At 45.0% G+C, this 1,097,058-nt stretch overlaps 5 protein-coding genes and 1 pseudogene across 11 annotated transcripts; 3 read left to right on the plus strand and 3 right to left on the minus strand.

Moving 5' to 3' along the window:
• Nucleotides 1-9,439: 9,439 nt before the first annotated feature.
• PSMB7 (proteasome 20S subunit beta 7) lies at nt 9,440-66,494 on the plus strand. The gene is made up of 8 exons (XM_079707087.1): nt 9,440-9,539; nt 9,971-10,064; nt 10,847-10,944; nt 12,403-12,543; nt 18,514-18,629; nt 37,914-37,972; nt 63,516-63,667; nt 66,267-66,494. The coding sequence occupies exons 1-8, from the start codon at nt 9,478-9,480 to the stop codon at nt 66,376-66,378; spliced, it is 834 nt and encodes a 277-aa protein (XP_079563213.1). The 5' UTR covers nt 9,440-9,477; the 3' UTR covers nt 66,379-66,494.
• A 2,485-nt stretch (nt 66,495-68,979) lies between these two features.
• NEK6 (NIMA related kinase 6) lies at nt 68,980-106,115 on the minus strand (the record flags this gene model as incomplete). 2 transcript variants are annotated; one of them, XM_079706195.1, is made up of 9 exons in its annotated part: nt 68,980-69,116; nt 72,147-72,260; nt 75,410-75,504; nt 85,587-85,694; nt 86,743-86,851; nt 91,289-91,399; nt 94,352-94,414; nt 95,912-96,052; nt 106,011-106,115. In XM_079706195.1, the coding sequence occupies 9 exons, from the start codon at nt 106,098-106,100 to the stop codon at nt 69,006-69,008; spliced, it is 942 nt and encodes a 313-aa protein (XP_079562321.1). In that variant the 3' UTR covers nt 68,980-69,005. The 2 variants fall into 2 exon arrangements, with proteins under 2 accessions (XP_079562321.1, XP_079562322.1); XM_079706196.1 differs by having other exon boundaries at nt 75,410-75,537; nt 106,011-106,100.
• Nucleotides 106,116-297,086: 190,971 nt separating this feature from the next.
• Nucleotides 297,087-316,541, minus strand: LHX2 (LIM homeobox 2; the record flags this gene model as incomplete). Of its 2 annotated transcripts, none has more annotated exons than XM_079706095.1 (5): nt 297,087-298,175; nt 307,478-307,683; nt 313,302-313,705; nt 314,679-314,881; nt 316,422-316,541. In XM_079706095.1, the coding sequence occupies 5 exons, from the start codon at nt 316,539-316,541 to the stop codon at nt 297,888-297,890; spliced, it is 1,221 nt and encodes a 406-aa protein (XP_079562221.1). In that variant the 3' UTR covers nt 297,087-297,887. The 2 variants fall into 2 exon arrangements, with proteins under 2 accessions (XP_079562221.1, XP_079562220.1); XM_079706094.1 differs by having other exon boundaries at nt 313,302-313,729.
• A 63,360-nt stretch (nt 316,542-379,901) lies between these two features.
• On the plus strand, nt 379,902-919,538 carry DENND1A (DENN domain containing 1A; the record flags this gene model as incomplete). 4 transcript variants are annotated; one of them, XM_079705783.1, is made up of 21 exons in its annotated part: nt 379,902-379,937; nt 546,869-546,918; nt 557,542-557,661; nt 638,569-638,638; nt 659,223-659,303; nt 663,207-663,260; nt 679,194-679,304; nt 698,553-698,653; nt 715,397-715,442; nt 739,199-739,300; nt 771,136-771,261; nt 852,825-852,929; nt 853,302-853,389; nt 855,312-855,352; nt 857,710-857,781; nt 859,001-859,057; nt 867,470-867,601; nt 900,013-900,101; nt 914,122-914,250; nt 917,016-917,271; nt 918,348-919,538. In XM_079705783.1, 21 exons carry the CDS (start codon nt 379,902-379,904, stop codon nt 919,536-919,538), a joined length of 3,057 nt encoding a protein of 1,018 aa, XP_079561909.1. The 4 variants fall into 4 exon arrangements, with proteins under 4 accessions (XP_079561909.1, XP_079561908.1, XP_079561910.1 ...); XM_079705782.1 differs by lacking the exons at nt 379,902-379,937; nt 546,869-546,918 and adding exons at nt 423,883-423,924; nt 523,068-523,111; XM_079705784.1 differs by lacking the exons at nt 379,902-379,937; nt 546,869-546,918; nt 914,122-914,250 and adding exons at nt 423,883-423,924; nt 523,068-523,111.
• Nucleotides 750,301-751,119, plus strand: LOC307054199 (mitochondrial fission regulator 1-like; annotated as a pseudogene). The gene has a single exon. The product of its transcript is annotated as a mitochondrial fission regulator 1-like (transcript).
• A 4,268-nt stretch (nt 919,539-923,806) lies between the features above and the next one.
• CRB2 (crumbs cell polarity complex component 2) lies at nt 923,807-944,934 on the minus strand (the record flags this gene model as incomplete). Its single annotated transcript, XM_079706988.1, has 13 exons — nt 923,807-924,031; nt 925,923-926,040; nt 926,679-926,795; nt 927,612-928,395; nt 929,178-929,343; nt 929,916-930,424; nt 930,514-931,386; nt 934,289-934,402; nt 934,577-934,762; nt 935,259-935,398; nt 935,529-935,724; nt 938,103-938,426; nt 944,841-944,934. The coding sequence occupies 13 exons, from the start codon at nt 944,932-944,934 to the stop codon at nt 923,807-923,809; spliced, it is 3,846 nt and encodes a 1,281-aa protein (XP_079563114.1).
• Nucleotides 944,935-1,097,058: the final 152,124 nt, after the last annotated feature.

Here is a 1,097,058-nt window from a genome sequence, read left to right on the forward strand (position 1 = left end):
AACACACAGGTTTTCTTCATCTTTGTACTATAACTAATATCTTTCCGCATGCAAGGAGTAAATGAATGGGATGTGAAGTGAGATGCCCGAGCGGGCTGGTGCCCTGTTCCTAAGCTCAAGTCAACTGGCCCTGGGCCCCTGGAGTGGGGCCATTAATTAAAGCACCGGCTGTTGTTGCTCCAAGAGAAATAACTCCGAATGTCCACCCAGCCCCCGCCGCTTCACTTGCTGTCCGCTGACCTCCTTCAAGTCCCCCCTGGGTCCAGAGGTGAGTGGCTGTTTCTGTGGCCCAGAGGGCTGGATGGACCCAGCAAGCGCTCCACTCCATGCCTGGAATATGTCATTGTGCCAGAAAGCAAAGATGATCTCAAACTGGTGGGGAGCCCATTTGAAACGGCTCCAACGGCTACATTTGGGACAACTGGAGATCAAAATGGTTAATAACAAGAATGGATCATAATGCATAAAATTGAAAAAATATCCTTGATTAAAAAAAAAAGGGGCTTCCCTGGTGGCGCAGTGGTTGAGAGTCCACCTGCTGATGCAGGGGACACGGGTTCGTGCCCCAGTCTGGGAAGATCCCACATGCCACGGAGTGGCTGGGCCCGTGAGCCATGGCCGCTGCGCCTGCGCGTCCGGAGCCTGTGCTCCGCAACAGGAGAGGCCACAACAGTGAGAGGCCTGCATGCCGCAAAAAAAAAAAAAAAAAAGAGATTACCTTATTTAAAAAAAAAAAAAAAAGACCCAGAGAAGTCAGGTTAAGGGAAAGCTCTTCCTTAGAAGAGTGCCAGCTGAGGAGGAGTAATAGAAACAGAAAACGGCATCTTATAATCAACATTGTAAAAATGGATTTGGGTAAAATTCATCAGTGGGTGACCATGCCATTGGCTCAGAGACCATTGGGAATAGGCTGTGTGCACAGTCTTAAAGAATCACCTGCAAATTACTTTTTAATTACAAAGAGAAAATGTTAGCTTTACAAATAGAGAAACCCGGCAGACCCCACCTTACCCAAATGATTAAACTTAACACCCCTAATAATGGGACAAGCCAATATCCGTGCCCCCTGATGTGGTGCCCCAAGAAAGGACACATCACTTATGAGGACCTCCTGCCAAAAATGCTTACCTTCCAAAATCATCAGACCAGTCCACATTGAAGACAATTCTTCAGGATGGGCCTGGCCTCTTCATGAAAGACATAAAACAAGGCTGGAGACTCTTCCAGCTTGAAGGAGGCTAAAGAGTCATGGAGATTGAATTCAGTGGGGCTCCCTGACTGGATCCTGATCACAAAAATCATAAAGGTGATATTGGGGAGATTTACATGTGGACAGAGTATTAGGTAATAATCCTGAACCCATTTTACATTTCCAGAATGTGACAATTGTATTGTGGTTTTGTAGGAGAATGCCCTGGTTATTAGGGGACTTTCGCTGGAGTATTTACCAGGCAACTAAATTCAGTGTGTGGTCCTTGATGAGATCCTGGATCACAAGAATCATAAAGGTTTTATTGGGATAATTGGGGGAATTTGAAAGTGGAGTGAATATTAGATAGTAATACTGAATCCTTATATTGGTATTGTGTTTATGTAGGAGAATGTCCTTGTTTTCAGGAGATTCGTCCTCTAGCATTTAGGGTGGAGTGTTGTGTGACTTTCAATCGATTCAGTGGAGAGAGAGAGAAAGAGAGAGAGGGAGGGAGGGAGGATGGTTCATTGTACTACTCTTGCAACTTTCTGAAGACTTGAAAAACCTCAAAATATTAAAAAAGCTGAGAAAAAATAATGCATAGATAATTTTAAAAAAAAGCAGAGGCTCAAAGAGGAAAATAAGAATGACCTGATAACCTACCAGCAAGGAATTATGCCTATTATTAATATGATTGGCTTTTTTACATACATAATGTACACCCACATACATTATAAAGTTGGAACCTTATGTATTCTGCCTGTTTCTCACCCTCCATCGTAAACTATTTAGCCATTCACCTGTTGTTTGATATTAAAGCAGTTTCCGGATTTTCATTATAATATAGAATCTATTATAATATGCAATGTATATAATCCATTATCCAATATATATCCAATATATAGTTCACTGTAAAGTCCAATATAGTCTATCATAAATAATGTTACAGTGAACATCTTCACACACCTGTCTTTGTCTGAGGATAGAGCCATAGAGGGGAATTTTTTTCTTTTTTAAATTTATTTTTATTTTTGGCTGTGTTGGGTCTTCGTTGCTGTGCGTGGACTTTCTCTAGTTGTGGCGAGCAGGGGCTACTCTTCGTTGTGGTGCGCGGGCTTCTCATTGTGATGGCTTCTCTTGTTGCGGAGCCTGGGCTCTAGGTGCATGGGCTTCAGTAGCTGTGGCACATGGGCTCAGTAGCTGTGGCTCACAGGCTCCAGAGCGCAGGCTCAGTAGTTGTGGCGCATGGGCTTAGTTGCTCCGAGGCATGTGGGATCTTCCTGGACCAGGGATCGAACCCATGTCCCCTGCATTGGCAGGCGGATTCTTAACTACTGTGCCACCAGGGAAGTCCCTAGAGGGGAATTTTTGAGTTAAATATTCTGAGCTTTTTCAAGGATCTTGAACTACTTTTTAAAAAACAGCTTTATTGGGGTATATTTGATATACAAAAAACTACACTGCTTAGCATGAGAGCTGCCCTCATAACAAATTTTGAAGTGCACAATATGGTGTTGTTAAACCAGGTACTCTGTTGTACGGGATCTTGAACTATCTTGGCCAATGGCTTTGCAGAAAGTTTGTACCACTTTACACTCCCACAAGCAAATGTGAAAGTGCTCATCTTGTCACATCATCGGTAACACTGAGCATTATTATTAGAAAAAATATCTTTGCTTGATTTGATGGTCCCCTGGACGAGTTTCCGTCCTCGTCTTGCTGGGCTGCTGGGACTTGGGCCATTCTCCCTCCGTCTCCAGCCCCCCTCCCCATCTTGGCGGCTATGACATCATTCTCCCCAGTCCCTGCCTGCCTCTCAGCCTGCTGCTTCTCTCCATCCTTTGCCCACCCCTCATCCTTACCTGCATGACGAACATTACCGTTCCTGGCCTCTGTCCCTGGCTCCCTTCTCTCCCTCTGCCCACTGTCCTGAAGCATCTCATTCACACTCGGGACTTACACGGCCTTCTCCCTGCTGTCCTGCACCGCTCTCCCCAGCCCAGACCTCCAGTGCAGCATATCCCACAGGGACCCGTGTGGACCTTCCCACCACCATCCATTCCTGCCACCCGAGTCAGACCCCCAAGAACATCAACTCCTCCTTTTCCCTGCTCCTCAAATCTAACCTCTGACCACATCCTGTTTGACCTTCTGTAATATTTCTTGAGTAACACCGCCCTCGTTCAGACCCTCTTTCCCTCCTCCCTGGTCCATGTCTGTAGTTCCCTCCTGGATTGCCTGTTTCCAGAGTCTCCCTGTCCATTCCATCCTTGGCCAGCTGCCAGGTTGATTTTCACAACACACTGATGTGAGGTCCTGCCTGCCTTGGTCCCTGCCGAGTTTCCAGCTTCCCACTCCCTCCCATTTAATGCTGTCCAACATGCTTCCACGTGTCTGCTCAGACTCTCCTTCTGGAGCACCCATTCTCTCCTGCAACTCCAGCCAGCCAACTCCTGCTCATCTTTTTAGTTTTGTTTACAATCCCATGTTTTCTTAAAAGCTCCCCTTGGGGAGCTGTCCTCTTTCTCGCCTTTGAGCCTCTTGGTACCCCGTGCAATTTCCATCAGAACCTCTGGTCCTTTAGCTTTCTTACATTTATTCCTGTATCCATTTCCCTTGAGGGCAGAGTCTTTGTGTTCCTGAGCCCAGCACAGTGCCAGACACAGAACTGGAGTTTGTTTAAAGGATGCCTGGATGAATGAATGAATGAATGAATGAATGGGATAGCATTTGCCTCACTGTGGGAGGGCGTGGCAGGTCTAGCCCATGGTGAAGATGTGGAGCTAGATGTGCCTGGGAGGCATCCAGTGTCCATATTCAGAGGCTTGGCTTGAGGAAGCATCTGTCAGCTGTGGTCCAGCAACCTTCAGGGCACCTTGTTTTGGGTGACATACTCTGCTCAAACTCCCTTTGTCAAGTGGGAATCCCATTCTTCCAAGAGAGGTCACATTGCTTCTCTGCCTACACGCCTCCCATGGCTCCCCAGTGCCCTCTGGACAGGCCCAGATTCTGAGCCAGCCTACAAAGCCCTTCATAATGGGACGAATTCTCTTGATTTCCTTGTGACTTGCATGCGTCCCAGATGGGAAGAAGGGAAGGATGCCCATTCTTGCTCACCATTAGCTGGGTGGGCAAACTCATGGCTCATCTCATCTGCTGGGGTTAAGTAGTTAAACTCCCACCTCAGGCCCCACTTGCAATGATTGTGGTTCAGTGGGTCTCGGCAGGGTCCCAGAATCTGCTCAGTGCCCCAGGAGAGTCTGGAGAGGGTGGGGGGAATTCACATTCGATGCTGCCATGTGTCTGCCATGCCCTCCCACTGGAGCTGTGTTTCTGTGGCCTGTGCAGTAACACTTGGCACTTGGATGTTGTGCCAGCGCCCTGGAGCCGGGAGCAGCTGCTCTAATTCATGCAAAGGAAGGCGCCCAGGTTTGCCCTGTCTATTTATAGCTTACTTATGAAGAAGGAAAAACAAGGGCCCAGTTGCCTTAGCAACTGGGAGCATCATGGGCTGCTTTCCCTGCAATGGGAAGATGGCCAAGTCTCCTTGTGGGGGGCACCCCCGGATGTGTGTGTATCCTGATAGAGGATGGGGGTGAGCCTTCCAGGGCCCATCCCACGCTGGGCTCCTAGCAGCCTGCAGGTTGGGGGAGGGTGCTTGCCAGGGCCTTGGAAAATCCAGGCTGGAGCAGGGGCCATGCACAGCTGAACCCTCCATATGGGATGCACCCTCTGGTCTCCTGGCCTCAGTGCTAACTCCTGTCCTCCGGGTGTCTACCCTGCTGCCTCAGGCTCTCTTGGGAGCCATTTCCTGGCTGTGCTCTGGTATGTGCCACTTAGGGCACTTAGCACAGTGAACTGGAGGTGCAGTTCCCAGACCAGCGCCCCTCAAGACTATGATGTGGCACAGAGCCTGGCACCAAGGAAGGGTTTAATAAGTACTGAATGAATGAATGGATGAATGAATGAATGAATAAAATGCTTTACAGTTTACATTGCATGTTCTTACTTGGTATGCCCAAGGCAAGAGAAACATTGTAATGTGCTCTCATTTTGTAGAAGAGGAAACAGATGAGAGATGAAGAGACCAGCCTCCAATCACACAGCTGGGAACTAGCTGAGTTTGCCTTGCTTTTGTTCTGGCAAACCCCCGGGAACATAGGAGCTTGGGTTCCAGCTGGACTATAATTGCCAGGGGTCAGGGAAGTGGAGCTGTGTCTGGCCTGGGGCTGGGAGGCACGTGGTTTGAACTGTGGCTCTGCCACTTAGCTGTGTGCCATTTATCACCTTGAGCCAGTGACTTCACTTCTCTGGGCCTCAGTTGCCTCATCTGTAAAGTGGGGCAGTGATACTTGGTCTTCAGGGACTGCCAGCTCCCTGAGGGCAGCACTGTGTCTGTCTCTTGATCATCTGTTTTCTGTGTTGGCACATTCTAGGTGCTTAGGGTGACCATGAGGCCCTGTATATAAAGTGGTTAGAACAGGTTGTGGGGGGCATGCAGGGAATGTTGGTTGTTACTATATTATTAGGAAACTGAGACCCAGAGAGTCTGATGGCTCCCCTGAGGTCACACAGCCAGATCCAGAGCAGAAGTGGTAGCTTTACTAGTCAGTCAGTTTTGGTGGCACTGCCAGGGATTAAGTGGGACTGTGTCCAGGCCCAGGTTCTAGACTGGGCTGCAGTCCAGGGAGCTGCAGTCCCAGGGGGCAGCAGTCATGTTGGACAGGGAGGCCGAAGCAGGGTCTCTGGGTGCTGGAGATCTAGGGCTGCCCTCCCTACAGCCCTGACCCAGGCTGAGTGGAGTTTCTAGGGCCTTGGACTGCGCGCCTCAGGGGCCTGGAAGCTCTCTGTCGCCCTCTGCTGACTCCAGCTGCCTCTGCTGGGCCACCTCTAGAAGCCACAAGACAGACAGTGCCACCACCTCAGCTCATCTGGGTGTGAAAACCATACCAAAGAGACCCAGTTAGGAAGAGAAATGCCCCGGGACAAACTGAGATCACAAATCATTTCCACATCCTTCCCTGGCTCCTCCAGCTGGACACAGACGCCTTGCCACTGTCCTCTGGGGGGCTGCAGGCTGCTGTGCTTCCCTTTGCTGCAGCCGCATCAGATTCATCACTGTTTCCTGAAAACAAATCGCTGTCAGGGCTTTTTGTTTGGTTTTGTTTGCTCCATACCCCAGGACTTCGCTTGTGTGTCCGTCCCTCCTGTCTTCTCACCCCACGAGCTCACACTCTGTCCTTCTGAGCCTCTTGGCTTCTGCAGCAACCCTCCTCCACCCAGCCTTGGCATACCAGGCTGTGAGTCTTTCTGGGGTCTTCTCTCCTCCCTCGGACTGTGAACTCATGAGGTGTATTCATTTCTTAGAGCTGCTGTAACAAAGTACCACAAACTGGGTGGCTTAAATAACAGAAACAACAGAAACATTGTCAGGAATTCCCTGGCAGTCCAGTGGTTAGGACTTCGCACTTTCACCGCTGAGGGCCCAGGTTCAGTCCCTGGTTGGGGAACTAAGATGCTGCAAGCTGCACAGCATGGCAAAAAAAAAAAAAAGAAAAGAAAAAAAAAAGAAACTTATTGTCTCACAGTTATGAAGGCTAGAAGTCTGAAAGCAAGGTGTTGGTGTTGGCAGGGTAGGTTCCTTCTGAGGGCTGTTCCAGGCCTCTGGCCTAGCTTCTGGTAGTTTGCTGCCAATCTCTGACATTCCTTGCCTTAATCTCTGCTGTCACGTTCACGTGGTGTTCTCCCTGTGTGAACGTCTGTCTGTAAATTTCCCCTTTGAAAAGGACCTCAATGGTGCTGGATTAAGATCTACCCTAATGACCTCATTTTCACTTGATTACCTCTGTCAAGGCCCTATCTTCAAATAAGGTCACATCCTGAGGTACTGGGGTTTAGGACTTCAACATGTCAGCTTTGGAGGGGGGGACACAATTCAGTCCACAACATGAGGAGAGGAACTCCATCTGGTTCACCTGTGTGTTCATTCCCTCAAAGCTGAGCCCAGAGCAGGCATGAGTGTGATGAACATTGTGAAAGCAGCCCTTCATTCTATCGTTCTTTACTGACCCTCACGGCATCTGGGGCATGTTGAATTATGACCTGTCCTGTCTAGGTCTTATGGAGTCGAGCCTCTCTCATCAGGAAGTGGACATCTCTAGAACAGAGCCCGTCTTTTTACTTTTCACATTCACCAAAGCAGCAACTTGGTGACACTGGAGACACTCAAACCTCTTCATCAGTAGATTCCTGTGGGGGTGGGTGGTGAGGCCTCGTTTTCCTATGTCGCACAGAAGACCCAGAGAAGTAATGAAAAGGAATTGAACCTTTGACAAATATTTATTGAACACGTAGTTGTGACAGGCACGGTTCTGGGTGATTGGGATGCCATTCATTCATTCATTCATTCATTCCTAGAAACAAGCTTGACACATAGTAGGTGCTGAGCAAATAATTTCATTACATAATTGAATCATTTAAATATTTGCTGAGTGAATAAATTAATTCAGCCCACAATTATTGCTGCTGTGATCTACTTCTATGTAAGTTTGAGCAAGTTACTTTACGTCAATGAACCTTAATTTCCATCAGTAAAGTGAGCTGAATTACATAGCTACCTTTGAGGCTTGTTGGCAGGATGAAATGAATGTGCCATTAACAATAATAGCTATTTATGGAGAAGTTCTACATGCCAGGATAAATGCTCTCCACATACAATTTTCTTTTTTTCTTTTTAAATTTAATTAATTAATTTATTTTTGGCTGTGTTGGGTCTTCGCTGCTGTGCGTGGGCTTTCCCTAGTTGTGGTGAGCAGGGGCTACTCTTCGTTGCGGTGCGCGGGCTTCTCATTGTGGTGGCTTCTCTTGTTGCAGAGCACGGGCTCTAGGCGCGCAGGCTTCAGTAGTTGTGGTGCACGGGCTTAGTTGCTCTGTGGCATGTGGGATCTTCCTGGACCAGGGATCAAACCCGTATCCCATGCACTGGCAGGTGGATTCTTAACCACTGCGCCACCAGGGAAGTCCTCCACATACAATTTTCAATTTTCACAGCAGCTTTTTAAAAAGTGAAATTAACATAACAAAAATTTCACCATTTCAAAATGCGCAGGGCAGTGGCTTTTAGTATATTCACAATGTTGTGTGACCATTACAACTACCTAATTTCAGAACATTTTCATCATCCCCAAAAGAGACTCTGTATCCATTAGTCACTCCCCTTTCTTTCCTTCCCCCCAATCTCCCAATAACCACTAATCTACTTTCTGGCTGTATGGATTGGTTTAGTAAGGACATTTCATAGAAATGGAACCATACTATTTGTGGCTTTTTGTGCCTGGCTTCTTTCACTTAGCACAGTGTTCTAAGTTCATCCCTGTTGTAGCATGTGTCAATGCTTCATTCCTTTTTACGGCTGAATGGTATTCTGTTGCATGGATGTACCACATTTTGCTTATCCATTCCTCAAGTTGATGGACATTTGGGTTGTTTCCATTATTTGGCTATTATGAGTAATGCTGCTATAAATATTTGTGTACAGGTTTTTATGAACAACTGTTTCCAATTCTCTTCGGTATATAGGTAAGAGACAATTGCTGGGTCTATGTTTAATTTTGGGAGGAACTGCCAAATTATTTTCTGGAGCAGCTGCACCATTTCACATTCCCAGCAGCCACGTATGAGGGTTCCAGTTTCTCCACATCCCAGCCAACACTTGTTATTTTCTGTCTTTTTGATTATAGCCATCTTCGTGGGTGTGCAATGGTATTGCACTGTGGTTTTGATTTGCATGTCTCTAACGACTAATGATGTTGAACAGCTTTTTTTACAGGCTTCTTGTTCATTTCACAGCAGCCTTTTGAGGCAGCTATTATACCCATTTGACAGCAGAGGAAACAAAATCAGACAGTTGAGAGGACTTGCTCATTGCAAGGAGGTGGTGGAGCTGTGCCTGGAACTTCATTGTCTCTGTCTCTGAAGCTCCATGTAGTCGAATTAGCAGTAGAAACCGCTCTGGTCTGGTGGGCAGGAGGCCTGGTCTCTGGTGTGCCCACCTTGGGTAAGTCCTTTCCCCCCCGCTTCTCCGGGTGTCAGTTTCTCCTCCTCGCCACTTGGGGCGCTATACTCCAAACATCTCCAGGCTCCTCTAGGAGCCCCTAACTCGAAGATCCATCACCCTAGCGCGGAGTTTCCTCCGCTCCTTCAGCCCTAGGTCGCCGGCGGCACCGGAAGTGCTTGGCTCTTTTCGTTTGCTCCCGCCCCCGGCCCGGAAGTACTTTTTCGGGAAGATGGCGGCTGTGTCAGTGTATGAGCCACCGGTTGGAGGTTTCTCTTTCGAAAACTGCCGCAGGTATGGTCATGTCCCGGGCCGGGTTCAGGGCGGGAGTGGGAATGCGGTGCCGGGGTCAGAGTTGGGTTGCTGTCTGAGCCGGGAAGTCTGAACGAATGGTGGAGGGCGGGACCCGCGGCCCGCGGCACTTGTGACTCAGGGGAATTAGGGCCTGAGCGTGTTTCTCCTGAGGCCGGGTCGGCTTTTCCACTTCCCCAGCGCACCGGGACACCCTGCATTTCCGGGGTGGTGGTGCGGACCCTCTCAGACGCTGCTTTCGCAAAAAAGCGGGACAGTATAGTCCTGCTGTTGGGAGGAGCCAGTGAAACAGATGCGCTTGAAAGCAAATACTAATAGTTTTTCCTTCTCCCGAGTTCCCTATTAGAAACTCTTTGTGCCAGTGCGGCGCAATGTGGTGCCTTTCAACGCTTTATTCTCTCATTTGCTCTCAGAAATGCCATCTTGGAAGCCGATTTTGCAAAGAAAGGATCCAGGCTTCCAATGGCCCGGAAAACTGGGACAACTATCGCAGGGGTGGTCTATAAGGTAAGCCGGGACAGGCTGAGAGCAGCAGTGTCAGCTAATTTCAGGAACCAGGCCCCTTGGCCTCTTTTACTTCTCTGGGCTGTGTGAGGAAGGGCACACCTTACAGAGTACTACATCAGGAAAAGCTCCTTTAGGAGAGACTATGTCAGTTTTGTGCACTTATCGGCAGTTTATATTCTTTGCTCACTCTGCAGTTTTCGACAGGAAGCCAGTTTTCTGTCTTAAGTTACTACTTTAGGAAGCAGGATGATGTAGTGGGAGAAAACAAAAATGTTTAACCATTTAGCTTTTTTGCTGCCTCTAACTTTGGGCAGGTCCCTTTCCTTCTCACAACCTCACTTTCTAATCCATCAGGTGGACATAATAACTCCTGATTTAAATTGTTGTAAGGGTCAAAAGAGATAACTGGTTATTGTTGTTAAAGGTAAAGAGTGACATCTTTTAAAAAGAATTTGGCAGACGTGGCTATTTTAATGGAAAGGTTTCTGCGTCTTAATCCAGACTTTTCTGATATTGGCTCTGTGATTTGTAAGGAATTCAGTGAATCTCTGAGCCTCATTTGAAAACAGGAATGATAGTTCCTACTGCCTACTGAGGGTTCAACCAATAATGTTTATTAATAAGCTTTTTGTTGAATGCCGAAAGTATAGCACAATATTTCAGTGCGAGGCGGGGTGGTTGGGGGAGCAGGGGATGGTCAACATTGTTTTTCCTAAACTAGAGTAGAGAACTGTGGTTTGTATGTGTGAAGTTGTTTTAAAGTATATATTTCTTAAAAATAGGATGGCATAGTTCTTGGAGCAGATACAAGGGCAACTGAAGGAATGGTTGTTGCTGACAAGAACTGTTCAAAAATACACTTCATATCTCCTAACATTTAGTAAGTATTGATTAGTTTGAATAACTCATTTTTAAACATGTCAGGGGTAAAATTGAATTTACTCTTTCTCTCTAAAACCTGTTGTTCAGCCTGTATTTTCTTTCTGTCTCCCTTAAATGGCATTTCCATCCATCTGAGCTAGCCATCCTCAAGTCCTCTTTTTTATTTTAAAAAATATGTATTTATTTATTTATTTGGCTGTGCTGGGTCTTAGTTGTGGCACCCTGACGCATGCGGGATCTTTAGCTGCAGCGTGCGGGATCTTTTAGTTGTGGCATGCAGGCTCATAGTTTCGGCATGCGGGATCTAGTTTCCTGACCAGGGATCAAACCCAGGCCCCCTGCATTGGGAGCACAGAGTCTTAACTGCTGGACCACCAGGGAAGTCCCTCAAGTCCTCCTTTTGCTTTAGTCTTCAGTTCATTTGGTACCCAGTTCTGCCTTCTGTGTGCCTTTTGAATCCACTCCCTTCTCTCCTTCCCTCTACTAAGGCCTTAGCTCGGATTCTTTTTTCTCAGCTGGATTATTGCAGTTGTCATTTAAATGGTCTCTCTGCCTTTGGCCTTTTCTTTATCTGTATTGTTCACGCTTCTGTCATATTGGGTTTTGTAAAACACAGATCAAATTATGTCCCTTTCCTGTTTAAAAACTTTTCAAGAGATTTTTCACATTTCCACACTGCTTTCAGGATAAAATTGAAACTCTAGCATGATATTCAAGGTCTTGTACAATTTCACAGAAAGCTTATCTTTTCATCCTATTTAGCTGCTATCACTCTATGTTCCAGTTATACCTGGGCTGTCCCTATTTCCCTCATGTCCCTGTTCTCCGCATGTCCAAGCTGTTTTACCCTTGCTTTTGCTAGCCCGTCTGCTTAGAAATGCCCTTTCTTCTTCTCTGTATAGTGTTTTTATTCTTTCCTTCCAAATTCAGCTCAAATGAAACCTCTTCTCAAAGATCAGAGTTAACAGCTCTCTCCTCCAATTTCCTACAGCATTTTCTACCTGTGCTACTATATTGTATTATATGTCTGCTCCACTCAAGTTTGAAATCAAGTGCTATTACTGTGTCATATTTTCTTTATTCTCAGCACTTTGGAATGACTGGTATCTAGTACTAAATACTTGGTAAATGTAAATTGCAAGGCTTTTAACATTCCTTGCTCTTTTGTACAACTTGGATATTTTCTAGGATCAGTAAAATGCACACTCTGTTCAGAACATAGAAACTAATGATCTGAAATATTCCACTGGGCTACAGAAAATATATTTGCATATAATTAGATGTGCATTCTTAATTTTATGTTTATTTAAGCTTGGTTAGAGCAGTTACAGTGCAGGTATACTCCAAAACATCTCTCTGTGTCCCTGAACTTTGTGGAAGTTTTCCAAGAAGCTCCACTTCTAATTGAGCCCTTTGGTAATTGAATTTCAGCTACGTTTCTAATTGTATTTTTTAGTTGTTGTGGTGCTGGGACAGCTGCGGACACAGACATGACAACCCAGCTCATTTCTTCCAACTTGGAGCTCCACTCTCTTTCCACTGGCCGCCTTCCCAGAGTTGTGACGGCCAATCGGATGCTGAAGCAGATGCTTTTCAGGTAAGGTTCCAGGATGGGGATTTCTGTAGTATTTTTTTCTCATGTCTTAAGATTTTCAGCCAAGGGAAGCCTGGAAGCTCGAGAAAAGGCATTAAGAAATACACATTTTATTCCAGAAATCAATTGTTACTAAAAAGACACTTTAATTTCATAAGGCTTTTGATAATGTATTTGAATTTATGGGGTCTGGGTTTTTTGTTTTTTTTTTTCTTTTCAATGAATGAATCACATGTGACCAATTGAGTCATTTCCTGAGGCTTAGGGTATTGCTGGATAAAAAAACCTTTTTTGTTCATAGTAAGAAAGAGCTGGAAGAAACCTTTGAGTTCTTCTTGTGAACACACACAAGCACAAATGATGGTTTTTTTCTCCCTTTTTTAGGGGCAAGATAACAGTGAAATGAAAAGTGATTATTTGTAGTTGGCTATAAGTGGGTAGAATAGCGTTACTATTAACCAACATTTACTTGTTTGTGCCAGGCCCTGTGCTGAGTGCTTTATGCATGATCTCACTTTATCCCTTTAACTCTGAGATAGGGGCTATTAACATCTCTAATTTATAAGTGAACAAACTGAGGCTTAAAGAGGTGCATTCGTTTGCCTCACCTGACGTTCACTCCCTGCTGACTCCCAGAGTTCCTCTTAGCAGTTCTGTTTCTCTTTAGTCCTTAACGACCACATCATCACCTTGTGTTTGTATAGGTCCAGACAGTTTTCACATTTTAAGTCCATTTTCTCATTTGCCCCTCGTAAAGAGAAGAGAAGCAATGTAGTATAGTGGAAATAGCCTGGACATTTAGTCTTGGGTTGGAATCCTGGCTTCTCCTTTTGTGACCTACCTTAGCGTTAACAGATTCTCTCCTCTTTCCTTCCTTATAGAATGTGTATCGTGATACCTTTTTAAAATTTTTTAAAAAGTTGGTCAGAGGCCTTTATTCTGGTCCTCATCATTCATTAAGCAACCTACACAAGACATTTTCTTTATCTCTGTCCCAAGTGGTAGCAGCTGCATCCAGGCCTGTGAGAGTTAAAGGGGAGCAGGAACAGAAGGCAAAGCTTGTAAGCTGGCAGCTCACAGGCCGTATTCAGCTTGTAAAGAAATTTCATTTGGCTCACATAGTGTTTTAAAAAAAATAGTGGCAAATAATTATAAATTGGGAGCTTTGAATTTAAAATATGGATTTTCAGCTTCTGATAAAAGCTCATAAAGCGGGCGGTATGTGGGACTGAGTGGCCGTTGTTGCCTTTGGAAGTGGGAGCATGTGTTCTGGCCTGTCAGTCCTTGTGTGGCTCACTTCTCTGTTTCCTGCCTGGCCCTTGCCTTCCTGTGAATTTGCAGGTCTTCGTCTACAAGTGTTGCGTGGCCCCTGGGCTCTCAGGAAGTGGATATGAGGTTTAGTATAGCTGTGCAGCAAGGCCAGTAGAACAGTTCCCATTTTACAGCAGAGGATACCAGGGTTTATGAGTCATATGGGCAGGAAGCCTAGTCCATATCTACCCAATTCCTACTCTGGCTGTACTGAGCCTTTATGTCAGGATTTCCATTTATTTATGTACATAATCATTATCCTAATCCTGGAGAATTATCACCTATCAAATAAATTCTTCCAGTGCAGTGTGAGAACTTGTTAAAGCACATCTGTTGTCAAGATAACTGAAGACATTTGTGATTTTGATTTTAAATGTAAAGCTCCCTCTGGTGGTTTGTGTGGTACATTACATTTAAAACGATTTTTAAACGTAAAATTGCAGTAAATATTTCAAGATTGCTTGCAGTGTCATTTAACATTTAGCTAAATCTAGCAGATGTTTCTGTTAATCTCTTTAGAATGTTTCAGAAATTCTAAATTCTCTTTTTTCAGTGTTTTATTATCTTTAGTTTAACATACTTTGTAAAAGTTAAATTTTATCAAAGTTTTGAGAAGAACACAAAAATTTAAACCAGGTTAGTTATGGTTCTTTATGTCTTTTGACATTTTTGTTGAGTTACGTAAAGTGGGTCACTAGTATAAGAGAAAAAAGCATAGGATTTGACTTTAGAACTTTGTTTCAGATCCTGTCTACAGTGCTTACATTTGTGTAACTTTGGGCTGTTCACCTCACCCTTCTTATCCTCAGTTTCTTCCTCAGTAAAATGGGGATAATAGTTGTGTCTCTCTAACTTTTGGGGAGGAAATGAATAAAGAAACAAGGCTTATGCAGTGCCTAGTACAGGGCCTGATACATAGTTAGATCCTCATTCAGAGGCTGAAAAAAGAATACAAGGTGTACTCTTGCTGTTTTCTTCCCCCTGAATAATCTATTTCCTTGTATGTGAATAAGTGAGAAAAGAGGATTTGATAAACAGAAGTGGGTGTCTTTTTCCTTACTTAAGCAGTACTTTTATTTTACTTCTGTGGTGGCTATAGGTAGAAGATATCTGTGATACTTGTTCCTTCTGCGCATGGAGCCTTCTTGTTGAGTCTAGCAGAAATCTTTGATATACTATTCTGTATTCTGGAAACTATTTGAATATGTAGAGGCTTTAAAATTTTATTTTATTGTAATTTTTTTCCTTACAAAAGTACTATATATTCATTGTAGAAAATTCTGAAAATACTGTAAAGCTCAAAGAAAAAATAGGCGAGAATCACATTTTGGCTGGTTGTATATACTCCTAGACTTTTAAATTTATTTATTCGTTCGTTCATTCACTTGATCATCCCTTCCTCCCTTCCTTCAGTATTATAAGTGCATGTTCACAGTAAAAAAGCTAGAAGATATAGATAAAAAAAATAGAAATTATCTGAATTTCTACCACCCATAAGCAGTCGGTGCTAACAGATTATGGTACACTCTTCAGGGTTTTTCCTATGTTTAACAATACATATTTTGTTCTGTAAAAATGGGATCATAGTTGTGCTTTCTATCCCATATTGTAACCTAATCTTTTCACCTACCAGTGCCTCTTCAATAGTTTCCATGTTGGAGTATTTCAAAAAGAAAACCTTTTTATAAATTATTATAAAAGTAATGTACGATCATTGTAAAAAATTCAGACACTATAGAAATGTGAAAAGAAGCAAGTAGATTTCAGCTGACACTCTGCCACTTAAGCACATACACTGTGAATCTTTGAGATCTATTTTCTTAGACCTTTTATACTAGGCACGTATACTCATGCATGTATTTGCAAAAATGGAATCCTGCTATATGTGTTGTTTTGTAACTGACCCTGTTCACATAACAGTATATTGTGAACATTGTTCCCATCAGTAGACGAGCTCGGCATCCAGAGATTTTACCTTGAGCCCGTGGAGGACTTCTGGAGACCTGTAACTCTCCTGAAATAGAGAAAAATTTGTGTGTGTACACTTGTTACGGGCGAGGGTTCCACAATTTTAATCATTTTTTCCGTGGGGTCTGTGCCCCCAAAAGTTTAAGAACCATAGATCGGTATCCTAATTTTTGTTGGATCACAGTAATCTATTTTATTAACCAATTTTTGAAGATTAACAATATTGCTTACTTTAAGGTGTTTAAGGTATTGTAAGGTATTCTGCCGATCCTTTGGAATATAGAATCTTTAGGTACTTGTGTTATTAATTCTTTAAGTTATATTCTAAAATAAATTCCTAGAAGTAGAATTACTGGGTCAAAGGTAGGCACATTTAACATTTTAATATATATTGCCAAAATTGTCCTTGAGTAAGATTACCATCGGTAGTACATGAAAAATGCAGCATGGTTTTTAACGATTGTGTAGTGTTCCATTGTATAGCTGTATTAGTTTAGCTAATTCTGACTGTTTCCACTTTTTTAGCATCATAAACAGTTACCACAAAAAACATTCTTATGCATTCATTTCTGCGTATTTGTTCTTTTATATCAATAGAATTAGATTCCTGGAAACAGAATTTCTGGATCCATTTTTAAGGATTTCATTGACTTGCCAAAATATCTTAGACTCTTCTAAAGGCATCAAACAGATTATGTTTTAGCTTGGAAGGGAACTAGCTGGTTATTAATTGACTTTAACTAAACAGCGTGTTTGGCAGGCAGTTGATATAGTGGATCAAGCACTGGGCTGGGGTGGGAGTGGTGGATCTGGTGATTCTGGCTTCTCATCCCAGAGCGCTGGGATCTAGTCTTGACCCTTCTGCTAGCTCATGCGGCTAGGGACCAGTTTCTTCCCTTGTCTGGGCCTCTGTTCCCTCTTGAGGCTGCTTTTATTTTTTATTTTTTATTTTTTTTTATTTTTTTATTTTTATTTTTTGCTTTATCACAAATTTAATCAGTTATATGTATACATATGTTCCCATATCCCCTCCCTTTTGCGTCTCCCTCCCACCCTCCCTATCCCACCCCTCCAGGCGGTCACAAAGCACCGAGCTGATCTCCCTGTGCTATGCGGCTGCTTCCCACTAGCTATCTACCTTACGTTTGGTAGTGTATATATGTCCATGCCGCTCTTTCACTTTGTCACAGCTTACCCTTCCCCCTCCCCATATCCTCAAGTCCATTCTCTAGTAGGTCTGTGTCTTTATTCCTGTCTTACCCCTATGTTCTTCATGACCTTTTTTTTTCTTAAATTCCATATATATGTGTCAGCATACAGTATTTGTCTTTCTCTTTCTGACTTACTTCACTCTGTATTGAGGCTGCTTTTAAAATCCTTTCCTGCTCTTTATTTTTTCACTTATAAATGGAAGATTTGAAATAATAAATTGGTAATCAAGGGACACGGGAAATATTGGACTCGACCTAGAGTGCTTTCTGATGGGTAGCTATATCTCAGACAGTCTAAAGTTATGACTTTGATTGGTTCTTGTGTTATTTATATCAGTTTTAATGATTGTATCATTAGGCAAATTCAGCATGTGTTGGTTTCATTTTTCTTCCCAGAGAGCTAAAGGCTCGCAGTGGAGAACTTTAAATCCAGCATGTTTATCTAGCATAGCAGTTCTAATGGTAAAAAATTGAACGAGATACAAGGAAAGCAATCTGTAGAAGCGAAAACCAACTAAGTAGAGGGTCCAAAGGAACAAATACGTGCAGAATTAAACAGGTGGGGGTGAGGCGGAAAATGTATTCTTGCCCATGTTCTGAGAGATACAGTTTTAAACTGTGGGCAGGAGCAATGGGTTTTATATAGGCTGTCATGGAGTTACTTCATTCACTTCCCTGCATGATGAAATACTTCTTTCTTTTACTCAGTATGAGCTCATATCTGTCATAATTTTGTGGATTTATTCAAGGGAAAGGTGTTTTTTGTTTTTTTGTTTTTTTTGCGGTACACGGGCCTCTCACTGTTGTGGCCTCTCCCATTGTGGAGCACAGGCTCCGGACAGGCTGGCTCAGCGGCCATGGCTCACGGGCCCAGCCGCTCCGCGGCATGTGGCATCTTCCCGGACCAGGGCACGAACCCGTGTCCCCTGCATCGGCAGGCGGACTCTCAACCACTGCGCCACCAGGGAAGCCCGAGGGGAAAGGTGTTTTGACATTAGCTATTTTCCTGTGAGGCTATGGTGAGGTTGATAATTTGAACAGCTTTAGTTTAGCAACAACTCACTGTTGACTTGGAAGGGAGCTTATCTGCTAAACACAGAGAGGTATGATGGGAGGGGTGCTGATGACCTTTGGAGTAAGCCAAGCTTGGCTCTGAGGCTTAAAAATGTCTTTGGGTTGGTTTTCTCTTCTCTACAATGAGAATTATAGTGTCTTCTTTTGAAGGGAGTTGTGAGACTAAGATTATGTAAGGCACATGGAATGCCTCACACAATTTACAGTTTTTATTGGCTGATAGTAGATGTTCAAGTATGTTCGCTCAATTCCCTATTTTTTCCCCTTCAAAACAGTAATTATTTAATGAAGCAGTAGTAGTGTAAGAAAAGCTTTTTATTGTCTGACTTCAGATACAACTTTCGGTTAAGTTATAGTGATGCAATATAGACTCATTTTTGTTTTTTCTTATGCATACTCTGATCACCAGGTATCAAGGTTACATTGGTGCAGCCCTAGTTTTGGGGGGAGTAGATGTTACTGGACCTCACCTCTACAGCATCTATCCTCATGGATCAACTGATAAGTTGCCTTATGTCACCATGGGTGAGTGTAATGTTTCCCTGATGTTTCAGAATCGTCTTATTTACTAAGGTGGTCTCTTAAAGTCGGTTTATTTCCTGATAGAGGACGCAGTGCAGTACAGTGCTTTGATTCCTTCTACAAGTATTATTGAGTTCCTCCTAGGGATTAGGTCCTGTTTTATGTGCTTGGGATATAGCAGTGAACAAAATTTAGATAAAGATTCTTGCCTGCAGGAAGTTTATTTTTTAGTGGGGGTGGACAGACCATAACAGCAACAATTATAAATATATTTATATGTTAGAGATAAATAGTAGGAGAAAAAAATAATGCAGGTGATATTATACTTCAGTTATGCAAGATATTACCTTTGTGGGAAACTGAGTCAAGAGTGTACAAAAATGTGATGTATTATTTCTAACATCTGCATGTGAATTTACAATTATCTCAAAACAAAAAGCTAAAAAATATTAATGCAGTGCAAGGGGACTTGAGAAGGTTAAAGTAGGTTCATGAAGAAGGTGAGGTCTGAGTGGATGGGCCTCCCGGGCAGAGGGAAGGCTAGAGTGGAGGCCTCACTGGGGGAATAGGCCTGGTACAAGCAGAGATTTTTTTTTTTTAAGTTAGAGTGACCAGAGTTCCCCTTTGCCGCTTAATCTCTGAGGGATCCTGGGCATATAATTCCTCTCTGAACCTTGATTTCCTTACTTGTGAAATGGTATCAGTAATACCTACCATGCATACCAGGTTATTTATAATGATTAGAAATAATGTGTATAAAGCATCTGGTCCAGTGCCTGGCCTATAAATAGTAGCTACACTTTTTAGATCAGCCTTGTACATTTGTATTTTAGCTCTAAATGCTAGATAAGAGTACTTTTTTTAAAATGACTAAAAAAAGTGATAAAATTATATTTAGAAGAGTTGGGAGTTTTGAATTTAACTTTCATGCTAAATTTCTGAGTGAAGTTGCATATGTCCAGGGACTTCCCTGGTGGTCCAGTGGTTAAGACTTCACCTTCCAGTGCAGCGGTGCGGGTTCTATCCCTGGTCAGGGAGCTAAGATCCCACATGCCTCGCAGCCAAAAAACAAAAACAGAAAACAGAAACAATACTGTAACAGATTGAATGAAGACTTTAAAAATGGTCCATATCAAAAATAAATCTTTAAAAAAAAGAAAGAAATTGCATTTGTCCAGTAACTTGAACAGGTCATTTGTAGCTGGCGTTTTTCCAGCTGTTGTTTTCCTTTTGCATTTTTTGTCTTGGTATCTTGGCTCTGCAGAGCCAGGGATAATGGCTGCCTTGAATAGTTTGGAAATTCCTAGCTTGAGACTTTGCTCTTCCATTCCATGTAATACACAAGCCTCATAAGATTTGTATGCAACAGATGTTCCATGTTTGTGAGAAGAATGATTTGTCCCCAGATACCGTATGGAATAATTATTTTAAAATGAAGATACTTAACTTTAGAATTGCTCTGAATTGCTTTGTTCCATTTTATTTGTTATTTCCATCAAAGTACTGTTTTTATTTTCCCCCGTTTGATGCCTTTAAATGGTAGTAAAGGTAGAATAGCCTTTTCTATTAAGTAGTTTCATTTCTTCTTTTTTTTATTTAAAAAAAATTACACACTTGCAGGAAAGTAACAAAAATGTACAATGAATAGTCATATATACACTTTACTCGTCTTTGTCAATTGTTAACATTTTACCACATTTTTGCTCACTCTCTCATACATTATTGTTATTTTTTGGTGTATGGAACCATTCGAGAGTAAATAGTGGACACCATAACCCTCTATCTCAAAATCCTTTAGGATGTTCTCTTACATCACCTTGATAAAATCATCAAAATCAGGAAATTTAATATTGATACAAAGCCTTTTCATTTTTAAGATGGAAAAATTTAATTGGTTTCTGTTGCTTTTGAACTGTAGTAATTTGTCTTATGAGCATAATCCTGAATTTAGGAAAAGTTGTTAAAAGTGAGTAAAGCAGATTTGTGTCTGCTCATTTCATTCCTGCAACTCCACTTTGTGCTCTGTCCTGGCTGACAGTGATCTTGCTTCCCTCCAAGTCCAATGTGAGTCCAGGGTGATGGCTCCACAGCTTTGATTTTATGGCATACTTCTGCTCAGAAATCATCACTCTCCACAGTCTGGTTTTGCTTTCATAAGAGATAAAGAAGATTAAGAAGAGCAAGACATCAGTAACACCTGATTTTAGATACACAAGTAAGTTGTTACTTTGAGGTTTAGTTTGTTTGTTCATCTGTTCATTTATCAACTATTTCTTGAGTGCCTTCTGTGTAAAAGCACTGTAGCAGGCTCCACAGAGAGAGGTTGAATGTCTGGATCCTTAACCTCAACATATTCCCAGTGTAATCGGGGAGATAGCTGTATAAACTGACAAGGGCAGTAGGTACAAAGGCCATTGGAGGCCCAAGGGAGAAAGGGTCTAAACTCAGGGAAAGCTTCACTTCACTTGAGCTGAATCTTCAAAGAAGGATAAGTTAGTTTCATTCATTTATCAGATATTTATTTAGCATCTGCTATGTGCTAGGCACTGGGAATATAGTGGTCAACACAGCACCTATCCTCAGAACTTATAGCCTCTGCGGGAGATAGGAATTAAGTAAATACACATTAATCTAAAAGAATGCACTGTGCTAAGTGCCCTGGAGGAAAAAAACAGTAATAAGAGAGAATACAGGAAGGAGCATGTGGATAATGGGTGTTTGGGAAGTCCTTACTGGGCAAGTGACATGAAAACATTTTCTAATGAAAGTAATTTATGAACATGACAAAACATTCAAGTGGGGAAAAAAATTACATGAAAAGTAAGTCTCTTTCATATTTCCCCAAAGTAATCACTATTAAGGGTTTATTGCGTTTTTTCTCAGAAAATGTTTTATGATCCACCTATATATATCTCTGTCATCTGTCATCTATCTGTCTATCCCTGTTAAAAATACATAGCTGAGGTCATGCTGTAGATACTGTTCCATTACTGTTAACTTGTTTTGAAGAAGTTTTTGTATCAGTGCTTGTAGATCTACATCAAACCTACAACACCACCTTCATAGAATTGTATTACATGTCTCTACCATGATTTAGTGACCCATTCTCCTATTGATGAGTATATGTCTTGGTGTACTTGTGTAAGTACATCTGACAAATTGCTAGTAGTGGAGTTCTGAATTAGGGTGTGTTCATGTATTGCTCAGAATTCTCTGTTGTAATCATTAGAATTGCTGGATGATTTAGGAAAGGAGGAATTTTTATTTTTTAAAGGATAATAGGTGGCTCACAGAATAGCTGGGAGGGCAAGAACTGGGTTTGGGGCCAAGAACAGTTTCAGAAATAATGCTGCAGAATGGGCCATTGCAGGCAAAGGCAGAATGCTGCAGACCACACTGCTGGCCCAGCTGGCACAGACCCTGGCTCTCTGCTCACTCTGCTGCCCTGGCTGCCTCATCTGGAACTGAGGCTTTCTGCCATCTCATTCACTGTCCGAGAGTTCCTTATAGGGAAGGGTGGTCACTGTCCGAGATTCCTTATAGGGAAGGGTGGGTGCTTGGTTGGTGATGATTGGTGAGGCTCAGTCATCCGTTTATAAGGTGGGGGGGGGTTCCCCAGACATAGAAAGGAAGTATAGCTACTGGGCAGCCCCCAAAAGTGACAGATGGCTGGTCATACAGTGCATTTTACCTTTTGAGAGCTGTTGCCAAATTGCCCTCCAAAAAGATTGTACTAGTTTGTATTCCACCAAGAGAATATGAGAATGCTTTTCTCTTATAAACTCTCCTACTTTGGATATTCTTGCCAGTCTGGTAGGTGAAAGATGGGGAAAAGTAACACTTAAGCTGAGACCTGAATGATAAGTAGGAATTAGCCACCCTACTCCCTACCCGCAAGGGAAAGACTTTTCAGGCCCTGCAGTGCACAAGGGACCAGTATGGTCAAAGAACTGAAAGGCCAGAGTTTGCTGGATGGGTGAGGCAAGTGCAGTGGGTGGGGGGAGTGTTCCATGCCGGGGGCACAGCAGAAGAGGTGGAGCGATGAAGATGTACTGACGTTCAGGAGGGTGGGGCAGAGGCAAGGCTGGAAAGCTGGGCCGGAGAGAGTCCCGACGGTACAGGCCGAGTTGTTTGATTTTGTCCTGGAGGTTCCCATCTACTCTTTTCAAGCCAGGGGATGATAGGATAAGATTCGCTTGTTAGAGCAGCCTGACAGCTGTCGGAAGGAGGATTGGCATGTGGGAAGTCTAGAGGCAGAGAGGGAGATTACATCTGGCCAGAAATGTTGAATATGTGCATGGGTCCAGTGGCACAGGGATGGCCACGGTCGTCACAGAGCGCACTCAGAAGCCAGCCAGCCATTAGGCCCCGTGCCGGGTCTCTGACCGTCCTCTCCTGTCTTCCTCAGTGCCAGTTCCTTCCTGGCTCTTGACCACAGTGTTGCAGTAACTCCTCCACCGGGGTCATCTTCCTTCCAGTCTGGCTTTATACTTTTTCTTCTTCCTCCTCCACACGTACCTTAGGTGTTAGTGGCAACAGCCCCCTTGCCTTCCTCTGAACTGCCTTTCACACCCCACTGCTGCTGTGCTGCCGTCTTTCAGAAATGCGTTTTCTGCCTGGAGTGTTCCTACTCATCATCCAAGGTCTAGCCCAGAAGCCGTTCCCTCGTGACTGCCCCAGGCTGTTAGCAAGTCCCTCTCCGGTAATTTGGTGTGCAGCTTGATTCCAGGATTTCAACCGTGTCCAGACTACTTTCCCCAGCTCTTGTCCTTCCTGCCCCTGCAAGACTCTGAGATCTCTGTCAGTAGAATCTGTCTCACTCCCAGAGTCTCACGGAGTCCTGTGTGACTCAGTGAATATTTGATGGTGAATTAATTTTTTGATTCTCTAACTTGCTTGTGCCAAAGCATGTGTAAAACCTAGTGTTAGAAACCTTAACTGCTGTTTATTGTTTGTGAACAGTTTACAGTACCCCTGGAGTAGAGTTGGTTTAGATTGTGTTCCATTTGTGTGGCTCCAGTTGAGCCGTAAGGGAACAGCACAAAGCACTGCATATGTGATCGGTCTTTTTTTTTTTTTAAGCTTAGTATTATTTTAAATTTAAAGCGTATTTGGAAGTGTCTCTGTGCCAGTGTCTGCTGGTGCCAGCACATTATTTTCAGTTAAAATTCTGTGCAAGGGATGCTATCATTACCTACTTATTGTTGAGAAACCTGAAACTTAGATTTACTAACCTGCCCATTGCTGCCCTGCCTGTAAGCAGCAAAGCTGGGATTTGTCTTTCAGCTCAAGCAAGCCTGAGCTCATCACAGCTGCTTTGATTTTATCATCTTACAGATGTTCCTTCATTAAGCTATTAAGTCCTGCTCCTGAATACTAAAAATATTTATACAAATTCCCAAGGGGCATTTATTTGTTTGGGATATTTTTGACTGTTCTTTGTGTGGATTTTCTTTCCTGCGTATTAAAAACAGTATTTACTGAAACAGCTTTATAGTATCAAAGGAAATTTTAAAAAATTATACACAATTCTACCACCCGAAGACAACATGAATTTTATATTTCGTTTCTTTCTGATCCAAGTCCGTTGTGAAGAGGCACCTTTTATCGGCGAATGTGAAATAAAATACAGTTTTTGTGCTGTCCTGGTTTTGCCTTTGCCATTCTTTTAGTTTCTTTTGGCCATTGTTCACTTTTGAGTAGGGCTTGATGCCTCTCCCTGCTGTGCGAGGTGTGCAGCGCTGCCTTTCCTCCTGATGGAGTTCTGGCTTCCGTGGAGGTGATGGTGGTTTTTCTTTCTTCCCTTTTTTTTTTTTTTTTTTTGAGGGAATGGGGAGCTGGATATTGAGAGAACCCCAGAAGTGCCAAAATTTGGTGGTTTTGTTTTAATTCATGTGACTTATTTTGGGTGAGCTACAAACCAAACCTCCAACTATAGATAAAATAGAAGGCCCTCCTAACTGAAATGTGCCCCCAGAACGTTAACATTCCTTGTGGGATTGAGGCTTTCCGTAAGTGTGGTGTAAGTGAGAAAATGAATATTTCATGTAAATTCTCATGTTTTAGTGAAAGTAGGAGTTTTTTATTATGAGAAATAAAAATACAACTTTGTAATGAATCTTTTCTTTTTCCTGAGTGATTTGACAGTAAGAGCTGGAAGCTACAAATTACCTGTAAGACAAGGGTGTCTACATTTTGTCTACCCATGGGCCTGTATTGGCGACTAGCCAGGCGCCTGAAGGCTACTCTTAATTTACATCGAATAGAAGACACCTGTCTTGTCTTGCGCATCTCTAACATGCTGGCACAGCTCCTTGAGCGCCTTCGCTGAGGGCTTACCTCCCCGAGGGTTTGCTTAAGAGAAGAGTATATCAAACTCCTCGTGGTGTGGCCCTCGGACAGTTTCTGTCCTAAAACCTTTTTTGTGAACGGGGTGTTGGCCATAATGATAGCAGCGTTCGTCCAGCAGCTTGCCAGCTGCAGCGCCAGCAGCTGTTGTGAGACACTTGACTGATTTATTCTTTGCACCGCTGTGAAGTGGGTACTATCATCCCTGTCTTGGGGGTGAGGAAATTGAGGCTCAGAGAGGTATGCTGAGGTCACACAGCCTGGAGGTGCATGATCTGGCATGAGAACCCTGGTCTCTGACTTTTCCCCCTGGGCTTTGTTATTGCTGTGAGTAGTGTGTGGCATGTGGTCCAGACCAAATGTGTTTTGGTCCATTCTCAAAAAAGAAGAAAGGACCCCTTAGGTTTCATTTAATTATTTATTTTTTAAGAAAATAATTTGTAAGAGACTGCAGGTGATTGATTAGTGTGATTGTGGAAAACCAGGCAAGATTTTTGACTTTTCTTTATTAAGAAAGGGAAAAGGGTTATGGTTTTTTTTTTAATAGACAAAATATGGGTTCTTTTAATTCTCAGATTAATTAGCTTATTCTTTTAACTTGCCAGCTTTTCTTTATTAAGCAAACTGAAGTACTGTCAGGAGAAGCTTGGGGACCATCTTTTGCTGTTAGTTTGGCAATGTTCCTTGTAGCTGCATTGGCAACATATATAAAATTTTTATTTTGCCCACTTATTCACATAGAGAATTAATATGAATGAAATTTAAAGCACGACATTCCTGGAAATGAGGCCCTTGGACAATTTAGGAATACTAACTTAAGGAATAAACATTGATATGCACCATTAGGGAAGACTTTGGGTCACTGCCAGGGCCGTCCAGGTAAAATTCTATCTCTAGATAAACTGGTTATACAATTTCCTAATTACTGGAATGTACCTCTTAAGTCCCAGTTTACAGAGCCCCCTAGCAATTAAAAAGATTCGGGACAGAGTAGTAAACATACCAGATGTCTCACCTTGTGGGCAAAGAAGAGTCTTAGAATTAAGTTGGAACTTAGGAACATCAGTAGGGAATTCAGACCTGCCATTTCTCCATATTTTTACACTAAAGTGCAACCTTTGTGCAGACGTTTTGTTATCTCCACATGACTCGATTTGAAAAATTGTCCTGTGCTGTATCAAATCAGTGTACTATAAGATGGCAAATATTTCTTCCACATTCATTTTCAATTCTGAAATCAGATGTGAACTCAGCAGCACTGTATTTAGTTTATAGGCCCACGTAGAAGCCTTCTCAGAGGGCACATGACCTTGTAGCTCTAGTGTTGCTGAAAATCCTTTTTCCTGAGCTGGAAATTCTTTTTCCTGACTAGTGTGGGCCGGGTGACTGTGCAGGCATTCTGTAAGCATGGGTCTCCATCAGGACTGAAGCGAGTCTTGTCCCCTGCTCTCTGTGGGTCAAGGACTATGTGCTGGCGGGAACCCCATCCTGGTGGGAGCTTTGTCTGTACAGCCGGTGACCATCCAGAGCCTAGAATGCTAGAGAAAGAGATGGAAGCCCTGGCTTCAGTCACAGCCCTGATTGACCAGAGCTAGTCATCACCTAACCTCTCTGAACCTCAAACCCCTCATTTCTAAAAAGAAAATGATTTTTTTTGACTTGAAGGTCACTGGGTTATTGGGATGCTGCCATGTCACGTGTGTGAACACGCTCTGTAAAGCACTGTGTGCTTTTCCCCTGCATATGTTGCTCTGGAGTCGTTTTTAATTTTCTGAAGTAGGGTGGGATAGTGAAAAGAGCTGGTCTTTGTAGTCATACTGGGTTCAGATCTAAGTCCAACATTTATTAGTTGTTTGACTGTGAGTGTTGATTTCTCCTTCAGGAAAATGGGGGTTAGAGGATCTGTTCCATGGGTAATGTGTGAGGATTAAGTGAGATAACCACATGTAAAAATCTTTGTGTGTAGAACATCATTGATGTTTGATGCATGGTGTTTTGATAATTTTAGTGCTAACACATTCTCTGTGTGCAGTTCTGTGTACTGAGATTTTTCTGGCAGTTTTTCCTGCTTTGATTAATATATTTAAGATGAATTTCAGAAGATTTAAAATGTGCGATGCATGGATTTTATATCTTAAAATTTGTACCACTATGGAATGCCAGGAATTAAGCAGCTGGGAACCAAAAGCCCATGAAAGTTGGGTTATGCATCTGGATTCCTGGTTGTTGCAATGGTGGTACTAAGCCAATAGATGGTGCCATTATGTTAGGAGATGAGAAAATATTTACTTCTGCAATTCATCATGTTGTTTCAGGGAATGTAATAGAGCCAGTCCTTGCTGGTTCTTTATCTGTTCTAATTAGAGTAGACTTTGTTCTTGATTCTGTGTAGAAAATATTAAATGTCTCTTGTAGGTAAAATAGTGAGATATTGAACTAATGTTAGGGTGCTCTTCCTCTTGTTTTTTCTGCTCTGACGTTTCACCATGAAGTCTTTTCTGATTTGAGTTCAGTCCTTATCCTATAACCAAATAAAAGCCCTTGCTAGGAGTACATTTCAGAACTTAAATGCAGTGCGCACAGTTTTAAGTCCTTTGCTTTTTAAACCCCATTTCAGAGAGAGTGGGGTTAATTAGTTCATCTTTACCTGCTCTTGTTTCAGAATTGGCTCTACTACAAAAAGTGCCTTTACATTCTCGTAACCTAGTGCTTGATGATCTTTTACTTTCTTGTTGGACAGACCAAGTGGAAAGTCATTTTATATATCAGAAGACTTTTTGTGTGGAGGTCATGTAACTAGGGATTTGTTGGCAACCAGATCTGCCATTACTAGCTGTGTGTTTTTCATTAGGTTCCTTTATCCCTCTGATCTTAGTTTTTTTTGTTTTGTTTTTTTTGCATCTATAAAGTGGAGATAATACCATCTAGTCCACAGATGAATAAAGTGAAAAAATATATGTAACAGTGTTTTGCACATTTTTCCAGTAAATAGGATTTATTATTGTTTGCACAAGGCTCTATGGACAAGATAAACCTTTACTTACAATTAAGACTAAGTGTGTTTTTATAAGTTATTAAACTCTGTGGTCCTTTGTCCTAGAGGGTTCTAAGGGACAGGAAAACTTGGAAAAGGCCTGCAAAGGGCTTAACTTGCAGTTTGGGAAGCTATTTTGAAATGCGGGCCAGAGTAAAGGGTGCCTTTGAAAGACCTGTCAGCTCTAACTGCCTCGAACTCCTGCAGCGGGAGAGAGAAGTGTGTGTGCCCTGTGCTCTGCAGTGCTGAGTGAGAGCTTGTTTCCTGGTGGGGCCTGATGACTGTGGGAGCCCGATGATTAGGAGAGGTAATTTTAAGGTAATTTTCATCCTCCGTCTTATCCTTTACACATAAGGTTAGGTGACTCCTCTGTTTGAAGGAGAACAGTTTTCTGTTCTCATACCTTGTGGCATTTCATTAAAATACATTAATAAAACACAGCCTTTCACTTTCTAGGCCTGAATGCCCCAAATGTTAGTCTTTTCTTAAGAATAAGCGTTTATAACCTGTCAGGTCAATGAGACGTTGCAGTTGCAATTATAAGAAAAATCCCTGTTCCCTTCGAGTGGTGTTTTACATTATTTACATAGAGTAAAATTTAACTCCTTTTTGACTACATTACATTTAGAAAAGGAACTGCAGTTTTTGAGAAATCAGTTTCTGAATGAAATGTTGTTGGATGCTTTAAAATCTATTTCTTAGCATATTAAATGGAATATATATATATATATATTTTTTTCATTGGGAATAAAATGACATTGAGGTACATTTGCTGATGAAAAGGAAGCATTCTTTCCCCTCACGAGGGGTTTAAATGTAATACTCAGTGCTTACTCAGGAGTGAAAACATCAAATTAAACGGCTTATGCTGACAAAGGACAAATCTGGATTTCAGCAACCCATGCAAGATTGTCTGATTGCTTGGCCTGCCTCTCCTCCAAGCTTTTGGCCAAGACTTACAATGAAATGCATGCGTACATTTAAACCATTTCAAGTCAGTGTCTGGGTTTTCCCAAGCTCTAAGAGGAGTTCCACTGCTCTCTAGTGGCTGAATGTGGTCCCCCGGCACCAACATTGTTTTATTTTCATGAATCAGCTCTTCACACATTGGCAGTATTGGCCTCCAGAGCAGGCACCAACACCAGGAGACCAGACCTTGTAGACAGAAACAGAGTGAAAAATGATCCCCATCCATGGGTCTGTGGAGAGCATCAAATTTTGTCCAGGATGAGTGGCCAGTTGACTAACAATGAGCAAGTGTGAGTAAGCACGCTGTCAGTGAGAGCTGACACTGATGGATGAGAAAGTTCTTGGTGTTACTCTTTTATCGCTGCATACATCTTACACCTTGGCAGGCCACGGTGGCAAACAGGTCCTTCCTTGGGTGCTTAAAATGGACCACTTCTTAGCAGAAGGAGCAGCTCTTTTCCTGAAAAGATCTGGTTGAATTGATTTGGGGGAAAAGCAGTTAGAAATCCATTTCCTGCCGCCTCTCAGAGCTTCATGACTTTGAGAGAAGAAATTTTAAAGATCTGCATTTCTGTTAAAGTTGCCAACCCTGAGACTTGTTGAGAATGATTGTATAAAAGAGCCCCTGGAGGACGGGGACCTTGTGTTAGGGTATTTGTAACAGCTAACTTTTATTGAGCTTTTACTATGTGCCAGGCATTCTGTTTTACATGTGCCGTCTCATTCAGGTCTCAGCCGACCTATGAGGAAGACGCATTCTATCATCTTCCCCTTTGTGCGGGGAGGCGGTCAGGGCAGTAGGGCTGCTGTCCTGTAGTTTCTGGGGCACCATTCACCTTGTGCTTCCTGTGGTGGTGCCGCCTGGAGCAGCTTGGCAGTCATGCAGGGCTGGGAGGGCCTCAATGGTGTGCTGTGGGAAAACAGGCAGGAAGCTCAGAGCTGTGCCACATCTTTTGCATCCGTGTTCCAGAGCCTGCCGCCCAGTGGGCACCTGGGATGGTTGGTTTGAAAGGATGAGTGGAGAGTTGCCCTTCTGAAAGGTGCATGGGCTAAAGAGCCACAAGACCTAGATTTGTTTTGTTTGTTTTTGTTTTTTTTTTTGTTTTTGCGGTACACGGGCCTCTCACTGTTGTGGCCTCTCCCATTGCGGAGCACAGGCTCCGGACGCACAGGCTCAGCGGCCATGGCCCATGGGCCCAGCCACTCCGCGGCATGTGGGATCTTCCCGGACCAAGGCACGAACCCATGTCCCCTGCATCGGCAGGTGGATTCTCAATCACTGCGCCACCAGGGAAGCCCCAACAAGACCTAGATTTGAATCTTGGCTCCCCTTATTGCCTTTAAATCAGCTGAGCCTCAGTTTCTGTGTCTGTAAAATGAGGAAATACCTGCACCACATGAATTAGGGTCTGGGACCGATAAGGTCCTAAGGGTAAATATTTTCCCTTCCTCATTGTGAGAATTTGTGAACCTAGACCTTATTAGAAAAAGCAGATTTCTACCTGCTGGCTTTCAGATCCTTCCTAGAGCTTGACTTAGAGCAGCATGTTTTAGAAAATTATTTGTCTTTTATAGTTTCTTCAGCATGTCTGATAAAATAGGTTCTAGAATTGCCAAGTTTGATTTCATACTTGAGTGAACCCTGACATGTATAAAAATTAACATGTTTCATGTTTTTAAAAAAATCCCACTATCCTTAAGCCATATTAATGGGGGTATTTTTAAAAAATATATAGAGCAAGTAAAAGCAATATCTTAGTAAAATTTTCTTGCTACATTTCAAATTTTGTCCTGAGTTGGATTGTTCTCTGAGAAAAAGTTAGGATTCAAATTGAACTACTAATACTAATGCTGATAAACTAAAATCAGAAACACTCTCAGAGGGTTTAGAAAATGGAGACTAATTTCACTGTTTTATTTTATTTTTTTTTGAATGGGGCTATTTAAAAATAAATGCTTAGATACTTGAGTGGCATTGCTAAATAGTGAATGGCATCTGTTTAATCATTTAAAACATTTAACTGAAATCCCAGTCTCATTTGAATTTCCAAGCAAAACAACACAAATTAACTGTATCCAGATGTGTGGAAATCATTCTGCTGTAATCTGAGCAAAAAGTAAGTTGGAAAGCATGCTTTTGGGGGTGGAGAGTTAAGAAAATAGAGCTGCTTCCATGCTAATCTTAATTTCAAGCATTTGGCTTTGTAATTTAAGAGGCAGCACATGGAACAGAAGCAGTGTTGGACACTTTAAATTTAGGATGATCGGGGCTCACATTCCCAGATTTTCTAATCACTAGCTATGTGATCTGGGCAAGTTCCTTATCTCCAAAATTCAGTCTTCCCTCCTGTGAAATGGGACTGCACTTACCTGCCATGTCTGAGGAGCAGACAAAACTCACGTGACTGCTTTGAAATTTCATAAAACACCACGTGGACTGTGTCTGTTGTGGTCTGTTTAGTAGTTTGTTTGCCACATAGTATACTTCTGGATAAGTGAGATCTGGCTTGGCGCTGATATGCTCAAAGGACTTCATTGTTAAGATGATTTTATCTCTTTTTAAAAAATTTTGGTTCCTGTCCTAAGGAAGCCCTCCTAAGGACTGTGGTAGAGAGACATGGTGTGTTTATTTGGGATGATTGACTGCTGTTGTTCCTTGGGACTGTTGACGCATGCGTGGGTTGACCTTCAGGCCCCTGTGTACAGATTTCAGGACTAAGCTGCCTGCTGCTGCTGTTACACAGCAAGACTGTGACAGCTGGCAAGGTCTTGGTCTTTTGGCTTTTTTTTTTTTTTTTAATCCCTTAACAAAGTTGAATTCTTATTTTCTCTAAGTGTATATCTTAAAAAATTGTAAGTAATGCATTGTCCTTGAAAAAAAATAAGAAAACACAAGTAAACAAAAGAATATAGCACCACCCAGAAATGAGCATAATTTAAAAAAATTTTCTTCCAGGTGTGTATAATATGTATTATATAAACATATCTGTTAATTTTGCTTGGGAACATGTTTTTCCCTCAGTAAATATTATATCATGGACATTGCCAAAAAATATTATGTTTAATCACCATGTATATAGTATTTGTTTATTTTCCCTATCTCCTGATTGTTGGTATTGGACCTTTACATTTACCTCCAGTTTTTCATACTGTTGCTGTTGTTATTTTTGCTTTTTTCTAATCTAAACAGCGATCATAATGTCATTTGGGTACTTATCCATTTATTTCTTTAGAATATGTTTCTAGCAGAATTGCGGGTTTGGTGGGTATGTATAGCTTTATGTTTTCTGATTGATGTTTCTAAATTGTGTGTTAGAAAAGTTCTATCCATTTGTGCTTCTACAGGAATGTTAGATTGCCCTTTTTACTACATCTTTGTCAGCACTGGGTATTATTCTTTTTAATTTTTGCTAATCTAAAAGCCAAAAAATGGCTATTTAGTTTCAATTTATATTTCTTACTAGTGAACTTGAGCAGTGTCTCTAAATGTGTAGAGGCCTCTGCTCTTTTTCTTTTCTGTAAACTGCTGTGTCCTCTTCTCTCTTGGTGTATTGATGTTATTTATCTGTGAGCTCTTTTTACTTATTAATGCCCTGTGTGTTGCACATATTTCTCTGAGTTTCAGGGCCTATATTTTACATTGTTTACAGGTGTTAGTCTTTTTTTTTTTTTAAAGCCAGTCACCTATTATTAATAAGACAGATACTTCATTTTAAAAGCATGGCTGGTCACAATTACTGAGCCTGTGCGTCTGGAGCCTGTGCTCCGCAACGAGAGGCCGCGATAGTGAGAGGCCTGCGCACCGCGATGAAGAGTGGCCCCTGCTTGCCACAACTAGAGAAATCCCACGCACAGAAATGAAGACCCAATACAGCAAAAATAAATAAATAAACTAATAAACTCCTACCCCCAACATATTTAAAAAAAAAAAAAAAAGCATGGCTGGAGATGTGACCCTTGTGGCATTTATGCCTGAGCCCTCTTCTCCTGGAGGTGTGCAGTGTGGGCGCCCCGTGGAGTCATCTTGAAAGTCTGCGGGTGAGTCAGGCCCTGGCATTCAGAGATGGGGAGCAAGACCGTGCTTTCTGGGACTCACAGGGGCGTCTGTTGAATTCTTTTAATAAGCATCAAACCTGGACAGCCAGGGTAAGGCAGTGCCCACCCAGGTGGCTGCAGTGGATCAGGGGGTTGCAGAGCAGTTTCTGTCCCCCGTGGATGAAAGAGGGCTAAGTTGCGTACCCTTCCCCCCATCCCTGTCTCTCCCCACAGCCTGCGTGCTGGGAGGTTTGGGAGTTGGTGGTTGAGCAGGTGGGTGTGTGTGGATGGCGTGGGCGAGCTTGGGGAAGGACAGTGGGTGCAGAGGCAAGTCAGTGGGTAACTAGGTAGCCGTCACAGTGTCATGCACACCCTCTCTCTAAATGCTGGTCACTGACTTGTACCTCGTATTTCTGTTTTGAAGAGCTTTGTTCTGGAAGCTGGCTTCCAGTAACTGTGGGTGGGCTGAAAAAGGCAGACTTGGTGGAGGTTGCTAAGGAGCAGCTACCTGGAAACTACTGATGAGACAGAGCTTTGGTAGAAAAATGCAGAAATCCAAGGAGGGCGTTTCATTCCTGTGATATCACAGAGTTCAGGCCAGACTAGGATGTATAATAGGACATGGTTTTGTGGGTTTAAAGCCTTCTTTTCTTTTGAAAATGGACTTGCTTTACATTTGAGTTTGTCTTATATTCATCCCGGTATGATAAATTAGGTAATAAATGTTCTTTTACACTTTATCAAGGCATTTATTGCTGTCGTCACTCCTTCAGGGCCACCTCCGTTTCCCCAGCTCCCCCATTTGAACAGTTGTACTCAAACCAGCCCAGCCTAATGTAGCAAATTCTATTTAGTGCTCACTGTGTGCCAGAGACTGCTAGGTATGGCGGATGCAGCTGTGAAGGGATGGACAGTTGGCAGAGATGAGAGTGATAAACTCTGATGGGGGTGTGGTGGTCAAGGAAAGCTTCTAGGAGAAGTCATCTCGCAGTTGGGGTTGGATGGGTGCCTCGGAGTTCTGTGGACTGTCAAGGGGGCAGAGGGAATAGCACGTGCCAAGGTGGGATAGGCTTGAAATGGTCTGGGCATTTAGGAAATTCTTGTCAGTTTAGTGTTGGTAGAGTGTCAAGTGTGTGTGTACATTGGGGAGGAGGAGGGGCTGAGCGAGCCAGAGACCTGGTTGTGGAAAGTCATGCATGTCTGCTCTGAACTATGTTGTGGCCTGTAGAACTTTCTGTTTGAGAGAGTGGCATAGGGTCACACCTGAGACAGGAATCCTGCCCTGTGCTTGTTAGTCCTGTAATCCTAGACAAGAAGCTTTATCACTTCCCTGGGGTGCTGTGAGGATGCCCAAATGACAACATACGCTGTGTGGCCCACGGTGGGTGCTCAGACAGAATGCTCCTGTTCTTCCCTCTTGGCTTCCTCCTCTCTACTGTGAGAGAGATTGAGGGCAGGTCTCACACCCCTTGCTCTTAGAGCTCATCCTGCATTTGTGGAAAGCATATTCCCTCTGACATCCATTTCCTTCACCTGACACGCCCACGGTCTAAAGCAGAGGCCCCTATACCCGGTACACTGTCCCCTGGCTTTTCTGTTTGTTTATTCCTTAATGGGAAACCAGGCCGTTCTGACTGATTTTCTAAGGTGGCCTTGTTTTTGGAATAAAAAATCAGGGTAAATCCTGCAGAGGATTTTTGCCTTGGTTTTGGGTATGAGAGTGCCAGGTTAATAGGTTGATGCTGAAATCATGGAATGTCTGTGGGCATTATTATGGTTTATGGGGAAAATGGGATATAATATTTAAACATTTTGTGAGTCAAATGGCTGCTGTATTACTATGGAATTTGATGATTTATTATATATAGTTTTAAGTGGCATTGAAATAAAATCTGGGAAACTTGAATTGAAATTATTTAAAAAGACCTGTCTCATTGAGTTTACCATCTTTTTTCTTTTTAATGGCAAACTCCTTGTTCCTTCCCCCGGTTGCCTTGCCTTGAAATTATGTGAGGATTTGCATGTCGTTCTCTTGCCATTTTGGGCGTTTGCAGTCATATTTGAAATTCTGTCTTCTCTTTTCTAAGCAGCAGACACACATTCAGAGTTTCCTAGAAACCTGTTGACAAAGTCAATTGCACTCCATTTCCTAGCACTTCTGTGGACTTCTGAAAAGGGGGCGCCAAAGTCCTCCTTTCCTAAAAATGCTAGGAGCAGGAGCTAATTTGCAAGTGATTTAGAAATTGTTTTTAATGTTGAATTTCCCCTTTTCAAGTTTATTTGGAGTCCGCTTATCTTTGATCTCAGGGGAAGCAGAATCAGGCAGTTTAGCAAGCTCCTGTTTTCCTGAAAACTTCTCAACTCTGTGCACGTGCCATGTGTACACCTGCATGTGTGTGTGTGTGTGTGTGTGTAAGTTGGTGTGTGTGTTTTGGGGGGTTGTGATGTAAATGGGGAAGCAGAAACACAGTGTAATAGGGGTCCCTGTGTCCTTTCTATGTTTACCTCTCCTACACCTTCCACTCTAAAAAAAAAAAAATCACTGTGATGAGAAACATCACTACATTGATAGACACTTTTTGTTCTAAGGATTTAGATTTAGCATGTACTTCCACTTACGGAAATTTTTTCTGCGGTGTTGTTTCTCATGAAAAAAAGCTTTTGATAAAGGAAGAATTATTATATTAGGAGGGAAATATTTTTCATTTCTTAAAGTATTAGGTGAAGCTAAGTAGAAGGAAATATATGTGCCTGGGAAAAATTAGAGTAAAATTAATTTACTGTGAAACTGCCAAAGAAAGGATGGCCCAGGAGAAAATACAGGCTAGTAGTCTTTAGGGAAAGATGTCTTTAAGGTAAGTTGTGTTTCCCCTTTTACAGTAATTGATTACAGTTTTCCACAAAATTATTAGCTCTTAGGTAAGTAGCCGTCCTTCCCCTGTCCTTTTCTAATGTGTATTTCTGGCCTCTGGTGCGTTTACCCTTGGGCTCTTTGCAGAGGTATTCTTGGGCCAGGTTGGAAAAGAAGTATTTTTTTTCCTGAGGTTTCCTTATTTGCAATTTTCTTGTTTCTTCATGACAGTTGTCCTTTGTTTTCCATACAAAACCAGCTCGTTTTTTACTACGAAGTCTGAGACTGGTTCTCACCAATGCCTTAAAACAGGTTGCTTTCCCCCCTTGATCCCTGAAACTCAGAGTAAATGTGTAAGTCACAAAACATTGGTGAACTCTGACTCTATTTCCAGATTTTCCAGGACACATAAACTATGAAATTCCAAGGTTTGATTTTGGTGAATTTGTGTATATATATCTAGTTTTATTTGGGTACACTAGTTTTATATCTGTTTAATTTCTGTTTCCTTTCTAAAGGGCTTTTAATATCTCTTTAGGTTCCCTTTTTTTTTTTTTTTTGTGGAGAAAAAATTGTGAGAGGGGAAAATGGGGTTGCCTTTTGCTCCCAAAGCTTAAATGAATAGTCATTGCCCGTAATGCCGTCTACGCTCGTAGCTTCCCACTGCTTTAGATGTGATGTATCCGGTGCTGTGAAGGTAATGATCCTCAACCACAGCAATATTCCCTAACAGGAGTATCTGTCATATTCATTGGGATTACCATGTTCATTGATTTGTGTCTGTAAATCTGCTGTTTCTACCCTTTAAATTTGATCTATAATTGGACCTCCTTAAATGGTTCAGATAAGGTAGTCTGTATTTTCTCAATGCAGCGATGCTGTCAGCTTCTCCTTTTTCATTATACATTCAGCAGACTTGATAAAATCAGCAGGACACCTCATTTGAAACTGTTTAATCGCTGCCTTTTTCCTTTGCTAAACCATTGAGGTGGTCAAGCGATGTACACAAATCATTTTAAATAGAAAATATGGTTTTCTCTGTGACCCAGCTAAATAGATAGTGTTATGCAAAACAAGTTAAAAAGTAATAAATGCCAAAAAAATCTTCTAATTGGAGTAAAAAATTGTGGGCAACTCTATCCTCTCTCCAAAAGTAGAGTATCCTAAAATATTGCCAGGACCCTGTAAAGACAAGATGATGGTTTTCTAAAGATTCTCTGAACAAAGCAAGTTTCTGAACAAAGCAAGTTTAAATTTTCATAGTTCTGAGCTGCCTTTTATATCCATTCAAAGGGAGCCCACACTTATTTGTAATGCCTTTACATCCTACTTTTGTAGGGAGAAATTTGCTGTCTGTTAATATCTATGCAGCATAACCTTTCAGCCATTTGCTATTGTGATAATAAATTTTTGTTTCTTTGTCATTTTGTCTACTCAGCTGTTACTCCTCAATGTACGAACTAAAAATAATAGCTCCAAATAAATGCCACATAATAAAGTGTTTTACAGTTGTAGCTGGAATAACCTGGTGGCCGTAGCTCACAGTCCTATTACCATTGCTGGTGCTGTAGTTTCTTCCCCGTGTGTCAAGGTGACTCTACCAGGGCCAGCTCATTAAAACAATCTATTCTTTCTAACTGGCTTGGTATTTAGCTCTATACCCAGCAGCCTGCCAAGGCACAGCTTTGGAGCACAAGAGTCACAGCACAGGATATATGAAATTGTGTGGCATTCACTTTTTGAACAAATACAAATTATCCATAACCTCATTTTCATGCTTCAGGATTTTATTGTGAATAATATGCAGTTACTCCTGTCAATAGTAGAAGTAGGGCCAGTTGCAGGTTTACCCGAGATAGTGGTAAGTGTGACTCCAGGTTTTTGAAGAGCAGTGTTTACCTGGTTTTTGTGGCCCTATAGTATTAATATTTACACTGTACGTGAATGTGACATTGGGTGTGTTTTGCCATTTTTGCTGCCCCGAGGTAAACTTGAGATGGAGAAGCTGGGAGTTGGTAAATATGCTAAAAATGCATCTTTTTTCCTACAGGTTCTGGCTCCTTAGCAGCAATGGCCGTGTTTGAAGATAAATTTAGGCCAGATATGGAGGTATGTAAGTTCCTACAGTTTTATTCTCTTTCACATTATCTTTCTAGTTGTATGTTGGACATTTACAAATTGATTGCTGATCCCTCCAAAGTTTGAACTGCTGTTAGTTGGAATGCTCTTTGGCACAGGTACTATGTTTGCTGAGAAGACTGGTTACTTGGGAAAGCTTCATTTTGGAGTGGCCTTGCTATGCCCTCCCTCAGGCTTGAGGAGCCTGCACTGTTCAGCTTTTTGCTCTGGCCTTTGGGCTGTCTGGGAATCTGCTTGGCTGTAAATGCTGCTGCAATGTAGCATGTTTTCTTTTGCGTTATCACAATATCTCAAAATGACAGGTTTTTTGTTTTTTCACTAAGAATAGAGAAACTATGTATGTCTTTGCATGTCACACAGACCTGGCCTGAAAATGCGGGCAGATTGAAAAATCCCTATAGGTTGTTCTGCATTTGGCAGAAGATGGGGACAATACCATGTGTGTAGTGGCCTATTATCAGAGCATGATGTATGTATCTGGTGTCTCACATATATTTATAAGAGATTCTTTTATTATATTTTCTTTGGTAGTGGGGAGGGTGGTATCTTCTGAATGACATTCCACCTGTGTCTGCTTTAATGATAGATGTACCTCCATTAAGCAACCCCCTAGACCCCAAAATCTCCAAGAACAAGCCACAGGTCTTTCATTGTCGTTTTGAAAGGAGTGTTCAGTATGCTTGGATACTTTATGGTACCATGTTATTCCTCCACTGTGCTTTATCCTTGCTGCTGAACTAGCGTGTAGGCACATTACGTCCTGAAGGCAGCCCTCATCATCTGCCCTTATTTTTTTGATAGATGTTAATTTTTTCATGGGTAGTATCAGCTTGTTTTCAACAGTTATTAGGCTGTTTATGAGTGGTTTACCCTATTCCTTAATATGTAGGTTTCTGCTCTTCCTGCTTTTGCAGTAGTGTTTTGTGTAGATACCAGCGGGTGTTTCTGGGAATTACTTTTTGACAATGCTTTATGCCTAATCATCTTTGGAAAAGATTGCATGTTAAAAATTTTTGTTCTTCTCTAGCTCATTGTCATTAGAGCATCAAGTGTCATTGGAGCCCTGAAGCTCTCTGATCTTCAGGTTTGGGCCAAGTGCCAGGAGAGCAGAGAATGTAGGGTCGTGGATGCTGCTCAGCCAGGACAGGGGTCTCCTGCCAGAAGCCACTACACCCTTGGTATTTGAGGATAGCACATGTAAGGGACTTGGTCACTGATGGCTAGTTTTCTCCCCTTTCTTGAATTATCTGCAGGAATTAAAACGTGTGACTAAAGATAGAATTTAGCTAGGTGTTTTGTACTAGAAACAATGGTCTTGCTCCAATTAAGAATAGTAAACAGGTCCACGTATCAGCTGTAAATGAGATTAGAATTCTCCTCATTTCTCAGTGTGAACATTTATTCCCATATCAGCATTATTTTCTGTTTGGGGTTCTTAAGTACAGAGGAAAAATAAGATATACTAGGTCACTTAAAAAGAAAAATTAAAAACGATCTTCCAGTTTTCAAACTAAAGGAGAGGAATTTCCTAATGCTCCACAAATCCATTAGAACTAATGCAGGTATAGAGAGAAAGACTCTGATGATTTTCATTTAGAAAATCACCTCAGTAGTGTCAGGCCCTCCTTTAAACCACATTAATCTTTTCAAATTTTCTTGAAAGCTGTGTCTGTTTCCAATTGATTGGGACTTCCATATGTTAAAGAAAAATGAGAATTGCATAAAAAGTTGAAAGCATGGGGTATATTAAAAGTGATTTTAACACTGCTAAAGTAATTTTATATTATTTAGAGTTTGGATTTGAAATGATTCAAAGGCCATGAATTTAATATTGCTGATTTTTTAGGGAAGCAAAGGGGAATGTGAATCATCCCTTCAGTAAAATTTCTGATATTATCAGTCTGAAGAGTTGTGTTCCTTAGATCAATTTTATCTACAGTTCAGACCACTTATTGTTTTGTGTTAGCTGCGAGACCTTGAAACAGGTTGACTAAATTCCCATTTCAGATTGTTAATTAAATTTACAATTTCAGGTGAGTGGTTTTTATTCACTGAACTTATTAACACTTGACACAGACTGACAGTCAACAAAAGTCACTTTATTAAGGAGAAGGTAGTACTTCTCCAGTGAAGTGAGTTTAAAAGTAAATAGAAGGCAAAGGTAATACTTTTAAAAATCTAAAGGGATATTAATAGATACTAAAATTATTGTGAAGACCAAGCAACTAACTGCTGGCCACCCTGCTTTCTTCTGGTGAAGATTAAGTGATGTGGTTTCAGTGGAAGGCCGAGACTGCTTAGGAAAGTTGAGAGAACCCTGTGTTAGTGACTTTGCTGTGAAAGAGAATTCATCCAGGGTGTCATTTCTGGCTCTGCATTTGCATAGAGCTCATGGAAACGTTTGGTTTCAAATTTCCAAACTCTATTTTTCTTCTTTCCAGGGAGGCTTTTTGTCTTTCTGTGGCAAGAAGCCCTCCATAACTGTTCTTTCTTGCCTATTTTGAGACTGAAGGGTTGGATGACTGAGTCTGCTTATTTCCCTTCAGTAGGGGAAAGGGTTCTGGATGTGTCTCAAACAAACCCAGGAGAACATTTCTGCCTCTCAGGTCTTGCATGGATCGCCAGGACAGTAACTGCTGCTCACTTCATAGAGAATTTCATGGGGAGGGGAAGTTTCAGGCTATCATAATTACAAATCGTTTGCCAAACAGTGACTTTTAGGCCAGACTCACGAAACAAAGTCTTGGCTTTATTGTTAGAACAAATAAATTAGGAAAAGCCCATAGTCTTTTTTCTTTTTTTTTTAAACTGCAAACCTGTGCCTTGGACAGTGCTGGGCCTAGACTGTAGTATTTATGGAATGAAAGTCCCTGCCTCCTTAAAAACCTTTAATGTTTTCTCATTGTCTTCGGCTGCACAGTCTGGTATGGTAGCCACCAACCACATGTAGCTGTTGAGCACTTGAGTGTAGCTAGTCTGAATTGAGAGGTGCTGCAAGTAGAAAACACATCCTAGATTTCAGAGACTGGGTACAAAAGATTTAAAAACATATCTCATTAGTAATACGGTTACATGTTGAAACAATACTATTTTAAGTATATTGGGTTAAATAAAAATATTATTAAATTTTTTCACCTATTTTTACTTTTTTATACGTGGCTACTAGAGAATTTAAAACTACATATGTGGTTCACATATTTCTATTGGACAGGGCTAGTCTTGAACTTGTCATTTGCACACTACATTTAAGGATTCTGCCATGTCTGGATGCCACCTCTACTTTTTCTTGAAAATGTTCTTTTACATCAGCTCACTGTTTTATAAATTGAGTTATCATTTACATAAAATAAAATGCACAGATCTGAAGTGTATAGTGCGATAGATTCTGGCATTTGTAATTACCCAAGTAACCGTCAGTCAGATCAAGACAGAACATTTCCTTCACTGCAGAAGTTCAACTTTCCAGTCAGTTCCCTTTCCTCTCTTCCATACAGCCACTCTAGTTCACCTATTTAATTTAAATTTATTTTTAAAATACAGTTTGTATCTATGAAATCCTGGGTTTGATGTGATGGTTATTTTTCCCCCCAAGACATGAAAATGAGTACATACTATTAATATAAATAAAAAATGTATTCATGTATCACCATCATGTAAGCCCAGGGGTATGAATATTAAACTTTAGGAAACATAGGTCTGCATTCCTGCTCCACTTCAGCCCTTCTCACCTGCTTGCTGTTCTTTGAATACAGTGTGTACTTGCTTGCTGTCGAATCCTGCTCGCTGCCGGTGCCTGCCAGCAATGCTCTCACCTGCTTCCTCATTTATTTGTGTTCCCGTACTGCATTGTACATACCTGTCCCATTGTTTTATGGCTGTTTTCAGGGGCATCTCCGCTACTTGCCGAGAGAGGGGAGACCCTTGAGGGCAGGGACCATGAAATCATCTCTCCTCTTCATCTCCTGATGTTCAGTACATGTTTGTAGAGTTGAGACAGGATAACCCAGAGCTAAAGCAAAATCTGAGTCATCAAAAACCACCTGGGAAATGGAGGGGACTTTCTCTTCTTCCCATCTGGAAAGTGCTGAACTTCTTTTTTTTTTTTTTGAGATAACAGAAGAAGATAACTAGTACATTTCTCAAATAATACACAGTATTGGGCCAGAGTCAACAAAGCAAACGCCCCATTGAGTACACGGCCGAAATGAAGATGGGCCAAAGGGCAGATGCTCATTGGGAAATTACAGGCCAAAAAGCAGAACAGTGAAACCTAGCTGGGATTCATAAATGCCTAAGATGAGCTTCTGCCTTTTGAAGTCATCTGAACCAGTGATTTGCTTCAGGTAAAAGCTCTGACTCAAGGTTTCAGAGAAACTGCCAGCTAACTGTGTGAGTTTAAGGCCCATTAAAAAATCTTTTAAAATTCTCATCCAGTTGTGGCCCTAACATTGCCTGTCCCAGTCTTGGGATGCTCATTTTCTTGTTTTTCTCCTTGCTGTTAGCCTGGAAGTTCTCTGAGGGCAGGAACTGTGCTTATTCGTTTCTATTTCGTCACACCTAAAATGGTGCATTGTATAGGTAGTCAGCCAGTATTTGTTGAATGAGTGGATAAAAAGGTGTCAGAAGCAACCTTTCTTAGTTGGTCCCAGAATTTACCTTCCTTTGAAACAGTTTGATAACTGTTTAGTGTTCACCTTTAGTGTTCATAGTACTCAGATTGATAAAAATGAAGGCATTAAAAATTGTATTACTGCTGATAAATCTCATGCTTTGTTTTTATCAGCAAAGGTGCTTATTTGGACACTGTACGTATGTATTAGCAGAATAGTGGATTTTGAAATGTGTGAGTTGACCTAATGACAAGGGGTCAGTTGTATTAGAGGGTTTTTTGGTGATGATGAATTGTGTGGAGCCATTCCCCTAGAATTTTTTTTTTTTCCTATTGTTAAGGCTGGCATAAGAACTAAGCCCCTTATCCTAGTTATTATCCACAGGCTAGCTGGACAGGAAATTAGTGATAAACACACTGTGGCCTTCTGAGTCCATTTTCCAGTTAAGTATGAGGAATTTGACCATTGTACCTGGAAATATGGTGTTAGCTTCGTGCAAGTATGTATCTTGAAAATTGCTGAAATAAAAACTTTTATTTTAGGGTGGGGAGGGTTAAGGAAATGAATCTGATAGCTTAGGTTAGTTTTCCTTCCATGCTATTTCTTTGTAAGAAGGAATGTTTCCATTTGGCCCAGTGAGAAATTTAAACTCTTGAAGATTATAATTCATAAAAATGGGTAGAAGATTAATATTTAGTCTGTCAAGATCAGTACTGTCCCCTCTTTGCACTAATTGTCAGAAAGCGTGTGAGGGCTGCTGAAGGGTAGCGGTGTGCGGCAGGACCCTTACATCACAGGGAGATGATTCAAAGGCAAACTGTCCTGCACCCTCTGGTATCGACTTGCAAATTAGCATCTGGAATCTAATTAAACAAGCTTAATGAAAGTAGCAGCTGAATACTGCTGGAAAAGACAATCAGCTTTTTTCCCCTCTCTGATACATATTCTGTACTATTGAAGTTGGTCAACAAACACATCATGTGAGCACAGTTAAAAAAATTAGCATTTATTTGAAGAATAGAAACTGTTTTTCATTCTGTTACGCATTTGGCATGCTTCGGCGTCCCATGAGAGCCATGCCACAGCAGATACTGCACAATATTTATAAATCCATGACAGGCAATAATAGCAACTTGAAAAATTCTTTTGCTAGAATCTCAAGTTGAGAGCTGCCAAAAGCTGAGAGGATCAGATCTGCAGTGGCAGCTGCTGTGCCCTACAGTTAGAATTCTAGACTTTGAAGATGCTCAACTTAAAGAAATGAAGACTGCAGGCTTAGCCAATTTTTGCAGGTTTCTAGAGCTCTGGCTCTTTGCCTTTTGAAGATGAGTTGCTGAAGCTTCTACCACTGCCTGAGGCGTGCTAACACCAGCAGGATCTTTTTTTCCCCCCAGTCTTAGTGTGTCTTCAGTTTTAAGTAGCACATGCTTAGTCAGTGCCAACTGTGATGGTCCTTTTTCTGGTCACAATACCGAGGGATGAGCTCTTACCCTATAGCCTTTAGAGAGAAGCTGTAAAGATAGATGGTGACGTATACAAGTGCCACTTCAGCTGTCTGATTTATGGAGTCATATTTCATCACTTGGCAAGTGCTGGCCTCTAGAGAAGCCCTTATTGCTAAAGATGTGAGCAGCTATCGCCCTAAAGGCTTGTGTTTACCTCACAAACGTGATGCCAAACACGTAACTATGGAGGAAACAGAATTAATCTGTCATTTCAGGCAGCTATAGATCCACTTTATATAACGAAAGAGTTGATACCAATATGGTATTCTATAGCAAATTTTAGAAGTGACTGTAGTTTTTTGTTTGTTTAAGTCTAATAGTAGAAAGACACTGAAGTTTCAGATTTATTTGTGCCATGCAGATGGACAGTAGTGTAAGAGATCTGCATTATTTTGATTAAAAAAAAAGAGTCTATTCAGTTTGGCACATAGACTGGTCCCAAGGGGAAGCATAGAGCATGAGTTCAATGTGGTCAGATGGAAAAGGGCACACAGGAGCTTAGGAGCTAGAGGATTGGGCTGTGAGTGAGTTTCCACTGTACGCATGGCACGACCGTGGGCAAGCCACGGCCCGGCACTGTTCATCCAGAAGACGGGGATCCAGAGACCTGCCTGTGGGTTGCTGTCAGGATTATATGTGGTCTGTAAAGCACTTCATATGATGGCTCACACAAAATTGGCTCTAAAATATGACAGCTGTTTCTATTTTTTAGTAATCCAGTAGTAGGATACAAACATCACATAGCAACGACTAACATGATTATTTGTACTTGTGTCAGGCTTGATGATATAGATAGATATGATTTTTTTTTAATTTTATATTTTATTTATTTATTTTTGGCTGCGTTGGGTCTTCGTTGCTGCACGCAGGCTTTCTCTAGTTGCGGCGAGCAGGGGCTACCCTTCGTTGCGGTGCGCGGCCTTCTCATTGTGGTGGCTTCTCCTGTTGCGGAGCACGGGCTCTGGGTTCGTGGGCTCAGTAGTTGTGGCGCGCAGGCTTAGTTGCTCTGCGGCATGTGGGATCTTCTGGACCAGGGCTCGAACCCACGTCCCCTGCATTGGCAGGAGGCTTCTTAACCATTGCGCCACCAGGGAAGTCCTAGGTATGATTCTTCTTTCTTATCTGAAAGCTTAAAATCAGAGACAGGCCTAGCTAGTGGTCATGACAGTAGAAGAAGCCTGTTTAACACATAGCACAGGCTATGGAAATATTTGCCTTTTTGTTATGGGGAGAAGGTATTGAAAACACAGCAGTCATACTAGCTGATGCTTTTTGAGTGCTTATGCTGTGCCAAGCTCTTTTCTAACAGCTTTGTCTGCATCATCTTATTTACTTTTCAACAATCGTGTGGGGTCTGTACTTTGTTATCCCTGTTTTGTCGAGAAGAAACATAGGGTGTAGGGAGGTCACATATCTTACCCGAGGTCCCACAGCCGGGCAGTGATGGGATCGTGGTTTGAACCCTCGTCAGTCTGGCCCTCCGATGTGATCAATCACCCTGCTCTTCTGCCTCTTTGCTAGGCCTCTAGTTCTTTGACAACAGAGTGGGGAAGACATCTTATTCCAGGTGAGCAGAGGTGTGGGCTGCTTGGGCTATTCCTTTTCTCTGATGAGGTCTTATGAAGATGGCACGAAGCCAGACGAATGTCAGAGGAGGTGTATAAACCTCTTGGGTGAGCTCAGTGACTGGAAGGAACCCAGGGATGGAAAGATGCAAAGTTAGAAATACAGAGATATTGGGAAATATAAGTAAGTCATTTGGCTATGGAAGGTTTTTTTTCTTCTTCTCTTTGAATTCATCAGAATTTATTTTCATCTTTTAACTGTCCTCCCCGCAAATATCCTGAGGTTGTTTTTTCCCTCAGAGTTTTCAGATATTTACAGGGGAGCTGTTTTTCTCTATATAGCTAATGTTCAGATGGCATAGCCTTCTTCAAATTTAGTAATGAGACCAATAAGCCTTTAAATATTGGTGAATGGCATTTGTCCATTTGAGGCAAATCATGAGTAACTTGAACCAAAAATAAATAAATAAGCAAGACTATCATATTTGAATAATGAGGTGTTCTTTTTACCCCAACTGCCAAAACTTTTTAATCTTCGTCAACAATTGTTCTGTCCTCCGTCTTATTTAGGTTGCATCTGTGCGACTCAGCTCAGGAGCCCTGACAAGCGGCATATGAATTCTGTATTCATTAGTGATCTTGATCCAAATGCCTCTGTCCCTGCCACGGGGGCTCAGGTGTGGAAGCTGCTGGCTAATCCCACCAGCTGACATTCAGAGGTTTAATGACTCCATAGGAAGGTGACCACTTGCTGGGAGGTTTGCTGGTGGAACCCACACAGCAGACAATGGAGATCAAGGAGGATGATCAGTGTTTAGCCGAGCACCTTCCTGCGTGACTTGAACCCTGCTAGCATCAAACAGAGTTTTAAGTAAATGCAAAATTAAAAACAAAAAAACAAGACAAAATCTTGCCCTCGATAGCTATCATAAACAGTGATTTTCCTGCCTGTATTGATATTGATGGTGTTTAAGACTGTTTTTCTTGTAGCAGTTTAATAGGTGTCAGCTTGATAAGCTGAACTTGACTCGCTTTTCCAGAGTTTTAGATTTTAAGGTTATGTTTGTCTGGTACTACATCTGTTTAGGTATCTTGTATATCTGGGAAAAAATATATATACTTAAAGCCAAAATTAATTCTTATGAAATGTTCCTAAGAATCTATGCTGACATTTTTGTTTCTTGTGATCTCTAGCTTTAAAAAAATTACTATCAGAATGTGAATTATTTGATTGATGGGTGACATGTCACTAGATGTTTTGACTTTTTTTTAGGCCCTCTGTTCTAAAAATGTTGGATGCCTTATTATTTTAATAACAGCTTCATTGAGATATAGTTTACATGCATACAGCTCACTGACTTTAAGTGTGTAATTCTGTGGTTTTTAGTATATTCACAGAGCTGTGCAGCTATCACCATAATCCATTTTAGACCATTTTCATCCCCCTCAAAAGAAATGCCATATCCATTAGCAGTCACTTCCCATTTCCCCTCAGCCCTCCCAGCCCTAGGTAACAGCTCATCTACTTTCTGTCTCTACAGATATGCGTGTTCTGGACATTTCATACAATAGGAATCATACAATATGTTGTGACTGGCTTCTTTAATTTACAGTATTTTCGTAATATTTCGTCCTTGTAGCATGTATTGATACTTCATTTTTTATGGTTGAATAGTATTCCATTGTATGAATTTATCACATTTTATTTACCCATTCATTAGTTAATGGACATTTGGATTGTTTTCACTTTTTGACCATTATGAATAGTGCTGCTGTGAACATTTGTGTACAGGTTTTTGTGTGGACATATATTGTCATTTCTCTTGGGTATATATATACCTAGGAGTAGAATTGCTGAGTCATTTGGTAACTCTCTATGTTTAACTTTTTGAGGAACTGCCAGACCAGTTTACAAAGTGGCTGGGTCACTAATAGTGTATAAAGATTTTAGTCTCTGCACACCCTTGCCAACATTTATCATTTGGCTTTTTGATTATAGCCATCCTGGTGGGTGTGAGTTGGTGTCTCATTGTCTTAACTGATGGATTCCTTATTGGTTAAGAACTAATGCAACTACAGAAATGTTTAAATGTAACTATTGAAACATTTGACACACTTCTTTATGCACTGGATTTGGGCAGTAATTGGGATGGTTGTGTGTTTAACTATTGGAAGGTCCCTTTAAGAGGCTCTCCCTGAGGCTGTTTCTGTCATTTGCTTTTGGTCCTAATTCCTGCTTATTGGTTTTCCTTAAGACCTGAAACATTAGACATAGTAAAGTGTGTCTTTTTTGTTAGATCAAAAATGTATTAATTTTTCCCCAGTAATTTTCTCTCGTTGTATTTAACGTTAAAAAAAGTTTTTAGGGCTTCCCTGGTGGCACAGTGGTTGTGAATCTGCCTGCCAATGCAGGGGACACGGGTTCGAGCCCTGGTCTGGGAAGATCCCACATGCCGCGGAGCAACTGGGCCCGTGAGCCACAATTACTGAGCCTGCGCGTCTGGAGCCTGTGCTCCGCAACAACAGAGGCCACGATAGTGAGAGGCCTGTGCACTGCGATGAAGAGTGGCCCCTGCTTGCCACAACTAGAGAAAGCCCATGCACAGAAATGGAAGACCCAACACAGCCATAAATAAATCAATAAATACATACATACATTAAAAAAAAAAAGTTTTTAGAGGTGTCAGAACCCAAAGATATAATCCCTGGGGCCCTGTATAGAATTATTCCTGGTAGTGATTTCCAGTGGAGTTAAAGACTTAATTTTAGAAATGAACAGATACTGAAGTTGGCCTTACGGTTCAGTGAGTGATTTGGAGAATTACCATTCAACCTTTAGAATAGATAATAAGACACTGTTGATGTTTTAAAGCTTCTCACCAGCATCAGATGTTTTGAGTTGTCCCCTTTTGAAAGAGTGAGTTTGTTCTCCTGAATTTGAACCCACTGGTGGGCCAGCTTTGGAGAAGCAGAAAAGGACTTCTTGAGTTAAGTTTACTCCCTTGGATCTTCTTGCTCACATTTTCATTTTGTGGTGTTTTGTAAGGCAGATGCAAGTTTTCTCTGCTGTTTCACATGATGATTCAAGAGCAGGACTTTGCTCCCTACCATACAGAGTTTGGAATGTCACAGGTACATAATTGCTTCTCTCCCTTTGGATTCCTTCTCTTCCTTGACTTAGAAATGGCCACTTGGGGCCAGGCCTCTGGAATTCAAGAATCAACAAATCTAAGGGAATTGACCCTCTGTAAAATTTGAAGTTCTCCATTTGGAATTCTTTGAAGAGTAATGAGAACACTGCAAATGGTATGCTGCCATAGTTATTGACTCTGAAAACTCGTTGATTTTTCCACCAAAAATATTTCTGTGCAAAAATTTTTCCAGGTCTTCTGCCCTGCTGTGTATATACTGAATTTCATTTTCTTATATAATCATTAATATGTAATCAGTGAGCAGGTGCTAATTGGGTACCAGCTGAATGCATACACTTGGTGCTGTAATTCAGAGGTAGTATTGAAAGAGACCATTCTGTATGACAGTGGAAATTCCTTAAACAGCTATGGGCAAAGTAGCTTGAAAACAAGGGATAGGTGATTATTTATGATGCATTTCTTTGGAGCAGGTGTTCCATTTGAGATGTTTTTGCTTTACATATTTACTATAACTGAAAGGTAGGGGAAAATATACTATATAGGAGAACTATTTCACAAAGTATGTTGCTTGCTGCACCTGTGGCAAGGATCCAGCAGACAGAATGTAACTTCTTTGTGACCAGAGACCCTTGAATCAGAGAGAGAGGTAAGAGCTAGGGATAATGCTGGATAGAAATAAATGTTTGGTGACTTCCAACTATACAGGTGGAATTAAAAGGAAGATGTTATTGCTGATATATTCGGCATCATGATATCAAAGAGAAAAATAGACTTCTTTATCTCATATCAAATTGAATTGCCTTTGCTAACTTGGGACTCAGGGACATAATTTAAGGTACTAAAAAATGCTTCCTTTATGTAGGTTGTCTTTTTTGTTACTCAAGCCAAGCCAAGATTTGGAATGTCATAGCTCCTTGGGAAAAGAAATAAGAGAAGCTCTTTTATTACTTACTGATTTCATTCCATTCTAGAAATCTTATTTTGTAAAAATTTTGAATCATAAAAACATTGAGCGATGGCTTTCAGGAGAAGATGGGAACCCACACCCTCCACCCCAGCTGCTTGAATTTCACTGTCAGAAGTGAGGCTCTGTGTCTCAAATCCAGGAGGTCATCTGTGGGTAGAGACTTGCAAGCTCTTGAACAATGGATTTCTACTTTTCTTGTGTATAGGTTAGAGAAATATAAGAAATGAAATATAGGACTGAGTGTTGCTGGATGGTAGCTTAGAATCTTATAAGTTTTGCCTTGGCAGGTAATTTGGCATAAATTGTTAATGTAAATCTGGTTTAGTGGTGAAGACGTTATTTTAGTAAAAAAGATAAACTGCTGATTAATTCAGCATAGAACTCAATTACAAATTGAAAGTGTCTCTGCGGGACTCCCGGACCCTAAAGACAGCAGATGTTGAATTGATACTCCAGCATATTTCACAGTGGTATGAAATATTAACATGGTTTATTATACTTGTGTGGTGTGCGATGTTAGAAAGGGGGAGGTAGTGGGCATGTGGGTGTGCAAAGCAGCCACACATTATACATTCTCTAATGTACACTGAAGTGTGATTAAGGATTTGGGGGAAGTTTTGTCTTATTTTTAAAAAATCAAATAGCTCTGTGGAAAAATTAAGTTTAAAATAACATTTGGGGCTAAATATTTAAATGTACCTATGTATGTTTACATTGTACATGTAAATGAACACTAAAAATGGTAAACTTACTGACACAGGATATTTAAATGTTAAATGGGACCACTGCCTACAAGAGTAGGGGAACTTGAGGGCTTGAACTGTATTTTAATGAGTTAATTGTAAGCTTTCATGGGCTGGAACGTTTTCATGGGCTGCTGTACTGTTTTTACCTTCTGATCTAAAACATATGGTAATTTTAAAATGCCCCTATAATTTTCACAGGCAGAGAAGTTTCATTTCTAGCCAAAAAAAAAAAAAGCTTTTATAAGGTTTTCATATATCTGCAACAACTCAAGGGGGGAAAAGTCAGCAAATTTTATGTATCGGAAGACCTGAATAAATGGAACTGCCAATATTTGAAGGGGTTGGCAATTCTTAAGAGGTATGAGAAAGTTGGCTTAGATGAGATATTTCAAAGCCATTACTACTATTATGACAGTTATTTTTTTTGCATCTCAGCCTGTATCAAGTCTAGGTTTTGCTAACCAAAGTAAAAACAGTTCCAGAAATAGCCAAATGATTACAGGAAGAACAAATGTACCTTGGATACCTCTGCTGTTTTGAAGGCCTTTTTAAAAAGGTGCTTTCTCAAAGACTTCTGAGACACATAAAAGTTGGCAAAGGCAAAAGAGCAGTGGGCAAAGAAACCAGAAGTTTCTTGGTACCTACACCACCGGAAGAACATCTTCTATATCCCCATTAGAGTCGCCATTAAGGCTTCTGTAAACTATTGAGAGATGGTGGTCATTCTGAGATGTGAAGGGTGGCCTTGAGATCCATTCACCTGAGTTCTGTTTATCTCCAACCAGGTGCCAAGGTCTGTGATTATGAGGCAGGGCCCTTTCTTTTTTTTTTTTTTTTTTTTTTTTTTTTTGCGATACATGGGCCTCTCACTGTTGTGGCCTCTCCCATTGCAGAGCACAGGCTCCGGACACGCAGACTCAGCGGCCATGGCTCACGGGCCCAGCTGCTCCTCAGCATGTGGGATCTTCCCGGACCGGGGCACGAGCCCATGTCCCCTGCATCGGCAGGCGGACTCTCAACCACTGCACCACCAGGGAAGCCCCAGGGCCCTTTCTTAGTGACATTTACAGCCTAGTGGGGTGGTGGACAGGCCCACAAACAGTACTGAAAGTACGAGAATGGTGCATATAAGGGGGGTGTAGTGGTCACGATCAGAGGAATTGGTGAAATCTGTCTGGGGAACTTTAAGGTGGCCTCAAAGAGTATGTGACTCCTCACTTGAAATTCTTTTTGTCTTGGGGTTTGAGGAAGGGGTGGGGTAGGGAGACTGAAGAGGAGAGGAAGCTATTCCAGAAGAGGGGCATCACCACATACAAAGGTGTGAGGACTCCTGCTCTAACTTTCTCTCAGTTGTGTAATCCTGGAAGTTTGGGCAGCTGAACATGTTTGGAAATAGGAAAACAAAACTCCAGACAGTGTCTAAAGTTGTCTGAGTGGTCATTTCCCGATTCAGTGTGGGCTTTTAATTAGCATCCTCTCTTCAGTGTGGGATAAGGCCGCGCTTAGCATCCCTGTCCCTGCGTGTGAATATTAGTTTAGAAAGCTGCCACGTTCCATTAGAGGTGGTTGTGTTTTGGCAGTGGGTGCAGGAGCTGTGTAGACTTTTCAAATGTCCTTTGAGATTTACGTTACAATGTAATTGGGAGATGCTGGTACTTAGTGTGTTGTGCATGGCAGAATGTGAGATTACCTGCTGTAATGAGACCCCAGCAGCATACCTCAGGAAGGTAGTTAAAGTTTTAACCTTAACAGATAATGTTACTTGCTGGTTTCTGTGAGGTAATTTATACCACTCTCCCCTAACCCTGAAATTGTGCAGAAACAAAAATTTTTTTAAATGATATGAAGTTGTGCTAAATAGATATTTTAAAATTCTACCTAGTAGTACAGATTTTTGAAAATATTTGCAATGAACATTGTATCTGTAGAACACAATCACACTTATAGTCGTTGTCACCCTGTCATAATGTTGGACTATGTTTTTTTCTAAAATCAGACTGTGGTGATATTGGAATGCTGAAAAGACTTAAGGACTCATTAACTTTGATTCCTTGACAAATATATTAGTTTCTTTTAACTCAGATAAATTGAATTGGGGTGGTAGAGGAATAAGAACAGGGCATGATGGAAAGTGTATGCATGGACTTGGAAGAGGTTTAGGTTGAAGATTGATTTTTGCTTCTTCTGTAACACCTGTAGCCCCAGTTTTTAAAATATAAAACTCATTTGTAAAACGGGCTTAAAGTCAGTACCTGAAGGAATTGTTAGGAGGACCATATTTGTAAATTGCAGTCAGGCTTAACAAAGTTTGCTCTCTTATCCTCTGACTACTTCTTGCCCCAAAATGTTAAAAGAAAATTAAAATGCCTTTTCTTGGTCTGTTTCAGTTAAGATTTACAATCAACAAATGGCCTGATGGGAAAATTAAGTTAAATGGTATCTTTTTTATTGACATACAAGGTGGTTAAAAAACAATTTGACTCACTCTGTTTGCTGAGAGGTTTTATGCATGTTTTTTTTTTTTTTTTTTTTGCGGTACACGGGCCTCTCACCCTCTCCCGTTGTGGAGCACAGGCTCCGGACACACAGGCTCAGTGGCCATGGCTCACGGGCCTAGCCGCTCCTCGGCATGTGGGATCTTCCTGGACCGGGGCATGAACCTGTGTCCCCTGCATCAGCAGGTGGATTCTCAACCACTGTGCCACCAGGGAAGCGCTATGCATGTATTTTAAGGAGATATAAACATTTGAATGTAGTACTGATACAGTGAATTTGATAGGCTTTTTGCTTTGGGATTTGATGAATGTACATTCTGTATAAGAAAAATTTATCCAGATGTTCTTAACAAGCCAGATGAATGATGGAATGATAGAGTACCATTATTTAAGCAATATGTTTGCAACTTTGAAGAATTTCAGAGGTACTTTAAAAAGATAAACCCATGAGTGATTAACCAGTTATATCTAAGGACTAGACAAGTATCATTACTGTTTTTGGATGCTAATTGTTTGGAGGTTCTGCTGTCTTGAGTGAAAAATCCATGGGCTCTGGAGTTAGACAAAACTATGTTGAATCTCAGGCCTTCTAGCTGTTGGCCATATGACTTTGAGTTAGTCATTTTCCCTCTCTGCGCCTTGGTTTCCTGGATTTGTAAAATGGACGTAAGGGGTAGTACCTACCTTAAAGGGTTATTTGGAAGAGTAAGTGGAAGAATGTACTCAGCACAGTGCCTGCAAACAGTAAATGTAAGTTCTCTTTTCTCCTCCTTTTAGAATAGAATTTCTAGTGAAGTATAATAAGTGAAAATGTGCTACTTAGTACACTTCTTATTGACATGGCAGTGAAGTTTATGGAAGATGCGCATGTGAACAGTTTTATGGCGTCATTTTGAATTTTATTTGCAGTATAATTGCTTGTTTCATAATTGATTTCCTTTGAACTAGAGGTCGAAAAAACAAAGTACTGAGTTGTTATCGGTTGCCCACTGCATTGGTAGTTCTGAAAGGGTTAAGCTTTTGATAACCGTTTGTGTTAAGTTAGAAAGAGGGGTAGAATCCAATCAGGTTAGCATTCATCATGGGTTTCCTGCATACCAGGCACTGTGCTAGCAGCTTCTCCTGTGCAAAGAGTCTTTTAATCCTCATAACTGCCCTGGTGCTAGATGGTTTTAGGACTTTTTTGCAGATGAGGAAATTGGGACTTAAAAATGTTGAGTGACTTTACCACCGGGGTAACATAGCTGTAAGTAACAAGACTAGATTCATACCTGGATCTCCTGGATCTTAATTCTCTTGCCTCTGCCTCTGCCCTCCTCCTCCCCAGCCCCCATCACCATGATCAATATGGCAGATATATCCATTGGCTCCAGAAGTTTCCTTATGCCCTTTTGGAAGGCTCCCTCTTCCCCCCAAGAACCTTAAGTAGCAGTGTATCTGAAGGCCATGTGTGCCTGGGGTCCCAGGAAAAGGTGGTTGGCAGAGGCCTCATGGAACAGTATCTGAGTTGGTAGCACCTCATGATCGGGCTCACCTGCCCCATCCTGTCTCTGCTTGTCTGCTTTACTTAGGCCTGTCTGCTTCTGCTTCCTCAGAACTGTACCTTGCACATGGCCAAACCCTCATGACCATGAATCTCCCTTAGAGCTTCCTTCTTTACAGTCTTTTGGCTCTTGCCCCCGTAGGTAACTACTCCCTTATACTCTTTCTACCACACTCAGAGGCCAGACAGGAGTATTTTGAGAGCCTTGCCACCAGTGAAGTGTCATTTACAGGTTGGTTCCAGCCCAGGTCATTTTTTCCAGAACAACCTCAGTATACTTTCATTGGCTCTGCCTTTATCTTGTGCCTTTTTGGTGACACCCTTCAGAGTTCCTGCTGCAGAATATATAATTAAGTTAATCATTGTCTCCCATCAACCCGCCAGAAAAACAGCTGCCAAGAAGTTACAAAAGGCCTTTCTCTGAAGGCTGAGTTTGTTTAGAGTTTGGTCAGTGTCCATGACTGATGCTGACAGTCCAGGTGGCACTCTCTGCTTCTCCCTCTCCTGCACTCCCCCATGCCTGCTGCTTCCTCTTCTCCCACATTCACCTCCCAGTCCTGCTGTTGGTCCTCCCCTGCCAGCCCAGGCCCACCATCACCACCAGCACTCGCTGGGAGTACTATCATCTCCTGCTTTCCTGTCGCCTGCCTTTGGCCTCTCCTCCCCCACTGCTTCCAGGCTGCAGTTTCAAAAAGCACACATCTAACTACATCATTTGCCAGCTTAAAATTTTCCACGTCTTCCCACTAGTGTGAAGGGTCAGCTCTCTGGATGGCCTGTGAGGCTCTCTGGGATTCAACCATGCTGAACTAGCTACCTGACCACACCCTTTCTCCTTCTTATTTTCCTACCTTTATTCCTGCCATCACTTCTGCGCCTTGGCTTGGCTGCCATTTACATGAGTGCCAAGACTCAGCCCAGTCTTGATCACCCGAGCCCCGTGAGACCTCTGTACGCTCGCAGTTCCATTGTCAGCCTTGCCTCTTAAGGACTCTTACCATATTGTACTTGTTTCCCTCTGGACTCTACACTCTTTGTGGGCAGGATCTGCGTCTGTTCAGGCCTTATTGCCAGTGTTGGGCATAGTGTCCATGGAGTGTATTAGTGTCAGAGCAGAGCAGTAGTAAATGTTCGCTGAACTAAGCTGACCTGTACATTTGCTTCAGGGGTTTTGCATCATGTGAAATTTGCCTCATTTTGAGCCATCTTCAAATGCCCTAGAACAGGGGTGCTCTGTACTTCCTTGGATCTCCTTCCAGTCCTTCCTGATCCCTGTGGGGCTGCAGAAGCAGGATCATACAGTGTAACAGCCCCTGTGGCCTTCCCACGCACCCTACACTCGGCACAGGTTTCCTACCCTACAGGCTCTGGAGGTAGATAGGCTCGATGTGAATGTGGCTCTTTTTTACCCTTGTTGTGACCAATTTACTTCATTTCTTCCTCCCACTCTTCTCAGGCGATAGCCCTTGCAACATCTCCAGGAGTTTATCGGCAGAGTTATCACTGACCGCATTGTTTTATGGAGAGAGAGAAATATTATTAAGATCTTATTACTACCTGGGGCGGCTTGGTTTTCATTCGGAGGATTGTTGAACATATTTCTCACTCGTTCTTTAAACCCAGTCTTTCTTGTTTTTTGTTTTTTTCTCTGATTATATTTGATTCAGTGCAGCCTTGGAAATATATATTTGTATACACATATGCTGTGAATGCTGATTTCTTCTCCTTGTGGAAAGCAATATGTTCCCGTCTCTCTTGGTCCTTTTCCCTCTGGAAGCCTAGGTGTTTTTCCTTCCATTCGCTGTCTCAGAATCGAGCAAAACCTCTTGCCCACAACCTTTTTTCCTGTGGTAGGATAGGAAGACATAGGCTTTGGTGGTGCCAGGCACTAACTTGGCACAGATCCCTGAGTCCCACTTACAGCCGTGTGCCTTGATTGCACCAGCCAACCATTCTTGCCCCTCAGTTTCCTCTGTGGTACAGGTGGAGATATTGAGGATTAAATAAGTAACATAAGTGTTTGGCTCAGACCCAGGGATGTGGTGGGTGTCCATGTTAGTTCTCTCACATCCTTACCTCTTTCCTTCTACCCTTGAACTTGCTGCCAATTCTCTTTGTAAAGTCTGTGTGTCAGGGGCATTCCCTTCCCTTTATTCCTCCCAACAGCCCTTGGACAGAGGCATTATCCCCATTCTGATGGCCCCCTGCGGCTCAGAGAGAGTTAAGCACTGTGTTCATTAGTGACCCAGTTCTTCCAGGCTTCTCTTATTCTGGGATGGCCTTTCCTGGCCCATTGTGGTTGTGCAGCCTTTCACATCTCTCCTAGCCCGGGTTGTGCTCAGGCTTTTGCATCATTCAGTGATCTGGGACAGGCCAAGTTGGCAGGGACTTGGTTGGCAGTTCCTTGAATATGAACTCCCCTTCCCGTCCCGGCTGAAAACCTCTTAAATCACTCCTGCACCCTCAGCCGGCTTGTCCTTCATTATTTGCATCATCCAGATCTTGGATGCCACAAAAGCTTCTGAGGGAAGAAATGGCGGCACCATCTAGACCTTAAAGACACAGTCAGTAACTCACTCCCCATTCTGGACACACTTAGCACCAGCTTCAGCTCAGTTACACCTGACAATTCAGGTGTTTACACAGGCAGACTGTGTTAACCCAAACAGCTCAAGCCGAAAACAAAACTCAGACACCTTTGCTTTTGTCACACAGTCCACTCTGAAAAAAAAAATTAACTTTTTCCACTGTAAAATATGTGGCTATACAGGGGATACATCAGGTCTGTTGCATGGTACAGGAAGCACACTGCTTTTGGGGGGACTGTTTTAAACACTTTTTTGAGCTGTTTAAATTTTATTCAACCATCAGCCATGAATGACTCCTTCAGGCCACATCAGTGGCATAGTCAGAACCTCAGCTTGTCAACAGGCCACTGCAGAACATTGTGTTTAAACCTCTTCCTTTCGTGTGTTTAACTGTCTTTGAATGCTCTTGCTCCCTGGTCCCCAGTTGGGACTGGTGCAGTTAGGGAATTAGCCCATTTTGGTATCGATCTGTTTCATAATTAATTTCATGCTTTAGTTTGGCAAAGCCGTGAATGCATTTGAAGTTGATGTTTCATTTTTTTCATTTGTCGACATTCATGCCAAGCACTGTGCTAGCTGCCTGGGATGGAAATGGCATGATTTTGGTCCTCTTTTTAGAGTCCAGACTCTTGTCACACCCAGACTTTAATCTGTTCTGCTGCAGATCATCAGAGCAATAGCTTTTTTTTTTTGCTGTTTCAAATCAGAATGACAAAAGATTATGCAGATTTTTTCCAAGATGAATTTGGACTGCTTCAATTCTTATTGAGTAAGATCGTTAATTTTTAGTAAAGGAGCAAACTGAACTAAATGGTCCTTGTAGATTTAACTGCAAATAGGAAAATTGGTGAAAATTGTGGGAGAGTTCAGCTATGATGCCACCCACATCCTTATTCCCCTCGAGCAAAGGTAGGAGAGCCGCTGTCCCCTGACTCTTGCCTTGACGGTGGGACAGAAAGCAAAGGGGTGCCTCTGAAATGCCCTGAAAAACAGTAGAGCCAGGGGAGCCCCCTTCTTTATGAAGAAGGCTGAATATTTCTTTTTCAACCACCTTAACGTTAGCGCCTCAGCCACATAAATGGAATGTATTTTCCAGCAAATAACCAATTTTATTTTAACTTTTAAAAAAAATTTTAGTTACAAATCTATTGTTTCAGATGACTTGCCATATATGTGTATTTTCAGATTCCAAAGCTGTATTTAAAATAGTATGTTAGGTTTTTAGTCAAATGCATATTGAATATTTTGCCTGTCCCCAATGTAAGTAAAGCACTGTTCAGAAAGCAGAACTGAACAGTAGAATGTCGAGGGTTTATTTAAAGAGTGTTAATTTGATGCTGAACTGTCCAGGGTGCCCATTGTCTGGAGCACCTACATTTTACTCTGGTGACATTCCCAATCTAAAAATCACTTAAGTGAGAAGAGAAATTTGATTGTAGCTGTAGACAAGAATAATGTGGAAAAGTTTCTTTGCAGCACTATTTTGGACCTGCACCATAGCGGATGCTGAGGTAATCTGTCAGTTTGTGAGTGTCTACAAAATGCAACTCTCTAGATAACAGGTTTAAAGTAAAGATTTAATACAGTCTCCATCTCCTATGATGTCGCAGTGACAGTTTAAAACTCATTCTCTAAATCTCAGCAGACTTTATAGCTAGCAGTGGGCCAATATAAAGTTTAATAGCATTACAACACATAAATCATCTTTTAAAGATGCTACTAGTAGCTGCAATATTAAATGCAGACAATCACCTGTGTTATAAATAATTTATCAAACACCGTTTCAGATTAGCCTTCCATGCTGAGTTATTTATTTTAGCCTTTTCTGTACGATTCCTAAGGCACTTTTTGAAAGATCCATTACTGGTCAGTTTAATGAACTTGGGGGTCTGTTTTGTCCCCTCAAGCACTTGGGTACAGCTGTGGTGACCATTACATGGCCGACATGGACCTCCTTTTGCCTTTTACAAGTGCTGCCCATTTGTCATGTAGCGGTAAATGGAGCTGCGCATTGGAGTCCAGGGACACATTGTGCGATGCGGTGATGGAGACAAACAGATAGCTCTGTGAAGTGCTGCTTGTCACAGCTGACTTGTAGTGCAGTAGTACATCACTCTTACTGTAATCTCATTTAAGAAGCAGGGGCGGCCCGGGGGACTGATATTCCCAGTTAGTTTGGTCTTCGTAGCCATAAAGCAGGAAGTGCTCCTTTTATATTCTCTGAACTTTTAGGGAGTGTGCTTTTTGCTTGGATTAATTATTATAGGAACTTCTCCACAGCACTGTGTGAAGATCTGTCAGCAGGTTTGTTTGGACCTCCTTCTCCTGGCCTGGGGTTTGGTACAGGCAGTCACTCCTTAGAGATAAATTGTGTTTCTAGGAGCCCTCTGGATTGCTGTATTAAATAAGTTACCATTTTTTTAAGTAATAGCTATATGCCAGACCCTATAGTAGGTGCTTTCTATACTGCATTTCTGTATTACAGAGGAAGAGCGTGAACTCAGAGAGGTGAAATGACTTGCCCAAGGTTGCACAGCAGTTAGTAAGTAGGAAACTGGAGATTCAAACCCAGTCTGTCTGCCTCCACATCTGCCAGATGACCTTGAACCTGGGTTGCCCAATTAACTTTCGAGCACCAGGATCATGGTGATCTTTTGGCTGAGCAGCTCAAAGTAAAAGGAAGCTGCCATTGGCGTGGAGAGCCTTTTTTTTTTTTATTTTAATAGCCTGGATGAGTCTGGCTGCTCTGTCTACACATTGAATCCAAGTTCCCTTGTGACTAGTAACGTAAATCCATGAGCAGCTGGCCAGGGGAGGATGCTGGCCCGGCAGTGGGAGAGAGCCTTACAGCTGGGGTCACAGGCTCTGCAGGGCCCTCGTCAGAGCCCCTCTGTAGCAGCTGTCCCCAGGCGGATGCTGCTCAGAACTTATTAGGTCACTTTGCCTCTTCCAGAAAAGGGGAGATGCAATTTCCTCATGAAGAATGAATCCTAAAGGAAGAAACAATGCTTCTGCATTTATTGTGAGCCAGAAACAGATAAAAATGTGGTGTTTTCCCCACCTCTTGCTTTTAGTTTGTGGTTTTTCTCAGTAGTTTTCCTAAATATTTGGTAGCACGTGTTAAAGACAAGACTTGTTTAATTGTGAAATTCACTATAAAGAAAACACAGTATGAATATGCCCAGTAGCATATTTGCATATGTGTCTAGAATTCTGGGTATGGAAATACTGTGGTAAAAGACCATATTTGTCATATGATATAATTCCTGGCACATAGTAGGTGTCTGTAAATATTTGTTGAAGACATTAACTATGTAAGTAATGGGCAGACAAAAGAGCCTTGGTAATGTTCACTCTGTTTGCCTTTTGAGGGTTTTTGGTGGAGGTGAGGAATATGTGAAATAAGACTTTGGATCTTAATATTGATCTCTGCCATATCACATTGTAGAAATGTTTAAGTGGTGGTCTGTGGGCAGTTTGGGAAACAGTGCTTCCCCCTGCCATGGAAATGACCATCAGAGGGACTGCTAGCTGGCTCAAAGAGAAGTTGGCAACCACCATCTTTCTCTTAAACTTGCTCAGGTTCTGAAGATCCTTGCTGATGGGGGAATGACACCCTGAATCAAGGGACTGCTGTCCACTGTCCCCAACTTGCTCAGGAGCCCCCAGCTCAGAGCTGAGACAGATTACTTATGAGCTGGGGTGGTGCTGTGGCATTCTGGCTCTGGAGCCCAGTGGGCCTGTTTTGACTGTTTATTAGCTATGTGACCTTGGGCAAGTCATTGACACTCTTTCAGCCTTAGTTTCTGACAGTACCAACCTCAGAAGATGGTTAATGGCAGGGGTAAAAATGATGATGATCATCAAAGTGCCTAACTCAGTACTTGGCACATTATAGTAGGTGCTTAATAAAATGTAAGCTTCATTCCATTTCATAACATCTTCAGTCCTGTGTGTATGAGAGGTGGGTAGGACTGGGGAAAGAAAATCAGAGACTTGTGATATTTCCTTCCTTAATGAATTATCTTCCCTGGAATTGGGGGGTGGTGGTGGGAGGAATTTAAAAGGTATATTTCTCCAATTTTTAAAAGCATTACACTTAAATAATAGCACACATGATAATTTTATGAGTAACTCAGGCTATATGTAATATATTTTACACATTTTAAAGTTTTATAAGTTTATCTACTCACATTAAAGAATATTTGCAAAATAGAGGAAGATTCACCTGTAGGCTCAGCACTGTCAGCATCCTGGTATCAGTGGATTGTAATGGATTGATGTCAGATATGCATGCCTGATATAATGTGTATATTTCAGTTTCTTGTAAGTCTTCCCTCATCTCCGTCCCCAAATATAAAATAATTTGGGAAATTTAAATCTGCAGTACGACATGCTGCCAGTAGCATTTGTGACATCCACTTGATACTATTGGCTGGCTCAGGGCATCAGCAGCAGTGATGAGAAAAGCAGTGATGACAAAGCAAAATAATAAAACAGCAGAGAAGAGAAGAGGAGATGTAGGTCAGGAGCAGAGGTATAAGCAAGATGCTCTGATACACAGGATGCCGTCCCCCGCCCCCCGGGTTATTTATTAACAGACGCAAGTTGGAATGGTTTTGCATTTGTTAAGTTAGTGGTTGGTTTTTGCCCTCTCTATGGTAGCAGCAGCAGCGGCAGCAGCGGCAGCGGCCGTCTCCTGCTCTAAGATGCTTTATTTGCTACCACCTTCACTGGTTTCTGGTAAGGCTTTTGGCCTCCATAGGCTTGGGAATCCCAGGAGAGAACTTCTGATTAGAGGATCATGTTTGAATGAATTCTGTGGGGCTGTATGTGCACCAGAGGATAACTGGTTCCGTTGACCCCACATAGGTGCCACTCAGGAGGTGGAAAAAGCTGGTGGGATAAAGGTCAGAATAACCCCCCCAGCCCCTGCTGCTGGGTTGCTGAGGATCCCATTTCCAGCAGGGCCTTCTCTATCCTTCTCTGAGTCTGAAGAGGGCGCTCATGTCACTGGAATCCCACTTATTGGCTTAGGGCAGGCAGAGGAGCAAGAGCTCTGAGAGATCTCTCCCACCTTCTCAGGGCTTGAAGACAGTGGACCTGCTCTTTGATCTCAGGCTGGAATTTTGGGCAGGGCATCCGTGTTTCTCCAAGGATGTTACTTGGATGAGCTCTTTACTTCAGCTTGCATGTTTATGGACTCTCATGCCCTGGTGTACGGGGAAGGTGGGCTACAGCTCAAGTTAAAGTCTCTTCTTTGGGAGATGGGTTCATTTTTTGTCCTTGTGACGTAGAGAGCTTGAACTTGGTGTTCCCCAGGTCCTGCCCTGCTGCCTCTGGCGCCTGCCTTCTGTTTTACTGCCCTGTTTTCTGAGTGCCTGGTGTGCAACCTGTCCTTCAGCCCTCCCTGAAGCTTTACGGACCCCAGCCAGTGTTCTCACAGCTCCTTCTCAGTTATCCGTTAGCCCTTATTACACTGCATTGTAGTTAACCTGAGTCTGATGCTTCTTGGTAAGAAATAAATTAATCTACTTTTCCACCAGTAATTGTTGGAGACTTAGACTTGCTCTTAAAAGAAAAGTAAGAGTGATTCAAAGAAAGGAATCACTTCAGTGAACATGCAGACTCATTAGTGGGAGGGGATAGATTCTTGTCGGCAAGAGGTCCCACCCTTGGCTCTGCCAACATTTCCCCAGGGCTGTGTTTTGGTGTTAGTTTTTCCCCATGATACTGACTTTCTTCATTACGTTACCAGGAAGCAGATTCCAGCCATTTTTGGACATTTTTGATCAGGGGCCTGCAGACTGCACCCCATGAGCCAAATCAAGCCCAGCACCCATTTTTGTTTTACGAAGTTTTATTGGCACAAGCCACGCCCACTTGTTCGCATATTGTCTGTGGCTGTTTTGTGCTACCATGACTGAGTAGTTATGACGGAGACTGTGTATCTGCAAAGTCTAAGATATTTACTACCTGGCCCTTTGTTAAAAGTTTCCCAACCCGTTTTAGATGATAAATTGCCCTGTCAGCCCACAGTTCTCAGTTATGTGGTGAGCATCTGACGTGAAGCAGTTTGTTTAAGAGGGAGTGTGTGCATAAAGGGCTTGAAAGGCCTGGGTCTCTCACTTACCAGCTGAGAAACCGTGGGCAGATATGGAGGTACTTTGAGACCCTTCCTTCGTTTATAAAACAGGCACTGAAAACAATGCCTACCTCACAGGTTGGCTTTCTTCTTTTTTCCTTTTCCTTTTCCCTTACTGCTTGTGAAAGCACTCTGTGGACATCAGAACAGGCCCTCCATTTGACTGTGGACACTATTGTTGCTCTTTTCTTTCTCAGGAGGAGGATGCCAAGAAACTGGTGAGTGAAGCCATAGCAGCTGGCATCTTCAATGACCTGGGGTCTGGAAGCAACATTGACCTCTGTGTCATCAGCAAGAGCAAGCTGGATTTTCTCCGCCCGTACTCAGTGCCTAATAAGAAGGGGACCAGGTAAGTGAAGGAGATTCTTCCTGTGGCCACCCTTGATATATTCATGGCATCTGGACAGGGTTTTCTTGATTCTTACCCACGTTAAGTAAAGCCAGAGGCCCCAAGCCAGCTTTATTCAACAGACCTTTGAATCATTATTTTTTTTATGATTGTGGGCTGCTGTCAGGTGTAGAAAAGTGATACAATTTGTAAAATGTTGAGGGGAGAGGTTGAGTGGAAAGACTCCTAGACTGGGGATTGCGGGGAGAGCTTTGAATCACGTGCTGTCCTTTCTCTAGTCTCTTAAAGATGCCTCTGAATTCCGTATGAAATTCTGTGAGAAGGTACATTCACCAGGGCATCCAACCCGTAGCTTTTCCTCAGAGTGGTTTTCATTCCCTAGATGGTTATCAACCATTGGTTAAGAGTCTCTGAAAGTTAGCCTTGGGAGCTAACTGTTGCTTCCTGCTCTGGAGGGAGCCATGCCATTTAGCCCATGGCACATGCCGAGCAGGCACTGCTCTCCGTGGTGCAGTCCGGCTCAGAGTCGGGGGCAAGCTTCTAGTTGATTTGCTGGCGGAGCTGGAAGATGTCCAGCCCTGGTGGCAGGTGAGCTGCTCATCAGCAGTCCTGTATGGCCGTCCAGCTGCCTGACCTCTTCCTGGAGGCTGACCTGCTCAAAATGTGGCTTCTGAGCTCTGCTGCAGCTGTCTTCATCTGAATGTATATAGCAGCATTTATAAACAGCCCCAAGCTCCGCTGGAGGAGAGCAAGCACGTCACCTTCCACGGTGCTGCTTTAACTTCCACCGCAAGTACTCAACTCCAAGTCAGGAGTAATTCACAAGGAACAGATAGAACATTGAGAACCAGCAGGTATTCACCGCAGTGTGCGCTCAGCGTTGTGAAGACGGGTTCACGATGGGTTAGGGCAGCACAGCAGCAAAGAGCTCTGGCTCGGGGTGGGGACCTGTCATGGCCTGGCGTGGTGACTTTGGGCACCTGTCTTGGAAATGATGGAGCTAGACTAGGTGATCGCTAATGAGCCCATGGAATTCTCGGGCCCTAGGTGGGGAGGGAAGCAACCTTTCAGGCCTGGGGCTGTGTTGGACCTGGCCTTGCACGTTCCCATTGGCTCCTCTGCAGCCCTGTTTTGCAACCCACTGTTGCTTCAGGTAGAAGCCCTCCCTTCGTGCTGCTGAAATGGGTGCTGTAAGCCAGGATGGCGAGGAGGCTCTTGTGTCCACACCTCCCACAGACGTTGTGGTTCAGATGAGTCAGGCGCACAGAAGTCACATGGGGCTCTGGCTCCCAGGCCACAGGCTGCCACGGGTCCATCCAGTGTGGGGGAAGGAACAGCGTTTTCACACCAGCAGGGGAGGGGCGGGGCACATCTTTTACAGGTGCTGCTGCTCAGATCCTTTCAGAGAACTTTGTGGGGACTGTGGGAAGGTTTCGCAGAAATAAAGGCCAGCTTTTCTTGGCTGTGCCTACTCCTGGTTTTGTACAGAGCTCTGTTGTGTCGCCCTCTTCGAGCACAAGCTCCCATTTGAGAGGCTGGCTTTTCAGGGAGCACGTAGTCATGGCACCGCCAGCAGCCTCCTCTTAGTCCATGTCGGGTTGACAGAAATAGTGTCCCAGCTGGGGACAGATGAGAGACAGCTGGACTTGTGCTGCTGTTTGACAGTGTTGTAATTCCTGGCCCCACTGTAAAATCAGCCGTTCAGATTTTTATCTTCTAGACTGCCTTGTGCTCAGAGAAACCTCTGTCAGATTCACCTTGAGAAGGGTGGTGTTGGGTGTGTCCTCGTGCTGATCTACCATATCCCTGTGGGGACAGTTAACTCTCCCTTCTTGAGTCTCGAGAGTGTGGTCAAAAGCGACAAGCCCAGGGCTTCCCTGGTGGTGCAGTGGTTGAGAGTCCACCTGCCGATGCAGGGGACACGGGTTCGTGCCCCGGTCCGGGAAGGTCCCACATGCCGTGGAGTGGCTGGGCCCGTGAGCCATGGCTGCTGGGCCTGCGCGTCCGGAGCCTGTGCTCCACAACAGGAGAGGCCACAACAGTGAGGCCCGTGTACCACAAAAAAAAAAAAAAAAAAAAAAAAAAGTGACAAGCCCAGAGTCTGGCTGCGGGTCATTTTTATACTGTTTATGCTTCCAAATATTTTTAAAGTGTTTAAGGTAACAGTTATGTCATTCTTGTTACTATTCAAGAGAGTGGCCATGGCAGCTTAATGAAAGGATTCGCTTCCTCCTGGTTACTGAAAGGTACTTTAGGGAGGTTGAAGCTTAAAGGCAGAGGCCCAAATGCTTTCCAGCATCTTCTGGGGATAGTGAGGTGGGGAAGGAGATTTGAATGTCCACCTAGTGCCAGGTTCTCTATATTATCTCTTTTCATGTGCATCATGTCTACCAGGTATCCCCATTTTGTAGCACTTGAAAGCCAAGGAAAGTGAACCTTGGGGGAGCTGAATCCTCCCAAGGTCGCAGAACTGGGAGTCAGGAGAGCCAGGATTCCAGTCCAGGCCTGCTCGCTGCCTGCATACTTGTCCCTCTCTCCAGCCCTCCATCAGGCCCCTTGGGGGGATCCTAACTCTCTGCATTTGTTTTTCTCTCATTAGGTTTGGCCGGTACAAGTGTGAGAAAGGGACCACTGCAGTCCTCACTGAAAAAGTCACTACCCTGGAAATTGAGGTGCTGGAAGAAACAGTCCAAACAATGGACACTTCCTGAATGGTGTTGGTGGATGTCTGGTTATTGCTCCAGAAGACTGGGGGCAATGGAGGCTCTCCCTGTAAGACATTCGGCCAGTGTTTGCTGAATGAACCCAATAAAAAATGAAAACCAAGTTAAGTGGTTGAAGTCTCGGGGCTCTGTGGTTTTTTGGGCTGCTAAGGCCCATCGACCTGGCCTCCCCTTCAGGATGTTAATCCCTCCCTGAATACTACTCTGCGTTCAGGTGGGTGTAAGAGCAGTTTAACCCTTCTAAAAACAGACGAGGCCTCATTTTTGTTGCAGGAAGTCAGACTGGGTTGCTCTGATTCTTCAGTTGAACATGTATTATATGCAGCCCTTGTGCTAACTTACTTTCTCTTTGTTCAGGGTAGTCCCAGGTTTTTGTTTTTGTTTTTTTAGGATGAGTGCAGCACAGCCTTTTACCCCAGCAGCCAAGTAGGAAAGAAATAGAGATGATCACTTCTGAGTACCAAGAAAAAGCAGGTAGGTGGACAGTTTTGCTTTGCTATAGCTGCATGAACCTGGGTGAACTCCACTTTGGCCAGTTTCACAAAGTCAAAAGAATGCTTTGGGCCTTACTATCTGTAATAATTAGGATATGATCGTTTCTCAGACACTCAAGCCTGGTGAATGGTTGAAATTGTATACCTCCAGAGGGTCCGAGTAGTAGGCAGAATTGTTCTCATGGTGTCGAAAGTGGATGGCATGCAGAAAGCAAGTTCATCTGTGTCCAACGCTGATACTGCCAAGGGAGACACACACAGTAGGGATTCTGAGAGCCGTAAGCAGACTATTTGCAAAAAATTTGTCTGGAATCAGAAAAACTTTCAGTGGTGAGTGCCTGACTGTCCCCCAGAGCGAGCATGGCTGGGGGGACAAGAGAAAGAGGCCTGGTGCCATGGTCTTCCAGAGTGAGCCCACTCTTGGGCCAGCCTCCCTCGTTAAACTGCCAGGAGTGGGTGGGGAGAAAAATGGAATTATTTAGGATAGCAACTTGGCTGACGATTTATCAAAATTATCTGGGGAGCTTAAAAAAATTCCCAGATTACTTAGAATGTCTGGGCCCTGAGAAATTGTGTTTTTAAAGGAGGCTCTAGAAATCGTGCTGTGGTGTGAAGCTGTTTTTAAAATTACCCATGAATCGTACTCATTCACAGAAGGAACCCCTCTTACCCCATTTTATTTCAACCATGGAGAATGAGTACAAAGCAGAGGCTGCATCTGAAGAAAATTTCTCAAACCCGACAGTGTTACAGTAGAACAGAGTTCACACGTGGAAACAGCGCAGTGGCCCAGCCCAAATTCTTTATCCCCAGGGAGGCCTGGTCAGAGCTCCTGACCAGGACACCAGTGGGGCGGACAGGCATGTACTCTTTCTGGAGGGCTGAACTGTCACTAAGTCGTGGGTGACAACTTAGACCATTTGAGGATTAACTTGAGCGTAAAAACAAAATTCAAACTATTTCCTTCAGAGCTTGAGTTTTCCTTAAGTTCACATTTATAAATTAGTCTTCACAGTTAATCCTATTTGGGAACGAGAAATAAATGAACACATTTCTGGTTTCCTACAAATAATACAGTTGTACATTAACTCTTGACTTACATGGTCCATGGACTTCAGCTTTGTGAAGGGGTGAGTGGCTACCATTTTTGGATCATCTGCAATGTACTGCAAGGTAACTTACATTATTTTATTTCAGATTCTGTCAGCAACCCTGAAGGTAGATGTTATTAGTCCCATTTTACAGATGAGGCAACAGGCTCAGAGAGGCTAAGAAACTTGCCCAGGGTCATGCTAGGAAGGTGCAGAACCAGAACTTGTACAGAGAATAGCCTGAGGGCAAAGCCCGCGTATTTTTCGTATCCTGTGCTTCCTTCTCGTGGAGGAAAACACTTAACACTGATCATTAAATGAACTGCCAGCATTCAAGCAGGTGAGGTGCCTAGTACTAGCAGGTGTTCAGGAGAGGATGGCTGAGCCGGGCTGCACAGAAAACACTCATGGCTTCAAATACTGTTGCCTCTGTACCAGATGCTGGGTTCGCCTCATCGTCATCCATCAAGTTATAAACGTAGATAAAAATATTCGGAAGATCTCCACTCTACTTAAAAAATTATTTCCACTTTCTCCCCTTACAACAGAGTAAATTAATAAGCACACAGCTTGATTGTTTGAAAAGATTCTAAGAGCTAAACCAAACTTACTACTAACCATTTTAAAAGGCTCACTACAAATCACACAGTCTCCTGGATTCTCCTGTTAGTTCAAACCTTGACAGGTCACTGAAGGAATTATCCGAAAGATTCACATTACAATCCAGATATAAGAGGTGCCTCAGTGGCTCACTGAACCATCCACCCTTGTTAACAACCCAGCTGAGACCGTTCACAACAGTTTAAAGAAAGGACTTTCAAATTTGACCACCAGTAACACGTGACCAGTGCCCCTCCCCCCCAGCAGCCCTGTATTCAGCATCTGCTGTAAAGCCCGGCCCCTCTTTGGGGAACCTGCTGAATGAACCCTCTTGTCTTAGTTGGTCTCGGCTACCAGGTGGCCACTTTGGAGAGAAGACTCAGGTAAGGCAGAGCGGTGTGGCTTCTGAGAAGGCGCGCTGCATCCACGCTCAGGTGCTCGAAGTCCACACGTGCATCTGTTTGGCAACCTGGTGCACGTAGCTGATGTCGGGTCTCTGGTTGGGGTCGGGGTGGATGCACATACTGACCAATTCTCGTAACTGCAAGGGAGAGAATGATACGTATTGTTCGTAAGCAGCCTTGTGGAGGCTCTGCATTAACTCATGAACCCTCAGGGCAACTAGAAGATGAGGAATGGCGCTCAAGACAGGTGAGTGGTGGGCGAGTAGTCACAGTCACCTGGGGAGAGCAGGACCAGCACCAGGCCTGTCTGGCCCCAGAGGCCATGCTTGGAGACCCCGAGCGGTACCTCCAAATAATTTTGAACTTTCAGCTGCCTACATACACTGCTGGCTAAATCTGTGTACAGTGTGTGTGTCTGCTGTCAGTCATGCAGATGCCCAAACCAGAGGACAAAACTCAAGGCAAGGGCTTATTGATCATAATAAATGTATTAACATGCAGCAGAGCTGCAGTCTGCCTACCCCCTGGCCTCTTCATTGTGCTCATGAAAGACGGAGCTTTTAATTATACAGACACTGAAGGCTGCTCCTGCCTTGGGGTGGGGGAGGGGCACCTTGCTCCTCTGATCACCTCCATTCTTCTGATAGTCAGAGTGCCAATTATTTTAATGGTAATTAAAATAATGACCTTAAAAAGCCTACATCTTAACTTGCATCACTGGGCTCACTGCAATTTTTTCATTTAAATACCTGCTGCTGGAGGGGCTGGCCAGGGCCGCAGCAGGGAGAGGGGAGATCCTGACTAAGGGGGCTCATGGGGACTCTGCGGCCATGGTCAGCAAGTCTGGGTCATGCGGAGGCCCGGGCTACGGTGCACACTCCCTGTTTCACTCCTGAGGTGTTGTAGGCTGAGGGGCCTGGGGTTCCTCCCCCAGGAGACACTCCAAACTGCCTGCTGCCTTTCTGGGGATTTCACTGCTTTATAAACACCGGGAAGCCCCTGGGCAGATGCAGCTGCGCCTGCAGCCGGCTTGGACACTCCTGGAGTCTGAGGTTGCCCACGATGAGACCATACTCTTCAGAACCTTACAGTATTCAGGGGAAGGTAGCTGTGGTTGGCCTCTGACAGGTTAAATTGCCCAAGAAAACCACATTAAGGTAAAGTCTCTGACCGAAATTGCTCATTTGTAAACCACACAGTTGGCAATAAGTGCATGTTTGAAAAGTTCAGAAGAGAAAGTGTCTTATTTCCATTTCTAAGAGGACATATAACTTCAAAAGTGAGGTGTGCCAAGGAGCTCCAGTGCTAAGAATTAGCACCTCCAGAAGTTGCACATAACCGGTGAAAGCCAGGTGCTCTGGGGAGTAGGAGCTCTGGACGCTGAAGGACTGACTTGGGAGGGCTGAGGGCTTTATGTGGATTCATTCATTTCAGCTTCATAGCCATGAGGCAGAGGTTATGGTTCCCATTTATAGATGGGGAAACTGAGGCACAGAGAAGTTGTCATTTGCTCCAAGTGGCATGGCTCCAAGCTTCCTAACAAATTCCAACAAACAAAATTCCAAATTCAAACAAAAGATGGGGAGGAAAAACCAAATGCAACTATTAACTTGGTGAAGAGCTCTAACTAGTTTTTCCTTAACTGCCAACTTCCACTCCGGAGCGTAAGTACTTCCTCCAAAGGTACTCATAAGAACTCCATAGGAATGTGCACTCCTGACCCTCACTCTGGCTGCTGGGAGTCCGCAGAGCCGCAGGCATGGCACTGGGAGCAGAGGGTGCCAGGAGAAGGGTGGCTGATGACCTTTCTAGCTGGCCTGCCAGGATACAGGGTTAGCGCACACTGGGGCACCTGGTTGCTACAGCTTGGCCGGCCCAGACCCAGGGCCCTGGTGGGCAAGGGCTGCTCCTTCCAGAGCTTTCAGGATTGTGAAGTGAGCAGCATGGACGGCTCCTCACTCTGGCTGGACGACTGGCTATAGAGGAGGGGCAGGTGCCCTCAAGAAACAGGATAGCGCAGTGGCTAGGTGCAGGCCATCTGGGTCAGACCCTGCCTTCACCACGAGCAAGTTATGTGACTTGGGCAAGTTACTTAACCAGTCTGTATCTCAGTTTCCTTCCTGGTAAAATGGCATTAGTGGGGTGGGGTAGGGGGGGATTCAACACAGTAAATCATAAATATGAGTTGTTATTATTATGAGGCAGTGGCCTGTGGTCCTGCAGGGTGGGCCCATGGAGGACTCAGACTCCCGATCACAGCCACTAGCATTGACCTTGAAAAAAAATAACCCACATTGAGCATTTACTCTGAGCCAGGCCCTGTGCTACAGCCAGATGATGATGGTTGTAAATGCATTGCCTTAATCCTTAATCTAGTGAGGTAGATTCCAGGATTAATCCCATTTTACAGATGAGGAAACTGAGAGTTCAGTGACTTGCCCAAGACTAGTGAGGGGAGTGTGTAAACCTATGCATCTGTTTACACTCTTAACCACGCTGTGCTGTAAGCCTGTCATCTCATCCTCACTTTTTATCCGTGAAGGCAAAATATTAGGCCTGTTTTCAAGCTGAGGGAACTGAGGCAGATGATGCTCTCCCACAACCTCACCTGTCACAGCCTGATGGCCAGACCTGTCAGGCTGTCCTGCTCTCAGTGTAAAATGTTGAAAATAAAAGGCCAAGGGGTCTGACCTAGGTCTGTGGTGACAAGGAGACCAGGCTGCTTGCTTTGGTTCCCTGTCATGGGAGCGGAGTGGCCGCCAGCAGTGGTGTGGGGCCGGCCAGGCCCTGCCACCCCCTGCGTCTGGCTCCTGTTGCTGGATGCCAGGAGCCCGTCTCCGGGCCCCGCAGCAGCGAGCCTCCCACTCGAGCGCTGGGTTGGGAGCCAAACGGGCAGGAGGGTGCTGACGGGGCAGCTCCTGCTGGTTCCTGCCAGTGGGTGGCCTGCAGCCCTGTCGGGGGGCCCACACTGAGGTCCCTGAGACCTCCGGTAAAATCAGTCTGCTTGTTTCCCCTTCTGAGTCACTTCCCCAAAAATCTTCCTTCTCGGCTCTGTTAAGTGAACCCAAGCTCAGCCCCACAGCCCTGGGATCTTGGAGCTGCCCCTCCTCAAGCCCTGCGGGTCGCCTGGAGCTCACCAGGCCCAGCCCTGGCGGCAGCAAACTCACCTTCTCAGAGTAATGTTCTCCAGGGAGAGGCGGGTAGTCACACTGCTCAATCTTCTGGCAGAGGGAGAAGAGGTTCATCTTATCTCCATAGAAGGGGCTCTGAAGAGCTGCCATCTGCAAGGAGAGGGGGATGAGAGAGGAGTTTTCAGTCTTGAGGTCCAGGGCAAAAGGGGCTGCTCCAGATGGGGGGGTGGTGCTTCCGGGTCCTCACCGCAGCGGCTGTCCAGCAAGACTCCCCCATGTCCTGAGGAAGCTGGGGTTCAACAGAAAGTGGCAGTTTTTACACGATTCTTGTTATATAAGCAAATTAAACGGGACAAAAGTTTCAGTGACAAAACTGTAAAGTCAGTGAAGAAGGGGCAGCTGAGTCCTGAGGGCCAGCCATGAGCAGGCGCACGCCTGGCCTCTGGTTGCCTCATGTAAAATGGACGCAGCTCCACCTGCAGGGCTGTGGTGAGGCTTGGCTGGCACAGGAGGCATCACGACCTGAGCGGACATCATCTGGCTCCATCCCGAAAGCAGGCCCTCTGCTGGGGGACCGTGGAGGCCCCAACGGGTTCTCACCCAGTCAGGGAACTACCCGGACTTCCCACCCCACCATTCAGAGCACAACGGGGGGGTGTCTTCAATGGGCACACAGGAGCCGTGGGCTGCCCGTGAGGCCGCCCAGCACGGCGCCCGCCAGCCCCATCTGCTGATGACTCCGTAATGGGATTCAAGCGCTGCCTGTCACTCCCGCTCACTGCTGCCTGCCTCCAAGTGATGGCCCGACACCTCCTGCTAATGAAGTGCCGTTGGGTAATTGTGCCCGCCTGTCCGTTTGGCCCTGGTTCCCTTCAAGGAGCCGGGCTGCCAGGGCCACTCGGCACAGACTCCACAGCCGGGGCCTGTGGGACACCTGAGGAATCCTCACTCCCCTTCAGGCTCCGGGAGGTGGGTGGGCGAACCCTGTCTCTGGGCTCGGGGAACCCGTGGTAGCCCATCAGCTTTAGTTTCCTGGTCTGCCCCCACGCTCTGTTCACCCCTGTGGACAGGTGAGGTGATCCCAAGAGCAAGAGCAGGGCTTGCCTCCTTCAGAAGAGCACAGGGCTCTTCAGAGCCCAGGCAGTGTCCTTGGGCTTCCAGATGGCCTTGGGAGAGGCCGTGTGGCCTGGAGACTTGGGGGTTTCCTCTGACCCAGGTCAGGAGTCTGCCCCGGGCAACACCTGTGGGCCAGGTACCTGGGCCCTGACTGACTGCTTTCACATGGGTGTCTCCTCCCCCTGACCAGGGGCTTGGGCCCCTCTGAGGAGGGCTGGGAACCCGCCTGGACCGTGAAACCCACCCCTGCAGGAAGGCTGCAGGGAGTGGCCCTGGCACTTGGCCGGGCAGGATGAGTATGCAGAGGCTCTGCCCTCTGTGGGCTCAGGCAGCCCGACTGAACTGGCTTTACCATCTAGCATGCAAAATGGCAGCACTTGGGTGATGTATTTCCAATAATTAAAATGAGAACCTCGGGTGCAAAGGGTTAATTGGGCAGTTTCAAAAGGACATCTGTTGCTACAGTAGAGAGCAGCTGAGGCTCCCGGGCAGTCATTCGGGGTGACGTAGTGCCCTTCAAGTCACGGCAGGAGGATTAAGATGGATTTTCCTGGAAAGCGTGTCTGTTCAGAGTAGAAAGGATGTCGGCCCCACTAACACGGGCTCTGGTTTTTCACATGTCTGACCTGGGAGAGGGACTGGGTGATCCTTTCAACAAGCCAGCCTGATCTGATTTGCACAAAACTTGCTGTGTGGGACTCCAAAAGAGCCCCAGAACATCAAGGCATGAGCCCCGTATCTGCCGTTCCCTTCAGAGAATCTCTCCATCCTTCCTGGCACCTTCCCCACACTGTTTCAGAAAAGCTCTCTGAACAGGGTCAGCAGCGAGCTATGCCAGAGGAGCCCTCTCTGCCTCCCTGGCTCCCAGTGGCTTCTGCATCCATAAATGCAGATTCTAGCCGAAGCAGCGTCCCTGCCTGCTGCCCTCCAGCTGCCGGCCGCGGGCCTTCCACCCAGATCAGAGCACTGGGCTGTGAAGGAACCTCTGGGGCTCCTTGAGACACTGGGATTAGAATGGTTACCCCGACGGCGAGATCTCCTCTACCGGCGACCACCCACCTCTGACTGGCTGAAGCAGAGGAGGAATTGCTGTCTGGGGCCTCGTTAGAGCTGCCAAAGCCGTGGCTCTCAGCGCTGCTCCTCAAACGCAGAACTTTTCCTGCCTGGCGTTACTGGGATGACACATAGCCGGGGAAATGGGAGTGTGTGGCGACTTGCCCCCACTGGGAGGGCTCAGGGAAACTGGTGTGTGATTTAAGATGTCAGAAGGAGAAGGGGATTCTGACTCAAGAGTGGACAGCGACTGCCTTTGACCCTGGCCCTGTCAGGGCCTCGGACATCCATCTCATCACCAGTATCTCCCGAGCTCTTCCGGGAGTGAAGGTTGAACCCAGAGGCTAGTTGCCAAGCAGTCTGCAGCCCTGCTTCCCCACGAGGTAGGGGGAATCCAGACCATTCTCTGGCTCAAGCCAGAATTCCAAAGCAGGATTCCATACAAAGCACAGCTGAACCTGTCCCCTGGCCCACTTTCTTGCTGGTCTCAGCCTCCTCAGGCTGAGGCTGCTGTAAGAAGGCCCCCCACTGAGGATCCTGATTCCTTCTGCTCTGTGCTCAGAGCTGAGCTCCCATATAAAAATAAGTAAATCCTGCAGAGCCCAGGCAGCCTGCTGAGCGCCTCCACGGGGTGTGCCGGGTAATGAAAATAAAGCGCCAGGTCTTCCAACAGGCCGAGCTTGGGCATCCCTGCTGGGAGCTCCTGGAGGGGCCACTGAAGTTGCTGGGGGATCCTCACAACCAGGCCTTCCCCTCAAAGGGGCTCTGAGCAGAGGCCCTGCATCTCTTTCTCCACCAGCCAAATAGTGAACAGAATCACCCTGGTTACCAGGGAACCCGGGGCAACCAGATCCCCCTGGCTGTGCTCCTTCCATCAGCAAGCAGACACTGGACTCTCTGTCTGGTTCTAGTCCATCTCCCTTCCCAGATACGAGCATCCCAAGGGTGAGTGGCACCTAGCCTGCAAGTGACCACCCCTCTAACCTCTTCCAGCCTGACACTGCTAATCAGGGAGACATTGGACCGAGTGGGGTGAAGGACAGGACCCGGATGGTACCAGCCCTGCCCCAGCTGGGTGCCCACCACGCATGCCCCACCAAATGCCACTGAGCTGCAGGCCAGACACTCACCTCGTACAGCAAACAGCCCAGAGACCAGATGTCAGACTTGAAGTTGTAGCCGTTCTCATGGATCCTCTCTGGTGACATGTAGTATGGTGTCCCCACTGAAACACAGCAAAAGGATGGGTGCTTATCCTCTGTGCAGGGGCAGCACAGGAGGGAGAGGTGGGGAGGGTGAGGGCTGGGGAGAGGCCTGGGGAGAGGCCTGGCCTCAGCCTCACCAGGGTCCTGGGCAGCCCCCTCGCTCTCTCTTCCTGTCCCCTCCTCTGTCAAATGAGAGGGCTGGGACAGACTGGAGCTTCCCACGCTGGGAGGGCCCTAAAAGCCCCTGGAGATAGGGACCCACCCAGACCTGACAATCGGTCTGGGGGCTGAGCGGCTCAAGACGTGTTTCTGCCAACTACCCGGGGGGAGTGGGACACAGTGGCCAGGCTCTGGGAAGCAACGGACCAAAATATCCTCTAAGGTGACTGTTTGAATCCCAGAAGAGTCCAGATAAGGCTCTCAACAGTGAAAACAACCACTGTGAATGTGGACCAACCATGGTGTGTGTGTTAGCCCATTTTACAGATGGGGAAACCAAGGCTCCAAAAAGTGGCAGGACTGAGGTTCAAACACAGATCTTCAGGCTCCAGAAACTGAACTCTTAGCCACCACCCTTGGCTGCTAGCACCAATCAGCAGGTCCAGACTTGGGGTTGCCTGAGATTTCTTAGCCAGAATAGAAAAGATACTAACCATTAAAGAAAAGATTGATTAACTGGACTTCATTAAAATTAGGAACTTCACCAAAAAAACATTCAGAGTTAAAAGTGCAAGCCACAGAGTGGGAGAAAATCGTCTCAAAACATATACCCAACAATGGCCTCATATACAGAATATATATTAAAACTTCTATAAATCAATATACAAAAGACAAACATCCCCCTCCCTCAAATTAGCAAAAGACTTGAAGGGGTATTTCACGAAGGAGAATATCCAAATGGCCAATAAGCACATGAAACGATATTGTGTTTCTCATTACTCATCAGGGCAATGCAAATTAATAGCACAGTGAGGTACTACCTACCACCTACCCACCTGAACGGTTAAAGTTAAAAAGACTGAGATAAACCAAGGTGGTGACGTGCGGAGCAACTGGAACCCTCACGCATTGCTGACGGGGCCATAAAATGGCACGATCACTTTGGAAAACCATCTGACAGCATCTACTACAGCTGAACACTGCCTACACTACAACCCAGCAATTCCACTCCTAGGTACACGCCCAAGAGAAATGAGCGCTCTGTCCATCAAGAGACATGATCAAAAACGTGCAGAGTGGCTTTATTCGTAATAGCCAGAAGCTGGAAACAAATGGTAATCACCAGTAGAAGATACAAACTGATAATGTGGTCTGTTCACACAATGGAATACTAAACAGCAACGAACAAGAGCAAATCTCAGGTACGTGCTACAAAATGGATCAACTGCACAGACACAATGTTGAGGGAAAGTAGCCAGGCACAAAAGAGCACCCACTATTTGATTTCATTTTTATCAAAAACAGGAAAAATTACTTTATGGGGGAAGTGATCGGGAAAGGGCTTGAGAGAGCTTTACTGTATGTATATCATGTCTCAATTAAAAAGCAGAGGAGTCACACTTGAATATCTGGAGCTGGGCAAAGATGGGAGGATTTCCTGACAGGTGGTGAGCTCCCCATCACCAGAGGCGTGCAAGCTGCAGCAGAGGGGCTGAATTGGCATGGCCGAGGAGGGGCCGAGGAATCTGGATTTGTAACCACAGATTTGTAACCTGAGATTCTGATATCAGTCCATTTGGAGAATGACTGTTCTGGAGGCTTTAGGACCAGATTTTAAAGGTTGCTACACAGAGGACATTTTCACTGGCCTGGAGTCACCATGTGAATGTGACAGTGGCTGCTGCTGTTTTGGCCAGAGTCTGTGAAGGGAGCTGGAGTCCAGCGTGGCGGAGGCTGAGCCTGAGATGTGGGCTGATGACCCTAGGAAGGAGGGATGTCCAGCGCCACATGTGGGAACACAGGGGACCCTGGGAGGGGAAGAGGGCTTTTTTTTTTTTTTTTTTTTTTTTTTGCGGTACGCGGGCCTCTCGCTGCTGTGGACTCTCCCGCTGCGGAACACAGGCTCCGGACGCGCAGGCTCAGCGGCCATGGCCCACGGGCCCAGCCGCTCCGCGGCACATGGGATCCCCCCAGACCGGGGCACCAACCCACGTCCCCTGCATCAGCAGGCGGACTCCCAACCACTGCGCCACCAGGGAAGCCCGGGGAAGAGGCCTTTTGATGAGCTAGACTAGGAAAGTGACGGGTGCCCCAAACCAGGGGCCCAGACTTCAGGCTGTCATGGGCCAAAGATGTTTCAGAGCAACTTATGTTTGCCAAGTAAAGGTGTTTAAATAAAACACAAAATCCCAACTACCATTTCGTGTCACTACTACTCAGTTTAACACTAGAACAAGTATTTGGGTTGGCCAATAAGTTTGTTTGGGTTTTTCCATAAGATCTTACAGAAAACCCAAATGAACTTTTTGGCCAACCCAAATAGAGACTCCATCTCAAGATCAAGGACAGTACTTCACATTGAAAAAGTTTAGCTGTTTGAAAACTTTATCATCTTCTTGCTTTTCTCATCTCATTGGAGATGGGTGAGAAATTCTATCACGCCTGACTTGTAGAGGCTGTGAACAGTGTTGGAAACCCACGCTCCTGGCATGAGCACGCTGGCGGCAGGACCTTGTTACCAAAGCGTCCCAGTGCCCTGCCCAGGGCTGGGTCATAGCAGGCACCTTCTAAGCATCTACTCACTGAATCAATGAACCCATCTGCATGTTATTAGATAGTATGTATCAGAGTTAACACTTTTTTTCTTGTGGTCTAACACACTATTTACTGAACTGATGTCTGCCCAAGAGGGACTACCTGATTAGTGCTTTAGCAGGGTACCAAGCATCCTTTGATGGCAATAATCCCAGGAGAGCAGACATCACTTAAAAACATGTTTTGCGAACTGTGTCATCCTATATGCATACTTTATGGCTGAAATCAGGGGGCTAATTGCTATTCAGCAGAAAGAGCTGTCAGTCGCCACATGAACCCATGTGGCATTCTATAAGCAAACTGCGACTTCCAGTAGCAACCCCTTGTATATTTCAGCCACAAGGGAGCAAAATGAAAATGAACGGGCAAGTGTGAAATGGATGGCTTGTCACAGCCAAACCCCAGGATGAAATCCAAACAGTTCTCACTTAACAGCGGGAACCTCAGACCAAACTATAAGTGTTTCTAGCACTCAGGGTGCTGTGGGGGGACGTGCCTACGAGGTGAGAACAGTCTCCTGCAGAGAACAACCGCAGGGGGCTGATGGGGTGCAGAGACAGCGGAGGAGGGGCGGAGGTCAGAGGCCCCGTCCTCAGTGAGGGACAGCAGTGCCCACCGTCTGTCTGGCTGCACCACATCCTTAAGACCCCTGGCCAGCCCCTGCCCCCGACCTGGCCAGGCTGGGAGTGTGGGCTGGCCCTGACACCTCTCACCACCCTCAGTCTTATCCTCTGCTCATTCTAGATGAGTGGCCAGGCTTTGGTTTAGGGCTGCCTTGGCCAGGCCCATCCGAAAATGAAGTCTCTGAGCAGCTGTCCCCCCTGCTCCAACCCCGGCTCTGTGCCTCTGCCTCCTGGTGAGTTCCTCAAGGTCAAGTTAAACTGCCCCCTCCCCTGGCCACAGAGAGCTAGCTGCTTGGTGAGGTCTGGACATTTGGTTTGTTCCCCTGTCCCTCTGCTGGGCCTCCAGATCCCTGCCTCAGCCCTGCTTGGGGTAAAAGCCTGGGGGCATCCTGCTCCCCCTTGGTCTGTGCTCTGCCTCATCAGAGGGGTTCTCAACTTGTGCTAGAGGCATACAAAGCTGCAGGGGGCGAACACAGCACCTCGTCCTGTTTTGCCAGCTTTCCCTGGGAATAAGCCTGTAAAACCCGATTTTTATACCAACAGGAAGTGCTCAAACATTATAAAGGATAATGCACAACCTGCATGAGTTTTAAAGAGAAAAATGAGAGACTTCAAAGAAGTTCCAGGCTTGCAGCAGGCCCTGGAGGATGTGACCCTGAACCCCGGGGGAGCGGTGATTCTGGGGGAGAGAGGCAGAAGCTGGCACGGGATGGAGCCTCCACAGACAGTGGCCCTGAAGGCCCGGCTCCCTGTCCTGCCCGGGGGTGGGGTGGGGGGTGCCCCCGTGGGCCCTTCCAGCCGGCAAAGCAGCAGCACAGTCCCACGGAGATGCTCAGACGCAGAGCTCAGACGCAGAGCGAACACAGCCAGGGTCTCAAATCCCCTTCCAGCATCTCCCCCGTCAGACCTGCAGGCTCCCAGCCCCGCCCCCAGCCTCCCCTCCGGGGATGGAGCTCTGCATATGAAAGAGGAGCCTAACAAACCCTGACCTTCCCCGAGTCTTCACCTGGAACTCCCAGATTTCAAACCGGGCAGATATCAGAGGAGAACTTGGGACCTCAAAGCAGAGGCTGATTAAAGGGCCCCGCTTCCCAAGATGCGCCACTCCTGTCAAAACAAACTCTGCCGTGTTTTGAAATGCTCACGGTGTTTGAAACATGTTCATTAGATATGAAAAAGGCAAAGATTTCACAGGAAGGAGAGGCTGCCTCTGTGGGCTGCGCTTCTTCCCCGAATGGTGGTTTTGAAAATGGCTGGGAAACGGGGTGTGGGTGCTGACATGCATCCGCTGGGCGGGCCAGGAGGCCTGGGTACCATCCTGACGGCAAAGGAGTTGCACCCCAGCCAGGTCTGAACCCACTGCAACCACTGGTGAGCAGAGAACTGAACCGCTGTCTCAGCCTCGTCTCCCCACCGGTGGAACACGGGGTGAACTCATGGTCCTCGGGGTCCTCTCTGCCACACTTCAGAGCCTCGGTCTCCCTCTCTGGAAAATGGGGATAGTTCAACCTCCTGGCACACAGACATGCAGGCAGAAGGGCTCTGGGGAGGCTCTGCTGCTACCACAGACCCCGAGGGGGTGGAGGTGGGGGTGAGGGAGGTGGACCGAGGAAAGGAGGGCTGGGGGTGGCCAGGAGGGCAGAACGAAGGCGCAGGTGAGGACCTGATTCCTCCTCTGTGCTGCGCGAGACCCCGGCCCATGAAACTCCCTCGCCGCTGCCCCCAACGCCAATCAGGCCTCACATCCTGAGGGGGCTCCCCTCCCATCTGGCCCTCTGGCCGCTGCCCTAGCAGCTCGGCCTCACCTGGACGACTAGTGGCTTAGCCCCCTGCTGTCCTGCCCATTCCCACCCGTCCTACACCCCAAGGCAGGGGCCATGTCCCCGTCCCTAAAGCCGACTGGCTCCTCCATCCCTCAAGAGAGAAAAGCCGGGTCCTCAGCCTGGCATTCGAGGCCTCTCCAAACTCTCCCCACTCCTCCCAACGCTGGCTCTCTGGGCAGCAACACACACACACGCACACCCCTACAGGCTCACCTGTGCCACCACTTGTTATCAAGTTCTCCTTAAATTAATTACCAGCTGACCCCATGCCAGGCTACACTTGGCCCTCTGGAGAAGCAGCGATGTTGAAAAAACATTGCACTTTTATCAGCGTTGACTTGATTCCAGATTATTATATCTGCCTATTTTTAGTTCCCACATGGAACACCTCTAACAGATGTGAGTCAGGTAGCACGATTCTGCGATTCTACGCAGGACCCTGTGTTTTCCAGGTATCAGGGGCTCATCCAAGGTGGCTCAGGGAGCCTCGGACGGAAACCCTGGCGTGGCCATGCCTCGCCCGCCACGTGGCTCTGGCTGGAGCACCACCCACCTGGCATCACAAAGGTGCTTGCCTCACTGCACCTGGAATTCCTTCCCTGTTAACCGGCTGTGATGATTCCCACCCCCAGGGCGGCTGGAGCACTAAACAAGGTACCACCTGGGACATGACTATTAGAACAGTGCTTCGCTGGTGGTGAAGACGCTAAATGGATTCCCCTCCAGGCTGTAAGCTCCAGAGGGCAGGGGCCGTCCGGGTGAGCTGCCCAAACCTCTGAGTGAGTGAATGAACAAGCTGTGGTTTGCATCCTAGGCCCGGGTCGATTCCTCACTGGCCATCCCCTTGAGCCCTTCCCTTCCCTCCCTGCCACCAGCTCATCTTGTTCTAATGGTTTGTGTCCCTGAAAATGCCAGGGATGTGGCAGACAAGCCAGGAGCCACTCACCAGCCACAGGAGATCTCCCCCCGCCAGGTGTCAGCGCTTAGAACCTGGGCTCCACCTACTGAAGCAGGTTTTCTGGGCCAGTTGTTCCCAGGTGTCCTGGGCTGCCAGGACAAAGCAGGAGGTCGCCAGGGACACATCTGCATGACGCTCTGAGCCCACACTGATGGGGCCCCCGGGGCGCCTGGCCGTGGGCACACTCACGGGGGCGCTGTTGTGACAGGAGAGGCTCAATCCTCCTTCCCTGTGGCCCAGGACAAGCCCCAGGTCCCACAGGGCCCACAGCTATGAGGTTGGGTGGGCTTCCCCCCAGGGCACTGTGTCCCCACCCAGAGAGCTCACTGGGCCCCAAGCCCACTTCCGGGCCGGTGCCGTGGAGAGCTGCTGACCCCCCAAGGGCTCCAGTCCCTGCCTGCCCAGGGACCACAGGGATGTGGTAGCACCTCTCTGAGCCTCAGTTCCGTCATCTGTCAAATGAAGATACAAGCCTTATGGGGATAACGTTTTAAGAAGCAACATGTTTTTCAAACATCCTTTAAGCCTTGTCTTCTTTGTTAACCCACCTCCTTGGCGAGTTTAGTGACCATAGAAAACGGAAGTAAAGGGCAGCCCTGGGATGGGGTGAGGCAGCTCCAGGCCCCCAGTGGACCCCGGGCTCCTCAAGCACAGCCGAGTCACAGAGCCCAGCACTGTGCCTGCACACAGTGGGCCCGCAGGAGACGGTTCCGCCTGCCCTCACCCAACACCACCCTGGGACTGTCGGTCTCCCCAGCAGTCTGGCCGGGGCTCAGCGGCCTGGGCAAGCCAGCATGCCCTGACCGCAGGTACCTGACAGGGGTTCCCCCATCCCCCCGAGAGGCAGTGTGGGGCCCTGCACCGGCCTGGGTGTGAGCCTGCCTCACCTCCCACCCCTGATCCCAGCCCGAGGCCGCTCTCTCTCCTCTGCGGAGCGGGAAGGGCCTTGCTCTCCCAGCCCCACAATTTGTCTTGCAGCTGCTGCCGTTGCTTGGAGCGAGACTCTTGCTTGTAGCTTGTGAGCTGTGTGTAGGCAAATCTTTCATTTTTCTTTCATTATGCCGGCGTGTACTGTCACTTAATTTTTATGTATGCAATCCTTCCTGACAAATATGATCTGCTGCCTGGTAATTCGTCTGACGCTTATTCTGTTCCGCGCTCTAATTACGGCTCCTATTCCTGACACCGAAGCAGCCGCTCTGCCACCGCTGGGTACCGCACCTGTCAGCCCGGCCATGGCATGACTAATGCCCTTTCATGCCAGTCTCGTGTTAGCAAATACAGAGGCGGGGAGGGGGCTGGGGGAGGAGGAGGCAGGAGGAGATGGGATGTGCATAAGCCCCGACGTGGGTCAGCAGCCTCCGGAGACAAGGTGGCTGCCGGGGCAACGTGGCTGCCACCAGGGCATCCCCACATAGTAGGTGCGCAGAGGTGCAACGGATGCATAATTCCTACCCACGCACAGGGTCTGGAGGAGCCTCCGCCCCCAAGTCCTTCCCGCGTCACGACGCAACTGCGATTAGTTCAACCTCCTGCGCCACCAAACGTGTGCACAAGACTTAGCTGGGTGCAGAACCTCGCTATGGAAAGGGGCTCTTTCTCCTGTGTCCTGGAGACCTCGGGCCCTGGGCTGTGGCTCTGCACTGTGGCCGTCATGGGGCCTGGCCCTCGGTTCTCGGTTCTGGCAGCAGGGCCTTGCCGAGCCCGTGCCTCTCAGCTCGGTGGGCAAACGGCCCCAGGAGGGCTCCTTCCACCCACCACGCGGCCCGTCAGCCACTCAGAGGCCTCGAGAAGAGCCAGGCTTACCCGGGCGGCCTTTTCCCAAGTTCCAATTCCTTCTCATTAATATAATAAGTGCACCAGTCCAAGTCAATAAACTCACACTGTCAGACGAGCCCGAATTTCTGCCCGTTCCTAATGATGTGATCTTAACCAGCTCTGACGAGTGCCGCAGTCTCTTCCCCAGCGGGACGGAGGAGGGCTGGGGCCTGACTGACAGGGGACAGGAGGCAGTGGCTTTAACTCTGCTCTTTGACGGTTCCCCTTGAATTTCTGGCCTTTTGAAGCTCTTAAACCAGAGGGGTAAACGGTCCCAAACTGACAAGACACACTGACTTTCCCAAAGAGAAGGGTCTGAGGGGAGTGGGAAAGACACAGTTTCCTCCCAGGAACGGGGAGTTGGTGGCTGAGTTCCCGAGGGAGATCCTTCCAGGACCCCTGAGCCTGGTCCCCTGGAAGAAGCATGGGCCCTGCACCAGGAGGCCTGCATTTGGGTCCTGGCTCTGCTGCCACACGACTCAGAAGAATCACTCAAGTTCCTTGGGTTTTAGATTCCTCGTCAGCACAAAGGAAGGATCCCACAGACCCTCACATCTGTTTGAGGCATGAATGAAGTGTCGAGAACTCACGGGTTGGCGGGTCCTTGAACATCCTTTCATTCTGACCTAACGGAAGAGCCATGACACGCCAGCTGCTAAGGAGGCTGGGCCAGGGGTCCTCCGGGGTCAGATGGGGACGAGGGTTTCAAAACAACCAGATGCACGCACACTCACACACACACACTCATACACACACACACACACACACACACGTTCCCAGCTGGGAGCTGCTGATCTCTGAGTTAGCGTGTTTCTCCAGATTGTATGCTACACCCTGAGAGCCTCCAGCCATCAGGACCTGTATGAACAGTGACAGTTTCCACCAGGAAAGTGTGTCTTCCAGAAAGCACCTCCGTTGTCACCAGAAGACGCTGTGTGTCTCCCGGCATGCCCCAGGCTCTCGGGGACAGGGAGACACGAGATGCACTGGCTGGGCCGTGGAGCGCAGGGCAGATGAGTGCAGAACAGAGTGGCTTTCAAGGGGCCAGGCCTGTGGACACGGCAGCGCACAGGGAGGTGAACCTCGGGCGCCGTCCCCTCAAACGCCACCCCAAAGAGCCAGGAATTGCTCAGAGAAAGGGGAGGTGCCCCTACACCCCTCCCCATCATGAAACGTTCCCCCACGGCCCTGGTCATAGCACATAGGGGACCCTACTTCTGTGTTCCACTGGGGACTTTGCTGGTTTCTAATTCAATGTCATTCTAATTAAACGTAAAATTCTCCATGGGTCCAAGTTTTGCATTCACTCACGTATCTGGATTCCGAAGCTGGGCAGTGCTTAACGTGACCCAAAATACACATGTGACCTCCAAGTCTCTTCCGGCGTCCAGCCCTCAGCGCTCCGGCACTCCTGGGATGGTGCCTGCCCACTGAGCTTAGCATTCAAGGCCCCGCCCGCCTTCCTTGCCACCCAAGGTCCCTCGACCCTGATCACCTCATCCCTTCCCCGATGTCCCACCAGCTCCTATTCACTCCCCACCGCTCAGCTAGAAAGTCACCTCTACCGGGGGAGCACTTGGCCGCCACAGCTTTGAAACTGCCTGTTTAAAAGCCCAAAACGGGAACAGCCCAAACGTCCCCCAGCAGGAGGAACAGCCCGCATGGGTGAATGAAGTGTTGAGAACTCATGGGTTGGCGGGTCCTTGAACATCCTTTCATTCTGACCTAACACAAGAACCACGACGCACCAGCTGCTAAGGAGGCCGGGCCAGGGGTCCTCCGGGGTCAGATGGGGACGAGGGTTTCAAAACAACCAGACGCACACACTCACACACGATGGGATACCACGCAGCAGCGAGAAAGGCGGAGTGGCTGCCGGTGCGACCACAGAACCACATCTCCCCACCCCCTAGAGCGTGAGCGCGTGAGGATGCAGGGGAGCCCCATCCCTGGCTCCTCGGGGCCTTGGATTACTCCCCTCTGGTCACTGTTCTGAAGAAGAATGTCTGGGGTTCAACAAGGCACTTTGCTGCGCTAACCAACCAAAGGCACCATGGGGACTGGGTCCGCATCTCCCCATGTCATCCAGGACCCTGCCGGGGGTTGGGCGTGGACGGGCCCCTTACCTAGGGAGTGGGCCGCGGTGGTCTCGGAGCTGAAGAAGCGGCCCAGGCCGAGGTCACCGAGCTTCACTATACCCGTGGCTGTAATGAACACGTTGGCAGGCTTGATGTCTGCAGGGGAAGGACAGGGGTTGGTGTGGGATCAGAGGTGGGGATGGCTGGGGCGGGGCAGGACGGAGGAGGAGGTCTGGGGGTGGATGGAGGGGAGGGCCCTTCAGGTGATGGGGGCTCAGCCGCCAGTCTTTCTCCCTCAGGGCGAGGCCCCAGCCCTGCCTCTGCCCAGCTGTGGACCCTGAGAAACGTAGCCTCAATTTCCTCATCTGTGAAATGGGTCTAACTTCACTATGTCACAGGGCTGCTGTGAGGTCTAGGAGGGCAGGGATTTTTGTGCTCGTTTCCTCTTTTACAGCTAGAGCAGGCACTCTGAGAAAATGTGTGTAACAGATGAAGGAGGCGCTCAGGGAGGTAACCTGTGCTGTTCCCCAGTGAATAGGGCAGTGCCTCGCATACAGCAGACACTGATAAATGCAGGTGGAATGAATGTATGGAGGAATCAGTGAAGTCATCTATGTGACTCCTTCCAGCAGGCTCTTTCCTCACAGTTCAGGATGATGTCAACTTTCAGAAACACTTACCTCCTCTGCCCAGCCAACTCCTACTAAGGCTTCAAAGCCCATATTAAAGTTCCCTTTTCCAGGATGCTTTCCTTGCCCTCCCAGGCAGAGCTGGTGGCAATACTGGAACTGGCCATGACTCCGTCACCTCCCTCCCAGTCTCTCCACCCAATCCTTGCTGCGACCCCTCTGTGCTGGCTCCAGGCTGGAGTTGGGGGCTGGAGAGTATGTGCTGAGCATGGTCCCTGTCCTTGGGGTCCATGTAACTACATGGTATTTGGTGCTCCCACCATCGGGGGGGCCCATGACAGGGGCAAGAGCCACGAGGCACGGGTGTACATTTGAGCCTGGGGCCTCACACGCCCATTCTCTGACCCCGTAAGGACAGGTGAGATGCTGGACACCCACCGGATGGGGAATACAAAGTGGCCCAACTTCCACATGGCTGTCCCTTGAGGAGCCTGGAGCCGAGGGGAAAGCTGCGTCCTGGGGTCCAGCCTCCCTGCTGGCTCTGGGACCCGAGGCCCCGGTGGGCCGGCACGTACCTCGGTGCATCACCCGGCGGGAGTGCATGTGTTCCACGGCGCTGCACAGCTGCACAAAGTACTTCCACACTGTCCTCTCGGGAATGAGCCGCTTCTGCTTCTTGAAATACTGCAGTGGGGGAGACAGACACATGGACAGGCCTGGGTGATGGGCCGAGAGGGAGGGCAGCTGTAGGGTACTGGCCCCGTCCTATCCCCAGTGGTCATCTGTCCGCCGCCAGCACCAGCATTGGGCTCCCTGAGGGCAGGGCAGACCTTACCCAAAGCGGATGCCCTGGACGGCTTTGCTGAAGGAATGCCTAGACCACATCTTTTTTTTTTTTTTTTTTTTTTAATATTTATTTATTTAGGCTGTGCCGGGTCTTAGTTGTGGCACGCAGGATCTTGGCTCCGGCATGCATATGGGATCTAGTTTCCTGACCAAGGATTGAACCTGAGCCCCCTGCATTGGGAGTGCGAAGTCTTTCCCACTGGACCACCAGGGAAGCCCCCCAGACCACATTTTGAAGGCTACCCTCAATCACCCTTTCCCTGGAATCTGACACGCATCCATCTCCTCCCACTGCCCGACAGGGATTTCCTTGCAGGAGTGATTGGTGTGGACTCTCTGCCCCGGCCCTGGTCTGGCCCAGGATGGGGGCACCCAAGACATGCTTGGTGGTTAAATCACAGCTCCCCTGCTTGGAGCGAGCAAACCTCAGCATACACAACCATTAACAAGTATGGCAAGAACCTCAAGGAAGTGGGCTTGACATTCTCAAATGGACCCCCTCAGTTTCGACAGGCAAAACCTACTTTGTTGCCTGGAAAATCATACATAATGCTCCAGAAAAAAAACAAACCAAAAAACCAAAAGCCACCCAGGCTGCACTGAGGGAGCTGTAAGTAACCAAAGGTCCTGGAAGAAGTAAACTGGGAACATGCCCTTGTTCACTGCTCAGATCAGCATCCCTCTGGGGGACCTCCTGTGAGCCAGGCCTGTGTGGGTCGGGGGGCACGACTCACACACCCATACCTTGGAACCAGGGTTTTGTTCACTTCAGAGCAACCATCTTTTTCCAAAGCAGCCAGGGGAGAAGCCTTGGCCCCTTTGTCAGGGCAGCTGAGCTGGCACAGGGAAGACGGGGACCCAGGACACACTCCCAGCCTGGGATGGGGCATGGGGTAGAACGCGGGACCCGAGCTAACCTCTGCTAGGCACATGTCACATGCAGTGTCTGTGCTGGGCCCCACACAGGGATGACTGCACCCATCTCACAGATGAGGAAACTGAGGGCCACATGGGAGCTAGTAAGGGGCAGAGTCACAACAGCTCAACGCCAGGCCTTCCACTCAGGAAACCCAAGTTCTTAACCCACTTCTAAGGACACCAGTAGCCACCTGATGAAGGATCAAGGTCAGAGAGGTTCAGGAACTTGCCCAGGGTCACCCAGCAGGGGCAGCAGAGCTGGGATTGGATGTGGGCACCTCCAACACTGGGACAGTCACAGCGGAAAGCCCCTGGCCTGGCACTACAGCCCCAAGAAGCTCCATTCTCGGAGGAGGCCTCATGTGTGATCTGCCCCAGGCTCCTGGCATGGACCCCCCAGCACAGGACCCCCATCCCTCCCGGGCCACCCCAGACCTCTGCGGTGGGCCGGGCTGGGGTGTTATTTATGCCATGATGTTAGCTAATCCTCATTAGAGCATTTAAGTGAGGACGTGCACGGCTGTGAGCCGTGACTTTCTAAATGTCACGTCCTATTGGTGTGTGTGACATTTAGCAGGAAGGCACAGAGTCTCTGGTGGGTTCTGGGGTGGCAGCAGCTCCCCGCTTCACCATCCATCGTAAATAATGCCGGCACCATGGCCCTGGTGGTGTTGCTTGGCCCCTGAGGCTGGGGACCCTAGGGACTCAGGGTCTGCTGGCCAGTGGCCTCCCAGGCCAGACTTTGGTATGGCCCCAGACTGAGCCCTGGCAAGGCCCCTGTTCCCCTCAAAACCCAGAGGTGGCTAGAAAGTGGGAAAGGCCAGAGAAACTGAGCTGCTACCAGGCCCCAGGCACTGTGCTGGGTGCATTACAGACAGGGAAACTGAGGAACAGGGACCCATCCAAGGTCATCCAGCAGGTGTATCTGACTCTGGGCCCAGGGTCTTTCTACTGCCCTGCCCTGCCTGTCCCGCCTGCTGGGGACAGTGCCCAGCCAGGCTCTGCAGGTGAAGGGCCACAGCAGGGGCAACAGGCTCAGGGAGGGGCAGGGCAGGGCAGGGTGAGGGGCCCCGTGACCGAGGGAGGGGAGGTGCCAGGCCAGGTGAGGAGGAGGGCTCCCGGGACAGGAGGGCCTGAGGTGCCCGGAAGCCGGGCCACTGCCCCAGAAACCCAGGGGGTGAGTGACCGACTTGAACCCTGAGCCAGGGTTGGCCCCAGGGGAGCCTGGGAAGGGGCACGTGGTGAAGGGAAGGCACCCCACCCCAGGCCAGGCACAAAGGGTGCTGGACACCCACGTGCCTCCCTCCTGTCTCTGCTGGCTGGAAGGAGCTTGCATCCGGGTCCCGCAGTTCCCACACAGCCATCCCCTCTGAGGCCCCTGGGACAGGGGTGGAAACTGAGGTTCAGGGAGGGGAGGGATTTGTGGTTTGCCCAGCATCCCCTACCCCACTGGCTGCCTCCAGCCCCACTCCATGCACTGAGAGGCTGTGAGGGGGTCTGCGGTCCACTGGGGCGGACAGGGTGCGGCACCCTCACCACAGGCCACATTGCAGGGTCTTTCCTCCCGCTGTTCTCCCCCCAGCCCCACCCCTCCCTCCACTGGGCATCCAGTCCTTCTTCCAGAACACAAAGCTGATGATGTTTACTCTGCGCCTCAGGAAGCTTCTTGCTGACCTCGGGGCACGGTTCCGAATCCTAGGCCTGCACGCGAGGCCCTGGTTGGTCTGACCACACCCTCCGCCTCACGCTCTCCAGCGCTCCCCTTGCCCAGCGCTCTCATGGACCAAAGTGCTTTGTGGCCCCCTGGGTTTCCATCCCTCTGGGCTCTGGCACAAGCTGTTCTGCCTCTGGGCTGCGGGTATCCCCTCACGGGTCTCTGCTCATGTGTCACCTCCTCCAGGAAGCCTTCCCTGGCTCCCACAGACCCTGAACTTGGCTTGTTCATGGCAGCTCATGACCACTCGTTCACAGCCCTGCCCTCCCATTAGAACGTGAGCTCCCTGAGGGCACTGCCCCACCAGCAGCACCCCTAGGTCTCAGCATGGGGGGTGGGCACACGGTGGGTGCTGGATGCATGCGAGTTCTGTGAGAGAATGACATGGGAAGGAGAAACAAAGTGGGGCGGGGGTGGGGGGGAGAGGAAGAAGTCAGACGTGATATAGCACATCTGTTTCCACCAGGGATCTGTGTGGAGATTAACATCCCTGCAAATGCATTAATATGTCAACGAAAATATAAAAACAGGTGATAACAGCTCAAGTAATGCCGCTTCCCAGAGACGCCCGTATTCCTAGGAGCCAAATTTCAGAAGAGCAGGCGCCGAGCAATTAACTGCTCAATCCCCAGCGCCTGGTGGGAAAGGCAGAGAAGCCATGTCTGGCCCCGTTTGCAAGTGTGGCTGAGAGCAGGGTGTGGGCTTCAACGTGGCCCAGCCTGGCTCACGGACAGACTGGGCTCCTGGGAGGGAGGCGACGCAACCCCACGACAGCGGTCTGTGGATGAGGGTCTAGCCAGCAGGGGAGTGAGAACCATGAGGAAGGAGCAATGAGTGAAGCTGAGAGCTCAGGCCCAGGGGTCCCATTTAGAGGCTGTGCTGCCTCAAGCAGGTTACTAAACCTCTCTGAGCTTTGCTATCTAAGGACAATGTGGACTTGGTGAGTGATGCATGTGCTCAGCAGGGCTGTGGCCCACGGTAGGTGCCCATCACGCGGGGACCAGTGATGGTCCCCAAGTGCAGACTCAGGCAGACCTGGTCCTGGGCCCAAGGAGGTGGGGCAGGGGGGCGGGGCAGTTTGGCGACTGCTTGTGGGACTTGGCAAGTTGCCCAACCTCTCCGAGACCCCCAGCCTCAGCCATTATATGGGAAGGAAGATGCCTCTCCAGGGCTGGAGGGGCCTCAGGAAGGTCACCTGGGGGATGATGTCCACTGCAGGGCCCTAGGCCAGGAAGTAGAGACCTGGGCCAGAGGCACTGGTCTATCCCCATGTGCGGGATCCTCAGGCAAGTCTTTCAGCCTCTCTGGGCTCCGTCTTGCCTTCTATAAAATGAGCCAGTTGGCCCCACAAGACACTTTCCCAGATTCCACGAGCTGGGGTCCGACCTACATGGGGTTCTGTCCCCATCCCTCTGTAAGGCAGAAGTGGCCCACGAGCCACTGTCCATAGCTGGCCTTCTCCCAGCAAGTGGGGACGGGCCCAAGAGGGGCCACAGCTGAGGCCTGTGAGCATCGGCAAGTGGGGCTGAGTGTCCCTGAGCGGCCACCTCTGCCTGAGGCCAGGGCAGTGAGGAACTCGGTCCGAGGAGGGGCCACCTGACCCAGGCGGCCCCAGACCCGACCCCCGCACCAGGCCCCCTCACCTTGATCATCTGCGAGAGGTCGCCCGCGTCCGCCAGCTCCAGCACGATGTTCAGCTCGTTGTCCTCAATGAAGGAGTCCAAGTACTTGATGATGTTTGGATGGTTCAGTTGCTGTCCGAAGAGAGAAAAAGAGGGAGCAGGGAGCCCCTGAGAGCCGGGACAGCGGGAGAGGTGGGGGATCTGGGGGGAAAGGCCTGCGCTCGGGACTCAGGCAGACCTGGGTGACACTGGGAAAGCCACTTTGCATCCCCGAGCCTCAGTTTCCTCCTCTGCAGAATGAACATAATGTTTTGGAGAGAAGTTGTGAAGATTACAGGGGCTGATACCCTTGAAATGTCTAACGTGGTGACTGCACAGAGCTAAGACTCACTAGACACTTGTGGAAATGACCCTCCTCTTCCTCCTTTCCCTCCTCCTCCTCATCACCACCCAGGCCGCTCTAGGGCAGGGCCAGGCCCCCACTGCTCCGTCGCTGCACTCCGTAGAGCACTTAGAAGTGTCCGTCTTCTTCCTTCTTCCTTCCCGCTTCCTCAATTTCTGACCCACTCTTTTTTTTTTTTTTAATTTATTTATTTATTTTTGGCTGCGTTGGGTCTTTGTTTCTGTGCGAGGGCTTTCTCTAGTTGTGGAGAGCGGGGGCCACTCTTCATCGCGGTGTGCGGGCCTCTCACTATCGCGGCCTCTCTTGTTGCGGAGCACAGGCTCCACAGGGAAGCCCCTGACCCACTCTTTGTGAAATCTTGAAAAAAAAAAAAAAATCATTCCTGGTGTGAGAGCTGCCCTGAGTGTGGTGCTCAGTGCCAGAGCCCTGCCTCTGGCCCGATCACCGTCGCCCGTGTGTCCTCCAGACAGGACAGCACCCCACTGACTGGAAGTCAGCCCCTGCCTGGCTAACAGGAGCCCCTGGCAACTGCTTATAACTGAAACTGTTTACACCAAAATGATTCCAGGATCTGGGGAAGGCACAGGGGATGCAAATATTCTGCCACAGTATGGTCGCCTGCCCACAGGGGCCCCCCTCCAGAGGCCACTTGAAAGCACATTTTCCCAAAGGCCCAGAAGGTTGCTGGGTGAGGGACGTGCATCTACGCTGCATGCCACCCTGCACCCAGTCTTGGATTCTGAAATGAGGGGCACGTCGGCAGTCACCACACAGCCACACATCCGCCTCTTGCTCTCTCCCTACGCCAGCCCTGGAGGCCCCCACAGGGCTCGCCTTCCTGCCCCACGCCGGGCAGCCTCTCACAGGTCCTGGCACGAGCAGTATGAATGATGTCGCCCAGTGGCCCGTCCGAGGACCGTGTTTCCCTCTGTTTTGTAGGAAACACCTCATGCCCTGGCACATCCTGTTGACTTCCACGGGCAGGCCGGGGAGGTGGGTCAAGTTCCGGAAAGGGGCTGGCTTTGGGACAGAGGTTATAACCATGGCAACGAGGGCTGCCTCTGACCGGACTCTACATGGAGTCCTTCCAATGCACCTTCTCACTAATTCCACCGCCTCTGAAGACACAGCACTGCTGTCATCACCCCCTTTGACAAATGAGGAAACTGAGGCCCCAAGCGGTCAGCAGCCTGCCCACAGCCCCACAGCTAGTGAGCAAGGGGTGGGTCTGCCTCCGAAGCCCACGGCCGACTGCACTTGGCGGCACTGCAGCCTGGGGGAGGGTCAGAACGCCCTCCCCCAGGCAGGCCGGGTTCACGCCACCTGGGGTGGCCTCACCAAAGGGGCTGTGGTCACACACTTCTGCGCCCAGGAACCGAACAGGCTGGCTCAGTGTGCACCCGCATACAGTTCCTCACTCGTGTGAGCAGTACACATGTTCTTGACCACAAGTGGGGAGACAGGGGTGGGTGATCATGACAGCCGTTCCCCAGGGCTGGGTCATCGGTTCCCAGCATCACAACCAGGTCCCGAAGTTGACCATTTCGTAAAACTTTAAAAATGTTATTTAAAGGGTATTTTTGGACCTGCGATAGCTACAAGCCTCCCGCCTCCAGCCTTGCCCCCGGGACCCATCGTAGCCAGGGGCCACCCCAGCGAGCGCTCCCATCTGGCCACGGCCCCTTGCTCGCAGCCACTACAGGGCCCCCCTCTTGTTCCCGTGTTCAAGACTCACATCCTGAGTGTGGCATTCAAGGCCACTACAATCTGCCCCCCTCCTTCCACACTGAATCTTAAGCCTGGGGAATAGGGCGGGATCCCCAGGAGAGAGCAGCCCTTAGACCAGGCTTGGTCTAGTCCAGAAAGTTCCGTCATCTCTGACTCTCAGGAGGCCAGTGGGGAAGCCAGCGGGGGGTGGACAGGAATGACTACAGACACCACCACCATCCGTCGCCTTAGATGGGCCCCCGCATGTCTGTCCTTCACACGACCCTGTCCAGTCAGTCCAGCTCTGGCTGAACCAAGGACTTGCGCCCACAGAGGAGCGGGCACACCAGCTACCCCCTGGGGAGACTCATCCCCAACTGTGCCTCCTCCTTGTGGGAGACCTGGTAAGAACCCAACAGGCTGACAACTCAGGGGCCCTGGGCCCCTCCAGCAGCCAGGACCCAGGGCCGTGTGCTTGGCTGTTAATTCTACCCAGTGCCCCAGGCTGGCTTTGCTGAGTCTCCCCAACAGAGAGCATCTCCTGGTGGGAGTAAGAGGATGGGAGAGAAGAAGAGAGAACACACTGTGGCTGAATATTCAGATGTGCGTGTCACCACGTGGAAATACAAGAATATGAGACTGAGAGGAAAGACAGGATGAGACAGAGAGGGAGACAGAGACAGACAAACTGAAGTTCACCCCAACGCCCACCCTCGCTCCTTCCCCAGTAGCCTGGTCCACGGGACGCCACATCCAGGATCCACGTGGGACAAGGACAGCCAGTCTGGGGGCGGCATGAGAACTGGGCAGAGGTGAGGCGGGGTCCCTGCCAGGCCACAAGAAAACAAACAAGCTGCTGTCCCCCCCAGGTATGTCATTTCTGAATCTAACGGGCTGAGGGCTGCGATGGACATGATGTGGCCCAGACTGGCCCAAGGAAGTGAGGGACCCCCCGCTCGGCCCAGGGCACTCACCTTCAGGAGGCCGATCTCCTTGACACAGTCCTGCCGGGCCTTGGCGTCCATCATCTCAAATATCTTGGGTGAGAGGAAACAGAGAAAAAGTGGTTAAAACCCAGCACCCCCAGAGGGGGCACGAGGTCCAGGACCCCCAGTCCGGGTTCTCCCACCTCCTTGCCAAGGGAACCTTGTAAGGACAACAGTACGGATTACTGGGTGCTCACCATGTGCCAGGTGCTGTGCTGACCAATTTCCACCAAATCATCACAGCAACTCCCTTGAGGCAGGAGTTACTGTCACCGACTTACAGAGGAGGAGACTGAGGTCCAGAGAAGTCCAGTGACTCGCTGAGGTCATGCACTGGTAAGTGGCAGGAAACACGCTTGGAGCCTCAGTCTTCACGTCTGTAAATGGGGCCAACAGCCTGACCTCACAGGACAGTCATGTGGACCAAGTAAGAAGAGGGGGTACAGCATGTGCCCCCGGACCCCCAGCCCCCCTAGTGTTCACTGTGTGGGTCCTCCCAGCATATTCTAACTTACAGGAACAAACAGGAGGGCACCAGTGCAGCAGCCCCACCACAGAACCCATCCTGGCACTAAAAACCAACACCAAGACAACCCAGGTAAGCCCTTCCTTGGCAGACAAAGAGCAGAACACAGGCCTTTTCTGAACCGAGGAGCCCATCTCTCCTCCGGCCATCAGAGGCCTCACATGCAGCTCACAGATCAACAAGGAGGCAATCACGCTGGCCGGCTCCAGGCGGGGGGTCTTTGTCTTGTCTCCCCACCTCGTGACTGTGTCTCAGCTACCTTCTCTCTCCTGGGCCTCCTCTGCCCAGGCTGTTAATCTCATTCTTTAAGGTAAATGAGCAAATAGAGGGACCCTGGAAGCTCTGCTGGAGGATTCGAGACCGTTTTCTGCAGCAAAGCAGCGTTCAGACGGGCTCAGGGGCTCTCATGGAAAAGCTTCCTGCCTGGGCTTTGCTGCCTAAAGCCCATCTGTCCGACCCCACTCCTCTGTTCAGGAGGGACTCAGAGGTTGGGTAGGGCACTCAAGCCCAGAGCTGACCACACAGCGTCAGTGGCCGCAGATCTGAGTCTCAGCTCCCTCCGTCCCTGGTGAGTTATCCACGTGTCTGCAGTTTTCCTCCTCTGGGAGGATGATAATCCCTACCCACAGGGCTGCTGTCAAAGTTCTGTGAGCTCCAGCATGATCTAGTATACAGCAGGTGCTCGGCACATGCTCATTCTTCTTTTCCTTTATGGCTTACAGTGAGCTTCCACAAAGACAAGCCGCCCTGACTCTCCCACAGCCCCGTGAGTGAGATGGGTACTAGTTGCCCTCATTTACAGAGGAAGGGGGAGGGGAAGGGAGAGGGAGAGAGGGGGGGAGGGGGAGGGGAGGGGAGGGGAGGGAAGGGAAGGGGAGGGAAGGGAAGGGAAGGGAAGGGAAGGGAAGGGAAGGGAAAGGAAGGGAAGGGAAGGGAAGAGGCGGGACTAGACCAGAGCCACAGTGTTCGGACACAAGCCACTCCTGCCATGTGGTCTTGACCCCACGGGGCTGTGGGCTCACCTGCACCTTCTTCAGAGCCACTGTCTTCCTGTCCAGCAGGCAGGTGGCCTTGTACACCTCGCTGAACTGCCCTCGGCCGATCTTCTTCTCGATCTGGAAGTCAGCCAGCGAGCAGCGAAAAGACAGGGCGTTCGGGTGCCTCTGGAGGGGAGGGACAGAGAGCATCGGTGACCGGCCAGGCAGAGTGGAGGGCCAGGAGCCGTGGGGGGGGGCGGGGGGCTGCTGCCCCTTCCTGAGCCCCAGCAGCGCCCCTACAAGGTGAAGGAGGGACCCTGGTTGCCAAGCCCACTATCAGGGCCCCCCCTGCCCCCTGGCGCTCCCCACACCGGCTCCATTTGAGGCCAAGGACCCCGCCCTGCAGATGGGATCTCTTCCACAGCATTTATCACCACCCCTCAGTATGTGATCACTTTTTCCTTTGCTCATTTCTGTCTCCGCCCCCTGAAGGCTGGCTCTGTGGGCCAGCGCGTTGCCTGCCTTTGTCACTCCTGAATCCTTTCTGTCCCGGTGGAGCCGGGCAGCAGAGTAGGTGCAATAAATGTCTAAGGAAGCAACTCACCGAAGTCACACAACCACGGGGAGGCCCTGTGGGCCCTCCACGTGCAACCTCAACCCTAACCCTGCAAGGCATCCTAAAAGCGGCAACTTCCCTTCCCGGGGTAGCCAGTCCCATCACAGAGACGAGAACACGAAGGTTAAACTTGCAGCCTGACACTCTGAGCCCATTTTGTGGATACACTGCCTCCTTTATGGCAACGTGAAGAATCTGGAGACTTCGTGATGACTCTCCAGGGGCCAGCATTGAAAGCCATGATTAAGCTGTAGGACCTGCCCAGGGATGGAGCCAACAGGTGAGGCAGCAGTGGCCAGGTACCTCCCCCCACCGCCAACACACACACAAACACACCTGCAGAGGAACTCTCGGGAAGAGAAGAGGAGGGGGCGCCAACGCTGGGCCCTGGGAGGGGGAGGCGGGGAGAGAATGCCCCACGTCGGCCTGGCGGGATGCGCCCTCCCTCCTGCTGCTCTCAGGCGGGGGATCACTGACACTGGGGACCCTCCCCAGCTGGATGGTGGCATGAAGAAAGGGTCTCTGTTGTTGCCAGATGACTTCCATATAGTACGTGTGCAGAAATGTGTGTAGGGTTCAGTCTGGGGCGCAGGGGCCGGGGCAAGGAACCCTGGAAGCCCCACTGCAGCAAGAATAAGCCGCTGAATTTTCTGAAGTGAAAAATGTCTCCTCCAGCCTTGGGCCAGATCATCTGAGAGTGTGGAAGGTCAAGTATTTCACTGGGCTGTGTTCCGGAATTCTACCTACTAGGAATGCCAACAATAGACCAGTGGGCCCTGGAAGAGCCTTGGGAACCCTGACAGTGGAGCCCATCAGCCTGGGTCGCTGGCTGGTGATCTTGGCGGTTACACAAGCCACCCTGTGCCTCGGTCTCCTCGTCTATAAGGGGGAAGTAGGGTGGCCGTGAGGGTCCCATGAGATCGCTGAGCCCTGCACACAGTAGGTGCTTAGTGGTTGCAGTCATGTGACTGGCAGGCGTGGGCAGGGCAGGAGTGAGGAAGCCGGGGGGGCCCCCGAGCAGCTACCCACCACCTCTGCACCTGCCGAGGCTCGGCCGTGGGCCAAGGAGACCCTAACGGGCACCCTCTTGCCAGGAGTGAGAAATGGAACTCAGCCTCGCAGCCCGCAATCCCGCTGCCTCCTTCCCTCAGCAAGATGACAGCTGGGCCCACCCCGACTCTGAAGCCTCCAGGACTTCAGAGATTTGAAGATGCTCCACCCGGGGACCCGAGCTGGAGGGAGGGCTGGCAGAGGAAGAAGACAATGCTCTTACCCAGCACCTGCTGGTCTCTGTCAGGTAAGTTCTTTAGTCACAGCAACTGACCTACCTGTACACTGCGTGTCCACCTAAGACGAGCAAGCATGCATTTACTGAGCACGGACTACATGCCAGGCACCGTGCAGAATGCTTCCCAGGACCCTGTGAGCGGACATCATCGCAATCTCCATTTCAGGAAACCGAGAGGAGGCTCGGAGGCGAGGCTCCAGACCCCACCATGAGTAACGGTGGGGATTTGAACCCGGGGCTGGGTACTCCGGAGCCTTCACCCTTCACCTATACCCTTCACCCTGTGCTGTGTGGCCTCCCAACTCAGATGCCACTTCTGCGTTTCCTCTGAGACCCTGTGACTAGCCAGGCCTACACTTCCTGCTTCAGCCACCTGAGTCCCAACCATCCCCCCACCATGGGCCTCACCAAGTGGGTCCCTGTCTTAGTCCCCTTTCTCTGACCCACTCGAAGCAAGTGCTCAGGGCATGTTTGTCAAATGACACAACGAAATGCATCCAAAACAGCCTGGTGCAGAAGGGACTCTGTGACCCAGCCACTGTCACTTCTATGGGTGCAGCTGAAATCACACACCCTAGAAAAAGGCAGCTTTCTTGGCACTTGGAGGGGTCACACGTGGTCATGAAAATAACAACGACAAGCTTTCGTGTATGAGGCACCTACTATGAGCCCGTTGCTGTACTAGATGCTCAGACAGGTCTCAGGACTAAAGTCTCCTAACGGCCTTGTAAGACAAGACTTATTAATCCCACTTTATGAATAAGGACACTGAGGCACAGGCAGTGGGGAGCTGGGACTTGAACTCCCTGACGACAGAGACCCAGCTGCGCTGCCAGGTGCCATGGGGCAGTGAAGAGTCTGGGGGATGTGCTCACTAAAGATCCTGGCTCTGCCAACATGGGGCTGCTTCCCTCCATGGCGAGTGGTCACAGTCCCCAGCGCTCTCCACCCACCCCAAGGATGTTCCCCAGAGGCCACGCGGCCCAGCTCCACAGCCACTGGAAGCTCCCAGAGGATGCGGGTGACTTCCCAGCCACCATCGCTAAGACTCCCCTGCACATCTGCATATGCGATGACCCAGATTTGCATTTCCTGTCACAGCCCATTCGACCTAATTAGAGGAAAGCTCTGAGGAGGGGCCAGGTTACCCGGGCAGCAGCACAGGATGAGGGGGCTCAGGGGCCTCCGCTGCCCTTACAGGGGTTAGGACCGGGCCCTGTCCCCAGAGGGGCCTCTGCTCAGGTGGGGGTCATCGCGGGACACAGGGCTCCTGGGCGCAGCCGCCTGAGCCAGCAGAGTCCTGACCCCGATTCAACTCAGGGGCTCGGAGTAGAGAAAAGCTGAACTGAGCTCTTGCCCCCGAAGGCCAGGCCTCTCCCTGCCGCCACCCACCTCCTGGCTGGGCCCTGGCAAGTTCCGCTCTTGTTCCTGCATCCGAGAGAGGTCATCCATGATGGGGGCTGTTAGAAACACCAGCCCAGGATTTCCCGGAGGATTCCAGGAGAAGAGGGTCTGGGGAGCTCTAAACTGCTGGGCAAACGCGGGGCTGGCCCCGAACAACTCCCCTGATGGTGGCTCCAACACGTGCTCCTGACGGCCTTTCTGAAAATGGCCCATGTAATGCTTACTGTCCCCTGTTACGTCTGGGACTCCACGCTGCCTCCCGGGGAAAGTAAACACAATCCCTGGGCCCAGGATGGCAGAGAGGTGACGGCCACTCTGGCTCTGTCAGTTGAGACACTGACACCGGGGCCTGGAGGCCTGGGTTCAAGTCCTCGCTCTGCCACTTCCCGGTGAGCCCTCTGGGCCTCGGTTTCCTCATCTGGCCAACTGAGATAATCAGCGCCCCCTCCAGAGGGTTGTTGGGGGTTAAATAACTTAGAGTGAACACTTAGAAGAGGGCCCAGCACTTAGGAAATGCCGCATGTTTGTTGCTATTGTAACTATTGGGTTGGCAGTGTAGAATGTCTGGAGAACGGCAGCACCTATTTCCCAGGGGCTGGGGGTGAGCTGAGGCGGGGTGTGCCCGGCCCGGCAGGAGCCTGGCCCAGGGACCAAGCACAGGGAGCTGTCAGCTGTCACTATCATCACCCCCGTCCGCACCCCACCAAGGGTCTGTGCCGGGCATATTTCTAGCCCCAGGCTCTTTAGCTATAAAAACTAAAATGAATGTTTCTTCTTCTTCTTTTTTTTTTTTGGCTGCGCTGCGTGGCCTGTGGGATCTTAGTTCCCTGAAAAGGGTTCGAACCCAGGCCACAGCAGTGAAAGCGTGGGGTCCCAGCCACTGGACCACCGGGGAATTCCCTGAAATGAATTTTAAAATACAAGAATAAGATCAACGACATCGGGCTTCCCTGGTGGCGCAGTGGTTGAGAGTCCACCTGCTGATGCAGGGGACACGGGTTCGTGCCCCGGTCTGGGAAGATCCCACATGCCGCGGAGCGGCTGGGCCCGTGAGCCATGGCCGCTGAGCCTGCGCGTCCGGAGCCTGTGCTCCGCAACGGGAGAGGCCACAGCAGTGAGAGGCCCGCGTACCGCAAAAAAAAAAAAGATCAACGACATCCCATTTCCTTAACACCCCTGATGCTGGGTACCATGTTGGATGTTTAAAGTACACCATCTCACTTAGGTCTCCCCAGCCCCATTTCACGTATGAGGAAACTGAGGCTCAGAGGTCATTTACCCAACATCCTCTGGCTACAGGAAAGTGGTGAGGTGGATGTACCTGCAGCTTCTGACTTAACTGACCTCGTGCCAGTCACCCAGGGCCTGTGCCAGACAACAGGCTCGCCTCCCTTTCTAGGCTGCACTGTGGGCACCAGAGGCCATTTCTGACCTACTCATCCCCCTTCCCCAGGGTGGGAGCCCCTTAGTTCTCCCGAAAAGGTAGAAGAGATGGGGTGGAGGGGCAGGGAGGAGGTGGCAGTAGGCCTGGGGAGGACTCACGCTCTCAGAGAGGAGGAGCCTCTGGGAGCAACTCCCTGGGCAGCAGGAGGAATCTGTTGGGATCAGGAGTTAAGGACACGGCCGAGGTCCTGAGTCACCTCCAGCCCCAATCCTACCCTCCCAAGAAATGGGAGGACACGACCAGACATACAGCAGGGGGAGGGAGTGTCTTGGACCACCCCAGAAAGCTCGGAGAGACCCAGCTCTCTTCCCCAAGTCAGATCAAATTAGGCCACAAATGCCCCCCACCCTGCGCTAATTTGAGTTAAAAATGTTTGAACCACAATAAGCCTCAGCCATGGACAAATCCTTTTTTTTTTTTCAAACAGGAGCATAAAATTACATGTTAAAAGAATAAAAATGCATTCGCCCAATTAATTTTCTGAAATCTCATTAAAAAATTTAGCCTGACTAAGTCAGACTTCTGACCTGAATTTTAATCATCTTTACACTGGATGGGTCTTTTTTCCCTGATATTTGCAATGCATCATTAATTTTAAGGCAACCGTTTCTATGATTTTAAAAAGCACGCTTCATCAGAATGACATTTCCTGTAAACGAGTTTCACCTTTAAAGACATCTGACATCGTGTGCAGGGAACTTCTCATGGATGCGGTACATGTGTGTATAGCAATGTGCTTTAGATCCGTGTGGCACGAATGAAGGGTGCGACTTACAAAGAGTCCGTATTGTCAGACTCTTTACGAGGCCAGCCCCACTCAGCTCTTCACGATCTGGCTAATTCTGTCCCCGAAGCCAGTCTCCCCTCCTGCAGCCCTCGTGGCAAGAAAATGCTCTGCGGGGCCACAGGGCCTGGATCCACCCCTGGCTCTGGTCTCTGCCCCTCAACAGCAAAAAGGACACGTTACCACTCATCTCGGTTTCCTCCCCTGCAAAATGGAGCTCTGAATAAGGTCTCCTTCTCTTGAGTCGGTAGGGGGACGAAATCAGGTAACTGCCAGGCATCGTAATGTAGGTACAACCCCCACTGTGACTGTCTCGGCTTGGAAGTCTGTCTACACTCAGCTTTGTGCCATCAGCTCAGGGGAGTAGTGAGCAAGACGCCTGAACATGGGAGACGCCTGATGACAAAACCTAAGGTCATCTCAGTTGTGGTGGCTCTCCCAGGACGAGCCTCACTAACCAAGCTCAGAGAAAGCTGAGCTTAAACACATGGATGAGAGAATCTGGAACCAGCTCCAATGACTAACAAGCAAAGACTTGAAGGGAAACAAACCATAAAGAGCATCGGCCCCCATGCCAGCAGGCTGGCCACGTCCTCTACCTCCCTCTCCCGAATCCCTTCAGTTACCAAGGGCAGTTGGATTTTCCCCCTGGAAGTCTCTGGAGTCTTCCCTCCCTGTGTCGGGCCCATTTAAGGCCAAAGCATCATGTGACCTCCTATTTTCACCTAACTTGTGCCTCGGGGCCCCAGCTACCAGTGACCGAAAACCCAAGCCCCTTGTCAGTTTAAACCCCAAATGGGCTCCCCATTTGCTACAGATTCAATTCAATTCAAATGGCAGTGTGGATTCCAGGCCTTTCATAAACACCAGCTGTTACCTTTTCTAAACCCAGGTATTTAAATACTTATCCAACCTGACTGGTCCCGCACCTTCAGGTCTGGCTCTTTCCTCGTCTGGAACATCCTCCTCTCCCTGTTTTGCCCCAAACTCCTGATCATTGTCAGCCCACGTGTCATCTTCTTTCTAGAGAGAGCGTTCCTTGTCAACCCTGATGCCCCGGGCAGAACAAGCCACCCCATCCTCTGGGCTCCCCCTGCATCGGTCCATCCCTCCCTGGGAGCCTCACCTCTGCACCATCTTTATTTACTTATGTGTAGGGCTCGCCAGCAGACCCAAGGCAGAAACGAGACAAGCACTTGCTGAATTTACAACACTTAGCAAACACTTCTTGAATTTTAATGGCCGTTAATATTTGGTCATTAAATCTTATCTAACTATCATCATTGTTTTGGGAAAATTTTCATAAAGATTTTGGTGCAGTGCAGAACTAATGACAGCTGTCTCCATCCCCGGCAAAGTTATGCACATTCCTCTGTCTCTGAACAGTGCCGAATATAACTGAACTTGGCACGTCCCAAGCAGGTTTGCAAAGACTTTCCAGATGGAAGACACATTAGCCAGGGCTTTCTCAGACAAGAACACCTTTCTCCTTCTTGGAAATTCATGTGTTTCTTAGTGGGTCAGCTGAGCCCTGTGTTTCTTTCCTGATGAAAATGCTCTGAAGCAAATTGGTAAAATCATAAACCATGGGGGCATTTTAAGCTCTTTTTCTCAACTCCACTCATTCATTCATTAGAAACCTCAATAAAAGCGAGCATGTTCAGCTTTCCCAAGTATATATGAATTTCACATACGATTCAACCCAGTTCAGCAAACATATTTTCATAGGCTGACAGCACCCAGAGCTAGAAAGTTCCTTGAAATGAACAAACCACTAGCCTTGGACACAGATGGTTAACAAAAACCAGAGTTTGAGTATTCGCTAAATTGTTCTTTCTACACTGGGGGTATTTCCAGCCCTGGGCTCTTCAGCTGTGAAAACCAAAATGATTTTTAAAATATAAGAATAAGATCGGGCCTCCCTGGTGGCGCAGTGGTTGAGAGTCCGCCTGCCGATGCAGGGGATACGGGTTCGTGCCCCGGTCTGGGAGGATCCCATATGCCGCGGAGCGGCTGGGCCCGTGAGCCATGGCCGCTGAGCCTGCGCATCCGGAGCCTGTGCTCCGCAACGGGAGAGGCCACAACAGTGAGAGGCCCGTGTACCGCAAAAAAAAAAAAAAAAAAAAAAAAAAAAAGAATAAGATCAATGACATACCATTTCCTTAACACCAACAATGCTAGGTACTATGTTGGGTGTTTAAAATATACCATCTCACTTTCTTCATGGCCCCATTTTACAGAAGAGGAAACTGAGACTCAGAGAGGTCATTTACCCAATGTCACCTGGCTGGTGAGGGATGGAATTGGGAACCAAACCCAGACTGGTCCAGAGCACAGCATTCTGCCATCATGCAGCCCAGCTCTTTTCTCTCAGGGTGATTTCAGGGAAACAGCAGTGCCTCCTGCCATAAAGGAAAATGCCTGTGCCGTCACTTTGAGGTGTTTCTATGTCCTGAAAACAGGCAAGGTTCCAGCCGTGATCTCTCCCCAGACAGTGTTTAAATACCAGTGCTCTATGAGACGAGGAGAGAGAAAGCGCCTGACTGTTTTCATTCCAGCCCTGACCTGCAGCAGCCCCAGCGTCAATGCGGCTGTGACCCAGTTCTGCAGACCCGGCCAGATGCTGGCGAACCAGGGGCATCTTTCCCGCCAGCCGCTAGCCAACGCTGAGTAATCGTATCTAATTACACTTAACTATGTCATTATCCACTCCAACACGTGAGAGGGGACACCCAGAAGATGCCACTGCCACGGCAGCCCGCCACCTCCTCGCCTTGTTTGTGACATAATTACGGGACTCTCTGCTCTGCCAAATGAGGCTGTAATTAACCCTAATTGCTCAAAATGCAACTGGCTAATTCTGGGAGATTAATCAAGGGGGACTCAATTGTTAGTGAATGACTTAATATGACAAATTGCTACATTACCCGAGGAAGCCCCACTGCCCCCAGCCGTCGGGGACGTGTCCTGGTGGACCCTGGACCAGCAGTGTCTATGGGCTTCCCAGCTTTCTCCCCAAACTCCACCTAGGAAATGGGCCCCTGCATCCCAGCCAGGAACTGGAATGGGGAGGATGAATAGCATAGATGCCTCTGGACCCCCTGTGCGTGTGTGCGTGCACATACACAGTTTCTCCTACTTAACATGTCACCTCTGTGTGAATCTACAGATGTGCCCCTTCCCTTGGGCTGATGCAGCGTCACACCAGGAAGCACAGTTTGATGACAGCTCAGGCGCAGGAGAAGGATTTCAGACTCACCTGCCTCCTTGGCCAGGCACCTTTGGGCAGTGTAGAACCTGTACAACTGTACATGGCAACCCTGCCCAAGCAGGTCAAACACCAGTCCACCTGAAGTCCTCCAACAGGACTAGGCAGTTAGAAGCTCTGACAATCCTTCCATGGCTCAGGAAGGTGGCTGACTCTGAGTCTCCTCCTGACTTAGGTCTCACAGGCCTGGGACACAAGCCAACCCTGGACAATTACTTTTCATCATTCCAGGCTGCCCACAGGATGCTACAGCACCTGGCCCTGGCCAATCTGCCCAGCCAAGCTCTCTGTCCCCTCCAGTTCTTTGCAAGCTACTTCCTCCAGGAGGCCTCTCTGGTCCCCTAGTTCAGACCACGTTCCTTGCTGGAGTTCCACTGATGCCCCAGTTTCTTCTGCTTTCTTTCTTGTCTTTCTCTCCTGTGAGGCTGTGTGCTCCCTAAGACCAGACCTGGGTCTGTTCACACACGGCGCTGTCCTGGGTGGTGCACTCCATGAATCTGCAGTTCATGAACTTGGCAGGCGAAGCCCCACCCCAGAGCCTTCTGTCCAGGAAGGGAGGCAGACCCAGGAGCCAGTGCCCCAGCGGGTGCGATCACGGCCATGACCTAGTGCCTGTGCGCAGGTGTGGAGACAGCACAGAGCAGGGAGTGCCTTGGAACAAGAAGCCTCCCCAGAAGCAGCGGCATTTGGACTGAGGCCTGGAGGCGTCAAGGAGGGCACCCCAAACCCAGGGAACGGCATGTGCAAAGGCATGGGGCGTGCGAGCAGCTCACAACCCCAGAAGCCACTTTCCGAAAAGCTGCCAAAGGCTGCCTGGCTCTCCGAGAGGGTGGGGCCAGTGTAAGGAAACCAGCATCCCTGAAGCCCTGCGGGTCCTAGACAAAGAGGCTAAAGAGGGCCAGAACAGAACGCAGCTGAGACCAGAAAGGAGGCAGACCAGCTCAGAGCCAGGAAGCACTTTCCGACCCCAAGCGCACCCCGGCCACTCGCTTGCGCCCCTCACTCTCCTTGGGGCCTCCACGACTCCCTCTATGTCTGTCCTTCTAACCAGTGCTGATCCCTCTGAGATAAAGCTGTTCCATTCACATGGAAACCCCAGGGACAGGACCAGGGCCTGGCACCCCAGCCCAGAGTGTGGAACAGCGAGGCACCTGTGAGCGTTGCTGGCTGGGATGGAGGGCAGAATGGTTGGGGAGTGACTCTGCCCCCATCACTGGAAGCATTCCAGGTACCTGGGGGCTGCCCAGGGGCATCCTTCCGTGGCCGGGACAAAGAAGCCTCAGGGATCTGTGTTCCTCCAAGACTGTCCAGTGCACTGCAGATGAAGGAGGAGGGCTTACCTGTGGGTCGGGAGGGTGCGTGGGCCCCGGGGTGTGGCAGAGGTTGTTCGGGCTCCCTCCATGGGGCAGGTGGCTAGGCTGTCCTGCCATCCTGCATGCCAGCCTCACGAGGACACGGGCTGCAACAGAAAAGAAGGGCTTTCTTACACACAGGCCTGTGCACTTTCTCTTCTCGATGGCCCTCGGATCGAGAAAGTAATTTCACTTGTCCCATTTTACAGATGCGCAGACTGAGGTGCCAAGCTGTTAGGTAACTTGCCCTTGGTTATCCTGCTTGGAAGTGACAGAACTAGCTCGACGGCCCACGTGACACACCTCCCTCCATTACGCTGTCCCGACTAGGTTGCTAGGGCCAACCCCGTTGGAGAGAGGGGAACACAGATTCTGTGCAGGGAAAAGTCTAAAGGTGCCCCCACCATCCAGCAAGGGAGGCGCCAGATTCAATGCCACGTGTGCCAGACTCCAAAGCCTGTTCTTGCCCCGTCACTGTCCTCCGTGCCTCACCCCCATACAAACCCAGGTTGGCAGCCTAGTGGCCAGAAGAGAGAGGCCTTGAGTCAGACTGCAAGTAGCAGCTGCAGGAAGGACCCCACATGCCCGTCCTTGCTGGGACCTGGTGCACCAGACACTGGGAAGGCCGAGGCCACAGGTCCTACTCAAGTCCTGCACAAACCTCCAGGCAGGGGCAGAGCCCTCTGCACAGGGAGCAGCCCCCTCAACCTCCAGGGCTTGGGCTGCCACATCAGAGGCCCCCAGGAGAGTCAAGGATGCCACTCACCAGCTGCCATAGTAACTGCAGGAGCTGTCCTGATTAATTGCCCACCATGTGCCCAGGCCTGAGCTCAGGGCCATCTCAGTATCACTCCCAAGATCGCTTCCACTGCTGGTGTCACAGGCAGCCTCTGCTGGCCTCCCCAGCAGACCAGCACCTCCAGGGCAGGACCCAGGCTCAGGCACACGAAGACGCTGTATGGCTAGCGGTGCTCCTGGACGCAAGAGGGAAAGCGCTCCTCCCCGGAGGAAAGCCCTCCGTTCACCCACAAGCATTTCTACAACACCTAAACCTCGGTGTCCAGGGCCAGGCCTGGGCTCCCCCAGGATGCCTGGAAGACATGGGGTGCAGGGCGGGCATGTGGCGAGGGCCCCCTAATCAGGCTGCTGTTCCTTCCACCAGACCCCGCCCTGGCATTCCCACGGGCGCCTCTCACTTGACCCTCCCCAAACAGACCCCCAAAGGGCTGGCCAGGCTATCAGAGCAGCTTCGTCTATACCCTCTGGAGCGCTGGAGTCCCTAGGAATCAATGACCCGGGGGCGAGTGTGCAAGCCAGTTCCCCTGCCTCCGTTCAGGACGCTCTGGGGGTAAGTCACTCCAGAGACCCGAGCGGGATAGTGATTTGGTTTGAGATCACACCCTGCTTGTCTGCCTCCCCGACTCCCTCACGGTGTCCCCCCTACGGTCTCGTCTCAGGGTCTGCTTCTGGAGAGCCCAACCCAGGACATCGCCTTCCTCTCTAGACGGACTCTGCCTCTCGCCACCTGTAAGTCACCTGGTCATCTGCGCCCACAGCCATCCCCACTGGCCAAAGCCCAAGCTGATAGACGTCACCTGGTCCAGTGGGTGGGCAGGTCCTGCTGCGTGAACCGGGTGATCCGGGCAGTGGGAAAGGAACCCACACCAATGGGGCTGTTATGGTCAGTGCCGTTGAGATCTGGTCACAGATCACACTTCCTTCCTCCCCACTGTAGCTCTTTCTGGTAGTTGATGGGCCAGCCCTCCCAGGCTTAGAGATGTCTACGACACCTGTCAGAGTTTGGCCACCAAGCCCTGAATCGCCTGCTGAGCTGGACCTTCAGCCTCCCGCCTCTGCCCTTGAAGGCACCCCGAGCCTCTCTAGAACCTGCACACTGGCGCCCAGCACCCATCCTTCCTCTATGTCCTCAGGGCAGGCCCAGCTCCTCCCTCACACCCCTTTCTTCAGCATTTTGGGGGTAAAACTGCTCTCTAGCATACAAAGTAGATGGCAGAAAGCAAGGACACATGGAGCAGGGGCACGGTCTGCAGATGGCACCCGCCTCAGCCTAGCAGGGAGCCCCTGGTGGCTGAGAGCAACCCGTCAAACCCAGCCCGGCCTGTGCTGTTTCCTGCCTGTGCAATTGCCAGTTTTGATTCTCACGCAGGCATCTTATGTGCTTCATCCTAATGTGTACATATAAAGAGGTAGATCTCTTGCTGTCATCTCTTTGCTCTTATCTCAAAGGGGTGTCATGTGGAGGGTATTCAGGGGTGTGCCTGTACTTCTGAGGCCTCTCCCCAGCCCCATACTCCCACCTCTGCCCCAGCCCAGGCCTCGCCTCCGCCTGGACTCCTGGGTCTCCACCAGTGCCTGGTGCCCTTTCCACCAAGCCCTCCTCCTCCAGATGGGCCACCAAGGTGGCTTCCTGCAATGCAGATGGGGCCATAGCACCTCCCCACCATCTGCGCCCGAGCTGCCGCACTGGAGTGCACACACCCCGGGTGACACAGTGAGGACCTGGGTACGAAAAGCCCCAGGATAAACAGATAAACACAAGCAGCTTCCCAAGGCTGCGCTGTTACTCAGGAGGGAAATGTGTGCAGCAATAAACCGGATACAGAGGGAACAAAATGTAAAATGCGCATGAATTTTAAGATAAAACCGGAGACTCCTGCAGGCTCTGTAGCTGCTTCGGGCTGCAACCCCAGACCCCTCGGGGTGATATGTTCACCGTCCTCTGCCCTTAGGGAGACCTCCGGGGGAAGGCTGGAGGAGAACTGTCTTGAGCAAAAAGGTTCTGTCTTTATCTGAAAGGCACCTGTGGCCCAAAGACCAGGCCCACGCGTGACTGGCTCACCTGCCCACCTGCCCACAGACCACGCGGGCTGGAAACCATGGTGCATCCATCTCTGGCTCCAACGTCCCGCCTCACCCAGCCTCCTAGGGCCAGCAGGCCTGGGTTTGTATCTCGACCCTGTCACTCCCCAGCTGGGACCTTGGGCAAGTCACACTGGGCAGAGACCTAGGAGGTATTTGCGAATGTCATTCCCCACGTCCCCACGAGGCGATCTAGCATCTGCACCCAGAGGCGGTCTGCAGGCTCTCAGGAGCTCACCTTGCTCCTCACACAGGGCCCCAGGAGCAAAGTAAGGGGCCCTGGCCTCACCAGAAATAACAGTAATAATGATGGTAAGCCAACAACTGTGTGTCCTTATTATGCTGGGCCCTTTCTTTATACATTTCACCTCTGTTAGCCCATCTCACTAACACCACCTCCACGAGACAGCTTCTGTTACTGTTCCACTTTACAGATGAGGAAACTGAGGCACAGGGAGGTTGAGAGATTTGCCCAGATCACACGGATCACAGGTGGCGAAGCCAGGACTCAAACCTGTGATGGCACCTTTGCCCATAACCCCTGCACTGCACCCCTCACAGGCTCTTACCAGCAATACATCACTTCCTTTCCAGTGGCTCCCCAAGGAACAAGCCCCCTCCACTCAAGAATGGGGCAGTGCTGAGTGGGTAGGGGTGATCTCAGGGCCGGTGGGCCACGAGGAGCCATTCCCCCCACAGGGGGCCCAGAGCCCGCTCCCTTCGGGATGGCAGCGAGCAGATGCAGCACTGCTGTCCACACGCCTGGTGGGCCAACCCCCTGGGGTAAACTGCTGTGCCTAAGAGCAGTTCTGCCTGGAACCTAATAGAACCGGCTATACCTCATGTCCCCGTGAGGAGGAAGGGCCTTTGCTCCAGGAAAGGAGTCTGCAAGTCACAGCCCACCCTCGCACCCTGCCCCCCAGAGAGGGCCAGATAAAGGGCAAGGAGGCAGAGGGGGAAGGAAGGGGGAGGAGAGAGGGAGGAGGAGGGAGGAAGGAAGTGAAGGTTCTCTGAGGCGTCCAGTGGCCAGATCCCTTCCACTTAGCCGGGGCTGTTGACAGACCCATTTTACAGACGGGGAATCAGGCTCAGAGGGGGGAGACTCAAGGTCGTGTCGTGAGTAGGATACAGAGGGCAGATCTGAACCCAGCTCTGATTCCAATGCGCCTCCCAGGTCCAAGACAGCCACTGCCTCTTGAGGCTCTCCAGGGTGTTGGATTTCAGAGGATTTGTATTCAGTTTGTCTACACCCTGACAGAAACCCAACCCCTTTACCCTGGACATTCCTGCCAGAAACTCCTTCTTAGGGGGTTCAGATGCAGAAAGACCAAGGCAAAGGGATCTGAAGGGATGAGACACGGAGAGCAGGGAAAAGCCCGGGAAAAGCCCCTCCGTGCACAGGGCACCTCCTGTGCCCTGCGGCTCCTGCCAAGTTGCAGAACAATGGGGCCCAGGCTGCCAAGCCCAAGTCAGGGGCCAAAAATCCGTGGAATGTGAGACCTGGAGCCCCAGGCCACACGGAGCGCCACCTCAAAGAGGGCCTTTCTTCTGCCGGGAGCAAGAGCCCTGCATTTCCAGGGCGCTGGCGTGGCAGAGTCTGCTTCCCAACCTGGGTTCCACACATGTGCCTGTCTACTGGGCAGCCGGGGACTGGATGAGGATGAGCCCCAGGGTAAGGCCGAGGGTCTGTTTGGGAGCCTGACTTGCCTGGGTTCAAATCCTGGCCCAGCTTCCTTTAACCACGCAGTGTGTCAGTTTCCTCATCTGGAAAATGGGGCTAACAGTAAGATCTACCTTTCAGGGTCATTGAGAATTAAATGTGTTAACAGATGTAAACTCCTCAGGACAGAGCCTGGCACATGTGAAGGGCCCTCTGAGGCTTTAGCTGTTACCAGCGTCATGACCAACGACCATCCCTGGGCAGTGGAGGAGGAACTGACTCCATGTGACAGACACGGGAACTGGGGCTCAAAGAGGGGCAGGGACTTGCCCAGGGTCACACAGCTGGTAAAAGATAGAGCTGGGGCTGCTGGACCCCCAGATCATGCTCTGTCTACCACACTGCACGGCCTCTTTGGAATGGCTCTGGAGCAAATACCCTCCTCGTCACTTACGAGATCTGGGGCTGCCTTTGCAAAGCCCCCCGACATGCTCCTCCCACCCTGGCCTTCGGCAAGCCTCTTACTAACGTGGGGTGTGTCCCAGGGAGACGTGGGGGCTTGGGTTTAATCCAGGCACTTCCTGGAAGCGAGCGGCTCCCACACCAGGCTGGGCTCTGAGGCTTCCCGAGACGCCTTTCTGGCCACGACTTTCACCTGGGGCACTTGCTTCCCAATTTCTAAAACATCGTCTAGGGGAAAGTCACATTCCTCCTTTGTCTCCTGCCAGATACCACACTTCGTGGAGGCTGGTGGTTCACTGAGGCCTTACCCTCCCAGTAAAAGATGACCCAAGACACCACAAGGCTCAGGCCAAAGACCCAGCTTGGGGCAGGTTTGGGGGCCTGAGTGGATAGGGTCGTATGGGTGCAAGTATCTTTCTACACCTCACCTTGCCCCCCAGCCCTGAGGTGGAAGCAGCGAGTGTCTGCCTGCCCTTTTCTGCATGCTGTATGTGCATGTATGCGTGTACGGTCAGGCCACAAGGCTTTGAGCCCAGCCATGCTCTCGGTCTGTCCACTGGGGTAGGGGCGTCACTGCCCCTGGTTTGGGTGGGGCTGGTAAAGGCCCACGTGGCTCCCAGGCTGACAGGGAGAATCACAAAGACAACCTTGGAGACTCAGCTTCGGCTGGACGCCGGACCCTGTGCCGTTTCTCTGGGGAAGGCCCCTTTTCAGTCCTTCCTGCTCAATGAACAGCTTCACACGTTGTTTTCCCAAAGGAGGAAACCATCCTGGTGACCTCACACCCTCCTACACACACGGAATGAGTGACCCAACGCCAGTGCAGGCACCAGGGGCTATCTCTGTTTGTCCAGCAGGCTCCTGGCAACAGAAGCTTAGGATAGATGCCCACTGCTGGGGGCCTTCAGCCAGCCGGGAGAGAAGTGCCACAGACCAGTACAGCCCAGCACACCCCTACACAGATGGAGCTCTGAGGCCCAGCAGGAGACCGCGCAGCTCACAGGCTGGCCACCGGTGAGGTCAAGGCCGGACCAGCTTCAGCATCAGCCAACATCCACAGCAACACCTCCCCTGAGCTGAGTAATCTGACATCTCCCAAGAAACCCAAGCGGTGCCATCACCCCCCTTTTGCAGATGAGGAAACCAAGGCTCCAAGGGAAAACGTGACTTGCCAAAGTCAGTCCACACAGAGGAGAGAGCTACCATTTGAACCTGCTCCTCAGACCAGGGAGCCTGTGAGTAACGAGAGAAAGGGACGCCACCGACTTCGTGTCCCCAACACGAGGCCTGGGCAGTAAGGAACGCCCCACCCACGCAGACCGGCTGTAACGACAGCGCATCGCTAGCGGAGCCCGCACTGTGGGTGCGCCAGGCACGCGCCAAGGGCCGTGCACGCCTCGTTCCACCTCACAGCCACCCTAAGTGGGGGGCCGCTATAATCCATGTAGTGCAGAGGAGGAAATGAAAGTTCAGACTGGTTAAGCAACGGGCCCAAGGTCACACAGCAGGCAGTAGGCAGAACTGACACTTGAAACCACATCTGCCTGACTCCCGTAGTCCATACGTCCTCGGACAGTGAGGGACTGAGTGAACGAATGAATGAACGAATGAATTCTGGCCCAGAGGTGTGGCTCTGGCTACGGTGTCCTTCCCCCACCCCGGCCCCCCTTCCCTTCTGGTCTTGGGATAAGCAGACGTTGCCCATTCATCACTTGACAGGAAGCAGCTCGATCTGAGGCCAGAGTCACGGGGGCCTTGGGAGCTGGAGGGGATGAGCCACAGATGGCGTCTGGTTTCCTGACTGGGCCTGGGCGCCTCACCCCCCCACCCCCACCAAAGCCACACTTGCCACTCAGATTCCGCAGCTCCACGACCAGCAGGAGCCTGGCTTCTCTGAGACACGGGACCACGTGCAGCCCCGGGAAGGGCGGTGCAGCCTGTGCAGAGAGGTCCCTGAGCCCCCTCCTCAGGGCAGCGGGGCCTCTCACGGGGTGGGTCTGCAGAACCCGGAGGCCAGCGGCGGAGGGGCAATGCAGCACCCACCCAGCTCACCTCCCCGGCACCCTACCCCATCCTTTTCTTCCAGCTCCCCACTCCTCACCCACCGCCCACCCCCATCTCTCTCCAGCCTAGGGCCTCCCTCCAGAGCTCCAGACGCCAACCACCGAAAGTTCCAGGCACTGAACACTCACCTGCCCTTCCCTGGGTCTTCATCTCAGCGACGGGTCTCCTGTCTGCCCAGGAACCCGGCAGGAACGCGGGCTCCTCCTCCGGACGCCTCGCCCTCCCTCATAGCCCACACCTGGTCTTCATCCAGGGCTGCTGGTTCTTTCCCCAAACAAGTCTCCACTTACCCAGAGCCCCTGCCCTCTGCTGGCCTGGCCCCTTCTCGGTGGGCTCCCTGTAGTTGCCTCCTGCCTGATGACCTGACCTCCAGCCCACCAAAGGAGGGTCTCCCCTCCAAGACACAAATCCCAACCTGCTTCTCCCCACCCAAAACCTCGCAGAAAAAGGCCCACACGCCTGAGCAAGGCATCCCAAACTCTGTGCAGCTGGCGCTGGCCCGCCCTCCTTAAAGCCTACCCCGCCCCAGGCCCCTGCACGTGAGGGCCTCCCCTTCCCAACCACACAGCACCCTGGACCTTCCAGGCCCTTCCACACACCAGCCTCTGCCTGGAACCTATGACCTCTCACGGGGTAAAGTCTCCCTCCTGCGTCAGGACCAGGTCCTGGGTCGTAATCAGGCTCCGCACTTCTCGTGGAATCCTGGGAAAGTCCCGCCCCCTACCTCATCCATAAAGAGGAAACAGCTGGACCCCGCAGGGTGGACGCAGTCGGGTGGTACCAAGCACCCTGCAATCTCCCAGTCAGTGGAGGGGGGCTCCTCCACCTTCCTGATGCCCCAAGCAAGAAACATCTGCCTCCACGCTCAGGATTCCCAAGGTCTCAGAGCAGGAAGAGATCACCAGGCAATTCAAAACACATCACACCCACACTGCAGGGCTTCCCTGAGCCTTTTTACAACTGAGGCGGCTCCAGATCACCTTTCACTTTCTCCTTCTCGGGTAATAAATCCCAATTCTGGACGAAAAAAAATGTAGGAGCTGTAAACATCTCTCAGTTCAAGGAGCAATGAGGCATTTGGTTTCTACCCAGGAGGGCCTTTGGCTCCAGGACCTGGTGAAGGAAGATCTGCTGAGTGCTTGCTCTGCACTAGGGAGCGACACGCAGCACCTCGGCACACTCCTCCGCAGTGTCTGCGCTGCCCTCTTACAGGTGAGGAAACGTAGGTGCCGAGAGGTTAAGCGACTTGCCAAGCCCTCGCCGCTGGTAAACGGCACGCACCCGTGTTAGAACCCAGATCTGACTCTCTCCGAAGTCTGGGTTTTAATCTCATCTGCCTGGGGACATCCTTGGAGACCACTATGGAGCTGGGGGAAGCTGGGGGGTCTCACTCTGCGAGGAGCCTCAGACCCCTTAGGTAGGTCCACCATCCCAAGGACCCCTGCCCTCCAGGGAAATGAACTTGCTCTTTCCTCAAGGCCTTGGCGGGCTCTGCCTCCCTTGCCTGGAATGAACTGCCTCCTGGCAAACCTGGATCCTCCTTCCAGGCCCAACCCAGGGCACCCACTCTAGGCAGCCTTCCTGGACTCCTCTAGTCAGTTACTCCCAGGTTCCACTGACCTGGTCTCTGTGCCATCACTGCCTGAACACGTCTTCTTCTCCCTCAAATGGAGATTTCCTCAAGGGCAGAGACCAAATCACTCTCCTTGTGGCCCCAGCAGGCCGCAGAGGGAGGGTGACCCAGTACGTAAACACCAGAAGCCAGGAGGGAGAAGCCTGGGGAGCGCAGAAGTTCCTCTTCTCCCATATCCTGTCTCAGACCAGGCTCCTGCCCTGCCAACCAACAGCCGAAGGGGGAAACCCAGCAGAGCAGCCCTCAGGCAGATGGAGGCTCAGGGTTTGTAAAAAGCTCGCCCCGGGCCCAGGAGGACATCCATAATGCCACCAGTGGCCTCTACACAGGGGAAGTTCTTCAACCCCTGGCCTCCCCTAATTTCGTCTCCTGCTCTCTTTTTAAGGTTTGAAAGGGTGGCTATTCCTGGCAAGAGAAACTTCTGTGGAGAACTCACTGCTCAGACATCAGGAAGGGGCCCAGGTAGCCAAAACCCACGCGGGAGACATAAGAATTCCTTTTCCTGCTTCCCTTGTAACCTCGGGAGTTCTGGCAAAGCCCGGGATCACCCAGCGTGAAACTTCGCCCCATTAACCTGGGCAGTGACAAAGGTCATGCCAGGCTGATGGCACTGGCCCACTGGCAGCTCCCACCAGGTGGGTGGTCAAGGGGGCAACGGTGGCAGAGGTGCAGCCAAGGTCAGGTGCTCTGTGAGCCCAGGCCCCGGAGGTCTCCAGGGTCTGCCTCCCTGTCACTTGCTAGGCATACCCTCAAGAGCAAAGACAGTAGCCCTAGGTGGCAGGGAAGGGTGAGGGGCTCCCCACAGCAGAGGCAGGACAAAGGCCGGTACCTTGCAAAGTGGCTTCTGAGAAGCTCCGGGGAAGGTCTTGGCTCAGGGTTGAAGTAGATGTGAGCACGGTACCGGGACCTCTGGGGATCTGGGTGGCCTCCCCGTGCCAGGGCTGGTGAAGGAGGAGAGGCCAGCCCTGTCTCCGTATGGGACTTCCCCTGCCCAAGACTCCCGTCCCCGGCCACTGCCAAAAGGAAACTCCCCCACCATGAGCTGCTCCAAAAATAGCTCTGGCTGCCACCTCTGTGGTGAAAGGAACTTGTCACTGCCACCAGGGAGCCCACTGCTCACCAGGGACTGGAATCTGATGGCAGTGGCCATGGGTCAGTCTTGGAGAGAGCGCAAGTGTGCCGGAAGCCAGGGGGCTTGGAACGCAATCACAGTCCACTCCGGGATTGCCCAGCCCTGCTCCCCCATTTTACCCTCCAGGAAACTGCGGCAGAAGGGCAAGAGACTGGCCCAGGGCCATGGGCACAGCAGTGGCAGTGCCTGGCCAGGACCCGGCCTCCTAAACCCACCCCATACCCACATGGTCAAAGGAACTTGCCCTGCAGGCTCTACCAACCCCTCACCCCCACCCCAGAACCCAGAACACTGACAGCAGACGCCGAGGTCCAACCAGCCTGGGAGGGATGAGGGGTCCTTCCCTCACCCACAGTGCTCCATTCCCACCCGCCCCCATGGGGGCCAGCCAACGCTAAGAATCATAAATGTTCTTGCTGTCCCTTTAAAAGCTTAACCCTTTCTAATCTCTCTTTTGTGAGCTGAACCAAAAATATTTGTTGCCTAAGAGATGAGAGCCTTGGTAGGCAGCAGCCCTGGGTTCAAGTCCTGGCTCTGGCGCGCCCCAGCTATATGGGCCCCAGAGTTCTCGCAGGTAAAACTGGGACACAAATAGTATGCATCGCCCCGGGCTGTGGAGGGCTCCATAACATCAGGGGCCTCAAAAGTGCTTAGCCCCAGGCCTGACCCAGAATAGAGCCCCAATCACTGGAGTTACCGTTGATTATTCATCCTTATTCTGGCCCCGTGCTCTCCCACACCAGGCTGTGGATCCAGGATCTGAGTGTTCCCACCTTCCCTTCCTTCTACGCATCCTTCCAGCTGCCATCTCCGTTGAGGGCCTGTGCTGACCATGAGTGACCCCAAGATCGCATGGATGGAAACCCCCTTGCTCTTACGGGGTCACAGGAGAGAACCCAGAAACACAGGGACAGATAACCACAAGCCAGAAAAGAGCATGAAAAGTGTCCCCAAGAAAAGGACTGAGAGACCCTCACTTCGTGACCCAGGCAAGATCACGGACAGCTTCTTACAAGAGCTGGAGTCTGGGGTAGCCTGGAAGAATAAGCGGGGTTAGCAGCAGAGGGTCGGGAATCCCAGCCGAGAACACAGTGGGGTCAAAGGCACGGAGGCTGGCGGGCCTGCGGGCATGTGGGAGAAGGCAGGGACGCCTCCAGGCCAGCCCCAGCCCTCCATCTCCGAAAAGAGCTCCCGTGGTCGGAACGTGCCTTCCTCTCCAGAACGAGAGCCAGCTCCACCCTGGGCAAACCCCCCCAACACACACCCCGCGCCCCAGCTGCAGCTCGACCGCCGGGACTGACGAGGGCATATGGCAGCTGAGGCCCCAGAGGACACACGGAGCCAGATCCCGGCACCGGGACTCGGCCACCTGCCAGCACACCTTCCCCGCCAGCCGGGCCCAACTGTCGGGCATATGCCAGGTGCCGGCCCCTGGGTGACTGCGCCCAGGCCCCGGCTCACAGGGCACCCCTGGAGGACCGTCCTCCACGACCCGGCGAGGTGGGCGGCATCAGCCTGCACACACAGCAGAGGCTCCAGACAGGCCGGTCAGGCCCCCAAGTTGGGCACTTTCTGCCTAACCATTGTTTTTCTTCTGCTTCTGGCCTCCTTTCTGCTGAGAGGAATTCCCTCCAGGGCTCCCATCTAGGACACGGTAGCACCCAGGGAAAACACAGATTCCTGGAGCCTTCCTCTTCCTCCTGGGCCAGGATGGCAAGAACCTTCCCGAAGTTTCCCTTGGCTCTGATCAGCCTCCATGCCCGTGGGCACACACGCACTGCCAGTCACTCCCTGCCTGTCCACCTGGGACACAGAAGAGAGGGTGGATCTGTGCTGAGGGGCACAGACAGGCTCCCAGTCCCATCAGTGCCCAGACTCTCAGGACCTCCTGGGTCACCGGGAGCCTCCAGCACGACCTCCATGCAGCTCAGAGCGGCTCGGTCTGTGGGTGACAGTGTCTCCTCCACCTAGTCCTGCCGCCCCACGTGGAGTTACGGGCCAGCACACTATCTCAGCTTCCAGGGCCACACCACAGTGGCCCTGGACCTTCCTGTGTCACATTCCCCACAGGATCCTCGTGGACCCCACATCGGGCCTGGGAAATTATGAGGTCATTTTTAACCCCTTGAGGGTGAATCCCGCTCTGAGCCACGGCATGTGGCATGGTGGCTCAGGACTCACAGGGTCTGGGACTCTCAAAGGGCCGCATGGCCTTGGGAAAGTCATGGCCTGTCTCTGGGTCTTGGTTTTGCCACCTACAACATGGGTGGGTCGGGCTCTGCAGTCTTGGGAGGGCTCTTCTTGTGCCGACACTTTTTATGAGGCTAATGGAGAATTTGCAACTCGCTGGCGTGCCCTGAAACTGAGCTCCAGGAGCCTGTTATCTAATCCTGTGCTCATGTCTGGGAGGAAAACCAGACCTTCTGGGTCTGGAATTGCTAAGGGACACTCTCTCTGACCTTGGAAGATTTTGTGAGCCTCCCAACCCCTGCACACTGCCCTCCCCACTCGCAACAAGCCACAGCCATATGGGGGGATGGCTCAGAGGCCTCCCAGCTCCCAGACACACAGCCATGGAAGTGGCGATGTGTACACAGTGGGGTCCACACACAGAGCACCCCTTAAGTGCCAGATGCAGGGCCAGATCCTTGAGGGGTGTTGGCAGCTCATGTGCTTACAAAATGACCCTGCAAGGCAGACAGTGCGTCCATTTGACAGATGAGGAAAGTGAGGCTAGTGAGGTCACGTGACTCGCTGGAGGTGTCCCAGCTGGACAGAGGCAGAGCCTGGATGGAAATGTAGGTCTGAGTCCTCGTGGTCGTGGGGGAACCAGACCCAAGTGCTTCACTGTGTTGCAGAATCAAAGTAGGGGCCATTGATTCCAACTTGGGCCAATCAAGGGGGCTGCAGGGAGGTAACGGCACTGGATCTGGGACCCAAGGGCCAGGAAGTGAGGTAAGGCAGCCCAGCACAGGCTCTGGAGTCTGACGTTCAAATCCTGCACTGCCTCTGTCCAGCCGCAGGAGCTCGGGTCAGGCCTGTAGCCATGTCTCTGCAGTTCCCTCCTCTGTAAACAGGGGGCTGTGTAGGACCGACCTCGTGGGGTTGGTTATGAGGACCGTGTGGAGGGTATGCCGGCGGAATGCCAGCAGCTCAGGACTATCAGGACTAGGTATACACAAGAGCTCAATCAATGTGGCTGTTGCTACTATTATGATTACCGTTATCACCATTAAAAACCAGTGCTGGGCTTCCCTGGTGGCGCAGTGGTTGAGAATCTGCCTGCCAATGCAGGGAACACAGGTTCGAGCCCTGGTCTGGGAAGATCCCACATGCCGCGGAGCAACTAGGCCCGTGAGCCACAACTACTGAGCCTGCACGTCTGGAGCCTGTGCTCCGCAACAAGAGAGGCTGCGATAGTGAGAGGCCCGCGCACCGCGATGAAGAGTGGCCCCCGCTCGCCGCAACTAGAGAAAGCCCTTGCACAGAAACGAAGACTCAACGCAGCCAAAAATAAATAAATAAATAATAAAAATAAAGGAATTCCCTTAAAAAAAAAACAAAAAAAACCAGTGCTCATTCAACAGCGATATCCCTGCAACAAATATTTCTGGCAACCCACTCTGCGAACCATTTGTCACAATAAGGCCGGTCCTCCTTCCCCAGGGGACCCCAGTCTCGTGGCCAACCAGGCCCCTGGGCCTGTGAATGTGGCAGGAGGGGCCCACGGCCTCTGGGGATCTCCCCCTTTCAGGGAGGATAGGAGAGGCCACACTGGCTCCTGCTGCATTCTCCCAGAAGCTGGAAGTGATGGCAAAGCATTTTACAAAGTTACCAGGACGATGAACCTGAGCCATCCCCCTCCCCCCACTGCCTCAATAAAATAAATCTTGGCCAGTGCTGGCTGGCGAGAGACACATATTTACATGACGATCGTGCCTCATGATCACAGGGCTCGTGATTCCAGCAAGCAGCGTGTGGCAGGGATGACAGTGGTCCTAGGAGACTCACTATTTTCCGGCGACTTTTATTGTCCATTATACCCCAGCGTTTACAGGGCTCTGCTCCGGGCCTGGCAGGAATATTGCACATGGTGGGGCTGGCAGGCCTTAATATTCCAGTCTCAGTGTTGCGGATCAGTTTTCGCATCTCATCCATGCCACCCCCCGAGTCTTTGTGTGATACTGAGACCCCAGGCAGCTCCAGGGGCCCTGGAGGGAGAGGGTTGAGGGGTCTAGAAGCACTGGTAGCCCCACCCAAGCCATCTGCTTGGTTCCAGTCTGCTGTCCCAGGCCAGCGGACACTGCTAATTCTGTGGCCCTCCTTGGGCATAGGAGGGGGCTGTACAAAGCAGAGGGGTGCACATGGAGCCGCGACTAATGGCTTGCGGGGGCTGCTTGCTAAATTCTCAGGGACTTTGTGAGACAGTTATCATGTTGGTTGCTTGCAATCAGGCACCGTAGGAATACTTACACCCTGGAAATTGGCAAATGCTACAAATCAAGGCTTTGTACAAATCCCTCTCCCTCCCACCCCGCCACCTCTCTGCCCAGGGACCTGTTTGTTAAACACCAGCATAGCCCAGGGAGGGGGTGACCCAGCAGGCCCTCGTGAGCACCTGGAAGGACACGCGGACTTAAGAGTCAGGTGTGAATCCTGACTTCCTCACATACCACTTGTGTGTGAACTTAGGTAAGTTACTTCACTTTCTGATCCTCAGATTTCTTATCTGTAAAAGGGTGACACACCTAAACTCCCAGGTTGTTGTGAGGATTACAGCACCTCATGGCAAGTTCCCTGGGTGATGCTTGATATATAGCAGGTGCTTAATAAATGATACCAACTGTCATTCAATAATGCAACACTTACTGAGCACCTACTCTGTACCAGACACTGTCTGAGTGATAGGGATACGGAAATGCCACAGGGAATGACAAATATCAAATCCTTCACATGTGGACAGTTCTTGATTGTCTGCAGAGGGATTGTTACCCACACCATCTTACGAAGCCTCATGACAACTCTGATAGGTGGGCACAGCAGGAATGGTGCCCAATTTTGAGATGAGGAAATGGGGGCTCAGGGCTGGGCATGACTTGCCCGAGGCCCCTGCCAGGGCCTATCAAGATAGGGCTCAGCTCCAAGTCCACTCCAGGCCCACCATGGCACCCATCTCTGAATTCCCAGGCCCAGCCGGGCTGGCCCCCCTGACGGTGCCAGGAGAACCCAGGGCAAGGGGACCCCGGGTCTAGGATCCTCAGTTCCAGTCTTGGCTCCAAGGCTTCCCTGCTCTGGGTCCTTCCCCTCCTGGGCCCTCAGCTCCCCGTCAGAAGGCTGAGAGGGCTGCGCTCAGGATGCTGTTGGCCCTGGTGGGTGAGGGTCTGCCTCTAGGCTTCCCGGCTTGGCCAAATGTCCCTCTGTCCCCCCAGAGCCAGGGAGGCCTTGGGCATATAAACATCTCCCGAGCCCCAGTCAGAGCCCAGGAGAGCCAGGGCCTCTTAAGCAGGAAGGAAGAGGGCCGTGAGCTGGGGCTCCCATCCCCCTATTCTGGGCTTGCCATCTCACCCTGCTGGCGGGGCGCACCCACCCATTTCACAGATGAGGAGACTGAAGCTCAGAGAGGGGTGGTGTCACCAGCCTGGGAGCAAGATTCATCTCCTAGGCTGGCAGCTTCCAGAGCTCGTGGCTGCAGTGCCCACCAAGCCCCTCGGTTCTGACACCTTGGGGGCCTGCAGATGAGACAGTCCTGGCCACCCAGCCTCAGCCCAGAGTGGTCGAGGAGCGTTTCGCTGAAACAGGAGAGCAAGAAAAGTACTGGCAACTCTGATGACTCAAATAACCTTTGAAACTAGGAGGTGGGCGGAAGTGGGCAGCATTTCTGATGGGTTTCACCTCACTTCCTAGAAGGATGCATCACCAGCTTTAGTTTAGTCAGCACTCACCCGACCGTCAACGCAGACCTGTGCTCTGGGCGGCACGTCTCAGCTCGCTTGTCTCCAAAGAAATTACAGGCTGGTAGGTGGGGGTCACCCAGCCTGTGTGTGGGGGGAACTCTTCTCATTTTACAGATGGGGAAACTGAGGCCCAGAAAGAGGGCGGGGGTTGGTTCAGGGATGCACAACAGGGACCTAAGTCTTCAAACTCCTTTGCCAAAAGGTTAATTTTTCTCTTTGGGGAGATAGAAAAGGAGACTCTCTAGAGCTTTCAAAGGGAAAAGGGAAGAAAAAAGAACTAGCAGCTGAAAGGAATTGCAACAAGGCCCCCAGCCAGCCCGAAGAGGTTTCCGAAATTCTGTACAGTCTGAATTCTTACCAGCTGAGGGGTCACGCGATTTCCTCTGCAGAAGGCAGAGTTGAAACAGTCTGACTGAGGGAGGGGGTCAGGGGGAGGAGAGGAATGTCCACAAGACTAGGAATCGTGAGTTTCCGTCTGGCTGCTCTGATGACTTTCTGGGTGACCACGGTCGAGTCCCTTGCCCTCTCCGGGCCTCAGTTTACCCTGATTTATTTACTATGCACCAAGCCTTGCTCTAATGCACTTAAGTGAGGTTAACCTACTTACCCCTTATATAACACAGCTGGGTTCGAAGCCAGCTAGCGTGGCTCCAGAACCCACACTCCAACCACTGAGCCACAAGGCCCTCCAGCCTGCAGCAGGCATATCTCCAGAGTCCTTCCTGCCCTCGGGGGCTTTGCCCATCTGTGGCTTGGATGCCGGCAGCAGGTTTCTAAAGACACTAAACCATTCTCCTTAAGTCGCCTGCTTCTCTGAGCTGCTACCTTATCCGTGAACTCTGATTCCTTCACTTTGTTCAGCAGCCTTTATAACTATTTTAGCTTGGGAGACCCTCGGGAAACTCCCAGGTCACGGCAGCCAACGACCCACCTCTTTGAGCCTCGCTGGGAGCCGAGAGTCCAAGCAGGAATGGACGACCCTGCTCTGATGTCCATTTTGGAGTTTTACACTCAGGTCGGCCTCTGGGACTGCAGGAGGGAGACTGCCATTCAGGCATCCAAGAAAGAGAGAAAAAAACATCTATTCATAGCCAGACAGAACCTGCTCTATGGAAATCACGCTACCGACGCGACAAGCAGCCCAGCTGTGCAAGAGATTCCCAAAGAGCCTGACCTGGGAACATCCACGTGGAAGGCTCAAAGGCTTGGGTGGTCACCAAGCTTATAAAATCTGCCTGGATGCTCAACCATGAAATTCCTGAGGGCATAAGGTTCTGACCCAAAACCTGGGCTTGTCTTCCAAAACAAAATTCTTCAGACAACGGACATTTTTTGGCTTCAACAAACAGACTGCTGATCTGTTTCACTCTGATCTCTAGAGTAAGGAACACTCATGGTGAGAACATGCTCCCACCCCATGCCACGCATTGTGCCACGTGTTTGGGTCCACCCGGTCATTCCCAAGGGTGGGTGTTACTATCTCCATTTTGCAGATGGGGAGACTGAGGCTCAGAGAGGTGCTGACTCCCACAGCTGGGAGACGGCAAAGGTGGGGTTTGAAATCTGGTGCCGGTCTGGAGCGTAGGGGGCTGGGGATGAATCCCAGTGGAGCCTGCTGTCTGCATCACGACGGGGAGCTCCAGCCAGACATAGAAGCACAGGGAGAGTTCTGTGGGGCGGGTGCATGCGGAGTCTCGGACCCTAGACGCACACAGGCTTCCCTCCACACGTGGGAAGAATCCCTGCAGAGGGACGGGTTGGGAGGGTTGGCCCAACAGCAATTAAAATCACCCCGTCGAGGCTGCCTCAGTCCCGCCTTTCCAAAGACACTGGAATCCACTAACTGGGAATGCTGAGCTGAGCACCCAGAAAATCTCCCACGCTGCGTTCGTATCATTGCATCAATGGCAGGTGATCATTAAACACACGTGCAGTCGCTGCCACGCCACTGTTTTATTCCCGGGAACGGGAGAAACCTTGAATCCACTCATCTGAGGTCTCACGTCTCACCAGAGACCTCAGAGAAAACCCCGAAGAATCCACCAGTCTACTTCCTATACTTGAAAGCAGGAAGACAGGAAACTGAGGCTCAGAGCAGAGAAGTGACGTGTCCAAGGACATCAAACCGTTTGTTCAATCGACCAACACATACTGGGACCAGTCTCCGTCCTCAGTGGGGTCCCTTGTTTAGAGAGAGACAGGAGTCTCATAAGCCGACACCTACAACCCCATGTGATGGCTGCTTTGTACACCCAGGGTGTGGAAACACAGGGAAAGCTCTGTGCAGTCCGCCTGTGGAGGCGGGGGTGTTTCCTCGTAATAGGAAGTTGCTCTGAGCTGAGGAGCAGGGGGAGGCCGCTCCCGGCAGAAGGCACGGCCTGTGCAAACGCCTGGAGGCTAGGCGAGCCCAGCATCAGCTGCCGGATAGAGGCGCTAAGGACAGCAGTGGCCTCAGGTCTGCAGAGGGGAGGGACCGAACATCTGCACACAGAGCTGGTAAGGGGTGCAAAGCCAGGGCCAGAACTCGGGTTTCCAACTCCCCTTCCAGGGCTCTTTTGCACACTCTGCCTCCTGTGGTACCAAATCTAGGTATGATTTTACTCAATGGGTTACGTGATGAATTAAAGCCCCAGTCACAGTTGAGCGGCATCCAGCCTCCACCTCTGCTACGTGCACACTGACCTCCCCACCCCTTCCCTGGTCATCCCAGGTAACTGTCCACGGACAGGAGGAAGGAAATGCCTACAGAGTCTCCCTCTCAAGAGACCCTGCTGGGGCCCTATCTCAGGAGGGCCATAAAGTTTACATTCTGGGCTCCAAGACACTCTCTCCTATTTGGTATTTATTGAGCATCGACTGTGTGCCAGCCTCCGTGCTGGCACGGAGGTGGTTACAACCTCTAACTCCCTCAGAGATCCCCTAATCCTGACATGGGCAGAAGTCCCTACTCCTGTCACCCAGGAGAGAAGAGGTGAGGCTCCGAGAGGCCTGGGACTTGCTTGCTCAAGATCACTGGGCCAGGAGGGGTCGGGCTGGGACGCTCCCCCGGAAACGTCTGGGTACAGGGCCTTTGCCAAAAGAGATAAGGGTCCCTGGGGAAATAGAAGAGCCTGGATCCCTCCTTCCCGCCCTGCAGGCTGCCCTTTACCCACAAAGCAGGCAGAGGCTGCACTGGCAGGCGCCACCCAAAAGGGCGGGGCACTGTCATGATGGGGAGGGGCCGCTCTTCCAGCTCAGGGAGCACAGCCAGGGTTGGCGGCTCACGCAGGGAGAGGAGAGGCTCTCGGCTCTAAGCTGCCCAGGCCGGTGCCACCGAAGGACTAAGTGCTTGTGGCCAGTGAGGCTAGGACGCAGAGTGCGGACACTGGGGTCAGCGACCCCCTGGCCGGGTCACCTCCCGAGTCTCTGAGTCTATTCAGAGGGGGTGACACGACCCGGCCCTGGCTATGGTGACAGCTCTCCCTCCCTGGACCGGGGTCCTTGTGCGCATCCGTCTCCTCTTTGGGAATGTTGGTGGGGCCCCTGGGTACCCTAGTTAACCCAAGCCAAATGGCTGCAGACACTCCGAAGTATTAAGGCTCAGCTACGCCCTATCCAGACAGGGCTGCCTCCTTACCCCTCAGGTCCCTGTACCAGGTTGAACAGCTTCCCTACAAAACTCACGTCTACCTGGAACCCGGAAATGTGGCCTTATCTGGAAATAGGGTCTTTGCAGATGGAATCAAATTAAGATAAGGTCATACAGGATTAGGGTGGCCTTAATCCAATGGCTGGCATCTTTAAAAGCAGAGGGAAACTTGAACTCAGAGACGCACAGGGAGAAGGCCATGTGACAACAGAGACAGAGATTGTAGCGATGTGTCTACAAGCCAGGGAACGCCAAGGACTGCTGGTAACCACCAGAAGCCAGGAGTGAGGCATGGAACAGACTGGCCCTCAGAGCCTCCAGGAGGAACCAACCCTGCCAACACCTTGATTTTGGACTTCTGGCCTCCAGGACTGTGAGAGGATACATTTCTGTTGTTTTAGCCCACCCCGTTTGTGCTGATTTGTTATGGCAGCCCTAGGAAACGAATACACTCCCCACCCCGGCCCACCAACCCCAGCACAGCTGGCTTTCACGTGCAGCCGCAGTTTCCCAGGTTCTCCAAGCACTGCAGACTTATCAAAGACTTCCTCAGCCTCAACTTCTGTTTTGGGTGCTGCAGAGGAAGTAAATCAGTGGTTCCCAGGTCTGGGGATTTCATAGGCCTGTAAAGTGTCCCCAAATTCTGAAGACAGACATAAGGTTGCCAACGTTTTCTGACATCTAAATACAATTTCTATCTGTGATCACCATCCTGCATAAAAGAAGGACACCCGACACAAGAAAGTAGCTGATGCCAGGCCTGTCCTTAAGTTTTCTCATGGCACCATGGATCAGCGAGAATGTCACACAGTTTGGGAACCAAACTCCAGCCGCTGTGCCCTGCTGGGTGACCTTTTTCAATCCTCGCCAAGGAGAAGGGAGGCTAGCCTCCTCCACTCTCCTCTGAGTACAAAACGGAGGTTTTCTCCATCTCAGAAACTTGACAAGTATATTCCAGTTAACCTGTGGGTAACTCCAGTTAATCCCCTCTGAGGACTGGGTGATCTCCCAGCCCGAGGGAGGCATTCCAGGCCAGTCAATGAGAGAGGATCAAGAGGAAAAGAAAATAAAAAGGAAAAGGAGGCGGGAGAGGGAGAGAGAAGCACTGGCTCTTCTTGTGAAAAGAAAATCAAATTGTGAAATTATGCAACAAGCAGACATCACGGTCCGCATGACTCCAGCCCTCTTCAAAGACACCTCGTAAACCCACGCCCGGCCTCGGAGGGAGAGGCCAGATGCCTGGCGCTGTGGGGAGGAGCTTTCGAAACATCTGGCCCTGGCGGCCTGATGACCCAATGGAAGCCAGTCACCCTGTGCTCCGTGACCGCTGCACCCGTGTCTGCCTCGTGGTGACCAGAGGTGTGCCGGCAGAGCCGCCGGGGATAAAAAAGCTGTCTGAGTTCAAGGAATGTTTCTTTTCCAGTAACTCGAGAGTGCTAATCCCATCTCAGAGATGCCCCCCAACACTGGGGAAACTCTGGCCTGGCCGTGCCGGGGTGGCCTCACCGGGACAGTCTCAAGAACCTCAGATGATAAGGCCGGACGCCCTCGCCTTCCAGGGCTGGAGTCCATCTCCCCCTCCCTCCCCTTCTGCACGCCCAGGCCAGGGGCAGGGTGGGCCCCAGTTCTCAGGAAGCCAGGAAACACACTCTTTTCTGGGCTAAATGCCCAGATTCCTTGAGCAGTCATAGGACACGCTTTTTCTGAGCTGATCCAAAGCCACAGGCACGGACTGGAAGCTTCTTTGGGCGGCATGAACCTGCAGGGACCCAGGCGCACCTGGAATTCCAGGCTGAAGGCCGGTCAGCGAGAGAGGCCCCAGCTAGCCCCGGACGGGCAGGGGCTCCATCCTTCCCTGGTGGGTGACTGAGGGCACAGAGCTGTGCTCTTGTGGGCCTCTGTTTCCTTTCCAAGAAAACGAGGTTCCTTCATTCCGTCATCATTTGCCAGGCTTTTCTTGAGAGGCTCGTGGAGCCAAGCACTGTCTGCAGCACAAGGCAGAGGGGGCCTTGTCCCTCCAGAGGTGTGTGGTCAAGAGGTGGATCCAGACATGGCAGCAAACAGACACGGTCATTTCTGACACAATAAGTGCTACGAGGGAAATGCAGCTGAGGAGTGGGCCGGCGGGTACAAATAAGGCTTCACGGGGTCGCTGGGACAATGAAATCAGATGGTGCGGCAAATTGCTTGGCAAATAATCAGCACTCAACAGATAAGTGGGGTGCTCCCTTCCTCCCACCGCACAGGTGGGGCAACTGAAGCCAGAAAGAGAAGGGCTGGAGCAGGCTGTCTAAGGACTGGGGTGCCTTGGGGGCCTTACTGCCTCACATTTCCCGGGCAGCCAAGAGAGGCCCCACCGGCCCCACCTGACCCTGCTGGACTCCCTGCTTTTTCTTGGTGGGAAAGCCTCTGATATCGTGCCCCAGGCCAGACCACTGAAAAAGTCTATCCTTCTAAATCATCACGCCCCCGGCCAGCCCACAACAACCACCCGTTCTCCACCAGCAAGACTGTTCCAGCAGGTGAATGTCCTCCCTGAATTTAAATCTGGGGTCCTTCGCCTATTTGCTAGGAAATCTTGGCCAACTTTCATCACCTCTCTGAGCCTCACTTTTCATGATCTGAAAACGGGGAGCCCTCCCTAAAAAGCTTGCTTGACATGTTCAATAAGATCGTGGAAGCAAAGTGCCCAGGGTGTGCCTGGCACACAGGAGGCCCACCTGCCCTGCCTCCACCGGCACCAAGGGAAGGGGGAGTGTGGACCTGGTCTGGGCCGCCGGGTCCAGCCCTAGGGGAGCTTGGCATCAGGAGGGAAAGGCTAAGTAGAGGGGCTGGCGCTCTAACCGGAGTGGAGGGTCAGATGCGTGTGAAGACCAGCCCCGCGCCTTCTTTGCCGGGTGTCTTGGCCACGATCCTCACCTCTCTGAGTCTCAGTCTCCCCGGCAGAAAAATGGGTTCTGGTGATGATGAAACGAGACCTCACCCAGGTATGTGAAGACACCCAGGCAGTATCTGGCACATTAGTCCGCTCGCCCTCATTCATCCATTCTAAAATGTCTGGTTGCATCCCAAGTGGGTGTTGGACCCTGTGGGGGGCCAGGGTGGGAGGGGTGCGGCCCAGCCCCTTGTTGGTGGGCAGACCCGTCTCCTCCAGAACCACCCTGGCTGTGAGAGGGGGCACAAAGGGGCTCCTGGGCTAAGCTAGGCTCACCCTCTGTGGGATACGATGACCGGACAGATCCTGGGAACAGCCGGCTGCCCCCCTGGGTGCCAATGACCCCATAACACGGCCTCACACCAAACCTGACACTGTGGGCCCCTCGCTGCGTGCCACACAACAGCTGTAAGACAGGCCAACGACCGGGAAGGCCAGGGGAACCTCTGACCCCAGCCCGCTCCCCCCAACACTCCGCAACAACGTGCCACAGACAAACATGAAAGCTCAGAGCTGCTCGTCTGAACAGCTTCCCTTCCGACTCCTCCAGACCAACCAACCAACCAATCAGTCGATCGATAAGGCGAGAATCGGAATTCAATCATGGTGACAATACAATGGGCTCCCCGGGAAGCGAGTCAGAAAACCGGGGCTCTTGCAGATTAATGAGACTGCCTGGAAATCGGGGAAAATAAATGTATTCCCCGGGGCGGACGCACTCCCATTAACTCCGGCTTCTCATCCCAAGAAAACAACAAGCAGAAATTCAGATTTAGGGAAAATAACACATCCCTGGCACTTTTTTTTCCCTTCGCAAAGCGGCTACTGTGAGCTTTACATATTTTATCATTTATTCGCACGTTGTCCCCAGCAAGTTGGTAGGCGCCGGCCTTGTTTTTCACAAGAAAGCTGCGAGGGAGGCTGAGGATGTGGAGGTGAGGGGCCTCCCACCCCGACACCCAGCTGACAAAGGGCTGGGGCGGTGGGTGGGAGAAAGCCAAAGGTTCTTTTTGGGTGGCATTTCAGCCTCAGGCAGCTGAGAGGCTCTGGGGGAGTCCACAACGACAACCACACCAGCCTCCCGGACTGAACACTCTCCATAACACCAAACTGTTCGCCACACACGCCACCAAAAACGCCATCCTGGCCACACCTCCCTCCCTTATCAACCTTCAAGGCTTCCAGATAGTCATCACTCTAGAGCGCAGCATCCAAGGCCTCCTTCCTCTTGACCTCAATCCCAGCTGACACCGGTGACACCGGATGACACCGGTCATCCACCACATCAGCTCCACAGAGCCTCTTACTGTTTCCTGCAACTCACTGCTTCACACCTCTGCCCCCTGCACATCCTGTGCCCTCCACCTAGCTCCCCCCTCCCCCCACCTGGCTAACCCCTACTGATCCCTCAGGTGCTTCCAGGGGAGACAGATCTGGGTTCAACTCCTTGCTGTGTGATCTTGGATAAGCCACTTCACGTCTCTGGGCCTTGAGTTTACTTATAAAATGAAGCCCTAGGGGACTTCCCCGGTGGTCCAGTGGTTAAGAATCCACCCTTCCACTGCAGGGGGTGTGGGTTCGATCCCTGGTCAGGGAACTAAGATCCCACATGCCGCTCGGCCAAAAAAAAAAAAAAAAAAATGAAGCCCTGTAAAGGTGAAAACTAGAAGATGATGGCACATGTAAACCCCTGATGGATGCTCTGTTAAAAAGGAAATAATAGCAGTAGGAGGACGAGTTGTTTAAAAAAGATAGCTGATAATTCTATATAAATAATTCCATACTGTTAAGAGAAAAGAGCTGGCAGTTGTGGAGGAGGCACCGGGCATGGGGCATGGAGGCTCCACCCCAGCCAGGCCTTTCCCCTCTGAACACACCCCAGCCACACACAAGTCCCCTGCTCACAATGAGCCACTGGGGAGTCAACAGCCCCTTCAGTCTCTTGCAGGAATTCCTTGTTGCTTCCTGATTCTTCTTGTTCCCCCCCTCACTCTTAGTCTGATCCTATGCGCCTTGGCCTCACTCCATCCCCACCCCCACCCCAAGTCCAGGCATCAAGTCAAAGGGCAAAGAGCTCATCACCCCTTCTTTACTGATGAGGACACTGAGACGGGCCCGTCAGGAATCACTCCCGACGTCCTGAAGCAGTTTAAGCCACAGCGGAATATTCTTTCAACCTGCAGCCTCGACTTCGCTCCCTGACACAGGGGTCTCCAGGTAGGAGCCCAGACTGCCGACACTGGGCCCCTCCTCATCTCTGCTCCAGGCTGCTCATCTCTCCCCCACTCACCCAGGCCAGCCCCCATCCCCTCTCATCCACCCTGACACCTGCAGCGCCCTCCCACACCACCACCCCCAGCTTCCACACAGGCCACACATGTGCTTCAGGGAGCCACTCCCCAACTCAAGACCCTTCCAAACACCCATCACCCATAGGATCAAACTCTGGATCATCATAGGATCATAGAATCATCACCCATAGGATCAAAACCTGGATCATCACAGGATCATAGGATCATCACCCATAGGATCAAACCCTGGATCATCACAGGATCATAGAATCATCACCCATAGGATCAAACCCTGGATCACCACTGGATCACAGGATCATCACCCATAGCATCAAACTCTTAAGGAATCACCTGTAGCAGTCCCATAAGGTGTGTGAGTCATGATATTCCTCCCCTTGGAACAGGTTCTATCCCTCCAGCCAACCCATTTGCCCCCAACAGAGGCCTGGGCTTTGGACACAGTGTCTAAGTCTCCGAGGTTCAGCTGTCTCCATGATAACGACGCCTGAGGAACAAACAGAGGGTGCATCACTCCTTCCCCCTCATCACTGTCACCAAGGCCTTCACGGGGCCAGGCCCTGGGCTGGGCCTTGGGACCACAGAGGAAAGTTGGCTTGTCCCAGCCCTGGAGAGGCTCCAAGTCCAGGGGACTGACCCATCAGTGGGCCCAAGGGATAGGGGCACGCCAAGAGGGTAAGCACAGGGGGCTGTGGGGCTCAAAGCAGAGTCCTAAGTAGTATCCTGAGGTCAGAGGAGACTCCAGGAGGTGGTGAGGTTTGAGAAGCAAGAGGAAAGGCATTACAGCCCAAGAGAGCCTCGAGTTCAGCACAGCACAGGGATGGGGCCCGTCTGGTGGAGAAGGGGTGCAGCTGGCCTGGACATTTCTGAATGCCAATCTGCCCACCTATGGGCTCTGGGTTCCCTGATTGTTACCTCCTTGGCCACCCCTCACCACAGTCCCATGAGGAACTTCATTTCAAAGACGAAGAAACTGAGGCTTGGAAAGGTTATTTATTCAAAGGCAGCCAGCAAATTAGTGACATGGAGGGGAGGGTCTTGGTTTAAATATGTGGGCACCTAAATCTCACCCCTAGAAGTTTAAATATGTGTTTTTAAAAACATTCACTATAGGGCTTCCCTGGTGGCGCAGTGGTTGAGAGTCCGCCTGCCGATGCAGGGGATGCGGGTTCGTGCCCCGGTCTGGGAGGATCCCACGTGCCGCGGAGTGGCTGGGCCCGTGAGCCATGGCCGCTGAGCCTGCGCGTCCGGAGCCTGTGCTCTGCAGCGGGAGTGGCCACAGCAGTGAGAGGCCCGCGTACCGCAAAAAACAAACAAACAAACAAACAAAAAAACATTCACTATAAGAGAATCCCAATTAACAGTTCTTTCAGAGATGGCAGAGCCTTCATCTTTCCTTCCTTCCGGTATTTGTGGAATTCCCAGCGTGTGTCGGGCACACAGTCTCGCCCTCCCCAAGTTTACAATGTGATGAAGCACACAACTAACTCATAATGAGAACAATGACCCCTGGGGTCAGAGCTCAGGTTAAGAATTGTATTAGAGCTTCCCTGGTGGCGCAGTGGTTGAGACACACGGGTTCGTGCCCCGGTCCGGGAGGATCCCACATGCCGTGGAGCGGCTGGGCCCGTGAGCCATGGCTGCTGAGCCTGTGTGTCCGGAGCCTGTGCTCTGCAATGGGAGAGGCCACAACAGTGAGAGGCCTGCGTACCGCAAAAAAAAAAAAAAAGAATTGTATTAACTTGAGTCTGGTCCCTCTCAGACCTCCTCTCTTCATTCTTGTGCACACAGCAGACATTGCTAATCAATCCCAAAGCCTTCTCAACATGTCCTCTCAGGCAGCCATTACCAATCTATCAGAACTGGCACTGGAGGTGACAATTATTGCCACCCCTGTTGCCAAGGGGCACACAGGACGTTAGGCAGAGTGAGTAGAGAAAGTCCCTCCCCACTTCCCTCCTCCATTCTCAGGGGCCCAGATGCCTGAACTCCCACCATCAGATAGTGGTCAGCACTGCCCTCAGCCAGTATCATTGTATAACAGCAAAGACCCCTAGAGGCTGGCTCAGTCGTGTGGAATCAGGGGCTGAAGCAGGCGCAGGCTGGTGATGGGCATCTGCACTTGGGAGTCCTCGCTCTGCTACTTCTATCACCTCTTGGAGGGGCACAGCTGTTCTCCAGAGGGCGGCCCGGGAAAATGAACAACCCCCAGAGCTACCACGTATGAAATACATGATCTGAAGCAAGTTTCTGAGCTTCTGTTTCATCTGAAAATGGAGCCAATGACACCCATTTCCCATGACATACCCAAAGCGGCTGGCACAGGGTCAGGCATATGTGACGACCCCATAACTGCTGGGTCCCCCTCCTTCCCTTCCTCTGAACTCAAGGTGTGGGTTCAGGGTGACAAGCCCTTTCCTTATGCGTTGGGGGTAGGAGCCGTCCAGGTCCTGTCCACTCTCCTCCGAGAGGTGTCCCAGTGTGGCCTGCTGCCCCCTTCCTCCTTGGCCCAGTTTCTTAGGACCCAAGGAACCATCCATTTGTAAGAGTTTGGTTTCTCTCTCTCTCCTTTTTTCTTTCCTTTCCCCTCTAAGCAGAACTGCTTGGCGGCTGCTCCTGACTCTGTCCCCAAGGCAGTTCCTAAGGGCCCATGTTGTCCCGCAGAAGTGATGGCGGTAATTCCGTTAATGGGAAGCAAGACGAATGGTACCTGGTGCCCAAAGTGTACGAAGCGAGCCGGAATTGGAGGAAAGTGTTGCCAGAACACACCCTCCTTTGGGGCCTTATTAGGTCTTGAAAGAGCTGCTGCACTCTCTAAAACCTGCTTTTGCCAGCAGAAGCTTCATTTTACAAATATACAACAACACAAAAACCCGTAAATGGGAAGAAAACCCTGAAGATTACTCTCCCTTGCTGCAGCGAGGCGGCGAGCTGCCACTCAGAGCTGAAGTCTTTAGCCTCGTCGACTCTGGGTTTAAATAAATGGGACTGAATGCCAGCTCACCATTTTGTGAACACAGAACACGGATGTTTCTTTGCCGTTTAAGGGCTGTTTGCCCATGGTGGGATGGGACAGCTTTGGGAAGCTTTTCTTTTAAAAGGCTTGTTTGTCCCAGATGCTATAAAACCCTATGGCCCTTTCATCAGTCCCAGGAGGAATCCCTGACACAGCTCTCTTCCCCCAAGTCACACCCCCAGGCCCTCATAACACACCATCATCTCTCCCGGCTTCTCCTGCCCTGAGAATCAGTGGCATCTCAAAAGCAACTTCACTGCAGAAGGGGCGTCCGTTTCCACAATGACCCAAAGGGCTCACCCCTCCCAGTTGGGGGTCAAGCTGCCAAATTGTTTCGGGGGCTTCAGTGTGTCCAAATGCAAAATGTGGGTGGAGGCTGAAGCTGGGACGGACATAGCCAAGGCAAGTGACAGGCAGAGCAAGTGGACATGAAGTCAGGCTGCCCGGGGCTGTGTGACCTTGGCGAGCCGTGGAACTCCTCTAGGCCTCGGCCTCCTCATCCATAACACAGGGCTAACCCCACCCATCTCCCAGCCCTGGAACAAGGAGTAAATGCAATCCCAGCTCAGTGGGAAATGGTCACTTCCCAGGCCACTCTAAGCACTGATGGTCTTTCTGTTCTCAGCACACCCTCCCATAGCACCCAGACACATAGTAGGCCATTCACACTAGAGCAGACTGGTTTAGGGCATGTGCTCTGAGAGCCAAAGGCCTGGGTTCAAATCCTGGCTCAGCCACAGACACCCCGTGTGTCCTTGGGCAAAGAACTCAGCCTCCCTTCCCTCGTCTGTAAAATGGGACTAATGGAACCTGCATCACAGGGTCACTGAGGGGAGTCAGTGCCATAATACATGGCCAGGGCCTTCCTGGGGTGGCCCCGGGGGCCAGCAGCCCTGAGAGGGAGTGGTTGAGAGTCCTGGGGGAGCCTGAGGAAAACTCCCACCTCCTAACAGGGAAAACCACTTTCTCAAATACATTGGAGGCAAAGCAACCCAACGAGGCCATCTCGGGGCCCCCTGGGAGAGCCGGGACCTTGAACAACAGGCAGCATGTTAAATCCCCAACGACAACCTTCCCAGGGAGTTAAGAGACTTCGGGGAGCCTCACTCCATGAGGCAGATTGGGGACACCAAGCCGCCCCACATCACAGCCCCTGGTCATCTGTCTCTAACACCTGGACCAGTGACACTGAACCTACTTCCCCATTTCTTGTTTCCGGTTGGTCTCCCCACAGGAGTGCCAGCTCCATTCTGTCTCTTTTGTTCATTATGGATCAGTGGGATCAATGAATGACCAAGCAAAGCAAGGAAGGGATGAACTCCCTGGGGAGGGCGGTTCTGGGCTGAGTGATTTCCAGCGTGTCCCAGCGTGGAGAGGCGTTCCTGAGTGTCACAGGTGCCACCACGCTGCAGTCCTCGCCCCACAGGGTCATGAATTATCAATACGATAATGGCCACCCACTGCTGAATGCCTATTATGTACACGCTTACCTCACTGGATCATGAAAACTCCCCCAGAGACAGGAACTGAAATTACCCCTTGCTTTGCAATAAGAAAACTGAGGCCCCAGTGCGAAGAGACAAGCTAAGGAGACACAGTGAGCGAGAGGCAGAAGTGTGACTTGCATCCAGGTGTGTCTGACCCACCATCTCCCTCCTTCCTCTCTGATCCGAAGAGTAGCCCCAGGGCTGGCTGGATCTTGGAGGAGGAAAGCTGGAGTTGGAGCCTCGGGACCGCTCCCTGCCAAGAAGGGTGACTGCCCAGAGGCAGGAGCCGGCAGACAGCAGAGGCTGCGGTCCAGCTCCCTTCCCATTCCACGCACACGCAGCGGTGGGGGAAGTGGCTCAGCTCGGCAGTAACCCCAGCCATCCAGCCACGCCTGGGAGTCTTTGAAGAGCAGTGGCTTTGGGGATCACCCGGGCCTGGGTTCAAATTTCAGTTTTCCAACCATGTGGCTTATGGCTTTGGACCGATGGCTTCATTCTCTGAATTTCAGGTATCCTCATCTGGAAAATGGGGTCAGTCTAAAATTGTTGCAAGGGTTAACCAAGGGAACACAGGTAAAGCACTTGGTCAGATCGCTGGTGCAGAGTAGGTACTAAATGATAAGCATTAGTTAACTTTCCCAAGGCTCCCTCATCCATGTTTTTGGGAATGGCCAGACATGTACATCCTGTGGCTGCCTGGCTCCCCAGTTCCAGGGCTGGGAACAGCGTGGGTGGCTGGTGGAATCCGAGTGCCCAGCCCTCTCTGATCTCCAGGGCACCACCTGCTTGGCGTTGTTCCCGAGGAAACAGGTCAGCAACCTTATCATTCAATTTCTGACCCTTATCACTCAGGAAGTCGGAGGGGATGGCTTTGTCAACACAATAACATCCGGCAACAACGTAAGGGATTAAAGCAGGGAGGGCATTTCCAAGGAGGCCCATGAGCACGGTGTGTCCTCTGCACGAGACGCCCAGGGTGAGGAGGGAGGCCAGCGGGCCACCTGATAGCGGTCACATTCCGGGCCAGCGGTCTGTAGACGGTACCTCACAGCAGAACTTTCCCTTCCAATAAGACTGGTCTCAACCGCATGTCGAGACCCGATACCGGGACCTTGCTCTTTTTGAAGGGCTGTAGTTCTCCCAGCAGGGGCAGCTTCATGGGCAAGTGGTCAGCATCGGCACATGTGGCCCTGTCCTCAGGAGGGAGCCCCTTGCTTGGAGTTTCATGCTCTGTGTGCACTCTCTTGAAAGTCTTCACCTTATCTCTGAACTTGTGTTTTCTAAGCGAAGTTGGTGGAACAATGGTGCATGTGCTGGGGGTGTGGAGTCTCAGCTCACGAGTGGTCCTGCCTTGCCCAGGGCGGGTCTCAGCTGCCCACCCCCCTGCTCCCAGCAACCTCTGCTGTTCTCCACCCTTGGCAAGGGCCTGGCTGCAGACATGGCGAGGGCTGGGGTCAGGTGTGCCTGCCCACCAAGCCACAGGGTGGGGCCGTGGGCACCTGCGAGGGTCTGTACTCACCCTGTGAGTGTCCCTGTGCCCAAGGGATCATGGGCACAATAACAAATTAAAAAGTCACGACAGGTGGGGAGAGAGACTGTGAAGGGAAGGAAGAAGATTTCTTCCTGCTTTTTGAACAGGGGACCTATATTTTCATTTTGTACTGGGCCCCCCAAATTACGTGGCTGGCCCTGCCTTCCATTTATTTATTGATCCTTGGGGACACCCCTGCGCCTCTGCAGAGCTAGAAGACACCGCTCTCGGGTCTGAGGCCATCACTGCCTAAGAAGCTTCTCAGAACAAGGCCCCCCCACCCCCTACCCACCCTGCCTGCCAGGCTTGTTCTTTGAACCCCTATCATTGGTCACTTATTGCTGTCTTGTGGGCCAGGCCTGGTTTTCCGGTGCTGGGGATGGGACGGTAAGCCAGATCACAGAGCACTGATGGGAACAGGCAGGAATGCTGGTAGCATAGCCAGGTGGAGGGAGCCGGTCCCACAGAGCAGCCGGGAGGGCGAGGTGGGAAGAGCTGCCTCTTGAAAGCAGGGACGTGGGGGTCGGCTCTGGGAGACAGGCCGGAGCTCCTCCATCAGTAAGGCAGGGCCACCCTGACTCACCTCCCGGGGCTGTCGGAGACTGAAGGGGCTATCGTGCCTGAGGGGTGTCTCCAGCCTGCCGGGGCAGGTACGGCAGAGAGAAGGGACGGCACAGGCCCAGGACACTAATGCAGGACAGTCAGCAGCAGACTCCCCACATGACTGGAAAGCCAACAATGAAAAAACAAATCGGAGGGGCAGCACCGCCATATCCTGAGCCCCTACCACATGCCAGGCACCTGGCTAAGGTGGCTGGATCTCACCATCGGCCCCCTCCCGGGGTAGATATTTATTCCTGTGGTTTCTATTCCCACTTGACCTTTTACAAACATCACCTTACTTTCTGTGGTTTAAAAAGTCCAGTTGGTACCGAGCACGGGGTCAACCATGCTTTTCTGATATGACTCGTCACGGATAGAGAAGAATTCACGCTGACTAAGAGCTCAGCCTGCACAGTTGGGCCAACCTGGGTGTGATCTTGGACCACCCCCCAGCTGTGGGTTCTGGGGCAGATCTGACCTGCCCTGGGCCTCAGTTTCCCATTTGTAACTTGGGGTTAACAGGAGTCCCATCCTGGAGGGGTTGCTGTGATGAGTAAGTGAGGTGACGTCAGTGAAGGATGCAGCACACAGCCAGTGCTACTGCCGTGAACCCCCAAAACATCCAATGAGAAACCCGAGCATCGCGTGGCACTCCCCGGGACCGTGCGAGTCTGCTCCCTCCTTCTTAGCATCTGTCACAACTCTGCACCGAGACTGCTCTCTCCCCCCATTGTCATGTCACATCAGTCCATAAATATTTAAACAACATGTCATCAGATTATTATAACATATGATCTATAGCACTGATGTGCGGCAGTTCTGTGCATTTGGGCTTCGTTTTCAGAATATCGAGACATAAAATATTTATATATTTAGCCAACCACGAGATCTCACATTCTGTCTCAAAATGCTGGGTGGTGGCAAGACGCTGAACTGAGAGGCAACGTTTGAAGGGGATGCCTTGTTCTCACGTCGGTTCCTGGGGCATCTGGATTGTTTCTGGTTCATTCCGGGGACGTCACTGTGTGGCCTGTGAACGGTGGCTGGCCGGGTTTATCGCAAGCGGAGGGCCGGGACTAAAAAAAACCCCGTAAGATGGGGCAAGAGTTCAAATCACTTGGGCTCTGTCATTTTCCTTTCTGTATCTCCATAGATCTGCGCATAGTAGGTGCTCTTAAACGTCCACTGGAAAATAAGTTAATTCACCTGCAGCCCACAGCACCACCCAATGGGTTGGCATCCAGCAGGGATTCAGTCACATTTGCGCCCCTGTTTCATTCCATCCCCATTGCCCAGCACCAGGCCTGGCCCGGAGTGGGATCAAGTGAATGTTGCTGGATGAACGGCAATTGAAGGAATAAACACGTGACCAGATAAGTCACTTAATTAGCTAATAAATGAATGCGGGATAATGACTCTGGTCATGTCTGCTGGTCGGAATTATACTGTGTAAGACCCTCCTCCAGAGAAACAAAGGTTCTCCAGTAACCTGTAGTGGGTAGGCAAAGGGGTTTCCTGGGTAATTAAATATCTCGATTGCTAACATTAGCACATCACAGTGACCATATGTTCTGGAATTTTCAGTACTATGCAATTTCAAAGATGCCACCCCCTAAGCCATTCGAGCATCCAGGAACTTCTCACACACCAGCGACCAAACAGCTTCTTCCAAAACTGCCTCTCCTGTCCCCAAATGTCACTAAAATGCTTTTACAGACCACTGCTGTTTTGGGTGTTTGGAAACAGTGGTCATCATGCGTCCAACCTAGAGATGATCGACGTTCTGACGTCCTGGGAGGTCACAAACGTATCCGCAAATTAAAGTTATTAGCTTAGAGTAAAAGTATTTTCTTTGTGTGTTCCCCAAATGCCATGCTGTCACCGTCAAGAGCTGGCATGCCCCACCTTTGTCCCCAGCCTCTGCATAAAATTCCAGTCCTCATTTCCTCTTGGGTTGGCTGAGGCTGGCATTTAAAACAAACACAAAAGGCCACTAAAATTCCTGAGGGAGACGAACAAAGGAAATGCACACACACTGAGTCAGGCACGCCAAGTCCATGCTTGAGATCCCGGTGTAACTAAATCCGGCTGGACTTGGCTGGACCCACCAAATGCATAGGGTGGGCTCCCTGTCTGTCTGCCGTGTGCTGCCCCGTGGTCCTGCCACCTGGGCACCCACCCTGGTGGCCCACCAAGGCCACAGCAGCTAGGGAATCATTTCCTCTTTCAACCCAGGATTCCCTGTTTTCTGGTCTGGGGCAGAATCTGGATTCTTGCTCATTTGCTGCATAGCAAATGCCTGTGCCCAGAGGTGGCTTGGGAGACTTAACCCCTTCCTCTTCCCTGAGCAGCCCCCCAAAGATATGCCCTCTAAAAAATAAGCATGGTTTATAGACAATGCAGCTTTAAGACACGGCACCCACCAAATCCTACCCAAAGCCCCTCCTCTACAGACTTCAGGAGGCACCTCTGCAGAAAAGGGGCAAAGGAGGGAGACCCCTGTAACTCTGGGAGGTAACCTCCACGTTTAGGTTCCTCCTACTTGGAATAATCCAAGGGTGAGTCTTTCTCTAAGAAACCTTCTCTGCACAGGGGAGGGTCAGTCAGGCACAACTCAGCCTTTTGCTGGCCACTGGGAGGAATAAGGAGGGGGTGCTTGCAGCCAGTCAAGTTTGCCACCAGCTTCAGTAAAGTCCATATAAACATTCTTCAAGGATCCTGTCACTTACCCACTTAAAATTTTCCACTCATTCAACAACTATTAATTGAGCACCTATGTGTCAGGCACGGTACTGGACACTGAGGTACAGCTGTGGTCCACAGGCCAACTCTTACCCTCATGGAGCTCACATTCCAGTCTGGGAGGCAGATAACAAACACACGATGTCAGGGATGGATAAGGGCCCTGAAGAAAAATAAAGCTGGGCCAGGGAATGGGGAGTGAAGGATGTGGGATTAATTTTGACAGAGTGGGGATGGTGGGGTCTCTTCGGAGAAGTGACTTTTGCAGTGTCCCTATGAAGGCTAGGAGCAAGTCACGGGAATATTAGGAGGAAAAGGATTTCAGGGAGCCGGGACAGCAAGTACAAAGGCCCTGAGGTGGGAGTACGCTTGGCATGTTTGAGGAAAGGTAAGGAGGCCGGGGCGGAGTGAGTGAGGGGGAGACTGCTGAAAAGTAAGGCTGCAGAAGTAGCAGGGGCCCCACTGCTCTTGCAATAAAGACCAAAGCTCACAGATCCTGGTGGGCCTTGGCAGCCTCCTCTCCCACTATTTGCCCCCTTGGTTCATACTCTTCCTTCCAGCTGCCTAGGAGGCCCTCTCCCAGGCCCTGGGCCTGGCCTGGCCACCAATGAGAGCCCACACAACGGGCACTTCCAGAGGGCAGCCTTCAGACCAGACCCCAGGACACAGGTTTCTCACAACACTAAGGCTTATGGTGATTAGCACCATATAGCCTGGATTCTTTATGTCTGTTTCTCTGTCCGTTAAATGGGCATAATGGTACCTGTGTCGCAGAACTGCGGGAGGATGAAGTGAGTTAATCCATGTAAAGGGTTAGAACAGAATGTAACATGTGGTGAGTGCCTGGTACAAAGGCGCTATTGAAGGGTCCAAAGGCTGAGAATGTGGTAGGAAGTTCCTGGCTTCGCCCTGCTTGGGGTCTGCCTGCAGCACAGGACCGCAGTCTGGCTCCCAGCTTCCCATCCCACGGCCCCACCTACCCACTCACCCTGTGGGCTACCTGCCCTTCACCCCAGCCTTCTCAGGCCTCCAGGCCTCCAGCACCTTGCCTGGCAAATCTCATGTCTCCCTCAAGGCTGGGGAGTCCCTCCCTCCTGGAAGCCCTCCCACTTCCCCAGAGAGTGAGTCCCAAAGGGTGTCTGCTGCAAACTGTTCACAAGCACCTAAACGGGGTCATGACACAACTTCTGCAGCTACCAGGTGGTGGGTGGGACCATTAGAGGGTCTCTGTGCCAGCTCCCAGCATAATGCCTGACTCAGAATGTCGACGTATTTCTTGAGTGAATGAGTGGACAGATGACCACATAGCAGCCAGCAAGGGCATATCTGGTGAACAGAATGGAGTGCACTTAACCCAAACAACAGTGAATGGTCTGTGTTTCCGCACTGAACTGTTCACCCACGTTCTGGGCCCAGGTGCCATGAACCCGAGCCTTGGCCTGAAAGTTGGGAGAAGGATCTGATTTCAGCCACAGAACAGCCACAGCCTGCGTGGGAGACCTTAGGCTGGTCGCAGTCTTTCTGTGGGCCTCATTCTCCCTATCTGTAAAGTGGGAGGCTTTTAAGCTTTTATTTTTAAGCATCAGAAACTTTTCTTTTTTTTTTTAATTTATTTTTTATTTTTGGCTGTGTTGGGTCTTTCTTGCTGTGCGCGGGCTTTCTCTAGTTGTGGTGAGCGGGGACTACTCTTTGTCACGGTGCACGGGCTTCTCGTTGCAGTGGCTTCTCTTATTGAGGAGCACAGGCTCTAGGCGCGCTGGCTTCAGTAGTTGTGGCTCATGGGCTCTAGAGCGCAGGCTCAGTAGCTGTGGCGCACGGGCTTAGTTGCTCCGCGGCATGTGGGATCTTCCCGGACCAGGGCTCGAACGTGTGTCCGCTGCATTGGCAGGCGGGTTCTTAACCACTGCGCCATCAGGGAAGCCCAGAAACTTTTCTTTCTTTTTTTTTTTTTAAAAGGTCAGACTTTATTTTATTACCCAGATTCTATTTTTATTTCCTGGTAATTATAATTATTATTATTTTTTTAAAGAAGTTGTTGGCGGTAGGAGTTTATTAATTAACTAATTTATTTTTGCTGTGTTGGGTCTTCGTTTCTGTGCAAGGGCTTTCTCTAGTGTGGCAAGCGGGGGCCACTCTTCATCGTGGTGCGCGGGCCTCTCACTGTCGCGGCCTCTCTTGTTATGGAGCACAGGCTCCAGACGCACAGGCTCAGTAGCTGTGGCTCACGGGCCTTGTTCCACGGCATGTGGGATCCTCCTCCCAGACCAGGGATCGAACCTGTGTCCCCTGCATTAGCAGGCAGATTCTCAACCACTGCGCCACCAGGGAAGCCCCAGAAACTTTTCTTATAAAAAATTTTTTTTCCAAATAAAATTAGCCATTTTAAAGTAAAAATTAAGGGGCATTTAGTACATTCCCAATGTTGTGTAACCACAACCTCTACCTGGTTCCAAAACATTTTCATCATCCCAGAAGGAAACCCTGTACCCATTAAGCAGCTTCTCCCCATTCTCCCCTCCCCCACACCCCTGATAACCACCAATCTCCTTTCTGTCTCTAAGGATTTACAGATTCTGAACATTTCGTATACGAACCTTTCTTAAAATGACACCTGAGCAAAACCTCCTTATATAAAACAGGAAAGAGGAGAAGGGCCGAGGCTGAAGACAGTAGGTTTATCTCTTCCCCTCCCCCTTCAGGGAGCTGACATCCCCCATCCTTAGTGGCCTTTCTGGGAAGGCTCTGATCCCAGACCCTTTCTTTTCAGAGTTCTAATCCTAAACTTGGGTTTCTAAGGCAAATCACCCCAAACGGTGCCCGAGAATCAAGGGCCTTGAGCCTGGCGTTACTGGCCCACTTGCCAGATGAGGAAGTAGAGGCTGGGCCCACATGAAGCCCTAGCCTGAGCTGACAGCTGGGGAGGTGCTGGATTCAAAGATCTCCAGAGCCCGCTGATGCTCTCCCCTCACCACACACACCAAGGCGGGGTCTCAGATGTGAAGAGCTGGCCAAAAGCCCACAGAAGCTACCTCACAAGGGCAGCCAGTCCCGGGGGACAAAGATCACTCCTCTCCCTCAGGGAAGACAAACCAGCCTGAGGGAGCCCCAGTAGCTTAGGGGGCGCCAAACACGCACAGACTCCCTCAGCCCTCGCTGTGCAGACTCTCTGTGAGGACCCTGTCGGTGGAGAGGGCCACCTGCTCACTTCCAACCAAGAACCGCCTGCCCCCGGCCCAGGTCTGCGACAGCCGCTCCATCAGCACAGACCTCTGATGGGGCCAGTGCTGTGTAAATAATTAACAAAACATCTGCCTTGCTTAATAACACACCATGGCTGACACAGCTCTCGGGGCCTCCCGAGACCCTTCAACTCCAAGAGGATGCACCAAAAACTTATAAGGCTCACGTTCCTCTCCGTGGGGCTGGCGGGGGGGCAGGGTAGACAGGAAAGCAAAATACTGATTTCTAAACATTTCCCTGAGATGCCCAGGGCTACCCTGACATTTAAATCTTGCCTCTTGGGATTTCCCTGGTGGCGCAGTGGTTAAGAATCCGCCTGCCAATGAAGGGGACATGGGTTTGAGCCCTGGTCTGGAAAGATCCCACATGCTGTGGAGCCACTAAGCCCGTGCGCCGCGACTACTGAGCCCACGTGCCACAACTACTGAAGCCTGCGCGCCTAGAGCCCGTGCTCCGCAACGAAGAGTTCAGTTCCAACGGCCTGAGTAGCTCCCACTTGCTGCAGCTAGAGAATGCCCCTGAGCAGCAATGAAGACCCAATGCAGCCAAAAATAAATAAATAAATTTATTAAAAAAAAAAAAATCCTGCCTCTTTCCAAATTGTCATTGTCTCCTCCAGTCTATTTTGAGGGTCATGGTCATAGAAAAGTGCTTCAGGGGCACCTACCTGGAGGGGCCCCCAACACCCCCTTTTAACCTTGTTTCGGGCCTCAAGATACAAGGGCACTGAAAATGCTCCTGACAAAGAGAAGACCTTCCCAGCCCTGTGACCCTCGGTAATTAAATAGTTCCTAGTCTCTCATCAAGCTCTTATGAGGTGTTACCCACATGCTGAGCATTTTGTATGCATTATTTTATTTAGTTCTTCCCTCACGCTTTATGAGGTCATAATACTGCTCCTGTTTTCTGGATGAGGAAACAGGCTCCCAGAGGTGAATGACTTTTTCACAAGTGGCAGGTCTGGGCCTCCCACCTCACTCATTTGGGTTGTGGGTGAGTGCCTTCCCCTCTCTGGGCCTCAGTTTCCGTCCTGTAAAATGGGCATGCAGCTCTTCTCTGGATGGTGAGCCTACCGAATCCCTCATTTGCAGCTTGGACTGATCAGAGCTGAGGGTGGTTTATATAGTAACTCTGTCCCTTTGCAGGTCTCTTCCCGACAATCCCCAATTTCAAAGACTTTGGGGACAATGAGGAAAAGAGAGGGCAGGCCTTGGGGAAAGGGGTCGAGTACAAATTCCACCTCCACTGCCCACGTGCTGTGATAACGGGCCTGAAGGACTAAACCCAGTGGCCTCAACTACAACTCAGGGACCTCGGAACATTCTCCTTAAACAGCTCTCGGCTCTCCGTTCACTAGGATCAAGCACTGCCCCCTCCCCCAGCGTAATTTTGAAGTGTGAGGGTTAAACAACTCCGGGAAACGCAGGCCCTGCAGGCTCTCATTGGCAGCCTCCCTCCCCCTTCCCTTGTCGGAATTCCTTCACACTCTATGGAATTCTTACATAAAGCCCCTTTTTCTTTTCTGTGAGGTCACCATCATGCAGATGTCTAAGAGAAAGAAAGACTGGCTCCACACGGATCAAGGCCGTTGGAACTGAATGCATTTCAGATCCCAGCTGGCCACCTTTCAATTCTGCAGGCCCCTCATCCAGCCTCCCCCACCCCCCAAAACAGAGCCAGCCACAGTGTTGAGTCAGGTTTGGGGTGCAGTGATCCTGCTGGTAGATGCCGAGAAGGCCTGGCTAGAAGACCCGGCCTTTGCCACCAGACCACCCGAGAAGTTGTCTGTGGAAAAATCCAGAATTGGAGACAACGGCAGAGGTTATGTATGAGGGTTTGTTTCCACACAAGTAAGTCTTGTTAGAGGGACAGATGTCAAAACGCTAGATCACTCTCCAAGTTCAAGTTCCCAAATTAAACGTCACAGGAAATTACACCACCAACTGATTTGCCCCAGTGTCAGCTCCTGTCTGAGGAGGCTGTTGGTCTATTTCAGTTTTGGCCAAAGGAAGGGGCTGTGTGTATGCCACCCAGCTCAGATAGGGATGGATGAAGCCACTGGCCTGACTTTTTTCTCTTTAAGTTAACATTTTCCCAAAAGGCTATCTTGTCACTACCCAAGAATCAGAAGTGAGAAAACAGGCAAATACCAAAAGCCACCAAGGGTCTTTGGCCAAGCGTGGCCATCCTTCACCTTTCAAAGCAAATTTACAGACACCCACGGGTGCCAGACCACCCAGACAACCCCTCACTCCACAAGCACCCTTTCCCCAGAGCTCCAAGTTCTGACCACCATCTGAGGCGATGGCCAAGGAAAGGCCCATGGCATGGGCAAAACAGTTTCCTAAGAATGATGTCAGCAAAAAAAAAAAAAAAAAAGAGAGAGAGAGATAAAAATGTAGAAACAAGGACTATTTTTACCTCCCCAAATCACAGGCCAGACGGGAGAGAAATCCATCAATGCCAGAAATGCGGCTGGGCCTTCGCACAAGATCTATTATTTCACACCTTAAATTAACGCATCTCAAAGCAATTTGCAAATGTTCATCAATTTGCAGAACATACTTGGAAGGGAGAGAAATACCTTTTCTTTTCAACACCAAAGGACGCTCGCAGGAGCACCCCACACCCAAAACCACACAGGTCTTCGCACACAACATTCCTTTCCAGTACAGTGTAGTATAAACCGTGATGTAAATGGAAATGAACGGGGAAAAGAGACAGGCACAGGACTGAAATGGTAAGTAAGTGACAAGAAGCCTACGTAGAAATGACGCTGTTGTCAGATATTCAGAATTGAGAGTCAGGCCCCGTGGAGGTAACTGGCCATCATCAGGGGTCAGGACGCCGGGTTCTTCCTGAGGGCAGTGTCCTAGGTTGCTTCCACCCCACACAAGCCTGGAGGTGCCAACCCGTATGCAATCTCAGATGACTCACCAGGGGCCTCCACTCTCCACCCTCTACCTCCCTGGCTTGGTCTGACCCAAGAAGGGGAAGGGAATATTCTTCTCTTTTTGGCAACTGTTTTTGACACTTCCCTTCTGAAACCAATTTTTGGCACTTTGAGAGGAAAGAAAAAATGTGAACTGTGGCCCTTTCTATCTGACAGAGGGGCAAGTGTGGACGAGGAAGGATGGTAGTGCCTTCAGGAAGACCTCTCCCAGAAGTCTGGAGCCCAGCAAAGAACCCAGCATGTCTTAATCCACAGCAGGACAAAGGCAGACAGCCCTGGTTTAAAGTTAAGAACTTCAACTCTGGAATCAGAGATGTGGGTTTGGCTCCTGACTTTGCCATTTGCCAGTTTATGACCCTGCCCAAGTTACTTAACTTCATCTTCCTCTCTGTAAGATCAGGATAACAACCCCGAACATTCGCACTGTGCCAGACACATGGTACACAGCCACTGTGACCTTCCAGGATCGGTGGAGAGACTATGGGCTCTGCTCAGTCAAGCCTGGGTTCAAATCCAAGATCAACCGTATATTATCATGTGATCTTCACGATTTAATCGCTCTGTGCCCTAGTGCCCTCACCTGTAAAAGGGGCATCATGATTGTTCCCATCTCATGATGTTGGTGAGTGGATTGAGTGAAATAAGGCAATTAAAGCTTTTAGTACCGTGCCTGGCACATGGAATACCCTCCATAAATGGTGGCCATTAGCCATGGTGCATAACTTTCATAAAATTGTGCACATTTCATCGCTTAGCCTCAGTTTTCTCATCTGTAAAATGGAGATAATAACCCCTACCTCACAGTGAAAATTAACTAAGTGTATGTACGTTTAAAGCACTCAGCACCCAGTCCGTGCACCTTCAGAAGGCAAATCCTGGTGCAATGGAAAGAGGATGGGCTTGAAGTCAGGCAGGTGACAGGATTCTGCTGCCACCTCCTCTCTGTGGTCCCAGGACACGGCTCGAACTCTCTGAGCCTTAATTTCCTTGTGTGTATAAACCCAGAAGCCACGCTCCACAGCCTGACTTTTGGGAGGACTGTGGCACCCAGAACAGTGCCCGGCACACAGTCGGTGCTCCATAAATGTGAATTCCCTTCCCCTGCTCCTTCCTTGCTTGAAGCCTCCAGAAGTGCCATCTGGCAAAGCCAGGAGCTCCGTTTCTTGAACCCTGAACGGCCCTCTACCCAGACCAACCTGGGCTGCTGCTTAAGTCTGAGACTTTATTTTGCGGAGGTAGAAACTACTTTTTAGTCATTTCCGAAGCAGACGGGACGGCAGAGGCTGACAAACCGCAGGGACCATTTTAAATCCTGGGCCTTTCTTCTGGGAAGTTAGGCAAGAACCTTCCCAAATGTTTGCCCGTGGGGCTCTCTGCCAGGGAGTGACTCATCCACAGCTCCCCACAGGCATATTTTATTTGGGGGTGGGGGATTGAGGGAGGGCCTGGCCTTACTGGGGGAGGGGAGGCAGCATTTCCAGCACACCCAGAGGTGGGTTTGGTTTTTTTTTTTCATTTTTTAGGACAAAAAAGAAAAAGAATGTGGGTCTTTTTTGTTTCCTTCCAGGTTTTGTTTGCTAAAAGAAGACATCCAAAGTTCACTCAGTAAGCTGCTGCGTGGGGAACAGGCGCTTTCAGCCGGCTCTGCATCCCTTTCAATGAAATTCTTCTTCCATTAACGCCACGGTTTTTAAAACGTCCCTCCAAGGTTCGCCTGCGCACACACTGAGCTCCTAAGACGACATGTTCCCCTCAGAAAGGCAAGCCAAATTTTGACAATCCAGAGGAACTAGGGAGCTCCAGAGATTCTAAAGTTTGCCTTAAAGCAATTCACACTTTCGACTGCAGAGATTTTCAACGTTTATAAAGCACACCAAAAACTGTCAGTTAAAACTTCAAGGACAGACCTCGGAAGACAGTGTCCCAAGCCTGCTGTGATCAATTTGTTACTGTCTTGGGGGCTCACACTTGGAGCCCAGGCTCGATACAAATAAATCAGATGAATATCTATCTACTTAGTAAGGCAGGCAGAGAGACATCCCCAGATACATAGACAAGTGTCCCTGGACCCCTGGTCTCCCCAGGGTCAGCCCCACCCTGGGCCTGGGGAAAGGGTTAAAATTCACCAGGGCCAGAGAGGGGCAAGAACAAAGCCAGGGGACACAGAAGAGTTTTTGGGAAAATTGAATACAGGTCCTCCAGTGCCAGGCCAAGAGGCTCCACCAGGCCCAGCGCAGCCCCAGCCCAGTCTGGAGCCCCATGGAGGGTCCGCCAGTGGTCCTGCCCAGGCCCGGCTGGGCTCTGCGATCTGACCTCTGGCCTCTCATTCACCAAAGAAAACCCAGCACCCACAGGGTGCCCACACCAGGCCTGCTTCTCTCCACGGGTTCCCCTGACATCCGGGGCAGCGGCGGGCACATCACGCAGTAGGCCTGGTGGGCGCAAAGGGGGGCCCTCAGCCTCCATAGCAAACATACTCGCATGCTCCTGTACACAAATTACACATTCACATCCACATGTGTACACTTTTGCCTTCAAGGGCTCATAAATACACACAAAAATCACTTGTGAACACTCCCACGTGTGCGCGCGCACACATACACCCAGAATCCACACATTCTCGGTCACAAAAATGAGATCCCACATGAAGCGCCTGGCACATAGTAAACACTCAATAAATGGCTAAGTGGGAGCCATGCCCGCTTGCCCCGCACTCACTCACACCAAACTCCACCACCCCACCACCCCGACGCTCCGAGGTGCACACGCACCAACTCGGCCACAGGCACGCGCACACTCCTGCGAACACACCAGGAGGGACAGATGGACACGCCGCCCACGCACGCTCGGACGCACGGCCGGGGACACACTCAGACTCGCACGCTCACGCGCGTCCCGACCTCCCGCGTGCACACCCGCCCGCTGTCCCCCGCGGAGCCTCGGGCGCGTGCGCGGGTACGCGCGCCCCGCTCGGCCCAAGAGTGGGTGACTGCCCCGCGGCCCGGCCTCCGCCCCTTCCCCGGCCCGCGCCGGCCCGATCCGGTCGGGCCCCGGCCCCAGGCCACTCACCGGCTCGCGGGCGGGCTCGGCTGCCGTAGGGAGGACCGGCGCACGGTCGGCGGGAGCGGTGGGTCCCACACGAGTTGGCGGCGCCGCAGCTGCACGCTCGTCCGCTGGGTTCCGCCGCCGCCTGCGCGGGCCCGCGCGCGCGCTCCCGCCCCTCCCCGCCGCGGGGCCGCGCCGCCCCCTGCGCTCGTGCGCGCTGCCGCCACGCAGGCTTGGGGGGCGCCCGGGCGGCGCCCTCACCGAAGCCGGATCCCCTCACTCTCCCAAGCCCACTTAGCCGAGGACCCCTCCCCATTTCAAAGCTGGGGAAACTGAGGCCCAGATCACACAGCGAGTCAGGTCCAGCATCTCCCCTTCTTCTCGGGCTCTAGACACTTAGGGTCTGCAGTCAGTCAACCCCGTGGACCCCTCCCACGCATCTTTGGATACCCATCACCGAACTTTGCTCCCGTCACAGCCCTGGAGATTCTGAAATCGGTTAATCAACAAGCGTTTATTTTGCGCCTGCTGAATGCGGGCACTGAAGTAGGCTCCAAGGGTATCTCGCTGTGGTGAAGGCACTTCTCTCTGCCCTCAGAGGGCCAACGTCTCCTCATCTGGAGCTCCCCACTTCCTGTACACCCTAAGACCACTAAGAATCAATGTGCAGAGGTTTCTGGAAGAAGTAAGACTCTGCTAATGAATGCTTAACACCCCCTCGAAGGAGACAGAGTCTGTATGGGTGCCCAAAGGCAGCAGCTCAGTTCCCTGCTTCACTTCCTAGGGGGACCCCACCCCCCAAAAGGGGACGCTCCTGGCCCAGACAGTTCCTGTTTCCACACTCGCTGCTTTTCCTCTACATGCAAAACTGTGCTGTGTCCCGCAGGAAGGCAGGAACCAGGGACTGATGCTGGCTGCCTGCCAGCTGTTCAGCTTGGTCACCGTGCTGGGCACAGGGGGATACCCACTGGGCCTGTTTGCCCAATGAATGGACATGTTTCAGCTGGCTCGGATCTCTGACAATCATGACACCAACTGAATACCCACTGTGTGCCAGGCTCATGGCTTCACACTCTGCCTGCCTGGTGCTGTTCAGTCCCACAGCCATTATTTGAAGGAGACTTTATGCTGCTTTTGTGCCCATTTTACAGATGGGGTAAATGAGGCCTAGAACTGAAGCTTAGAGAAACAAATTCTCTTGCCCAAAGTCACCCAGCTGGTAAGTGGTTGAGCTAGAAACTGGACCGCAGATGATCTGATTCCTGTGCCTGTGTGCTTAATCTAGGATGTGAACAGTATGGTTCTGTGCTGCTGATACAAGAAGGGGCAGATGGGGCAGCAGCCCATCCAGAGGAACCAGCCCTTCTACAAAGCGACAGGGATGAAATGGATCATTTTGCAAATTGGTTAGCCATTAGTTGGGGATCTGATTACAGCCTCACCTCACATGATATACTTCACAATAAATGCCAGATAGATTGAACAGTTAAATATAAAAAATAAACATTGCATAAAACAAGAGAAAGTAATAGAAGTTCTTAGATTGTGTGGCAGTCTTACTCGTAGGTGGGTGATATTGGCTATATTCGTGCAGGAAACATTCATTCATTCATTCATTCATTCACTCGACACATAGAGCACCTTCTATGGGTCAGATGCTAGTCTAGGCACTGGGTTATAGTCATGAACAAAATACAGCCCAGACTCTCTTGGGGCTTCAATCTGGGGGTGGGAGGTGGGGGAAAAGAAAAGTATCTGGCATGGCAAGGAAAATAGGTTTGGTGGAGAAAATAAAGCAAAGAGGGGGGAGGAAAGCACCCCAGGGGTGTTGGTTTTTGTTTTCTTTGCGGTACGCGGGCCTCTCGCTGTTGTGGCATCTCCCGTTGCGGAGCACAGGCTCTGGACGCGCAGGCCCAGCGGCCATGGCTCACGGGCCTAGCCACTCCACGGCATGTGGGATCTTCCCGGACCGAGGCATGAAGCCGCGTCCCCTGCATCGGCAGGCAGACTCTCAACCACTGCGCCACCAGGGAAGCCCCAACCGGGGGTGCTTTTTCATAGAGAGTGCTGGGAGAAGGCCTCTCTGAAGAGCTGACATTTGAACAGAGGGCTGTATGAGGGAGTGAGGGAAGAGGTCCTCTGTGTATAGGACAGGTTCGTGCTCCAAGAACCATTCTAGTACGCTACAGAGCAAGAACCTGAAATTCCTTTTTGAAGGAAACTTTGGGAGCAGCACCAGACCACTGAGGAAAGAAACACTGGGACACCCACGCATGTCTGTATAAGAATCTACCATTTGTACAGCCTGTTCCCAGCCTCACAGAGCCCCTGTAACAGGTACTCGCAGTGTCCTCATTTGCCATTTAGGAAACTGAGGCTCAGAGAGGTCAAGAAGTGTGCCACAGGTCACACAGCCAACCACCATCAGCAGAGATGGGTCTGGCTGCAGGCCAACTGTTGGCTGCTGCTGAGTGTTAGGGGACTGAAGAAGTCCTGGCCGCCTTCCCTCCCTCTGGGGCTATAATTCAGGAACAGGAGGGCCTAGGGCTGTAGGCTTCTAGAGACAGGAGGCTGCAGCAGCAGGACTTGAGGGGTTGGGGGGGAATCATCCCCACCCTGTTTTCCTGGCCTTCCTCTTCCTCACCTCCTACTTACTTCCCACTGGCCTGGTCCCAGCCCCTGGTGACATGCTGGGGGAAAAACCAGGTTAAACTCTGCCCAGAGACCCTCCAAGTGCCCCACACTACCCTCACTACCCCGGCCACGGCAGGGGTAGGTAGACAGAAATGGTACAATGCAACCTGAGCCCCACTCAACTTTTGTTTTTAACGCAAAGGATTTTTCTGTGAGTCCCCAAATGAGTCACTGTTAAGAGGTGCTTTGCAAACCGACTCCCAGAATTAGAATCAACGGCCCCCACACACACAATGCCTGACACTCCCTCCCACGGCGTTTGTGAATCTGGTCTAGGAGAAAGGCTCTCTGTTCACCCCCAAGGGTTTCAGGATTAAGCCTGTGTCGTTTCATTATCTCTCTGCATTAGGGGAAGAGAAACTACTCTTGCTGGGCGCCTTCTCCATGCCGGGCTCTGCATTCTCCCAGCATCCCTCAAGGTGGGGGTCAGGATTTCTGTTTTACAGATAAAGAAGCTGAGGCTCAGAGAAGGAAGCTGGTTTGGACCTGGGTTTACCCAAAGCTTATATTGTTGTCAGTATTTGGGGGGAGTGGTAGTGGGGGGAGAGGGAGCCATAAAGTACTAGGATCACACCAGGTTCTTTGAAGCCCCTTTGTCCAAAATGTCCTCTTGCCAGCTTCCCGATGGTGGGCATTTTGGGGGGATGGTCTGGGTTTTCCCAGGAACACTTGTTTGTTCTTATCGTCTGAGTGTGATTATTAATAGCACTCCTTTTCACTTCAAAAGTGTCTTGATTTATTTGATAAACTTTAGGGTCACCCTGTTTGCTTGCAAAGGTCACTGCATGGGGGGATTCAGATTTTACTTTATGAAATACAGGCCTCTTGTCTGCTGGGCTCCTCTCCACCTCCTGATGTCTGTCTGTGTATCTGACCAAGAGCTTTCACAAGAGTTTATGGGGATTTTCAGGAACAGCAACCCCAGCTGGCTGCGAAGGGAGTCAGGACTGCAGTCAGGGCTCCCTTCCACCCCAGCTCTGCCCTTCGCTCCCTCTGTGACCCTGGGGCAGTTTCTTGACTGGCAAAATGCGACCTTGACCTTTTAGGATTTCCCGTTGCTCAGTGCATGCTGGAAAACCAACTGAAAGTTTTGGTGAGGACTGGGAATGCAGGAAGCATCACTCCCCTCCATGAAATCATATGGCTGACTTTTTAAAATAGCAAACCTTATTTTTAGCTAGTTTAATTTTTTAAAGATTTATTTATTTATTTTGAATAAATAAATGCCCACAGTTGCCCACAGTTCAAAGTTCAAAGGTGCAGGAAAAAAATGGTGAAAATTTCCTTTCCACCCCGATCCCCAGCTACCTCCTTCTTTTCCCTGGAGGGAACGAGCGTTGCCAAGCACACTCTGCTCCCAGACAGTGTGTTTTTGTGTGTGTGTGTGTGTGTGTGTATATATATACATGTGTGTGTATTTTTTCTTCTCTTCTTTTTCATGCAAATGATAGCATCTGATCTACAATGCTATACAACTTGTGTTTCCTTCACTTCTTGGAGACTACTTCCTATCACTCCATAAAGAACTATTTCCTTGGGCTTCCTTGGTGGCACAGTGGTTGAGGATCTGCCTGCCGATGCAGGGGACATGGGTTCGTGCCCCAGTCTGGGAAGATCCCACATGCCGCAGAGTGGCTGGGCCCGTGAGCCATGGCCACTGAGCCTGTGCGTCCGGAGCCTGTGCTCCACAACAGGAGAGGCCACAACAGTGAGAGGCCCGCGTACGGCAAAAAAAAAAAAAAAAAAAAAAAGAACTGTTTCTTTTTCTATGACTGTATAATATTTCAAAATATTTGCATTTAATCCACGTTTAGCAAGAATCTTCGCTGTGTACTGTTCTAAGCACTGTGGGATATGACAGAACTTTCAGCCATGGTCCCTGCCCTCAGGGACTTACGGTCTGATTGGGAAACAAGAAAAACAGAAAACATTGGAGGGGCATAGAAGAGCAATTTCTCCAATGGCCCCGATGTTCATTTGTGAGGTTTGGCTTTGGGGCTAATTTTTCTTTTTTATTATTCTCAGCTCCAGAGGTGCGTTGGGTGGATGAAAGAGCCCAGACATGGGTTCTTTTGAAACTTGAAATCTCAGCTGTGTGCATTCAGGCAATCCACTTCTTCATTCTGAGCCTCAGTTTGCTCATCTGTAAAATGGGGACAGTCAATCTCTATCACAGGATGACAGGGGTCACATGAAATTGTATTCCTGAAAATGCTTGGTGAAGAGTTAAGTGCTGTGCTCCTAGGCTGGAAGATCTGGGGAAGCTAAGACGATGCTCTAAGGAATGGTACATTAAGTGCAAGGTGTCAGGGCTCTTCTGCCCAGAGGGAATCATCTTGTAAGATTTTCACGCTTTGCTGATCCTGTGATAACTGCTAAACAGTTATCTCCTCCAGCCTTTGGCAGCCTTAGTCGCCAACTTTGAGTCTGCTAGAGGCTTGACCTGGTAGACACCCCCACCCAGGAGGCCCCGGGATGTGGGAACAACACAAGTTAACTGTCTACAGTTAAGGTGGTGGTGGAGGGGGACTTTGGGGATTATCATTCCAGATGGGACTGGCTCAAGGGCATGCAGACAGGAAGAGGCAGAGATGCACCCAGTGATGTTGCTACATCCCTGCAGGTCCTGCCACCAAACCTCCAATACTTGGTGTTTCAATGAACAGATTCAAACCCTAACTCATAATGAGCACCAAGAACTGTGCCTTTCATGTATGTTCTCTTAACTGACCTCCTCCACTACAGTTTGAGGTAGTGATGCCCATTTGCCCATTTTGCAGATGAGCAAACTGAGACTCAGAGACTGTTGATACTAAATTAACAAAGGAGTGGGTGCTCTGTCAGTCCCTGCTAGGAACACTCAAAACCACTGCACCCCTATGTAAAAGGGTTGGCATTTGTGGCTGCCGAGAGGCATCAGATCTGGAGATGGGGTACTGTGGAAATGTTATTTTGGCCTCCAAAGAATTTTCATAAGCTCACAAAACACTGGGACTTTGGCCCTGCTTTGCTTTCTGGATGCCTGTTCTCTCCTGATATTGAGCTGAGTGAGACTGTCTGGCTGTGGCTTCTTTTCTCTCCTCCCTGGAGGAGGGGTGGTGATGGATCCTCCTGGGCCTTGTGCAGCTGCCCGGAGCCTGACACAGGGGAGACATGAGATTCATGGTGTGACTGGAAGTTCTTGCGTGCCCAGGACAGTTCTGGTCTATGCCTACTGTCTCAGCATCAGTGGTAGTGTCCCCTTTCACTCTCAAAAGTGTCCTGTATTGGACAATAAGTTATATGGCCACCCTGTTATTCATGTCAAATAAAACAATATCTTGCCAAGTGAATAAATAACTGATCATCTCAGTCGGGCACTGAGTCAAGCCCTTGTGTAGTCAACTCACTGGCTCTGTGTGTGACATGGGTGTCAATGTCTGGATGAGAGAGTTTACAGATGAGAAAACTAACATGGTTAACCAGTTTGTCTAAAACACAATTTAAGGGGGCATCTGATGGGTCCAGAATTCTGCTTTGAACTGAGTCAGCAGGGTCCCATGCTGGCCATATTCCTCTCCGAGGCATCCAGGTGTCTACCTGGCTTTGGGGGCCAAGTGAGGCGTCCAACTGCCCTTCCTGAAACTCCTGGGACATGGGGCTAAAGTGAGTCTCCTCTGGGCCTGAGGCCTCCCCTGTGCCCACCACGGGGCTGGATGATCTCAGAGCAGATGGAGGCTGGGAGACCTCTGGATTTAGGGCTGATGACACCACCCATCCATCGACCCCAGACACCCCAAATGAGGGAAGTGCTCTGAAGGAGGAGATGGGCCTTTGGTTGTTAGGTTCCCCAGCCCTGCCCCTGGCTTTCTGGGAATGGGTGTAATTTTTCCAGGCATCAGGACATGCCAGGATTGTGCTGGGGGCAAGGGGTGGAGGGACCAGATGGAGGCTGGTGGCTGGCAAAACGGGAACGGGAGCAAGGAGGAAGAGGGCAGCGGCAGGAATCAGAAAAGGCTTGATTAGGTTTCTCTGAGAAGGGGCTTGTACTGCCACTCCCTCCCCCCAGCCCCAAAGCAGCCCTCTGTGACAGAAGTGGGAGCAGAGAAGGTCTAACCCATCGTTGGGAAGGAAAATGCATTCTCCCTCATTCCGTGATAGTCTGAGGCACTTGGTCCAGGGTGGCCATTGCTGTTTTGGGGTGATTCCCCTGAGGCAGGGTGTATGGGTAGAGAGGTGCATCGGAGGAGAGGCAGTGAGTTCTGGGGGCTCCAGAACCCCTGAATAAGGAGCTGTGTTTGGGCACTGCTCAGCTCAGAGCTGCAGGCTTTGGGTTCTGAGCTGAGTTGCTCAGGCCAACCTGGGCAAGGTAGCCACTTTGACCCCACACGTTCTGCCTGAAGCCAGTTGCCAAATACCACAATCCAAGCTCTGCAATCAGCCCCCCAGAGCTGGGCTGGGGCCAAGGCCCTCGGCAAAAGCTCAGCCCTGGAGCCGATCAGACCAGGCTTCGAAGTCTGCTTTGCCACCTACTAGCAGCACAGCCCTGGAAGAAGCTACCTCACCAGCCAGAGCCTCAGTGTCCTCACTGGGAAACTTTCTCACCAGGTTAGGATGAGTTGAAGATACCAAGCCAGCTCCTGGCTGAAAAGAATATCAGTATCAACTGTTTATCAGGCTCAGAAACTAGCACTTTACATTTTACAATTGTCATTTCTTTTAATCATCCCAACAAGCCAGTGAGATGGGCCAGGTTACCTCCCTTTGCACAACTCATCCAGCTGGGTGTTTGCCTCAGTTTCTCTGCCTGACAAAACAGGCTCAAAGAGGTCACATGGCTCGCCCAAGCTCACACAGTGGGGAAATAGTGAAGCTGTAATTTATAAGTGATATGCAGATACATTTTACAGGCACAGCTAGCTCCAGGGTCTCATCTGTAAAATAAGCATAATGATACCATGAGTCACTTCCTACTTCCGGCAAATCCCATACTATATGCCTTTACTAGAAACAAAAAAAATCCCTTAGTAGTGTTTGCCAATTTCCATGGTGTAAAGTACTCCCAGCACAGCTGATTTAAACCTATCAACAACTGTTCTGGAATTCCCAAATATTTAACAACCTGCTCTTATTTAACAGTTAGCTCGCACCAGCCAGTGCAAACCAGCTTTCATACGTCACTGGGTCCTATTATCCCCACCTTAGGCCCTGTAAAGGGGTGGCCCTAGTCTCAGTGCTTTAAGGTTCCATTTTCCTTTGCTAGGAAAGAAGGAAGGCAGCCAGCCCATACTGAGTACCTACTGTGTGCCAGGAGCTATGGCACTGCATCCAAACCTAGAACTTCCTTTAATCTCTACAACAACCCTTCAATGATCCCCATTTAATAGGTGAGAAAACTGAGGCTCACAAAGGTAACATCTACTGGCCACGGTCACGCAGAAAGTAAATGGCAGATTGACATGTATACACTATTGATACTATGTATAAAATAGATGAGAACCTTCTGTAGAGCACAGGGAACTCTACTCAATGCTCTGTGGTGACCTAAATGGGAAGGAAATCCAAAAAAGAGGGGATGTATGTGTACGTATAGCTGATTCACTTTGCTGTACAGTAGAAACTCACACAACATGGTAAAGCAACTATACTCCAATAAAAAATGTTAAAAAAGAAAAAAAAACAGTAAATGGCAGAGTCAGTCTGCCTGACAAGACTCCACCTGAGTAGGCTGCGTCTTGGGAGCTCTGGGTCTGACATGAGCAAGTCCTGGCCCTTTCTGGGCTTCAGTTCCCCCATCTGTAAGAAGGAGTTGGACAAATCAATTTCTAACCATCCTTTCTGGACTAAATGAGTCATCATTTTAAGATTCCAAGAGCAGAGCTGGGTGAGGGTGAGGGCTTACATCCATGGAAATAACAAATCCCTAAAGGGAAGGGTTTTGCTTGTTAATGGGGGAGAGGTGTGCGGGAGGGGCGTATTTCCAACTGTGCCTGGGACCCGTGTACTTGGAGGTGGTGTGGTGCTGCAGAACCAGCCTGGATTTGAACTCCAGCACCTCCACTTCCTGGCTGTGTGACCGTGGGCTACTGGCTTCACCTCTCTGATGGGTCCTGCAAGTAGTCTTCCCTGTTGTTCTGGAAGCCTAAGGGGCCATGAAGGGTCCCCAGTGTGCAAACTTCTGCACCAGGTAGACATGGCAACGTCCCTCTACCTTCACAAACCATCACAACTCCTTTCCTTTTCTGGCCCTCATCTCCCCAAGTGGATTGAGCAAAAGCCAACCCTCTTTTCTCCCTGGCCTGGAAGCCCAGAGCAGCTGAAAGGGGATGGGAAAGCCTGAGGTTTCTCTTTCCAGCGTAGGCAGAAGCCAAGCCCCACCTCCCACCCCTCCCCACACACCCCCGTCTGGGCCCACCTCCCTCTGGCCTGCACCGGCTGGTTGGTCTTCTCAGATTTCTGAAAGCCTCTGTTCCCAGAGGAGGCATTAAGGCTGGAGGAATGCAGACCCGGGTGTGCCGCGCTGAGGGGGCTGTGAGGGAAGCTGTCTGGGGGAGAGCCGCCCCCCCCAGCCCCGCCAGCTGCATCCCAGCCCCCACCAGAGAGGAAGAGAGAGGAAGCGGAAAGGACAGCAGTACAGCAGGCTCTCAGAGGAGTCCAGGATTCTTGCATGGGGAGGGGTGGGGAGTCGGGAGGGCCCAGACTACTTGCAGAGTATGAAGGCACTGGTGAGTCTGGGGGGGTGCGATGACCGTGGACAGGGTCCCGGTGCAAGGGCGCTGTTGCTGAGGATGATGGAAGGGGAAGGATATTCTCTGAGCGATGATTGTTTTCTGAGCATCGTAAAGCTCTTTACCTGCAGAGCCCAGCTGCAACGGGGCCTTCCTGCTCCCAACCCAAGAGCAGGCTCAGCAGGGAGTCACAGCCAAGAAGAAAACGAAGCAACTAACCAGCAAGCAAATGCATGAGATTAAAAAAAAAAAAAATCATCCAACTCAAATCCAATTCCCAAACCGCTGCAAAGAGGAGCAGCTCTTTACTGAAGTTCTTCTGGAACACTGGCAAGGGGAACTAAACTAATCAGCACGTCCTGCAGAAAAACGTCCTAAAGCCAGCGTGAGACCTCACGCCCTCTTCTCACGGTGCCTGCTCCTGCCTCACCTGCCCTCTGGAGCTCATTCTCCATTTCGGCCTCTCCTCTCATCGCCAGGGTCATAGATTCCAGTTTCCGTAGGACACACCAGGCTCATGGCTGTTTATTACTAATAGTGCCCTCCTTCCTTCCCACTCCCCACTCACTGACCTCCAGCTTCAGCAAAGGCCCTGCCGCTGAGCAGACTGGCAAGCAGAGGACACCCATAGAAGGCGAGGGAGGGAGTGAGACTCTTACCCGAAGTGTTCTCGTTTATTCTACACGATATCGACCTCGCCAATCAAGTCCACATTCTAGAGATGAGGAAATGAAGGCCCAGAACTTTACACTTGCTCAAAGTCAAAGATCCAGGACATCCCAAAATTGAGACTCAAACTTGGCTCTGCCTGAGTTCAAATCCCTCGGACGTTTCCCACGAGGTCAGGTAGCGTGGCAGGTCGGAGAGGATCAGCTTGGCACTCTCTTAATTTCCAAGGGAGAAATCAACAGGCTTCCTCATGCTGGCTAGGGAGACCCTGCAGGCCCAGAGAGGGTTTGTGCCTTACTCAACATCATACAGTACATAAGTAGCAGAGCTTGTGCTAGAACCAGGCCCCTTATTCCCAAAGCATCCCTGAGTTTTTCCTGAGCAGACAGGGGGCCTCAGTGACACTCTGGGGCCCTTGACTGAGCCTCTCCTCCTAGCCCACGCTTGTTGGACCCTCTCCCAGGAGAATGGAGCCAGACCCCAAGCAACACCGCTGCCCCAAGTAGATGTCATGGGCCTGGGATGAGAGGAGTGTACAGACCCTGGAAACTCCCAGGGCTGTGCCCATTCATCAGGGTCACAGGCATGGAATGCCACATCAGAAGTATCCTAAATGAAAAGAAAAAAAAGAAAGAAGTATCCTAACTGTGTCACCCAAACTTAGTTTGGTATTCAAGACCCTCTCTTCTCCCCACCCCCCACGTGCATCTTACGCTCCAGCCATATGGTTCTAGGCATACCCTGCTTTTTCTGGTCCTCAGGCCTTAGCATATGCTGTTCCCACTGATTGGAGTGCCCTTATTTCCCACATGTCTGAAGAATTCTTATCCATCAGGACCCCAATCAAATGTCCCTTCCCAGGGCATTCACAATCACACTGATGGGGCTTATGGATTGTTTACAGCCAGTGTCCTTTCTGATTGGCCAGTGACCATGCCAAGCAGGTTAAGTATTTAGACTCCCCTGCGAACTCTCCTTTCCACCTCCTGGCTGTATTGTGCAGCCCTCTGCTGCAGCCCTTGTCCCACTGGCTGGCTTGGTTCTGCCTCCTGCCTAGACCATGAGCTTCTGCAGGGCAGGAGCCATGACTGGTCCATCACGGTATCTCCCCAGGGCTACACCAGTACCCAGGCAGGTGTGCTAACAGTTTGGACACAGGGTCTGCTCTTGGAGCTGGAGAGGCACCAGGAAACCTTAAACAGCTCTCATTCTTGATGGGAAGCACTTCCTATGAGCTCACCCCTTCCATCTGATGAGTATTGGTCCCAGATGGAGAGACCAAAGCACAGTGAGATGAAGAAACTTAGCCAAGTAAGTGATAGGACTGGGATTTTGGGGGGAGGGTCAGGGGAAGTCACAGGGGTCAGCACATCTGGAGTGCAATGGATTAGCCTCACCCTGGGAAAGCCACCTTCATGACCATGGTATCTCTTCTGCCAGGTAAGTCGGGGACTGGGATTTGAACCCAGGTTTCAATCTACAGTCTCTGCTCTCTCCATGCAGTCTCTGAATCCCAGGCAGCCCTGTTTGGAGAAGGGCAATCTCAGCTTGGGGAACTCTGCCCCCACCTGCCAGACCCCTGCTCAGGAGAGTGAGTGAACGCAGACTTACTCCACCCACCTGCGGGGCCCCTGGCCGGGAGGGCCACATGAGATGGGTTGAACCTTTGCCCTCAGCCTCCCTTCTCAGGCCTCCAAGGGCAAGCCTGGTCTTTGGCTGCCCTTGGCAGCCATTCCAGATAAGGATACTAGGAAGCAGTTCTGCAAAAGATGTGGGACTTTCCAGGACAAACCAAAAAGAGAAGACACGAATGACCCTCCCACAGGGTCACATTAGCCCTGACCACTTAGGTCCTCTCTGCCCCAGATATCACCCACATGTCCGACTCTTTGTAACTCTCAAGGGGACTTGAAGGTGGCTTGGTGGAACCAGCCCCAAGCCTGGAGTCATGAGATCTGGGTTCAAATCTTGGCCCCAGGGCTGAACTTGCCCTGTGACCTTGGCAAGCCACTTGACCTTTTTGACCCTTGCTGGCTTTGTAAATAAAGGGATTGTTGGAAAAATTAAATGGAATAATAAGTACCAAGTGCCTAGCGTGGGGCTGAAGTTCCCTCTACAAATGGGGATTGAATTGGAGTCTGAAATGTCCCTGTTCCTCCAGAGAAAGTCCCTTGTTTCCTTCCCTGCCAGTCTTGGTAATCTACAAATTCTCCAGATATGATCAGCACGCCTCCTTGCCTTAACATAATCTGGTTTGACCTTCATGCTCCGTGGGTGGGGAAAGCACAGTCTCTGCTTTCCTCTTCTGTCCAGAGCCCTCTCCTTTTGACCCACCTAGGGAGGCCCTGGGCCTCTCTTAGATGAGATTATTGCTCCGAAGAAAGTCCCTGTACTATGAAAACCATAGAAATCGGAATCTTGTCACCTCCACCTCCAAGTGGTTTGAACTATTAATAATTTTTCAGAATTCGGCTGAGCTGCAAACCCAATATATGAGAGTTCCAATTTACTGAACACAAAAGTCATGCCTGAGGATTCACTGCTGGGTTCCTTTAAGTAGTCAGTTCTCCCGTGCTGTAAATGGGTCTCCCTTGATAGAATTTCAATCTACACACGACTTCTCAGATGCTTCCATGGAGCCAGATCAAGTTGGGTCTACCTGTTCGATGTTCTAGAAGTCACCTGAGCAGGCATTTCAACTGGAAGCTTCTACCCTGAGCTTCATAGATCACAAAGCCAGCTCACATCCAAAATCTCACCTATAACAGACAGCAGAAGCTTACTGCGTCCATTTTCCAGTCTGAGAAATGGAGGCCCACAGGGTAGAAGGGGTTCACCTCAATTGCTGTGTGGGGTTAGGGCTGATCAGGACTAGAGTGACTTTTCCCGGTGTCCCTGAGCACTCTCAAATCTTAAGGCAGAGTTTGTAACCTTTCCTTCCCTGGTGATTTCTCTCCTCCTGGCTCCCTGTAACCAACAATGTGAAGTCCCAGTTTCTGAGGACGACAGCCTCGTGTCCTGGCATCTACTGACTTCTCCAGCCCCACTTCCGGTGTTCCCTTTGTGTTCTAGCTTCACAGGACATCCTTCTGGTCCCTGCATGTGACTTAGAATTGTTGCCCATGTCAACCCCTCTGCCTCAAAGCTGCTGACGTGGATGGGGATGGCGGGATGACGTGGATGGGGATGGCAGATAAAAGTCATAAATGGGTGAGTGTGCACTAGGGCTGGACTAGGATGAAGCACCCGAGATGCTCAAGGTGCAAAATGTAAGGAGATGGTTCCTCAATAAGTTCAACATAGATTAGCATATGGCCCAGCAAATTCCACTCCTAGGTGTAAACCCAAAAGTACTGAAAACAGGGGTTCAAACAAAAACTTGTCCATGACTGTTTATAGCAGCAGTATTCACAATAGCACAAGGTGGAAAAAATTAAAATGTTCATCAACAGATGAGTGGGTAAGCAAAATGTGATACATCCACATAATGGAATATTATGTGGCCATGGCCATAAAAAGGAATAGAGTAGTGGTATATGCTACAACGTGGTTGAACCTTGAAAACTTTATGCTAAATAAAAGAAGCCAGTCACAAGTGGCCACATATTGTATGATCCCATTTATGTAAAATGTCCAGAATGGGGAAATCCATAGAGACAAAGAAAAAATTAGTGGTTGCAAGGGGCTGCACAATGGAGAAATGGGGAAAGATTACTAATAGATATGGGGTTCCCTTTTGGAGTGATGAGAATGTTCTGGAACTAGATAGTGGTGATGGTTCCACAACATTGTGAAGGTACTAAAAACCACTGAATTGTACGCTTTAAAATGGTTTTAATGGTAAATTGTATGCAAGGAAGAATCACTTGTGGGTGCCAACCTGTGCTTGCATGCCCCGAGGGTGACTGCCTTCTCACATTTTGTGCCCTGGTTGCCTCACTCTAACCCTGGTCCTGGTGTCCACAGCCTCCCCCATGGATGAGAGAATTCTGTTTGCATGTAACTTCTCCTCTGCCCACCACTTCCTTGGAGAATCCTTTCTTTTGGCAGTTCAGTTCATGGGCTGATGCAGAATCAGGACATTTGGTAAAAAGAGGCAGAGATAGAGAATTAAGAACGGGAATTGTTTGAGAACAGCCAAGAAATACTTAATGAAGAGAAGAAAAATTATAGAGAAAGGAAGTGGAGAGGGAAGAGACAACTCACCAGGCTCAGTATTTTAAACAGCTTTATTGAGATACAATTCTCATACCATACAACTTACCCATTCAAAGTGTACAACGCAGGGACTTCCCTGGTGGTGCAGTGGTTAAGAGTCTGCCTGCCAATGCAGGGGACACGGGTTCGAGCCCTGGTCCGGGAAGATCCCACAAGCCCAGAGCAGCTAAGCCTGCAAGCTACAACTACTGAAGCCCGCGCACCTAGAGCCTGTGCTCTGCAATAAGAGAAGCCACCGCAATGAGAAGCCCACTCACTGCCACAAAGAGTAGCCCCCGGTCACTGCAACTAGAGAAAGCCCACTCACAACAATGAAGACCCAACACAGCCAAAAATAAATAAGTAAATAAATAAATTTATAAAAAGCGTACAAGTCAGTGGTTTTGAGTATTCAAAGGGTACCAATTTCCGGTTATAAGAAGAGTAAATTCTGCGGATCTAAAGTACAGCATGGTGACTGTAGTTAATAATACTGTATTATATACTTGAAAGTTGCTAAGAGAATAGATCTTAAAATTTTTCACCACAAACACACACACATGATAACTAGGTGAAGTGATGTGTGTGTTAACTAACTTTGTTGTGGTAATCATTTCACAACATACACATATATCAAGTCATCTCATTGTACTTTAAACTTACATAATGTTATATGCCAATTATATCTCAGTAAAGCTGGAAATGAAACACATCTACAATCTGGTTTTTAGTATAGTCACAGATATGTAAACTTATCAGCACAGTCAATTTTAGGACATTTTTTAATCACCAAAAGAGAAACCATCCTCCCCTCCCCAAGCCCTTGGCCTCTGCATCAGGGACTCAGTGTTCATGCCTACAGGGATGAGGAATCTCTGGAAGGAGGGGGTGAGCCTAAACCAGGAAGCAGCATGACAGCAAAAGGCCCTGTGCAGTCATGGGTGGAGGGGTGTTTGGTTGGACCGCTGAAGAGAGCAACCTCACGGTCCCTAGAAAAGGCAAAAATTCACATGCCTAATGACCCAGCAATTCCACTCCTGATTGAAACCCTTGAGAGACTTTTGCATTTGTGCACAAGAAAACTAAGTAAGGGCATTGGCTGCAGCAGTTTGTGATAGGGCGGAAAAAAGGATACAACCTAAGTGTCCCTCAACAAGGAAAAGAATAACTATATTTTGAAACATGCACACAGTAGGCTATCCCATGACTGTGAAAATGAATGACTACATGTGCATGTTTCAACATGGACATGTTTTGAAACCATGATGTGGTATGAAAAAAATCAAGTTGTAAAAGAATGGATGTTGTCTGATGCCATATATGCAACTTTTTATCATACAAAAACAATCATATATAATTTTAACTTTTTATTTTGAAACAATTTCAGATTAGAGTTGAAAAATGGAACAAAGAATTTTTGTATACTTTCAGTTTCCCCAAATGTTAGCATTTTACCACGTTTACTTTATCATCCTCTCCCCCATTTAAAAAATATATATATATACATATACACGTGTATCTATACATATATATTTGTATGTATATCTGATTTATCATTCTTTCTCCTCCAATCTCACTTGGTGGGCGTATAGATATAGATATAGATATATACACACATACATATATACAAATACATACGTATGCATGTGAGAGGCATGTTTGTGTGTGTATATATACCCACATATACATAAGACATCATTTTTCTTTGAGCCATTTGGAAGTCAGGTTTATTGAGAAATGAGTTACATATGGTAGATTCATCCTTTCTAAGTATAGGCTTTGATGAGTCTTGGAAATTGAATACAGTCTTGTAACCACGACCGCAACTGAGATACAGAACACTTCCATTACCCCAAAAGTTCTGTGTGCCCCCTTGTAGTCAATCTTCACCCCATCTCCAAGTTCCTCGAAACCACTGATCTGGTTTCAGATCCTTTAGTTTTGTGTTTTCCAGCCCATTATGTAAGTGGAACCATAGAGTGTGAGTCTTTAATATCTGACTTTAATTATTATCATGCTTTTGAGATTTATCCATGTAGAGATTGTCCCATGTTTCAGTAGTTCATTGTGTTTAATTGCTGAGTGGTATTCCACTGTGGGAACGACCAAATTTTGCTTATCCATCCACCAGTTGTTGAGCATTTGGGTTGTTTCCAGTTTTTGACTATTATGAATAAAGCTGCTATGAATATTCATCTACAAGTCTTTGTATGGACATGTGTTTTTGTTTCTCTTGAGTAAATACCCAGGAGTAGGATCATTGGGTCATATAGTTAACTAAATGAAACCGCCAAACTATTTTCCAATGTGGTTGTACAACTGCAGGAATCTGTCAGCAATGTATGTTTTAGTTGCTCCACACCCTTACCAGAAGTTGATGTTGTCAGGATTTAAAATTTTAGCCATTCTGTAGGTGTGTAGTGCTGACTCACTGTGGCTCTAATTTGCACTGACTAATGAATAATGGTGTTGAGTATTTCATGCACTTATTTGCCACCCATCCATATGTCTTCTTTGGAGAAGTGGCTCTTCAAAGCTGTTGCTCATTTTATTATTGGGTCGTTTGTCTAACTTAAAAGAACTTTAAGGGAATTTCCTGGCTGCCAAGTGGTTAGGACTTGGCACTTTTCACTGCCAAGGGCCTGGGTTCAATCCCCTGGTTGGGGAACTAAGATCCCACAAGCTGTGCAACGTAGCCTAAAGAAACACACAAAGAAACAAATAAAAGAACATTAAAAATTTTAAATTCTGGATCCTAGTTCTTTTTTTTTTTAAATATTTATTTATTTATTTGGCTGTATCAGGTCTTAGTTGCAGCATGAGGAATCTTAGTTACAGCATGTGGGATCTAGTTCCCTGAACAGGGATTGAACCCGGGCCCCCTGCATTGGGAGCGTGGAGTCTTAACCACTGGACCACCAGGGAAGTCCCTGGATCCTAGTTCTTTATCAGACATTTGCTCCCAGTCTTTGGTTTGTCTCTTCATTTTCTTAACAGTGACTTTCATAAAGCAGAAGTTTTTCATTTTGAGGAAGTCCACTTTATCAATTTTTTGTTTTTTATGGTTTGTGTTATTTGCATCCTAACAAATCTTTATCTGTCAAGGTCACAAATATATTTTCCTATATTTTCTTCTATAGTTTTCATAGTATTATATTTTACATTAAGTCTAAGCTCCATTTTTGAATTAATTTTTATATCTTGTGAAAGGTAAAGGTTGAGGTTTTTTTTTTTAATAGATGTCTGATTGTTTCAGCATCATTTCTTGAAAAGTGAAAAGACTATTCTTTCTCCATTGCATTACCTTGGTCCCTTTGTCAAAAACCAATGACTGCATGTGTATGGATCTATTTCAGGACTTTCTATTCTGTCCCATTGATTCATAGGTCCAAACTTAGGCCACTATTACACTGTCTTTCTTACTGTTGCTTTATACTGTCTTGAAATAATGTAGAGTGAGTCCCTCAACTTCATTCTTCTTTTTCAAAGTTGTTTTGGCTATTCTAAGTCCTTTGCTTTTTTGTATATAGTTTAGAATCAGTTTGTTAGTATCTACAAAAAGCCCTCTGGGATTTTGATTGGGATTGTGTAGAGTCTATAAATAATTGAGGAAGAATTGACATCTTAAGGTATTGAGTCTTCTGATCCATGAACATGATATATTTCTCCATTGATTTAGTCACCTTTGTTTTCTCTTGGCCATGATTTTCAGTTTTCAATGTACAAATCTCACTTCATTAGATTTACCCTTAGTTTTTTCATGTTTTTTTAATGCTATTGTAAGTGGTATTAATTTTTAATTTTAATTTCAAAAAATTTATTCCTAGTACATAGGAATGAATTTGATTTTTGCATATCAGTCCTGTAGCCTGCAACCTTGATAAATTTACTTATTATTTCTGTTAGATTTTTAGTAGATTTGGGGGATTTTTCTACACAGATGACCATGTTGTCTATGAATAAGTAGAGTTTTAGTTATTCTTTTCCGATCTCTTTGCCATTTATTTGTTTATTTGTTTGTTGTTTTATTGGACAGGTTGGGACATTCAGTACAATGCTGGAAAGTGGTGACAGTGGATATCTTTGCATTGTTCCCAGTCTCAGGAGGAAAGCATTCAGTCTTTCACCATTAAGTATGGTGTTAGCTGCAGGTCTCTTTGTGGATGCTCTTCGTTAGGCTGTAGAAGTTCCCTTCTATTCCTAGTTTGCTGAGAATTTCTTTTTTCTATCATGAGTGGGTTTCAAATTTTGTCAAATGTTTTTTCTGCATCTATTAAGATGATAATATGTTTTTTTTTTCTAAATCTGTTGATATGATGAATTATCTTGATTGATTATTTAGTGTTAAACCAAACTTATGTTCCTGAGATAAACCCCACTTGGTCTTGATGCATTATTCTTTTTAGATATTGCTGGATTTTATTTTCTAATATTTAGTTAAAGATTTCTGTACCTATTTTCATGAGAGATATAGGTTTATAGTTACCTGTCTTATGTCTTTGTCATGTTTTGGTTATCAGAGTAATTCTGAACTCAGAGAATTAGTTGAGAGGTACCCTCCCCTTCTATTTTCTGAAAGAGTTTATGTATAATATTTTTTTCTTAAGTTAATTTAACTTGGAGAATTTACCAGTGAAGTGAAATTCACTGTGAATTTCCAGTGAAGTGAAATTCCAGTGAAGTCCTGGAATTTTTTTTTTTTTTGCGGTACGCGGGCCTCTCGCTGTTCTGGCCTCTCCCATTGCGGAGCACAGGCTCCAGACGCGCAGGCTCAGCAGCCATGGCTCACGGGCCTAGCCGCTCCGTGGCATGTGGGATCTTCCCGAACCCGCGTCCCCTGCATCGGCAGGCGGACTCTCAACCACTGCGCCACCAGGGAAGCCCCCTGGAATTTTTTTCATGGGAAATATTTTATTAGCCATTAATTCCTATTCCTTAATAGATATAGAACTATTTGGGTTATCCATTTTTTCCTGAGTGTGCTTTGATAGTTTGTGTCTTTCAAGGAATTTGCTTGTTTCATTTTTTTCTTTCTTTTTTTTTTTTTTTGGCCACACCGCGTGGCTTGTGGGATCTTAGTTTCCCAGCCAGGGATCGAACTCGGGGAGCTGGCAATTAAAGCAGCGAGTCTTAACCACTGGACAGCCAGGGAATTCCCTTCCCTGTTTCATTTAAGTTGTCAAATTTATGGCCATAAAGTTGGGTGTAAACATTCCCTTACAGCTTTTTAATGTTCCTAGGATCTGCAGGGATGTTCCTTTTCATTTTTGATATTGGTAATTTGTGTCTTCATTTTTTTCCTGTTCAGTCTGGCTAGAGATTTATCAATTTTGTTGACATTTTCAAAGAACGAGCTTATGGTTTCATTTATTTTCTCTTTTGTTTTTCTGTTTTCTATTCACCGATTTCTACTCTTACCTGTATTATTTTAAAATTTCTGCTTGCTTTGGGTTTAATTTGCTCGGCGTTGTTTAGTTTCTTAAGCTAGGAGCTTAGATAATTAGTTTTGGAACAGTCTTCTTTTTTAAATATATCATTTAATACTATAAGTTTTCCTCTATTATAATGCTTTAGCTTCATCACACAGACTTGGATATGTTGTGTTTTCATTGTCATTGAGTTCAAAATACTTTCTAATTTTCTTTGTGATTTCTTTCCACGTATTATTTACTGATGCATACAGGTATATTAAAAGTTAAAACAAAATCCATAGATGAAAATTATACACAACAACTTCCAGATGTGGCTTATCCCTGGGAGTGAGGGATAGATGGAAATGGGATAGGGAAAGTGGTAGATATTAACAGTGCTCACCAACATGTCAGTTCTTATCTTCTTCTAGCACATGAGAGGATTACACTTCACTGCTCCTTTGAAGTTGGACATAGACACATGACTTGCTTTAGCTAGTGAAACATGCACAGAACTGACTTATGCCACTGCCATTTGTAAACATTTAAGAGCAAATGTGTGAGTCTTCATGCTCCTTTTCCTACATGGTGAATCCTGAAGTCTCCTACTGAGATCACAGCATCATAAAATGGTGGGGCATTCATCAGCCTGGGTACCTGAATGACTACAGTGAATACAGCTCTCTCTAGTCAACCCTCATTGGACACAGAGAATGAGAGAGAAATAGACCTTTCTTATTTAAAGCTTCTGCGATTTGGGGATTGTTTGTTATTACTACATAACCTAGTCTTTCCTGACTAATATAGGGAGCTTTGATTGTATTTGTTACGTTTTGGTTTGGGTTTTTTACAAATCTGAAAATTCATTTTTTTTAACATGGGTAGTTGGTACATGAGTATTTGTTACAAAATTTTCTATAATTTCTGTACATTTCAAATATTTAATTTTCTAAAGAAAAGAAATATTAGAGGAAGAGAGGAAGTTGAAGAGGAAGAAGCAACTGGGGAGATGAGTTCCTTTGTTCTACAACCCACATTTTTCTCCATCTATCCCTTGGATTTGGTTGGGTAAATCAGGGGAGAGAGGCTTGACTGTTTCTCCAGCCGGATCATCATCTATGAACAGGTGCTCCTCACCCTACTTCTTTATACCACTTGTCACCATCTGGCACTTTACATATTTATTTGTATGTTTATTGTCCTTCATCCCTTAGAAGTAAACTCCTTAAGATCAGGGACTTTATTTCATAACATCAGTGCTTAGAACAATGCCCGACCCACAGAAGCAATTCAATACCTGTTTATTAAATGAACACATGCAAAAGGTTGCTTCCACTGGCCATCTCTGCTCAGAGAGGACAAAACTCCCTCTTCTTCCTGTTCCACGTTCCTTCTCACCTGCCCTTCCACCAAAGCAAACACACAGTGCAGTTGATAAAAGTGTAAGCATCTCTTTACTGAAAGGTTCAGATACAAGTTCCAAAACCATGTTTTGGTGTAAAGTGTGTGTGTGTGTGTGTGTGTGTGTGTGTGTGTGCGCCTGTCTGTCTGTCTGGGGATGGAATGAGGGGAACTGGGGGCTGTTCTCTTTGTGTAGCCATCTCCTTCTACTCCATTGTCTGCCCAGGTGGGAGTCTGGCTAAGAACATCCAGCGAAGCATGAAGGACAGTACCTTTACACCAAGACCCTCCCCACAGTCTCAGAAAGAAGCCTGGAGGTTGGCTTTCTCCAGCAGATGCAAGGAACATGGGCTTAGCTCCCAGGGATGTTGTAAGGACCTTTGGCAGCCCCTGCCCCAACACTCAGCTGCAGAAATTCCCTGGCCACCTGGGCACAGAGACGCTCTGGCTCCACCAACCCACGCAGAAGCCTCAACTCGTGTAATTAAACATAATGACACATGGTGCGAGCTCCCAGCATCTCATGCTCTAATGACACATCTGTTTCCCAGCTCATCTCGGGGGCCAGCGAGGCTCTAATTAGGTCTGGTGTCAGCAGGTGGGAGAGCCAAAAGGCGAGGGAGCAAGAAAACCCTGGCCTTAGAGTTCATCAACATATGTGCCAAGTCCAGTTAGGCTACTTTTTGACTGTGAGTCTTTGGGCAAGTCAGTTCATTTCTCCAAGCTTTCATTTTCTCATCTGTAAAATAGGGTTATAAATTTACACCACACAGGGCTGTTGTGAAGAGTGTGAGTCCTCTCCTTCAGGGAGGCTGCCAATTGGATTGGAGCTGGACCTGGTTGAGAATGGCCTGGGTCTTGGGGAGGGTCTTTGGATGCACGGGAAACCATCAAACCTCCAAAGGCCAATTTGGCCAAAGTTAGTTCTCCAAAGGCTCATTGAAGGACCACTGCCCCATATTACTAAGTTGACTGATTTTCCAAAAATCTGTTTAAGAAATATTCTTTTTATGTTCAATGTACATTTTTCTAATGGAACACCTAGCAGTGTTTCAAGGACTTTTCAATAAGGCCAAAGCTAAGGGTCATATTTACTCTTTCAGTGCATTTATTCTTCTTAAATAATACCCTATGAATAGCTTTTCATAGTATCACATGGAAATTTTTCATTAGAGACTGATTTTTTTTTAAATCCCTTAAAAAGTAGTTTTCTGTTTCATCAGCACTTTAGCATTTGGCAGATTCTTTTGTAGACTTTGCTAAATAGTTAACTCCACCAATTGTCCACATTTACTGCTTTGCTCAAAATATATTTCTTTTAATTATATTTTTCTATTTTGATTTCAACTTTTATTAAAATTATACATGCACTTTGTTCTGGATGCAGTCTCCTGTCTAATCTGCCTTTGCCCCCAATTCCCAACCACCAGAGGCAACTGCTTTTAGCAAGATACAGCAGTTACTTTTTCCTTTACTTTTATACTTCTAAATAACAGGCTCACATGGTTCTTTCTTTTTAAAAATTTTATATAAATTTATTGTTTACTATGACTTATTTTCTTTATTGAGTTAAATGTATAAAATAGCAATGTATATATAGAAGGATTTAACACATAATACATACAATTATCTTTAAAAAGTCAGGATGCAAGTTATGATAAAAAGTTCTTTTCTATCCCAAATGTAGGGTTATTTCTTTTTTTTAAAATAAAATTTATTTATTTATTTTTGGCTGCTTTAGGTCTTCCTTGCTGCGCGCGGGCTTTCTCTAGTTGCGGCAAGGGGTGGTCACTCTTCATTGCAGTACGCGGGCTTCTCACTGCAGTGGCTTCTCTTATTGCGGAGCACGGGCTCTAGGCGGGCGGGCTTCAGTAGGTGCAGCACGTGGGCTCCGTAGTTGTGGCTTGCAGGTCCTAGAGTGCAGGCTCAGTAGTTGTGGCACAGGGACTTAGTTGCTCCGTGGCACCTGGGATATTCCTGGATAGGGGATTGAACCTGTGTCTCCTGCATTGGCAGGTGGATTCATAACCACTGCGCCACCAGGGAAGTCCTAGTGTTATTTCTTGATTTCAGTTTTAGACATAATCTATTGTCTTCCTACTTTGGAAGATAAGAATTTTCTTCCCATACAATCCCTTTCCCTGCTTCTCCTGGTCCATCTTCCTTATATGATCATATTATACATTTTGGTTAGATAAATATTCTGAGTTTAGTTTGTGACAATGTAAATATTGTTGACAGCCCAGCCATGTAGAGTACTATGATTAGTACCGGATTCGTTTTTAGGGGAGAATGGTGTTTTGAAAATATGACCTCAGTGCTAGGTGTGCTCATTGCTGCTGAAGCACTGTTGCTCCCGGTCCTTCTCAGTGAACAGAGCTGAGAAAACACAAGCACACACACACTTTTTTTTTTTTTGTGGTACGCGGGCCTCTCACTGCTGTGGCCTCTCCCGTTGCGGAGCACAGGCTCCGGACGCGCAGGCTCAGCGGCCATGGCTCACGGGCCCAGCCGCTCCGCGGCATGTGGGATCTTCCCGGACCAGGGCACGAGCCCGTGTCCCCTGCATCGGCAGGCGGACTCTCAACCACTGCGCCACCAGGGAAGCCCCCCACACACACTTCAAACCATGTCTGTCACTCATAGGTCCACTGGTAGTCCAACGCGATGAGGTTCTTCAGGGTCCTCCCTTCCATACTTGTACCTCCCTTGTCCATGAGAAACCTGGCTCCTTTAATCCTCGGTGGGTTATTCATCTTCTCCATCCCCTGTATTGACCCGTGCTCTGAGCTACCAGGCTGCTGTCCCACCCAACTTTAACTCTGACCATAACGGCCACCATACCGCCCCATTAGGAACTGCCTTGTGAATTTCAACTGGATGAGATGAGGAAGGCACCCAGGCAGGAGGGGAAAAAAAAAAAAGGAAAGGGGGAGGGGAAGGAGGAGGGAGGGAAGGAGAGAAGATAGGCTGCCAGAGATGGTTTTTGAATAGCTGTAGATTTCAGGGATTTTCAGGAATATTCAGTTTGTCTCTATCCCACCTCCCTGATGCTGCCGTTGGAGGGACTTGGAATAAAGACAGGAGAGAGAAGAGGTGGCACCCCCAGCCTGAGCTGCAGCTCCCAGAGGTGGAGAGGGGTCTGGCTTCCCATGGCCCTCAGAGGCCTTGCCAATTCATCTCATACACATTGCTAGAAACGTTACAAATTAAAAACAAATTTTTTTTAAGTTGGGGTAAATTTGGTTAGCTCAATGAGTTGGTGATATGGCAAACTGATCCTTTGATGAACTAACTCAGTCATGGTGGAGGTTGAGGGGTGAAGGGTAGTGTCTACTCACAGACTCTGGGGTCCCCTGCATCTAAACCCAGAGTAGCTCTGCTCATTTGCATTAGAACTACTGAGCTCCTGAGTGATCTTTCTTAGGTTTAGAGAGAAAATTGAGCTTGGGTGCAAGCCCTGCTGTGCCTCCAGCTTGCTGTGACCCTGGGCCAGCCTCCTGCCTTCCCTGGGCTTCAGCTCTCCGACTGGCAAAGAAGAGATTAGGTTCTAAGTTCTGTGCATCTCTGCTTCAGGTGGGTGACACATATAGCTGGGGACCAGTAGAGTCCTCTTTGGCCGTCAGTTCCCAGGGCAAGGGAGACAGGAGCCACCTTCCCCATCCTCCCCAGAGAAACAGGTCAGCCAGCTGGGCCTGGGCCTGCAGCCAAGGGGAAGCTGAAGACAATGAGCTGGGTCACTGGGCGCTGGGGCAGGTTTATGCAACTTCCGCCCTGCGCCTGCAAACAAGACTTTGGCCCCAGACTTTGAGCTGGGCAGCCCTTCTCCTTCCCCCAGGACCCGGGCCACCCAGCTTAGGGAACAGGGCTGGGGAGGGGACAAGGTGCTTTCTTAGTCCCAAGGGCAGCCAGGTGGCTACTGGTCCCTTGAGGAGGGTCTCACCAAGAGGTGTCAGAACACCTGCCACAGGGAAAGTGGAGGAGGCTCCTTGTGACTGTGTGTGTGTGTGCACGTGGGCAGCTGCACCGTGCCTGTGGCTGTGGTCATCCCCACGGTCACCTGCATGGGAGCAATCCTGGAGGGTTGTCTGGCTGCTCGCGTGGGGGACAGGGATGAACGCAACAGCCTGCACGGTGTGAAGCCTATCCTGGTGTTTGAGGGCACCTTGGCAAGCTGATGTGTGTTTGTGTGTGTGTGTGTGAACTCTTTGCATGCACACATGTTATGGGACATGTAGCAGATTGCATACATATGAGATTGTGCATGTGGATATGATTCCCTGGGGGTTTGTGTAGGTGTGTGGCTGTGTGTGCTGATGAGCGCGCATGTGTGTGCAAATCCATGTATGTGTGTGCAAATCCATGTATGTGTGTGCATTGGGGGTGGGTGTGTCTGCCCATTGGGGTGCACATGTGTGCATGCACTTATGCATGTGTGAGTCCCCAGATTGCTGAGCCTGTGGCCTCTGTGGGAGTATGATGGTTTGTGGCCTTGTGTGGCCTCTTTGGTACCTGTGAGTGACGTGAAGTATAGATGCTCCTCCAAGTGCTGGTGCAGGACACGTGTCCCTTGGGCCTTGGTCCAGCTTCTCACATGCTTCAACCCTCTGGCTCCCCACAACCTGCCAATGATTCTGCAGACTTCCAGCAAGTCTCTGTCCCCTCACCACTGTCATGTGGATTCTCTCCACTCCTCTCATACTCCACCCTGATAAGCCACCTCCTCCTGCCGGCCTCCACGCTTCCTGCTGTCGCTGATCTCTGGGTGGTGGCAGCATCCCTAGTATAGTGTCTCGGCTCTTCTACACTCGAGTAACTAGTCCCTGTATTAACTTCCTTCTATTGAGAACTTAGAGTGTTTCAGTTTTCCTGAGGAGACTCTGTCTGATACATTTGTCACCCCCATTGCGGGTCTCCTTGGACCAGGCCCTCTCTGCACACTTTCCATGTGTTCATGTATTTAATCATATTGCACTAAGCCTAGGTTAGGTACTGTTACCCCACTCTACAGAAGAGGAAGTAGGGGGTACGGAGAGGGGAAGCATCTGCCTGAGGTCATGCAGCTCATGAGGGGCAGAGCTGGGGCTCCAAGTCAGGAGGTTCAAACCCAGGGCCCACGCCTTGACCACTGCACAGTACTGCCTCACTTGCCATCAGCCATCGTGACTGCCAGGGGACCGCTCAGCCTCAGAGCCCTGCCCCGATGGTGCACAATGGCCTCTGTGACTTCCCTGTCTAGCCCCAAACGCCCTGCAACAGTCCTCAGAGATACAACAGGATGGTGTCTCCCACATGTTCTCTTCTCCAAGCTGAAGACCCCAGGGTCTGGGGAGGGCCAGGAGGTGATTTCAGGCCCTTCCCCTCCAGGCACACTCCCAGGTCTTCCTCCAGGGTCCTGGGAAGGCTTCCTGCTCTGGTGTCTCTTCCCGTCCAGCCTTTCCCTCCACGCTGCCCCTGGACACTCCCAGGACCCTCGATGACTCACCCGCACAGCACTTTCACTTCCTCCTTCTCTGCAAGAGGCTTTTGACCTGCCGCAGCTGCAGCAAGGAGGCCTCCTCACTGGGGGTTTGAAAGGCCATGAAGGGTGTCCGTGGGCCCAGGCCTGAGGGGCTGGACTGCTGCCTCTGCTGAGGGCAGGGTGGTGGGAGACTTCCTGGGCCTCCTGGCCAGACACTGACCTGAGCTGGACTCTGTCCAAATGGTCAGTCACCCCCAGCACCTATGCAGGCTGGCACACGGGGAGGTCAACTTAGTATTTTTTTTTAAATTATTTATTTATTTATATATTTTGGCTACGCCACGCGGCATATGGGATCTTACTCCCCTGACCAGGGATCAAACCCACGCCCCCTGCTGTGGAAGTGCGGAGTCTTAACCACCAGTGAAGTTCCCATCCTAGCATTTTGAAGCTGGAATGATGCCACTCATATTCATTGATGAATTGGAGGGACCCATCTTCATTCATTCGTTCATTCCCTCATTTAACAAATCCATCCTAGCCTCCTGTGTACCAAGCAGGCTCCAGCGGACAAAGAACCCAAGGCTTGGTCTCTGCCCGTGAGGAGCTCACAGTTGGCAGGGTGGTGGGTGGGGTTGGCCGGGGGGCAGATCCATAAACAGAAACCCCAACTCAGTAGGAAAGCCTTGGAGCTATTTCTGAGATCTCTTCACACAGTTTACCAGAAATGTTTACACCGAAATGCTTCCTGATTACAACCTGGCTTCCTTTCTCCCCTTAGAGCACACGATAGCTCCCAGCTACTCCAGCGAGCAGGCAAGGGCAAGGCTGAAAGTTCAGCTTCCTTAGCATCTCAGCCCAGCCTCCTGGCGGCAGGTGCGCTGTCCTACTCTGGGGGCAACATTCACATTCTAGTCTAAGTGGATGGCACCCGGTGAAATGACCCAGTTGTGCAGTTACGCCCTTGGCTCGGCCATTGTCTGACTGTGTGATCTCAAGGACGTTGGTCATCTTCTCTGAGTCTTGGTTTACTCATCTGTAAAATGAAGCTATTGATAGAACCACGGCATTGTGTTTCTTAAGAAGTCAGTAAATCATCCAGGCAGAGCACCTGGCACTCTAAACATGAAGCACTCAATAAATGCCTGCTGTGACAATGAACGCTACTATTTATGATGAGGGTCTGTGAGTACCTGATCCTGCATGCTTGCGAGTGTGTGCGTGTGTGTCTAGGGGGTGATCGGGGAAGGCTTCCCAGAGGAGGTGACATTGGTGTTGGGTGTTAAAGGAAAAAGTGGGGAAAAGCATTCCAAGCAAAGAGGAAAGGGCAGACGTGGTTGGGGAGTGAGGAGGCTTTGGGGGAATCCCAAGAGTGGCCTGAGGTGTTCTCCAGCTTCTGGGCTGAGTTAGGGCTGGGCCTGAGCTCCCCAGGCCCCAAGGCCGCAGGCTGGCTGAGGGCCCCTGTTGTGTCTGGGTGGGCGGGGGCTGCCCCGGCTTGGTGTCTGAGGTGCTGGCAGCAGTTTCAGGCCTCTCACCTTTCTGCCCCCTCCCGTTTCCAGGCCCCCACTTCCTTCCTCTGCACAGACCGCAGAAGCCCTTCAGAGGAAGCTGCTACTTATTTTAGCAGTGATCCCTGGACCCTCCCACCCACAGCTGCCCCTGCGCCCGGGCCCCTTTAGAGGCACCAAGTTATTCTCTGAGCCTCAGCTCAGAGCACTCAGGGGTGAGGAATATTCTACCGGCTTCCCCTCAGCTGAACCAGCCTGATCTTGGAGCTGGGAGACACGACTCAAGCCCAGCCCTGACACTAACTTACAGTACGCTTTCCAAGTTCATCTTCCAAGCCCCCATGTCCCCATCTGTGCTACAGGATCTGACACTAGGCAGGAACTGACCTCTGGGCAGAGAATGGGGTGGGGTAGGGGTGGATGTACCGCGAGCCGGCCAACGGAAAGGCCTGAGAGAGTGTCTTGGGGAAGATCAGATTTGGGGGACCTGAAGCTTTGAAAAGTACTTTGAAAGTTCACCTTTAATAAAAAGAAAAGAATCACAGATACAAATTTACTTATGTAAGTGAATTTTTATTTAGAAAGAACCAGTGCAACCGAGGAACCATGAAGCTTCAGCTTTTCCAGCATAGTGGCAAAACTGCCTCTGGGGGCTTCCCTGGTAGCGCAGTGGTTGAGAGTCTGCCTGCTGATGCAGGGGACATGGGTTCGTGCCCCGGTCCGGGAAGATCCCACATGCCGCGGAGCAGCTGGGCCCGTGAGCCATGGCCACTGAGCCTGCGCGTTCAGAGCCTGTGCTCTGCAATGGGAGAGGCCACAACAGCGAGAGGTCCGCGTAACGCAAAAAAAAAAAAAAAAAAAAAAAAAAACTGCCTCTGGACAGGACCCCCAAAGTCCTCGGGAGACAATGGGGAAACTGAGGCAAAGGGAGAGGGCGTCACCAGCCCAATGGAGTCACACAGTTGGTGAGCGGCAGACTGGGATTTGAACCCAGATTTGTTAAAAATCAATGCCCATGTTTTACCCACTACCCTCGTAGCCTCATTACCCTCGTGAGGAGGGCATTAGGGAGGAGGGAAGAGTGATGGACAGACGGGGAGCCAAGGCAGCGCAGCACAGAGAGGACACACGCTCTGCCCCTTTTCTAGCTGTGTGACCCTTCCTGAGCCTCGGTGTCCTCATCGTAAAATGGCGTGATGTAGGGCAATGGTGGCCACTGGCAGCAGCTGGCACATGGCAGTTCTGGTTCTCCTTCCATTCAGGGCTTCTAAGTTCATTCCAAACCACGCTGATGATAGTAAAGGCTGACACTTACCTAGCGCTTACCTCGTACCAGGCACTGTTCTAAGTACAGTGTCTTAAACCCTCAGTCATCTAACCCTCACAACAATATGATGAAGTAGGTAAGATAATCAACCCCATGTTCCAGATGAGGAAACTGAGGCCTCAGATCCATGCTGGGCTCTGAGTTGGGCACCAGGACTACAGATGTGACACAGACGTGGTCTTTGTTCTTGAGGTGCCCAAAGCTGGTGGGGACAGAGGTGTCAGCATGTGTATTATTAGAACCCCAGGCGGATGCTGGTTTGGGGTCCCAGGAAAATCCTCAGGGAGCAGAGGGGAGGGAGGGATTCCTTTTGACCAGATGGCCTGGTGCAGAAGATGGCATTCAAGGAGAGCCCTGATGGATGCCTAGGGGAATTTTCCAGGTTGATCACAGTGGAAAGACGTTCCAGGCAGAGGGAAGAGCACATGCAAAGACAAGGAGGCAGAAGAGTGCTTGTGGGGAAGGGAAGGAACCAGGAGGTTACGGATCTGGGGGGTGCAGCCAGGAGTAGCACAGATGAGGCTAAAGAATTAGCTTTTTGACTTCTGCTTTCCTTCTTGGGTTCCACCCCCAAGCAGCAGGTTCAATATGGTGGAAGAAATGTCCGTGAGGGGCAGGCCTGCTGTGTGATGGTCAAGGGTAGGACATGGCCCCTCAGCCAGAGGAGTCAGTCCCTGACACCAGTCTATTGGATTGGCCCAAAAGTTCATTCGGGTTTTTCCATAACGTCTTATGGAAAAGCCTGAAAGAACTTTTGGGCCAATCCAATAGAATGGCCCTTTGCTGCCTGCCCTCCTGCTTTTCTAGCTTTGACAATTCAGGGGCCTTCGCCAGTCCTGCAGGGGAAGATGTGGGCCCCAGGGTCACCCCAATGACCAGCTTCTCTCCTCCCCAGTCAGAGAAAGCTCACGGACCTCCACATGTCCATCCATGTGTCTGTCCACACTCATGTCCATCTGTGAGTCCGTACTTGCAGTGCTTACCCAGAGCAGATGCTCTTCATGCACTGCCCGTATCCCCTTGGTCCACCTTTGAGGTCCCTGCTCCGCAGGGACGGTGTCCCCACCACAGAGGCAACTTCCCATCCCCAGCTCCCACATCTCCACTTCCCTGCCTGGAACTTTCTCTGGTACCACAGGAACCTGACCACCTTCTTGCAGGGCACTCAGAAATACCAGGGCTGGAAATGTCCCCAGAGGGAGCCCTCACCCAGTGAGGAACAGGACACTGACAAAGCGCTCCAGCTTGCCCACCACCAAGTCTAGGCACATTTCCTCAATCATCCTATGGGATCCCCCTGGGACTGAGCCCCAAGGACCCACCCAGTAACCTGTTCTCTTGCGTACTTCTACTTCCCGAGATCACTGTCTCCCAAACAATCCACCTGCACTCCTTGCCCACCCCCTGCCCCTCCCGTTCATCTGTTCACGTGTTTGCCCAGGCAGCACATGCTCACGGTGTCTGCTCTGCTGGATGCTTTGAGAGATGAAATGGGCACAGCCTTGCCCTCAGGGCCCACAGGCTTGTGCAGGCCGACGTGGCCTCCCGAGGGGTACTTCGGAGCACCACAACCCCCACAAGATGAGCTGGGGCAAGAGGAGAGCACTAAGCCACTTCCTCATCGACTCGTGGTTCCCCACCCTTGGCTTTCTCCTGCATGTAACTTTCCAAGGATGTTTCCAGCAGCCTGTGCCATGGCCGAAAGGAAGGAAGGAAGGAAGAACAATAGTTAACACTTGTACCCCCTGCACATGAGCTGCTCGACACATATTAAAATGCATTCATCTTCCCAGCAGCCCTAGGCAGTAGATACTCTTAATCCGAACACCATTTTACAGATGGGGTCTTGCCCAAAGTGGCTAGGTGATGAGGCGTTTCAATCCAGGCAGTCTGACCTCAGAGCCTGGGGTTTAGCATCTGTGCTTTACTGTTTGAAGAAGGAGGGAAGGCAGGAGGGGAATTGATTTGATGCAGAAGAAATGATTCGAATGCACATGAGGGTCTGGGACGAGAAGGCAGGTCAGCTTAGAATAACATGCCTGAACCCACACTTCCACACCAGCGTGCCATGTGTACACAAAGACAAGTCTATACAAGCATGTGTGTTTTGCCAATGCAGATGTATCACATAAGTGTGCAAATACACACATGCTTTACACACTCGGGGATGTGTTTATACATAGGTACATGCATCGGGGCGTCCAGAGGCTGCCACACAAACACACGTCTGCATGTGCAAACAGGCATCAGCACACGTGCATATGCACAGACAGATGCACACACGTGCACCGTACACCTTTATTTGCACCCATGAATGTCTCACCACCCATGGGCACACACACAGGTACCCGCATCTGTGGACCCCTGTGCACAATGACACACACAAATACAAATTAGTGGCCGGTTTGAATTCTTTGCTTAAAGAAAAGTTGTGACTGTATTAAAAATGTAGGACACATCAGCCAAATAATTAAAGTGAGGAGTGTGGCAGTGGGACTTCCCGCCACTCTCCTGGGGCCACCTGTGCTAGGCTGGGCTCAGCGTGGCTTCGTCCTGTGCATTTCAGGGAGAGGCACTTTATTGCAGTAATTTATCACCCCCATAAATGTGGCTCCTCTGTAACGTGGAATAATTTGGGAAGAAATATGTTTTCAAAATTAAAAATGCAGTCGGCATGTGCCCCGTCAGGTCTGCAGGGAGACGTCGCAGCAACTCCGGTAACTGCCCGTGTAGCTCTAATACCTACAACTTCCATTATTTAAAGTGTGATTATATTTTTCCTGCTTGGAGCTTTGTTAGCTATAAATAAAATATAAGGGTGAATTGTTGTGGGGCCTGGTAAGCACTTCCATTATTGGTACTTAAGGGGGCTTGGGGATGGAGGGAACGGGCAGGGGGTGGGGAAAAGAAGGGAGGCCATTTGCGGGGTACCGACTGGGCCCAGAAGCTGAGCTGTGGGTGTGGACAGGCCCAGTCCATTTTCTGGTCGAGAATCCTTTGAATCCAGAGCGACATGACCTCAGGAACCTCGGCTCTGTTGCCCGAGTCCACCTCCAAGCATAGCGGGAAAACCACCCACAGCAGTTGCTGTCTGCAACGTCTCCCTAAGGTCCTGCCCCCTCCTGGCCTCCCCAGGGAGTCCACAGTCATGGGACGCCCAGGGAGAAGGGGTTTGTAAGAGAAAGGGATTCATCAACTAGAAGATGTTTGCTTTTCCACAACCAGGAGTTGTTGGTTCCAATCGAGTCCAGAGCTGTGGCTGGGTGAGAAAGGGGGATTCACAAGGAGGCGTGTATATGGATGGGGGCGTGGGTTGCTGGCTTTGAGTCAGAGAGCTATTCCAGAGAGAGAGCCACTAGGAAGGGAAGGACGCTCTTCCAAGAACGACCAGATTGGAAAACATATATATTTGTTTTGTGAAAAAGAGAAAAGGAGCAAATCAGAGCTGGATGCAAAAGAAAACTGGAAATCATCTCTTTGCCCTTCCTCCTGTGTCTTGCATGTTTCTCTAAACCTGGAAGCTTGGATTGGTGTCCTGGCCCTGCCGGTTCATAGATACATGACCGGGGGCAAGTTTTTTTTCACTTCCTTGAGCCTCAGTTTGCTCATCTATAAATTGGGGATAACAGCGCCCATTTCCAGGGTTACCGTGGCAGTTAAAGAAGATAACATCTGTAGAGAGTTGGGATTGGCTCTTGCCGCACTCCAGGTGCTCAATCACGTTGATGAAATAAAGTCGAACAGGGGTCCAGCAATCATGCTCCTTGGTTTTTATCCAAATGAGTTGAAAATTTAGGTCCACACAAAAACCTGCAAGCAAATGTTTATAGCTGCTTTATTCATGATTGTCAAAACTTGGAAGCAACCAAGATGTCTTTCAATAAGTGAACGGATAAACAAACTGAAATGCGTTGTAGGAACGGGAAGTTATTGTTCAGTGGGGATGGAGTTTCAGTTCAGGAGAAGAAAAAAAGTTCGGGAGAGGGGTAGTGGGGATGGCTGCACAACTTAAGGCCAGGGAACTGTACACTTAAAAGTGGTTAAAATGGAAAACTTTTATTTTATGTATATTTTACTACCAAAAAAAAAAGAAGAGCTATTAAGCCATGAGAAGACTTGGAGGAAAAAAATGCATATTGCTAAATGAAAGAAGCCAGACTGAAAAGGCTACATACTGTATGATTCCAACCATATGACATTCTGGAAAATGCAAAACTGTGGAGACAGTAAAAAAGATCAGTGGTTGCCAGGGGTGGGGAGTGGGGGAGTGGAGGGAGGGATAAGTAGACGAAATACAGAGGATTTTTAGGGCAGTGAAACTATTCCACATGATACCATAATGGTGGATACATGTCATATCATGTTTTCCAGAACCCACAGAATGCACAACACAACCTTAGTTGATAATAATAATGTATTGATATTGGTGCATCAGTTGTAACAAATAAACCACAGTAACACAAGATAGGGAAAATGGGGGTTTATATACGAATTCTGTGTATTTTCTGTTTCTTTGTAAACCTAAAACTGCTCAGAAAATCAAAGTCTCTAAAAGCAAAACATTAAAACGAAACGTCTAGGGCTTCCCTGGTGGTGCAGTGGTTAAGAATCTGCCTGCCAATTCAGGGGACACAGGTTCAAGCCCTGGTCCGGGAAGATCCAACATGCCGCGGAGCAACTAAGCCCGTGCACCACAACTACTGAGCCTGTGCTCTAGAGCCCTTGAGCCACAACTTCTGAAGCCCGCGTGCCACAACTACTGAAGCCCGCGCGCCTAGAGCCCGTGCTCTGCAACAAGAGAAACTACCGCAGTGAGAAGCCAGCGCCCTCAACGTAGAGTAGCCCCCGCTCGCTGCAGCTAAAGAAAGCCCATGCAGCAATGAAGACCCAACGCAGACAAAAATAAATAAATAAATAAAAATAAAGTTCCCTTTAAAAAAAAAACAAAAGGTCTAAAAATTAATAATAAAAAACACTGGGCAGAGGTCAGCACTGGCCTTTTCCTTAGATGCCATAAAGAGCAGGGCTAAAAAAGAGTGGCTATATGTACATGTATAACTGATTCACTTTGCTGCACACCTGAAACTAACACAACATTGTTAATCAACTATACACCAATAAAAATTATTAAAAAAATAAAAGAGCAGGACTGGAAGGCATTTTAAGCAATTGTTCCCCTGGTGGTTTCCAAACACTTTTTTTTTTTTCCAAGCAAAAATGTATGGGGTTCCCAATATACTTAAAAAGTTTACTATGACCAGAGCAAACCGGATGGGACCAGAAAACAGGTTTGTACTGGCTCAAGCTACATGCTATGGGTTGGGGGGGCGCTCCCTGACCCTACCTGTCCACAGCTCCCCGGGTTGGCCTGCTTTAGCCCTGCTGGCTCAGCAGAATTTTTCTGAGCTACATAAACTGATGCAGCTGATTCAAACCTTTTGGAGCTGGCCCTAGTTGGTTGCATTTGTCCTAAACTAGCTCAAACCACCCTGAACTGGCTGAAATTAGGCCCAGATCTAGAGTCAAGGGGTGTGTCCCCAGACGGAGCCCCAAAGGGAAGAGAAGCTGAGATTCCATTTGGGAGATCAAACAGGGAGTCTGGATGGCTCAAGCTGGATCAGACCAGTGGAGACAGATGAGCACATTGCTGCTGAAGCTGGAGGGAGAGTGGGGGACACAGGCCTCTCGCCTCTGCCTCACCCTCTGGAGCACCTCCCTGGAGGCCCGGGGCTGGGAGGAACAGAGGCCGTTTGGGTTGAGCAATGGGGAGGGTCATGGGAGGTGGCGGAGGAGGAGACTCTCCTGAGGAGTTGGGAGGCGGGAGGGATGGGATGGGGCCCGAGGGAGGGAGCAGGTCTGTGTGCTGATGGGAAAGGACCAGTGAAGAGGGAGGGGCTGATGATGGAGGAGAGAGGAGACAACATGAGGATTCAAGTCCTTGAAAAGTTGAGAAGGAACAGGACCCAGAGCACAAGAGGCAAGATCGGTCTCTGAGAGGAGAGGGGACGTGGCCTTCGGGTTTCAGGAGTGAGGAAGTGAAGACGAAGGCAGATACAGCAGGTCCACGCGGTGGGGAGAGACTAGGAGCCGGTCATGGCTCCTGGCACCTGCTCTTTGAACCTATGTCTGGGGCAAGGTCATCTACTGAGAGCCAGAGGTGTGGCCGGGGTGGGGGGGTAAGTGTGAAAGAGAGAAGGTAGGAGGTGGTCACCCCGGAGAAGAGATACACAGAGGGCTCCGTGGGGCAGTTCGAAGCGCCCATCTGACGTCTGGGGTGGTGAATTTAGAGTGAAACCCGATTTAGAGTGAAACCAGGCAACTTGGCTGTGTGATTTTCTCCAGCAATATTTACTGGTGTGAGATGGCATGGGTGTCCGGAGTCACCAGGAGGATATGGTGATGTGGTGATGGGGCTGAGCAAGATGAGAAATGAAGCCAGGCGGGGGTCATTGGAGGGGAGCAGTGGGTAATGGGAAGGGAGCTGGGCTAATGGATCGGAAGGCTCCACGAAAATCTGGAAACTACTGTAGTGGTGGCACTTGAGCAAGGGGCTGGATGGCTAGGAGATGCGGGTTTGTGTGGGGTGTTCATAGGGTGGGAAATTGAGGCCACGCCAGGAAGGAGACTTTTCCAAAGTCACACAATTATTGGTAGCTGAGGAAGAAACTCCTAGCTCTTGGTCTCTTCCTAAGTCATTCACTCATTTATTCAATAAATTCCTGTCAACTGTTTGTATGCTTTAATAATTTCAATGCATGTGTACCTTGATTCTCAATGGACTGGTTGCAGCAGCCATTGTGGGTGCCCCACCTATATCCCCTAAGCACTTGCTGATGGTATATGACGCAGACACCTGCAGACACCTGTGATTTTCTGCCCTGGTGCTTCCTCTTTACCCTGCTGCAGAGTTGATTACCAGAGGCCAGAAGCACTGAGCTGTTCACACCTCGATGGGGGCGGCAGTCAGCCAAGGGTGCATAGCAGTGGGAAGATAAATACCCCAGCTTCCTTGCCCTTCGGGCAGGACAGCTCTAGGGCATGTTGTACTCTGTCAGTCTCCCAGGGAGACTGAGCCTCAGTTGCCCATAGTGGGAATCTTATTAATACACACTTTATTGCCTTTCCTTCTTCGTGTTCCTTCTCCATTTCCCTACTGCTGTTTCCTGGGATAAACTTTAAAATAAACTAGCTGCTTATACTCCATCCTTGTCTCAGGATTTGCTTCTGGGGACACCCAACCAAAGACAGTTGGTAATTCAAATGGTCCTAGGAACAGACTCTCAGGATGGGCTTCGGGAATGGAATCACTGACCAGCCAGATGGCAACAATGACCGTATTGTTGGTGGTGAGTGGAGTGGTGCTAACCCCTGGAGTGCTGTAGCCTCACCTTTGCTGAGACTCTCATCTTACTGGGTTAGAGGTGCAGGTGAAAGAGAAGGCGCTGATTTATCCAGTAGCTCTAGCACTTGAGAGATGAGGGGGCAATGGTAACTCAAAGGACTGCAGTTGTTTTGCAACTGCCATGACAGCCCTGAAGGAAGAAAATGACAGGCTCAAGTCAGCCCACTATCAACATGGGGCCCAGTGCGAAAGCCAGAAGTCTGCCAGGGCAGCACTTAAATAATAACCTTTTAATTCCTGAAGCTGGAGGGCAGACTGTGCTGAAAATCAAACCCAAGACCTAACTGAAATAGTAGTGGAGGAACACGGGGCTAAATTCACAGCCCCAATGAGTCTTCTAGGCTGATAGAAGAGCTGGTATAGAAAGGCTGGGACCCCGAGACCTGGAATGGGAACCTGAGCCCCAACGTCCCCTGAACCTCTGGATGGTAGAAATGTTTCCTCCTCTTTGCTACAGCCTCCCGGCAGTGGGAGGTAATGCAAAGGCCTCACCTGGGGTGGCTGCCTCTCAGAATGATGTGGATTCCTCCACGGCATCCCCTACTTCTCCTAATTGCTATGCAGACTGGTAACTAAAATCAGTTCTCAACATGGTCTGAGGGGGGTAAGCATTTCCTCTTTAGTAGGAGGAAACAACTTATCTACCAAAAGAATTGCAGGACCTGGCTCATGGGTAGAACACCCCTGGGAGGGGGTCTCGAAGGTTCTATATCAGGGCAGGAAGGATAGAAGGCTGGCTGGGGAGAGGACTGACAGGGGGCACAGTCTAATGGCGCAGGAGCCCTGAGCCACTCCTGACACTGCTGGGATGGCTCCATGAGGCTGAGACATGTAGACACGAGGCTTAGTTGGTCTACAGGGAGATGGAAATGACAAAACCACCTTGGCAGAGCCCTGGGGAAGGGGTCAGGAGGTCAGAGGGTGGACATGTGGGAATGGATGCATCATGTAAGACCAGAGAATCACCAACATGCCATCCTGGGGTGGACAGAGGCCACAGATGAGTGCCAGCTTAAGTCCATCTCACAGTGGGTCTAATGGGTCCACGGACCCTCCCATGGTCATCTCTCCAGTCCCTGAGTGTGTAATTGGTACGGATGTACCTAACAGTTGGTAGAACCCTCACTTGGCTCCCTGCCCTGTGGTGTAAAAGACTTCATAATAGGGAAGGTGGAGGGGAGGACCCTAAACTGCCCCCACCCCAGCCAAGATAGTAAATCAGAGCCAGGAATGGCAGAGATTAGCGCCACCCACAAAGATGGGAAGGATACAGGAGTGGTGGCTCCTATTGTATCCCCATTTGGTTCAGCAGTGGAGCCCCTGTAAAAACACAGTGGATCAGAGATGACAGTGAATCACCATAAACTCAAGAGCACAGTAGCCCCATCACAGGTGTTGCATCAGAACGTCATAACCGCTGGCACCTAGCGTGGCTATTGATCTGTAGAATGTTATTTTCCATCCCCACTGGAGAGGAGGGTCAGAAGCAGTTCATATTCACCTGGGCAGAGGGCAGTACATTTTCACTGATTTACCCCAGATGATGTTAACTCTCGTGCCCCCTGTCCCAGTGTCATCTGAAGGGATCTTGAGCACCTGAACTGGGGTGGTTTTGCACTGTGTCAACTTAATTAAGCAAAACTGCATTTCCCAGAATTTCTTTCACTGGGTAACTCTGGGGTAGTGGGTCACAGGACTTGCAGAGGGAGATTTGGAAGATGGAAGATTGGAAGATGGAAGTGAACAGCAGCCATGTTCATTTCACGCCTGGAAGGTGGGTGCACGGGATGGGGCGTTGGGGCAGCCCACGAGCGGCGTCGCTGAGCTGCTGACTCCCGGGGCGCCTGTCGAGGGCAGCAGCTGGGTCCATGGCTTCTCCGCCTCCTGCCTCTTCTGTGCGCCAGGCACTACCCCAGGTGCCGGGATGTGGCAAGATGGGCCAAGTTCCTGCTTTTTGTCATGCTTATAACTCTCTTGGACGTCAGTGAGGGGCCCAGAAAATGCTTCCCAAACGGGTTCTTCACAGCAAGGCTGTATCCTCAACCACTTCCCTGTACAGTGTGATCCCACTGTTGTGGTTACAACCGTCAAGGCCATTCATCTTCCCCTCTCTCTCTATTTCCATCTTTGTTTCTATCTCTCTCTTCTGGGTTTGTATGTGCAAAGAGAAGAGTCCAGAAGAACACACTCTGAATCATTAGCAGTGGTTATCTCTGAGAAGTAAAATTGGGAAGGAGAGTTTTCCTGTTTATTTTACATACAACCGAGGCAAAGAGAAATTATGTCATGTGCCCAGGATCACACAGCTGGTAAGCGGCAGAGCTGAGGCCTTGTGCCCCCTGCGGCTTACACAGCCCATTTCCTCCCTGGCTAGGCCGCGGTCCCCGGCCTCTCTCACCCCGTCCAGCCTCGCCTGGCCTCTAGATTCCCAACCCAGACTTTCCCCTGAAAGCCCCTTATGCCGTCACTGCCTTTGTCCTGGCTCTGTGGTGAAAGGACAGGACTAGAACTTGCCTCATGGCGGGGGAGGCGGTGGCGATGGCTGCAGAAGAGAAGTGACTTTCAACTTCTAGGAATCGGCTTTGACAATCAGATAGGGCAGAGGGCTGAGTCACGGGGCGGGCCCCACCAGCTGGGTTTTAATCAGGTCAGATGGTGGCAGGGGTGAGGGCGGGTGGAGGTGCAGAGTCTCCAGATCCACTTCCTCTCTCGGAGGCCCAGGCCCCTCGAGGCTACTTCTGCCTCATCGGTGGGCGGGACGTGCCCAGCACGTGTCAATCCAGGCCCGCTGGCGTGGCCTAAATGTAGGTCCTAGGACGTCAAAGCTTGAGAACCCAAAATGTCATTTTGCAGATGAGGATCCTGAGACCAAGTGAGGTCAGGAGACTTGCCTGAGGCCACACAGCAAGTCGAAGTCACAGATGGAACTCAAACCCGGGCTTCCCTAAAAGCCACCACTTGCCTCCAGAACAAGTGCTCTTCCCAAGTACCTGACTGCCGGCCGGGGGCACTGTCCTGCAGCCAGCTCCCCTGGGTGGGGAGGGGAGGGAATAGGGCACTGCATAAAGGATATTGTCAGATTAAATGTGCAAATGTGTCCACAATTGCCTAGAACATAGTAGATACTCAATAAATGTGGCTTTTGTTTTTGCTGTACAATGATTTCCTAACTGACTTTGGCAGAATCCTGGGCTCTCTAACCATATCTCAGCGATCCTGGGTGGGACGCGGTGGAGAAGGAGGCCGAGAAAATGGGGCTTGGGGCTCCCCGCCTTTCTTCTCCCTTCCCCCCACTGCCACTCACACATATCCCCTACAAACCAGAGTATTTCTATCTTTATCTGTCTTATGTTTTGGAGTTCTGCTTAATTTTTTTTTTTTTTTTTTTTTTTTTTTTTGCGGTACACGGGCCTCTCACTGTTGTGGCCTCTCCCGTTGCGGAGCACAGGCTCCGGACGCGCAGGCTCAGCGGCCATGGCTCACGGGCCCAGCCGCTCCGCGGCATGTGGGATGTTCCCGCACCAGGGCATGAACCCATGTCCCCTGAATCGGCAGGTGGACTCTCAACCACTGCGCCACCAGGAAAGCCCTGCTTAATTTTTTTTAATGGTTCTGCTAAAACTCTAGCAGTCCACCTCTGCCTTCAGGTTGCAAACATAGAGAGGACCTACTGGGATCACAGAGGAATAAGAATCACGGTGCTGTTTTAACATATGCATTTGTTAATTATGCATTTGACATACACATTAAGAAATATTACATTTGATTGTCGGTTTCCTGGGGCCACAGGAGACTGTGGCCGCATCTGTGGGTTCCCACTCAGTTGCTGTGGGCCACTTCCTTCCTGGCTAATGGAACCCTCTCAGTTTGGTTGACCACTGGACACTGCTATGACTCACAGAGCCCCTTCCTCACCGCGAGGAGGGAGGAGATGTTCTCGAATGAACCAGTCTCCGTGATTTCATCCCTCGTGCCAGTGATCAGTTAGAGCACAGGCGACAGGCCCGTGACATGACTTTGCTCATTAGACAGGAGGAGACATGTATGGGGGAGGAGGCTTCTGGGGAATGTGTCCCCTTTGATGAAAACCAAAAGACACATGAAGAAAAGCTGCTTCCTTCTCCTGCCTCTCCTCGTGGCTGCGTGAAGACATGACTCCTGCCCCTCCAGCAGCCATCTGAGACCTGAGGGGACAGGCCTGAGGAAACTGACCCCACTGCCCAGAGTGCCCGGACTCGTCAACTGTTGCTATGATAATGCCACAAAACAACCATCCCCCAAACTCAGTGAGTGACACCTCAAGGTCACGGGTCAGCAGGTTTACTGTGGTTCAGCTAATTCAGGCTGGGCTGGGCACTCCGCTGCAGGCTGCATTGGGTTCCGGTCTGTTCAGCACGTGTTTATTCTGGGGTCCGGGCTGAAGGGGCCACAGTGAGCAGAAGACAGCTCCTCTCCTGGCAGATCACAGGGACTTGAAGACAAAGCAACTTACACAAGCACTTTTATTAGAGACTTGGCTCACATTCCAACGGCCCAAGAGGACCACACCCAGCACAGCGGGTTGGGATATACACCCTGCCCGCCAGGGGAGAGGGGCCAGCAAATATCTGCTGACTGACACGCTCCAGCCCAGCACGGAGCCGTGGACCTGGGAGCAGCTCCGCCCCCCTTCATCTTTCTCATCTATGAGACAGGACATTCTGCCAGCAGAGTTGGGGTTTCTGCTGCTTGCAGATGGGAACGGCCAGCAGAAGCTGGGGTGCAGGGAGGGGCTGCAGGGCCTCATAAGGAGAATTAATCTTTAGAAAACATGGATTCTGGAGTAAGCAACAGGGCCTGAGCAAAAAGGAGCATTCCAGATTTGAAGCCCCCCTAATTCTACTATCCCAGTGAGGTGTGTGTCACACAAGGACAGGGAGAAAGCTGTCATGTGGTTTGAACTGAAAGAGCAGCTTCATCAACATCTGTATCACGTTGGGGCTTAAGCAACTCCACTGTAAGCACCTCCTGACTGAGCATAAAGCGATTTGTCACAGACCTAGGAGCTGCCTGGGCTTTGGGCTGGGAGGCTGCAATAGGGTCTGAGGCTGGGCCGAGGCCGAGGCAGGGTCTGGGTGGAGCAGACACTGAGTGCAGTGTCTCAGAGGCCAGCCGAGGTGCCCGCAGGGCCGGAGAGGTCCACGGCCCAGTGAGAGAGGCAGAGGCAACAGAGGCCAACACAGCCCAGTCAGGTTCATGGGCCCATGCAAGACTCCGCTGGGGAACAACCAGAACTATCTCATGGGGGTGGCAGATAGGGGGTTTGAGGTAGACTGGCATTCTGGGGGGAGGAGGTAGGCCGGGGACTGGGTGTGCATCTTCATGGGATATTTTTGCACCCATAGGCTGGTGAGACCGGGACAGCCTTAGGTCATTGGCTGAGGTTCCCAAGTTCAGCACCCACTCGGCTGCACCTCCAAATCTCCAGTGCCCAGCCCCCAGCCAGGAGACAACGGGGAACATTTGCTCTGTGGATGAAGAAAGAATAGCAACAACAACAAGAAACATAAAGCAAAGCTGCTTCTGTCCAGGGGCTGTGGAGGGTGTCCCAGGAGGCCTTTGGAGACACCTGAGTCGTTTGATGTCCTATAGACACGGGGGTTTCCTGCCTCCCTCCCTTCGATGTCTGGTACCCCCTAGCTGATTTCAGGCAGGGAAGCTGGGTGGCAAAGGCTGGTCCACAAGGAGCCCATCCAGACTAGCCATGAGGCTCAGCGACCAAAACGGTGGTCAAAGTTTGTGGTTTCAGTAGCTAAGCACGGGCACCCTGGTGTGTGTCCCAAATTAGTTATACGTGTGTGGTGAGTGGGGCTGGTGTGTCTCACTGAGCATGACCACAAGGCATCCGGGGACCACACTGGCAGTGGGGGAGGACGGTGATGGCAGGAGAGGAAAAAGGAGGAGAGGGTAGGCGGGTGAAGACCAGGGGAACTTCTGGGGCTTTAGGGAACTCAGATGTGTCATGGTCAATGTGACCAACAGGGCCTTGGGTACTCTACCCACATGATGTAACATAAGATCTTGCAACTGCCTTGCTGGGAGGGGTCGTTGTCACCATTTCACAGATGAGGAAGCTGAGGCTCCAAGTCAGGAAGTAGCTTGTGCTGGAATGAAGAGAATGGGGACCCACCAGCAGCTCAGATGACAATGGCCAAAGGACCAGGGGATTCAAGCTTGATTCAAGTCAAAACTGATCGCCAAGAGGGTCCACCTGGGCAGGCAGGTGTGGCGAGCATCCTTTGTGCTCCTCCAGTCTCCCCCCTCCCTTCTCTGAGACCTGCCCCACCCCCCTGCAGGGCAGAGTCCCACAGATCCTGTTAGTACCCCATCTCTCTGCTTCCCTGACAACAGCTGGCTGGACTAGGGCTGGAGGCTGACTCAAGCTGAGCCAATCAGCTTCTCTCTCTTGTGACTTTGGCATTGAGATTCAGAAATTCTGGGCTGCCTTTTTGACTGGTTATTTGAAATGAGTCATAAAGCTGAGTCGGGGGGCCATATTTGGCCACCTGTTCATAAAATAGCAGAGAAAAGACTCAATCATAGAGAGGCTGAAATGTGCTTATAAGACAGAGAGATGAGAGAGAGAGAGAAAGATGGGAGAGAGATAGCCATACAGGAGAGGTCATGAGACAAGGAGAGAGAGAAAAGAAAGTGAGACAGAAAGACAGTGAGAGGAAGAGAAAGGCAGACAGAGATGTGTTTGGGAGGAAAAAAATGAGGAGGCAAAAATGTAGAAAACCAGAAGTGTGTGGTATGATGGAAGGTGACGGGGGAGAGGGGTTTTCAAGACGGAACCATTCCTCAGCCTTCAGTGCTGCCAAGAGGGTGAGCGATGCAACCACTGGGCCAGGAGTGGGGCTGGAGGTGAGGGGTGAGGTCCTCGGGGGCAGCACTTCTCAAATTTTAATGTGCACAAAATCACCTAGGAGTCTTGTCAAACTTTGAGTTCCGATTCCTCAGGTCCAGAGTGGGACCAGAGATTCCACATTTCTAACAAGCTCCTAGGGGACGCTGATGCTGCTGGTCCTCGGACCACACTTTGAGTAGCAAGACCCTAGGGTGGTGGTTTTCACATTTGGCTGCATGGTAGCAACACCTGGGGAGCTTGACCAGCATGGAGCACACCTGGCACTAATTAAATCAGAATCTCCAGGGATGGGACCAAGGCACTGGGATGTTTTAAATTCCCACTGGTGATTCTACTGTGTAGCTGGGGTCAAGGACTCTTATTAAGGAGTCCAGAGCAAAAGCCGGTGGTTGTAGATAGCTCTTCCTGTTGAATTCTTACATGTATATTATTATTATGTTTATATTATGTATATTTATTATTATCATTATTTAATACTATTGTTCTTAGCATTACTATTTATTGCAATGCATTGATTATCATCATCGATTATCATTATTACTGTTATTTTAAAAATAGGAAGTGCTGATGTTTATTGAAGGATTGCCCTGTACCAGGTACCATGCTATGTGGTTTGCACATGTTATTGTATGTCACAAATGAAGAGGTTCAGAGAGGTTAAGAGTCTTTCCCATGATGACACAGCTCATACGTGGTGCAGACAGTTTGCAATCTCAGATCTTCTGAATCAAAATTGTTATCCATTATTCTATAAAACTGTGTTTCTCAAATGTTCCTCATGATAAAGATGATCTGAGACACGTTAAAATACAGATTCCTAGGACCTTCCTCCTGAGAATTTGATTTATTAGCTCTGATTTAGTAACTCAGGTCTCTATATTTTGATCCCCAGGAGATTTTTATTACCAGGCAAACTTGAGAAACACTGCTATAATAATTAGTGATAGGGTTGTGGCATATTATTTTATTGTTGACAATTATTCATTCCCTTCCCTGTAAGAGGATTATAAGCCCCACCCTTGCCATGCCTCCTAGTAGGTGGGTAGAGTTCTCAGCACCACTGCCAGGCTCAGCTGTGTGAGTTTCTCTGACCTTCAGAAAGTGAGTGATGTGACACCCAAATGTCTAGCACAAGACTTGAACACAGTTGCATGGTTCACCTTGCTCTCTTGCCCTTTGCCCTCTGCCATGGGAATGACATATCCTAGGGAGGAAGTGATCCTTCTGCCTGGGTTACAGAACAAGGAGACACATGGATCAGGGCTAACCTGCAGTCCTTCTTGTGAGAAATAACAGTTTGTTGCTGTAAGCCTTTGAGATTGGGGGGGGGTTGTTTGTTACACAGCACAGCTGACTAATACAATATTTATTTATAATATTATATAATAATAGTGGCCTCTATTGAATGCTTTTATGTATGAAGCACTATATATATAAAAATGATCTCTATTCCTAGCAAAAATAAACTGCAAACTTAGGGATTATTATCTCCATTTTAGATATGAGGAAACTGAAGCTCAAAGAGGTGAGGTGACTGCCTAAAGCCACACTGCTAGGACTGGCAGAGCCACTGTCTGATTCCAAAGCTCTTCACCCCACAACTGAGCTTTCTTCCCTCTTCCCCTTTCCCTTCCCTCCCTTTCCCATCTCTCCCCTCAGCTTTCTGCCAGCATCGGTCCCAAGTGCAACCTGTTGGCAGGAACAGACATATGCAATGTCTAATTCACTTTAATTAAAATATATTTTAGTGGATTTTTTTTCCTGCAGCATAACTCATTTTGATGGGAACCCATTGGATTTTAATGGGAAACCTATTAGAGGAACATATTGTGATCTTTAATGAAGCTGGGCTGTGTGGAGAACCACCTACAGGTAATTAGAAGCCCTCCAGGCTCTTGGGGAATAAGGTGAAATGAACTTCGGTTTGTTTAAGACAATTAGTGCAGACAATGATCTGGGAACGAATTAAATGGTCCTTGATTAGGAGCAGCTGTGCAGGTGGCATCTTCCGGAAAATGGGACATGCAAGTGGGGCTTTTAAGAAAGAGTGATTATTAGTGCTTATCTGTTTGTATTGGCAGCCGGCACTTCCACCAGGCTGTCGATTTGATCAAGTGGTTCCCTCTCCCCACCCCGCCTCTCCACACTGCCTTCCCTCATTGGTACATGCTCCTTCTGGGTCTTCCAGGTGTCTCAAGGGACCTGCCTGCCTCTGGTGGCAGAGGGGTGCATCCACACTGGCAAGGCTGGGAGTCTCTACACTCCCACCAGGAAATGCTTCCACATTGATGGGCACTTCTGCACTGGTAGGACTGGGAACCTCTGTATTCTCAAGGATCACTGTTTCTACACTAGTTAGAATGGGGACTTCTAGGCTTATATGCATATATGTTTTTATATTTGAAGCTCTAAGAACCACTGTACTCTTAAGAAGAGGCATTGCCCCAGGTCTGGGATGGGCTCACCCCTGCTGGAACCCTTGGCAAATCCACATTGGGAGGAATAATAAATAGAGAAATGACCGTGCTAGGAACTTCTATACTGTAGAGATGAGCATGTTTCCCCTTTGCCCTGAATGAGAGCCTCTGCACGTGCAGGGAAGAATGGGAAGGCTGCCTGGAAGAAGAGACATCTAAATTGAGTCCTGGTGGGAGTTAGCAAGAGGGCACTGCTGTATTGATGAGAATAGAGGACACAGCTGTGGATGCTTCTACACCGATCAGAACAAAAGCATCTGCAGTGGTTGAGCTGGGAATGATCATCAGAAAGAACGGGTGAATCTGTACTGGCCGGGAAGCGTGCATCACACAAGTAGAGATGGGCATTTCTACCTGAGTAGCAATCCTAAATTTGCTAGAATGATGGACATGTCTGTGCTAGCAAGGATGGGCACTTCTATGCTGGCAGGGGTATGGTCCTAGAAAAGAATAAAGTTTTTGCACTGAGAGGGAGGGGATTCTCTTCACTGGTGAGAATGAGCACTTCTACACTGGTCTCTGATATTTCCTAACTCTTGACCAGTAAAACCAGAGTGATCCCTCTGACTTCCTCAGTCCCAGACCATTCCCTGAGCTTACGGTGTCTCAGCTCACAGCACAGAGGTCCTCTGCCCAGAGATGGAGGAGACAGACATGCTGTGGATGGCATGGGGCAGGAGAGGAAGCAGGACCACAAACTGTCTACTTGCCCAGGCACAAACTAGGAAGGGAAGAGCCCCCATCCTGGGAGATGCCCAGAGTGGATTCCAAGCAAACTTTCTGATACTCAGAAAGAGACCAGAGACGGTGGCAGCCAGGACCCCCCACCAATACCAAGCAGCTCTGAGCCCCTTCCCAATCCCCTCACAGCTCTAGCTTCTGGCAGAGGCTGCTGTGAGATTCCCTGTGCAACCCTGACACGGGGCTGTAGCTAAAACATTGGTCTGGCAGTTTTCCCTCTTTAAGTTGAAGTGTGATGTTGGCAGGCAGTGAGCTGTGGTGGCAGGCTGCCAGAGGGAGCATGTGTTGGAAATCCTTGTTCCACGTTGCAGCAATCTGGGGCTCCCCCACCCACAAACTGCTCCAGAGCCAGCCAGCCGTGGGGGCCGGAGCCTCCCACTGATGCAGAGCAGCCACTGAGATTAGGGGACGGTGAGGCAGAAAGGCTTAGAGAAACCAAGGAGAAAGATGTAAATAGAGAGAGTCAGAACTGAGATGGAGCCAGAGAAAGACATAGAAACAGAACCACAGTCAGAGACAGAGACACAGAGAGAGACAGAGAGACCGAAAGACAGAGAGTTCCAAGGAAAACAGAGAAGACAGAATTGAAAGAAGATAAGAAGCATGAGAGGTTGGATTAAAATGCCAGGTTGGGTCCAGCCCTATCTCCTCAAATCTCTAGTTAAAGCAGAAAAAATATATATGTATTGATGTAAATGTGTTCTATTGTAATAGTCGTATAAATCAAGAAAGAAAATCCTCAGTGAACTAGAAACTTTGTGGAATTCCAGAAAGATGGAAAGTAGACAGGCTTGGACTGACAGAGGAGCCCATAGCCTAAAACACATGAGGAGGGCATCACTGTGCAAGGAGGCAGGGGGTGGGGGATGGCTCCAGGAATGCTCCCAGCTCAGAGTCAACAGGACCTCAGGGTACCCAGAGCAGCAGGTGGACCTGGACAATCAGGAGACTGAGCAATTGAGAAGCTGCATTTAGAGCAGCCAGGCTGGCCCACCTCTGCCCAACTGCACCCCACTACTCCCCACCACCACCACCATTGCTCATGTGAGCAGCTGACAGCAAGGGAGTTTACCCACAAGCCAGAGCAGTGAGTGGATATATTTGGGTCTGAGGGTGAAGGACATGCCCTGGGGAATCCAATGACACACTAGGAAGTAGGAAGAAGACCAACATCTATCACATACCATTGGCGGAACTCCTTCACAGTGATGATCAGAGACAAGCTTTTGTGACTGAAACCATCCTTCAGAGACAGGCAAAAATGGATTTTCAAAGCAAAGGTGAGCAGAAAGCCAAGAATACCCAAGCATTTGAGGAAAATCAACACTCTGCAAGAGAGGCATCAAACTTAACAAAAAGAAGACCTAAGACCAAAGGGAATAGACTTAAGAGAGCCAACACAAACAAAAAGAAGACTTTAAAGTAGTATAATTACCATCCCTAGGGAGATTGGAGAAGATATCATACCCATAAATTGAGAACAGGCTGTTACTAAAATGACTCACTAAGAGATCTTGAAATTTTAAAATAATTGTTCAAATTTAAAACTCAGTAGGTTGGCTGAATAGTAGAATGAATATAGCCAAAGAGAAATTGGAATAAATTTAAATATATGCAACCCCTATGCCACTTCTAGGTGTATGCTCAGAGAAACTCTTATGTTTGTGTGTAAGGAAACATGTATGAGTGTTCACTGCAGAACTGTTTGTAATAGCAAAAAATTGGAAACAGCCAATAATCCAACAGACTGGATAAACATCTTGTGGTCTGGTCACATTATAGAATCCTATACAGCAGACAAAATGAATCATCTAGAGCTATATGTATCCAAAGGGATAAATTTCAGAAATATAATGCTGAGTGAAATAAAAAATCATGCAGAATGATAAATTGGTATAATACCTATTATATAAAGTTAAAACATGAATATAATAGTGTATATTTTTGATGCATTCACTATAACATGGATGATTATACTCCAATAAAATTTACATTAAAAAACATACATGAAAAGTGCGTATCCAAAGTACGTAAAGAACTCTTATGATGTGAGAGTTCTTTATATAGATTTTAACAAAAGATTTTAACAGAAATTCCACAAAAAATATATGAGAATGGAAATAGTTACATGAAAACATGCTCAGCTTCACTAGTCATTAGAGAAATACAAATTAAAATAATAATGAGGTACCGTTACATACTAAAGTTAAAAAGACTGGCAATACCAAGTGTTGGCAAGGATATAGAGCAACTGGAATTCTCATATACTGCTGGCAGGAATACAAAATGGCACAGACACTTTGGAGAACAGTATGTTAGCATCTTATAAAGTTAAATACACATTTAACATATAACATAGCAATTCGACTTCCAGTTATTTACCCAAGACTAATTAAAACATATATCCACACAAAGATTTGTACATAAATGTTCATAGTTGAATATTACTCAGAACAGACCCAAACAGGAAGTAATCTAAATGTTTATCAGCTGGGTAATGGATAAATGAATTATTGTATAGCCATACTTGAGAATACTACCCAGCAATAAAAAGTAATTAAACATTAAATAATGCATATAAAAACATGGCTGAATCTCAAAAATATTATGCTAAGTGAAAGAGACCAAACTTAAAAGACCATGCACTGTATAATTCAATTTATATGAAATTATAGAAAAGGCAAAGCTATGAGGACAGAAAGCAATTGTTGTCTAGGACCAGGGTTGGCAAAGAAGATCAACTGCAAAAGGGCACAAGGAGGGACTTCCCTGGTGGCGCAGTGGTTAAGAATCTGCCTGCCAGTGCAGGGGACACAGGTTTGAGCCCTGGTCCTGGAAGATCCCACATGCTGCGGAGCAACTAAGCCCATGCACCACAACTACTGAGCCTGTGCTCTAGGGCCCATGAGCCACATCTATTGAGCCTGCATGCCACAACTATTGAAGCCCGCTCACCTAGAGCCCAGAGTGGCTGTTAGCAGTTTACATTCCCAGCATCAGTGTAACAGTGTTCCCTTTTCTCCACGCCCTCTCCTGCATTTCTTGTTTTTACACTTTCTGAGGACGGTCATTCTGACTGGTGCAAAGTGATACCTCTTTATAGTGTTGATTTGCACTTCCTGCATGTCTGGTTGGCCAAAAAGGGCATCTTCAGCAAAGACAAGCCACCTCAATGAGAAGTCTGTGTACCTCAAGGAAGAATAACCCCCCCACGCCTCACCTAGAGAAAGCCCTGTGCGCAGCAACAAAGACCCAACACAGCCAAAAATAAATAAATAAATAAATTAATTAATTAATTTAGAAAAAAGGGGGGCACAAGGATACTTTTTGGGGTTATGGAATTGTTTTACATCTTGATTGTGATGGTGGTTACACAATTTCACACAAATTCCAAAATTTATCAAATGGCACACTTAAAATAAGTGAATTATATACTATAGAAATAATACCTTCATAAAAGGTATTTAAAAGTTATAAAGACCAAATTCAACATAACTGTTATCCTTAGACAATGAAGGAAGGGAATGGAATTGGTAAGAGAACAAAAAGAGCTTCAACCGTATTGGCAATGTTTTATTTCTTAAAAATATAAATATGAAAAAAATAAGGCAAAATTGTAATAACTGACAAAGTTGGGTGGTGTGTACCAGTATGTTTGTTGTATTATTAATTCTTTATACTTTTCTGTATTACTGAAATACTTCAAAGTTGTTTTCAAAAGAACAAATTAGTGGGAATTCCATGGTGGTCCAGTGGTTAGGATTCAGCACTTTCACTGACATGGCTCAGGTTCAATCCCTGGTTGGAAAAATGAGATCCTGCAAGCCATACAGCGTGAAAAGAAAGAAAGACAGACAGACAGAAAGAAAGAAAAAAAAGAAGGAAAGAAAGATGGAAAGAAAGAAAAGAACAAACCATTGAGTTAAAAATAAGCTGAGGGGGGCTTCCCTGGTGGTGCAGTGGTTGAGAGTCCACCTGCCGATGCAGGGGACATGCGTTCGTGCCCCAGTCCGGGAAGATCCTACATGCCGCGGAGTGGCTGGGCCCGTGAGCCATGGCTGCTGAGCCTGCGTGTCCAGAGCCTGTGCTCCACAATGGGAGAGGCCACAACAGTGAGAGGCCCGTGTACCGCAAAAAAAAAAAAAAAAAAAAAAAGCTGAGGGATTCTCTCAGACTGTTGTGCAAAATGACTGAGATAAAGACAATGAAAAACATAGTTAAATGACACAGACTAGATACAAAAGTTTCAACATTCATCCAATATTTTGTAGGTGTTCCGTAAGCAGGAGATGGAGAAAAGAAAGCAATTAATTAATCAATAAGAGAGCGTTTCCATTGAAGAACGGCAAGAGTCTTCAGGGTGAGAGGATCAATCAAGTGCTAAACAGATAAATGGAGGAGGCGGGTTCACCCCTTGGACACACCGTGGTAAAATTTCATGGAGAAACGTCTTAAAAGCTAAAGTTAGAGAGATAAAGAGAGAGAGAGAGAACTGCACATCCAATTGGCAAATAATTTCTCTTTGGAAGACAATGGAAAAAGAGATTCAAATTTCTGGAGAAAATTGTTTTGATCCTAAGATCCTATACCCAAACCAACTAGCCTTCAAGAGTGAGAGGAAAATGAAAATGTTTGGGACAGATGCTCTGAAAAAATTTATTATTCACAGAATCTGTGAAGGAACTACTCAAGATTGCACTGTCATAAAAGAAAACAAAAATGAACACAAGGCCAAAAAAGATATGGGATACAGGAAACACTGATTTTAAAAAAGAATAGTAGAGCAGAAGCAAGAAGAACTACAATCCTGAAGCCTGTGGAATGAAAACCACATTCACAGAAAGGTAGACAAGATGAAAAGGCAGAGGCTATGTACCAGATGAAGGAACAAGATAAAACCCCAGAAAAACAACTAAATGAAGTGGAGATAGGCAACCTGTCAGAAAAAGAATTCAGAATAATGATAGTGAAGATAATCCAGGACCTTGGAAAAAGAATGGAGGCAAAGATCGAGAAGATGCAAGAAATGTTTAACAAAGACCTAGAAGAATTAAAGAACAAACAAACAGAGATGAACAATACAATAACTGAAATGAAAACTACACTAGAAGGAATCAATAGCAGAATAACTGAAGCAGAAGAACGGATAAGTGACCTGGAAGACAGAATGGTGAAATTCACTGCTGTGGAACAGAATAAAGGAAAAAGAATGAAAAGAAATGAAGACAGCCTAAGAGACCTCGGGAAAACATTAAACGCAACAACATTCTCATTATAGGGGTCCCAGAAGGAGAAGAGAGAGCGAAAGGACCCGAAAAAATATTTGAAGAGATTATAGTCGAAAACTTCCCTAACATGGGAAAGGAAATAGCTACCCAAGTCCAGGAAGTGCAGAGAGTCCCATACAGGATAAACCCAAGGAGAAACATACTGAGACAAATAGTAATCAAATTGGCAAAAATTAAAGACAAAGAAAAATTATTGAAAGCAGCAAGGGAAAAATGACAAATAACGTACAAGGGAACTCCCATGAAGTTAACAGCTGATTTCTCAGGAGAAACTCTAGAAGCCAGAAGGGAGTGGCATGATATACTTAAAGTGATGAAAGGGAAGAACCTACAACCAAGACTACTCTACACGGCAAGGATCTCATTCAGATTCAATGGAGAAATCAAAAACTTTACAGACAAGCAAAAGCTCAGAGAATTCAGCACCACCAAACCAGCTCTACAACAAATGCTGAAGGAACTTCTCTAAGTGAGAAATACAAGAAAAGAAAAGGACCTACCAAAACAAACCCAAAACAATTAAGAAAATGGTAATAGGAACATGCATATCGATAACTACCTTAAACATGAATGGATTAAATGCTACAACCAAAAGACACAGTGTTGCTGAATGGATACAAAAACAAGATCCATCTATATGCCGTCTACAAGAGACCCACCTCAGACCTAGGGACACATACAGACTGAAAGTGAGGGGATGGAAAAAGTTATTCCATGCAAATGGAAATCAAAATAAAGCTGGAGGAGCAATACTCATATAAGATAAAATGCACTTTAAAATAAAGTATGTGACAAGAGACAAGGAAGAACACTACATAATGATCAAGGGATCAATCCAAGAAGAAGATATAACAATTATAAATATATATGCACCCAACATAGGAGCACCTCAATACATAAGGCAACTGCTAACAGCTATAAAAGAGGAAATCGACAGTAACACAGTAATAGTGAGGGATTTCAACACCTCACTTACACCAATGGACAGATCATCCAAGCAGAAAATTTATAAGGAAACACAAGCTTTAAATGACACAATAGACCAGATAGATTTAATTGATATTTATAGGACATTCCATCCAAAAACAGCAGATTACACTTTCTTCTCAAGTGCACACAGAACATTCTCCAGGATAGGTAACATCTTGGATCACAAATCAAGCCTCAGTAAATTTAAGAAAACTGAAATCATATCAAGCATTTTTTCTGACCACAATGCTATGAGATTAGAAATGGTTTACAGGGGAAAAAACGTAAAAAACACAACCACATGGAGGCTAAACAGTACGTTACTAAATAACCAAGAGATCACTGAAGAAATCAATGAGGAAATCAAAAAATACCTAGAGACAAAGGACAATGAAAACACGACGATCCAAAAACTATGGGATGCAGCAAAAGCAGTTCTAAGAGGGAAGTTTATAGCTATACAAGGCTACCTCAAGAAACAAGAAAAATCACAAATAAACAATTTCACGAATAAACAATCTAACCTTACACCTAAAGGAACTAGAGAAGAAGAACAAACAAAACCCAAAGTCAGCAGGAGGAAAGAAATCATAAAGATCAGAGCAGAAATAAATGAAATAGAAACAAAGAAAACAATAGCAAAGATCAATAAAACTAAAAGCTGGTTCTTTGAGAAGATAAAATTGATAAACCATTAGCCAGACTCATCAAGAAAAAGAGGGAGAAGACTCAAATCAGTAAAATTAGAAATGAAAAAGGAGAAGTTACAACAGACACTGCAGAAATACAAAGCATCCTAAGAGACTACTACAAGCAACTCTATGCCAATAAAATAGACAACCTGGAAGAAATGGACAAATTCTTAGAAAGGTATAACCTTCCAAGACTGAGCCAGGAAGAAATAGAAAATATGAACAGACCAATCACAAGTAATGAAATTGAAACTGTGATTAAAAATCTTCCAACAAACAAAAGTCCAGGACCAGATGGCTTCACAGGTGAATTCTATCAAACATTTAGAGAAGAGCTAACACCCATCCTTCTCAAACTCTTGCAAAAAATTGCAGAGGAAGGAACACTCCCAAACTCATTCTATGAGGCCACCATCACCCTGATACCAAAACCAGACAAAGACACTACAAAAAAAGAAAATTACAGACCAATATCACTGGTGAATATAGATGCAAAAATCCTCAACCCAATACTAGCAAGCAGAATCTAACAACATATTCAAAGGATAATACACCATGATCAAGTAGGATTTATCTCAGGAATGCAAGGATTCTTCAATATATGCAAATCAATCAATGTGATACACCATATTAACAAATTAAAGAAGAAAAACCATATGATCAACTCAATAGATGCAGTAAAAGCTTTTGACAGAACTTAACACCCATTTATTACAAAAACTCTCCAGAAAGTAGGCATAGAGGGAACCTACCTCAACATAATAAAGGCCGTATATGACAAACCCACAATAAACATCATTCTCAATGGTAAAAAACTGAAAGCATTTCCTCTAAAATCAGGAATAAGACAAGGATGTCCACTCTCACCACTATTATTCAGCATAGTTTTGGAAGTCCTAGCCATGGCAATCAGAGAAGAAAAAGAAATAAAAGGAATACAAATTGGAAAAGAAGAAGTAAAACTGTCACTGTTTGCAGATGACATGATACTATACATAGAGAATCCTAAAGATGCTACCAGAAAACTACTAGAGCTAATCAATGAATTTGGTAAAGTTGCAGGATACAAAATTAATGCACAGAAATCTCTTGCATTCCTATATACTAATGATGAAAAATCTGAAAGAGAAATTAAGGAAACACTTCCATTTACCATTGCAACAGAAAGAGTAAAATACCTAGGAATAAACCTACCTAGGGAGACAAAAGACCTCTATGCAGAAAACTATAAGACACTGATGAAAGAAATTAAAGATGATATCAACAGATGGAGGGATATGCCATATTCTTGGATTGAAAGGATCAATATTGTGAAAATGACTATACTACCCAAAGCAATCTACAGAGTCAATGCAATCCCTATCAAATTACCAATGGCATTTTTTACAGAACTAGAACAAAAAATCTTAAAATTTGTATGGAGACAAAAAAGACCCCGAAGAGCCAAAGCAGTCTTGAGGGAAAAAAAGTGGAGCTGGAGGAATCAGACTCCCTGACTTCAGACTATACTATAAAGCTACAGTAATCAAGACAATATGGTACTGGCACAAAAACAGCAATATAGATCAATGGAACAAGATAGAAAGCCCAGAAATAAACCCACGCACCTATGGTCAACTAATCTATGACAAAGGAGGCAAGGATATACAATGGAGAAAAGAAAGTCTCTTCAGTAGGTGGTGCTGCGAAAACTGGACAGCCACATGTAAAAGAATGAAATTAGAACACTCCCTAACACCATACACAAAACTAAACTCAAAATGGATTAGAGATCTAAATGTAAGACTGGACACTATAAAACTCCTAGAGGAAAACATAGGAAGCACACTGTTTGACATAAATCACAGCAAGATCATTTTTGATCCACCTCCTAGAGTAAAGGAAATAAAAACAAAAATAAACAAATGGGACATAATGAAACTTCAAAACATTTGCACAGCAAAGGAAACCGTAAACAAGATGAAAAGAAAACCCTCAGAAAGGGAGAAAATATTTGCAAACGAATCAACGGACAAAGGATTAATCTCCAAAATATATAAACAGCTCGTGCAGCTCAATACTAAAAACAAAAAAACAACCCAATCCAAAAATGGGCAGAAGAACTAAATAGACATTTCTCCAAAGAAGATATACAGATGGCCAAGAAGCACATTAAAAGCTGCTCAACATCACTAATTATTAGAGAAATGCAAATCAAAACTACTATGATGTATCACCTCATACCAGTTAGAATGGGCATCATCAGAAAATCTACAAACAAACAACAAATGCTGGAGAGGGTGTGGAGAAAAAGGAACCCTCTTGCACTGTTGGTGGGAATGTAAATTGATACAGTCACTATGGAGAACAGTATGGAGGTTCCTTAAAAAACTACAAATAGGGGGCTTCCCTGGTGGCACAGTGGTTGAGAGTCCGCCTGCCAATGCAGGGGACACAAGTTCGTGCCACAGTCTGGGAAGATCCCACATGCTGTGAAGCGGCTAGGCCCGTGAGCCATGGCCACTGAGCCTGCGTGTCCGGAGCCTGCGCTCCACAATGGGAGAGGCCACAACAGTGAGAGGCCCACGTACTGCAAAAAAAAACACACAAAAAAAACCCCTACAAATAGAATTACCATATGACCCAGAAATCCCACTACTGGGCATATACCCAGAGAAAACCATAATTCAAAAAGACACATGCACCCCAATGTTCATTGCAGCACTATTTACAATAGCCAGGTCATGGAAGCAACCTAAATGCCCATTGACAGATGAATGGATAAAGAAGATGTGGTACATAAATGCAATGGAATATTACCCAGCCATGTAAATGAACAAAATTGGATCATTTGTTGAGGCATGGATGGATCTATTGAATGTCATACAGAGTGAAGTAAGTCAGAAAGAGAAAATCAAATATCCTCTATTAACACATATAGGTGAAACCTAGAAAAATGGTACAGATGAACTGGTTTGCAAGGCAGAAATTGAGACACAGATGTAGAGAACAAACGTATGGACACCAAGTGGGGAAAGCGGTAGGGGGGTGGGGTGGTGGTGTGATGAATTGGGAGATTGGGATTGACATGTATACAGTGATATGTATAAAATTGACGACCAATAAGAACCTGCTGTATAAAAAAATAAATAAAATTCAAAAATTCCAAAAAAAAAAAAGAATGGACAAACAACAAGGTCTTACTGTTTAGCACAGGGAACTATATTCAATATCTTGTGATACACCATAATGGAAAAGAACATGAAAAAAGTAATGTATATATAGGTATATATATACCTGAAACTAACACAAATATATGTCAATAAAATTAAAAGTTTTTAAAGTAAAACAAAATAAAAAAGAATAGTAAAACTTTATGGCTAAGTCTAATTTTTAATAGATAATAAAATAGCAGCAGTGGCAATGGCAACAACCACCCAGGAACTAAAACCCCAGATGATCTCAATGTGGGGTGTATTCAGGGGTGGGGATGGGAAGTGAAAGTGTTCTTAACTTGTTCAAGGAGAGAGTGTAGATACTGAGGAACCCTAGACACATATAGAAAAATGTAAGTTTAAATATGAGTTAAACATTTAAGAGAAGGAGATTTCTCTTTCTGAGTAGGATGTAGTAGGCTATGGCAGGCCAAGCCTCTCACTACATTAACTAGGAATAAAAGAGATAAATTGCAAAATCGTATTATTAAAAATATCACAGAACTATGGTAATGAGGACTAGATGAACTAAAATCCAGAGGAGTAAGAGCCCTTCCCAGACGAGTTGGTCATCAGCCTTGAGAGAATTTTCCAATTCTAAGCTGGACCTGAGGATCTTATTTAGCTCAGGCTGAGGATCTACGTAAGGAAAGAGAAGAGAACAAAACTTTTGATGATCTTGTAGCACCAGTGGGATGGGTGGAATCTATAGGAGTACACAATGCAATGTGCCCACAGAACATTTTTTGAGTTCTGGGTTATGTGGGAGGATGAGTGGTTGAGCCCAAAACTTCTAAAAAGTGGAGTGAAATCTGTGCTTTAACAGTGCTTTATTGCACTAGAGGGAGGAGACTGCCACAAACACTGGTGCTCTCATCATCAAGAGGCTCAAAACTCCAAAGAGAAAAACTGAATCTCTCATAGTCATTTAGAGCTGAGGAGTCAAAAACATTCCAGTCTCTTAATCAAAAGTCGCCAGGGGTTTGGAAAAATCAGAGATAGGCTGAGGCTTACTAAAAGTGCAACTCAGCCCTAACCCAGCTCAATCCATCATTGTATTGAGTGATCAGTTCCCCCATTCTATCTGCCTAACAGAGGATTGGGGAAACCTTCATCTGGAACCTCTATGATTCTTTTATATACAATGTGTGGCATATTTTTAAAAAATTGCTAAACATGTATAAGGGCAGGGAAATGTGACCAATAATCAATTTTTTAAAATAGAAGCAAACACTCAGATAAATGAAATATTGGAATTATCAGACAAGGACTTAAAAACTATGAGTAATATGTTAAATTGAATCATGGGAAAGATGGACAAAATGAATGATAAGATGGAGAATTTCAAGATATTTGAAATTTATAAAAAACAATCAAATAAGCATTCTAAAACAAAATTATGAAAACGAAAATTAGAACTCATTAAATGGGCTTAACAGCAGTTTAGACACAGCTGAACAGGTAATTAGTGAAGTGGAAAATATGTCAGAAGAAAATATGCAGATAAGTCAGCAGCATGGAAAGAGGCAAAGATGGCAATATATAGAAAAGTGACAAAGAGCTATGGGATACAGCAAGAACAGGGAGTCTTCCTCTCTTTTCTCTGTTATAATTGTGTAATTGTTGTTCACAAAGCAGAGAAGAGTGGTAATGTGGCAGAAAAGGTATTTTGGAGAGATAATACCTGAGAATTTTTCAAAGCTAGAAAGGCAGTAACCCCAAAATACAGGAAGTTCAGCAAACTGCAAACATATAAAACCAAGAAAAACCACATCTGAGGGCATTATATGCAAAATATTGAAAACAAAAAAGAAAGATCATCTTAAAAGGGAAAAGAGACACTGAAGAGGAAGAGACATGTTACCACATTACCTTCAAAGAATTACAGTAAGACTTACAGCTGACTTTTCAATGGAAACCACAAAAGCCAGAGACAGTGGAATGAAATCCTTAAAATGTAGAAAGAAAAAATCTGGCAACATAGAATGTTATACACAACAAAAATAGCCTCCAAAACTGAAAGTGAGATAATGATATTTCATATAAATATAGGTTGCAAAATTCATTGTCAGCATATTGGTGCTATAAGAAATACTAAAGAAAAAATTTCAGACTACAGAAAGCTTTTTCAGATTAGGAAAATGAGCCCAGATGGACATATAGAACTGCAGGAACAAATGGAGAATGAAGAAAATAGATAAATATAAGGGTAAAAGCTGTTTATAACAGCAATGATACAAATGTGTTGTGGAGCTTATAAAATATATTAAAGTAAAATATATGACAATACTACAAAGGTCTGGAAGTGATAAATGGGGTTAAATTGCTGTAAGATGCTTGCATCCTTCAGAAAATGGTAAAAGGACCTGCAGCTGTGCGACAATATCAAATGGTCTAATATACATGTAACTGGAATTCTAGAAGTAGAAAAGAGAGAAAAATCAGGTCAGAAGAAATATTTGAAGAGATAATAACTGAGAATTTCCCAAAATTAATGAAAGACACCAAATCACAGATCCAAGAAGCTCAGAGCACACCAAGGAGATTACTTTTTTTTTTAAAGAGAGAGTTACAACATATTCAAACTGCTAAAAATTAAAGATAAAAAAAATCTTAAATCTTATAGGTGCCAGAGACAAAAGGCACATTGCATACAGAGGAACAAAGATGGGAATTAGAGCAGACTTCTCACAGAAACTACATAAGCAAAAGCCCTTAGAATGACATCAATAAGGTTTTAAAAGAAAAAAAAAAACATGTCAACCAAGAATTATCTACTTAATGAGAATATCTTTCAAAAATTTAGGAGAAATTAAAAATTTTAGATGAACAAAAACTGAGAAAATTCACAATCAGCAGATCCACACTAAAGACACGTTGGAAGATTTTTTTAGGTAGAAGGAATAAAATACCAGACAAGAGCTTGGATCTACACTAATAAATGAAGAACAAAGAAAATAGCATAAGTTAAATACAAAATTCAATGTATTGTGTGTTTATAGCATATAAAAAATAAAATGTATGACTAAATAGCACAATGGATGGGAGAGAGAAATTAGAAATGTACTGTTGTATGATCCTTACACTATGCATGAAACAGTATAATATTCAAAAGAAAAAAGAATCATAAACAAATATTGAATACTAATTAAAAATATGCATGCTAAAGTGCTTAAGGATGAGGTGTACTGATGCCTGAAACTTACCTTTAAAGACATAAAATATAAGATAGATTGATGATTTGGTATTAATATTGAAAAGCAAAGACCAACTATCACTGTTTGAAGGCAATAAGTGTAGAAAATCCAAGAGGGAAAATGATGAAAAGTTGTTATAAACTAGTAGGAGAATTTAGTAAAGAGTCTGGATATTAGAACAACATACAAAAATCAATAACTTTCCAAACCATTAGTACTAACAAATTATAACATTTTACACAGAAAATCTCACTCACAATAGTATCAAAAAGTATAGAGTACTCAGGAATAGACTTAATAAGAAAGGTGTCTAGCCTCTATAAAGAGAAGTGCCCAACTTTATTGATGTAAGTAAAAGAATACTTAAAGAAAGATGTACAGTGTTCCTGAAGGAGAAGATTTTTAAACCACAAAAATTCTGTTCTCCCCAGATTAATTTATAAATTCAATGCAATCCCAATTAAAATTCTAATGGAAAATTTCAAGCTGATTCTAAAGTTTATTGCAGGAGGCAACATATACAAGGAACCTTAAAAAGGGACTTTTTAAAGAGACTTCATGGGTCTTCCCTGGTGGCGCAGTGGTTGAGAGTCCACCTGCCGATGCAGGGGACACGGGTTCGTGCCCCAGTCCGGGAAGATCCTACATGCCACGGAGCGGCTAGGCCCGTGAGCCATGGCCGCTGAGCCTGCGTGTCCGGAGCCTGTGCTCCGCAACGGGAGAGGCCACAGCAGTGAGAGGCCCGTGTACCGCAAAAAAAAAAAAAAAGAGAGAATTCACTATAATCTATCCAAATGCAAAGTTATAGCTATGAAAGTTTTGCGGTACTGATGATGGAAGATATCAGTGGACCACCAAAACATATGGGATTAAAAAAATAACTATAGACACTTCCCTGGTGGTGCAGTGGTTAAGAATCCACCTGCCAACGCAGGGGACATGGGTTCAATCCCTGGTCCAGGAAGATCCCACATGCTGCAGGGCAACTAAGCCCATGCACCACAACTACTGAACCTGTGCTCTAGAGCCCACGAGCCACAACTACTGAGCCCACGTGCCACAACTAATGAAGCCTACACATCTAGAGCCAGTGTTCCACAACAAGAGAAGCCACTGCAATGAGAAGCCTGCACACTGCAATGAAGAGTAACCCCTGCTCAACGCAACTAGAGGAAGCCCGCGTGCAGCAACAAAGACCCAACACAACCAAAAATGAAAATAAAAAACTCTAAAAGTTTTAGGAAAAAATAGTAAAAGAATATTTTCATAATCTTATGGCAGGAAAACCTTCATTACAAAAAATAAAATAAAGTAAAAAGCAAACAGTACCTAAAAGGAAAATATAGACAGATATAGCAAAACATATATAAAATTTCTATATGTACCTTAAGAGCTAGACTACACAAAAGAATAACAAACGAATAACAAACGTTCCGTGGCCTACTCATTTTCCACCTGTGGCAGACATCATTAATCAATCTTAGAACAATTTCCTGTTGAAACTATACAAGGTTTTACAGTTCTCTCCAATAGAAGTCTTTGGGCAGACACTACCAGTCCATTATACTCAGCATAAAAGGTGAAACCCTTTGACACCCCAGTGATATACAATTCTTTCCTGTAGATGTGACCTATAGAGGTATTCATGAGCTTCCCAAGATAAAAAACTTTTGTCAGTACGAGATCATCCTGCTCCCTCAGAGCTCTCCTTGGTGCTGAAACTTGGTCTGAATTTCCCTGCGATGGATCCTGCCACTTCTCACGCTGCCACCATTGTTCATTAGGACCAAATTTCCCAGCGCTACCAGAGATGCACCTTGTAAACAAACAGGACCCAGACTATGCTAAGGGATGAGAAAAGAATAGTTTGAAAGTAAATAATTCTGAAAGGGGAGTGTTAGAATTTGTTATGAGGTAGGATCTAACAAGACCAGAACCCAGGCAATTGTGGGAGTCAGAATCAGAGAAGCTGTGATGAACATTAGAGCATCCTGTAAATCATGAGTGAAAGTGTGAGTAGGGGATGGGAATCCAATAATATCAACCTAGGTATCACACCTGGGACAGAGTGAAGATGGGGCAGGTCTTAGAGACAGGAAATCAGACCCAAGTTCAAGCAGTGGGAAGGGGGGGTTAGAAATAATTATATGGACATTGATTACATTCAAGTGGACAGACTCTTGCTGGCTAATTGATACTTTTTTTTTCATGGATACTTTTTTATCATGTGGCTCAAAGCCTCAACCCTCTAATCACATGGGTGGACTTTCTGGCATGGTCAGCCTCCATCCTGAGTCATCCCATTAGCATAAGCTTTCTAAGGGCCCACCACAAGTCACCTTCCTAGCATAAACTATCATGTGTGGTCTGAGGAGCCCATCATGAATAACAAAGATACTCCTATCACTCAGGAAATGCGAAGGATTTGGTGGTTACCTCCCGGGAACCAGAGATAAAGGCCAGCAAATTCTTTATTACACACTGCCCATACCTTCATAAATTGTCCCTATGTTTAGCTCTCCCCAGTTCACCCAATTTGAGGATGCTGTCTCTTTCCTGCTGGGACCCTGACTAGTACAAGTGAAACTAAAATTAAACACATCACTTCTAGCACTTCTTTTGACAAGAATTTAGTCACATGGCCATACCTAGTTGCAAAGGAGCATGGAAATATAGTCTCTAGGTGGGTGTGCATGTGCCCACCTACAACTCTGCTGTGATGGAAGAAAGAAAGGATGTGTTTGAGGGAATAAATGGTAGCCTGTCACACTGTCTAGGCATTTTTTTAAAAATAAATTTATTTATTTTTAGTTTTTCGCTGCGTCAGGTCTTCGTTGTGGTGCACGGGCTTCTTATTGCAGTGGCCTTTCTTGTTGCGGAGCACGGGCTCTAGGCTCGCAGGCTTCAGTACTTGTGGCATGTGGGCTCAGCAGTTGTGGCTTGTGGGCTCTCTAGAGCGCAAGCTCAGTAGTTGTGGCGCACAGGCTTAGTTGCTCTGTGGAATGTGGGATCTTCCCAGACCAGGACTCGAACCCGTGTTCCCTGCATTGGCAGGCGGATTCTTAACCACTGTGCCACCAGGGAAGTCCCTGTCTAGGCATTTTTAACATCTTAAAATCCTTTCCAATTTGATAGACAAAAGACGATATTTTGTCTTTTTTTTAAATTTATTTTATTGAAGTTAGAAAGGTATTTTGTCATTTTAATTTGCTTTTTTTTTTTTGCTCACTAAAAAGGAAGGCCACATTTTCACTTTTTACTGGCCATTTGCCTTTATTTTAATGTGATTTATCTTTTAGGTCTTTGGTCTACTTTTCCACTGACTTTTTAAAGAGTTTTACTGATCAAATGAGCTCTTTTAGGTTTAAAAATAATAACTCGGGCTTCCCTGGTGGCGCAGTGGTTGCAAGTCCGCCTGCCGATGCAGGGGACACGGGTTCGTGCCCCGGTCCGGGAAGATCCCACATGCCGCGGAGCGGCTGGGCCCGTGAGCCATGGCTGCTGAGCCTGCACGTCCAGAGACTGTGCTCCGCAACGGGAGAGGCCACAACAGTGAGAGGCCTGCGTACCGCAAAAAAAAAAAAAAAAAGTCCGCATGCCGCAAGTAAAACATCCCGCGTGCCGCAACTAAGACCTAGCGCAGCCAAATAAATAAATATTTTCTAAAAAATTACAAAAAAGACAAACTTCACTGAACCTCATGTTGGCCATGTCGGGCCACTTACTCCTGTTGACTCACAGGCACTTTGCCTTCATCTCTCTCCTCTAGTTCGCGTCTCCACATGGCAATTTTAATTTTATGTGCCATCACCTGGGAGTAGGCAAATTAAGCACACTGCTATGTTCTCAGAGAAATGACAAGTCTTCTTTGCCACAAGGTTCGAATCTCATGTTCAGATGGGCACAACGTGGGCACCTAACTTGCAGCCTGTTTCCCAAGCACAGGAGATTATCATCACGATAGAGGTCACTGAGTGTCGGCCCCCTTGGTGCGGGTTCTCAAACTGCCCGCTTCTGGAGAATTCTGGTTAGCCCAGTCATCAGGCTGTGATTCACAAAACACTACTCTAATGTCTTAGTTAGAGTTTCCCCCAAAACAGAGCCTGAGACAAGACTTGGGGACCAGAAGTTTAACTGTGAGGTCATACCAGGAGACTGAAGCAAGAGAGAAGGAGGAATGAGACAGGGGAGGAGGGAAGGCCAGGGAAAGGTGCACACTGGACCAGGCAAGCAATGGTCAGCCTGCTGGGGAATCTAACGAAAAGGGTAGAATACACCTGAAAACTGTCTCTCTAAAGGACGGTAAACAGAGGCATTTGTCCACTGGTTCCTCCCACACATTGGTTGAAAGTTGACCACAAGACTGTTAAGTCCCCTACATGACTTCCCAGCTGCCTTGGAAAAACCCTAAGTGGCCACCACTGCTGCAAGTGACATTAGAGGTGGCTCCAGAGGATATGGTGTGGGCCACAAATAGCATAAGCTAGTTTGCATTTTTTCAATATGTAAATGACTCAACCACATACTAAGAAAAAGGTACATGTTGTATTTTGGGGGGGATCATTCCCAAAGCTGCCGGGACCTCAGAAATATGGGCTGTGGGGGAAGGACTAGAAACTGGACCACACGGACGGTCTCCCTGTGGCAGAGTGAACCAAACTCAGATGGGGCGGTGGGACACAGAGTGTCATGGAGCTCTTGGCAGCAGCCCTGCCCGCAGGTGAGTCGAGGCTGCTGGTACAGCTCTCAAGGCTAGACAGGCTGACCGGAAGGTGACACCACCTTGTTCCTGACTGAGGACGGTTGGGGTAGGGGAGGGTGACAGGCCCCATCAGAACAAGGTATCCACAAGCACGCAAAGGGGCATAGACAAGGATGTTCATCTTAGTGGTGTTCGTTATAGAATTCAAAAAAAATAAGCTGGGGGCTTCCCTGGTGGCGCAGTGGTTGAGAGTCCGCCTGCCGATGCAGGGAATACGGGTTCGTGCCCCGGTCTGGGAAGATCCCACGTGCCGTGGAGCGGCTGGGCCCGTGAGCCATGGCCGCTGAGCCTGGGCGTCCGGAGCCTGTGCTCCGCAACGGGAGAGGCCACAGCAGTGAAAGGCCCATGTACCGCAAAAAAAATAATAAATAAATAAAAAAATAAGCTGGGCAATCCAAAGGCATTGATTAGAAATCATGGCACAACCATTAAAAATGAAGACAGGGCTTCCCTGGTGGCGCAGTGGTTGAGAGTCCGCCTGCCGATGCAGGGGACACGGGTTCGTGCCCCGGTCTGGGAAGATCCCACATGCCGCGGAGCGGCTAGGCCCGTGAGCCATGGCTGCTGGGCCTGCGCGTCCAGAGCCTGTGCTCCGCAACGGGAGAGGCCACAGCAGTGAGAAGCCCACGTAATGCAAAAAAAAAAAAAAAAAAAAAAATGAAGACAATTTGCAAGAAGTACAGCAGACAGAGGACGCCGTGAATTGTACAGAACGAAATCCAGACTGTGAGAACACTACAGGCCAAATGGGCAGCTTTCCTCAACACATAGATTTTAAGGAAAAGAACAAGATGAAGGGGGAAGCTGTAGATTAAAAGAATTTAGGCATATTGAATTTTTTAAAATGTCCAAATAAACTATTGTGTCTAAGTGTATCCACTAGAGTGATAAAACTACAAAGAAATGCAAAGGAGTAACTGACATAAAAATCAGGGTAGTGGCTCTTTTGCAGGGAAGGAAGCAGTTGTGACTGGGCAGGGCACCGGGAGGCATTTGGGAAGCTGGCTAAGTTCTCTTTCTTGAACCAAGTGGTGGCCACAAGGGTGTCTGTTTATTATTTCATTAAGCTATACAATGTGCTGTGCAGCTTCTATCTCTCTATTTTATCTTACAATAAAAAGGTTTTTACAAAAGAAGCTGTGTTTCCCTAAAAATAGGGAAAGTTGTTATAGGAGAATGTTAGATAACATGGGAAATGCTCACACATAACGTGAAAAGGCAGATTGAACTTATCAAGTGATGCCTTTTTGTAGATAGATGGATGGATGGATGGATGGATGGATGGATGGATAAATGATAGATGGTTAGATAGGTAGGTTGGTAGATAAGACAGATGAATAGACAGATGACAGATGGATAGATAGATAAATACGGTGAAAGAAATGATTATGGATGAAAATATACCAAAATATTGTTATTAGTTAATATCTAGACACGGGCTTTTTCTGACTTTTGTTTTCTTTCATGTTTCTGTACGATCTGAACCTTGTCCAGTGAATCTTTTTGCTTCCAAGGAATCTTTTAAATAAATACTACTTGTATTTAAAGGTGATTTAATTTTGGGGGGAAAGAAGAGAATAAGGCACATACAAGACACCAGGCCAACCCCAGGCCACCTGTCCCCGACCGGCCCTGCCCTCCTGCCCTTCCCCCCACTGACTCTGTGGTTCCAGCAGGCACAGCATTTCACAGAGGCCCACGTTTCTCGAGCCCTCACTCTGGGCCTCACCCTCTGGCGTTGGCTTCTTTATTCCTCTTGCCTACACTTGTCAGGAGCATCAGGTTGCTGGGAGGGTCCTGGAGAGAGCATGGAAGCTCTGGGCTACCCCCATCCCCATACCCTTATGCATCTCTTTCATTTGGCTGTTCTGAGGTTATAGCCTTTATGATAAACCAGAAAATGCAAGTAAAGTATTCTCCTGAGTTCTGTGAGCTGTTCTAGCAAATTATTGAACTGAAATAGGGGTCGTGAGACCACCAATTTATAGCCAGTCGGTGAGAAATACAGATGCATCTAGCATCGGAGGTGGGGGCAGTCTTGTCAGACCTTCAACTTGTGGGACCTGATGCTAATTCCAGGTAGGTAGTGTCAGAACTGAGTTTAATTGGGATTTCCCTGGTGGCAAAGTGGTTAAGACTCTGTGCTCCCAATGCAGGCGGCCCGGGTTTGATCCCTGGTCCGGGAAGTAGATCCCACATGCATGCCACAACGAAGAGTTCTCATGCCACAACTAAGGAGCCTGCCTGCCGCAACTAAGGAGCCTGTGATCCACAACTAAGGAGCCCACCTACTGCACTCAAGACCCCACGCAACCAAATAAATAAATAAATATTTTAAAAAAAGAATTGAGTTGAATTATTGGACACCAGTGGGTGTCTGGAGAACTGGAGAATTGGTTGGTGGGTTCAGAAAATACTACAGAATTCCCATGCCCATTTAGAGGATAAACAAACTGAGGCTCCAACAGATGAAAATAACTTGCCTGTTGTTCAAGACGTGGAAAGACCTAGCAGGAATTCACAACCGGGGCCGTCTGAATTCAAAAGTGGGTCCTTCATCCCTAATTTACACAACCCCACCCACAGGGACTCTTATTTGGTACATTTTGCCTGATTTTTTTCTTTTAAATTTTTTGTAATGGCATTTATAGTAGAAGACTCAGAGGAAAGAAACATGTGTGGCCAGGCTTTTTCACAAATATATCTATTCTTTCTAAAACATTGAAAAGGTCTTGGCATCCTAAACACTCCCCAAATGACATATTAGGAGGAAATCTTACATTTTTAAAGAAGCTCTTACTTTTCTGGTAGTGGTATTCATGTTGACTCAGGGAGAACACTGGAATCACACGAGGAAAAGATCCCAGTCCTCTAAGTGCACCTGCCCTGCAGGGGCGCCAGGCCCACTCAGCATGGATTGCTGCTGGGAGTCCAGCAGGGGGCTGGGAGTGTCTCTGAGGCTGGATGGGGGGCCCCAGATCTGGCGAGGAGACAGCCTCTGGCTGGCCTTGGTGAGACCAGGTCTGTCCCTAGACTCTGCCAAGGACATGGGGCTCTCCTGGGAGACTCAGCTCAGAATAGGTCATTGTCTGAGTGAGGGTCAGGGCCAGGAGGAAGCTCATGGGTCTTCTCCTAGGCTGCAGAGGCAGGTGGGGACTGGTGGGTGGGTGCAGGATTCTCACAGGAGCTGGAGATGCAGTAACCCCGCGTCGAGCTCATCCTCCTTCCTTGAATCTGCCCATCCTCCAGTCCCCCAGATGAGTGAAGAGCCCTGCCCAGAACCCCGCAAGATACTCAGGACACATCCTCCACTCCTCCCTCCTTGCTCTCCCACCATGTCCCACCCACTCCTCCCCCTACATCTCTCAAGTCCTCCCCCTTCTCTCCTGCCCAGAGCTGCTTTGCCTGCCCAGGCCGAATAGCTCATGGCTGTGGCTCTGTGATGGACAGCACGTGACACAGTGGGTGATCACTGCCTTCCAGGCTCTGTGCCGAGCCCTTTACTTGGATCAGCTCGCTGGATTCTCAAGCCCCCATGAGTTGGACGCCATTACTAACCTCACTTTACAGATGAGGAGACTGAGGCCCAGAGCTCTGTCAGTTGCCAACATGATGTCAGAGTCACATGTTCTAGTGAAGGCTAGAACCCAGGCAGCCTGGACCCAGAGCCCATGCACTTCACCCCATGCTCAGAGACTGAGAATGAAGGCTGTGGCATCAGACGCATCTGGGTTGCAAGCTGTGTGACCTTAGGAAATTCACTTCATCTCTCGAGTCCCGGTTTCTTCATCTATAAAACCAGGATACTGATCTTACCTTGAGTTGGGGTAAGGTGAAATAACACATATAAATCGATGGAAGTTCGCTATTATTTCATCACTGACAGCGTTCCTGCCTCCCGTCTCCTCTCCTGGGTCCCGCCCAGCAGGCTGAGTAATCTTTCTAAAATGCCATCTTGATCCCATTATTCCTTGATTAAAACCTTCCACATCTCTCCAAGGCTCCTCATTGCTTCAAGATACAATCCTCTCCCTTTACCCTGGAATTCAAGTGCTCCCTGCTCTGGCCTCTGATGTTCTTTCCCCAAATCCTCTCCTCCCCCAGCCCCTCCTGATCTGGACTCTCCCTCTCACGTCCCACGCTTCATCCCCCCGCCTTTTCCCTTACGTGCCAGACTCCTCACGCCCCTCCCTCTGCACAGCCTGTTCCAGCCTCCCCAGAACACATTTCCCCTCCATATTCTCTTGGCACTCTCTGGCTCAGACCTCAAGACTCAAGTTGAAGTTCACCACCTCTGTGGCTCCCTTTCTTTTCCTGGGTGAATTGGCCAACACTTTCCCCTCCACCCAGCCTTGTAACGCCTTTATTGTTACTCTTGCCATGTCTTATGGACTTGTGGTTTCTGTCTCTGCTACTAGAATATAAGCTCTTTGAGGCAGAGACCGTATGCAGATGAAGCATGCCTGGCTTGAGGTTGGGAGTCCCAAGTGGCCCTAATCCCAGGGTTCCGACCAGGCTTTCCATCTGTTTCCCTGGGGAGACAGAGAAGCACCTGCCCAGGGAGGATGCTCTGGCACCAAGGGTTAGGAGTGCCCCTCATTGGAAGACAGCTTTGGAGGGATGTGCCTAGCTCACAATGATCCCTTTCTCCCCAAACTTTTCTCCCACCAGAGGCAGACTTGGACATAGCTGATTAGACTACAGGTGGTGGCCCCAAATGGTCCGATCTCAGCCCAGAATCACATTCAAAGACACAAGAAGCAGCCATCCAATTGGATATTAGGAATTCCAGCCTGTACCTGAATTTCAAGAACATTAAAGGGGATCCAGGTTAGAGCTCACACTGCAGCTTCTCACCAACCCCTCTGTTCGCCCCAGTCTCTCACACTGCCTTTTCCACACCCAGTCCCCATGACGCCCCCTCCAGTTTCCTTCTCCTTCTTCTCCCTTCCTCCCAGTTCTTTATCATGTACATCAACTCAGCCTCTTGCCTCTCCTTCCTTCTCTCTGTTCCTGTCTCCTATATCCATTCTTCTGACTCTTCATGACTCAAGATCTGGGAACCAGGTTGGCAAATGGTGGATGGAGGGCAGGGGCAGGGGATGTAATGCACTTGACACTGGCACATTAATAAATACTGTCCCCAACATGTACACCAGAGACCAGGCATATTAGGGCCTGGCACTTCCTTCTATTATTCTCTTATTCCTGATACAAGTCTCACATGTGGTTTGAATAGTATTACCGTATTTATCCTCAGGACTCACCGCAAGCCTGTATCACCTGTCTTTTCCCACACGCTGTCAGTCTTTTATAGTTCAAAGCCCTTTTACATTCACTGTTTCCCTAGAACTCCATGGTAACCCAATGAGGGTGCTACTAGTATTGTCCCCATTTTACAGATGGAAAACTAAAGTTCACAGACACTAAATCACCTGCCCAAGGTGCCACCGGCAGAATTTGAACCCAGGCCTTCCTGAGTCCAGGGTAGAGCTCTTCAACACTGCTTTCCACTGTCTTTTAAATGAAATCCTCTCAACAGCTGATGCTGAGACCACCATCTTTATATTAAGATACACACACATGCACAATCACACCCACCCACATGGAAATGCACCCAGGTTTACACACACATACACTCCAACGTGAAAAATGACTTGCAGACACCCACTGGTGCATACATACACAGAACCCCACAGGGGTGAGGACACACACTTGGGTACACATGTCCGCATGCAAATGTACAGTCTCAGGCAACACACGTATATGCACCACTAGAAAGTTTCATTAGTATGGACGAGAGCGGGGCCAACCCCCCAGCTCCCCCTGTGGTCCTGTATCGCCTTTGATCACCCGCAGATCCCCCAGTGCCATGGCCCGCCCTGCCTGAGCCCCTCCACACCATCTTCCTCCTGTACGTTCTTTGTGCCACTTCCTGAACTCAGCTCTGTCACCAGACTCTGCTGGGACCTTGTTATTTTTACAGCTGCAGGGAGCAAACCCTTAGAGAGAAGGGAAGGCTTTGCTAAGAGGTCGGGTGCCTAAGGCTCTGAGTCTCTGCCAGCCTAGCCCCACGGGGCAAAGTTTCCCCAGCTCAGCTGAGATGAGGCTATGGTCAACCTGGACCAGCTCCAGTGTCTGCCACAGGGACCTTCCGTGGCAAGCTGGCTCAGTGCTCCTGCCAACTCTCCCCTCAGGGCTGGGGACACCCTGGGTTGGCTCTGGGCCTGGAAAGGTCCCTAGACCAGCAGCCAGGGGAAGGGGATTCTGCATCGGTGAGGGTGGAGGCAGATCCCTGGAGTCTCCCTGATTCATTTCCCCTTTGAGGGCAGAGAGCTTCAGGGCTCTGTCCATTTGTGTGGATCAGAGAAACTGCAGGGTGGTTCGTAGGACTAAGGGGCCCACCCAGGAGCCTGGAGGGGGGCAAGCTATTTCTGGGTGGGGATCTTTACAAGAGGGAAGGAGAGAGTGGGGGAGAAGGAGAGGGAGAGACTTGGGGCTTGGGGACAAAAGGAGGGAAGCAGAGTGTGTCTTATCATGGGTGGAGTCTCCTGTTGGATGCAGAGCCCAGGGAAGACCACCTCCTGAAGACACTTTCATCTTGCCACCTCGCACCCACCTCCATGACCCCTCACCCATCAGCCTGCCGAGACAGTAGAATGACTTTTTGGATTCATATTGATAACTTCTATTCCACTCAGGGCAATCAGTTTAGCCAAAGTGACATCCTTCCTAGCAGCCTGACGTCTGGCTGGAAAGACCCTCCCAGGGTCCCTTCCTTGCTCTCCCACCTCTGAGACACACACGCAGCCTCCTGGGTCCCAGAGCCTCTGCCAAGAGTTGTCTACAAAGTTGGACACCTCTGAGTCCTTGGCTGTCAAGGAGCGGCTCCCAGGACAGCCTGTGGGCACCTTTTCGGGCCCAGGGCCTGGGAGAGGTCTCTGAGAGCTCCCCCAATACACCCACCCTCTCTCTGCTGCAGAGAGGGAATGTTGCTGATTTCGGTGTAGAGACCTCATTATTTCGTTTTCCAGACCAGAAAGCCCCACACGTGGAGCCAATTCCCCATCCTGACAAAGGGCTAATGCCAGCCAGAATTGGGAAATTTGCTGAATACCCACTGGACACCACTGTTTCCATCACAGGGTTAATTAGTCCCCAGGAGCCTCAGCCAAGGGAGGCTGCTTGGGCTGGGAGTCCAGAGACCAGATGCTAAGTCTGCATCTGCTAGTGACTATCTGGGTGAGCTTCATTAGACAAGCCCCTTTTCTTCTCTGGGCTTCAGTTTTACCATCTGCAAAATGAGCAAGTGAACCTGGAACCCAAAGTCTTTTCCAACTGACTGGAACTTTCCATGACATTCTGTGATGCTGACATTCTGTGATGCTGACATTCTGTAACAGCCTACCACAGTCTAGGAGATCTAGGATGACGTTCTAAGTCATTCCATGACATTTACAGCCATCTACAGCATTCTAAGATGACATTGGAAGGCAGTCCTTGACATCCGATGACATTTACAACCATCTACAGCATTCCATGACACCTTTTGACATTTACAACAATTTATGACATTTACAAGAATTCACGATATCCTGTGACATTCTTTGACATTCCAGAGCATTTTACGACATTCCTTGACATTCAGCAGCACTCTATGGCATTCTAGCCACGATATTCTGTGACATTATGTGACACCCTAAATTTATATCATGTGGGTTTTTCTCTCTTCCAAGGGGTCTCCCTGACATAGCCAGAGAGACCGTATCTCCCCTCAAGACCCTCCTCAATTTTCCTCCTGCCCAAGATGCATGACCCCTGTGTGGTCAGAGGTCCTTGAACTGGGGCCTATAGAGCCAACTGGCCATTCCAGAATCCTGATCTGGGCTTTGGGGTTGCAGGGGACAATCTCTCCAGCAACAGTCATCTCCTCAGGGCGTTTTGCTCCCAAAGAAATCTTTCTCCCATCCCCCGCTGCCACCAGAATATTCCAACTAATGACCCCTTCCTTCAGGATAAGAGAGTCTCTTTGGCACAGTATTAAGCTTAAGCGTATAATAGCAGATATTTTAAAAACTTTGACCTATGGGAATGGCAATTTTATATGGTTCTACCTAACGGAGCTGAAAGGATGTGGGAATCAGACAGCCCCAGGGACAAATATCAGCGCTGCTATTTCTTAGCTGTGAAACTTTGGGCAACCTCATGTGACCTCACTTTCCTCATCCATAATTGGAGATAACAACTTCTTATTTAAGGGGTTGGTAGAGGATTCAATGAAATAATGCAGGTACAGAGTAAGGTCAAAGATCTGCACAGCATAAGAAGGCCTTGAAAACCTTCCTTCTCCTTTTTTCCTTCCCCTAGAACAAGAGTAAAATAGCTCACGCATGAGACGGCACAAGTTGAAAAAGAGAACCCAGGCTTTGGTCTTGGTCCAGCTACCTCCCCACTGTGTACTCCTGGGGTCTTTTCTGTGGACCTCAGTTTTCTCATCTGTTAAATGGGGTGGGAGACACTCAGATCAACTTGAGAACCTTCTGGCTCTGATGGTCTAGGCTTCTCTGGGGAGGGGAGGGTGACAGAACAGGGAATCCTGAAGTCTGGTGGGGTAAGCATGGGTAGCAGTGGGTCACCATAGTCTGTGAGGACAGGACACTGCAAAGTGGGAGAAGCAGGTCAGACCTGAAAAGTGCTTCTTTCTAACCATTGTGAGATTACAGTCTTGGTTATAATGCTGCTTCTCCACAGCGTTCTAGGAGAACGGCCCCAAGATCTCTGGCTGACTGGATGGACAGGTACCTCACCCGGTGAGCGGTACCGTCTCCAGCCCTCCAGGCCCCGAGGAGTGGGAACGACTCCGGCTGGTGTGCAAACCTTAAGAGACTGCGCCCCCTGGTGGCCAGGCGCTGTCGTTGCAGTACAGGGCTCCCAGTCCGGGGAGGTGACACTCGCTGACCAGTGCCTTGGTTTTGGCAAATTTCTTTCCAAGAGAATACTGGTAGCAGGGCTTGGAAAGAGGGTGACCCAAGTTGGGGCAAGCCTATAGGGCGGAAGGCTAGTAAGGACCCTTAAGTAACCTCTTCAACAGCACCTACTGTGTGCCAGGCAGCACGTTGGGCTCTCCAGCCCAGTGTTGAAAGTGAGGCATTGCTCTTCGAGGAGCTCACAGCTCAGCAGGCTGAGGACCTACTATGTGCCCAGTTCTTATCTCCTGGACTCCTCACAACACTCCTGGGAGGTGAGAATGATCGTTCCCATTTTACAGGTGAGGAAACCTAGGTCCAAGGCCACACAGCTCTAAGGGGCAGAGCTGGGATTCATTCTGAGGTCTGGATGATCCCCAAGCCGCCTATCGCATGACGTTTATGTAGTAGGAAGAGCCCACGCGCTGCCAGGCAAGCGACTCATCCCAGGTAGCCTCCTTCGGGAAATGGGGCCCGTGAGGTGCCTGGGGGTTCCACAGGGGGGAGGGAGTGTCCTGATGCCCACGCCCTGTGCCCAGTGGGACCTCCTCGCACAAGTGGGATGCCCCCCAGAGCCCGGGCATTGTTCTCATTGTCTCGGCCCTCGCTTTGTCTCAGGAACCTCCCGGGCTGGCTCCTCCCCTGGCGGAGATGGGGGCCAGCTGCCTGGAGAGCCGGGCCGCACCGGCTGCCCGCTGCCGCTCATTAGAGTCCTCACAAATGCCTCTCTCACGGGACTCCCCACCCCAGGGTCGGAGGGAGTTTGACACGAATCTACAAATAGCCGCTGTTTTGTTCCTTTGTTGGAAGGGAGGGGCAGGCAGAGGGGCTCCAGCTCCCCTTAATAACCTGCCCACGAAGAACAAAGCCTTTTCTCTGCATCCGCTCTGCTTCCGCAGCAGCGCCCGGGCCTCCTCAGCCCACTGAGATGGAGCCTGAATAGTGGTCCTGCTGGCGGAGGCAGGGCCTGGGTCCAGGCCTCCGAGCCGGAAGACCCAGGCCCCAGCCTGGCCTGCGGCAGTGCCCAAGGTGTAGTGAGGCCTGTGGGCGGGGCTCCGCGGAGGGAGGGGTCTGCCTGTGTCCCCTGACATCGTGTGTGATGTCACACCACGCGGCGCAACGGATGGAGTATGGGACTGCAAATCCTTGTGTGTGACTGTTTGTGGGCAGGTGACTGTGGGGTTTTGTGTCACTGAGCTGGGGACACTGCGTGGCTGTGTGCAGATGACACCATGAGTGAGTGAGCCTCACTACACACAGGTGACGCATCGTTGGTGTGTGTTGGTTTGACACGGGGTGATGGGGCTGACTCTACAGGTGACACTGTGTGTGACTCTGTATTGCTGACCCTGGAGGTGGGGCTAACTGTGCAGGTGACATCGCAAGTGGCATTGGGGAAAAACAACTGGGCCAGAGGTAAACACACCACACTTCTGCTGAAGCTTGTCCAGGGGAAAAGGGGGAAGAGTGGGACTTGGGAAGTGGTTAGGAGGGTCCCAGCTTCATCTGCAACGTTTGGGTTCATTTCTCGAAGGAAGAACATATGCATGTATTACTGTCTAATTTTAAAAAGATTTGAAGCAGATGTGACCAAAAAGTTATTTGTTATTAATCTAGGTGGTATAATTCTGAGTGATTATTGTACTGTTCTTTGGGTTTTTCTGAATTTTTAACCTCTCAAAATCATTAAAAGCAATACATGCTCATGCTGGAGTTTGTTATACACAAAAGTTAACACTGACTTCATGTCAGGCACTGTGCTACATGCTTTACATAGATTATCTCATTGAATATTTACTACAGTCCTGGAGGGAGGTACTCTTAGCATCCCCCATTTTATAGATGGGGAAACTGAGGCTCAGAGGCCCTCTGGCAGGTCTGCCAGCTCTCACCTCAACTTCCACGCCACATGGGATTTCAGGAAAGTTCAGAATCTCCCTCTGCTGGAGAACCCTGCCACTAAGAGGATGAGGCCTGTGTCCCATGTATTAGTTACCTGTGCTGCATAAAATACCATCCCCAAATGTAGTGGCTTAAAATAACAGTAATCATTTAATATCTCTCATGGTTTCTCTGAGTCAGGAATTTAGAGGTGGCTTGACTGGGCAGTTCTGGCTGAATGACTCCTGAGATTTCAGTAAGATGTTGGAGGGCTGCAGAATTTTGACTGGGGCTGAGGATCCCCTTCCAAGTTGGCTCACTCACATTTCTAACAAGCTGGCGAGGGCTGTGTTGCTGTCTATGTGGGCCCCTCCATGGGGCAACCTGAGCTTCCTCACAGCATGGTGACTGGGATCCAAGCGTGAGCATCCCAGGAGAATCAGGCAGAAGCTGTGTCATCTCTTATGACTTGGTCTTGAAGTCACATAACATCACTTCCACAGTATTCTATTGGCCACGGGGGTCAGGTCTGATTCAGTGTCAGGAAGGACTGTCAGGAACTGTGCAGGGTCTGAGATTTTACCCTACTTACAAGCTAAGAATCTAGCCTGCTCCTGCTTCTTTTTTTTTTTTTTTTTTTTTGCGGTACGTGGGCCTCTCACTGCTGTGGCCTCTCCCGTTGCGGAGCACAGGCTCCGGACACGCAGGCTCAGCGGCCATGGCTCACGGGCCCAGCCGCTCCGCGGCATCGGAGATCTTCCCGGACCGGGGCACGAACCCGTGTCCCCTGCATCGGCAGACGGACTCTCAACTACTGCGCCACCAGGGAAGCCCTGCTCCTGTTTCTTGATTGCTGGCAGAAGACATGAGGCTCCTGGGTCAGACTCAGAGGACAATTTATTACAACAATAGCAGTAGCCAGAGAATCAGCATTTTTTTTCACCCAATGCCCAGTTCCCACAGATCTACATGAAGAGGGCTAGAAATCACCTGCACACACAGTGGGTTGTATTGTAGGTGTGGACTCTGAGCTGAGGAAACCCAGGTCTTCTGTAATGGGCAGTAGCATGCCTGCCCTTTGCCATAGAGGGAGATATTTCTTCCTCTGTCTTCCAAGGAAGTTTGCCACACAAATATCCTTGACAAGAGACCCCAGAACAAACGACAGTCAGTGCCTTGCTCACAAGTCATATAAAATGTGAGAACTCTGTCTTAGTTTGGGCTGCCATAGCACAGTACCACAGACTGAGAGATGTAAACAACAGAAGTTTATTTCTCACAGTTCCAGAGACTAGAAAGTCCATGGTCAAGGTGTTGGCCAGTTTGGTTCCTTTTGAGAGTTCTTTTCTTGGCTTGTAGATGGCCACCTTCTCACTGTGTCCTCACATGGCAGAGAGACAGACAGATAGAGACACAGAGAGAAACAGAATGAGATCTCTTATAAGAGATCTCTATAAGGCCACCAGTCCTATGGGATTAGGGTTCCACCCTTATGACTTTGGCTAACCTTAATCCTTATCTCCCTATCTCCACATACAGTCACATTGTGGGTTAGGGATCTAACATATGAATTTTGGAGGGACACAATTCAGTCCATAGCAAGCTCCAGGAGAGTTGGTCCCACCAGGGACTAGCCAAGAAGGGGACCATGAGGGTCATCTCAGAGGCTGTGTACCACAGCCCATGTTTTGAGGTGGCATCCTCAGATGATCTCTTCCTGAGGCGAAAATGGGGAGTGGAGGCCATAGCCTCTTTGTTATTAATTATAGCATCCTTTCACTTACCCCCTTAACCCACTGCCATCCCTCCTCTAAACCAGGCCCCAAAAGGTGGAAACTGGGGCCCTCTTGTCTCCCTGCCTCATTGCCTTCCTGCCTTTCTCTCTCTGCTCTATCTTTGGGGTAGGATTTCCCCAATGTCACCTCCTCCTTCCCAACTCTAACCACATGGCTAAATTTTTAATTGATAAATAGGAACTACAGGTAGTTGACTATCATCTAGCTACAAAATCCTATTTTTGAATGTCTGACGTTGAACGTACCTTTCTCTTTTTACTTCTTCTCTAATGTTCCCAATTCCCCCCAGGCCAATGGATGTTCCCTGAGCAACTATTGCAAAGACCAGAATTTTATTTTTAAAGTACATTAATAATTTTCAAACTATTAAGCCCATTTACACACAGAATTGTTCAGAGGCACAAGTAGAATTATCTAACACATATTGTTGTAAATTTTGCTTTTCATATTAGAAAACATATTAGAGATTCTATATCAGTAATATACATCTACTGTATTCTTTTTTGATAGTGCTATAGTATTCCAGAGTTGTAGATATACCACAATTTATTCAACCATAATTCTTCTGAAGGACATTTAAGTTGTTTCAAATATTTTTGTATTACTGGCAATGCTGTAGGGAATAACCTGATCCTTGCATGCATGTGCTAGTAATTTTGTAGGATAAATTTTTACAGTGGAATTGCTGGCAGGTAGAATATACATACTTTTCATTTTGATAGATATTACTAAATTGCCCCCTTAATTAATTACAATTAATGTAAAATTAATTGACATTCCCTCTAACAGCATATGAATGTGCTCATTTCCCCACCCCACTCCATCACTGAATAACACCAGTTTTTTAGTTTAGTAAATCTGTTGGGCAAAAATGGTTTCCTCACATGTTTTAATTTTCATTGTTACTAATGAGCTCAAGTTTTCTTCATCTATTTACTGACCATTTGTAATATTTCTTTCTGAAATACTTGACCATATATCTAGCCCATTTTACTATTGGATTGCTGTTGTTTTCTTATTTGTTTGTGGGAACTCTTTATATATTGTAGATATTACTCTTTGTCTACAATTTAAATTACAGATACTTATTCCCAGTCAATTTATTTGTCTTTTAAATTACTTTGGTGCCTTTCACTGCATAAAGTATTTTATTTTTGTGAAGTTGGATCTGCTTATCATTTTCTTTATAACTCCTGGGTTTCATGTCTTTCTTGCACAAGTCTTTTATGGAGTAAAGATATTAACCCTTTCAGTAAGAAGGGGTCTTGCTCTCTGAATGTTGTCTGATGCTGCACCTGATTTGAGGTCCTGAGACTGCAGCCAAAGGAAGTCACCTCCCCCCAGCCTGGCATGGGGGAGGGGGCATCCCAGAGGGTAGCGATGGAGGCACTGAGGGCCCCCAGTGATGTTTGTTGAACAAAACAAGCTGAACTCTTGGGAGCTGGTCCCTTTGGAAGGGCATGGCTTCTTAAGAGGCCCCAAGGGGGACCCTGGGAGGAGCCACTTGTTGATCCTCAGCTACCTGGGAAACTGCAGGAGGAGCCCGTGCCTGCCACTGTCAGGCCTCCTTCCCGTTGTGGCTCTGCCAGCCCACATTCATAGCCACTCACAGTCATTCCCACTCCAAAACACCAAACACAGATGACATACACACGGCCATGCAGAAACACAATAAAAAATGCATACGTGTATACCCACATGGGCATCCATGCCACTCCCAGCCAGAGGAACTTTTCTAAAATGTAAATCAAATCATTTTCCTCTCTTGCTTAAGATCCTTCAAAGGCTCTCCCACACCCCACGCCAGATAAAGTCCCAACTCAGCCTCTTCTTGCACCATCTGGTCCCTGACCCCATTCCCAGCCTCAAGGCTCACCAGCTGCCCCCCTGCCCCATCCCATGCTCCCAGTTCTCTAGGTGTGCCAAGCCCTCTCCTTCCCCTGGGCCTCTGCACGTGCTGTTCTCTCTGCTTAAAAGCCTTTACCCCAATACTTCATCTACTGACTCCTCCCAAACTAGAGCTTCTCAAACTAACTGTGGGGTGCAACCAAGCTGGGTTTTTTTTTTTCACTTTCCATCCCATGATGGAGAGACGTTTTTGTAGAATACAATAAAATAAGTTACTTAAAAAAACTTAAAAACAGGGCTTCCTGGATGGCGCAGTGGTTGGGAGTCCCCCTGCCGATGCAGGGGACACGGGTTTTTGCCCCGGTCCGGGAGGATCCTGCATGCCGCGGAGCGGCTGGGCCCGTGAGCCATGGCCGCTGAGCCTGCGCGTCCGGAGCCTGTGCTCCGCAACGGGAGAGGCCTCAGCAGTGAGAGGCCCACGTACCGCCAAAACAAAACAAAACAAAACAAAACAAAAAACTTCAAAACAAAGTGAGGTATAACCACCTTGGAAAATAGTAGTTTTACATAAAGTTAAATAGTCACTTACCATATGACCCAGCAATCCCACTCCTAAATATGTACCCAAGAGAAATGAAAACCTATGTCCACACAAAACCTATATGATAATATTCACAGTGGTTTTATTTACAATCATTGTAAACTGGAAACAACTCAAATGTCCCTCAATGGTGAACAGATAAACTATGGTACATCTATGCACTGGAATACTATTCAGCAATAAAAAGGAAAGAACTATCGATACCCACAGTATGGGTGAATTTCAGATGCATTACGCTAAGTGAAAGAATCCAGACTCAAAAGGCTACATTCTGTATGATTCCATTTATATGACATTAAAGAAAAACAGAACTATGGTGACAGATCAGTGGTTGCCAGGGGCTGGGTTTTAGGGAGGGGAGGGCACTGATGATAAAGGATCATGAAGGAACTTTTGAGTGACGGAAATGTTCCGTATCTTGATTGAGGTGGTAGTTACATGACAGTGTTTGTCAAAATTCATAGAAGGATACATTCAAAAGGGTGTATTTTAGTGTATGTAAGTTACACTTCCAATAAATCTGACTTTTTAAAAAATGTAAATACAAACTCCATTTTCTTACTGTGGTAAAATCTACATAATGTAAAATTTATCCTTTGAACACTTTTCTAGTGTACAGTTGAGTAGCATTAAGTATTTTTGCATGTACAACCATGTTGCATAACCATCATCGCCCTCTATCTTCAGAACGTTTTTCATCTTACAAAACTGAAACTCTGTCCCCATTAGACAACAGCTCCCCATTCCTCCTCCCTCCAGCTCTTGGCAATCACCATTCTACTTCTTTCTCTATGAATTTGACTATTCTAGGTACCTCACATCAGTGGAATCAGACAGTATTGTCCTTTTGTGTCTGGCTTGTTTCACTTGGCATAACAATATTGTATCATGTGTCAGGATCTCCTTCCTTTTTAAGGCTGAATAATATTTCATTGTATGTATAGACCACATTTTGTTTACCCATTCATCCGTCAACAGATATTTTTGTTGTTTCTGCCTTTCGGCTATTGTGGATAGTCAGACTGTTACAAACATTGATGTACAAATACAAGCCCCATTTAAAAATGTATCAGATTCACCAGACATAAAATTACTCTGTCCATTTTCTCTCAGTTTCATTATCCATCTCCCTAGTCTGCCTTTTGAGTAGCAAAGCCAGCCTGGTCCCTGGGCTGGCTGGACTCTACCTTTCCTGAGCCCCCAGTCATCCCCCACAATCCCCTGGGTGTGTCACACCTGCTGGGATGGTCTGTTTGGGATCCAGAGCCTCCTGAGGTAAGACTAGGTCTGAGTCTCCTCTAGCTGCAGCCTTGAGGTTGGGGTCAGGCCCAGGCAAAGGGCTCAGAGAAACTGCAGCCAAGTGCAACACTCCTGTGTCTGGGGGCCAATGCAGGAGCAAGGCTTGAACTCGTATCTATCTGACTTCAGATCCATGCTGTTTGTTGTAAGGTACATGAGGTGACACTGGCCCTGAATTGGAGGCAGCGTTCGAGGCCTGCCCCTCTCTAGCTGTCATGCTCAGGACTCTTCCCGCTTGCAGGGACTTCTGCTCCCTTCCAAGCTCAAGATGGAATCACTCAGTCAAGGAGTACTAGTTGTTGCCCACCTTGTGTTGGCTCCTGAGCTGCGGGCTGGGCTACACAGGTGAGCCATGGACGATCATGGACGTTAATATGTGTATACACGTGTGCACTACATACATGTTTCCTAGGTATGGGGGTGTGAGTTGCAGATAACTCAAATTTTGATTTTTTGAAAGAACAATCATCTCCTTTCAAAGACTAGGGGTCAGGGAAGGTGGTTTTAAGGCATGTTAAGAATATAAATCTCATTCCTAGTGGTTGCCCTGGCACCTGAGCTTCCAGGGGACCATAGAGAGTTTTTTTTTAAAGGTGAAATATAGACACATGTCCACACTGATGTACGTGCTTACACATAAACACACAATACTATATGACTAACCCCAGACTGGCCCATAAATGCATGCTTAGATATACACGTAAACTCACAGACAACCACACATAATACAAAGGCCAATTGCCAATATTTATTATTTCCAGTGAACCAAGCACTGTGTTAAGTACTTTACGTATACTGCTACCTAATCCCTTTGCAAAAATCAGTCAGGATGAGCATTATAATTTTCACCCCCATTTTACAGGTGAGGAAAACAAGGCTCAGAGAGGTGAAGTGAATTGCTTAAGGTCACAGAGCTTGGAAGTGGTTGAACTGGGATTTGAATCCCAGTGGGTAAAAGTCCAAGGCCAGCGTGCACAATCATTAGACTGTTTGCTAACACACAGCTGCATATGTCACAAACCCATGAGTTCACACACAGATCACAGGTACTGAGTACACATTGACACACACCTATAGGCACACACATGCCCGTGGACCCCCACCTACAGCATACTTGTGTGCAAAGACACACACAGGCACATAAACACATAGTTGGTTCCCGGTAGGCTCACAGCCACACATTTTAATGTAGGCCACATGCAGCTGCACACGCTGAGTTTACTGACTTGAGTTTGTGCAGAGCTAAGTCCAGACTCAGATCTGGGTCCTCGCATAGATTTCCTCCCTGCCTGCCCCCTCTTAGCAGGTAGGAGCTCAGGGGTTGGGCAGTGCTGCGTTGAGCCCTGCCAGCTGGTGGCCCCGATCCTCTGAGGACGCCTCCCACTCCAATCCGCCAGGTAAGCAGAGCCACCCTTGGGGCCAGCTTCACAAAGCACCACCCCTGAGAGCCTCCCAGGAGCGGCTGGGCTCAGGAAACCTTCCAGCGGCTGCCACAGTGGCGCACCCCGGCCCCCGCCCACGCCTCCTGCTGCTTGCAGCTCCCTCTCCGGCCACAGGTGTGGATTATGGAGGCAATGACCCCCACCTCTCCTGCCTCATTTTCCATTCAGCCCCCAAGTCACCCCACGCCCCAGTGCACATGGGGCACAGAGCAGTGATACCTACCCCAGCTAGGAGTCAAGAAAGAGGGGTCTAAGCTGAGGTCTTAACCTGAAGGTGTAACAGGAATTAGCCGGTGAGTCGGAGTGGAGGAGAGCTTTAGCCAGAGGGCAGTATGTGCCAAGTCCCAGAAGTGAGAGAAAATGACACCTCTGGGGACTTGCAATTGATTTGTCATGCCCGAAGGGGGACAAAAAGGATTGCAGAGTGATCAAAAGCCTTGGTTATGGGGTGCTTTGAGTCTTATGAGAGTGAACCTTCCCAGGGTGGGTAGGGGTGAGCTCAGAACCACAAAGGCCTTGGGCAACTGCCAGAGTGGCCACTAATTTAGGCCACCAGAACACAGAGCACGGCCACTGATGCTCTCAGACCCAGAGCACTGACTCACTGTCCTGGGGCCACTTGGCAGCCCAGGGCTTGCCCAGCCAAGCCGGTGGCCATGTCTCACCCTCATGAGCCAGGCCAGTGACAGTTCTGGATGGATATTACTCTTCCCACTTTACAAGTGAGGAAACTGAGTCTTGCAGAGGCATCTTTTTAAAGCAAGAGATTGATCTGTCTAGAGCTGGCCATGAGGAGAAAGATCCCTCTGGGCATGGCCTGGAAGGACTGTTCTTTCATCTGGGAGGGGCGAGAGAGAATTAGTGGGGCTGGGAGGCCTGAGAACAGAGACAAAGACTGAGGCTGGATTCCCTTGGATGGGAGTGGGTCTCTGGTCTTTGGAGTGACCTCTAAGGCACTCCTTTGCTTTACTTCATGCCACTCCCAGCTTTAGCCCCCTCCCCGAGAGTCCGGAGACCACCACCACCCCCCCATTGCCATATAGACAGCCCCAAATAAATCTTTTTAAGAATCCTAGAAAATGCCATTAATTTGTATGGTTCCCAAGTAATTTCCCTGTGAAGTAGGTTTATGGCTGCAACTGTGGTGACTCCACCCCTAATGAGAGAGACCCTAAATCCCTCTCTGTCCAGCCTCCAGCTCAAGCTTTCTCCTGAGCCCTAGGTCCTTGGTCCTCAGGGGATCAATGTCCCCTGGCCATGAGAGAGTAAGTGCAGAATTAGGAGTTACACAGGCCAGAGTTTTCACCCCGATTCTGCCCCACGATCAGCTCTGTGACTTCAACAAGTCCCTTCCCCTCTCTGGACCCCAATTTCATCAACTGTAAGAATCGGGATGATTGTAACTATTTCATGGTAGTTTATTGCAATACTGTAGTGATGATTTAATGATAAAATGTATAGAAATGGCCAAGCACCATGCCTGGCTCTTAGTAAAGACTTTAAAATTGGATGGTGATTTTTAGGGGGCTCCATATTTTCTGTGTAAATCTAAATTCTGTAGCTCAGAATTCAAATCTCTTCTAAATCAGACCTCAGCCCAGCCCTTCAGACTTATCTTTCCCACAGAAAGCAGTGGGGCTCAGCAGTGAGGCTCAGGGGGCAGGAGGTTCTAGCTGTCCACTGGGCAGCACCCCCTTGGGGGAGAGGGGCTGGGACTGCTAAGGCAGCCTTATAACCTCTGCTAGTCTGAAAGGGCTCTGAGGTGGGGGATCTGAGCCTGTGTGTGGAGATGTCTGTGCCTCCATTTCAGGTGGCCTGCATGACACCTCTTCCCCTTTATCAGCTAGGGCTGCCACTATGTCCCACTGATCAAAGTTTTGGCCATGGTTGGAAGACAGGTGTGTGGCTGGGAGTGAATAAGACACTCCATTTCCCAGGGGCCCTGTTCTCAGTACTAAAAGACTCACAAATCAGGCTCTCACCAGCCTGAGCCCAAGATCACCTGTTTGATGATTGCCCTAGAGATATCCAAGGTGGACTCCCCACTCTGGTGAGAATGGAGAGTGGGAGGTCTTTAGTATCTGTGGAGGCAGCAGGGAAGAGGGGCTAGAGCAATAGCCAGATACTTGTAGATTCAGATCCCAGCTCTATTATTTGCTGTGTGCATGTGGACAAGATGCTCTCTGTCACTGATCTTCAATATTTGCATTTGTAAAATGGGAGAAATGGCATCTACATTGCAGACCCATTGGGCATATTATTTATTTACTTATTTATTATTTTTTACTTTTTGGCTGCATTGTGTCTTCGTTGCTGTGCGCAGCTTTCTCTAGTTGTGGCGAGCAGGGGCTATTCTTCGTTGAGGTGCACGGGCTTCTCATTGCGGTGGCTTCTCTTGTTGCGGAGCTCAGGCTCTAGGCTCGCGGGCTTCAGTAGTTGTGGCACACGGGGTCTAGAGCACAGGCTCAGTAGTTGTGGCGCACGGGCTCTAGAGAGCAGGCTCAGTAGTTGGGGCACATGGGCCTAGTTGCTCTGCAGCATGTGGGATCTTCCTGGACCTGGGATTGAACCCGTGCCCCCTGCACCGGCAGGTGGATTCCCAACGACTGCACCACAAGGGAAGCCCCCATTGGGCCTATTAAATGAGATGACATATGTACAACATTGGAATAGTGCCTGGCACATAGCCGACTTGATAAATGTCCTCTTCTCCCAGCTGTTAGCACTAGTACCCAGGACAGCTCCCCATCCTTGCCCTCTTGGCTGCTGTCCACGGTGCTGATAAAAGATTCCAGTCTCTTCCATTCTCTCCCCCTCGCTCCTCGTCCACTGTCCTCTGTGACATTCTCACAGGTCTTAGAGATCAAGGGTAGTGTTTTCACAATTTTCTCTCAAACCATTATCACCAGGCTTAAAACACAGTTGTAGAATGAAAGCTCTCATTCCCACAGTGGGAAGATGTGTGTCTTTTTCCTCCTGTACATCCCATTGAATGTCCATTGTGTTGGGTCCAAGAGCTCCAGCTTAATAAGTAGAATTATAATAAAAACAAGAACAAAGCACGAGACTGGTTGTTGACCATGGATTGTTAACCAAGACTTCTCATTACTCCAATCTCATAAACCACTGACCAGAAATCCAAACATTTTCAACAGCACCTAATAATTCTTGCCTCCTCTCTTCCTTCCCAGTCCTGATAATCTGTAGAAAGAAAGCACCAAGGTTCCCAAATCTCTGTTACTACCCATTTCTCCATTCAGGGGTGTGGTCAAAGCCATGATGATTCTCAGCGCATCTTCCAGCAGGGCGAGTCAGATACAGACAAAGCAAGAAAAGAGCACGGGATTTAGAGTAAGCCAGATCTGGGTTTGAGTCCTAGCTCTGTTACTCACTAACTCCATGACTTGGTAACTTCTCTGAGTCTCAGTTTTCTTTTCTTTTCTTTTTCTTTCTTTTTTTTTTTTTTTTTTTTGAGCCTCAGTTTTCTTATCTGTAAAGTGAAGTTAGTAACTGCACCTCCTCCATAGGGTTATTGGGAGGATCAAAGAAGATGCTGCTCCTAAAGTGTTTAGTAGTATCTCAATAAATGTTCCATTAATTGGTAACTATAATTACTTCAGGTATCTGACTCTGAGACTCAAAGAGGAGACACCGATCACCATGTGTCCCTTCCAGTAAAGTCAGCTTTAGACTCCTTAATGTTGGAGGCTGTCCTGGGGGCTTGGCTTTCCTCCCACTCCCATGGGCTGTTGTACATCCCAGAGCACCAGTTTACTCCTCTTTCTTTCCCTGTTCAGTATAACACCCCCACCTCCCCCCACACACATACTACCTGTCTTGTCAATTTTTTTTTTTGCGGTACGCGGGCCTCTCACTGTTGTGGCCTCTCCCGTTGTGGAGCACAGGCTCCGGACACGCAGGCTCAGCAGCCATGGCTCACGGGCCCAGTTGCTCCGTGGCATGTGGGATCTTCCCGGACCGGGGCACGAACCCGTGTCCCCTGCATCGGCAGGCAGACTCTCAACCACTGCACCACCAGGGAAACCCTCTTGTCAATTTTTATTTAGTACAAGTCCACCTCTTCGGAATCTCATACAGAGTTTGGTTAATATCTATTGGAGACAGGCAGGCAAACGTGGGTTTGAATCCTGGCTCAGCACATGCTAGATGTGGTACTTTAGACAAGTCACTTAGCCTCTCTAGCCTCAGATTCTTCATCTGTAAAATGGTGATGATAATTATCTCTTTCTCATGAGATTCTTACAAGGAGCAAAGGAGAAAATGCATTAAAGTTCTTAGCACAGATGCACATGGCACGTGCCGAATACCTATTAGCCATTATGGCTGTTCTTCTTGGTTTCCTGATTTTTGTTTCTGTCATTCTTTTCAAGGGATGCTCTGCTTTCTCCCTGACAAGTTAGAGAGTAGAGAGTCTTACCTCAAGCTCTTTGGAAGCAGAGTGAACACCTGTATTTGGAGCCCATCTTGTGTACTCTCATCTCTTCAGGAAAGACATGCATGGAGCACAGCCTGAGTCCTCTGGGACTTACTTGGGGTTGGGATCCTAAGTGGAATACTCAGCCTTTGTGGTTGTCTTTGTTATGCTGTGTGTGTATGCGTGCACACGTCAGATTGTGTGTATGTATATCTGTGAGTGTAGGAATAGGTGTGTCATGTGATTGTGTGTGACTTTTATTGAAGTGCACATGTAATTGGGTATGGAAGAACATGTGCAAATGAGAAATGGTTGTGTGTGTAAGGTTACGTGTATGTGTGTAACAGGGGTGCAGCTGTTGGATGTGATGCCAGCTCTTCAGCCATCTGCAGGCTTGAGGGGTCCTGGGCAATTCACAAGGTTGCCGGTTGCCAGCACCTGCCACTCTAAGCACAATCCCAAGCCTGTCGTTTTGGAATAGCACGCTTCAATGACTCACAATCCTGCTTACTCGGAATTTTTCATCATCCGACCTAAGTAGGGTATCATGAAAATATTTGCCAAACACATCAATGGTATACTGGGAGGATGGTTAGCTTTTTAAAGAAATTTTTCCGGTGCTTTAAAAATCACTCAGTTTGTACCCTCTTGTTTATAGTGAACACTTAATTACCCAAGATTCTTATCTGTTCATTAAAGCAATGCTCCTCAGGGACCGTGTCTTGACAATACAGGGTTAGTCATTAATTCGCATTAATTTGAAAGTAATAAAAATTTTGCAGAGTCCCATAATTCAGACTTTTCACTAATTCACGAACACCTTCCCCCCAATTATTCCAAATCAGGAAAGTTCTATTATTTAACAGCAATATATAGAATACTCAAGGGAAATAATTTCTATGTCACCATTTAGAATTCAATAACAATAACATAAGGTCTTCATCTGAATAGAGCTGAATTCTTCCAAGGCACTTAGCCACCTATTGTTTTCTCTGATTCTCATAACAGGTCGGGGTGATGATGCCTGTTTGTCGGAGGGAACGATGCTCACGATGGTGAAGTGAGCTGCAAGCCAGGCTCACAAAGTCAGTTAGTGAAGGCAGTCAGAATTAAATCCAAGGAGTCGCAGTGGACTCAGTTTCTCAAAACACAGTGAGTTGACCCCCTAAAAATTCAGAAGGAACTCTCACCCTTGACTGTGGGAGCAGGAAAGATGTAGTTCTCAGCAGTTTGTCATTTCATCTGCCCCAGGGCGTTGTTTCAGGAAATAGTAAGAAGCAGAAATTTTAGCAACAGGAAGGAATTCCTCAAAAACCTGTTTCTCTGTGCCTCCTTCCATTTTTTCTGCCTGTGTTCAGCCATCTCCTAAATACCTACTGTGTGCTGGCCTTGTGTTAAGGTCAAAGGCAGGCTCCCAAGTGGGTCTGTCAGCTGGACTCAAGGACCTCGCAGTCTAATGAGGGGAGGTGGAGACCTAAAAAGCAGTTATCCCAACCTAGCATGCCCTGGTGGGGGCAGGGCAGGCAGTTCAAGGGATCGTAGGGGTGTGGAGTCGGGGAAGGGGAGGGATAGGGAGTTGAGTTAGCCAGGCCAGGTGTCAGGGGCTTAACTGTGTTCCCCAGGAATTCATATTGAAATCCTAAGCCCCAACACCTCACAATGTGACTGTATTTGGAGACAGGGCCTTTGAAGAGGTAATGAAGGTAAAATGAGGTCCTAAGGATGGACACTAATCCAGTATGACTGGTGTCCTTATAAGAAGAGGAAATTAGGGCTTCCCTGGTGGCGCAGTGGTTGAGAGTCGGCCTGCCGTTGCAGGGGACATGGGTTCGTGCCCCGGTCCGGGAGGATCCCACATGCCGCGGAGCGGCTGGGCCCGTGAGCCATGGCCGCTGAGCCTGCGCGTCCGGAGCCTGTGCTCCGCAACGGGAGAGGCCGCAATAGTGAGAGGTCCACGTACCGTAAAAAAAAGAGGAAATTAGGACACAGACATGTACAGAGGGAAGACAACATGAAGACACAGGGAGAAGACAGCTGTTCACAAGCCAAGGAGAGAGGCCTGGAACAGTTCCTTCCCTTAACCCTGCCAACACTTGATCTTGGACTTCTAACTGCCAGAACCGTGAGAAAATACATCTCCGTTGATTAAGCCATCCAGTCTGTGATACTATGTTATGGCAGCCTGAGCAAACTAATACACGAGAACAGAATCTGGCATGTGAGGGGAGTTGCAAGTGCTCAGCTGGCTGTGGAGCACCCTCGGTGGGGGTAAGGGTAAGACTAGAGAAGGACTCCAGGATCAGAAGATGGGGGCACTGTGTATGCCAGGCTCAAGATTTTAGAGTTTTCCTAAAGTCCATGTGGTACCATGAAAATTTTTAAGCTAGAGAGAAATAGGTCTCTAACTATAAGTACCCAAAAGGGGGAAAAAAACCCAACAAGACCATAACAGAACAAAGAAATCTTAGGAGTGGCCCCCTGAGGCTTCTGGCTCATGGAGATAACTACAAAGAAGGCCTTGCAGCAGAGAGGGAAGGCCACAGGCTATGAAATCAAACAGATCTGGATTTGAATTTCAGTTCCACTATTTTGTTCATGCATTCATTGATTCACTTGGCTCACAAATATTTACTGAGCACCTACTATGTGTTCTAGGCACTGGGAATGTATCCGTGACTAAAATATGAAGCCCTCACCTTCAGAGAGCTTACATTCTGCCATACGCAATAAACAGATTCATCAGTAAATGTGTAATACGTCAGGCCGTGATAAGAGCTGTGGGGAGAACAAAGCAGGGAAAGGACACAGAGGGGAAGAGGGACACTTTTTTCAACCAGGTGGTCATTGGAGCAGAAACCTGGAGGAAGTGAGGGATTGCGTCATACGAAGATCTGGGCTATCTAAGAGTATCCCAGGCGGTGGGACCGAGGGGCAAAGTCTCGACAGGTGTGGCAGACAGACTCATAGCTGCTTTCCAACACTTCTAGAAATATGCAGAAGCCAAAGAGCCAAAGGCCACAGTTCCTGGACTGGGGTGCCTTGACCAGAGCGTCCTCAGGAGTGGTAAGGATGAAGGTCTAATCAGGTAGGCTGAGGAGTGAACGGAAGAGTAAGGGGCGGAAACAGCAGCTCCAGACCCCTCTTGCAAGACGTTTTGCTCAAAAAGAGATCAGCCAAATGGAGTGGTGCCTGGAGGAGGGTGCAGGGTCATGAGAAGGTTTTCTTCCAGGAGATATCACAACATGTTTGTGTGATGATGGGATGGATTGAGTGGAGCGGGAAACTGCTGGGTGACGTGGGGTGGCTCTGGGGCATTCCCATGCAGGCCCCTGCCTCACGAAGGAGCAGGGGCAGTGGGGAACACTCTGTGAGATCAGGGAAGGTGGAGAAAGTGCGAATTCACTGGTGCAAGAAGGTTGGAGGGCCTGGGGCAGGTAGATTCAACCTGGTGGTGCCCCGGAGCTGGCTTGGAAGAGCTGACGGTTACATTTTCAGGAACGTTTTGTGAGCTGGTTAGTAAACCATTGGCAGCTTGAAGTAGGCTACAGTGGAAACATTTACACCATGGAAATGGGCAAAGGCTACAAATCAATGCCTTCTTATCCAGAGAGCCATTGTTTAACGTTTTCCAACACATCCAATCCAAAGAGACGGTTCTCTTCCGATGGCCTCATGCTATCAGTGAGCCGGGAAAGCAAGACAGTGAGCTGAGCATGAGGAAGGGGGAAGGGCGTTAGAGATTTGAGGAGAAAGAGAGAGATGAATGACAGTCATCTTGGAGTCACGGAAAAGTCAGGTCGACCAGGAAACTCTTGGCTTGTACAGCAGTGCTGGGAGCCCACTCCCTAGCCTCATGCCCCTGGGCGATTCGCTTGGCCATTTTGAGCCTCACTTTACACATCTGTAAAAGTGGAGCTCTGATTCCAAGGTTATAGGAAGCATGAAGTGAGGTCAAGCACATACAGCATCTTGCCAGAGAAGGGGGCAATGTACTGGCTGAATGAGCTGTGTTCTGGATCTTGGGTTTGCAAAAGAAAGAAAGGCTGAGGACATCTCTTGCTTTTGGCTATTCAAGGAGGGGGCCTGATGCCCCTCCCCCAGCCAACTTCCATGGATTGGGATGGATGGAGTCCAGCTTCAGGCTCAGAACATATTACCCCAACTTCCCCTGATCTACATATTTATCACAATACTGCAACTGCATAATTTAAAGTGGGTGTTAAAAAATATTCCAATGTGTTATGTGATTTTTGCATTCCTGGGTGAAGAAGAATTGCTGCAAGAAAGTGGTTAATTATTTCAAAAGGCAAATTCCATGAAATGAAATAAAAATAGACTCCCTGTCCAGAGGGAAAGTGAGAAACAAAGGGGGAGACATGAGGAATGGTCCCCTCTAAAAAGAATGTGGATGTTTCAAGTAGTGAGTGAATACATGGGACGGAGGCAGACTCTGGGCACCTGTCATGTGGCCAGGAGAGAAGAGGACAGTGGGCAGAGAGGGTGCCAGCAGGGAGAACAGTGAGGAAGCTGTGATTGCTTGGGACATGGTGGCGCCCTCGACAAGGGAGAAGCGTGGTGGTGGAGTGAAGTGGTTGAGTCTGGCAAGCATTGTGTTGATAAGTATTGGTTAAACTCGAGGCATGGAGGTGAGGGAAGAGGTAAAGTGGACTTTTTATTTAAGGGAAGGGTGGACAGTGGTGCCTTTTGCTGGAGGTCTGGATGAAGTCCAATATAGAACCACAGTCTTCCCCATCTGAGTTCTGATCAAATTAAGAAATAAGGCCAAGTCTGATGAAGGCCAGCTGTCACCTTAGTTCCTGACGAAAGCATATTTGTGGGTGAGAGCCAAACAGACCTGCAAGCCGAGCCTCAGAATAAGGTCCATGTACCCCTGGGAGGTGCTGAACTGGGGAGCCTGCCCAGGAAGTTCTGGGGGCATAGAGGAGCAGAAGAGAAGTCCTGTCCCCTGTGGGCAGCTTGCTCCCAGGGATAAAAGGGAAGCCCTGAGCCCAGTTGATTCTTCCCAAACTCATCAATCAGAAAAGTTACTCTGCCTCCTCTGGGGCAGGAGGGTGAAGGGAGACAGGGAACCACGAGTTACGCTCACTAAGACACAAGGAAGGCGGCGCCTGGCATTACCCCAAAACACCTTGCACACAAATGGGGCAGCCAGAGAGACAAGCGGGCTTTGGGGAGGACAATGGATTCAGTGTTGGCTGCGGGGGACCCAGGTGCTATGCGACTGGTGGGTGGAGAAGTTTGCTTTGCCATAGGGTGCAGGAGTCTCAGGATTGAAGCTTCCCTCTCACTTGCTTCTAAATGATTTCTTGAGCAAAAGAGGAAGAAGTGGGAATTCCCTGGTGGTCCAGTGGTTAGGACTCAGCGCTTTCACTGAAAAAAAAAAAAGGAAGAAGGAGAAGCAGCTTTAGGACAAGTGGCAGGAACTTTGCATAAAGCCTCCGTCTCCTCTCTCCGTCGCTGCACTGAGGTTGGCTGTGTGTCGCTAACCCACCGGCTCCCTGCTTCTGATTCCTTCCTGCCTGCTTCTCCCAGTCCAGAGGAGTCTCCGGAGGTCTGTTGAATGAGTGGATCATTGCTGGAGAGGAAGAGGCGAGCCCTTCTCTCTACGGCAGCATGAAATTTCCTTCTGGAAACGGCTGAGTCTGTCACTGTACAAAGAGCCGCTTGCCCCCCACTGCAGGTAGCGGTGTGGGTTCATGTCTCAGTTTCTTCTCCAACTCAGACGTGGCCTCAGCCAGGTGAGTTAGATCAGCATTGTCGTGTGACGGGTGGCAAGTCCTGTGTCCTGATGCAATGAGATGGCAGAAATTGCTTTTATGAAAGGTCGCAGTGCTGTGAGCTGGCTGGCCTGGGAGGGTGCAGAAACCCTTCTTGGGGAACTCCGCTCCTTTATTAAGGAGGCACCCCCGTGAGCCCATTTGGTCAGGCAAGGCCTCTGGACCGGGCCCAGGGGGAGGAGGTCAGACAGTGAAGGGTCAAACGGCTCTGCCTGGAAAGGAGTTCAGAATTGCTCAGCGGCACTGAGAAGGAGGGGCTGGGGAAGAGAAGAGTCTAGAGGGGGCCCCCACTGTGATGGGGGGAGATGGCATAGGTGGGAGGTGGGAGGGTTTGGTGCCTGCCAGCAGGGACCACCTGACTTCCATGCAAAATTGCTTCCTCTACATGCAACAGCTTTGCATGGGTCACTCTTTGGGGAATGAAAGAAGACAGCTGGCAGCGCCAGGGCGCCTTGCTGTGCCCAGCAGCCTGGGGAGCCATGGCCCGTGAGGGAGCTGGGCACGAAAACATGGAGCCATTGGAGAAACAGGCTACAGTGTGGGCTTGAGACAAGCCCCACCCCCAAATAGAGTGAAGGAAAGTGACAAGGTGACCGTGAGGGGGCAGAGGCGGGAGGGGGGACTAGGTCCTGCTCTTCAAGGAGTCACGGTGGTCGTTTTGTCTAGATACTAAGGTTAAAGGTGACTCCAGGGTCCTGAAGGCCTCGGAGGCCCACGGGCAGCACTAATAATGAGTCACGTGCCCAACGGTTTAGGGTCACTGCTATGATGACATCGCTTCCGCTCACTGGCTTTCTGTCACGACTTTTTGAGTGTGAGAGAAAGGGTGGGCCTATCAGCCTGTGCCTGCAAGTGCCAGGGTGTGAGCAGGTGGCTCATGTGAGTGTCACATGTCATGTTTGTGACAGTGGAGAAAATGTTGTGTCTCACTGGCGTGGACGTAGACAAAGGACCAGATTGGTGGTGGACGGTGGGCAGGTTTGGCCATCTCGGGGGCTGGGCGGGACACTGCCTCCTCCAGCCCCTGCAGCCGGGCAGTGGTGAGAACGCCATGAGCTCACTGGCCCCACCGCAGGCCCGCAAAGAGACCAACACAGCCCTGCCCTGAGTGAGTGTGTTGGAGGTGCAGATCTGTAGAGACTATGCCTGGTCTGTGTTAAGAATTGTAAGAGGTGAGCCTGTGAGGGGTTTTGAGGTTGGGATCATGCTTTACCATGCTTGAGGTTAGTGCAAGTGGCTGTGTAAGGGGGGATGTGGTGTATTTGCGTTTGAGGGGGAATATATGTAGGTGGTGGATACACCTGTGTGCTTGAGGGGTCCACATTTGCATGTGTGATCACGTGTGTGTGTGTGTGTATGAGCATTGGTTGGGAAGGCAGGCGAGTATTTGGGTGTTTTCATCAAATGTTTGTGAATATCTGTAAGTGGGAGCGTGTGTGGTGTAATTGGAGGGACAGGCGTGTTCACATCTGTGTGTGTGTGTGTGTGTGTGTGTGTCAGTGCACCGGTGACCGTGCATTACTCACTGTGAGCCCTCTGTGCCTTAGTCTCCTGGTGGGTGAAATGGGGGTGGTGAGCACCCACCTCCCGGTTTGTTTCAAGGATCTGATGAGATCGTGTGTACAGAGACTTAGCAGAGTGTCTGGCACACAGTGGGACTCTACCAGCACTTGCTACTATTATTGCAAGTGTGGTTTGCATATGCGGATTAACATCTGCATGTGTGAGTGGGTGTGTGGATGTGAAGGGGTGGAGGTGCCCAGGTCTCAGGTGCGTGATTCCTGGCACGGGAAAATGGAAGACAGATGGATGGGAGACCCAAGGCCTGGGTGAGGCACTAGCTAAAGCCCGAGAGGCCAGACCCAGGCTCAGCTAGCGTCCCAAAGGCACTGAGCCCTTTCCTGCTGCCTCCTGGGAGGACCGAGGGCCTGGCCAGACAAGGGTTCAAGGGGCCACCCTGCCCTCCTGCCTCTGTACCTACCCAAAGATCTGACAGGAGGTAGTGGCTGAGACAGACCAGCCAAGGGACCAATCCCTTCCCTTGCAAACTGACAGCTGTGGCTCAATTAAAATCAACAGTTCACAGGTGTTCCTGGTAATGACTCATGCACGGAAAGCTCCACTCCCTTTAGGGCTCTTCTAAAAAATTTTAGAGCTCTTTAAATTTTATTCACCCCCAACATCAAACCCACGGAGGAAGTAATAAAAGAGGCTGGGGGAGGGGCACTGCACACACGTGTGTGCATGCACATGCTTGCTCACTCATAGACATATACAAGTACTAGCGCACACAGGCACACCCCTTTGCCACTCCCACACACATGGACCCAAACATCCACACACCGAGATGCACACTCAAACACACAAACACACTTTCCAACACGTGCCATCCAAATCCACACCCAAGCTCACAAAGCCCCTGAGTGACCCACACCTCAAACACACTCACCTGTATTGGTGTTCTCTCGCTATATAACAAATGCCCACAAACAGTTGCCTAAAACAATGCATATTTATTATCTCACAGTTTCTGTGAGTTGGGAGTCTGGCATGGCTTAACTCCAGGTCTCAGAAGGCAGCAGACAATGTGGCTGCTGGGCTGCATTCTCATCTGGAGGCTCAAGTGGGTGGAAATCCCTCTCCAAACTCATTCAGGTTGTTGGCAGAATGCATTTCTTTGCGACCTATGATGGATGGCCCCAGCTGTTTGCTGTCTGTTGGCTGAAAGCTGCCTGCAGCTCCTTGTCTCATGGGCTCCCTCAATGTGTCCACTTACCTCATCCATCCAGCACAGGTTTGTGTTAGCAAGATGGAACAGTGTGTGTGTGTGGTGTGTATTATGTGTATGTACCTAATCAAAGGAGCGACATCCCATTACCTTTGCCATGTTCTATTGGTTAGGAGAAAGTCAGAAGTCCCACTTCACTTGCTCACGTACACTTACCCACCCTGGATGCACACACTCAGAGATTACACACCACATAAGATCATCCACCAACCCCTTTACCAACCCTGTACACGCACACAGCCACATCCAGGCCACCTTGGAAGGTCCCACATAGGCTGGCCAGACAGATGAGCACTTTGCACTAAAGCCACCCTGGTGGCCAGATACCCTCAGAAACAAGAAGCAAACCCACTGCCCAGCACCTGCTCCCCATGTCACTGCCTCTTGTGGCCTGTTCTGGTTTCCTGGTTCCTGGTCCCACCTCTTCTCCACCCTCTGTTCATATTCCCAGCAACTGCACAGGCCTGATCCCTTGACTCCACCCCCAGATGGACACCCACCACCCCTCCCCCCAGCCTTGGACTTGTCACAGCCTAGACCCCACCCAGTGTGACTGGCAGTTCCTTTTCGAGTAAAATCCATGACACTTTTTAAAGTCCCAGCACTTGCACCATCCCTTCCAGCTTCATGTCAGCACAGATCATTTTTTTGGTGTCTTTGACGAGTCTATTCAATTGTCTGAAAATGTTGGTTAACAATGTAGAGCCCTATAGTACATCACTAGAGACCTCTCCAAAGGCTGATAGTGTGGGAGGAGATGACAGAGATTTTGCAGCCACAGGAACCTGGGCATCCTCGGGTGAATCACTTCTCTCTGAGCCTCAGTCCCCTTGTTTATAAAATGTGAATAAGAATTTTTCCTAATCAGTATCAATTAAAGCTAAGCCTGCACCTACCCCATGTCCAGCAACTCCACTTCTAAGTATCTCCCACAGAAATGCATACATGTTTCCATCAAAGCACAATTATAGAATGTCCATAGCACAGCTATTCATAACAGCCCAAACTGGAAACTACACAAACGTCCATCAGAATAGAATGGATTCCCTCTCTCTCCACCTTTTTTTTTTTTCCTGTACGTGGGCCTCTCACTGTTGTGGCCTCTCCCGTTGCAGAGCACAGGCTCCGAACGCACAGGCTCAGCGGCCATGGGTCACGGGCCCAGCCGCTCCGCGGCATGTGGGATCTTCCCGGACCGGGGCACGAACCCGTGTCCCCTGCATCGGCAGGCGGACTCTCAACCACTGCGCCACCAGGGAAGCCCTCTCTCTCCCCTTTTTCTCCTTCTCTTTCTCTTTCTCGATATACACACACACATACGTACTTTTTTTCTGAACTAACACAAGTACATTCTCTTTCATACCTTTTTCTTACTCAAAAAAATTTAATCCTGATTGAACATGGACTGTAGAATAGAAGGGGAAAAAAGACTAGATTGGATACACACATTGTGGTGTATTCACACAATACAGCAATGGAAAAGAACCATCTAGAATGGCAGGCGCCAGTGTGTATGTGTCTCGCAATATCAAGTGAAAGAAGCCTGACACAAAAGTGAACATACTTTGTGATTCCATTTATAGGAAGTTCAAAAAGGAGAAGAACCAATCTAGGGCATTAGAAGTGAGGGTAGTGACTACCCTTGGGGGAGACAGTGACTGGAAAGGGGACAAAACGGGGGCGGATCACATGGGTGTGTTCAATTTGTGAGAAGCCGCTGAGCTGTACACTTATTATTTGTGCAGTTTTCTGTATGGATGTGTTACAGCAACAAAAACTCTAAAATAAGAAAAGACTGATGCTGGATGCCTGAAGCGTGCCTGGTTCATAAGAGCCACCCCCGTTAGGATGAGCTCTTCCTTCTCTCGGAGAACATTCTCCTTCATGAGGGGGAGGGGAAAAACCAGAATGTTCTGTTTGCTGTTAGCATTATACTTGCACCCAGTAGTGAGTCTCTACCTCATGTTTCTCTCCCCAGACCCAACCCTGAACCTAAACCCTTTGGTTCTGTTCTAAACATTTTTCACAAGCTTTGGCCTTTCCCCCCAGCCTTCAGACCTTCAAATCCTCGTTCCTACCCTGTCGTGCTCCCCGGGATCCTCCTTAATTACTCTCCTCCTTCCGTCCTGGCTGGGCTGGGTAGCAGCGCCCGGGGTGTTCGCGCTGATGTCTTTGGCTGCCCCTCCCCTCCTTGCCTGGCCTTCACAGTCGGATTGTCAGCATTTCCTCTCTGCCATCTCATTCTGCAACTTCATAATCAGCCTCAGCTTCCCTGTGAATTCTTTGACATCCACTCTCCAAGGGAAGAGAAAGCCCAGGGAGCAGTCTGATCCAGGCGCTGCTGGAAAGCTGGCACAGCTGGGGACACCGGGCATCCTATTTGTGTGAGGACTCACCAGGCCTCCAGGGATACAACCCAGTAGTGACTTCAGAACTGACAGGTGGGCCCTGGTAAACCAGGACTCACACTTTTGAATTAAAAACAGATTTTAATCTGTGCATCTCGGAGGCTGTCTGTGTCTCACTCTGTGGAACAAGAGATTTGTGGTCCTTGGTCTCTGGGGCAGGGTGACAGTGGCAACGAGAGGGAGCTAGGATCAACTGATATGGAACAGGAGTCAGAAAACCTTCTCTGTAATGAGCAGAGAGTAAATATCTGGGGCTTTGCAGGCAAAACAATCTGTAAATGAATGAGTGGGGTTGTGTTCAAATAAAACTGTATTGGACTTCCCTGGTGATGCAGTGGTTAAGAATCTGCCTGCCAATGCAGAGGACACGGGTTCAATCCCTGGTCCGGGAAGATCCCACGTGCCACGGAGCAACTAAGCCCGTGCGCCACGACTACTGAAGCCCGTGCACCTAGGGCCCGTGCTCCGCAACAAGTGAAGCCAACACAATGCGAAGCCCGCACACCTCAACGAAGACCCAATGCAGCCAAAAATAAATACAAATAAATAAATAAATTTTTAAAAAGAAAAAAAAAATCTAGCGGTAACAAAAAAACAAACAAACAAAAAAAACCAACTGTATTTCCAAGAGAGTACCTTCCTGGGTACCTTCAGGTTTTCCAGCTCTTTTTTTTTTTTTTTTTTGCAGTACGCGGGCCTCTCACTGTTGTGACCTCTCCCGTTGCGGAGCACAGTCTCCAGATGCACAGGCTCAGCGGTCATGGCCCATGGGCCCAGCTGCTCCGCGGCATGTGGGATTTTCCCGGACCGGGGCACGAACCCGTGTTCCCTGCATCAGCAGGCGGACGCTCAACCACTGCACCACCAGGGAAGCCCAGTTTTCCAGCTCTTGATACAGAAGATATGCAGCCTTTGAGAACTTCCTTGAGCCTCTTGGCTGTGAAAATGTCAGGCCCATATTCCCTTCGCAAGATTAACAAGATCATACCAACTGCTTGCTCCTTGTATTGAGGATTAATCTCAGATCTCCTCTTCCCTTTAACTACCCTGGGAAGGGATGCAGGTGGATTCCAAGTGTGAAATATTGGCCTTCACCAGGGTTCAGACCCATCACCCACCACAGGAATGACTCCCAAACAATGAATGGGCCCTAAGTCACCGAGACCACAGACAGGATTCATCCTGACTCCTTCCTGTCACTCATTCCCCATTGATTTCCTGCATCCCACACCTCTTCTTCCTGCTTTGTTACCCTTTAATGCAGGTCCTCATCACTTCTGTCCTGGAAAGCTGTAGTGGCCTCCACTGGTCCCTATCTACTTCTTCTTCTACATACCTATGAGAATAATCTTTCCTCATTCAGACGGTGCTATGCCTCCGAAACCTTCCATGGCTTCCCATGGCCTGTTTACAAAGCCCACATTCCTTAGTTTAGTCTAGTGGACACTTATTATTTGGCTTCCCAGCCTCTTCCCATTTCGGGGACCCCTGTCCTCTTTTGGAAACCTCCCCTTAATCTCGCGTTCCCAACACAAATGCACATTTCATCCAGAGGATTACGGCATAAGCAACTATATTAGGCAGCATGACCCCACCCTGAGCCACAGTTGATTGGCCCAGTGGTGGGCACGTGACTCAAGCTGGATCAATCAGAGGCTGTCCCTGGAATTTGGGCCCTGAAATGGATGAGAGGTCAGGCTCTTTGGACGGCTGAACCTTAGGATGCATAAACCTAAGAAGCCTTGCTGGCCATGCCCTGCCATGTGGACCCAGGAGAAGGAAAAGTCAGGTGTCAGAGAGAGCAGACAGAGAAGCACAGAGAGAAGTGGGGCCTGAGACAGAGCTCATTCCTGGGCTGGCTACTAGGGGCTTCAGGCCCTGGTTCTGTGTGCACCCATCCCTTGCCCTCAGGGAGCCAGCCAGGTCCTCCAACTCACCTTCACTTGGACTTGAGTCTCCCAGAGGTGCCTTCTGTTGCTAGCAGCCAAAAGTGAGATTCCAAATACGTAACAGTTGGACCGTGTGGCCCTAACAATCAGTGACATTGGCCCTGGAGTAGGGTCTCAAAGATTGCCTGGTAGTCAGGACATTAACCCTTTAGTTGCTTGAGGATGGAAAGATCCAGCTGTTCCAAGGAGAGCCAGGGTGGCCTGGTGTCAGAAGTGGCAGTGGTTGCTGTCCAGGGATTTGGGCCAGCAACTATTTACCAACCAAACAGAAGTGTTACAGTATCTGAAGAAAATGCCAGCAGAACAAACCAAACCAGTACAGCCAGACCCTTCACACTCAGACTCCCTCTATCTTAGTCAGCCTGAGTGGCCATAACAAAAGACTGTAAACTGGGTGCCTCAAACAACAGAAATTATTTTTTCTTTTTCTTTTTTTTTTTTTTTTTTGCGGTACGCGGGCCTCTCACTGCTGTGGCCTCTCCCGTTGCGGAGCACAGGCTACGGACGCGCAGCCCCAGCGGCCATGGCTCACGGGCCCAGCCGCTCCGCGGCATGTGGGATCCTCCCGGACCGGGTCACGAACCCATGTCCCCTGCATCAGCAGGCGGACTCTCAACCACTGCGCCGCCAGGGAAGCCCAGAAATTATTTTTTCACTGTTCCGGAGGCTGGGAAGCCCAAGATCAAGGTGCCAGTTGATTTGATTCCTCGCGAGAGCTCTCCTCCTGGCTTACAGATGGCCTTCTCACTGTGGCCTCATATAGCCAGGGAAGGGGAGGCGGGGAGGAGGGGAGGGGAGGGAGACGGAGAGAGCCCTCTGGTGTCTCTTCTTATAAAGACACTAATCCCTTTATGAGAGCCCCACCCTCATGACCTCATCTAACCTCAGTTACCACCCAGAGGCCCCACCTCCAAATACATTGGGGATAGGAATTTCAATATATGAATATTGGGGAGACACAAATATTCAGTCCATAACACCACCCTACCTTCAACATTCACTCAACAAACATTTATTGAGTGCCAGGTGCTAGGAATCAGTAGTTGGTCCCTGCCCTCTACTGATGGTCACCAATGGTCACCATTCTGTCAGCATGCCCCACAGCAGTCCCTTTCCTTTCTTCCCTGACCTCGTACCAGCCTCCAAAACTCCTCCTCCTCTCAGAAGACCTCTCAGAACCTCCCTCTGCCCCTTTTATTCCCATCACTCTTCATACTCCTCTCCCTGAATCTACTGGAATTCACTTTATATTCATGTCCTCTGGGTGTCTGTCTCTCCCACCCCTCACCCTAAACACACACAGGTCGAGAGCTTTCAGCGGATGGGGATGAGGTCAGGGTTATCTTCACCTCACAGAACAGCAGCCCTGAGCTGTGCACATAGCAGGGGCTTTGATTGCCCTCCTCATTGATTGCTGGTAATCCAGTTGTATTCTGCAGAGATGCTTTGCTGATGGGGTTTGGTGAGAAGCTGGAGCCAGTGGGATGACTGATAATTCTACAAAGCAAAGCTGATTGCTCTCTCCCCACCTGAAGCTTTTCACTGTTTTCCCCATCCATTCCTTTTGGATAAAGGTCAAGCCCTTTAACCTTAAGGGTCAGTAAGCTGCTTCCTGATCTGGGCCCTGTTTACAGATCCAGCTTCACCTGGAAATTCCAGTCACGCTGAACCACTAGCCGTTGCTCCCCTCTCTTGCCTCTGACCCTTTGCACATGCTATTGTCTGCCTGCATCAGTCTCCCCAGCAACCCTCTTCTTTCTTCTGGCTAACATGTAGCTTGCTCCAAGAAGTCATTCCTGAGGCCCTCCCACCCCCACTCCCAGAGACTGATCTGACGGTCCCCTAGGCACTCCCACAGGGCCCTGTACTTCTCTTGTTGTAACCTTTATCATGGTCATCGCCTATTTAATTGTCTGTAATCCTTGTAAGATCTATGTAGGCAGTAACTACCTCTGCCCAGCCTAACTTGGTACCCACAGGACCTGACAGTGCCTAAACCTTGCTATTCAAGTGTGGCAGCATTAGCAATCACCCATGCACTTGTTGGAAATGCGGCTCTTACTGGCCCTGCCCCAGTCCCCCAACCTACTCTATCACAATCTGTATTTTAACAAATACCAGGGAACTTGTGTGCACATGAAAGTTTGGGAAGCACTTATCTAGGTCAGTGATTCTCAAATCCTGGGGAATTTTTTTTTTTTTTTTTTTTTTTTTTGCGGTACACGGGCCTCTCACTGTTGTGGCCTCTCCCGTTGCAGAGCACAGGCTCCGGACGCGCAGGCTCAGCGGCCATGGCTCACGGGCCCAGCCGCTCCGCGACATGTGGGATCTTCCCGGACCGGGACACGAACCCATGTCCCCTGCATCGTCAGGCGGACTCTCAACCACTGTGCCACCAGGGAAGCCCAAATCCTGGGGAATTTAAAAAGCTGATGCCAGCGTCCCCTTGCCCTGAGATTCTGACATACTTGATCTGAGGGGGGCCTTGCACGTCTGGCCTGTTTAAAGCTCTTCCCGTGATCTAATATAGAGCAGGGCTTAAGAATCCCTGATCTGCTCAGTAAATACCCCTGAATGAATGAACTAACATCTAATGAGCATTTCATAGACTCCTCACAAAAACCCTGTGGTAATCCAGTTGTATTCTGCAGAGATGCTTTGCTGATGGGGTTTGGTGAGAAGTAGGAAATAATACTGTCCCCATTTCATAGATGAGGAAGGTAACGCTCAGGCAGGGGGGAAGAATTGCCAAAAGTAGTGGCAGAGTCCAAAGCCTGTGATCTTTGCCCTCCCCTGAGCTGCCTTCCAGGACAAGGACAAGGACAGTCCTCAGGAAGGAGACTCAGCTCCATCCTGCCTGTTCTCCCCGCACAGGCAGCAGCCCCTGTAGGCACATGGGAAAACAAGCCCCTGGGGGGGCACCAGGAGGCAAAAACACACATAAATAAAACTTGAACCTCAGTGCCCGCCGTGAAGATGAGGCATATATTTATAAAAACCACCAGAGCCACTGTTCCTCGGTTTCGTGTTTCATTTACGGCGAACACAAATAGCTTCAGCACGAATATCTGGGATCAAAACAGAGCTGCAGGTTCCGGAGCATCTGTGCTATAGGAGGTGCAGTATGCACTGAGATAATTTTAGCCAAATGTGTTATAAACAAGATCTGCAGAACCGCGCGGCGGGCTGAGTTTTGAAAACTTAGGATTCTAACTGTATAAATTGTTTGGAACGTTTAACATCTAGTCATTAAGCAGTCACCCCTTGCCCTTCGTTTTCAGTGAGAAGCTTGCAGTGCGTCAGCCTCCAGCTGACACCCCCTTCCCAGGTATTAAATAGGGGCCACTAGGCTGTGATACACACACACACAGGCATGAGCGCACACACCAGCTGGTCCAGACCATTGCTTGGAAGGCAAGAGCAGCACCGAGGCAAAACATCCGTTCACCGCTGTGCAGTAAAGAATGTTTCTCAGGGACTGAGGCCTTTTTTTTTTTTTTTCCTGTTGAATTTTTAAAGCAGTCTTACACCTCAGGTTCCAAACAGGCCCCTAGGATGTCGGGAGGGAGGAGGGGAGGCAGGGAGGGAAGAAGGAAGGCACAGGGATAGTTATACATCACGATGTAGTCTACACTACCTGACTAGGCAAGGGTATTGTTCCCCTTTTACAGGAGATAAAACTAAGGCTGAGAGAAGTGACATGCCCAAATCATAGAACTGTCAGGAAGCAAAGCTGGGATTTCAACACAAGGGGAAATTGTTTTTTTGTTGTTTTTTGGGGTTTTTTTTGCGGTACGCAGGCCTCTCACTGTTGTGGCCTCTCCCGTTGCGGAGCACAGGCTCCGGACACGCAGGCTCAGCGGCCACGGCTCACGGGCCCAGCCACTCCGCAGCATGTGGGATCTTCCCGGACCGGGGCACGAACCCGTGTCCCCTGCATCGGCAGGCGGACTCTCAACCACTGCGCCACCAGGGAAGCCCGGGAAATTGTTTAAATGGCAGCCAGATGGCAGACAGGGAGCCTTGAGCCCACTTGAGTCATTTCTTTTAGAATACCTGGAACCCTTCTTTTTCCTGTTAAACAACACTATGCCTACATAGTAACAAATGGTACAGAAGAGGCTGTGATAAAAAGCAAGTCTTCTACCTTTTCCACCCGACCCCAGTCACCCATCCCACCTGGGAAAAGCAACTTTTAAAAAAAATAGTTTGTCTTTCTGACTCTCTGGTGGGTAACTCGATATGTCTAGCTAATTTGCTTTTCTTTCTATTTCTTGGTTTATCATCTTTACACAATAGCAACCCCATGATCTGAAAGATGGGAACTTAGCTTCCTTAGTCTACCTCTTTTCCTCTTTTTCTTCCAATGTTTGGAACTTAAATAATGATTTTTAAATCTTCCAACTGTTAACCTTTGAAACTTTAAATGGTATGTAAATAATTTACTTTAAACCATTTCTTGTTCACTACTGTTAAACCATCATTTTTTTAAAGAATATTTCTTGACTCCCTACTTTGAAAGCAAGGACTTTGCACCCCTACCCTTTGTTCCTCCTTTCTTCCAGCTACACTCTTATTTTCACGTTGTCAAGGTTGCTAGTATTTATATTCTGATCTTCAGTCACAGCCAATACCTCTGTGCTTTGGCCACAGTTTGACTCTAAAACCTGAAATTCAAGAAAGAGCATTTATATTACTGTGACTGTGTAAATATTATCCATTAATGAGTCAAGTAATATCTTAGGATTCTATTTCTTCTCTTAAAATCCAGTGTCAGGACCTCTGGGTCACTGGTAGGAGACTTTTCCTAGCATCACAGTCAAACTGATTCTCTTTTCTAAGCTCTATCAAACACTCAAAACATTGCCACATTTTAGTTTGCTTTGTATTTGGACCATGACTTTCTTACAAATTTTTGCTTTTCCTGGAATGTTTAATTGCCTTATTTTCTTTCATACACTTTATTATATCTTCCTTTTTTTTTTTTTTTTTTCAAATTACTACTAGTCTATCAAATTTCCCATTTCCTCTTTCTGACCCATCCATTCTCCTTCTTCCTTCTGGACAGGTTGCTTTCTAACCCTGCAAACTCATGGTCATCCTGCTGCCTTGGGTAGGGCCCACTCTTCCTGAGTCTCATGTCTTCCTCTTTCTGGGTGTATTTATTTTTTATTGTTAGAATACATCCTAAAAAGGGGTACGTGGAATTATGAATTGTCGCGTGTCTAAAAAATCCTCTCCCTTGTGTTTGACTGACAATAAGTATGGATTTAGAATCTAAGTTGAGAATAATTTTCTTTCAGAATGTTAAAAGTATTTCTCCTTTGTCTTAGAATCCAGTGTTGCTGATGGAATGGCTAATGCTAGTCTGATTCCATTCTTATGTTGTTGGACTGCTTTTTCTCTCTGAAATTTTTAAAGATTTCTCCTTTACCTTGGTATTTCATGAATATGTGCCTAGGTATGGGTATTTTCTCATTCATTGTGCTAGGTACATTGTGGGTCCTCTCACTGTAAAGATTCTCTTTGGGAAATTCTCTATTTCTTTGGCTATTTCCTCCCTTCTGTTTTCTGTTCACTCTTTCTAGGGCTCAAGATGGTCCACATAGAACTCATCTTTATAATATAATATATATTATATATTATATAAATTAAACTCTTTGACTTTTTGCTCTGTATTCTGGAATGTATCTTCAACCTTATGTTCCAGGCTTTCTGGTGAAGTTTTTCTCTACAGTCATAATTTTAGTCCTTCAGAGTTATTTCTTGTCCTCTGATTATTCATTTTTTCATGACAACTTGACTTGGTTTCATGGCTATATTTTCTAACCTGAGTATATTAATGAAGGATCTTTACACATTCTCTTCCATTCTCTGAATTAGTTCTATTTCCTCCAGATCAATTCTTTTAAATAGTTGAGGACTTTATTTTTTTTAACTTTTTATTTTATATTGGTGTATAGCCGATTAACAATGTTGTGACAGTTTCAGGTGCACAGCAAAGTGACTCAGCCATACATATACATGTATCCATTCTCCCCCAAACTCCCTTCCCATTCGGGCTGCCACATAACACTGAGCAGGGTTCCCTGTACTATACAGTAGGTGCTTTTTGGTTATCCATCTTAAATATAGCAGTGTGTACATGTCGATCCCAAACTCCCTAACTATCCCTTCCTCCTACCTTTCCCTGCTGGTAAGCATAAGTTCATTCTCTAAGTCTATGGGTCTGTTTCTGTTTTGTAAACGAATTCATTTGTATCATTTCTGTTTAGATTCCGCATATAAGGGATATCATACGATATTTCTCTTTCTGTCTGAGTTACTTCACTCCGTATGACAATCTCTAGGTCCATCCATGTTGCTGCAAATGGCATTATTTCATTCTTTTTAATGGCTGAGTAATATTCCATTGTATATGTACCACATCTTCTTAATCCATTCCTCTGTCGATGGACATTTAGGTTGCTTCCACGTCTTGGCTATTGTAAACAGTGCTGCAATGAACTCCAGGTCAACTTTTCTGTTTAGCTTCATCTTTCTCTTTCATGATGCTGGTTCTCTTCATATGCCTGCTGCTCTTTGGGTGTCTGTTCATATTTATAAAAGGAATGGGTAACTGGGTTTCCTCTGCTGTCTTGTAAGGAGATTAGTTTTCTCTGAGGCCTCTCACCAACTGAAGATTTTGACTGTGTGGTCTGGTGGGGTAAGGTGGGGCATGTGACTTGTGGGCTTTGTTTTAAGGCAAATATGTTGAGAGCCAGCTGGAAGGCCCCCCAAATGTCAGAATGAGGAGACCTTCACTCTGGATCACCAAAATGCATACCAGGAGCTTTCCCAGACAACATGCTTACTCTTTTTATAAAAGAGCTTTCTGCTTTTCAGCCTGGGGTAAATGCTGCAGGCTACTTTCTACACAAGGTTAAAGACAGAGCTGGAGAGACACACAGCTGTAATCCCAGGTCCAGACCTACAGGTAATGCACTGCCTTCAGCACCTCTTCTGCCTTGACTCTAGGGCAGAATCTCTCCCTTGGCGTCCACTGCCACCTCCTCTGTAACCCTCTTGGAGTGTATTCTAGGCTGTGCCCATTCCATCCATCAGCCCACTCCCATCTGTTTTCTACCTTTCACACATTTGTTGAAATTCCTTGTTTCCAGAGAAAGATGGTGAACCCTCCCCCTCTCGACATTTGCTCCTGTGGACTTATTCTTTGTTTAACTTAACACTTAAATTTTCTCCTTTTATTTTTATTTTGTCAGGATAGGAGATGGGAGACAAAGGCATGGACCCAGTTGTGCATCTTGGAGTGGAAGAGCTGAATGCCTGGATTCTACCAGGAGTGACTGATGAGTACCATATTTTACAGGTTCTAAATATTAATGACTTTACATTAAAGTTATTTTGTATAATAAGATAATTTAATATTGTAAAGATTACATTAAGTAAATGACCACCCACCACAGTGATGATGCCTTTACACATTTGAAGTAGATTTCAGGTAGATTCCAACTGTAAAGGCTGTCAGGAACTACATTTACCAGGTAGCTTTCATTTCCTTAGCACATTGTTTCTCACAGTGACCCTGTGAAGCAGGCATCATGGCCCACCCTTTGCAGATGAGGGAACTGAAGCTCCGAGGAGTTGAGTTACTTGCTCATGACCACACAGTCAGGAAGCAGCACGCCCCAGAGAAGTTTCCGGGATTTAGCAAAGCTGAGATCAGGTGGAATCTGGAAGGAGAAACTCCAGTTTAAGAGAGAATGAACCCACAAATGGGAAAAAAATATTTGCAAATCATATATCTGATAAGGGATTTGTATTCAGAAGATATAAAGAATGCTTACAACTCAATAATAAAAAGACAAATTTAAAAAATTACAAATTGGGCAAAGGATCTGAATAGACATTTCTTCAGGGAAGATATACAATGGCCAATGTGTGAATTATATCTCAATAGAGATGTTTAAAAATAAGAGGAAAAACAGATGGGAAAAAAATGATGGAATGAAACCAGAATATCATCGTTTAATTTGTGGTGCAGTGCGAGGACAAAGCAGGAAGGACCCAGGCCAGCTGAGGTAGGGGTGGGGGACAAGTGAGACCGTATTAGGAGTAGGGGGGTAGGTGGCACAAGAAGGAAAAGAGACAAACAGGGCAGGTCAGTGAACATCTTTCACAGTGACTCCTGACCCTTTGGGTGGCTGCACCTGTTTTAAGGTGACAGTAATCCTGTGTTACGGGGCGTCGCCTCCTGCTGGGAAAGTTCCCCCTCCCCCTCCCCTCCCCTCCCCTACCCCTGTCCTCCCCCTGCCTTCCAATAACAGGCTCCACTTATAATAACAGTGAACATTAGTGGCAGGCACCGGTATAAAAAGCTCTTTTACGATCTTTTATGATAGAAAATTTAAAACATACATAAAAATAGGATGAACTCCCACGTCCTCATGCCCTAGCTTCAACAGCTATCGAAGTTTTGCTAATCTTGCTCCATGTATGCATCCCCCACCAGCATGTTCTAAACTCTCTACTTATACATAGATCATCTTGTTGAATTCTCACAACAAGCCCATGACGTCGATACTCTGATCATCCCCAATTTTTAGATGAGGAAACTGAGGCTCAGAGAGGTGAAGTCACTTACCCAAGGAAGTGGCAATGCTAGGATTTGAACCCAGGACCACATGATTCCAGACCCTGTGTGTTATATTAACCCCAGCTGTGTGCAAAAGAGGAGTAGAGAAGGATGCCCCCATCTCTCTGCAAGCAACCCTCAATCTCAACACTTCCTGCCAACTTGGACCCATCTTGGAATGAGTGTTGACCCAGGGAGGTTAAGTGCTGTCAGTGCCAGAGTAGAAATAGCAGAGTCAGAAGCAGGAGCTCTGCTATAGCTGACTCTGTGACCTTGGGTAAGTCACTGTCCCTCTCTTGACCTCAGGTCCCTCGTGTGTCAAATGGGAATAAGACTCCCTACCTCATAGAATTGTTGTCAGTTTTCACTGACACAAATAATAAAAATGCCCAGCATATAGTAGGTGCTCTACAAATAGTAGTCATTCATTATTTTTTTTAGCAGCAGGAAAGTCATATGGAAGAGAGGGTGGGCAGTACAATCTACAGGCTAGTCTAAGCTTGGGGTCTGGGGTGTCAGGCAAGCAGAAGGAGGGCCAAACCCATCTGGGGTATCCCTTTTTGGTTGGAGTGGAGCCTCTGTAGAAATCAGGAGCTTTTTCTCTACGTTTTCTTCTAGGAGTTTTATGGTTTCAGGTCTTTAATCCATTTCAAGTTCATTTTGTGACTGGTGGAAGGTAAGGGGTCTAGTTTCATTCTTTTGCATGTGAATATCCAGTTTCCCCAACACCATTTATTGAAGAGATTGTCTTTTCTTATTGAAGAAAAGTATGATTCTTGGCTCCCTTGTCAAATATTAGTTGACCACATATGTGTGTGTATGTTTCTGGGTGCTTGATTCTCTTCCATTGATCTATGTGTCTATTTTGATGCCAGTACCATACTGTTTTTGTTTTTGTTTTGTTTTTTTGTGGTATGCAGGCCTCTCACTGTTGTGGCCTCTCCCGTTGCGGAGCACAGTCTCCGGACGTGCAGGCTCAGCCGCCATGGCTCACGGGCCCAGCCACTCCGCGGCATGTGGGATCTTCCCAGGCCAGGGCACGAACCCATGTCCCCTGCATTGGCAGGCGGACTCTCAACCACTGCGCCACCAGAGAAGCCCCTACCATACTGTTTTGATTACAGCTTTGTAGTATAGTTTGAAATCAGGAAGTGTGATGCCTCCAGCTTTGTTCTTCTTTCTCAGGATTGCTTTTGGCTATTTGGGATCTTTTATGGTTCCACACAAATTTTGGGATTTTTTTCTATTTCCGTAAAAAATACCATTGGAATCTTGATAGGGATTGCATTGTATCTTTAGGTTGCTTTGGGTAGTATGGACATTTTTAACAATATTAATTCTTCCAATCCATGAACACAGGATATCTTTCCATGGGTGTCTTCAATTTCTTTCATCAATGTCTTACAGTTTTTATTATATAGATCTTTCACCTTTGTGGTCTAATTTATTCCTAAGCATTTTATTGTTTTTGATGCTCTTGTGAATGGGATTATTTTCTTTATTTTTCAGATAGCTCATTGTTAGTGTGTAGAAATGCAACTGATGTTTGTATGTTGTTTTTGTATCCTGCAACTCTACTGAATTTGTTTATTAGTTCTAACAATTTTTTTGGTGGAGTCTTTAGGGCTTTCTACACATCCCAATTGTTCTAAACATCCCATTTTAATGACGTGGAAACTGAGGCTCAGAGTAGTTAAAGAACATGTCCAGAGTCACAGCTAGAACTCATGGTCCTGACTCATTTCAAAGTCTGCCTAACTCCAAAGTCTTCCTAATGCAAGATATTGCCTCTGCTGTTCAGTCCTTGAAACAGTACGAAGGACTAGATGGTATAACACCCATTTTTGAGAAGTAACAGAAAAGGAGAAAGTTCAGATTATGCACCTCAACACCTGTAGCTTCTTCCCCATCTCAACTGCTCTGCCACTACCTGAACGCATATGTGATGAGTGGCTGTCTATACAGAGATTGGGAGTGACCCTGTGCATCTGTATATGCCCCTGGGTGTTTGTGTATCTGTGAACGTGTGGTGCATGTGTGCGTGCTCTCATTGTGGCGTGTGTTGATATGTGTCTGTATGATGTGTGTTGGGGGAGTGTCTGTGGCGTGGTTGGTATGTGTCTGTGTGATGTGTGTGGTGTGTGGCATGTGTTGGTATGTGTCTGTGTGATGTGTGACATGTGTTGGTATGTGTCTGTGTGATGTATGGGGGGAGTGTGTGTGGTGTGTGGCATGTGTTGGTGTGTGGGTGGTGTGATATGTGTGGAGATCTGTTTGTATGGGGTTGTGTGGGTCTTCAAGAAATGTTGTGCTGTGTTCATGTGAGGGAGAGAGGTGGGAGACGAGTGGCGCAGCGTGTGCTCCAGGAGAGGAGATCCAGCGACTGGTCTCGGGCGTGTTTTCCGTCCTCGAGCATCCCAGCATCTTGCTGACACTGATCTGGGTCTGGGAACATCCTTCCTGAATAAACATGATGTCATTTCCATTCCATTCAGCCTGCACTGGGACAGCTGCTGTCAGCATCACTGAGGGAAATGCCACCTCGGCCCTGACAGCTGCCACTTGGCACACTTTGTAGAGAGCTTCTCCGGGAAGAAAAAAACCAACCAGTCATGCAGATGCTATTTAAAGTATGTTGCATCTTGATGAGAAATGTAGAGGAAGCTAAAGTGTGCTGGAGGGATGGCTCAGGACCCTGGGCTGGGAGGAGGGGGAAACTTGGGTGCCCATATCACACAGGCTCTATGTATCTTGGGCTAAGTCTCACCCTACCTCCCATTTTACAGATGAGGAAACTGAGGCCTAGAAAGGGGAAGGGGCTTGCCAAAGATCGGAGAGCAAGTCAGAGTCACAGAACATGAGAGCTATAAGTCATGGTCAAAATTCCCAGTCTAACTCCCACATTGTACCAACGGGGAAACTTTGGCCCAGAAAAGACAAGCAGTTTGCCCAAGTTCATACAGCAAATCAATGGCAGAGCTGTGGCTAGAACCCAGCTCTCAGGCGTGAGTATTTGACCTTTGACTTGAACACACTGATCGTCTCTGTCTTGCATATAGTAGGAGCTAAACAAATATTTGTTAAATGAGATTTGCATTGCTTTGGATGGCTTAGAAATGCATTGGATTATTCTTTTCTCATCCCTGACTTTCACAACCAGGAATATCATGTGCCTGCTTTATCCAGCTACTCTGGAACCTCTAATATCCTGGAATTAGTTTCTACTGCAGCAGGAAGCATATAAGATGCTCCTGGTCAGGCTGGGGACCTCTCACTCTTTTAAGTTGGTGCCTTGAGTATTCAGCAAACCCAGGTTTGAGTCTGACACTTCCCTTACTTCTCCTCCTTATCCAAACTCCTAATAGTGACATTCAAGGTTTTTCACCACCTGATCTCTTTCCACCTTCCCATGCTCATCCCCATCTCTTCCCATTAACCAGTGATCCTGTAATTTCTCATTGTCCCTGAGTAAGCCATGTCCTTTCACACCTCCATACATGCTTTTCTCTGGAAAGACTTTTCTCTGCCTGTCAAACTCTTACTCATCCTTCAAGACCCTACTCTAATATCACAGAACAGGCAGAGTAGCTGATCTTGGGCTCACAGCCTCTTGGACATCCCTTGGTCATAAATCTTACCACAATGAGTTGAAGCTGATGATCTGACTCCCCTAAAAGATCAAGAGCAATCAAGGGCAAGAATAGAGACTGAGCGATGTCTGTATCCCCAACATCCAACTCAGAGCCTGAAATAAAAAATGTTCTGAAGAAGCGTTCATTGAATGAATGCCCTGCACAGTGACTTGCTGATAGGCCATGGCAGAAACCCTGGTTCAGAAGGCCAACCTGTCCCTGGAGAAGTGAAAGAAAGAATGGTACCAGCATGGCATTGAATTCCAGGCCAAATTAAGAAGTCACCCTCAAGCAATTCATAAAATTCAGCCAACTGTGTCTTTAAGATCTTAGCTCAGTCCTTTCTGGGCCACCCCTCCCACTGTCTGACAACTCCACTCTCACACCCAATCCTGCTACCTCACTGATACCTAAAGCATCCACCAGGCTTTCTTTCTCTTTGTGGCCTAAAGCTCTAAAATAACTTATTTCAAACTTAATCTCCAGAAAAATTCCATTACTCTCATTGAGACAGGCTGTCTTGGATGTTGGAAAAGCAATCTGACTCATAAAAATGTGTAAAGGAGTAGGATCTCATTCACCTTTCTTAGAGATCTCTGCAAAGAAGAAGAAAGGAGTTGAGAACTATTAGTAATAAAACAGAATTGGAAGTGAACTCAGGCAAGAAGCACTTTCCTAATGTTTACAAAAGCTTTTAATGGCAGAAATGTACACAATAGATTCTCTATGGTTCCTTTGTTTTTTCTATCACCCCGTCTAACTACTTTAGAATATTGCAGATATTGGCATCCTTCTGATAGACACCAGTCTCATTGATATGTAAAGTTCAGATAATCTTTGGAATCTTCAAAAGTGCTTACTTTTAACTTATGGAATACTTATTATCTTTCTTATTTTTCTTTTAACTTATTGAGAGTACAACGTAGGCAATGCTTTTGGACAAGGTAGGAAGAGAAATCTCTCCTCCTGCCTCTTTTTTTTTTTTTTTTTTTTTTTTTTTTTTTTTTTTTTTTTTTTTTTTTTGTGGTATGCGGGCCTCTCACTGTTGTGGCCTCTCCCGTTGCGGAGCACAGGCTCCGGATGCGCAGGCTCAGCAGCCATGGCTCACGGGCCCAGCCGCTCCGCGGCATATGGGATCCTCCCAGACCGGGGCACGAACCCGTATCCCCTGCATCGGCAGGCGGACTCTCAACCACTGCGCCACCAGGGAGGCCCCTCCTGCCTCTTTTGAAGTCAAATATCATGGTCACAAAAGGGCAGAATTAGGAGAAGACTAAAGAATATATTATGAGATTGAGGTTATAAAATATTTGTCAAAGTATCTCAGAATCAGGTTAGGACTCAGACGTCAGTCAGCTCCAACTATCAATGAATTCTCTGTAGATCTGTGAGTCAGACAGCCTCAGACTTAGGTCTCCCTAGGTCTCCCAAATGTGGGAGAGTGGATGAGCGGGAGGACCGATCCTATCATTTCTAATTAATAGAGTAAAGGAAGAGGTTGATGAACAGCCCTCTTAAAGAAGGGGTCAAAGGGTCATAGCTGGAGAAGAAAAGGAAACAACTTGAGTTGAGAACCTACATGATGCCATTTAAATATATGATCACAGTTATTACAACATCTCACTAAATAGGGTCAGCAATTTTCAAGGTGTGATTTGCAGATCCTAGACATCCCCAAGACTCTTTTGGAGTCTTTGCAAGTCAAACATTTTCATAGCAGTATTTGGAAGTTATTTGCCTCTCTTTCCTGCAGTTTGACATTAGTGCTGATGGTGAACAGGCAAAGGTGAATCAAGACAGTGTCATCAAGCTGTACTAATGATCATTATATTCTTTATCATCACACACTGCAGTATAAAAAATGTCCCTGATGAATCGGTAAAAATTACTAATATTATTAAGTTTCAACCCTGGAGTAAATATCTTTTTAGTATGCTGTGTAAAAAAATGGGAAGTACACAGGAAGCCCTTCTGCTGCATATTTCAATACAACATTTGTCTCAAGGAAAAGCACTGTGTGACCATTTGAATTGCGAGCTCAACTACCCACTTTTTTTTCATAGAATACCATTTTCACTGAAAGTTCTTTCACATGGTGTATAAATTTTGATTAATCGGACTTGGGCATTTGACAGACATTTCTTCAAAAATGAAAGAAGTGAGCCTGTCACTTCCAGGAAAACAACTCTTGGTGTTTGTTGCCAATGATAAAATTTGAGCTTTCAAGGGAAAACTGAGTTTGCTTCCTTACACTTAAAGACTAATGAGGTGTTATCAAGTATAATTTTTTGATATCATATATTGAGATGTGTCACTATTTGGAAGATATGCCTAGTACAGTCAACCAATATTTTCCAAATGATGCATGATATTACAAAATCATGTGTAGGTAAAAGATCCATTCAAAATGCAAGACAGGCCAATATGTTTTTATGAAACAGAATACAAAATGTTTACTGATATGATTCAGAGTCTACATTGCAACCAACCTTTTTAAAAAATATTTATTTATTTATTTTTAGCTGCGTTGGGTCTTCGCTGCTGTGGGCAGGGGCTACTCTTTGTCGCACTGCGTGAGCTTCTCATTCCAGTGGCTTCTCTTGTTGTGGAGCACAGGCTCTATGCGTGCGTGCTTCAGTAGTTGTGGCACACGGGCTTCGTTGCTCCATGGCATGTGGCGTCGTTCTGGACCAGGGCTGAAACCCGTGTCCCCTGCATTGGCTGGCAGATTCTTAACCACTGTGCCACCAGGGAAGTCCCTGCAACTAACCTTTTAAAAACTACTACTTGTCAAGTTTTGGTGTAGTATCAAAGAAGAATATCCATAATTATCTGAAAAGTCTATTAAAATACTCCTCCCTTTTTCAACTACATACCTGCATGAGATCAGATTTTTTTTCACATAATTCAACCAAAACAACATATCACAACAGACTGAATGCCAAAGCAAATATGAATCTAGTTTTCTTTTCTTTTTTTTATAGTGTTTATTTTTACTTGTTGACAGTTTGCTTTATCTATTTATTTATTTTTGGCTGTGTTGGGTCTTCGTTTCTGTGCGAGGGCTTTCTCTAGTTGTGGAGAGCGGGGGCCACTCTTCATCGCGGTGCGCGGGCCTCTCACTATCGCGGCCTGTCCTGTTGCGGAGCACAGGCTCCAGACGCGCAGGCTCAGTAATTTTGGCTCACGGGCCCAGTTGCTCCGCGGCATGCGGGACCTTCCCAGACCGGGGCACGAACCCGTGTCCCCTGCATCGGCAGGCAGACTCTCAACCGCTGCGCCACCAGGGAAGCCCTCTAGTTTTCTTCTATTAAGCCAAACATTAAAGAGACTTGCAAAATGTAAAAGAATGCCACTCTTTTAACAAACTTTTTGAAAATATACTTATTTTTCATAAAAATTTGCTATTTATGTTACTAGGTAATGGATTTTGTGTTGTTCTTTTTCAATAAATTAATGAATATTCTTAACTTTTTACTTTTAATGTTAATATAGTAAATATCAATAAATATAACTAACATAAATTAAAACTCTTCTTGTTTATAAAAACAATAATTTTTTAAGAGTGTAAAGGAATCCAGAGACCAAAATGAGATCCACTGCATAGAGTTATTATCTCCACTTTATAGAAGAGGAAACTGAGGTCCAGGGAGGTAAAGGGACTTCTCAACAGTCACCCAACTACTGGGTGATGAACCAAGATTTGAGCTCATCTGATTGCAAACTCCACATTCTTCGTCGTTCTCTACTTTATTGCCTTGACATTCAAAAAACATCTCAACAAGCGCAGGAATCCTGCTTTGCAGCTTTCAAAGAGCTTTTACTTTCGTTATCTGCTTTCATTATCACAACATCTTGGCAAGACTGGGATTATTTATATCTTCTCTGAACAGATAGGGATACTGAGGCTCAGAGCATTGTAATGACTTTGCCCAAGGCCCCAGCTGGAAGGTGCAGAGCTGTGATTTGAGCCAGGATTTTCCAATCATAGAATTTGCCTTCTTTTAACTACTCTCAGGTGAGCCAGTGTATGTGTCCATGTACACAGGTTCTCATACAGTCACTTGTTGGAAACACTTTGACTATTTGAAGTCATTCTGTGATATTTACTTTATTTTTATTGAAGTACAGTTGATTTACAACGTTGTGTTAATTTCTGCTGTAGAGCAGAGTGATTCAGTTAAACATATCTATATACATTCTTTTTAATATTCTTTTCCATTATGGTTTATCACAGGATATTGAATATAGTTCCCTGTGCTGTACAACAGGACGTTGCTGTTTATCCACCCTGTATATAATAGTTTGCATGTGATATTTACTTTAAAAGTACTTTATAATTTGGAATTAGGCTGGTTCAAGTTTCTCACATACGGAAAAGTGAGTACATTTGGAAGATGGGGGGAGATGATAAATGCCAGGATAAAACACCGTAACTATTTTTGTTCCCTAGAGCAATGCGTTGATTCATAACTACTCAAATAAATTAACTTTCTTACATTGAGTGATTCGTGTGCTGAAAGACAAAATTTTCATATCATTTATCTTAGTTTGGATTCCTCAAGACAATGATTTGGGTGCAAGTAATTTATTTGGGACATGATCCCAGGAAACGTGGTGAGGGGGTAGAGAGAGGGAAAGGAAAAAGCTGATAAAGGAAGGGTCCATTTATGTAGGGGTGACCACTGTGGGCAACTGGGTCTTAATCCCACTGAGGATCCTCAAGAGGCTGTATGGAACATGCATGCCTTAAAAGTGTCCAGCTGGGCTTCCCTGGTGGCGCAGTGGTTGAGAGTCCGCCTGCCGATGCAGGGGACATGGGTTCGTGCCCCGATCCGGGAAGATCCCACATGCCACGGAGCGGCTGGGCCTGTGAGCCATGGCCGCTGAGCCTGTGCGTCTGGAGCCTGTGCTCCGCCACGGGAGAGGCCACAACAGTGAGAGGCCCACATACCGCCAAAAAAAAAAAAAAAAAAAAAGTGTCCAGCTGAGGGACAAGGAAGCTGGAGTTTTGTTTTTTTGTGTTTTTTTTGTCTGCACCGTGCTGCATGTGGGATTTTAGTTCCCGGATCGGGGCACGAACCCATGTCCCCTGCAATGGAAGCATTGAGTCTTAACCACTGGACCACCAGGGAAATCCCAAGCTGGGGTATTTATCCACTAGTTCCCTTCCCTTGTTGTTGAGGATTTCTGCTAGGGCAGTAACTCTCCATCACTTGTGACTACCCACAGGTGGGCCGAGAATGACCAGAGATGCCCTCAGGTGGAGAGATAGAGTAGGCCCCCAGCTTGTAGGGAATTGTCTGCAGGTGACCTTGGGATAGGCTGATGGGACATGGGTAGGGCGCTGGCAGCATGTTCTTCATAGCCACACCGTTCATTCCTTTATTCAACAACTCCATATAGGAGCCTCCTCTGTGCCAGGTCCTGTCCTGGGCACTGGAGCTACAGAGGTGACTGACCACCTCAAGCCCCGCCGTCATGAAGTTGCACATGGGCAGGCTCTCATGACTGTACTTCATTGAAACAGAAGAGTAGATCATGCTGCTTTCACAATAGCAACAGATGTTGGTTGAGTTAATGGATAACAAACACTTTAGAAGCAGACTTTATTTAATTAATTAATTTATTTAAATGATGCTTCTGTGAGCCTGTGCCTGGGCATTTTGTTTAAAAGACACACTTGTAAAAGATTAAAGGTTCAATTGAAAAAGAAGAGCTCCAGGGAAAGGGTAGAAAGAATGCAAGAGATGGATATTTAGAGTGTGTCATGATACTAATGGCAGCTCTTTTTTTTTTTTTTTTGGTAGTTAGGGTAATATTCTTATAAATGTAAGAGAGGCTGATGATGACAATTGTATTGATAAAAGCAATAACTACAATTTTGCTGTCCCTGTTATGAGACACTTTGCACACATTTTGTCATTTAATTCACATAACAACCCTGATGGTTGGAAACTGTTAGCTCCATTTTACAGATGAGGAAACTGAGGCTCAGAGAGGTGCAGTAACTTGACCAAAGATATAGCAGCTTCAAACCAAAGTTGATCTAAATCCAAAGTCCTGACTCTTCCCCAGCCATGTGGTGAAGGAAAGAGTAAAGAAAGGAGAAGAAACGGGTACGAGTTGGGGAAGGGGGAGGAGGGGGGAAGAGGAAGGAGAAAAGGAGAGGCACAAGGCAGAAGAAGGAGAACCCGTGGGAACAGAGCCACCTGTTACCTAACAGTTGTCTTCATCTAAATTAGGAAAAGGCACCCCTCTGAGCCGTCACAGCCCTACAAGCTTGGCTGGGAGGAACACATTGTGTGTAAAGAAAATGATGCCTCTTTCTGTTGATGGATGAAACTCTTACCAAGGCATGCAGCTTGGCAAGCAGAATGAGGGCTGGATTTCAGACATTCTTTGTCCCTTGCTTGGTGATATTGAGGGAGGTGAATCAGAAGAGAAAAAAGGTCCAGTGTGAATGGGTTCAAGACAAGTAGGAGAGCTCCCAAGAGGGGTTGCCTTTGGAGGTCCCTCAAGTAGAATCATGAAGATGCTCAGTGTCCAGAAGTGACAGGAGAGCATGTGATGGAGAGAAACCTTCTCTCATCCACACTTCCATCTCCCATCCATCTTATTCGTCTACCCACCATCCACAAACTCACTTGTGCTTCCGTCTCCTTCCCACCATCGGTGCACCCATCCTTTCATTGTTCAGTCACTCCAAAAACCCTTGGAACCCACTCTGTGAAAATGTCTCAGTTGGATTCTGGGGGCCCAGAGGTGACTCAGTCAAGGTGCCTGCCCACCTTAAGTCTGAAGCGGGAGACAGAGGTAGTCAAGAATGCAAGTCCTCAGGGCCTTCAAAGAGATGCAAACAATAGACGTTACGAATCAAAGCAGGAAAATAAAGAGAGAGGATGAGAAGGGAAGGAGGAAGACAAAGAGAGAGAGAGAAAGAGAGGGGGAGCGAGAGAGAGACAGAGAGAGAGAGAGAGAGAGAGGGAGAGAGAGAGAGAGAGAGAGATCACAGTCTAAGAGGAACTGTGTGGAGACAGGAGGATATGGGAAAACTACATGGAGGAGGTAACATCTGGTCTAAGCTTTGAAGAATGGGTAGGATTTATTAGGGAAATGTAAATCAAAACCACAGTGAGATGCCACCTCACACCTATTATGATAGCTACTACTAAAAAAAACATACAGTAACAGGTGTTAGAGAGGATGTGGAGAAATTGGAACTCTTGTGCACTGTTTGTAGGAATGTAAAATGGCACGGTCACTGTGGGAAACAGTACAGAGGAGCCTCAAAATACTAAAAATAGAATTACCACATGATCCAGCAATTTCACTCAAATTAATTGAGAGCAGGGTCTCAAAAAGATATTTTTACACTCATGTTTATAGCAGGATTATTGACAACAGCCAAAAGGCAGAAGCAACCCAAGTGTCCACTGATGAATGAATGAATAAAAAACTACAATACCGTATACACATACAATGAAATAGTATTTAGCCTTAGAAAGGAAGAAAATCCTGATGCATGCTACAGCATGAGTGAATCTTGAGGACATTGTGCTAAGTGAAATCAGCCAGCCACAAAAGGACAAATACTGTATGAGTCCACTTATGTGAGGTACCTCGAGCAGTCAGATTCATAGAGACCGAAGGTAGAATGGTGGTTGTCAGGGAGGGGGGGAGGGGGAGGGGGCACAGTACGTTGTTTATGGGTATAGAGTTTTATTGTATTTTATTTTAGTTTATTTTTGCGGTACGCGGGCCTCTCACTGCTGTGGCCTCTCCCGTTGCGGAGCACAGGCTCCGGACGCGCAGGCTCAGCGGCCATGGCTCACGGGCCCAGCTGCTCCGCGGCGTGTGGGATCTTCCCGGACCGGGGCACGAACCCATGTCCCCTGCATCGGCAGGCGGACTCTCAACCACTGCGCCACCAGGGAAGCCCTAGAGTTTTAGATGTACAAGATGAAGAGAGTTTGGAAGCTTGATTGCACAACAATGTGAATGTATGTAATACTATTGGGCTGTACACTTAAAATGATTAAGACAGTAAATTTTATGTTATGTATATTTAACCATAATTTTAAAAAAAAAGAATGGGTAGGATTTAGACATATGGAGATAGGGAAGAAGAAAATTCTAGGCAGAGATAATGTTGAGAAAGCCCTGGAGGTGCAAGATGAAACCTGAAGGCAGAGAAACATTCATTTTACCTTCAGCATAGCCAAGAAGAAAGAGGCATGGCTAATGAGACGCAGCTTCCTCAAGGGCCTGGGCAGGTGGCAGAAAGGGGGCTTGGATGGAACTGACAAGGATGCAGGCACAGGAACATGTCTTGATAGAGGACATAGGACCCATCACTCCTTAGAGACCTCATAAGGTCTTGGAACTTTGACCAAGTCATCCCAGTTGTTTCCTGCAAGATGGAGATGGGGATACCTGCATCATGAGTCTGTTTGTGAATATCAAGGAAGATCATGGCTGGGAAACAGTTTCTTATGCTAGAAATTCCCAAAGAAGAATAGCTGTTGCTGTTATTATATAGCAGCTAAGTCCAAACCAGAAATTAGAGTCTGGTTGATTATGGAACTACTAAACTAGTCATCCTTAGCATGGGTTGACATCATGGAAGTTTTAGTATTGTGATTGTTGAATTAGAATAAATTATTTTGATGCCGAGGATCCTAGAAAAGAGAGAGTGGATGTTCAAAGACCTTGTAGCAAAAGGGATGGTTTTCAGCCCTCTATTAGTCAGTTATTGCTATAATAAATCTGTATAACAAACAGCCCCCAAACTCAATGGCAAGTAACAATAAGTATTTACTTTTAACTCATGAGCCTGTGGCTGTGCTAGCTCTGCTGGGCTCTCCTGTTGTTGGCTGGGTTTGGCTCCAGGCTGCAGGTCAAGTTTAAGTCTGCTCTGTGTGTTTCGTATTCTGGGAGCAGCAGCTACCCAGGGCATACTCCTCTCATGATGGATGGCTAAGACCAGGAGGCCAAGGAAACAACAGGAGTACCTTTAAATCTCTGCTGGCATCATGACTGCTAACTCTTCATTGGCTGAAGCATGTTACCAGGAGGCCCAACCCCAAAGCAAGCTGGAAAATACACCACCTGCTCTACTGGGAGGCACTGCAAAGTTGGATGGGAAAGGGTGTGACTGTGTATTTCACAGAAGCAATGAAGAGCTAGGAGCAATAATCCAGTCTTGGGCTTCCCTGGTGGCGCAGTGGTTGAGAGTCCGCCTGCCGATGCAGGGGACACAGGTTCGTGCCCCAGTCTGGGAGGATCCCACATGCCGCGGAGCGGCTGGGCCCGTGAGCTATGGCCGCTGAGCCTGTGCGTCCAGAGCCTGTGCTCCGCAACGGGAGAGGCCACAGCAGTGAGAGGCCCGCGTACAGCAAAAAAAAAAAAAAAAATCCAGTCTTCTCTAGGCCTCTATGCCAGAAGGATCAGCCGAAGAGACTGAAGGAACTGGGTTTGGGATAGATCCAATGAGGCCCCCAGCCCAGGTAATGCTGCTTCCGGGCCCAGCAGACAAAAAGTGACCCAGAGACCCAGAGATGGAGAAAGGAGAATCCTGCTCCCCTGCCCACAGCCCCCATTTCTCCTCCACAAACCAGAATGCAACTTGGCTATCTTGAGGACTCCTGGCAGCAGGGGACAGCAAAGGACATCTTGCTGTGCCTGACAGGGACCATGAGGGGTACCTGCAGCACAGGTGGCTGTTTCTCCCTTGCTGGCTGGTGAACGGCCATGTGGTGCCTGGAGTGGGAGGATGTGTTCTGAGCGCTTACCAGTCCTCCCATTGCTGGGGACAAACCAAACAGCTGGGGAGACTAGTGGCATGGCTGAAGTCTTGCAGGCGACTAGGCAGAGACCAGGACCAGTTGGGGACTGGGGGCTAATGTCAGTGGGGCAGCATTTGTATTTACAGGCTGGTGAAGTCTGGGGTGGCCAGGCTGCCACTACAGTTCTACTCTAAAGATAGTTATTTAAAAGAAAAAAAAATGCATATGCTCTTTGACCAAGCAGTGCCACTTTTAAATTTAACCTACAGAAATACAACAGTGACCGAAAATATGTGTATAGAGGGATGTTCATTGTACTATAGCTTGTAACTTGACAAGACTAGAGACAACTTAAACATCCTTCATTAGGGGGTTAAATTCATTCTGGGAATTCATCTAATGGGAGCTTAGGGCATGCCATCTTAGAAGGTCACAAACCTCAGGGACCACCATGGGGGTACCCAGGTGGAATTGTTTGCCCCAACTGCTTCCTTCCTTCCACTCAGGACCTGGGAACATAGCTCTAGACATGAGGTCAGCTCAGCCCGCCACTGCCTGGGTCCACCTGGGCTGTGGGAACTTCCATGGGGCACTCACAAGGGACCTGGAAACTGGGTGTAAAAGGCAGGGTCTTTCTCTGGTTTCCAGAAGGAAGTCTGGCCCTAGGCAGTGCCGTTGTGCCTCCAGTACTTATGCATGTGTGTTCAGTGGTAAAGAGCACGGGCTTTGGAACCAGACACCATATCAAGTCCTGACACTGGGCTCTGAAGAGACAGAGAAGAAGACCACACCCTCAAGACGTCCCCACAGTGCAGGGAGTCAGTCACGGACCCTGACAAGTCAGGGTGACAAGTGCTATGACAAGATATACAAGGGCAGCAGCCAGAGCCACAGGTCACTGAGTGCCCCCATGGGCTGGACCTAAATTGTTTCTTATGCTCCCAACAGCCTTGTGACACGTGTTCAGTAAAAGTTATCTTAACTGACCTGCATGTAACCAACTTACCAGGCTATTGGCTGCCCTCCAGTCCCAGGTCAGAAGACACTGATGCTGCCTACCAGAGCTGATGGCTCAAGCTTCTTCAGCATTCTTCACCTTATCCAAGCACTGCTCCCATTGGCTGAATCAGGAGAGTCTGATCCCCAGATGGTTTGGCCAATTTGTATTTATTGTTGTGATTATATAATTTAGCTAAATAAAACAAAAATCATGAAATCTGACTGCAAAAAAGAGAGAGAGAAAAAGTAATGTTTTGAGAAAAACTAAGTCCAATGCTTTGGAAATATGCAATAAAGATGAATTGCTAAAAATAAATCTGTTGATTTCGTGTGGGAGAGTTTCTGGGAGGGAGGGGATAATAACAATGTGGAATTACAAATTCAAATTGCTTCATAAGTGTCCTTGCATTCCATTTAAAAAGAAAAAAAGAACTGGATATTTTTAGTGCTGCTCTGTGGGTACAGGCAAAACAGACAAAACAGAACTCCAGCCAGAGGACTTGAACTCAAAGCAGTAGCTTTGGCCTATACTGATTGTTCTACGTTAGAACAAAATGTTTAAGGTATTTATGACTCCATTTTTAATAACTGCCTTTCTTAGCCAACGTTTTGATTATCTAAACAACTACTTGGACCAATCAGGTTACCTGAGAGTTTTCTACTGGACTATTATGCCCATTTTACAGGTAAGGAGAGTAAGGCTGAGAGAGACAAAGTGTCTTGTTCTAGGTCACACAGCCAAGAGGTGCTGGTATTGGAAACCAGGCTGAGTGGCTTCCCAGCCAGGATCCTCTGGTGGGCGAGTCTATTGAGTGTGAACTGGAAACTGAGTGTGAGGGTGTGGGTGTGAGAATGAGTGTGTGTGTGTATGCACATGCACATGTTTCTGACATGGGCTCAGTGCCATCCTGGCCCACCTGAAGTTTCCTTTTACTATTGTGCTCAGACACCAGCCCTGGTCCCGCCTGTGTGACCTCCATGAAGAGGCAGGTCTAGAAAACCCAAGGGAAGAGCCTAAGGGAGCTGGGCTCTGAGGAGCAGGCTTCCACATAAGCAATCAGGACACAGCCCAGAAAGGCCCCCAGCTTGCCTGTCCTCCTGGTCCAATGAAGGCAGAAGGTGGTCAGCCCTACGACCTCCTACACCCTAAGGAGGGGCCCAGCCATGTTGGCAATCTCGAACCCCACCCCCTCCTCAACCACGATGAGGCTGCCCACATGGGCCCACTGGGGACCAACACCTTCCCAGGGGGCAGCCTCACCCTTTCCCGAAGGCAGTGGGTGTAGCTTCTGTATGGGATACCTCCAGGCTCAAAGGACCCCAATTTGGAGCCCCTATACTCTGCTATTCTTCCTGAGAGCATGCAGGTCCCACGGCAAATTGGGATGGTGCAGGAAGAAAGCCAGGCAGGCTGGGCTGAACTCACCACTGTCCACTCAGGGAGGGCTGGGCAACGTGGGCATTTGTCCTCCCCAAGGCTGTCTTCTCATCTGTTAAATGGGGGTGGCAGCGCCCACCTTACGACAGGCAGGAAAGGCTCACACTCAGACTACCTAGGTCCAAACTCGTGTTCTGACACTTGCCAGCTGTGTAAGCTCGGACAGGTGACTTAACCGCCTTGTGCTTTAGTTTTTCTCCTTTATAAAGTGGGGATGATAACAGTACCAATCTATTGGGCAGTTGTGAACATAAAATGAATTAATACGTGTAAAAAACTTAGAATAAGGATGCAAGACACATAGAGCTATATCTGTCTGCTATTACCATCATTATAATAATTTTTAACCTTGTGGGTGAGCAGGAAATTAAATGGATCCAACATGATGCCCATAGGAGCCCAGGACATCTTGGCTACCCCTCCCAGCCTAGGGAGAAGGTGGGGAAGACACAGTGATGATAGACCTGGGAACAGCCCAGCCCCTGAATCAGCCTCTACTGTTTTTTCTAGGGCATAAATATCCTTCCCATGCTCTGTACTGTCTGCTGTGAGCTCATTCCATGTCTTCTCCCTCATTTAGTCTAATAGCAGACCTCAGAAGGATTCTCATTCCCATTTTCCAGGCGAGGTAACTGAGAAAGTTTCCAGGGTGTTTCACTGCCACCCAAAAGTTAGGATCCCAGAACATTCAAGTCAGAGAGACCCTGAGGGCTCATCCACCCCAGGGTTGGTTTCATCTCCCATGCAGCTGGGGCTGACTGGTCTCAGAGGCCTGCTTGAGAAGGATTTGGAAGCTAGATGGGACCTGAGACAGAAAATGCTCTGTGATTGATGAGTGATGTCTTCCACGGAGGCAGGCATGTTATGTGGAGATGTGCGCCCTTGGTCAACCTGTTCTCATCCATCCCCCCTACTTAGTGTATGGCTTAGAGATGGGAGACACTTGCCCATGGTCTCAAAGAAGACAGTGCACAGTGAAGACAGGCATTGCCCAGCCCAGAATCTGTCCCCTGCCTGGCACTGCGTCATTTCTGCTTTCTTGGGGAGATATTTACTTGGTGCTTCTACCATCTGTGGTCCTGGCTTCTAGGAATCAAGGAATTCAGAGTGGACTGAGGAGCCAGTGGGTGGCAGCCCCTGCCTCTGCTGCTGCTCCTGCCAGGTCCAGAGGCGTCTCGTGTGCCCCTGTGGGCTCCCACTCTGGAGGTATTTGTTATCCAGAAAATTCAGGAGCTGCCCTCAGGGAGACTTATGAAGAAAGCAGGTCTCTGATACACCATCCAGCTGTACTCATCACCCAGGGTCACTGGGTGACCCAACAGGGTTCCTCCCACCGTTGTACAAGCACGATGCAAATGTGTACAGCAGAAGATGCTGGCCAGGCAGCCAGAGCAAGCAGGAACACAGGAAATGCACATAAATGCACACACCCTTAAGCAAAGATTTGAAATTCATCTGTATACACAGATACATATATAGTCACAGATACTCAATAACAGAGAACCCAGAGAATATAAAGTAACAAATACCCACACACACCTACCACTCTGAGTTAACAAATGTAGATGATTCAACATTTTTGCTTTAGACATTTTTAATAAAAGAACAGGTGTTGAAGATTTTTAAATTGAAGCCCTTTTTTATACCCCTCTCCAGTACCATTCCCTTCCTTACACAGAAGCAACGACCACCAAGAATTTGGTATGCACCCTCACAGTCCTTTTTTTTTTTTTAATTTGGTTGCGCCAGGTCTTAGTTGCAGCAGGTGGGCTTCTTAGTTGTGGCATGTGAACTCTTGGTTGCAGCATGCATGTGGGATCTAGTTGCCTGACCAGGGATCAAACCCGGGCCCTGCGTTGGGAGCGTGGAGTCTTAACCACTTTGCCACCAGGGAAGTCCCACAGTCCGTTTTTTTAAATCCACAAATAATACATAATATGATTGTCTTTTAAATTTTTACATACGTGATGCCATATGTATTAATAATTCATTAATTCATCTCATTTATTTTTCTGTATGGTGTGAGATAGGGTCTAATTTTATTTTTTTTCCATTTGGAAATCTTCTCCAAACCCTAATTTTAAATAGTCCATCCTTTTCCCTCACAAATTTGTAATGCTTTTTTTTTTTTTGCGATATGAGGGCCTCTCACTGTTGTGACCTCTCCCGTTGCGGAGCACAGGCTCCGGACGCGCAGGCTCAGCGGCCATGGCTCATGGGCCCAGCCGCTCTGCGGCATGTGGGATCTTCCCGGACCGGGGCACGAACCCGTGTCCCCTGCATCGGAGACGGACTCTCACCCACTACACCACCAGGGAAACCCTGTAATGCTTTTTGATCATACACCAAGGTCCCATATAACTTGGGTCTGTTTCTGGACTCTCTTTTCAGTTCCATAGATTTATTTGTCTACCTCTGTGCTAATAACTAAGATGTGTTCATTATCAAAACTTTATAATAAATCGGGATTTTTAATGATTTATTTTTATTGAGGTAACATTGGTTTATAATGTTATATGTTTCATGTGTACAATGTTATATTGTATATTTGTTTCTGTATACCCAAAAGTGTGCTCACCCCCCAAAATTTAGTTTTCTCACAGTTGATCCTCTTCACCCATTTCACCCTCCCCCCCACCCCTTCTCCTCTAATAACCACTACTCTGTTCTCTGTATCCCTGTGTTGGTTTTTGTTTGGTTAGGTTTGTTCATTTATTTTTGTTTTTGTTTTTTTTTAACTCCACACATGAGTGAAGTCATATGGTATTTGTCTTTCTCCATCTGACTTATTTCACTTAGCATAATACCCTAAACGTCCATCCATTTTGTCACAAGTGGCAAGATTTCATCTTTTTTTTATGATTGAGTAGTATTCCACTGTATAGATATACCACACTTCTTTATCCATTCACCCGTTGATGGAAACTTAGGTTGCTTCCATATCTTGGCTATTGTAAATAGTGAAAATAGGGGTGCATATGTCTTTTCAAATTAGTGTTTTCCTATTCTTTGGACAAATACCCAGAAATGAGATAGCTGGATCATATGGTAGTTCTGCTCTTAATCTTATGAGGAATGTCCAGACTGTTTTCCATAGCAGCACCACCAGTTTACATTCCCACCAACAGTGCCTGCAGGGTCTGATTTCTCTACATCCTTGCCAGCACTTGTTGTTTCTTGCCTTTTTGATAACAGCCATTCTAAAAGGCATGAGGTGATATCTTACTGTGGTTTTGACTTGCATTTCCCTAATAATTAGTGATGTTGGACATCTTTTCATGTGTCTATTGGCCATCTGTGTGTCCAGTTCCTTTGCCTATTTTTTTATTGGGTTGTTTGGGTTTTGTTGTTGTTATTGTTGAGCTGTATAAGTTCTTCATATATTGTAGTTTGGATATTTACTCCTGGTCAAATATATCATTTGCAAATATCTTTTCTCATTCAGTAGGTTGTCTTTTCATTTTGTTGTTAGTTTGCTTTGCTGTGTAGAAGCTTTTTAGTTTGATGTAGTCCCATTTGTTTATTTTTGCTTTTGCTTCCCTTGCCTGAGGAGACATATCTAGAGAGATATTGCTAAGACCAATGTCAAAGAGCATGCTGTCTATGTTTTCTTCTAGGAGTCTTATGGTTTCAGGTCTTACATTCAAGTCTTTAATCCATTTTGAGTTGATTTTTGTGTATGGTATGAGATAGTGGTCAAGTTTCATTTTTTTGCATGTGGCTGTCCAGTTTTCCCAACACCATTTATTGAAGAGACAATCCTTTCTTCATTGTATGTTTTTTTCTCCTTTATTGTAAATTAATTGGCCATATGTGCATGGGCTTGTTTCTGGGCTCTCAATTCTGTTCCATTGACCTATATATCTGTTTTTCTGCCAATACCATGCTGTTCTGTAAATCAGGGTACTTGTTAGGGTAGGACCCCTACCTTACTCTATCTCAGATTTGTCTTAGCTATTTGTGCACTTTCACATTTCTGTGTGAATTTTAGAATCAGTTTAACAAGTTTAACGAGAAATCTTATTGAAATTTTAATTAAAATTACATTGATTTTTTAATTAATTTGAAAATTAAAGTATTTATGATATCGAGTCTTCCTTTCCATAAACATAATACATATCTTCATTTATTTCTTATGTGCATGTGTGTGCTCTTCAATAATATTTTATATTTTCTCCATTGAGAAACATCTTTTGTTAGTTGATTATTAGTGTTTATAGTTTCAAACCTATCTTTTTTCTGTTACATTTACATTTTAATTGGTTATTGCTGATGGATAAGCACACTATGGATTTTCTATGTTGATCTCATATGCAGCAACATCAATTCCTTTCCAGTTCCAACCAGAAAGATGGGGAGCTTTGGACTTGGTAATTTGCAGGGCCCAAGGCAGGGTGCAGTGCAGGCTAGGTGTTTTGCTTTGCTTTTGTTTTTTGTTTCTTTGGCCGTGCTGCGTGGCATGTGGAATCTTACTTCCCTGATCAGGGATCGAACCCACACCCCATGCAGAGTCTTAACCACTGGGCCGTCAGGGAAGTCCCTAGGCTAGGTGTTTAGAGTATGGACTCGGCCATCTGACAGGTGAATGTGGTTTGAATCCTAGATCTGCCACTTACTAATTGGGTAAGTTACTTAATCTCTCTGGACTAATGATCACACCCATTCCCTGGGTCATTTCAAGGAATAAGGCAGATAAAATGCATAAAAGTGCCTAGCACAGAGAAAGAACTGATGCTGGTTCTTGTAATTATTACTAACTGGCTTCTCCTGCATAACCAGGGAGATAATTACCCATAGTAAAATAAATCAATTCCTGACTCTATTCATCATGGAGAAGCTACACAGAGTTGCCAGTGTTTGAAGCAGCTTGATCCCAAATTATCCCCCATAATCAGTGATGGCTCTAGTTACTGCTGATTTGGAGCTCACATGTGAAACCCATTTGTTTTCTCTGTCTGTGCCATTTTAATACATGGCCTCCCAATCAGACAGCAAATGGCCTGTCATTGGCCGTCTATATGAGAAGCCTGGAGGACACCTGCCCATCTTTCTGACCCTGCCCCATGCCCCCACATCCTGAATCACTCTGAGTAATTTGGTGAACATCAAGTGCTATAGACTGAATGTGCCCCCCGCCCTGAATTCATATGCTGAAATCCTAACCCCAATGCAATGGTATTTGAAGGTGGGGCCTTTGGGAGGTGATTAGGCCAAAAGGGTGAAGTCTTCATGAATGGGATTAGTGCCCTTATAAAAGAGCTTTCCAGAGAGCTCCCTCACCCTTTCTGCCATGTGACGACACAGTGAGAAGATGGCTATCTTTGACTCAGGAAGAGGTCTTCACCTGACACCGCATCTTCCAGCTCCTTGACCTTGGACTTATGGATTTCCAGAACTGTGAGAAATAAATTTCTGTTGTTTGTTAGCCTAGTATATGTCATTTTTGTTATAACAGCCCGAGTGAGCTAAGAGACCAACTCAGACCATCCCAAATATACCCTTCAAACAATTCACGTAGGGGCTTCCCTGGTGGCGCAGTGGTTGGGAGTCCGCCTGCCGACGCAGGGGACACGGGTTCATGCCCCGGTCCAGGAAGATCCCACATGCCGCAGAGTGGCTGGGCCCATGAGCCATGGCCGCTGAGCCTGCGCGTCCAGAGCCTGTGCTCCGCAACGGGAGAGGCCACAACAGTGAGAGGCCCGCGTACCGTAAAAAAAAAAAACAAAAAAAAAACAATTCATGTAGCTACTTCTTCATAATGTGGAAACAGACAAATGGGAAGACATGCAATAATATCAATTTTACTGATATTATTAGTAGTACCACTGCTCTTCTTAAGACACTCCAATCGACTATTTACACAGGGTTCAAGTCCAACGTCTATGAAGCCCAATGCCCAGAAGAGAGCTGGACATTGAGTATAGTTGACAAAGCAAGAGAAATGCATCTGGGTGTGAGGCAGGGCTTGGTAAACACAGTCAAAGGAGAACCAGAGAGTGCGCCCAAAAGGGACTCCAGAAAGTCCCATACTGTTTCAAGCTGTGGATAACGTTCGTGCACTTTGTTCATAGAATCCTACCCTGACCAAAGCCCCAGCTCCCAGGACTGCCCCCCAAGGGCTGTGGGAATTTCAGCCATAGGATCTGGTGTATCATTGCTGATGGCACTAAGAGAAGCACTTTGTAGACATTATCCATTTAATCCTCCCAACAAACCACGAAGGAAGTGAATATCCCTGTAGAGAAAGCATACCTCAGGAAGGGGCAGGGCTAGGATGTGAATCCCAGAGCCACTCTGAGATTCTTAGTTTAGTTTTTGTTTTTCTCCAAATGAGTGATTGCTATCATGGACTGCTAAGTATTATTCCAATTTTAGCGAGTGCCTTCAGCTGGCCCTGTAAGTAGTGCCGCCGGGCTGTGGAGTTTTCTGCACTGCTGACTGTTTTCACCAGACCGAAGAGTATTTGATTGAGCTGATGAGTACCTCTGCTCAGCTGCTGGGTATGGGGGCAAGTCCTGAGCTCATCTGGGGGTGATCTGATCGCCCAGCCATGGCCAGGGCCCCGGCTCTAGCATTTCCCTTGGGGTGCCCCCCTGGCAGAACAACAACTTTCCAAACTCTGCACAGCAGCTGCTCTGACTTCATGGAAATAGCTGAGGCTGGCACACCTCACCCCTTCTTTCCCTGGGTTCCCAGGGAGCCTGAGACACAGCTGAGGCCTGGGTTGAGGTGGGAAGAGGCCTCTGGGGCACTGATCACAGAGTTCACCCTGGCAGAAGCTCTGGGGCTCAGGGACCTTCCCCCACCCCTTTAAAATCTGCCAGAGTCGATATTGCCACAGACAGCAGCCTTGGCGATCAGAGGAAAGGGACTGAAAGAGTGAACTGCCAGGCAGTTGCTCAAAGACACCAAAGCCTCAGAAGCCATTGAGTCTACCACTCTAACCCATTGCACAGGTCGGGAGAGTGAAGTCCCAAATCAACCTCTTTACAGAAATCTTATAGGATCTGCCCTTGGAGACATATATTAGCAGACCTTGCCCTCTCCTCCCTGGGAGGGGGCCTGAGAGGGTCCAGACACAGCTTATGCCCTCCATGCCCCACCCTCAACGCCTGTGCTTGACCTTCCCCTCCAGAATCGAACCACACACCCCAGATGCTAGAACTGGGGCCCCAGAGAACTCTGGATTCACCTCCCATACAACACTCTTTATGTACTCCTTTTAAAGTGATAACAAATCACTTGTCAATCTTTCCAAATTTATAGCAAAGGTAGTATGTGCTTTGCTAAATATACACCTACCCTATGACCCAGCAATTCCACTCTTGGATGTATGCCTGAGACATGAGTGCATATATCCACCAAAAGACCTGATACATGTGTTCACAGCATCCTTGTTCATAACAGGCCCAAACTGGAAACAACTAAATGCCATCAACAGGAGACTGGATCAATGAGCTGTGGTGTATTTCTGTGACAGGGTACTACACAGCAATGAGAAGGGAATGAACGACTGGCACATGCAACATGGATGAATCACATGTTTATTATGTTGTACCAAGGAAGCCAGACGCAAAGAGTACTTACTTCATGTATATGAAGTTCAAGAACAAAACTGTTTGAGATGATGGAAGATAAGGTAGTGACTACCTCTGGAGGTAACTGGGAAGGGGCAGAAGGGAACTTCCTGGGACGCTGGAGATGTCTACACCTTGATCTGGGTGTGGTTATGTGGGTATACATACATATGTAAAAAAGTTATCAAAAATACACTTATATACACACTTTATGTATGTTATGCCACATTCAAAAATAAAAAATTTTAAAGTACATATAAGCTGAAAAAAACACAAAAAGTACAGAATTCGTGTCAGGGAGTAACAAATAATTCAGTAATGCAGAGTCTAGGCTGTATGTAGATGAGGCCAGAGAATTAGGCAGTTGAGAAAGAATTTTTTTTTCTTAATAAAATAGGAAAATATTTAAATACAATAGAATATACTTATTTCAATGCAAAAGCCAGCATCATGCTTTAAGGGAAAACATTGAAGGCATTCCCATTATAATGAAAAATAGGAAAAGTGTGTCTATTATCAACACTATTATTTAATATAGTTCTGGAGGTACCAGCCCACACAATTAGACAAGAAAAAGAAATGAGAAGTATAAAAATGAGAAAAAAGGAGGAAACTTGATCATTACTTACAGAATCAACTTAAAAACCAGTATAGATAATAAGAGAACTCAGTGAGGTAGTGGGTACAAAATTTAATACCTGAAATTAATAGGCTTTATAAATACAAAACAGCCAGTTAGAAGAGATAATGAAAGAGAAGTCCCTGTTTACAATAGCAGCAAAAAGATAGACTATTTAGAAATGAATTTCACAAAAATAAATGTATAAGATTTATTAGAAAAATACTTTAATAAATTGCTGAGGGTGACAGAAGAAGACCTGAACATTATTGATATATATATATATATATATATATATATATATATATATATATATATATTCTGGTAAAATACCAATAGGAATTTTAAAAGAAGCAAGCTGATTCTGAGCTCCTTATGGCAACATAAGTAAGGAAATTCTGAGAATTCTGAAAAAGAAGAGTCATGAGTGGGGACTAGTCTTAACAGATATTAGAACATAGTATAAACCTACAGTATTTTAAACAGTGTGCTGTTGGTGCATTTTAGACAGATGGATCAATAGAACAGAATAGGAAATTTGAAAGCATATTTGTAGTGGGTAAAACTGTGTCCCCTCAAAAGATATTCTCAACTCCTAACCCCTAGTAGCGGGAGTATGATCTTATTGGAAATAGGGTCTTTGCAGATGTAATCAAGTTAAAATGAGGTCATACTGAATTAGGGTCATATTGGATTAGGCCTTAATCCAATGGCTGGTATCATTATAAGAAGAGGGAAATTTGGACATAAACACTGAGAGGAGAGGTCATGTAAAGACCCAAGTAGAGATTGGAGTTATGCTGCCACAACCCTAGGAATGCCAAGGGTTGCTGGCAACTACCAGAAGCTAGGACAGACCAACTGGATGGTTTGTTCCACCAGAGTCACCAGAGGGAGCCTGGCCCTGCTAACATCTTATTTATTTATTTATTTATTTATTTTTGGGTCTTCATTGCTGCACACGGGCTTTCTTTAGTTGCAGCGAGCAGGGGCTACTCTTCATTGCAGTGCGTGGGCTTCTCATGGAGGTGGCTTCTCTTGTGGGCTCTAGGCATGCAGGCTTCAGTAGTTGTGGCACGCGGGCTCTAGAGCACAGGCTCAGTAGTTGTGGCGCACAGACTTAGTTCCTCCGCGGCATGTGGGATCTTCCCGGACCAGGGCTCGAACCTGTGTCCCCTGCATTGACAGGCGGATTCTTAACCACTGTGCCACCAGGGAAACCCCGGGAAACCCCCTGCCAACATCTTGATTTTAGACTTCTAGCCTTCAGAACTTTGAGAGAAAAAGTTTCTGCTGCTTTAAGTTACCCAGTTTGTGCTAATTTGTTACAGCAGCCCTGGGAAACTAATACAGTAGCTAAATGCCTACAGGAATTTAGTATATGACAAATGTAACATTGCTAATCAATAACAAAAAGATAAATTATTAAATAAATAGCACTGGGACAACAAGATAGCCAGCCAGAGAAACAGCTGAAACCCTACCTCACACCATACTCCAAGGCAAATTCTAGAATGAATAAAACCTGGGAGTAATTTCAAAAGGATTCTTAGAGTAAGGAAAGCCTTTAAAAGTATAATTTGAAAAAATGAATCCATAAACGACAAACTTGATAAATTTGGCCACACAAAAAATTTTAATTCTTCATGAAAAATAATATAAACAAAGTCAAAATATATATATATATATTATAGACATATCATATGCTATTGACAAGGGCCTGATATTCTTGCTATTTTAAGAGTTCTTACTTATCAGGGAGAAAAAAAAAAACCTAATTAAAAACAGGAAAAGTGTATAAACAAACAGTCCCCAGGAAAAGAAATGTAAATGATTCTTAGTCTTATAAAAACACAGTCGGGGCTTCCCTGGTGGCACAGTGGTTGAGAGTCCGCCTGCCGATGCAGGGGACACGGGTTCATGCCCCGGTCCGGGAAGATCCCACGTGCCGTGGAGTGGCTGGGTCCGTGAGCCATGGCCGCTGAGCCTGTGCGTCCGGAGCCTGTGCTCCGCAACGGGAGAGGCCACAACACTGAGAGGCCTGCGTACCGCAAAAAAAAAAACAAAAACCACAGTCAACTTCCCTTGTAGCAGGAGAAATGAAATTACAGCTACTAGATATCATTTTATATCTAACAGACTGACAAAGATCAAAAAGTTTGATAACATGCTGTATTGGCAAGGGTGTGGGCAACAGGCATTCTCATTCATTGCAAGTGGGAGGGCAAATTGGTACAACCTCCCTGAAGAGTGATTTGGCAATATGTAAGTAAATTAAAAATCTACATAACCTTTAACCCAGCCATTCCATTTCTAGGAATTTACCATACAGATATACTTGTATATGTGCAAGTTGATGTATGGATGTGGCTATTTATTGCAGGTTTGCTTATAATAACAGTAGATTTGAAACAGCCTAATTTCCCATCAGTAGGGCACTAGTGAAATGAATTATGGAACATCTATTTGGTGAAATACTATGGACTGTTTTCTGTGTTTGTTGTTTGTTGCTTGTTTTTCACAGAGGCTTTCAGGGATCTTAGCTCCCTGACCAGGGATGGAGCCCGGGCTCTGGCAGTGAAAGCGCCGAGTCCTAACCACTGGACTGCCAGAGAATTCCCTGGACTGTTTTAAAAGAATGGAGGGCTTCCCTGGTGGCGCAGTGGTTGAGAGTCCGCCTGCCGATGCAGGGAACACAGGTTCGTGCCCGGTCCGGGAACACAGGTTCGTGCCCCGGTCCGGGAAGATCCCACATGCCGTGGAGCGGCTGGGCCCGTGAGCCATGGCTGCTGAGCCTGCGCGTCCGGAGCCTGTGCTCCGCAATGGGAGAGGCCACAACAGTGAGAGGCCCGCGTACCGCAAAAAAAAAAAAAAAAAAAAAGAATGGAACAGTTTTATATTTACAATGTGGAAAAATCTCTGTGATTTGTAGTTAAGGGCAGAGAGGAAACAAAGTGCAGAACAAGGTGGACAAAACAATACCATCCGTGGGAAAACTGTTTTCTAGATGTGTTTTCATAGGCATAGAATATCTCTGAAGAGATAACCATGAAACCAGTAACAAAGACTGCCTGTAAGTGAGGAACTAAGATGCTGAAGTTAGGAAACGGCATACTTAATACCTTCCAATACAATGTGCAAGTATTAATCATTCCAAACATTCCAAACATATTAAACACAAGAAAATCATTAAAAAAGCAAAAACAGTGAAAGTTTTCATTTGAGATCTGAGTTTAAATGTCAGCTGTGCCACTTTCCTGGACTAGTTATTTCAGCTCTTAAACCTTAGTTTCCCCCATCTGTAAAGTGGGAATAATACATAATATCATCCACCTCAAGGATGTGGGGGGTGGGAGGAGGGGTGGAGAGAGAGAGAGAAAGCAAACGTGGCAAAAGGTTAGCAGCTGGTGACTCCAGGAAGGTTATATGGGCATTCATTGTATTACTGTATTACTACTTTTCCCCGTGATTTTGAAATTTTTTCAGAATAAAAAGTTTTTTGTTTTTATTTTTTGCTGATAGTGTGTCCCACCCCAGACTCTATTAAATCAGAATCTCTAGAGGTAAAGCTGGTGAGCCAACTTTTTCTCCCAAGTCAGCTGTATTCTGAGAACCACTGGACCAGCACAAACCTGGGGTGACTGGGGCACCCCAGCATCTCACTGCAGGCTGCTTTCCTCCCTCCGCAGGGCACAGGTAAGGTGGGCACGTGCAGGACTGGGAACTGGGAATCGGGGTCTGGGGGCAGAGACTAGCTCCCCCTGGTTATCTTGGGGGAAGGGAGCCCTGCACTTTCCTGCTCTGGGATTGGGGGAGAGGAGGGGAGCCCAGTGCCAAGCCCCGATTCCCACCCACCACCAGGGCTCTCTCCGCGTGGCCTGTGCCGGGACACGCAGGGAACCCCGGCCCTGGCAGAGCCCCTATCAGATAAGGCCGCCTCCCCGGCCTTGGCAGCCCTCGGAGCCGGCGAGAAGTTTACACAAGCCTGTTGTTGATGGAAAACAAACGCACAAGCGGGCATTTCCTGGCCTGCTCAGAGCCGCGGGGGGGCCCCAGACGCTGGCTCACCCCAGAGCGGCTCCGTCCTGACAGCTCCCCCGGGGCCTCGGGCGAAACTCTGGGGGTCCAAAGTGCTGGAAGCCCGGCTCTCAGGAGGCCACCCATAGCTCCTGCCCCCAAGCCCAAGCTACCCTGCACATGAGCCCAACATACAGGAGGCGTTTAATTAATGCTTATTCTTAACCTCTCTCCTGCGTGCGGGCCCTAGCATCAGCCTGGGCCTCCCGAGGACCGAACTCCAGCCCTGTCCTCACCCCAGCCTGGAGCCCAGGTGGGGCCCATACAGGCATCCATCAGCACCACTCGTTGAGTGCTTGTTGCATGCCTGGCCCTGTTCTGGGGCAGCGCGGGTGATGGAGGTATGGGAACTAGGAAAGAACTGAGACTGGGCATAGCTAGCAGGAAATTAGGGGGGAAATCTCATCTATACATGGTGCCCCGTCCCTTGCTTTTAAAAGTAAGGAGAGCTAAGGCAGACCTTCACAGAGCTGTTGGAAAAAAGAAATGAGACAGCTGAGGGGTTCTTTTACCCACTCCCCATCCCATCCTCATCTTTGCCTGGAGGGAGGCAGACGACCAAGTTTCAAATCCCAGCTCCATGATCTCATCACCTTATGCCCAAGTCTCTTTATCTATGAAATAGGGCTAATTCTTGTGCCAACCTCAAGTATTGAGAATTAAATGAGACATTTTGAGGATTAAATGTGGTAATGACTATAAAACTTTTTTTTTTTTTTTTTTTTAATTGGCCATGCCGTGCAGCTTGCAGGATCTCAGTTCCCCTACCAGGGATTAAATCTGGGTCTCACTTTGTGACCACCTGGAGGGGTGGGATAGGGAGGGTGGGAGGGAGACGCAAGAGGGAGGGGATATGGGGATATATGTGTATGTATAGCTGATTCACTTTGTTATACAGCAGAAACTAACACACCACTGTAAAGCAATTATACTCCAATAAAGATGTTAAAATAAAAAAAAAATCTGGGTCTCAGCAGTGAAAGCCCAGAATCCTAACCCCTAGGCCACCAGAGAACTCCCTAAAACTTTAAAATCATAACTATCATAATGTCAGGCACAAAGTATCACACAGAAACATGTCACTATAGATATAAATATATTATGCTCACCTGCCCTTTCCATCTCAACACAGATATCTGCCTTTCAAGGTGGGCTTTCCTGACCCCCACCGTGGGTCAGGCGCCCCAGTTACATTCCCTTCCAAGTCCTCCTTCATCCACTCCTTCTGGCAGCCCTCCTCACCCATGTCACCACGCAGATGTGTGTCTTCCCCGTCAGACTGTTCACTCATTTTGTGCCAGGCTCTGTGCTGGCCCTGGGCACCCAGAGGTAAATCATATTCTAGCCCTGTCCTCTAAGGGGACTCAGCCTGGAGGGTAGAGATAGATGTTTACAGAGAGCAAGGAATCACTATGAGAATATTATAAGAATTACAAAGGCTTATGTGGGCACAGTGCTGGCATGCTACCTGACACACAGTAGGTTCACCCCGAAACCATAATTACATAAAATGATGCTGTTTAACAGTGGAAAGATCTGGAGTCGAATGCTGGCTCTGCCACTTGCTTGCTGTGTAAACCTTGGGCAAGGCACTTTCTCTGGACCACAATTTCTCCATTGATCAGGGGAGATGTTAACATTAAATCCCCACCTTAAGGCCCTGGTGGAATTCAAACAAGTTGATGCATGTGGAAGCACTTTCTATCAGAGGTTAACCTTATCAGCTACAAATTATCCTGTCAAGGCCAGTATGGGGAATACAGCCTCGGACAAAGGCTTTGGTATCAGGCCTGGTTTCAGGACCCAGCCTGGACACCCCCTCGTTTTGCAACCTATGGCTAACAGCTCAGCCTCAGTTTCCTCATCTGTAAAGCAAAGATAGCAGTGTGTATCTCCTAGGATGCCGTGAGGAGCTGAGGAGATCACAATGATAAGAGTTAATATTTGTTGCACATTTAATCAATGCCAGACAGGGTTTTTAAGTGATTTTTGTATGTTAACTCATCTACCGTCATTTTACAGCTGGGAAAATTGAGGCAGGGAGATTTTAAGGTCTTGCCCAAGGTCACACAGCTGGGAAGTGTTGCTGGGAAATAATCCTGACAGTCTGGCTGTCACCGGAGCCCAAGGTCCTAACCACCCTGCCTCACTGCCTCCCGGAAACCTGTTTAAAGAGTTTAGAAATGCCACACAGTCAGGCCTCAGCAAACAGTAGCCATTATTATGATTCTATTAATATATGTGTTGATATCATTACGATCTTAATTACTCATCAATCCCTCCTCAGAGCAGGGCAAGCTGAAGCGCTCCGGGCCTGAGTGGGTGCCAGCTGAGAGCTGGCGCCATGAGCCCAAAATGTGGGCAAAGCTTTCCTTCCTTGTCACACCCAGTGAGAGTCAGCGCCTAGGGCGGTGGGGCAAGTGGGTCCAGCACTGGGGCTGGCCCCCGGTGAGCATGGATGTCACAGGTGGCCCTCTTTGCCCGGCCTGGTGCTGGACACCCACCTGGCTCCTGGAACAGGGCAGGGCCAGGCTGGAGAGGCCAGGGCAGACACTGGGCCTTTTGTGTCCTCCTCCCCATGCAGCCCAGCCCAGAAACCCATCCCCACCCCTGCCCCAGGCTGGGCACAAGGTGTGCAGTGCCCTCCTGGAAGAGGAAAGAATTCCGGCTGGAGTTGGGAGTCCAGCCAATACCCTGGCTCCACTGCCTTCTGGCTGAGGTCCTTGGTCCAGTCCCTCCCTGCTCTAGGCCTGGTTTCCTCATCTCCAAGGGGAGGCATAGAGAGCTGGACTCAGTACAGGTAGGGCTTAGGGAAGGGGGAGGAAAGGAAAGTAGTGGTCCTGAGGGGCTGCAGTAAGGGAACAGGGCAGGGGCCTGGCCCCCCCTCTGTTGGGTGCAAACATGGTTAGTTTTTCACCCCCTTCTCAGACAGGACCAGATCCCCCGCCCCCAATCTGCAGCACACACACACCACCTTGAACACCTGTGTTCACCTGAGCTCTCATCCCTGTGCGAACACACAGACTTAAACACACCCCTGAACAAAGACACACACGCCTGATCTCACACACACACACACACACACCCTTGATCACAGACATATACAGGCACACACTCCTAGTCATAGACACACATGGACAAACGCCCCTGAACACAGACTCACACACGGACACACACACCTGATCACAGACACACACATCTCAACAAAGACATAGACACCCCAAATTAACATACACACTAACATGACTACACACACAGATACACTGACATCCAAACACACCTCCCTCCAACCCACACCCACCACACCTCAGTGCACACCCCACACCCTGCCTACCCATCACACACCAGGCAGACGGGCTTCAGTCCTCATTCGTGGAGGCCACTGGCGGGGGGCGGCAGGGGGCAGAGTGAGCCCCCCAGGGGGCCCAGGATAGGTGCCTGGAATTGCACCTTCTCTTCCCTTCCCATACTTGGGGAGTCCCTCAGGCTTGAGCCCAGCACCTCTGCCCAGAGGCCCGCAGGAATGAGCCTAAAGGATAGGAGGGCATTTGGGGGGACCTACTGTGTGCCGATCCCTGTGCTGTGTGCTTCCATGCTGTCACAGCCCCTTGACTCTGCCTACCGCAGTGCCTGGCACACGTTAGGGACTCCAAAGCAGAAGCTGAGGAAAGCGTCCAGAGCCCCGAATAGAATAGATATCGGTCTCTGACCTCCCTGCGGGGCATTTCAACAGTGCAGACCCCACCGGGACAATGCCGCGGTGCACCGCCAGGCGGCGCCCTCCGCCCGGCCCCTGCGGGGGCTCCGACTCCCCACACCCGGCGTCCCTCTGCCAGTTCCCACTGTGCCAGGGCGGCTCCCCCGGGAGCTTCGCTAGGTCCCCGCGGGCGCCCCCGCAGGATGTCTCGGCTCCTCACCTCGCCGGATCTGACCTCAGCTCCGGCTTCCGCCCCCTCCCCAGTCCCCAGGGGCCTCCTCGGACAGCTCCGGGCTCGCAGCCGCCCCCTCTGCCCGGAGCCGCCCCCAAGCCCAGCCCCACCCCAGGCTGTCTGAGAACTTCTGAGGCTGTCCCACAGTGGAGCCTCCTGCCTCGCCTCTTCTCTTGGAGCAAAGACTCATAAAGGTGCCTGAAGTGAAAGAGCGAACTGAATTGAATAAGGAGCAACAGCTCCCTCGAGCAGAGCAGAGCATCCTACGGGCCAGGCACTCGGAGTTACATGCTTCAGAGTTCACAAAACTCTATGAAGTAGGGGTTACCATTACCTTCAGAGAGGTTAAGTAGCAGCAGAGTCTCGGGCCAAAGCTCTAAAGGCAAGATTCTCAGCCACAGTGAAGGTTCATGCTGATATTTATTCTCTCCAGGACCTAGGAAATATTTTTTTAAGGACCCACCATCTGCCAGGCACTGTGCTGGGTGCAATATAAAGAAGAACACAGGGACACTGAGTCACAGAGCTTACAGTGGCAGGAAAGAGAGTAAAATAGTCCCTAAATATGCACCTACAGATTCATCATTAATTTGCTCAATTGCGAAAGATATGTTACCAGGGACCCTGTGCCCAGCAGTGTGCTGGCAGTGCTGACCTAGGCAGGAAGAGGCCAGCCTCGAGTGCCCCTGTTGCAGGGTGGAGGTGAGTGCGGACAAACAGACAATTACTGCCCTGTGTGGTGAGTTCACTCTGAAGGACACAGTTACAGCACAGTCAGGAGGGAAGAAGGCTAAGCAGGAAAGGCTCCAAAAAGGAAGGGGCTTCTGAGCAGGAGTTTTTGAGGAGAGAAGGGGGGTAGGACCCCCATGCAGAGGGCCCACCCAGCATATAAATCATGGATGAGTTTGGTGTGCTTGGCTGGCATTAAGCCCAGAGATGGTCCCGAGTCCTGCACCAGAGAGGTGGACAGAGACCAGATTGTGACTGAATCTCACACACCAGCTTAAGGACCAACTTGCTCAGGAGGGATGGGAAACCCACAGCAATGCGTAAATGTCCCAGATCCCTTTCATGGCTCCGTCATGTGACTCAGAGGCCCCTGGTGGGAAGGATGGGCCAGCACTTTGATGTCTCAGAGGCATCAAAAACTTGACAAGTCCAAACCCCAAATCCCTGGTCATTTTCCCCCATCCTCTTGCAAAGGACGTTTCCCACTGCATCGAAGGGTCCCACCAGCCGCCCAGTTGTGGCTTTGCCCCCTCTTCGCTCTCCCTCCCCATAGCCAGCCCACCTCCTCTGCTCCCACGCAGTTGGGTGCCCCATCGTTTGAGTGACCGCACATTTGTCTCTGTCCCCAACTGCCCTGATTCATCTTTTCCAGTTTCCTGGTACTCTTGGAATAAAGATACAGGCAAGCTGCCTGGAAAGCCCATGGCCATGTCTCCAGCCCCAACTCCCACCATTCTGACCCTTGCCCTGAAATCTCCAGTCATACTAGCTACCTTTGAGTGCCTTGGACCTACTGGGCTCAGGGCCTTTGCACATGCTCTTACTCTTTCTTCTCCCCCTCCCCCTCCCACTTGCTGAGTTAATTCCCACTCACTTATCTGATCTCTCAGTGACACCTTCCTCCAGGAAGTTGTCCTTTCCCTCACCTGTGTGTATGGTCTCACATACACCTTATCACATACATCATTAGTTACTTTTTGTGTGTGTGTGTGTGTGGTACGCAGGCCTCTCACTGTTGTGGCCTCTCCCGCTGCAGAGCACAGGCTCCAGACACGCAGACTCAGCGGCCATGGCTCACGGGCCCAGCCGCTCCACGGCATGTGGGATCTTCCCGGACCGGGGCACGAACCCATGTCCCCTGCATCGGCAGGCGGACTCTCAACCACTGCGCCACCAGGGAAGCCCCCATTAGTTACTTTCGAGGCTATTTGACATTTGTATCCCCCACAAGACTCCGAGTTCTGTAAGGGCAGGTACCGTCTTATTCACTGGTATCCCCAGTGACCAGCACAGGACATGGCTCTCAATAAATGTCCTTTGGCAAGATGAACTTCTGCTGCTTACTGGCTGTGTACCCTTAGGTTAGTCCCTTCCCCTCTCTGAGCTTACACTGCTCATCCCTAAAATGAAGGGGCCAGGTAGGTAGTCCCCAACTCAGGCTGCCTATCAGAATCCTTGATTTTTAAAAGATGCACAGGTCATCATCATTATCATCATCGAATTGGGAGTGGAGAGTGGGTGGAGGTATGGATGTTACAAGAATGAGTGAACACTGATACCTATAGAAGCTGGGCAATGTGTACATAGGGGTTCATTATACTTTTCTGTTTACTTCATCGATGTTTGAAATTTTCCATAATAAAAAGCTTTGTGTAAGATACACCAACCTGGGCTCCCCTGCAGTGTGGGTATTTTAGAAAAGCTGCTGGTTCTGAGGAAGATAGTTCTGAAGCATAGGTCTGGCTAGAGGCTCTCCAAGGCAGCTTCCATCTCCAAAGAATTTTCGGTGATTCTCTCCCGCCCACGTGAGTGCTGCTCACTGGTGGAAAAATCCTACACCCTGAGCACCCTTCTGCCCTCTTCCTGGATCCCCCTGTGGCCTCAAACACTTCCAGGTCAGTCGCCTGATCTTCCAACTCTAAAAGTTTCCCAAAACATCCACCCCTGTTAGGACCCTCTTCTGGGCTCCCTCTGCCTCTCGAACCTCCAGTCCAGAAGCACAAGACCCCAGGATGGGCCGCAATGGTCTAAGTGCCCCCAGCCACAGTGCCTGGCACGGTGGATGGATTGATAGGTGCTACCTGAATTTCTAGAACTGCAATGAAAATCTCTTTGTGGCCCCCAAGCTGTGTGATCCTGAGCAAATGACCCCTCCTTGGCTTCCTTCTCTGTGAAATGGAATGACACTCCCTGCCTCATGATGCTGTGGGAAGGACTCAGTGAGATAATGAGCATAAAGGCATGGCAAGTTGCGTAGGACTTCCGTCCCATGCAGAGCCAGACTCTCCTTCCTTGGGGCTCTTGTAAGCCCCCGGGCTTCCCTCATGCTGACAGTGTCTGGCTGTTGATGCGTCTGTCTCCCAGAAAGCCTGGGAGCCAGAGGGAGGGGCTGTTGGCCAAATGATCTCCACGTCCCCAGACCTCGATGCCCAGCACTGGGCCATGGAGAAAGGGAGGAGGAGAGGAGGGGGAAGATGGAAAGGAAGGTATGAAGGGCCCACTGGCCCTCCTAGAGTCCCCAGGGGCCAGAGGGGCCAGGGCGACCCCTCCCTGGGGCCTCAGCTGGCGGATGAAGCCTGGAGGTGTTCACTCTTGCCAGCAGAACACACAAGCCATAGCGGCCAACACTTCCTCTCCAGGAAGCTGGTTCTGCCATGTGGGACTCCGACCTGAGTACAGGGGTGGGAAGGGGGCCTGCTTGGTTGTATCCTGGGCCTGCAGCCCAGGAAAGAACAGGGGAGTCAGAGGCATCTCCCCAAGGCCCCCAGGGCCAAGCTCCAGCTGGTATTCAAGGCTGTCCATGAGCTGAACCTGACCCACCTCCACAGGAGCACCCCCAGCCATTAAATTACTCTCCACTCCCCACTGTTCTCTGCATCCTCTTGCCTGTGCCCAGGCTGTGTCCTTGCCGGGAATTCTCATCCTGCTCCTCTCCTCCACACGGTCACCTTTGGTTCATCCAAGATCCCAACTCACATAACATCTCCTTGGAGTCTCTCCCAACTTCTTGAGACAATTCCTCACCCCTCCCCCGTAGCTCCCCTCAGATTTAGTCAAACATGCAATCCTCCTACAAGGCAGATAGCGTTGGCCCCATTTTACAGATTAAGATACTGAGGTTCAGAGTGGCTAAGTACCTTGCCAAAATTCTTGCAAGGCAGAGAAGACTGTGGAAGGTCTTTTCCATCTGCCCCAGGCCTCCCCTCTCTAGGGAAAAGGAGACTTCATAGGATGAGACAGGGCAGGGGACAGTCACTGTCAAAACCTCAGCCCCTGCAAACTGCCTAATGCCAGGCCTGGGTATAGGTCCCCAGAACCAGGAGGCTCTCCATGTTCACAGCAGGTTGGAGACCAAAAGGTTTTGGTGATGGTCCCTTGGTCCCCTCTGGAGCCAGCATGCAGGGAGGTGGCAACACTGCCCCAGAGTCTCAGGTAGTGACGACAGCATCTTCTCCCTCCCTCCCATCACCAGGGGACAGAGCTGGGCTGGCAGCCTAAGCCCAGCCTCAGCCCCTGCCCCACCGAGCGCCTGCTTTCCAGTCTTGAGTCTCTGTTTATTTCTGCTGTCCTTTTGGTGCCACCTTCTCCCTCTCTGAGTGTCACTCTTCACCAGTTCAAAACGACCATCTCTATTCCTCTCGCTCTGTCTCTCTGTCAAGGTCTCTCTCAGCCGCTGAGTCTGTCCCAGGATCTCCCTTTATCTCTGAGTCTTCTCAGTCTCCATCTGCGTTCCTCTCCATCTTGTCATCTCTCCACCTGTGACTTTGACTCTGTCTCTTAACCTGGATCCCTGTCTCTTGTCTCTCTGCCTTTTCACTGCTCCGTGGCTGTTCTCTCTCTTTCCATCTCTCTTTCCCAGTCTACTGCGCATCTGCCTCTCCGCCTCTCTGCCCTGTATCTTTGTCCCCCTCGTCATCTCTCTCTGTCTCTGCGTCTGTGCATATCTTTGTCACTGTCCCTTTCTGCCTCTGTGTCTCGCTCCTGCTCTGCCTCTCTCCCCACCTCCCCGCCTCCGTCACTCTCTCTGAGTGTCTCACTCTGTGTGTGGTGCTCTCAGTCTGGACTCAGGGGAGAGCAGTGCCTTCTCCACAGCAACCCCCCATCCCTGGCCCAACAGCAGGCCCTGCTTCCAAAGTTGCTCCCATGTAGAGGGCAGGGGACCCCTGGGCATCATTCCAGGGCCTGCTCCCTCTGGGTGACAGTGCTGACAGACAAGATAGGGATCGGACTCAGGTCTGTCCAGGGGCGTCTGGGTGCCTGCAAATGTTTGCACGTGTGCACATCTGGGTTTGTATGCGGGCCTCCCTGTGTGGGGTGCTCTGGGTGTCTGTCTGGATATATCTGTGAGCGTCTGGGCCTGTTTATGTCTGTCTGCTAGATTTGTGCATGTGTGTCTTTGTGTGGGGCTGTCTGGGTGTGAGCACATTAGCCTGTGGGTCTATCCATCCATTAGAGCCTCAAGAGTGCACCTGTGTCTGTGGGTCCCTGGGAGTACCTGGAGTCAGGCTGTATCTGTGCGGCTGTCCACAGGCCAGGCCCTCTGCTTGCATTCTCTTACCTAGTCATCAAGGAGGTGTAGATTCTATTACCCTATTTGACAGATAAAAAAGTTGAGGCTCTTAACCCACATGCTTGGATGTGTGACTACGAATGTGTCTGCTTGAGGTTGAGAGCTTGGCATCTGGAGACAGACCTGGTTCAAACCCTGGCTCCTCCACCACTAGCTGCCTGACCCCAGGCAAGGTGGTTAATCTTGGGCAATCCTGAATTCATTCAGCAAAAATGTATCAATCAAAACCAGATAAAACGAATCCATGGTGCTACAAGTCAGAATAGGAGCTACCTTGGGAGGGGTTGACAGGGAGGGGGCCCAAGGGAGACTTCGGGGTGCTGTAAATGTCCTGTATCTTGATCTGGGTGGTGGTTACATGGGTGTGTTCATTTGGAAAACAGCAATCAAGCTGTTCATTTCAGAAATGCGCCCTTTATGCACATTATACATCAATATAAAAGTTTACAAAAAATTTATTGAGCTCCTACTATTTGCCAGGCATTAAACAGCAATAGAAACAAGAGTGTTTTGTGCGTGTGTGTGTGTGTTTCACATTTCAGAAAGTGAGTCGCTTCAGGCTTTACATACTTTCAACCCATTCCTGCCTTACTCCCTTTCCCCACATGGTCGCAATCATGATGGCAGGAGGAGGAAGGGAGAGGGACCGCAGGCCTGGGCTGGATTGCTGTCCTGCCCAATCTTGCCTGGCTGTTTTCTCCTCAAAGCAGCTATGATCTTCCCTCTGGGTTTTCAAATTGGTGGGCCACTGTGGGGCATTTTGCTAGACGATGGCTGGCATTTGATCAAGCTGGTAACAGAGCACCCTCTAGTAGGCCTCAGGGCAAGAAACGAGGGGTGTAAGATGCTCAGTGGACAGACGTCACACATGCTTGATGCATCCAGCAATGACAGGCAGTGCCTGGATACACACATTCCTGCTCTCCACCTGCAAGGTCCTGACGTGTCCCTCGTCATTCCATAAAATATATTGAGCTCCTACATGCCAGGCCCTCCGCTGGGCCCTTCAACATACCTCACTTCACTCTCACTACAACTGTCGTATAAAGGTCACGACTGTCACCTTCCAGCTGAGGAAACTGGGGCCTGGAGAGGTGAAATGACTTCCTTCAGCTCACACTGCTCAACAGCAGAGATTCCAACCTCATTCTGCCTGGCTCTCATCCTCCACCCTCCCTGGATGCATCTTTTCTCTGGGTTTCTGAGGTTACCTGAAGCTTTAGTAAAGGGACAAAATTCATTTGGTTTTGCCCTCCTGGAAGATTTTGAAATTTTGTGTCTTATATTAGGAAAACTCAAGCTTACGCTGCCCTTTGGTGACAGCGTTCACTCCTCATGGGGAAAGGCCTCCCTCATTGCCTGACATACCCTTCCAGCCCAGAGAAGAGCAGAAGAGGCAGGTGTAATGACCTTTGAGCTTTGTCAAAGGATCCAGCAGGGCGTGCTTATTTAATATTTGAAAGAACACATGCATGAATGAATGGTATTTTGCTTACATGCTCCCCACTTAGCACATAGCACACGTGCTAAGATGATCTCTTGTCTGTCTCTGCCTCCACTCTAAATTCCTTAAGGGCAGGGACTGTGTCTACTTCATCTCTGGATCCCAACAAGCAGCCCAAAGTCTGGCACAAAAGAGGGTCCCCGCAAATATTATAAATATTTATAAATTATTATAAATAAATATTATAAATAGGGGAAGACCTTGGAATTGATCTCTGGGCTTCAGTAAGACTCTTAAGTCCTGTGAATTTGGCACACCTCTAAACAGCAGTGGCACCAGCTAGTTTCAGTAAGTGGTTTTATTACTGGTTAGATTTTACAAATTCTGATATTTGAACAGACTTCCACCTTAAAATTCTAAAACAACAAAGCGACTGTTGGAGGGGGTTTGATTTTTTTCCTTTTTTTTTTTTTTTTCTTTTTTAGGACTATTCAAAGTAACAAACTTTTTTTTTTTTTTTTTTTTTTTTTTTTACATTTTTGCTCTGGTCATAAATATACAGAGAGAAAAAGAGGGAGAGAAAAATGAACAAGTCATCCAAAGTATGGAGATAAAACAGTATTCCTAAGGCACGTGGCAGTCTTTGAAAATACAGAAGCTCTAGCCAACTTAAATTATTTGTTGTTTTTCCTCGCTCAGTCCACAAAACTGTACAGTGACACAAATGTTGTGTTGCAGATAGATCTTCCAAGTAATTCCAGTCCACACCGCTGTGTCAGCAAGGGGCGTAGTTATTTTCTTCCTCATTTTCCAGGCGAGATCCTAAAACGTGGTTAGTTAGTTGCTCAAAGCCTCTATTTTAAAATACACTTGGAATTCAACTAAAGATAATTTCTTTTTTAAAGAAATTGTGGGGCGGGGGCGGGGGGCCGAGAATCATTAGAAAAGGTTGGTAAGAGTCGTTTGCGAGGGGCTGTGAGGCTCGTGGCCCTCCAGGTTGCCAGGCACAGAAGTTAAGACGGACGTCACAGTCGGCAGGGTGGGGCTAGTCAAGTCTGTGAGGGTGGTGGGCGTGCTGGAGGGGCTGAGCGAGGCGTTGGACAGCTCCGAGGCCGGTCCTGACGGCGTCCCCGTCTGCAGCGCCGCCTCCGTCGACTTGTCCACGCCAGTGTTTTCCTGCCGTAAAAGGTTGCGCCTGAACTTGGCCCGGGCGTTCTGAAACCAGACCTGCGTGGGGGAGAGGGAAGGGCTGGTCAGAGGAAGGCGGGCAGGACGAGGAGAAGAAGGGCAGAGCATGCCCCCGGACTGTTTAACTCAGAGATGCCAATCGGTGTTCTGCCGGAATGTGGGGGGGGCGTGTATTAAAAAGTTGGGCTGGCAATATTTTGTTTTGTATTTTTATTGTTAATACAATAAAAATGTCCTTTCCTCAAATTGCCTGTTACTGGGTTTCCCCTTCTGTTAGAAGGTTCTCAAATATTGTAGCCACTAGCCACATGTGGCCACCCAGCACTTGAAATGTGGCTAGCCCCAAGACGGCTGGTCTACAGGTGAGAACCACATCAGATTTGAAGGAAGTAGAATATCTCGATGGTAATTTTTATTTTGATTACATGTTGAAATGACAATATATTGGACATATTGAGCCAAACAGGATATGTCCTTAAAATTAATTTTACAGGTTTCTTTTTGCTTTTTTAATGTGGCTACTGGAAAGTTTTCAATGTAAAACTACATAGGTGGCTCACATAGCATTTCTATTCTGTTCTGGGAGATTCACACAAACCAAATCTCGATCATTTTTCACCATGGGTGAGAGGTTCGTTTTTTTGGCAGTCGCCTTTAAGTGGGCAAGAGATCCCACAAATTCTTGCGGGTACCATTTTTCAAGTTTTTCATGGCAAGTCTGGGAAATACCAGAACGATGTAAAGAACACACAGGCATCAGTCAATAAAGAGTTACTAAGAGGAAGAAAGAGACGCAGCTCCTAATCCCCACCGCTGTCTGCTGGAGAAGCCGCCAGCATCCTGGACCACTGGGTTTCAGGTCTCAGGGCGGAGTGGACGGAATGGGAAGAGCTGCCTGATGAAAGAGTCCCTCTCCCGACCTGCCATGTCCCGGTATCCTTTACGAGGGAGGTGGGGTGGGGGGCCCAGTTACTGAGCTCGGTGTGAAAAGAATGCCCAAGGGAGAGAATAAGGGTTTGCTTTCATTTTCCCTTGAGCACCGACACACGCACACATCCGCACCCACACCACTGCACACAAGCCTGTACACACGAAGCATCGATACTTATCTACACAGCACCCCCCAGCCAGTACGCCCACCCATCGAACTGCACAGAGAGATCCCGCTGTACCCCGAGGTCCTCAAAGTACTTTGGGAGAAGCCAAGAAAATCTGGGGGGAGGAGGGTTGGGGGCTGGGGCAGGAGGTTGTATCTCCCAGAGAAAAGAGCCCAAAGGGCAGGGCCCCTTCCCTTCCCTTTGCGTGAAGAAAACACTCGCCGGAAGCCTCCCGGTTAAACAGAGGGCCTTGGGGAACTGAACAGATTCTAGGGTGTCCAGCTGCATCTTTCCAGGTGCGCCTGCATCTCCTGTCTTCCCAGTGTCTCAGACAGGGATCGGAAGGGCCAGCCCTTGGCCCCACCCTCCCCTGGGGACCACCCCAGCTACAGGGGCCTGTGGCCTCAGACCCTCTTTTTGGTGGCCTGATACAACTTGGGCTCAATTAAAAAGCACAGCCTTTAGAATCCTGGAGTAAGGAGGGAGATGCAGACCCTGTGAAGTCGGGAAACAAAGCTCTCTCCCGCCGGATCTTTCCAGGAAGAAAGCACATTTTCCCTGGCCTTTGCCCAAAGCAAGCCCATCACCTCTTCTGGGGGCTTGCAAATAAGTACAGTGCTTCTAAGACCAGCCTCGATAGGCACTTCTTGTGATGGGGGCTCCTTCCCTGCCCGGCCTGCAGAAATCTACAGAGGTGGGACTCTGTGTCCGTCTGGCCCAGAGAATGACCGATGGAGAAAATGATGGCGAAAGCCCCCAGAGACCCTCAGAGAGAAGAGGCGACTTCCCCAAAGTAACACCGCAGATTGGGGATGAGGAAGCCTGGAGCTGTGACGCTCTTGCCACCGTCCTGTCCTGAGCATGTGTGGCCCTGTGAGCGTCCTGTGGGCCTGACTCTCCAAGTGGTAACAGGAGCGGGAAGCCCCGGGGGCAGGGCATCGCCCATCGGCCCGGGGCTCCAAGCCCTTGGGAAGGGCTGGAACAGTTAGTTGCTGGCTGTTTGCTATTTCTCTGGCGTTGCCCCTAACAGAGGTTTGTAAACAATGACACCATCTTCCACAACTGCCTTCTCTGCCTTACGAATCTGAGGCGCTGGGAATCTGGTGGATGAAAGTCAACAACTCATCTAAAAGCCAGCTGCTGCGGGGGTTTGTGTGGAGTTTGTTTCTCACCTTAAGCCAGGCATCACCAGAATTCTCCTGGGTATTTCAAAAAAAATCCCCTCCCAAGAGGTTGTTGGGACAGGGACCTTGGCTTGTCTAAGTCATCTTTATATCCCTGGGGATACGGCAGAGGGACTGGCAAAGATTAAGTATCAGTCACATGCACTGAGTTAATAGTAATACTAACAGATAACATTTACAGACCTCTTCATGCCGGGCACCCCGGCCACCCTCTAACATGCACGGTCACAGGTTATCTCCATGATAGGCCAAGTAGGGAGGTACTATCATTATCCCCACTTTATAGATTTAAAACCAGAGAGGCTTGGAGAGGCAAAGTCACTTGCCCAAGGTCACACAGAGGCCAAACTGAGATTAGGATCCAGGTTTATCTGCCATAAAAAGTCCATGCTTTCCCTACCACATGATCCAGAGTGAGTCAGTGAATGAATGAATGAATGAATGAATGAATGAGTGAATAAACACAGAAGCAACTTCGATGTAGTGGAAAGAGCACAGGCTGTAGCTTCCAGCTCTGGTTCTGCCACTGACCAATCAAGTGACCTCTGCTAGTCCCTTACCTCTGGGTCTGCCTCAGTTTCCCTACCTGTACAACAAGGGAGTTGGACCACACCATATGATCTCTATGGCCTCTTGGGGTGCTGACAGGCTGCGATTCTCTGGCAGCTGCAATGAGGAAGATGACCTGCTCTACCAGCCCATCTTCTTAAACTGACAGCCCTCTCTCTTCGTCTCCAGGGAGCGCCTCAGTTAGGTGCCCAGGGGATCCCCAGTAGGTCCTGGGTGGAGGAGGAAGCCCACATGGTTACATGGCTCCTCCTCAGACACCCCCTGGCCCTGAAGGCTGAGCTTTGCCTCGCAAATCCCCTTCCCAGGATTCTTTCATCAAGGAGACCAGGAGGGCCAGTGGGAAACCCACTCTGCCCCACAGATCCCCTCCAGGGCCACTAAGGAAACCAGCCAAAATACAAATGCTTCAAGACCAAAAATGTCCACTGGCAGTTTCTTTTTATGACATCAAAACCAATGGCTGCATCCAAAGCATCCGACCAGATGGGACAAGTGGAAGTCACGACACAGCCACTCCACGCAGTCGCAGAGGAAATGTCTTGTGACAAATGTTATGTGAGGAAAAAAAAGAATAACAAAATGACATCCTCTGGTATTACAACTTCATAAAGAAAATAATAACGACGAATATTATTCACTCAGAAGGCAACGTCTAAGCAAAGTTCTAAGGATTTTACACATATGAACTCCTGTTAAGTGTCTTACAAGGTCAGCACTGATATTATCATCAGGTGAGGAGACTGAGGCCCAGAGCCCAGCCAAAGATGCAGAGATGAGATGTGCATCCCAGCAAGCTGGGCCCACGCCCCTACCCACTACTTAACTTCCAAACTGTACACCTGGATTACAGGTTTCCTGTGTCTTCATATGGGTAACTTTCCCCCCTAGTTTTCTAACCTGCCTGTATGGTGGTTCTATTACTTTATAAACTTTAAAGAAAGTTTTCTTTAAAGAATAAAAAATACTGAGCAGTGGACTGGATATCAGGACCCCTTAGTTCCAGTTCCAGGGCTACAACTACTTTGCTCTGGGGCCTTGAACAAGTCACTCCACCTCTCTGGGCTTCGGTTTCCTCTCTTCTAAATGGAGAGATTTGGGCCAAATCACCTATGAAATTCCATCCAACTTCAACCATCCGTGACTAGGTCAAACACTCTGTACAGCCCTGTGCAAATGACATGCAGAACAATGCTCACTCTCCCCATTTTACAGGTGGGGAAGCTGAGGCTCAATGAACTGAAGTCCTAGTTTAAACCTCACCTCCTCAGGGAAGCCACTCCTGACCACCTCCCTCCCCAGGTCAGGTCCCCGTGTTTCTGTTCTCGTTGCACCCCTATATTTTTCTATCCTAGCACCTCTTCTATTTTATTTTTGTCAAGAGTTAAATAAGGGTTCTGTGGCCAAATACACCTGGGAAATGTTGGACTAAACACAGCTGAATCTCTTCAAGATTTCTCAGTGCCTGTATTAATGCCGGTGTGCTCTGATCTCTAAGAGAAGGATGCAGTCAATCTTTGGCATCTCCCAAACTTATTTGGCCCTGGAATCATTTAAAGGTATTTTTACTATGAAATATTTCAAATATACAGAAAAATACAGAGGTCAATCTTATCATCATTTTAATTATTTATACAATACCTTGCTGGACACTGTCTCCCCTGTGGACTGTACATTCCAGCCAGGCCTGTTCACTGCCAGGGTCACCACTGAATCCTCAGTACCTCATGCCCCGCCCAGAACATGGCAGGTCAGTGTATTTGTTGAAGTGAGTGAACGTAGGAAAGCTAGTGTCCTCAGTTCTTGAGTTCTCACATAGGTTAATGATGACTAATTGGTCATCTGAAGAATGCTTTTAAACTGCTGGTTGTTAACATGTATTTTCCTTCAAAGTCACACTGGGAACTCCTAAGGAGACGTTCACCCATCCAAATCCATCAGCTTACCAGCCCCTTCCCCAGCCTAGGGCACCTTAATATTCTGCCTTCCTAATCCTTCCCCAGGAAGCAAGAGAGGCAATGCAGAGGCGCATGGATGTGCTGAGCAATGCTCTCCAAGAACTGGTAACGCTTAATGTCTTAATGGACTTCGGTCCAAGGGGCCATTCTGTCTCCCGGTCACCTTGCCCACTGGTGACAAGTGAGTACTGTGATTGTCATGCTGCTGCTGCTGGTGACAATTTTGAGCACTTTTTACGCCCCTAGGGCTTTACAACAGAATTCCTGCTTTCCTACCAAGACACGGCATCTATGGCTCACTCCGCCCCCTGTCCCCCATCTGTCCTGCTGCCTTCGGCAGCTACACCCAAGGGGAGGGGCGCTGAGAACCACAATCCCTACACTGTGCCATGTTGGAAAGAGCTGTGGCGTCAGACCAATCTGGGCCTGACCCCTCCCATCGCTTGTTAGCTGTGAGACTCAGCGCGAGGGCTTTAGCCTCTCGGAACCTCAGTTTCCTCATCTGCAAAATGAAGATAATTAAAAGTTTTGAATGTGTGAAAAAGGGGATGGTAGACTGAACCTTACTAGGTAAATGTGTATGAAATTAATATGTATTGAGTCCCTCATATATACTTTATAAATTACACTTTATGTCATCTTAGTTACTCCTTGCAACCACCTAGTGAAGCACTGTTATCATCCTCATTTTAGAGCTGAAGCTCAGAGAGCTTAAGTCACTTGCTCATGACCGTTCAGAGAGTAAGTGGGAGGGCTGAGTCTGGACCTCGTATCAGCTCCAAATTCCAGCAGGGATACTGCATCCCGGGCCTGCCATGTTGATGCTTATGCATTACAGATTCAGTAACAGCCTAGAATCCCTAGACACACACACACACACACACACACCCTACATCATCCACTTCCGGGAACACAGCCTCAACCTCAACCTGCCCCGCCCTGCAGACTCTCTCCGCAGGGTCAAGGTGGACCACAACCTGCAGGGGGCACCCAAGGCCTAGCACAATTAAGCTTATGTAGCCAGTGATGAGAAGCCATTTCATGGGCACCTACTTTGTCTACTTTGTACCAGCAGGCACCATGCTGGAGCCTTCCCATTCATTGTCTCAATCCTCAGGAATCCTCAAGGTACAAACTATCATTAAATCCACTTCAAAGACAAGGAATTGGGCTCTGAGAGGAGAAGTTAAAGTGCCCAAATCACATTGTTGTTATGTCAGAAAGGACTTTAATCTATATGTTACCTTCCAAAGCCACACCACCAGCTGCCTCGCCCCAAACTGCCCCCATCCCATCTCCCCCAGCTGGCCCATAAGTAGTCAGAACACCTGGGAGACAGCCCCACCCTGCCAATGCCTGGCTCCTGTGTCCTCAAGTAAATCACTTCATCTCACTAGTTCTTAAGCTTCTCATCTGTAAAATGGGCAGGAAAATATTAAGGTAAGGAAGATGAGTGGCTGGAAAGACAATGCTTTGCAAACTGCTGCATAATCATGAGCTGCTGTGCTGTTAGGGAATACTAAGCATTTGTGCAGGAGATTGGGAGGTCTGGGAGGAGGGAGAACGGGGGTCTGATGTGTCCTGTGGGTATGACTGCCCTCACCCCAACAACGTACAGGCCATAAATGATACTCACACTCAGAGGCTGTCACTGCTGGGTTGGCTTAGAGGAGAAAGAGCAATGCCCACTGATCAGACATGCCTGGATTTGGATCCAGTTATGCTACTTACCAGCAAAGTGTGACTTGGGGCAAGCGGAAATCATTTGGGCCTCAATGTTCTCATCTGTACAGTGGAGGAGAAGGGATCATGATGCCTGATAGTGAGGACTCAATGAGCAAATGTACTTCATGAGTCTTTCAACACATAGTAGACACATAGTGGAGCACTCAAACATTTATTGATTAGTGCTTCTATCAGTGATTCTCTCTCTCAACTAGTCCCATGCCCTGCCTTTTCTGAGTCCCCATGGTGGAGAGGGCATGCAGGTGTGAACAGCCCTGGCTCAGGATTCTAGGGGAGGAAAGGCAAGTCTAGACCCAGGTCACACAGATGAACCCTTCCTCACACACAGGGTAGGTAGTTGGTCTCTCACCGGGTCTCCCATAGAAACTCCCTCCCGACTGATCACACTATGGGGAAACTGATTGTGGGTCTGTCTCGACACCTAATAGGCGAATTTCTTCAGGGCCAGGACTGAAGGTTCATTCACCTCTGTGTCCCCAGGGCCTGGTGCCAATAGCTATTTGGTCAGATGAAAGAATGAGAGATAACTATGCTGGAAATCCAATGTGTTCCTAAATCAAGCTTCCGGCCTTACCAAGGCCAGCAGAGATCGGCTCCCCACTCCAGATTCAGACCCAACCATGGACATTTACTCTTTATTTCACTTAATCTGGATAATTGGCGAGGTATGTGCCCTAATGGTGCCCATTTTACAGATGAGAAAGCTATGGCTCAGAGAGGGTAACTAATTTGTGCAAGACTCACTGCCGGTGAGTAGACGGGCAGAACGGAACCCAGCTCTGCCTGACTTCAAGCCCCTGTTCCTGCCCCTGCCTGCTCTTAGGGCTTTTTTCACGGATCCCTCTCCCCCAGCCAACTCACCATAAGGGCATCTAGAGAGAGGAAGGACTAGTAACCAGAGAAAAGGCGGCAACCACAGATCCTCCGTCCAAATTCGCCCAGGGCTGAGGAACAGAGGGGGCGCCAAGGAGAGTCGCCCGACCTAATCCCCAAAAAGAAAAGTCGGAGGAAAACGGACCAGCGGGATCTGAGACCCCAACGGGCTGCCTCTTTTCGAGCCCTGGTCAGAGGGACCTTGGGCAAAACGGATCCCAAAAGGAGGGGCGGGGCCCGCGCGGAGCTCCAGGACGGGGGGCGGGCCCAGAAAGGCGCATCGGTGTCTCATTGGCGGGCCCTCAGCTCCCTCCACTACGTCACTGAACCCGCGCCAGACCAAGCTGCGCCAGCCCCGTCGCGGTGCGCCTGCCTGGGGGCCCGGACTCCAGGCTTCCCGGAGATCTGCGGGCCCTCGCCCGCATCACAGTCCCATCCCACCACCGCTGTCACCTCCAAAATGCTTTCTTAAAAGTTCTAACAGACTCGCAAGAAAACTTAGGGTGGCTTCACAGCCTTCGGTGTCGTCACCATCACCCTCACCCACTCGGTGTCGCCACCCACCCCCGGGCCCTCAGTCCTCAAAGACTTGGGGCTAGGGGGTCGGTCGGACTGGCCTGCACTCAAATCCCAGCACCACTCCTCCTGCTGTGGGACCATAGTCAACTCACTTCATCTCTCGATTTTCTTACCCAAAAATGTGCATTGTTATCCCTACAGTCCCTACAGTCACACGTTCTGAGGAATAAATCGGTTAAACTAGCTATAAAGGGAGATATTCTCCCACCTTATCATTGTACAGACGGGGAATCTGAAGTCCAGCCACCAGAATAATTGTTTATACTAGTTAATATCAGTTAACTGATTAATCTAGTTAATGTTATGCTAGCTACCATCCACTGAGCGGTTGTCAGCTACTGTGATGGGCACTTACATTATCTCAATTGCTCCTCCAATAAGCCTTCAGTGTAATTTCTTGTGCCCATTTCACATATAAGGAAACTGAGGCTCAGAGGAGTTAGGTGACTTGCCCAGGACCATGAAACGAGTAAGAGGAGGAGCTGAAGATTTAAAAAGTGGTGACCCAAGGCTCTGCCACACGTTTGGGTCATACAGGCAGCTGCGATGCCTGTATCCCCAAATGGGGTTCTTAACATTTTGCGGGTGGTGGACAGACCCTTAGGGAATCTGGTGAAAGCTCTGGATCCTCTCTATCAAGAAAGCACCCTCACATACAAGTGCAATGCTGCTCGTTTTCAGAGGCACCCATCTACTTCCACCCAGGGGATCTGCCGTAATCCCTCTCCCTTACAAACCTTGCTTCTGGGAGAGTCTGAGAAGCAACAAAGAAACAGAAGGTAAATCTAGAGAGAGACAGGAAAAAAGAGTGAGAGAGAGAGAGAGAGAGAGAGAAACTAGAGAGAGCAAGTGAGGAGCAAGAAGCAGAAGGAGCAAACGGCTAACAGCAGGGGCCTTGGATGGGCATCCCGGTTTAAGGGGCCAAGGTTGCCAGTGGGGGGTGGGGGGAAGCTCTGGTCTAACTGAAATGCTTGAACCTTTTACAACATGAACATATTTGAGTGTCACTTGGGTAATAAATAGCAACTAAGAATTGCTTACAAGAAAGAAAAGAGACTGAGTGTGTAGACAAAGAGGACAGAGGGACACACAGACACAAAACAGAAACCCTGAGGGACAAAACTTGAAGGAGAGAAGACAAAGTTAGAATGGAAAAAAAAAAAAGATTGAAATACAGCTAGAGATAGACTGAAGAGATGGAGAAAGACAACAGAGAAAGATAAAGAGATAGGCGGACGTAGAGCAGAAGGTCCTTCCAAGGCCCACGGCCATTGTGGGATTCCACCCCAGGTCCTGACGCCACAGATGCCCCCACCCCTAGCCCCGGCCCGGCTGACCTGGAGGACCCGCTTGGTGAGGCCCGTCTTTTGCGCGAGCTGCTTCAAGTCCTTGGCGTCGGGGTTGTGGTTAATGGCAAAGTAAGACTTCATGGTCCGAAGCTGGTGGTGCTTGAAGGAGGTGCGCATGCGCTTCGTCTTCTGGCTGCTCGGGTACGGCTGGTCGCGGTCCAGGTGCTCCGCATCGTTCTCGTTGCAGCTCAGGGCTGGGGAGGGAACGCAGAGGCAGCAGGTGAACCTCCTGGCCCGGACCCCCACAACACTGCCAAGTCCACACCCACCCCACGCTTCGCCAAATGTTTCTAGCCTCAGGACCACACGGCGGGTGCCGCACCCCGCTGAGATGGAGATATTATCCCATTTTATAGATTTATAGGGGAGTTTGAGGTTGAGAGAGCCATCTGCCCAGGGTCACTCAGCTAGGAAATGCTGGATTCAAACCCAGCTCTAGGAGAATCCAAAAACCATTCTGAGCCATCATGTTACAATAATAATAGTAATAATAACAACAACAGCTACAACTTGTCAATGACATTCACCTCCACAAGATGTGCTAAAGGGCTTTACATGCACATTTTCATCCTCAAAACAACCCTCTGAGCCAAGCATTATTTCCCCCTTTTTACAGATATTGAAACTGAGGCTCCGAAAGGGAAGTCACTTGACTGCAGGCGAAGGCCCATGATCTTCCCGTTTCTCCCTGCACTCCCTAAGGAGGAATGCAGTCTCCGGTCTCCCCTGCCCCTTCCCCCCACACAGTGTCTGGGGCAGGCACCTGCAAGTCACAGACTTCAACTCACTTTCCATACTCTCCACTCACTCTCATTTCTCCCTCATCAGTTCCTGCAACCAAAGGTACTGCACGATCCCTTAGCCCCGGGCCGCAGGCACTGGGTCGAAGGTTGGAAACTGTATTTTGTAGCTTAATCCTCACCACTGTCCTATGAGGCAGTTGTTTCCCAGTTTGACAAATGAGGTGAATGAGGCAGGGAGGTTAAGCGATCTTTGGAAATCTCATGGAGTGGCAGAGTTCTAACCAAAAGGGAAGGAAGCTGGAGGAAGAAATTAACATGTATGCCACACCCTGGGCATGCCTTTGGCTCTACGTACATGGGGGGAGGGGGCTTCACTACTGCTCCAAGAGGTGGCTACTGCTATTCACCCCATTTTAGAGATGAGGAAACTAATGCTAAGGGAAATAAAGCCACACCATTGGTTATGGCTGAACCTAGATTCAACACTGCAGTGCTTGCCTCCTTGTTGTTTCTTTCCCCTACACCACAAAGGCAGGCAAAGATGAAGCATGACTCTTTGGGGAGCCCGTCCCCATCCAGAAGGGGCCCAGCTGGGCCTGCCAATGCCTGGAAGGTACTGGGGTGGGGGACAGGGATGGAAAACTTGGGCCTCAGAAAGTTGCTTAGCAACCTGGTGGCTGATGGGGACACGCAGGACCCCTCTCCAAGATCCCCTCAATACATCCTCAGCCATCCCACACATAAGGTCTTACTTTGGGGAATGCCTCATAGGAGATTAATTCATTCCTCCTAAAGTGGGCAACTGGGAATATATCTCCTGTCTCATCACATGCCCATAATAGAGCTGCAGATTTAGCAAATAAAAATACAGATTGTCCAGTTAAATTTGAATTTCAGATAAACAATAAAATATTTTTTAGTATGATGTCTCAAATATTGCATGGGACATACCTATACTGAAAACTGAGTTGTTGTTTGCCTAAAATTCAAATATTGCATGGTATACACTCATACTAAAAAATTATTCATTGTTTATTTAAAATTCGAATGTTGTATGGGATACACTTACACTAAAAAAATTCACTTGTCGTTTGCCCAAAATTCAAATTTAACTGGGAGTCCTGCATTTTATCTGGCAATAACTACCTCAGAAGTACTCCTGCTCTCCCGGTGACCTGCTCCTCCCCTGTCCAAGTGAGGCGTGGTCCCTTGCAGAAAAAATTCACAAGATGCTGGTCTTGTCCCTAACCTAGGAGTTGTCAGCAAGTGGCTACACCTCCGAAGGGTTCCTCCCATAGGCACCCAGGCACCCAAGTCCTCCAGCCGGGCTACTCCCACTGAGAGTGCTCAGAGTGAAGAACGGGGATCCAGCAATTTCAAGGGGATCACAGAATGACTCCAAATGGGATCCATGGAAACTGCCCTGCCCCCGCTGTGGGGAGCAACCCTCTTCTTGCCCCTAGTCCCCAGCTCCACAGGAGGCGGGGGCAGGCCTCCCCACAGGGGATCTCTGGGCCCATTCCTCCGCCCAGCCCCTGCCTGGGCCTTGCTGCTGTTAATGAGCTCCATGGGGACCCTGGCGCCCCACGAACCCAAGGGACGTGCCCTGAGTGAGGCCTAGATGGGGGGAGGTGGTTGGGGGAGGGAGAAAGAAAGGGCAGAGAAAGGAAAGAAAGGGACAGATGTAGAAAGACAGAGAGAATGGAGAGAAAAGGAGAGATGGTAGGGAGGGAAAATGGACAGAGCCAGGAAAAAAAAGAAAAGAGGCAGAGGAAAAGAAAGCGGTGGATACGGAGAGAACCAGAGAGAGACAGCTACAAAGACAGAAAGAAACCAGGAGAGACACAGAGAGAGCCTGAGGGGACAGCAAGGCCCGGAAAGAGTAGGGATGTTGTGTGGTGGAGGGTCCAGGCCAAGGAACTGCATCTCAGGTCTCAGGGAGACTGGGTGTCTGCGGGGTGGCTTTTTCGAAGCTGTTACAGGCTGGGGAGTGGTGAAAAGGAGAGGAGGGCAGAAAAGGAGTCGGCCCAAGGCAGGGAGGCCGAGGCCGGCCAGTGGCTGGGGCAGGGGGCTGCGCTGGGGGCAAAGAGGCTGTTGAGCCCAGACTTGGTCGGCGCCCCAGGCCCTGCACTCTCGCCCCCAGCTCCCCAGACGGATCGCAGTTCCCCAGGATCGGGTCCGGGGAGGAGTAAGGGGATGAGGGGAGGGGGAGGACCAAGCTTTCTCTCTCCTTTTTTTTTTTTTTTTCCTCTCAATTAGGCCGATTCAATGGAGCTAAAGAGCTCGTAAAATCATGAATAATTTACTCGTGATCTGTTATTAACCCATCGGGTTTCGAGCTCTTGTCGCTGGGACTGAACCTGTAATCAAATCTGACTTCGCCTCATTTTACTAAAGACTAGATTGTAGGTTCAATTGTCTAAATAATGGATTGGAATCAAATCAGTAATTACGCCGCCAGGCACACACACACACAGAAAGGTGGGGCTGGGGGAGGCCCGGGCATCCGGCCGGTCCGCGCGGGACTCCCGTGGCCGCGGCGCGCAAACCCGGACGCAAAGCGTGCGGCCCGGGCCCCTCACGGGCTCCGGCAGCCTTGTCCGCGACCCCGGCCGGCGAGCAGCCACGCTCTGGGGTGGGGTAGGTTTCAGTTCCGCCTCTGGGACCTGGGCTACGCTCTCGGACCAGAGGGGCAGCCAGAGGAGGACCGCCGCGGCCATCGCCCCGGAAGGACTTTCCGACCCTGCGGCCCCGCCGCTCTGACTGCCCTTCCCTAAGCGAAGGGCCGGGCGCACCGACGGCGCCCCCTCGCCACTCTGCCCGAGCTCACCGCGCTGTAGTGAGGTGCCGCCGCTCCTCCACCGGACTGTCCCCCACAGCGATGGGCTTTGCAGGGGGTCCGTGTGGCTGGGCCCCTGGGTGCGGGACACTCACACAAACAAGCTCGAGTCCTCACAGTCAGAATCACGCACACACGCACACACACACTTGCCCGGACACACCTCCGAAATCTCACCCTCCACGGGGCCCTCTTTCCAGCCCCAGCGGCCCCGCGGCCCACACTGCGGCCATTTCTCTCCTGCCAGCGCCGGGAGGGGAGGGCGGGGGCCAGCAGCCAGACCGGGGGAGGCCTGGCCGGGCGGGAGCGGCCAGGGAGGCTCCCCCTTTTCCCAACCTAGTCCCGGGAGCCCCGAGTAAGCGAGCCGCAAAGCCACCGGCGGCACGCAGTGCGCGGTTAAGCCCGGGCCAAGGCCAGAGACGTGAGCGTCGGGAGAGAAAGAGACAGGAACAGAGAAACGGGAGACGCACGCAGAGAGAGAAAGTGGCGCCTAGAGAGCCGAAAGGGAAAAAAAGGAAGAAGGACCAAAGAGAAAATGACGAGATGGCATGCGTGGGGAAGTCTCGTAGAGGTGCCAGCTCCTCTGAAACTCAGCCTCCAGCCACATCTTGCTCGGTGCGGCGCGGCCTCGCCAGGGAAGGCGGCGGAGCAGCAAAAAGCACAAATACACCTCGGTACCTCCTACCTTTCAGTTGCAAACCCGGTTGCGAACCTGTCTGCCCGGGACCCGCTCCCAACCACCACGCGCCCTGTGGCCCAGCCTGCCTGCTGCTTCCTACTGGAGGCCGACCCCACTTGATAAACAGACCGGCTTTGTTTGGGGGGACCTGATCGGGACTCAGTGTGGTCTATTCAGGGTGGTGGGTGACGAGGGATGGAAGTTTTGGAGAGCCGCATCTCTGGTAGAGCCTTCAACAAATATTAAATCCGCCTCGCAGACCTGGCCGCAGCCCCCTCACCATTTACCAGACTGGGGGCTGTATTTTCCTCCCAGCTCCGCACACCAAGACACACATGCCCCACGATCACCCAACAAGCAACTTCGTTGGAGCGAACAGGGGATCCCCACCCGCCTCCCATCCCACCCCCCGCCCCCTGCCCCGAGCCAGCTCAGATTTTTAAAGATCGAAATAATCCTGACTTCTTCCCCACCACAGCCCTCTCCGCACAGTTCAGGGGTTTTGTTTTGTTTTGTTTCCACTTGTGCATTAGACTAAGGGGAAAAGGAGGAAGAAAACAAAGTCTCCGAATCCAATTCTGTCGCAGACGAAATAAAGAAAGTAATTGCAAATAAACTCTATCAAGTTCAGAAGCCCAGGGAGTCATAAACCTTTCCCGGCCGTGCAGACTTCGGGCAGATGTTAATGGTTCAATTTGCCGGGCCTCAGAACCCCCGCAGCTGTCCTGAGAGCGGAGGGACGCGGGAGGGGGCAGAGCCTCTCCCGGAACAACCCGGGGTTCAAAGATGCCGGAAATGCGAAACAAGCCCTCCACCCTACCCCGGCGCAAGGCCAGGCCTAATGGGTCCCAAGCCGGGGCGCCGGCTTCAGAGGGTCGCGGCTCTCATCCCAGCGCCCCGCTGTCACCCGGAACTCGGAGGAAGAACCCCGGGGGGAAACCAAGACCTGGCGGAGCAGGAGGATCGGGTGGGACACTACGACCCGCTTTTTCTCAAAGGCTTCTGGGCCCAAGTTTCCCGAGCCGGCCGCACTCAGGACACTTCGCATGACCCCGGCCGCAGGCCAGGCCAGGCCAAGCTCGGTGCCCGAGGCCACAGCCAGTCCTTTCTCTTGGGACCCCCGCCGCTCTGCTTCGCTCATCCATCGCCCCAGATCCTCTCCCTCAGCCACGCCAACCTAGAGCCTGTTTGGTGTCGGCTCTGCCTTGTTTTCTCTATCCTTGCACTTTCTGCACAGCAAAGTGGGTAAAAGGCCCAAACCAAAAAGCTGCTTCTAAAAAATTTCTCAGCGACGTGGTCCTGCACCCAGAGCATCAAGACCATTAATGCACCCTCTCCTCCCGCTCCAGCCGAGGGCGCAAGGGCTCGTGCCCAGGCAGCTAATGTCCCTTCTGCCAGGTCGTCCGGTGGGCCTGGGGAAGCTAAAGGCTGGAGTACCCAGAGTGCTATAAGTACACATGTATAAGACACTGAAATTCACTCGGCTCTTGGCCACTGACGCAGTGCACTTTCCCTCAACCAGTCGGGGCGCTCGGGGCGCCTCGCACTCACCAGCGTTGTAGGCCGCCAGGTCCGCCCCGGGCCCGGGGCTCTTGCGCTTCCTTGGCCTTCCCTTCTGCACCGTGCCCACGCCATTGTAGTAGGGAAGACCCAGAGGGTTGGCCCCGGCTGCACCCAACCCCGCGCTCTTGGCCGCGGCAGCTGCCGCCGCTGCGGCTGCCACATCCGCGTGGTTGAAGTGCGCGGTGTACTCGCCCTGCAGCAGCGCCTCGAAGTGCAAGCGGCAGTAGACCAGGCTGTCCTTCATGCCGAAGTGGTCTCCCGTGGTCAGCATCTTGTTACACGTAGTGCACGTGAAGCAGTTGAGGTGATAAACCAAGTCCCGAGCTCGCATCACCATCTCCGAGGCCGAGATGCCTAGGTGGCAGCGGGCGCAGCGCTGCACAGAGAACCGCCTGTAGGGACCATCGAGGGAGGGACTGTGGGGACACACGGTTGGGTACCCCCCCCATATCCCTCCTCCAAGTGCCACTGCTGCCACTGGCGGAACTCCACTCCTCAAGACTGGCAACCAGGTCTTAACTTGGAGGATGGGGGGAAGATGGAACTAGATTTTGGCCCAGGTCTGGTCCTACCCTGAAATATAGTTTCCCTTAACCATTTTCATGCCTACAAAGACTTTACCCAGAGTCTGAGCAAGCCCTAGGAAAGCCTTTGCTCGGGAGTAAGGGGAACTTCCCAGTTACCCCTTCCTCAACCTCTAATCCTGCCCTCCACAGCAGTGCCTGGGCATCCTACAGACGTTTGTAATTTGTAAGAAACAGAGATGGGGAGAGAGAGACAGACAGACAGACAGACAGAGAGAAAGGGAAAGGAAGAAAGAAAGAAAGAGGGAGAGAGAATAAGCAGACCTAACCCTAAATCCAGAGAGGAGAACCAAGGAACCTGGAGTCTGTTAGTGATTCCCGTTCTTCAGTCCTGGCCAGCTTTCACTCCCATCTCCAGGAAAGACCCGGAAATGCACCCAATCCAATCCCCCAGCTCTCCCTCCAACTTGGTTCCACACCAGCCTAGACTGCCTGGGTTTGGGGCGGGGGGGGGGGTGCCTGTTTCTGTTCCCTCTAGTTGACCCAAGAAACTTCAAAGGGAGAGGGTGCAAGGACCCCCAACCTGAGCTTATTTTTGGTCTAAGCTAAGAAGAGGACACTTTCTGCTTTTCTCTGGATCCCTACACTTCGCAGATCTTTCCAAGATTTCCCTCAAATTGCTGTTTAAAAAGGATGTCATCCAATTTGTACTGGCTTGGAGAAGGGAGGACCTAGGTAGGGAACCCTCCCTTGGGACTGGAGGGAAGGCAACCGGAGAAGATTGCATCTGAGATGAGGGGTCCTGGGTGCCCAGGGAAGTGGGTCCCAAGGTGGGGGCTACCTGTAGTAGTCTTCCTTGCAGTAGATGCTTCCATCTTTGCTGAAACACGTGAGCTCCGACTCCAGGTTGAGCTTGCACTCGCAGCACTTGAGGCAGCGCATGTGCCACTGTTTGTCCACCGCCAGCAGGTAGTAGCGGTCGGAGATCTTGCCCCCGCAGCCGGCGCAGAGCGCAGCGCGGTCACTGCTGATGGACGGCATGGTCTGCGGAGGGAGGGAGGCACGAGTCCGCAGCGCCTGCGTCAGCCTGCGACCCCGCCGCCACGCCACGGGGAACCGGGCACCCGCAGCTCCCTCCGAGGCTCCAGCTAGCCCTAAACATGGGGGTGGGGGGGGCGGGGGTGCCTGCCAGGGTGTGCGGTGCTCTTCCTGCACCCCAAAAGACCCACATCCAGGGGGTTCAGGACCCAGGCCCGCCCATGCAGCCCAAGCCGGCCACAGGCCAAGGACCGGCTGCCGGCCTGGACAGATCTTCCTCCTTGCTTCTCCCCCTTCCTGTCCCCTCTGCTCTTTTCCCAGAAAGGCTCATGCTGTGTTTGGGGACTGGGGGCAGCAGTGGCTACTTCAGCCAAGCCCTCCAAAAGCTTCCCCCAAACTGTTTCTTAAAGGAGCCACTCTGCTGGGTCCCAGGAAAAGGGGTAAGATGACCATTAAAAGTCACCCTCCACACAGACTCCTCTCCAGAGACTCGGTGGAGTTCCTGGCCCCTAATCCCAGTGATCTCTGGATCCTTAAGCCGAAGGTTCAGGCCAGGGCAAATCGCGGGGCAACCTCTGCCCCTCCACCACCTCTGCCACATTGTCTGGGGCCCTCTTGGGTCCTGGGAGATGGTGAGTGGGGTGCATGGGCACCCTCAAAGTCTCTGAGTGCAGGATAGGCCCAATCCAAATCCTCTCCTAACCAAACTGACAGGCTGAGAGGGTTTAACTGGGGAAGAAGAGCTCAGAAGCAGAGGCACTGGGGCTGCTGCTCTTGCTTTCCAAGCAGAGAAGCTTCGCTCATGCTCCCCACCTCGTTGGCCTCTAAAGGTCACTTCTGGGCCCGGCTTGGGCAGCGTCTGCTCATCAGGCCCCCAGGGAGGTCTGAGGCAAGGCACTGGCTATTTGGGGCTGGGCTGGTGGAGCCAGGTATGGAGATCCGAATGGACTCTCCTTCCACAAGAACCAGGCCAGAGCCTGAACTCCCGGCCCTAGCCGAGCCAAGTCGGGCCAGCCAGGAGGCCCAAGATGCGAGCAACGAAAAGCGCTAGTCTAGAAGACTTCGACCCCTGAAATTGCGCTGGGACGGGAACCCCGATTGCCAGGAGGCGGGGAGAGGCCCAAGTCGGCTGGAGCCCCAGTGCTGCCGATTTGTTCGCCTTCCCCGCGCCGCAGGCGGCGCCGCCAGCAGCCAGAGCCGAGTGGTGGAGGAGAGCGCAGGGCTGGCGACCAAAGAGCCCGTTGAAGTGAGAAGAGAGCCATCGGGCCGCGGGTAGGACTTCGCTCCCACTTAGGGAGAAATGCTCTCTTCCACCCTCAGCGTCTGAAATTTCGATTTCAACCTTGTTTCCCTCCTCCGCCAGCAGCCGGGTTTCCCCTGAGCCGGGAGCTACGGGCCTTGCATCCTGTCCGCGGAGCCCCAGCGTCCAGTCCCGTGCGGCACGAAGGACGCTCCCCAAATTGCCCCCAAACTTAGGAGAGCAGAGGAGCAGACCGAGCCGGTCCCGTCCCAGCTTTTGGCCCCGACCCCGCAGCTGTGCGCCTACCGTCTCCGTGTCGCCGCGGTCGATGGCGGAGCTGATGGCGGGAGCCTCGCTCTTGGCCCTGCGGTCCATCTCGTCGATGACCCCGTGCACCTCGGGGCCCGACAGACTGTGGAACAGCATCGCGGCGGGACCGGCGGGGCCGGGGGCGCGGCTCCTCCGCGGGAGGGCTTGCCCCCCGCCTCAGCTGCCTGGCGCTCCCCGCGCTAACGGGCCCGGTGCATAGCCACCGCGGCCCCGGCCCCGCCCGAGCTCGGCTGTGCCCCCAGGCCGGGCTCCGGGCCCCGGGCGCCCGCGGCCCAGGACGCCTCCCGCCGAGGCGCGGGGGCAGCTACATCGCGGGGCGCCTGGGCGGCGGCGCCAAAGCCAGGGTCACAAGGGCACGGGGCGGGTGGGGGGGTGGGTGCGGGATGGGGCGAGAGACCAGGGCAGAGGTCAGCGCCCGCCGCGGGCGCTTTCACGCCGCGGGCGCTTTCACGCCGCGGGCATCGCCCGCCCGTCTTCGGCGCCCCCGGCGCAAAGCAGGAGCGCAAACTCTGCCCGAGGCTGCGACGGCTGCGGTCGGGGCTCAGACGGGAGCGACTAGGTGTCCGCGGCCGCCCAGCTGCCTGGACCTCTCCCCTCCCCGGGATGTGCCCCCAGCCCAAGGCAACCCGCCTAGGCGCTGGGTCGGCTACTGAAGTAGGGGTTTCTCGGAAGCCGGCGAGCGGAGCAGAGACACCGGGAGAATTGAAGAAGAGGAGGAGGAAGAGGAGGAGGAGGAGGAGGAGGTGGAGGTGGAGGAGGAGGAGGAGGAGGAGGAGGAGGAGGAGGAGGAGGAGGTGGAGGAGGAGAAAAAAGGAGGAGGAGCAGAGTGGGAGGAGGAGCCGCCGGCCGCGGGCCCAGCCGCGCGCAATGCTCTCCAAGAGCGCGCCGAGCCCAGCCCCGGCTCTGCAGTCCGCGCCAGCCAAGCGTCCGCGCCTTTTCTACAGCCGCGCCTGACATCACGTCCTGCCGCCGCGCCATTGGCCGCCCGGCACCCCGGGCCCTGGCAGCGCGTGCTCCGGGAAGGCGGGAGACCCGAGAGGGAGGGGAGCAGCAAGAGGAGGAGAGGAGCGACGAGATGGTGGGAGCTGGTGGGCGAGGCTGGAGGGCGGGGGCGGGAGGGAGGAGGGAGAGCGCGGGGTTTAGAGTTTTAAGCTACAAACAGTTTCCTGCGATTGCTTCGGGAAGGAAATTTAAACCCTCTTTCCCCGCCGTCTCCATCCTACGAAGGCGCAGCCGCCAGAGGATGCTTGAGGAGGTCTCACTCTGGTCTCCCCTCGGCCCGGAGCCGCCCCTCGGGCACCGGCTGGGGAGGCCAGGGAAGGCAGGCCTTGGAGCAGAGCTGGGAAAGCCTTGGGCCGCTTCCCGCCGAGTTCTGCCTTCGGCCCAGGCTCCGCGCCGCGGGCTGCGGACTGCCGCGCAGGACTCCCGCGGACCCGGCTGAGCCAGAGAGGCAAGAACCGGTGGGAGCTGTGGCTCCCGGGGAGTGGGGCCAGTCAGCTTATCCTCCCTTCAAGTGAGCTAGGGCCCAATTAATGGTCCAGCGTGCAGCTCCTCGCTCTTCCCGGTCTCTCTCCAGCCTGGAAGAGTGGGTGCGAGCATGGCTGTAGGAACTAGGAAAGGCATCGGTTCGGATCCTAGTTCTGCCATTTACTTGCAGTGTAACCTTAGGCAAGTGACTTAACTTCCCTAAGCCTGTTTCTGATCTTTAAGTGAGGGACAGGAAAGCCCTCTCCACTTGGATGTGATGAGTGAAAGAGATCACGGATGTAAAATGCCTGGAACATAGTAGGCACTAAGCAAATTCTTTTATCACTTCCTTTTCCCTCTCCTCCTCCCTTTAAAAACTTTCCCACTCCGAGCTACATTAGGCATCAGTGAGGTTCTTAAAAACCACAGGCCCATTCTCTGTCCCCTGGGTGCCTCATGCCACAGACCCAGTTACTGAAGGGCATCCATCCTGCCGCCTGGCAGCACCACTTCTCCACCAACCTGGCCTGCCGCATAAATCCCAACTGCCACCCCAACCCCCAGACTTCAGGCTCAACCAAGAATCTCTTGGGAGCGATACCCGGGTGTGTGGTGAAGCGGGATTTAGGAAATAAAAGGTGACTGTAGAGAAAAACTGAATGAGCTAGTCAGTTATAGAGTCCCATCTCCTGGCTCTGCTTTGGAGGCGGGTTAGTGTGAAGTGACTTGATTGCCAACAGGAGGTAAGGGGCTAGCCAGGATCTGTGTAGTTTATCTTACAGGGCATAGAATTGAGGCAGCACAAAATCATACTTTACACAAATCTTGTATAAGTTTCAGACATAAATATATGTGTGCTTGTAATGCCCAAGCACAGTCATGCTCATGTGTGCAAATGCACACGTTCATCTTTGTTGGCAAAAACACGGCCAGCAGGAATGTAGAGCTAGCACGTGCACTTCAAGTATAAGTGTACAGTGCCAGGCAGGAGGGTGCATCTGTAAACTGGAAAATTGCACAGTTATATACACAGTTGCACACTCAGGCAACTCTACCTAGATCCCTGCGAAAGATTTGCCGAGGCCACACGATTCTCTGAGGCCATGTTTTGCATATTTGCAAAACTCTTGAAGTTACAAGTATGTGTGTTCACGCTGCACATGCATAGATGCCCCAAGGCGAGGCAAGGAAAGGACCATAATCCCAAAGGTGTGCGTGCGCGAGTGTTCACACAGACGTGTGCTCTGGCGCCTGCACACGGCCAGCGCCCAGGCACACGGATGCCTAAAACACAAGCATGTTTTACTGACGCATCTGGGGTACTTTCTTTCAAAGAAAGTAGGGAGTGAAAATCTAATCTGGGAGTCAGTGGGGTTCATTGGGAGGTCGCCCAACGGGTAGGAAAAAAATTGTAACAACGCTGGAGCGTTTGTCCTTGGTGCAGCTCGGGGCCCAGGCTGGTGGTTGCAATACGTTTTCGAGAACTCGAGGGGCTGCCTTAGGAGCTGCGGGGCGGGGGGAGGAGCACTCGGTAACTCTTGCCGCGGGCTTCCCAAGAAACGTGGAAACACACCCTGCATCTCTTCACTTCCCCCGTATCTGTAAGCGCACGCCTTCTTCGACACCTCAATGACCAGCAGCCCACACCCATCGCTGACCTACCCCAAATTCCCTGGCAGTCAGGATTCCCGCCGGGAGCGCCCGCCTATTTATCCCTCCGTGGCAGGCTGGGACGGGCTCCGGTCTGCAAAAGGCTCAAACCCATTTCCCGCCACGGGATCTGGGGACCCCCTCCTCGGCCCCGGGTTCAGAGGCCGGTAACTTTGCTAATCTCCCCCAGCGGCGGGGGGACGTCGTACAACCGCTGAGCCCTGTCCGCGGAGACTAAACAAGGAGAGGAACAGGCTGTAAACACACACCCTGACACGTGAGTGACATTTACGCGGTGCGAGAAGCCGCAGCCGAGGGGATGGCAGGGGGTGGGGGGCGCAGGCAACCGCGGGTAAATGGAACCTTCTGGGGCGCCGGAAACAGCGGCCCCTCGACGCCCCTCCCCCAGGTAGGGGAAGAAACTCCCTAGGTCCCTTGAACCTGCCTTTTGTGGGAGGTGACAGGTGAACGGAATTCAGGTCTGGCTACTCTCGCCGCTGCCTACCTCCCCACCATCTGCTTCCTCGCAGACAGACAGACCGGGCGCATAATGAGGTAGCAGCCTCCAGCCGGCCACCGTGACTAACTCAGAACAAAAGCGCTCCCTCCACGCCTCTTCCAACAAAGGGGCCACCAGCCCGGGCGCTCCCCGAAGGCTGCGGGGCTCCCGGCTGCCGGCTGCGGAGCTGCGGGCGCGCAAACTTCCCGGGGCTCCCGGGGCTGCCGGCGCCAGAGAGCCGGGGCCGCGGAGGGAGGAAGCACATGCCGCCCAGAGAAAGTGAGGCCGGGCCTGGCGGGGGAAGAGGGGGCGGGAGCCCGGCAGCCGCGGAAGGAGGGTGATTGATCAGTGCGCTGTTCCCGGAGCTCCGTCCCGTTATTAGAGGCGGCCAAAGCAGGGCCACGCAATAACCGCCGAATCGCCAACTAATTGACGCTGCAGGCAACTACTTCATTGTGCGCGCTGGTTTTATGTCTTCATAGCCGGTGATTGACAAGGTGTAATTAGTCATCTCACTCGGTGATAAACATGGGCACCCTCCTCCCGCGGCATCAGGCCGTGTGTACCAGCAGAGGAAGCGATAGTTGACGCTGATATACCATTAAATCAAAATGAAGACGTTCAGAAGTGTGTGTTTGCTGTGACGCTCTGATGGTTTATTTCTCAAATACGGCACCAACAGATTTACTTGATTTGCAAGTTAACTACAACATTAACTGGTTTTATTTATTTTGCCTCTTCTTTCCTTTTCCTAGGCAGGGATGTTGCTCTTGGAGAATGTGAAGACAGTTTGCTTCTTGACAAGCGAGCGAACGGGCGCCCAGATTTTTGCAGCCTCTCGAGTCTCCCCCGAGGGAAATGCAGGCAGAGAAAACGCCTGATTTGGGAGCCACCAGGGAAGGATTCCGCGCAGGGAGAGCCGCCCTCTTTGGCCCCAGACCCGCCTGCCTGGGGACCCCCTTTGGGCACTGCCAATGGATTATCTGAAACACTGAGGATGGTGCCGGGGACTGGGGTGGGGAAAGCCTCTTGGATAATAACTGCAAAGAAGAAAGAGGCAAAGACAACTGTTTCTTCTCTGCCTTGCAGCAGGAAGAACTGTGTTCTTAAAGCTGTTGGCTGCAGTCACAGGGCCAGTTGCCTGCCTCGGTTCCCTGAGTAAAGTGTAATGTCTCCTGCTCTCAGGGTTGCACCCTTCAGCAAATTACACTCCTTGCTCGGCTGCGAAGTGGGTCTTGTTTAGGGGACTCTGTGTGTGTGTGTGTGTGTGTGTGTGTGTGTGTGTGTATGGGGGTGTGTCCCTCTACAGTGAGGCTGCTACTGGAGGTGCTGGTTATTCATTTCAGAAACCTGGTGGTTTAAATCTTTAAAAGGGAGGGAGCACTCCTGGTTGGGCTCCCTAGAACTGCTGTGGTCTGTCTCAACCCTAATTCTCGTTAGAGAATGGCAAGGACTGAACAAAGCCACCAATATCTGAAAGTCCACTTCCAGTGTATCACACATGCCCACAGGAACCCCCCAGGGGGGTAAGCGCCCTGCATTTCCCCCTTCTCTCTAACCTCTGTCTCTCATTTGTGTAGCAGAGGAATGGTGATTCCTTGCCACCGCGCAGGAATGTGGGGCTGTGGACCTCTCCAAGAAGAGATGGGGTGAAACTAAGTCACAAGGATGGCAGAAGAGCCCCATATCTTCAACAAGGACCCCGCTTCCCAGGCCTGGGGGAGGAGGTGGAGGGGGGAGTGTTTTTATATTTTATATATGTGAGAGGCTGTCAGTCAGCAGCAAATCAGCTCAGGCATGGTCACCTCTTCATGAAATCAACTCATTGCCTTGGTCACACCTTACAGAAAATCTGCTGGTTACCACTATTGACAATAAAAATTAGTGGGGCCTTAGCTGTTTCGAAGAAGAACCCCGTGTCTGTGGATAGATAAGTGGCTTGGCCCGACTCAGGCATGGAGGAGACCAATTCCTCCTCTTCTTCTCCCTGCAGCGATCTGAACACTTCCGAAACTGCCTCCCAGAGCGTCAGCTGAGCAGGTTGGGGGAACTAACCAGGGCCCTCTCTCTAGGGTCCTGTTAAATACACTGAACTTAAAATGAAACACGAAGTGTGAATTTCAGGTTTGAACATGATGCATCAGGAAACGTGGAGGTTGGCAGCCCTTTCCTCCCTCCTGCCTTTCGGTAGCAGGTATTAATATTGTATTAAATGTTATGAGAAAGTAAGGGCTGCGGAGAGGAATGTACTCAGATGCAATTTTGTCAAGGTTTTTATCTGTGATTATGATTCCAGATGTAGAAACTCCCGGAGGAGGGAAATGAGGGGCTGCTGGCGTGTGACATGTGTTTTAAGGTGTTTGGCAGTGTTTCTCAAAGTGGTGACAAAACGTTCAATTTTATTACAGGGAATCGGCAAAAGAAACATGAATATACTAAGTCGGAGACTGTTCATCTCAGCAAAAGGATTTACCATTATTGATTAGGGTGGGGAAAGTTTGTATCTGGGTCTGCTTAAATCACATTGTCGACAATGTAAATCTGTCAGATCAGATTATTCTTAAAGAACAATTGTAACAAAATACACAATAGCTAATTGCATCTCCCACCTACTAATTTCCATGCAAAGATGTAAACTATTCTGGAAGAAAAAAAAAGTAAATATTGCAACAAGATGTCTTTTTTTTTTTTTTCAACGGGTGTAACTACCACCATTCCTTGAGGGTAATTCTTAATCTAATCCAGAATACTACCCAGTCCTAGATGAGCCCCAGTCCTAGAATTCTGCCCATTTTGTTAATCTGGTTGCTTTTTAGATAGAAGCACAACTAACAGCAGTAAATTTCCTCACACTGGGAACCGCATTTTGCTAAGAGGAGAATCAGAAAGATTGTGTGGATGGGGGAGGAAGCAGCTGAATTCTTGACTAACTGACAACTCTTGTACTGACATGCATTTGAGACTGGAAAAATTCCTACCACCGTCTTTCTCCATTCAAAGGCATCTCTGCCACCCCTTTCTGACAGCAGGGCACCCCTAAACTCTATTTCCAAGTAAGGTTTCCTCATAAACATTTTATGAGCTTCACTTACACTAATCAACAGGGGTACCCAGCCAGCGCTGACTAGACTGGAGGAGGATTTGGTAAACATTTCCACAGAACAAAAAGAGGGGGTTTTGGCTAAAGATGCTGGACTTGGCTCTCCCCTGAGTCCCCAACCAGAGAATCTCTGCACACTCACAGGATATGGATCATCCCATACCTAGCACACTCCCGTATGTCTGTCAGCCCATTTCACGAAGCTCACAAGTATTCAGCCCCAGCCTTTCCTTAATCCAGGCTAAAGGATGTTGATTTGGGTTTCCCAGCCACTGGCACTGTTTTACCATCACAAAAACATACTCGCTCCTAGCACAAATCGCACCTTCTTGGGAAGTAAGGAGGTTCCTCTCCTATGAGGTGATGTAGGACGCGGTGCATTTCCAAGGGGAACAGTGAGGTTGCAGGGAAGGGAAAATGCTCAGCGTGATCACCACCTTCTCTCATCCTGCACTTTCAGCAGAGCCCTTTCTCTACCCCAGCCCAACTTTCCACTGGCTTCATTAGCAAATCTCTACTGCTATTTGGGGAGCTGGCATTGTCTCCTTAGGTGAGGAGTGAGTCATTTCCCACATAAGCTTCAGCCTTAGCCCAACCTCTTGCCCCCTCCCCCATTTTTATTCTTCCATTAATTAAAACAACTAATGTTCCATCGATTATCTTTGCATGAATGAAAATCGTTACGAGCCCTTGCAGGTATATGGGAAATTCTGTTTGCTTAAGTATTCACACTTTGATTTCCAATAGACTCATTTTCTCAGGCATAAAGAAATTCAAACAAAACAAAACAAAAACAATCTCCTGATACTTTGCAGTAAAGCACGAAGACTAGTAGTAATGAGTTTGTGCCGATCTCTTGCAGGAAGAAATGTTCAGATGGCCCCATTTTAGAACTGAATTATACTATCTGGTAAAGGCTTCTAGACTGTTAAGGAAAACATTGATAGGTCATCAGACCTAGGTTTTGAATTTGTGCTTGTGTTGAATCAGATGAGCTCATCCAAATTTACTTTTAAGCTACCATCAGTCCTCAAAAGTAAAAAGGCAGGGGACAATCAGCTCTATTTGGAATTTCCCAGCTAGTTGGCCATTTCAGCTTGCATCTCCATTTCTGGGGGCTGCCATAATTAGAGCGATCTATTTTGCATTTACTTCTCTTTGCAAGCACTACATTATTCACTCTTTCCTGTGCTTATTAAACAGTGCCACCTGCACCAAATTCAACAAAGCTCTTCCATCAGTCAGCCCAGTAAGGATCCAAGACCATATATTATCATTAATTGAAGCTCAATTGAATAGTTGATGATAGAGGCATGAGTAAAAGTAACACATTTTCTAGGACCTGCTTATAAGAATGTTTTAAGCTAAAAAAAAAAAATTCCCCAAATTGTCGTTTTTTACAAACTCATTTCATTCTCTCTGTACAGTAATTCAAGCAGCAATTAGCAAGTCTTTTAATTAATGAACTATTCCCTGTATGTCACCAAGGTGCCTCCAGCACAAACGTCCTCCTTCATAAGGTACTAGAAAATGCAGTCAATATTTTGTCACCCAAAGCCTTCGAAGCTGACCACCTCGATAGCCCTAATACTATCAAAAGGATCTGAAGAGCCAGGGACAAAGCTGGGAAACAGAGGACAATTTTCAGAAAACTAGCCATGGATAATCTGAATCCAGAGACAGGGAGTGGCAGGAGGAAGGGAACCAGAGACAGAAAGGAGAGGCAGAAAATGAATGTAGATAGATACCAATGGTTAAAGAAAAGCACAGAAAGTTTGTAGCAAAGATGGGACCATCTCTGAGCCTCAGCTATAACTCCATCAAAATGTTGATGATTTACACATTTTTAGGAGCCTGAAACCTCACTGTGCATTGTTCTTATAAAGCTTTCTGCTTTGTTCAAAATACTGCTTATCTTTGGCATTGTCAACAGCTCTGCATCTGGGAGAGATTAATTAAGTGATAGGTCAGACACAATGAGGTGAAGGGGCATGTCCACCCAATCAGGACGGATTCATCCATTTCTAGGTGAATCAACTTTGTTGAGGGATGCCAATTTCAGTTCCATTTCCAGGGAGGATTTATCAATAGGAATGCCTGAGCTCCCCCAGTGAGGGGCTCTTAGCTGGAAAAGGTATTTCCAGACAGAAAAATCTAAAATCCACACTCTCTGTCTTTTTCAGATGTGAAACCAAAACATAACTATAAATTGTCTGTATGCTTAAGTTTCACTGATCTGGGTGAAGGCTGATTTTCTTGAACATGATCTTTCTACAAAATAGCTAATTGGATGATTACAAATAAGATTGCCATGCAACACAATAAAAAAAATTAAAAGTCTGCTTTCTCTTCTCCCCCTTCCCAACTATTTCTCATTGCCCCTTCCTTTCAAAGTCCACTTTTAATTTCTAGAAGGCAAAGTGAAAGAAAGAGACAGGAAAAAGAGGAGGAGAGGATGAAAGAGAGAAAGAGAGAATGAAAGAGAAATAGGTTTTCTAACCTGTCGGCTGGATTTTTCCAGACCAATTAGAGGTTATCTTTAAATCTTCACCACCACCCCATACACCCCACACCTTTCTTAAAAATCTTTAGATTAGTGAGAAATTAGCTAATCAGGAAAGGCTATGTGGCCAGTTCACCCTATTCTTAACCAGAAGGGTTTTAAGGACCTTAGACCCTACTCCCCAAAATGACACTCTCCCCATCTCTTCAGCAGCATGTCAGTCTGGGTGAAAACTGTGGTTGGCTCTGTGTGTGTGTGTGTGTGTGTGTGTGTGTGTGAGAGAGAGAGAGAGAGAGAGAGAGAGACAGAGAGATAGAGAGACAGAGACAGACAGAGACAGAGAGGCACAGACAGACAGAGACAGAGAGGGAAGTAAACTCCCAGCCTGTGAATAATGCTCAAGTAAAGTGACTATTCCAAACAAAACACTTGGAATATTTTTACTCTAATCGTGAACACCCCTGCAAATGAAGTTCACCTTTTCCAAGGCGAGTGTGTGTGTTTGTGTATGTGGGAGTAAACAATGGTTTGTGTTTTTTGTAACCAATCAGCCATTTCCCCTTCTCCAAAGAAATGTAGAATGCCAGTTTCTTAACTATCCAATTCTTTAAATCATCTGGGATCCATCTATATTTATAAAACTGAGCAGAAACACTTAGCAGCCTGATCAATAGCCATTGACCGGCAGTGCACCTCACACCCTAACATGCACAGCTTGATCATGTATATTTGATCATCGAAAAATTCAAAGCATCTTGCAGTGTATCAAGCTTCCCATAAAATAGTCTATCTTTTTCTGTGGTCTTAAAAAGAGTGCCGGTTTCTCTCTCCCTTGCATTCATCCATCTATCTATCTATCTATTTACACACACACACACACACAAACACACACACACACCTCCCTTCCTGGAGAGTTTATTGCTCATATATTTGATGAAGAACAAGGTAATTAACTGCAAGGCTGTACATCTGGGCGGCACTTCATATCCATTGTAATAATAAAACATTTTTTCCCATTTCAGCAGAAGAAAGGCTAGTCCTGCCCACAGATTCAGAGGACCCCAACATCTCCGTCTGCAAAGCCTCCTTTCTATAAATCCTGCCTCCCTCTTAAGTGATGGCATCCACAATTGCACCAAGGGGCACTAAGTTTATCTGTAAAAAAAGCATAGTTGGAAAAGCTTGTCCCTTCTCAGACCTTCAGCATCAGCTAGTGGGGGTTTGGAACAGACATGGCTGGCTCCTCCGTCCCTAGTCTCCTTGGCAGCAAACAGGGACAAGAGTCCAAAGGGCTTGTCCTACGAAGAGCCACAAGTAGAAGAGGTGTATTTTGGGATCTCAAGGGTTGATGTCCTGAGCACATGCCACTAAGTTCCAGTATCCGAAGAAGGACTCAGCCCTGCAGACTTTTCTGATAGTCTGGGGTCAAAAGGCTGGTTCTAAGTTTCTCCATAAAGTATGCCAGATCTGTCCAAACCGCTCCAGTCATCTGGCCGGAGGACTACCAGCTGGCAGGCCCACTCCAGGCCTGCAGCACAGCCTTTCTAACCGCAACCCCAGAGACCTCCCACCCCACCCCCAGCCAGCAAAACAAATTACCTGCAGAACCTCCCATTTCTGGAGTCCCCTGCTCTGTATTCCGAATCGTGCCCAGGACAAATTTCTCGGGGCCCTTCCTTCTAAAAGCAGCAGCATCTGGGCCGAGGCTCCCTCCTTTATGTGTGTGTGTGTGGGAGACTTCATATGATAATACATGTAATATGATATAGAATGACAGAATGCATGACGGTTGCCCATAATACGGAGAAGTCAGTCAAAGGACAGAGGGGACATTTGGATAATTACCATCCATTGGCTAGTCAATCACTCGAACAGAGAGAAACTGCACAAAACCCACAATGGAGTTGGGAAACAAAAGAGACCCGAGCCAGACTCAGGATTAACCGGTCTAAAGCGATCTAAATGCTTTTGTATCTGAAGAACTGAGGCTCCCGGTTGCCCCCCCTTCCCACTCCCAGGGAACTAATTGCGGGGATCAGAGTTAAAGCCCTCTCCCTCCTTTCCCCTTTCTCTTTGTAGACTGCTCACCACGCAGAAAAAAAAAAAAAAAAAGATTTCTCTCTCTGTGTTCATTAAACTATTTTAAAGTTAAAGGGATGGGGGAGGGTGGCTCCAGGTGGGCCCTCAGCCCGGAAGCTGGGGTTCTTCAGCCTTGGAAGAGGCTGGGACAGTCTCAGTCTATCTCAATTCTTTGTTTCTGGGTGAAGACTTCCCTGCTCGCCCCTGGAAACAAGTGCCCCCATTCACCTGGGCAGCTGCCCTTTGCCTGGAGGCTAACAGGGATGGCTGGTACCCTGCTTTGGATGAGGAGTCCCCATAATTGGCCCCTGCACTAGAAGAACAGAAGGTCCACCCCCTAGTTGAAAACTCAAATGGAGTCAGCACCCTCAGAATTAAACGGCGTAAGGCGTAAAAGGGTGACAGAGAAGGGGGTCTAGCCTTCAAAATGGGTAAGAGAGAAGACGGTGGCAAATTGTGAGCAGACAGAATTTGCCTCTCAACTGGGCAGTGAGAAAGAGAAAGAAAATCCTTCTCAATGGGGCAAGGAGAGACTATGCTTATTTGGGGAAAGGGATGAGAAGAGACTCCTTCTGACTGAGAAAGAGAGAGGTAAAGAGGTGATTCCTCAAAAGCGACATAGGAAAATGGTCCCTTAAATGTTGAGACTCCGAGATGAAGGTGAGAGAGGAGGAGAATTCCTTAGAAGAGAAAAGATACAGACCGAGATGTCCGTAGCTGAGAGAGAGACCCCCGAGTCCCGGGACATAAAGATGGGTAACTATCTCACCCAATTCCCACCGGGTCCTCCCGATGCGATTCTAACTCGCCCAGCGCCCTCTTGGCTCGGCGGGAATCGCATGTCCCCGCTCCGTGGCAGCGGCGGTTCCCGGTCCCCGGCCCGCGGGTGCCCGCCGTGCCCCCGTCCGCACGCGCCCCCAGCGCAGCCCCCTGCCCCTCGGGGCGGCCTGGGCGCCTTCTTACCTTTCCGAGTCCTCCGCCGCGGGTGTGGCCGGCTCGGCGGGCGGCCCCGGGCCAGGGCCGGGGGGCGGGGGGCAGGGGCGCCGGGCTGGGGGGGAGCGGCAGGGTGAGGGCTGGGGGGGCTGGCACGGTGCCCAAGGGGGGCGAGGGGGCAGCGGGCTGCCCCAGGGCCCGCGAGCGAGCCCGGCCGAGCCGGAGGAGGGGCGGGGGGCGGGGGCCCGAGGAGGGGCGCCAGGGCCCGGGCCGGCGGGCGGGAAGCTCCAGCCTGCGGGACCGGCCGGGGGGCCGGGCGAGGCGCGGGAGGGAGACCCCGACCCCGGGGAAGCCGAGGACCAGGCGCGCGGATCGGGGGTGGGGGGACGGTTTTGTCGCCTCGGCTGACAAATCAATCAGGGCCCGCCGAGCCGGGGCACTGCCACCGGCGCTGCGGTGCTCGCGGCTCCCCGGCCGGCCCCGCGCCGCCAGCTGCCGGCTGCCTCGGGTCGGCTCGGGCCGGCGTCGCGGGCGGGGCGGCGGTCATTAGGCTGCGGGCGCGTGCGGCCCGGGCGGGGGCGGGGGCCGAGCGGCGCCGCATCCCGGCCTCCTCCCCCGCCCGCCGCTGGCCCGGGCCCGCTGCGCGCTCCCCACCACCCCCGCTCCCCCGTCACTGTCACTAGCTCTGGCCGTTCCGTGTGTCCGTCTCTGCCCGCCTCCCTCTGTCTCTCTCCATCTCCCGGTCTCTGTCGCGTTTCTCTGTCTCCCTTCCTCTCTCGGTCCCTCCCGATGTCCCCAGCTCTCTTGCTTACTGCGCCTCTGTATTCTCTCTTTGCAGCCGTGGTGCTCTCTTACCCTCTTTCCTCGGTCGCTCTCACCATTTTCTCCCACTCTCTCTTCTTTCTTTCTTGCTACCTACCCTCACTCTCCACCCCTTGCTCCCTTTGCTCAGGAGGACTATTTATCTCTCCCTCCTTGGAACAGCAGCCCCAGCCCCAGAATCCAACTTAATGCATTTTCTCTGCTCTGAGACCTCGGACAAGTCACTTCCTCCCTGCCAGCTGCAGTTTCCGTGTTGAAAGGAGTTAATACGCTGCTCTTGGTGATGTGGTTGGGAGGGGCGCCGCAGGGACGGCATGCGGGAAGTGCTCAAGGACTCTGGTTCTCCCTCTTGGAGTTCATACTTACCCAAGTGCAGCAGCCACTGTGGCAGCCGCCTACGACCAGGGCTCACCAGGTGCCAAGTGGGCCCCACAAAACCTCTGTCGCTAGCTTCCTGGGCCAGGACAAGTACCAAAAGGCCAGTTCAGCAGGGAAAGTCAAGGGTGGTTTCTTCTGGGGTCTCGAAAGCCTCTCCTGAGGAGCATCTGTGGTCCCCAGGGCAGATCCTAGAGCTGGATCTGACATCTCAGGCCCTGTCACCTGCTGGTTCCTCCCTCACTGACACCAAGCAGAAGGGCAATACTCTTTCCTGTCCTTAAACCCAAGCAGGAGAAAGATTATTCCTCCCTGCCTTCACACACACACACACACACACACACACACACACAAAATGAATGACTTTTCAGCTTCAAAGACGTTTCCTGGGTAGAGTGCAGCTTCAGAGTCAGACAGCCTGCCTTGTGAATTGCTGTACCCTAAGTGTAATCCTCATTATGAATTTGTTGAATAAAAGCTAGACAGAAGGAATAACCTTCTACAGGCACATGATGAACACCATGGATGATCCCAACCACAATCCTAAAAGGGAGGTAGTTATTGTTCTCATTTCACAGATGACGAAACCAAAACTTAGAGTGATGTGACTTGCCCAAGGCCATACACTAAGTGGCCTTGAACCCACATCTGTCTGCCTTCATGCAATTTGCAGTCTAGCTGGGGAGACAGACTATGAAAAGCAATTCCATTATTCTTTCATGACAAGTGCCAAGTAGAGAGTGCAGTTGAGACCAAACATCCAGGGAAACTGACCTGGGCTGGGGGCTCAGGAAGGGCTTTCTCAAGGTGAGACCTGAAGTCAGGTGTGGGGCTCGCATTTGGCAGGAAGTGGGAACGTGCTGTTAAAGGGAAAGTGTTCTTGGAAGAGTGACCAGCATGTGTGTGTGTGTGGGGGGGGTGTTGAGAGGCAGCAGGGAGCAGAAGGAATGAGAGGGATGAGGCTGGAGAGGTGGGAGGGCCAGGCCTAGAGGGGGAGGGGCTTATAGATTGAGGAGGAGCCTGCACCTCAGTACATGCTAACCACATGAGTCCTGATTTCCTTTTCCTTGACTGGAAAGGGGAAGCCAGATTCAGTCCCCATACATGTCCTCTGCCTATCGTCTGTGTTGGGGGTTGTCATCTCTTGTCCTTTCCTCTGCTCCGTCCCAGCACTGTCCACCCACAGTGTCATTGCTTGCCTTGGCATCTGTGTCGCCCCGTCAGTGTGACCTCCCCCAGACCACACATCCAGGCTTGATTCCTTCCTCTCTGTGCCCCTACAGTCAGCCGCACAGGAGTGTCTTCAGCCAGCATTTGTTGTTGGACCGAACAGTCGGGAGCCATTGAGTGCCAGCTGTGTACCAGATTCTGTGCTGGGCATTGTCCCTGCCTTCCCAAAGTGCTTGTTTCATGGGGAAGACACTTATGAACACGCAGGATGGTAATGACCATTATGAAGGGGACTTGAGGTGTGGGATTGGAAGCTGTTTGAGGGGGGGCCTGTCCTGGTCTGTTCACCTTGTACAGTCTTCAGGGTGTGGCACAGGGCCTGGGACAAGATGGGCACTCAGTAACATGCATTGAGAGGATGAAAAAGAAAAGTGAAGTTTAAATGCAGAAGGACTAAGGATAAATCGGAGTTAAGTGAGCCAGGAGAGAGGATGGGGAAACTTGTCTGTGAAGATCTAGCTAAGAGCAATACACAGACAGGAGGAGAGAGGAGGATCTGTAGAGACGGAGGGAGCCAATGCTTATTGAGCTCCTCCTCTGGGCCAGGCAGGATCTGGGCACTTTTGTGCAGTTATCTTGACTAACCTTCACAGCACCCCTGCCTTGGAGGCCCCGTTGCTCTCCCTTTTCTGAATAAGCATTGGGGTCCAGAGAGGTTAGGTCACTGGTCTGAGGTCACACAGCTAGTAAGAACCTGCATCTGGATTTGAACCCAGGTCTGCCTGCTCCTCTCCACTAAAAAGAGGAAGCAAAAGAGGAGGAAAAGGAGGAGGAAGGAGATGACTGAGAACAAAAGAAGAGCGGTGGCAAAGGAGTGAACTCTACGAGGAATTTTTCAGCTTAAAAACAATTCCCATTTCCCAACTCTGCAGAGGCTGGTGCAGTCGATCTGAGGCGAGCCGGCCCTCTGACTTGCAGGAGCCTGCGGAGGGGCCCCAGCGAGCTGCTTCAAAGCCGGCCTCTTCAGTACAGGCGCTTTTAAACTTCACACGGGAAACTTTCCAGGGTTGACTTTTTGCACTTTGTTTCCAAATCAAGAGATGGGGAAGTCCCTGTCAGCCCAGCGGGGAGGAGATCTCACTGAGAGTCTGGCTCTGGGTTTCCAGGCTTGGCGTCAAGCTCCCCCACCTCCCAAGGGAACCTGGAGGGTGGGGCAAGGGGGAACCTGTCCCCTGCCCTCAGTGGGTTCCCAGGGAGAATTCAGGGTGTGGGCTTGGCAGCTGATCCCTCCTGGGCGGGGGATGAGGCTTCTCTTCCTGTGTCCCTCCAAGCCTGGTTTCTCACTGGGTTCCTGGTGGTGTTTGCTGACAAGGTGTGACCGGCTCACAAGGGTCATATGTGTGCCTTGCTCTTCTCTGCCCGGCAGCCTCCAAGCCACAACACACCATCTGTCATCTGATCACCATTGTGAGAGGTGGCAAGGGTCTCCCTAACCCTCAGCTCCTTCTGATTTTTGGAATTTAGATTTGGATTTTGGATGTACATCAAGAGGCTGGCTCCATGCATTTTAATTAAGCTGTCTTTTTTCATTTATTACGAATACACTCCTCTTAACTATGATTTATTTGTTAAACAAAGCACCATAAGCCATCACTTATTCATCTTAATTTCAACAAAATTAAAGTAGTCGCTGTTAGATTGCACCTAATTGCACTTGCAATGAAGAGAATGGAGATGTTAATCAAAATAAATTGAAGATAAACAATAAAATCATTACATCTTTGCGGCGGTAAGTGTAACTAATCAGTTTTGACTCCAAGCGACCAAATAGGAATAATGAATGTGTCACCAAAGGCACACTCATTAAGGAAAGCCACAGCGGCCTGGGTCCTCAGGGCAGCAGACAGCCATCCTGCCCAGGTGGCCCTGAGAGTTCCTGCCCCCCTCGGATGGGCAGAGGAGCCCTGAGGAGCGAGGGCAGCGGGGAGGAGGCTCAGAGAACAGGAGAGAGTCCTGGCTGGGAAGCCCCGAGGCTGCCCTGCTTCGGAAGGGTTCTCTCAAACTGATGAGAAAACTAGAGGTTCCAGGCCCATTTCTGGACATTGCAAATAACCAAGGATGGGGAGAGAGGCCAGGAGAGAAACAGACAGATATACAAGAGACACTGTCAGACACATGCCAGGGGACACAGAAGAGATGAGTCCAGCAAAAAGAGACAAGGAGAAAGAGAGACAGGCAGACAGAAAGAGACCAGGACAAGAGACAAGGAGATAGAGGGAGAGCAAGCCCGGGATGGACAGACGGACAGGATGGATAGAGTAAAGAGTCTGTGAGGAAGAGGCAGCTTAAACAGAGTGATGGAGGAGGGATGGGGACTGAGCCCCGGTGGCAGAAGGGAGACGGAAGAGACAGAATCAGGCGGGTCTGCAGAAGTGGAGGCTCACTGGCCTGAAGGAAATAATCTTTCCTGTGAGGACAAGACATAAACACATGTTAATTTCAATCCAATTAAAAGCTCAGGAGGTTTCAGGTTAGGATTCTGGACAGAGTGGTCTTCAGGAGTCTGTCCAGGTAAGTGACTGTCAGGACAGGATCCCTGTACTGGGCTCTGAGAACACAGAAGAGGAGGTGGCACTGAGGTGGGGGAGGCAGAAGAACACCTGGGGTGGTCTCCTGGGCTCATCCTCCAACTGCAGGGATTTTATGAACCTAAACAGTCCAGACTGAGGTCCCTTCCTCATGTCACAGGTTTCTGTGCCAGCCCTTGGGTCGCTAGCCCGGCTCCTGATGCAGAGCCAAAGAGATGCCAGCCCAGGCTGCTCTGGCTGAGGCTGTTCTAGCAGCAACCCTTTCCAGGCTGGGAAAACCAAGACTGTGGGCAACTTAGGGAAATGGGAAAATCCGAGGACGTGGCCATCATGGTAAGATTGGACAACCAGGAGAGACAACCTGAAAGACACATATGTTTTGAATACCTGCCGTGTGCCTAGCCCGGAGCTGGGCCCGACAAATACAGAGTTGAGTCAGATACAGCCTCCCTATCTCAATTTCCCCATCTTTAAAGTAGGATTAATAATAGAGCCTTCTTTATGTGTTTGTTATAAGATTAAATGACTTAATATATGTGAAGAGCTTGGAATGGTGGCTGACCCTTGGAAAGGACTTTGTGTTTGTTCAATAAAAATATAATAAATCCCTGCCCTCAGGGAGTGCGGAGTTCAGTGGAGGAGACAGACTCATTAGCATTCAAGTTCAGTCCAGTGGAGTAAGAGCCATTACAGATACACTTCAGGATGCTCTTGGGGGTCCAGAGTGGAGATGAAGCCCCCAGCAGAGCAAAGGAGGAATAGGAATCAGTCAGATGAACGGTGTGGGGATAGGGAAAAGAATATTCTGGGTAGGGCTTCCCTGGTGGCGCAGTGGTTGAGAGTCCGCCTGCCGATGCAGGGGACACGGGTTCGTGCCCCGGTCCGGGAAGATCCCACATGCCGCGGAGTGGCTGGGCCCGTGAGCCATGGCCGCTGAGCCTGCGCGTCCGGAGCCTGTGCTCCTCAACGGGAGAGGCCACAGCAGTGAGAAGCCAGCGTACGGCAAAAAAAAAAAAAAAAGAATATTCTGGGTAAATGGGCCATGTGAACAAAAGCAAGTGGGCAAGAAACGACAGGATGTACCTGGAGATGTCAAGCAAATTGGAATTGAGGTGAGGCTGGAGACCAGGGACTGAGATCTTGATGTGTCTTCGCAGAACCGGTGAAGAGCATCTGAGTGGACATTTATTCTTTTTCATTGTTGCTGTTTGTTTGTTTGCTGTTGTTTTGGCTGCTCAGCATTCGTTAGCTATACTTGGAGTGGGACTTTTCTTTTGGGATTGCATCTTCCCCCTTTATACCCCTTCTTCCCTCCCAGTCCATGAGGTTCTAGTAGAGGCAACACCACCATGACTCCAGGGGAAGAGCATGTGACCTAGACCTAAGTCAGTCAGCATATTCCATTCCTGTGGCCACAGTGATTGGTTGAGGGAAGGCTAAGCGGGCCCAATGGGAGCCCATCTAGGACTTTGGCCTGAGGACCTGACAGAGGTCTTTGAACCTTTCTGCTGGTCTCTAATCTAACAGGATGCAGGGTTTGGGGCTGCTGCCACCATCTTACCATCATGTGGAGCTTGAAACCAAAGCCAACAGAACAGAAGGCAGCATGACAGAGCAAAATGAGTCCCAGTGACATCGTTTGAGCCCTGAATCCAGCCAAGATGAATCTAGCCCTAGCTCTTGGCCTTTTTGGTTTCATGAGCCAATAAATTCCTTTTTGTGTAAGCCACTTTGGGTTGGGTTTTCTGTCACTTGGAACAGACAGTTCTAGCTGATAGGCTTCAAACAGGAGCGCGATGCTGTCGTGTGTTTAAGTAACATCGCTCTGGCAGTCACAGTGCAGCAGAGGGACTGAAGGGAGTGAGCTTGGAGACAAGGAGGCCAGAGGGGAGGCTGGAGCGGTCACATCCCAAAGGGGGCTTATGATGGGCAGCAGGCCGAGCTAGGGACTTCTGTCACCACCAGTGTGTTAGGTTCTTACTGCTGCCGTAACAAATCACCGCATACTGGGTGGCTTAAAACAGCAGAGAATTATCCTCTTACAGTTCTGGAGGCTAGAAGTCTCAAATTAAGGGGTCAGCAGGGCTGAACTCCCTCTGAAGACTGTAGGGGAGAATTCTTCTTTGCCTCTTCCAGCTGCTGCTGGCTCCAGGCATTCCTTGGTTTGTGGCTGCATATTCCCACCTCTACCTCCGTCTTCACATTGCTTTCTCCTCCTCTGTGTCTGTGTCTTTTCCTCTTCTGCCTCTTCTAAGGACACTTGCCATTGGACTTAGGGTCCACCTGTGTAATCCAAGATGACTTCATCTCAAGTTCTTTAACTTAATTACATCTGCAAAGACCCTTTTTTCCAAATAAGGTCACATTCATAGGTTCCTGGACATGTACGTATCATTTTGGAGGTCACCATTCAACCCATTACAGCATCCTTAGTGAGGACTGCCTAAAACAGAAAGAAGTGTTTCCAACTCCAGTTCTCTGTGGAGCCCATTTCACTTCTCAGAGCCTCAGTGTCACCATCTGTAAAGTGGGTCAAGATGACCAACACACTAGGTGACAGAATTGTGTGAACACTAACATCCAGTTCAAATACAGGGATTTAAAGAGAAATGAGAAAGCAACTTCCATATTGCTGCCTCCTGCTCATGCCCTTTTAGGAGTATTTTGAGGGCAAAAAACAGGACCAATTTTCTCATAAAAATTCTTCTATTCAGTTAAAGAAAGATGAAATTGCAAGGACTGACACCTTTTCCCTGAGACACAATGAGGCACAACAATGATATTCCATAAATGTGCGCTCCCTTCCCCACCTTCAACTCATAATAAGGAAAGGGAATTTAAATTCAGATAGACCCATGAGGAGGAGAGGAGCTGGGCTTCACCAACAGGGAATCTCCTTCCAAGGGTCCTCAGCTGGGACCTTGAGGACCCTGCTCAGAAGTGCTTCGCCATCTCAGCTCCCCTCCATCTGGAAGCTCTGTCTCCTTCAGTCTCCTGCCTGACCAGGTGAAGAGCATGGTCATGACAGCTCCATTTACTGACCATTTGCTCTGTGCCAGGCAGAAGACTCAGGGATTTCCATGCATTAGCTCAGTCTTCCTATTAACAGGGTCTATTACCATCCCCTTTTTATAGAAGAGGAGACTGAGGCTCAGAGGGAGAAGTGGCTTTCTCAAAGTCACACAGCCAGCAACTGCTAGAGCCAGGTCTCCAGCCCAGATCTGTCTGGTGCCAAAGCCCATGCTTGTAACTAGGGCACTAACCTGCTGGGGTGCAGACTCTACAGGGCCAGTGGGGCTGGGGTCTCCCAGGCTGGCAGCAGGAAGAGGTAATCCCTTTAATGGTGTTGAGCCAAGGCGGCAGTACTTTAGCTTCATCTAGGGAGCTCTATCAAACAGGAGGGGGGCCCTAAATTCCTCTTTGAAGTGGGAGCCAGAGGCAAGAGCTGCCCTACAAGGGATGGCTGGATGCCACGTGTCAATGGAGGGCCAGAAACACACCAGCTACACCCACCACAGTAGAAGTCAGCATAACTCAGAGGAGCCTTGAGTTGGGCACCAAAGCCTGGTGGTGGGCAGAGAGAGGACCTGTTTAACCTGAAGAAATGGAGGCCTTAAAACCCACTATATAAAAATTAAACACTGGGCTTCCCTGGTGGTGCAGTGGTTGAGAGTCCGCCTGCTGATGCAGGGGACACGGGTTCGTGCCCCGGTCCAGGAGGATCCCATATGCCGCGGAGCGGCTGGGCCCATGAGCCATGGCCACTGAGCCTGCGCGTCCGGAGCCTGTGCTCCACAACAGTGAGAGGCCCGTGTACCGAAAAAAAAAAAAATTAAACACAGAATTACCGTATGATCTGGCCATTCCACTCCTAGGTATACATCCAAAAGAATTGAAAACAGAGATTCAAACAGGTATCTGTACACTCATGTTCATAGCAGCATTATTCACAATGGCCAAAAGGTAGAAGCAACCCAAGTGTCTGAGATAGATGAATGGATAAGCAAAATACGGTATATATATACAGTGGAATGTTATTCAGTCTTTAAACGGAAGGAAATGCTGACAAATGCTACAACATGGATGAACCTTGAGGACATTAGGCTAAATGATATATGTAAGCCAGTTACAAAGGGACAAATGCTGTATGATTCCACTTGTATGAGGCACCTAGAGTAGTCAAAATCCTAAAGACAGAAAATAGAATGGTGGTTGCCAGGGGCTGGGGAGAGGGGGAATTGGGAGTTACTGTTTAATGAGGGCAGATGAGAAGGATGAGAAAGTGGAGGTGGATGACAGGAATGACTGCACAATAATGTGAATGTACTTAATGCCATTGAGCTGCATACTTAAAAATGGTTAAAATGATCAATTTTATTTTATGCATATTTTACCACCATTAAAAAAAACAAAGCTGGGAATTCCCTGGTGGTCCAGTTGTTAGGAATCCGTGCTTTTACTGCCAAGGGCCCAGGGTTCGATCCCTGGTTGGGGAAGTAGGATCCCACAAGCCACATAGCGCAGCCAGAAAATAAAATAAAATAAAATAATTTTTAAAATAGTTTAAAAACCCCACAAAGCTGACATTTCCCTTACTTCTAATAAAAAACTTCCTAAACTAAAAGGCAAAGGCACCCCCCCCCCAAAATATAATCCTCATTGAGTGCTATGTGCCAGGCATTATGCTGAATGCATTCCATTCATCATCTGTTTAGCCCTTGGCAACCATCACAGTAATTATTTCTCCCAGTTTCCACATGAGGAAACTGAGTCTCCCAGAGACTCACCCCAGGCCTTACAGCTAGGAAGAACCTTGAACCCATGCCCTTAAACTACTGTGCTCAGAGGGGGAAATCGACTTGCCCAGGAACACCAATCCAGAAAGTGGCAGCTCCAGGCTTGTCACACTTTCCTTGGTGCAGGGGCAAAGTGAAAAAAAATGGGAAAAAGCAGAAGACTTTGGCATGTTTAACCTGTGGGCAGAGTGGAAAAGCAGCCCGGAGGCTGGCAGAGAGGGTCTATAAGAGGCCAGTAGGGAGCCCAGCCTTACAGCAGATATCTTTCATCTTAGAAAGTCCCTGGGACAGCTTTTCCACCCTGTGTTTTACTGCCTGCTGGGAGTTGCAAGGAATCAGAGCATGTCCAATAAATGTTTTATTCCATCCTGAGCTGGCCCTCCTCTTGGGCAAAATAAGCTCCTTTCTCCAGGTGGAAATGAAGGGGCAAGCATTTCTAGGGCAACTCCATTCTAGGGAATGGTCTCTTTCACACAGAATAACCAGCTCACAGAGGTAAAGCAGCTTGCCCAGGCCCACACAGCAGATCAGCCCCCAAGGTCCAAACCCAGGGTGCCTGGCTTCTGGCCCAGGACCCAGCATATACTATACTCCACTCCGGAGCTGTCTGAGAGTTGCGGCTGCCTCGGTCTCAGCCTCTGGGTCTCCCTTCTCTGTTCTTCTAATGGAGGAACACTCAGCAGGCTGTGGCCACTGAATCGCCAAATCATCAAAAAGCTATGATGGTGACTTTTCTTGGGAAGGTCCTCCCTGGCGAGACCTTCTGCCTCCTTCTCCAGCCCCATCTCCCACCAGCCTCTGCCCTCCCTCCTCCCCCAATTCCTCCAAACCACTGTCTTCTTTCTCACTCCAGGCCTTCACCTCTGCTGCTCCCCCTTCTAGAGGCTACCCCACGCCCTACTTTGCTGACCTAACCACGGCTCATTCTCAGGTCTAAGCTTGAATGTCTTCTGGGAAGCTTCGCCTGATCTTTACCCTGTCAGCACCTGCACCCTCTACCACACATGCACTCACACACACTCCTACACACTCATACATATATACTCACTCTCACACACACACATACCCACTCACACTCAGACACACACATACACACACACCCCTTATCTATTGTTCATGGCTGTGTCCCCAGTGCCTAAAATGCCACCTGGCACAGAGCAGGCCCTCAGTAAATTTTGACAGATTGAATACATACACGAAAAGAATGCCATCAGACTCATTTAACAATCCTGGATTTGTCACCAAGCAAATGAAGAGGCCTTGGGCGAGATGTTTAAGCTCTCCAGGACTCAGTTTTCTCATGAGTAAAATGGGTATAAAAAAGAACCTTCCTCACAAGGTGCGTGGAGTCAGTGAGTGATTCTATGTAAAGTGCTCGGCCATGACCTAGGTCATAGCAGGGACTTAGTGAACCTTATGTACTGCTGTGCCTTGAAGCTTGTGCCCTCACCATAGCCCTCAAGTACCCTCTGTTGAGGAGAAAAATCATATACGCAGAGATCAATATCTGCTTCCGAAATCTGTGAGCTCTCAAACTGGAAGTTTGAGGCATACAAGCACCTTGGACTTCAAGGACTTTGTGATTCAGTGGAGGAGAAAGGCCTTAAATAGACAACGACAGAGTGTTAGCGGGCTGTGGTAGAGGGGGTTCTCTTGGGAGCCCCAAGGATGGCTTCTCAGATGATCTGAGGCTGGAGCTTTGCCGGGAAGGAAAAGTAAGTTTCCCAGGCAGAGATTTAGGTGGAGGGAAGTCCTGTCTGCAGAGGTAAGAACATGGGCAAAGGCCTGAAGCTATTACTGAGAGCAGTGAATCAATCAGAAGGACAAAGTGCCTGCTGCGGGCTGGAGGGGGCTCGGGGGAAGGTTGAGGCCAGCCAGTGAGGGGATGTAAGGGAGCCTCCATCCTAAGAGAGCTTTGACCAGTAGGCCAAAGGGAGCCATGGCAAAGTTCCAAGCAGACTGGGGGTGAATATTACAGGGTGACATCATCAGATTTACTCTCTGGAAAGAGTGTGCACAGGGCTTAGCCTGGCAGAAGAGATTCTTTAGAATGTACTCCCCCTAAGTTCATAGAAATAAAAGTCAATGGGATTGGGGGTCAGGTAGACCTTGCTTCCTCTGGCTCCTCTCTTTAGGGCTTTGTGGCAAGTGGCTGGCCCTTCCTGAGCCTGGAGTCCCCATCTGTAAGTCAGGGACAAGAAAGGTGACTTGCAAGTGTGGCTGAGAGGATTTGGCGAGATCCTGGGTGTACAAGTGCCCCATGAAGCAGTCACACAACAAAGGCTGGCTCCTTCCTCTTTGGGCCCAAGGAAAAATTTACCCCAATTATCCCAAGGACTCGGTATGACCAAAGCTCCAGGTCTGTTTTATGCCCATTAGCCAGGCTCATTCCAGAAGCAGCCTCTGGGCCTTTCCAGAGCATACCCCTTATTAAAGACATCCTGCAAAGCGGGTGGGGTGTCATCACCCGTGTAGACCTGGCCATCTCAGGCAGAGGCAGGTGGACCTTTGTAGCTGCACATCAAAGCTGCCCATCCCTGGTCCCAGGGTTTAGAGACGGAGTGACATAGACCCTCGTGCTCAGGGAGACGTCCTCGGTGCAAACCTTCCATCCACCTGGCTAGTCCACCCTCCAGGATGCAGGGAGATGAGGGCCTTCAGGGAGATTCAAGGCATACTGGCCACAAGCTATGAGTCCAAAGAGTTTACAAAGTAGCTGGGAATACGTAACATTCCCTCCCTCCCAGCACTGTAAACACATTAAACATCGCTCTTGTCCCCTAAGAGGTCATGCTTTGTTAATAATAATCACATCGACCATTCGCTGAGCCTCACTACGTACCAGGCACCTTGCTAAGTTTTTCCTTAGACTGTTCCTCTTTAAACATTGTGAACTATATACAGTTGTCAGTCCCATTTCACAGACGAAGAAACTGAGGCTCACAGAGGTTACTTCACTTGCCAAATCAGCCAGCTGGAAATTGGTTGACTGGGACTTGAATCCAGGTCTGTGGGCTCTAGATCCTTTGCTCATAACTGTTTGTTTAAAAAGTCCCTGTCTAGGAAATTCCCTGGTGGTCCAGTGGTTAAGACCCCACGCTTCCACTTCAGGGGGTGCGGGTTCAATCCCTGGTTGGGGAACAAAGATCCCACATGCCGCGTGGCATCGCAAATAAATAAGTAAGTAAGTAAGTAAGTAAATCATCCTTCTTAAAAAAAAAAAAAAAAAGCCCCTGTCTAGATAAGGAGATGGAGGAAAAGATGCTATCAGCTGGGCAAAGGCTGGGTTCGGCTGGGATCTGGGAGGCAGGTAAGGGGGTCTGTGGGAGGTTGCTGAGCAACATGATGGAGAGACTAGAAACAGAGCAGGGACTGGTCTCACTGGGGCTGTACTGCCAGACGCCAAGGTGGGAAGAGGGGGCTGGGGGACCCCTGCCTGATGCTTCTTACAGCCCAAACTCAGCTCTCTCCAACCCATCTTTTGCCCAAACACCTTTTCTGGCTCTCCATTGATGTTAGGGCAAAGTCCAAATCCCTCAGTCCGGCGCTCAAGGCCCTTCATGAGCTTTCCATGCCTAACCCTCTGGCTCCACCACTGCCCCTCAGCCCACAGGAGAGCCTCACTTCTCTTTCACAATCCTATGCCTTCGCACGTGTTGACTCTTCCTGCCTTTTCCACTTGATGAACCCTGGTCCATTCTTCCACACCTAGCTCACACGTCAGGGAAGCCAACTCAATCTCTCCTACTTGGTACATCTGTGTGTGTGTGTGTGTGTGTGTGTGTGTGTGTGTGTGTGTGTGAGAGAGAGAGAGAGAGAGAGAGAGAGAGACTCTCTCTGTGTCTCTCTGTGTTTCCCTATCTCTAGCAGAGACTAGGTCACAAGAAATGTTTGGGAAACAACGAATGAGCCAGTGGAATGGACCAAGGCTACAGCTATGCTCATAGGAAGCTCAAAATGCTGTCCCTGGGAAAGAAAAGAAGTGAGAGCCCATGGGAGAGGTCAGGGTGGCTGGAGGGCTAGTCCAGTTCCCTTTGACTGGCTAAATTAAGAGACTCCAAGATTTTTGTCTCAAGAAATATATATATATATATATATATATATTTTTTTTTTTTTTTTTTTTTTTGCGGTACACGGGCCTCTCACTGTTGTGGCCTCTTCCGTTGCGGAGCACGGGCTTCAGACACGCAGGCTCAGCAGCCATGGCTCATGGGCCTAGCTGCTCCACGGCATGTGAGATCTTCCCGGACCTGGGCATGAACCTGTGTCCCCTGCATCGGCAGATGGACTCTCAACCACTGCGCCACCAGGGAAGCCCCCCAAGAAATATTTTTAATGGGCTTCAGATGACTCATTCCTTGACAGCCTCACCACACCCATAACTTCCAAAGGGGCCTCATGCCACTGCCTTAACTCAGAAATCTTCCCTCAGCTCCACTCACTCACTCACTCACTCACTCCATTCTGTAAGTCAAGAGAGGTTGGGTTCTGCTGCAGTAACAACCCCCCCACCAAGACTCTTCGTGGTTCATCCTTATGTACACTGCAGGTCAGCTGGGGACCTCTACTCTACATTGTTCCCCTCAGGGACCCACGCTGAGCGAGGCTCTTTTTCTGGGCTTCTGTGATTGCTGAGGCAAGGAAAAGTGAGCACTGCAAATCACTCACCGGCTCTTAAAGCTTCTGTTCAGAAGTGACTCACATCATTTCTGCTCATATTTTACTGGCCAAGGCAAGTCACATAACCACACCTAATTCTATGTAAGGCAGAGAGCTGCAATCCTAGCATGTGCCTTGGAAGCTGAGAGACTGAAATATTTAGCAAATTACATTAAATACCACTCCACCCATCACCTTTTACTGTGCACCTACTACTGCATGGCATGCATGGCAGAAGTTCCAGAACTGGAGGGGGGGAATGTTCTGCTCACCTGTTACCTCTGGGATGTCACCTATGACCCCTTTCCATGCTGTTTCATGTCACCAAAACTCTGCACACATAGTTTCTTCTGCTTCAAATGCCCTTTCTCTCTTCAGCACTTGGCAAATTCCTACCCTTTCTTCTTCCTTCTCTTCCTCCCTCCCTTCCTTCTTTCACTTAATAAATATATACTGAGCACCTCAGTGTGCCAGCATGGTGCTTCGTGTTTCCAAGATCCAGCTCAAGCATATCATGTGTTCTTGGAGGTCTTCCCCAATCCTCCCACTTCAGAAACAAATGCCCTGTGTTCCTAGCACCTTGAACATCCCTCTGCGTGTCCCTTTGGCTTGTAAGTATCTGTGTCCACACTGTCTGCTCACTAGGCTATGAGCTTTGCAAGGGCAAGGCCTGTCTCTCATTCATCTATCTCCCCAGTCCCTGTGCTTTTGCTCAGAGAAGTATTGTTAACTGACTGGCCAACCGGCTGATTGAATGAATGAATGGATGTTCAACAATAACTTGCATACAAAGTAGGAAATGATTTCCCACTGCATGTAGAACAAAATCCAAACCCTTTCCCACAGCCTGCCAGGTCCTGCCTGATCTGACCCTGGCCTACCATGTTCCAGTTCTGATCATCTTTCAGACCATCAAACGCCAAGTTCATTCTTGGATCAGGGCCTTTGCACCTGTCATGCCTTCCTCCAGGAATGCTCTGTTTCCAGTTAATCACCGGGCTGGCTCCGTGGCCTCATTCTAGCCCCAGTTCAAATGCTACCTCCTTGGGGAGGCCTTCCCTGACAACCCAGTCTAAAGGCAGTCCCCACTGTTCTCTTGAGGACATTACCTGTTTTATTCTGTTAAAAACACTCTCCATCTGAAGTTATTTAGTTCATTTATTTGCTTGTGTTCCTATAGTCGGCTCCCTCTTAAAATATGAAGTTCAGGGATCTTATCTGGTCTGTTGACAGTGCTGTCGCCAGGGCCCTGAGGAGTGCCTGGCACAGAGCAGCTGCTCAATTCATATTTGTGGAAAGAATGAGTGAAAGGTAAATGTGACATATTATCTAAGAGGGGTGCAGCCTAAATGGGGGGATTCAGCTGTTTCCTGCCTGCCAACCAAGCCAGAAGTCTTGAATCCCTTGGCCTTCCATTGCTTCCTTAGATGTTGGGGGCGGATGCCTGCACCTGTGCTTCTAGGACACTTACACTCTTTCTTTTTAAATTGATTTTTATTGGAGTATAGTTGATTTACAATGTTGTGTTAGTTTCTGCTGTACAGCAAAGTGAATCAGTTATACACATACATATAGCCACTCTTTTTTAGATTCTTTTCCCAGATAGGTCATTGAGTAGAGTTCCCTGCACTATACAGTAGGTCCTTATTAGTTAGCTATTTTATATATAGCAGTTAGGACACTCACACTCATGATACACACATACACATGAACCCCATGCAGCCGTCCCTTAGGTCAGAAGAAAGTACTTGGTCTGGAGCAGAGAGGTCCTGCAGGCTGTCTCCTTGCTCACCTAATTCCTGGCTCCAGGCCGCATTTCTGCCCACTGCCTGAGCTCCCAGCCCGAGCTCCCAGCCCCATGCAGCTGTGGCATAATCCCCAGTTTTAAATCAGGCTTGGGTGTTGCTCCTATTCTGCCTTTGAGGAGAGGGCACGGGGCAGCCATACCAAAGCTGGCAGGGCAGACAGAGACTTCAAAGGCTGCGTCTTTAACTGCTGGTTGCCAGGCAGCTGGGACACCAAGGGGCTCGAGGCAGGGTGGGGCGCAGCTGGGAGCAGGCAGTGCCCACACGTGCTGAGTTTGAGGAGGGGGCTGTCTCCCCTGCTGAGGCAAAGGAACTTCATATTTCCTTTCTTCTCTCGGTAGCAGGTGACAGGTGAGAGCTCCTGAAGGGCAGCCTGGGGAAGATTCATCACTGGGTTCTCTGCACCCTATATGGGACAAAATGGAGTACAACTATACTCTCATGTCCTCCCAAAGTGTGTCTTCCTTGCAGTGTGGGGAAACCAGCCCGTTCCTAAGCTCACATTGGTTCATTTTTTTTCCCAGAGGACGACTTTGCAGCCTGTAAACACACTTCAAAGCCGCACACCCCATGACCTGTAATGTGCCCTGCAGGCACAAACACAAGTATGCATAGATCCACTCAGTAATGTGCTCCTTTAGCTGTTCACACAAAATGATCTACTGAGGTTCTACTATGTACCAGGCTCTGAACTAGGCACCGAGACATTCTCATGAACCCACAGACATGATTCCTTTAGTTTCCCTTAAAAAATCTCAGAGCTTAGTAAGGGAGAGAAACATTGAATAAGCTATTCACAGAAATCCTTAGTTGAGATTATGCTAAGTACTGCAAGTGAGAAGTGCAGGGCACGGTGGGACAAGGTTCAAGAATCCTTCCAGACTAATAGGAACCTGCTGTATAAAAAAATAAAATAAAATTCAAAAAAAAAATCCTTCCAGCAATGTATTTTGTAAGTGAAAAAAGGCAGCAGGCAAAATATGCATCCATAGGGGAGTGGTGAGAAAAATTGTAGATCTATACTTTGAATTACCATGAACCTATGTCTTGGTCAGTTTGGTCGGCTACAACAAAAATACCATAGACTGGGTGACGGGTGACTTATAAAAATAATTTTATAGAAATTTGTTTCTCATAGTTCTGGAAGCTGAGAAGTCCAAGGTCAAGGTGCTGGCAGATTTGGTGTCTGGTGAGGGCCTACCTTCTGGTTCACAGGTGGCCATCTTCTCACTATAACCTCACATGACAGAAGGAAGCAGGGAGGGAGCTCTCTAGAGTATCTTTTATAAGGGCACTAATCCCATTCATTAGGGCTCCACCCTCATGACGTAATCACTTCTCAAAGGCCCACCTCCAAATACCCTCACAATGGAGATTCTGTTTCAACATTTGAATTTTGGGGGGACACAAACATTCAGTCTATAGCAACCTATTAAAAAGAATGAGGGACTTCCTTGGTGGTGCAGTGATTAAGAATCTACCTGCCAATGCAGGGGACACGGGTTCAAGCCCTGGTCCAGGAAGATCCCACATCTACTGAGCCTGCACTCTAGAGCCCACAAGCCACAACTGCTGAAGTCTATGCACCTAGAGCCTGTGTTCCTCAACAAGAGAAGCCACCACGGGCTTCCCTGGTGGTGCAGTGGTTGAGGATCTGCCTGCTAATGCAGGGGACATGGGTTCAAGCCCTGGTCTGGGAGGATCCCACATGCCGCGGAACAACTAGGCCCGTGAGCCACAACTACTGAGCCTGCGTGTCTGGAGCCTGTGCTCTGCAACAAGAGAGGCCGCGATAGTGAGAAGCCCATGCACCGCGATGAAGAGTGGTCCCCACTTGCCACAACTAGAAACGAAGACCCAACACAGCAAAAATAAATAAATAAATTAATAAACTCCTATCCCCAACATCTTCTTTAAAAAAAAAAAGAGAAGCCATCGTAATGAGAAGCCCACTCACTGCAATGAAGAGTAGCCCCTGCTCGCCACAACTAGAGAAAGCCTGTGCACAGCAACGAAGACCCAGTGCAGCCAAAAATATAAATAAATAAATAAATAAATAAATAAATAAATTTTTTTTAAAAAAGAATGAGGCAGGTCATATGAACTGACAGTGAACAATGTTCTCAATTTGGTGTTAACATTTTTTAAAGGTGTATGGTATGCTTTATTTCTGAAATGCTAACAATTATTTGTGTGTGTTATTAATATTTGCATGGGGAAAGACTGGAAGAATATGTTCCATATTGTTAACAGCTGTTATTTTGGGGGAGAGGAATACCTGTGACTCACACTTTTTAAATGTTCCAGTGATATTTGAATTGTTAAAAATAGGCATGAAGTACCTTCATAAAGAGAAAAAATAAAGATTTGAGGCAAAAACTGACGCTGATCATTCTTGAGATGATCCAACCAACCAGAATCAAGGGCATTCAGAGAGTAAAATCTTCCTTCTTGAAGACAAATTTCCTTCCACCTAGGATTAAATTTAAAGAAAGGATCACAGTAAATGGGGCATTGATGGGACTTTACAGGTCAGCATCATGCAGTGAATGGAATGTGAACTTCAAAGTTGGGGAGAACTGGGTTCTAATCCTGGCTCTTCAATTCTCTAGCTGGTTGATCTGGGTAGATCACTGGGTCTCGGTTTCCTCTCCTGCAGGAAGGTTAGAATAATCTCTTCCTCACTGGGTTGTTTGCAGATTAAATGGAATGCTACATTAGAATTTTCTTGGAAAGCTACAACTCGGTGATTCTAAATAGAGGGAATGCCTTTGCCAGACCTGGAAGCATCATATGGAATTGTTGGAAGAAAAGAAATAATTTTGCTCTTGGCTCTTCTTGCAGAGAAGTGGAGTTTGCTTACATCATCCACCTAGGAAATTTCAGTAACATGCCTGCTCGTTGATAAGAAGCAGTGATTTCAGTGTGCTTCCCTCGGCATCCCTCTCTGGCACAGAGAAAGTATCAGAGTTTGCTGACTGAATAAATGAACGACCTACTCCAACCTAGAAGTGACTTACGGCTCACCCAGTGTGAAACTCAGCTGAACAATTCACTGAACAAAATCCACACCTCACTCCCCAGATAGTCTTGGTAAAATTGTCTGTGAAATGTCTTAAGCATAATCACACCAGGCACACTTCCACAGCTAATACTTTGTTGTATTATATGGAGTCTGGGGGCTGCTTTGACCTAAGCTGTGTCTCAGGGCACTATTCAAGGGGTTCTGGCTTCAGTGGTGATCTCCAAATCAGAGAAAAAAATAGAATTCTTATGAGAAGCTCAATTAAGATACTATTTTATTTTTACTACATGCTAGGCATTGTCGTAAGCCCTTTACCTGGATTAACTCACAATTCCCTACAATACATACTGGTATTATTCCCATTTTACAGGTGAAGAAATAGAGTCCTGCTGAGAGTAATTTGCCCAAGGTCACACGACTAGTAAGGACCCCAGCCAGGGCCATCAGAGAACACAAGGATGACAATCACTGTCCCATTCATTTAGTACCCACACGTGTCTGACTTTGGGCACAATGCTTCCAACATCTCATGCAAATCTCCCAAGTCTCCAAGGGTGAAGACCAGACTCTCATTTTGCAAGTGAGGAAAGTGGCCCAGAGGTGCAGAGGCTTGCCCAAGCACACACAGACAGGAGCCCAGGTCCTTCTAGCAGTCTGAATCTAGATTTTGAGGCTTTTCTACAAAGCTGACTCCCAGCCAGCAGGTGGGTGGGTAAAAACCGAAACTAGGGGGCACCTGGGGCCTCAGAGCTTCACGCAGACACATGGGTGCCAGATGGGTAATGGTCGGACTGATCCTGGGCCCCACCTGCCCGAGGGTTTGGGCTTCTGTGTCCCTCCTCTCCCCACCCCACTGAGGTCAGGATCAGTCCAGAAGCCTGGCAGGCTGAGGCTACGGCTGGGGCCAGGATAACCCAGCTTGGGGCTGCCTGTCCTGGCCCAGTACTGAAGGCCTTCATGGAGAAGGGAATGTAGCAACCCAGGAACAAGCTGCCCTGGCACACAAGCCCAAGGTGGAGACAGAGGCTGATGGAAGGGGGGCCCATGGTCCCCAGTGCAGGGGACAGAGGCACCAGAGAGAGGCAGGGACTCCTCTTTAGTCTCCCTGCATCCCACTACCCCTTTTCCTATTCCTCTTTTACCCTGAAGCCACAGGGATCTTTTGAAAACACAAATGTGACTCTACCACTCTCTGTTAATGACTTTAGGAATAAGGTCCTGGCTATTTAGCTTGGCTTCCAATGTCCTCAGAGTATGACCTGGCCTTTGCCTTCCTCTCTAGCCTCATATTCTACATATCTTCCATCTCCCCTACACACACACACACACACACACACACACACACACACACACACACACTGTCATTCTGAACGTAGTTTCCTGGAGGTACCAGGCTCTCTAAGCTTCTATATCTTTCTACCTGTTTTTCCTTTTGCGTAGAATGTTCTGTCCTCCTTCCTTGCCCAGCTAATACCTACCTGACCTTGATGTTGATCTTCACAATTCAGCTCTGGTAACACTTCCTCCAGCAAGCCTCAGGGACCCCAAAGCTGTGTTAGGTGCCCCACTTGGTACTCTAGCACCCCCCTCCCCCCATCACTGTGTTTCTCAGGCTGGATATGAACTGTTTTGCTGTGTGTCTCCCTCCTTATATTATGAGCTCCTCTCAGGCCGGACCAGCCTGCCTGCTTCACCTCTACTTCCCCTGAGCCCAGCCAGGCCCCGTGGAGGGCAGGTTAGGGCTGGACCAGTTGTTGCTGGGTGAATGAATAAACCAATGAGGGAACCCCAAAGGCTTTCCCATACTCTTCTCCTTTCTGTCTCTTCTTTCAAGACTGTGTAACCCGCCCCAAGAGGGTTAAAGCATGGAGATGCTCCAACATATTAGCAGCGTGAGGACCAGGTGAAAACAAATGGTTACCAGGCTGCCACGCCACATCCACCAGGGTCCTGCTTGTTCCTGGAATCACATACGGTCTGTACGCCTGCCCGGGAGAGGGGCTGAGCCCAGAGGAGTCTGGGTGCTGCAGAGCTCAGAGTGTGTTGTGTTGCATGTGTGTGTGTGCGTGTGTGTGTGTGTGTGTCTGATAAGGGAGGAGGAGGAGGAGAATAGAGGGGAAGCAGAGAGATAAATGAGGAGGGAAAGAAGGGAGGAGAAAGAGAGAGTGATGGAGAATGAAAGAAACAGAGAAGGCAGAGAAAGTTAGATGGAGACGAGAGGAGCGGGAGGGGAGATGAGGGAAGGGGAGGTGACTATATACCACTTACCCAAAGGAGAAATGGAAATGAAGCTGTGAGTTCTTATGAGCTTGAAAGCCAGTAGACCAAGAATTCAGCCAGACAATGGGACTCTCGGGAAACACAGAACCCAAACAAGAAGGACAAGAAGACAGGAAACTGGACTGTGAAGATTTGATCAGAGAAGGTCTCCCAGGGTCCCCTGACCTCACTCTGGTGTCACTGTATCCAGAATTACCCTTAGACCCTCCTCCACACCTGCTCCTCAGAGGATCCTCCTGCTTGAAGTGCCTTGAAATTTTCTAAGCCCCCTTCTGGTGGCTGACACTGGCTAAGCTGGCTGTGCCATCTGGGTGTGGTACTCTGAGCTTAGGGCCTTCATGGACCCTAGGACTCATTTCTCCCCTTAATCAGATGACTGAAGAGCTTCCAGACTTGTGCCCACATGGACCAGACATACTCCAGTTCTAGGAAGACAGTCCGGTGAATAGATAACTCTTTCCTGGTGGTGCATGTGGAATTTTGCAAAAATCTTGTGAGATTGGGCCACCAGAATGGTGCTGACTTGCTGATTTTGAGTGACTCAAATTGTTTATATAGACAGGAGACCTGCAAAATGTATTTTCCCAGTGCCCTGCACACTCTAGGAGGAGCCCTGACTGCACCTTCAGATCAGCCAGGTTGGGGTGGGGAAAGGGTGTCTCTCTGAAGAGCTAAAGAAATGATTGTTTTAAGCCGTTAAGTTTTGGGATTTAAAAAAAAATTAATTTATTTATTTAATTTATTTATTTTTGGCTGCGTTGGGTCTTCGTTGCTGCATGCGGGCTTTCTCTACTTGCAGTGAACGGGGGCTACTCTTCGTTTCAGCACGTGGGCTTCTCATTTCAGTGGCTTATCTTGTTGCGGAGCACGGGCTCTAGGTGTGCGGGCTTCAGTAGTTGTGGTGCTCAGCTCAGTAGTTGTGGCTCGTGGGATCTAGAGCGCAGGCTCAGTAGTTGTGGCGCACAGGCTTAGTTGCTCCACGGCATGTGGAATCTTCCCAGACCAGGGATCGAACCCGTGTCCCCTGCATTGGCAGGTGGATTCTTAACGACTGCACCACCAGGGAAGCCCTGGGATGGTTTTTAATGCAAAAATAGCTAATGGATATATCCACAAGGCCCTGTATGAGTCTCAGCGGGATGGCCTCTCCTCCCTCTAGTCCCCAAGCGCTATGCAGACATCTCTCTTACCTTGACCTCATGTTACAGTGGCAGGGAGCTGCATTCTAACTCTCCTCCTAGACTGTGAACCTCTTGAGGGCAGAGAATCTGCCTTGATGTTTTTGCCTGACTCTGGGGCCCTTAACAGGCAGGTAGGCGACTAATGTTGGTGTGTGAACACATGGGTGGCATCAATCCACTCATTAACATGTGACACAGCCAGTCAGCACAGTCTCATCAAGCTCACAGCAGTAACCATCCCATGCATATGAGTTTCATTCATTCATTCACAGGCAGGGATGGAGCAGCTCCAAGTCCCCACAGCTGAGGAGCTCATGACTAAGTTGGAGAGATAAACTCATAGAGAGTAGATTGCAGCAAAATGAGGTAAGTACCATGATGTGTAAAGTGCAGCGAGGAATTGCAGTGTGGGGTAGTGGCTAAGAGTGTGGGCTTCGGTGTCAGAAAAGCTGTGAGTTCAAGTCTCAGCTCTGTCATTTACTTGGGCAAGTCACTGAACTTCTTGTACCTCATGGTGGCATAAGGATGAGATTATTTATGTCTATTGCTTTGCATACTTCTCAGTGAAGAGTAAGTGCTTGTATTGGTCCTCAGGATTGTTGTTACAATGGTAGAACAAAAAATGGAATCATAATAATATAGGTCCACAGTTTCAAAATCCTAAATGCTCTGAAAAAGAACACCAACATTTTTTTCCCAGAAGTTGAGTGACAAAACTTTGCCTGACCTGACATGAAACTATTTATAATCTTCATTTAGTGTGTGAATATTCATGCATTTCCTGCAGAAACAGTAATGAGTTTTAATGGTGGCCTGCTCCATATTCTGCTCGTTTTTTTTTTATAAGGTATGTTATATGAAATTTAGCTATTTTATAAAATCTGAAAAATTCTGAATTTTGAGGCACATCTAGCCCTAAGGCTTACTGTCCTCAGCATTCCACACATAGTAACTGATGTAGTCGATATGTATTTTGCCGGAGAAGGGGAAAGGTCTGGGAAGTTTTGCGAGGAGGTGACAGTTCAGCTGAGTCTCAAAGCTGGATGCAGATCAGCCATGGGAACAAGGCAGAGAAGGGCTGGCGGGGAGAGGGTGAGGGGAGAGCACCAGGATAGGAGTTGGGCAGAGACCACCACACCAGAACACTGAAGGCCTCGTGCGCAGAGCTGAGGGGTTTCTCTCCTATCCAGTTTCAGCAGCGGAAGGGCCAGGTCAGAGTTGCATTTTAGGAAGATCCAGTGGGCAAAATACTCCACCAAGTGTCTTGCTAGAACTCAGAATCACTCTGCCTCCAGCCTCCCCCAATCCACCCAGACCACACATGGAAATGAGGCTGCTTTGGCATGGTTTGCCTGGCACAACTCAACTTCTAGAAAACGTATCTGTAAGAATCGATCATGCCATGGCAGGAAACCAACAAGTAAGCAGGCAAGTGTGGCTCTGGGGAGTGGGGAAGCAAGGTTCTGCGGGCAGTCTCCAGCCCTGATTCCCCTGCCGCCCCATGGCTTCTGTGGCATCGTGGCTGACCTGGCCCACAGGACAGACCCAGCCCCGGAAGGGCTCACAGCTCAGTTGCTCCTGGTCTCTGCTCTGTGACGGCTGTCACACATGCTCGACAGCACCCATTTGCAGCCCAAACAGACACTGTTCACTTCTCAATTTGGTTTCAAATTTTGCTCTTTTTGTTCCTGTTTTTCATTTAGATTTTTGGCTGGTTCAAGTTCGACAGGCAATTTCGACACTGAGATTGAGGGGAGAGAATATAGCCTGTAAAAGAGCAGATGATGTGTGTGTCTTGTGATGTTATTCATTTTAGAGGGGCCCTAGGAGGGCCCTTACACAAATCGAGTCTGTCAGCCAGGTCCCCTGGTTTGTGGCACCCCACTGTCTTTATCTAGTGTGACCACCCACCCTTAGTTTTTCAGTTCCCTACCCTTAATTCATAACCCTTCTCCTACCCCTCAAGGCATCCATGCTTGTGTATTTAATGTGACCTTTCAACCCATCTTCTATATCTTTATTCACATATATGTAAACATATCGCGTTGCTTTGAGTGTGCCTTTAAATTTTTATGGAAGTGATATGTTATACATCTAATTCTGTTTCTTACGTTTTCCTTTTGACATTATCTGTAAGTCAACGTAAGTCATTCCTTTCAACGGGTGTAATATTTCATCTCATGCATTTCCCACATTTTATTTATCCATTTCACCAAAGGACGTACAGGTTGCTTCCAATTCTTTGTCACTTTAAGCACTGTTGCCATGAGCATCTTTGTTCTTGGCTAGAACACAAGTTTCACAATCAACCAAACCTGGATTGAATTCTGCTTCCACTGCCCCTTCGCTGTGTGACCTTAAGCCGCAGTTCCATCATCCGTTAAAAAAAGGAGAGGGAGAATAATAGTGACTTCTCACACCAGGGCACATGCCCAGTGAGAACAGGCCCTTACCTGCCTTCGTTACTGCTCCAGCCACAGGCCTCTCAGAGCCTGGCATCAAGTAAGTGCTCAATAAACATGCATTGAATAAAATGAGTGTTGTGAAGATCACCTGACATACTACATATGAAAGCGCCTTGGAAATGCTAAATATACCTATACAAATATGAGTTAGTTTTATTAACAGTTCTGTAAATAAAATTAACAATCCATGTATAATTCCAATAAATTAAAACATATTTGAATAACACCACTACCAGGGTTTACATTCTGCAGGTGTCCCGAGGTCTTCTGCCTTTTCTTCCTACCCACCTTTCTTCACATCCGGAAACAGTTTCTGAAGATTAATCAAATGGGCCTGGTTTGGGACTGGGAAATCCTAGACTGGCCTGCCAGACCATCCAAGGGCCTCCCCTGGGCCACCTTGGCCTATAAAGCCCAGGTAATGCCATGCACCCACTTCACTAAGGTGTTCTGAAAATTAATTATGGCTCGTAGAGGGCTTTGAAGATGAAACGCACTTGTTATGGAAATAAATGCCTTGAGAGGCAAAGCTTTCTTCAAGTCTTCCTTCATGCCTTCTCTCTCGCTGTCCTTGCCTCTAAAGAGCCCTGGATGAGTTCAGAGGTAAGGGTAACCTCCCCACGACTCCTGTGGGAAGCCGACTTTGAGTATAGACTTCTGCAGACAACATATAGATGCGACCCCTCGTTGCTAGTTTTAAAATTTAAACTCCTGCTCTATTTCCTAAGTAGCCGAACTAAGCTGGTTCAAAATACATTAAACAGATTCAGCAATGGGGTGGTGAAAAGTATTTCCAATACTGAGCTTTTTGCTTCCAAATTTAATTATTCAAATTGGTTTAAAAAAATTGGGTTCCTTCTCCCCACGTCTTCCCAGATTTAAATATATTTGAAGTGGAGGAAATGTGAGCCATATGTCTTCCAATGGTGAGGTGGAGAAAGCATAGGTGTTAGTGTCAGATCCCAGCTTGCTATGGGCAAGTTTTGTAACCTTTTTGAACTTCAGTTTCCCAATATGTCAAATGGGGTTTGTAATAACTCATGTCAGGGTTATTGCCAGCATTAATTGAGTGGATGTAGGAAATGCAAGTAAAGTTCATGCAATAAATGTGAGCCATTAATAATAACACAACCAAACATGGTGAGAAAGGTGGTATCATCCCCACTTGACAGATATGGAATCCGAGCTCAGAGGGGTGATGTGCCTTGCCATGATCTTGCAGAGGGAAAGTGGGGTGCCAGGATTCAAACCTGCTCTGCCTGACCCCAAAGCCCTGGTCACCCACCAGTAGCCTCATTCCCTGGATGCAAGTTTGTTTCCTAAAACCAGAGCCTGCAGTATATGCCAACCCCAGCAGAGAGAGAAAGAGGGAGCCCAGTGGAGCCACTGAAGCCTGGAGGGTGGCGGCTCCATGCCACTGAGTTGTTTAATCCCAGGTTTCTGCATTATAATGGCATTCCATATGTTCACTCCTCATTTCTCACTATCCTGTTAACACTTGCTTGCCCAGGTGAGAAGTGCTGACTAGAAGCATGTTTTCTCACGCACCACGGTGGCTATAACATGCTGGTGACTTTGAGGGCTTCTGACACGGAGGGGTGCTCCTACAGTGGAGGGTCTCAAGGCTGCCGAACCTTCCCCTCAGTCTAGGCCCGGGGGCCTCATTTTAGCTCAGATTGAAGTCAGCTTGGCCAGATCCCTCATGCAAGCTCACTTTCATTCGTGTCCATGCATGGGTCTTCCTTCTTTCTTTCAATAGACATTTATGGAGCTCCTACTACGTCCCGAAACACTGCCTGGTCACCCTGTTCAGTGTTTCCCACCTGTCAGGCACTGCACTTTTTAGGCATCATCTCATTTAAACCTTACAACAGTGCTTTGAGGTAAATGTTACTATCATCACCATTCTGCAGTTGAAGAAAAAATACTCAAGGGCACAAGTGAGTGTCACAGTAAGGAATGGACCCCAGGTTTCTCTGACTTCACTGTGTGTGCTCTTAACCATGACAACATACTGCCTTCTTGAGGGCAGGCCAGCATCGCATTCATTTCTTAGCACCAGGCCCATAGTGCCGTGTACAGTAGGTGCTCAATAAATGCTTGCTGTTGAATATATACCTGAAGTGCTGGGTGATCACTAACACTTGTATGATGCTCTACAGAATTTGCAAACTGCTTTTCACAGGGAAGGTCGGTTTCATGACCCCACTTTATAGATGCAGTTTGCAGGGTAAATAATGCATTTCAGGGCCATGAATAGATAAGAGGCTGGAGCTTGGATTCGACTCAAATAAACTCACAGTGAAGACACAGCACGCAATCGAGCTGCAGAGCAGAGCAGTATCAATCTGGTTGAAAAATATGGAAATTACAAAGCACTAGAGCTTAAGCTGAAATCATATGCCCAGCACATGTTTTCTGAAAACATTCACATCACTAACATGGTTGGTGTGAGGTTTCAGATATTAAAATTATGAAAGAGCAAAGCAAGATGTGAGAGGCAGAGATGGAGAGAGAACAAAGTAAAGTTCAACCTCGTCACCACCTCCTAGAAACCTCTCAAGGATCCAAGTTTCTGACCCAAATTCATCTTGAATCGTACAGCGTGTGGCTGGCAACCATGCTATAAACAGGCAGATTTGAAGATTTGAAGCCATGTTCAAGTCCAAACTCAGTTACTTTCCAGCTATGTGACCTTGGACAAGCATCCTTGACCTCTATGTGTGAGTCTGTAAAATGGAGATAAATTATGGCTTGCTGGGATGATGAGTGTGCTTTGTAAATGAACATGTCACGTGTATATATATATATATATATATATATAAATAGTTTAATATATCAATATTATTAATTTATTAATAAACTAATCAATTAGTTTATTTAATTAATAAACTATAGTTTATTATTAATAAACTATTAATAGTTTAATATAACTGCTATATAGGTTAAACTACATTTTGTTACAATAATAATAAGCAAGCGGGCTTCCCTGGTGGAGTAGTGGTTGGGAGTCCGCCTGCTGATGCGGGGGACACGGGTTTGTGCCCCGGTCCGGGAAGATCCCACATGCCGCGGAGTGGCTGGGCCCGTGAGCCATGGTCGCTGAGCCTGCGCTTCCGGAGCCTGTGCTCCGCAACCGGAGAGGCCACAGCCGTGAGAGGCCCACGTACCGCAAAACAAACAAACAAATAAATTAATTAAAAAAATAATAATAAGCAAGCCTAAAACTTCAGTGGCTTAACGCAATAAATGATTTTTTCTCACTCATGCTCCATGTCCGTCATGGGTCAAGATGAGGATGCTGTTCATCTGGTTACAAAGGGACTCAGGTTGATGAGCAGCCATCTTCTTGTTTATGATTATTGTCTCTAAGGAGAAAAAGGGATTTGAAGGTTTTCCCCTGGATAATCAGGTGTCCTGGCCTGGAAATGACACATACCACTTTTTACTCACAATTCATTGGCCAGAACATGTCACATGGTCATACCCAATCATCAGGGGTTCAAGAGGTGCAGCTCTACTCTGTGCCTATAAGGGGAGAGAATCAGAAATACTTGTTAAATGGTATCTACCATTCAGTGAGCACTTATCTCGTGCCAGGCTGCATTTATCTTGTGCTGAGGGTTTTTCAGATACACCTCTTAATTCTCTCAACAATTCTCCAAAGCAGGGACTTTTATCTTCAGTTACTACTTGGGCAACCTGGCACTCAAAGACGTGAAGTAGCTTGTTCAAAGCTGCAACAGTGAGTAACTAGCAGCATCAGAGTTGACAGCTAGGTAAGAGCCCCTGCTCGATCCCCTGAGTGAGAGGCAGTTATCCGAACCAGGTGGTCAGACATATTGCTGGAGCAAGAACTAGTATTAACTGAGCTTCTCCTATGTATTAGTCTCTTTACTGGCATCTTAGTTATGCCTGAGAGTTCATTTCCGTGTTAATGACAAAGCATCTGAGGCTCAGAGCGGTGAAACAACTTGCCCAGGGTCCACAGCAGAGGTAGCTCTTGAACCCAAGTCTTTCTGGGTCTAAAATCTGTGCTTGTTTTACACCCCTCTGCCCCACTCCTCCTTATTATTATTTTTTTTTTGGGGGGGAGGGTACACGGGCCTTTCACTGTTGTGGCCTCTCCCGTTGTGGAGCACAGGCTCTGGACGCGCAGGCTCAGTGGCCATGGCTCACAGACCCAGCCGCTCTGCGGCACGAACCCGTGTCCCCTGCATCGGCAGGCGGACTCTCAACCACTGCGCCACCAGGGAAACCCCCCTCCTTTGTATTAATCATAGTAATGATCATCACTTATTGTTTATTAGAGTAATGATAGCACTCTGGAGTGGGAGGCAGAGTTTGTAAGAACATGGATGGCAGAGCTAGATTGAACTTAGGTTCTGCCACCTCCTAGCTGTGTGACCTTGGGTAAGTCTGTCACCTCTCTGGGTCTCAGTTTCCAAATCTGTAACATGGGACTAATAATCGTACCTACTTCATGGAGTTGCAAGGAATAAATGAGATTGTCATCATGATGATAGTAATAACTAACATTTTTCAAGAATTTGCTGGGTCTGGATACTGTGCTCTGTGCTTTACAGGCATTCCTTTTCAACTTTTTATTTGGGAATAATTTTAGATTTACAGAAAAGTTGCAAAGATAGTACAAAGTGCTCCTGTATCATCTTCACTCACCCTACTCCTAATGTTAATATCTTATATAACCAAAGTACATTTGTCAAAACTGAGAAATTAGTATCAGTATGACACTATTAATTAAACTACAGACTTTATTCATGTTTCATCAGTTTTCCCACTGTTGTCCTTTTTCTGTCTCATGATTCAGTCCAGGATAAAACATTGCATTTAGTCATGTCTCCTGAGTCTCTGCCCATCTTTACATGTGTTCTTCTATCCTTATTTCCTGTTGAGGAAACTGAGGCTCAGGTGATAAAGTCACTGGTCAAGGTCACAGAGCCCCTAAGTGGTGGAATTAAAATTCAACCCCAGGCCTGTCTGACTCAAAGCCCAAGTCTTTACCATTCAGAAAGAAATTATCAGAAAGAAATCCAATGTTCTGAATCAGATCAGCACAGAGAGAATACGAAGCTCAGAGAGAGAAAAAAGACTAAAGCGTAGAGAACTGGCTTCACAGCTTTAGAATACTAACTCAGCATGATCTCCTCAAACCACAGCCAAACTCTGGGCAAAATGTTCAGTGAGGAAGAGCCTCAGGCTGGTGAGTGTGCACCTCGGGAGCTATGTGAAGGAATCAAGCTAAGCTCTGGCTTAGCCACTAGCAGAGGGGGTTCCCCAAAGGGCCAGGCTGCCCAATTCCTGGCAGCAAAGCCTGCTGCAGAGCATCCTGATAGAGGCAGGAAGTCAGCAGGATGGGGGCCAAAGACAGGACCACAGAATTCATTTAACAGGTGTTCTGTGGCGGCTCTCACTGCCCAGAGCACAGAAAGGAGTGCTGCAACCAAACCAGCCACAGCAAATGCGGCCTTATTAATACCTCCCATAAATCATCTCTGCTTGCCTGGCATTTTATGTCTTTAAGCTGCAGGGAGGAAGAAACGAGGAGAGTCCTGGTCTTTTGTTTCTTTAGGGGGAAAGAAGGGATCCAGTTGGAACAGTCAGTGCATGTAAACCCAAGGGAGGGCTCTCTGATCCTTCCTGGACCCCCAAGCCCTGGGTGTCAGGCCCAGGTATGGCTGCTCCAACACAGGGCTGGGCAAACGGCAGGTGCCGGTGATTACATGTTGAGCATGTGAGCAAGTGAACTAACTCGCATGTATGCCAGTACCTGGTACAAAACATGGCACCTAGTAGGGACTCGTGGAAAAAAAAAGAAATGAATCAATTTATTTAGATCTGTGCCAACATGCAGGATTCGAATTGGCACTTGAAATCCTTTAAATGTTTGTTGACCCAATGGATGGGCCATGATTATTGTCTCCAGGGATAGATTTCTCATCTGTGGATTGCAATCCGTTAGCACAGAGATGCAGTGGGCCAGAGTGGCTGTGAATACAGAATCTAGGGCTAGGGCTCTTAGGGTTGAGTCCCAGCTGTGCCACCTACCAACTGTCTGACCTTGGGCAGGTCACTTACCCTTATCTGTCTGTAAAATGAGGGATGAAGATGGTGATAATATTATCTACTTCGGAGAGTTGGTATGAGGATTAAGTGAGTCAAAACACACACACACACACACACACACACATATCCCCAAATGTGTGTGTGTGTGTGTTTTAATCTGTTCATCTGGAACTTTGCTCAATTTTATAACTGAGCCTGACACATTGTCAGCACTTCACAGGGTTAGCTATCATAAGAAAACTTCCCTGCCGCCTCTCTCCCCCCAGCCCAATTCTAACGTAAATGCCCCTCTAAATCTGACTTAGATGCACCCTGTGTGTAATCTATTACAGCATCTTTTTAAGTCAGCTAATATTAGTGATTGTGCAATGAATGTTTTTAATGCTCAATAAAACGGAAAATCTTAGAGTGCATCACACAGAGCAGGGAAAATCCCTGTTTTGTGTTTCCGTTGTAACACATATGCATGTATGTGTTCAGGGTGGTGATGTAAAATGAATTTCTTCCAGTGGGTCACAGTAGAAAGTTTGAAAGCCATTACCTCAGAAGGGAAATGCTAAATAGTCTTCCTCAGCAGAGAAGAGGGCTGGCTAGCCCTCAGATGAGCTTCGCTGTTCACTTCCTCCTGGCCTCTGTGGCCAAACAACCTCTAGGAAGATTTCACTCCTGTTCTCCATGCCCCATGTGCTCGCCCAGTGCTGTATATGTAGGTCTATGGTTTATACAGAGAATCACTGAGCAAAGCTCAGACAGGCATTGCACTGGGCCTTTCACACACCTTAGCTCCTGTAATCTGCCCCACCAGGCATGAAAGTGGCTCTCAAAGTGTGGTCCCCCTGGGAGCTTGTTAGAAATGCAAATTGTCAGGCCTCCCCCAGACCTATTGAATCAGAAACTCTGGGGCTCAGCAACCTGTGTTTTACAAAGACCTCCAGGTGATTCCGATGTAATCTAAAGTTGGCAAGCCACTGCCCAGTGAGGGAACTGTGTCGCCTTTGGGGAAACTGAGGCTCAGAAAGAGGAAATGACGTCCCCAAGATCACCCAGGGAGGAAATGACCAAATCAGGATTCCAGTGCAGTCACCACAAGGTAGGACAATTGTTCATGAGCCCATCCCTCCCTCTAGATACTGAGTCCTTCCTGGCAGAGGCCAATACTGATACATTCCAATTTTCCAGACTTTATATACAAGTGAGCCTGATCTACAAGTGCTCTGTGACCTCCGATGGCTGGATAAAAATCATACACATCCATTAAAAATCAACCCAGGTGGATGCTTTCATCGGGTTCAAATGGGTATAACCGAACCAGGCTGGAAAAGGAGATACACATGAGGATAGGGAGGACTCACTTCTTGAACTCACCTCTTGAGCAAATCTCCCGAGAGCCCCTCATGCAAGTTGTAGCCCAGAGCCGAGTCATGCTCAGCTCTGACTCCACTCTTGAGTGGGTGTCAGTTCCAAGAGGCTGTGTGTGTCTGGGGTGGAGTGGGGTAGGAGCCAGGAAATGGTTAACAGTTTGATAAAGTAAAAAAAAAAATTCTATAGTGGTTGTGAGACTTTCCAATAATGAGAAGTCAACACAATTAGACAAGGCACTAAATTTGTGTGCAGAATGCCAGCTGTCACTCTTCTTGACTAGCTCAGATCAAAGAAACGTATTTTATCTCCTAAGTTATTAGACATGATAAGGCTATTAAGTGGAGATATTGTCATAAGAAATATAAGAACATAAGAAATACGTTGCTTGCTTTGAAAATAAACATCTCACCTTTGCTTCTTTTTCTCTGTGAAAAGCTGAGAGAAATCAAACTATTAACTTGGGCCTTTCCAACACGCTCACATCCTGTCATCTTTTCCCCCAATCAGATCTGGGATTTTAGCTGCAGTCCTTCTCCGTCTCATTCCAGAATGTCTGTATATGTTGGAACTATGGGACTGAGAAGCTGGGCAGAGATGCCTGTTAGCTGTAGTCTATCCCTGCTTTCACCAGTCATAACAAAACTTGCCACTGTTCCAAAGCTCTGTTTGCTTTGAAAGGAGTTCATCCTCAGATGTCTTTCCAAGTGCTTATTCTTATTCTTTCTTCATCTCTAACCTAGATCTGGAAGAGCTCACTCTTTATTTCTACAAGTAACAAGGCTGATTGTCTGGACCGAGAAGGGCGCTTGAGTTGATGATGTTCTTTGCTTCATTCACTGATTGCGTAGGTGCTGAGGAGCTCTAGGGGGAAAAAGACTTTGTATCACTCAGGGTCTGAGATGGAGAGAGGGGACATGTTCAAGAGGGGATACTGAAAAGGAGTTCAATGAAGAGACTATTTGCATGGGTAGGCAGGGCTATGGGATGCTGAAGCACCCCAGGATTAGCAAGAGAAAGGAGCCATTACTATCCTTGGTGTGAGAGGCAAGGAGAGGGGGGTGCTTCCTGAATTTGATGAGAGTTGTAGCTGCGGACAGGTGCCACTGATGTGGAGTCGTGGCCATGGAGAGAAGAGGCAGCCTCTGCCAAACCACAGTGTACGGGGTGTGAGGCTCCATCCCTCTCCCCTCCTGCCCTCCAATCTTCTGCTGGTGTTCCCCATTGGCTGAACCCAACCAGAAGCCAGAGAGTAGCGGAACCGGGGGCACAGAGCAGAGTGATGGAGAGGAGAGAGTGGATCTGGGGAGCACATGGAGAATACCCAGTAGGCACTGAGCCCTGCCCCCCACAGAGGTTTGGACTTAACCAGAGTTGGGGTGCTACACGGCAGGGGAAGGATGAGAGCTCTGAGAGAACTTCCCATCAAGTTGTTTGGTTTAATGAGAGAGACTTTACAGGGAAGGTGAGCACGGGCACTAATGAAACCCATTCTGTCGTGTGCCCCAGAGAACAAAGGGCTACATCCTTGAGTTGAAAGAACCTAAATACTTCACTGAATTCTGTGACACTCAGGCCTCAAACAGCCTTGCTGTGGGGACCCGCCCTCGCCAACTGAGCACACAGAGGGGAGCATTCTTCTCACTTCACAGGGTGATGAGGATTCCTAGACGGTGGCTCGAGCTGCAGGCCCAGAGGTACCAGAAGTGCCCTCTGTACAGGGCCCCACCCAGTCCTAGTCTGTCCAGGTGAGACAGTGTGCGATGTCCAGGTCTGGGATGTGGACAAATGTAAGCACCCCTGTGAATCCCAGACCTGCTTGGAACTGTGAAAGCCTGGTTTTCTAGAATCCAGAAAGAGAAGACTTTGTACTAATGCACTTGTTCTCACAGGCTGGCGAAGCCTGGGACCTTTTCCCATCCTTATGGCTGACCTTCAAGGTAGGGATTCTGGCCCATTTTTAGAAATGAGGATTTGGTTCATAGGAGGTCATGGGCTGCCCCCTTCCGGACACTCCCTCGTTCCCTCTGCTTCTGTCACACCAGCCTCCTTGCTGGGCTACAACTTGCCAAGCTCATCCTTCCTCCAGCACCTTTGCACCTGCCCTTCCCTCTGCCTGGAACATTCTTCTCCCCCAGGTATCCACATCATTCACTCCTTCACTTCACTTAGCACTTTGTTAAATGTCATCTCTTCAGAGAGCCCTTCCCCAAGCACATGACCAAAAAAATTCCCCTTCCCACTCAGTTTTTCTCCCCACCCTGCTTTAGCTTTATCACAAGCTGCAGTCGTCTAGTTTTTGTTTGTTTTGTTTTGTTTACTCATTTGTTGACTGCCTGCCCCAGGCTCCATGGAGGCAGGGATTTTGTCTCATTCTTAGAACAAGTGCCTAATTCCCTAAAAATCACATAAGGATTTTTTTTAGGTGAAATTCACGTAACATAAAATTAACCATTTAGGGCTTCCCTGGTGGCGCAGTGGTTGAGAGTCTGCCTGCTGATGCAGGGGACACGGGTTCGTGCCCCGGTCCGGGAGGATCCCACATGCCGCGGAGTGGCTGGGCCCGTGAGCCATGGCCGCTGAGCCTGTGCGTCCGGTGCCTGTGCTCCACAACGGGAGAGGCCACAGCAGTGAGAGGCCCGCGTATCGCAAAAAAAAATAAATTAATTAACCATTTAAAAATGTACCATTCAGTGGCATTTGGTATATTGACAATGTTGTGCAGTCATCACCTCCAACTAGTTCCAAAACATTTTCATCACCCCAAAAGGATACCCTGCACCCATTAAGTAGTTTCTCCTCATTTCCTCTTCTCTTCAGCCCCTGGCAATCAACAATCTGCTTGTTGTCTCTATGGATTTGCCTATTCTGGACATTTCATATCAGTGGAATCATACAATATGTGACCTTTGTGTCTGGCTTCTTTCACTTTGCATAATGTTTTCAAAGATCATCCATGTTGTAACGTGTATCACTGCCTCATTCCTTTTCATGGCTGAATAATAGTCCATTGTACGAATATGCCACATTTTGTTCATTCATTTGTTGGTTGATGGACATTTGGGTTGTTGCCACCTTTTGGCTATTATGAATAATGCTGATAAGAACATTCATGAACAAGTATTTGCTTGAATACCTGTTTTCAGTTATTTTGGTTGTATACCTAGGAGTAGAACTGCTAGGTCATAAGATAATTCTATATTTACATATAAGGGTTTTAAATAAATGTTTGTAGAATGAATCAGTGAGTGAGTGAATGAAAGAAAGAATGAAAAAAAATCCAGGTCTTTCCAACTCCCAGGCTCCCTTTATTCTGTCACATTACCTCCCTAGGGAATGAAGGGGACTTAATGGCCCTGGGTAACCTGAGGTCTTATCTACCACAGGACAGTGCCATGCACTGACTGGCACATAGTAAGTGCTCAGTAAAAAACTGAGACATATATATGTAATGCTGCAGAGACCATTTTTGTGCATTTATTTTGTCTCCATCCTTGATTGTTGATGTCAGATTTTTGAGAAGGGAAATGACTATATCAAAGAGCATAAACTTTTAAAAGTCTTTTGACACATCCACCAAATTGCTTTCTGAAAAGGCTCAAATTTTTTTCGTGACCAGTCTGGAGAGTGTTTGGGCTCATTTAGATTGTTCTAACTGGTGGCTGATTGCTTCCTGTTGGAGGAGACTTTCTTCTGGGACTGTCTCTACCCTCGTCTCTAGCTAGGTAAATGGTAGCTGGGATGATTTTTTTTTTTTTTTTTTTTTTTTTTTTTGTGGTATGCGGGCCTCTCACTGTTGTGGCCTCTCCCGTTGCAGAGCAAAGGCTTCAGACACGCAGGCTCAGCGGCCATGGATCACGGGCCCAGCCGCTCCATGGCATGTGGGATCCTCCCGGACCGGGGCACGAACCCGCGTCCCCTGCATCGGCAGGCGGACTCTCAACCACTGCGCCACCAGGGAAGCCCTGGGATGATTATTAGTGTTACTTTGTTTTTCTCATCTCTGGATCTCAGTTTCCCCACCTGTATGATGCACTCCAGCCAATATGTGCTTCTTGGAGTCGATGGTCTTCTTTCTCTTGAGCACTGGCCCCCACTTGAGCCCAGGATATACTCTGGCCAGTTTGAATCTCTGTACTTAAAGGCCTCAGGAATGCAGCCTGCTGGAAATGAGGCTAAATTAGTTCTTCCAAAGAAAACGCTCATCTGGAAAATGACTTCCCATGTCTGTGCAGCCATGGGCTTGCCTTTCTAGTCGTGTCAGAATGCATTGTGCTTGGCAGTAAATGAAAGCTGAGTGGTTTATTACTGCTATTAGTGATTATTTATGTGGGGCTGTAGGTGTACACAGCACCTTACAATGCCCAGAGGAAACCGGAACAGAGGGCAACGTTTCCACCCTCAAGGTACATCCTGCCTTGTCTGATGGTGAGGATAGGTGCCCATTGGAACTGGACAGACTCACACAAACCAAGACTGTCTGAATGACTGGGAAGAGTTGGAGGAAGGGAGCAAAAAAGGATTTCTCAAGTGTCTCTATGTGCCCAGTACTTAGCAGACATGATCTCATTTAATCTGCTAAATAATTCTAGGATTTAAGGGTTTTTATCTCCATTATCAAGTGAGGAGATTGAAGTCTAGGCTGGATGCTCTTTTTCCCAACTGTGTCAGATGTGATGATACCACTGTGGATACATTTCCTGGGAGAGGACTGCAGGAGACAGTAGCATGCACTAGAATCCTGCCTGACTTGGAAGTTGGGGTGAGCATGTGGGCTTTGGAATCAAACAGACCAGGGTTTAAGATTTTCTCCAACCCAGGAACATGGGATGAGTCACTTCTCTTTCTGAGCTTCAGTTTTCTTCTCTGTACAATGGGGATAAGAACTACTTCTACCTGGTGGTTCATGTGAGGATTAAATGAAACCATGTATGTACAGTGTGTGGTACATAGAAGAAATCAACAATTGTTGATCCAACACCAGAAAGAGTTGAGGAGGGACAAGGGGTGGTGGAAGTACAATGGGTGCTGTTATCCACAAGTCACTTAATAGCTTGATGCCTCAGTTTCCTCATCTGTTAAATGGGGATGATCAAGTGTCTTCCTCACAGGGTGAGTGGGAGGATTAAATGCATTAATACAAGTAACTGCACTTAAAACTGTGCCTGGTGTGGGATAATCGCTCAACACATCTCTGCTATTATTTTCCTAACCCTCTTGACTTTGGGTTGGATCAGGAGGCCCTACAGAATAAATCATTTGTTAGGAGGGGGTGGGGAAAGTAAAAGCCACAATGAGGAATGTTTGATCCCCTAGCAAGGAGGGAAAGGATGTTCTGGCTCTTAGGCCCCCGTGTTTTCTGTCCTACCTCTGGGCTCTGGGCATTGGGGTCTGGTTGGATAACTGGCATCACCCATTCTTGAGATAAGAGCTGTGTTAAGAACCTGGTCTGCCAGGGTGAGGAGGGGGCATGAGCAAATTGTGAGTTTTCATCATAAAGGAGCAGAAGAACCCTGAATTGGGAATTTCCCTGTGAGGAAGGTGACCTAACCTCATCGAGATGCTGCGAATTTGAACTCTGATTATATACAGAGAGCCACTGCAGGTACATGTTTAACAGTATTGTTTATTGATTTATTGTTAACATTAACACGGTGGGGGGTGGGCACATATTGAGGCTCTGCATATGCTGTTCCCTGCATGAAATTCCTACCCACACCCCCTCCTATTTTCCTTTTTAATGAACAAATATGTGTGTATGTGTACTATATGCCAGACCATGGTATTGACTGGGGCTTTGCCTCCTAGAGCTTATCTCCAATAGTCAGGCAGGTACCATCTACTTCTCAGGTTCCATGCAAGATTTCCCTCATACAGAGGAGGAACCCAAAGACTTTCTTTGGTGTCTTGATAAAAACTGAAACCAAACACATAGGCCCATCGCTCCTTGCCACTCTTCGGTTAGATTACTTCTTCTCTTGATTGGGGTGTCAGCTTCAATCTCACTTTTTCTAGAAGATGCCACTGATGGTCCCTGCCAGAGGTCGTCTCCCTGTTACGTATTTCCATCCTGGACTTCTCTCTCATCCAACTCATCATGAATTGCCATTATGTGTCAAATAATTTAATATCACTCCCTCCACTAGACTACCAACTCCAAGAGGGCAGGGGCTGTGTCTTTTCTCTCTTCCATACCCCTCAGCAACAATTGCCCGGCAATCGGGAAACCGTCAACAGAAACTTGTTGAATGAGGAAATGGACAGAAAAGAAAGCATTCTGAGGGCAATCATTTAAAATAAATGAACATACACATTAAAAACCTCGTCTTTGGGCTTCCCTGGTCGTGCAGTGGTTGAGAGTCCGCCTGCCGATGCAGGGGACACGGGTTCGTGCCCCGGTCTGGGAAGATCCCACATGCCGCGGAGCGGCTGGGCCCGTGAGCCATGGCCGCTGAGCCTGTGTGTCCGGAGCCTGTGCTCCGCAACGGGAGAGGCCACAACAGTGAGAGGCCTGCATACCGCAAAAAAACCCCAAAAAACAAACAAACAAAAAAACCCCTCATCTTTCTTCCTGCTTGAGCAACGGAGATGAGAGAGTAGAGCTTTGGCAAACCAGGTTGAGCTCAGCCTTTTGGGGCCAAAACAAAAAGAGAGAGATAATTATTTTTTATTTTTCTCATCTGCTTCTTGTTGCTGGATGTACCAAAGGCAGCTGAATGTAGGCTTTGCTGGGTCCACAAGGGAAGCCCCTAAAGGTCTCCCTGTTGAGGCTGGGTCTCCCCACTTCCAGGTCTGTACCTCTGTCTGGGGTTTCATCTACTCTTTCGTGTCTGGCTCCTTCCCCCACCCGCCTTCCCCCCGCTTGAAAATCTTTTTCTGTCTACTTTTGCTTTTGGGAAAGTGCCTCATCTCTCCCAGGAGGGCCCAGGGCCTTGTCTCCACTCAGGGCCTAGAGACCCGGTGCTGGACTTGCCAGCAGGGCCCAGCCACTCAGACCCCCGCACGGCCTTGACATCTTTCCTCAGAAGCTGCGCTGGCTGGGCTGGTTGGGATCCGGCAACAGTTCCCTCCAAACTCCCAAGCTGACGGCAGACATTTGTGCTGTCAACAGAATTGCAGAAAATGCAATTCGTGTTGTTAATGAGCAGCTTGTTTGGGTAAACAAACCAGGTGAGGTGAAAAAAGTGATGCTCTCCAGTAGAAAACACAAGTGAACATTAGCCAGATGGAGAGCTGCACGTTTCCACACGCTTCCTTTTCGGAAAGGCTCTGGGTGGCTGGAAAGGACGCCCCCTGCGCTGCACGGGAGCTGGGACTCTGCGCACCTCCTGCCTGGCCTGGATTTTCTCCCAAGAGAGCAGAGACACCTTGTACCCTGCACTACCCTGAGCCTGGCGCCGGCCCTCCCGTCCTGTTAAGTCTTTACCTGTTTTATCATTAGTTCTCATAGCACCATGTCAGGGGTTGTTATGAAATCCATTTTACAGCTGGGGAAACCGAGGCTTCGAGATGAGGAAGAGGCTTGCCCAAAGTCAGGATGGTGGATTTGGACCCAGGTCAACCTGACTCTTCAGGTCTGTGGTTTCCCCACCTTTCCACACAGTTCTCTGCCCTCAGCCCTGCCTCACTGGCCCCTCTCAATCTGATGGAGGTGTCTGTGGCTGCCATGAACTACTTCCTCCCTCAGGCTGTGAGGTTGAGGAAAATGTTAACTTCCCACAGCAGAGATTCCCTGCCTGGCTGGTCAGGATGACATGGATTTCTGAAAGCCGTGCAGGTGGATCTTTGACCAGCTTCTCCATAACAGTGTGTGTGTGTGTCTGTGTATGTGTGTATGTGTGCGCCTGAGTGTGTACGGTTACCCGTCCATTCCAAGGACAACCCATGTGGCTTGTCCCTGGAAAATCAATAATTTAGGGGCATTCACATCCTCTCATCATAAACTGACTGCGTCCTGCATCTAGATCATTCAGGGAAACACACACACACACACACACACGGCTATGGCTATATTTTACAAACCTGAATGATTTGGTTAATTACAATGGCTAAATCTGTCCCCCCATACAGACAGGACCAGGAGGAGGGAGGTTCAGATTGCTGGCTCAAGTCTGCATATGTTTCTGACTCTCTCTCTCTACATTGCTCAAGAAGAAGGAAAAAAAAAACCCACATTACATTCCTATGTTATAATGCCATGAGTTATTTTCCCCTTAGCATTCAAGGGTAAAGAGTCCATTAAGCTGTCATCAGCCACATTACCAGCAGGAGAAGTCGGGGCAGACAGTTTGGCTTTAGCTGCCCGGAGCACACATGCTCTGCCCCAGGATGAGCACTCTGTAGTGTCCGTGTGTGCGCTGCCCTAAAAGCAGAAATCAATTACTCCCACTGCTGTTAGAGAGATGATCTGGTTGGGGAGGCTTGCTGTGAATGCAGCCACTGTTCATGATTGAGCTCTTTATATATATTATATCTTTTTTACTCCAGGAAAACTGAGGCTTGGGGAGAGAGAGAAACTGTGTCACAGAACCAGAGCCTGGTACATGCTGGGGTTTGAGCCATCATCCCCCTGACTCCAGACCCTGGGTATTTCATCACTAAGCCATCCTGCCTCTCCTGCAAGTGTTGGTTGTTTATTCTATACAGGATGCCTATGTCGTAGAAGCTCCCAGATTTTGAGGGGCTGTATACAAAATGTCAGGCCCCACGTATTATCTCATTTAATCTTCACCACAACTCTAAGGCAAGTGCTTCTAAGAGCTCCATTTAACAGCTGAGGAGACTGACTCTTGGGAAATGGGAAGGGACTTGCCCAAAGTCACTCAGCTCAAATGTGGCGGGAGTGTGAGAATGGAGGGTTTGTTTTCCACTCTGTCACGCTGCCTTCCAGCTAGGGACACAAGCCTGGAAGCAGAGGGGATTCCCCAGGCAGCTGACTTTTCTGAATTCAGATGGGTTTTCACAGAGCAGCTCAGCTCCTTCCTTCATGTAGGTGGAAGCCTTCCCTTTGAATGAGCCAATTATGTTCAGAAAGCAAAAAATAATGTATACATATTAGCTAATGAGGATGCTGCTCAGGATATTTTTAGCTGAGCTGAGAGAGACAGAGAGAAGAGAATGAGAATTGGTAGAAAGTTGTTTTGGAAGAAGAGGTAGCTTGGGAATCAGACAGCCCTTTAGCACAACTCTCAGCTCCTAAATTGCTTTTGGCTGGGTGACTGTGGGCAAATCACCTCTCCTCTCTGAAAATGTTATATCTGAGTACCAACCTTTCAGGGGTGTTGAAAGATTGAAGATAATGTGAGTAAAGCATGTGGTCAGTGGTCACCAATTGTACCTATGATAATTCTTCTTTTTTTCAAATACTTACTGCTGAGTCTTCAGTGTTTATGGATATAATAACTTTATTCTTGTTACCTACCCATGAAACAAGTACTAACAATACCTCCATTTCCCAGTTGAGGAAACTAAGTTAAGGTTAAGTAATTTGCTCTAGTAGGGCCAGGATTCAACCCCAGGCAGCCTGTGCCCTAACCATCACACATACTGTCTCTATTGTTCCTAAAAAGATTTGACTTTCACCACTGGAAGCAGAGCTCACAAGAGGTTGGGTCATTATTTTCAGGAGGTAGAGCCACCTTGGAGGACCTCAGTAAGTTACCTACAAATTAGAAACAACTCTGTCATTGAACTGGATCAGAGGATCTCCTCCCCAGTGTCATGGCCACTCTGACTGACCAGCAAAAACTCTGCCCAGGCCAAGAGGTCAAAGAACTGTGGTATTAATCTCCACTCAGATGCTAAGGCAAGTGTGTTACTGTCACTCACTTCGTGTGCCTTGATATGTGAAGTGGGAGATATATTAGGATTGAAATTTTAGAATTCCATCAACTATATTTTCTGCTCACAACCAAAATACTAAAATATTTATGTGAGCCTTAGGAAAAGGGGCAGTTGAAGTAAGTAGGGAAAATAATTTACATTATATATATTAGTGATATATATAAATACATATGGGGAAAGGTATAAAATAAAGGAAAACTGGCAAAAGAGTCCAAGAGTACAATGGGGCAGAGTCCTACAAACTCTCCAGCTCACTCCCAAAAGGGTGGGGATACATGGTGACCATTTTCAACATGGAAGAGGAGAACAGGACCTCTGGAGTTTAGGCCTGAGTCTTGCCTAAAATACTGGTAAATCAGGTGGAAGCGGAAGCAGCTCTAGAGCAGGGGACCCTAGAAGTCCTGACAAGCAGAATTAATACCCAAGGTGGTTTGAGAAGAGCCAAGGTCAGCGCTGGGTAGACAATGCACGTATAAAATTTAAAATAGAGGTAAAAATAGAGGTGCAGAGAGAAGGAATGTGGAAGAACAAATTGCAAGGTCGTGAGCTGGAAAACCCAGAGATCTGGGCACCAGGGGCAAGGCAAGGGTGTCAGAAGCAAGTTCAGGAACACAGAGATCCTTTTACAGGGTGTCCACTCTGTACTGTGTCTAATCCACAGACCCTCTTATTTATAGAGGTATACCCGCAACAAGCATTAGGCACCAAGCACACAGTAAGGCCACTGAAAATGTTTGCTCAATGCTACACTGAGGGGCTGGGGAGAGGAATGGGCCTCAGCTGGGAGCAAAAGAAGAGTTCTAAGCACGGGACCTGGCACATAGGAGAGATTCGGTATGTGAGTGAATGGATTGTTGATGACACCTACCTTGGGACTCTAAGTACTAAAAATGTTAAGCCAGATACACTGATTGTTTTAGGAAGACAGCAGGAGGAATGCAGGATGCAGAGCTGGAGGCTGGTGACACTTGGGAGAGGAGCCGGTGGCCTGTGGAGGACCTGTAGGTTCTAATGGGAATTCAATTCATGTTGGCATCTGGGTAAAGCTGAAATCAGTGGTTCCCACAGATCCAGTGATTATGCAGCTGTATCACCTGAGGAACTTGTTAAACCCACAGAGTTTCTGATCTTGCTTCTAAATCAGAATATTCAGGATCAGAACCCTGGACTCCATATTGCTAACAAGCATCACAGGTGATGCTGATACACATGGCTAATTATGGGAACCGAGGCCTTAAATCATCAATTCTCACTGGCCTTTCTTAGAATTTGGCTTTTATTGGTAGTTTGTTGTTAAGAAGACAATAGTTCACATTGAGCCATTACTAAAAGCAAGGTAAATCTGTGTGCTTCACATGAGTTCACACATTTAATTCTCACAATGACCCTGTGAGGAAGGCACTATTATCCTCATTTTACAAATGAAGACACTGAGTCTGAGAGAGGTTACTAATTTGCCCATGGTCATGCACACAGAGCCCATGCTCTTAGCTTCCATAACAAAAGACTTAAATACATCAATCTCCATTCGTGTATGGCCAGGAGAGGACTACAAAGGAATTACATGTGCTATTTATTCTTGTTTTTTTTATTTTTTAACAATATGAAGTTATTATTATCACTAAAGAAAATATCTGATGAATTAATGAATAAATTGGTGAAAGAAAACCATAGTGGAATAAAACATTATATCTTAGGGAACTAACAAATAAACCCACAATAGTAGTTAGGGCATCTGGGCTGAGTCCTGGCTCCATCACTTCCTGGCTGTTTCACCTCAGGTAAGTTGCTTACGCCTGCTGTGTATCAGTGTCTTCATTTTTAAAGCAAGGACGATAGCTCTCCCTGATTATTGAGCAGTTGGAAAAATATAAACCATTAAGTATTTGCAAGGTATTGAATAGTATTGTTAACAATAATGGAATAATGAATCATACAATCAGAGAGCAGGTGAGCACCCTGGCTGGGGTTACTAACCAGGAAGGGGAAGGGCTCAAGCACACCTTTAGCCCCCAAAGAAAACAAAGACCTTTCCCTAGAGAAAAATTAACTCAAGTTAGATAAAAACCTAGACGTAAGAGCTAAAATTATAAAAACTCTTAGAAGAAAACATAGGGGGAAAGCTTTACGACATTAGATTTGGCAGTGATTTCTTGGATATGACACCAAATGCACAGGTTACAAGAGAAAAAATAGATAAATTGGACTACATTAAAATTTTAAACTTTTCTGTCAAAGGACACTTCAGAATGAAAAGGGAACCCACAGAATGGGGGAATGTATTTTCAAATCATGTAACTGATAAGAGGTTAATATCCAGAATACATAAATAACTCCTACAACTCAACAACAACAACAACAACAACAGCAAAACAACCTGATTAAAAAATGAGCAAAGGACTTAGACATTTCTCCAAATAAGGTATACAAATGGCCAATAAGCACATGAAAAGATGCTCAGCATCACTAATTAGGGAAATGCAAATCAAAACCACCTCACACTCATTGGGATGGCTACTATTAAAAAAAACCAAAGAAATGGACTTCCCTGGTGGCACAGTGGTTAAGAATCCGCCTGCCAATGCAGGGGACATGGGTTCGATCCCTGTTCCGGGAAGATCCCACATGCCGCGGAGCAACTAAGCCCGTGCACCACAACTACTGAGCATGCGCTCTAGAACCCTGGAGTCACAGCTACTGAAGCCTGCATGCCACAACTACTGAAGCCCGCATGCCTAGAGCCCGTGCTCCGCAGCAAGAGAAGCCCGCGCACCGCAATGAAGAGTAGCCCCGGCTCGCCGCAACTAGAGAATGCCTGTGCGCAGTAACGAAGACCCAACGCAGCCAAAATAAAAATAAATAAAATAAATATATTAAAAAACAAACACACACACACACACACACACACACACACACAGAAAATAACAAGTGTTGGTGAGGAGGTGGGGAAATTGGAACCCTTATGCCCTGCTGGTGGGAATGTAAGACAGTACTGTGGTTCCTCAAAAAAAATTAAAAATAGAATTACCCCATGATCTAGCAATTTCACTTCTGAGTATATACTCAAAAGAACTGAAAGCATGGGCACAAACAGTTATCTGTACACCCATGTTCATAGCAGCATTGTTCACAATAGCCAAAATGTGGAAGCAACCCAAGTGACAGATGATTGGATAAACAATGGAAAGGAAGGAGATTCTGATATATGTTTCACCATGAATGAACCTTGAAGACATTATGTTAAGTGTGATAAGCCAATCACAGAAGGACAAATACTGTATGATTCCACTTATATGAGGTACTTACAGTAGTCAAGTTCATAGAGACAGAAAGTAGGATGTGACTGCCAGGGGCTGGGGGTGGGAGGAATGGGATATATTGTTTAATAGGTAAGTTTCAGTTTAGGACGATTTTGGAAAAAGTTCTGGAGATGGGCGATGGTGATAGTTGCATAATAATGTGAATATACATACTACCACTGAACTGTAAACTTAAAAATGGTTAAAGTGGTAAATTTTATGTTATGCATATTTTACCACAATGTAAAAAAGAAAATATGAAAAATAGAAGGTAAAGATGTACTAATTCAGTATACTAAGTTCAAATTTAAGAAAAAAATTAGTACCAAATCTTGTTCTGAGGTTTATTATTCTTAGGAAATGTGTCTCGAATGAGTAAATAATTCAATATTTATTAGTCACTGCCTGCATGCCAGGCTCTGTACTAGATGGTGAGGTCTAGATATGGACAAGCTGATATTTTTCCTGTCTTTATCAATATGACAGTTTAGAAGAATAATAATCTCAGGAATTCCCTGGCGGTCTAGCAGTTAGGACTCAGCACTTTCACTGCTGCAGGCCCTGATTCAATCCCTGGTCAGTGAACTAAGATCTTGCAAGCTGCACGGCAAGGCCAAAAAGAAACAAACAAAAAAACAAAACAAGAACAATAATCTCATTTATTAAATACCAAATATAAAGCAGGAATCTTACATTCTTTATTTCCTTTCATCTTCACGAGGTGGGTATTATAATCCCCTTATTAAAGATGAGGAAACTAAGGCTCAGAGAGTTTAACTTTCTCCAAGTTCACTCAACTAGCAAGTTGGGTCTGCCTAATTCCAGAGTTGGTTCTCTTAACGACTGGTATGTATTGCCTACATTCACCTCTTAGGCGATCCACAATGCACTTTGCCAACCTGAAAGTTCACGAGAAGTTCAGTAAAGAAACCCATTTAACTTGGTATGATTCTGCATATCCCAAATTTACCTCATACATAACCCTCATTTTTTGTGTGAGGGGAGCAGCACCCCTACTTAATTGAGCTGTGGATTCTTCCTGCAGAATATAACCACAACACCCAAGAGAATTAAAAACATATGTCCACACAAAAACAGTCATAGGAATCATAATCGCCAAAAAGTGGAAACAACCCCTATATCCATCAATAACAATTGTGCACAAACAAAATGTGGCCTATCTATACAATAGAATATTAGTACACAATAAAAAAGAATGAAGTACTGATAGATGGTACATGGATGAACTTTGAAAATATTATATTAAGTACAAGAAGCCAGACAGAAAGGCCATATTATTAAATGATTTCACTTGTATGAATAGGCAAATCCACACAGGCAGAAAGTGGATTCATGGTTGCCAGGGGCTCGGGGGTGGGGGTGGGCGGCAGGAAAGGTGAGTGACTGTTAATGGGTGCAGGGTATCTTTTTGGGATGAATTGTTCTAGAATTAGACATTGGTGGTAGTTGCACAACTCTGTGACTATGCTAACAAGCACTGAATTGTACACATTAAAATGGTGAATTTTATGACATGTAAATTATATCTCAATTAAAAAATATATATAATCACAGCTAAGTATACTAGGAATAATAGACCACTGGCCCAGCAGTCCTGCCGTTTCATACTGTATCATTAGTTGGGTATTAAAACTCCTTGGGGTTGCTCTTCTCCCCTCAATAGACACAATCCTTTAAATCCTAAGCAGAAAAACCAAACAGGTACAGAGGAGTGAGAGCCAGCTTGGAAACCCAGGCGCATCAGTGTCTGCATGGGTGGTATCACACACGCTGTTGGACTTTTTCTCTGCTAGATGTGCTTAGTTAGCCTATCTTGACAATAGTCTAGAAGGTAAAGTTCCTAAACCCCTTCTCATCACCAGCAGGTTTTAATTTCAACAGTTGATTCTGCCATGTACTTGGCTGAGAGGTCTCCTTTTGTTTGAATGACATCAGATTCACCTAGGTGTAAAGGAATTATAAAACAGTAAGCTACTGCTTAGAGAATTTTGGAACTGAAAAGGACTTTGGAGAGAGGTCATCTGTCCTGAATCTCTTACTTTGGATATAGGGAAACTGAGGGCCAGAGAAAGTCAGGGGCTTGTCCAAGGTCACATAGCCAAGCATGGCTTGGCTGAGATTGCAATGTCTGTACTCCCCTTCTTCCCTGGAAACACACCACCCACCCCGGCTTCAGCTGTGCACATGATTTCTAAAATAAAGGCTATATTTCCTAGTGAGATGTGGTTGTATAACTAAGTTCTGACCCATGGAATGTAAATGGAGCAGTAGGTGCAACTCCAGGGAAATGTACTTAAAGGTTAGGGTTTGGGGTCGGGTATGACCGTCTTCCTTTCCTTTGGCTTGGTCGCAGATTAGAAGGCGAGGTAGTTCAAGCAGCCATCTTGGACCATGAGGTGGAAGCTGCATCTGGAGAATAGGGGAGCAATAAGGTAGAATTCTGGCTAACCAACCTCAAAGAGGTCACAGTCTGAGGAACAGAAGACATGTTTACAACCTAATGCAGAATAAACACCAACCCAAGACCAAATCAGCTGCCCCATCCTGCCGATATGCCTTCAAATCTTAGAGTATGATTTATGGAATTGTCATACCAGCTCTGGAATGCTCATCTCCTGACCTTATGTGAAAGAGAAATAAACTTCTATTTTTTTCAGCCACTGTTATTTCAGTCTTCTATCATTCACAGTTGAACTGACTTCTAATTGTTTTAGAATGTAAACAATTACATCCTGGGCTGGGAACTCAGGTCTACTGAATTCAAGTACAGGACTATTTATGATGAAGAATATTACTATTAATAATAGAAGCCAAACTGTGCTAAGTGTCTTGCATAAAATAGTTGCTGATAATTTTTGAGTGCTTACTATATATTAGTCACTGTTTACGTACTTTGTGTCATTAACTCATTTAATTTCCATGCCACCTCAGTAAGATAGAGCCATTACCATAATTTCCATTTTACAGACAAAGAACCTGAGGCACAGAGAAAGGCAATAACTTACCCGAGGGCACATATTTAGTAAGAGACAGAGCTGAGATTTGAACCCAGGCAGTCTGGCTCCAGAGCCTGCCCTCTTAATTCCTCCATCACACTCTCTCTTATGATGTGAGCTCCTCCTTGAGCTCTCTACCCATTCTACTGAGGAGGACACTGAAGCAGACGATTGTCTAACCATTTGCTTAAAATCTCTCTGCTAGTCAGTGATGGAGTTAGCATTAGAAGCCAGGCTCCTAACTCCCAGTTCAATGCGTTCTCCCAAGACCACCCTGCAGTCTCAGAGGCCACCTGGACAGATATATAGCCCTCCCCATCCACTCTCCCCCTCTGTCATACACACACACACCACCACCACCACGACCACCACCCAGCAGGCACTCAGACATTTTTGTGGCCAGGATGGCTACAACCTCCTTTGAAAAGCAGCCAGCTTTGCCCTCCACCAAATAACTGTTTTATTTATAGTCTCCTGCTCAGAGCTTTTGAACTGGCTGCTCATTCCAGGCAAGATCTTGATAACAACTGTTCCTTGGACAGGGTTCATAGGAAACTAGGTGAGTAAACACCACAGAGGCCCTGACTGTCTAGCAGAGCTTTGCTCTTGGGGTTGTTTATAAGTCAGTGTTGGTGTCTGGATGCCAAAGACTTTGAATTCAAAATGGAAGTTTGGACATTTTAAATTTTTGTTTGTTTGAATTCAAAAACTTCATTCTATGCCTTCAACAACCTCAGGGCATAGGTAAAAGAGAGACATTATCTTTACCCAGAATGTAACTCCAAAAGGAGTTCTTGCTTCTTCTGCTCCCTGCCTGGCTGGGACTAGTTACTGTAGTGACTGGGGTGGGGAGCCACTCCATGATTTTTTTTTTTTTTTTTTTTTTTGTGGTACGTGGGCCTCTCACTGCTGTGGCCTCTCCCGTTGCGGAGCACAGGCTCCGGACGCGCAGGCTCAGCAGCCATGGCTCACGGGCCCAGCCGCTCCGTGGAATGTGGGGCCCTCCCAGACCGGGGCACGAACCCGAGTCCCCCGCATTGGCAGGCGGACTCCCAACCACTGCGCCACCAGGGAAGCCCTCCATGATTTTATAAGAGCTAAAATGTTAGAAGAGATGAATGGAATTTCAGAACAGAAAAGTGTAAAAAAGAGAAGAAAAGCCTAATTTCAAAAGTGGACCATGAACCTACAGTGTCTTCTGACTTGTGGCCAAAGGTGCCATCCTAAAGCATAACTATGTCACATGTCTGGAATTATTCAGCCTGCATGCTAATCTCCACTCCACCAGTTGCTAGCTATGTAATCTTGAACACATGCCTCACTTTCCTCTTTGTGAAAAGAGGGGGTAAACTCGCAAGATTATTGTGAGCATTGGTTCTAACCATGTAGGGGAAATAGAGTGCCTGCTTCAGAGAGGGCACTCGCTCACCCATACACTGAACAGTAGCTAATGGTAGTGATCATTACTGCTGGCTTTGTGATTCCTCCAGGCCTAGAGGGGATGATATTGGGGCATTCATTAAAATGAGCCCCAAGGGGGAGCAGGTTGGTGATCTTGGCTCTCAAGTACCTTCATTTGCCTTGACTTAGTCTCTATCAGGGACTGTTATGGTGACATGAGATTTCTCTACTGGAGCCCCCCAAATGGCTAACAAAGGGAGGCAGAGATTCTCAAGGGTAGGGCAGAGCAGAGCCACTAAATGGGTCCTATGAAGCCCTCAGGTGGCTTTCCTGGGGGGATGTGAGGTCTCCTTAAAGGTCTAAGAGGTTTAAGGCCTAAGGGGGTCCATCAAGAACCATGTTGGGGAAGTGGCTGGTGTGACAGAGAAGAGGGGCTATGGCTCCCTTAAGGAACTTACTGAAAGGTATGGGATTTTCAAAGGAAAAAGTTGTGTCTTCCTGGAGGCCTGAATGGGAGACAGATTATCTCTACGCCAGAGCCACTGGGTGGGAGGACTCCACAGGAGAGGAATGGGTAAAGGTTTCTTCAGGTGAGCTTGGGGATCTCTGTGGGATGAAGATCTTTTCAGAGGGGTTGTAGGTGTTGGTTTCTATAGGAGAACAGTGGGAGGGGAGGTCTTTAGGGGCCTGCACCCGGAAAGCACCACGCACCGAGCTCCGGGAGTCCACCGCTCTCACGCGGCACTGCCTCCCGCGAGCGGACTACACTTCCCGGCAGCCCCCACGGGCGGCGGCGGTGCGGGCGGGAGGGGGCGGCGGTGTGAGAGGCGGAGGGGGCGGCGCGCGCCGGGCACGCGCGCCGGCGACCATGGCGTTCGCCGGGCTGAAGCGAGTGCATTAACCCCGGGAGGCGGCGGCGGCGGCGGGGAGCGAGCCTCGAGCGGGCGGGCCCCAGCCTGAGGGAAGGGAGGAAGGGGCGGGGAGAACGCCGGAGGGAGGCCGGTCGGCCGCGGGCGGGCGGGCAGCGCAGCGCCGAGCGGGGCCCGCGGGTCCATGAGGAGGCCCGGGGACCATGGGCTCCAGGATCAAGTGAGTGCGGCCGGGCCGGGCGGAGCCGGGCCGGGCGAGGGGCGGCGAGGCCGGGCAAGGGCTGCAGGGCAAGGGCTGCAGGCCTCGGGCCGCGCGGGGGACTTGTTGCCGGGGCCCAAGGGGCTCCCCGCGTGCCGGCGTCACGCGGGGAGGGGGACGGTTGCCATGACGATCCAGGGAGGCGCGGGGGCGGGGTGCGCGCGGGGTGGAAGGGCGCTGGTGGTCAGTTGTCCCCTCCTCACCTGAGGGCGGGAACATCTGAGATTACAAGGTGGCCCCCTCTCCGGGGTTACAGAGAGCCTCTGAAAACGGTCACACAACTGTTGGGGGGAGGGCGAGAAATCTCTAGAAGCAACTCCCCAAATGGGTGTTTGGGGTGCCCCTGAGAGTCGGGCAGGTCCTGGCTGCTTGAGGCCTGCGGGCCCCCATAAAAGTCGCGTGAGATTTTCAGAGGGAGGGGCCACTCAAGGATTGAAGGTCTGGATGGCCCGGGGAGGAAGGCCCTTTTCTCTCTGCTCCTGTTTCCCCCTTCTATCTATGCAAGTCTCCCCACAGCGAGGGCCAAAGGCTGTGAGGGAAGATACCTCTGTGCTGTAACCGAGCACCTGATCTTGATAATCGTTGGAAAGGTTTTGTAATTCAATCTGGCAAATTCCCTCACTCATTCATTCATCTGGAGTCCCTGGTGAGGGGTTAGTTTTCCCGGGAAAATGTTGATACATCTGACTTGGGAACCCATTGAAACATTGTTGCCCTCTTTCTAGACCTAGAAGTTGACTTTGGAAAGTGCAACTTTTATGCAGTCCCATTTGGGTGTGTTGGTTTGAACTCTATCTCCCCTCCCAGCCAGGTCCTCTTTTGGCCTCTCCCTTCCTCAGTTCCAGAACATGAGATGCCTTATCTCTAATCACTAACAAATGTTCACTTTTTCTCTATGAGTAATAGAATTGTTTAACGGCACTTAAAAACCCTGTTAGCAGCACAGGCTTTTCCTTAAAATAGCTTTCATAGGATACTTTAAACCCGCTTACAAGAAAGTCTGAGACATGTGTTTACTTCAGCATTTTGAGAATTATGCTAGGGAAGTTTGAAAGGGGAAGGGCCTTATGGGTGAAATCTAATAATTATTCAAGCATTGCATCTCTTGTCCCGTCGATGTCCATGCAGTGTTTCCTTTGCCCAGCCTTGTAGACCCCTGACCGGCTTAGGCCCTCCATTCACAAAATGTATTTTAACAGGCTGCAGCAGCCGGGAGACTAGAAAAGTTTGCTTATGATAATGAAAATGGAAGAGTTGGATGAGTACACTGTTAATTCTTGATTTTTGTGGAAATGAGGGGGAAAAGAAGCATGCTCCAAATAAGAGCTTAAGAAGCTTGGGAGGTAAAAAGACGTAGTGTGTGAAGCATTGGGATTAAAGAGGCACTCCAAGTTTAGCTCCTGCTTCCAAGTAAGAGTTGGAAACTTGGGATTTCAATAGCACTTAGAAACACTTCACAAAAGCCACCATAGAGTTGCAGAGTATATTGTGAGGATGCTTACCTTTCTTGTTACAGAGACGTTCAGAAACTTGCCAGATATGAGGCAAGTCAGTGTCAGAATCAGCATGAAAATTCAAGTGGAAGTTCAGATGACTAGGCATCAGGTCTCTGTCTTGCACGTTGCAGGTTGACAAATACGTACCTTAAGAGTGTTTTGTGGAGCCCATCTGTTTATCTGAGCGCTTGGGCAAGAGAACTTACACTAATGCATGAAATTCTATTAAGCAAATTAGTATAAAGAATAGCCTTCTTGATCTTGAAACTAGACTGCTCGGTGATAAAAACTTAGACATGGGAATTATGTTAGCTTGTGGTGAGGCTGAAAGAGTATGAAGAGAGAAATTATGAGAAGTAGTTGTGATTTATGGTGACTGTTGACTATGTAGCTTCTGCCTGCAGGTAGGAATGAGGATGGACAGGTGGTGAGGAAGCCATCTTCTTCGGCGCTGCCTTAATTTTGGGGGGAAACAGGGCTTTGATTACTACTGACCGTCTGTTCCATCCTGACAGGAAAGAACAGACTGAGCTCAAGGTGTTCACCCGGCTGAGGTGTAGTCTAAGTGTGCAGGCTCTATTGTGTAGGACAGTCTTGGGGGTGGGGGAGGAGAGCATGGGGTGCCCCTCTGAGCAGGAGAGCGCTCTGGCCGCCTGTGCTTTCTCTCCTCATCTCTGATATTGTGTGGTCCAGTCAGGCTAACAATGTGGAATCAGATTTGGATTCCTATTCCGGTTCTTTTGTCTGCTGACTCGGAAACTTTGTACAAAATACCTCTTTCTGCCTCAGTTGCTCTGAGGGTAAAATGGGGAAGACTATATGTTGCAGGGTCATTATGTGCAATAAACACAGTATCAACATGACTGCTGGGCCCATATTAAAAAGTCGGTAATTGTTAGTTTCTTTTACACCTTCTCTATCAAAAGTCTAAGAAAACTTCTATATTTTATACCAGAAATGTCAGAGAACTGTGAGTTTCAGGTAATGGAGAAAAAGGTTTCGATGATCCAGGAATTAGACTGAACATGCAGAGCAGGACTCAACATTCTCTCATTAAAACATAAAAACTGATTAAAAACAATTCTCTGTGTAATTGTGAAGCTGGTGTCATGTGATCAGTAGTCAAGCAGGTGAGTTGCTAGGCACAGGTGTTGAGGTTCAGTGCTTGTTCAGACTTTCCTTTTAAGCTAAGGCTGGTTGAACACAATCTCTGTGTCAGGCCTGGTGGTCGTGCTTTATGTGAACCATTTTATCAAATCCTCACAACTGTCCAATGATGTAGCTACTGTTAGCTACATTTTTCAAATGAGAGAATGGGGGTTTATAGGCCTTAGATCAGATGCCACCCTGAGGAATCCTACCCTGATGACAGTGCCCTGCCCCCAGCCCTCCTCAGCCTAAGCCAGGTGTCCTTCATCCATGCCCCCTCTTCCACCACCTAGGCCAGGTGTCCTTCATCTGTGGACCGCCCCCCCCCCAGCGTAGGCCAGGTGTCCTTCATATGTGCACCCTCTCCCCCCACCTAGGCCAGGTGTCCTTCATCCGTTTCTGTGGCTCCCTGTGTTTATCACTGTTGTAGCACTAAATCCAGTTCCTTGTGTGTCTCCTATACTAAGCCCGACATAAACTTCTTGAGAGCAGGGACTGTCTTATTTGTCTTTTGAGTTCCCTGTGTCAAACCCAGTACCTGACACATAATGTTGTTTAGGAAGAGTTTATGGAATGCTTTTAAGAAAGAAAAAAATGAATGAAAGAAAAATGAATTAAGTTCCTAACTAAAGGCTCTGGGTTGAATGTACATAGAGCTAAAAGATAACAGTTTGCTATTTGAACTCTTGAGGAGGAAGACTGTTTAAGTGTTAAGTTTTTAAGCCAAATTGCCCAGGTCTAGGCAGCAGTTCCTTATTTTTTCTGAAGAGTATTTTGTTCATGTTCATTTTAATAAAGGGAACTTGTTTTGCCTCAGACCAAACATCTACTTGACAAAGGAAAGATAAGGTCACCAGTATGCAGGTAGCACTCTGGAAAGCTCCTAAACCTTAAACCTGAACAGACGTTTATTTATCTAGAGAGATAAAAGGAGCAATGGTAACTGCCAGTCTTCAACAGGTATGTTTAAATCTTATTTAGTGTTTGAGTGATCCCAGTGGACTGGAATGTGGTTAATATGAAGCAATTTAACTGATAATGTAGACACACAGCAGGAAACTGTGGCAGTTTAATATTGCTTGTGGTGACATCCTAGAAATTGTTTCCAGGCACCAAGGGCAGGAAGTGGATTGTAAGTAATTGAAGGAAGTATTCTAAGTGAGTTTGAAGAAACCTGACATTTATGGACTTGGAGAGAAGCATACTCAAAGATATGAAGGCATACAGACAGGACAGGGCAGCTGATTTGACTTTGTGGTGGTGTTTATTCTGCATTTATTCTGCCTGTATACCTGTCTTCAGTACTATGTTATGTGCCCGGTAGTATGCTAAGTACTAGGAACACAAAAATGAAAAGATTTTGCTTTCAGGCTCTCCAAAGTAGTAGTGAGACAGGAGTGTAAAACAAAACCAACTCCCTCCAAGTCCCCTCCCCACCAGGAAACCTGAGTGTCGGACAGTGAGATCATTGCTATAGTGGAGATGGAGCCCGTGATGAATAGGTGAATAAGTGAACGAGAGACTGTCTCCTAAGGAGGGCTTCCAAAGAAAGAATGCTTCATCAAGATGATGTTTCAGTTGAGACAGGAGAGATGAGTAAGGGTGTGAAAGGGGTAAGAATGGTGGCAGAGGGAGTAGAAGCCATGGTGATGGCTGTGGTGATCATGGTGGTGACAGTGGTGGTGGCAGTAGTGGTAGTAGTCTCAATAGAAGGTGCAGTATGTGTGAAGACAGGACACATTAGGGAACTAAAAATGTTAATTACCACCTAATACACACTAAAATGCCAGGAATTGTTAGACATTGGGAGTTAATGGGAATAACATTTATTCCTATTTTCATGGAGTTTACAATCTGGTGGACCTGACAGATTAAAAAAAATCAGTTCACGTGAAAAAAAAATCAGTTCACGTAAAGCTACGTGGATGTGCTATAAACACAAGATGCTGAGAGAGGATGGTGGGAGTGGCTGTCCTATTTTAGATGAGAGTAGTGAGGGAGGGCTTACTGTGGAGATGACATTTGAGCTGAGACTTAAAGGATGAGAAGTCATTAGCCATGTAAAGAAACGCACAAGACTTCACTCCAGGCAGAGTGGAGCACATACCGAGGCCTCGAGGCAAGAAAACCCTAGATGGATTCCAGGAACTGATAGTGGGTTTGGGTGGTGACTGATGGCAGGGAGGCTGGGGTGAGGTCAGAGAGAGACTGGGGCCCTGAGCAGGGCCTCGTAGGCTGTGGTAATCTGCAAGCAACTTTATTAAATAAACTGTAGTATAACACTTATTCTCTTACAGTATATAATGGTTTTATATATATTAAATGGTTTTCAGTATACTCCAAATACCACCATCCAAATCCAGAACATTTTCATCACTCCAGAAAGAAACCCCCTACCCATTAGTGGTCACTCCCCATTCCCCCCAAACCCTCTCAGCCCTAGGCAAGCACTAACCTACTTATTGTTGCTATAGATTTGTCAATTCTGGGCATTTCATATAAATGGAATCATATAAAATATAATCCTTTGTCTTTCCCTAAACATAATGGTACCCAAGTTTATTCATGATATAGCATATATGAGCATTTCATTACTTTTTATCATTGAATAATATTTCATTGTATGGTTAAACCACATTTTATTCATCCATTCATCAGTTGTTAGGTATTTGGGTTGTTTCCACTTTTTCACTGTTAGGAATAATGTTGATGTGAACATTTTGTTTGGACATATGTTTTCATTTCTCTTGGGTATATACCTAGGAGTGGAATTGCTAGATCATATGGTAACCCTTTTTAAGGAACTGTTAAACTGTTTTCCAAAGCAATTGCACCACTCTGTGTAAAGTGATATCTCATTGTGGTTATGATTTGGCCCACATGAGTCGTGTAGAAACCGAAAGATCAGAGTAGACAGAGATAGGCTCTCAGAAGAGGGTGAAACTGGAACTGAAAGAAAAGTGAGATTCGGAGAAGGGAGGAGGGATTTCTGGAGGAAGAACAGCGGTTTTATGATTTGGAAATGGGGATAAGCCCATCATTGTTTTCTGATGCAGAGAAGCAGCCTTGGCTTTTTGAGATCGCTCTGCCCCAGGCTGTTTTTGGATAGCCCGTTAAAAGAGTCCATTACCAAAATGCACCACAGGCCGGCTTCTTCTTGAGGCCTGTTGTGTAGCACAACTGACATATCTTCCTTCTGTGGGATAAGACTAGGGAGTTGAAATGTGACTTCCTCTCCAGGGCCCTCCCCTGCCTCTTTTTCCTCTTTCCACCACGGCGCTCCCCTCCCAGTCTCCATAGAAGAGAGTACAAAGACTTGGGGTGGTGGAACAGAAGTCTTGCTGGAGACTGAGCTCCCCATTATTAGTACCCAGAGGCAGTCCCTTGAGTTTTCATGACTTTTCTGGAAAATGTTTTGCTGCAACTCCGTCGTTCTAATCTGAGTCATTGCAGTCAACTTGGAGGGGTTTGCACAGCAGATAGGAAGGTTGAAACAGGGAAGAGAAAAACCTGGAGTGTTGCTGTAGGAAAACATGTTTTTATTCAGGCTGTTAAATCTGTGTGTAGGTTCCTGGCTGGAATTCTTGTGGGTTGCAAAAGGTTCAGCCTTTTACCTGGCCCTAGGGGGAACTAATCTCTGGATTTGAAACATCCTTTTTGCTTAAAAGGATTTTCTAAAATGGAAAGATAAACAAGGAAGTAAACCAAAGGAAACAAAGCAAAGTTGGTCTCCTCTACTTTAATTGAAATCCATACCCATTCTTGCTAAGTATTTCTAAGTATGGACTTGAAAAGGAGCCAAATAAAGGCAGTAACAAAATATATGTTCAAAATATATGAGTTCTTATAGAAAAGGTAGGTTACATCCCAAAAGTTTATTTGTAATTTGGTTATGGCAGTTAGAATGCATTTTTGGGATTTCCTTGGCGGTCCAGTGGTTAAGACTCCATGCTTCTAACGCAGGGGGCACAGTTTCGATCCCTGGTTGGGGAACTAAGACCCCACATGCGGCATGGTGCAGCCAAAACCAAAACAAAACAAACAAAAAAAATGTATTTTTCTCTTAGAGATACTGTTATGTATTTCAGGCATAAGGACATTCCAGATGAAAGGAACTGTGTGTGTAAAAGAGGGAGATTTACAGGTATAGCTGAAATACAGAATATGTGGAAAAAGATTATAGGTGATGAAGTTGAAAAAGCAGGTTTGTGTTACTGGGACCTCATGCCATTGAAGGATTGAGTTGGGAATGTAGTATGATCAGACTTGGGTTTTTGGAAGATTACTCTGGCAGCAGTAGTTTAGAATAGTGATATCTCTGGGTTGTGCAGCATGATCCATGGGGGTGTGAAAAAAATATATTAGAACCTATATTTGTTTCTATATCAATCTTCAAAATTTGTTTTTGTGTTTTCTAATAATATACTATAGATGAGTGTAGTAAGACATTCTTATAATTTATGAATAAAAATACATATATCAAATGTATGCTCAAATTTTTTTACTGATAGGGAGGAATGCATGGAAAAATATTGGAGACCACTGGTTTATGGAAGTGTTATAGTTTATACTGCAGAAGATCAAGGTCCAAAGTGAGGTTTTAGTTTTCAAAAGAAAAAGGACGACTTTGAGAGAGATTTTAGGGAGAATTGACAAGACCTGGTGACAAATTATATGTAAGAGGTGAGAGAAGAATCAAAGATGACTTGCCAAGGTTAGCAAAGTTATATTATAAATGAGTGTTTGGAAGGTGAGGACTGGTTATATAATGTGTTTGCTTTTCTGAGGAAAAGTGAAAAGTTACAATTGGGAGAAGGCATTTTAGTCTGTGGTGAGACAGGAAGAAATCTTTAAGGGCGCGGTAGTGAGTGTGTGTGCTTGGTTAGATGAGTAAGATTTCAAGTGGGCTGGGCCAAGTTGCTGAGGGCAAATTTGTCCATGTTAGATTTAGGAAGAGAAAAAATAAACTTCTGAACTCACTTTAGTCACAGGAAAGGTTTCAGGGATGTTGCATTGATCTCGCCTAGACTGTATGAATAAATAGGAGGAAGGAAACCAATCTAGAGAAAAGATGCTGTTTCACTTCAAGCAAACAGTTCTTGTACTCCAGGGCGTGGTAGGAGCGAGGGGGATGTGGGCCTCGGGGACGCTAGGGTTTGAGTCCCCACAAACTCGCACGATCCCCATCTGAGTTCTAAGTTTCTGAGCCTCAGTTTTTTAATTTATCAAAGGAAGCGAATAAATTCACCTCTAGTGTTGTTGTGAGGATTAAAAGCAACCTTATGTCTAGCCCTCAGCAGAAAAATGACCGTTTAGTAAATGGCAGCTGTCATTAATATTGTTTGGAGTGGATGGGACACTCTTGTCTGAAGAACCTAGAGTTAAAAAAAAAACGTCAAAAGAAAGCAAGTGTTCCTTTTTATAGTTGTTGTTGTTTTTTTTTTAAAAGACAAAGTATTTGCTTTTCCTCTGTGAGTATGTTAGGATCATGTGTTGTATATTTTACTGAATTTATTGGAAGGTTTGTGATCCTGGTATGTGCAAAGCACTATTCCTCTTACTGGTTGGGAGAAAAGAAGCTTAAAGTCTACTAAGAGAGATAAGATGAGCATGTAAATAATTAAAATGATAATAGCATTTAAGAATATTTTATGCCTCCTCTTTCACCAATAACTAAAAATTTTATTCAGTTTTAGAAAAGATTTACCCCATTTATATTTATCTGTTTAGCTGGTATCAGTGTTCACATCTTGTCTTTTTAATATAACTTCATTCCTTTTTTTCTGAGTGCTAAAATTATTTAAATTTTTTATTTTGGAAACATTTAAACATTATAATAGTAGAGAGAATAGTATAATGAGCCCCCAAATGCCCACCACTCAGTTTCAGCACTTACTAATTTATGGCTTTCTTAGTTCCATTTATAGATAACTGACCATAACTCTCCTCTGCCTCCTAGTGCTAGATTATTTTGAAGTAAAGTATGTCTGGTTATCTCTTTTTGATCCATTAATTTATTAGGGGCTATAAAATGGTGATATTTTATTTCCATCATTTCTTCTTGATATTAGCTAGAATACTTCTATAAAGAAAAACTTCTGCATATCAATTATTTGGTTACCCCAAGGTGCAGTTCATATAGGAAAGGCAGAATAAATATTTGATTCAGTTTATTCATTTTTCAGACTGAGTTAGTTTCCTAGCATTTTCCCAAGGTGACTGATTCTTTTCTATCACTTGAAATGCATAGATTTAAACTTGTTTGCTATATTTCACTCTACTGTAGTTATCCTCATTGATGTTACTTTGCCCTATCTTTGTCTAGCGGAAGCTTCTTTAAGTTAATTTCTAGAGTCCTTTTGACAGAATCTCAGTAGTTTTTAGTAGCTCCCTTGCCTTTTGGTATGATGAGATGTTGCAGACTCATCTTGCATGTTTCCTGCTCCAGACCTGTTTTCTGCTGTTCCTCTAAGGAGTCTTGCTTCCTTTTGGTGGGAAATGGTGTTAGAGATTAGAGTCTGGGTTTTAGAACTTTTTTTTTTTTTTTTTTGCTACTAGGTTATTTCTAGGCTTCTCCAGGGGTCAGAACTAGGAAGCGAGAGAGAGAGAGAGAGAGAGAGAGAGAGAGAGAGAGAGAGAGAGAGAGAATGTGTGTGTGTGTGTGTGTTTTTAAGGTAACTACATCACATGTTCACATTGGTATTTACAATTCAAGACCATAGCATTTTAATTTAACCTCATTATGCTTACATCTGAATCTCTTACCACTCATGTCGAAAGTCCTGATTTCCAGTGACACCAAGAGAAGTACTCTTTCTGCTTTATCCCACAATATCCAAAAACGCAACAGCAATACCAACATTACCACCAATAATATGTACTGAAAACAGGTTTTTGGGTTTTTTTTTCAATTTGGCGATTCTTTTTGTCCTTAGAGTATATCACATTAGGAATATATAGTAGTTACTGTTTTAAAACCACTAGAAATAGTTTCTCTGTGGTTGTGTCACCAACTCAATTCATAGTGTTTTTTTTTTTTTTCCTCTTTCAGTCTTTTGGGATTGCTTTTTAAAAATAATTTTGTTTTATAATTATATAAAAAACTTCTATGGTTTCAAAGCCAAATCTACAAAAAAAGGTATATTCAGAAAATTCTAACTTCTATCCTTCCCACACCACCCTGTTCCTTCCCTCTTCTGTAGATAGCTAGTTTAAAAAATTTTTTTTCATTTTTAATTTCATTAGAAAAAAGGTAAACATGTAAGTATATTCACACTTCCCCTCACCAACCTTTCAGAGAAATGATAGCATTCTGTGTGCACTTTTCTGTCCTTTTCTCATTTTATACCCTCTAAAGAGATCACTTGTAGTAGTACATATAGGTCATCCTTATTCTCTGTAGCGATAGCATAGTACTCCATTGGATGGATGGTCCATGGGTTATTCAACCAGTCTCATGCTGATGGTCATTTAGGTTGCTTCCAGTGTTATATGATGCTATAATGAATAGTCTTGTGTATGTGCCTTTTTTGTATTTATACCATTATACCATTGGGATAGATTTTTAGAAGTGGGATTGCTGGGTCATAGAGTAAATTTATATGTAATTTCACTTTAGTAAAATTGTAACATAGTAAAGTAAAATTTTACTTTAGTGAAAAGTGTCAGATTCTCCTCCACACAGGTTGAGCCAGTTCATATTCCCATATATGATAGTGCCTTGTTGCCTTACAGCTTCACCAACAGAATATGTTTGTCAAACGTTAAAAATTATTTTAGTCAAAGCTATAAATGCACGTGTTAACAAATCAAATAGTTGTAAGAGCTCATGATGAAGAGCAGTAATTCTCTACCCTACCCCACACTCCTTCAGGAACAGCCTCTACTAACTGATTTTATTTTCAATTCTTCTGGTGGTTAACCCATAACCCTTAGATACATCTCTGTCTCTTAATTTAATTAACTTTAGACAGTATTTGTTGATACCCTGAAACAAAAGATGATGAGTACCTTTATAATACTCCTCTCTTTCCTCTTCCACTGTTTTCTTTTTGAATTTTATTTTATTTATTTTTTTATACAGCAGGTTCTTATTAGTTATCCATTTTATACATATTAGTGTATACATGTCAATCCCAATCTCCTAATTCATCACACCACCACCACCACCACCACCCCGCCACTTTCCCCCCTTGGTGTCCATACACTTGTTCTTTACATCTGTGTCTCTATTTCTGCCCTGCAAACCAGTTCATCTGTACCATTTTTCTAGGTTCCACATATATGCGCTAATATACAATATTTGTTTTTCTCTTTCTGACTTACTTCACTATATGACGGTCTCTAGATCCATCCACTTCTCTACAAATGACTCAATTTTGTTCCTTTTTATGGCTGAGTAATATTCCATTGTATATATGTACCACATCTTCTTTACCCATTCGTCTGTCGACGGGCATTTAGGTTGCTTCCATGACCTGGCTATTGTAAATAGTGCTGCAATGAACATTGGGGTGCATGTGTCTTTTTGAATTATGGTTTTCTCTGGATATATGCCCAGTAGTGGAATTGCTGGGTCATATGGTAATTCTGATTTTAGTTTTTTTAAGGAACCTCCATACTGTTCTCCATAGTGGCTATATCAATTTACATTCCCACCAACAATGCAAGAGGGTTCCCTTTTCTCCACACCCTCTCCAGTATTTGTTGTTTGTAGATTTTCTGATGATGCCCATCCTAACTGGTGTGAAGTGATACCTCATTGTAGTTTTGATTTGCATTTCTGTAATAATTAGTAATGTTGAGCAGCTTTTCATGTGCTTCTTGGCCATCTGTATATCTTCTTTGGAGAAATGTCTGTTTAGGCCTTCTGCCCATTTTTTGATTGGGTTTTTTTTTTTATAGTATTGATCTGCATGAGCTGTTTATATATTTTGGAGATTAATCCTTTGTCCGTTGATTCATTTGCAAATATTTTCTCCCATTCTGAGGGTTGTCTTTTCGTCTTGTTTATGGTCTCCTCTGCTGTGCAAAAGCTTTGAAGTTTCATTAGGTCCCATTTGTTTATTTTTGTCTTTATTTCCATTACTCTAAGAGGTGGATCAAAAAAGATCTTGCTGTGATTTATGTCAGAGTGTTCTTCCTATGTTTTCCTCTAAGAGTTTTATAGTGTCCGGTCTTACATCCATTTTTTTTTTTCTTTTCTTTTTTTTGCGGTACGCGGGCCTCTCACTGTTGTGGCCTCTCCCGTTGCGGAGCACAGGCTCCGGACGCGCAGGCTCAGGGCCATGGCTCACGGGCCCAGCTGCTCCGCCACATGTGGGATCTTCCCGGACCGGGGCATGAACCCGTGTCCCCTGCCTCGGCAGGTGGACTCTCAACCACTGCGCCCCCAGGGAAGCCCTCTAATCCATTTTGAGTTTATTTTTGTGTATGGTGTTAGGGAGTGTTCTAATTTCATTCTTTTACATGTAGCTGTCCAGTTTTCCCAGCACCAGTTATTGAAGAGACTGTCTTTTCTCCATTGTATATCCTTGCCTCCTTTGTCATAGATTAGTTGACCATAGGTGCGTTGGTTTATCTCTGGGCTTTGTATCTTGTTCCATTGATCTATATTGCTGTTTCTGTGCCAGTACCATACTGTCTTGATTACTCTAGCTTTGTAGTATAGTCTGAAGTCAGGGAGTCTGATTCCTCCAGCTCTGTTTTTTTCCCTCAAGACTGCTTTGGCTATTCGGGGTCTTTTGTGTCTCCATACAAATTTTAAGATTTTTTGTTCTAGTTCCGTAAAAAATGCCATTGGTAATTTGATAGGGATTGCATTGAATCTGTAGATTGCTTTGGGTAGTATAGTCATTTTCACAACATTGATTCTTCCAATCCAAGAACATGGTATATCTCTCCATCTGTTGATATCATCTTTAATTTCTTTCATCAGTGTCTTATAGTTTTCTGCATACAGGTCTTTTGTCTGCCTAGGTAGGTTCATTCCTAGATATTTTATTCTTTTTGTTGCAATGGTAAATGGGAGTGTTTCATTAATTTCTCTTTCAGATTTTTCATCATTAGTGTATAGGAATGCAAGAGATTTCTGTGCATTAATTTTGTATCCTGAAACTTTACTAAATTCATTGATTAGCTCTAGTAGTTTTCTGGTAGCATCTTTAGGATTCTCTATGTATAGTATCATGTCATCTGCAAACAGTGACAGTTTTACTTCTTCTTTTCCAATTTGTATTCCTTTTATTTGTTTTTCTTCTCTGATTGCCATGGCTAGGACTTCCAAAACTATGTTGAATAATAGTGGTGAGAAAGGACATCCTTGTTGTGTTCCTGATCTTAGAGGAAATGCTTTCAGTTTTTCACCATTGAGAATGACGTTTGCTGTGGGTTTGTCATACACTGCCTTTATAATGTTAAGGTAGGTTCCCTCTATGCCCACTTTCTGCAGAGTTTTTATCATAAATGGGTGTTGAATTTTGTCAAAAGCTTTTTCTGCATCTATTGAGGTGGTCATATGGTTTTTAGTCTTCAATTTGTTAATATGGTGTATCATATTGATTGATTTACGTATATTGAAGAATCCTTGCATCTCTGGGATAAATCCCACTTGATCATGGTGTTTGATCCTTTGAATGTATTGTTGGATTCTGTTTGCTAATATTTTGTTGAGGATTTTTGCGTCTAGATTCATAGTGATATTGGTCTGTAATTTTCTTTTTTTGTAGTATCTTTGTCTGGTTTTGGTGTTAGGGTGATGGTGGCCTCATAGAATGAGTTTGGGAGTGTTCCTTCCTCTGCAATGTTTTGCAAGAGTTTGAGAAGGATGGGTGTTAGCTCTTCTCTAAATGTTTGATAGAATTCAACTGTGAAGCCATCTGGTCCTGGACTTTTGTTTTTTGGAAGATTTTTAATCACAGTTTCAATTTAATTGTTTGTGATTGGTGTGTTCATATTTTTTATTTCTTCCTGGTTCAGTCTTGGAAGGTTACACTTTTCTAAGAATTTGTCCATTTCTTCCAGGTTGTCCATTTTATTGGCATAGAGTTGCTTGTAATGGTTTATCAATTTTGTTTATCTTCTCAAAGAACCAGCTTTTAGTTTTATTGATCTTTGCTATTGTTTTCTTTGTTTCTATTTGATTTATTTCTGTTCTGATCTTTATGATTTCTTTCCTTCTGCTAACTTTGGGTTTTGTTTGTTCTTCTTTCTCTAGTTCATTTAGGTGTAAGTTTAGATTGTTTATTTGAGATTTTTCTTGTTTCTTGAGGTAGGTTTGTATAGCTATAAACTTCCCTCTTAGAACTGCTTTTGCCACATCCCATAGGTTTTAGATCGTCGTGTTTTCATTGTCATTTGTCTTTAGGTATTTTTTGATTTCCTCTTTGATTTCTTCAGTGATCTCTTGGTTATTTAGTAACGTATTGTTTAGCCTCCATGTGTTTGTGTTTTTTACATTTTTCTCCCTGTAATTCATTTCTAATATCATAGCGTTGTGGTCAGAAAAGATGCTTGATACGATTCCAGTTTTCTTAAATTTACTGTGGCTTGATTTGTGACTGAAGATGTGATCTATTCTGGAGAATGTTCCATGCACACTTGAGAAGAAAGTGTAATCTGCTGTTTCTGGATGGAATGTCCTATAAATATCAATTAAATCTATCTGGTCTGTTGTGTCATTTAAAGCTTCTGTTTCCTTATTTATTTTCATTTTGGATGATCTGTCCATTGGTGTAAGTGAGGTGTTAAAGTCCCCCACTATTACTGTGTTATTGTCGAGTTCCTCTTTTATAGCTGTTAGCAGTTGCCTTATGTATTGAGGTGCTCCTATGTTGGGTGCATATATATTTATAATTGTTATATCTTCTTCTTGGATTGATCCCTTGATCATTATGTAGTGTCCTTCCTTGTCTCTTGTAACATTCTTTATTTTAAAGTTTGTTTTATCTGATACGAGTATTGCTACTCCAGCTTTCTTTTGATTTCCATTTGCATGGAATACCTTTTTCCATCCCCTCACTTTCAGTCTGTATGTGTCCCTAGGTCTGAAGTGGGTCTCCTGCAGACAGCATATAGATGGGTCTTGTTTTTGTATCCATTTAGCAAGCTTGTGTCTTTTGGTTGGAGCATTTAATCCATTCATGTTTAAGGTAATTATCAATATGTATGTTCCTGTGACCATTTTCTTAATTGTTTTGGGTTTGTTTTTGTAGGTCCTTTTCTTCTCTTGTGTTTCCCACTCAGAGAAGTTCCTTTAGCATTTGTTGTAGAGCTGGTTTGGTGGTGCTGAATTCTCTGAGCTTTTGCTTGTCTGTAAAGCTTTTGATTTTTCCATCAAATCTGAATGAGATCCTTGCTGGGTAGAGTAATCTTGGTTGTATGTTCTTCCCTTGCATCACTTTAAGTATATCATGCCACTCCGTTCTGGCTTGTAGAGGTTCTGCTGAGAAATCAGCTGTTAACCTTATGGGAGTTCCCTTGTATGTTATTTGTCGTTTTCCCCTTGCTGCTTTCAATAATTTTTCTTTGTCTTTAATTTTTGCCAATTTGATTATTATGTGTCTCGGTGTGTTTCTCCTTGGGTTTATCCTGTATGGGACTCTCTGCGCTTCCTGGACTTGGGTGGCTATTTCCTATCCCATGTTAGGTACGTTTTTGACTATAATCTCTTCAAGTATTTTCTCTGGTCCTTTCTCTCTCTCTTCTCCTTCTGGGACCACTATAATGTGAACGTTGTTGCATTTAATGTTGTCCCAGAGGTCTCTTAGGCTGTCTTCATTTCTTTTCATTTTTTTTCTTTATTCTGTCTTGCAGCAGTGAATTCCACCATTCTGTCTTCCAGGTTACTTATCCGTTCTTCTGCCTCATTTATTCTGCTATTGATTCCTTGTAGTGTGTTTTTCATTTCAGTTATTGTTCATCTCTGTTTGTTTGTTTTTTAATTCTTCTAGGTCTTTGTTCAGCATTTCTTGCATCTTCTCGATCTTTGCCTCCATTCTTTTTCTGAGGCCCTGGATCATCTTCACTATCATTATTCTGAATTCTTTTTTTTGGAAGGTTGCCTATCTCCACTTCATTTAGTTGTTTTTCTGGTGTACATAGCCCTCTGCCTTTTCATCTTGTCTATCTTTCTGTCAATGTGGTTTTTGTTACACAGGCTGCAGGAATGTAGTTCTTGCTTCTGCTGTCTGCCCTCTCCACTGTTTTATATATTTATATTATTTCTAATTTTTATAATGGTTAAATTTTAATGTAATATACTTAATCCTCTATTTCATTAATTTTCTTGTTTTAAAGTTTTATTTTATTTATTTATTTTTGGCTGCATTGGGTCTTCGTTGCTGCGTGTGGGCTTTCTCTAGTTGCGGAGAGCCAGGGCCACTCTTTGTTGCGGTGCGCGGGCTTCTCATTGCGGTGGCTTCTCTTGTGGAACATGGGCTCTAGAGTGCAGGCTCAGTAGTTGTGGCACATGGGCTCAGTAGTTGTGGCTCACGGGCTCTAGAGCACAGGCTCAGTTGTTGTGGCCCACGGGCTTAATTGCTCCGCAGCATGTGGGATCTTCCTGGACCAGGCCTCAGACCCTTGTCCTCCGCTTTGGCAGGCAGATTCTTGACTACTGCGCCACCAGGGAAGCCCCTCATTAACTTTCAATAGTGTCTTTGATGCCCCACTTTCTAAGGGAAGGATAGCTCTTCTACTTTCTCTTAGCTTATACTTTTACTTTTTTTTTTTTTTTTTTTTGTGCGGTATGCGGGCCTCTCACTGTTGTGGCCTTTCCCGTTGCGGAGCACAGGCTCCGGACGCGCAGGCTCAGAGGCCATGGCTCACGGGCCCAGCCGCTCCGTGGCATGTGGGATCTTCCCGGACCGGGGCACGAACCTGTGTCCCCTTCATCGGCAGGCAGACTCTCAACCACTGTGCCACCAGGGAAGCCCTTCTTTTACTTTTATGTGGTCATTTTCATTCTGATCCATTACCAGAACCAAGTTTTCCTTTATTTATCCTTAGGTTAACTCTGAATATTGTGTTATTATGAATAGTTAAATATTGTTTAATATAGGTCATGTAGGGTGCTAGAATAACATTTCTTCCTTTTTGGTGTCTGAGCTCTGCCTTCGACTTTGGCCTTGGTGGAAGCCTTAGATCAGCAGAGGAGTGTCATTAGAAGCATGTCTCCCAAGCTTTCAGGACCTTGAGCTTGACAGAGGCCTTGATGGTCTTAGTTTTATTGGTGTGCATCTTCTTTAGAACATTCTTGTGTTTCTTGAAAAAGTTCAAGATCCTTAGGAACTTAGGTTCCTCCTCCTTAAAAGATGTCTTTATGATTAGGGTTTATTGATGCCATTTTGGAACTAGTTATATGTGGTGTGGTTCTTGGACTTGGCCATACGTGCACTGCTGTTTGTAGCGCAGAAAGTGCTTGAGACTGGAAAAGAGTCATATCTAAATTTGGATTTTTAAAAATCATATTCTCTCCCTCCTCCGTCCCCTAGTTTTTAAATCCCTTTTTTCTCCCTTGCATTATTTGCTTCACCATATCCTTAATTTTTTCCAAACTTGCAATCATACTTGCAGTTTTATTGGGGCTTTTCTTTTTTTCCTTTTTCCTGGTGATTTCTTCCTAACTTCCTGTTCTGATCTGTATAAAGTCAGCTATATTCTTGTAATTCTGGAATGTCCCTTCGCCACTCTCCCATTTCATTATTTCCTAGCCCCTGTGTTATTTTAATTTGTTTGCTGGAGGACAGATTTAAGTTCTTGTAGGAGACAGTCAAATCAGTGGACTTTCCTAAAGGGTGCATTTGAGTTCTTGCAAGTCTTTTCATGTCTGAAAAATGTCTCCTTTCTCACACTTGATCAATAGTTTATATGGTCATCGAGTTCTAGGTTGGAAAAATTTCCTGCAGAGCTTTGAAGGTATTTTCCCACTGTCCTTTAGCTGGCTTCCTGTGACACTGCTCTGGAAGGGAAAGGGGCACTCTGCCTTCGTATTGCCAGGTTGGGGTATATGACTAGTTTCCCTGTTAAGCCTTCCTTCACACCCAGGATGCAGAATTCCCCTTTACTGCAGGGTTGGGATGGGAGTTCTGGTTCCCAGGAGACCTCCACCGATATCTCCCTGGCTGGGTGCAGTGGTGCCTTGTTGCTGTTCCCTCCATGGCCTCATTTACTGCCACATGAGAGTGGCAGGCTCTCCACAGCCTCCACTGAAACCATATCGAGAGAGTCTTCATTACTGTGCAGTGGGGATAATGAAAGCCTGGGCTCCCTACCCTACTTGGCTTCCTCTAACACCAACCTGGCAGGGGGTGGGTGGATGGGATACCAGCCTGGCAAGGGTAGAAATCTAAGTTCCCTCCCTGCTCGTCCTTTGCTGACTTGAGTGGGGTGAGACCACACAGGTTTCTCTGTGGTGTTTGGCTGTGTTGTTTGGTGCTTATTTTCTGAAAGTTTTCTGACTTGTTAGGCTGCCCCTTTTCAGGTTATTTAGTTAGAGCTGACTTTTGTTGGAGTTCTTTTTGGTCTTCATGGATTGGTGTTTCAGGTTGCCAGCTGCTGTAGTCATGAATGGCTGTTCAGTTTTATCAAATGCTTTTTCTACATCTATTGAGATGATCGTATGATTTCTCCCTTTGTTAATATAGTGAATTACATTTATTTTCAAATGTTGAACTTCGCATTGCCGTGATAAACCCATTTGGTCACGATATCCTTTTTATACATATTGCTGGATTCAGTTAACTAATATTTTATTTTTTTGTTTGCATCTGTAGTCATAGGATATTTTGGCTATAATTTTTCTTTTTTGTAATGTTCTTGTTAGATTTTGGTATCAAGGTCATACTGGCCTCATGAGAAAGAGGACTATAGTAAAAAACTATTAAAGAAGTGGTATGATTTTTAGTATAAAAAGAAGTTGTTAGTGGTTACTGATTTTTTGGATAGACAAGGGAGGTGTCTATATTGAATTTAAGAAAATTAAGTATTACTCATAAGTAATGAGAATAGGAAACTGCTTATATGTATTTTCCTAAAATATGAGGGGATAGGTAATCCCTCCCTTCCCCCTTCCACATTCACACTCACTCTCCCTTCTCAGTTTTATTTACACAGATTTATTTTACTTTTTTTGGCTGCACAATTCAATATCAAGTTATGGTCATCATGATGTTTTATCTCTTAGTATTTTAGCATGTATCTCCTAAGAACAAGTATATTCTTCTATATAACTACAATTCTTTTATCACCATAAAGAGATTTTACATTCATACAATAATGTTATCTAACAAAATTCATATTTAAAATTTCCTAGTTCCAATAATGTCCTTTGCAGCTGTTGGCTTTTGAGTCTGAGTCCAGTTAGGGATCATATGTTGCTTTTAACTGTCGTGTTTCTAGTTTCCTTTCAGCTATAACAGTTCTTCTGCCTTTTTTTTTTTTTTGTCTCTGACTGACTTTTTAAAGAATCCTGACCATTGTTTTGTGTAATATTTTACATTTAGGATTTGTCTCATCGTTTCCTCATGCTTAAGTTCATGTTTAAATATTTTGGCAGGAATACCGCATACCATAGGTAATGTGTCTAATACTATGCATTTTTATTCTGCTTGGAAGTCACCATTTTTTCTTTCATCCTTATTTAAAAGGCTCTCATTTGTTGTCTTTTTATCCTCTTCCTTTCTCTCCCTTGTAGCTTTCTGTTGCTGTTTTGTTGAAGTCATGTTTCTGTTCTATTTAAGTATGCCACTTTCCTGACATAATATTAATGTTTTTCAGAAGTATGTTTGTTCTCCAAGAGATGATGTTCTCTTTCCCCCATTTGCAATATTTTTAACGGTCTTTTATTTTCCATATGCTCTTGAACAAGGGGGGCTCTATCTAGATTAGCTGTTTGCCACAGGTGGGATGAATGGGGTACCATGGACACTGTTCTTTATTCCCATGGGTGACAGTGAGCTCCCCTTCTCAGATCTGTAGTTGAAGAACTCCTTCATGTTCATTGCTCCCAGTTGAATTCCTAGTGACTAGTAGGTGTTTGCACTACTGAGGTAGTAATACTGATTATCAGCAGAGAAAGACAATTCAGAATGTGCTGGTTTAACTGGAGGATGCAGCCTGGGGTGTCTCACTTGCTGTGACTAGTATATAAAGTTAGTCATTCTAACACTGATCAATGAAAGTTGTTTCTCCTCTGCCTATTAGCTGGTGCCAGAGGATAAGTAGTCATAGCCTGGAATTAAGAAGGAAGAAATTATAGAGTGTTCTGATGGCCTACTTCTTCTTCCTTTTTTTTTTTAAAATTAATTTTTATTGGAGTATGGTTGCAGCCTACTTCTTAATCTTTTCTCAGGCAAATTGGTCTGACCTTTCCCACCTTGGTCTGACTTCCTCATAGGAAAAGTTCCATATTGCACAGGAAAGAACAATTTAGCAGGAATATGAGTTACACATTATTAGTTCAGTGGTGCTCAAACATGTTCGGGTGATGGAATACCTAAAAGTAATGGTATTCTGAGGAATACTATGAAATATTTATGTATTAAATTTCAAACTACATTTTTTCCCCTAAGTCAGATACTACTTTATATTATATTCTAAAATAGACAGGGAATAGCAGGTGAAAGAGGTTTAAGAAAAATTTATAGTAGGAAAACTTAAAATTATATTACCTTAGTTTTTTCATGCAAATTGGGAAAAGGCCATATTTGGCACCTTAGTCTATTTCCCAATCCACCAGTGTTTCAGGTATTTTATTGAAATACAAAAAAACGAATAATTGATAAATTGGACTTTATCAAATTTAAAATCTTTTACTTGTCAAAAGACACTTTAAGAAAATGAAGAGACAAGCCACAGACTTCTAAAAACTCACACATTTGACCAGTTCTATTTCCACTGCTGCCTTCATATAAAACATTTGTCTAACATATATATTTATATATAAACTCAGTATATAGATTTTTACAACTCAGTAAGACAGAATCCAATAGAGAAAAATGGACAAAAGATTTGAACAGACCCTTTATCAAAGAAGATATACAGATGGCGAATAAACTTGTGAAAAATGCTTAGCATCATTAATCATTAGGAAAATGCAAATTAAAACAATATTGAGAATGCCCTAACACACCCAATAGAATGGCTAAAATTTAAAAGACTGACAGTATCAAGTGTTGGTGAGGATTTGGACCAACTGGAACCTCATACATTGCTGATGGACTCAGAGGTAAGCCTTGAAGTTCAAAGCTAACTTTATGAGGTCATTTTTCTGAGCTTTCCTCTCTCTACTATCTCCCCAATTCCCTAGGGCTCCCTTTTTGTTCTGCTGGTTAGAAAGTAGGGGCTTTATTAACCCTGTTCCCATGACTGCATCTATAGTCCGGACCTAGCAGTGGGAGGACTGAGAGGATTAATTGCATTAATTGGGCTTCTTGAATGTGTGAATGTGTATCTGTTGTCAGTTCCGGAAAATTTTCAGCTATTTTCAGACCCAGTACTAAGAGAAGAGGGGAACCCAAAAGGGTAAACAGTATTAAAACCAGCTTTCTAAAACCTGCTATTAGTTATAACCCATTCTTTTCTCCACTTCTAGAATATTGATCAGTTGTTTTTTTTTTTTTTTTTTTTTTTTGTGGTACGTGGGCCTCTCACTGTTGTGGCCTCTCCCGTTGCGGAGCACAGGCTCTGGACGCACAGGCTCAGCAGCCGTGGCTCACAGGCCTAGCCGCTCCGCGGCATGTGGGATCTTCCCAGACCAGGGCACGAACCCGTGTCCCCTGCGTCAGCAAGCAGACTCTCAACCACTGCGCCACCAGGGAAGCCCTGACTAGTTTTATATTATATTTTCTGTGCCTATCTTCTGTGTCTTTAGCTTTTATTAAAAAAATATTTTCTGTCTTTCTGAGTACTATTCTATATAGTTTCTGTATATTCACTAATTCTCTTTGGTTGTATCTTTTCTGCTCCTAAGCCATCCATTGTGTTACTCTCTCTTATTTTGAGAAATTTTTTGTTCTTTTTCAATTTTGCTTGATCGTGTCATAGTGTCTTACTCTTTATTAATTTTCAATCCCTTTTATTTCTTTAAGCTTATTAAACGCATTGCATATCCAGACTTATAATTCAAGCATCTGAAGTCTTTGAAAGTCTGATTTTGCCATTTTTTATTTCTGAAGTTCTTATTTATGGGCTTTGTTTCCCTGAGGGTTTTCAAATTTTTGCTCATGAGCTCATTATGCCTGGAACTTTTTGTGAAAATTATTTTGAGGCCAAGGTTGAAGTGAATTTTTCCAGAGATTATGTAATTCTTTTGTTAGTGTCCTATGGCCACTTTTAGTTTGTGACCATTTCAACTTAAATTCCTGGGTTGAGGTGTTTTTTTTGACCATTCAGTAGGAATCCCTTGTGAGAGCCAGCTTGTGGCTGAACTTGCAGAAAGATTTTCCTGTTTTTTCAATACCAAGTTTTGAGACTAGTGGTTTTCACTATAGTTCCTGAATGTGTACATGTGTGGATGGGTTTCTATCTTGATCACCTTTGTAGTTCCAGTTTAAATTATGAGGGAGAGGTATCTATTACACTTTCCACCTTAGGTTGAACCTTAGTTTTGTATTGCATTCCTTGAACCCCATTAGATCGGGAGAATGAAGCTTGCATTGGTCTATGTAAATGCCCTCAAGGAGAAAGCTAGTTTGTGTGTTTTGATTGCCTTCTTGGGTTTCAGTCTTCACTTAATTCTTTATCTGAATCTTCCTTATTTTCTTGTAAGCTCATCAGTGTGTTTATTTGAGGAGATGAAAAAATCCCTTATTTATACTTGTTTTCAATGGAAGTTGAGAAAGGTACTTAGCTTGTCATATTGCCAGAAATGGAATTTGCAGCTGCAATTTTTCCAAGTTTTAATCGGGCAGATTTAGTTGCTATTTTTCAAACTTTACATGAACATTCATACCTCTGTACTTTATGCAGGCTGTTCCCCCTGCTTAAAGTCTCTCTCTCTTCCCCAGCTAGCTAAATCCTGTTCATCCTGCAGTGTTTGCTTCAGGTTCTACCTCTTTCTGATGCTTCTCTTGAATGCTTTAGCTCAGCAGTTCCTAAATGCCTGGAATGTTTATACCAATAAAAATTTTAAAACAAGTTTTGTGGAACTGCATAAAAATGGTCATCTCCTCTCACCATTATTTTTGAAAAGAAATTACATTTTTACGTCAAGAAAGCAGGAGGAACATGATGTCAGATTAGAGACCGTTTTAAAAATTCAATTAAATAGGGCTTCCCTGGTGGCGCAGTGGTTGAGAGTCCACCTGCCGATGCAGGGGGCACGGGTTCGTGCCCCGGTCCGGGAAGATCCCACATGCCATGGAGTGGCTGGACCCGTGAGCCATGGCCGCTGAGCCTGTGCGTCCGGAGCCTGTGCTCTGCAACGGGAGAGGCCGCAACAGTGAGAGGCCCACGAACCGCCAAAAAAAAAAAAAAAAAAAAAATTCAATTAAATACCTTTCTATGGAAAACACACTGCAGTGTCCCATATCCCCCCTCATTTTGCAACTGACTGGAAATAGCCTCAGTGCCAACTGTCCACAGATAATCAGACCCACAGCCTTAGCCCAGAATGTGGTCTTCAACTTGCAAACCCACAGCATTTTGTTGTACCTTTTATGTGACATCTAGTCATGTATTTCCTCATGGTAGCTCATGTTTGACTGTTTGCCTTTATATTTTATTATGTTTTGTCTCCTTGACTAGATTGTAAGCTCCTTAAGAGCCGTTATATGTATGTATTTAGATTACTCATAAATATGTTGAATGAGTTAAATTTAGATGCCTCAGATGATAGCTGAAACCTAGAAATATGTACAGAGCACACATTCGAATGTATCACAGCTCCGAATGTTGTTTATTTCCCAAGAAAAAAGAAGTTTTAATAGGAATTGTGAATCTCTTTCTCATCTCTCTTTGCCTCCTCAGGGAAATTCGTTCAGTTAACAAACTTCGTGCTTGTTAAAAGCCAAGCCTTTTGTTAGGGGGCTGAGAATAGAACCGAAGTGAACAAGGTTCCCAGTCTAGTGGATAATATGTACATAAAAGTAGAAAGTGTAGCCTACCTCCTGGGAAGCCTTATAATAGAGCTTTGAAACAAGTCTTGTGACAGTGTAGAGAGAGCAACTGAGTTTTGTAAGGGAGTCAGAGGAGCCTTCAGAGAGGACGCATTCATTCATTCAGCACATATCTCTTAAATGCCAGCTACTTGCCAACCACTGTTCTAGGTGCGTCTTGAATGAATTGGACATTGTTTGGAAATAGAGCAAATTTAGGCAGGGAAATTGGGATCCAGAACATGTCTTTTGAAGTAAGAACAGGCCAGGGTTTAAGTTCATATACTCAAGATATTTGTCCTTGGGCAAGCTATTTAATTTCTCTTAGACAATTTTGTAAAATTCAGAAGTACTCCCTACCTCACAGCATTGTCATGTGGTTAAAATGAGGTGTGGTGTATAAAGTGCTTTGTTCAGTGCCCAGCCCTTCTGAAATAGCTCAATAAATGGTAAAATGCACATACACGGCATGTGGGGTGATTAAGGCCTGATGAGAAGCGCAGTTGTGACTGTAATAACTTGTGTGTGTGTGTATGTGTGTTGGTAGGGGGTGGTGGCAGATTAGGCTGCCGGGTCTAGCCAAGGCTGAATTGCAAACAACCTTGCATGTCATGGTAATGAATATCTTTTTATTCCTGAATGCATTTGGGAGCTTTGGAGTTTATATTTTTGTCTTTATTTTCTAAACTGTGTTGTGGCATGCTGAGCTGTAGCATAGTAGTTACGAGCATGGACTTGAGCTAAAATGCCTGGGTTCTAGTCCCAGCGTCTTCATTTCCTACATGCCTGACCTCAGGCAAGTACTTTAACTTATTTGTACCTTAGCTTCTTCATTGGTAAACTGGATAATAAACATACCTATCTTATATGTTTGTTTTGTTTGCACGTATTCTCTTTGAGCCACTTTTGTTTTTAAAGCTGTGGAACTCTTTGTCAGAGGAAATCTTATTTGAAAATTAGACATCTAAAACAGTAAAAGTAGTTCTGTGTAGTGGGTCCCTTTCATTTCTCTCCCTTTCCTGGTAAGACATATCTGCCCTACGCAGTGAAAACCACTGCCCCAGAGCAAGTGACCGAATGTCTTCCACTTAAGTATTTGTTGAATTGATATTCAGGGCCAAGAACTTTTATAAGTTGGGAACTTGGGAAATTATCATTTGTATTAATCTAAATCAATATTTTTATACAGAAATCATGAAACTTCATTTTAACAACTAAAATATGACTGTATTTTGCAGAAAAGATTGCAAATCTTTTTGATTTAGAATAATAGAGGTACAAGATGTCAGAACTGGAAGAGTTGATTCTTAGAGATCTGTTTAGAGATGGGGAAATTGAATTCTAGAGAGAGAAGTCTTTAAAGCTATGTTACAGCCAGTCCACGTGTGCTCATGTGTTAGTCCTCTTAGCCCACTGTTTTCTCTCATTTCTTGCTCAAAGCTGCACAGTCAGTTCATGGCCAGAACCAGGGCAAGCAGAGAGTTTTCATCACTCTAGGACTCATGTTTCTTTACCTACTGTAGAACAGCAAGAGATTTTCTTGGCTTTAATGTTGACTTTGCTCTGAAGGGTTATTTGGCGGTCTATGGATTGTTTTCTGTTCTTCTAGTTGGTCTTGAAGTTGTCTGAAGGACCTTGAACTTGGGCTGCTTAGGTATTCCAAGATGCCTTTCCTTATATCGATAAGTTTTTATGTCTGTGATTAAAATTAAGTGCCATCTATCAATCTAGAGCATAGGCAAACTATATGAAAAGTAAAGATGTTTTAAATTAAAAATAGGCATTTTATTATTTACCTGGGTGAGTAAGCAGACCAACTGTAGCTGAAAATCTTATGGAAAATTAAAGTTTTCCTGTCTGTTAGTGATCTTTATATTAAGGGAATAGCAGACACTTGAATAGGTGTCCTTGGGAGGTCACATAGAGCCTTGACCTGAACACTTGGGGGAGCTGAGGTTCCACAGTCAGTCTCTCAGGCACTCCCACAGCCTCCAGGCTCTTCTACTCTCTCAAGGACCAAATAGACTCTTGTATTGGGTTTTCTCTATCTCCCTCCTCTCTATGGGCTCTTCCTACTTGTGATCAGTGTTGGCACTGTTATTTAAGTAGGTCCCAAACCAGCTGGCTATGTACTAGAATCACCTGGGGAACTTAACACTTTTTTCAGGGACCCCATCATGGACCCTCTGAATGACAGTCTCTGGAACCTGGGAATCTGTATTTTCAAAAAGACTCCTCAGGTGATTTTGGTCAGTTAATGGACCTAAGTTCTAGAACAAGTCATATAACTGACTCCAGCTCTGTGACTCAGTGCTGGATTCCAGGGGAGAGAATCTGACTGACTCAGCATGTCAGATATCAATCCTGGTTCCCTGCCCGCCCCCCCGCCTTTTTAAAAGGGGAGGTGTGTGTGTGTGTATGTATACACACACACACACACACACACACATGGATACAGCATGTATGTATCCACTTCTTAGTGATGGATGAATTAATAGCAGTTTTCAAGGTTGTTGTTAAAATTGAATGTTGCTAGATGTTTTCCCCCAAGTCACAGAAAAAAATGACTAAATGGAGAGAATACTTCAATTTTAAGCAAAATTTTCCTTTTTTGAACAGAAATTCTTAATTTGATATAATCAAATCCATCAAATTTTCACATTATGGTTTGTGCTTTTGAAGTCTCAAATCCTTACCTATCCAAGTCTATGGTTTTGACTTTGGACACCATTAGGGAACGATTACAGAGAGAAATTCCTAGAAGGAGGTCAGCTGGAAATGGAAAAATTGTAGATAGAAAAGGGAGAATGAGATTACCTCAATTTAAATTCCAGATTCTCTTCTACGTAGATGATTGTGTTGTCTTCAAATAGGAGCAATTTAATTTTTTCCTTTCCAGTTCTTATGACTTTTCTTTTTCTTTCCTTATTGCCCTGGCTAGGCTCTCTAGTGTGATAGAGAAGTGGTGAGGGTGGACATCCTTGCCCTGTTCCCAATCCTAGAGGGAATATAGTTAATCTTTCACCATTAAGTATAATGTTAACTGTAGTTTTTTTTGTGGAGGTCCTTTATTAGGTTGAGGAAGCTAGTTTTCTGAACTTTTTTTTTTAATCGTGAATGTGTTGAATTATATTAAGTGCTTTGTTTGCATAAATTGATATAATTATGATTTTTCTTCTTTAGCTTATTAATATGGTGTAGACTTCATTGATTTTTCCAGTATTGAGCCAGCCTTGCATCCCAGAAGTAAACTTCACTTGATCATGTTGTATATTATTGAATTTGCTAAAATTTTGTTAAGGATTTGCATGTCTATATTTGGGAAGAATATTGGTCTATAGTGTGTGTAAAATTTATTTTATTTTTTGGTACTGTCTTTGTCTGGTTTTGGTATCAGAGTAGTACAGGCCTTGTAAAATGAGTTGGGAAGTGTTTCTTCCTCTTGTTTTCTGGAAGATATTGTATAGAATTGGTATTAATTCTTTAAATGTTTAGTAGAATTCTCCAGTGAAACTGTCTGCATCTATTGAGATGATCATTTGACTTTAGTTCATGTTGTTACATTTCTGATGTTCTTTATTCCTTGGTACAAGTTTGTATTTCCATCTAGCATCTCTTCTTTCTGCTTGAAGGACTTCTAACATTTCTCGTAGTGCAGGTTTGTTGGTGATGAATTCTTTCAGCATTTGTAATGTCTGAAAAATCTTTATTTTGCCTTCTCTTTTGAAATATTCTCTGGGAATAGAATTCAGCGTTGTCAGTTTTTTCTTTCAGTACTTAAAAGATGTTTCTCTGCTGTCTTCTCATTTGCCTTGTTTCTGACAAGAAATCTGCTGTCATTCTGTTCTTTGTTCCTCTGAATGTAACACGTGTTTTTTGTTCTGCTTTTAAGATTTTCTCTTTATTACTGGTTTTGAGCAATTTGCTTATCGTCTGTCTTAGATTTCTTCATGTTTCTTGTGCTTGGGGTTTGTTGAGCTTTCTGGATTTGTGCATTTATAGTGTTTATCAAATTTAGAAAGTTTTGACCATTATTTTTTTTCAAATATCTTTTCTGCTCCTTTCCCCCTTTGGGGATTCCAGTTACTGATATTTGAGGCTGCTTTAAGTTGCCCTGTAGGTCATGATGCTCTTTTTTGTTTTGTTCTTGAAGTTTTTTTTCCCTCAGTTTCATCTTGGATAATTTTTAAAACAATGTCTTCAAGTTTACTAATCTGCAGTGTTTACTCTGTAGTTAGTCCCGTTTAGTGCATTTTCCACCTAGTATGTTGTAGTTTTTGTCTCTAGAAATTCATTTGGGTCTTTTTAAAATCTCCCATGTCTCAAACTTTTTGAACACATAGAATACAGTTATAACAACTTTGAATGTCCCGACTGCTAATTGTAACATCTATGTAGTTCTAGGTTGACTTCAATTAACTTTTTTCTCTTCATTATGGGTTGTATTTTCCTGATTCTTTGCATGCCTGTTAATTTTTTATTGACTGCCAGACATTGTGTATTGTAACTTGTAAGGTGCTGGGTATTTTTGTATTCTTATAAATATTCTTGGGCTTACTCAGTATAGTAATGTGAGGCAACCATAGGCTCATCTCATTTGTTTTCCATATCTCAAGGGATTGCTGTGCTATGTTGCCTAATGTTTTGAAAACCACTGTTTCATATATTTTGTCAGTTAAGTTACTTTTAAAGAGTTTGATCCTTCTGAGTCTTGCTTTTAAGATTTGTTAGGTGGGACTGAAGCAGTACTTGGTCTGGGGATAATTATTGCCCATTACTAAGGTAATACCCTACTAGGTACTCTGCCCCATGCATTATGAATCATGAGGGTTTTTTTGTTTTTGTTTTTTAACCTTGGTTGGTGGGAACAGCCGTTATTTCTGGCCCTTTGTGAGTACCAGGCACTGTTACCTCTAATCTTTTCTGATGATTTTTCTTCCAGCCACAAGTAATTTCCTCACATACATGTACTAATCAATACTTAAGCTATATACTCAAAGGGGGCCTTTTGCAGATCTCTGGGGTTCTCTTTTTATGCAGCTCTCCTCTCCAGTACTCTGTGCTGAGAAAAAGCAGATCTACTCTGTCATTCCTAAATACCCTGGAACTTTGGTAATCAGCTCTCAGGGAGGCCCAAAGGACTGCCCATGGAGTGCTCAGGACCTTGAGCCCAGTGTTCTGAAGACCTTTTCAGTTGTCCTTAGGTGTTAGCAGTGCACCTGGATTGCTTTTTGAAGGGGGTGGGGGAGGAAAATAAATTGGCTATAGTAAGTTTCATTAAAAAACAACAACAACAAAATTCAGCAATGTATAAAAAGAATTATACACCACAGTCAAGTGGGATTTATCCCAGTTATGCAAAGCTCGTTTAACATTTGAAAATCAGTTAATGTAATCCGTCACATCAACAGGTTAAAGAAAAAATAACACATGATCATATCAATAGATGAAGGAAAAGCATTTGATAAAATTCAACATCCATTTATTATAAAAACTCTTAGTAAATGAGGAATAGAGGGGAACTTCCTCAACTTGATAAAGAATATCTATGAAAAATCTACAGCTAACATCATACTTAATGTTGAGACAATAGAAGCTTTCCCATTAAGAACAAGAACAAGACAAGGATATCCCCTCTCATCACTCCTTTTCAACATTGTACTGGAAGTACTAGCTAATGCAATAAGACAAAAAAAGGAAATAAGGGCTTCCCTGGTGGCGCAGTGGTTGAGAGTCCGCCTGCCGATGCAGGGGACACAGGTTCGTGCCCCGGTCTGGGAAGATCCCACATGCTGCAGAGTGGCTAGGCCCGTGAGCCATGGCCACTGAGCCTGCACGTCCAGAGCCTGTGCTCTGCAATGGGAGAGGCCACAACAGTGAGAGGCCCGCGTACCGCAAAAAAAAAAAATTAAAAAAAAAAAAAAAAAAAAAAAAAAGGAAATAAAATGTATACAGAATGGGAAGGAAGAAATAAAACTGTCTTTGCAGATGACATAGTCATCTATGTAGAAAATCTGAAAGAATTTACCAAAAAAACCCCAAAAAACTGCATAGAACTGGTAAGTGTTTATAGCAAAACTGCAGGATACAAGGTTAATATACAAAAGTTAATTGCTTTCCTATATACTAGAAATGAGCAAGTGGAATTTGAAATTAAAAACACAATACCATTTACATTAGCACCCCCCCAAAATGAAATAGGTGTTAATCTAACAATATATATACCAGATCTGTATGAGGAATATTTCAAAACCCTGAATGAAATCAAAGAACTAAATAAATGGAGAGAGATTTCGTGGGTAGGAAGATTCAATATTGTCAAAAATGTCAGTTTTTCCCAACTTGATCTATAGATTCAATGCAGTTGCAATCAAAATACCAGCAAGTTGGGCCTCCCTGGTGGCGCAGTGGTTGAGAGTCCGCCTGCCGATGCAGGGGATACGGGTTCGTGCCCCGGTCTGGGAGGATCCCATATGCCGCGGAGCGGCTGGGCCCGTGAGCCATGGCTGCTGAGCCTGCGCGTCCGGAGCCTGTGCTCCGCGACGGGAGAGGCCACAACAGTGAGAGGCCCGCGTACCACAAAAAAAAAAAAAAAAAAAAAAAAATACCAGCAAGTTATTATGTGGATATTGACAGACTCATTCTAAAGTTTATATGGAGAGGCAGAAGACTCAGAATAGCCAACATAATATAGAAGGAAAAGAACAAGATCATATGACTGACACCGGCTGACTTCAAGACTTACTATAAAGCTATAGAAAACAGCAAAGTGAAAGAATAGGCAAATGGATCAGTGGATCAACAGAGCGCCCAGAAATAGATCCACAGAATATAGGCAACTGATCTTTGCCAAAGGAGCAAAGGCAATACAATGGAGCAAAAATGATCTTTCCAACAAACAGTGCTGGAACAACTGGATATCCACATGCAAAATACTGAGTCTAGACACAGACCTTTCTTACATCCCTCACAAAAATTAACTCAAAATGGGTCATGACCTAAATGTAAAACACAAAACTATAGAACTCCTGGAAAATAACATAGGAGAAAATGTACATGATCTTGAGTATGATGATGACTTTTTAGATACAAAATGAAACATGATCCATGAAAGAAAGAATTGATAAGCTGGACTTCATTAAAATTAAAAACTTCTGCTCTGCCAAAGACAATATCAAGAGAATAAGGAAACAAGCTATAGACTGGAAGAAAATACTTACAAAAGATACATTTGATAAAGGACCACTACCCAAAATATACCAAGAACTCTTAAAACTCAAAAATAAAAAAGCAACCCAATTAAAAAATGGCCAAAGCTCTTTAACAGACACCTCACCAAAGAAGATACACAGATGGCAAATAAACATACGAAAAGATGCTCCACATCATATGTAATCAGGGAGATGCAAATTAAAACAATGATATACCACTGTATACCTATTAGAATGGCCAAAATCCAGAATTCTGACAACACCAAATGCTGATGAGGATATGGAGCAGTAGGAACTCTGATTCATTGCTAGCGGGAGTGCAAAATGGTACAGCCACTTTGTTTTTTGTTTTCTTTATTTTTATTTTTATTTGGTTGCGCTGGGTCTTAGTTGCTTGTGGCATGCAAACTCTTAGTTGCAGCATGCATGTGGGATCTAGTTCCCTGACCAGGGAACAAACCCAGGCCCCCTGCATTGGGACCGTGGAGTCTTAACCGCTGTGCCACCAGGGAAGTCCCAGTACAGCCAATTTGGTGGTTTCTTTCAAAACTAAACATACTCTTGCCATACAATCCAGCAATCAGGCTCCTTGGTATTTACCCAAAGGAGTTGCAAACTTATGTCCACACAAACACCTGCACATGGATGTTTATAGCAGCTTTATTCATAATAGTTAATACTTGGGAGCAACCAAGATGTCCTTCTATGGGTGAATGGATAAACTATGACATGTCCAGGCAATGGAATATGATTCAGCACTAATAGGAAATGAACTCTCAAGCCATGAAAAGACACAGGAATTTGAAACGCATCTGAAAAGGCTACATACTGCATCATTCCAACTATGACATTCTGGAAAAGGCAAAATTATGGAGACAGTAAAAAGATGGGTGTTTGCCAGGGGTTGGGTGGGTGGTGGTACATGGAGGTATGAATAGATGGAGCACAGAGAATTTTTAGGGCAGTGAAAATACTCTGTATACTATAAAGATGGATACATGTCATTAGACATTTGTCCAAACCCATAGAATATACAACCCCTAGAGTGAACTGTAATGTAAACAGTAGACTTTGGGTGATAATGATGTATCAATGTAGGTTCATCAACTGTTATGAATGTACCACTCTGGTGGGAGATGTTGATAGTGCAGATGACTGTGCGTGTGTGAAGGCAGTAAGTATGTAGGAAATCTTGAAATTTTCCTTTCAACTTTGCTACAAACCTAAAACTTCTCTTTAAAAAAAAAGTCTTAGAAAAATCAATGGAGTAGGGACTTCCCTGGTGGCACAGTGGTTAAGAATCTGCCTGCCAGTGCAGGGGACACAGGTTTGAGCCCTGGTCCAGGAAGATCCCACATGTCGTGGAGCACCTAAGCCTGTGCACCACAACTTCTGAGCCTGTGCTCTTGAGCTTGTGAGCCACAACTACTGAGCCCGTGTGCCACAACTACTGAAAACTGCATGCCTAGAGCCATGCTCCACAACAAGAGAAGCCACCGCAGTGAGAAGCCCACGCACCACAAGGAAGAGTAGCCCCCGCTCGCCGCAACTAGAGAAAGCCTGTGCACAGCAACGAAGACCCAACACAGCCAATAAATAAATACATAAATTATTTATTTTAAAAAAATCAGTGGAGTATAAGTTACATGAATGTATACAGTTGCAAAAACTCCTAGAACTGTACACTTAAATGGGTGCATTTTACTGTGTATATATTAATATAGATACAATTGTATATTATATATGTAGAGTTGGTTTAAAAAATAGGAACTCTAGCCACACTGAGTTCATATCCCAGCTTTGTCTCTTACAAGCTGTTGACCTTGGGAAGTTAAGCTTTTATTTTTATTTTATTTCAGTTTCCTCACCTGTAAAATAGGAATGATAATAGTTGCTGTTTCACAGGTTGTTGGGAAGATTAAATGAGATAATACGTAAAAAAGTGCTTAGAAAAGTATATGGCACATAGTTAAGTGTTTAGTAAGTATTAAGGTTTAGAAGCTGCTTGCTATTGTGCAGAGTATCTGCTCTTTTTAAATGGGGTAATGATGTTAACCTTCCTCTCATAGGCTTGGCTTGAGGATTAAATGAGAAAGAACATAAAAGCAAGTCATTAGTGATATAAGCTATTTATTTCCATATGTAGCCTCATGAGCTCCCTGAAAATTATATGTAATTTTCCCTGGGAAGTTAGTGAAGCTTTTCATGAGCTCTTTGGAATGGTCTGTCCCCCCCACTCCTAATCTAGGATTAAGAGTTGCTACTTTAAACAACCTGAGAGTAATTTTTGAAAAGTCATGGGAAAGTTGTGGGTTTTGTAATCTGAAAACCAGGAATCAGCTGGAGTATTACCACGTCCTAGCCTCAGTTTCTTTTTCTGTTAAACAGGGAGGGTAATACTATCCCACTACCTTGACAAGGTTTTGACAGGCAGGTTCAGAAATGTAGGTGAGAGTTCCACGTTAACCATAAAAGTATACAAATAGTCACAGTATTACCGATTGAGAAGTAAAGTTGTATATCAGAGACTATTTTGATTTTCATATATTGCATTTGTTCAGTATTTTTTCCCTGTAGAGGAGATATTTTTTTTATTCACTTTTTGTTAAGTGTGAACTCTTACCCCTTGTTCTTAAAATTCATTTATTCCCTAGACTAATGTTTCTGTTTGGATAGTTCCTTATTTTCTGGATTGCTTTTAGTAACAGTGTTTGAAAGCTTAAGAGTTTTGAATCTTTGAAATACACAATAATTTCTGGACTACTTACAAAGCCTGTGATTTGTAAGGTGAAGCAATTTTATTTTTTTATAATAAATAATACTCTTTACCTTGGTTTAGTATCTTTTAGTTCACAAAGCACTTGCTTGTTTTTCTTTCATTTGATCCCTAAAACAGCTTTTGAGATGAGCAGGGCAGATGTTATCTCTTGATGGAGGAGGAAGCTGATGTGTGAAAGGGTAAATGGCTTGTTCTAATCCCATAGTGAGTAAGGGATTTACCTGGGATTGGAACCCAGACTCTCTGATATTTAGTCCTGGGCTCTTTCTATAGAACCACATATTATTTTTGTGAGAATATCTTGGTAAAAAACAGCTCAGGGAAATTGCTATTAATGGTTGTTTTTGTTTTATTAAATTTTTTAAAAAACCAGAATCTTACAGAAAAGTTGGCAATATGGAGAACTTTTCTAAAAACCAGTTTTAAGTGAGGTGCTGACCTGATACCCCATCACCCCTGAATACTTCAGTGTGCTTTTCGTACAAACAAGGACACTCTCCTGTATAACCACAATACAACCATCAAAATCAGGAAATTAACACTGCTTCATTACTATCTCTAGTCATTAGACCTCGTTCATATTTCAGTCATTGTCTCAATAACATTCTTTAGAGCAAAACAATCCAGTTCAGAATTATACATTGCATTTATTTGTCATGTCTCTTTAGTTTCCTTCAGTCTGGAAAGATCTTCAGTCTTTCCTTGATTTTCATGACATTGACACTTCTGAAAATTACAGGTCAGATATTTTTTAGATGGTCTCTCAATTTGAGTTTGTCTGATGTTTCCTCAAGATTAGATTCAGGTTAAGTATCTTGGACAGGACTGTCATGGGCGTGATGCTGTGCTTTTCTCATTGCATTCTAGTAGTTTGTCCATTCCTGTTGGTGATCACTTTAATGACTTGATTAAGGTAGTTTTGGCCAAACTTCTACACTGAAAAGTTACTCTTCGTCATTGCAATTAGTAAAGATTTTGTGGGAAGATACTTTAAAACTACGTAAATACTCCATTTCTCATTAAGTTGTCAATTTACTCATTTATATCAGTGTGGGCTCACAGTTTTCTGTTTATTTGATTCGTTAATAATCTGTTAATATCATTATTGATTTTGATGCTCACATTACAGATTGGCAGTGGGAGCCTTTTAAAGCTGTCTCCTGTATCCTTCTGACATGTCCCCATCATTCTTTGAGCACTTCTTTGCTTTCTAGCACAATAGGATGTTTCAGTCTCGTCTTGTACTTTCTCTGCCCCAGCCCTGGAATCAGGTATTTCTCCAAGGACCCCCGGTTCCTTTTAGAGGATGGTTGTATTTAGAAGCCAAGGTCTGGGTCCTAGATATGCTCATTGCTATTAGGGTGTTACTCTTGCCAAGGCCCTTTCAGTAGACAGAGCCAGGAAGTATGTGTGTGTTAAAAGTCAGGTCATATTTACAGTTCTCTATTATATATTTACTGAAAACCTTGAAATCACATTAGTATCTCCAATTCAAATTCAGCTCCGTAGAACTCATTCTATTATGGTTTTCTGCTAACCTCAACTGTGAGAAAGCAGGCCTTTCTTACTGGTCTTGGGCTTGCATTAGGCATATTCCCCCATCACCTTCCACCCCATGTGGATGCTCTACTCATTTACCTTGCTTTCCTGGAATTACAGTGGTTTGACATGCCCCTGCTCTCCCACTGCCCTGTGGATGCCCTGCTTGCCCTCTGATTCACCATGATGCTAGGCAAGACTCCTCTCACCCCACATAACCTCCTCATACCTGCCCTGGCTCCCCACCCCACTCTAGGGTCTCTCGTGCTTGGACATGCTCCTCACCCTCTTGGGCTCTGATACCCGTGTTGGGCTGTTCCTCCATGGGGCACCTTTCACACTCCTTGTGTTTCAACATCCTGGTTGTGGCTGCCTTTGAGCATGAATGCTTTTTCCAGCCCGCTCATGTTCTGGCTCCACATGCCAAGGTGCTTCCCCTCAGTGGATGCCTTCCTCATTCACTCTGATTTGACATCATATTGGCCAGGCCACCTCTTACCGTGGACGTTCTCCTACCTCGCTCATGATCTGATGCCTCTTGTCAGGTCACCCCCTCTGAGGGACATTTTCCTCACCCTGCTCAGGCTTTGACATCTCACGCTGAGCCATCACCGACGTGGGCATCTACCCTGCTCTGCCACATGATAGTTTTAGGAGTAAATTGTTCAGAAAGAGCAGAGGAAAACTTAGGGAAGGGGAGGCTCTTAAAATTTTTTTAAGGACAAAAATATTTATTGACAAGGAAATGGATGCCATCTTTGCAAATGCCATTAATACGATTGGAGAGTCTAGATTTTACAGTGCTGCTCAGCACAGGAGAGAATTTATTAAAAGTGCATGGAGTATTGCACATTGTGGAGGGATGTGCAGGCTCTGTCCTTCTGCTTGGGATCCAGCTCTCCTTCTTCCAGTTAACTTGCTTTGCACATTGTGGCATAAGAATCTTTCCATAGGAATCTGTGGTAAGGTAAAACTTTGTAACTCCTCTCATAGTAGTATCTGTGTATCTTTATTAATCTGATCCTGAGAACAGTATTAGAAATGAAAAGTTAAGTGCAAAATCTTGAAATGACTTGTCTGTATAATTACACAACTAAGTTAATCATTTTCTGACAAGTCTCAACAGTGACAGCGTTCTTCTATGGAGGTGTTAACTGGTTATGGGTTAGAAAGCACCCTTTGATAACAGCATTTTCAGCCTGGAAAAACGGCTTTAATTTCAGAGTCTACTGAAACAAATGGAGACTTGTTGGAAATATTAACACTACCTTTTTTACTTGTATATCTAGCTTAAAGGAATCAGTGTTTATTAGGTGATGTTTGCTAGCACATTCTGAAGTGTATACAGTTACTTTTGACCATGTTGTCAACTTTAAGACAGTTCAGTTGGTATGAATTTTGAAATATTATACCTCAGCCCCCTCAGCATATAAGTTTGTAACTAAGGATACAGTGTGCTGAAGTTTTACCCTAGTCCATAGAGAATAGGTTGCTGTTTTGCTTTAGAATACTAGCTGGTGTGAAGATTTGATAGCTGTGAAATGAGTAAGGGATCCCAGTACTGTGTGTGTCTCAGTTTGTACTTCTAAATAACACTTAAAGCGTTGAGGGCCTAGCATGATGGCATGGTTATCATATGCAGCAGATTCATTTTGTGAGGAGTTAGTGTTACATTTTTCTCCTAATCTCATAATATGTTGTAATTGAAGAAAAGTAGGTCCTAATTGAAAGCTGATGATCCAGCAGAGTGATCAATAGCATGATGCTCTTTAAAAAAAATTAGCTTTCCCGCTGCCTGAATATTGTCAAAGCCTTTGTCTGTTTCATGACTTCAAGCTGAGTGTACTTAATCATTTTGAGAATATGGCCCTGAGCACAGAGCATGGCCCTTCCAGTGAATCACTGAGAATTGTGTTCAGAAGAGTGTGGTATTGAATAGAAATGCTCTCTTGCCTTACTCTCAGGCTTCATTCTCCCAGAGGCAAGAACCGACCAGACCTCCCTTCTTTCAAACACATTTTAACTGCTTGTGTGTCATTTTTTCATATTTAAGAGCCAAGGCTGTTGTCAGCAGGTGTGACTTATTGATACCTTTGACTCCAAAGGAAAACATCTTTAAAGAATAACAGTCAGGTGTAAGCAGTGTATATTTAGTAAGTTACCTCCTGTTAGAGAAAGAGAAACAGTTACTGGGAACTGGAAACTATGTGTCAGATGTTGGAGGAAAACTCATTCATCAGACATTTATTGTGCCAGGTGTCGGACTAGGATATGAGAAGACAGTTGGTGCCTTCAAGGAGCTGCCAGTCTAGTGGGGAAGACAGATATTTAATTAGAGGCACACGGATGGTTCTCCACCTTGGCTGCACATTGGAATAAGTTGGGGAGGTTTAAAAAAAAGCCTGGAGATTCTGATTTAATTGTTCTGGGGTGTGGCCTGGGCGTCAGGACTTTTAAAAGCTCTCCAGGTAGTTGTGATTGTGTCAGGGTCGAATGTGGTAAGAGCTGCAAAAGTGGGGAAGTACAGGGTGCCTTGGGAGCACGGAGGAGGGGCACTTAACCCAGTCTAGGATGTAAGTGTGGGGGGATTGAGAAGGCTTCCCAGAGAGGAGGAAATGCCTGAGCTAAGCCTTGATGAAAAAGACTGGACAGATAGTTCCTTCCAGAAGAGCAGCTGAATAAGGTAGAATAGTAAAGTGGTTAGTGCCTTTGGATGATCCATGCTGATTCTGCCACTTCCTTGCTTTGACTTTGGCTAGTTTATCCTCTGAGTTTCAGTGTCCTCATCTCTAAACTGGGGGTAATAATACTTACAGGGTTGTTGAAGATTATCTGAGATAATGCATGTGCAGTGCTTAGGATCATGCCTGGCACCTAGGAAACAGTAGGTACGGGCAGTGTGGTATGGTAATGATGTTATCATTAGAGAATCAGAGCATGGTTTGTTCAGAGAGACAAGTAGTTCTCTATAGCTGGATCTTAGGGTGCAAGACTGCACGAGGTAAGGGTGGGTGGCAAAAAAGAGCTTGGCAGATGGGCAGAGTTCCAGATCATGGAGGTATAGGAGTATAAGGCAACTAATAATGGGATATCATGGCAGAACCAGGACATTTCCATGGTAATATGTTAAGATATGATGTGTTCTGGGAAAGCTTGGGTCTGTATTGGAAAATGGCTCGGAATATAGTATTTTTAACTTCATTACATGTACTAAATTAGCAGGAGTGTTAATAGGACAGAAATAGGATTTTCAGTTCCTTTAGCCAAGTAGTTAAAAATATTAAGCATCTTAAAGAGTAATGGAGGAAATAAGTAGTCTCAAGGTATTCAGTAGTTCCACAGATTCTCTGGAAATTGTTACAGTATTAGTGGTTTAATAAAAATATTAAGTAAGAGTCGCTTGGCCGTTTACATTTAGAGGAGACACTTTAAAACTTATTTTTTGATGTGCAGAGAAATAGAAAATGCTTCCATCTGCATTGGCTTCACTGGCCCTTATGTATATTTGTTGGTATGTTATATAACTTGTCACAATGTCACATCATTAGTCACTACTTTTTCTGAGTCCCTTTCTTTTTCTCTTCTTCTTCTAGGACCCCTGTAATTCAAATGTTGGTGCGTTTAATGTTGTCCCAGAGGTCTCTGAGACTGTTCTCAGTTCTTTTCATTCTTTTTTCTTTATTCTGCTCTGCAGTAGTTATTTCCACTATTTTATCTTCCAGGTCACTTATCCATTCCTCTGCCTCAGTTATTCTGCTATTGATCCCTTCTAGAGTATTTTAAAATTCATTGATTGTGTTGTTCATCGTTGCTTGTTTCCTCTTTAGTTCTTCTAGGTCCTTGTTAAATGTTTCTTGCATTTTCTCTATTCTATTTCCAAGATTTTGGATCATCTTTACTATCATTATTCTGAATTCTTTTTCAGGTAGACTGCCTATTTCCTCTTCATTTGTTAGGTCTGGTGGGTTTTTATCTTAATCCTTCATCTGCTGTGTGTTTTTCTGTCTTCTCATTTTGCTTATCTTACTGTGTTTGGGGTCTCCTTTTCGCAGGCTGCAGGTTCGTAGTTCCCGTTGTTTTTTGTGTCTGTCCCCAGTGGCTAAAGTTGGTTTAGTGGGTTGTGTAGGTTTCCTGGTGGAGGGGACTCGTGCCTGTGTTCTGGTGGATGAGGCTGGATCTTGTCTTTCTGGTGGGCAGGTCCACGTCTGGTGGTGTGTTTTGGGGTGTCTGTAGCCTTATTATGATTTTAGGCAGCCTCTCTGCTAATGGATGGGTTAGCATCCATGGGCTGTGTTCCTGTCTTGCTAGTTGTTTAGCATAGGGTGTCCAGCACTGTAGCTTGCTGGTCGTTGAGTGAAGCTGGGTCTTGGCGTTGAGATGGAGATCTCTGGGAGATTTTCGCCGTTTGATATTACGTGGAGCTGGGAGGTCTCTTGTGGACCAGTGTCCTGAAGTTGGCTCTCCCACCTCAGAGGCACAGCACTGACTCCTGGCTGCAGCACCAAGAGCCTTTCATCCACACAGCTGGCACAAGGTGGCCATCCCTGGTTTCACATCAACATGATCTCAGGCACAAACCTCCTTGTTTTTCCATTTTGTCTTTAAGTTACTTGTTGAAACAACCGGCCCGCCGTCCCCACGCCTGTCGCGGCTTCGGCCGCCGGGGCCCCTCCAGAGCCAGCAGCCTCAGTGAGGCCGCCCTTCGCTCGGGCTCCGGGGCAGTTCCATGCCGGCGGAGGGAAGAGACCCCGAGCCGGGAGTTCCAGCTCTGCGGAAACGCGGGCTCCGTTCTCTCACTACTTCTTCTGTAATGTAACATGTAAATGAGCATGGATGAGCATGACTATAACTTGTATAGTCCAGTTTGTTTTTAGGGTTGTAGTCAGCTTTTTTCTTTTCTTTTCTTTTTTTTCCTAAAGAGACTGTCATAATCTTTGGCTCCATGTAATAGAGCTCTGGCAGCTATTTGAACTGAGTAAGAAACTTTGGTAGTTTTATTATGCATTACAATGAGGCAGTAACTATGGGTAACACTAGAAGAGAAGTTAGCTTCATTGCTTCCACAAATGCTTATTTTTTTTGAAATCTTTTATTGCAAAAGCACTGTTGAAATGATGGATTATTGAGGTATACCTTATGTTTATTTTATGTTATATGTACAAATTATTTGGAAGAAGAATTCCATTTAACTGGATCAGTGGTTCTTAAAGTGTGATCACTAGTCCAGCAGCATCACTATTACCTGGGTACTTATTGGAAATGCTAATTCTTGGGTCCTACCCCAGAAACCCTGGAGGTGGGGCTTCAAATCTATCTTTTAACATGCTAAAGTTTGAGTCATAAAAGTGTATAATCACTCCAGTCATTTATTGAAATCCTGTAGACCCCAGGAAAGCTAGTCTGTACTTCCTTTATTCCTTCTCAATATTTACTTGATTCTGGCTATGTGCCAGGCACTGTTTAGGTACCTGGGAAAAACTAGTGGGTATGACAGACAAAAATCCCTGCTGTCCTGCAGTTTACCTTTAGAGGAGGGAAACAGGTTGTGATTGGTGTGATGTGGGGAATTAAAATTCGATGGTAGAGGGTGTGTTGGGGAAGGCCTTATTTTGAATGACAGGAAGGACCACCTATATGAAGATCAATACAAAAGGCTATAAGATAGGAATGAATTAGGTGTGTTGAGGAGCAGACAGAAGGCCAGTATGGCTAGAGTGCAGTGGGCAAGGAGAGAGAGGTATGAAATGAAATTGGAGAGACAGGCAGAGGCCAGATAATGTAGGACCTTGTAAAGACTTTTTTCCTTCTCATTTTTTTAGTTATAGTAAAATGCACATAACATAAAATTTACCAGCCTAACCATTTTTCAGTGTATGGTTCAGTGATATTAAGTACACTCATATTCTTGTGCAACCATCACCACCATCCATCTCCAGAGCTGAGTTTGGTGGGTTTTTTTTTTTTTTTTTTTTTTTTCCGCTTAACTGGTGGATATCAGGAAATGCAGGTCTGAGGAAGAAAAGTGCCATTTGTTAAGTTAGAAATGCTTCTTAGAAATCCAGATGGGGATGTTGAGCAGGCAGTTGCTAAGGGAATCTGGGGTCAGGGAAGAAGTCGGGTTGGAGACAGGACTTTGGGGCTCATCAGCATTTGCCTGGTAATTAATGCTGTGAGACTGAATGAGATCATTTAAGTAATGAGTGTAGACAGGGAGAGGTCCAGCACTAAATTCCAGGGTAGGAGAGCTTATGTGAGAAGGAATCAGCAAAGGAGCAGCCAGTAAGGCAGGAAGAATACCAGATGAGAGTGATGTCCTGGCAGGCAAGTGAAGAAAGTGTTTGGAGAAGGAGGGCAAATCAATCAGCTGTGTCAAATGCTGCTGAGAAGGTTAAGACAAGCATCGAGAACTTACCATTTTGGCACATTTTAGCAATGTGGAGGTCATTGGTGATCACGACAAGTTGTTTCAGTGGTGTGGTGGGTTCAGAAGCCTGGTTGAAGTGTGTTAAAGAGAAAGGGAGGAGAAGAAGCAGAGATATAATGAGTTTAGACAACATTAGGATGTTCTTCGCTTAGAGAGATAGCAGATCTGTACAAACCACCTTAACTTGGTGGCACAGGTTAACATATCGGAGCTCCAGTGTTAAAAAATTTGGTATATAACACCTTTGTATGCTCATGTTTTTTCCTTTCAATTTTTTAAATGGGGAAAAATAAGCTTAAAAGTGGGCATTTGGGTAAAAAATGCGTGGAATCTCCAAGGAATCTCCATGGAGTCCTAGGGTCCTGCAGAATACATTTTGAAAGCCATTATCTTAATCCGGAGGAATGAAATTCCGAGATGAAATTCAGCCAGTTGCAAAATAGGCTTAAAGATATTTTTAGATTTTAGAGGGAATCTTCCTGGTACTCTTCAGATGACCTTAGAACATTCCTTTCTTTCAACAAACCCTCTACTTTGAGATTATTTGAATGAAGGGGATGTTCCATATGGTATTTTCCACAAATGTTTTGGTGACCAAACGATGCTGAACGTGTAGGTCTTTTGTACTCTCTTGCAGGAAAAAAAAAAGCACAAAAACATTTTTAAACACCTTTCTTAAAACTTGAGTTTACTTTTATTTAGCTAAGTAAGATACTCTGATTTAATGTCTAATTTAGAAATTATATTTGACAAAGGTATATTTGAATTCCTTGACTTTTAGAGCAGCCAACTCTTTTCACTCTAGGTACTTATTTAAAGCACAAGCCCAAATTTCTCCTCAGTGAGGAAGTAATGATCCTTCACATGAGAAATAAGTAGATCCCTGATTGACAGACATCTACCCCTGAGGAAGTAGAGGGAGTATTACGGTAATTTACTGAGTCTAAGATGCCATTATTTATAAGATGCACTGTTATTATATGTACTAATAAGAAAGAAAAAAATGTTGCCATTTAGAATTGTAAGATGCAGTAGATTGTAAGACTTGGGAAAATGTGGGGAAAAAATTTCATCTTAGAATCAATGAAACACAATTTGAGCGCCAGGAGGTCTGAGTTGCAGCTCTGACTGTGTTTCTAACTAGTTGTGAGACTACTGACAAGTCACTTAGAATCTCTTTGCTTCAGGTTTCTCACCTGTATGGTGAGGGTGATGACTGATCCGCATACCTCATAGGATTATAATGAGGATGAAATGAGATAAATGAGATAGTTATTTTGAAAAGTGGAATCTACTGGGCAAATTCATAGTATTTAGTTGATTGAAATTAAGCCTTAGATCTGATTAGGCAACTCAGAAAGTTTCTTCTCCGAGCTTTGTTGTCAGGTTTAAAGTAGAATTCAGTCATAGATGTTTGAATGTGTAACATTTTCTTCTACTAAATGATTTTCATGCAATCTGGAAATAATCTTTTTATTGTAGTTTTAGAATCAAAGAGAAAATCTGAAGATACTATGACTCCAATGTTCTTATCACTCAGAATGAACAACTGTTAACATTCTCTTAGTGCTATGATCTTTTAAAAACTTAATATAAAATATTTATGACATAAAAAGGTAAAAGGATATAATAATGAACATTCATATACTTGCCATTGACAATTTAGGCAAAGCCCCCTATTAGCATCCTGTCTTTATTGTAGCCTAATGAGATAAGATACTGTTTCTCTTATTTGAGTCTTTAAAACCTGTAAATAGGCAAGTTAACTTCATCTGAATATTTTATCCTGGCGTATGAGGGAGAAGGTTACTTTGTGCTAGTGTTGCCTTGGTTTGAGTTTCCTCAAAATTCTATTTATGGTTTTGGAGATCCAGCTGTGTAAACTGGAAATATGACATCTGTAAAATCATAATAATGGCTAAGCTATTATATGCCAAACATTGTATCTAGGCAATTTTTGTGTGTTTTCTTTACATTTCACAATAATTCTTCTGGTTAGGTATTTTCATTTTATAGATTAGGAGGGCGTGGCTCAGAGAAGTTGAGTAACTTATCCAAAGTTCCACAGCTGTTAAGTTGTGGAGCTAGTGATTTTAATCAAGGTCTGCCCTATACCACAGCCTGCATATTCTATACCATGCTCCCTCAATACTTGTCAGTAATCACAATCTGTTTCTTTTATAGGCAGAACCCAGAGACCATGTTTGAAGTGTATGTTGAAGTGGCCTATCCTAGGACAGATGGCACTGTTTCAGGTATTTGCATGTTCCATTATGATATGGTGTGTTTGTTTATTGTATGAGCTAGCCATGCACATCGGATAATATGTGAATATTCTAAACTGTTACTTATCTTTATGTTTAAGTGTCTTTCCCTTTTATCTGTGCCCACGTCATCCTAGGGAATGGAGAATAATTGCAGTGAACAATTTAAATTAAGAGTTTTACTATAACAGCCTTGAAATATGGCTTTATTCATTGTAATCATTGGGTTTTGGTTTGTATCTTTCGGAGATGCCTGGAAGTCAACTATTTAGTGTGAAATATTGTCACCTTGCTAATAAGGAAGGTTTAGAATTAGGTTACAAAATAATATAAAGGGAGATCTCTGCCAGTAAACTGGAAGGAGATGTTTGAAATGGATTTAGTTCAGTAAATTTTGTCAGCTGGTTAAAAAAAGGTTGGAACTTAGTTGAAGGAAACACCTCCTCTGGCTTTAGCTTTTGGACTAATTTGGACATGTATTCCTGAACAACAGGGTCTTGGATAAGGTTAGAGTATCTTGTGCAGGCTGAGTAAATCACTTCTTGACCTAAAATCCTTCTTGGTTAATGAGAAAAAATAACCTTCTGACCTAGTGTTCTTTTTCCTGGTGCCTAAAAGAGTGGTGCATTTGCCAAAGGTCTGTTAGGGAGCGGCTCTCGGTCCACACACCAACAGTTGCATGTATTATTTGGTGTTTATGGAGAATGAATTTATTTGGATTAGAAACTTGGAGTAATCAGGATTCCAATGGTAGTTATGCCCGTAATTGGCTGTACAAACTTTGGACATATTTTCTACCTCGTTATTTTAATTAGGTTGTAATCCTCATAAAATAGTTACTTTTTATTGAGTATCTGTTGTTCTGTTGTCCTACATGCTTGACATATGTAGTCAGTCCTTACAATACAACCCTTCAAGGTAGTTGGATGGTGTCTCCATTATGCCTATGAGAAAACAATATGAGAGGTCAAATAACTTACCAAGATTATACTGTGTGGAATAGCCAGGGTTTTCGGTTCAAGTCCTCTTCACTCTGCTAAGTTGCCTTCTTGAGGGCAGTGACCATGTTGTACACATCCCTCCATGTCATCTGCAGGGTTTTGCACAATATCACCAATATTTGTTAAACTGAATGCATTTCTCAATATCAAAAGTGAGAATTGCGTGTGCTCCACTTTCTGGATTATTTCATGAAGACTGTGAAACATGTTATAACTTATGGTCATTCTAGAAGTAGAATGTTAATATTCATCTTAAGTTATGCCTCTAATTGTGCAAACCATTGGACTGGGAAGGGAAGTAGCTGATACTAGGTGTGTTCGTGCAGCAGTACCTCTGTGAGCTGACTTGTCAGAGTAACCAGTTGGTGACGGCTGTGATTTGACAGATTTAAGGACAAAAACTTTTCTTATTTCTACAGTTGCTAATGTTCCCCCTTTCAATGCTGTAGGATTTTTTCCCCCAAAGTTAAAATGAATTTTCTTGGGGAATGTGAACAAAGTTTGATGAGTACAAATAAGAAAAAGGAACAAAATGGAGTCTTTACCTTATCCTCTTCTTTCAGTCATCTAATTCCTCTCCCCGTAGACAACTCTTTTCTTGTTTAACCCTTTAGTTTACTTTTTAAAAACTTTGAAAATATTTTAAAAGATAAAAGTTACAAGAATAGTTAAGTGCATACCCCCTTTTCCTTAGACTCATCAATTGTTACTATTTTGCCACATTTGCTTTATTACTCTGTGTGTATTTTTTGCTGAACCTTTTGAGAATAAGTTGCAGACATTGTGACCCTTCACCCCTAAATACTTGAGGATATATCTCCTAAGAATAAGGACATTTTCTTAAATAACTCCAGTACAGTTACCAAAATAAGAAAGTTAATGTCATTTGTCCATGTTTAATCAGTTGTCCCAATAATATCCTTTATAGCACTTTCACCTCTGATCCAGAATTCAGGATCATGTAATCCATTTAGTTTTCACATCTATGTAGTTTTTTCCAGTCTGGAACAGTTTTGCAACCTTGTTTTTTTTTAAACCCTTTATGAAATGTTTTTGAAGAAATTAGGTCTCTTGTTTTGTAGAAAGTCCCTGGGTTTGAATCTGATTGTATCCTCATGATTAGATTAGGTTATGGATTTTGGGTGGGAGTATTTCAAACGTGATATTATATCCTTCTTAGTGTATCATATCAGCGGGGACATGATGTCCATCCCATTATTTGTGGCAAAATGTGCATAAAACTTTTGTGTACAGTTTAATAATTATAAAGTGAGTACCCATGTTACCGCTATTCAGGTTAAGACAAATAATATTGCCTGGTTTTAAGGAAATTCTGGTCCTGGCAAGAAGACCCCTGCCCTAGCCCTATGCTTTAGAGGGCCCTGCTTTGGCCCTCTTCTGAAGTGCCCCTTTCAGGCAAGGAGTCTGTGGGGCCTATGGGACATGCCCATTTAGAGCCCAAACCCTTCCATCCTAGACAAACTTTGAATACCTAGGATCTAAGAATTTCTTGACCCAGTGGCCCCAGGCTTATTTCCAGAGTCTGTGTGAGTCTTCCCTAGGGTTTGTCCTTCTGAGCGTAGACTGGCTACTGGTGTACACACCCCTAGCCCCAAGGGGTGGCCTCAGGGTATCTGTTTGTGGGGAGTAGGGTATGCGATGGAGCTTGGGCTTGTGAGTGGAGGTGACTGCATCCCTGTGTGTGAGGTTCCTGGCAGTGTGGGATGGAAAAGGGGGAGATGGACAGTGGGCCAGTGGCCAGTTTTCCCTGAACCATGTTTCTACATGGAACTCTAAGGAATCCAAGAATTTTCAGTGTGAATCTGGCCTTCCAAGTAGTTATGATAGGAGGATGGAACATATTTTATTTAATAGTTTGTTAGCTTATTTCATATCTTGTAAAAATTTAGATATATGGTTTGTGGGCCTCTGTTTGTACTCTTGCCAAGGCCCTGTAAATGTTAGAGGTGGGGCTGGCCAGTGCCCCAGAAGTCCCTCCACTCCCCTTCTCCAGAGGTAACTACTATCCTGACTTTTATGATACTCATTTCTTTGTTTTTCTTTGTAGTTTTACCACATAAGTATAGTTCCTTGAAAAATTTAATTTAGTAGTGCCTGTTTCTGAATTTTATAGAATTATTCTGTATGTAGTTTTGCTGCTTGTTTGCTCAAGTCTGTAAGGGTCCTCTGTGTTGTTGTGTGTCATTTATTTTCATTGCAGTGTAATACACTTTAAGATTATATCACAGTTTATTCATTCTACTGTTGAAAGCACTTGAAGTTGTTTGCAGTTTTTGGCTATTACAAGCAAGGCTGCTGTGATCTTTATACATAAATCCTGGAGCATGTAAACATACTTTTACATAGGATATATACCATATTTGATTACTGGATAATGCTAAACTGTTTTTCAAAGTTGATTGTGCTTGTCTACACTCCCTCCAGCAGTGTTTGATAGTCTTTATTGTTGAACATATTCATTAGTCCTTAATAGAATTAAATTTGTTGGGTTTGGCCAACCTGATAGTTGTGTGGTAGTATCTCCTTGTTGTTTTTATTTGCGTTTTCCTGGTGACTAATGAGATTGAGCACCTTTTCATACGCTTACTGACCTCGTGAATACCTTTCTTTTTAAAGTGCCTGTTCAAGGCTTACTCATTTTTTAATTGTTTTCTATCTTTTCCTTGTTGATTTATAAGAAATTGTTTGTCCTGCTACTATTAATTATCTGGGCAAGTGTGTTGTAGATATTGTCTCCTACTCTGTGGTTTGTCTTTCCCTCTCTTTCTGGTATCTTTGATCAAAACTTCTTGATTTGCATACCTACAGTATATCAATGTTTTCCTACCCTACAGATAAGAAGCTATTATCCTACATTTTCTTCGGAGAAATTTATAGTTTTGTCTTTCACATTCTTTAATATATCAAGGATTTTAATTTTCTTTTAGATGATTAATATCCAGAAAAGCTAAACTTAAATTTGATTCCTTATCCATGATTTTTAAAAATTGGGAAACTAAATAAAGCCAAATTACTAAGATACGCTATTCCTCTACATAAAATGTGTTTTTATAAAATGGTCAGGTACTTCTAAATAATACCTAAAAAATTACCTCACAATGAAAGGGTGACAAATGTGAGAAAGGCTGGTAAGAAATACTACTAGACGTTAAAGACAGTTCTTTTTCCCCTCGATTACTTTTAATGTCTGAACTAGTGAAGGTATTGTCAACTCTCATGTGTTCTTTGCTCTGAAAGCATTCCATGACATCCATGGAAGGGACATGTATTCTGTCAGTTCTACTTAGATATTGCATCCAGACCTGTGACACTGAGTGGGACATCTTCCAAAGAGTGTGCAAATAAAATTTGGGTACACAAACTGAACTCATGGTGCTGCTTACTTTCTTTGGGAATTCGTAAGATTTCCTAGTTGCTAATACCAGTGAATAAGCTGTCACTTAGTATTTGATTTTAGGTAACTTTTGTCTACTTCTACAACCTTTTTTTTATTTATACAACTTATTATATCTGCCTTTTTCTGATACTATTTAAGCCTTATTTTTGCCATTTAGATGATTGCAAAGAATGTGTCTTAAAATTAGTCTTTGTTCATTGGATCTGCATCTCTGATCTCTGCCAGAATATCTGAGCAAACTTAAATATAAACCTTACGCTATACAGTACTAGTGTCTGGGCATAATCTTCTCTTTGAAGTTTGTTTGCATCCCCCAGAGGGCTTAATTCCCTGCTGTGAGAAGGTGGGTTAGAAAGCACTGAAACTACTTTATGGGTCTTTAATTGGAGGATTTAGTATACATTTTGTTCTATAAATTTCTGTGGGAGTTTCATTCTTATGATTTTTTCTTATACTGTGGTATATTATGTTCTCATTGTAAATTTAAAAAAATACTAAAAATTTTCCAATTATTTGAGTACATATTGGCAGATCATCCCTGGTGTGAATTTTTTTCTATTCATCTTTAAATTTCTTTTAAAAATTAATTTATTTTATTTGTTTATTTTTTGGCTGTGTTGGGTCTTCATTGCTTCCCGTGGGCTTTCTCTAATTGAGGTGAGCGGGGGCTACTTTTCGTTGCGGTGCGCGGGCTTCTCATTGCGGTGGCTTCTCTTGTTGCAGAGCACGGGCTCTAGGCGCGTGGGCTTCAGTAGTTGTGGCATGTGGGCTCAGTAGTTGCGGCTCGCGGGCTCTAGAGCGCAGGCTCAGTAGTCGTGGCACACGGGCTTAGTTGCTCCGCGGCATATGGGATCTTCCTGGACCAGGGCTCGAACCCATATGCCCTGCATTGGCAGGCGGATTCTTAACCACTGAGCCACCAGGGAAGCCCATATTCATCTTTAAATTTTTAGTAGCTTGTTTTCTTACTAGTTTTTGACTATGTATAAATTTTTAGAAATTTAAAAAAATTACAAAGAAGAGAAAAATTATTACTCAGTAATAACTACTGTTAATGTTTTGATTTATTTCCCTGTAGCCTTCTTTTGTGTGTGTATGTGTAAATATATAAACTTTCCCCCCAACTTCTGCTACATGTGTGTGTTTTCCGTGTTCTCCCTCAAATCATTAAACTTTTCCCAAGATTATTAATATAGCTTTGTAACAATCATTTTAGTTGCTATAAATTATGACATCATGTTTATGTGCTATATTTACTTGTAATTACATCTTTAGATTGTTTCCAGGGTTCTTCTGTTGTAAATAATGCCACTGAACATCTTTTGTGTCTAATCTTGTTATTTAGGTACATGAGTTTAATGTTTTAAAAAGAAGTAGGATCATTTTGAGTAGATCTTTGATCTATCTTGTTCTTACTTTTTTAGTGCTTTCTTTTTTTTTTTTTTGCCAGTTTCATTTTGTGTACTCCAATTTATGTATTTGTTCAAGAACCCACCAGAAAATAAATACAGTCACCTCCAGTTGTGAAAGCTCCCAGAGCTGAGTTCAGCCTGTCTGACTGAAGGTCTGGAAAGAGGGTGCTCTTGCAAGAGGGATGAGCTTGCCCAGTCCAATGATCAGATGGTACTGGCATGCTGAAACTCTGGAATGCATTTCAAATACAAGTGTCTCGTTACAGCTGGCATCTCTGAGCCTGCTGCCAGCACTCTTTTTTTTTGTTGTTGTTCTTAAAATATTTTATTTTTTTTTAACATCTTTATTGGAGTATAATTACTTTACAGTGGTGTGTTAGTTTCTGCTTTATAACAAAGTGAATCAGTTATACATATACATATGTTCCCATATCTCTTCCCTCTTGTGTCTCCCTCCCTACCACCCTCCATATCCCACCCCTCTAGGTGGTCTCAAAGCACCGAGCTGATCTCCCTGTGCTGTGCGGCTGCTTCCCACTAGCTATCTATTTTACGTTTGGTAGTGTATATATGTCCATGCCACTCTCTCACTTTGTCCCAGCTTACCCTTCCCCCTCCCCATATCCTCAAGTCCATTCTCTAGTAGGTCTGTGTCTTTATTCCCGTCTTACCCCTAGGTTCTTCATGACTTTTTTTTTTTTTTCTTAGATTCCATATATATGTGTTAGCATACGGTATTTGTTTTTCTCTTTCTGACTTACTTCACTCTGTATGACAGACTCTAGGTCCATCCACCTCACTACAAGTAACTCAGTTTCGTTTCTTTTTATGGCTGAGTAATATTCCATTGTATATATGTGCCACATCTTCTTTATCCATTCATCCGATGATGGACACTTAGGTTGCTTCCATGTCCTGGCTATTGTAAATAGAGCTGCAATGAACATTTTGGTACATGACTTTTTTTTTTTTTTTTTTTTGGCGGTACGCGGGCCTCTCACTGTTGTGGCCTCTCCCATTGCGGAGCACAGGCTCTGGACGCGCAGGCTCAGCGGCCATGGCTCATGGGCCCAGCCGCTCCACGGCATGTGGGATCTTTCCGGACCAGGGCACAAACCCGTGTCCCCTGCATCAGCAGGCAGACATTAGGTATTTTTAAAAAATTGACTTGAAAAATAAACAATTTATGTTTTCTCTTTAAAGATGAAGTGGAGGAGGAAAAAAGCCCTTTTGAGTTGTTTTACCTCAGATTAAAATATTCTTAGAGGTATTAACAAAATTTTATCATCTTATTTCTTTTCAATAATAGGATAATAAATCACAGCAAACTTTTGAAGAATGGCGGTAAAATAGCTAACTTTTATTGAGTCCTTATTATGTCCCAGTCACTTTTCTTTTAGTATTCCTTTTTAAGCCTTGAACAACCTTCTAAGATGGGTCTTATTTTTGAGGAAACTGAGGCTCAAAGAGGTTAATGCAATTGTCCAAGTTGGACAACCACAAGTGGTAGAAACAGGATTTTAACTTCATTTCTGTGGCATCTTCCCCAATATAACTGGCTAATATGACTTGCGCATGCAGTAAGAAAAATCAAATAATGTAGGGGAAGAAAAATTAGGCTTATAGAGAAAATTAGGGGAGAGGCAGTTTTCATTCATGAAAGGTACAAGGGTTTCTTTTTTTTTTAATTGAACTATAGTTGATTTACAGTATTGTGTTAGTTTCAGGTGTATAGCAGTGATTCAGTTATATGAATATATATATTTGAATATATATATGAATATATATATTTTTTGAGACTATTTTTCATTATAGATTATTACAAGATATTGAATATAGATCCCTGTGCCATATAGTGAATCCTTATTGTTTATCTGTTTTATATATAGTAGTTTGTATCTGTTAATTGCGTACTCCTAATTTATCCCTCCCCCTCCCTCTTTCCCTTTGGTAACCATAAGTTTGTTTTCTGTATCCGAGTCTGTTTCTGTTTTGTATATAGATTCATTTGTACTATTTTTTAGATTCCACATATAAGTGATATCGTATATAATTGTCTTTCTTTGACTTACTGTGATATTCTCTAGGTCCATCCATGTTGCTGCAAATGGCAATATTTCATTCTTTTTTATGGCTGAGTAGTATTCTACTATATATATACACCACATCTTCTTAAACCATTCGTCTGTTGATGGGCACTTGGGTTGTTTCTATGTCTCGGCTATTGTAAATAGTGCTGCTATGAACATTGGGGTGCATGTATCTTTTTGATTTAGAGCTTTTGCTTTTTCCATGTACAAGGGTTTCTTCTAGGTTTTTTGTTTGTTTGTTTGTTTGTTTTTGATTCAGCACGATTACTTTAGCTTTTGTTTTGCTTCTCCTGAACTTTCCAGTGAAATTGAATCCGCTTTATGGAGTATTAAGGTATGGATCCTGATTTGTAGTAGTGTAGTAGGGACGAATTACTACTCACTCAAAAGACACAGATTACTTAAAAATCTTTGTAATTTCTCTTGACTCTAAGTACCTGATATGCCAGTTAGAAAATATCTTGTTTGGGATAGAGGCGTGGAACTTCATCTCACTATACTTTTTAAGCTGATTTTTAAAAGTCAGGGGTAGGGCTTCCCTGGTGGCACAGTGGTTGAGAGTCTGCCTGCCGATGCAGGGGACGCAGGTTCGTGCCCCGGTCCGGGAAGATCCCACATGCCGCGGAGTGGCTGGGCCCGTGAGCCATGGCCGCTGAGCCTGTGCGTCCGGAGCCTGTGCTCCACAACGGGAGAGGCCACAACGGTGAGAGGCCCGTGTACCGCAAAAAAAAAAAAAAAAAAAAAAAAAAAAAGTCAGGGGTAGCTTTGAGAATTACAGCGTGCCTTATATTTTAGGATTGTTACAGTGATTATTTCTTTAAACTAGAGGTGAGCCTAGCGAGAGCTCATTGTAATAAAGCTTTTACCCACCACCTAATGAAGTAAGAAGTATTATCTCAGTTGCATGGGTAAGAAAAGTGGGGTTCCATGAGAGCAGAAATTGTTTCTTGTACCTGTATATTCTAACATCTATTGAATAGAACAGTACTTGGCATGTAGTAGACCCTCAATAAGTATTGAATGATTAAAGCTTACAGATAGGAAGTGACTTGTTCAGAGTTGGGATTTGAACTCTAGTATGACTGTATTCTTTAAACAAGTTTATGAAAACTGTGACACAACTTAGAATAAAGATAAATGCATGCACCTACCACTCAAGAAATAAAACATTTTGTATCTCTGAAGCTCTCCTGTATGCCTCTCAAGTTGCTTTTTTCTACTGAAACCACATTTTCAGTTTTACCTTAGTTGTATATCCTTGCTTAAAGCTTGTGTTTTTTTTATTACACTGTGTTGATGCTCTAAATTGGTATGTAGAATGACTTTGAATTGCAGTTCTTACAAAGTAACCAAAAGTGAGCAATATATTTTCTTAATGTTTAGTTATGTGAAGCTGATTCCAGATTTCTTCCTGTTTCTAACGTGTGTGATTTAGGGGCCATCTGGGTCTAAATTGCAAAATAGGGAAGTCTCACAATTTTTGGTTTATTCGCAACAGTGTGGTTCTTCTTGCTATATCTGTGGTTCATCCTGTTAGGGCTATGGCCCTCTAGGTGGACTAGGAATTCATTGATCCACTAAAAAAATAAAATCCGTGTGAGCAGCGAGTTTGATTTTTTTTTAAATTGCCACAAAATGCCAATCTCAGAGCCTCATTTTTCTCAACTATAAAATTGGGGCCCTAATAATACCTACTTCATTCAGTCTAAAGGATTACAGTAAAATGCACAGTGCGTGGGACATGGGAAGTTCTTTTTTTTTTTTTTTTTTTTTTTTTTGCGGTATGTGGGCCTCTCACTGTTGTGGCCTCTCCCGTTGCGGAGCACAGGCTCTGGACGCGCAGGCCCAGTGGCCGTGCCTCACGGGCCCAGCCGCTCCGCGGCATGTGGGATCCTCCCGGACCGGGGCACGAACCCGTGTCCCCTGCATCAGCAGGCGGACTCTCAACCACTGCGCCACCAGGGAAGCCCGGGAAGTTCTTAATTAATGGGAGCTGTTGTTATTTATCATTTGTTTTGAAAGATTTAATTTTTTAAGAGAAGATTTAGGTTCACAGCAAAATTGAGAGGATAATACAGAGATTTCCTGTATACGCCTGCCCCACACATGCACAGCCTCCCCTATTATCAGCATTCCCCAGGAGAGTGGTGTGTTTGTTACAATTGATGAACCCACACTGACACGTCATAATCACCCAAAGTCCGTTGTTTATGTCATGGTTCACTCTTGGTGTTGTATATTCTGTGGGTTTGGACGCATGTCTAATGACATGTATCCATCATTATAGTATACAGAGTATTTTCACAGCTCTAAACATTCTCTGTGCTCTACCTGTTCAGCTCCCCTTGCCTTCCACACACTGTCCCCTTCCCACCAACCACTGATCTTTTTACTGTCTCCAGTTTTGCCTTTTCCAGAATGTCATATAGTTGGAATTATACTTGTATGTAGTCTTTTCAGGTGGGTTTCTTTCACTTAGTCATATGCATTTAATGTCCCTCCATGTCTTTTCATGGCTTGAGGCCTCATTTCTTTTTAGTGCTGAATAATATTCCATTGCCTGGATGTGCCACAGTTTATGTGTCCATTTACTTACTAAAGGACATCTTGGTTGCTTCCAGGTATTGGCAATTATGAATAAAGCCGCTAATAAACATTCATGTGCTGGTTTTCATGTGGACATAAGTTTGCAACTCCTTTGGGTAAATACCAAGGAGCCTGATTGCTGGATTGTATGACAAGAGTATGTTTAGTTTTGTAAGAAACCACCAAACTGTCTTCCAAGGTGGCTGTACCATTTTACACTCCCACCAGCAATGAATGAGAGTTCCTACTGCTTCATATCCTCATCAGCACTTGGTGTTGTCTGAGTTCTGGATTTTGGCCATTCTAATAGGTGTACGGTAGTATAACGTTGTTTTGACTTGCATCTCCCTGATTACATATGATGTGGAGCATCTTTTCATATGTTTATTTACCATCTGTGTATCTTCTTTGGTGAGGGGGTTTCTTTTTTTTTTTTTTAATTAATTAATTAATTAATTAATTTTTGGCTGTGTTGGGTCTTTGTTGCTGCACGCCGGCTTCCTCTAGTTGCGGCGAGCGGGGGCTACTCTTTGTTGCAGTGTGCAGGCTTCTCACTGCGGTGGCTTCTCTTGTTGCGGAGCATGGGCCCTAGGCGCGTGGGCTTCAGTAGTTGTGGCACGTGGGCTCAGTAGTTGTGGCACACAGGCTTAGTTGCTCCGTGGCATGTGGGATCTTCCCGGACCAGGGCTCAAACCCATGTCCCCTGCATTGGCAGGCAGATTCTTAACCACTGCGCCACCAGGGAAGTCCTGTGAGGGGGTTTCTGTTAAGACCTTTGGCCCATTTTTAAAATTGGGTTGTTTGTTTTCTTATTTTTGAGCTTTAAGAATTCATGGTATATTTTGGATAACAGTCCTTTATCAAATGTGTCTTTTGTAAATATTTTCTTCCAGTCTATAGCTTGTTTTCTCATTGTCCTGATATTTTGTCTTTGGCAGAGCAGAAGTTTTTAATTTTAATGAAATCTGGCTTATCAATTATTTCTTTCATGGGTCATGTTTGTGGTCATCACCATAACCAAGATCATGTAGGTTTTCTCCTATGTTATCTTCTAGGAGTTCTATAGTTTTGTGTTTTACATTTAGGTCATGATCCATTTTGAGAGAATTTTTGTGAGAGATGTAAGAAAGGTCTGTGGCTAGATTCAGTATTTTGAGTGTGGATGTCCAGCTGTTCCAGCACTGTTTGTTGAAGAGACCATTTTTGCTCAATTGTATTGCCTTTGTTGCTTCGGCAAAGATCAGTTGACTAATTTCTGTGGGTCTATTTCTGGGCTGTCTGTTGATCCATTGATCCATTTGTCTATTCTTTCACCAGTGCCATCCTGTGTTGGTTTCTATAGCTTTATGGTCAGTCTTGAAGTCAGTTAGTGTCAGTCTTTGAACTTTGTTCTTTTCCTTCATATTGTGTTGGCTATTCTGGGCCTTTTGCCTTTCTCTGTAAACTTTAGAATTAGTTTGTTGATATACATAAAGTAACTTGCTGGTATTTTGTTCGTTTTTGTATTGAATCTTTAGATCAAGTTGGGAAGAACTGACATCTTGACAATATTGAGTCTTCTGATCTGTGCATATGGAATTTATCTCCATTTATTTAATTCTATGATTTCGTTCATCAGAGTTTTTTGTAGCTCCCCTCATATAGTTCTTGTATGTATTTTTGTTGGATTTATTCCAGAGTAGCTGTTATTTTAAATTACAATGTTATTTTTATTTAAGGCAAGAGTTCCTATCTGTGTAGAACTCTGCTGTCCAACAATTGTTATCAGTCTAACAGAGCTGAAAAATGGGAAGTAAGTAAAAGTAACTAGCCAAAATAGATTTCTCAGAATCCATGCATTCAAACTTAAATCTTTTATTCATGGGAAAGCACTTAGCTTATGCCCTATGTCCTTTGCTTTGCCCTGAGGGTTCTTCTGTATTATATTGATCAGCACAGTTATTGATTATGCTGATGACATTAAATCATTGTATTAGGGCTCTTTGTTGTAAGTGGCAGAAACCCAGCGAAATCTGGCTTGAGCAAAAAAGGCAATTTGTTGGCTCTCAATACTGGGAAGTTGCAGTGGTAAAACTGGCTTTGGGTTTTGCTGGATCTAGGTGTTCTACGTATATTTTCATAGATTTGTCATATCTTTATCTCTTGGTTTTCTGTCGTCTGTGTTTGGTTCATTTCTGGGCAAGTGCTCCCTATATAATGGCAAAGATGGCTACTAGCAAATTGAAGATCATATTCTACCAATTTAGTCACCCAAGTGGAAGAAGAGTGTTTTATGTTTTTCTGAGCCATTAACCCAAGGACCATTGTAATAGGCCTTGTTTGGGTCATAGACTGATCTATGAGCCAATCATGATGGTTTTGGGTAGGTGATCAGACGCTGATTGGGGAATAAGGGAGTATGTATGTGGGAGGCCTATTCAGTGCCACTTGGATTCTCTAGCCTGAGAATGGGGCAGGGTAGTTACTCAGAGGAAAATCTGGTGCTATTACCAGAGGAAGGGAGAATGGATGCTAGGCAGCCAAAATAAATGTATATTGCAGTCATCAAGAAAATGTTTTATTCAAAATATTCTTTTCAAAAAAGCAGTGAGATATATAATGTAGTTCGGAATTACAACCAAAAAGTTAGTTTCAGTGCTGAAAAATGTAGGTCTTCAGCTTTCTCAAACACTGCCACATAAGCCTCATTTCCCCAGGAGTATACATGACTGAGGTCTTATTATCATACGTCTAATTTTTGCTTAGAGTTCTTTAATCACTTATTCTTTGAGCACTCACTTTAGGTTCAGCACTGTGCTAGACCATAGAAAGTGGAATGTGAGCTCTGTAAGACAGGAACTGAACCTCATATTTTAAATGCTTAGGACACTTTTTTTTTTAACCTTTAAGAAATTATATTCTAGCCTTTGAATTTATTTTGGTATTATTTCACAACACTTTTTGCATTTCCTTCTTTATGTTGCATTGAAAACATGCTGTCTCCTCAAAGGCTTTCATTAGAAAAAGAAATCTTCAGAAAAGCTATTGCTATAAGCTTGCTTTGCCCAGCAGGAAACTTTAATAAGTCGCTTGATTTAAGAAAGTTTTTTTTTTTTAACCTTTAATGTGTTCTTAGGCATTAGAATTTTATGTTATCACAAAGCCTTATTTGAAGAGAAAATAGATGCAGATGAATTGCTGTCTAGATTATAACAATGTCAGTAAGTATCTTCATGGATAATTTGTAACAGAAACAACGTAATGGAAAGACTGTAGGCTTCGAAGTTAGATTTCTTCTGCCACCAACTACTTATTTGACCTTGGGAAGGTTATTTAAACTGATTCTAGTTTGCTTCTTGTTTAAATGGGACTTACATCTATTTGTGAATTAGAGACAATATATATTAAAATGTCTAACACACAAACAAGTACAAATTAGGCATTCTTGTGATGACTTAATTCAACATCATCCTTAAATGAAAAATAAAACCAAAAACCTAAACGTCAAACCAAAACAAACTCCAAACAATAAAACTTCCTGCAATTGTGATTTTGTTAAAAGATTAAATTTTCCTTCTGATATAATTAATTTAAATTCCTTTTGAAATGGTTCAGATACTAGAACAATAGTGAGGTGAAGATATTGAACTCACTTGATGAAAAGAAAACTGTCTGAATAACCAGTTTTCTCTTTCAGAAAATGTAGGATTAATTCTGAGTTCTTTCCAGAAAAGCACACTTTGGACACATGGATAATTTCAAATGATTAACCTATATATTTTTTCCTCTACTCATGTCACAGTTCAACTTTAACAAGAACCCAAGGATCAGTCCTCAGTTACCAGAGTTTTTTCTTTTTTTGTTTTGTTTTAACTGTCTAGTTGTGAGAAGAGCCAAATGCCAAGAAAGTAAGCTGGTATCAGAGATTTATTAAAAGAGCCCATTTCTGGAATATGGTCTATAGTTAGTGTATATTTAGCTCAGATTTCTGTCCTCAATGGTAATCATCACTGATACTCAGAATGTTGCAGCTGACTTCTAGAACATCACAGGAAAAGGGTTCCATTAGTTTGTTAGGTTGTACTTAGTATGAAAGGAAAATTGACAGAAGTATATGGGAAAGATTTTCTACAAAGACTGAAATGAAAAATATTTTCATCATGGCTCTCAATGAAGTAGCAAATCAGCTCAGCAGAACATTTAATTTATTCCCTCTTTCTGCTAAATATTTTGGTTAATAGGAGTTCCTGCCCCTCTTCCCCCTAAAACTTCAAAAATATAATTAGCAAAAGTCTAGTTAAGAGCATGGTTTCTAGGATCAGATCATCTGGGTTCAAATTCCAACTCCACCTATGACTTAATTCCCTGTGTGATTTTGGGCAAATTACTTAGTCCTATCCTTGTCTTATTTAGTTTCCTAAGTTGTAAAATGGGGATGATGATGGTAGTACCTCATACTGTTATTGTAAAGATTAAATGAGAAAAAAAAATTAAAGAATTAAGCACAGGACACAGCACAGAGCACCCCTCAGTTTGAACTATTATTTTAAAAAAGTTGGATTCATTTGTTTTGATTCTTCAAACTAGAAGTTGAGGGTCATTGGGGGTCTGAACTGGGGAAATGTCATCTGTTCCTACTGAAGGCTTATTCCTTCTACAGTGTGATAGCAGGGCACTGGGACCAGATCTAAGGCAGTTCTAGGCCCAGGGCATTTGGAAGCCTTCACTAGGTCCTTTCTTGCCTCTAGTAGCCCTAGCAAGTCCGGATTAGGTTTTGAAAAAATTCTTAATCCTGGGGGTTGGACCCTGGAATAAGCCGATCTAATTTTTCTTGGGTTTGCTGAACGGAGATTGAATTTACTGAGGTTTTATTTGGACTTCTCTGGGAGATTGAATTTACTGAGGTTTTATTTGGACTTCTCTGGGTCTGCTGTAGGATAAAAGTTCAGGTCTATACCCAATTTAAATTGAGATTTAGGTCTGTCCACTACTACAGTTCCCCCATTTTGTTTAGAAGGGTGTTTTTGTATCATACTTCACCCATTCAGCAATGTCTATTATTTTATTTTATTTTTAAAATTTATTTATTTGGTTTTTTTAAATTTTTGGCTGCGTTGGGTCTTTGTTGCAGTGCACGGGCTTCTCATTGCGGTGGCTTCTCTTGTTGCGGAGCACAGGCTCTAGGCACGTGGGCTCAGTAGTTGTGGCTTGCAGGCTCTAGGGCGCAGGCTCAGTAGTTGTGGCTCACGGGCTTAGTTGCTCCGCGGCATGTGGGATCTTCCCAGACCAGGGCTCGAACCCGTGTCCCCTGCATTGGTAGGTGGATTCTTAACCACTGAGCCACCAGGGAAGTCCCTCAGCAATGTTTATTAAAACTTGCTGTGTGATAGGTACTGGGGAGGGGAGGAGGCATTTCAGACAGAAAGGCAGAGCATTTGCAAAGCCATGGAGGAATAGTTTATTTCTTTTTATTAATAAGGAATCTGACTTTTAGTCAGATTCTGATCAGCTTGAGGGAGCCTGTGTGATCACACTCAGTCTGTCAGTTCCGTGAGGGCAGAGGTCTTTGTTTATTCAGTTCATTGATGTGCGCCCAGCACCTAGAACAGTGAGTAGGACGTGGTAGGCACTCAGTACATATTTGTTGGAGAAATGAATGAACTGACACAATTCCAGCTGTTTACAGTGAACCTTGATATTTTGATTAGTCTCTGCAGTTTTATTGTTGGTAAATATCTCATTTCCAGTAGGTTGAATAATATCTCATTTCCAGTAGGTTGAATGGCTGCTCAATTTGCTATATTTTGTTTTTTAATGAAAATCCTTGGGTAGAACTAGGGGGAGGACATTTATTTTAGAAGCAAGAGTTATCTTGCAGTTTTCTCTCTAGAGATTTTTCTGGAAGATGTTATTCTGCCTTTTCTACCAGCAGATGTGCTCAGGATGAGAAGTTTAAAGGAAGGCGCACTTACATTTGTCCCACTAGGCGAGGAATGCCTTTTCCTCTCCATTTAGTACGTGTCCATCAGACTTCCCAGAGTACAATGAGGCATTTACTCCAGGCCTCGGTGACAGCCCATACTTTTTGCATTTTAGGCTTTTTCTGCCACCCCTGGGAAACTGCCTGGTGGTCCGGCATCATGAGAATTTGTCTTACTAAAAGCTGCCCACCCTCTCCTCTAGCAGAAGCAGTGGGTGCAGGGGAAGGAGCCTTGGAGTTGGGTCTGAATTATGGCTCCGCAACTAATAGCGATCTGACCTTGGGGAAGTTACTCACCCTTTTTGTTTTTGCACTTGCAAATATGAGTTTGTTAATGCTTATCTTTTCGAGTTGCTGTGAAGATTAAATAAAACACTATAAAATAATAGTGCCTAGTTTGTTTTCTTTCTTCTGTCAAGTCATTGTTTTCTACTCTTTCAGCCTCCTGACATGAAAGAACACCTATATTATTTTTCATAGCTTGGAGGACTATAGAGTCTTTGAAATGCTTGATAACGATTTTCTGTGTTTTTTTTCTTTTTATTTTGATGAGCAATGTGGAGTTTTGTTAATGTATTTCCAAAGACATGGAAAAACTACTTCACAAAAAGACTTACATACTTAATTTAAAAAACTTATATACAGAATTTCAAAGTTTTCCAGATATGAACTTAAACTAAGGGTCTTTCAAGGGTCCTCCTTTGCCTATGGAGGGCATAGCATAGTTTCATGTTTACATGTTGGTGAGTGTGTGAGTGAGAGAGGGAGTGGGGAGGAAGAGAGAGAGGAAAAGAGAATGAAAATATATGTGTGGTGAAAGAGATATTTTAGCCTGCTTTTGTAACTTTAGCTTTGCTATGCAATGTGCCAAAAGTTATTTCTCCCTAGGGAGTGTCTCTTTCAACAGTTTGTGAAGGCAGCATAAATTCTCACTTGGTGCTCAAGGAAGATGGTAATACAATTTAGTACAACCACAGTATTTTTTTAAACTTGTTAGAAACCAAAATGTGATTGCAGTGGCAAAGTTGTCAGCGCGCTCAAGTTTAACAAGTGTTCGAAGGATTAGTAAAGGAAATGTAGTTTACTCTGCAGCTTTTATGACAAAGAATTTAAAAGGTTTTGCTCTAAGCCCCACCATGTGTTTCTTCCTTTTCTCCAAAACATACCTCTAAGCTGAAAAGAGAGATGAATCTCTTAGGGAGAAACTATTAACTCTGAGGGAGTTTATCATTGTTTGAGAGGAAGCAGAGCATTTACATTTGAATCGACTCTGAGTGTAGTTTGTGCCCTAATCTCGTTCGTCCTAGAAGTTGGTGAGGAGTTTAAGTACTTCCTACTTTGTGTTCTGGTCCTTGTAGTGCCATCCTAATTTTCTCAGGGATCATAAATTTCCTAATTCAAAGTAAGCAAACTTCTGAGACACTGTGCTTCGGCTTTGTATGGAAGTACTTTCTGTAGTTGTCATAGTCATCTAAGTAGGGCCATTGGCCAGAATTGTCTCATTTTCACAGCATTGATGATCGCACTAAAAATACTATAAAAAAGACAAAATATTACAGGAAGTTTGAAAGAGAGAGAATAAAATCACCTCCATTGCAATCCCACTTTCAAGTTTCGAATACTCCCATTTGACAACCTTGCAGTTGGTGTACATTTTAATTAAAAAAATTTTTTTACTTTATTTAGTTTTTGGTGTACATTTTTAAATGAGAGAAAGTAAGACCTTAAGGTGGTTATCATAGGGACTTCCCTGGCTGTCCAGTGGTTAAGACTTCGAGCCTCCACTGCAGGGGGCACAGGTTCCATCGCTGGTTGGGGGGAACTAAGATTCCGCATGTTGTGCGACGTGGCCAAAAAAAAGATGGTTATCTTCAACATTTCAGTTAATTTTTGAAGGTTCCATCAGAGTCTTATAGTTTGATTAACCAGTTGTCTGTTATTATACATATAAATTCAGCCCCTTTTAAAACAAGACAAATTATATCACTCTCAATTTATAAACATTTGTGACCAAAATTTTGGTATTACCTTTAAAAAAACTTTTTTTGTTTTTGGGCTGGGGGGACAGGGAGAGATCAGGGAGATGGAGAGGCAGATAGAGGAGAAGAGAGAGGGCAGAGAAAGGCTGCGTCAAAGATAAACTGTTACAGATGGAAATGTTTTTCTAAGTCCAAAATTTGTAAGAACCCTTAAATTGAGCCATTTTCTGAGATCAAAGTAAAGTATTATTATTTTAGTATTTTGCTCTATGATGAATTAAAGTACCATTTCTTTTAAAAAATTAGTTATATTTTAGGGATTCTTAGGTGTGCTTTTCGTGCTTTTTTCTAACAGTGATTATTTTACTTTCTTATTTTACTTGAAGGACATTCTTCTGATGGTGGATTTAGGTCATTTTAGCCTAAAAAGAACAGAAATCATCTACCTAAAAGATTTGTTGTTGGGAGAAATTCTTTGTATTTGCTCTCATAAATTGTTAGACAGCTGTGTCCTGGACTGGAGTTAGCTTTTGTAGCAGCTGTGGAGTCCTCACCTTACATAAAATGTTCCCAGTGAAAGTTTGTTGCTGTGACTTGGGACTGTCATTCAAACCCACCCCAAAGAAACAGGGTGTGTATACTTCATGGGTGTCAGATGAGGAAATCTTGTTGGAGCTATGGTTTAATTAAATCCAATGGTTTTTGTTTTTTTTTCTCTCTCTCTTTTTCAGAGGAATTAGTAAGTTAGGGGTTGGGGAGGTAGCCTATGCTTGTTCCTTAGAGATTGGGACAAGAATTTTGCCTTTGCTGAAAGAGCTTGTGTGGTAAGGGACTAGCCTGAAAATGATTTGCCTGGCATTTGCACTGGGCATATTTGGAAAGGAAAGCCTCTTTGCATTGTGCGTTTTAAAAAGTGTCTGTAAGCGTGCTTAGAAAATGGCAGCATTTGCTGGTCTTGGCTGTCAATGTCTTGCTGCTATGGACTGTGTTTAACCAGAAAGGGAAACTCAGAGTAGAAAAAGTCTCACTCCCAAGACTTTACAAGAAAACCCTTCTTTGTTGATTTATATATATATATTTTAAAGGAGCTTGACATCTTCATCAAGTTCACAGTGGGCTTGCTTTGTTTGCTTTCTCTTGAATGCTTGATAAGATTTTTCTTCTATTGTTTTGTGCAGCAAGAACAGATCTTTCCATGGCTGGGGTGGGTTTTTTGTAAATCCACAATATGGTCATTGTCTGGTGGTGAATAATTGTGGCTGCTTTTTGTACAACCAGAACTAAGGCTTTGGCTGTGAACAGATTCCTTCTTAGCGTGAAAAGGGACTAATCCATGTAAATACAGCCCCAAAATAAAGCTTTACAGAAAAAGGGGAAGGCCGCTAAGCAGGAGGGCACAGGTCAGCAATTTAACCTTTAACCTAACAAATAAGAAGCATGAAAGTTCCAGAATTGGTTTACAAAAGAAAGCTCCTGTGATCTGTCAGTTTTTCTTTTCAGGAGGGAACTGGGTGAGAGATCTGACTGACAGCTAGTGCCTTTTAACTGCAGACTGAAATTAACTGCCAAATTGAAACTTGAATATATGAAGGAGAATTTTTCTTAAATAAATTGAGATGTCAGAATAAGCTGCATAAGCATTGGTCAGGTCTTACATAGGATCTTTATCCTTGAAGTGGGGGCATAGGCATGGACTGGACTACCTTTAAGATCCCTTCCAAGTTTAATAGTCAGTGGTCTGACTCTTACCAGTCAAATTAGACATGAACTTTGCAGTTTAAGGCCAGATGAAACTCTTTCTCTTTTCTAGTATTATCACTGATACCCTTTGTAGACTTTTCATGGCTCCATAAATTAATTGCAGCCTTTACTAAAGATTTGTTAAGAACTTTTTGTAAATATAATTAATGTTTTCCACAAAATAGCCATCTTGAGATTTCATAATATGTACAACTTTTACGACCTGATGCACTATTAGAAACTCTATTGTGCCATGTGGAGCACTGTAAAGCGGAGGAAGCAGGCTTTCTTTCATGTGCTGCTGTTTTGTTCAACATGCTTAGGCATTATTAGCAGATACAATTGAGGAAGTTAAAGCAACAGAAAGTGGAGTATAGGTGTTTATTAGGCAATGCAGTGGGGAAATGGGAAACTGAAAAATGAAGGCTTGCCCTATTTCCTACATGGACTTGAAGAGTTAAGAAAATAAGGTTTGTGCTAAGTGGTAAGTTTTACTTTTATGCTGTTGTACTCATTTACAAACTTTGCAAACAGTTTGTATTTATTTAATCACAACAGGTAATCTTGTTAATGAGTGTTAGTTTTTGCTTAAAGCATAATGCATCCGAAGTCAGCTGTTGTATTTCACTATAGAGAATTCTATAACTGATAAAAACTTTAATGACTGAGAATCATTCAGATTAAAAAGAAACAATAAACTAATGGCTTTAAAGTAGGCTCCCTGTAGATTAATAAGAATAGTAATTATACTGTGTAGCTCCATTGCAGAAACAAAGTCCCAGGGATGATTCTGTTTTAGTTTTTCAGTTGTCCATAGTATGACTTGCAGCTTGTTTAAAACTTGTTGTAAGGGCCTATTGGGCTGTCTCAGTTTCCCTTAGGTCTTTAGAGGCCAGAGACAACGTAATGTTACAGATTAAAATTAGCTGAAAGTTATTAAGTGGCTACCTTCAATTAGCTCACCCTCTTTTTCCTAGCTCATTACTATAGCCTCCTAACTGGCCTTTATGCTTTCCTTCACATCCATATTTAATGTTGTCATCTGAGGGATCTTTCAAAAGCACAGCTGAGACCACAGCACTCCCCTTCTTACATTTTTCTGTGTCCTCTTTTCCCCACCAGCTAAAGTCAAGCTCATTAGCAGGGCAAATGAGGTCTTGCGTGATCTATCCTCTACCTATCCCAGCTTCATCTTGGCACACTCCTCTACTTCTAGATATGCCTTTTCCTGTATGTCCCAACCAAATTTCATGTGTGTTTTCTATTTCCACATCATATTTAGTTTCCCAAAAATGTATGAAGGGCTGATATCTTTAAAAGGGGGATCTAATGATGATGCTTTGAAAATAGCTAACATTTTTTAGGCTTCATACTTTGTAAACAGTACCATGTTCTTTTATTTGATCTTCACAGCAACAGTACAGAATAGGCAGTGTTCTCTGAGAGGTGCTCCATAAACATTTGGATGGATGAATAAATGAATGAGTGAACTATGGAGTCAGAAAACTGGAATTATAGTCCAAATTCTCTTATTAGCCATGTAATTTTGGATACGTAATTTAACCTCTTTGAACCTATTTGCTAATCTGTGAAATTAAGTCTGCACCAGTCTTGACTGTCACAGTAGATGGTATGTGGACTGAATGAAATAATGTACAGTAAACACAAATGCTTTTCAAACTGTAAACCCCATGCAAGTGTTTGTTACTGTTGTTAATCTTCTTAATTTATTCCAGGTCCTATAAATGAAGAGAAAGCATTCATGGTTGTAGATAGATTTGTGCATGTTTTTTTTTTTTTAAACTAATGAATTTATTTATTTATTTATCGCTGCGTTGAGTCTTCGTTGCTGCACGCAGGCTTCCTCTAGTTGTGATGAGCAGTGGCTTCTCTTCGTTGCGGAGCATGGGCTCTAGGTGCGCAGGCTTCAGTAGTTGTGGCACATGGGCTCAGTAATTGGGGCTCGCAGGCTCTAGAGCGCAGGCTCAGTAGCTGTGGTGCACAGGCTTAGTTGCCCTGTGGCATGTGGGATCTTCCAGGACCAGGGCTCGAACCTGTGTCCCCTGCACTGGCAGGCGGATTCTTTTTTTTTTTTTTTCCCAGTACGCAGGCCTCTCACTGTTGTGGCCTCTCCCGTTGCGGAGCACAGGCTCCGGACGCGCAGGCTCAGCGGCCATGGCTCACGGGCCCAGCAGCTCCGCGGAGTGTGGGATCTTCCCGGACCGGGGCACGAACCCGTGTCCCCTGCATCGGCAGGCGGACTCTCAACCACTGCGCCACCAGGGAAGCCCTGGCAGGCGGATTCTTAACAACTGTACCACCAGGGAAGTCCAGATTTGTGTTTTAATGACTGAAAAAACATCAGAACTGTTTTATACATATCATGTTAAAATGTAAGCCTATTTTCATAGCAAACAGAAAATGGTATACTGTAGTTTTCTTTCAAAAGGAAAATGTCAGATTTATACTGTTGGTAAATGCTAACAAAGGAAGTGCATACTGTATTGTAAATGGGTGTCCATGTAGCGTTTATGGTCTCTTTGCTGTATGTTCTCTTTGGCCTCTCAGGAACCTTAGGGCTATATTTGCCTTCTAGCTCTGTGAGCTATATGCAGCTTTCTTAGTAAGCTATTATTATTATTATTATTATTTTATTATTATTATTTTTTTGCAGTACGCGGGCCTCTCACTGTTGTGGCCTCTCCCGTTGCGGAGCACAGGCTCCGCGCAGGCTCAGCGGCCATGGCTTATGGGCCCAGCCGCTCCGTGGCATGTGGGATCTTCCCGGACCGGGGCACGAACCTGTGTCCCCTGCATCGGCAGGCGGATCTCAACCACTGTGCCACCAGGGAAGCTCAGTAAGCTATTATTTTTATATGCATTTTTTATTATGCTTTTTTGTATGCTATTTTCTCTGGCTTTACTTTTCCCTCTTTTAATCTTCCCTTTGTCCTTCCTCCCTCAGTTTACATGTGTATTTTTTTTTTTTTTTTTTTTTTTTTTTTGCGGTAGGCGGGCCTCACCCTGTTGTGGCCTCTCCCGTTGCGGAGCACAGGCTCCGGACGAGCAGGCTCAGCAGCCATGGCTCACGGGCCTAGCTGCTCCGTGGCATGTGGAATCCTCCCGGACTGGGGCACGAACCCGTGTCCCCTGCATCGGCAGGCGGACTCCCAACCACTGCGCCACCAGGGAAGCCCAGCATGTGTATTTTTTAAATCCTTTTAACTTCATGTATTTTTTAAAAAGTCATCTCAGATTGTTTCTGGAATGTGGTGGAGTTTAAACTCTCCCAGTGTGATCTCAGTCACACCTTCGTTTCTGCTATCACCTACAGACGGATAGTTTCTGTCTGTGTCTTTGACCCGGACTCCTGAGTGCCAGACTTGGCTCCTCTGCCAGCAGCTGCTGCTTCTCAATATCCCACAGGTTCCTCAAATTGAATATAGCAGCTCTTCCCCCCAGTCTCCTACACTCAATCCTGGCCGCTCAGCAAAGAAAAACTGAAAAGCCAATCCTAAAACTGTTCCATCTATTCTAAGGTCTTGCTGAATAGCATTAGTACTCGGTCATTTGCTCACTTATAGAAGCCTGAAAGTCATACTAGACTCTCCCTACATCCATTTGAACCACAGTATTTTTTCCCATGTTTTTAAAAAGCTTTGAAAATATTTTAAACAATCTCAAAGTTATAGAAAAGTTGTAATTACACTTCAAGCAAGTCCCTCCCTCCCAACCTGAGCCATTTGAGAATAAGTTGCAGACCTCCCCCTCAAATAATTCAGTATTTGCTGCAAACAGGGTGATTCTCCTGTATATAACCACAATATACACATCAAAATGAGGAAATTAACCTTGATATAGTTCTGCCATCTAATTCCCAGTTTTGCCAGTTTTCCCAGTAATGGTCTTTAAAGCAATAGGATTCAATTCAGAATCACAAATTGCATTTAGTTTTATGTCTCTTTAGTCTCCCTCAGTCTAGAACAGTTCTCAGTCTTTCCTTGATTTGCATTATCTTGACATTTGAGGATTGTAGGCCTCAATTTGTGTTTGTCTGATGTTTCCTTATGATTGGATTTAAGTTAAGTATCTATCTTTGGCAGGAAAATCATAGAAGTAATGCTGTAATCTCATTATGTCAGGTAGTGCACAGTTTCGACTTGTACCATTGCTGAGGATGATTACTTGATCACTTGATTAGGGTAGTGTTTGCCAGGCTTCTCTATTGAAAAGTTACTCTTTACCTCTTTGTAATAAGAGTTTTGGGGGAAAGTATTTTGAAATGATATAAATATTCCATTCCTCATTACATTTTCAGTTTATTTGTGTATTTGACTTTGGACTCATCATTTCCTTTCGTATTCAAGGTTATTATTGAATTACCCAGACTATTTTAATAAATTGCATTATTCAGTTTGTTCCAGCTTTGATCAGTAAGAACCAGCTTGAAGGGGCACTTATGCTCTTTTGACACATCCTCACCATTCCTTGAGTACTCCTTTGCTTTCTGGCACAAGATGTTCCATGCTCATCTTTTACTTTTTTTTTCTTAGCTCTGAAATCTGCCATATTTCCAAGGAGCTTTGGTTCCTTTTAGCGGAGAATGCTATTTAAAAGCCAAAATCTCGGACTTCCCTGGCGGTCCAGTGGTTAAGTCTCTGTGCTTCCACTGCAGGGGACATGGGTTTGATCCCTGGTCGGGGAACTAAGATCCCACATGCCACGAGGCACGGGCAAAAAAAAAAAAAGCCAAAATCTGGATGCTGGGTGTGCTCATTGCTCTTGAGGTGTTGCTGCCCCTAGGCCTTCCTGGTGGACAGAACTAGAGAGTGTGTGATGTGTATGTGAACACATACATTTACATCGAAGTGTATTTCTGTGTGCATCTGTGAATATTAATGTACTTCCAGTACTTCCAGTTTCAGTCCAACACCACAAGATTCATTCTGGTTTTCTCCCTTTCCATATTATTAACTTCTTCTTTTGGCAGCAAGCAGCCTGGTTCCCATTATTCTTAATACACTAACTTATTTTATTATTCTCTTGTACATGACCAATCTCTCATCATGGATGCCACCACCTCCTTCCCAGCATGGATGCCCTCCTTACTCCACTAGGGTTCTGATACCATATTGCCACTCTGCCTCTGCCATACGAATGCCTACCTCATCCAGCTTGGGCTTTCATAATGCATGACAGGCTGGTCCTTCATTGTGGATGCCTTATTCACCTTGGGTTTGGACACCCCCTACATGACTGCCATCTTCTTCCATGTTGTTGCCCTCCTCCTCCTGCTCAGGATCTGATCCCCTATATTAGGCAGCCTCTGCTTGGAAGTCCCTTTACCCTGCTTAGGTGCTCTGACACCTCATCAGTTCACCTTTTTACATGGAAACTCTTTTCAAACTGTTTTGGCTCTGATAACCCATACCAGCCAGCTGCTCCCTGTGGATTCCTTCTTCTCCCTGGTTGGGCTTTGACTTCCAATGCTGGGCAACTCCGGTGTGTGTATACCTTCATTATTCTTCTTGGGTTCTGACACCATATACTGGATTGCCCCTTAGAGTATGGACACTTCTCATATGCTTGGACTCACTCTCTCTGTGTTGGGTGCCCTTCTATGTGGACACTACCCTGGACCACTGTGGTTACTTCTCACCAGCTGTGAATGTGTACCTTGGCTTTAGGATTAAACTGTTGATTAGGAAGAGGGGGAGAGAAAGGGCAAGTCTAATTTCTTGATCTCTCTCCTATCTTTCTTCTTCATCATCCAGCTTTGCCTTTGTCATAGTTCTGGCTCTCCTTATTCTTCCTTAAATTATTGCCACTTAATTGGTTTTCTAGGCTGGAGTCTTCCCCCTTCTAACCCATCTTCTGTCCTGCTGTCAGTGAGATGTGTATGTTAAACAGATGTAATCACGGTCATATCTTGTTTAAACTCTGTAATGCCTTTCCATTACCTATATGGTAATACTCAAATCCTTAGCATCATACAAGGCCCTTCATGACTTGGTGCCCACTCTTCCCTCTTCTCTCACCACCTGTCATTGACCTTGTGCTCTAGCTGAATCACTTAAATCTCTTCTGCTTCCTCCTTTTTCTGTACCATCTTCTTTCTCCTTTCCCGCTGGTTTACTTGCATTGAAGACTCAGATCAGGTGCCCCCTCTTTCAGAAGACCTTCTTTAATCATCCCTTTTCTCTGTCTACCCTTAACCTCTTCCTCTTCCTGACCCCATTCAAACTTGGTTAGATGACTTTCCTTTTGATACCCTGCATATTTTATCCTAACTGTCTTTTCTTTTATTCTCTAGGTCAGGAACGAAGTTGCTTAAATTCTTTCCAAAGGGTAACCCTATTCAGTAGGTAGCTACCTAAATGAAGAGACATTTAAAAATATTTGTTTTAGAGAATTTCTCATTCTGTAGAAGTTATTTTGTCCAAATAAGCAAGGCAATGTTAGTATCAGTTGTTTGTGAGGCTTTTGAAATGGCCCCATTTACTCTGAACTAGACATTATAATTGTGTTTTTTAGAGTGGGATTTTACCTGTAGTTACATTTACTTCTAGAATATCTCCAGGGACTTACCCTTGTTTTTCCTAGCAGGGTGGAAAAGAGATTTAGTATGTATCAAGCATTGGTTCATTATCTTCTATTTCTCATCCACTGCATTTATTACCACTGTGTATGCAGTAGGCTGTGCAGTGTCTGATATTATCTAGGTAACTGATAAAGATATGCTTGACCAAGAGACAGAAGAGGAGAGACAGACTTCATTTGGATTGTTCACCATTTGCCTAAATTGATTAAATCACTCAATTTATTTGGTTTTTGGTTTGCTTTCCGGGTCAGTTTGAATTTTATTTTTTTGATATGAGGCAAAGTATTAAACCTCAAGGGTCTCAGTAGTTCTTTAGGAAAGCTGTGATTGGGGTCAAGCAACAGTCTTAGGTTCCTGGGCAGAAGAGTTAACTGAGGGCTGGAATGAATGTTCACTACTTGCCATTTGTTTAAGAGAGACCAGGAGGGTTGATTTGCCAGAAGAAAAGTACTAAGAATGATCAGGCTTAAAATGAGGTACTGCAACAAATTCAAAACTGATTTGTAAATACTTTCATCTGACTCAGTTATTGCTGCCCAATATTTGTTTCACCCAGGGCTTCCCTTTTCTTGCAAATTACATGCTCAGACAATAGAAGTGACTTTTTGAAGGTGAAGGTATATACTTAATTTTCCCAGAAAGATATCTTAGAAGTTGCTCTTTTAGGTGTACTGCAGTAATTATCTAAAAGAGGTTCTGCTGCTTCTGAGAAATCTTCCAGGCCAGTGAAAGGAGCAGTAGTCTTACTGAGAAGCTGGCATCTCAAGATAGAAAGATGTCTCTAAGTGCTGCCCTGGAGTGGTGCTGAATGGTTTCTTTACTCTGTCATTGAGCCCTTATTGTGTCAAAAAAGAAATCTCCTGAAAACCCTCATGGAAGTATTTGTTCCCTCAAACCCGAGTGTTAGCAGAGTAAACTAGCTGGAGCTCGTAATTTCAGTGTCTTCCATTCAGGAGCCTTTTATGAAAGTGTTGCTTTAAGTGAAATCTTTCCTTCCCTCCTTTTTTCCCTTCCTCCTCCTCTTTTACACAACAGCTGGGGAGTCAACTCTACTCTTCCCTGTTGATAACCTATCACTTATTATTTACAGTAAAATTAAAAATGAAAAATAAATCACCTTCGGAAGGTTTTTTTTCTTTAACCAGTTGTACTCTGATCAGATAATGCTTTTGAGCTGTGTCGGGCTACTAAAATACAGGTTTAAAGGGTGATGTTTGGGCTCCCCTGGTGGCGCAGTGGTTGAGAGTCCGCCTGCCGATGCAGGGGACATGGGTTCGTGCCCTGGTCTGGGCAAATCCCACATGCCGCAGAGCAGCTGGGCCCATGAGCCATGGCCGCTGAGTCTGTGCGTCTGGAGCCTGTGCTCTGCAACGGGAGAGGCCACAGCAGTGAGAGGCCCGCGTACCGCAAAAAAAAAAAAAAAAAAGGGGTGATGTTTTCAGGATGTTCTTGAGAATCAGTTCTAATTTTCAGTATTCTATACACTGCTATGGTCTATAAAGTGATCATTCTTGTTTTTAACGTGGCCTGGAAACGTGGCCTTGCCTCTGTCAGTGTGGATCTGCATGACCTGAATCTCTGACATCCTGGGCTTGCTTCATATACTGATTCATACAAACAAGTAATTTGAGGGATTATTCAATGTTATGGATATAAATAAAATAAACACTTTGTTTCTTAAGGAGTTTAAATTTGGTGAGGGAAACAAATTGTAAACCAGCAACTATAAATATTTGGGATAAATATATTAAAGATAGGCACAAGGTGCTGTGGGAGCTCAGTAGAGGAGTAGCGAGCAATTTTGTACCCAGTTGCTATGGAAGTAAATGTACACTCACTCTCCCCCAAGGCACCCCCAAAATTTAATCCCATTACGGCATCAGCTTATACCCCTCAGTCTCCTGAACTATATATGAGGCCTAGATGAGAACGAGGTGCCTTAGATATAGTTCTTTAACTACAGCTTCTCAAGCACAGGTCCTCTTAATTCGAGAACTAAAGAGAGAAGTTATTTGTCCCCATCACCCCCACTTCCTCCTTTATTCCTTCCCCAACATATAATGGTGGGACAGGCATAAGACAACTACTGAAGACACCCATCTAATAAAAGGAGGCAGTGGGAAGTACATAGGAGCACACAGGAGGCTGTGCTCCATAGCAGTTCTGAAATACAGCTGGGCACATGGTGGAAGTTTCTTGATGGAGGCTCACTCAGTACTCTCCCTGCCTGAAAACAATTATCCATGGCTCTTAGTTCCACCTTCTAGGCATTTGGGTTTTGAGTCATCTTTTCTTTCTCAATAAAAGGGAACCTGTGCTAGCAACTCAGTAATTTTCTCAGCCTGCTTCAGGCCTGTAGAGTTTGGTGATTCAAATGCATTTTTTTTCCCATTTTGTATTTTCTCTGTTCCTTTTAGTCCAAGCTGGCAGTTTTTCTGCCAATACAGTTCTCTTTAAAAATCCTTGGTTCTCCTGTGAATCTGTTGGAATTACTCCTTTGTATAATATTCATATCTACAAATGAGATGAGCCCATTTCTACTTTGGGTTTCTAATTAGACCACTGACGAGCTATACTCTTAAACTTCCTAAAAGCCCTGTTTTTGACTGAATGATTCTCTACAGTACCACACTGGATCTTCTGGAGATCTTACAAAGAATTTTAAAATTATGCCCTCAGCTTCATCTTGAGACAGTGGTATCCTAAGAGTGCCCTGGGTTTGATCTTTACCCAGAAGCTCTTTCTTAATTTTTACATCATTTGTTGTTGGGAAAGCCGGGAATGGATAAACAAATTGCGTTATGTACATACAGTAGAATCCTAGTAAGTAATAAAAAGGAACAAATTGTTGAGCAACTTGGATGGATCTCAACATGATTATGCTGAGTGAAAGAAGCCAGACTACAAAAGAGTACATACTCTCTGATTCCATTTATGTAAAATCCTAGAAAGTGAAAACTAATCTATAGTTTGTGACAGAAAGCACTTCTGATTCCATTTATATAAAATCCTAGAAAGTGAAAACTATAGTTTATGACAGAAAGCCCATCAGTGATTTCCTAGGGATGGGTGGTGGAGAGTGGAGAGGGAGGGATAGATTTCAAAGGAGCGGGGGGAAACTTTTGGGGGCGACTGACTGACTGTAGTCATGGTTTCATGTGTTAATACATATGTCAAAATTATACATTTCCATTGTTTTGTTTTCTTACTTTTTCAGTCTTGTTATTAAGTATGTCTCTTGTAAGCAGCACATAACTGGATCTTTGAAAATGCAGTCTGATATCTGTGTCTTTCACTGGGAATGCTTTTTAAGTTTTCTTCCCCTCTTTGGATTAGTCAAGCATTTTTATTCTATTTTTTTCCTCTATATATAATTAGAATCTAGATGCTTTTTCTATGCTTTTAATAGTTAAACTAAAAATCATGGTGGCTGTGACCTACATAGAACTCACTGTGTAACCAGATGTTGTTCTATATGCTTTACCTGTAACTCATTTAATCCTCACAAAAACCCTAGGAGATACTATTTTTTTAAAATTAATTAATTAAGTTTTGGCTGCCTTGGGTTTTAGTTGCTGTGCTTTCTCTAGTTGCGGCGAGTGGGGGCTACTCTTCGTTGTGGTGCGCGGGCTTCTCATTGCGGTGGCTTCTCTTGTTGCAGAGCATGAGCTCTAAGCATGCGAGCTTCAGTATTTGTGGCGCACGGGCTTAGTTGCTCCGTGGCATGTGGGATCTTCCCAGACTAGAGATCTAACCCGTGTCTCCTGCATTGGCAGGCAGATTCTTAACCACTAAGCCACCAGGGAAGTCCTGGAGATACTATTTCTGTCTCTTTTATGGATGGGAAAACTGGGGGATGGAGACATTATTTAACTGCCAAGGCCACATGGCTATTAAGTAGTAGAGGCACTACTTTACTACTACACTACTGAGGTAGTGTGCTTTCAGAGTCTGTGATATTAACTGATAGAAATATACAGTCTCTCTGAGAAATTTTAGCATGCTTATGTAACGTAGCAAAGTTAATTGGCATCTTTACCCTCCTCCTGAATAATACTTTATATAGTTTAACTTTAATTACTCCTCTCCCAATTTAAATGCTTTTATTGTTGTGTATTTTACTTTAAATCTGTAAGACATTATTATTATTTTTTAATATAGCCAGTTATTTAGATTGACCCACATATATTCTACTTTCTTTGTCTTTCATGTCTTCTTGCATCTCAGACTTTTTCCATCTGGGATAATTTCATTCTTTCTTGAATAGTCCTTTGCTGCTGGCAAATGTCTGTTTTTGTTTATCTGAAAGTTTTCTATTTTTTCCTGGATTGGTACTTTTTTAAAGCACATTGGAGATGTCATTTAATTATCTTCTGGCTTCTATGTTGCTGTTGAAAAATCACTTTCCATTCTAATTATTATTTTTATGTAGATAGGCTTTCTTGTTCTTCAGTGTAGCAATGACAAATGTCTACTGGTGGATTTTTCTTATATATCCTGATTAGGATTTAACTCTTTGAGATTGGGATCTCTTTTTTATATCTCTGGTTATTGTTTCTCCCCACCATTATTTCCTTCCTTCTTCTGGAACTTTGACTAGACATGGATTGGACCTTCCCACTTTGTCCATCACAATTTTTAACCATATTTTTTTGTATTTTCCATCTGTCTGTCTGCTGCATTTCAATAAATTCTTCAAATCTTTCTACCAGTTTACTAGTTTTCTCCATAGCTGTGTCAAATTTCTGTTAAAACACCAATTTAGTGTTTAATTTAAATAAATTTTTTACAGCTTTATTGAGATATAATTCACACACCATACAGTTCTCCCATTTAAAGAGTACAGTTTTATGGTGCTTGGTATATTACATTAATTTATTTAAGTTGTGAGATATATATCTCATAAAATTTGCCATATTAACCATTTTAAGCTTACAATTCAGTGGCACTGACTACATTCACACTATTAAGCAACCATCACCACTATTTATTACCCAAACTTTTTCATCACTGAAACAGAAGCTCTGTAACCATTAAGCACTAACTCCCCATTTCCCTTCTCTCCAGCCCTTGGTAACCTGATATACATTCCTTTTTTTTTTTTTTTTGAATTTTTGAATTTTAGTTTTTTTATTTTTAATACAGCAGGTTCTTATTAGTCATCTATTTTATACATGTTACTGTGTATATGTCAATCCCAATCTCCCAATTTGTCCCACCACCACCCCCTTGGTGTCCATACATTGTTCTCTGCATCTGTGTCTCTATTTCTGCCCTGCAAACTGGTTCATCTGTACCATTTTTCTAGGTTCCACATATATGCGTTAATATACGATATTTGTTTTTCTCTTTCTGACTTACTTCACTCTGTATGACAGTCTCTAGATCCATCTACGTCTCTACAAATGACCCAATTTTGTTCTTTTTATGGCTGAGTAATGTTCCATTGTCTATATGTACCACATCTTCTTTACCTATCTGTCTGTCAGTGGGCATTTAGGTTGCTTCCATGACCTGGCTATTGTAAATAGCACTGCAATGAATATTGGGGTGCATATGTCTTTTTGAATTATGGTTTTCTCAGGGTATATGCCCAGTAGTGGGATTGCTGGGTCATATGATAAATATATTTTTAGTTTTTTAAGGAATCTCCATACTGTTCTCCATAGTGGCTGTATCAATTTACATTCCCACCAACAGCGCAAGAGGGTTCCCTTTTCTCCACACCCTCTCCAGCATTTGTTGTTTGTAGATTTTCTGATGATGCCCATTCTAACTGGTGTGAGGTGATACCTCATTGTAGTTTTGATTTGCATTTCTCTAATAATTAGTGATGTTGAGCAGCTTTTCATGTGCTTCTTGGCCGTATGTCTTCTTAGGAGAAATGTTTATTAGGTCTTCTGCCCATTTTTTGATTGGGTTGTTTGTTTTTATAGTATTGATCTGCATGAGCTGTTTATATATTTTGGAGATTAATCCTTTGTCCGTTGATTCATTTGCAAATATTTTCTCCCATTCTGAGGGTTGTCTTTTTTTCTTCTTGCAGTTTCCTTTGCTTTGCAAAAGCTTTGAAGTTTCATAAGGTCCCATTTGTTTATTTTTGTTTTTATTTCCCTTACTCTAGGTGGTGGATCAAAAAAAATCTCTCTGTGATTTATGTCAAAGAATGTTCTTCCTCTGTTTTACTCTAAGAGTTTTATAGTGTCTGGTCTTACATTTAGGTCTCTAATCCATTTTGAGTTTATTTTTTGTATGGTGTTAGGGAGTGTTCTAATTTCATTCTTTTACATGTAGCTGTCCAGTTTTCCCAGCACCACTTATTGAAAAGACTTTCTTTTCTCCATTGTATATCCTTGCCTCCTTTGTCATAGATTGGTTGACCACAGGTGTGTCGGTTTATCTCTGGGCTTTCTATCTTGCTCCATTGATCTTTGTTTCTGTTTTTGTGCCAGTACCATATTGTCTTGATTACTATAGCTTTGTAGTATAGTCTGAAGTCAGGGAGTCTGATTCCTCCAGCTCTGTTTTTTTCCCTCAAGACTGCTTTGGCTATTCAGGGTCTTTTGTGTCTCCATACAAATTTTAAGATTTTTTGGTCCTAGTTCTGTAAAAAATGCCATTGGTAATTTCATAGGGATTGCATTGAATCTGTAGATTGGGTAGTATAGTCATTTTCACAATATTGATTCTTCCAATCCAAGAACATGGTATATCTCTCCATCTGTTGGTATTATCTTTAATTTCATTCATCAGTGTCTTATAGTTTTCTGCATACAGGTCTTTTGTCTCCCTAGGTAGGTTTATTCCTAGATACTTTATTCTTTTTGTTGCAGTGATAAATGGGAGTGTGTCCTTAATTTCTCTTTCAGATTTTTCATCATTAGTGTAGAGGAATGCAAGAGATTTCTGTGCATTAACTTTGTATCCTGCAACTTTACCAAACTCATTGATTAGCTCTAATAGTTTTCTGGTGGCATCTTTAGGATTCTCTATGTGTAGTATCATGTCACCTGCAAACAGTTTTACTTCTTCTATTCCAATTTGTATTCCTTTTATTTGTTTTTCCTCTCTGATTGCCGTGGCTAGGACTTCCATAACTGTGTTGAATAATAATGGTGAGAGTGGACATCCTTGTCTTGTTCCTGATCTTAGAGGAAATGTTTTCAGTTTTTCACCATTGAGAATGATGTTTGCTGTGGGTTTGTTGTATATGGTCTTTATTATGTTGAGGTAGGTTCCCTCTGTGCCCACTTTCTGGAGAGTTTTTATCATAAGTGGGCGTTGAATTTTGTAAAAAGCTTTTTCTGCATCTATTGAGATGATCATATAGTTTTTATTCTTTAATTTTTTAATATGGTGTATCACATTGATTGATTTGCACATATTGAAGAATCCTTGCATCCGTGGGATAAATCCCACTTGATCATGGTGTATGATCCTTTGAATGTGTTGTTGGATTCTGTTTGCTAGTATTTTGTTGAGGATTTTTGCATCTATATTCACCAGTGATATTGGTCTGTAATTTTCTTTTTTTGTAGTATCTTTGTCTGGTTTTGGTATCAGGGAGATGGTGGCCTCATAGAATGAGTTTGGGAGTGTTCCTTCCTCTGCAATTTTTTGCAAGAGTTTGAGAAGGATGGGTGTTAGCTCTTCTCTGAATGTTTGATAGAGTTCACCTGTGAAGCCATCTGGTCCTGGACTTTTGTTTGTTGGAAGATTTTTTTTTTTTTTTTTTTTTGCGGTACGTGGGCCTCTCACTGTTGTGGCCTCACCCATTGCGGAGCACAGGCTCCAGATGCTCAGGCCCAGCGGCCATGGCTCACGGGCCTAGCCACTCTGCGGCATGTGGGATCTTCCTGGACCAGGCCACGAACCTGTGTCCCCTGCATCGGCAGGTGGACTCCCAACCACTGCGCCACCAGGGAAGCCCTGTCGGAAGATTTTTTAATCACAGTATCAATTTCATTACTTGTGATGGGTGTGTTCATACTTTTTATTTCTTCCTGGTTCAGTCTTGGGAAGGTTACAGTTTTCTAAGAATTTGTCCATTTCTACCATGTTGTCCATTTTATTGGCATAGAGTTGCTTGTAGTAGTCTCTTAGGACCATATTTCTTCGGTGTCTGTTGTAACTTCTTTTTCATTTTTAATGTTATTGATTTGAGTCCTCTCTTTTTCTTGATGAGTCTGGCTAATGGTTTATCAATTTTGTTTATCTTCTCAAAGAACCAGCTTTTAGTTTTATTCATCTTTGCTATCGTTTTCTTTGTTTCTCTTTCATTTATTTCTGCTCTGATTTTTATGATTTCTTTCCTTCTGCTAACTTTGGGTTTTGTTTGTTCTTCTTTCTCTAGTTCCTTTAGATGTAAAGTTAGATTGTTTCTGTGAGCTTTTTCTTGTTTCTTGAGGTAGACTTGTATAGCTATAAACTTCCCTCTTACAACTGCTTTTCCTGCATTCCATAGGTTTTGGATTGTTGTGTTTTCATTGTCATTTGTCTCTAGGTATTTTTTGATTTCCTCTTTGATTTCTTCAGTGATCTCTTGGTTATTTAGTGACATGTTGTTTAGCCCTCATGTGTTTGTGTTTTTTACATTTTTTCCCCTGTAATTAATTGCTAATCTCATAGTGCTGTTGTCAGAAAAGATGCTTAATATGATTTCAGTTTTCTCAAATTTACCAAGGCTTGATTTGTGACCGAAGATGTGATCTATCCTGGAGAAAGTTCCGTGCGCACTTGAGAAGAAAGTGTAATCTGCTGTTTCTGGATGGAATGTCCTATAAATATCAGTTAAATCTATCTGGTCTGTTGTGTCATTTAAAACTTGTGTTTCCTTATTAATTTTCTGTCTGTGTGATCTGTCCATTGGTGTAAGTAAGGTCTTAAAATCCCCCACTATTATGGTGTTACTGTTGATTTCCTCTTTTATAGCTGTTAGCAGTTGCCTTATGTATTGAGGTGCTCCTTTGTTGGGTGCATAGATATTTATAATTGTTATATCTTCTTCTTGGATTGATCCCTTGATCATTATGTAGTGTCCTTCCTTGTCTCTTGTAACATTCTTTATTTTAAAGTCCATTTTATCTGATATGAGTATTGCTCCTCCAGCTTTCTTTTGGTTTCCATTTGCATGGAATATCTTTTTCCATCCCCTCACACTCAGTCTGTATGTGTCCCTAGGTCTGAAGTGGGTCCTTGTAGACAGCATATATATGGGTCTTGTTTTTGTATCCATTCAGAGACCCTGTGTCTTTTGGTTGGAGCATTTAATCCATTCACGTTTAAGGTAATTATCAATATGTATGTTCCTATTACCATTTTGTTAATTGTTATGGGTTTGTTTTTGTAGGTCCTTTTCTTCTCCTGTATTTCCCACTTAGAGAAGTTCCTTTAGCACTTGTTGTAGAGCTGGTTTGGTGGTGCTGAATTCTCTTAATCTTTGCTTGTCTGTAAAGCCTTTGATTTCTCCATTGAATCTGTATGAGATTCTTGCCGGGTAGAGTAATCTTTGTTGTAGGATCTTCCCTTTCATCACTTTAAATATATCATGCCACTCCCTTCTGGCTTATAGATTTTCTTCTGAGAAATCAGGTGTTAACCTTATGGGAGTTCCCTTGTATGTTATTTTTCGTTTTTCCCCTTGTTGCTTTCAATAATTTTTCTTTGTCTTTAATTTTTGTCAGTTTGATTACTATGTGTCTCTGTGTGTTTCTTCTTGGGTGTATGCTGCCTGGGCGTCTCTGCCCTTCCTGGACTTGGGTGGCTATTTCCTTTCCCATGTTAGGGAAGTTTTTGACTGTAATCTCTTCAAATATTTTCTCGGGTCCTTTCTGTGTGTCTTCTCCTTCTGGGACCCCTGTGATGTGAATGTTGTTGCGTTTAATGTTGTCCCAGAGGTCTCTTAGGTTGTCTTCATTTCTTTTCATCCTTTTTCATTATTCTGTTCTGTGGCAGTGAATTCCACCATTCTATCTTCCAGGCTACTTATCTGTTCTTCTGCCTCAGTTATTGTGGTATTGATTCTTTCTAGCATATTTTTCATTTCAGTTAGTGTATTGTTCATCTCTGTTTGTTCTTTAATTCTTGTAGGTGTTTGTTCTTTAATTCTTCTAGGTCTTTGTTAAACATTTCTTGCATCTTCTCGATCTTTGCCTCCATTCTTTTTCCAAGGTCCTGTATCAGCTTCACTATCATTATTCTGAATTCTTTTTCTGGAATGTTGTCTATCTCCTCTTCATTCAGTTGTTTTTCTGGGGTATTATCTTGTTCCTTCATCTGGTACAAAGTCATCTGCCCTTTCATTTTGTCTGTGAACAAAATTATCACAGACAAAATTATTAAATTTTAAAAAGATAAAAAGATAACCATATTACCTTTCTGTGAATGTGGTTTTCCTTCCACAGGCTGCAGAACTGTAGTTCTTCTTGCTTTTGCTGTCTTCCCTCTAGTGGATGAGGTTATCTAAGAGGCTGATATATGTTCTGTTTGTATGAATTTGCCTAATCTAGTTTCCTCATATTAGTGGAATAATACAATATTTATTCTTTTGTGTTTGGCCTATTTCACTTATGGTATTTTCATTGTTTGTCTATGTTGCAGTATGTATCAGAACTTCGTACCTTTTTGTGACTGAATAATATTCCATTGTATGTATATACTCTGTTTATCCATTGATGGACATTTGGGTTTTTCTACCTTTGGCTATTTTGAATAATGCTGCAGTGAATAGTGGCATCCAAGTATCTGAGTCTCTGCTTTCAATTTCTTTGGGTATATACCTAGAAGTGGAATTTCTGGATCATATGGTAATTCTGTTTTTAGCTTTTTTGAGGAACTGCCAAGTTGTTTCCAAAGCAGATGCAGCATTTTACATTCTATGAAATAAAAAGAAATATATGTCTCTGCCTCCAGTTTTTGACACAGGGCTCCTTGGAATTTCCTGGGAGACAGGAGTATCTTTTGTTCTAATGAGGCAACTGTAAGTGTGCTCCTGGGTGGCTCCTGGCCATCAGAAAGACCAAGGTAGGATTAGAAGCTTAGAATTTTCAGGCTATTCACCAGAGCGGGGAGAGGGACTAGAAATGGAGTTAATAATTGATCATGCCTACATGATGAAGCCTCCATAGAAGTCCCCTTACTACGGGATCAAAGAACTTCCAGGTTGGTAAGCACACGTGTGTACTGGGAGCATGACGTACCCGAACTCCATGGGGACAGAAGCTCCTGCGCTTGGGTCCCTCCCAGACCTACATCTGGCTGTTCAGCTGTATCATTTATTACATCCTTTATTAAATAATAAATTGGTAAACATAAGTGTTCCCCTGAGTTCTGTGAGCTGTTCTGGCAAATAACTGAATCCAAGTGGAAGAGGTCGTGGGAACCTCTAATTTGCAGCTAAGTTGGACAGAGGTTGTGGATAATCTGGGGACCTACTACTTGTGATTGGCAAATAAGGTGGGTGGCAGTCTTGTTGGGCTGAGTCCTTAACCTGTGGACTCTCATGCTATCTCCCGGGAGATAGTGTCAGAATTGAGTTAAATTGTAGATGATATCATAGAGAATTGCTTGGCGTGGGGAAAAAAACACACACTTTTTGTGACAGTAGTGTTGTGAGTGTAGTAGTAGTGTGAGAATAAAGGAGAGAGACATAGGAAGAATGGGTTTTTCCTAAGCACATTCCCACCAGCAATGTACAAGAGTTCCAGTTTCTTCACATCCTCGTCAATACTTGCTATTGTCTGTGTATCTTATTATAGTCATCCTAATGGATGTGAAGTGGTATTTCATTGTGGTTTTCATCTGCGTTGTCTATTGACTAATGATGAAAAGCATCTTTTCATGTGCTTATTGGGCATTTGTATATGTTCTTATGTTCTTTGTTCTTTAGACCCTTTGCCTACGTATTGGGTTACTTTTGTTGTTGTTGTTCTAAGGGTTCTTTGTATATTTTGGATGCAAGTCCCCAATCAGGTATATGATTTTCAAATACTTCCTTTCATTTTGTAGGTTACCTTTTACCTTTCTTGTAGTGTCCTCTGAAGCACAAAAGTTTTTGATTTCAAAGTCCTATTTATTTTTGTTGTTTGTGCTTAGGTGTTGTATCTAAAATAGTCATTGTCCATCCAAAGGGCAAGAAGATTTACTCATGTTTTCTTCTAAGATTTTAATAGTTTTATTTTACATATTTGCTTCTGTGATCCATTTTGAGTTGATTTTTGTATATGGTATAAGGAAGGAGTCTAACTTCATTTTTTTGCATGTAGATATCCAGTTCTCCTAGCACCATTTGTTGAAAAGACTATTCTTTCCCCATTGAATTGTCTTGCCTCCTTTGTTTAAAATCAATTGACAATTACAATTGTAAATGTTTATTTCTGACTCTTTTTTTTTTTTTGGTCAATTAGAGATTTATTTTATCATGTTGATTCCATCAGATTATCATGTATGAGTGTGCCATCATTTACTTAATGCATTGACTACTGATGAGCAATTGGATTACTTTAAAAAAATTTTTTAATTTAATTTATTTTTTTATACAGCAGGTTCTTATTAGTTATCCATGTCAATCCCAATCTCCCAGTTCATCACACCACCACCCCCTCACCCCACCACTTTCGCCCATTGTTGTCCATACACTTGTTCTCTACATCTGTGTCTCTATTTCTGCCCTGCAAACCGGTTCATGTGTACCATTTTTCTAGGTTCCACATATATGTGTTAATATACGATATTTGTTTTTCTCTTTCTCACTTACTTATCTCTCTATGATAGTCCCTAGATCCATCCACATCTCTAGAAATGACCCAATTTCGTTCCTTTTTATGGCTGAGTAATATTCCATTGTGTATATGTACCACATCATCTTTATCCATTTGTCTGTCGATGGGCATTTAGGTTGCTTCCATGACCTGGCTATTGTAAACAGTGCTGTAGTGAACATTGGGGTGCATGTATCTTTTTGAATTATGGTTTTCTCTGGGTATATGCCCAGTAGTGGGATTGCTGGGTCATATGGTAATTTTATTTTTAGTTTTTTAAGGAATCTCCATACTGTTCTCCATAGTGGCTGTATCAATATACATTCCCACCAACAGTGCAAGAGGGTTTCCTTTTCTCCACACCCTCTCCAGCATTTGTTGTTTGTAGATTTTCTGATGATGCCCATTCTAACTGGTGTGAGGTGATACCTCATTGTAGTTTTGATTTGCATTTCTCTAATAATTAGTGATGTTGAGCAGCTTTTCATGTGCTTCTTGGCCATATGTCTTCTTTGGAGAAATGTTTATTAAGTCTTCTGCCCATTTTTTGATTGGGTTGCTTGGTTTTTTAATATTGAGCTGCATGAGCTATTTATATATTTTGGAGATTAATCCTTTGTCCATTGATTAATTTGCAAATATCGTCTTCCATTCTGAGGGTTGTCTTTTTGTCTTGTTTGTAGCTTCCTTAGCTTTGGAAAAGCTTTCAAGTTTCATTAGGTCCCACTTGTTTAGTTTTACTTTTATTTCCATTACTCTAGGAAGTGGATCAAAAAAAATCTCTCTGTGATTTATGTCAAAGGGTGTTCTTCCTCTGTTTTCCTCTAAGAGTTTTATAGTGTCCGGTCTTACATTTAGGTCTCGAATCCATTTGGAGTTTATTTTTGTGCATGGTGTTAGGGAGTGTTCTAATTTCATTCTTTTCTTTTTTTGCGGTATACATGCCTCTCACTGTTGTGGACTCTCCCGTTGCGGAGCACAGGCTCCGGATGCGCAGGCCCAGCGGCCATGGCTCACGGTCCTAGCCGCTCCGCGGCATGTGGGATCTTCCTGTACCGGGCCATGAACCTGTGTCCCCTGCATCAGACTCTCAACCACTGCACCACCAGGGAAGCCCTAATTTCATTCTTTTATATGTTGCTGTCCAGTTTTCCCAACATCACTTATTGAAGAGACTGTCTTTTCTCCACTGTATATCCTTTCCTCCTTTGTCATAGATTAGTTGACCATAGGTGCATTGGTTTATCTTTGTATGCTGTTCCATTGATCTATTTTTCTGTTTTTTGTACAAGTACCATACTGTCTTGATTACTGTAGCTTTGTAGTATAGTCTGAAGTTACCAGGCCTGATTTCTCCAGCTCCATTTTTCTTTCTCAAGATTGCTTTGGCTATTCGTGGTCTTTTGTGTCTCCCTATAAATTTTAAGATTTTTTTGTTATAGTTCTGTAAAAAATGCCATTGGTATTTTGATAGGGATTGCACTGAATCTGTAGATTGCTTTGGGTAGTATAGTCAGTTTCACAATATTGATTCTTCCAGTCTAAGTACATGGTATATCTCTCCATCTGTTTGTGTCATCTTTCATTTCTTTCATCAGTGTCTTATAGTTTTCTGAGTACATGTCTTTTACCTCCTTAGGTAGGTTTATTCCTAGGTATTTTATTCTTTTTGTTGCATTGGTGAATGAGACTGTTTCCTTAATTTCTCTTTCATATTTTTCATCATTAGTGTAGAGGAATGCAAGAGATTTCTGTGCATTAATTTTGTATCCTGAAACTTCACCAAATTCATTGATTAGCTCTAGTAGTCTTCTGGTGGCATCTTTAGGATTCTCTACGTATAGTATCATGTCATCTGCAAACAGTGACAGTTTTACTTCTTTTCCAATTTGTATTCCTTTTATTTCTTTTTCTTCTCTGATTGCCATGGTTAGGACTTTCATAACTATGTTGAATAATAGTGGTGAGAGTGGACATCCTTGTCTTGTTCCTGATCTTAGAGGAAATGTTTTCAGTTTTTCACCATTGAGAATGATGTTTGCTGTGGGTTTGTCGTATATGGTCTTTATTATGTTGAAGTAGGTTCTCTCTATGCCCACTTTCTGGAGAGTTTTTGTCATAAACGGGTGTTGAATTTTGTCAAAAGCTTTTTCTGCATCTATTGAGACGGTCGTATGGTTTTTAGTCTTCAATTTGTTAATATGGTGTATCACATTGATTGATTTGCATATATTGAAGAATCCTTGCATCCCTGGGATAAATCCCACGTGGTCATGGTGTATGATCCTTTGAATGTGTTGTTGGATTCTGTTTGCTAGTATTTTTTTTTTTTTTTTTTTTTTGCGGTACATGGGCCTCTCACTGTTGTGGCCTCTCCCACTGTGGAGCACAGGCTCCGGACGCACAGGCTCAGCGGCCATGGCTCATGGGCCAGCCGCTCTGCGGCATGTGGGATCTTCCCAGACCGGGGCACGAACCCGTGTCTCCTGCATCGGCAGGCGGGCTCTCAACCACTGCGCCACCAGGGAAGCCCTGTTTGCTAGTATTTTGTTGAGGATTTTTGCATCTATATTCACCAGTGATATTGGTCTGTAATTTTCTTTTTTTGTAGTATCTTTGTCTGGTTTTGGTATCAGGGAGATGGTGGCCTCATAGAATGAGTTTGGGAGTGTTCCTTCCTCTGCAATTTTTTGCAAGAGTTTGAGAAGGATGGGTGTTAGCTCTTCTCTGAATGTTTGATAGAGTTCACCCGTGAAACCATCTGGTCCTGGACTTTTGTTTGTTGGAAGATTTTTCATCACAGTTTCAATTTCATTACTTGTGATTGGTGTGTTCATATATTCTATTTCTTCCTCGTTCAGTCTTGGAAGTTTATACCTTTGTAAGAATTTGTCCATTTCTTCCAGGTTGTCCATTTTATTGGCATAGAGTTGCTTGTAGTAGTCTCTTAGGACCATATATCTGTGGTGTCAGTTGTAACTTCTCCTTTTTCATTTTTAATTTTATTGATTTTAGTCCTCTCTTTTTCTTGATGAGTCTGGCTAATGGTTTATCAATTTTGTTTATCTTCTCAAAGAGCCAGCTTTTAGTTTTATTCATCTTTGCTATTGTATTCTTTGTTTCTATTTCATTTATTTCTGCTCTGATCTTTATGATTTCTTTCCTTCTGCTAACTTTGGGTTTTGTTTGTTCTTCTTTCTCTAGTTCCTTTAGATGTAAGGTTAGATTGTTTCCGTGAGATTTTTCTTGTTTCTTGAGATAGATTTGTATAGCTATAAACCTCCCTCTTAGAACTGCTTTTGCTGCATCCCATAGGTTTTGGATTGTTGTGTTTTTTTGTCATTTGTCTCTAGGTATTTTCTGATTTTCTCTTTGATTTCTTCAGTGATCTCTTGGTTATTTAGTAACGTATTGTTTAGCCCTCATGTGTTTGTGTTTTTTATGTTTTTTTCCCTGTAATTCATTTCTAATCTCATAGTGTTGTGGTTAGAAATGATGCTTGATATGATTTCAGTTTTCGTAAATTTACTGAGGCTTGATTTGTGACCCAAGATGTGATCTGTCCTGGAGAATGTTCCCTATGCACTTGAGAAGAAAGTGTAATCTGCTGTTTTTGGATGGAATGTCCTATAAATATCAGTTAAATCTATCTGGTCTGTTGTGTCATTTAAAACTTGTGTTTCCTTATTAATTTTCTATCTGTGTGATCTGTCCATTGGTGTAAGTAAGGTCTTAAAATCCCCCACTATTATGGTGTTACTGTTGATTTCCTCTTTTATAGCTGTTAGCAGTTGCTTTATGTATTGAGGTGCTCCTATGTTGGGTGCATAGATATTTATAATTGTTATATCTTCTTCTTGGATTGATCCCTTGATCATTATGTAGTGTCCTTCCTTGTCTCTTGTAGCATTCTTTATTTCAAAGTTTGTTTTATCTGATAGAGTATTGCTCCTCCAGCTTTCTTTTGGTTTCCATTTGCATGGAATATCTTTTTCCATCCCCTCACACTCAGTCTGTATGTGTCCCTAGGTCTGAAGTGGGTCCTTGTAGACAGCATATATATGGGTCTTGTTTTTGTATCCATTCAGAGACCCTGTGTCTTTTGGTTGGAGCATTTAATCCATTCACGTTTAAGGTAATTATCAATATGTATGTTCCTATTACCATTTTGTTAATTGTTATGGGTTTGTTTTTGTAGGTCCTTTTCTTCTCCTGTATTTCCCACTTAGAGAAGTTCCTTTAGCATTTGTTGTAGAGCTGGTTTGGTGGTGCTTAATTCTCTTAGCCTTTGCTTGTCTGTAAAGCTTTTGAGTTGTCCATCGAATCTGAATGAGATCATTGCGGGGTAGAGTAATCTTTGTTGTAGGTTCTTCCCTTTCATCCCTTTAAATATATCATGCCATCTCCCTTCTGGCTTGTAGAGTTTCTTCTGAGAAATCAGGTGTTAACCTTATGGGAGTTCCCTTGTATGTTATTTTTCATTTTTCCCCTTGTTGCTTTCAATAATTTTTCTTTGTCTTAATTTTTGTCAGTTTGATTACTGTGTGTCTCTGTGTGTTTCTCCTTGGGTGTATGCTGCCTGGGCGTCTCTGCCCTTCCTGGACTTGGGTGGCTATTTCCTTTCCCATGTTAGGGAAGTTTTTGACTGTAATCTCTTCAAATATTTTCTTGGGTCCTTTCTCTGTGTTTTCTCCTTCTGTGACCCCTGTGATGCGAATGTTGTTGCGTTTTATGTTGTCCCAGAGGTCTCTTAGGTTGTCTTCATTTCTTTTCATCCTTTTTCTTTATTCTGTTCCACGGCAGTGAATTCTACCATTCTATCTTCCAGGCTACTTATCTGTTCTTCTGCCTCAGTTATTGTGCTGTTGATTCCTTCTAGCATATTTTTCATTTCAGTTATTGTATTGTTGTTCATCTCTGTTTGTTCTTTAATTCTTGTAGGTGTTTGTTCTTTAATTCTTCTAGGTCTTTGTTAAACATTTCTTGCATCTTCTCGATCTTTGCCTCTTTTTTTGGGGGGGGGAAATGAATTTACTGATTTAATTTATTTACAAACTATTCACCACTTGTTTTTCACTGCATAGCATCAATAAACTTAAAAAATACAGAAGATGATGATGGTACTGCGTTTCATAACAACTTTCCAAGCCACTACTTTTGGCTTTTAGAAGTAATTGTTTTCTACTTTAGAGTGCTCACGATTCAAATAGCACTGAAGATAATAGATAAAGGTAGGTAAAGATATGTCATGGAAAGACTGACAAAAGAGTTGATACAAGATATCAAAGGAACAAGAATGGAAATCCATGTTGGGCAGATAACAGTAAACAGGCAGAAGTGGTTACCCTTCGAAATCAACATGGACAAAATTGGCAATGGAATGGAATGAACTGTTCTTGGCAGAAATCCTCCCCTACCTAAGCAATTTCAGTAAGATTGGTGATTTCCTGTGTGGTATCAGGATTATGGAGTAAGAAATGGAATGCTCAGAATAATCAACGAGGAAATTAGTTTATCTAGGCCTCAATCCCTTCAATTGAAAAATGAATAAATGTATATGTGACTGCTGCACAAGAGACAGGATGTGTAGCAGTTAAAAGTGCAGGCTGTGACTATCATTATATAAGATGTCACTAATGGAGACAGCTGGGTGATGGGTACATGGAACTCCTTGTAGTATTTTTGCAACTTTCTGAGAGTCTGTTATTATTTCAAAACAAATTTTTTTTTTTTTTTTTTTTTTTTTTTTTTTTTGCTGTATGCGGGCCTCTCACTGTTGTGGCCTCTCCCGTTGCAGAGCACAGGCTCCAGGCGTGCAGGCTCAGCAGACATGGCTCACGGGCCTAGACGCTCCGCGGCATGTGGGATCTTCCCAGACCGGGGCACGAACCTGTGTCCCCTGCATCGGCAGGAGGACTCTCATTCACTGCGCCACCAGGGAAGCCCAAAACAAAAGTTTTAAAAAGCATTTTACAGGCATGAAACCAGACCACCAGGGTTTAAATTCGGGCACAACCAATTACTGGCTGTGTGCCCTCAATCAAGTTATTTATTTTCTCATGTGTAAAATGTGGATAAAAACAGTATTTACCTCAGAAGGTGCTGTGTGAATTAAATAAGCTAATACATGTAAACCATTCACAACAGTGCTTGTTACATAGTTTTGCCTCCATTCTTTTTCTGAGGTCCTGTATCATTTTCATTATCAGTATTCTGAATTCTTTTTCTGGAAGGTTGCCTATCTCCACTTCATTTAGTTGTTTTTCTGGGCTTTTATCTTGTTTCTTCATCTGGTAGATAGCCCTCTGCCTTTTCATCTTGTCTTTCTGTAAATGTCGGTTTTTGTTCCACAGGCTGCAGAATTGTAGTTCCTCTTTCTTCTGCTGTCTGCCCTCTGGTGGATGAGGCTATCTAAGGGGCTTGGGCAAGTTTCCTGATGGGAGGGAATGGTGGTGGGTAGAGCTGGGTGTTGCTTTGGTGGGCAGAGCTCAGTAAAACTTTAATCCACTTGTTTGCTGATGGGTGGGGCTGGGTTCCCTCCCTGTTGCTTGTTTGACCTTAGGCGACATCACACTGGAGCCTACCAGGCTCTTTGGTGGGGTTAATGGCTGACTCTGGGAGGGCTCACCCCAAGGAATACCTCCTAGAACTTCTGCTGCCAGTGTCCTTGTCCTCACATGAGCCACAGCTATCCCCCACCTCTTCAGGAGACCCTCCAACACTAGCATGTAGGTCTGGTCCAGTCTCCTATGGGGTCACTGCTCCTTCCCCTGGGTCCCGATGCACACACTACTTTGTGTGTGTCTTCCAAGAGTGGAGTCTCTGTTTCCCCCAGTCCTGTTGAAGTCCTGCAGTCAAATCCCGCTAGGTTTCAAAGTCTGATTCTCTAGGAATTCCTCGTCCCATTGCCGGACCGCCAGGTTGGGAAGCCTGACGTCAGGCTCAGAACCTTCAGTCCAGTGGGTGGACTTCTGTGGGATAAGTGTTCTCCAGTTTGTGAGTCACCCACCCAGCAGTTATGGGATTTGATTTTATTGTGATTGCGCCCCTCATACTGTTTCATTGTGGCTTTTTCTTTGTCTTTGGATGTGGGGTATCTTTTTTGGTGAGTTCCAGTGTCTTCCTGTTGATGATTGTTCAACAGTTATTTGTGATTCTGGTGCTCTCACAAGAGGGAGTGAGTGCACGTCCTTCTACTCTGCGCCATCTTGAACCAATCCCCTCTATTTCTGGACTCTTAATTCTGTTCTTATCCTCTGCTGGTACTGTGCTGTTTTCTTTCTTTCTTTTTCTTTCTTTTTTTTTTTTGTTGCACTGTCTTGATTACTGTAGCTTTGTAGCAAATTTTGAAATTGAGAAGTGTGAGTCTCCCAATTTTGTTCTTTTTTTGAAATCGTTTTGGCCCTTCTGGGTCCCTTGCATTTCCATATGAATTTTAGGATCAGCTTATTAATTTCTGCAAGTAAGCCAGCTGAGATTTTGATAGGTAGTGAGTTGAATTTGTAGATCCATTTGGGGAGCATTGACACCTTAACAATATTAAGGCTTACAATCCATGAACATAGAGTGATTTCAATTTATTTAGGTCTTATTTTCTTCCTATAATGTTTTATAGTTTTCAGAGTACAAGTTTTGCAATTCTCTTGTTATATTTATTCCTATGTATCTTATTCTTTTTGATGTTACTTTAAGTGGAACTTTCTTAATTTCATTTTCATATTGTTTATTTGTAGTGAATAGAAATAAGAATATATTATTGTATAGTGATTTTTTTATCCCGCTGCAACTTTGCTGAACTAGTTTACTAGTTCTAATAGTTTTTTAATGGATTTCTTACGATTTTCTTTATGTAAAGATCATGTCACATGCAAATACAGTTTTACTTCTTTCATTCCAATCTGGATGACTTCTTTTTCTTGCCTAATTGTCCTGGCTAGCACCTCCAATACAATTTTGAATAGAAGTTGTAGGAGTGAATATCCTTGTCTTGTTCCTTATCTTGAAGGGAAATGTTTAGTGTTTCACTCTTAAGTATGGTATTAGATGTAGGTTTTTGTAGATGCCTTTCATCAGTTTGATGAAGTTCTCTTCTATTCCTAGTTTGTTGAATGCTTTTTTTTTTTTTTTTTTTTTTGCGGTACGCGGGCCTCTCACTGCTGTGGCCTCTCCCGTCGTGGAGCACAGGCTCCGGACGCGCAGGCCCAGCGGCCATGGCTCACGGGCCCAGCCGCTCCGCGGCATATGGGATCCTCCCAGACCGGGGCACGAACCCGTATCCCCTGCGTCGGCAGGCGGACTCCCAACCACTGCGCCACCAGGGAGGCCCTGTTGAATGCTTTTTTATCATGAAATGATGTTGGGTTTTGTTAAATGTGTTTTCTGTGTCTGTTGAGGTGGTCATGTTATTTTCTTTATTCTCTTGATATGATTTATTACATTCATCTATTTTTGGATGTTTAACCAACCTTGCATTTTTGAGATAAATGTCAGTTGGTCATGGTGTATGGGTCTTTTTTTTTTCCCATTGTTTCTTTAACTAGAATATAGTTGACATACAATATTATGTTAGTTTCAGTTTCACTACATAGTGATTTGACTTTGATTACCATGATCAGTCTAGTAACAATTTGTCCCCATACAAAGTTATTATAATATTATTTACCATATTCCTTATGCTGTATATTACATCCCCACAGCTTATTTATTTTATAACTGGAGGCTTGTACCTCTTAATCCCTTTCACCTATTCTGCCCACCCTGTGTATAATTCTTTTTTTTTTTCTTAAATCAGCAGTTTGGCTGTGGCTGCTGTACCTCCAGGTGCGGTAGTCCTGCTGTATCACTGAGTCTGTTAGCCCTCTGCTGGGTGGAGATGGAGCTGCTCAGCCCTGGCTTAATTCTTTTTTTATGTGTTGCTAGATTTGGTTTGCTGATACCTTGTTGATTGATTTTTGCATTTCTGTACGTTTCTTGTGATGTGTTTGTTTGGTTCTGATATCAACATTAATTCTGTCCTCATAGAAGAGTTGGAAAGTTTTTCTTCCTATTCTATTTTTTGAAAGACTTTGTGAAGAATTTGTATTAATTATTCTTTAAATGTATGGTAGGATTCATCAGTGAAGTAATGTGAGTCTGGACTCTTTTGTTTGTTTGGTGGACGTTTTAAAATTAGTAATTCATTGTCTTGTTATAGGTCTATTCTGATAATCTGTTTCTTCCTGAGTTTTGGTAGTTTGTGATTTTCTAGGAATTTGTCCATTTCATCTAAATTATCTAATTTGTTTTCATAGGATTCACTTATAATCCTTTTATTTATACAAATTTGGTTCTTATGTTTTTTCCTTTTACTACTCACTCACACAGTTTGTACTTGCAGCCACTGCAAACTAATTATCATTTTCAGATGCTTTCCCTCTGTCTAAAATGCCTTTTGCCTTTCTCCATTTGAGGGATTGTTGTTTATCTTTCAAGATAATTTTCTTCATGTAATCTTCCCTGATTGTCCAGGCAGACTTTGTTTCTCCTTCCTTTGAATTTCAGTGCACTTCTGCATCTTTGTTATTGTGTTTGTTTCTTTCAAAGAGCAGCTCAGCATCTTGTTCATCTCCTTTTCCTTCATGAGGAGCATGGGGCCTGATACATAATTGTTTCTTAGGAATTGCATGTCGAATAAATGAATGAGGTACGAAATTCTTCCTGTGAGCTCCCATTCCATTTAGATGCCTCAGAGGCATCTGAAATTCAAAATGTCTAAATCCTAACTCATGATCTCCCCACTAACCCTGTTGAAGATCTGGTCTACTTCCAGTGAGCAACACTTATAAAAATTGTAATCCAGTTCTGCATGCTAGAAACCTACTGCGTTTATGCTGGTCACCTATCTTCCCACTCAGCCTGTTCAATGTATCACAGATATTTGATTGATTTACCTAAATGTCTTTAAAAACTAGTTCTTTCCATCTCAAGCATCACTGTCCTAAAACTTTTGCACCTTTTATTTTTTTAAACTAGGCAACTCCCATTCCTTTGGCTCTTACCTCAGACATTACTTCCTAAGGGAACCCTTTTGAGATCACCAAAGTAAACTTGTTGCGTATACTGTATCCTCTTGTAGCATTTATCACAGCTTGTAATTAAGTTACTTGTGTGGTTACTAGTTTGTTTGAGCTTCTCCACTGGAGCTAAAACTCTGTGAGGGTAGGATTCCCTGCTGTTTTCTTTACCACTGTATGACCAGCGCTCAGTACTAAGAAGATTTAATAAATGCTTATGGAATGAATGAATCAGTGACGAGACAATTTATATGGAAATGCTTTTAAAATGAAATGTGCTAAGGAAACATTGTTTTGATCTCTTAACATTTAGAAAACTGATTAGCTTATTGAATTTACAATTTCTTTGTTCAGATGTAGAGAAATTCTAAATTCTAGTGTTATTTAAGGGTGGGTCATCTTTGATATATCCACTTATTGCTGATTAGGTTTTGTTTACTGGGAATATGGAATTGGTATAGCTGTTACAAAGTATATGGTAAAGTCTCTCTGGAAAGCACTATAATATTTCTTAAATAACACCTTCTTGGTAATTATCATATTTGGTTTAAGATTTCACTTAGCACAAAATGGGTTGCAGAAAGCCAAATCGTCGTATATATTCAAGTAAAGGTGATGACTTTCTTCACAATAGAGCAGAGATGAAATAGCTCCCACATTTGTTATTCTGAATGGAGCCTTGGGATAAAATTCCAAGCAGCAGAATGCCACTTAACATTCTGCATGCTATTTTGCTCTTTAGTAGTATAATTGTAGAATGAGGCAATAAAACCGGAGAGGATATAATATTTATACCTGTGCAGGCACTTCACATGATAAAATGTCACATGGGACTGTTTACTCCATGCCGGTTATTTGGATAATGCCCCACCTGCCTAGAGACAGGAGGTGCTGAGTCTTGCATAAATCTTGAAAAGAAGGTTAGGGTTAATTTAGTGAATTTTTCCGCAAGAAAAAGGAATACATCGTGTGTGATAATAATAATGGCTACTCTTTGAGCACTATTTTTGTGCCAGCACTGTACTGAGCCTTTGGAGACCAGGGAGGGACAAAAGCGAGAGAATTAATATCAGTGAGTACCTTCCATGTGTCGGTTACTGTGCTATACACTTTACTTACAATATCTCTAAACCTTATAACAATTCTGCCAGGTAGGTGGTGTTATCCCCGTGTGTACATGACTGACTCTTGTTTATCTCATAAAAAAATTCTAATGACCTCACTGGAGTTCTGTTATAATTATCGTATTTAAACTTTGGTATGTATGTATATATATAATTTTTTTTTAGTTTAAATAGTCGTCTTTTTTTTTTTCTGAGACAAAAAAGATTAATGAGAAGAGACAAAGAAACATCAAAGAGCTTTTTCCTCTGATTGCTGTGTTAGAACTTTTGCCTGAAAATAGGTTACATTCCTTCTGTTTTCAGAATCCTCATTAACTTTACATTTTAATGATGTTCAAGGCAAATTACACCATTTATGGTCAGTGCCATAAAGGGATGCTTAAAGGGGACTTAGAAAAAAAATTTTTTTTGAATGGTGGATGTATTTACTCCAGGAATATAAATTGATGCAGAATTCTTAAGAAGATAGACAAAAAATTCTTGAAATGTGGGGTTGGTTTTCCATTTCCGACTATCCTAACAACTTAATTCAGAGGAAATTATTTGCAGCTTAAGGTAAATTAATCATTGAAAAGCATATTTATAATACTCAGGAGCATGTATATGGAGCCAGTGTCCTACATTTATTTTCAAAAATAGTTCCAGTTTCTCATTTACTTGGATTTAAATTGAACTTTACTGCTTAGCTTTAGAAATAATTCATAGGTGGTATATGCTCAACAGGAATAAATGAAGACAGCTTCTCCCAGTTATGAAAAAAGCAAAGGTGATTGAAATGCTAATATGTTGATAGACAGATTGTATTTGCACAAGAATGAGGGAATATGCTGTAAGGTGGAACTCTTCACAGGATTCCAAATTATTTAATTTAAAAGAACAATATGAACGGCAGAGCTGTGCTTTCATTGTAAGCTTCGACTGCTTAATTATTATTGGATGATAAATTAGAATAAATTGTCATGTGTCAAATACTGTTTATTTCCTCAACAATTATTTGGTAAGTGGATTAAGGGAAACTGGCCTGTGTGTTGAGGGAACTGTAATTATGGGACTGCCCATCTAACATCAGGTATTTTAAAAGGTTTGTACTCCTGTTTTTAAATGTTCAATTGAATCCTTTTTGTGTGCCAGGCAATGGGCTAATGTCCTTGTTAAGGCTTTTTTGAATGCAAGGAGTGGAATTTCACTAAAACTAGCTCAAGAAGGCAGGATGGAAGTAGAGGAGTCTATTGTACAGGGAAGAACAGGAAGCAAAATGTAGCTGGGCTTCATGAGGACAAACTAGAACTGGAAAGTCGTGCACTGGGGTGATTCCATCTCTTTCATCATGGCTTTGCTCATTCTCCTTTCTTTCGCTACTGGCTTCCTTGGTTCACTACTTATCTTGTTAATGGTTCAAATTGGCATCCTCAGACTATATGATCTTTCAAGCTTGGCTTCCCATGGCTAACAGACATTTTCGGTGTCTGTTCCCAGCATAGAGCATGTGGCTCAGCCCAGGCCTGGGTTGATACCTGTGGTCACCCAGGTGTGTTATGCTACACTGCCTTTTCTGGGGGCCATAGGTGAGCAGAGAGTGAAACAAGGCTGGATTGATAAGGCATGACTCTTGCCCATGTGTGCCTTTTGTGGAGATGATATACACGTAAAGATAATTTCTACTTAATGTGCTGAGGACTTCCCTGTAAATAAGTGTTTGAACTCCCTCAGTCATCTGCAGTGTTTGGAAACTGAGGAAATGGTTGGAGGTTTTGGGGTTTACCATTGAGGACAGGTGATGTGATTTTCTTTTGGAATTAGATTTCTAAGGTAGGACTCCCCAAGAGTCCATAGCTGTAATTGGATCCTGCTTGCCACTATGCAAGTAAACTGAGTTTAGAAAGAAAAATAAATTTTCTTAGTTGGGTTTTCTTTCCAGGTGCCACATTGAATGATTGACAGAAATATCTAATGCAGTTTAAGGAAGTTTTTGCAGTGTTTGGGTTTGGTCCATTGTGGCTAATAACTCTTGATATGGCTACTTCCTTGTCAACATTTCAATTTTCTGATGACCTGGTTAAAAGTGCTGGTAGGTTCTGCATTTGCTCTTTAACAGTCATCATCATTTTTCTTCTGAGTACTGAAATGGAGCAAACTTAAGAAGTAGATAAGAGCGTGGATATGACAGCATTTGTTGAGCTTCTATTTGATATATATATATATATATACACATATATACACACACACATACATACACACATATACACACATATGTGTACACACATGTATATGCACACATGTGTGTATTTATTCTTCCTGGAGCCCATAAGATGTGAATTATTGTCTTTATTTTTATATTTGTTCCAAACCAAGGCACAGAGAAATTAACTTACCCTAAGATAATATAGTTAGTAGGCAGTAGATTGGTGATTTGATTCTAGGCTTGCTTCTTCCCACTATACCATGCTGCTTCCAAAAGAATATGCCTATGTCTACGATATCTCTGTTTAAAGATAATGGTTCAGGTGTGTTCTGAACTTCTCTGTTGGAACAAGGTTTTGCTTTAGTATGGTTCAGTTAAAAACATAAGTTCTAGTTCAGTTACTACCATTTATAAGCTGTGTGATGATAGGCAGGGTGAGTTAGCTTTTTATTTTTTAATATGTAAAATGGGATTATTAATGGGGCCCATCCTAGAGGCTTGGTATGAGGAATAAAGGAGCTAGTACGGGTTTTTGTTACAACATGTGTTTCTGTAATGCAAATTCACTCGTAGGCAATTGGAAAGAGGAATGTGTGAGTGTCGGAATAATGTAGAAGTTGCATTGGTTTGTATGTTTTATGCCTCCAACTTACATTAGCTGAATTCAAAGTAGACTAACAGTTTCTCTTGGTCTTTACATTTGAGCACATTTTCAACTTTCTTTATTTTTGCCTTTTCTTGGAGCTCCTTAGGAAGAGAGATTCTGACCGGGAGGTTTGGGGTGAGATTGGCAATGATAGAGTCAAGGACTCTTGAGTTGTGCTTGCAGCCTTTCCTGATAGAAATTATATAGTCTTGAAAGATAATTTTAAAATAGTTTAGTTTTTCAATTTTCAGAAAAGCTATATATGTCTGTATGTTTGTATCCATATTTTTAACCCTGGATAGAAGAATCTGGTTGCTACTGGGTTGTGCTGATGCAACAAGACTGTTTTAAAGTTGTGTTTTCTTCTCCTTTAACTTGACCTGGTTTGTTGAAAGATGCTCAGTCCTTTTGGGAGCAGGCAAAGGGGGCTAATTGTGCAGTATCTTTGTTGAGTGATGAGACACTGGTGTCTGTGAAGGCAGTGGGATGGTGTATCTCTTTGATTATTTTAATAACAGAGAAGGTAGGAATATGGGAATGCAGCCTGCATAGTCTAAGATGCACGGGTTTTTATGCTCAGTTTAGAGTTTAAATCCTGGCCCTTCAATGGTCAGTATACTAATGTGGGTGAGGCACTTAATCTTTCTGGATCTCAGTTTTCTCATCAGTAATACAGAATTATTGCCATCTGCCTCCTAAGGTTGTTTTGAGAATTTAATGTCATAAGACCTTTAATGATATAAGGTATTCAGAGCACCTCACTTACTGTAGGTATTCAATAAATGTTTAGTAAGGGAACTATAGAAGATAATAGAAATATAGTTGTAGCCTGTTTTGTGCAATAAATATCCCCAAACATTTTATAGTATTAGTGCTTTTTTAAACTAGCCACTGTTAAATGAAACAGAACTTCTTTTGAAAAAGTAGTGAATTTTGTAATGTGAATAAACAACTATTTTAAAGACAGCATTAAATATTATTTTTAAAAAAGCTTTGTATACCTGTATGGAAAATTGTTATAATGCAATAGTATTTTAGTGTTTCCTCAAACTTGAAATAAATAGTGTATGATATTGTCACTTCGAAAGAATTCTATAATATGAAATATTAAAAAACTTAAACCCAAAGTATACATTTTACCTACCTACCTACCTTTTGGGCCACTTTTCTTTTGGAAATATTATGATATATCCTCTCATTTTTTTGAAAACTGTATTCTTTTTTTAACCATATTTTCCTTCATTATAATTTTATTTGAAAAAATTAATTTGTGTTTTTTTTTTCCTCTTACAGGCAGCCAAGTTTAGTGAATAAAACACCTATAGTCAGGAAATTTACATGAGCTTGGATGCACTGTTAACTCTCTGATTTCCTCAAGTCTTGTTAATTCATATGTGAATTGAATTGATATGCAAGGGGTATCATTGCCTATTAGCCTTTCCTCACAGTTATTTTGTAAAAGTGCACGATTGGTGTGAGAGTGCTGTGAACTCTTTGGAAACACAGTGCCTTGGACATACTGGGATAAATTTTGTTCATGACCAGCATGACCTACCATAATCTGCCAGTGCCTTGTTTATGTAATTGTCAATAAAATTTCAGATTCAGCAAAGAATCTGTATTATCCTTGAAACTTTACATACCATATGCCTAGAGCCAAGAAGAAATAATAATAGTAACTGTTAAACACCTACTTTGTGTCAGACACACTTTTGGATACTTTACAAATAGTATCTTTAATCCTTATACTGCTTCAAGATAGAGCATATTCATCATTTAATTGATGGAGGCTAAGAAAACTGCCCCCAACCATACTGCTTTTGCCAAGCTTCATAGCTGGAGCTCTTCCCCACTTTTATACCCTGTATTCATAGAAACCCTACTGTAGATAATGGAAATCAGAATGTATTTTGATGGAAAGTTAGTGATTACCTTCTACTTATTTTTTCCCCCCATTGGAATAAATGAAGTGCATTGTGGAGTAGGGAATTTTGAGTTTTTGCTGTAGAAAGGTACTTAGATTTCTCTAACCCTTTAGGGAAATTAAGAGGAAAATTCAGAGATATCCAAGATAGAGTGAGGGCAATTAATAGTTTGTCGGCAGAGTCTAGTTTAACTAGACTTGTGGAAGGACCCTTTGAATTTTGAGTTTATTATTTTGATTGGGTATTTGTGTGTGGTGGAGTTGGAATTGTGATGTATGTGCTTGGCCCTCATAAAACTAGAATTTTTTTTTCCCTCCATGATTGTGTCGTTGAAAGCTTTCTTTTATCATTTTGCTGCCATATGTGTTTGTGAAAATCAGTTGCATTGTAAAAATTCTTACTTCCTGGAAACCAGAAACCCATTCAGTAAATGTCCCTACCCTGACCACTTCCTCTTCGTTATTTCTAAATGTTAGTGCTGTTCTTGTAGCATTCCAGGCGTTCATCTAGCTAGGATTCCTTTTTCACATTTGCTCTTTGGTGCATTTTCTCCCGTTTTATTTTGTTTCTTTGTCCTGATTAGGTCACCAAGTATAATAGAAGAGACATTTGCTTTGTTTTTTTTCTCTAAAGCAAGTTATTTTAGAGGGAGAGTTTACCAGTGATAAGGGCTGTTTATGTCCTAAGCGATTGATTTGTAATTAATATTGCCTGGGCTCTTGCATGTTGGCAGAATTGGCAACAGCTTGCAGCATTTTTTTAAATTCACTTTTCTTTTTGGTATTTTGACAATGTCATTCGTATTTAATGAACAAGTACCTCAGACAGGTTAAATGTGTTAAAACACGGAACGAAAAGGATGGAAGGAGACCCAGTGCTGCTTAGAAACCTTGATCTTTTGCCAAAGTATTTAAACAATTTAGTGTTTTGGTTTCCTAGCTCCAAGCTTCTCCTCAAATCCCTTGCTAATTAATCCAGTTAATGCTTTGTAGACTTACTATATGCAGTGCTTTGGCTTGTTCGTCTATAATTGAGAAGTCCATTTTGTTTCTTGGAGCAAACCTAAGCTCTGTTCTGGCGCAGTGCTACACAGCGGGCTTGCAGATGTGAGTAGTTTTTTTGTCTTTAAAACCCTTTTGAGTGTGTATGTATGTACATATATTTGCACGTTCCCTGCCCTACATAATACTTAGGCTCAAAATTTCAAGATAAAAAGAATGATACAAAATAGAAAATATAAATAGAAAACTGATCTTTCACACCAAACTAAAGAACTGATTAAATGCCCCCTCTGCTACTTACTGTGTACAAATTCTTTGACTTTTCTAAGCCTCAATTTCCTCATCTATAAAATGGGAAAAGTAATCCTATCTTTCTCATAGTGGTGTTGTTATGATAAAATAAGTATCTTAAATGCTTAGCAAGTGCCCAGCACATAATAAAACTCAGTAAATGATACTGATTTATTTTTTATTATTATTATGCTGTGATCCTTATGTGTTGAATAAATTATTTTGGTGCTTGCTAAATTTTGGAGTAGGTAGATAACAATCTATTTTTCTTTTGGCAAATGAATTTCAAATGTCTTAATTTGTGTCAAGGATATAAGAATCAAACACATTCTTTTAACAGTAGTAATAATAAGAAATAAGCAACTGTATTCTGCTTAAACTGTGGTTTTGAGACCCACTGTTGTGTGTTATCAATACAAATTATCTTTTTAAAGTTTAAAGATGAATTTCTCTCATTTTCCCACCGGAAAGCTTATGTGTGGAAAAATATATGGGCTGTTTTTTCCCCCCAGTTAAATCAAACATGGAGGCAAGCGCAGGAACCTTCACTGCTGGTGAAGCTGATGATGACTTCCTGCTAACCCATTTCTGAAATCCAAATATTATGCCTTTTAAGCTCAGACTATATCCTGTTGATTCAGAATTAATAGGGTCCTCATTTGATCATTATAGGAAATTTCACATTCCCTCCCCGACCCTCAAGGATTTTAGAGAAGAAAATTGGCTGACAAAACATGTTACATTCTAATTTTTTTCCAGCTGATCATTTTTGTTTTTATGTTTAGAAAAAGTTTATTTAAGCACACAGACAGGAAAGTAAGAAGTTATAAGTTAAAAACTTGACTAATTATAACAGAGTTAAACCATCCGTGTTACTCCCACCCAGGTAAAGAAAGAGAACATTTACCAGCATCTTGCAAGCCATCCGTATGTGTCCTTCCGATCATCGCCCCCTCCATTTTCCCTAAAGAGAACCATTATCTTAACTTCTAATAACGTTGATCATTTTTGCCTGTTTTTGAACATATATAAGTGAAATCATATAAATAGAGTCATGAGTGTATTAATTTCTTCACTTGACTTCTTTTGCTCACCATTACATTTATGAGATTATCCTTGTTGTGTGGTACTATAGTTTGCTCATTTCTTTCCTTGTTATACAGTAGTCCATTATATGAATATGCCGTAATTGATCCATTCTGTTGTCTATAGACATTAACACTTCCCCCTTGTTTTTGGCTATTTCAAATAATGAAGCATATGTCATCTTTTTTTTCTTTAAAAATTTATTTATTATTTATTATTTATTTTTGGCTGTGTTGGGTCTTCCTTGTTGCACGCGGGCATTCTCTATTTGCGGCGAGCGGGGGCTGCTCTTTGTTGCAGTGCACGGGCTTCTCACTGCGGTGGCTTCTTGTTGAGGAGCACAGGCTCTAGGTGCGCAGGCTTCAGTAGTTGTGGTGCAGGGGCTTAGTTGGTCTGCGGCATGTGGGATCTTTCCCGACCAGGGCAGGAACCCATGTCCCCTGCCTTGGCAGGCGGATTCTTAACCACTGTGCCACCAGGGAAGCCCCATATGTCATCATTTTGAATATATTCGGTGCTTACGTACTCACGTTTCTGTTCTTTTGATATACTTAGGAGTGAAATTGCTAGGTCATAGAGTGTGTGCATATTTAACTTTAGCATAAAATGCCAAGCAGTTTTCCCAAAGTGGTTAAACCAATTTGCTTCTCATCTAACTGTGTGAGAGTTTCTGTTGCTCCACATCTTCACCAACACTTAATATCAAAAGTCTTTTCAATTTTAGCCATTCTGGGTGGTTGTATAGTGTATTTCATTATAGTTTAAATTGCACTTCCCTGATTAGTAATGAAGTTGTCCATCTTTTAATATATTTATTGGTTATCTGGCTATCTTGTTTTTCTTTTAGAAGTTTTTTGTATATTCTGATTATAAGTCCTTTGATGGTTGTATTTGTTACAGTTATCTTCTATTCTCTGGCTTATCTTTCCACTCTTTTTTAAAAAATTGAGGTAATATTGGTTTATAACATTAAGTTTCATGTGTATAACATTATATTTCTACTTCTTTATACCCTACAGTGTGCTCACCATCAAAAATTTGGTTTCCATTCATCACTACAGTTGATCTCCTTTACCCATTTCATACTCCCCACACCTTTCCGCTCTGGTAACCACTCCTCTGTTCTTTGTATCTACGTGTTTTTGTTTGGTTTGGTTTGTTCATTAACTTTCTTTGTTTTTAATATTCTACATATGAGAGAGATCATATGGTTTTTGTCTTTCTCCACCTGACTTATTTCACTTAGCTTAATACCCTCAAGGTCCATCCATATTGTCAAAAACAGCAAGATTTCATCTTTTTTTTTTTTTTTTTATGACCGAATAGTTTTCTGTCGTATACATCTACCACATCTTTTTTATCCATCCATTGATGGACACGTAGGTTGTTTCCATATCTTGGCTATTATAAATAATGCTGCAATGAAAATAGGGGTGCATATATCTTTTTGAATTAGCATATTTGTATTCTTTGGATAAATACCCAGAAGTGGAATTGCTGGATTGTATGGTACTTCTATTCTTAATTTTTTGAGGAATCTCCATACTAGTTTCTATGGGTGGCTGCATCAATTTACATTCCTGTCAACAGTGCATGAGGGTTCTCTTTTCTCCATATCCTTGCCTACACTTGTTATTTCTTGCCTTTCTGATAATAGGCATTGTAGCAGGTGTGAGGCAATTGTGGTTGTGATTTGCATTTTTCTAATAATTAGTGCTGTTGAACATCTTTTCATGTGCCTGTTGGCCATCTGTATGTCTTCTTTGAGAAAATGTCTATTCAGTTTCTCTGCCCATTTTTTAAATTGGGGTTTTTGTTTTGTTTTTGAGTTGTATGAGTTCTTTATATATTTTGTATATTACCCCTTTATCAGATATATCATTTGCAAATATCTTCTCCCATTTGGTAGGTTGTCTTTTCACTTTGTTGATGGTTTCCCTTGCTGTACAGAAGCTTTTTAGTTTGATGTAGTCCCATTTGTTTATTTTTGCTTTTGTTTCCCTTGCCTGAGGAGACATATCTAGAAATATATTGATAAAACTGATATCAGTGAGCCTATTGTCTATGTTTTCTTCTAGGGGTTTTATAGTTTCAGGTCTTACATTCAAGGGTCTAATCTATTTTGAGTTGATTTTTGTGTATAGTGTGAGATAGTGGTCTAGTTTCATTTTTTTTGCATGTGGCTGTCCAGTTTTCCCAACACCATTTATTGAAGAGATTATCCTTTCTTCACTGTATGTTTTTTGCTCCTTTTTTGTAAATTAATTGTCCATATGTGTATGGGTTTATTTCTGGGCTCTCAGTTTTGCTCATTGATCTATGTATCTGTTTTTCTGCCAATACCATGCTGTTTTGATTACTGTGGTTTTGTAATACAGTTTGAAATCAGGGAGTGTGATACCTCCAGCTTTGTTCTTTTTTCTCAGGATTGCTTTGGCTGTTTGAGGTCTTTTGTGTTTTCATCTAAATTTTAGAATTTTTTGTTCTATTTCTGTGAAAAATGTCCTTGGGATTTTGATAGGAATTGCATTGAATCTGTAGATTGCTTTAGGTAATATGGACATTTTAACAATGTTAATCCTTTCAATCCATGAGCATGGAATACATTTCTGGTTGTGTGTGTCATCTTCAATTTCTTTCAATAATGTCTTACAGTTTTCAGTGTATTGGTCTTTCATCTCTTTGGTTAAATTTATTTCCTGGGTATTTTATTCTCTTGATATGAGTATAAATGGAATTGTTTTCTTAATTCTCTCTCTGCTAGCTCATTGTTGGCATATAGAAATGCAAATATAGATTTTTGTATGTTGATTTTGTACCCTGCAACTTTACTGTATTCAGTTATTCTAATATTTTTGGTGGAGTCTTCAGGGTTTTCTATATATAAAATTATGTCATCTGCAGATAGGACAGTTTTACTCCTTCCTTTACAATTTGCCTTTTATTTCTTCTTGACTAACTGCTCTGGCTAGGACTTCCAATGTTATGTTGAATAAGAATGGAAAGAGTGGGCTGTCTTTCTACTCTTGATGGGGTCTTTTGCTGAGTAGAAATTTTTACTTTTCATGTAGTCCAATTTATTAATATTTTCTTTATGATTTGTGCTTTTTGTGTCCTATTTTAAAACTCTTTCCCTATTTCAAGATTTAAAAGATTTTCTTCTATATTTATACTAGAAGTTTTAACATTCAATTTTACCTTTCATATATAGTCTGTAATGCACCTGGAATTGATTTTTTGGTGGGGGGGAGGGGAGTATGGTATGAGGTGTAGGGCAGCTGTTCTACTGCCTATGCCACCTTTCCCTCCGCCCTGTCTCCCCTACTTTTCATTAATCAAAAGTCCATATATAGATGAGTCTCTTCCTGATGTAGTCATCTTTGCTCGTATGAATATCAACTGAATGAATACTGAAGTTTTAAAATAAGTTGTATTATCTAATAGAGTAAGTTCTTCCATTCCATTATTGTTAAACATTTTTCTTGTTATTGTTGGTCTTTGTAGTTTCATATAAGTTTTGAATTGGCTTGTTAATTTCCTTAAAACACCCTGCTAGAATTTTGATTAGGATTTTATTGAATTGGTAAATTTGGAGCAGGTTGATTATTTACATATTTAGTTTTCACATGGAGAATATGTAATGAACATGACATATTTCTCCATTTAAGTCTTTTGTAATTTCTCTCAATTATTACAGCTATCTGCATAGGAGTCTTGTTCATCTTCCATTAGACCTGTTCCTGGGTATTTGGTATTCTCTGCTATTCTAAATGGTGTCTTTTAATTAGAATTTTTGACTTTATGGGTTCTATTACAATTCTCTTACAGCTGTTCACCTCTGCTGTTGTAAAAGGGAAGCAACCATAGACAATATGTAAACAAAGGACAGGCTGTGTTCCAATAAAACTTTATTTACAACAACAGATGGTGGGCTGGATTTGATTCTGAAGCTATAATTTGCCTATCCTGCCTTGCATCATTGATTTCCAGCCTTTCTTGCTTTCTGGTAAATCTTTTAAAAAATAAAGGCTACATTTTCCCCTATAATCATGATTTTGGTTGTATTACACAAGATTTAATAATATTTTAATTTTAAAATTCAGTATATCTTCTAATTTTTATTTTGACTTTAACCCACATGTTGTTTAGAAGTGTATTGTTCAATTTCCAACCATCTAGAGATTTTTCTAATTATTATTTATTTTTTAGCTTGATTTCAATTTGGTCAGAGTACATAGTCTGTTGGGGGTTGGCAAACTATGGCCCAGGGGGTCAGACATCTGTTTTTATAAGTGACATTTTATTGGAATACAGCCATACTCATTTGTTTATGTATTATCTATGACTGCTTTCTTGCTACAACAGCAGAATGAATAGTTATGACATAGGCCATTTAGTCCATGAGCCTCAAATAATTAACTGTGTGGCCCTTTAAGAAAAATGTTACTGATCCCCTGTTCTTTATGATTTTAATCATGTGAAATTTGTTGTGACCTGGTTTATGGCCCAGAATTTGGTCATTTTTTGTAAATGTTCCATGTGTCCTTTAAAATACATGTATTGTGCAGTTGTGATTGCAGTGTTTTATCTATGTCAGCAATGTCAAGATCTTTTCAATTCATCTATGCCCTTACTAATTTTTTTGTTGTCTTGTTCTTTTATTTTTATTTTTTATTTTTTGTGGTATGTGGGCCTCTCACTGTTGTGGCCTCTCCCGTTGCGGAGCACAGGCTCCGGACGCGCAGGCTCAGCGGCCATAGCCCACGGGCCCAGCCGCTCCGCGGCACGTGGGATCCTCCCAGACCGGGGCACGAACCCGCGTTCCCTGCATCGGCAGGCGGACTCTCAACCTCTGCGCCACCAGGGAAGCCCTGTCTTGTTCTTTTAGTTGAAGGAGAAATGTATATTAACTATAATCATGAAATGATATTTTGTTTTTTCATTTATCCTCATAGTTCTGTCAACTTTTGCTTTATACATTTTAGGTGGTGTTATTAGGGGTGCATACTAATTGAGAATTATTTCTTCCTTGAAAATTGAACTTTTCATCGTTATGAAAGGACCATTTTCATACCTAGTAATGATTTTTGTCTTAAAGTTTACATCATCTCACATTTTAAAAATTGAGATTTAGTTCACATACCATGAAATTCACCATTTTAAAGTGTACTATTCAGTGATTTTTTGTTGGGGGGAGTGTATTCACAAGGTTGTGCAATCATCACCACTATCTAATTCTAGAACGTTTTTATCACCCTTAAAAAGGAACCTCATGCCCATTAGCAGTCACTCCCCATTCACCTTTCTCCCCATCCCCTGGCAGCCATTAATCTACTTTTGTCTCTATGGATTTGCCTATTCTGAACATTTCATATAAATGGAATCATACAGGATATGGCTTTTTGTGTCTGGCTTCTTTTACTTAGCATAATGTTTTCAAGTTTCATCAATATTATAGAATGTATCACCACCATATTCCTTTTTAATGGTTGAGATAATATTCCATGTGGCCCATCCCAATCTTGACTCTCTCCTCCCTTAATATAACCACTATCCTAACTTTATAGTAATTACTTTCTTGTGTTTCTTTATAATTTTATCACTCAGGTGTGCCTTCCTAGGCAGTGTAGTTTAGCCTCATACATTTAAAGTTTTTTAATGTGTCCCTTTAAATTTCTTTTAAACTAGAAGCTTACCTTACACCCTGTTGTTTTTATTGAAATTTATCTGCTGAAGAACACCAGGCATGTGACTGATTAGTTTCCCATAGTCTGTATTTTGCTGATTGCATACTCATGGTGCACTTTAAAATGTTCCTCTCTCCTTTGTATTTTCTGCAAATTGACTCCTGGGTCCAAAGGCTTGATTAGAATGTTTGATCTCTTTGTCAAGACATAGGTGGTGGTGTGTTTTTTTTTCGTGTGGAGGCGCAGGATGTCCAGTTGTCTCCCTTTATGTTAACAGCTGTTGTTGTTCACTGCCTAGATCCATTAATTTATTAGTAGGAATACTTGTACAAAGAGATACTATTTGTCTGCTATTTGGTCAGTGTGTTACTGTTCATAATTAAAGGCAAGGTAAATGGTGGTTTCTTCCCCTTTGTTTACCAATTTTCAGGGTAATGAATTAGTTTGTATTTTCCTGCTTCTTTGTATGCCTGGTAACCTTTGACTGGATGCCAGAGATAGTGAATTTTACCTTGTTGGGTGCTGGATATTTTTGTATTCCTATAAATATTCTTGAGCTTTTTTCTGAGACATAGTTAATTTACTTGGAAACAATTTGATACTTTGGGGTCTTGCTTTTAAGATTTGTTAGTGCCAAAAGCAACATTTAATCTGGGACTAATTATTCCCTATTACTGAGGTGAGACCCTTCTTTGTACTCCTCCTAGTGTCCAGTGGATTATGAGTGTTTTTCCAGTCTAGCTGGGAGGAACAGTCACTGTTTATGTCCTTGTATAAGTGTGGGCATTCTTCCCTTTAAACCTCTTGGGTGATTTTTCCCCATCCTTGGATAATTTCCTCACATGCATGTGCAGATCAGCACTGTCCTGAATACTCAAGGGGGACCCTCTGAAGATTTCCAGAGTTTTCTGTGCATTTCTTTCCTCTTTGGTACTCTGCCCTGCTAACTGTAGCCACCTTGATTTTCCTTGACTTCCTCAGCTGTGTCTTTTCAACTGAAGGAGTCTTCTGGGATTCTCCTGGCTTTAAACTTCCAGTGCCTTGGTCTGGAAACTTTCTTTAGGCAGCAAGCTGGTACAACTGTAGGCTTACTTTGTTTGTCTCTCATTCTCAGGGACCACTGTCCTTCACTTCCTGATATCTAGTGTCTTGAAAACTGTTGTTTCATTCTTTTTGGCTTGTTTTTGGTTTTTTTTTTTTTTGGTTCAGGCTGGAAGTAAATCCTGTCTTTGTAATTATTCCGTCTTTACCTAAAGCCAAGTAATTTTACTAGACTGTGTCTTGGTGTTAGATGTTCTAGGTCAATATTCTCAGGTACTTGTGCTTATTCAATATGTAATTTCAAATATTTAATTAATTTATTTATTTTACATTTTAAGAAGTTTTCTTGAATTAAATATTTTTGGTATTTTTTCTCTTGCTTTTGTTTTCTTTTGGTCCTTTATTATGCATCTGTTTGATTTTCTTTGTCTCTCTCTTCAACATTTGCTACTTTATTTTGAATTCTTTCTATTTCCTCATTTCTTTTGGACTCCCCCACCTTATGTTTCTCTTCATGCGTTACCTGTTGTTTGAGTTTGCTTTCATGTTTCCTCTAATTAGTTTTCATATCTGAAATGATTTTTTTCTTTTAATTCTAATTCTTTCCTGAGTTCATTACCTCATTTGTACACTTTTATAGTTCTGACTTCGTTCTTTTGTGTCTTGTACAATTTTCTTTTTATTTAATGTTGTTTTTAAACTTTATTTATTTATTTTTGGCTGTGTTGGGTCTTTGTTGCCGCACGCGGGCTTTCTTCTAGTTAATATGTGAAGTTAATTTTACTGAACTTGTAGAAGGATGAGTGGTTATGGAGCTTTTATAACTTCACTAAGCTCTGTCTTCTGGTGTTTGCATTTGGTAGTTAAAAGCATGTAATGGTTTTCTTCCTAATCTTTCCTGGCTCTTTTCCTCTCTCTCACTTCTCTTTGCTTTCTCTCTAGTTTTTCTGTTCAATTTTAATTTCACCCCCAAGTTTCCCTTCAGTGTAGGGCCTTATCCTGGAAGAGGCCCTAGATGAGTATTCAGAGTTTCAAAAACTGTGCCGCTGTCCCCCAACCTTCTTCCCACAATATCACTTTCTTTTTTTTAAAAATTAATTAATTAATTAATTTATTTATTTTTGGCCGTGTTGAGTCTTCGTTGCTGTGCATGGGCTTTCTTTAGTTGTGGTGAGCAGGGACTACACTGCATTGCGGTGCATGGGCTTCTCATTGTCGTGGCTTCTCTTGTTGCAGAGCACGGGCTCTAGGCGCACAGGCTTCAGTAGTTGTGGCACGTGGGCTCAGTAGTTGTGGCTTGCAGGCTCTAGAGCTCAGGCTCAGTAGTTGTGGCGCATGGGCTTAGTTGCTCCACGGCATGTGGGATCTTCCCGGGCCAGGGCTCAAACCTGTGTCCCTTGCATTGGCAGGCAGTGCGCCACCAGGGAATTTCCAGAGTATCACTTTCATCTTTGATATTTTCATTGGGTTTAAAAGTCTAATTTGGCAGCTAATTTTTTCCAGAATCTTAACAATATTATCTCATTATCTTCTGGCTTCCATTTCTTCTACTGGAAAGTCAGTTATAAGTCTTATTGTTATTCCTTTGATGGTAATTTTTTTTCTGGCTGGTTTTAAGGTTTTCCTCTTCATCTTTCATTTTCAACAGTTGTACTGTGTTGTATTTGTATCTGTCCTGCTTGAGGTTTAGAGTGTTTCTTGAATCTAGGATTTGATTTTTCACATTAATTTTCACACAATTCTTACCATTATTTATCTATTGCCTGTAACCCTATTGCCCCCACCCTGCTGCCCTGGGAATCCAATTACATATAAGTTAGACCTATTCACAGTAGGTCATATATTTCATATTCTTTCTTTTCTATATTCCATATTTATATTTTCTATATTGTCTTTTTGGACTTAATCTGAATATTTTCTTCGGCCTATCTACCATTTTACTGATTTTTCTTTTCAGCTAATTGAGTTTTCTGTTAAACCTGTCCATTGAGTTATTACTTAATTATATTTCCAGTTCTGAAATTTCAGTTCGTTATCATCTCTAATTTTCTGCATAATCCTTCCTTCCTCCCTCCCTCCCTCCTTCCCTCCTTCCTCCCTTCCTTCCTGCCTTCCTTCCTCTCTTCCTCTGTCCTTCCCATTTAGGTTAGGAGCACTAGCAATCTCCAGTTCCTTCACCTCATCCTTCTTATCTCCCAGTCAGGGATTTAGATCATTTGAAGATGGGCTTTGGTCTCTGAGGATTCATTTATTTCCTTTTCAGTTTTATCATGGGGTATAATTATTTGGGGTTCATGCCCGAAGCCTGAGGTGCTTCCTGAGATGACCTCCCTTTTACGGGCCTTGAATTCCAGTTTCATCCTGTTAACCTGTTGGTGATTTGAAAACTCTGATCACCTTTTAGCCTCTTACTTGCCTTTCCTGGAATCAGCCCACATCTTTAGGAGAAATGTGGCCTCAAAGGTAGAATAATTTTTTTTTTTTTAAAGGATCTCTGGGATCTTGGCTCAGTGTAATTTGATACTTTTTTGGTAATTCTTTGATGCCTTTGAACGGTTGTTCTTTTTTATATTTTATTCATCTGTTCTATTTTTTCTGAATAGAAACATAGATCTAAATCCTCGTTCTCCTTAACTGGAGTGGAAATTCAGCTAGCTTTTTTAAAAGGAGCCCTTTATTCAGGCACTGGTTTAAGTTTGTTATAATGTTTCATAATGCTAACATTCATTCCTTGAGGAAGACGGTACTATCCCCATTTTCCTTATGAGGAAATAGATGTTTGAATAGGCTAATGAAGTTGTCCAAGATCACAACAAAATCTTTCCCTTGAGGCAGTAAATAATCCTGTTCTAGTCCACCTTCTCTTTCAGACTTTGGACTTAAGGATAACAAGTACCTTGGTATTAAATGGCAGGTACACAGGAAATGTAAGTGATAGAGAAACAAGTCCAAATAGAATCAGTATTATGTGGGTGTATATACGTAATGTAGACCATAGAAACCTATAATTAATTTTGTATGCATGAATAATTGGATGTGAATCCACCCACACAATTAGTTGAGTTGTATTTTGCTATTTTTCAATGGAAAAATACTTTCCAAGTATTTGCCATACATTACAAGCCTTGATTTCTTGTTAAATATCTATGTATGTATAATTTTCAATCCATAATGTATGATTAATTATGGGTTTGTTAGAATTTTAGAAGTTATTTTCCAGCTTTAAGTTAGGTTTAAATTATTATTTCTAGAGTCATACTTTACACTTTTTTTTAAAATTTTCATTTTGCTTTGGATCATATTCAGTTTGAAAGAGGAATTTTTAAAGTACTTCTTGATAGACCTCCAACTAAGAGAATCTAGTTGGTGTTTGAGCCTCATGTCTGATGAATGAGTGAGATGGTTGTCCACAGGATATGTGCCAGAGTTGGTGGGTTCTGGGACATGACAGATGGGATGGCAGGCCATGGCAGAGAACAGAAATAGATTAGATGGGGATCCAAGTGAAGATGGTATCTTGAATCAAGCCTGAGGAGCAAGATGAAAATGAAAAGAGGAGAGCTAGTAATGAGAAGCTTAGCCAAGAGAATCAAGGAATGTAGTGTGAGGAGTGGTTTGATTCAAGTAGTCTGGAAGTAAGGTGATGAAGGGGAAGTGTGTGCCGCAATGGTGACTGGAGGATCACAGGGGAGAACACGGTGGCCTAGAGGAGGCTTTCTGGCCCAGACACTTGGAAATAAGTTTTTAGAGTCCATAGTTCATATCAGGAATCTTCTGTTCTAATAAACTTTCCCTAGGTTCTGCTGCCTTAACAAATTAACAGAAAGGACCCCAGAAATCTCAGTAGCTGAGAAAAACAAGTTTATTACTTTCCCACAGTATGTTTTGGTTGTAGCTCTGCTCCAGGGTCAGCTTTGTATCTCAGTCAGGGACCCAGACTGAAGGAGCAACGTTCAACTGAGACATGCCTTTCTCATGGTGAAAGAAAAAGAGAAACAATGCAGTTGTAATGGCCTGTACAGCTTTGGCTTCGAATTGGCACAGGTCACTTGCATTCGCATTTCTTTGGCCACTACTTCCACAGAGAAGGGCACTGCAAGTCATGTGCCAACAGGCAGGGATGTATAATCCCTCCAGGGAGGAGCAGTGAAAAATTGGGTACAAAATTACAATCAGCCACATCTTCCTTTCCAGGTGAGATTTTTGTGTGATAACTGTGCCATCTTGTAGAATTAGAGCCAATTTACCTTATTTCATCACTTCTGGAACACATTTTCTCCATAGTTTAATGTCTGAAATCATGATGCATCTTACAATAGATGGGGTCTTATAATCACTGCAAGCCAGGCAGCTGTCATGATGTCATTGCTGAAGCATGGAAGAACTTAGCTCTTAGTCCTGGTGATATGGTTGGACACCTGCAACTACTGACATTTCAGAACCATTTGAGAAAGGAATATGAATCTAGATTTTCATCTGAAAAATGTCTATGGACATCCTCTAGTGAGATCAGCATCCATTGTGGTATGGGTGTCAGCAGCTTGGAAAAAAATCTTGGAGGCAGTAGTGGAACATTAAAAAAAATTTTTTTTTGTTTTGTTTTTTGAAAAGCTGCATCACCATGTGCTCCTGGTAGCACAGGGGATGATACTGTTAGAAAAAGTCTGGATTGAGGACTTTGAGTTGAAAAGTGATTCAGAAGAGTTGCTCTCTGAATGTGAAGAACTTTTAGAAATACTGTCACTAATTTATTGATTTATTGTGGTTATATTTTACTTATTATGTATGTATAATAGTGTTAGATGAAAAAAATCTGTTCTGAAGAAATAAGTTAATTTTACATGGTAAGAAACCATTATACTGTAATTTAATTCACACTACTTTTTTTTGTTTGGATAGTAATAGACTGGTGGTGCATCTTACTCTTAGTGGCTTATTAAAGTCTATGGAATGTGGTAAAAATGCTTCCTGCACATTAAAAAAATGCTCAATATTTATTGGGTAAATGGAGCCAAGCTTTCTTTCTTAGAAGGCCTTCTTATAGTACATACCTTGAAATTAACTTTGAACTAATTTTATTCATTCTAGTTGTAAATAAGGTTTATATAAGTTGTGTAAGTAATACCAGTGTTCTTGAACTGAAATTTCACTCCATTGTTTGGGACTACACAGTGAAGTTAACCTTCTTCTCCAAATGGTAAAATTTTGGTGAGGAGAGTTTTGTTTTATTTTCTAAGTATTTAATCTTATACTAGAGTAGATGGCTAAAACCTTCACTTTTAAAACAAAATAACAGCTTATAGTAGTATGTTAGATATAGATTGTAAGGTGTGCTGGTGTCAGGAGAAAATTGCATAGAATATCTAACTTGTCTGGAAGCGCATTTTTGCCATTTTGACATCTTTCACTTACTTTGTGACCCTCTCAGTTTTGAAGTTACCTAAGTATTTTTAATTTAAATTGTACACATTAGAAAAAAAATTAATAATATGTAACCTCTTGGTGATTTTCCAAATCTAAAAAAAAAAAAAGATTTAACAGCAAATTGAGTACATACTTCTTCACATTGTATTCAGCAAACCACTAATGAGGCACTGTGGTAAAGTTTACAAAGATGAATCAGCACTGCTCTGCCTTCAAAGAACTTTCATTCTCTTGTTGGCAAGTGATTGAGAGTTAAAGATATTGGTATCCCCATTCTGGATTTGAGAGGCACTGTGGTTTAGAGTTCAAGAACATAAGTTTTAGAGTCTTTCTAGATCTGAGTTTAAATCTTGGTGTTGCTCCTTTGTCAACTTCTGTGAAGTACTTCACCTTTCTAGGCCTCATCAGCTTCAATAGAGTAGTTGTGAGTACCTAGAACATAGTAGAAGTTCAATAACTGTTAGCTGATGCTGTATCGTATTCATCATTGTCATAATCATAATTCTCATCTTTATTTGGATGTAGTGAAAGAATTTTGATTTTGGTGTTAAATAGCTCTGGCAGGATTCCAGTCTGTCTCTGACATTTTAGGTGTGTGATATCACACTGTCTGTTGAATGGCTCCTCTTGAATTTTTCCTTATAGGCATCTCATACTGAACTTAGGATCTTTCCCCCAAATTTTGTTCATTCTATAGCTTGCCCATCTTAGAGTTGTTTGTACTAGAAACCTGGGAGTCCTTCTCTCCCTGTTTCTCTGTCTTGGTCTCTCTGTTTCACTCACTCACTCACTCACTCACTCACTTACTTTTATCTCTCCAATTCTACCTCTTATCTCAAGTCTGCTAAGTTCTCTTCACCTCCATTGCCGTGACCTGTGTCAAAGTGAGAAACAGTATGATCAGACTACTGTTATGGCCACCTAACTAAACTTAGGTTCAACTTTGCCTAATTCTAGTTCATTCTCCATATCTGATCCCCTTCCCTACCTCTCACTCCTTCTTGTTCAGAAATTGTCTGTGCCTTCCTTTTACACATGAATAAAGTCCAAAGTCCATAATGTATCCCGTGAGATCCCATGTGGCTTGGCACCAGACTCCTTCCCTGGCTTTATTTCCCTTGCGCTCAGTGATCATTACATTGGCCTTCTTTATTTCTTCTTTTGACCCAAATTCCTTCCTGACTCAGGTCTTCCTCTAGTCAGTGCTATTTCCTCTGCCTCTACCACTTTCCTTTTCCCTACCTTTGTCTAATTCCTTTGCATCCTTGAAGTCTGTACTCAAGTGATAATTCTTTCGGGAAGCCTTTTGTAATCTCTCCGGGTAAATTGGGTCTGTCTGTTACGTGGTCTCATAGCATGCTGTGGTTTTTCTTTGTAACATTTACCTCCCATTTAGTATCTTCCTTCCATGGACTCTAGTGTTTTGAGGGCATAGACTGTATGTTTTGTTCACTGCTCAGTTATTTCCAGAGTTTAGCACAGTACCTAACACACAGTAAGTACTCAGTAAATATTTGTTGGAAGGATGAATATTTGTTGAAATCAGTGAACATTACCTGCCTAATAGGGTTGGTGTGAAAATTAAATTAGGACACAAATGATATCTTATTGCATATTACGTGGTACATAATGGGTTTCTGGTATTAGTTTCTTTCTTTTTTCCCCTAAGCATTAAGAAAGGCCCACCAGTGGTTTCAAACTATAGGTTATGGCCCACTAGTGGGTAATGAAATCAACTTAGTGGGTCAGGAAGTGAATTTTAAAACATGAACTGGAGTAGAATAGCAATTATCAGAGAAAATAACATAGAATAAGGAAAAGTAGTGTTTCCTGGAACTTGTGGTCTGTGGATGTTATGTATGTACCAGTTGGAGATAAAACATATTTCTTAATATGGATAACGGGTAAAAGGAAAAAGTTTGAACGCTACTGTTGTAGCTGTAGCACAGTGTAGTGTAGCCTATAGGCAACACTGTGTTTAAGTTAGGGCAGCTAAATGAGGATATATCCAGTTCTTAAAGAAATGTTATTCCCTATGTCTTGCTGACTTGTTACACTGTTCAAGGCCCTAGAATCCTCCTTAGGCATCAATGCCATCATCACCAAAAGTTCTGGGATTACTAATTTCCCCCCTTTATATGGAACCTGTATCTATCTATTTGTAACCTGTGTATTTTCTGAAGTAATTTTTAACTTCTCTATATTGTGTACCATGGCCTTTTCCACTGTATTGAAAACATATCTCCAATATTGTTAATATTTATTATGGTGACATCTGTCTTATACAAACTATATAATGATGATGTTAACATATTATGTCTGTCATAATGACATTCTCTAATAGCTCAAATTACTCCTCTTATTAAACTTTATTGCCCTAGTGACTTTATAGGCTGTTATTAAATAGTTTGGTAAAATCAAGTGATATACAAATGTACAAAAATCCAGATTATATGTAGGGTTATAGAAAGACCCTGATAAAAGGAAACCACAGCATTTAAGGATTAAGATGAGATAATAGTTATGATTGTGGTAGCTTGGTAAGTGATTTCATTTTTCAGTGGACTTTTAAAATATAGGTTTGATAAACATTTGTATAACTGAATTATGATTTTCTTCCTTAAGGCCAATGGTCAGTTCCAACCTTTGATGCTATTGACTTTCTCAGCATTAATCATTGTTTTATATTCCAGTCTCCAAGGATGCATAAATTATGATAATGGAAGCTAGGGGAGGGCTGAAGCTTGTGGTTGCTGCTGCATTATTGTGTCCACTGGGATGGTATTTTGTGTGCTTGTCCTCTGCAGATTGTTGGGCTGAGGAACTGGATTCCATACCCCGCAAAGCTAGAGACAACAAAGAATTTTAAAAGGCATGAGAAAGCAGCCCTATTAAGAGGTCTGTTTGGAACTTTTACAGACTTGATGGAACAGAATATTCTGGGGATCTTGTAAAATCTCATGCAAGCACAGATTGCCCCCTTCCTTACAGTTAATCTGTTTTGTAGGTATTAGGGGCAAATGCTCAAATAATACAAATTTTTTCCTGTAATCCACCATAAGGAAAGACTGTGGTCAAGTTACAGAGTTCAGTTTTCACATTTTCTTATTGCGAATTTCTGTCAGCCGTTGCAGACTGGGGAGCTAGATGCTGTCCTACTCTTAGGACAGGAGCTATACAATGGTTTCTTGTTTATTCTTTACATTCTTTTTCATTTTAAAACGGTGACATTTATTTTGGCAAATTTGGGAGATAAATTTAAATTGCAGTATAAAAATTTTCCAACACTCAGAGAGACAATTCCTGTTATTTTATTATATATATATGCAGTCTATTTTCTGTTTATACATGAGAATACTGTGTTTTTTTAAATGAATTTGAGATGAAATGAATATTTTAGAGGGAAAAACATATTACCAAAGTAGAAGAAGAAGAAGAGGTAAAAAACTTACCTGGAACAACATTCATGGAGGAATTTGATAAAGTTGTCAAAACACTACTCCTAAAAAGTTGCCAGTTCCAGATGGTTTGGCTAGTCACTATTCACATCTTTGCACAGATGCCTGTGCTATTTAAACTGTTATAAATGTTTTTCAATGGCATGCTTCTTCATCTTACTACATTGTTGTAACCCAAACACAAAAATATTAGGACAAAAAGATAAGAAAAAAGAAAAGTACAGACTAATCTTATTTATGACAAGGAAACTGACATGGATAATCAGGGATAATGCTTTTCTTCTGGCTATTTTTTGAAATCCCACAAGAAAATCAATTTTGTATATTTTGAATATAAAATGCTATTACATTATTCACTCTGAATATAAACAACTTATGAATTAAAACTTTAATCCTACAAAAGATTATTTATTACTTGTAAGATATAGAAAACAGCAGTAAACATTTTTTTTATTTTTGGCTATTTATTGCTACCTAGAAAAATCACCCCAAAATTTAGCTACTTAACACAACACTGATTTATTATTTCTCATGTTTCTGTGAATTGGCTGGGCTCCCCTAGGCAGTTCTGCTGCTCCACAAGGTATCAGCTGGAGTTGCTCATTCAGCCAGGAGCTCAAATGTCCAAGATGGCTTCACTCATGTGTCTCATGCTTCACCTGGGTGGCTGGAGCAGCTGGGTCCTGGCTGAGCCTTTCTCTGTCCATGTGGCCTCTCTTCATTCAGAAGTCCAGCCTGAGATAACATGGAAGCCAGATCCCAAAAGGATGAAAGCAGAACCTGCCAAGCTTCTAAAGGCCTAGGCCCCAAAATGGCTGCATAATTTCCACTGCATTCTGTTGTTCAAAGCAAGTCATGAAGTCAGCCCAATTGAAGGAGAGGGCAAACTGACTCCATGACTTGGTGGAAGAGTGGCATGTGCCAAAGGGATGGTAGTAATTGTTGGTGACATCTTTGGAGACAAGCTACCACATTAGCTTAAATAGAACATTGCTAAGGCCTTGAAGCCCTCTGTTTGCTCCTTCCCTGAATCTGCCCTCCTATTGTCCCTGATTCCCACCCTCAGATAACCCCCTCATTTTTTTTCACATTTTCTTGCTTTTCATGATTATTTTACCATGTATGTAGGTGTCTATAAATAATGTATTATTTAGTTTGCATGTTGATATGAATTTATTTCTTAAGATAATCTTTTAAGTTTTAATTTAGAATACCTACATTGAAGATTATTTATGAAACTCAGAAAAGCAAAAGGAAAAAACTAAAATAGCTTCTAATTTCAATTCCTAGGTATAATCATTGGTAAGATTCTGGGATATGTTAACATACATGTACACCCCCCCCCCAATTTATATCAAATATTCCTTGTTCTCTGAATCTCTTTTTTCTTGAGCTTGGATGGCAAGGCTACTGCATTATCTGAATCTATAATATTTGGTTCCTGAATTTTGGATGACAAATAGTAAGAACTTGGATTTTCGAGAGACTCATCCAGACATTTATTTGACTGTTAAGATGGTTAGAGTTTGGATAGTGAAGGCTACCTCTGTATGTGTACGTATGTGTGCATGTGGTTAAATGGTGTGTAACTTTAAGCAAAGGAGGCAAAGGATCGAGTGTATAGTAATGCTGCTCTTTAAAATTTAGAATGGAGAAATGGTCTCAGTAGATAGTTGTTAAATACTATTCTGCCACAATTCTCAAACTTTAGTGTGCATGATAATCACCTGGAGAGACTGTGAAAGCACAGCTTGCTGGAACCCATGCCCGGAGTTTGATTAAGTAGGTCTGGTGTAGGCCTGAGAACTTGTATTTTTAATAAGTTTCTTTTTCTTTTTTTTTTTTTAATTTATTTTTGGCTGCGTCGGGTCTCTTAGTTGCAACATGCGGGATCTTCGTTGAGGCATGCAGGTTCTTTCGCTGTCGCAGGCTCTTTGCTGCAGTGCGTGGGCTTCTCTCTAGTTGTGGTGTGCAGGCTCCAGGGTGCAGGGCTCTGTAGTTTGCTGCATGCAGGCTCTCTAGTTGAGGCGCGTGAGCTCAGTAGTTGTGGCGCATGGGCTTAGTTGCCCACGGCATGTCGGATCTTAGTTCCCTGACCAGGGATTGAACCCGTGTCCCCTGCACTGTAAGGCGGATTCTTTACCACTGGACCACCTGGGAAGTCCCAATAAGTTCCTAAGTGATGATGATTCTGCTGGCCCAGGGACCACACTTTGAGAACTTCTATTCTACCATATGATTTTTGATGGATGTATTTTAGTTCATCACATAAATGTATCATTATTTAGTCAATCCCTTGTAAGACAGGTTGTCTAGTTTTGCTGTTATAAACAATATGATAATGACCATCATCGTGTACATTTATTAACATTTCCTTTTAATATGTTTCTAGAAGTTGAATTACCTAGTCAAAGAGTTGGCACATTCTTAAGGCCTTTATTATATAATGCCTAATCATATTCCGACTGTATCCATTATATTCCATCTACGAAGATATGAGTGATTTAAATGAACATTCTAAAGTCTCTGAGGAAAGTTACTTCCAAAATAATTTAGCATTGAAATAAGTGTGTAGCCTTGTTATTATTTTGTGAGGGTAATAGTCATTTGGATGTAAAAATTCCAGTATATTAAAAAGTTGATCAACTTATATTACAATTACACCTTACATATGGATGATTAGCATTTTTAAGTGTATGTCTTCAGATAAAAGGATCTGTTCTTCCTCAAGCCTCCCAACACGTGGACCAACATGCTATTTATTATTTATAATCTCCTACAGTGAAATCTCTGTAATTTTACATTTCCTGTTATAATTTGGTATAAAGATGAGTTATCTTTCAAAGCAGTTCTAGAGATGGTAATAATCTCTGATCTTTTTTTTTTTTTTTTTTTTTTTTTTGCGTTATGCGGGCCTCTCACTGTTGTGGCCTCTCCCGTTGCGGAGCACAGGCTCCGGACGCGCAGGCTCAGCGGCCATGGCTCACCAGCCCAGCCGCTCCGCAGCATGTGGGATCCTCCCAGACCGGGGCATGAACCCGTGTCCCCTGCATCGGCAGGCGGACTCTCAACCACTGCGCCACCAGGGAAGCCCTAATCTCTGATCTTGAAGGCCAAAGACTGGTTCTGAATCTTGTCCCTGCCACTTAGTTTGTGACCTCATTAATAATCTAAGCTCTAAACCTCAACCGTGTCATTTCTGGAAGGATGATAGTAACACCTGGAGTTGTTTATATAGAGAGTTTGGATATTTTTAGAACAGGGCAGTCTTCTCTTGCTGTAGCCCATGGAGTTCTGCCAGAAGTGACCTGCTCCCTCAGCCTTGAGGGAGGATCACAGGCAAGAGACCAGTTAGCCATCAACAGCTCTTTCCATCCCAGTGGCTGTGTTTTTGCCTCTGAAAAGGTGTGGGGATAGAGTTAGTGGGACTGATGAGTACTACTGTCTGCATTTAGAATACCTCTCTTTATTTTCCTCTTTTACGTATCCACTCTACACCTTTAACTTTTTCACTGGATTGTCTTGAGGATTTTATGAATTCTAAAGCTTGTGAAAACTCTTTGAAAACTGTCCAGTCCTTTGTGAATTCAAAGTAACGTGATGTTATTCTCTAGTCAAGGAACTATTGAAATGAATCACTCCGTGGCCCCAAAGGGTAGTTTTAGAGAGACAGGTAGTTTATTTATATTCCTCCAAATTGTCTTCTGATATTTGTTATAGATTTTACAGATATTTGTCATAGATTTTTGATTCCCAAATTAACGTTCCCAGTTAACAAAGGGTCATGTTGAATAAGTTTGTAAAATACTTATTTGAAATTATAAATCTCCTTAGAAAGAACTTCATCCACAGCATTTAACTTCTCAGCCTAGCCCATAAGGCCTATTTCACCTTCTTCTTCCTTTTTTTTTTTTTTTTTTTTAATGGGGAGAGCTTGGTGCAGATGAAAGTTTGGACTTTGAAGTCATACAAATTTGAGATTAAATCTTGACTCTGTCACTTAATAGCTGCATAACCTTGGGGAAATCAGTTAACCTCTAAGATTTGGTTTCTTCATCTGTAAATTAAGAATGATAGTGCCTATCTCATGGGATTGTTGTGAAGATTAAAAAAGAAAATGTTAAGTCAGTTTGGGGCCTGTTGCCAAATAGGTCCTCAATAATTGTTTCCATTCTCTTTATCCTCTGGATATATTGCTGTAAGTTTTCCTTTTGAATTATTACACCAGTTTTATTTATTTATTTATTTTTTGTGCAGAGTGCTAGATTGTCCCGAAAGACTAAATTATAGATATGTTTTAACCTCCCCATATGTTAGATATTAGGTAATAAAGGAGAATAAAGTCAGTTTAGAAGTTAGATAGGCCATAACATTGTGTATCTTTAGGAATTCTCTTAGAAAACATGCTTTTAATAAATTAAAACCATTTCCCTCATTTGTGATGGTGGGAGTTATTAGAGGTTATCCCTGATCTACAGTACAATGGCTATTTGCAGTAAGTGACTTTCTGATCCTTTTTTCGATTAAACTTGTTCAGTGTGTTGCAACTGTCTGTAGTCATGTGAATTTATTAAAGTAGTTATATGATCAAATGTATATTTGAGGGGGGTGTCAGACTTCATACATTTGCTGAATATCTAGTTAGGAATACTGCTTATGCTGGTCAATGGTTCCTGCTGATTTAAAAACAGAAGGTTCATATGTTGACAGTGCTTAGATTGTATAAAATTGGTTGCGTTGGCATCTGACCCTGCAGGAGAGCAAATTATATCTTGAACGAATAATTTTAAAGAATAAAGCTGTTTGTGATATCTTTGTTGTGAAAGTACTGTTTCATTTCCATCGTCTTAGTTTTAATAACATTTAATTTCCTACCCAACCACAACACTTCTTTTCTAGTGGGGTTTGGCCTTTATAGATTGAATCATTTTCAGTTTTATATTTTTAATGAAAAAGATTGTCACCATTAGGAATTCCTTTAAGAAATTGGAATTCATTTGTTTTCAGCTAAAGTTGGAATCATTGCTAGACTCACAAAAATATCATTCAGTGAATGAGATCTAACTGATCAGTTAAAAAAATATTTTGTTAGTATTAATATTATTCCAATTATTGCCTCTTTAGTTTTTCTTTAAATATTTTTTAGGTAGCATCACTTAGACACAGGAAACTAGTGTGCATTGTTCTATTAATAAAGAAGTGGTTGTTCTCTGATTTGATTGTTTGAATTTTGTGAATTGGAGAGTAATGTTTTTTAAGCATGACACTTTGGGAACTGCTACTTGGTTAGGATACTTTTGGTTCAAGGTCTCTTTGAGTCAGTTCCTATTAAAAGTGAAATGTGACAACCTGCATAACAATGAGAATATTTGAACAATACAATACTTGTATTATTATTGTATGGCTTTGAGGAGAACCTCATACTGTGTCTAATTGAATTTATTGTGCTTAATGAATTTTTTAAACCAAAGAGTACCTTTTTTGTTTTCTTGACCATTGCGTTTACATTTTTAAGTGGATATAAAATATACTATAAAGTACGTAGAATGAAAATTTGCAGCCTAAAAGGTAATTATACAGCAGTTGCAGTTTAGCATTTGCAAAGAAATGCCATTAAAAATTATATTCTCAATAAGCTAGGTTTTAATAGATGGCAGGAGAAGGAAGGGGTAAAAATATTGAATTAACATTTGCTTTCATTAACAGTTCCTGTGAATTTTTATAAAAGAATTGATCACAGTGAATTTATTTAGTAAATTATCAATGTTCGTATTACATACCTCCTGAAGAATGCCGTATAGCGTCATATTCAGAAACATATCATTGACTAAGATGGTGTTCTTTCCCTTTTTCAGGAGAACAAAGTATTCAAATTTAGCTGCTTGAAACTAGCTATATTATGTAAATTATTGTGGTAAATGTAACATTATGTAAAAATCTCCAAAGTAGTTACATGAGGATTTATATAGGTGAAATAATTTTTGTTTATGTAAGTATCTCTATGGATGAAGTTTAGAGATGATTGAAGCAGTGTTAAATGAGCCATTTCTTTTCTCTTAATATTGTAATTATTGAAATAAGCATTTACCTTGTGGCCTTTTTCTAAACCTAAGTTTTGGAAAGGAGAGGGAAGCTTTGAGATTGTGAAGTTTGAGGGCTAGGTGAAAGTTTGGATTTGTGTCCCCATGAAATGCTCTTACAACTTGGTATTTCATGATTCATGAAAGAAAGCTGGTAGAAGTATCTGACCACTTTGCTGTTGCTTAGTATTTTCACTTGCTAGATGGTCCAGTTATCTGTTTGGATTCATTGTGCTTTTGTTGGATAAAGGTGAAACAGGTCTTTCTTTGGGTCTAAGAAAAATTGACCCAATGTATTCTGGTATATTCTGTCCTACCAAATATCACTAGCTATGACTTATCATATTTAAAGGAATTAAGACATATCAAACTCTCTAAGCATTTTTTGGATGAGGAGGGCTTTGCCAGCTGCCCTTAGGAGTTAAGGAGCAAAATGGCTGTCACCAGGCAGTTCTATTTGAGAGACACTCGGCTGTCCATTTGAAACAAGTTTCCTGCCTGCTCATACCATTCATAAAAATAAATTGCAGCCGGATTAAAGAACTATTTTAAAAGCAAAAGTTCATAACTTTTGAAAGAAAATGTGAGGATATGTTTAAAGGTATGGATAGGAAAGGATTTCTTAAATAAGATACGGAAAAGCACAAATCATGATGTAAAAGACTTGACTACACTAAAATATAAAATTTTGGTATGGCAAAAGTAACTATAAATGAAACAAAGAAAATGATCAGACTGAATACATCACGAAAAATCAAGGAAAAATACAAATCAAAACCATGAGATACTATTTCATATGTGAGACTGGCAGAAAATTTTAAAAGTTGAATAATACCAAGTATCAGTGAGTATGTTGGGGAACAAAAACTCTTAAATGCTTTGGCAATACCTAGTAAAAGTAAGTGGAGGGTTTTCATATACTAGGAACCAGCAGTGTCACTTATATATAGATAATGTAGAGATATTCTCACATGTGCACAAGGAGACATAATCAAATGTTTATAGCATTTTTTTTGTAGTAGAAAAATATTGAAAACTTAAATGGCCATCAGTAGGGGGAATGGATAAATTATGACTTATTCATAGTTGGAGAATATTATAGCAGTTAAAATGAATGAATCCAATCGACTTTGAGACAAAACGAACAAACCTCAAAAATATAATTGTGAGTAAAAAAAGCAAGTTGAAAAATATTACATATAGTAAACCAGATATGGAAATGTTAAAAACACAAAACAACTCTATATTTTGTCATGGGTACATTCGTATGTATTAAAAGTATAAAAGAGTGAAGGGGAAGGCTGCATACCAACCTCAAGACAATGGTGACTTCTGGGAAGGGGAGGAGGAGGAGAATGGGATGAGGGTGGGAGGTGGTGCTTTAGCTATATTTGTAAATAGGAATGTTGCAAAAGTTAATATTTGTGTCCATCAACTGGTGAGTTAATAGACAAAATGTGGTATATTCATATAATGGGAAACTATTCAACTATAAAAAGGAACAAACTACTGATATATGCCATGACGTGGACGAACTTGAAAAACATTATGCTAAGGGAAAGAAGCAAGATGCAGAGACCACACATTGTATGATCCCATTTAGATGAATGTCCAGAAAAAGCACATCTAGAGGGGCAGATAGATTAATGGTTGCTTGGAACAGGAGTAGGAAAATAGATTAACAATAAAGGGACATGAGAGACTTCATTAGGTTGATGAAAATGTTCTAAAACTGACTTAATGATGATGGTTGTACAATTTGGTAAATTTACTAATAATCATTGAATTTTACACTTAAAATGGGTGAATTATGTGATATATGAAATATACCAAAGTCAAGTTATAAAAAAGTTAATATTTGTTAAATCTCTATGGCAGTCAATATAAGAGTATTTCAGAGGTTCAATTAAAAATTATTAAAAAGGACACCTTTTCATGTCACTTATACATGTTCTGACCACTCCATTATTTTTAAAAACGTATTGCAGTTTACAAAGAGGTAAATCCACAAAGTTAGGTGTACAGCTTGATGTATGTATATACTTGTGTAACCCTTACCAAGATCAAGTTCAGTTATGGTACAGCAGTGTGACTGTAGTTAACAGTACTGAATTGTATACCTAGTTGAAATTTGCTGAGAGGGTAGATCTTAAGTGTTCTTACCAAACACAAAAAAGGTAACTATGTTAGTTAATGGATAGATTATTTAGCTTGATTATTTCACAGTGTTTACATATATCAAAACATCAAATTGTACCTTAAATATATACAATTTTTATTTGTCAATTATACCTCAGTAAAGCTGGGGAAAACACCAGTTGTGGCACCCTAGAAGGTTCCTTTGGGTGTCCTCCTAGTCAGTATCCTCCCTTCTCCTCCTGCCCCCAGAGGCAACTACTGTTTTGATTGTTATCACTCTATATTAGTCTTGGTTTTGAATTTCATATAAATGGGATCATCTCGTATCTTTTGATCAAAATTCATCCATGTTGTTGCATGTAGTGCATTCTTTCTGATTGCTATGTAGTATTCCACTGTAGGAATATACCACAATTTATCCATCCTTCTGTTGATTGACACTTTTGTTTTACCATTAGCAATAAAGCTACCATGAATATTCTTGTATATGTCTTTTGGTAAACATGTACACTTACTTCTCTTGGCTATATGCCAGTGATCTCCCTGAATTCCATGGATGCTTTTCTAGAAGTAAAATTGGTGGTTTAAAAGGCATAGACATTTAAAATTGATTCTATTTGTGCTGGTGAAAATTATACTAAATTACTTTCCATCCAACCACACTCTTAATTACCAAGTATATGAGAGTGATTATTTCCCCAGATTTTCAATTTCCAGATGTTTCCCATACTTTGAACCTTTGCTAATCTGCTGAGGGGGTGGGGGGAAAAGACAGCAGTTAAGAGATTGTAAAACTTCAGCATCTCTTTGCCACCCTTTTCTGGCATCTTTCAGGGTGGTAAGGTATGGGGTTTGGTGTCCCATCTCTTTGGGAAATGCTTTCAATTTTGGAAGATGTGAGGGGAAGGAGAGGCCCAGTTGATTGTTTAACAGGGTCTGGTCAAGGCTTAAGGCAAGAAGGGTGAAAGAATTCAAGTTCAAATTGAAATGTTGGTTCCCTAGGTAACTCCAGATTATGTTGATGTGAAAGGAGAGCGGATACAGTTCTCTAGTAGAGGCTACTACTTTCTTACAATTCACCTACTCACCCTTCCTTTCCAAACTTTAATTTCCGTTGTACCTGGGCCATTATAGGAGAGTATTTGTTGTGTTTTATGAAGGAGAGGCTACAAGGTCATGTCTCTGATGCCCTCTTAATGCCTAACACGCCACTAGTAGTGAGTGCATAAAAATAATCTTGCAGTGAATGACCCACTAGTGCACTGGACCCCTTTTTTTCACTTGGGAAGGGAAATGTTGTCAGGATAGTTTGACAACCTCACATTGCTGGTTCTCAAGATTGGACCTTCTTGGATAGGGCCAATGATGGGCAACTGAGGGCAAGGACAGGCTAGGAGCCCAGCATGAATTAGTAAGGGCTCCTGTTGGGCGTAACCAGGATAACAGGACAAATGTAGAAGATCAGACATCTCACTTGGAAAGGAATGGGAGCCAACAATACAGCAGGGTTGACTGGGAAAGGTCAGGATTTCCAGTACAGCTTGGAAATAAGACTTTGGTAAAAACTCCAGTGCTACATAAACAGAAAGTCACAGTCAGAGGAACTGTATAGTTGGTTGCCTCAGAAGTTGTTTATAGTTTTTATATGCTTTCTACATTGAGTGGCCTTGGGAGGAAAAAGAGTGTTAGGCATCTACTAGATGCCAGTCATTGTTCAAAGAGCTTCACATCCATTATTTTACTTAATCCTGAAAATTCTACGAGGCAGACTTAAGTGCCAGGGGGCCCAGAAGGGAGTGTAGCTGAACTTGGTTTTGTATATTGAGCTACTGTGGCAGCAGTACATGGGTTGTCTTCCACAGGGTGAGATACTGCCTGGACGTAGAACAGGGCTGTGGTGGTACAGTGGGGTGCAGGGCTGGTTTGTCCCTACTAGGATGTGTAGGGAGAATGTGTGGTCAGTGTCTTGGGAAGGTATTCTCCAATCTGTGTTTGCTGCATCCTGTGAATTCAGTAACCCACAGACTGCAGCTGGGAAGAAGCAACCCAGACAAAGCCCCATTCCTATTCTCAGGGATGAGTTGTTTGTTTATTCAAAGGTATCTGTGTGAGCAAGTCTTTGAGAGGCAATAAGATGACAGCTTTTGCTGCTATACCTTTGTCTCAGTGCACCCTGAGCACAGGCCAGTTCTCTGAGAATCCTAGTTTATTTGGGCTTGGAGAAGAGCTGGAAAAAGTTACTGAAACTTTGACAATGGTTAGCTTTAGGTACCGTGGGGTTTGGATTGTTTTTCTTCCCTCCCCTTCCCCTTGTGTACCAGTCTCTGCTGCCCACCTAACTGCCCTTCTACCCCCAACCTCCAACAACCAACAACACACACATCCTGTATGCCCGGCTTATCAAGCCCTGGTTCCTCACCTGGCTCCACTGAGTCATGCCCTTAGCGTGATTGTAGAGCCCAGAAGCTAGGGGAACCTTGATGAACGCAACCCAGGAAGAACTGCCTTGTAACATGAAAGCACACAGGTGATGGTGTTTATAAGACTACTGTGGAAATGCAAATTGCGGAGGAGAGGTATCATAGAATTACTCCAAACCAAGAATCCTGTTATCTCCTACAAGGTTTTATTGGTTCTTGAAATGGAGGCTGGGCCTTTACAGAATGCAAGTTTCATAGTAATGGCAAGAAAGAGGAAACCCCTCCACTTTATGAAGTGAAACCATGGAAGCAAAGTTGTGGAGCCAGGCAGAGAGGATGTGTGGAGTCTTCAAAATTCGCATTGTTATGTCAAGTGTGTAGGTCTGGTTTAGGATAATTATTGAGTTAATTGCTTCTTAACAGGGAATATGTATTTTGGTGTTCAGATTTCCTAAATCCTTAATTTAAAAATCATAAGTAGAATGATATTTAAGAAGCCATGCTGCTTAAATTTAGAATTTTGCTTCATTGAAAGGACTTTAGAATTGTTTTCTGTCCCTTGTGAGAGTCTTATTTACTCTGTAGTGTGGTTGGCCACAGGGAAAACCAGAAAGAAGTGCTTTCCTCAGGGCCACTCTGCTTTAAAGGTTACTTAAAGGCATGGATGTCTTACCAAAGCAGTGAGTTGTCTAAGGATTTTAGATCATAGAATCATAGAATTTAAGAGTCAAGAAACATCGTTTAGTAAAAAATTTCAGTTTGTATTTGAGAGAATTCAGGTTCAGAGACTTATTAATGATCACATAGTGGCAGAATCTAGGCCTGCTGATTCCCAGTCCAGCACTTTAATATTCATGCCAAATCTTTCTCATGTTATAATGGCTATTGCAATTGTCTAAAAGCTTACTAAAAAAATGACTGTGTGCTGTGAGTCAGATATTGTTCTAGGTATAGAGGATTCAAAGATAGTTAAAAGTGGTTCCGTCAAGAAAGCTAGGGTTAGGTAGGGAAGGTCAGTAGTAAATGGAAGATTACAGTCCAGTGTGATAAATACAGGACAGAAGTATGCACGAGATGTGCATCAGTCAAAGTCCAGTTGAAGATAAGAGAAACTACTCTATCAGAAAAAGGATTGAATACAGAGAATTCTGTCTTACAGAATAATTGGAAAGGGTGGAAGAACAGGCTTTAGGCTGAATCTCCAGGAATAACTTGCAGAGGAACACTACAGAAGTAACACACCAAGAGAACTACTACCTCTGCCACGTCAGGAAGCTGGGGGAATCTGGAAGCTGTCATCCCAAATGTCAGCCCCAGAATATTCCCACCTTTGCCCTCTGGGCTCAGGAAGTCTCCATCAGGGTTGTGCCTCCAGAGCCATCATGCCATTCCTGCTAGTTCTGCATCAGAAAAGTAGATTCTTCATGTTACCTCCTGGCTCTCCACTTGTCTGTGCTGATTTCAAGTCTCACCAGGTGGATCTGATGGGCAGAACCTGGTTCACACCTGGTATCCTAGTTGCAGGATCCTGTAAGAAATAGTTTTTAGCCCAACACCTCTCTAATACTGGAGGGCCCATAGAGGGAGATTATAAGAGGTGTCAAAATAGTAATGTAAAAGTAGTAGTAATAATAGTAACAGTAACAGAATGTAATAATAACATATATATAATATATAGAACATATATGATGTAAATAATACATTATGTGTATATATATACACACACATGCTTTGGAAATATATTACCAAATTATTTGCCAGAAGGAGTAGTTGAATTTTTGTTCCCTTCCTTCATTCCCTCTTTCATTCATTCAGTATTTATTTGCTAGGCTCTATTCCAGGTTCTGGGGATAGAGTAGTGAACAAAAAAGGCAAAAATCCCTTCCATTTTAAATCATACATAGCAGTAAGGCAAAACATAATAAGAAAGTATATAGTATGTTGGGTGGTAAAATGTGCTAAGGAGAAAAATAACTCAGGAAAAGAGACTATGGCATGGCGGGGGTAGGGAAAAATTATAATTTTAAATAAGGTGATTGGGGAAGACCACACTGGGAAAGTAACTTGTGAATAAAGACTTATAGGACATGCCTCATTCCTTGATGTTTATCTGACAGAGTGAATGGCAAGGGCAAAGGTCATGAAGTGGAAACATGGCTTGCATGTTTGAGGACAACAAATAGATCAGCCTGGTTGGAACAGAATTAGGAGGGGAGAATATTAGGAAGTGAGGTCAGAGAATTGCTGGTGAAGGGAAGACATAAGAGGACCTGGCTTAAGTTTAACAGAATTACTGTGGCTGCTGTTTTGAGAAGAGTCTATAAGGAATCAGAAGCAGAAGCAGGGAAACCTTTCAGGAGACTGTTGTGGTAATCCAAGAGGGAAATGATGGTGACTTAAACCAGAGTGGTAGTGGAGGAGGTAGAGAGAAATGGTCAGAATTTGAATATATTTTGAAGATTTAGTTGACAGGATTGACTGACAGATTGGATCTGAATGTGAGGGAAAGATCAGGAGTTCAGTTATGGACATGTTAAATTTGAGATGTCTGTTAGACATCCGAGTGGAGGTGTTGAGTAGACAGTTAAATGAGTCTGGAGTTGGGAGAGGTCTGAGCTGGAGAAATATAAAGTTGACAGTGCATATTTGTATTTGAAGTGCTGAAACTGAAAGAGACCAGCAAAGGAGGACATCAAGAAGAAAAAGTGAAGAAGTCCAAGGACTAAACTCTGGGGCTCTTCAATAGGAAGAGGTCAACGAGAAGCCCAAGGAGCAGCAGTGAGATAGGGAAGTGGGATGCTCTGGAAGCCACATGAAGAAAGTGGTTCAATCCGCCTGCCAACGCAGGGGACACGGATTTGAGCCCTGGTCCGGAAGATCCTGCATGCCGCGGAGCAACTAAGCCCATGCACCACAACTACCGAGCCTGCGCTCTAGAGCCGGCGAGCCACAACTACTGAGCCCACGTGCCACACCTACTGAAGCCTGCATGCCTAGAGCCCGTGCTCTGCAACAAGAGAAGCCACCACAATGAGAAGACTGCGCACCACAACGAAGAGTAGCCCTCGCTCGCCACAACTAGAGAAAGGCTGCGTGCAGCAACGAAGACCCAATGCAGCCATAAACAAACAAACAAACAAATAAAAGAAAGTGGTTCAAGGAGGGGGAAGCAATCAAAGGTGTCAATGGTGCTAAAGTTCAAGTAAGATGAGGACTGAGGATTAATAGTTGATGTCAACAGTAAGAAGGTCATTGGTATATGAGTCGTTTCAGAGAAGTGGTGAGTTGAAAGCTTGGTTGGCATGGGTTCCAGAGAGTAGGAGGACAGGAATTGGTGACAGTGAGTATAGATACTGTCTTGAGGAATATAGCTTTAAAGAGAATGAGAGAAATGGGGTGGTAGCCTTGGTGGGGAGGTGGGCTTGACCTTTTAAAAAATATTTGTAGAAATAACAGTTTGTTTGCATGCTGATGGGAAAGATCTAGCAGAGAGGTAAAATTAATAGAACAAGAGAATTGGTAGAGCAGTGACTTGAGTTGCTGAGAGGAGGTGGGATCCTAGTTCACAAGTGGAGGAGGGGCCTTTGCAAGGGGCATGAACAGTTCTTCATGGTAATGGGATGAAGGTAGAGTCTGTGGGGTCAGAGATAATAAGTGGTAGAGTGGTGGAGGAAGCTTGTGAGAGCTCTCTTCTGATTGCTCGGTTTTCTCAGTGAAGGGGCAAATAAGATAAATGGTGGCAGTTGAGGTTGGGGAAAGTTGGAGGTTTGATGGGAGAGGAGAAAGTATGAAATAGTCACTAAGGAGAGTGAGAGAGTAATGACTTAAGGAAAATGTGGTATGATTACTAGGTTGCATTAAAGCTCACTTACAGTGAGTAATCCAGATTTAAAGTTAGATTAGTCAGCACAGTTGTGTGGTTTTCTTCAGCCACAGTCAGGCACAGGGGAGCAGGTAGATAGCTGGATTTAACAAGGATCGTGGTTTTGCCAAGGGAGAATGACAAAGTAAGAGAGGCACGAAGGAGTCAAGGATGTATGTAAAGGAACAGTTACAAAATAGAATTTAAGCTAGGTAAGGAGGATAGTGTAGACCCGAGGTGGATGACGTGCAGAGAAGAGATTGATAGAGTGAATGTCTCTGTGGGACTGAAGAATGAAGTTGGGATGCTATAGGGGGTGAACTAGAAGGAAAGGAGGTAGGTCATGGTTGGAGACTGAGGTACTTGACATTATGATTCTTGAGGGGGTTTCAGTTATTGGTAACTGTAGAGTTTGGGTATGACCATGGTAGTGAGTAGCTGAGACTGGGTAGAGGGCAAGTTCCGTGGTGGGGAGGAGGCCAAGGAATCAAGAATTCCAGGATTTAGAAAGAGCATCTATGTGAATGTGTAGTAAAATCGGTAGGATCGTGGTAGGAGTAGTGGTAGAGTGAGGGGCAGTGCACCAGGATCCATGAGATTCAAGGAATGAGGAGTGACCCTGGGATCAGTAGATGACGGCAGAGTGGGGAGTGGGGTGTAGTCTGGTGACTTGAGGCTGAAATCTGGGGTTTTGGAAAATGAGGGAGAAAGTTCTGGAAGTGTCAGCGAGGAGCAGAGGCCACTTACCCCACCTCCAGGCCAGTCTGAGGAGGGGTGGAGAGGAAACGTTTCACCACTTGAGAGGGCTGCAGAGGAAGCCAGCTTTTGGCCACAGTTAAAATGTGATAATGTGAAGGGAACTTAGAAGAGGTTGAGAATTTTGCTGCCAGCTGAGCATGAGTGCTAGAAAGCAAGTAAAGGAGCTTCTTGCGTCGGGGAGCAGTGTAAGTGAATGTGCCAGCTTTGCTGATCCTTTACCAGCTACATGTAAAATTCATTGCACTTTTGACAGAGGACATGGTTCCTTGTTTTTTAATTTTTTTAAAGTACTAGGGTGATTGAATGTTAATTCATATAAGAATATATATTTGGCCACATTTATAAATCCTGATGCCTAATAGCATGTTTTGGAAGCATCTGATTTAGACGTGAAAAGAGGAGAAAGATGAGCAAAGCATGTCAAGTTTTGTGGGAAAGTGAATTGATCAGGCAGTCTAGATTTGGGGATTTATTTTTAAGAAATAGAGATGAAATGGGGTGCATTGGTCTTAACGGCCAGGCTAAGGATTCTAGCTTTTTAATAACATAAAGGTCTTAGAACATATCAGAAGTGATATAGGTCCTCAGAAGAATTAAATGTAGAATTGCCATCTGATCCAGCACTTCCACATCTGGATAAATATCCAAAAGAAGTGAACGCAGGAATTCGAACAAATATCTGTATACCCATGTTCATAGCAACATTATTCACGATAGCAAGAAGGTAGAAGAAACTCGTGCCCATAGATAGATGAATGGATAAACAAGATGTGACATGTACATACAATGGAATATTATTCAGCCTTAAAAAGAAAGGAAATTCTGACACATTCTACAACATGGATGAGCCTTGAAGACATTCTGCCAAGTGAAATAAGCCAGTCACAAAAGGACAAATATTGTATGACTCCACTAACATGATGTACTTCAAGTAGTTAAATTCATAGAGGCAGAAAGAAGCATGGTGGTTGCCAGGGGCTGGGGAGAGGGAGGGAACAATGGGGAGTTTTTTAATGGGTTCAGAGTTTCAGCTGGGGAAGATGAAAAAGTTTTGGAAATGGATGGTGGTGATGGTTGTACAATAATGTGAATATGCTTAAGGCCACTGAAGTGTACTCTCTTTATTTATTTGTTTGTTTATTTTTGGCTGCGTTGGGTCTTTGTTGCTGAGCACAGTCTTTCTCTAGTTTCAGCGAGCGGGGGCTACTCTTCGTTGCGGTGCATGGGCTCTAGAGTGCAGGCTTCAGTAATTGTGGCGCATGGGCTTAGTTGCTCCGCGACATGTGGGATCTTCCCGGACCAGGGATTGAACCCGTTTCCCCTGCATTGGCAGGCGGATTCTTAACCACTGCGCCACCAGGGAAGTCCCTGAAATATACTCTTAATGGTTAAAGTGGCAAATTTTATGTTATGTATATTTTACCATGCACACACACAAAAGTGATAAAGGATGTAGGTATTGCTTCTCTAATGATACAGATAACAACTAGACAACAATGGCTTGTTTCTCCGGGGAAGAGAGGTGGAATTTTGGTAAAAGAGTCTTCTGGTTGACGGGCATAGTATGTTTCCCTTGCTAGGGTGTCAGCTTTATCTATGCTGTATGTACTAGTTTGGCCTTAGTTCTCAGTGTGGTTTAGAGGTACTTGGAAATGCATTTTCTTACACAGGAAAACATTTTTTCTGTGTTCTTATTCATTCTGTTTAGCCAATGACTTTTTTCATAGATGATACAAGGGTAACCTCTAGCTTTCAAAATTACTCTAAGTTTTTTAATATGAATTTATCTTTGAAATACTGTATTTACTAGTTGAATTGAATGCTAGTTACTTTGGAGTCATTTTATTGATATCCTGAACTTGGCAAAGAAATTTAAATAGAGAAATTGGAAAGCTCTCATTCATAATCTGTTAGGCCTGTTTCATGACAACATGTTTTAGTTATTTGTCCAGATGTATTCTTATTGTTGAGTCACAATAATGACTAGAAGACAGATCAACAGGAGGACATAAATAAATAAAGCCAAAAAGGAAAACCAGTGTTGGATTCTTAGGAGTCTGATAATTCTAGGCTGAATCCCAGCTCTGTTACTTAACTCTGAATTTGTTCTTAGTGAGCCTCACTTTTCTTATTTATAAAATAAGGATACATCTACTTACCTGGTGGAGTTGTTGTTAGGATTAAATAAGATGATAAACTACCTTTTGTAATGACTGGTATATCTAGGTTTTCAGTAAGTGGTAGCTGATAGCATTATAATTATTACTGCAAAAATCTTTAATGAAACTCTGTTTCTGAAATCCAGAATGCAAGTTTAGAAAGCAAAGGAATTAGCAGAAAGGTCCTTCAATTTATACAAAGATTCACCTCAGGGTTTCGGTAAGTCTGGGAGAGTCCCTAGTGCGTTTGATGTTTACACATCATTAGCAAACAGATGCCAGGAGGCAAATAAACTGTATCTAAAGGATTTTTGAACCACTGATGATGGAGAGAAAATGGGTTTCTGATAAAGTTATAACATTTCTAAGTAACTAATAGCAGGCCATGGGAAAATTTGATTGGGCTTTTAAAAGTTTATTTCAGGAACACATGTATTTCTAATTTGAGGCACACCTATACATCTGTAGCCATCTAATTTATAGTGCTTGCTTATTTCTCCACTGGGGTTAATAATATAATAACAACTAATATTTAGTGTGCGCCTACTATAAGCCAGGGTATCTTTAGGAAGCCTGTAGCATTCAAAGGCTTCTTTTCAATTGGATGTTTCGAAATTGGCCTTTCATCCATTTGGAGAGACAGGGTATTTAATGAATTTATTTTATTCTATTCTATTTATTCTATTATGCCAGCGTATCTGTTGGGTATATATAATCGGCAAGACATTTTGTAGGAGACAAAGCTAAGTAAAACATGGGCCCTGGACTCACAAAATACTTATTCACTGTCCCCTAGGCTGTTCAGAAGGGGCGTGTGGTGGTGTGACATGAACCCTGGTGTCGTCCTGGACTCTACACCTGGCTCTGCCACTTCTTCCCTGAAGCTTTTTCTGTCTTGGCCAGGACTAGGCTCAGTGCCCCTCTGCTAATCCCTATCAGGCCCTATGATGATTGCTTGTTTAATTCTTTGTATTCTCTATTAGAGTTAGATTGTAAACTCCCGGAGAGCAAAGACTATGACTTATTCATCAACTGGGCCAGTCACATCAGAGTATTTGTGCTGTATATAAATACTAACTTTCTAACTTCGGACTAGTGATAACCTATTGCTTTCTTTAACTATGATAAAATTGATTGTGATAGTTCCAATATCATAGGTTTGTCATGAAGATAAAATCAGATATTTTATGTAAAATGCCTATTACAGTGCCGGGCACATAGTGGGTACTCAGTCAGTAGTTGTATTTGAGTAGGTTAATTATCTCTTTTCGCCAAATTTGACAAATGTGATATATCTATTAATGAAGACCATATGCAGTGATATCACTTTTGTAGTACATAAAGGGCACAGCTGTCATTCAGGTTAAGTCTGAAGTAGTTATTCACATTGGAATAAAAATTTTATACTTACGGTACTCATTCAAAAAGGTGGAGTAAAACTAATCTTAACTCATAGAGAAATTAAATGGAAGCCTGAGATTATAACCATTAAAAACCTTCATCAGTATTTATCAGTTTGATAGATTTTTACAGATTAGTGTTCCAAACTTTGAACCAATGTAAGAAACCCTAAATACTTAAATAATAATGAAAGTTGAAAACTAGTATATTCAGTAGGGAGAAAGGTAAGTGTAAGTGAGCATGTTCTTTTGATTTTTTTTCCCTTCCAGCACACCCTCTCTTTTCCATTTAAAATCTCCCTTTGGAATTTGACTTAGGTTTGATTTTTGGGTTTATGCAGCAAAGGTTTGGTTAACGATCAGATGTATATTCCTGTAGGTGAAATTGGTTATGAGAAATATTTCAAATTATCAGTAAGTAGTGGCATTTACTGGTCAAAAGCTATCAGCATTCTCTAGAAAGAAAGATGAAACTCCCTAGATTTTACTGCATAAAGTCAGTGGACTCATTATTTGTAGAACAGCTGATACATTTACTACTATTGATTCACTTAACTGGTAACTGTACTATATTCATAACTCCAACAACTGAAAAGAATAGGTCAGTGTCCGCTGTTTATTCATAAATAGTCACATCAGAGCAGGATGTATCTGAAAGGCAGAATATGTTAGTTTGAGGAGGAATCTGGCACATGAATGGTTCCATTGCTTGCCATACTGAGGTGGGTTGTGCTCTCCTTTACTGAATAATGCTGTTTGGATTTTCATTATAGGTGTAGATGGTGAACTGTTCCTGTGTTTGTCAGGCTGATTGCTGTGAAGTAGTATTTGAATGTATTTTAAATGCCAATGTTGAGGGAAAAGGCTAGAATAGAAACATGGTTTAAAATTGGTGATGACTCAAAGTTTTTATGTCTTACAGTCTTCATGTTTTATAGCAAAAAGGTTATACCTAGAATAGATTTTTAAAGTAAGAAATTCCATTTGTGCATGCAGTACTTCATTTAAAGTACTTTGAAATGATTTTTTAAAAATTAGTGAAGTATACTCCTTTGTAATTTCAGAATAAAACCTGCATTTTGGAATCAGTAATTTTTTTTGAAATGAGTAATTTTCAATTTAAAAAAATTTAAAAAAAGACAACATCAACCATTTTGTTTTATTGTCATGGAAAAGGAAAACGTGTTTTTTGTTTGTTTTGGTTTTTTTTACTATGTGAAACATTCTTTCCAAAAATATTTTTTAATAAGTGAATTTTAACTATCATAAATGAAATAATTTACTAGAATAATTGTATTAATGGTTCAAGTATTTTATAATATAAAGTAAGTGAAACTGACTTTTTATAGCTATAACATTTAATAGGTAGTATCCTTGAAGCTCTTTATTAGTTTAGTGTAGTCCAGTTTGCAATTATGCTGTCAAGAAACTTTAATTCTACATTATACAAAAAATTAACTTTTCTTCTTGAAGATTAAAAGAAAGCTTATTTTTAAGTGTTTTTGGAGGAAGATTGAGTTTGTCCTCAAAATGTACAACTTCTCAGACTATTTTCTGAGGGTCTACATTTTTAGTATATAAAAGTTGAAAATGTCATTAGGGAAAGAGCAGTGTAATGGACTATTACCCGTTTGCAGCATATTCCCATCTTCTCATCTGGAAAATTAAATCTGATTACAGCTGGGATTAACATTTATGGTTTTTGGAGAGAGGAAGATAGTATCTTAAACTCCATGAAATTGAACAATGAGATTATGTTGTTTATAGCTAATTTTATTTTTATAAGTTTTTTTATTTTTTAAAAATTTACTGTCATAACATTTATCATCATAACCATTTTATTTTATTTTTTTATACATTTATTTATTTACTTTTGGCTGCATTGGATCTTCGTTGCTGCGTGCGGGCTTTCTCTAGTTGTGGTGAGCAGGGGCTACTCTTCACTGCGGTGAGTGGGCTTCTCATTGCCGTGGCTTCTCTTTGTTGCGGCGCACGGGCTCTAGGTGCACAGTCTTCAGTAGTTGCAGCACGCGGGCTCAGTAGTTGTGGCTTGTGGGCTCTAGAGCGCAGGCTCAGTAGTTGTGGCCCACGGGCTTAGTTGCTCCACGGCATGTGGTATTTTCCCGAACCAGGGCTCAAACCCGTGTGCCCTGCATTGGCAGGTGGATTCTTAACCACTGTGCCACCAGGGAAGCCCTAAAGTCTCACTTTTAAGGGGCAGATTTTTATCATTGTAAGCTTTAAATGTGTTCAGTATTTTGTCTCTTATTGACTGAAATATCCTAGAGATAATGACTGGATAAATTTAGTAGGCATTAAATGTAATGTTTTCTGCCTTGATACCTAGCATGCTAAAAGTGAAAGCAGTGTAGATTCCCATGTTAATGGCTATATTTGCAGTTTCCCTTATATTTCTTAAAAGAGCTCCAGTTATGTAAGACTGTAACATTTGACAACTTTCACAGAAAATGAAGTCAGTGTAGTTTTCAATAATCAGTTAAAGTGTCATGCCTTGACCCTTCAAATGGAGTCAATCGTTGGTGTGACAGAGAAAAACAGGAAAATAATTTGGTAAGGTGTGTGTGTTTGTGTGTGTGTACGCTTATTAGTTACCAATCTACAAATGAGTCCTCATACATAAGCACGGTACTTTTATGAATTATTTTGCATTTCTGTTGTAAAAGATCTGTCTACCACGTTTTATAGAAACTTTAAGCCTAAGGCAGAACTCAAGGTTTTTTAGATCCTGCGTAAAATAATTTATAGTGCCTTTCCAGCAAGTCTTGCCCAAACTCTTATTCTATTAATTAAACATCCTGTGGCAATCTGGTATATCTTAAAGATTTAAAAGTATGTTATAGTAAAAGACTAGAAAACATGGACTATTGAGATTGAAGAAAATTAGCTTTTCTTTAAAAAAAAAAGTAAGGCGTTTGTTCTGAGATCAGTTTTTTTTTGGTTTGTTTTTTGTTTTTGTTTTTTTTGTTGTGAAGACACAGGCTTTTAAGCATGGTCATGTTCTGCGCCTGAATGAGACTGTGCTGTTGGGAGTCCTGGACTGTGAAATGTCTGTTTTAAGTATGGAAATGCTTTTGTGACCTCCAGTGGAAGTGGTGCACATGTGTCTGTGTGGGGTCAGCCTCTTGCATGGTTGCGGTGCTGGGAGAAGGTACTGGCTGGTCAGATTGACATAATGTGAAACCTTGTTCTAGAGCCAGCTGTCTCTCTTAGCCTTATGTGGTTAAGTCATGTGTGGACTTTTCTATACCGTACATCTTGCTAGCAAGATATTTTAAATACTTTTCAACAAAAAGATAGTATTTTCCTGGGAGATGATGAAGTTGATTTTTAATTTTGTAAGAATCTATTACTTGAACCTGGAGAAAGTTGCTGAGAAAGCAGGGTAATGCATTACTATATGTTCTTAATTTTCTGTCAGAGGGACAGTTCTTAGAGAGAAAGCTTGACATATGCTGATAACTCTATTCTTACTGCCAATTGCCTAAACAAATTGTTATGTTACTTTTTTCCATGGTAGTACTCTCATCTGCAGATTTTTGTGTTGAAAGTTAGCTGTTTGGTGACACTGTATTTGGCAGTGAGGGTATGAATGTGAGAAGAAGTTTTGGAGCATTAGCAATTATAGTATTGGATAGTGGGTAAAGAAATAGATATATAAATATTAGATCGATGCACAGTTTTCCAGTGTATGTTATTTTCCATATAAAGATATAGAACATTTCATAAAATGTTACCAGACCATTTAAAACTCAAAGAAATGCAGCTGATGCAATGAAATACATAGAGTACTTGTAAAAACATACAGACACGAAAGTGGATTGCTGCCAGACAGAAAATTTAAAGGCGGTTTGCTGAACTGCAGGGTGCTAGGTTTTGTACATGTGCCATGCTGAAACTGTTAGTAAGGCGGGTGTTGTGTTGCTTGAGAAAAGCAGATTGTATTTGGACCTTTTTAACTCAGATGTTTCCAATGTCGATATTTTGGTGACATTATGGCATTATGATCGACTCAGTGTGAAACATGATTTCAACCTCCTGTGCAAAATAGACATTTAAAGAAAATTCATACAAATTATTTTTAGTTTTTGTGTTAATTTTTACAAAATGGCTTTCATAGTTTTGTTAACTATCAGACTGGATCTTTGAGCTAATTGAGTGGAACTTTATATAGGTTGGGCTTTGGTTTTAAAAAGCATTGCCTTTTTTTTTTTTTTGATGTTGCTTTTGCGAGTGTTAAAGACCCATGAAGTTTGCTTTTGTAAATCTCAGGGCCTTAAAGAAAGGGAATCAAAAGCTTTATGCTTGAATCATAGTAAATAATAATCCATGTATTATCTTGGAACATGATTTTGTTACAATCTGGGAATCTCACTCTAGGGGTAGTCTTAGGGCAGTTGAAGGGATTTAGTTGATGAAGGTGTTTAGTTGATGTTGCCTACCACTGAGGCAGTGTTTAGGATGATATGGTTTGAATGACCCCACCTTGGGGTCCCATGGTCATCTTTACCTTCAGTGTATTAAAACAAGTTGATTTTTCTTTTCACCTATTTTCCTACTCTTTTTTCAATTCTATGTTGTAAATATGAATAAAATACCTTTTTTAAATGACAAGTTAATTATTAATTAGTTTCTTGTTAACAGTTGGTTTAGTTCGTTAAAGAGATTTAAAGACCTTCCCTTTCCCACTTACAAGCAAGAAACATTTTTTTAAATTGGAGAATATACCACGAATTTTGGTTTCTGATATTCATCCCCTCAGAAAATGGTGATAAAAAATAGTCTTTGGTTTTATTCCCTCTTTATTTCCATTGGTATTTTGTGGTTCCCAAGAAGCAAACTATTGCAGGAAAGAGGACCTGATATTAAAGATATATATGTGAGTCATTTCTGTGTGAAGTTTTCTGGGTAAAGAGTAATTGTTAACCACATGACAACTGGAAGAAGAAAAAAAAAAAGCCTTAGATTATTTTTGCGGCTTTTCCAGCCTCTGTTTTACTGTGTCCCTCAGGGACCTAGAGCTGCATTTTTGTGGGGGGTGGGGGCAGGTCTCAGTACCAAATTTTAAATCCTAAAATACCAGTTATTTTGCTGGACAAAGTCATTTACATATGTGTTAGGAATCACAGCCACTGCGCTCTTTTTGGATCCTCTACCCCAACCCCACAGTACACTTTTAGAGGTTTGCTGGGCTCGTAGCTGTCTGTTTGCATCCCGCTGGCCCGCCCCCACTTCACCCGCCTAGACCTAGTGCTTTTCATGCCACACCATTAGCGCCCTCTGGCCTCCTGTCACAAGAGGGCCAAGTCTTTGTGTGGTTTCAGCCCTTTAGGCCAGAGAGAAGCAACAGCTACTTCCTCTGACTTACCAGGGCAACCCTGCAAGGTACTGCAGGGGGGATTACGCCAGAATTCTACTAGTCCCAGTCTAGACGTGTCATTGGTCTCTTCCTAGTATTTGAAGATGAGGGTAAAGAAAGTCAACCAGAAGACACTTCAAGAGCTGAAGTAATCTACAGATAGTTTCAACTTTTCTGCACCACCCATTTTGGGAAGCTCTTCATTTGGTGTGACCTTTTGAATATTCCTACTTTTGTTATTAGTCTTGAGTTTTGAAAAATAATATCCATTGACTTCAATGACTTGAAAACTGGTATTTCTAAGATTTAAGTGTAGTTTGTGAATAGGCCCATTATTTTCTCCCTTTTTGATTCTTCAATTGCAAAACAATTAACCACATTTTTATCTTGTGGCATGGAGGGCTTTAACTTTTACATGGATTCACTTTCATGGAGAAGTAAACTGGTATTTTAAAAGATATGAAAGCTGAGTAGTATATATTGTGATCACTGTGGTTGGGGACCTTCAAATATTGTGCTTTTCCACAGCCTTTTGCATTGATACATGATTTCTCAAATAGATATTATTCTGATCACTCTTCTTAATGTGTCTCTGAGGAACCAGATCTCTCTCTTATTAGAAAAGATTGAATGTTTTCCTAATCAATAGCAAATGGAGTGCTAATAGCTTTTAATTAGTACACTTCTGTATTGACTTACAGACGATGGCATTGGATTATCTTGCAATTATGGTTGAAGAATCAAGTGACCCCTTTCCTAATTCCATTTTAAACAGATGGCCATGAAAGATATCTTCACCTATGTATTATTATAGTTTCTGAGCAAGTCTAATTATGTTAGAACATAATATCTCATATCATGATATTTTGTTAACTCTGACAAGCTAAAAGTGTATTGTTTTCTTTTGAAGAAAACATCTATTTTCAAGAGACCATAAGTATTTTGAGAAGGATATATTTTATTTTTAAAAGCAGGGAGTTTTGCATTTGTTCCTTGAAAGAATTCTTATCTGATCCTTCCCTCCACCCTGCCCTCTCCCCCACCCCACCCCACCCCCCACCCTGCCCAAACACACACAAGATCTGAAACTGGCCTTTAAGGTGGTTTATCAAGCCCACATCTGTAACTATGAAAAGGAGGCCTCTGATAAGAAAAGTCAAGCAGGTTTCAGATCGACTTTCTCTGGAAAAATATATCGAGGGCAATTTGCAGCTGGCAAAATTTTTTGCATTAGGTAATAGTCTAAAGTTAACAGTAGTATCAGGTCTTTAAAATTTTTCTTTTTTATATTTCTGGAGGAGGGTAATGGGAGTGCCTTGCCGAGTCCTTCCTTGTGCTCATCAACATAGCAGCCTCAGCTGCCCCCCTTGGATCCCCTGCCAGGGCTGCTATCATCTTCTGATCAAATATTAATGTGTGATCCTCTGCTTGCTCACTAATCCAAAGCCAATTAATATTATCTGTCAATTATTTACAGATCCTGAGGTGCAGAGGCAATTCCCGGAGGACTACAGTGACCAGGTTCGGAATGCGTAATTAATTTTTTACATGACAAAATTTATTTCAGAGTCGTTCAACATATTATTACTGTTCTTTTTACTGAAAGAGATAAATGAATGTTTAGAACGGAAGAGAAACAGTAATTAGGAACCCAAGACAAAAAGTAAAACATATTGAAGTAGGATCGAAAATATTGGTGCTAGATTTGGGGTGTTACCTTCAGGGGAAAAATGCACAGAAAGTAAGGAAGAAAACCTATCACAAATTTTACTTTTTATTTTGCTAGTCTGCAGTTCATTAGCAAATCCTTTTTGGATTGCCTGTGAACTTTTTTTTTTTTATGCTATTTAAGCAGGCAAGAACCAGCGTAACAAAAAGATAAGGATGGAAGTTTATAACATCTCCTGGAATTGGAAATAGATTATGCAGCTGTGTTATGGTAGTCCTTGAAGGAGAAGATACACATGCAGGAATGGTCTTTAGGGTGAGGGTGGTTCTAATGATGGTAGTGAAAGTTGTTTGGCCAATTGGTCTTGCCATCTTGAATTTCCTGCATTCTGCAAGCATGGAATGAATGGAGTGGAAGGAACTATTTTACTCACAAAATACTGCTGAAGTTCCAAAGCCGCTCTACTCTTTATAATTAGATCCAGGTTATACCTTCTGGATTCCAGTTTCTATCTTGAGAAATATTAGTAATGTTTTGTAGCTTTTTGGGGAACCTTACATTTTTAGTTCAAACATGCAATTTGGTATGCTTTTTAAAGCAGTTTTGAAATAAAAGCATTCTTGATTATACAATAAAACAACTTTATAAAGCCTTTCACATGAGGGATATTGTACATAATCAAAACATTTTTCTGAAGTACATTCATTTAATTTTGTGTATTAAAAGAATGTCCTTGAATGAGAATAAGTACTATGGAATATAAATATCCAGTACAGTAGTAGTCACACCTTTGCAATATGGCTTGCTGTATAGAGGGCAAGGCGTCTGATACATCTTTAGGAATATAAGTGGATAATCAGGATAATGAGATGCTTTGTCATGAGATTTTACTATACAAGAGCCCAAGAAAACTGGTATGGATTGCTTTGCGTGTGATCTCAAGACTTCAAAATGAGATTTAACAAAAATAGTAAATTTCTCACTCTACCCCTGGCCTCATCTTCCAACAGGAGAGTTAGATTTTTATCTTACCCTAAGTTGGTATGGGATTGAGCCCTTTGGATTTAATTTACACAATCCAAAGATTATAGGACCTTTTTATTAATGGTTTTTTTCTTTAGACAATGTTTAAAGGGTGGAAGATCTTAAAGTATTACTTAGAATAGACTTGAGGCCATAGCTCTTAAGAAAATCATTCTTTTAAAATGTTGTTGTCTAGGTAGATAACCTTTGTGGTCCCATGATCTGAATTACCCAATGAGAAAAAATTATATAGGAGAAAACTTAAAATAACATAGTCAACATCTGGGTTTATTCCTTTAAACATAGTTTCTTGCTATATCTGAAAATTTGTGAGCACCATGATCTTTTTTTTTTTTTTTTTTGGTGTAACTTTTAAAAAATTGTATGGTAATATGTTCATGAGCAAAAAGCAATTTAGGAAATAAAAATAAAGCAGAAATAAAAGAAAGAATGAAAAGAAAGAAAATACAAGTCATCGAAATTTTACTACTCAGAGGTAACTACTGTGACAATTTGGTGTTTATTTTTTCATGTTTAGTTCTTTGAGTATATATATGTGTTTATGTTTGGGTAGAGTATGTATATATATAGGTACTCCACATACAAACACGTGAAATATGAGATAGAAATAGAAATATAGATTATCGTCAATTTTGTCACTGCATATAGAGCCCAGTTTACTGATTAAGTATTGTTGTGTTGTGAACTTAGTTCTCTTTACTTTAGTTAATGGATGATCTTACAAGTATTTTATATACTGAAGTTGGAATTCAATTATAGCAGGAATCTAAAAAATAACTTTTAGCTATTTTAAAGTGCTCTTAGGATAAGCATTTGTTTTCTTTGTCTGGTTCAGTGACTTAGTTTTGAAATTTGGAGGATGATGCTCATAGGCTGGATGTAGACTTATGAGGGTATGCGCATCACTGCCTTATTTAGCATCTCTTCCAACTTGACACACGGTTTCCCTTCTTTACCACATATAACTCAAGAATGAAGGATGAATGAAAGCTCTACTTTGTTTGGAGAAGTTACCTCAAAATGCAAGAAATTTGAGAGTTGATCTATTAGTAAAGGAAATGAGACCTGCATATTTCTTACTTACCTTTTTATAATTTGGATTCTGATCTTATGTGTTTTCTTTTTAGCATTTGTTGGATTATGCCAAATTATCTTTCCCTCTGGTGTGCTATTATAAAGGAATTCTTAGAAATATTTCTATTACATACAAGCTTTAAATGCTGAATGTGTACTTAATCTAGACAACATTTCTAGTATTAAAATATTTATGATGCAATCCATAAGGAATATTTGAGATAATTCACCACAAAATATAGCACTTATTACTACACACACACACACACACAACCCCCCCGCCTCCCCAGCTTTTCTCCCCATTCGCTTAAACTACTAGTGCTTGTTTTTACATATAGTGTATTTCCCATGTACCAGCACACTTGATCAGAGACGCTTGCTGCTGCTAGATGTTTTATTCTGTGTGTTCTTTGTACCTTACAGTAAAAGAATCTGTCACAAATTATTGTGGCTCACTGCTTTAGAAACTGAGAAAAAAGGGAGGTTAGATTGACATCTGTGACTGAATAATGATGACCAGCCTTTTGGCTCTCCTTGAGCCACAAAGCTAGCACTGCCTTTAGAGTGGAAAAAGAAGTAAGAAGAAAGGGGAGGGATAAAAGAGAGTTACAAATCTGTGGTCCCAGAGATGTATTACTGTTGGGCCAGTTGTCTGTGTGGTATGATAATCCATTTTGATCTTCTCTGTCTTAATTGTCTGCTAAAGACAAATGGGCAGTAAAAGTTCATCAGTTTCATCTTTTTGCTTCTCGTTTAGAAGCAGAATAAATGATCCATCACTACAGAAGTAGCCTTTCTTTTTGACACGGAAGTAATGCAGACCCAACACATTTTATTAAAATGTTTTTCCCTCATTATTTCAGTTCTCTCAGCTCTGATAGATCTTACTGTTTCATAAAAAATGTAATCTGAAATGTAAATAAGGGTCTTGATACAGAAGGAAGAAGTAATGAGCAGCCTGAGCCACATTTTCGGACTCTTGATTGTAATTACTGACAAAGTAATTTCTCTGTGCCCCATTTTTTTTTTCTTCCTTAAGTTGTCTGTCACACCCTCAGACTGCGATGACATCTATGGTTTAAAACCATTAAATCACTGTAGCACTCAATATTTCATTTAAAATCTGGTAGGCCTGCTATCTTAAAACCTGAAAGTACAGGCTTTGTTAATTCCTGAAAGAAATGCAAATGCCTCTGTTTTATAAAAGAAAAAAACAAACAACAACAAAGGCAAAAGCAAGGTCTTTTCATAGTTCATATTATTTATTCATCTGCTTTTGTTTAATGTTTACCTAGTTTAAATACTAAAACATTAACATTGGTAGGATCCTGACTTGGAAAGGATCCTGCATTTAAAAAAAAAAAACCTCTAACAGCTTACTTGTGAAATTTAAAAAATTGTATCTCTCATAAGCGTAATCCATATTAGTCTAAATCATTATTTTAAGGTTAAGATCACTAAATTACAGACACAATTTTCAAGTTACTTTGAGTTTGGTAGCTTAAACCAGATTCTTTTCATTCTCTTACTACAAGTTTAGATAATGTGGCTCTTAATAAAGCCTGTTTAATAGAAAATTTTTGTTAAAGAAGAACAGGATCACAATAATGTGTTTCTTTCATTTCTAGAAATGGTTTCTCAAAGATACCAACATGTCAATCTAGCATTAAAAATAAGAAAACAAAACATGAATATCTTTCCCTGCTGGAAACAGCCTTGTAATTAATTAAATGGATTTATAATTATTCTATTATGTTTACTGTATTCATTCATAATTATGGAAATAAATGGTAAAACTTTATTCATTGTGATTAGTGCAGTTTTAATGAATATTAATTGAATTAAAGGAGAAAAGGATAAATTAACGTGTTAGCAAATTATGGTCACCACTCTCATCAAAACCCCATCTTTGGCTTCAAAACATATGATTTTTCAGATTAAAAAAGGGCCTTTAGTAATTATAACACGTAGTATGGGATAATTTAGAATAAAGGTATAATAACATATCACAGAGATTTCCATAAATAGCCTTGTAATGTGTCAAGTACAATAGGCATTACACCTATCATTTAAAAATGCATTAGTTATAATATGATTTACTTCTTGTACTAAAACATTAAGAATTAATAATTTGTTCTCACAATTGCACTTTTTATAGCCTGTTTGTTCTAAGAATGGCGATTAGAGTTTAGTGTGCTAGAAGTTGCTTCTGCACTGTGCTCATCTATATTTTGATGAACTATAGCAAGTGTCTTAGAGCTCTTTAACTAGAGGTCTGAACATACCCACCCGTCCCTGTACATGTAGATCACTGTTTAGAGCTGCAGGTAATTTTTCTTTCCACTGGCACTGAAACAGAGGTTATAATGAAACCAACAGTCTTTATGCATTTATAGAAACTATAAAAATTTTATGGAAATCTTTATATAGAAACCAACAGTGTTTCTTGTATAAGCTCTATAAGCAATGTAGAAACATGGTACATTGGGAAAAATAAAAAGGTACCCTTTCTTTTATGGTTATATATGGTCCGTGTGATTTTTAAAATTTCACTATAGGCAGTTAAGCAAAGTGGAAAAACATGCATCACCTATATACTAAAAAGGAACAAAAATATGTTGCATAACTTAGGCTAATTGTGATGGAAATCGGCATTTCTGAGTTGCATGTAATTGCTTAAATATGGAGTTTTCATTTGTTCATGCTTCAGGTATGCTCTAAAAAAACATTTAAACTCAGTTATTCACAGTGTAACCTATGTAAGTGGATTGAAAGATTCTGATTTGAAAGACAACGGAGATAATATTTAATCAAGGCTTCCTACTTGCGTGTTGGTGATTGCCTCCTTCTTTTAGTGAGCAGCTGTGTATGGAAACTTGCAAGTTACTTTCTTCAAAATCTTGATAATCCAGAGACTAAACATTTCTATTCAAAACTTGTTCATGTCCTGATGCATTGAAAGAATACTATCTAATAGGAAAATTATAGATATAATCCACAGCTCCTACATTTTTTTGTTACTGTGAAAGGAAGCTTCATTGCACCAACATTGTGTAATATGACGTACATGTACAATATTTACACAAAATGGAAAACAAATGATAAAATTTGATTTTCCCATTATTGTTAGGCAGAGAAACATAAGCAGCGGTGTACCTGGTCTGTATAAAGTGTGACATTGATTCCACAAAGGTTCCACCAGTCTTTCTATAGTGACTTGTCTAAGCCATAGAATCTTCAAGTTGGAATTGAAAATTTGGGTTTGTGGGTTTTTGGGCCATGCGTTCACCAAGCTCACAAAGAATGGAATTGGACCTGGGTGTATCCTGTTCCTCTTGGAAACTTTTGAGCTTTCTTTTTTTTCCCCATTCTTCTCCAAAGTAGGTGCTGTCATGCTTCCAGCCTACTCATGCAGTCCGTTCAGATTTGATCCACTTTAAATGGTGAAGTCAAGTTTGGTCCTGGAAACTTTTCATGACACCGTATGACATGGAACAGAATTTGTCATTTCATTTGAATATTATCCAAAGGATTTACTTATATAAGGTTCAAATGGGTCACCATTTAAAATGGCTCCACAACCCAGCCCTAAAAAGACTAACTTAGGGCTTCCCTGGTGGCGCAGTGGTTGAGAGTCCGCCTGCAGATGCAGGGGACACGGGTTCTTGCCCCGGTCCGGGAAGATCCCACATGCCATGGAGTGGCTGCGCCCGTGAGCCATAGCTGCTGAGCCTTCACGTCCGGAGCCTGTGCTCTGCAACGGGAGAGCCCGCAACAGTGAGAGGCCCGCGTACCGCAAAAAAAAAAAAAAAAAAAAAAAAAGACTAACTTATAAGTGGCTAAACTTTCTCGGTTTTTTCCCCCCTCATGTCTGTTTTTGGTGGCAGAAACTGTGTTGGAGACTAGATACGATTTTGTGCATTAATTGCGTGAGAGATTAATAAGTGTAGTTTCTGCAGAGTATGAGCTGGATACCATACCAGGTAAAGATGAAGGAAGATGTAGATTTCATCTCCCCCTTGAAAGACCTTACTGTCTACTAGGCTACAAAGGTAATACATGTTCAGGTTGTTTCAATAGCTTGTAGAACAATGGCAAGGCCAGAAATTGGGGATATCTCTTTGAAAACTAGGACCTTTGGGGAGTGATGCCACAATGTAATCACATTTCTGCAATTTCTTGTTTTTTTTGTTGTGAAGCCATAGAAGTTAGTAAGTTAGCAAGAGTGGTACAGAGAAACCCAAGTGGAAAGTCTTGGGGCTGCCTTTAAAGAAGATCATCTTTTAAGTCTGTTTTAGATGTGTGCTTTTCTAAAAGTCACTGTTGATTCATGGATTTTTTTGAAACCTCTTGCTCAAAAAGGTCAGTTCCCATATTTCTTAGTAACTTGTCAGTCTGGGATTGTAGGTAGAAATATAATGTTCTCATCCACAGATAGAAACTCTTAATTTCTTCAGACCCTAAAACCTGGGAGGTGACTGTTTCGTGTAATGGCAACAAAGCACCCTGCTGAAGCCGCTTTCTTCAAGTAGTGGGTCCGTATCCACAATTGCCACCAAATGTAGCCATTTTGACGGACCACATTACAGATTCAAAGAGATTCATTGATAGATTGCAGATGTATAAATGCATCCCAGATTAAATGTCTACTTCTTTTTATATGTTTAAAAGTCTCCCATTCTTGATGATTGGCTTGTTTAAATGTTTTTCAAATTACAGGCTCATGGATAGGGAAAAATAATCCTAAAAAATAATCTATCACAGCTTGCCTCTTATTTATCCCTGTGCTGTTACAAGTCAAATTTATCACCTTGGATGAACGCTTTTAAAGTGTTTGCTGAAGAAAAACCACTTTGTATATAATAGATGCTATTCTGTCACATCTATATCTTTCATCCCCCCCCCGTCCCCATTTCCAGAAAAGGGTGAATTTAAGAATGGGATGGGATTGGACTGGCTTCTTCTTCTTCTTTTTTTTTTTTGCGGTACGCGGGCCTCTCACTGTTGTGGCCTCTCCCGTTGAGGAGCACAGGCTCCGGACGCGCAGGCTCAGTGGCCATGGCTCATGGGCCCAGCCACTCTGCAGCATGTGGGATCTTCCCAGACCGGGGCACGAACCCGTGTCCCCTGCATCTGCAGGCGGACTCTCAACCACTGCACCACCAGGGAAGCCCTGGACTGGCTTCTTAACGAAACTGTATTTCAAAACCTTAAACATTTAGCCAAACTCAGTTGAAAAAGTGATACATTTTCTGATTTAAGGCTCTGCTTTTGAGTTGAAGATTTCTTCTCAATTTGGTCACTTCCCAGCTGTTACAGTTATATAGAAGGAACCCATTAAAAAGACATTCTTTTTGAGCTATTCTTTCTGAAGGCATGCCAGGCTGTACAGCTATGTTGTACTACTACTTACTTGAATCTGACTCTAGGAAATGGAAGTAGGCAATCCCTATTTATACATTCTTATTAGAAGTGTTCTCCTGGTTTTATTCTGGCTCCAAAAAAGCCCTGGTAAATTTTAGACATCTCTGAATACTACTGGATGGTCTTATTTCTGGTGAGTTACTCAGTGATGATAACTAAGTGGACTGTGGCTGCTTTTGAGAGCTGTAGTCTGAGTCTTAACTTTAACCTCATTTAATCAGTCGCTGTTGCTTGTTTGGATGGACCTGCAAGTCTGCAGTCATCAAGCCCTGTTCATTATCCCTCCTAAATTGCTCTCTAGTCTGTCCTAGTCTGCTATTTCCCTCTGCATTCACACTCTCAGCTCCTCTCCTGTGGAGTTTTCTTAATGACCTGCAACCTAATGACCTTGTAATCACTACATTCTGTAAGATGGCCAGAGATGTCTTTCTAAAACCTAAATCAAATCACACCATTTCTCTTAAGTCAAAACTCCTGATGGTTCCCTGGTGCCTTCAAGATCTACCGCAAATTTCTTTACTTGGATTTGAGGCCCATCACAGTCTGTCCTTGCCCCAACCTCCAGCCTGGTTTCCTACCACTTCCCTTCATAACCAGACATAGAATGTCTATTTCCCAGCATGATTAGCTCTCTCCCACCTCTATATTTTCGCCCAAGATTTTTTTTTGTTTTTGTTTTTTTTTGGTGTTGCTGCTATTTATTTATTTATTTATTTATTTTTCACATCTTTATTGGAGTATAAATGTTTTACAATGTTGTGTTAGTCATCACTAATCATTAGAGAAATGCAAATCAAAAGCACAATGAGGTACCACCTCACACTGGTCAGAACGGCCATCATCAAAAAATCGAGAAACAATAAATGCTGGAGAGGGTGTGGAGAAAAGGGGCCCATCCTGCACTCTTGGTGGGAACGTAAATTGATACAACCACTATGGAGACCAGTGTGGAGGTTCCTTAAAAAACTGAAAGTAGAACTACCATATGACCCAGCAAGTCCAAGAAGTTTTTATGGTTAAAATGCCTTCCTCAGTTCCCCCTCCCATCCAATATACTTCTTTTCAGCATTAAATGCCCTGCTTATATCAATTCCTCTGTGAAACTTGCCCTGACTAAATTAGTCACTCTATCCTCAGCACTTGGAGAGCACTTGGAGCATTGACTCCTTACATTGTATTGTTTATTTACTATGAACTCTTCAAGTACAGGAATGACTATAGTCAGTGTTACTGGCTCTTCTCAGCAGCTAGGATAAATTAGGGGCCAGTGAATAATTGTGAATATAAAGTATGTAATGCACAGACATAATTGCTAAGGAGTTCAGATTCCAGAAAGGATAGTACAGAGCATGGCCTTTGGAGCCAAACTGGGTTTGAATTCCAGCTCTGTCATTTACTGGGATTTACCTCTTTGGGGTTTCATTTTCTCACCTGTAAACTAGAGATAATCATAGTAAGGATATCAGGATTCTTGTGAGGTTTAAGTGATTTTAAATGTGTAGAGTGCTCGGAATAATACGTGGCATTTAATAATAACCAATTATTATAGAGTGCCTACTATTTTTAGGGGGTAGATTCAAGGTAGCAGGGTAACCTGGTTTTGTTTTATCAGGTATTAGGATTATGTGTGATAAATTTGCCTCTAGAATTTCAGAGTAATCCTAGGAAGAATTCTGAAAAATCTTTTCTTTCTAAGCCCACACTGTTCTACAGCAAAATTTAGAGAAGTCACAAAGGTAAGAGAAATTTGTCAAGTAAAGATGAAGAGATAACCAGAAACAGTTTCTGAATATTTATGTTCTAAAATGTATGGAAAATATAGAAACTCTTTAAATGGTGATGAAGGGATTTTAAGTAACTAATTACTTTTATTTCTGTTGTGAAAGCTGTATTGAGACTTTCCATTTTCAAAACCTCAATTTAGTAATGGGTCCCACTGTCCTTGTAAATTAGCCTTTTTGGTTGCATGTAGTACTTTTTATTATTGTGTTAACTTTCATTTTAAAAATACTTATATGCAGTAGAGTTAAGATTCCTCTAGCTACCATAATTTCAAACTGTCTAACTAACTGTCTTACTGACTGAAACTGTCAGTTTCAGATTTCAAATGTGAGATAACATGAAGCCCAGACTTTGAACTATGTATGTATATGTCTATGTATGTGTGTGTATGTGTGTGTGGGTAGAAATGGAAAGGATAATTAAGATTGTTTTTAAATAAAATTGAGCTTACCAAAAATCATTTACTTTTATATCAACCTTGTGAAATATATAATATTGTTTCACATTGCTTTTATCCCTGGAATGTTTTTATGTAATATTTTATACTTTTATTTCTATAATATTCTAAGTATTATTAAATATTAGATATTTATATAATATTTTAAATATCTAGTCTGCTTGTCTAGTAAATGCTGACCCAACTCTCAAAAGTCAGCTCAGGGGTTCTCTGGTGGCGCAGTGGTTGAGAATCCGCCTGCCGATGCAGGGGACACGGGTTCGTGCCCCGGTCTGGGAGGATCCCACATGCCGCGGAGTGGCTGGGCCCGTGAGCCATGGCCACTGAGCCTGCAGGTCCGGAGCCTGTGCTCCGCAACGGGAGAGGCCACAACAGTGAGAGGCCCGCGTACCGCAAAAAAAACAACCCCCCCCCCAAAAAAAAAGTCAGCTCAAATGTCACCAGCTCTGAGGAGTCTTTGATATCCCCTGGGTAGACCTGACAGTGCCTGCCATTTTTCCTTGACCATGCTTTCAGAAAACTTAAAGCCCTTTATTACACATACTTGTTTATGTATCCTTTCTCTCTCCCAGGCAGAAAGTCAGGGATTCTTGCCTGCTACATGTCCACATCTGTAGGACCTGGTACTGTACATGGATGCTAATAGGCCAAATATTTGATATATAATAATAAACAACCGGGCTTCCCTGGTGGCGCAGTGGTTGAGAGTCCGCCTGCCAATGCAGGGGATACGGGTTCGTGCCCCGGTCCGGGAAGATCCCACATGCCGCGGAGCAGCTGGGCCCGTGAGCCATGGCCACTGAGCCTGCGCGTCCGGAGCCTGTGCTCTGCAATGGGAGAGACCACAACAGTGAGAGGCCCACGTACCACAAAAAAAAAAAAAAAAAAAAATAATAAACAACCAAATAGTGTTCACACTGTGATCTTTGGGCTCAGAATTTGAACAAAGTAGGACAAACCAAAACATACATTTATTAAATCTCACCTTGCCTAACAGAGAGGAATTTAAGATTCTTATATTTGAATATATTTCAAACATGATGCCTTGTTAGTAACATCTAGTTTTAGAAGTGTCAGCAGTAATTGTAAGAACATTATTTTTATTAGAGAACTCTTCCAACCTGCCAGATACTTATCATTCCTAGAGATCTAAACCCCTGGTAAATTGAGAAATATTTTTGCATTTTTAAAATGTATCTGTTATTATAAACAGATTTAATGGCAGCTAAAATACTTTTCATTATTCACTTATTTCTTAACAAATATCATCCCCCCTAAAAATTTTAAGTGCCTTTTTTTGGGGTATATTTGGCCCAAAGAAAAGTAGAAGGCAAGTATCCCCATGTTATATGAGATTTGGCTTTGGAAATGTTACTTTGGGCAAAGGCTTTACTTTTTCAGCATCATTTTTTTTCATCTATAAAACAAGAAAGTAATGAGGATTTTGTAGGAGAATTAGGCATGATGTGTACACAGTACCTGCATTAGTCTAGTTTAATACATGTTTTCTAATGTAGCATGAGGAAAATGAAGCAAAGAGAAGATTTTGCCGTTTCCATGTAATTGTTGAAGTCTAGTATTGCACTAAGCCCTAGAATGTAGATAACTCCTTAATGTGGATAAAGAGCCTGGAGTCAAGAGATAAAAACTAACTCTTTTAACACCACTCCCCAGTTTCCCATTACAAGGCAGATGGAACATCTATTTGTTCTTTCAGTAGTACCCTTCAGACAAGCCATGGTTTTCCCTCTCTCTAAGACTAATGACCATAGCATCCAATCCAGGATACTTGTGAGAGCAAAAGGGTGCACCATGATTACACAGAGATAATGAGTGTAACCAGGATGTTCTGGGCAAGCTGGTGCATAACGTTACCCTAACCTAAGACCTTTTGATACAACAACAAAAATCTTTTACTCCATTGCTGCAATTGGAAAGCAAGGTGGGAAGAGCTTGAGCTCCTAGGAGAATGAAGTTGGGTTTGAATCTTAGCTTTTCCATCACTATCTATTTCCAATTAGGCAAGCTACGTCACCATTCTACCTGAAAGTAATTTCACTTGGCTTTCAAGGCCTCAGTTCATGTGTAAGAGGGTGATAATATCAACATCAGATTACTGGTAGGATCACTGAGTATATGTAAAGCTTCTAGCACAGGATGTGACACTTATTAGCTGCTTTGTCCATCTCCTTCCACTTGTCACTTAACCCTCTCCAGAGAGCAGATGACCATTGGTATTTGGGAAACAAAATACAGGCTGAAACAGAAGAAACTTAGGTAAATCAATTAGATACCTTAAATTGTATACATAATTCTTAGCTTTTAAGTCATAAATGGTAAACCCTTGACAGGAATGACTCATATTACATTTATACAGACTTTAATAGTTTTCTCTATTCCTTTCATTTTCTACATCAAGAATAAATATTGATTCTCTGACAAACTCAATTCTCCTTTGGTCCATGTGGTCTCACCACTTTCCTATGAAGATTAAACAAGAAGACATGTAGACTGTTAGGTTCTGAAGGGAGATTTAAGCTGGTCCTATTCAAATCTATTACAGTTCCTATGTTGCTGTCTTCAACCACAACCCCTCTCCCTGCTGCCAGGGTTATTATTAAGGCTCCCGTGTGAGGCTCCTCTTCCATCTCAGTGGCCTGACAGGCATCCAGTTGTGTGTCTGTCCCTTCCTGTGGAAACGGAGGGTCTTGAGGTCTATGGACAGTCTGATGATAGGAATGACGGCAATAGGACTAGCATGGGTATTCAGGAGACAGGAGCTCAGTGAGAATAGCTTCTGAATCCCCCTGGACTCTAGAAGACTTGGGAGTAGACAGAGGGGTTAGGAAATGACATGCAGGTGGGATGCAAAAGATTCAAACCCTCCTAGTGACTTCCAGTACGCAAGAATCAAGTCCAGACTCCTTAACATGCCCTCTAAGGCCGCACGTGATTTGGCCTCTGCCAACCTAACCCCATCTTCTGCCACTCTCTCCCTCGCCGCCTCTGATCCAACATGCCAGGCTTATTTTAGTTCTTTGAATGTGCCAAGGGCTGTTGTTCAGTGGCCCTTGCTCATGCTGTTATTTACTTGTTCTTGGGCTTCTTCTCCCTATCCCTCTTGCAATCTTTGGCTGGTAAACACCTGCTCATTCCTCAAGTCTCAGCTCAAAATGTCGCGTCCTGAGATGCCTTTCTTGACCCTTCCATCTAAATTCAGGCCCCTGTCATTTTGTCTTAGAGCACTTTCTTCTGTTCTTTCACAGCTTCTGTCACAGTTCCAACAATGTATTAGCGTATTCCTTTGCATAGCATCCGTCTTTCAACTAGATCAAAAACTCCATGCAGACAGGGTCTTTAGCACATTGTCTGGTACTAAATATATTATCTTGCCTAGGGAAATATATCAGTTTTCTTTTCTAAGATGACTTTGAAATATTCTTGATTTCTGGGGCTCCCTTGTCTCCTTCCTTGTTAATTGACACTTGGGAAGGTTTCTTCAGAGTTATTTTGAAATTCAACAACCACAGCAAATATTTGAATCAAAGTCACATGAATGGATCATCTGTCCCCCAGCAAGTGTTAGTAGTGAGATTCTTTCTTGTTCTGATGGGGTGAAAGGGATTAGCAGGCAGCAGCTTACCAGGACCTAGATGGTACATCTAGATTTTCGACATGTTGTGCCTGAAGTACCTATGGGACATGGGGCAAAACTGTCAAAAGGCAGTTGGAATGGGTGCCCGGAGCTGGAGAGGTAGTTTATAAAGGAAGATTTGAATCTGAGTCATTTACACAGTGATGGTAATTGAAATTAAAGTATAAGTAGACTATGTTAATGGAGGAGGATACAGAGAGAGAAGAAGGAAGATAAATTCCTGGGAACACATATAAGGGAAAGGAGTTGGGGGGGGCAGAAATTGAGAAGTGAGAGGGGCAGGAAGAGGCCCTTCTACATCTAACAGAACGTTGGGTGTGCATATAACGTGTTTGAATGAATGTGGCGAGGAAAGCGCCAGAAAAAGCTTTCTTCTCTTTTAATATTGCTTTTTAAAATATTGTAAACAATGGAATCACTTTGCTGTACAGCAGGAATTAACACAACATTGTAAATCAACTATACTTCAGTAAATTAATTTTAAAAATATTATAAACAAAATAACTCTCAAATTGAAGAGCTCTTGAGAATCCAGAGAGCATGATTTATCTGTCAAGAAAACTCCTGGACCTAAACTGTAGTAGTGAACTGTTAATATAAGAAGGAATTGTTTCGCTGAAGAGTCCATGCCACAAAACAGCTGTGAATTCTGAGTAGTGGAAATATGTTTTCTTTTTAATTCTTTGTATTTTTTTGTATTTTAAGTGATTTTTCCAAAAGAGAGTATGTTTGTATGCAATAGACATTTGGCCGTTTAGCAATAATCATGTGTGAATTGTTGGATCACCAGAGAACCAGCAGGATTGACATTGTCATTTTACCTTTCAGGAATTTCTAAATTTGAGTTTTTGGGTGTTCATGAGTTTGTTTGGGTAATGCTGTGTGACCAGCTCCTTGACACTCTAGATCAGAGGTTGAGGCTGGTTTTTTGTGGCCTTTGAGCTAAGATGATTTTTATCTTTTTTGAAGAGTTGGAAAAAAAAAAAAAAACAGAAGAATCTGTGACAGAGGCCATAAGTGGCCCACAAAGCCTAAAATATTTACTACCTGACCCTTTATAGAAAAAGTTTGCTGAGTCTTTCTTTAGTTTGTAAGTTGTATATGAAATAAACCAAAAATTTCATAAGAAAACCTCAAATGATGACTGCAGTTCTAGAATGTCTTACATGTCTTAAGGCTTTTCTTTTAAATAGTGACTTAGCTGTTAAATTATGAGAGCACATTTTCTTTGGTGATATATGAACTTGATTGATTGAAGACTGCCTTATGTGACTTGACAGTATGGTCAGAGGCCTTCTGTACTGTATGGTTTATCATAGAATAGTTCTGGAAAATGTTTAAACCTATTTCGGTTGTGTTAAGTTTATCCCAGGCAGCCTCAGGTAAACACTAGCATTGACGTGTTGGAGCAAGATATGTAAAGTGAAATAAAACATATATGTGGAACTGAATTATTTTCTTTGTATTTTGCTGGCCCTCTGAAGAGACATTTTCTAGTTGCAAAAGAGTAAAATCTTTGAGTAGTAGATTTTAGAAAACTATTTGAATTGTATACTTTTTTATATCAATAGTGTTTCATATCACTTGCCTTCTGTCTTTGTAATGAGATGTCGTCGATCTGTTCTGTTCTGAGTATAAATTTCCTCAGTTCTTGAATCCTCCTAATATTGTTGCATCAGAATTTGCAAGTGGTGGGAAATAAAAGTTGATTATGAAACAGTTCTGTAATTGGAAATGACTGTGAACCGAGGCCCTATCTAATCAATTGCTAAATAATTCCCTCTCAAAAGCGGATTTGATATTTACATTTTGATTTTCATATTCTGCTCACAGTGTTTGTTGACAGTGTCTGACATCCCCTGCCACTGGATAAATAAAGCCTATTATTTCCTTTTTAACATTTTAAGTGATTACTCTCGTACAAGAGCTAAGAAGCAGAAGGTTAAGTATATTATCAAACTATCATCCTGTCTATTTGAAGAAGCTGGGAATCTTGATTAATATGCCTTGTTAACTGATGATTTCAGTTCCATACTGGTAGTGCTAGAATAATTTGTATAAACCAAGCAGTACAGATTCCTTATTTTAGCACTAAGACTTACAAAGGCTTCTTTTAGCAGCCTTTAATTTTGTACCTTTGTATGTGACATAGCCTGTGGCTGTGATAGCTACTGTGAATCTCCAGTTGTTTGGGGATGAAAGGAGGAGGCAGCTGGAAACTCGGTAGCTGCATCTAGCTGTCTACCTAGAGAAGGCCTTGATTTCAAGTTTATCTAAACAAGCTCGACTAATCCCAACTATCTAGGGGGATCCACTGTCAAAACAAGCAGCGTGGCCCTGAGGCAAACACAGCTATACAGAAATGAAGGCTGGGGCTTCCAATACTCCGATGACTGCATACTGGAGGCTTTTTTCCCCCCTGAAAGAGGGTAAGAGAGGTAGAATTTGCATAATGCCTTTTCATTGGAAACTTTTGGAAGGCTGACAGACCTCCAGCTTATAGATCTGTAGCCACAATACATAGTCTATAGGAGAATCCTTGAATGACCTAACCATATTGAAAGAAAATATAAAAGCGTCCAAGTATAGCCAAGTGAGAGAGGAAAAGAGGCTGATGCATTGTCTAACATCTGCTGTACTTCTCGTTAGTTTTGTTCTTTGCTATTCTGTGTGGACTTTGGAGAAGCCTAAGACAGCCTAACATGAATCCTATAATCTTCCTTCTGAATATTTATGTAGCGTGCCAGCTTCTAAGCTGTCCTTTGCGTTTTCCTACTTCCCCCTCATTTTCATGCTCTCAAATGAGGCCAACATTTCAAAAGCTAAATAAATGTTTGTGAATGTTTATAAAAGATTTGCATAAATTTGTCCTTGTCTGACAAAGATCACTTTTTTCTTATGCCAGTTCTGAAAAAAATTTTTTTAAGGTTTTGGTGCTTGTCTTGACAACAAAGTCCTGCATCCCAGAACAATGATTGCTGATTAAGTGGGTATGCAATTGTGATTGAATAGGCTTTCAAGATACTGGGTAAAAAGGCCTATCATCTGAAGGCTGAATTATAGAATTTAAAAAATGTTATCAGAAGTACACATTTAAATCTATTTTTTTGGTACCATATCATTAGGTTAGACAAAGGGTTCTTACAAGTTAAAGTATAACTACCCATGGTTTTAAAAATCCACTGTATAAATTTTAATAGTTAGAATGTTTCAGTAACTCAGAATATCACTTTTCTTTCCTATGGTTGAACATATTTAAAAATAACTGTTAGACCTTTAGGGGCTTTTGGGAAACTGTAAGGCTACCGGTTGTACATGTTAATATGGTTATTGGGATGGTAATCAGAGGAAATACACCAGGCAGTCCTTTAAGATATCTGAATGTACAATCGTACCTTGAGAAAATATAAACTACATGGAATATGTGTTAAGGCTTAATTATAGGACACACACACACACACACACACACACACATACATACATACATACATATACACAGAGCACAGATACTCATGCTGCCGATGTGTTTGCTGAATTCATTTATTTTTTAAAATTAGAATGGATTTTGTGGGGTGGCAAGGGATGTTGTGGGTAGAGGTGCTAATTTAGTTCAGAGATATTCGAAGATTGGCAGGAGAGAGAGGTAACAGCCAGTTCTGTTAGTCCTTTGGTTGTATTGGTTTAGAGGTTTAAGTTGTCATTAAGGCACAAACTAGAGCCACTTCTCTGACACAGTTTTTATCACATCTGCTAGGCTTGTGTCCCAAGAGGAGACGTGGAGAGCAGTGAATTCAGCATGGGCCCATTATCGACTGCTTTTTCGCGTGTTGTAAAAGCAGTGAGACCTCAGGGAGGCTTGGAGCCTCCTCCCGTGTAATGTCCAAGTCAGATTTGAAGGACTGGTGGCAGGAAAGCTTTGGCCTTGGGGTATGAATTCTAAGAAATAGAGGCACAATTAAGTTTAAAAAATTCAAGGACTTTGAGCTTGATAATGAAAGATTTTTTTCTAGACAAATGTAAGTAAAACAGTTGCCCATCTGTGCACATTTTTGTGTGCATTTAAAATATTTAAAAGCTGACAGGTTTTAATATGCTTATAAAATAGTATTTCTATTAGTCCTCTTTTTTTTTTTTTTTTTAATGGTATCTTCCTGAGGGCAAGTTGCTTCTTCAGTGAAATCATGTTTGTAGTTTCACTGTTGGGACTCTATTCCTTTGGTATGTGCTGACTTGTGTGTCCCCCACCAACCATTCCTCCCCCCCGCCCCCGCATTTTCCCCAACCTTTCTTTCTTTTAGATAAATTCATAACATAAATGTTCAGATAATAGGATTTCAAATGTCTAAGGAAATGAACAAAGCAAAATATTGTAGAGTAATACTATTAAGTGCAAGGAATTATATTACCGATACCACTGAATGCTAATTGCAAGAGATTCAAACCAAATCATTTATTCATTTTAGAAGTATTTGAAAGAGTGTCACAGAGTTTATTGGTGTTTAACATTGAGCTTATAAATATAGCTCTCTCATTTTCAAATCTTTTGCTGTAAGGTTTAAAGTTAATAAAATGAAATCCGAGAATATAGGATGTTATATAATATCCTAATTTGGGGACAACTTTAAGTAATTTTTGAAGAAAGGGAAGGATACAAAAGGATAAAGTGATTGTGTTAAATTAAAAAAAATTTTTTTATAAGATTCAGTATTTTTACTTTAGACTTCAAAAGTCATGAAGATTTACACTTAAAAGTAGTTCTAGAGGTGGCTCTTCTGCTGTTGTAAGCATTCCACCTATATACTTAGTGTCCTTGATAATTTAGATATAAAGTTTACATGATACATTGTATAGAAAATGGTGAATTTCTATATCTTATTGTAATTTAATTTTTGAATTACAACATTGACTATGCATATTAGATATTACACAAGTTAGCATAATGATAACATATGCATGACTCAAAATTAAAGTTCATAAAAAGTGAACTGAGAGTAAATATTGAAGTATAGCAAAGAAAAGAAGCAGACTCTGTAGCATTTGAGCAGCGTTGTTAGAAATTTGACCCGGCTTTTATGTTCGGATGTTGAAAGGCCTTTCTGTAAAATCCCTTATTCAAAGCCTTTTCTCACTGGAAAAAAATAAAAGTTTGGTTGTAACTATAGTATGGATCTTGGGTTTAATTTGACATTTATAGGGAAGGAGAAAAATTGTATTTCCTGTTTTCATATTTAGGAAATTTCTGGTCAACATTGTTGAACTTGGTGCTAATTAAGCTTCTAAGAACTTCTTACCATTCTGTTTTACTCTTCTGAATCATAAGCATTAAAACCTCTGTTAGCTTTCACTTGGAGTCCCTGGTTTTAACTTGAAATGGCTTAAGGTAGAAATTTTGTTAGCTTTTTTGTATGTTTGGATTTTGTGTGTGTTCTGTTTTCAACTTTCAACTTGAGTTTTGAGATCATCAATCAAAGCCTCTTCTTTCAAGTCAGTTGCACTGATCTCACTTGCAGGACTTAGAGGGTCAGCATTTACCTCATGCTATTAAAAAATTTTTTTAAACATAGAAATAGAGTATTTTAGGAATTTGGGCTCCAATGATCTTTTCCTCACACATCTACATTCTGAAATGAACAAATAAATTAGATATGAGAGACTCAGGAAGTGCCCTCCTACTGTCTTCCTGCTTCTTCCTCCTTCACTCCTTTTTGGACAAAGGTGAATTATCGACCACTATACCAGCAATTTCCAAAGAGGGTGATTGTAGCTTTACATATTTCAAAATACATTAATTTATTCAAGCAGTCTCTTTGCTCTATTTAAATGTTTTCCTGCACACATTTTCTTTTTCCTTTTGGACTACTGAGAACGTGCCTCATCTCCCAACATTCTGTAACCCCAGTGGACATTATAATCAGCCTGCACTTTTGTCTTTCAGATGGCATTTATTTGTGGGGTGCGTATGTCTGTGTTTGACTGTCATTTGTTTTCATCTGCCAAATACAACTAATTTTTGTTTATGGGCTTCAATGAAGTAATGAAAACAAAGTATTTGACATCTGAACTGATGGCTGTTGCAGAATCTCATACACCTTCCCACCCCGCCCTCCAAATTCAGGGGGAATTGGTTTAGCCTCTCATTATTAATAATCCTTGTTAACGACATCAAATTTAGTCTTTGAAGTTTTGCCTCCAGATAGGATTCTATTATAGATAATATTATAAATGTAAAATTTTACCAGGTTTTTAAGGGAATAGCTCAGTTTCATCAGAACATAATCGACTTTGTCCAGATTGGAATAAGTTCCCTTGATGGGCCTTCTGACTGTATGAGAATTCAAACTGGGTGAAATGAACCCAAAGAAGACCAAGATGAATCTTGAATTCTTTTCTGATTTTCACTTGCAAATGAATCCAGTGTTAGGGTTGTTGATTTCATATTTTGGTTCACACTCTGAGATTTGGTATCTCCTTGTGGGCAGAGCTTTGTAGATGTTGTTGCTTTTCTACTGCATTGTGCGATCTGCTGCTTAATATACCCATAACTGAAAGGTTAGTGCAACTGCCTGCCCTCCACGCTCCCCCCCGCCCCTTCTGCTCTTACTTATTCCCACATGAAGTATTGTATATTGTGTTGGGAAGAAAAGCCCTTTTGGAAATTGCCTATTTCATAAATTGTCTGGTGACACAAAGGGGTTGAATGCTGTATTCTTGTCTCATTTATTTTGAAAACTTTCCTACTGAACTCACCTTAATCAATGAGCTCAGTGTTGTCTCCAATAAGTTATGTGTTGGATATATTGATTGGGAGGGATTTTAGAAAACCCGTCTGGGGTTTATAATGTCAGCAGTGTTTTGATTATGAAAAGAGTTGGAACCTGGGGACATGGAACCAGGTGGCAAATGTCCTAAAGCCAGTGGTGACATGGTGGACTGGTTCCCTCCTGGGATCTAGTTCATGCCCTGCACTTTAACTGTGGTGACTGGCTACTATAGATGCACTTTTTTTGCTCATTAAAATGTTAAAAAATCAAACTGTACATAAAAAGATTTGTGAAAATATAAACTTGGGAATTGATCTGGAGAGCTGGCACAATCTTCCCCACCCCCTGCCTTAGCAACGAGGTCATTTACATTTCATCAGCTGTATTGCATCTCCAAGATCCGATTTATGATTTACGTGGCAGTTGAGGTTGTACTGAGGCTGGTTGTCTGCAAGAGCTTGTGTAGGCGAGGAAGGGAGGGAGGGAGAAAGAGAGAGAGAGGGAGAGAGAGAGAAGAAAACAGGAGAATTACTTTCTACAAAGAAAGTTCCCTAGCCAAAGACACAGGTTCAAGAGAGAAAAATGGGTTGGTAACTGGCTAGTGACTGTTTTCCCAGTAAAATTAATATTGAAAGACTGTGGGACACTCTGCTATAAGCATGATGCTCAAAATATGTTTAAATCAGGGTTTTAAAGTCCCCTCTCTCAGAGAGTGGTACTTTTCATATTGAAGTAATTGTGTTTTTCTTTGGAAAGAGAGGATAAGGTAGTTACCTGTTTATATATGGGGAAAACATCAGTATTAAGAAAAATCGGTTTATTTCAGCAGTTTTTATTTACAGGAAACATTACTTGTTTTCCCCTCCCTGTTCCTGTCCTCCCCTTCCCAAACTGAGAAGTTTGATTTTTCAGTTCTGATTGAGATAATGTGTGAATTTGCCTAACACAGAGCAATGCTCATTTTTGTTTTCTCCTCTGACAGCACACTACTGTGCTGTTTGACTTAAATTGGAATATCAAACTCTTGTAATATCACAAACATGAAGAAACATCTTGTAATGCACAAACATGTGCCTACATTTGCCTATATTCCCTTCCCTCCTGCCCTCCCCCTGCCCCATTGCTTAATTAGACTTATCACTGCTTTCTTGGGTAAAAAGGAAAGCTCTTGGGAGGTGGGTTATACTCAGCCTACATTGAGTATTTTGATATTTGTTCTAATATTATCTGACAGACAAGTTCATGGTTGCTTATTACTCTTGACATTAGAAAGTGGTAAGTAGTTTCTGTATTGTAGTGAGTAATAAGTTGGGCATATTAGATTTCTCTGACTCTGCTGTAGCCATGGGGGTCCTTTCTTTCAAAAATCTTGAGGGCTTTTGTCAGCTCAACTCCAGCATAGAGTAGAGGAGTACGTCTGCACCTGTAACTTTTGAAGGGTAAAGGGTAAATGTCTTTGTAGCTGGTGTTCGCAATGAGTGAGCACTGGGGACTGAGTTTTCAAGGATGCTTGGTACATAAACTAAAGTCAAGCAATGCTTTGTGGTATTTGAAACTTGATGTGAAAGGAATTTGTAAGGAATTTCTTTTTGTGTGTAAATCCTAAGAGTTTTGTTTATGGGGATTATAATATATTTTATAATTAAAACTGCAGACATTAAAATGAATGTGTTGTATGATCTCTTTGCCAATATTTGCCTGATAATAACATTATGCATTGAAAAATTGCTACTGTTCTGATTCCCCGTTACCTATTGCAATTTATTGTACTATGAGTTTTAAAACAGTATGTGTATGGTCTTATGAATATGCCACATTATGAAATTAATTAATGTATCAGTAATGCCTCAGGATATGCTGAAGTATTCTTACCCACCCTTTTTCCTTTTTCACTTTTCTGTTCCTTTACTGTATCATGACGTGCCTTAACAGTGCTATGATATACACCCAGCCCAAAATGATGTTAAAAAAATAGGATATGCTCAATTGAATTATGTAGGCAGAACATGCTCTGGCAGAGAAAGTCAATGTGCTTTCTGCTTCATTGAGTGGGTTATTAGATTGATGTGGTTTATTTCTTGAGTGATAGAACTGGTTTTAAAAATAAATGAAGCGAGAAGCATCAATTCAGTTAGCATTGATAATTCATTATTATTGGTTAGAAAAGTGCTACATTTGTAAACTGATCTTTAATTTATCACTTGGATTAGGATTTGCAATGGGCAGGTTTGTTTTAATTTGAACCAGCTTCTCAATGACTGAAAAATGTGTTCTTCATTTTGTCTTGAAGTTGGATTTTAAATAGTTAAAAAGCAAATCAAATGCATGAAAGGAATACTTTTTTAAAATTTATAACATTGGTCTAGGAACTTATGATAAGCACCAACTGTGGTCTGTCCAAGTCTGCAGTTAAAATTAAGTCAAGTTAGAGAAAATTCTATGAAGGAAGTAATGATTAATTACTTGGGTCTGTGTGTTGCTGTTTGTATATATTCTGCGTACGTGAAATGCATCTATTGGGAAAAGTCACACACCACTGTATGTTGTGTCTCATATAGTATTCTTAATGTTAGAAGTTTCTCTTTTATGAATAAGTCTTTGAAATGTCACTCTGGGTTTTTTTTTGTACCCTTTTTGTATACTTCCCCTGAGTAATGTGCTTGGTTTTATGTACCTACATATTTGTAAAAAAACATTTAAACTGGTAGTTTGCTTTGGATTTTTATAAATTACAAGCAGGTAAGTGTGTTCCATTTTGATAATGACGTTTAATGATAATGACTAAAAATACTGCACACTTAAAATTGTTATAGTTTGATTACAAAATAAATTCATGCCAGAAATGGCAACTTCTTTATAAAGTAAGTAAATAAAGTTTTAAACTCTAAAAAAATGTAGTTGACAATGTTCGGGGACAATTATCTTCCAGTTGGTTTTCTATTTTGCTTGTGATTTGGCCTATTGATGTTGGGAAGCGTTGTCTAATCCTGGCCCCCTCTGTTCCTAGGTAACAGGCAAAAACGGTGCCAGCAACAGCGGCCCTGCCAGGCCAAACCCATGTGGCTCGGTGTTATTCACTCTGATCCATATGGTCAGGCTGGAGATGGTCCCTGGAGGGGTGTTAACACTCAGCAACCCACCCGCCTCCCTCCCTTCAGAGCTTTCCTGCACGGCTCCTGCTGCTTGCCCATGTGTGATTCTTGATTAATTTTTCATTTTTAATGAAGTTTGATCATGTTTATTATTTCTCATGATTGACTGCCTGGTGCTCCTCCCATGTAATTGATAAAGCCCATATTTCTTCATCTGTCTCCTCTTTCTTTAGGGTAAAGTTACTAGATTGTGTGCCATGGTTAATGTTAGATTTATTGGTCCCATTAGATGTATAAATTATCTCTCTTTCTCTCCACAGGAAGTTCTACAGACTTTGACCAAGTTTTGTTTCCCCTTCTATGTGGACAGGTAGTGTCAGATTTTCAAACTTTACTAGAAAAAAAAGTGTCAATAAACCTGCTATGGAAAATAAAAACCATACCATTCTTAACATTCTGTCTGTTTAACCATGATTTAAAACACCTATGTTCCAAGGAGAGTTGCAGTATTCTCCTTTCCTGGGGATTTTATTGACACTATCAAAAAGTTTAAAGCCTAGAGCTTTGCATTGGTTAGTTTGTGAGATATATTTTGCATGACATTAAATTTTTTATTTTGGTTATCAGACTCAAACCATGATTAAGAATGGTTGGTATTTAATCCAGTGCTATTTAATTTTTATTGAAATAGGAATGTATTTGACTTAACCAAGTAGTATTACATAACTCCATGGCCTTATGAGTATTATATAGACTTTGTTTTTCTTAGACTTCAACTTAAAATTTAAATCAGCCTAGGTCCAACTTGTTTAAAGGTGTTCAGCTATTTAAAAAGCACATTGCCAAATAGTGTCTTGCATTTTGTTTAGGTGTCTAAGAATGGTATCTCTGGGGAAATAAGCATTTTCAATAGATTTCTAGACTAAAAAATAAAAATCATCTAAACATTTCCTTAGTATTTGCATTATGATTAACTGTTTCTTCAAGTGGTATGAATATCAGAACTTGAAGATAATTAAAATAGTCTGAGGGTCTTTTTTTGTTTTTAAATAAGCCAATAGCTTATTTTTAAATGGCTTATTTTTAAAAACAATTTTAGAAGAGCTTTTTTAACTTATAAAACTATAATTTACTAATAATGCTAATAAAATGACAAAACAGTCATCTTAATCTTATTTTCAAGGAGGGTCTGTTGTAGTTTTCATTACAGTTTAAGCATTGTTTTTGCAATCATTTATTTTTTTCACTTGATTGCTGCCTATTCGTAATGTTTTCTTCATGGAAAATTGAACTATTAGACTGTATAAATGTTAAGTTCCACTTTTAGTGACAGAGGTTTTAGAAGATATCATTATAAATAATAAGTGCCATAATCTGTTCCAAGAAAGCTATGCAATGTGCCCATCTTCAGGAAGGTTCTATCATATATTTTAGTATACCCAGACGAGGCAGGCCTGAAAGAGTTTAGTGATTTAGAGTGCGTGTGGGTAGTATACTGCTTGGATCTTTTCTACACTTTGTAGTAGCAGTGTCCTGGTTTATTTGGCATAAACCTAAAAATGGTGTGAGATGAGAACTGGTAGCCAAAGGAGTTTAAAAGAATACTAAAAAGCAAAGGAGTACTAAAAAGCAGCTTTGGAATGTTGCCAGCCACTTATAATCACTGTTTTCTGTGGTTCTAACATGTTATTTTTTAAAGCCAATCAACCATTGTAGTATTTCCAGACTCGGGCCTTTTAAAATCCTGGTACCAGGGCTGTTTTAGTAGCAGGTTGATGCTCAAAACAGAATAGCCTTAATTTTAAGAGGGTCAGCCTTTGTAATGAGAGTCTTCTTGTCTCTTCTTTATCCTATTCCTTCTAAAAATAGCAAGGAAGTAGGGTTTTGTTTAGAGACATTTAATGCAAACTTCACATTTATATGTATGAATTAGTGATGCATGAAATCTCCTCCAGTTGCTTATAACATGTATTACAAATTATGGCAAGGGCATATTTATACAAATTAATAAAGCTGAAATGTTTTTAAAATGTGGCTAGGTATTTAACAAAGAAAAATAAGAATATGTTTTTACATGACTTAAACTAATATTAGAAGAAATAAGCAATGAGATTAAATCCCTCCCAACACACACACACACACACACACACACACACACACACTCACTCACTCCCTATCTCATGCCACACATACATCTTTACTTACCTACCTGTCTGGGTGATTACATTCTGAAGTGGAAGAAAAACCGAGTCCTTAAGTTATAGTGCTAAAATCTGTTTTGTCACCAGTAACGGCTGATGTCTTTATTTTGTTAGAAAAACATCTTTCTTCTAAAATGCTTCTCTCCAAATTACCCTCCCCTAATCGTGGTCCTCATTTTTTTTTTCCACAAAACAATTTGGGACAGAAATGTCTCTTTATGGATATATTTTAATCTTTACTGTATACAATGGTTCTTTCTTACATTGTATTGTATTATGCACCCTGTAGGCATTGATAACTTTTATCGATACAAAAAAATCACTTTAGTTGGGGGACTATATTTTTTCTCTTCTGTTGCCCCACTTCTAACTGTGGCATACTTTACTGCAGAAGAGATAATAATAATTAAGTTTGTTTACAAAAAATACAAAGGTTCTAATGTCACTGTTTTTTATTAGCTCACAGTTAGCACTGTCAAATGGATATGCCCAGATTCCGAGGCCCACAAAGCCCCGCAGAGGTATTTATGATATTGTTTGACTTAGAAAATATGTCGGCATGGGAGATGAGTAATGCCCCGGGTGATTACGTTCAAAAAAGAAAGCTACCTAATCTTTTCAGTATCTGTGCTTTTCTACCTCAAGGAACAGTAAATACAACTTTCTGACATTTCTAGTCTATATCAAGAGTGGGATTTTCACAGTCGTCATCAAATCACCCATTAACATTGGCATCTTGCTGTCTCTTCTGTTGTTTTAAGGTTTTTCTTTCTGAAACTAGGACTTATGAAAAATAATAATGCTGGTAGCTCTTCAAAAGAAAGTGCTTTCTCATGTGTTATCTCATTTTATCCTTCTGTCATAAAAGATGAGAACAAGTGCTGTTATCATCATTGGAAGAAATCTAAGCTGTAGAGAAACTGTGACTTGCCCAAGGTCCGCTTAGGCTGCTAGCACAGTCTAGACATCCATCTCCCAAATGAGTACATTTCTCAGTAGACCACCTTGTGGGAAAACTAGTCACCAAATAGAGGGTGGTAAAGAAGGAATTAGTATTTCAGTTCTTAATTGATTCTAGTCAACATGCTGGACATTTTTACAGTAATACCTCATTTATTCTTCCCAGCAACTCTAGGAGATAGGTGGCGGTGGTATCTCTTTTACAAAAGAGCAAAGGAAGTTTCAGAATGTGTAGCATTATGTTGGGTGGTATGGAAATGGTATCAGACTTGGAGCTCTGCTGTCCATGCGTTTCTCAGTCTAGTCCAGAATGTATTGTGAAGACACAGTAAACAGTATCTATCCAAAAAGATAATGAGGTTGGGAAAGACTGAGATGGTCAGAGAAAACATCATATAGTGGGTGAGGCTTGTGTTGAGACTGCAAGGACAGCAAGAAGGGGGTAAGTGGAAGGGAGAACCCAACACCCCACATGCGCTGAAGAGCAAGGTAGAGGAGAAACCGCAAATGAGCCTAGAGATCTAGAGATCATTTGGCAGAGCAGATGGAGCCTCTTGCTGAGAGGGTAATGTGTGCCTTAAGAGCTTGGGCTCTGACTACAGGAGGCCTTGAAAATGTGTGGGAATAAGACCACAGGATTTTAAAGCTGAAATTCATCTGGCTTAAGCATCCCATTTTACAGAAGGGAAAGTAAGATCCATAGAGGTGAAATGACTTCCTTATGTCACAGCTATGTAATTACAGAGCCGGGGGGCGGGGGGACAGATAATCTTATTCCCAAGCCAGAGTTTTTTCTACCCTATCCTGTACTTGAAGCACTTGGTGGAAAGGAGCAGTGAAATGACAGTGCTGAGATCCCTGTATCACTCTCAAAAAGTTTTTATTATTGATGAAAGCAGGCTCTTCAAAAAGATAAAAAAGATTTGAATACCATTTCATATTGTGGTGCTACTTACTTGCTCTTGATAGCTGGCAACCTGCTTCAGCTAGTCAAAGCACTCAAGAGACTCACTGGATGGTGGAAAAGCTATTCTCCATGTTTGTGCTTATCTTCTTTCAGAACCCAGAAAACCAGCTACGATTCAGTTGTCCTACTAATTATACTAGTACACACAAGTGACATGAGCATGAAGTGAAATGACATCTTTTCAAGGGCAGAGGCATAGTTTAATGGTTTAGGATGTAATCACAGATGCAAATGTGGTTCAAATGCTATTTACCATTTTATTATGTATCTGTTATGTGCCACGCATTGTGTTGTGTTCTTTTCCTGCATTAACATCTTACACATTTGCAAGGTTGCCATTATCATAATGCCGCATATGAGGAAACAGAGGCTCAGATAGGTTCGCTAATGTGCCCAAGGTCCCACCATTGGTAAGTGGCGGAGCTGCTGTGGGAACCCACGTTTGTCTGACTTCCAGTTCCATCATATTTGTTCTATATCATACTGCCGTTGTTAGATCCATCACACCACAAAGAAAGTCACCAAGCAAACTCTTTAACATTTATTTCAAAGGCAATATGTAGTTATTGTAAAAAAGCAGAAATTTCAGATAACTGAAGACAATGAAACCCATTTTTATTCAGATAATTGAAAGAAAATGAAACTAAGGCGCATGATTAGTGCATTAGTATATGTCTGCCCAGATCTCTCCTCTCGCTTCCACTTCTATGCATTCATCCTGCTGTGCTTTTCAAAACTGAATCCATTTGGCCACTTGCATCCCTTGTTTTCCACCCTTGGTTTAGTCCCTTGATTTAGCTTAAGCTCTTGGTTAAGCTGTGCCCCATGGTCATTTTCTGTAGCATTTGAGAACCATGAAGCAATTGGGCTTTAGTGGACAAAGCATTGGGGTATCAACCAGGAGACCTAGGTTACAGTTTTGGTTCTGCCGTTGACTTGCTCTGTGCCGTGAGGCAAGTGGCCTCTCCCATGAGTACCTTAGTTTCTTCATGGATGAAATGAGGGAATTGAACTAGATCTCTGCTGTTCCTTCTAGTTTTGATTCTTTGTTTTGTTTTGATACATTTTCATTCTCCAGTTATGATTCATTTTTACATTGTCGGGCTCATGTAGATGAGGGAGTGGAGGGATCTCTCTTCTTAGAATTATCCAGTGAGTTTCTCGAGCAGAGTGTGTGACCTACTCTTGGTCCCCAGGCATTTTGGGTCAATGCCATTTTTGCCACTTGGATCTTTGAGCAGGGAATGTGAAAAACTGGAGTCTTAGGCAGATGGAAGTTGTGTTTATGGAAAGAAACTTTGAGGCTCATGTAGCTAAAGGTTGGGAGATGTGGTAGTTTGATAAAACTTGATTCCTGCCTGATGTCTCATATACAGTGAAGGAAAGGAGAAGCAGCTCTTATGGACGCCTTGCAGTAGGTGGCCCAACAGGTCATTGCTAGGAAGCTGTCATAAGCAGAACAGCAAAATATTTCTATTCCCTCTCTCAAATCTTATAATTTCATAACAATAGTAATTATTTTCATTGTGTACCTATTAGATGCCAGTTACTTTGTATACATTATTTCTAATCCTCAAAACCACTTTGCAAGGTAAGTATTATTCCCATATTAGAGATGAGGCTCAGAGAGGTGCAGTAACTTGCCTGTGCTCGCATCCGTAGTGAGTGGCATATCTGGGATTCTAATCCAAAGTCCAAACCTTACTGTTTCATCTTCTTTCTCCTGCATTATAAGTCTCTGCCTCTATTGAATCATTCCCAACAGCTTAACAACAAGCTCTGGTATTCCTCCATCCTAATAATAATACCCATCTTTCACTCTTCATTCCCATTCAATTACTGCCTAATTCTCCACTTCTTGGAAGAGTTACCTACACATTTTTTTGTTTTGTTTTTCGGTACGCGGGCCTCTCACTGCTGTGGCCTCTCCCATTGTGGAGCACAGGCTCCGGATGCGCAGGCTCAGCGGCCATGGTTCACGGGCCCAGCCGCTCCGCGGCATGTGGGATCTTCCCAGACCGGGGCACGAACCCGTGTACCCTGCATCGGCAGGCGGACTCTCAACCACTGCGCCACCAGGGAAGCCCTACACATTTTAATTTATTGCTCAGCCCTCTTCAGCTTGTCACTCTACTAGAGCTTTTCTTATCAAGACTGTCTAAAACCTCCATGTTGCTCAATTCAATCGACATTTTTTTTCTCTTTTCTTGATGCCTGTGGATTTGGTCGACCACTCCCTCCTGCTTGTTCTGCCTGGTGGTTCTTCTTTTCTTCTTTGATGATCTCTTCTCTACCCATCCTCTAAATTGGTATTTCTGTAACTTAGTCCTGGATCCTCTTCTGTTTCTCTCAATTCTCTTCCTAAGTGATCTTATCCTTTACCATGGTGTTAAATACCATCTTTGTATAGCTGATTTCCAAATTTATAGCTCCAGCCCAAACTTTTCCCCTGATTTCCTACGTAGTATGTTCAGCTATGTACTGGACATTTCTATTTACAGGTTTCTTAGACTTAACATGTCCCAAATAAAACTCTTGGAACTCTTCCCAAACACGTCAGACTTTCCTACCATTAAATGGTAATATGCTGCCTTTTTACTCCATCTCAGTCCATCTGCTGGCTCTAACTTGGATCTATCCACCTGATCCATTTTCACTCTCACTACAAGAGTTAAGCCACCATCCAGTCTCACCTGGACTATTGCTCTAGCCTCCTGACTGTTTTCTCTGTTCCTACTTTTGCCTTCTTCCAAACTGTTCTCCATGCAAGAGTCAGATAAAAATTTTAGGACTGTAGGCCAGACTGTTATTCTCTTGATTAAAATCATTCAGTACCTTTCCATTGCCATTATTAATCAATCAATCAGCCAATCCTAATTCTTTACCATGGTCTATGGGGCTCTCTGCATGATCTGGTGCTTGCTTTATCTAGCACCTTCTTAAGCCACTTCCTCCTTGTTTCTGGGGCCTTAACTGTACTGGTGACCTTTTAGTACCTTGAACATGCCCAGCTCTTTCCAGCTGAAGAATCTCTGTGCAGCTCTTTCTCTGCCTGAAATACCCAGTGCCCTGCTTGTGGAGTGGCTGCTCCATCCCATCCTTTAGGTCAGTATTGTCATCATTTTTGAGAAGCTGTCTCTGACCACATTGTCTCAGTAGGGCTTTTCCTTCTCTTCCATTTTCTTCTGTCTTTGTTCTTTCTTTCGTTTCATATAACACTAACACAAGCTGTATGCTTTGAGTTTATTATGCTTCTCCAACTAGACAGGAAGCTCCACAGCAGGATGGATGTTGTATATCCAGCACTTGTTACGGTGCCCAATATAGTTGCTCAGTTTGTAAGATGGGTAACTAAACTTAAAAGTGAGGCTGATATAGAAAATCTGATTTCTCACTGGAAGATTGGAATCAAACTATCCATCCACTTGCTTCATGCCATTTATACACTGAACCTATAAATAACTTGAATATTAGGCAAAATGCTGTAGGAGGGGTCTTGAGTGGCTGACAGGCATTTAAGAGGCAGCATGAATTTTAAAGTCTGTGGTTGGAATGGTCATTACTTTTCTCCTCTGTTTTCCGTATTCACCTAGGCATGGGAAGCACAGCTGAGGGTCATTTTGGTCCTGGTCTCCTGGCTTAATTCTGGAAATACTCAAATTTGGTTTCTCTTGCTTAGTGGGAAGTATAGTTAGTCTGTTTGATGAGAGAACTATTTGAATTCCTCACATGCCGAGTTGACAACTTCTTGGGAGGGTTTTCATCGTGTTTGGTGCAGCATGGCAGAATGGAAAGGACTTTGAACCCGAATTGGGCTTGGGTTTTTATTTTGGTCCTGGTTACTTTGAAAAAAGCAAACCCACCACAACAAAACACCCTGAGCCTCAGTTTCCCTATCTATGAAACAAGAGAATTGGACGAGATGGTTTCTAAGATTCCCGCTACCTTTAATCATCATGAAATCTCTGATTCCTATAAAAAAGTGCATGGATTCTGATCCTGGAGGTAATCACAAAAACTGCAGCCTTTAAGGAAACCAACCCTTTCCCCAAAGTCATTTTTATGGAGAAATAGTAGAGAGGGAATGACAAATTCCTTGAAGACTCCTTTGAGTTAATCTGAACTCAATTTGACTGTTAATTTGAGTGTCCAAGGAAAAAATATTTTAGAGTTTAATGGTCTGGGGCTCTTGATGACTTGTACTTCACCCTACTAGGAATTTAAAAGGTGAATCAACTGAGAACAATGTGTCCCCTTCTAAGTTGTGGCAACCCAAAAAGAATCTTTTTCACTTTAATGCAAGAATGAGTAACTGCCTTGGTCACCCAGAGGACCCCCCCCTTGCTGAAAGGCAGCCTTCCTTTCTCCACTTACAAGTATTACAAAGCTGAGTCAGTCAGGAAGATTCTAAACAAGTGGATGATTTTAACATGAATTTTAGTTTTCATTCAGATGGTAGCAGCTTGTATCTCTTTTATTAATTGTTCCTACTGTGGTCTAGCCTTTATACCAAATGCTTATCTCACTTATTCCTCAAATATGCTTTGGGTTGGGTGGTAGTTTCCAGGAGAAGAAACTGAGCTACTTAGAGGTTAAGTAACTTGCTAAATTAAGGCCCAGTTAGCAAGTGATTGAATTGGGATTTGAACGAAGTAAATGAGTAATGAATCTTTCTTTGAGCCTACAATGTAGCTGAAAGAATTTTCAGCCTTTTTAAAGGTAGTGAAAAGATAATAGAGAAATTAATGACATTCAAATCACAAACCAAGTTGTGTTCCTTCTGTGTCCTTTTCCTAGAAATCCTGGGTGTTTTCTTTTCATCTAGTCCTATCAATACCCTTTCCTTCTAGGATGCTTCTTTTTAAACAGTCTAGAAGTGAAATCAAACCCTGAGTTAAAATAATGAACAGTCATATTTTATATGATCACATAATAGTATTTCATAAAAGCATGACCTTATTTGTAACTTAGAATCACCCTGACCTGTTGGTTTAAATATTTCAATAATACAGGTTTTCCCCCTCCCCCAATGAGGCCCACTTTTTTCCCCAATCACTTTAATTATGTGAGCTAGAATCCTGTTTCTCACACATCTTTAGTTCTCAACCTTGTTAAAATTAATCATATAATCCCCCTTTAAAACATAGTATTAAATCACCATAGTAACACAGTATCCAAGCTTTATAGATAAAACATAACAGCCATAAGAAGGTAGTTTGGTGTCCCCTTGACAGCTCTATAACTTTTATAGAAATATGTTCCTTCTCCTGGCTTGTGTAAGGTGGAGGGATAGCGTTACTTACTTACACCTGTTTTATTACCACATTGCTTTTAAATTGCTACCTTGTTTTTGTTCACCTTCCTAGTTTAAAAAGGAGAGTTGGAACATTCTTTTCTTTCTGAATTATTTTCTTGTACTCTCTAACCACTCCTTGAGGGCTGGAATTGTTTCCTTTAATATGACCAGTAGGGTCCATTGACCTTTTGTCCTGGAATACCTTGAAAGTCTCTTTAATTTTCTGATGTGGCCTGTATAAGGGAGTTTTAGAAAAAAAGGCTATCCATATTTGAAAACTTAATTCACATCCTATCAAAAAACTCAATCAGTCTGCCTTTGGAAAAGGCCTGGTGAACCATGATTTTTCATTTCTACTGACAATTTATAACAGATTATAGGTGAGAGCATCAATTTGAATATTTTATCAATTTGAGTATATTTTGTAAAATATGTTCTGTATAAGATACAATATTAGTTAATGAGTTCCTTTGAATAATTCAATGTCACATTCTAAAATATTATGTTAGCATAAATTTGTGTATTAGAATTTGTAATATTTAACTTCTTTTTAAAAAGGAATCTAAGCTAACTGGTAAACTGATTTTAAAAAGTGGATTTTTAAAAACATTTTGTAACTTTAAAAAAGAGTTTCTAGATTAATGTGATTAGTAATATGCTTTTTAATTTTTTAAAGCAGATGTTTTCTATTTTATGTGTGGTTTGCTGATTTTTGTGTTGATGCAGGAAGTTTTAGCTTTTATCGTAAATGTTTTTCTTTAAAACCTTGTTTCCATTTCTTAGAACATACCTTGCATTGATAAGACATTTGCTATTTCTGTCCTGTAAGATATAAAATATATTCCTCATAAATTTGGAAATTATGAAAGATACAGGAATTTAGGAAAATAACAGCTAACCTTGCCCTCTTTTGAATTCCAGGTCCTCCCCTTAGTAGCTCTGTGAACTTGATTCAGTTATTTACCTATTCAGTTCTATAGTTTCCTTTTCTGTAAAATGGGAACATCTTCTAAATTCCAGGGTTGCTGGGAGAGTCAATGAGATGGTATAATATCAAGTGTCTAACTTTGTGGCTGGTACTTCAGTTCTGCTGTTGCAATCCCTGTTATTTTCTGAACTAGAGGAATGATCAAGTGAGCATCATTACCAGCGAGCTGGCAGAGAGGGCTTTGGCGTCAGATGGGTCTGGGTTTAAAATTCAGCTTTTTGCAGTTTACCAGCTGGCACCTTAGGCAGTGCCACTCTAGGTTATTTCTTCATCTATAAAATGAGGTTAATAGAATGCACCTTTCAGAACTGGATGCAGTGATCAACAGGGACACCTGCCTGAGCTCAGCAAGTAGGAGGTTTGGTAGCTGTGATGACGTGGTCACTGCTTGCTGTCTTTTTTTCTGTTTTTAAATACTGGCTCACAGTCTGTTCCCTTGAAGTGTGTAAATTTTAAGTTCATTTATAAAGAATTCCACTGAGAAAGGAAATGTTACAGGTTCAACGACTTGTTGTGATTAGATACTTTATCAGGAAACTTACTGCACATTCATTTTCCCCTTTGTTCTGTCTTTGCGGCAGCCTCACAGTTAGCCAAGTTGGCCAGAACTTCACATTTGTGCTCACTGACATTGACAGCAAACAGAGATTCGGGTTCTGCCGCTTATCTTCAGGAGCCAAGAGTTGCTTCTGTATCTTAAGGTAAGGAAAATGGCTTTCGCTATTGGCTAGTTCTATGAAACAATGTCAGCATTTGCGTTGTTCTTCTGTAATTAAATTTTCCAGCTGTTCTTTTTATTTTCCTATCTGTTTCCCAAAAGTCACTGCACTTGAGGCGAAGGACTTCACAATGTTGTCCTTGCACTTTAAGTTCTACAGATAATTGTATTTATTTATTTGTATCACATCCCTTGGGTGGGAAAAGGGATCATTGCTTCTGGGGAGTGTGTAGAAGCTGGAGAATCAGCATGGCTTCAGATCCTCCTGCTGTTATCTGGAGCTGTCAGAAATTAGCCTGTTAGGCTTTCCCTTGGACATTTTGTGTATGTAAGATTATTAATAAAGTATGTGTCTGTAGCTCAGGACGTCTTGCAGACACTGATTGTGTCCTTCTCAGAGTAACACCCCTGCCCCCTTTGGGTCAATGAGTGAGTAACTGTTTCCCAACTTGGCTCCCTCTGTGGAGGTTTGAAAAAAGTGCAGAATCCTGTAAGCAGCCTTCTCCAGGTCTCTTCTAAAACCCCCTTCGTACACGAGAATCATACTTGCTTACTGCTCCGTCTCCTCCTGCCAGAGACGTAAGGCATGTTCTGGGGTGGGAGGATGTGTGGAAATCTGATTTTGGAGCTGCTGGCTCTGGGCTCCTGCTGGGAGCCTCCTGAGGGGGGAAGTAAAGGCATCCCACACACCCTCCTCCCCATCTGCCTCGGTTTAGTAGGTGTCAGAGGGGCCTGCCTCCTGTCTCTCTCTGCTCGTGTGCAACAGCTCCGCGCAGGACAGCAGGGAGGCGCCCCTGACAAAACCCGGGTCCCCAGGCTTGGGCCTGGGGATAAGAGGCCAGACTCTCTATGAATTCCAGAAAGGGTAGTTCTCTGGTGTACTAGTCTCTGCACTTTCTTCTCCTCCTCACTAGGAAGAGACCCCCCCTGCTCCCCAAACACACACACCCTCACACCATGAGAGGGTGAGGGCTGACTTTCGAAGTGCCTGAGCTTGATAACCGTCAGTCAGGACTGCTACTTCTGCGTTTCTCTACACAAATCTTATTATCATTATTATTATTATTTTATTTATTTATTTTTTGTGCGGTACGCGGGCCTCTCACCGCTGTGGCCTCTCCCGTTGTGGAGCAGCACAGGCTCCGGACGCGCAGGCTCAGTGGCCGTGGCTCACGGGCCCAGCCGCTCTGCGGCATGTGGGATCTTCCCGGACCGGGGGCACAAACCCGTGTCCCCTGCATCGGCAGGCGGACTCTCAACCACTGCGCCACCAGGGAAGCCCCTATCATTATTATTTTTAATCAGTGAAATCAACTTTCTTCTTCATCAAGCATAGCATCTAATTTGGGCACTAGAGAACAACTGCTGGAAAGAGCTTAAGAAGGAGGCACAAACCCGGCTGCTTTGTGAGGCTGCTGTTCTCAAGCACACCTCAGTAGTCTAGGCCCAAGGATTGCCTGCCCAGGGTATTAGACTCTGATGTAAATTATTACTTACTTTTTTATTTAACAGTGTTTTTTTCAAGAAAATTTTCTCTTCCATTTTTGTCTAATGTTATATTTCAGCCTTGGCTAGGACACTGCATATTTATGTAGTCATTCAGAGGAGATGAGGGTTTAAACCAAGTTCTTGAAGTTTTGCAGGAAGGGTTTTGTCCCATGGTGTTTTGGGTTATGATGTTTCTTTCGAAGCTTGGATGTGTGTGTCGGGGGAAAGGGGACTCTTGAATTGCCATTATTGCATTCTCTCAGCAAATTTCAGAGGGTGGAAAGCTGTTTATTTAAAAATTTAAATTTAAAGATTGCTCGCATCTGATTCTGGCATTTGTCTCTGTGTGTCTGTCTACATGTAGGGCCATGGACTTCAGGTTTGTGAGAAGCTAGTTGAATAGCCTCTTGCTGTCATCATTTAGAATGAAAAATAACAGCAATTTGTGTGTTTTCTGTCTGTTATACTAGCTTGGAACTATGGAAAAAAATTTGGTGGGTTAATTCATTCATTTGTTTGTCAGCCCTTAATTGAATGCCTACTATTAGCTAGTCCCTGTCCTTGAAGAGTTCCCAAGACGAGCTGGGGAGACAGATGATCATGCTATAATATGCTATATATAACACATAGAACGATCCCATGGCATAATGTCTTCTTACTATTGATAATCTAGTGCCAGAGGATAGTGGCTGTAGTTAAAAATAGTCTTCTGCGAATACTGGGACATGCATTTCATGGGTATTTAACATGAGGGCGGAAGGCTCTCTTTATCTTATCCAGCTTTTGCTTATATACAGGGCACACAAAATGGCACTTTCCCTGTGCTTGGTTTGGAAACATTGCTGGGTCAAGACTAGCATATGAGTGGAACGGCTTCTGTTAACCCTGGACGACTGGTTGGTGACATGTCCAGTGGAGAGTGGAGAAGTCTGCCAAGAGAACATGGGTGGGATTTGGGTCTGGGTTACATTTTAAGTATCATCCTCTTTTGCTGTTTGGTCTCCTTCCTTTAGTTAACCTGTGTCTTGAGGTCCAGTCACCCTTCTCAGTGTGCCTAGTACTCTAGCTCAAGTCTGCTCGGAAGCCACCTTTACTTTCGTTTTCCATTTTTTCCCGGGATGTAGTTCCTAGTGATGGCATCCGTGCAGACATAGCCTCCGCTGTGCTAGGATTTAGCTTCTTAGGGTCACTTTCTCTCTGGCTGCTGTCCCAAGCTCATATGCTTCCTGGCCCATATGAACGACTGGACGTTTCTGCCTTCACACATTTACCCATCCTCCCAGACTCAGCTTGGGCACTTCTCAGAGTAGCCTTCTCCAGGCAGAGGTAATCATCCCATCCTCTAGATGCACCCAGCATGCTTTGCACACTTCAGTTACACACTCATAAGCCTTGATCTTCCTTTGTCTTTCTCCTATTGAACAGTTAACTCTTTAGGGGTAAAGACTGTGTCTTAAACAACTCTGTATCCCCAGCACTTAGTGTAGTGCTCGACCAAGATATTGTGTGCATGGCTTTCAGAGACAGGGAGATCCATTCCATTCGGTTGGAAGAACAGGAAACGGATACTGAGGGCTCTGAGTGAGAGGACAGGCCACAGTGGACAGTAATTCAAAGAGAAAATATGAAATCCAGTGATTGGTTCATATTACCAAACAATTCATGTTAGTCATAAGAGGTGCACCTTTGTGTCACAGTGGAGATTCAATGACACAGTGGACAGACATTATGTCCATAAAGGACTAGGTCATCAGTATTTACAAAATTTGAACTTAATTTCACAATGAAAGGTTCTTAGACATCCTTTATTCAATATAACTTATTAGGTTCATTGTTAGGAGCATTGTCTGTTCCTCCCCCCTAGAATGTAAGCTCCATGAAGGCTTGGAATTCTTACCTTTGTTTGTTTTGTTCACAAATACACCCAAAGTGTATTTAAGAATGTCTGCGCATAGTAGACACTTAGTAATACTTGTTTTATGAAAGATTGAATCTCTGAGTTTATTTTTAAACATTTTTTCAAAGTTGGTTTGAACTCGTCACCAGCTAACCTTGACAGAGATGTAGTTGTACTGAAGTATAAGTCTTGTTAATGAAAGTACCATGGTATATAAAGTCAAATGCACTATTTCTTCCCACAATTGACTGGTTCTCTCTATTAAAGCATTTTAATTTACCTTGAGAGTCACCATTATATTGTTTAACTAGCTGCTAGTTAAATAATCTAGTTAATACTAGATTAAAAGCACCAGCTAGGAGAACAGGAGTTATGGGTAAGTTAGTTGTTCTTCATTATAAACCCAGGAATCTGAGAAAGTATTTTAGCATTTTTATATAGCACCATCTGAGTCTAAGATATAATAAGTATTTACCTCTGAAATCTTTCAAATATCATAAGACAAAGTGACCTAGATCATTTTTTTCGTGGCTTCTATTGCCCAAATAACACATGCCCCATCAAGGCTAAAACTGTAATGAAATATGCTATCTATAGCCAACTTCTGGTTTTGGATGAACAGAAGGAACGCCAGAGTTCAAAGCCATAACTGTATTGCTTGGGGTTGGGGGGAGTAGATTATGGAAGATAAGCCATACAATATTAAATTTCTTTACTCTTTATAAAGGAACTTTAAAAATATTTGTGTTCTACAATTTTCCCCTGTATATATAGGGATTTTATTTCAGCTCTTGAGAAAGCTTGAGTAACTATCTTTATACCCAAATAGGATTGTTCAGAACCTATTATACATTTTGGGAAGAAATAACTTGTTTCATCAAGATGGTATCTAAAATTTTTTTAGTTTAACATTTAAAGTTTTTATTCAATTAGTATCTTTGTATCTAGTATATATCAGGAATGAGCAATGAATAACACGTGGTCTTTGGCCTTTATTTACCTCGGGGTCCCTTAAAATAGACACAGAGATCTAGCCCCAGCTCTCCATATGAGAACCTTTCAGATGTCACATTCATCCAAGATTTTGATGAGCTGAATTTTCTGAACTTGGTATTACAAACTGAAAACAATGTATACTTTTTGTCCTTTACCAAATATAAAATTGAATATATTTCTGGGTGCACTGTTCCCAGGCCACCTCTGATTTTGATACCCACTTCCCATTTCACTTCTACTACACTTACTGTCTTAGGAGCCACTTAATCTTTGGGAAGGGACTCTGTAAACAAGTAATTAAAATATAATGTGATAAGTGCTATTTAAAAAAATATGTATGTAGAGGGTTCTTTGGGGTCACAGATTAGGCAGTGCCCATGTCTGACTTGGAGAATTAGAGAAAGTGTTGCTGATGGGTTCCAGTTTAACTGGGTCTTAGAGAATCAATGGGGGCTTGCCTGGAGGAGAAAGGGAGAAAAGCTCTCTGGGCAGTGAGAACTGGTACACAAAGGCCCAGAGAAATGAAAGGTATAGCAAGATGAAAGAATGATGAGAATTCTGATGAGAGGGTGATAGCAAGAGATGATGCCATACAAGTCTTGGGGCCAGGCTGTGAAAGCCCTTGTGGGACATGCTCAGGACTTTGAATTTATCCCATAGAAAATGGTGTGCCATGCGATGGTCTGGGGCAGGCGTTAGAAATATTGTTTTTACACCAAGGGTAAAGTGGCTTTTGTACATGAAATTGCTATCTACACAGGCTTGGGGTTTTCTGGTTATTGTTAGAGGGATGCTGCACATCACTTTGGGAGTAACACCTGATTTAGATTGGAATTTTCAAGCCTCAACTTTAGTTTTTTTTCTTTTTAAATTATACCTTAATGAAATATGTTCCTTGGCCCTCAATGGGGAGTTATTGTCCTTCTTGCCATGCAAATTGGCATGTGGGCTTATGTTTAAACGTTAATTGTGTTAAGTGAGAACCATCCTCCTTCTGGAACACTTTCTGTCTTAATGGCAGGAACAACTGTCGCATCCTTTTTTCATCTGTATTGTACTCATTTCTACTATAAACAGGAAAGCTCAGTTTTCACAGAGAAAAAGAAGCTAGAAGTAATAGAGTCTGGTTTTGAGAACTTTGGCTTCTCTCTCTAACTGTTCCAACACATACAGTTTAGGAGAAAAATCAAAGGACTCTTTCCTTAGGCAGGTGCAGTGGCAGAAGCCCTTTTGGATTGTGTTTTAGCTGCTTTGGTTTAAAATAAGTCTACGGGGGATGGGGAAGGGAGTTGGGAAGGAAGGCTGTGGGGACAGCTCCCAGATTTTTACCTTGAAAGCAGGTGCTGCTGAAATACTCCAGAAGCAGATGGAATCTCCTATTCTTGTTTTAAGCTATTTATGGTTGTCTCGCCTGAGGGTATCCTGCTATACAAAAAATGCACAGCCTGATGTTTGAGGGCAGTTTGGGCATCAAAGCGGGGGCCCCTCTGGGAGAAATCAGCCTTTCTTCCCAACGCCTTAAATGCCATTTGGGAAACCTGGATCTTTCATACTATTTAACAGAAGACTTTCCTCTGGTTTTCGAGTGTTTCCATCTCTCTGGGGCTGTTTGGTTTCTTTTTAATTCCTTCCCTTAAAAGTATGATGGGTACAATGTTGTTTTCTGGATGATCAGCTGGGAGGAGGCCTGATTGCTGCGCAGATTATAATTCCACTCATTGTGGGTCCTGGCACATGGCTCTGTCAGAAACTGAACCCATGGGATGGGGCTTGCAGAGGCTCTGGTTTACTAGGCCCAGGGCCCTTTCTCAGAGTATTTTGAAAGGCTTGAGGGGAGGGGGGGATGTGCTCATCGGAACATCACTTTGTGGGAGGCTGTAACTTTTTTTTTCTTAATTAAAAAAAATGAAGTGGTTTGGGAATGTTGCATGTTTTATTGCCACACAGATGCTTTCATGCTTAGAAATGTATAATCCTCTAGGGAGTCACAACTCAACAATAGTAACAAGCTGTACAGTTTTAAGAAAATCACCTTTAAAGGGGAGAAAGGAAGATAAATAAAATTGTCCTTGCTCTCCTAGCAGCCTGCTGTTTGAGGGCTGGGAAGCTGGACAGTTGGAAGGACAGGTGTGTCTTCTGCACCAGCAGCCAGCCTCAGGGCCGCCCACCATAGGAGAAAGCTTCTTTTCTCCTCCTGGTCCTTTACAAAGGAAACCAGCCTGTGAGTTGTGAGTATTTGCAAATCCAAGACTTTGGCTAAAAGAAAATTTTCATTTTGAGATTGAATGAGTTGGGCATTACAGTAGACATGGTATCTTCTCACTCTGTTTTGAAAGCAGGGCACTTCCTTTTCCTAATGCTCACGAAGCTCAGTGCAGGGCAGCAAGTGAAACCGCCCTAGGAACTCCAGGAGTACACTTTTTTGTTGTTTCCCCTCCATAGATTATTCATCTTGCTGCCTCTAGCAACTGCTGCTGATGGCTAATGTTATACCGTTTTGTAGATGGATAGATTTAAGTCAGGAGAGCTCACTATAGAGGATTTGGAAGGGAAGGGAGGAATCAGCATTTATTTAATATGCCAGGTGGTTTACATAATTCTCATTTATTCTTATTTCAACCTTATGAAATTATCTCCCTTGTAGAGATAAAGGGCTGGAGACTGAAAGAGATACAGTGACTTGACCAAGATCTCACAAAGAGTAAGTGAAGGAATTTGGTTTGGAACCTAAAATCCAACCCAGAGCTCATACTCTGAACTGCTCTGGGCTTATTGCCATACCTTTCTTTTGTGTCTGATTCAAAACTTCAAATTTTATTTTCTTGCCACCAAGCAATCTTTACGGGTTTCAAAAGTTTGTTTCTCTTCATATATATTTAGATAAAAGAGCCATGATCAGTTGTTTGCCTTTGCAGAATGATCTCAGAGGTGAGTTTCAAGAGCTCTTAAGGGGCTTCCCTGGTGGCGCAGTGGTTGAGAGTCCGCCTGCCGATGCAGGGGACACGGGTTCGTGCCCCGGTCCGGGAAGATCCCACATGCCGCGGAGCGGCTAGGCCCGTGAGCCATGGCCGCTGAGCCTGCGCGTCTGGAGCCTGTGCTCCGCAGCAGGGGAGGCCACAACAGTGAGAGGCCCGCGTACCGCAAAAAAAAAAAAAAAAAAAGAGCTCTTAAGAATAATGTACTACAGCCCATCCTCATTTTATATATGATGAAATTGAGACCTGAAGAGGAAAGACTTTTTGTTCCAAGTTCTTTAGCTGGCTAATAGCAATCTTCTGACCCCCAATCCAGAGTCTTGTCCAGGATATGGCAATGATTTTTCCAACTCAGGAGAATAAGCCCAAGACCACCTGTGACTAAGGTTTTTCAGGACTCAGTAACCTCCAGTTAGCATCAAAAAGTCACATCCGCTTTTGGCCAGCGTCATTGCAGTCTGTGTGAACAATCTAACCATCCTATTATAGAGTAAAGAAAATGATACAGTTTTGTGTAAATCTGATGCAGGGTATGTTTGAATGGAAAACGAGTAAAACTGATCCTGCCTTCTGAGGGAGAGAGTCTTAAGAATTCCATATGAGGGACGCTTTTTGGGAGACAGGGAAAACATGCTATAGGAGAGGCCAGTTGGTGCTTTTTGGTTGAGTCTGAGTGTCAGCAATTTTTATTGGACCTCCCTGCAAGCAAACCACTTTCCTACAACAGCAACAATAAGCAGAATGTATTTATTTGAGCCTTATCTTTGCTTTTCACTGGGCAGGGGGTAGAAAGGAAAATAACTCAATATGCTTCACACCTAAAATTGCCCTTTGGATCTAAGCTGCACTCTTATTTTAAGAGCAAGATAGATTTGTGAATACAAAGAAGAGTCTGAATTTAGGTTTTCTGGCCCTTCCAATGATCAGTTTTAGAAGCAGTAGGAGGCCTAACATTTATCCCTCATGGAAAGGCCCCGGAAGACTGAGATAATAGTGTACCTCTTTACATCATTTCAGACAGAAAACTCATTATGCCATCTGAAGTTTGAAGAGCCCACAATTCTTACAATCAATTATGAGTCACTTATTTTTAAGCTGTAATTTTTTGAGATTATGAAGATATACTTCCTCATTAGAGGACTTTAGAAAATTTCAGAAAAGTAAGAAAAGCAGTCTATCATCTTATGACTCTAATAATGACTAGATGTGTTTCTTTCCTTGGATTGGGATCATGCTGTAGGTATAGTTTTCTCCCTAGCTTTTTCATTTATCATATTGTAAGCAGCACCTTTCCATATCATTAAATATTCTTTCCTGAGAATCTTTTTGACTGTATAACTTATTTTTGTGAGATTGATTTATAAGGGAGGAAGCTCTTAGTTATCTAAAAAAAAATTTTCTTGCTAAGACTTACGTTCTTTTAAAAAATGCATTTGTTCCAGTGAATTTTCATTCAGCTAACTACTTTGGTATTTTTGTTTAAAAAAAAAGCTCAACTACTTTTTATCTTAACGTGTGAGCTGTTACCCAGTTCTTGACAATGAAAAATAATTATTAACTTCTGAAAACAGTGAACATAAAAGTATGGAAATAGTATCAAAAGTCTTATTTAAATCAAATGACAAATAATGTATTTAGTTTACTTTTCCTTTTCCTATTTTCACTTTGACATATCTTCAAAGTAATCCTTTTTATTAGTGTGAGTTGTGTTGTAAATTGCAAAAAAAAAAAATAATAATGTAGCATAAAGGGAATACTTTTAAAGTTACATAGCAATATAAATTTTGATTTTTAATATATTACATTCTGAATGAGAAGAAAGTATATGCATCTTAAAACTTTATGTAGAAATAACTTAGGGAATTTTTAAACGTTGTAGGTAAAATTAAGTTCTGTGCCGTAGTATGCAATGGAAATTGAATAGGTGTTTATTTCTCATTCATGGGACATATAACTACCAGTAACCTTCAGCAAAACTAAGGGCAGTTGTCCTCTAACTCAATTCACAAGTGTTAGACTGCCACTATGGAGATTTTTAATCCCTTATCTATAATATAAAACTATTTATTACAAAATTAATGCTGAGAGGCATTATTTATGGTTTCTAATCCATTGTATTTCAGATGTCTTTGAAGTAAGGTGGGTGGAGCTTTGTATGTGGGGTTAATTGTCCCATTGTTCATTTATTCAGTCTGGTATTTTAACTAGCTCTTTATGTGTATTAATGAGCCCAAAATGCAGCAAAAATGCTGGGCTCTAAAAAAACTTGACATTTTAAAACTTATTTAAACGTGTGGTGGAAAAAGAAGTTGAGTGAAACTCAGTGTCCTGTAGTTTTTTTGCCTGAGCTCCTAATGACTGGTTTCCTTTAAAAAATTATTTTTTATTTTTTAAATTCTAGTCCCATAAGAAAATGACAAGTCTTTGGGGGGATAAAAAACTAAAAGCCACAAAAAAATACCCTAAGTCAAAAAGACTCTAAAGAAACTATATTTGCTAGTGTCCAGTTTTCTGCTGAGCTAGGATTTTTACCATCATCTGTTTTAAAAAAAACACATATATAGTAATTTTCGTTATCATCTTAAAGGAATTTTTAATTTGTACTTTTTCTTTTTTATTAGTATGTGGAAATATACTAAATGTTGATTATCCTCATTAAGTAAAGGTAGCCATTGTTCCCTAACTACTGGAAACAATACTTGTTTTTATCTTTTTTCTCTTTATTAAAATTCCCTGGAGATTATAATTCCAGGTCTTTTTATTTGAAGAGATAGTTTAACTTTCATACAATGGGACTCCCTGAATTTGTCCTCTCCTCAGATTTAGTACTTAAATTGGAATGAACATTGGTACTATATTTGATTTTTTTAATCTTCTTAAAAATTGGATTAATAATATAAAATATTTCCACTTACCCATCATTCATCTTTTTTCTTTTTTTAAAGGAATATCTATCTATCTATTTATTTATTTATTTATTGTCTGCGTTGGGTCTTCGTTGCTGCACGCGGGCTTTCTCTAGCTTGGATGAGCGGGGGCTAGTCTTTGTTGTGGTGCGCGGGCTTCTCGTTGCGGAGCACGGGCTCTAGGTGCGCGGGCTTCAGTAGTTGTGGCACGTGGGCTCAGTAGTTGTGGCTGGCGGGCTCTAGAGCACAGGCTTAGTAGTTGTGGCACATGGGCTTAGTTGTTCCACAGCATGTGGGATCTTCCTGGACCAGGGATGGAACCTGCATCCCCTGCATTGGCAGGCGGATTCTTAACCACTGCACCACTAGGGGAGTCCCCCCATCATTCATCTTTGTCTCAGTTATTTCAATGGTGAATTGAGGATAGTACTAACTGAGAATTTTGTTGTGATGACTAATAAAACAGCACTTGATAAAGTTCTTTTTTTTTTTTTTTTTTTTTTTGCGGTACGCGGGCCCCTCACTGTTGTGGCCTCTGCCGTTGCGGAGCACAGGCTCCGGATGCGCAGGCTCAGCGGCCATGGCTCACGGGCCTAGCCGCTCCGCGACATGTGGGATCTTCCCGGACTGGGGCACGAGCCCATGTCCCCTGCATCGGCAGGCGGGCTCTCAACCACTGCGCCACCAGGGAAGCCCTGATAAAGTTCTTTGTGTGTTATATCTGCTGTGTAAGTGTTTAACTACAACCCTGTGCCTTTCTTTTGTAAACTGTGAACTGTAACCTGCAAAAAGAAAGTGCATTGATTTTAACTATATGTACACACATAAGTATGTATACATAAGTATACATATATATTATATATACTCACATAAGTGCACACTTACGTAGCAAATACTCAAGTCATCACTAAGTTAAGAAATTTCCAGCACCCAGAATAATTTTTTCTCCTATGTATGTATCCCTGAATAATATGGTATGGTTTTGTCTGGCTTGGAACCTGTATGAATTGAATTATACAATTTGGAATTGTTATTTTAAGTCTTCTTTTCCTTAATTTTTGAGATTTATCTATGCTGTTTCTTTTCTTTGCTATATAGGTGTTCCATATTGTATGACCATACTACAGTTTGTTCATACATTCAACTGTAGGTGGCCATTTGGGCTGTTTTCAGTTCATGGCTTTAATGAACATTTTTGAACAGATATCCTGGTACACAAATGCACTAGGTTCTTTGGTGTATGAACCTAGGAGTTAAATAGCCAAACGTCTTGGGTACATACATCTTCAACTTTATTGGATAATGCCACATTGTTTTCTAAAGTGGCTATGCCATTTTATGTTCTGCCAGCTGTGTATAAGCACCCTTCTAGTCCTACACTGCTTCCCCATCTTGCTTTTTAAAGAAGACACGCAGCTTGCTATTCTTCTTTCACAAAGTCTGTGAGATCTATGTGTTGTCCCTCTTTATTTCCCTAAAGATTAGTCTGGCCTCATTGTCTGAAGAGGCATTGTTAGAGAAAGAGACAGTGCTGGGGTTGGAAGAGGCAAGTTGATCATCTCTGACGTAAAATGAGCTGTAAGGTGGCATGGTATAAAGAGCATGGTCTGGAGTCAGAGCAGGACTTGAATCCTAGTCCAGCTGATGTAGAAGTGTGCTTTTAGGTGCTCCATTTACTCTTTTTGAGCCTTAATTTCCTCATATCTGCTTTTTTTGGGGTGAGGACTAGAGATAATATAGGCAAAAAATCTTGGTAAGGTAGTCACTGGTACCTTACAACATTACATAGTGCAGGAGTTATCAAAAGAAGGATAGACCAGTTGTAACATATACATGTCATTGTCATAGATGTGATTTGTGTGGGCATGTACATAACCAAATCTATGTGAGCCTGGTCACATCAACTTGAAGATGATCCTTGATGACCATGAGGTGGGCACTTACACACTGTGGTCAGGGTGGAAAATGAGGCAACATTCCTGGAAAACAATTGGCAATGTATATTCAAAACTTTAAAAATTATTCCCATTTTTGGAATCTCCTAAGGAAAACTCTAATATATGTATAGATACATGTATGAGGATGTCTATTATAGCACATAGAATGAAAAATTAGAAACAATGAATGGAGGGAGATAGCTAGGTTAATACCATTAAAATTATGTTTTCAGTGATTAATGACATGGAAAATATCTAGGACATAGTGTTATGCAAAAAAAGCAAGAGATGAATTTTCATATATGATATCTCTATTTTGTAAGAAATTTATAGAAAAAAAACCTGGTGGTTGAATATCAAAGCATTAACAATGAGACTAGTTAGGTAATGGGATCACGGGTGTTTTAAATTTTCTTTTTTGTATTTTTTAATGAAGTAGTTCTTGCAGTTTTATCCTGTCAAGTTCAATCCAAATATTTATTGCACCACAGTTTATGTGTTTTTTAATTTAGAAAAATGATAACTACCTTCATATAGAACATGATTCCCAGTATAGAATGCCACAAATGGTAGTACTTTAACTACCAAAATGACCACTGATGCTCTAGTATGTGTTTTTCTCCTCCTAAGTTTGCAGAATGGACTTGAGCTCTGGAATCAGACCTGTGTTCAAATTTTGGTTCTACTACTTACTAGCCATAGGAATGGAAGAAAGTCACTTCACCTTTCTGAGCCTCAGTTTCCTCATCCGTAAAACAGAAAATACTTCCCACAGTAGCCGTGAAGATTAAATGAGATTTTTGGTGCTCAATTCCAAGTAATTATTCCCATGTTGCCTTGCAAGATTTAAAAATGCTATCAGCTATAAAGTGTACCATAGAGGTAAAAACAGATTTTCAGGGGGAAAAAGGGGGCTGTATTGAATTTTCAGATTGATTTCAAGAAGCATCTTGATTTTAGAAACATTAAAAATGAGTAAGAGTTCATCTTAATTGAGAAATGATTGCATTAATTTCACAGTGGGATATTTAGCACCTATCCTATAGATTATCACTGTTTTACACTCATCTAGTTGACCTTTTAATTTTCTTAGAAATTTCTGTCATATTTGTGTGAAAGGACTAGGAACCTATTCCGAATTCGTGCCTCAAACCTGCTTTTTATGGCCTCAGGATCTCTGTCATAACCCGTTTTATGCTTTCACAAACTGAGCCCCTGGGGAGCTGTCTGCACTTTTCAGTGTGATCCAGCTGAATTCCTTCCCTTCCCCACTTGAGCCCTTTGATTTGCCAGGTTTTTGTTCATCTACCCTAAGGATGGACTGAGATTGCTGAGCACGGCCTCTCTTGTGGTGCAAAGTGAGAATTGTTTCTAATTGAGCAGAAACATGTGGAAGGATCAGGAATATCTCAAGGGATTACAGAAAAATTCCAAATTTGTACTACTTACAGCTTGTGTTTAGAACAGGGTCTGCTGGGAATAAATGTTAGTTAGTGTGGCCTGTGACCTTAAAAACTGTTGACATGGACTTCAGCCAGAAACTAGCCACAGACCTCCTTTGTTAAACTCATTCATAGCTCTTTGAAAACTCTAGTCAGTGAAAGTTGCCAGCTCCAATCTAAGCAGAGCCCTTTTTTTTTTTTTTCCCATGCTTTGGAAACAGAGGACGCCCCTTAACCAGCAAGGCTTCTTTAATAAGACTACATGGCCTTAAACGCAATTGGAATTGACAACTTCCTGGCTTGGGTTTGCCAACTGGCAGGGCTGTGAAGCCGAGGGGACAAACAGCGTTGGGGCGCTGTGCACTTGTGTTTGTGTATGTGCAGAGGAAACTGAACTCCAGAGCACTGCGATACCCCTTCACTCCAAAAGCAACACTGTGGCCTGAATTGGACACATCTTCCTAGTGTTCTGGCTGGAGTAGACAATTCACAATTCGCTCTCAGCATAAAGAAAAAGAGAAAATGACTGCACTTTCTTTTTCTTCTTCTTTTTTTTTTTTTTTTTTTTTGCGGTGCGCGGGCCTCTCACCCTTGTGGCCTCTCCCGTTGCAGAGCACAGGCTCTGGGCGCACAGGCTCAGCGACAATGACTCACGGGCCCAGCCGCTCCGCGGCATGTGGGATCTTCCCGGACTGGGGCACGAACCCGTGTCCCCTGCATCGGCAGGCGGACTCTCAACCACTGCGCCACCACAGAAGCCCTGCACTTTCTTTTTGATGGCGATGATTCTGGCCTTTCCCTTCTTTCCTCAAAACCCTTGTTTTAATCTTTTCATCGGTGTTGTGTTGCTCAACTATAGAACAACACATTTTTGGATGGTACTCAGCATCCACTCTGGAGTTTTACTTAACAAATTTCAGTTTCTATCAAGCTGAAGGGATAGTCAGGATATCTCTTCATTTTACTGGTTGAGGAAACTGAGGCATGAGGATGTTAAGCAGTTTCTTCTCCCTTGCTCTCTATCAAAAGGAGTCATAAGAAAAGGCCTTAAATGATTTGCTGCCCCTGCAAAGCAGCATAGTAATTGAGACTAGAGACTAATATTTTCTCTAGTTTTTGTCTTTAATCCAAAGACTACATTATCTGAATTTAAAGACAGGGAGGCAAATAGAATGTTTAGAAAAAATGAATAAGTTAATCAGACTAGAAAGAGAAAGCAGTTATTCTGCTTACAAAGTTGATTTATTTTAATACTGTAACATGTTGATGGTGGCTAGGAAAGCTATCTTGGTTATCAATTGTCATCCTGAGATATACAATCATAGCAGTCTATATCTCTGTCTACTTGACTACTTGTTAAATTTTGGTTGTTGGAATATAATATTTATTTCCAGTTATGCTGTTGAAGTTGTTATTTTTAACATAAATACTCCAGCAAACTTATCACTTCTAAAAGCTGCTGAGATTTGGTGTGATTTCAGTCAGGCATGTGTGAGGAGAAAAGGGAATGTCACATTGGCCTAAGAATCAATGGCACATAGGCTAGGAATATGGAAACTCTACGAAGAGAAATTATATAATTTCCTAGAGACTTTATAAGAATTTAGATGTGATTAAAAGAGAACGCATAAGAGAACCTGATCTATTGTAGGTGCTCCATAAGTATTTGTTGAATTAATAAAATTGGTAAAGGAAACTTATTTCCCAGTCTCAGTATTTGCCCGTTCACACACACACACAAATAATATCTTTTCCTCAAAACCCTTCCCTTAGAGCATTTGTTACTCCCACAGAAGGTAGATGATGCCCTCATATTTTAATTACCTAAAGTTCTAACACAAAGCTTTTAGATTTAGTCAGAACTAGATTCAAATTCAAATTAGCCACATGACAAATCAAATCACTTAACTTTTTCTGATCCTCATTTCCCACACCTATAAAATAAAGATAATGAGATCTACTTTGTAAAGTTGTTAACATATAGGTAAAAATGTTCTATGAAACACCTGATTCAGGCATTAGAAACACAGAATTGTTTTTCAGAAAGGAACATATTATTTTCATCATTTGTTTCTCTCCTACCCTCTATCAGAGGGAGTCGTAAGAAAAGGTCTCAAATACTTTGCTGAGTCTAAGACTTTCCCTGCTCATACAGGGAATGTTGTTACTCTGAAGACCAGCTAAGAGTGCTTGAAAGTGTCCCAAACTCTAAATACAATAGAAAATCTTTACTAGCCTGTGGAAATGATGGTTGTTTTCTGTGCCTATGGTCTATACTAAGAGTAGATTAGATTGTTAGAAAATATATTTAGATAAATAGATGATTAAGAAAGCCAGATTCTATTTTTCCTTGCTTTTTGTCAGTTAGGAAGTTGCTAGTAATTTTAGAACGTTGCACAGTACAGAGAATTACATAGAATTCTTTGAACTTGTGTTGAGTTCCCTTTCACACAGGATTTCACTGTAAGTGCTCTCATTCTTAAACACACTTAAAGGTTGTTTTACAAGTATTAATTCTGAAGCTCTCCCCCATTTGAGCTGATGAATCCGTTGGTTTTTATAACCTCTCTATTTATTATGTGAGTCTCAACCTTGGTGTTTTGTGTGAATAGCAAATTATATGAAGCCCTTTTTTCTGTCTCCTACATTCCAGGGGTTTAAGAATGTGCTCTGAACAAGGTGGAGGAGGGTGAACAACTCTAATGTGTAGAAGAGGGAAGATTATTTGTCAGATTTTATTTTAAGGGAATATTTTCCCCTAAGAGTTCATAAAATGAGAGTATGTCATCTTTTCTTCTAAAGATTTCCCCCCTAATGCTACCTCATTTTCCAAACTTTCATTAATAGCTCTTTGCAGCTGAAGCAAATATTTTAGATCTTTCTTGTGCTCTCCTCCAGCTGGGAGTGTCTCTCACACATCAAAGGCAGATATGAGCCTCTCATTAAAAGATACTATGAGTTCATCATCTCAGAAGAGTGGGACCTGAAAACCTGAGATAACTTTCAGCTACAGGTCCTATCTAAGCTGGAGTGAGATTTTCCCGTGGTTTACCACATTTCTTTTCTCAGTTTGTCACTCCCAGATGCTTGAAAGTCTGGTTTTCTCTCTTGGTTTTATTATATCTGAAGATTATCCTTATTCAAAATAGGAACTTAGTTGTAGGGCTTAGGATAGATAAATGCTTTAAAATTTATTTTTAATAAGAAAATAAAGAATCCTCACACTTAGGAAGGAAGCCCGAAGTTTGCTTGTTATTTTCTCTCCCTCCTCTCCTACATGTGTTTTGTGCTAGGCCTTCTTAGTCCCTCACTGCACTAACTGCTCTAGGGTCTATAAGGTAATTATTTGAAACTTAAGTCAGCTCTGAAAATTCTACAAATCCCTCTTTTCCTACCTTTTGCTAATGAAAAGCAACACTGAAATCAGAGTTATTCAACAGATTTCTTGAGAATATGGCAGAAAACTGGTTATGTCCTTCAGATTTTATTTTTGAAAGCATTTCTAGATTAGGGTGAAGGCTGGAGTGTTATACTCTAGCTAAAAGACATACTAAATGTTCTTAGCTTCTTTTATATTTATATGTGCACAAGCATACATGTGAACGTGTTATAACAAAATATTGCAGGTTTCATCATTTGAGTAATAGCCACAGCAAATCCAGATTATGTTTTTTCCATAGTATTTACTTTCCTTACTTTGGTCATTTTCAAGCTCTGTGTTAGTATTTTCTAGCCAAAGGTGAAAGTTGTCCTCAGATAAATATTAGGATGGCCTGCCAGCCAAATCCTAGGCAACCCAGTGAATTACTCTCTTTGATAGTAGAAGGGTCTAGTTCAAGTTGCTCTGAATGGCATTTAACTATAAAACAATAACCTTAACAAAAGTTGCTGGTGTCCTTCAAATTGTTTCTGTACCAGTAGCCAATTCTTTTGGCACTTTAGGATATGAGGTTTGTTCCATTAATAATTTGGAGTGCAAGTTTTCAGAGCATTACAAAGCCAATGAATGGAGGGGCGGGGGGTGGACAGAAAAGTATATAGATGGATTGAACATGCATGAAGTAAAAACTGAAAAGCAAGCAAACAAAAACATCACACCCCCCCGCCCCCCCAACACACGCACGCACAAACCCAGAAGCTGTTGACTTGGCAGTTTTTCATTCTTTATGGCTCTAGGGACAGGTTTAAATTGGGAATTTTTTTTTTTTTAATTCTCTTGTGCTGTGGTGAACCAGAAGGCAGTGTTTGATGTAATCTGGCCCAGATGTCAGCAGTGTGCAGCTTTGTGATGATTATTTATCTTCAGGTTTTTACTTTGTAAAAGGAGCATCAGCAAACAGTTGTTTAGCATCATAAGTTTTATTCAGTGACTGTTTTTGAGATTCTGTGTGTGTGTGTACAAACTAACGTAGATTAGTTTAAATATGCTTTAAATGTAATTTCATTTTAGCTATTAATCGTAAAATCCTCTTTAACAAATGCTGGTTACGAGTCCCCTGATAAATGTTAATATGTTTAGCGCTTTACATTCTGGATATTGTTCCTCTTATTTTAGTTTCTCGTTCTTCTAGGAAGTTTTCTCAGCTAAGACCATTAAATTAGTGGGCTCTTTTAAATGGTCTTGGAAAAAATTTTCTCAGAATGTTAATTTCCCAGGATATTTGTATTTTTTGGTTACATAATAGCTTAGAATGTAAATGGCAAAACTTCAGTAACAGTTAGCAAATAGCAGTCCATTTAGTCACTTGGGTTTCAGGTGTATATGTTTTTATATGTTTTCAAAATATTTCCAAAGGATGGGAGTTGCTCAATCCACTTTTGCCCCCTTTGAAGTGCTATTATGGCTGCTAAATCCCCTGAAGAAAATGGAGTTTGAAATCTCTTCCTGGGACATCCTGTTATCATAATACTATTTTAAAGATCAAGGGATACACATGAAAAATCTTTGCTTCTGTTATGTTTTTTCCAAACACAGCTAGGTTTTCTTAGTAAATTTAATTCAAACTACACAATTACATAGTGACTGATTTCAATTCAAGGTTAAATTTTTAAATTTTGAAATGTTTTCCATATTGATGCCAACAGTAATTCTAACCTAGTATAATAATAATTCTAACTCAGGCAGAATTAACTACTATACTCCCTTAGCTCACCTCACTGGCTTTAATGAAATTTTTGTCTGTCTTAAAAATGCCAATAAATTACATTGACATTCTATAACTTTAAGATCAATAGCATCACAGCATTGGTAGTTAATTAAGACAGTCTTCATTGGCAGCAGTGTAGTATATAGGAAAGATTAGTTTTAGGACTTGGGTTCAAGTTTTGTATGTACTTCTGATAGGCCAGGTGACATTGGGCAAGGTGTCTGACCTGTATCAACCACATCTATAAAATGAGGGAGTTGGACTAGATAGTTGTCAATGTCCCTTGAGACTCAAATTTTTTTTTTTTTTTTTTTTTTTTTTTTTTTTTTTTTTGTGGTACGCGGGCCTCTCACTGTTGTGGCCTCTCCCGTTGCGGAGCACAGGCTCCGGATGCGCAGGCTCAGCAGCCATGGCTCACGGGCCCAGCCGCTCCGCGGCATATGGGATCCTCCCAGACCGGGGCACGAACCCGTATCCCCTGCATCGGCAGGCGGACTCTCAACCACTGCGCCACCAGGGAGGCCCGAGACTCAAATTTTATGTGGGCTTTTTTTTTTATTCAAGTCATCTTATTAAATTCCAGTGAGTTCATTAGGGCTTTATTGCTATAATTCATGTTTCTTGGATGATTCTTTCCTTATTCCCCTGAATGAGTTTGAGATGCATGATCAGAGGGATTCTAGAAGTTTTAGTATGGTCTTGCCAATGCATGGAAGTATTTAAAATTTTTTTAAATTGCTTTTGATTCTTAGCATTTTTGTCACTTTTAGATGGAACATTAAATATGAAACCTCTTTCATTCTTAAAGTAGTTAGGGACAGTGGATCTATGCTATTACTGTCTTTCACCTAATAGCTCTCCCTGGGGAAACTAAGAGGGCAGGGCACTTTTTCCTTGCAACGTTGTAGAATGACCTAGCCTGGAACCCTGGCGTAGTAAGAGAATAACCACTGGATCAGGAGAGGAAAGACCTTGGATCTGGACCCCACTCTGAAACTCATGCACTGTGTGCCTTTGGGTAAGGTGCTGGGGTTTTCCCCCTGTTTAAAATGGTAAATGATAATGTTAGCCCTTCCAAGCTCACGGTACAGCTCTTTCAGATCATCTGTTCTCCAATACTTACTGAGACGTCCTTTTCATTTTCGTCTTTGTGCTTTTAGTGTCAATAAAGACAAAATTGCTATTAGTATGTATAATTATTATAAGGAATTTTATTTCTCATCAGAACTACATGTCCAGCTATGAGTATAATTGTAGAAAAAGTGTGTTCTAACTGTCTTCAGTGATTTTTCTAAAAGGTCAAAAGGTTGTTTTGGGAATTCAGAATTCTTGGTTAATAATAAAACTTATTAAAAGGAAATATACCTCAACACTTACCATTTTGAAAGGACAATTTATAGAAGTTCAGGTAAATACTGAGTGCTATGTATGCAGTGAGGGTGATGAGAGGAGACCAGGAAGCCAGCTTCTCAAAAGTCTGCAGCATCTTAAAGCTTCTGGCAGTGAGTGCTGTGATAGAGTAGAAACAGAGGAGCTTTGGAATCAGACAGGTTTGGGTTTGCTTGCCAGCTGCCCACTTGCCAGCTTATGATCTTTGTTAAGTTACCTCGCTTCTTGAAACTAAGTTTTTTTTTCATCTCTGAAATTCAGATATAAGGACCCACCTCGAAGTGTTGTTGTATGAGATAGTGTTTGCACATCAGCAGAGTCCTGGTAAGCAGTAGGGGCTCTCTGTGAGTGGTAATTACTCATTCCTCCCTGGATGAACAGGTTTAGAGCATGTAGAAAGTTATAGTAGGATTGGAGTATTTTAATTTTCATCAACTGGTTAATATTGGGAAGGTCACTGAGCCCTTAGATGAATGTGTCCTTTGATTTGTCCCTTGATTCTCCTGGGGAAATAAAGCCCAGAATATAAACTCAGAAGGTTCAAGTCCCAGCTCTTATTTTTCCAGCTACATCTCCATGAGTGTATCCTAACTTTTCTGGACTTCTTTTCCTCCATCTGTATAATGAGGACAATCATAAGTCCTTCAAAGTATTGTTACGGGTATCAAATAATAACACATGACACTTCTTTGTAAGAATTGAATTGATCCCTATACAAGTTTTACCTGGTGACCAACTTGAAACCTAATAGGGCTTTTTTTTTTTTTTTTTTTTTTTTTTTAACTTTCTCAAGCTTTGTTCCCAAGCCCTTCCCTTTCTTGGGATGTGTTAACATAAGAGAATGAGACAGAGATTTGCCATAGTAGAAGCCCATCACGTTTAGGGAACTGAGTGCTGTGTATATTCACATACATTATCTTATTCAGCCTTTAACAGTTCTGCAAGGGAAGCATTATCTTTATTTTATAGAAGAGGAAAGGGAGCCTTGGCAAATAGTTACTAGCTTATAAGTTAATATTAGTTATTAATATTATATTGTCAGTATTTGAAGTTAGCTCATCTGATTCTAAAATCCATATTCCTCCCACTTTTATGTGCTGCTTCCATCACATACTTTCTGCCTTATCTGACTTAGGTTACGGAGACATTTATTGGGTGTCTATAGGTGCCGGGTATTGCACTGTAGGCACTGGTGATGCAGTATTATACAAGACACTCACATTAACCATCTTCACATGGCCCAGGGTCTGAAGGCAGACACATAATTAAACAATAAGTTGTAATTTTGAGCCCTGCTAAAGAAAGCACAGAATAGTAGATGACTATGTACATGGTTCATCATCTGTGTATATTGAACAGTTTCTTCTGAATAGTTGACTTCTCTTGGTTTCAGGTATCACAATATAATCTTACTACATTATAATCTTAAAGTAGTTCTGGCTTGGGGGTGAATGTAACATCATTTATTTCCATAATTTTAAAAAAACTTGCTAAAATATGCATAAAAGTAAATAACAGTTCATATTTATTAAATGCTTACAATTTGCTGAGTGCTTTCCATGCATGCTCTCATTAAATCCTCATAATAACCTTGAGAGAGGGCACTATGGTCCCCATGGTACAGATGAAGAAACAGGCTTGCAGAAATTAAGTTGCTTGCCTAAAGTGATACAACTAAAAAGTGGCAGAATTCTTCTGATTCCAGAGCCTACATTCCTAAACAAATTCAATCAGATAAGAGTATGTATTAGAAAACTTTAAATCTATTTCTTTTTCAAAATTAAGAGATACCATGAGGGGCTTCCCTGGTGGCGCAGTGGTTGAGAGTCCGCCTGCCGATGCAGGGGACACGGGTTCGTGCCCCAGTCCGGGAAGATCCCACATGCCGTGGAGTGGCTGGGCCCATGAACCATGGCCGCTGAGCCTGCGCGTCCGGAGCCTGTGCTCCGCAACGGGAGAGGCCACAACACTGAGAGGCCCGCATACCGCAAAAAAAAAAAAGAGATACCATGACTTTTAATCCTATTTTGTCATTTTTAGTTTATAGAAAATTCACTTTTTGTAACATACGGTTTTATGAGTTTTGACAAATGCAGGGTCACGTATCTACTACTGGAATCAAACTAGAGTTCCGTTAAGTCCTTGCAAATTCCCTTTGTAGTTAAACCCTCCTCCTATTCCCAGCCCTGGACAATGACTGATCTGTTCTCCATCCCTAGAGTTTTGTCTTTTATAAAATGCCACAAAATATAATCATATGATCTGTATCTTTTGGGGACTGGCTCTTTCACATAGCTAAATGAGATTAAGTTTCACCCATGTTGTGTGTATCAGTGACTCATTCTTTTTATTGTTGAGTAGGTATTCCATTGTATGGCTGTTAACACAGTTTATTTATCTATTCACAAAGGATGTTTGGGTTGTTCCAGTTTTTATGATGATGAATAAAGTTGTTGTAAACATTTGCATAAAGGTTTTTGTGTGAACACAAGTTTTTGTTTCTCTTGGGATTGCTAGATCATATGCTGAGTATATATTCAGTTTTACCAGAAACTGCCAAACTGGTTCTCAGAGTGGCTGTATCATTTTGCATGTCTACCAGCAACGTATGAGAGTTCCAGTTGCTCCTCATTTTCACTAGTATTTGGTATTATCACTATTTTAAAATTTTGGCTATTCTCTTAGGTGTTAGTGGGATCCATTGTGGTTTTAATTTGCATTTCCCTAATGAGTGGTTTATTTTAAGCATCTATTCATGTGCTTATTTGCCATCTGTGTATCATCTTTGATAAAGTGGCTGTTGAGTTTTAAGAGTTTTTAAAGTATTCTTGATAACAAACCTTTTGTCAGATATGCGATTTGCATGTTTTCTCTGAGTCTGTGGCTTGTCTATTCAAAGATTTTAATTTTGATTAAGTCTTCACACATCAGTCTTTTATGGATCATGCTTTACATGTCATATGTAGGAACTATTGCCTAACTTAAGGCTACAAGATTTTCTCCTATTTTTCTTTTTTGGAAGTTTTATATTTTACATTTAGGTCTATGATCCATTTTGAGTTATTTTTTCCAAGGTATGAGGTTGAGGTTGTTTTTTTTTTCTTCTTTTCATACAGATGTCTAGTTGTTCCAGCAACATTTGTTGAAAAGTCCATCTTTTCTCCATTGAATTACCTTTGCACCTTTGTCAAAAATTGACTGTATTTGTGGGATCTGTTTCTGAACTCAATCCTGTCTGAGTGTCTATCAACACCAGACTGTCTTGATTACTTTAGCTTTGTAGTAACTCTTGAAATCAGCGTGAGTCTTCCAGCTGTGTTCTTTTCAAAATTGTGTTTGCCATTTTAGTTCCTCTGCCTTACTACGTAAATTTTGCTCTTTTAGCTCCTTGGCTTTTGATATCTACAGAAAATCCTACTGGGATTTGGATTAATACTGGGTTGAATATGTAAATCAGTTTGGGGAAAGTTGACATTTTAACAAAATTTTCAGGTCTTTCAATCCATGAAACAGTACATCTTTCTCTTTAGGACTTCTTTAATTTCTTTCTTTTGTGTTTTATAGTTTTCAGTGTATAACTCCCACAATATATTGTTAGCTTTATACCTAAATGTTTCCTTCCTGTTTGTTGTTGTTGTTAATGTAAATGATACAGTGAAAAAATTAAATACTAATTTTTCATGACTTTCACACTAATTTATAGTCTTTGTTTTGTGAAGGTATTTTCCCATCATTTAGGGTCTTTAGGAAGTAAAAGATTGTTCCTTTTTTTTTTTAAAAGAAGATGTTGGGGGTAGGAGTTTATTAATTTATTTTATTTATTTTTGCTGTGTTGGGTCTTTGTTTCTGTGCCAGGGCTTTCTCTAGTTGTGGCAAGCGGGGGCCACTCTTCATCGCGGTGCGAGGGCCTCTCACTATCGCGGCCTCTCTTGTTGCAGAGCACAGGCTCCAGACGCGCAGGCTCAGTAGTTGTGGCTCACGGGCCCAGTTGCTCCGCGGCATGTGGGATCCTCCCAGACCAGGGCTCGAACCCGTGTCCCCTGCATTAGCAGGCAGATTCTCAACCACTGTGCCACCAGGGAAGCCCAAAAATTGTTTCCTGATGTTTCTTCTTTGAGTCTTCATCTGCTTGTGATCTCATAGCCCTTGCACCATTTTGTAACTATGATGTCAAAGAAGACAGCTTCAAAGGATATATCTGGGAGCATCTGAAAAAGAGGATCTTCTCTGTACAGATGGATTAATTTTGAGACAGAATCCATGTTTCCTTCTTTCAACAGCTGTCACAGGCATTGCAGAATTTCTTTTGTTTTGCTTTGCATATGAGAATACAGTTCAACTTCTTTTACTTCAGAAAATCTAGTTTAAAGTATGGATATTAACTTTTAGTGTGATAAAAATGAGGCTCTGCGCTTCCCTGGTGGCACAGTGGTTGAGAGTCCACCTGCTGATGCAGGGGATATGGGTTCGTGCCCCGGTCCGGGAGGATCCCACATGCCACGGAGCGGCTGGGCCCGTGAGCCATGGCCACTGAGCCTGTGCATCTGGAGCCTATGCTCCGCAATGGGAGAGGCCACAACAGTGAGAAGCCTGCATACCGCAAAAAAAAAAAAAAAAAAAAAAGAGGCTCTATAGTAGACACTCTGGAAAAAGAGGACATTTTCTGGGTTTTTACTCTTTGACAACTAAACAGTTTCAGGGAAGAAGAAGCAGCTGTTACCTTCATTCTAGTCCCTTCTGTGGCTCTGTACCATCTCCTGCTCATGTGTTGTTGTTGTGTACTGTACATACTCAGAGTGCAGCCAGGTAGAGAGAAGGTATCATGCCTAGCACTTTTAACATCCATTATCCCATTTAATTCTTATGACGACTATGTATCAATAAATTACAGATGACAACACTGAGCTTCAGAGTGACAGTGATCTGACCAAGGTTCAATGGCTGCTCAAAGGGCATGTCTTGAACACACGCCCTTGACCACCAGAGTCCCTGGTCTTACCCACTCTGGTCTCCAAAAGGTCCTTTCCATTTTTTAAAAACTAAATAAATAAATAAAATAAATTTATTTTTGGCTGAGTTGCTTCTTTGTTGCTGCGCACGGGCTTTCTCCCTTTGAGTAGGAGCCACTCCTTGCCACGGCGTGTGGGCCTCTCATTGCGGTGGCCTCTCCTGTTATGGAGCACAGGCTCCAGGTGCGGGGACCTCAGCAGTTGTGGCACGTGGGCTCAGTAGTTGTGGTGCACGGGCTTAGTTGCTCCGCGGCATGTGGGGTCCTCCCGGACCAGGGCTCGAACCCATGTCCCCTGCGCTGGCAAGCAGATTCCCAACCACTGCACCACCAGGGCAGCCCCCTCTCCATTTTTAATACCTCACAGGGCTAACTTTTTTGAGTGATGGGTATCCTTTGAAAATCTGCTGAAAGCTCCAGCAACTGTCTTAAAGAAAAAAAAATTTTGGATGTCCTTATAAAGTTTTATAGACATTAAGGTTTTTCACAAAACCCTTTCTGTGGTCTCTGGAGCCCAGGTTAAAAATCCATACTCAAGACCTCTTTTTTTATGCACTAATTTCCCCCCCACCCCCAGTTATCAAAACCACCCAGTACTGTATTCTCTCCTTTGACACTTGGCGTCAACACTACCTATCCTGGGTGCTTGCATGTGGGCAACTGGTAAAAGCCTGAGGCTCTTCCTTCTACTACTCTTCATTCATTCTTTTCATCCTTTCATGCTGGGTACTGGGGATTCAGCTATGAATAAAGCCCTATCCCTGTCCTCAAGGGCTTCACGGTCCAGTGCATTTCGGAAATAGCCATGCTTGGAATGGCTAAAGTTCGTTCAAATGATGTGGAGAGGCAGCATGGAGCAGTGGAACAATCTGGATTCGTAGTCAGACTTAGATTAAATCTCAGGCTAGTTATTATTGAATTATCCTAGGCCTTTGTGTAGAGGGAATAATGATATTAACACCTGTCTTACATCATTTCTAAATGAGAGCTTTTCTTGGTAAAATGACTTTTTCCAGAAATTTAATACACATAAAGACTTCAGAAGAACGCCTGTTGAAATCTAAGCCTTTAATAAAGTTTAGTCATTATTAGCAATTAAAACTTTTTATTCAACAAATATTTGAGGGTGAGTGAATGCTGTGAGTCGGGACCTGTTAATGGAGACAGACATAGAAAGAAATGTCATAGTGCGACCCAAACTTTTTAAATTTGAGGTCTAATAAAAATATCCAGCAAGATTTTACTTAAAATTGGTTTAAATAGTGAGTAGAAATTATACTTGGCTGTGCAGTTTTTCTTCCTTGCTAAAAAGTTGTGCTTGTTTTTCTTTTGTTGTTTGCTGTTTACCTGTTAGAATCCAGTTTATAAGCGACCACATAGGTATTTATTTCCTCAGGAAGAAAACTGCCTTAGGATTTCCATGGCATAATTTGTGACAGGATTAAGTTATGCCACCTTTGAAGTCAGTCACAGCCTGAAAGCACAAGAAGTTGTTTACAAAGGAGCCCATCGATTCTCCCTCTTTCTCTGGAAGCATCCGAGCAGTGAGACTCGCACAGTCTGTTTGGCACAGTGGCCGCTCTCAGCTGGCCTGGGGCCCTCCTGCTGCTGGGCAGAGAGGATGCGCCAGAGCTCTGCTTGTAGCTGAGCAGAGCCCACCTGCAGGTCTGCTTGTGGTTAACTGGGGGCTTGCAACTGTGTACCACAGCCTCTGGTTTTGTTGCAATATCTTGTCCTTAATATTTTCTATCTGGCCAACCATGACCTATAAAAACAGACACAAACCAGGGTTTGAATTATGAGGAGTGTGATGCTAAAATGCTTCCAAATCACACTCTAGAACCTGTAGTCATGGGCAGCTGCCTTTGCATACTGGAGAGAAGGAAACTTTTCTCCAGTTGGTTTGCAAAGCATTCAGTCACATCAAAGACCTGAGCCACTCAGCTTTTAAGTGTCTTAAAAGGCTTTGTAAATTCTGTCTCTGAATGTCACTGAATTTTAGCATTTAACTCACAATTATGCTACTAATATTGAAACTTTTTGAAGAAAAATATAATGAGGGTCATGAGAGAGTTTTATATCCAACTTCTAAATTTTTAGCCATATCAAAATCTTTAACGATTACTGAGGCTTGGGGCATACTTAATTGGTGTCATTGCTCTCTGAATGGTATTACAATTACAGGGATGTTTCACTATAGACTTAGAACTCATTGAAACTGAGATCTCAAAAATGACTAAGAGTTGCTTTTGGATTTCTCTTTGCTAAGAATTTCCTTGTAGACAGATTTGTTAATGGCTTTTGAGCCAGATTGAAATGGTATACAATAAAGCCAATTTCATGTTTTTGAGTCATTAGAAATCAATTTAGAATATTAGTCAAAATTAGAATGCAAGTTCAGATTCTGACAATTTTGTATCAGCTGTGAGAGTACTGGGAGTTGATTTGTATTTTTACAGCTTGATTCTTATAGGAATTGCTAACAGTCTTTTGTCGTTTTATTCTTAGAACATCCTTTAGACTAAGAAAAGTGAGTTGCTCCTCCCTTTTTTAGAGGACAGACCTGTGCTCAGAGAGGTTATGCTCTGGCTTCAGTGGCACAGCCTTGAAGAAAAGGCTAGGGAGGCCTGGCCAGGCATTTTGCTGCTCAGACCTCAAGTCCATGCTGCCACCTCCTGTCTGCATCCTAGCTTTCATTTTAAATCAACCAGGCTTTTCTTCTCAAGTGTGCTCAATGGATATTTTTGCAATTTTATGGTCCTCTGCTTCTCCTCCTGTTCTCTTCTCCTCCCCTTTCCTCCTCCTCACTTCAGGTGGTGAACTCTCAGTGCCAAAGCTGAGGACAGATTTGGCCTGGAGCCGGCATTGAGAAGGCAGTGTTTATTTTTCAGTACTCCTAAAGGATGAAGTTCATACTAATGTCTCGTTAGGAAAGTTTAGGTATGTGTGATTTTTAGAAGTTGATTAGATGTTCCACATGTGTGATCTCTGGGATCCTTCCTCTCTTCTGAGGAGTGGTGCTTGTTTTATATTGTGGCTCTCAATTTCCAACTCCAGGGGTAAGGATGAGAAATGCAGGTTCAGTGGAAGATCTCAAATGACTTTAAAGATGAGAGTGAGCACCAACTGCTAAGACTGCAAAGGTTGGACCAGTTCAAGGAAGGAAGAAGAATGAAGGAAGGAAGGAAAATTTGGAATTTTCTTTTTTAACAATCTGGGCAGCAAGCAAAGGTCAAACTGGAGTAGTCTGTTATTGCTGTATAAAATTGATAGTATGTTATAGTTATATATGCTGTAGTTAGTTATAGCCCTTTCATTCATTCAATAAATATCAGTTCAATAAACATTTATTGCATTCTACTATGGACGAGGCAATGCAAAGATGAGGTGTTCTTGTGGGAGAAGATGGTAAAGCTAACAATTTGAGTGTCATAAACGTATAAAACAACCAAGCCCTAGGGAAGGGTACTTAACTTGATGAAGTCAGGAAGTGAGATGACATGAAAAGGGCAAGTGAGAGTGTTACCCAGGTAGGTGGGGATTGGGGTAGGAACAAAGATTAGAAAGAGCAAGCAGAGGACCGGAACCAGGGGTTCCAGTAGCACACTGCAGAGCAGCAAGTCACTCGGTGTGCCTGCGGCAGAGTGGCCCTGGGTGGGGGGAGGAACAGAGAACAAGGACCTCACATGCCATGTGCGGCTTTTGGACTTGAACCTGACGTCAGTGAAGCGTGACCCGGAGAATCTTGGGGCAGTGGCAAAATCAGACGTGTGTGTTGGAAATTCTTTTGGCTCCATTTTAGAGGAGTTAGTTAATAGGACAGAAGGGAAGCTCTGGGGGCCTGCATTAGGGCAGAGAGGGAGGGGAAGAGTTGAGGTACAGAGTAAGTGAGCAAGTGAGTGAGCTTTGCAGTCTAAGGCAGAAGATAGTTCTCACTTAGTTATACAGTTGGAAGGACTATCATTTATTATCTAAATCTTGAAGGCTTATAATCTAAAAGGCCTATTTTTTGTACTTAAATCCCTAGCATTTGCCTTTAAATGTTCATGGGATGTTTTGTTGAATGAATGAATGCCGTTTCTTTTGGGCAAAGGCGATTAATTTAGTCTTCTGATTCCATCTTGCTTAAGCTAGTATTGTTTGTCTTCCCCAAGTGTACACTCACAAACAGCAGGACTGAGGCAGTCCACATGGATACTGAGTGGCAACAGGAAGCCAGTCTTGGATTTTAAAACTTGCTGTAGATAAGCAGGAGTTAGTTGTAAATAACCGCGGACCAAACCATTAAAAAAAAAAAAAAAGTGAAATTAACTCTGCCGTGATTAGTCCGAAAAGGTTTGAATGTATTTTAAATAGCCCTGATAGTTAGAAAAGAGAACGTTTGTGCTAGTTGTGGGCCAAGTGAAAAGACTGTATTTTGGTGACTGAAAGGATTGGAGGGGCAATTCTTCTGATCTTTTGCTAGACTGAGCTGGTCCTCTACTTTGATGACATTTGAAGTTGCAGGCCCACTAATGAGAGTAACTGGTCTCAACCTTTCTTCCTCCTCTTTTCACCTTTGTTCATCTGCCCCCCAACCCCTCCCACCACCACCTTGGCCCCTCAGCATGCACAAACCTTCCTCCCTTAAAGAGTAAGAGCATTTCCCCTAGCAGCTCAGGCCATCGGAGACTGCTGCCTCTTCTGTTCGCCCAACCCCTCTTGTTTCCTCTGTTTCCTTCAAGACTTAGCTGTGGGTTGCGGGGAGAAAAACCTTTTTTCCTCTCTTGCCAATCCATTACACCTGCTTTCAGGGACCTTCCCCTGTCTGAATAGGTGGTGGTTTTGAGCTACATTCTGGTGTAGAAGGTACACTCTTTAAAGAAACGTTCACATATTTAATTGATAATCATGGCATGGAGGGAACAGAGTAATTGAGTATACTGTCCATTCTCAGGATGGAAATTAGAGCCAGCCCTTAATTAAGAGCTGAGGTAGCGTGGCACAGTGAAAGGAGAGCGGCTTTGAACCTGCAGACTTGAGTTCAAGTGTTGGCTTCCCCATTTACCAGATTTGTGACTTTGGGCGGATACCTGAGTTTCATTTTCCTTCTCTTTAAAATGGAGATTAATAATTCCAGCAGAATCTCTGTTGCTATAAGGATGAAGATCAAATAAAATAATAGATGTTAAGTACTAGTTCTGTGTTTGACATCAAGTGAGTACTCTCAGGAGGGTAGTTGTCATCATGATGTCATCAGTAGCACTGGCAGCATAGCATGCTGTGGAGAGAATGGGCTTGGGAGTCAGGACAGGGTTTGAATCCTGGCTCAGCCACATTCTGGCAGTGTGTGTGATACTGAGCAAGGTACCCAGTGTCTCAGAGCCTTAGCTTATCAAGTGAGAGTGGAGATTCCTACCTTACAGGGCTGTGGAAAGTAGAGATAATGAATGTAAAGCACTAGTACAGACCCTTGGCCAGTCGTGGACACTCCCATTGTAGTCCTTTGTTACTGTCATCTGAAAAGAACATTTTCCCAACAAAGCCTCTAATTTCAGTGGCATTCAGTTTTGACCCCAAATTTTGATTACTTTTACTGCAGCAAAAGAGTGCTCAGAAAATAATCATCCCAGTGTTCCTCTGGACCTGGAATGTATGAGGAATCAAATGCAAGCATATAATCCCCAACATGAATCTTTGTAGGAGACTCTTGTTTCAACTGACTTGAGAAATTGCCCTGAGTATGGAATGGATGTCAAAACTTTAGCCAGAGCTGCAACTATAATCACATTATTTTGCTGCTACTCAGTGGAGCTAAGAAAGCTTAAGAGTATTACCATCTGGGCAAAGCCAACCAATGGTGAACTGTGAACTGCTTACCAAGTTAACAGAAACTCTTGCTACCTCATTCATTAATTAGGCCTTTATGGCACACCTTCTCTTGGTTGCCTGGCAACCGTAATAGCAGTCATTAAATTCTGTCATTTTGTATTAACCCTTTGGCCCTGGGTGGATTGGGAGACCCCACCTTAACACTAATGCATTTTACATTAGTACATCTACCTGGGAAATCCCATTCCCTTGACACATAAGCTGTAAAGAGCAAATAGCCAGATTCCAAAAACAGAAAAATTTTCTTTTTTTTCTTCACATTAGTGTATGTGCTTTTAAGGCTTTGCAAAATGTATCTGTCAGGATGGAGGCCATCTCCCAATTTGCTGACAGACAGACATAGCAGACACCCAGCAAGATGAAAAGACAGCTAGTTTCCCAGAAAACAGGAGCTGCCTATGACTTCTGCGGGCTTATGGAGGAAGGAGCCGGTGTGAAAACCAGATGGGAGAGTTGTTAAGAGTTGTATGTTTCCAAATTTGCTTTTGTAGCTGCTTTGCAAAAATTTGGACCGTGCATGCTAGAGCGATAGGGCCATTCCAACAGCACAGTGTTTGGCATTTCAGCAATGGATTAGAATGGTAAGAAAGAAACTGTGCACTCTGGCAAAAGCTGGAGGAAATGAAGTGGCCAAAGGGCAACCTGTGGGAGAGTGTGAAAGGCTCTTGCAATGCTCTGTCCATTAGGTTACTCACAACTCCATAAATGTAAGCAAGGTGTAAAAGTCCTAAATTAAAATGGGGTTTAGGAGTTAAAAATGACGCATATCCTGTTTTCTTGAGTGGACTAAAATGATATGGGACATGTGTGGTATAGGCGAAATAATTCAATTTCACAGAAATACTTATTTTTCTCTTAGTGGAAAAGAAATGGGAAGTTAGGTTTTGGCGTTAGACAAATCCCCACTCCACTCAGTGGCTGTGTGATCTTGCACAGTTGGCTTTCTTTTTAAACTCATTTCTTTATCTATGAAATGGGGATAATCATTTCCCTTCATGGTGTTGTTACAGGGATCAAATGAGTTACACTATATACATCTTGTAGTCAGGATTTGGCCCATGGTATGGACTCTGTTCGTTTTTTCAACAAATGAATATTGGGGCTACAGTGGTAATCAAGAAAATCTCCACTCTCGTGAAATTTACAGCCGCACTTAGTATCAGAGCCTCTTTGTCCCTCAGTTTCCCAAAGAGGCCAGAGAAGGTGTTACTTGTCCAAGGTTGTTTGATCAGAGCTGAGAGTGGTATCTGGGTCACCTGACTCATCTGGTGGTCTCTCAATTAAATCTTATGTAGACTGCCACCAAACACTGCCAAGTTTCTTGGGCTGTAATGTAACTGCATATTTACTCTTTATTGGTATGTTTTACATAGTAACCGTAGCAGGCAAAAGGAAAAGTAAAATAGGAAGTAGCCATATTCACTCACCAAGACAGAGTTATTTGTATCAGACTTAAAAACTAGATTATGGGGGCTTCCCTGGTGGTAAGTGGTTAAGAATCCGCCTGCCAATGCAGGGGACATGGGCTCGATCTCTGGTCTGGGAAGATCCCATGTGCCGCGGAGCAACTAAGCCCATGCGTCACAACTACTGAGCCTGTGCTCTAGAGCCCACGAGCCACAACTACTGAAGCCCGCACACCTAGAGCCTGTGCTCTGCAGCAAGAGAAGCCACTGCAATGAGAAGCCCGCACACTGCAATGAAGACCCAACACAACCAAAAAACAAAAAAAGGCAAAGAACCAGATTATGTATTTGTATTTATGGTTCATGTGATTATGGTAAGGTGGTCCCCACTTTAAAATGTTGGCATAGTTTATTGAGAACAAAAATTTATTATTATTATTTTTTTTAAACCACTTTATTAATTTATTTATTTTTGCTGTATTGGGTCTTCGCCTCTGTGCAAGGGCTTTCTCCAGTTGTGGCAAGCGGGGGCCACCCCTCATCGCGGTGCGTGGGCCTCTCACCATCGCGGCCTCTCTTGTTGCGGAGCACAGGCTCCAGACGTGCAGGCTCAGTAGTTGTGGCTCACGGGCCCAGTTGCTCCGTGGCATGTGGGATCTTCCCAGACCAGGGCTCGAACCCGTGTCCCCTGCATTAGCAGGCAGACTCTCAACCACTGCGCCACCAGGGAAGCCCAAGAACAAAAATTTATTCCTTATTCCTCTGTCCCACCAAGAATATATGTGATACTAACAGCATCTGGGATTTTAAGTGGCTACTGTTTGTAACAAAGCAGTAACTTCCCTGAAGGAGTTTTGTGAGTTGGGAGAACTCACAAAGGCAATTAATTTTGTTCTTCAGAGCAGTGCCTCCACTGACTTAGTTTGCACTTCATGCAAGCTTAAATTATAACCCAGGAGCCAGCCATACCATGATCCGATTTGATATTTAGTTTTGATTTTATTAGTAGTTGTCTTTAATAGATGTCTTGTCATGTACGTTTTCTGATTATTAGTAATTTAAATTGACTCTGAGAATGAAAGGAAACCACAGGCATGAAACTGATGGACTGTGACTACAGCGGTCTTCCAGCTTTCAAAACAGCTCTGATGCCTCGGCAGGCTCCCTTCCTTCCGCCCTTCTCCCTTTTAAGGCTTTGAACACTCTTTCGTCTAATGCTGAAAATGAGAGCTTAATACTGTTACCGTATGGGAACCTTTAAAACACAAATGGGCATCATAAGTGTTCTTTCCTCTTTGAAGGTAAGTGTTGTCCTTGGGTCCACTCTCTACTTGATCAGATCTAATTTGACCCAGGAGTAGAGATCTGTGAAGATGCTAACTGAGAAACAATGATTGCAGGAAAGGTAATTTCCCTTGTTCTACGCTGTGCCTTTCCATCACTCGCTAGAATTTCTTACGGTGTTTTTGTTAAGGGAATACATGAAAATATGCTTTTCTCTGCTGTGCTTTTGGCAGTGACCAAGATCACATATATCCTGAAAGAGGCTTCTCCCTAGGGTGGTCCAGGGCAGCACAAGGCATGCTCTTAAGGGACAGTTGTTGTGGCTTTAAAATCCAGTGTTGGTTGGGCCTCCCTGGTGGCGCAGTGGTTAAGAATCCGCATGCCAATGCAGGGGACACGGGTTCGAGCCCTGGTCCGGAAGATCCCACATGCCGCGGAGCAGCTAAGCCCGTGCGCCACAACTACTGAGCCCGCGCTCCGGAGCCTGTGCTCCGCAACAAGAGAAGCCACCACAATGAGAAGCCCGCGCACCGCAACAAAGAGTAGCCCCCACTCACCGCAACTAGAGAAAGCCCGCACGCAGCAATGAAGACCCAGCGCAGCCAAAAATAAATAAATAATAATGATAATAATAAAATAAATTAATTTTAAAAATCCAGTTGTTGGAGCATTAATTTCCCTGAGCTCCAGTCCTGAAGTTGATGGTCCTAGAATCTGGATACCTTGGGTTAGAATCAGCTGAGTTTAAATCCAGAGAAATGCTGCTTAACCTCTGAAAACCAACCCTAGGTAGTTTGCTAAAGAATTCTCCTCACTCACCCACTAACCAAGCATGTGTTGAACACTTCTTTTGTTCATGTGTCTCTGTAGGGGAAGGAAGGAAGTTAGTATAAGAGTGAATGAAGAATGGAGGAGCTGTGCTTTCTGTCTTCAGGCAGCTCAGTCTCTGATAGGATCATCTGACCAAGGCAGGTGTTATATGAGTGAATTTTAGAACCTCATGCCAGTGATATACTGCCAACCCAGGGTCTCTAAGCCTCAAAGAGTTACTTTTTGCAACAATGTTGTATTCTCATTTCTCTTGCTAATCCAGAAAAGTTAAGCTTTGAACAAAACATATATTGGAAGTCAGTGAAAAATAATTTTTAAGAAGTCAGTGAAATCTGTTACTGAGAAATGTTTGTTCCTGGCAACCAACCTGTGAACTCTAATTAAGAAGGGAGAGCCTAGAGTCGAATCCATTTCAATTTATCTGTTCTCCACAATTTCCCCCATTGTTTTATAGTTATGGTAATATACAGGCTTGTAAAAGTGTGTGAAATTGTGCTGCTTTTTTCATACCAGCGCACTTATGGCGCTCTCTTATGATAGTGCTGGCTCTGAGGGTTTTTGTCCCGCGAAGGCAGTGAACAAGGTGGCCTGGAGGGAGCCACTTGCACACTTTCTCAGCCTCCCCCACCACTGGTGCTAGTATCTGTGACCGAAGCATCATACAGAAGAGAACACCAGTCCCAGCCCACCAGAATCACTTTTGGGAGTGTTCTAATGAAACAGTGCTGAGGGTGAGTGCTGGTCATCACCACCCAGGCTGATCCAGCCAGCTGTACATTTTCCAGCATAAAATGCCACTACTTTGTCCTTCCTTTATTTGATCAATTCCAACATGCCTGCTAGGCAAGAATGCTTCTAATTAAACACATTACTTTTTAAGTAATTTAAAACGTAAATTCCAGTTTTTAGATGACTTTTGTCTGTAAGCCATTGGTCTAGCTTTATAAAGGGACATCATTTTGTGACTTCCCCCCCTCCTCTCCCTATATGGGAAGGTATAGTGGCAAGTCAGGTAGATCAAGGGTCCAATCTCAGCTCATCTTTTATGAACTATATGTCCCTGGGCAGGATGTTTCACTTCCGAATGTCAGTTCAGAGATAATAACACTATTAATTAATCAACTAAATAATTATTATCCTCTCACTGTGAGAGTTAAATATACTATATATGAGAATTACTGGCATATTAGGATGTTTAACATAGTCTAGTTTTTTTAATATTCTCACTCTTTGTCTTAATTTTAAAATTTATTCATTGTATTTACCCTGATTTGTGGGAGAACTATGTAGTTTTAAATGCCATAATAAGGAATTTGTGTAAAGCTGTGATGAAAAGCCCGAAGTCCCATAGCCCTACTCGTATGAACAGTTTCTGTGGAGAAATAGAAATGCTATTCTGAATTGACCTAAACCAGTGGTCCTGCGCTCTAATCTCTGATTCCCAGATGATAACAGATGTCTCTTAAGTGATTCCAGGTGTTCTGAACATAGTGAAATCTCTTATCTGCCACCTCCACAGTTACTCCTTAAAGTTCTTTTATATTACCTCTTTAATAGTATTTGAAGGATCGGGATTCCTTGACAGCTGTTGGAACTCTAACTCCCTACTTGAAGGGACGCTGCTTTTAGTCCTCAGGTGATCTCCAGACTTTCATGCTCTACCGTTTGATTCGGGCCCACATGCCAAATAGTTTTAATATGTTCTCCTTTTTTATTAAACAGATTTTGTCATGTCCAGGAGATATCCTGCTGGTAGCAGCTCTAACTTTTTCTCACCATCAAGGCATTCCCTGCCCCTTGTTAACACTCAGCCAGGGATTTTCTGCATACTTCTGTTCACACACAGTATTCCCCTTGGCATCCTGTAGACTGTGAAGCCTTCTCTGACCACCTTCAGATTCGGTACTCCCTCTTCCATAATTTAGAGTGTTTTATGCATACTTGTAGTGTCAGGCCTTTAAAGGCCCACATTTACTTTGGAGGAAATACTCATTTGTCAGATCTGAGCTTCACTTCTGTAGCAGGAGCTGAAGTATTTAGGGAGAACTTTCTGTCAAATCTGAAGGAAATATGGAAGGCAGAATGATGTAGTTACAGAGTTGAACTTGATTTCTAATCCCAGCTCTACATTTTAATAGCCTTATGACCTTGGGCTAGTTACTTTTGCCTTTCAAGTCTTCTCACATTAGGCTGTATTTATTTTGGTTTTTATCCTATTCTAAACCCAGTTGAAAGAAAGAGAGTGGAGGTATTTGCCTTAGATAGAGGAGGCACAGACATTTCTTATGTTGTAACAGAAGAGGAAGAGGAAAGGTTGGGTATAGATTTGTATACATCTGGTGCCTGGCCCATGTAGTTGTCATCATGGTGGTAGTAATGGCTAAAATTTATGGCATGCTTACTCTGTGCCAGGACCATTCTAAAAGCTCTAAATATGCTTCTTATTTAACTTTCACAACTACCCTGTGAAGTTGGTACTATTCTTATCTCCAATTTAGAAATGAATAAACGGAAGCACAGAGAGGTTAAGTGACTTATCCAAAGGACAAAACTGGAATAAGAATGTAGGTGATCTGGTTCCAGAGCCCAGATATCCAGTGGTGTTTAATAAATAATGAGTGAATGAATGACTATTGTTGGAAAGTTGAGGCAACTCCTGTCTGTTAGTTTCTATTTTCCTGATGAAGCAGATGGTGAGATCAGATACTGAGAGTAAGGAGGAGAGTATATGGAGAGTAGATGTTTGAGTGGATAACGGAGAAGATTTAAAATAGTCGTGTAGGCTGACTAGTGAAGAAAGAATTGCTGGGTGGTGTTGAAGGCTTAGTTGATGCTGCAGAATTTTTACATGTAGAATTTTTAGAGGTATAACATTGGTGGGGAATTTTTTCCCAGCTGTGCGTATCAGCCTAAATGTAGGTAGGTACAGAGAAGGTAGATAGTTGGATTCATTCAGGGATAAGGCATTACCATGCATACGTGATGAAAGGACAGGAGACGTGGACCTTCAGGGTCTTAATGTGATGGACCTCTTGGATAAGGTAGGAGTGAAGAAGATAGGGTCTGATAAAGGGAGAGAATGAAGAGACTATCAGTGATGAGGGTTAAGAATGAGTACAGCAGGAGTTGTAAGGTGAACAAACACCAAGGATAGGAAAGTAGGTTTAGAACTGGGAAGTCTTAATTTGGCAATGGGAAGGTCAAGGGGAGACCAAAGGAAGAGATGGCTGAGGTGCAGTAAAGAAGGTGGTCAGAAAGATGACGGGTCACTGAAATACCTGAAAGGCCAGGGTGTTGGATGTCTGTTTTTGTCAGATGTACAAATGGTATTTCTGCGTTTTGGTGGTATTTCACAGTAGCAGTGGAGTTGAAAGACATAATTTTATTAAATTCATGTATAAATATTGATGGATATTTGTTTATTCCTTTTTGTATAAACATTCTCAAATACCTGTTACTCGTCCAAGGTAGATGGGAGAGATAAATTCAAATGATCTCTTTCAAGATTTTTTAGTTATGTTATAATTTTTAGGGGGTGTGAGGACCGAACCTAGCAACATTTTTAAGTTATCAGAATTTTTTAAAAGCACAAACCAAATTTCTATGATGCTGAATTTTCTTTAGATAAATCACCTTTACATGACTTGACAGTAAAACTGCACTTGGGTTATCTTTCCTTGCCTGGTGAATGATCAGAAAGGATTGCCTAGAGTGATAGTTTTGTTGAACTCAGCCTTCAGAATTTGCCCTTCAAACTCTGATAGTGCTTTCCCAATTGCTTGTTACCTGTAACCAAACAAAAGGCCCTCAAAACTCTTAATACATGGTGCCTTGTTATGAAATCTGCTTAGCAGTATAAGAAACAAAACAGAACAAACTCTTTCATTATATTGTTCGGTAATTACCTTTTCTTCGTTTTTATAATTTTAGATGAATGCTTTTTAGCAAAAATAAATGTATGCATCTGAATATTATTTATATAGCTAAGGAATTATTTATATAGGTAAGGAATTTGGACTTTGAAATCAGAAAGACCTGAGTTCAAAACGTTGTCTACCAGTTGCTGGCAAGTTTGAGAAAGTTATTAAACCTTTCTGAGTGTTGGCTTCTTTATCTGTAGTGGTAATTCTTAATTCATTGAATTGTGGCAAGGATTAAATAGCTTGTATAGGTAAATGTCTGGCACATAGTAGTTGCTGAACAAATGTTAATTTTTCCCCTTAAAATACCTCTCTCCCCATATTCCATTGAATTTTAGATCATTTGGCTTGAGGAAACCTTGGTTTCAGGTTCCTTAGATTCTAGGTGGAAAATTTGCCATACATTTTCTAACTCTCATGAGTATGGCCAAGTTTCAGGGGAAACTTCAGTAGGTACTATCAGAAATACAGTCCACAATGTAGGTACATTATATCTGGCAGAACTGGCTCCTGCAGAGTTGGTGGGTGGACAGTAGCCATTGTTGAGCAGTAGGTCATATACCAAGGACATAGTAAGCTTTGATGCTAGTGGAAGGTGGGCCTTTGCAGAAAACTTAATGGGATATGGGAAAGTGCCTGGAGGTAGGGGGAGGAGGGTGGGGTATAAGAGGCCCCTGGCTTTCTGAGGTCAAGTTCAGAAGTTTAGCAAAACAGAATCAGTGCCAGGCCAATCATAGAGACCTGAGGGTAATCTAGTCTGGGGAGAATGAGGCAGCAAAGCCTTCAGAGCAGAACTGATCCCTATATGAGAATTGATGCTTGATGAATACAAGAAGCCCATCCCAAAGGCACCAGAACAAAGAGCATACCTTCTCACCTGGAAACTGGGGCACTAGTGCTCAGAGAGGGGCCAGAGGCGGGGATAGGGCTGGGGAAGAGAAGTCCCAGGAATTGAGGAGGCCGATATAGAGGGCCCACTGAGCCAACAGGAGACTTGTCTGCACCATTTAGGCCTTCTCCCTGGTCTGGTTGCATAAATGCTTGGCATCTTCACTTTTAGACAGAACAGACTTGACCATTTAAAACCTGCTGGTTTGTGGAGTGATAGCTCTTGACATGCTAACCAGGTGGCTTAAGGTCGATTCCAGAGGAACAGAAGGCAACCTACCGATAGCCAAAAGGGCCTGAGGCAGGAGTGGTTATCCCAATGCTGTAAATGAAATTCAAGTCATGTGTTTAACCCAGGGTCACCCATTTAGTAGGTAATACCTGAAAGTGGAGTGCTAGCCAGTGACATCATGAGGAAATCGAGTGATCATTTGTTAAGAGATTAGAATCCAGTTAAAAACAAAATTCAGTTTTGGGTACTGAGAATGCTAAAGGAGATGGAAAACAGCAGTCTCCAGGAGTTTTTCTTTTTTTCTTTTTTCTTTTATTTTTTTATTCTATTTTTTATTTTGTTTTTTTGCGGTAGGCGGGCCTCTCACTGTTGTGGCCTCTCCCATTGCGGAGCACAGGCTCTGGATGCGCAGGCTCAGCGGCCATGGCTCACGGGCCCAGCCTCTCCGCGGCATGTGGGATTTTCCCGGACCGGGGCACGAACCCGTATCCCCTGCATCGGCAGGCGGACTCTCAACCACTGCGCCACCAGGGAAGCCCCTTAAATTTTATTCCCAATTATGTAATCAGTGCATGCTGATTGCTTATCCTACTGCCCCTGCCAAAGTGAAGGTACAAAAGAAAATAGAAGGGAAACCCCCCACCACCACATAACCCTCTACTGTGTGTAACAATTATGGCATATTATTCTTTTAGGGTTTTTTCATATACATACGTACAATATTTTATATATGGTTATTGAAATTTTATTTTTCCAGCCATGAATATATTTAGGCTCTGATGCAAATGTACAGCATACCAGAAAATTGAAGAAAATGACCCATAATGTCATCTACCCAGAAAACTTAGGTGTTCAAAAATGTTATACAAGCAATATATCAGCGTTTTCTTTGTAAATCATTTAAATCATGCATAAATATTTAAATAATATAGACATAATGCAAGTCTCCTTTGACTACCCTTCAATTCCAGTGCCCTATCCAGAACAGAACTACATAAATAGTTATTGTATGTATTATTTGATGCACAAGAAAGAATAAAACATATATATAAGGAATGATCAAATGAACACCTGAGAATCTACTGCCTTACTTGAGAACATGACCAATGGCATTAAAAGTACTCCTGTTGATGGACACGTGTCATTTCCACGTGTATGTGTGTATGTTTACTAGAATAAACACTGCTGTTATGAACAATCAGAAGATAAATTCTGCGAGCTGCTGCTACCACATCTTCTGACCCATCTGCAGGTTTGTCCATAGTTTCTGCTTTCTCTCCTGTTATCACAGATGTACTTTCCAGATTCTCAGCAAGAACAAAACCCTGCATCTGTATACTAGATCCCATCCCCTCTTACCGACTCAAGATATGATTCAATTAACTCTTCTCTTTCTAGTCTGGATTGTCATTTTACCCCCTCTCTCCTGTATCTTTCCCATCATTGTTCAAGCATGTGGCTATTTCTCCCATCTCAGAGGGGGAGGTAGGAAACCACTCTGTTGAACCAATTTTTGATACATTTCATCATATCTCCAGGGAACTCTACTTTCCTGTTTTCCTACTATCTCCCAGCCCTTCCTTTCTGTCCCTTTTTCCGGTTCTTCCCTAGGTCCCCAAATCTTTTAACAGTGGTGTGCTCCAGGGCTCAGTCCTTGTCGTCTTTTCTTAAAATATATTTACTCGCTTGATTACATAACAGTGTGGTGTCATGGCTATAAATACCATCTGACAACTCCCCAAATTAAATAACAGCCTCAAACCTGGGCTTTCCCTTGATCTCCAGTTGTCTGCAGCAGCTCTTGGCTGTCCGAAAGGCAGTTTTACATAACAAAGTTGAGCTTCTGGTTTTCTCAGTCTTCACCATCTCAGTTAATGGCAGTGCCATCTTTGCATTCAGTCATGCCAAAAACCTTGAGCTGTCCTTGACTTCTCTTCAATATGCTGTGTATCAAATCCATTGGCAGAGTCAGCTTTAGCTTATATTCAAGTATATCTAGGACCTGATCACTCTCGTCACCTCCACTGCTACCACACTAGTCCAAGTCACCACCGTTTCTTGCTGGATTGCTACAGCTATTTTCCCTGATTCCAGTCTTAACCTCCCAGATGCGACTGTTCTCAAACAGCATTCCTCTTTTGATCCCAGAACACAGAAAAGGATTTAAATGACTATTTTCTCAGTTCTCCCAAGGCTGGTCATAACTTGTATTATTCTTGATGTATAGAAGAGTAGTTAGTTCATTACCTACAAAGGAATACTTAAGGCGTTAAGCTTAACACCCCCCCCAGTTTTATTGAGATATAATTGACTTGTGACACTGTATTGGTTTAAGGTGTACGACATACATAATGATTTGACATATGTATGTATTGTGAAATGATTATCACAGTGCATTGAGGCGTAATTCTTTTCTTAAAATCCTGGTTGAGAAAGAATGATAATGTCTGTATTTGGCACAGCATCTAGAGGGGGCCTTTGAAAAGGCTGTCAAATTAGACCACTCCTTGGCCCCACGTCCTCCAGTGGTTTCCTTCTGAAGGAAAAGTCTTCCCATTACAAGGCCCTAGGTGATCTGGCTGCCTATTTACCTCTCCTTACTTCATTTCTATTATTCTTCATCTCACCCATTCCACTCCAGCCATACTGACCTCTGTGTTGTTCCATCCGCTTGGATACCCTTCCGGATACATTACTCGCTCTCTCTTCTTCTTCAGTTTTGGGTACTGAGAATGCCACCTTCTTAGTGAGGCCTTCTCTGACCCACCTGTTTAAAATTACCCCTTGATAAAAATGCCCCTACCCCCTTGCCCCGATTTATTTGTTTAACGCTATCTTTATTTTCTCTTTTTCTTTTCCTTTCATTTGCTCTCATTATCCTAGGAAATTTGATTTCCCTGTTACCACTTACCTCTTCACTTAGCCTTGTCTTTCTCCTTCCAGCGTTTAACACTCATGTCCATCACCTAGATTTTACAATTGACGTTTTATTATACTTGCTCTATCACATGTCTGTCCATCAATATATCTTTTTTTAATGCATTTAAAAGTAAGTTGCAGACATTAGTACACTTCACCTCTAAACACTTCTACTTGAATATTGTTAACTAGAATTCAGTATTTGTTTCCCATTCTTTTTTCTTTCCCTCCCTAGAGAAAAGTGATATATTTGGTGAGTTGACAGTTGCATACACTTGTGTGATCCAAACCCTTATCAAGACATAGAACATTACCATCACGCCAGAAAGTTCCTATATGGTCTTTCACAGTCAGTCCCTATGCCTATCCCCTAAAGGAAGCTACTTCTATGATTTTTATTCAGTAGGTGTTTTCCCTGCTCTAGAACTTCATATAACTGAAATCGTATGTACTCTTTGGTGTAAGACTTCTTTTACTCAGTGTTATGTTTTTGAGATTTATGCAGGTTGTTGGTTTATTAATAGTTCTTTGCTTTTTGTTGATGGATATCCATCCATTGTATGATTATATCACAGTCTGTTTACCCTTTCTCCTATTTGATGGACAGCTGGGCAGTTCCAGTTTTTGGCTATCATGAACAAAGCTGCTATGAACATTCTTGTACAAATCTTTCTGTGACCACATATTTTCATTCTCTTAGGTAAATGCAGGAGTAAAAATGCTGGCTCATAAGATAGTTGTATATTTAGTTTTATAAGAAGTTGCCAGATCTTTTCCCTAAATGATTGTGCCATTTTGCACTGTCACCAACTACGTATGAGAGGTCCAGTTGTTCTACATCTTCACCAATATTTCATGTTGTCAGTCTGTTTATTTTTAGCCATTCTGGTGGGTGTAGCTTATTGTGGTTTTAATTTGCATTTCCCTGGTAACTAATGAGCAGTTTTTAAAATTTATTAATTTATTTTCATTTTTGGCTGCGTTGGGTCTTGGTTGCTGTGCGTGGGCTTTCTCTAGTTGCGGCGAGCGGGGGCTACTCTTCGTTGTAGAGCACGGGCTTCTCATTGTGGTGGCTTCTCTTGTTGCGGAGCACAGGCTTTAGGCACGCAGGCTTCAGCAGTTGTGGCATGCTGGCTCAGTAGTTGTGGCTCGCGGGCTCTAGAGCGCAGGCTCAGTAGTTGTGGCGCACGGACTTAGCTGCTCCACACATGTGGGATCTTCCTGGGCCAGGACTCGAACCTGTGTCCCCTGCATTGGCAGGCGGATTCTTTTTTTTTTTTTTAACATCTTTATTGGAGTATAATTGCTTTACAATAGTGTGTTAGTTTCTGCTCGGAAGCTAAGCAGGGTCAGGCCTGGTTAGTACTTGAATGGGAGAGGGCAGGCAGATTCTTAACCATTGCGCCACCAGGGAAGTCCTAAAGAGCATTTTTTAATGTTTATTGGCACATGAAGAAAATGTTTAAACCTTTGATTTGTTTTTTTGAGTTGTAGCAATTCTTTATATATTTTAATTATACTGATCCTTTGTCAGATATATGTTTTGCAAATATTTTCTCCCCTTCTAGAGCTTGCCTATTTTCTTTATTTTTTTAAAGCAATTAAAAAAATATCTATCTATCTATCTATTTATTTGTTGGCTGTGTTGGGTCTTAGTTGTGGCACACAGGCTCTGTAGTTATGGTATGCGGGCTCTCTAGTTGTGGCGCACAGGCTCAGTAGTAGCGGCGCACAGGTTTAGTTGACCTGTGGCATGTGGGATCTTAGTTCCCTGACCAGGGATCGAACCCACATCCTCTGCATTGGAAGGTGGATTCTTAACCACTGGACCACCAGGGAAGTTCCTTGCCTGTTTTCTTAATACTGCCTTTTGGGGAGTGAAGTTTTTTATGTTGATGAAGTTTATTTATCAATATTTTCCTTTTATGCTTAATGCTTTCACTGTCCTAAGAAACTTTTGCTTACCCCCAAGTCATACTCCTATGTTTTTTCTTATGTTCTCATTTAGAACATACATTCTTTTATGTTTTCATCTAGAAACTTTATAATTTTACCTTTTGCATTTAAGTCTGTGGTCTGTATGCAATTTGCTTTTGTACATGGTGCAAGGTATGGGGTCAATGTTCATTTTTTTCCCATGTGGTTATCCAGTCATTTTAGCACCATTCGTTGTGAAGACTTTTTTTCCCCTATTGGATTACTTTGGTGCCTTTGTAGTGATTGTGTTAAGTATGAATCTATTCTATGCCACTGATATATTTATTTATCCTTATGCCATGCTGTCTTGATTATTATAGCTTTTTTTGAATTTTATTTATTTTATTATACAGCAGGTTCTTATTAGTTATCCATTTTATACATATTAGTGTATACATGTCAATCCCAATCACCCAATTCATCACACCACCACACCCACCCCCCTGCCGCTTTCCCCCCTTGGTGTCCATACGCTTGTTCTCTACATCTGTGTCCCTATTTCTGCCCTGCAAACCAGTTCATCTGTATCATTTTTCTAGGTTCCACATATATGCGTTAATATACGATATTTGTTCTTCTCTTTCTGACTTACTTCGCTATATGATGGTCTCTAGATCCATCCACTTCCGTAAAAATGACCCAATTTCGTTCCTTCTTATGGCTGAGTGATATTCCATTGTATATATGTACCACATCTTCTTTATCCATTTGTCTGTCGATGGGCATTTAGGTTGCTTCCATGACCTGGCTATTGTAAATAGTGCTGCAGTGAACAACGGGGTGCATGTGTCTTTTTGAATTATGGTTTTCTCTGTGTATATGCCCAGTAGTGGGATTGCTGGGTCATATGGTAATTCTATTTTTAGCTTTTTAAGGAACCTCCATACTGTTCTCCATAGTGGCTGTATCAATTTCCATTCCTACAAACAGTGCAAGAGGGTTCCCTTTTCTCCACACTCTCTCCAGCATTTGTTGTTCGTAGCTTTTCTGATGATGCCCATTCTAACTGGTGTGAGGTGATAGCTCATTGTAGTTTTGATTTGCATTTCCCTAATAATTAGTGATGTTGAGCAGCTTTTCATGTGCTTCTTGGCCATCTGTATGTCTTCTTTGGAGAAATGTCTAATTAGGTCTTCTGCCCATTTTTGGATTGGGTTGTTTGGTTTTTTAATACTGAGCTGCATGAGCTATTTATATATTTTGGAGGTTAATCCTTTGTCTGTTGATTCGTTTGCACATATTTTCTCCCGTTCTGAGGGTTGTCTTTTCATCTTGTTTATGGTTCCCTTTGCTGTGCAAAAGCTTTGAAGTTTCATAAGGTCCCATTTGTTTATTTTTGTTTTTATTTCCATTACTCTAGCAGGTGGGTCAAAAAAGATCTTGCTGTGCTTTATGTCAAAGACTGTTCTTCCTATGTTTTCCTCTAAGAGTTTTATAGTGTCCAGTCTTACATTTAGGCCTCTAATCCATTTTGAGTTTATTTTTGTGTATGGTGTTAGGGAGTGTTCTAATTTCATGTAGCTGTCCGGTTTTTCCAGCACCACTTATTGAAGAGACTGTCTTTTCTCCATTGTATATCCTTGCCTCCTTTGTCATAGATTAGTTGACTTGGTGCGTGGGTTTATCTCTGGGCTTTCTATCCTGTTCCATTGATCTATACTTCTGTTTTTGTGCCAGTACTATATTGTCTTGATTACTGTAGCTTTGTAGTATAGTCTGAAGTCAGGGAGTCTGATTCCTCCAGCTCTGCTTTTTTCCCTCAAGACTGCTTTGGCTATTTGGGGTCTTTTGTGTCTCCATACAAATTAAAAAAAATTTTTTCTAGTTCTGTAAAAAATGCCATTGGTAATTTGATAGGGATTGCATTGAATCAGTAGATTGCTTTGGGTAGTATAGTCATTTTCACAACATTGATTCTTCCAATCCAAGAACATGGTATTTCTCTCCATCTGTTGATATCATCTTTCATATCAGTGTCTTATAGTTTTCTGCATACAGGTCTTTTGTCTGCCTAGGTAGGTTTATTCCTAGATATTTTATTCTTTTTGTTGCAGTGATAAATGGGAGTGTTTCCTTAATTTCTCTTTCAGGTTTTTCATCATTAGTATATAGGAATGCAAGAGATTTCTGTGCATTAATTTTGTATCCTGCAACTTTACTAAATTCATTGATTAGCTCTAGTAGTTTTCTGGTGGCATCTTTAGGATTCTGTATATATAGTATCATGTCATCTACGAACGGTGACAGTTTTACTTCTTCTTTTCCAATTTCTATTCCTTTTATTACTTTTTCTTCTCTGATTGCTGTGGCTAGGACTTCCAAAACTATGTTGAATAGTAGTGGTGAGAGTGGACATCCTAGTCTTGTTCCTGATCTTAGAGGAAATGCTTTCAGTTTTTCACCACTGAGAATGATGTTTATTGTGGGTTTGTCGTATATGGCCTTTATTATGTTGAGGTAGTTTCCCTCTATGCCCACTTTCTGGAGAGTTTTTATCATAAATCGGTGTTGAATTTTGTCAAAAGCTTTTTCTGCATCTATTGAGATGATCATATGGTTTTTATTCTTTAATTTTTTAATATGGTGTATCACATTGATTGATTTGCGTTATTGAAGAATCCTTGCATCCGTGGGATAAATCCCACTTGATCATGGTGTATGATTCTTTGAATGTGTTGTTGGATTCTGTTTGCTAGTATTTTGTTGAGGATTTTTGCATCTATATTCATCAGTGATATTGGCCTGTAATTTTCTTTTTATGTAATATCTTTGTCTGGTTTTGGTGTCAGGGTCATGGTGGCCTCATAGAATGAGTTTGGGAGTGTTCCTTCCTCTGCAATGTTTTGCAAGAGTTTGAGAAGGAAGGGTGTTAGCTCTTCTCTAAATGTTTGATAGAATTCACCTGTGAAGCCATCTGGTCCTGGACTTTTGTTTGTTGGAAGATTTTTAATCACAGTTTCAATTTCATTACTTGTGATTGGTGTGTTCATATTTTCTATTTCTTCCTGGTTCAGTCTTGGAAGGTTATACCTTTCTAAGAATTTGTCCATTTCTTCCAGGTTGTCCATTTTATTGGCATAGAGTTGCTTGTAGTAGTCTCTCAGGATGCTTTGTATTTCTGCGGTGTCTGTTGTAACTTCTCCTTTTTCATTTTATTTTATTTTATTTATTTATTTTTTTTCCCTGAACAGATATTTATTTATTTATTTATTTATTTTTAATTTTTTTTTTTATATTGATTTGATTTCTCTCTTTTTCTTGATGAGTCTGGCTAATGGTTTATCACTTTTGTTTATCTTCTCAAAGAACCAGCTTTTAGTTGGGAGCTTTGCTATTGTTTTCTTTGTTTCTATTTGATTTATTTCTGTTCTGATCTTTATGATTTCTTTCCTTCTGCTAACTTCGGGTTTTGTTTGTTCTTCTTTCTCTAGTTCCTTTAGATGTAAAGTTAGATTCTTTACTTGAGATTTTTCTTGTTTCTTGTGGTAGACTTATGTAGCTATAAACTTCCCTCTTAGAACTGCTTTTGCTGCATCCCATAGGTTTTGTATCATCGTGTTTTCATTGTCTTTTGTCTTTAGGTATTTTTTGATTTCCTCTTTGATTTCTTCAGTGATCTCTTGGTTATTTAGTAACGTATTGTTTAGCTTCCATGTGTTTGTGTTTTTTACGTTTTTTTCCCTTGCAATTCACTTCTAATCTCATAGTGTTTTGGTCAGAAAAGATGCTTGATATGATTTCAGTTTTCTTAAATTTACTGAGGCTTGATTTGTGACCCAAGATGTGCTCTATCCTGGAGGACGTTCCATGCGCACTTGAGAAGAAAGTGTAATCTGCTGTTTTTGGATGGAATGTCCTATAAATATCAATTAAATCTATCTGGTCTATTGTGTCATTTAAAGCTTGTGTTTCCTTATAAATTTTCTGTTTGGATGATCTGTCCATTGGTGTAAGTGAGGTGTTAAAGTCCCCCACTATTACTGTGTTGCTGTCGATTTCCTCTTTTATAGCTGTTAGCAGTTGCCTTATGTATTGAGGTGCTCCTATGTTGGGTGCATATATATTTATAATTGTTATATCTTCTTCTTGGATTGATCCCTTGATCATTATGTAGTGTCCTTCCTTGTCTCTTGTAACATTCTTTATTTTAAAGTCTATTTGATCTGATATGAGTATTGCTACTCCAGCTTTCTTTTGATTTCCATTTGCATGGAGTACCTTTTTCCATCCCCTCACTTTTAGTCTGTATGTGTCCCTTGGTCTGAAGTGGGTCTCTTGTAGACAGCATATAGATGGGTCTTGTTTTTGTATCCATTCAGCAAGCCTGTGTCTTTTGGTTGGAGCATTTAATCCATTCACGTTTAAGGTAATTATTGATATGTGTGTTCCTATGACCACTTTATTGTTTTGGGTTTGTTATTGTAGATCCTTTTCTTCTCTTGTGTTTCCTGCTTAGAGAAGTTTCTTTAGCATTTGTTGTAGAGCTAGTTTGGTGGTGCTGAATTCTCTTAGCTTTTTCTTGTCTGTAAAGCTTTTGATTTCTCCATGGAATCTGAATGAGATCCTTGCTGGGTAGAGTAATCTTGGTTGTAGGGTCTTCCCTTTCATCACTTTAAATATATCGTGCCACTCCCTTCTGGCTTGTAGAGTTTCTGCTGAGAAATCAGCTGTTAACCTTATGGGAGTTCCCTTGTATGTTATTTGTCGTTTTTTCCTTGCTGCTTTCAATAATTTTTCTTTGTCTTTAATTTTTACCAATTTGATTATTATGTGTCTCAGCGTGTTTTTCCTTGGGTTTATCCTGCCAGGGACTCTCGCTTCCTGGACTTGGGTGGCTATTTCCTTTCCCATGTTAGGTAAGTTTTCAAGTATAATCTCTTCAAATATTTTCTCTGGTCCTTTCTCTCTCTCTTCTCCTTCTGGGACCACTATAATGCGAATGTTGTTGTGTTTAATGTTGTCCCAGAGGTCTCTTAGGCTGTCTTCATTTCTTTTCATTCTTTTTTCTTTATTCTGTCTTGCAGCAGTGAATTCCACCATTCTGTCTTCCAGGTCACTTATCCGTGCTTCTGCCTGAGTTATTCTGCTATTGATTCCTTCTAGTGTAGTTTTCATTTCAGTTATTGTATTGTTCATCTCTGTTTGTTTACTCTTTAATTCTTCTAAGTCTTTGTTAAACATTTCTTGCATCTTCTCGATCTTAGCCTCCATTCTTTATCTGAGGTCCTGGATCATCTTCACTATCATTATTCTGAATAGTTTTTCTGGAAGGTTGCCTATCTCCACTTCATTTAGTTGTTTTTCTGGTGTTTTATCTTGTTCCTTCATCTGGTACATAGCCCTCTGCCTTTTCATCTTGTCTATCTTTCTGTGAGTCTTGATTATTATTATAGCTTTAAAGTGAGTATTAAAGATTGGTAGTAGGGCTTCCCTGGTGGCGTAGTGGTTGAGAGTCCGCCTGCCAGTGCAGGGCACAGGGGTTCGTGCCCCGGTCCGGGAAGATCCCACATGCCGCGGAGCGGCTGGGCCCGTGAGCCATGGCCGCTGAGCCTGCGCGCCCAGAGCCTGTGCTCCGCAACGGGAGAGGCCACAACAGTGAGAGGCCCGCGTACCGCAAAAAAAAAAAAAAAAAAGATTGGTAGTAAATATGCTCCAACTTTTGTGGTCTTTTTCTAGATTGCTTTAGATATTTTAGATCCTTTGCATTTCCATGTATGTTATAGAATCAGCTTGCCAGTTTCTATAAAAACATCTGGTGGGATTTTGATTGGAATTGTGTTGAATCTGTAGCCCAATTTAGAGAGAAAACATAACAGTATTGAATCTTTTAATCCTTGAACATGGCATATGTTTCCATTTATTTATGTCCTTAATTTCTGTCAGCAGTGTTTTTATTTTTCAGTTTAAAGGGCTTGCTTTTCTTTTGTTACACTTATTCCTATGTATTTTATGTTTTTTTTACAATGCTACAAATAGAATTGTTTATTTTATTGTATTTGCCAATTGCTTGCTGTATATAATGCACAATTGACTTTTTGTATATTGAGCCTGTATCCTGTATTTTTATATCCTTTGACCTTGCTAATTTCAGGTATCAGTTCTTATAGTTCTTTTATAGATTCTCTAGGTAAAGTAAACAATCATGTCATCTACATATAGCGACAGTTTTACTTCTTCCTGTTGGATTTTTATGTCTTCCATTTTTATATCTTTATTACACTGGCTAGGACCTCCAGTGCCATGTGGAATGTTAAACAGAAGTTGTAAGAGAGAATATCTTTGTCTTGTTCTCAGTCTTAGGGGGGAACAGTGTTTTACCATAAAGTAAGAGCTGTAGATTATTTTAGAGATGCCCTTAAATTGAGGAGGTTTTCTTCTATTCCTAGTTTACTGATGGTTTTTGTCATGAATGGATGTTGAGTTTTGTTGTTTATTCTGCATCTATTGCTATAAACATCTCTGTTTTCCTTTATTCTTTTAAAATGGTAACTTACCATTGATTTTTTAATGTTCTACCAATCCACTTGATAATTATATTTTGTTCTTTTTATATATTACTTGTCTTGGTTGGCTAATATTTGATTTAGAATTTTTGTGTCTGTGTTCATGAGAGATATTAGGTTATATTTATTTTTATAATGTCTTTGTTCTGTGTTGTTATCAGAGTTATTTTTCTTCCAAAATTTGACATTTCTTCCTGTCACATTTAAATCTTTAATCCACCTGGAGTTGCTTTTTTTGGATACTATACAGTTGGGATCCATTTTCTTCCCCCCACTGTGTGCGCAATTTGGATATCCAATTTTCCCTGTAACATGTCTTGAATATTCCATCTTTCCCCTAGTGGTTTGTAGTGCCCTGTCATAGGTCAAGTTTTCCTACATGCATGGTCTTATTTCTGGCTTTTCATTCTGTTCTATTAGTTAATTTGTCTATCCTTGTGCCAATAACTTGCTGTGTTGATTATGATAGTCTTAATTAATACCTGTCAGGAAAGTTTCCTCACTTTTCTCAAAAAATATCCTGCTTTTCTTGTTCTTCTACTCTTCCATGTAAATTTTAGACTGATATTATCAAGTTTCATAAAAAATCATGGTGGTATTTTGATTGGACTTTTCGTTGAATACAGAGACAAGCCTGAGGTGAATTGACATCGTTTGTAATTGAGTCTTCCTACCCAATTTTTGAACATGATGTAAGATTCTTTAGGTCTTATTTTAATATTGTTTAGTAACATTTAAAAGTTTCTTGGGACTACCCTGGCAATCCAGTGGTTAGGACTTGGCACTTTCACTGCTGTGGCCTGGGTTCCATCCCTGGTTGGGAAACTAAGATCCTGCAAGCTGTGCAGCATGCCAAAAAAAAAAAAAAAAAAAAAAAAAAAAATCTTCCATAATGATCCTGCATACCTTTTTATCATTTTTCCCCTAAGAACTTTTTTTTAATAGCTTTTATAAGTGATGTCTTCTTTTCTTCTGTTGTTTAGAAATTCAATTGATTTTTGAATATTGATCTTTTTGCCCAGCTGCCTAATTAATTCTAGTAATTTATTATAGTTTCTTTTGGTTTTCTGATAGAAAATCTTGTAACTTATAAATGACTGTTTTGTCTTTTTTTTCCTTTCTATTCTTTTTACCCTTTATTTTATTTTCATGTTCAGTTGTGGTGCCCTGTATCTCCAGGGCACTGTTGAGGAGAAACAGATAGTGAATATCCTTTTATTGTTCCTGATTTTAAATGAAGTATTTTAACATTTTTCCAGTAAGATGGGTCTTAAATATTATTCTTTATTAGATTAAGGAGGTCCATTGATGTTTCTAATTTGCTTTTACTTGTTTGTTTAACTTCCTTGCCACAAATGAGTTATATCTAATTGTTGTTCTTAAATGAAATCACTTATTCTCTCATGCTGTTTTTTTTTTTTTTTGGCGGTACGCGGGCCTCTCACTGCTGTGACCTCTCCCATTGCGGAGCACAGGCTCCGGACGCGCAGGCTCAGCGGCCATGGCTCACAGGCCCAGCCGCTCTGCGGCATGTGGGATCCTCCTGGACCGGGGCACGAACCCACGTCCCCTGCATCGGCAGGCGGACTCTCAACCACTGCGCCACCAGGGAAGCCCTCTCATGCTGTTTTTATTTGGAGTTCTGCAGTTTCACAGTGCTTTACCTCTGGTATGGATTTCTTTTGTCTTGCTTGGGATTTCTGGATCAGCAGTTATGGAATAGCAATTCTGGAGTGTTCTCAGCCATTATTTCTTTAACTATTGCCTCTTCTCTGTTCTTTTTATTATATCCTTCTGGAAATCTGATTAGAATGTATTCAACTTTTTCACTCTCTTTCATGTTGTTTATCTTTTTTCTTATTTTTTTCTTCTATTTGTCTATTTAAGCTATGTTATGGGTAGTGTATCTGGGTTTATTTTTCAGTTCACTAATTCTACCTTTACTTGTATCTAATCTTTTCATTCTGTGAAGTTCCATTTCATTCTTTTATAAATCTACATGGCTGTTCATAGTCTTCTGTTTTCTACTCATTTCCATTCTTTCTTTAGTTTTTTAACACATTAAACACGTTTTATATTCTGTACCTGATTAGTTTAGTTATTCATAAAGCATATTTGGAGGTGTTTTTTTTTGAGGCCTTGGTTAAATTTTAGTCCCTCTCTTCTGGCTGTCACCTAGGAGTCCTAATGATTACTGTGCTCTATATATTATCTGTTTGCCATTTTGTGCGACTTTATAGGTAAATTTGGATTGCAGATCTATGTGAGAGCATACTTTTAGTTAGAAATTGTCAGTGGAGATGTTTGCCTTCCACCCTGTGAGAGCATCAAGAATGAAAAATTCTCTACTGGCAGAATGCATTCAAATTTTTTTATCCTTCCACTAAAGATGTAGTCCACAAGCTTTAGGTTGTAGTGTCCTTAGGAGGTTTCTAGGCTTTACCTCCTTTCAATTCTGCCTTCTATGTGTATTAGTTGGGAGCTCAAAGTGCCCATAGTTTGGCAAAGAGCTTCAGGGTAAAAGCCAATTTTGTTGCTAATTTTCCTCTCTGAGTTGGAGTTTCCATTTCATTTTTTTTGCTCTCTGGAGCCTTTACTTTTTGCCAGATTAGCAGCGTGTTTAAAGTTTGTTTGTGTGTGTGTGTGTGTGTGTAAATATATAATCTGTGATTTCAATTTTATTGATTGGGAGGGTTTTTCAAAATATCTCCATATGCCAAAATGAAAGATCTAAGGAAATGTAAACACACACACACACACACACACACACACACACGCACACACGCACACACGCTCTTTCTCTCTCACCAGTTTTAAGTGTATACTTTAGCGAGTTTGACAAATGTATACAGATGTGTAACCACGACTATAGTCAAGATATACAACATTTCTGTTCCCTCAGAAATTCCTTGTTCCCCTTTTAGTCACCCCCAGCAACTCTATGTATGCAACCACGTATCTGTTTTCCTTCACTATAGATTTGCTTAGTCTTTCCTAGGATTTCACATAAATGGAATCATACATTATGTTCTCTTTCAGGTCTAGCTTCTTTTGCTCAGCATAACATTTTGTGGTTCATCCATGTTACGTTTATGAGTAGTTTGTTCTTTTTTATTGCTGAGTAGTATTCTGTTGTATGGATATATCCCAGTTTATTTACTTCTTGATAGACATTTGTGTTGTTTCCAGGTTTTGCTTGCTGTGAATAAGACTGATGGAAACATTCATGTTTAAGTTTTTGTATGGACATATGATTTTTCTGGGTCTTATGGTATGATAACTTTACAGGAAACTGCAGAATTGTTTTCCAACAATATACAAGAGTTTCAGTTACTCCTCTTCCTCACCAACTGTTGATACTGTCAGTCTTTTTCATTGTAGTCATCCTACTGAATTATGGCAGTATCTCATTGTGGCTTTAATTTGCATTTCCCTGATGACTTATTATGTTGAAAGTCTTTTCATGTGCTTATTTACTAGAAGATATTGCATATCATCTTTGGTAAAGCATCTGTTTAAATCTATTGATCATTTTTAAGATTGCGTTCTTTGCCTTATGATTACTGAACTAGGATAGTTTTTTTTTAATATGTTCTGGCTCTAAGTCTTTTATTAGATATGTGCTTTGCAAATATTTCTCCAGTCTGTGGCTTGCCCTTTCATTTTCTTAACAGCATCTTTCACGTATCATAAGATTTTAATTTCAAAGTCCAGTTTATTGATTTTTTTTCTTTTATAGTTCATGCTTTTTGTGTCCTGTGAAATCTTTGCATAATACAAGAGCACAAAGATTTTCTCCTATATTTTCTTCTAGACACTTTATAGATTTATCTCATATTTAGGTCTTTGATCCATTTCTATTAATTTTGTATCTGATGTGAGTTAAGGAAATTGGTATTAAAAGTATAAATTATAATTAATAAAACAGTGCTTTTATAATAGCATCAAAATAGTAAATACTTAGCGGTAAACTGAACAAAATATTTTCATGACCTGGACACCAAAAAGTATAAAACATTGCTGAGATATGTTAAAAGAAGATCTAAATAAGTAAAGAGATAAACCATGCTCCTGGATTCAAAGACTCTCTGTTGTCAGGATGTTGTGATGCCTAATTTGGCTAGGCTGTGGTGCCCAGTTGTTTGGTCTAATACTAGTATAGATGACGCTGTGATTAACGTTTATAATCAGTTGACTTTAAAAAAAGGAGAAAACCCTCCATAATGTGGGTGGGCTTCAACCAATCAGTTGAAAGCCTAAGAGCCAAAAACAGGTTTCCCAAAGAAGAAGGAATTCTGCCTCACAATTGTAAGAGAAATCCTGCCTGAGGGACTTCCCCGGTGGCACATTGGTTAAGAATCTGCTTGCCAATGCAGGGGACATGGGTTCGATCCCCAGTCCGGGAAGATCCCACATGCCGTGGAGCTGCTAAGCCCGTGCGCCACAACTACTGAGCCTGTGCTCTAGAGCCTGCGAGCCACAACTGCTGAGCCCGCGCTCCGCAACAAGAGAAGCCACCGCAGTGAGAAGCCCGCGCACTGCAGTGAAGAGTAGCCCCTACTCGCTGCAACTAGAGAAAGCCCATGCGCAGCAATGAAGACCCAATGCAGCCAAAAATAAATTAATTAATGAATTAATTTAAAAAAAAAGAAATCCTGCCTCAGTTTCCAGCTTGCCAACTTGCCCAGCATATTTTTCACTTGCATGAACCAATTCCTTAAAATAAATCTCTTTATTTATATATGTCCTACTGATTCTGTTTCTGTGGAAGACCGTTAATGGTATAGATGTCAGTTCCCCCAAATTGATCTACCGGGTCAGTGCAATACCACTAGGCTTTTTAAATAGAATTTGACAAGCTGGATTTTAAAATTTGTATGGAAATTCGTATGGCAAAGGACTTAGCCAAAATAAGTTTGAAAAAATAGAATAAGTTTGGAAGAACCATATTGCCTGATTTCAAGCCTTATTGTAAAGCGATAGTAATCAATAGTAGACATTGTGGTATTGGCACAAGGATAGACGTATAGATCGATGGAACAGAATAGAGAATCAATTGATTTTTTTTTTTAATAAAGGTGCCAGGATGATTGAAAGGGATGGGGTAGGATTGTCTATTAGGAGAAAATGTTGATGGAACAGTTGGATATCCACAGGAAAAAAACGCAGCTGACTTTTGAATGAATGTGTTTTTCAGTACAGAAGAAGAAAATATCTTTAATTCCACCATCCAAAAGTAGAAATTGTGGTGCATTTCCTTTTAGTCTTTTACTAATAATATATGTAATATGCATATAATACATATGCACATAATAAACATTTTTTCCACTTTCTTTTATGTGGCTACTAGTAAATTTTAATTGACGTATAGTTGATTTATAATATATTAGGTTGTACAACATAGTGATTCAATATTTTTATAGATTATACTTCATTTAAAGTTATAAGATATTGGCTATATTCCTGTGTTGTACAATACATCCTTGTTTATTATTTATTTTATACATAGTAGTTTGTACCTCTTAATCCTCTATTCCTAACTTGCCCTTCCTCCACGTATTCTAAAATTTACATATTTGAGATCATATACAGTTTTTATTTGATATTCTTTTTACATATTTTTGTAACATTAAAATTTTCTCTCTGAAGGACATTTTAATGGCCACATAAAACTAAATCGCAAAGGAGGCCCATACTTAATCTCATGATCTTTACTGTTGGAATTAATAATTATAGTAATAGTAGCTGCCATTTATTGATTACTTTCCTTGTGGAAACTGTGCTGAGCGTGTCACATGAATTATACTGTTGAATCCTTATGACAACTCTTTCAGGCAGTTAGTTCCATTTTAAAGAAAAGGAAACCAAGGTTTTTAAGTAACTTGCATATCTCTAATGTGTGAAGCTTGGTTTTATAATCAAGTGTCTTTTATTCCAGTCCCTAAGAAAAAGACACTGCTAATTTTTAAGCTCTTTACATTTTTTTGCTGCCATAAGCAGCTCTGAGGTAGATATCACTGTGTAAAAATCATTGTCTGCATTTCAGGCATCTGAACTTCTTTTCCCCTGCCAATCCTTCATATATTTTATCCATTCTCATCTAATGAAATATTTTCAAAGCCAGTGTGGTTTCCAACATAGCACGCAGGGCGAAACAGTGTACAAACTGCAGAGCTGTCCTTTTGGTTGATGAAGGCCGAGGCCAAATAAGCACCAGGCCAGGACAGGCCTTTCTGTAGGAATACAAACCTGCAGGGGAACGGATCTAACTAAATATTTGGAACTAACTATTTGGTGGTTACTCGTTTTGGAAAACAAAGGGGGAATAATTTTTAGTAGCCTGCCCCCTAGGACATTTAGTCCCACTTTAAAATGGAATTACGTAATGTTGGTCAAGTCACTTAACCCCTCCCTCTCTACCTTGTTTTCTCCACCCCAGAGAAGGCCACTAAGTTTATGGCCAAGTGAAATGTTCTAAAGAGGTAGTGTAGCCCAGTGGACAGACTCTTCTCTGTGATTTAGAAGTCACTAAGGAGGCAACAAGGTCTTGTGGCTTTGGAGGGACTTGGGTTCAAATATTTAACATTTATCAAGTGATCTGAGCCTTTTTGAGGCCCCCTGTTCTAATTACTTAGAATGTAGGGCGCACACACAGTGATCTTTTAGCAAAGGGATCTTTTCTCAAAACGCCTCGGTTTGTTCCCTGGATTCATCCTTATTAGGGCTTTGATTCTGTAGAAGAAGCAGGGTAATCTACCACTCCCACTCATGTGATTCAAGTCTTCTTTCCTCTAAGGCGTTACTGAGTTCCACCTCTTCTGTATGACTTGGTAATGATAGAGTTAAATCATCTTGGTCCTTAACTTCTGTTTTCTGCAGGTCTACCTATCCGTTGCGTTCTCTTAACCTGTTGTTGAGAGCACAAGTGACCTGAGATAGGAGGTCATGTCTAAGTTTGTGAAAGGGTTGGTTTTTTTTGTGTGTGTGTGGTATGCGGGCCTCTCACTGTTGTGGCCTCTCCCGCTGCGGAGCACAGGCTCCGGACGCGCCCGCTCAGCGGCCATGGCTCACGGGCCCAGCCGTTCCGCGGCATGTGGGATCCTCCCAGACCGGGGCACAAACCCGTGTTCCCTGCATCGGCAGGCGGACTCTCAACCACTGCACCACCAGGGAAGCCCGAAAGGGTTGTTTTTAAGCAGCCTAAAGATGGTGTTTATGTTTAGAATGTCCTTTCATTTTCATTTCCAAGTTTAAGGCTTAAGTACCATTGGTGTTAGGGGAGAAAGACGAAGCAGCTTTAATAGTCTCTCTGTTATTCCTTGTGTCACTCTACAACTCCTGTGGCTCTTGGTTTTTATACTGAATACTGAGGCTCCAAGAATCCTGGAAACCCACCATGGAAGAAGAGGAGGAAGACTGATAGATTAAAAGTTGGAGAAAACTGGTGGGTAGAATAATGTCCATCCAGTTTCTCTCACCTCTGCTAATGGGAAGATGTCCCTTTAAATTTTCTGTCTGTATTGATAGGAACACAGTGAGTTTTGCTTGGAGAAACCTCTGTTAAAATGGCTGTTTTTAAATGCAAGAAAAAAAAATAATATGGAACCTAGGTGGAGATGAAATAAATATGTATGTGTACATATTTATAAATATGCATACTTTTTTTCCTTTTCTCTTCTTAAAATGGCAAGAGGGATATCTGGGGAACAGGATATACTCTGCAAGCAGCTCTTCACTGTGATGGAATTTGGGGATTCCTTTTAATGAATGCAAAAGACATGCCTCTTTCATTGTCTGTATAGCTCTGATTTCATTTTAAACTTAACGGGCACTTGTTAAGTTAGTGTAGTAGCAGGTATTTTGTAAGGCGTGCTGTTAACATAGCATCTTACAAGGTTTGTTTGGAGTGAGTCACAACGGGGTGCTGGTCAGTAGAAACCGTTTTAAATTTGTGTTTCTTATTTTTTGTTTGCCTGTGCCCCACCTAACTAACCTTGGGAGGATATGATATGGATAAGATCTCCGTCATAATTTAGAAAGGAACATGCTCGATCCTTGCCTCTTCTCCGTCTAATGAGTTCGTGTAAAAAATATATCAAAAGAAATTCTCATAGCGAATCCTCACATTTCAAAGGGGAGTATATTTATTATAAGAACTGCTGATTCATTAGGAATGCTTCCTAATTCGAACAGCAACAGCTGCTTCTGGTTAGAATAAACTCCATCTCTTTTGTGCCCTCTCTCTCCAAGGAGAAGTTAAATTTTGGTTTAAGATTTTTCTCCTGCTTTAGCTTTTCTTCTCCCTTTTTTCACTCTTTCTCAATTATGATGCTTTATCCTCCTCAGTGTTCACAACCCACTATACCCACCCCCCACCCTTAAAAATGACTTTCGTTAAGATTATAAATGCTAATAAAACTCTTCTGATAATGTGAGTTTTTTTGCATTCACAGTGGCAATGGAGTGTATTGTACAGCAGTAAGAAAAAAAGTTGAGACACGTTGTAGTCATGAATTCTAAGTGTAATAATTTAAAGTACAGGGAGCATTTCAGAAACTGCCATTGTCCATTAAATGAAACCACTGTATTAACGTATCATAGCATGCTGTTCTAATCACTTTTCTCTAAATACCAGCTTTTGAAAGAAACACGGCTGTATTTTTTATACAAAATCTGAAATCGTGTAATTGAATGGCTTGGCAGAATAGGTAAATGAATGTAGCAACATGCATTCAAATATGTCCCTTTGGTTTGTAATGAGCTGATTGAAGTTCACAGTTGTAAGACTTGCCATTTTATTTCCTGATTTTACATTCTGGACCCAGACAAAGGTGCCAGTTTTTCTGTATTAACAGGAAAAGGAAGAAGAAAATTGTTCATAAAAATCAAGTGGCCCTGTTTGGCGATCACTATTGGATCCTGAGCTCCAGTAGCCTTTGTTCAACTGTTCTCTGTAAAATAAAGGTTCTTCTAATGTGACCATTTCTATTTGATTTTAGAATTATTAAGCCCTGTTAGGATTTAAAGAAATTCTGTCACGTATGATGGGGCCAGTCATCTGCTCTGTGTGTGTGTGTGTGTGTGCGTGTGTACACGCGTGCACGCAAGGTCGTGTGACAGATAATCGGTGCCTATGCACACTTCTCTCATAGCACTTATCTCAGTAATTACCCTTGTTGATTTATGTGTCTTATTTCCCTCCTAGACACTGAGCTCCTTAAAACTAGAAACTACATCTGATTCACCTGTTAGCCCCAGGACCCAGCAAAGGGCCTCACAGTCAATACATTTTTGATGTCCATATGAGCCATAGAATAATAAAACCAGATGTGCATCAGAACAGATATCAAAATATACAGTAGACAGAAAGATCATCAGGTTTGGAGCTGAACAGACATTATTTCAAATCCTGGTTAGTAAGAGACTGTGGGACTTCTCTGTGGAATCCGATTGAAATATTGATGTTTCAGGACAATTCCAGATATTGAAGACAGCAACTACACTAGATTCTCTCACACAAGAGAAGCTATGTTCTTTTGCACCCTAGTTGGTAGGAAGTATAGCAGAAAAAGAAAGGAGAGAGTAATACTGAGGGATTGCTAATCCATTCAGTGAGGACAACATTCTGGGTTTGTTGAGATACCCTTCTGACTCTGCAAATGGGTGGCTCTGGGTAAATCCCTTCCACTCTCTGGACTTCTCTTCCTTCTGCTACAAAATGAGAAGGTTGAACAGTTTAGAGCAACTGGCTGCTCTCACACCCCCTTTGCCTCATCTGGTTGGGCAGGTGGCAGAGAGCTTGGGTTCTGCTTTTTCTGGTCATGGAGCAAACCCTTGGCACTACCCATAGTATTATGGTCAGACCTCCGGGCTGGGCATGGTTTCATAGTTAGGAGAAAACATGGTGCTACAGAGGTAGGATGTACTACAACCCCAGTGTAGACAGATTAGTTTCTTTCATTCATATGTGAGCTGTATCTTAAGTAATTTATTAGTATTAAATAACATAGCTAATGAAGTTTGTAAATAACATACTGTTTTAATGCATTAGGTGGACTGAAGGTATTCCTATAACATTTCCTCACTTGGGGCAGAGCAATAGCTAGTGCCTTGGTGTTGTGATATATCAGAATGTCCATGGGAATATGTCACTATAAAAATTTGTCCTTCATTGGTCAGCAGTGGGGAAAAGGCTAAAATATACAGTGTGGCTTAAAAGTCATGACAGAAGCCATGATAGATCATGATAGTGGCTACATACTATATTACTTCATTTATATGGCATTCTGAAAAAGGCACAATTATAGGAATAGGAAACAGATCAGGTGCTGGGAGTGGGGGAAGTGTTGACTACAAAAGGGCAGCATAAGCAAATTGGGTGGTGTGGGATACAAGTGTTCTGTGTCTTGATCGTCTGTGGCTGTTACACAACTGTGTGTGTTTGTCAAAATTCATAGAACTATACAACCAAACGAGTGAATTTTAATTGATGTTAAAAGGAAGTAAATTTTAAAATGGTAATGGTGGGAAGAACAGGTGGTAAAGAGGTGATCTCAATATAGTGTGGTAGACACCCTGCAGGGGGTGAGAGGGATTGATGGGGGTACAAGGGAGCATTTTGGGGTCCTGGAAATGTTGTATATACTGATTGTGGTGGTGGTTAAACAGATGTATATGGTTATCAAAACTCCTCTAGGGTTTCCCTGGGGGCGCAGTGGTTGAGAGTCCGCCTGCCGATGCAGGGGGCGCGGGTTCGTGGCCCGGTCCGGGAGGATCCCACATGCTGCGGAGCGTCTGGGCCTGTGAGCCATGGCCACTGAGCCTGTGCGTCCAGAGCTGTGCTCCGCAACAGGAGAGGCCACAACAGTGAGAGGCCCACGTATGGAAAAAAAAAACAACAACAAACTCCTCTAAATGTACACATAGAATGGGAGGGCTTTATTGTACATAAATTATAATTTGAAGTTGGTTTATGAAAAAGAAAAAGGACCATGAGCTTTGGAACCAGAAGACCTTACTTCAAATCCTGACCGCTGCTTTACTAGCTTGGTGATCTTGAGCAAGTCACTGTACATCTTTGAGCCTCCATTTCTTCATCTATTAGTTATAGCTGAAGATCCCCATGTCATGTAGCTCAGGTAAGGAGTAGAGATGGGGAGTAGAGATAATGCCCTTGAACTGCTTGGTCACTGCCTGACATAGCTGAGGGACTAGATATTTTCATCCCGTGAATGGCTCAATGTGGAGAACTGATCTTTAAATTAACTGAAGCTGCTCTATTTTAGAATAGAAGTTAAGTTCAAACGTTTGTGAAAGGTAAAAATGTTAACATCCATATGTTTAACAACAGCTCTTAGAGTCTTATTACTGTTGCTATCTTTTATATCATTATAGCAAACTAAATCTTCTAGGCTTAAGTCTTATTTAATTAGTCAAGAACAATACATAATATTCCTTCAGTCAGGAAAGCCTAAGGAACTATTTACAGTGTTATCTTGAGAAGAGTCATTCATTGAGGAATGATTGGAAAAATACTGGTGACACATTTATGATCCCTATCTTTTTTTCCTTTGTTTTCATTCTGTCTTTGAAATGAAATCATCTTGTATCAAGTGGATAAATATTTTTTTCCTTTTTTAGGGGGGAGGGATAGTGTATTTCTTTTTATTGAAGTATAGTTGCTGTATAATACTATATAATTTATAGGTATACAATATAGTGATTCACAATTTTAAAGGTTATACTCCATTTATAGTTATATTCCCCATGTTGTACAGTATGTCCTTGTAGCTTACTTTATACCTAGTAATTTGTACCTCTTAATCCCCTCTCCTGTTATTGTCCTCCCTTCCCTCTCCCCAGTGGTGACCACTAGTTTGTTCTCTATATCTGTGAGTCTACTTCTTTTTTGTTATATTCACTAGTTTATTGTATTTTTTTGGATTCCACATATAAGTGATATCATACAGTATTTGTCTTTCTCTGTCTGACTTATTTCACTTAGCATAATGACTTCCATGTCCGTCCATGTTGCTGCAAGTGGCAAAATTTCATTCTTTTTCATGGCTGAGTAGTATTTCAAGTGGATAAATATTAATAAAATTTCTATTGACCCTAGTACCCTCTTTTATGACAAATACAGTGTGAAAAGTAATTGTAAGGAACATACATATGCTTGTGGTGCTCAGCATTTTAAAGGCATTTAAAATAATCCAAAATATGGCTTAGAACCACTCCTTCTCCTGAGAGAGCAGGTAGACATCTCCTACCTAACAATCATAACAGAAGCTATCTGTTTGTGAGTGCCTGGTATGGTCTGTGAACTCTGATGGGCACTCTGTATTATTTGTATTAGAAAGTTATTATTAAATTTGTACTAAGTTGCCTAATTCGTTCCATACCAATGGCCTTGTTAGGTAAATAGGAAGTATTGCCCTTTGGCAGAGGAAAGTGGGCTTGTAGAGATGAAGTCAGAGCTCAGGGGGAGCCCTCTGATAGGTTGGGGAAGCACACCTGTTGCTCCGGGCTGTCCTCCTCTCCTACCATATCACACAGTGGATACTGCTTCTGCAGGAGTCTCACTCTTCAGGCCAGCCTTTGCCTAATAGGAACTCATTTTTTAGTTCTTCTCTTGGAGCCAAATCCTCTTTTTAATTGCATTCAGTAGTCTCTTTAAGTGATTAAAAGAACATTAACATAAGCCTTCACTATTAGAACCTTCTTCCTAGAGGACTTTGCCAGCTACCTGGGTCTTAGAACCTTTGAGTTTATCTGCTTCCAGACTTCCCCTTTCAGTTCACCTCCCACTCTGCCATTAAAGTGTGCTTCTAAAAAGACAAAGCTGATCAAATCCCTCCTCTGCTTAAAACTCTTCTTTGCTTTTAGGAAAAGAGCTAAACTTCCTAGTCTTGCACATAAAACTCCTCACAAGCCAGTCTTTTTGGATTTCTCTAGTCTCAGCTTCTTCTGCCAAGAATCCCATCTGCACCCCCAACAGAACCTCCCCCCAAAAAATCATGCAGAGAAACATCTTGCCCTTACCTTTAAGTGGAAACCAACCACCCCAAGCCATTTGTAGTCCATTGTCTCTATGCCTCTGGAATATTTTGTCCCCTCCAGATGGAAGTGCATTTTTCTTTCATCTAACTTCTCTTCCTCATTTAGCTAATATCCCAGTCTGGTTGAGATGCTTTTCCTCAGTATTCCCGCAGCTGTCAATGCCCCGTTGTATCACAGCAGCCTCACATTGCATTGAGATTAACCGTTTACATGTTTGTCTTACCCTGAGAGACCTAGGTTCCTTGAGGACAGACAGTGAGTGCTGTGTTTCGCTCATGTATTTACCCTGGCTGTCTAGCACAGGCTGGCATGTATTGATGCTTGCTAAATGTTTATATGAACCATCCAGCCTTGAGGATTTGGCCTCAAAATCTAACAGGGATAAAAAAGACTCTGACCCTTTTTTCTTCCCCCTTTCAACTTAGGGTGGCCTTGCACAAGTGAGTGTGTCTCCTTTCTGAGATCCACCAGGGTTTATGGAGGCTGACTGCTCCCACAGTGAGGAAGGTCACTGAAACCCTTATTAACCAACCACCCCTCCCTGGAGCTGAGATCCATGTTAAGCATGGTGCAGTGGAAGGAGCATGAGACTGGTGTGACCAGTTTGTTAAAGAGTGCAAACTTCCATTTCAGCTAGAGAACTTCTTTGGGAACTGAGTCATCACAGTTATTAAGCACACTTAAGGAAACAAGAGGATAGGCTTTCGATTCTGCTCTCCCTAACCAATCCACCTCCCTACCACCAAACAAGATGACTTGGAAGTTGGTAGGCAGGGAGGATCACACATGTTGCTTTTTTTTTAACTTAAAGGTGCATTAAATTAATACATATTTATTGTAGAAAGTTTGGAAAATAAAGGAAAACACACAAAATGAAAAATCATCTATATATATGATAGAGCCTGCTTTTATATCTAAATATATAGTAAATATTTTTCTATGTTGAAATACTTTTCTGTAGTCTGATTTTAATGAATATATAATATTCCAAGGGGGGAGGGGCAGTATAGGAGTAGGGGATTAAGAGGTACAAACTATTATATACAAAACTACAAGGATATATTGTACAGCACAGGGAATATAGCCAGTACTTTATAATAACTATAAATGGAGCATAACCTTAAAAAATTGTGAATCACTATGTTGTACACCTGGAACTTATATTGTATATTAACTGTACTTCAATAAAAAGCAAAGTAAAAAATAAAATTTTATGCTTATAATTATAAGCTTGTGATTTTTTTCTAATAATATCAAACTTTAAAAAAAATGAATTTTACACCTGAAAGTTTAAAAAAATATTCCATTATTTTGATAGTCCAAATTTGTGAACTATTATTGTACATTTAGCTTGGTTCCAAGTATTTGCAACCATGAATAAGATAAAGTACTTAAAATGAAACACAATCTTTTTCTAATTTTTAAGGCACTGCATGCTCAATACATAAGCCTTAGAAAATGTAGAGAAGAATGTAGAAGGAAACAAAGATTATCTGTAATTCCACAACCTAGAGATAACCACTATTAATTTTTCATCTTCTAATCTTTCTATGAGTGTGTATGATTGCATGTGATACATAATTGCGAACATTGTTTCTTTTCAAGCTACAGTTGACCCTTGAACAACATGGGGCTAGGGGTGCAACCCCCATCACAAGTTGAAGATCCACATACTGCCTCAAAAACAGAGGAAATGATAAAAGACTCACCCAAGGGCAGGAAGCTGAAACAGTTTAGATAGAAGCAGGGTTCAAACCCTAGTTCTTTTGATTCCACATACTATGATCAGTAATTGAATGCAAACTTTTCCCTTCAGTTAGTTAAAACTCTGTAAAATGAAAATACAGGTACTGTATTTATTGGAAAAAATTCATGTATAAATGGACCTGCACAGTTGAGTCAACTTTATATTATTTCATGGGCATTTTCCTATAGAATTACTAAAAATATTCTAAACCCTAATTTTCTGTTGCCTGGATTTATCATAATTTATTTAGCCATTCTCTTAGTACATACTTAGATGTGAGTACATATGTTTCGCTATTATACACATGGTAAAGAACTTGCATTTACAATATAGTACCAAAAAAATGTTACAGCATTTAATGCTGGTGGAAATAAAGTAAAAATAATTCCTGCATACATTTTTTTAACCTTCATATTCTGCTTTAAAAAATAATAATAATTAAATTAATTAACCTTTGGCTGCGTTGGGTCTTTGTTGCTGTGCGTGGGCTTTCTCTAGTTGTGGCGAGCGGGGGCTACTCTTTGTTGTGGTACACAGGCTTCTCATTGAAGTGGCTTCTCTTGTTGCAGAGCACGGGCTCTAGAGCACAGGCTCAGTAGTTGTGGCTCACGGGCTTAGTTGCTCTGCGGCATGTGGGATCTTCCCGGACCAGGGCTCGAACCCGTGTCCCCTGCATTGGCAGGCGGATTCTTAACCACTGCGCCACCAGGGAAGCCCCCATATTCTGCTTTGAATAGTTACTCACTGAAAGATAATTTTCCTGCTCTCTTTCATATTATATGAGTTTAAGAATTTATGTCAGAGAAACCTGTTTCTGCCAGCTTTGCTGGCCAAGCTTCCTTTCTCTAAAGATTAGTTTTTCGGGTTTCTTTTGAGGGAGACACACACCTGGTGGTGCTACTGGGGACTGATGACTTATGACTTGTTTAACCAAACACTTGACCTTCCTCTAACCTACCATACTTTAAGGGTGTTACTAAAATAACACCAATTTTAGGCCTTTTTAGCATTACGGACTCCTCCTCGATTATAATAAAACATCAGCCATAAGCACAAAGATTGTTTTAAAAATAAGGAGTGGCCGAGGGGCAGGATTTTTTGTCAGGGAAACAACAGAGAGTGACTAACGGCACTTTATGGTTCAAACCTGATCACCCGGTAGTGGACGCCCACCTTCTCAGGTTGCTCAGGATTGGGTTCCTCCATCCTGTTGAAGCACTCAGCTGAGGAAACTGCTCCAGGCTCTGGCTGTGTTCTGTGATTATGGTGCAGAGAAAACGCATGCCTTAGCTCCTTGCACGGAGGCCCAGCCATTGCTTCCCACATTTTCCAAGTTTTGTTTTTGTTGCCTCTATCAGATCATTCCTAATGCCATAATGGTTTCACATACAAATTTAAATCAGGGACCTACTTTAGTGGAAGTTATGCCTTAGTCAACTCTCTGTCCGGTGCCTGGCTTATATCAGGCAATGAATGAATGAAGGAAAGAAGGAACGAACAAATGAACAAACGAGAGCTAGCTATGAAACAAATGAGCATTGTCGCATTTTGGCAATTTGAAAACACCTGATCACATGTAAAGTGTATGTGCTGTCTAGTGCGTACTTCACTGATACTGTTCCCTGAGGAAGATTTTTTTCAGAAAAGTACCTACTGGTATAGCAAGTCACATAGACCTGGATCCAACCCTGATCTACTCTGTGGCTGTGTGAGTCTGAGCAATTTACTTACTTTTTCTGTGCTTCAGTTTCGTCATATGTTATCTGGGGATGTAATGGTACCTACTTAATAAATTACTATGAGGAGTAAATAAACAAATGCATGTAAAGCTCCTGGCATTTGGTATTCCAGAATAAATGGTGGTCTCTACTATTATTTTTTTTAATCAGTTTGGTACATGATGAGTGGTAAAGGTACTTGGTACGAGGTGGATCTTGCAGTTGGACAGATTATACCCTGTTCAGCAGGGTAGCTGTGCCTCTGTGTGTGTACAAGAAATTTGCTTCCCTTGTGCTAGCCGTGGAGGTTTTCTTTGGAGTAGGAGAATCTGGTGGGCAAGACAGATGCCTGTGGCAGAATGGAGCAAGGAGAAGGGTTGTTTGGCTTATACGAATTCCTGTTTTACCTTCCCTTAAAACCTCAGTCTCATTTCCAAAAACATTTTGGGAGAAACCTCTTGGTGAGAGAGTTGCTCTGTCACGAAAGGTAACTTGAGAGCAGTTTCCTGTCCACCTTTCTTGCCAGCTCTCTAGTCGCAAGATCTGCTTTGTACCCAAAGGAGTCTTTGAACATCAGCTGTCTTGAACAATCTCTAGTCTTATCACTTATTTTAACGTTCCTTGCACAGGTCACTCTTGGATGTGGTGCTCTGGGCAATCTCACCCCAGAATGCTTCCCTTCCTTTATTTAACCTCTGACCTGTGAAAACAAGAGTTAATCAAGAGTTCTAAGGTAGCAAAGAGGAAGGGGAAGTGTTTGGTTACAAATTAAATATGAACAAGTCATAAGTCATAAATCCCCAGTAGTGCTACCAGTTGTGTGTCTCAAGTTGCATATGGTACAGGGTGTTTGGGTTATAAATTCAAGTTCAGAGCTCTCTGGTTGCTTGGGGGTAGGTGGTTGGTTAGTTTTCTTTTGGCCTAAAACTCTCTGCCTTCTAAAACATTACTTTTATTGGACCAGCTACATTTACATTCTACTTTCTCTCTATGTGCCCGTCTCTCCTTTTTCTTTTCTTTACCTGCCTGCTTGCTTGTGTTGATTGGTGTGCTGTCCTGTGAATTGAGACAGAACTGCTTTCCTGAAAGAAGTTAAGCATATGGAAAAAGTTGCCAAGGAAAGGCATTGAAGCATAGAGCGTAAATGGTTTTAAGAGACAGCCAGACACTTTTATAGAGAGATTTGTGATTGAATGACGTAACAGAGATCTGCAGAGATCTGGGGTGGAAATGAACTTAAATGAGTGCTATTCGTGGAAAACTGATGCCCTGTCTAATCTAGCATTTCCTTAATTGTCACCATAAGCATACATTTAAAGCTTTATGCTTTAAATTTTAAAAAAGGCAACAGTCTGTTTAAGAATCTATGACACAGGCCATTGTTTTTTTAGATAAGTTCTTAAAAATACACCTCTAAGGTAGCAGAGGCATTGGGTTTTGACACGCAGCACTGGAAACTTAAAATATCTCTTTTGCCATGCTTGATTAAAACATTTTAAATTGAGCTATTTATATTTGTGTTTCCGAATATAACATGTACGCTAATTCCTAAAGCAATAAAGAGCTGACACATGACTAGTGTCCCTGGAGCTGGCAAAGTAAGAAAACATGCTGAACTGTTGGGAGGCAGCCAAAGTTGGATTGCTCAGAACGCTTCGAGCTGAGGGACCTTTGGAGGCAAGCTTTAATTTTATCAGGGCATTACAGTAAGAACTGCAAGGTAAGGATTTTAAATCCTAATCTCAGGATTGACTATTGTACTTGATCACGTTGTACAACTGACACTGTGTTGTATGGAGTGAGTAGGATAGAAATCACATTGGACTAGTTTTGTGTCTGAGCTGTGCTTTTAGTAACTGTGCTGTCCTAGGTAAGTTACTTCACTTATCTGAGACTCAGTTTTCTCATCTGTAAAATGGAATGATAATTCATCTCATAGAGTTGTTGTAAAGAATAATAGTTCAAAGCACCTATTGCTTGATAAATCTCCCGCTTTTCCCCATTAGCTTCCACTTCCTAGCTCTGAAATGAGAATAATATCAAATGGTGTCTCAGTAGGATAATTAATTTTGTTGTTTACTACTGAAACTAGGACAGGACTTCTTGTGTAGCCATTTCTTCCTTTTGTTGTGTTTTTCATTTTCAGTAGAGACAATGTGTTTCTCTTTTAGTCTGTGAAAGCTTCTGTAAGGTGGGCCATGGTTAGACCCTCACTAACCCATTACATTATATTACAGTAGTAATTTAAACCATAAAATAAGATGTTCTGAATGGGGAAAAAAACTTGCAGGTGTGTGAATACAGAAGTGGGCTGCATCATAAACTCTCAGGAAAATGATGAAAGGCCTATGTGCTCATCCTCTCTGGGCTCAATGGAAAATATCTGAGAATTACACTGAATTGTCAGTGCAGGTGTCATTACTCCACAGATCTTCTGTTACCAACACTTCACTGGTGATAACAGAAAAGTGCCTCCTTGCTTTCCTCCTGAGCAGTCTCCCTCAATCATGGTAATACTGTCATAGAAAAGAAGACGACACATCCGCTGTCTAAAAGCAACAATTATTGAATACCCATCAAGAGAGAAAAGAGCCTTGTTTCCAAAATCAAATCCAAGTGTATGTTTGGGTAGATTTATGTAAGCACAGATGTTTTACGGGAGCTTGTTGGGTTTTTTCCTAATGCAAATTAATATTTCTGCTCATTCAGTGCATATAACATATTTTCCTGCATAGATGTAATAGGTATCACAATGGGGTGTTAATTATGGACACAAGTCAGAGATTCTTGAGCTTAACCAGATGCCATAATAAATTTACAATTTGAGATTAGCAACTGTGAGCAAAGCAGAATGCTCAGATTGAGTGAGACTTGCTCTGATCTCCCAAAGGAGATTGTTCATTTTTTCTTATTTAGGTTCCTCCAACTTTTAATCTTAATGACAAAAGAGTACAATTTCATCAGGGAAAACCATTGTTTATTCTGTTCCAGGCTCAATGGTGGGTGCATATGTTTCCCCCTAACAACAGCCATGTGAGTATAGATAGTATATCCCCATTTCACATGTGGGGGAGAAGAAACACAGTTCAGGCCACAGCTAGTGACAGAACAGTGGGTCTCCTGACTTTGCAGTCTGTGTAAAGTTGATCAGCGAAGTGTCATTTCCTGTGGGAAGACTTTCCAGAACCTCTCCTCTGTTCCCTCTATGAACCTCTGTCATAGCCCTGACCCAGTGCTGCTGACAGTATTTGTCAGTATGTCTGCTTCTTTCATGAGACAGTGAGCTCTCCAAATGCTGGGTCCTGGGTCTCATTCCCCATGCACCTTGCAGAGTGCCAGCCATATATTGGATGCGGCTTAATAAATATGGAGGAATATGTGATTTCATGGATGATTGACTGCAACATTTGAAAAGTGAATGATCTGGAAATGTGTGATGTTTGGACTGTAAACGTCACCTCAATTTTAAATTTCAGAGTATGTTCATTGAAGTTTAGTGTGGTTAGCTCAGGAGGATGTGGTATGTTTTTCTCATAGGGAGGAATGTGTGCACCTTGGTGCTAAGGCTGTAGTTTGAGAACTGTAGACTAGCACACAAGGGTGGTTTTTGTTGGGCTTAAAGATGGGAATGCTTGTTGGCTGAGTGTAATGAGAGAGAAGATCAGTTTTACAGAAGGCAGTGTGGTTGGAGACTAGGGTCTTCCCACTTTCCATCTCCAACTGGGAGGGAAAGGGGAGGGCATGAGAGGTGTAGGAGTGGGAGAAAGGAAAGCTCATGTTAGAGCTTTTCTCTTCAGTAAGTTTGGAGAGAAGAAAATCTTGTGAAGAGCAGGAGAAATGGATTAGAGATGGGAGAAAAAGAATAAGTTTAGAGCAGACTCTGTGCGAACATGGGGCCTGATACACTAATGGATTAGAGGATTCTTGAGCAGTTTTAGAGGTTCACCTGTGCTTGAAAAATTAAGTTGCCAAACTACAATAATCAGCTTGGTTTTTGACATTTTCCCATATTACATCTTCCCATAGTACTTGAAGTAGAAACAAAAAAAGTAGATAGCAGGGTTTACTTGCGTTGAAGGGATGGACAAGGAGCAAGAAATCTTAAGTTTGTGGGTACTTCTTGATCTGCTTTGAATATTTATTTGCTCACTCTATTTTAAATTATTTGTCACTCCAGCAGTCCACTGATAGGAACTGTTTTTGGTTCTGGGTCATTTTTCTAACCAAAATGCTGCCTCCTAAATTTGGAACCCCACCTCCCAGTAAGAGTTGGTTGACTGTTTCTCTGTGGCTCTAGTGGTAACGGCCTTAGTAGAAACTATAGGGATGAGTTACATCTGTCAAGGGAAGTTCTGACTTAGTGGATGTCTAATATGTGCCAGGCACACATTAGAGATTAAACAGTCAATATACAGTCATGATCCTTGCTCTCATGGAGTTGATACTAGTCAAGAACTGAGGTGAGTCTTCATATAGGGTAAGCCCAGGACGGCCTCATATTCTGGGACTAAAATGCATTTATTTAAGTGGGACCAAAATTTTATAGTAAAAATGGGGTTATTTAGAATTTTTATCTAGAAAAAATGAAACAAACTTTGAAAATAAATTCATTTTGACAAAATCTAGCTTTTATTCCAACAACACATTAATTCTTAGAATAATGAGTCAAGTGGGTTTTTTGTCAGGGGTGGTATGATTTTTCAGACATAATAACACTTCATGTTTGACTTTCATAGCATAATCATAAAAGGAGTCATTTTTCCAAAGTTTTTGAGGATGTCATCAATTTCCCCAAGGCCTCTCTTAACCCTTTGATACTGAATTCATTTTCTTTTGATGTGCCACCATCCTTGTTTTTCTTGATTTTTCTCTTCGTCTCTTGTTACCTGGTCTAATGCTGCCAAGTCTTCATTTATCAGTCACTTTTCCTTAGCTCTGAGCGGTTGTCCAGCATCTCTAACAAGGGTTTCATGAAATCCTGCATCCATTGCAAAGGTTGAACTTTTATTTGCATTTTTAAAAATAAATTTATTTATTTATTATTTATTTATATTTCTGGCTGTGTTGGGTCTTTGTTCCGGTGCACAGGCTTCTCACTGTCGTGGCTTTTCTTGTGCAGCACAGGCTGTAGGCACACGGGCTTCAGTAGTTGTGGCACACGGGCTCAGTAGTTGTGGCTCGTGGGCTCTAGAGCACAGTCTCAGTAGTTGGGGCTCACGGGCTTAGTTGCTCCACGGCATGTGGGATCTTCCTGGGCCAGGGCTCGAATCCGTGTCCCCTGCATTGGCAGGAGGATTCTTAACCACTGCACCACCAGGGAAGTCCTTTATTTGCATTTTATTGTAGACATTTGACCAACGAGACACTGACAGAGGAGTAGGTATAGATGCTAGTCAAACTGGAAGGGCTAAGTGGGGACTTACTGGTTTAAGCGGTCATATCATTTGTGAGTATCTTCCTCTTATAACAGGTTGTAATTTCCTGTCTGCTCTGGTGACTGCGGGGCCTGATGAATTCCTATACAGAGTCCTGGAGGAACCTCTGAAGCAGACACCAGGAATGTTAGGCAGAGAGGGACAGGAAGAGTATTCCATGCCTGGGGTTGGGTGTCTCTGTATACATCAGTTACATTAGTTAGATGGTGTGTATCTTTTTGTAGAAGAGGAAACTGAGTCTTTGAGAGATTGCTTCCCTGAGGTGTCACAGCTACTAAGTATCAGAACTGAGATTCATACAAGGTTATTCGACTCAAGTCTGTGTTCTCCCGATGTCCCATGCTGCTCTGCTTGTTTAATTTTTATTTATTTATTTTTTTTGTGCGGTACGTGGGCCTCTCACCGCTGCGGCCTCTCCTGCTGCAGAGCACAGGCTCCGGACGCGCAGGCCCAGCGGCCATGGCTCACGGGCCCAGCCGCTCCGCGGCACGCGGGATCCCCCCGGACCGGGGCACGAACCCGCGTCCCCTGCATCGGCAGGCGGACCCCCAACCACTGAGCCACCAGGGAAGCCCTCTCTGCTTGTTTAAATTTGGGGGTTGGGGGTTGGTAATATGCCAAGTAGCCTTAGCCAAGGGATGCTTTGTCATCCAATGAATCTTGGCAAAATCTGCTGGCAGGAAGTAAGAAAAGAAGGGATACCTCTCTTAGAGTACCTGCAATGGAGTTTTAAGAGCTTCTTAGGCAGTGGAAATCACAAAGAAAAATTGAAAGACTGTATTGCATGTCACTCTTCTTAGCTTTAAACTCATCATTCTAAACATGAATAGATGCACATCTGCGGCAAGCCCTCAGGGAGGTACTATTTCATTATATCTTCTAATATAATGGTGCCTGAGTGTTTAAATGTTAAATTTTTTGTTATAAAGTACTTTTTCATTTCTCTTTCATACTTCAGCCACAGCGTTTTGTTGATCTTTTTCAAATTATGTGTATAACTAGATCATATATATATATATATATATATTTTTTTTTTTTTTTGGCTTTGTTGGGTCTTCATTGCTGTGCGCGGGCTTTCTCTAGTTGTGGCAAGTGGGGGCTACTCTTCCTTGCCGACTTCTCATTGTGGTGGCTTCTCTTGTTGTGGAGCACAGGCTCTAGGCGCGTGGGCTTCAGTAGTTGTGGCATGAGGGCTTCAGTAGTTGTGGCTCCCGGGCTCTAGAGTGCAGGCCCAGTAGTTGTGGCACATGGGCTTAGTTGCTCCTTGGCATGTGGGATCTTCCCAGACCAGGGACCGAACCTGTGTCCCCTGCATTGGCAGGCGGATTCTCAACCACTGCGCCACCAGGGAAGCCCATAACTAGATCATGTTATCGAAGTTTTTCTTTTTAGGGTAGCAGAGTGGACAGTGGTTCTGGTAAGGCTGAGATGACCCACTGGGCTATGGTGAGGGGGAGATAATCACTTTCTGCCTGGCTCTAAATACTCATCTTCAGAATGTTACTTCTCTTTAACTGGCCCTTTGGTTCCCCACCGATTCCAGAATAAAAGGGAGGCCCGTGCATTTGGCATATGAGAGCCCCTCCAGAGCCTGGCCCTTCTGCCCCCTGCCTCATCTTTGTCCTCCTGCAGCCTGCGCACCTTACTCTTTGGCTATTCCAACTGCACCAGTGGTTTGTGCCTACAAGCCCTTGCTCATGAGTTTTCCCTGCCTCTAATGCTCTTTATCCCCACCGATTCCAACCTTCTTCCCTTAGGCAGAGAACAACCTCTTTCAAGACTTAGCTGAAGCCCAACCTTCTCTCTGTGATGCGTATTGACTCCCACTCACAGTTGCAACCAGCTCTTCTCTCCATTGCATGCCCCTCCCTATAGCCATGGTTTTAAATTTTTTATTTTATTTTCCCAACTCATGTCATTATTCTGTATACTCTAGTTGGTCTACTGTTTATTTATTTATTTGGCTGCGCTGGGCCTGAGTTGTGGCACATGGGATCTTCTTTGCGGCATGCGGGATTTTTTTTTTTTTTTTTTTTTTTTTGCGGCATGCGGGATCTTTGTTGTGGCATGTGGGATCTAGTTCCCTGACCAGGGATCTCGAGCCCAGGCCCCCTGCATTGGGAGTGCAGAGTCTTAACCACCAGGGGAGTTCCTACTTATGGTAGTTTTTATGGAAGAAGAGACTCTTTAGATTCTCTCCTCCCCATTTTATTTTTAATTTTGAAACAATAACAAACATACAGAAAAGTGTGAGTATAATACAAATGCCCCATTTGGGAGATGTTGCCAAAATAATACCCAGTAACCCTCGAATACTTTAGTATGTGTTAAAAAAGATTGTTTCTTTTTACCTAGCTACATTACAATCATCAAAATCAGAAAATTAGTATTAATTTTGATGCAGTACTGCCGTGTAATACTTGGACCTCCCATTTGTGTGTGTGTGTAAGTGTGAGTGTATATAAAGGATATAGTTCAGAATCACATGTTGCATTTTGTTGTCACGTCTCTTTAGTCTTCTTATTCTGAAATAACTCCTCAATGTTTCCTAGACTTTTATGAACTTGACATTTAGGCTATTCATTTGTAAAAGGTTCTTCAGTTTGGGTTTATCTGATGTTTCCTCAGGAATTAAGTTCTACTCTGTGGCAGAAATATAATAGTATTCTGCGTTCTTTTCATTGCATTCTTCCAGGTGGTACACTATTTCAGTTTGTCCCACTCCTTGATTGAGGACATATCTCCTAGGATTCTCCATTCTTTTTCCCTTTGTAATTAAGAAGTATACTAGGAATATCCTCATCCTATCCTTACCAAACTTTTAATTTGCTTATTTATTCCGGCATAGACTCATGATTTCCTGTTTTAGTTATTATTAAATGATCTCTTTCTATCCTTATTTGTTTTGATGCTCAAATTGTCACAGATACGGTCAGTAGGAACCCATCCATACTAGCTTTTGTGTCCCATTGGTATGTCCTAAGCATATGTTGAGCACTGCGTTTTTTCTAGCACAAGGTATTTCCCAGCCCTGGCCCTGGAATCAGACATTTCTTCCAGGAGCCCTGGTTCCTTCTAGTGGAGAACGGTACTTAAAAGCCAGGATTTGGGCATTAAGTGTGCCTATTATAATTGGGATGTCTGTGCCAGGCCCTTCAGTGGCTAGAGCTAGAGAATATATGTACCTGTATATGTGTCTGTAATATCTGTAATAATGTACATACATACATTTGTATTTGTATTTCTTTTCTCTCTCTCCATGATTTCACATAGTTACATGTAATTCCAGTTCAGTGTGGTAGGGTTCATTCTTATTTTCTCCCTATTCATATTTGTAACTCTCTTCTCTAATAGTAATGAGCTTGGTTTTCATTATATATTTACTTACTTGATCAGTCTTGATCTATTCCCCTGTGTGTAACCAGTCTCCCTCTTTTGTAGCCCCCCTCCTCTGTGGCTGCCGTCCTCACCCCATTTGAACTCTGACATTGTAGGCAAGGCAATCACTGCTGTCTCCTCCTGCCATGGACATCCTTCTCAACTGCTTGGACTCTGCCTGGCCATCCTTCATGGAAGCCCTCCTGTCCACTTAGGCTCTGGCATCCCACACTGGACTGCCTTCCAGATGCTCTTTTTTAATCCTCTTGGGTTCTAATACTACTCTAGTCAACTTCTTTCTACTGACATAGATGCTTTTGTTACCCAGTGCCAGGCCTTTCCCCTACTTTTACACCCTTCTTACCCCTTTTGAGTTCTGACACTGCAAGCCAGGCCACCTCCTGTGTAGACACCCTCCTTATCCTCCTGGAGCCCTGACTTTTCCTTACCAGGGAACCCTCCTCACCCCACTTGGGCTCCAAAACTCTGTGCCAGTTTGTTCCATCTGGGGGATATCGTCCTCTCCATGCTTGTGCTGTGACATCCTGCTCACGACTGCTCTTCTCCCAGGTGGTCACCTTTCTCGACTTGGTCCGCTTCTGCCACCATTGCACCCCATCTCTCTGTCTCTGTCTCTCTCTGTCACACACACACACACACACACACACACACACACACACACACACACACACACACACACACACACACACACACACACACACACACACACACACACACACACACACACACACACACACACACACACACACACACACACACACACACACACACACACACACACACCCCTCTACCTTGCTTGGGCTCATTTAATGGCTTTGAACTAAACTATTAGCAAGTGAAGTGGGAGAGCTTTTTAAAATTTGTAATGGTTTTCTATTTTAGTACTTAAGACACTGGAGTGGAATCCCATCATATACACACTATTCCAGGTCACTCGTACATGTGTGGGAATGATTATACTGAAAGTCCATTCAGTGGAGTGAGATTAGAAAAGTGAGTCATCTATCTATCCTCTGTTGGACTCAGTTCCTAAGTTCACCTGGAGGGTAAGCAGCTCACCAAGCTGACAGATTTGAACAGAGGCAGTTTTCATTCAATAGGTCCCCCAAACTTGGGCCATCTGCTTTGTTTCTATACAAACCAAGTCTGCTGTACATTGGAGTCATCTTAAGGGCATTTTTACAGGTGATTTTGACTGTGAGCCATTTGACTCTATGTGCAATCTCTGGGACCTGCCCCTGCACTTCACACAAAGGCTTGTGATAGCCCACGTTAGTGAGGTCATGTGTGTAGGAATACTTGAGTGCTGCCTGAGCTCTTCTCAAGTTTAAGAATTTATATTGCCTCACACGAAACAAAAGCCTCTTCATTTGACTTTCAGGTCAGGGAGTAAGGACAGACCCTGGGACAAAGTTACCTGACCTATGATTTAGCAAGAGAATCTTGGATCAAGGCTGGTGCCTGGGAAGCAGACTTTTCCCATTTTGGCTTTTTCCCATCAAGGCTCTGCTGATTGGGTCATGATAATGCTCCTTTTAATTTAATAATTTGATCCAAAAGCCTACGCTAAACAAAACACTTGGGAAAGAGTTCCAGCTCCCTCACCTAAACTATTAGTCCTTGTTGTATATGTCTTTTTCCCATGTAGGACCGTGGCCTTCTTGCAGGGACCCTTTGTGCAGGGACCCTTTGTGGTTGGGATTTTTGGCCCCTGGACTGAGCCCACCACATGTTGATGCTCTGCATTGCAAACTCGAGCGGTTGCATTAAGGTAGCAAGTTGAGCAGGCGCCGAGATGTTTGGAACTCCTTTAGCTGTCCCGGGAGGAGCAGCGTAATGGAGTGTTTGTTTCCTGTCTCTGGGTTGGGAAGTAGTGTTTACTCCATGCTGACAGACAGGCACAGAATGGAGTGGAGGGTCTCCATATCCTCACCTGCACCCTTGCAGGCAGCGTGAAGCTGTCGTGTCCGCACTAATGAAGCAGTACAGGAAACGCCACTGGATAAAGTTCAGCTGTGAACCCTGGCCTCCCAACAGGGGAAAAGAGGGATCCTTTGAAGAAGACAGCTGGGTTTTGGTTTCAAGACCTTAACACTGCCATCACTAGATATTCATCTGTCAGTGCACAGGGGACAACATGTGGGGAACAGTTGTGTCCAGTCAGGCTGAAGGAAGAAAGAGATGGCTGATTTCCAGGGTAACTACAAAACCTCCCATGGCTGAGGGTTCTGCTTAGCGTAGCCAAAAAGAATCGATTTGGTGAGGTCGAGGCTGAGTGTGAGAACCTGGGCACAGTCTGCTGCGGGCTGGGTGGCCGTACCATGTCAACCTCCTGCATCCTCACAGCCCGGGAGGACGCGGAGGTGTGAGGTTCTGGGCCCAAACTATGTTGGTCAGTTGAACCTCGTGGCCAAAACTGCTTCCTATATACCACAGTCCTAAGTTATCAGAAAAGCCAGCCTGTCCCAAGTCACTTGATCAGGACTTCCTAGAATAACTTCAGCTTTTCTCTCATTTACTGGAAGCCATGGTTTCCTTACAAGAAAATATTTTCTCTTCTTGCTTCCCCTGGACCCCTTCCTGCTGGATTTAACTAGTGGTATTTTTTTTCTTTCAGGGGAAAAAAAAAGATATTTGTAATCCTTGGTTGAATTTGTTTGCTACCAGTCCTCTAATCTGGGCAGGAGTTTTCTTCTGAGGGGATTTATTGTTCCTTCTATAATGGCTTTTAGCTCAGCCGAGGTTTATTTAACAGAATAGGAAGGGAGAAACTTATCTCCTCCCTAATCCCTCTTGAATGTTTACATTACTCTGCCAAAGTAAATGCTGTGTAAAGTGGCAGCAGTCATTTGCTCTGTAATAATCAATATGCAGCTGCCAGAGCTGATTGAAACATATTAACATAAGTGATAATACTGTCATAGAAGTGAAAAGTTAAGTTGCTTATCAGTATATTGTGATAAGCTACTTAAATTTTACAGTAGCATGTGCTGGCTTCAGACAGACGTTAATGACAGAGAACTGTGCGCTTTATCTGTCCTCTCTATTGCCTCTCACTTCATTTATTACCCTCAACGGTACAGCTGGTAATCTGTCCAGGGCGCTGATTTCCCTCTGCTTGGCAGGATGGAGTCAGTGCTCCACTCTATCAGTAACGGATACTGTTAGCGCAGCAGGGCAGATGTGAGCAGGACGGCAAGCGCTTGGTATGACGCTCTTCCCACATGAGTATTTGATATTGCTTTGGAAAAGTTTCTTATGGAGAACAAATCCATTTAAATTTTAAGTGAAAAAACTTCTTGGGAGTAGGGGTATGTTTCAACAATAATTCTATAGCAACAATGCACCTTCGTTGTTAGTCTTTGTTTGGTTTTGTTTGTTCTATCAACACTGAGCACTGAGGGTCTGCTAGGCTCCATGCTTGGTCCTGGGAAGACAAAGTAAAGAAAGATGTGATCCTTCCTCTTCGTCATGCTCAGTCTGCTGGGAAGACAGACACGCCATTGAGTGCCACATGGTGTGTGGACTGAGTTTGCACGTGACAGGGCAGCACAGAAAAAAGGGAATTAGGGCATGAGAGGCGGGGATGGGGAGGGGGAGGGGATGGGGAACTGTTAGGAGGATGAGTAGAAATCAGCTAGACTAGATCATGAGGGTCAGAGGGAGAAAAGTGCCAAGTGTATGCAGTGTAAGCTCTGGCAGGCTTGCGGATGCCTGGACATTCCTCGGAGCGTGGCTACAATGAGAGGAGTATGTACGTGGGGCTGCAGGGCGAGGACAGCCGGAGACACAGTCAAGGACCTGACAGAGGAGCCTTGAACACCGTCCTAAGAAGTCCCGTAGTGATGGGGCACCACTGCAGGAATTTAATCCAATGTGCCACTTAGATTCGCACTTTAGAAAGACCATTCTATGAGCCACACAGAGGGTGGAGTAAGGTCAGGACCAGGCTCTCATCAGAGTTAAGGGACATGATGTTCAGAACCCGGTGGAGGGCAGGGTGGGGTGCAGAGTTAGAGCTCTTTCTGCAGTAAGTACAGGGAAGGGTGCATTGTAATAGAAGGTTTGATGAGTGGTTTCAGGCTCATGGGGCCTTTGAGACACCTTGCACATGGCAGCAGTGGAAGTGCTGTATGTGTGTGTGGCTGTGTGTGTCCAATCATGAGAAACTTGAACAGAAGCTTTCCTGGAAGGGGTGGGTGTGGGGCCTGGGGGGCTATTCAGAGATGGTTCCTGATTGCAGAGTCTGCTTTGAATTTCTTCTCGGTGAACCTGTTCTAGCTCTGAGGCATGGGAATAATTTATAATGGACATTCAATCTTCTGCCTTACACAGGCAATTTTTAAAATCTCAGAAATAATTAACATTTTACCAGTCTGCATTTCCTGCACAGCCTATGACAGGAAGGCTCTTCACGATGTAGAGAGAAACCGAAATGTACCATCTTGAATTAGCTCCTGGTTAAAGTTTTTGACCTGCGTACTAATATTCCATGTGTTTCCTCTTCTTCCCCCAGCTATCTCCCCTGGTTCGAAGTATTTTATAAGCTGCTTAACATCTTGGCAGATTACACGACAAAAGGACAGGTATTTGCCTTTTATTTTATTCTTTTTAACAAGTAAACTTTAACTTTGCTGCCTTGTATTTCACTAAAACGTTTACTAAAAAAGTAATGCATTCCCGTTACAGAAAGTTTGGAAAATTCAGAAAGCAGTAGGAAGGAAGAGAAAAATCACTCCTAATATGTGTCCCTCCCCCGTCCCCTCCCCCGTCCCCTCCCCCCACCAAATAAATATTGCTAGCATTTTGGGATGTTTTCTTCCTTTACTTTTTGAATTAAATAAATAATAATAGACCCTTAGCATTCAGAGTTAATAGTCACCCTCTTACATTCCCAAGCAGCTCCACAAGTTCATCGTATGTATTAAATAATAATTTTGCTGAGGCACAAATTTGAATTGCTGGGTATTGTGAGTAAAACACTTAACTGGCAAGTGACCTAACCAGCTGTCCCAGTTCCCATTTCTGTAGGGCTTTCTTGTGCTTTTACAGTAATTTTTTTAAGGGTCTGAAAATCACTTTAAAAGTTCAGCTCTACCTCACTGTACTTTTGGAAGAAATGGTATGTTGAAGTATCCTCCATGGGCGTCAAGGGGCAACTGGATCTGTATTTAGACTTTTGACGCCCACAGTTTTTAGGTACCATAATAATAGAAGCATTTCGCCCATGCTAATAAAAACGTTGTAAATCTTTTTCATGGCTGCATATCATGTACCATATACCTTGGTTTACTGAGACATTTCCCTATTACTGGAAATTTTCATTATTTGGGAGTTTTTTTCACTATTATAAGTATAGCTATTAGCATCTTTGAGCATAAAACATTTTCTTCATTTTGGAGTGTTTCCTTAAGAAGAGAATCTCAGATGGGCCATTTTAAGGTTAGTGGACATAAACATTTCAAAAACATTTGCCAAACTGCTTTCCAAAAGAATTGTACTGTTTTCTTAAAAGATAGATACCGTTTACTGGCAATGTACAAGAGTGCCTGGGTCACCATACTCTCACCAGTATCATTTGTTGAATTCATTGTGTTCTTGACAAGTGAACAGTTCTCATTGTTTTAATTGCATTTCTTTGATTATTAGTAAGTTGAATATTTGTCCATATATCTAACTTCTTATACTTTCCTTTTTTGTAAATGGCCTAAGATTTTTAATTAAAGAGATATATTATTATTAAATGTTAGAGAATTTTTTCAACATATTTTCTACAGAACATTAGTTCTAAGAAATGCTCCATTCAAAAAGGGTTACCGGGCTTCCCTGGTGGCGCAGTGGTTGAGAGTCCGCCTGCCGATGCAGGGGACATGGGTTCGTGCCCCGGTCCGGGAAGATCCCACATGCCGTGGAGCGGCTAGGCCCATGAGCCATGGCCGCTGAGCCTGCGCGTCTGGAGCCTGTGCTCCGTAACGGGAGAGGCCACAACAGTGAGAGGCCCGCGTACCGAAAGAAAAAAAAAAAGGGTTACCATAGTTGAGTGATATTGGGTCAGGGAAAGGGAAAGCTGTGTCTCATCTTTGTCTCCTTAGGATTCATGTAATATAGACTCTGAAAAGTCCTACAGTGGAGAAATCTGTGTCACCCAAATATTCCCAACTTATTTGGCCCCATATGCTTTTAATTCCATGACAAGTATTAACATTCTGAGATGCCAGTGTTTCCTGGAACATACTTTGGGAAATGCTATTTTTGGAGAAAAGGTGGAAATTGTGTGAATAATGGATAAATCTTTAGGTTAGATTTACTTACTGGCAAATGTATTCCAGAGACCACAGTAAATGGAAGGAATAACTAATAGAAATGGCTCCCTAGAGCACTACATTCACTCTGAAAAGACACTTAGGTATCAGGGAATTCTGTCCTAAAAGAAGTGATGTACTCTTTGATGAATGAGTTAAGAGGCCACCTTGGGTCTGTTTGTTGATTGCTGATTCACAGTTGACTTTTGTCAAACATTCAGTTTTTCATTCAAAATTGAAAGGGGTCTTTAGTAAATAAAATTATATAGCATGTAAGCTCTTAATAGTCTTAGAATTGGAAGTTAACTCACATTTTTTTTCTCCCATATATAAGCTCCAGTCAGTTAAAAAAAAAAATTTACTAGACTTTGGAAAATATGTCTTGGGATACAGGAAAGATTGGGTAGGTACAAACTATGCATAGGGGAGATAGGATTATTACCCTGTAAAATTGGTGTATCCATCCTCTGCGCTGTTGCCCCAGATAAGGACCCTGCCTCTTGGAGTGTTAAAGACTGAGATCAGTGATGTGTTTTAGTGAAGTCTGTTTCCCTTATACAGAGGACTCTTTTTATTAAATTTCTTCTGGTTAAAGGAATTATGACACAGATGATAGGTAGTCTGCCTACAACTGGCTTAATTGTTTGCAAGGTGTGGGTTATCAGATTAGAACATGAGGAAAGAGATTTCATTAAAAAAAGAATCCCTTCCCCAAGTCCAGAAGTCATTGGGAAAGTTGGGCAGGGTAGGTAGGCTTCAGCTGGAGGCGTGGGGAGTGACCATGATGGCTCAGCATGGAGTGCCTGAGCCTAAGCTACATTATGAGAGTGTCTATTTAATTCACTGACACAACAGGGTTATCAGGCTCTGAATAGGGCAATGATGGCATCCCTATGGAAGGGATGGCAGAGGGTGAGGAGGGCATCTAAGCCAGAGAGCAACCTGGCTGAGGGTGTTGGAGGCTGAGGAGTGAGGCATTTATTTATGTGGAACAGCGGTGACGGTGGCTTGGCATCATCTGGGCACCAGATATCAGAACTTCAATGGGATCTAGAGGAGCCACGTGGGAAAGAGGACAGCAGCAGTGGCCCAGCACTAGGGTGTTGGAGCCTGGGGTGAGGAGGGCATTTTTTATTGGTGGGAGGTCTGAGGGAGGGAGGCAGACATTGGTGGCCTAGCATTGGATGTCAGTGTTCGAGCAGGGCAAGGAGGGCATCTAGATGGGGAGGGAGGTAGGGGCAGTGAAAAAAGATTGCTTACATACAAGCAAGTAAATATATTAAGAAAATAGGGGCAGGATTTTTCACTTTTGTTAGATTATTGTTACAAATTTGTAAAGGGAGGAAACTAGAATGATTCCCATGTTGGATTAGAATTAGAGCCATGGGTATGAACCCATGGCTTTCAACATATGTGATATAGAAAACGGAGATGTAACTGTGTATTGTAGGTCTGTGTGTGTGTGTGTGTGTGTGTGTGTGAGAGAGAGAGAGAGAGAGAGAGAGAGAGAGAGAGAGATTCCCTGTCTCTATCCATGGAAAGGGTCTGGGGTCAACTATACACAGGTAGGAATGAGCACACCAAAGTGCCCAAATCTTGGTTTCTAAATTCATTTCCTACTAAAAGGAGCCAGGACTCCCTGAAGAAATGTCTAGTTCCAGAGCTGAGGCAGGGAAAAGTATGAGTCTGTAATACCTTTTTCTGCCAAAAGTAATGTAGTGCTCAAAACATGATGGAGAGAGGCGAGGAATCAGGATAGCGGAAGAGGAGGACGTAGAATTCACCTCTCCTCATAAGGACATCAAGATACATCTACAAATGGAACAGTTCTCACAGAGCACCTGCTGAATACTACTGGAAGACTTCGGACACCTAAAAGGACCAGAAAAATCCCCACGCAACCGGGTAGGACGAAAGAAAGAAAAAAAGAAAAGAGGAAACAGAAAGGGACCAGCACCCCTGGTGGGGAGCTGAAGGTGAGGAGAGGTTTCTGCACTCAGAGAAACCCCCTCAGGGCAGGTAAATCAGCTGGGACAGAGAAGGAGCTTCAGGGCATCGGAGGGGAATGCAGCAACCGGTCTGTGGAAGGCAGGAGAGAGTAAGATGTGCGTGCGTGGTCTCTGCTACAGCCCTGCGCACCCCAGCCTGAGTCGTGTGTCTCCTGGTGTGGAGGGGTGCTGGGTGCTGGAAAGTGGGTTTGGAGAGTGGACCCACGGAGGGGACAGCTGTTGTCTGTGAAGAGACAGCCTGAAGGGACGGGAGTAAGGAACTCCACAACCGGGCAAGTTTGCGGAAGCCCAGGCCACCATAGAAGCAAGGCACCGTTGTTGAGTGGTGCACAGGGGGCAGGGCGGCCAGGGCAACCCCCTTCCCCACCCATCGGCCCCTACCTCCACGGGCACTGGGAGGGTCACCCATCTGAGCAGGATTGCCCTTCCCTCAAGCCAAGGCCTCCTGTGCCTGCGCAGGCTCCGGGATCCTGAGCGCTGCCCCCACCAAAGCCTCCTTGGGAATCAGCCCTGGGCGCCCCAGCCTGAGACAGGAATCGGCAAAGGCAGGCAGGTGCTGAGTGCTAAAGCGTGGGGTTAGGAGAGCAGACCCAGGGTGAGAACTGCTATTGGCTGCGTGGAGACAGGCAGAAGGGACTGGAGTGAGGAGCTCAGCTGTGTGGAGACAACCTGAGGGGATGGGAGTGAGGGGCTCCGTGGCCAGGAACACTTCTGGAGGAAGAGTGGTCTGCCTTGGAAGCGAGGCGCCATTGTTGAGTGGCACACAGTGGGCGGCGCCGCCATCTTCGGACTCTCTCCCCACACGCCAGCCCCTGCCTCCGCAGGAACTGGGAGGGACTCCCACCGGAGCGAGCACGCCCCAGTCTGTTGCAACTTCCTGCCAGTCTCGCCCCTGCAGGCACTAGAAGGGGATCCCATTGGAGGAAGCGCATGCACCCCACTTGTGGCCGCCTTATCCCTCCGCAGCCTGAGCCAAGCAAGTGTGCCCCAGTCAGCCGCTGCTTTCGTCCCCTCTCACCTGGGCGAGGACCAGATGCCTGAGGGTGTCCCACATGCAGAGGCACAGGTGGGACCAAAACCAAAGCTGACTCCAAGGGGCTGTGCAATGAAGGCAGAGAAACAGAAATCTCTCCCTGCAACTGCACAAGCTGCAGATTAAATCCCCGCGATCGGCTTGGTAAAACCTGCGTCTGTGGAATATCTGAAGGGACAATGAGTGCTTCCACAACTAAGACTGGTCTAGCTTTAGCAGCTGTGGACTTTGGGGGCAAGAACCCGCAGGAGTTGGACCAGGCCAGAGTCTGAGCTGCCCCCACTGTGCCCACAGCGGGCCCAGAAACCTGCCTAAAGGTATTGGAGGGCTTCCTGGAGAGGTGGGGGGTGCTGTGGCTCACTGTGGGGGCAAAGACACTGACTGCGGGGGCCCCAGGAAAATATGTGTTTTTGGTTTCATTTTGTTCTGTTGTTGTTTTATTTATTTTTATTTTTATTTTTTTAACATCTTTATTGGAGTATAACTGCTTTACAGTGGTGTGTTAGTTTCTGCTTTATAACAAAGTATATCAGCTATACTTATACATATATCCCCGTATCTCCTCCCTCTTGCGTCTCCCTCCCACCCTTCCTATCCCACCCCTGTATGTGGTCACAAAGCACCTAGCTGATCTCCCTGTGCTATGCGGCTGCTTCCCACTAGCTATCTGTTTTACATTTGGTAGTGTATATATGTCCATGCCACTCTCTCACTTTGTCCCAGCTTACCCTTCCCCCTCCCTGTGTCCTCAAGTCCATTCTCTACGTCTGCGTCTTTATTCCTGTCCTGCCCCTAGGTTAGTCAGAACCTTTGTTTTTTTTTTTTTTTTAGATTCCATTTATGTGTTAGCGTAGGTATTTGTTTTTCTCTTTTTGACTTCACTCTGTATGACAGACTCTAGGTCCATCCACCTCACTACAAATAACTGAATTTTGTTTCTTTTTATGGCTGAGTAATATTCCATTGTATATATGTGCCAAATCCATTCATCTGTCGATGGACACTTAGGTTGCTTCCATGTCCTGGCTATTGTAAATAGAGCTGCAGTGAACATTGTGGTACATGACTCTTTTTGAATTATGGTTTTCTCAGGGTATATGCCCAGTAGTGCGATTGATGGGTCGTATGGTAGTTCTATTTTTAGTTTTTTAAGGAACCTCCATACTGTTCTCCCTAGTGGCAGGGTCAATGTACATTCCCACCAACAGTGCAGGAGGGTTCCCTTTTCTCCACACCCTCTCCAGCATTTATTGTTTGTAGACTTTTTGATGATGGCCATTCTGACTGGTGTGAGGTGATATTCATTGTAGTTTTGATTTGCATTTCTCTAATGATTAGTGATGTTGAGCATCCTTTCATGTGTTTGTTGGCAATCTGTATATCTTCTTTGGAGAAATGTCTATTTAGGTCTTCTGCCCATTTTTGGATTGGGTTGTTTGTTTTTTTTTGATATTGAGCTGCATGAAATGCTTGTAAATTTGGAGATTAATCCTTTGTCAATTGCTTCATTTGCAAATATTTTCTCCCATTCTGAGGGCTGTCTTTTCGTCTTGTTTATGGTTTCCTGTGCTGTGCAAAAAGCTTTTAAGTTTAATTAGGTCCCATTTGTTTATTTTTGTTATTATTTCCATTTCTCTAGGAGGTGGGTCAAAAAAGATATTGCTGTGATTTATGTCATAGAGTGATCTGCCTATGTTTTCCTCCAAGAGTTTTATAGTGTCTGGCTTTACATTTATGTCTTTAATCCATTTTGAGTTTATCTTTGTGTATGGTGTTAGGGAGTGTTCTAATTTAATTCTTTTACATGTAGCTGTCCAGTTTTCCCAGCACCACTTATTGAAGAGGCTGTCTTTTCTCCATTGTATATTTTTGCCTCCTTTATCAAAAATAAAGTGACCATATGTGCATGGGTTTATTTCTGGGCTTTCTATCCTGTTCCATTGATCTATATGTTTTTGTGCCGGTACCATACTGTCTTGATTACTGTAGCTTTGTAGTATAGTCTGAAGTCAGGGAGCCTGATTCCTCCAGCTCCATTTTTCTTTCTCAAGACTGTTTTGGCTATTCGGAGTCTTTTGTGTTTCCATACAAATTGTGAAATTTTTTGTTCTGGTTCTGTGAAAAATGCTATTGGTAGTTTGATAGGGATTGCATTGAATCTGTAGATTGCTTTGGGTAGTATAGTCATTTTCACAATGTTGATTCTTCCAGTCCAAGAACATGGTATATCTCTCCATCTGTTTGTATTATCTTTAATTTTTTTCATCAGTGTTTTACAGTTTTCTGCATACATGTCTTTTGTCTCCTTAGGTAGGTTTATTCCTGGTATTTTATTCTTTTTGTTGCAGTGGTAAATGGGAGTGTTTCCTTAATTTCTCTTTCAGATTTTTCATCATTAGTGTATAGGAATGCCAGAAATTTCTGTGCATTAATTTTGTATCCTGTTACTTTACCAAATTCATTGATTAGCTCTAGTAGTTTTCTGGTAGCATCTTTAGGATTCTCTATGTATAGTATCATGTCATCTGCAAACAGTGACAGCTTTACTTGTTCTCTTCCGATTTGGATTCCTTTTGTTTCTTTTTCTTCTCTGATTGCTGTGACTAAAACTTCCAAAATTATGTTGAATAATAGTGGTGAGAGTCGACAACCTTGTCTTGTTTCTCAGGAAATGGTTTCAGTTTTTCACCATTGAGAATGATGTTGGCTGTTGGTTTGTCATATATGGCCTTTATTATGTTGAGGTGAGTTCCCTCTGTGCTAACTTTCTGGAGGGTTTTTATCGTAAATGGGTGTTGAATTTTGTCCAAAGCTTTTTCTCCATCTATTGAGATGATCATATGGTTTTTCTTCTTCAGTTTTTTAATATGGTTTATCACATTGATTGATTTGCATATATTGAAGAATCCTTTCATTCCTGGGATAAACCCTACTTGATCACAGTATGTGATCCTTTTAATGTGCTCTTGGATTCTGTTTGCTAGTATTTTGTTGAGGATTTTTGCATCTATGTTCATCAGTGATATTGGCCTGTAGTTTTCTTTCTTTGTGACATCTTTGCCTGGTTTTGGTATCAGGGTGTGGTGGCCTCGTAGAATGAGTTTGGGAGTGTTCCTCCCTCTACTATATTTTGGAAGAGTTTGAGAAGGATGGGTGTTAGCTCTTCTCTAAAGGTTTGATAGAATTCGCCTGTGAAGCCATCTGGTCCTGGGCTTTTGTTTGTTGGAAGATTTTTAATCACAGTCTCAATTTCAGTGCTTGTGATTGGTCTGTTCAGATTTTCTATTTCTTACTGGTTCAGTCTCAGAAGGTTGTGCTTTTCTAAGAATTTGTCCATTTCCTCCAAGTTGTCCATTTTATTGGCATAGAGTTGCTTGTAGTAGTCTCTCATGATCCTTTGCATTTCCGCAATGTCAGCTGTTACTTCTCCTTCTTCATTTCTAATTCTATTGATTTGAGTCTTCTCCCTTTTTTTCTTGATGAGTCTGGCTAATGGTTTATCAATTTTGTTTATCTTCTCAAAGAACCAGCTTTTAGTTTTATTGATCTTTGCTATTGTTTCCTTCATTTCTTTTTCATTTATTTCTGATCTGATCTTTATGATCTCTTTTCTTCTGATAACTTTGGGGGTTTTTTCTTCTTTCTCTGATTGCTTTAGGTTTAAGGTTAGGTTGTTTATTTGAGATGTTTCTTGTTTCTTGAGGTAGGATTATATTGCTATAAACTTCCATCTTAGAACTGCTTTTGCTGCATCCCATAGATTTTGGGTCATCATGTTTTCACTGTCATTTGTTTCTAGGTATTTTTTGATTTCCTCTTTGATTTCTTCAGTGATCTCTTGGTTATTTAGTAGTGTATTGTTTAGCCTCTATGTGTTTGTATTTTTTACGTATTTCTTTTTTCCTGTAGTTGATATCTACTCTCATAGCATTGTGGTCGGAAAAGATACTTGATACGGTTTCAATTTTCTTAAATTTACCAAGGCTTGATTTGTGACCCAATATATGATCTATCCTGGAGATTGTTCCATGAGCACTTGAGAAGAAAGTGTATTCTGTTGCTTTTGGATGGAATGTCCTATAAATATCGATTAAGTCCATCTTGTTTAATGCATCATTTAAAGCTTGTGTTTCCTTATTTATTTTCATTTTGGATGATCTGTCCATTGGTGAAAGTGGGGTGTTAAAGTCCCCTGCTATGAATGTGTTACTGTCGATTTCCCCTTTTATGGCTGTTAGTATTTGCCTTATGTATTGAGGTGCTCCTGTGTTGGGTGCATAAATATTTACAATTGTTATATCTTCTTCTTGGATTGATCCCTTGATCAGTATGTAGTGTCCTTCTTTGTCTCTTGTGATAATTTTTATTTTAAAGGCTATTTTGTCTGATATGAGAATTGCTACTCCAGCTTTCTTTTGATTTCCATTTGCATGAAATATCTTTTTCCATCCCCTCACTTTCAGTCTGTGTGTGTCCCTAGGTCTGAAGTGGGTCTCTTGTAGACAGCATATATACCAGTCTTGTTTTTTTTTTTTTAATAAATTTATTTATTTATTTTTGGCTGCATTGGGTCTCTGCTGCTGCATGTGGGCTCTCTCTAGTTGGCAACGAGCAGGGGCCACCCCTCGCTGCGGTGCGCGGGCCTCCCATCGCGGCGGCCTCTCCCGCCGAGGAGCACGGGCCCTAGGCGTGCAGGCCTCAGCAGCTGCAGCGCACAGGCTCAGCAGTTGTGGCGCACGGGCCCAGCCGCTCCGCGGCATGTGGGACCCTCCCAGACCAGGGCCCGAACCCGTGTCCCCTGCACCGGCAGGCAGGCCCTCAACCACCGCGCCACCAGGGAAGCCCTACCGGTCTTGTTTTTGATCCATTCAGCCAGTCTGTGTCTTTCGGTTGGAGCATTTAATCTATTTACATTTAAGGTAGTTCTCGATATGTATGTTCCTATTACCATTTTCTTAATTGTTTTGGGTTTGTTATTGTAGGTCTTTTCCTTCTGTTGTGTTTCCTGCCTAGAGAAGTTCCTTTAGCATTTGATGTAAAGCTGGTTTGGTGGTGCTGAATTCTCTTAGCCTTTGCTTGTCTGTAAAGGTTTTGATTTATCCATTGAATCTGAATGAGATCCTTGCTGGGTAGAGTCATATTGGTTGTACGTTTTCCCCTTTCATCACTTTAAATGTGTCCTGCCAGTCCCTTCTGTCTTGCAGAGTTTCTGCTGAAAGATCAGCTTTTAACCTTATGGGGATTCCCTTGTATGTTTTTTGTTGTTCTTCCCTTGCTGCTTTTAATATTTTTTCTTTGAATTTAATTTTTGATAGTTTGATTAATATCTGTCTTGGTCTGTTTCTCCTTGGATTTATCCTGTATGGGACTCTGTGCTTCCTGGACTTGACTATTTCCTTTCCCATATTAGGGAAGTTTTGAACTATAATCTGTTGAAATATTTTCTCAGTCCCTTTCTTTTTCTCTTCTTCTTCTGGGCCTCTTATAAGTCGAATATTGGTACATTTAATATTGTCCCAGAGGTCTCTGAGATTGTCCTCAATTCTTTTCTTTGTTTTTTCTTTATTCTGCTCTGCAGAACTTATTTCCACTATTTTATCTTCCAGGTCACTTATCCGTTCTTCTGCCTCAGTTATTCTGCTATTGATTCCTTCTAGAGAATTTTTAATTTTATTTATTATGTTATTCATCATTGTTTGTTTGCTCTTTAGTTCTTCTAGGTCCTTGTTAAATGTTTCTTGTATTTTCTCCATTCTATTTCCAAGATTTTGGATCATTTTTACTATCATTACTCTAAATTCTCTTTCAGGTAGGCTGCCTGTTTTCTCTTCATTTGTTTGGTCTGGTTAGTTTTTACCTTGCTCCTTCATCTGCTATGTGTTTCTGTCTCTTCTCATTTTGCTTAACTTACTGTGTTTGGGGTCTCCTTTTAGCGGGCTGCAGGTTCATAGTTCCTGTTGTTTTTAGTGTCTGCCCCCAGTGGCTAAGGTTGGTTCAGTGGGTTGTGTAGGCTTCCTGGTGGAGGGGACTGGTGCCTGTGTTCTGGTGGGTGAGGCTGGATCTTGTCTTTCTGGTGAGCAGGACCGTGTCTGGTGGTGTGTTCTGGGGGTGTCTGTGACCTTATTATGATTTCAGGCAGCCTCTCTGCTAATAGGTGGGGTTGTGTTTCTGTCTTGCTAGTTGTTTGGCATAGGGTGTCCTGCACTGTAGCTTGCTGGTTTTTGAGTGGAGCTGGGTGTTAACGTTGAGATGGAGATCTCTGGGAGAGCTTTCGCCATTTGATATTACGTGGAGCCGGGAGGTCTCTGGTGGACCAATGTCCTGAACTCGGCTCTCCCCACTCAGAGGCACAGGCCTGACACCCGGCCGGAGCACCAAGACCGTGTCAGCCACATGGCTCCAAAGAAAAGGGAGAAAGAAAGAAAGAAAAAAAGAAAAGAAAAGAAAGTTATTAAAATTTAAAAAAATATTAAAAGTTAATAAATTAAAAAGTAATAAAAAAAGAAAAGAGAAAACAGAAAGAAGAGAGCAACCAAATCAAAAAATAAATCCACCAATGATAACAAGGGCTAAAAACTATACTAAAAAAAAAAAAACCCTAGGACAAATGTTAAAAGCAAAGCTATACAGACAAAATCACACAAAGAAGCATACACATACTCACTTACAAAAAGAGAAAAAGGAAAAAAATAACTATATATTAAAAAAAAGGAAGAGAGCAACAAAATCAATAAATCTACCAATGAAAATAAACTCTAAATACTAAACTAAGATAAACATAACCAGAAATAAATTAGATGCAGAAAGCAAACCCCAAGTCTACAGTTGCTCCCAATGTCCACCACCTCAAGTTTGGGGTGATTCTTTGTCTATTCAGGTATTCCAGAGATGCAGGGTACATCAAGTTGATTGTGGAGATTTAATCCGCTGCTCCTGAGGCTGCTGGGAGAAATTTCCCTTTCTCTTCTTCGTTCACACAGCTCCTGGGGTTCAGCTTTGGATTTGGCCCCGCCTCTGCATGTAGGTCACCTGAGGGCATATCTGTTCTTTGCTCAGACAGGCGAGGGTTAAAGTAGCAGCCAATTAGGGGGCTCTCGCTCATTCAGGCCAGAGGGAGGGAGGGGTATGGAAGGCAGGGTGAGTGTGCAGCGGCAAAGGCCGATGTGATGTTGCAACAGCCTGAGGCGTGCCATGTGTTCTCCCGGGGAAGTTGTCTCCAGATCACGGGACCCTGGCAGTGGCAGGGAGCACAGGCTCCCGGGAGGGGAGGTGTGGATAGAGACCTGTGCTTGCACACAGGCTTCTTGGTGGCTGCAGCACCAGCCTTAGCGTTTCATGCCTGTTTCTGGGGTCTGCGCTGATAGCCATGGCTCGCACCCATCTCTGGAGCTCGTTTAGGCAGTGCTCTGTATCCCCTCTCCTTGCACACCCCAAAACAATGGTCTCTTGCCTCTTAGGCAGTTCCAGACTTCTTCCCTAACTCCCTCTGAGCTAGCTGTGGCACACTAGCCCCCTTCAGGCTGTGTTCATGCAGCCAACCCCAGTCCTCTCCCTGGGATCTGATCTTTGAAGCCAGAGCCTCAGCTCCCAGCCCCAACCCGCCCTGGCCGGTGAACAGACAAGACTGTCAGGCTGATGAGTACTGGTCAGCACCAATCCTCTGTGCAGGAATCTCTCCGCTTTGCCCTGTGCACACCTATTGCTGCACTCTCCCCTGTGGCTCTGAAGCTTCCCCCCTGCCCACCACCCGTCTCTGCCAGTGAAGGGGCTTCCCAGTGTATGGAAACTTCTCCTCCTTCACAGCTCCCTCCCAGAGGTGCAGATCCTGTCTCTATTCTTCTGTCTCTGTTTTTTCCTTTTTCTTTTGCCCTACCCAGGTACATGGAGAGTTTCTTGCCTTTTGGGAAGTCTGAGGTGTTCTGCCAGCGTTCAGTAGGTGTTCCATAGGAGTTGTTCCACGTGTAGATGTATTTCTGTTGTATTTGTGGGGAGGAAGGTGATCTCCACTCTTAAACCTCTGCCATCTTGGAGGTCTCTCCCTGTTTTTATTTTTATGTGTTCTTGAAGAAAAACGTTTTAAAATATATTTTCTATTTTTCTATCTTTATTTTACTTTTTTGTTGTTTTGTGTTATTTTGGGGTTTTTTTGTTCTTTGTTTTCTGTTTTTATTAGTTTTGTTTTTATTGTTTTCATTTTGGGGTTCAGTTGTTTGGTTGTTTTTTTTTTCAGGGATTTTTTTGGCCTTTTTTTTGGCTTGTTTTTGTTTGGTTTTGTTTTTATCATTTGTCTTGGGTTTTGTTTGTCTGTTTCTCCTCTTTTCCTTTTTTTCTTTCCTTTTTTTTTTTTCTTTTTTTAGCCACGCCATGCAACTTGCAGGGTCTTAGTTTCCCTGCCAGGGGTCAGGCCTGAGCCCCTAGGGTGGGAGTGCTAAGTCCAGGACTGCCAGAAAATTCCCGGCCCCGGGGAATATTAATTGGCATGAACTCTCACGAGGTCTCCACCAAGATCTAAGATTTCACAACTGCCTGCAGACTCCAGTGCTGGATGCCTCAGACCAAACAACCACCAAGACAGGAACACAGCCCCACCCATCAGCAGACAGCCTGCTTAAAGTTGTACTAAGCTCACAGACACCCAAAAAAATACCCCCTGACGCAGCCCTGCCCATCAGAGGGACAAGACTAAGCTCCACCCACCAGAGCTCAGGCACCAGTCCCTCCCTCGAGGAAGCCTACACAAGCCCCTGGACCAGCCTCACCCACCAGAGGGCAGACACCAGAAACAAGAGGAGCTAAGACCCTGCAGCCTGTAGAAAGCAGACCACAAACACAGTAAGTTAGACAAAATGAGTTGACAGAGAAATATGCTTCAGACAAAGGAGCAAGGTAAAAACCCACAGGACCAAATAAATGAAGAGGAAATAGGCAATCTACCTGAAAAATAATTCAGAGTGATGATAGTAAAGATGATCCAAGATCTCAGAAATAGAATGGAGGCAGAGATCGAGATCATACAAGAAATACTTAACAACGACCTAGAAAAACTAAAGAAAAAACAAACAGTGATGAACAGCACAATAACTGAAATGAAAAACAGACTAGAAGGAATCAGTAGCAGAATAACTGAGGCAGAAGAACGGGTAAGTGAAGTGGAAGATAGAATAGTGGAAATAACTGCCACGGAGCAGAATAAAGAAAAAAATAATGAAAAGAAATGAGTTCAGTCTCAGAGACCTCTGGGACAACATTAAACAAACGAACATTCAAATTATAGGTGTCCCAGAAGAAGAAGAGAGAGAGGGTCTGAGAAAATATTTGAAGAGATTATAGTTGAAAACTTCCCTAACATGGGAAGGGAAATAGTCACCCAAATCCAGGAAGCACGGAGAGTCCCAAACAGGATAAACCCAAGAAGAAACATGCCAAGACACATATTATTCAAACTAACAAAAATTAAATACAAAGAAAAACTAAAAGCAACAAGGGAAAAGCAAAAAATAATGTACAAGGGAATCCCCATAAGGTTATCGGCTGATTTTTCAGCAGAAACTCTGCAGGCCAGAAGGTAGTGGCAGGATATATTTAAAGTGATGAAAGGGAAAAACCTACAACCAAGATGACTCTACCCAGCAAGGTTCTCATTCAGATTCGACAGAGAAATCAAAAGCTTTACAGGCAAGCAAAAGCTACGACAATTCAGCACCACCAAACCAGCTTTACAACAAATGCTAAAGGAACTTCTCTAGGCGGGAAACACAAGAGAAGAAAAAGACCTACAAAAGCAAACCCAAAACAATTAAGAAAATGGCAACAGGAACGTACATATTCATAATTATGTAAATGGATTAAATGCTCCAACTGAAAGACCCAGACTGGCTGAATGGATTAAAAAAACAAGATGCAGGGCTTCCCTGGTGGCGCAGTGGTTGAGAGTCTGCCTGCCGATTCAGGGGACATGGGTTCGTGCCCCGGTCCGGGAAGATTCCACGTGCCTCGGAGCGGCTGGGCCCGTGAGCCATGGCCGCTGGGCCTGCGCGTCTGGAGCCTGTGCTCCGCAACTTGAGAGGCCACAACAGTGAGAGACCCACACACAGCCAAAAAACAAACAAACAAACAAACAAAACAAAAAAAACAAGATGCGTATATATGTTGTCTACAAGAGACCCACTTCAGACCTAGGGACACATACAGACTGAAAGTGAGGGGATGGAAAAAGATATTCCATGCAAATGGAAATCAAAAGAAAGCTGGAGTAGCAATACTCATATCTGACAAAATAGACTTTAAAATAAGGACTGTTACAAGAGACAAGGAAGGACACTCCGCAGTGATCAAGGGATCAATCCAAGAAGATATAACAATTGTAAATATTAATGCACCCAACATAGGAGCACCTCAATACATAAGGCAAATGCTAACAGTCATAAAAGGTGAAATTGACAGTACCTCAGTAATAGTGGGGGACTTTAACACCCCACTTACACCAATGGACAGATCATCCAGACAGAAAATTAATAAGGAAACACAAGCCTTAAATGACACAGTAGGCCAATTAAGATAGACTTACTTGATATTTATAGAACATTCCATCCAAAAGCAACAGAATACACATTCTTCTCAAGTGCACATGGGACATTCTCCAGGATCGATCACATCTTGGGTCCCAAATCAAGCCTCAGTAAATTTAAGAAAATTGAAATTGTATCAAGCATCTTTTCTGACCACAACACTGTGAGATTAGAAATCAGTTACAGGAAAAAGAAAAACTGTAAAAAACACAAACACATGGATGCTAAACAACATGCTACTAAATAACCAGTGGATCACTGAAGAAATCAAAGAGGAAATAAAGAAACAAATGACAGTGAAAACATGATGACCCAAAACCTATGGGATGCAGGAAAAGCAGTTCTAAGAGGGAAGTTTATAGCAATACAATACCACCTCAAGAAACAAGAAACATCTCAAATAAACAACCTAACCTTACACCTAAAGCAACTAGAGAAAGAAGAACAAACAAAACCCAAAGGTAGTAGAAGGAAAGAAATCATAAAGATCAGAACAGAAATAAATGAAATAGAAACAAAACAATAGCAAAGATCAATGAAACTAAAAGCTGTTCTTTGAGAAGATAAACAAAATTGATAAACCATTAGCCAGACTCATCAAGCAAAAAAGGGAGAGGACTCAAATCAATAAAATTAGAAGTGAAAAAGGAGAAGTTAGGACTGACACCACAGAAATACAAAGTATCATAAGAGAGTACTACAAGCCACTCTATGCCAATGAAATGGACAACCTGGAAGAAATGGACAAATTTTTAGAAAGGTACAACTTTCCAAGACTGAACCAGGACAAAATAGAAAATATGAACAGACCAATCACAAGTAATGAAATTGAAACTGTGATTAAAAAATCTTCCAGCAAACAAAAGTCCAGGACCATATGGCTTCACTGGTGAATTCTATCAAACATTTAGAGAAGAGCTGACACCTTTCCTTCTCAGACTCTTTCAAACAATTGCAGAGAGAGGAACACTCCCAAGCTCATTCTATGAGGCCACCATCACCCTGATACCAAAACCAAACAAAGATACCACACACACAAAAAGAAAATCACAGACCATAATTTTCTGATGAACATAGAGGCAAAAATCCTCAACACAATACTAGCAAACAGAATCCAATAACACATTAAAAGGATCATGCACCATGATCAAGTGGGATTTATCCAAGGGATGCAAGGATTCTTCAGTGTACACAAATCAATCAGTGTGATACATCATATTAACAAACTGAAGAATAAAAACCATATGATCATCTCAATAGATACAGAAAAATCTTTTGCCAAAATTCAACACCCATTTATGATAAAAAATATCCAGAAAGTGGGCATAAAGGGAACCTACCTCAGCATAATAAAGGCCATATATGACAAACCCACAGCAAACATCATTCTCAGTGGTGAGAAACTGAAAGCATTTCCTCTTTGATCAGGAACAAGACAAGGATGTCCACTGTTGCCACCCTTATTCAATATAGCTTTGGAAGTCCTAGCCACGGCAATCAGGGAAGAAAAAGAAATAAAAGGATTACAAATTGGAAAAGAAGAAGTAAAACTGTCACAGTTTACAGATGACATGATACTATACATAGAGAATCCTAAAGATGCCACCAGAAAACTACTAGAGCTAATCAATGAATCTGGTGAAGTTGCAGGATACAAAATTAATGCACAGAAATCTCTTGCATTCCTATACACTAATGATGAAAAATCTGGAAGAGAAATTAAGGAAACATTCCCATTTACCACTGCAACAAAAAGAATAAAGTATCTAGGAATAAACCTACCTAGGGAGACAAAAGGCCTGTATGCAGAAAACTGTAAGACACTGATGAAAGAAATTAAAGATGATACCAACAGATGGAGAGATATACCATGTTCTTGGATTGGAAGGATCAATATTGTGAAAATGACTCTACTATCCAAAGCAATCTACAGATTCAGTACAATTTCTATCAAATTACCAAGGGCATTTTGTACAGAATTAGAACAAAAAATTTTACAATTTGTATGGAAACACAAAAGACCCCGAATAGCTAAAGCAATCTTGAGAAAGAAAAATGGAGCTGGAGGAATCAGCCTCCCCGACTTTATACTACAAAGCTACAGTAATCAAGATAGTGTGGAACTGGCACAAAAACAGAAGTATAGATCAATGGAACAGGATAGAAAGTCCAGAGATAAACTCACATACTTATGGTCACCTAATCTATGACAAAGGAGGCCATAATAAACAATGGAGAAAAGACAGCCTCTTCAATAAGTGGTGCTGTGAAAACTGGACAGCTACATGTAAAAGAATGTAATTAGAACGCTCCCTAACTCCATACACAAAAATAAACCCCAAATGGATTAAAGACCTAAATGTAAGGCCAGAAACTATAAAACTTTTAGAGGAAAACATAGGCAGAACACTCTGACATAAATCACAGCAAGATCTTTCTTGACCCACCTCCTAGAGTAATGAAAATAAAAAGAAAAATAAACAAATGGGACCTAATTAAACTTAAAAGCTTTTGCACAGCAAACAAAACTATGAACAAGACGAAAAGACAACCCTCAGAATAGGAGAAGACATTTGCCAACGAATCAACTGACAGGGATTAATCTCCAAAATTTACAAACAGCTCATGCAGCTCAATATCAAAAAAACAAACAACCCAATCAAAAAATGGGCAGAAGACCTAAATAGACATTTCTCCAAAGAAGACATACAGATGGCCAAGAAGCACATGAAAAGCTGCTCAACATCACTAATTATTAGAGAAATGCAAATCAAAACTACAGTGAGGGGGGCTTCCCTGGTGGCACAGTGGTTGAGAGTCCGCCTGCCGATGCAGGGAACATGGGTTCGTGCCCCGGTCCGGGAAGATCCCGCATGCCGCAGAGCAACTAAGCCCGTGCACCACAACTACTGAGCCTGCCCTCTAGAGCCTTCGAGCCACAGCTGCTGAAGCCCGTGTGCCTAGAGCCCGTGCTCCACAACAAGAAAAGCCACTGCAATGAGAAGCCCGCACACTGCAACGAAGAGTAGCCCCCACTCGCCGCAACTAGAGAAAGCCTGCGCACAGCAACGAAGACCCAACACAGCCATAAATACATACATACATACATACATACATACATACTACAATGAGGTATCAGCTCATACCATTCAGAATGGCCATCATCAAAAAATCTACAAACAGTAAATGCTGGAGAGGGTTTGGAGAAAAGGGGACTCTCCTACAGTGTTGTTGGGAATGTAAATTGGTACAGCCACTATGGAGAACAGTATGGAGGTTCCTTAAAAAACTAAAAATAGATACATGCACCCCCATGTTCATTGCAGCACTATTTACAATAGCCAGGACATGGAAGCAACCTAAATGTTCATCAACAGAGGAATGGATAAAGAATATGTGGCACATTTATACAATGGAATATTAGCCATGAAAAGGGACAAAATCGTGCCATTTGCAGAGACGTGGTTGGACCTAGAGACTCATACAGAGTGAAGTAAGTCAGAATAGAAAAACAAATATAATATCACTTATATGTGGAATCTAGAAAAATGGTACAGATAAACTTATTTGTAAAGCAAATATAGATACACTGATGTAGAGAACAAACATATGGATACCAGGGTGGGAAGGGAGGGTGGGATGAGTTGGGAGATTGGGATTGACATATATACACAACTGTGTATAAAATAGATAACTAATGAGAACCTGCGCACAGGGAACTCTACTCAACGCTCTGTGGTGACCTAAATGGACAGGAAATCCAAAGAAGAGGGGATATATGTATATGTAAAGCTGATTCACTTTAGGGAAAATGAGTGATCTCACAATAGAGACCTCAGATGAATTAATCGAATGATTAAAGTGAACATCATCAAAAATGGGATGAATTGAAATCTGAATCAATAGAAAACATCAAACAAGTGAGTGTTATTTTACAAAATGGTTGGTCTCACTGTCAGGTTCATACAAATCTAGGAAAGACTTAGGAACTGTTCCTGACTGATGAAAACTAGAGAGTCACAGCATTTGAAGGCAACATGTGATTCTGAACTGGATAATTTTGCTATCCAAGGACATTATTGGCACAGTTGGCAACACTTGGTGGGAACTGAGGATTAGATGGTAATGTTGTTTCAGTGTTAATTTCCTGATTTTGATGATTAATTGTTGTTATGTAGGAGAATGTCCTTTTTATTTATGGATGTTGGGGCATAATGTTGGTAACTCACTCTCAAATGGAAATAAAGTTTTTTTGTGCTGTCGTGTGATTATTCTGTAAATTTGAGATTGTTTCAGAGCAAAATTAAACTTGTGTACCTGCACACGTTCATTTCTACCCCCTGAGAAATTTGAGTAACTTATGAATTCAGATTGAAACAGGATTTTACTTTGGGCTCAACCTCTTTTCCCTCTCCTTTAAATTCACTAACAAAGACAGCTGTGGAACAGTGGAGAGGGCTCTGGGTTTGAACCCAGAAAACCTGTGATTAGGTCCTGGCTGTGCAACTTACCAGCTGGATGATTTGAGTCAAGTTCCTTTACCCTTTGGAGCCTTAGTTTTCAACCTGTAAAGTGAGGTAGTTGTGAGGCTCAAACACCTACCAAGTGGGTACAAATGTAAGCTTATTACTGTTTTATCAGCACAGAGAATTCCACAGGGTGGGAGAAGTAGCTTTTGGATAATTCCGTAAACTGTTCTTTTGAGCATTTTAAAGGTGAACCTGTTTTCAGTCGAAGAATTTGTACTGCTTTGCATTTCATTTTGTGGCTCAGTTTCACTAATTAAAATGCACAGCCACCATCCTGTATTCCATGCTGTTGTAGTAGTTCATTTTTAACTTTCCATAATTGGAGGCTGCTGTGTATCCAGTGAACACTCAATAAAATTAATTGAGGGTAATGATGATGAAGACAAGATCTATAGTGTCATCGTTATTTCTCCCTACCACCCCCGCCCTGTAAGCTGAGGTTGTTTGCATTTAAAAGTTGTTGCTATGGAGTTGAGAGGATAGATTTGCTGAGAGCTTATGGTATATGATCCATAAAAGGCGGTCATGGTAGGTGTCTCACTAAGTAGAAAATGTCAAACTTGGTGTGGGCGGATCTGTTTGGCTCTTTTATTGAGCCGTAAGCAGTGTCTTTTGTCCAACCCTACTTGAATATCAAACCTATTTCTGTTGTGTGCCCAGACCTCCCTGCAGGTCTCTGACTAAGGGCTCAGCCCTGCCTTTGTTACTTAGGCCTTTTATTTCTTTCAGGAGAGTCAGTGGAATGAGCTTCTTGAAACTCTGCACAAACTTCCTATCCCTGACCCAGGAGTATCTGTTCATCTCAGCGTGGTAAGTGGTGGCAGAATATTAGCAATCACTGAGAAACCTTTCCATTATTAACAGTAAGAAAGAGCCACATGGGATTGTCTTGTCATCCGCACCTTCCCCACCTCCAAGTACTCTGAGACCTCAAGACAGGCCAGGGAGATGTATTTCTTTCTTTCTCTGGGATTCCATGAGGAATGGATCCCAAATGCCCCCAGGCTCCTCTCTTCCTGGCTGTCATCCCGTCACTAGCATCTCCTGAATGGCAGATGCTGGGCTTGGAATGGGATGGCTGACCCCTGCCGCCTCAGCCCCTGTGGGGCTCCCTGCCTCATGCTTTGCCCCCCTTCACTGAAGCCCATCCTGCCACCCCCGAACCTTCAACACCGCCTTTCCCCTGTTTACCAGGGTAACCCCCCTTAGCTAAGGTTTTCTTTTTTTGCCCCAAGCAGCTTGTACACTTTGCAGTTCTTAGTCACAAAACACGTTGGAACAACCTGTTTTCCTATCTCCACCACTGGACTGTACGCCCTCAAGGACAGGAATAGAGACTGTCTAGCACAGTTCCTGGCCAGATCGTTGCCTTGAACTCTTTTATGTACATGCTATGTGGTCTGTAGTGTGCCAGGGTGGAAAAGCCTCTGAATTACAAATTGGGAGATTTCAATCCCCAAGTCATAGTTTTGCCGATGACCTGAGTGATCTTAATCAAAACCTTTAACTTCGTGGGTCTCAATTTCCTCATCTGTCAGATAAGGCATCAGATAAGGAGTTCTTTTCCATATTTCAGTTACTGCAATTCTCTAGGTCAAACCCTTGTCACCACCTTCATCAGAATTCTCAGATGGATCTCCTTTGACCAGCTATTGATTATCCAGGGGCTATTTCCCCCATGTTGTGGGGTCTGAATGTTTAAGAAGTTTTGTCTTTCAGCTTCAGTAGAACCAGGTACAATGTTGGTATTCAGTGGTAATTAACTTGGTATTTTCCCTCTTAAAGAAAATGAACATATAGGGGTTTTTTTTTTCATGATGATCACATTGAAAGCAATATTACTGCCAATAACTAATAATAGATCTGTTATATACTAAGTTCCTAATTTATGCCAAGTATGCATCTCTAATGTTCAAAACAACTCTACAAATAGATATTAGCATTCTCATTTCATAGACGAGGCTTAGAGAGAAAAAGATTCTTGCCCATCCAAGGTCGTGTGGTTAATAAGTGAGATCGGGGCTTTTAAACCCAGAGCTGACTTCCGAGCCTATGTTCTTTCCACTAGGCCACGAGTGTTGAAAAAAGGGAGGAAGGAAGGAACTGGTAGAGGTTTTTGCTCATTTTAATGGAGCATAGGAAGGAAAGAAACCTTTTTCCAGAAATTTGTGTAAGGAAGAGTGTCTGGAAAAGATGAAGAAATGAGCTTTAAACCTGCCCCAGTCATTGCCGCATAGCGAAGCAACTTTGCCTTTGTCTCTGTCCCTTTTCCTAAGCAGCTTGATCTCACCGTTTCAGTCTGTAATGACATCTGACAGGTAGCTGGGGAGTAGCCTGGGTGGGTCACCAGCTACTGGGGAGGAAGGGTCTCTCCTTCCTTTGAGTGGCTGCCAGGCTTCAAGGACAAGCCATCGCAGGGGCAGGAAGAACTGTTGCGGGGGGGCGTGGTTGCAGCTGTTTCATGCCAGTGGTTTCTAGGAATGTTTCTGACCTCCTCTGGTCCCAGCATTTCATGGGCGATGGAGCAAGACAGAATCTCAAAGGACAGCCTGGGGAGTAGTTGGTTTTGGAATTGCGTAGGCTCACTATTTACAATCTGTTGCATTTGTAAAGGCAGATATTTTCTTCTTTCCTCTTCACAAGGAATTCCTCTCTCCATGTTGCATTTCTGAAGGGTTAGTCTCAACTGTATTATAGAGCCTGAAAAATTGATAAAATGACAGTCTTGGACTTTCTGTCTTGAGTCACAAGAGAATGTTTCTGTGTCTTCTATAGGTGATTGAGAAAAATAGGAATATAAACTAACAGTTGAGAGAGTGATAATAATTTTCTATTAAAATACCATTTATGGAATGCTAGGCACTTCATATATATAACATTTATTCTTCACAACACTTCTGAAGTAGATATTACAATTCCCATTTACAGGTTAAAAAATTGAGATTCTGAGCTATTAAGTGAAGTCGCCTAAGATCACATAACTATTAAGTGGCTGACTCTGTGGTCCCTGTCCTTTCTCCCTCACTGTGCCAGTCCTTATTCTGGGACTCCATCACCATGTGGACTTCCATTACTGAACATTCCCTGGGACTCCCTTCTAGCCATTTGGTATAGAATTTGGTATCCCATGGCATCAAATTTAACCTTGTGTTTTGCTTTTATTATTTTAATCCTCATTGTTGACTTGAATTAATTAACTAGTTTCCAATTCGTTTCCCATAACTAATATGCTACATAATCTCTGTCGTAACACTTCATAGATAATGTTTTGGCACAAACCCACAGATTTTGGAATAGTGCACTGCAGGGGGTGTTTTTTAAGTTATCTTTTAATTTTTTTTTCTTTTTACTTTTCAGTTTATTGGTTTAATTCAGATGGCTTTAGCTATAATTTGCTCGTTAAAAAGCACAGGTATAACAGTCTGTTATCGTGGAAAGCATAGCTCTAGTTACGTAGACCTGGTTTCAATCCTAGTTCTCTCACCTACTAGCTGTATGACCTTAAGTCACTTTACCTCTCTGAGCCTTAATTTACCCATTTGTAATATGGAGATAATATCTATCTTAAATTTTGCTATGGAAATTAGAGATACCATTTATAAAGTACCTGGTATAAAGCATTCCATGCAGCAGGTGTTCATAAATATCTGCTGAATATTAGACAAATAGCTTATACTGTTATTGTTACTATTTTCGTTATTGCAGTTGTCCCCCAGGCCTTTCATTTCAGGAAGCCTGTACAACTCATTTTTCCAGAAACCTACTTATTTTGCAATTATCCAAGAATGGGGAGTGGGGAGAACTTCCTGAAATGTCACTTGGGGGTCTAGGTTTGAACTTTGGCCATGGCTATGCTGACTTTCTCTGTATGTGACCTTTCCTGCCCTTTGCACAATCCCTTCTTTAATTGGCCATCACCAGGCTCTTTCCATTCCTGCTTGCCATTGTTCTCTGAGTCTTTAGTAGCACGAAGGAGGTGTCATCAGTTCAGCCTGTTTTCATTTAACTCAGAGACACATGCTTGTTACAAACATGGAGATGCCTCCTTGAAAGTTCTCTGAACAGGTCAGGTTTTCAACTCCACTGAGTCTCCAGCTCCTTTCACTGGAATTTGCACTGGAAGTCAGCAGGCTTATTTGCAGAGCATGCATAGTGGAGAGACTTTCTCCACTGTTAGCCATCTGCAATGTCTCAGGGCAGCAGTCCTTCCACTGGAGCTGTCCTTAACATCCCTTGGGCCTTCGGGGCAGATTTGGCCCGCAGCTTGTAGATGGATATAATCTCAGATGCTGAAATGATATGGCAGGTTTGGTTGGTAAAGACCATTCCTGAGTGAACCTAGTGATATTTGGTCCCTAGTGTCCACTTGCCTCACTGAACAATAAATTATGAAGTCTGCAGCTTTCATGTGTTCAGAAACCTGCGAACATCGTAAAAGAATTTAGCCTTTAACTTCTTTGAGCTGTTCTTTTGTATCTCAAAGAAGTTCCTCTCTCATAGAAAAGAACTCTATCTACCAAACCAATGATTTAACACATCTGGCTTTAATCCAACATTATCCTAAGGAAATATTCCATAGACTACTCTCTATGAGTGAAACTCTGTTTCTTCATCTGAGTGAGGAATTATCTTCAGATCATTTACCTGATTTCTGAATAATGTGCTTGTTGCATACTTTTGCAGAAATAAATAGCTTTTGTTTTTCTTTTCCAGCATTCTTATTTTACTGTGCCTGACACCAGAGAACTTCCCAGCATCCCTGAGAATGTGAGTACTTGGGCAGGGGTGGATTAAATTTTTATTCCTCTTTGTTTTTTTACTAATTTTGAAAGAAAATAGAAGGATATATTTTCGCATTATAAAAATAATGCATTATGAAAGTAAAACCAAATAGAGAATATTTTAAAAATATAGAAAGTATAAAGACAAGGAAAGATCATTATTCATACTTCTCAAAGGTAATCACCTATTAACATGTTGATGTCTCATTGTAGTCTTTTTAGAATGTATTATTTACATAGTTAGAATCACCTATTACATAAGCATTTTGCCATTTCATTCACAGTCATTTTTGTTAGCTGCATAATATTCAATTTGCCATGTAGCTTATTTAGGTATTTCCTCGCTGTTGTGAATTTAGGGGTTTTTAGTTTTTGCTGTTGTAAATAAAATGCTTCTATGTAAAGAACTTGCCATATAAAGATTTCTTTATTAGGGTAGATATACTCAAGTAAAATTTTGCTCCTACTACATTTCTATATTGACTTTTAAGAAAGTAAAAGTAATTGTGGGTAGAAGTGTGAGGACCCCCATCCCCACCTCTTAAAGACTTAGCAGTGAACTTGAGTCTGAGGGAGCAGAGGGTAATATTTGCCCTCTGAACAGCCGAATGACGTATCTAGCCTAGGCTTAAGACGTATTTTCAAAATGTTTTACTCGGATTGTAAATAGTACTATGTAGAATTAAATATAGAATCACTACCACTAAGGCACTTGGTTGCTTTTTAAATTGTGGCAAAATGTACATAATGTAACATTTACTGTTTTAACCATCTTTAAGTATATATTTCATTGGTAAACACATTCACATTGTTGTGCAACTGTCACCAACATCCATCTCCAGCATTTTTTCATCTTTCCCAACTGAAGCTCTGTGGCCATTAAATAACCCTTTAAACAACAACTCATTTCCCTCCTCCTCCCATTACCTGGCAACCACTATTTTTTCTGTCTCTATGAATTTGATTACTCTAGGCACCTCATTTAAGTAGAATCATACAATATTTGTCCTTTTGTGTTTGGTGTATTTCACTTAGCATAATGCCTTTGTGGTTCATCCATGTTGTAGCATGTGTCAGAATTTCCTTCTTTTTTTAAGGCTGAATAATATTTCATTGTATATACGTAACATACTACATTTCACTTATCCGTCGATGGACGCTTGGGTTGCTTCCACCTTTAGGCTATTGTGAATAATGCTGCTTTGAACTTTGGTGTACAGATTGAACTTTGTGTTTAATCCTTTTGATTCTTTTGGGTATGTACTTGATTACTTTTTTAAAGTACTGGAATAAGTCAGGTAATCACATTTAATTAATGAAGTTAGGCTATAGTGTTGTGATTAGGTAACAGTCTTAATAAACTGGGATTGTCAAAGATATTCACAAAGTTTACTATCTGTGTGATTAGGCTCTAGTGGAAAATATTGCTTTTTTTTTTTGTTTGACATTAAGTAATAAAAAAATCCAGACCACAGTTACCATTTTAACAACAATAGCTAATGTTCATTGAGTACTAGTGCTTGTCAAATAAGGTATTCAGTGCTTTACCTGTATTTTCTCATTTACCTCTCTTAATAAGCTTAGGTAGTCAGTACCCTAATTATTATTTTATATAAGGAAACAGAGGTCCTGAAAACTTAAGTAACATATTCAAGGTCCTACAGCACAGAAATGGTAGAACTGGAATTCAAACATTGATCTTTCTGATACTAGAAACTGAGTTCTCATATATTGTGCTACACTTTGAGCCCATAATTTTACCTTTCATCTCTCAAAAAATTCCATTGAAATGATAAGAGAACTATAAAATTAAGGAGAAAAATGTCCACGTAATGGCAGAAGGAGCCACCATGAGCTAGAAAATTTGAGGAATTTCTGCAACGTAAAGGAGATGGTTATTGAGCAGTCAATAAGGTGTAGACAATGAAGGAACCCAAAAAGAACTGGAAAAGTCCTGCAGAAAGAGCAGAATCCAGGGCTGTGGCATGGAACATTTATAAAAATTGATTATGGGGCTTCCCTGGTGGCACAGTGGTTGAGAGTCTACCTGCTGATGCAGGGGACACGGGTTCGTGCCCCAGTCCGGGAAGATACCACATGCCACGGAGTCGCTGGGCCCGTGAGCCATGGCCACTGAGCCTGCGTGTCCAGAGCCTGTGCTCCGCAATGGGAGAGGCCACAGCAGTGAGAGGCCAGCATACCGCAAAAAAAAAAAAAAAAAAAAAATTATGTGCTAGATTGCACTGAAGAATTCAAAACAGGAAAACTCAAACTCTTACAGGCCACTGTCTTTTATTACAATGAAATAAACCTAGAAATTAATGATGAATAAAGATTTTAAAAATACTCATCTACTTGAAGGAGTGGTTGGGTCAAAGAAGATAAAACATTGAAATTGGATATTATTTAGATAATAATAATTATCTAATAATTAGTGAGAACACTGAACAACAAAAACCTAACAGATGTGGCCAAAATTACTCTTGTGAAAATTCATAGCTTTGGATGCTTTCATTATAAATAATAAATATAGAAAATCATGAACTTGACTTGCAATTCAAGAAGCCAGAAGGATAGCAATAAAAAAAAACCCAAACTAGAAGAATAAGTTACAATTTAATTAGTTAGAAAATATTGTTAAAGTAAAGCTGAAAAATAGACTTTTTAAAAACTGAATTTCTAAAAGCAACAAAATAATCTTAGACGTATCCAATAAATTTGAAAATTGTGATAATATAAAATTTTCTAGAAAAATGTAACTGATCAAAGTCACCCTAAGAAATAGGAAGTATGAGTATAGAATCATAACTTGGAAAGATTAATGAAGTTCTGTTGACCTTCTCCACCCCTCGCTGCTATGAATGTGTCAGGTTTAGGTGGTTATATAGGCATGGTAAGGAACAGATATTATTACCGTTTAAACTGTTCCAAGTCATAGGAATGGTATGTATATATGTGTATTATAAGAAGCAAAAGAAAAAATCATTGTAATCCTAGAGAAAGTCACGTTCTGAGTTTTTCTTTTCTTCATTTCTGTGATAGTAGTAGTTTTCAAATTGTTCTGCCTGGAGCCCTGCCTGAGGTTCTTTGGGACACGGGAAGGACTGAGGGAGCTAAATGGCTGACCCACCAGGGCATGGATGCTTCTGCTTTATTCAGAGCAGGTTCATTTCTATCTACTTAAATTGGGAATTCAGTAATATTTTGTTTGAGATAAAAGGGTTCTTTTGATTTTTTTTTTTTAAAAGCTTGGAAGCTACATTTTAAAAAACACAATGGGGGAGGATCATATCAATTATATACCTTTATACTTGCTTTTTCTATGACAATGTATTATGAACATTAACCTGTGTTATGAAAAATTCTTTACAAATATCTTTGTTGTAAAAAAAAATTAAACAATTCAGAAGTACACACTAAAAAAAGTGAAAGGTCCCACATTACCACCATCCCAGCGCCACCATCCCTCCCCCACCCCAATCCCATTCTCCATCCAGAGTTTGATGACTGTCATTTCAGACCTTTCTCTATGAATTTACATGTTAAATGTATGAATCCCTGTGTGTTGTAGACATTTTTTAGACATGAAACTGTACTATTCATACTGTTTGGCAACTCATTTTTTTAATGTACTCTCAAAACTGTTCATATCTTTCATCTATGTTAAGTGATTTTTTTTTTTTTTTTTTTTTTCCTGGTACACGGGCCTCTCACTGCTGTGGCCTCTCCCATCGCGGAGCACAGGCTCCGGATGCGCAGGCTCAGCGGCCATGGCTCACGGGCCCAGCTGCTCCGCGGCATGTGGGATCCTCCCAGACCGGGGCACGAACCCGTGTCCCCTACATCGGCAGGCGGACTCTTAACCACTGCGCCACCAGGGAAGCCCTGATATTTTTATTTAATGGTATTTTATTCTTATGAAAGTAATACATATTAATGACTTAAAAAAACATGTAATATCACATGATTGTTGATGAAATTTCCAAATTTTCCTTTATTTCCATTCCCCAGAGGCAGCTACCTTCAAGTTTTTAGCAGTTGTAGGATTTCTCTCCATATTTTTAACTGACATGCTCATATTGCTCTCTGTTTCAGGTAACAGTTATTGATGTTCTCATGGAAGATGAATTTAGGTCTTTTATTACCTCTGATCCCCTCTCCCCCAGAAACACACATATACATAAAGTATCTTTTTCTCACTCACGTTTCCCCTCCCCCATCCTTTCTCTGTCTTCAGGAAAAAATTTAAATCAAAAGTTAATGTTTACATTTCAATGAGCAAGCTGAATCATATGATAGATTATGATATGTTTTCTTTCTTATACATTTGTCAAATAAGAGTTCCTGGATTTCACATCTTACTGCTTATCTTATTCCTTTATTTTGGTGAAACATTTTCCAGTAGTCTCCTGACAGTGTTGGAGGCAACACTTAGACCTCGCATGACTACAGATGACTTTATTCTACTCTTGATAGGGTTGGGAATTACCTTCAGAGCTTTGAAGACATAGCTCCATTGACTTCTAGATTTCACGTTGAAGCTTAGAAGTCTTGATCCATTCTGATTGCTGGGGTCTTTTTTTGTTTTTTATTTTGGGTGGGGTTTTTTTTGGATCCTTTATTTGTCTCTAGTATCTTGAAATTGTACAGTGATTTGCCTTGCTATGGGTCCATTTTCATCTACTGTGCTGGACATTTGGTGGACCCATACAGTCTGAAAATTCATGTCCTTTAGAGTTGGGAAATGTTCTCACATTATTTCTCTGAAAAAATTCTTCTTTATTTTTTTCTCTTTTCTTTCTCTGGGGTCTCTGTGGTGGCATGTTAAGCTTCCTAGTGTTGATCCTTTAATTTTCATAACTTTTCTATTTTCCATCTCTCTTTTGGTCTTCTTTCTACTTTCTTCAACTAATCTTTCCACCCTTTTGAATTCTTTACTTCTGCCATCACTGTTAATATCCAAGAGCTTTTTGGTGTTGTACAATAGATTATTCATTTTTTAATGGCATCTTGTTTCATGGGTGTAACATTTCTTCTTATTTCTTTGACACTGTTATTTCATAAATTTAAAAATTTTTTCTTCTCTTTGCATTGTTTTCTTCCTTAGCGGTCCTCTCTTCTGTTTGTTTTGTTCTGTATCTTGATTATAGAGGCCTTTCCTCAAATAGATGCCCAATCCTATCTGCATGAGGGCTTAAAAAGCTAATTGGAAGCTCTGTGTTCATGAATGGGGCTTGTTACCTGGTGGGCTTTACTGTAGATCATGGCTTAGAGGCCTAGCTACTGGGAAGGAGGGGAGGATTTTAAACGTCAGTATCAGAATCTTTTCTTTTGGACTAGTCAGTTTTCTCATGCCAGTGACTGTAAGCTTTATAACACGTGTTCTGGAAGCTGAGTGGGGTGGTAAGTTATAGGATATGAACATTTAGCATGTATACTTTAAGCTCCCCTCCCATTTTTTGTTTAATTCTTTATCCCCTGTCCTCAACTCTATGTACCTACTGTTCCCAAACCTTTCTGGTTACTAGAAAGTAAACAGTTTTTCCTCAGGAGGGGTGCCTGAAGGCCAGTTGACTAGCTGAGTGAGCTGGGAGAGGAGAATCTTGGGATTGAATTACTCTTATTTTTATTGGCACCCTTCCCCTAGCCTTTAGAGGTGCTCGGTGTCTCCAGTTCCTGAACTTTTTTGGAGTTCTGTGGTATGAGTTGGGTTGCATGCTTGCTGCCCTGTGCCCCGGGCCCAGCCTTTTCTGGGCTGCCAAGTCAGTCTTCTTTAGTTTCTCAACTAAAGTTTCGGTTGACACTCTTGACACCTTGGACCAGATCATTCTTTGTTGTGCAGGATTGTTTTGTATGTTGTGGGGTGTTTAACAGCATCCCTGGGCTCTCTCTACCCACTGTAAGATGGTACCCCCTCCACCAGTTGTGACAACCAAAAATGTCTTCAGACATTACCAGAAGTCCACTGGGGCGAATGACCCAGGTTGAGAACCATTTCTTTAATAACATCTGGCTTCCAAAAAATTTGACATCTCTCTTCCATTACTATCTTTTCTCCTGTTCTTTGAGGTTTACATCTTTTATTTTTATTTTTTCTTTTATTTATTTATTTATTTATTTATTTTGCGGTACGCGGGCCTCTCACTGTTGTGGCCTCTCCCGTTGCAGAGCACAGGCTCCAGATGCACAAGCTCAGTGGCCATAGCTCACGGGCCTAGCCGCTCCGCGGCATGTGGGATCTTCCCGGACTGGGGCACGAACCCGTGTCCCCTGCATCAGCAGGCGGACTCTCAACCACTGCGCCACCAGGGAAGCCCTACATCTTTTTGTTTTTGCTTTGTTTTTTTTTTGCGGTACGCGGGCCTCTCACTGTTGTGGCCTCTCCCGTTGCGGAGCACAGGCTCCGGATGCGCAGTCTCAGCGGCCATGGCTCACGGGCCTAGCCGCTCCGCAGCATGTGGGATCTTCCCGGACCGGGGCACGAACCCGTGTCCCCTGCATCGGCAGGCGGACTCTCAACCACTGCGCCACCAGGGAAGCCCAGCCCTACATCTTTTAACATTATTTCATTGTGACTTTTCCTGGCAGGGGGTGGTGAGGTTTGCATGGTATCAGGAGAGAGAAAAGGCAAATACATGTGTTTAATCCACCATATTTTACTGGAAATACCCACATATTTTAACTGTGTTTCACCTACTAACAGACATTTAGATTGTCTCTAATGTTTTGCTATTATATTAATGTTATAATAACAATTATTGCCTAGGTTAAGTTCATCTTTCTATTTTTTAATTTTAAGGACTGAGAATTACTCAAGAACTTTAAGGTACCTGAAAGTCCTGACAGTTTCTCAATTTTCAGAACCACAATTACTGAGATTAGAAATAGTGTAGGAAAAAAAAATTTTATCTTCTGCATAACCCCACCTCCAATTCCTGTTTGCACTGTATACTACCTCCCCTGCCCCCGCCATTTAAAAAAAATTAGCATTCCCTCTGCTGGTTTTGCCACTAATGAACCAATTCCCTGTGTATGACCCATTGTCCCCTAAATCTTCCTTTGCAGACCAGTAAAAGGCTGGCCTTGTTTGTTTCTAAGTGAGAATAATAAAAACAATCTGCCAGACTCCTAACATACATGGTTCCATTTAAATCCTTACAGCTATTCTGTGAGAGGTAGACGTGAGCCTCATTTTACATGTGGGGACCCAGGGCTCCCAGGCCTGAGGTTATAGCACAAGGTCTGCTTCCAAATGGGGTGTAGTGACCCAGGTTTGTAAGGAACCAAAACATTTTGTTTCCATTATATCCCCCTGCCTCCCTACAGTTGACTTTTGATATTCATGAGGAATGGAAAAAGGAAAAGAAATGATTTTTCCTATTTCAAGTATGAAATGAAGCAGGAAAGCTTTTCCTCTAAGGAGAATCTGAACTTTTGTAGGACCAATTTGTGTGAATTTTGACATAGAATCACTATTGAGCTCTAGCCATGTTGAAATTTGCATTTTAATCTCTTGGCAGTTTTTCAAGGATTAATTTAAAATGACTAAATTGCTGCATTGCAAATTGAAACAAGCAATAACGAAGGGGTTGTTAATATGATATAGTCTGCTGTAGTGGAAAGAACATGAGTTTTGGAGACAGCCAGACACTGGGCTCCACCACTCTGGGACCTTGGGATACTTACTTATATTCTCAAGCCTCCTTATCTAATAAAGGAAAGTGGGAGGAACAAGTGAACTATTACATGTGAAGTTCCAAGTTCAATGCCTGGTGCAACAGAGATACTGCTTTTGATGGTCCTTTCTTTCCCTTTGTCCTTCAGCTTTCCTAAAATTCTAGTCTTAACCTCTCTTGAGTTGTGTCCAAGGGCTAGGGAGCATTACTTCTTGGAGCTTATCTTTTCTTGGTTTTTGCTGACCTTTTTGGTTGTGAAGAGCAACACTTTTCATGGAGGGTATGTTTGGCCACAAATGCCTCTTAGCAGCCACCATTGACTGGAAATGGTACAAGAAATAGAGTCCAGGACTCTAGTGCCTGTCATGTGGGAGGTGTTGTGTACACATTTATTGATTATCTTCTCTTAGGGACTTCTGAACTAAGAGAATAAGCAAAGAAAAGGGTAAAAGGACTTTGGGATATGGAACTTGATTCTGTCAGCAGATAATTATATTCTTCTGGACAGCTTCAAAGAAGGGTTAATGTGAGAGAGAGAAAGGAGGTTGTATTGACTGAACACCCCCCGTGGATCAGATCAGGTACTGTTTGTTATATCATGAAATCTTCACAGCAGCCTTACAGTATGGTTGTTATCCCTGCTCTGAAGAGGAGATAGAGCCCAGAGACGTGCAGTCACTTACCCCTAGCCACCCAGCCAGTAAATGCTAAACCAGCAGTCACACTCAGGTCAGTCTGATTCCATCACCGAGACGCTGCTGGGCCCTGGGCCTCTGCCCCTTGGCTCCCAGTACCTTCCTAAGAAATCACTCATCCTAAGTGTAAATTATATAATTAATTGTGTGACTGTTTTTATCAGTTCTCCTTCCATAAGGACAGGGATCAGATTTTTTCATCACTGCATCTCCGTAATTAGCACTGTACCTAGAACAGAGTAGATGTTCAGTATGTATTTATGGAATGACTGAATGATTGAATGAATGAATTAGCAGTGCAGTCACTCTCAGGAGAAGGAAAAATAACAGTTCCTCTCACTTGGCTTTTGGGCCAGTGAGTCTGCAGATGTTAATGAAAAGCAAATGGAGAAAATTAAGTCTTTCCACTTTCAGATCCCTGTTGAACTTAATTCTCATTATTTCTACAATTTCTGTGTAAAAATATTTTCTTCTTTTTCACTGAAAAACTATCACTATGTAACTGCTCTTCAGGGTTTTTTCTGTCTATCAAGATAACACATGTAGGAGTGAATTTTATACAGGCAATAATTAAATGAGCATAAATCTTTATAAATGTAAACAGTTGACCTGCATTTTTAAAAAAGTCACAGATCATGAACAGATATGTATTCATAATTACATTGTAAACTGGCTCTATAAGGAATATTTTTAGCGGCCAGGGTTTGAAGTTTACTTTTGATTAATGGATAATCATATAGACCTTCTTTTAGAATATTAAACAAACCTGTCTTAATTATCTGGCCTGTGTCATACCAAGTGGTTAATGATGCAAGGAAAGCATTTAGAATGGACAGTTACATATAACATTGCCCAGACTCCACTTTGTCAAAAGATGCACCATGATATAGAAAAGATTTATGAACTCATCGTGACTTTCAAAAATAAACAAAGTTGAAGTGGTAGTAGAAGACCTGTTTTCAAGTACTGAGATTATAGAGAATTCCATTGTTGCTGTTAAGAGTTGTCAGGTAATTGTTTATTCTAATCGTTTTTCCATTCATACAGAGGGATAAAAGTTGACCTCCGGGTAAACTCTGCTTTCTTTCCTATAAGATACTTCTCTGATTTGATTGCTTATGTGAGTTTGTGGGATTCTCTCTCAAACAGATTATTTTAGAATCCAAATTTATAATTCCTTTTTAAGAATCCTACACAACTAAAATGACCTAAATTCTTATTTAAAAAAATTAATTGAGGATTTTAAAGGTTTACATTATGGTAAAATAATCTGAGCAAGAGTTATTTCAGGAAATAAGGCCCATGGACAAAACCAGCCTCTTGCCTTAGAAACCTCCTCCAGACACAGTACAGTAAGTCTTTATCATCTATACTGTGTATAAAGCTGAGAGTGACAAAGACTAATAAAATGACAGACCGTGGGGCGGACTAGCATCTGTTTCGAAGGCTCCAAGGAGTACCCAGCTTAGAGTCAGTTCTTTAGTTTGGGGATTATCTCATTTCCCTAAGGTACTGAACCTAAGACCCTTTTTCTCTGAGCCCCACTGTATCCCCTCCCATCCGAGGCCCATTCCACCTCCCATCACCACCCCCACCCCCACCTGCTTCCTCACCCGGGGCGTGGATCGCAGTGAGCCTGAAGTCCCCAGCCACCTGGATCAGCGCAGGAGCCAGCAGGGACAACTAGAAGGGAGCAGCCATTATGGGGCTTCTCCTGGGGGAAATGGGGTTTTGCCAAGTGTCTTCCTTTCTTCTTTGTCTGGATTTAGAGCCACAGAGAGTTAGAGCTGGAAGTGTTCTTCCACGCTGTTACTTTGTAGAAATGAAAAGCCTGGAGAGCCTTGTACGTGCCTCTTCTGAAGCTCAACTTCCGGGCTGCTCTTTCTCTGTTAACCAGAGACCTTCCTCGGACTTGAGCCCCGTTCGGCCTGGGAAGTGGTCAGCTTTGTGTCCCTGCTACCTAGCCCTACAGAGTGGGCCCAAATAATAATTACTAGGCATATAGGAGGATGCTCAGAGGCACGTAACTGTATGTAACTGAAAATATACTTAAACTCCATGAATAGAAAAGGAATGTTCTTCCTTAAGCCTAAAAACTTACTAGCACTGAGAAAACTGAGCCCTTTTGAGCATGGACACTGGGAAGTAGTCCGTCTAAGCAAGGTTTTCCTTTTTAGCAGGTGAGTCACATGGAGGAGTAATTGTCAGGGAATAAAGGGGGTGGTTATTTAGGCTTAACCATGATGGCATTATAACCCAGGACACTGGGCCTAAGACTAGGTGGACAGCAATACCATGTTTGACAGGATTGATGGTTCTTTAGAAGGAGGATTGATCCTTCATTAAAAGACTGGACTCTCCTTTTTAAAAAAAACTGGTTGGGCAAGTGGACAGATGTGGAGCACAGGAACCTGGAAGTCTGGGCCTTGTCCCAGATCCTTCCTGCCCCCTTTCAAAGTCTGATCCACTGTCAAGTCCTGTGATTCCACTTTACAGAGATCTGTGACATTCATATTCAAAGCTTTTATCTGAATAGCTTGTAATCATTCTTTCCCTGAATGTGGCAGTAGCCTGTTAGCTGCTTGCCCTGCCTCCTGCTTGCCCTCTCTTGTGCATCCTCTACAGGACCTCTAGGAAGATCTTTCTGCAACACAGATAGGACCATCCCGATTCTTCAGCAGCTCCCTGTTACCTCCCTGTTATTATTAAGTCTAGGCTCCCACAGGATCTGAACCCCAGCACGCTCCCTGCCCTGCACCCCACCCTTCACTCCACTGACCTGCATAGAGCTGCTCTCTCCCCCTTGCCTCTGGCTGGAACACGCTTCTCCCCCTGTCCCCTAAGTGAACCCCCTGTTGGGAGGCCCAGAGAAGTATCTTCTCCTCTGTCAAGTCCTCCCCAGCCTTCCCCCCATATCCATCTGGCAGAGTTGAATCTTCCCTTCTCAGCCAGCCCTGGCGCATGTCTAGCCTGGATCACAGTTCTTGGCATGTGAGGTTTCTGGGTCTAACGTTGCTCCTAGAAAATGGGGATCATGTTTAGTTAATCTCTGCAGGCCTAGCTCCCAGGGTGGTACTAAGCACTTAGTAGGAGTCAAACAGGTGTTTGTTGACTGGCTGATTATAGGAGACAGAAATGGAAGATTGAAGACTTAGTTCCACTGAAGCCAAGTGCTGGGAGAAAGTGGCATACCTGTGTTTTTTATACATATAAGCTCACAATGTGTTCTGGCTACAGTCTTAACTTAGGACAACTTGCCATGGAAGCCTTCTCTTCTTACTCCTCGTTCCCTATACTGTGTTCTTGCCTATCTGAGAAATATGATTGACCTGGCTGTGAAATGTACACCTGCCTCTGTGCACAGTTCTCCCTGCCCCCCTGCCCCAGTTACCTGAAGAACAAACCACCTATTTCTTTACATTTTAAATGAATGTAGGGACTTCCCTGGTGGCGCAGTGGTTAAGACTCCTCACTCCCAATGCAGGGGGCCCGAGTTCAGTCCCTGGTACGGGAACTAGATCCCATATGCATGCCACAACTGAGAGTTTGAATGGTGCAACTAAGGAGCCCACTTGCTGCAACTAAGACCCAACACAACCAAATAAACAAACAAACAAACAAACAAAAATGAATGTAGCCACTGATACCTTTAAAAGCTCCCCCTCCTCCAGCTACCTTACCTGACTTTGTGAGTCTCCAATGTCAGTTCTTTTTTTTTTTTTTTTTTTTTTTTTTTGCGGTACGCGGGCCTCTCACTGTTGTGGCCTCTCCCGTTGCGGAGCACAGGCTCCGGACGCACAGGCTCAGCGGCCATGGCTCACGGGCCCAGCCGCTCCGCGGCATATGGGATCCTCCCGGATCGGGGCACGAACCCGTATCCCCTGCATCGGCAGGCGGACTCTCAACCACTGCGCCACCAGGGAGGCCCCAATGTCAGTTCTTTTCCTGTGGGCCCTTCATCATTACTAAGTAATTGATCACTTCATCCAACTCAGACCCAGGTTTTCTGAAGTCAAGTGGTCCATTCTTCCTAACATACCACGTTGTCCCCCTTTGAGGCCCTTGTGTTTCTCTTATACCACCCTGCTCACGCCTGAGCTAATGAGCAGTAGTCTTCAGTCAGTTGCTTTCTCCACTCATTGATTCTCTTTCATCAAACTGCTAAGATGATGGGATACATCATTTTACCCAAAGGGATCTCAGTCTGGTGGCAAAAACATGCTTGTAACTGAGTGATTATAAGATAGAGACAGATTGTCATGGAAGCACAAAGGCCAGCTTGACAAATGAGGAGTTGAGGAAGCCTTTCAGGAGAAGGTGACATTTGAGCTGAGTCATGAAAAGTAAATGGGTGTCCTCAAGGAAGAGAAGAGCCTTCTAGGCAGAGGAGACAGAGGAAGTAAAGGCCTGGGGGTGTGAAAAGCATGGCAGGTCTGAGAAATTGAGGGTGATTGTAGCTTAAGCCACCAGATTCTTAAAGGCAGGGGGAAGGAGGCCCCTCTCTCTGAGGGGTTTTCTTCTGAGATAAGGCTTGATGGGAGCTGCAAGGGCTCCCTCCAGGTGTTCCCAAGGTCCATTCTGCCCCACAGGTGCTCCTATGGCTGATCGAGGTTCCCAGTCCATTCCCACCCACTCCCACTGCCTAGGCGGGTGGCGTCCCAGAAGGAAAGAGGCAGGGAGGAAGCAGATAAGAAAGACAGCTTCTGTTTAGACACAAATATCTTGGTAATCAGCACAGATGGGATGAGAAATACCAAAAAAAGTACATGACAGTTTAGAGAGAATTTGGTTAAATGTTACATATTTTTAACATACCTGTGTAGAGTTTTTGGACCAAGCACCTGAATCCTTCAGAACCTGGTTGGCCTGGGGGCTATGCCTCAACCAAGTGGTGTTTTTATTTCAGAAATGTTCCCTTCCCCATCCACAAAAGTATCCTTGTGATTTTTTTTTCTCCCACCAAAATAAGGCGCAGGATTTGTCTCTGACGCTGTGTCTCCCTATTTGGACGGCAAGCTGTGTAACATATTTCTACCCAGCGTGAAGCTTCTTGGCAGACTCTTGAGGCCACGTTTTGGTGGCTTCAGAGTTATCTTTGGATCTGTCAAAAGTGCTAATGGGCTTTCTGGCCTTCTTTAAGCTCCTCATTTCTATTTTCTTTTTACTTCCATCCTCTCCTAAAAGAAAAATTCATGTAATTCATCAGCAGTTAAGCATTTTACTGAAATGCTCAGCTGAGGGCCTTGTATTTTTGTTTGCGAGAATAACTCTGCCATGTCACTGTCTTCAGAACAAACCCCACCCTAACTTCATTAGCTCAGCACTCCTCAGTCCACTGGGCCAGAGGTACACTTGTTGACTAATTTATACTGCCTTTCTTGTTTGCTCAGTTTTGTTTTTCAAGTTTATGTGGCGGTTAGAGCAAGAGTTTGGGGTTCAGGAAACCTGGTTTTGAAACTTGGCCCTTTCCAGCAGGGTGACCTTTGGAAGACTGTTTAACCTTCCCGAGCCTCAGTTTTCCCATCTATAAAATGGAGATGATAAAGCCTTCCTCAGGGTTGTTGAGAAGATTAGAGAGAACGCAGGTAAAGTACCTATTTTCTGGCCCACGAGGATTACTCAATAAATGGAATAACAATTTTTAACAGAAACACTTTTTCTTTTGCCATACTTTGATCCTGCATGTTCTTTCCAAATACAAATTTTATCTACGATTTTTAGTGGTGGTTAAAAAAAAGAAAACAAAAAACACAGGTTTAAAGACAAACACACCCAAGATTGAACAATGCCTTATCCGCTTACTATATGACCTTGGTCAAGTTACTTCTCTGTGCCTCTGTTGTCTTATCTGTATATAGAGATGATAATGTTTGTTCAAGGAGTGGCTTCAAGATGAGTGAAATAATATATGTAAAGCCTCATATATTGTAGATATTTAAAAGTATTTAAGAGGGAGAATGTAGGGCTTCCCTGGTGGCGCAGTGGTTGAGAGTCCGCCTGCCGATGCAGGGGACACGGGTTCGTGCCCTGGTCCGGGAAGATCCCACATGCTGTGGAGCGGCTGGGCCCGTGAGCCATGGCCGCTGAGCCTGTGCTCCCGGAGCCTGTGCTCCGCAACGGGAGAGGCCACAACAGTGAGAGGCCTGCGTACAGTAAAAAAAAAAAAAAAAAAAGAGGGAGAATGTAATGTAAGGGAAAGTATAGGGCTATGGTGTTGCATCTGTGTCCAAAATCTGACTGTACCAGTTACTGAATCTCTCCCAGACTTAGTTTACCTATATGTTGGAAAGAATAATACCTCATTGGATTTTTGTGAAGATTGCTTAAAATTACATGTTTAAGAGTACCTGGTCCAGTGCCTGGGACTTGGTAGGTAGTCAGTATGCAGACCTATTAATTCACTCATGCTTCATTTATAAAGGTCGATAGTTAACCTGGTACTCAAATCAAACAATAATAAATCATAAGTGCCCATTCTTATTCCCAACCCATAATATTGTCAAAAAGCACTTTATGCTATTTTGCATATAAAATCCACCTGGTTTACTTGAATTTATGGGTTATGGATCTTTCATCATTATAAACTGCAACCCCTGGCAATAGCGTTCCTTCCCTCTCCAACCCCCTTCATTTTCAGAGGATTATATTGTATGGCATTGAAAACCTGTAACATTGAAGAAATTAGCATATTCATGTGTATTATTAAAGTCAGATGGGTATAGAAAAGGTTGCAGAAATGAAACACATTACATTTTTTCTGAAATCTGAAGAGTACCAATCTACAGTACTAATAAAAGGAATGAAGCCCAGGCTACACACAAAAGCTAGTCTAAAACAATGCTTTGTCACAACTTGCTACTGCTTGTCTTCGATGGTTTTTTACCCCCTTTGAGTGAAATACCTGGAAATTGTAGATATCGGAAATTGCTTTACTTCCAGCCGAGGCATCTTAGAGAATGTAAACTGTGGAGGAGGGGACCCCAGCAGTGATGACAGGAGAGGAGCATGCCTGGCCTTTGCAGGTGGGGCCTGTTGGACAGAAACAGGCTCTGTGCCAGAAGCATTTTGGTCCCTGGGTACTTTCTTTTGCTTAGACGTATGGCACAGTGCATTGGGAAAGTTCTAGGACCCAGGGTCAGAGGATATGAGCTGCGGTCTCATCTTCACTGCTCATTAGGTTTTTTGATCTTGGCATCTCTCTCTTGCCTTGGTTTCCTCATTTTTAAGATTGCAGACTTCTTGTCCTGCTCACCTTTCGGAGCTGACGTGAAGAGCAAGCACAGTGCTGCATGTGACTTCACATTGCAAACTGTAATCACCACCCAGAGGTGTGATTGCTCAGACTCCTTCATCTCTAAGGTTTCTTCCAACTTTACATTTCATGATTTACATGTGAGTGAGATTTGGTCTCCCAGGGAGAAAGCATAGGACTGGGGATGAGGGGAGTATACTTTCTGATTATTTTCTGTTTCTCGTGCTTCTGTTAGATACCGTTTGTAATAAGAACAAACAAAGTAATCCCCAAACCTCCCTTCTTCTTTCTCCTAGAGAAATCTGACAGAGTATTTTGTGGCTGTGGATGTAAACAACATGCTGCATCTGTACGCAAGTATGCTCTGCGAGCGCCGGATCCTCATCATCTGCAGCAAGCTCAGCACTGTGAGTAGACAGTCGAGGCGGGCTTTTGAATTTTATTTTAATTGAAAGATGTATCAGAAAGATTAAAGAAAAGTTTAGAAAAAGAAATCAGCCACAATCCCCTCAGGTAGTAACATGTCATTTTCATTAATTATTCATGTTCTGTCACAGTGTCAATGTACATTTCATTTATTCTTGTAGTTTCACAATCAATTATAAATAGTTTCCCATTTGATCGTGTGTTATGAACACTTTACATATTTCCACACTCTTCCATTATTGTCATTTTTTATATGTCTGTATCATATTCCATTATACTGATGTGTCATCACTTGCTAAATCGTTTTTCTCTTCATGGCCATTTAGGTAGTTCGTAGTTTAATCCTTTAGTAGGTAACACTACAGTGAACATCTTTTGGCTGCATTTGACTGATACAGTTTGTATTCTAAGCATTGGGACCACTGGGTCAAAGGACTGAATAAGTGCTATGACTTGTGGATGCCAAATTGCTTCCCAAACAGGCTATGCTTTTTTATAGTGGATGCTGCCAGCTGTGCATTAGTGTACCATTTGCACTGCAGCCTTGCCAGAATTGTGTATGTGCTCGTGAACATGTGCTTTAATTTACCTAATAAAACAGGCATAAAATGGTATTGCAGGTTTGCTTTATTTTTAATTTCTTTGGTTAGAGGTAACTGAACATTTTCCATGTGTTTTTTTTCCCCCCATTTGCATTTTGTTAATATCTTTTCTCATTTATCTTACAGGGCTCTTGATTTAAAAAAAATAAAGTGGGATGAGCTCTTTTTATATTGTAAAAACTTTTACTATATAATATAAATACTTTTCATATTCTTTTTATGTTAGCTTTTTTAACTTGCTAAGTATAGGAGTTTATATTTTTCCCAGTATCTATTATGAAAATTCTCAAACACAGAAAATTGAAATCAGTTTGCAGTGAACATCCAAGTAATTCCATCTAGATTCTGCCATTAACATATTTCTATGCTTGCTTTGGAACATCTTTATCCATCTATCCATCCCTCATACCATCCATCAAGCCATCTTATTTTTTGATGCATTTCAAAGTAAATCACAGACATCACTATGCTTCCCCCCAATAATTGCATATGTTTGTTATTAACTAAAGTTCAATATCTGTTTACAGTATTTTTTTTTTCTTTTTGAGGTAAAACTTACATAAAGATATTGACTAGGAGGAGTTGACTGTTTGAGAGGGTAGAAAGACCTTCTTATGGTGGGAATTTCCCTATTGAAGTTCCTATGGATAGAATCATAGGCCTATGATTTACCTATGTGTTTACCTATGAATTCAAGGCACCTAATAATGCAAACTTAGTGAGACCATTAGAGTTTTCTTTATGGTTTTCATTGTAATTTTATTATTTTATTTTTTTGGTATTGTTTGCTTGTCAAGAATGCACAATTTTTTAATTGCCTGCTAGGTGCTAGGCTTACAACGATCGCATAGTAGGTGATAAAAGCATGACCCTTGCCCTCAAGGGAAAAACAGCCCATAAGAGACCTCTTGCTTTGTTTTGCATTTGGTTTTAAACTCGTAAGTGTAGTTCGTAATCTCAGGGCCTGAACACCCAGACTGAGGTTCAGAATGAGAATATTGCCAACCAGATTTATCATTGCCTGTTTATGAGGCTGGATAGATTAAGAGTACATTTGAAAGGGTCTAGTCCATAACCAGTTACTGTTGCTTTGAAGAATTAAACTTAAGTAGAACAAAAGTAGGACATCATAACAGTGGAATTGAATTCCCATGGTGTTTTTGAGCCTTTAATATGTGCCAGGCACTGTGCTAAGCCCTCTTCATCTATTAACTCATTTAATTGTCACTACAACAGTTTGTAGTAGGTTCTGTTATTTCTCCATATTATAGATAAGGAAGAATGTATCTTCTGTGTGATTTTGTTTAGATAAATGTAGGGGATTAAACACACAAAGTTATTTCTGCTCCTTCCCAAAACTAAAATGAAATAAAGGAGTAAATCAACAAGCACAAAGAACAGATGCAGCAGAAATCTTAGATATTAAGAAAATGCTGTTATCAATGTTATGCCAACATTCAAAAACTAAGGTGAAATGAACAGAAAAATATAATTCACCAAAATTGAATTAAGAAGAAATATAAAAATTGAATAGGTCATTTAATTTATAAAAATTGGATCAATATATAATTTTTTTTTCCAAAACACTCAGCCCAGATGGTTTTACAGGTATGTTTTATCAAATATCTCAAGGAACAGGTAATTTCAATCTTAGACAAACTCCTTAAGAGTCTAGAGAAAAGAAGGAACACCCCCTGAGCTTTTCTTGTGACACTTGTATAATTTTGACATTCAACTACACGAAGAGACACTACAAGAAAGAAAAGTTATCAGCCAGTCTCACTCAGTAACATAGCTGTAGAAAACTTAAACAAAACAGTAGCAAATACATAAAAAATATAATTCATAATAACTGAGTTGACTTTATTCCAGAAATGTAAGGCTGATAATACTAGAAAACCTGTTACTATAGCTCACCACATTAACATATTGAAAGGGAAAATTCAAATGTTCAATATGAATTTTCAATAGAGAAAAAGCATGACCATGTTCATGAATAGGAAGACTCATTATATTAAAGGTATAAATGATGTATATTATAGATTGGATACAATTTCATTCAAAATCCCAATAGGATTTTACATAGTACTTGGCAACCTGATTCTGGAATTAATATGGAAAGCCAAAGGGAGAGCCAAGATATACTTGAAGAAAAAGAATGGGTGATAAAGTTTGCTTTACCAGACATCAAGATTTTTATAGACCTCTAGTAACTAAGATGCTAGTAACGGCATAGGGATACACAAATGGACTGATGGAACGGAATAGAGATTGCAAAAGAGGACCATGTGTGTGGGTTCTTCGTATACAACAGAGGTGGCATTGTAAAATCTGGGGGAACGGATGGACTTTTCAATAATTGATTATCCACTTGGGGAAGAAAAGGGAGATAATTTACATCTTACACAACTTGCAAAACTGAATTTCAAATGGATCACGGGACTTAAATGTCAAAGGCAAAATTTTAAAACTTTTGAAGACAAAGTAGGAGAATAATCTCTGTGATCTTGGAGTAGAAATGGATTCAGTTAAATAATCCAAAATATGCATCGTATAAAGGAAAAGATTAAAATTGTGAATTTTGTTCATTAAAAAATACCATTCAGGGGCTTCCCTGGTGGCACAGTGGTTGAGAATCTGCCTGCTAATGCAGGGGACACGGGTTGGAGCCCTGGTCTGGGAGGATCCCATATGCCGCGGAGCAACTAGGCCCGTGAGCCACAACTACTGAGCCTGCGCGTCTGGAGCCTGTGCTCCGCAACAAGAGAGGCTGCGATAGTGAGAGGCCCGCACACCACGATGAAGAGTGGCCCCTGCTTGCCACAACTAGAGAAAGCCCTCGCACAGAAACGAAGACCCAACACAGCAAAAATTAAGTAATTAATTAATAAACTCCTACCCCCAACATCTAAAAAAAAAAAAAATACCATTCAGAGAATGGAAAGACAAGGCACAAGCTGAGATGAGGTATTTGCTATATATAAAACTGACAGAGAATTAATATCTGAAATATATAAAAAACTACTACAGTAAAAAAAAAAAAAAAAGCAGAAGACAAATCTATTAATAGAAACATTGGCAAAAAGCACAAATCGGCATTTCACAGAAGAAACATAAATGGCTAATAAATATATGGAAAGATGCTCAACCACATTAGTAATCACAGAAAAGCAAATTAAAACTACAGTAATTAAAACACTAGGTTTGCAAAAATTAGATGTCTGATAAAGCCAAGGGTTATATTTCCGATGTATTGGAGAATTTCATGTACTACTCTTTGAAGAGTATGTGGCACAGAACTATTTGCATATTCCCAACACTCAGCAGTTCCACTCCTGGGTGGAATTGTGTGTGTGTGTGTGTGTGTGTGTCTGTGTACATACACATACTTACACGCTCTTTTTGGTCATGTATAGTGGGATACATGTGCAAGCATGTTCATAGCAGCATTGTTTTGGGTTTTGTTTTTTAAACCTGGAAAGAGCCCACATGACCATCAACAGAGAACTCATAAATTGTTACATAGTCATACAGTAGAATACTGTGTCAATGAAGATGAACTACACTATCAGCATGGTGGGGTCTCTAATACAGAATTCTGAGTAAAAGAAACAAGCTACAGAAGAATATACAGTATGATTTCATTAATATAAAATTCAAGTAAGAAAAACTAAATGGTATATTATTTAGGGATACATACAAAATATGGAGGGGGGAAATGATTAACACAAAATTTAGGTAGTAGTTTCCTCAAAGGGAGTGAAAGGAGTACGGTTGGGAAGAGGCATACGTGGGACATCAGAAGTATTATTTTCTGTCTTGAGCTAGGTTAGGGATCAGCAAACCTTTCTGTAAAGGGTCCAATAGTAAATACAGTCATTATTGCAACTACTGGACTCTGACCTTGTAGTTTACAATCAGTAAACTAGTGAGTGTGACTGTGTTCCAAGAAGCTTTATTTACAAAAAGAGGAGGCACACCAGACTTAGCCTTCGGGCTGTAGTTGGCCAACCCTGAACTAGGTGCTGAGTTTCGGCATGTTAAGTTTTTCTCCTTTAAATGTCACGTATATGATCTACATACTTTTTTTTTTTTTTTTTTTTTTGCGGTACGCGGGCCTCTCACTGTTGTGGCCTCTCCCGTTGCGGAGCACAGGCTCTGGATGCGCAGGCCCAGCGGCCATGGCTCACGGGCCCAGCCACTTCATGGCATGTGGGATCCTCCCGGACCAGGTCACGAACCCGTGTCCCCTGCATCGGCAGGCAGACTGTCAACCACTGCACCACCAGGGAAGCCCAACCAAACCCTTTTATCATGAAATTTTACAATACAGGGATAGAGACAAAGTAGTTCTTGTACAAAGGTTAAGAATCAAACTTGCACAAGATTTTGCAATGGCAGTTGTAGAAACCAGAAGATAGTGAAGCAGTGTCTAAACTTCTAAGGGAAAATTATTTCTAACCTGAAATTCTATCCTTATCTAATGCAAGCACTCAGGAGAGAGTGGCACCAGCCCCCACCACACCTGTCAACCTCCTGTCGTCACTAGTCCTCCACTCACCTTCTCTATTGTGGATGAACTGTCCATCCTTTCTAGGCCAGCCCCTCCGCTTGTCCACCTGACTTCATTCAACAAATATTTTTTGTGGCACTTTCATAGGTACTAGTGATACAACAGTGAACAAAATAGGCAAAAATCCCTGTCCTCATATGAAGCTTACATTCTAGTAGGGTAGATCTTCAATAAATGAGGTGAATTAAATATATGGTACAGTAGCTAGTTCTAGTACAAGGAGTACAGTAAAGCAGAGGAGGAGAGTGGATAGGGACTGGTGAGGTGGCAGGGATTGCAATTTAGATAGATGGCCAAGGAGCGCCTCATAGAGAAAGTAACACTTCAGCATCCTTCCTGTTACCTTACGGAAATTCCTCCAGCACTGAGCTCCTCTCTCCTGCATGATTATTTTTTCTTCTCTACTGGTACATTCTTAGGCACTTGCTAACACGGTATAGCGTCTCCCAAACTTCAAAACAAAACATCCTTAACCACATTCCTTTTATCCTATTTGTTTTCTTCCTTTTAGAATAAAATTCCTCAAGAGAGTTATTTCTGTTTCCTGTCTAATTCCTCTCCTCTCATTCTCTCCTCTGTCTTGTGTTAGGATTTAGCCCCCACCTCCACTGAAACGGCTTTTGTTCAGTCACCAGTGACCTCATGTCAAATAAAACGAGTTGATATTAATACTTGCAAAACTCTTAGAACAGAGTCTGGCATAAGGTGTATGTGTATGTTTTTGATAAATTATTAACATCTGTAATGGGAAGTCAAATGTTAATGTTTAAAAAACATTTTTTTAATAAATTTATTTATTTTTGGCTGCATTGGGTCTTAATTGCTGCCTGCAGCTTTGTCAAGTGGCAGCAAGTGGAGGCTTGTCTTTGTTGTGGTGCACAGACTTCTCATTGCCGTGGCTTCTCTTGTTGTGGAGCACGGGCTCTAGGCGCGCGGGCTTCAGTAGTTGTGGCGCACAGGCTTAGTTGCTCCGCGGCATGTGGGATATTCCCGGACCAGGGCCTGAACCCATGTCCCCTGCATTGGCAGGCAGATTCTTAGCCACTGCACCACCAGGGAAGCCCTAATGTTTAAAATTTTAAATCAAGAAATAGTTATTTAGAAATAAGGAGATAAATATTGTGTTGAATGGGATTACTTTGAATTAAGGGTAAGGAGTATCGTGAGATGGACTGCTATTTGCCAGTGGTATAAGCCTTCAGCAGTTTTTGTTTTGTTTTTCAGACTATAAACACATTACTTTGACTCAAAAAAAATTTTTTTTAACAAACAGTTGATTCTTAACTGAGTTCTGAGTTTTACTAATTGATGGTAGAAATCTCTTTAGGGAAGGGGAGGGGTCTCCTTATACCTCACATGGGATCAGCCTCATCCTGATCAGTTATGTGTACTTTCTCTGGGGATAAGTAGCTGAGCAGACGTCAGTTTTGTCCAAGCCTCTGGACCCCTTCAATTTCAGAATTTAAAAGTTTTCTAATTGTTGTCTTTTACTTCCTTAATAGTGGCCTTTTATTATCTTCTTGATGAAGGAGAATGCAAAGGCTACTTTAGCCTGAAGTTTCTGATGACCCTCTCTTGACAGATCCAGATGTGGCCTGTCATACCTTGACAAACAAGATTTTTCTCAATTTTGTTTGATAAGATGTAGGCTTAATGCTTCTCAGAGCCGTCAAGAATCTGAAAGATAAAAGCTGTTGAACACCCCAGAGTGCCGTCTTCCATAAAAATGACTGTGCGTCAATAGAGACAAACCCAGCCATATTTAGTCCAGAGTCAGGTAATATTCATTTCAGGCTTTCTCGGTCAATAATGTTGTCATATTCTGTATAAGAAAAATGTTAAGTTTTTGTTCTTTTTGTGCAGTTAATGTATATTGATCGTTTTCCTTTATAAATGATAAATAGGGAAGGCTTAACTACATCTTGTTCACTAATGTAAATACTTCAGTGAGATTTCTTCTAACACAAAGGCCCTATTTTTCTTACAGATTTTCATATCTGAGTTTAACTCATATTGCTTTTTTGATAACTCTTCTGGATAGCAAGTAGGTCTAAAATAAGACCTTTATAACGATAATATCATCTAATTGCAACAGAAGTCCTAGAAGAGCAATATTATCCCATTTTACAGACTGGCCCATCCACTCAGAGAGATGGGTTAACTTGCCCAAGGTCACATCCTAGTCATAGAAGAGACAGATATGCAGGTGGGTCATTATGATGCAGTGTCAGGGGAAGGGAGCCTTCGGCTTCAGGAAAGGGAGAAACAACCAATAATTACACGTACAAATGACTCTTAGCCCTTTCAAAGTGCTTGCTGTGGGGACCAGGTTATGTTTGTCATGTGCCACCTCTCAAACGAACATCAGAATCCTTGTGTGGGAACTGTCACAAGAACCAGAGACACATTGTTAAGAATATTTGTCACACTTGAGGGAATCTGAAAGTTCTCATAAACAGCCAAAAAGATACTCTGAGTCAAAGCTGGTGGATAATGTGGCTGGTGGAGCTGGTAAGGCTGGTTTGGGTAAAAGGTATATCCTGATTGTGTAGTATTTAGGGAAGCTTCTTATGTAGCCTGTAAATAGCTCCAAGACTACCAAAGGCATATTGACAGCATCTGTAGATTAAGCATGTAGGACACCCTTCTTTAGATTTGCTCTATATTTTATATGGCAGGTCCCCAATTATCCCCCACACCCTTTAAAAATTCTCTTAAGTTAACCTTTTTGAGCCACCTACTATGTGCCAGTTACTGTGCTAATCTTTTTTTTTTTTTTCTCATTTGTTCTTGCAGGAACCCTAAGAACTAGTTGGTTTTATTTTCCTTTTTCAGATGAGAGAGAATATTGGCAGTTGGAAAGTTGAAGTGCCTTGTGTAAGATGAGCAGCGGAGATGGGATTAAAACCCCCTTCTCTTGGCTCCAAGCCAACCCCCTTCTTACTATGTCATACTGCCCCCTTGGTAGCTTGTTTATCAGGAGTTCCCTTTGACACTTGTACCCAGAGAAATATTTTTGGTATGATTCTGTTGACCATGGATCTGAAATCACAGAAAGAATTTCAGTCTGTATATTGCCTTGGAATGCACACCTAAGCTTTTCACTTCAGATTTAGTGAGCATTTTCTATGTGCCTGGCACCAGGGAAGCAGAAGGCCAATATGTGAATTTCTAACTGGCATACTGACCCTATTGGCCAAAGCCCCATTTCCATGAGCACCATTCAGATTCAGTCCACTCTGTCTGCATGTTGTTAGACTCTCCCAGCCCCACCTGTGCCGCTCCTCTGCTGTGAGCCCAGCCTTGGTGCATCCCTGGGGCATGTCTCCCCCAACTCACTGTGGCTTCAGGTTTTGTGTACTGCAGTTCCTTTCAGCCCCTGTGTGTCTTGGCCCTAATTGCTCCCTCTGTGACATAAGGGTGCTGCAAGAAGTTGTGAAAACTAAGAATATCCAGTTAAATGATGACAAAACCATATTTACTTTACAAAGGAATGTGTATTTGTTTTATTCAACAGATGCTTTTTAAAACAAGTTCTTAGGAAGGAAGCACAGTTTAGTGGCAAGACTGTTACCTAGTTAATTGAGCCTCCACACCTAATTATTTGTGTGGTACCCATAACTGTGAAAAGAATTACTACTTTTCTGATAGTACGTCATGTAGAGAAGGAAAAAAAAAACAACCTAATATCTTCTCCCTGTCAGTGTCTTCCTGTTAGTCCCAGAGAATGTGGGCTTTGGGCAGGTCTTGGACATTGGTGGCCTGAAGAGTGGGGTGATACTTCTGTCTCTCCCCCACCCACCCCACCCCCCGCACCCTCAGATCTGACCCTTGGTAGACACTTCAGTGTTGGCGTGAAGGTATGGGTAACTTCCCAGCCTTGCTCCAATCCTGTCCCATCCACTTCCACTGACAGCATCCACTATCTTATCACCACCTGGTCTTGTGACCTAAGAAGGGCCAATTTGTGGACTAGGGAGTTTTTCAGATTTAGCTTCATCTTTACTTCTTTCCTGATGAACTCCACCTGGCCGTGACTACCCCGGCCTGTGTAGTGGGTTGGGTATCTAAATGATGTGTGTAAAGCTTTCCTAGCTCTTCTGGGCTGGAAGTAACTAATCCTGTTTGCTTATCTGCAGCCCTTGAAGCCTAGATGAGAGTGGCAGTTTAAGAAGGTTTGAAATACTGGACTAGAGCCAGGGCCTCTTTGCCTGCGCACTCCACTCTGCATGTTCCAGCCGTAGGAACAAACTGCATTATTTTGTTTCAAACTGTGCTCAAGGGAAGCCAAGACCTTGTAACTGGAAACTTACCAAACAGAGAACTCTAAGACTAAATTTAGTGTTCCATTTAAAAAATAAAATAAATCGAACATTTTGTCTGTTCATCTTTTATATGTTAAAAAAGAGAGAGATTAACCTAGTTCACACTAACAACCTAAGAAGGGTATTCAAAGAAGTGAGAAGAAAACTGATCCCTTTTGGTGAAGAGGGAAATCCTTAACAAAATGTAATGAAGTGGCATGAAATACAGACTCTGCAGCCAAACTTTCAAATAGCATAACCTGTCTAATCTCCATCACATAAAATTTTATTGTGGCTCAGAGAATATTAAAAACTGTTAGAAATAGATGAAAGGAACTTCCATTGGCAGGAAATAGGAGGAAAGATTGGTATGTTTTATTTACGTGGTTTTTCTCTGGTTTTTAAATGTAAATACAATTAACTGCTTTTTGAACTATGTTCTCCATGTAATTATGTGTGAGTTCGTTTTCTCTTGTTCATGTTGAACTATAACTAGAATAAAGAACCTTGATGTTATGGAGACTATATAAACTATGTAATATATAGAGTAACAACAGTTTAATTTGCAATACTTTAAAAATTGTTGTGACATCAACCAGCCATGGTCTCCCTACTATACCTTCCTCTCCTGCCTCTTGCTTCAACACATTGAGCACATGTTTTGGACTAGACAGAGGATTCAGATTGTTAGTGATTCCCAAATTCTGATCCATGGACTAGTTGTGTTAGAAATCACTCAGAGAATTTGTTAAAAATTCCAAGTTCTTGGGCACCACCTCCAGACATTCTGATTCAAAAGATCTAACATGGGACCGTGGGATGTCTATTTTTTTAAGGTTCCCCAAATGATTGATACACAGGCGGATTCAGAACCAGTGAATAGACAGTTCTCTAAGACAGTATTTATTCTTTGATTATTTTGCATCATTAGAGTTCTTTTCATTTTGAGACTATGTAATAGAGGCTGATTAAGTTTGTTTAGAAAATATTTGTGAGTACAGATTAGCACTAAAAAATTCTTTGTTTCCATATTTCTCTTTGAGAGAGCTCTGATTTTGACATTGGCAGGTTTAGAACAGAACAGAGCTAAGTATAATCTATTTAAGATCTCAGTAATGTTGGGTGCTGATGTAGTCCACCAGTGTAATTTTAGATACATGTGTATAAGTAGATCTAGAGAGGTGATGTTTCTTTTTAGCCATTGCACTGAGAACATTGGCAGGGTATCTTGTTTATTATTTTAGTAGCGTGGTCAACTTGTGAAACAAATGGTATGTTCTTTAGATTATAAGACTGATAGCTTTTTTATATGACTCTTATGAACCAAATCTCTACTAAAAAACACTAACAGGTAATATTCAAGTCGCTGACATCTTAATATACTTGCAAAAGCCCTAAATGGCACTCAACATTGGCAGGCATGTGTGTGGATTTCGTTAAAAAAATTGGAGCACCTACTATGTGCTGAGTCAGTGAGAACAAGAACTCAGAATTTCCTATGGCTTCTGCAAGCTGAAAGTGTGGTCACTGGTGAGCAAGTGTCGTGTGATGTGAGGTTAGACTAAGTAGTTAGGGGCTAGTATAGACCTTGTGAACGTTCACATTTTTTTCTCTTCTGCTATCTCGATATCTATGTGTTCTCCCAGCTAGATGATTCAGACAGCCCTGCTTCTGCTGTCTTTTCCCAAGAAAAAGGACAGCAGGGCTGAAGGAGAGAGCACCAGACTTCAAGTCAGGATGGTTTTGTTCAATTTCTACCTGTGTAACTTAACCCTCCCTAGCCATGTCGCCTTGGGCAATTTACTTAATCCTTCTGAGACTCTCTGTCCTCTTCTGTAAAAAGAGGGTAGTAGTAATACCCCCCTCAGGGTTGTTGAAAGGATTCAGTGGTCATAGGTATGAAAGCAGGTAGCCCATTGCTGGCACATACTACTCATTTAGTAAATGTTGACTCTGAATCCTACCTTTTCAGGGCAATAAGGTCTGATTTGACTTTCAGAAGCAAAGAAGGCAATAGAGATCCTGGAAGAGCTCTGAAGATTTAATTAGTACAGCTGGTGAGAGTGGATGGTGAATGAATCCAAGCAACAGAGAATAGTCATGGCAACTCGTATGAGATTTTCCATATCCACCCACTTCTCACTAGTCACATAGTCATTGACTAAATTGTCATTTCTTCTTCAAGTCTCCAGTCATCACTACGTAGAGCTGGAGTGGCCTAAGAAGCTGCTATGTTCACTTGACCTAGCATTACCACCTGACCAGCCTCCCAGGGAGGAAGACTGACCGCTTCCTGTCTTCATCTTTCCAGGCTCTGCTCTCCTGCCTCTCTCTCTGGGAAGCAGGCCTGATTCTTGCCCCAGGCAGAATTAACGATTCCTTCTTTATATGCTAGCACACTTGAACCTCTGTTACAGCACCTCTTTCCTAATGCGTTTGTGTTGAAGTTGATTGTTTGCATTTTGATTTTTTTCTATTTTAAATTGCTTGAGGGCGTGGCATGTACACATAGTGGATACTCAGTAATTGTCGGATTAATACAGATCATAGCACTGAGGCAGTTTCCTATGAGCTAAGAGCACGAACTCCAGAGCTAGACTCCCTAGGTTTATAGCCTACTTCTGCCACTACTGTGACCTTGCACAAAGTCCTTAATATCTAGGAATCTTAGTTTCCTCATCTGTAAATGGGAACAACAATGCTACCTACCTTATAGGGTTGCTGTGAAGATTAAGTGAGTTAAACAGTACATGTAAATCACTTAGAACAGTGCTTGGCAGATAGTAAATGCTGAGTAAGTGGTCATGGTGGTGTCTGTTTATAGCTTCAATCTTTCTGAATTTACTGTCACTTTCTGAGGTTGGATTTGTCTGACAAAACTATGCAGGGGAAATTTTTTTTTTTCCCTATGCCTTCAAATCTAGTAACTCCTACCACCTGAAGGTTTCCTAGTTTCTTTTTCACGTGTGGATGCCTGATAGATAGGTTCTCATGATTCTATGTTCAGTTATGCTTTCTTTCTTTTAAAAAATGAGATTCTTTATTAAAGCAATATATAAATTAGCTAAACATAAATTATGATCTTAGAAATATTTTCAAAGAAATGTAAATATCCACTTATACTAGACTTGGGGATGAAAATAGATTTCTTCTTGAGTGCCAACTTGGATCCACTGCCAATGGTTGCACTTTCAGAGGGATCCACAGGCCATGTCCTCACTCCACAGTCAGTTAGAGTATCTGTCCTAGGCACAGAATGGAGAAGTAGCTGTCCATGTATTTAAATGAACTGTTATCGATCCCAATGTAATTTTACCTTTTTCTTTTTCATCTTAAAAAAAAAGTCTGCAGTTTCCTCACATATGGTGCTATAGGCTTATTTACACTATAGTTTACTATACCATAGTATCTGCCTCTGCTTTGGTAGCTAAAGCTTTTCTCTGGCAGTTTTATTTGCTTTGATGTTTTGAAGTGTCAGATCTTGGCACGAAACTTGTTACCCTTGTTAATAACTTACTCTGATTACTCTAGTTAGTAGGTAGCTTTAAGAAAAAAGAAGAGAAGGCGGAAAGAGAAGTGATTGAGTAGGCAGGTGATTGCCTGGAAAAGCTTCCTTCTTGCCTGGATGACCTTCCTCTTAGTGTAGGGCACTCGACTTGACTCCATGTTGCTGTGTTGGTTTTTGTGGGAATTTTTTCCTTCCCTTTCCTCAGAGAATAGTGGAGAAGCAAGAGGTATGATGAGTTCCACCCAACTGAATGAAAAACTACTTGAAGATAGATTGCCCTTCCCACCCTACAAAAAATAAATACAGAAGCATTACATTTCAACTTCTAAAAAAAGCAGGACATTCCTTCTTTCTACTCACATGTCCGGCATCTGTCTACAAGAGCTGAAGGCCTTTGATTTCTGAGGCTTTCTAATTTCTCTTTCTGCTAAAGCATCTTTGATAGTTTCTTAAAAAGCCAACTCTCCCCTCACTAACTATAGTAAACACAATTTGAACCATTTATAATTAAAGGTTTTTCTCATACTCTTCGAAGGGTTGAATACATTAACTTTCAGAGTCCCTGAGGTTTTACTTAAAACTTTTTGCTGATCTTATAGTGGGTTTTACATGTACAAATAAATAAAAATTAAAACACTGTTTGAATCACTTGTCTGATTTCCTTATGACTACAAGGGTCGTTTATGATTAAATAGAAGAATCTAGTTCTCAAATTGAGAAAGCTAACAACTTCTCTAAGACACATACGGTTTTCTACAATTGTTCTACATAGGATTATTTTTGGTTGAAATGGGTAGACTGAAAAGTGACCCGTCTTTAAGGTTAATAATGTGGTACTCTTTCTATATTCTTTGTTTTATCAGTTTCCTGATGTTTGTGTTCAGAGGAGAAATCCAAATGGCTCTAACCCTGTGATGAAGCAGGTGTCAGTTTAATCTTTTAACATTCTGAGTTCTTGGATGTGAGTAGTGACTCTGACCTCTGGTTTTTTTTGTTTTTTTTTCCTCTTTCAACTTTTGGAACTTGGAATCTCATACCTCTTCGTAATTTACAGCTTCTAGTTGTGACCTATTAAGCAATTGCAATTTGTTAAATGTCTGATAATCTTGTCTACCATTCCTCATGATGTTAAGCTGGAGGCATTCTAGCATTCCCCAAACATTTACTCAGCACCTGCTCTGTGTCAAGCATAGTTAGAGATAAGGAGAGAATCAAATGTGGTCTCTGTCCTTGTGGAGCTCACATCTTTAGTCTCATGCCGTTGGTCTCCTGAGATTATCTACCTCTGAGATCTTTAGAGTGTCAGGGATCAAGCATGGAGGAAGGCTGTACTCTGCACAGTCAGGTGATGGAGATGGGGTGGCTGAACAGTGGTGGTTCCTGGATAGCACATGAATTTCAGGTGCGCCCCTGTGACTGCAGAGATGAGAAAGCAAGACCAACTTTGAGACTGAGTCTGTTGTACTTATGCTTAGTCAAGTATGGCTGAGGAAGGGAGCTGGGGCAGGGGAGGAGAATTCTATATGTCAAAGGATGGCAATTGCTCTAGATCAAAATTGTCAGAGCTGGAAGGGGGGACCCGGATCATGTAGTCCAGCCTCTTGTTTTCCATATTGAGACCCAGGAGAGAAAGTGATCTGCTCAGATCAAAAAGAGATTTAGTGGAAACTCCATGAAAGTATGTGAAAAGGGACATGACAGAAAGCCAGACTTTCCAGTAGGTGTGCCCACATTGGAATCTAAACCTTTTAACACTCGTTACCTCATTGTCTAGAATTTTCTATGGATTAAAGATACTATACCACCTTACTTAAATGTAACTAATCCTCAGGAAGTGATCAGCTCTGTGTTTGTTTTCAAAATGATTATTTTCTGTTAATTGCCATTTTGCTTTAGATATTTGGTTATCTAACAGCAAGGCAAATTCTACATAACTTTCTACATAATTTGGCCATGCCAACAGGGTCAGTATTTCACCTAGCTCAGAATCCTGAGCATAATGTATTGGCACAGCATAGGCACTCAACACAATAGTTAACTTGTGCATTGTGGAGATGGCCATTATAGTCTGACAGACCTGGATACGAGTCCCAGTTCTGTCACTTACTAGCTGTGTGGCCTTGGGCAAGTTATTTCACCTCTGAAACTGTTTCCTTATCTGTGAAATGTGGTGTTGAGTGTATATGTGTGTACACACACACACACACACACACACACACACACACACACCCCAACTCTAAAATAGTACTTTGCAAGATCCTAAACCCCCAGCATGGTGCGTGGCACATGCACTGTTGAAATTCCTTTTTTTTTTTTTTTTCCCCATGTTAATTGCAGAGTTACTCTTAGGAATCAGCTGAATTGGTATCTAAGATTGTGACAGTCTGGGCATTATCCCTAAGTAATACCTCAAACTGAAAAAAAAAAAAGTGTCTTTGTGATTTTTCAAACCCTATCATTGATGGCTCTCCATTCATGTCCTACCTCCACTGCCTTCTCCTTTCTCTCCCTTTGCCTCAAAGGAAACTATGGAGCCATATAGAAAGCTCCAGAATCAGATTGACCTTATGTACCTTTAATTGAGGACAGAATTTGCTAAAAGTGAGTCCAAAAACCCACCAGTGGTTTACTTTACAATTTGTGTCCTGGCTAGACTGGCTGTTGGCTGTGTAATTTGTCTAGTTTTGTCTGGAGTCTTAGACTATTCAGCTGCTTCAGGGCAAAATCTTTTGGGGTGTCATTAAATGGGATTGATAATTGGCTTCTGATGAATATTCATTGTGACTAATGACTTTGGGCAAATTTTACACATACTATCTTTCTATTCTCCCACTGAGTGAGATTTTGATAGGATCATTTTCCTCAACTTGCACTTCAATTAAATATTCACAATACCCCTTTGTTGACTACAATCCAAATTGTATACTTTCATTACTTTTAAATTTTGTATTCTGTAAGGAATGAGCATAGGCCTTTAGGACCCTTCTTTTTTCTTAATGGGTTGGTTTTAGAGTTTTGTTTTTTTTAAGTAAGTGGCTAATGATAATTTATGGGATGTATGTTATTTCTGATTAAGCATAGATATGTCATAACACTTTTCTGTGGTCCACTTAGCCACTATTTCTAAGAAATGATGCACACTGTTTGTGCCATTTAGTATTTTGGAAAAGAGCCAAACAACTCCTTGTTTGTTTTCTTAATCAAATGGGTAAAAGCATTTTACTCCAATTGCAGAGCTTTGGCCCTCAGAAAACCCCACAATGGAAATGATGATCAGACATCTTAAAAGTTTGATTTTTATGAGGGATAAGTAATTTTAAAACCTTGTCATTTAGCTTGCTAGGGTTTTTTTTGAGGCTAAAGAGACATGAAAAGAACATTGTCTGAAGATAAGATCTCTGCCACTGTGTCGCTTGAAATAGGATTTTGACTCAAACCAATTTAAGCTAAAAAGAGGCAGGTATTCAAGTTCTGTCTCAACCACGAACATTCTATTGAATGACTTTTTCAGAGAGAATTACCAATGAATACATGTGATGATGATACCTTACATTTGTATGGCACCATATAGATTTTTAAGTGCTTTTATTTATTTATTTATTGTGTTGTAGAGTTACAGAGTAGGCATATTATTGAATAAATGGATGGATGAATCCATTGACTTGATTTTCCAGAAGTGGCGTATTTGTATGTCTAAGCTTGCTATTATCATTTTGGAATTTGAGTCATATATATATATACCCTACTCTGTGAGACTCATGAAAATGTTGGTCCAGTACTATGAAAAGCCAAGCCACTAACTATCTTCATATTGTGAATATATTCTAAGTGTGAATTGTTTTTTATTTATTCAAGAAACATTGCATTATCTAGCACATATACATACATGCATATGTATATATACATTGTGCCACTGAGCAAAAGAGAGACAGGGTCTTTCTGTACTTTACAGTGAGAGTACAGACATACAGTCATAGTCCCATTAATAATGGGGGCACACGCCCAGTGGAGCCATGCAAGGCTTTGCAGAGGAAGGTAGTGCACAGAGACCCGGGGCAGGAGGAGTTCGCTAGGGGCACAGATCTGGGCCAGTGGGAATACAGAAGGGAGGAAAAGGAGTACATAACTACTCCTAAACCTGCAAATGATTTATTCCAAGGATAAACTTGGAGGAAGTAGTAGAGATTGTGGCTGGAGATGCTTCTCTACAGGTAGACAGGGAACTGGTGAAGACATGAAGACATGCCTGTTCCAGGTGTGCCCCCAAGTACATTTCCGAGCAGGATGTTACATGACTGGACCTGCACTTTAGTAAGAGTACTTTGGCAGTTGGTTAATGGATGGGGAGGAAGAGCTGGGGCCAAAGGCCAGTGTAACCCTCCAGCCTGACTTGAGGGTGGAGTTGGAGTAAAGTTGGTTCATTTTCCATTCACTCAATACCAGCAAAGATTTTTTATCTCTTCTAAGCCCAAAGAGATTAGTCATGTATACTATGACAGACAGCCCCGTTATGTTGTAACCTACCGAAATGGGTTGAGAAAAAATGTATTAAACCTACAAGCCTTGGCAGAGTCACTGGGAACTGCTCTTGCGAGCTTGTTGGTTAAGCTTCTGTTCATGGCATGTACCTGATTTAAAGAACAGGGTCTGGAGGGAAAAGGAGGGGGAAAATTAGGCCCTGGATTTAATACACAGCTCTCACAACTGTGAACCATCAGCAGAATATCCAATTTAAAGCTGTTCATGTTACACTAACCTCTGGGATTCTTTTAACTGGGCCTTGGCGCGTCACTCTTGCCACGTAAATGTCCTTCTGTCAGCAAAGGCCAGTTAACAGCTTCCAAAAGAAGCAAAGTCCTCAGGGGAACAGGCTTCCCAGAAACCAAAGAAACATTAAAGAAAAAAGGCAGAAAGAAACATTTGTTGTTGACTTTTGTCACTTTATAGTCCTATCTCCAAAGGTGTCGGTTTTTTTCCTTCTTTCACTATATTGAATTTTGTAGCAATTTTATTCCATTGTATCTTTGTTTCCTAATTTTTCTGTTATATCAAATACTGATTGTATGATGTGTCTAGCTCTTAAGAAAAAAAAGAAATATGACATAGGGACAAGTCAAAAGAGGAGGGAGTGGAAGGATTAGTCAGTAAACAGTGCTGGAGCAATGGATTAACTAAGTGGAAAAAATAAATTCTCACCTCAGTCCTTAAACCTAAATTAGTTCCAGCTGGATTAAAGAGTTAAATGCTGAGGAGAAATTTGGAGGACTTTCTTAGTATAAAAGAGTGGAAACCATCATGAAGGAAAATATTTGCCCATGTAATTATTTAAGGCTTCTCTTTACCCAAAATTCAAAGAGAATTAAATAAGGATCAGTTATTTTCAAAAACATTGCAAAGGATTACTATCCTTTGCATATCCAGTATTTGCTTTTAAATCAATTAAAAAATGCTAATTCTCATTAGAAAAAGTGGACTAAGAATATGAACAGACCATTTACTTAAGAAATATAGTTTAGAACATATAACAAGATGTTCAGCTTCAGTCATGATCAGAGAAATAAAAATAAAATGAAGATAGGTACAGTGAGGTACAGGGAGGCCAGCATTCCAGTGCAGGGGTGGGGGGTAGGAGGAGCCTCAATCCTTCATCTATTTATTATATTAATACATTTATTATGTCTATTAAGTGCCTTAAAATATTTATAACCTTCGTCTTTAAATTCTGCATCTAGAAACCATACATAAAAAGTATTGACCTGATCCGATTATATGAATTAATGATGGAAGAGTGGTTAAATATAGTATGGGAAATTCATTGAGTGGCATGAAAAGATGTTTTCTAAGAATGTTTAAAGATATGGGGAAAATGCTGGCAAATAATGTTAACTTAAGGGCAAATCAACACTGTATTTACAGTAATCCTGATTTTTATTAGAAAAATCCATATGCATGTAATACCCCAAAATGTTCAATTATTTTCAGATGGTGAAGACTTTCCTTTTATCCCTTTCTCCATTTTCTAGATTTTTCTACCGTCATTGTGAATTACGTTCATAATCATGAAAAAAAATACATTTTTTGGAAAAGGAAGCTCTTATTAAATTTGAATTAGGGTTATTGAGTTAACTTATAATTTTAAATATGTTCATAAGTATATATTTAGATTTATTGCTGAACTCAAATGACAGTGTCTCCTGACTTTAATTGTTTAGCTCTGAATTTCTAATTTGCTTCCGTTGCAGTTGACTGCCTGCATCCATGGGTCTGCTGCGATGCTCTACCCCATGTTCTGGCAGCATGTGTACATCCCCGTCCTGCCTCCACATCTGCTGGACTACTGCTGGTAAGGGCACTGCTTACCCTGTCCTCTGCTTTTCCTTCTCCAGAGAATGACCAGGCAAGTTAGGTCTATAACTTGTAATGCAGTTGGTGACTCTAAATTAAAAATACTAACTTCATAGTGATCTGAATTTTAGATCACCTGATTGCATGGCCTGTTTGTTTCCAAACAGCTTTTCATATATGTCATGGCATTCTTAAGAGTTCAAGTGGGTAGATAATACCTTCTGCGTTCCTCAGTGTAGGGAAACCAAAGCACCAAGGAGTTGTGTGATTTTTTTTTTTTTCCTAAGACACGTTGGAAACTGGTGTCAGGAACAATTGAGATCCCCAAGGTCTTCAAGTTTCAGCCGTGCCGTGGCACGTTTTGTAAGACTTGCCCTCAGCTGTGGTTTGAGAGCACAAACCAGCCTTCAAAACTCTCTGAAGTCTTTTGAGGGGAATTTCACTATTCAGTGAAATGTGTTTTAGTGGAAGGAGGGAGGGAAGGAAGAGAGGGGAGGAGGGAGGGAGGGAGGCTGACTTGCTTTAGAATCAGCTAACCACTTGGGCAAGTCACTTGGCTAAAAGCTTTGTTTTCTCATCTGCAAAATAAATTTGTTCTATACATAATTATGTAAAGATGAAATGAAATGAAATAACATGAAAGGATACCATGTAGAAAAGCTGGCTCATAGTAGATGCTCAGTAAATGTTTCTGCAGAAGCATCATCTTCATCACTATCTGTCTCCAATAGATTAACAAAAAAGACTGTGTGATCTAATGTCCTTATAAATAATTTCTTTCTCCAGTGTATTATGATTAAAGACATTATCTCCATACAGCTCAAGTCAGCAGAAGTTGATAAGGGAGTGATACACATGTATAGAAAAGGCTCTGCACTGTCTGCCAGAAATTGAGAGCTTCAGGAGAAAGGGCCCTATTTGAGGGGTCACAGCCCTGTTACTTAAGAACAGATGATTCAGGACATTTACCATTGGTTCAGAGAGATTGAGTCCAGGTCAGTCATAATTTTTGCCAGGATCTCCAGCCCGTTTTGCAGTCCTCTCAGTGAAAAGGTTCACCCAGGTAGCCAAATTATCCTGGGAATTTAAAGGTATTCAAGAGTCCTTCTCACGTTATGTGTTGGGCTCATCCTCATCCCAAGAAGCCATGGGTTCAGCAAAGATTTAGCTCAGGGCCATGAAGTGAAGATCAGCGGCCCTCTCTAGTGCATAGCACTAAGTGAATTGGCTCATTTCTCTCTTTAGTGTGTATCTTTCTTATCAAGGTGGGTCTCTTTATCCATGCCTTTCTCCTACCTCTCATGAGATTAAAGTGCAATTTCTCTGTATAGATTTGTTGCTTCTTTTGAGCTTCTGAACCAACTCTATTGGTTTTTTCTGCTGTCACGTATCTCAAAGGAAAGGACCGTATTCTCTGTCCAGTTCGCTGTTTGAATGAAAGATTGGGGGGCTGGGCAGAGGCAGACACAGCCGCCAGAGAGGAGGAAAGAGGCAAGGGGAGAGAAAGAACAAGCACACCCAGGGAAGGTGGAAGGGAGATAGAAAGAAAAGGTGGGAAAGGGGACATATGTCCCCTAAGACAGACTCACACAGTGACACCCAGTCCCCTTAAACACAGAGGATCTGCTGACACAGTGCCCCAGCCCTGACATACAGCACCCTTCACAGGCACCCCACCCCCCCCCGCAATACATGGCCCCATACTCACACACACAGACAGAGGTCCCTTCCCTCCAGACATGTGCCTCAGGGTCCCCCACACACCTCACCCCAGACATGTGCTCTACAGGGAAACCTTAGGGTTCTCCCTGGAAGAGACTCACCTGTGTGTCTCGATGCTTCAGGTAGGAACACCCAGGGGCTTTTGTGTGCAGGGATTGGTGGAGCTGAGAAAGTCATTGGAGTCCCTCTGCCTCCCTAATGGTACAGCTTTCACTTTCCATTATTTGGAAAGTTTCAGTTGCCAAATTGTTAGCTAGTTGAAAACCAGCAGCTTAGAGCCCCAAAACTATGGAGAAGAAAATGCTCTGTCAGTAACATCAGTGATAACAACAGTTGCCACTGCTGAATCTCTCCTTTGGCCCCCACTCGTTGGACCATCTCCTTACATCTGTGATCTCATTTAATTCTTCCAGCAACCCTGTAAGGCAGGTATTATTAGCTCCATTTCATAGGTCAGTAAACCAAGGCCCCTAGAGGCTTAATAACTTACCCTAAAATAGATGTTATATATGTATAATTCCATTTTTACAAAAACAAACGAAAATTGTGTGTATATATAACACAAAAATTAGATACACACACACACACACATACATACATACATACATACGTATAGAGAAGCAGAAATCTGAAAGGAAATACACCAAAATGTTAACAGTGATTTGTGTTGGGGAGGAGGGGAAGAATTCCGCATGATCTTTATTTTCCATGCTTTCAAATATTTCTATCGACACAATGAAAAAGTATAGTTTTTTTTATAATTGAAAAGTTTCATTTAAGAAAAAAATCAATGTTTATTCTGGCCAATTGTTCTTTCCCGCTGCCATCTCAGGTCGCAGCCCTCCTTTCTTGTTTGCTTAGAGGATTTATTAGCTGTTTCACTCTTTCCCGTGGAAGCTGACCCAAGATCCTCTTTTCAACTTCCTCTCAAACGCTAACCCTTTCAAGAACTGTCACCAGCCTGACCGAGAGCAACGGTGCTGACAGCTCTAACCGAGAAGGGGACACTTGGCAAGGACGGCTGCGAAGCCCTTGTCACCCCAAACTTTCACTCCAGAAACTCAGAGTTAAGGCTGGTAATTTTTGGAGCCTGAGTGGGTTTTGTGATTAGGCTCCATATTGGAAGTTTCTGTTTGTGTGATAGCAGTCTCTCTCCTGTTCTCTTGTTTTCATGAAAGGACTTTTTGACATCTGACCTAAGGATGATTACAGGCCTGTGGAGATTGGTATCTGTTTATTAACTGCAAGATGTAGGAATGATGAAATAAAAGACCCCAAGAGAAAAAACAGATCCTCTATTCAAGGCTTGATTTGATCACCTTCAGCCTACTACCACTGCTTTGGTCAAAAACTACAAATGTCATGAAATTTGTGTCAATGCTAATAACTTTATTCTATTGTGCTCCGTGACTTTCACCACCGTTGAGTTTAATCTTTGGTGGTAAGAGCCAGCAGGGATAACTAGCATTTTAAATAATGTGCTAGGAGCCTGAAACATGTAGATTTGAAGGAGGTTTGTTCCTCTGCAGATGATTTAAATGTTAAGTACGTCCCCATGCAGGGGATACACGAAATGGAATCTGAAAACTATTATCTCCTGTAGAAATGAGCTCTCAATTTACTCACTGCACAGGAAGGGCAGATTCTAGTCATTTTCACTGCCAGCAGGTGCCCTTTCTATGCATAATAGACTTCACAAGTGTAATTAACACATGAAGACCACTGCTGCCAGTTTTTCTTCAGGTACATGCTGCTAGGAGTTTTCAGGACAACAGTGTAGGTTGTAAGAGCTTTTTACATTGCAATTGAAGATGAGGTGTTCATTGACTTTTGGACAAAGACATGCTAAATGGGGCTGAGCCTAGACCCTACTATTGGTATCATAGGTCATGGTCCTTGGACCCAGAGACCCCGAGAGCTGTAATGTGGCCTTTGGTAGAACAGAAGTCAGTGTAGCAAAGCTCTGGGATGCAGTGAATAAATGGAAAGTATGATGCTGAAACCCTGCAATTACGTGGAAGACTAATTGCACATTCACAAATACAACAACCAATTATTTAAGTTAACTTTAATTAGTTCTATAATCACAGATTTTAACTATCTGAATAAATCCATTAAATACAAGTAGTCTGCCCTAAATATTTCCCAAATTAATTTTTTTTCATGTTCCTTCCCATTTTTGGAGAGGTGGTCAAGAAGGTGCCTGGGCTTTGTATCCAGACACACCCAAGTTCAAATCTGTTTCATCTCTTATTAGCTGTGTAACCATTAAAAGTCTGTTTTACCTCTCTGATCTGCCATTTCATTTTCTGTGAAATGGGTTCGATTTACCCACTTTGAAGAGTGGCTTTAGGAATTAGAGATACTGATCATCAAGTGGCACATAGGGGCTGTTTAATAAATGATGTTGCTCTTATTATGGTTATTATAAACATGGGGCATGGATTTTGGTTTCCAGAAGGTCTAATTCACATCAAACGTTCTTCTTGCTTCTGCTGCCTTGTGAACTCAAGGGAAAACTTTATAATTCATCTTCTCTTTTTACCCATCAGATTGTTTTTATTTTGATTTTTTTTTTTATTTAACTTGGGTTATTGTATGGTTGTTTTCATTTGCAGCTGTGGCATAAGAATGAAAAGAAAAGAAACAAAAGCAGATGGCAGAGAAAACGAAAGGAGTAAGACATTTCCAGCCCTTATGAATATTTAAAAACATGTGCTGCTGGTTCCTTTCTACTTAGATCTGTGCCATTCTCTTGATTTTGAAAGTGAAAATGAGAATGTTCCCTACCTTGGCTGATGGCAGCCCTGACCTTGGCCAGTGTTGGAAGAGCTTTCCCATTTCTGGGACAAAAGGATTAACTTGCTGATGAAAATCAGTGTTCCCTTTCATAGTAATAATCATCATCTATCGAGTACAGCATGCAAGTCAAGCTCTTTATAAACATTATTGCAAATCTTTAAAATCAAACTGTAAGGTAAATACTAGCTCCATTGTATAGGTTAGAAAATTGAAGCTCAGAGGGGTTTAGTGACTTACCCGCCATGACACAACTAAGAAATGGTAGAGCCTGCGCTTGAAATCCAAGGCCATCTCATATTAAAGCATTCCTTAGTAATATCCTTTAAAGAATTATGGAATAAGTTGTACCTATCACCAAGATTTTGTGAAAAAAATCCTTTACATAGGCTTTTTGATGACTTGCTAATAATTGCGGACTTATGTTATCATTCATTATATTCATTCGTTCAACAAATATTTATAGAGCACTTAATATGTACCAGGCACTATGCTATGCTATGCTAATTAAATGTTGCTAATGAAAGGTCCCAGTAGAAGCCATATGGTATTTCCCATGCAAATACCTTTTTCTCCCTACTCCTTCAGAAGTAGTCCTAAATGAGGACCACAAATCAGTTCCCGAATTGAATTGTATGTTTGGGTTATCCTGGATACCTGTTAACATATTTTCAGATAAGTGATGAAATTTCCAAAGCAGATCAGAACAAGTTCATATTTTACCCCAAAAGAAGGCAGCCAGGCCAAGAGCCAAGTTAGTAGCTAACTCCTGATGTTCTCTGAGGGCATGGTTGAACCGAAAAGTTAAATCAAGTGTGTACAATTAAGGTTTGGATTTTGTATCTGACTTTGTAAAATACCTCATATTTTCTGACATTTGTAGGTGCCTCTGGAATCCATTCTTCCACCCAGAGTGGAAGATTCTCTGTGAGACAGATTCTCTGTGAGACGTACTAGTTCTAGGCTCTTTATCTGTGCTGTATGTGGGGTTCTGAATCAACCCCCACAGGCTGCATCATATATTCCATCTAGGATTTTTAGCAAACAGTCTTAATATGCCTTTTCACAGGGTGCGTAGTCCATGTGGGTGATGGGGCATCAGTCCAGACACAGCTGTGAAGTGACAGCTGGATGATCAGAGCTGGGTCCATTCTAATCTCTGTCTTCACTGATGCCATGAAATTTTGCGCAGGGAATAGATTGATGCTAAAGTAAGTGGGATTGTTGATATTCTTGGTGGCAGTGATAGAAATCAACAAAGTGTGGTGTGGTAGAAACAGAAAAACCCGGCTTTGGCTCTGGCTTCCCCATTTACTAGTTTTGAGTTCGCTGAACACCTCTGAGCCTGTTTTCTCTTCTGTTGAATGTGAATAGTAATAGCTACTGATAAAAAGCAGGTGTTCCATAAATAGTAGGTACTATTTTTGTTATTACTATGTGTATGTATTTGTGGTCAATATATATTAACGTGTATGTGTTTGTATATGTGTATATATATAAATGATCCAACAATCCAATTCAAGTTCACAAGACCCAGGTAGGTTGGAAGTGGATTAGGTAGACAGATATGACCGAAATTCTTTTCTGTTTATCAAACTCTGGGCTGTGCAAGTTTTGTTCAAGATTGAATTCTAACACATAAGTAAAAACTGTGTCGTTTCCATTTTGCAGCAAGTATTTATGAGTACCTTTTATGTCCCTGGCATTGGGCATAGGGAGATAGGAGCTTATAGATGGTTCTGGATCTGAGGAAACACTGCTTTACAAAAGAACTCAGGTGTCCAGGCAAGAGTTGGGAGGTTTTTTTTTTTTTAGCTAAGAGGCATCAAGGGGCCATGATAGGTCCATTGCTCTGGGGGTACAACCACTGCAACAGGAACTCATCTGAGAAGGTAGGAGGGGATAAGGACCAGGATTTCAGTTTCAGACAGAAGGAGGAAGGAAGTTGGGTCTGTGCTGGGCCTGATGGTTAGAAAGTTCACAATGTGTGTTGGTTGAACAAAGTGAAATTACAGATTCCTGGGTAAATCCCTTAGTAAGATTTGGCTGAACTTGACCTTGAGGTTTCAGCAGAGAGGGTAAGGAGTAGAAAATAATTCAGGCTTGGAAGTCAAAGCTCTGGGTCTAAATCCTGGCTCTGGTCCTACTGAATTTATGTCTTTGGGTGAATCACACAGTCTCTCTTTCCTCATCCACAGAAAAGAGCTAAAAATATAGTTCTCCGTAAAGAGCCTGGCATCAAGTAGGCACCTAAAAGGAAGTTGTTAGGTGATGACAGTCACTGAGCCCTATATTGAGATGCACCTTCGTTTCCTTCAGCAGCACCTAAAACTGAAAATGCCAAGAGCCTCTGGAGGAAGCTTTGGACAATTTCTGAGTAAACTGTCTCCCTGGTGGAAAAATGGGGGAGAGAAGAGATGGCTCTTTGCATTATCTATGCTGTGGATTCTGTAGGAATCTATATCTATACTATATAGGTTCTATAGGAAAACTGCCTTTTCAGGTTCTCCATTTGATTTTTAAAAATTGAAATGTAATTCATATACCATAAAATTCCTTTTAAAAGTGTACAATTCAGTGGTTTTTAGTATATTCACAAGGTTGTGCAGCCATCACCACTATCTAATTCCAGATCCATTAGGTTTTTTTTGTGTGTGTGTGTGTGGTACGCGGGCCTCTCACTGTTGTGACCTCTCCCGTTGCGGAGCACAGGCTCCGGACGCACAGGCTCAGTGGCCATGGCTCACGGGCCTAGCTGCTCCGCGGCATGTGGGATCTTCCCGGACTGGGGCACAAACCCGTGTCCCCTGCATCGGCAGGCGGACTCTCAACCACTGCGCCACCAGGGAAGCCCCCATTAGGTTTTTAATACCTAATTTTTATTGTCGTTAGTAAGGTAATCCACCCTTATTAGTTAAAATAATACTTTTTAACCTTTCAGAAGTATATATAGCAAAAAGCAAATGTTCTATAAAAATGAATAGTCTGTGTAGATGGTTGGCATCAGACCCTTAATCTGATCCCTCCAAGGTGCCCCTGCTGGCACAAATGCTAGGAGTACAGTGTGTGACAATGCTCATCCAGACTCAGCATTGACATTCCTGTGAGAGTGCTGAGGCTTGCAGGGTTAGAGAAGACATAGTGTCCCTTTACCATGGGAGTGACCCTTCTGCAGTAGGGGATGCTGGTTGTTGGCTCGCCCACCCACCCTTCAGGGAGCTCTCCTGACTGCAGCCCACTGCCCCATGGTCCTTCACATCCTTTGCTGCAGCATCTACATCTGAGTGTCTGGACCCACCTTGCCAGTCCCACCTTCCCAGTCCCCTTTCTGCTGCCTGATGTGGTAAGGGGCAGCAGCCTGCCTCCCTTGCCCCAGTTTCTGCCTGGCCTCCATGGGACATAGCTGGTTCTTATCTGTTCTTATATGACCAAGCCTTGGCCTGGTTTTCCATTTCTTGTGACACATCCTGTATGTAATTCCTCACTCCTCCCTGACCTGGAGCCTGTCTTGAATCCAACACTTAGAAAACTGTGGAATTTCTAAGACATAGTGTAGTGGTCTCTGCAGCAAAGACATTCTACATATGTTCATGGTCACCAGTAGAGCAGTAGCCACAGACCATGTAATGTCATCCTCAGAGAAGCTTCAGCTCTGGAGGAGGTTACCTTGTGGCAGGGATTTGCGGTTGTGTCGCTACCTCTCCCACAACGAGAATCCATGAAGCACCAGCGTAGTGCTAGGCTCAGAGTCATCTCTCAACAGATGTGGGTTTGTCTTCCCTGTGAATATTTGAAAGACTGAGAGACTAGGCTACGAAGGTAATTGGACGCTATGCACCTTGGCATGTGACGTATCTTAGTCCTGGAAAAACAAGAAGAGATTTTTTTCCCCCTTGTTACCACTTGGGTTTTCAACGTTTACACTCTTTTTGGGGGTTACTTTCTCTTGGTTTATTTATCCATAAACCTCTTTTTCTCTTCTTATTTCTTCTGTACATCATTCTTGCCTGGATTTCTACGAGGGTCTCATGGGTTGCTGGTGGCTCAAACCTGAGACTTCCTTTTGTGACCTGGCTCTGGCTGTTAACGGTTCTCACTGAACTCTCTGGGGCGATAGAGAGCCCTGTCTCCTGACCTTTCCTCTGTGATTAACTTCTCCTGCTGCAGTGGTCTTAGCCATGGAGCCCTTCCTGATGTTTTCCAAGTCTGTCTCCTTCCGGTAGACTGAGGAGGCATAAAAGGGCGGACTACTCTAGGCTTTGATGTTGACCCCTCTGGGTTTTCGTCCAGGCGTTATCTTTATAACTCTTGTGTTTGTTTCGGTTGGGTTTGGTGGCTTGGAGCGCTTTCCCAACCCCCAAGGTTACCCCAGGAAGCCACAGGGCCACACTCAGGAGGGCATCGTCCCCCCTCCCCACTTTCACCATCAGCTCAGATACACACGTGTCTCACATTAGCAGGCCATTTCCAGTGACCAGCACCGCGCTCCCAGCTCCTCCACTGCTGTGAGCCCCATGCTCTGGCTGCCGAAACCACAGATGGAAATGAGGAAGTCTGTGCCGCCTCTCCTAATCTGGGGTTGCCCCTGTCCTCACGTAGGGATCCTCATCCTCCGCTATTGCTCATAAATCAGGGAGGGCCGGTTGGAAACCAGGCAAGAAGTTAAATACTTTTTCCCCTAAGAAAACCTCGATTAACTAATGGCATTCGCACCCCTTCTAACTTTCAAGTCATATTTTCTGCCTCTCACCAGCTGTGACCTTTGTCAAGTCACTTAACCTCTTGGAGCCATGGGTTCCTATGTGAATTACGGAGATCAGCCTTTCAAGATTGCTGTGGGAACGAGATGAGGTCATCTTAGGTCTGCCCCACAGCACTTTGTAAGTCTCCTGGCGGCGGCCTACACACATACAAGAATATGCTTATTGGCTGTCCGCTCTTAATGGTAATCTCCACATAGGTATAGGGATCAGGACTGTGTTTTCTCTCCTCTGTCCTCAGGCCAAGGTGGTGCCCAACACGTAGTGATATTTACTGACTGACTGGCCGGCCCACGGAAAACACTGAGCACGTAGTAAATGCACCATAAGTTGTTAGTTTTCTCTCTTTCCCCTCCCCAGTTGCCTTTTTAAAATGGAAGCTCCTGAGAGCCTAGTTTATTTTTCTCTATGGACACCGTGAGTCACATTACAATCCTGTTTCCCTCTTTGGGTTGGCAGCTGGAGGACCCCGAGCCAAACCTGCGGCCGTCCCAGCAGGTGTGCAGCACCTCACAGCACACATAGAAGTGCTCACCTCGCTCCGGCTTATGCTTTTTCCCTTTGCCCCTATTTTTTTTTCCTATTTTTGCTGCTGTATTGAACATATTTCTATAAACTGCCGTAAATTCTATTTAGAACAAGAAAGGGTGTCAATTCATTTAAGCTAGTTGGCAAATGTAGTTTTATTCTGGCTACAAAATGTCCACTTGCTATTTTATCTTTCAGCTGTAATTATCAAATACCCATTTTTTTTTTCTTAAGTGTAACATAATGGTTAAAAAAAAGTTAATGTAAAGCAACAGTAGTATGAGACTCTTGAAGTAGGAGGATGTGGGCTGGAATCACCATTAACTGTGACCATGGGCAAGTTTCTGAGAATCTCTTTTTTAATCTATAAAATGGTTGGTATAAATTGGATTATTTGAGGATTAAATGAGATAAGGGCTCCCGCACAGCCCTTGGTATTTGGTGAGCACTCAGCACATACCCGCCTCTTTATTCCTCCTGCTCTGCACACAGCCCCACCATGGACTCCAGGGAATCAGAAACAAAGTTTGGTTCTCCTGTGACTGACAGTCTGGAATAACCATACAAATTAGCGCGTGCTTTATGCCAAATGGGCAACCCAGACAAAAGCCTCTGAATAGGGAGGTGGTAGCAAGCCCGGCGTGATCTGAGAAGTGGGGCTTGGCGGACAGCACAGGTTCAGTAGGACTTAGAGGAGGCGGGGACTGGGGCCCACAGGGACACTCGTGGCTCAGCTCAGAGGCAAGTTGGGGTTCCTGTGGTGAGGGGCTGGCCGGAGTCTCGGACAGAACGTGGAGGGGCCCGGGACTTGGCACAGCTGCTGGCGGGCCCCCAGGGAGCAGGTTAGAGAAAACCTCCGAACCTCCTTCCACTTTTCTTCCACAGCCGGGCACGTGCTGGGCTCCTGGGAAGCAGTGAGCTTGCTCTCTCTCAGTGTGACAGACTTGAGTTCTAGTCTCAGGGCTGCTGTGTGACCTCAGTAAGTTGTTTAGCTTCCCAGCCCTTGTTTCCTCATCTGTATGGGGGGCGGTGGTGGTACCTAACCTCATACCGTTGTCCTGAGGGTCCAGTGAGAAAGTGCCTGTCAAGCCCTCAGCCTAGTGCTGGCTATGGCAAGTGCACCATGAACAGCACTGGCTCTGCCTGGCTCCCTGTGCGACACTGGCCATCGCATTAGCCTGCGGCCCATCTGTCTGGTCACTTTCAGGAAGATGAAGACTAGGATTATCTGTGTCCTCCAGCAAGGTGTGTTGTATGCTCTTTGTTCGCTTTCTTTCCCCCGTTCCGTTGTCCTTTAACCTCTCTAGCAATGCCAGGCTTCGTTATTTCAGAGCAGAATTTTAAACTGTAAGACAAACTGCGTTTACACGTTTGTTTCTTTTCAAAAAAGAAGGAGGGGAGGGAGGGAGGGAGAGAGGAGGGAGGAAGGAAGGAAGGAAGAAAAGCTCAAATGAGTAAGACCAAGAGTTTTCCTTTCCTTTAAAGACAGTGAACTGAGGAAAGACTTGTGGGCTCCCTTTGCAGATCTGGGTATTTGGCTAAAAAGGTGGAGTGCCTCTGAGAGGCGAAATGGGTGCTGTGATGTGTACACTGTAATGCTCACTGTGCTTTAATATGGGAAAAGAAAAAGAGTAGACCTTCCAAACCCCTGGGTAGCTCTACGCTGTATCCTTACTGAGGTCAGAGAGGTGTTGCTCCTGGGGAGGCGGGAGTGGGGGCCCTCCTACCTCTCTCCACATCTCATCTCACCTCCCCTCCCCTCCTCTCCTCTCCCTCTTTGTCTTGGGAAGCTGCCTTTTATATATTTGAGCAGCCAGTGTTCCTTTATTTCACCTGACTCTTTTCCAATTAGTAGCCGCTCACCTCAGGGGAACATAATTAAAAGGGCTCTAGTTATCTGGGGGAAAGGAATTAACAAATTGAGAAAGTGCAGTAATAATGAACGGGGACTATAGGATCATTAATAAGTCTGCAGTATCCATATTCATGCCTATCCATTGCTAGGAATGAGCTCATGCTGCAGGACTTACCTATAAGAGCAGTGCTCTGCATTGCAGGTCTGGAGTTGGTGAGAGGATTGGGTGCATAGCCCCCTTGGTTTTCCAGCACGCCTTTTCTTTTGGCTTAAGTTCTGAGTATGTGCTGTGGGACAGTATAGGCTTTCAGTCCAACAGCCCTGACTTTGAATTACAGCTTCACTCTAGCTTTGTGACCCTGGGGCAAGTTACTTCACCTTTCCAAGCCTGTTTCCCAATCTGAAAATGTGGTTAGCAGTGATACCTTGCAGAGTTGCCTTGAAAATTATGTATAAGTGATGCACAAAAGCACCTGGGTTTTAGTAGCTCAATTGATAATGAGTTCCTTTTCCCCTTAAGAGGATTCAAAGTAAACATACCTTTCAGGTAAAGGTCATTATATTGTCACTGCCTTGACACTACCAATATAACCCCTCTCCTTTTCAGGGGAGAAGGAAGAAAGAATAGCTTTCACTCTTCCAAGATGACAGTGATGAAGTCAGATAGTGCCGTAATTCCCAGAGAACAAAGGCCTAGGGCAGGTACACCCTATCCCGCTACTCAGAGATGTACAGTGGCATCCCACAATCGCCGTCAGCCATAGGGCAGTTGTGACACGGTTGTGATGGCCCGCCTATGCATGAACTTGGTCGTAGCTGTTAATATTATCACCCCTTTAATTTAATTATGTGCACTGTTGGTTCTGCACATGTTGTGTCTAATTGCCATTTAAAATGTCTTCCAAATTGCAGTCATATTCAACATTGAAATGTAAAGTCAGTGTGAATGTTTGAAAGGCACCAGAGCAGAGAAGCATGGTGTTCATTTTTTATTGGTGAAACAGATATTTGCGTTGATACTTTCTTGATAAGCAATAAACAAGTTCTTTCTGGGACCTAACAAATGAAGATAGCATCTAGATAAAGTATTATGTTTTGTTACCGAGAAACCTTGGAAAAAACAAGGGCATTGATGACTCTGAATCAGAAAATGATTCAGAAGAGTCAGGTTCTAAATGTGACGTTTTTTAGGACTAGCTTAACCAATTTTTTGCTATATTTTCTTTTTAAGAAAGCGTGATGAGTGGTTTTACAAATTTGTCATTCTGTGTGATAAGCAAGTAATGAGTCATAGTTTACTTGGTGGTTTTTGCATTTTGGGTGGTACATAAAATCAAGTTTAAATGTTACCCTCTGAAGAAAGCGATAAACAACCCTCCTGAGCTCAGTAAGTAGACAAGTGACAAGGGAGTGTGCTTGGGGTCAGAAACTCATGTATAGAGGTGATGCATGTCAAACACCTCACGCTCATCATGGAGTCTCAACTGTCCTCACCAACACTTTGCCAGGTATCCTTCAGAACCAGGGAAGGAACAAGAAACCATTCTTTGGGCACTAAGAGAATGGGTCCAGTCATACCAGCCATGCCAGGGCTGTGAAGAGAACCCACTTGGACATAATAGCTTACTGAGCCTACTGTGTGCTGCTCCTGTGCTAGGCACTTCATGGGTTCTCTCTAATCCTTGCAACAATCTTGAAAGATTTCCACTGGGGCTGGTACTGCCCTTTTAAAAGACATTTTGCCAAGATATAACAAAAGATATTAAAAACAGTCCTGCCCTTTGACTTGGTAATTCCATATTTGGGAATTCATGCACATGAAGTTGTTCATTTTCATTACGATGTTACTTATAGTGAAAAGTTGGAAGTGGCTTAATGTCTAACTCTAGCAATAGGGTTCAGCAAATTAAGGGACATCCATACTTGGTTGAATATTACATAGTCTTTAAAATAATCACAAAGTTTACAGTATAATATGGGAAATGTTAATGTAGCCAATGAGAAAACAATAAAATATATGCACTCTATAATTTCAAAGATATTTTTAAATATTAATGTTAATATTGGAGGAGAATAATACAAAAATAAAAGTAGTTGTGATAAGATGACTTGATCATGGGTGAGTGTTACCCGCCCCCCAAATTTCTCTTTACAACAACAAGAAAAAACAAACAAAAGAGAATGATTCAGTAGCTGCCAAAACTATTGAGGTATATTGAGAATACAAATTGTTTTCAGAATGCAGGTAGAATTACCCAGTTACATATTTGCTACATTGAGATGTTAAGGAGTCTCTGGGGTTTCTTTTTTTCCTCTCTCCCTCTCCCCACTTAAAATTTGTAAAAAGTGTATTTGCAGAGCAAAAATGCAGTAGATTCAAGGGACACATTTGAGGTTTTGTAAGCAAATGATGACACAGTAAAAGGTATTTGTCCAAATTTGCATTCATACAAAACATGGTGTGCTGTGATTTCAGAATAAATGTGTTTTAAATATTTTCTAAATACAGAGCTGTTGCAGCCCTAAGTTGGCTAAGAAACTACATTTCTATGACAGGCCATAATTACTCTTTGGTAAATTATTGGGCTTAAAAAAAAAAAAAAAAGCCTACCTAATGGTATCTGAAGAGTGAGTCTCACTTTGTCCCTTTCTACATCTGCCATCACTTCTAAGACTCCTTTTTACTCTCTTTCATTGATTTTTATTGCAGGACAAAAGGGCATGGCATTAAAACCTACATATTTAAAATACTAGAAATTTTTTTTTTTAGATAAGAGCCTATAGTCTCAGATAAGAGCCTAAATTATAGAGAGGCTTTTGCTGTAGGTATTTATTTTTACCTTTTTCTCACAGTTGTTTGAATGTCCTTTTCTATACCTTAATTCATTTGTTGGAATTTCAGTTCAGAAATTCTAATTAAAACTCAGGGCCATTTGTCACTTGCATGACAGTGCTGGTAGGAGCTGGGAAAGTTTTTAAGATTTGGTTAAATATTACGGATTTGAGTTTTCTCCCTTCTATGTGTTTGGCTGTACTTCTGGACACATTAATAAGTGGCCATTTTTCTGGAATTCTGCACTCTTCCTGCTTCCTTTCATTACATTAGGCAAGATTCCACTAGATGAGGCATTTGCAGTCTTAAGACTTCCTGCCAGGGTTCAGACTTTGTATTTTTGACATTGAAGCTGTCGTGTTCCTGAAGCTACTTAATTAGAAACACATTCATTTCAGTGTACACTGGAGAAAGCTTGGACAGCAGAGCCAGGCACACTGGGAAGTTTGAGCATTTGTGTAGCTGGCAGCTAAACTAATGGTTTACAGTTTAAGGGGAAAAAATATCATAGGGCATTTCCTTGCCCCTAGAAGCGAAGGGAAGCTGAATGTGCACAGCAGATACCTTTTTTAAAAAGGAGAGAAGAAGAAGAAGAAGAAGAAAGGAAAGACAACTCCACTTTCACTGCAGTTTTGTGTCTAATTCTTTCTTTGACTATTATCAAATACAAAACTCTTCTAGAAGAATAGTTGCCAAACTGTGCTGCTAATATTCAAGACTGTTTTACAGGCTCCCAAGATATATTACTGCAGAGGTCTGTAGTAAGGAGAACATTTTATATTCTGGGGAAGGATTTTTGCTTGAAGAATTTTATTTGTTGAATGGTAATGAGGGAATTGTGCTCTTTCTTATTTTTAAATGTTTGAGCAATTTTAAAATGCACATATGATGTTTAAAAAACCTTCGTTGCCCATCCATTGCTTTCAGGATAAAGCCTAAACTCCTCAGCATTCAGTGGAAAGCAAACCTCTCCTTTTTCATTTCTTACCACTCCTCGTTTCCCTACGCTGTCCCCAAGAAAGCCACCCTCCTAGGTCCACTTCCACGCCACCAGCTGCCCCGGAGGAGAGGTACCTGGGCACGTCAAGACTGAGCCAGGTATCTTTCCACTGGGCTCATAAAATACCTTTTTGTACCTTTCTCAGGATGTATCACATGCTGGAGAGACAGATGGAAACATTGTCAATGTCTTGCTTCCTCTCTACTCCTTGACCTCCCTACCTGCAGGAAAAACACTGGGTGGGAGGCAGGCCTGGGGATTTTAGGTCCAATATTACAAAGTCAATGTGGCACGGAGGAAGCAGGTTTGGAGTCAAATCCTAGGGTTGCCGCTTGTTTTATGGCATTAGAGAAGTGATTTAAGCTCTCTGGGCCTATTTCCTCCTCTGTAAAATGGGTATAATACCTACCTTGTGAGGTTCTGTGGCTTAGGAAAGGTGAATTTCAAGTTCCTTGTATAATGGCTAGCCCATTTATCATTGGTAAGTAGCATCATAATGATAATTTATATGTGTGCCCCTGAAACCAAAGGAAGTCAATCCATGGTGCCCAGGTTTTAAAGCCCCTGGAGTTGGGTTCTCACCTCCTGCTCGGTCACTAACTAAGGGAACCCATTGCTCTGGGAATGAAGCAGTTGGAAGGGGCTTTTTGAATTACAGTGTCATCAGATGGCATGTGTGCAATTGGGGTGGAGATGCTTGCTGGCTTTGATGCACTTTGTCCAATCAGAATGGACAGTTAGATCACATCTCTTGATGGCAGGAGGAAACAGCAAATAAAAAATCATTCCTCTTTGAAGCACATCATGCCCTCCATCTGACATTGTTAACTGCTTTTTCTGTTGTAATCATGGCAACAGTGGTTCCTATTTGTACCAGGAACTGTACTAATCACTCAACGTATATTTTCTCATTCTGATAGCAAGCTGCCAGTTAGATTCCAAAGTGCCATTTTAACGATAAGGCAACTGAGGCTATGCAATCGAATGGCTGCTATTTAGGGACTAACGCCAAGGTCAGTGCTCTTCCCGCCACCCATGCTTTTAAGGCTGCCCGCATTTTGAAATTCTTCTGAAGTTTCTAGGCTTGGGAACAAAATGTCACATTAGGATTTTTGTTGTGAAAGGAAATGTAACTGTGCATACGTTTATTAAAACAGTTTTTCTCCAAATAGTGAACCATGTGTAATTTTCTGTCAGAAGCAACAGACATTAAAGCAGCTGTGTGTCTCTGTTTCTCTTCACAGCGCTCCCATGCCCTACCTCATAGGAATCCATTTAAGTTTAATGGAGGTAAGTGGGCTCCTCTCCTCCCCAGATATCTCTGTTTGCGGTTGTGTTTTGCTATGTGGCAGTGGAAAAGACGCAGTCTCTGGATTCACAGCTCTACACACGGGAGCGTGTCAGAGCAACGCCTCATGCACAGAGCTGAGCGTTCAGCTTAGACCCTTTCCACTGGTCTCTTGTTTCCAGTGTTTTTCCACTTTGTTTGGAGATTGTCAATTTTCATGGGTGAGGGAGTGAGGTTCAAAGAGGCAGGAGGAAAGGGTTCTTTAAGGGTTTGAACGAGGGAAGGGAAATGATTCACTTTTCAAAATGATGTTTATTCTAAAACACTGCAACAATATTATATTACATTTTTTCTCTGTAAAAAATGTGGTATAGAAAATATACAGAAGTGTAAATAGGAAAATTAAAATTATCCACAATACCATTACTCCAGATTCAGCCACTGTTAGCACTTTATTTTTCTTCATCCTCGTCTTTATTCTGTGAATATATATTTTGTATAAATGTACTTCACTGATATGGTATAAAATTTTATGTCTTTATTTCATTTAATATTATGGCATGGGGATTTCTACATGTTTTTGTCTACTCTCAGTAATAATTTTTAATTTGCTACCGGTCCTTCCACTGTTTGGATATGCCACAACTTAGCCATTTTCCTATTACTGTTGGACACTTAAAGCTGTTTATAATTTTTCATTATTATAAATAGCATTTCAGTGAACATCTTTATGCATAAGGCTTAATCTGCATCTTGACTTACTTCCTTAGCGTAGAACCCCTAAAGTAGAAATGCTTGGTCAAAGCTATGAATCTAAGGCCAGATTGCGTTCTGCATGGCTGTACCGGTTAGATAGCAATTCTTTTAAGGGACTTTTCTGTGCTTTTGTAAGTGCCACTGGTTTGTAGACATGAACCCTAAGCTTTTCCCTCCTCAGGAGAGAGCTGAAATTTGCACTAGAGCAAAATGGGGCAGGAGGTAGGGGGCTTGGCTGTTTTGCACAGGAGATAAGCTCTCAGAGGGAAAAGCTAAAGCCATGTCCGTCTGTGATGATGCTTTGCATGCCTTAAAGGAAGTGCTACTTCTCTTCTTCTGTTGCCTTCATTTCACGTCGACGAGGACCACCTGCTTCTTCACTGTTGCACACTGTGCTATTGTGCTTACGAAAATGAAACAAGTTGGTTATCGAAAAACCTGTTTGTTTGACATTGAGAATCTTGATCAAAATAGACCACAGAAATCTGCTCAAATTTCTAATTTGACAGGACGGCCATGTGGCTCCTGCATTCTGTTAACAGTTCCTCCTTGTCATCACCCAGCCCTGAGCACATACAGTACACAGTTTATGGACTATCTTGGATGGTGTATTTAGATCAGCTTGAAGAGATTTCTTCTGTGTTTTACCTTTGTTTGTCAAGTTTGGGGGTGTATTCAAAGCTCCTGTGTGAAAAACTGAAAGTGAGTACTTGCTAATAGAACTTTCGTGTCAATTGTTGTACAGTTGGAAACTCTAATCTAAAGACCATTTGGTCTGTCGGCATCCACAGCTCGTTCCTGCCTCTTCTGCCTTCCAGGCTGTTCCAGCACGGGTTTTTTCAGCCTCCTTTTCACAGCCCTTTACCTTGAGCATTGTCCAGGTTTCTAGTCTTGGCTTGCTTTTCTTTTCTATATGCCCTCTGGCCATCTTTTTTAAGGCTTTTTGCTTTTGCCACCAGGGTAATGTCAGTGACTCCCAACTGTGTTTCTAACACTGACATACCTCTCTCTGAACTTAAGGCCCAGAATTGCAAATGCCAGTTGAAGGTCACCAAGATGTACTGTCGATGTCTCAAACTCAGTCTTCCCCAAACCCCTTATTATCTGTACACACACACCCGTCGAGTGACTCCACTCCCCTTCCGCTGTTCCCGGTCCCTGTGAGCGGCACCACTGCCTGAAAAGGCACCAAAGTGGGTCACGCTGAGCATGGCTGAGTGTCCTCTTTCTCATTTCTTTCTCTCTAAATAGTCACCAAGTCTCTGACATGTCTCTCGCCCTGTTCCTTCCTCACTGCCTTCGTTGACATTTTACCTTGCTTTCTTAGATTTTTGCAAAGCCTTATTCGTTCACCCGAGAAGCAGGATCAAGGCCTCTTGTTTTCCAGACATTTTGCTAGGTCATGGAGGTATGAAGATGAGTATGAAATTCAGTCCCTGGTTCCAACGTTTAGGGGTTGCCTTCTACCTGGTCACTCTGCCTTTAATAGCCTGCCTTCCAGCCTCCTCTGCCCTACCCCCGAGTTCTGCTCAGCCTCCCTGCTGCTGTCAAGCCTTCTGTCTTCTCACTGTCCCTTGTTAGCCGGTGCTCTGGCTGGTCTCTAAAACACCCCCACCCCCATGCTCCTGCATGGCCAAACCTTCTCTTCCCCAGCTGTTTGAGGAAGTCCTCCCGTTGGCCGTTGTCTTTGCTTGCTGTACCTCTTGCTCAGGATGACAGCTGTCTGCGTCCCTGTCCTCTCCATCAGCCCCAGGAGCAGGAGCTCTTTGGGGACAAGGACTGTGCTGCATTCACTGTGGTGTCCTCAGCACCTAGCAGGGTGCCCAGCAGGTGCGTTCTGAAAAGAAGGATTGAGTGAGTGCTTGGAAAGCTGGAATTTGGGACACATTTAGAGCCCTCCAGTGGGCATTGCTGTTGTCGGGGGACCCAGCACCATAACTTTACTTAAAGGTGGAGGGAGTAAATGTTTTTACTTTTTATGTGATTGTAAGTAATTTAAAACAAGGGTTTTTTGTAGTAAAACATGCCGTGCACAACAGGCATAAATTTTGAAGCTGAAACTTGAGACAGAGTTTTGCACTTAGGTGAATGGGTGCAAGTCCACTCTCCTTGGCCTTTGAAGGGTTTTAAATGAGAAGGTTCGGGAAGCACTGGCCAAGATAAATCTTAGCCCTGCTGATTTAAATTAGGGAGGGTTTGCCATCCTGAACTACTATGTGGTCAGCACTAAAAGAAAAACAAAAATAGTCGTTGTCCCACTCTTGAAGCCAGCAAGACACTTTCCAAACAAAATAGTGTTTCCTGCATGTGTGAGGCAGCTGTGAACTACCAAGTCATGAAATACAGGCTCCTGATCTCTTCCCATAGATTTCAGCTCAGACTCGGAGTCCTCCGCTCATGCTTTTTGATTGGGCTTATCTGGTTCTATTATACCTTCAAGTGAGAGAGATGGTTCCCTGAGATTTCTTCCAGGAACCATGGGCTATAATGCTTGGGGGTGGAGCTCATACCTGGGGCCAAAGGAAAGCTCTTTAGGGAAGGAGATTGGGAAGGCCCATCTCCTCTCGCACACTAGTTTTCTTACTGGCAATTCAGCAAAAGGCTTATTTTTGACTGTCTTGTTATTTTTTCTTGAAAGCTATAGGCACCTTATTATGCCTTTGCATATGTGCCAGAATTTTTTAAACTTCAAATGAATGTGGCAGATGTTCATAAAAGTTTAGAAAAAGCTACCATAGGAAGACTTTTTAACCATTTTTATGACACTCAAATTTGTTGCACAAAGAGAAATATAAATTATAACCTACTGTTCTCATTTGAAAGAAGGTTATTTGGGGGGAAGATCTAATTCTAGCCTTCAAGCTCTTACAGGCTGTCCTATCTGTTAAGTGGTAACCTAGTCACCTAAAAGAGTACACCTTCCTTCTAAAGTGACAAGTTTCTAGCTGATCGTCATTCTGATACCTCCACTGCCTTTTTATATCCTTTCTCTCATTTAAGCAAACACTAATTTGAGGCTGGTGGTAAGTTAGCAGGATAGCCAAGGGCTTTGGCATAGACCTAGTTTCTTCTTGGAGAGAATGATCATGTTAGCTGGCAGCTAGGAAACACCAAAACGCGGCCAGATTACACAGTGACTGTTTCCTTTCATTCCCTCCACCTCAGTTGAGTTCAGGAGATGCTCTACAGCTCCTCCTCTGTGCCATGTCTGGTAGCAGGTGCCAGGTCAGTTCTGGTAGCTGGGTTCCTTTTCCTTTTTGATAAATGAAGACCTTCCTTTCTAAGCCTCACAAATAATGCTTTGTGTACAGACCTCAGAGCCACACGAGGGATGCATGCAGAAGGTGTTTTGTATCATTCCTGGTGATGGAATGGTCAGGAAGGAGGAAGGAAAGGCGATAGCAGTGACACAGTGCAGACAGAGGCTCAGGTTAGACTGCAGATGAAGCTCCACCTATATACAGAGGCAGTAAAGTGTGGTGGTTAGAATGTGGGCTCCGGGTCCTGGCTCCCCTACTTCCTGCTTGGTTGATCTTGGGCAAGGTGATGGACCTCTGCACCTCTGTTTTCTCACCTGTAAAATAAGGGCAATGGCCATAGCTCCCCCCTGTAATATCATTGAGGGATCTAGTGAGATAATGCTTATCAGGTACCCAGCCCAGTGCCTGGCACATAAAGAGTTCAACAGAGGTCAGCAACCATTGCCATTTTTATTTCCTCAGTGGCCTTAAAGCCATTTACATTGTTAAGTTGATGCCTTTGAAATTGTGTTTTAGGGACTCTTGGGTTCCAGGGATCATCATCTTCATTCCCTAGGGAAAGGATTTCACTAGAATTGGCTTGTGCCTGCGCTGTTTTCTTCTGGTTGACAATGCTGGGGGCACTGTGTCAGGGATGGGAGTGGCATTTTTAAGGAACTTGATAAATGCACTTCCAGTTCCCTGCTTGACCACTCCCTTGCAGTAGTAATTTCAGGTGTGGTACTTTGTCTCTGCATCTTACTTTCTTCATCTATAGGAGTGGTTAGTCCCCATCTCTTAAGATTGTGGTAAAGATTAAATAAATGAGTCCTGTATATGTCCAGCATATCCCAGTGTCTGGCCTGTGGTCGGTACACAATACACATCCCCTTCTATAGTCATGTTTTGGTAGCCTTCTGTGTACCAGGCATTGTATCACACCAGGGGTTCTATATAAAAAGGTGAATGTGACATAATCTGTGCCTTCAGAGTTCTGTCTAGAACATATGCAGACAAGGAGAAAGTAATTGCAGGGAATTTGAGAGGCTATAGGCTCTGATAGGGAAGACAGTGAACTGAGCCTTGTGGGCTCTGCTTCTCAGAGGAGAGGAATGCCTAAATGGAAACCTAGCAGATAAATTTGAGTTCCACCAGGAGGACAGGGAACAGCATCTGCAAATACTTAGAGTGTAGACCATGGTGTTTCCCAGGAAGTATGAGCAGCTCAGTGTCTGGCAGGAGCGTGGAGCTGAAGCAGGAGAGGAGCATTGAGGCAGGCAGGCAAGGGCCAGGCCATCCAGGGCCTTGTAAGCCGTGTTAAACAGTTTCAACTTTACAGGGCGATGGAGAGCCATTGAAGGGTGTAAATAGGGGAGGGTCAGGCCTCCTCCTCCTGGGCCATTAGAAACACGGCCCTTTCATATAAAATGCTTGGAAACAGCTTGACCATGTTAATAAAGTAAACTGTTGTTTGTAAGGATCAAGGTAATTCTTAAGTAAAATTACACACCACAACCATGTACCTAAAATTCAGACGTGTTAGCGTCCCAAACCCAAGCTTCCGAATGGTTTCCTTGCTACCAAACTACCAAACTGTGGCAGAGGTGTTTGTAGTGATGACTTACTTTGAGGTTTCAAGCACCAATTTTACTAGATTTTTGTTTCCTCTCTGTTTCCAAGTACTTTTTATGAATTAGATAATCTTTTTTTTTTTTTTTTTGCGGGCCTCTCACTGTTGTGGCCTCTCCCGTTGTGGAGCACAGGCTCCGGACGCGCAGGCTCAGCGGCCGTGGCTCACGGGCCCAGCCGCTCCACAGCATGTGGGATCTTCCCAGACCGGGGCACGAACCCCTGTCCCCTGCATCGGCAGGCGGACTCTCAACCACTGCACCACCAGGGAAGCCCCTAGATAATCTTTTTACAGTGCAGTTTGAGAGGATAAATTTAGGTTATATACTAAGTGCTAAGTTCCAGGCAGTAGGAACAGGGGAGTGAGACCCAGGTACCAAGTTCACAGGCCTCTACCTACCTCTCCCACCAATGCAATTTCAAGAGACATGTGATGGGGGCATGAGGAGACAGGCCCAGCTCACAGCTTTCCTCTCTCCCTCACCATCCTTTATGTAGGAAGGCTCAGCTGGAGCGCATGGAAGCCTGGTTTTACAGATGCACCAAGCGCTTGGGGCAGCGCTGAGCCACCACTCCAGGGACACATCCCTGTCCACACTGAAGCACCTCTCCGTCTCTGGGATCCAGAGGCCGTATTTGTCTGTGTCTGCAGTGGTTTAACTGTGGAGCTTTTACATAAAATAACAGCATTGACTTATTTACAGACAAAGAAAAATAACTTTTTTTTTCCCTTTTCCTGTCAAAGAACCTGAATTGCTGTCAACTGAACTGGTGCCATTTTAACTCGTTTTTTCTTTTCATTTTTCTCTGGCAGAGGAAGTCTCTAATCCCTTGTTCATTTTTTTATGTTTTTTTTTTTAAGTTTCACGGTCAGTGTAGAAGAGTGTTTCTTGTTTACCATTTTGCTTCTTCACAGGACTCCACAGGTAGACAGTATAAGATGTAGTTTGCCCTTGTTAATACTGTGATTGATGCAAAACTCTCAGCCATAATTATATGCAGGTATAGGTGGTGACTTGTGCATGTGTTCTCACGAGAATTGAGAAGCTCCATGTGAGATCTCTTTGTTAGTGATAAGTAATCAAAGTCCTGCTTTTGTAAGAAGGTGATATTTGCATGAAAAATTTCACCTGGTAGTTTCAGTCATAGGTTCATGGGAAGAGATTTAGCAAGAAAGGGAGAGGGTTGGGAAGAAACTGCCGTCTTCTGTGTCCTTGTTCCATGCCAGACACAGTGCCCTGTGCTGTACCTGTTCTCACTTTTGCACATCCTAAGAATCTCTCTGCCAAGGAGGAGATATCCATATTTGCAAATGGGGAAGCTGAGGCTCAGAGAGAGAAAGTAATTTGCATCCAGTCCCTCCGCTGTGCTGGGTTTGTCAGACCCCAGAGCCCCTGGATCAGGCTGTGTGGGTTACGCCTAACCCTGCCGCAGTCCCGGCAGAGGTTCCCAGGACCTTTGCTTGAGCTCTTCCTTCTCGGCGCGGCCTCCAGGCCATGCCCTGAGCGCTGTGGTGAGGGGACGGAGGGCTCACGTCTGGCAGCCTCATATTTCTCCAGAGGAAAGCTCTGAGTACACTTGAGACTGGGGCTGGGTTACTTAGCCTCTCCGAGGCTCCATTCTCTAATCAGTGGAATTAAGGTAATATTATCCATCTCAGAGAGTTGTGAGAACTAACTGATATAATGGATGTGAAGAGCTTTTTTAAAAACTCTACCAAACATTATTCTTCATAGTGAGTAGTAAAAACAAGAGACAAAGTTTAGATCAATGAAACCCTGACGCTTGCTTAATTATATAACGAGAAAAGTAATTGGACTGTAGCTTGGTCTTGCTGGAATTTCCTTAGCATGCTATTATCAAGCGATATCATCACATGTGAGTCTGTCACATCCAGTGCATTCAGAGTGAAAATTCAGGAGCTCTGTTCAACTTAGGGCCTGAAGAATGTTCTGGATTTCGCCTGGTGGATTTCCCCTGGAAGCTCTCTCCTCCTCATGTGGCGTCTGCTTTTAAAATGAGTGTGGTTCTTAAATGCCACTTATCCTAATATTGGAATTAGTTAATATGAAACAACTTAAAGCCCTAGTAGTAATTTATGTTATCAAAGGGAACAAGTACTTCTGGCTGATTTAAGTATCTCTTGCAGTCAGTACATTTTCAGTCTAATTTGTCGTGACTGAAATGTTCTCTTGTGAGATGAGATAGCCCTCTGTTATAGATTAGAAAAATTGAGTAATTTATGAGGGAGAGTCCCAGTAGAAAATGTGAAACCATCATTGATGCTTTTGTTTTCCAATTTTCCTATCATCACTTAGCCAGTCAATTTAGCAACGTTAAAACTGACTTCAAAGAAGACCCAAAGTTTCTAAATTGTTACTAAGAGAAGCTTAAACTAACCAAATTCCTGTCAGATTAACACAGGAGCAGCATGCAGGAGGCTGTGGAGCAGAGTGGAAGAGCTCTTGAGTTCTAGAGTTGTGGGGACCTGGATTCAAATTCTAGTTCCACCACTACTGGGAGACCTTAAACAAGCTCCTTTGTTTAAAGGACAAATCAGTTTAGCAGGGGGAAAGGTACGGTTACTAAATCTCACAGTTCGACCACTCCGTACAAAACTACTATTATGTTATCCTCTGAAGAGATGCCTATTGGAAATATTTAATAATATCAACCATTGAATGAGCTTCTACCAATACACATGGCACTTGAGCTGTATAATTTTTAATTGTCACGCCTTTGTGAGGGGTGCTCCTGTTTTTCAAATGGGGATGTAAAGGTGTCTCTTTGAGCTTCAGACTCCTTGGGTAGATTCTCCACTTCATAGGAGTTTTTTAATGAGGAGTAAATGAGAAAATTGGTACCTGACACGTTGTAGGCGCCAAGTAAATGGAAGTGATTATCAGTATTGTGTGTATGTGGAACTGGTAAATTTTCTTTAAAATAAGCTGAGACATCTACCTAAAATTGGCTCTGCCCTTTTTTTCAGCCTCCTTTTGTAGTTTTTATTGAGTGACTTTTTCGAAATCAACATTAGCTTAAAGGCACTCTCAACTGAATACAGCCACATGGGACTGGTGACTTCTTTTCATAAACTCCTTGCAAGTGATTAGGGGCGGGGCCATTGTGGGCGCTCAGAGACCAGCAGCATGATGATTGAAAAGCGGCGCCCTTGGCCTAGTCAAATCCCACTTGGAATCAGGGCACATGTGGTTTTGTTTAACACCATGCTCAGCAGACTCATGGTACAGGTTTGTGACCATGAGACATTTGTTGTTGATATGTGAGGTCACCACAGTAGGGGTGTTTGTCAACCAAATTAAACTTCCTCTTAATGACCTAAAATAATTGATTCGGAAGGCCTTTAAATGGGCCATGGCAATGTGTAAGCAAGCTGAAATCTGGCAGTTTCTGCACAAATTATTGCATATTGTTGTTTTGTTTTGTTTGTTTTGCTTTTGTTGGGAAAAATGTGGCTGGACCAAGGGCTGAGAAGGCAGGCAGTGATCCTGAGTTTGAATCCCAACTCCACTATTTGTCCCTCTGTAACTTGGGCAAGTCACTGAGCATCTGTGCGTGTATGCCTTAACATCTCCATCTGCAAGATGGGGTCACCTGACTCAAAGTGATGACAATTAGAAATAATATGGCTAAAGTTCCATGCACATTAGTAGGCCCTCACCCAATGGTAGCTATTATTATTAATAAAGTATTTCCAATAGGCATCTCTGAAGAAGAGAGCTTAATAATAATTTTATACAAAGTGGTCAAACTGTGATATAGTAACTATTCCTTTTTTTTCCCTTTACTAAACTGATTTCTCCATAAACTGCTCTCCATACTAAACTTAAACATCCATAGAGAAAAGTGACTAAAATTGGAGCCTATAAACCTCTCTCTACATACTGTCTGATTCTCAGCTGATTTCAAAATGAATTTAAAGTTGAATATTTAAAATATATGCCATTTAGGCTACAAAAGAAGTGGGGTTTTTCTTTGCCCATTGGGCTCAGACATTTTTGACCTAAGCTCAGGCCATTGCAGGTAAGGAATGGGGCCACCGTACTATTTTTGTTTAGAAACAAAGGCATGGGCTCAGGGCTTTTCCTAAGTATGATCAACAGTGGCAGTTAAGTTGGACGTTATCAACATCCCACAGAATGGTTTATGTGCCCTGCCTAAAATCCTTTCCTCCATAAACCCAAATATCTGACCAAAACTAAAAGCTTCAGACTGGGGCTGCCTAGACTCCTGGACACGTCCTTAACCAAACAGAATATCTGTTAAACCCTGGTGCCTGGGAGTCAATTGTTTTAAAAGATGCAGTGGTAATAAATTTATATCCTGCCTCTTCAGCATTTTATTGAAAGTATTTTGTACTGACCGAACGGGTTAAATTATGAAGCTTGATAAGTACATATGCACATTACCCATCCTTAGCTTTAGAAGAAAAAAAAAAAGGAAGAAAAAGATAGCTATGATTTTGGAAGTCATCCCAATTTTTAAAAATAAGAGAATTTGGACATTTTGGCATATGGGGTTTTTTAAATGAAATTTCATGGAACTGAAAACAGTCAATTTTAGGTTTCCAAAAATTGTTTTGATTTTCATTGGTATAAATTTGCTGCACATGGTTTTAGGGAAGTTCTGAGAGATGCATTTGGGACTTCGGGGTTGATTTTTTTTTTTTTTTTTTTTTGAGCTTTGCGATTTATTTTTAAAAGGTGATTTTTTTTCTAACTCAAAGTATAAATCGGAGGAGACCAGAGTTCCATTTCTAGGCCAGTTTTTGGTAATGAAATCGTTAAGCATTTCCAAACAACTGGACTTGGGGCTGAACTATTGGGCATCATTTCAGCACCGTTGGGACACTGCACAGCAGATCCCTCTCCCCCCCATCTCCGAGTTAGAATCTCGAGGCCAAGTGATTTGGGCCATTCCATTAGCAGCAGCTGCTGGTGATAAGCACTGTGAGAGTCACCTGTGTAGGGTCAGGCTTATTGCACATCAAGGTTCAGCAGTGTCGGAAGAGAGGGAAGATGCCCAGGAGGGGGCTCCAGGCCACCTGCTGTGTGAGGATCAAAGGGTTGAAAGGTCAGAAGGCACAGCTTCCTTAACCATATCTGTCTGTGCAATAGCTATTTCAGATTGTAAATCTTGGCGATTTCATTAAGTCCTCCTGGCTGCTACTGGGGCATTGAAATAATAAAATTTTATATCTGTTGCCTTTCCTGCCTCTGGCAGCCAGGCTGATACATTCTCTGCAAAATGGGGCATCTTTATGAAAACCTTTCCTGGAATGATCAGAGCAGCCTTAATGAAGCCTCCCTCAAATTAGGAAGTTGGGGTTCCTAGGACCTATCCTCATGTTTTTTAAAAAGAAAAAAAAAATCACACAAACTGTTTAGCAGCCTTTGGGATTTATGTAGCACCTCTCTTCTGAAAAGCTGGTCCCAAAATACTGCCTATTGCTAAATGCTTAATCGTACAAACAGGATGAGAGGTGAGCTTTCCCAGTGCTGCTGCTTATTAAACAGGCCCTGTTCTAATGACCACAGGGTCCTTTCTTTTAGGCAGCCCCAAACAACTATACAGATATTACTTCCCACTCAGCAGACCTTTCAGGTGTTTTGAGAGACAAGTCTCCTGAATATGATTTTCCAAATATTTTTCCTAGATCTTAAAGTTGTTATGGACCTTTAGGGCTCCTTGGCTCTCGGGCAAGACAAATCACAGTAATGGCTGCCCCTTTACTGCCCATATGTTTAAGACCCCCTGTAGTTTGTTTGAAAAGTTAAGAGATTTTCACAGTGAAGGTGCCATTTCTGAAATTTAAAGTGTTCCTTTTCACTGGGACATAAGTTCACTCTGATTAAGTCCGTAATTCTCACTAAGCCATATTTATGGGGGCAATAAACAATGTTTCAGCATGCTTGTTAAATTGGGTTTCCAACCTCTCCACTCTTTAAAAATTGACATTTCAAATAAAAGGCAGGTGGAGATGGGAGTCCAGGTTTGCTGTGCTTAGTGATGAAAGAATGATGGCAAGTGGCAGTTGTGGGGGAGGAAGGAAGGCCCTATTTTATGAGAGGGTGACTCCAACCATTTTGGGACTAGGGAATCAACATCCCCTTAAACCCCAAGTGAAACTCTTAAATTCAAGTTTCGTCATTTCAAATTGGATGGATACTATTTTTGAAATACTGCTGGATGCATTACACTCATTATTTAATTTTCACAACAAGTCTGTGCTATAGAAGTGGTGGCTTTGCGTTACAGATGATGAAATTTGGGCACAGAAAGGTTAAGTAACTTGTCCAAAGTCACACAGCTAATAATTAGCAGGACCAGGATTCAAACCCAATTATTTTGTTGTGTGAAGTATTTTAGTGTGTACAAAAAAAAAATAATAATAATAATAATAATACCCTGCCTTTAGGGTCTTTTTGTTATTATATATCTAGCCTATGATAAGTCTGTGTATTGAGGTTACAAAAGAAATATGTGATCTGGTCACTGTTCTCAGTATTTGCTAAACCAGGAAAGTAGACGGGGCTCCATAGAGAGAAGGGGCCCAGGCTTTGGGGACTGGCAGTCCAAAGCTCAAATCCTGGCTCTGTTATTACTCTGGACCTGGAGCAAGAGCTTCATTTTTCTCTTCTGTGAAATGAGAATAATAATGCCTATTCCATGAGGATCAAATGAAATCAGGTATTTAAAAATACAGTGTTTTCAAACTCGATATTTTATAGATGACAGTGGTGACTGTTATTGCAGTATATGTAAATATAGTATGGTTAAACCAGTTACTTTAAGGGAAAGGTGACAGGTACACATGAAACAATTAGAAACATCACTAATCAGGTTTTAACTGAGGATCCAAGTATGTGTTGCCCATTGTACTTGCTTAGGACCAAAGAAGGCCATTTGCTGTGGGAGCAGGAATAGTCAGGAAGGTTTCGTAGAAGAGCAGGGTTTTGCAGGATGGAGACCATCATGGTGATCCATGTCTGGGCCATCTTCACATCTTACCAAGCGCTCTGCCACCTCATCTCTCGTTTGCATTTTGCAGCAGTGGTGAAAGGTGTTGACACCTTCCTTGTCCTCTTTTTACACATGAGGAAACTGAATCTCTAGCAGTAGGAAGGGTGTTTCAATTTGGGACAAAACCCCAGCAGTGTCAGGCGTGTACATGGGCTCACCCCTCCATTTTGGGGGCCAGAGTGGAGGCCAGAGTGGATGGTGGTGCTGTGTTGGGTGGACTTGTAGAGTGAGCCCCAGAGCTGGCAGAGCTGGCAGAGCTGGCAGAACCAAAATCTCAGAGGGAGGCTGGCTGGCACTGACTGAGCTTCTGCCCTGTGGCTGGCCCTTTATGAAGCACATGTCCTACCGTAACTCCTTTTAATCTTCTCAACAATCCTGAAGGTGGGGATCAAGACCCAGACAGAGAAGGAAACCGATGCTAGAGGAGGCAAAGGGCCTTGCCTAAAGCTACCTGGCTAGTAAATGAGTGAGCCAGGACACCAACCTTGGGACTCTGCAGCTCTGGGCCATGACCATCCTGAGGAGGCAGCTGGGCAAGGTCTGTGTGAATGGAGATGTTCCACCAGATTGACATCTTTTCCACTCCATATGACTATGCCTTTTCTTATTGATTATAATTTATTGATTTATAATTTCTTATTGATTATAATTTACCCCACCCCGCCCTACCCACACTCCCACACACAAGTGGGCCGTGAGCCCCTTGAGTTTAGAGATCGTGTTTTAGTCATCCATCAGTTTGACATGACTAACTAAATGGGTGAATGAATGAATGTCCAGTGGATGGATGGTCAGGAAAGGAGGGAAAGCACTATTGAAGAAATAGCCCCTTTGCTGACCTGGGTTGAAAATCTCTGGACTTTTTAATGAGAGTCAGTGCTTACTACCTTGTGAGGAGTGGATTTGGCCTGACCTGTGAGGTGCTTACACCACTTCCCTCCCCTGCCAAGCTTCTGTTTCTGTTTAAAGCACACTGGGAAATTCCAGCAGTGTTTTCAGGGGTCCTCTGAACTGTCAGGCTTAGATTTTTAATTTTGCAGAGCAGGAAGGAGCAAATCAGTGACTCCTGGCTCCAAAGAAAAGCCACTACGTTTATCAACTGCTTGGCAGCTCAGTGACCTTTGGGGCCAGAGGAGGGGAAGGAAAATGTCACTCTTCCCTCTGTGTGTATCTGAGATTTCAGGAGGGAATAGAGAGTTTAGACTACCTGCATATTTGCCTTTCCTCTTCTTGTCCTTTCCACTTTCCTTCTGATTTCTCTTTCCCTTCCTCCTAGGAGGCCAGCAGCTCCCCGTGCTGTTCTTTGTTATGTTCTCATATACATGCGCATGCATTTGAGTACATTTGATGTGGGCTGTATAGTGGAAAGAAAGAACGTTGGCATGGAGAACCCAGATTCAAATCCTTTCTCTCACAAACATGTGAGAACATGGGCAAACTGTTTAATCTCTTTAGCCTCAGTGACTTCATCCATCCAATGGGTACAATATTCCATAGGAAACCCTCTCCCTTGAGAATTTTAATGGAGTCTGGACCAACCATCGAGCCACTTGGTATGTCCCTGACAAACATCTATTAAATTACAGTTGCTCAGTATGTTTGTGATGGAAACAACGTGCCAGAGCAATTAGTAAGGTGCATTCGGTAATACAGAGTTTTTGGTGTCCATCTGGGTTCAACTGCAAAGCTCCACTGCTGCTAAGCCATAGGACTTTGGACAAGTTATTTCACCTCTCTGCCCCTGCTTTCCTTGTCTCTTCACAAGGGTGTCGTGAGGATTGCGTTAAATGGTACGGCGTGTAAGGGCTGGGCCGTGGGAGGAGCACATCAGCTAGCAGCTCTCATTTTGTTACTGTGGGCATCAGGCATGTGATGGATGTGGAGCGTGTAACACAGTTCCAGGCTGTGCAGGCCCCTGGGAAGTTAGCTGTGCCTCAGCCCACACGTAACCAGGAGTATAGGCAGCCTAAGAGGTGACTGTGTGAAGGCCAGCAGTAGTCGTTTAGGGTAAAGTTTAGATGGACGAACTATGAAGATGTAACTTTTGGTTTTGTTTTAACCATATTCCCTACCTTTCAAAACTTGAAAAAAAAAAAACTGCCAAGAAGTCATACTTAAGTGAGACATAAACTATAATGCCAGGAACCATATTAGTGTGCCTTCTTCAGAGAGAAACGAACACTGGACTTTCTCTGAGCCAAAGCAAAGCACTCCGTGGGCTTCGTAATGCTCTGATTTAAGAGGATGATGCATCCTCTTGAAGCAGTGTCTTTGCAGGAAGTCGGTGTAGACCCGTGCCCTTTGCTTGGTGGTCTAGATGCTAGTGTCAGAGGTGCTGGCGTGGCCATAGGAGCGGAGACTCCTTACAGGCCTCAGGGGTCACTCCAGCAAGGAGAAGGCCTGCCTGTATAAAATGAAGAGCAAGTATTTGCACTGGTGATGTAATCCAGGGGATCCAAAGAATGGTCAGGAGCGTCTCCCTGGCTGAGCACGGGCCTACCTGTAGCCAAGACCAGTACCCTGGGCAGATGGGAACATGGCCACATAGGTATAAAATAAAGTTTTCCATTTTTTTTCTTTTTACTTAATCCTGTCACAACCCTATGTAGCACGTGGTCATAGCCCCATTTTATAGAGGAAGAAACGGAGGTTCAACTGTGTTTAAATAACCTGCCCTGGGTCCTGTAAGTAGGCATTAAAGAAGATAAAACTCAAAGCCCAGTCTGACTCCTATTCAGTTCTGCTGCTCTCCCAAAGCAGGCTGACTCAGGACTGCAAATGTCCCTCGGAAGGTACGCAATAATATTGCTGCTTTGCTCCTCAACTGGAGAAGGGGACAGGACTGATTGGAGAAGCAATAGGTGTCCAGGAAGTGTCTACCTTTGCAAACAAATTTCTGATAGTGATATATTCTAGATTGAATCCTTTTTTGTTTTGTTTTGTTTTTTGCTTTACGCGGGCCTCTCACTGTTGTGGCCTCTCCCGTTGCGGAGCACAGGCTCCGGACGCGCAGGCTCAGCGGCCATGGCTCACGGGCCCAGCCGCTCCGTGACATGTGGGATCTTCCCAGACCAGGGCACGAACCCGTGTCCCCTGCATCCACAGGCGGACTCTCAACCACTGCGCCACAAGGGAAGCCCTAGATTGAATCCTTTTTATCCATAGAATTATTGTTATGTTGTTTTCATAATAATAATAGTCAATACCCAGTGCTTATTATATGCCAGACACTATTCTAAGTACTATACGTATATTAACTCATTTAACCACCATAACAATCCAGTGAAATCCACATTATTTGCTTTTCCTAAACATTTCACTGAAGTATGAGATTTATGGGAAGGGTACACTCATCCAAAGTATAGAGCAAAATGAGTTCTTACAAGGCAGGCATACCACGTAACCACCACCAAGATCAAGAAGCAAAACGTTACCAGCCCCCAGAAGCCCCTCTGTGGCTCCTAGTAGTCATTCTCCCTCTGACCCAAGAGTAACCATTGTCCTGGGTGTCAGTACTATTTTAATCTCATCAGACAGATGCGGAAACTGAGGCACAAAGAGGTTAAAGGGTTTGCCGAAGGTAACACAGTTATAACTGGCGGAGTTGGGATTCGGACTCGGGCAGTCTGGCTCCAGAGAATGTGCTCATGTCCCTGAGACATAACCAGGAGAAAACAGTAGGTTGGTGGTAGTTTTTAATGGCACAGAATCATAATAGTGGAGTCATTAGCCTTTGTCTTTGGTCTGAAAATCAGTTCAAATTCGTATAGTCTTGGAACTCTAATCCTACTTTCAAATCACAAGGATAGAAACTCGCTTTTCAGAGCCTCCCATTCATTGTACTTACTGCAGTCAGGTTCTTTACATGTATTATCCCGCTTAAACCTCCAAACACAGCTGGACAATAGGTAGTATTATCCCCATTTTATAGATGAGAAAACTGAGGCTCAAAAGTGAAGAACTAACTGAAGGATACTCTGTGGCAGAGGCAAGGCTTGAATCTGGCTGTCTCATTCCAGAACCCACATCTTAAGCTACCATGGTAATGCCTATCTTACTTTCTGTGTCAACTGTGAATTAATTCTACACACGTTAATCATGATAATTTTATGTGATTATTGTCATTGCCATTATTATTGTTATTCCCATCACACTTCCTTGTGCAGACTCTTACATTGGGCTTACATTGTCCATTTGGGCTCACATTGACATCTGTGCCAGGCCTGCCTCCCAGTAGAGTGAGAGGCCACAATATTTAATTCATTCTCCAATTAATGAGCATTTGCCCTGTGTCAGGCACTGTACTGGGCACTGGGGATGCAGAGACAAATAAGACATAGCTCTGCCCTGACAATGGTCCTGGTGAAAGGACAACAGAAAAGATTCACCGTGTGCTGGCTCATTTATTCCATGCATGCCACCTCACTGACACCCCCCCCCAACAACTCCCATACAAGATAAGGACCCCCGTTCTCAGCTGAGGCAGCAGAGGTGGATCTGGGCCCCTGCTTCTCAAGGTCCAGGACCAGCTTCTTTCCTCCACCTCCAGCCCCCGGCTTCCTCAGCCAGGGAGACAGCACATGCTCCTGACCATTCTTTGGATCCCCTGGATTACATCACCAGTGCAAGTCCTTGCTCTTCATTTTATGACCTGGTTCTAAGTCCTGTCTTTTGTCACTAGCTGCCCAGTCCCCTCCCTAGATAGGCAGGGTGAGCCCCATCTGTGCAGAGGACTGGTGTGGTTTGAAAAAGTGCAGCTGATACTTTATATTTTAGCCCAGGAGTTGAGGGGACCCATTGTTTTCATACAACCAACTTTAGAAAGTAAGGTTCAGTAGAATCTTCTTGACTCGAGAAGATACACCGAAGGTACAGTGATCCTCAAGTGGACCCCACTTTTACGTAGGGATGTATATCATGGGCATTGGATTCTATATTTATCCTAGGAGGGTATGAGTAGAAAAAAAAAAGTTTTAAAAACCTTAGGCTAGACAAAAAAGGAAGGAGGCAGGGAGCCAAACACAGCTGCAAATCAGAATGTACATTGGTGATGGTTCAGGGCAGAATTACCTTGTCGTGTGGCATTTGGTCACCATCATTCATGCGTTGTTATTTTTCGCTGTCTGTTATGACTTTATTCTGTGTTCTGGACATAACACTAATATGTTTATCAACTCATTGTGTTGTAATTTATACACAGCAAACCATCCATTTAAAGTGTATGATTCAATGAATTCTGAGTTTTATACATTCATGAAACCACTACCAGTAATGATATAGAATATTTCCATCACCCTCAAAAGACCATTCTTTTTTAAAAAAAATATTTTGTTGCAGTGTTTTGTTTTTTTTAATAAATTTATTTATTTTATTTATGGCTGCGTTGGGTCTCGTTGCTGCGCACGGGCTTTCTCTAGTTGCAACGAGCGGGGGCTACTCTTCATTGCGGTGCGCGCGCTTCTCATTGCGATGGCTTCTCTTGTTGCGGAGCACAGCCTCTAGGCAAGCGGGCTCAGTAGTTGTGGCTCGCGGGCTCTAGAGCACAGGCTCAGTAGCTGTGGCGCACGGGCTTAGGTGCTCTGCAGCATGTGGGATCTTCCCGGACCAGAGCTCGAACCCGTGTCCCCTGCATTGGCAGGCAGATTCTTAACCACTGCGCTACCAGGGAAGCCCCATTCATTTTTGTTTAAATTTTATTTTATCTTGAGCTTCTCATGTGCCAATCACTAGTCTATGTGCTTTAAAAACGTTAACCCATGTAATCCTCATCACACGCATGAGGTGTAAGAACTGTATACAGAGGAGAAAACTGAGGCACAGAGAGATGAAGTGAAATGCCCAAGTTTACACAGCTGGTGAGTGGCGGAGCTAAGTGAGAACTCAGACAGACTGGCTTCTGGATCCTGTGGGCTTCCTCTCTAGGCTCTGCTGCCTCTCGTTCATTCATGCATTCATTCAGAAATTGCCTGCTGTGGGCCAAATATTGAGGTAGGAGCTGAGAATACAGAGATCTGTCTTGGTGGCCCCAAGAAGCCCACAGACCAGGGAAGGAATCGAATGCCTGTATTAATGACTCTAGATTGATGTATTTTTCTGGTTGTGGGAGTAAACCATAGGCTACCATGGGGAAAGGCAAACTTTCTGCTCCCTTGGGCCCTTTGGGGTAAGGTTAGCCGGGCTCCACTGAGGTTCCAAGAAACGTTGAGGGAGACGGGACAGACTGCAAGAGAGCCGCTGTTGGTTGAACGCCTCTTCTGGGTGTCCTGGCAGTCTTGCTAACTCTTCTACATACATTCACTTATCGAATCTTCATGACAACTCTATGAGGTGGGTACTATCGTGATCCCCATTTTACAGATGAAAACCTGGAGATTTATGAGGTTGAGCCTGTATCCACTCAGCCGCCCTGACCACCTCCCATATTCTGATTTTTCCCTTTCTTGTCCCAAAAGGCAGAGGTCAGACTAAGTCTGTCCATGACAAAGTATAAAGGGAAAGACATTTTCGATTAATAATATTTATGGGAAGATGCCATTTTTGTGTGTTTCTCTGTGTAAGAAATGCCATTTGGAAAGCCGGTGTGCATGTCAGTATCATTTTTTTTTTTTTTTCATTCTGAGAAAAAGCCTATAGTGTCTGGTGGGGGGAGGGTTTGCAGCTGGCAGGAGCTTTGGCATATGTTGTAACTAAAAAGAGAGGGAATGTGTTGGTGGGACGAGCTACCGGAGAGCTGTCTCGGTGTGCTGCGGTACTAGTAAGTGTTTTAATTGGGTAGGGTTTTTGGAGGACTATTTTGACATCTGCTCGTGTCTTTGCTGATTTTTCTTCACTTAGAGTAGGAAACACAAGCTGTGGATAAAATGACTTTAAAATAATTGGAAGTAAAGATATCTCTCTCAAAGTCGAATTTGAGAGGGACATTCTTTAAGAAGTGGAAAGGAAATTCCACTTCTAGGAATCCATCCTAAAGCACAAGGCTTTATGCCTACAGATTTCACAACAATATTATTTATAATAATTTCTCAAAAACTGGAAATAGCCAACAAAAGGGGCTTGGTTGGGTTTGTTTCTATGAAGTGGAACATTTTGTAGCAATTAGCAATGATCTTTACAAAGCTTTTAATGAAGTGAAATATTGCTTATATTGTAATAAATGAGAAAATCAGAAAGAAACATTACGAATTGTTTCAACTGTGTTTTAAAAAGTAGGGATTGGGGCAGAGGGTTGTGGAAGGAAATACACCAAAACATTATCTCCAGGTAGAGGGATTAGGATAACCACAGTTTTCTTCTTTGAACTTTTTTGTCTTTCCCATTTTTTTTTACATATGTAATTTTTATGATACAAAAGACGTGTCATTTTGCGTCAGAGAAAGCAAGCCCTCGGAGTGTTGGTGTAGCTGCATGCCCTACATAGATACTTGTTCTGAAGTCTGAGCAATTGGTTTGAGGACATCTTCAGAAGAGTCAGACTGGGTTCAAACGTCACCTCTGCCACTCCCTAGCTGTGTGATTTGGACCAGTTTCTTTGACCTCTCTGAGCCTCCTCCTTACCGCAGAGCTGGTGATGCCTCCCTCACAGCATGGTCAGGGTTAAATGCGGTCACCCAGTAATGGCCCAGTTTCCTTCTCCATCAGCACCACCCACTCCATCCCCCAGTCTGAGGGGTTTTGTTTTGTTTTTTGCCTTTCTTCATTCCTCTTGTTTCCTTGAGCCTTTCAGGGATAGGGCACCATCCGGCCAAGCTGGCCTCCGATTCTTTCCTTGGGAACATGAGCTTCAGGAAGGCCCTTGAGTCCATGCCAGCCCCTTTGGAAGAGGCCTTACCGCCAGGAGGGCAGCATTGTCCTATGAGAGGAAACTGTGCCGACCCAGCTCCTCCTGGAGCCTGGTGCACGGGCATTTTGGTTACTAAGGGGACCCTGGCCTGCTAAGTCAGAAGAAAGAGCCAGGGTTTTTCCTCTTTTTCAGCCTGCTGCCATTGTTCAAAAAGTAAACACTCCACACAGCTTAAGCGGCAAGTCCTCCAACCAGGAGTGGGAAGAAATCAAAAGCCCATTCCAGCCCAGCCGTGGAGAGCCCACAAGGGCTGGTCTGTGTCACTGGGCCCCCACTGGGAACGCAGAAACAACACCCAATTCTGGTCCAGAATCAACAGCCCTGTCTCTGGGCCTTTCAGCCCGAGGCTTCTCTCCAATGGCCAGGCCCCTTGCCCCCATCTGTTTGGGGCTCTCTGGAGCTCTTTGGAGGTCACATGAGGCAAAATTGGCGATTGTGAGGTGCAGCGACCCTCAGCTCAGTCCTCAAGGCCTGGAGTCACCGGCTGAGTTCCAGAGCCCCTCGTGGCCCCTTCTCCGATTCCGTGTCCAGTGCCAGTCTCAGCCTTTGAAGTGAGAGCCCAGCAGTTACCAACAGGGGCCAGAGGATTTTTGCCCTTAGGCCACTGCCGCTACAGTTTCCAGACTGGCCGTGGGTGACGTGTATATTATAAAAGCAATAATAATAGCGACTGTAAGGCCTACTGTGTGCCCAGTGCTGTGCACACACCACCCCTAATTCGCACAGCAGCCCCGGGGAAGAGGGCTGGGGTGAGGTGAGCAGTCACAGTTATCTTCTCGATTTTACAGATAAAGAGGCCAGTTAGTAGCCACATAACCTTGGGCAAGCCACTTCACCTCTCTGAGCCTCAGTTTTTCATCTCTGAAATGGTGATCCCTCACCTCCAGCTACTGTTGAAAATGAAAGAATCTGTGTGAAAGTACTTGAGAGCTCTGAAGTGTGATGTAAGTGAAAAAGGTTCTTGTTGAGGCTGTTTTGTAACTTCCTGCTAGTACACTGCGAGGTATTTAACCTGTTGGACTGCAAAGTGAGGCAGCTAAGGAGACCTGGACAATTCATCATGAGTCTTAATGTTCTCAACTGTAAAATGGAATTGTGCTTTGTAAAACACTAGTTATCAGTGCTGTTTGCTGATAGCATTTTACCCTGTGAATAAAGCAGTCAGTTAATATCAGTTTTGGGGTTTGGAGGAAAGAATAAACTTCTAAGTAGGCAAAGCTGTCCCTCCCCTGCTGCTCTCAGCCCACAGGAAGCATTTAGTAAATGTATGAATTGATTGATAGGTTTGTGGACTGACTAGCCGCTGGAAAAGTCAACAGCAGAAGAAATTTGAAGCTCCTGGTCTTGTTGAGCGCAAGGGTTCCAGGATCCTGCCCTCTGGGAAGTGTTATTTCAACCCTAGGAGGCTTCTGACCAGCATGGTTCCAACCCTCCTGCTGGGAAGAATCTCAAAATGTTTACTTAGGTATGAAATTCTGTCCTAGAGGCTGGGATTTGAGACAACAAACATCAACCAATATTAATGAGCCCTTACCAAGTGCCAGTCATTTTGTTGGGTGCTGGTTATTATGCAGTGCTGAACCAAACTGATGAGCCCCTGAGGGAGGGGGCTTCTGGAGCCAGCAGGGGGAGGCAGGCAGGCAAAGGGGTGCTAGGGCTCAGAGTGACAAGGGTGGCAGAGGTCAGTTTCACTGGGGGTGTGTGATGACGAAGAGGTTGAGGTGCAGTGCAAGAATATGAGCTGTGGAGGTGGGTGGCCGGTGCTGTGTCACCTCTGCCACTCACCTCACCTCTCTGAACCTCATTTTCCTCAAGTTACCTAAAATGAAGGTAATAGTGTGCACTTTGCAGGATTTGATAAGAATTAAATGAGAATTAGTAAGTAAAACATAGAGCAAGCACTAGTAGGCATCTACTACACTTTAATTGTTGTCCATTTCCAGGGCATTAGCAAACTTAGGCTTAAGCAGCCATTGGGACGTCCAGCTCCATTGCTAACCTATACGGTGCTCTTGGATGAATTAGGAAAAGGTGTCCTAATTCCCTCCCTCCACCAGCACCCACCCCCGCCTTCAACTGTTGCCACTCAGCAAGCACACGGGTTGGCAGATCTCAGCCTCACTTTGGCTGGCTGGGCGTGCTTAGGCAGTGCACCCCTGCACAGTCGTACCCAGTAGCTCAGAGGGTGGCTAATAATTAAACTGACCCCTTCTACATAGGGTGACCACTTAGCCCGTCTTATGCTGCTGCCCTGGTGTAATATGCTCATTCACATCCACAGCTGTCCCAGTTTGGACCACAAATTATAGGGTCTTTCTGCTTAATCAGGACAAAATGAAAGTTCTAGACTCTAAAGAAATGAGCTTTGATATATGATGGGGTAAGAGGATTGAATGAGATTGGAAGTGTTAGGTAGGCAGGAGGAAAGTAGAGATGGATTCTAGCAGTGGGTAAATAGTGTGATTGAAAACTAGCTTACATACAGTCTTATACTTCTACAGACGATGGACAGTTGCTCCCAGATGGTGGGCTCTTCTTTTCTCATGTTTGGTGAGACCAAACACGAACACCTAGTAGGCACAAGTCTCCCTTACCCTTCCTACTACTGTACCAGTAGAATAACGGGTTATGGCCAGAGCCTCGGAGCCATGATTCACTAGCTGGATTTCTATGGAAAATGGAACCAATTTGAAAGTGTGACCTTTCTACTTAATGTTAAAGAGAAATGTTAATGTGTTAACACTAGGCTGTACAACGTATTCCATACCCAGAAATGCCAAGATCCGACAGAGATGGGCAAGTAGTCTTTGGTAAATGAGAGGGGATGGATTGAATGGGGCTGTCATAAGACCCTAGCTGTATATCAGCAGAGTTCCTGGAGCCAGAGGTTTAGACTTCAGCTTCTTCTTCTTCTTTTTTTTTTTTTTTAATTTGAAAATATAGGAAAAGAAATAATGTTGGGGTATAAAGATCTCTCCCCCTAGCTGTGTGACCTAGGGCATGTTAACTTAGTCTCTGAAACCCTTTCCACTCCTGGGGCTTGGGGATGACCATACAAGCTCACAGAGTTTTTGTCACAGTTAAATGGCCTCAAACGTGAACTGCCCGGCACTGAGCCTGCCACGGGGTATACCTTGGTCAGATGTCACTTTTCTTCCTTACTCCCCTTTCCCAGAGAAAGCCAGAGAAGTATCTGTGTCTTCGTGGGGCTTCAATGATTTTCTCTTCTGGATTTTTTTCTTACTTGCAGAAAGTCAGAAACATGGCCCTGGATGATGTCGTGATTCTGAATGTGGACACCAACACCCTGGAAACCCCCTTTGATGACCTCCAGAGCCTCCCAAATGACGTGGTGGGTAATGAGCTCTTGAATCCTGACCCCCGGGAGCTTATGCAGTGGACGTGAACGTGCCTTTGGGGAGGAGAAGGGATGGATACAGCTGTGGTTTTCCTGTAGCCGAAGAACTGCGGTTGGTTTCTGTTACCTCTGGAACCTTTGTCTCGGTGAAGGAAGTGGGAGGTGGTTCATTTTTTTCGTCTTGTTTTGCTCTCGTAACCCTCATCGGAAGTGATCCCAGGGTCTAGACGGCCCCTCTTTCTGTGGAGCCTGGGAGTCCTGCCATCCTCATTGCCATTGCCGCGTCCAGAGAGCAGGACGGCCTCCCGGGGTAACCCCACTGAAGGCGGGTGGAAGGGCTTCAGTGTGAGCCATTTGGGGCACTTCAGGCCTACATTGTTTTTCCTGTGCCATCATCAAACGCAGCTGTTTCCCACGCAGCAGGGTATCTGCTGCCAGTGCTCTGAATGTGGCTTCACGTGCCCTAAATCTTTCTTAGTTACCTCAGGTCTAGACGGAAGGTGGGCCTATTTAGCGAAAAGCAACTGGCTGCCACATTTGCCACACTGACATCTGACCACACACCTGTCTCATGTTGCCACTCAGAGCTGCCTTGTGGGTGGCTGTTTGAAGTAGACCCAGCCTCCCCCATTGTTCATACGAATGAGGAGGGTCGGGGTTCCCTGGGAAGTACACTTCTGATGTTTGTGGTTTGGCCTCTAAAACTCTGCTTGCGAGAAAGTCTGTAAAGTCACACTGGCTTACAGGCTGGAAGGAGTGGGTGTTCCTGGCCGTGTGTGCTGATGCGGGGCTGCGCTTGCGTGGTGGCAGGTGGCCACTGCCGCTGCATTCCTGCCAGGAGTCCCAGTGGCACTTGGGGGTTAGCTGTCTGGGAGAGATTGCTGCTTGTTGGTGAATGGTTTGCAGCAGGGTTTCAGACTCCTCTGCTCTTAACTCACTGTGAGATCTGGGGGGTCCTTTGTGCCATAATTAAACAGTGGCTACGATTCATTGACTTCTATGCGTTAAACGCTCATCACTGACTTCCCATTTACTCTTCACACAGCTCTGAGGAAGGTATTTTTCTTATCCTCACTTTACCCACAGAGCTAAAAAGAGGGGGAGCCAAGAAGTGAACCCAGCTCTGTCACTCCACAGACCCCCCGAGCCCCGCCGCCCGCTAGGTGCCTTCTGCATTCGGGGCCTCATTCAGTTGGCATCCTAGCCCCATGGAGTAGGTGAGGGAGAAAAGAACCTCAGGGAGCACGTGTCTTGCCACAGATCATACGGCTGGCGGGGGCAGAGCTGTGATTGGAGCCTAGTCTGGATGACACCCAGCCCGCGCTGTCTCCAATCCGTGTACACGGCCCCACTCTGAGGCAGAGAGAGATGACAGCGTAGGAAAAATAAAAGTGCCAGACCCTATGAGGTTTGCTGTTGATCATGTCAGGACAGGGTATGTGGTTGGTGTCTCAGGGCCTCTGGGCTGCAATTTGAGTTCTTTTTGGTCCAAGGAATTTGAGCTTACTATTCCGGTTCCCTTTCAGTGTAAAAGTTCTCCCTTTAAGTCATGGGTGTCTTAGGTATGGACCTTGCAAGTGCTGAATAAATGTGGCAAGTGAGCCTGGGGTATTTGAAGTACAAGGAATGGCCAGGGGCCCCAGGCAGCCCAAGATGAGTGACTTGATGGCTCAGAGACCATGGAATGGACTGACTGTCCCGTATGCAGTGCTCTGAGCCAGGGCTGGGCATCGAACAGCAAAGATGAAGCAGATCTAGTCCTTTCCTTCAAAGAGCATATTCCAGTGGGGGAAACAGACATGTGAATCACATATATCTCAGGGCATAGCATAACAGGGGCCACAAAGAAAATAGGAATCAGACGCAGAGGAGCCCAGGGAGAGGGTAATGAAGGCTTCCTGAAGATGGCACATTCCAAGATGCCTTTCAGCTGATCAGTGAGGTAGCCTCAGGGAACCAAGGAAACTTGAGCAAGGTATTTTCCCTCTCTGAGCTTCAGTTTCCCATCCTCAAAAGAGGACTGCTAGGCCTGTCATTAGATCGATCGTTGTGGCAGGTAACTGAGATGGGGGTGTTCGTCAGTGCTTGACACCGTGCTCACTTGTTGTCAGTGTTTGATAAATGGTGCTGCCTTTGTTCTTAATAAAATCATTGTCAATAATTACAGCCAGAGTTAGAGGACAGTTGGTTCCCTCCATGTCCTAACAGTTCTCAGCCCACATGGAAAGGACCTCCCATTTGCAAGCTGGTTTCTGGAGGGTTGAGAATGTTCCACAGCAGTTGTTTCCAGAATGGGGCTTTAGACTCATCAAAGATTCCAAGATAGTAGTGAGGAGGGAATATGGTCCATATAGTACTTATTGTGTTTCAGTGGAATTCATAGACTTGATTTTTTTTAACTCAGAAAACCAGTTTTTTATTTTTAAAGCTCTGCCATATATCTCTAGTGGGTGTCTGTGGTTACCTGCCACACTCATTCCAGATTGTCCGTGTAGCCAGCAAACAGAGTCTGGCCAACAGCAGACGAAGCCAGAGAGTCACACTGGGGCAGCCGTGCCTTGCTGCTGGTACTGATAACTTGTTGCTTCAGTTCATCTACAATGACCTTGCCCTTCAAGTCCCAGATCTGGATGCTGGGCCTGTGACAGCAGAGCCAGTATCTGTTGGGGCTGAAGCACAGGGCGCTGATGATGTCCACACCATGTAGTGTTGAAAGGTGCTTGCCTTCATTGAGGCTACATGAGCTGTCAGGTCCTTGAGAGGGGAAATCTTGTCCGGTACACCTTTGCATCCTCTGCTCGTGGTACAGAACCAGGTCCTTTCAGTGTATCAGCATGTCCACAGTTGACCTCACAATCTCCCCTTTTGCCAAAGCTACCTGTTTACTGCATCTGACAGATTCTGCTTCTTAAACTTTCCCAAATCCTTGTCTCCACCCCTCCTAAACACCACCTAATCCAAGCTCTTATTTCTCTCCTGTACTGTTTCCAGCAGCCTCTGAACTGGTTCTTCAGACTCCAGCCCTTCTTCCTCATGTACTAGAGAGCCCTTTCCAAAACATAAATTTAACTTTATTTCTTCCTACTGAAAACCATTTCATCGATGAATATAATTTTAAAAACAAAAAACAAGTTCTGAAGACAAAAACATCCTTCTATAACTTCCCACTGCCTATAGATTAGAGGCAAGTTCCTTTTGTTGGCTTTGGAATCAGACCTTTGTTTAAATTCTGGCTTCTTCACTTACTAATCATGTGATCTTGGGCAAAATTATGTAAGCTCTCTGAGCCTTAGTTTCCTTATAAGATGTGGTTGTGAGAATTAAATGTAATGAATATAATATGTATAAAGCAGTTATCCTATGAGCTCTATAGGTGGTAGTCAATGATGATGAATTACGGATGCAAATGATGGTTAGCATGGCATGCAGGGCCCTCCTTTATGATAGGATCCTCCCATTTTTTTCCCATAACTTTAGCTCTTTCCTGTCCTTGCTTCAAACCCCATGTTATAGGTGTTTGGCATTAGTAGTTCTCCCAAGCTTACATGTTGTTTCATAACTTTATACTTTGCATACAATTTCTTTTGTCCCAAATGTCCTACCCCATCTGTCGATCACTAATGAAAAATGGAACTCATTTTTCAAAACTTCAGCTAAACCTAAGTCTATAAAAACCTTCCCTGACCTCTCCAAGTAGATTTGACCATACCTTTCTCTTTGTCCTCACAAACCCTTATATTGCTTATAAAATTATACTTACCATCCAGCGGTATAATTTATTACACATTTCTGGCTTTCTCTTTTAATTGTGAGTTCTTTGAGGGCAGGAATCAAGTTTTATTCATCTTTGTTTCCGAGGGATGTAGCAGCCACTGAATAGATAGATGGAAGGATGGAAGGGACATATGGATTGGGTTATTTTGGTAGATGAAATCTTGCAAAACATGGCATCCATGCTGGAAATTTTATTAAAAGAGGCCTTTGTTCTGCTTCTAGCCATGATGGAATAATTGGAACTGAATTTCTCCTCCCTCCATTTACAAATAAAAATCTGGGCAAATATGAAAGCAGCTGTTTTCACGTATTGGACAACAAGCAGTGCAAGAATATAATCCCTGAGAGAAAGGAAGCAATTGAGATGAGGCCTATGATCCCTCTGGCTTTCTGCCTTGAGGCATTTTCTGGACCCTGTTGCCAGAGGGGACTCCCCAGCAAAGCACACAATCTTGCTGAATCAAGGGGGTAGAGATCTGAGTTTGAGGGAGAGGTGGTTTAAATGTGTGGGTCAGAGTACCAGATAGGAGGGAGCTACTCAGCAAAAATCTGAATTGAGTCCTCTTCACTAATCTTCTGTAGGCTGATGTGCCCGTGTGTAGAGGGGAGCTCCTAAGAGTAGGAGCCATTCAAGCTCCAGCCAGCCAGGGTAAGATCTTGTTGGTCACTCAGGCAATCGTTAGAGACCCACAGAGGCCATGCCTTGGTGCAGTAGTCTAAATTAGCTCTAGAGTAAAGATGATTTTAGCCCTGCCCTAACACAGCTTAAAATCAAGCCTTGAGGAACACAAGACAGAGCTGCTGTGATACCGGTAATGTGCTGGCTTTTGATCTGAGTGCCAAGTACATGGCAATTTATCAAGCTGTACACAAATGATATGTGTACTTTTATGTATGTATGTTTAACCTCAGTAAAAACTTTTAAACAAAACCATTTCTTTTTAAGCCTTATCAGGATCAACCTGATATACAGGAACATTAACCTGTCAAAGTAAACTTCAACCCTCTTTTAAAAAAGACAACAAAATCTGACACCCAAGAATGTAACATTCACAATATCTAGCATCCTATCAAAAAAAATACTAGACAGGTGGGAATGTAAATTGATACAGCCACTATGGAGAACAGTATGGAGGTTCCTTAAAAAACTAAAAAGAGAACTACCATACAACCCAGCAATCCCACTACTGGGCATATACCCTGAGAAAACCGTAATTCAAAGAGTCATATACCAAAATGTTCATTGCAGCTCTATTTACAATAGCCAGGACATGGAAGCAACCTAAGTGTCCATCAACAGATGAATGGATAAAGAAGATGTGGCACATATATACAATGGAATATTACTCAGGCATAAAAAAGAATGAAACTGAGTTATTTGTAGTGAGGTGGATGGACCTAGAGACTGTCATACAGAGTGAAGTAAGTCAGAAAGAGAAAAACAAATACTGTATGCTAACACATATATATGGAATCTAAAAAAAAAAAAAAGGTCAGAAAAACCTAGGGGCAAGACAGGAATAAAGATGCAGACCTACTGGAGAATGGACCTGAGAATACGGGGAGGGGGAAGGGTAAACTGTGACAAAGTAAGAGAGTGGCATGGATATATATACACTACCAAACTTAAAATAGATAGCTAGTGGGAAGCAGCTGCATAGCAGCGGGAGATCAGTTCGGTGCTTTGTGACCACCTAGAGGGGTGGGATAGGGAGGGTGGGAGGGAGGGAGATGCAAGAGGGAAGAGATACGGGGACATATGTATATGTATAACTGATTCACTTTGTTATAAAGCAGAAACTAACACACCATTGTAAAGCAATTATACTCTAATAAAGATGTCAAAAAAAATACTAGACATGTTGAGAATCAGGAAAAATGTAACCCATAACCAAGAGAAAAATTAGTTAACAGAAACAAACTCAAAAATGACGATACGATGGAATTAGCAGATGAGAACCTTAAGATAGACATTATAAAAGTTATAAGTATGCTCATGAATTTAAAGGAAGACTTGAACTAAATGAGGAGAGAAATGGAAGATATAAAAAGAATGAATGAAAGGGAATATCTAGAGGTGAAAGATAGAATACCTGGAATGACAGTTTCACTGATGGGATTAAAAGGATATTAGACACTACAGCACAAATGATCAATGAACTCAAAGACATGGCAATAAAAACTATCCATTATGAAGCATAGAAAGGAAAGAGACTGAAAAAGGTTGACAAAACCTCGAGGACCCATAGCACAATATCAAGAGGACTAACATACATGTAATTAGAATCCTAGAAGGAGAGGAGGGAGGAGAGAGACAGAAAAAATATTTAATGAGATTATAGCCAATTTTTTTTCAGTTTTGATGAAAACAATAAGCTCAGAGTTCCAGGAAGCTCAATGAACCTCAAGTATAATAGACGCAAACAAAACCACACAAAGGTGCATCAGGATAATTACTCAAAACAAGTGATCCAAAGAAAAGTTTAAAATTAGCTAAAGAAGAAAGACACATTATGTAAAAGAAAAAAGTGATTACGGAAGACTTCTTGTAAGAAACAACATGAACCAGAAGATAATGGAATGACATTTTTAAAGTAATGAAGGAAAATTTTCTTCAACCTCGACATCTATATCCAGTGAAAATATCCTTCAAAAATAAAGGCACAATTAAAATTTCTTCAGACAAATAAAAAGTGAAAGAAGTCATTGTCAACAGACCTGCACTGCAAGAAATGTTAAAGGAGGTTCTTCACGTGGCAGAAAAATACCATAGAGAAACTTGGACAATAAGGGAGTGAAGAGTGCCAAGAGTAGTAAATATGTGGGTAAATGTAAGAGACTTCTTTTCTCATTTTTAATTTCTATAAAAGATAATTGAGTATTTAAAGTAACTAATATCAGTGTATTATGTGCTATACATAGAATTAAAATGTATGACAACAGTAGGACAAAGGACAGGGGGAGAATGGAAGTATACTGTTTTAAGGTTCTTAAATTACATGTAAACTGATATAATATTATTTGAAAGTAGACTCTTAAGTTAAAAATGTGTATTGTAGGGCTTCCCTGGTGGCGCAGTGGTTGAGAGTCCATCTGCCAATGCAGAGGATACGGGTTCGTGCCCCGGTCCGGGAAGATCCCACATGCTGCGGAGCGGCTGGGCCCGTGAGCCATGGCTGCTGAGCCTGCGTGTCCGGAGCCTGTGCTCCGCAACGGGAGAGGCCACAACAGTGAGAGGCCTGCGTACCGCAAAAAAAAACCCAAAAAAATGTGTATTGTAGGACTTCCCTCGTGTCACAGTGGTTAAGAATCCGCCTGCCAATGCAGGGGACACAGGTTCGAGCCCTGGTCCGGGAAGATCCCACATGCCACAGAGCAACTAAGCCCATGTGCCACAACTACTGAGCCTGTGCTCTAGAGCCCACGAGCCACAACTACTGAGCCTGCGCGCCTAGAGCCTGTGCTCCGCAACAAGAGAAGCCACCACAATGAGAAGCCTGCACACTGCAACGAAGAATAGCCCCCGCTCGACACAACTAGAGAAAGCCCATGCACAGCGACCCAACACAGCCAAAAATAAATAAATAAAAATTTTAAGAATGTATATTGTAAACCTTAGAAGAGCTGCTAAGGAAAAAAAATAAGACAGTGATATATAGCTAATAAACCAATATTGAAGATCCAAAAGATTTTGGAGGTGGGAAGGATAAAGGAACCAAACACAGATGGAACAAATAGAAAAGTTAGCAAGATGATAGATTTACCCAACTATAGTGATTATTACATTAAATGTACATGGTCTAAATACTCCACTTATTGGAGATTATTAAATTATATTTTAAAAGTAAGACCCAATTATATGCTGTCTACAAGGATTCCACTTTAAAGAGTCAGATGAAAAGTAAAAGGGTAGAGAAGATATACCATACAAACACTAATGAAGAGAATTGGTAGGGGAGAAGAGACAAATCTTCCTTATAAAAGAATTCAAATTAATATCTGTAGATATTGTCCTGTCTAGGAGAAGGAGCTTAATCTCTGTGTCTGCACCACACACACACACACACACACACACCCCACTTGAGTGTGGGCTGGACTTAGTGACTCACTTCCAAAACTAGTGTATATAAGGGGAAAAAGAGTAACTTTAGTGGAGAAATGGCAGAAACTACCTTAACCAAGTGATGTCATGTGAATATCACTGTAAACTTGATATGATGTGATGAGGAGGATATGTCACCTTTGTGTTATTCTTTCCAGAAACCCAGTAAAATCATGACAGAACCTTCAGATAAACTCAAATTGAGGGACGTTCTATCAAATACCTGACCAGTACTTCTCAAAACTATCAAGGTCAGGGACTTCCCTGGCGGTCCAGTGGTTAAGACTCCGTGCTTCCACTGCAGGGGGCATGGGTTCAATCCCTGGTCGGGGAACTAAGATACCACATGGCGTGCAGTGCAGCCAAAAAAAAAAAAAAAATTTTTTTTTTCAATTTTTAAAGAAATCTATCAAGGTCATAAAAAACATAGGAAAGACTGGGGAACTGTCACAGACCAGAGGGGACTAAGGAGACGTGACAACTAAATGCAGTGTGGAATTCTGGATTGGATTCTAGGATAGAAAAGATGCATTAATGGAAAAACTGGTGAAATCACAATAAAGTTTGGAGTTTAGTTAATAATAATGTACCAAAGTCAGTTTCTTAGTTTTGACAAATGCACCATGGTAATGTAAGATATGGGAAACTGAAACTGCATTGAGGAGTATCTGGGCACTGTCTCTACTATCTTTGCAACTTTTCTGTGAATCTAAGAATATTCCAAAATGTATATTTTTTGAAAAAGAGAAGCAGAAAAAAGGAATTAAGGGAGTATTAGGAACAATTTGATGCCTCTAATTTTGACAAATTGGATGAAATGAACAGATGCCTTGAAATACACAAATTATATAAATTGACTGAAGAAGGAATAGAAAATTGAAAAATAGTACTGTTTCTATTAAAGAAATTTGAATTCGTATTTTAAACTTTCCCACAAAGAAAACTCCAGGCCCAGATAGCTTCACTGATTAATTCTATCATATATTTTAGGATACATCTTACACTAACTTTTTCAGAAAATAGAGAGGAAAGGAACACCTTCCACCATATTTTATGAGGTCAGCATTACCCTGACATGAAAATCAAACAAAGAATTTACAAGAAAAAAAAATTTGATGAATATACCTAATAAATATAGATGTAAAAACCTTTAACAAAATATTAGCAAATTGAATCCAGCAATATATAAAAAGGATAATACATCATGATCAAGTGTGTACAGATTGGTTAAATATTTGAAAATAAATCAGTGTAATGTACCATATCAACAGACTACAAAAGGAAAACTATATCAAAACATAAGCCAAAAAAGTATTTTAGGAAAAATTCAACATCTGTCCTTGATAAAGCCCTTAGCAAACCTAGGTATCCTCATAGTGATAAAGAGCATCTAGGAAGAACTTACAGCTAACATCGTACTTCGTGGTGAAAGACTGAATGCTTTCCCCTTGAGAACGAGAACGAAAAAAGGATGTTTGCTCTTCCCATTTCTCTTCAGCATTGTACTGGAGGTTCTAACCACTCACTAAGACAAGGAAAAGAAATAAAAGCCCTAAAGGTTAGAAAGAAGGAAGAAAAATTGTCTTTATTCAGACAACATGATCATGTATATGGAAAATCCAAAGGGGGTCTCATAAACAAATTTAGTAAAGGTACAGGATAAGGTTAGTATATAAAAACCAAATGTACTTCTATATACTAGTAATGAGCAATTGAAAATTTTTAAAGTACCATTTTAAATAGCATACAAAACACAGAATACTTAGGAATACATTTAACAAAATATGCACAGGATTTGTATACTGAAAGCTATAAAACATTTCTCAGAAAATAATTTAAAAGACCTAAACAAATGGAGAGATACTCCACTTTTTGGATTGGAAGACTCAATATTTTTAAGATGTTAATTTTTCCTAAATTGATCTATAGATTCAATATAATCCCAGCCCAAATTCCAGATGGCTTAAAAAAAAAAACAACTTGAGCTGATTCTAACATGCACATGAATATGCGAAAGATCTAGAATAGCCAAAACAATGTTGAAAAAGAACAAAGTTGTAGGACTTGTATTACCTACTTTTAAGACTTCCAGTAAAGTTATAGTAAATGTAGATCAACATTGTAGGTAAACATAGAGTTCAATAGAACAGAATAAATAGTTCAGAATTAGGCCCACACATAAATCGTTAATTGATCTTCAACAAACATGCCAAAGTAATTCAACTGAGAAAGGATAGTTTTCTTCAACAAATGCTACTGGAAGAACTGGATATCTATATGGAAAAAAATGAGTGTTGACTTTTACCTCCTGCAAATATTAGCCCAAAATGGATTATAGACCTAAACTTAGAGGCAAAAACTATAAAATGAATAGAAGAAAAGATAGGAGAAAATCTTCATGAACTTAAGGTAAGCATAGTTTTCTTAGTTAAGACATAAAACACAGGGACTTCCCTGGTGGCGCAGTGGTTAAGAATCTGCCTGCCAATGCAGGGGGCATGGGTTCGAGCCCTGGTCCGGGAAGATCCCACATGCCATGGAGCAGCTAAGCACATGCACCACAACTACTGAGCCTGCGCTCTAGAGCCCTCGAGCCACAACTGCTGAGCCCATGTGCCACAACTACTGAAGCTCGTGCGCCTAGAGCCTGTGATCCGCCAGAAGAGAAGCCACTGCAATGAAGCCCGCGCACCGCAGCAGAGAGTAGCCCCCACTCACCGCAACTAGAGAAAGCTCGCGAACAGCAACGAATACCCAATGCAGCCAAAAAAAAAAAAAGTCACTATTTTAAAAATGAAGGGGCAAGCCACAGACTGAGAGAAAATATTCTTGCTACTTATATCTGCAAAAGGACTTTTTCCCCAGAATATATAAAGAACCCTTAAACTGAATAATAAGACAGCAGCCCAATTAAAAAGTAGGCAAAAGACTTGAAGAGACACTCAACAATAAAAGATATTCAAATGGCCAATAAGGCTGTGGTAGGAGGGGCCGTGAGGAAGATAAGTCTGGTGTTTCTTAAGATGGCCTGATATGAAGGCTTCACGCCTCCTGCCATCCCAAGCCTCCAGAGCTGCCCTGTGGCTGCCTTGTCCTTCAAGTGCAGGAGCCAGTTGAAATGTCAGGAATGGAGGCCAATGTGACCATCCCAATCTGGCAAAACAAGCCGCGTGGGGCTGCTCGAAGTGTAGTGAGAAGAATCGGGACCAACCCATGTCCCCGGGCATCCTTTGAGACCCTGCCCAACACCTCTGACCTGTGTCTGAGGCATGTACCCCCAGTCCCTACTCTGGCTGACATCGCCCGGATTGCTGCAGATGTAGAGGAGACTTATGCCCTGGTCAGGAGTGATACACGCCCCCTGAGGCACACCTGGAAGCCCAGCCCTCTGATCGTCACTCAGCGCAATGCCTCAGTGCCCAAACTGCGTGGGTCGGAGGAGAGGCTTCTGGCCTTGAAGAAGCCAGCCCTGCCAGCCCTTGGCTGCACCAAAGAGCTGCAGGATGAGCTGAGCCACCTGCGCAGCCAGATTGCTAAAATAGTGTCAGCTGATGCACGAACTTGAAATGTCTCTTCTCCCTTACCTTGTTTTGGATCCTCATTCCACTCTACAACTTCCTTTGTCATTAGTGACATCACCAAGGAGACCAAGGTACAGGTCCCTGAGCTTCCATCAGTCCCCCTGCTTTGTTCTGCCAGCGCCGAATGTTGCAAACCAGAACACAAAGCTACCTGCAGCTCGTCTGAAGAAGATGACTGCATCTCTCTGTCCAAGGCCAGCAGCTTTGCAGATATGATGGGTATCCACTGAGGGAAGCAGAGCCAAGACCTGAACTGGAGTTTATTGAAGGAGGAAGACCCTGCCGTGCTTACCTCTGAGGTCCTAAGGAGGAAGTTTGCTCTGAAGGAAGAAGATACCAGTAGAAAAGGAAACTGATAGCACTCAGCTCTGCAAACTCAGTCTCAGGCTCCTGGAATTCCTTCAGTAGCTGCCTTCCTCACCGCAGATGCTTCTGCCTCTCAATTAGAAATCTTCTGCAACAGTCTTGCCGAAAGCTAGAGCTTGGACCAAGAGAAGAGCTGCACTGTATGTTTTCCATACTTCAAACCTTAGCAGAAGCTAAGGCCTGTTTTGAGCTGAGACACGTTACAGGTAACTGTGTAGGTTGGAATGTCCCAGTTTAAAGGGTGAGATAGAAGTTTCTGGTTTTTCCTTGCGCCTGTGTGAAAATAGGTCCTAAATGAATGACTGACTTCACTGCACTAGACCCCATATCTGGTCTTACAGAACACTGTGCCCAGCTGTCACTCTGAGTGGCTTCCTTGCAGCAGAGCAGGGCTGAGGGCAGGGGGCTATGTTTATGTACACGTTCACAGAGGAGGGAAAATCTTATGCTGCTCCATCATGAACTGACACCAGTGCCCAGCAATCACTCTCTCCCCCTTCCCTGTCCAACAGCTACATGTAGAGGTCGGGCCACTGGACCAGCTGACACTTGGGCTGCTGGGAGGCCTGGGCTCTTTTTTTCTTAAATATATTTTGTAATACTGTACAACCAAATCTACCCTCCAAGGCCCTGGGGCCTCATTGGTTCCACTAATTGAAAGCTCTTTCTCTTCCGCAAACTTTAGTTTAAGCCCAGTAGGAAAGAGAAATGGAGAGGGGAAAGAGAGTACCATCCTTCTTCCAGGCCCTTGACTGCTCCTTTGCATTGGGCCAAGGTTTTTACCTACCACACCGTCCATGACTCGGATGCCCTCAGGTCCATTTTCTCTATGGTATGTATCCTGTGTGTGTTTAGGTTGAAGCACTACCTGACATTAAAGGAAGGATTTGGAGAGAAAAAAGAAAAAAAATGGCCAGTAAGCACAGGGAAAGATGCTCCATGAGGGTGTAAATTGATACCACAAGGAAGGTACTGCTATATACCCACTGGTATGGCTAAAATAAAAAGACTGTGCATTTCTTATAAATGAGTATCTTAAACAAATGTTTACTATGTGACCAAGTAATTTCAGTCTTAGGTATGAACCCAAGAAGATGAAAACTTACGTACACACAGACACATGTACGTGAATGTTTTTAGCAGCTTTGTTCATAATTGCCAAAAACTGGAAACATTCCAGATGTCCTTCAACTGGTGAGGGACAGTGGTATGCCTGTAAAATGGAATACTACTTGGCAATCAAAAGAAACTAAGTACTAGGCTTCCCTGGTGGCGCAGTGGTTGAGAGTCCGCCTGCCGATGCAGGGGACACAGGTTTGTGCCCTGGTCCGGGAAGATCCCACGTGCCCCAGTCCAGGAAGATCCCACATGCCGCGGAGCGGCTGGGCCCGTGAGCCATGGCCGTTGAGCCTGCACGTCTGGAGCCTGTGCTCCGCAACGGGAGAGGCCACAGCAGTGAGAGGCCCGCGTACTGCAAAAAAAACCCAACTAAGTACTCATCTATCCAACAAAATGGATGAATCTCACATTATGCTAAGTGAAATAATCCATTTATTTGACGTTTTGGAATAGGCAAAACCGTTGAGAGAGAACTCGGATGAGTGGTTGTCCGGAGCAGGGCTGGGAGGAGCAGCTGACTATCAAGGGGTGCGAGAGGAGTTGGGGTGATGGAGCTGTTCTGTATCTTGATTGTGGGGATGGTTACATGGCTATGTGCATCTTTCAAAATTCATAAAACTAGCCACCAAAAGTGGTAAATTTTACTGTATGTTAGTCATACCTGGCTTAAAATTTTTATTTTTTTATTTTTATTTTTTGCGGTATGCGGGCCTCTCACTGTTGTGGCCTCTCCCATTGTGGAGCACAGGCTCCGGACGCGCAGGCTCAGCGGCCATGGCTCACGGGCCCAGCCACTCCACGGGACGTGGGATCTTCCTGGACCGGGGCATGAACCCGCGCCCCCTGCATCGGCAGGCGGACTCCCAACCACTGCGCCACCAGGGAAGCCCTAAAAAAAAATTTTTAAAGACTGGCAATAGCAAGTGTTAGGAAGGATGTGGAACAACTGATATGAAACTTTCATCACTGGTATTGGGAGCATAAAACGGAACAACCACTTTGGAAAACAGTTTGGCAGTTTTCTCTGAAGTTAAATGTACACCAGCAATATAACCCAATAACCCCACTCCTAGGTATTTATCCAAGAGAAATGAAATTATATATCCAAACAGGTTTGTACATGAGTGTTTATAGCAGCTTTATTCACAGTAAACAATACCTGGTAATAATCCTAATGTCCATCAGCTGATAGATGGACAAACACTATGTTTTATCCCTACTTTTTACTACATGAGTCATTATTCATTGTAACATACTTGTGATACACAAAACAACATGGATGAATCTTGAATATATTACACTGAGCAAAAAAAAAGCCAGACACATGAGAATGTACTATATGATTTCATGTATTTAAAATCTAAAAGAGAGAAAACTACTCTATAGCGGGTGAAAGCAGGCCAGTGGTTGCCTCGGCCTGGGATGGAGAAGGCAGGGACTGATTGAAAAGGGCAGGAAGGAACATTTTGAGGTGAGGAAATGTTCTATTTCTTGATTGTGGTGATGGTTACACAGATGTATATATTTGTCAAAACTCATTGAACTGTACTTTTTAAATATATGCATTCTATTATATATTAGTTATGACTTGATAAAGTAAATTTTAAAAAGGAAGAGGACTTGGAAATTAATTTTAAAAAGGAAGTTCTGATATTGATTAGCTTTCAGAACAGCTCTGCTGATTTTCACATGATTTATGAACATGGGTTAAGGGGTAACTTTGGAAGCAGGGTGGCTCTGGCTTTCTACTAGTTACCTAGACAATTTAGTCTTAAATTTTGTAATCTTAGTTAGCTTTTTGTACCATTAAAAAAAAAAAGAGGGAGTTGGCAAGGTTAATACTGTTGTACTTTGCTGGGTTCCATGAAACTTGCAAATGTATTGCTTTCACTGACAATATTGTATTGTTCCCTAGCTATGGATTCGGGGGAAGGAATATGGCAAGAATAGTCCATCTTTTATTGGTGTAAAGGCCTGTTTACAGACTTCATTTTTTTTTTTTTTTTGCGGTACGCGGGCCTCTCACTGTTGTGGCCTCTCCCAGGGCGGAGCACAGGCTCCGGATGCGTAGGCCCAGCGGCCGTGGCTCACGGCCTATCCGTTCCGCGGCATATGGGATCCTCCCGGACCGGGGCACGAACCTGTGTCCCCTGCATTGGCAGGCGGACTCTCAACCACTGCACCACCAGGGAAGCCCAGGCTTCATTTTTTTAAAATAAATTTATTTATTGTTTATTATTTTTTGGCTGCATTGGGTCTTCGTTGCTGATGTTTATCTCAAGCCCATGTGGATGCTTTGAACAGAAACATAATGTCCCTCCCTCAGCAGCCATTTAACCAAGCACTCTTCATCTGTTTCTCTCTTAAAATTTAAAGAACATCTCTTGTTCCTTCAAGAGTGTTAAGTATACACTGTTTAGCCAACGGGTAAAATTTGTAGAGCTTTTTAAAAGCTTGGCAAAAGAGAGCTCAGACGCTTCCAGGCTTCCAGCAAGGTGAACATACACCTCATCAGTGATTTCCCAGAGCTCAGTCAGGGCCCTTTCTAATATTCTTTGGCCTGAAACTCACAGGTCTTTGTGTATGCACGTGTATGCGGAGACCTTTACCATCTGCTTACACTCTCCTTTCTTTTACTTCATGCTTTCTGTAACCTGATCAATGCTCTTCTAAATCAGGCTTTCTTATGTGGTGATATATGTAATAGGACATTAAAATATGTATTCCCTTTTGACTCAATAATTCTACTTTTAAGGGTTTTTTTCTGGCAAATACTTCTAAATGGAGAAAGCCACCTAACCAAATAGCATTGTTTATGTTAACTGAAGTTGGGAACAACCTTAATATCCAAAATTAAGGGGAGTGTTTAAGGTGACCTATTCCACTGCTGTTCAGTGGAGTGTACTGAACAGTCACTAAAAATGACTGTTGTGAAGAATGTGGGCAACACAGGAAATGCTAAGGATACAATTCAGTGGAAAAAGCAGAATATTGAATGATATATCTACCATGACTATAATTAAGAAAAGCAGCCAGATACTCAGAAGTAAGATTTTTAAAAGAACTTCCAAATTATCAACAGTGGTATATTAGGATAGTAAAGTTACGAGTTAACATTTTTTTCTCTCATTTTCTAAATTTTCTGTGATACGATTATTACTAGTTTTATGAGGGAAAAATCATCTTTCCTCCTCTCTCCTGAAACACTTGAATCTTGGCTTTTGGCTTTATGGTTTGTATGTCTTCCGGACTGTAGTTTCTCTTTCTTCTCCATATTCTTTGGATAAAAAGATCACAACTGACTTAATGATGCATTTTAAATCACTTAAACTTCTTGTTCTTCCTTGGTGGAATTTTTGAGGGATATCCAAGAGGTTTCTAAGCACGTGAAGAGAGAGAAACCATCTTGAGCAGTCTTCATTGGTGTGAGAAGGGGGAGAAGGCAAGGGAAGAAAGATACTGTTTACAGAGCACCTACAGTGCCCAGGCCAGAGTAGTTTCCAGTCCTTCTATGCTGCATCCAGGCTTCTTCACAAGCTGGACGCTGACCCCAGGCAACCTCTCAGCCTCATCTTGCATCACTTCACTACTCATACCCCGTTTCCAAGCCACTAGGAGAGTGATCCCATTCCCCAAGGCCTCATGCTCTTTCACATCTCTGTGCTTCTTTCCATGCTATTCCCTCTGGTTAGGATACCGTTCCTTCTCTGCTTGGCTAAACCTATTTGCTCTGTAGGGCACTCCTCAAATGTCACTTCTGTGATGCTTCCACAGCTTGGCACTGGGATTTCATAACATTTTTCCCATCCTTCTTTTATACCACGTACTATATAATAACTCTTGCCTCTCCTAAGCGTTTGGGCTTTACATGGTTGTGAACACAGCCCGGGCACAATGCATGACTCACAGGGGCATTCAATGAATGTTTGTGGAATGAGTGAATGAATGAAAGAGTGAGCAAAATTTGCAATCTGCTTTGAACTCTAGATCTTAGAAAACTCATTTATTCAACATTGGACTCTTCACTTTGTACAGGTATCTGGAAAAGCAAAGATCTGCAAAGATCAGAGTTCCCTTTTTAAAAGAGACAGGAGAAATTCAGTGTACATTACAGCTACAATTTACTGGGTAAATTGAGTGCCAAGCATTTTGACTCTTTGGTCATGATTACTAAATGCCATTGGGATTTTACTTTACACCCTAAAAATGGATTCTTCAAATTGCAAGTAGTCACCCATTAGTGAAACCATAAAATCAACTTAGTGGGTCACAGCAAGCATTTTTTTAAATGGAGTTGAACAAGGAATATCAGAGTATATCTCAAATAGTATGGGTAAGCATCAATTCATGAAGCTCTTAAATATACATAATATACATATAATACTGGTTTACAAAGTATAATACATTCATTACTCTGCAACACAGTAAAAAAAAAAAGGAAAACCATTGATACATTGTGACCATTTAATCATTAAAATTCATACCTTTTAATGTGTGAACTACCATTTCATTGTATGGATATACACCATAATATATTTGACCTGATAATTTCAAGTTTTACATCCTTCTTTTTTTTAATAAGTTTATTTATTTATTTGTTTTTGGCTGTGTTGGGTCTTCGTTGCTGCGCGCGGGCTTTCTCTAGTTGCAGCAAGTGGGGGCTATTCTTTGTTGCGGTGTGCGGGCTTCTCATTGCAGTGGCTTCTCTTGTTGCGGAGCACAGCTCTAGGCACGTGGGCTTCAGTCGTTGTGGCTCGCAGGCTCCAGAGCGCAGGCTCAGTAGTTGTGGCGCACCGGGCTTAGTTGCTCTGCAGCATGTGGGATCTTCCCAGACCAGGGCTCGAACCCATGTCCCGCTGCATTAGCAGGTAGATTCTTAACCACTGAGCCACCAGGGAAGTCCCTCAAGTTTTGCATTCTTTTAAACAGCAGTATGATGGACATATTTGTAACTAAATCTCTGTATCATTTACTTGAATTCCATGAATTGCTAGAAGTAGAATTTCTGAATCATATAAAAATTTATATAAAAATTTAAGGCTTTTGATACATACTTTTAAATACCACCACCTCCCCCAAAAGATTATACCAGTTTTCACTTTTATCAGTAACATGAAAGTTAGCACTTACTTTTGAAAAATTGTTTAAAATTCATATAATTTTTTTGTTGTTGGAAACTATATGCATGTGTAGCTATCCCAGTCACCTGTGTGAGGCCCAGCAGTCATTTGGACCCTGTACTTCTCTTCTGTGCTGTGAAACTGGAAAATGGACAATGGCTTCCTAATTACATTCCTGTCTTCAGTCTCTTCTAACTCCAGTCAGTTTTCTGGTCTTTCTAGAGTAAAGTCTTCCTTGACCCTCCCTCAGTAGTTGATTGCTCTATCCTTTGTATTCTCAAAGCACATGGCACATCCTTCTGTTACAGCACTCGTCATGTTATATCGGAATTATTTTTGTCTTCTTAAGTCCTCTCTTCCAACCCCTCTAGGATTGGGACTAAAAACGCTTCCTTTATGTTTTTATCTGCCCCAGAGTTAAATATATAGCATGTACTCAGTAAATTTTCACTGAGTGAATGACAGCATCTTGTTTAACTGTGACCTCAGGACTGGTTCAAATCACATTAAAATTGGGCTATACCATGTAGCTGACTGTCTGTGGGAGTCCAAAGGCAAAGCTGGTTCGGGAGGGCCCAGATTCAAATAAGCCTGGAGTCTGCTTGCTGCCTCTCCTCCGGAGTACCCCCGCTTAGAATGCTGGTTGGAGAGAGAGCAGTCTGCTCAGAGATGGCCTTGCTTTGTTAGACCATTGCTAACAGCTTTGTTGGCTGGAGCTTCTCTATGCCATGTTTTTTCCAAAGGCCTGGAAACCTCAGACCCTAGAGATGCTGCTACAGGGCCTCCTAGGTGCTGGTGTGCCATCCTACCTTGTGAGTCAACAATGCATTTAATCCCAGAAGCAAGGGAGCAGACATCACAGGCTGTCTGGCTTAGTAGTCTGGCCTGGGAAATGTCTGGACTAATAGTAAACCTTGCAAAAAACCCATTCTTAAAATCCCAATAGGAAGAAAAACGCCAAGTGGGGAGATGGGCGGGCTCTGATTGTCTTGAGTATCTTATGTAACGCTTTATGTGTATAGGCCTTGTAGACTTAGTACCCTTGTGGAATTGATTCTTCTGCCACGTTAAAACATGTATTGTTAGTATTCTCTAATAGAGTGTTTATTCATTCAACAGGTATTTCCTATGGGGAAATGTTGGTCAAAGGTTACAAACTATAACATGAATAAGTTCCAAGGATCTAATGTACATTATGGTGACTGTAGTTAGTAATACTCTATTGCGTACTTGAAATTTGCTAAGAGAGTAGATCTTAAGTGTCCTTATCACATACAAAGAAAAAGTAACTATGTGAAGTGATGAATATGTTAATTAACTTAATTGTGATGATTATTTCATAATATATACATGTATCAAATCATCACCTTGTGCACTTCAAATATGTGTAATTTTATTTGTCAGTTAGACCTCAGTAAAGCCAGAAAAGACAAAAGAAACCAAAACAGGCATTCCCTGAGCACCCACTATGTGCCAGGCTTTGTATTGGGTATAATGGATGCAGAGATGATTAAGACATGCACCTTCTTCCCAGTGAGGTCACTGGCTGGTTAGTAGAAGAGGTAACAGAAGGCTGGGCTGCCAGTACTGCCCCCACTTCTCCAACCCCAGACCATTCTCTATTGCTGTAAATGAAGGCATAATCTGGAACATGAATGTCACTCGTCAGCTTAAAACCCTTTAATGGCTCCTCATTTTCCTCTGGGTAAAATTCAAGCTCCATAATATGGCCTTTTATAATCTAGTCTCTGCCTGCCTCTCCTGGCACATCTCTTGCCACTCTCCTACCCACTTATACCAGCAGCTTTGTTTCCATCCACAGGAACCATTCAGAGTGTCCCAAAAGGGCAGATCAGTAGCCAGTTCAGGATTGGAGATTATTTATCCAGCCAAAGTTTTCTGGGTGTGTGCTCAGTGTGTTGGACCATAGGAACATGAAGATGTACAAGAAACAGTCACTGTTCCTGGAAAAGGAGAGATGAGCATACTGGGAGGCGGGAATGGAATGCATTGAGGCTGGAGGTGTGAGCAAAAGTATAATGCGTTTGGGCAGGGAATAATAGTTTTGTCCAGCTGGAGCACAGGGTGTGTGTTTCGGAGGGACAAAAGATGAGACCAAAGAAGTAGATGGGAAGGACCAGATGGGAAATGGTCTTCTGTCATAAAAACAAGCCTGGACTTCATATTTTGGGCAGTGGGGAATCAACTAAGGTAGTTAGGTCAGGTAATGACTAGACTAAGGGTGGAATGTTGGACCCAGCCTCTTGTTGCTTCTCTGGTTCCTAGAATCTAGCCAAGCTCTCCCTACCCCAAACCTGATATTGGACTTGGGTCAGGGGACAGTTTGCTGAAGAGAATTCTTATCAGTATCACCTATCACCATTACCCAGTCATTCGTCCCTCATGCTTTAGGGGATTGTCTGTAGGTCCCTCTTCTGTGTTGGACCACTCTCCATGACAGTGTCCACTCCGTGACTTCTAAATTTCATGTAGGAAGGAAAGGAGCATCGTGATCCAGTGGGCCTTGCCCTGAGTGTGTGTGTGTATGATTTGTCAACAATCGAGTATTTTATGGTAGTTTTGGGGACTTCATTAAAGATGCTGGAGCAAAAGCACTGTGGGACATCAGAAGAGACCTCAGCAATAAACCGCAACTCCAAGCTCTGGAATGCAGTAAATGTTTAAGAGACTTCCTTCCTTTCATTACTGAATTTTACTTTACTTTTATACCAGTAAAGAGTTGTGTTTTATTGGTTGAAATTTCTTGATTCCGTTTTCCCCAGGTCTGTTTAAAAGCTACATTTTATCCTTGAGGATGTTTGGCTCGTGATAGGGGAAGTGCTGCCAGCGAATTCAATTAACTGGCAGAGCTCACAGATATTATACACGGATTTCTTTTTTTCCTTCTTTTTCACAACTGCTACATAAACACAGCTGGGTTTAATATTTGTCGTAACAAAGATTTAACTTGAATCGTTTTACTCTGGGTAATTAATGCTTGGAATCTCAGCTACTTCTTCGTTCATTTGTGATCTGCATTTTTGACTCTGGCTATCTAGATAATGAAGTGTGCTCCTCTAGGTCTTTGCCCTGCCTTAAAACTGCTTAATATTTGGCCGTTCCCACTAGAGAGCAGATGCTTTTCTTTGCAAGAATTGAATTTCTGTCAGCTCTTTTATGCATCATGTGTTTGGAACTGTAAGTGGATCAAGTTGTTCATCACAGCAGGGACACTGTGAAACACATCTATTATACACACTTCCCACCACCCCCCTTCCTGTTTTGTTTTGTTTTTTTTTCTCCCCTGAGGAGGTGGAGATGCCCAGATCCCCTTGGGAGATATCTCACTCTGTGTGGATGTATCCATGTGATCCACCATGGATCCGGCCTGGCTACATCCCTAAGCATGGAAATCTATATCCATTCAGCCCAGGATTGTTGCTGAGACGAATCCTGCTTTTATCTGTGTAAACACCAAGCACTTCATTAACTCCCAAATACACATAAGTTTGGGTCACTAGATAAACCCACCAGGCTTAGCATAATGAGTGACATTTCAGTCATTGATGCCCCAGAAAATGTTAATTGTGAGCCCATTATTCTTTTTTATGCTAAAATAATGGCTTGGGTAGTTTTGGCTTTGGAGCTGGGTTAATGTGGAAGAATAGTCAGCATCTATTAGGCTCCTGCTGTGTGCCAGGTACTGTGTGAGAGGCTTTGAAAATCTTGACATTCAATCTACATAATAATCCTGAGGGGAAGGGGAAGTACTTTACCCCTTTATTGTTAAATGAAGAGAAGAAAATAAGATGCCTAAAGACATCCAGCTAATAGCAAGCAGCTGAGTCAGAATCTGAACTCAGGGTTTGCTAGACATACATTCATTGGTTGGTCGATGCATGGATTTATTATACATGTTCATTACATGCAGCCATTGCTCCATTTGGGTTGTCCCATTCCACGTCAAGTCTCAGGCCAGCTGATTGGCTTTTATGAACACCTTTGTATCCATCTAAATCTGAACTATTGGTGGTGATTGAAATCATTTATTTAGTTTTGCTTTTTCCATCAAGCTCAATGCAAATACAATCCAACTTCCCAAAGCAACCTACCATTTTCTTGCAGATTTCATCTTCTGAATTTCAATCCCTAGATTCAGCTTTGAGCTGACAGCTGAAAATTCCAAATCTAAATAGTTTAGTTTGTCAACACAGCTTTGAAAAGCAGGAGTCTTGATGATGTTCCTACTGTGATATGCTCATCTTTGGGGCCTCAGATAATGCTAAAGGCGAAAGTGCATTCTAGTGCATTTTTCATCGATATCATTCAATTTGCAGGAGTCATTATGGGACATTCACGTGTCTGAGTGAAAGACCGCTGATCTGTAGGATTAATTATAGTTAAATGGAGAGGTGGCTTTTGTTCATGAAGAAAGTCAGTCTCTTGGTAAACATTTTTAGTTATGAATAACTTTAGTCTTCCTCCAAATACTTTTCATTAGAAGCAAGAAGCATTAGTGTCCTGGTTCATTAGCAATAGAGTAACTGCTTTATTGTTGATCTGCAGTCCATTTTGTTGTTGAAAGATGTTGGTATTTTTTTTTTTTTAAAATTGAAGTATATGTTGTAAAAAACATGCATCATAACTTTCCTTTTACAAGTGTGTGTCTCTCTTTTCAAAGGTAACTTACATTTGTATTTTGTGCCTTGTGTTTGCAAGAGACTGGTTCTTGGTTTATTCATGTTGACAACTGAAAAGCCTTAGACCTAATTAAAAGAATTTCCACGAGCACCTTTACTGAACCATTTCATTACCCGGCACTGCACAGATTGCATTGTGAAACATGATGATAGTTTAAATCTGACCTTTAAACCTAAACTGCCAGAAGTATGGGGGAGAAAACCCTTCTTTGAAAATACTCTATGGATACATACATACACAGGCATACGTGCATGAACATACATGGATAGAAATAACCTTTTTATTGAATGACCACCTAATATTATAAATACACATTTACTTTGAGCTCAAATCTTGTAACCTTTAGTGTTCAGCTGCATTAATTGTGTGTGTGTGTGTGTGTGTGTGTGTGTGTGTGTGTGTGTGTGTGGTGTGTTAAAACTAAATTGTTTTTTAGGGAAAACAAAGACAATTTCACTTCGGGCAAAAAAATAAATGTGTTTGGAAGAAGATGAGTATTACAAATAGTTAGGAAAATGCAAAAATCTTTGCTCCTGTGTGTTTCCATTTACAATGCTGAGGTACTGGGATTAACCAGGCAGGGAGGGGTCTAGAGTGCACTGTGAGTGCAAGACTCCTCCTGAGCTTTATTTGGCAGATAGTAGAAATGGACCTTTTTGTTTTTAAATTGTTCTTTTTTACTCCAAGAATGTCATCCTGAGGACTTGATAGTTTGTTCTCAGGATGCTCAACAAAGCCATTATAGCATGTAATGAAGTAGCCACTCACATAATGAAAATTGATCCTTTTGTCTGACAAAAAGCTGCTTAGAATTGTAATGCTTACCTCTTAACTTTCAGACTTAATACTCGGCCCATAAGATGTCAGGAGAGACAGAGGGAGCAAAGACCTGGGCCACTGGGGTCATAGCCGGCCCCAGCTTGGAGCTCCGCGTTAACTAGCATAGTCCCCACTCCCCCACGGAGAACCAGGCTCTTTGAGGGGAAAATCGGATGCAGAAGAAGCAATTAAAGCCAACCGAGGTCAAGGTACAACTATGTTCTCAAGTAAGAAACAGAAAAGCAAGGAATGAAAGGAGGCAATAATGGAGATATATTAAGTTGTGGAAAAAAATAAACCAGTATCGTGGACAAATCTAATTTGCTGGCCTAAGAAATCCTGGCAGCAGTAAGAATTAATGGAATAGCGCAGACTTTGGAGTAAGACCAACTTGTGCTTGACTTTAGCCTCTGCCCCTTGCTGTACTATCTGTGTGAGATGGGGCTGAGGCTCGCTTTTCTCATCTGTATAGTGGGGATAACTGTCTCTGCCTGGCCCACTTGTTCTGAAATTTTAATACAGTGCTGGGCATGAAAACACCTACCATGGCTATTGGTACCTAGTAGAGCGCTTGATAAATACTAGTTCCTGTTCCTTTTTCCTGATGAATTCCTGGTTTTCTCAGAAACTATTACTGGGAAAGAGAGTGGGGTGAGATTGCCTTTACATATCAAGACTTTTTGCTTCAAATTTAGGCAAGAACTAACTAAGGCACAGAGAGATGCACCATGCCATTTCATTGCCCATGTGAAGGTAGCAGAGGAGCCAATATACACATGCCCCTGAGGATGGGCAAACAAGGCAATAGTTCCTCCTCCCCTCTCCAGACCCAGACATTCCCCAGGAGATCTTATAACAAAGCCTTGATGTCTAGTTTATTCACGAAAGGAAGAATCAATCTGCCTTAGTCCTTAAGGGCTATTTTATAAAGGGGGAGAGAAAGTAATCCTATTGCCCCCCTTCCAGCTGCTGCAGGTGTCTGATTTGTCCAAAAAAACCTTTTAACTTCAGTTCTGACACTGAGCAGTTAATGCAAGTGGACCCCCTGCCCAGGATGACTTGAGTCAGATTTTGAGAAGAACTATATCTCTATTTACAGTGTTGTGCCAGCACTGAGGTGGCCATGGTCCCTGCCTCCCTAGAACCTTCAGTCTAATGGAAGAGACAGACGTTAATGGACTGTCATATAATACATCATCACTTTGCTGTTTGTCTGTGAAGGAAAGGTACAGGGAGAGTATATGACAAGGGAACCTTGGCCTAATCTGAGGGGGTCAGACCGAGGCAGTGGTATTTGAGCTGAGATCTAAAGGATGAATAGTAGTTGATCTAGGGCCTTGGGTTGTCCAGTATGGTAGCTACTATCCACATGTGGCTATTTAAATTTAAATTGATTGGGCTTCCCTGGTGGTGCAGTGGTTGAGAATCCGCCTGCCAATGCAGGGGACACGGGTTGGAGCCCTGGTCTGGGAAGATCCCACATGCCGCAGAGCAACTAGGCCCGTGAGCCACAACTACTGAGCCTGCGCATCTGGAGCCTGTGCTCCGCAACAAGAGAGGCCGCGATAGTGAGAGGCCTGCGCACCGCGATGAAGAGTGGCCCCCGCTTGCCACAACTAGAGAAAGCCCTCGCACAGAAACGAAGACCCAACACAGCAAAAATAAATAAAATAAATTAATAAACTCCTACCCCCAACATCTAAAAAAAAAAATTTTTAATTGATTAAAATGAAATAAAATTCAGTTCCTCAGTCGAAGCAGCTACATTTCAAGTGCTCAATAGCAGCTACCACACTGGACAACACTGGTGACCGATTATCTGTGGAAAGGCCTGTTGCACGGTGCTGAATGCTAGGCAAGGGGGTGATGGAGAGAGCACTCCAAACAGAGGAGTTAGCCTATCCAAAGGTCCTGGAGTATAAGAGAGGCCAGGGCAACTGGAACCCAGTTGGTGTGGCCGAAGCCATGGAGCGGGTGCAGGAGCCTCGGATCTGAAAAAGACTGTAGCCTTGTAGGCCAGGCTAGGACTGTCTTTATCCTCAGAGCAACAGGGAAGCTGCTGAAAGATCTTAAGGTGCCAGCACTGATGGAAAGAGGTGGATAGGAGTGTCTCAGAGGTGACTAGGTGGATAGCGTGCCGTCCTTATTCTCCTCTCCCCCTACAAATTGCAACCAAGTGATGAAGAAATAATCTTATACTTGTTGAGTGGTATAAATTGCAAGGGTTATCTTCACTGTAGCGGGAAGGAAGATATGTGAGCTGCTGGTTATACAAAAAAAAGCTAAATATGATGATGAATACAATGGGAGAGCCCCTTCTGAAGTAGTAATGAGCTAACTTGTGACTGGTCTGGGGGAGCTTGACTGCAAGCCCTCGGGAACTGGGCCCTGATCATATGCAGCTCTGTTCCCAGCACATCTCCAGCATGGAGCCTGCAAAGATTAGGCATCAACCAAAGTAACAGAACTAATGTGCCCGGAGAAAGAACTATTTGTTCTGACAGGGCATCACAGAAAGTCAGCGGTTTTTTAAAAAAATTTTAATAGAAGAGTTTTGTTAGAGAATGAGATAAAGAGTATCCCAGGCTTAGGGATAGTTTTGAGGCCTCTGAGATTGAGTAGAAGATAAAGTTGGAAACAGAGCTGGAACCAGACCCATAGAAGGCCTTGAATATTGTGCTAAGGAACTTGGACTTTATATGTTAGCACCATGGAGTCACTGAAAATTTTAGAAGAAGGAAGTGATATGATTCAACCTCTTGTTTTAGAAAGATAATTCAAAGTGCAAAGGATGGATCAGACCAGGAAGAAAATAGGAGAAGGGCCACCAGTTGAAAGACTGGTGCAGTAGTCCAGGTACTAATTAAACAAAACACAAAGCCAGGCAGTTTGTTATATCTGTTCTCCATTTACATCCATTATATTTTAATCCTCACAATGTATGTATGTTACAAATATCTCATTTTACAGCAAAGGAAACTGAAGCTCAGAAAGGTTAAGAAAGTAAGGAAGACTGATTTCTAATCTTAGACTTGGCTTTTGTGACTCAAGCTCTACACTCTACTGCCTGAGGAGTGCACGGGGATAGAGGAGCAAGTGAAGCCAAGAGACCCCAGAGGTAGAGCCTGTAGTGACCAGGGCAAACAGGAAGAGGGTGTGGGACGGGGTGGAGAACGCTGCATATGTTACTGGACATGTGGCACGTGCAGTGTTGTGTAAGACTGGCCCCGTTGTCCACTTTAATTCATTCAGCCACCAGAGCTTCATTGTCCTTGCAATTTTGGTTGCATCTTAGTGATGACCCTCTGCAAAAGGGAAATGGAAGAGTATCAATTTCTCCCCCAATCCTTCCCAACTGAGACCATTTCTTCCAATGATCATTCACTGAATGTAATCCTAGACTTTCCTCCAAGCACGGAGGCTCGGCCATTGGAAATGCCTTTTAAGATGTCAGAACACTCGCTCATCTGTTCTTTTATTTAGCAAAAAGTGCTGAATGATGACACTGGGCCAAGTACTGCTGGACCACTGCTGGCCCTTCTAGGAACTCACAGTCTAGCAGGAAAGGTAGTAGACACTACAATTCACTGACAACTCGCAGTCCAAGGGGGCCCAGGCAGGGCGTCATTAAGCCTGTCTTAGTGGTCAGGGAAGGCTTCACAAAGGAGGGGACATTTGGATTTCCTCTTTCCCTTAACCCAAGGCAATGTTTAATTTGACTATTAAAGAAAAATACCTCATTTAAATTCTTTATTATAAAAGTAACATACTTTTTTATAAAGCATAATCAAAACAATCAGAAGTGCATAAAATAGAAAGTGAAAGCATCCCTACATGGTTAAAGTTTGATATGTGGCATTTTAGATTCTTACTACATATATATATATAAATGATTTTTATACATATATATATTTTTAAATGATTCATGTTATATATATTGCTCTGTAACTTGTGCTTTCTCCCCATTTGGGTGTAGTTTGTGGACATCTTTTCATGTTAGTTCACAGCGTACTGCCACTTTTTTTTTTTTTTTTTAGCGGCTATGCAATATTTCAAGGATGTGGTATAATTTACTTAATAGGCCTCTACTTATGGACACTTGGATGGTCTTTCAAAGGGTAAATAGATGTTCACAAGTAGGACAGAAAGGGACAAGGGACAGCTCCATCTGAGTTGTCAGCATGTGTTTGGACTGGAGGGTAGTATATGCTTCTAGATAGCAATTCAGTATCAGTCAAATACCCGTTAAGGGGGGCCAAGGGAAGCGAGGCCAGCTGAGGAAAACGTCGCAGACTACTCGGAGGAGTTGGGATGTTTTCCTGCAGGTGGTGATGGCCAAGGGTGGGGGCACTGAAGGATTTTGATAGAGATCAGATTCATATATTTCCAAGAATACTGGGACAGCTGTGGGTAGTTGGCATTGAAGGAAAACTAAAGACAGAGAGTCCATCTGATCTGGGAAACTACTCCACTGATCTGGGCCAGAGAAGATGGGTAGAGCTGAGCAGCACAGGGCCAAGGTCATGGGCACTGAGAGATTCAGGATATATTGGCAGGAGGGTGGTAAGATGTGGAGAATGGTTGTGGGAAGGGAAGGAGAAGAATGGAATCTAACATCTGAATCTAGCCTAGGAGACTGGCTGGATGATGCTGCGGTATCCAAGATGGGAAAAGAGGAGGAGGAGGGAAGTTCAGATGCTGACAAGTTCAATTTTGTACTCTCTTCCCTTTGTTTTCTGTCTCCCTCCTGATACCTCAATAAAGGAGGAAGCCACCCTCGCTGGCTTTTCTGTCCCCCCAAATTATGCCTGATGATCCCTGATGTCAGTGATTTGACCAGCACCCCCAGGAGCACTCAGAGCAAGTTGGGTTTTAGATGTATGACTGTGGGTTATTTAAGCCTTAGAGTTTCCTTCCTCACTTTTATTTAAAGGACAGTATGCTATCACCAGTTATCAGTTGTGCATATACTTGAAGTTTCAAAGTTTGAAGTGCTGACAAAAGCTTCTCCTTGTTGTAGGGTGAGGAGAGGTCTTCAGAAGTCTTGGCCTGAGTGGTCACAGGGGCACCAAGAGCCCAGGACCACTTGGCTGGTGTCAGAGCAGCTGGGGCAGGCGGGAAGGCACACACTCCTATTTGCTTAGTTACAATCAGCAACGACTTCTTTGTGTAAAATGGTAATGAGGCCATTAGGAGAGGCTCACCTGAAGTGCAGCCTTGTGAGTCCAAGGTAATTAAACACCTCCTGAACGAAAGCAAAAGGCCAGGGAAGGTTAAGTGAGGAATAATCTGCGGCGCAGGTGGCCCAAGGGCTTGGAGGAGACAAAAGAGAGACACCGGCTTGTACTGTTTCAAAGGATGGAAATGTCACCCTCGTCCCCGGGAAAGGCAGGACTTTTATTATTTGGAGGGTGGGAAGTGGACAATATTTTTAACATTTTAATAAAACATATTTCTTTTTCACATTGCTATTTCAAGCTGGAGGTCCATGACAGACTGCCGGGGCGCTGAGTGGCCTGCGCTGCTTCTCGTGGGCTCTCACCACTGTGGTGCTGGGGCGCATGTGTGCCAGAATCGGTGGTGGTGGGGGTGGTCACGATAAACCGAATATTTCCACCCAGGTGTCATGACAGACTCCAAGCTGCTTCCAGAGGAAAATTGTTTTCCTTGGCCCACCTCTGAGTGGAGATGGGGTGGCTGCCCCTCAACGCATGTTCCCGTCCCTTCTGACTTAGCCGAGAAGTAGATCATCCCACCTTCACTCACTAGATTGTCCAAGCATGTGGCACGCCCCTTGAGCAACAGCACAGGATTTCTTCCCCTACGCTCAGTAAACACGGATTATTTTTATTTTAAAAGATCTGGCAACAGAGGATTTTTGCCATTCGGTTTCTTGCCTCAAAATCTCTGCTGTCTCCACATAAAAGCTTATACATGAATGTTTTTAGCAGCGTTAATAATAATAGCCCAAAAAACAACCCAGATGCCCATCAGCTGATGAAGAGATAAAATGTGGTCTTTCCATACGATGAAATATTATTCAACTGTGGAAAAAAAGGAAGTACTAATAAGTGCTACAATGTGGATGAAACATGTTTTTAATGAGCAGTATGCTAAGTGAAAGAAGCCAGTCAGAAAAAAAAGACCACCTATTGTATGATTCCATTTGTAAGGAATGTCCAGAATAGGCAAATTCATAGAGACAGAAAGTGGATCAGTGGTTACCTAGGACTGGGGTGAGGGAGGAGGGGACTAGGATTAGTGGGGAGTGAGAAGTACCTGCCAGTAAGATGGGTTTTCTTTTTGGGGTGATGAAAGTGTTCTGGAATTAGATTATAGTGATAGTTCTACAACACTGTCACTATACTAAAACGACTGAATTATAGATTTTAAATGAATGAATTTTATGATATGTAAAATATATCTTAATAAGCTATTACAAACCCCTTATCAGAAGCTTGGTAATAAGAAATAATGTCCATGGAGCATTTCAAGAGTATATGTAATCCATCCCAGGTTCTTAATATTTTTAGGTTCACAGGCACCTTTAGGAACCTGAGGATAGCTATACAGCCTATACCCAGAAAAATGATCATTACTCATTCATATTAAAAATTTGTAGATGATTCATGGACCACCTGCATCTAATTTCCTATTTCATCTTTAAATTTTACCCTAAATTTTATCCTTAAATAATGTCAGGCCGTTAGGTAGTCCTATATCTAAGCCCCATACAGATTCCTGAAATGTGCTGTTCATATGTCACCTACATGCTTAAAGACAGTCATTAGCTTTACCTTTATCTCAAAATGAAGGAAAAAATTTCTTAATGTATTCACAGCTCTTGACCCCTGCCTTTCCCTCTATCCTCATTTTAAGCCGTATTCTCCATTCTCTCCACTGAAGCCACAGTTCTCCCTAGTCTCTGAACTCCTCCTCACTACAGTGTCTTTGCAAATGCTGATCCCCGTGTTTGGTACACTGTTCCTTCCCCTCTTTGCAAGTTAACTACTTCAGCTCATCCTTCAGATCTCAGTCTAAGCCTGTTTCTCTCCGTGAAGCCTTCCTTGACCTCCTTGGTGAGCTCTATCACAGGCTTGTCATGGTAGCAATGTCATATGTATTGGTATTTTCTTCACGAGAATATAAGTTTAATGAGGGGAGGACCCTTGTCTGGTTTTGCTCACCATTGTATCACCATTGACTCAAGGCTACCAAGTTGCACAATTCCAGGGACACTTTTCACATGGAACATAGTGTGAGTGGTGTGCCCAGAAGTTGTGCAATATGGCTTCCTGAGATGGATGGCATATTGGAAACAGACCAGGAAGCTTAATGTTGTCTCTGATGTTGAGGGCAACAACCGTCATGTCACACAGGCTTTCCTACATTGAGGACTCATAGGAAAAAATCTCTTTTCATTCTCACTTTCAGGAAATTTTGTGTTCATGTGTGCAACTGCTTTGGATCCAAAGAATCTCACAACTCACGTTTCCCTTTTTGCTTTGCCATGACTTTCTTGTCTACTTTGTTTTAATCTGTTGGGTGCGTATCTATAAGCTATATAAGTGTGTTTCTGTAAGTCTATATAATGACTATTCCTTTAGAACATGAGGTTTATAATAATATATTATACATATTATATATACTTTATATATATATAATAAATATATAATTTATAGTACATTTTAAAAATATATATTCAGAGTATGAGGTATATGATAATATATATTATAATCTTATAAATAAGCCATTTATTTCTAATATTTGTAAGTAATCTGAAGAGGAAATGGAATTGGAACTAAAAAAATTTGTGTAGTTTGGGCTCAGATTATAAGACTTAAATTAATATTCCAACTTGGTCACTTCTTGGGTTTGTTACTAGCCATGTAATATAACCTCTCTGAGACTGTTTCACCCTTGTAAGAAGGGAGCACAATCCCTTTCCTACAGGACTGTTGAAAGAATTAAGTAAGAAAATTTATGTGAAAGCAATTAAACTGGCACATTGAAACTGCTTAGAAAGTGGTTTTGTTTTTGTTTTTATTAGATACTCCCTAATAGGAGCAAGATTTATTTAAATTTCAAAAACCTGCCCCAATACTGAATGTGTGTTTTTTCTCCCAGCAGTTGATGTGTCAAATCCATCCCCATCCCGGGGGTTTTCTAGAGCTCTGTGTGTGTTGGGCGTAGCCAGCCATCCTCCTCCGACCCTGCCCTCAGCCTCTGTCTCCTTTGTGTCACCAGATCTCTTCACTGAAGAACCGGCTGAAGAAGGTCTCCACAACAACTGGCGATGGTGTGGCCAGAGCCTTCCTCAAGGCCCAGGCCGCTTTCTTCGGCAGCTACCGAAACGCTCTGAAAATAGAGCCGGTGAGTAGCTTCTTGACATGTTACGAATCCATGTTTGGTCAGGGCCACAGGAAACCTGCTATTCATCTGGTTGTTGAATTCACCAGAAGAGGGGGGGTGGTGTGTGTGTGTGTGTGTGTGTGTGTGTGTGTGTGTGTGTGTGTTGGAGGGCTGGGGGAGTGTCCTCCCCTCGCGCTACCTCTTAGCACAAGGAAGCCGAGCTGCCCTGTGTGAAGCACTCTGCTCCTGTGAATGTTAGGGCCCCTGCCCTCCCTGGTCAGTAGCTCCCTCTGTGGGTCACAGTGCTCAGCACTGCACACACCTGCTCTCACTGAGGAGTCCCAGTAAGCCTGTGAGGTAGCAGTGATCATCTCCACTTGACACATGGGGAAACCGAGGCTCACAGAAGCAATAACTTGCTGACCAGTGGAGGGGCCAGGTAGGTCGGCCCAGTGCCCACGTTTTCCCGCTGAGCCTCAACGCCGTCTTCCGGCACGGGGACCTCTACTCCACACTTGAGAAAGCAAGGCATCCAGGGGGCTCACTTCTTAGAGGTTCCCAGAGTGGTCTTGATGTATTGACTACAAAGTATACTGAGGACTGGGGAATAATGTCTTCCGCCTCCATGGCCCTTCAACCTTTCTGAGCCTCTGTTGCCTCATCCGTGAGGTGATTAGTTACAGTGCGGATATGAAGACACCAGGTCATCCCTAAAACCAAAGAAGCTACCAGCTCTCCCAGCTTCAGTGAGAAGCTTTCATCGGATATCCGCCTCCTTGTAGCCTCTTGGCCAAGGAGAATGGAGAAATTGGCCCAGGGACCTGGGTCGCTGCATAGGAGAGGACATTGGAGGGGACCTTGCTGACAGCCCTTTTCTCTAGGGAGCATGGAGCTCCCTGCATCCTGAACAGGCGGAGATGGCAGCCACACCCAGCCTAGTCAGAGTGTCTGTGAGGGACCAGCCCAGGTCGCACTGCCTATAGGTCAGGATGTTTGTTTTTGTTTTAACCCATAGCATTTTATTAGATTAAATGACAGAAGATGATTAGATATCAGGCAGTGCATTTCATGTGCAAACTCTGACAGTGAATCTTGAACGTGCTTCCTCATAAGCCACAGTTATACCTTGCTAAGTACTTTTTCACTGTTATGACTCCACTGCATGTGTAAGTGAAGCACAGAGTGATAGCAAACACCTTGTTTCCCCTTCACCCAGGCGCATGTTCTGTGAAGTGGCTGGGGCAGTGGGTGCTCAGGGAGCAGCAGCCTGATGCCACCTTGTTCCTTGTCTTCCATCCAACACTTGGGCCTGACTCGCTAGGCTGCCTCAGCTTCAGGCAATGTCATGGTCACATAATAGAAGGGATGCACTCTCTTTGCTTCCTAAGAAATACTTCCCTTAGGTCCTAAAAAGCCCTTCAGCTTAAAGCAAGTTTCTCACGTCCTGCTTGTCTCCAAGACAGATGGCTCTGATTCTTTGTCCTGACCTTGGGCCCATCCAAACCAGTCAGGTTCAGTGCTGTTTTGAGAGCTGGTATAATTCAAGGAAAATTCTGTCTTCTTCCCATCTTTAAAGTGAGAATGGGACAACTGGCCCAGTCCTTTCCTTAGGCTGCTGGGAACTGATAGACATGAAGTATTTCCACTCTTACAGTGACATCATTGTTGTCATGTATACGTCTAGAATCCAGAGGCTGTTGAGTCTGGTATTGCTGGGTATATGATCCGGGCAAAAGTTGCTCCTCCAGAGAAGTTTATGGTTGTACTTGCACTTGGCTCTCAAAGGCATCGGATTTAAGGATGGAAGTCCTGGAGTTTAAAGCCTGGCTCTGTACTTGGGCACTTAATCTCTCTGAACTTCAGCTTCTTCACTGTGAAATGAGAATAAGCATACCTATCATTCTGCATTTCCAGATGGTTATAAGGAGCCAGTGAGCCATAGAACCTCTCATAGGAAAGCTGAAACTTGGAAAAAGAAAGACAGCAGCTTCCCTTCCTGTGGTGGGCATGGGGTTATCTGAGTGAGCAAAGCCTTGGAGGCAGGACCCTTCATGGCCCCTTTGTCTGGAGTCATGGGTTTGGGTGGGGAGATGGGGCTGCAGGCAAGGTTGGAGCCAGATTTGACAGAGCCTTGGATGGTAGGCGAGGAGTGTGAGCAGAGATGAGATGTGACTGAAGTCATGTTTGACCAGTAATCCAGTGCTGGACTGAAAAGGAAACTGGAAGCAGAGACCAGGGGATGGTTGGGGAACTCAGAAGAAAGCCCTCCAGTGGTTACACCAGGAAAAGGTACCATGAAGAAGAAATGACTAGATGAGTCTAGAAATAGAAAAAATATGGGAGATGAGGGGCAAGAAATGTCAAAATGTCTCCCAAGATTTGGATCAGGAAGAGAATGATGATGCCCATAGTATAAAAAGGGAAAGCTTGAAGTAAAGGTGTCCCCAGTAGCAGATTTGTAATGGTAGAAACATAGAATGGACTAAGTGTCCATAAAAATAAACAACTGGTTAAGTAAATTAAAGTATATCCATATGATAGAATATTATATAGCCATTAAAAGTAGCATTTTGAGGATAGGCTGATGAGTTTGGTTGTAAACATGGTACATTTCATTGAATTTTAGCTGTCATTCCATCATAAGCTATACCACTGTTGCATGTATCACTAAGAAAGGGTGCTGCCAATTATAATTGAAGGATGCCGTCAATTGTAAGACATCCAGATTTCAGAGATGTTAAAATGTGAAGAAATTTGTGTCTTAGAATCAATGAAATAAGGAGACTTGTCGTGCTTTGGTCTGATTTATCTGTACTAGAATGGCTTTTTTCTGTAAGGCGAAGAGGGAAGCCAGAGGGCCTGAAAGTTTCTGACAAGCCTCACCATGTTATCTAGATGGTTTTTAAACCATAGATTTAATTATAGCCAATTTTCCTCATCTAAAAAATGGAATAACACTTCCAATGCCAGATTGTTTGTGAGATTAATAATGACTGCAGAGTGCATGTGAGCTCAAGAAGGGGTCATGGGTTTTAGAGTCAGGCCACATGGTGGGGGTGGTGCATGGGGAACGGTGACTGGGTGAGCCTGCTTGGGTGACAGGCAGCACAGTGCTGAGGGGATAGGATGTCTTTCATGGGGCCACTTGTCTTTAGTTGTTTCTGTGATTATTTAAAAAAACAAAAAACAAAAAGAACCCTGCTCTTGGTTTAAAAAAAAAAAAAAGTTTAAAGTAACAGGACTAGGGACTTCCCTCATGGCGCAGTGGATAAGAATCCGCCTGCAATACAGGGGACACCGGTTCGAGCCCTGGTCCGGGAAGATCCCACATGCCACAGAGCAGCTAACAACTACTGAGCCTGCACTCTAGAGCCCGCAAACCACAACTACTGAGCCCGCATGCCACAACTGCTGAAGCCCATGCACCTAGAGCCTGCACTCCACTACAAGAGAAGCCACCACAATGAGAAGCCCGTGCACTGCAACGAAGAGTAGCCCCCTCTCGCCACAACTAGAGAAAGCCTGCACACAGCAACAAAGACCCAACACAGCCAAAAATAAAATTAAATTAAATCTTTCAAAAAATAAAATAAAGTAACAGGCCTAGAAACGAGAAAATACCCATAATCCTACCATCTGGAATTGAGATAACATGTTTACATGTTTCTACCAAGGTTCTAGGGTTTGGGGGTTTTTTGTTTTGTTTTGTCTGTTTGTTTGTTTGTTTGCGGTACACGGTCCTCTTACTGTTGTGGCCTCTCCCGTTGCGGAGCACAGGCTCCGGATGCGCAGGCTCAGTGGCCATGGCTCACGGGCCCAGCCGCTCCACAGCATGTGGGATCTTCCCGGACCGGGGCACGAACCCGTGTCCCCTGCATCAGCAGGCAGACTCTCAAACACTGCGCCACCAGGGAAGCCCTGTCTGTTTGTTTTTGAGTCTGTTTTCCTCATCTTTTTTAAAAAAAATTTTATTGGTGTATAGTTGATTTATAATGTTGTGTTAGTTTCAGGTGTACAGCAAAGTGACTCAGTTATACATATACATATGTCCACTCTTTTTAGATTCTTTTCCCATATAGGCCATTACAGAGTATTGTGTAGAGTTCCCTGTCTATACAGTAGGTCCTTATTAGTTATCTCTTCTATATACAAGGGGGAGGGGGGATAAGTTGGAAGATTGGGGTTGTTTTTGTTTCATTTCAGTTTGGGGTTTTAATTTTTTACTTTTAGTTAGTTGAGATATTCCTGGCAAAGCAATCCAGTTCCCTGTTATTTAGTTTTGTCTTTTAGTGTATCGTAAGCATTTTTTCATATCATATAAAAACTCTTCTTAAACATTGGCTGTGCATCTTCCATCAGGTGACCCCAGTGGGTCTCAACTCTGGCTGTGGATCAGAATCACCTGTGGGGCTCTTAAAAAGGCAGATGTCTGGGCCCTGCTCACAGATATTTTTATCAGGTTCTTGCCATCTGAAACCGGTGCTGAGGCCCACCACATATCCCAGCACTGGTCCTTTTGATTGTCAGTAACCTTTCACCATCTTAAACCACACTGTGGTGACCATCTTTATATAAACCTTCATTCCATGGTCTGAATTATTTCCCTTGGCGGCATCCCCAACTTGGTTTTACTGGGTCAAAGGACCCGAGTACACTTAAGGCCTTCGATTCATAAAGTAAAGGAGAAAGCTGGTGGCCAGAAGTGGTTGGTAGCCTTGAGGGGAGACTCTGGGACAGGTCAAGTGGAGAACAGTCCATGGCTGAGGACGAAGACTGCCTGCAGGGGTGGGCTCGGAGGAGCGTGCGGGGCACAGAGGGTGCCCACGGGGCGCACCGCACAGTGCAGCCTGGGGGCTTTTCCCACCTGGGCCAGCGGCTGCCATCATGGGACTTGGGTCACTGAAAAGTCACAGGGTTTGGGTTTTTTTAAAACGTGAAACATCACAGACTCAATGGTGCTCCTTTCTGCTCGGCTCCCACAGGACCCCTCAGGAGGGGCCAACCCCAGCCCAAGAAGCAGAGCTGGGCCACAGCTCCTCTGCGGCCCAGAGCTTGCTTGAGATTTTCAACTCCTTGGCCTTTTTTTCCTCTCCTACTGGAAAAAATTTAAAACGCAGCTGGCTGGGGAGTCTCAAGCTTTATTTTCTTTCCCCTGCCTGGAAGAGAAGAGGAAGGTGGCCCCCTTACTGTGGCCCGGCCATGTGCCAGGTGCCAGGCTGCTCTTCTCCGTCCGTGCCTTCTGCCATGTGCCTGTCCCAGAGCCAGAGGACCTTTGTGGGCTCCCCGGTAGGGTCTCTCTTCAGGGCCAAGTGACTTATTCCTCCTGAGAATCAGAAAGTGAGACACCAGGGTGTCCAGCCACGGCCGAGTCTCCTACCTGCTCTGTGGCCTCCAACAGGCTTCACCCCTGAGTTGCTTTGCATCTGTGGTCGCAGTAATTCCCCGTGACTGCCCCTTGCTGTCCACGTTACAGATTGGGGAGAGGGGCTGAGGTTGCCTTGACTTCCTGGCAAGTAGCAGAGGCCAGGAATCGGACTCAGGTCGGCCTGACTCAAAAACCCAGGTATCTTCCACCCCACCCTCCTGCCTGCCTTTGTTCTGGTTTCCTGGTGTTCCACATTAACAGCTCTTTCTCTGCATTTCCAGCACCGGGCATGGGTCATAGCATAGCAGAGGCATCAATGCATGTATTTTGGAACAGTGGTTGGAAGGATGGGTGAAAGAAATGGAAGAACAGAGAAGTGTGTGGGGCCGGGTTTGGCCCTTGACCCCTGTTCAGTACATACACATTGCTCCTGCCCTGTCTTTAGGCTTTGGAGATTGGTGCTGCCTGGCAGAGGGGAGAGTGTAGGCAAATCACAAGGGCATGTGACCCATTTTTCAATCACTCAGAGAATATCAGGTGCAAAGCCCAAGGTATTTAACAATATCGGTCAAGCCAACTTGTTCTTCTCTACTTAAATGACAGAACCACAAGCAGCCAGGCAGCTCCATTTGGAAAAACCCCCTTTATCCGTGTCAAGCGACAGCCCAGGCTCCAGCTCATTTATTTAGGCCTTTCTTGCTCTCTGACACGCCTCCTAGCAGTTGCCAGGCAACTCTGGGAGTAGCAGTGTGTGTTAGGGATTAACTAGTTAGGGCTGGGGTCCTTTTTGGCAGGAAGGGGATAAAAGACAAGTGATTTTAATTGCTAGGCCAAGCATCCTTTCTCTGCTGCGCAGAAGATTGAAACTTTGGGAGGATGTGTATAGCAGTGTGGGTCTTGAATTTGCCTCGAGTCCCCTTTCTCCCTCCTAGGGAGAACGAATGAATTTTAAAAAGAATCTTACTTTACCTCACTCCTTTGTTTAAAATTATATCATCTTGAAATCTGGATAAGACTAAACCACCACCCTCTCTTTGGAAGACACCGTGCCCTCAGTGTTAAAGAACTTTCAAAAATAGAATTGTGTGCTTTAATTGCATCCTTTTTTCTGTCCATAGTTTCTTATTTCATAGCTCATGGCTACGTGGAATCATCTTAAGGCAGTGCACGTGACGGTGCTTTTCCCATGTCTGGCCCATTGCAGGTCCCTGGTAAATGTTAGATCAAAGAGCAAAACTGATGGGAATTGGTGCTTTAAGATGCATTCTGTTCTGTGCCAGTAGCTGTGGAAAGGCCAGTATAGATGGAGCACTGTGAGAGTTGTTTACTCAACAAGCTCGTGTGGCTCTCTCTGGGCCAGTGTGCTGGCTGGGCTTCCCCAGGATGAATGGAGCCCAGCCCTGCCCACAGGGAGCAATGGCTGAGGTGGTGACAGTAAACTGGCAGTCAGCATCAGTACCGCGAAGGAGGCTGTGCAGGCAGCAGCCAGCTTCTCCAGTGCTGCTTGCTTAGTCCTTCCCAAGAGGCCCGGCTTCTAGATTCAGCTGTGGGTACACTGGCCTCATCCACCATACAGCCCCTGATTTGTCACATGATTCTGCTGAGTCATATTTATCCACCCAAAACCCTTGAAGGGAGAGAAGTTAAGATAAAAGCAGATTGATAGCCTGGCTTGCAAGCATGAATGGACAGGGTTATGTTGGAGCAGGTCAGAAAAATACTATATATATCCCTCTCCTGGTTGAGTAACACCATTGATCTCATGGTTAAAAAAAAAACCCAAACTGTATTTATATGTTTTTAGTGTAACAGAAGTAGAAAAATATGTACAAACTAGAAAAATTAAAATATCACTGTAGTGCCCCTGAACTAATGCAACTACCTCAACTACAGTTTGTATATTCTTATTATTTTTCACTATGTCAAGTGTTTACAAAGTTGCTTTCAAATCTAAGTTAAAAGTTTTTTTCTCCTCCATTTAACATTATTACATCCTAGGCTTTTTTACATGGCTGCAGCATAGTCTATCAAGTACAGCTACCTTAATTTCTGTAAACACTCTCTCACGTCGGACCTTTAGATTGTTCCCAGTTTTTTGAGATGATCATTAATATTCCACCAAACATCTTTGTGAATAAAGCTTTGATATGCTTTATTTCGATGTCTTCTGAGTAGAAGAAATACAAGTCTGCATGCAAGAGCCTGACTTTGGGTGCTAACTTGTCACAACATGGTAAGGAAGCAGATTTCTGTTGACTCAGCCTAGGAGCAGCTAAAAATGGAAAGAATTAAGAATGCTTCGTGGTGTGCGCCCCCTGCCCTCCACAGAGGCAAGCAGAGTATACCCAGGACATATATAAAGGATGTTACTAATTTGTCTGTACCTCTATCTTGTGCTAAAAAAGAAAAAGCTTGAGGAACCTTAAAGTAATATGTACAGTAAAACAAGATGAGATAAGGAAGTGACCAAGGGAAAGGAGAAATTAGATGAAGCCTGGAAGGGGCTGATATGCACGCCCCTGGGCTGGCTCTGAGATTCTCCACACAGCTTGGCAGTGGTCAATCTGGGAGTCAAATCCATGTCTGTCTCCAGAGCCCCTGCTTTTCTTCTTTTTTTAAACTGTGGTAAAACATAAATAACATAAAATTTGCCAGTTTAACCATTGTTAAGTTACAATTCAGTGACATTAATTACATTCACAGTGTTGTACAACCACCAATCACTATGTATTTTCAAAATTTTTCATCACCGCAAACAGAAACCTTGAATCATTAAGCAGTAACTCTCAATTCCCCCATTCCACCAGCCCTTGGTAACCTCTAATCTACTTTGTCTGTCTGAATTTGCCTATTCTAGATATTTCATATAAAGGAAATTATATATATTTGTCCTTCTGTGTCTGGCTTATTTCAGCTAGCATAATGTTTTCAAGGTTCATCCACATTGTAGCATCTGTCAGAACTTCATCCCCTTTTACAGCTGAATAATATTCCACCGTATGTATGTATATACCACACTTTGTGTATGCATTCATCTGTTAATGGACACTGGATTGTTTTCACCTTTTGGCTATTCAGAATAATGCCACTATGAATATTCCTGTACAAGTATCTGAATCCCTGTTTTCCATTCTTTGGGGTATATACTTAGGAGTGGAATTGCTGGGTAATATAGTAATTTTATGTTTACCTTTTTGAGGAACCACCAAATTGTTTCCACACAGAGCCCGTGCTGTTTTTAAGTGGACAGTGGTATGTTTGTGAAGCATGGATAGGTATCCATGAATGTTCTGTAGGAAAAGTTGGTGAAAGATTTTCTTATTTCCCAGTTTGTTTTAGGCAAGTAGGTAGGGTATTATAGCCAAAACCTACAGGCCTCAGCTAAATAGATGCATTGACACAGGAGTCTGTGGTGGACTAGAGAAGGGGCTGGTGAATTACTGGTTACCATTTTTTCTCATTTCAGTGTTCATCCCAAGTCAAGATCATGTCCTGGGAGTGAAGCAGGGTTAAGGGGATAGGCTCCCAACACCAGGGCTCCGGGGACCAGCACTGTAGCTCTGTGGCTCCGAGTGGCTAAGAAGGCTCCTGAGTGTGATGGAAAGAGTGTGGTCTTTGGAGTCACCTGAGTTTTAATCCTGGCTCAGTCATCTGCCAGAAGATGACCTGAGTCTCAATTTTCTCGTCTGTAAAATAGAAATAATGCCTACCTTGTAGGACTGTTGAGAAAAATAGCAATAGTGTAGCTTTTTGCTGATAGCAGATTTTAACTAAATGAGGATGACCTTTCCTGGGTGACAAGAAGGTAAAGGAGGAAGGGGAGGAGATGAGACTGCCACATTCTAGAACAGTGGTGGTGGCCATAGTTGTTCAGCAGGTGTCAGGCTACCTGGAACCAGTGGAAACACGAGATCCTGGCCCGTTTATTCCTGTCTTTTGAAGTAACTATGAAAGTTCAGCTTTTATCTCAAATAATGCATAAAGGATTTGTAAGAAATCCCATTTAATTATTTCCTTCAGCATTTATTTGGTATTTATTTATTTATGTTACTACTCACCAGCACTTACAGGCAAATGGGAGGGGTGGTACCAAGGTTTTAAAATTCAGAAATGCATTAATTTCTGAAATGCATAAGAGAAAATATAATTGAGAATCTTTTTTCCTATTTCATCAAAACATTTTTTGCCTATTGGGAGATGACCGTTGTTCAATATTGGCACGAAATCTCCACTGTCTACTTCCCAGGGACACTGATGTGGCTTGGGAACACAGTTTGGGAGTCCTGGCACCTTGAGCCCCACAGTGAATGCTCACTGAACTGAGAGCTGTTGTTCTAGAAGTAGACTGCCCAAGTAAGAAGTCGGTCCTTAAGTGAGAGAAGATGAGAACTGGCAGGAAGTCTGCTTAAACACAATGATCAAGCTTAACTGTATGATTTCAAAGAGCATCACTGAATATGATCAAAATGAAATCCCCATATGTTCTAAAATACTTGAAAAATAAAACACAGCTAGTGTATCTTAGACTATCCAGGAGGAATTCCAGGCTTTAACTTGATCTCATTTAATAATCCTGGCTCCTTTCTTACTTTGTTCCTATAGGATGGGACCATGTTTGGTACTCCTTGGTGTCCTTTACATAGTCTAATATTTAGTAAGTGCTCATTAAATGTTTGTTGAATAAATGGATGAACAGATGAATGAATGATACCCTTTTTCCCCATACTATGCATCAGAAAGACTGGTGGTCATATTTCAGTGTTGCACAATATAGATGCTTAGTTTTAAAAAATCATCCATCCACAGCTTCATCTTAGAGCATGAGAAGAAGAATCTGACACAAACGCCACACCGTGAACATGTAAATGTAAAACAAGGGCACAGCCAGCATCTGCATGGTAGCTAACCCCAGGCAGTTAGGATCTGGAGAGGATCATCCTCTGTGAAATCAGCACGTGCAGTAAATATTCAGTTCTAGTTAGGAAAATACACGAGGCGAGTATATTAATGGAGTAAGCTGAATCCATGCTGGCAGTTTTATTTTTTTTAACATAGTTTTTATATTTATTTATTTATTTGGTTGGTTGGTTGGTTGGTTGCGCCAGGTCTTAGTTGCGGCAGGCGGGCTCCTTAGTTGCGGCATGTGAACTCTTAGTTGTGGCGTGCATGTGGGATCTAGTTCCCTGACCAGGGATCAAACCCAGGCCCCCTGCATCGGGAGCGTGGACTCTTAACCACTGCACCAGATACAGTTTTAAATACTGTATCTTTGTGGAAGCAGTGGCAAAGAGAAATGGTTATTGTTACCAGTGTTTTAAGTCAAATGATCTCGCTTTAGGGTGTCTTTTTCAGTGAGACTCTGAAAAAGAAACCTTTCTGATCCATTTTCAAGCAGTTACAACATTTGACAATTTAGAGCCTGAAGCAGTGTTATATGACTTCGCGTACATAGCTAGACTGTGAGCTTCTTGAGAACAAGATTTTGTCTTATTCCTTCTTATGCGCCCAGCACGCAGTAGGGGTTCAGTAACGTAAGGAGGAGCGATAGTGGGTTTTTTCTGTGGGGGACATTATGGTATTGATGGTGACTAGGGGATAAATTGTAGATTTCCTTCCCCCACCACGCAACCCCTCAGACATGCATCCACACTGATCTTCTATGAGATGTGGGCATAGTCTCAGAAATAGACAGTCACACTCAGCCTTATGCTACCCTTTCACAAAGGAATGGAAGCCACAGTGGAGTGTCGTGATTACTCATGTATCCCTGGCACAGAGCCTGGTACATAGAAGGTGCTTGATAATTCTCTGTGGAGTGAATGAAATTAGAATAGTCCCTAGTTACAGTGTCCTTAGTAGTTTGGGAGCTGAAATACAGTTTTGTTAAATAAATCACTGAGACTTGAAATACTAAGAAAAAGAAAATAATATGAAGCATCTGTTTTATGCTACATTCTTTATATATATATGTTCCCTTATTTGATTTTTACAGTCCTCATATGGAGGAAGTGGTGTGGTCCCATTTTACTGATGAGAAACCAAGGCTAGGAAAGGTTATGTCACTTTTTTAAGAAGTGGCAGAACCAAGATTCGGACCTCCCATCTGTCTGATTCTAGCAACCATGCTCTTTCCTCCGACCGCTCACCCCAATGGTGATTACCATATGGTCTGTGTTATGTACAATTTGAGGTCATTTCAGAAGAATACTGAGCTGGTCTCCTCTTAGGAGTCAATGTCTCTAATCTGTGCAAATGTTTCTTGAAAATACAGGTAAACTAAAACCATTTATAAACAATTTTGCAAAGGGGAAATTGAAAAATTTTAGATATATTCTTAAAAACATCGCTTTAATAGATAATTTTAGTTGCCTAATATTTTGTTGTTTAAATATTTGATATTTACGGCGATAATTGGATGAAAAAGTAACACTTTTAGGTACAGCCCTTCCTCCTCTTTTCCTTGGCTGACACCTAGTGGCGAGCTTTCTGGTAGCAGTGTTAATCCAGGTGCTAAATATTCCAGATGGTGGTAGTTTTTCAACTGATATTAGGATTTTTAAGAAAATCAATTATTTTCATCATAATAAAGGCTACATTAATATAAGGTTAATTTTTTATGGGTCATCCTAACAATGGAACTTTTATTTGATTTAACATGAATTTTAAGTCAATTATAAGCAAACCTTAGCAGGAAGTGGTTACAAGTATTTAAAATCTTGGTGTACTTGTTCCCCCCACAAACCTGACCTGGAGACCACCTGCCCAGGGCACTGGCTAGCGCACACTGACAAGTAAGACTCGGTCCTGTTCTTAAGGGCCGTGAGGGGCAGAGACAGAAGGTAAGCAGAGAGTTGCGCTAAGTGTGGTAACTGCTATAGTGGAACGTTGTACAAGGTGGTAGACATCCAAAGGCACAACCAGTCTCTTCCGCTTGGATGCTGAAGGCAAGCTTCCCAGGGAAGGATGCACCTGGGATGGTGCCTTGCAGGAGGAATAGCAGTTCCCCAGGAGCAGGGGCAGAAAGTAGCCCTTGCAAAGGCAAGGGGCATTGAAACTACATGGCATGGTTGGGTATTGTGAGCAGTCGTGTGTCTGGAGCATAGACAGGAAGGAGCATGGCTGAGGTCAAAGTGAAGAAGGGGTCAGCTCCAGCCCATGAAAGGCCTTGAAGGCCACAAAGGGGTTTAGCATTAATACCATAAACCAGCATTTCTAGAAGAGTGGTCCTTGAAATATTAGATCCACAAGATACTGATATGTTTTCTGATCACATAAAATTTGTGATCGTCACATATTGCATACTATAACTTTTTTTAAAGATATTTACAATGTACATTACTATAGCCCTGCTGTAAAGAAATCAGGTTAACTTTGCTTAACCCAGCATTTTTCAAAACCCTTTTCCCCACAGACTACCTATTAACATTCCATGCATCTACTACTCCTCACCACAGTTTGGGAAACACTGCTGTAGCTAAAGATTGTTGATGAATTTTTCTTGCTAATAGGCCATGGAATTAGGATACCAAATGCGTTCATTTCACCCCAGTTTCATTGCTATGAGCCTCAGGGAAAAAATGCATGTTCCTTTTCCAAAGCATTTCTTGTCTAGTGAGACAGAGGATTGTGGCCAACAGGTGGTCTTGCGACATAGAGCCTAGCCATCACTCAGCTTTCTCAGCGCAGGGCCACAGGCCACCGGTCCCTGTCCCCTCAGTCCAGCTACTTGATCCGTGCATCAGTCAGGATCTAACCAGGACAACCGGAACCCCTTCATATGTTTACAGGAGGGAAAACAAGGAAATGGTTATCCAGCTGACAGGGAGCAGAGAGGTAATCCAGAGATTAGCAACAGCAGAGGCGGTGGCCTGTGTCCAGGGCCAGGGTCACCTGATGAAAGCTGGGACCTGTGGGTCTGTGTCGTGGGCGCTTGGGTCAGAGAGGAGGTGAACCACTGCTGGACAGCCCACCCCAGCAGGGTAGAGAGGAGAAACACTCAGCCTCTCCCTCTCCTCCTCCTCTTCATCTCCCACCAGCACCTCACATGTGCCAAACGAGTCAGGAAGCCAGCTGACTCGGGAGCCCAGGGAACTCAGCCTGCTCTCTGTACAGAATAGAGAAGAGTGGAGAGTGGGTGTGAGGTCAGATGGGCTCAGAACCAGCACTCCCAGATCCTGGATATTAAGGCTATTTAGTGGCACCCCCCACCCCCGGCAAATAATAAACAACATGGTGAAGTTAAAAAAAAAAACCTGATTTATAGTTAGACCTGGTGCCAACCTGGACCCTGCCTCTTTCCAGCCGTGTGACTCTAGGCAAGTTACTATACTTTCATGAAGCTTAGTTCCTGAATTGTTAAATAGGAAGGAGAATCTCTACGTAAATGATACCTTCACAGGGCATCTTTGACATATGTCTGGCTGGTTCCTATTTTATAATGAAACAAGAACAAGGTATTTAAAACGTTGGGGGTTTAGCCTGGAACTAACAGGAGTATTAGAAATCCACATATGTTGATTGCCTACTCCAGACTTCAGTGAATTGGCTGATGTTTTATTAGCTAGCAACTATTATCTAGTAGCTGTCTAATTTCTTAATGTATTCACTTCCTAGGGGCTTTGGAGTGGGGGGCAGCTTCTAAAGTGTGCCGTGGAATATTCCAGTGTTGGCGAGGTACCCCGCATATATTGTAGTTACCAGTTCAGTGCAGGCTAAAGAAAGTTGCGACTCCAGGAAAGCCACCACTTAAGAGATGTGAAACCTCTGGAAGCCCTTCCCTGCTGAACCACAGGTTTTTAATTTGTTTTATGGGGATAAAAATGCCACCCCCCTAAAATTACTTTCAGAATTAAATGAGATGGTGGATGTAAAGCCCTTGTTCTCTATTAATCCCCGCCACCGTCCACAGCAGACTACGGAGGCAGCTTCCCTTTTATCCAGTGAATGCCCAATTCCCCAGCAGTCACATTCCATGGAGGTGTGGCAGGAATTTTGGAAAGCCTTTAACCGGAGATTATTTATGTTTGGTTTGCTGGTCCCTGTTAGTGATGTGACCTGGCAGATCTCCACTCACCCTGCTCTCCTCAGTCACAGCTCATTGGCATTATTCATGAGCCATTTGCTTGAGACTTTTCTCTGCCCGTATTCCTACTGTGATGCACTTTTACTCTCATCTTCACAGCATTAAAAATGGTCTGTGGGTTTGAGGGTGTCCTGAGCAAGTCAGTTGCCAGCTTAAAAGGTCATTATCTGTTCCTTTGAAGGGAACTTTTATCCTGAGTTGATTAGTTTTGTCCTCCGTTTTGGAATGTTAGGCAAAAGAAATATGGGAGGGAATACCTGCTATCTACTGAACCCCTACTTCTTGCTCTTTACTTATATTTTCTTGGTTAAATGTGCATGGTATGTATCCCCGGTTTGATAGGGAACTTAAAGCATAGAGAGTTGAAATAATTTAAACCAACAACTTTGAACAAACGTTTGACAAGACCCTACTATGCCAGACACTGTTCTAGGTGCTCGGAGATGCAGCAGTGAACAAAATAAAGTCCCAGCCCTCACATCTCTTATATTCTAGGCAGACACAGACAGGAAACAAAAGTGAAAGTCAATATATACTGTATCAGGTGGTGATAAGTGTTGTTCAGAAAAAGAAAGCCAAGGAAAGGGATAAAGAGAGCTCCCGGGTGAGGTAGATGCTGGTAGGAGATGGAGCCAGGATTGGGGGCCCTGGCTGTCTGCCTCTAGAACTCACGTTTTTTCCACTGGTCCCATGCTGCTTCTGATCCTCTTTGGTGATGGTTTCCAGCATCTAGTGAAGAAACGTGAACTCTAACATCTCGCCTCTTAGTCTGGAGTTGATAATTCAGTGTCTCAGGGTGGTGACTTTGCATTCCTAGGGTACAGAAAACATTTTTGCTGCACTCCCTGCTGTCAGCAGCATGGAGCTGTTTCTTTCATCTCTCTGGTTTCCCAAACACATTTAATCTTGATGCAGAAAGCATCTTGCCAGCTTGGACTCAAGCCCTCGTGCTGGGGAGATCAGTCTGTCCTAGAAGAGGGTCTCTGTGACTACCGGGCTCAAAGGAGCCCATGCCTCTTTTCTCTCCACTTCCAAGAAGTGATGCTATAGGTAGTAGCTTATGTAACCTTAATATCTGTTTCCTGATCTTTAGTATTCAGTAAGTCAGTTTAATGCCAAAAGTAGAGACTGGGCACCAAGAGATGGATCAAATATGGAACCTGCCCACAGGAGTCATATAGACCTGGGTTCTACTTTTCTATTGATGTAATTCTGAGAAAGTTTATTAACCCCTTTGTGCTTTAGTTTCCTCATCTGTAAAAGGGAGAGAACAAATGTAATCTGTCTCATAGGATTGTTATGAAGATTAAATGAGATAATACAGCATGGGGCCTCGCACGTGGAAAGAACTTAATATTAGGTGGGTTTTAAAAAAAAAAAAAAAACTTCGTATTTTAGAGCAGTTTTAGGTTCACAGAAAAATTAAGTGGAAGGTACAGAGATTTCCCATATAACCTCCTGTCCCCACTCATGCAGAGCTTCCTCCATTATCAACAATATTAGTTTTTAAGTAGACAAAAATAACTCTTTAATTTATAGCTGAGCTTTCTCTACATTCTATCCTATGAGAAAACAGTGTAGTTGATATGAAGGTTTCTTTTTCAAAGTCAAGATAGTGTATTTTAATGAAAAAGATAGTAAGAATTCTCATCATGATGACACTATTTACAAAGAAATGTTGACGTTCAATCATTACAGTATTTCCCACTAGATAGGTATCATTATACATTTTAAAAAATCTTTCTATTGTAAAACAAATTGTAAAACAGATGAAGAAAACTGCCTTAATCAAATAAACGACTAAAGACCAACACTACCCAGGACAAGAAGTGGAGTTTTACCACCCACTCCGGAAACCCCTTCAGTCAAAATCCTTTTCCTCCTGCCAAAAGTAACCACCATCCTGACTTTAGAATTTTTTTTAAATAGTTTTATTACCCAAGTGTGTATCCCTAGATGCTATAGTTTAGCCTTGTCCATTTTAAAAAAGTATATGGCTTTTAAAATTCTCTTTTAACTTATAGGTCCCTCCTCCACCCTCTCATGCTGACTGCATGATCATGGTGCTCTTCACCATGTTCCTCTGTCCTCTATATTTCCTGCTGATTGGCGACTGGGTTTTGAGATTGGATAGACTAAGGTTCAGTCTTTTGGGTGAGATTGCAAGTGGTATTTGGTACGTCTATGTGAGACATGTTAAGTCTGGTTGCATTTTTTTTTTTTTTTTGGTGATTTTTAGTAACCAGTGATGCTTAATACCTATATCTCTTTATTCATTGAGAGTTGTAAAATGATGATGTTCTCAGTTTATTGTTTATTTTTCATTTATTGGTTGGAATATTTTTATAAAGAGACACTTTCCTTCATTTACTATTATATGTTCTTACCCAGTGTCACAGTTCATATAGCAAATACAAGATAAATGCTTGATTCTTTCCTATATTTACCAGTTTTTAGTATAAGAATTAGTTCCCTAACACCCTCAAAACACGACAATTCTTTTGTATGTGTATTATTATAACCTGGTGGATTTAAACATATTTTATGGGTTTGGGTTCATTGCAATTATTATTGTTATTGAAACTCACACTGTACCATTTTGGCCAGTGAGAATTTCTTCAGGTTGGCCCTGAGTATTTTTTTTTTTTTTTTAACGTGACCCTAGCTCCCTTGTTATCTAAAATTACAAGATGCTCCAGGCCCATCTTGTACCTTTCCTGCCCCCAAACCTAGAATCAGACAATTCTTCAGGAAGCACTGGTTTCTTTTAGTGAGAAGTAATGTCTCGAGACCAAAACCTGGGTGCTTAGGATACTCACTTCTACGGGGTTGGTCATTGTTTCCAGGCCTTTTCAGTGGACAGAGGAGGGAGATACACACACATATACATGTATACATGTGCATATGTGTATATATGTAGTTACCTCCAGTCCAAATTTAAAACTACAGACCTTTTGCTTAACCTCTTCCCTATTACATTTGTACTTCCTTTCTTCTGTGCTGAGAATTCTGGTTCTAAAGGGCACAGGGGATAATAGAATTACAATATCCCATCATTACTCATTTATTTTCATATACAGCAGCTTCAGTAAACAATGCAAATGTTACCACCAGCATGATTACAGATTATCTTTTAACTTTGTTTTGCATATTCTCTCCCTATTCTCCCAACAGATTTTGGCTAGTTGAACTGTATTTACTTTGCTAGAACACACAGCCATTACACACTAGACTCTCTCCCTCTCAGCCCTCATTTAGTCTCAGGCTTCAGGTAACTGTAACCAGTTCTAATGGTGATAACTCTTTGGCCATTTCTGGTTGTCTGAAGCTGGCTCCCTAGTAGATTCCTCAGGAAGGCTCATGAGAACAATATTCCCTCTGTAGTTAAAGGTTGATAACAATTTTTCTGTGCCCTTTCTAGATGAGCCAGTTTGCTGGATATAAAATCCTTGGCTTATACTTTCTTTCCTTGAATATCTTAAATGTATTACTACATTTTCTTTTGGCAAAAAGTGTTGCTGTCAAAGTCTGATGGTAATCTTAATTTTCTTTCTTTAATAAATCACATGTTCTTTTTTTATATTAGAGCCTAAGTATTTTTTTCTCTTCTGAAGTCCAGTAATTTTACTAGACTGTCTTGGATGGTCATTTTGGGTCTGTCATCTCAGGTATATAATGTGGTCTTTCAACATATATGAAACATACAATTTCAAGTCTTTTTTTTAATACCAAGAAAATTTTCTTTAATGATAGGTTCTAGCATTGGTTCCGTTCTTTTGCTTTATTTTTCTTCTTCAGGGGCTCCAATTATTTGTGTATTTGATCTTCTTTGCCTATCTTCAATATTTTTCACTTTCTTTAAAATCTTTTTATCTCAATTGCTTTTTAAACTTTATATTATTATTGAGGTGGAATTCATCTTTATTTTTTATTTTTGAAGTTTTTCTCTTTTTCTTTTGTTTTTCTTAAAGCATCATCTTTTGAGTTGGTATGCTCTTGTATTCCCTCCAGTTTAGTCTTCATTTCAGAAAAGTTTTTCTTTTGTTTCTAATTCTTTCCTGAGTTCTATCCCCTCATTTCTAAGTTTTTATAATTTGTATGTATGTTGTTCTTTCATACTTTGTATAATCTTCTTAACGTCTTTAGCTCATTTTGAAATAGTAGATTGCGGGGGGGGGGGTTTATAGCTCAATTTTTATTTTATTTTATTTTTAACTTTTGAATTTTATTTAATTTTTTTTCTTATACAGCAGGTTCTTATTCGTCATCAACTTTACACACATCAGTGTATACATGTCAATCCCAATCTCCCAATTCATCACACCACCACCACCACCCCCCGCCACTTTCCCCCTTGGTGTCCATACATTTGTTCTCTACATCTGTGTCTCAATTTCTGCCCTGCAAACTGGTTCATCTGTACCATTTTTCTAGGTTCCACATATATGCGTTAATATACGATATTTGTTTTTCTCTCTCTGACTAACTTCACTCTGTATGACAGTCTCTAGATCCATCCACATCTCTACAAATGACCCAATTTCGTTCCTTTTTATGGCTGAGTAATATTCCATTGTATATATGTACCACATCTTCTTTAACCATTTGTCTGTCGATGGGCATTTAGGTTGCCTCCATGACCTGGCTATTGTAAATAGTGCTGCAGTGAACAACGGGGTGCATGTGTCTTTTTGAATTATGGTTTTCTCTGTGTATATGCCCAGTAGTGGGATTGCTAGATCATATGGTAATTCTATTTTTAGTTTTTTAAGGAACATTCATACTGTTCTCCATAGTGGCTGTATCAATTTACATTCCCACCAACAGTGCAGGAGGGTTCCCTTTTCTCCACACCCTCTCCAGCATTTGTTGTTTGTAGATTTTCTGATGATGCCCATTCTAACTGGTGTGAGGTGATACCTCATTGTAGTTTTGATTTGCATTTCTCTAATAATTAGTGATGTTGAGCAGGTTTTCATCTGCTTCTTAGCCATCTGTATGTCTTCTTTGGAGAAATGTCTCTTTAGGTCTTCTGCCCATTTTTGGATTGGGTTGTTTGTTTATTTAATATTGAGCTGCATGAGCTGTTTATATATTTTGGAGATTAATCCTTTATCCATTGATTCATTTGCAAATATTTTCATCTATTTTTTGCAGTTTTAATCTATTTGTGGGCATATCTTTCAGGATATATTTTTGTGGACATATCTTTCCCCTATTTTTCTTATAACTTTGTGGAGGATGTTACCTCAATGCCTTTATGTAGGATTTTACCTCAATACCTCCTGCCTTTAGGCAGGAGTTCATATCTAGGCTCAGTTTCCTTATCTGTAAAACTGGAACATTAATACCAATTTTACAGAGCTGTTCTGAGGATTAAATGCATATTACCATAATGTGTATAATTACCACATTGTAGATGCTCAAAAAAATGTTAGTTCCCAACCTTCCTCCTCCAGTCACAATAGCCTTCCTAAAATATTAGTGTGAATGTCAGACTTCTAAAAATGACTGTTCGATGAGTGACATGTACTTTTGTACTTCAGAGTATGGTAAGCCAGTTACCTTCTGTGGTAGATGGGCTTTCTGTGTGTCTTTTAGTTTTTAATTCTCCTAAAGGAAGAGATTTTTATTTTAAGGACAGTTAGGTAGCTGCCATTGTCTAGGTTTCCCAATGCAGATTTTACTTGATTTTTCAAAGGGAGCTATGATAAAAGACGCAGACCCTACCTCCACACTTGAATTACATTCAGGAAGATTTCAGACGTTAATAGTGCTTCAGCTAACAGTGATAGATTGAAGTAAGAGTAGAGGGTTTGACCTGAATTGAGGAACATTCTACAAAATAGCTGGCCTGTACTCTTCAAAAATGTTAATGTCTTGCAACAAAGAAAGACCCAAGAACTATTCTAGATTAAAGGAGACTAAGAGACAGGACAACTGCATGCAATATATGAGCCAGGATTTTCTTTTGCTGTAAAAAGACATTATTGAGACAATTGGTGAATTCCGAGTAAAGTCTGTAGATTAGATTTTTACTGTACCATTGTTAATTTCCTGATTTTGATCATTATACTGTGGTTATATGACACTGTTCTTGATTTTAGGAAATACAGTTTGCTGTAATGCCTGTTTTTTTTTTTATAAATTTATTTTTTTATTTTTATTTTATTTTTGGCTGCATTGGGTCTTCGTTGCTGCGCACGGGCTTTCTCTAGTTGCGGTGAGTGGGGGTTACTCTTCGTTGTGGTGTGTGGGCTCCTCATCGCGGTGGCTTCTTTTGTTGCGGAGCATGGGCTCTAGGTGCGCAGGCTTCAGTAGTTGTGGCTCGCAGGCTCAATAGTTGTGGCGCACGGGCTTAGTTGCTCCGTGGCATGTGGGATCTTCCCAGACCAGGGCTCGAACACGTGTCCCCTGCATTGGCAGGCGGGTTCTTAACCACTGCACCACCAGGGAAGCCCTGTAATGCCTGTTTTAACAACACAAGATTGTTCGAATGCAATTGATATATTAGGGAACAATTTGAGCATAACGTGTTCAATTATGTTTGATTATGCATGATAACCATGAGAAATACTAGGTGAATGCAGAAAACTGCGCCCAAATTAACCAAAATTTCAAATTAACCAAGACATGTAGCAATACACAGAATGCACACATGCACACACCTCTAACAGCTCCCTCAGTTCACCATGTGTGTGACGAGCCACACACTTTCTGTCCACAATGGTCTTTCAGTTCTTCATCCTTCTTCCACCACTTCAGAATCTGCCCACATGCTGCAGTCCTTCTGATGCCCACTTCCACAGCAAATTTCAGGTTTTTTAAAGGTAAAGATGACATTTATTGTAGTATTTATATATTTTTTACCCACTGAACATGTATAAAATGGTGTACTGTTTTTATCAGGTTTCTGTCTTATTTCTAACATATCACTGGTGAAGTTTTTGAGCATTGTGCCCCAAGCATGGTGAGTTTTAGGAAGATATATGTCACATTATAGCAGAACTGACTATACTTAAGTATGTAGGGGTAAAGGGACATCATGTCTTAAATTTATTCTCAAATGGTCAGAAAAACATTTTATACAGATAAAACATACATGTAATATAATAATATGTGTGTGGGAAGAGAGAGAAGGTAAAGCCATTGTGGTAAAATGTTGACATTTGGGGAATCTAGGTGATGGGTAAATAGGAGTTCTTTATACTATTCTTGCAACTTTTCTATAAATCTGAAATTATGTCAAAATAAAAAGTTGAAAAAGAAAAAAAGAGTAGGGGGTTGGGGAAGCCATTTTTTTAATTGAAGTTCAAATGTGAAAAATGAAGGAAGTTAAAAGGGAAGGGAAGTGACTCAGCTGGGAAAAAGACCAAAGCAGAGGGGGAGAGAGATCCTAAACAAAACTTCTACAGAGTAGCTTGAAACATGAGCTTAGTTTAAGGCAAGCTGTTTATAAAATATGATAGGAAGACTACATCTACAAAATGGAAAAGGGAGACATTTTGCTTTTCCAGGAAGATGTTTTTGGGAGTCTAGCCCAGAATACTGAAAAACCTACATATATGGAAGTTACATAAATTAACAATTCTAAATTATTTAGCATCTTTTTTCTCTTCCTAAACAATATAAGGATTTTAATATACTTTACTCATTGTGCACCTATATCTACAAATCTTAACATTATTAGAATATTAACTTTTTAAAAAAAAACACTAACAGTAAAACAGACTAGTTTTACAATTTATCAACATCTGTGTTTACCATTGTTTCCCTGTGGGTTCACTTTTCTTCTTGCTGAATTGTATCTTTAATATTTTGTTCAGTGAGGATCTACAAACCCCTTTCATTTGTATGTATGAAGTATCTTTATTTTGCTATGACTCTTAAAGGATAGTTTATCTGGATATGAAACTGTACATTGACAATTTTCATTCTTCTTTTGAAAAATTTGTCTTTTCTCATCTGTTTTTATTGGTGAAAAGTCTGTGATCAATCACTTGTCATTCTTTTATAAAAATTCATCTTTTCTCTCTGGAAACTTCTTTCACCTTATATTCTGCAGTTTTACTATCATGTATCTAGGGATTGGTTTATTCATGTTCCTTGGTACTCACAGTTTTCAGTCTGAGGGCTCATCTTTCTTCAATTCTGGGATATTCTCAGCCCTTATCTTTTAAAATATTACCTCTCTGCCAAACCTAGGGTTTCTTTTGTTTGTTTGTTTTTTGTTTTTATTCTGGAAACTCCTATATAAATATGTTGGTACTTTTCAATCTATTAAACAACTACTCTTTCATCTTCTTTTACTCTTGATCTCTCTCTGATTTGTTCTACTGAACTCTTCAGTATTATCTCCAGAATAGGTGATATTCTCCTAATTTTATGGATTTTTTTTTAAAAACTGAGATTGGAATTTACCCTAGGTAAAATAGCTAATAAGAGGTAAGAGCCTGGATTTGAACCCAGATCTATCTAACTTCTGACCTGGGTTCAATCATTTGTGAATTAATGAGTTCATCCCAGAAGTTAAAACCCCAAAACAGTGAAATAGCTTCAGATCACTGCATTATTCCTGTCATGTGGGTGGATGTAACTGAGAGGATGAATATGACTTCAGCCTCAGCCTGTGCAGGATGCCACATGCTAGAAGACCTGAGAAGTGTCAAGAGTTATATTTGGCCTCTTTTCCATTTTCATCCTATGTTGTTTCTGAGAAAGGAAACTTTAGTTCCTTTTTATCTTTCGTGGTGCACAAAATTTTCCATCTTTCCCATTCTTTTGGCTGTCTAAACAGACTGTTCACCAAGATTTGTTTGTGTACCACTTATCTCTTCTCAGTAGCAGAATTTTGGTTTTGTTTTATTGGGCAGTTGTTGTTAAACTTAGGATTTTTCAGCCACAGGGAAGTGCTGAAATGTTTACAATGTTATTCTATAAATAAGAAAAGTCTATTATTATTATTCTTCAACATTTGTTAAGCACCCACAGAATGCTGGATGTTGAGTATCACTATAGTGGGGGAAGGAAGGATCCAAACTCACACAGATTCTTTTGTGTGCAAATCACATCACTTGTAATTTCTTTGTAATATTGTATCTGCTGTTTATCTCGAGTAGCTCAGTAACATTTTGTAGGAGCTCACACCACCCAGCTTGGGCATTACAGCCAAAGATGAGGGTGACACATAATATTATTTTGTCATTCATTCATTCATTTAAAAAATATTATATTAATCGTGTTATTTGACAGGGGAACTCAAAGGCCCATGAGAAAACAAACATGAAAAACAGTTGTAATGCAGTAAAATGAAGGAAAGTTCTAGATAAGGGAATGGCACAAAAGAAGATGTGATTAACTCTGCCAGGATACGTTAAGGGTGGCTTCCCAGAGGAGTAGATTACTCACTTGAAATGGGTCTTGAAAGAGTTTTCCAGAAAGCAAAAGATTACTTTAAATAGATGGAACAGCGAGAGTAGTAACCCTTTAGAAAAGACTCATTTGTTCCACATGACCTATGGGAACGCATGGGTTCGCCATGGCGCATAGGCTGGGTTATAGGGTGTGTCTCTGAATGATAACACTAGGAGGCAGGGGCCGGTTTGTGGAATCCTTTAACTGCTTCACTTGAGGTTTGGTGTCCTCCTGCAGTCAGTCAGTGGAGCCACTTAAGGATTTGAAGCAGGGAACATTTGCATTTCTGAAGGCATCAAGAAAGTTGGTTGGAAGGAAATGAGACCAAAGCAGAGGCTAGTGAGAAGGCTGTTAATAGTTCTGGGAAGAAAAACTGAACTCAAAACTCTAAAGCAGTGGAAATGGAGCAAAGAGAACAAATCTGAGAGAGAGTTAAGAGATAGAATCAGTCAGTCGAAAAAATGTAGGGCTGGGGACTTCCCTGGCAGTCCAGTGGTTAAGACTTCGCCTTCCAATGCAGGGGATGCGGGTTCGATCCCTGCTCAGGAAGCTAAAATCCCACATGCCTCGTGGCCAAATAACCAAAACACACACAAAAAAGTGGCAATATTGTAACAAATTCAATAAAGACTTTAAAAAAAATGTAGGGCTAGCTGGAAAGGGAGTGATCTAGGGTAACTTCTAGGCTCCCAGCTTGGGAGCCTGTGTAGAGAGTTTTTTCACACCATCAGGCTCCAGCAATGAATATGGCAAATATTTCTTTTCATCTTGGTTTCTGTCAAGCAACCCCCAATCCTGGAGGAAATCAACAACATTGGTTTTCTGCAAGAACAGTGTACTAGAGAAGCTGCCCAAGAAAAATGGCTTCACGTTCTCAGCAGCTTGCTAGGAAAGTAATGAGAACAACGTGTGGAAACTTAGTTCTAATTTAACGTCTTTGGAGGAATCCTCTCCTTTGCACAGAATAGCTTTGATATTGAGTTCGTGACTCCTGCCTTTAGCTCTCTTTCATCATTGCAGATAGAGTGCTGGTCATGTGTCTTACCAGCCAGCTCTATTGTCATGTACCTCGAAATGTTCTTTTTGAATAATTAGACTTATTCACTTAATTTTAAAATTTTTTCTGATGCCTATTATGCACCCTGCATGGTGGCAGGTGCTTTTACATGTCATCTCATTTAATACAGCAACCTGAGAGATAGGTGGTAACATCAGTTTTACAGATGAGGAACTGAGATTCCAAGGCATTAAACGATCAGTCCAGGTCACAAAGCAAGTTACTTGCAGAATCAAGGTTAGAAACTAATTCATACCAGAAATCTGGTGGTTTTTTTCCCTACCATCCTATGGCCGTCCACTCTTTTTTTTTTTTTTTTTAATTTTTATTTATTTATTTTTGGCTGCATGGGGTCTTCGTTGCTGCACACAGCCTTTCTCTCTAGTTGCGGCGAGCAGGGGCTACTCTTCATTGAGGTGCGTGGGCTTCTCATTGTGGTGGCTTCTCGTTGCGGAGCACGGGCTCTAGGCACGTGGGCTTCAGTAGTTGTGGCATGCAGGCTCAGTAGTTGTGGCTCGTGGGCTCTAGAGTGCAGGCTCATTAGCTGTGGTGCAGGGGCTTAGTTGCTCCACGGCATGTGGGATCTTCCCGGACCAGGGCTCGAACCCATGTCTCCTGCATTGGTGAGTAGATTCTTAACCACTGTGCCACCAGGGAAGCCCTGTCCACTCTTACAGCATGAACTTTTTTTTAAAACAAATGCACCTTTCTTTGAGCTCTCTGTTCACTCATCCGTTCATTGTTTTAACCATAAATAGCCCCTCCTATGTCTCAGTAATCACACTGGGCACTGGGTTAGCAACGGAATGAGACAGACGAGTGGCAAGAATGACAAGCAAATAGGCAATTATAATACAGTTTAACGGGTGCTCCAAAGGGGAAGCAGAGGATGAGGTTGGACCCTAGGAGAGGCACCCAGCTAGGAGCTAAGGCTCAGTGAAGGTGCCCCAGGAGAAGTGATATCCAAGCTGAGACTTGAGACGTGAGAGTTAGTCAGGGAAAGGAGAGAGGGAGGCATCCTCTGAGGGTAACAGACATTGGCACAGGGAGCGGCATGGTGAGAAGTGAAATTTAAAGGCAAGTTTGGGCCAGATCAGGGAGGACCTTAAAAGCCATGTCAGGAAGCTTAAAATGAATTCTGATATCATTGGGGCAGCTATGGAAGAGTTGTTAAAGCAAGGAAGCTGCATGAATATGCAGGCTTTTTTTTTTTTTTTTTTTTTTTTTTTTGAGGTACACGGGCCTCTCACTGTTGTGGCCTCTCCCGTTGCAGAGCACAGGCTCCGGACGCACAGGCTCAGCGGCCATGGCTCACGGGCCCAGCCGCTCCACGGCATGTGGCATCTTTCCGGACTGGGGCATGAACACGTGTCCCCTGCATCGGCAGGCGGACTCTCAACCACTGCACCACCAGGGAAGCCCTATGCAGGCATTTTTTAAAGGCAACTGTGGTGGTAGTGTGAGAAGAGAACCAATGAATAGGAAGGCAAGCTTGAAGGCAGAGACCACCCAGGAGGCTGTTACCATAACCCAGGGGAAAGATGATGGTGACCTGGACTGGGGAAGGGACTGAAGGGGTGGAGAGAAGTGGATGGGCTTGAGAAACATGATGAGGTAGAATCCCCAGGTCTGGGTAATTGAGTGAATGGAGAGAAGAGAGAAGAAAAGCAAGGCTGAGCCAGGTGACTGGGTAGGGCTATTCCTGTTCCCTCGGATGAAGGAAGAACCAGCTTGGGCAGGAAAATGAGTTTAATTCTATACATGTTGAGTTTGACTTGTCAGTGGACATCCATCCAAGAAACGTCCATGAGATGAGAAGTGAGGGGTGGGATGGAGATAGAGATTTGAGAGATGTCAATATATGGGTGGTAAATATTTAACCAGGGGAAGTATATGGCATAAGAGATAAAGAAAGCATGAGACAAAGAACGTCTGTATGTAAGAGGCTAGCAAAAAAAGGGGAGCCAGTGAAGGAGCCAGAGAAGGCACATCCAGAGAGATGAGAATAAAACCGGGCTAACACAGCAAAGCCCAGAGATGAGAGTGCTTAGTAAACGTGTCTAGCCACTGAAGAGAAGTTAATTAGATAAAGACAGAGACTCTCCTGTGGGTTTTAGCCACAAGAAGGTCTTGGGAATCTTGGGTGAGATTAGACAACTCCTCTGGACAGTTTGGCTGGTAGGAAGTGGAGAGAGGGGATCACGGTAGCCAGATGGCTTTATAGGAAGGAGGGGAAATTGGGGACAAGGAGGAGAGTGTTTGTTTGTTTTAACATTGGAAGAAACATGAGCACATTGAAATGCTGATGATAAAGAAAGGGGAGGTAAGGGTATTTGATAGAACCAAGGCCCTGAAAAGGAAGGAATTTGGCAAAGCAGGGTGGTTGGATTGGCCTTGGAGCAGAGAACAGGCCCTCTGCCTGAGTATCAGTGGGGAAGGAAGCCTGAAGGGTGGGGATTCTGGTGAAGGAAGAGGGGGAGGGGAAGGGGGTCCATCTGATGGTTTTAACGTTCTTTGCGATGTTCTCCAATGTTCAGGCAGGCGCGCGCGTGTGTGTGTGTGTGTGTGCGTGCGTGTGTGTGTGTGTGTGTGTGTTGGGCAGTGGTTGGGGACAAGAGGGACAGATCAGCAGCTGGAGAGAGGAGAGAAGGTTTGACTAGAGAATGATGGAGAGCGCTCACTGGGTCAACCTGGAAGGTGTATGGTTTTCTTTGACCTAATGCTGGGGGATTTGCCCATTAGTGAGGAGGAAATGGCCTTTCCATGGTCTTCCTGTTTTGTCCTGTGTTTGGAGGATGTTCTTAAATTTTTTTCCTCTGTGACTCCTGTGGAGAAGGGTCATAATGCCAGCTGATTATTGTTCAGTGAGTTATCGATCAGAAAGAGAAGGATCCGGTTAAAGCAGTCTTCTCTCTGCCCCCTGGCTTGTGGCATTTGTCTGCCACCCACCTACGTACACAGGTGACTGAGGCAAACTCTCAAATAGTGTCTTCTCCCGTGGAATTTAGATGGTTAGCACATATTTCAGGGAAGGCCTCAAAAAATGAGGCTGGGATTCTTGCTATGCTCCTTGCTTTAGTCACCTTCCCACTCACCAGTGAGGGTGAATTGAGCCCAGCAGGCAAGATTGTGCCTAACGGCGGCCCTGAGAGCAGGGGACAGAACCCCTTTCTACATAGAATCTCTCTGAAGAGACTGTTCCACTTGTCTAGGTTCCAGTACCAACCTCTACTATTCTAAGAACTAGCTGTGAACTTTCCAACTAGTGACCTGTCAATCTGAACCTATTCAGCATACCAAGTAAACAGGACAGGTTTTTTAATCAGGATGGCTTGGGTTCAAATCTCTAACTTACTAGCTGTATGACCCTAAAAGCAAGTCGCAACTAGTTGAGCTCTGGTTCCACATCTTATTGTACACATGAAGTTGGAATTACCACTTCCCATGGTTCTTGTTGGGTAAGGAGCATCTCATCAGCAGGGTGAGGAAGAGCACATGGCGTGCAGTTGGGGATCCACCTGTCACGTAAGGGGGTTATGATATTATCCATGTGTAACGTAGCTAAGGGACCTAGCCCATCAGCTGTCAGGAGGCAGCTCTCCCTAAATGTTCAGCCTTCCCCACACACCCCTCCTGAAATCTGTTTTGTTTTGTCAGTTACTGAATGTGATCTCCTAACTCCATAGGTAAGCAATTAGATATGGCCTCACATTAATGCTTTACCTCCATATTTCTCCCCCACACTAGATAGTGAGCTTTTTGAAGAAAAAGAGAGTTTCTTATTCATCTCTATATCCCTAGCACATAGAGTGTCCACTGAGTGTTCATTCGAGACTTGGCTCAGATGCCACCCCAACTCATAAACAGATTTCCATCTCACTTGCAGGTGGGGACAATGTCCAGGACGTCTCATGTCCCCAGTGCAGATATAGTGTGCACTCAGTAAATGCCAGTTGCTAGAATTATTAGGTGAAGTTTTCATCAGCCCAGGGCCCAGGACATAGTAGGAGATCATTAAAAGGTAGCTGCTGTTATTAACACACACAAAAAAAAAAAAAAAGAAGAAGAAAGATGGGCACCTAGTCACCCACTTTGGCATGAAATATGGACATTGATTGGAAGACTATTTTAGAGAAACAAGATGGCCCTTTCTTCATTTTGGGGAGGGGAGGAGGGTTAACAAGAGAGTCTTTTTCAAGTGTTTGCTCCATCTTGCTGCTCCTTTACTATGTGTGCCTGCTGTTGCTATGGCAATTCTTTAAGCAGTCGAATAGAACAGCCCTGAGTTGTTGCAGACCTGCTCTAATTGTTCCCATGCACCAGGCCTGCCCACACGACCACTCTCTGCACAGCATTCCCTTTTTCAGATGCGTATTTTCATAAATCTCTGGGCATTGTGCAGCTCCCTTGCTCCTGTGACATTGCCATCCTTGGGTAGAGGGCACAAGAAGCAGCTCTGGGTGGGGGAGAGCAGTCTGCCAATTTTCCCTGTGTGAGTGAGCCGTAGAGACCCCTGTGTTCAAGGGGGTAGTGGGATGCAGGCACAGCAGGGCCTTAAAACCAAACAAAACATTTGGGGGATAGGTTTATTATACATATGTGCCATTGTTGGGCAATTTAGTCATCTTTTTAAAGCCAACTTACCAGTCCTGCGCCCTCCTGCCAGGGGGCCCCAGTTCATTGTGTAGTGAGAACTTCTGGTTTCAACCTGAATTTGATTAGGAAGAGCTGATACTGAAAGACATGAAGGGAGTTAGTGTGTATTGTGTCCCTCCTGTGTGCCAGGTACAGGACAATTTCTATGTGCTCTGTCACTCAGTCCACAAAGACGTTGGGCAGGAGGTAGGGATGGGAATAGTAGGACCCCAGTTACAGATGAGGAAACTGAAGAGTGGAGATTTCATTGTCAGACCTAAGGTCATAGCCATTGAGTGCATGGCTAGGACTGGAGCCCAGTTCTCACTGATTCCAAGGCCTGTGCTCTTTTCAGTGGGCCACACTGTCTCCCAGGAAGGTGGCCAGCCTTTGGCAACCCTGGAAAGCCAGATCTCAATTGACTTGTGGCACATGGCATTTAGGCAACACCTGTGTCCTTCAACATGAAAGGGGCTTCTTTAAGGAATCATGAAACTTACGGACTATCATAGGAACAATTTCATCATAACTATAACTAATTTTGAGCATTAACAATATATTAAACTCCAAGCTAAGGTCCATATGAGTATCACACTTAATCTTACCAAAAATCAAACAAATTATGAATTAGGTATGAATCCCATTTTATAGATGGGGAAGTTGAAGCTCAGAGATGGTAAGTGACTTACACAAGGTCACACAACTAGGGGTGGCAGAGCCAGGATTCAAATCCAGGTCTGATTCCAAAGCCTCTTAACCACTAGGCTGCTTATTTGGAAATGGATGTTCCATATACATTAAAAACTTTTCCTGTGAATATTCCAGGAAGCTTAATAGCCAATGGAAATTTTATCTTTCTATTCCTGAGAAATGTAAAAAAAATTTAAACTCACACTGCACTAGTGCCTAAAGGAACTGGGGAACAGCATCTCTGCGAGCTGCCTCGCTGCAAGGAGTCCGTGTTTACGGTAGGAACCCTTTACTGTAACGGCTCAATCCTATACTACATTAGGATGGTAGAATTGTATTTTAAATTTTTTCTTTGTCCCTTTTTTCTTTTAATGTAGTTTGTTTAATTAAAAAAAAAGTGGGAGAGGGAAGAAACAAAAACAGCACTTTTCTCATAGAAATGGTATGAATCCTACTCTAGAAGTGAGGTTTTTTTTCTTAATACTTTACAACAAACACTCTCATTCATTCATTCAAATAAGTTTTATTGAGGGCCTACTATGTGCTAAACAGTACACTAGATTGCGGGCGGGAGAGAACAGATTAATGTACCAGGAAGTTTTCAGCTGCTGGTGATAGAAATCTGGCTGAAATAATAAGAACTTTATTATCGATCACAGAAAGGTCAGAGGTAGGCAGTTCTGTGACTGACTAATTGAGCAACTCACTGATGATATCAAGAACCCCATTCTTTCATTTTTGAGGCTGCTGATTCCAGCCTACTGGCCATGCCACCAGATGGCTTCCCTCATGGTCTCAAGATGACTGTGTCACTTGCAGGCGTCACACCCTCACAACAATCTCAAAAGGCAGCAAAAGGACCTTCTCTTCCTGGTATCTCTTAAGATTCAGAAAACCTTTGCTAGAAGCTCTCCTGGTGACTTCTCATGCATCATTGAACAGAATTGAGTCATATGCCCATGCCCTAACCAATCACTGATAAGGAAATTGAGACCACTGGGATTGGCTTAAATGTGAGGACCCACCCCCTGCCTCTGGGACGGGGCCTGAAACACTTGTCCTCATGGAGGAGGATGGGGGCATGAACAAATTGGGTTTGTGTTAGAAGAAGAGGGAATGAGGCAACCAATAGTAGTGACTAGAGATAGATGTCCTCAAGAAGCTTACAGTCTAGTGAAACAGACACAGTAAACAAGGAGATGGACATCTATATCATTTAAAATGTTTCCTCTGAGTTGTACTTCAGTGCTTCTACTTCACATGGAGTAGTTGAGGAAGTCTTCTTGGAGCTGACCTTTCACCTGAGAGGTGAAGGGTGAGAATCAGCCAACCAGGTTGAGTGGGGGCAAGAAAATGTTCCAGGCACAGTGAAGGGGTTAACACTGCACCGAACCAGAAGGAACTAGGGAGCCCAGGATGTAGCAGTGGAGGAGGCACGTGGCCTGAGTTGAAGCTGGAGATTTAGGCAGGACCAGATCACACAGGTCTTGGAGGCCATGGAAAGGAGTTTGGATTTTATTTAAAGTCAGTGGAAATCCAGTGAAGGGTTTTTAAGATAGGTGTGACACAATCAATCTTTTTTTTTTTTTTTTTTTTTAAATCATGCTGGCTGCTGGGAGGGGGACCTTAACGGAAGCACAGAGAGCAATTAGAAGGTCACTCTGATTGCCCAGGCAGGAGATGGGGGTGACTTGGACTTGCATGGTGGCAGTAGGAATGGAGGGGAATGAGTTCTTTTGAGATGGGATCAATGTTACTTACCAGGCAGTGTGCTAGGTGCATCCCCATGCCTCCTGTTCAGTCTTCTCTCTACTCCTATACAATAAATTTTTTTTGTAAAGTAGATTATTATACCCACTTTATAAATAAGAAAGTTCCAAAAAGTGGCCTGCACTGGGTCATAGCATTCAGACCGAGCCAGAGCGGGGAGGAAGAGAGCTGGATTCTGAGAGAAGTAGGCAGGACCAACTGAATTAGCATGGCACTGGGATTGTTTTCCTAGATGAAGCTTTTGTTTTTGAGGGTGATATTTTGAGAACTGCTGTCTCCGTGGGAATATCTTAGTTGTGTACAGCAGAACCATCTCTGCATCTAACATTTTCTTGTTTAACCCGTGGCTGTCTTTATAATGAGCGCCTTCTTTATATGGGGTTATCAGAGTAACTGAATCTATTTTACAACTAAATTAATGATATCCAGCAAACATTTATTTGCCTCCTTTTCTATTTATAATATTGTTACCAGCTAATTGCCTTTGAATGTTCCTACTTATAGGGTCCTTTGTGCTAGATAAAATCCAACCCACGAAGGTGAATCCCAGATGCCACTCAGGGCTACCTAGTCACGATATTTCTCTTCTTGTTGTAATAACAGTAGCAACCATAAAAATTTACACCAGGGCAAAGGGCCAGGTTGAAACAACATCCAAAAAATAATAATGTATATTGTTTTTTCTGATTGTCAATGTAATGTATTTTCATTGTAGAAAATTTGGAAAAAACAGAAAAATATGAGGGAAAAATGTCACTCACATTCCCACCACCCTAAGGCAACCAGCGTTAAATTTTGGTGCATTTCTTTCCAAATGTCTTTACACCTTTTTACATAATTGAGCTCATATAGTCAGTACATTTTTTTCCTTCTTTTTTCATGTGATCCTCATCATACCGATTTTCCTCAGGCCATGAGATAGTGTCTTCATAAATGGCTATATAATTCCTTTGCTTAGATTTGCCACAGTTTACTTAACTGTGCCCCTCTGGAGGGAAATTTAAATCTTTGTTGGTGGTGGTGGTTTGATGTGAACAACTTTATATAGAGAGATTCATTGGCATTTGAGTTTTTCCTTAAACTAAGTTCCCAGCAATTTCAATGCCAGATTAAAGGATATGCATATTTTTAATGTTCTTGATATACTTGTCAAATTACTTTTCATAAATGTTTTACTGTTGTCCATTCTTATCTACACTCTACCCTGGGCTACAACTAGGAGTCTTTATTTTTTATCTTTGTTAATTTAATGTGTGAAAATAATTGAATTCTGTTTTAATTTTCATTTCTTTTGATTACTAGTGACATTGAACTTCTTCTCATGTGTATGAGCCAGATACTTATTTTTCTGCTACGAAACCTGCTTTTTGCCCATTTATCTGCTGGGCTCTCATTGTTTTTTGTTTTTTATTTTTTATTTATGTGAGCTCTTTATGTAAAGATTTCCAAATATACCCAAAAGTACAGAGTACAGATCCCTCATCTATCCATCACACAGCTTCAACAGCCATCAACATTTTGTCTTATTTTTTTCATTTATTTCCTCTTTTATTCTGCCCACTTTTTTTGCTGAACTATTTTAAGGCAAATTCAGGTATTGTATTTCATTTTACGCTTAAGTTATATTAGTAAGCACTGTAAAAAAAATAATTTGACATTTTCTTTTTCCCTCAACTTTTTTATTTAAAAGAAATTCAATCCTGTGGGAAAGCTGACAGAACAGTACAAGGAATACCCATTTAACCCTTCACCTAAGTTCACCAACACTTAATGTTTTACACATTTACATTGCCTTTCTAAATATGTATACATACCTCACTTCTTGTTTATTTTTTTGCTGAATCATTTGAAAGTAAGTTGCAGATGTCATGATACTTCACTCTGAAATATTTCAGCCTCTGTCTCCTCAGAAGCAGTACATTCTCTACCATAACTACACAGCCATTATTACTCTTAAGAAATGTGACATTGATATAAAAATATTATCAAATTTACAGTCTATATTCAGTTTTCCCAATTGGCACCAAAATCTTTTATAACTTTCTTTTTTTATATACCTGAGCTCAAAACAAGGGTGACACACTGTATTTGGTTGTTATTGTCTCTTTAGTGACCTTGAATCTAGCAGGGTCCCCTTGCTTTTTGTTTGTTTTGTTTTGGTCTTCAGTGACATTGACATTTTTGAACATTCCAGGCCACTTGTCTTATAGAATGTCCCATAATGTGGATTTTCTGATTGTTAACTCATGACTATATTCCAGCATGACAAGATGCCTCAGGTCCATCTTGTAAATTTCCTGTCCCAGATCTGGCATCAGTCCTTTCTTCAGTGAGCCCTGGTTCTTATTAGTGGGGAGTGGCATTTAGAGACCATTTTCTGAATACTGGGGGTAGTCATTGCTACTGGTCTGTCATTACTTCTAGAGCTTTCCAGTGGACAGAGTCTAGATGTATATATATATATATATATATATATATATATATATTTATATATTTATATATATTTATATATATTTATATATTTTATGTTTGTTTTCCTTTTGGTTTTCTGGCCGTGAGGCATGTGGGATCTTAGCTCCCCAACCAGAGATCGAACTCACATCCCCTGCACCAGAAGGCAAAGTCTTAACCACTGGACTGCCAGGGAAGTCCCTAGATGTATATTTTTAAAAGAAGGAAGAATAATGAGTTCATACTGATTTTCTTTTCAAATTTAAAATTTCATAATTTTTACTTTTTAAATTTTATACTTACATGTTTATTCTATCTTGAAATTCTTGGTTCCTAAAAAATGTTCATACAATGTAATTATTTGTTTTATCAATATTTATATAATAGTTTTAAAACTAAAACATCAAATTTACTGCTGCCAGTAATTTTCAAATTATGATTTTTTTTTTGGTTCTTATTGTCATTAAAGAATGCCCCTTGAGGATATACAGTTAGAATATTGCATGAGGGAAGGGATGTGGGAACAGATGTATATGTATGACTGATTCACTTTGTTATAAAGCAGAAACTAATTTAAAAAAAAAAAGAATATTGTCTGTAGGGTCTGTTGCAGTAATTCTTTTCTCCAAGTGGTTATGTCACCAATGTAATATATAGTTAGGTTCATTTGTTTGAGTATCTTTCCAATTCTTAGGAATTCTTTAAAATTTAATTTTTTTTATCTTATGAACTCTTTACATAATTTAGAATATATAACAAGATTCATTCAGAGAAATCAGGCTTTCATCCCCATTCCTTCTACCCTTATACTTCCCTCCCCCATAACTTCTATTTGTTACTTAAAAAAAAGTAACTGCTGCATACATTGTTCTGCATCTTACCTTTTTTGCACTTAATCTTTTCTGGAAATCAGTCCATCACAGTGTATAAGGATCGTCATCATTCTTTTTTCACAGCTACCTAATGCTCCATAGAATGGATGTGTCACAGTTTTTTTCAGCCAGTACCATGTTGATGCTATTTGGGTGTTGCTATTAGATGTCACAGTGAATTACCTTGTACATATACCATTTTGTATTTTTCTAAGTATATATTTGGGTTAGGTCCTAGAAGTGAGGTTGTTGGGTCAAATGGTAATTGCGTATGTAATTTTGCTAGATATTGCCAAATTCCCCTCCATAGGGGTTGTAATTTTTTTCCCTTCCTATCCTGTTATCCCACAGCTTCACCAGTAGACTATATTGCTAACTTATGGATTATTTCCAATCTGGTGGGTAAGAAGTGATATCTCAGTGAAATTTTATATACATCCCTATTATACAAGTGAGGTTGAATATCTTTTCTTACATTTAAGAGTAATTTGTTGGGGGGGTTTCTATAAACTATATGACTCTGTCTATTTTCTATTGGGTAATTATTCTTTTTCTTCTTGATTTTTTAGGAACATTTTATATATTGGATTGAATAAGCCTTTTGTTTATGATATAGTTTACAAATATTTTTTTCAGACGGGGAATCTTTTAGATCATTGTTGACATTTCGTTTCTTGAGTGTCATGTATACTCTTTGTCCCCAGCTGATTCCTTCCTATCTTTTTCATCCTAGAGAATAGAGGCTTTGGGAATAGGTGTTGGGCAACCTTCCTATCTTTTTCATCCTAGAGAATAGAGGCTTTGGGAATAGGTGTTGGGCAAGGCTGCAATGAGATGAGGAAGGTTTTGAGTTTTCATCTAAAATACATCTCAAGCAGACACCCTAGTGGGTAGTGCAGGCAGTTATCAACAGGGGTGGTCCCACTATTCTGTAGTCATTTGCCTTCCAGGCAGCAGCAAGCTCAGCTGTACTGACCAACTCATCCTGTCCATGAAGCAGCCAGCTAGTCCCTTCCTACCAGTGGTCAAGGGCAATGCTCTATGTGTTGACTTCAGAGCCAGCTCAGGGTGGCACCAACCCAAAGCAGTACTTCCAGTTCCTTGTGTAACCTGGGTGCAAAGTGCCTAGTCCTTTTGGGCCTCCGTTTCTCCAACAGTAAAAGGAAGAGATGGACTGGATGTAGTCCAGAGACTCCTCCAGCTCTGATGTCCTCAGACCCTGGGCCTTAGTTGGCTTCCTGACAAGCAGGGAAAAACGTGGAGATCTTGACAGAAAATTACAGTGTAGCACTGAGGTGTATAAAGAATCTTCCATTTGCATCAGTTCTGTTGAATCTCACTTGTCCCATTGGGACTGACCCTAAAAAAAAAAATGTATTTCCTTCTTGAAATTTCCAGTAACACATGCATACAAGGTATATAGACAACTTAGAAACACCTTTACCACTGAGTCAGTGGTAGACTTGGGCTTCCCACCTGAGTCTCTGACCCCAAAGCCTGAGCTTTTTCCCCTGTGCCAGGCTTATTCTGGGTGTGGAGTAAACAAGGAGGCCTGGGCTGCAATGAGAATCAGAGTCAACAGAGAAGCGAGCCCTGAGCTCTTCCATCCCAGAGTTCAGGCCAGGCCACCTCACAGGTCACCAGAGAAGAAGGGCCAAAGGTAAACAGGCCTCAGAGTGACATCTCAATGGATGTAAACTTGAATGATCCAAGTTCCTGTAGCCCATTCAGAGAAGGGCCACAAGTTATATGTAGCTCATTCTCTAGTTTCCAGAATACCAGAAATGTTTTAAAATATGGCAGCATGTCTTCTTCAGATTCCGTAAATTGCACAACAGTGAGGCAAACACACTTCCAGGCATCTTCACATCTCGTTTAATTTAATCCTTACAGCATCCCTTAAGGTATGTATCATTTATTATCCCCATTTTCCAGTTTAGGAAACCAAGTCTCAGAGAGATGAGGTAATTTGGCCAAGATCACGTAACCACTAATGGCAAAGCTAGTATTAGAACCAACATCTGCTGGCTCCAAATCTGCTGCTCCTTCCACTGTTCCAAGCTGCCTACAGTTCTTTATTGTTGCCAACCAAACTTATATACACCCTTTCTGGGGCCACCCCACACATTTGGGAGTCTTCCAGTTGCATCATTTCTGCTAAGTTTCTGGCTTCTGCTTTGTAGAGATCTGCAACGCTCTGTCATTGCCGGCTGCCGGAGTAACCAGTGGGCCCGTGCAGCAAGGAAGGAGCGCTGAAAAGAGAAGCGAAGGAACTCTAGTCCCCATGGTGCTAAGAAGGACACTCACCTTTCCTCATTTGAATCTATAAGTCCACGTCCCAGGATGCTGTTCTTGCCCGAGATCTGCGTCTATAGAGGCCTCCGAGCTTTCAAGTGAAGTGAGCCGAGTGCTGGCCCATTCACTCGCACCCCACTCCCATGGCCAGGGGCCACGCTCCCCCTCGAAGCCAGCACAAGGCGAGGTCCTCATGGGGCCGGGCCCTCTGCGTTCACAGAGGAAAAATGAAAGTTGCTTTATTCCCCGGTTTCTTCATAGCTCCCATTATGCCGAGAGGGCTCCACAGTGAGGAGCCAGGGCTGTGATATTTCTGCTTCAGCGTGAGAGATTCATATGTTTGACTAATCAATTCTTTGGCACTGACTTCCCGGCCTGCATTTTGTTCTCTTGCTTTTGATCGTCTGTTTGCCTTTTTGCTATTCTGCTGGCTCTTGTTTGGAGCTTTTATTTTCCAGGAACACTTTGACCTCCTCGATCTTCTGTATTCTTCTCTCTCTCTCCCTTTGTCATTTTCCTCTCTGATTTTGGTTTCCCGTGTGATTGACCGCACACAGCTTCCACATACGAGCAAAGCAGAGACCCTCGAGTCACAAGGCCCCAATAACTGCTGGGTTTTGTTGTGAGAGCCAAGGACCCCAAACCACAGCCAGCCCCCAGCCCCCCAGCCCAGCTGCACTGCAGCTCCTCTGCCTCTCCTGTCCCCATCCCAGCCTCACCCTGCAGCATCCATCACTGGTGTTGGCTTGGGCTCTGTGGTTCACAAAGCCCTCCTAACACATGCAGCCAACTGTCAGGGAGGAGGCGCAAGTACCAGTATTGGTCACATTCCTCAATTGAAGAAACTGGGGATTGGACGTAAGAGATGACTTTCCCAGTGTTCAGAGCTAGTAAGCAGCCAAGCAGGGACCAGACCCAGGTCTGCGCTGAAGCCGGGCCTCATTCTGCTGCGCTGCTGCTACTGCTACTGTAGTCGGTTGCAGCCGGGGGCACCCTCCTCTGAATTCTTCTGGTTTCAGTGTTTTCTTCAAGTTTGAGAATGTGCTAGCAATAAGACAACATTATGATAATTGGAAATTCAGTCTTTTTTCTCTATTCTTTTATACTTTTTTAGATACAGTTTAACACTTCACACTTCACTTGGTTCCACCTTCGTTACCTTTGACCCTTCCTTGACATTTATTTAGATGTTCATGGCACCTTTGCTTTGAACTCTGGTTAAGAGAATCAATAACTTTTAAAAAAACATTTTCCCTCACTGAAGATGTGCAATTAATGAATTACATACATGTGGATGTCCACTTACCTTTTTCATTTGTCCAAAGATTGTGGCACAATTATATGAAAATAGTAAAGGAAAGTGATTTGCCATCAAATTAAATTACCTGCTGTGAAGTTGCAGAAACAGCTCATTTTATTACATTTTCCAGAACAGAGCATTTCACGGAAGATGGGAAAACGTAGAGAGAGAACTTCATAGGTGTCGTCTTAGAATTTATGAACCATGAATGATGCATTTAATTTGAAATAGCTGTATTTTCTGTAAGCATGTGTGAATGCAAATTTCAAAGACATACTGGAATTTGACTCGCTCCTATCAGGTGCAGACACTGAAAATGAGAGTAAAAAATGTGCCTTTTGCCAAACTTTGCTACTTTCATTTTAGGAGCCTTGTCGAGTGTAACATTGGCTCTGGACTTGCCAAGTCTAGCTGAGGCAGTATTTTCTTGATTAGTTCCATCTCTCTGCCTGTGTTATTTGGGAGCTGTCAGATAATGTCATCATTAACCCATTGCCAATGTGCTTGAAAAAGAATCCTGAAACTCTAGCTGGATTTCTATGCTAGAAGTTAGAAGATGAAAAGCAAGTTGTTTTCTGAGTGAATACATTTTATGGGGAACTGAGTAAAGCCAAATGAAACTTCACAGGGGAAATGGAAACTGTCTTTTGACTCTCTGAACACTACTATTTTAAGTTATTTTAAGACAAGAAGTAGTATTTCTATATTAATATTTCCCTGCCTTAATCCATTTGGGGGGAGGGAAATCATAATCTCACATAATCAGCTTGAATGGCTCTCAGCCTAGAACCTTGCACATAAACACATAATGAATGAGTTAATATACTTAATCATAACTAATGTTATCCTCAGTTATAATAAAGATGCCAATTTTTAAATTTGGATCATTTACTGTATTAGATGACGTAGGTCATCTTTTTGTAAATAATAAGATCTATTTAGAATTCCCTTTGGGACACAAGTTATAAGAAAAAATGGTAGTGGTTACAAATTTGTTCTCCTCTTCCCAGTTACCCATGCAGCAATGTTACGTGTTTCTTTTCAGAGAGTATATAGAAATTTCGAGCCACCTCTGGGTTCTAAAGTTCGAATGTGTGTTTATGCTCTTTGTCCTGAAAGCAACATCTCTTTGTGGAAAGAGCCTTGAACTTAGGACAAGCCTGGGTTGAAGTGGCTATGTGACCCTGGACAAATAACTTACCCTCTCTGAGCCTGTTTCCTCGTTTGTGAAAGAGCCTTGCTTACCCTTACCTCAGTAAGTTGCTATGAGGGCAAATGTGGAAATATTTATTAACAGTAATCATAATAATAGCACTTACTCTGTGTCAGGCACTCTTAAAGCACTTGACACATGTTATCATTTATCCTCACAACAACCCTGTGAGGTGAATACTGTTCTTTTTCCTTTTGTACAGATGAGAGAACTGAAGCATGGAAAGCCTAAATGACTTGCCCAAGGTCACACAGTGTTAGTGTCTAGCTCCAAAGTCCTTGCTCTTAATCACCATACTGTGCTGTCTCTCAGAGCCTGGCATATAGTACGTGTTTGATAAATGCTTGTTGATAAATCTGGAACCTGTCAGCTCAGGTGCCTGAAGGGCACACACTCATGCATGCTGAGGGACAGTGGCACAGTGATGGCTTCCTAGCCTACTCTTCTCCACCCCAGGGCCCTTGTCTAAGGGAAGCCACATTGCTAGATAGAAGAACTAGCACCTCTGACCCAAGGCCATCTGGGATCATCATGTTGCTGGGGAATCTTTAAGTATTCTATTTCTAAATTTCAAAGCAAGCTTAGGCTATATTTACAGCATTTAACATATGAAAAATCGTTGGGAAAGTGGGCTTTTAAGTGGAACGGTTGTGTAATGGAATATTTCACATTCCGGTTCAGCCATAAAGCTCAGGGCTGATAAACAAAGCATCTGAAGCCAAATGGCTCCTCATCTGACCCCAATTAAAATAAAGATTTCACTCCATTCTGTCCTGACAAAGAGGAACATATTGTTGCCTTTAAGGGAGTTTGGTTTAGTTAATGAAAGAATTTTATTTCATTTTTCCCCCCAAATACATTATCTAATTAAATAAGATTCAATTTGTTAAGACTTCTGGTAGAGACATGTTAACTCTTTCAAAGCTGTGTTGCTTACATGCCTCACGATGTAGAGGGTACTTGTAATTCCCACTTCATAATCCATTGTTTAAAGAAATAAGCCCAAGTCGTGGTGAAGACAAACATTATCTTCTCCAACGTATGTCTGTTTACACATCTATTACAGCAACCTGTGTATGTAGGTAGCATGGATTCTGTATAAAATATCACATATTTACATAAAGTTCTGTTTCCTTAGAGGCATTTGTACTTGTACATATTGTAATTTACCAATCACCATACATCTGTCCATATAGAATATCTCATGCAAGGAGTTGTAGCTCTTAAAATATGTTAGGTAACATAAGTTGGATATTGATGCCAAGTTATCACAAAGTTCCTTCAGAGTTACATTGAAGAAATATGTGACTGCCATCATTTAACATTAAGAGTGAACACCAGCCAACTTTTTTGGAGGTGTGGAGTCGGGGGTGGGTGTTGGCTTTTCTTGTGTCATGCTGTCACTGCTTTTTTTTTTTTTTTTTTTCCCCCCCGGTACGCGGGCCTCTCACTGTTATGGCCTCTCCCGTTGCGGAGCACAGGCTCCGGACGCGCAGGCTCAGCGGCCATGACTCACGGGCCCAGCTGCTCCGCGGCATGAGGGATCTTCCCGGACCGGGGCACAAACCCGTGTCCCCTGCATCGGCAGGCGGACTCTCAACCACTGTGCCACCAGGGAAGCCCCTGTCACTGCTTTTTTGTAGCCATTTCTATGTGTGCCACAGCTTATCATGACTGTTGAGTCCGTAATTACCAGGCAGCACATTTTGGTGTCATTACAGAGAAGTTCTCTTCAGCTCAGCTAGGCATGAGGAGGCAGTTGGATTGCGAGACCCTGATTGGTCACCTCCATACCCCCAAGGAATTGCCTGTATAGTCCATGGAGCTGCAGGGAAAGAGGGCTGGCCTGGACATCAGGAGAGCTGCCCCTGGGAGAGCCCCTCCCTTCCCTGGGCTTCGGTTTCTTCATCTTTAAAATGACAGAGCAGAGTCAGCAGATCTCTGAAGGCCCCTTGGCTCTGCCTTTCTCAGATTCTGTATTCAGTAGAGCAGAAAGTACATGATGCTTTTAAATCCACTAAGAATTTATAGTCAGATGCTAAGGATTTATGTTCTGAGAAATAAAAAGTCTAAGTCTATAAAACCTAAGGCATTTAAACCACATTAAAAAAATTCTGTTACTTTGCATGCAATGGCTCCTTCTGACTGAATAGCAAGTGTTTACTCAGCATAATTGAGCACCTATCCTGTGTAGGCCTGGCGCCAGGTGTTCAAAGCTGTATCATTCATGGCCCTGCCCTGCAGGAGCTTATCTCCTGTGGTGGGGGGCTGGGGGTTGTATGAAAAGCAAGTAAAGAGGTCATCCCTTTGTTAAAAGGGATCCCTATAGCATACTCTGTGGGGAGGGGCACGGGTCACAGAGGAGGGGATATTTGGGCTGGACCTTGAAAGGCAAGTGCAGTTTTACCAAATGGAGAAGGGGTGCTCTTTCTAGGAAGGAATGGAGGGTGCAACATATTGGAGCAAAGCAATGAGTTCTGCAGTATTGAAACATGGCGGTGGGCTGAGGAAGGGCCAGACGGAGGATAAAACTAGAAAGGAAGGTTTGTGGAAAGTCTCAGACTCTTAGCAGTTCCATTCCAAGGAGTATGCCCAGTGTTTTTCAAACTGGTGGTAATGGGTGTTCTTGCAATAAAAAGGGTTCTGTGGCCAACAGACTCTGGGAATACAGTTGACTTGATTCACCTCTTTGAAGTACACCGTGTACAATAAAGATTCTGTGTGTGCTCAGCAATGACCCATACTGAATTGGGTTTAACCCAGTATTTCTCAAACTTTTAACCATCAAACCCTTCTGAGGCAGAAGTCCTATTGATGCCGTGGAGCTAACTTTAGGACATAGAGCTTGAGATGGGAAGTCCCACTGGAGAGCTGCAGTCGGTAGAAATACAAGATCTGGTCAGCATTTTAGAAAGATCACTCTGGCCTGGAGGAGGGACTGGAGCTGGGGGAGAATGGCAGGGGAGCATCACCAGTATCTGATTAGACACCTGGTTACGCCTGGAGGTGTTCAAGGTGCATTTCAAGGAGAGCCCCCTCTGGATACAATCCACACCTTCTCCACGGATGTGGGCCTTCCGGGAGTCCTACAGGCAGGAGGCTGGCCAGATGGTGATAGTCAGAGTCATCTGCCGGGCAGCCTTGCCAGAGCCTGCAGGTAGAATTGGTGACTGACACAGGATGGGCTCAGGGTTAGGAGGTTGGAGGCAGAAGATGAAGACTTCTGCTGAAGACTGATGCTAAAGGTTTCCCTGGTCCCCTGAAGCCAGTTGTTGGGGGCCTACTATGTGCCAGGGACTGTGCCAGGTAATTTTACATACACCCCCCGACTATTCCTTGAAACCATCTGACAGGTATTGCTGTTGTTCCACTTTGATGAATAAGGAGAAAGAAGCAGAGGGAGGGTGGTTGACTGTCCTGAAGTCACGTGGCTGTTGGGCCTCCAACCCATCCAATTGACTCCCAAGTCCATGATCTTAACACTGAGCTGTACTGCCTGCCCCAGAAAGCCTCCATTTAAGAGCCCTGACCAACTGCCAGGCACTGTGCAAATCACTTTGCATACCTTATTTAATTTACTCTCCCCAGCAGTGCTACAAGGCAAGTGGTGTTATCCCTGCTTAATGGATGAGCAAACTAAGGCTTTGCTTAGTAGCCAAGGTCACAACTAGATGTTGCAAAGCCAGGTACTGAACTTCAGTCAGCCTGCTCGCTACTCCTCCTTAATAATTCTGAGGAGGTTGTTCAAGAAATTGCTCAGAAATATTTCTCTGTAGACATATGAGAAAGTTGGTGGGCTTTATTTTTGGTGCAACAGTACTCTGGCTCTGAGCTGAGTTGAGTCCAATGGTTAGATCCTGACCTTGATGCTGGAGATGAGAAACCCAGATTTGAGTGAAGACTTTTTACATTAAATTCAGCACGTTATCAAGCCCCTACCCTAGTCCTGCCACTGAGCTCAGAGCTGGAGACTTGGACACGAGCAGAACCCTGCCTTTGCCCTCACTGTCATGTGGGCGAGACATGTGGAGAACTCTCAGCGTGGCACGTTAAGTGTGGTTATTGAAGCCTGTTCAGGGAACCCAGAAGAGGGGTTAGGGCAGGCTTCACAGGAGGTGTGTCTACAGTAGGTTTTAAAGGATAAATAGGAGTTTGCAAAACTGTGAAGGGGGAACATGTCTGATCTTATTTTTCTCTCTTGGATTGAATGTTGATGATCCACTTAGGAGCAACAGCAGAATTCATGGAGAGCTTGAAACTGGTACTCTTGGTGCTCTTGGTGCCTTGATTTGCTTTTAAGAAAATCTAATCCCACCCTGCCTGCCAACCTGACATGATTGGAATCCTGAGATGTAGGAACCTGCAGAGGCCTTCTGCCTCTGTCTTCTCTGAGTGGCACTTACAAATGTTTATTCATTCAGAGACCATGGTGTATCCAGGTGACCTGCTTCACTTAAAATCATACAAATGATGAAACCTAAGGGGAAAAATAAGTAAATTTGCAGGCTTTCTGCTTTTTAATTAAACTTTCCCCTCCCATGTAGGCTGAGTGGCTGATGTACGCATGGGGCTTTTGTTTGCCCAGGTGTGAAGGGAGGATGCTTGCTCTGTGCTGGGTTCTGAGGGTGCAGAGAAGGGAGCACCCAGCTCATGCTTGCCTGGTACTCAGAGATGAGTAGAGGAGTCAGAGGTGTTTACTGTGGGCAAGCAGTGCCCTGAGGCACTTTCCTGAGGAGGTGACAGAGCTGAGCCTTGAAGGATGAATTACCACCGTCCATCAACCTGTAAGCAGGAGAAAGTGGTTGGATAAAATTATAGGGATCCCCTTATGATACGTGGTTTTATGCCCATAATTCAGGTGAGGAAACGAAGTGCTGGAAACAGCTAAGTGATTTGCCCAAGACCATGCATCTAGTAAGTGACTGAGCTGGGAATTGAACGCCAGCCTGTTGGGCCTCAAAGCCCTGGCCCCCTTCGTTACACCTTCTGCTCACATCTTTACTGTGTAGCTGCTTCTTCCAAGCTCCTGGATATTTTGAGTAGTAATTTGGCTTTTATGGTGGTTAAAACTCTTTTCACAAAAGAAAAATCGTTGACCTTTGCTAAGACCTGGCATGGAGAGAAAGGATGGGCTAGAACGAGGGAGACCTGAATTGAAATCCCAGCTCTGCCCCTGACTAACACACTGGTGATCTTAAGCAAGATATTTTACTTCCTTGAGCCTCCTCAGTAAAACAAGGACAGTCATTCCTGCCTCACAGGGATGGTCGTGGAGACTGACTGAGAGATGCGAGTAAAGTGAGCCTGTGCAAAGTCACCTAGTGGCCGCTCTGTCAATGGTGTGTTCTCCTTCCCCGCCCTCCTGTGTTGTACAGAACTCTTCTTTATAATCAGAACTTCCCAGCAGTTATTTCACCCAAGGCTTTGCATATTTAAACCATCTCTTAGTTGTCAGCATTTAAATTCTTCTATTAAAAGTGTCTTTCTGACATGAACCCTAAAATTGCACACATCTTGTTTCATACCCTGTTTCATACCACGTCCACTCTTAAGGCTCCTTGCATAGTAATTACCACCTTTCCGTCTCCCAGCGCGGGGTCTGGGTTGATGAGGCAACTGCTACTTTTTTGGTGTTGCTTATAAAACCAATGTCCCATTCCCCAAGGTTTGGGTGGGACTTAACTTGAGAGGTGGAGATTGCGGGGGGGGGGCGGTGTTGTGTGTGTTTGTTTGTTTTAGGTGGAAGGGAGATGGGTCTATGGAAATAAAACTAGAAACAGCCAGTATTTGTGAGGTGAGCCATAGAAGAGAGAGTCAGCACACCCAGTTTTTAACTGAAATAGTTCCCACAAGGCACTCTCCTATGTGGCTGAGAGGAGTATGGAAGCAGCGTGGCAGTTTACATCAAGAGCTTTAAAGATGCTCAGGCTCTGTTGGATTCAGCAAGCTTTTCTTGAGTCACTGCTGCGTGCCGGGCCCTACACGAGGTGGTCACCTCTACACTGTAGCTGTGCACGCTCAGGTAAAGGAAGTCAGCCTGGGAGCAGGCACTTCCCACACAGTGTTGGTAGGTGCTGTGCTAGCGGGAAGCGTGGGGGTCATGGAGCCCCACAGAAAGCTTACCAACCCCGGCTCGAGAAAGGGATGCCGGGCTCAGTGTTGAAGGTTGTCACTCAAAGAAAATTGGTAGAGGGACCCAGCATGGAGGTGAGCAGCACTGGTTGCTGTGTGTCTGGAACGTACCAGAGGAGGCGGGGGAGTGCTGGGGGGGTGCATGTTCTGGTCCTCAACCCAAAAATGAGTTTGATTTCCACGTGGTGCAGTCAGCCCCACCAAGACGGTTCTCATCAAGGGCACAGGCAATACATAGGCTGCAGTTTTATCTCTGCGTGCTCTAGCACATCAATAACAGTGTCCTAATAGCAGCTTCTAATTAAATTTTATCACAGTCCTGAATGCACCAGTGACCTGCACGCTCTTCCAGGTAGGTCTGATTCATAGGACATTTGTGCAATTCTGCAGATTTGAAGAGGTATTTATTCTCATTTTTGCCTTCCCAGTCCGGCAGAAGTTCTAATGTGTGTAAGGCAGCTTTGTAATTAACAAAGTGTGTTGTGGGGACTGAAGCAGGAAAACTCAGGACTGGGCCATCTCGCACTGTGTACTTATGCATTTAAGCTGTGAATACTAGTGAAATCCTTAAAATAAAGACCTGTTTGCGTTAAAAGTAAAAAAGAATCCATGCCAAACTTGTCCTGTTCAAAATCACTTGATGAAGCTGAGCTTTTTGAACTCTGACTAGTACTTAATTTTAGCTACTTTTTTGTTTAAAACACCAGGGAAAGCGGTGAGGCTTTCAGATCTTTAAATTTCCTTTTTTGGGAGAGATGACAGTGCTTCTCTAAAGTTTGTTTCTTACCTTTCCACCTTTGAACAATTGATTTTGATTAGAAACATTACACCCAGCATTTACTTTGACATCCCAGAGTACAAACAGTCATTTTAATGATTTTTTTTAAAAAACAAAATCATGACAGGGACATCAATCCTTTGCCTGGTGTATGAAGGCCTGGTATATTAATTGGCTGTCAGATTCTGAAGAAATATTGGATTAATGTGCTTGATCGTAGCGGTCTGTTCAGAGACTGAAGTTTGATCCTGATGTCCCCCCAGTCTCTCTGCTTAATGCAATTACAGATATGCATTCAGGACATTTGAGTGGATTGCATTTCATTAATATGATTTGAGGGGACAGCACTAGGCTGCTGTTGGGTCCTCTCTGACAGCTAATTATAGAATGAAGCGTGTATACCGCTAAGGAACAATGGTGCCCTTAGTGGGGCCATTAAAACAATAGAAACATAGTGCTTAAAAACTCTCAGAGAGTTACTTTCCATACTTGTCATGGGCCAGCAAGATGGCTCAGAGGAGGAAGTTAGAAGGAAAGAAATGGATGGGAACTGGAGGGGTCTCTGATAGCATGACTTTTGCTTGTCTTTGAAAGAATCCAAAAGTCTAACCTGTTGTCCTTCTGTTGGGACACTGCTTGCTTAATATTGGTCAGGCGTTCTTTCAGGGTAAGTAGAAATCATGATCTTTGACCACACAGACCTGATATATTGCCCCTCCCCTTTGCCACCTCCCCAACACCCCTCCTCAAGGTGTCTTTCATAAAGTGGAGAAAGTGACCATTTGGAACACCCATAGTTTATTAAATTATTCCTTTGAGGAGAAAAAGGGGCCTTGCCTTGTGGGGTTGTGACTCAGCCACGTGGGCCATTCAAATGTCTACCCGTGGAGGGAAGAGCTGCAGGGTATTAATGAAAGTGTGTCCTCCTAGGGCTATTTACAGCTCCCTGAACCCCGGCCTAACTAAGACCGTCCATTCGAGAAGCATTCAGTTGACTTCTACTGTGTGTCAGCACCGCTGGCTGTTGGCAGTAAAAAGATGAATAGGGTGCAGCCCCTTGTCCCTGAGCTCAAGTCCTGTGAGGGAAACAGACATTTTAAAAAAATACATGAATGAGCCAGTGATGGGTTGGAGTAGATGTTTGTATAGAAGAAGTACAAAAAAAAAAAAAAAAAAAAAGGAAGTCTGAAGAGAAGGCAACATATGAGGCGGGCCTTAAAAGTTAAGTAGAAGTTTGGTAATAAGTTAGGAGGTGAGGTGGAGCTTCTAGAGAGAGGGCAGCTATGCAGAGGCTAGGAAATGGGATTGTCAGACTGTGTGTCCTTAATAGAGAGGATCTGGCTTGATGACCTGTCCAAGGACCAAACTGAAATAGTATTCTTAGCTGCTCTCTTGAGGGTGTGTTCTTCAACCTAGAGTCACCTTTGCCAAGGCTCCCCAGAGGCTATGGAAAAATCTTGAACTCAGTATCAAGAGTCTTGGATTCTAGCCTTAAATCTACCCCTAAAAGCTGTGTATATCCCCCAAAAGTCACTTGGCCTGTTTTCTCATCAATGAAACAGATACCACCAACTTGCCAGCCTCATGGGTGGATCAGGTTTGATTAAGGAGGGTGCAGTTATCTGCCCAGGCTCCCCCAGCTGCTGGGGGGTGTCAGAGCCAAGAGCCGCACTCAGGTGAGGCCGGCTGCAGGGCCCACCTCCACCATGCGGCTCTGGCTTCCTTTGGAGCAGCGGTAAAAAGTTGGTATTATTGGCTAAGTAGGAAGCTTAGGCTATCTAATCTCATATTTGGAACCGCTTCCAGCAGTCCAAGGTGACACGAAAATTCCTGGCACTGAAGCAGCTGTCAGCTAAGAGACCCTCAGGCCTGGCCCACTCAGAAATGCGCTCTACCATCCCACCAGGAAAGGGGAAGAGTGCCTGGATGCATGTCCAGATCCCCGTTTTCCCGGGATATAGCACCCTTAGTGGAGGGGGTTTCCCCAGCAACCTTTGCAGGACGTTTTTAGAGTCCCAGAGACAGATTATCCCAACTACCTGCCCCCCCACCCCCCACCAAGATGTCTGCTTCTCTTTCAAACCGCTATGAGGAGAGAGAACCAGAAGCTGTTCATGAAGTGATGGTGGTACAAGCAGTCCCCCTCCAGCCCCCCGGCGTCCGCTCTCGCCCCACAAGCTGCTCTCCACACCCTGTCTTCCTCCCACCTGTAACCCTTAAGCAGTTCCTCATCACCCAGCAGTGCTTCTCAGAAGGCAGCGCATCCCTAAGGCAGAATGCCCAACTTTGACCCCCAGAACTCAGACCCCTGGCCCCCGCTGAATTCCTTCAGGGCTGCATACCCCTGTTAGAAGCGCCAGACTGGACTGTACGGCATAGGGCAGAGGCTGTGACTCTTCTCTGGCTCCTGGCTTGTCACACAGGCACTCCATGAAATCTTGGGTGAAGGAGTATCTGAAACCTAAGATAATTAGGAAGGGAAGAGAGTTATCACTGTGATGGCACCACCCTCTGGGTCACCCCTCTTTGCCGTGAAAACAGGGTTGGCAGCTCCAGCCCTCAGTTTTCATTCTGACCAGTGAGTCACCTCCCCTTTTTTACGCTCTTGGTATTCTGAGTGATCGCTTCGACAAGAGGAACTTGGGGCTCAGCGAAGTGACAGGGAACGGATACATGACTAACCCGAGTCCCTCCCTCCCTACTGCCCACAGTGGTGGAATGGGGATGACAGGCCCGCCCTGCCTCCCTCAAGGCTCAGATGCCACCACATCGGGGAGTGTTAGCTTCCTGGGTCATCACACCATCCCTGGTGCATCACCTGGTGGCCGGGAGAGTGGTTCGGGGGTGAAAGGCCAACCCTTGAGAGGGCCCTGGGGATCACGGCCCTGCCTGGGAAGTCTGCTTCTGCCCACTTGAAGCCTGCTGCAGAACGCCGGGCAAGTCTTTGGTCTCATCAAGAGTTCCTCGGGTGGCAGTGCTGTTACTCCCCAAGAAACTCAATGGGCAAGCACAGAAGCCCCTGCCTTCTCTGAATTTTATTTGCTAATTTCTCCATGGGTAACACAGCCCTGCCAAGACCTGTTTCCCTCCTATTACCTGGCTGGTGTTTTTCTAATGGCTCCTTTCCTAACGATGCTCAAACAAAGAGACTATGGCGGAGGGTAATGCGCCACCCCTGCCTCTCACTCCCTGGTCATTCTTGCTAACAGGCTCAGCCTCGCTTCACAGTCATTATCACATGTCGCACTGTCTTTGGGATGCAGAGATGATTTGCCAGCTCCATAATGCTTCATTTTTACTAAAATGAAGGCAGAGCAAAAAAATTCTTGCATTAAAAAAATGTACACTTACTCCTGACAGATCTGATCTTAAAACCCTCCTGTGCCCCCCAGTCTGTAGAGGATAGCATCTCAACTCCTTGGCCTGGCATCTAAGACCTTCACGATCTGGCTGGTGATTGCCTCTTTTCACTTCCCTTCACATTCTCCTCTCCCTCGCACATCCTCTTGTGGAGGGACTTGGTCCTTGGGGCCCTGGGCCCCGGGCTACTCGGCTCCATGCTCGGGCTCGTGCACTCTTTGCCTGGAACACCCTCCAGACTCCATCCGACCAGGTTCAAGGCTCAGCATGAGCATCCCACCCTCTGTTCCTCTGTGTCGCTTTTCCACGACAGCCCCGGTGGGATCCATCCCTTCCTCTTTCAGGCCTTCTTTATGCCCAGGCAAGCCTCTGTCCCCTCACCTAAACCCTTTATCGCCCTTATTTGTGTGCCCGTCTCTCCCAGGAGGCTGCAGTCACCTCAAGGGCAGAAGCCCCATCAGAGTCCTTGGCGGCCCCCAGTGTCCAGTACACGGCTGACAGAAGTTCCCCTGTGAACGTCAGGGGAAGGAAAGGAAGCCCTCTCTTCCAGCCAGTTTGCTTTATATTAGAGTTACGTGTGCCTCTCTCACCAGGTTGTGAGAGCCAGTACCCAGGTCAGAGACAGCCGACTGGCTCAGCAGAGAACTCAGCCAAATCCGCGCTCACAGAGGAACAGGGTGCGGGGGTGGGTAGGAGATAAAGCGTTGAGTTGGGGACATGTTGATGTTGGGGTGTCTGCGGTACATGCAGGTAGAGGCGACCAGTGGGTAGTGAGACGTCCAAAGCAGAGCTCTGGGCTTCCCAGGATCTTCCATGGGCTGGAGGCCTCTCTAGCCTTGGCGTCCACAGGGAACTGGAGGTGTCCTTTTCCCATGACATGGCAGATGGAGTGCTCACACAGAGACCCTTCTGGCGGTACTTCTGTTCACCATAGTCAGCTGGGAGCCAGCAAGTTGACAACATTAACGAGGAATGTTCACTGCACACCCTCACTCATAAGCTCCTTGATGGCAGGGACCATGCGAATTCAGGCCCCCCAGTGCCTTCATCTGACAACCAGAGCCACACGGGCAGCCCATGAGGGTCAGCCAGGATAAATCTGTCCCCCCAAGAAGACTGCTCGCCAGAGAAAACAGCTTTGGCAGTGTACGTTCTGGGTTGTCAGCTAGACAGCCAGCCATTCTACTTGCTGGTCACACTTAGATCTCGGAGTTGACAGGGACCTTAGAGGACATCCACTTCTACGTACATCCTCCTCTGCAGGTCAGCTGGCTTGTGCTTACGCACTCCTGGTGTCAGAAAAACTCACTCTTAAAGAGCCAGATCTTCTTATCACAGTTTTCATCCTCTAGTCCTAGTTTTATGCTCTGTAGCCACATAACACTAGTATCACTTGGTTGTGATTTTCCTACCAGTCCTAGAAGTCCTTTTGCACTCAGCCTTCTCATCCCAGTTCTTCAGCTGGTCTCTGGAGGGCTCTAGTTTGTCATTGTCCCTCCTAAATGCCTAAAATACCAGATATTCCACATGCGGTCTGATGAGAAGAGAACTTGGTGGGCCTGTCCCCACTCTTACTCAAGACACGTGATGTCCAATACAGTAGCCACTGGCTACAGGCGGCCCTCGGACACTTGAAATGTGACTAGCCCGAACGGAGATGGGCTGTAAGGGCAAAATATACAACAGATTTCTAAGACTTAGTAAGAAAACAGTGTAAAACTCGATTTTCCATATTGGTTACATGTTGAAATTATAATTACTTTATTTATTGGGTAAAATATAACACATTATTAGAATTAATTTCCCCTGTTTCTTTTTTTACTCTTTAAATGTGCTACTAGAGAATTTTTTTTCTTTTCAATTGTTTATTTCTCTTGTCTGTGCAGGATGAGGTAGAAATTTACCCCAGAACCAAATTAGAGATTTTTAAATTGCATATGTGACTGACATTATATCTCTATTGGACTCTATTGCCCTGAGTGCAGCTCTAGATTTTCTACTTCTGTGAATGTAGCAGGTTGCATTATTCTTTTTTTGAACCATATCACGCTGTCGGCCATTGCTGAACATGTATTGAACATAAAATTCTGCCACTTTTACACCTGCCATACAAATTTCTTTTAAAACGGGTCAGCCTTGACTAGTACTTGTAGAGTTGATTTTTTGAACTTAAGTGTAGGAAATGACATTTGTCCCAAATACATCTCAACTTGTTAGTTTCAGCCCATTGTTCCTGTCTCCTGAGAATTTTTTTCAATCCTTGCTGTCACCATGTCCTTTACAGATTTGATCAGCGTTTTCTATGCTTCTGTCTAAGTCGCTATTGATGATGTTGGTTGGCATCGGAACAAAGTAGAGAGTTCTACCACACACAAAGCTCATTGGCCAACAGTTTTGACAACAGCTACAAACCCACCATTTAGCTGTGGTTGTTCAGCCCATGTTTCTCCATTTTGCCCACATGGAGACTGATTTTCTCCAAATGTCTCACTAACTGCAGCCTGTATTGTACCTAAAGTAGCCGCCTCCCCTTCTGCCCCCAGCCTTACCCCCAAGCTACCTCGCCACGTATTAGGAAAAGAAACACAAAATCTGATATGACTTATTCTCCTGCTTTTAGACACCAAGTGGATTAACTAATTTTCACTAAAACGTTAGCAACTAATAGGGGCTGAACATGACTTTTGTCTTTTAAAAGAGAGCATACAGCATTTAACTGGGACCTTCAGTACCACAGGCAGACAGAGAACTTTATTTGGAGCCATACCGCTGAGGCAGAGTCAATAGGGGAGAAGTTTGGGGCCTTAGGTGGGGAGGAATGGGGCCTTGTCCGGTGCCCCTCAAGACTTTCCTCATTAGTTGTTACCGAAGAGTGGTCTTTCCTACAGTTGGTAACGAAGACCCAGTCAATGCAATCTAGTGAGTGCCAGGATGTGTAGGTGTGTATGCCCACTGCTGTGCTAGCAGTTCACTGGAGTGCCTCTTCCCACACTCTCTCTTAATCTCCTTTAGTCCTAGTAAGTTTCAGAAATAGGAATTGAACCTTTCACTCTAGATCACTCACGTGCTTGTGGCATGACTTTCATCTATGGTCTCAAACCCAATCCCCTCCTTTCTAGCAAGGTGTGTAGTTTTGGTTTTCTCCTGTAGCTGTGTGTGCGTGCGTGTGTGTGTGTGTGTGTGTGTGTGTGTGTGTGTGTGTGTGTCAGAGGGAACAGAAAGATATTCTCTTGGCTGGCATAGGGCAGAGGGGAAATCTTTTTTCCCCTTTCTACCTTTGAAGCCCTCACTATAGGAAATGTTTTGAGTGTGGGAGGCTAGAGGGGAGCGTTTGCAGACCTCCTGCCTGCCTGAATTGTAAGCATTAGCTGTCTTTCCTGGGTGGCTCGCCAGGCCCTTTCTCCCTTTCTTTGGGCTGACAGATGAAGGCAGGCACCACACGAAGGTGCCTGTTTTCAAGTGCACTGCATGAGGGATATTCACTTTATTTCTGGTTTATGGAGCATTTTCCCCCCAGAGGACAGAGTTTACTTTGTGTAATGTTAACATCTTGCTGTAACACTGTCTCTTTAAGAGAATTAACATCCTCCACTTTGCAGATTTTGAGATTCCTGACCAGAGAGTCTCTAGTTCACAGCCATAAGGTGGCGAGACCTCTCAGGGACCAAAAGGAGGATCTTTTACAGAACTGAAACTGAGATGGGGTGGGGCATGATCCCTTGGGCACAAAATTAGTGGAGGATGTGGGTACCTTGTGGGTACCTTGCCCATCAAGAAGAGAATGATTTCTTAAGTCGGACCAAACAATTCTGGTCCACTCCTCCGGCCAGAAACCAGACTCCTTCATTTGGGTCTGTCTCAGAGGATGTGGTGTCTTTTGCATTTGGAATTAGCTGGATGTAATGAATTCTGGGTTTTACATATTTATTACCATTGTCCATGCTCCCTCTGGTCTTGTAACCACTTCTCCTACCCAGCCTGACTCCCTCCAGGGAGAACAAGAGGCAGTCACGGAGGCAGCTGGGGGAGGGAAAGCTCTGTCTGGCTTACAGTTGAACAGGCGGGGTTCAAATCACGACTCCTTCAGCCATTCATTTACTCCAGCAAAGATTTATTTCAGCCGTGCCCAGGGCCAGGGCCTGTGCTGATGGAGAGAGTGTGGAGATGAATGAAAAGGTCTCTGCCTCGAGATCTCACCTACTGTGGAGGCCCACCTATAACCATGAGGAGGACACCCCGTGGTAACTGCTGGATGGAGGGCTGTGGGAGCTCTGCTAGAGACGCCAGGAAGAATGCTTCAGGGCACAGGGGAGACGACACTTGAGCTGGGCCTTAAACGGGGAAAAGTAGGCATTTGCCAAGCTGTGTGATGGGAAGCAACTTACTTCACCCTCTCTGAGCCTCAGTTTCTTCACCTGTGAAATGGGGATTATAGTATGTACATAAAGCACCAGAGCTCCAGACCTACCAGCACCCCTTTCAGGGTGCTTCATACACTGTTCCTGGGGACAGGTTTTGGGCTCCTCTGCTCCCCTCTTTAATTCCAGTTATTTTAAAGCTATTGATTTTACAGGACATTGTGTGTGTTGATATTTTCGTGACTTTTGTTGTTCAGACCGAGAAAATGGTGGGAAACGTTCTAAGGGATCTCAGGAAAAAAACTCTGAGAAACAAACAGTGGTTTTTATGAGGAGCATGTGGTGCCAGAAAATGTCCACAGGACAGCTACAACCAGGAGAGCTATTTGGAGGCCGCAGGCGTTGGTGTGAGAGCACCCTCGGGTCCTGCCATGTCTTTGCTTGTCTCTGGTCTAGAACTGTGATCTTGCCTCATAACTAAAAGGCAAGAGGGGGAGAAATGAATATGGAGTCTGTTCTAGTTACGACAGTAGCAGCAATAATATTGGGGAGGGGAAAACCCTGCAGGCTGACTAAAACGGCCCTAGACTTGGTTAAACCCTGGCTTGGCCTCTCTTGGTTGTAGATGGTAGAACTTTAACTTGGGCAAAAACGTCAGGAGGGAGCATTCCTTGGCTCACATAGCTGAGAACCCCAAGTCTTCCCTTGCTACAGCCATGGCTGGATTCAGGAGCTCAGATGATGTTATCTCATCTCTCATCGATCACTCTTTGGCTTGGCTTGGCCTGGCTTGGCTTTGCCTGTTAGTTTTTGTTTCAGACGTTCTCTTGCTTTGCAATAGAGGCATAAGGGCCTATGTGGTCCTTAGAGCTTGAAATGAGTCTCCACCCCTTATGTCTGTGCATCATCTCTCAGAGGAGACTGCTTAGCCCAGCTTGGCTACATCTGGGCCACCCTGAGCCAATCACTGACCAGAGGATGGGGGCCTCCAGTTGGCCAGACACAGGTCACATGCCTGCCCCTTGGCTGGTTGGGGGTTGGCAAGATCAGCTCCATTAGGAAGAAGGAGTTTTCTTTCTTTTTTTTTTTTTTTCTTTTGCAGTACACGGGCCTCTCACTGTTGTGGCCTCTCCCGTTGCGGAGCGCAGGCTCCGGATGCGCAGGCTCAGCGGCCATGGCTCACGGGCCCAGCCACTCCGTGGCATGTGGGATCTTCCCAGACCGGGGCACAAACCCGTGTCCCCTGCATCAGCAGGCGGACTCTCAACCACTGCGCCACCAGGGAAGTCCCCAGAAGGATTTTTCTTACTTCCCATTCACGATGGAATGGGAGAGAAAAACATGGGAACAACTGGTCAGTGGTGGGGTGGAGGGTGCCCAGAAGATGGAAGGACTACAGAAGATTGGTGGGGGGAGGGATGGAGTTGGATATCAGGGGAGACTTCACCAATGTGCTCATGGCAGAGCTGAGGCTCTAAGGGCAAGGAGGGTGTCACCAGCAAACTGACCCTCTGGGCGTGTTGGCTGGACACTTGCAGCTTGGTTGGCGCCGGCTTTGAGGGCTCCTTTTGGACGTGGCTGCAGGTGTAGAAGGTTGAAGGGGGGCTGTGTGGAGTGGGTCTCATGGGGGAGACAAGGGGCCAAGCTGCTTCCTTCCCTGCTTCCCAGGAGTCTCTGAGGGCATGTCACTGAGATGGAGAGCCTCCTGGGAGGCTGGCAGCCGGGCTGAAGCCGGTGAGAGCTCTGTAAACAGTGCAGACACTCCTCGGCGCCAGCATCCAAGAGCCCAGTTCTCCAGGTGCAAGCCTCTGTGCCCCTGCGGCCTTACCCAGGGATGCCCTGCCCTTTGGCGAGCTCAAGCCCAGAGTGGGGACTTTATTGGAATTATTTTCCCACTCCCCTGATGATCAGCCTCTCTCTTCTTTTACCGAAATTTTTAAACACAGTAATTATACGTGAACTACTTTTACACGCGGTTTATACTTTTGAAAATGCTCTTGTGCCCATGATCCTCTTACGCTCCTTTCACAGATGAGGGAATTAGGGCTCAGGGCTGTGACTTGACCAAAGCCACAGAGCTGAGAAAAGTGGCAGTGCCACAATCCATCCATCTGTTCTCTCCCCACCGCCCTCCCTGCCGTCCATCCCACCACGCATCCAGTGTATCCATGACACCTTGGGATGCCAGCCACTGAAGATCCCCGGGAACCAGCCCCCAGCCCCCAGGTCACTGAGCTCACAGGCCAGCAAGGAGGAGGATACAGAGAGGGAAGTCCTCCCAGTGCCAGCTAGACATTAATGGTGGCTAGAAAATCTGGAATTCTAGGCATGAGAGTTTCATCTTCCACATGTGGAGGCCAAGAAGGAGATTCTTTGATTCATTCCTTATATCCAGGAAAACTTGTAAAACCCAAGGCACAACTTCCCAGCACATGCTCCTCAGGGGTGAGGGAACACTGAAAGAAAAGCCTCTTCTTGGATGAGCTGGCCCCTTTCCCTGGAAGCTGACCCCACGGGGGCAGGGTGTGTGTGTGTGTGTGAGAGATCTCCTGGTGGAGCATGGCAGGGGGAGAGGTAAGGCCTTTCAGCCTCTCCAAAGGCCGTGGTCAGGTACTCAGGTGTGGGAGCCTGCTCACAGCCCCTGAGCCTGATCTGCTTGTGCTCAGTGGAGGAGATTACAGAGCTTAATGATTAGCTCCTTCAAGCTGCAGCTGATGCCAGCCTCTACCCCCTTTACACCTAATTAGTCTCATTAATGAGCTCCTGTGCTCTCCATAGAGAGAGTTTCCTCTTTGGAGTAAGAGGCAAAAATACCTTGCCCAGGTAGATTGCTGAAGCCTTTAATTATTGCCCACACCTGCTAAGCCTTGTGACTCACACCCAGTGATAGTGCTGAGCTGAAGTGGGGCTTGTTTATAAGCATGAGCAGATTTTAACTCCTTCAACACCAAGGAGGCTTTTGATTTCAAGAGACACATTTCCCCAAGGCTTGTCACTTGCTCATTTCAAGTGCGCCAGACTCTGCCCCTCACAGGGAGTGTCTCGAGATGGCAGAGGCACGGCTCCTGCCCTCAGGAAGCTCAGAGTTTAGAGTGACAGGCAAGAAACTACGGAGACACTTAACAATGGCTGCCATTTACCACACCCCTAGCACGGGTCTCCTGTAATCCTTGAAATGAAACTTTGAGGCAGACATTACCACCTCTGTGTTACAGAAGAGGAGATTGGGGGCAGAGTGGTGATGTCACGTGCCCCAGGCGCCCCAGGTGAGAAGGTATGGAGCTGAGCAGGGCCGGGTCTGCCGGCCGCTACGGCCAGTGGACTCCCCGCGCTTGCCCAGGGTCTCCCTTTCGTGCCGTACCGTTCACTGAGGGCCCCGGAGGGGGCAGGGGGCACAGTCAGGCAGGTGGATGATGTGTGCAAGGACCATCCAAACAGAAAGAACTTGGGCAGAGACTCAGTGGTGAGAGCACACCCTGTGTGCATTCGCAGACCCGAAGGCACTTAGTAGGGCCGCGGAGTAGGGAACGAGGGGCAGGGAGGCAGGGAGGACAGGCAGGGGCCGGAGCGGGAGGCCCTCAGATGCAGGGTGAGGACTTCGGACGTCCTGACACTGCACCCTCCCTGGGACCTAGATAGCACCCAGTACACAGTAGGTTGTCAATCAGTGTTGGTGAATGGAGGGACAGTCACCATGAAGGCGGGACAATCACTGAAAGTTAAAGACAGGGGAGGGACAGTATCAGAGGGCTGGCTGGAAGAATCCCTGGGTGGCGCTGTCTGCACATGCTCTGATGGGTCAGATGACCTTGGGATCCGAGGGTCAAGTCCTCATCACTGCCCTTTGCTTCCACGTGAGAGGTTTGCTCTAAGCTGCCCAGGTGCTAGGGAGTCGAGGTGGGGTTCCAACCCAGATCCATCTGTCTCCAGAAACCAAGCCCCTCCCTTCACCATGTGGCCCGCTAGATAGACGTTTACTAAATGAATGGGGACATGAATAGTTTCCTGGCGTGGGCTCCTTGGATTCTGAATAGGGAACTTTTAGGATAGACACGCGGGCTTCCCAAAGACCAGAGCTGCCAACTCAACATAACCAAGTCACTCTGACCAGATTTAGACAAATTTTTAAATGAATAAAGTAATATTTAATAGCTTATATTGGATGAGCACAGTTACTAGGAGATGACCCGTTTACTGTGCAGTCCTAGGAGACTGGGAGTGAACAGGACATTAATAACAACTACCAGCCAGGAGTCTCCATTACATGTCTGGCCCTGAGTCAAGTACTTTGACATAAAATCTGTCTGTTCCCCATGACAGCGCTGTGAGGCAGGTTGCATTGTTTCCGTTTTACAAATGACAAACTGAGGCTTGGTTAGCTTAAAAACGTTCCCGCAGCCACATGGATAGTGAGTGACAGAGCCGGGATGCCCCGCCCAGCCCCCTGCGGAGCCTGAACCACGCCAGAGCACACCCTCCCTCAGAGGCCATCGGAGTGGAACATCGGTCAACACAGGGCACTTCCTTCACGACAGATGGAGCGCAGGACAGACCCTGACAAACACCAGTTTTCAAGCATCGGGTCGACTAAAAGCTGGGGAACCCACAGAGCCCCGGGTCTGGGCTGGGAATCCTCAGCTTTCCAGATAGAGAGTCTGCACGCAGAAGCAACCATTGCAAGGCCCAGGCTTTGCTTGCTGAGTTCCTGGAGGCCGCCTTGGGGGGTCATCAGCAGCCAGGTGGAGGGGCTGAGGAGCCCCTCAGCCAGGCATTCACCAGCAGCTCTGGAGCACCTTCCATGTGCCAGGCCCTGCCCTTGGGGTTGGGGATTCAGTGGTGAACAAAACGTAGTCCTGACTCAAGGCCTCTGCGGGACTCTCAGAATGGAGGGGGCACCGTGCAAATTAGGGACAGGCTTCTTTTTTTTTTTTTTAATAACATCTTTATTGGAGTATAATTGCTTTACAGTGGTGTGGGACAGGCTTCTTAAAGGCATAGTTTCCTGAGCTGGGTCCTGATGGATGAGTACACAATTGCCAGGTCAAGGGAACAATCAAAAACGTGTATAATGTTTGTGTTAAAAAGGAAAAATAGGGCTTCCCTGGTGGCGCAGTGGTTGAGAGTCCGCCTGCCGATGCAGGGGACATGGGTTTGTGCCCCGGTCCGGGAAGATCCCACATGCCGCGGAGCGGCTGGGCCTGTGAGACATGGCCGGTGAGCCTGTGCATCCGGAGCCTGTGCTCCACAACGGGAGAGGCCACAACAGTGAGAGGCCCGCGTACCACAAAAAAAAAAAAAAAAAAAGGAAAAATAGTGTTCACAGTGGATTCCAACCACGTGCTAGTGCTTTCATCCTCACAGCATCCCCATGAGGCTGGCGGCATCAGCTCCATCTTCTTGGGGAGGTAGCAGGGCTCAGACTGGCCCAAGTTCACTTGGCTTAAAGGTACAAGAGCCAGGATGCAGAGTACCTGCTGGCTGGCTCAGCAGGGGCACAGAATCTGCCGTGGAGGACAGGTACCTCACACACCCCAGGGTGGGGGTCTGCTCAAGAGGCTTTGCTGAGGTCCGGCTCACCTTTCTAAGCTGACAACTCTCTTCTGAGCAGCAACAAAGAAACATAATCAGCTTCAGCTAAAGTGTTCCCCCTTCAGGAAGCCCTCCCTGATCACCCTCCTCTGGCAAATAGCAGGGACAGTGATGCCTACTGCAAACTTGTCTTAGTCACTAGCTGGTGGCAGAGTGGCTGGTAGACACTGACACACACACCCCCACTTCCTTATTTGGGTTTCTTCATCTCTCAGAAGCTCAGTATCTTCACCTTTACAACAGGAATAATGTAGCTAGTGGGCAAAGGCTGAACAAGCAAGGCCACCTTGCACAGTACCTGGCACAGGTGGGCATCAGTAAACGTGCACTTCCTTCCTGAAGGAAGCTTAGACTTCCCCCACCATTTCATCCTCCCACTCCCTCAGCCCTATTTCCATTTCTTCCTGTGCATCCTCGCTGTTCTGGTAGGTTTCTAGGTAGTTGCTGTCCTGCCTTCACCATTTCCACCAACTAATAGCTGCTGTTTAGCTCACCCGTGCATATTTTAGCCTCATAATTTTTCCTCCTGAATCAGCCTGTGCAGATTCTAATCACCTCCCGTTCTCTTCCCTGAATCCCCTCCAATTTAGAGATTCAAAAGAGGTGCTTCTCTGCATGAACATGCTGTGATTCAATTTGAAAATAAATTTCTCCTGGCAGCAGCCATCTTTCTGAAAAGTGACATTTAAGACTGACAGTGGACAAGATTGTAAACAGGTTTCCAATAAGAAAAAAAAAGTCAGTGTTAAGTGCATTCTATGAATTTTTTTAAACAATGTGTGCTCGTGTGTGTGTGTGCGTGTCTATAATTGCAGCCTTGCTGTGCAGCCGTCTGCTCCAGGAAGAATTCTGGGATGGTGTGGGTCTGTTTCAAACTATCTTGGTATTCTTTTACTTTTCGGAAAGCAGCTTCATTTCATGGGACTCACTCCCGTGTAGGATTGTAGACGGTTCATTCATTTATTCATTCATTTAACACACAGGTATTCAGTGCCACTTGTGTGCCAGGCTGTGTGCTCTCTCAGGGAACTGTGGGCCAATAAGACGGTTCACTGCCTACCCCTAAGGAGCTCACGTCCCCAAGGGGGAGGCCGGGGGGTGAGCAGGGAACTGTATGAGGTGATAGAGGTCGGCTCGGGGTGCCATGGGAGCCCACAGAAGTTCCAGAGAGGGGGGCCCTGGGGACAGGGGCCGCTCCTGCAGGCCATGACACCTGAGTTTGGCCTTGTAGGATGAGTAGCAGTTAGCCTGATGAAGAAGGGAGGAAAGAGAAGAGCGGGGAGTTCCGAAGCAGCATGGCCGGTGCAGGGGAGCTGCGGGCAGCCTGCAGTGATGCTCTGGCCTGCAGGGGGAAATATCAGGAGGTGTGGCTGGAGGTGCCTTTGGGCACATGCCCAATTGAGAGGAGCCTCGGAGCCCTCACAGAGGCAGCCGGAGCAGGGCAGCGCTTTCAGCGGGTGTGATGTGATCAGATGGTGGGAGTCATGCATTAGTGGTGCACCTCCGGGTGGTGGTCAGCAGGATGGGATGTTTAGGAAGTAAAGCCCTGCAGCAAAAAGTCTGTTATCTTGTGTTTCTCTTAACACAACTTTGTTCATAAGTACCTCAGATTACCATCTCTCTTTTTGTTTTTTTTTTGGTTTTTTCCCCCTGTCTATCCTGACACGGGGAATGTATTGCTAGTAAAACGAACTCAGCTGACACTTGCTTTCCCCATTCATCATTACCAAATAAAAGCTCTTTCCAGGGGTTCTTGAGATAGTCTTTTTTAACAGTCTCCCTGGCTGGAACCACACATGACCCTGCAGTTATCTTCTAAAGGAAGCAAGAAGTCAGAGGCTCCCAGTGTACCACCAGAGCAAGAGGGAGAATCGTTTGGTCCCTGTGAAGAGGTTATTGGCAAAAGGCCTTTAGGGTCCTGAAGGGGCAAACAGGCCAGTGGGCAGTGAAAGGCCTGGAGCTGTCCAGTCAAAACTCCGTCATCCACGTGCTCTCTTTGGGCAGCTTCTCTTTTCCTTCTGCCAAACTCACCAACCCCCACTAACCCTGGGACAGAGGGGAGGGAGGGCTGAGCAGACAGCCTGTCGCAGGTCAAATGGAATTCCAGAGTCATCTTTCGGGGTCACATAAGCATTAAATAAGGTAACGATTGGGAAGCCACCTTAAAGCCGAAAGAATTCCCAAGTGAAGAGAATTAAAAGTTGGTTGCTGGTAATCTGGGACCCAGTCTGATGAGGGGCAGGGTTGAAAAGAATAATTGGAATGAAACTTGTAAGTGATCTTGGAATGTCAGTTTTCTGTGTAGCTCCTCTCATCAAGAGCAGATGAGATTCGATGATGTTAGCGACCTTTTGAAAGGTGGCAGAAGGAACCGAGCCTTTACACTTAGACGTGCCTAGATGTGAATCCTCACCCACCACCTACTTGTTACATGGTCTTGGGCAAGTCGCTTGACCTTTCAGAGCTTTATTTCCAGATCTGTAAAAAGAGGATGATGGGTGCCTTCACGTGTCCGTCACGTACACGTCTGTGTGCAGCAGGGGGCGGGGGGATCTCCCGGGGGAGAGAGACCGACCAGTCTAATCATTACTCTTCCAGTGCCTGGCTCATAGTAGATGTGCAGTAAATAGTTTGTTTTTCATTTATAACTCACTTTTAATACTTCCCTGTCACTAGATCAGCAATAAATTGGATAACCCAATGTCATGTTTGGTGTCCCCTCAAGACTAGTTGATTGTGGAATAATACATCCTGCCTGCCACCACCCTTGCCCCTCTGAAGTCTAATATTTCATGTCCCCCTGTGGGGTTTTTTCCCCAACATCTTGTTGCAAAATGTTTCAAGCATACAGAAAAATCAAAAGAATTTTACAGTGAATACCTACATGCCTACCAACTAGGTTGTACCATTAACATTCTACTATGCTTGCTTTATCACATATCTGTCCGTCTATCACTGCATCTGTTTTTTGATGCATTTTCAGAGTAAATTGCGGATATCAGTACAATTTCCCCTAAACAATTCAGCATGTTAATTGCTAACTAGAATAAATACTGTTTGTGAAGAGCAGACACTCAGTAAGTGGTTCCTGCTATTACTATTATTATTATTATAATTATTATTGTTCAGGAAGGAAGGACAGTCGTGGTGATTTGATATTCCCAAAGGTAAGACACCTGCTAGCCACATGTTGGGAGGGGCCTGCCCTTTCCTGGGAACCAAACTGTCCTTATTTTGTGGACTGGTCTCAGGCAGGGAAATGGCTGGAGGTCACAGCCACCATGGTGCCCCTGGCACAGACTTCAGCCCATCCCCTGGATGCTCATCCCCTTGACAACCTCCAAAAGACTTTGGAAGACTTAATAACCCAACTGTGACAGTGGAAGTTGAGACTGGGCCCTGAGGACAGAGTGGTGATGAAGAGAAGCAGAGCTACTGTCCCCTTAGCGCCTACAGTCTAGGTCAATCAAGCACAGACCCGAGCCAGACCACTGGGTCAAATCCTGCCTGCGTGAACCTAGAAAAGTTAACTCACATTTCTGTGCCTCCATTTCCCAACTGTAAAACAGGGACAGCAGCAATATCTACCTCATGGGGTTGTTATGAGGATCGAATGTGTGCATACATGTAAAACGCTTACAAAGGTACCTGGCACCTGGCAAGCAAGTGTAAGTGTCTACTACTCTTGTTACTGCTACTCCCCCCACCCAGGTTCCCAAATGCGTTATAATCATCTGAGCAGCTTTGTAAAGGTCTGAGCCACAGCCCAGGAATATGCATTAAAAAGACCCTCCTTAGGTGAGTCTTCTTGCAATACCGGATATAGGAACCATTGATCAAAGTGATCAACAAATGTTAGCTTCCCATACAGGTGATGAAACTGAGACTCAGAGAGGGAAGGAGCATGCCCAAGGGGACACAGGTAGTAAAGCACTAGAACCAGAACACCATCTCAGACTGGTGACCCCCACCTCCAGGCTCTTGGGCAGATACTTGCCCCAGATCGGCTGGCCAGTGTGCTGGGCCTTGAACCAAATCTGGGTTCCCCACACCACTGTGACAATTTTTCATGGTAAAGGGTCCGGTAGAACTGAATCAGCTATTTGGTCTAGAGAAGATCATCTCTCAAATAGGAAAATCTCTATATCTCACATATTAAGACATTTCCCAAATCTTTTAACCAGGAATCGCCCAAATATTTAGAGTCCTCCCATCATTAAATAACTCCTTGGAGGAGGTGTGTAAGAAGTTATCTCCCCACACGGGCTCTTCAGCTGCACATGTAGATGCAGAAATATTCATGCCACTCCAGCACTCTATCTGGGTGACTCTTATAATTAATATTTACTTAAAACAATCATTAGTCTCTGCTGGGCGACATTAAACCCACGTTAGCAATATTTTTAGCCGGGCCTTCCCCACACCTGCGATGGCAGGCAAGTGTGGCAGCAGGAAGCCCTGCGGTGCTTTATAAATAAGCCTCCACGCACCTGGACAAGCCCTCCCCACACGCCACTCAGGCAGCAGGCAGGGCTGGGACGCCATCCTGATGGGAGCCCGAAGCAACCCACACCTCCAGTCCGGGTCCTCACTTCACTTTATGCCCCGTCCACCAAAAAGGAAACTCATTTCTCTTGAGATAGAATGGCAATATGGGCCCCAGGCTAGACCCACATGAAAGGTGTAATTTTTCCCAAAAGGGTTGAGAATTTCTCCAGTAAGAGTGAGGAGGATCATGACTACCATACTAACTGCTTTATGTTCATTGTTCCCTTTAAACCACACAACAGCGTGGCAGGTATGTCCTGTTCTCCTCCTTCTCCAGAAGAGGAAACTGAGGCTCAGGAAAGATGACTGCTTCCCGAAGGCCACACAGCCAGGGGGTGGGACTCCAGCCTGCTCTAACTGAACCCACGCTTTTCACTACACTCTTTCTCACCCTCAGTCTTACTTGATGCTGTTAAATGATCAGGAAGAAGGGAAACATTTATTGAGTGCCTACTATGTGCCTACATATATTGTCCCAACTGGAATTAGCTCATAGGCGGTAAAAATGATTATTCCCATTTAATGGATAAAGAAACCAAGCCTCTAGAGAATTCTCAGTTGCTTCCTAAAGACCACACTGCTAGTAAGCATCAGAGCCAGAATTCAAACCCAACCTGATGCTCCAACACTAGATGCTTTCCCACCTCGCCAAAGACATAAATGAGAAATTTGCCATATACATGGGTAATGAAGCGTCATATAGAACCTAAGATTTTGTCATTTTTGTACTCCTCAGATGATAATGAGCTTTCTGCCTAAAATGTTTGAAGTTTAAAAAGAACTTTTATCCTAGTAAAAATTTTATATAAGATTTTATTATTTTCAGGGATCTTCCATGATTATTTAATTTAATCCTTGAAATAACTCTGTGAAAGTAGGTGTTACAAAGCCCACTTTACAGAGGAGTAAACAGAGCTTGGAGAGGCCCGGTGCTTGCCCCAGGTGAGTACCGGCCCAGCAGGAGCTCAGCCACAAAGCCCCCGTTCTCCCCACACTTGCTCAGCGTTGCTCCCGAGCCAGGATCTGTTTAGTGGGGCCTAAAGAGTGAGGAATTTAGACACTTTTCATTAAGAAAGAGATTGGAAGGGGGAGGAGCCTTGCGGCAGTGGAGCCCAACATAGAGGACCCCTTCATTAAAGGTGGCGACATTTCCTCGCCCACAGGAGCGGGCTGGAAGTTGTGATGGTCGGAGAACTACAGAAATAGCAGCTTTCACACTGATTCCTACACGGGAGGAGCTGGTGGTTCCAGGGCAGATAAGAATGACTTTACAAGATGAAAATGATCAGTGAGGGCACACAGGTCTGGAGGGGAGCGGAGTTGGCATTTTTTGGCCCTGCAAATAGCTGCCCATCTGCTCTCTGTCAGAATATGTTAGGAGTGCATCTGGATCGCTGCCCCTGAGTCTCAGCTCCAGGCTGGTCATGTGGTTGTCTCCACGACAACTCCAGGAGCGGTGTAAACTGCTGCGCTTTGAGCCAGATGCTGCTCTGCACATGTGGTCTAATTAGATGGTGTTCCCGGCCTCCCGCCTCCCTCCGCTACCCCTCCCAGCATACACACCACGTTCTCTTTTCCCTTCCTCCTGCTAACCCTCATCCTCGCATCCTCGGTCTGTTTGTCTTGCTCTCCACCCCGTTGGCGTCTTTCTCAGAAATGTTCCTGTTGCCTTATCTGCAGTGAATAATTCATTCAACAAGCATCACAGTGCCTGAGCTGACCCAGGCACTGTGCTAGGAACTGGAGATGCAGAACCCAGTAGGACTCTGCCTGTACCCACGCGGAGTCCACATCTAGCGAGGGAACGCCTGGGAAGCCAGGAGTGCAAAAATGGCAGGAAACGCTATAGTAGAGGTGAGCACAGGAGCTGCGGAGCCCCGAGCAGGGACACCCAACCCAACCAAGGCAGGAAGAAGGAAGGCGAGGGGGAGTGTCCCAGGGCAGCTGTCCCCCAATTAATCCTTGAAGGGCGAGTGGGGGGACTTCCGCAGCCTGGCGTGTAGGGGGTGGATTCGAAGATGAGGCTCTGAGCAAATGAAGGCCTTCATCCCTGTGAATGGAGTCTGCTCCTCGGACACGGGAAGCTCAGCTCAGGGCTGGGTGGGTTGCTCAGGGGCGAGCCACCAGCATGTGCTGAGTAATTATTTTTTGCACCTTTCTTGGCAGTTGTGTATTCTAGGGGTCCAGCATTCACCACTCCTCAGATCTCTGCCTCTCAGGGAAGATGCCCCCAAATAAGGAAGGAGAGAGTCAGCGTCTCTCTCACTCGCCCCATCTGCGACGTGCCCCTTGAGCCCCAGGGACTTCACCTCCTCAGCGTGCACCGCCTCGTCTCGGCCCCGCTCCCCTGCTCACGGCCTCCTCCGCTTTTCCATCTAGCTAGTGCCTGCTCCTCCTTGGAGCTTGGTTTTTATATCAGTGCCGCACCCCACTCCACACCCCGTGTAGCTTTTCTTGGAGCCCACCCAGCCCCAGCATAGGCACCCTGTCTGTGCTCTCCCAGCACCCTGTCAAAGGTGTTTGTTGAGGGAAAGAGGTAGGAGGTCCCGTACAAGATGAAACACCCAGCTCTCAAAGGGCATCTGAAAAGTGCTGTTAGGACCTGAACTGCCATCGTGCACCTGCTGTGTGCCCCTCAGAATTGGCACCTGGACAAATATACCATTTCAAACCTCTTGATATAGAGTATAATATCTCCAATTCACAGATGAGGAAACGGGGCTCAAAGAGGCTCACTTGCTTCCCCATTCATGGAGCTCTGGGCTGCACTGAGCCTCTTTTGAATCCCTGGGAAGTACATAATCCCCATCTAGAGGCTCCAGACTCCTTGGGCTGGGGCTGCAGTATGTGGGAAAGGATTTTTGTTGTGTGAGAAATCATCTTCTGTATCTCAAATTCCCCCAGAAACCCAGAGGGGAAAAAAAAAAGTTCAGGCAACTGAGCATGGTCAGAGTGCCCTGGGGTGTTGTAGGAAGAGCCTGCCTGGGCTTTGGGGACAGGCAGAAGGGGCTTCAAGTACAGCTCTGGCACTTTGCAGCCCTGTGGTCTTGGGCAAGTCATGTCCCTCTGTAAGATGGGGATAAAGAGCTTCTCTTAATAGGGTTGTTATGCAGATCCAGCCTTCAGCCAGGCAGGGGCGCCGTCCGCAGAAGGCAGCTCGGGGGGGGGGGGGGGTGATCCCTTTTCTCCTCACTCCACGTCGTGGTCCTGACTCCACTGACCCAACACATGTCCTGGGCAGGTAGTGCACGTCACGTGCCTTGACGTGAATCACGGAAAGCATGCTCTGGGCAGAGAACTACCATTATTTGGGGTAGAACACCAGGTTTTTCTTGCCCCTCTAGGAGTCAAGCCCTGAGCTAACTGTTGTACGCGAATCACCTATTGATCCCCACATAGCCCCGGGAGGTAAGAAGTATATCTTACATTTTGGGAATAAGAAAACTGTCTCAGAGGGCTCAGGGCCTTCCACCGTGCTCTCGATGTAGCAAGTGGCAGAGCGGTCATTCCCACTCGAGTTCATTCCCTGTTCCCAACTCTGCACCGAGGGCTGTGCACACAATCTCTGTGAGGGGCTGTCGATGACCTCATAGAGAAAGGCCCTTTTTAGAAAGGCCTAGTTGGGTGTCTAGAAACAGCACGTGTTAGCTCAGCACCTTCCCATCTTACAGACGAAGAAATTGAGGCCCAGACAAGGAAAAGGAATCAAGGCCAAGTCGAGTGTTTCAACTCTTCTCTTTGTGCCCTTTCCCCCTCACAATGCTGCCATTTATTCGTGACTAAAAACTTGCTGCCAAAGCCTCCTGGGCAGCACACCCCATCCAGACACCGGAGGTTGGCCCTGAATAAGTGACATTTGGGAGAGGGCTGGTCATAAATCAGTGACCCAGTAAGTGACCCGATAACCCGGCGTGTGGACAGTGCTGTGGATGAGCTCCCTCGGAGCCGTGTCGCCAAGCACTGGCAGACTGCGTATCTTACGTGAGGTCCGTCTGTTTTCCCCTCACTTAACTCAGCTAGGGGGTTGGGACTTTTCCTCTCTACACACTAATTTGTGTTCCTCCAGTTTTATGTCCATGTCCTTTAAAAAGCTTTCGATCCGTGAGTCCCGTGTTCCCATTGCCACAGCTAACGTTGGTTCTCCTGCTGGTCACTCTTCAGATTGACTTATGTTTCTCAAAGGGGCCCACCGGGCCCTCCAAACCCACCTGCTGTCCCGTACACGCTCTCGAACTGTCTTCTCCTCACTCTCAGGAAACGAAATCCTCTTCTCTGCTTCTGTCAGTTTGGCACATCCTTTCCTGGGATTTGGAGTGCACGGGTCATTGTGTTAAAACCCAGAATCTGGCTGTCAGTGACAGCAAGGCACGCTCTGGTGGCCAAGCAAAAGGTTGTTTGACACAGAGGTCTCGGCCTGTCCCAGTTTGGTGTCCTGCTGGGGAGAACACGGCGCTCCGCTGCAGTGAGGGGTGGTCACCAGTTCTCGCTGACCCAGCCGCTGCTCCTTGGACCTGCCAACATAATGACGTGAATGCTCAGAGGATGACGATAGGGATTATTTCTGGCATATTGGTAAGAAAACGGAGGCTCCAGGGTGGATGGCCCCTGCAAGCAAGGAGTGGAGCCCAAGCTCACTCATCTCTCCAGAGCCCGCTCTCTTTACCGCCACCTTCTACTCCATCTCCGAATTGCTAGGACAGCCCCAGGGGCGGCTGATAGGTCAAATACTATCTCGTGGTTATTTCTTTTAAATAACATTGTGTCGCATGAGCCCCAGGGGCCAGTCAGACTTGGCTTCAAAGTCTGGCTCTGTCAGTGACCGGCTCTGCAGCCTAAGGCTGGTGACTTCCCCTTTCTGAGCCTCAGTAGCATATCTGCAAAATGGAGGTCGCGGCAACACCTACCTCACAGGTTGCCTTGAGTCAGCGAGATAATGCACACGACAGCACCCAGGGCAGGTGGCGCTCAGTGAGCGGCCTCTGTTTTAATCGCTGCACCTGCTTTCCCCGTCGAGCCGCCCCCATCTGCATTCTTATGGGAGGGAAATCTTCAGCGGGTATGCACGAGAACCTGCTTCATTGTGTCTCCTCGGCTGGCTTCTGCGGGCCTCCCCACTCGTCTGCCATCCTGCGCTAATCATGATTTCCTGACTTCCCCCCGTTTGTCTCGGTTAATGCAGAAGGAAGGGGCTGCTGGCACAGAGGAGCCGGGCGTGGGCCGCCGCGCCTGTGATTTGAATGTCTTTACTGTAATCTAGCAAGTGTGTAGGGGGGCTTCTGTCAATACCGAGCGGCTGGCCCGCCTGAATGGGCGAATGCTGTCAGCCCGGCTGTCCCTGCCCCTGCAAATCATCCGAGCAGCCCTCGTCGGGCACCCACATTTCCCCCTACTTAAATCATCCCAACAGTGAACCGCCTTCACAGTGACACATTGATTCTTTGTTTAGGGCTTATTATAGTCACAGAGGCCCTGGCTGAGAGGCTGTCCCCGGTGTACCTGGACTACCATACCCGTGGTTCAGAAGGCCATCTTGGCCCTGTCATCCCCAAACGTGGCTCAGCGCAACCTAGCCAGAGCCATGACCGTGGCTATACAGGGACCACCGTCCAGTACCCCTGGCAGCCCTCGAGCACGTAGCACAGCGTGCTTCTGAAGCTGGGGAAGAGCGTGCTTGCACTTGGGAGTCATTCAGACCTGCCAGCTCTGGAACCGTGGGCAAAACATTTCACTTGCATGAGCGTCCTTTCCTCATCTATAAAATGGGAGTCATTTATGGACGCCCCCAGCTCTGGTGAGGGTTCAGGGAGGGGAAGGTACACATTGGTCCAGAGCAAGTGCTCAGCTGGCATCGGCTCCCTCTCCCTAAACTCGTGCCTGCTTCTGGCTAACATGAAGTGATTGGATCCTGCTAATCCTGCTGTCCCAGCTCTCCCACCCTCCTTCCCTGTCTTCCAGTAAGTAAGAATTTGTCATTCTCTAGGCTGGATATTGCGCTAAGCCTTTTCTGTGTTGCCTGGGAGCTCACCCAGGTTCCTTGGCCCCCACCACAGCTGACCCCATGAGGAGCAGCCCTTCGGACCCAGCTCTGGGAGTGGTGCTGAGGCCCAGAGCAGGGGCCAGTAGGGAGGTACTGGCTGCCCAGGGGAGGCTACAGAAGCACCCTTCAGACTTCAGAGCAAGGTTTTGGCTATGCTGCACTTTGGCCAATGACTTGGGTATTTTATTAGGAATTTGGAGGTATTTAAACAAAATGCAGAGAGGGCAGACAGCAGAAGCAAGAAGAACTACAATCCTGCAGCCTGTGGAACAAAAACCACATTCACAGAAATATAGATAAGATGAAAATACAGAGGACTATGTACCAGATGAAGGAACAAGATAAAACCCCAGAAAAACAACTAAATGAAGTGGAGATAGGCAACCTTCCAGTAAAAGAATTCAGAATAATGATAGTGAAGATGATCCAGGACCTCGGAAAAAGAATGGAGGCAAAGATCGAGAAGATGCAAGAAGTGTTTAACAAAGACCTAGAAGAATTAAAGAACAAATGCCTAGAAGAATTAAAGAACAAACAGAGATGAACAATACAATAACTGAAATGAAAAATACACTAGAAGGAATCAATAGCAGAATAACTGAGGCAGAAGAATGGATAAGTGAACTGGAAGACAGAATGGTGGAATTCACTGCCACAGAACAGAATAAAGAAAAAAGAATGAAAAGAAATGAAGACAGGCTAAGAGACCTCTGGGACAACATTAAACGCAACAACATTCACATTATAGGGGTCCCAGGAGAAGAGAGAGAGGAAGGACCTTAGAAAATATTTGAAGAGATTATAGTCGAAAACTTCCCTAACATAGGAAAGGAAATAGCCACCCAAGTCCAGGAAGCGCAGAGAGTCCCAGGCAGGATAAACCCAGGGAGAAACACGCCAAGACACATAGTAATCAAACTGACAAAAAATGAAGGCAAAGAAAAATTATTGAAAGCAACAAGGGAAAAATGACAAATAACATACAAGGGAACTCCCATAAGGTTAACAGCTGATTTCTCAGCAGAAACTCTACAAGCCAGCAGGGAGTGGCATGATAGATTTAAAGTGATGAAAGGGAAGAACCTAAAACCAAGATTACTCTACCCGGCAAGGATCTCATTCAGATTCAATGGAGAAATCAAAAGCTTTACAGACAAGCAAAAGCTAAGAGAATTCAGCACCACCAAACCAGCTCTACAACAAATGCTAAAGGAAGTTCTCTGAGTGCGAAACACAAGAGAAGAAAAGGACCTACAAAAACAAAATCTTAAAATTTGTATGGAGGCACAAAAGACCCTGAATAGCCAAAGCAGTCTTGAGGGAAAAAAGATGGAGCTGGAGGAATCAGACTCCCTGACTTCAGACTATACTACAAAGCTACAGTAATCAAGACAATATGGTACTGGCACAAAAACAGAAATATAGATCAATGGGACAGGATAGAAAGCCCAGAGATAAACCCACACACCTATGGTCAACTAATCTATGACAAAGGAGGCAAGCATATGCAATGGAGAAAAGACAGTCTCTTCAATAAGCGGTGCTGGGAAAACCAGACGGCTACATGTAAAAGAATGAAATTAGAACACTCCCTAACACCATACACAAAAATAAACTCCAAATGGATTCGAGACCTAAATGTAAGACCGGACACTATAAAACTCTTAGAGGAAAACATAGGAAGAACAGTCTTTGACATAAATCACAGCAGGATCTTTTTTGACCCATCTCCTAGAGTAATGGAAATAAGAACAAAAATAAACAAATGGGACCTAACGAAACTTAAAAGCTTTTGCAAAGCAAAAGAAACTACAAACAAGACGAAAAGACAACCCTCAGAATGGGAGAAAATACTTGGAAACGAATCAATGGACAAAGGATTAATCTCCAAAATATATAAATAGCTCATGCAGCTCAATACTAAAAAAACAAACAACCCAATGAAAAAATGGGCAGAAGACCTAAATAGACATTTCTCCAAAGAAGACATACAGATGGCCAAGAAGCACATGAAAAGCTGCTCAACATCACTAATTATTAGAGAAATGCAAATCAAAACTACAGTGAGGTATCACCTCACACCAGTTAGAATGGGCATCATCAGAAAATCCACAAACAACAAATACTGGAGAGGGTGTGGAGAAAAGGGAACCCTCTTGCACTGTTGGTGGGAATGTAAAATGATACAGCCACTATGGAGAACAGTACAGAGGTTTCTTAAAAAACTAAAAATAGAATTACCATATGACAGCAATCCCATTACTGGGCTTGCTCTATACCCAGAGAAAACCATAATTCAAAAAGACCCATGCACCCCAGTGTTCATTGCAGCACTATTTACAATAACCAGGTCATGGAAGCAACATAAATGCCCACCGACAGACGAATGTATAAAGAAGATGTAGTACATATATACAATGGAATATTACTCAGCCATAAAAAAACGAAATTGGGTCATTTGTAGAGACGTGGATGGACCTAGAGACTATCATTCAGAGTGAAGTAAGTCAGAAAGAGAAAAACAAATATCGTATATTAACGCATATATGTGGAACCTAGAAATGGTACAGATGAACCGGTTTGCAGGGCAGAAATAGAGACACAGATGTAGAGAACAAACATATGGACACCAAGGGGGGACAGTGGCTGGGGGGGTGGGGGTGGGCGTGTGATGAATCGGGCGATTGGGATTGACATGTATACACTGATGTGTATAAAATGGATAACTAATAAGAACCTGCTGTATAAAAAAATAAACAAAATGCAATTGGGTTGGGACTGCTGGTGATAAATGGGGCCAGATTCTCTGGCTTTCTTTATAATATTTCTTTATTCTTAAATTTTTAAAAATGAGTATTGATTGGTCTGGGTGCTGTGCTGGTCACTTTCACCTATACCCGTGGTTCTCAACCTTGGCTACATTAGAGTCACCTGGGGAGTTTTAGAAACTACTGAAAAAGTGCCCCGGGTGATTCTAATGCATGGCCAAGGTTGAGCATTGCTAAATACACTATCACATTCATCCCTGTTTAACCCCCCAGCTATCCCCATGTGACAGGTGGTGAGAATGGGGATCTGAGAGGTGCAGCCGTTTGCACACAGGGGCAGAGCTGGGACTGGAACCCAGCTCTGTGTCCCACTCCCCCATCTGCCTCTTCCTGGAGTGACTCAGCTGTTGTCCGTTGCATGCCAGGCACGGGGAGTAGATCAGAGCCTCCAGGAGTCTGCAGTGGGCTGGGAGTGGCCGGCAGGCACAGGTGGTGTTGGTGTGGAGGCTTGGAGGAGGAACGGGGGGCCCTCTTCACCTGAGGGCATCAGGTAAGGTTCTCACAGGAAGTAACGTGAAGAAGGAAGCCAGAGGAGTGAGAGTGTGTCAAGTGGTTGGGGGGTGATCGACAGTCCAGAATTGCTTGAAGGGAATGAGTTATGTGGAGAAAGGTGGACAGCGTCGTAAGCAAAAGAACATCAGCTGGGGAAGGTCACAAAGAGCCTTGAGTGTCATGTTCAGGAGTTTAGAAACCCCACCTCCGTCAACCCACAAACTTGCCTGAAGCTGTTCTGTGTTGCCCAGTCAGATGGCAAACAGAGTCAATAACCAGAGTTCCTACAGGGTGTTAGCCTCTGAAGGGAGAGGGGAGAAGAGGAACGTGAGACCAGGTGGGCCTCACTGGTGTATGGTGTGCGACTGGGGCCCCACTCTCAGAAAGGCCCGTGCCTGGTTTATGCTCTGCTGTCACCGTCTCGAAATTCTTAGTAAATTTACCCTCAAACTTGTGCTTTGTGAATGAAGCCCGATGGGACAGTGGAGCATGTGCAGGAGCAGAGGAGATCTGCACAGACACCCTCCTAGGAGCCTTGCCTTCCTACTCTCACGGAGCTGCTCCAGCCCACCCAGCGTGAGTGGAGCTCACTTGCACAGTAAGCGCGTCAGTGTCTGGCCGAGGCACGGGGCACTGACGGCCCTCAGAGGCCTCACTCTGCATCAGAACCAGAACTTCTTCACACTGAGAGAAGGCAGTGGTGTTCTAGGAAGCACCAATGACCACGGAAACCTATCACATTCCTTACTCATCCTTGTGTTAGCCAACCGCTTCTTGCGAAAATGATGACATGGAAGGAGAGGAAAAGGTGGAGCAACCATGGTCCCTTTTCCTTTCTCACCAGTAAGCCGAAGACAGAGAGTGTTAATAAATTGTGCGTATATCAAGAACTGAAATAAAAACAGTTGAGTTAGTTTTGCGCAGCATTTCCACTGTCTGGTAAGAACAAGATACAAATGCATATATGATTTACAAAATACGATTCCACATATGTTAGCATTCAGAACTGGCATTGCACGATACAAAGCTGAACAATAAAAGCTACGCTAATAATTTAAATTCTTATTTTTTCTTTACATGGAATGACATTAAATAGCAAACTTTAAAAACACCATAAAGGGTCTAGAAAGAAACCATAAAAAAAGAAGAAAGTTTCATGTTTTAGTACTGAACAGTGCTTTTTTCCTGCATATTCATTTTGCACTGGGTCCCCTAAATTATGTTACCAGCCTCAGTAAAACTGAATCTCTGCCCTCAAGAAATCGTTATTTGTGCAAAATTTATTTGCTGTCATCTGTCTTAATCTTCTAAGCAACCCTAAGAGATGGGCCAGCCTTGAGTAATTGTCGCAGATGAGGGAAGACAAGTCACTTGAGACCACGTGGCCAGTATCATCAGAGTCCAGGTTCAAGTCCAGGTCTTTCTGACCCAGACCTGTTCTCTCCCCACCATGTTGTGTTACCTCAAATGGATCAGAGTTCTTTTTAAATTTTTTTTAAAGATGGCTTTACCCAAAAAAAAACAAAATCAGCCCTCTGGTGTGCCAGTTGTCACGCTGTACTGTACTTATTTGTTCCCTGAAGTAGGCAAGATTCCTTGGTAACAGGAGCTATTCTTTTTTATTTTTGTTATGGAAAATTCAAATATATACAAAATAAATAAACTGTGTATCCACTGCCCAGCTGCTACAACTATAAACATTCTATCATTTAAAAAATTTTCAATTATGTTAAAATATACATAACATAAATTTTACCACTTTAACCATTTTTAGGCGGACAGCTCAGTGGCGTGAAGTACATTCGCACTGTTGTGCAGCCATCACCACCATCCATCTCTAGAACTTTTTTCATCTTGCAAAACTGAAAGTCTGTACCCTTTAAGCAACAGCTCCCCGTCTCTCCCGCCAGCCCCTGGCAACCACCATTCTACTTTCGGACCCTATGAAGTTGACAGCTCTAGAGATAAGTGGAATCACAGTATTTGCCCTTTTGTTGCTGACTTATTTCACTTAGCGTAATGCCTTCAAGTTTCATTCATATTGTAGCATGTGCCATAAATTCCTTCTTTTTGAAGGCTGAATGGTATTTCATTATATGTATATTTTGTTTATCCATTCATCTGTAGACATTTGGATTGAATCCATCATTTGGCTTTTGTGAATAATGCTGCTATAAACATAACATTCTGCCATTCTTTTTTTTTTGGCTGCGTTGGGTCTTTGTTGCTGCACACGGGCTCCCTCTAGTTGCGGCGAGTGGGGACTACTCTTCGTTGCGGTGCGCGGGCTTCTCATTGTGGTGGCTTCTAATGTTGCGGAGCACAGGCCCCAGGTGCGCGTGCTTCAGTAGCTGTGGCACATGGGCTCAGTAGTTGTGGCTTGTGGGCTCAGTAGTGGTGGCTCACAGGCTCTAGAGCGCTGGCTCAGTAGTTGTGGTGCACGGGCTTAATTGCTCCGCGGCATGTGGGATCCTCCCAGACCAGGGCTCGAACCCGTGTCCCCTGCACTGGCAGGTGGATGCTTAACCACTGCGCCACCAGGGAGGTCCCCATTCTGGCATTCTTTTTTTTTTTTTTTTTTTTTTTTTTTTGAGGTACGCGGGCCTCTCACTGTTGTGGCCTCTCCCGTTGCGGAGCACAGGCTCCGGACGCGCAGGCTCAGCGGCCATGGCTCACGGGCCCAGCCGCTCCGTGGCATGTGGGATCTTCCCGGCCCGGGGCACGAACCCGCGTCCCCTGCATCGGCAGGCGGACTCTCAACCACTGTGCCACCAGGGAAGCCCCATTCTGGCATTCTTGTATCATCTATACATACCTTCATCTACTCCCCACCCCTCATTTGACTATTGGTATTACTTGTAGGAACTGTATTTTATTCATCTTTGTATTCCCCTAACTCAGAGCCTGGCACACAATAGGTGTTTTAAAAATGTTTAGATGGATAAATCTTCCAAAATTATCATTTTTTTTTAATTTAAGCAAGGTCCATAAAGAGTGGACACCTCCTTTTTTCCTTAGAATTTCCGGGTAAATGTGCACATAAAATTTTGATAAAAATTAAATTTGTGAAGGAAAATAAGAATTTGATACTTTGAGTATGGATCAGCAGAACAAGGAAAGATGGCAAAGAATCTGATGGGAGATTTTATTTTTATGCCAGTACCCACAATGCTGTGGATAAAAGCCATTTATTTCTGGAAGTATCAAAAACCTTTGGAATCACCAACTTCACCTGTTAACATAGATGGACTCATTAATAATGGAATTTCCAATTGATTCCATGTGTCAAGAAGATAAACGAAGAGTAAAACTTGTCTTTCCATAACAAAGTCCTTGATAGGGATAAGCAGCTGTGTTTAACTGTCCTCCGGGTCATAGATGGAAAACTCTACTAATGTGATCTGAGCTTGAACGCTCACGGCCCGAGTTGCCTGAATTAACGTCGCTATCAGTCAGTAACCCTGGCACCTAGAGTGTCGCCCAAGAAGACAAAAGGTTTAATCAGCCTAACAGGAGAGCTAAATCGGCACTTCTCGTAAAGGAGGGAATTAACGAGACACTTGCCTTCTCCCCTCCGCTGCAGAGAGCAGACTGGGGGCAGCCATTTCAGCCGCAGGAGGAGGTGGACAAGTGGGTGCAAATGGTTAGGTGTCCAGTTGGTTCCATGACGGAAGGAGCGCCTCCTTCACAACGGCTTGCCTACTCCCTCCCGGGAGTTGTTTGTCTCTGAGGGGCTGGTGCTCTGAGTGTCCACTAGGAGAACATGAGGGGCTCCCACTTGAAAGAGGACGCTTGTGCTCCCCAGCAGGTGTCCAAGAGCAAACAAGACTGAGGCCTCAGAGAAAACCCAGGTCTATAGCAGGCCATGCATGAGATGGCTGAGCTTTGGAGGCCACCTTGTATTAAACCCCGACTCTGCCACGTGCGGGTCATGTGACCTCCGGCAAGGTACCCTACCCGCTGTTCTGTAAGGATCAGGTGAACCGTGCTTATCGTCATTTCCTTAGAAGATGAGTAGTGCAGGGGAATGCGCCCCCTGTGCCTGCTGCCGGTCAGACCTTTATACATGACTCTGAGTGACGGTGCAGGCTTAGGGTAGAACAGTTGCCCTGAATGGGTGGGAACGGCTCACCTAACTCACCCTTCCAGACTCCACTCAACGTGCCGACTTCTCCTCATACGTTCGCACCTGCTGCCCTGCAAGGACCAGCCTTTTCCTTGCTGACTCCAGTGCATATTTTGCCACCCACCCCAGCAGCACGACACTGTAGGCAGTACTTGTTTCCATGTCCAACTGACACTGCTGATGTTGTTCTTTAAGCTCTCTGCGGAAAAAGCCCCCGTTGTCAGCGTTTCCCCTGAGTCTTTCCCATCCGTGCCCATGTCCTTCTGTTCGTTTTTATGGCACAGACGTCTGACCAGGGCATGTCGTCTCCAATAAGTAGACAACAGGCCCCAAAATGTTCTTGTCTCCCCAAAGATGAGATTCTTTCTGCTCTCCTACAGCTAAAGCCTGCCTCAGGCTACTCTTCCATGCAAATTTGGTTGCAAACTCTCTTGAATTTATTGGTCCCTCGGCAGATTTCTCCTTCCTGGCAACACTGGGCCAAAGCTCCAGGAGTGAATGCTAACAGCTCCAATGAGCATTTCCTCTGAGCAGCTCTAAACTCCCTGGACATAAGTGTCACTCAGCCTGGCCTCGTACTCTGAGACCTCTCCACCATCAGACTGAGCAGTGCCTCAGCCACACGGAGATCGCAGGGCTCCTGTGACAGGAACCAGGCCAAGCACATTCTGCAGTTCTTTAACCAACATCCTCGAGCTTCTACCTGGGGGCTGGGGGCTGCACTGTCCCCAGGGAGTATAGTGATGCATCCGGCAGGGCCTCTGCCCTCTCGAGCTTCTGGTCACAGGGACACCAGTGAAGATTACCCAGCACCCAGGGTGCACAAGGCACTGTGGGAGCACTGAGCAGGAGTAAGTGACTGCCGCACACAGGCCTGTGTTTAAAGCATGATAGTCCAGGTGGAAGGAGTAGAACTGGCAAAAGCACGGAAGAAAGTGGGAAAGGACATGGCCTGTGATTAGGAGATACCTCTGAAGCATAAGGTGTACGGGGGAGCATAGGAAAGTGACACAAAAGGACTCTGGAAAAGCAAGGACTCTCTCGGCTTAGGAAAGGTTTGTTTGCCTGACTAAGGAGCAAGGACTTGTTCTTTCCTCCCCCACACAGGAGCTCGCGTGTGTGACACATGCTCTTGGACAAACGGGGACTGTTCCTGCCCCCATGAAGCTTATAGTCTAGTGCAAGAATTAAATAAGCACACAAATGTAACATCTCCACAATCAAAGTTCTTGAGTAGGATAGTGACTTGATCCAATTTGCATTTTAGAAATCACTCTGGCCAGAAGGATTGAAGTGGACGGGGAGGAACGAAACAAGAGAGGGACATAAAGCTGAACATCCACCATGGCAGTCAGGCCCGTGCCAAGGGATAGAGAGCAGGGGCAGATGAGACGTTGCAGTGGGAAAATGGGAAAGCCTAGGGAATTGATAGGTCGGCTGTGAGTGGCTATGGATAATGACAACTTCAGAAAGAAAAAAAGATTTAGAGTGCAGTCCAGATGGGATAGTAATTGGGAGTTTTGGCCATTCTGAGTTTGAGGTTCTAGTGGGCCATCCAGGTGGGGACTGGGACGTATGGGTTTGGAACAAGAGACGTCTGAGCTGACAGTGCTTATTAGGGGTGATCAGTGTATGGGTGACACTGTTCTCGTGGATGAGACCTCCTGGAGAGAGAATTAATTGCCCTGCTGTGGTTCCAAGGGTGAGAGCGAAACTTCCAGGCCACAGGAATGGAATTCCAGGTGGGCTTCTGTTGATTCTCACCAGCTGATCTTTCCGCTGTTCAGCAAGGAAGGTATCAATCCATGCCAAAGTAATAAATGTCATGAAAACTCTTTTTCCTGAGGAACTGGTGTGTGGGTTTTTTCCTCATAGACAATATAACATTTGCATTGTTCCCTTCTTGCTTCGGTGGCAGCCAGGAAGCTCAGAGCTAATTTTGTGACTGAATTTTAGAAACCATATAGGATCTGCGTATCCAGATACTGTTTTCCCAAATAAATACGTTTTACATATTTATGGATTCTCCAGTGCTGATTTTTTTCTCTGTTTTAGGTGCTCACGGAAGCTGCCTCAGATCCTTTGTAAACTTAGGTGTAACCGTATAAAAGTAAATATTCCCCTCACCCTAGTATTTTAGTGTCATCCTTATCACCCTTGAGCAGTAGGTCGGCCCAGTTGCTGAGCTAATATCGGCTGGATTTAAGCAGGAGGGACCCTTGGAATTTACAGCCGCTACACAGTAACTTTAACGCTCACCTAACTCATTAAAGCAGGATAAAAGTAGAGCTTCAAACATCTGTGTTTGCCACCAAGTCTGTGAAGGGAGAGGTACCTTTAATTTAGTTCAACATGTAAAAGTCTGACCTTTCAGAATTGAGAATACACTGTTGAAATTAAAGACTTGCCTGTGTAGATGAGTACTCCAAATACCTTCAAAGAAGGAGTGAGGTGCTGACTACAAAGATGGGTGGTTTTTTAAGCTTAGGGTGTCTTTTCTTGACTCATAAAATGTAGTCCTCATCAAGCAGCATAAGCACAAAGTTGACTGGATGATAAATCTTATTTTTGATCATCCCTGGTTTTTAATACAATTAATTATTTTAAAATTAAAACTCGCTACTGGTTAAGCTCACTCTGTAAATAGTTTCCACACTGTGTTCCACGGCTGGTGCCTTCCTTAGGGACTGCAAAGGTGCAAGTGGGGGGGCGGGGGAAACGCCCAGCAAGGAGAGCCCAGCTTCCATCCCTGCCCCCAGCCCTCCCAGAGCAGCTGGGCTGTTGAATGCGGCAGGGCTCCTTCTGCCTAAGGTGCTGTCCAAAGAAAGAGTTCCTCTCCTAAAAGTGAAAAGAAGAGTTTGGAAATCATCCCCCCCGAAGGGCACATCCCACTAACTTGCTGTTGGGGTATGCCTGTGGCTAATATGGAAGGGGCCGGGGCGGGGTTTGGAATCCTGCCTTTGGTTCCCACCCTGCCTCTTACCCTGCGACCTTGGGAGATATCTTTTCCTCTCTGAAATAACTTCCTCATCCATAGAGTAGAATGCCATCCAGCATAACAGCCACTTCACAGGTAAGTGAGGATTAGATAAATCAGCAGATATAGAAGCGCCACCTAACAGAGTTCAAGCACTGATCTCTCTCACTCCATCCCTCTAACCCTCCTCTCCCCGTCTCATCTCTGTCTCCCAGGAGGAGCCAATCACCTTTTGCGAGGAAGCCTTCGTGTCCCACTATCGCTCCGGAGCCATGAGGCAGTTCCTGCAGAACGCCACACAGCTGCAGCTCTTCAAACAGGTGCCCGGCACCCTCGCCTGTTCTGCACCTGGGTCCCTGGTGGGGTTTTTGCAGCTGCCTCCACTCTAAGCACTGAGGCTGCAGGCATGGGTGGAACTCAGGCCTCAGCCCAGAGGGGCCCAGAGTCTGGGGAGGGAGATTGGGTGAGAAGGGAGCTCAGCCACCAGACGGAGCCTCTGCAAATATGCCGTGCAGTTTTATAAGTTACCATAAACACGCAGCGAGTTTTCCAGAAACTCGCCTTTTTAAGCTCACAGTTCCAAAGACCCTTTCCTGTCTTGGTTCTTTGGTCGTCTCCTAAGGAGCCCAGCTGAACGTCCTTTCCCCGTTCCTTTGTACTAGCTGTTATGCTTTTGTTCTTTCTTTGTATAGTTTATCGATGGTAGATTAGACCTTCTCAATTCCGGTGAGGGCTTCAGTGATGTCTTTGAAGAGGAGATCAACATGGGCGAGTATGCTGGTGAGGGCATTTCGTTTTCCTTTCTGAGCTGTGGGCTGTCTGTGGGATTGGGGTGTGTTCGCTAGGAGTGGCAATGACTTCTTTTTTCCTTCACTGGGGGTTAGAGAGACTGATTTCAACCTTGGCCTTGAAGTGTTGGAATTCCTCTTCACGTTCTGATGAGGGGCACATTGGCCCATCTGAAGTCCTCTGTCCTGGGGTCACTTGCTTCTCCTGGGTGGGCGAAGTCTAGGTAACGTAGTGGCCTGCACGATGCGGTGGAAAGCACATGAGGAATCGAATTAGGAGACCAGGATTCACTGCCCAGCAGTGAGAACTTGGTCGAGTCATTTCACCTCTTTCAGCTGAAGTGTTCTTATCTGTGCACGGAGTGTAACAGTGCCTACCTCACAGGAGTCCTGTTGAGATTAAATCAGAGACCCCAAGGAAAGGTTTGTGCAGTCGCCCAGGACAGACCCTGGCAGGGGATCGCAGCTTAGTAGATGTTTCTTTAAAATGTGAAGATCATCGCGGGTGCCCTGTCTCTGCAGGCCTTTAGAACCAGAGGAATCATCCTCTCATTTTTCAAAGGAGGCATCTGAGGCCCAGAGAAATGTTAGTGGCTGACCCTGCCTCCTGAATCCCAATCTGGCTTTCCAAGACCCAAACCCTCATCTCTGTCAGCAAAGTAAAACTAAATGCAAAACAATAATAATCATGCTACTAGCCCCCTCTTATTGCTGGGCGTGTGTCTGGTCTCGACTGTGCTGATAATCCAACTGGCAGTCCATAAACTCATAGAGCCAGGTGTGATCTCACCTACAGACCCCTTTGTCAGGCCCTACCAGCCTGTGCTGCATGGAGAGCACAGTAATCAATAAAACAGGTGTGTGAGTCGTTGATGAGCATTTCCTGGACATCTGCTGTGTCCACAGCCCTGTACAGTAAGAATGGGGGGCCCAGTTCTGCCCTCAGGGAACTTTTAGACTGATGGGAGAAAGTTCATAACTAAAGACAAATACAGACTAAGCCACTGCAGGAGAAGGAGCAGACATGGGTTTTTGGGCAGGTAGAATAGGGCTCTATTAATGCTCATGCTGTAACATGAGGGCTTCACAAAGGAGGCGGGTTTTGAGTAGCGTTCTAACAGTTGAATATGGCTTCTGGGGAGAAGACAGGCTTTATGTGTTGCTAAACTAAGTCTAGTCATTCGGACTCCTAGAAAAGCTGTCTGCTGATAAGACCTACTTATCCCAGCAGATAAAATGAATCAGTTCCCCACAGCACCTCCTTTTTCTTTCCCTGTCACTGCTTAAGCATGAGAAGGGCCCAGTGTGTGTCCAGCAGTGTGCTTACACTGGACACACGGCCCTGTGGTTCCTGCCCTGGCGTGGCTCACAGAACTTTAGAGAACACGGACCTCTGAATGGGTGTTACCTATTCTAGAAGTCTGTTGAGAGGAAGGAGTAAGAGAAACTTACAGAGGAAATGACTGAGCTGGTCCCTGAGCCTGCGCAGCAGAGAGAGCAGGGAACGGTGGCCAGGCAAGGGGAACAGCATTTGCGAGGGCATGGACGGCTTGGAGGAGGTGTGGCCGGGGAGCCTGAGGTTGTGCAGGATGGTAGCACAGGATGGAGAGGCAGAGGGTGGGTAGTGCCAAGACAGGACAGGGCAGGGGTGCTAAGGGGCCCGACCTCTATCCAGTAGGCAAGGAGGAGGATTTGGGTTTGTACTCGGGGCACTGATAGGATCAGATCTCACTTTGAGAAAGAAAGAAAACCTGTGGCAGCAGCTCCTTCAGGGAGTGGTGCATGGGAGCCTCCACATGATTCTCCAGATTTTGAACTTTCCAAGTCCTGCATGCTGAAAGCAACTTGAGGAACTCCTGAGGGCATACACATGGCTTCTTTAAATACCAGCTTCTCCGCTTCTTCCTTCCCCAGGGAGCGATAAACTGTACCACCAGTGGCTCTCCACAGTCCGGGTAAGTGTCACCCCCGCAGAGCCACCTGGGCCCCTCCTTAGCCTCCTGGCAGCCCTCCTCTTCCCCTGCCACCCACCAGGCTGTCATTCGGCTCAGAGCACTCTGTTCTCCCAGCTGAAGATGCTTTTGTTTGTAAAGCCAGGCCGTTCTCGGGCCAAGGATGAGACTGTCCAAAGCCATCCCTCGGTGAGGATGATGAGAGCCAGGAGAAGCTTCCCTGTCTCAGGAAGCAGGCCAAGGCGTGCTGAAAGGATGTTGCCATCTTAGAGCATTTTGCGGGGTCTCCTTCTAGGGCCAGCCCAATTGGGAACTCTTCATGGGAAAACCAAAAATTCGTCCCTCTTGCTGCTCTGAATATGTTTCACTGCAAAGGCTCCTGTGAGGATGGAAAACGCACCCCTGAGAGTTTTCATCCCTTCGCTGTTGCTGTGAACAGTTTTTTATTGTGTTGGAAGCCAGGTGCTTAGGGCTCTTCAGAAGCCACTGAAGAATTCAGATGCTTGCCTTTCCTTTACGTGGGTTCATTAGTGAGTGTGTACCAAAGGGCTTCTGTGTGCCGGGCGCCACGCTGGGTGCTGGGGAGACAGTGCAGAGCAGGACGCAGGCCCGGCCCTGAGGGAGCTCCCGGCCTTACTGGGGAGGCAGGCACGTAGACAGGCAGCTCCGACAGAGTGTGACAAGTGTTCTCTCCTGCTTGTGGGCCAAGTGCGCTGCTGCCAAGGCAGGTCCCTTGGAAGTGGCTGCAGTGGGCCGAGAGTAAGCAATTCCTCAATGAAAGGCTTCTTTTGTTCTTCTCGTATGGCCAAACACGGCACTTGGCAAATCACAGACAAGCAGTAAGGACTTGTTGATTGATTGATAAAGGGAGTTTTAATACTCTAAAGGACCATTGAAATAGGATACTGAGTAATTTTGGAAAGCAGTGTGGAATATATGAGTGGGTGAAAATTTCCTGTTGTCCTACAACAGAGAATGCTTTCCAGGTCAAATTTTGAAGTTTTTAATTAAAGCTCAAATTTTCTAATACAAGCAGTTACCAAAAATTGTGCTAAAAGTTAATCCTAATAATTACATAGCGTATCTTACTCTGTTGTATACGCACTGGATCAGGTCTCTCTCTCCATTCAGATCAGTTGGAATTACCACAGATCTGATTATGTGATGCATTTGGTTAAAAATCTTCTGGAGTGTGGGCTCCTTGCGCTGGCCCTCCGTGCGCTGACCCTACCTGGCTCTCAGCCCCACCTGCCAGTCCTCCCGTGATGCACGGCCCTTGTTACTCACGGAACACACCATGGCTTTGCAGCTTCTGCACTTCTTTATGTGCTGTTTCCTGTCCCTAGAATGTTCTTATCCTTCCTCTCCCCACCACGAGCTCCTACTCATCCTTCATGGACCAGATATTTCATCCTCTAAAGCCTCCTCCGCCCTTCCACACAGTGAGCTGCCCCCACCCTCCTTGTGCACACGGCCAGTGCGGCTCTCACCATCTTGGGTTGCACTTGTTTACCCCCCAGACTGGAGGCCTTTGAAGGCAGAGACCGGTCCTCCGGTGGCTCGGTACCCTCAGAGCCTAAGCCAGGACGTCCCCACAGTGAGCCCTCACAAAACGTCTAGAGCCTGTGCGCTTCGTACACATTCGTTGCCTCCTCTGTGTACTGGGAAAGCCTTCCCTCCTCCTTTTACCCCCCTGCTCTCCTGAAAAAACAGAGCCAGAGAATCGGTATGTTGGATTTATACTAAAGTATAAACAATGAACATCTATGGCTATTCATTCTTTCCCTTTGTCAAGATGTACATGTTAGGGAGGCAGCCTACCAGAGTGATTTTTAAAAAACAACACAGAAAACCAGGGTGAGGAAAGAAGGGCTCATGGCTTAAGGTAGCCACAGTAGCCAGATAACCTTGCCTAAGTGGGCCCCCAGTTTCCTGCCCTGGCTCGTGTTAGTTAGTTAGAGTCCATTGTTATTAAACTTACCTTAATGTTGTCCATGGTAACTGGAATTTCTTGAGAAGCTGCACATTACTCTGAGGAAACCTTTGCCTCAGAGAGCCTGTGGTGAGCTTTCCTCCCAGCCAGCAGACAGGTGCCAAGCAAAATACTGAGCCTGGGGTCTCCCCGCTCAGCTAGTTTATCGCCATCCTCATTCCCCACCCGCTCCCGTACCCCCCCCCCAGAGGGATTCCGCCATGGCCGTAACTTAATTGCCCGGGACCAGTCACCATCTAGGGCTGTTTCTCTAATTAAGTTACACACTTATGAAATGTGGCTTAACTTGATTAAAGAGAAGAGGTCTTTGTTGGTGTTGGCCTACTATATCTTCAGTCCAAATTGCTAACTGGCATTTTTATTACAGAAAGGAAGTGGAGCAATTCTGAATACTGTAAAAACGAAAGCAAACCCAGCCATGAAGACTGTCTATAAGTTCGTAAGTACTGGTCTTGGTCTCAGGATCCAAACAAATCTGTTCCTTAGCATGACGAAACTCTTAAATAGACCTGATCCTATGCTGCAGAAATGATTCGGGGGCTGCTGTGTTATTTCCTAAAGCTCTCAATGCTCTTAGAATTATTTGGCGTTGATGTTTTATGACCAGGTCAGTGACATTTTTAATTTAAAATGTTTCTACACACAGTTGCTGCAATAGAGAAATGGGAGGCTACTGGTTTTAGCTTTTAAAATGTAGACAGGGTGGCTAAAATTCAGGCTGCTCCACGCCTGCATCCCTGAGAACCAGAGGTGGTGGTCTGTCAGGTGTTGTGGCAGACCTTTCCTACACGTATCCTTGTTATAATGTTAGAATAAAGCAGCTCCTTTACAGGTTACTGAAGAGTGCTCCTGGTGGGACACACCCCGAATTTTTGTCCCAAATTCTTCATCATCTCTCTCATCACTGCCGTGTAGGAAATGCATTGTTTGTGAAACTCGTGCCCACAGCAGAGTGAAAATAAGAGAACACACCAGTTCCCGATGCTCCATCTTTTACGGGCCTCAAGTACTTTTTCTCATGATTTCTCTTGCTTGCTAATTTGACTCTGAGCCACTTAACTGGGGTGGTTTTGTTTTATTTCCATTTTTAATTTTGTTAGTCCTTTCTGTGCTTAAGTTGTAGCTATTTTAATGGGGCGGGTGGCTGCCAAGAGAACCACGCAGGTCTTAGAATGACAGAAAATAAAAGCCAGGGTGTCTGCCGAAATGAGATTTAAGAAATGGCACCAGAGAAACCCAGCGATGTGTCTGTTCAGCCTGGGCAGAAAATTGGTCCTGAGGCCCTGCCCTGGTGAAGTGTAATAGATATTCTGAATCTTGCAGCTGAAGAAGCTTCTGCTCTCCTCTTACTGGTAGCTGTCACCAGGCTGCGGAGATAAATAATTACAGAGAGCAGAAGAAGGGCTTCGGAGGGGAAAAAAAAATCAGTCCCATCAAAATGCAGAAAATAAAATCTCTGTAGCCTCTTTAAGGGATTTTTTTTTTAACCTTTCAACATTGTATTTGTTTTCATAGCCATTATGTTTTCAACTTGATGATCCCATTTTTCCTTCCTTTTTCTAGTAATCAGAGAAGGTGATTCACGATGGACTGAAATCAAGCATAGTCCCTGCTGGAAACAGAGAGGGAATCTTAACTTAAATTAATTTTTCATGCAGGCAAAAGATCATGCAAAAATGGGAATAAAAGAGGTGAAAAACCGCTTGAAGCAAAAGGTACTTGAAGTTCTTATTCAAAATGTATAAGCACCATGTATGAAATGCGTGGCCACAAAAAAGTACGATGTGATCAATAGAGGCTGTTTGATACAGTGTTGTTAGCACACTTCAAAATGCATTACCAGCTGTCCGGGAGTTTTCACACTGTTATAAATATTCACAGACAAAAAACTGTCTTCAAATAACATTAAGACTGGCTTAAACCCACAAAGGCAAGCAAGTTCAGAGTTACCACTGTCAGTCTGTCCCCTGCCCACCCCACCGGGCCTGAGCTTCACCAGGGTCCATACAAATAGGCTCGGCCTCCCCATCCCGGCACCACCACCTCCTACAGCTGACCTCTGCCCTGGGGCTGATTGTAACCAAAACCAAGAAGCATCTCCAGGGAAATGACTGCCATGGTTCTGGCATGCACGCGGCCACCACACAGAACAGGGCACAGAGGGTGGGTTTGAGGAGGACACTTCGGGCTCTGCTCACAGTTCACGTGTGAGACTCAGAGGGGCAGGGAGAGGCTCTGACTGTCTTCTCGGACCATCAGTAAAATCGTATAAAATCATACAAACTACATCCTGACTAAGAGTCCCCCTACCTGGTTCTCTGGACTTGTACAGAGAGGTTCATAGAACAGAGAGGGCATCTTTATATTGTTATGAATATCATCATCATTAATAGCATTGCCAACCTTCGTTAAGCACTTTCTAAGGATGGTCCAGGCCAGGAGCTTTCACATTTAATCCATAGAACAACACTGGGGGGTATTATTCTCATTACATGTGTAAGGGGACCACGGTTCAAAGGTGGAGTAATTTGCCCAAGGTCATGCTGTTCGAGCCTGGCAGAGCCGAGATTCGAGTCCAGATCCATCTACCTCAGTGTTTGCTCTTACCACTATAGTATTTCATACTGCCTTCCTGAAACAAGTGTTTTGTTTTCCAAAAGGTGTTTGAGATCACTTATTTCATTATTCCCACACCCCCGAAATTCACCAGGCTATTAAGGGCCTTCGTCTATCTCGGCAGTTTTTTAAAAATTGAAAGCAGTTTCAATTTTAGGAAGTCAGAAAGGACCTCTCATTAACTTGAAACGGTCAAAGGAATTGATTCCTTAACTTAAATTGCAAAATAATTTGTTCTGACTAAGATTCAAATGCTTAGTTTCAGCTGAGGGTGAATTTTTAGCAGCTGAGATTCAAGTCCTGAAATTAAAATCTTGCTAATGTAAATTCACATAGACCTTAACTGTGGTCTGTTGCACCCCGCCAGAGGCTGGCAGGTGGAATTCTTTACTCGGATGTTATTTAAGTCCCTAAATATACCTTTTTATCTCCTATCCCAGTCACATGTAACTGAATTGGACTGCTGATATAAAATGGAGGGGCAGGGAGGGCGGAGCTCTCAGCAGGTTTTCCCTCCTTGATAACTGCATCGGGCTAGTATTAGAATATTACCTGAAGTAAGCAAAGAAAGGGTCCCTCCTCAAGCAGAGGACACATGTGCCTCCTTGGTCAGATCCGCTCTCTGCAGGCCATTGCCTCCCTCCTCGCATCGGGCCTTAAGAAAATCCCCTTTTTATGATGCGTACCATTTCTGCAGATAACCAGTTAAGCTCCAGTTTTTGATGTTCAAAGGTTCACTTAAACAATCTAGATCACTCTCCTTCATGCCATCTCCCTTTCCTTTCCTTGATGGTATCTGAGGCAGAGCCTTTTCTCCCCTTCTCCTCTTCCCCCTGCCAGTCTTTTCAAGAATAGCTTCAGGAGATAATGTTCTATAGAGAGTGTCAGTACATTTCAGGTGACACAAATGGTGAAGGCATTTCATAGAAATGTGGCTTGTCACCATCGGGCTGTTGACAGATCTATTAGTGCACCCTTTTCAATTTTCACTTTTCCCCCCCTTCGGTTTTACAGATTTCTTCAGACTTGATATTTTGCAGTTGTTCTTGGAAGAGCTATTTTGTAATTGAAACTCTAGCATTGTTTAGGACAGATGGGACCAGGTCTTCCACGGTGCTGCAGCTCCCTTTCCTGAGCTAATTTAGGATTTGGCTTTGTCTGACCTCTCAGTGCGGCAGAAAATATTTCCTTGGCTTTTTTGTTCCTCTCTGCTCCTTCCCCTTTACGTGGCAACATATCTGTGTGGCTCCCTAGATGCGTCCAATACAGACATCTCAAGTTTGGTTTCTGCTATGAAATTGAGGCAATTCCCAACAAAGACCCAATTTTCAAATGTACTGGGTTGCCACCTGGCCTCCTCTAACTCTGCATAGCAATGGTGACCCCTCAGGTATAATCAAGAACCCAACCTTGCCCTCTTCACTCTCGCCTTGGGTTTGAATTGCAAATAGAAAATGTGGGGCTGACCTGTGGAGAGGTCACCATGGTGTGTGGAGGGTCCATCTCTAATATGACTGAGCAGGGCCCCTTCTCCATCCCTCGTTCATTTGTGCTGCAGACTTTCAAAGCATCTGAAAGAGGCGCTTTCAGGGTATCCGTGTGACCATTGGCAAATAATTGTTAATAGAGACTGTAGTGTGGCTTTATTCCATACCTGCTCTGCTTCGGCCCAACAACAAAAAAAGAAGGAGGGATAACACATTTCTCTGGATAAATGGAACAAGGTGGTCAAGTTCTTCTATAGCTTGGCCTTCTTTGAAGTTTAACTTGCTCAAAATTAGGAAGAAGAAGAAATGGCAAAGAATGCTACCCAGCCGTCGTTTTCTAAAGGGAGAATGCAGTGCTTTTGTCCAGAGCACCTCCCTGCCAGAGCTGGCCTGCAGGAGGATGCTGTGTGGCTGGGCTTGCAGCTCTCAACAAATCGCATTCTATTGCAGCGCCGTACGCAGCTGGCACCAGAATGCCCTGTTTTAAAAGCGGTGGCTGCACACACATTCTTTCTCACCTACCGGAAACGTTAAGATATTTACGTAAGGTTGTCATTCTTTTGCCTGTTGGGGAACCCCTAAAAAATTATCTTTTTTCTTCAGTATCAAAATCAAAATGACTGAATCAACTGTGTCCATTTCACAGCCCCCTTTTTTTTTTTGGCCGCACCACACAGCTTGCAGTATCTCAGCTGCCGGACCAGGGATTGAACCCGGGCCACAGCAGTGAAAGGGCCGACTGAGTCTTAACCATTGGACCACCAGGCAATTCCCTCACAGCCCTTTTTAAACCTTTGATCTTTTAGAGATAAATTGAGCTTGTTGATTTAGAGTCTGTGTGATTGAAAGGAGCAAACTCACAGTTGGGTTAGTGAAGGCTTGAGTTTCTGGCTAAACATTTCCTAGTGTATTGAAGAGAGTGAGGAAGCACGTGCAGGGCAGGGAGATCCCAGTAGGCTCTCGTAGAACGGACGTTTTCACACCGTGTCACACAACTGTCAGCTCCCTGTCTCTGCTGCAACCTCAATCACAGACATTCCAACTCTGGATACTATTTCGATATCAATATTCATATTGTAATTTGCATTTGCTGTGGTGTGAAGTAGACTGGAAAAGGAGGGCACTGCACAAATCCGAACATGGAGACCAGCAAGCTGAGTCAGAGATGGGAGGCCTCGGCCTCACACCCACAGGAGGCTTTAAAGCTCCCCCCTGCAATGTGGAGTGGTGTTTAGGCTTCTGAGGCAGATGGCTGAACCGAGTTTAGTGCTGGTTGTGTAGGATATTAACTGTGTGACCTTGAGTAAGTTGCTAGACCTCTCTGAACTTAGTTTTTCTCATTTGTAAAGTAGGGGAAATACAGATTTTTACTGGATTGTTTTAAGGATTAGAAGAGGTAATGGATTTAAACAGCAACACATAGTAGCCACTCGGCAAATGGGAGTTACCATCCCATCTGTCCTCTCACATCCCACACCTGGAGCAACCAGTCTGCCCACATACCTGTGGACACAAACCCTGAGAACATGGCTGGCGTGGGATCCTCTCCCTTTTGGTCCTCCACACACAGAGTAGTCTTCCAGGCACCCTGCTCCCTACCTCCCCTGGGCCAGGAATGTTCTCCTGGAACCTCTGCCTCATGAAGTCACATCCTCAGCTCCTTCACCCCAGCTCCCACCCAAGGCCACACAGAGCCCCCTTCCTTCTCTGAATTCCTGCCTCCAGGCTTCTCCTGGGGACTGTGGCCCTGCCTTCTCCGCAGACAGGTGGAAATTAGATCCCAGTCATGATTTTTTATTCCAGCTTGGAGAAGGTGATACGAATCGGATTATTTTCTGACTCCTTTGCTTTACCGAGGGATGGGAACTAATAGTGTCCCAGCTCAGCCGAGCTGTGGAGGCTCCTGGGAAGAAATCGGCCGCCCTGCAGTGGCCTCTGATCTGCAGCTCTGTCTAGTGTCTTCCTCCTGTGTGACTCTTCAGGAAGGAACAGATTTACCCTTCCCACCAGATTCACGATTTTGGCGGTTTTTTTAATGACATTTTGAACATTTACAAATGAAAAACATGTTTATTGGAGAAAATTCAACAAATCAGGCAAGCAAACAGAAAATAACCTCATTTTATAACCTGCATTTTCACTAACTGTATCCTGACCATTTCTCAGACCACTAAATGTTTCCTTCACATGTTGTTGTTTTAAATGGCTACATATAATTTTATCTGATGGACATACATACATTCATTAATCCCATTATTGGACACTTTAGTTCCCATTTTTTTCTAGGCAAACGTCCTCATAGGTAAATCCATGCGGAAATTCTTTATTTTTCATCCAGATAAATTTCTGGAAGTGGAGTTAGTGGGCCAAAGGCCGTTTACCTCTTTTAGGGTTTTGATAGGAATTGCAGTTTGTGTTCCCACCAGAAGGGTATGAGAGTGCCCGTTCTCCCATACTCTTTGCTGATGGCATCTTAGTTAATTCTTAGAACACAATTTCTTTAATTGTGAGTACCAGGAGTTGTGGTTTTGGATCCCTACAGTGTGTAAGGTCTCTACTGATACCTACAGTAGAGGATGTAAACGGGCCCTATTTCTTTCCTGACTAGGGGTCCTCCCGCCCTGCTCTCTAGGACCCTGGGAGGAAGCAGCTGTCCTTCCCCAGGTGGAGGAAATAGTGAAGAAGTTAACAGACTGGTGGGGCGAGCCACAGGACTTTGTAAGAAGCCTTGGGCACCTTTGGCTCTTGTAACTAAAGAAAATTAGCGTGCAGCACTGCTTACTGATGCACAAGCACGTGTGTATATTGGACACATTTGGCTTCCAAATGTTCAATTCAACAAAGATTCGTCAGAAAGCATGTACTATATTCCAGGCTCTGGGGCAGAGAACCCAAGCCCCAAGGCATTCAGTCTATAGGGATAAGATAAGTGCGCAGATAGCACACAGCACGGCAGCTTAGGATCAGTGTGACAAAGGGGTTTCTGAGGACGAGGTCACACCTGATGATTTGTTGAGCACCTTCTCAACTCAATACCTTCTCTTGTGCTATTGTCATGGGTCGATATGGTATAAATGCCAGAAATCACATTGCTCTGGGCTCCTCCACTTTCTAGCCGTGTAGCCTTGGGTAACTTGCCCTCTCTGAGCCCTGTTTCGTCACCTATAAAAGAGCGATAATCCTGTTTACCTTGTGGTTCTTCTGGAAACTAAGTGTGATCGTGAAGGTCAAGGGTCTGGAGAAGTGACTTCAAGTAGTAGACACTCAGCACAAGGAAGCTCTTCCTTTTAGATGGTGCTTTTTCCATTTTGCAGGGAATAAGGCTCTAACGTTCAATTTGTGCAGGACTGACATTTTTCAACGCTGCCTCACATCTCATCTCATTTAACCCATTCTCATAGTAGCTTTGAAGTTCTCCAAGCAGATGGTGTCCGTTGCAAAAATAAAGAAATAGGTGCAGAGAGGTTGAGTGAATTGGAAAGATCAGACAGCTAGTTAATGGTAAAAACAAAACCTAAGAAATTTTTACTTAAAATTTTAACTTAAAAACTTAAACTAAGACATTTTCCCCAAAACTACCACAGACATTTTAAAAAATAGTTATCATCTTATAGTTTTCATTACTATCAATATTTTCTTTCTAGATTACCCTACTGCTTCATGTCTTTATTTTTTTCCCCAACCAATCACACACACATGCAATATTTTTCCTGAACTTAAAGTGAATTTTTTTTTTTTTTTTTTTTTTTGCTGTTTGGCTTTACTCAACCTCTTATGTCTGTCCTCTCGGTAACCCCACTGGACCCAAAATGCCTCTTTTGCCCTTTGTTACTTTCTGACACAGAAGGAGCCCCTCCCTGTCTTTGTTCCACTTGACCTGAGCACCTTAGGGCAGCCCCTTTCCAAGAAAGCTGTTTCTAATTGGCTGGCGGCAACTTCTCTCATCACTGTGCCTCAGCCAGGCTAAGACGCGGGGTCCACTTGATGCAAGCCCTCCCCGCAAAACCAAGAGGTCACCATTTCCCTGTGTTGTTACCAAGCAGTGCAGAGACTCAGCTGGGTGTGTGGAGTTGAGCATATAGAGAAGAGGGGTGGGGGATGGTCCCTATTGTTTATTTATTTTTATCATTAAAGTGTAGTTGATTTACTCCCTGTAGTTTATTGAATACCTTATTAGTAGGTACTCAGTTATTATTATTGAGTCCTGTATATAGGACACTACTGAGTAAAAATGTTCAAGACACGTATGTTGCTTAATCTCCTTTACTCCTCATAGCTGCCATAGCTCCATTTTACAGATGAGGAGACTAAGGCTCAAAGATGTTACATGTGGGGGCCTCCCTGGTGGCGCAGTGGTTGGGAGTCCACCTGCCGATGCAGGGGGCGCGGGTTCGTGCCCCGGTCTGGGGGGATCCCACGTGCCCCGGAGCGGCTGGGCCCGTGAGCCATGGCCACTGAGCCTGCGCGTCCGGAGCCTGTGCTCCGCAGCAGGAGAGGCCACAGCAGTGAGAGGCCCGCGTACCGCACAAAAAAAAAAAAAAAAAAAAAAAAAAGATGTTACATGTGTTTCTTCCTTAATGCATTATTATTTAGTAAGGGATCACTTTCCTCCATGTGTCACCGTTCTCTCTATTTGACTGAGTAATTGTCTTTTATGTGCAGAATTTAATGAGTACTAAGGGTGTGTGTTTTGTTGACAAAAATATGTATTTGTTTTTGCAATGAAAATAATTGGAAACTGTATTTATTATTTTATTCTAGCTGTTATTTTTACTTAGAAAAAAACAATGATTTAAATGTTTTTTACTTGTACATTTAATCTCTGCCTTGCTTAAATGAAGATTTAAGCAACTTTCATGAATAAACCATATGATCCATATTGCACAACTCGGCACCATCCATGTCCCAAAGAACCCATGGGTATAGTCAGCTGCCAGCGTTAGGCAAAGGAGCCATTACCTGCCTTTTGCACGTTGGGATTTTTCTTTACCTTAAAATTTGACTTCATTCATCACAAGCACAAATTAAATGTAAATTTCTGATTTAAAAAAAATGACATTGGCTCCCTAAATACTCTCCAGGTCATAGAATCCTAACTTAGACTTCAGTCTCTGCCAGAAAGACTAGGGCTAAGAAAGAGGGAGCAGAAACACATCGTTTTCACAAACAGTAACATCATCAGTAAACAAATGTGGAGAAAATGTCCACACTCACAAATAATCAAAGTAATGCAAATTAAAACAACAATGAGTTCTAATTTTTCACCTCTTAAATTAGCAATACATTTTTAAAACGATGAGGCTAACACGCACGGTAAAACTGATAACACATCCATTGCTGGTAGTTGGTGTAAATTGGAAAGCAGTTTGGTAGAATGAATAAAAAGCCTTAAAAATGTTTATATCTTTTGATCAAGCAGTTTCATTCCTAGGGATTTCTGTAAAAGAAATAATACAAAAGAAAGAAAGACTGCAGTGTTTATCACTGATGTTTAGAAAGTTTAAAAAAAAATTAGGAACAATCTAAATGCCCAATAGTAGTAAGAACGGTTTATTAAATTATTGAGTATCTTCTCAGTGAAATATTATGCATCCATTAATTATCATTCTAATGACTATGGAGCACCATGAATTTGCTTATAGTAGAAAAAAACAGAATGTAAAATTGTGCACGAGCTATGATTGCAAGTAATTTTTAAATGTCTGCATGTGGACAGAGTGAATATTTAAAAATTAAAATAACCATGTAAGGTAGTAGGATGAAACATTCCCCCACACACACTATTGTGAATTATTATGTTATCTTTGTAATTTAATATGCATGATTTTGGTTTCTCTACTCCTTAAAAGTCAAAGGGCCAAGTTAGCCTTCCGTTTCCTCCATCTTTAGCAGGGGGATAGGCTCAGAATGTCCCAGAGGGAGTTCCCTGGCAGGCCTCTTAGCGATGGGGTTGGATGGAGCCCCTGTGCTCGTGGCAGCGGTCATGACCCTGACACCAACTCCCGACCGGGCTTCTCTCTGCAGGACATCACTGAGAATGGCTGTGTCCCCACCACAGAAGAGCAGCTGCCAAAGACTGCGCCGTCCCCACTGGTGGAGGCCAAGGACCCCAAGTTCCGAGAAGACCGGAGGCCAATCACAGTCCACTTTGGACAGGTATGTACCCTGGCCCTTCCATCTGGGCTTTTTGTTATGTTTCAGCAGACGACATAGCACATGTAACAGTTTTTCATTTCGGCTCTCTCTGGCAAAACAAAACAACTCCATGGAGTTTTGCACGTCTCAAAGGTTCGCTTGGTGCAAACATGTTTCAAAAAGGTGAATTTTCAGAAATTTTGAGGAGACAGCATGGCTCTGGTCATAAACCAGCTGAACTGTTGAATGAAGTCATTAAATGCAGCTGCTGCCTCCCCACTCCAAGGCACTCCGTTTAAGGTGCCTCTGTTAGCTAAGCATCTCATTAGAACACTTTAGCATCCCAGGCCCTTCTTTGCACCTTCAAATAAAAGGTAACAAGCAAAGTCTTAAAAAAAATCAATTAGGAGTTCTTTATTAATGTACTTCCTGAAAATCAATTCTGGGTGTCGTGCTTCTCAGAGTAAACACTCACGCTACGTTTCTCGTGATCCGATTCTGTAACCAACTGTTTTCGACCTGAGCGTTTAAAAATTGTCCAGTTGTTTGATTTTTTTCTCTTAAGTAAAACATATAGAAACTGAACATTTTCTTATCCGTCTCCTATCAGTGGTTATATTTTTGGTTGAAAAAGGTTGTATACCCTCCTCTACTCTTGAATTAACTCTCTTGATTAGCAAAAGTCATAATTCTTTTATTTGTGAGAAATGGCTCTGTTAGCAAGCTATGACTGTAACAAGAATTTGCAAGGTTATTCATTCTTAAATCACCTGATTCTTGAACCATGTATTAGATGAAGCATGATTAAAATAATCTTCATGGTTTTATCTTAAATATGATGCTATTTTATCACCTTAATGATCTAGAAGCATGCATTTAAAACGTTCCTGCTTTTAGCAGACATTTATCAAGTGCCTGCTATGTACCAGGCTTTGAGCTCTTTAGAAATGAAGGGAACTAATGAAATTGTTGCTGTGGGTTATTATCGTGAGGGATGAGTTTGTTGAAACATAAGAATCTTCCTCTGTAATCGATATTTTTGGATAATACATTCATACGTCTTAAACTTGGGGACATCCATCCCCCTTTTCTGATTTTACACTTAAAAGGGATGTTATAAAAATTGAAATGTAGCACAAGAAAGAAACGTCCACAGGGCAGTGCTCACCTGATTAATGATTATCTTCAAATTGCGTCAGTGTTTGCACCCCTGAGGAGCTGCCTCCTCCTGGGGCTCAGGCCCTGCTGGAGAAATCTGCGCCCCAGTTCCCTGGCTGTGTTTGCTGAAAGCACAGCCTCGGTCGTCGCCAGCATGGCATTCCAGAGCCAGCTTCCTGCTTTCCTTTGTCCTCATTCCTGCACACACTAACCTTCCCATGAAAAGAGCCCCTCTCTGGAGTTTGGAGCCCATTACAGAGAAAGAGGGGGCGGGGGGGAGGGATTTCATGGTGTTAAACATTCCGTTTTCGAAACACAAAAAAGGAGGCCCTATTTGAAATGGAGAAAGACCTTCTTTCCGTTTCAGCGAGAAGTAGAGATGCTTTAATGTCATTCCCAGCTAAATGCAGAATAAGAGCGTGTGTGCGTACGGGTGGGGGATAAACAATTAAAAAAGCCACCCCAAACTCTGTTGAAATAAGAGCTGTCTGTGCCTTCACAGGTCTGTAAACTGGAGAGGATGAAAGTGGCTTTTTTTCCCCAGTTTGTCACTTCCCTCACGTGGCTGCCAGCATTATGCAAGTGTACAGGAAGGCAGGGTTTTTTTAATGCATGCATGCGGATTAAGGTCAAGCCCCAAGTATCAGCCATGCAGCGGGCTCTCCCTTACAGCTGCAGCCGCAGAGCCTACCCACAGCCGCGAGATGCCTTAATTGAGACGTGCTGTCAAAGTGACAAACACATTTGCATACAGTCTACACTCTATTTATTTTCTCTGGAAAGGTCTACAGTCTGCTGTTGGTTGAACATTCTTAATCAGTTTGCTGTAAGTGAACTGCCAGCCAGCTCACTTGTGCCGGCCGCTTCTTCATTAGGTGACAGATTAGCTGCAGGGGGGATGGGCCACAGAAACCGCAGACCTCTTTCTTTTAACTCTTTCCAGCTTTGCCCTGGTACTAGCTTGTCCTTCAGTCCTTCCCTGGGCGCCTGCTTTGATGGGCCATTGACCGGAACACGCAGCGTTTCTAGAGCACCTACTACCGGCAGACATGAGTTTTAGGGGCTAGGTATTCTCAAAGAAGTCCTTCGAGTTCCATTTCAGAATTTTTTGCCACACTCTCCTCTGTACTCCATCTGTACCATTTTTTTTACTTGTTATTTTTCTTTAAACAGACTCCAACCTGACATTTATACCAACTTTACCCTCATCTTATGCAATGATTGTTGGTAAAACCACAGTTTGATGTACTGGTCCAGGTTTTTTCAAAGGTGTATCCAAAAAAAATTTTTTAAGTGTCCATCCATGTATCACCTAAACTACTCATGTAGCCCCAACAGTACATATTCTCCTCTTGGAAAACATGTGTCATCTCTGCCATAGTCCTTTGAGGAAGGGATCATTAGCTGTATTTTATGGACCCAGAGCCAGAGCTCAGGGACCTTCCCAGGGCCACATTGCCAGCACAGAAACCCAGGACAGTTCAACTTCAGAACCCATTTCAGGTCCGTCACCAAGCAGAGACATCAGCTTCTGTTTGAAATGTCTAGTAAGACTAATGTGTCCTGGAAAAATAACTTAAGCTAGCCAGACAGTGCACACTAACCTCAGCAAGACCCTTGCCTTGAGTCTGTGTTCCTATGGATTTCATTCTTTAAGAACAGTTAGCTTTCCACTGGGGGCAGAGACTGTTGAGATCTTTATTACATTAATCCCTCCACCTTGCAAAGCTAGTGCCCATGGAGCCAGCCAGGGGACTCCATGAAGACGTTTGGCAGGGTGGCAGGGAGCCCGGGGGAGGCCTTTACAGACCCCCTGGGGGAGACAAGGTGCTCTCTTGCCTCTGCTGCACCAGAGCTTCCTCTTTCAAGGCTATGACCATTCCTCCCTTTAATTCTGCATCTATTCATCCATGTATTGAGACCTACCATGTGCTTAAAAAAAAAAAAAAAAAGTACTTGTGGGGTGTTATAAGGGTGACAGAACAGCAAGTGGACAGCCCAACTCAGAGTGATGAGGACAGTGAGAGAGGTTAGCTCAGGGCACTCTGAGGGCCCCATGGGGGCAGCCTCTTCACCTGCAGGACCACCGTCTGTAGACCTAAGCTGAACCCTGTAACTAAAAGATATTTTGTCAACAAACTGAACTCACTAGCATTTCATTTGTTTTCTAAAGCAGACATACGTAACGCCCCTCAGAGCTCATCATGAGCCATGTCAATAGTTCCAGACAAGGGCAAATAAAGGGGTTTTTAGTTGGCCTCTACATCCTTATCATGTCTGATTTCTTTAAAGAGTTCAAAAGTCTTTGACTTGAGGGACTTCCCTGGTGGTCCAGTGGTTAAGACTCTGCACTCCCAGTGCAGGGGGCCCAGGTTTGATCCCTGGTCAGAGAACTAGATCCCACATGTCACAACTAAAGATCCCACATGCTACAACTAAAAGATCCTGCATGCTGCAACTAAGACCCGGTGCAGCCAAATAAATAAATAAATAAAATATATATATTTTTTAAAAGTCTCTGACTTGAGAATACCTATTCCTACCTTGGAAAATGTTTAGGTTTAGGGAGGCTATAAATAGCTTTTCTTTGTTATTTTTTTTTAGCGGTGTTTTTGGTTTTTTTTAATTTTATTTATTTTTGGGTGCGTTGGGTCTTCGTTGCTGCACGCGGGCTTTCTCTAGTTGCGGTGAGTGGGGCTACTCTTGGTTGCTAATGTGTTTGGGCTTCCCATTGTGGTGGCTTCTCTTGTTGTGGAGCACGAGCTCTAGGTGCACGGGCTTCAGTAGCTGCGGCGCTCGCGGGCTCTAGAGCGCAGGCTCAGTAGTTGTGGCACACGGGCTTAGTTGCTCCGTGGCATGTGGGATCTTCCCGGACCAGGGATCGAACCCATGTCCCCTGCATTGGCAGGTGGATTCTTAACCACCGCCCCACCAGGGAAGCCCCCTATAAATAACTATTTTTATTCTCCCAAGTTCAGAATCAAATGAGAAATAAGGCCCAGGAGACAGTCAAATGAGATAAAAATGCCAGCTTTTTTACCAGAAAGCTAAAAGGAGAATACTGCTTTAGACCTGAGGCCAAATGGGCTTGCTGAAACCTCACCTCCAAATTGAAAAGACTGAGCTACTCCCCACAGGAGTCATGGACAATTGCAGGCAGCACCCAGGGTGCCTGTGGACCGACCGCTGGGCGGGGGCGGGGGCACCGGGAGCACAGAGCATGCTCAGTTCCTTCTCCCAAACTCAGAGGGAAGCACTCCTCCTCCTCTGGGCAGCCGAGAGCAAGAGGGCGCAGAGAGAAGCTAAGGGCTCCCCCACGCTTTTCTCTCCTGGGCAGAGAAGTGGACATTCTTTTCTGTGGCTGGGGAAGGAGTGAGGAAGCCCTGCCCTCCCCAGCAGGGTCTGGGCGCCCCTCAGCCAGACATCTTGGCTTGACCCTTCCCCATCTGAGAAATCAGAAGAGGCAGCACCCCCATGGAAACTGCTCTGCCCCCTGCGTTTACTAAGTGGACAGGCCAGGCGCTTTCACTTCTGTACTCATTTAATCGAATCGACATTAGCCGGTAAGGAAGAAGGCCTCATATCCATTGTACGGCGGGGGAAACAGGCCCAGAGGACTTTTACTTGAATTAGGAGCTAATTCATACTCCACCAGCAGCAGCACCCCTGCTTCTCTCGGCTGAGTGCAGCTCTCCCTCCCTGGCTTGAGGAACTGGACTGGCAGCGGCACCCAGTGACACTGGATTCTAGTCCCACACACGTGCTGCCATATGCTGTGGGCCTCGGCCAGGGACTGGGCCTTCTCAGGAGGTGGGAGGACAGGGCAAACCCACTCCAAGGCCGCCTTCGTTGTGTTCCCCCCCACCCCAGTTGATCCTACAGACAAAGTAATTGCCTGCCTTCCAATCTGCTAGATTCCAAAAAGTGTGCATTGAAAAGTGTCCATTCTCCTGGTTGAGCACAACTCTCTAAACCTCTTTAACATAAAGGCTGAAAAGCCAGTTAAACCAAAGCTCAAACTAAGCACCACCAGGCTTCCAGAGACCTGGGACGGAGTGGTTTGGATACACCCCCAGAAGCAGCTCTTGGAATGCGGTTGCCTGCTTATCTGTGCATACGGAGAGTTCTGGCTTTATAAGCATGAGCTGGGTCACTTAGTGCCAGTTTCATGCTGCTTTGGAGAAGCTGCCCAGCCAGCGAATGCCTTCTCAGCACCCTCAGCTCTGAGCGCCCTGAGAAACCCCTTCTGTCTCAACGAGTCTGGAAGTCACACACGATTCCCTTCAACTCAGCCGTTGCCTCCCAAACACCTCGGACAGATGTTCGCATGTTTCCAGACACCTCACGCCACAGGCCTGCAGTCTGAATGTGCACTCGCGCCACATTCACCCTCCTCCCCCATCTCCCACCACAGCGAGGTCCATCCACAAGCCCAGGTCCACTCCCCAGCCCCCAGAACCTCTCCCTTCTGCCCTCTGCCACTGCCCAGCCCCTCTCCTCTCCAGCGCCTCTGTGACAGCTTTGGTTCAGGCTGCATTATCACTCCCCTGGACCGCTCCAGAGCTTCCTAACTGGCCTCCGGGCCTCCAGGCTCCCCCGCACTGCATCCCCCACACAGCCTCACACACAAGTGGCCGTGGCACCTCCCTGCTCCCCGTCTCCCCTGAAGATTCCACCTTCACCCTTGGCAGAGCCCGCGAGGCCCGGGGTGATCTGCCTGTCTGCCCTCAGAGCATGTCCCTTTGGTAAATCCTCCCAACTGATTTGGTTGCTCCTGTCTTTGTGCTGCCCCAGAACTTGGTACATGCAGTGCATCTCACGCAGCCTTGTAATGAATTATACCTTTAGGCCCATGAGAATGTGAGCCTGGAACATCCACCATAGGGCTTGGCACTGACCTGGCAGTCAGTAGATGTCTTGGGGTTTTATGATTGATGTGGATTTTCAAATTGATTAATAATTGATTGATTATTGTTTAAGTACTTGTTGTGTGTCCAGGTTATTTGGTTTTATTTCCGTTGCTATGCTTGTAATTCCATTCATTTGAAAAAGGAAAATGAATGTTCCATTAGTGGTCAAAAACTACATCCAAATCACCTTCCATAAATAAGGGTTCTGTTTCCAAGTAGAAACAGATTTGTATTATAGGAATTTAGATCCTGTCTCATTCTACTTTGTGTTTTTATGAGCTCCTAAGGTCTAGTCCTAAATGCCCCAGGAACGGAGGGAAGGGGAGAGAGGCGAGCAATGGGACACCCCCAGACTTCCAGGATGGGTCGACCTGGAAAGGAAGAAAGCTGGGGAGAGAGCAGGCAAGGGAAGGAAAGGCCCGGTGTCCCTTGAATTCTATCAAAAAAGCAAAGATTTTATCTGTAAAAGAGACTGAGCTGTATAACCAAATGCAAAGTATGAACTTGGGTTTTTTTTTTTAAAGCTTCCAAGATATTCTTGGGCAAGTTAGAAGATCTGAGGATGGGCTGGGATGTTAGGTGATATGTTAGAGCTATTGTTGATGTCATGGTTTTTAGGGGCTTATCTTTATGCCTCAGGGGTACACACTGCAGTATTTAGGTGATGTCTGAAACTTGCTTTCAAATGGTATGGCCAGAAAATTACACACATGCACAGGCACGCACATACGTAACAGCCATTCACAGAGAGAGAAAGCAAATACAGCCCCCATCCCCCCAAGTATGTAGCTGCTGAAAGGCAGAGGCTGATCAGCTGATGAAAGCAGTGTGGTTGAGGGTAAAGCACAGATTTTAGCATCAGGCAGCTGTGGACTTAAATTTCAGTTCTGGCACTAACAAGCTGGTAACCTTCACTACGTAACTTAACCTTAGTGAAATCAGTTTTCTCAGCTTTAGGGTGGGGATAATAATACTCACGTCATAGATCTTTATAAGGATTGAGTGAGGTACTGTCTGTCTGGATCAGATTAGATCCTGTCTCATTCTACTTTGTGTTTTTATGAGCTCCTAAGGTCTAGTCCTAAATGCCCCAGGAACGGAGGGAAGGGGAGAGAGGCGAGCAATGGGACACCCCCAGACTTCCAGGATGGGTCGACCTGGAAAGGAAGAAAGCTGGGGAGAGAGCACACACGGGCGCTTGGTAAAGATCAGTCTCTTTCTCCAGTGGAGCAAAAGCAGAGCCAGATGTCAGTCACCCACTGACATGGCCTCCCAGTCAGCCTGTCTTCCCAGCGCCCATCATACCGCAGCTCTCAGAACACACACCTCTCAGTGGCAGCCCCCCTACACGTGCACACGTGTAACTGACCCTCGTGTCTACAGCTCTTGTGGGAAAGTCAACACCTAAACCGAGGAGGGCTGGCATCATGGGGCAGGGGGAGAGGCGCTGGGGGTATGGCAGGGAGGTGGTGCCCAAGTCTGACTCACACACGTGAGGGGAAGGGGCTGGGGGCAGGTTGGGGCACCAGGCGTGAGTGAGCAGGTGAGTGTCGTGGTCTGCCATCCAGAGTCATTTTCTTGGCCTAACTTATCAGCTGTGCCTTCACAGGCCACAAGGCAGAGCTCTCTGCACGATGCTCCTTCAAACCCTATTGTTTTCAAATCGTATCTCCCCCTTTTCCGTTGCCCCTTTTTCCACTCTTTCAACCTGATTTTTGCGTGAGAAAGCGAGCACGACTGGGGTGGCCTCCCACTCCATTCCCTCCAGCTCCCGCGTGCCGTCTACAGGGTGACCAGCAGGCAGCTCTGCCTTCAGTGCAGGCTGGTGGCTGTGCAGAGTTGTTCTGACTCATGCCCTGCCATTGCCGAAGCGTTGTGGTCCCTAACTGGTCGTGGGTTTGTCAGGTCTTCTGGCGAGGGTGGCTGGCTGGGCCTGTCTTTCCATGTGGCCTCACTTTCTCATCGCCCAGGTAGCCCAGAGACAGCTTTCTGATGCCAGGTTAACAAGGCCAGGCTTTGCTCCACAGAGCAGACATGTTCTATTTCAAGAGGAAAAACTTGCCGGTCAAAAAAGAGAAATCAGATTCTGGAAGTTCATAAGGACTGGGTTGAAAATCCAGGCGATTTCTGATTAAGCGTGTGTTGTGGCCTTCTCAGCTAGGACGCCACACGTAGCTCAGGGGCTCCTGATGTGCCGTGGAAGGGCTGAGAAACGTCAGCGGCCGAATGAAAATCCAGGTTCAAAATAGCAATTTGCTTTCTAAGCTCCACCACCTGACCTCCATTCAGCACAAGTTGAGGAGGACTGCAAAGGGCCGAGGACCATAGTCGCCCCCCTCCTGCTAGGTCTTGGGCACTTTCACAGCAGTTTGAGCACGTCTTACGGTCGAAGGGCAGTGAGGGATGGGAGGGGAGGGGGCCCCTGAGGCTGAATTGCTCACCACATGCCAGGCGCCGTGCTGAGACCTGGAAAAGGGGGTCTGTGTTCCAACTCCAGTTCCCACGAGTTAGTCCACTGAGTCCTTTTAACCAGCCTACTGGGTCTCAGGTATCATCTCCTCTTGCAGAGGAGACAGGCTCAGAGAGACTGGGGGCTTAGCCAAGGTTTACAGCTCAGAAGCAACAGTCAGGATTCAAAGCCATGTTGTCTATTACTAGACCTCAGGTTCACGCTCCAGCTCTGTGCTAAGAACATGGCAGTTTCCTGCTGAGTTTGTAGTGATGGGGCCAGTGCAGCAGCCTCGGCAGGTGGCCCAGGATCCCAGGATGCTGGACCACAGGTAAGGCCTTGTTCCTGGTTTCCTTCCAGATCCCAGGCCTTCCTTAATATTTCTGGGCCTCGGTTGGCACCAAGACAAGAAAGTTAGTATTCTACACCCAGCGTAGACTCTGCACACCAAACCCATCACTAGACACCAGAGGCAGGCTGGGTGCTCTCTTCATATGTGTGAGGGATTAGAATGCAGGATAGAAACTGGGCATGTGTAGGAGTTAGTATTGGGGGTGTCAGGGGCCAGCCCAGCCCCCAGAGACCAGGGGCAGGGCTTATACTGGGAATCTCCATCAGTTAGGTTACTTTGGATTGCAAGAGACAAAAAAAGAAAAATTGTTCATTCATACCAGCTTCAAGTATGACTTGATCCAGGCATTAAATCACGTCCATCAGACCCAGTTTTTTGCTGCATTCTCCCAGCTTGGCCTCCTCTGCTGGTACCATTCTCAGGGACGCTTTCCCTGGCTGCAGCAGCTCCAGGCTGTATCCTTCCGGGGGCGAGACCAGCAGGAGGGTGTCACTTCCTAGTGACTGCCACACGAGGCGTGGGTTCGCTCATTGAACCAACTTTGATCATATGCCTGTCTTAGAACCCATCATTGTGGCCAAGGGTTTTCTGTTGGCCACGAGTAAGGCTCTACCTGAAACACATACCTAAGCAGTACAGGAGGGGTAGTTCCTGGAAAGGAAATCAGGGGGCTATTATCAAAAGAAGGGAAAACATTAAATTGATAAATGTGCACAGAAGCCAAACAGGAGACATTGTCCCAGGCCCTTGTCCTCTTATCTGATGGCAGAGAAAGGTTCACACCCAGAGTGGTGGGGATCTTGAAATCAAGAGTATACATGGTGGAGGGCCAAGGTCAGAGGTCACCCAGGGCACCAGATAGAGAGGGGACAGGTGAGTGCACGGCAGGGAGGTACGAATCCGGGCTTGCAGGTTGCAGAGGTGGGCACAGTTGCCTGTGACAGCTTCTGGGGAGCGGAGTGTGCCAAGTCAGCTGCAACCCAGGGCCCAGAGGTGGAGAAAGAGCCAAGAACCTAGGCCACTTGTTCAGCAGATAATCATGGATACCTATTCTGTGCCACATCTGTGAAAACAGGGTGACGATCGCAAGGCCCCTGCCTTCAGGGAGACCACGGTGTCACAGTGAGTGGTTCAGCTTCATCCTGGTGCACAGAATCCATCTGGTGGTTTTGAAAGGCACAGACCTGTGCTGTATGATCATGCCACAGAGCATCTCGAAGTCCCTTTTCGTTTGTTTTAAACTCCAACCAGTTTGGTCCTCGGGGTGATTCCCCACCAGCGTGCTCAGGAGGTGCCCATCACCTCATCACTGCTGACTTGCTGGAGATCACTGCAGGGTAGATGCAGCGTTTAACTACTGCCCTTGCTCTCCGTCAGCTTCACGGACTAGGCAGAGAGCTCACTGTCCTCGTTGAGGTGGGAGCAGCCTCTCCAGGCCGTGTCTCAGACACCTGATGATGGTTCTGAACCTGGGAGACCAAACAGAGCTGCTGTTCTAGCCTGTTCTGGGGTGGGGTGGCACCTGACTTCGGGTGGAGCTCCCTGCCCCCGCTTGCCTCATGGCTTTCTCTGGCTGGTTGCAGTAGAGAATCCTTGCCTTCTAAAGCACTCCTTTGGCCCAAGGTAGAGTCTCCAGAAAGGTCCAAGTAAAATACACTGAGGCATGGAAATTGGGCTGGCCGGCAGGAGGCTGGTGGATGGATGAAGTGTCGAGTCCAGCAGGGCAGGAGGTCTGAACTGGTCTTTGGTCCTCCTTCCCTTGTACAGAGCTCTTCCCCAGCTCTGGCCTGTCCCCTCTGACTCTCCACTCAGTGGGGAGCTCGGCTACCCCTGTGGTTTCCAGCACCACCTTTGCTCTGGCAGCTCCAGTGTCCACTTTTCATGCTGCAATGTCTTAGTCTGTCCTTGGCCTTCCCCAGACTTGCCCCACCCCAGTTGCCCTTGGATGTCAGCCCCACCGCACCCGTACGTCCCTCATATTCCTGGGGTCACCCGTCGCTCTCCTCCACTGGTCTGTGAGGCACAAGGGGGCATCAGAAAACATCAGCAGGTAGTGAGACAGGAGGGCCCGTCAGCCCTCCGCAATGTGGGTCCCTCTCCAGGATTCTCTCCCCGGGGCACAGACTTGCTGGATGATCAGGAGAATTTGCCCAGCCCCCAGGGCCCCCTCCCAGCCCCCTGCCCACGGCTGGGCCTGCTGGGCTGGAGGTACGTGCAATCCTTGACATCTGGCCAGTTCCTTCTCACCCTGTGAGACTCTGCTAAGTGTCCTCACCCCAGGCAGAGTCCCTTCCTCTCCTCTAGTGCCCAGCACAATTCCGTGTTCACTCCTTCACCAGCTCTTCATGGGCGTCTGCTCCAGGCCAGGCCTCGTGCTGGGCGCTGGGGGAACCCAGAGATGCATGCGCTCCTACTGTCTCCAGTGCCAGGAATGGCCTTCCTCTTCTGCTCCAGCTGACAAAATGCCATCAACCTTTCAGGGCCCGCTCAAGCGCCTCTTGCCCCACGGGCCCTCCCTGACTCCTCCAAGCAGAGCCATCCGTCCCTGCTCTGGGCCAGCACTGTCCTGCGCCTGACACACTGTCCCCAGACAGGGAGAGTGTCAGCCTCATCTCCGTGACCTTAGCACCCTTGCAGGGCCTGGTGCAGATGGGTTGCCCAGTGAGTCTGGGGAGTGACCGAGTGGTGAGCGGTGAATACACGGAAGGCGGTGGGTCGTGGGGGGTGAGGGCAGCTCTGTGCACTCCCCATGCCCTCGAGCCACCAGTCAGTTCAGAGCAGGAGAAATCAAAAAAGGGAGGTGGCTCTTGGTCTGCAGGCCTGAGTTCACTTGAGGACCCCTGCGTGCGGTGTCATGTGTGCGTGACAGGCCTCCTGCGTCCCCCAAGCCTGTCTCCGTTCCGCAGTGTGACAGCAGGGTCTCTTTGCCAGAGGACTGACCAGAGCCTAAAAACAGCATTTCTTTTAAGGTCTGTGCGGAATGCAGCTCCCTGCCAGGGAGAGATTGAGCCCAGCGGGACAAGAGCAGGAAATCTGATTCAGCGAGACCAGAGGAGGCATTTTCTCAGATTAGAATTCTATGTGCCAAAGGTGGAGAGTTTATCCCAGTAGGGAAGGGGAAATAAAACATAAAATATTGAAAATAAATTCTGTCCCACAAGCACGATCCTCCAGGAGAATCAACTCAGTGTCGCTGCCGGTGTGGGGAGTCCCCGCCCTGTGGCCACGGGAGCGCTGTGGCCACGGGAGCGCTGTGCCCGGAGCTGCCTGTCACATTGTCCCCCATCCATCCCTGAGCCCTGCTGTGGACGAGGTGAATGATTAACCGGGCCGTGCCTGGGGGAAGGGGTGTCAAGGGCTACCTGAGAAGTGGCAGGCTGAGGAGGGTCGGATGGGTCGGGTCAGTTTTCAGTCTCATGCAAACCCCTCCACAAGTATCATCTCACTGCATCTTCTCAACAGCCCTGTGAGACTGATACAGTTATTATTATCCCGAGAAAGCTGATGCTCAGAGAAGTTAAGCAACTTGCCCAAGGTCACACAGTAAGTGGCAGAGCAAGATTTCCAAACCAGGTCTACCTGATGCTGGACCCCAGGCCCTCCCCTCACTGTACCCCTCTCATCGAGCCTTCTGCCTCAGTTCCTTCTGGTTCCTGGGGTATCTGGTTGTGGCTGCCAGTGGTTTGGGGCACGCTTAGACTCCAGCAGTGCGGCTTAGGGTGGCTAGGGAGGTCAAGGTCACTGTTCTGCTTCTCCCCCACTCCTGGCTAAGGTTGATGGCTACTTCCTGGATTTGAGACTTTGCTTTCCTCCCCAGAGTAAACCTAACAGAGCCCTGGATTCCTTAACACAGGGGTAAGAACAACAGTGGTGCTACCCTTCTGAGTGCCTGCTGGGCGCTCTGCAGTATGCTCAGCAGGTGTTTGCATTTTCTCACGTTATCTTCCCCAGACTGATGCAGGAGGGACCACGAGTGCCCCACTTTTCACTAGGGTCCAGCCCTAATCCCCTGGCTGGTAGGATGGATTCAGGTTCAAAACCCTGTCTTCTTCCATCATACCGCCCAGCTCACCTGACCTGGGACAGCTTGGTGGTGACGGCAGCTCCCTAGCAGCAAAGGCTGCTTGCCAGCCTCCTGCACACCGGATCTGAGATGGCACTGACCGTGTCCCTAATTTAGGTCATTGTTTTTGCCAGCTTAGTTTTATTGTCAGTCTGCTTAGTTCCATGTCTTCTAGAATATTGAATCACATTTAGTTTATACTGCAAAGAATTTTAGAATGTAATAAAAGTACTAAAAGAGAATGTATAAAAGGGACTTCTCCCAAGGGATCGCTGATTATATCCCACTTAACATGCAAAATGTGATGGGGGATTAACATTGCCTGGCAGTGGTTTAAACTGAATTTCTGAGATGTTACTGCCCATCAGCCATATGGTTCCGTGGTTACAGCTACCTCTCAGCCCTCCTTGGGATGCCCTCCTCCCTAACGCCTTCTAGATGGATCCCTGTTTGCACTTTCTGGAGAGGTTGATAGAGAATGTTTCCAGAGGGGCAGTAGATTGAGCCTTGGCAAGATGGCGCCTCGGGGGGCCAGGTGGCGTGAAGCCATCAGCAGAGATGGTGGCTCTCCAGGTGTGCTGACCCGGGGATAGTTCTCTCCACTGAGACAGGGCGGGACAGAGGGCCACTTTCACCCCAGAGCTACCTACCAGACACTTTCCATTGCCCAGACCATGATGACCAGCCAAGAATTCTTCCCCTGCTGCCCTCCTATCTTTGTGATTAAAAATCCTGATGCCTTGGAGTTTTTTGCCAGGCAGAACTCTGAGTTACTTGTTTATGCCTTCATTAATTCTTCCTTCACTTATCCAACATATTATGAGGCACGTCGAACTCCAAGCCCTGTCCAAGTCCCCAGGGTCGCGAAGGAATGAGACGTGTGTCCTGCCTTCATGGCACTCTTTGTCTGGGAGACACAGTGAACAAGCCATACAGAAAGAGAAATGCTAGTAGAGGCAGCTGGTGAGGGCCAGGAGCTAAACTGCGGAGGTAGGCAGGGGCCAGGCCCCGGGGGAGCTTGAATCATATCTTGTGGGTGTCAGGAGCCAGTGAGGGATTATATTCAAGAGAGTGGCATCTGGGAACATTCACTCTGGGCCACTGCTAGAAGGGGTGGGAGCAGGTGAGGCCAGGAGACCACTCACAATGCTGCCAGCATTCAGACGAGAGCTCGTAGGATGTGAGGAGGAGAGGACAATGGGAGAGAGGTCCAGGGGACCAAAGGGGCAGAACGCCCTGGTCCGCTGGATGCCCTCCGTGGGAGCTGTTGAGGTTCACCTTGGAATGGCACGGGGCTGGACGCAGGCTGAATTTCTCTTCCTCTAACCAGCATGCTCTAATGAGATTTGAGGCGCAGCCCATGATGAAAGGAGTGTCTGTTGGGATATACGGGGTCAGTGTGGAAAGGCTCTGCAGAAGGACAGAGTGGACAGCTGCGGGGAACAGGGCACCTCCACCCTCACTGTCCTGCTTTTGCCCTGGGGCTGTCTACCATCCTCCTTCCTTTCCCGCCTTGCTCTGGGGCCTGTAACCAGGGTACCCATGGCTTACTCTACCCCATGCCCCATCCCAGGGTAGGAAAGGTTAGGGCTCCTTCTCGCTGGGTTGCCAGCTTTTCAGCATCCCAGGGCATTTCTGCCAAGGATTATGCTAAACCAGCCTTACGGACAGCCCCTTAAAATGCAAGCCTCTGTCTGTGATGGATGGAGAACATCCAGTTGTTTAGCCAACCACTTACAGTTTGTTACAAACCTGCAAGAACCACACATGGGCATCTTGTTAGGCCCGTTAGGCCAAGGACCCCATAAATAAATAGCAGAGTATGTCTTGGTGCATCAGGGCTGGAGTATGGAAATAGAGGCACTGCATAAATAATACATGTTTACAAGGTAAATACATCAGTACGTTAGCGTGTGCAGCCATAACCAAACCACCCCACGTAACAACCACAGTAAGCTCCGGGGTCTACCACGTGATTGGCTTCCATCCATCAGTGTGCATGCGGATTCAAAATGACCGCCGAAGGGAGGGGTCCTCCTGCACACTGACCTTGAGGCCTTGGAATCGAGGCGAGTGGTGAGATTGCAGGTGGGCACCCTGACCCACAGCTTTGCTGCCAAGGTGTGAAACCTACCACGGCCATGTGTTCCTGCAGATGTCTTAAGGTCAGCCGCCAAGCAGCAGGCTGATTAGCACCAAGGTGCAGGATGCGATGGGTTGCACCTACAGGAAGACGGCCAGCCGGCTGGGGGAAACGGATTTTCTCATTATGCAGATTCTCTCAGACTTAGGAGGGGGCCAGTGGATCGACTTTCCAAGTTTAAGTGACTCTCACCAGAGCCCTGTAACTTTCAGCCTTTCACCCTGAAGGTTGGGCTGGGTTTTCAGAAAGTCAGTTTCCCATCTCCACCACCCCTTTTTCATCCCTGAGCCCCACTGGGCATCTGGAGCTCCGAAGAGGCAGCCGACAGAATGGCCGCTGGAGCGGGTGCCCCTCCCCTCGGTTGTAATGGCACAATGCTGGATTTCAGTATTTTAAATGAAAAATATATGCAGTTAGCTGTGCACTGACAATGTCCTTGAGGATTTGACAGTGAGATTTTCCAGCAGTTGGTCTTCGTTAGGATCCTGGCGGTGTTTAATAAGGCAGTCGAACTGCTGGCACCTTGGGTTCCTGTTTGTTCTCCGAGGGCTCTGGGGCTGCTGCGGTAAGCACATCGACCAGAGCTGATCATTACAAGGGCGTACGCCACCATGAATAAAAATGTCACACGTTTTCCCATCTCACAGCGGTACAGAATGTCAGTCCTGTCAAACACACGTTGCAGGGAGCTGTGTGCAGTCCGTACAAATTGGAGAGCTGCATTCCCCCCCAGCCTTCTGATATTCTTCATTTGAAGCTGAAGAAAAACAGTTGTTAACCTATTAGCTAGGATTTTAAACTCTGCTGAGGCGGTGGAGGGCTAGACTTTGACACAGATAGAAATGTATGCCAGGGTCCAGGAATTTTAAAAACAGGTTCTCCATCCATTTATTCTGAGGGAAGGAAAAAAAAAAAAAAAAAAAAAAAAACCTCTGTCTGGCGAACCTGACTGTCTGTCTTTAACAGACACTGGGGAAATTTTGGGATATTTCACATCTAAGCTTCCCACCTTTGCGTTCTCCTCGAAAAGTCTCTTGCTCTTCAGGATGGCCTTGGGCTCAACCTGTTAGACCAGGATATCTCTAGGTTGGGAGTTTTTCCTGATCAGAAGCATGCCGTTCCTGATCAGAAACATTGCCATCCTTGTGGACAGTGCGACTCAGTGATAGAATGACAACTAGTTGGTCCACATTAGTCAAATGCTGGGCAACGGCCTTAACTGATCGTTTGAGTCTAGTCCCACAGTCTTGGGTGAGCATTTACTTTGCACTGACCACGTGCAGGCCTTGTGCCTAGAGCCCAGGATCCAGATGTGACCAAGACGCCACGGCACTCTCGAGGAACCGCTCGTCTTTAGGGGAGGGACAAAAGAAAGAAGCCGGGCTCTATCCAGCCAGGAAGAGAGGGATAGCTTCCAGGAAAGGGACAGAGGCTTGAGGGATGAGCTGAATCCACCAGGTAGGCAGGTGCAGGAAGGGCACCCAGGACGAGCACGTGCGTTGAGAAGGGCTGTGGCACATGAGTGGCAGGGCACGTCTTTGCAGGGCTGGAAAAATGGGCTGCTTGTGGTAGGGCGGAATATGGGGTGGGTGGGCCAGGGACTACGTCTCGAATGGCCTGCCGAGAACTGTCTGCAGGACACGACCAGCTCCCCGAGCTGCGGGTGGACCAGGGCGGGGGGAGCTGGTGGCAGGGAGAGCAGCGTGGAAGCTGTCGTAATCACCAGACTCCTTTTCCGGAAGATGCTGTGCGATCCTATCTGTACAACTGCAAAATCGGGAGAAGATCTTTATTTTAATTTCCTAGTGGTAGTACTGCTTGGGGTGGACACCATTCCAGACATGATAAATTAGCCTTGGTTTTGCTGAGCTGGCCCCAGCCCTTAAATGCACTGAGCAAACCCTCCCCAAGTCAGGACACAGGCCTGGTGAAATGTAGGCGGCTGCAAAGACAAACCTTTCTGTGTGGTCAGAATGGACTTAGCAAGACAAAAAACTCAGAGGATATTGGGGGGAAGAACTCCCCAGGGAGAGGGAGCACCCTCATTCTCAAGTGGATAAGATTCAGCATCTTCCTTCTGCCGTTTGTGTACCGGGTCTGATGGAAGGAGTGTGGGCTTCTTTGGGGTCAGACTTACCTGGGTCTGGAGCCTGGTTCGGCCACCTGTTAGCGGTGAGGCCTGGGCAAGTCACTGAGCCATGCGGACTCAGTTTCTTCATCTGCCAAATGGGGATTTTACTTTCTCTGCAGGGTTGTTGGGATCATTAGAGACCTTACAGGTAGAGCTTCTAGTACAGAACCTGGAACATAGCAAGTGCCTCAAAACAGCCCCCCTGCCTCTGTCAGAGGGGGATTCTCTCTCCCAACATCTGGAAGCCCCTCCTGGCATCCCCCACCTCCTGGGAATGTCACCCAGGCACCCTTGATGGCATCCCAGATGGCTGCCCCCATGTAGGTAGCAGCGAAGCCCCCGCCTCCTGTTTCTGTCTGGGCAGAGAATGGCACGCGTCAGCAAGGCTCCCTGCCCCTGCCCAGCCACGGCCCGCATCTGCTGCCTGACCTCGGGCCGCCAATGGGATGCCACCTATTCATACCGAGCAGCTGCACCTGACTAAAAACAAAGGGCTCCCCTCCCCCGCCCCACTGCTGTCCCCCCTTCCTCCCCCGCCTCTGTCCCCCAAGCGGCCTGGGGTCACCCGGCCCCCTCGCAGCCTTCCCTCACAGCTGCCTCGCTGCTTTTGTTCAGCATGTGAACTTCCCCATCAGCCGAGCTCCTTGCACGGGAAGTAATCAGGGATCTTGACAAGGCTTCAAACCACAAATGCCACTACAAATTAACCAGCACCGCTACAAAATACTACTCCTGTCAACATCGGGGAAGAAAGCACTGCTCCCAGGACCGGGAGGAACCGTCTCCCGGCTCAGCAATCACTCGCCGCAAAGAGTGCCTGGGCCCAGCAGGGAGAGTGGCCTCGCAAGGTGACTTGTTGAGGGGGCCGAGTCCCCGGCAGCCCCTCTCCAGAGACGACGGCGTACAGAGCCGACAGCAGGTGCTACAGCTTTTCTTCGAGGGCCACCTTCAGCCCCCAGCACCCCTGCAGAGGGTGCCTCAGGGCGGCGAGTTGCAGGCACGTGGGAACCTCCCCCTGGAGTCCGACAACCAGCTTCCTGACGTATTGTGCGAATTTGGGCCGGAGGGACTATGGCAGGGCTTCTATCCAGAGTTTTAGGACTGACTGAGATATACTGGGTAACACCTGGCCCGTTGAGGGTGCTCCAGGATGAGGCCCCTCCCAGCCTCCCTTTCCCATGAAGAAGCACCTTGTCATCGTGTACGGGCAGGATGGAAACTTCTTCCTCAGCTCTGATGCAGAAGTCCATCCTGTGCAGTGTCTTTCCATGAGCATCCCTCCCAGATGATAGCCTGGAGCTGAGAGTTACCTCTGCGGATGCTGCAGGGCCCGAGGACCCCAGGGTCCCCTGTGGGGGCCCAGGGCCTGCCCAGTGCTGTTGGCACGGAGCGAGTGGTATAGGACACCAGCGCTCAGTCTCCTCCAGCATCCTTGCTGACACTCTGAAGCGAAGGCAAGCATTTGATCCTCCCCAACAAGCAGGATCAGCTCTATCAAGTGTGGACGAGAGGATTCAAGATAATGACAGGAGTTGGGGGACAGGCGAGAGCTGTGCCCGAGAGAGCCGGTTGGACATTTCAAAGGAGATACTCCACACAAATATAGCTTCAATACACTCCTTTTTGGAGGCCTATCAAAAGAAGCCCTCTTTTATTTTCATACCTTGCATAATAGCAGCTCTCCCTTCCCGAGGAGTGCAGGAGCCTTGCTCTCAGCCCAGAGGCCCTTTGTAAAGCCACGGAAAGCTTTGTCTTCCTCTCCCAACCAGGGCCATTTCATGCACAGGTCAGAGCATTGATGTGGCTACTAGCCAGGAAAATTAACCAGGTGAACTATTCCCTCGTTAAACAGTAACAGGGTTTAATTGTGAATTTTCTCTTTTACCCTCTCCATTCCTGGAAGCGTATCTGGTTGGGGCACATCCCTGGCACAGAGAAGCCCACAGCATCTACCCAGCCTCCCCTTTGGGGATGCCAGGGCCTCTTCCAGGTGAGCTAGATGGGAGTCTGACAGAAAAGAGACAGTTCAGAATACCATTCAGACCCAAAGGACCTGAGACCCCCTTTGAGGCTGACCTTGGAGGCCACCGTTCTCATGCCTCCAGCTGCCATCGGGCACGCCCCACCTTCTCTGGCCCTCAGAGAGGGTAACGGCGGGGGCTCTGGCTGCCACCTCAAGCAGGTTGCCTCCCCACCCCAAGCTTTGCATGCATAGACCTCGGCCTTCAATGAAGCGGCCTGATCCCTGGGGCCTCGGGCATCTCCGATCTCCTGCTCCCTTCCCCTCACCACCAGTCCCTGCTTGGGGTCTGGCCTGTCCGCCCACTGACTTTGACATTTCACTTTCTGTGTGGTCTTAGGTAGCGCCTGTTTGCCCTCCCTGAGTCTGCTTTACCAGCCGTGAAAAGGGGAGGCTGATTCTGACCTTAAAGGGATGTTAAAGGGATAGTCCAAGGTGTGTCCTCCATGGGGACTGAGGAAATCCGTGCACTGGTTCCCAAACAGCCGGCCCCTCCCACATCCATCACAGGACTCCTGCCCCAGTGCTCAGTTAACTTGAGACGAGCTCTTCGACCCTCTTCCGAAGGCCTGTCACCCACTGCTTGGTGTGACCCTGGGCAAGTCTTTGCCTCCCCTCATCTGTGAAATGGAACAATGACCCGCATTCCCGGGACAGCAAACGCGCTGGTTGGGCGTTAGAACACAGCGGACCACCAGAGCTTTGGTTCTGCTCACCTCACAGGCCGCCCCCACCTCCACCCCCGCTTCACTCTCTGCCCCACGTCCATGCCTGGCAGTGAAGCATTTTCCACCCTGCAGCCCCATGTAGGGCGCCCGTTCATTCATGCCACCCAGGTAATTAAGCTGATATTCCAACACGGCTTCCCCTCCTGACCTTTTGGAAACAATGTGTTTTGCTGCATCAACAAATTAACTGCAAATCAGATGCTGTCCTCATAAATGTGGGTTTCATATCCAATGAGCATACTCACCTGGTCCACACGGCTGACAGATATAAACGCCGAGGGTCAGGCAGAGACCGTCAGAGGCCAAAAGAGTTCCTCTCTTCTCTGGGACTTCCATGTCAATCACACCTTGGGGCTTACCCTCTCATGTTCACATCTCCCAGCAGTCACATGCCAGCTGGCGAGTTGACAGCATGGAGGTCTGGGCAGGCCCCCTTGGCCGGAAGGGAGTGTCTGTCCTCAGGAGCCCACCCATCCTCCTCCCATCCATCTTTGACACCAAGGCCTCTGATACGTCCCTCCCTGCCTAAATCCCTCCCACTGCACTCAGGAGGAAATCCACACTTCTTAGGCTGACGGTCAAGGCCTTGTATTATGTGGCCCCACCCACCAGCCGTTCCTCCTGGCCTGCACCATCCTCATATTCACCCTCACTTGGTTTTGTTGGATCACTGGGGTTCCCATCTCATGCACCTAAATTCTGTACCACCCCCATCGGGTAGAAGAGCCCCTCCTTGGTACCTCCACAGACCTCCTTCCCCTTGTATTATAACCCCACCATCAGAGTGGGAGCCCTTTGAGGGCAGGACTGGGTCTTATTCACTGGTGTGCCCCTTGCCTGTACGAAGCATACTGCATTGTTTGTTGAATGAATCAACACGTGAATCTCCTTTGGAAAGCACTGGAAAGAGATGCCCAAATAAGGAAGGAAGGGGAGGACGTCAGTCACTCTTTCACCAGCCTTTTCTCTAAGGCACAGATCTCTTAACAACACAGTGCAACTTCAGAAGGGGTAAGGGTTAGAAAAACCGAATCAGAAAGGATTCCAGATGACTTTGGAAATTTTGGTTGACAAGGATAGCACAGTGGACTAAGGATACCTGCTTGTTTTAGTTCCTGCTTCTAGCTCTGTGACCTCATACTAGTCACTTAACCTCTCTGGGCCTCCTGTTTCTTGCCTCTGTTACAGGGAAATAACCCTCCTCTAACTTGCCTCACCAGGGAAGGTGAGGCTCAAAGGAAAGAAGGGAAGTAGAAATGCTTTGAAAGGAAAACGCATCATGTAAATAGAAGAGATTAGTAAAATCCAGTCCCTTTCAACAGCGCCTTGCTCACAGCACACTCCCTTGAAAAACCAAGGTCCTCACATTCACAGGACTCTTCTGGGAAGACGGGTGGGTTTAAGGGAAGGACAGAGGATTGGATGGTCTCGTTTCATCAGCAGGTTGCCAGACCAGAGCCTCCCACAGCTGTAGTGCACTCTTGTAGCACCCTCACACCAGTGCTTGTGACTCAGGAGTTATTTCCATTTTACAGAAGGGTTAACTGAGGCTTAGATTAAATAACTTGCCAAATGGCAGAGCCGGTATTGAACTCAACTAGAAAATGACAGAGTCAAGACACGCGTGTGAGTCTTTCCACCAAAATATGTTTCTTGGGGTTTTAGCCCAAATGCTCTTTGTACTCTAAGAAAGGTATTTTTCTGTGATGTGGGTCAAATTCCATTAGACCATACACTCCTTAAGGACAGACTGTGTCTTAGTCTCCTAAATCCCCAGGCCCTGGCCCCAGGTAGTTTTCCCATCACTATGCATGGGAGAGTGAATCTGCTTCCCGACTACACGTGACCTTCAGGAAGGCAGGTGCCAGATGGGGGCATCCCTCCTGCCACAGCTCAGCTCACGAAGTGCCAGATGAATTGTTGAACAGGACTCTTCTTAGCCAAAGATTGCCAAAGGCTCAGCCTTTTTGAACTCGCTTAAGAATCAGCAGTCAGTGTATCTAGGGTACTGATGATCACATGTGACATGATTTCTCTGCAAAAGTGCCCAGACCTCTTGATTCTCAGCTCCAAGCCTCCTCTGGTTTTGCCTCCTCTTCCTCCAGCAGTGGGAGGAGCCCTAGGTTGGCAGTCAGGCAGCCTGGGAGCAGGTCACTTTCTCCCCCTCCAGTCTGTCTCCTTGACCGTGGAAGAATAAGCTCCTGGCACCAGAGTCGTGGGAAGAGACAGACAAGCGCGCACTGGCCCTGGCCCTCAGGGAGTGCGGTCGGGGGTGGGGACCCCGGCTCTCGGAAATGACTTTCACTGTGTCTGGCCAGCTCCGCAGTCGTGTCGGAACTCACCTCACCCTGTTACAGCCCCACATTCAGTTACTCCCTGATTCAGCTTCCCCAGCACTGGAGCCACGTTCTAGAAAACGGTATGTTGAGTTGATTCTCCCCTAGCTTCTCTCTTCACCCCCTCCTCCCGCCCAAGTCACCACCACCCCACCCTTATGGGCTGTTCTAACTGTCCCCAGAGCACTCAGCTCTCCCCGACCTGTGTCCCCCACTCTCATGCCACCCAGCATATTTGGGAAACTGCAACCACCATGACCCAACAGCCCTACTACCTCCTCCCCTCCAAGAAGCAGAAGCTTCTTAGCAGCGCGTCCACTGTGTGCCTTGCCCTGAGGGAGCTACCGTGATATACCCGGCATCCCTGCAGTGGGTCCTCACGGCCACACTCAGGACATTTGTACCACATTACCATTTCTTGGTGTCTATAAATTCCCCTGGTTTACTAGCTTCTAGGTTAGGTTGGTCAAGAGGCTGCTTTCCTCCCACCGTTTATAAATTCAGTTGCAAAAGAACTAACACTTCCTGATGACAATCAAAGCAAAATAAATTAATCACAGAATCTAGAGAACTAACATGTGTTGAGTTTCTACATGTGCCAGGAAGCTTCAGCCAAAAATCTTTGCTGAGCACCTATTTAGCCAGTACCATACTAGATAAACAGAGAAATGCGATGAGTGAGCTGATAATGACACCCTTTGTGCTGTGAATAGATGGGGGGCAGAACACCTGACCCATGCTCCTCAGGGAAGGGCAGGGAGGGCCTCCTGGGGGAGGCAGTGCTTGGGCCAGACAGTGAAGGGCAAATAAGAGGCACCAAGAGTGAGACAAAAGGAGATGCAAGGTGCCTCAAGAACACCTGAGGGACTTCCCTGGTGGCGCAATGGTTTAAGAATCAGCCTGCCAATGCAGGGGACACAGGTTCGAGCCCTGGTCCGGGAAGATCCCACATGCTGCAGAGCATCTAAGCCCATGTGCCACAACTACTGAGCCTGCGCTCTGGAGCCCGTGAGCCACAACTACTGAGCCCACGCACCACAACTACTGAAGCCCGCACGCTCTAGGGCTCGCGTGCTGCAACTACTGAAGCCCTTGCGCCTAGACACGGCCAAAAATAAAAAATAATAAAAAATAAAAAAAACACCTGAGCTTTCAGGGAGAGCAAGGGGCTGAGCAGGGCAGGGTTGGTGGGGGAGATGCACCAGAGATGAGATTGCAGAGGCTTATGGGTGGGGCCCAGAATCCGGAGGGCTTTGAGCACTTCAGTTAACATTTTCCAGGGGATATTAACAGGTGTTATAGGGGAAGTAAGTCTACATTCAAATAAATGTGGGAAACGGGAGCTTTACAAAAAAAAAAAAAAAAAAGGAGTTAATAGTGTTTTGCCTGTTGACTGTAGGGTGTTTTATTGCAAGGGTTGGCAGCCTTCGTTGTGCTAACCAGCATTGTGAATCCCCAAATGGAGCAAGACACAGCACTTCCCAGACTTGTCTGGCTGAAGAACCCCCTTTTCTTCTTTCATACAATGCATCTCCCGGGATGGTTTCTCAGAAGACACCTTGGGAGATGCCAGCCTTCCACTGAGATGCTTTAGGCTAGGAAATGACATAATTGGGCGTGTATTTTTTTTAAGTCCACTCTGGAATAAGCATGGAAGATAGACTGGGAAGGGGAGAGGCTGGAGGCAGGCAAACCTGATAATGATGATAGTTGCTGGCGTCTACGGGCTAAAGATCTTGGCGAACATCTTCTCATTGAAACTTCCTAACAGCCCCCTTGGGTAGGTAGTGCCATTACCTGCATTTACAAATGAGGAACGTAAGGCTTGATGGTTAAATCTTGGGCCACAGGATGAGTGGAGGGATGGGGTTCAGTCTGAGATTGTCTGACCCCAGAGGTCACCTCCTGAATGCTGCCACCCCCGCCAGCAGGGACAGAAATGCAGGTCAGAGGTGACTAGTGATGAGGGCTCTGGGGCTAGAGAAGGAGGTCACCCAGAAGCAGAGTGGCTGAGGACAAGGGAAGCTGAGGGAGATGGGGGAAGTGGGGGTTGTGTGTGAGAGTCGGGGGGTTGGGACAAGGGCAGCAGCCTATGCACTTGTGGGTGGCCATGCTCATCTCATTGGGTGACATCCTAACCGCAGATAGCCTCCAACTGAAGAAGGGTCACCAAGCACGGGTTGGCCTACACTCCTAACGGCACAGGATCTGGGAAGCCAGACTTTATTTCCACCCACATATGCTCTCAGTGTGCCATGAGGGACCCCAATTCTCCACCAAGTCTGTCAGCCAATTTTCTCCATAGGCCACTCTGACAGGCCCTGTGCTGACACCAGGGATCTAGGGACGCCTGAAACGTGGCCCGTCTCTCCGGGAGTCAGTTGTAGAGAATGAGTTCTGAGGCAAGTTTACTACCTGGAGGACCACTCCAACCAAGTGACGCTCTGAAGTGCTGTCCACGAGAAACGTAACAGGAGCCACACATGCAAGTCACATATGGAATTCTAAAGTTTTTAATAACTGCATTTAAAAAGTAAAAAGAAACAGATGAGATTAATTTTAATAATATATTTAACTGAAATATCCAAAACATTTTCATTTCAACATATAATCAATATTAAAAATTATTGAGATATTTTGCATTCTCTTTTCAAACTAAGTCTCTGAAATCCAGCGTGCATTTTACACTTACAGCGCGTCTTAATTTGGACTCGCCAGGTGTGGCCATTGGCTTCTGTAGTGGGCAGTGCAGGTCTGGACTTTGTGGCGTACATATGGACCTCTGTGAACCGTGATGTTCATGGCGGAACCAACTGGAAGCCTCCCAGGGCTCACCGAGCGTCTGTGACCTTGGTCTAGTGTGGACCTTTACTCTCCTTACCCTGTCTGCCCATCCGCCCCACTGTCCAGGGCATCTAGATGGGCAGGCCATTGACAGAACAAAGCTTGACTTTGGAGATAAAGGGTTTGAGGAGCGAGCTAAGAGGTCTGTGCTCTATTGATTTTTATTCAAGTCCTGAGTTCAAAAGTCAAGCATTTTGTGCAAATTTTATTTGTTCCTCAGACATTTACTGAGCAGATATTTTTTCCCGAGGCACAGGGATGAATCCCTTAAGGAAATGAACATCTGAAGGAGAATGGGGGGCGGGGAGGGGAAGATACATGGTGGTAGTGAGCGATAAGTCAGAGCACTGAAGGCAGCATCTGACCTGGGCGAATTCTTGAAGGACAAGTAAAGGTTTGCCAGGCAGATCAGGATGGGGTTGGTCATTCCACCTGCTGGGCAGGCAGGAAGCAGGCCTGAGAGCCTCAGGCCATTCGAGGGTCTGCTGGTGAGCACAGGGGTCTGGGAGGGGTCTGGGTGGGGCACGGCAGAACCCAGGTCTTGGAGGATTTGGAATGCCAGCCCAGGGCCTTGTTGAACTGTGTGTGGCCCCAGGACAGGAGGGGACAGCAGAGGTCTCGAAGCTGGGGTGTGGCAGGGTCACATTGCATTTTAGAAGATCCCTCTTGGCCTGTGTGGAGAATGGCTGAGGAGATCCGGGGCGGGCCCTGTTGGGAGGTGATTACAGTGATCCAGGCTCGAAGTGGAGAGGAGGGCCTCGGACACGGGATGTGCAGGAGCTGGTGACCGGCCGAGGCAGCAGGAGGCGTGGAGAACGGCCCTTGGGCTCCCGCTTGGGGGGCTGAATGCTTGGAGCCGTGTGTGGAAATGCATCAAACCATCTCCGTGTGTACTGATTCCTTAAGTTTCCACTTTAATGCAGCCGCAGAGACTCCATCCCACTCGCCCGCCGCCTCCCAAGATACAGCGCTCGAGGCCCGTGAGTAGCCGGTGGTACTGCCCTCCCGCCTAACACTGCCTGAGCCGTCTCCCCGCCTGACTAAACCTCGGGGGTCTGAACTCAGCTGCCTTGCCAAAGAAAACCATGTAGTGGGTTATTCAGCTTCCCTCTGTGTGGCATGTCCCTGGACTTGCATTTTCTGGGCTTCTCTCTCCTTTTTCTGAATCAGTTTGGTGACTCGCAGGTCAAAGCTGTAGGCAGCAGGGTCGCTGTGTGGTGTGTTTGCCGTGTGTGCATCGTTCGAGCACATCTCCTGGGTTGAGCCGCGTTGCTAGCCAATGAGCTTTAAAGGCTGCAGCTGCCTCTTCCTCACAAAGGAAGCAGAAATCTGGCAGCAGGGGTCTGTTCCGCCAGATCTCGGTTTGCAGATGCATTTGATATCCCTTCCTGGGGGGTAGAGGCTACGCCCAGGGAATATTGAACCGGCTCAGATGGAGACCAGGTCGCCTCATCTCCTGGGCCTCACGTGGGACTCCACCCTCCCAAGGGAAGCTCCAAGTAAGGGCAGAAAAGCAGGATGAGATGTGATGAACCCACCAACACCTGGGATTGGGTGGGCCAGGGAAAGAGACCCATCCGTGCTTTCTCAAGAGAAATACCTTGGGAACATATGGGGTGTGGGTCCCATGTTAGCATCAGTGAAGTCCTTTTTCTTGTGGGCTCAGACTTTGGTCATGCTGAGAGGCCTGATAACTTTAGCAGGTTCCCTTAAAGTGGGAAGGAAACTTGCCGGGACCATTGAGTGAGGGCTGTTTACCAAGAGAAGAGTTTCTCTGTTTCTTGTTCAAAGCGGCCACCACTCTTGCAGTCAAGCAAAAGCGGCCCTCAGAGTTCCCCATGAACCCGAGTCCCAGTCCCTCCCGCCCTCCCCACTGCCGTGTCCACATCCATCTCGAAAGGTGTGGCGGCCCAGGGGTGCAGCTGACTAGGCTGAACTGTATCTGTTTCTTCTTTTTTTTTAATTTAAGAGTTTACTTGAGCAAAAATTGATTCGAATGAGGCAGCACCAAACCAGAAGTGGTTAGGAGCGCTCTCGAACTGCGTCTGTTTTGAATCCTAGGCACACGTACCCAGCATCGGTTGGGTGGCCGCTCTCTGCGCGGATATTGGAAAGTTCTGTGGCGCTGTTTCCCTTCCCTTCCCTACCACATGCGGGAGTTAGAGGGCTGGGGTGGAGGCAGCCATGACACTGCAGTTCCAACCACGTGTGACGGATCCATCCTGTACCCCAGTCAAACCGTGATCAGCACTGCTGTCGAGCGGCTGGAATGTTTCTGCTCGTTGTCATTGGAAGAAAGTCACAAACAGCAAAAAGAAAGCGCTTTGGGGGACAGGAAGCCAACTTCTGGGTCAAAGCTTGTGTGATTTAGTGAGAATTTCAGTACAGTCATTAGCAACATGGCTTTGGAGAGTAGACAGAACCAGGCTTGAGACCAAAGTTGTGTGACTCTGGGCAGGTCCTGAAGCTCTCTGAGCCCCTCTCCTCTCTCTGTAATACACCCTCATTCATGGAGGGTTTTGTGAGCATGATATAGATGACATTTGTAAAGCACCTAGCACAGTGCCTGGCACACAGTAGCAGTTCTTCCTCTTCTTAACAGGTTTCTAAATCTGAACAGCTTTTAAGGAATGACCCAGTTTCTTAATAATCATCATTCACCTAGGATTTTCATAGTCGGCAAATCATTCTTGGCCACATCAACCCAGCTGAGCCTCACAGTAACTCTATGAAGTAGGCATTGCTTCCACCTGTTTTAGAGATGAGACAACCGAAGCCCAGTAACTTAACCCAAGTCCCTCAACTACACAAAGGGGTCACCAGACTCTAGAACACATGGTCTTTTCAGCATACCAAGCTCCCCGGACCCTTCATCTCCATCTCCACAGAGTACAAAGGACTGGGGCAGAGCCTTCAGGTGAGAAAAAATTCATCAGCAGCCGGCTGGGCTTCCTGTGGAATCTCTACGGCAGTGTTAGATCCTGACAGGCATGCAGAGGTGAAGGGAATTGACATTTACTGAGCACCTTTTAGGTGCCTAGACTGTGCTCCTTTGTCCTTACAACAACCTGGAGGAGGCAGATGCTGTTTCTCCAAATGGCAGCCGAGACCACAGAGATGATAAGAGGCCACGCTGGCCTTTGAGCCCAGGCCCGCCTCTCTGCCCCGCCTCTCCCCACTCCTCACCAGGCAGCCTCTCCCAAGCCAGAGTCATCCAGACGGTAGTTCTCAGAAATCCTTGGAGAGACCTAGGATCCAAGACAGGCAGGGAATCTCTTAGAAAGTGTGATCTGGGGCCGGATTGCTCCCCTTGGAAGAACTCAGGTACTGGAGACAGCTCCTGTGGGCTCCACGTGGTGTCACCAGTGTGGGGACTCGTATAGATCGGGGGGGCGAGGAGGCTGGAATTCAGCCACATCCGTTGGCGACTGAGGACTTGGGAAGGCAAATACTGCCCTGAGCAAAGCCTGAGCAGCAGCTGCCTCTGCCACCGCCCTGGTGCAGGAGGTGACCAGCCTGGCACACGGGGCTGCACCCCCCTTGGGTTATGAAACTTTGAAGAGGCAGGTACCTAGCAGAACTGATTCTCCTGGGCCTGGAAGTCAAAGAGGCATGTCCTGGTTTGAATCACAGCTTGGACACTTCTTGACTGTGTGATGTTAGGCCAGACGCATACCTTCTCTGAGCCTTAGTTTCATGATCTGTAGAATGGCTTGCTACACCTACCTGGTGGGGTATGAGGTCATATATGTGTAGCACCTAGCACAGTCCCTGGCAAGAGGTGGGTACACGTACCCCAGTTCTGCCAACCCAAACACCTTCTGCCAAGTGGGGTCACTATGGGACTAATTTGGGAGCCGTAGAAGTTTTGTGCTTTCTCGGCCTTGCGTTCCCCAGCGCCCCAGCGTCTGTTCACTCCGAGTGCATTCACGCAAGCATTTCCAGTGGGCACCACTGCACACTAGGGGTGAACCTGGGGCACATGGGCTATGGAACCCCTCAAGGGCCTCGAAGAAGATGGCCTGACAAGCTCCCATGTCAGGAGCCACTGGCCCATAGCCAGCCTTTGCTGGGTCACTTAGCTGCAGACATTCTGGGCAGAAGTGTGGCCATCGGCCCAGGGTAGTGGGAGCATGGGGGCTAGCCATTCAGCCTTTCTGGAAGGAGCCTTGTAGCCTGGCACCTGTGGCTGGAGTTCAGATGTGACCAGAGGATTTAGATTTTCTTTTTAAAAAGAAGAAAAAGGAAAAAGCAGAAGAAAGCCTTGCCAGTGTCTGGTGGGCTCAGGGGAGTGGGCCGGGGCGTGCAGGGGAGAGGCAGGCTGTGGTCGGCTGCATGTGAAGCGCTTTATAAGCTCTGTATTTATTATTTCTTGCTCACCATTAAAATCAAATGTACTCGGTGCTTTTGTATTCAATACACATTTAACCCTGCCGACTTAGATTTCTCAGGTTTTAAATCCAGTGGGGAATTGGCTGGTTTCCCAACTTTCCCCTCAAGTCCCCCTTGAACAGAGCTCCAAATCCCTGTTTAGCATTTTCTCCCCCAGCGCTGCTGGGATCCTAGCACTGGTGGGGCCGGTCGTAGTTGTGTGTGCATGTGGTTTCTTCCCTCATCCCCAGCCCCCGCCCTTCCTAAGCACCCCGGAAAGACGGATGTGATCGCTGAAATATGACAGGCCAGTTGTCTGTATCGTCTTGTGATTCGGGCTTAATTAAACCATTTTGTCTGTGTGTGTCTGTGCCTGGTTACGGCTCTAGCTGTACGTCTGCAGCCGTGTGTGTGTGTGTGTGTGTGTGTGTGTGTGTGTGTGTGAGAGAGAGAGAGAGAGAGATTTGTGCATGTGCCTTCTCCTCCTGTGTGTGCCTCTGTGAGTGTGTATTTGTGAAACTGGGTATGTTGGTATCTCGAGGCCTGTGCGTGCCTCTGGGTGGTTGTCTGTCCATGAGTATAATTTTGTGTCTGCTATTTTGTGTCTGCTTTGTCCACACCAATCAGATGTGTGTGTGACTCTGGGTGTGTCTGCAGCCACGCGGGTGACTGTCTCTGGGTCCGCCGTGCCTTTCTCCCTCCCCGGCTTTGCTGCCGCCCTCCCCCTCCCACCCCCCCTCCCTGCTCTGTCTGGTTTATCATCCCTAATGAAGCAGTCTTCTCCATCGATCCTGCTGATTGCCAACCCATTCCTTTTGTTTGTTGGCGCTGAGCCATTCAGCGGCACTCTGACAGCTCAGCTCGTCTAATTAGCTCTGTTGTTCTTTTTCCCCATGTTTCACCACGTTGCAAGTTCAGTTGAAGTTGCCACAAACTTAATCCCCCATTTCAGCCACAAGTTCACATTCCTAACCTGCCTCTATTGTACAAGGAGCAGCTGTGGGCAAGGACAGGCGAATGGGCCTTAATGTCTGACCTTCCCAAAGCCCCACCCCAGGGACCTCCGGGGCAGGGCAGCGCTGCCCTGACTGCGCCCCGCCTTTGTGGTGCAAAGTCAGGTGCAAACCAGGTGATCCTGTTTACCAGCTGCAAGAGGAGTCCGGCTCTAGGCCGGGAAACCAGTTCAGGGTTCGCACGAGTGGGGGACGGATCCATTCGTTTATTCAGCAGCCGGTGACTGGACGTCTGCTTTGTGGCAGGCACTGCTCTAATAACAGTGATCATAACAGCAGCATTATTATGCACTTTGTAGGTTCCAGGCAGCAACATCCATTTCTAAAAATCTTGCTGAGGGGTCTCTGTAAACCAGGCAGTGAGCACGGTGCTAGGCAAGGGTAGGCCATCATAGATCCATCTTCTAATTTGGAGACACCGAAGCCCCGTCTTCTTTTTTGTTACTGATAAGGTCACAGAGAAACAAGGTGAGCGTTTATTGAGCCCCCACTGTGTGCCAGGCCCCGCGCCGGCCCTTTCCCCGCATCACCTCATTGGATCTTCACAGTAATCCCAGAGCAGACGGCAAGTTTGGTGGAACGCACTTGGCTCTTACCACGTCTCTGATTTGCCAAACCAGGCTGAGATCAGACTGGCCGTTCCACAGGAAAAACTCTGGTTAGGTCAGACGTGTGGAGACGTGAGGGAGGGCTTGATGAGACTATTAAAGACTTATCTCTTACACAGCCAACTTCTGTGATCTGTGTTCCGAAGCCATTGTGTTGTGTCGCCCACCAGTGCTGGGTTGAGGGCTGGTGGGAGGCTGGGTTCGGGGAAGAGGGCTGCAGGGATTGGAGCGAGTATGTGCTCTTCTTCCCTGTCTTGCCTGCTAAGCTCAGCGTCCGTGGCGTTTCCTGCCGTGGTCCCTCATCTGTAGAGAGAAAGCGGCCCCCGCACTGGGCTGCTCATTCATTCTTATTGGCAACAAAATTCACAGATAGGCTTTCTTCGCTTTCTCCAGTCCTTCTCTGGTGTTGTTCAGATGATGGTGCCGGATTTAAAGCCAGGTAATGCTGACTGGACCAAATGAGTATCCTCCTAAGGACGCCTAGAAATTCTTAGCGTAACTCTCATCACGGGCTCTGGTGGGAGAAGGGGGTATCTTTTTATATGATCCCTCATCTTGGCTTTCAGAGGCCTCAGGTCAGAAAAGAACTACCTTGCCTCTGCAGCCTGGTTGTGGACAAGGAAGCTGTGTACTTCACTGTCAATACGCCCACCTCCAGCCCTTGAGCTAGGTCCGCATGGTGCGTGCAGTGCCCACACAGGCTGTGTGGCTTCCAGGCCGAGCCCTGCTCAGGAGGACTGCACAGGGGTGCCCAGGGGAGCAGAAAGAGGACTTTTATTGGCGCTCTAACACTGTTAATGTTTGCTTCTCCCACTCCCACTTAGAAAGGAAAATAGGCCTCCTGTAATGCAGTTGTAAAAAGAACAAAATAGGCATATGTACCCCAAAAACAAAGTCTAAGTGAAACCTTTTTGTTCTACCAAACTGGTTTCCGGGTTCCGGGAGAAGGCAAGACGGACCCATCATTAACGAGAGCCTCTTTGTTCCGGGTCCTGCACAGACCGTGCCTCACTGAACCCTCGCGGCAGCCCTGAGAGGAGGCAGGTGGTACCACCCCCGACCTGCAGATGAGGACACCCAGCCCTTCAGAAGAGCCTTTCCCCTATGAGTAGGCCACAGAATTCCAGTTCACGGGTCGGCTGCAAATTCAACGGCCGTGTCTCCATGATAAGCAGAGCCTTTGAACCTATGCTGTGAAAATTCCTCAGCGTTTGTTTTAGGGCCACTTATCTGCATCTTGAGAATGTTCCTGTATGGCTTTTCCAACTGAGCCCTTCTTGGGGATTTCCCCCTGTGCCCATTCTAGGTGCGCCCTCCCCGGCCACACGTCATTAAGAGGCCGAAGAGCAACATCGCGGTGGAAGGCCGGAGGACGTCCGTCCCGAGCCCCGAACAGTGAGTACCCTGTTCTCCCCTCCCCTGTGTCTGCAGGAGCCCAGCGGGGCCAGCGCTTTGTGGAGACCATGTGGCAGTCCCGGCCTTTGAAAGGCTTCCCTGGAGCCCCGAGCGGGTATTTCACAAAGAGGTCAGTCGGGGAACACGGCTTGATCTTCAGTGTCAGTTCTGCTGGCAGTTGTCACAGCAGCAGGAGGCCCCAGAGGCCAGGGAGCTGGGCACCCGGGCTGGGTTTTTAGTGGTGACACCCAAGGGGTACTCAGACAAGCTCGGATAAAGATTCTAGACCTCTTCTTATGCTGAAGATAGCTGGTCAGAAAAAGAGAGTTAGGAACCTGGTCGAGGAGGCAACCTATTTAACGAGGGCCACCACCTTCCTAGGCCTGGGCTGCTTCAGGTCTCCAGAGCTCAGATTTATACACAGGACTATCCTCATCCACTGCCCCTCCCCCACCAGTACCTTTGCTCACCTGTGCCTTAGCATTTATTTTATTATGACTTTGCTTTCTTACCACACCTTGGGCCCAGAGCTCCATGGGACAGGTGCTGGGTTTTATGCCCAGTACCAAGCATAGGACCCGGCTTAGAATCACTTGCTGGGTAGACACTGGGTAGATGAGGGGAATAACGAGGCAGGTGGACAAGCAGTGGCCAGAGGCTGAGCTGTCTGAATGTGGGAGGCTTAAAGCTGCTCACGGCCCCGACTTCAGAGCTATCTGGAGAAGGTAGCACTGCTTCCATCAGAGGAATGCAGTGCTTCCCTCCGTCCCCAAGGCACACAGCCGCTGGTTTCTGCCCAGAGAGCTCAGCAGCTACACACTGGCTTCCAGTGATGCCTTGAAAAAGTGCATGAAACCATCTTGGTCTGGGGTTGTTGGGGGAACCAAAAAAAAATTGCCCCTGGGACCCTGAGGTCCCTTGGGTGAAGAGGGGAATGCTCCTCGTGTCTGCCTTATTTTCAGAAAAGTTCTCAGGGAAGGAAGTTAAGGGAGACGGGAAACGGCACGTCCTAGCCAGAAAAGGAGCCAAAAGGAAGAAATAATTCCCAAATGTCAGGCTGTGGCCTAGCTCGGGTTGCCGTCCACTTCAGCTCTTCCAGGATTCTCTGGTTTATAGGATGGTATCACTTGAGACTATCATGTTGTTACAGAACCAGCCTACCTAGGCAGCCCTCAAAACTGTGTGTGTCTGCGTGTCTGTGTGTCTTGGGAGATGCTTGGTGATGCAGAATTTGGAAGTAGGACTCCAGAAGTTGGGTGTAGGTTTAACTTTTGCTGTGCACAATAGGACGGTGGGAATCTTGAGGACTCTTTCCCTGCCATGGATTATGATTGCCCCCTTGTGGAGAAAATGCTGCACGTCTTCAGAGTGCCTCAGACCCCAAAGACTTCTCCTTAGGGGAATGAAATTAGTCACTTTTCTTTAGAGCCATCTCTTTAAAACTGGACTAAACATTTTAGACACTGTACTGGGATACAGGGCCATGGTACTGTAGATATTGAAATGCAAATCCAGAATATCCTTGCTTTGCACCAAAAACACCCTGGACCAACAACACTTCCCATTCTACAGAAAAACATTACACATTTTGTGGCCGGGTTCCCGATTAGAGCTCGGACTTCATCACCACGTTTATTTACACTGTTGCTTTTCCAGCCCAGTGATAGGGGATTGCTTCGTCCGTATATGCAAAGAGCCAGTGTCTGGTAACCCCATCATTTTGGAGATTACCAAAACTATGTCAGTACCACTTTTTGTGTGGGGTTTTGTTTTGGGGGGGGTTCTTTTTGCAGTATACCTTGTTTTAGATTTCTTTTTGGGAAACATTTGGGATTGAAATGAACCAGTGGGAGCAGCGGTGGCTAGTTTAGTGGGTTGGCAAACTGGCAGTGATAGAAAACAAATGACAGGTTCTCTGTGATCATACGTAACAGTGACCCGGGTCCACCAGGAGACAGGGAGGTATGTTTTAGAACATCATTCCGAGAGTTTCTGTTCACATATTTTTAATGTGATGGGGGGGCTGCGGGGGGCCGGCAGAGCTGTCCTCCCATAATGCCAGTGACATTTCTGGTGCAACCCGGGTGTTTTCCTGCGTCTCTTCCCATGCTGCCTTCTCCCCCCCCGCCGACCCCCCGTTGTGCTCCTCCACTTCCAAATGCCATGTCACAACAGCACTTGGATGTGTTTTTCTCAACTGTCATCAGCTCCAGCTGGCAAGACCAACTTCTTGAAACACAGGAAGCATCCAGCGGAAAATATTTTAATAAAACAGACTCCTCATAAAATATTGTTTTGGGGAGGAAGAAACCAGCCCCACCAATCTGTCAGCATTGTGTCGGGAGACACAAGAAGACAAGCTGGCGGGCAGGAGCCACATCCTAATGGGCCTTTGTTGCTGGTGGTTCAGTGTTGGGCACACGGACTCGGTGCCTGGCCCTTTAATCTGGCCTGGATTTTCTTGAATCACAGATCTTTGTCTCCACTGGGAATATCAAAGTGCATCGGAAACTTAGAGGATTTGGGCGGCAGAAAGAGACACAGGATCTTTGAAGTTGAGGGAAGGATTCAGTCCTCCCGACTTCTTGCCCCAAGTCTCACTTCCAAAGAAGCACATTAAGTAATTAACTTTGTGGACAGCAAAACGGAGCTGATTAAGAATTAGACAGTCTCCACGGCCTCCTGCAGCAGCTCAGCATCTGGAGTTCGTCGAGGCCCAGTAGCGTCGCCAGCAGCTCTAAGGCCACTCCATCCACTGAGGTCCGTTTTTTGCTTTCTAGCTCACGTCCATTCTTGCATCCATTCATTCAGCAAATATCTTCAAAAACCCGCTAGGTGTGAGCTTCTTAGGACTTTTAAAGGAGGCCCCAAAGGGAATCCCAGTGCCGACTTCTTTTGACTTGCATTTTCCCAGAAAGAAATTTTTCCCATGTCAAATTTTCTTCCCCAGTGGAAGGTAGGTGTCCTAGCCCCTCAAAACCATGTGATAGCAATTGGAAGAACAATTTACAAAGACTTCTGGGGAAAACATTCCCTCTGTTTTTCTGTTAACATTAGCTAATTAATATTCAGTGACTACTTCTCCTCAAGAAGTATTAGCTACTTACATTATTATTCAGAACAGGGCTGATGGTATGCCCCAAGGATCCCCTAGGGTAAGAATTGGGGTTAGGAGGAATCAGACAGCTCGGGCTGTGGGTCAGAAGCCAGTTGGCAGTTAGTACAGTGGAGCACCTCATGTGTTCTAGGTCCTCTTAAGCGTCCCTTCCACAGAACAGGAACGCTGGCTCAGAAAATGTATTGACCAGTGTTCCAGGGTCATCCAGTTAGAAGGCGGCATGGCCAGGACTCCAAATGCTGCTCAATTTCATTCTCTCCATTGCACTCTGCTGTCCATGGGGGTCCATTGTTCTCCTGGCTTTGCCCAGAGAGACAGCTTTGTGTCCTGAGATGACTTGCCCCGCACACCACCTTCCTCTCTGGGGAAGGTTCCCTGGGGTTGGGAACCAGAGCTGTTCAGTCCTCTTCCTGCCAAGGAGGTGGTGTTCCCTGGTGCCTGTGTGTTCCTATCAGGGGAAGGAAAGAGAAGTAACATTTACTGAACATCGCTTAAGATCATGAAGGGTAGGTGGTAGCTTTACCATTTAACAGATGGGGAAACTGAGGCTCAGAGAGAGGCTTTCCATAACTTGCCCAAGGTCTCAGCACTGGAAAGTGGGGAGGGCCTGGCCCTTTCTTCTTCAGCATCCAGGCTTTTTGTTAAGAACCTAATTATGACTATGTGCTACTCGTGAGTGGTGAGGACGATGGCGGCTGCAGCGGGCACGGTGAGGTCACAGCTCCCCACCTGTTAAACGTGGGCTTCGGTTATTTCAGCGGGAGCGTGCATGGCTGCCAGGCCCCAGCATATCTTCCCTTCGGCTTGTTAGATATAGGGCAATTTCCCATCGAATGTGAGACTTTGAAAGAGCCGACAGCAAGCCCTAAAAGGCAGTGCTGTGCTAAGTACTGCCCGCCCCTCAGAACCACACACAGCGAGCAGACAGAGGCCAAAGGCAGGGGGAGGGGGGTGACCTACTGGTCCCCAGGTGCCTCTCTCTTTCACTCTTTCACTGCCGTGAGAGTTGGGAGGGAGACAGTCACAAGCAGCCTCCACCTTCTTTAATCTTCGCAATAACCCAGAAGGGTAGGGCTGTCTTCCAAGTCCTAATGGTGACGGGGCTTGTGCTCATTGTGGATCTGAGACGTGCCCAGTCCCAGCCAGCTGCAGAGCCCAAGTTCTTTCAATGCACACCTTGTCCTCTAAAGGTGGCACACAGAACACCCTCCAGTCACCCGTGTCTTGACTGGCTGCAGGCTGGTTATTTGGAGTTCCATTGTACTAAGTGAGAATGGTCCAGATTCAGCCGTCAGGGGCCCATAAGCCACTGCCCTGTCACCTCCCTGGCCAGATCCATGCAAAAACATGCTCTTTTCCAGTAATTTTGTTTGTTTTTAAAAATAACCTAATAGCCTTATAGGCAGGCTAGAAGTTAGGGAGAAGAGACAAGTTCATTCTGAATCCCACTACTTCAGCTCAACTCTGTACTAGAATTTCTGCAGATTCCTGTCCAGTCTTTTTTCTAGATATATTTTGCAGAGCTTCCTTGCAATATCCCATAGTACAGACTTGCCTCATGTCCTTGTAAGCCCCGTTGGTGGTGACCACGGAAGATCTCACTGCGTGTATGTGTGTGGTCTGCCTGACCACACTCCTCTTATGGGATTTGTAGATTGTTCCAGGTTTTCACAAATGTGAAAAATGCCAAAGTGAATGTCCTTGTTCTCCAAGCTTTTTCTTGTTTTATATCATTGTAAGAACAACTACCATTAACTGAGCACTTTACGTATGTTGTTTCATTAAATCCTCACAAGAACTCTGGGGGCGGGGGTAGGTATCATTAGCTCTATTTTATAGAAGTAGCTGCCACTCTGAGAGGTGGTCACCGCCCTTGGTCACACAACTAGTTAGTGGCAGAGCTGAGCTTCAAACGTCTCTAACGCCAAAGCCCAACCCTTAACCAGTCTTATAGGCAGATTTCTGCTCCGTGTTACTAAATAACTTTCTGAAAGAATTGTACCACTTCACACTCCCATCAGAACTGTGGACTCCCTGGGAATCTGGCTCTGGGAGACCCAGAGGAACATGTGGCTGGCATTAGAAATCCTTCTGGCCAAGGAGAACTTCTGCAGGTTGCGCTGCCTGGGCAGGCTGTGTGTGCACCAAACGGCCAGCCGACACTTCTCAGGAATTGGAGAATCTGCTCATCTGAATTGCACTGCGTGACCCCAGCACCCAAAGCCCCAGAAGATTAAAATAAGATCAGAAGAAGCTGCCAGAAGCATTTAGTGGGAGCTCTGCCCAGAGACCAGGTCTCAGAACACTTTGCAGTTGTACCTCTTCATGCTGGTTGCACACATGTGCTGGCAGGAGATGACATGCTGCTCCACCCCCACTTCCCCAGCCCCAGCCTCCTCGAGACCTGGGTTCAGCACAGCCCCCTGGCTGAGGGTCACAGCCGGACCCCTCTCCCTCCTGCACAGACCCAGAGCTGCTTGAGGGTGGGGGCCTGGTGCACAGGCCCGGCTGGGCATCCGCAGATCTGGGCAGCATCCTGGCCCATCAGCTGCCAGTCTGAGACCATGGGCAAGTCTCTTTGCCTTCCTTTTCTTTTTTAACGCAATGCCCGTTAACATCTCAAAGAACACAATTTGGGAAACTGCCCACAGGAGCCACACTAGCATCCTCAGCAGCAGTGAGTGCTGCGGCCTCACCAATCTGACACTCCCCCCAACACCTCCCCCACGAGCTGCACGCTCCCTCCTCCCAAGGTCACCATGCCTGGGACCTCTGGTATAGCCGTGACCTGCCATGTTGTACGTCAACCGCACGCACCCACACACACTTGCACACCCCGGTAGCCTATGAGCAGGGCAGGGTTGTGTGACCTTCAGCTTTGACTCTTCAAGTCCCCGACCAGAGCCTGGCCCAGCTCTGCTCAGGGATATTTACTGAATGAGTGAACAAAGGAACCACTGAGGGCAGCTTACAGCCCAGCGTCCTGGAGATGGGGGAGGGTATCAGTTAACAACCGCAAGGATGGAAAGAGCACCTACTATGAGCCAGGTGTGATCAGGACGTGAATCTGAAGCTACCAGCACCTGCCCAGCCTGGACCTCTAAGAGCCAGAGACTGTGATCAGCCCCGGGAGCAAATCTCCAAGATGCCAGCTGGACCCTGAGCCCCAGGGGGTAGGGGCAGCTGTCTGGGCACTACCCCCTGGCAAGCGGCCAGGACACCAAGCAGAAGGGCGCAGACCCAGTTAGCAAGGTGAGAGGCTCCTGACCTGACTCGGGGCCCCTCCTCTCTCCAACTGTGGGGTTTGGGCCCCAGAGACAAAGCCAAGCCAGAGGCCAGGCACGGAGCCTGAGCTCAGACTGGAAAAGCGGGAGCTGCCGCAGAGCCTCCGGGGATGTGCGACAGCCCAGGAAAACCCAGGACGCCCTCGTCACCACCACTTCTGCCCGCTGCTTGGAAGGAGGGACTCTCCCAGGAGCTGTCACAGTAGGGCGAGTTAGTTCCAGCTGAAAAGCCAAGCCTTTAGGAAGCCCTCAGAAGAGGTGCCCCATCCTCAAGGTGTCACTGAGCTCCTTCTCCTCCGAAAGGCTTCGCCACCCCAACAAGCACCCTCCCCGTTCCAGATTTCACGTCACCATTTCCCAAGTGCCTGTTTCAGGCCCGGTCCTTCGATGTATGTCATCTTGGTGAACCTCCCCTGCTCCCCAAAAGTCTTCAGAGTGAAGGCACTGTTAGCCCATTCAGCCACGGGGAAACCAAGGCTCTGACAGGTGCCGTGACCTGCCCTGGGTCCAGCACAGATGCCAGGGTCTGCTGGGTCCCACGTCCATGTCCACTGCTTTCTCACCAGCCGCCCCCCACCAGCTGCTGCCACGGTCCCTAGAAAAGACTTGGGCTCTCAGCAGGCAGAGACTGTCCTCGGGGCGAGGGGCAGTTGTTCCTCACAATCTACACAATTGCTCTTCCAGGTAGGGCAGGCGCCCCCAAGGTGTCCCCTTCCCCGTCTTCCCTCCAGCAAAGGGCATGAAGGGTGGGAAAGTGAAGCCGGAGCTCTGCGCCTACGTGAGTGTCCACCCAGCACCTGGGAAAGGCTTCTCAGCCTGCTGGGCGTGGGTGTGGACAGGGGAAGTCGGCACTAGTGATCTCTGTGGAAGGAAGGAAGGAAGGAAGGAAGGAAGGAAGATAGACAGACGGACAGAGACGGGTTGATAAATAAATGGATGGATGAACAAAGGTTGCAAAGACAAAGGGCACCACCAATCCAAGAGATGGAGATCAGGGCAGCTGAGCCCCCCATCATCCCCTGACCTCGCACATGGCCTTCAGCCCTCACGCTGCAGGGAGGCCCTCCTCCAGCTGGTGCCTGCCAACCCTGCCTGCCTCTTCTCTTGAAACCCCACCCCAGCCTCAAGCCCCTGTGCCCCCTCCTCCACAGAGACACCTCCGGGCCATTGTGCGGCCTCTACTGGACTCAGATTAAAAGCCTCATGTCACCTCCCAAATGGAGGCTTGTCCAGCAGCCCCTGAGCCAGGCACGCCCACCACTGCACTGTGGCCGAGCAAGTCCCTAACAGGGTGGGCAGGACCTGGCCTCATACTCGCCCGTCCCCTCTGGACCAGTCCATGTGACAGGAAGACGCCTTCTCATTGGTGGTCACGACTCATTACAGCAGTGAGTCTCTCATTACTGTTCTGAAGTAGATACTCACATACTGCTGAGTACAAAGATCCCATGTCCAACAGCTTCCCGTATCTGTCATCAGCCCTTCCTCCCTGGGAACAGTCCCAGCCTGGCCCCAGGCCACACAGGGAATAGCTCCAGTGCAAGTTCTGGAGCGTCCCCCGTGGGTCCTGCACCAAGCTTGTTTCCCCCAGAGACCCCTCTGACTTGCTTCAGAGGCTTTTTCTCTGTTTTTAACCCGTGCACGTGCTAAGGTGTGCTCTAGAGTGTCGGCCCTGTGTAATGGTGCTGGAGGTGAGGCATGGCGGCGTCTCTAGGCGGGGGGCACTCTCAGATCATTCTGATGTGCTGTGACATGCCCAGCTGGGGACCGGTGACTTTGACCGGGAACGTCTTTGAAAGCAGGGGCCACCCTATTTGTCCTTGAACACCTAGGGGAGACTCTGCTCAGGGTGAAGAGGCCCAGAATTTATTTGTTGGCAGGTGAGTGTGGCATCTGGGTAGTAACTGAACATGCGCTGGGCACTGTGCAAAGCCCTTTACGAATATTTTCATTCAACTTTTGTGGTAAGACACACTGGAGGGCTATATAATCCCCATTTTGCAGCTAAGAAACTGAGGTTCAGGGAGGTACAATGACTTTCCTGAGGTTGTCTGGCTGGCACGTGGGGACTGGTGGAAGGCTGGACAGACGGGCCTCGTCCAGGGGCCTGTCCCTGCCTGTCAGCCCCACAGGAGCCTCGTAATCAAGGAATGCCAGAGCGGCCAAGACATTTAAAAGTAAAGATCCTTTGTGCAGGAGTGAAATGATCCTTTAAAAAATGATCACCAGCTCCCCTCGTTACCTCTGGAGACCAAGTCCTTGCTGACTTTTTCCCCTTCTTTATCTCAAGTACATTTAAATGTCAATTAAATTTGAAATATCTACATTTGTCAGCATTTCATTTTGGGCCAGCGTGACGTGCTGCTGATTTGTCCACGCGATGTGACACATGAAAAAAACTCTCGAGATGCAGATCTTCCTCATTAAAAAATAAGCCTGTGCGATCCCGGCACGGCAGAGAGCCACAGAGCACGTCCCCGCTTCCTGACGCCGTGTCTCTGACATGGTATTTAAAAAGGAACAGCCGCGCCTGTCACCACTGTCACACACGCGCGCTAGCCGGCGACACGTTAAACCAAACATTAGAAAGGGTTCGGGGAGTCATCTGCATGGGAACTCCGTGCCGAGATGAGGTGGGCAGAGGCGGAAGCCGCCGTGGGAGGTGATGGGGTCTGAACGTGATGGACAGCGGGCCTTTCTTTCTCGCTGAGTCTCCGGCAGTCCTTGCTGGGTAGCCAAGTTCGCCATGACCTGCCTTTTCACAGACAGCTCTTTGTGTATAATAAAATCCAGGCAAGTGGTGGGTGGCAGACTGCAGGGTAGTAGCTGAATTGGGTTAATGAGGGAAGAGGTACGCGCTTTTCTTTCTTCATATTCTGCCTTAAGTAATAAAAAATTTAAACCTGGACATATTCGACGGTTCATCCTTTATCTCTGACAAATATCTGACTGTATGTTTCATGGGAGAACATGAGCAGCTGAATTTAAATAAGTTTATTTTGAAATCTCACCTTTTATCAAAAGCGGAAGGGGAAACACCCTACCCCTTATTTCACCGTTTCAGGTCCACAGAACTGAAGAGGCAGGATCGCAGAGTGGTCCAGAGTTAGGCATATCTGGATTCCGTGCTCTACCCTTAACTTCTGTGTGACACTGGGCAAGTGACTCCCCCTCTCTGAGCCTTGGCTGCTTTATCTGAAAAATGAGGATGTGATGAGTAATTAATCAGAAACTGTACGGACAGCGTTTAGCCCAACACTTGTAAATACTGCAAGTGTCATCATCCTTATCCATGTGGTCCAAAGCCTGGACCTGAAGAAACTCTGATCAAACCACATGGCAGAGTTCTCATCTGGGTGTTCCGTCACTCTTCAGAGACAGATGGTGTATCCAGGAGACACCCTGGACCTCTTCTTGAAGTCAAGACTGCCCGACCAGCCTGGCCTGGCCAGAAGAGCTGGCTGGAGAGGAAAATGGTGAACTGTAAAGTGAGGCTCCCTGTCTCCCCCCACCACACCCCCAAGCGCCCTCCGTGATCTCACGTGTGGGAGGCACTGGATTTTGAAAGTGACGGGAGGTGCAGCAGCCTGAGCTGAGCCTGAGCACAAAGGCTCTTTGCTCTTGTGTGAATCCAGACATTCCTAGCATTCAGCTAACGTGCCAAGCTGTGCTCTCTGCTTACTTGTCAAAGCCAGAGGAGGGGGCTGTGCTTGAATGGGTGTTGGAAAGGCGTTCAAGATGGATTTGAGGGCCACCCAGAGCCTCTTTCAATTTGACCCAAGCAGAGGTGTGGGTCCCCCTCATACACATCTACCTCCAGCCCAGAGGACAGGAACGAGAGGGCCCTGGACTGGAATCCCTGCTCATCACTTCCTGGCTGGGTGGCTTGGTCATACCTCTCCTCTTCACACCTCTCCTCTTCATGAAGTGTTCAGCTAGGACTGGGTCTGCTCACTACAAGCATGCGGGAGGTGCCTCTCGGTTGGGTGCATGGATGAACAGACGGACAGGTGGATGGATGGACTAATGGCAGTCTCATCCTCTGTAAAATCTGTACAGCGACGCCTCTCTGCTTCTTGCTGGGGAGAGAGATAGAAATAACCTATGTAAAGCCCGTGGCACAGTGCCTACTTGTGGATATTATTTTAAGCATTTTTCTGAGACTCTCACCTGCCCCAATATACCTAACACGCTCACCCCCAAACGTGGTCCCGTTCTACAGGTCTATATTCTTTTTCATGTTCTTTTCCATTATGGTTTATTACAAGATATTAAATATAGTTCCCTGTGCTGTACAGTAGGACCTTGTTGTTTATCTGTTTTATATGTAGTCGTTTGTATCTGCTGATCCCAAACTCCTGATTTATACCCCCCCTTCCCCTTTGGTAACCATAAGTTTTTCTATGTCTGTGAGTCTGTTTCTGTTTTGTAAGTAAGTTCATTTGTATCATATTTTAGGTTCCACGTATAAGTGATATCATGTGATATTTGTCTTTCTCTGTCTGATTTACTTCACTTAGTACGATAATCTCTAGGTCCATCCATGTTGCTGCAAATGGCATTATTTCATTCCTTCGTATAGCTGAGTAATATTCCATTGTATATATGTATCACATCTTCTTTATCCATTCATTTATCGATGGACATTTAGGTTGCTTCCATGTCTTGGGCTATTGTGAATAGTGCTGCTATGAACATTGGGGTGCATGTGTCCTTTCACATTAGAGTTTTCTCTGGATATATGCCCAGGAGTGGGATTGCAGGATCACATGACAACTCTAGTTTTTTAAGGAACCTCCATAACATTCTCCATAATGGCTGCACCAATTTACATTCCCACCAACAGTGTAGGAGGGTTCCCTTTTCTCCACACCAGAGAGGGGACCCTCTTATACTGCAGCCACGAGCTGAGAAAAGGGGCATGTGCCTGGCGGGGATCCAGAAGAGGGGTGAAGCGGGTGTGTACGGGGCCTAGTCTCTCCAGTACGCTGGCTTCCGCTCATTCCCTTAGCAAACTTTCCTCTGCACTAACGCTGTGCCATGGGTGGGGAGAGAAAGAAGAATGTGCCAGGGCCCCTGCCCTTGAGGACCTCCACTCAGAAATAGAATTGCAAGAGGTTCAACTGTATTAACGAAGTGCTAAACCACACAGCCCAAGGAGAAGCCAGCTCTGTCTAGGGAGAAAACTCTGCTGGGAGCTCCAGGAAAGCTTTGTAGAGTGCGGTTTGAGCTGAGTCTTGCAGGCCAAGGGCAATCAGTGCACCAGGCAAAGACAAGGGCAGGTGGCAGGAGGTGGCAGGGAAGGAACGCAGCGGTGGGCAGGGCCAGGCGCAAAGCACGGTGTCTTCCCTTCTTGGAGCTTGGACTTGGCGTCCCTCACCCCACCCACCCAGTGTGTTCCATGAGCTCCCCAGAATGCAGCCTGAGGCAGGGTGCCTGCCCCCCTGCTCGGGAGGACAGTCCAGTTGCTGGCGAGTGAGAGCAGGTCCCCCAAACTTTTAAAACAGACGAGTAAGTCATTCCAGACACACCTAAACATTAGTATTGCTGACATTTTGCCCACCGCATGAAATCGCAGTTCAGAGCAGCGGGTTTGCAGGTGTGAAGCGGGAGAGTGATGAGGTCAGGGCTGTGATTCAGAACAGGATTCCAGTGGCCATGTGGAAAGTGGCCCTCCTGCTGGGCCTTGTTTTATGTCCCAGTGGATGAGGCAGGAACTGAGCAGCCTAGCCCCTGTGCTGGCCAGGGCACATTTCTGCAGGTCAGACCTTCCCACCGTCTCTCCTGAGTTCAGAGGAGAATGAGCCTCCTAGGCCACGCTTCCACCAGTCCAGGACAGGCTGAGATGCGTCTTGTCCCTGACACCCAGCAAGGCAGCCTGGGAGAGGAGAGGAGCACTGTGACCTCCCTGTGCAGCCCCGGGCAAGTGGCTTCCCCTCTCTGAGCCTCAACCTCCCCTTCAGTAAGAGGACAAAAGTCTTTGGCTGGCTAACTTCCAGGGACAATGCGAGGAAATGAAGGGTTCAGGTGTGACAGTGCTGGGGAACTCACAGCCCTGGGCGCCAGCTTTGGTTCCACTTTCAAAAGGGCAGCATATATTTGGGTAACAACTGGCTTATGACTGGTGATGGTGGATCATAGCAGCAGCCGATCACAATCCACTCTCCCAATCCCCCCAGGGATAGTTGCTGTCCCTCACTTACCCTCCGGCCCTGGTTCCCATGCACTTTTTTGGACATGTTTCCTCTTCCTGAAATGAAACCGGAAAGGAATTGCGTCATATAAGGCAAAGAAAGGAGACTGCTCTGGCTGAGGGTGGAGGGGAGAGGAGATAGCCCCCCATCAGGTACCCCTGCGTCTCCTACCCCACCCACCTCCCCAAAGTTCACCATTGCCCCTGGGATCCTCGGTGTGCGTCCAGCCCGCTGTACAGGGCAGAGGTGTGGGCTGCCTGCTCCCCAGCCACGTGCCGGAGCAGCAGCCATGGAGCCGGGATTTGAACCAAGGGCTGCGGGGTCCAGCTCCCGTCTCCCGAGCACACACCTCTCACGGGCCCTGGTCAGTGTATAATTCATAAAAGCCGGCGTGGAGTTTCTCTGGGCTGTGTATGTGTTTGTGTTTATAGAGGTAGAGCTCACAGGTGGCTGACAAGGGAGATGTATTTTTTATAACAATGAATATTTAATTTCCACATCACAGATGAAAAAGACTCTCTGAAGAGGCATCTGAGGGAGACTCCAGAGAGCGGCCGCTAATCAGAAAAGGGCCTTCTCGCGAGTCCTCTTCCACATGGCTCACTTTCTTCTTTAGCTTTTTTATTTTTTATTTTTTCCTGATTATTGAAGTAGATATGCACATTGGAGAAAATGGAGAAGACACAAAAATAAAATTTGGCAGAGGGGAAAAAATCCATAATCCACTAGCTTTTTAAATTTATTTATTTATTTTTTCGGGGGGGCTGCTTTGGGTCTTCGTTGCTGTGCGTGGGCTTTCCCTGGTTGCGGCGAGCGGGGGCTACTCTTCGTTGTGGTGCATGGGCTTCTCACTGCAGTGGCTTCTCCAATGCAGGGGACATGGGTCCCCTAGCTTTTGTGGACATTTAGACACATACCTTTCCAGTCTTTTTTCTGTGCATTTTTCCATAAGCAGATGAGAGAGAATGCAGTATAACTGCAAGTCTGCATCCTGACTTGTAGATTTTTCTTTATATACATTATAGTTAATGGGAGGATACTCTTCAGCCAACCATACCATAATTCACCTCACCAGATTCCTACTGCGGAAATTTAGGTTGTCTCATGTTCTATAAACATAGCAGTAATGAACATCTTTGTGCATAATTTGTTGCTACATTGGAGTTATCTAAATGCAAGTGGAATCACAAGGTCATAGATGCATTTAAGGCTCTTGACACAGGTGGCAAACCCACAGTTTCTTTTCTGTTTGGGACCAGCTTCCTCACTGTGGGGCCCGTCGGGCCTTCTCCAGGCAGCCTCCTCCCCGGCCGGCAGAGGGAGGCCAGGGTCAGGTGCTGAGCCTCAGGCCTCCTTCCCACCCCGCCACGTGGAGTCCCGAGGTGCCTCCTAACTGTTTTCTCTCTTGTCTTCCTCCGCCCCAGCCTCGTAAAGCCCTTGCGACACTATGCTGTCTTCCTCTCCGAAGACTCCTCTGACGATGAATGCCAGCGGGAAGAGGGCCCGAGCTCTGGCTTCACCGAAAGCTTTTTCTTCTCCGCTCCCTTTGAATGGTCTCTCCTTCCTTCTTCCATTTCCCTGAGCTCGGCTTGGTGACTCTCCAGGGCCACTTGGAGGGCTGGGGGTGGCCAGCTTGCGCTTGTGTGTGGGGAGGGGGTCTGGGGCTGCTGCCTTACGGTGCCAGCTTGCAGGACGGACGCCCCCTCTGTGCGCCTCCTCTCAGGGTGTCATTCTGCCAGCCCCATGGGGGCTGTAACCATGGGGTGAGGTGACAAGAGTGACTGGGCTCTAGAGGTGTGAGACAGGAGCATGGGTCTCATTCCTTTGGGGAAAATGCCCTTGACTGTTAATGGAATTGGTGGCTGCGGTTTCAGCTACAGTTGGCCTGGTTGTTGCTGCCCGAGTCTTCCTTTATCTCAGCACATCTTGGAAAGCCATGGAGATGGAGCGTCAGATTTTAAGTTTTCAAACAACGTTACCGATGAGGAATGTATATATTAATGCTGGCATATCCAAAGGTTTTACTGACCTGCCTGACTTTAAGATAATTTTTATCCTTATTATTTATAGCCTAAGCCTTCTTCTAATTACAAATTGCAATAAAGAAAGAAAGAGAAAAAGAAGGTTCACCACGATCCAGCCACCCTTGGAATTGGGCTTTGGTGGCTGCCCTTTCTTTGCCAATTCTTGCCTCTCCATGCACAGGCTTTTCAGAGCTGGGATTGAGCAAAGGGACAGCTTTGGTTTTGTGTGTATTTGTTTGCATGGTGTTTTTAATGGAAGCCTCTAGGGGAAGGGAACTGCCCACTGCTGAACACACACAGCAACCCTTCGGGGAGTAAACCGTTACAGCCAGATTATAGAAGGACTCTTCCCCTACCTTCCCCCTCCCAGCCCCCTTCACCATCTCCCCGCTCCCAGTCCCTCCCCCGAGGCTGGGCCTGTGAGTTCCTTAGGGCACCTGATAAACCCAACAGCTCTGTTCCTGTCACTGCCCCCACCGCCAGGGGAGGAGGGTTCTGGCCCTTTCTGCCACCAGCTCACCTGTGACCACGGGCAAGTCAGTCTCCTCCTGATGTCCTCACCTAGAGCAGTGGCCTAAGCCAGTGTTGCCCAAGCTTGGAATGCCACCTGGTCTGTACAGTGAATCTTACTCTTTAAAACTAGAAGAGAAGCCTTGTCCTAAGCAATAATATTCATGATATCGTAGGCTTAATATATGTTATTTCTATTATTAATTAAAGTAAAGATAGCATCACTGGAATAAGAAATGTTCATCCATGTATCAACTTAAAATCACCTTGCAGGTAAAGGCACCCACACAGGTAATGTCCAAGGACTCTCCCACCACGGAGTCCAGCAGGTCACGTTCTTTTTAAATTAACTGATGCCTTAATTATTTAAAATAATGCTCACTTCCTGAGCCATGATCTATGAAAAGCATAGGCTTTTGTGTGTGCTTAAAAGGGAAGTGGCCATCTTAACTCAAAGCAAAATGGGTTCCTTCTAAAGAACTCTACTTCCTTAACTACGAAGCACACTGGCTTTTCTTAATCTCCTTCACTGTGTTCAAACTTGGTTAAAGGAGCTTGGTCAGATGGCTTAGCCAGAACAAGTGAGGGACTTTAGAAGTCTCTCATACTTGGCTTCCATTTCCACCTCTTGCCAGGTGCTGTGTGACATACGTTCCATTACTTAGCCTCTCTGAGCTTCAGTTTCCTCATCTATAAAGTGGGGGGTGTGAGTCCTATTTCATAGGCTGCCTGTGTTGCGTCAGGGAGTTAGTACAGTCTGATGCAGTCCTTGCCAAGAGTCAGGGCTGTTAGTTGAGCCCCTTCCCTCTGCCGACTGTCCCCTGCCCAGGTTCATGCAAGTGGGGCTCCAGGACCAGCAGGTGGCACCCTTCCCCCACTTTACCAGAGCCGTGGGCAGTTTCTGCCTGACCCAGGAGCCAGAGCCTCATGGTTGAAGGAGGTGGGATGCTGCTCTGGCCCGGGCTCCACTAGAGGTCTGGGCACCATTCTCCAGGTACCCCGGGGCTCAGGCTTGTGAGAAAGGATAGCAAGAGGCACCCTGTGTCACCTGCACCTGGGTTGGCTGCAAGGTTTTGGTGCATGAATGCTGTTAACAGCCTCAGCATGCCTGCTGGGCACCAGGCACTGTATTTGCTCATGTAGTCTCCACCACCAGCTGCAAGGGAGTGCACTCTGGAATGGGGGAGCATCTGAGGCTGAGAGAGGTTAAGTGACTTGCCCAAGGTCCCACAGGCAGAGAGGGCACCAGGGCTGGAACCGAGGTCTGCACAGGCTGAGGCCCAGATGGTTCCCCACTGAGGATCCTGGGGTGCACTGGGCAGCTCCCTGGGGAGAGTTCTCCCAGCTCAGTTCCCACGAGCTGTTCCCAGGATCTGCTGCAGGGGTGGGAGTGCAGACAGTGGGCTCAGGATTGAGTCTTCCTGCCTGTTCCCTCTCCAGACGTGTCCTGTTCCTCACGCCTTGTGTGAATGGCGTGTGAGCCCACTAGCCAGTTCTACGGTGGGTCCTGTGGTTTGGAGAAAACTAAGTGGGCCCCCCAGTGCAAGCTAGAGCCAAAGCAACTTGCCCAAGGTCCCTGAGCGAACAGAAGCCACGTTCAGTCCAGGTCTGTCAGAGTGCCGCTGCCCAGACGCCTATACACTCTCAGGGACCCAGGACAGCTCTCCTCTCCCAAGGCTCCCGGGTGTGCTCCCTGAGGCCTGGAAGTTCTCAGGGTGAGGGCTGCTTGCTCCTCCCGGGGAGGCTCTGAGTAGGAGAATCCAGCCTGCTCTGCCTCCTCCCAGGCCGCAGCCGTATCGGACACTCAAGGAGTCAGACAGCGCGGGAGACGAGGCAGAGAGCCCTGAACAGCGAGCGCGGGAGCCCGTGGCCCCCACCCCAGCTCCGCCCGACCGGGCTGCCAGCATCGACCTCCTGGAGGATGTCTTCAGCAGCCTCGACATGGAGGTCCCACTGCAGCCGCTGGGCCAGGCCAAAAGCTTGGAGGACCTTCGGCCCCCCAAAGACCTGAGGGAGCAGCCAGGGACCTTTGACTATCAGGTATGCTGGGGGGGCGGGGGCGGTGCCGGCTGGGGGCACTTTCTGCACATGAGGTAGATTTCCCCATGTGACTGTAAAAGACACCAAGGGAGAAACAGCGACTTTTCTGAGGTCCTCAGCCAACACTCAGAGTCACTCTGACTGCAAATCCTGCCAGGCCGGCCAATGGCCAGACCCCCCCTCACAGGGATCACTGGAGAAGATGCTGGAGCCTGATGGAATCTGCCCCCCCACTTCTGTTTATGCATCAGAGGTGGGCAGGGCTATGACCCCTGGTGGAACTGGGATTAATTATCCCAACCCCACCAAGGCTCCTTGGAGAGCCTGTGAATCAAAGTTCCTGGGCTCTGGATATTAGCGTGTGACCCTGATCTTCCTTGTGACTTTCAGTCAGGCACACCTCCTCTCTGTGCCTCGGTTTCCTCACTTGTGACTGGGGGCTGCTGACTCTGCTGTCCTTGGGTCACAGTGTGGAATTCACAAAGCTCCCACGTATCTGATGATTCACGCTTGCCCCTCTGCAGGGAATTGCTATTCCCAGGCTGTCCACGAGGGAGCTCAGGCCAGGAAAAGGGATGTGACACCCAGGTCGTGGGCCCTATAGGTGGCAGAGCTGGGACTTGAGCCCAGCCCTCCTATTTCCTTCCCAGCCAGTGTGCCTTCACCCAGGCCCCGAGCCTCACTTGTCCTCTTGGGCTAATGGGTGGTTGAAAGTGCCCGCACGCTTTGAAAAGTAAAATGGACCACCCCAGTAGAGGGTCAGTAGGTGGAGTTCTTTTCCTAAAACTACTTGGCAGCGCTGGTGTGCAAAGACAGCTTTCTCTGGAGGCCCTTTGTGCCACCCAGTGAGAGAATCCCGGCCTCGAGTGCAGACAGACCTGGGCTTGCTTTCTGCCGCTGACCTGGGCCGAGCCCCCAACTGCTCTGGGTCCCAGGGGCTAGTCAGCTACACTCCCTGGACCACAGTCCCAGTGTCCACCTGGCACACAGGAGGGCGGAGGGGGAGGGGCACGTGCTGCCTGCCAGTCTGTCCCAGGTCAGCCTGTGGTCATTGCCTCCCTCGTTCCCTCTAACAGAGGCTGGACCTGGGCAGGAGTGAGAGGAGCCGTGGGATGCCAGGAGTCTTGAAGCTCGCCCACCCACACAACAAGCTCTGGAGCCTGGGCCAGGATGACATGGCCGTCCCCAGCAAGCCTCCTGCCACCTCCCCCGAGAGGCCCTCGGCCCTGCTTGGGAAATCCCCGGCCCTGCCCAGCAGGCTCCAGAACCGGGACGGCATCCTGAACCCCACCGACAAGGAGGAGGCGCCCACCCCGACTCTGGGCAGCATCACCATCCCCCGGCCCCAGGGCAGGAAGACCCCGGAGCTGGGCATCGTGCCCCCGCCCCCCACTGCCCGCCCGGCCAAGCTCCAGGCTGCCGGCACTGCCCTCGGCGACTTCTCCTCAGAGCGGCTGCAGGCGGAGTGGGAAAGGCGGGCTGCCCTGGGCTCAGCCGCGATCCCTGCGCTCCAACCCAGTGCTGCCCCCCAAGACCCCACCGAACTGCTCCAGCCACTCAGCCTGGCCCCGGGGGCTGCGGGCACAGACAGTGATGCCCTGCTGGCCCTCCTGGACCCACTTAGCACAGCCTGGTCAGGCAGTACCCTTTCACCAGGTCCTACAGCCCCAAATGTAGCCACCCCATTTACTCCCCAGTTTAGCTTCCCCCCCATGGGGACCCCCACCCCATTTCCACAGCCATCACTCAACCCCTTTGTCCCATCTGTGCCAGCGACACTGCCTGCCATGCCCCTGGTCTCCACACCAGCTGGGCCTTTTGGGGCCCCTCCTGCTTCCCTGGGGCCCGCTTTTGCCCCCAGCCTCCTGCTGTCCAGTTCTGGCTTCTGTGCCCCACAGAGATCTCAGCCCAATCTGTCTGCCCTCTCCATGCCCAACCTCTTTGGCCAGATGCCCATGGGTGCCCACTCCCTGCAGCCCCTGGGTCCCCCAGCAGTCGCCCCTTCAAGGATCCGAACATTGCCCCTGGCCCGCTCAAGTGCCCGGGCTGCCGAGGCCAAGCAAGGGCTGGCGCTAAGGCCTGGGGACGCCCCGCTCCTTCCTTCCAGAGCCCCCCAGGGCCTGGCGCCAGCACTGCAGCCATCTGCTCCACGAGAGGCCAGAGACCCCTTTGAGGATTTGTTACGGAAAACCAGGCAAGATGTGAGCCCGGCCCCAGCCCCCGGCTCAGTGGAGCAGCTCAGGAAGCAGTGGGAGACCTTCGAGTGAGCGGGCGCTGAGTGCTGGGGGCGAGCTGAGGCCCGGCTGTCCGCCGCGGCAGCTCTGCGGCTGGCCGGCCCTGCTCCCCTGCTGCTCTGTTTCTGTTCAGGTTCTGCTGGTGGGAAGGGTTGGGAGCCCTCTCTGCTGCCCCTCCTCCTCTCCCCACTGCCCGTCTCTGGGGAATGGCACCAGTTCCAGCCTGGGAATCAACCCAGCTCCTGGGCACCTGTCCCGCCCTGCCACCACCCCTCCCCTGCACCCCTGATTGGGTTTTGCACTAGAGAGGTCATCTGGGCCGATGATTGCCCCAGGCCCCATCCTACCCAGCTTCCCTCTGGAAACCGCCCACCAGGAGCCCCACGCCTCCTCAGGATGTGTCCTCCTGAGCCCTGTTCTCCTGCCCCAACTGCAGCCCAGCCCTGCACACCCCACCTTGATGGGCGCAGGCGTTGGCAGTACCCTCGGCATGAGCTCATCTGCACGAGGCGCACATGGTTTGGAGTTTGCAGTAAGGAACCCCCTCCCGGGCTGGAGGAGCCACCTGGCCAGGCCTTTCCAAACCCTCTCTAGCAATATGCACACTCGTTCTTTCCTGAGTCTTCACCCCAACCCCCAAACTTCCATTTTCCTGGCTTGGTAGGGATTTGGGGGCTGAGGCATCCTTGAAATCCCTCCCGGTAGCCAGACCAAGCCCCAGACAGCCCTGCGTGGGGCCCGGGAGCACCAGCAACTCTGATCTGTAGACGACAAAATGGCAACAGGTAAATCTGAGAGCACCAGGAGGAGTCAGGCTGCCGCCCGGCACTCTCCCTCTGGTCCCCACAGGTTCTCCTGGTCTTGAGTTACTGTCAAGCGGGACTCGGCCTCTTGCTGAGTGGGTCTAAGGGGGCAGAGCTGAGGAGCAGACACCCAGATTCCCACTGGAAGACCAGGCTTAGCATCACAGAGGTGCAGGAGTCCCAGCTGCCTGGCAGCTTGGGGCAGGAGGGCACCGAGCCCCTCTCCAGGCCCCTGGGGAGTCGGCGGGCCTGGCCTCGTGCACTTCTTGCAGCCTGGAGGCAGGAGAAGGGCTTGGAGCCGCCCCTCCCTATTTCCCCGAGGCCAGCATCCCCAAAGCTAAATTGAAACGTTTTGTTATTGTTTCTTTTATCTTTCTTTTCCTTTTTACTTTATTGATTTGATGAATCTTGAAATTGACTAGTTTCAATAAACCAAGTTAAAATGTGGCCCAACCATTTAAGAAAACAACCATCTGAGACATGCAGGAAATTGTGAGCATTTTGACATGATTTCTCATTTCCTATTTGTGAATGGTCAGACATACAGTCTCAGGGGTGTCTGGCAGGGCAGGGGAGTTCCTGCAGACCTCGTAACCCCAGGGAGCCCGGTCGGCATCTGAGGGGCTAGGAGACCACCCCCTCAGGTTTGCTCTGACGTGGGGTGTGAAGAGCTGCTGGCCCAGCATGCAGCCCCTTCCTCAGTCAGTCATAGCCCCTCGGGCAAGTCTTCTGTCTAAATCTCGGCAGTGTCCTCTGGCTGCTGGAACTGGGGGAGCCGTGTCATGTCTGGGCCATGTGGGCCCCTCTAGGACACTCAGGTGTTTCAGTAGAGATTCCAGATCCACCCACCCTGGGCAGACCCCGGAGCCCCATCAGGTATAGGGTAGCCCACCCAGTGGGCAGAGTCTAAGGCAAGAGGTACCAGGTGGCCCCAGGGAAGCGGAGCCCACCCCCTGGTCTCCCTGGCTGTGCTGGGGCCTGGTGGCAAGTGCTCCATGTTCACAATGAGCACTGCTGTCTCTTCACTTGCTGGATTGAATGTGAAAATCCAAGGATGAATTGTGTGTGTGCGTTCAATAAAATCTTCTTGGGGAGAAGGCTGGTATCCCTGTGTACTGAGGAAGCTCTGTGGGGAGGCGAGGCCTCAGGCATCTTCAGCATCCCTGTTTGTAGAGGTAGAGGCCGGGCTTGGGGCAGTCAGGGAAGGCTTTGACGCCTAGCCCACTCCTAAGCCTGTGCCCATTCGGGCCTCTGAGCCCAGCTTAGCCCCTTCTTCTTACAGGCAGGACCCAGGGGCTGGGCTGGTCACAGGTGTGCACAGGCCTGCCGGGTCCACGGAGCAGGGCTGCAGGTCACCAATGATGTTGAAGGCACCCAGGCTCCAGGAAAGAAGTTCAAGGGGACACCTGGACCTTTACCCCCCACAGACCTCTCAGTAGCAAGGGAAGTGCCTGGAATCTGCACCTCTGTTGGCTGTACTGGGGACACCTGGACCAAGCACCCAGAGAGGGTGTTAGACACACCCCGTCCCCCCATCTGCCCTTCATTCGGCTCCCTGGGCTGTGTCCCCCTCCCTGGGCTGCGCTTGAAAATGACAGGTACCCAGAACCCTTAGAAGCAAGAGGAGGACAAAAAAGAACAGCCCAGCTTTTATAGACTGGGGTTCCACCCGGAATGTCGTCTTAGGAGTCTGCAAGAACACAGGTTTGCCAAATCTCTGACTTAATAAACTAACCAAGGCACCAGCTGGGGCTAAGTTGTTGCTACCAGATGTTTTCTCCCCCACTTTTCCAGGAGTCAGGGAGAACGTTGGGGGGAAAGGTGGTCCCACCTCCTACAGGATAAGGACCAAGCAAGCCCCGTAACCTAGTGTTCAGGGCCCTTCCCATCCCAGTCTCAGCCCGCTCATCCCTTCCCTTGCCTCCATCACCACATGTCTCCACCTCACATTTGACTCCTGTGCCTCTGGAAGCTGGCTGAGACCCCTAGGGGAGATGGGTAAAGTCCACCTCCAGTCGAGAAGTGGAAAGGGGTCTCCTGGCCTTAGCACAGGGGGCGCTGGCCTGGGAAATGGCAAAGACCAAAGGGCACATCTCCAGGTCAGGGACCAAGGGACTCTGAAGCTCAGAGGCCAGGCCCTCAGGCAAGTGCCCCTCAGAGATCAGAGATCCCAGTGTGATGGCATCACCAGGGAAGGGACTGGAAGCAAAGCGGCCAGTTCTTCCCTTCATCTGTCTGTCCGCAGGACCAGCCCCGACACAGAGACAGTGCCAACATTTGCCGAGCACCTGCCTCAGCAAACAATCCTGAGGGCTTCCTGCGAGGCCCTCCTCGAATCCTCCCAGCGGCCATTAGAGAGGTGACTGGTCTGCAGGTGAAAGAGCGGACTCGCCAGGCAGCCTGTAGAGGAGAGCGCTGATGCCGGAGGGGCTGGAGAACCACGAGGTGGGCAGGGAGGGTTGCTCCTCTGTCATCGCCCTCTGGCCTCCTTGCTACCCCTCAGGGAGGCCCCTTCCCCGCCCTCTCCCTCTCCCTCTCCCTCCCCGACACCTTGGGATGACCCAGGCAGCCCTCACAGCAGACTGGACTTTAACGAATTCCAGAGCTCCTTCCCCACTGTTGCCCCGCCGATCCTCACAGCAGCCCTGTGAGGTAGGCAAGGGCTGCTTTCCCCACTCTGTAAGCGACAGGCCTGCAGGAGGAAGGCTGCAGTGGCCCAGACACCCCCCCCCCCCATCCCTGCTCCTGCAGGTCTGCCCCTCAGTCTGCATCCCAGCGGGTGCCTGGCTGCCGCAGAGGGCAGAGACAGACCTGCCTCAGGGAGCATTTGTCTGGGGAGCCAGGAGCTCACACATTAACCTCTGGCTCATGCCCCCCACCCCACTGATTTCCAGCTGCCTCCAGGGCCCGGGCAGCCTCCAGAGGTGGGAGAAGCTGCTGGAGCTGGGGCTTTGGTCCTTGGGCAAGCCCTGGCCTGGCCTCCAGGAGAACTCGTGGCCCTGGGCTGCCCCTGCCCCGGGGCTGAGAAGGTGGTCTCCACTGCCCAGCTGCACTCACTACACAGTCACGTGCACAAACAGCAAAGATGTGGACATGCCCGTGAGCCCCATCCGTAACACTCACACTGGTATCTGCAGATCAACAGGCCCAGGTACAAACACACATGCGCGCGCACACACTCACACACACTCCTGAACACATCGTGTGCACCCACAGGTGCTCCTCCCGGCACAGCCGTGTGCCTGCCAAGGTAAGACCGGGCGGTTGGATGGAGAATGTCCACAACCTCGCCAGGCCTCTCTCTGCTTCCCTGAGCGCACCCCTTCCCCTCAGTCCAGGACGGGGCAAGGGCTCCCAGCAAAGGGGACACTTCCCCAGCAGGTATCCTGGGCCCTGCAGCAGCTCCCCGAGGCCCGGAAGGCTCCCGAAAGTGGCCTCCTTCGGTCTCCAGGTAGAAGCTGAGGACCTCACAGGTGCTGGAGCCACAGCCAGGTGGGCCTAGATGAGTCTCTCCTCAGGTGGCACCTTGAGGACGCTGTCCATCTCCAGCCGGGCTCCGGCCACCTCCTGCTGGCTCGGGCTGTAGGTGCCCTCTGACTGGCGGCGCTTTCTGGCCGCCAGGATCCCTGAGAGGAGCCCCAAGAGGAGGAGGAGGAGGCAGGCGCAGGCCGCAGGCACTGCCACCTCCAGCAGCGGGAACGGCAGCGGCAGCGATAGGCCCTTCTGGAAGAGATGCAATAACACGCCTAAGACCATGGAGGCGGGGAGACCCAGTTCCTTCAGAGGAGAGGAAAAAGCATCGCCGGGCGGAGGCTTCCCTGGGAGGTAGTGAGAGACCTGGCCCCAAAGGTATGCAAGCAACTGCCTGGGAGCTACCTATTAGAGGCACCGCAAGGGGATTCCTGTACAACAAAGGGGTTCTGGCTAGGAGGAGAGAAAACATTTATTGAATGCCTACTAGGAGCTCAGCACCGTGTGTGGGATTTCATGTAAACCCTACAGTGATCTGAGGAAGTGCGAGCGAGGACACCCACTTCTTCCGTGAGGACAGGAATCTTTGGTTTCTCTTGTTTACCCGTGTATCCCAAAGCGCACAGCAGAGCCTGCTCAGTAGGCACTCGATAAATATTAGAGGAGAAAACAGAGGCTCTGCCCAGATCCCCCCAGACACATGACTAGTGGGGGTCAAGCCGGGACTGGCACTGCCCTCTGTCCGCCCGCGACGCCACGCCCATGCCCAGCTCACACCACCATTCTTCAGTCTCGAATTCCAGCCGAAGGTCCGTCCTTCAACTGGCCAAGGTGGGCCTCAGTGCCCAGCTCTGCCACCCTGCCTCTCTCAATAAACACCCAATCTGAAGTGATGGGACTTGATCCCTCCCGAACCCAAAGGGCAGTCTGGGTTTTCAAGTGTCTGTGGAGACCATGCTCAACCCCCAAGTGGGAGGCATCTCAGGCAGTAGCAGGAGAGGCTCGCCAGCCAGGGGGCCCGGGCAGGGCATGAGCTGCAGCACGCTGACCTGGCTGCTGGCGAGTTCAGAATCCACCAGGGCGGGTCCCCACCCCCCAGAGACTCAGACCAGGCTCTGGGGGCCCAGGAAACCACCTCTCTGTCTCGTCACAGACACCGGGATGCCCCCATCAAAGATTCTACAGACAGACCTGGAGTTCTGAAGCTCCAGAATCACTGACTTCCAGGGGGCAGAGGCCCAGGGCCTCAGATTCACCTGCCCTCCCTCTGTCCCATGAGACTTCTCAGCCCACTGTGACCTGGGTCCCAAGTCTCAGCCCCCAGCCCTGAAGAAGGTGCCCAAGACTGTAGAGAAAAATTCATCCCAGCCCTGAATGGGCCCTCCCCAGGCTCTGGCCCTGGGCACTTCAGGAGGAGCTGTAAAGCCATTTCCTCCCTAGGAGGAGGGGGGCGGCGGGGGATGCCAGAGGCTGTAAAGTTCAACTTGAAAGGAAACATTCCCCAGCAGCAGAGAGATTTGGGGTTTATGACCCAGGCCGCCAGAAGCCTGTGGAGATCAAGGCTCCTCCCCAGGCTTCGTCCCTCGCTGCTGCGCCCACTCTGGGCTCACTTCCCGCTGGGCCTGCAGAGTCTGTTCTGCCCCTTAGTGGGGAGGGGGCCAGAGGGAGGTTCAAGCTCAAGCTTCCTGCTGGCCCCCATCTATTTGGACCCCTCCTCAGCTGAGCTGCCCTGGGGTCAGGGGCTGCCTTCACAGCAGCCAAGCCTTCCCAAGCCTTCTCTGGCCCAGAATCCCGGGCTCCCCACGTCTTCCTACTCTAGAATCCTGGCTCAGAAACCGCCAGAGATTACAGGCTCTCGTATTCACCAACGTAAATCCCAGAATGCCAAGATCCTGTGGGCCCTAAATCCTGGCCCAGATCAGACTTGGCAAAGCCCAGCTGTTTCCCTGCAGCCCCCAGAGGGATGCTGGGGGCCCCTCCTGTGCGGGCGTGTGGAAGTGGCCTGAGTCTTCTTTCCCTGCTCCCCACCACCCCGTGACAGGCCTGGCCCAGGAACAGCTCCACAGGTGCTGTATACGCTCCCCCGTGACATCATCTCACCAAAGTCCAAAACAGGGCACCCACCCCCTCGGGCATCACTCACCACCACTTCGCAGAACTGGCCTGAGAAGCCTGCACTGCAGGTACATTCATATACCCCACCAGCTGTCCGGCAGGTGCCACCATTCAAGCAGGGGTTGGCTTCACAGGGGATCTGACACCTGGGAGGCAGGGACAAGGGTGGGGCTGAGAAAGCTGCTCCCTCCCAGGCTGCCTCTTGTTCCCCCAGCTCCTTTACTTCCTCAACCCCTCCCCCACCCCCTGCACACACTGGCATCAATGCTCATTCATCCACTGTCCCCAGCGCTGCCCCTCCCTGGCTGGGCCCTGCCAGGTGACTGAAGCTGAATGTGATCTCCATCAGCTACCACGCCCCTTCACCCCAGCATTCACGACAGAATGACTGTCACTCCACCAGAAGCACAGGGGGAGCCTGTGTACAGACACCTGCCCAGGGGTGCTGACTGTCTGGAGTGGGCCAAGAACCTGCATTTTTACAGCCTCCCCAGGTGGAGGAGTGGGAGGTGGGCTGAGCACAGAGCTCTAAGAAACACCACCAGGCAACTACTTCCCAGCAGGTGTCTGCATAACACAGGATGGTCTTGGAAGCCCCAGAGGGAAAGAATTCAAGCAAGAGAGGTGTACTGTCTGGCACTGTGACGACAGTGAGGGCTGAGAAGGTGAGCAAGGATCCGTACCCCACTCCACCTGCCCTGGCTGGAGGGGATCCAGAGGCCCGCCCTGCCCAACTCTCCACACTCACCAGCCCACCTCCCAGGCCCCTGGACCCCAGACCCACCTCTGGCCAGCAAAGCTCTCCTGGCAGCTGCAGTTGGCACCCTGGGGCCCACCCTCACACGGGCCGCCACTGAGGCAGGTGACATTCAGGCTGCACTCCTCTGGCAGGACAGGCAACCTGAGGAGAAAGCACAGAGGCTGGCCTAGGGACAGGACACCTAGGACCTGGCCCACCCCCACGCCCGTGGGTCACTGAGGTGACCAGAGCCTCTGCATTGTCATTCAAGGAATTCAGAGCCACCTCCTGGAGACCCTGCCGTCAGTCATGGAAGCCGTTTCTAGGGTGGAAGGGGTGGGACATAGGGCTGCCACTCTGCGACTCCAGCCCTACCCCCACCAAGGTGTACAACATCGGGCTGAACCCTTCGAGGCTGAGTCCTCCGAGGAGCTGATGAAATGTAAGTAGTCTCCCGGGGCAAGAGCTGCCTCCTAGACACAGAGCTTGGGCCTGACATTCTTTGCGTAGAGAGGGGGATTCAGGCCTCTGCCAGATACTACTCCGTAAGCTTGGCTCCAAAAGGAGTGGGGAGTCATAGACTGAATAAGGGAAGCGGCCAAGACTCCTGTCCCACGGGACTGACGAAGGAGGGCATCCGTGGTGGGCAGCTCGGCAGGAGAGCCTCTAGGTTTTCCTCCGACACTAGCTCGGGGGTTCCCCCACCCCGACTCCCAGGCGACAGCGTTGTTTAGCTCAAATTCAAATTTACCCGGGTGTCCCGTATTTTTTCTGGCAACTCTAGGGAGCTGTTGTTCCCAAGTTACAGATAACAGCGCGGTGGCTCAGAGAAGGGACGTGGCTGGCCCACGGAACCAGCGCATCCGCACCCGGGCTTCCGGACTAATCTGCCCCACCCCCCGCCCCCGGGGTCCCCACCCCTGCCCCGTAACCGCCGGACCCCTCGGACCCAGGCCGCCCCCGGCTGGCCGTGCGCACCGGCAGCGCGGGCCCGCGAAGCCAGGCGGGCAGCGGCACTCGAAGCGGCCGTCTGGGCGCGCGTGGCAGCGGCCGCGGGCACAGGGCGCTGAGCGACACGGGTCGGCGCGGGCCTCGCAGCGCGGACCCTCCCAGCCCAGGCCGCAGGCACAGGCGAAGGCGTCGAAGAGGTCGCGGCAGACGCCGCCGTTCAGGCAGGGCGAGGGGACACACACGGGCGCACCGAGGCAGCCGAGGCGCGGAACCGGCGCGCCGGGCCAGGCCGAGAAGGGCTCCCGGGAGCCGGGGGCCGCGTCGGGCCGCGGGCCTGCAAGGGGCAGCGGGAGGCCGCCGAGCGCCACGCGGCCCAGGCAGCCCGTGAAGTTCTCGGCCAGCAGGACGCGCGCGCCGCCCGGGCCGCGCAGAAAGTCCAGGTCGCCGGCCAGGCCCCGCAGCGCCACGGGCGTCGCCGCGCCGTCCAGCCACATCAGCCAGCGCGACGCGGAGGCCGCGGGGCGTTCCATGGCCAGGCGCACGCGGTGCCAGGCGCCGTCGGCCACGCGCGGCCCGGGCGCCGGCAGCACCGCACCGGGCAGGCCGGGGCCACTGCGCACGCCGGCCGCCAGCGAGCCGTTGCGCACGGCCAGCCAGACGGTGTCGGGGGTGTCCGCGGCGCGCAACAGCCCGGCCTCGGGGTCCCGCGTGCGGAAGGCCAGAGAGAGGCCGCTGAGCGCGCGCCCGGATGACGCGTTGTGCCCGCTGAATTCCGCCGGGGGTCCCTCGCGGAACGTGGTCTCAGCCACACCTGCAGGGAGAGAGAGCGTCGGAGGAAGGTCTATCGGTACCCAGCCCAGCCCAGGCACACTTGGGTGATGCGGGGACCAGTCTGCCGACCCCGCTCCCCACACCCCCGCGGTCTGGGGGCGGGGGCACGCCCACCCACCTATCATCTAATCCCAGGAACTGTCCCCCCCCGCCACCTCATAACTCTCTACCTACAAAGAACCAGCTCCGGGCTGGGGAGACCTACCCTACTGTGCCCACCCTGCCCTCCAGGTCACAGACCAGGCAACAATAACACCTTGGAAAATCTGCCTCCTTCTCTCCTCAGTGAAGTGGCCCTGTGTCATCACTGTGGCTCACTCTTCATTGCAATCATTTTAATATTATAACACAGTCATCTTTTAAAACTGCTGACCATGGCCTTCTGCTGGTCCTCCCATGGCTCCCCATTGCCCTTGGCAAAAAGTCCCAAGCTGCCTGGCCTAGCATTCAAGGACCCTAGCAACGCTGATACCTCTACTTGTGTTTCAGCTCTTATAAACCTCATGCCTTTGCACATGCTTTGCCCCCTTCCTGAAATGTCCTTCCCTGTTCCCGGTCAGAGTCTTATTTGCCCTTGAAAACCTAGCAAGTGCTCTCTTCCTCCAAAAAGCCTGTCCTTCTGGATGCAGTGGCCCAACCACACTGGGCTGGGGCTGTTGGCATCCTGGTCCACTGTCTCTGAGTCCTGAAAGCAGGGGTGGGATCTAACCCAGCTTGGGTGTCCAGCACCCAGCATGTGGGCTTTCCAGGGCAGGCACTCACAGACAAAGCCATCAGGGACCTCCTCACAGGTGGCAGGCGGGAGACAGGGCTGGCCAGGACACCACAGCTGCTGGGCACATGTGGGCCCAGTGAAGTTAGCAGGGCAAGTGCAGTGGAAGTCATTCCAGGAGACAAGGCAAGTCCCACCATTGAGACAGGGCTGAGGCTGCAGGAGAATCAGGGCAGGGACTGGCTCAGGCCTGGGGCTAGCATCTCCCCACCATAACCATCCTTGCAGTGGTTCTTCATTGAGCACCTAGTACAGATACATTACCTCCTCACGAACAAATAGAAAAGTAACTAGCGTTCCCATTTTACAGATGAGGAAACTGAGGCTCAGAGAGGAGAAACCACTTGCTGAGTCACCTAGCCAGTAAATAGAGGAGCCAGAGTTCACACCCAGGCTAGTCCAATCCTAGAGCTGGTGCTTTGTTCATGAACCTGGGTGTCCTTGTGCCCCAAGCAACTCCCACAGAAAGGCTTGGGCAGCCCTCTGCCTGGGTCAGGGTGTCTGTCTCAGATTAGGACTGAGAGGAGAGGTATGGGGACTACCAGAGGGCAAGAGCAGCCGGCCAGAGAGGAGATGAAAGTGAACCCTGCTGTCTCTCTCCAGCACTGGGACCTTGGGCGGGCACTCCACCTCCTGGTGCCGACCTGACCAGCAGAAGGACATGCTAACCCCCAGCGAAGCAGGGTGGACCCCGGAAAAAGGACCCACCCTTTCCCCGTGGCACTCACACTGCACGTGTCCTCGGAGACACAGCCCATGGTGAGGTTCCAGGACTGCCTGCTGCCCGGCATACTGGGCAGGCTGGAGTTCTCCAGCAGCGGTGGAAAGAAGGGGAGGTGGAGGCTGTTGAGTCGCAAGTCCTGAATGCAGCCTCGGAAGGGCCCACCCCAGGGCTGGGCGTCAGCAGGGAGGAGCCTCCCGCCCACGTGCACCTGCTGCCCCAAGCCCTGCAGCTGATCAGGCCCAAAGCTGAGCGTCACCAGGTGGCGGAGCCCATCATCCCAGCGCCCGGGAAGCACCAGGGCAGGACTGCCCAGCACCTCAGCCCGGATCTGGCCCTCGTGCAGGAACACTGTCAGGCCAGCTACTGAATCGTTGGCAAGTTGGAGCAGAAGGCCAGCACGTTCCCGGGTGCGGAGGAGGAAGGACATGGTGAGGTTGGGGCCTGGCAGCTGGTCGAGCAGGAAGGAGGCAGAGCTCAGGGTGCCCCCCAAGCCAAAGGTGGCAGCAGGAACCTCTGCAGGGAGAGAGGGTGCCGGGCATGAGGCCTGTGGGCTGGGGGCAGGCACAGCCCCTGCCCTGGGGCTCACCTGGCTCGTTCCTCACCATCAGCACATGTGGGACCGCTATAGGGCCGGGGGCAGTCACAACGGAAGTGAGTCCACAGGTCCACGCAGACCCCTGCGTGGGCACAAGGCGGAGGGTGACACTGCTCCTGGCGCCCGCAGCCCAGGACGACGTTCTCGCTGAGATCCTCAGGCAGCAGGAGGTGCCCGTCCACATGCACGTCCTGGAGGCAGCCCGTAAAGGCCACGCCACCCAGCTGCGTGGAGCAGAACCCAGCAGGCGTCGGGGCCGGGGAAGCCGTAGGAGGCGGGGCCACAGGACTGGAGGCCACACAGAGGTGGGCAGGGCAGCCCTCGTGCCAGAGCCGCATCTCCAGGACCCCAAGGCGGAGCATCACCTCCACTCGGTGCCAGTGGCCGTCATTTAGGGGCAGGTCCAGCAGCCTCAGGATGCACACGTTGTTGCCGTGGCTCCAGAATGTGGCCTGAAGCGTGGCCTCCACCAGTGCCAGCTCCAAGCTGCCCTGAGTATCAGAGCGAGTGGCCAAGGCACCAGCAGGTATCGTAGTACGAAACCTCAGTGCCAGACTCAGGGAGCCACCAGCTGGCACCGAAGCCCGCACAGGGTTCCCAGCCACAAAGGAGAAGGTGGTATTCTGGCCACAGAAAGGTCCACGGGTACCAGGTGGGCAGCGGCAAGCATAACCGTGTACCCCTGACTGGAAGGTGGGGATGCAGGTGGCAGCCAGCGGACAAGTGTGGCCTTGGCAGCCAGTGAGCTGCACGGAACAGTCATGTCCACCCCAGGCCTCTGGGCACCAACAGACGTAGCCCGCCACGGTGTCTTCGCAGGTCCCGCCATGGAGGCAGGGCTCCGACAGGCATTCGTCCACATCTTCCTGACATGTCAGGCCTTCAGGAGAGACCAGGGCAAGGCTCAGCACCCAAGGCCAGAACCACAGTCTTGACCCAGAGCTTAGCTGCCTCTTAGGATGGGGACCTCAGCATCTATCAACCAAACCCATTCCCAATTTCCAAAGGGTTTCTCAAGGTCCCCTGAAGTCCCCAGAGGCTGGAATCCAAGGTACTCCTTCCTTTACCATATCTTGTGTGCCGATTCAATCCCCTAAATACTCTCCAATGCCCCCTTTCCTCCCACCTCGCCTCCCCTGCCTCACCAGCTCTCTAGGCCATAGTCTAGTGTCCTGTAGTTCACCAGCCTCCATCATCCATCTCTACAAGTAGCCAGAGATCTCTTTCTAAAGCATCACCTGGTCAGGTTCCTCTGCTACTTAAGGTCCAATCACTCACCCTGGCATTCGAGATTGCTCGTGGCCTGGGTCCTACCAGGAGTTCATATCTCAACCCTGCTCCCTGCAAACCCTGAGCTGCCTGTTCCTCCAAACATTTCCTGGGAAGTCCTGCCTCGGGGGCTTTGCTCATATTGCTCTCTCTGGAATGCCTCGTTCTCCCTAACCCTGCCTTTCAAACTCCGACTCATCCAGCAAAGCCCAAATTCAAATGGCCAGTACCCTAGGAGGCTTTCTCTGACTCCCAACTCCAATCTGCTGTGTCACTCCCAACTCCTTGCCCACTCCCAGGCACAGCTCCCCCAGAACCCAGTATTGAAAATATCTGTTTACTCAGCTGAGATCTCCTCTAGGGGCCTGGATATGTCATTGGTACCCAGCAAAGGACTTGGTATGGCCTTTGTGGACAGAGAGATGAAATGGAGGAGGGAGTGGGGATGGATGGATGCATCTGTGGCACTCGAGTAGCCCCTGGTTCTAACCCCCCCATCCCCGTCCCTCTGCCCTAGGGCCCTGGCACTGGCTGTGAGGTCACCCTCCCCTCCAGGGGCTCCCATGCCAGGTGCTCTGGCCCCAGCGTGGGTCAAGAGGCTACAGCCCGACCCCTGCTCAGCCAGAGCCTCCACAAGACCACTGAGGCCAGCCCTGCCCACGTAACCCAGCCAGGGGAACCCAAGCCCAGAGAAGCCGCCAGGATATGAATCCTGGCCCCAGTCAGCCTACAAACACCACCGCCTCCTTCTGGGGACGGCCAGTCCCACCTCCCCCTGCCCAAGGCCCCAGCCCTGCATACCTGCCAGGAGCCACAACACCCACAGGAAGGTCCGCAGAGCCCGCAGCCCCATTGCATTTCCCCACAGACAGGCTGAGAGCAGAGCTCCCCGCCTGGCCAGCCGCCTCCTTCAGAGCTGGCCCAGGAATGCCAGGCGCCCAGCACAACCCCAAGGGAGGATGGGGGCCGACCAGCCCCACAGCCGGGGTTCCCCCTCCGGGTCCTTGACCTCAGAGGTCTGACCTCCCTGCCACCCATCAGCTGAGCTCAGCCTGGGGAGGAGCTGGGCTCCCGCTAACCTGGGGGGATGACGCGCCCTCTCTAAAGCCTCTATGGCTTCATCTGTAAGATGGGGATTTAGAACCCTACCTCGTGGGGCTTTGGTGAGGAGGAAAACAATGCAGAGAATACTCTTCAGATGCAGGGCATGCTGCAGTGGGCCCAGTGTGTGCCAGGCACCCACGAGGCCACTGTTTCTGGGGCACTGTGCCTGGGAGTGGGCAAGGACTCAAGGGACCTCAGCCCATGGGGGCAGGAGATGGGTTTTCCGGGTGCCCAGAGGTTTTGGCCACCCAGAAGTGGGATGCTGAGCCCCCAGCACCTTTGGGGGGTGAGAGTGGAAGGGACGGTGGTGATCACCACCTCCTTCCCCCAGGCAGGGGAGCCTGTGCCCAGGAGCGGTGCCAGGGAGAGGAGGCAGCTTGTCGGAGCAGGAATGCGGGCGGGTGTGGGGGAAGCGTCACAGGCATTCCAGAGGGGGCAGGGACACTCCGTGCTGTGTGAGGAGGTCCTCGGGTTCATCAGTATCTGCAGGGAAGGGTGTCTGTGTGTCTCCGCATCCTCTGTACCCAAGGCAGGGAGAGGCTTTCTGCAGGCCCAGCTCCTGCCCAGCACGCCCCAGCTCTCCAAAGGTCAAGCTCATCCTTCTCCAGACACTGCCCGCAGCTTTCCGTAACAGCCCCTGCCGTCCACCACACTCCCCCCATAGTCCACCACACACACACACACACACACACACACACACACCACACCCCTCCCTCCACCACACCCCCCCACACCACACACCCCCCCACCTCACCCCCCACCACCACACTCCCTCCACCACACACCCAACCACACACACCCCCACCGCTTTTACCTCCTCTGTCCTGGCCGAACTGCCCTGTCCTCCCTGCAGGCCCCTCGGCCTCTGCCCAGCCCTTTGATGTCTAGGGCTCTCTCTGCCCAACACTCCACACTTTCTCCTGGATAACCTTGGCCTCCTGAGACTCCAGCTGCAGGACCCCCAGTCTCAGGCCCCTCTCCTGGGCCATAGACCCCAGACCACGAGCCCCCACCCAGGCTCCTCCCTGTAGGCACTCCACAGACACTCAGACTCAGTATGAACAAGGCTGAACTCACCATCCTCTACCCAATGTCACCCAGGGCAGAAACTCGGCCGGCATCCCTGCCACCTCCCACTCACACCTGGAAAAACCCTCAGGGCCTGTAGCGTGCCCCTCATACATATTTCTCAACCTCCACTCCAGAATGTTTTTCCCCCACTCCCACCTCCAAAGCCCAGGTCCCAGCTCAGCCCTCTTGCCTGTCACCTGGCCACCACACCCACCTCCTCCCTAATGTCCTTGACCCCATCAATCCAGCCTCCAAACATCAGCCAGAAGGAACCTTCTCGTCCCAGGTCCACCGACTCTGACCTTGCCCTGCCCCAGTGCCCACCACACCCCAGGCACCTGTGTAGCCATCTGAACAGTGGCACTGGAAGCCATTGGGCAGGTCCTGGCAGAGGCCTCCACTGAGGCATGGCCGTGAGGCACACTCGTCCACGTCCACACCGCAGTCGTCCCCTGCAAGAAGCCCAGCTGTGGTTCCCACAGCTCCCTCAGAGCCAGACTGGAACTGGAAAGGGCCCATTTTATAGCTAGGGAGACTGAGGCCAGAGAGAGGTGCTTGAACCCAGCTTCGGCATCCCTCCCGCGCATCTGGACACTACAGACCTGCTTCCCTGGAAGGGGGCTCACCCTCAAAGCCCGGAGGGCAGCGGCACAGGAAGCCAGCGGCATGGCGGAAGCTGAAGGCACCTGGGAAGGCGGCCTGGATGCCCCCATAGAGGGCTGGGTCGGAGCGCTGCAGGCACTGGCCCCCGTGCTGGCAGGGGCCCACTGCACATTCATCCTCATCCACCTCGCACCGCTCGCCGCTGTAGCCTGGGGACACACACAGGTGGGCGTCAGGTCACAGGGGGTCACCAAGCAGCACCCCTCCACTGCTGCCAGGCCAGCCCAGGGCCAGGCGGGGACAACAGCTCAGAATATGGTCACGGATATTCCGAGGGAGGGACACACTGAGGGGGTAGGAATGACCAGTGCAGCCTTCACCAGCATCAGCATCATGTGACTATGATTACTAGCATTACTGAGCAGTCTGCACGTGCGGGGCCCTGTACCAAGGCCTGATGGGCGCTACACCTTTTTACTCTCCTCGGAACAGCCCAGGAGCAGGTGCTGTGATTAGCCCTGTTTAGCAGATCAGGAAACTGAGGCTCAGAGGAGTTGCAGGCACAGGCACACACTGGGCTTAGTCCACTCAGGTTGTGTGCGAACCGCCAGGTTGTCCCAGGGCAGTCCTCCTCAGCCTGCGCCCCCGCCCCCATAGGCGTGCGAGCGCGCACGCGCACACGCTCTCGCGCACGCGCACACACACCTGGCCAGCAGAGGCAGCGGAAGCTCCCGAGGCCCTCGAGGCAGGACGCGTTGTGCGCGCAGGGCGCTGACGCGCACTCCAGCACCTCCTGCTCGCAGCGCGCGCCCTCGTAGCCCGTGTCCGCGCAGTCGCACCGGAACCTGCAGGGGGGGGCGCGACCGGAGCTGAGCACGCGCCCGAACCTCCAGCTCCCCCTGTGTCCCTCGCGCCCCCCACCCCGCCGCCCACCGCGCAGCCTCACCGCTTGAGGGCACCCGGCCGCCCGCTCACCCGTTGACCAGGTCGTGGCATACGCCCCCGTGCACGCACGGCTGGCTCTGGCACTCGTCCAGGTCCAGCTGGCAGCTGGCACCCCCGAAGCCCGGCGCGCACACGCAGCGGTAGGAGCCCAAGCCGTCCAGGCACGAGCCCCCGTGCAGGCAGGGCGCCGAAGCACACTCGTCCACCTCCGCCTCGCAGGTCACGCCTGGACAGGGACCGAGAGAGACAAAGAGATGGCCGCCCAGAGGGAGAGCGAATGAGGCCGAGCCAGGCTGACCCGAAACGTGCTCCAGACTGACCAGAAGCGGAGCGTCAGGATCCAAAGAGAGAATCCGCTGTTCCATTCATCCAGAGCAGGTGTTTCTTGCGCCAGCAATAACAGTGGGGTTGAAACAACACAGACATCCCTGCCCCCTTGAGCTCATACCAGTCTAGCCCAGGAGACGGGGATTAGGTCAATATTACGTAAATGAGGGCTGATTTTTACTTTTGATAAGCTCAACAGTGGGTACGTGCTAGATCCTGTGACAGCAAGAGGCAGGGTCTTAGCCTGGGGAATTGAGAGTCAGGGAAGGCTTCTTGGAAGAAGAGACTTGAAGGATTGAGGGGGCATTCGCTAGACTAGGATAGGGGGCTGTGTGAGCAGTTGGATTCCAGAGAGACTGTAGGTCTCTCCAGAGAGACTATTGGTGAAGACCTGCTTGGGGCAGGGGCATGATGCCCTAGGGCAGGGGCGCATGGAGGGTCGGGGAGCAAAGGGGAGAGTGAAGGAGGTGGGGCAGGAGTGGGGAGTGTCAGGCCTTGGGGGCCAAGTAACACACTCCGAGCTTATCCTAAAAGTTTTAAGCAGCTGATATATAGTCCTCTCTACATTTCGCTCTGCTGGCTTTTCGTGGAGGGTGTAAGGAGGGACCCCAGCAAGGAGGGGCATACCCGGTGGGAGATGCTGGACCAAGGTAGCCAACTCCTTCAGGCTTTCCCTGCATTGTCTTGCTTTTACAACTGGAAGTCCTGTGTCTTGGGGACCCTCTCAATCCTGGATAAAACCAAGACAGTTGGGAGGCTCTCAGGGGAGGGGCTGTGGAGATGAAGGGAGATGGAGGATCTCAGGGTTTGGAAATGTACTGCCCGAGCTCATCGTGGAGCCCGTTTGTCATTGTACACTCCAGTGGCCCTGCCTCTGCCCCCTAAGTGGGATTGGTCGTGGGGGGCTGGGGATCCAGCTGGCTCCAGCTGGGACCTTCCCCCCTTCCTGGCTCAGTGAGCACAAAACAGGGGCCCTCCTTCCTGTGACCCAGCCCCACTCCCACCCTCTGTGCCAGGGGGAGCCAGGCCCAGGCCGCCTGGAATCCCAACCTCCCCCGCCTGGCTGGGAAGGGAAGGAGGAGGAAATGAATCACAGTGGACGCTGCCCCCACTCACATCCACAACTCACCCAGAAAGCATTACCCAAAGTGTCTGAGCACCGCACATCTGGGCACGCACACACCTGCTGGCACCCACACACAGACTTTCCCACAAACGCATTCAGGGATCCCAGACACCCGTGGATACTGGCAGACACAGAGGCCTTTACATGACCTACTCACACATCCACAACTAATCTGTCCAGACACCTGAACTCTCAAATGATGAGAAAGGTACATGGAACCCGTTTCCGAAGTTCATTTTCACCGGTGTGCTGAGATCCATCTCTCCACTGTACGCCTCCTCTCCCAGAGCCCAGCCCCCAAGTGTACCTCTTACTCTGAGGTGACCTCAAACTGCCCTCTGCCCTCAGAGAGAGTCATCTGAATTCAGGGTTGAATAGAACCTGGAGTGTCCACACTGCAGGCTCCCAGCTGCCCTAGACCTAGCCTCGCTCCCAGACCTGTGCCTAGCTGCGCCCTCCTTCCTGACTTCCAGGCAGTTGCTCCAGGATGCTCTCGCCTTGGAGGGTGGATGGGACTGGGACAGGGCCATACTCTGGAGGAGGGAACTGTCCCCCTCAAGACAGCAGAGATCCCTAGGGGTACATCTACGTTACAGTTTGAGCAAGACCACCAGTGTCTCTATGCAGGAACTCTGGGGGCTCCCGCCCCCAGGGGAGAGGGTCCACATGACAACCTGAACCATACCCGGGTGGGTGTCGTGCTCCAGAACCATCAGACGAGCCACCAGAGGATGTCTGTGCTACAGCCTGACGGGTCTGGAGTGAGTCGATGCTAGAAGTACTGTCTAGATGTGTCCTGGTTAAAGCCAAGCCAGGCATATCTGCACTCTAGTCCCGGAGATGCCTGAGGGGTGTCTCCGCTACCAGCACTGCCTGAGCCCTACAAGGGACTGAAATAACATTTGTCCAGTGTCTGTAGTGTGCCAGGCACCGTGCCAGCGCTCACTCATTGCACTCTCATCCAGAGCTGCCAGGTTAGCCCGAGAAGCATTAATTCCGCAGCATGACCAAGAGAGGGTACACCCTAGAGCTGCCAGGATGCCTGGGGGTGTCTCTCTGCTAAGGTCAAAGCTGAATTCGTGATTTGACGACTCTGAGTCGCTGATGGGGTGGACATTACACACACCTCCGGGAACAGCTGGGGCCATTACCTGCATAGCCGAGGGGGCAATGGCACTCGTAGCGATCGGCCAGGTTGTGGCAGGTGGCCCCGTGGTGGCAGGGCCGGGACGCACACTCATCGATGTCCAGCTCACAGCGTGGGCCCTGGAATCCGGGCACGCAGTAGCAGCGGAAGCCACTGGGGTCTGGAGCCTGGGGCACACACAGAGCGCCGTGGTGGCATGGCTGACTGGCACAGCCCCGGGGCTCCAGGGGTCCACAGGTATAGCCACCATTCTCTGTAGCCTGGCACTCGGTCCCTGGAGCACATGGGTCTGAGGCACAGGCACCCGGGGGGTCCGAAGGCGCCATTCCTGTAGAGAGAGGAAACTGGCTGGGCAGGGTGGACATCGGCTACCAGGACACTCCCCTCCCCACACCCAGGCCCATCCCCAGATCCCAGAGTCAGAGCAGCAGGGCTCCGTCAGTACTCAGGAGGATGGAGGGAGCGCCAGGGGGTCTACACACCAGGTCCCAGCAGGCTGCACGCATCTGCACCCAGAACTGGGAATGGTTTCAGGGGTGCCTCCATAGCAGGGAAATAAGACCCGGGATGCCTGGCTCCCCGGGCAGGATTAGTGAGCAGACGCCCGCTCATCCTGTGAGCTTTTCGCTCCATGGTGTCCGTGCATCCCCGCAGCGCCCCTCGGAAGCAGGCCCTGTCAGGCCCATTTTACAAGAGAGCGGATCCAGGCTCCAGAGTGAAAGTGAGGACTCTTGCCTGAGGTCACATAGCAAGTCAGTGCTGGCTTAGCCCTCAGGGTCTGTCCGTGTGCTCCAGCCCCACCTGGGGAGGGGATCCCCGCCCTGCTTCCTGCCGGGAGGGTGTCTCCTCCCACTGCCCACCGACTCCACTGCTCCTGCTGGGGGTCTGGTAACTCCATCCCTGCGTGAAACTGGAGATGGAGGACTTCAAAGGCCCCTCTCCCCTCTCCACCCCTCCTCCCCTCCTGGCTCTGCTGGCCTGGGAACTTCTCAGAGGATCCCTGGCCCTCACTGTATCCGCAGCCATCAGCAAGTGTGAGCGGCCAGACTGGCCGAGGTCACAGGGTTCAGGGCAGGTATTGAGATGAGCTGACTGCACTCGTGGCTCCAGCCACTGCGACATCTCCTCAAGGCAGAGCTCCCTCACTTAGAGGGTCATCTCCTGATCTGTAGCCCGCCCCCGCTCCCACCCTCCCTTGCTAAGAGCCTGTCAGTGTCATGCTGGTGTAAGAACTTTTGAAGCTTTGAAGTCAAACAGCCCTGGGTTCAAATCCCCACTCGGCCAACAAGCTATGAGACCTTGGGCAAGTCATTTCTACTACTGAGCCTTCGTTCCCCAATCTGAAGAGGGTTGATAATAGTACGTGCCTCGTAGGATATGGAAGGATTGAGAGCCTCAGGGACGGCAGTCAAGTGCCCACTCGGGGTAGGAACTCAGTAAGTGATGGAGGAACGGGAACCGCCTGCGAGAAGGAGGCACCTCGGACAGACCTGGGGCTCCAGGAGGCACCCCTCCCCCACCCAGGTTGTCATCCAGACACTAACCAGGCCCCGGAACAGCTTCGGGCCCTGTGCCTCCCCTCCCCCACCCAGCGAAGACCCCCAGATAAGGCTCGACAGCCTCTCAGGCGTCATCCACATTCCACCAGGCAGGGCTGTCCACCAGCCAGCCCCCACCCTTGCCAGCCAGGGCCAAGCAGGATGGGGGACAGGGAGACAGAGGTACCGACCGACCAATGGACCCAGGGAGAGAACCCAGCTGTCAGCCCCACAGCCCAGCTCCCAAAGCACCTGGTACAGCTCAACATGGCTCGCTCTCCAAGAGCCTCACCAAGGGGGTAGGGGCAAGCACCCACCCAGGGCCAGGTGTGCGGCAAGGCCACAGGGGGTCTGAAACACTGTCAGGCCAAGATGACCTTCTAGGGCTCTGGGCTCCACAGACCCTCTCTGCCCACAGCTCCGCTCCCCCAAGCCTGGTCACATCAGTGAGGGCAGGGGCCATCTGGGCCTCTCTGAGGGGCTTATGGGCAGCTTGTCTTTCTTCTTCCCACCCTGAGCCATGGTGGCGGATCAGTATAGAGCCTGGTCCACCAGGGCTAAATAGTCTGATGGGGGTGGGAAGATGGTCTGATTGGGAGGGGGAGATGCTCTGATGGGGGTGAGTGGATCAGGCTTCCTTGGGAAAGGACACAGCTTTGGGCATCAGACCCGGCTTGTATCTGGGGTGTGAACAGTGCCCGCCTTGTGAGTGTTGTGAGGAGCCACTGAGGGAACGTGAGTGAAGCCCTGGCACCAGCGAGCCTTCAGGGAGGGCTCTGGCCATTACAGTCAGGGTCCCTGGACCCAGCACACTCAGGAGGAGCAGCACAGTGGTCACAGCTCCCACTTGAAGGGCCCTGGCTGTTGGGTCCTATGCCAACAGGCCCTTCGTTTAATCCCAGCAAGCGCCACCCCTCATCTGTGTGACCCAAGGGACCCCACCCCAGTCTGGAGCTTTGCCCCTGATTCAGAGCAGGCTGAGGAGGCAGCACCTGTGGGGACAGGGGAAGGTGCTTCATCACTGTGGGAGCAGGTGGCCCATGACCCTGTATGACGGAGCCCCAGGAGGCCGAGCCCAGCCCCACTGGAGGAAGGAGTTCCTGCAGGCAGAGAGGGAGGGAGCTGTCTGCCCTAGGAGGCCTGCAGTGGTGCCAGAAGCCTGCATGTGAGGCACAGCCATCTCTCTTGTGTAATCTCTGTCTTCACAGTTACCTTAGGGGGTGGATAGTGCTATCATTCATTTTTTACAGTTGAGGAAAGTGAGGCTCGGAGATAAGCGACTTCACAGTTCCTAGGAGGGGCTGGAATCCAAACCCAGGTCTCACTGCTCCAGAGCCTCCACTCTGGGGGTTCCAGAATCACCCCAGGGCCTATATAAAGAATACGGATTCCTGGGCCCCACTCCAGACCCAGAGATGCAGAACACTTGGGCCTGGGGCCCAAGAATCTTCATTGCAACATGCTCCCTGGGGAGGGGACTCCTTTGCACGTTGAGGCCTGGGAACAAGCACTGACCTTGGGCTCTGCCTCCAGGGAGCGAGCCCAGGAGGCCTGGCTAGCCCAGGGCTGAGGGGAGGAGAGGTGAGGATGGCGGGATGGAGAAGGGGCCTTCCCAGCCTGGCTGGAGGGGCGTGGCCTGTTGCCAGGGTGACGAGGGGCCTATGCTTATCTTTACAAATCCCTCCTGACCTCTCAGGCTGCCTGGGACGACCTGGCGGTGGGGAAGGATTAACGGACACCCGCCCCTCCCCTTGGACCTGCTGCCCTGCCCTGAGAAGGCCCCGAACCCACCTCCGGGAAGAGGATTTTCTTCATGGAAAGGACAGGATTATAATAACAGGAACCATTTCGTGAGTGCACGTGTAGCTGTGCTACACATCTTGCATCTATTATTACATTATTGTGTTTGATTCAAACTGGAAAAGGTGGGTGCCAGTAAGAAAACTGTTTCTCTAACTCAGAGAGGTTGATAAACTTGCCCAGGATCATTCCTCAAAAAACTAAGAAGCAGATCATTTCCAGACTTCTGTGAAGTCCACGTCTCCCAATGCATGTGAAATTCCCACTTTGCAAACTCTAAATTGCCACCCATGTATTGTCATTTTAGAGCATTCTAGCCCAGCCTCCCCCAGGCACTGAAAGAGTCTCGGAAGGCTTGCCTGAGAGTGAAGGTTCCAATATCAGCCTGGGCAGAGCAGGCAGTCTTCCCTGCCTATCCAGAATCCAGCTGCTAGCAATTGCACGGTGCTTCCGGCTTCACTCCGTGCCTAGTTACTCCTACTTTATTTGCACTTGTAACAGGCCTAATGAGAACTGCCAACGACTGATGAGAAGTGCTTGCTGAGGGTGGGTTTTGTAAAGCTTCTCATCTTGACAAGGCAAAAAAGAGAATATATCTGAGAAGCCACCCAAGATCCCATAAGATGTGCTTCTGGCATAGGGAAAAAACTGCCCATCTAATAGCACGAGGCCCCAAGGGTAGGACTGAATAACACTGCAGCGCAGCTGAGGCAGAGCCATCGGGAAAGGGCTAAATGCCTCTAATAAGGCAGCAGAGTTTGGAATAGTCTTTTACAAAAATGTTTATCACCTGAGGTTAAAAGACATAATTTTGGTAATCCCCACAATAGCTGTCGCGGATCCACTGCCTACCCTTTGCCTGCCGTTGGCAAATTCCAATGTTTCCAGACCATGGTCTCAGATGGCTGGGGCCATGGAGGCACTTGCTGGAATGGGGGTGAGACCGGGCAGATGGGTTCCCAGGCCTGCCACCCCAGCAGGCCACTTTTAACTATTAGTGGCTTCCGGCTCCTTTCTAAAATTTCCTTTGAAACGGGATTCCATGCCAAACCTAAGTTGGAGAACTGCTGCATTTTCTTATCGGATTCTTGTAGCAGCCCTCAGAGTGAGCTGGTTTGCCCCCTTTAGACAGAAGCACAGAGAGGAGATGTGACTTTACATAGACTAGTCCCATAGGTGCCTGTGAAATCCTGGCCCTGCCACACACAAGCTGTGACTCTGGGCAAGTTAACTGACCCTCTCTGGGCCTCGCTTTCCTCCTCCGTAAGCTGGGGGTATCAGAGTCGACTTCATAGGGCTGTTGTGAGAATTAAATTCGATCATGTTAGTCCAGGAGCAGCACGTACAGGCTGATGGTATTATTTATTCACTTGCCAACAGATTTTTACTTGGGGCAAACACTGACTATCCAACAAATCCTGACGTTAGAGCATTTGTGTGTGGCTCCCTGCTCCCTGCCTCAGTCCTGCAAGCCCCCACCCAGCTCTGGCTGGAGGAGGGGCCGGACTTGGGGGCTGGACTTGCTGCCCCTTTGTCAGCTGGGCTCCCTGGCGTGCAGGCAGCCGGGAAGGATGTGAGAGCCCCGATGTGCCCCGTTGTGCTCCAAGATGCTTGGCGCTCTCCTAGCAACCAGCCCGCCTTTGTGGCAGAGTAGGCCCAGGAGGGAGGGCCCCCGCTCAGGGCCTGGCAGGGGTGGGCAGCAGAGCCAGGGGCCCAGGGCATCCAGAACCCCCATCCCCTCTGGAATGGAAATTACTTTTCAAGTGACATCATCCCCGGCCCGTCTCCTCCTGGCAGTCAGGCCTTGGGTCCTGGCATCCAGAAATGTTCATGCTCATAGCACCGTACCCCAGCTTTCGGGGATCCCCAGGGAGGGGGCCCCCTGTGCCAAAATTGCAGGGGGAAAGGCTGGTCCTGGGAATCCCAGCAGGGCTGCGTGCGGGTGAGTGTGTATATCATCGTCCGCTCCCTTCGGTAGCATCCATCTACTTAGTGTTCACTTTGCCACAAGGTTCATGTGAAGGTACATCTGAGTGTGAGTGCACACCTGTGTGCAGGCATGTGTCACGTACAGGTAGGTGTGTGTGCTCGAGTGCATGTGTGGCGGGTCTACACGTGCCTCTGTGTGCCCTTGTACATGCCACACCACTGTGCTGGTGTGGGGGCAGTGCACGTGTGTGTGTGCAGGTGCATTTGTGCGATCTGTGTGTGTACGTGCCTGTGTGTGTGCACTGTACGGTAGGGGACAGACCAGGATTTCATGCCCCTTGTGCAGAGAGCAGGCCCCCAGCTCCTCTTCGATTTGCCTCAGGGGCCCAGCTTGTAAGCCCCCATCCTTCTCTGAACCTCAGTTTCCTCCCTTGCAAAACAGGGGCCTCATACTCCGCAAGGGCCCTGCGGAGAGGAGAGGAGAGGAGACGAAGGTTTTGTGAGCCGGGCCCTGCGAGAGGCTGAGGAAGGCCCCAGGGAGGGGCCTGAGAGGGTTGGACCCACATCCTGGGACTCTGAGGAGGTGGGGGCTCCCCCGCTGCAGCGGAGCCCAGGCCGCCCTCCTGCACAGGACTTCCCAGGCCTGGCCCCGTAGCTATAGTGACCAAGACAAAGCATCCCCAGACCCCCCAGGAGGAATTCCAGGCCGGTGCACACGTGAATCCACTTGGACAAAAGCAAAAACCTCTTGGTGAACGGGGTCTGGCTTCACGAAGCCCTTTCAGCTTGATCTGGGAACTCTGGGGGGCGCGGAGGGGGCAGCGGTGGACACATGTGTTCCCAGATGCCCAGCCACTCCCCAGGGACGCCAGAGCACCCCCCCCCCCCCAGCCCCGCAGTGCAAGCAGGGCGATCACCAAACGGAGGGGATGCAGGCAGAAGCCCTGGGTCTCCTTCCCTCTTCTCCACCCCGATCCCCTGGGCTGGGGTCTGCTGCCCCCACCCCACGTCCCCGTGTCGAGAGCAAGGACACAGTTCAACCCACTCAGTAACTTGCACCCCGCAACTCGCGCTGGGATATAGCCCACCACACGCACAGAGCCTCAGACACAACCCCTGGCTCGCGCGGGACAGCTGCCCCGCCTCACAGCTTAGACGCGCCCACAGCCCACAGCCCACAGCCCATAACCTGCGCACAACTCACATGAGAGCCCCCAGACTCGGGCCTCACAGGCCAGAACAGCCCAGCCCAACACCCCTCCAAGACACACGGCCCGCCCCTTACCCGGACCCCGGCCGGTGGCGATCCCCCCACGAAGTCCCCCGTGACCACGCGAGCTCCAGTGGCCCCCAGCTGCACACCCCCCTGCACCCTGCAGTCGGGCCCGGCACCCACACGGACGCCCCACGGCCTGGGGTGCTGCTTTGTGGACAGACCCAGCCCTGGGTCCCCCAAGGCTCGGCCCCCAACTCACCGGCCGGGAGGGCGAGGGCAGAGCCCCCGAGCAGCAGCAGCAGGAGAGGGGCCGGGGGCCTGGGGTCCCGGGTCCCAGGCCGGGCCAGCGCCATGGCAGCGCTCTGCTCGGCGGCTGTGGGAACGGGCGGCCTGGCTGGCTCCACACCCCCGTCTCCCTCCAACCAGCACTAATGCCGTGGACAGAGGCCCGGCCCCTCCCGCCTGCCCCTCCCCCTCCCCCTCCCCTCCCCCTCCCCTGCCCTCGCAGGCGGGTCCACCTTGAGTAGGGTCTAGAGGGGGGGTCTGACCCAGCCCGCTCCCCAAGCCCAGGGCTCCAGACTCCAGATGAGGCCTCGGGGGCCCCCACGGGTCTGACCTTGTCTCAGGGCCCACCCTTCTCTCCCTCCAGACCTACCCCCCCTTTTCCTCCCACCTCTCAGGTCCTGCTGCCTCAGCCTCCTCAGAGACATTTCTGTTCTGGGGGCTGTTCTTCTCACCAGATGATACCAGCTACTCCCAAGTGCTCCGTGATCCCACCCTGCCCACCCCCATCTTCTCTTAGCCCAGGCCTCCCTCCCCGGCCCAGCCCGAGCTCCCCTCCCACCTCCTCTCTGCTGGAAGCCCCAGCCCCTCCCACTCAGCTTGTTCCTCCCAGCCTGCTCCCTCCCAGGGCTGCCCACCTGAGAAGGCATCCCGCCTCCCCCCCCACCCCTCCAGCACCCCCTGCAGCTGACGCCTCCCTCCCCACTCCCCACGTTCAATCCACCACGAGCTCCTGGCCGCTCCCCACCTCCACGTCCCTCGGTCCCACCCCACCTCTTCACTCCCATGGGCCCCACACTGCCACACACAGCCCCTCTCACCTCCGCCCTCAGGATGAGGCCCCCGGCTCCCCCGACCCTCACCATCCCTTCAGCCGCCAAACTGAGTCTTTTCTATTTCTCCCCTTTGGCCTAGATCTTCGCCTTTGCTGTTTACGACTCCAAAAACCTCATAACAATCCAAGGCAGCCCATTCTACAGAACTGGCAGCTCTAACTAAGCAGCAAGCTTTCCCTCTCCACTCCACGGGCTGGGAAGTCCTTCTTGTTGTCTAACCTTACAGTCTCCTGCTGCTCTTGATGTTTGCTTGCTCCAGGCTGGAGAGGGGAATGTTGTTTGGGTGGAGAGGAGGAGTTCTCGCGGGGACCTGGACCCAGGAATCTAGGTCATCTCAAAGGCACTACAACATCAAAAACCAGCCCATTCTTCCACCGCCCTCAGCTCCAGTGAAAGGAGAATCCCCTTGCTGAAAGGACTTCCTGAAATGAGCAACTGGCCCCTGCCAACTCACCCCTGTTTGGCCCAATTCAGTGACTCAGGCCATGGACTCAGGCCACCCAGGCCCTATGCTGGGCTCTGGATGTGTCCCTGGCACCTCGAGGGCACAGTCTGGAGAGACAGAACTGAGTAAATTGATGGAGCTCCAGGCTGAGCTCGAGGGATGGGCAGTGGCCCGTGGAAGTTCCAGGAAGGGAAGAGTGGGCGTCACACAGGGCATAGGCAACGGTGCTGGCTCTCCAATGCTGGGGAAGTGCTCAGAGAGGACACCAAAGGCCTGGGTGGACCCCTTGTCCACATCCCTGCTCCATCTCCACCCTCCAGTCTTGGTCCTTCTGGGGTAGGAGTCGCTCCTTGGTTTCTGGAGCTCCCCACACTCCCAAATCACCTTTAATTCCCTGCCTCTCACATATACGAGGAACCCGTCCCCCTCCACGTGGCGGCCCCTCGCCACTCTGTTGGGAAAAGCACAGTCTCATCAGCTGAATAGATCCAGGTTTGAGCCCAGCTCCACCACTGACTAGGGAGTGACCCCAGCACGTGAATCCCTTTTCTGGGCCTCACTTTCCTCATCTGTAACATGGGGGTGATAATGAGTTTAAGCAGCAGTGCAAGTTCTCTTTATTCTGCTTCTCAGAGATCCAGGCAGCCCCAAGCGGAGAACAGGAGGACCACGAGGCTCCCACAGCCCCCTGGGTCTCTGGATACACAGACACAAACACCCACGTTTTTACGAGGAGCTCCGAGGTCAGAAGGGCGCCTGAGCTCTCCTTCCAAGCCCCGCCCCCTGCCCCCTGCCGGGTCCTGCAACCGCCACGCGCCACCTTGTGGCCAGAACTGGGAGTGTCCTGCGAGGTCTGTGGGGCACCCAGGCGAGCGACGAGGACGCTGAGGGAGGGATGTGGGAACTAAACTGCACCCGCAGAAGGAAACGAGTGAGCGGGAAGGAGGGGCCCGGGAGTCAGGTGGGCGGCAGGCAGGACGGAGGTTAGACAGGGCCGATCATCCTGACGCACTTCCCGGCCTGGATCTGGAGAAGAGACAGTAAGAGTGGGCCAGTCCCTCTGAGAAGATGGTCCCTCAGGAGAGTCCACTTCCCCCATCCTCCCGACCTGGGGGTGGGGCTGAGGAAGGGGAAAGGAAGCCAACATAATCTCATCTTACCTCCTCAACGACCCTGCAAGGTCAGCATTGACCCCATTTTACAGATGAGGAAACTGAGGTTGGGGGAGGTGAGATTGGCTGCTCAGGGTCCCACAGCTAAACAGTGCAGGGGCGGGATTCGAACTGGGGGCTGCCCAGTGCCACCCCTTTTCCCTCCCCAACCTCTGACTGTAGGTTGACTAACTGTGCTCCATTCAACTCAGGAATTATTTGCTGCCTGCTCCCTGGTCAAGGGCACCCAGTCCTGGGGCAGGTGCCCACCAGCCTTATGGGGATGTGACAGTAAAGTTTAGTGGTTTGGTAATGCCTGCTTTGGCATCAGGCCCCTTGATTTTAATCCTGATTCTGCCCTGTGCCCTTAGGCAAGCTTTTGTTGGTCTGTCTTTACTTTTCTGAACCTTAGCTTCCCCATCTGTAAATTGGGGTAATACCAGTATCAACCTCAGAGTTCTGTGACGAGTGGACTGCTGCCCGCAGGGCCCAGGTTGGGGAGGGGATGGTAGGGGAGGGGATGGTGACACGGGGCTGCTTCCCACTCAGGAGAAGCCTCCAGACTCTTCCAAGGTGACCTCTGCCCTGGATGCCCCCACCAGCGTCCTGCATCTCCCTTCTCAGGGGCTGTGTGATTATTCTGTCTGTCCCCCGCTCCCCAGCCAGATCCACCCTCTTCCCTCTCTGCCCGGCTGATCCCCTGGCCTTCCTCACGGCTCCCTTCCCCAGGACGGGGAGGCAGCAGGAGCAGGGAGGGCTCCCGCTGCTCTTTCTTCCTGCACTGGGTGCACCGCTGACTACAGCTGCAGCGGAGGCCCCTCTGCTGCTTCAGCTCTCACTGCTCAGGTAATGCTGTTCTCTCTGTGGCCAGCTGCAGGGCCACCTTCAGCCCTGACCTGACCGGGTCTCTCCAAAGCCTTCCTTCCCCACTGTCATCCATTCCCTCCTTCTGGGAGCCCTCTCCCCTGGCTTCCCTCCTACCTGCCTGGCTGTTCCTTGCTCCCTTTCCCCACAGAATGTCGGGGTGTGTCTGGGTCTGCTCCCAGCCCCCTGCCCTTCTCAAACGACCCTCCCCGGGTGAACTTCCTGACCAACCCAGCTCTCTCACGAGCCCTCTACCTGTGGTTCTTAACCCTGTTTCAACTCCCCCTTGGTAACAAATATCTTGTATCGCTCCTTATTACCCTGAAATGAACTGACGTGCATATGCATACAATTCCCCAACAGAAAAGGATCTCAATGCCCAGACTGCAACATCAGAGCAAGCCATTGTAGGCTAGCGGTGAAGTGCACAGACACTGGTTCAAATCCTGGCTTCTCCACTTCCCAGCTGTGTGACCTTAGGTAAGTTACTTAACTTCTCTGTGCTCAGTTAGCTCCCCAGTCAAAAAGGTTTTTTTTTTTTTCTCTATGCAGCACTTTACTGCATAGAGTTGTTATCAGGATTAAATGAGTAATTATTCACGAAGCATTTAGAACAGTGCCTGGCGTGTGTTACAAGCTGAATGAGTGTTGGTTAAATTTAAGATGATAAGTGTTTCAAGTTGTAAATACTCTTATTGACTACACTAGAAGACATGATAAAATAACGAGAAGCTTGCACCTATTCATAGAACCCCCCTGAATGCAACAGCCCCAAATGCAGACCTATGCAGAATGAGGTATTGGCAACTCAAATACCACAAGCACTGTTGAAATTAAGTAGGTAATTTTCCCAAATGGTGGCAACTCTGGGTAAGGTTCTGAACAAAATAAAGAGCAATCTTCCTTCAATTTACGTGGAAGTTGTATTTCTGGCAAATTCAGTGTATGTTAAAGCTCAGAGCATTGATGCAAAAGTGCTCTTATTTCTATGCAAGCCAGACCTGGGTTCTGGGCTCAGACACAAGTGTTTTTCCTTCACGTGAATGTCTGGCAGGACATTCAAAAGTCAAAAGGCACGTGGAACTTTCTCCATGGTGTGGAATGTCCTGTACGTTGCAGGGCAGCCAGCATCCAGGGCCCACCCACTAAATGCCAGTGGGGCCCCCAGTCATCATGAAAACTGAATGCACCCTCACAAATTCCCCAAATAGCGCCCAGGAGGCTCCTGTGTTCTACACCAACTGCCAGAGGGACTTTTCCAAATCCCAGACTGTCGACTCCCAGTTACTCTCAGGCCAAGTCCAAATTCCTGAACCTGATGCCCAAATCCTCGTCATGCAGCTGCCGGCTTACCTCCACAGATGCGGACCCATACCACCAGCATACCACCCATACCACCCTACACCCAGCTGTGCCATGTCCCCAACCCCAACTGAACACACGCACACACACACGCACATGCACACGCACACGCACACACACACACACACTCCCTGGCTGGTTTTTGGCTGACTAGTCTTTGCTCTTGGGGTCTGCTCCCTGGAAACCCCACCCTGGTTGAATGCTGTGCTGACATCTGGCTGATCCTTTAAGACCCGGTTCTGGCATCACTTCCTCAGAGCAGCCTTGGTTACCCCCAGGCTTGGTTAGGGCCTCTTCTGTGCTCCCACAGACCCCACGGCTTTGATCGAAGCCCCCAGGACTGACTGACCATGCCCTGTTCTAGTTGCCAGTATAGGTGTCTGTACCCTCCTGAGCAAGGGCACGTAGTAGGTGATTAATACACAAGCAAGGTCCATTGAGCCCTTGCCCTTGGGGAGCTCACATCTAGTAGAAAGACAGATGCACAGACAGGGCTGGGAGGCAGTTGCTCAGAGCCTGGTGAGAGCCCTAAGGACAGAGAGGCCAGCTGTCGGAGGGCAACTTCCCAGAGGAGGTAGGAGTTTTCCAGGTAGAGGGGAGGCAGAAGACATATCTGGCTGGAGACCCAGCGTGGGCAAAGGTCAGGTGTGGGAGAAGGCATTGTGCCATTGTACCTTCAGGACGGCAGACGGGTGAATATTGCCCGAGGTCAGATGTAGAGGGGCTGTGATCAGAGGTGAGGCTGGTGAGGCAGCAGAGGACAGCTCATGAAGAGCTTGTAAGGTACCAAGGAGGTTGGGCTTTGTGCCAGGGGTACTGGGAAGCCATAGAAGGGGTTAAAGAAGGGGGGTGACATGATCAGGTTTGCATGTGGCAGAGTGTCCTCTGGGAGGAGTGTGGCAGATGCACTGCAGGAGAACAAGAGTAGAAATATTCCAGGGAAAGGTCACGGAGTCTGGATTAGGACAGGGAGGAAAGTAGAGGACAGGGATGAGGGTGGGCGTTTGAGTGGCAGAAGAAAACAGAATATGGTGTCTTCTGGGGCTGAGAAAGAGGGAGACGGCTGGAGTGCGCAGGATGCCTCGGGGAGGGGGATCCAGACAAACGCCGACCTCTCCACTCTAAAGGACAGGCTGCAGGCCCCTCTGCAGACACTAGAGGGAGCTCCAGGATAGGCCAGTCCCCTCTCCCACCAGCCGCCAGCCTCCACCCGCTTCTCAGAGGGGGAGTGGACCAGCCCCACGGCTGAGATGTAGGCTCTGGGGTTCCTGCCAGGGCCTGGCCCAAGCCCAGTGGCTCACAGTCTCGGGCCCGCCTCGTCCTCCAGCCACTGGCTTGCAGGGGTGGGGGGCCATCTTGCGAGGGTAGGCAGGTGGGGACAGAGGTTGGGGATTGCAGGCAAGAAGGACTGACAGCCCGTCCTGTCGCACTCTGTGCCCCATCTCCTTCTCCCCGTGGGAGTAAGGGAGCGACCCACCCAAGGTCACACCACTGTCACAGCAGTGAGGGGATGGGAATGGACCAGAGCTCCCCAGGTCAGAGCAGCTCGGGAACTAGAAGAGTACAAGCCACTTGTCTACCCCCCACCCTTCCTACAAAATCCTGGGGTTGCAGAAGGGTCCCGTGAGCCACCTCCCACATCACCTGGGACCCCCAGAGGCAGGGGAGATAGCATTCCAGGCAGAGGGGGTCCATGGGCAGAGGCATGGAGGCAGGGGGAGGCTGGCAGTTTCCAGGAGCGGGGCAGAAGGCAATGTGGCGGAAGCGCAGGGAGCAGGGGTGGCCCAGAGGCGACCGGGAGGGTGGGGCACCATTAGGGAGGCTGGTGCCGCCAGGGAGCAGGGGGGAGCCTCGGTGGCAACGCCAGGACAGCTGGGCATTTGCGATGGGTGGAAGGACCGCTCCGGCTGCAGGCAAGGGTGCGGCAGAATTACAATTCTTGGAAAAGTGATCGGCCTCTCCAGTTGAGTCTAAAGAGTACAATCTTTTAAACTTTTATGAAAACAAAGAATGAATAACAAACGGAGACACTGAAACAGGAAATCCATTTACTTTTGAATCTGATAGAAAGAGCCAATCCAAGCCCAAAATAATGCCGACAGGACTTAATAACCTGTAACAGACCTGCCCACAGCACCATCAGAGCTCACTTCCAGCCGCCTCACTCAATTCCGAGCCAGGAGCCCGGAATCACCATCAGAGCTCACTTCCAGTGGCCTCGTCCACTGAGCCAGGAGCCCGGGATCCGGAATCCGAGGCCTCCTGAACAGCAAAGCTTCACAAGGGGACACTGAGGCTTAGACGGGGCGGGGTCTATATGACGTCACACAACAGAGCTGGACCTGGAACAAAGACTCCCGACTCCCAAGCTTGGGGCTCTCTCTGTACACTCCTGTGTGTCTGCACACATCACACACCAAACACACAAACACACACACACACACACACCCCACAGGAAATGCTCTACAAACTCAGATATGCAAATACCTGGACTGCTGCAAGATTCCACAAGCTCACAGATTCACTCACATAGACCTACACCTGCCTGGATAGAAGTATGCAGACGTCCCCATAGTGCCCCCCAAGAGCACCCCAATACGTACAGGAACGTGCTCACATCCTACACAGGTGCTCACACATGTACATCTGATCGTTCCAAATCTAAAGCTCAAATATGTATAGACACCCACATGGAACACACACCGCCCCCTGCAGATAGCTACAGATAGACACAAGATTCAGAACTATCCTTCAACGCACATCTACAAACACACTACTCACACATAACAGACACACAGACTCCCATTCATTCACAGACACACACAGTCCTATGGCCACAGGCCGACACTCTGGGCTAAACAGCCATATCCCCATGCTCACATCAGGGTCAACGCGGAGTGTCCAGAGACCACGCCTTGCCTCGGCAAGGGCCTGGGAAACTGAGATGGGCAAACTGCTGCCCCCTGTGGGAGCCCAAGGACCAAGCCCTTCGGAAGAGCCAGGGTGGTTCATTGCAAGTGCGCAGGCAGCTCTGTCCCCCAGCCCCGGCTCCGCCCCCACCCTCTCCTCACCCCAAAGGAGTGTGTGAGCGGGTGGGTTCCAGTGTGTCCTGTGGGGGCGGGGCAGGGCAATGTAACAGTGGAAGGAGAGCGCTCATCTACCACCTGGGTTTAGGATTCCTTCCCTCCCTCCCTCCCTCCCTCCCTTCCTTCCTTCCTCCATCTGATATTTAATGAGGACCTTCTGTGAATCAGGCAAAAACAAGACGTAGCCTCTGCACCCAGGAGTGCTGTCCAGGGGTGAGCCGGCACACCCAGGGCTGAGCTGTTACATGGCAATTGTGGCGATGGCTGTGAGGCCTCAGAGAGACCTGGGTTCCATCTGGGGCTGTGGGACACTGAGCGATTCACGTCCCTCTCTGAGCCGCCTCAGATTCCTCATCTGAGAAATGGGGACCACGATCTTCCTGACCACCTGTTGGATTTGTTATTAGAATCAAATTCAATAGTGGACGTGGGGAGAAAGGGGAAGTTTCAGTAAAATAAGAGTTGGATGTTTATTAGACACCAGCTGTGTGCCAGACCCATGATATGGGAATGTGGATAACTGCGCAGGCCCTGAGTCAGAGAGGCCTGGCTGGGTTCAAATCCCTGCTTTTCCAGGACTAGCTCTGTGAGCTTCAGCAGGTTACTTAACCTCTCTGAGCTCCTACTTTCTCACCTATAACATAGGTGTAATAAGAATGCCCACTTTATATGAGTGCTGTGGGATAGTGCCTGTAAAGTGTTTGGGGTGAGGCCTGGCACAAAACTGGTGGTCATTAAGTTAATTCCTATTATTATGTATCAGCTTTCCTTTATTTGGTCACCTACTAGCACCTACTATGAGCCAGACATGATTTGAAGCACTCCCCAAATTCTGCCTCATTTAATCCTTCTAACAACTCTATTATCCCTGTTTTACAACTGAGGAAACGGAGGCACAGAGAGGTCAAGTCACTTATTCAAGGTCACACAGCTAGTACGAGACAGAACTGGAATTGGAAGCCAGGCCTGTAGACCTCTCTAACTCTATCTACAAGGCATGCACTTTCCTCTTAGAGTTCAAAGTCCTCCTCCCCTCTCCCCAGCAGCAGCCCCTGGTAAATAAGTCATCCAGTAACAGTTTCTAATTCCCAGACTTGGTTGCAAATGAATTATTCACACTGTAAGGCCTGCAAACCGCTGGCTGGGCCTCATTAGCCAAGAAGGGCCGCCCGCCCACAAGATGCCACTCCCTCCCCTGGGCATGGGTCCTGGTGGGCCAGCCAGAGGTCGCCAGAGTTGGCGAATGCCGGGGCACTGCACCAAGAACTGGGCAGAACGTCTTTCCTCCTCCCATCCCCAGCCTTTGCTTTCTAATAAGCTCATAGCCTGGTGTTGTCAAGAGAACAGAAGCTCTGGACTCAGGCAGTTCTGGATTCCAGGCCTGGCTCTGCCCTAAGCAGCTGTGTGACCTCAGGCAGGTGGCCTACCCTCTCTGAGCCTCTGGGGAAGGCTGACCAGCTGGCCCCACTTCACACTTTCTCTTCTCCCTGCATTTGTGAGCTGAGGCCTGTGCTGCTCAGCCAGGCCCTGTGCTGGAGCCTGGGGACAGAGATCCTGTCCTGTGGGGACGTCCAATCTCCATGTGTCATTCTTCTACTCTCAGTATCCGGCTGAGACCCTGGTCTGACCCAGAGCCCTGAGGCAGGTTGTAGGGGATCCTGGGGGTTCCAGAGTCCCCTTCAGGGATGATTACCCACCCCAGCTGCTGATGGCTCACGGGGTTACGCCCCCTGCCCGGGGCAGCTGGAGGCCAGTGCCTGACTGATGTGAGGGTACAAAGGCCCAGCTCCCAGTTGAGACTGGGACAACTGTGAGGGGCTGTCACAGCTCCAGGGAACCCTGCAGGGGCCTCTGTTGTAACCTCATCGCGGGTCAGCCTCTCTCTCTCTGCCCGGCCCTGCCTTCCTGTTTCCTTCCAGGTGGGAGCGCCCCAGTAAACCTGCACACAGCCCTCCAGCTCGGAGTCGCTTTCCAGGAACCCAGCCTAAGGTACTTGTCACAGACAGAGCCCAACCTCAGCAGTGAATGAGACCCAATCCAGGTCACCAATACTCAGTACTGCTTACAGGCTGAGCCTAGGTCCTGCCCCGGTCCACGCTCTGATCCTGGTCCCAGACTGAACCCTGCTGTCAGTCACAGGCTGAGCCCTGACTTTAACCATAGACCTGGTCCCAGGCTGAGCCCTGATCCTAGGCTGAGCCCTGATCCTGGTTCTAGATTCAACCCTGAGCCTGAACGGAGGCTGAGCCCAAGTAGCCCATGGAAATCAGAGGACACTTAAGACAGAACTATGGGACAGTAAGTGGGAGGTAGGAAGGGACTGGAGTCTGGCTGAGACCGAGGGTAGGACCAGAGGAAACCTCACCAGAGGAGACCGACTGACAACCCCGTCAGCCATGACGGCGGAGTCACAGAATCTCACTTCCCAGAGAGGTATTTTCAGAAACAACTAACCAGGACCTTCTTCGTGGAACAAAAATATGAACCAGGAATGATAAGGACCATCGCAATCACTGCCTTTCTCAAGCAGGGAGCGTCCTGGGCACCACGGAATCCTACATCACGACCCTGCTGTCTCCTCAGGACAACCACGTGGGGTTCTCTTGTCACCCATTTGACAGGTGAGGAAGCCTCAGCTGTGGCAGAACCAGCATTCAAACCCTGGACCATTCTGTGCTTCTGTGGGATCTAAGCTCAGGCAGAAACTGGTCTCCCAAAGAAAGGCCCCCATATCCCCAAGGCTGCCCGGGGCATCAAGGGAGTGAGGAGCAGAGCGGTGGGCAGTCCGTGCATCCGTGTAACTGCAATCAGCCCCAACCTCAGGCAGGCCGCTGCTCCTCTCAGGGCCCTCGGATTCATCTGCTCTGATTCCCACACCCATCTCCTCGAGGTCGGCACGATGGTTAGAGGCAGGGCACGGATGAGGAAACAGGCCCAGGGAGGGGACACCACTTGCCCAGATTTGCAGAACTGGGATTCACCTTGAGAATTCCTGATACTCAGTCTTCCATCCTCTGTTCATCTATATGGAAGAACGCAGCCATAGCTAACAGAGTGAATGTTTGGATCCTCCAAAATTCATATGCTGAAACCTAGCCCCCAACGTGAGGGTATTTAGAGGTGGGGAGGTGATGAGGTCTTAAGAGTGGAGCCCTCAAGAATGGGATTAGTGCTCTTGTAAAAGAAGCCCCAGGGAGATCCCTGGCCCCTTCCACCTGTGAGGTTATAGCAAAAAGATGGCTGAACCAGGAAGTGGGCTCTTACCACACACTGAATCTGGTACCACCTTGATCTTGGACTTCTCAGCTTCCAGGACTACGAGAAGAAGTTCTGCTGTTTAAAGCCACTCAATCTGTGGTATTTTTTTATAGCTGCCTGAATGGACTAAGTGGCTAAGGCAGCCACTTTCCCCATCTGCTCCACACTGCTGGTTCTTCCATCCATCTATCCACCCATCCATGCATCTATCCATCTCTCTATCCATGCATCCCCCTATCCATCCACAGCTATGCAGTGAGCATCCTCTATGTACCAGGTCTGGGCTGGGTGCGGGGACGGGGTGGGCAGGGCCCACCCTTTGCGGCATGTACAGGCTGGCAAAGGAGCCACATATTAAACAAACACACTCACAAAAAACGAACGCATCACCATTGTGCTAAGTGCTGGGAAGAAGCAGTCCAGGACGCTGTGAGTGGGTGTAACAGGGACCGTCTCTCCCAGGAGTGTTCCCTGGGCCTCAGGGAGCTGGTAGGCAGGAAACCTGCTGAGATGGCCCTGTAGGCTTGGCCTCAGGGGACAGAAGCTCCCAGAAAAGCATGAATAATGCCCCAGCTGAGCCAACTGGCTTGGTGAGGCTGTAGCCAGCCCACCTGGCTCCTCCAGCAGGTAGGGTCCTGGGGGCTTGGCTGCAGCAGAAAGTAAGTCAGGAGGTGAATGGTGGGTGGGGGCCTTTTGAAAATCTCCCGCCCAGGTTTGCTTTGCAAACCATGCCAGCTGGGGCCTGAAGCCTCCAAGAACTGTATCAGAGCTTTAGGAGACAGGAGAAAGGTTAGTTCAGGAAGAAGGAACGGCACGAACATCCGCATGGAGATGGGAAACAGTAGGCAGACCTGGGACAGTGGAGCAAGGAGAGGAAAGGGGGTGGGAAACTGGGTCTCGGCCCTCGGGGATTTCATAGCACCCTGGGGAGCCTCGGGTCCCACCGGACACCAGTAACAGTAACTGCTGCTGTTGTTGAAAGCTGACTACTGTGTGCCCAAGGAGGGTCACGCTTGATCTCATTTCCTCCTCACTAGATCCAGTAAGATGGTTACTGCTAGGTCCCTTTTTACAGATGGAAAAACTGAGGTCATGGTGAATTCCCTGGTGGTCCAGTGGTTAGGACTCTGCACTTTCAATGCAGGGGGCGCAGGTTTGATCCCTGGTCAGGGAACTAAGATCCCACATGCCGCACCTCACAGCCAAAAAATAAAGATAAATAAATAAATTAAATTAAATTAAATTAAAAAAAGAAAAACTGAGGTCAGGAGGGGTGAAATCTGTCACCTAAGAGCACAGAGTTAGCAAGTAAAGGATTAGCCCGTGCCCTTAACCCTCACCTGTCGTGCCCTGGAAACAAAGGGAGGAAATCCAGACACAGGGTAGGCAAGGCCCACGCTGGCTCCACCTGTGGTCTTGTCCATCTCTCGCCCTAAACAGAGAGCTTCTTTACCTCTGTCACCACATGACACGAGGAACAGAATTGGTGCTTAGAAAATACTGTGAATGAATAATCATCCTAAGAGTAGACACTCATAAAGTGCTCACCATGTGCCATGTGACCACAAGCCTTTGAGGTAAGTACTATTATTACCCCCATTTCACAGATAGGGAAACTGAGACACAGCTGGGAAGTGGTGAAGCCGTGATTCACCAGGCAGCAAGTAAATGCATAAATTAATGAACTAATTTTTTTTTTTTTTTTTTTTGCAGTACGTGGGCCTCTTACTGCTGTGGCCTCTCCCGTTGCGGAGCACAGGCTCCGGACGCGCAGGCTCAGCGGCCGTGGCTCACGGGCCCAGCTGCTCCGCGGCATGTGGGATCCTCCCGGACCGGGGCACGAACCCGTGTCCCCTGCATCGGCAGGCGGACTCTCAACCACTGCGCCACCAGGGAAGCCCTAACGAACTAACTGATGAATAAATGAGCGTGAGCCAGGATGAGGGAATAAAGGAGAGAAAAGGTGAGTAAGCATGTGAGGTTTTGAAGGAGGGATGGAGCAGCCAGGGTGAGAGGTTGGTCTTGCAGAGTGGAGCAGAAGTGGAGGCCATCACCGCTGTTCCACCTCTAGCTCCCAGGAAAAGACCCCTTTCCCCTTCTCTCAAGGAGGCTTGAAGCCTTTCCACGCTGTTGCCCAGCAACGGTGCCCTCATTACCGCCCCCCCCCAGCCCCACCCCACTTCAGTCAGCTAGAGCTGTGGGGCTGGGGCCCTGGCAGGTGGGGTCCCGGGCTGGAGGAAGGAAGCTCAGAGTCCGGAGAGGTGGGCCTGGGTGGGCTTCAAGACTGGGAGAAGAGCCCCGAGTCCCGTGGGGAAGGGCTGTTTAGACCAACCTTTATTCTGAGGGCATCTGCCTGGCACAGGGCAGGTGGAGATGCCCAAGACTGCTCATGGCAATGACCACGGGCCGTGAGTTGGAAGTCCTGATTGGAGGAGATCTTGGATGACTCACTTTCCCTCCTGAATCCACTTCCTCATCTGCAGAATGGGGATACGGTGCCTGCTTCCCAGAGGGATGGTGCGAGGATAGGACTGGCACGGGAAGGCTTTGCACTGGGAGGGGACGGGCTATTTTTATAAGCAAGGAGTGTGTAAACTAGCTCTAGAGGACAAAGACTACTGGGGCAAAGAACTCTCAGAGTTCCTCTCCAAGAGAGGATGGGTTGCCCTGCGGGAACCCTGGAGGGCTCCCTGAAGAGGTGAGCCCTGAAAGACTTTTCCAAGTGGAGATGGGGGTCAGAAGGAGGAGAGAATTCCTGGCAGGGAGGGAGGCGGGGGAACAGCCTGTGCAAAGGCCTGGAGGCACGAGACTGGAGCCCATTCAATGACAGCTACTGTTCATTCACGTTTGCCTTTAACCCTCACAGCAGCTCCATGAGGCTGGGAGTACTGCTCCCATTTCACAGGACAGGAAACTTGGCTCAGAGAGGGTAAGGCACTTGCTCCAGGTGGCACAGCTGGTGAATGGCAGAGCTAAGTCCAGCGCACTTTCTCCTGCATTGTGCACTTCCAGGGAAGCAAGCGGCTCAGAGGAGTGGAGCAAAGAGGGCAAAGGGAGAGAAATGCCGTGGGGCCCGGGGGCCTCCTCACGCCCCAGGGAACGGGCTGACTCTGTGCAGAGGGTGCTGGGGAGCCATTGATGGTTTCTAAGCTGGACAGAAATGACCCAGGCTAGGCCCTCAGGTGCCCAGGTGCTGTCCAGGCCATCTGTCTCCACCTCCTACACCTCCACCCTGTGTATCCATCCACCCCCACTGTTTCTCAGCCACATTGAGAAACCATGTGTGACGGAGGAGAATGTAAAAATATATATGCAACCGAAAAACAACGAGCTGACAGAACACAGCTATAAATACTCTGACGGGTGCGGAAACGTTCCTGCAATCCTGCTTCCTGCTGCCTGAGGAGCGGGGGCATGGAGTTTGACAGGTGGGGTGGGAACTCAGGGAAGGGAACGGGAAAGGGGACAACCATGTGTGGACCTACTTTGTGCCAAGTGCTTCACAAGCGGCACATCTCTGGGTCTTCACAAAAACCGTCTCAGAATCACCACTGTCATCCCGATTCACAGATAAGGAAACTGAAGCGCAGAGAGGTACGTCATCTGGCCAAGGTCACACAGCAGTGGACCTTGGGAAGCAGTGGAGCTGGGATTCCAACAAGCCCTGCAAAAGGGCCAACTTTCTGAAGAAGCGAGAGCCAGCTTCAGGCTCTGCCTCCCTTGATCCTTGCCCAGGGCCAGAGAAAGCTTCAGGCTTCCCTGGAACTCCCCTGCTTACATACCTTCCATGGCTCCCCAGAGCCCTCCAGATAAAGACCAAATTCAAGGCCTTTAAGGTCCTGTGATCTGGCCTCTGCCCACTCCCAGAGCCCCACCTCCCGCCACTGCCCCGGATTTCTGAGCCACAGTCAGGCCACACTGACCTGCTCTCAGGACCCCTTCAGGGCCCAGCACTCTCAGCCTCGGCACCTACTGCTCCCTGAAATTCCATCTACCTACACCGGGGCCTCAGCTCAAGTGCTGCCTCCTCCTGGCCTCCTCCACTGGTCAGATCCTCCTGTGCTTTCCCTGCAAGGCCTGAAGTTCAACTGTAATCAGGTGGGTCATTACAGGTGATGGGCCGCAGCTGTGAGGACAGGGCCAGGCCCCGGCGCAGGCGCTGTGGCCACAGAGCGTTTGCCCCCAAGGGCTCAGCTGCTCAGGAGGGCCTGTGAGAGGTGAAGTAGGTGCCTACCATGTAGGTACTCCTCTCTGTTGGCCTTGCAGCTGCTGGAGAGCCTGGATGTGGTGACGTGAAATGGGACTGAAGGGGAGCTGGCCTCCGGCTCTGGGAGGAGAAGGAAAAAAAAGGAGGAGGAAGAAAGATGAAAGGGACTCCTGGGGCCCCCAGGAGAGGAAGAACTGGAGGTAAGCTGGCCCCATCTGTCGGACCTTCGTCGTGTCCCGGGTCAGCTTTCCACGAGTGGTCTGAGCCTGTTTGCACCTCTGGCCAGTGTGAGCATAAAGGTAAGGCTGCCAATGGGGTTATTTGTTCCTTTTCAGACTTTCCCTATAGGCCAGCGCTGCCCAATAGGAACATAATATGACCACTTATGTAATTTTTAATTTTAATTTTCTAGTAGCCACTTAGAAAAAAGAAGCAGCTGAAGTTAATTTTAATGTTTTATTTCACCCAAAATATCCCAAATATCATTTTTACATGTAATCAAGATAATTACTGATATTGTTTTCTAAACTTTTTTTTTTTTCTACTAAATTTTCAAAAGCCAGTGTCTTTTACACTTACATTTTGGACGGGCTGCATTTCAAGTGCCAAAGAGCCACATGTGGCTACTGTGGTTGGAGAGCTCAGCTCTAGACTGTAAACTCCATGAGAGTCGGGACCATGATTGTACCCGCCGCTATTATTTCCAGGGTCTGGCATGTACTAGAGACTAAGGGAATGTTTGTTGAATGACTGGCTGACTGACTGGCTGAATGAATGAATGAATAAATGTCTGAGGCCTTGTTAGATCAAAAGCCAATTCCCCTCATGGGCCATGGAAGAGCCTAGAAATAAGTTCTAGTCCCACCTCTGCGTCCAGTGCTCTGCATGACCGTAAATGAGTCCCTTGCCTCTTGGGCCTCAGTTTCCCCATCTGTACAATGGGTTGGGGGATTGGACTGTATGATTTCCGCCCCCCCCCAGGCTCTCAGTAGAGTTTCTCCAAGGGAGCCCACTCTCCTCTCTGCAGCTCCCTTCCCTGAGTCAGGCCCCCAGAGAAGTTCCCTGCTCCCTCAACCCCCTCACCCTTCCCTCCCTCCTCCTGTGGGTGACAGGAGGTCTCATGACAGGCCTCCAGGGGACCTTCTGTGCAGAGCCGAGCCGAGCCCTAGAGGGGGAAACCAAGGCAGGGCTCCTGCCACACGGCAGCCACACAGGGGGCAAGGCCAAGGTGGGTGCTCAGGCCTGGCCCTGCTCCAGCTGCCCCTGTCACTGCCGTGCCTCACATCTGTTCAGAGCGGGGAAGAGACCGGGTCAGGCTTAACCCTTTGATTCTGCAGAGAAGGAAAAGGGAAGCCAAGAGATGTGCCAAGACACAGTGAGCAGGGCAGAGCTGGGCCTTTGTTTTCCTCATCTGAAATATGGACACAAAACCTGCCTTCATCCCATCAAACATCAGTGCCTCAAATCCAGGCTCTGCTACTTAACAGCCCTGTGACCTTGGGCAAGCCGCTTTACCTCACTGTACCCCAGAGTCCTTATTTGTAAACAGGGAGAGAAGGATGCCAGCTTCACCGGTTGTTGTGCCCATGAAGTGTGTTCACGGACATAAAGCTTTCATACGGCTGCCGGGCACACTCTAAGTGCTGTACAAGGGGTAGATATTATTAGCCTTCACCATGGTGCTAATTCTGCAGTTCAGATGAGGCGATGGGTGTGACCAGGGTTTGCAAACTATAAAGGTCTCTCCGGAGAGGCAAGCATTTTTGGGTTGCAAAGGACGATGCAAACTATAGAACACGTTGTGACTTGCAAAATGTTTTGTAAATGTTGCCACATTAAGGAGGCTACTGTGGATTAGCTTTTTATAATCCAAAAAGCACTTCAGAATCATAAACCACTCTAGAGGCCGTGGAGCTCTTTGTAAGGGCTTTCTAGACTGTTGAGTACTGTGAAGTCTGAAACAAGTGGCCTTTCAAAGGCGTGGGCAAGTCGCAGGGTGGGAGTGGGTAGAGAGAGCACCCAGACCTAGAGGAGAAGAACAGCAGCCGCTTCCCCTTGTTCCCGTCCCCGTCCCCGCCCCTGCCCTTGCCGGCCATGCAGAGAAACTCCAGCCTGTCTGCAGGTCCCTGCGATTCTGTTCTGAGGCCAGGGAGGCCTCTCAGCATTGCTGACTCAGCCAAACAGGAGGAGTTCGGCAGGAATCAGCCCCATCTTCCTTGCGTTCCTGCCTTCTCTTTTTTCTTTTTTCGACCACAAAGGCAATGAACCTGATGCCCTGTAAAGATTTCCCTGGGGTGACTGGGAAGGTGGCAGGCTCCCGGGCTGCCCGACGCCCTTGCTCTGAGGCCCAGACTTGGGCCTGCTCCGGACACCCAGGCCGAGTACCTGCTGCCCCATTGCTGGCAGAGCAGCAGGGGTTCACGGGCTGAGGACAGGTGAGGGCTGCCACCTTCCGACAGCTGTGGGGGCAGAGCGAAGGCCTGGCCTGTGACGTTCCTGGGTTCCCATCCCAGCTCTGCCACTTTCTCATGGGTGACCGTGGGCAAGTCCTCTCACTTCTCTGAACCAGAGTTCCTCAGCCATAACGCGGACCGATACCCCTCTTTGTGTGTATGTCACCGGGTGGCCTGGTGTGCATGCGAGTCCTATCCCTTCTTTTGTCCATAGGCCTGCGGGCCTTCTAATGAAAGAGAAATAGAAGGTGAGGCAGCTTCAACAGGGTAGGGGTGATGAGCATGGGTTTTCAAATCACGAAGACCTGGATTCAGGGAATTCCCTGGTGGTCCAGTGGTTAGGACTCTGCGCTTTCACTGCTGAGGGCCCAGGTTCAATCCCCAGTCGGGGAACTAAGATGCCACAAGCCACAGGGTGCAGCCAAAACAAACAAACAAGCAAACAAAAAAGACCTGGATTCAAATCCTGACCCTGCCACGTACCAGCTGTGTGCCTTTCGGCCTGTCACATCACCTCTCTGAGCCTCCATGTCCTCGTCTCTAAAATAGGCATAATGATAGTTGCTACCTCATAAAAAGTTGGTGAAGATTCAAAGACGTGATGTGTATGGCATGCAATGTACAAGATCCAGAGCACAAGACCTGCTCAGTCAGTGGTGACTGTGATCTCCCTTCCCCAGATTATTCTGTACTCCATAACGCCACACACTGCTCCTTCACGGGCCTCCTCACATTTGCAATTATTTGATAAAAAGCCCACCTTCCCCTGTCACCCTGATGGCAGCTGGGGCCCTGGGCCCTCTGGATCCAGCTAAAGGCTTCCATTCCTGGACATTCTTCAGAGAAACTTCTTTTTCCCAGCCCCTCTCCTTCTTGTCCCTCGGCTGGGTGGTATTGACCCCAAAGTGCAACTCAGCTCTCTGAGACCCTCACACAAACCATGCAGGAGCAACGCACCCTTTGCCCTAGATTTCCTAGACCAGAGAGGGTCTGCACCGCAGCTACGTGGGTGAGTTGAACAGATGCTGTCAGAGCCCTGTTCTAGCAGCGGCCTGGCTCTGATCGCCCTGCCCCTGAGCCCAACTCAGGCTCTCTCCCTCCTGCCTTACCTTCTTCTCTTCCTCTCCTTCCTTTTCAGAAGCAAGACATCAACACTGCCCTCCTGCCTCCTGCAGTATAATTCATTTTTCTGAACAAAGCCAGAAAATTCCTAGCAGTTGTGAATACAGGTTTCTTCCTCTGGTTGCGTGCACTGGTCTGTACCTTCCTCGAGGGCCAGTACTGTGCCCCTTGGTCACCGTTGTACCCCAGCACTCAACCCAGTGTTTGACCCTATGAACATGTGCTGAGTAAATGAATAAATGAGTGCGATGGGCTGCCGAGTCATGGGGAGGATGGAAGCTGCCCTGTATGCTTGTCCAGTGCCTGCAGCTCTCAGAGGTCGGTTCTATGACAAGGGGACTAATTCAGGAAGAGGCTGAAGCTGGTGTGTGTCCATTTAAGACCCAGAACAATCCTCCACCGACACATCCTTGGCATCTTCAAAGGCCATGGGAGTTTTGGCACTTGAAGTCCTTCTCTAGGGTCTGATGCTTCCCCGTTAGCCACTGCCTCTTCCGAGGGGCACCGGGGGTGACAGAGAAACAGGGCCGTGGTTCCCAGGACCAGCTGCACGTCAGAATCCCCTGGAAAGCTTTTAAACACCAGGGCCACTTGGTTCTCGTTCCTCTTCCGGGAGATTCTGATTCAAATGATCCAACAGGGGTCCTGATGATTGATTTCTTTAAAATCCTAGTTGATCCAAATCTACACCACTGAGACAGAGCAAGAGGGTGAGTTCTGGAAACAAATGGGTCTGTGAATGCCCATGGGGTTTCCACATGGATCCCTCCATGGGTCAGGCAGTCTGGGGGCTGGTGTCCAGGGGGAGGGTTTGGCCCGATGGTGGAGAGGAAGTTACGTGAGCTTTAGAGTCATTGGAGGCCTGGGTTCACATTCCCAGTTCTACTTCGTTCCAGCACTGTTGCCTTGGACAAGTCACTTCACCCATCTAAGCTTGTTTCCCTCCTCCATTGATTGGCAATCAGAATTCCTGCCTCACAGGCTGTTGGCATCAATCAGTAAGAGAATGTCCTCTCTCATTACCTGGCACAGGGCGCAGCTTGGAGCTGGTGCTCCGTGAAGTGTGGTTCTCTTGGCTTCCTGAACAAGCTTTGGGGTGGAAGGGGAGGACAAGGTGGCCCCAAGGCTGGCCTGAGTACCTGATGGGAGGAGCACTGGACTGGGAGAAAGGGGGTGTGGACTGTCCTGGTTCTGGCCCATCATGATGTGTGACCTGGGCCAAGTCATTCAGCCTCTCTCAGCCTCAGTTTCCTCATCTGTAAATAGAGATCCAGTGGTGCCTACATCTCACTGTAACTCTGTTCAGTGACATCATGCTGGCAGTCGGCCATGGTGGGAGTATTTACATTAGGAAAATTGGCAAACATTACAGTCAGGACTCCCCTGCCCCACTCCCACCAGTCAATTTACCAGCATGCCACTGGGACTCAGATAATAATACCTTTCACCACAGCTATTGGTAGATTCTGAGAGCTAGTGCCTGTGAAGCCCTTAGCACAGCACCTGGGACTTAGCACAGCACCTGGGCGCTAATACATGATAGTTAAACACACTTAACACTTATCAGCCTTCCCTTTGTCTCTGGCCTGGTATAAGATGATCACATCTGTCATCTCATTTACCTTTAACAACCCTAGGAAATTTCTAGAGGAGGAAATTCAGCTTCAGAGAGGCTTGCTGACTTTATTTATTGTATCTTATTTTATTTTTATAAATTTATTTATTTTATTTATTTATTTTTGGCTGCATTGGGTCTTCGTTGCTGTGCACGGGCTTTCTCTAGTTGCGGCGAGCGGGGGCTACTCTTCATTGCAGTGCGCAGGCTTCTCATTGCGATGGCTTCTCTTGTGGCGGAGCATGGGCTCTAGGCGTGTGGGCTTCAGTAGTTGTGGCACGTGGGCTTAGTAGTTGTGGCTCTCGGGCTCTAGAGCGCAGGCTCAGTAGTTGTGGTGCACAGACTTAGTTGCTCTGCGGCACGTGGGATCTTCCCGAACCAGGGCTCGAACCCGTGTCCCTTGAATTGGCAAGTGGATTCTTAACCACTGTGCCAGGGAAGCCCAGAGGCTTGCTGACTTTAAATGCAGTTAAATTTTGCAGGCCTACTATGTGCTACGTTTATTCTTCTATATCCGTTTCATTTCAGCCTCACAACCCCCTTTTTCTCATTACGGTTGAGGAATCAAAGGCCCAGAATGGGCAAGTGACCTGCCCAAGGTCACACAGTGAGCCCGAGGCCTTGGTATCTGTCTTGAATGCTCATGTGCTGGCCTCCCTTCTCACCACACCCAGCTGCATCCCCTTCTGGATGAGGGCGAGCTTTGCTGATACGATCTCTCTGGCTCCTTCCAGCTTTGACATCCTTGGTATTTAAATCAGTACATGAATATTTCATGAGCATCCCCAGCACAAATAACCCCCTGCCTGGTTATGTCAGGCTACAGCCCCAGTCGCTAGGCCAGGGTGCACCTGCTCTTTGCGAGACAGGCAATTCCGCGAGGCCTCCCAGCAGCAGCCAAGGAATCGATAGCCTTTAAATAAGTAATTAGAGGAGCTGAAGACGTCGGCACATCCAGGAGCAAGCAGGGGAATATAAACTCCTAACTCTCCCAGGCTCACTGGGAAGGGCCTGGTTCTGTTTCTTGGTCAAGAAATGTGACAGGGCCTGGGACGGGTGAGGATGTGGAGGTGCAGGGAAGAATAAGGTGGAGACAACAAGAGTTGGCATTTATTGAGCACTTCCTATGTGTCAGGCTGTGTCTCATTAAATACACTACCCAACATTCTCCTAAAGACATTGAGGCTCAGAGAGAGTGAGCCAGTTGCCCAGGGCCACACAGCTAGGAAGTGGCACAGGTCTCAGGCCTGCCTGACCTCAGAGCAGGGTTTCTCAACTTAGGTGCTGTTGACATTTGGAGCTGGATAATTCTTTGTTGGGGGCTGGGGCTGTCCAGGGCATTGTGGGATGTTTAGCAGCCCTGGCCTCTCCCCTCTAGATGTCAGCAGCCCACCCTCCCCACTTGTGACAACCAAAAATGTCTCCAGACGTGGCCAAAGGTCCCCTGGGGGCAAAATTGCCCCCAGCAGAGAATCTGTGTTCACTTTACTACTCCTTTCCTCTGCTTCTGATGGCTTTTATGATAAGGATCAGAATCTTTCTCCCAACCTAGAGAGGCAGCTCTGGAGCCAGAGCTGGCTAGGTGAGAATATCAACTTGTTTACTCACTGGCTGTGTGACCTTGGACAAGTTCTCAACCTCTCTGTGCCTCCGTTTCCCTATCTGTAAAATGTCCCCCCGGCAAAAGTAATATATCATGAGGTTTAAACGAGTTCCTCGTATATGCAAATCACAGAGAGCAGTGCCTGGCCGATAAGTGTGAGCCATCGTTACCATCCAAGGGCCTTTGTGACTAAGTGCCAGCCCAAGACCGCAGCCTCACTGGTACCGCTCTCTCCGTGAGAAAAGGGAGAAGGGCCGTAGCTGGAGCCTGGGAAGAAATCATTTTCGACAGCATCTGCTCTTCTTCCCTTCCTGCCACACCCCTCCTCCCACCAGCCCTGGAGGAGTCAGAGAAAACAGCCAACAAGGATGGCCATTTAGTCCCCACAGGATCACGAGGTTATAAGAACAAAAGCTGCCACTTCCTCTCTCCCTGCAATGTTGTCTGTGCATGGACACCATCTGATGAGAATGTAATTCCTTTTATGATCCAGCAAGGTACAAAAGTCCATATAAACAAACACATTTTATCACTGGAGTTGGTCATCGCATTTTATTGGTCTACAGCATGTGTTTTTGTTATACTGATATCTGTTAGAAATGAGGTTCTGGAATGCTGTCCTCGTTTGGGTGCTTTAGAGAAATAGTATCAAGAAGCCATTCCAGGGCCTATCCTTATAGACACAGCCCCCAGTGCAAGGAGTGTGTGTGTGTGTGTGTGTGTGTGTGCGTGCAAGTGTGTAGCTAAAATTCTCCCTTGCCCCAGAAGGGAGGGTCCCTAGAGGCTACCTGGTCCAGGCTCTCATATAGTCAAGGAATCTTTTTGTGTGTGTGTGTGACTTTTTTTTTTAATTGGAGTATAGCTGATTTACAATGTTGTGTTAGTTTCAGGTGTACAGCATAGTGCTTCAGTTATACATATACATGTATTCATTCTTTTTCAGATTCTTTTCCCATATAGGTTATTATAGAATATTGAGTAGAGTTCCCTGCGCTATACAGTAGGTCCTTGTTGGTAGCCAAGGAATCTGAGGCCCAGGACAGGGCAGTGCTTTGTCCAGGATCATGGAGCAGCTTGGTTCAGCAGCCATCTTCAGAGTGTATCAGTGATCCCCAGCTGCTGGTATAGCTAGGCCCCCAGTCTCTGTGGCACAGTGGAGTTGTCTTTCTGGCTCACACGGCAGGTATTGTGGTGGATGATGGGTGGATGGGCCTTCCACGTGGTGATTCAGGGACCCAGGCTCCCTCCTTCTTGTGGCTACACCCTCCCTTAGAGCCTCAGAAGCACCTACTTTTGGCTGGATGGGGGAAGAATTCGGAGGCTTGCAGGGTTTTATGGATTTTTATGGAGAATTTTATGTTGGGCCTGGAAGTGTCTCAGGCCACTTCTGTCCATGTTCCATCAGCCGACCCAAGGTCACATTCGATACCTAACTGAAAGGAAGGTTGGGAATTATAGCCTAGCTGTGTGCCCGGGAGGAAGAGGAGACAGACGGTGAACAGCTGGCCGGGTCTGGGTGCCGGGCCCTGGGCTGCAAGCTGCCTGGGCAGAGATGGCTGACATGGAGACACAGGCGACCCCCAGTTTGAGGTTCCGAGTAAGGGCTCATCTTCTTGAGCCCCATCTATTGATCACTGGAAGCCCATGACTTCTCTCTAGAGAGACCCCACCCCGTGATAAGTCTAAGACTCCCGGGGTCCTTGCTAACTCATTCCAAATGGTGTCAGCAACCCTTGTCCCAAGATGGTGAAAGAACCCCCCCACCACCACAGACGCTGACGGGGGCATGTATTCTGCACCCCCAACAACTAGAATATGGCCTAAAGTGTGGCGAACTGACACACCCTCCCGGGACTTTGAATCGTTAGAGTGACACAGAGGCCCAGAGTCCAGCAGAACTTTAAAGGCCACTGTAGCAGAATGGCAGTGTCTCCAGGTGCCAGCAGGAGCCATGGTGACCAGCTGGCAGGCGTGGCCTTCAGCGTGGCACCTTGGCTGGGCCTTCACTCTCTGGGTTCCCGTCAAGCCTGTTTGTCCAGTCCCGTCCCCCACCCCCGCCCCGCCCCGGTCAGTTGCACACGCCACCTGACACTTTCCCAAACACCTCCTTTAACCAGAGTCAGTCTCCACTGACAGCCTCCAAGAACCCTGCCTGCTGTAGCCTCAGCGCTGCATCTGGTCACCGACCCACTCCCTGCAAGGATCTCCTTTGCTGCCAGCTTCCTCCAGGGCCATCCCAGGCCCCAGACAGGTCTAACAGTTTCCACCCTCAAGGGAAAGGCCAAGGTTCCCATCTCTTCCCTCCAGGAGATTTCAGAGCAAATTTCTAATGTCTTTTTACATTCCTTCCGCAGTTAAGGTCCTCAAGAGGGCTGTGGACAGAACCAGCATAATTGGTGTTCTTTGGAATCCCATGTATTTTATTTTATGCATCTAAAACCATTATTCTGAGAAGAGGCCTACAGTCTTCACTTGTTGCCAGTGGGGTCCAGGGCCCCAAGAAGGTGAGGATCTCTCTGGACTGTTGACCCCAAACTGCTGGTACCAGGATTCCTTCCTCCACAACATGGGGCTCCTTTGCCTTATGAGACCCCTACTGGTTTGAGGACCAACCCATCCTCCCTGCATGGTTCCTACTGGAAAAAGATCCCTACTTTTTTGGGGGGCCAGCTGCTCTCCCCACCCTAAAGAGCTTGGCGGGCCCAGCAGGAGTTGCCACACTGTCACATGACCTCACTCTCTAGCTTTGGCTGATTGGTTAAGGTGGGGTGGGCTCCTCACCCAAACCTGGCCAACCAGCTCCTTCTCTGCAGTTGGCTTTTTAAAACCGGAACTGGGGGAAATAGTTATACCTTCCCTGGTGGGGATTCGGGAGCTAAGAGCAGTTCTGTTTTCCACAAAGTAGGGGAAGCCAATTTGAGTAGGAAGGGAAGCTGAAGAGAGAGACAGACAGAGAGACAGAGGAGAGGAGAAAAAGAGAGAAAAGAGAAGAGAAGGGGAGGGAAGGGGGCTGGCAGCATCCTAGCCCCTGGTCCAGCTGTGACCCTGCCCCCCTGGCAATCTGGTTATTCATTGCCTCCTTGAGTTGCCCCCTTTTTGCCTTGGCTAGTTGGAAATGGAGTATGTCACTATCTGTCTTGTTCCCACTGAATCCCCAGGGTCCTCACAGAGCCTGACACATAGTAGGTGTACAGTCAACACCTATCAATGAATGAATGAACAAATGAACACATGCAAAAGAAGAAAGGATGTCCAAGGTACAGAGGGGAGAGGGATTAACTCTACGTGGGCAGATGTCAGGAACTGCCTGGGGTGGGAGGTGATATTTGAAGTGGGATTTGAAGGGTGAATAGGAGTTTTCTGGATGACGATTGTGGGGGGAAGAAGCTAGAGAAGACAACAGGGACTAGGTTGGAAAAGGATTAAGTATCAGACAAAAAATTAAGACTTCTACAAGTAGGGGCAGATCTAGGTCTAAATCCTAAGTGGTCCTAATGATGCCAGAGCTGCATCCGGGTATCACCCATGTTAGTGAGTGCCTGGGCACCCTTAAGCTCCCCCTGTGGCCCTGTTTCTATCAGGAAAATCAGGTCCCCCCCCCAACAACTCTCCTACAGCTACCCTCACAGGGGGACCTCATAAGCCCCCTAGATCCGGAAGACAGTCCCCTTTCAGTCCTGATCCTCCCTGACCTCTGAGCAGCTTTCCACATTCTGACCTTGCCCCACACTGCTTCTCCCCGGCAGCTCCTTCTCTGTCCCCCTGGGGTCTCCTCTCCCTGGGTCCATCGCTGTTCCTTAAATGTCAGTGGCCTCCCAGTCGCCTTGCTCTACACTCACCCTGGACACTCTCATCCACTCCTGTGGCTTTGGGAACCACTTAGAGGTGGGGACTCTTGAAGTTCCACCTCCCATCAGCTCCAGACCCAATTACCCAGTGACTGGACCTTCTGTGCCCAGCTGTGCGGCAGGCATCTCAGACTCAAACCCCTCCCAGACCAGACTCTTCACCCTCCCCCTCCCACCCACTGTTTGTATCTGCGTTCTGATTACGGGCACTTTCCTGCTCTACCTGCCGGTGAGGTCCCCCAGAAGAGAAGGAAACAGGTTAGCAGAAGGGCAGGACTGAGCACACGGACGAGTCTGCCTGACTGCATCCACACTGCCTGGTTAGGACTCAGGACGGGTCAGTTTCTCACCTCTGACCCCCAGGCCTCCCAGGGCTAGGGCAGTAAATGTCGACCTGATTGATTTCTACCATGCTTGGAAGTAGCGGTCAGCTGCTGACCACACTGTCAATTATTCAGGCTCCCTGGGACTCTAGAAAGAGCGACAGTTCAACTAAAACACAGCTCTGTTGTCCTCACAGCCCCCACTTGCCCTCAGAGGCCTGGGCAGGGATGGCCAGCCAGCCCAGGGCACCTCCCTAGGCCCTTGCTCCACTCCCCAGCACGCACCTCTGTCCAGGATTTGCAAGCTTCTCTGTCCTCAAATCTCTTGCAGGTATTCTCAGGCCAAGGCCTAAAGGACAGAACTGGGACCAGTGGCAGGAAGTGACCTGAGGCACATTTCAGTTCAGTTCCATGGGACACAGACTTCTCTTGTAACCAGCAACAGATACTCTGGGAGGGAAGGAGGCCCCAGTGCCAGTGGGTGCCTGCTAGTCCATAGCAGACTATGACTGGGAGGGGTGGCTATCCATGAGGAGAGAGCAGGGCTGTCAAAGAGAAATAAGTAACATTTTAAGCTTGTTTTAAAATTTGCAAAACTCTCAATAACATACGCCATCGTGTGGCCTTAAGTCTTTTATGGAACCAGGTGGTGCATAAATAAAAATGCGGGGCTTCCCTGGTGGTGCAGTGGTTGAGAGTCTGCCTGCCGATGCAGGGGACACGGGTTCGTGCCCTGGTCCGGGAAGATCCCACATGCTGCGGAGCGGCTGGGCCCGTGAGCCATGGCCGCTGAGCCTGCGCGTCCGGAGCCTGTGCTCCGCAATGGGAGAGGCCACAACAGGGAGAGGCCTGCGTACCGCAAAAAAAAATGCGTTCATTTGATAAACAAGCCAGGCACTTTACTAGGGGCTACAGGGTGAGGCAAGAATATCAATTCAGCCCTGCCCTCAAGTAATAGTAGTACTGAATGCTAATAATAAGGGGACTTACAATGTGTCCGGGAAGGTTCTAGACTTGCGACGTGCTTCAAAGCACACTACCGTCATAACCACCCAGCAAGGTGGCTGCTGGAACTGTCTCCAGTTTACAGGCGAGGAAAGATTTTACAGATGAGGCACAGAGCGATGCAGCCCAAGGCCACACAGCTGGAATTTGAGCCCAGGTGCCTGACTTCAAGCCGTCTGACCAACGTTGTATGAGGGGCTTTGGTCAAGGTTAGTCAGATGATCACCTAAGTAATGATCTAAGGACAGAGCCATGGAGGAGAGATCAGAACCAATCTATCCAAGTAGGGGGAAGGGGCGATGGGTCAGAGAAGGCTTTCTTGGAGTGTCCTTGGAGCTGAGAACTTCCAGAAGGGGAGTTGGATAGGGAAAGAGTCCAGGGAAGGAGAGACCTTCCGAGCTGGGAGCACTACCAGAGTGAAGACCCTGGGGCACAAGGGCCCCCCCCCGCCAGGACACCCTCAGGGCAACCAGCAGTGCAGAACAATAGCTGTGCCTCAGCCGCCCTGGGCTGCACCCACTTCCTCTTTGTCTGCCGGCTGTATTTTTAGATCTCTTGCTTTCCCTCGGCCAGTTTTTTATAGTCTCCCACCATGGTGTCTCTACCTCTGCCTCTCCCCGCAAGGACCTGAGTTGCGGGGCTGATGGGAAGACCTGGCTTCCTCTGAAGCAGGTACTGACTGGTTCCCTGGGGTCCCAGGGCCCCCACTCCAATGCCAGTCGACACCAGCTCTCTCCATCTCTCACCCTGCCATGTGCTTTCTCTCTTTCTTCCTGCCAGTTCAGTTCCACTCCAGTCCAAGACCCCTCTCTGGGCACTGGCAAAACAGACCTAAAAATGACGCAGGCACCTTTAGCATCATATGTGCTAGAGTCAGGGTGAGCATACCTGATTCCTAGTGCAGACTGGGACATGCATGAGAGTAAAGGGATTCTGCTAATAATTATGATGGGGCCACAGCATAGACCTGGGCAAACCAAGACGCAAGGTCACCCCAGTTAAATAGAAAGACGGAAAAGTGAGGGGCGACTTGACAGATGGAGGACAGGTAGAGGGGAGTCTCGCCAGGGGTAATGGCGTGTGCATGGGTGGGGACAACTGGCGAGTTTACGGTGGCAACAACGCAGTATATGTGCTGCGGAGAGGCCAGGGTGGACTGCAGGTGGGAAAAGGTGCACAGTTTGGAACAACTAGAACAGGGTGGCAGAAACCCTGCAGCTCTGCCAACCCTGGGCCCATGGCAGGCATCACTAATTGATCACAGCACTCTCCTCACAGCCCTCAACACAGATCCAGGGGCCGGTCACTACCGGTTGTCAAGCTGTGCACTAGATGAAGCCACCAGGGGCTCAGCAGTGGGTACGAGTGTGGATTTAGCTGGAGCTGAGGCTGGACTTCAAATTGAGAGAGGCCTAGAATATTCTCTAGGTATTGGGGAACCATCAGAGGATGTTAGGGGGATGCGTATAACTAGATTAACATTTAAAGAGTTTTAGGAAGGTCACTGCCATTGATGGGAGGAACTGGGGCAGGGGAAGCCTTGAGGGGCCTGTCCAGGTGAGAATGGGTGGGGCCCCGATTGAATGGGGAGCAGAGAAGTGGGTCTGATGGCTGAGGAGAGTTTGTCATGGGGCAGCAAAAAGAGGAAGGTGGTTAGGATGACTCCTGGGCCTCTGGGGTCCCAGCCCAGCGTGGGCAGATGCTGTCAGCCAGGCAGGTATAACAGCACAGCAGGAGTTCCTGATAGGACTCTTCGTCCCAGAGATCATCCTGAGACTCTGAGCCTCCAGGGGGAGAGAGGTCCAACAGATCTGGTGGGTTTTCCCGTGGAGGCCTCAGAGCCTGGAGAAACTCCTCTCCTTCTGAGGGAATGAGCGATCACAAAATGCCCTCCTGCCCCACTCAGGGCCCTGCAGGGGAGAGGAAGGGCCATGGTGGTTCTCCTCCCCCAAGTGGAGAAATGGGAGCCCAAGGGTACTGCCTGTAAAGTCTGGGGGTGACTGCGAGAGGGGACATTGACACGTCCTTCCCCGGTTAGATGTCTGCTTAGCCATGGGCTGCCACCTGCCCCAGGGCCACCAGAGGGGGATGTGGTGGCACAATGCCAGGGTGAAGTCCTTTGGGTTCTGGCTCCTGGGAGGCAGAGAGGTTGAGCAGAGCACAGGAGCGGAGGCTGAAGGGGCTGGAGGCGGCAGGCTCCCTGGAACCTTCTCAGCTTGGGGCTGGAGTCTTGGCACTGGAGGGGTGTGGCTGAAGGGTCCCTGGAAGGTGTAGTTTGTCTGGGGAGGGACCACCAGTGCCTGGGGGAGGGGCTGGGAATTGAGTCCCTGGTCAGTGGGACCCTGGGGACCTCCACCTACTACCAGCAGACCTGCAGGCATTGAACTAATTCCACCACAGACACGACTTACAAAAGGGGAACCGCAGCCTGGCCAGGTGCCACTGGAGGGACAGCCATTTCCCTCCTTCTTCTCCCCTAACCCCAGCCTGGGGGTGAGCCCAGAGGAAGGGTGTGTGTGTGTGACAGACCACACATTCACATGCACACACACCCACACCTCAAGCCCCCAGAGCTACCAGCTTACCTTACCTTGTGGAAGAAGAAGCAAGTTTAGAATAAAATCTGAGCCCAAAGTTTTAAAACAACCCGATCTTAACCAGAATGAGCTTGCTTTTATAACCAAAAGTGTCTGAATGTTAGAAACTGGATCAAATATTGTCAAAGGTGCATAACTCCCCACTGGTGGAGGGGTTCACAGAGTCCAGCTGGTAGCCATTATTAGAAAAATGAAAACTGTGCCATAATTGTGACCCAATGACCTAAAAGTCCTTAATAAACCATTTACAAGGGGAACACAAAAAGGGGCATCGGATTTGAAGGGGAAAGACCGTTAGAAATCAGGATGGAATGAGGTGTTCCTGAATGTATCAGACAGAAGGACCCAGGAAGGACACCTGTCTCTCCTCCGCTCACCCGTCCGCGCACGGCCTGGGGCAGCTATATCACAGGAAACACGGGGTCCCTGTGTTACTGGTTGGGCTTCTGCCCTCAACCCAGTGCCAAGCACCCTCACCCAGGTCAGTTTAAGGCCCAAGGAGGCCTCTCCCTCCAAGGCCAAGCCCGAAATGGGACAGGCCTGAAGCAACAAGGTCATGCAAATGACCTTCCAGAGAGGAAGGAGCCTGCAGCAGCGAGCTTGGGCCACGCTTAGCCAACCACCTCTGCAGCAGGGATGGGAAGGCAGCAGAGGGAGAGCACAGATTCGAAGGCACAGGAAGAGGAACGCTTCAGCCAAGTGGGGGACATGGCCAAGTGTGGGATTGGATAACCCCAGCGCCCACCCACTGAAAAACATGGCTCCGTCAGGGGACCTGACCCCGAGGTCTAGCTCCCTCCTGGAGGGGTGGGGGGTAAGGAAAGGAAGGGGCTGAAGCTCCCAACGCCTAGAGCTGCAGAGAGGAGTGTGGATCGGGGCCTCTGGTGTGTGGGGTGTGTGGCAGTCCGGGGAAGGGGGTGGACACGAGGTCGGGGAATCTCAGGAGGTGGACACCTGGGCGTCATCAGGTAGAGGGGATGCTGCAGCCTTGGAGGGAAAGCAGAGGCTGGGAAGAGGCAGCAAGGAGAAGGGAGCCTCGGAGAAGCCAACATAACATTTAGAAGAGGGAGGAAAGGCTGCAGGAATTCGCCTAAGAGCCCTGCAGCGGCCAGATCCTGGCCGTCCTCTGGGCCCCTCTGGCAGCTGACAAGATGCGTCTCTCAGCTGCTCTGGGAAACCTAATGGCCTTGAGTCTGCCCAGGTGGGCAGCAGGACAAGTTTACCTCCCTGCTTCCTGCATCGCCCTCCTCGGGCTCTGGCTGCTGCTGAGGGCTGCCTCTGAGACAGCCCCTGCCCCGGCCAGCGGTGCCCTCCCCCGGGGGGGCCCAGCGTTCCAGAGTGTCTTCTCATCAGAGTTTACCAGGCAGGTCTGAATCTCTTTCCTGAGTCCCCGGCCAAGTTCAGCCTGGCTCCCTGGCCCTCTCTCTCCTCTCCTCATAGCAGGAGCCATTTGAGGCCCGTCTACAGGTATAGCCACATGCCAGGCCCTGGGACCCTTCCCACCTAAGGCAGCAAAGCCAGCCCGCTCCCCCTTAGAAGTTCCTCTCTGTGTCAGTTCCGACAAGAGGGCTTATGCTCTGGGTCAGACACACAGACCCAAGGACTCCAATCATCTCCCTGGTCCCTTTCTCACATACATCATTGGCCCACCCCATGCCAAACGTAAACTGGAGTCTCCAAGGCTGGAGGCTCAGGGATGCAAAGGGGGAGCTGATATTCTCAGGGTTTGGGCCTCTCTAAGCCTCAGTTTGCCATCTGTATGTAACCCATTTGTCAGCTGGAGCCTCCCATCCCTTATGATTTCAAAAATATCAGTTCAAATCTGGGACTTCCCTGGTGGTCCAGTGGTTAAGACTCTGCACTTCCAATGTAGGGGACATGGATTTCATCCCTGGTCAGGGAACTAAGGATCCCACATGCGGTGCAGCCAAAAAAAAAATCAGTTCAAATCTATATTCCATACCCTGTGGAAATGCAAAGATATCCCCGATGGAACCTTCTGGAATGATTTACATTTTGTTACACTCCTCTCTGCATCAGAGTGGCGACTTCTGCTAAATTCGTTTAGTGTCTGGATTGGGCCTCTGACCCAGGTCTGCTGTTTTGTTTCCACACAGCTCTGACTGAGACGTGGAATGTGGCCGTCGCCTCCCGCTGTTTCCACCAGAAACCCACCACAGAAGGTATTTGTGTGTGAGGCTGGCAGAGGGAGATTTAGGGAAGTCAGAGGGATGGTTTCAAGTGCTACGATAAAAACAACTTCAAACGGACATTGGACAATCCTGTCCTTAAAAGTTCTTTGGTCAACCTACCCCTGAGAAGCTTTCCCATCCCTGCTGCAGAGGTGGTTGCGTAAGCGTGGCCCAACCTCGCTGCTGCAGGCTCCTTTCTCTCTGGAAGGTCATTTGCATGACCTTGCTGCTTCAGGGCCCCTTTACCTCACCCAGTTCCCCAGTCTCATCCTGGCTCTTGTCGTTTTTGTTTTTTTTTAATCGAAGTATAGTTGATGTACAATATTATATAAGTTACAGGTGTACAATATAGTGATTCACAATTTTTTTTATTTAAATTATTTATTTATTATTATTATTATTTTTTTAAATTCTAGTTTTTTGGTCTTCGTTGCTGCCCGTGGGCTTTCTCTAGTTGCGGCGAGCAGGGGACTTCTCCTGTTGCGGAGCATGGGCTCTAGGCGCACGGGCTTAGTTGCTCCGCGGCATGTGGGATCTTCCTGGACCAGGGCTCGAACCCGTGTCCCCTGTATTGGCAGGCAGATTCTTAACCACTGCGCCACCAGGGAAGTCCCGTGATTCACAATTTGTAAAGGTTATACTTCATTTATAGTTACTAGAAAAGATTGGCTATATTCCCTGTGTTGTACAATAGTCCTGGCTCTTTTCTTCATCTTCCTTTTCACATCTCTCTTCCTTGAGAGTCAAAATAGTCCAGTAGTTAAACACAAGAGTTCTGTTCCCAGATGGCCTGGCTCTGTGAGCCTGGCTTTGCATCTTATCAGCTGTGTGATAAGATGGGAGTTACCTAACCTCTTTGAACCTCAGTTTCATCTGTTAGTGAGGATAATAAAAGCTGAATAGGCTTAGTGGTGAGGATTTCATAAGGCAATCCACGGGAGGCACTTAGAAGAGCGTTAGTAATGTCAGCTGCTATTATTATTATTATTATTTACCCCTCCAAATTCTTCTACTCTCCTAGGCAGAACAATTCAACCTTCTCAGGCCCTGTCCCAAACCCAGCCCATCTTTGCCTATTCAAGCCCAGGAAGTCTCAGGCACAGGAAGGAGCGTTCTTCGAACAGGATAGGCCCTCCTCTAGGCGGTCAGCTGGTCCAGGAAGATCCCACATGCCGCAGAGCAACTAAGCCCGTGCACCACAACTACTGAGCCTGTGCTCTAGAGCCCGAGAGCCACGACTACTGAGCGTGCGTGACACAACTACTGAAGCCCATGCGCCTAGAGCCTGTGCTCTGCAACAAGAGAAGCCACCACAATGAGAAGCCTGTGCACCACAACAGAGCGTAGCCCCCACTCACCTCAACTAGAGAAAGCCCACGCACAGCAACTAAGACCCAACACAGTCAAAAATAAATAAATAAATAAATTTATTTTTTAAAAAATTCAACTAAAAATAGGGTGTATTATAAAATGGCGGGGAGAGCTTCCCTGGTGGCGCAGTGGTTAAGAATCCACCTGCCATTGCAGGAGACACAGGTTCGAGCCTTGGTCCGGGAAGATCCCACATGCCACGGAGCAACTAAGCCTGTGTGCCACAACTACTGAGCCTGTGCTTTAGAGCCCGTGAGCCACAACTACTGAGCCCATGTGCCACAAGTACTGAAGCCCGTGCACCTAGAGCCCATGCTCCCAACAAGAGAAGCCACTGCAATGAGAAGCCCACGCACTATAATGAAGAGTAGGCCCTGCTCGCCACAACCAGAGAAAAGCCCGCATGCAGCAACAAAGACCCAACGCAGCCAAAAATAAAATAAATAAAATAAAATAAATAAATTTATATAAAAAAGGGAGGGAATGTCATAGAATCCACTGCAGAAAGCATAACCAGAAACCACAGGAATGAAAAGGCTGCCTCTGACTCCATGTCTCTCTATGGATCTCTTTCCCTGAGGCCACACAATCTCCCATTTCTGCTTTTTCTCTGCATATCCCCTTCTTTTTTTTTCCTCTGCAGACCAGTGTTTCTGCTGACTCATTTGCTCATCCAGAAAAGGTCCCAGGGCTGATTATCACTGGCCCAGGTTGGGTCATGTGACCACCCTGAACCATTCATTGTGATTGGCCAAACAGGGGCCATTACCTCTGGATGGGTCCAGGCCCACCTAAACCAAATAGACTAAGAGAGGGTGAAGAATGGATTTTCTTTAAAAAAAAATCAAAGTGCTGTTTTTGGAACACTGGGGAATGAGTGCCAAATACCAGCCCCCCACCCCCCAAAAGTCTCTCACATGGTGCTGAATTTCTGTTTTACAAACCAATCCAGCCCTGAATAAGCTCAGGCCCAGCCCCCTGTCCCAGAGGAACAGCTCTAATGGAAGCTTTCACCTGTGACAGCAGCTTCTGGAGAGCTGGTTTGCTTGGGCTTTCTCTAATCTCTGTTCAAATCATGCCACACGCCAGAGGGGAACTGGTTCTGACTGTGGCCCCAGCATGAGGCCCTTCCATGGCATCATTTGAGTTTTATAAAGGCCCCATTACATGGAATCATAAGGAGGTGGGGGAGTTCCAAGGCAAGAAGCCAGGGAGTAAGGAGGGGATCGTGGAAGAGGTGGCCTCAGAACGAGGCCTTCGAGGATGGACAGTAAGAACTCCTCAAGGCTGCAATCAAGAAGACAAATAGGGGGCTTCCCCGGTGGCGCAGTGGTTGAGAGCCCGCCTGCCGATGCAGGGGACACGGGTTCGTGCCCCGGTCTGGGAGGATCCCACATGCCGCGGAGCGGCTGGGCCCGTGAGCCATGGCCGCTGAGCCTGCGCGTCCGGAGCCTGTGCTCCGCAACGGGAGAGGCCACAACAGTGAGAGGCCCGCATACCACAAAAAAAAAAAAAAAAAGAAGACAAATAATTGCAAGTGTTGGTGAGGATGTGGAGAACTTGGAGCCCTCGTACACTGCTGGTGGGGATGCAAAATGACACAGCTGCTTTGGAAAACAGTCTGGCAGGTCGTCAAAAAGTTGAACGTAGAGCTACTGTATGACCCAGTCATTCCACTCCTAGCTATATACCCAAGAGAAATGAAAACGTGTCCACACAAAAACTTGTTCGTGAATCTTCACAGCAGCATTATTCGTAACTGCCAAAAAGTAGCAACAACCCAAATGTCTACCAGCTGATGAATGGATAAATAAAATGCGGTTTGTCCATACAATGGGATATTATTCCACCATAAGAAGAAATCAAGTACTGATATCTGCTACAATGTGGATGAATCTTGAAAATCTTAATTGAAAGAAGCCAGTCACAAAAGACCGTATATTGTATGATTACATTTATCTGAAATATTAGGCATAGACAAATACATAGAGACAGAATGTAGGGACTTCCCTGGTGGTCCAGTGGTAAAGAATCCACCTTCCAATGCGGGGGACGTGGGTTCAATCCCTGGTCGGGGAACTAAGATCCCACATGCTGTGGGGGAACTAAGATCCCACATGCTGTGGGGCAACTAAGCCCGCGTGACACAGCTACTGAGCTTGTGCACCTCAACTAGAGAGCCCTGTGCCACAAACTACAGAGTCCATGTGCCCTGGAGCCCGTGCACCACAACTAGAGAGAGAAAACCCTCACGCCACAACTAGAGAGAAGCCCGAGCACTGCAACTAGAGAGAAGCCCGAGCACTGCAATGAAGACCCAATGCAGCCAAAAAAAAAAATTGGGAAAAAAAAAAAAAAAAGAGAGACAGAATGTGGATTAGGGATTGTCTATAGCTGCGGGGGCAGGAATTGAGGTGAATAAAGGGAATGCTAATGGGGATTTGGAGGAAGATGCTGCAAATTGACTGTAGTGATGGTTTCATAATTTTGAATACAAATTATGCAACAAAACATTGAATTGTATACTTTAAACAGGTGAATTGTATTGTATGTGAATTATATCTCAGGATAGCTATTACCAAAAAAAAAAAAAAAAAACATACTGGAGGTAGGAGAAGGGGGCCTAAGCCGCATAGCAGCCTGGGAACCCTGGGATGTCAGGGCCAACTGGCCACCCTTCCTGCCCCTCACCCCTTGGATTCCAAAACACGTGAAGGGACTTTGGGGCCTGAGAGTCCAGCCCTGGAGTGTAAAGAATAGCCCTCAAACGAAAAAGGGGAGAGAAGAAAGTCTGTCTCCAAGGCCCGAGGTGGGCAGGACGCTCCAGGAGGAAGCAGAGAATCCAGGTGACTGATGCCAGCTTGGGTCACTGGCTCAAGTGCCGAGGAGAGATCAGAGACCTGGTGGCACAGGGCAGCATGGAGACGTGTGCCGGGTTCCTTGGCGTGAAGGCCTGGCCCTGGATGACCCCCTCCACTCTTCCCCATTCCCTGTCTTTGGAGATGGTTATGACACAGCCCTTGGCTGTAGCTGATTGTGCAGGTATGGACCTCTGACCCCAGCTGAACCAGTCATCGTCCTTCCTCTGGAACTTGGGATCTTGACAGAGGACGAGCAAGGCCTTCTCTCCAAAGGGCTAGAATGAGCTAGAAGGTTGTGAACAGCCATAGCCTCCCTGACCAACTCCCTGTGGGCAGGACTCAAAAGAAGAGGAAGCTGGTTCCCCAGCTGATGGGAATGTTCCGAGTTCCCAGCGGCAAGAGCTCTAAAGTGAGAGCACCTGGGAGCACTTGGGCAGCGTGGGGATCTGCGTGCCTTGTCGGGAGAGCCCTGAGCAACCAGAGCGGCAGCAGGGAAGCAGGTAAGGAGGATTCTTGGTGAAGCAGCACTAAGGGGAGGAGGTGGAGGGAGGCTGGGTGTCCCAGCAACTTCCCTCGAGAGGGGTTTGGAAATCAAAGACCAGGGCCACTGATAACCACTGCCCTTGGCCAACAAGTTCTAGGGAAGGAAAACTTCCTTGAGTAGCGACATGATGGCCTTGTTAATGCTGTAAATAATACATATATTGTGCCAGCAGGCCCATTATACTTTTCTTTCTTTTTTTTTTTTTGCGGTACGCGGGCCTCTCACTGTTGTGGCCTCTCCCGTTGAGGAGCACAGGCTCCGGACGCGCAGGCTCAGCGGCCATGGCTCACGGGCCCAGCCGCTCCGCGGCATGTGGGATCTTCCCGGACTGGGGCACGAACCCGTGTCCCCTGCATCGGCAGGTGGACTCTCAACCACTGCGCCACCAGGGAAGCCCCCATTATACTTTTCAATGCACATTCACCTCCACACTCTCATTTGCTCCTCCCCCATGTATATTGGAGAAAGATGTATCATGCTCTGGGAGCTGCCAGGCCCACAGCCCCTTCTAGAATAAAGCTACCTGGGTGACCCGCCCTTGCATACTGGATTAAGGTGTGTACCTGACACAAAGGCAGCCAGTGGCCTGGGAGCCCAGTACCCAGCACGGATAACAGTGACCGAATGAGCCAACATGCCTCTCTCTCGAGGTTTGAGAGGGAGCCTCTGGAGAGGGCAGAGCTCTGTTTTTGCAAGGCAGGAAGCCAAGAGACACAGAAAGAAAGCAGAGAGCAGAAGCCGGGAGTGCATGAGAAGTGGTGGTGGCAGCCAGGAGGTGGGATGAAGGTAGGAGAGAGACTTTAGTGGGGCGGGGCAGGGAACAGGATGGCTGAGAGGAGGAGCCAGCGCAGGGGCCCTAGAACAGACCAGCTTTGGCAGGCGGCAACCCATGGTCTGGCACCAGAACCGCACTGGACCCTCAAGGGTGTTCCTGGCCCCGTCTGCACAAAATGGAGTCAGGAGGCTTCGATTCCGGTCTTCCTTGTTGTCCTGGGCATCCTCATGAGGAACCCTCAACAGGTACCACCTGAGTCATCACTAGTCCTTAAGGCAGCCACACACACCCCCGGTTAATCTCTGGCCTAGCAGGAGGAGGCCATTCCTGGCCAATGTCAGCACATTTCGGCAGGGTCCTTCCTCTTGTCTGCCCCTGAACCCTCTCTTCCTCAAAAGGGTCCCTGTCAGGGGCAGACCACAGAAAAGACCCTCTGTGATGTGGCGACATCAGTCAGGCCTTCAGCCTGGACAGTTCAGGGATAAGTCTCAGGAGAGGTTCCCAAAGCCTGGGTTAGTAGCTGATCAAATTAAGGCATTAACGAATCTTCCATCCCTTCCTTTCTTCCTTCCTCCCATTCTCCCTCATTCTCTCCCTTTCTCCCTCCCTTCCTTCGTTTCCCCAAGCAAACTTGACTTTCGGATGTGTCATTTGCTGGCTCAAGCACCCAGCAGAGTCTGACTGGTGTCTCTTGCCCCAATTCCAAATTCAATCTGATTGGCCCAGTTTGGGTCAGGTGACCACCTTGGTCCAATCAGCTATGACCAAGGGAACAGGGTTATGTAATATTCATATGGCTGCTGGGGTTCAACCCTGGTGCTAGGGCTTCTCAGAGGAAAAGGGAACATGGTGCAGATTAAGACCTAAAATATGTGCACTAAACAGAGAGAAACAAAGTCAGGGGAGGGGAATTAACATTTTCAAAAACTGACATAGGTTGAGTGCCCTACATACAGTTTTTAGTTTACCTAAATCCTCACAACAACTCTATGCGATAAGTATTAAGAACCTTATTGTGCAGTGAGGGAAATTAGACTTGGGAAGTTAAGGCACTTGCCCAAGACATTGGGTCTAGGAAGGGGTGTGTCTGCATGAGAGTCCAGGACGGTGTGAGTCCTGGGATTATGCTCTTTTCCTCTTTCCTCTGTACCGCACTGCCTGGCATGAATTTGAAATGATGTTTCTGCCCCTGCTTTGCTGAGTCTCAAGACTCCACCAACTCAGTTTCACTGAAGGGCCTTGGAAACTTTCAAGCTCATCATACAGACAAGGAAGTAGAGTCCAGAGAGGGTTAGTGTCTAGCGCATAGTTACACAGGGATTCAAATGCAGAAAAGGGACAAACACCCAGGTCTCCTAAGTCCCAGGCCAGGGCCCTCCCCAGACAGCATGCCACCTTGAAGGTGTCCTATTTCATGGCTTCTTTTTCCCTGCAGAGCTAAGGGGTGAGGCTACCTCAGAGTGGTTCCTGCCTATCTCTCTGATTCCACCTTCTCCTTCAGTTCCTCCTTCTCTGTCCGTCCCCTAAATGTAACCATTGGTTCCTCCCCTGGGAAGTACCCTAGCAGCAAGAGTAATGTGGCTCCACAACTGACCCTTTGCTCTGCACTTAGGACTGCAAACTCCCCAGGGGGCATGCTGTGTCTTTCATCTTTGACGTTCCCTAAGTTCCTGACCCAAACATCAAGGGTGTGCTCCATAAAGACTGAGATAAATGTTGGATAAGATAAGATAATTAGGTTATGTGTGCCTATGTTGCCACTGCATCCATACACCCACCATCCATTCATCCACCATCTAACTATTCACCCATCCATCCACCCGTCCGTTCATCCATCTGTCCATTCATCTGTCTAACAATCTTCTATCAAGCCCTGGATCCAGGCAGACTGGGCCCAGGAGGGGAGCTCTGGGGATGCCATGCTTGTTCATACCTCCATATCTTTATTCACGCTGTTCCCTCTGCCTGGAATACCCTTTCCATCTTCCTTCATTTGACATTTAACTCATCTTTCAGCCATGACCATAGCATCATCCGGACAGCCTTTCCAAAGCCCAGACTTGACTAAGAGACTTCTTCTGTGTCTCAAAACACCTTTTACACTTATCATATTTTAAAACGTAACAGCCTTATTGAGATATAATTAACATACTGTTACCGAGTCCAAGTTCATACTGCTGGTTGCACGACAGGCCAATAAATCTAGGGACTAGTTGTTGGGGCAGGGAATAGCGACTTTATTTGGAAAGCCAGCAGACTGAGAAGATGCTGGACCAGTGTCCCAAAGAATCATCTTCTCTGAGTTAGAATTCAGGCTTCTAAAAGGGGAAGAGGTGGGCTTCCCTGGTGGCGCAGTGGTTGAGAGTCCGCCTGCCGATGCAGGGGATACGGGTTTGTGCCCCGGTCCGGGAGGATCCCACATGCCGCGGAGCGGCTGGGCCCGTGAGCCATGGCCGCTGGGCCTGCGCGTCCGGAGCCTGTGCTCCGCAACGGGAGAGGCCACAACAGTGAGAGGCCCGCGTACCGCAAAAAAAAAAAAAAAAAGGGGGAAGAGGTAAAGTCCTGGTTCCAGTCAGACTCCGAAGGGGATATGTTGATTTCTTCCTTCCTGCAGCCATTCACATGTGGGCCTGGTAAGGGGGTTTGCTATGAGTTAAACAGAGGTATTTTATCTTAATGCTCATTACATGGGTGGCAGGGTTCCCAGAGATGGGCCATTATGTAAAATTTAAGCTTATAGGCAACATTCCTTTGGTGATTAACTTGTAGCAAAAGCAATAGAATACAAAGATTAAAGTAAAAGAAACATCCAATATGGAGTCAGATTTGTTCTTCCCTATTACAGTACCATAAAACTCATCCTTTTAAAGTGTCTAGTCCAGTGGTATATTCAAAGTTGTGCACTAATTTCAGAATACTCTCCTCACTCCATGAAGAAACCCTGTACCTATTAGCAGTCATTCACCATTTCCCCTCAACTCCTCCAAGCCTTGGCAGTCAGGAATCTACTTTCTGTCTCTATAGATATGCCTACTCTGGAGATTTCATATAAATGGAATCATACATCATGTGGCCTTTCATTCAGCATGATGTTTTCAAGGTTCACCCATGTTGTAGCATGTGTCAAGACACTTCCACATTTTTAATAAGGGTTGAGAACCTAGATCCCCTTTTGGTAGCTTTGGCCCTTTCTGGTCCTCAGGGGAGCTAAATTAAAAAAAAAAAAATCCATATGGTTGCAGAATCTTAAGACTCCTAGAAAAATTATTGGAAAACCAAAGACAGAAAGAAGCCATTTCTGGCTTTGAAGATGGAGGAATGGGCCACGAGCAAAGGAACACAGGCAGCCTGCAGGGACTGGAGATGAGAAAATGGATTCTCTCACTGAGCCTCCAGAAAGAATGCAGCCCTGCCCAGCTCACATTCTTCAGTTTAGCCTTGTAAGACCCTCTGGAGACTCTGACCTCCAGAACCATAAGATAATTAGTTTGTGCTGTTTTTTTTTTTTTGCGGTACGCGGGCCTCTCACTGTTGTGGCCTCTCCCATTGCGGAGCACAGGCTCCGGATGCTCAGGCTCAGTGGCCATGGCTCACGGGCCCAGCCGCTCCGCGGCACGTGGGATCCTCCCGGACCGGGGCACGAACCCGTGTCTCCTGCATCGGCAGGCGGACTCTCAACCACTGCACCACCAGGGAAGCCCTGTGCTGTTTTAAGTTTGTGTGTAACTAAGTTTGCATTAATTTGTTACAGCACCAATAGGAAACTAATACAGATTTTGGTACCTGGAAATGGAGAGCAGGACGGCACCTAATTCATCTCTGAAGCATAGGGAGGCACGATATACCAAGTAAGCATTTTGATTCTGCCTCAGATGATCAGCGTTTATATCACAGTGTTTGCATGTGTGTGTCCTTGAGCAAGTGATTTGTCCTCTCAACAGAATATCCTCATTGGTGAGATGGAAATGATCACTATATTCCTTCATAAGATTGTTGTAAAGATTGATAAAGAGCATATGTGTCAGTGCTGAGCACCGTGCCAGGCCCACAGGGAGCACTGAACTAATAAATGTTAACCCGTATTACCACTATCACCATACATCATTTACTGTTTCTTGAACTGACCTTAATCAGGGCTAACTCCTCCTCTGCTTGCAGTATCTAAAGGGACAGGGTACTTGGGCTTAATGTGGGCTGGACTTTGTAGCCAAGAACATTGGCTCCTAACACCTGAGGCTTCAGACAACAGCCATATTCCTCAGGCAGTTGGCCATACTTGGTTCTAGATGTTTGTCTAGTTTGGAGTGGGACCGCCACCAAGGGCACAGAGACAAGGGTGTCTCAGTGCATAAGAAGGTGAGGGATAGAACCAGGAGAAGGATGAGGGGTGCTAGGTGGAAGCAGAGTTGTCTGAGATGGGGCAATATGGTGAAGGATGGGCGACAGGGAGGCTGGGTGGACTCCTGAGTACCCAACATTTACCCCAGACACCACAATGAATATTACGTGCTACCTCTACTAGGATGGCTAAAACCAAAAAGACAGACAATAACAAGTGTTGATGAGGATGTGGAGAAATTCGAACCCTCCTACATTGCTGGTGGGAATGTAAAATACTACAACCACTTTTTTTTTGGCCACACCGCATGGCTTGTGGGATCTTAGTTCCCGACTAGGGATTGACCCCGAGCCCTCGGCAGTGAAAGCTCAGAGTTCTAACCACAGGGCCTCCAGGGAATTCCCAAATAAAACCACTTTTGAAAACAGTTTGGCATTTCCTCAGCTAGTAAAACATACAGTTACCATATGATCCAGCAATTCCACTACTATTATATGCCCACATCCACACATTTGTCCACACAAAAACTTGTACATGAGTGTTCATAGAAGCATTTTTCGTAATAGCCAAAAGCAGAAACAACCCAATGTCCATCAGATGAGGAATGGATGGAAACAGAATGTGATATATCCATATCCAATACAATATATGTATATATCCAATACAATAGAGTATTTTTGGCAATAGAAAGGAATGAATTACTGAGACATGCTACAACATGGATGAACCTTGAAAACATGTTGCTAAATTAAAGAACACAGACACAAAAGACCCCGTGTTGTATGATTGATTGATTGATTGATTGATTGATTTATGGCTGTGTTGGGTCTTTGTTTCTGTGCGAGGGTTTTCTCTAGTTGCGGCAAGTGGGGGCCACACTTCATCGTGGTGCGCAGGCCTCTCACTATCGCGGCCTCTCTTGTTGTGGAGCACAGGCTCCAGACGCGCAGGCTCAGTAATTGTGGCTCACGGGCCTAGTTGCTCCACGGCATGTGGGATCATCCTAGACACGAACCCGTGTCCCCTGCATTGGCAGGCAGATTCTCAACCACTGTGCCACCAGGGAAGCTCTGTATGATTTTTTTTAATATGAAATGTTCAGAATAGGCAAATCCATAGAGACAGAAAGCAGATTAGTGGTTACCAGGGACTGGAGAGATGGCAGAAAGGAGAGGGGACTGCTAATGCCTACAGGGTTTCTTTTGGGGTGATAAAAATGTTCTGAAAAACAGGTAATGGTAATTGTTGCACAACTCAATGTATCACTGAATTGCACACTTTAAAGGGGTGAATTTTGTGGTGTGTGAATTATAATCTCAATAAAACTGTTATTAAATAAGTGCTACCCATCTTTGAGCACTTACAGTGTGCCAGCAAGTGAGCTGAGTACACGTTTGAGCTCATTTCATTACCAGGTTTTGGGGACAGGGCTGACTTATTGATGAGCCTGAGCTGGACCCATGTGAATGCTACCTTCTTGGAGGGAGGTGAGGAGGAAAGAGGGAGAGAGGCCCAGTTTGGCTGACAGGTGCTCCCAGATGGATAAGGGATCACTCACCCAAGGGAGGGACGCTGAAATCATGGGGATGAGCATCCCTGAGACATGAGGCCACCTGGAGAAAAGTCAAATCACTTAAGTCAGAGAGCGGGTCAGATGTCTCCATCTGTGGCTGCCTAAAGTCGGGTCTCCAGAACAGGGAGCCTGGCCAGCTCTCACTCTCTACCCCAGAGGAAACCCTGATGTCTTTAAGCAGGAGAATGACACACCCAATTGGTGGAAAATGGATTGGGGAGGAGGCAAAAGGAGAACCAGAGAGATGAATTAGGAGGCTGGAGCCATCACCTGAAGTGAGGTGGGATAGCTTACACTCCAGTAGGGGAGATGGGCAATATAGTAGGTTTCCCCAGAGAAACAGAACCAATGGGATATATACCTATATCTATACCTCTATCTCTATCTCTATCATCTGTATTTATATCTCTATCTATATCAAGAGATTTAGTATAAGGAATTGGCTCATGCAATTTATGGAGGCTTAGAACTCCCCAAATCTGCATTTGTCAAGCTGGAGACCCAGGAAAGCCCATGATGTAATTCCAGTCTGAGTCCAAAGTCCTGAAATTCAGGAGAGTCCATCGTGTAAGTTCCAGGCTGAAGGCAGAAAAAAAGCAATGTCCCAGCTCAAACAATCAAGAAGGCAAAGTTCCCACTTCCTTGGTCTTTTTCTTCTACTTGGCTCTATATTGACTGGCTGAGGGCCACCCACATTAGGGAGAACAACCTGCTTTACTCAGTTCATTGATTCAAATGTTCATCTCATCCAAAAATACTCTTACAGACACCCCGAGAACAATGTTTGACCAAATGTCTGGGCACTCTGTGGCCCAGTCAAGCTGACACATAAAATTAACCATCACAGGTAAACGTATAATGTATGCTCAGGGAGCAATAAGAAAGTAAGAAAAAAATGAAGCAGGGTGAGGAACTCGAGAACAGTGGGGACAGAGTGACAGGCAGAGAGAGTGTCAGAAATAAATATTTGTTAAATGAAAGGCTGAATCCTGCACTCCTCCAAAGGCTACTTTTTTCTTTATGCTCCAAATCACTTTGCCTTCTGTTAGGTTTTAACTGTAGTGAATGCTATTGTCACTGGGAAATAAGGTATTTTCTATTTTTTTTTTAAAGAATCAGCGGCTTGAAAGATACCACATTCAAACATTCTGGAGGAATGTCACATTTGATATGGCCACTGGACACGCTTGACTTCTTCTTTATTTATGATTTCTGGCGCTTTTCCTTTGAGGCCGCTCAGAATAGCTTCTGATCCTGCTCGCTCACAGAAACGGTGAAATCAAATCTTCCTGCGCTCGCCCCATCGGAGGCCAGTTTGCTTATGTAAGCTGTTCCCGCCCTCACTGAGTAACTGGATGGTGAGGGCAGAGCCCCGTACAGATTTCAAATGCGGCTCTCTTCACATAAACATCTTTGACTTGCATACTATTCTTCTGGTAAATTGCATTTGGTCGCAATCGATAGAAGTTGTGTGCGCCCTACGGGAGACCACATTCGAGCCATTTGCTCGTCACTAACCTCTTTATACCCCTTTAAATGTTTTTGGTCTTTCCCTCAGTGCTATTCAAATCAATGTCCTGACTTATTTATCCTTTGGAAGTCTCAGTATCTCCCTCAGTATCGCACCACTTCTGTTCGATTGCTTTTGTTGAACTTCTGCACCCTGGGCAAAACAGCAGGCTCAAAGAACTGTCTGTCGTGTGGGTGTGACGTGTGTAAGTGTGAAGGAGTTTGCATGAATGTGAGTGTGTATAGCCTAATAGAGTTGAAAGACCTTTGAGTTTGAAATCAAACAGTTCTAAGTTGGAGGGACAGTTCTTCCATGCTCTAGCTGGTAACCTTGGGCAAGTCGTCTCATGGGGGCTCAGTTTCCGCAGCTGGAAAAGAGAAATATAGGTCTATACCCAAGACAAATGAAAACATACGTCTACATTAAAACTTGTACATGAATGTTCATAGCAGCATTTTTCATAATAGCAAATAAGACCCAAATTACATCAACGGATGAATGGATAAATAAAATGTGGTGTATATCCATACAATAAAATCCATACAATAGAATATGATTTGGTCTTCAAAGGAATAAAGTACTGATACATGCTACAACATGGATGAACCTTGAAAACATGATGCTACATGAAAGAAGCTAGCCACTAAAGACCCTGTGTATTAGAGTGCCAGGGCTTCCATAACAAAGTACCATGGACTAGGTGGCTTCACTAACAGAAATGTATTGTCTCCTAGTTCTGGAGGCTAGAAGCCCAAGATGAAGGTGTCGGCAGCATTGCTTTCTTCTGAGGAAATCTGTTCATGCCTCTTGTAGCTTTTGGTGGTTTGTTGGCAATCTTCGGTGTTCCTGGGCTTGTAGAAACATCACCTCAATCTCTGCCTTCATCTTCACGCTGCGTTCTCCCTGTGTCCAAATTTCTCCTTTTTATAAGGACACAGGTCATTGGATTACCGTCCACCCTAAAGACCTCATTTTAACTAATTACATCTGCAACACAACCCTATTTCCAAACAGGGTCACATTCTGAGGTACTGAGGGTTAGGACTTCATCATACGAATTTTGTGGGGAGGAGACACAATTCAGCCCGTTAATACCACATATTATATGATTCCATTAATATGAAATGTCTGGAATAGGTAAGTCCATAGAGACAGAAAGTAGATTAGTGGTTGCCAGGGGCTGAGAGAAAGAAGGAATTTTGAATGACCGCTAATGGATACAGGGTTTATTTTTGAAAGTGTTCTGAAATTAGATAGCGGTGGTGATTGCACAACTCTGTGAATATACTAAAAACTAATGAACTGTACCCTTTAAATGGGTGAACTGTATGGCATGTGGATTTTATCTCAAAAAAGCTGTTTTTGTTTTGTTTTGTTTTGTTTAAAGAATGCGTGTAATGCTGGCCACGCTTTCCTGCACTGTTAGGGTTCTGCAGATCATGTGATTTAATGCAAGTGAGAATGTTTGGGAAACTCTACAAAGATAAAATACAACTGTAACCTTTGGTCTTCAATTTTTAAATGCCTTTGGTATTTGTTAAGTGCATTCCACCCTGCATGGTGGATTCCCTATTAATTCCAAACCTTTATAATGTAATAAGGAGAATTCCAGCTCTCCTTAACAGCCAACTTGAACAGTTGCTGCAAGCTCACTGTCCTATTACTGAGAAAAACATCTTTCCTAAACCTGCGATTCCCACGAAACGGTCATCTTTTCCGAACGGATGTCTCTTTTTTTTTTTTTTTTTGCGCTATGCGGGCCTCTCACTGTTGTGGCCTCTCCCGCTGCGGAGCACAGGCTCCGGACATGCAGGCCCAGCGGCCACGGCCCACGGGCCCAGCCGCTCCGTGGCATGTGGGATCCTCCCGGACCGGGGCACAAACCCGCGTCCCCTGCATCGGCAGGCGGACTCTCAACCACTGCGCCGCCAGGGAAGCCCCTGCAGCTGCATTTTTGCCCTTGTTGGATCACAGCTAGTTCTTTCACCAGAGGCCAAATAAAATTTCATGAAACAGTTGCGATTTCAGGGGCTAGCAAAGTCCTGTCTTGTCCTCTGAGACGCCTTCATGCGTCTGCCCCTCCCTAACCCCCAGGGGTTGCTGCACAGAGCCTAGAACCTCTTAAGGCTCAAGGCTTAGGGGCCACTATGTAGGCAGCCAGCCTGTTCAGCTGCCTCTGGCCACAGGAGCAGTGGGTATCCTCCTCTTACTCATGACCTTGGCTGTATGCTTCATGCCTGCTGTAAGGTGAATTGTCTGAGTTGCAGGTCTCTCAGGCAGCCTGTCTCCGGTTCTGTGGTGTGCGGGATCTCTGGAATGAAGTGCGTATAGATTAATAGGTTGTAGGTAAACAGTGCAGTTGCCGAATCCGATTTGGCAAAACTTAATTTACAATTGCTCCAATGTCCTCTTCTATCTACCTGCTAGATTTTATGCTTTGGGGCCATTTCAAATTGGCCCCCCTCCTAGCTCTCTGCTCCCATGCTGTGTGACTTTGGCTAAGCTGCTTAACCTCTCTGGGCCTCAGTGTCTTCAACTTTCAAAGGGGGTAATGATCTTTTTCTCATAAGGCTGTGAAGAGAATGGAATGAGGTTTTTCTGGTACGTACTGAGAGCCTGACTTAATGGTGGCTCCCTCTCCCTCTCCCTCTCCCTCTCCCTCTCCCTCTCCTCCCCTCCCACCCCTTCTCTCTCCCCAGCCCTGAGGGAAAGCAAGGTTGCTCTGCATCCTGACTGAGGACTGAGACACAGTGGAAAGAGCACTGCCCTCAGGGTCACACACACCTAATTTGAAGTCCCAGCTCTGTTGTGACCCTGGGCAGACCCGTCTCTTCCCATATCACTGGGGTTGGGGAAGGGACCATGAGAGGCACATGGGATCATGGATAAGAAGCTGCTTAGAAGCCTGTAAGGAGCTGTCTGGCTGGGATAGTCTGTTGTCACCACTGCCCTTCCAGGAATCATGTGACCTGACACCCTTCACACCCACCCAGGCTGCTCCTCACAGGACCCCACACTCAGCTCCACTTACCTAAGACCTGGGCAGGTTTCCCAGCTCGCAGGAGGGCAGCCTCCAGGTCCCTCTCTGCAGCCTCCTTTGTTTTCCTTTCTCACCACCCTCCCAGCAGATGGCTTCCTAGCCCAAGGTGGCTTGGAGGAGCCCTGGGCCAGCTGAGCCTCCATTTTTGCCTGGTTTATGGGGGCGTGGCGCTCCTGAGGGACCAGGGAAGGTCCTCGCAATCATTCCCCGCTCAGCCACTTAGAGCAGTGAGGCCCTGGGCACGTTCCTGAGGTCCTCTCTGCTTTGGATGTCTCCTCTGTATGTTGCAGATAATGATAGCGCCTCCCTTGTGGGTGGCCGTGTAGATTAAATGTCATCACGCATAAAGAATTTAGATCAGAGTCAGGCACATAGTAAGCAGGCAACAAATATTTGAGATTACTGTTGCTTATTCACTCAATTATTCATTCACTGGACACCTTCACTCTGCTGGGTGCTAGGTACACAGATAAACCAGATGGAGACCCCGCCTTCACGGGGCTCCCAGGCCAGAGGGGCAGGCAGACAAAACCCCGGGGTCACTAGTGGATGCAGTGATAGCACAGGGTCGGTACAGTGGGGACTCCTGCACAAGTGATAAGGCGAGTGGGTGGTATGGGGCCGCTGGGAGAGGCACGGACTCCTCCGGGGTGGGTCAGGAGAAGCCTCTGGAGAGAGACCATGTGGCTGGCCCATATAGGGGCGTAGGAAGTCACCTGCTGGTGGGAAAGGCCTGGAAGAGGGTGGTCCAGACATGGGAACAGCACAGGCAAAGATGCAGAGGCTAGGAGAGTGGGGCCCACATTTGGGGGTGAAGCCTGTGAAAGTGAAGCTGCACACCCTCACCCCTCCTACTCATCTGGAACCTGCCCGTGGGGTCCTGCTCTGAGCAGCTGTGTGGCCAGGAGCAGGCCACAGGTGCCCAGGAGTAAACCCCCCAGAACTGCCCTCAGCCAAGACGAAAGGGCAATGGCAGGGAAATACCCTAGAGTCCTTGCCCCTTGCGGTGGCAGCAACTCTAACTGGTGTTTCATCCCACTTCCCAGAAGTCCCCAGAGGGACGGAGCCCCAGTGCTGGGAATGCGACCTGCTTATGAAAGCACGCTGTACTGACGCTCACCTCCAAAATGCACTGTTTGGACCCCAGTCCTTTTCTCAGAGGCTGCTTCCCGGGAACCCCAGCCTAAGACATCCAGCTACGAAAGAGCTGACCAGACAGGTGGATTGTCCAGAACCCTCTCCACCGTTCTGGCGACTTGATTAGTTCTTCTGACGATTACTGGGGATTTGGTGTATGGCCAGCACCAGACTAGACGCTGAGGGAGAGTTAAGCAGTGGAGAAAAGAGTCCCTTGAGATGCTCTTTGAGGAGGTAAGACATAGCTGTGAAGAAGAAAAAATACGAAGGCTGGGAAAGGTAGAGATCATTTAGGGAAGAGCATGCAGTTGGGTGCATTAGATCCCAGCGTGGTGCCACAGAGAGAGGGGGCAACAAAAAGCCGAAAGGACACGCAGGGCTGGGGCCGGTGTGTGGACACAGAAGCCTGGAACGCTTCATCTGGATGGTTCTCTAAATGATAGGCAATAGGGAGCCCCGGAAGGATTTTGAGCAGCGGGGAGATGGGGCAATCTCTCTGTTAGGAGGAACCCTTGGGACCCAGTGCAGGATGGCAAGGAGGGGGCAGCTTGGGAGGCGGCTGCTGGAGCAGGGTGGGCTCAGTGCTGTCTGAGCCAGCCCGGCTCCAAACGGATCTCCCCCCAGACTCAGAAGGGCCATCTTTTCATAAAAGCTCGGAAAGCTTCCTGCTTTCCCACCCTTCCTTTCAGACCTGTTTCCTGCTTGGCCTCCAAACCTATTCCCATTCCTCCTACCTTCTCCCATTATCTCTGACTTCAGAATGTTTGCTTTGGCTCCCACTGTCTCCCGCCCGCTCTCTCCTGCGGTTCGTGGTGGATACTCAGCAAAAAAACGCTCCTTCCTGCAAGCCGGCTCAGACTCACTGGGGCGGGATTGTCTTCTTTCTACTTTAAGTAAACGGAATTGGAGCAACCTTGGCCTTGGAAGACAGACTTTGTCTTCTAACGACTTTCGTTCAAAACCACAAATGCATTTTGTCTCGATTTGAGATTTGAGGTGGTTCTTGCCTATCGGCTCAGCAACCTCAGGGCGAGTGCGAAGCGGCAACTGGCAGCCTTAAGATTTCGCAGCGGATGCTGTGCTTTTGTGAGAAGTCAATTTCTCTGTGAACAAGCCGAGAGGGCAAAGATAGCACAATTCTCTGTCCATTCAATAAACGTCTAAGAACCAGGCCTTGAGCTGGTTGTCCGAGAATGAGACATCTCCTCCCCAGGTGCCTATGGCCTTGTGGGGGAGATGGACAGAGAGACTGGTCACAGGAAAAGGTACAAAGTACCGCAGGGTCCACACTGACCTTGCACCTGCACCGCAAGGATCTGTGCAACCTCGGGCAAGTTATTGAACTTTCCTCTGCCTCAGTTTCCTCATCTACAAAAAAGGAATAATGAGAGTCCTTCCCTTAGAGGGCTGTTGGGAGGATTAAGGTAAGATGCAGGGAAGGGCTTAGCACAGAGCTGGGAGGAGTAAGCACCAAGTCAGTGCCACGTCTTCTTCCTCTTCTTTTTAATTCTCATACCATAAAATTCTCCCTTTTAAAGTGTACAGTGGTTTTTAGTATATTCTCAAGGTTGTGCACCCATCACCACTATTTCCAGAACATTCTCATTATCCCAAAGAAGCCCTGTACCCACTAGCAGTCACTCCCCCCAGTTTCCCCTGCCCCAGGCAACCACTAGTTTACTTTCTGTCTCTACGGACTTGCCTATTCTGGATACATATATACTTTTAAATATTTATTTATTTATTTGGTTGCACAGGGTCTTAGTTGTGGCAGGCGGGCCCCTTAGTTGCGGCATGCGGGCTCCTTAGTTGTGGCATGCGAACTCTTAGTTGTGGCACGCACGTGGGCTCTAGTTCCCTGACCAGGGATCGAACCTGGCCCCCTGCATTGGGAGCATGGAGTCCCAACCACTGCGCCACCTGGGAAGTCCCTATTCTGGATATTTTATATAAATGGAATCATATATATATGTGGCCTTTTGTGCCTGACTTCTTTCACTGATAATATTTTCAAGTTTCATCCATTTTTGTAGCATGTAGGCAGTACTTGATTCTTTTTTATGGCTGAATAATATTCTACTATTTTAAGGATATTTTGTTTATTCGTTCATCAGCTGATGGTCATTTGGGTTATTTCCACTTTGGGGCTGAGTATTGCTGCTATGAACGTTTGTGTACCAGTTTTTGTGTGGATATCTGTTTTTGTTTCTTTTGGGTGTGCACCTAGGGGTGTGATTGCTGGGTCACGTGGCAACTCTATGTTTAACTTTTTGGGGAACTGCCAGGCTGTTTTCCAGAGAGGCTGCACCAGCTATTCTTGACTCCACATCTCAAAACACTTTCCCACACACCATCATGCCACAGCCCAAAGGGGAGCTATTATAGCACCAGCGGGGAAAGTCATAAGCTCAAAGCCCCAGGGAAAGTTAGTGACAGAGCCAGGAGCTGAACCAAGAACCTTGGGGCCCAGATTTACCATGTCACCCTTGGCACCCAGGATCCATCACCTGGATTTTTTTATTATGCCCCCAGTGGGTGAGAAGTGGTATGAGGCATGGCCTCTGCTCATGGCAGCTCACTTTCTAGCAGGTCAACAGGGACAGCCCTAGCTTATCTGAGCTCCCCCAGATGCCAGAAGGCCCTGAGCACCCCACCTCCCTCCCTCTCAGTAGATCCCTGAGCCCAAGGCCAAGGAGAACAGTGGCAGGTATGAGCTAAGAATAGCTGTGCTGCACCAGACAGGCAGGTGGTGTTTCTGGGGTGGAGGGGAGCCCTGGGAAGCCCCCCTTCCCAGCTTTTACTTCTCTTGCCAAGATTGGAGTCCAGCAGTGGATCTCAGCCTTCCTGGTGGGGACCTTAGCCCCATTCCTCACCCCCACCAGACTCTCCCCTTTTGTGAGCTTCCTATTCATCCAGTGCCTCACCAAGACCAGACCTGGGCTAAACTCCCAGGCCCCTCTGATACTTTGCTGAAATGACCTTGAACCATAACTTAACCTTGTCAAAACTCAGTTTGCTCATCTCTCACACCTATCTCAGAGGGTAGTTGTAGGAGCAGCAAAGGGTACCAGTTAAAGGGATGAATTTGGTGCTCAGACAAGGATTGGTTTGAGATGGGGCACAGCCTCTTCCGTACTAGCTCTGTGACCTTGGGCAACTCACCCTACCTCTCTGAGACTCTCTCTCATGCTTGGGAGAATGGGGGTGCCTGTAAAGAGTTGAGCAAGGACTCAGTAAAGGACAGCTATAGTTATTATTATTATGCAGATTAAAGGAGATTAGCCAGTGAAGCACCTGGCAGAGTGCCTGGCACATAGTAGGTATTTGGTACATGAAAGCTGTGGTCATTATCCACCCCTGACTTGGTGCAAGTGATTGGTGAAGGGCTTGAGGACCAGAAGGAAGGTGGCCTTGCTTATTACCCAGACATCACTGCAACTGGAAGGTGAACTCCAAAGCATGGGCAGACCAGTGGTCAGAGCAGGGCAAGCCCACAGGGTGCTAGGAGTTTGGGGACAGAACCAAGAGATTAGGGAGCTGAGCATGAAGAACAGAGTGAGGCTGGTTGAGGGGGAGAGCCGCCGATGAAAGCCTTGGAGGGACTTTGAGGGCTGCTGGGCTTTAAGGTACCCAAATGCCTGCTGTGTAAGCAGCCAGATCTATTTAAAGGACCGGGGACTGAGTGCTTGCTTTGGAGATGCCTTAAGCTTCCTGGGCTGATGAGCCACTTCCCAGCGTACTTTGGCGGTGTCACATGACACTTGTGTCTCATGCAAGAAGAACAGAAAGCTGAGTGTGAGCTAGGGAGCCCAGAAGCCAGCAGAGATCATGGCAGGCTTCCTGGAGGAGCTGGCTTTGCGGAATGAGCAGTGTTTGCCAGGAGTAGAGAGGGCAGGGATCTGGGAGGGAGGAAGGCACAAAGGCAGGACCACAAAAGTTGCTGCAGGGAGAAGAGCAAGGAGATGAATCTCCTTTAAAAAATGTGATACAATTCAAAATGATACACTTTCATTGTAGGACATTTAGCATGGGGGAGTTATAAAAATACAGTTAAGAAAAGGAGTCAAGTAAAAAATCTTCAGTAGTCTCACTTCCCAGAGGTAACTAGTACTAACATCTTGGTGTGCTTTTTTCCACCTTTTCTCTATGTGTGTATATTACGTATGTTCCTTTTTTCTTTCTTTTTTTAAAAGCAAAAATAGACTCATGTAATACATACTGTTTGTGACCCACTTTTAAAAATGCATCATGAACTGTGTTCCCTGTCATTAAATATTCTTCTTCACCACTATTTAATGAACTTATAATATTCTCTCATATGAATGGAACATAATTTACTCAAGTAATTTTCTATTCTTGGGTATTTAAGTAGTTTCTAATTTTTCAGTATCATAAGCATCTTCTAAATGAACATCCTTGTGGCTGAAACTCTGTGCATGTCCTTAATTATATCCTTAGGATAAATTTCTAGAAAAGGAATTGCTAGGATAAAGGGATGTAGGTTTTTTTTGTTGTTGTCGCGTTACGCGGGCCTCTCACTATTGTGGCCTCTCCCGTTGCGGAGCACAGGCTCCAGATGCGCAGGTTCAACAGCCATGGCTCACGGGCCCAGCCGCTCCGCGGCATGTAGGATCTTCCCGGACCGGGGCACGAACCTGTGTCCCCTGCATCGGCAGGCAGACTCTCAACCACTGCGCCACCAGGGAAGCCCTCAACCACTGTGCCACCAGGGAAGCCCAGGGATGTAGGTTTTTAAAGAATTTTAATACATATTGTCAAATTGCTCCCCGGAAAGCTTGTACCGACTTACGCTCCCGCTAGCAGAATACAGGGAGCCCATTCTATCATTTCCACTAGCATTGTATAATTTTTTTTCTTTGTGAATTTGATAAATTCAAGACACTCATGAATCCAAGATTCCTGAGATGTAAGATGATGGTGATAATAAAGATGTCTATCATGGGTTTGTTGTGACAATCAAAACACATAGCAGCAGGTAGGATACGCTTGAAAAGAAAACATAACTGACAGTTGTTAGTGATTATTCTAACTCGATTATCCCTGGAATGAGGAAGCCCTGTGAGTCAAGATTGTGAAGATACTTGGAAGCCAGCTTTGTAAAGGGCTTTATCTTCCCTTTAACTACAAAATTAATATATGCTTGTAAAAAGGGAAGCCACCCACAGCTGGGATGGTAAAAAAGTGAAGCTACTCTTTCCCTCCCCCACAATTCTCTCCCCAGAGATTAGATGTGTAGCCTGCTACATCTTCTCTAATACCTTTACAAACTCTGTATGTGTGTGTGTACACCCACGTATATAATTTACTGTTGTTGTTGTTTTGCAAAATGGAATCCTACATAAGATTTCACTCCCATCTCATGACAGACAGATCTACCTTCCTCTTTTAAACATTTGTTTGGATTCTATGGCTGGATAAGGCATGATTTGCTTATCTTTCCCCCTAACAACGCAGTAAGAGCTCATCCTCACATGCATGTCCTTGCGCAACGAGCTGGTATCTCTCTAGTTTGGGTTCCTAGCAGTGGGATGCGAGGTCAAAGTGGTTAGACATTGTCATACTGTCAAATTGCTCTTTTAACTCTAAAAGTTCTGAAAGAAACCTGAAGTGAAGCTGGGATCTGTCTCCAGCACCAGCTTCTGGCTGTCCTCCGCCTTGAAGCAAACCACAAAGGAATCTTTTTCTTGTTAATTAACTGGGGTTTTTTATTAAACTCCTTAGCAGCTAGCCAACTGCTCTGACCCAGCCATTCCTGAGAGACATCTTGATGAGAAGTTTTGTGTTTTAATTTATACATCTTTGATGACAGCTTTTGTGTCAGAGTGCGTGCTCTATAATCAAATATTAAATTATCAGAGAAACACTGTTCTTCAACAGGAAACATGGATGAAGCCCTTACTCTCTGCCAGGGGAGGGAAATGTAGGCACTAAGTTTCTGCCCCTAAGGATGCAGAGTGCAGTGGAGGAGCTGGAGACTCATGCAAAGAATGATGACAAGGCGTGATCATTGTATTACGGGGGCACGGGGACGGGACCAGAGCTCTCTCTCTTTGGGGAATCAGGAAAGTAGATGTTCAGCTGGATCGCAAAGGCTCAGGAGGCCTTTGCCAGGTGAGGAAGGGGGAAGGGATTCCGGGCAAGGAGAACAGTGTGGATGAAGGCCCTCCGTTTGAATGGGAAGCAGCAAGTTGGAGTCTCATGTGGCTGAGAGATTAGCTGTAGGGTCAGGGAGGTAAGGTCTGGGGGAAGTCTGTAGGAGATGAGGCTAGAAAGGGAGGTTGAGGTAAAACCATAAGGGGCCACAGATGTCAGGTCGAGGAGCTTACACTTTATCCAGTAGGGGATAGTGAGCCATTGAAGGTTTTAGAAAGAGGTGACACCATCAGACCTATGTTTTAGAAAGATCACTCTGATGATATTCGGAGAGTGACTCACAAGAGGGCAAAACTAGAGCAGAAAAGACCCATAGTTTTTTTTAAATAAATTTATTTATGTTATTTATTTACTTGTGCCTGTGTTGGGTCTTTGTTGCTGTGCGTGGGTGCCTACTCTTCGTTGCGGTGCATGGGCTTCTCATTGCTGTGGTTTCTCTCGTTGTGGAGCACGGGCTCTAGGCACACGGGCTTCAGTAATTGCGGCATACGGGCTCAGTAGTTGTGGCTCATGGGCTCCAGAGCGCAGGCTCAGTAGTTGTAGCGCACAGGCTTAGTTGCTCCGCGGCATGTGGGATCTTCCCTGACCAGGGATCAAACCCATGTCTCCAGCGTTGGCAGGAGGATTCTCAACCACTGCGCCACCAGGGAAGCCCCGACCCATACGTTTTTAACTAAAGCTATTAATGTTACTAAAATTATATAAAAATGCGAATTAAACAAAAAAGACCGTTTAAAAATCTGTGCCTAGTTCTATGATAAAAGGTGGAGGAAACCCCAAGCTTAGAGAACGCACTTCCTCCAGCCCCCATCACCGCCAGCTGGACTGGAAAAATAAGACACACCATCAGTTCATGACGCAGGCTCATTTGTAATCAAAGGAACAAAACTGAAAGTAACAATGAGATGCCTTATTTCACTTAGTATTTCAATACCCAGTTTGGCAAGAGTGTCAAGAAACAGGCACTTTTTTATATGGTAATGGCAGTGTTCGTTGAAACAGAGTTTAAGTTATGGGAAATCTTAAAAAAAATTATTTGTGGAAACTCCCTGGTGGTCCAGTGGTTAGGACTCTGCACTCTCACTGCCAAAGGGTTTGATCCTTAGTCAGGGAGCTAAAATCCCACAAGCTGTGCCGTGCGGCCAAAAATAAAAAATTTTTAAAAAGAACCAAAAAATTATCTGTGCCTTTTTATCTAGAAATTTTGCCTCCAGGAATTTATGCTAAAGATAATAATAAAAAATGAAAAAAAACTTGAGGATAAAGATGTTTATTACTCTGTTATTTATGACAGCAAAAGATAGGAAGGACTTAAATGTCTCAATTAGGGCAATTATTAAGTAAATTATGGTATAACTACATTTTTACACATATTAAAATCATGTTTTTAAAACAATACCTAATACCATAGGAAAATGACTGCTCTATAATGCATTTAAAAGCAGTATATAAAGCTATATAGAGCATGATCCTATTTTGGTTTTCTAAATATGTGATCTGTTTCTAACCCTCTCTATCTGGAAAAAATCCACAATATGGTTAATTGTGGGTATCTGACTAAATTTTATTTTCTTCTTTATAGTTATTATTTTCTAAATTTTCTGTAGTCAGAATGTAGTGCTTTAATAATTAGAAAAAGCAATGAATTTATTTTTTTATATTAAAAAAAGGCAAAGGAGGGCTTCCCTGGTGGCGCAGTGGTTGAGAGTCTGCCTGCCGATGCAGGGGACACGGGTTCGTGCCCTGGTCTGGGAAAATCCCACATGCCGCAGAGCGGCTGGGCCTGTGAGCCATGGCCGCTGAGCCTGAGTGTCCGGAGCCTGTGCTCCTCAACGGGAGAGGCCACAGCAGTGAGAGGCCCGTGTACTGCAAAGAAAAAAAAAAAGTTATCTCAGGCTTCCCTGGTGGCAATCCGCCTGCCAATGCAGGGGACACAGGTTGGAGCCCTGGCCTGGGAAGATCCCACATGCCTCGGAGCAACTAAGCCCATGCGCCACAACTACTGAGCCTGTGCTCTAGAGCCCAAGAGCCACAACTACTGAGCCCGTGTGCCACAACTACTGAAGCCCTCGCGCCTAGAGCCCGTGCTCTGCAACAAGAGAAGCCACCACAGTGAGAAGCCTGTGCACCAGAAAGAAGGGTAGCCCCCGCTCGCCGCAACTAGAGAAAGCCGGCGCACAGCGACAAAGACCCAACACAGCCAAAAATAAATAAATAACTTTATATAAAAAAAAAATTTATCTCCTACTTTTGGCGATGATGGTTATGTTTATTATCTTGAGTGTGGTGATGGTTTATGGGCATCGATATATGTCAAAACACACCGAATTGTACACCTTCAATATATGTGTAGTTTATTGCATATTTATTATACTTCAACAAAGCTGGAGAAAAAGGTCACTTCCCCAGTAAGGCAGGTCTTGAACTCCCTCGGTCCCCATGTGCAATCCCCCAAACCACATTAACCTTCTTTAGTCTGTACCGTGAATAGGAGTAAATGGCTCATGTTTTGCATGGTGATGAATGAATGAATGAGGGCAAAGGAGGTCCAGCCTGTGTTTAGAGGGCAGTGGAGCAGCGGAGACTCCAGGAGGGAGGAGGGGGCGTAGTAGGAGATCTGGAAATGGCAAGTCCAGAGAGGTACTCAGAGGTTGGAGGTCAAGCCAGAATCTGGGTCTCCCATCATTTGTGGGGTCAGGTGGGCAGGTAGTCTGCCCCAGTGTGAAAATTGAGGAGAAGAATAATATTAGTAACTATCATATTAATGTTAAGCATTATTTTTGTTGAAAATTAAGTGAGTTAATCCACGTACAGGGCTGAGAACAGTGCCTGACCTATTGGAGATGTTAAGTGTTCATATTGAGCCTTGTTTGGCTGTGAATAGCCCTGGTGATCGATAAGTCTGGGAGATCCTGGTTATAAACCTTTGGTCAATTTGGATTCAGGTTGATGGTGGGTGACTTTAGGGGTCATCTCCTCTCCCTAAGAGACCCGTCTCATCCTCTGTCCTCTTTCACCCAGCTGCTGGACAACCCCCATCCCTTCAACCCTCTCTACAGTGCTTGGAACCCCTGCCAGTTTCCCTACATTATTTTGCAAAGCTGACTTTCTAAAGCCTCCTCTCTCCTAACGACAGGGAAGCACATATGTTGCAGCTTATGCTTCTATTTAGAGTTGGGAATTTGAAAAGAGAGTGAACGCACACATGGACAAGCATTTGTGTGCATTCTCGTGTGGGCTTATGGTTATGAACACGCGTGTGCCTGTGCATGCACATGTGCTTGCATGTAGCCACATGGTTGTGGGTTTACCCGTGTTCATGGGAACATGAGCTTCTGAATGACTGCATGAGCACGTGGATGAGTATGTGTTTGGAGTACGTACACACGTACTTGTGAGCAAACAAAGGTACCCACGACCATGTGCTTTTTTGTGTGTGGTGTGGTAGGGTGTATCCCATGTGTGTCTGGGTTTGTGTGTATGTTTGCACATATGTGGTTTTGCGTATCTGTGTGCATATGGTGTGAGTTTGCCTCTCCTTACGCCCCAGGAGGCACGGAGGCAAGTGCAAACTACAAGAAACAAAGGAATAATCTGCATAATTTAGCCTTTGATCTCTGCCACCCCCAATCCTCCTTTGCTCTCACTCAGCTGCCAAGCTGTTTCCCCAGCCCTGCGGGCTCCATCTTTGAGCTTTGTCTTCTAGCAGCCTTAGCCTCTCCTTGCCACCCCATTAGAGGAACAGGGCTAGAGAAAGGTAATGAGCATTCATTGAGCGCCTATGGTGCACCAGGCACCTGTACCAGATGCTTGACATACGTTCTCAAATCTCTGCAGCAATCCCGCAAAGTATAACCATTTTCCCCACTTGACGTTTGAGGAAGCTGAGAATCAGGGGAATGAAGCCATTTCTCTATGTGCTGGAGCTACAATTTGAACTCGGGACTGCAAAGCCTACACTCTTTCTACTCCACCAAGTTGTCTCCCTGGAGCATGCCTAACGGCCAGGTACTGAGAAGTCAGAGCTGCATCCAGAGCTCCTGAGGGAGGAGATGTCCTGGGAGACACAGTCTGATGCGGAGGGAAAGGGAGCATAAGCTGGGAATCAGTAGGGGCCCCAAAGGCTGGCACTTACTCAGTTTTCATAAGGAGGGCAGAGTGGAGAAATCCCAGGTGTCTGAGTGGTCAACGGATGGAGTGGGGAGAGCAAGGGATGGACCAATAACAGAAAGAGCAAAGATGAAAAAGCATCACCTTTTCCACCGCTATCTTCAGGACCCTGGATAGGCTACATCAAATTTCTCCATTTTCTCAGGTGGAAAATGTGTGTGAGAGATGGGCTTTAGGTTTTTACAAGCTCTTGTTAAAACTAGTATTCGTTGATCTCTTATTGGGCTAACTCATGCAATCTCACAATCATTTTATAAGATAGTTACTATTATTGTTCCCATTTTACAGATGAGAATATTGAGGCTCAGAGGGGTTACATTGCTTGCCCAAGTGGCAGGGCAGGACACAAACCTGAGGGCTGTCTGACCCCAAAACCCCCACTAGGCTTCCCTGTTTTAACGTTCGCAGGTATAAAATACCAGTGACATAGCAGGTACTCAACAAATAGTAGCTAAAAGTAATCACGGTAATGATGATGATGATGAAAGTGTGTTTTGCTGAGAGTTGAAGCAGCATTAAATTCCTCAGGTGTCAAATTTTCCGAAAAATCCCACACTATTAGTGATCTTTTTTAGAACAAAGGCTTCTTTCCTTTCTGTTCCTGTGACAGCCAGACCAGACTCAAAGCCCAGCCACCACTTTTAAGCCTTGTAGCTCTGAGTGCCCTAACCAATCTGGGCACCATTTTCTTATCTATAATATGAGGATAATAATAGCCCTGGACAGGTCCTCAAAAGTTTAACTGTAGAGTTAGCATATAACCCAGTAATTCCATTCCTAGGCGTTTACCCAAGACAAATGAAAATAGATGTCCACACAAAAATTTGTACATGAATCTTCCCAGCAGTGTTATTCATAATTGCCAAAAAGTGCAAACAGCTCAAATCTTCATCAGCTGATGACTAGATAAACAAAATGCAGTATATCCATACAATGGACTATTATTCAACAATAAAAGGGAATGAAGTATTAATGTGTGCTGCAGTGTGTATGAACCTTGAAGACATTATGCTAAGTGAAGGAAGCCAGTCATAAGAGATCGCATATCATATGATTCCACTGATATGAAATGTCCAGAATAGGCAAATCCTTAGAGACAGAAAGTAGATTAGTGGTTGCCAGAGAGAAGAATGGAGAATGACTGCTAATGGGTACGGGATTTCCTTTCTGGGTGACGAAAATGTTCTGGAATGAGATCGTGGTGATAGGTATACCACTTTGTGAATATACTAAAAACCACTGAATTATACACTTTAAAAGAAGGAATTTTGTGTCATGTGAATTATATCTCAATTTAAAAACCCAGCTTGATCTCATAGGGGGGTTGTGAAGTTTAAATGAGATAATTTATGTAGATCATTTAGCACAGAGCCTGCTTTGTAGCAAGCACTGATTAAATGGTAAATATTTTTTTTAAATGCTAGCTACTGTGACTATTGTTGTTATTACTAAATAATAGGCGTTGCTTTTAGTTGCCTAACCTCCTAAGGGCTTCAGACTCCTCACCTACAAGCAGAAGCAATACTCCTTTAATTGGTTAGGGTTTCTTAGTCATATACACCAACTCTGGCTCATGAGTAAAAAGGGAATTTATTGGAAGGCTGCAGTATGGGTGACTTTGAGGCAAGGACAACGAGCCAGGCTCAGAAAGAAAAGGCCCGGGCTCCCCTGGTGGTGCAGTGGTTGAGAGTCCGCCTGCCGATGCAGGGGACGCGGGTTCGTGCCCCGGTCCGGGAAGATCCCACATGCCGCAGAGCGGCTGGGCCCGTGAGCCATGGCTGCTGAGCCTGAGCGTCCGGAGCCTGTGCTCCACAACGGGAGAGGCCACAACAGTGAGAGGCCCGCGTACCACAAAAAAAAAAAAGAAAGAAAGAAAGAAAGAAAAGGCCCAAAGGAGAGAATCTAAAGAAGAGTACAACTGAGAAGCAATGGAGTTACTGGTGAAGCCTGGGGTCCCAGAGTCAGGCTGTCTGGGTTCAAATCTATCTCTGCCCAGAAAGGCTGTGCAGCCTCTCTCTGTTGCCTCGGTTTGTTCAGCTGCTAGACAAGGCAGATAGGGAGTGTATCAGGGCCTCCTTTATAAGATCCTTGTGCGGGTTCAATGAATTAATGTCTGTACAACACTTATCTTAGTGCCTTGCACTCTAAACACTCAAATATTATTGTTATTGACAGGGCCTTGTCACTGGGATGATTCAACTTGACCCAGTTTTTCTGACCGTGCCTGGCTCTGTTCAAGCCTCAGGTCCCTGGAGAGTGTGATGGGTCTACCTTGGGTCACTCACCTACTCCTTGGCCAGGGGAGGGTGGGGCATCTTGATTGACAGCCCCACTAAGACTACAAGCTATGGGACAGAGGTGATACCCAAAGGAGAAGGCAGAAGAAAGAGGAGGGGGGCTTAGCAGCAAAACCAACCCAGGCCCCCTGCGAATACTCTCCTATAGGTTGTTAGGAGGATCAGAGATCATATGTGCAAAGTTTCTGGCACATAGGGGCTCTTTTTTTTTTTTTAATTTTATTTATTTATTTATTTACTTATTTTTGGCTGTGTTGGGTCTCTGTTTCTGTGCGTGGGCTTTCTCTAGTTGCGGAGAGTGGGGGCCACTCTTCATCGCGGTGCGCAGGCCTCTCACTGTCGCGGCCTCTCTGGTTGTGGAGCACAAGCTCCAGACATGCAGGCTCAGTAGTTTTGGCTCATGGGACTAGTTGCTCCGCGGCATGTGGGATCTTCCCAGACCAGGGCTCGAACCCGTGTCCCCTGCATCTTGGCAGGCAGATTCTCAACCACTGCGCCACCAGGGAAGCCCCATAGGGGCTCTTAATTACTGGGATTCTTCTCAGCTGATGATTGTTCTCTACCCAAGGGCTCTGGATTTTTCATTACCATTGAAATATAAGTTTGGGATGGATTATAAAAGGCCTTGAATGCTGTGTCAAGGCATTTGCCCTTTATTCTAAGAAACAATCAGGGAGGACCATCTCCTGAAAACCCCACTGCATGCTCAGAGCCCCTGTGGGCTGTGGTCCACATTCCCCAAGCCTTTCAGCTGTGTGACCCCTAAACAACTTAATTAACATCTTCAGCCTTCTGTTTCCCTGCACATAAAAGGTGGTCACATTTTGGGTCACCGTGGAGCTTAAATGAGACAGTAATATTTGCAAAATACTTAGAACAGTGTCTGGCCCAAGGGAGATGCTCAAAAAAATCATAGCAGTTATTTATATATAAAACATAATTTAAAACTCTGCCGCACCAGGTTGGTGGGAAAATCAACTGGGATCAAAGAAGTTATAACACTTTGCACATGCACAGCACTGTGTCCCGGAAGGATGTTTCCTTGATTGGGATCACCACTGGCAATAAGACGTACCTTTAGGGGCTTCCCTGGTGGCACAGTGGTTAAGAATCCTTCTGCCAATGCAGGGGACACGGGTTCGAGTCCTGGTCCGGGAAGATCCCACATGCCGCGGAGCAACTAAACCTGTGCGCCACAGCTACTGAACCTGTGCTCTAGAGCCCACGAGCCACAACTACTGAGCCCATGTATCACAACTACTGAGCCCATGCGCCACAACTACTGAAACCTGCGAGCCTAGAGCCCGTGCTCTGCAACAAGAGAAGCCACCACGATGAGAAGCCCACGCACCACAACGAAGAGTAGTCCCCACTCGCCGCAACTAGAGAAAGCCCGCGTGCAGCAACAAAGACCCAACACAGCCAAAAGTAAATAAATAAATTTATTTAAAAAAAAGACACACCTTTAGTCTAATTACAGTTTTTTGGTGAAATAAAGTAACATTAAATGTACACATTAATGATAAGATGGAGCCTGATTTCAGAAATATTAAACTATGAAAAGGGTGTGTCTTAGAATGCAGGAAATGAAGTAGTGATAATTCAATGTTTCAAATAATTAAAGAATGTTCTCATAGAGTCTATTACCAATTTCCCAAAACTTACAACACAGTATTGCTTACTTAATGCTAAAAGGACACTGAGCATAATTTAATCTTTCCTTGAAGCTTCTGAATTTCCTTGAAGGCAAGATCAGCAGTTTTAAAATACACTTTTAGATCCTCCAGCTCAATGGTTTTCAACTCTGACTGCACATTAGTATCCCCCTGGGAGCTTTTAAAAAATACTGTTGCCTGGGTCCCATTTCAGGCCAATTAAATCTGAGTCTCTGGGGGAGGAGCCTGAGCCCTGGAATTTTTCGAAGCTCCCTGAGTAATTCTGAGGCATAGAGAGTCTGAGAACTGCTCTTCCCAGCAGAGGTTGCCATTGTGTTTGGAGATGAGGCTGAAGAGGTCTGTGGAGGCTGGATCACAGAGTGTTTCACACACTGCAGCACAGAGGCTTGGGGCTTCCCTGGTGGCGCAGTGGTTAGGAATCTGCCTGCCAATGCAAGGGACACGGGTTCAAGCCCTGGTCCGGGAAGATCCCACATGCCACGGAGCAACGAAGCCCATGCGCCACAACTACTGAGCCTGCGCTCTAGAGCCCACGAGCCACATCTACTGAGCCCAAGTGCCACAACTACTGCAGCCCGCACGGCTAGAGCCCATGCTCTGCAACAAGAGAAGCCACTGCAGTGAGAAGCCTGCGCAACACAACGAAGAGTAGCCCACACTCGCCGCAACTAGAGAAAGCCCGCGTGCAGCAACAAAGACCCAACACAGCCAAAATAAATAAATAAAATTAAATTAAATTAAAATTAAAAAACAAAAATACAGAGGCTCACTGTTACCCTGTAAGATGGGGGGTTACTGAAGACTTAACAAAATTGTTCATCCAGTGTGAGTTCAAGTTAGAATGACCACTCTAGTGACCTGTGGGGCTGAACTGGAGTTGATAAGTTTTGAGGAAGAAAACCTAGAGTAGAGACCACTGTAACTATCCAGATTGTATCAGTTATCTATTGCTGTGTAACAAAACAGCGCCCAAATCTAGTGGCTTAAAGCAATGACTTATTTCTTATGATTCTGTTGATTGGCTGGGCTGTTCTTCTACAGGTCTCACCTATGCTCCCTCATGCAGCTGCATTCAATTGGTGGGTTGGTTGGGAGCCAGGCTGGCTGGAGCAGCTGAACCTCTCTCCAAATGGTCTTTCATCCTTGACTTCTTCTCAGCATGGTGCTCTCAGGGCAGTGTTTTAAGAGAGTGGTGATAGAAACTGCAAAGTCTCTTAAGGCCTAGCCTTGGCAGTCATACAACAATACTTCTGCTTGATTCCGTTGGCCAAAGCAATTCACAAGGCCAGCCCAGATTCAAGGGGTAGGGAAAGAGGCTCCACCCCTTGATGGGAGGCAGGTCAAAGTCACATTGCAAAGGGGTGTGTGTGTGATAAGAGGAATTTGTAGCCATATTTCACAGTCTACCATACAGATGGAAGATGCTGAAGCCTGGCCTACGGCAGGGCAGTAAAAAGAAGTGAATACATTCATTCAGTCAGTCAGGTAGCCGTTCATTCAATAAGTATTTATTGAACACCTCCTGTATATCAGGCTCTTTTCTAGGCACTTAAGGGAAAAAGTTGTAGCTGATGATGGTAGAGTACTACTCTTATGAAGCTTACAATCTAGGGGTAGGGGAGACATACAATAATACTGTGGTACAATGTGAAACTGAAAAGTGCTGTGAAGAAATATAAAGTAGGATAAAGGATGAGAGAACTATTTTAGATGGGGTAGTCCAGGAAAGCCTCTTTAAGTAAGTCAAATCTGAGCAGAAACCTGAATGAAGTAAGGGAGAGAACCACGCAGATGTTTACAGGTTGGGAGGAGACCAGCAAGTGCAAAGACCCTGAGGCAGGAGCATTCTTCATCTGTTTGAGAAATGGCAAGGAGTCCCATGTGGCTGGGACACAGTGAGTGAGGGAGAGATTGAAAGACTGAGGTGGGAGAGGCAGGTAGGGATCAGAGGGTGTGGGACTCTGTAGGACATGATAAAGACTTTTGGTAAAGGGAGAAGCCATTGGAATTGTATGTAAGACTGAGCATACTCCTTTGTTCCCAGAGGCTGATTCTAGCTACTGGGTTGAAAAGATTGAAATCAGGGTGACCAATTAAGAGGTTATTGCTTGGACAAGAGTTGTAGTGGAGGAAGTGGTGAATAAACATCAGTTTCCAGGTGTATTTTGAAGACGGAGCCAACAGAATTTTCTGAACTATTGGATATGGGGTGTGGGAGAAGGAGAAATTAAAGAGCAGTCCAAAGATTTTGGCTTGAGCAGCTGGGTGAATTGTGGTGCCATTTATTTTACTGTGATGTGGGGATCCCTGGGGAAAGGATAGATGAGTTGAGGGTAATCACAAGTTTGGCTTTATTTTTTTAATTTTAATTTTTTAAACATTTCTTTATTTTTATTTTATTATTTTTGTTGTTGTTGCTTGGCCACACCGCACGGCTTGCGGGATCTTAGTTCCCTGACCAGGGATCGAACCCGGGGCCCCTACAGTGCAAGGGCAGAATCCTAACCACTGGCCCACCAGGGAATTCCCACATGTTTGGTTTTAGATGTCTGAAGCTTGAGATGCCTTTTAGATGTCCAAGAGAAGTTACTGAGTAGGCAGTTAGCCCCCAAGTCTGGAGTCCAAGTTGGGGTTGCAGATGGCAATCTGAGCGTTCTCCAGGGCTACGTCAGACCTTGAGACTGGATGGATGACTTAGGGAGTAGGTTTGCTAGTGAGGAGATCTAAAGACTGAGCCCTAGGGCACTCCAACATTTAGAAGTAGGGTTGAGGGGAAGGATGCAGCCCAGTGAGATTGCGAAGGAGTGGCCAGTGAGGTGGGAAGATAAGGAAGGCGTGTGGAGTCCTGGAAGCCCAGGAAGAAAATGTTTCTAGAAAAGAGCAGGAACAATGGTGTTGAATGCTGCTGAGGCCTGGCAGAGTCACAGTGCCAAGATAGGATAGGTGCATTAGATAGGAGGTAAACTGAGGCAGAGAAAAAACTGACCATTGGGATTTGACAACATGGAAGCCACAGAGGACCTTTTTTTTTAAACTTTTTTTTTTTTGGCTGCACCGCGCAGCATGTGGGATCTTAGCTCCCTGACCAGGGACTGAACCCATGTCCCCTGCAGGGGAAGCATGGGGTCTTAACCACTGGACCACCAGGGAAGTCCCAAGCCACATATGACCTTGATAAGATTAAGTGGAACAGAATGCAGTGGAATGAGGAGGGAATAGGATAATTGCAGAGAAAGGCATGTGTGTGTGTGTGTGTGTGTGTGTGTGTGTGTGTTTAACTGAGAAAAAGTGGAGTATTTGTGTGTTGGAATAATTTACCAGAAAGGGAAAGTTATCAATGATGCAGGAGAAAGGGGGTCAATTGCAGAAACAAAGGGCACGTGATCCAGTGGTCATGGGCAGCAGCTGGCCTTAGGTAGCCGCGAGGACAGTTGCTCCTTTGTATCCAGAATGAGGGCAGAGCTCAGAAAGGGCTCAGAGGCAGGTAGATTGAAAGATCTGGCATTAGGAGGGTGTGGAGAGTCAGGAGGCATTTGGAAAGTGGAATGAGGAATTGAAAGCAGTGGCTTTAGGACTGAAGGCGGCTCCCAGCAAGACCATCTCTTATCAACAACCTCTCCTCACACCCCGTCCGTGCCAGGCCTGGCGCCAGTCAGAGGGGGTCATGGATGACTCACCCCGTGTCCCTGCCGATGATGAGACGATCCCAGTGTAAGGGAGACAGACCTGTAAAATGACAACTTCAATACAATGTGCTAATAATAAAGACACGTTCAAAGTGTTTTGAGAACAAAGAGGGAGGGAGTAACTCTGCCTGGAGGGGTCAGAGAAGGCTTCACAGAGGTGAAATTTAAATGAGGCTTCAAGGAGGCTGAGAATATTATCCGGCCGGCTGGAGGAGGAAGGTCGTTCAAGGTGGAAGGAACTGCACGCCTTCACATGATGGGAAAGATCCTTTTCCTGCTTTTCTCGCTGCTCCACCTGTCTGTCTCTTTTCTTCTTGCGGTTCCCCCCATCCCCACTCCCAAGCTGTTGTCTCTCAGGCTTTCTCGGTGCAAGAGGAAATTTTTCTGTTTGGAAAGTTTAATAAACTTCAGTTCAGCCTGTACTGAGTCATGACAAAGGTGTGTTTCACACTTAAACAAACGTCTCCGCTGTTATTTTTTGCACTTGAAGAACAAGCTGTTTTTAAAGAAATCCAAACTCACTGGGACTCAGCAAGGACGATTTCTGTGACCTGCTTTTAAGAAGTGAGCTTTGGAAAGGAACATAGTGGCCAGCGGTGGCAGCATCAGAGGACCTCCTGGCAATCCTTTCCTCTAAATGTTTCAGTGAGCCAGTGAGTAGTTTCACCTTACTAAGGTGCTCATTTTATCTTGGCTATCTGGTCTTCTGGAAAAGTCTCAGGGAGTTTGCAACAATTATTGAATAACAGAATGAGGGGAGATGAGGCCACCACCCTCTGAGAGGTAGTGGTGGGGGGAGATGGAGAGAAGAGGGTGGATTTGAGAGAAGTTTAAACAGAGCAAGGAACAAGGGGCAGGGCCATTTCCCCATGCTTTGGAAGTGTCACTGTACACAGCTCTGTATTGGTAGCCTGTCATGGCCGTCAGTTTCTTCTCTCTTTGAACATGCATATAACCCTCCCCCACCATGGAGTCTATACCTCCACCCCCCGCCTTGAATCTGGTCAGGCCTGTGACTACTGTGATCCATTGAACACAGGGAAAGTGACGCTGGGCCAGTCCTGGGACTAGCTTTAAAAGCTACTGCTGTGAGAAGCTTAAGACATATGAAGAGACTACATATAGGTAGTCCAGTTAACATTGCATTTGAGCTCCCTAGCCAACAGCATGAGTGCACCATCTTGGACTTTGAGCCCCGCTGAACTTTCAGATGAATCCAGCCCCAGCTGACCTCTGACTGCAACTGCGTGAGAGACCCCAAGTGAGAACCACTCAGTTAAGCCCAGTCAACCTACGGGGCCATGAGAGATAATAATTACCAATATGTTTTATTCCATGATAGACATATTTTAAAATAGCAACACTAATATCATTACTAACAATAAGATTATTGAGAGGAATTTAAGATTTGTTATTGTTTTTTTCCCTTTATCCTTAGAATATATCTCATTGAAGACGTATGGTTGAAAGTACTTTGTTTTAAGGTCAATTGGGGTAATTCTTTTCATTATCTGGGCATGTTAGCAACCTCATATAAAGTTATGTTCATGTTTTGGCTTGTTTTTCATATTAGGGATTATTTAAAAATTTATATCACTTAATGATTTAAATATTTACATGAATCATTTATGACATTTCAAAGTCAAAGCTATCTAACAAGGCTCATTCAGAGAAGCCTCACTTCCAATCCTTTCCCCTCTACTCTGTTCTCTTTCGCCCCTGTAAAACTCCATTTATTTTTTATTTTTTAAAATTTATTTATTTATGGCTGCGTTGGGTCTTCGTTGCTGCACGCGGGCTTTCTCTAGTTGTGGTGAGCGGGGGCTACTCTTCGTTGTGGTGCGCGGGCTTTCTCTAGTTGTGGCGAGTGGGGGCTACTCTTCGTTGTGGTGCGCGGGCTTCTCATTGTCGTGGCTTCTCTTGTTGCGGAGCATGGGCTCTAGGTGTGCAGGCTTCAGTAGTTGTGGCATGTGGCCTCAGTAGTTGTGGCTCGCGGGCTCTAGAGCACAGGCTCGGTAGTCGTGGTGCATGGGCTTAGTTGCTCCGCGGCATGTGGGATCTTCCAGGATCAGGACTCGAACCCGTGTCCCCTGAATTGGCAGGCGGATTCTTAACCACTGCGCCACCAGGGAAGTCCCAGAACTCCTTTTAAAGCTTGGCTTCTCACCCTTGGCACCATGACATTTTGGGCTGGATTATCCTTTGTTATAGGGGGCGGGGCCTATCCTGTGTATTGTGGGATATTTAGCATCATTCTTGGATCCTACCCACTAGATGCCAATTGTTATAACAACCAAAAAATGTCTCTAGACATTGCTAAATGTTCTAAAGGAGGGGTTGGGGGGATGGGGGGGAATTACAAATAGCTGAGAATCTCTGTCTTAAGGGAAACGATTTCTTGCTGGCTTGAAAATTTGACCTCTAGTCTAAGATATCTGCATTTAATGTTAAACTCATCATTTTAGGCAATACCTTTGCACCAACATGAGCACTAAATTTGGGGCATCAGGAATCATTTACAGGATGGCTGTCCCAGTGATCCAGAATATGCTTTTATTATTATTATTTGTAGATTATATTTGAAGCCAAGACACACATTTAGAAACTTCTCTTAGAACTTGTGGACCCTAAAAATGTGTCCATTCAGAGATCCAGACAGCTCAGTGCTTTCCCTGGTTTGCAAAGTACAGGGGTTGGGTGATTTCTTAGGGCCTTCCTGCTGTCTGAAAGTATTCTTGTTCTAAAAGTCTAGAAACTTGCTTTTCAAACTGGGGTGGACAGCACAGTGATCGAGGACACCAAGCTGAATCCCAGGTCTTCATCAGCTCTGTGGCATAGTGCAGGTTACTTACCTTCCGGGAGCCTTAAATTAAGATGAAAATTGTGCCTACTTTATAGGATAGTTGCAAGGATTAAAGACATAATGCATGTTAAGTGCTTAATGTACTGGCTGGCATATAATAAGTGCTTAATAAATGTTGGCTGTTAGTATAATTACCGTCAGGGCTAGATGGTGATGTGCCAGGGAATATTCAGAGCCACCTGATAGATAAGGAACATCTTCCTAGAGTGTGAATTTCATTTTGAAGTGTTGGAAAAATGGGCTTTGAATTTTTCTCCTAAAGGGAAGTAATTTAAAATGTTATTTTCATGTTAAAACAAACATGGGAATAAAAAGTGAAATGTGCATGAATTTAAAAGATAAAATGTGAGACTTCAAAGAAATTTTATGCTTGAGGCTGATGAATTTGGGCTTCATCCTCAAACCTCCAGGGAGGCTGTCTTTCCCTCCTTTGGTGGGAAAGTTTCAGCAGTAGATCTGGGCCGTTTTGCATCTTTCACTGATACAAGTATCAGGGATATTAGAAGACATTCTGTAAGACGTGGGGACTTTCTGACCAGGAATCCCTGGTATCTTCATGTCTTCTTTGAGGTTTGTTACCTGAGGAAGGGGACTGGGAAAATTTGCTGGGCACACATTCAGTAAATATTTAAGTGACTACTCTATGCCTGGCACTATTCTAAGGCATACAAAGAGAACAAATCAAAGAAACATTCTATCCCTGTGAAACCTTCAGTCTACTGGTCATTCAATATCAATAGCTATCATAGCCTCAACAACAGAGCAGAAATGGGGAACAGTAGGGGCAATAAGTTTGGGGTTTAGGGGAAAGATCCATCACTTATGGACAGCTGAGTAGCATGTGAGACATCCAAACAGAGATCCTGAATAAGCTGTTGAATGAGAGTCTAGAGCCATAGTTCTCACTTGAAGCTTTTAGACATTTGTGGTGGAGTTTGGGTAGGCATAATGGCATTTATTGGGGGGAAGCTCAGAATGCTAGATGCTCTGCAATGTATGGACAATTACACATCATGAATTTTTGTATTTAATTAATTAATTAATTAATTAATTAATTTTTTTGGCTGCACTGCGGCATGTGGGATCTTAGTTCCCTGACCAGGGATCGAACCCGTGCCCTCTGCAGTGGATGCACGGAGTCCTAACCACTGGACTGCCAGGGAATTCCCTGCATCATGATTTTTTGAATGTCACACTGGACATTTACATAGGTGAAAGTCCTGTGTACAATTATCTGAGCCTAACAACTAACTCCCATTTTCAAACAGAGTATATTCTAGCATGATTTTAATATTCCAGGGAGGCAAATACTATGCAAAGTGAATGAAGATTACACCTTGTTGTGTTCAGACTCTACCAAGAGTTATTCACCATTTCAGAAAACCGTGTCAGCAACGGCAATTTTGCTGGGATAGTCGAGTCTCCTCCAATTGACACCTGAAGCTGTTGATTTTGGGTCAGTTGTTCTCAAACTACAAGGTGCATGTGATCACCTGGGGATCTAGTTTCTTTTCTTCTTCTTCTTTTTTTTTAAAAATAGAAGAGACTGTTTGGATAATAATGGAAGGAATCCAGGAGAGAAGGAGAGGCTGACCCCAGCAGAGAGGGGCACATTAAGGCATGAAGTTCCTTAGAGGGTAGGTGGCGTCCAGATGCAGGGGAAGGACCTGGCCTCGGTTGAGAAGAGCCAGTTTTTGTAAAAGGAGGGAAGGAGGATAGAATGGCTGGAGTTACATGTAGATTTAGAAACATGATGGCACAAAGTTGAGGGATGTCATATCCCCTAGGTCCCACCCCCCCGACCTAGGGCACGACTAGCCACCTTTCTGTCTTCAGCTTCTTTCTATAGAACTGGCCTATGGTGGGGAAATGAAGAAGAGGGAGACCAGACTGACCTGTACCTCCCAGGGCAAGTGCTTTGGAAAATAATATACAAGTTAGATATTACTATTACTACGAATATATTATTATTGTTCCTCTAGGTCAGCCCTGACCAATAGGACTTTCTACAATGATGGAAAAGTTTTATATCAGAACCATTCAATATGGGAGCCACTAGCCACATGTAGCTATGGAGCACTTAAAATATATCTAATGCAGAAGAGAAATTGAATATTAAATTACTGCCTATTGTATTGGATAGTGCGGCTCCGTGTGTTTTCTGCCTCTGTCTCAACGTGGTCCTTCAAATATGAGCACCCTCTCTAGAGGCTCGTGTCCTTTGGGACCAAGAGCACTGGGCTAGGAGTCAGACCAGAGTCTAATTTCAGCTGTGCCCTTATTTCCTGGCCTGGTGACTTGGGGCAATTCACTTCCTTCTCTGGGCCTCCATGTCCTCTGTTTTCTTCTCTTCCGTGGGGAGATGAGAGGGTCAAATGAGCTAAGAGTGTGAAAGCACCAGGAACTGTGAAGGGCTGCACATCGCTCGGGCAGGGCAGCCAATCCACCTCCCTTTCTTAGGTGCCTTCTGGAAGAATAGCACGGCGCCATGCCAAGGATATGCTCCAAAGACGCCTCCTCAGAGGACCCTACTTCTCCCCTCCCCTCCCCTTTGCCCGGGGGCTCCCCTCTCTGCGGGCCATTCAGTGTTATTATTTGATTAAAGTACGTCTCTCTCCCACTGGCCTTGAGCCCCATGAGGGTAGGGCTGGGTAGCTGTTTGCTTGCTTTTGTGTCCCTAGGGACTAGCACATAGTAGGTTCCCAGTATATATTTGTGCAGCCAGTGGTTGAAACAAGAAGTGCTAGTATTTGAACTTAGGTGTGATATCAAAGCTCACTGAGCTCTAGAACTTTACAACATCTATTACCTTCCCCTGTTTATAACAGTGAAAATACTGGAAAAGACCCAAATACCCAACATAGAGGTTTGGTTTAATTAAATCATTCTTAAGGTACAACATTATGCCAAAGAGTATTCAGTGACACAAAGAGAGGTGTAATTACTTTATATTGTTAAGTGAAAAAAAACCCCAGAAGGTATACTATAATCTCACTTTATAAAAGTTATATATTTTTATGCATAGGAAAAGCTTGGAACAACAGATACAAATATTAACAGTGATTACTATCACTGGGTGGGCTTAGGAGGTGATACTTTTATTTTTTTTTCCTAAAACGTCTATTTGATTAAAAAAATGTACCTAGTATAGCTAGAAAAGTAAAAATAGATCAACAGAGTAGACTAGTCATTGCCTGTGGCAAAGGGTGGGAATGGGGATTAACAGTAAATGGGAATGAAGGGTTTATGGGGAATCTAAAATGATTTGAAACTGATTTATACTGATGTTGCACCACTTGGTAAAGTTACTAAAAATCCCTGATTTGTATACCTGAGATGCATGAATTTTATACGTAAATATACCTCAGTAAAATTAAAAAAATGTGCTTTATGTATAATGTATATGTACTCTTAAAAAATTAAAACAGTGCAGAAGTATTTAGTCCCCCAACTCCACGCCCAATTCTACTTTCCAGGCATAACAGTAGTAACTGGTGTTTAATCCTTTCCAACCTTTTTCTATGCAGAATACAAGTATACATACATATTATAAGTACATAATTTTCTGCAATCTTCTTCTTTCTCTGGACATACATTATAGGACATGGAAAACTTAAAAGTAGCTGCCTTGGAAGGTGGGATTAGGGGTAAAGGGAGTGGAGGGAAGAGACATACTTGAAAAATTTTACTTTCTTTACTGTGGTTTCATTTGCCTGTTTTTGTCAGGAATGTTTGGAATTCTAAATCCAATAAAGATATCGGAATAAGAGAAAACAGAAACAGACTCACAAACACAGAAAACAAACTTTTGGTTACTAAAGAGGAGGGGAGAAGGGAGGGATAAATTGGGAGTGTGGGATTAACAGATGCACACTACCATATATAAAATAGATAAACAACAAGGATTTACTGTATAGCACAGGGAACTATATTTAATATCTTGTAATAAATTACAACAAAAAAGAATTAATCACTTTGCTGTACACCTGAAACTAACACAATATTGTAAATCAGCTATACTTCAACTAAAAAAGATATTGGAGGGGACTTCCCTGGTGGTCCAGTGGCTAAAACTCCACGCTCCCAATGCAGGGGCCCGGGTTTGATCCCTGGTCAGGGAACTAGATCCCACATGCCACAACTAAGACTTCGCATGTCTCAACGAAGATCCCACACGCAGCAACGAAGATCCTGCCTGCCACAGCTAAGACCAGGCACGGCCAAATAAATAAATAAATAAACATTAAAAAAAATATTGGAATAAGAGATACCATTAAATGCTTAATGCTGTCCAATCCTCCTATTTAAAAAGAAATTAAAATTTTACCAAATGCCAAGCACCATACTTACTGCCTGAGATATATTTCTCATTGGATCCTTAGGACAACCTTTTGCATATTGTTAGGTATAAGATATTATTATCTCACTTGACCCCAGACTTTTTTAGTGCAGCTTGTCTCTCCTCCCCCAACAGACTCATGTCCTTCCTGCAAAGCCCAGCTTTAATGATCTCATCTCATGTCCTTCCTACCCCACGAAGGTAGAGAGATGCTGCTGTCCTCAAGGTGCTTACAGTCCAGGGAGGTGACAGATGGCAAAAAAACTACAATCTAGTGTTATAAGAATTCATGGTTTCATGGGGCTATGTGCAAAGCAGAGGGAGTTTAGGCAATGTGTTGAAGGCAGCCAAGGAGTTCTGCAGAGAATACATTCTGAGCTGACTGGTAAGAATACCAAGGAGTTTTTCAGGAGGATAAAGGTATGGTGGTTGGAGGTGGGGAGAGGGTATAGAAAAGGATTTGGGGCCTAGCACTTGACTCAGGAGGCTCAGAAGTGCCATATTATGTCAACCACAGTTCTCAAGTTCAGTGTAACTGGAGGGTCAAGTTGGCCTGAAGGAGGGGGCAAAGGCAAGGGGGTGGAGCTTGAAATTTAAGGCCAGATCATCAAAGCCTTTTTTTAAAAATGTATTTAATTCATTAATATATTTATTTATGGCTGCATTGGGTCTTCTTTGCTGAGCGTGGGCTTTCTCTAGTTGCAGGGTGCAGGCTTCTCGTTGTGGTGGCTTCTTTTGTTGTGGAGCACAGGCTATAGGCGTGTGGGCTTCAGTAGCTGTGGCGTGTGGACTCTAGAGCGCGGGCTCAGTAGTTGTGGCGTACGGGCTTTGTTGCTCTGCATCATGTGGGATCTTCCCGGACCAGGGCTCTAACCCGTGTTCCTCGCATTGGCAGGCAGATTCTTAACCACTGAGCCACCAGGGAAGCCCATCAAAGCCTTTTAAGTTGAGTTAGGGTGTTTACACTTCATCCTGTGAATGAGGCAAAGCTGTTAAAATATTTGAGCCTAGTATGTTAGAAAGATGGAAAGGCCCTGGATGGAGCCGCTGTGGGAGATCCCTCCCGTACCCCCAGCTGTCCAAGCCTTGGCTCTGTGTGGTCAGGTCATTTCCACCCTAGGCTGGGAATTCCTTTAGGGCAAGGACACATGAATGAGACACACCTGTGCATCCCAGCCCCCCAGTACAGCACCTGTCATGCATGAGGTACTCAGTAGTAGGGGCCCACCTCGCTGGCAGAATGCTGGGTACCAAGAAGGTGCCGGGCTAGTGAACGTAAAATAAAAAGCAAACCTTCATTTCTTCCCCAGCACAGGCTGGGCAGGGGTTCAGCCAAAGTCTGACCTAACTCTAAGGAGGTCAGAGAGGTCCTGGCCCCAACTCACTTCCAGGGAGGTCCATGAAGAGTGGGAGAAGGAGAGGAGGTTGCTGACTAAACTGCTATGTGCTAGGAGAATTCGCACCTATTGTCTTTTTTCTATCCTTCCAACAGCTCCTAAATCAGAATTATTGTCCCAGCTTCCCGGACCGGGAAACTGAGGATGAGAGTGGTTCTGTAATTTGGTCAAGGTCACACAGCTGGTTGGTGTAGGAGGGGTGGAAGCTGGGTTCCAACCTTTTAACTAGTCAAAGCTCATTGGCCTCCCCCTCCTCCACCTGGAGAGGCATTATGGCACCTACTCCGTTTGCGTAACTGCTTGAGTTGGCGGATACCGAGCACTGGGGCGCTGGGCGGGAAAGGCCGGCTCGCCCCGGCGGCGGCCGGGAGCCGCTCCCAGATTCGGAAGTTACGAAGTTTCCGTGCATTTCGCTCGCCTCCCTGCGTAGCTCGTCCCCGCTCCGCAGCAGTTACGCCGCTAGCGCAGCGGGGCTCAGGTGCTGCAGCAGGAGGGGGGGCCTGGCGCTGGGAGGAAGGCGGAGACGCAGTTTACGTAAGCGTCCGCTCGCAGGTGCATGCGGCCGCCACCAGCGTGTGCTCCCTGCGCGCTCCCAGGTGCGCAGTTGGCGCAGGCGGTGGCACGGCACGGCGGCGGCGGGCGCTGGCAGGCGCTCTCAGGTGCGGCAGAGCGCGCGTGGAGGGAGCGCGCGGCGAGCGAGGGGGCGGGCTTTCCGTTTCCCAGCAGCCGCGGGGCCCGCCCCCCGGCCCGGCCAATGGGCGCGCCCAGAGGCGTCACGTGCTCGCTGCCGCCGCCGCCGCCGAAGCGGAGACCGGAGCCGCGAGCGCCACCAGGGCAGCAACCGCCGCAGCCGCCGCCGCTGGGCTGAGGAGTCGGAGACGCAGGCGGACGAGGTGGCGGCGGCGGCGGAGCGGGAGCGGGGACCGGGCGCGGGCAGAGCGCGGCGGCGCGGGTAGGCTGCGGCGGAGGGGCAGGCGCCTGCGCGGCTGGCCGTCCCGGTCGGGCGGCGGTTAAGGCGGCGGTTGAGGCGGTTGGCGGTGCCGGCCCGGGCCCCGCATTGTTTGTTGTGCGTCCTTAGCAGCGGCGGCGGTGGCAGCAGCGGCGGCGGTGGCGGCAGCGGCGGCCGGGGCGGAGAGCAGGGAGCAATCCCGGCCCCCGTGGCTCCGGCATTGTGGCGGCCGCCGCCGCCGCAGTTGCGGTACCCCGGCCGCTTCGGGCAAGGGCAGCGGGCAGCCTTCCTCACCTTCGGGGGGCACAGCGTCCCGGCCCCGAGCGAAGGGAGGGCGTGGGCAGTGTGGGGGGACCCGGCACCGGGGGCTCTGGGTGGGATAGAGGGCGAAGGGTTCTGGGCAGGTGTTGGAGGACGTTGGGGGCAGGGGCTGGGGGAGAGCCTGCGCGGGGGCGGGCGGAGGGTGTGGGCAGATTTGGGGGAGAAGGAAGGGTGAGGGATCCGGCCCAGTGGAGGCTGAGGGCCTTCGGGCAGGTTCTGGGCACCCATGGGGGCCGGGGCGAGTGCGGAAGGGCTGGAGGGCGGTCGGACGAGTGGGGGGCAGCCCGTGGGGGTTCGGGAGGGTGTGAGGGAGGCTTGGGGAGGGCATGGGCGAGTGTGATGGGAATGGAAGGAGAAGACTGGGGACTCGAGGGAGTCATGGAAGAGGCGATGTCCCGGCCGGGGCTGCGTGCGAGGGGCAGGGACTGGGGGCAAGATAATCAGGAAGACCGCGGACAAATGTGAAGGGAAATGCGGAGGTGTCCGGCTCGGGGGCAGTGTGGCAGGGTGAGCGTGGAAAGGGTTGGCGGGGAAGGAGGGTGTCGGGGGGGGGTGTCTCTGGAGTGATGGTGAGGTGTTCAGGCAGGAGGTGCGGGAGGATAGGCCCAGAGGCTTCAAGAGACCTGTGAGAGGTGTGAGGGCAGTGTCTGGCCAGGAGGGAGGCAGGAGGGTGTTGAGGCTGGATAGATGGGCCCTGCCAGGGGAAAGCATGTGAGGGCAGAAGGCAGGTATCTCTCTGGTAGCCGTGCTCAGGGGAGATGAGTAGAGGACAGAAGGGGGAGGGCGTTTGGAGGGGTTTGACAGAGAAGTGGGGACATGGGAGAGGGTGATGGGGATGGAGAGGAGATGTCTGGGCAGGAGATGCCAGGGCATTTAGCGAAGAACAGGACAAGTGAGTGAAATGGAAGGTGTTCTTTTTTTTTGGGGGGGGGGGAGGGGCCATGCCACATGGCATATAGGATCTTAGTTCCCCCACCAGGAATCAGACCCGTGTTCCCTGCATTGCAAGTGTGGAGTCTTACCCCATGTACCACCAGGGAAGTCCCTGGAGGGTGTTCTTGAAGGAAGTATGGATGAAGGTGGGGGAGCAGCGAGAGAGGGGACTTTGGAGTTGGGGCGACCTTGGAGGGGACAGGTGGAGGGGAGTGTGTGTGAGGTGGAGGGCCAGAGGTGTGGGGGGAGGGAGGTGTTCTTGGAGTGGCAGGTGAGGCGGGGTGGGGGGGAGCAGATGGAAGGAAATGTTTCTGGGGCAGCACGTGTGGAGGGAAGTTGGGGACAAGGAAAGAGGGGGTTGGAGTGTGTGGGAGGGAAGTCAGTAGAGGGGATGCAGTAGGGGATAGGTTTGAAGACAAGTATACAATATGTGCAGGGAGGGAAGCATGGGTTTGGGGGGCTAGATTTTGTCTGGTAGAGGGAAGGGGGTAGGTAGGGAACAAAGGGAAGGAAAGGGGGAAGACAGGATATCTTTGGGTAGAGGATGTAGAAGAATGCGTAGTGCCTGTAGTGGGGTAAGGAAAGGGTAAGGTGGGGATGTGTGTGGACATGTCTGTTACTAGAAAGGGGTAGGTTGTGTATCGGATTGGGGCAGTGGTGGGGAAGTAGGAGGCCCAGGTTTAGAGCAGGAAATGAGTATTCAGGCTGGAGAGAATTAGGAAATCAGATTGCTTCAAACGAGTATGGAAGGAGCGGGGTCCTGAAGTGTGGAGAGAGATTGGAAAACTTGGGGTCTTGAGAGATTAAAAGGGCCACAGTTTTAGGTCACTGTAAGTATACAGAAGGGCGGAGTGTAGAAGTTGGAAAAAAAAGAAACTAAAGAGGAGGGGATTAAATTCTGACCTTCAGAGGAACTGGAGAGTGTGTGGGGTTGTGTGTGTGGATCCTGGAATGATGGTACTGGAAAATGGAGAACATTAAGCCCTTTACCATATATGAAAGTTCATGCTTCTAGGATCAGAGAGATCGTGAAGCCTGATTGTAGTTCCAGAACCCAGTGAATGGGGAAGGGATAAGGGAGAGCTGAGTACACACTCCCAAATTTGGAGGAGTTGTGTGGTGGAGTATCGTCCTAGCGCATTGGTCAGATGAGTGGGCAAATAGAAGAGCCATACAGAGTCAAGAGGAGTACACCAAGAGTGAACAGAAACAGAATTGCAGCAGGTGAAGGGCAGATGTCTTTGTGAAGATACTGCAAGAGAGCAGGGCCCAGTGTGTTTGGGGGCTATGTATCAGAGGGAGGAAGGGATACCTTGGTGCAGTGTCTCAGATACCCTGGTGCTTTCTGGGTAATAGGGCAGTTTTCAGGCATTTGAGTGATGTAATATCTGAGTCCCATGCTAGAGGCAGACAGAGGTAATGTACATTCAGCTTCTGAAAGTGTCAGGAATGGAGCTTTATGGCTCTTCAAGGTGCAGATAACAGATCCTTTGTTGTCAGCTTTTATCCCCAAATAGTTCCTGTAAAATTTAGTTAGAGGCTTTTGGATTTTCTGGTATTTTAATTTAAGTTGGGGAGTGCAGTGTTAGCTTTATTTAGGAAAGACCTCGTGGTTTGTGTGGACCTATGAAATAACCTTTAGGGGTTTCAGCACAGACATTTCAGCAGGTCTCATTCAGTGTTCTGTGGCTTGTGTTAGATTCTTTGGGATTTGGAAGGATTAAGGAAACTGCTTTGAGACTGCCTCGGTAAGCAGGGTTTTCTACAATCTTGGAAAACGATTTCCCTTTTGACAGTTGAAAATTCAGTCTTGTCAGATTTTGCAAAAAAAATAATTTCATGTTTCAGAGATAACTTCAATTATTGCTTTGTGGGCTTCATGTATTGTATAATGTGGTACCTAGTATGATCTCAAATAAAAGGTCCTCTTCCCAAGGTACCTTGGGAAGCTTTCTGGGTTGATTAGTTTTCTTCTTTTGTCCATTTAGAAAGTATCTAAATTGTAAGTTTGAATAATGCAGCCATTGTAAGTTCAAATAATAAGTTTGAGTGGAAGTGGGAATCTTGCCTAAACATAATGAGGGCTGAGCAGAACACCACATTTTAAGTAATCTGTATCTGTAAATATAAATATTTAAAAAATAAACTGGAAGCTAATCATTTTTAAAATTGAAATTTGAAGTGTATACTGAAGCGTATTATGAAGGCAGCAAAGTGACGCTCTAAAGACATTGCTATAAGATTTTATTTTTGGAGGGCAAAGTTTTTAAAATATAAATGGCTTTGATTGAAACTCTTAGCAGTATTTTGAGATTTGATATATGTGTTGAATATAATTATAAGGATCATGTTTGACCCCTTTGGCTTCCTGGCAGAGAATTTGAGCAGTAAGATATAAGATGAATAGAGTGACCTTTGAAAATTCTCTCCCATGTAACTATTGTTTCCTCGTATTTTTAAAGTCCATTGTGTTGGTTCATTTCATTGATTTGGGGCAAGCGGTACTTTCTTGTTCAGAATACTCAATTCTGGCATAGTGTTCTGATTATATGTATTGTTCCGTGAAGTTCTATGGTTTGGGATAATTTGTAGGCACTTTAAAATATTATCCTAAGTTTACAAACCAAGGAAAGCAGGTTGTTTAGACTTTGTAGGCTAAATAATTGGGTCTGGTTTTATTTTCACTGGTGACTTGCTGGACAAGATACTTAATCCCTTTGTGCTTGTTTCTCCTCCAGAAACCTGACTCTTTATCTATCTCCCATGAGAATTGAGATGGTTTATATAAAACAAGTTTAAACCTTTCAGGAAGATTAGGACTATGTAAATAGGGGTAATAGATGTTATTTCTTTGGTTCTTTTTTTCCTTTTAGCCTGGTCAAATAATAATTAGTACTTCAGAGTTTGGCGTTAGGTGGGTTAATTTGTAATGAGAAACTTGGATAGAGATGAAACTTCTGTGAATATCAAAGATATCTGCAAATTGAAGTTTGTTCATTCTTTACTGTCTATATATCTTTCCTGGCTCATTTCTGCAGCTGAGTGTTGGTGCTGATTTGAATTCTTGAGTCAAGCAGAAACTTGTGAGAGACATTCTGAGTTCTAAGCATGAATTTCCAGAGACAGAGTACTTTTCTCACTCAGTGAATTCAATTTTTAAATCAGGAATAATAAATATAATTTCCCTATGTTTTTTTGCGGAAAATTGATGAATTCTGAGTGACTTGAACAGAAAAATGGGGCTATCCCTTCTTCTAGTGGCATTGAGCCTCCTTTTTCAGATTTATTGCATACTTTTTCCTTTTTTAAGTTTTAGTTAGCAAATAATTACCTATCCATTTCACATTTCCAAGCCCATTGACAAGTTATGCTCTTTGAGGGGCAGTGATTTTCATTTTATTTTTATTTATTTATTTTTAAAATTTATTTATTTATTTATTTATTTATGGCTGCATTGGGTCTTCGTTGCTGCGCGCGGGCTTTCTCTAGTTGCGGCGAGTGGGGGCTACTCTTCGTTGTGGTGCGCGGGCTTCTCATTGCAGTGGCTTCTGTTGTTGCGGAGCACGGGCTCTAGGCGAGTCGGCTTCAGTAGTTGTGACGCGTGGGCTCAGTATTTGTGGCTCGCGAGCTCTGGAGCTCAGGCTCAGTAGTTGTGGCGCATGGGCTTAGTTGCTCCGCGGCATGTGGGATCTTCTTGGACCAGGGCTCGAACCCATGTCCCCTGCATTGGTAGGCAGATTCTTAACCACTGCACCACCAGAGAAGTCCCAGGAATGATTTTAAAATGTTTATTTAATGTTGTGTTTAGTTTATTAGTTGTAAAAAGCCTCCAGCTCTGGTCCTGATTGACATTGCAAAAATGTAAATAGTAAGTTGCTTTATTAGGCATTACTTTGCTTGAGCTTGGTCATACCCAGCCCCGATAGTCTTTCTATGCTAGCTGATCTATTCTTAATAGTTTACTCTCTTTTATAACATGTTTGGGCACCATTACCCATCTTACTGCTCTTCTGCTTTCATTTGTTTTGCATAGACCCTTTTATTGGAAGATTGGTTGTTTTTAAAATTTTGTTCAGCTGTAGAAAAACTTTCTGAAAGGTAATTATGAGAGGCTTCATAATTCAGTTTAATTTTAGAAAACTGTTTATTGAGAGATGTAAGTTAAATTTATACGTCACTTAAAACAGATAGAAATAAAGTAATGAGACCAGATCAATGGTGAGCTGAATATTTAAATGGTTTGAGCCTGAAAGATCTGCAAATCTTTAACTTTTAGGTCTTGCATTAAATAGTGAGGTGACCAAATGACCTGATCTCTCATCTTCATGTCTTTTATTTCTTGTCCTGAGGGTCCTTTAAGTGTATCATTTTTGAGAAGTGTGGTGTCTGTCTCAACAATATGTGTGTTGTGGAGTGAATGAAGCAGTCCTAAATTTTAGTTATTTGATATTCAAATTCTCTTAACTTCTCACGTAACTAACACTGTGTAGAACATCTGCTTTCTTTAGTTAACTTTAGCACAACTCAGAAGGGTGCAGTTGATTATATCAATAATAAAATCACAGCTTTGCGTTGTGTGACTTCATGGTTCATTTCCATTTGAAAAGTGAGAATTCTGCAGCAGGTTGTGTGACAAATTCTAAGGCATTTCTGGGTCATGGATAAGGTGTAGTTTCTTACTGCACCTGCAGAATTTCCTGTTCTTTGCAGTTTTCCAGGTGCCAGGGCTTTTCATGATATCCAGTTGGTTAGATCAGCATTTTGTTTATGAATTGAATTTAATGATATTAATACCATTGACCTAAAGCAGAAAGTAATTGTCCTAAAGACTCTATTTAGATTTTTATTTATTTTTTATGATGCTTACCTGTTTTGTCAGTTTATGTCAGCAAACATGTGCTGGCTTTAGGCTCAAAGGCATGTTTTGTGCCAGACCTGAGATTTCTTAGTAGGGCTCAATAATATTGTTTTGAGTAAAGAACAAGTCCTTCCCTAGATTGACCCTTAATGTGAAATGGTTACCTGTGTTCAGTCAGCCTAACTGAAAATCAGTACATTTTAAGACAGCTGGGTAGTGTTTTGTTTCTAAAAGGTAAGATGAAGGCAGTTCATTCTTTTTTTTTTTTTTTTTTTTTTAGCGGTACGCGGGCCTCTCACTGTTGTAGCCTCTCCCGTTGCGGAGCACAGGCTCCAGATGCACAGGCTCAGCGGCCATGGCTCATGGGCCTAGCCGCTCCGCAGCATGTGGGATCCTCCCAGACCGGGGCAGGAACCCGTGTCCCCTGCATCGGCAGACGGACTCTCAACCACTGCGCCACCAGGGAAGCCCAGTTCATTCTTTTTTAAAGAAAATATTTATTTAGTTAGTTAGTTTTGGCTGGGTTGGGTCTTTGTTGCTGTGCGCGGGCTTTCTCTAGCTGTGGCGAGCGGTAGCTACTCTTCATTGTGGTGTGCAGGCTTCTCATTGCAGTGGCTTCTCATTGTTGCGGAGCACGGGCTCTAGGCGCACGGACTTCAGTAGTTGTGGCATGCGGGCTCAGTAGTTGTGGCTCTCAGGCTGTAGAGCGCAGGCTCAGTAGTTGTGGCGCGAGGGCTTGGTTGCTCCGGGGCATGTGGGATCTTCCCGGACCAGGGCTCGAACCCGTGTCTCCTGCATTGGCAGGTGGATTCTTAACCACTCTGCCACCAGGGAAGTCCCGAGGCAGTTCATTCTTATGATGTTTATAATTCCAAGTAAGTCTGAAACTCCTCAAACATTGCATCTAATCATGCAGTGATGAGGCTTTTATAGAGCTTAGGCAGCCTACATTTTAACCTAATGGAACTATTGGATACTGGGTGGCTCTTGACTTAACTCTGGACAGCTCAGTTTTAGTTAGCAAAGTTAGTGAACTAGAGGGGAAAGGTGTTGAAATTTTGGTAGTGTAGGTTACCAGCTGGAGAGAATGAACATGTGGTGCCGTTGGTATACATATTTTCGGTTGTTTTTGTTTTTAAAAATGTATTTATTTAGTTATTTGGCTGCATTGGGCCTTAGTTGTGGCACGTGGGATCTTTGTTGCAGCATGCAGGATCTTCGTTGGGGCATGTGGGATCTTTCATTGTGGCACACGGGCTCTTCTTTGTGGCGCGGGCTTCTCTCTAGTGGCGTGTGGGCTCTGTAGTTTGCAGCACTCAGGCTTAGTAGTTGCCACACGTGGGCTTAGTTGCCCCATGGCATGTGGCATCTTAGTTCGCCAACCAGGGCTCGAACCCGCGTCCCCTGCAGTGGGAGGCGGATTCTTAACCACTGGACCACCAGGGAAGTCCCTTTCGGTTATTTTTGAAGTAAGCTATAAATACGCTTATAACGTCAAGTTTAGCGTGGGAGGACAGATATCAAAAATAGTAGTGATGAGGCTTTTTAAAAGATGGTATTTTAAAAATAAGTATCAACTGTGATGCTTTCTGATAAGCCAGCTTTGTGGTAAATGTTGTGGAGTTACACAAAATTGGCTTTTGAAATTGGTCAGTATTGTTTAGTAGTGTCATTTATTTTTAGAGCTCAGGGTTCACATACCTGGACTTTGGTCCCTATGATAGTTGTGTAGGTGAACAGCAGAGTATTACATTTGAAGAAATGGAGGCACAAAGAGTTGACCCTAGAGCAGAGATAAGCAGGCTTTCAGAACACCCTTTCAGAAGCTGTATATCAAATTCCTGATAGTCCCCAAATTTGGCAAGGAAGGTTGATGGCTGGGGAAATTTGAAACCTGCCTCCTGCCTCTTTTAGTCAGGCACCTGAGTACAAGGCTTTTTAAGGGCTACCTGGAATAATGCTTGTCTTTCTTAGGAAACTCAGGGTCCTAGGATTATGCAGTAGCAATGAATCTGAGGGAAAGGGCTAGCACTTGGGTGGACTCTCCTTACAGGTATGACCAGAGGTGACCCTGGTGCAACATCGATTACTGTATTGGGTAGTAGAAGAATGTTTTTGACACAAAAAGACTTGCCTCAGGGGCTTCCCTGGTGGCGCAGTGGTTGGGAGTCCGCCTGCCGATGCAGGGGACACGGGTTCGTGCCCCGGTCCGGCAAGATCCCACGTGCCGCGGAGCGGCTGGGCCCGTGAGCCATGGCCGCTGAGCCTGCGCGTCCGGAGCCTGTGCTCCGCAACCGGAGAGGCCACGGCAGTGAGAGGCCTGCATATCAAAAAAAAAAAAAAAAAAAAAAAGACTTGGCTCAGAGGTCTGATCCTGCTGTTTACTAGTCATAGATCTCTTTCCTCGTGTATAAAATTGGAATAAAACCCCTAATTTACAGATTTATAGTGAGGATTAAAGAAGATAAGAAAATTGTAAGCTGTGAAGCACATAACTTTCTTTGAAAGGAGGTTTGAGTAGAAATTAAGGACAGGCTTTGAAGTAATGAGCAATTTGACTCAGAGGACCTGGATTTTTTTTTTTTTTTTATCATGGCATTTTCAGATGTACATAAAAGGGAACAGTACGGTGAACGTCCATGTACCCGTCATCTAGCTTCAACAATTACCAGCATCTTGTTCCTCGTTTCAGCTGTCTCTCATTCACAATTTTTGCTGTTGTTTTTGCTGGCGTATTTACAGCAGATCTTTTTTTTTTTTTTTTTTTTTTCCTGCGGTACGTGGGCCTCTCACTGTTGTGGCCTCTCCCGTCTCGGAGCACAGGTTCCAGACGCGCAGGCTCAGCGGCCATGGCTCACGGGCCTAGCCGCTCCGCGGCATGTGGGATCTTCCCGGACCAGGGCACGAACCCGTGTCCCCTGCATCGGCAGGCGGACTCCCAACCACTACGCCACCAGGGAAGCCCCTACAGCAGATCTTAGACATCATACGCTTTCATCCATTAAATACTTCAGTGTGTATTTCTAACAGATAAGAACCTCAAAAAACCCCCACAAAACTATTTTAACCCTCTAAATTAACAATAATTCCTTATCTGATACTTAGAAGGAGCTGAATTTGAAACATAGCTCTACCACTCACCAGCTTTGTGTGTTAATCAAATTACTAGCTCTCTCTGAGCTTCTGGTTCCTTATCTGTAACATAAAGATAATACCTCATGAAGTTATTTTGAGCTTAATTGAAATAACATATAAAATGCCTAACATGAAGTTTCTCAGTAAATGGCCCAGCCTCTCTTCTGAGCCTCCTATAGCATGTGAATTAGAATTAATGGTTGCCCTCCTCCCTTCTTGAATATCCCAAAGAATAACAGTACTCTGAAATTATTGCCCACTAACCTAGTGAAATTTCTCATCATTGAGCTATTTGACTCTTCTGGTGAAATTCTGTTAGCAGTTGAAATCATGTCCGTTCTTCTTTCCTGCAACATCATTATTCTCCTGTCTACAGGCTCATTCCAGTCAGCATATATATGCTATTATTTAATCTATTTTTTTTAAATGACCTTTTCTTGGCCACACTGTCTCTTCTAGCTACAGCCCAATTTCTCAACTTCTTGAAAAAGTTGTTTCTACTCATCTACAGTTTTCCTGTCCTCTCCTGAACCTACTGCAGTGAGACTTTAACTCCATCACCGTACTGGAACTGCTGTTGTCAAAACTACCAAGTTTAATTCTTACTTGATCTTTTAGCAGCATTTGGTGCAGTAGATGCCTCCTTCCTTGAAATACTTTATGCTCTGCTTTCTAGGACACCACACTCTGCTGGTGTTCTTTCTACCTCCTTGGCTTCTTCTCAGTCTCCTTTGTTGGTTCTTCCTCATTACTCCTACCTCTTAATATTGGACTGCCCCATGGGATCTCTGCTCTTTATTCTCATTCTCTTGGTGATCTCATTCAACCTCATGACTTTAAATGCCATATATGTGCTGATGACTCCCAAAATTTTTATCTGAAACCCCAGGTTACTGCCTATCTTGATACCTCCACTTACATATTTCATTGGCATCTCAAACTGAACTTGTCCTTGTCCTAAATCAGACTCCCTATTTCCTCTGCCCCTCTTGTCATCTTCCACATCTTAGTAAATAGCAGTTTCCTCCGTCTTTCCAGTTGCTTAGGCCAAAACTTGGAGTCATCCTTGACTTTCTTCCTCTCACACACATCTGACCCACCAGGAAATCTTGCCAGTCCTTTCTTCAGGATATATCCAGACTCTGACCACTTTTCATCACCTCTACTGAGCTGAGTCTACATCAGCTCCTCTGAATTACTGCAGTAGCTCTTTTTGCTTTTGCCCCCTTATAGTCTGCTTACAATACCGTAGCAAGAATGATCCTTTTAAAAAGGTAAGTCAGGTTTTTGTCTTCTTCTGGTCAGAACCCTCAGTGCTTCCCCATCTTTTTCAGAGTAAAAGGTCAAGTCCTATCAAGGCTGTAAGTGATCAGATCCCTTCTTTCCTCTTTATTTGTTTATTTATTTATTTATGGCTGCATTGGGTCTTAGTTGCTGTGCGTGGGCTTTCTCTAGTTGCGGTGAGCGACGGCTTCTCATTGTGGTGGCTTCTCTTGTTGTGGAGCATGGACTCTAGGCACACGGGCTTCAGTAGTTGTGGCTCATGGACTCTAGAGCACAGGTTCAGTAGTTGTGGTGCACGGGCTTAGTTGCTTTGCGGCACGTGGGATCTTCCCGGACCAGGGCTCGAACCTGTGTTCCCAGCATTGGCAGGCAGATTCTTAACCATTGTGCCGCCACAGAAGTCCCCCTTCTTTCCTCTCTGACCTCTTACTTTTCTTTTGCTTACTCCATTCTGGCCACAATGGCCTTCTTCTTGTTCCTTTAACGTGCCAGGCATATTCCTGTCTCAGGTCCTTTGCATTTGCTGTTTGCCCTGCCTAGAATGCTGTTTCTCAGATATATGTGTGGCTCCATCCTTTTCAGGTCTTTGTGCATATCTCCCCTTTCCAGTGAGGCCTTCCCTTCCCACTCTGTTAAAATGGCAGTTCATCCGTTTCTGGCCCTCCCTAGCCTCCTTTTCCCAGCCTCTTTTTCTGCATACCACTTAAACCATTTAAATTATAGTATATTTTTCTTGCTTATTTTGTTTATTGCCTTTTCCCCTTCACTAGTGCATAAGCTCCATAAAGGCAAGGATTAATGTTGGTTTTGTGTTCTGTAGATTCTAAAGCATCTAGAATAGTGCCTGGCACTAAGTAGGCACTTGAGTATTTGTTCAGTGAACTATTCTTTTATTAGTTGTAGTCTGTTACTTTGGTAAAGGATATTATAGTTGTAGTGTTTAGTTGGAATTTTGGTTTTTCCTATGGAATACTGTGCACCTTGATGTCTTTATGATGTATTTCTGATTCTTCTTCTGAATATCCTTTCTTCAGACTGCTAATAGGTTTTATTATTTATTCGTTATAATTTTGAGTACTTGTTATGTACTATGCTAGTTGCATTGGGGGATATAAAAATGAAACATAGACCCTGAACTTGAAGAGCTTACGGTCTATGAGGGGAGGTGATGGTATGATTTTGAGATAGCTATAAGATTTTTTTTAAAGTAAGTACTTAAACTGGTCCAGAAATTTAGAATAGCAAGGAATTATTTCTGCTAAGGGGAATAAGGGAGAGACTTCAGAGAGGATGTGGTATGTGGTACCTGTGCTGAGTCACAGGAAAAAGTGGGATTAGATTATGAGATAATGTAGAAGAGAATTCCATACAGAGGGAACTGTGTAGGCAAAATAAGAATGCTCAACATTTCTATGGAAAAGAACAAGTGGTTCACTTAATTAAAGATAAGGGAATATGAAGGGAATTGGTAGAGTGTAAGTTTGGAGTGGTATATTGGAGTCACTGATAGAGGCCTTGAATGTAAGAATGAGGAATTCAGACTTTTTTCTGTCGACAGTGAGGCTTCAGTGAAAGGTTTTGATTGAGCAAGAGTGGAGGGATGGCATTAGAGCTACTTTTATGAATTTGACAACTTTATGTGAAAAGAGGCCAGAACACATACTGATTAAGATGCTATTGTAACAGTTTGAGGAAAAAAGTGATAAAGGTAGTGCAAGTGGGTATAAAAAGGATGCCTTGGAACTGACGAAACTTGGTAACTGGTTGTGAGGACTGAGCTCCAAGTCTACAAGGTTTCAGGCTTAGTTGATGGGCCGGCTGGGGTGTCCTGAAGAGAAGTCGAGAAGCCAGGAGAGGTGGGATCACGGACAGATTTAGTTTAGTTTTGGTATTGAGTTTGCAAGTGCGGTGGTGACACCAGGTGATTATTGTTCTGATAGAAAGAAAATCAGGAATCTTTTTATACAGGATATGCATCTGTGGCTTTATGCCTTCATTTTGATACAACTAATGGCAGAAAGAGAAGTAAGATTCAATTCTGAATCTGTTATTGAGGTCTGAATCTAGATAATTGATTTGGGAAACTTCTGATAAGTCATCCAAACTTTTCTTTTGATTTGTAAGTGGCTCCACTTGTTTCACTAAGTTTGTTAGATAAGCTGCTTTACGTGGTAAAGCACTTCAGCAGCTTGATACAACCTAAATGTTATCCTTTGAGTGTCCCTTTACTGCTGATTCATTGGCTGTGGATATCTAAGGAGTGTCTGTCTTACCCCTTTGAAAACAACAGAATGAGAGTTCCGAACTAGTTACCTCGATCACTTTGTTGAGATCACTTTGAGTTAAAAGGTTTGCATGATCATGCCATAGCCCTCTTTTTTCCCTTAGGACTTAGAGGTGTATTGGAAGAAGACAAGCCCTCTATGCTAATTAATGGCAGTTAAGGTGTTAGTTGCCAAAACATTTCTTTAACAGCCTACACTTAACAAAATACCAGAAGATATCAGAGGATTTAGCTTCTATTCCAGGCAAATTCAAGAACAGAATAAAGTCCTTTTAGATTTATATCCTTTTCAAGAGCCTTGTAGCAGGAGGAGTTTTTAACCCCAAGGTTATTTATAGGAAAAAAGAATTATTTGCAAAATACTGTTGATTAATGTATACAATTTTTATTTATAGGCTATCTAATGATGCATGATGTTTATATTTCTATACTTAATGATTTTTATTTTTATTTTTTAAATAAATTTATCTATTTTTGGCTGTGTTGGGTCTTCGTTGCTGCACGCAGGCTTTCTCTAGTTGCGGTGAGTGGGGGCTACTCTTCGTTGTGGTACGCAGGCTTCTCATTGCGGTGGCTTCTCTTTGTTGCGGAGCACGGGCTCTAGACACGTGGGCTTCAGTAGTTGTGGCACGTGGGCTCAGTAGTTGTGGCTCGAGGGCTCTAGAACGCAGGCTCAGTAGTTGTGGTGCACGGGCTTAGTTGCTCCACAGCATGTGGGATCTTCCCGGACCAGGGCTCGAACTCGTGTCCCCTGCATTGGCAGGAGGATTCTTAACCACTGCGTCACCAGGGAAGTCCCCTTAATGCATTTTTAAATAGTTGAATAAAAAGACATCATTGAGTTTGTTAGTTGAAAACTTGCAGTTCACCAGCTTGGTTTAGAATGACCTTGAGCTTACCACGTTAGTCATCTCTGAATTCTCTTCCTTTGTGCTTAGATCATCATGTCAGTGAATATGGTTTTGGCAATATCCTTATGGATATTGTTCTTGTTTTCTAGTAAATAGGAGTCAACAGGACCCAATTGCCCTGAAATGAGAAAGTTTTCCTATTTAGGATAACTTACATTTTTCAGTCCAATGGAGGTGTGGTGGCTTTTAGTTTGTATTATATATGTTGTAGTTAATTTTGCAGATGTAGCATATATTGTAATTTTTTTTTATCTAGGCAATTTTATTTCACATAATTTGTTTGCCAGGACTATAACGTGTAACATCGTAATCTTGTGAGGAACCTGTGAGATTCTTTTTTCTTGCTTTGTTCTTTGACAGATGTAGAACTCAAGATACATCCAGAGTGTCTAAGGCACTTGTCCCAAATCACACACCTCACTGGTGGCAGAGTTGGGATGAGAAGTGGATTTCTTGACCTCCAGGCTTGGGCTCCTTCCGCCATGTCAGGGTGCTGCATTAGAAATGTAGACCAGAAAACTTTGAATAAACTTAGTTTAACTTGTCACATTGCTGGCACCTAATGACGTTCAGTAGGAACAATTAGGGTATTTTTTTCCTTGTTACTTCTGAAAATTAACATTTTTAGATTAATCATTTTAAAGTGAACAATTTGATGGCATTTAGTACATTCACAGTGTTGAGCAACCACCACCCTACCTAGTTCAAAACATTTCCATCACTCCAAAGTGAAACTCCTGACCCATTAAGCAGTTTGAAAATTTTTTAAGTGATTAAAATAAAAATCTTTAAACAATTAAAATAAAAATCTTTACTATGACCAGGTCAACAATAGCAGGTTTGTATTAGAGGTCACCCATCTCTGATTTGCCAAGTGAGAAGTAAAGAGAATCATCTTTAATGTTATTTAGTAGTAGATGTTATTATATTTACAAACAACAGCAGCATTACAAAGAAAGTGTCAGGCACATAATGATTAACAGTACTAATAGCAGACAAGCATTATGCATATTATCTCTAATCTTCACACTACCCTTTCAGAAAGGTTTCTCTATTTCAGATAAGAAAACTAAGGCTTTGTTCAGTAACTCTGAAATCACTTAACTGTTAAGTTGTGGACTTGGGATTTGAATCCATGTCTATTTGGTTCCAAAAGTTTGCAGAAAGCAGCAAATGGAAGGGATCATCTTCCCTGGTCCTAGGGGACCAAGACTGTTTTATCAGGACAGCATATAAGGGAAGGGGAGTTGAGTTTGCTGGTCTTGTTAGTGTCTGCAGTAATAACCACTTTCTCCTGACCAGTTGATATCCATATTCCATTCCATAGGGGGAAAGCAAAATAGGAAATAACCGGGCTTCCCTGGTGGCACAGTGGTTGAGAGTCCGCCTGCCGATGCAGGGGACACGGGTTTGTGCCCCGGTCCAGGAAGATCCCACATGCTGCGGAGCGGCTGGGCCCGTGAGCCATGGCCGCTGAGCCTGCGCGTCCGGAGCCTGTGCTCCGCAACCGGAGAGGCCACAACAGTGAGAGGCCTGCGTACCGCAAAAAAAAAAAAAAAAAAAAAAGGAAAGAACCTTTGGAACTCTTCAATGGACATTATTATAAACAATTAGAAGAAATTGCATTGTAGCTAGCGAGATGTGTTCTTAGAAATTCTATATTTCTTTTTTTCTTTCCATTTATTTTTAGTGAATTGTTATTTGATTTTAAAATCATAAGTTGTTTTGCTTGAGTAATTAGCAATCAGTCATAACAGTATTGGAACTTGATTGACTTTCCATTTTAAGATACTTTAAAAAAGTGGTCATTCACTTCCAAAGAAGAATAACTCAAATTGTGTGTGTTGAAGGATTTTGTAATTACACTTTTGCCCCTGTTGAAAAAAACCCTAATTGTATCTTTTTTAAAGTTTGAAAGAACTTTAGTAGGCCAATTTTCAGTTATTCCCCTGGAAGTGGCAAGTCACCTCATAAACCTTGTCACTTTTTTTTTTTTTTTTTTTTTTTTTGCGGTACGCGGGCCTCTCACTGTTGTGGCCTCTCCCGTTGCGGAGCACAGGCTCCGGACGCGCAGGCTCAGCGGCCATGGCTCACGGGCCCAGCCGCTCCGCGGCATGTGGGATCCTCCCGGACCGGGGCACGAACCCGTGTTCCCTGCATCGGCAGGCGGACTCTCAACCACTGCGCCACCAGGGAAGCCCACCTTGTCACTTTTTACTGTGTTTTGAATGACGTGACTTCTCCTGAGTAATAGGCCCTGGAGTAATTTGCTTCGATATGCTGGATTTCGGGTAAAAAGGATGTAAAAGATAGCTTCCTGGCTACTTTGGACAAAGGAGATTTTTTTTTTAGGTTATGTGAGCATAAAAAGAACATAAGCTGTAGCAACAGCAGCCATCTCAGATGTACTGAGTTTAAGTGTATTGATAGATGTCCAAAGAAGTATAGATTTTTGACAGTGACCTTGTGACTTTTGCTAATATCTAAACAGTAGGTACTTACATAAATGGATTTCAAGCTTTGAAAAACTTTTTTTTTTTTTTTTTTTTTTTTTTTTTTTTTTTTTTGCGTTATGTGGGCCTCTCACTGTTGTGGCCTCTCCCGTTGCGGAGCACAGGCTCCGGACGCACAGGCCCAGCGGCCATGGCTCACGGGCCCAGCCGCTCCGCGGCACGTGGGATCTTCCCAGACCGGGGCACGAACCCGTGTCCCCTGCATCGGCAGGCGGACTCTCAACCACTGCGCCACCAGGGAAGCCCTGAAAAACTTTTTATTTAAACTTTTTAAAATGCCCTTTTAACTTGGCTCAAATATTACACATCATTTTTCTCCTTTGACCAAGGGATGAGTTTTTTTCTCTTTGGAACCAGCAAAAACATGTCATAAAGAGTACAGACTTTGGGATTGGTCAGATTTCAAATCCTTTCTCTGCCACTTACTAGCTGTAAGACCTTCTCTCACCTTTTAAAATGAATATAATCCCTCACAACTCTGCAGAGTAGGATTAGAGGGTGATGTCTCTAAAGGGCTCAGCACAGTGTCTGGCACACATTAAACTGTGTTCAAATTGTAGTTTTTGTAGAAAGAAGTCTAAGTTTTGCTAGCCTAGACAAATATCAATGCAATGCAAATACAGTAAAACCTCGTAATGTATACTGTTCTGCAGTCAATACATTTCTTGTTTTTTTTTTTTTTTATGTTGAAGTGCTATGTGTCAGTTTTCACAGCTTCCTGCAGCTTGCCCTCCTTTTCTCAGAAATGCTTGGCCAATATCTCCATTGATTATTGTGTGATTTACCTCACAGAAGAGATGGTGCTCCCTATACAAGCTAACGATGAGGCATTTGCTCCTCATAGCAATCCTTCGCTGAGGTGTTCGTGTGTTGCATGCTAACAGGTTCTTACCACCGGCTGAATGCCCAAGCTTATGTCAGAGAAGGAAGCTCTGGTTGCTTGGAATGAAAGAGGTACACAGTGCCTGCTTAGTGTTTATAGTATATTTTATGATGATTGTTAGTATTAAAGCATGAAAATCTATATCCTAGTCTATTAATGTTACTCATTACTTCCCCATTACTTGTTTCGCCTCTCTTGTTCTGTTCAGAAAAGCGTACAAAAGGCCTTTTACTCTAAACTGTAGGCTTGAGGTTGTGATGAATTATAATCTAAGAATATTAGTTATGGAGGGGACTTTGGAGATCAGCTCGACTTACTCTTTTATCTTGTAGATGAGAAAACTGGCTGAGAGAAGTTGTGACTTGCTCAAGGACGCAGAGAGGCGACAGGTCTGATTTCCAGTCTAGTGTTATGAGCTAACCTGGTAGAGTGGGGAGAACACTGGACTTTGAGTCGCACAGTCCTGATTTTGAGTCCCGGTTCCACCATTTATTAACAGTATGACCTTTGTCAAGTACGTCTGAGTCTCTTTCCTGCCCTGTTATACTTTGTTTGCAGGGTTGTGAGGATTATGAAGTAATGTAAGTAAAGCACAGTGCCCGGCATAGGCTATGGACTCAAGAAGTACTGTATGCTATGTTGTACTGATTTTCTTGATTACTTAAAACAGGTCATATGGCTAAGTGATTATTCTTTATGAAATGGGAATCAGTGAGAATGGTTGATGTTTTTGCCAAATCCTTTCACTGAAAATCTAAGTAGTAGTTCATTGTAAGAGGACTGCTTACTGCAAAATGAGAGCAAAATTCATTTTGCGCTCAAGAGCTGCTCCGAGTCGTACAGTGTTGATGTGGTTCCTTCCTGGGAAATGTCTTCATTTCCCAGGGAAAATGGGCATAGTATAGGGAACACCAAAATCAACCTACATGTAGTTAGGCTAGAAGTTCTCAAACTTACTAAACTTAAGATTCCTTTACACACTTAAAAATTATTGAGGACCCCAAAGATCTCTTGTTTATGTGAGTTACATCTGTTGAAGTTTATATTATTAGAAATTATATCAGCTAAAAATGTATATATTTATTAATTCATTTAAAAGTAATAACAAATGTTAAATTATATATGGGTAAATATATTTTTTAAGATTTTAGGTTTTAAATTTTTGTTTCAAATTACAAAAGTAATACATGCAAATTAAAGTAATATAGAATCAAAATAAAAAATGAAATTATTTAATTCTTGTCATATATAGACTTCAACCCCTGTGGTCAAGAGTTTAGCATGTATTCTTCCAGAACTATTACTGTGCAGTTATAAATTCTCTCTCTCATACTACAAATGTTGATTGGTGACTTTGTTTAAAATAAAAATTGTGTATATTTAAGGTGCACAACATGATGTTTTGATAAACATATACCTATTGAAATGATTATTGTAGTCGAGCTAATTACCATATCCATCTTTGGTATAGCTACCTTTTTTTTCTTTTGGTGGTGCGGCCACCTGAAATCTACTGTCTTAGCAGATTTCCAGTATCCAGTACAGTATTATCAGCTATAGCCATCAGGCTTGACATTAGATTACTAGGTTTATTCATCCTACATAACTACAACTTTGTACCCTTTGACCAACATCTACCCATTTCCCCCACTTCCTGCAAATGATATATTTTTAATGAAAAACAACTCTTTCCCAAAACACAAAATAATTCAGCAAGAAGAGTGGCATTGTTTTTACATTTTTGCAAATCTCATTAATGTATAGCTTAATAGAAGACAGCTGGGTTCTAATAGCTGCTTCTGCATTTAGTCTGTTGTGGTATGTTGTTCTGGTTGAATTTGGCTTCACACAGATTTGAATTTGAAACAAGGGAGGTGTATTTTAATAGCCTTTTCTGATAATTGTGGATATTCTTCTTTAATACTATACCAGTTCCTCTTCGGACTTCCGTAGTGGCGCAGTGGTTAAGAATCCACCTGCCAATGCAGGGGACATGGGTTCAAGCCCTGGTCCGGAAGATCCCACATGCCTTGGAGCAACTAAGGCCATGAGACACAACTACTGAAGCCCACACGCCTAGAGCCCGTGCTCCGCAACAAGAGAAGCCCATGCACCGCAACGAAGACCCAACTCAGCCAAAAATAAATAAAATAAATAAATAAATTTATTAAAAAAAAAAAAAAAAAACCAAAACTTGACAAATGGTAGTTTCTTAACGGAATTTGAAACCAGATCAGTGAGCTTTTCATATTTTGTCACATTAAAATATATTGATCTGTTAAAAAAAGTTATTTATTTATATTTCTGCTGCGTCTGGTCTTAGTTGCAGCATGCAGGCTCTTAATTGCAGTGCACGGCTTCTCTCTAGTTGTGTCGCGCGGGCTTATTTGCCCTGCAGCATGTGGGATCTTAGTTCCCCGACCAGGGGTCGAACCTGCATCCCCTGCATTGCAAGATGGATTCTTAACCACTGGATCACCAGGGAAGTACCCGATCTGCTGCATTTTGAATGGATCTTTATCCATACATAGTTTTGTAACATTGTTACATTGGTCATTTGGAAAATGTTGGTGGTTCGCTGAATTATGTTGAGCTTCCAAATGTGATGCATTTCATTTTGTTATATCTCTGTACATTATGTAGCCTCTGGAAAACTCTACATTTGTGAGAGAATGAGAGTTTAAAAGGCATGTAATGCCTTAGTACTACTGTGAAAATACTTTTGGTCTTGTAGACCCCTGAAAGGGTCTTTAAGACCTCCAGCGGTCCCTGGATCACAGTTAGAGAACTGTAAAGTTAGACAAATTGGTAAATTAAAGATAGTGACTAGATTTGCAGACTGCTGCTTAATAATGGGTAATGTGGAAATTAAGATGGAATGGATTGTTGTATAAGTCTCAGAAACTATCTTTTTCCTTGAAATAAGAAGTGGCCTAATTTTGAAATGCAGTGAATTGGTCATTGAATATTTAAGTGCTTTTTATAGATAAGACTTTGTGTTAAGGTACTACTAAAGTGTGCAGTATGAAAATGGATTCCTTCTCTTCAGTAGTTTATAGTCTAACTAGAGAGGTTAGACATACAATTTCATGACAAGATAACTAATGCAGAGTTTTCTGTAACAAGTGTGACATACAGTGTTGGGTAGAATGAGTTTTAAAGAGGTGAGGGAGGGACTTCCCTGACAGTCCAGTGGTTAAGACTTTGCCTTCCAATGCAGGGGGTTGCAGGTTCCATCCCTGGTTGGGGAGCTGGGATCCCACATGACTCACGGCCAAAAAACCAAGACACAAAAAACAGAAGCAATATTATAATATTGCTACAAATTTAATAAAGACTTAAAAAATGGTCCACATCAAAAAGAAAAGAAATCTAAAAATAGGTGAGGGAAAGAGGAGGCCATTGTCTTTATGGGGGAAAAGTGTAGTGCTTATTCAGATAGTCAAAATGTCAGGCTAGACTGGAGAATTCATATAGAATAATTAATCTAGGCTTGCAAAATTAGATTGCAGTTTATATTTTTATTCTCACATTGTTGCCCTATTTTGTTAGGATTGTATGTTTTCCAGTATTTTTATAGCTTCTTATTTGTCTTTTTAAAAAATAACTAATTCACTGTGATGTGGGTAGGACTAGTTATCTATCAAACATCTATTGAAAAGTTATAACTATTTGATAAATAAGAAAACAAGATGAAGTAAAATGTGCCAAGAACACTAGATATGAGTAATATGTTATTGACACATATTAGAATGTATATATATTTTATATATTCTCAGAATAGAATGAAAAATATTCAGATCCCTTTCTTTGGGGCAAAAGTATGTATGTATGGGTATACACAGTAAATATCTCCACTCAAGACTTTCCAGGAATATTTTAATGTTGCCTAAAGTACCTTGTGTACACCTTGTGCTTGGTTCTTCCCTTATTAGGTGTTAACAAAGATTTTAAAAAAATTTATAAAATGCCTAGCATGAGAAGGCACTCATATGGCAGCTATTATTATTATTGTTGTTGTTATTATAGCTTTTTCAATTCAGAGTTATCTCTAATGTACCCCTTAGATAAGACATCAGACTTCTCAATAGTGTGAGTGTTCTGACTAGTCCCTTTGAATATAGTAATTCAGCTATGTTGGCCTCCATTTATGGAGTGCTCATCACTTTTTCAGGCACTGTGCTAAGCACTTTACATGTGTTGCTTCTTTAGGTCTTTATAACAGTTTCACTGTGAGGTGAGTAGTGGTGTTTCCGTTTTATAAATGAAAAAAGTGAGGCCTGGAATGGTTAATTGAGCAAGGTACTTACTAGCTAAGAAGTTGTGTAGCTGGGATTTGAACCCTCGTCTGTCTCCAAAGTGAATTTTACATTTCTATTTGGGCAGTAACTTTTAAGGAAATATTTTGGGATTGTAGTGGGAATTTTGCTATTTTTCAATGGACAACTATTTTAAGGGGGAGGATGGTAGTTGGATGATGGTTATTCTCCACCTTTAAAGGTATTGATTGGTATTTGGATTCCAAACTTAAAAAATTATTTTTACTTAGTTGCGTGATGAAATTATGGTAAAATGGTAATGAATTGAAATTTTTCAAGGTTACGTTTTGCTGTGTCGGTGAACAGTTTGTGGATTTTTACAGCTTGTTTTAGGCCAAGAATTAACTTACCTTTACTGTCTAATAATTACTCTTTGATTGAATAATATGGTTATAGTCACACTTGAAAGAGTATTGTGGCTTACAAAGCTGGTTTGAGGGAAAAAAATTCATTTGTACTGGCAGTCAGCCAGTATTTTATAAGCTACAATTTTCTTTTGAATAGCTGGTGGTTTGTAGCTCCATAATTTGTGGTTCTTCTGAACTTGTAAAAAGATTACACATATTTAAAAATGACCTTATCACTTTAATGTTTTAAGCAGCATACAGCTGTCGAATTCTGTTATGGTATAGGGTTCTTGTGTTTTTACTTAATTTACCTGGGCTGAGAATCTGTTTTAAATTAATAATTTATACAGTGGAATTCCCTGCCCCGCCCCCCCCACCCCAAACCTCCAAACAAACCTAAAACCAAAAGCTATTTGGGTAAATGTAACAGGCAGTTAAAGGCAAAGGAAATGTGAATCTCTCTACATCAGTCTGCCAAACCCTTGCAGTATCCATGCTATTCCATTTCCTAGACACTGCTACTCGGATGTGTTAAATTATGTGGTATGTGGGTTTGTTTGGGTGTGTTTAGTGTTCCTGCATGACATTTAGCTTTAAATCTTTTTTTTTTTTGTGATGCTGCCACTGCTGCTTTTTCACATGCAGGTGGAAAAGAGCACTTCATTTGAAGTGCTTCGTGTTCTGTGCCTTGTTCTCATGGTTTGTGTGTAGGTAGTTAAATTTGTGAAAGTCATGAGATTGTTTCAAATCCCTCCTATTGATTTTAGGTTAAATCTTAAATGGAATATGGTAACCTTTTTTGCTTGAAAGATTTTGGAAAGCCAGATTAATAGTTCCATTTTTACATCTGTAGAAGTTTCACAGATGAAAGTGAACCTAGAATTCAACTTCTGACTCAAACTCCATTACCAAGGAAGGACGTTATTTAAAAATATACCATAATGAACTGTTGTCTTTCTAGGGCTAATTCTTTGAGTCTTCTGTTTTTGGAAGGTGGGTGAGATTTGGGTTAAAGTTTCCATTTATCAGTGGAATGATTTTTGTAGCTAAGATTTTAGCAAATTGTTAATGGCCAGATCCTTAACACTTGTTAATAATCTTGGCATGCTAATAAGGGTTGCTTTTGAAAAGACCCTCTTACTCTGGCAGATACTGATGCTCAATCTTAACTGCACATTGGAATTATCTGAGAGCTTAAAAAAATGCAGATGCCTGGGTTTCACCTTGAGGGAGTCTAATTGAGTTGGTCTAGGACACTGCCTAAGCATCAGAACTTTTAGAGGTGATTCTTATGTGCACCTGAGGCTGAGACCCACTGCTCTGGGAAATTTGTCAGCCCACCCAAGGGGAAATACTTGATTTTGGAGAGTATATCTTTATCTTTGGAGCATAAAACACTTCTTTTTTTGAGATAATTGTAGATTCACTTGCTGTCATAAGAAATAATAAATTCATTAATAATCCATCAGTATAATTTGGTCATTTCAAGAATGTTATAAAAGTGGAATCATATACTATGTAATCTTTTCAGATTGGCTTTTTTTTACTTAGCATAATTCCATTGAAATCCATCCAGGTTGTTTCAATAGTATCAATAGTTTGTTCATTTTTATGGCTGAGTAGTATTCCATGGTAGGTAGGTATATCCCTGTTTGTTTAATTGGGGGACATTTAGATTGTTTCCAGTTTTTGGCTGTTACCAATAAAGCTGATGTGAACATTTGTATACAGGTTTTTGTGTATACATTTTCATTTATCTGGGATTAACGCCCAAGAGTGCAATTGCTTTGTTGTGTGGTAAATATAATAGTTTTGTAAGACACTGCCGTACTTTTTCGGAGGGGCTGTAGCATATTTCCACCAGGAAATGTATGAGTGGCTCAGTTTCTCTACACCTTTACCAGCATTTGACGTTATTACTGTTTTTTAAGGAAACTTAACAGACTTTATTATTTAGGGCAGCTGTAGGTTTACAGAAAATTGAACAGATAATACGGAGTTCCCATATGTATCTTCCTTCCTCACTGGTTCCCCCTTTTATTAATACCTTGCAGTAGTTAAATTGATGGACCAATATTGGTACATTATTAACTAAAGTCCGTAGTTTACATTAGGGTTCACTCTTTGTGTTGTTCATTCTATGGGTTTTCACAAGTACTTATACATCCACCATATCATACAGAATAGTTTCACTGTCCTAAAAAAATCTCCTGTGTTCTACCTATTCATCCCTCCCCCACCCACAGCCCCTGGCAACCACTGATCTTTTTCCTGTCTCTATAGTTTTCCCTTTTCCAGAATATCATATATCTGTGGGTTATTAGCCTTGGAATTTCAGTCTTCAGTTGGTTGAATCCACAGATGTGGAACCCAATGGGCTTAAGCATAGTGGATGCCAAGGGATGCCTGTAATTGGAATTATATGTTTATATAGCCTTTTTAGATTGGCTTCTTTCACTTAGCAGTATGCATTTAAGGTTCTTCCATGTCTTTTGGTGGTTTGATAGCTCATCTTTTTAATTGCTGAATAATATTCCACCGGGTATATATATCACAGTTTGTTTATTTATTCACCTATTGAGAGACATCTTATTTCCAGTTTTTGAAAATTATGAATAAAGCTGCTATAAACATTTGTGTCCAGGTATTTGTGTGGACATAAATTTTCAACTCATTTGGGTAAATATCTAGCAGCGAGATTCCCGGATTGTATGAGACTGTACTTAGCTTTGTAAGAAACTACCAAATGGTTTTCCAAAGTGGCTGTACTATTTTGCATTCCCACTATTTTGCAATGAATTATTTTTTATTTTAGCCATTCAGATCAATATGTAGTGATATCTCATTGTGGCTTTAATTTGTATTTCTCTGATGGCTAATGATATTGAACATCTTTTTATGTGCTTATTTGCCATCTATATGTCCTTCCTAGTGAAATATCTTTTACTCATTTTCTAATTGGATTGCTTGTTTTTGTTTTTTTACTGTTGTTTTGAGCATTCTTTGTATATTTTAGATAGAAGTCTTTTGTTGGATATATGGTTTGCAAATATTTTCTCCCAGTTTTTTTTTTTTTTTTTAAATCTTCTTAACCGGTCTTTCATAGAACAAAGGTTTTTAATTTTGATGAGGTCCAGTTCAGGTTTCCTTTTATAAGTCTTGCTTTTGGTGTCAAATCTGAGAACTATAGACCTAGCTCTATGTCCTGAAGATTTTCTGTAGTTTTACATTTAAGTCTGTGATCCATTTGAATTAGTTTTTTTGTATAAGATGTGAGATATAGATCAAAGTTCTTTTTTTTTTTTTTTTTTTTGCCTATGAATGTCCAATTCCTCCAGCATCATTTGTTGAAAAGGCTATCCTTCCTCCATTGAGTTACTTTTGCACCTTTTTCAAAACTCAGTTGGACATGTTTGTGCGGTTCTAATACTGGGTCTCTATTCTGTTCCATTGATCTATGTGTATTCTTCTGCCAATACCATACAGTCTTTTTTTTTTTTTAATATTTATTTCTTTGGCTGCATCCGGTCTTTTGGCGCAGTTGTGGCATGCAGGATCTTTCATCGCAGGGCACGGGCTCTTTGTTGCGGCACGTGGGCTTCTCTCTAGTTGTGGTGTGTGGGCTCTGTAGTTGTGGCACACGGGCTCCTGAGCGTAGCTCAGTAGTTGCGGCACGTGGGCTCTCTAGTTGTGGCTCGCGTGCTCAGTAGTTGCTGCATGCGGGCTTAGTTGCCCGCGGAATGTGGGATCCTAGTTCCCCGACCAGGGATCAAACCGTGTCCCTTGCATTGGAAGGTGGATTCTTAACCACTGGGCCATCAGGGAAGTCCTCCCCATGCAGTCTTGATTACTGTAACTATATAATAAATCTTTAAATTGGGTGGAGTGACTCCTCACCTTTTATTCTTTTTCAAAATTGCTTTAGCAGTTCTAGATCTTGTGCTTTTCCATAAAATTTTAGAATAAGTTTGTGTCTAAGAAAAATCTTGATAGGAATTTCATTAAATCCACAGATCTGTTTGGGGAAAATTGACAGCTTTACTATGGTGCATCTTTACCTTTCGTTTTTTTAATTTTTTTAATTTTATTATTATTTTTTAAGAAGATGTTGGGGGTAGGAGTTTTTATTAATTAATTAATTTATTTTTGCTGTGTTGCGTCTTCGTTTCTGTGCGAGGGCTTTCTCTAGTTGTGGCAAGTGGGGGCCACTCTTCATCGCGGTGCGCGGGCCTCTCACTATTGCGGCCTCTCTTGTTGTGGAGCACAGGCTCCAGATGCGCAGGCTCAGTAGTTGTGGCTCATGGGCCTAGTTGCTCCACGGCATGTGGGATCCTCCCAGACCAGGGCTCGAACCCATGTCCCCTGCATTAGCAGGCAGATTCTCAACCACTGCGCCACCAGGGAAGCCCCCGTTTTTTTAATTTTTAAAATAAATTTATTTATTTATTTATTTATTTATGGCTGTGTTGGGTCTTCGTTATTGCACGCGGGCTTCCTCTAGTTGTGGTGAGTGGGGGCTACTCTTTGTTGTGGTGCGCGGGTTTCTCATTGCAGTGGCTTCTCTTGTTGCAGAGCATGGGCTCTAGGTGCACGGGCTTCAGTAGTTGTGGCGCGAGGGCTCAGTAGTTGTGGCTCGCGGGTTCTAGAGCGCAGGCTCAGTAGTTGTGGCGCGAGGGCTTAGGTGCTCCGCGGCATGTGGGATCTTCCCTGACCAGGGCTTGGACCCGTGTTCCCTGCATTGGCAGGCGGATTCTTAACTGCTGTACCACCGGGGAGGTCCCACCATTCATTTTAAGTAGATTGGAATGAGATTAGAGAGAAGGAGTTCTGTAGAAAAAGTACTCACACTACTTCAATTGGGCGGAGAGATTTGTTTATAACTAGCAAAATATTAACTTTTTAAGCGCCCCCCCCTTTGGGTGCTAAAAAACACCATTAATAGAGTGATGGAAATGGAAGTAATTGTTAATTTATTCATAAATATATTCACTCAACACCTTTATGAATATCTGTTGTGGGCCAGGCACTGTTTTAGGCTCTGCAATACAGTGGTAAGTAAGATAGGCAAGGTCCTTACTTTTGTTGACCTTGTGTTCCTGTGTGGAAATAGAAAACAAATAATCAAGAAGTACATCAGTTAAGTGCTATGCAGAGAATTAAAATACAGGTGATATTAAGATAGGAGAGTGATGGGGTGGCTAGTTGATTGGATGATCAGGGAAGGCCTCTGAAGAGATCCTGTTTATGGTTAGATCTGAAGGTTAAGAAGCAGTCAGCCTTAAAAAGAAAAGGAAGACTCTTCCAGTCAGAGGGGACTGTTAGTGCAGTGCAGGGACACAACCGGTATGTGGGAGGAACCAAAAAGGAGGATGGAGTAATTGAAGTGTAATAACCAAGAAGAAGAGAGAGGAAGGGCGAGAGAGCGAGATACAGATGAGAGTTTGGTGAGGTAGGCAGGGCCCAGATCAGCTGAGACTTTATAAACCTGGGTGAGGAGTAAGTATGATTTTTATTCTAAGGATGATGAGAAGCCATTGGAAGATTTTGAATAGGGGAACGAACAGGTGTGATGTTTTAGACAACGACTCAGTTGTTTGGAGAAAGGATTGTACACTGGGGCCAGAATAAAAGCAGGAAGATGATAAGGAGGCTATTTCAATATAGGTGAAAGATGATGCTAGAAAAAGGATTCAGGATATATTTTAAAAGTTGAGTTATAAGATAACATTGATAATCTACGTCAGGACTGAATTTTTCCCTTTTAGAGCTTGCGTGGATGGTTATTACTGTTTAGTGAGATGGTTAAGACTTGGGAGAGGAGTAGGTTTTTGGAGGAAGAATTTCAGTGTTTTTCAGTGCTGTCAGGCATCAATTGGTTAGAGAAGTCTAGAGTTCATGTAGAGGCCAGGATTATAGGTATAGTGTGCTGATCTGTATATAGACATTATTTAGAGTCATGAAACTGGAATAGGCCACTGAGAAGAAAGTATGATGAAAGACAAGGGGGCCAGGACAGAGCCTTGGAGCGCTGGAACATTATGAGGTCTGGAAGAGGTGGAAGCAGAGCCAGGAAAGACTGAGAAGGTTTAGTCACTGGTGCCTGGCTCTTCAGTTTGCTCCCTTGAATTCATAAACTTGATAATGTTAAAGAAAATGCAGTATCCCTAGATTGGCAGACAATGCTTAGAATTTTTATATGTAACAAAATAACAGTTTCATCAAGAAAGCATCATGTATGTATGCAGTGTGTATATATATTCCCATATATATGACAATTTTATATATACATATATAAAACAATTAAGTAACTGCTCCGGATCTAGCGTTGTGCTGAAATTAGGGGCGACAACAAAGGAAATGTAAAATATAGATCTTGCTTTCATTGAACTTTGATGAAAAGAGAAGTGAAAAAAGGTAATTAAGTGTAAGCTATGGTAGTTGGAGAGGATTTCTTAGAGGAGTTGGGGCTTAAAGAGTAAGTAGGACTTCAGTAGGCAGAGGAGGAGAGCAAATCCAGGTAATAGAATAGATACGGTGGAAGGAAAATTGGCTTTTTAGACAGAAGACTTGGCTTGAATGTTGGCTCTATCACTTAATAGCTTTGAGACTTTGGTTTAGTCCCCTTGAGCCTGTGTCCCCCTTGGGGGCATAACTGCCTCCTCAGGGCTGCTGTGAAGATGAAGACTGTATAGGTTACTTCCACTGTAATAGTAATGCATTAGTTCTGTTGTTGGATGGCTGGTTCACAGATGCTATTTTTATTAAAACATGCTTCCTAAATTCAAATGTGTCATTTAGTAATTTGTATTTATCAAATATTTTATAACTTTCAATTAAAATTATTTAGGGGGCTTCCCTGGTGGTGCAGTGGTTAGGAATCCGCCTGCCAGTGCAGGGGACACGGGTTTGAGCCTTGGTCCGGGAAGATCCCACATGCCACAGAGCAGCTAAGCCCATGAGCCACAACTACTGAGCCTGCACTCTAGAGCCTGAGAGCCAAAACTACTGAGCCTACGCGCCACAACTACTGAAACCCGGCGCCTAGAGCCCATGCTTTGCAACAGGAGAAGCCACCGCAATGCGAAGCCCGCACACCGCAACGAAGAGTAGCCTCTGCTCGCTGCGACTAGGGAAAGCCTGTGCACAGCAATGAAGACCCAACGCAGCCAAAAATAAATAAATTTAAAAATTATTTAGAGTGCCTAGCTCAGTGTGAGGCATCCAGTAAATTGTAGGTGATAATCATTATTGTTACTCAGCTCAGGCTGTAAGAATAGCTTGGCAAAACAAGATGACAGTCCCTGCCATTCATGAGTTTTGCTCTTGGTGTTAAGTCACACTCATATGAATGCAAGGCATTAAATGCCCTGGAGTCTAAATTTGTGGTTACAGGTACAGATAAAGAGGTCAGGATAAGCATCTTCCCTAGGCCTCATTGTGGCAGTGACACTAAATGTGGCCGAGGAAAAAAATTAAGATTTGGATAGGCAGAGAGGGCAGGGTAGGCATTCTATATACTAAGAGGGCATTTATTTTATTTTATTTTACTTATTTTATTTCATGTATTTATATTTAGGGGTAGCAAAGCATAAATGTTACTGTCACTGCTGAGGAAATCATTAGTAACATTTAAAAGATTCTCATTCTAAAAGTTGTGTAATGTTTTAATTGAATTTACCTTTTTCCTTACACAGTTTATTGAATTTGTGCCTGCTCTCCAGATGGCATTATAGTGTAGAATTTATTTTTGGAGTGTCCTTTTTAAAAATATGGAATTGCTTTTATGATATACCTAGGTTTAATGTCTGTTACCAGTTTTTGCTTGTATGTGTATAAAAAACAAAACTATTTTATGCTGTAAGATTTATTGTTACAAAGGCAGGGCAGATTTCTGAAGTTTCCTTGGTAATTTCCCTTCACATCTTTGGATTATTTGTTTCTCAACTGTTTATAAATTCATGCGCATATGTGGGCTACTAGGATGACTCTCTTTTGGAAGACAGTGCCATTAGAGTCCCTGTACAGCCTGTCCTGAAATTGGGTTGTCTTAATACAATGCACTGTTCTCTCTCGGTCACTGTAATGGTTTGCAAGTTGCCAGACCCCAGGTCATGCTTCTTGAATGCAGCTGTCTTTCTTGATTTCTGGAAGTGAAATGAATGGCATCCTACCTCCTAGTCAGCAAGGAGCTCTTAATTTGCCTTTCAGAGAATCTAGGTTTAATTGCATATCTACTAGAATACTTTGCACCACTAACTAGACTATAGAGAATCTTTGATAGTATTCCAGTAACCTTCCTTACTGATATGTGATCAGCTCAGTGAAATTGTACAGAGTCATGATGATTTTTTAGTTTTAATAATAAAAGCTGACATTTACTGAGTGTTCTTGTGCCATGCACTCTGCTAAGCAGCTTTGAAACATGGAATTTTTTTTTCACTTAAACATCACCACACGTAATGAGGTGAGTACCGTTTTTATTCCCACTCTACATGTGAGACAGAGAGGTTAATTTCCTGTCCCAGCGTTATACACTTAGCAAGTGGTAGAGCAGGAATTTGAACCTAGGCAGTCCGATTTAAGGGCCAATTCTCTTATCCACTGTGCTTTACAGTCTTCTCAGATAATGTCCATCTGGGAAACTGTCATATTGGGAATTTTATCTTTTATGTGTTACTTTGTGGGAAGGCATTGGAAGCTTGTTAAGTTCTTGTTAGGGATTTTTTAGGCACCCATCACCTTGTGTGAGGGGTTGGCTATTGTATTAGTTAAGTAACCCCAGCTGCTGAATTAGAGCCCTGAAATACATTGGCTAAAATGCCAAAATACGGTGCATAATAGCCCAGAGCAGGTGTCCACCTCAGCATGTGGCTCTCCTTTATATAGGCATTTAGGGACCTCAGACATTAGGGCTGATGGGGATTCTACCATCTTTAGTGCCTGGCTTCCAAGGTTGTTTTTGTTGGAAGCATTCTCTAAGTAAGTGAGGTGGACATTGCAAATGTAATTTCTGCCCACTTTGATTGCTGAGGGCTTAGTCTCATTGCCTTATCTAGCTGCATATGGATTGGGAAAGGTCACATCCTTTCTCCTTGCTGACTAGGAGGTAGGATGCCATTCTGTAGTATTTTGAGTATTTCGTCAGTGTTGAAATGTTCTTGGGAGGAGTTCATTTTCAGCTACAGAATGTGAAGGTGGGGAACATTTCCCAGCTACAACTCTCTTACTTTGGAAGAAACAGTGGATTTTGGTGGATAGTTAGCAGTCTCCTCCACAGTTGTAATGCTGTAGATTTCTATAGGAATGCCAGAGCAGCCCGGTGCTAACGTTTACAAAGTAAGCTTGCACACTTACAACTCTTGCTTCTTGGACCAGCTCTGTGAGGTAAGTAGATAAAGCAAATAGTGGTATTCCCATTGCAAATGAGAGAACTGAGACTCAGGTGATTAACATTGAAGGAAACCAGCTAGGAAGTTGTAGAACTGGGACTTAAATCCAGATCTCGTGGCTTCAAAGTCAGTGCAGTTTGTATAACACACCATTTTGGGGGCAGAAAATGCTATACAACATTTTTTATGCTTACTGCTATCACTGTTCTTACATCTTTCCTTAACAGTGTGTCCAATATAATATTACTGATGTCCAGTATAATATACTACAAATTACTGGTACAATTTGGTCTTATTTTGAAGATTCAGAAAGTACATCAAGAGCTTGCATTGCTTCACTGTCATCATTACATTCATAAATGACATCATACTTTAGATGTTCCAGTTAATGAAATACCAGGCAGCATAGGTTTTACTCTCTTTAGAAGTTACATTTTATAGCCTTGCTTCTGGTAGATAAAATGATGTGTAAAATGAGCAAAGGAACTAAAAAAGAAAATAAAAAACAAATAAAATAATTGCGGCAGTTACATTTTCTCTCAGTAGGAAAAATATATTCCTTTTGAAACACAGTGCTTATCTATGTAATTTCACAGATAATTTTGCTGTACTTAATATGTGGTAAAAAAAATTTTAGTACATGCTACTCAAGAAATTGGGAACATTTTCTGCTTTGTAGCAGTGAGGGCCTTTTTCCTTGCTGACACACTACAGGGAAGATGCCATTCTGTAGTATTTTGAGTTTTTCATCAGTGTTGAGATGTTCTTGGTGAGGTGATTTCAGCAGCAGCGCTTGTGGGAATCTGATTTAGGGGTTGGAAGCTGTGGACTACGATAGAATGTTAAGTATTTGTACAGATGGATTATTAATCAGAGAGTAAGCTGGAGACTTCTGCACATCCCCATTTTAATATAACAGACAGCAAGCTCATTCTGGTTGACTTATTTTTGGTTATTTTTCTTGGAACCCTTGGAATTATTTCAGAGGAGGTGACTTTAGTACAGCTGAATTTTAATAAATAGAAGTAACATGATTTAAATTTATTTTACATATAGCAAACTACCCTTTCAGCATTCCTTATAGCTTTAGTTTTGTTATGAAAGGGACAGAGATCAGACAAAGAAACACCATTCTGGTTGCATCTGACTGGTGATCTGTAGCTCTACGGGATAAAGTGTATTTTGCTGAAGTTGTTGTACCTTAGGGATCCAGTCTTTGCTTAGATTTTCAGTTGTCTGACAAAATATGAATAGAAATATAGTAATTGCATCATAATTCACTGAAGCCTAACTGTAGTCTTTATACAATACAGACTAGCATTCCTTGAATGCTTTTGCAAGAATAAATAGCTATCCAGATCTGTAACCCATTATTTTAGTGTATACGCTCTGAATAAAAAGATAGATTAAAAAATAGGACGAATTAAGGCTTATCCTCCAACTTCTGTGCTTTGAGTTGTTCACTTTTGGGGAAAGTACATGTTAAACTTTGACCTTCTACCACAGACAAGGAATGCAGGCAAATGGACTGCTGAAATTCTGTCAGTGCCGCTTTATTGGCCTAAAATGGTGGGACAGCACTTTCAGGCCATTTTAATGAAGTTCAGTTACAGTGAATGACACGGTATGTCATTTGAATCCTGGTCATAATATGATTCTTGTATTCACTTGTATTTATAATTTGAATGTGTAGTACAAAAAAATTAAGCCAGTTGGACAAATACAAAATATTTAAGCTGAGATGAGGCACTTCATGTAATATTACTCTTCGAAAAAAAAGATCTAAGACTACAAAGGAGGATGGAAAGAGCACTGGCTCTTAGTCATGAGTCCAGGGTTTGAGTTTGAGCCTTGCTAAAAAGTTGTTCGGTGACTTCGGGCAAGATACTTCACCTCTTTGGGTCTTAGTTTTCTCTTCGAGAAATAAGGATCTTGTATTAGTCTTTTTGACCATTTTCAGCAGTTTGTGATTTTTTTTTTTTTTTTTTTTTTGCGGTACGCGGGCCTCTCACTGTTGTGGCCTCTCCCGTTGCAGAGCACAGGCCCCGGACGCGCAGGCTCAGGGGCCATGGCTCACAGGCCCAGCCGCTCCGCGACACATGGGATCTTCCTGGACCGGGGCACGAACCCGTGTCCCCTGCATCGGCAGGCAGACTCTCAACCACTGCGCCACCAGGGAAGCCCAGCAGTTTGTGATTTTATGATTCTTATCTCCTTATTCTCCTAGTGTGTTTTTCTGTCTTGTCAAGAGAAGGTTTACAGTATAAAGCTGCTAGCTCTTTTTCTTTTGTCTTGATGAATGGTCTTGATAGTAGAAAACATGATTTGAATTTTCCCATCTAGCTTTATTGTGTTTTCTAAAACTAGTTTTAAAGGAGACATGAAATAAGAAGTATTTAGTTTTACATTTTAATTGTGCCTCACTGCTGTCATAAAACAAGCATGTGAACTGGAAGGACAAAACACTTTTAAAACCTCTTAATCAGTGAAAGGAAAACACCTAGGTACCTATTGTATCTATTAAAGTCCTTTGAAATTTCATTTTAAGGCAGAGAGCAATACAATCAGTTAATGTGAGTATATGTATAGACTTTGTCTGTATAAGTCATTGCAGATGTATTGCTGAAAAATGTTTTTCTCTAAGCATTTTGTTATTAAAGCTTAAACATGCAAAAAAGTTGAAGGAATTGTACAGTGAACACCTATATATTCTACAGTTAGCTCAACCTCAGCAATTAACATTTTCTTTTATTTGCTTTATCATGTTTATCCGTCTATCAATCCATCTTATTTTTGATGTATTTCAAAATAAGTTGCAGACATTCTTAACAGCTTATTCCTAAGCACTTCAACATACATGTAACTAGCTGGAGTTCAAACTTGTTACACTTTTTTAAAAGTTAAAATTTACATATGTAAAAATGCACAACTCTGCCATGGATGACATTTATTAATTGAGCACCTGACATTTCCAGGGCCTGTGCTAGGCTGGCAGATAGATAGAAGAAACAGCCTCTGCCTTCATGGTGCTAATAGGAGAGATATGTGTAAGAAAGTAAATTCAGTATTTCTTGGACCTTTTAGTTGCAAGTAATAGAAATCTAGGATCTCAATGTATAGGTCTTGCTTTCAAAACTCAAGGGCAGGAATCAGAGGGGCTTCTAGGAATAACTGGAACCAAGAACTGGAAGGCCGATAGGACTGTCACTTCTTACCTCTGCTTTACTCTGCCCATCTGTTCCTTTCTCTTTGGAGATCTGCTCTCTTCTCTTTTTAGTACATATGGTAGAATATGGCTTCTTCCATAGCCTTTGTTTTAAAACACAGTTCTCAGCCACACAGAGACACCAATTTTCTATTTTAATTTCAATTCCAAATTCCTGGGAGGGGGAATCTGATTGGCCCAATCTGGTCCACCTATGCTTGAGGGCAGAGTTTTGAAGTACATATCTCCTATTGGAAGCCTGCCTTTCTGTAAGGAGCTAAGTAATGGGGATAGAAGAGACTGTTCCCGGAGCGAACGTGGGGCTATTGTAAGGAGGCTGACATTGAAAAATGTTTCTAACTACAAGTGTGATAAATAATTCTACAGACAAGCACAGCGTACACAAATAGCATAGAGGGGGAATGAATCACTATTTAGGGATGGAGTGGTGGTCAGAGACAGCTTCCGAAGAAATTGGTGGCTGAGTTGGGTTTTGACAGATAAATTCATGTACAGCAGTGGGAAAGAAGGATGTGTGCTACAGAAGAACAGCAGTAGAAAGATAGGAAATGGCATAGTGTGTTTAGGTAATTGTAAGCACATTAGTACATTTGTAGTATACTTTTTGAAGTGGGGCAGGTTTGTTAGCGGCGGGGGAGAGAGAGAGGTAGGTAGGGAGATAGATAGATAGATAGATAGATAGATATTTAGGTATTTAGATAGATCAGGGCCAGTTCAAAGGAGACTCTTACCTTGCTAAGATGGGAAACCAGGAGGAGTAGATGACGATCAGATTTATTTTCTTAAGCGATCATTTCATTGGCTAAATTGGAGGCAAGTTCATCCTCATGAGAGCCTGCACTAAGAAAATGGCAGTGAAAAAGAAGAGATATTTAGGCAGTAAAATCTTCAGTACTTGGGATTTATTGAATGTAGGGGGAGAAGGAGAAATCTTAAGATGATGCCCCCTGGTCTTCTGATGGTGACTGGGCGAATTGGGATACCAGCTAAGATAAGAAATATAGGATACTGAGGTGCTGTTGGTTGTGCATTTCTTGATAATTACAGGCGTAATTTTTTAGGACTGTTAAATTGTGCATATATGTTTTATGCATTTTTCCGTACATAAGTTATATTTCATAATCTAAAATGTTACAGAATAAAAAGAAACAGAAAATATGCTTTGGGAAAAAGATGCTGACTTTAGGAGTGGACAGTTGCATTTGGGGTATCCATGCGACCTTCCAGATGGAGATGTGTAGAAGGCCGTTGGATATGAAATTTGAAGTATGGGAGAGAAGTATGGGCTGCCAATGAAACGATTAGATTAGGTTTGTAGTTCGCCTGCCTGGCTGTGAGTTAGGATCTCCTGGAGAGTTAAAAAAAAAAAAAACCTGACAACCTAGATCCCACCCCAGCCCAATTAAATCAGTCCTTGGTGATTTATGTTGGTATGAGAGCACAACAGCTAGCTTACAAAGCTCCCTGTGCTGTTTATTCTAATGCACAGAGATGAGAACCGCTGGGTTGCAGGGAAATTACTTATTTCCTATGTTTTGTGATGGGGAGGTAGAGTTGAGCAGAGAGGATTTTGTAATTGCTTTAGAGTTCAATATAGGTTTATATTTTGGGGGACATAATTCTTAAGCCTTGTGCTTTCCCGCCATTATTACCTGAAGTTAAAAAAGGTTTGCTTTTTGTTAAAATAATGATGCACATGTGTTCTTGAAGAAAAATATGTGGAAGATGCAAGCTGTTTTAGTTAAAACAGTTTTAAAACAGATTTCCTTTGATGAAGTGGCTATGTCTTCTCTAATTTTAATTATTAATAATGTATAGTCTTTGCAGCCAAACACAGAAAATCGCCTCATCAGCTGCAGTGTCTTTGAATAGTAAATATGAAGGAAATTGATTGGTAAATGAGTTGTGTGTGTGATGTAGTCTGAAAGTCAGACAGCTGTAAATGCTGAGAAACTGTCTCTGATATATGTGATATGGAAAGGACAGTTGTTCACTGGTTTGTCTTTTCATTCCCTCACTGCATAGCTTTGTAACTCATCAGGGTCCTGTATCCATCAATAAGTATTTATTAGCACATGGAATATGCAACGGGTATATTAGGAAATTTATGTAAGTTACTAAATAAATAGATAAAAATGCATGGGACTTGCACCAGGCATGCCAGTGTTTGAGTTTTGGATGGCATATAAAGAGCAGCAGAGTGCAAAATTATTTGATAGTTATAAGAATCCATTTGCTACTCAGAAACTGGAATGATTTCTTGGGTTTGAGCATTTAGGTATGGCTTACACATAGACGATCCTTCTGACTCACTGGCCTCTAGTCCCTTGAACTCTCCTCCTCTAGTGATTTTGTTTTCTATGAACCTCCTTCAGACCATGGACCTCAGGTCCATGAGCTTACCACTTTTTTCATTGTGTTTTATCTTCTTGATGTTCTCACTCCCTTCCTCACCCAGTGTAAATTCCATAGCCAGTCATCATACAAACTGTTCTGCATATACCCTCAATTCCCATGCCCTTCTTGCTTTATCATGTTATCATAAATTTGGCAAAATTTGTAATCCTGGTGAAGTCTGACTCTCCTACTCTGTACCTGTACTTGTGCATCTGAACATAGATGGAAAAAGCATGTGTGCACATGCATGCGTGCACACACACACTCCCGTAACTGTGTTGACTGATCTTAAAATTCATGCCCTTGAACCTCAAGGGGTCCTTAATGCTGCCAGGCAGTCATATGTACGTAGTCCATTCACTCTGTCACTCTTCTAGACAGCTCTTTTACACTATCACCTTTCTCTTTACACCCATAACGCCTTCTCTCCCATTCATCTGATGACTTTACTTCCTAAGAAACTTCCTACTTCATTAAGAAAACTCAAGCACTCTGTGCCTATGCATTCTGCCCTCACTCCTGTTAACATAGATAAACTATCTGCATCTATCAAAGGTAATTCCTTTACTTGTGTACCAAATACCATCCACTCTCAACTACTCAAGGATATTGCTCCAAGAATCACCGCCACCCTCCAATTTCCTGCATCACTATTTTGCTTTCCATTAGGTCATTCATCAGCATATAAACATGTTATTTTTCCCAGTTTAAAAAATACTTTTTCTTGACCCCACTTTCATTGCCAGGTACTGTCCCATATATTTGCCCTCCTTTGTAGCAGAACTTCTAGAAAGTTGTCTCTATTCAGCTGTTTCTTTCCTCCCATTCTCTCCTATTTTTTTTGTTGAGATATAATTCACATACCATAAAATTCACCACTTTACATGTACAGTTCAGTGGTTTTTAGTATATTCACGAAGTTGTGCCTCTGTCACCACTGTCTAATTACAGAACATCTCCATCATCCTATAAGAAGCCCTGCAGCGCTTAGCAGTCACTCACTATTCCTTCTCTTCCCCAGTCTGTGGCTCTGCCTATGTCTCTATGGATCTGCCTATTCTGGAAATTTCACATAAAGGGAATCATATAATATGTGACCTTTTGTGTCTGGCTTCTTTTACTTAGCATGTTTTCAAGGTTCACCATGTTGTAACAGCTATCAGTACTACATTCCTTTTTATGGCCTAATAACATTCCATTGTATGGATGAATACCACGTCTTGTTTATCCATGAGTTTTTGGACATTTGGGTTGTTTCCAGTTTTTGGCTCCTATGAAATACACTGATATGAGCATTCATATTCAGGTTTTTGTGTGAATGTGTTTTCAGTTCTCTTGGGTGCATACCTAATTGCTAGATTATATGGTAACCTTATGTTTAACATTTTGAGGAACTATCACACTGTTTTCCAAAAGGACTGCATTTTACATTCCCACCAGCAATGTATGAGGGTTCCAGTTTCTCCATTTCATTCTCACTTAAGCCAGCTGATTCAATCAGGCCTTTCTCCTACTTCTTGACTGAAACTGCCTTTGGCAAGGTCATCGGGAACATCAAAGTACCAAAATTCAGAGTATGTTCTCAGTCATCATTGTGTTTGACCTATAAACAGCATTTGACACAGTTGATTACTCATTCCTCCTTGGTACATTTTTTTTTACTTTTGGCTTCCAGAATATCACACACATTCTTTTCCCTCCCTCTTACCCCCCATTTTATTGGCCAGTCCTTCTCAGTTTCTTTTGTTGTTTCCTCCTTTGTCCCTGCTTTTTTGCGGTACGCGGGCCTCTCACTGTTGTGGCCTCTCCCGTTGCGGAGCACAGGCTCTGGACGCTCAGGCTCAGCGGCCATGGCTCACGGGCCCAGCCGCTCCGTGACATGTGGGATCTTCCCGGACGGGGGCACGAACCTGTGTCCCCTGCATCGGCAGGCGGACTCTCAACCACTGTGCCACCAGGGAAGCCCTACTTATACATCTTTTAATACTGTCCTACACTGGCTCCCAAGTTGATAACTCTGAAATCTCTTTTTTTGTATTTCAGAGCCAAATATCCAGCTGCCTACTCAGCCTCACCAGGATGTCTAATAAACATCTTAAATGGAACATGTCTAAAGCCAAACCCCTTTCCTGCTCTGTCTAATATGCTCCACCTACAGGTCTCCCTGTCTTTTTTTTTTTTTTTTGCGTTATGTGGGCCTCTCACTGTTGTGGCCTCTCCCGTTGCGGAGCACAGGCTCCGGACGCACAGGCCCAGCGGCCATGGCTCACGGGCCCAGCCGCTCCGCGGCATGTGGGATCTTCCCAGACCGGGGCACGAACCCGTGTCCCCTGCATCGGCAGGCGGACTCTCAACCACTGCGCCACCAGGGAAGCCCCTCCCTGTCTTTGATGAAGACAATTTCGTCCTTCAGTTGTTCAGGCCAAACACCATGGCATTAACTTTGCTCCTCCTTTCTCACATGCCACATTCAGTCACATGCTAGGAAGTCCTTTCGGCCTTACCTTCAAAGTATACGCAGAGTTGGAACACTTCTCCCCACCTCCACTGTTGCCATCTTCTTGGTCCCATCATCATCTCTCACCTGGATCTTTGTAAAAAGATTCCTCATCAGACACTCTGCTATATGTATCTTTGCCTCCAACGGGCTAGCTCAACACTGTAGCTGGAAGAATCCTTCAGGAATATGTCAGAACATAATCATTTTCTGTCCAAACACTACTTTGGCTGCCCATTTCACTCAGTAATAGCCAAACAGGGCCCTGTTTCATCTGACCCCATTATTTGTCCAGCCCCATCTACTATTGTTCTCCCTGGTTCACTCTGTTCACCTTCTTGCTACTTTTCAAGCAGGCCAGGCATGTTTTAGATTTAGGGCCTTTGCATTTGCTGTTCCTTCCACTTGAAATAGTCTTCACTTCTCTCAGATCTGCTGAAAACTTATCTTGTCAATTAAGCTTACTCTAATTTTTAATTCTGTAACTTGCTTTTCCTATACTCTGGGTTCCTCTTACTCTGCCTTTTTTTTTGCATAGCACTTGACAGTAATATTGACTTACTTATGATGGTTATGATATGTTGCTCTCTCTCCCAACCCCTCTGCTAGGATGAAGCTCTATGTGGGCAGGGATTTTTGTTTTGTTCACTGATGTGTCTTAAGTGTTTAGAACAGGGGATGGCACATACTAGCCATTCAAGAAATATTTGTGGAATGAGCAAATAATGGATAGCTTTATGAGGGAGGTGGTATCAGAGGCAGGCCTTGAAAACTTTCGATAAGCAAAGTTTTGGGGAGAAAAGAACAGCTTGGAATATAATTTTTCCCACTCCCCTCTTTGTGTCTTTAGCAAAATCTCCTTATCTTTCAAGGCATGGGCATTTGAATTAGCACCTGAGTTTGAATCTGCTTCTTACTGTATATGACCTTGAGTAGGATTTGTGGCCACTCTTGAGTCTTTTTTTAAGTCATTTTTATTGAGGTATACTTTACAGAGAGTAAAATTCACCCTTTTTGGGTATACAATTCTGTGAATTTGACAGATTTTTTTCAGTCATGTAACCACCACTACAATCAAGATATGAAATACTTCCATCACTGCAAGAAGTTCCTTGGGTTCCTTTGTAGTCGGTTCCCTTCCTTTATCTCATGCCCCTGACAACCAGATGTAATTTCTGTCCCTATAGTTATGTTTTTTTCCAGAATGTCATATACACAGAGTCATTTAAGTATGACTCCTTTTTTTTTTTTTTTGGCTGTGCCACGTGGCATGTGGGATCCTAGTTCCCCGACCAGGGATCGAACCTCTTTCCCCTGCAGTGGAAGTATGCAGTCTTAACCACTGGACCACCAGGGAAGTCCCAAGTATGACTTCTTTTGATTCAGTCCTCTTTCATTTAGCCTAATGCTTTTGAGGTTCATACATGTTATGGCATGTTTCAGGAGTTGATTTTTTTATAATTTTATTTACAATGATTTACAGTGTTGTGTTAATTTCTGCCGTATATACCAAAGTGATTCAGTTATACATATATATTCTTTTTCATATTCTTTTCCATTATGGTTTATTACAGGATATTGAATATAGTTCCCTGTGCTATACAGTTAGGACCTTGTTGTTTATCCATCCTATATATACTAGTTTGCCCATCTGCTAATCCCAAACTCCCAATTTATCCACCCCCCGCCAACCACTTTGGCAACCACAAGTCTGTACTCTGTCAGTTTGTTTCTGTTTCATAGAATAGTTCATTTGTGTCACATTTTAGATTCCACATATAAGTGATAGGCACTGATATCTTTTTACTGCTGAGTAGTATTCCAGTGTATGGTTATAGTGCAATTTGTTTATTCATTCACCAGTTGATAGATTTTTCAGTTTCTAGTTTTTAGTCATTATTAGTAAAGTTGCTCTAAACATTTTCATCTATCTATCTATCTATCTATCTGTCTGTCTATCTATCATCTCTATATCTATGTCTCTGCTAAACCTGTATATATATAGTATACATATATTTTTTGCGGTGGGGGGGAGTTGCGGACATACATCTTCATTTCTCATGGGTAAGTACCTGGGAGTGGGATTGCTGGGCTGTATGGTAAGTGACTTTATGAAAACTGCCAAACTTTTTCAAAGTGGTGAATCTTTTTTCACTTTTATCAAATGAGCCTATTAGTTAGGACTCGTAGTTGGAAACAACAGAAATTGACTCTGGCAAGGAAACTTCTGAATAGAATATTTTTAGGTGGCTCATAGAATCCCTTGGAGGGCTGGAGAGACAGGCTCAGAAGTTCTGTATCCCACAGTGTTCCTAGGCACAGAGACTGGAGTTTCAACTGCCAACACTGTCAGGGAATGCTGGACGCTATAAGTAGAACTGTGGTCTCTAGAAACCAGATGAAGCTGCTCTGCTGCTAGCACTTGCCAGAATGGATTCTCTGAGGACCCAGCTTCTCTGAGTCATTATTTTTGCATCACCTTCTGGAGGTGGGCTCTGTCTCATGAGGTGGGAGACTCCCTAAACATGGAAAGGGGGTTCAGATGTGGGACTGCTAAAAGTAATGACAAACATATACCCCAAATACCTAACTCCAGAGGTGGTTGTGATTAGATAAAATAATGTCTGTACAGTGTCTAGTACTAGATGCTTCCTACTTAGTAGGTTGTAAATGTTAGTCTGCTTCCCTGTCTGCTGCTTTCCCATCTGTCTTTTTAAGGTAAATTTTTAGTTGAGCTTTAATAAAACAAAGTACATAAATTGTAAGCATATACAGCTTGATGCATTATCATGAAGTGAATTCATCCTTTTAACATCCAGAAGAAGAAATAGAACATTACCAGCACCTCAGAAATCTCTCATGTTGCCCCTCCTGGAAACTGCCCACTCCCTCCCAACCCCCTGCCCTGTCAGGTAACCACTATCCTAACTTTGACTAGTTTGCCTGTTTTCAAACTTTATATAATCAAAGCTGTATGTTCTGTTTTGTGTGTGTGATTTCTTTCAGTATTTGTGAGCCACATCCATGTTCTTGTGCATGGCAGGAGTTGATTTCACATTGTCCCCTTGTATGAATGTAACAGTCTGTTGATGGACATATGGGTTACTTCCAGTTTTTGACTAATACATGTAAGTGCTGCTATGAATATGAACATTCTTGCACATGTCTTTTGGTTTACATATATGCACATTTCTGTGGGTGTGTAACATGGAGTGGAGTTACTGGGTCATGGGTTCTGTGTATGTTCAGCTTTAGGAGAGAATGCCAGAAAGTCTTCTAAAGTAGTTTTCCCACTCTGCACTCCTGTTAGCAGTACATGTGAGTTTCAGTTGGTCACATCTATCTTTTTGACGTGTCCTTTCAGTAAGACTTTTTACCCCAGTGTAATATTTGTTTGATTCTACCTAATCTTATGCTTCTCTCTATTATGTTACTAACTCTTTGATGTGAGAGTCCATGTTTCATTTATCTCTGTCTTCTTAGTATTAAGTACAGAATATAAGATATACATAGGAAATGCTCAGTGAAAGTTTCATGAAAAAAGTGAAAAAAGAATATGTCTGTAGGCTGGAATAATCCTGGCATTTTTGATGGGAGAGAGACTTAAGTGATCTGACTGGAATTAGAAAGGGATGGTATATTGGAAACAGTGGTGGGATAGGGTGGAATTAAGTCAGGTGGAATCTGATTGGATTCTGTAGGTAATAAATAGCCCTTTTTGGTTCCTGAACTGGGAGAGAATTAATGAAAGCTGTTTTGTTCTGTGAATGAAGAATTGTGTTTTTCTTTAAAGGTGTGGCCAGCTTTTAGGAAACAGTTACAAAAAAAGATTTGGACCTGTGATTGGACACAGATTAGACAAGGCATGGGTTGGTGTTTATTTATTTAGCTTTATCTCTTAGATCTTAGTTTCTTTATAAATGGAGCTCACATCTTATAAAGATTATAACTAATATAAAAATACGAGTAGATTTTTTTCTTATTCTCTGCATATTATGTGGCAGTCCAAGATTCAGAACTTTTATTTATTTTTTAATTAAAACAATTCTTTTACTTTCAGATTGAGTTCTTTTTTTTCTTATCTTAAAAAATTTTTTTTTATTGAAATATAGTTGATGTACAATGTTGTGTTACTTTCAGGTGTACAGCAAAGTGATTCAGTTACACATAACTATCTGTCTATTCTTTTTTAGATTCTTTTCCAGTATAGGTTATTATAATATATTGAGTATAGTTCCCTGTGCTCTACAGTAGGTCCTTTCAGAACTTTAAAAATGTATGTTGTAGAGTATAACTTATGACAGAGAGGAGATTCAGCTTCTGCCAGTGTAAATCCATTTGGAATTTTGACTGACTGTAGTTATCTCCAGAGTGGCTTGCCCACCTTCTCTTCTGCCTTGTTGTTCTTCTACACTAGCACCTTTGTTTTTTTGTGTGTGTCAGAAATCAAAAATAAAACATTTATAAAGTGGCTTGAAGCTTCTTCCCTCTGAGGGCTTATACCACAGAAGGGAGGGGAAGGGGAAGTGGGGGAGGAAAGTCTTCTTTGGATAGGAAGGGAAAATAACTACATGGGCTAAGAAGGGAAACTCTTTACAGAAGGGAAAAATAACCTTACAATATGGCTGGCGTTCACCACCTTAACCAAGTGATTAAACTTAGGATCACTATCAGGTACTCCCTCACTTGGTACAGTAGAACTACATAACATCACCTCTGGTTGTATTATTGCCAGAAATGAGGAAATAATCAGAGAAGTTGTAATGTGGGGTATTTGATAAGACACTTGGCCTAGATTCCTAAAAAAATACTGACATGAAAAACAAAAACAAAGATGAGACTGGAATATTTTTATAAATCATTTTTTCCCCTCAGTTACTTTGGAAGTTATACCGTCTTTTCCAGTTCTTTTGTTGGTTTTCTTAGAAAATTCAGTCATATGTCTTTGACTTATTAGAGTCTATCGTTAGTTGATACCATTACCCTTTTTTTTTTTGTGGTACACGGGCCTCTCACTGTTGTGGCCTTTCCCGTTGCGGAGCACAGGCTCCGGATGCGCAGGCTCAGCGGCCATGGCTCACGAGCCTAACCACTCCGCGGCATATGGGATCTTCCTGGACCGGGGCACGAACCCGTGTCCCCTGCATCGGCAGGCGGACTCTCAACCACTGCTCCACCAGCGAAGCCCAATACCATTACCCTTTATACTGGCAATGTATGCATCTTAGAACACTTTAACTTTCTTTACCCTCATCTCAACTTTTATGCTGTTATAGCTGTATACTTTATTCTGTATATTAAAGCCCCACAAGTCAATAACTGTTAATACTCATTTGGATTTACCCATATATATTTATCACTTTCTTTGCTCTTTTCCTCTCTGGATCTCTGATCTTGTGTCTCTGACAATTTTCTTTCTGCTTTAAAGAACAGCCTTTAGAGTATCTTTTAGTATAGGTCTGCTGGTAGCAAACTCTGTCAGTTTGTTTTTCTGAAAGTGCCTGTATTTGCATTCATTCCTGAAGGATACATTCCTTGGGTATAGAATTCTGTATTGGAAGTTATTTTCTTTAAGCATATTGAAGATACCATTCCCTGGTTTTCTGGTTTCCATTATAAATATTGAGAGCTGTTAGTCTGTCTCTCCTTTGAAGGTGATCTGTCTTTTTTTTTTCCTCTCATTTAAGTTTTATAACAACCCTGTGAGATGAAGGTTTTATTTTTGTTTGTACAGATGAGACTAGAGACTCAGGACAACTTGCTAGTATCAAACAGCTAGCAAACGATGGATTAAAACCCAGGTCTGTTGGACATAAACACCTGTACTTTTCCCACTTTGTTTTACTGCCTCTCACTAAATAAGAGTACATATTCATCTATTCAGTGGTATTTATTGAATTTCTGTTATATGTATTGCATATAATACTGTGCTATGGACCGAGGTGGATACCAGATTTTGAGACACACTTCTGACCCTTAATTTATAGTTTGGAGAAAAGCATGCCAAAAACATTCAGGTTGCAATATAAGATAGTGTATGATTAATAGCTAAAATGGTGATATCCTGCAGTAATTACTGAAAGAGTTTATGCAAAGGGAATTTCACAATTGGCTAGAAGTGTGTCAGAGAGTGTCCTGTGAAGGGGGTGGATTTGTCTGAACTCTGGGCAGAGGGTGAACTTTGTTGAGGGTGGAGATTGTAGAGGCTGTTTTAGCCAGGGGTAAATCACATGAAAAGAGGCATGGAAGGCTGAAAGATGGGTTGGGGAAATAGCAGCAGGGTTGATTCGGCTCTAGCTGAAGTTTATAAATGTTGTTGGAGGTAAGGTTTTATGTAAATGGTGCCTCACTGGGGAGAACTATGAGGGAGTCATAGTCATAGTCACAGGGAGTCTTTGAAGAGTTGTTTGGGGTGGGGTGATACAATGAAAGTGGAAAGTATTACTTAGAGGGTAAGAGCTCGGCTTGACTTCATATTCTAACCTAAATTTCAGCTATGACTCTATCACTTCCTCACTTGTACTTCTGAATAAGTTAACTTTTTAAAGTCTGTTTCCCGTGAATTCGAAATAATAATAGTACTTACCTCATAGAGTTGTTGTGATGATTAAATAAAGTAATATGTGCAATGTACTTAAGACAGTATCTGGAACAGAGTAAACACAATTTAAGTGTTAGGTGTGATTTTATTATTACTGTTATTATTAAATAAAATTATGCATGTTAGTAACCAGTTCCTGGCACAGGGTTAATTGCAATTCTAGTCACCAGTAGAATGTGTATAGGATAAATGTTATTAACCAAGTTGTATTTTTATACCTCTGCACCTAGGTATAGGGAACATAAAACCTTTGAAGTTGTATTAATGTATGTAGATGAGCTATATAATTCACTTAGGTCTTTTTCCCATTGTATCATTTTTGATTACATATTATATATCATTCCTAATCCACTCCTGAGTTACTTCATTTTATCATTAAAAATAAGAGTGAAGAAGATATTCTGTGTTAAGAATCTGTCGTCAGAGGAGAGGGAAGGAGGTAGTGTTAGTTAAATCTCTGATGAAACAGCGTATCATAGAAGGAAGCTATAAAGATGCCATAGCAAAGAAATTGTGCTGTTGCTGAATTTAGAAACATTGTCTGTTTAACTTAGTTTCTTCAGGAAATTGTGTGCAACCTGAGGATGCTAACTAAGCTTCCGCTACAGGTATAAAGAATAAAAAAACTGCCTTCTCTGTTAAAATTTTATTCCGAGGGAAATTGTAAAGCCATTGAAGCATCAGGACTGACAGACTAGAAATGCATTCAAGTGAAGGCTCATTAATCTTTAAGAAGAAAAGCAAACATGTGTCAGAGAAGCAGTGTGGATTTGCAATATTAAAATGCCAGTGTCTTCAATTATTGTCATAAAGAACAATGGGAAATAATTTAAGAATGGACATCACTTACATATTTCTTTTAAGGTTAGAATAGTTACTCATTAAATCAGATGTTTTTAGTGACGATAACCTAACAAGTAGCTAATTGTAATTTTAAGTGAGGCTTAAGTTTAGTGACTTTATTAAAAATTATGTAGCTATGCATTGATTGGATTGATTTCACTAGAGAAATTGCTCTACAGGTGCTTACAAGTGCTGTTACTAGTGCTAATTAATAACGATTTGAACCTTTTTCTTTTAATTGGCATTTTTTTAAATAAAAAGAGAATTCCTGTAAAAACTTACATTTTCCCTATTTTCTGTATTCTTTGTGTTTCTTATAAATTGGCAAGGGACTAACTTTGCATATGGTCTGTTATTTTTGGAATAAGAGACTTTTTTTTCTTCTCTTCTTTCTGGTCTGCTTCCCTAACCTTTAACCACCCTGTTAACAGATGTTCATTTTATCCTTCTGCTCCGTCATTTTGAATAACTGGTTTTGAAAAAGGCCACCTTCTAACAGTGACTTAAATTTTCTTACGACAGCATCATTTAGGATTGTATAACTCTTATTCATCATGACAATTTTGATTCTTGAAGTTCATTTTATCTTTTTGGTTGAGTTCGTATCTGTATATAATACTGGATGGAAAGCCTGTCCTTACATTTTAAGTTATTGGATGATCATCTCTTCCAGACTGCTTAGCTTAATTTTTAGTTGGTTGACAATACCTTATGAAGCAGATAAAGCAGGTGTCTTTTACTTGAGGGAACTTTAGTGTAGGGATCCACAGATTTAGGTGCACTTAACAGATTTGGGTTCAAACTATAGATCTGCCTTGCGGTGCTGTTGGACAATTTACTTAACCATCTGAGTCTCAGTTCCTCAACCTTAAAATGGAGACTGATCATATGCTTTTTTTTTTTTACCTTGTAGGGCTGATGTAAATATTAAAGTACATGATTAGTGTAAAGTGTCTTGTACAGTCTGTGGAACATAGGGGTCAAAAATAGAGGCTTAACTGCCAAGGTGATCATTTTACCGGATTGGTCATGTAATTGTGTATGATATAGCAGCAGTGTTTACAATTTATATGAGCAGTTTCCTTAAATGAATTATCTGGGAATAAAGCACCTTTAGGATGAATTGTGGTCAGCATTTCAGTTGAAACACACTCTTAAGAGCTTGAATTTGATTCTCAGCAACCAAAGGGTACACAGTAGCTGTGATCTTAGCACATACTTGCCTATAGCCTATAGCCTGGTAGAGAGATAGCCCTATGGCAAGTTGTCTGTTATAAGTTATGCGTCTAGCTGTGCTGCAGCTATGGAGAATGATGAGCTGTTCATATGGCCCACTAGAAGTACCAAGACAGAGTCATAATTGGGTCGTTAGTCATTTATTCATTTGACAAATGTTTGAGAGCTTACTGTCCAGGCACTGTGATATGCACTAGGAATACAGCAGAGGACAAAACACGATATCTGCCTTCAAGGAACATGTAGTTACAAAACTGATAAGTGGTGAAACATAAGGCAAAACTGGTGTCATGTAGTGTACTGTAATCAGTCCAAGCTTGGCAAAGGGTTGAGAAGGAGTAGAAGTGGAGGTCAAGATTGGGGAAGGCTTCCTACCAGAGGTGCTGTTTAAGCTGAGTGCCTAGTGAGGGTAGAGGGTTTAAGAAGTTAAGGATGGTATTTTGAAAGTTTCATTCCATGAGTTCAGCATCTTATTTCTGAGAATAGGTTATTGAGTAAGCATGCTTGAACCTAATTTCCAGCAGAAAAGTGGGAAATCAGATTTCAGAGATCCTTTCTTTCTTTCCATATTATTGGGCATGGGGAGTAGACCTAACTTTGTGCTCTGGAAAGACAAGAGTCCAGGATCACCCTTGGAAGCTGACGGCCTTCTCTCTCACGGAGTTTTAGAACATTACCAGCAATGTATGTATTGAGTTTTTAAAATTTGGTTACAGTAAATATTTGTTGACTGAGTAGCAAATGGGATTGGCATGATCCTGGTCTGTAGCCCAACTTCAGCCTTAAGATCTGAGAGGCTCAGAGATTGGGTGAGCTAGTAGATAGTACTTAGAACATTGGGCTTTGGAATCAGTCAGCTGACTTAGTAACATTGGTTATTAAACATAAGTAAACATGAATTCCTATCTTGGCTCTGTCACTCACCCTATGGTATTGGGCAGTTAACTTAATGTCTCTGTTAAGCACTTTAAAGACATTCTTATTTAGTTTGAAAACAGTTCTCGTTGAAGCAGATGGTTCCTCAGGGATGAGAAACCCAAGACTCAGATGAGTTACATGCTTATTCTTTTATACATATATATGTGTGTGTGTGTGTATGTATAAATGTGTATATATACAAATATATATATATGCGTATGAGGGAGAATTAGTTTTACACTTTGGTTGGGATGAAGGAAGCCTTCCTGGAGAGGTAGCTTTTGAGATCGGTGGGCCTTTTTGGCAGATGCTTTATAGCATAGTGAGTTACAAAGAGCTGCAGTTCTGTAGACAGGTGGTCTGGTTTGAATCCTGGCTTTGCCACTGACTAGCTGCTTGATCTCAGATAAATTATTTCACTCCTTTGGACTATTGTTTCCTCTGTAAAATTGATATAGTCGCATCTTCCGCAGAGGGTTTTTCTTTCTTTTTTTTTTAACATCTTTATTGGAGTATAACTGCTTTATAGTGGTGTGTTAGTTTCTGCTGTATAACACAGTGAATCAGCTATACATATACGTACATCCCCATATCTCCTCCCTCTTGCGTCTCCCTCCCACCCTCCCTATCCCACCCCTCTAAGTGGTCACAAAGCACCAAGCTGATCTCCCTGTGCTGAGGCAGAGGGTTTTTGAGGATTAAATGAAGTGATGCATGTAAGATGCTTAACCAAGAGCTTGCCATACAGCAAGCACTTGCTATTATTACTGTGGCAACAAGCTCATGGTACTGTATTGCTGTCTCTTGAGTTCAGGACTCACTGTCATTGGTTTGATTGGAAGGGTAAACTCCCATGTTTATATAACACTGTACTTTTCAGAGTACTTCGGCAACTGTTAGTCAGTTGATCCTCACAGTAGCCTTGTGAGGCAGGCATATAGGGCAAGAGGTATCATTTTTCAGGAAGCAGAATCCACAGGGCCAGGGGAAAGACCTTTATGGCTGTTAGTTGACATTCCAACATTATAGCCCTGGTCTTCTGACTTACACTCTGCTTCTTTTTCTTTAGTTTTCTGTGAATAGAAGTCATTCAGCAGACCTGAGTTTGCATTTAATCACTGACATTTACTGGTTACATGATCTTGTCAGAGTTATTTGAGTCTGTTTTACCGTCTGTCAAGTGATGAAACTTTGAACCACACAGGATTGTCTGTCGTGCTAAATTTACTTTGCATAATGCTTTATAAGAATTGCTTTGTGCAAACTACTATATATAAAATAGATAAACAACGAGGTCCTACTGTATAGCACAGGGGACTGTGTTCAATATCTTGTAATAACCTATAATGGAAAAGAATATGAAAAAAATATGTATGTATAACTGAATCACTTTTCTGTATACCAGAAACTAACACAACATTGTAAATCAACTCTACTTCAATTAAAAAAAAAAAGAATTGCTTTGTGTAATGTTGTAGGGGAATGTGTATTAAGATGCAAGTTTATTCACTAATTGGTGTCTTATTTGCCTAGTGATAATGCCGGTAAGAAATATTCCTATTTCAGTATTGCCTTTAATGTTCTTATCCTGCTTTTTTGAGGGTAATATCTTTGATAGTGATGTGAGGACTCCATCTTGGAAAAACCTAGGAGACCTAGGAGTGTTTTGACGGGTTTATAATAACACTTCACAAAATAATTGAATTCATTTTTCACATTATTACTTGCATTGCTTGGTCTTTCCCTTTTGTTTGTCTCTGTCTCTCTGTTTCCCTTTCTCTCTCTCTCAGCTTAATATTACTCAGATGGTTGAACACTTTAAAGCTTTTCAGCTAATAATAAAGTACATCATTTTAGAAGTTTGAAGTTTGTTTCCCACTGGAAATTCACACAAGGGGATGCTTTTTACATATGAAGATCATTCTTCATGAGTGTTTATCAGTTATTTATATACTGTCTTCCTTGTGAACCTCTGTCAGAGGTAGGCAAATATATAGTTCTGTAAATACCATATTAACTGGAAATTACGAAATGTAGAAATTAAGTAGAACAAATTGTTTTTATATTCTTAATTTTTTCTTGAAATATTAAATATATACGTATGCATTTGTCTGTTAAGTGGTTGAGTTAGTTGTTATGAAAACCCCAATTTTAAGTTTTCTAATAACTGAGAATATCTGCATTAAGGAAGAAATTTTGCATTTTACTTGTTCTTTTTCTGTACAGAAGGTTGGGGAAAATTGCTGAGGCTAACTTGAAAGTGTCACTTATGAGTAAGAAGACTCTTTTGAGTTGGCATCTATATTTTAAGAGCTGGTGAGAAACAAGTCATTCTGTGAAAAGTAAGGATGTTTTCTGTGGATCATGGAAGTTTTGGTTCCCTTTCCAGTATGTAGCAAGCTTAGAGCACTTTACTACATTGCAGTTTCATGAATACTGTTGTACTGAATATACCATGAGTTGAGGCATAGTATGTGACTTTTACATAATAACAGGCATAATAACTTAGGATGCTATATCAGAAACTCATTTTTTGTTGTCCACATTAGGAAAATAGCTTAATAACTGTTTATAGCTGAGTGGTTTTGATTTAAATAAAAAAATTATACCCTAATCAGGAAGATCAAAACTCAGTTTAGTAAAAAATTTAACATAGGCTAAGAAGCTTTTTAAAAAATTGGATAATGTGCACAGAATTGGATAATGGACTAGACATAAACATTGTTTATGATATGCTCTCATTTGCCCATGGATAGTCTGTTTTTATATTATTTTTAAAAATTTAATAAGCTCCTGTGAACCCACCATCAGAACAGAAGCTAGCCCTTAATAACCTACATCTTACTTTATAGATTCCCCCAACCGTCCTTATCCCAGTTCCTACCCCCAACAGAATTCACAGCTGGAATTCTGTATTCATCATTCCCTTGCTTTCTGGTTTTGTATATACCTTTATTGTATTTATGGATTCTTAGACAGTATATCTTTTTATTCTGGTTTTAATTGTACAAAAAAGATATCATTCTATATGTAATCATTTGGGACATAGTATTTTCACTTAATATTTTCACTTAATATTGTACTGCTAAGATTTATCCATATTGCTGCATGTCACTGTAGTTCCATCACTTTGCTGAATAATAATCCATTGCATTAATATAGCATAGTGGTGTATTCATTTATTCTCCTTTGAATGGGCATTTTGCATGTTTTCCAGGATTTTGCTGTTTTGAACAGTTTTGCTATGAACATGCTAATGTACATGTCTTGTCTCTTGTACATGTGTAAGTTTCTCTTCATGTATGCTTAGGAGTAAAATCCCCGAGTAACAGAGTATGGGATTATTCAATTTGTGGAAATTATGCCAAACATTTTTTTCCCAACATCCATCATAAAAGTCCCTATGGATCTATACCCTTTCCAACACGTGGTATTGCCAGACTTCTTAATTTTTGCAGCTTTAATGGGTATAAAGTGGTTTTCATTTTTATTGGTCTTGTGGTGTTCCCCCCACCATGAAATGCTTATGACTTTTTTCTGTCCACCCCCTTTTAGAAAAAGTATTTATTTATTTATTTATTTATTTATTTATTATTTAGCTGCGCCAGGTCTTAGTTACAGCACACGGGATCCTCGTTGCAGCATGAGGGATCTTTTAGTTGCAGCACACGGGCTGTTAGTTGCGGTATGTGGGATCTAGTTCCCTGACCAGAGATTGAACCCGGGCCCCCTGTTGCATTGGGAGTCTTAGCCACTGGACTGCCAGGGAAATCCCTCCCCGCTTCTTCTGTGTTGTCTGTGCTTTTCATTTGGATTTTAAGTCATCTTGGTATATTTTTGCTACTTTTGTTGTATGTATGTTTTCCAGAAGTCTTTTCAATTGTAACTTTTTTTTTATGTCTTTATTGGAGTATGCTTGCTTTACAATGTTGTGTTAATTTCTGCTGTATAACAAAGTGAATCAGTTATTCGTATACATATATCCCCATATCCCCTCCCTCTCGTGTCTCCCTCCCACCCTCCCTATCCCGCCCCTCTAGGTGGTTACAAAGCACTGAGCTGATCTCCCTATGCTATGTGGCTGCTTCCCACTAGCTATCTGTTTTCCATTTGGTAGTGTGTATATGTCAGTGCCACTCTCTCACTTTGTCCCAGCTTACCCTTCCCCCTCCCCATGTTCTCAAGTCCATTCTCTATGTCCACGTCTTTATTCCTGTCCTGCCCCTAGGTTCTCCAGAACCTTTTTTTTAAGATGCCATATATATGTGTTAGTATACGGTATTTGTTTTTTTCTTTCTGACTTACTTCACTCTGTATGACAGACTGTAGGTCCATCCACTTCACTACAGATAACTGTTTCATTTCTTTTTATGGCTGAGTAATATTCCATTGTATATATGTGCCACATCTTCTTTATCCATTCATCTGTTGATGGACACTTAGGTTGCTTCCATGTCCTGTCTATTGTAAATATTGCTGCAGTGAACATTGTGGTACATGACTCTTTGAATTATGGTTTTCTCAAGGTATATGCCCACTAGTGGGATTGCTGGGTCGTGTGGTAGTTCTGTTTTTAGTTTTTTAAGGAACCTCCATACTGTTCTCCATAGTGGCTGTACCAATTTGCATTCCCATCAACAGTGCAGGAGGGTTCCCTTTTCTCCACACCCTCTCCACCATTTATTGTTTGTAGGTTTTTTGATGATGGCCATTCTGACTGGTGTGAGGTGATACCTCACTGTAGTTTTAATTTGCATTTCTCTAAAGATTAGTGATGTTGAGCATCCTTTCTTTTTTTTGAATTTTATTTTATTTATTTTTTTGTACTGCAGGTTCTTATTAGTTATCCATTTTATACATATTAGTGTATATATGTCAGTCCCAATCTCCCAATTCATCCCACCACCTCCACCACCACCACCATCACCACTACCACCACTTTCCCATACGATTTCCCACACCCAATCGTATGGTGTCCATACGATTGTTCCCTGCAGCTGTGTCTCAATTTCTGCCCTGCAAACTGGTTCATCTGTACCATTTTTCTAGATTCCACATATATGCGTTAATATACGATATTTGTTTTTCTTTTTCTGACTTACTTCACTCTGTATGACAGTCTCTAGATTCATCCACGTCTCTACAAATGACCCAATTTCATTCCTTTTTATGGCTGAGTAATATTCCACTGTATGTATGTACCGTGATGTTGAGCATCCTTTCATGTGTTTTTTGGCAATCTGTATATCTTCTTTGGATAAATGTCTATTTAGGTCTTCTGCCCATTTTTGGATTGGGTTGTTTGTTTTTTTGATATTGAGCTGCATGAACTGCTTGTATATTTTGGAGATTAGTCCTTTGTCAGTTGCTTTGTTTGCAAATATTTTCTCCCATTCTGAGGGTTGTCTTTTCATCTTCTTTATGGTTTCTTTTGCTGTGCAAAAGCTTTTAAGTTTCATTAGGTCCCATTTGTTTATTTTTGTTTTTATTTCCATTTCTATAGGAGGTGGGTCAGAAAGGCTCTTGCTGTGATTTATGTCATAGAGTGTTCTGCGTATGCTTTCCTCTAAGACTTTTATAGTGTCTGGCCTTACATTTAGGTCTTTAATCCATTTTGAGTTTATTTTTGTGTATGGTGTTAGGAGTGTTCTAATTTCATTCTTTTACATGTAGCTGTCCAGTTTTCCCAGCACCACTTATTGAAGAGGCTCTCTTTTCTCCATTGTATATTCTTGCCTCCTTTATCAAAGATAAGGTAACCATATGTGTGTGGGTTTATCTCTGGGCTTTCTATGCTGTTCCATTGATCTATATTTCTCTTTTTGTGCCAGTACCATACTGTCTTGATTACTGTGGCTTTGTAGTATAGTCTGAAGTCTGGGAGACTGATTCCTCCAGCTCCGTTTTTCTTTCTCAAGATTGCTTTGGCTATTCGGGGTCTTTTGTGTTTCCATACAAATTGTGAAATTTTTTGTTCTAGTTCTGTGAAAAATGCCATTGGTAGTTTGATAGGGATTGCATTGAATCTGTAGATTGCTTTGGGTAGTATAGTCATTTTCACAGTGTTCATTCTTCCAATCCAAGAACATGGTATATCTCTCCATCTGTTTGTATCATCTTTAATTTCTTTCATCAGTGTCTTATAGTTTTCTGCATACAGGTCTTTTTTCTCCTTAGGTAGGTTTATTCCTAGGTATTTTATTCTTTTTATTTCAAAAATACTACTAAAACTACTAGCTCTAGTAGTTTTCTGGTAGCATCTTTAGGATTCTCTATGTATAGTATCATGTCAGCTGCAAACAGTGACAGTTTTACTTCTACTTTTCCAACTTGGATTCCTTTGATTTCTTTTTCTTCTCTGATTGCTGTGGCTAATACTTCCAAAACTATGTTGAATAATAGCGGTGAGAATGGGCAACCTTGTCTTGTCCTGATCTTAGTGGAAATGGTTTCAGTTTTTCACCATTTAGGATGATGTTGGCTGTGGGTTTGTCCTATATAGCCTTTATTATGTTGAGGAAAGTTCCCTCTATGCCTACTTTCTGGAGGGTTTTTATCATAAATGGGTGTTGAATTTTGTCAAAAGCTTTTTCTGCATTTATTGAGATTATCATATGGTTTTTATCCTTCAATTTGGTAATATGGTATATCACATTGATTGATTTGTGTATATTGAAGAATCCTTGCATCCCTGGGATAAATCCCACTTGATTATAATGTATGATACTTTTTTGTGTGTGTGTGTTACGCGGGCCTCTCACTGTTGTGGCCTCTCCCATTGTGGAGCACAGGCTCTGGACGTGCAGGCTCAGTGGCCATGGCTCACGGGCCCAGCTGCTCCGCGGCATGTGAGATCTTCCCAGACCGGGGCACAAACTTGTGTCCCCTGCATTGGCACGCGGACTCCCAACCACTGCGCCACCAGGGAAGCCCTGTATGATCCTTTTAATGTGCTGTTGGATTCTGTTTGCTAGTATTTTGTTGAGAATTTTTGCATCTATGTTCATCAGTGATATTGGCCTGTAGTTTTCTTTTTTTTATGATATCTTTGTCTGGTTTTGGTATCAGGGTGATGGTGGCCTTGTAGAATGAGTTTGAGAGTGTTCCTCCCTCTGCTGTATTTTGGAAGAGTTTGAGAGGGATAGGTGTTAGCTCTTCTCTAAATGTCTGATAGAATTCGCCTGTGAAGCCATCTTGTCCTGGGCTTTTTGTTTGTTGGAAGATTTTTAATCACAGTTTCAATTTCAGTGCTTGTGATTGGTCGGTTCATACTTCCTATTTCTTCCTGGTTCAGTGTCGAAAGGCTGTGTTTTTCTAAGAATTTGTCCATTTCTTCCAGATTGTCCATTTTATTGGCATATAGTTGCTTGTAGTAATCTTTCATGATCCTTTGTATTTCTGCAGTGTCCGTTGTTACTTCTCCTTTTCATTTCTAATTCTGTTGATTTGAGTCTTCTCCCTTTTTTTCTTGATGAGTCTGGCTAATGGTTTATCAATTTTGTTTATCTTCTCAAAGAACCAGCTTTTAGTATTATTGATCTTTGCTATCATTTGCTTCATTTCTTTTCATTTATTTTTGATCTGATCTTTATGATTTCTTTCCTTCTGCTAACTTTGGATTTTTTTTTTGTTCTTTCTCTAATTGCTTTAGGTGTACGGCTAGGTTGTTCATTTGAGATTATTTTTTGTTCCTTGAGGTGGGATTGTATGTCTATAAACTTCCCTCTTAGAACTGCTTTTGCTGCATCCCATAGGTTTTGGGTCATTGTGTCTTCATTGTCATTTGTTTCTAGGTATTTTTTTATTTCCTCAGTGATTTCTTGGTTATTTAGTAGTGTATTGTTTAGCCTCCGTGTGTTTGTATTTTTTACAGTTTTTTTCCTGTAATTGATATCTAGTCTCATAGCATGGTGGTCAGAAAAGATAATTGACATGATTTCAGTTTTCTTAAATTTACCAAGGCTTGATTTGTGACCCAAGATATGATCTGTCTTGGAGACTGTTCCATGAGCACTTGAGAAGAAAGTGTATTCTGTTGTTTTTTGATGGAATGTCCTATAAATATCAATTAAGTCCATCTTGTCTAATGTGTCATTTAAAGCTTGTTTTTTCTTATTTATTTTCATTTTGGATGATCTGTCCATTGGTGAAAGTGAGTTGTTAACGTCCCCTACTATTAATGTGTTACTGTCAATTTCCCCTTTTATGGCTGTTAGCATTTGCCTTATGTATTGAGGTGCTCCTATGTTGGGTGCATAAATATTTACAATTGTTATATCTTCTTCTTGGATTGATCCCTTGATCATTATGTAGTGTCCTCTTTGTCTCTTGTAATAGTCTTTATTTTAAAGTCTGTTTTGTCTGATATGAGAATTGTTACTCCAGCTTTCTTTTGATTTCCATTTGCATGGAATATCTTTTTCCATCCCCTTTCAGTCTGTATGTGTCCCTAAGTCTGAAGTGGGTCTCTTGTAGTCAGCATATGTACGGGTCTTGTTTTTATATCCATTTAGCCAGTCTGTGTCTTTTGGTTGGAGCATTTAGTCCATTTACACTTAAGGTAATTATTGATATGTATGTTCCTATTACCATTATCTTAATTGTTTTGCGTTTGTTATTGTGAGTCTTTTCCTTCTCTTGTGTTTCCTGCCTAGAGAAGTTCCTTTAGCATTTGTTGTAAAGCTGGTTTGGTGGTGCTGAATTCTCTTACCTTTTGCTTAAAATTAAAATCTGTGAAGATTTTAATTTCTCTGTTGAATCTGAATGAGATCCTTCCTGGGTAGAGTCATCTTGGTTGTAGGTTTTTCCCTTTCATCACTGTAAATATGTCCTGCCACTCCCTTTTGGCTTGCAGAGTTTCTGCTGGAAGGTCGGTCAGCTGTTAACCTTATGGAGATTCACTTGTATGTTATTTGTTGCTTTTCCCTTGCTGCTTTTAATATTTTTTCTTTGTATTTAATTTTTGATAGTTTGATTAATATGTGTCTTGGTGTGTTTCTCCTTGGATTTATCCTGTATGGGACTCTGCGCTTCCTGGACTTGATTGACTATTTCCTTTCCCATATTAGGGAAGCTTTCAACTATAATCTCTTCAAATATTTTCTCAGTCCCTTTCTTTTTCTCTTTATCTTCTGGGACCCTTATAATTCGAATGTTGGTGTGTTTAATGTTGTCCCAGAGGTCTCTGAGACTGTCCTCAATTCTTTTCATTCTGTTTTCTTTATTCTGCTCTGCAGTAGTTATTTCCACTTTTTTTTTTTTTTTTTTTTTTTTTTTGCGGTACGCGGGCCTCTCACTGTTGTGGCCTCTCCCGTTGCGGAGCACAGGCTCCGGACGCACAGACTCAGTGGCCATGGCTCATGGGCTTAGCCGCTCCGCGGCATGTGAGATCTTCCTGGACCAGGGCACGAACTTGTGTCCCCTACATCGGCAGGCAGACTCTCAACCACTGCGCCACCAGCGAAGCCCTATTTCCACTATTTTATCTTTCAGGTCACTTATCCGTTCTTCTGCCTCAGTTATTCTGCTATTGATTCCTTTTAGAGGATTTTTAATTTCATTTATTGTGTTGTTCATCATGTTTGTTTGCTGTTTAGTTCTTCTAGGTCTTTGTTAAACGTTTCTTGTATTTTCCCCATTCTATTTCCAAGATTTTGGATCATCTTTGCTATCATTACTCTGAATTCTTTTTCAGGTAGACTGCCTATTTCCTCTTAATTTGTTTGGTCTGGTGGTTTTTACTTTGCTTCTTCATCTGCTGCGTATTTCTCTGTCTTCTCATTTTGCTTAACTTACTGTGTTTGGTGTCTCCTTTTCGCAGGCTGTAGGTTCAGAGTTCCTGTGTTTTTGGTGTCTGTCCCCAGTGGGTAAGGTTGGTTCAGTGGGTTGTGGAGGGGACTGGTGCCTGTGTTCTGGTGGATGAGGCTGAATCTTGTCTTTCTGGTGGCCAAGACTGCATCCGGTAGTGTATTTTGGGGTGTCTGTGAACTTATGGTTTTAGGCAGCCTGTCTGCTAATGGGTGAGGTTGTGTTCCTGTCTTGCTAGTTGTTTGGCATGGGGTGTCCAGCCCTGGAGCTTGCTGGTCGTTGAGTGGAGCTGGGTCTTAGCGTTGAGACAGAGATCTCTGGGAGAGCTCTTGCCAATTGATATTATGTGGGGCCGGGATGTCTCTGGTGGTGCAGTGTCCTGAACTCAGCTCTTCCACCTCAGAGTCTCAGGCCTGACAGCCGGCCGGAGCACCAAGACCCTTTCAGCCACACAGCTGGTAGTGTTGGAGGGTCTCCTGCAGAGCTGGGGGGTGGCTGTCACGTACCGCGAGGACAAGGACACTGGCAACAGAAGTTCTGGGAAGTACTCCTTGGCGTGAGCCCTCCTAGAGTCCTCTGTAACTTGTTCTTTCAACTTCCTTTAGGGTTTTTTTTGATGAACAGAAGTTCTAGGTTTTAATATACTCAACTATATTTTATTTTATAGTCAACACTTTTGTGTCTTTAAGGAATCGTTTGCTTTTCTTTTTTTCATTTTATATGCCAATATCTGTTAACATTAAAGCTGACATTTAAAGTCCTGAGATTGCGGTGGTAGAATAACAGTGAAGGAAGAAGATAGTTTAGGAAAATGAAAGCAGAATGAGAAGCATTTTGGCATATACCCATGTGTATGTATAACTAGCCATTGCTCATTCCCAACCCCCAATAGAAAATGAGTCATTTTTAAAAAGCTGGATTCACGTTTGTGCTTTAAACTCAGGTACCTGTGTAGGGATCACAGGTCTACTAGTCAGCATGACTTTTCCCTAAACTCTCACCAGCCTGTGTTTCTTGAATGATTTACCCTTTCTCTGGACTTTATTATATATTTCAGTTTTTTTTTTCGTGTCATGACTGTTGGTGAGAAAATGATTATGACCTTTGTGATTCATTCAGACAAATATTAAAAGGATGTTACATGAATGTGTTATTTATATTAGAAATTATTTCTATTCTTGAATTTGAAAATGGTTGGAATAAAGCTTAACCTAAAGAAATTTGTGGTAAAGCATTCTATAGTAAAACATTTTCAAAAATTATTTTTTCTATACCCTGATTTTAAATTTCAAAAAAGTGCTTCACTTAAATGCTATTCTGCTCCTCGTTCAGCTTATCAGAAGTATTGTATGACAGATACTCATATCTCCTGTCACTTCTATAAATGCACTCTGTTTTCTAGCAGGTTTGAATTCTGGAATCCCTTCATCTCCAGGGAATGTCTGCGCAAGCATACACCCGGATACACACACTCATAACAGACACCACCATATTCTTTCACAGCTATCCTTTTACATGCAGTTTCTGCTGCTGGGAGAACTTCTTGTGCTTTATTAATAAGGGTATAGTTGTTGCCATCACAGAAATAATCTGTATTGGTGTAGTGCTTTACCAAATGCTTTTATGTACATTTTCTCAACTTTAACCCTTACCTAAAGCCTATGTGTTTGGCAGGGCAAGTTTTAGTCCTACTTTGGGCTGGGCTAATACTAAGGCTCAAAGTCATAAAGTCAGCACTTTCCTGGTACATTAAGATGCTTAGTAAGTATTTATTGGATGGAGGAATGGAGGAATGAATGAATGGCTGTTTTCACCCTCATGCCTTTTGGATTACATCATGGCTGCAGATTTAGTTATACCCCAGCAGAGGACTTGGTATATAGTAGAAACTAGAATGTTTATTGACTACAACTTCCGCTTCTGGCTATGTTGGAGTAACGTTCTGGACTTAGCCTTCTTGCCATAAAAAACTGTAAAACTGGACAAAATATATGAGGCAGCTCTTTTAGCCTTTGGGCAACAGGCCTGTGATCTTGCAATTCATGGAATGAGCCCCATGATTGACCCTGATTTCTACCTGAAAACAATTTCCTGAGCTGGAGTCCAGGCAGAGCATTGTGGCCTTACTGTTATGAGCTCAGAATTTGGGACAGCTAAAATGTCTAGCATCTTCAGGGCAGGACCTTGGAGAAGAGGAAGATGTGTAGGAGGGGCGCTCAGATGATTGTGTGTGGGTCCCTTGTGAATTCTTGGCAGAGGGTTGGGCGTCCATGAATGAGAAAGACCAGAAGGGTGCCTTAGGGTTGGGAATGGAACAGAGATACTAGAGGTCATACAGCTGGGGGATATTGGAGCTCTGGCCCAGACGGATTTGAGAGACATGATGGACACCCCAGGCAACTGATGAAACACTGGAAAGAACATGAGATAAAGCAGGGATTGGCAAACCATGTCAGTAAAGTTTGTTAAAACACATCCACGCCCATCATTTACATATTGTCTGGTTGCTTTCACTCTACAATGCCAAAGTTCAGTATTTGCCACAGAGACATTAGGGCCGGCAAGGCCACAATATTTACTATTTGGCTCTTTAAGAAAAAGTTTCCTGACTACTGCCCTAGAGTTAAAGCCTATTCTAGACCTTCCCATAACAAAGCCTATGACCAAGTCTAGATCTTCCTGTAACAAAGCCTGTAAGGCAAAATCTGCAGGGGAGACAGAACTTGAAGGTTGAGTTCTCCCAGGTTAGAGAAACTTGGGAAGCATCTTGAACTTTACATAGATACCCTAACAAAAGTATTACTTGACTTTTTATTTAAAATTAGAATGTTTCTGAGCAGTATTGCCTTCTGTAGTGCTTTGGGACCTTTCTAACAGTGACAGTGGCTTAAGCCTACACTCTGATACTTTGAAAGTCTTTGGTTACTCCCCTGGACAAATTCTATGTAAGAATATGTCTCATTCCACTTTAAAAGAAAAACCCTGCAATCTTTCTTGATGATGGAACTTTCTAGGATCTTCTATCCAATGTCAGTATTTAGTTTACATTGAAAAAGTTGCTAATCCCCAAAGGCTAGAACCAGAGCTAAAGTAGCTTCCTACTTAAGAGGAACAAGCAAGGTTCCTTTTGTTTCTGAATATTTTAAATTTAAAAAATATTTTGAACTTACAAATTGTTTTATGCATATAGGCAAAACAGAATGTAACAAAAAACTGGATGCTCACCACACATAGCTTTTTTTACATGTTAATGTTTTGCCAAATTTGCTTCACTTTATTTTTCTAAGAAATAGTATCTCAGATACATACTGTGTGTTGTGTATCCCTCCCTGATCCTGTTCTGTCCCTTCTTTTCCCAGTGATAACTACTCTTGAATGTTTTGCCTGTCATTATGTTAGATGTTTTTATACCAACAAAGTGTGTGTGTTTGTATCTATAATTATATGTAATATTTTATGCATTTTCAAGTTTAAATACAAGCCATCATTTTGTACATATTATTCTGCAACTACTAGCTTTTCCACTCAACCTTGTTTTGAATTTAGACATGGTAAAATGTATCATTGTAATTCATTTACTACATGATTTGTATCTTCATTCTTTTGTTGATGGACATTTAGGTTTACAGTATTTTGTGATTATAAACAGTGCTAAAGTGAATATTGGTGTTATCTGTCTTACTGTGTTTATATATTGGAGTTTCTCTAGATAATGTAACCAGAAGTAGTATTGTTGCTTGTAGTATATCCACATCTTTGACCATCAGTTATTACTGAATTACTTCCCAAAATGGTTTTATCCTTTTATAATTTCACCTGCATTGGTTTGCACAATTATATCATGGGTACTCTAAAGCAGACACGTTGTACCTGAAGAAAATATGACATATGACAATCTCATTTTACTGCAGATAAATTGAGAGTTGGTTGTTTAGATTCTTTTTTTTTTTTTGCGCGCGGTACGCGGGCCTCTCACTGTTGTGGCCTCTCCCGTTGCGGAGCACAGGCTCCAGACGTGCAGGCTCAGCAGCCATGGCTCACGGGCCTAGCCGCTCCGCGGCATGTGGGATCTTCCTGGACTGGGGCACGAACCCATGTCCCCTGCATTGGCAGGCGGACTCTCAACCACTGCGCCACCAGGGAAGCCCGGTTGTTTAGATTCTTGATAAATTTATTCCTGTTTAAAAACCTTCTTATGGAAATGTTCAAACCTGTACAAGTAGAGAGAACCCCTGTGAACCATAGAGAAAACCTCCATCATCAATTTTCAGTAATTATTAACATATGGCAGGCCTTATTTCATTCTCCCTCATCCCCTCAACTAGATTATTTTAGAGATCACAGATTTTCATTTAATTTCATCTGTAAATACTTTAGTGTATATACTAATCTTTATATAGTATATATCTCCTAACCCCCCAAAAGAAACCCACAATACCATTGTCACCACACAATACCATTATCACCCTCCAGAAATAATTCCATAATGTTATCAAATATTCAGCATTCAAATTTTCCCAAATACCTGTTTTCTTGTTTTATCTACACTATTTAAAATATGATTACATTGTGAAAATACATACTTCTAAGGAATATATTTAAGCAGTGTCATATAAAGTGTACTGTTAGATTTCTGGTTTTTCATAGAATCATGTTTAAACAGATGGTACCTATAAAGTAATCTAGGTGTAGTCTAACCCTTTTACTTTATAAATGAAAGAATTGAGGCTCAGAGAGGTTGAAATTTATTTAAAATTGGCCAGCTCACTGTAGCAGAGTTGGAATTAGAAGGCAGATCTTCTGACCCTAAATCCATTGCTCTTACACTAATTACATTGTGTTGCCTGGTCTCATGTTTTTCATCAGTTTTCTAAATCTGGCATTTAAGTACTTTTTCCAGTGGCTTTTCATAAATATCAGACTACTGTACTGTTTGTACAGTACTAATCTTGTGATTTACAACAGGTTGTATTTTAAAAGGAGTTTGTGAAGGGTTGAATTATAATATCAACACTTGTGCCAAAGATACTGAGCTGTTCTGAAAAGCTGCTTGTCTTTTCTGACCTAGATACACAGTTTCCAACTGTGGCAGAGGATGCCAGAAAGGGAGAATGAGTGCTGGCAAGAGGCTGGAAATTAAATTATTATATTACTGAGGAATTAATATAGTTCTTCATTTTTAGCACTGTTGTATGTGAAATATTTTCTGTATTGCTGTAATACTTGGTGAATCTCTGTATTTTTTTGGCATTCAAGACCTATTGTTTATTTTGCTAAGGTGAAAACAAAAAGACTTCTTTTTGTTTTAAAGTTGGTAGTTTTTAACATTACTCCTTGTTTATTACTAGATTGCAGGTTCTGATGTCATTTTGCAAACCTAACTAATTAAGAGAAATAATCTTGTCCTTTCTATCTTCAGATATGGTTTCTTTGTGATGCTCTGTCCTGTAGCATAACAACAAAAAGTCTTTTGGGAACCAAAGACAATGTTTGAACCTTGTTTACCAAGGTGCTGATTTTCCCTTCAGTGTTAAGTGTGCTGCAGCGGGCACAGTAGGGCAGAGAATACTGTTTCTTGGCACATTCATTACCACTTTTTTCTTTTGATCAGAATTGTCACCAGATCTGTAAATTCTAAAGATACTCTGATGACCTCTATCACAGCCATTTAGTGAGAAGGCAAATTAATAGGTACTGAGGCACTTATAGTTCAGGTGCTACTTCATGTTTAATTGTGATTTAAAGGACTAGATCTTTTAAAGATCACTGTGCAAAATTAAATATATACCTGCTCTTTGATTTGCTTGTGGACACGGTGATATGAATCGTAAAGATGCTGGAGACCCAACCCGAGTTCTAGGGATAGCTCTGCCAATGTGTGATCATAGACAAATCATTTAACATCTTTGTATACTTGTGCTTTCACATTTAAAAAGTTTAAAAAAAGAAATTTATACCATTCTGTTTTTTACTACTTTTCAGGGCTGTTGTAAGCACTGAATGTGATGCTATATGAGAAAATATTTTGAGAAATTCATTTGAGTTTCTCCTTTGTGCCAGGTATTGTTCTATGTTTGCAAAACGAAAAGTAAGCAAAGTAAAGATATCATATGGCAATAGTAAATCCTATGGAGAGAACAGGGTCAGAGGTGTGCTGGAGGAGGGCCTGCTATTTTATATAGGGTAATCAGGGATGGGCTTATATGATAAGGTGACATTTGAGCAGACACCTGAAGAGGTAAGAGGAGTTGTGTGGTTGTCAGGGGTAAACTAGCTAGGTTCCAAGGGTGGGGAATTGTGTGCCTTGTTTGAGAAATAGCAAGGTACCAGTGTGGGTGGAACACAGTGAGTGAGGGAGGGGAGTGATGGGGGATGAGGCCAAGAAGTTAATGGGAATCAGATTATTGGAGATTTATAGGCCATTATGAGGTGTTTACTCAGAGACCAGAAGCATTGGAGGGTTCTGAGCAGAGGAATGACATGACCTAATTTTTTTTTTTAATTTTAATTTTATATTGGGATATAGTTGATTTACAATGTGTTAGTTTCAGGTGTACAGCAAAGTGATTTAGTTTTATGAATACATATATATCTATTCTTTTTCAGATTCTTTTCCCATATAGGTTATTATAAAGTATTGAGTAGAGTTCCCTGTGCTATACAGTAGGTCCTTGTTGACTAAATTTTAAAAAAAATATTTTATTTATTTATTTATTTGGTTGTGCCAGGTCTTAGTTGCGGCCAGTGGGCTCATTAGTTGTGGCTTGCTGGCTCCCCACTTGTGGCATGGGAACTCTCAGTTGCAGCATGCATGTGGAATCTAGTTCCCTGACCAAGGATTGAACCCGGGCCCCTTGCATTGGGAGTGTGGAGTCTCAACCACTGTGCCACCAGGGAAGTCCCTGATTTTCTATTTTATATATAGTAGTGTGTATATGTTAATCTCAACTCCTAATTTATCCCTCCCCCCCAACCATTCCCCTTTGGTAACCATAAGTTTTTCTATGTCTGTGAGTCTGTTTCTATTTTGTAAATATGTTCATTTGTATCATTTTTTAGATTCCACAATATAAGTGATATCATATGATATTTCTCTTTCTGACTTACTTCACTTAGTATGATAATCTCTAGGTCCATCCATGTTGCTGCAAATGGCATTATTTCATTCTTTTTTATGGCTGAGTAATTTTCCATTGTATATATGTACCACATCTTCTTTATCTATTTGTCTGTTGGTGGACATTGAGGTTGCTTTCATGTCTTGGCTGTGACATGACATAATTTAAATTTTAAAGGGAACACTGGTTACTCTTGCTGAGAATATACTCTAGGTGGGGAAGCAAGAGAACAAGGTAAAAGTGAAGGATTTGGTGATGGATCAGATGTGGATGTGAGAGGACGAGAGGTGTCAAGGATGACTCCCCCAGGTTTTTGGCATGAGCTGTTGTAGGATGGGGTATTTTCCTTCTTTTGAGAGAGGGAAGACTGGGAGTGAGTAGCAAAGATCGTTTTAGTTTTGTTTTTTTGAGGGAGAAGGTCACGAGTTGGTTTGGGACATATTAAGTTTAAGATGTTTATTAGACATCTAGGTGGGTATGTTGATTGTGTACTTGAATGTGAGTCTGAAACTCAGGGTGATATAAATTTGGGAGTCCTCGGTGTACACATGGTATTTAAAACATCAAGCCTGGATAATATTGCCAAGGGAGTGTGTGTAGGATAGTAAAGAGATTAAGAGTGAGGTGTGTGTCCAGAGGCACTCCAGCATTTAGGTTGTGGATATAAGAAAGAAGGGAGACGGCAGAGTAATTTATAAAGTAGGGGGAGAACAAAGAGGGTAGTGTACTGGATCGGAGCCAAGGGAAGTAAAATGGTTAAGCAGGGAGCAGTCAGCTGTGTCACCTGTTGCTGAGAGGTTGACTAAAATGAGGGCTGAGAATTGTTCACAGTATTAAACTCCATGGAAGTCCTATGGGACTTGACAAGAGCTATTTCAGTGGAGCATTGGGGTGAGAGGCTGATTGGGGTGAATTTAAGAGAGAATGGGAGGAGAGGAAATGGAAACCAGAAGTGTGAACTCAAAGAATTATGCCTTAAGAGGGGCAGAGAATCCAGCCGCAAGAGGTCAAGGGAAGTTATTCAAGAGAGACGAGGGGGGTGATTACTGGAGTGATATTCTTGAGGGGATAGGATCTAGAGGATTTGAGTGGAAAGATTTCTATTAGATAGGAATAGGGACAGTTCATTTGTAAAACAGGAAAGAAGGAAGAATATATGGGAAAAGATGCAGCAGCGTGGATATTTTGCATGAAATAGGAAGCAGGAGGATGACCAGTTGAATGCGAGGATATGGGAAGAAAATACAGATGTGATGAGACAAGAGAAGATGTGAAATAATCATTAGGAAAGTGGGAAGTGAATGAATATTTGTTTTTTTTTCAATGGGGCTCCTTGGACGTTGCAGGTGTTTAGCATCCCAGGGTACCAAATGCCAGGATTACCCACCTAGTCATTGTGACAACCAGAAAACTTTACCTCACGTTTTTAAATCCCCCAGGGTTGCAGTACCACCCCTGTTTGGAAACTGTTGATTATTGGGCCTTTTGAGGTTAAGTCATGAATTTAGAAAAAGAACTGGGACTTCCCTGGAGGTCCAGTAGTTAAGACTTCGCCTTCCAATGCAGAGGGTGTGGGTTTGATCCCTTGTCAGGGAGCTAAGCTCCCACATGCCTCGCGGCCAAAAAACCAAAACATAAAACAGAAGCAATTCTGTAACAAATTCAATAAGGACTTTAAAAATGGTCCACATCAAAAAAAAAAAAAAAAACCCTGAAAAAAAAAGAGCCAATTAACACTATTGTGTGATTTCCCCCTCACCCCCTGCCACATTCCAGGGTTACTGGTGGGGTTGTATAGTTAAGAGTGTTGGGTCTGATCAGGGTTGGGGTTTTGCCAGGGTAGGATAACAAAGGCAATTGCTGGTGAAAGTCAGTGATAGATGATGGATCGTGTCATTTCAGTTGGATAAGGACAGAAGTGAGGGCATGCAAAGGGGGAGGGACTCTGAAAGGTGGTTGGGTTAGTAGGTTATGGGCCCTGGTGGGGAGTGGGCACCTAGGGTAGGAAAGGAGATGAGAACATTGGAGGAAAAGAATACAAGGATTTTAGAATTTTAGAAGGACCATCTATGTGGTTCTGGAAATTACTAAGAATTATGCCAGGAATTAGAGATGAACTAAGTACTAAAGTCCTGAAGGAGTGGAAGGGAGTTTGGGGGATTAATCCAAGATGGGTGAAATAAGGCAAATAAACAGTGGAAATTGTGCTTATGGAAGAAGAGTCAGAAATTGCCTGTAAGTCACTATGATGATGACAGCCGTGGAAATATATGGGAAGAGATGGTGACATTTCAGATGGAGCCTTCTTGGATTCTACAGTTAATGGCACTCTCTAAGGGAAGAGAAATCTAGGGTTGAATTCAGATTTTTATTGAGCCTCTCCTGAGTGCAGTGCATGATAGTAGGTGCTGTGGAGATAAAGATAAGTAATTTCATTAAGGAGCTTGTGATAAAAGTAACTAAAACTGAGTAATAGAAATGTCGTAAAGGAAGTCGAAAAAGGACTGGTTGGCTCAAAGAAAGAAGAAATTATATTAACCTCAAGTGTTAGGTAAGGCTTCCTGGAAGGGTAGATTTGAGATGGACATTTGATGAACAGAACAAGGGCAAATCATAGTGGAGTAGGTTGCAGTCCAGGTAAGGGAAGGCTTTAACTTGGAGCTTAGCGGTAGCACATGGTATGGTATTCTGGGGAAGATTCATTATTCTCTTTTTGGCTGGAACTACAGTGATGAGAGAAATGACAGGGACAGAATTGCATTTGTGTTGTATTATGGAGGGCCTTGGTGACACCCAGTATTTGAGTGGAATGCCAGTTGTTTAGCTATTCAGTAGTCAATGAAAGTTTTTCTAAAATTTTATTTATTATTTTATTTCATTTAATTAATTAATTTGCACTGGTCTTAGTTGCGGCAGGTGGGCTCCTTAGTTGCGGCTCGCTGGCTCCTTAGTTGTGGCAGACGGGCTTAGTTGTGGCATTCATGTGGGATCTAGTTCCCTGACCAGGGATCGAACCCAGGCCCCCTGCATTGGGAGCACGGAGTCTTAACCCCTGTGCCACCTGGGAAGTCCCCATCATTGAAGGTTTTGAAGAGGAGCTTGATGTTCTCAAAGTAAAATTTTCCCCAAAGATGGGCTGAAGTGGGGATAGAATAGGAGAGGATAGATTCCTGTAAATAGTAAAACATGGCAAAACTATTCACAGTAGTATACAAGACTTCCATATCTTTGAGTTATAAACATCTTTAGTAGTAAAACAAGGACTGAAACTCAGGGTTTCCATTCTCATGCTGTATCTCTTTTCCTGTTTTGAATTCAGAGGGCTTGCCTCTTTTATGTTTTCTTTACATGGCTCTCAGAACAGCACAGCCTTCGTTTTCCTAGTATCTCTCAGGCACTTCTCTGGCTAGTTGTGCCTCTTTTTCCCGTTCATTGGTACACCTACTCCCTTGGTGATCTTGTGGCTTTGCGTACTACCTATATGCTGAAAAGTACCAAATTTATAACCTAATCCAGATCTCTCTTCTAAACTATAGGTTCATATGCTATAGTTGCCTACTTGTATATCTAATAATTATCTCAAGCTCAACATGTCCAAACCTGAATTCTTGTTCTTAATCCCCAAACCGCCTCTCCCTGCACCTTCCCGAACTCAGTTGCTCAGGCCAAAAACCTTGAAGTCAATCCTGACGCCTCCACCTCGCTCCCCCTCCACATCCATTCTACTAGGAAGACATGCCATCTTTCCCCTCAGAATATATCTATTCTCTGATTGCTAAACTTTCTTAGTGGTCTCCTTCCTTCCACCCTTGCCCTCTCTACAATGTATTTCAACATAGCAAGCATAGTGATCTTTTAAAAACATGAGTCAGATATTGTCAGTGCTCTGCTCAGAACCCTCGAAGGTCTCCGTGTCTCACTCAGAGTAAAAGCCATAGTCCTTAAGATGACTAGAAGGACCTCCTATATTAGGAATTGACAAACGGTGGCCCCTGGACCACATTTGGATCCATTGCCTGTTTTTGTGTGACCTGTGGGCTAAGAATGATTTTTACATTTTTAAATGGTTAAAAAAACCCTGATACTTTGTGTCATGAACATTATATGAAGTTGAAATTTCAGTGCCCATAAATAAAGTTGTATTGGAATACAGCCACACCCATTTGTTTGCACACTGTGTTATGGCTACATTTGCACTACAAAGGCAGAGTTGAGTAGTAGAGACCTTATGGCCCGAAAGCCTGAAGTACTTTTTATCTGGTCCTTTAAAGAAAAAGCTTGCCAACCTCTGCCCTGTATGATCTGGTTCCTCACTCCCACCCTCAGTCCTCATTGCCCTTCTCTCCCCACCCAGCCTACTCCAGCCATCCAGCCACAGTGGCCTCCTGTGCCTCTATCTGACCAGGCACAGTCTTCGTTTCCTGCCAGGAATGCTTGTTCCTGAGATCTCTGCATGGCTCACTCCCTCACCCCGTCAAGGTTTGCTCAGACATCACCTTCTCCATGAGGCCTGACCATCTATTTAAAATCGCACCCTCCTCTGTATAGTACCTGCATGTACTTGTGCTGTCCCCTGCTCTTTCTTTTCTATAGCACCTCACACCTTCTCACATACTGTTTAAATTACTTGTTTTTACATTTACTGTGTTTTGGTTGTTTCCCCAACTCTGGACTTAAACACAAGGGCAGGGATTTTTGTCTGTTTTGTTCACTGATGCATCCTAAGTGCCTAGAACAGTGGTTGGCCTATTATAGGTGCTCAATAAAGACTTGTTGAGATGCACTGAATTTTGGTTCTTTAACCAAATGAGTTGTCTAACTGGTGGATAGAGTTCTTTCACTTCTGTCACTGTTCCATCAGGAATGGGGAAGGGCTAGTGTGTGTGCTTTCAGTGAGGAGATGTGGTTTCCTGTCACCACTTCCTTGTATTGGTTACTTGATAACATCTTTTTCATCCTGCTCACTGACAGTAAGTGTTCAGAAAGCATTCTGATTGACCTAGCCGGCTTGTACAGTGCATTTTATGTTAGGGCTGCAGCCGTTGTGCCATCCTTGTTTAAACTGTTAATTGAGCAGGGACCTTTTGGCCTGAGCCTAGTGTTGCAAGGCTTCAAGTGATGTGGGATTGAGCTTTTCCATCATTATAGGTGTTTTGGGGTAGGGATGAAGAGCTGGATTTTTGGAGTAGGTATATGTAATTTATAGGTTTTTCAGTTTAGCATTCCCCTAATGCCGTTTTAATATAGAAAATAAAAGGAAATTTTCTGAGGAAAGTACGGAAATTCAGTATTCTTTTCACATTAGTATTGTACAGAAACTGAATGCCACCACGTAGGGAAAGTTTAGTTTATTTGAAGGGATTTGGAGGAAGTATTGAATTTATATGTATTTGCTCTTCTCTTAATTGGTTCATTTTCATATGCCCTGTGCTATCAAGCACAGTACCAAGTTACAGAACAGGCAATTAGTAAGTATGTATTTACTGGTAAATCTCTTTATCTTAAAGTAATCCTCTTGGCGTATCAGTGAGGTATCTTTTTCTAATTTTATTTGCCCATCTTTAATATAGTGGACATGTGATTGTTCTTTTGTAATGGAGAAGTAGAGCCTGGATATTTGATTTTCACATAGCTCCTTCTGGAGAGGTTGCAGATGTTAGTATTAGCAAAATTTAAAGTTTTCTATTCAGTTATTATTTTGAGAGTAAATAGTTTCTTGGATTCTATGTCACACTGTTTACAAGACATTATTTGGAATTTTTCAAGAAAGTAAGTATATTTAAATATTTTTTGCCTTAATTTTTAATATTTTCTCCTAATTTCATTTCAGAAAAATTCCTAAATATTTGACTAAATTTTATAGTTTGAATATAGAAAGCATCGTTATTCTCCAGTTTTGAGATTTGCTCCTAAGAAAAGGGTCTAATATTCATACATACAAAAACCTAGCTTTGTGGGCTGGGTAGCCTGACATCTAATGAAGCTCTCACCTTCAAAGGTCAGTTAAAAAGGACATACAACGCCACCAAAAATATGATCCATGAAAGAAAAATTTGATAAGCTGGGATTCATTAAAACTAAAAACTTCTGTTTTATGAAGGACACTCTTAAGAGGATGAGAAGACAAGTACCAGACTGGGAGAAAATCTTCGTAAAACACATATCAGATAAAGGACTGGTATCCAAAATATACAAAGAAGTCATAAAATTAAACAGACAACCCAATTAAAAAAAGGGTAGAAGACCTGAACAGACACCTCACTAAAGAAGATATACACATGGCAAATAAGCATATGAAAAGATGCTCAACATCATACGTCATCAAGGAATTTCAATTTCAGGTGATAGTGAGATACCATTACACACCTATTAGAATGGCTGAAGACCCAAACTTTGACAGCACCAAATGGTGATGAGGATGTGGAGCAGCAGGAACTCTCATTCTTTCCTGGTTGGAATGCAAAATGGTACAGCTGCTTTGGATGAGAGACAGTCTGGAAGTTTCTTACAAAACTAAACATAGTTTCATCATATGATCCTGTGGTCATACTCCTTGGTATTTACCCAAATGGGTTGAAAACCTGCACACGAATGTTTACAGCAGCTTTATTCATAATGGCCAAAACTTGGTAGGTGAATGGATAAACAAACTGTGGTATATCCAGACGGGAATATTTTTCAGTGATAGAAAGAAATGACATGGAGGAATCTTTTTTTTTTTTTTTTTTTAATATTTTTTTTTTTTATTTTTTTTTATTTTTTTATTTTTATTTTTTGCTTTATCACAAATTTAATCAGTTATATGTATACATATGTTCCCATATCCCCTCCCTTTTGCGTCTCCCTCCCACCCTCCCTATCCCACCCCTCCAGGCGGTCACAAAGCACCGAGCTGATCTCCCTGTGCTATGCGGCTGCTTCCCACTAGCTATCTACCTTACGTTTGGTAGTGTATATATGTCCATGCCGCTCTTTCACTTTGTCACAGCTTACCCTTCCCCCTCCCCATATCCTCAAGTCCATTCTCTAGTAGGTCTGTGTCTTTATTCCTGTCTTACCCCTATGTTCTTCATGACCTTTTTTTTTCTTAAATTCCATATATATGTGTCAGCATACAGTATTTGTCTTTCTCTTTCTGACTTACTTCACTCTGTATGACAGACTCTAGGTCCATCCACCTCATTACAAATAGTTCAATTTCATTTCTTTTTATGGCTGAGTAATATTCCATTGTATGTATGTGCCACATCTTCTTTACCCATTCATCCGATGATGGACACTTAGGTTGTTTCCATCTCCGGGCTATTGTAAATAGGGCTGCTATGAACATTTTGGTACATGTCTCTTTTTGAATTATGGTTTTCTCAGGGTATATGCCCAGTAGTGGGATTGCAGGGTCATATGGTAGTTCTATTTGTAGTTTTTTAAGGAACCTCCATACCGTTCTCCATAGTGGCTGTACCAATTCACATTCCCACCAGCAGTGCAAGAGTGTTCCCTTTTTTCCACACCCTCTCCAGCATTTATTGTTTCTAGATTTTTTGATGATGGCCATTCTGACTGGTGTGAGATGATATCTCATTGTAGTTTTGATTTGCATTTCTCTAATTAGTAAAGATGTTGAGCATCCTTTCATGTGTTTGTTGGCAGTCTGTATATCTTCTGTGGAGAAATGTCTATTTAGGTCTTCTGCCCATTTTTGGATTGGGTTGTTTGTTTTTTTGTTATTGAGCTGCATGAGCTGCTTATAAATTTTGGAGATTAATCCTTTGTCAGTTGCTTCATTTGCAAATATTTTCTCCCATTCTGAGGGTTGTCTTTTGGTCTTGTTTATGGTTTCCTTTGCTGTGCAAAAGCTTTTAAGTTTCATTAGGTCCCATGTGTTTATTTTTGTCTTTATTTCCATTTCTCTAGGAGGTGGGTCAAAAAGGATCTTGCTGTGATTTATGTCATAGAGTGTTCTGCCTATGTTGTCCTCTAAGAGTTTGATAGTGTCTGGCCTTACATTTAGGTCTTTAATCCATTTTGAGCTTATTTTTGTGTATGGTGTTAGGGAGTGATCGAATCTCATACTTTTACATGTCCCTGTCCAGTTTTCCCAACACCACTTATTGAAGAGACTGTCCTTTCTCCACTGTACATTCCTGCCTCCTTTATCAAAGATAAGGTGACCATATGTCCGTGGGTTTATCTCTGGGCTTTCTATCCTGTTCCATTGATCTATCTTTCTGTTTCTGTGCCAGTACCATACTGTCTTGATTACTGCAGCTTTGTAGTATAGTCTGAAGTCAGGGAGCCTGATTCCTCCAGCTCCATTTTTCGTTCTCAAGATTGCTTTGGCTATTCGGGGTCTTTTGTGTTTCCATACAAATTGTGAAATTTTTTGTTCTAGTTCTGTGAAAAATGCCAGTGGTATTTTGATAGGGATTGCATTGAATCTGTAGATTGCTTTGGGTAGTAGAGTCATTTTCACAATGTTGATTCTTCCAATCCAAGAACATGGTACATCTCTCCATCTATTTGTATCATCTTTAATTTCTTTCATCAGTGTCTTATAATTTTCTGCATACAGGTCTTTTGTCTCCTTAGGTAGGTTTATTCCTAGATATTTTATTCTTTTTGTTGCAATGGTGAATGGGAGTGTTTCCTTGATCTTTTTTTAAAAATATTTATTTATTTATTTTATTTATGGCTGCATTGGGTCTTCGTTGCCGCGCGCGGGCTTTCTCTGGTTGTGTTGAGCAGGGGCTACTCCTCGTTGTGGTGCGCAGGTTTCTCATTGCCGTGGCTTCTCTTGTTGCTAAGCACGGGCTCTAGGCACCTGGGCTTCAGTAGTTGTGGCACGTGGTCTCTAGAGTGCGGGCTCCAGATCGCAGGCTCAGTAGTTGTGGCGCACGAGCTTAGTTGCCCTGCGGCATGTGGGATCTTCCCAGACCAGAGCTCGAACCTGTGTCCCCTGCCTTTGGCAGGCAGATTCTTAACCACTGCTCCACCAAGGAAGTCCTGGCATGGAGGAATCTTAAGCGCATATTGCTTAGTGAAAAGACTACATACTGTATGATTTCAACTATGTGACATTTGGAAGAGGGAGGGTCAGATAGGTGGAGCCTGGGATTTTTAGGGCAGTGAAACTGTTCTGGATGATTCTGTAATGGTGGGTGCATGTCATAATCCTTTTGTCAAGACTCAGAGAAGGTATAACACAAAGAATGAACCCTGATGTAAACTGTGGTCTTTAGTTAATAATATTGTATTAACATTGGTTCATTAGTTGTAACAAATGTACCACACTAATGCAAGATGTTAATAATAGGGGAAACTGTGTGTGTGTGTGTGTGTGTCTGTGTGTGTTAGGGAGAAGTGGTATATGGGAGTCTTTCTATTTCCCACTCAATTTTTCTGTAAACCTAAGGCTGCTCTAAAAAAACAATGTCTATTAATTGAAAAAATAGTAGTTAATAAAAAAAGTGATACACAGGCACACACATGCCCATATATACACACCCCACCCTCTGCATACAACTACCCTTACTTAATAAGTAGAACACAGCTAATGTTTTTCTGAGCTCTGTTTTTCAGAGAAATATATATCTGATATATATATATCAGAGAACGTATATCTGCTATATAATCAAAACATTTTATTTGATACTTGAGGTTTTTTCCCTTCTGAAGCCAGATATTGAGCATATACTATATGCCAGATA

The sequence above is a fragment of the Hyperoodon ampullatus genome (assembly GCF_949752795.1).
Source record: "Hyperoodon ampullatus genome assembly, chromosome: 6".
NCBI lineage: Eukaryota > Metazoa > Chordata > Mammalia > Artiodactyla > Ziphiidae > Hyperoodon > Hyperoodon ampullatus.

Bases quoted from the DNA above. Each gene is read 5' to 3' on its own strand.
- PSMB7 (XM_079707087.1), top strand. From the start codon at position 9,478: ATGGCGGCTGTGTCAGTGTATGAGCCACCGGTTGGAGGTTTCTCTTTC. The intron at 12,544-18,513 runs GTAAGGTTCCAG...TCTGATCACCAG, and splicing joins CTGAAGCAGATGCTTTTCAG to GTATCAAGGTTACATTGGTG. The intron at 63,668-66,266 runs GTAAGTGAAGGA...TTCTCTCATTAG, and splicing joins CCTAATAAGAAGGGGACCAG to GTTTGGCCGGTACAAGTGTG.